This window comes from Rhinolophus sinicus, linkage group LG07 (assembly GCF_036562045.2).
Source record: "Rhinolophus sinicus isolate RSC01 linkage group LG07, ASM3656204v1, whole genome shotgun sequence".
NCBI classification, from domain to species: domain Eukaryota; kingdom Metazoa; phylum Chordata; class Mammalia; order Chiroptera; family Rhinolophidae; genus Rhinolophus; species Rhinolophus sinicus.
In genome coordinates, this window is record NC_133757.1 from 105,179,248 (window position 1) to 106,332,680 (window position 1,153,433).

Below are 1,153,433 nucleotides of genomic sequence, written 5' to 3' on the forward strand. Positions count from 1 at the left end.
GGGATTGCAGAGAGGCGGATTGCAGCTAGCAAGTGAGGTTGGTTGGTTGGCAGAGAAGGGGACGGCGGGTGGCGGATCGCGTGGCTCCTGCTTCCTGTGTCTCCAACCCAGCTGCTAGTGAGAATATAGTGGTATGACTCCCCTAGCTATGGCTCCGTGGGTGTTCCTTTTTGGCCTCACCATGTCCTGTGTTCTTATGTGGGGAGCCAGAGCAGAGACCCCGCATGACATCCTGCATGACAAAGGGAAAGGCACCTCACCCCAAATCTCTCTTCAGCCTGTGGTCTCAAGCCTGGAAGGCTGTGTCACCCAACCCTGCAGGTGAACTCGAGGCTCCGGGTTACCCTCATTTGGGACAGGCCTTGAGTGACCTGGGGAGGGAGGGGGCACTGAACTGTTTTCCTGCCACTACTTGAAGCTTAGGCAGGGCCCCAGCCACAACCTAGGAGAGACCCATCCCTACACAGCCCCTATCTGAGAGGGGCCTACTTAGGCTCTTCCTGACCTTGGAGTTAATACCAACAGGGCCAGAGAAGGAAGGAGGAGTAGGGATGGGCAGTGTCACAGAGGAGCCCACGCAGGCATCAGCAGAGCCAGGTCTGACCTGGACATGGAGGGTGGAGCAGAGGCACTAGTATCAGATTTAGGATCAGCTGGTCTGGGGCGACTTTCATGAAGGTACTTCTGGGGAGTGGTGAGTGGACGGAGGCTGCGTGGCTAGGACCTCTGCCTGGCAGGAGGAGCAGGGTCGCAGAATTGGAAGGGCCTTTGACCTGAGGAGTTCCATGGCAAGCTGGTGTCACCCAGGTGTTGTCACCCGGAGGCTCCAACCAGTCCTGGCATGGAGAGCTGTGCAGCTAAGATAAGGTTGGGGCTGGGAGGGAAAGGGGAGTCCTCAAACTACCCCTTAGAGCTGGCCAGGCAAGTTTACAGACTAATTGCAGGGGCCTCGGTGTGGAGTTGTTTGCATATTATTTGCATATGATTTGCACATGAATAGCCTGCACTTTCTGTTCCCAGGCAATTTTCAAGTTAAATATTAATTGTTGCTGCCCTTAGGGTTTTTATTTTTTGATTCTGCCTTTTCTGTTTCTTTTCACCCACTCGCTGTCAGTGACTTGGATCTGTGTGTGTGTGTGTGTGTGTGTGTAAGTGTAAGCAGTGAAGTGAAGGGAATGCGGCCTGCTGGTGAGGGAGGACAATCCCAAGCAAGGGGATAGCCACCTCCATCAGGTGAGAGGTGGCCTTCGGGGGCTGGATATACAGGGAAGAGAAGACAGATGGGGAGTGGCAGGAGTGGGGGATCAGATATCTATCACATACAGAAGGCAGGCATAGGCATGTAAAGCAATAATCCAGGAAGTGCTACTAGGGAAACTTCCCGGAACCCTCCTGGCCCCAGTCAGGGTCATCTCTGTCAGATGATAAAGAAAGCTGTGGTCCAGGGTCCCTCTCCAGCCAGAGGGGCAGGGCAGTGCCAGCAATGGCCTGCCAGCCTCCTGCCTTCCCAGATCTGCCCCGCCTGCTTCCCAGACCTGCATGCTCCCATCCTCTTTGTCACCAGAGGCCCTGGCCACAAGCAGCTTGAAGACGGGGAAATGGTGAAGCCTGCCTTAGTTGGAGCAGTGCAGAGCAGTGGTTAGCTCCTAGGCTCTGAGGCCGAACGTGCTTGGATTTGGATCTTGGCTTTGTATTCTAGTAACTGCCACTTTGGGCAAGTGACTTACCATCTGCGTGCCTCAGTGTCCTCTTCTGTACACTGGTGTTACCCATAGAACCTGTCTCATGTTGATGTGGGGATGAAGTCAGTAACTGTGTGTTAAACATTTGGCCTTGGCCGAGCCTGGCGTATAGACTGTGCTCCAAGCAATTTAGCTGTAGATAATTATATCCCAGGTGTGGGGCACCTGGTCCCAGCCTCGCACAGTGCATGGCAGCCCACACCAGCATAGGATCACCCAGCTTTCACCCAAACGTTTCCTGAGGCAGAGTCTCACTAGTTCTGTTCCTCTGAGGGCTGTTTATAGCACACGCGTTATAACCACATTATAGGACCTCTGAGAAGGGAGTTTAGAGAGCTCTTCCAGGCAGCTCCTGTTCTTGATGGACTCTCGTTAGGGGACAGTACTTCTTTGGGCTGCCTCCCAGCGCCACCCTACAAGTGGACTCCAGTCCGTCCTCGGGAGTCATGTAACCTGTAACTCCGCTTGGAGAGCCCATGAAAGATGTCAGGATGTGCTCCCCTCCTACACCTTCTGTTTTCATGCTGCTTGGATCAAACACCTCACTCTTGCCCCAGAACATGGTGGTGCCACCCGGTAGGTCTCTGCCAGCCACTGATGAGGAGGATGGATTGCCCTGTGTCCTTGATTGCATCCATAGAGGCCTCCTGGGAAGTGTGAATAGCAGCCTAAGGCTGACCATAGCTACCACTGTTAAGGGCCCCAGGCACCCGGCTTAAATGCACCCTACGTAGCTCTAAGAGATGCGTGCTGTTATTATCCCCATTTCACAGCTGTGGCAACTGAGGCTTATAGAGGCTAAGGAATTTGCCCCCAATGGCACGGCTTTTATGCTGGAGAGACTGGCTGGGACTCAGGTAGCTGGCTCCAGCCACTGGCTACTACCTTCTGTTGTACCACCTCTCTCAAGGTATTTTCCTCATACTGGGTTTTGTCTGCTGTTTCTTCTGTAAGAGGGAAATGGCTTCACTTATGTATCCTTGTAGAATCTGCCTGTCTCCCTATCTGCGTTATAAGCACTGTTTGGGGAGGTAGCAAACAATGGTCTTTATTTCTTTTGGCTCCCCATGTATATCTGAAGCTTGAAATATCCTTGAGGCTCCCTTATCCAGAGGAATGCCTACTCGACTCTTCTGTGGAGATTACCTGACATCCTCCACTCCCAGGCATCTCAGTCCCCCTGGGACAGGGGCACCAATTTCTTCCCACTTATAAGCCTCAACCTAGATTTTCTCTCCTCTGTCCACAGCCTCATCATGAAACCTGCTCACACATGCTCCCCCTCAGGCAGGCGCTGGGCTAAGGTGCTGGGGCCCTGACCTCCCAGTAAAATGCAACTTCCAGAGGCCTGTCTGGGCTAAACAGTCCAAGAGTTTTCCTCCAAGACAAAGAACCAGGGCACCACTTAAACCGGTAAGATGACCTCTGATGACCATGACCTTATTGAAGCTGCATCTAAATGTTGTATTCTTGTTAAGCTCAGCGGAAAAGTCCAGAAATCTCTGCAAAATTCAGCCACGTACCAATATGCTTAGGGAGGAGGAATATCATTAGGAAAATGGTTAACAAAGTTATTTTCTTCACATCTCCAAGGAAACAGCTCTAGAGTAGGTTTCTTATAGAAAGCTTGAGGAGCTTGTGAAGTGTTAGGAGGCCGGCTGGATTCTAACTGTATTGGTAATATCATAACTAATAAATGACTGAATCTTTCCTTTGTAAATGCAAGAGAGGGCACCGGGGAAGAGGAGGGCACTTAATTCACTTTCTTATTTACCTGGACAGGGCACAGCTACCAGCCAGCGTGGTTGCTGGTGGGGAGGTTAGAAGTTCAAAAATCACCCCTTCAAATGCTATCTGTGACCCATCAGGAGGAATCCAGGGGAGGCCTGGGAATGAGGGAGACCTGGATTTAGCTCCGTTTCTCTTTCACTGCCTCCAGACCGTCATGCCCCCTCTCTGGTTCTTGCTGCAAAATAAAGAGACTGGTTTAGATCCTCAGTTCTCAGTTTCCAAACTTTTAAAATTGTGGTCCCTTCCCTTCAAAAAAAAAAAAAAAAAAATCTCTTGTCAAAGTCCAAAGTGTAAGACAGATAGAAAAAGAAGCTGGAGGCAGGGCCCAGCACCAGTTGTGGTTTTCATTGTTGAGCCTAAAAGCTGCTACTAAGTCTTAATCTGGAAAGCTCTCCCAGGCTTACTGAGAAGACTAAACAGCATTCTTCGCGGACATCCCCAGTCCGTGGCCCAGGCTGACTGCAGAGTGGCCCTGGTGGGGTCCATCAGGAAAGAGTGCGGAGGGGTAGCCACAAACAGGTTTATTTCATGAATTTATCGCCTCCTTTATCTGAGGTGCAGCGTCAGTGTCGCTGGGAGAAATGTCTTTTAATGTCCTGGTTCGTTAAAACCCAATAATCTTTTTGAAATGGCTTAACTGCTTCCTGCAAGGAGATAAAGTAAATAAAACTGTCGTCTCTGTGTCTGCTGTCACTGTATTGATGCAGCATTTCTTTTCTTTTTTTAATAACTGCATTCATTTCAGTTCAGGCCAATGCATTTATGCCATGTTGGTGGTGTATAAATTTGGTAATTAAATCCCGTTATCTTGACGCTATGGGCAGAATAAAAAGCAGTTGTGATGCTTCAGCAAGGAAAAACACTGTGAGGAGAGAGAAGGAGATTTGTTTTGTATTTTTAAAAAGTTCATTTTCACGGAGTCTTTTTTCAGTGCTAGAGAGTTGACAGATGACTAACAGAGAGATCCTTGTGTGGGGAAGGATTCTGATGAAGCCCGTGAAATTACTCTTCGCTTTGTTGTGTACCCCAGCACAGTACAAAGTGTGCGCTATTTGTCATCCCACAGCCCTGGAATTTTTTCTAAGCTCTTCGGCTTCCTAGCTGTGTGACCTCAGGCAAGTCACTCACCTTCTGTATCTGTCAGGGTGCTTTTGGCTGCCAATAAGAAAAATCCCAATCCAGAGTAACTGAATAATTAAAGAAAATGTTTTATATCCTATAATAAGGTGTTCTGATTTAAGGCAACTCCAGGGATATTGAATTCAGCAGCTCATCAATGTAAATGAAGAGCCCAGATTCTTTCCAGCATTTTTCTCTGTCATCCTCTGTGGACTGGCCGGGCTCCAAACCTAATTCTATAATGGCAAGATGGCTGCCTCAGTTCCAGGAACCCGCACAGACCCAACAATGTTCAGCAGAAGAGGGCCTGTGTCTTTTATCAAAAAGAAAGTGTTCCTGGAGAGAGTTTCACATCCTATTGGCCAGAAGTGTATGTCCTGCCCACCTCCTAACCAATCACTGGCAAAGAGAATAATAGAATGATCGTGGTTGGCCGAGATACATTAGCTTCCTCCTGCTCCCTCCTAGGCTGGTGATGGGACCCCTGAAGTTGATGGCCATGCAGAGAAGTCTGGATACCAAAGTAAAACCAGGCTTCTATTAGAAAGGAGGACAGGGGGTGAGTTGCTGTTGGGTTGGCAACCGGTAGTGTCTGCTTCATCTTCTTTGATTCTATTTGTACAACTGGGATCATAAATACCTACCTTAACCCTACTGTGAGAATTCAATGAGATGAATTCAAATCTTTCTGTCACAGACCAAGTGTTAACAGGGTAGAGAGCTGATCTGGGGTGGACCAGCTTCTCCAGAAGATGCTGATTAGTAGGCATGGCTGTGCTTCCCATTCAGTCTCAAGAGGGCCAAGCAGGAATCGGCCTTCCACTAACAATGGAATTTTGTTCTGGAGTGCTTCCCCCAGACACGTGGCTGGCCTCGGCCAGTCCTCCAGGTGGCCTGGTGGCTTGCCTCCTATGGTCTGCTTTTTACTTTTTCTGTTATATTCATGACTCATGTAACTGGAATATGGTGGGACTTACATTCTATCCCAAAGGGTATCTCCAGCCAATGAATGGTGCAGTCTGGGCTCATTTCTGATTTCAGTGTTGAGTCTGCCTTATGATCCTTAGGGACAGTGATGCAGGTGGGCCCCCCGCCGTCTTGGAGCCCCCCCTGCCTCATAATCTCCCCAAACCAGATTGGAAGGGATACCGGGGAGGTAAAACAAAGTAATTCTCTCCTGAAATATTAGAAAGTTCTCAGATTAGTAAACAATGTGGGGGGCCAGAGGTTGGAGCCATTATCAACTTGATCAACACCCTTGCCCAACATAAGGAAAGGTCCTTCCAGACTGAATCTTGGGAAAAGGGTATCCACCATGAATGTTTTTCCATCCTACCTGCCTCTTTCAAGTCCCTGGTTCCCCTATCTTTACCCTCTCCCCTGGGAGACCCCATGACTCCTCATAGGAGCAAGGGGTCCTATACCTTCCCCTTCCCATGCCTTGCTGGCTGTACAAGGAGAGAGAATAGATTCCAGTAGCATAGGTGAGAGTCATGGAAGGTGTGTCACTGCTAATTCGGTCTTCAGTGGCTGCTTCCTCATTAGTTCCCCTAAGAGGTAAGCATATCTCACCTATGTAAGGTTTAACTTGTCTTGAAGACTGTACAATCTTGTATAAAAGAAATAGCATTGCTCCTATTAGGAAAGCTTTGTTCTTGCCCTTTCCATAACCTTAGTCCCTGCCATTATTGTGCTAAAAAGCATTTGGCTTTTTCTTGAATCTGCTATTGTATTACATTACAAGAGCCACACATTGACAATAAAATGGCTCTCTGTGGTTCCCAGGAGGTACAGCACCCGCTTGGATTATATTCTTTTGGATTTTCCTGATGAAGGAAGAAAAGGGAGGGTTTCCAATTTACTTCACTACATGTATTTTTGCTTTTAGTCTGTGAATGACTTGTTTATTTCATAAAAGGTAGAAGTAGCATGAACATGGGCCTGTTCATTGCATTATGGAAAAACAGAACTAGTGGGCAACTCGCGAGGTTTCTACATTTAGAACAAATAGAAGGAAATATCGTAATACCTAGCAGAAAATAAACTCTTCAAACTTCTTGTTGTAAGAGGTAGAAAAAAATTAACGTTATAAATAGCCTTGAAAAGGTGAGATTTGCATGTACGTAGTATGATCGTTTACCAGGAAATCCCAAAGTTGAGCCAGTGTGAGCCCCAACCGTGGATGGAGAAGCACACCCTCTCACCCTGGTCTGTATACTGCTTTCCACAGACCTTGTCCTGACTGCTGCTATTCTTTGTGTTCAGCTGCAATAGATCCCGCTTGCAGCCAACCCTGGATCCCATTGTTCATGGAGAAACACCACTGTCTAGAGGTCACCACAATGGGCTCTGGGCCAACTACCTTGGGCATTGTGCGGACCCAAACTTTTCTCGGTATACGGTCCTGCTGGTTCTTTCCTAAGGAAAAGGGTTTTCCCAGCTGCCTTAATCAGTTTCCTCCAGCCACTGCCCCATACTAGTCCCATGTTTGACCTCAGCTTGCTTCCTTCTCACCAACTAAAGCTCTCAGGACTCTGCTTGGTCGGGGCTGTGCATAAATCAGTGACCAGGAGTGGTAACAATGGGATTAGGAGCCCTAGAATACCCAGCATGTAATCTCTCTCAGCTTGAGTTTTCCCATCTACAGAGATGGAACTAGTAATACTTACCTCCTGGGGTTGCCACGTGAGGAGTAAGTGAGATGCTATACATGAATACGCCTAGCGCTCGATCAATAAATCTTTAATCGCATTCACAAATCTTGTAGGGCAGCGTACAATTTATCATTCTCTCCAGAAAACCCATGCTAGTTTAAGCCTGTGGACAGTGAGTCTGTTCTCTCTTCTCCATTCCCGGTGAGTAGGCGAGCTACTCGCAGGTAGACATTGATTGAAACCTGCCAAGTCAATCTCAGAGTGCCTAGTTTGGGGCCACATATGTCATGAGAGCCCAGCCACGGCTGCCCGTGTGAGAGCTCACTCAAATACCCATATGGAACAGATGAAGGGATAGAGCCGATTCTGCGTTCACACACATACACACAGTCACCCTGCCAGCAGATTCATCCTTGAGCGAGAAAACGCCTACATAAATATGATCTATACACACCCCCATATGGATTAAAAATATAGGCCAATATGTACTTGCCAAAGAAAGGACTAAGCTATTTTCTTAAAAGAGTATATTTAGACCTGACAGCAAATCCCAGTATTTGCCAAGAGAAAGGGCCTGGGTCTACATCACAGCTTTCTCACCTGTGAAGGGCTTATCCTCCAGCACCTTTGGGCTCCATGCTCAGCAGAGGGATGCTTTTGACAGGTCAGGGAGGCAGCCTCCAGACAGCCTTGTTAATTTTGGAGGTGAACTAGCCCGACTGACACTTGCGGTGATTCCCCACAGTAAGGCCATTGAACTAGTGTTCATGAAGGGGGTGAATAGAAATGGGTTCTGACATTTTCTGTACGTGGTGATGATGGATCACGTTTAATAACCACCTTGTGCCTGTCTCATTCTGGGCTTGTTCAGTGGCTTATTCTTCTCTTGATTTCAGGACATGGCGCCTGTTATACTCAAGGGGAGAAAGGGAGGACTTAGAGGGAGCTTGGCCTCCAAAAGGGGGGCTTTCACTTTGGCTTGAGCTTTCCATGATCCAGTGGTTGACCAGAGAGTTTCCTAGGAATAAAAATTCCTGGGTGGGCACTTGAAACAGGTTCAATTCACCAACCCCCCTCCCCTGACTCTTCGCCCCACTACCTGCAGCACAGACTATTTAGAAGTGGGCTTCATAAAAGGAAGATGGGGAAGCCGAAGAGGCCTAGCTGAGAGCCCACACCAAGCCATTTTACAAGAGGGCAAACTTAACTGGACATTTCTTGCAATGGTTTATTAGGTCCTTTTCTTCTGGCAAGTGGGAAGTTTTTCTATTTGGTTTTATCCCTCTTGGCACAGATGGTCAGTTTGGATTAAGGACCACCTTCAGACTCTAGTTCGTTCTCAGTTACTTGGCTTGGTTTCTCCTGGGTCATGGCTTGCCAGGAAGCTCAGAGGTGCGGGCCAAGTGCATGGCCTGTTGAGTCTGCCCTCATTTTCTCATCAGTGTACTTCCTTGGAGACCATGGAGTAGCTTCATCTCCACCGGTAGCATCCCCGCACTTCAGGGCCCTTGGGTGAAAATGCCATGCGGGGCTCAGGCAGTGAATAAGTAAGTCATCATTCTCCAGCCTTCCTTGAAGAACCCTAGCAGCCCGTCTTTGCAAGGATCTTAGGTTGGCTCTTTTTCTCTCAGAGATTGATAGAGGAAACTTTGCTGTGAGGAATATATTCGGAGACCTATCCAGGGCTTGGGTTTGGTCAGAAATGGAGGACCTAAAGCCATTCCATTACTTTTCAGTACATATGACTCAAATCCCTTTGCATATGGGTACATGTCTTCATTTCCCTTTGTTGAAAGTATTCAGCCTGTCCTCCTTTCTTTTTTCCCTCTAGCTGCAAACAGTAAAAGTGAAGAGCGCTTGCTTTTAAAAATCCTTTAAAGCCCTGCCACTGTCTACTGGAAAGTGCTAATTCCTGTATCTCCCGATGATTCTCACCCTTTGTGGATCACTCAGAGCTTTGGTGCTTTGGGCTATAATCGGTCTTACTTTTCATCTTTCATCTCTTTCCTGCCTGTGACACATGGTGTTCCCTGCCAGTTTCCACTTCCTCTGTCATCCATCTATCTCTATCTACTGGGGTCTCTCTCTCTCTCTCTCTCTCTCTCTCTCTCTCTCTCTATATATATATATATATATATATATATATATATATATGCACATATGTATAATATATATTTCCATCTCTGTGCTCAGCATTGACAAATGCTAGTGAGACCCCCATAATGAAGAACCCCTCCAGTAAATATACCTCAGTATATATCTGAAATGACACCCATTATTTTCTCCACCATACCTCCTCGACTGAATATAATTATCTTTTCTAGTCCTCTGAGAAGAGATCAGGGAGAAAAGACAATCTGAATTTCTGGAGAGCTGCTTTCGAGATGGTGGGTCTCTTCTTTTGAAAGGCTCGTAAGTTCCTTTTGTATTGAGCACTTTTTAGGTGCTGGATTCTATGCTAGGCCAGAGGTTCAAAGATGAACAGGTCATAGCTCCTGAGCTCCAGAATTGGCCAATAAGTCTAGTGGATGAGGAGTCAAGCTGAAGACATTACTGAACTTTTACTAGCTGTTGCACATTGGTCTAGAGCAAAAAACTCAGCAGAGAGCAGACACTCAGCCTTGGTAATCCAACAGGAAGAACAGAAGAAGACCAGGTGGGGAGAGAGAAGGAAAGCTGGCAAAATGGGATTGGCAAATGGTAACCATTCCAAGACCATGAGCTGAGGGAACTTGTCTTTCTTGCTCATTGTTGTATTCCAAGGTCTAGAACGATTCCTGGAACATGTCAGGTGTCCACAGAATTATTTGTCAAATAAAAGGATGCATCTCAGTGGCTCATTTCCCTTTCCTTTGCTGGAAGGAATCCCCTCTCCTCCCTGAGATAGGACAATGCCATTAGGCAGGTATATCTTGGGAATTTGTACCATCTGTCTGGGGCCTCACAGAGAGGGTGCACCAGATGGACCCAAAGTCTATTTTGGTCTTTACTTTGCATGTTTCTTGTTTTTCTGCATCCTGTGCAGATGGATACTGTCAGGTTATTTATAGCAGGAGTTTGCACACAATAATAGAACAGTTGCTCTAATTCCAATGCCAATTGAATTACTTTGGCTTTGCATTCTTCAGCGGACCTGTAGCAAACACAATGTTGAATAGCTGTAGTACCAAGACTGTTCCCAATTTTAACCCCCTTCCCCAAGATAGCTCTCTTTGAAACATGGGACACAGTGATTTTGTTTGCATGCATTTCTCCCAGGTTTTAGAAATAGCCCATTAACAGAGGCAAAACATCTAAATAAAAGACAGTGCTGGAAAATTTAATGGTATACTAAATAATTAGTACACAAGCCAAGAATGCAAAGATGGTTATGTACAAAGATGTTCACCATTTTAGGACTTTTCATAGTGAATAATTGAAAACAATCTATATGTTCAACAATAGGGGGCTTGTCTAGAAAATTGGGGTACATTCATATGCTATAACACTATCAAAAAGAATATTCTAGGATAATAGTATGAGAAAATGGTGATGATATAGTAAGATCATACTGTCCACATGCATACACATTTCCTTGGCCTAGTTTTATAAAACTATGCCTCGAAGAAAAGATTGAAAGAAAGGCTATAATGAGTAATTTCTCAGTGGGAAAATCATAGGTGATTTTTATTTTCTCTTTCTACTTTTCTGTTTTTAACAATATTTCTACAATGAACATTTGTAATTATTACTTTTGTAATGTAGAAAAATGCTATGCATGCTATTTTGAAGAACAGTCCCTTTGGTTTCTTCCAGTTGGGCCTTTGTATCCAAAGTTTATATTAAAGACTAACTCAGGGCATCTGCTATTAGAGACAACCAAAAGGAACATATAAAGTGTGGATGCATGGTCTTTACAGTAGGCATTTGAAAACTTGCTTTTAATTTAATCTCAAAAGGGAGAGGTAGGTGGTATCTTCTCTGCAGAGATTTATTAATTCTGGTTTGTGCATTATCCAAGCATCTCGAACTGGCCGTATAGCCCATTTATAAAGAAACCAGTATGTGTAGGCAGCACACAGGTCTTCCACGTCCATAAATTGTGCGTTGCTGGAGGCCAGTCATCTATCAGGTTTGCCCGGGGACAAAGACCAATGTGTAGAATCTCAGCTTTGAACAGACAGCAGAAAATCGTTAGGGAGAGGAAGTTCTGGAGGAGCAGAGCTTGTGCACCCTGCTCTGGCTGATATTCTCCTGCTTTCCAGGGCTCTGTGTTGAAACTCAGAGCAAGCTCGCCATGCACACCCTCATGCGTAAAACCATCTTGGTTAGAGACACGCGCTTTCTGAAGCCTGAGGGGGAACAATCTGACTCATAGCCACTGTTTTAACTTGAACAGTCGAGCTATAGTAGCTGCACAGCAGCCTCCAATGATTAGCAGCAGCATTTATCTTTCCTAGTTTGCATTTGCAGTGATGCTCAGTGTTATGGCCCAGATACAGCATCTATAAACTCAGCTGCATCATGCACACTATTTTTAGCTATGAGAAGAGGAGCCAGATCTAATGTAATCTATGATAGCACTGTAATTAAAATGGCCTGTATAATGAGGAAATCAAATAAGTAAAGTACAGTGAGTGTTATATTTCAGGACAAACAAATGCTGGGATTTAGGTTGCCTTAAAATTCAACGACTTCTACCATGTTTCTCCGAAAATAAGACCTAGCCGGACCATCAGCTCTAATGCATCTTTTGGAGCAAAAATTAATATAAGACCGGGTTTTATATTATGTTAAATAAGACTGGGTCTTATATTAATCTTTGCTCCAAAAGACGCCTTAGAGCTGATGGTGTAGCTAGGTCTTAGTTTCGTGGAAACACGGTAGGTATATAGCCACAAAACTGTCCCTGCAATTGAGAAATGAGTAACAGCCTTTGGTGTCAGAGCAAACAAGATTAGGGACAACATTTCCAGCATGGGATTTAGACAACTGATGGTGAGAAATGCAGAACACAATTTACTTGACAAGAACTGGTAACCTGGGACAACCTAGAAAGATAAAAAGAAATGGACTAGAGATTGATGCTTCTACTGTAGAATATGATAATGCTTTTTTAAAAAATAGTGATACACAACAACAAAAACAAATATACTCCGTTTAGCTCATTAAAATCAACTTTATTACCATTGCTGATTGCGTCATATTGTTCTGTCACTGCAAATGTGAGGAAACTTTGGTGGCTATTGTCCTTTTGTTTCCACTTGAAATTTGCTGCTGGGAAACCTGTAGATGTTTTTGTTTTCTTCTTATGTCTCCCACACAGTCTTTGAAATAGCTTCTAGGCGAAAAGAAATATCTATCCTTTAGTCCCATGAGACTTTTCACTTTAGAGTGGAGAGAATATGGAGGAAACCTTTCCTGTTAAAAGAGAGAATGGGAAATACAGTAGATGAGGTACAAGTCAAGAAGACAAGAAAATATTCACAGACACTCTGTATCACCGTTCGGTGTGAAGAATTCCACTATCTATTGTCCTTCTGAGCATGAGGCTACTCTCAAAGCCTCTGACCATTAGCAGAATAGTCAAGGGAAATTGATAGCCTGTGATGTCCTGATCGCAAGAGAATCTATGTTCCCGGCAGCTCTAACAGATTATATCAGCAATTGGAGAACAGACCAGGCAGCTCACGGTTTTCATTTTGGAGCTGTTAGCAACTGCAGCTGTTAACAGGAGACGAGGGCTCTGCAGCCTCCATCCATATGACATCCACTATGCCAGATGAAGCATTTATTGAATGAATATATAAATCAATGAGCTGCATAATTAGAGAAATGAAGGAGAGCTTCATTGAGCCCTGAGGCTACAAAATTCCCTCTGAGTACCACTGTCCACATTCTATAAGTTTTAACATGTAGTATTATTGTTATGGTTCATGATGATTTTATTAGAGTTTCATGATAATTTCATTTTTGACACACTAATAATCTAGAGATACATTTTTTATTTTAAAATGAATGTTTTAAAGTTTTTATTTTTTATTTATGTTTAAGCTAATTGCATTTAGTTATAAAATATGGTCTGTAAATATATAGATAATTTGAAATATGTTGAGACTTGTTTATTTAACTCTGTTATGAGGTCAATTTTACACATGTACCATTTAACACATGTTCTAAAATAAATTTCATGCATGTGTTTTCTGGCTTTTAATCAAGGGCTTTATATGTCTATTAAATCAAGCTGTTAATTATGTTTTCAAATTTTATTAATTTTTTTGTCTGCTTGATACATCAGTTTCAGAAAGAGGTATGCTAAAATCTCCCACTGTGTTTATGAATTTGTCAATTAATGCCTTGCAATTCTATCAAATATAATTTGTATATTTAATGCTATGCTATTAGTTCATACAAGATTACAATTATTTTTCCTAGTGAATATAATATTTTATCATTGTGAGGTGGCTTCATAATATTTAAAAGACTTAAAAGTTTGTTTTATCCACATTAATGTAACTATATATGATTTCTTTTGGTTAATATTTGTATAATATTTCTTTGTAATTGGTTACTTTCATTCTTTCCCTTCCTTATGAATAGTATCCAGTTGGTATTAAAAAATAAATTGACAATCTTTATCTTTAATTGGCAACTTTAACCCATTTACATTTATTGTGATTATTTATATATTTAAACTTATTTTGACTATCTTTTACTATTGCTTTGAATTTTTTGAATATCTTTTTGTGCCTCAAATATATTTTGTGCCGTTTTTTGATTGACAGTTTTTTACGAAGCATTTTCCCAATTACTTTTTGAAAATTATTAAGTCTGTTTTCATTATTTTATTGGATAACTTTAAATGTTTAATTGTTCTTAACAAAGCCTCAAGTTTCTTCATATCTCCTACTCTTCTCTTAAACTTTCAGCACACGTAAATCTGACCACTGCCTCAGATCTTACACATTATTGATGGCTGCTTTTTTAAATCCCTAAAGTATGCAGTATTAACGTAGTTCTGTGCAGTATCTATTCATTGAGTTTCACTTGCATGTTTGCCGATTCTTGGCTTACATTTCTTCTTGCATCTTAGATTTTCCCACAGAGATAATGTTCTTTCTTCCAAAATTAAATCTTTTCAAGATTCTTTCTTCAGAGGCTGTTGGTGATATAAAGTCTCTCGGTTTTCATGTGTCTGATGGAATTTGCTATGCCTTGGAATAGAGTTGGCAGGATTTGCTGGTGACTGGAATAGAGGGTGGTAATGGGGGAAAGAGGGTAGCCAAGAGCGTTTTTAGTAGAGCACTCCCTGTAACAGACACATAAAAGACTCCTACAGATGGCGGGAAACAACGAGAGACAGCGTCGCTAACTACAACAAATGCTCCCTCATAGACAGGTAGGTCCAAGGATGAAATTCTGGGTCCCCAAGACCTTCATAAACAATTTTAGGCATTGATTCATTCCCCAGTTTATTTTTTTGTAACTTACCAATCTATTCATTTATTTGTTCATTATTTAATTTGTCATGTAAACAGATTTTTACAGTATCTACTATGTGGTAGGCATAATGTGAGGCGATTATTCGGATCTGCAAATGAGCAAATCCTTACGTGGACTTCACCCTTGTGGATCATACATTATGGTGGGAGAACTAATATTAATCAAGGAATCAATCATACTTGGCTGTTCTTGATTAATTATACTTTTGCTGGCATCATTGTACATTTGCGATTGTGATCAGTGCCGTGAAGAAAGGCTCCTGGTGCTCTGAGATCCTCTAATGGGAGGTGTGACTGTTGGCAGGTCAGAGAAGGCTTCTCTGGATGGAAGCTTCGAGCTGAGAGCTGAAGGATGATGAGTAAACTGGGCAGAGGGCACGAAAGAGCCTCTTGGGCTGAGGACAGGGCAGGTACCGAGCCCTAAGGCAAGGAGAAGGGCGAGCAAAGGGCCTGCGTGGAGAGAGGGGTGCAGGTAGATCTCGAATAATAAGGAGGGACAGACTTGGGCCCTGAGAGGCCACATCAGGGAGACGGCCTTGTTTTGGGAACAATGAGATATGTTGACATGACTAAGGCAGAGGCAGTGACCAGACCAGGTTTGAGTTTTGAAGAGAAACCTAGAGGTTTCCTAATTTTTTCTCCTATACTGGCTGGCTCAGGGGACTGCAGAGTGACTTTAGCTTTTTGGAAATGGCAACTCTTCACCTTTATGGGAGGGAAGTCTGGGCACCGTCCACTTAAGGGACTCTACTGGAGATGATCATAAAACCTTCAGCACAGGTGAAAATGGTCAGCGTGAGGCTTTCTGGGACAGGCAGGGGAACTGTCCATTTTCCCTGCTGTGCTCTAAGCCAGTGCTCAGAAATATGTTCTAAGTGCCTCTACGAAGCAACGGTATAACTAATCAAGACCAGCTAAAAAAGCCCTCATAAACCTTTGATCCTGGAGGAATGAGAAGCTGTAGCAGTTAAGGATCAGGCCAGGGCTGCTCAGTGCATTGTTTTCTGTGACCTCTCTTTGCTGGGCGCTCTCTCTCCTCTCTCTCTTCTGCCTCTGTGCCCTCTGGAGACCTAATGGGATTAGGAGCAGGTGCATGGGTGGGGCTGGCAAGATAGAATAAAGGAGGAAGTCACTTGGTGAAATGAGGAAGAGGAAGGAAGGTGATAGGAAGGAACAGGTGGTCATAGTGTCATATGCAGGGACCTCTGAGAAAAGAGGGTCCAAGGAAAGCTCTGGTGCTGGTTCCAGTTTTCACTCTGCACCTAATCTGCTGTGTGACCTCAGCCAGGTGGCATAACCTCTCTGTTGGCCCCTGTGTCCTCATCTGTAAATGAGGGCTTTTCCAAGGGTGTCCACACACCTGGCGGTACGTTTAGGAAGGTGTCTGTGAATAAAGATGATGTAACTTCTTGTGGAGGATTAACCTTACTGGAAGATTTTTGAGGAAAAATGTTGCTTTTATGTTAAAACAAATGCAGACATTTGTATTTGGCTCTGAATGCAACATTTATACTTTTTAAAAAATGATATAATAGGCATGTCAAAAAAGTGGCTCATATTCTTTCTTTATTATTCAGGGTTCTTGAGTGGGGAGGGTTGAGAGGCACTGGTTAGATGTGCTCCAAGATGCCCTCCAGCTCTTTAGTATTATGATTCTTTGATTTTATGATGAAGATCAAGGAGAAGAAGGATTAAGCAATATGTGGAGTAGAAAAGGATTTGGGCGACCCTTTTAGGTTTTAAAAGAAGGAGTATTAGTGTGGGCGTTCAGCTGTGCCCCACACTCTGTCACGCGCTGGCTTTGAAGCCTCCTGTTCCTCTCGGGGGAAAGCCTTTGCCCTTCCTGCCTGCGTGGCTTACTCAGCCCTGCTTTTAGTGTCCTCTCCTTGGGGACACTTTCTCACTTCCATCTTCCTTCCTGCCCCAATCCTCTAAACTCTATGTCCATAGAACTCAATGAGCAGCTCAAATTTTGCACTCACCGGGCTGTCTTGTTTTACTGTTTTCTTGTCTCATTGCGTTAATCTGCTGCTTAACAAGCCTTCACATTGTTTGGAGAATGAAGTGCCAACAAGCCCTTCACGATGTTTGCTGACCTCTCTTGCTTTCTGTCTCATGATTCTCTGATATTTGGTCTGGACGGTGGACATGCCCAACAGCTTGTAGTTCCTCTAAGTGACACGCTATCTCCTGGCTTTTGTTCCTGCTTCCCAGAATGCTCTTTTCTGGAATGCTTCTATCCTTGTCCATATGAAGAATGCCTCTTTATGCTCTAAGACTTGATTCAGTTGCCTCCCCCTGGAGAAGCCTTCCTCCCATGGCTTCCCTGTGTGAACCTCACCACACCTCAGACTCAGTTCTACATCACCACTTACTTCCTCTCTGAGGTCACGTGTTTGCATGTCTGCTAGGTAAACAGTAGCTCATGGAACGCCGTGAGTGTGTGCCCTGTACGTAGCACAGTGCAAGCCCCCATCAGTGCAGCCAGTGGCATGGATACAGGACTAGACGAGAGAAAAGGAGAGGGAATGATCACTCTATACCTCCATCAGTGCCCCCTTCCCGCCACCTTAGCCCCAGCAAGGAGGCTTCTGGGTCCCCAAGGCTGTAAATACAACTCTAAGCATGCACGCACCACGTGCTTTCATCGTTCACTCATCTTTGACTCACCTTATGGAACATCTTCAACTCATTCATTAATTTACTCAAAGCTACTTACACTGTCTTATCTGTTGAGAATTCAGCCTAAACAAAACAAAGTCCCTGCCTTGAAGATACTTATAGTCTAGTGGAAAGAAACAGACAATAAAGGAAATATGTATATTTATATATATGTTGGGGAAGAGTGTGTTTCTCCAGGGCCCATCAGCTCCAAGTCGTTGTCCTTCAATCTAGTTGTGGAGGGCGCAGCTCAGCTTCAAGTCCAGTTGCCGTTTTCAATCTTTAGTTGTAGGGGGCGCAGCCCACCATCCATAGAGGGAATTGAACCAGCAACCTTGTTAACACGTTGCGTACGGATCACGAGAATCTTCGTTTTTTTCTGAGCCATGCGTAAAGGACGGATAACGAGACTTTCAAAAGATTGGGCAGAGAGCAGTGAGAGGCCAAGACAGGGAGGTGAGACGAGTGGCGACAGGGAACCAGCTGTGAAAGTGCCTCTGCAGCGGGCCCCCAAGGAAGACAATCCGGCCAGGCTCTCGGGAGATTTGGCCACGCATCATCTGGAGCCCACAGTGGGAAGAGGAAAGAAAAAATATCACACACAGGTGTGTAAAGTGTGCGCATCAAAAAAAGTGAGAAGTGAAACTCGGTACATATGCAATTTTTGCCATGTCCCATTGCACAAAGGAAGCTGCTTTCTGCAGTATCACTCCAGGAGGGATTACTAACATCATAGGTGAGTAAATCCTAAAAAATTCCATAGAAAAATAATAAATGACATAGAAGCATTTACGCTTTAAAGAGAAGAGTGCATTTTAAAGTAGTTTCTTTTAAAAACCTGCCGGAACAGAGGGGTATGAGGGATTTAAATCCCACCGTAAGCTACGTGTTAAGAGCTCGCGTTCTAACCAACTGAGCCATCCATCCGCACCTCTGGCAGCTCGTTGTCTTCAATTTAGTTGCGGAGGGCCCATGTGGGAATCGAACCTGCAGCCCTGGTTGTTCAGCGCTCACGCTCTAACCAACTGAGCCATCTGGCCGCCCCATAAAGGAAATATTTACTGTGTCAAATTTTGCTACATGCTCTGTGAAGGTAACAATGGCAAGCCAAAATCCAGATTGTGGAGGGCATCTGAGGTCACTATTAGGTGTTACTGAGTGAGTAGAGGAGTGGCTTGGTCTCATAGACGTTTTAAAAGACTCACTCTGGCTGCTGTGTTTGTAAGGGGGCAAGGATGAAAGCAGGAGACCAGTCAGGAGGCTTCTGCCTCCAGATAAGAGATGATGGCATCTTGCACGAGGATGTAACAGTAGAGGCAGGGGGGAAACAGTGAGGTTCTTAACATATTTGGAGGGACACCCAACATGCTTTGCTAATGGATGGGATAGAGGATATGTGAGAGAAAGGAATTAAAGGTGACTCTACGAGTTCTGGCCTGAACAACTGGAAGAATGGAGTTACCACTGATGATAGAGGAAGACTCTGGCATGAGCCGATCAGTGGGGAAGACCAGGAGTTTCGCTTGGACTGTTCCCTTAGAGGTGCTCATTAGGCATGCGAGTGACGCTGGTGGGAGATAAAGTGTGGAGCTGAGGGGAGAGGTGCGAGCTGGAGATGAGAGTTTGGTGTCGTTGATACACAGATGTGCCGTAAGCCCTCAGGACTGCATGAGAACCTGGGGGGTGAAGACAGACGCAGAAGAGGAAAGGCCTGTCCGGAGGCTAAGGCATTCCAACAGGAGGATGTTGGGGCGATGCGGAGAAGCCTGCAAAGGAAACTGAGAGGGAGACCGAGGGACTGGAAGGAGGGGGAGAAATGCTAAGATGAATGAGGGAAGCCCTGACAAGAATCAGTATTGGAAATGAAAGGCAAAATCATGGGGACTTAGGAATGTCTGAGAACTTTCTAGAAACCTTTTTGTTTTAGGCATCTTTAACACAGTACAATTAGCAAAGATAGAGCTGAAAAAAATTTTTTTAATTGTTTTTCTTCCTATGGAAGAGAGGAAGGTAAAACATAGTTTCATTACTGGCAAGTGAAAAGAAGGTCTCCAAAATATATTGTAGTTAAATATGGTCTCCAAGACAAAGTCTGCCCAGAAAAAAATAAAGAAAACTCACTTCAAAAGTATCATTCCAGGAATGTCAAGTTGCTAGCCAGAGATCGGAGGAAATCTAACAAAAGCCCCAGGGATGGTAAATGACAACGCAGATAAAAAAATGGCTAACCTCTGCCCAAATATATTATAGGTGTTTGAGGTTGTGCTATATGACCCAGCTCTTCAGAGGTTATCTCCTCTCTCTGCAGCTTCCTTCTGTCAGTGAGCAGAGCTTCTTGCTAGGAGTTGGCCGATTTCTGGCAGGTGAAGACTGAAGCATTCACCCAGGACCAATTCAAGTGGTACTTCCTGTCAGTTCTCCATTAATCCATGTACAAATTGCACAGAATGTCAATGCTGGATTAGACATCACCTAAACGGGCACTGTCCAACATCATGTCATGTACCATGTCGAAATAGCCAACAAGCCATACATACAGTCACATATGTAATTTAAAATTTCTAGTAGCCACATTAAAAAAGTCAAAGAAATGGGTAAAATCAATTTTAATTTAACTTCATTGTATTTAACCCAGTATATTAAAAATACTATGCTTTCAACATGTAGTCAACATAAACAAATGTTAGGACATCTTACCTTTTTTAGTTCACACGAAGTCTTTCAAACTCAGTGTGTGTTTCATACGTGCAGCACACCTCAATTCAGAGTAGCCACATTTCAAGGGCCCAGTATTCTCGTATGGCTAGTGGCTACTGTATCGGACAGTATGGATCTAGACCATGCCCTTCAGTTTATAGATGAAAGATTTGAGTCCTAGAGGGAAGGAAGGGAAATGGTGAGTACTGGTTAGCTTGTCGGAACCAGGTCTCAGAGCGTTTCTCAGATGTTCTGCTCTTCAGAGACAATCTCCATTTAACTTCCTAGGCAGCTTAATTTTTATACCGTGGTCATAAAGCACCCATCCTAGTGTTTATTTTTCAGTTCCTTGTATCTTGATTAGTGATTGTGTAGGCATCAGAATCACTATGGGATATGATCATAAAGCAAGTTCCCTGATCCCAATACCCTCCTCCCCCTGCCTGCAAAAAAAACATCTGATTCAGTAGACCTGCAATGGGGTGGTAGCACCTGCTTTGTAACAGGCTCTTGGTGATTATAATGCCATTACTCCATGGACCAAAGTGAGCAATATCCTTTTAGAATGTTAGTTGTTAGGAAGTTCTGTAGTCCTTAAGGGAGATCTTAAAAGGATTGCTGTGGGGCATTGAGAAAGTCATATTTCAAAAACGGCTTCGTCTTTCCTTCCCATATTTCTGGGACGTAGAGCCCTTCCTGCCATGGCTGTTCTTTCAAATCAGAATATTCTCTTTATTATAACTTCTAGAGTGTAAGATCCTTCAGAGAAAGATGGGAATCTTTGGTTTTCCACTTTCCCTCAGGGCCCAGCCCACAGTGCTAGGAGTAAACACCTATTACATGAATGAGGAATGAATGGAGTGTTGTGTAGAGGAACAAAGGCATAACTCCCAGACGCTCCTTCTAGCTTTGCTTACCCCTCTCCCTTTTGCATTTACTTGGTTTGCTTTGGGTCTTGGTGACTTAACTCTTGTGGGGGCAGAAGAAAGGACAAATGCCAAGATTATTAGTAGAGCATCTTTAACAAGTACATAGGAGGCTTATAAATAAGTTAGAAGTTGATTTCCTTGGAGAAGCCTCAAAGAAGAAGGGGTGATTTTCTGTGCGTGGATCTGAGTGAGTCTTAGTTTAAATCTTGAAATGACCCTGGCATCTGGAGATATAAACTAATTTACCTTTAAAATTTGATCTTTGAGAGATGGGTTATCCTTTTGGTGTAACAGAGAGAAAAACCTGGAAGAACTGAGGGAAGCTGGTGGAATTTAGGCTTTTCTTAGGGGCTTAAAACTATAAGATATTGTTTAAATATATTAAAATAACCAATTGTTGTAACAGATTTGCCTTGCTTACTTCCATGTTTCTATCACATCATCACCACCATCACTATCATCACCATTTCTGTCACCACCCTCATCCTCATCATCAACCCTCTTTATTAAGAGTGTCTTCGCCTGACACACGCCATCCTACAGGGAGATCCTCTGAGATCTGTCTGGAGTTAAAAAAGACAGGTACATCCATGAAAGCTGAATATAAATACACTGTACACACATACCCTTATTTTAGTTAATAAAGGAAATGATGATTAATGGTTATTTTATACCTACTCTTCACATATCTATAAAATTATATCTCTATAATGTTAATATTTTTCCAATGTTAACAGCACAGACAGCCCTATTAAAATACCTTGACATATCAGAAAATGTTGAATTATGAAATCCTTTCACTTTTCATCTGCATAGGATCTCTCACCATCTCAACTGTCTTCACAGTACTGTTGTAAATTACCCTTTGTGTACAGGCTCCAGCTTGGAGCATATTCTCTGTCTCTGGCCTTGTTGATCTGAGGGGACTTGATGAAACACATGGAGGGAACTGAACTGAGCAGGTGACCTAGAGGCAGAGGGGGCTAAGGAAGCTCTCACGACTTGTCCCCAGCCTCGGGCCTGGCACAGGTCCCTCTACTGTCCAGTCGTGACCACCGTGGCCTTTGGAAAAGACACTGAGCCTCCACATGGGGATTCCAGTGGACTTCCTCCTCTGATGGTCTTAGGGCAGAAGAAGGTGGCAGCAGTGTGAGCCAGTCACGGGAGAATCTCACAGATGCCTGCAAAGTCTGACACCCTTTGTCACAGGGACAATCAGAGTGGGATCTGGCACATTTTAAGGCTCAAATATATGGTTGATAAAACGAATGGATCTGCCAAATAGACCCCTTGCCTTTTGCCTTCACATTTAGTGATTCATTTGTATGCGTACATAGTATATACATACATTCACATGTGGTTCCATATTTTAATGTTTTCTTTTTTCTTCGCTTAGTTTCGTTTTACCTCCCTATTTCTTTATTTTTCTTCCCCCAATGCACTGGATCTCATGCTAGGTCACAGCACTGTGTGATGTGAGCTGTGCACAGCCAGCTCCCAGAAACTGGCACATGAAGGTGAGAAAAAAATAGTCTCAAAAGCGCTCTCAGCCCCCGTCCCCAGCACAAGCACAGAGCGCCCTGGGCACATTCAAGGGGTGACAGCCAGTGGGAACTCCACTTTCACGTGGCCAGGGGAACAGAGGCCCATTAGGTGGCTGTATCTCACTCTGAAAGACAGGGAGAAAACGGTCTCAGGGAAACTGGGACGGCAACAGGGTGGAGGCTGAAGGAGCTGGATTTGAGACCGAGATCAGCGACAGTCCAGAAAGAGCATTTGCTGCCTCTGCAAATAGACTCAGGCTCTGGGTGTGGGGTGGTGAGGAGAGATGCTACCAGGCTAATTTCTACTCCAGAACCTCGCCAGCTGGGCCCAGGGGCCACTGGGTCCTTGGTGACAGGTGAATAGCTTGTTCCCCTGTTCGGAGCTGGGGAGACACTGTTTTTGCTGCAAGCGATGTTTGGGAGAAGGGCTGCTTGATGAACTAAGGAGGAAGCAGTACAGAGGACACGTGTGGCCCTCTCCTGTGGCTCTGGTGTCAGAGAAGGAGGGCCAGGTGACCTCCTGCCGGAAGTTGTTCGCCTTGGTGCAGGGGTCCCAAGGGCAGGCCTATGGTGGCACACATTACGTGGCCTGAGCCCTATCCTGGTGAGATGCAAAGGTCCCTTTGTGGAAGGCTGGTGTCTGGTGAGACGCTAACTAGCCATGTTAGTGAGAACGCCTCAGAGCCAGGAGGAAACAACCTTCTTGAGGCGCGTGTGTGGTGGGACATTGATGACAAGCTCAAAAAGAGCCACATTTCTTCCTCCCTTCCACACTCCCTAATTCTCACCTAATTTACAGGATCAGATGATACTTATCAGCAGTGAGCATTCCTGGGAGAAGAAGGGACCCTGAGGTGAAACGCCAGAGTTGCTCCCCAGTGCTGCTCTCTTCACAGTCTGTATCCAGCTGCCGCCTCTGGCCAGAAAGCACCTCCTACCTGCTCACTGTTTACAGGAGCCAGTGCCTAGCATCCAGGGAGCAGACGGGATCGGGCAGCCCAGCTCTGTTTCCAGAAAAGGTAAGAGGCACTTCCTGTGAGTGCTACTTCCATTGTGTACCCTTCAACACATAGCTTTACTTTTCCCCCAGAAAATTTAGAAAACGAGAGAATACACCTGGTCTGTTCCTCCCTGATCGTGTGGTCTTTTTCGGGAACTGCTCCTGCAGAGAAAGACTTTTGCTCCTTTCAGACGTGTCAGGCTGTGCTTCCCCATCTTTGTCACATTATCACCAGGGAAAATGATGGGAAGTTGTTTTAAACTGCGAAGCACCTAAATCTATGAGGTTACTTTATGGAAGAGTCTTGGTATCCACAGACCAACATTCTCACTTTCAGGGTTGGTTGTTTTGTTTTCCAATTCAAAGTCCACTGCACATAGGGTATGCCATTTTGCTGAGGTGTGAAGCCTGATGTCCCTGAGGCACTGTGTGGCTGAGCGAGCAGCCTACCCTGCCACCCGGCATCCACGTGGCAGGCCTGCTTTGTTGTCTATTTATGGGGTGTCTGAGGAAAGATTATGAATCTGGGGATTCCTAAGGGTCTCATCACAGATGAGTTTATGGAAGGATAAAACAAGCAACCAAGCAAGCATATCCCTCTACCCCCAACCCAAACCAAAAGGACCCTGAAGCCTCAAATATAAAATACCGAAAGTCTTGGGGCACTTGTCATGGGCTTGTACCACAGGTATAAATGTCCCAATGGGATTATTCTGGTTCTTCTGGTAATGATTTTGGATGGGGTCCCAGATCCAAATTCCATTAAATACACATTATGGCAAATTGGGCTATAGGGAGGACCCAATGGATTGATTTACAAATCTGTGCGAAGTGATGGGCTTGTTAGACAGGAGGCAGAGGGAGAGAGCGAAGTCCCAAGAGTGAGCTTTGGGAAGGTTCTACATTATTAGCTCAGACATTTGCTCCAGAAAGTAGTGTTTCTCTTCTGCTCTCCAACAGTTCTATTTCTGATGTAAACAAGACCTTGGAAAGTTGAAACAGATGAAATACCTTTGTGCAGAGTTTGCTTTACTGATGTTGTTTGGATGCATTCTGTTCATAGTGAGCAGCTGGTATTGATCTGATTAGCTGCCAGTTAGGAAAGTTAAAAATCACCCTTCTTCCCTCTCCTGAGTAATGGGGACCATTTGTGGTTTCTACAAAGTAAATTAGCCTTACCTCGATGAGGGAGCGTTTCTTTTTGGGTTTTGCCTTTGAACAACTTCACACTTAACCCAAGGACAATTGAAGTCATTCATTCACTCAAAATTAATTTATTGAGTAGGTTAGGCACTGTGGGAATGAAAAGATATAAAGGCATAAAACCATTACAAAGGTCTGCTAGGGTTCTGTTGAAAATATCACATGTATCCAAGGATCTGTAATGGAAAATGAAAATATTTGGACAATCTAATGAAAAGTCATTCAAAAGGGACATTTGACAGTATGTAGAAAAATTAGTTGTCAGATTGAATTCTCTCCTTTTTTATCAGCTCCATGGTCTCACTCACTGGAGTTGGAGGTGGGGGAAGACGAGGTGGAATTGCGTTCCAGTTTCTCTGTGAGGGACTCATTTTAGTTGAAGGATTTTTTGTTTTTGTTTTTGTTACTAGTATAAATTATTCATGGATTCCAGTTTATCTACTCTCTTTCTACTTAATTGTCCCTCACATTCTTCTCCATCTTTTTCATTGAGTGGGGGAGGGAGAAAGAGGAGGGAAAGGGAGGGGAGAGGGAGAATGCTTTGAATGATAGCTGAGCCTGGAGATCAAAAAGCCAGAGCCACATCCAGGACTGAGCTGGGGCTGGTGTCAGATGTGGGGTGGGAGGGGGCATCAGGTTGGCTCTGGGCTGCCAACAGCTGGAACTGCTGGATTAGGAATCCTTATGTCGATGGGGTGAGTTATGGGCAGAGATGGGCAGGGCTGCATAAGGAATGCGATGAGAGAGAAGAAAGATAAAAGCTTGGCAAGGGAATGAAGGGGCGTTTGCTGGTACTTGCATCCCCCTGCTTTCTCCACCTGGGCCACTTCCTTCTTTGTTTTGTGCAAAGGAAAAAACTACACTTCTCTTGCTGTTTCACTTTCACTACTCTTACACTACTACCACACTCGTGGCATTTCCAACACCAGATGTGTAGGGTTTTTTCCCTCACACCAAGCAATTCTGTGCGACACCAGCAATTCAACCTAATTCTGACACTAACCGGAATAGCAAAGAGCCCACAGTTTAAGAGCTCAATCCCATGGGACTGCCCCCCCCCCTTCAGATGCCAATTGCAAGTAGTAGGTTCCCAGGTTACCCACAACTTCGGTCTGACTTGGCTACAAATCAGAGGTTCCCATGACCTACCCCCCCCCCCATAGATTCGATTATTTGCTAGAACAGCTCACTGAACTGAGAGAAACACTTAACTTAGGTTTGCCAGTTTATTATGTAATGAAGGCTATGGTAAAGGATACAGATGAATAGCCAGATGACGAGATACATAGAACCCCAGGAAGGTCCCAAGTACAGGAGCTTCTGTCCCTGTGGAGCTGGGGTACGTCACCCTCCGGGCACGTAGATGTGGTCACCGACCCATGAGCTATCTGAACCCCATACTTTTGGGGATTCATAGAGGTTCCACCACATAGGCTTGGTTGCTCATTAACTCAATTTCCAGACCCTCTCCCTTTCTTGGAGAATGGGGGAGGGCTGAAAATGCCAAGCTTCTAATCCTGGCGTGATCTTTCTGGTGACCAGTCCCTAGCCAGGAGCCAACCAGGAGTCACCTCATTAGAACAAGACAGTATCACCCAGGAAATTCCAAGGAGGTCAAGAACCAGAGTCAAAGAGCAAATATTAGAACAAAAGATGCTCTTCGCTTGGGAAATCACACGAGTTTTAGGAGCTCTGTGCCAGGAACTGGGGACAGAGACCAATGTATATAATATATCTACTATTTCACATTTTGCTAGAGCCAATTGCCTCTTCTTCCAAGCTACCTTTTCTGACCCCCAAATGCCCCTCCTGTGTGTCCTAGGCATCTATACTCACCCTCTTTGTAGTCCTCGCCACATGCTAATTGTCCCTTTCCCATGGATACTGTCCCAGAACCTGCAAGCTTCCCGAGGGAAGGAGTCTCGTCCATCATATTCACCATGCCATTCCAGTACAACGCTCAGCTCCGGTGTGTGTTCATGAATATCTGATGAGAGAATGTCAAATAAACGTCAGGCCCTGATGGATGTTGCTTGAAAAGGAAATGCATCAGCCCTTTCCCAGAGAACATAAATTCCTGTCATAAAACGTCTGCCCCGTAATCCTTCATCAATCACTGGGGAAGGCCAGTCAGCTCCTTCCCTCCCATTCCTATTTCCTCACTGACCTGGAAGGGCTTGGTACTGCCCAGGGCAACCTGCACACGGCCCTTTGAAATGCACTTAGCTGGATTGCTCCTTCCCAGTTGCCATCTGGAGCCTTCATATTGCTAACAGAACATTCTTTAGACATTCGCCAAATGCCCGGCGTCCAGCAGCCCTGTTCCAGCACATAACTTCCTGTAACCAGGTCCTGCCGACCTCTCACTAATACATTAAAAATAAAAAGCACACCCTGAGTGGCTCATACTTTCCCGCTCCAGTGACCTCCACCCCACGACTGACTGGGGAAACTGTGAGTCAAACTCAGGAAAAAACATTGCTGGTGTCACCAACAGAGACAAAGGCACCTCCTGGGCTGGTGCCGGGGATATTAATAAATCCATTAGATTGGATCGTTTGCACCACCCGCTCTCTTTTCTTTAGGGAATTTGAATGTTCGAGTGCTTTAAAGTGGAGATAAAACGACCCATGATTCATGCCCCAGTCTTTCTGAAGAGTTTCCTTGTATAAGCTCCAACAACCTCTGCAGTTACTTGAAGGTTAGAACTATTCTTTCCCCAAAAGCAGAAAACCATTTCACTTTCCTATTCATTGCTTTTCTCCTTCAACACCTGAAAAGAGAGGTGGATTTCCCCCCTCCCTTTTTCATTCTTAACAAGAGAATCTCTTTCCTCCTCTCACTTGTCTGGCAATTGGAACATTTAAAAAAGCCGAGTGTAATTTTTCAGCTCATCCTTCAAGAAGACTTTGGGTTTCGTTATTATTTTTTTTCCTCTTTTTGTTTGTTTTTTTATTGGCTACTAGGCTAGCAAGTTTTGAATTTGAGCAACTCAGATCCTAGGCGAGCATCATGCTGAGCTCATTATGCAAAGCTCATTCACTGAGAAAATGCTGAGCACCGCCTGGGTATCAGCACAGAGAGAGTTGTTGTTTTTTTTGTTTTGTTTCGTTTTTTTAAAGCTTTGGTTCTGTTTTCTTAACTGGCCTCCTGCAGCTCTGAAGTGGCATGTTCTAGACAGCGTCTAGTCCCATTAGAATTGGGGTAAGATCATTCAGGCCTTGAGTGCTTCCAGGACGCCTGAGAGAGACTCCGGTTCTGGTGTCTAGGAATGAGGTGAGCTGCAGGAAGTGGGTGTTCTGATTCACAGCGCACATTCAGAGCACTGACGGATTGGGAGCACCTGAAATACTTTAGTGGTGACTTCCCAGCGGGACTTGCTCTTTAAACTACTGCCTGTGCTCTGCAGATGGAGATACAGTATTAGGAGCACTAAGTACCTTATGAGGCCTGATGTAAGGTGAAGAGAAAGTCCGGCTTCCCGAACCACCCGTAGGAAAAGGTCTTGAGGTTTCCATGAAGGGAGTTTCTTTGAAAAATGTTGATTTGCTTTAATTTCCCGAAGAAGTTCATTCACTTCTCAAAGCAGTTACCCTCCAAAGGGCGGTTTGCTCTCTGAAGGGGAATTTTAATACTAGTGCCTGTCATTTACCTCCCCCATCGTTTCTAGAAAAGCCATTAGGAAGCGCTTCATATAATAGTTCCTTCACCCTTGAAACATCTCCTGAAGGCAGGAGGAAGGGATAGAATATATTCTTCCTCCACCACTTTCCCCATTTTCATCTTTTTTTTTTTTTATTTTTAAGATTTTATTGGGGAAGGGGAAAGAACTTTTTATTGGGGGATCAGTGTGTATTTCCAGGACTTTTTCTTGGGGAACAGCCATGTGTTTTTCCCAGGACTCATCAGCTCCATCCAAGTCAAGTTGTTGTCCTTTCAATCTTAGTTGCAGGGGGCGCAGCCCACCATCCCTTGCAGGAGTCGAACCGGCAACCTTGTGGTTGAGAGCCTGCGCTCCAACAAACTGAGCCACCTGGGAGCTCAGCAGCAGCTCATTGACTTCACTCTAGTTGCGGAGGGTGCAGCTCCCTGGCCCATGTGGGAATCGAATCGGCAGCCCTGTTTCCCAGAGCTCACACTCTAACCAGCTGAGTGAGCCACCTGTCTGCCCCCACTTTCCCCATTTTAGAAGCAGAGAAATTTAAACCCATGTGTGTCCAGTGATGACCTGCAGTGTTCAGCTTGAGGGTTGCCCCCTCCAATCTGACCTTGTCTGTCTTCTCAAGATGAGGACCCTCTGCTCCCAAGAACCTAACATGATTTTTCTTGGTTTAAATCAGGGGTGTCCAAACTTTTTTCAACGGTTTTCACCAAGGGCCATATGCCCTTGGTGAAATACACAAACAGCCAGGCCACTCACTCGAGGTGAAGTACGTATTGCCTCACCTGGTTCATTTAAGTAAACTAAATATATTTTTGGAATTTGCTGTGGGCCAATTAACAATGGATCGTGGGCCGCAGTTTGGACACCCCTGGTTTAAATCATTCTTACAGATGCCATTTCTATACCACATGAAGCTCATCTAATAAGGCTGGGTTTTAATTAAAAATATAATGTAGGAACTTTTTTTTTTTTTTTTTGGTTGTTTATTTAAATATGCAACACTATGAATGAATTGACTGTAAAAAATACTTCAAGTCTCCCAGATCCCTACTTTCCCAGAGGCTGCAACACTTTCTTTAGTGTCCTTCCAGAAGTAGTCTATGTACAAGCATATGAGTAGTTTGTACACACACACGCACACACACACACACACACACACACACACACGGAGAGTTTACATTCCAAAGATTGCTTTTCCCACAGAGAAAAAGAAGAAGCCTTCAGAATTATATTGAATAAATTCTATAATTTTTAATGCTGGCTTGGTAGGGCAATGGTAACAAACTCTATTACTCATTCTCAATGGGGAAAGGGTTATTTCTATTTTCATATATTCTCTATATGAGTACATCCAATATTCATATACATATATCTTTTTTGTTTCTGTTTTTATATAAAGATTAGCATATTATATCCTTTATTTCTCTTTTTAAAACTTTGTGGTGGTTCTTGGATTTGTATCCATACATAAAAGTTTATGTATCAATACATAAGAAGAAACCTGTCTCATTTTCCTTGAACTGTTATGTGGCATTCTTTAACTAGTTCCTATTTCTTGGGCAATGTAGCGTTTCCAGTATCTTGCTATTGTAATGCTGCAATGAATATCCCTATATAAATTGTCAACACGTATGTAAATTTGTAGAAGTGGAATTGCTGTGTCCCAGACTGTGTGCATTTTAAAATTTGATACACACTGACAAATTTTACTCCCCAGAGAGGTCGTAGCACGTTAAACTTCGCCAGTTACATGAGTGTTTTTTGGCATCCTTACCAACACAATGTATTATACCAAACTTTTTGATCTCTGTCAACCTGATAAGTTAAAAGTTGTATCTCATTTTTGTTTTAATACAGTTATTTAATTTTAAACGAGATTGGGCATCTTCCCTGTGTTGGAAAGCCATTCACATTTCTTTTTCTGTGGGCTGCCTTTTATGATCTTTGCCCATTTTTCTATTGAATTGTTGATTGTCTTCCTCTTGATTCATAAAAGTCCTTTGTAGATTGAGGAAATGGATCAATGATTCATGCCCTCTAAAGCCGCCTCCACCATTTTTTATTTTTAACAATTAGTTACTGCTGTTAGATATCACCTTCCTCACTCTTTCTCCCACCTTGTCTCTGGTACTACCTTCTTGTATATATTGACTTTATCTTGTTTATGTACAGGAAATACAGGTGAGAGTCAGTATGCAAGAAAGTGTGCTTTTCGAATATCTAGTGAGTATATATTTTACAAGATGTACGTGAATATAATCTGAAGACAGAAAGGCCCTTTACCTGGCATCTATATCAATATCAAAAGACTGTTCTTCCTCTTGGTTGATTGATGGATTGATGGTTGCCTTACGTCTTCTTCATTGACTATAAATTCAACGAACTTCTTAAACTTGTATTTACACACCCTTATTTTTTGTTTTTCTTATAACTGTCTCTTTCTTCCAATTTACTCTCAAATAGTGATAATCATTTGAGGCAAATAGTTATCTCTAGACTCTTAACTCTTCATTAAGTACCTGGAATGTGACAGTCTGCCTGTGAGATTATGATGGGAAGAGAGAAAGTCTCAGGTCTTGCTTTGGGATGAGCCAAAGGGTTCTTGGGCCTGTCTTTCCTCTGATGGATTCCAGGAGATGGGGCCTCTGTGAGGAGGTGTATTCCTTTCTCCATAGGTTCTTGTTGAGAACCCTCCTTTTCAAATCATGTACAAACCAATTCAACTTCAGCTAACATGGTAATGATTTGTGGGGAACAGCAGAAATTCCTCTGTAATTATGTGTGAATTGATGTGTGATTTCCTAATGAGCTTAAGTGAAGAAATCATCGTTTTGTGATAAATGCTTTATATCTTAAAGTGCCAGCAACACATATCAAATAAATTCAATCAAACCACTCTCCTCTATATAACGTTTGCAGTTATTATTTAACATGCTGGCTTTCTTTGCTGCTTTACTGCTTTGGGTAATTGCAGAGTCTAAAAGTTCCTTTTTCATAAACAAGGCCACAAAAACTCATTATGTTGGAGTTTTTCTTAATGTGATCATAAATGAGTTCATTTTAAAATACATTTGCATGCTGTGCAGGCTAAGACCTCCCCCCCCCCCATCAGAAAATGATGTAGTTATTGAAGGATTTGCTAAATCAGGGGCATTTGTCCCTGGAATGAACCAGGTCACTCTCTGGGACTGTCACTTGGACATTGACTAGCAGTATCCAAACAAGTTGTGGAAAGCATTCAGTGATCAAAATATGGTTCCTTTTCACTGAAGAAATAATGAAGCCCAGTGAGTTAAGTGACATGATCAGTGGTTACAGGGCAATAATGAATTCAGTGAGTCCAGCAGAAAAGACAACGTAACGTATGGATTAAGGAGTTACTTCTGGATTTCTGGATTCAGATTCTGGATGTGCTGCTAAGTAGCTATGTGACGTTAGACAAACTACTCAGGCTCTCTAAGCCTCAGTTTACTCATCTGTCAAAAAGGGACTGTGCCTATTGTTGTTGGGAGAATTAAATGAGGTGGCATATGCAAATTCTCTGGGCACACTGCCCGGCGTATAACACATGTACAACACACTGCAGCAGGTCAAGTAATTATTGGTGGCCTTGAATACTGGTAAATATCAGAAAAAGGAAAACTGACCCCCACCCCCATCCCAAGCATTTTCCATAGTGGCTAAGATGGTAGGTTGTTCCATTTGTATCTTCTAGGGAGCTGAGAAAGTGGCAGGAGTGGATAATGGTTTTGTTCCTAGGACCCCAAGGTCATTTCTTGATGGGGTAACTGAGTAGGTTGTCAAAGCCTAGGTGAATCCTCTTTCACTTGAGATATATTAGAATCTGGGGTTTGGTAAATGGAGGCACAAATTGGTTTTGAGACTCATATTACAATTAGCAGCAATAGACCCAGGTTTGCAGAATATATTAGAAATCTGTAGAGTACAAGTCCCCTTCCAAGAAACTCTGCCCTATTCACAGTCCCTTCTCAAGAGGAGATTATAGGTAGCCATGTTTTATGCTTTGTGACTCAGCCCACCTCCTGCTTAGGTCACAGCTGATGGGCCAAACATAAGTCAGTGGCTCAGGGGCAGTCCTTTGGCTGCCCAATGACCACAGGAAGCTAGGCTTGGTCAGTCATATTTCTTCACTCAGTAACTGAAACTGAAAAAAAAAAAAGGCAACTGTAAGGAAACTGCCAAGGCATGTGCCTGAAGAAGCCCTAATGGGCCTTCTGCAAGCTAAAGTTAAAACTGTACAGAAACTAAGAGAAAGGAGAGGAAGCCGTAAGGAGTGGAGAAGAGAGGCACTCAACAGAGAAAGGAGGGTCAGTGTGAGAGAGAGACAGAGTCCAGTTAATTCTGGGTGCTGCTCTGGTTCCAGACGCTTTCCTAGTTCCAGACACAGTCTTTCAACAGACACCCTATTTATTCCTTGAGGCAACTTGAGGACGGACCCGTTACAGGAACTTGTAAGAGCCCACCTGAAGACCAATGAGGGCAGCTGGAAGAAAGCCGAGGTGGGAATAAATAGGTAAAATAATGGTCAGGATTGTTAAGGAGCAGCAACAATATGGAGCATTGTTAATTATTCACAAGGAAACTTGTACTTCGTTTTTTTTTGTTGTTTTTTTTTAGATAACAGTGCAGACCTTGTAAATTGTCATAGAATATTTGGTTTCTGAACATCAGTGAATAAAACGATGTAAGTTCTCAAGGTATTTAATTCTAATGAAATTCAAAAAATTTCAACTTCCATTCAAATAGAGAAATCTATTATCTTTTTAGACAATTGGCTTGTTCATCGGTTCTTCCAAGGACATTAAATAAAACACATATGAATGTCCCTTGGTGGGACTATGCATAGATTTCACAGTGGCTAACATTTTTCCTAGTAAAGAAAAAACTTTCCATCCTTTTCTTTTCATATTTCCACGGCCACCACCATAATGCTACTTTGTCTTTCCCCTGAACTATTGCACTATTCTCATAGGTGGTCTCACTATGCTGCATACACAGTATGTGCTTATTAAGTAATTCGTGGGATGTTTGTGCTACACCTGAGCTAACTAGAATGCCTCAAAGCCATGTCCTCACACACGGAAACAAAACAACAACAACAACAACCATATATATATATATATATATACACACACACACACACATATATATACACACACATATATATACATATATACATATATACATATATACATATATATACATATATATATATATATATATATATATATATATATATATATTTTATTATGGAAAATTCCGAAGCTTTAAAAAAGTAGAGAGAATAATGCAATGAACTCCCATATATCCATCTGTAACACAGATTCAGGAATGATCAAGTCAGGACCAATCTTGTTTCATCTCTATATTCACATATTCCCCTTTCTCCTTTTCTCCTATGCTGATTTTGAAGCAAATCTGAGATATCATATTATTTCCTTTATATTAGTAGATATTGCTATGAATATTTCTTAAAGTTTTAATGTAACCAAAATATCATCATCACAACTAAATTAAAATAATAATAATGATTTAATATTATCAAATATCCAGTCAATGTTCAGATTTTCCTAATTGTCTTATCAGTGTCTTTTTATAGTTTCATTATAAGAATCGTATTTCAAATAAGCTTAACACCTTATAATAGTTGATATGTCCCTTAAGTCTCTTTTAATTTATAGGTTTCTCCTCCTTTTCCTCCTCCTTTTTCCACTTCCACCCCCTCTTTCATTCCCTCCCTCTCTCCTTTCCTGCAATTTATTTGTTGAAGAAAGAGGATCATCGTCCTGTAGTTTTCCACAGCCTGGATTTTGCTGACCACATTTTCATGTTGTTATTTAAAGTGTCCCTTTAGCCGCTCTGTTTTCCTGAAATTGGTTTTTAGATCTCAACTAGAGTCCCACTCAAACTTAGGTTCAACTTTCTGGAAATACTTTAGAGGCAATATTGTCTGCCTCCATTAAGAGGTACATAAGGTCTTTTTGTCTCGCTTTTTGTGATGTCAGCGGTCATTGATGATCGTTGCTCAGATCCATTTGGATCATTAGGGGCTTCAAAATGATGACGTCCTACTTCTATCATTCCTCCTTCATATATTAACAAGACTACTAACTTCTCCTCAGCTATTTGGCTACCCTGAGCTACAGTTCATATAGGAAAGGCAAGATAAATGCTTGATTCAAAATGATTTGTTTGTTCCCTAGTGTCCATGATGTGGGACCCATGAGTTTCTTTGTCAAGTGTTATTCTGAACTAGTGGATTTAAATGCATTTGAGGGGTTTCAATCCATTGTGGTTATTATTCTTAATAATGATGATAACGGTCTACCTTTGGCTCCTGGGAACTTCTTTAAGTTGGCTCCTGTGTGTTTTGACCTGGCTCCAATGGTCTTTGATGTCTCCCTTGTTGTCTATATAGCAGGATGCTCTAGTTCATCTTGTACATTTCCTACCTTAGACACGGAGTCAGCTTTTTCTCCAGGAGAAATAATCTTTTTCTCCTGGTTTCTTGGAAATACATTTAAAGACCACAATTTGGACACTAGGGATGTCTGTTGGTTCAGGATTGTTTTCATTTCCAGGCCTTTTCAGGGTAAATATGTATTTTTTTCCAAAACATAAAAAATACTTTGAGTTCATACTGATCCATTTAAAATTGAGGACTACAGGCTTTTTAGTTAATTGAGCTAATATTTTTATCAGTGAATACATTGCAAATATTTTTTTCAGTTTGTCATATTTCCTTTCTTCTTTATTATTTTGCTTATGGTGTGTTTGCCATACAAAAGTGTTTTATCTTCAATTGTTAAATAGTCAAATTTATCAGTCTTTTCCTTATTGCACCTGAATTCTGAGTCATATTTGGGAAAGTTTGCCCTACTCTCACGTGATAGGAAAATTCATTCATACTTTTTTCAAATGGGTGTGTGGTTTCATTTTTATTTACATTTAAATATCTGATCCATTTGAATTTATGTTATCGTGTCTGGATGAACAAAAAATGTATCTTTTCCACGTGACTTTTGATTTAACCCAACATTGCTTATTAAAAAGCCCATCTTTCCCCCTTTATATGAGATGCCACCTTTATCCTACATTAAATTTCTACATGTGCTTGGCTCTATGTCTGCACCATTGATATTTCTATCAATTCATGTGCCAATATGATATTGTTTGAATTATGGAAGCTCTACAATATGCAGTTCATTTTCAGGATTTTCCAGGCTATTCTTGCTAAAACAAAACTTTTGGGTGAGGACCTATCTTTATCTCTCCTATCAGGGTTCCACGCCTGCTTTCTAAGATGGCACCTTGGTGATTTGGTTAATGGGACTGAGGAAAGGATGGGCCCCTTAAGGGAAGAATCAGCAAACTATGGCCTTCAGGCCAGATTTATTTGTAAATAAAATTCTGTTGAAATATGCCTATAGTGCCGGTGGCTGCTGTCATGCTACGCTGGGAGAGTTAATCATTGTGATTAAGACGGTGTGACCAGCAAAGCCTAAAATATTCAAGTACTATTTCTGACCCTTTACAGAAAAAGTTTGCCAACCCTTGCCTTAAGATAACACATTGGCATCCAAACATGTCTTCTAGAGATAATGCTAAGTCCCAAACAGGACCTGCTACATAATTTGCTGGGCCCAGTGCAAAATGGAAATTTGGACCCCTGTTCAAAAAGCAGGAAAAAAAGTACTGTTTAAGGCACTAAAATATAAAGCTTTTTGCTTCTGTAGTTTCTCTCTCGATTTGTCGTGCTGTTTTTTTATATGCTACTTCATGTCATTGGAAGTGCAGAAAACTAAAAAATTCAAATTAGCATGATATTTACCTTTTGTCTTTACATCATGCAATATCTCCTTTAATGAAAATATAAGACCTTTCACTTGTATGCAGAATCACTGAAACTACACAATTTCTATTTCCCGGCTGGTCTCTGGAAGGTGCTTTCAGTTGGCCAGAGGTGATACACGCAAGCCAGACTCAGAAAGTTAGAAGGAGGAAGACAAGGTCCTCACGCATAGAGTAGGCCCAGGGGAGCACGTGCAGACCCCCCACAGAAGGCCTGGGGAGCAGTTCAGGGAACTCTTCTAGCACAGGGGGGTTAATGTCTGTCTGGTTCCCCTGTCCACCAGCTGCTGGACCAGTGTGGGAAAGTCGCCCAGAGCCGCCAGTGTGCTGGGGTGTTGGGCAGCAGTGGTCAGCTGGGCACGGGTGAGGGATTAGGTGCTGAGAACCTGTCCCAGGGAGGTGGGGAGGCCCCGTAGGAGGCCAGACTGTATTACAGCTGAGGCTCCAAGCCCCCAACCCATGCTCCAGTGTCCCATTGGCTTTCACATACAAAACAGAAATTCAGAGATAAAATGATTAAGAATATCAAGATATGACCACAGAGCATTACATCCCAAATTCAGGGCCCTGTGCAGCCTTGCTGCTTGCGTGCTGCTGCTGCCGCTGGTCCTGAATTCAAGTACCGATGGGGACTCCAGGAATATGTCAGCACCACAGCTTGAAGGGAAGGCGTGGGAGTACAAATATGTTGAGGAAACCTGCAGATGTGTGCCATCTCTTCATGACACCTTAGAGAGATTGTCCAGCTGCTTAAATCCTACATTTTTTTTCTCTTTTTTTTTAACACACTTTTTTTTTTAATTGTGGTAAACTATACATAATATACAACTTACTATGGTAACTATTTTTACGTATGGAATTCAGTGACATTAAGTATGTTCACACGGTGCAACGATCACCACCATCCATCTCCAGAACTTTTTCATCTTGTGATTCTGAAACTTTGTACCCATTAGACAGTAACTCCCCACTCATTTCTCCTCCCAGCCCCTGGCAACCACCATTATATTTTCTGTCTCTATGAATTTGACTGCTCCAGTTATCTCATATAAGTGGAATCACACAATATTTGTCCTTTTGTGACTGGCTGATTTCACTTAATATGATGTCCTCAAGTTTCACCCATGTTGTAGCATGTGTCAAAATTCTCTTCATATATATTTTCTAATTCCCTTCATTTTTTTAAGGTGGAATAATATTCCACTGTATGTATGTACCATTTTTATTTATCCATTCATGGATGCAATGATGGACACGGGTTGCTTCCACAGTTTGGATATGGTGAATCTTGTTGCTGTGAACATGGGTGAACAATCCCTCATCTTTTAGAGCTTGGTTCCTTTATCATTGAACGAACCTTCACATAGGACGGCAATGATGCCGCAGCCACTCTCTGGGGACCTGAAGCCTCAGGGACATTCCCAGGGTGACACGCACTGCCCCGCTGAGGATTTGGTTTCTAACCTGCATAGATTGACAGTAACCGGAAAATGTTTCAGAAAGAAAAACCACTGAAGCATTATTTTTCTTTGTTTCTGCAAAACAATTTGGGTTTATTTTCTCCCATTTGAGGCTTTGTTTTCACCTATGCAAATGTGATTGTCTTTCAGCACTAGAGAAGGGTCTTAAATAACGTAATTACTTCACCAATCATCTACTTGGCCAGTGAAAATCATCTTAGTGAGGGTCTACGGCTTGAGCTCTACACAGACCCCAAATAAACAAGCTTCTTTTCTTAACATGCTAATTTCTGAAGTGAGCATTGTTTTAAAAGGGGAGTTTAATTGCATATTAAATCTGCAATTGAAAGATTAAATTATGAAATAAACAAACATATCAGTCTAATAGATCTTCGGGAAAAAAAATCCAGCATTCCACTTTAGTTTTTGTTAAGTGCAAATGCATTCAGATATATATTTAATTCTCTGCCCATTTTGCTGTGCTTTGCAGCTTTCAACCTGAATTCTTTCCTGGGCTAGTTCCAAAGGAAATCATCTCAGGAGGCAGAGCAAAGCTCAGGATTCTGTGAGCGCTGGCCCCAAAATAACCTTTTGCTTAACGACTTTACCTGTATAAATGAAATTCAAGAAATGTTGAGAAACCATTTTGAAATGAAGAATACCGAAGCAATTCCAAGGGGTATAATTTGGGATGCATCAAAGGTAGTGGTTAGAGACTACATTGCTTCACTGTAAGTTTAAAGGAAATCAAAGATCAAAACAGGTACATATTCAAGAAGGAAATTAAGAAATGAAAAGTACATCATAGTTATAGAAAAATCCCAAATGATTTTTCAGAAAATTATTTCAAGGCAAAGTAATACTCTCTTTAATGGGAAAGAACGTGAAACCCCCAAGTTTTTAAAGCAAGCTTCTTGGGAATAGGAAATAAAAATGAGTTGCTCTTCAACTTTATGTTTTAAAAAGGTACAAGAAAGCAAGGATTTTTTTTCTCCCCCTAAAATAAGTACCCATCTGGGAGAATGATAATATCACCATGATATGAAGTCTCTTTAAGCACAGATGCCCAGGGCTGGGGGAAATACAAGGAATATGCATTACCCTCCACCACGTTTCAATCAGCTGCGCTAGACTGAGTACGAAAACATCCACACTTCAACTGTTTTTCCCACCAAGATGGGAGCTTGAAGGGAAAGCAAGTGATGACACATTCTTGCTGCTGTCTTCCCCTCTTATAAAATCCTTGAAAATATTATATTAGATGGATACCATAAGAGGGAAATTCTAATATGTTGTTTAGAGAGAAATATTATCTTTCACTGACAGTTTAGCAAACAGCTATTGTTACCCCTAAATCAGATAAATTTTTTAACACATTGCTTTTCCATGTTTTATAACTTGGTAATTGGATTTTCTTAAAGGCTCTAATCCAGGAGTAGTAAATTCACTAAAATATATATGTATTTGTTGATGAATCCTTTAGCCTCATCTAATGAAATTCTTTGTCAGTCTTTTATTTATTGTCTATGTATTAAGAGATGATAAAACATTTTGAACCCATAAAGCGACTAGGTCTGGACCCTGAAGTATAGAAAATTTGTTCTCACATTGTTAGTTTTTAGGTGTGATAATGGTAAAATAGTTATGCTTTAAAAGAGAAAGAGTCCTTGTCTTTTAGAGCTATACTGAAATATTTTTTGATAAAATGATATGATATTTCACATTTGCTTAAAAAAGAATGTAGAACATCAGTACGTGGGGAGGGACCTGGGTGAAATCAGACCACCTGGGTGAAATCAGCTTCAACTGCTGACTGTTGAAGCTGGTCCTGGATCGTGGGAGTTCAGTATATTAGAACCTATATTGCATACGTTTAAAATTTTATATCACAAAAAGCCTTTCTTTAAAAGAATTTTGTCTTTACTTTTTTTCACTTAAGAATTCTCTACCTCTTTCCCCAAGTAGAATAGTGAGTGCATTTTCTCTTTTTGAGAGAGGGTTCTGTGGTAACTGTGGCCCTTCCATGTTTTCTCTTCTAGTCACGCCAACACTAGCTGGGGACAATCACCCACTGACACAACAGCCTGCTCAGGGGAGTCCGACCGAGTAGCCAGGGCTTTCTGCAGGTGGAGGTAGACAGCATGGGGTCCTTGCAGTGTGATTTGTACAGGCCAAGTTCCTACCACTGAGTTTGGCTTACAACGACCCTCTTTTTCCCCTTTCTTTTTCTTCTTCATCTATTGGGATGCATGTGTAGTGCTCTTATCTCCCTACTGGTTGCCAATTCTTTAAGGGAGAAGGGGAATGGAAAGGAAAACCATTTACCAAATGCTTATTTATTGTGTGTTAAATCTAGTGCTAGGCACTTCTCATATGGTATTTCCTGTAATCCTGTGAAGTGCAGGTAATTTTTAAAAATTCTGTGAGGCCAGGTAATTTTTTAAAATCCTATTTCACAAAGGAAGAAATTGAGGTTGGAGAAGTTAATTAACATGCTGGTCTATATTGCTTAGAATAACTTTGGTTGCAAATTAATAGCAAATCAAGCTTAAACCAACAAAAGGAATTTATTGGCTGAGGTAACTCAGCAAATCCCAAGATGCAGCAGATTTCAGGGACAGTTCTTGCAGGGTTTTGGTTCTCTGTGATTCTCCAGATTCTGCTTTCCTCCATGCACTGGCTTCGTCCACAAACCAGCTCTCCTCACAGCAACGAAAACTCTGCTGCAGCCTCAGATCTGCGTAACGTACCAGTCAGGGCCAGAAAGGTTTCTTTCTTTCCATCTGTGAACGAAGTCCTACCGTTAATTTAGATTGGACTAACCAGTTACTTTGGACAGAGAAGGCCGTGTGATGAGTGTCTCAGGCCCATCCCTTAAGCATGGCCTCATGGATGAGATTCTACTGAGGGGTTTTGCTAATTAAGGCCTACCTGTGGGGCGTGGGCTGTGGCAAATCTCACTCAAACCACAAGACTGCTGCAAGGCTAAATAGCTGTTATAAAGCAGAGAATTACATTCATAAGATTTCCACAGAGAAATTATTTGAAAGACTTAGACTTTCCAGGGGTCTCTGTGCTTGTCTATTCATAGAGAGAAAGGGCTGGGAGAAATAGAGCTACCCCTCTCCACCCCATCCTGATGTGACCCAGCCTGGTGGTTGAACAGAAGGGAAGTGTTGGTGGTCATTTCCCTTTTGGGAAAAAGCAAAAGGCAAGATGGTGGTGGAAGAGCCAAGTGGACAACGTTTGCCTTCCGTCTGGAGGGTGTTGAGAGAGTATCTAACAGAGAGATAGGTTTTTGTTGTTTTCAGTGATGTTTGCTGTGCACTATTAATTCACTCATTCTTTTAACATTTGCTACAGAGATAAAGAATTGAAGTATTAGTAATTAATTTAACTTCTTGGATTGTGTTTCTTTGAACATGACACTGGGCTGTGAGTGGACCAGATGGGGTTCTAGGTTTTATTCAGGTTATAAAACAAATTGTAGGAAGAGACAATGAAGAACCAAAAAAGAATAATACGGACAAAGCACGTCCTGGGTGCTTGGAAACCAAGGCTGCTGGAAGTGGAACAGTCCTGGTGGAGGAGGCAGAATTTGATATTGAGGAATGCAGACGATTTGTCTGGTTAACCCAGCAAAGTAAACAATTTGGAAATATGCGTAGAAGATCATACTGGGATAAAGCAGAGTCTGTGTTGGGTTGCAGTAGGTTGAATGATAACAAAGAGCTAACGTTTACTGAGCACTTAGTGTGTACCAGACACTGATCTAAATGCTAGACATCTCTTAACTCATTTTAATTCTTATTGAGACATAGAAAGGTTAACTTATTTGCCAGAGGTCACCCAGCCATTAAATGGTAAAGCAGAGATTTGTATCCAGGGAGTCTCAACTTTGCCTCATTCTCTTATCAACTACCCAGACAGGGGCCGGTCAGAAGAATTGCTCTCTCACAGGGCAGCAGTCGTTTGCCAGAGAAGGAACATGTGGGAGGCATGTGGTCTTGTGGTGTATTAAACACATCTTCAATGAGGAGAGAATCGAGGTAGAGACATAAGTCAATATCAGGGGGAAGCCGATGGGGGTCCAATGGAAGGTAGTGCCAGTGGGAGGTGTGAAGAGAATCAGTATCTCCATAGCAACTAAAGGGAGGCAGCCTCACTACTTGAGACACAATTAATCAGATTTGTCTCACGTCACAGGCCCCTGAAGAACAGGACCCTTGAGGGTGGCCTTGGATCAATAGAGAAGGTGAGGAAAAGCCCAAAGCTGAAGAGCAGTCTAGGGGCAGAGAATAGGGCCAAGATATCTGTGTGGCCAGGGAGCAAGAGGAAGCCACCGAGGAGGTCATCGGAGGGGGGAGCTGGGAGGACAGCCCAAACCAATTCACGCCGTGGGAAGAGTTCCCAAGTAAAATGTGATCCATGCAGCAGTTGAATACATTGCAGCAGTGAACCGAGAGTACATACAGCTACATGGACGGAACTCAGCAATCCAGGGGTGAGTAAAAGAAGGAAGACGCAGAATTCTGTAGCACACCCCCACTGAAGTAAGTTAGAAACCTCAGACACCCACAGAGCCAAGCCATATGCTTTATAAGGACATTCTGGGACATGCATGCATCAAATTCATTAGTGCAGCACCCACAGGAAGAAAGGCAGAGTGAGGTCCTGGAAGGGAGGATGAAGCATCAAAGCCCTGCCCTCAACTAGAGAGAGAGCTGGCACAGATGGATGATGATGGCATAGCTTCAACTGAATAAGGGCGAACCTCAAATCAACGACCCGCATCTAGGTCCATCAAGGGAAAAAGATGATTGGTGGCTGATCGCACACCTCGTCCAGGGCTGGACCCGGGGAGAATCACTTTGGGCACAGCCCTAGCTCCTTCTGTTTCCTTTGCTGCTTTTGGGGCTATGAAAGGGGTTACAGATGGCTCCACATCCAGGAGCTGTCAGATCAGGGCACAGGAGGAGGGATGGCAAGGTGGTGTCACGGGAACAGCACCGGATCGGCCTGGATCTACCACCTCTGGCTGTGTGACCAGCCAACTCTAAAGGAAGGAGGAGTTAGGTTTGGTAACCGACATGAACCAAGCCAGTGTGTGTGTGTGTAGTGGAAATGTGTCTGATTGCTATAATTTTCCTTTCTGATTTCCACACCTAGGCAGGAGCACTCATCAGTCGATACTGTTGACCACAATTGCCATGTTTTATGACATTTCTCCTTTTATTTGTACTCTTGTGTATCTCTTCTGTGTTTTACAGCCTCTTTCTCTGGGTAATAAAGGATCGCTTTTAGTTCCCTGAAATCGTTTATTTTGTTCCTATTGTTCGTTATAGTGCAAGTGTGAACTATTTATGAATTTGCCTAAAAAAAACAGATTTGGAGGCAGATTATTTGTAAAGTTAAAATTTGTTTTTCTCGTGAAGCACTAAGAGAGAACCTGAGATCGGAAAGGGGCATGAGACAGGTTTCTGTGGGAGCTGGCTCTGTTCCGTCTCTTGATCAGAAAGCCGGTTACATAGGTATGTTTGGTTTGGGAAAAATGCATCAAGCTGTACACTTTTGTGCACTCTTCTGTATATTATATTTTATTTATTTTTTTCTTTTTAAATATATGTACTTGAAGTCACCAATAAGACATCTCTGTGGGGACACCTGGGGGTTAATTATTATTAGTGGACTTGGATTAATACTAGTCAAATAGAATCTCAGGTTCATAAAATTTTAAACTTGGAAGAGATCTTAGAAATAATTTAGTTCAATTCCTAATTTGCAGCAGGCCCAGACACAGGCCCAGAGGGGAAATGGCTCGCCTAAGCCCACACAGTGAGGGAAAGACACAGGTACCCGAGCCCCCTCCTGGCCAGGACTCGGAGATGGCATGGCTACAGATAAAATAATGGAGCAGTCGAAAAAAGTCAAGCTGTTGGAGACAAATATTTTATTTATTCACGTAGTTCTCTGGTGGTTTTGGTCTAGAATGAGGAATTGTTAGTCTTGCCAGCCACCTACCATTCCTTAGCAATCTGTGGCAATATTAACTGAAACCTACATCTAAAGGTTCTTACTTAAGTCAAAAGGTCATCTTAAGGCTGGATATAGGCTGGTAAAGGAGGAAGGAGATAGCATAGCAGTGATTGAAATGTGCTGCTCACGTGTAGGAGTATATATATATTTTTATGTGTGGAACTAAGATAGTTTTCTTTCAGAGACGCAGAACAAGGCGATGGTCCTTTCTGCTTCCCATCTCCCTCCTCCTGGGGGGCACAAGATTCAAAGGGGCATGGGAGGCAGGTAGCAAAGACCCCTAAAAGAGGGAGGCCACGATGAGCAGTGCAGATGCCTGGCAAGTCCTCCTCACTTCTCTGCTGCCTGCCACCCTGTTTCCAGCTACTAAACTGAGACCGACACCCTGATTTGATGGGGGAAGCTCTACATGCCCTTAATTATGCAGGTCTAATAGGTCTATGCAGAAGCATGAGCTCACTGTGGCAAACTTACATTTTGCTTAGGAGTCCTTGCTACCTGTTATGCTGGAAAGAGGCGGGTCAAATACATACTGTGAGTCATTTGGGCAGTGGACTGGAAACTCAGGGTCTATAACTCAGGTTGCCAGTATCGGTGTGGGAAATGCTGCACTGGCAATTTCAAACAAACAAAATGGGTTTGGGGAATGTGGTAGGGTGGAGAGAGAGAAGAGGAGGGAGAGGCAGGTGGAATAAGAAAGAGAAAGAATGAGAAAGAATGCCCTAAGTAGGGAGCTTGTCACTGAAGTGGATGCTTTTGGCTTGAATAAAAAGCAGAAGGCTTTTAACGGGGCAAGGGCTGAATTCCACAGCCCAGGAAGTGAAAAGACTTTAAGCAGAAACTCATAACCTGTATTTGTTGTACCAGAACGAACAGCTTATACATGGAGTTTATTAGCTTCCACCACTGTAATCGCCTCTGGCAGCGTTTACAGTAGGAAATACCGAAAGGAAATACCAAAACTCTGCCCCCACCGATCCTCCTCCTGATAACTCAGCCTGTCAAGCAGGTGGAGATAAGGTGAACAATTCACCTTGTTCACCTCCTGAAGGTCAGATAAGGTGGCCCAGGGAAAGCCTCCAAGTTCTTGTCCCAGTTGGGACTGGAAACCCTTTAAGAATTCAGGGCCTCCAGCCAAGCTACGGAGTCCACAATGGACATTGTTTCAGGAAGTCCGCCCTCCGACCCTTCATCCAGAAGAAAAGGGGCTTCGCTTTTGCTCCATCTCATTCAAGTTCTAGCCAAGTCCAGCCCTGCCTCCCCATTATAACAAACAAACAAAAACAAACAAACAAACAAACAAACAAAAGAGACAACAACATTTTGGCCTCATTTGGCAATTTAGTTTATCAAACATGGTCATGATGTATCTTTGAATCTCTTTTCCCAGTCCTGTGTAAATTTGTGAGAAAGGTGGGGTGGGGCACAGCCCAGCTCTATCTGGTAGCATCAGAGACCCAAATGCAGGTGAGTAAGTTCCTATCTCTCTCTTCCTAAACAATGGGCTGCCACTGACACAGATGCTGTCAGGGTTATTTTGGGGTCGTGACGATAGAGGAAAGCAATGGAATTGATGTCCATACCTTATTGGGGAAGAATCTGTTTTGCTAATATTTAAAATATTTTAATAAACACAAAAGTACCTACTATTCGATTTAAGAAATTGTTTACTATTTTGTTTAAGATCTTTTATGTTTTTAAAGCAATAAAAACAAAACAAAACTGGCATTCCAGGGAAGGGGAAGACACCACCTCTTGCTGGGAGAGTAGCATGCGTGTCCAGGGAGAGAAGACAAAGGCGGGCATGTTTGGAGAAAGGGTACCACATCATGTCTCTTAACTGCGCTTTCATATTCAGTATTTCTCTGTCTTGTATCTGGAGGAAATCTTCAGTTGCTATCTTTTTACTCACTAATTATCTTGGTGACTGTATTTAATCTAAATTTTATTGCATCTACTGATTTTTTATATTTTAATGACTTTTTTTATTTCTGAGATTTCTAATTGGTTTTTTTCCCCTGTCTACCTATTCTTATTATAGTATTACCTCCTGTTTTTGTTTAATGATTTTTTATTTATTTTTATAGATTCTGTTTTTTTGTTTATCTCTTCAAACACCATAAACATGACTATTTTGAACTAAGAAAACATTTGAGAGATATTCGTGTGCTCAGATTGACAGGATTTGCTGCTGTTTTGGATATGATGAGGGTATAGGAGTATGAAGAATAACCCGTTGGTTTTGTGGCTTATTTAGATGGAGAGAGGGAACGTGGCAGACGTCTAGGCTTGCAGGAGGAAGGTTTGAGTCCTGTTGAAGTTTGAAGTCCCATTAAGGCAGTTAGACAGACCATGGCCATTGATGTTAATTCTGAATATGGAATGGGAGAAGTAGAAATACTCTACAATCATAGGTTTCAGTTATTGATCCAAGGATTATTCAATGGCTATAATCTCAAGATTGACTTATTTATGAGCTTAATTTTTTAAATTCTCTTACTTGTCTGTACACAGGTGGCTAAATATACTCTTAACCACGTTTATACTACTCTCCTTGTAAATTTGCTGTTATTTACTTCTGAACATCTTTATATTACAATCATTATCATGGATCTAAATTCCTACTCCAGAAATATTCTCACATGATTAGGAGTGGAAATGAGGGAAATGCCAGGGAAAGTGAGGGTAGAGATGAGCACCACGTCCCAAATTCATCTGTGCCCTTCAGGTAAGGATGAGACAACTTCTAGTACCTTGTCACCCATCTCTTTCTTTCTCTGAATGTCTGAATACATTTTCTACCTGCGACTTGCTCTTCCCCTTGTCTCTATTATTTACTCTCCCCTGATTGTTCTGGCCCAGACTGAGAATCAGGAGAGTTGACCCTGAGCAATCTGACCTCTGATAGGATGGTGGAAGGGAAGGGATGCTGCAGAATGGTGGTGAAGCTGGATGAGCAGCACATTCAGGAGGCAATTCTCCCCCAAATACAGTGCCAGGAGCACATGTTTACGAACTATTGCAAGAGAAATTGGCATGGCTAATCCTGGTCCTATAGGCTAATGACATTATAATAGGGGGTCTGAAGCTTCATCTTAAGTTAATGAAGTGATATGATGTTTCATGAAAAGTATTTGGTAAATATTCTTTGAAACAATAAATGAAGAATTAGCCTTGGAGAGATGAAGTAACAACAACACAACAAAAGCAGCAAACCCAAATAGTGGTGACTGTGTGTTATCGATGCCTGCTGTCCAACGTGTCCCATGAATTTTGAATTTGTTGATCCTTACAACAATCTTTGGAAGTAGCAACTTTCTTAACTCCTTTTTCAGATGGGATCCTGAGACATGAGTGGTTTCACAGCTCGCAAGTGGCCAAGCTAGAATCCAACCCCAATATAGGCTTAACTCTAGTCTTTAGCACCACTATACTACCCTCTCTGTCTGAGTAGCCTGCCCAGTTTCATGCATGGATACTACTTGCAATGAGGCCTTACATCAGACTATGTGCTTTTAACTACTATGGTCTGAATGTTTGCACCCCCCACCCAAATTCATATGTTGAAACCTAACCCCCAATGTGATAGTTCTAGGAGGTAGGGCCTTTGGGAGGTGATAGATCAGAGGGCGGAGGCCTCATGAATGAGATTAATACCCTTGTAAAAGCGGCCCCAGAAAGTTTCCTCATTCTCTTCCGCCATGAGGAGACACAGCAAAAAGACAGTGTCTGTAAACCAGAGGCAGGTTGACTAGACACTGAATCTGTTGGTGCCTTGATCTTGGACTTCCAGCCTCCAGAATTGTGCGAGATAAATTTCTGTTATCTTTAAGCCACCCAGTCTGTGATATTTTGTTATGGCAGCCTGAACTGACTGAGACAACCAGCATTCTATACTATTTCCCTAAAAAAACAAAAAATCATTGCCTGTCAGGAAAGTTTCTGTACTTGTATGTCACAGCAATCTCCAATTTCAAGCTGCTCCATTTACCTTATCAATGAGTCCATTTCCCTCTCTCACAAGAGGAAAGACAGAGAAAAGAACTATTAAAACTAATTGCTTATTATCATGCAGAAAAAAAAAAGATGTGGTTTTTTGACTGAAATTTTCCACTCATCCATCATTCAGGTGAATGGAACCAAGAAGCTATTTTCCAAAACTCACAACAGAAATCTTTAGCAAAGTGAGGGCTTGCAAAGGTGCAGACCTCAGTAGTTATTGTTGAAACAGATGATGGAGACCACCTACTCCAACCCGCTCATTTCACACGTGAGAAAACTAGGAACAGAGAGTGTGAAGTGTGCATTATTCCAAGTCATGCACCTAGTGAGTGGCGGCCAGGACTGGAAGCAGATCTCCTGACTCACTGTTTAACAAACACTCCTGTTGGGCCTCAGATTTCTCTCTGTGTCCTGAGGTAGTTAGCATTTCATCCATTCATCAACAGTCACTTATTAATTCATTTATTTACCCCACAAGTATGTGGAGTGCTTTCTCTGTGCCATGCTCTGTTCTTGGTGCTTGACATGGAATGGGAAGAAGGGCAGATATAACTCCTGCTTTCTTGGAGCTTACAGTTTATTGAGGAGACAGACCGTAAATAAATAAACAAGCTAAGAAATACAAAAGAAAGGAGCAGGGAGTGAAAACTGCCATGATGAAAACAAGATGTGAAAAAAAGTGGTCTCCTTTAGCTTGAGGTGGGGGTGGGCAGGTCAAGGAAGGTCTTGTGGGAGTTGCATTTAAGCTGATTCCCAAATGGTGACAGCGAGGCAGCCATCTTGGGGAAGAGCATTGCAATGCTGAGGTCCTTAGAGGAGCAGGGACTTGGAGAGTCGAAAGAATATAAAAAAAGAACAATGAGAGGAGGCAATCTGTGTTACTGAGTGAGACACACAGATTAAAAAGTCTTGTCAAGCCATTAAGAAAGACAGATATAATGCTATGTAGCAAGCTGGAAACTGATCATGATATAATGTTCAGGGGAGTAAAAGCAGGATATAACTGTGTGGAAGCCATGACTGAAACTATAGAATTTACACGTGAAAAGCCTGTAAAAGAAATGATTAGAAGGATTGTATAGAGTTGTAAGATTATGGATAATAATATGATTTTTCCCCTTCTTTATTGGTCCCTATTTCTTAATAAGTTGCTTCATTCCTTAATTGAATGTATAAAACAAGCTATAGCTGATGCTTTAATAAATAACAAGAGGACTAGGCTCCTGGATGTTCTAAATTAGATTTGAGTTAGATTCTTTTATCCACTTAAATATTTTAAAATTTCAAAGTAATATATGCATATAGATTTTTAAAAAATCAAATAGTACCATGAGACATATTGAAAAATAACCATCTAGCTCTACCCCTGCCCAACCCCAGGTGCCATTTTCCTGAGGCAATCTCTTTCAAGTCTTTTGAATGTTACTTTTATTTTTTTCTTTCTGGCATTCAACTCCAAATTTCTAAATAACATGCCTGTATTTTTATTGCTTAATTCTTCCATCATCTTAGGAGTTCCTTTTAATTCTCTCCTATGTTAGATTCCACTTTTTCATAGCTCCCATATTGGTTTATTTCCTTGTTTTACTGGAGCACAGTCTCCTATAGCTTCTAACAAAGAATACATAAACTTGCATGTCTAAATAAGCTTTTTTTTTCCCTTTCTGTGCTCACATTTGATTGATAATTTGGCTGGGTATAAAACTCTCTGTAGGAAATAATTTTTTCTTCAGATGTTTGAAAGCATTGTTTCACTATCTGCGAGGTTTCATTGTGGCTATGGGAAAGTTTGATAACATTCTCATTCTTGATTCTTTATATGTGACTTCTTCCTCCTACTCCCTGCACCAGAGCTTTTAGGATCTTCTCGTTATCCTTATTTTATTGAAAATTTTCTCAATGTGACTTGGAGTGGATTTTTAAAATTCCTTTAATTGGACACTCAATTTACCCTTTTCAACTGCATACTTGTATCCTTTTCAATTTGGGGAAATTTCTTTAATAATATCTATCCTTTGTGTTTTATTCTCTTTCCTTTTAGAACTCCTGTTATTTATGTGTTGGAATTCTAGATTGAGATTCACATTTTATTATCTTTTTGGGGTAATTTTCCATCTTTTTGTTCTACTTTCTGTAAGAGTTCCTTAACGTTTATCATTCAGTTTTTTTCTATTGAATTCTTAAAGTCTGCTATGATTTATTTAATTTTTAAGAACCATTGCTTATTTTATAGTTCTTTTTTATTATATTCTGTTCTTCATAGTTGCAATATTATCTCTCATCTTTGGATATTAATTATACGTAGTTTCTTGTTATAGTTTTTCTCTGTTTCTGTCTCATTTCATTTCCTCCAACTTCCTTTTTTTTGTTTGTTTTGATATATGACTTTCGTATGGGAAATTATCCTCAAATATTAACACATGGCCATCTTTTTACATTTAATTCTGAGAGACACAAAAAAGCTCTGGGTGGGAAGGACCAAGGCTTATGGACAGATGGGTTTCCTTCACAATAGGATGGTGTTATGGACTGGATTGTGTCCACCCCAAATTCATATGTTGAAACCCTAAACCTGAATGTAACTGAATGTTCTATAAGGGATAGAACCTAGAGAAGGTAATTGAAATTAAATGATGCCATGAGAGTGGGGCTCTAATCTGATAGGACTGGTATCCTTATTTGAAGAAGAAGAGACACCAAAGATCTCTCTCTACCTGCACACAGAGTAAAACCAATGTTAGGACACAGAAAGAATGCACCTTCTGCAAATTGAGAAGAGAGGTCTCACTAGAAACCAAACCTGCTGATACTTTCATTTTGGGCTTCCAGCCTCTAGAACTGTGAAGAAATACATTTCTGTTATTTAAGCCACCCATTCTGTGGTGTTTTTTTATGGTAGCCCTAGCAGACTAATATAAATGGGTAGATGGGGACCTGTTGGTTTCAGTGGACAAGACTCCCTCCCACTCTCAAATAAGAGTCTGTAGATTTTTTTTTTTTTTTTTTAGTCAGTCCATTTCTTCAGATGTGGGTCCTCTAAACTTTCATCTGGGAGTTAGAGTGGGAGTGGTTATAATTCTGGAAGCTAGAACAATGGGAGCTAAACAAGGTAAGGGTTTATGGAGGAGGGAGAGGGAACTCACTTAAACCAAGGGGATTGCATTAACTTTTTCAGTTAAGTCTAGTATCCCCAAAGCCAGATATTTTGACTAAATTTTTCCAGAGATAAACCCTTCTGGGATAGAGGAAGGACAGACTTCTGGCTGAGTATATTGGGGGAAGGAATCTAGATCCAATTATTTGTTATACAGACTTGTAACCAATCTTCTGATTTTCAGCCTCACCTCTCACACCTACTTTCACATGTATGTGATGCCTCAAGTTTCTAAGATTTTCCAGGGTTTTGTGCTTGCGTTGACTTGCTTTTTGTTGGCTTCCTGACCCTTCCCACTCTTAAAGGAAATTAGCAAAGTTCAGAAAGCTGAAGCTTAAGTGGTTCTTGCTTATCCAAAGTGCTCTAATTTATTAAATTGTGTCATTTAAAATACATTTTGAAGAATATATTTATGTATATGTACATTAAAAGCATAATAATGCAATGAACACTCATGAATATACCACCTAATTAAAAAAGAAGTAGGAGATTACTAATACCCGAGTTTCTTCTAAGACGATTTTTTTCCTGGATTAGTAGATTCATGCTTTTCATTAGTTCAGTAACATTTGCATTTCCCTTGTTCTCTCTATTTTCTCTTTGTAAGGCTTTATCACACCTTCCTACTTTGTCTTCCACTTTTCTTAACCTCTCTCTCATATTTTCTGTTTCCTTGTCTCTTTATGTTTGTTGCACATAATTTACCTAGGATCTCAGTATATTTGGCAGTACAGTTTGTCAGAATGTCCAGTCTGTCATACTACTGGAAAAGGCAGTCCCAAACACTGTCCAGATGCTTTCTCTCTTGTAATGGTTCATTGATATCTCTGGTTGTCTGTCATCAACTTCTCTGGGGTTTTTTTGGGGGTGAGAGCAGGTTGTTTTTGTGATTTTAAACATTTTAAGTTCCTTTTCTGTCATTTTAGAGTGGTTCCAGAAGAAATTTGATAAACACTTTTGTTCAATCTGAATTGTTTAAATGGGAGTTGGTTAGAATTCTTTTTTTATAATTGTGCAGCACTGCATTAGGAGGTCTAATACCCCCGGAAAGGAAACTCCTGCAGAAGTCTACAGAAAGAGGCATTGAATATAGTTTTTGCTTAGGTGAAATTATTCGGACAAATCCCTATGTGGCATTCCAAGTATTCTCCTTTGACTTTCTCTATCATGAGCTGTCCTGTGGAGAGAGAGCTTCATTCTGAGACCCACCTGGATGGAAACCTTCACTTTGAAAATATGCGTTTTCATTTTATAACAAAACTTTTAGAAAAGATATACTAGTCATCTTGATTTAAGAACTGGGCAACTTAAGCTGTTTTAGAGATAAGGAAATACCAAATATACATCTTAAACTCACTGCTCTCCTTGTCTGTGAAGAAAGGTTATATCTTGAAGTGGTCACTTCTTAATTTGAGTGGCTGGAAAAAAGCACTCCCCCAGTGCATAATCACTGCTGGGTAAACTACTGGTTAAAGATGCAATTTATTGACTTCATAACTTCTTGGAACTGAATGTATTTTTGTAAGCCTAAATCCTGGGTATAAGGAATATGAAAATACTTCACTGCAGGATATTAGTGTGGGCTCGTTTTATATCTAGACCAAAGCCCAAATCAGTATCTACACCCATTATTTCCTTTGTGAGCTGACGGTCTGTTCACAGAGGTGAGTCTAGGTCATCCCTTTGCTGTGATCAGATAGGGTCTTTCCTGGCAAGGCCCTGTCCCCTCCCGGCCCTGCCTACCCGTGGACAGTGTGGCCCTTGGGGTGGGCTTGCTTTCTGCTCTGACAAGCAGTCATCTGTCTTAGAGCACAGGCTCTAATTACCCCTGCCATCAGCCTGCCCAGCAGGACTGCCGATGTTATTAATGGTCATGGAATTATCCAATGCCTTTCAAAACTCCAGAGCCAGTCACTGTTTGTCCTTGTGACCTCTCCCGGCACTGTATTTCTTTTTTCATTTTGCTGCTGTATTGAACCTTAACTTTGAGCACAAATGAAAAATTAGGAGCATGTCATTCTCTTCCATCTTCCTCGTCTCCCTTTATCAGCCCCCCAACCCCCTATTTATTTTGGGATATAACTCAAAACTTTGCCTCGTTGCTAGACTGTTTTTTTTTCAGGGAGCTCTTAATTATATGAACGTGCCATTCTCCCTCGCCCCCATTCATGTCGTAGATCTTTTTTTTTTTTTCAAAAATTAAAAATAACTTGTTGCTCTTTATCAGAAAATCAATATATTTTTATGGTTGGAAAAATTAGAAAAATGCAGATAAGCAGAAAGAAGAAAAATCAATAATCTTACCTTCTAGAGATAAACACTTAACATTTTATGGTATATATTTATAGACTTGTCTATATAGAGAGATATGAGATGATACTATTTTAATAATAATAATAATAATAACTAACATTTGACTTCTTACTATGGAATAGATTGTTTTTTCATGTGTTAATTCATTGAATCATCTCAAGAATCCTATGAGGTAGGTTTAACTCCTATTTTCATTTTTCAGATGAGGAAACTGTAGCATAGAGAGGTTAAAAATATTGCCCAGAGTCTCATAGCTATTTCAGTGGAAGAGATGGGATTTGAACCCAAGCAGTCTGGCTCTAGGCTCTGAACTCTTAAATAATATGTTACAATGTTGTTATCTAACCTTCTTTTTAAATTTCATAAATGCTCAATATCTTTCCATGTTATTCTTAATCTACCACATGATTCTGAATAATTATGAAGACTGACTAAGATTCTGAAATACGAACAAGCTGAAGTTTCTTTAACCAAACGTTAGAGTGGTTTTCCTTTTCCTATCTTTATTTCATTTTTTGCTATGATCAACGGCACATAGGTTGTTTTTAAATGAGGTAATTCCTTTAGGAGGAGGACCTTAGGTAAAGCAAAAAATAAACAGTGTGAACAGTGGTCAGTGTATTTTATTGCTTGTAAATGATGGTTTGATGCACTCGTTGGTTCCATTATTTCTAAGAGCTAATGGTCTACTTAAAAAGTGCTAGTAATTATTGAACACTTTCTATGTGTCAGCCATACCCTATTTGTGCTGTTTAAGTGCTGATATTAATTCACAATTAATTCAGGCTCAAAGTAAGATTTTGGTGAAGTGAAAGAGGTTGAAGGGACAAGACTAGTTTTGGATGTCTCTTCCTGTTATATACTGTCTTTCCCCCCTAGTTAGTCCCAACTGAACACCAGCTTTCCCTTCCCTTCCCTTCCCTTCCCTTCCTTCCTTCCTTCCTTCCTTCCCTTCCTTCCCTTCCCTCCCTCCCTCCCTCCCTCCCCTCCCTCCCTCCCTCCCTCCCTCCCCTCTCCTCCCCTCCCCTCCCTTCCCTTCCCTTCGCCCTCCCCTTCCTTCTTTTTTGTGTGAGCCTAAATATTCTGTGCTTGCCTTCATCTGGAAATTCAACTGTGAGTATTCAGAAACTCTAATGAAGCTTCAATCTAATTCCCATTCTGGAAGAACATTTTGGAATGTCATTTTGTCTTATCTGGGTTATAAACTAGGCTTATATTTGGCAAGATCTATTTAGAATTTTTAGCTGATTGTTAACTGGTCTGTGTAAAATATATTTGAATTGGCCTCTGGCTGATAGAATGGACTAAAAACTATCCAACTTCATGATAGACCCATTCTTCCATGAGTGAGGGTGCAGGCCCAGGTTTCAGGCAAGTCACTGATTGACTAATATGTGGGCAGAGATCATGTTTGCTTATTAGTTTTTCTACTCCGTGCAGTGATGCCTAGCACACAGGAGACATTGAATACCTATTTGCAAAGTTGACAAGGAAGTCTCAGGAGATCTGCCTTCTAGTTTCAGTTCTACTACAGATTAGCTGTTGGAGTGGAACAAATTACTACTAAACCATTTGACCGCTCTACTGCCTCATACATACTGTGTTTCCCCGAAAATAAGACCTAACCAGAAAATAAGCCCTGGTGTGAGTTTTCAGGATGACACCCCCTGAACATAAGCCCTAATGCATCTTTGGGAGCAAAAATTAATACAAGACCCAATCTTATTTTGGGGGAAACATGGTATTATACCTTCTTAGTAAATCTTAGAGACTCAGTGAAATAATTTCTGAAGATCTTTAATTTCCATTGAAGAATTGTTTTATAGGTTCTCAAGGTAATAGCTTCCAAGTTGAAGAGTTAAGAATACTGACTCTCTTATTTTGAAAAACATGCAATTTTAATTTCAAAGAAATGTGCAGGGCAAACAGTTGATTGCTTAGATGTTTGAGTCTTTTTTCCCCATGTTGACATGACAGCTGACATTTACATGGAGGATACCCTCCCATGGGTGATTCAGTATGAGAATAATGGGCTAGGACAAGTACGAGAGACTGTAGGATTATGTGTAATTCCCAGTTTATTAACTGTAATCTTACTCTTCTCTCCCATTTAAGAAAACATATTGACTGAGGCATATTTTAAAACTAGCATAATAAAATGTGTGTGTGTTTCAGGGAGGGATGCAGGACAGGCAAACTGACCAAAGAGATAGAACAGAAAATCCAGACACCAAACCATGTATCCATGGGAAACTGCTATATAATAGAGCTTCTTTCCAAACCAATGGGAAAAAGATGGATCACTTAGTACATAGTGTTGGGAGAACTGACTCACTGTGTGTGTGGGGGGGAATCAGACTCTTATAATATATACAAAAAAAAAAAAAAAAAAAAATCAAATGGATTAAAGACCTAAGTATAAAGGAAAAATATACAAATCTTACAGAAGAGTATGTAAAAAAATATCTTTGTGGCTCTGGGGTTTGGAATAAATTTCTTAACCAAGACCCAAACAACATAAACTGTAAGTGGAAAATTGATGGTATGACTACATCAAAAGTAAAGATTTCAGTTCAAAACAGTTAACCTACCTGACAGATGGTACCGGGGAAAGATTTTTGCAGTGTCCAAAATCAATAAGGAATTAATGCCCCAAGGAACTCCTGCAGGTTGGCAAAAAAAAAAAAAAAAAAAAAAGATAGAATCCTCACATAAGTAAAATATGGACAAAGGATATAGGTAGTTCATAGAAGGAGAAATCCAAGTTGCTAATAAGCTTGTGAAGAGACACTCACTTTACTAGTAATCAGAGAAATACAAATTTAAATTACAGTGTGATCCACTTTAAAATGATGAGATTGTCAAAAATTGGAAATCTTATTAATATCAAGTGCTGAAAGGGCTGTGGGGAAATGGGAACCCTCTGGCACTGCTGGAGGGAGTGTAACCGCCAATGCTTCACTTCAGCAAACCCACTCCTGGTGTAGACCAGCTTCCGCAGATCTGTGAGGGTCTGTCTGCATGTTCCATGCAGCACTGTGTGTGGCAGCAAAGAATGGGAGTCAACCAGGAGTCTGTTTTTAGGACCGTGGCAAGACAACTGGTTATAGGTAAATCCATCAGCAATAATAATTCGATTTACATATAACAAACAAGGATAAATTACAAAAGCATCGAGTTGGATGAAAAAAGTAAGAGAGATTTGTAGCACATTGTCTTTTATAAATTAAGCATGCACACACAAAGTAATAACATATGTTATTCAAGTATATACCTATACTTAAATAAAGATAGAGAGGAGGACTGAAGCAGAGCAGAGACTGGAGTGAGGATCAGGAAATAGGAGAGAAAACCACAGTAAAATCAAAGAGGGGCCTTTTATGGATTGATGAGTGCGCCATGAACTAGAGTAGAATTAATTAAACTCTGTGGTCCAAACAAGAAGAACAGGAAGTAAAATCAAATAGGAATTTGGGTGAGTGAGAAGCATCCTTATGGTAATAACCTTGATATATTCTGTTTATAAACTGTAGGATAAATTATTAATAATCTCTAATTCTTCATTATTTGTGATGGATTACTTGCCACACACTTCCCAGCTGTTAGGACCTCAGGGCTGGGAGCCATAATGGAGCTGTTTGTGTTCACAATTCTTTGCTCAACATACTTGTAATGCTACAGAGATGAACGTAGCCATAAAAACTAACAGGAAGGCAGCTTTAACATTCGAGACAGAATTAGGAGAAAGACTTGGAAAAGGTTTGCAATTATTATTCCATAAAGACCTAGTTTGAATACCTCTCTATCCATATTTTATTTCCTCCATCTAATATTTAAAATCTTCCCCTTATATTTGTAAAACAAAAAGCAGAAATTTAAATAGTTCTAACATTATTTCCCTAATTCCCATAGCCTGCGCCGCTCAGATGTCAGTCTCTAAATTCCTAATACAAATGAGCAGGAGACAAAACCATTTTGCAGAATTCTGAAATGAAGTATTTCAGTGGAACACAGAGAAACAGTTAAATTTTGCAAAGCTGTGAAACTGGAGAGGGGGCTGTCCTCAAAATCTGCCAACCAGAGACCTCGAAGGAATTGCTTACCGCAGATTCATTTCTCTCTCTCCCTTTCTCCCTCCCTCCCTTCTCCCCACCTAGTTGCACAAAACTCACCCGTCAATTGAATGGATTTTCTAATCTGCTCCCAAATTGATCAGTTAACAAAGTTGGTCTCTATGAGCTTGTTAAAGAACATTTTCTTTTCATGTTATGTGGTTCCCAGTGAACTCCCTTTAACTGTGGTGTGCTTATGAGAGGCACCCAGAAAGATGAGCATTCTTTACTAATATTTCATCCTGCGCACCCATTGATTTTTTTTTTCAATGTAAATTTGGACTTTTTTTTTTTTTTAATACACTTACTGCAAATACGTTGTGTAACCTCTTGCTTTCAGGTCAGAATTGAGTGGGTTTCTCTTTCTTATTTACTCTTTGACATTTTAAAATGTGAAATTTTTGGACTCATACAGAATTGCTGTAGATTTGCTTTATCCATTTGCTTGGAGGATCAGAATGAAACTAATAGATGACGTGGATGTTTCTTGTAATAATTGACTATGAGGCTATGTGTGTGGCTTGGGGTCTCCGTGTGGGGTCACTCCTTGGATCTGAACGGTGAGCATTGTTGATAACCAGAATTACTTTAGGAGGAAGTGGGGCCAGTGTCCTGGGGACTATCAAACAACCCCAGAGGGGCTTCCAAGCACTTGCAGACCATTATCTCATCAGTTCTCAAAATATCCCAATGAGGAAGAAAGGAAGGAAGATGCTAATGGAGTAATGAAATGGTCTAAGGCACTTTGCTAATGAACTCCTCACTTCCTTTTCCATTGCCCCCAGTCCTAAGTCCATAAACAGAAACTGAGGCAGGAGGAGCTGACATTGCTGGCCCAAGATCCCCAAAGAGAATCAGCAGCAAAAACAAAACAAAACAAAACAAAAAAAACAGACAGTGGGATGGAATGATGCCACTCATCAAGCCGATGAACTTGTTTTTTTAAAGAAATGCCTAACTAAGGGCTAAATTGCTCACTTAAGATAACAGCAACCTTTCCTTTCTAAACCAGCACTGAGTGTGGATAGCTGGGAAGTCAGAAACATGCTGAGATGAAGGGTGGGCACGGCGCCAAGGTAAAGCCATAGCCTGGCTCTCAGAAGTGGGTGCTTTGGGGTGCAGCTGGCCTCTTCTGCCGACTCAGTACTTGGCTGATAAATACAATTCCATAGGTTCAAATCTTTATAGACACACACAAGACACATTAACTGACCTCCTTTGGTCTAACATCTCAAGTTTTTTACCAAGGCCTTTGAGGCAATTTTCTTAAAGAAGTGCTTTGGTAAAGACTTTCATTTTTAAAGAAGCTGCTGATTTGGTTTAAGTGTTCTCTCTGCCTTAAAAGTATGAGCCTACGTCTTATTGAAACGTGTTTCAAGAGGCACCTCACGGGACACTTCTGGGTCCTTTCTGTTATTATTCAAGGGCTTCTGCTTGCGGAAATCCTGGTCTCCACCTCCAGCAGTAAACCTAGCTGGCTCTGGGCCCTTCTCAAAGGTCCCCTGTGTTTCTCTGCTTGGTTTCCATAGCTGTTCTTCTCCTTCCTCTATGCCCTAAGGTGCAAATAATGGCTGTTAAGACATGGGTCAAAGGAATACATTTTTAATTGTGGAGTTGCAGGCATACGTGAGAATTTGTGAGAAGAGGGAGTTTTATGACATTCCACCAGGCAGTCTACTTTCAAAGGTCAACTCCAGCAGGAAAAGATAGCCTCATTCTAGAAAAAAACACAGATGTTATTGCTTCCCCCTTCGCGTCAGCCTATTCAACATGCTTAAAGGTGATAAAGGGAATGAATGCATAGAATTCATTCATTTGTTCATTCATTCATTCAACGGAAACAAAAATGAACAAGCCATAGCTCCTTATATTGGGCAGCTCATGGACTTGTAAATCAATGGTTGCAGTGCAGTGTCCTCATAAGAAGCATGACACAGGTAGGGATAGAAAGCAGAAGTTTCTGGTATAAAAGTAGAAGTGTTCGGTGAATTTATAGGTAATCAAAAGTCAAAAAACAAATATCTGCTCCAAGTCCTAGATGAAACCAGCAGGAATAATCTTTAATAGATATAACTATATGGTCCAGAATAGGTTTTAAACGATTCGTGGAATAATGACAAGATGAGGGAAATCTGTTGATGTGACATAGTGACTAGAGCATGGACCACAGAGCTGGGTAGGCCTAGGTTTCAATCAGACCTCTGCCATTTACTTCTTTGATCACAGGTGAATTTCTTTACCCCTCTGTGCTTCAGTAAAATGGAAGGAATGAAAGGTCCTGCCCCAAAGAGTTGTTAGGAAGATTAAATGAAATCATACTTTTCAAGTGCTTAGACAATTGCCTGGCAAAAAAAATCAGTACTCAGTAAGCTTTAACAACGTTATTATTACTCACAAAGAGTTCTTCTAGAAAAGCAAAAAAGAAAGATCCCCAACTTTTATTTTACAGTTTGCCCAGCTGCAGTCCACAGTTTTCTGATAAGCTTACTGGGGGTTTGAAGCAACAAAGCAAATCACTACTTGAGACCTGATATTCTGTCCAAAAGAAGAATGTGGTCATGTCAACCCGAGGATTCTTGAGAAGCAAGAAGAGACAACCTGCGTCCGGGTGGACACAATCTGAAACCCTGAGAAGGACAAATGTCAAGAAGGCTTCTGTGACATGGCCATTCAAGGGGGGTCCCTCCTGGTGGTGAGCTGCTCTCAAACATGACTTCAGTTTCTGCAATCATAACCGGTTCCGAGGAGGTAGGAAATGGGGCAGTACCGAAAGAATCCAAGGTGGCTGTGATGGACTTAATGAGCCCAGGCTTGAAAAAGACTTTTGCAGAAAATTGAGAAAAAGCAGACAGCCCAGAGTGATTCCAAGAGGAGTGTTGGGAAGATGGAAGTTTAAAATAAGCTGAGGCATGAAAAAAATTCCTCAAGACCACACCAAAAAGACTTACAGATGTTCGAGGCAAGGAGATCAGGATGGGAGAAACAGAACCAGAGCTTGGAGTTGACGATGAAATTGTAGATGTCCTAGAGAAGGCAGAGTTCTGAGAGACCTGCTTTTCTGTCTGTTTTCTCTGCCAGGGAGACTATTAGTACAGGATGTTGAGAAACAATGAGCATTGCTAAGTGAAAGTCGGAGACCGTGAGCTTTTAAGAAACATGTATGTGCTCTAAATGAATTATGTTGCAAGGTACTGATGCAACCTATAGATGAGATTCTGTAGTCATTACTGCTTGAAATTAGAAGAATCTTAGAGAAGGAAAGACATGTGGGAGAAAAATGATGGTGAACACATTTGTTTGTTTTTAGAGATGGACAGGAAGCTAATTTTTGCAGACTGCAGACAGGTAAGCGTGTCGTGCATCTTGGACAAGAATTGGTTATGGACGGGTTAAGTTGTGAGACCCCTGAAGAGGATGTGTGTCCATCGCTAGAACCAGTGCTGGGTGACAAGGAACAAGCCACAGCGTGCTAATCTCTCTCCCCGTCCTCCTCCTCCGCCTTTTCCCTTTGGTATTCTTGGCCAAAAGACCTGAGAAGTCTACTGTATTGTGTGTTAGGATATCAGCAGAGCATTTGATAAATCTCTCACAATGTTGCTGAGGATAAGAAAATGAAAAATGGGCTGGATTTACAAATAACTAAGCAACTTGGAAACTGTTTCAATGACTGTACTTAAAGGGCAGTGATAATGGGAAATCTCAGTGCAGAGTTCCTAGTCATGCAGGATAAAGCTGTCTCTCCCTTGTCAAGTTCAAACCTTATTTTTGTTCATAACTACCATTTATTACATGCCTACTATGGGTAATATAATATAATATACATGTATAATTTAATTTTTATAAAACTCTGTAAGATAGACATTATTTTACAGAGAGATTAAATAAATAACTTCCACAAGGGCACACTGAGATTAAGCCAGCCTGGGGATTTGAGCCCTAGAATATCTGATTTCAAAGCCACTGCTCTTTCAGTTACACCAAAAAGCTGAAATGGGAGGAAGGGATGGTGAACACATGGGATGAAATCATCAGGACCCGAAATGCTATTGTCAGGGGTATAGACTGAATCCTACAAGAAGCAATTTAATGGGGGTAGATTTAAGATTTGAGTAGAGTTCCCCCCTGCCCACCAAACAAACAAACAAAGACCAAAAAAACCTATACAAGTACAGGATAGGATAGACATTGCTTTGGAGGAGTTAGTGTGGTCAGGCCCTAGTGTGATGTGGCAGCTCAAAAAGCAGAACAGCCCCACTAATTAGATTTGATTCCATCTTGAGAGAATATCATTGCTAAAATGAGATTTGCAACAAGAACACCAAAAAAGGGCTCTGTCTGCTGTTTGGAGCCTTTAGTGTAATGCTGATGGGTTAGAGAGAGAAGGCAGATTTCCTCGCTACTGTTTTTCGTCTGTCTTCGTCAGGAAACCACTAGGACTAGACTGCACCAACCACTTGTGAGAGAGAAATGTGACAGCAGAGTATGTCGCTGTCATTTTCTGGAGCCACTCTGTAATTAGGATGTAGACAAAGTTCCCAGGGAAAGCAATATGGGGAAGAAACCATATGGGGAGCAAGGGAAGAGTGAAGCTGGGGTGTTCAGCTGGGAAGATACAACTGTAGAGGCCCATGGCCTGGTCTTCACACACTGAAAGGGCCATCAGGTAGGAAGAGCACATGTCTGCTAATCCTCCAGGACAGTGACTTTCATTCTTGCTTGGCTGTTTTCTATAGTGAGAACTACATTTTATATCTCAACCCCAAATACACATAAATGCACATATATAGCTGAACGAAGCATTCCAGAAAACATTATTATTCTTACTATGTATTTCTATTCTATTCTATTCTATTCTATTCTATTCTATTCTATTCTATTCTATTCTATTCTATTCTATTCTATTCTATTCTATCCTTTTTCATGAAAAAAATGCTGTCGACCCCATTAAATTGCTTTTCTGACTTACCAATGGGTTGAAATTCGTAGTTAAAAAATCCCTGTCTTAGGGACTAGTGCTAGGACCCACAGACGGAAGCTACGAGGTATTGCTTCAGGATCACCAAGAACTTCTGTCAGGCCAAAGTGACAAAACAAGGGATTGGTTTCCTCAGAAAGCAGGGAGTTACTGCTTGCAGTATTCAAGTTTAGGATGAAAAAAGGCCTGATGAGAATGCTGCAGAAAGGACTCAAACATCAAATGGAGACTGAAGTAAATTACCCACAAGGTCTGTTCCATTTCTGAGATGCATGGTTGGATTAGTGGGATCGGCTGCTGAAAAGTTCCTGCCTTTTAGGTCACATTAGCAGAAGCATGGTATACCTCTCTTGGGAGGTGAAGGAGGAATTGCTCCCTGCTATTCAGAACCAGTCTGGGAACACATTTGGAGATATATTTTTGAAGTTATTCACTCATTTGTTCATTTGTCCAACAACCATTTATCGTGTGTTTAATACAAGCCAAGCACTGAGCTAGGCTCTGGGGATATAAGGTCGACACAGCCCAGGTCTAATGCAGCACTCTGTCTAGTGGGGAGAAGACTATCATTTAACACATATGTTTTTGAGTGTCTAGCTGTCAGTCACTGCTTTAAGTGCTGTGATGTATCAGTGCATCAGTGCAAAAGACAGATTAAAAAAAAAAAAAAAATCCCTGCCCTAAAATCCCATGGAGTTTACAGATTATATCCAACAAGCACATAAATAATCAATTATGATTATGGAAAGTACAGAGAAACCAGATAGGGTACCAGTCAAGTGCAAGAGTCAAGGTTATATTCTGAGGTGGCATTAAAAACTACTCTTGGTGGATGCAGGGAGAGAGGGAGAGGAGAGCAGGAAGGAATATTCCAGACAGGGAATAGCGAGCATCTGAGGCTATGAAACAACGCTAGGCTGCTGGCATGCAGACAGGGAGGGAGGGAACTGACCCACGGGGTCAGGAAGTGGGTTTGGATTCTAGAAGTAAAGGGAAACCATTGGAGGGTTGTGGAGCTACCGAAGGTCCTAAATATATAGAAAGATCTAGTGATATAAAGGGACCTGGAGAGCTTGGGGACTGTAAAGCGAGATGGACTTGGGAGATGTGTGGGATGCAGAACCAGCATGAGGTGGGTGAGCTGGCAAGAGGAGACAAGCTGGACCCCTGTGTTTCTATCGCGAGCAGCTAGTGGCAATGGTGAAATGAGGGAGGGAAGGGGTCCTATTCGTGGAGATGAGCAGAAGGGAAGGAGCTACGGGTGGGGGAGAAGATGAGGTCAGTTTGGGACATCTTTGCTCATGCAGTTTTGTCTCCTTAAAATACCACCATCCCACTTACCTGCTGGGAAAACACCTGCCTGTCCTCCGACACGCCAGCACCCACGCAGCCTTTGAAAACCCTCCTCACTGCCAGACAGCAGCGCTCCCCACTTTGTGTCCCACATCTCCCCTGGGAAACCTGCCCCAGCAACACTTGATCACACTCATTTGTTTGACTATTAGAATAGTAATGCCCATGATTGTTTACTGCCAGCCAGGCACTGTTCTGGGCTCTTTACCGGTATTGTCTCATTTAATCCTCACAACAGCCTTTTATAGTCAATACCATTGCTTTTTCTACTTCACTAGGAAATGAGAGGCACAAACAGGTCAGGTAACTTCCCAAGGGAACGAGGCACTGCTGTTGCTGGTAAGGGCAGAGCTGGGATGCAAGCCCAGGAAATCAGCTCTGGGTCCCTGCTTGTACCCACTGTGTGGGACTCCTGTTTTCCACTAGATTGTAGATCCTTCTAGTTAGGAACCATGTGATACTACTTTTTTTTTTTTTTTTTTTTTTTTTTTTTTAACAAACACACACTTTGAGAGCTTTACCAAAATAAGAAAAATAAACCCAATTGCAACTTGTAAATGAAACCAAAATGAGCAGTTACCTAGATTTTCCCCTCACTACTAACCTCAGAAATTTTGTGATTTGAAAACCAAGATGTAGCCACCATCATAGAATTCTTGAGTTAGATCTGGCCCTACCCCCAGATTTTAATGATGAGGTGCTGAAAGGTTAAAGGCCCGTGGCCAGAGTCTGTGGCTGAAGGACAGGGCCAGGTTCAGCCTGTTCCTGGTGGTGGTTCCAGCGTCCTTGAGTGAGCGGAGCTGGGGCTTCCTCGGGTGGGAGTTCCACTTGCCTGTAACCTACTCTCAACCTTGGGTCCTTCTGCTTTATGAACCCTTCCCTCCAGGCACGTAGTCACTGGCTGTAATCGACGCCAGTGTGAGAATCCTTGTTTTATCCACTGCTGTATCTCAGCACTTCAAATCATGCTTGCCACATCCTCAACACTTGAAGTATGACGGTTCTCTGAGCACATCCCAAGCTTTCCTAACTCTGTGACTTTAAGTGGGATATTTTCTTGCTTAACTCCAAAACAAAACTCTTCTCTCCAACTCATCAAAACCTATCCGATTCTTAAAGTTCCAGCTCATATGTTTTATGTGTGTGAAATATTTCTGAAATGCTTGCTTCCTTTCCTCTGAATTTCTACAATGGCTCTGTATTTTGTTGTTGTTTTGTTTCTCATCTAAAAAAAAAAAAAAAAAACCCAACCAAAAAACCAACCAACAAAAAACATACCCAGTGTATCTGGACCAAAATAAGTTCTTAAAAAGGTTTGTGAGGGTAGATTAATGACATGGAGACGTTGTCCACACGTGTAAAGAGGGGATAGGATATAACTTTAGAGTACGGGTTGACAAAATTTTTCTGTAAATATCTTTACCTTTGCAGGCAGTGAGGTCTCTGTCTCAGCCACTCAGCTCTGCTGTTGCAATGTGAAAGCATACACACAGATGGGCATGGCTGTGTTTCAGTGAAACTTCATGAATTTTGAAGTTTGAATTTCATATAATTTTCACATATCATGAAACTCTACTTAAATTTTTTTCAATGATTTAAAAATGGAAACACCATTCTTAGTTTGTTGACTGTAAAACCAGGCATTGGGACAGATTTGGCCTGTGGACCATACCTTGCCAACACCTACTCTGGACAGCAGGCCCGGAAGGAGCCAGTGGGCAGAAGTGACTTTTGCCTTCATTGAGTTCACCTTTGTCAGAGAGATGCCATTCATGAGGAGGCACTGCTTGGTGCCCTAGGAAGCTGCCGTCACCAGAGATTCCAAGAAGAGGTGTGGAGATTATCTGGGGGGATGTAGAGGACACCCCCGCTAGGGGAGGGGCCAGGAGGTGGGACAGCAGAAGCCTTTTCCTCTACGAGATTCCGCACAGCGCTTTGGAGTAAAACCACAGGTGCCAGACTGATTGGAGGGAAGGTCATTCTGAATTAATGAAAAGGTGTGAGTTATAAAACAGTGTATAAGAAATGATGCTTCATTGTGTTTAAGGACATTCAGCAATCAAACGAACACTTAACCAAGGGCTGTCAATAATCCATTTGTGTTGCACTTTATAGTTTTCAAAGTGCTTTCCAGTACATTATCTTCCACTGATCTTCCCAGGAACCCTAGGAGACAGACAACCCCATTTCACAGGTGAGGTCAGAAGGTGCACCGTCTGAGACGGTTCAGAACCAGGTCTGTGCTCCTTGATATAGACGGCTGGTGGACAGAGAAAAAGGACACCTTTGTATTTTGTATCAGGAGTATGTTAGGAAGTTTTAAGAATCTCATTTATATTTGTATGAAGAATAAACATTCCTAACTGAAGCGTATTTTTTAACAGCTGAGAATCTACTAGAAACATGGCCACATACCCAGAGGAGCACGTAGAGTTTGTCAAACTATAGCTATAAAATACAACACGAGTTCATTAAAAGCTGACGAGCTAGAACACTGGTCTTCACCTTGCTCCCTCACATCAGGATGAAAGGTGTTTCCACTGTGTTATCTCACACAGGGAGGCGAACTTTCCCCCTCAAAGATAAAGGTAACTTCCGTCCTTCCCAGGTCTCAAGGATCAGAAATGCATTTTGAATTCGATAGTTAAATTAGTAGTTTAGAGAAATTAGAGAGAGTGACTCTGACATGGGAGGAAATGTGATCCCGTCACCTTGAGGTGCTTTGCCTTCCTCCCTGTTCCAGAAAGTGTGACATAAGGGATGAGAGGGAGGGGGGCCACAGACAGCAGCCAGCAAGCCCTAGTGATTCGGGGGATAAATCTGCTCCCCCCCCCCCCACTTTTCCTGCCAAATTAGGCTTTGGCACAGCTAAGAGTGCCTTGGCAAACTTTTTAAATTTCCCAAGAGCAACTTCCTGGTTCTTAATTAGGCCTTTTATTCCTAGATGTCTATATTTAACTATGCTCTGTTAGCACTGACCCCTTTTAGATACTGCCAAGAACTTCAGGGAGGGTGGCAGTTGAGTCTAGACAGGGCAATTATTCAGATAACTAAGTTTCCCCCAACCTATTCTTAAAGTAAGACAGTATGAGGAAATGTCCAGTTACCGAGTGACGCCTGTCTGAATTCGTTAGATAACTGCTCAGGGCTTTCCTTCACTTTGCCTTGGGAAGCAGACAGCACACGCTTCACCCATGGAAGGCTACAGGCCAGTCCTCTCAGGGTTTCGCCTGTGACCTTGGTGAGGTATGGGAGGGAAGGGAAAGGATGGAGTGGAAAAGAGGCCTAGAGAAAGGCTCTCAACTGTTCACGAGGAAACTGCAAGAATGTTCATTCCATCCTTGGTTGTAAAACAAGAAAAACGGACAATAACCTAAGTCTATCCCAGGAGAAACGGATCAATACATTGTGATACATTCATTACAGTGGAGTACAACTCAGCAGTGTGAAAATGAACGAGCTGGATGGAGTTGTGCATATCGATGTGGATAAATCTCAGAACCACATTGCTGAATGCAGAAAACAGGTTGCACAAGGTTACCTACTGTAATAATTCTATTGTAGATTATTGATGAAGAGCATATACGAGTACACAGTACGACCGTTTAAAAAACCCACGGTAAATGAAAGAAACAAACAGATGCATTTTTTTTTTCCTTTTTAAAGGAAAGAAAGAAAATGCATGCTAATGCCACATACTAAGTTCAGGAGAGTGGTTACCTCTGGGGAGGAAACAAGGGTGTGAGTCTGGGCAGGCCTGAAAGGGTTCAGCTGCGTCTGGAATGTTTACTTTTTTCAGGGTGGTAAATTCATGGAGAGTTACCCATGATATGATTAGCTGTATTATTTAGTATGCCTGAAATCGTTCATTAATCGATGGGAGGGGGCTCAAAGGAGAGCTGGGTGACTGTGTTGGGGGATGGGGTAAGGGTGACAGGAACTGTCTCAGGAGAGGAGAGCCAGTGGCTTCTCCCTGACCTGTAATCAAGGACCTTGCAGGGACACCAGAGTGTGTGTGGGACAGCCCTGGATGGAAACGTAGAGAACAAGATTTTAGAACTAGTTCTGTCTCTCTTGGGAGCTGGGACCTGTAGTAAGCCCTTCCCTTCGCTCAGTTCTACTCTGTCTGTAATGGAGGTTCTCCCTGATCTTGCCAAGGTCTGGCTGCCTTTGGTTGTGGAAGCCAGGACGCCTGGTCAGGCAGCCTCTCTAGGGAATTGGCCCCCCTGGTGTTGGTTGCTCATGGGGCAGCATGGGGAAGGGGACAGTGGGCATCTCAGTACTAGACAGAGCTAGGTTACAATCTGCTTATGTAACCCTTGGCGCCTTGCAAATGATCCTGGGAAGTAATTACATGGAGCAAGGGTTTTGTTGTTGTTGCTGTTGTTTTATGGAGAATTCTGAACGTACATAAAATTAGACACTATTACCCTAATTAAGAAATTACCCAGCCCCAACATCCGTTAGCTCATGATCAATCTTGCCCCCTATATCCACCAACCCACTTCCCACCACTTCTTGTATGATTTTGACGCAAATCTCAGATAAAAGACCATGTATTATTGTCCAACGTTCTCAGAGGCAGAGCAAATAGGTCTCAATCTCTGTCTGTCTGTCTGTCTGTCTGTCTGTCTGTCTGTCTATCTATCTATCTATCTATCTAGACTTATTTTAAGGAATTGGCTCATCTAATTGTGGGGCAAGAAATTCAGGTAGGAGTTGACAAAGCAGTCTTGAATCCAAATTCTGCAGGCTGGAAATGCAGGCAGGTTTTTTCCTATATTGGAATCTTGAAGCAGAATTGCTGCTTCTTCTGGAAACTTCAGTCTTTGATCTTAAGGCCTTTGAATGATTAATGATGACCACCCACATTGTGGCCGGTAATCTGCTTTACTCAAAATCTACTGATTTCAGTGTTAATCACATCTAAAAAAAAAATGTCTTCACAGCACTATCTAGACTGGTGTTTGACCAAACTACTGGGCACCATAGCCTAGCCAAGTTGACATACAAAATTAGTCATCACAGACCATTTTATTAGTAACGATTTCAGTATGTATGTAATAAATAAGGACTCTTTTTTAAATAAAACAATCATAATATTATCACACTTAATAAAGTTAACAATGATCTTAAAATCATCAGATATCCAATTAAATTAATGTTTAACTTTCCAACTGTCTCATAAATGTCATAATTTTTATTTTTAGCATTTGTTTATTTTAATTACGATACAATTAAGGTCCACACCAGGTGATGGATTAAATATGTGTTTTTTATATCTTAATCAACAGGATCTCCCAACATTTCTCTCTCTTTTTTTTAATTAAAGTTTATTGGGCTGACAATTGTTAGTAAAGTTACATAGATTTCAGGTGTACAATTCTGTAATCCATCATCTGTATATATCACATTGTGTGTTTACCAGCCAGAGTCAGTTCTGGCTGGTAAACACACATATTTCCATCACCATATATTGGATCCCCTTCCCCCTTACCCTCTGGTAACCACTAAACTATTGTCTGTGTCTGTGAGTTTTTGTTTCTTCATTTGTTTGTCTTATTCCTTTGTTGTTTCCAGTTTTGTATACCACATATCAGTGAAATCATATGGTTCTGTACTTTTTCTGTTTGACTTATTTCGCCTAACGTTATAATCTTGAGATCCATCCATGTTGTCACAAATGGCAGTATTTCATCTTTTCTTATGGCCCTCTCTCTGTGTCTTGAAATTAATTTTGAAAAATATTAGTGGTCTTATAGAAGCTCACATACTCTGGATTTTGCTCGTTGCATTCTCTTAGTGTCATTCATCATATGCCTCTATCCTCTGTGTGTTGTGAAAACTGGTAGTTAAATTTGGAGGCTCAACCACCCATTTAAAGACACACTTATTTGCATAATTTTAAGAGCTCACTAAGAATTCCTTATTAACCATCTTATGAACAAACAAATACACAAACAAACAAAGCAAAATGTTTCCCCTTTTATCTTTCTGAGACCTAAAATTGTCCTGCCAGAAGTAGTTTTGTTTTGCTTTCCAATTGAAATGCAAATATTCCTAGAAAAGGGCGAACTTATTAGATACTCATTCTTGGGAATGAATGCTTTTATGAAACCTTTTCCTGAGCCAGTTTCTGAAAGTGAGGGAAGAGAGAGGGAGGAGCGTTGATAAGAAGAGCATATGGGCAGGAGCTGTGTGTTTCATAGCAAGGGGACACGACGTCACTATGGGAAAGACAGTCAGTTAAGATGGAGAGCATCCTCAAAGCCCCCTTAGCTATTGCGCATTTGTACTGTGGACACTGCATTCAGTGCTTTGAAGCAATTCTTTTATTTCAATCTGACTACAACCCTGGGGAGTGAGTAGAATGTATAGCCATTTTAACAGTAAAAACAATGAGGCTCAGCCAGGCTTACATCACTGGTTAAAGGTCATGTGGCTAATAAGTGGCAGCCCCAGGATTCCTCCCCATGTGCCTGGCCCCTGTGCGCTCTCCGTTACCCCATAGCTTCTGCTCCTGCCCGCCCTCTCTGTATTACTTCCAGCTCTGGGCTGGCGTGCTGGGGAGATGAGAGCTGATTCCCCCACGTGAGTGCTTTCCAAACTCTGGTGTAGCCTGTTCCTGGATGCAGCCTGGGGCCCATGCCCAGAATCGGCCATCTTGGAGGCAGTCAGGGGTCTGCTTTGTGGCCTCTGAGTAACAAGTCTTTTTTTGCTTCTGTTGTTTTTTTTGGGGGGCGGGGGGAGTGGTGTGTGTGTGTGTGTGGTTCCTCCTTTCTGGAAAAGAAGATGGAAATGCCGTCTCTGGAAACTCAGCCTGCTGATTAGACAGAGGATGCTTATGACTTCTGTGGCACTACTATGAGTCAGCAGTATTTTGAAAAAGAAATTGTATTCGTTTATTGCACAAATGAAATTGTAAGACTAACAGAAGTGAGAGAGAGAGAGAGACAGACAGACAGACAGACAGACAGACAGACTCTCCTGGAATTGTACCACCCCAACAAAATCAACTGTTTCCATTTCTTGTTGTTCCTTGTCAGCCTCTGGCTAGAGGCATGCACAGTTTTTCCAGTTCTATTCGCGTCTTCTCTGAGCCTATAAAACAGTCGGAGGAACTGGGGAGAGACAGCTTTCCTTCTGCCCGCTTCCCTTTCACGGCCATTTTGAAGTTGCTCAATTTAAAGCATTAACCTGCAAGACTCCACATCCCAGGAGCCCAGGAGAGGGGCCAGCAGAACCTTATTAACTTACAGTATCCTCATTTTCTTCTGCTGGCCTTTTTGTGAACACAGCCCTGAACCTTTGTAGGGTAGCTCTTTCTTTTAAAACCTGAAGGGGAGGATTGAAACTAGCAAATGTAATTGAGAAAGAAGAAGGAGAAAGAAACCAGCTGTACCGTACAAACAGTTCTGATCATCCTTAATCCTGAGATCACACACAGCCTCCACTCTCTCTTATTTCTGGGTGACTAAAGCCTCATTTATAAAAATGTATTTTGTAGGCAATTTCAACATTCTAAGACAAAGGAAGTCGATGGAGCCAGTTGAATCTTGGACAATTGTCAGCTGTTTATTCATATTATATCTGTTCAATGCACGCCTAAAGTAGGCTTCTGCTCACCTCATTCGATTTTGTCCATATTTAGAGACTTAAGTTATGCTACGCACAATCTCTCGCTTTAGCCAGCTAAGAGGAAGGTGAAGTGCATTTGCTATCATTACCTATGCACAATAAAACCTTTGAGACATCTTTAAAGAGAAATGCACCATGAAAAAAAAGTCAAGTTTTTGAAAGAAGTCATTTGTCTTTAGTCTAATTCATCTGGGTATGATACGGGTTGCTGCAAACATAAAACTGTCTGGACTCTGGCTTCAGGGTTTAGAATTATAAAATATTCATGGCGTATAATTTTGCATAATTTGTTTAGCTACCAAGACATAATTTAGTTATTTGGAGCATGAATCCTACAGAAGGCCTAAAGAAGAGAAAAATGGACTTTAAGAAACTAAATCCAGCTTTGATGCAAATATAGATAAGATGAAGGTATCCTGTAGTGTACTGTGTACTTGATACACACACACACACACACACACACACACACACACACACCCATCTGTGTATAATTGATTATTCCCACTGATCCTTAGCACTATTTTACCAGGCATTTAACATATATTCCTAATTTCACTGTGCATGAGATTGCCTGTAAACCCAGAGGAAAGAGCTACAGAACTAGTGTTTGCTCTCAGCAAGATGCATTTAGATGATGAAATTCCTTGATTGTAAGGTCAACAAGATAGCAAACATGACAACTTATTGATTCGAAGCATCCACAGCGTGTCCAGTGCTGTGCTGAGCACCGACGGATGTATTTGTCAAGTGTAGTCCACTCTCCACAGGGGACCTCACAGGCTAGTTGAGACAAGACAAAAGCGGGGGACCAACCAGAGAACAACCAGCTCGAAGGCATTGTGTAAGCAGGTGCCAGCTAGTGTGGCACAGCCCTCACACCAAGATGCGGAGGAAATGCAAATAAGGGAAGATGATCTCTCTACCCTCATTGCCCCTGCTCAGGTGGCGCTCCTGTCCTTTCTCTCCGGATCACTGCGACATGGGATCACCTAACTCTGGGTCAGCAATCTTGCCCCTTTCAACGCATTCTCCATATTGAGATAGCAGAGGATCTCTCTAAATACAAATCTGACTATGGTGTGTCACTTGCCCAAGCCCTTTGCCTTGGTACACAAAGTCTGTCCCCCAGCCCAGGCAGCCCGGCTTGCCTTTTCCTCCAGAAGCAACCGTGCTTCTTTTGACCTCACAGATGATCTTCTCTCCATCTGCAATGTTCTCACCTCCCTGCCCCGCTTAACCTCAATTCTTCTTTAGTGTCAGCTTCATTCCTTCTCGGAGTCTAACTCCCTCTGGCTGGGCTAGTATTCTCTACATGTCCCCCCACTGCTCTGGAACTTTCCTTGCCTACGCTTACTACAGAGCATTCTCAGGGTCAGTAATTGGGAACCAATGAAATTGGTGGAGCTCTGAAGTCAGACCTTCTGGGTTTGCAAGAAACACATTTGCTAGTTTTGTAATCTTAAGGTAAATTGCTTGCCTTCCCTGTGTCGCTTTTTTTCCCATCTGTAAAATGGAGGTGATGATTGTGCCGACATTAGTTTTGCTGTAGGGCTGTTGTGAGACATGAATGAGGTTATATATGTAAGAGTACTTGGACGAGGGCCTGGCCTATACTCAGTCCTCAGTTAACATTAGCTACTGTTAGGATAATGCTTGCTTGTGAAAATAACTGCAATAATTTATTATATATATATATATATATATATAATTATATATATATATATATAATATATATATATATACATATATTATATATATTACACACACACATACACACACAGATATATGGCACTCGGCAGCAACATTCAGCATTCACCGCATTTTTTGATCACATATATGTGTATTTATGAGGTGTGATAAAAAAATACGGTGAATGCTGCTGCCGAGTACCATCCGACAGAAGGGCAGGCATCTGCAATGCAGGAAGCGGAGTGTTGAACCTTAGTCACAGTGTGTGACGTTTCAACTTGTTCCATGCAGTCAGTCAGGTGTGAGCTACGGTTGAGAGAAGTAGTTTTTAAAGTGTGCCGTAAATCATGGATCATGAACAATACATCAACATGAAATGGGCAAACAGTTTCATCCTCCATCATGACAACACTCCGTGTCACACGTAGCTTCTAGTACGACAATTTCTGTCAAATAAAAACATTACGGTGTGTCCTCATCCACCTTATTCACTGGATCTGGCACCATGTGACTTCTGGCTCTTCCCCAAAGTTAAAATGACCATGAAAGGAAAACGTTTTCAATCGATTCAGGACATTGAGGCAGCCATGACAGCACAACTAAAGACACTCATAAAAGAGGGCTTCCAGAACTGCTTCAGAAAGTGACAAGAACGATGGGATAGGTGCATACGAAATGAGAGGGAGTATTTTGAGGGGAATTAATGTCAATGTGTCTTGTACTGTAATACATTTTTTTAAATTTAAAAATTCACCATATTTTTGATCACCCCTTGTGCATGTATACATACATTATATGTCACATATAATGTTATGTGATATAACAGTTTTAGCTACTGCTGTGATAATTAGTGGTTAGTATCGCTGCCAACACTGTAAACCCCTGCTCTCCAGCCGAGCAAACTACTGAAGCCAGGCCCAAGGGCTGACGGATCAATGCCTGGCTTGTCTGGCATTTCGTGCTGTTTGGGAGACAATTCTTCAGGGGGAAGGTCAGGGGCCAAGTGTTTGTGGCTCTGTCTGCAGCCCCATGCACCGTGACTGATGTGTAGGTGATGCTCAGTAATTATTTTGTAAATGAATAATTTGAGTTGCATAAGTTTTCTTATAGGAGCAGAATTTTTGACAGAAGGGGAAGAGAATGTAGGCCTGGGTTTGTCGGAGGTAAGTTGGGGAGCCAGTTGTGCCTGAGGGAACAACGTGGAGGGACCAGCGAGCAGAGTGCGTTGTGGGGTCAGCAAAGAGCACCTGCACTTTTTGTGTTGTTGGGATTGTTTTCTGTGCGTACACAGCACTTAATCTCCCCTCCCCACCCCCTACACACAGTGTGCCAGGCTGGAGGAGCTAGTTGGCCTATTAGAGCCTTGAAAGCAGGGCAGTAAAAATAGAGATGGGGAAAAAGCATCAAGGAAAGACAGTAAAAACCCAAATTCTGCATGTAAGCCAAATAGATTTGATTGCAAAATGACTACCATAAAATTGTAATTTCATATGAATTTTAAAACTAACCTTTTACAGATTATAAGAGTAATACATATTCATTGCAGAGAATTTGAGATATACGGAAAAGTAGACAAAAAATAAAAATCACCACCCAAAATAACCACATTGATGTAGTTGAGCCTCTAGTTTTTCTGCCTGAGCATATGCACACGATTGGAGGTAGAACTGTGTAGCTTTATTCCTTCCTTCTCAGGAATAGCTTGGTCCAAACCCCTCATCCTGTATTTAGTTTCACATTCTAGGGGCCTGGAATTCCAGATCGGTTGTTATAACAGGGCCTTGACAGGGGTTACAGAAGAGTCTACTGTTTGCTGGGCCTTTTATGGCTGGGGACCTGCACCTCCCTGCTGGGGCTCCGAGGGCTGACGGTAGGCCAGAGGCCACTGCTCACCGTCAGCCTCACAACTATTTCTAGGCAGCCCCTGGCTGGCTTCCTGTTGTTGATCCCGAGACAATACCACTTCTACATCCTGGGCCCATTGGCACTCAGCTTACTTTGGGTACCTCTCTCAGCTCTGGCCTTCTGGCCACTGGGCTCAACAGTTCCCTTTTGAATTCAGTACAAATTTGATCTTGGTGGGTTCACGGAACCTCTAGATTTCAGTGACCCAGGGCCTAGACTGAACCACTTAGCAGATGGAGTGTGTGTGTGTGTGTGTGTGTGTGTGTGTGTGTGTGTATGTGTGTGTACACAAGCTGGCCTCTGGACTCAGTGTTTGATCTTGATAGCCCCTGGCCTGTAGCATAAGGATGGGTGGAAGGTACCTGCTCCCTGCGCTCCCTGCACAGGCTCCTCTCCTGGCCCCACCAGAGATCTGATGGAAGTGATACCAGGATTCCTTGCCCAGGACTGGGGTTCATGAGGATGACTTGATTTCAGAAACAAGGGAACGATCCAGATGTCACAACTGGGCCGTGAGTCAAGTTCAGCCTAGTGACTTTGCTTCTCCACTCCAAGTCCCAGAATATTGGTTTCAAGCTCCCGAAACCCCACTGTTTGTCCTGGAGCCTGGGCCAGGGCGGAACCTGGGGCGGGCTTCACCTTGGTGAGGGTCAAGGGATTGCAGGATTGAAGGTAGAAGAAGTTTTGGAGCAGAGAGGCAGGGTGTTCTCAGCAAGAAGAGGTCAGAAATTATAATCCATTTGCCCAGGCAGTGTGAGAACCCCTTCTGCAAGTCTCCTGGCAGAAGATCATGTGGCACCTACTGGGTCATGTCCAGGGACAAGGCGCTGTTCATTCATCATATGGGCTCTCAGAATGACAGGAAGTTCTTCCATATTAAGCTGCAATGTGCTTCTTATCACCATCCATCCAGATGCCCTAGTTCTTCCCTGGGAGTAGCCCACAGTCGATCCAGGCCGGTCCTCATTGGCCGCTGTGCACATAGTAGCCGTGGGCTCTCTTCCTCTTCTCAAGCCAGGAGGAAACTTTCTGCCCACCTCTGAGCACCAGCCTGGCAGAGAAGTGAGGCAGGGATAGACCCAATCCAGGCACAGTGTGGCCGTTACCAGCTCTGGTGACAGTGGAGTCGTGGGGTTCGGTTTTGGCAAGCAGAGGCAGGTGTGGGATGAAGCCCTAAGCCAGGAGCCAGGTGGGACCAGAGAGACGGATTCAGTCCTGTGAGTTGTCTGTAGACCAACTGGATGACGTGCTTGCTAACATCGGGGCTGACTCCCTTCTCTGCATCAGGTCTAGTACTTGATTCTTTTTGTAATAAATCATAATTAAGAATTTCAGGACTGCAGGAGACTTGTATAGAACAGACTCTCCGTCTCTTTATTCTCTAGGCAAAACAAAATGATTCAATTATTTAGATATGATTTGTTTCAGCCCTCTACCAATGAGTTAAAATTTTTTCATAAGTCTCAGCAAATTTCAAGCCCCTCCCTTCTTTTTGGGAAGTGGACACACTGGTTCTGGTCACAACGCGACATTGGCATCAAGGTGTATGACCCTTCTGGTCACCTTTAGGGCAGAAATAATGGGTGTGTGTAACATTCGATCACAACTCTTGAATTCAGCTAAGGGTTTCCTGGGCAGGTCACTCTCTGTTCTTTGGTAGCAACATTAAAAAGCAAGTATTTTTCCAACTGTGATTTCTCACCTCAAATTTGTAAGCACTATATATACACCATTTATTATAGTAAAAGGAAATTTAGCCTTCAGAGAGTCAAGTGCATACAAATTTTGGTGTGAATTCAGAATAAGTTTCAATCAATTATTTCCATTACCTTCCAACTTTTCCCAAGAGAGAATTAAAATGTGTGGTTTCAAGGGAATTTCAGGACCACATAAAATAATTCATCAAAGACCTCCTGGAACTCTCTCATAATCTCACTGTGGGTGGGATAAAGTTAGAAAGTGTCCCATCCAACATAAGAAAGGACAGTTCCCAACAAAGAGAAGAAAGGGACAGTCCTATTAAAGATCAGGAGAGTTGATTTTAATGAAAGTGGCAATAGGGAAATCTCTGGGCTTTTGAGCAGGGATGCAAAATACTTGGCTGTTAAGGAAGATTTACTTGAAGAAATATCAGAGCACTGGATGCAGAGAGATCATTTAGGAGGTGTGTTAGTTAGGAGATAGGTTAGCTGTTGTAAAGAAACCCCAAAATACAGTGGCTTAAATATTATAGATATAGTATTCCATATCTTGTTTGGTGTGATGGTGACATGGGGACATACAATTGCCAAAATTCAGTGAAGGGAACCCTAAGCTCTGTGCATTTTGGGAGTGTTAATTATACCTCAGTTAAAAACAAATAGACATTTTTTTTTTTTTTTCACATAATAGTCCAAAGATAGGTGGGTCAGTTGCAGTTCTGTTTTCTGACCAGTTGACTCAGCTCTCTCAAACATGTAACTCCATCTCTGTTGTCTAGTAAGGGGGAAGAAGGAGGAGGAAATTCGGGGCATGTGACTTGTGCCTTGTCTTTAGGTTGTATCTGACATGGAAATGGATAGTCTGCTTTTATTCATATGCTACAGGCCCAGGCTGAGTCACAAAGCTACATAAAACATTGAGAAATACAGATATAAGCTGAAAAGCTATGTGATCCGCTGAAACTCCAGAGGGTAGTGTCTAATCTAGTACAGAAAGGAATAATGGGAGAATGAGCTGGAAAGAGTTGGGGAGGTGGCGCTACCTGTGATGGTCATGGTAACCCATGATCCATGACAGCCATAGAGCAGAAGGGTAGACACCAGAGTCAGTCAGGGATAGAATTGACCCAACTGTTTGACCCAAGTGGACTCTAGGTCCAATTGTTTGGACCTAGGGACAGAGTTAAAGAGAATTGCAAATGGTTGTTGGTTATTATTGGTTGGAGATGGTAGGCCAGAAAACAGTGGAGCCGTGATGGGAATGGGGAACCAGGAGAACAGCTGGTGTGCTGGGGTGGGGCCGACAGAAGAGATGGCCAAGGGAGACTTAGAGCCTCTATCCTTAGAGATGTTTAATAATAGAGGAGGCAGCTGTCACTTTGTTTAGGGTGTGGTTCTGCCTGAAACCAGGGAGCTAAGTGAAATAGTTTTTTCTTAAACAGAAGGGTGGACGTTTTGAAGGTAAAACAAAGCAGGAGCTGGTTGCAGAGAGAGAGCAGTTGGAATCTCTCTCGCCACCAATGTTCCAGGCACGATGCCCACATCTCAGTTCTCTCCACTGGCCACGGACATCGGCAGAGTGTCCACCAGAGGCTTACAGCCACCTGCTCTTTAGCACAACCCACATCGTGCCCTTTTCTGGATCTGTGCTTCTCAAACCTCTGGCCACAACCTACGTCGTGACCATTACTGAGTTGTATCCTGCGTTTTAAAACATGGTGGCAGAGCAATGGGTTAGGAATGTGCGTTTTGTTCTTAGGTACCAAAATGGGCTGAGGGAGTTTGGGAGCAGGGGATACTGAAAGGTCTCAGTCTTTAATGACGTGATCAGAAGAAAACATACATTGAATGTATGTTGCTTGTCCTGTGTTGCCCTTCAGCCCTTGTGTTTAAATGAGAGCAGTGAGCTTTGTCATGGAGAAGATTGGGAATGCCTGAAAAGCAGTGACCATGCATCCTACTTCTTTGCTTTCTCAGCTGTTCCTGTCAATGTGTGGGAAATAGATGTCTGTTAAATTAATAACCATTTGGACTCAACACACTGGCAAGGGTTTTTATATTGATTCCTCAAGCAAAAGGTGATCTAATTTAAACACATCCACAAATCTCCCCATATTTACCCACCACCAGACACAGGAGTTCTTCCTATAAGTCAACAATCCATGAGGTTTATGCCAACGATAGGAAATGTGAGTATGATTCATTAAGGCGTGGGACCTTGGATATGTCTTTTAACTTCTCTGGGCCTCAGTTTCCTCATCTGCAAATGGGAGGGGGCTGGACTAGACGATAACTGAGAACATTTTATAGCTTTGGTATTCCATGATTCTCTCTTCTATCAAGCTGCTTGTCTTCCAGGAATTTTTTCATACGTTTGAGTTTGCAACTCCTCTACTCCCGTTTGGAAGGAACAGGGCATTGTCTTAATGTATTTCCTGCCCTTAGTTGAAAGCAAGTTACGTGCTCCTGGTTTGGTTAGGGGCATGCGTACAGATATGAAAGCAGATAATCCAGCAGATAAGCTATAGCATTAGTTTTCCATTGCTGAAAACGACACAAATTGCCAAAAAGCTAGTGGTTTACAACGACACAAGTTTATTATCTCACAGTTTTTCTTTGTGGCCAGGAGTCCAAGACAGCTTAGCTGGACGCTCTGCTCAAGGCCGTACCAGCTAAAGTGAAGGTTCCGTTATCTCCTCTGAGCCTTGGGGTCCTCTTCTAAACTCATGTAGGATTTTGGCAGAATTGAGACCTTTGGGCTCGTAGGACTGTTCCCTGTTTTCATGCTGGCTCTCAGCCAGGGGTCACTCCTCTAGCAGCTGCCCTCACGTCAGCAGGAGAGCTCGTGCTGCTGATGCTTCTGTCTCTTTTAAGGGCTTGCATGATTAAGTCAGGCTCACCTAGAAGAATCTCCCTTTTTTATAACCTCAAAGTCAACTGATTAGGGATCTTAATTATATCTGCAAAAGTCCTTTGCCATAAATCAGAGAGGGAGATGCCATTGTATTCACAGGTCCCATTCACACTCAAAGCAAGAGGATTATACAAGGAGAGGGTTGTGGATACATAACAGCAGAAATTTTTTGGGGGGAGGCAGACAATGTTAAAATTCTGGCTACCACAGCCATGAAAGCAAGGTTGCAATCTCAAATGCCTACAAAGATAGTCAGGATTACCCAGTGATCTCCCAGAGTCTGTAATAAGGGGTAGGGCTGTCTGTGGTGACTTGGGGAGGACAGGAGTTCCTTAAAGAGAACAACCTTACCTGAATGTCACACTGAGTGCCTACAAGTCCCTATTTCCATGTGAATACTCCTGACTTTTAAATTCAAAAAACCATTTTAAAAAAATGGCTTTAAAATTTCAAATTAAAAAAATAAAGACCCACAGTAGTGTGTCAGAAGCGATCTGTTAGCCACCATTGCGTGAGTTCTGGGTTAGAGAAAACCGAATCCAGTTGCAGGAAATGACAGATTTGACATTGCCAAGGAGAAGTCCAACTCTAAAGACAAAATGGTTCCAGGACGAATGCGATCCTGTCAGGCAGTCAGGGCCTTGTACATGGCGGCGCACCCTGAGCCCCAGACGCAGATTATGTAAGTCAGACCCCTGATGTGGAGCGGGTTGGGGGGGTGGGGATTCTGGGGGCTGTGCTTGTGACTGAGGTGAGCAAAGTAGGAGGCGTGACTCCCACAGGGATCCCTGTGTGAACACAGTGTTTACCCTGAAAAAAAAAAGGCTCTTAGCTGTGTTATGTGGCTCCATAAGCAGAGTGGTACATCACCTCCCAGTTGTAATGCAACACCTTCAATGGTTTGCTGGAAAATTGCTCCCCAAATTATACTTCTGTGAAGAGTACACAGTAATAAAACAGCACAAGGGCAGAGCAAAATGTATTGCAATTGGATACATTGAATAATGGAGTGTTTCAACAACACCAGAAAGAATGTTCTATTATTAAAATACCACATCAGTTTTTAAAAGCGGCATTAAAATCACCATGAGCAGGCATTAGGACTGAGAAGAACAAATATTGAATTTTTGTCAGAGCTATGGTCGGGCGAGAATCCCTCAATCCACTTATACTTTCAGAGAACAGATAGGCATTTACAGGAAAGGACGACTGGGGTGAAAAAGAAATCCCTCTGGCTCTCATTCAAGACGGGTGTGGTGAAATTACAGAAGCTTAAACATCTCTTTGAGCCATCGACACAGGTACAGTGGAGTGGGGAGCTGAGCAGTTAAACAGGAAATACGATGATCACTACCGAGGGCCAGTCCAGATTATTCAGGCTCCAAAACGTCTACCTTCTCTGGAATTGCCAGACTCTGAGGGTAAAACAGTCAGTGCTTTCAGTCTCCTTAATGATGGTCATTTCCCGTAGACCTGACTGGTATCCAGGTGTGTTATGAATGATGCAAATTTTAACTTGAGTGTCGTTTCGGAACTTCATGGTCTCCTCCAACAGACTCCCTCACCCCAGATCCTTTCTCGATGGCTCCCGATTGGACGACTTTACTTTCTTGGAAATCCAGCTACTTGGATCTTACCTGTGCTTAATACCTCAGCTAACCAAGTTGCTGCCTTCCTGATCTGCTCACAAGAGAGGCCTAGAGGAATTTTAGGGGGTTTTGATCAAGGCCCTTGACTGCAGAAAAAAAGAAATCAACCAAAACTAGTTTAAGAAAAGAGGCAAATAAGTCGAGAGAGAGATGTAATTTCCTAGTTTCCAGGAGCAGGTAGTACAGCACAGGTGGTCCTAAAACCAGAACAGAAATACCTGCAAAAGAAGTCGCACCCGTATCCCCTCACCCAGGGACTGTTCAGGTGGCCGCACCAGTAGAGCTGGCCGTTGTCTGTAAGGACTGTGTAGGTTTCTTGCTTCTTCATCTCTGTGTGCCTGCTTCATTCTCTTCTCTTTGCCAGCGGGGAAAAGGGCTACCCCTGCTGTAGCTTTGCAGGACCCATTAGCAGTAAGACCCAACTTTGACCGATGAGAAACTCTGGGTCCCATTTCCAAACTGGAATGAGAAGTCAGGTCGACCTACCTCAAGCCCAACCAGAATCTCTCAGTTGTTGCTTTCTTTCCTGTCAATCTCTTATCCATTAAACTTTGCATCGTTTCAGTACTGCGACCCAAAGAGGCTTGAATGGGGATAGAGTTAGGAAATGCCACCATCTGAAACTGAAGTCCCACAGACCTACCTTCCCATGGATGAGATTGGCCATCTGCTGGAGAGATGACTTGACGTGAGCTGCAGATAAGCCCAGAGAGCCGCCCCAGATGCATCGCTACGATGCTTACTTAAGGCAAATGCTCTGACATATAATTAGTAATCATGGAAACAGCACCTCTTAATGATAGAAATGAGTAGTTGCTCTGCTTGGGATAGTAACAAAAATAAAAATGAAGACTGAGTTGAAGAATCGCCATTTGTCTCTGGCCTTGTCCAGAGAGGTGGGTGCCTTGACTGGCTCCCAGGGTCTACTGGCCCAGTTGGTGAGTGTCATTCATTAGGGCAGAGCTTGATGGCACCAGCCATTAAATATCTTCCCATACTCTGCTCTGTGACCTTGCCTTGAGTTATTCATTTCATTTTTGAAAAATACTTTCCACCTTAGGAAAAAATTTACTTGTCAGCTGTCAGCCAGTCTCATGAATTTGATTACCCTGAACCAATCATGCAGAATGTCAGTGAACTCACACAATTGAGCTCTGGAACCCTAAGATCTGAAGACCTTGGTGATCTTTTGAGGTGCCAGCCAGGGAGCTCCTACCTCACTTGAATTGTGCCAAAGACAAGTCCTTATAGCCAAAGAGAGGCACAGTGAGAATTGTGGAACAACTAAGAGGGTCGGCATTCCAGGGACCTTGTTTTCTTCAAACCCATTAGCAGGTTTGGCGGGAGAATTCCCAGGCAAGTCAGGGGCAGGTGGCCCTGGCACCGTGGCACAGAGACACTTGTGGCAAGTGAAACTGTCAGAGTCCTTCAGGGCACCCAAAGGTGAACCTGAACTTGAACATAGCTTAGACAGAACTGTTTAGCTCCACAGTCAGGATTGATCCTGGGAAATAGGGGTGTGGAGGAGATACAGATGAAGTCCACCTAGATTTTCTCAGTATGAAAAGCTCGAAGGGGGAGTCAGACTTGGTGTCTGGGATGAGAGAAACACACAGTATATGAATTTCCTCAGCAGAGATCCTTGGCTCAGTCCCAAAGAGAAAATTCTAGTGAAAACCCAAATTGCTTGTTTATTAGCAAATATGAATAATGTACAAATTAAACCACCTGCTCCCGTTGAATTAATTTCGGTTATACTGAGGCTGGGACGGAGTGGCTGATGGCTAGTTAACACAATCATGCAAATTAACACAGCCTGACTTCTAGGCTGATCCCCTGTCCACAGCAGGGGCCCTAAGGGAAATCAGGAAAGAGACCTTAAAGAAACCAATAATCTCTGTTTTATCTGTTCTGACAGTTTTCAGCTACTTTCCATGGGAGTCTTTTGGGGAGAATATTCAGTACTTTTTTTTCTTAGCCCAGTGATGCAAGAAGCAGGAAATAAAACGTGGGAAAGAGTAACTTAACCGTTCGTGCCTTGGGCCAGTGTCCCTCTGGTGAGGGGTGATGTTATATTTGTGTGTCTCACATTTCTACATGGGCCCCCTGGGACCTACCTTTAAGAGGCGAGACTCATTCTCCATTGGGTGGGTTTTTTAAGGTTGCTAAGAGGAGACTTACCCAGACCTTCTTAGGTGATAAGGGCTCCCTTCCAGGGCACAAAGGAAAGGGGGAGAGTAGGACTCCTCAGTCACAGACTCTCAGGTTCTCAGCGCAGTCAGCACCAGAATGTGGAGAACCGGCGTCATTTGGGGTGCAGTCTGAGCGCACACATCCAGCACTTCTATAGATATCACGAGGGATGTCGAAATGGGCCAGTGCAGAACGCCTCTATTGTGCTGAGTCTGTGCCAGGTCAACTCACAGGAGGCTGGCCGACCTCATGATGAGCCTGCATTGGTTGGGGCACCAACTCTGGGGATAATCAGGTGTGGCTCTGGCAACATGTTTGGTCCATTAAATAAAAATACAAAGTTGAGGACTCAAGAATGTTGTGTGTTAGAAAAGCATTCTTCAGAAGGGGGCTGAGGGCCTTAGTACATCAAAGAGCCAGCCCCAGGAGACCTCTGTGATTTCCCCCAGGGTAGAGAGGGCAAGCATTGTGAAAGGTATTATTGCTAACTCCCATGAGCTAGGCAGGTGGTAGAGACTAACTACAGTGATGCAGGGGAAGGAAGTTAATCCCAGCTTTTCTCACCTTTGCCTTTTCATTCCTACCTATGGATTCTGCAAGCCACTCCCCACTCTAGATTCCCCGTCCCTGGCCTCCCTCATTGGTAAGTAGGTCTGTGGGATGGGGTAGGATCAGCTGAAGGGACCGATTCCTAACAGGCAGGCTCTGGACTGTGCAGAGATGCTGTCGGGTCTCACCTTGTGTGTTCCGCTGGCATTCCCCATCTGACTTTGCTGCCATCTTCTCAGGCAGGAGAAGCAACATCATCAACAGCACCAGTGAAGGGGAGAGGGGCAGCTCCCCTGAGAAGCACCATTTCAGTGTTCTTCTGTGATGGGTTGGCTATAGTTTGTGCTTTCTTGTAGGGGAAGGAACAGGGCATCTGAAGACACTGCAAAAGATTGGTTGAAATCCCCTAAGTGTAAATTTTGGCTTGGATCCCTATTGACTCGCTGTGAAAGTTTTGAACGTCACTTAACCTTTCTGACACTTAGCTTCCCAAATTTGCCAAATGAGAGTAACAACCTCATTTTAAGAAGTGTGATGGGCACCAAATGAAAAATTTGTCAATAAAAGCAATTTTTAATTCTAAAATGCCATACAAATGTTTTGTTTCAAATGGTTTCTCTAACGATAGCGCTTTTGTTCAATATTGGCAGAAAGTTTTTTAAAAAAATGCAATATTGCAATGCTGCCAGAAAAAGTAGGAAAAAAGATTAAGATTAAAATTTCTATTACAGTAGTCCCCCCATATGCATGGGGGATATGTTCTAAGACACCCACCCCAGTAAATGCCTGAAACCATGGAGAGCAATGAACCCTGTATGTTCTATGTTTTGTCCTCTACATACATACCTATGATAAAGTTTAATTTATAAATTAGGCAGAGTAAGTGATTAACAACAATAATAATATAGAACAATTATAACTATATACTGTAATAAAGTTATGTGAATGTGATCTCTACCAAGTTTTCTCAGCAAACTAGCAGATTTTTTTTTCTTCACAATTTCACAGATAGAAGATTCGTTCTTACCATAGATTTTTAGCAATCTCAGCACATGTTTTTTTTTCCCCCTTTCCTTATTAAGTCAAGAACTTCCACCTTTTCACTTACAGAAAGCACTTCATGGCTTCTCTTTGGCATATCTGAATTGCCAGCATTACCACTCTTGTACTTTGGGGCTGTTGTTAAGTAAAATAAGGTGGTTTAAACATAGCCCTGGGATACCAGGACAGTTGATCTGATAACTGAGGTGGCTACCGAGTGACTAATGGGGCAGGTGGCATGTACAGTGTGGACCCCAGAACAAAGAGATGATTCAAGTCCCGGTGGGTTGGAGCAGGGTGGTGCAAGATTTCGTCATGCTACTCAGAAGGGCACGCAATGAAAAACTTGTCAATTGTTTGTTTCTGTCATTTTCCACTTACTGTTTTCAGAGGGAGGTTGATTTTGAGTAACTGAAACCTTGGAAAGTGAAACCACAGATAGGGGAGGGCTGCTGTATAGATAAAAGCTAGGATATGCAGATAACTAATTGGATGATGTAAAGCCCTTCCCTAAACTAGAAACTCAAATCTCCATGCAGTACTTTACTCCGGAGTAATTCCCACACGAATCCTATCAAACAAAAAGTATTAGCACCAGAACTTCACTTTGTTTGAAAGTTTTCATCACATTCCCTGTAGGTTTTTTTACATGTTACATTGAACATATGCTAGGTTGCATGTAGCATTAATTAATTCTTGTTAAACACCTTGCAGAGGAGGAGGCTGTGAACAGCTGCTCAATTTAGTTATTGTGTATGTGTATAACTCAGTGTGTGTAAACAAACATACAGATCTAATTTGGAGTTGACGTGTAAAAATTGGTAATGGGTGTCACAACAGAATATTATTGGAAGCAAAATCATTTTTTTAACACTCTTCTGAAATGTTCTGCCTTTTCCCATGGGTAATTTGTCACTTCCTGATGTTCCAGTTGCCACCCTGGCTCTGTGTGTGGCATCGAAGCCTCCATTTCCCTACAGACAAAGTTGTCCTCTGTGCAAACAGCTGGTATGCTCAAGGTAAAAACTGTGATGGTGGGCAGTGTCCAGCTTGATTTGAAGAAATCTGGACAGTCTGTGTTACATAGGCCTCTGGTTTGCTCTGTGAAGAATCTTCTGGTCATTATATTCATTTATTGGTGCTGCCACAACAAAGTGCCACAGACTGAGTGGTGTGAACAGTAGAAACTTGTTTTCACTTGTTTTCTCACAGTTCTGGAGGCCAGAAGTCCAAGATCAAGGTGTCCTCAGGATTGGTTTCTTTTTTCTTTTTTTTTAAAGATTTTATTGGGGAAGGGGAACAGGGCTTTATTGGGGAACAGTGTGCACTTCCAGGATTTTTTCCAAGTCAAGTTGTTGTTCTTTCAGTCTTAGTTGTGGAGGGCGCAGCTCAGCTCCAGGTCCAGTTGCCGTTGGTAGTTGCAGGGGGCACAGCCCACCATCCCTTGCGGAAGTCGAACCTGCAACCTTGCGGTTGAGAGGATGCGCTCCAACCAACTGAGCCATCCAGGAGCTCAGCAGCAGCTCAGCTCAGGGTGCCGTGTTCAATCTTAGTTGCAGGGGGCAGAGCCCACCATCCCTTGCGGGATTCGAGGAATCAAACCAGCAACCTTGTGGTTGAGAACCCACTGGCCCATGTAGGAATCGAACCGGCAGCCTTCGGCATTAGGAGCACGGAGCTCCAACCTCCTGAGCCACTGGGCCAGCCCCCAGGATTGGTTTCTTGAGTCCTTTCTTGTAGGCTTTAGATGGCCCTCATCTCACTCTCTTTATATGGTCTCCCCTCTGTGTGTGTGCCTGTGTCCTAATCTTCTTTTCTTTTACCTACACCAGCCATATTAGATTAGGGTTCACCCTAATGACCTCGTTTTACTTTAATCACCTCTTTAAAGATCCTATCTCCAAATACAGTCACATTCTGAGATACTGGGGGTTAGGACTTCAACCTATGAATTTAGAGGGAATACAGTTTCTCTCATAACAGTAGGGAAATTTGTTCTAGGTTTGGGGAATCCATTCAGCCCTGAAAACCTTTTTTCCCCCCCCACATTCCCAAGCACCAGCTTTGTCCTACAATTTACATTTTTCATCCTCATTTCTTAATTTGCAAAACCAGTTCTGAGTTTTTCCTAAAGCTGGTTCTGATCTGATGGAAGAGAGTTTCTCTGATCTACAGACCATAAAGGGGTTATTATGTATGGCCCCAATTTATGCTGGTGAAAGAGGAGTTGGAAAATAAGGACATTTGGGGGAGATGGGCGATGACTTCAGCCTGAACTAAACTTCCAGGCCAGTGTCATAGTTATCAAGACCTTAGAACTGAATGGCTACCCAGGAGTGCCCAGTAGAACTTTCTGTGATGATGAAAATGTTCTCTGTCTCTGCTGCCCAATACACTAGCCACAGGCCACATGTGGCGATTATGCACTTGAAATGTGGCTAGTGCAACGAAGGCAATGAATTCTTAATTTTATGTAATTTTAAGTAACCTAAATTTAAATAGCCACATGGGGATAATGGCTGCCACATTGGACAGGGCAGTCCTAGACCAAGGATAAGTAAGGGCAGCTCTGGTGTTTGTGGGATCCAGTAGGATTGGAGAACGGCAACTCTTCCCTCCTCACAACACACACACACACCCTTTCCATACCCTCTGCTATCAATCTGAATGGCCTTTGGATAAAGAGGCTATTGGCAAAGTTAGCTGGAGTATTTACTCCCTGCCACTAGCTTCAAGTTGAGGGCCCCATAAAAAGCTAGCTTGGTTTATTGCTTTGCATGCAGAAGTCTCCAGGAGACCAGATAAGTATAGATAGGAATGTTCCTTCGCCACAGTGGAAAAGTTTCTTACTAAGAAGTATACCTCTCTGGAAATACGAACCTGGCAGATCAGTTGAAAGCAATGTTGAGCCCATTTTGGCTCATACTGCAAATACTACTCTGAGAACTCAAATTAGAAGGCTCCCTCAGAATAGTGCTTTGGTCAAGATAGGCAGTGTCCATAATGTCTACTGGTTTTTAGCGTGGATTAGTAATCTCCCATCCTGGTGGTAAATGGTTACCGTCTTTGGAAAATTAAGTCACTTTTGCTCATTCTTATCATGCCTCTGCCTCTGCGGAGCTTAGGGTAGTAACAATTTGGAACCCTACCTTTTTTATTTGTTATTTCACAGAGGTAAGCAGGGTGGGAGCTGCCCAAGACAATGAAGGTAGCCATTACCCTTTGTTGGGCTAAGTATATAATTTCCCCAGTGATCCTCTGAGTAATAACAAAAATTATGTGAGGTACATGTAGTGGTATATTCCCTGGGGCTTAATATGGCTCTCAGTAAAATTGATTTTCTGAAATCGTGCAATATGCCTCATCAAACTAAATGAAACCCGCACTGGTTTTCTAAGAAGTGATTGGATTCCGTGTGATAAATTAACCCTCACCGTCAGAGAGGTTCTGGATAATAGGCTGGTTCATTTCAGCCCCCACAGCTGCCATCTAGGATTTTAATTTTTCCACAGGTCCTTATTTAATTCTCTCTGAGATTGGGAGGAACTTCCACCCAACTGAGCCTCTGTGGGCTTGGCTGGCACTACTGAAAGTCATTTCTCTCAAAATGACCTTTTATCTCCATCTCCACGTAAAGGTAGCTTGCCGGTGGTGGAGAGAGGGCCTGGCAGGACAGAGAACAAAGGCAAAGGTGCCCCTGGGGATTCTGGGACGTTAGGGAAATGGATTTTGTGAGTGGTCAGAATTAGGCTTTGTCTGGGGGAAGGTCACATTTGCTCACCTGTGATCCTCCCCTCAGCAGTATCACAGGATTATATTAGGAGGTGTTAGGGGCCCCCTGCCTTTAAAACTTCATATATATGAAGGTGCCAAAAAAAATGTACACAAGTGGACACTTTGGTCAATGCTGCTCGAGCGGTAGTTTGCCGTCATCAGAAGAGTCTGGACGCTGATGGTGACCACTTTGAGCACCTCTTGTAATTGCAGAAGTCAAATGTGACTTGTATTCATCCTTTGTTATCAGTATATATTGAGTATTACCGTTTTAATACAGTTTTCCTTTCTTAAAATGTGTATGCATTTTTTTTTAGCACCCTGTGTATATTTGTAACACTTTGCGGGTGGCTGAAAATAGCTTTGTGTTTCTGAGAAAACAACAACTGACCATCTGAAACTGAGTCTTCTGTCTGTAAAATAAACCCGTTAGCTGTGCCTCAGCAACTTAAGGGGGACATTTTCCTTTAGAAGGGAAAAGTAAGTATGATTAGGTTTGATTCAACCCAACCCTAGGAGATGGGATCCTAAGGAAAGAGCTTGAGAGAAATTACTCAGAGCAAATCCTAGGGGAGGAAATTGGTCTCTTCTGTGGGGGTAACCAAGATCCATTAGGCAGGGATACCTACATAAGCATTTCCAGAAGACCACAATTGTTCATGGCAATACTGAAATTCAACTAACATTATGCACCAAGTACCTGGGGGAATCGATAGCAAGATTGCTGATCCTGCAGAAAGATACCCTAGATGCAAGCATTGTATTGCTAAGAATTCAACTCTGTTTAGTATGGTTGATTTGGCAAGAGTAGACAGACCCTCTGAGGGGTGGAAATAGCAGGGGTTTAAGCAAACCAAGTGGCAGTTCCCCCTCTCTACACCCACAACAGCTCAGCACATTCATTCCTGGCCCCACTCCCTTCTATCTTTTCCTGAGGTCTTGCCAAGTAGGTCTCGGAAAAAAAAGATAGCAAAGAACTGACAACTTCTCCCAAGCAGACAGTGTAGTGTCTTGTTTAGCTAAAGGGTAATCTTTTCAGGGAGGAGAACGGGGCGGGAGGGGGGATTGGGGGGAGAGAGAGAGAGAGAGAGAGAGAGAGAGAGAGAGAGAGAGAGAGAGAGAGGTGTAGGATGTATGAAAGATTTGGGGGAAGAGGATAAGAAAAATATGAGGGCTATTTTCTGTTTTGGAGGAAAATGAGTCACTGATTCTCAACCCAAGAGACTAAATTATTTGTCCAACAGAACAGACTCAAGGGGGGCAGTGACTAAAGTTGCCTGTGAATACAGAGAAGTAAGTTTAAGAGCAATTAGGTGTTGTCACAGAGGAGAATTTTGCAGTGGCAAAAAGTAATGGGTCAGGTTTTATTGCTGGTGATTAAAATAGCTTTGTTTGTAGAAATGCTTTTAGCTTTGTTATTCAAATTAACGTTTTCTTTATTAAAATACAAATAAAAAGATCCTGCTATGCAGTTGTCCCTAACTGGCTCCTTTCCTATTATCTCCATTCTTATTTATTACTATAACCTGGGTGTCAAAGGTGCATAATAAATGCTCTGTTCTTCACTGGGAGCCTTTGAAAAGAGCACATGGTAATCCTGGACAAGTTCAGGTGTAAGGCTGTACCCAGCCAGCTGGTGTAGCTCCCTGGGCTGCCATGACTGTTTGTTCCTTCCCTTAGCACCTCCAAAAGTGCCACTCTCGTTTGCATGCTACTGGGCAGTGACTGTTTGCTTCTGGCTTTGTCTAATCCTGTCAAGATTCAGAACGTGACCCTTGGTACCTGGATGCCTTGGTAGTTTTGACATAGGTTGTAGACCCACTTGAATTCCCTCATATTTCCTTTCATCCTTGAAATGGAGAAAATGGATGTAGTAAGAGGGGGTTAGCTAAGGTCTGCTATTTTTTATCTTTCTCCTCTGACCTCAGTATTCTAAGTTGTGTGTGTGTGTGTGAGAGAGAGAGAGAGAGAGAGAGAGAGAGAGAGAGAGAGAGAGAGAGAGAGAGAGAGAGAGAGAGAGAGAGAGAGAGAGAGAGAGAGAGAGACTGGCTAGATCAGGAAAAGAATGATCTCTCTCTACTATGTGACCTCTTTCTGTTTGTGAAGGTTACTTTCAAAGGGAGCCCCAGCCCTTTGATTGCATGCTGAAATGCTCATTTTTAATTAATTTCTACTTTCTTCACATTGTAGCAATTAATCCTGCTTCCTAACTTTCATCTCTATAAATAAAGGTATTTAACAAAATCGTAGGATATTTATATCCTCTTTACATTCCGTTCTATCTTGCCAAAGCACATTATCCCAGGAGATGCCTGTGCTCTGACCTTACTGGAAAAGGTGCAAAAAGAAGCAAGTTTCCTGCCACTTAGGGCTTCTTGAAGGTTGACTCTGTAACTCCCAAGACATTGGTGGGCCCCGACTTGGCCAGTGGGGTTGTGTGTTGGGTCCGTGAGCCTCAGACTGAGGATCTCTAAAAGGACATGATAATCTTGGAGAGACGCTGAGGCGAGGCAGAGGTGACTCAGCAGTGGGATGAGGACCAAGGGGAGCACGCGGCAGCCATTGTGGCTCCGGGGTTCAAACAAAGGTACTCAGCCACCCCCAGCCCATATCTGCGACTACCATCTTCGGAACTAAGTCAGCAGGGGAGACTTACCCAAGGGGTGGTAAGCAAGCACTTGGAATTTTACAGCTGCCTTCCCTGAACTTGGATGTGTTTGTAGTCTGATAAAAAAGGGACTTCAGTAGAAAAAGCTCCTTTTCTTATGTGGTAATTCAACCCTATGTAGGATTCCAAGCTGAACCATGGGGTCTAAATTCCTCTGCTCAGGAGTGTGATGTGACTAACATGTGGGGGGTTGGGTGGGGAGAGGAAGGAGACAGGAGCAGTGGCGGCCAGCCTCGTGGGCCACTGTCCTTGGTCCTGAACACGAATTTACATGTTGGGACAGGGTCACATCTTGTAATCTGGAGATGCTAATGTCTCCTGTTCAGCCTCTTCCAGAAATTCTGTGTAATATCAAGGAAGAGGCCGTGGTAGCAGAAAATGAGAGAGGGCATCAAAGAGATACAACTATGGGGTGGAAAAAGGGATTCTTATTCAACGTAATAAATAGAAATTTTATTTGGAGAAAAGTGTTCATAGTTTCTCTTTTTAGTAATCATCTTTAAAGGAAAAATATCAGTTTCTGCCCTAGTACTGAAGAAACATGGCTGTAGCTTATTCTTTGCACCGTGGTTTATGTTGCATAATTTCTGGCTGATCTCGTGTAAATTTGACAGTTACAAATAGTTTTCCCTCGGAGATGTGTGTGAGGGTGTCCTATGGCACTGTGCCCTCCTCCTGGGCTCCACCAGACACTGTGACTGAGGGTGTGCTTTGCCATGATCACGAGAATGCTCATCGACCACCATCAATTCCTAGTTTATATTAAGGATTCACATAAACGTACCCAGCCTTCCTGTCTCCTGTCTGCCGGTCTCAGACAGGCACTCTGCTTTCCCATGTCCCTGCGAGCTTCTCCCCTAAGTGTTCAGAAGCAGCTTTCATCTTACCACAATTCAACCCACAATCTCTTGGCCTTGGAATGGGTTCAGTACAGAGACGAAAAACAAAGAATAGCATTTGGACGTCTCATACCGAGGCTGACAACGTGAGTAGGTTTCTAAGGACTGTGTCTTTTCAGATGGAAACCAAACTCAAGATGTTTTCAGTTCCTGGGTAGCCCGTCCCCACCTTGACTTTCCCATGCAAGGAGGTGTCAGAAGTCTGTTTGCAACTATTGTATAATAGAAAAGCAAATTATGTTGTCGCTGTGTTTATTCCTGGTTAATTGAGAAAATGATTTCGTTTAGCCAAGAGTAACACCTCTGAGATTTCTCTTCCCATTTCTCTGCATGTCTGGGGAAACAGGCATCAGTAAACAATCATGCCCTATTTTATTCCTACTTACATGGATTATCATAGCAATAATTACCAGTGAAAACATCTGGTTTTGGCACAGCTCAATGCAGCCATTTCTCAGTGCAAGATCTGATCTGAACCCTGGATTCTTAACCTTTACCTGCCTTCCCAGCTCCTTACACCGACCTCTATCCTATTTGAGCACATGACCTTCGAAAGCAAGTGCTACTTTCACGTTTGGATGAACTATCCCTGAAGAGATAATTTTTGTTGTTGTTACACACAATACCTTTTTGTATGTCTTTATAGCTTGTTTCATTTTCTATGGAAGGCATTTGCATGAAAAACAGAATTTTGTTCCTTACATCTGTTCCTGTTGCTTCTCCCACTGAGACCACCTGAACTGGTCTTCCAGTTGGGTAGGAATTCACCAGGACACCATTGAGGGCAAGACACCGCCTGGCGTGCAATGGACTGAATCTGCGGAGGGAGGAATAATGCTCTTGTAAGACGGAAAATTTGTTTAGAAGTTTGTGGTTCTTAAAATTTGAACAAACTTTAGTCATCTGAGGAAGGCTTTAAAGACAAAGAAAAATGAGGACCATATATTTCTCAGAATGGGGTCTGGGGACCACTTCATCAGAGCCACCTGGGATCTTTATGAAAATATAGATTCTGGGGTCATACCGCAACCTACTGAATCAGCATTTCTGGCATTTGTATTTTAAAACTCCTCCATCCCACCCCAAATAATTCTAAAGGCACAGAGGTTAGAGAACCACTGAGTTAGAGTATAGGAATATTTCATCAGGCAAATACCCTTAACCTCAGGGTTTGGGACTTGATATCTGGACATCTGCCTACGGACGCTGAGCATTTAAGAAATTTGCTTAGTGTAATTGATACTGACATGTGTGTCTTGCCACACAGTTGTGGTCCTGGCTGTGAGAGCTGCAACTGGTTGAAACATGGAAACAGTTCTGGGACCCAGGTTGTCAAATAGGAAAACAAAGTCAGGATGACCAATACCATGTGATGCAAGCAAAGTTCATGGACCAGGAATCAGGAGACTTGGGTTCTGGGTCTGATGGTGTCATTCTCAAATGCTCAGCCTTGGCCATGGCAATGTTTTCCATCTGGTCCTCAGTTTCCAAGTCTGTAAAATGGATGGGTTGGAGTGAGTCTGTGGTTTTCATAGTGTTTCCCTGAGAGTCCTAGGATCCCAGGAAAATCAAGAGGCAAGGAGGAGGCTGAGGGGGGAAGGTTCAAGACCTGCCATGCCCATTTCAACCAGAGAAGCTCAGCTTTTCTCTCTTTTATACATCACACTTCTGCAAAAAGGTTGTTTTTGAGAAGAGAAGTCTGCTGCTTAAAAAGAAAATATAAAGAAAACTATACGACTAGATGATCTGTAAGATCCTTTCTACACTATAATTTTCAGATAATGTTTTAGCAGGTGCTAATTGGTTTACCTAGGAAAATATATTGTCCTCTTTTTCAAACAGAGGATCCTGAAAGACTGCAGCAACCAATTTGCATGTTAGAGCCATCTTACAAATGCTAATTTAACATTTGCAATTCGAAAATAAGTCAAGGATATAGAAGTTCCACTTCTCTCATAAGAATACATATAAACTTCCGAATGTTTCTATCGAAGAGAAGTGTGGGCATTTCCAACCCCCATATTTTATGAATAGTTAAAGATAATAGATGAATTCATAACACTGCTAGGACTTTTCTCAGAGGAAAACAGCAGGAGTTGATGAAGTCTGAAGTGTTTGAGCAGGCTGACATTAATGCCTAATATTGGGTTTTGAAATATATGGGTATTTTAATTTTCTGTGTAAGCTCTGTTACACATTAATAATGGACCATCTAGAGTTGATTGTTCTTTGGAAATATCTGTTTAGTACTGGTTTTCCTATCCAATCACCTGGGCAGGAGGACAGAGTTGTGGGCAGCCAGCAAGGAAGAGGGTTTACATGCAGGGCTGCATTGAGAGACCCACGCAAAGTCCACCAGTCTTCTCCTGCCTCTGCTTTTACCCAATTGAAAAATAGGGAGAAGGTTTGTAGCTGAGTCAATGTTCCTCTTGTTAGTCTTTTGAAAGTTCCTGGGTGTATTAGTTTGCTAGGGCTGCCGTAACAAAGTACTACAGACCGAGTGGCTCAAACAATAGCAATTTGTTTTCTCACAGTTCTGGAGGCAAGAAGACTGAGACCAAAGCGTAGGCATGATTGTTTTTTACGAAGACCTCTCTCTGTGACTTGTGATGGCCTCCTTCTCACTATGCTCACGTGATTGTCTCTGTGTGTACAAGTCTGATGGCTTGACCTCGCTCTCTCTTTCCTTCTCCCTCCCTGCTTCCCCTAATGTCCTACTCTCTTCTGATAAGGACATCAGTCAGATTGGAGTAGGGCACACCCTAAAGACCTCCTTTTAACTTCATTACCTCTTTAAAACCCCTGTTTCCAAATCCAGTTACATTTTGAGGTCCTGGGTGTTAGGGCTTCAATGTAGGGATTTCAGGACACAATTCAGCCCATAACAATAGGTTACTATGAGCAGAGAATGTCAAGCTGTACTGGGGAATTACTAAGTATTGTTATTATGTTGCTCTTACTTAGGATACCTTTTGCCCTGAACGATTAATTTCTAATCAGACCATCTGGAATGCTGGTCTCCAGGTTTTCTGCACCGAACTGGCCATTTCTGCCTCAAGCCTGGTATTAAGGGCGTCCCAGTGCCTCCCTGTAGAAGGATCCCAGTCAGGGGAGTGCCGCTTTCCAAGTTGCTGGTTTTGTAAATTCTCCACGCACTGATGTCATTTATTAATACTTCTGTCAATTCAGCATAAGGTATTTCGTGATGAGATCATTTAAATTTCATTTTGAGGTGTGGGAACAAGCCATAAAACTTTTTGGGAGGATATCAAATAAATAATAATGGCTTTCCAGAATAAGGATTTGAACAGTGGTGCAGTAGGTCACATTTTGATTCATCCGGGAAGGATAAAAATAGCCCCACAATGGGAAATTCTGAACAGTGCCTATTGAGCAGTCACGGGAAGCCCAGCCAGGCTGTACAGAGAAAGGCAGGCATATCTAGAGGGTACCTTCCACACTCATTTGCAAGGACTCATCTACTGGCCCTCCATAAATACTGGGGAATTGTTTAATGGAAAATGATAAGCTTTATATGGCTCTGCAATCACACATTTTGCTTTTAATATTTAAAGAAGTCTAAGCTTCCAACTTCCTGTGTCATAATAGCTTAACTTTGGAGCAGGAAAGAGAAGCCACCTCTACCATTCAGGAGTGCCTGTGGACTCAGAGTTCGTGATAATCGTGGTTGGTCTGCGTGTCCAGTTCCAGGATGTCACGGGCATGTGTCTAGAGCAATTAAAAGCTCATGAGCACCCCTTTCAACTCTGATTTTGGAATTATTTTCTTGGGCATGTGTATCTGTGAATGAACTCTGTATTGTTGACTGGCTGCTTTTCCTGGGCTTGTGGTGGGGGTGGGAACAGTGCTTCCAAAACCTTTTCACTGTCGTGACACACGTGGAAAATAATGTTTATAGGGCACGCAGTAACCAGGTATGTGAATTGGGTCCAGTTCAGGAAATCAGAATCTGCTCTAGTTACTGTAACAGAGGGAGTTGAATACAGGGAATTGGTAAACAGACCTGAGAAGGTAACCAGATGGAAAAATTGTCACTGTCACCTCTAGGATGGGGAAAAAAGGAGTATTTATTATCAGGCCTGGAGCTCAAAAGAGGGTCCTGGAGAGCCGGGACCGGTCCTCTGAGGAGGGTTGGCTCCTCTGACCAGTGGCTGCTGGAAGCCACGGAGCTCAGACGAGGGAGCCCGGCTGCTGGGGTGGGCATTGCCTTGGCTGCTGCTCTACTGAGGGGCAGTAAGGTGCATTCTGGCAGAGTGGACAAAAGCTGGAAACCAGAGCCCCTGCCGCTGCAGAGGCGAGGAGCCAACACTAGGTCATCGCTGACTCAACAGCCAGCCAACAGGTAGGATCAAGTCCTCTCTTCCGCCTCTTGCCTTCCAGCCTCCCTGTCAAGCCCCATGGAGTTAGAACCTTCCAGGGAGTCATCTGTAAAAGAGAAACATATTGGTAGCTCCTTGGCATCAGTACCACAGAGCAGAGGACAGAGGGAGGTTTGGAGCCGGGAGGCAGTAGCTTTATAGTTGGCACCTAAGACGACCAGCCCCCGGTGTCCGGCTACTGCAGCTCCCACCGTTCTGTCCCTCAGGATGGGGGATCAAGTCTCTGCCTACTTACAGCCCACTGGGTGGTGGACCCATCAGGAAGTGATGGTTTAGGGCATAACTGTCAGCAAAGACAGGGGTTAGTGTCCCTGGGAGAGGGTGCTGCCTGAGGACATGGCAAATGTCCCGAGAGAAGGAGTATGACCATGCGCCTAATGAGACGGAGAGAACCCCGTGTTTGAATGTGGTCTCTGGAGAGTGACTGCCAGAATTAGAAGCATCTTCCCACACCTTAAAGCTCCCCTGATCTGGGCCAAACTGCTTAACCTTGCCGAGCTTCGTGTTGCTGCAGTGAGGATTAAATAAAATAATCTGGGTTCTCTGCTTTTTCTGTCTGACTTATTTCGCTTAGCATTATACTCTCAAGATCCATCCATGTTGTCACAAATGTTCCTATATCATCTTTTCTTACCGCTGAATAGTATTCCATTGTGTATATATACCACAACTTCTTTATCCATTCATCTATCGAAGGATATTTTGGTTGTTTCCATGTCTTGGCCACCATAGATAAAGCTGCAATGAATATTGGAGCACACGTGTCTTTATGTATAAATGTTTTCAGATTTTTTGGGTAGATACCCAAGAGAGGGATTGCTGGGTCATAGGACAATTCTATTCGTAACTTTTTGAGGAACCTCCACACTGCCTTCCGTAGCGGCTGCACCAATCTGCATTCCCACCAACAGTGTATGAGGGTTCCTTTTTCTCCACAGCCTCTCCAACACTTGTTACTATTTGTCTTGTTGATGATAGCCATTCTGACTGGGGTGAGGTGATATCTCATTGTGGTTTTGATTTGCATTTCTCTGATGATTAGTGACGTTGAGCATTTTTTCATATGTCTATTTGCCATTTGTATGTCCTCTTTGGAGAAATGCCTCTTCAGGTCCTCTGCCCATTTTTTCAATTGTTTTTTTTTTTTTATTGTTGAGTTGTATGAGTCCCTTGTATATTTTGGATATTAGCCCTTCATCAGAGGTGCTGTTTGCAAAATTCTTCTCCCATTCAGTTGATAATGTGGTATATAAAACCAAAACCAACAAAAGAACAAGACAAACAAATGAAGGAACAAAAACTCATAGACATAGACAATAGTTTATGGGTTACCAGAGGGTAAGGGGGGCGAGGGGCTCTAGAAGAGGGTAAACAGGGCCTAGTTTATGGTGATGGAAAGAGAACTGACTCTGGGTGGTGAACACACAATGTGAGATATAGATGATGTAATACAGAATTGTACACCTGAAATCTATGTAACTTTACTAACAATTGTCACCCCAATAAACTTTAATTTTAAAAAAAAAAAGATCATCTGGGTGAAGTGCTTAGCACAGCGCTTGTCACAGGGTGAGCATTCAATAAAGTTAGTCCCTCTGAAGGGAAAATCTTTCACTCAGTCATACGCTTTCTCTGTAATTGTGATCACTGTGCACGTACAGGATCGCTCATTTTCTCATCCTGTCTGCCCTGCGCTACCCCAGTTCTGCATTGGAGACGATTTCTACTGGCCAGTTAGATAATTCCTCTTCCCTTGCAAATCTGGTAGGGTGACTGGGTCCACACAGGCTCATTTCATCCATGAGATTGTCTCTTACTGTAATTAAAAGTGTGGCCCTGGCCCATGTGACCAAGTCAGCTCCCCTGGTCTCTGGGAGCTTAATTTTCTGTATGATTGGAGTTAGTACAACAGTCTCTTATTTATGAACAGTGATGCTAGCACAGTCATTACTCAGTTCAATATTACTATTCTTGGTGACTATGGGCATCTAACCACGTATGTGATTATATATGAGGCTGGCATTTATGGTTCTCCTTGGGGGGCACCCATCTTCAAGGCCCTGTAGGGTTTTTAAGGCACCTCCAGGCCAGGGACGCTGCCCATGGGACTGGCACAACAAAACCCACTTCAGACTGTGAGCAAACTGTCAATATGTATCTCATGGTCTTGGTTCCTGTGTCCCATTCCTGCCCCCTATATCCACTTGCTGTCCTTGGACTTCAAGTTTTAACCTCAGCCTGAGCAGTTGGTACCTCCCTAATGTTTCATGCTGCTTTGCACCAGATTTGACTCTCTTTCTGGATCCTGAATCTATGCAGTAGCTCTGCCTGGGCCGGTGAATGTGTATGTGTGGGGTTACCCAGACGGAGATGATGCTCCTTGTTTATTTGAAGGTACCTAACATCTCACCATTGAAGATACATTGCTTTAGTCCAAGATATAGAACGTAGGATGGTAATAGTTTCTACTTGGGGAAAAGAAAGTGTTTCATGATGAAATCATTTGGAAAACACTGGGTTAAACAAGGTTAAACAGGTTCTCTTACCCCAAGTCTTCTCTGAGCTGTTGAGGTGCTAATGTTCATTGGTGAACCTCCAAGAAAGAAAGTACGCAGCAGTTATATAATCACCAGCTTATTTTTTTTTTTAAGGAGCAGTGCTTGGGACTGGAAAATACTGCTAGGATAGGCATTGACTTTTTCTTATAATCTCTCTCTTTTTCTTGGTGTCTTCTTCTTACATTAAAGTACTTCTGGAAGGAAATATATATATATATATATTAAGTGACTATCACTTTAGTGAGAATCAGCCCAATTAGCTTCCAAGCACTTTGGGTTTTTCCTGTACAACGATTCTTGCTACTGTCTCTTCCTTTCTGTCTCCTCCCACCTTTTCGCCTGGGCTTGGCCTGGCAGGTTACGTAGAAGAGGAGGATTGGAAGGGACTGGTGTGGGCGACTTGGCTCCTGAGGTACCTCACCTCAACAACATTACACTTTATTCCTTATTTTGTTTTTTCCTCAATTACCTAAATTCTGATTTTCTGTCCATCTCTTGTGTCCTCCAGCCCATCCAGTGTGATGCAAGGATGGGTTCCTCTGGTTTTCCACCTGCCTTCCCTTTCCTCATCCTCTTCTTTCTCAGGTCAGTTTGGCTGGTCATTGATTTGGCTTAGATTAAGATAATCAAATATTTGTGATTCAGAGGGTTTTGATCTATAGCTGCTTCTTTATTCAGGAAAAAGGGTAAGGGGTTAAATGCCATGTTATTGGCTCCTGACTCCAAGGCCCGTGTGCTCTTTCCCTGCACTAAGCTGCCCCCTAGATTGTATGAATCATGTCTTTTTAATTAGCAAACATCGCACCTTGGATAAACCTCAATGGCTATGATACTACCACTGAGAAAAGCTACGCATGTCTTTTTATGCTGTATTTTTGATGCTTTTATATCTTGGGGCCATGTTGAACCAGAAAGACTGCCCTTCCTAAGGCTAGTTAATTCCCACAGATAGCAAACAACTCAGGTAGCCTGCAAGCGTACCTTCCCTATACAAACCAACCAGTCCGGAGCCCATAACCCTAACCACCTTCTGTATCAGGCTGTCACACTCCAGGCCACTCCACACTCCATATGTCCTAATACACCAGGGCCAGGTACCAGGCAACTAGGGACAGCCCCAGTGCCCCCAAGCTTGCTGAAATTATTCAAACTAACCAATCCTATGCCTGCTTACCCTGCCTCCTGGATTCTTTCCCTTGGAAACCACAATAAAGACTCTTGCCACAGTTTCCCTGTCTCCTTCTGCCTGGTGACTAACCCTGGTGCTTTTCTGTGTGCCCCCCCCCCCCCCACATAGTGAAGCATGCCCCTCCTCTTGGGATGTCTAAGTAGAACAAAATGTCTTTTCAATGGCAGTTATTTACTGATCTGTTGGTTCTACCATATCTGAGTAATAATAAAACCTATATTTTGAAACAGGGCTTGGTCCCAGGGAACTGTCTGCATTCTTGGAAGGACACAGAAGCTCTCCAAGTTTGGGGCAGATGGAGGCCCTGCAGAAGGATTTCCCGAGGGAAGGAAGTTGTTGTGTGAGTACAGCCTGATGTTTTCCATCCTTGGGGACTGACTCCCTGGGGGAGGTCCTGTCATCACCACGTCTCGCCCCAGAGGACCTGTCTTCCTGTGTCAAACACTGGCAAAGCCACAGGCCTTTTCTCTTGTTCCCTTTCATACACGCCAGGCAAGCCGGGATTTTCAAAGGGAAATTGACTTCAAAAATAAAGGAAATCAAAAGGAAAATACACCAAGGGGGGAACACAACCCCACCAATGCACGAATACACATGAACAAAAAACAAAAACACAAAATGTTTTTTAAAAAGGAGGAAAATGGAGAAAACCTAAGAAGGGTCGACTTCAAAGCTCTAAGCTGCGGCTGCCCTGGCCGTGTTCCAACGCGATCCTTTTAGTCTGCAGCGAGATGAGCTGTTTCGTGGTGACAGTGAAACCTCCCCTTCCACAAGTGCCTCGTGCTCCAGCCCTCCTTCCCCCACCCCACTACATTATTGATTAAAAAAAAACAGCCTCATTATGGGGTCCATTTGGCAGTAACTTCTCCCTCTTTGAATAGATTCCAAGGCAAACCAATGCTACACTCAAATATTTCTCGGGAAGGTAACTATTCTATCCAGGCTGTACTCTGACTTAGCTCTCAGGCCACACCCCTTCCTGCGGTCCCCAGGACCCCAGGACCGTCCACGGTCCCTCTGCCTCTGGCCCCTCCTCCCTGTCAACCAGCTCACTGTAGCTCCTGGTTCTTTAGCTTTGCTCCTTTGTAGGCCTTCTCTTCTTGGTCACTTGGACATGACAAGTCAGCTCTTGCCAGTCTAACTCTGGCTTATGACGGTGACACTCTGGAAGACCCTGCCATAAAAAATTGTCCGCAACCTCTAGTCCAGGCCCCAAAGACACTGTTGAATAGAGCCCTGAACTCCTGATTATCTGGAAGGGACATTGTACAGAAACTATGTTATTAAAAACTATTTGCTAAGCCCCTTGCATAGTAAACAAATACCACCACGCCAGTAAAAAAAAAAAAAAAAGTTAAAATGATAGGTTCAAAAAGGTAGAAAGGGTGGAAGACCCATGCAAAGGCAAAACAACAAGGCTCTTTGAGGTTATGTAACCATGTTAATGACTATAACAGATAACGTTTCTTCTATTGAACTAATATTTATGGAGCACCAACAGTGTGTTAGGTGCCGTGAGTTCTAGGCATTGGGATTATATCAGTAGGTAAAATAGACAAAAATCTCCATCCTCATAGAGCTTATATTCTAATGGAAGGGGGGAGACTGACAGTAAACATAATAAGTAAGCCATTCAAACAAGAGAAGGTGGATTTGTCCAGGCGTAAAGAGCAGAGTTCCTTCCTGGAACACGAGTCTAAGGGTGAGACAGCCCTTCACCCAGGCCACTGCAGTCAAGCCTGCTTTTGGACTCCAAAGGGGCAGCAGAATGCTTCTGCAGAAGTTTTCCTGGGACATATGACCTTTGCTTTCACCCAGATTTTATTCCAAGTGTACTGTTGTACGCTGAGAGGCAGGAGAATGCCTGAGGCGTCAGTGACACTGCATCTGGCAACAGGGCGAGTTCCAGGCTTGTGTGGAGGAGCCCTGGGGCCTCTGCCCCATGGGGACTCTGGCTCTTGACAGGCCGATCTGGAATGCTGTCATGTCTGGCCAGTGTGTGAGCAGCTTCTGTCTACACTGACACGATTCCTGTGTCTACAATACCCCATGCGTGGAGCACACACAGACCCAATGACTGTTTTATATGCGGCTGCATCTTTCAGAGGCAGCACGTCAGGAGGGCTTGAGAAGTTTTAAGTGAGGCTGAAAGAAAAGTCAGCTTCCTGGAGCAAAATAAGCAAAGGGAACAGCTTAACGGGAACTGCTGCTTGGGAGGGGGAAGAGGGAGTGGTGACTGTGACCACAGACGTTGCCACCTAAAGAACCACTGGGGTAAAAATCAGAACCCCGTAGGACCAGTTCCTTTGGAGCAGATGAGACTTAGACCATTCATTCCTTTATTCAGCAGTTTAATTAATTGCTTGATTTCTGCACGATAATCCGCCGGGACCTAGGAACAGAGTTGAATACAGTCTCGTTTCTGCCTTCAAGGAGGTTGCACTTTCGAGCAGTGCTGTTCAATGCACCTTTCTGGGCTGTTGAAATGTTCTATAATTCTGCAGTACCTACGTGTGGCTCATGCAACAGGCACTCAATTTTAATTTTTTATTTTAATTAATTCCAATTTAAATTTAGCCAAGCCTTGAAAAATAAGACTAAATAACTGAGCCAACTGAGCCTTGAACAATAAGATAAAAAATAGTCACTTGACACAAGCATGGTCTACCAGTAGGCAAATGGGTTTTCCACACTTTTCTAGTACATGTGAAGTTCTGCATGATACCATGCCTTGGAGACGTGAGTGTGTCATCCTCCTGGCTTTCTCAGGCTATTCTTGCTCTCCTCACTCTCATTTTTTTTCTCTCTAACGCTATGCAGAGGATGTCTGTTTAGCCAGCAACAAAACACAGCCCTAATTGCTTGCTCTATATAGTAACCATCTATCCATCCATTCATCCACCTACCCACATACTCAACCCTTCTCCGATTCAACTTCCTTCTTTTAGAAGAGCCGACATGGAGGAACATTGGCAAGTGAAAGGCATTACAGGATAAGCATGAGATTTGAGACACGTGTACACACACCGTTTAAGAGACGATGCCTCCAGAGGTCTTTGGGAAATGAAATCTCTGCTCCCAAGAGGCAGCAGGTATTGCTAATGGGTATGATGAGGCCGTAGAGATGAACGTCAATTACACTGATGACTGGATTGTGGGGACAGAGCCCCAGAGAGTAGTTTCAGGCTCTCGGCCTCACGTGGAAGGGTGCTGGCTCGGGTGGTGGATGGCCCTCGGCTGTGGCTGATTGGCCGTCGGCTGTGGCCGGTTAGCCGATTGGCCGCTGGTATAACTGCTGCGGCTACGGAGGAGAGCCGAGGACTGCCGAGGACTGCCGAGGAGCCGAGCAGAGCCGAGGAGAGCAGAAGAGGAGAGCGGAAGAGAGGAGAGGAACAAGGTCGAGAGAGTGGAGGAGAGTCGTCGGTCGGTCGGTTGGCGGAAAGGTGGAAAGGCGGATGGCAGGTCGCGCGTCCGGTGAACCCAGCCTCCAGTGAGACTATAGTGGTATGACTCCCCTACCTATGGCTCCGTGGGTGTTCCTTTTTGGCCTCACCATGTCCTGCGTTCTTGTGGGGGGAGCGGGAGCAGAGACCCCTCAGGCCGCCCCACCTGAAAACTGGCGCGGCGAGCAGGCCTCCGTGCACGACAAATGGCGCAATGAGCAGGGTCTCCCGCACGACAGGATGAATTTTTCAAGAGTCAGGCAAGTTGTAGGAAAGGAAACCATTAGCAACAACAACAACAAAGATGGATGTCCGCCTAAGGAACAAACACTTTCATCATTTTCATCCTGAGTGCCCCGTTCCTAACTTGCAGATGGCTCTGCTCCATCACTGGCCAGGAGCTGAGCTGTCCCGGTGGGCCAAGCCCGGGGCTCATCTACTTTCTCTCCAGAAGAACCAGCCAAGGAAATGGCCATGATCTTGCTTCAACTGTGGCATCCACGAACCCCATCATACCCTGGGTTGGCAGCCGAGGGATTTCCTACCCATTTAGTAAAGCCTTTGGGAGTAAAAGGGTGTAGAAAGGTCATCTCCCTAATTTAAGACATTTTCCCACTTAAGTACCTACATGTGCGCACATTCACACATGCTCACGCACATCGGAGCTTGAATACTATGGGCTGTTAAAGGATTGCTTCTCTCAGCTATGGCTTTTTCTCTCCTTTCGCTACATTTTGCTGAGAAAATGTGGATGACTGAAAAAGAAGAGTTAAGTGGTCTGATGTTGGGGAATAGAGTGTGAGGGAAGCTATTATGCCAAAAAAATGTTGAGAGTCTTCTAATTTTTAGCCAATTGTTTAAAAGACGACAGACGGTAATGTTTATGAGATGTATAATTCAAGGCAAATCTGTCCAGATAGAGAGGAGAAAGCATTTTTAACTTGGCTAACAAATGTTGAGCTGCATTCAGATAAATAAAACCAACAAAACCCAAGGCACATAATTGCAACATTATAGAGATGGAAAATAGTCTTATTAAAAAAAAACCACACAAGAATTACATTTACTTGAGTAAGGAGTTGGGATTTTTCTATCCTTTGCTGCAGGTCAGCTGTATTATCAGTCACAGGTGAAGGCAGGATATGTCACCAAGTCTTGACTATTTGACATTTATTTACACTTTCCAAGGTCATGCTGCATGCTAGTTTTTCAGTTCTCCCAACTTTTTGTTTTGAGCCAAATACCACGATCTTTGTTTCATTAATATTAAAGAGTAATTTAGATTGTGCCAGATGATCTTAAAGCTCATTTAAATCAGCCTGAAGATAATATTAAGCTTTCTCCCAGCATAATCTACCACCACAAATGATAGTGTCATCTGCATGTAAATGATGGGCTGAATATGATAATGAATAGCAGCGATTATCAATATAGAATGACAACTGCATTTGATTTCAGATAAATCTTGCAAGGATCCATTATTCTGTTTTCACAGTTAAAGATGCATTGTTTTTGTCCAAATCCTCTAAGGAAAACACAAAATTTTTCATGAAATGAATTCTTTATTGTGTTACAAAGAAGGGGGTGATGTCCACGAATTTGATACATACTGTTTTGCAAATACAATAATTAGAGTTCACACAGATCATTAGTTTATTGGATCCAGCAAGTGTCTCTTGGCAATTGCTGCTGCTTCTCCTTTTGTCCCTCTTCCTCCTGATTACAATCAACACTTGACTGTTTCCTTGAGGCTGGCTTGCACCCTTAAATTGTCATAGGCCTATGGGATTCCTGCCCATGTTATATTCTAGGGAACTTCTTTTCACACTCTAAAACCATTGACTTTTAATAAATCACATCTTCCTCTTTTATTGACCTAAAACTTACTGGTATCTCTTATTTGACTAAAATGTAACTATGTATCAAATATGATTTGTAGACTTAAATTAAGAACCTATATTTTTCTCCTAAGAGAAGGGACTATTTTTAAAGTCAAAGGGAAATAAAGAAAAAAAAAACATAATGAGGAAAAATGAAGAAATAGACAAAAAGCAAAGTCCATGCCAATAAACATGTATTGACCTTTGTGCTGGTGAAGATAGAAGCCTATGGCTGCAAATACAGTCATAGTTAATTTTCTTAATGGATGCTGGGAGAAGTTATGCAAAATACTGGTTATTTTCCTCCCATTTCTCTTTTTTCCCTTTGATCTTAGTGGTCTTAGTGTGGTCTATAAACCACATTCGGGAGTTCTAGGAGGTGTTCTTGAAGTTTTAAAGCTGGTAAAGATAGTGGAGTTTGCCCCTGGGCTGGGAAGCAATGGTTTTCCACTTCCCAGATTCAGCAGAACTAATCACTCTTCTGGGTCCAGGGAGATGGATTCTTGGAGAAACAAACCATGGAACACATCAATAAACCTCCTTTGGGCAACTGCATGTGTATTTTATTGGGATATAATTGACATATAACGTTGTATGAATTTTTGGTGTACAAAATATGTGTATATTGAGAAGTGATTGCCACAGTAAGTTTAGTTAACATATTACCTCCCATAGTTAAACTTTTTTTTCTTGTGAGGAGAACGTTTAAGATCTATTCTCTTAGCAACTTTCAAATATGAGATTTGACCTATGTACACACTTGTGACACTTTCACAAGTTCTTCACCACATAGACCTCCAGTAAAGTCTGCTTGAGCATCCTCATGACATGGCAGCTGGCCTCCCTTGGAGTGAGCCATCCAAGAGAGAGAGCAGGGAGCAAGCCACTGTGCCTTTCATATCCTAATCTCTAACGTCTTATACCATCACTTCCACCGCATCCTATTGCTTAGAAGTAAGTCACTAAATACAACCCACAATGAAGGGGAATTAAGATTCCACCTTTCAAAGGGAGAGAACAGATTTCATGGACATATTTTAAAACCATCACAATAGGTGTTGGAAATTAGTGACTTTCCTCACTTTCTTCATCTTCCAGACGGGCGTTAGTCCTGGATTCCAGAGATCCATTATGAAACCAAATACACAGCTGGCAAAGACAGTGTCCTCTGGGTGAACTCCCTTACTCCCTCCTCCTCTCTCTTTCATTCTGGTCCATGACTCATTTGCCCCAGCAAGCTCACAGTTACCTGTACAGCTCCTATTTTCTCTTGGCTGGCCTCGGTGTGGATTGTCAGTTTTTGTTCAGTGTGGTTCTGCTGCTGGGGGAGGACATGGGGGGTAAGGCATGGTTTGGACCAGGAGAGAGGAGGAGGTAAGGGAAAAGAGGCCATCTGTAGGGTCTGGTCCCACAGTCAGCCCTTTTCCTCTGTGAATCATAATCTCCTGCAGCACATCTCCTATTATGCTAATGGAGTGTTTGTCTTCTTGCCAGACTTGAATGACAGACAAGGTCTGGCTTTGAGCTCTTGGAAACGGGAGTTAGAGCAAGAGGGAAGGATCTTGTCTACCATATTTGGAACCTGGATTTTAAATTAATTATACATAATCAGCATAATTTAATTACACTTAGGACAGAAGTTTTCAAAGTGTGTTCTGAGGAACCTAAGATTCTATGAGATCTTTGGGGAATTTTGCAAATACTTTAATTAAAAGTGTAAAATACCATATGCTTTTAATTATAAACATATAATAGATACCAACTTTTAAGAATCAACACATTAACTTATCCCTGCCAACATAACACTGTGTGTATGAGCCCAGATATTGGAATAAAGCTTTTCTTGCTATCACTATGAACTGAAAAGTGTCTTGAGTTTGCAAAGGAAACTTTTTTTCAAAAACTGTCTCTATTTGCTGCTACTCATGTGTGGGAATTAGACTTTTCTCCCTATTATGTAATCAAAACAAAATCCTGAAATAATTGGATGCTTAGACTGATATGACTTTAATCTACCTCCTTAACTCCCCATTTTAAATTGTGTGACACAAAGATTTTCCATTATTTCCTTGATTGACTTCTAATAAGTAAAAGTTATGAATTAAGGCTTATAAAATATATTCCATAATAATTTGTCAATTTTAATCTGTTTTATACATTAATGTATCAGAATGCTAACTGTTGCAAATTACAGAAAGCCCAAACTCAGAATGGCTTAAGCAACAAGAGGACTTCTCATCTTATATCGAAAGAAATTTCAGGGTCAATTTGATGGCTCAGCAACCTTATAGAGGATGCAGGTTCCTCCCATTTTCTGTTTTGCTTTCTTTGGGGTGTTGTCTTTGGGTTAACTCCCCTTGAGATAGCAAGATGCTTGCCCATAGTTCCAAGCATCCCCTGCCCACATGGAAATATCCAGTAGGCAGAAAATGGCCAAGTGTCTTTTAGGAGCAAGTAATTTTTTCCAGAATCCCCGGAACAGGCCTCCCCTGGCATTTCATTACCCAGAACCTGTCTACACCAGTCACAGCAAGGAGAAGTCCCACCATAATTGGCCTTTCTTAAATCATGGAGGGGAGACACGGACCCTGAATAAAACCTGAGCTCAGCTAGCATGGCCGTAGGCGAGAAAGGCTGTTGGAACTCTACTAACAGTGTCTGCTAGAATTTGGGTTCCTTATGAGTCATTTGATAAAACTATTTTGCTACTAAAAATGTTTTTGAATAAAATTTTGTGAAACTAATTTATAATGACAGAAAAAGAATCCCGTATTGTGGCGATCTAGGGGTGATAGGTGAAAAAGATAAAGGACGACAGGAAGCTTTCAGGGTGATAGCTACGTTGATAATCTTGAGGGTGGTGAAAGTTTCATAAGTGTGTAAATATGTCATATCTCATCACATTTACACTTTAAATATGCACAATTTACTGTGCCTCAAGTCTATGTAAATAAAGCTGTAAAGAAAGAAATAGAGAGAGGTTGGACCTTTTCAGCTGAAAAATTTTAACATGGGAATACTAATCATCCTTCTGTAGGGTAATTTTTCTTTATGAGTTTACTACGATCTTTGCAGGTTTCTGTTTCCACACTAACCCCCTAAGTCATGTCAGTAGGTCCTTTCTATTTAGCAGACACTGGGGCATACTGAGGCTTCTCGAGGCATAGGTTGGTGAAGGTGTAAAAGCTGTTTTTTCTCTTTTATTTGGTCCCTCGTGCAGCTCCTGGTCATTTCAAGGATTCCACATCTGGAGCCAGCATTCAGGCCAGGAGCCCCCGTCTGCACCTGCCGCAGGCCCCTCTCTGGCTGCGCTTTCTCCTTGCTTGTGTTCTGGAAGCTCCATTGAAGTGAGTGGCAGCTGTGCTCCTGGAGAAGGTAAGCAAGAGTTCAGGTGGTGAGGAGGAGATTGGTTTCCTGAGGCACACTGAGATCAAATGCCTTAGCTGGAGCAAAGCATGAAGGAGAAATCAGGGCAGGGAGAGGTGACACTGAAGGCAGCTAACACAGGAAGGGCTGGCACTGCCTGTCGTGGTTCCCTGAAATGGAGGCTTTGTGGAAGTGAGGTCCCAAAGGCCCTCTTTTCTGCTTTGTGCCTTGGCCTGTCTGCATTTTCCATTAACAGATGTTGCTGTGGCATATGTGCTAATGATGGCACAGAGTCCCCGAAACAATCCTGCTCAATGCAGACCCCAGAGATGACTAACTTAGAATGTGAGGTTATGGTGGAGCCGTATCAATTGCCGTAACGGTCGGCAGACATTGGTGCTCAAGGAGCTGAAAAATTACCACTAGAATCACTCCTCCCATTGAAGAACATATTTCCAATGGTATTATATGTATTGAAAATATTTGCTGGAATTTATGGGGCAGCTATTAATAGTCAGGCACTGACTAGGTATTTTATACACATTGTCTATTTAAATCCATGCAATAACCCTACAAGGAAGTTATCGTGATCTGCTTTCTACCACTGAAAAACCGAAGCTCAAAGTAACAGAGTGACTTCCCCAAGACCATTACACTGATCAAGCAGAGTTGCTGGGGCTTGAACCTATGTATGTCTAGCTCTAAATCCAGTTCTTCTTCTGCCCTAGCAGACCACCTACCCCATTCTCTGGGCCCCATTTTCTTAGACACAGTCTGCCTATCTCACATCTCTTCTTTCTGTGTCCTACCCTGAGTTTTGTATGCCCCTCTATCCCAGCCTCCTCACAGGTTGTCAAAATAACATTTGCTGATAAAGAATTGAGATATTAGCACTCTCATTTTCAGAACAGAAACGAAAAAATCAAAAAGCAGTCTGGGTATCAGGCAATGAATCAAGGAGACTAGCAGGGTCAATAGTACAGTCCGCTTTCCAAATCTTCTTTTCTGATCCTGGTAGATACTGTCAGCTGCCAAGCTCTTTCTCAAGGCAGCCCTAAGCAATGTCACGGTCAAGGAGACAATTTTGAGGTGGGAGGGGCATGCATGAGCTCCAGAGCAGGACACCTCAGGGTTACATTGGTGGGTAACCCTGAAGCCAGGCCCCTCCTCTGCCCATGAGCCAGACATGTCCACCCTGAGGGGCCTGTGGCATTAATTTGTTTCCTTTTCCTGGCATGCCAGGGACGCAGTGTCCTCTCATAAAAAACAAGGGGTGAGGGAGTGCAGAACAGAGAAACAAGAGGAAATGAAAGCTTTCTTGGGAAAGGCAACTGTGACAAATTGAAAGGGTGGAGGAAATACTAGCATAAACAAGAGAGGGGAGAAAAGGCTGCGGGAGAGTAAGCAAAAGAAGTCTGTGTCTGTAACCCCTGGACCAGCAGAGTGCTGATTTGTTTTCCATAAAAAGAGATGTGTTATATATTTCCCCTTTCTTGGCAAATAATGACAAAGAAGAATGGTTGCGGAGTTTACTGAAATGGAATAGTCTGAGGAGGTATTCTGAGTGAGTGAAATGTGCTCTCGGATATCTTATCATGTTTCCCACCAACTTGTTTTTATTTCAAATTGCCTACAACAGGTGCCATAGTCTGGGCAAAGTATAAAATCGTACCTTGCAACAGCTGTGCATAGAGCTTGCATAGAAATAGTAAAGAAAGGTTACACAACATGACTGGTCTCATATGGCTTGGAGCAGCTCTAGAATTTAAAACATTTCCTTGTCCTCAAGTTAAATTGGGCCCCCATGATATATGTTCTGTAACTTAATATGAAAGACTACTGATGGATGGGTTGATATCATGGCCGCGAAAGCTGCCCGTGAGTACCTGCAAGGAGCACATGCACCCTGAATGGACCCCGTTCTGCAAATATAGGCCTCCCTGAAGTGGTGTTTGCTCAGTGTGTGCAAGTGGGCTCTCCCCTACACGTGGGAAAGACTATGTGGTTTAATGCAGATGTCGCCTACACCCAAGACACTTCTCGAGCTGCAGCCCAAGGAGAATAAACTAGTGTATGAAAATATTCCCAGCACCCTAGTTCCCATTCTTTCTCTCCAACTCAAGAAGCACCTATGAATGCAAGTGACAGTGGTACCATTAAACCTGTTCAATCCTTAAACTTCAGTTTTTCATTTGTAACAGACTAATAGAGGCACCACCCACAGTTGACGATGGTACCTTATGAACCCGTACTGCAGCTGAGAACTACTGTTTAGAGGGCTTTCTTAATTCGATAAAATATGTCAGAGCCACACAGAACATAATTCAGTTACTTACTCCCCGGGTATTTTTCCACGTGTGATTTAAAATGGAACAGAGTGTTCTCGAGGGGCCAAAGTCCAACAATATACTCAGGATTCTGTCAGGATTCTGAGTGGCATGCAACAGAAATGGATTCTGGTGGACTGAAGCAGGAAAGGAACATACAGAAGCTGTAACATTTAGCGCACAGCGTAGTTGCTGAGGCTCTGCAGGGCCTGCACATTGGGAACAATGTCCCCAGTCATGCTGCAGTGCCCTAGATGCTGTGGCGAGTCCCACCCACACCAGCAACACCAGCACTGCCAGCCCGGCTGCTCCATCTCCCTGCAAACCCCGTCACTACTACATACAGGCATATGAACCCTGGGTCTATGAAGTAGCCCCAGGTGATTGACCACGTGGCAGGCATGGGTTGGAATCCCAGAAAGGGTTTTAGAGTTGATGTATCATGAGGGAAATCAGTGGATAATCATCATTGTGACATTTCTCTAGGCTGTGGGCAGGGCCACCATATTTCTTGTTCACATCTCTGTCCCTAGGCGCTAGCGTATTACCTGGCACTTAGAAAGGGCTCAATAAACATTTGTTGAAATGAATTAAAATTGAATTTTAAATTTAGAAGCACCCTTTCCAAGGGCTGACTGCCAGTTACTATTACAAATTAGTTCTATTTAATCAAAGTAAATTAGAAAGGCGATCAAAAATAGAGTTTCCAAGCCTCATGTCATGTGCACTGACCTACCACAGCATTGCCCGTAGACCTTCAGGTTAGTGGTCGGTTTGTTTGTTTGTTTTTATGTTCAGTGACAGCTTTACTTTTTCTAGTAATAACTGTGTCTGCCTGTGCCTGTCCATCCGTGTGAGCATATTGAGTGAAGGTTATTTTGCTCTCAAGAAATGAAACTATCATCAACCTTCATCTGGAGACCAGAGTATTTGCTTCTGTTTTGTGTGACTCTCATGGGGGAGGAAAGAGGGAAGGGCAATCTTTCCCTGTAGGCAAAAAAAAAAAAAAAAAGGAAAAAACAGAAAAATACTTTCAAAGGCCTATTTGCAGAGTGTGGTTGTGTTCCTGTTGAATTACCCCAGATGGTTTGCCCTGTTCATTTCTTCCTGGTCCTTTGCAAAACTCCCAAATACAAGACTGAGAGTAGAGAGCATGATAAATCATTCCTCACACAGATTCAGCAAGATGGTCATTGTTACTACACAAATATACAAGTTATGTTGGAGCTGTGCTGTAAGATTGCAGTATGGATTACTTCCTCTTGTATACATGCCAAAAAAAATTCTAATTCATTCTGGATGAATCATAAACTTTTATGCTCTTGATTCAGGAAAAAAATGTATAAGTATATAATTCAAAGTATAAAGGTCCACAATCTCAAGGTCATCAAATATGGAGAACTGAGAAGAGCTTAAAAGTGATCATAGACTAGATTCCATCTATTTTAACTTCATTTGGATTAAAGTCTGAATGTGCTCATTCTCTGCCATAAAGAGTTATTTTCTTCAGGTGGGAGGGTTAGGTTTTGGGTATTGGGGTGTGTGGGTATGTTAAGTTTCCCTACATGTATTTTCTCTCTCATTGGTTCAGAAATTATTATTATTTTTTTAATGGTTTGCATCCTACATGAACCTTCTCTGGGTGCTCACAGATAAGACTGGTGGCAGGGTGGGTAACCTGAGAGAGCAGACGTGGAGGAAGGGGCAACTGTTACTGCAGGAAGGTCAAGCCTTCTCTCCTATGAAGCAAAAGCCTTGGGCTTCTTAAGGTGGGCAACAAACCCTGACACCACAGGTCAGGGGAAAAGGTAAAGAAAAAAAATGCCTCTACCTCTGGAGAAGGGGCAGGAGGCATCCTGGGCCAAGGATCCTACTGCAATATGATAAGAGGCCTCCTACTGCTGGGGGAGGGCAGGAAGCTCTCTTCCACACAACACCCACCAAAGATACAAAGCAGAGTTTGGCTGCCATCAGGAGGAGGGGCAGGATCACTGAGAAAGCCCCAAAACCAAGACTCAGGACATAGAACCTGGCTAAGACAGGGTGAACCAGGACAACAAAGATGCCACTCCTCTCCTCCCTTCCACCAGCAAGGTAGCAAACCTCAAGTAACAGCTGTCTCCTGTTGGATGAGGAGCAAAAGCGTTGAAAGAGATCGTCCTTGAAGCATAGGCACATAAGGAAAACTGAAAAATGAGGGTAGAGTACCCAGCACCCTAAACATAAGGCAGAGATAGACCAGAATTTCTTAACTTTGTCACTACTGACATTTTGGGCCATATAATTCTTTGCTGTGGGAGGCTGTTCTGCGCATTGCAGAGGATATTTAATAGCATCTGTGACCTCTACACACTAAATTCTAGTATGATACCCCCACCCCAGTTGTGACAATCAAAAACATCTGCAGACATTGCTAAATGTCCCCTGGGGATGAAATCACTCCTGGATGAGAACCACTGCGTTAGAAATAGTTGAAGCTAGTAGTGCACTGAAGAGGGCCATAAGAATAATAAAATTCAAATCCACCTCAACTTCTGACTAGATTGTCTCAACCTCACACCAAAGGCCTGGCATAACAAAAAGGCATGTTCATTTTCAGACATAAATAATATTTACCTCAGTCTCTTATTCTAAATATGATGTCCAGCACTCAACCAAAAATTACGAGAGACAAAAAAGCAAGAAAAATCAACTCATTGTTAAGAGACAAGTTGTCAACATAATAAAACTTAGAGATGACCTGGATGTTGTTACTATCAGACAGGAAATAGCTATGATTAATATTTAAAAGCTCTAGCAGGATAATGGTCAGCGTGCATGAAGATGGAGAATTTGAGTCAAACAAAACAAACAAAAAAACAGGGTAACAGAGATGAAGAATGTCTTTAAGGGCTCAAACAGAATTGACACAGCTGAGGCTCAGTGAACTTGAAAACAGTTCAATAGAAATCACCCAGATTGAAACACCAAAAGAAAATTAAAATGAGAAAAAGAGAATAGAATCATTCAGCAATATAAAATGATCTAATGCACGTGTATCTGAAATCCCAAAAGGAAAGAAAGAGAATAGGGTAGAAGCAATACTTGAAAGAGTTAGGGAAGAAAAAATATTTGAAGAAGTGATGGCATAGAATGTTCTCAAAATAAAGAAAAACACTAATTGACAGAGTCAAGAAGATTAGAGTACCTTCAGCAGGAGAAATAAAAGAAGGACGAGGATGAGGATGAGGAGACTATATACTGGACACATCATATGCAAACTCCTGAAAACCATATACCAAAAAAAAAAAAAAAAAAGGATAATAATTACAACTGCTTTCAGTTCTAAATCTACACAATATAGAAGACAATAGAATGAAAATTTTAGAGTACTGAAAGAAAGAAAAAAACCTGTCAACCCAGTATTCTATACCTAGTGAGAATATCTTTCAAAATGAAGGTGAAATAAACACTTATTTAGATAAGCAAAAGCTGAGACAATTTATTACCAACAACTCTGTACCTCAAGAAATGTTAACGAAAGCTCTTCTAGGAGTTTCCAGGAAAAGGAAATATGATATCTAACAAAAACTTAGATCCAGTTCCCCCAAATTAAAAATCTCTGGAAATGGTTGAAATGAATATAAAAATACTTTTTCTTATTTGTACATTCTCTAAAACAAAAGATATTGACTCTCTAAAATAAAAATAGTAAGAATGTATCATGGGTTTATCCCATATGTAGAAGTAAACTGTATGACAATAATAGAACAAAAAACAAGAGGGAGGAATTGAAAGTTTACACTGTAAGGTCCTTACACTATACATGAAAATTTATAACATTTTTAGAGGTGGCCTGTAATTAAGGTGTATATTGTAAACCTTAGGGCATCCATTAAAATAAAAAAAACAATAGATATAAATAATAAACCAGTTTTACAGATAAAATGGAATAAAAAGTATTCGATCTATAAGCAAGCAGAAAAAGAGACAAATAACAGATGGAACAAGTGAAAAATAAGTAGCAAAATGACAAATATAAGTCTAACCATATCAATGATTGTATTAAATGTAAATGACTGCACACAGCAATTAAAAGACAGAAATTGATAGATTAAATAAAAATGCAATATCCAACTAGATACTCTTTCCAAGAAACCCACTTTATATATGAAAATATAGAAAGGTTAAAAGGAAAAGGACGGGAGGAGACTTGACTTTGGGTGGTGAACACTCAATGCAATATATAGATGTTGTATTATAGAATTGTACACTTGAAACATATATAATTTTATTAACTAATGTCACCCCAATAAATTTAATTTAAAAAGTGAGAGGATGAAAAAATATATAGCACATAAATACTTATCAAAAGAAAGCTAAAGTGACTTTATTAATATCAGATAAAGTGGAATTTAGAACAAGGAATATTATCAGGATTTAAAAAGAATGGAACATAATAATAAAGGGGTAACTTTATCAAGAAAACATAATAATCCTAAAGAGATATGTATCTAACAATAGTACTTCAAAATACATGAAGCAAAACTAATGGAAGTTAAAAGAGAAATAAATAAATCCAAAATTATAACTGGAGATTTCAACTCTCCTGTCTCAGCAATATGTAGAACAAATAGAAAATCAGTAAGGAGATAGGAGATTGAACAACACTAACAACCAACAACCTAGTTTACATTAATTGGACACTTCACCCAACAATAGCAGAATACATATTCTCTTTTTGAGTATACATGGAACAATCACAAGATAGATCATGTTCAGGGCCATAGAATAAATCTTAACAAATTTTAATGAACTGAAATAATAACAAAGTATGTTCTCTGACCATATTTCCAGTTCGGTAGAATTAAACTAGGAGTCAGCAACAGAAAGATATCTGGAAAGGTAAAAAATATTTAGACATTAAATGATATTATTTAATTTAAAAATGGAAATTTAAGTATTTTCTAATATTTAATGATATTAAAAATACTTCTACATAACCTATGGTCAAAGCAGATGTCACAAGGAAAATTAGAAATTTAACTGAAACAAAAACAGCATATCAAAATTTTTGAGGAGCAATGGAAACAGTGCTTAGCGGGAAATGTATAGCTATAAACACCTAATTAGAAAATAAGATTTCAAATAAATAATCTAAGCTTTCACTTTAAAACACTTTAAAAAAGACTAAACCTAAAATAATCAGGGAGGAGGAAATAATAAAGATAGAAGCAGAAATTATTAACACCAAAAACAGAAAACAGTACAGATAAGCAGTAAAACAAAAAGTTGGTTTTTTAAGGTCAATAAAGTTGATAAGCCTCCACCCAGCTTGCTCAAGAAAAAAGGCTCAAATACCAATATAAGGAATGAAAAGGGAAGATCACTACAAATTAGACAGACATTAAAAGACTAGTAAGAGAATATTATGAACTTTATGTCTATAAATTCAACAACTTGGATGAAAGGGCAAATTTCTTAAAAGGCATATTTAAGAAGCCATATATAATCTGAATCACCCTATATCTTATTAAGAAAATGTAATTTATGCGAGTAGTTAGAAGCCCTTGTATAAAGAAAACTAGAGCTTAAGATGGCTTTATTGAAAACTTCTACCAGATGATTTGAAAAAAATAATACCAATATTGCATAGATGCTTTTAGAAAATAAAAGAGGAGCAACCATTTCCTAATTTATTTTATGAGGCCAGCATTACTTGGATACCAAAACCAGACAAAGATATTGCATGAAAAGAAAATGACAAACTGTATCCCTTATGAGTATAAATGTAAAATTTGTAAACTAAATATTAGAAAATTGAACCCAACAATATATAAAAAGAATAATACATCACGATCAAGTCAGATTTATTTCATGAGAGCAAGACTTGTTCAACGTTTTAAAAATTGGTCAATGTAATTTGCTATATAAACAGATTAAAGAAGAAGAACTATATGATCATCTCAATATATGCAGAAAAAGTATTTGATGAAATTTGAAGTCTGTTCATGATTTAAAAAAAATTCTCAGACAATTAGGAATAAAGGGGACATTCGCAATCTGGTAACGAGCATCGACAAAAATCTTATAGTTAATATAATACTTAATGATAACTGAATAATTTTTCTCTAAGATTGGGAAGAAAGGTAAGACTGTCCATTCTCACCACTTGTATCCAAAATTTTCCTGGAAGTCCTAGCCAGTGCACTAACACAGGAAAAAGAAATAAAAGGCATATAAATTTAAGAGGAAGAAATAAAACTGTCTCCATTTGTAAACATCAAAATAGTGTAATAGAAAATCCCAAAGAACCCATTAAGAAAGCTACTAGAATTAGTAAGTGAGGTTAGCAAGCATGAAGGATACGAAATCAATATACCAAAAACAATCGTATTTCTATACGTTAGCAATGATAAATTGTAAATTGAAATTAAATGTACACCATTTAAAATAAAGTGCCATTATTTAGGTTAACATCTAGCAAAATTTATGCAAGATCTGTATTCTGAAAATTGCAATACTTAAAATACCAAGTAAGACCTAAATAAGCGAAGAGATATATTATATTTATGGATTGCATGTGTCAGTATTATTAAGATTATAATTTCCCCCAAACTGATCTATAAATTCAATGCAATCTCAAGTGAAATCTTAGTAGGATTTTTTGTAAAAGTCAATAAGTTAATTATAAAATGTATATGGAAACTAGAATAGCCAAACCGTTTTTTTTTTAAATTGAGAACCCAATGATATCTTATTTCAAAGTTTATTATTAAGCTACAATAATCGAAATAGTCTTGTGTTGGTGAAAGGATAAACGCATGGGTCAATTGAACAGAATAGAGAGTTGAGTCCAAAAATAGAACGACACATACATCTTCAGTTTATTTTCAACAAAAATGCAAAGGTAATCCAGTGGAAAAAGGATAGATTGTCAATGAAAGGTGCTGGCAGAATTAGACCCTGATATAATAGCAACAAACAACAACAATAATATGGACGAATACATCTTTGAAGAAAACGCAGGAGAAAAATATTTGTGACCTTGAGTTTAGCAATGAGTTCTTAGATACCAAAACCAAAAACACAATCCAGTTGATAAGTTAGACTTTGTAAAAATTGGAAATTTTTGCACTTTGGAAGACAGTGTTATGAAAATAAAAAAACAAACCACAGACTGGGAGAAAATATTTGTAAAGCCCATATCTGATAAATGGCTATGTGTAGGATGTATAGAAGTCTCAAACCTCAATTGTAAGAAAACAAGCAATATCATAAAATATGGGCAAAATTTTAACAGACATGTCACCACAGATGCTATATGAATGGCAAATAAGCATGTGAAAAGATGTCCAATACCATTAATCATTATGGAAATACAAACTAAATCCTCAATGAGCTACAACTACATATTTATCATAATGACCAAAATAAAACCTGACAATAACGAGGGATGAGCTGGATATGGGACAACTGGAACTGTCACACATTGCTGGTGGGAACAAAATGATACAGCCCTTTAGTGAAACAGTTTGGCAATTTCTTATAATGTTAAACAAACACTTAGTAGATGACCCAGCAATTTCATTCTTAGGTATTTGCCAGAGAGAAATGAAACTCATAGCACACAAAAACCTTGAATGTTTATAGTAACTTTATTAATAATCACCCCCAAATGTCCTTCAGTGGGTTAATGGATAAATAAACTATGGTACGTTCATATATTAATAAAAAGGAACAAGCTACAGATAAATACAATGACATGTCTATATCTGAAGTGAATCATGTTAAGTCACAAAAGAAGTCAGATCCAGAAGTCATATGTATGCTGTATGATTTCAACTATATGACGTTCTGGAAAAGGCAAAACTATAGGGACAGAAACGGGATGAGTGGTTGCCAGGGGCTAAGGCTGAGCCATCAGAACTGACTACAAAGGGGCCTGAGGGAACTTTGGGGGATAATGGAAATGTTTCGTATCTTGTGAAGGGAACCAAAATTCTGCCACCCTGAAGCTGCTTTTTGGTATCTTAACTTTAAAGAAACAAACCTCAGAAAGAACCTTTAGCCCTTCCCCACCTTTCCTGCTGAAGTGATGCAGACAGAGAAACCTGCTTCAGGAAGTGAATCTTAGAATGCTACCTTAGCTTAATTAGAATTAAGTGATAAATAAGAGGACGTCAGGAAGGTACCTGTTAGCTAGATACCCTCTGTGTCCCATTGTTTCTGAGATGCCTGGCAAGAATTTTCCTGCCATGTGTGTTCTGTTCTTCCTGAATTGCCCCTTCTTCTTAATTCCGAAATCTAATACCCCTTCCCCCCCTTTTCTCTTTTGTCCAAATGACTTATATACCCAATGTTGCTTCACTGTCTTGGGAATTTTCATGCCTATGTGAGTTCCCCAGGTGTATGCATTAAAATTTTGATTTCTTCCTGTTAATCCATCTTTGTTAATTTGATTATTAGCTCAGCTAGAAGAACTTAGAAGGTGGGAGGAAAAACATTATTTTTTTAGCCCCCACATTTGATTGTGGTGATAGTTACATGACTGTATGCATTTGTTAGAACTGATAAAACTATACATTTAAAAGGGAAATTTCCCTGTGTATAAATTATATCCCCCAAAATATAAATCTGAAAAAAAATCTAAAATGTTGACAATAAACAGTGAAAAATCAAACTAGTCCCCCAGTTTCCCAGGTGATCTGACATCTACAGCTGATGGAGTGTGCTGTTTTCTGGGTGGGAAAATATTTGGGATCCAAAGGGCTGAGGCTCAGACAACCTCTCTGCAAAGCAGTCCCCTGGCCAGGCTTCTCAGGGGCAGGAAGGACCCTGGGCCCAGAGTCTGCTCCCCTCACTCATGCTTATGGGTTGCCTTCAGACTGAAGGCCAGTGGGAACTGAGTTCCCTCCACACCTCCTCCCACAGGTGTGACTGTTGTGGAGGCTAGAACAGCTTTCTGATGCACACATGAGGTACCCCACCCGCCTTCAAACCTCCAAGTGAAAGGACTCAAGTTGAGTCCTCATAGTTCCTGGAGGCAAACCCTCTGTGCATGTGAAAGGGTCTCAGAATCCCCAGAGGGGTGTTTTGGTGGCAGCTTAAGCTGTTTTGCAGCCAGTGCTTTCAGGGCCCCAGGCCAGGAGTTAAGACTCCTGTTGTTCACAGCCACTTTATCCTCTCCGCCCACTCCCTGGAGCCTGGCAGGAAGGTGGTCAGAGCAGGGGTCAGCAGATGTACACGGGCTGCTGCGTGGAGGCCCAGCCGGGAGGATTCAGGCTGTGGGAAACCCCGTCGGCCCAGAGCACGAGTTTCCCAGCCTCCTTCAGGCTAACCGGGACCCTGCTGGCTCCCCTTCCTTTGCATTTGTAAACTTTTACTCGTGAGTTGATTGATTCCATTTAGCTGCCAGCTAACTAGCTAGAATTGAAAATGTAACCTTCAATTGGAAGGACTGTACTTTAAGAAATTGCTCGTCTGCATTGCCGAGGTTCTGGGAAAGTAGCAATGAAGAGGAGAGGAGGAGGAAAAGAGAAAGGAAGGATGGAGCAGTCACAGGTTAAAAGGAGGGAGGGTCACAGCTAAAGACCTGAGTCGGGTATTTCTGTCTCTATGATGTAGAATCTTTCTAGCTGTCTCCAGGCCATGACTTGGCTAAATTTAACTTTGGCCCTTCCCAGCCACCCTTCCAAATGTTTGGCCAGGACACCTTGATTGGACTGAGGGGAAGTGAGTCATTTAAGAGACCTGCACTTCAGGAATAGGTGTATATTTAAAGCTCCTGCGTTCCTCCATTCCCACCCCATCAGATGGCGGAGAGGCTTCCCCAGGTTTCTATAGCAGAAACCTGTTGGCGAGGCAAAGATCACCTGGCCCCCCGCCAAGCCAAGCGGAGATGCTGCTCAGGAGATGCGTCAGTGAGCATTTGTGTGTAGGCTCTGGTACCTGGAACAAAAATCTGCTGAGCTGCAAATTATGGCTTTCAGATGTCACCAGTGCCATCTGACATTGCGTTTCAGCTTTCGTGTCTTCATTACTGTGCTTCAGCCTCCCATTTAGGCTGTTAGCGTGTGAGACAGGTTTATGTTACATGGGTTACTGTACACCCAGAGCAACGATGCCCACCAAAGGGTGTCAGACTGATTGCCAAAACCTCATGGAGAAGTTCTGCGTCTATCAGTTGCTTGGTGGGTGCCTGTATTTGTGTGTGTGCACACGCGTGCGTGCTATGTGTGTGCATCCCTCCTCCAGGCCCCGTCTTGTAACAGCTGAAAGGAACCAGGCTCCTGCGACAGGAACTTGTTCTCTGTGTGGTTTTCTCATCTCCCTTTGCTTCCGTAAGGCCTCCCTCCCAGGCCATCTGCCGGATCCTTCCTCTCCCCCTCTCCTGCTCCTCTTTGAGGTGGTAACTAGACCAACACAGCAATGCCCTCGTGGCTCCCTTTTCAGCCTCTCTCAGATTAATGGAACAGAAACATGTGCTTGCATCTGATGCCAGTAATCATATCCTGAGTGACCACAGAGAGGGAGATTAAGCAGAGGTACTGGCCGGGCCTCGGGGGATATGGTTACAGGAAGAAAGTGTTTCTTGACAGCAGCAGCTCTGGCTCCCTCTCACTTGCCCCCTCCTCCTTTCCCAGGCTCCTAAGTCCCTTGTATATTTTCCATAAGATTAATTAAAGTCCATCCAGCAATGGTCTGAGTCACCCAAGAACTGGGTTTTGATCTGCGTTTTGATTTGCACTCACAATGTGAACAGAGCATATGTTTTTTCGTTTCCTGAATTTGATGTCGTCCCTCTGATGATCTACTCTGGGCATGTATTTTCCAATAGTGAAAAGTAAACAAGTATATGGTTTTCTAGCCTGATGACTTAATTCAACAAATGTCAACCATGAGCAAATTACTCCTCTAGTAGGACAAAATCTCTGCCCAAGAGGCCCTGTTGGGGACACTGAGGCACATACTAAAAAATGCTGTGACGTGAGGTTGTATGTAATGAATATGGTGAGAGGACACAGTGAAACCCGGGAGCTCAGGGAAGGGAAAGCACTCCTGGCTGGGGAAACCCAGGGAGGCTTCAGGGAAGAAGTGGCATTTAGATGAGCCTTAAAAGGAAGGTAGGATGTTGATCCATGCAAACACAAAGGAAAGGCATTACATGAGAAAAGTCCTTGAGCAAAGCCCAGACATGAGAAGACACAGGTATTCTGAGATGAGTGGGATAGACTAGAAATATATACTAAAGGGGAAGTGATGGGAGTTGGTCTGGAGAGCCTTGAACTATAAAGAGTTTAACGCCAGGTTTAGGAGGTGCGGATTTATAGTAATCAGCAATGGGAACCACTGGAAGTTTTAGAGCAGGGGAATGACAGGATAATGCCTTCTTGATTGAACTTTAAGAAGAGTGCCTTTGAAGAAGTACAGAATGTAGATTGTGGGGAGAGAGGTGTGGGAAAAGGAGAGGGTAGAGATGGATCAGTGAGGAGGTTTTTGCAGTGGTTTTAAAAGAGTGGAAAAGAAGCCCTTGATGGACATAGAAAGATAGGAGAGGACTTGGCAACTGGTTGGATTTGGAAGGTGAGGCCAATGGGTGGGCCAGAGACAATGCTAAGGTTTTGAAAGTGGATACTGGAAGGTGGGTGGTGCGTTTAAGAGATGGGTAAATAAAGGGGGGAACAAATTTGGAGCAGAAAATGACCAGCTCTGTTTGGGATACTTAGATGCCGTACTTTCCTGGACCTCTTAGTACTTGGTACGAGATGTCCTGCAGGGGGATGGCGTTCAGCCCTGCTGTTGATAAAAGAGATTGGATGTGAGGATGGTCTGTGTGGAGGTGCCAGGTAAGGTCCTGGAGTGGGGCAGATAGTAAAGGAGGCAGCACAGAGGGGGTGGGGGTGGGGGGCTCAGCTCAGATCCCTGGGGAGATGGGCACGTTAAGAAGACAGGAAATAACGAGTTTCCTGTCACAGAAACCAAGAGTGGAGTGATTTCCTGTCAAATGCTGAACTGCTGAGGATGAGGCTGGGGAATGTCTGCCGAGCGGCAGCGGAGGAGGAGGTCCCTGGGGCCCTTCCCGAGGCTCCATCAGGAGAGAGGTGGGGCAGAAGCCAGAGCAGAAGGTGAAGAGTGAGTGGGTGGTGAGCAAGTGTAGGCAGCAAGTGGATTTCCTGGAGAGCTTTTAAAAATAGGACTGAGGTCCATCATTTGGGGATGGTTTAAAGGCCTTCGGTCTGGTATCCAGGAGAGAGACAACAGAGGTTGCAAGGAGCCAAAAGCTGAGATCTCCTGTAGGTGGTGTTTTCCTCTGAAGCCAGAAACCTTGGGCTGTGTGTCTGTTGCAGCAGGTGAGGAGTCGGTTGGATTAGGAGGCACTTGTTAGTCAGAAGACGCCAGTTCCCTCCTTCAACAAGGCCCAGTGCAGCTTACCCCAAGGGGCCAAGCGCTAACTCGGTGGATTCTAGACTATTCTTGAGTCTGGACCACCCTGGAGTGACTGTAAGGAAGCATTGCTTTTCCAGGATCCCAATAGAGGCACATGAAGAATAAACAAAGGGCTATGTCAGCTTCTAGGGTCTCTTTTTAGTTCCTCAGAAGAAAAAATAATTTTTCGTTTTGAAGACAGCCTTGAGGTTAATTGATCTTTCCTCAGGAGAGGCTACCAAAGAGAAAAAAATCCCATAGGTGGCACGACAGTGCCCTAGGGAGACAGCCAATTATCCGGGTTTAGGAAGAATGGGGACTCGACTGCCTTCCTTGGAAATGTCTCCCCTAGCGCCTCACAGGTGACCCTGACAGCACAATGCCACCATTCCAGACCACTCCCTTCAATCCCCTAAGATGGCCGAGCCTCCAAGATGCTACTCGATCTGCCTGTGGAAGCCTTAAAAATATCCACCCTGACTCTGAGCAGCTCCTGGAAGAAGGAGAAACTTCCAGAGTCCAGATTTTGAGCAAGGGCATATGTTACCTGTTACTAAGAGGTTGGTGATTCTGTGGGGATAAGACTACTTCGCACTAATGTATATTGTAGCTCTTTACATAGGGTTTTTGCCTTCCGGCACCCAGTTCTTCTTTCCTTCAGGAGGAATTCTCTAATTTGTATTATCTCAGAGGGTCTCAGTGTACTGCCTCCCACTATGAAAGCCAAAGCTGGGGTGGAGGAAGCAGGGGTGGGCCTGTGACTCAGTCTCAGTCAATCACATGGGACTCTGAATCTTCAGGGAGAGGGAGAAAGGACCAGGTGTGGTTTATAAATTATTGGCAGTTATTGAAAGTCTAGAGGCACAGCATCAAGTGTCCAGCATAGTGATATCTTACTGCAGTGTCCTAACCCCTTCCTCCCATAGTGACCCAGGCTCCGGTTCCAGCTCCCAGGCCTCCCTTGCTTTTTTTATGTGTCCCGGGCCTGGCCTGGCCCTGTAGCCTTACTGTCTCTCAATGAATTAACTTTTTACCCAAGTTAGTCAGACTGGGTTTCTGTTGCTTGCAACCGACAAGCTTGACACAATGCAGAACAGCTAAGGGATATGCTCTTAGGACCTGAGAAACGGGTTCAACTGGACCTGAGAGGCAAACACTGTGTAAAACTCACCCTCCTACAATGGCCTTAGAATGTCACTCTTCTAATGGGAGAGAGACAGAGAATAAGCACATAAACAAATGTTGATATGTAAACACACACACATATCAGGTGGTGATAAAAGAAAAATAAAGTGCAATAAGGAGGTAGAGAGTTGAGTGGGCTCTATTTTAGATAGGGTGGTCAAGGAAGACTGCTTGGAGGAGGCAACATTGAGGAGAGAGGCCTGAATGGACTGAGAGAACAGCTGAGCTGGATATCTAGAAGAAGAACCCTCCAGGCTGAGGGAATACCAAGTGCAAAGAGCCTGAGACAAAAGCAACAGTGTTACCTCTCTGTCTCTTCCACAGGTATAGCTTTCTCAGTGGGGGATTCCTGCTCCTACCCCACTGTCCTTTCTTCTTGCCCCTGTCCATTAAAGTTAGGAACACAGATGGGGGGCCTGTCATCGAGGGAGAGGAGCTTCGTGGGCCCACAGCCCCAGCCCTGGGTCTACCCTCATCCTCCATCACCCCTCCTCCTTCACTTACCCTGGTGTCCTAACTTGTCCTAATCTCTCCTTTGTGCCCAAGTCCTGCCCTGACACTCTCTTGGCTGGGTGGAACTAGTCCCCAAAGAAATAACTGCGCAAAGATCCTTATGTGACCAGCCACTGTTGTTTACTGTACATTTGGCCTGAGGTAGATGAGGTCAAATGAAACAAAACTCCAACCCAATGTCCGTCACCTCACTTCCTTTTGACAGACACTCCTGTTGACCCTGAAGTGAACTGACTCTGATGCCTTCTTCTGTCTTAAAAACAGGTCAGTTTTCATGGCTTGGGAGGTGTGACCTTTCACACACGTGGGTCTCCAGACAGGTCTGAAGAGGCTACTGTTTCCTTCCAGTGTCTTCTCCTCCAACCCAGGCAGCTATCACCATATCTCCAAGCGACAGTGGTGCTTTCAGTTCTTGCACCATACATTAACTAGCAGATTTCCCCCAGATTAGTTGCTTATGGGCATTTAAATTGGTCTAATAGCCTTTTGGAGGGCTATTTGGCAATATATATCAAAAGTCTTAAAAATGTAGATTCCCCTGACTCAGTAATTCCACCCCTGGGAAAATCATCAGAGATGCAGCCAAAAAAATGGATGCTTATTGCAGTGCTAGTTATAATGGTAAAAAAGAAAAGAAAAAAAATCGGGAAGACTCCACAGGGACTCAGCTAAGTAATTTATAGTACTTTCCTACAGAGGAATACTGGGGACTACTAGGTAGTCCTGTGTTGTAGTTTTTTAGTGTAGTTAGAGCACATTTTATAATACGCGTCATGGATATTCTCCTTTCCCCGTCCAGATGCATTCGGCGTCACCTAGGCTCCTGCACCCAGCCTCGCTGTGGGTTTGTCCCGTGGGCAGGCAGCACAGCAGGAGATGTCAGGCAGCAGCTCTTCTCATCCTCTGGCCCCTCCGACCCAGTTCCCATGGCTGCCCTGTCCTTGACCCTGCAGGATTAGCAGGGGGACCTCTTCCAAGTGCTCTTCAGCACCCTTCCTGGTCCCATCATGTGTCCTCAGGAGATTAAAGGGAAACGGGGGCCCTGGAAGACCCTACCTGATGCAATGCAGAAAAAAGAAACAATGCTTACAATATAAAGTTAAATGGTGGAATCAAGCCAGAGCACCGTGTAATCCCAACTCCGTCTGTAAATAAATATAACCAGAAAAGGAAAACATATCTACACACTGGGAAAAGGAAAAGACTAGAAAGAAACATATCAAATGAGGAACTGGCATTGCCTCTGGGTTGTGAGATTATAGGCAATTTTTCTGGTCTTCTTTATATAATTCTGTATTCTGCACATTCTTGAAAATAATCGTGTATCACCTTTAAAGTGAAAAAAATAGTCAACCTACCTTTAAAAACAAAGCTGAAATAAAACAGAAGAATTAACTACTCTAGAAATCAAATGGCTTATCAGTTACCCTCGAGTACATTGCAGATAACAGATTTTAAATAAATATGTGATAATGTAATTTAGAAGGAAATACAAACATCTCAGGGTGACTTGTAACCTGGCAGTGACTGTTCTCAGTCACATCTGATCTAACGTGGAGATCCCTTCCTAAGCCTCGGTCCTGCTTAATATAATTCCTTGCTGGGGCTGGAATCTTGCACAGCTGCACTTGTTCTGGTTCTGGCCTGGGTCCTGTCTCCAGCTGTGCTCAGGATGGGTGAAAAGGGGGCCCAGGAGGCTGAGGATTGAGCTAACACATAGGGCCTGAGCAGGCCAACCCTTGGCACCCTCCAAAGTGGATCCTTAAATATTGTTCCACATTGTTTTGGTGGGGATAAAGAAATTCTGATTTTTCTATTAGTAAAACTCATATGCCTCTACACTCAAAGTAAGGGATTTATTACAAACACCAAACACAGCATAACATTTTGACTTATTGGAAATGTTTTTTCTTTTATAGTTGCTCCAGCACTTCTAACTGGAGAGAGTTTAGCTACTTGCCCTCTTAGGATAGAGGTAATATATATAGGAACATGCTTATGGGGGCGTTGGGTGGGGGAGGGCGTGGGATTTCATATGGGCAAAACTTTTCTGTAATGCTTGATTTTGTCCAGATTCCTTTTGCATTTTCTAAATCAGGTGGTTTCTTTAGAGACTTACTAAGGGGTTAAATATTTAAAGAGTAAAATTAATTGCTTATACACGATAAGCCCTCCTTACGAGGGACTTTCAGAGTTTCAGCTATGGGAGGCTGTGTTTTCAAGAAACATTCAGCTGGCTGGTCTTGATTAGAGGTGCAGACTGAATTGCACCAAGCAGCTGGCTGGAGCTAGTCACAGAAATGCTGACAAATAGCTAACCCTTATGTAGTGACTGCTAAGTGACAAGCTGGGTTCTCAGTGCTTCACTTGTGCCCATTTAGTCCTCAACACTAGCGATCCTCATTTTATAAATGAGGAAACAGGAACATAGAGAGGTGAAATAACTTGCCTAAGGTCGTACATGGGTAAGTAATGGAACCCGGACTTGGACCCAGGCAGGTTGGCTCTAGACTCCAGGCTCTAAAGCCACCAAAGCTTTCTGCACCCATCAGGAGTATATTTTAGGTTTCACTCAAGGATAGGGTGTACTTTGGCCTGAAGTTTGCATTTTGCCAATTCTATCAGCAGTCACGCATGGAAACCTGAGTTAACTGGCTCGGTGTTTCTGATTTATTCCCGTGATCTTTTAGTGCCTTTCGTAGATTGGTACGTGGGACAGCTGCCCAGCTCTTCTGCCCCTAAGTCCAGCTCTGCTGGGCTTCCACTGTCCCTGATCATGGCCGGTCAGAGAAGAAACATCAGACACAATCTCAGTATCAGAGCCAAGAAAAGCTGCATCCTGTGGTCCCGTGAGCTTTTCGTTCCTGCAACACACTGCCTCCTGATTTGCTGCCAGAGGAAATAGTGTCTGAATCTTTAGGCATCTTTGTGATGCCCCGTTGCCTCTCCATCAGGAAGAGGTGATTCATCCAACTAAATGCCCTCACACTCCCTCCCAACTCCAGAGGTGAAGGTGTTCCCTAATTACCTTCATCTGCAAAGACCACGTCTCTGAGCAGCGTGCCCTCAGCAGGACTTTTTTAAAAAAACCTGCTGCAGGTTAAAAAGCAGACCGGCTTTTCATTTATTAAAAGATTTGACATTCCCCTCCCCTCCCCGCACTGAGCATTTTAAAATTCAATTAGGCAAAATGGAATAATAATCGGGCAAAAGTGCTAAGGTGTTTTCACATGGGCGGGGCCAGGGGCTGTGCTTTCTCATTTTCCTTTTCGTTTCTGGGCCTTTGTGCTGAGGCAGTGTGCCTGTGGGACTGGCAGGGGTGGCCCTCTCACCCATCCCCACATTTCTGTAGACCCAGGCTCAAGAAGCAAGCACTGGGTTTTCACACAACCCTTCCTAGATGACAGGGGCTCCTCACCCTAACAGCGCACACTGTGCATTGTTCCGTCTCCTTGTTTGGGACATTTTTATCAAATTCTCCTCAAGGTCAGGCCAAGCATGTGCATTTTTAAATAAGTGCCCTAGGTAATGGTTGTGCATGGCCAAGTTTGAGAATCACCTTCAACCCCAGGAGATAGGCCCACATCTACCTTTCCCATCATTGTATCACTCGCACCGAGAGTGTCTGGAACATGGAAGCATCAGATAAATATTTATTGAATCAGTGAATGAAATTTCATGAGACATGTTAGAAGTTTTTATGGAAACAAAAAAGGAGGAAGAATCCTACTCACTCATAATGACAGTGGAACCAGGAAATGGAATGTGAGGAGATGCCAGGAACTTCATATGGTAAATTTTGTTAACCTCGTCAGGTATGTACAGTGCATTGGGCTTTGCGGTGTACACAGCATACACTGTGTGCAGAGAAGCCTCGTCACCATTAAATAGTCACTTTGGGCTCATTACCACTCACATGATTAGAATAGAAGGACAAATGACAGATTTAGCTGGAAAGGGCAGGATGCCCAGGGCGCTTCCATCTTTGCCATAAGTTCCTACAAAGGTGAAGGGATGTGAATTCTGTGATATTTAAAAGCCTTTGAATTGTGTCACACCTTCCCCCACTTGTCCCCAGGCTGAGTCAGGTGCCCCTTCACATGCTTATGGTGTTGGCCCCAAGCATAGCTGAGCACCTTGTCTTATTAAATGCGCCAGTGTACCCCTCCAGGCTGGGAAGGCCTTGGGTACAGGGTCCCCCCAGCATTTGCCTTGGTGACACCAGGGCCTAGCAGTGCCTTCTTATACCTACTAAACGTAAATGTTTGCTTAACCCATCTGTGTATCCGTCAATGTGGGTTTCAGTTAGTAAAACTGTTTTCATGGCACCGGGATTTGTTAACAGGAGGACAGTGAGTTCAGAGAGCAGTGTGAGGCTCGGAAGGGAAACTGCTCTCCTTTTACCAGCTTCTAACTGCCCTGTTCCCGTCCCCAACCCTTTCGCTATGATTTAATGGACAACAAATACAATGGACCTGTGTCCTCTAAAAAATACCTAGCCGGTTTGAAAGGCCTTGCACTGAATTCCTTGTCCCATCAGGGCACTTCATGCTGAGAGGAAGAAATCAGATTTGGATATTGGTCAGATTAAATTTCCATTCAAATTCTCTTTCTCTTCCCTTTCTCCTCCCTTCCCTCTTTTCTTCCTCCCTCCCTCCTTTCCTCTCTCCTTGAATTCCTTCTTTCTTTCTTTCCTTCCTTCCTCCCTCCCTCCCTCCCTCCCTCCTTTCTTTCCTTCCTTCCTTCCCTCCACACGTGCACTGCATCTAAAATAGGATGACATGCTCTGTCATGTGCAACAGGCACCAGATCAATTGTTCTACGTTCACCTTTTAAAAAATTAAAAGATAAATGATCACCTAAGCAGTTTGTTTGCATTGCAAACCTCCAGAGTTTGGCTGGCCTGGCACGGTTTCCACCGGGGACCCACCAGTTTACTCTCTCCGGCCTATGAGAAAAGTCTTCACCATTTGGGCTTGCAGATCAGGTCTCCCCCCGCAACGCTGATACCAACGTGTCCGTGCAAACCTTATGTAGCCGTGGAGAAGGCCAGCTTCACGCGCTGAGCCTTGCTCACACCCTAGCTCACGTCACTACAAGAGGTTGCTTCCTCAGCTTCTCCAAGCCAGGCTCTTGACACTCAGCAGGCTGACGATTTCAAGATGGCTGGGATAAGACGGACCCTTGCGATTGACCTCTTGGCCTTTTATTTCTGAGGGAGAATGGCTGGACTCTCTTTTTCAATGACCATCCTCCCTTCATTGCCTGACAAATGTTCACTGACCATCGCCACGTGTGCCAGGCAGAGTGTAGGGTACAGAGTCTTCTGGGGAGTTGCCCAGCTTTGCACCCAGGAGCAGCCAAAGCCCAGGCAAGTTTGGGCGTCTCAGTCATTGTGCAAATGCAGTTCTCACCAGAAAGACCACAAGCTTCAAAATAACGTAATTATTCACACACCTGAGTCCAGAACATGGTTCAAAACTGGCCTCTTAAGGTGACCTTGTCGTCCCCCAGAGTGAGCTATGGATGGGTGCCCAGAGGCTCCCTTTCCTTCTGGCCTTGTTCTCTCGGATCTTTGGTGGCCCTCGGCTCGCCCCCAGGCTAGAGCTGCATACAGTGAAAGTCCTAAAGGCTGTTCTTGCTGGCCTCTCCGGGGAATCCTCACAGGGTGGATAGAGACTTAACCTTCTGCACAATCACAGGCAGAGACCCTTCCTCTGGAGGGGAGCTTCCAGGAGACAAACCAACTCGCCTCTGGCTGATATTTCATCTCACATTCCTTACCCTTTATGCACTGATGTGCCTCTAGGGGGATGAGGGAGAGAATGGACCCAGAGATCGAATGAGGAGAACCACGGTAGGGCTGCCAGAAAATAGATAGGGGTCTTTTATCCTAAATATTTGAGACATACTTATACTAAAAAATTATTCGTTATTCATTGGAAATTCAGATTGGACTGGGAATCCTGTATTTTAATTTGCTAAATCTGGCAACCCCACCAGGAGGCCCATTGCCACCCCAGGAAGAAACCTTACTTCTTGCCACCACCACTATTCCTGATTCAGCTGGCACGGCTGCTCCTGCAAGCTGGGGCTGGGAAGACACTGTTCAAAAGAGGAAATGTTCCTTTGAAAAATGACTTTTGTTTGGGACCTCCGCTTGGTTGATGGAATGTTATGCAGGCAAACCTGTGATGAGAGGCGTCATTCAGACTTTCTCTTCTCCATTCATTTCCGTGGATTATTTTATAATGACATAGAACTACCTTTCCTTCCTTCACTGGGCTAGGGCTTTCCTGTGGGTATTAGCTTCCCAGAGCTGCTGTAACAAATACCAAAAACTGGATGGTTTAACCGCAGACATTTCTTGTCTCACAGTTCTGGAGGCTAGAAGTCTGAGAACAAGGTGTCACAGGGATGGTTCCTTCTGAGGACTCTGAGGGAGGGTCTATTCCAGGCCTCGCCCATCACTTCTGGTGTTTGCTGGCAATCTTTGGCTTTTCTTAGCTTGTGGAAGCATCACTTTTATCTCTGCATTCATCTTCATATGGCATGCTCTCTGTGTGTATGTCTCTGTCCAAATTTCCCACTTTTACCGTGTTTCCCCGAAAATAAGACCTAGCCAGACTATCAGCTCTAATGCATCTTTTGGAGCAAAAATTAATATAAGACCTGGTATTATATTGTATTATATTATATTATATTTTATATTATATTATATTATATTAGGTCTTATAGTAAAATAAGACCAGGTATTATGTTTATATTATATTATATTATATTTATTATATTATATTATATTACATTATATTATATTATACCAGGTCTTATAGTAAAATAAGACTGGGTCCTATATTCATTTTTGCCCCAAAAGATGCATTAGAGCTGATGGTCTGGCTAGGTCTTATTTTGGGGGAAACATGGTATAAAGACACTAGTTGTATTGAATTAGGGTCCATGCTAAGGACCTCATTTTAACTTGATTATCTCTGTAAAGACCTGTTTCCAAATAAGGTCAGATTCTGAGGTCCTGGGGGTTAGAACGTCAGCATATCTTACGCAGGGGATAACACAATCCACTCCATAACAGTGGCCTGCCTGAAAGTTGTGCATATTTGCATTCACTCGGAAGATAAGGGAACATCTTAATCGGAGTCAGTGGTTTGGTTGCTTTGCTGGCTTTGGGTTGATAATGATTTAAGGCCTTGGAGTAATGGAAGATAAACTGCTTGTCACTGCCCCCTCTATGTTCCAGGAGATTGCATTTCAGTATGAGGCAGCCCCAGCATTGCCCTGCAAAGGGCTTTTCCATTATGTTAAGAGCTGGTGATGAGAGCCACCATTAATATTCAGCCCTTTGGTCTCCACCCTCTCCTATTCCCTTAGCTCTAAGCACTTCCCTCTGACCCTCCACAAGGTAGCATCAGGACTGTTTTCCCCAAGAGACTTCTGCAATTATTTGCCTGCATCGGGGGGAACTGGTGACATGCTTAGAGTGTGTCCAAGGAGGGGAGTGTGGGAGGGAGAAAGGGAGCCTTCACCCTCCCCCTTCTAGTCAAATATTAGAATAAAGCCTCTTCTTGCTTCCTCTCCTCCAAGCAGATGCTGGGAGAACAAGGTAAAATTCCTTATCAGCTTGGGACCTAAATTCTCATTTGTTTATTAAGAAATGATACCATTTTCTCCAAGGAGCCATCTCTCCTGCTCCCCTGGGCACCGTCCATCATTAAGAAATGAAGGAAGGGGTTGTAGGTTTCTTTCCTTTTTTTGGTGGTTCTCAATGTCTGTATTACCATAGAGAATGTTTTTTGAAGCCTGTCCAGGAAACTTGGTTCTAAGAACAGCCTGCTAATTTGAGCTCCTTCAGGATTGACTGGTACGAGGAAGCTGGCATGATGTCCAAAAAGAGTGGCCCATGGCAGCAGAAAGTGCCTGTATCAGTTTTCTAGGGCTGCCATAACAGGTTGGGTGACTTAAGCATCAGAAATGTATTCTCTCACAGTTCTGGAGTCTAGGAGTCTGAGATCAAGGTGTTGGCAGAGTCAGTTTCTTCTAAGACCTCTCTCCTGGGCTTGTGGGTGGCCACTGTGCCCTCACATGGTCTTCCTTCTGTGTGTGATTGTGTGTAATTTCCTCCTTTTATAAGGATAACAGTCATATTGGATTAGGTCCCACCCAGTGACCTCACTGAACCTTAATCACCTCTGTAAAGCTCCTGTCCCCAATTAGTCATATTCTGAGATCCTGGGGGTTAGGATTTCAAAATATGAATTTGATGGGAGACACATCCTGTAGGAGATTGAGGCAAGACTTGGGTCTCCCACTTGACTGCCTCTGTGCAAGTGATTTTGGGGAATATAGCAACGGGAGTTTTTTTGGTTATCAGCAGCAGAAACAACCCAGGCTCACTTGAACAAACTGAAATTGAATGGGATGCTACTGAGAGCATACCCACATGCTGGGAAGGCTGGAGAACCAGACAGTCACCCTGGCACTGCAGGGGGAGAGCAGCAAGAACCCAGGAACGGCACTCTCCTGGAAATACTCTGATCAGGGCGTGGTGGCCAAAAGGAGGGAGCTCAAAAGACATGGATTTCCACTCCAGGATCCCTACTGTGAGGGGCAGGAGGAAGAGGAGGGATCCAGAGTCTTGGCCTCAGTGATGGGAGTCAGGGACCAGCTTCACAGCCTTCCAAGACCACCTCACGTTAGAAAAGGTGATTTCTCAAGAGAAAAATCAGCTGCTGTCAAAAGAGGGAATAGATATTGGGAGGCCAAAACAATGACAAAGATCTATCACATAACTTATTTCCTCCCTTGAGAAACGGGGAGGGGGGACTGGGTTAGATAACCTCCATGCTCTGTCTTCATTAAATATTTACTGAAGTTGCCCCCAGCCAACTCTTTCTTGAGCGCGTCCCCTTTCTTTGTCAGGTGGGGCCGGGGGAGACTTCCACTCCTGATTCGTTGTTGCCTGTGGCACTGCTGTGGCCTTTGCTTCCCTCTGGTGTCTCCCCCCTGGAGGTGTTGGCCTCTGACCAAGAAGGTCCCCTGGCTTACACGGCTATAAAATAGCAGAGTGAGCTGCTCTCTGGTACAGATCAGTTTATTAATGTCTTCTTCGTGATTTGTACTGGTGGTAAATATTATATTCATTATAAACAGTAATTCAACCTGCCATTCTTTCACTGGTCCTCAGCTACCTTGTCTATAAAACAAGAAGGTTGAATTAAATTATTATTAAGGTCTAGCTCTATTGGATTCCATGGAAATTAAATTCCTCAGGGTGGGTAGTGCATGGAGGTCCACTGTGAAGCCTCCCCCAAGAACTTGGAAATGGGAAATGTAATTTCCCTGTGAGAGAAAAATGATAAAAACCAGCCGGCACCAGATCAAAGAAGGTATATTCAACATCTCCTTAAGTGGACAGGGTGGATCTCAGACCAGCGCAGTCTGGATTGACAGTACACACATCCCCAGGGACAGAACGGCCTGTCAGAATGGGATAGTGTGTGGTGGACATAAGGGAAAGGGAGGCTGAGGTCGTGAGTTCATCAGCACTTATTCAACATTTGGCCAAGACAAGGCTTGACCAAGGTGGGCCCCCACACATTAGAAGGCTCTGGGTCCTCTCTTGGCTACCTCAGTGTGATGGAGATGGGGAGGGATTCAGGCTGTCATTACCAGATGCCCCTGAACAGGGAAGGTAGCCCACATCATCAACAACCCATGTGGCACAGGTGCCAATCAAACAGGAAGATCTTCAGCTACATCTGGAACAGGGACCGAGGGGCCCCGCCACACCCAGCATTTACCCTCAAGGGGCATCTGTGACATCCTGAAGGGCAGTGAGTACGAACACATAAGTGGCTCAGGGCAGGAGCTATTTTAATATTTTCAGTCAGCACAGAGTTATTTTAATATTTTAGTAATTTCCCTGTTTTAGTCATTCAATTCATTCTTTCTCTGATTCTAACTCACCAGGCAACCCCTTGATTTGAAATTGGTTTCTACCTACAGGGAAAGACTGGGTATGCTTGGCTTACGTGATTGTAAGATGACTGTATTTGTCAAGGTAAACAAACAGACTTTCTGTTTCATCAGTCTCTTGGGAGCCTGATCCCATTGACCATATGAATTCATGCCTATGAGGGAAATCCATTCTTGGTTGCTACAGAGTCAACTGCCTCAACTAAAATATAAAAAAAACTTGCCCAAACTTGCTCCATGGAAATACTTCTTGGAATCAGCCAGCCAGCCCCTTTCAAACTTAAAATCAGTGGTCCAAGGGTATCTGTATTATTTTTCCACAATTTGTCTGGTTGAATTTCCACAGAGTGTGAAAATTTAACTGTAGACAGGTCCCCATGACCCAGTGGTAGTGGGCAGCGTGTGTGTGTGTGTGTGTGATTTTAGTAATACTACTGTTGTTTTCAAACAGTCTACCAGGCACCTCGAACGTAAGATGTCTGAATAGAATTCTTGGTGCCGTGCCCTCCTCTACAATCTGCTCCTCCTCTCCTGTTCAGGCCCCAAACCCAAAATCATTCTCAGGTTTTCTCTTCTCAAAGTCCCACTTCCACTTACACACCATGTTTAGAATGCCGTCACTTCCAGGCCAGGGCCAGGTACCGGAAACCCAGACACCCTCCCCTCCTGCCGAGATCACTGCAGTAGCCTTGTCATGGGTCTTCCTGCATCCATTCCTGCTTCTGTGTATTTATTCTTTACATAGTGAAGTCCTATGTTTAAAAATGTATATCAGAGCATGATTTTCCCCTGTTCAGAGGGCTCCAATATTTCCCATTGTACTTAGAGTAAACTTCAGACTCCATACTGTGGTCTGCCCAGCCCTCCACCATCTGGTTTCCTGAATCTCCCTGATGAACCACTCTCCCCCTCACTCTCTTGGCTCTGACACACTGGGCTTATTGTTGTTCCTCAGACTTGCTGCAGAGCTTGTTCTCCGCTTTTCATTCCCTGTTGCCCCTGCTGAGAACCACTGGTGCCCTTGACTTTGAATGGTTTACTTCCTCACACCAATCAAGTTTTGCCCTAATGACACCTCAGAGAGGCCTTTCCTCACCACCTTGTTGAAACAGCCACCTCACTCCTACTCTCTAGCTCCTTGGCAAGTCCCCTCCCCCCGCCACACACGCACAGTATTTTGTAGTGGATATTGGGGTGTGCCACCCAGCTGTCCCTTCAAGACTGAGAGGCACCCCTTGCTTTAGCTCTTGGGATTGTTGGCTGCCAAGAGCTCATACATTCCTGAGACACTCCCCAGGCATCGGCCTTTGCTAAACAAAACTGATTTACCAATGTTTATGCACCCAATGCATCCAATGACTGGTCACTTGGGGGTACACATGCTCAATTCTCTCGTCTCAGCCGAGACGATGCTGCTTGCTGTCCCAAGCCCCAGTGCCCCCCACTAAGCCTGGGTGAGGCTGCCTGTCATGCAGGGTAACAGGCGGGGTCTCTTCTGGGGTCTCTAGTCCTGCTCCCCGCATAAGAACGCAGGATATGGTGAGGCCAACAAGGAACACCCACGGAGCCATAGATAGGGGAGTCATATCACCACACTCTCGCTGGCGGCTGGGTTGGAGACACAGGAAGCAGGAGCCACACTAACCGCAACCTGCCATCCACTTTTCTCTGCCAACCAACCTCACTTGCTAGCTGCAATCCGTTGTGCTAACTGCAATCCACTCTTGCGAGCTCAGCCACCATCTTCTTGCTAGCCCCCATTTTTTGCTGCTAGTGTAGCCATGGCAGTTATATTAGTGACCAATGGCTCACTGGTTACAGCTGACGGCCAACTCGCCACAAAAGATGGCCATCCAATCACAGTTGATGGCCATTTACTACCTGAGCCAGCACCTTTCCATGTGAGGCCGAGAGCCTGGAAACTGCACTCCTGGCTCTGTCCCCACCCTGCCTCTGCAAGCGCATCACAGCCTAACTCTTCCCCTGCCCATCTGCGACCCTCTCCTCACACATGTTGTTCCTGACAGCACTCTCCCCCAAACTCCTGCAAATCCCTGCCTGAGTCTACTTCCTGCAGAACCTGACCTCTGGCCACCACCTAAAATGAAGTATTTGTTTACCTGTTTATTTCCCGTCTTTCCAACTAAGACTGAAGTCCCATCAGGTCAGGGATATCATCGTTTTCACCTCTGTGTTCTACCCCAGATACTTAGCACGGTGCCTGGAATACCGTAGGAGTTCAACAAATATTTACGGAATGAATGTAACCCCAGTGTATAGCATAGGTACAAGTGAAACTGCTGTTTGAAATTGTGCGTGGGCCGGTGGGTGGGGCACGGAGAGCTCTCCTCCCGCTGCCACTCCCATCACCCCACCACTTGAGAAGTACCTGAGGCACCTTGCAGTACCTGAGGGCACAGATGATTTTGGAATCAGGAAATCAGGATTCATGGGCCAGGCTCCATCACTCAGAAGGCCTCAGAGTTCCTCCTCAAGTCAAGACTTGGCCTTGCAGGAGCTTCAGCCCATTAGCCAGGCCAGTGAGCCCCACCTGCTGCTCTGGGAACAGAAGCTGGCAGAATGGGAAAGATCAGAGAATCAGCCTGTCTCCCTGAGGCCAATGAGAAACACTGGGGATCTGGAGAAGACCTGAGGGGATATAGTACCTGTGGGGACAGAGCCAGGAGTGCAGTTTCCAGGCTCTCGGCCTCATGTGGAAAGGTGCTGGCTCAGGTAGTAAGTGGCCATCGACTGTGATTGGATGGCCATCAGCTGTGGCTAGTTGGCTGTCACCTGTAACCAGTGAGCCATTGGCCACTAATACAACTGCTGTGGCTACGCTAGCAGAAAATGGGGGTTAGCAAGAAGATGGTGGCTGAGCTAGCAAGTGGCGGAGTGTGGCGGAATGTGGATTGCGGATTCTGTGGCTCCTGCTTCCTGTGTCTCCAACCGAGCCGCCAGCAAGGCTGTAGTGAGATGACTCCCCTCTCTATAGCTCTGTGGGTGTTCCTTTTTGGCCTCACCATGTCCTGCGCTCTTATGTGGGGAGTGGGACTAGAGACCCCGCATGCCGCCCCACCTGACTCCCTGCATCACAGTACCTCCAATGAGATTGGGGTTGGAGGGATGATCTCAGACTCTGGAGCCCCAAGTCAGCCTTGGTAACCCTTTGTGACAGTGCCTGGAAGGACATTACTTGGGACCTGCCCTGGAATTAGTCTATTGTTCCCGTAGAATGCCCAGGAATCCATGGCCCTGGTGACAGCTCACTTTCTCCTGAGCCTTTACAGTAAGTCTCTTCTATTTCCAGTATTAGAATTCCTGGAATGTTCAATGTGCCGTCACCACAAGGATGTAAAGACCATTTCTGGGTCAAAGAAGGTGATAGAGATGGTTTCACGCACATCTTTTTCACTCACATTCATTGCCTATTTGTTCCTTCCTAGTCTGTTCCCCTAGCCTCTGCTTTCATATCTGACTGATTCTCGACATTCTAATATGCATTTTTGACAGAGACAGGGGAACAAGCTCTTTATCTCCTGAGTTCTTGCCTGGACAGAAACACGATGAGTTGGAATTAGATAATGCTGGGAAATCTTCCCCCTGAAAGCGGGAGGGAACTGTGGCCATGTGTGCTGGCAGACTCCTGCAAGATGAAGCCTCCCAGCCCCAGAGAGGGTTAGCCCAGCTCTGCTCTCACCCCACCAGGAGGAGAGGCAGTTCCCGCGGCTGCCTCAGCCAAAACCAGCTCTGAGAGCAGCTGCAGCTTGGCTTTCGCTTCCTCCAGAAGGCAGCCAGAACAAATTCCTCTGCCTGGTCCCTAGGAAGGGGTTCCAGGATTACCCAGCCGTGTTTCGTCCCCCCGAAGTCCTTTCACAAAGCAAAAAGGAAAGCTACCCAGAGGCAACTGGGCAAATGTCCAAAGCCTTTGAGATAGTCTGGACATAGCCACAGCGTCCTGGGCTGACTCATTACATACTCTCTGAGACCAGTCTTGGCTCCCTAAACAAGTTGATGGTGGCCTGGAAGGTAGGTGTGCCCCTGAAGGATATATAGCAAGAGGTATGAGCTGGACAGTGTGTCAGTGCCCTAGAGCCGCAAATCCCTTGCCGGGCACCTTTGAGGCCATATACCGAGCCACACTGGGAGAAAATGCCTCTGAGGGCCTCAGGGCACGCACCATTGGCCTACGAACAAGCGGTACCGGGCACCAGTAATAACAATTGATGAGCAAACATCCTCATTGAGAAGCAGATAATGTCTCATGTCTGCATGGCTAAATTGTTTTATAACATTCTCATCACTATTCTAAAGAATAAAACCATTACTAGCACATAATGTCCTCATCAGGGTATAGGACAGGCCACCCCAGCCTCCATTCTTGGTCCTGGCACTTATTTAATTGGGTGACTTAGTAATCTGGGGCAAGTCCTCCACATTTTTTAAAATTATTATTATTTTTTTAATTTCTAGACTTTAGAACCCACATTTGTTAGTAATAATATAATAATGACAATTACTACCGTGACTCTTGAATGCCCACTGTGGGTCAGGCAGTATTCTAGGAGTTAGGAAAATACTGGGAAGCAGGCCGACAAAATGTGTACTTTTCAAGGAGCTTATAGCTATTGATCTTGCGATGAGTAATATTTTCCCCATTCAACAGCTGAGGACATTAAGATTTAGAGATTTTAAGTTATAATGTGTAAAGGACTTGCCATCATGGGTCTGTAATGAAGTCATTGCTCTTAGCTCAGGCATCTCCTGGAGTACGGAGCTTTGTGATGCTGGAGCAGGACTGGGTAAGCAGGCTTTGTCAACTGCTGCTGGTGGGTCCTACCAGTAGGGGGCACTAGAGGGAGGCTGGAAGGCTGGAGAGAGAGGGACTTGCACCCTCCTGGGTTCTTTCTGAGGGTTTCCTTGATGCTACCATCCCACAGGCGCTGTTTATTCTTATAGCTGCAGCGGAGTCCAGTTTGCAGTTTTTCTGACACTGGCAGACCAGCTCGTCCTGAGAGTCCAGGGCCAGCTGAGCAGCGCCCCCACCTCAGAGCTCTGAGCCCCAGCTCTGTAGGGCCTCTCCTCCAAGCTTCCGTGTGTTCCTAACTCTAACTCCTAGTCCTGAAGTTGCTACCTTCATGATATCTCAGTGTTCTCTTTTCACTCTTTCAATTATCTAGTTAACAATTATATAAAGCCCCTCCCAGTCAAAATAACCAGTGTGGTTCCTGTCTCCTGCCTTATGTGCCCTGGTCACACAGCTGAGAAAGTGGCAGAGCCGGGGCTCAGATGCTGGCCCAGCTTCTTTTACGTCTTTGCTCTACCCACTTAGCTCTGACCCCCAAGCCCCCTAAGAAGACCTTTCATGATAGAGAGGGATGATAGTAACTAGATGGTCACTCTCTGGGGGCGTGGGGAGATGCTGAAAAAATGGTATCAGTCTGCATCAGAACCTCTGCCTAATCATGCCCCTCTGAGGGCAGCTGGTGTCCTCCTCAGTGCCTACCCTACAGCCATCTCCCTGCTTCTGTCCTGCCAGTGGAACCTGGGAGTTGGGTTAGGCAGAGGTCTCTTGGTCTCGGGCAAAGCAGACCCTTTCTCCAAGCCCAGGGGATGAGCCAGCCAACCAGTCTAAGCCAGCCACGGTTATTCCCCTCCCCTTTGCCAACGATTGGGCATGTGACTTGGTTATGGCCTGTGAGACAGAAAGAAATGAGGCTGAAAAAAGAAATCTACGGGAGCTTCCCTTCGGCGAGAAGACAGTTCCTACCCTGTCTGTTGCTTCTCGCTCGGAGTTCCAGCAGCCATCTTAGGACCCTGAGACAGACGCCACTATTGTGAATCAAGAGCCAACAGCAAAGGGCTGCAAAGCAAAGAGTTAGAAAGAACCAGGATTTCTCACGGCACGCCACAGTCCCAGACGCCTGTCTCTGTGCTTCTTGTTTGGAAATAACTGTGTTTTCTTGCTTATACCACTAGGAGTAGTCAGGTATTTGGCAGTTGGCAACCGAAAGCATTCCCATCTGATACAAGTAACCGCTCCTAACCTACACAAGCCACAGTCACCTCATCAGCACAGGCTCAGCGCTCACAGCCACTGTAGGCCGCACCCCAGAAAAGGCAGGCCCTGTCCTGACAGCTGTGGCCATTGGCTGCTCTGCACTGGTGGCCCCCAGCACTCCACACACACACTGTGTTGTTTGAGGCTGGGCTCCAGCACAGCCCTCAGAGCAGGAGGGCATATAAATAAAGGGCCTTATGTTTTATAGGCTAGTCAATATTTATTCAGCCCCAACAGAGCAGTGGACTGGAAGGAACATAGAGACTATAAAATGTCTTCTGTGCTGAAGCTTGAAATCATGCTGGAGGAAAAGGGCTTTTCCGTGCTCTCACTGCAAAACAGTCCTCAGCACGAGGGAGGTTTGGAGCCCTTGGGAAGAACAGGGCTGGGGCAATCAGGGACATGAGGATGGAGACCAGGCCTGCTCTCCATGCAGCTCTAACCTGCGCTCTTGGGGGCTTATCGCATATGCCCTCAATCCCCATGTTTCCAGGGGCCACTCTTCAGTCTTCACTTAGAGGAGCTCTTGGGAAAGCCTACACCTTTAAGGGCAGCAATTGAGGGGTCTTTATAAAGTCCTTTGGTGGGGTGTTTGTGTGTGTTTGATGGAAGGCACAAACCCACAGGTGTCGTGGGACCCGCCTTACCCTTGCTTCTCCCTGCCATCTAACATGGCCTGCGTTCTGTTCATTTTGTCACTCACGCTTTCTTCACTGCTGCATTCCCCTCATCTCCCCACTTTTCATCTCTCTCCCTCTCATCCAGCCTTTGCACAACCATCCATTCTTTTCTTCATGCAGGGTGGACGATTCTCTTCTCTACTCAAAACTTTCAGAGTCCCCCTGGACTGCTGAATCAGACCCCAAATCTGTTGCCCATTTTAAAGCCTTCCCTTCTTTGACCTCCAGTGTTCAGATTGTCCTGATCTGTCCCTTGCACAGGCATTGTGTCTCAAGGGAAATGATTCTCCAGACCTGTTCCATGCTTGCTCTTTTCCGTGCCTTTCCTTAGGCTGTGCTCTCTTCCGGTGATGCTTTTTCTCTTGACCACTGTGAAGGATCTAATCAAACCCACCAAGGCTCAGTGTAAAACGGCTGCTCAGTTTCCTTCAATCTCTGCTTTTCTCACTGGGAGAGAGCTTTCCTGCTTCTGGACCATTGTACCAATTTATACTTGTCACACCAGAGTCACTGGGATTTTCTGCTTTGTGTATGGTTTTTCTTTCTGAAAAATCTTACATAATAGGTCAGTGGTTCCCAGCCAGGGAGTGATTCCCCATTTCTACTCCAAGGCACATTTGGAGTGTTGGCAGATATTCTTGATTGTCACACTATGGGAGCGCTCCAAGGTATCTGGTGGGTTAAGAGGTATCTGCTATAAACATCCTACAGCACCACAAAGAATGATCCAGCCTAAGATGTCAATACTGCCAAGGTAGATAAGCACTGTATTAGATTAGAAGCTTCCTGAAGACAGAAACCATGTTTCCTGTTCTTTTTATTCTCCATAGTACACAGCTTGGAAATACCATCTTATTCAATTATTTTAAATGAATGACTATAAATATTTAAATATATATTTATGTATCTTGTTTTGAACCTGTATATAGATGTCCACTGCCCAAAAAGTGATCTCTTCTCCGTGTTAGCCACATAACATTCCCGTTAGTCACCACATGTGATATCTAGGAGGGCTCATGGCCGGGGTAACCCTTCGTCGTTGATGTTCTCTGAGTCTCCCTGTTTTGCTGCACCCCACAAAGCAAAGTCCCAGCTCATATTCTCTCAGCTCCTTATAGAAATTTCTTCCCTAAGCTAAGCTTTAGTGTAGTATGTCTTGTGTCTTTACAGAGGGTCCATAAAAGCAGTGCTCTGTTGACAGCGTTTCTAACTCTTTTGTGGAACTTCAGTTAGCTCTATTTCATCCACTCACTGTGCTGAGAGGTGACTGTAATGCAGCCCCATTGTTTTACAAATGAGGAGCCTAACTTTCTCTGTGTTATTCAGTGTCCTTCATCCAAGGACCTACATGATGAATTCCTACCTAAGTTTAATTCCAGGAAAACATTTTGTCGCTGTAGATGAATATGTATGCTATGTATTGTCGAGAAAACAAAAATCTATGCCACCCAATATGCTTCTCCTTTTGGCTTCGCTGTCAGGAAAGTTAGAACCAAATTAAATGCCCAAGTGTGAGAATCTGCTCCACTCAGGTGTCTGAAAACATGTATTTCTTTTATTTCCTTCAGCAGGAGTGTTATCCTTAAATGCCTTGTCTTGCACCGTGTTTTAATCTTGAAGCTGCCTCAAGTCTTTTGGAAGTAAGTAGGATACCAATCTTAACTTAGAAACAAAAAAACAAAAAAAAACTTCTTAATGTTATTCTAAGCCATCTTCTGTCATTGAGCACCAAGCACCTGGGCTCTGGGATGGAGGCAGCCTGGATTAAAATTTCAGCTCTGTCACTTATTATCTGTGTCACTTTGGGCTTGTTACTTAACCTCTCTTGGAATAATAGTTGCTACCTCATAGCGTTGTTGAAAGGATCAAATAAGAAATGATATGTCAGTGAAAGCACCTCTCCGTGTCTGCCCCGTAACAAGTGCGTCACACATATGTTTCCTGCTTCACTGTCCAGCCTTGTGTATGAAGAAAGCCACAGCTCTGTGTTTACTCTGGCTGGTCTGCATCCGCCACTTTTCAGTAACGTTAACAGCTTTCTCCTTTAGCATAGATTCTTGTATTGGTCATTGGCCTTTTCGTTGAAGGATAATGTAACTGATAGAACGTTATCACTCTCTGTCCCTGTGATGTTAATTGGGAAGGTAAGTTATGTAAACGACAGTACAACACTCCACTGTGGGCCCTTTGGTTGGCTGTTGTAGTTGCTATTTTCAGAGCTTGGCGCTGTGAGTGCTTCTGCCACATAGGCTAACGGCTGGCCTTGAGGTTTCACATTGTAAATATAGGGAATATGGCCAAAAAAAAAAAAAAAAAAAAAGGCTACTTCTGTTTCTTCTTGCCTTAAGCTAGGATGAATTTAGGAACCAGTGAAGAATACCGAATGGTCTATGTCTTTATCATTAAATGGTGTCCCATTTGTTGAGAAGCCCAGAGGCCCTGGGGAAAGTTAAAGAAACAGTACACTTCCTCTGGAGAAAACCTTCCATTTTTAGAGTCATTGGGTTCCCACGATTCCTTGTAAGGAAGATAGTAAAGGGCTGAAGCTCAGAGCGATGTCAGGGCATGTCCTGGTCCCATGGCTGCTAGTCACTGCACCCGCTTTTCCAGGGCTGTTGCAGTCACCATGGGACCATGTAGCACTCCAGTCCCATGCTCCCTCAACCACTCAAACTAAGACCCCAAACCCAGGGACACTTCCATTCTTTCTGACTTAAGAGGAGGGGACTTGGGATCAGTTAGTCAACCTGCCAAAGCTGTGTTACCAAATATGATAATCACTCACCACCCGTGCCCCTCTCAATTTAAATTTTAGTTAATTGAAAGTCAATAAGTTAAACTTCCTCAGTTTCACCAGCCACATTTCAGACACTCAGTAGCTGCCGGTGGCCAGGGGTACCCCTCTCGGACAGCTCAGATGTAGAACATTTCCATCATCACGGGAAGAGTTACTCAACAGTGCTGCTCTGGAGCTGTTTTCTACCTATATGGGGATGGATGCAAAATAGAGAGGCATTGTTGCACGTCAGCCATTTCTTACAATTCTGAAATCAGTGTTCTTTCCAGAGGAGGAGCTTTGTGGCAGGGGCTCTCAGCCTGCCCGCGCTGGGAGCCTCTCATGCGGTTACAGAGTGTGGCAGGCAATTGTGAGTCTGGGGAGCAATTGGCGACTGTCCTTTACTTCAAATATGTGTGTACATTCAGGCGTCTGACCCAGTCAGTGACAGGGGTAGTCTCAAATACCTCAAGGAAATGGGCCCCTGAGAGCTTTTCCTTTCTCAGATGGAGTTCCCCTTGGAGTGTGGCCCATGGCAAGAAGTCCCAGTATCGTCTACCCCAAACCGAAAGGGCAGGAGGTCGTTCGGGCTCTAAAAGGGCAACCTTGCTTTACTTTTGCTCCTTTTATATTAATTTAGAGAAATGAAAGTGTTAAAATATGGCATTAGATGGTTATGCAGTTTCTAACTCCCTGGGGAGGTTTCTACTTTCTATCTCTAGGTACATAAAAATGTGCACACCAAATGCTCTCACTGTTGTCTCTCTGTGTCCCTGAATCCAGCTGACCTTGACTTTCCTTAATTCTCTGCTTCTCTGGAGGCTTTGGCATGGGGACAGATCCCTGCTGCAGCACCCACATGGTGCCTTTGAAGCTTAGAACAATCTTTTCTCCTCATCCCAAAATAGTGCCTGTCTGATTACCTCTGATGCCTGGGCTGTCATTATCCCAGGTTTCTGGCTCTATCTTCTCCTTTTCCAGATAATGTCTGGCACATGGAACATTGTGTCTTTTTTTGACCCTAATTTCACTTTTCCTCGAGTACTTTGTTAATAATAATAACCACATTACCACCCATTGAGCTTTTATCATGTGCCAGAAACAGTGGTAAGTTTAGGTATTATCTAAATTTAATCTCCCCACCTCAACAGCTGTCACCTTGCCACAAGCCTCATCACCTCTCACCTGGACCATTGCAAAAGCTCCTTAACAGGTCTTCTTTCTTCTGACCTTGTCCCTTCTGTCTACTCTCAACCACGTAGCCAAAAAGACCCAGTTTAAAGGTGAGCTAGATCATGTTATTTCCATGGCCCCAGCATCCTTCCTTGTGACTCAAAGTCTCTGCAGTGGCCTCTAGCACCCTAAGTGTCCTGCCCCCATGCACTGTGTCACTGCCCTGACCATTTGCCTCTGTTTGCTCCCATCCAACCATGCTGACCTCAGGGCCTTTGCACTTGCTGTTCTCTTTGCCAGATATCCACGTGGCTTGTCCCCTTGCCTCCATCAAGCCTTTATTCAAGAATTGCTTTTCTAGTGAGGGATTCCCTGTTCACCCTATTTAAGACACACACACACACACACACACACACACACACACACAGACACACACACACACACAGGTCGTATACTTCACTTACTTGTTTACTGCCAGTCTCTCCTCACAAAGAATCTAAGTTCCATGTGGATAGGGATTTTTGTCTGTTTTTTAAACATATTCCCAACACCTATCAGTGCTTGGCATACAATAAGATACTCAAGTATTTGAGTAAGTGAAGGAACTCTCATATATCCTTAAATCATAGTTTATTCCTATTTTATCGGTGGGGAAACTGAAGCATAAGGTTAAGCAACCAGCCTGAGATCACACGGCTGGTCCCTCAGACCCCAAAGCTCATGTGCGTCACCCCAACACATGCTCTTACCCATGACAATGAGTGACATTCTGTCAGTACCTGGAAGGGCCCCTCCAGCCATCACACTGCACCTGCTCCACAGCCCACTCAGGTGTCTGCAGGCAGGACTTTCAGAGTGTGCCATCCCTCACAAAAGCAAGTTCAGCACATTTCCAAGATACCAGACTCTCATCAGGCAGAACTTCTAGAAATGGCAGCATCTCCTTCCATTCTGGGCTGGAAAAGCTCAAAAAGCACAGATTCTCTAGACTCTGGGCACCAGCCCATCGCGCTCTTGGGTAGGACTACCTTTCCACCTGGCAGAGCTGGGAATAACGAGTTAAACCTTTTATTTTGATTTAATGGAGGGTAAAGATTCCAGCAAATAAAGAGTGGACATTGTTATGGGCAAAAGGTTACATTTTAAATTTAATTTTAAAAGAGATGTAGAAGAGAAATAAAAAGTATTTTAAATATTAGTTAGGGAGCAAGTATAACAAAAAATAAGTCCCTTTTTTTCAAGAATGAGCTTGGAACTATGGATACACTTTATTTGTTTTTTATTTTTTGAACTGTGGTAAAATACACATCACATGCAATTTAACATCTTAAACATTTTTTTTTTTTTTAAAGATTTTATTGGGGAAAGGGAACAGGACTTTATTGGGGAACAGAGTGTACTTCCAGGACTTTTTTTTCCCCAAGTCAAGTTGTTGTCCTTTCAGTCTTAGTTGTGGAGGGCGCAGCTCAGCTCCAGGTCCAGTTGCTGTTGCTAGTTGCAGGGGGCACAGCCTCCCATCCCTCGTGGGAGTCAAACCGGCAACCTTGTGGTTGAGAGGATGCGCTCCAACCAACTGAGCCATCCGGGAGCTCAGTGGCAGCTCAGCTCAAGGTGCCATGTTCAATTTTAGTTGCAGGGGACAGAGCCCACCATCCCTTGCGGGACTCGAGGAATTGAACTGGCAACCTTGTGGTTGAGAGCCCACTGGCCCATGTGGGAATCGAACCGGCAGCCCTTGGAGTTAGGAGCATGGAGCTCTAACCGCCTGAGCCACTGGGCCGGCCCCTTTAAACATTTTTAAGTGTACAGTCCAGTAGTGTTAAGTATGTGCACACTGTTGTACGACCAATCTCCATAACTTTTCCAGCTTATAAAACTGAATCTTTGTCCCCATTGAACGACAACTCTCCATTCTCCCCTCCCCAGCCTCTGGCAACCACCATTCTACTTCAGTTTCTATGAATTTGACTACTCTAGATACCTTACATCGTGGAATCAAACAGTATTAGTTTTTTTGTGTCTGGTTGATTTCATTTAGCATAATATCCTCAAGGTTCATCCATATTGTAGCTTGGGTATGCTTTTTAATACTGACTTTTGTGTTTGCTTCATTTGATTGGGCTGGACATAAAAGCCAGAGGCTATTCTTAAGAGATGTTTATTTGTTCATAAGCATTTGTCTGCATTTACAATATGTAAAAAGATAATGCTTTGTTTATAGCCACGCTGTTCAAACAGCAAGGCTTGCCACTGAGCAGTACTTTCCATTTAATTGTATTTTTTCCATTAAAATCAAATCATTTATTAAAATAATCATCCATAAATAGAGAACATTATTGAAATAAGATGTACAGTGCAGTGCATGCTTCAGAACACTGGTTATCGAGCTGTCCCCAGGAATCCTGGGTCCTCAGAGATGTGTCAGGGGCCACTGAGGAGGGTACCTGGAGGGTTGAACTCCAACCTCAACCCCCCACCCCCCAAGCCTTAATCAGAGCAGCTCCAGCTGAATATCTCATATTGTGGGGTCCTGCCTAGTATGTTATTTGGAAAAAGAAGTTTCCATAGTGTAGTCTCATTAGAACCAAGTATTCTGGTTCTCCCCCTTTCCAGGCATGTGGTAGAATTATACTTCCTGACTTTCTGATGGTTGGGTAGAGCCATGGAACTAATTCTAGCTGATGAGGATGTCGTTCTGTTCTGGAACATTTAATTCCCAAGGCAAACCCTCCATACCACCCTCACCACTGCCTTTTCCCTTTGCCATGGTGTTATGGCCTGCACGTCTGGGGCCTCCCCAAATTCCTATGTTGAATCCCTACCCAAGTGTGAATCCCTACCCCTCAGTGTGAAGGTGTTTGGAGCTGGGGCCTGTGGGAGATAATTAGATCCCGAGGGTGGAGCCCTCATGTTGGGATTAACGCTCTCTTATAAGAAGAGCTGAGAGCGAGTTTATGCCTCTGCTCTAGGCTATGTGAGGGCACAGCAAAATGACAACCATCTACGAACCAGAGAAAGGGCTCTCATTAGATACTGGATCTGTCAGCACCTTGATCTTGAACTCCCCAGCCTCCAAAACTGTGGAAAATAAACATTTGTTGTTTATTTAAGCCCCCCAGTGAGGGTATTTCATTATAGCAGCTCAAGCAGACTGAGACACATGGTCACTGGTAATGTTTCAGATAGTGGCTACTTTATAAACTTGGGTCCCTGGGTAAGGACGTCAAGGATAACTCAGAGATGAGCATTCAGCCAACCCTAAATATTCAGCATGAGCTAGAAATGATTGTTGTTTCAAGGCACTATAATTTCAGGGTTGATTTGTCATTGCAGTATATATAATACAGCCTATCCTGACTGATACACACAGCTTTTAAAAGTGTGAAAACCACCATTTTGGAGATACTTAAATACTTCTGTAGTTTGAGGTGCCTCTTCACTGATCATTAAACACTGCTTAATCCAGTCTTGTTTCTGTGGCCTTTGGTTAACTAGAGTTTATTTATCTTCTGGTCCTCTTTAGATGCTTACCTTCCAGATTTGACTGGGACATTAGGAATTTCAGGAGTTTCACCAAATGGTTAACTTTTGGAGCTTTTCTGCTGCTGCAGAGTTTAACTTTTTCCAGGAAATAAATCTTTTGATTGCCACAGGTTTTCTCATTCAGTAAGTGCCGCTCAGTAATATTTCTTCAGCTCAGCTGCTACCCTTGAATGTATCCATTTCTTCTCCAGGCTCATGGCTGAGCCATATTGAGGAAGACAGACAGAGACAGAGGCAGAAACAGACAGACAGAAAGGGGAGGAAGCTGAGAAGGAAGAAGAAGGTAAATGTGAAGAAAAAGGAGACAATATATTTTTGGCTGGCCTCTTTTTCTAATAAAGGAATCTGAATTAGTGGTTATCAATGTGTGGTTCTCCTACATCAGAATCACATAGTAAGCTTGTCAGAAATTCAGGTTGCTGTTCATTACCCACTGGGAATAGCAGGGTGATTCCCATATACACTAAAGTTTAACAAACACAGTTAAAAAATCATTCCTATTCACCCCATTGGCCATGTATAGAGCATCAAAAGCATTATTTTCTTTGTAATATTAGACAATACCTTTTTTTTTCAGCCTCGTCTTAGTATCCAAATTCAATTCTGTTAAAAGAAAAATGTTGTCGTCACTAAGTTCTCAGCCCACTTCAGAACTCACCTTTTCTAATATGTAGTTAAACCGAGTAAGCCAATATTTTGAAATGGAGAAATAAAGTGATAGGTCTGCATTTTGTGCACTTATCCTTTATATACTTTAAACTGTTGCATTCTTAATTTAAAGACACACAACAGAAGACCTCCTCAATAACTGAATGTGATGAATCCACATGAGCGTAAGGCAACCAGGTTTCTGGGACCCAGGAGTATGGTAGACGCAAGATACTGGTAATTGACGTTGCTCGTTAATTTCATGTCCAAAACTTGACATGTATTATTTCATGTAATCCTTGTGGCCACCCTTAGAGTGAGGAATTATCGTGTTTATTTTACATGTAGGAGACCTAGACTCAGACTGGTAAAGTAACTTGTCTAAGGCCACACAGAGGTTAAATGGCAGAGCCTGATGTATATACCTTATATTCTGAAGCCACTGGCCTTCAAAATCCATGTTCTCTGTACCAAGCCATCCTCCCTTGTCAGGAAGTATCTGACACAGCTGAGAAAGAGCGCTAGAACAGTTGGAGGGAAAATTCAGGCCGAATGGGAAAAGTGTCCCAGAGGGCGTGTCCACCTAGACCAAATCCTTCTTAATTTACAAGCCTTATAGCATGGAAATACGGAAACTGCAGTGCAGGCTAACATAGCCTCTGGAAAGGATTTGCCTGGTCAGGGGGGAAAAAACCACTTCAAATATGGATGTTTTTTCATTTGGTCAAAGTAGGTCAGAGGGATTGGGCAGAGTAAATACGTGATTCTTTGTCAGGAGTTGTGTTTGACTGAGGAAATTAAAGTAAGATGGAAAGGACGCAATGATGCCACAGTGTTTCTGTTCACCTGGGTATGTCAGGACTCTCCACTGAGGCCGAGGCATTTACAGTTTCTATATAAAAATATCAGGACAGGTTGGCCAATAGAGACCATCCTAGAAATAACTGCTTACATGGAAAAAAATTCTACATACAGTTGCATTTGTAATTGTATTCCTGCAGGACTAGGATGCAAATAAAGTTAGCTAGGAGAGTATATCTTTCCGTTGACTGTCATTATCAACCGAAGTACACATTCAGATTCATCCTTCCTTCACCTCCTGGAAAGCCTGCAACATATTTCATAACCAGCACTCTTTCCATATACCCACACAACCAACCTCATGCATAATTTTTTGTTAATATTCCTTTATTTAGGTTTTAATTTAGTTGGGTGTAGAATCTCCCTCTATGTCTATATCCTCTTCTGCATTCACATGCTGTGGGGACCCAATAAGTGCTTATTAATAATAATGATATTTCTCTGTTGTGAGTTTTCTATCCTTATGATGAATTGTCACTGGAGGAGAAATGCTCTGCAATAATATGTGTCAACTTTTTAATGAAAGATACTATATTGAGCGTCTGCCAAAAGCTATTCCAATGTAAGTTATTAGGATACCATCGCATTAATTTTTAGAGTCTGATATGTACTTATGAGGCTTGAGAGTACCAGCACTCCTGGAGCAGGTTGAATTGTAACTTAGACATTTTGCTACTTGACATGCAGGGGGGCTTCTCTATTAGCTTCAAAAGCTTCTCATGGTGTGGCTGTTTTGCTGATTGAGTCATGTAGATCGCTCAAATTCGTTGTGATGGTTTACACTTTAATCATTCTCTCATGGTAATATAATGGTAATTGGTGTCATTTAATCTACTGTGCTGTTTAATGCCCTGAGACTTCTGGGGATTTTACACAACCCATCAAACATTAACCTACACTATTTATTTACTCCGTGAAAGAAAATTCTCTCTTTTCCTTGGGCACCTCAGCTTCTCAAGAAGCTGGCTGAGGGAGAATCCATCCTGTTGGGTGTGTCCCCAATTGGAAAGAGGTTTGGCCTGAGTTTATGGGTTTTGCCCTTTTCCCAAGGAATTGTTTAAGTCACTGAGTTAATTCACGCACAGGTCTTCCTTTGCTAGTTGTCCTCACTCCGGATGTTAGTGTTTGAGAGCTGAGAGGAGCCAAGCGGAGGTGAGCAAAGTTCCCCTCTAACTTAGGTGCTCCTGGAACCCCACTCTGGGAAGCACAAATGATAAAACAAAACAAAACAATGTGTAGAATTTGTCAAAACAGCAACTTAAGGAGAGGGCATGAATGAAGGAGTAAGAGAAAGTCCAGTCTCCTGAGCTCTGATCCATCCCTAAGCTGGGCACCCTTGAACTTGGTCTGTCTCCCTCAGCCCCATTGCACCTGCAGTACAAAAATGTCAATGCAGCACCTCATGAAAACCAATGTTGTATGTATCACCCTTCCGTGGAAATAAATGACCCTAGCAGAATGGGAGAAATAAACTTGCCAAGCACATAAATAACCATTATGGGCAGCTCTGCGTGACTGCAGGGTATTGCATCCAGAACCTAACAAAACATTAGAAAGATTTGTAAATGGTTGTGGCTGTAGTGGTGGGAACCAGCAGACCACATATCTCCAGCATTTTCAAATTTATTTTATTTTCATCAAAATGGAGTACTTAACCTTGATCTTAGCTTTCCCGAATGGAAAGGAAACAAGATTCCAGTGGGTGTCTATACTGTCCAAGTTACAAATAGGATGCTAGTGGGGATGCAATGGCTCCAAGTGCTGGTACAGTTGTTGCCTCTGAAGATGCTCCCTGTGGATGGGGACATGGGAGGAAAGTGCAGGAAGGGCAGATACTTGAGCCAGGCCTGGCTCTCAGCTTCCTGTGAGGAACTGCAGTGTACGGGAAAAGCAAACTGGAAAGCCAGCAGCATTACAGGCAGAGTGGGGACACGCAAAGCCTGCTCTCTCCTAGGCAAGGATGGATTATTTCTTACTTAGGTTAATCGGATTTTTTTGCTCTTTTCCTGCTTTTCTGTCTTGCCGTGACCATGAGTATCAACCAGGAATGCTGAATCTCCAGCTCACCTGTCTCCCTTTTTTCCTTCCGACAGCCATGGCAGACCTACCAATAGATCATGGCACTCTTTGCCCTGAGGTGATCCAGGGTCTCAGGGCATTTTTTCACATGCACTCCAGCAACCTCTGACCAGCAGCAGCAGCAGATGCTGGTTTTCAGGATGGACTTTAACCCAGAGTAAACCCCAGAGAAACTGTGTGGGTTCTAGCCAGTGTCTCTCTAGTTCACCAGGCGAGTAGATACACGAAAAATGTGTGTTACGTGATTGAAGGGCCATGACTAGTAACAGAAGTATGGTAAATTCAACTGGAAACTTACCAATAATCTTGGAGGATGGAAAACAAGAGTCTAAGATAATATTTTTGAATTCTTGATGTGCTTTAGTTTATCTGTTCCATTCATTGCCTCATTCATTAACAAAAGCATGACTAGCTATAGTTGGAAAATAAACCACCAACCCATGCATATGTTAAGAAACCAATAATATATGGGCCAGCCCGGTGGCTCAGGTGGTTGGAGATCTGTGCTCCTAACTCCGAACACTGCTGGTTCAATTCCCACGTGGGCCAGTGGGCTCTCAACCACAGGTTGCTGGTTCAACTCCTTGAGTCCCGCAAGGGATGGTGGGCTCTGCCCCCTGCAACTAAGATTGAACACAGCACCTTGAGCTGAGCTGCCACGGAGCTCCCAGATGGCTCAGTTGGTTGGAGCACGCCCTTTCAACCACAAGGTTGCCGGTTCGACTCCCGCAAGGGATGGTGGGCTGTGCCCCCTGCAACTAGCAATGGCAACTGGACCTGGAGCTGAGCTGCGCCCTCCATAACTAAGACTGAAAGGACAACAACTTGAAGCTGAACGGCACCCTCCACAACTAAGATTGAAAGGACAATAACTTGACTTGGAAAAAAGTCCTGGAAGTACACAGTGTTCCCCAATAAAGTCCTGTTCCCCTTCCCCAATAAAATCTTAAAACAAACAAACAAAAAAGAAACCAATAATATCATGTTTTTGGATATTGTATAAGAGATTAATATCAGCTAAAATAACACTTTTGATAACATTAAAGTAGTACTTGTTCATGATAGAAATTCTGAAAATAGAGAAAATAAAAAATCACAAGTAGTTCCACACCCAATAAATACTATAATGATTTTTAAGATTTAAAATTTCCAGTCTTTTTTGGAGATACATAACTGTATCTTTAAAGTGATTTCCCTCCCTCCCTTGCTCCTTTCTTTTTTGCTTTCTTGCTTTCCTCTCTCTAATTAAGCAAAATTAAGATCGTTCTATGCAAAGTTTTGTAACCCATATTTTTTCACTTAAAATACATGCTGAGCATCTTTCCAGATAAATGCCTGCAATTCCGTGCTCAGAAATGAATTCCTAGTTTTCTATCAGGATGCAATTTTCTCTTTGGGGCCAAATGCTGGATAGTAACAAACCAACATCCTTTAGAAAACACTTTTCCATAAGGTATTTTAAAAAGAACTAAAAGGACTATCAAATTTTCTATTTCTCATCTTTCTCCCCCCACCCAATAACTAAAATGTTAACAATAACAAAGGCACTGAGATGAGACTTAAATATCAATAGTTCTATTGGAGGAAAGTTTGTGGGTGTGTAAAAGATGTTCTGTGAAGGAAATGAATGCTTGCTTTTTTCCTGGAGGCCTTTTCTAAACTGGAAAGATCCTGCAAGGAGGGCAGCAGCTAGTTGGGCCCCACCAGCCTCTCAGGAGGAGGACTGGCCCTGGGTTTTTGAAAGGCCACCCCTAACCACACCGTGGCAGGAGACTTGAAATGGTGTCACCTGGAGATCACACGAAAACAGATCCAGAACCCTCAGAGTCTCCATGTTCTGCAGCATGTGATCAGACCCGGGGTCAACCTCCCCTGCAGGTGACAAGAGCAGTCAGATCTAAAAATCTTAATGCCATTGCTTCAATAAGGCAGGAAATGGGAAACCTCCAGTTGGAGGATTTTATGGGGAAGATGCTCCCAAGACACCAGAACTAATGAGCGGCAGTGGGCTGATTCCATTCTATGCCGTTAAGCAGAGCACTGAAGCCGGTGGACACAGAATACCAATAGAAGGACCAATGCCAAAGGCTCCCTGTAGCTTGATGTCTCCTTTGAAGCCTCACCAGATGCAGACAGACGGCCACGGCATGGCTTTAACTCTTTGCTCGACCTGCCTATTTGATTATACAAAGGCACCGCATCTCAGTATCCAAGGTTAGCTCTTGAATGCTCTTGTCTACAGGGAGGGCCATACTTAATTAATCAAGTCCCTAAAGGCAGCTAGCTGTCTAGTCTGCTCCAACCATTTCCAAGAAAGAAGGTTGTTCAGAGGCCCCAGGAAACCTTCCCAGGGGCTTATCACCTGAGTAGGACACAGCACTAACCCCTCTAGCTACTGAAAAATAGCCTCTGGCCTTGTCATCAGTGAAAGAGGATATTGTCCTTGCAAAATTATTTCTTTGTACCCTTCACTCATGTATCCTTGTCTTATCAAGGGATTGCTTAATTGCTGACAACAGAAACCTGCTCAAGCTAGGTGATTATTAAGATACAGGGGTATCTCACAGACTCCAAGGGAAGAAATGCAGCGGGGTCTCAGGAGGACCTGGAATTTGTAACTTGTAAGTTACAAATGTGTTTTATGTGAGTAACCAAAACAAACAAACAAACAAACAAACAGAAAACAATTAAAAGCAAAACAATCAGTAATACTGGCTTAAACAATCAAAAGAGCTTATTTTTTTCATGAAATAATTTATAAAGTAGGCAGTCATCCATGTCATTAGGAGTCCAGAGGTGGGATTTTTGTCCTCATGGTTGCAAGGTGACTGTTGCCCATCCAAGCATGGAGTCTGCATCCCAGTCCGGGAACAGAGGGAGGAGTAAAGGGGCAAAGGTTAAAGTGAAAAGGAATGCCGGACACATCTAACCCCTTGGAAAGCTCTCCTAGAGGTTCCACCCAATGACTTCTCGGTAGCCAGAATTTTGTCACATGCTTACGTGAAAGAAATATGAAAGGAAGGTTAGCTGAAAGAAAGATGAGGAAGCCATTTTTTTTAAAAATAGACATATTGCTAGTTGGAGTACAACCTGATAAAGAAGAAAGAGGAAAGGGTATTGGGTAGCGGTTATCTACTGCTGCATACCAAACTACCCCAAACCTCGTGGCTTAAAACAACAGCCACTTTCTTTTCACATGGCTTTGTGGGTCAGGGCTTAGCATGGTTTTTCTCTGTTCTACGATGGCTGGGGTTTCAGCTGGGATGCCTCAAACATGGGCAGGCTAGTGTGGCTGGATGTCTCCCTTCTCCTGTAACAAGTAGGGTGGCTGGACTAGGGCTGGGGATCCAAGACAGCATCTCTCACATATCTGGGGCTTGGTGTGGCTGTGGGCTGGGACCCCTCTGTTCCCCTTCATATAAACTTTCTCTCGTTCGTGGTCTTTGTTGTATAGTAACCTAGCCCACACATCTTTACACTGTGATTGGTTTCCAATGGGATGGAACCAGAAATGGTAAGGCCTCTGAAGGCCCTGGAAGTCACACAGCATCACTCTAACACATACTACTGATCGGAGCAAATCGTACAGCCAGTCGGGCTTCAAAGGGAGGCTAAACAGACACCGACTTCCTGATGGGGAGAGCGGCGTGTGCCCGCAAGATGGGACGTTGCCTCTGCTGGCCCCAGGCACTGAGCCTGCTGTTTCTCCCTCCCTATCTACCTGGCACTTTGCTTCTGTTTTTCTCTACAGATCTGTTCATTCTTCCTCAGCTTTCTCTTTTCCTCTGAGCACTCAGTTCAAACACAGCTGCCCTAGAAAGGTGCCATCGGCCCTGGAATTTCCTAAATTTTATGAGTTCTGAATCTATAGCCAACTAACTGGAATTGCTGAATCCTTATTCTTCTGCAAAGTAGTATGGGAGCAGGTAAGAAATCACTAGGCAGTCCTTTCTTCTACACCAGAAATCCCAACTCCTTTAAGCATTTCATGAACGTTTTTCTATAGCTCATTTGGGAACTAACCTTCAAGAAAATGGCACTACCCTGTAGTAGGTATTCGACAGCATGTATGGATGTGGGTGATGTGAAATAGTGGCACAAAGCCATTTAGAGAACTTTTAAGGAGTAGTTTATGAAAGTATATTTACATTTTTTGTTTTTATTTTTAAAGCCCTAAATCAAAGAAAAATCAATTTCCATCAGATGGGTGAGAGGAGTGATTTTTTTTTTTATCTTGATGCCTCTCCCCACACCTGCATGTGTGCACACACACACGCACAGCCCATGGTCTGGATCCATTCATTTATAGATGAAGTTCCCATTACCAATAAAAGCATTGTTTCCCTAAACAGCAAAGAGACAAGCATCAAAGAGGTCATTCACCCTGCCCAAGTGAAGGGGTGTGTGTGTGTGTGTGTGTGTGTGTGTGTGTGTGTGTGTAATCATGGCCTTTACCAAAATTCTGTACAAATGTCCTCCTGCTCCAAGGACAGATGACAGACCTAGACACCTCCCTAAATTTGGAGATAACTGTAGTAGTTCATGTTTCTATAGCTGAAATTTATAGCTTGCACCAGATTCCCAGAGGGGTCTATGAACAATTCCCTCCTCCCCACTCTAACCCCTGCTCTCTCCCACCCACCATCACCCATAGTCAAGACCTACTGAGAATGAACACGCACCTGGAACTTGCGATGACTATAACCAACTAACTGGAATCACATGAGATTTACTGGGGCCACTTTTGTGTGTGGGTGTGTTTTCCCCATAAAGTTCCGCTTGTGCTGGGGTGCTTATTTCTGGCATGTGAGGGACAGATGTAAAAATAAATCACCACCAACGACAAAAAAGTCAGTGCAAAGGGATCTAGAGCCTCTCAGTAAAAGCATGAGGCCAGGTCAGATGGCTAAATTCTTTTGGCTAAACAGACCAAGCGGAGAGGTACAGACTTTTGAGGTTGGTAATCCCAGCAAAGCATGTCTGCTTCACTGCTTCCCTGAGGAGGGACTAACAGGTCTTGACCAGGAGCCCTCAAGCCCTGCCTTATCCGAGACACATTTGTACTTAGCCAGCCTGTTTCCAAATGGGACCCCACAGTCTCACTGGCTTGTTGCCCCCAGACAGGGGCCGTGTGAAGTAGGGAATGGATTCCTGGGTTGGGCCATAGCCCTCCCTCCTGCCCGTGATTCTACTTCCTTCTTGTGGCTGGGACTGATGCCCTAATACTAGCTAAGGGGATCTGCCCTGCCAATAGTAACAGGCCACCTCTCCCCACTAAGCCCTTCTTCCCAAGATATGTCCATGCTGTTCTCAGGTCTCAGACTCTCACGAAAGATCTGGGTCTCTGCTGGGCGCCCCTTGCCTGCCTTTGTTAATGCTTCTGCTACTTTGTGCTATGCATTGGAGGTTGGATCAGATTTACTAAACATAACCAGCAAAGACCCGTGGCGGAAACTACCAGAAGGGATGTACCAAGGGAGTCCAAATGAGCCAGAGGAAACTCAAGAGAATTCACTTTCTTCCTCCAGCAATGTGCCCCTCTGTCCCTTTTGCTAAGACCAATCTTAGAGAACTAATTTCTGCTAGCTAAATAGCAAAGGGGACATCAATTTCCTGTCACCGGCAGCAGCTCCCACAATTCCTGTCCTTCATTCAAACATGTGAATGCTTTGCCTAAATTGCACATTTCTCATTCAGCGCACCTTTGAAAGCCTGCTCTGTCACTTGCTCCCAATCTCAGGGCAGACTGTACCAGCCATGGATGGCACCAAAGAAGCAAAAAGGAGATGTTGGCGCATGCTCAGCTTACTTCGGGGAGACACATTGGCTTCAGAAATTAGGCTTTTTTAAAGCTGAATTCTGAGGAACAAATTTAGAAACTCACCTGAATCCATCTTAGAAAGTTATTATTATTATTTTTTAAGACGCCTGAAAAGAGTTTCTGTCGTTTTCTAAAGGAAGGGACTGAAAGTTTGCCACTTCCCTGTCTAAAGGTGAGACCTTTAGCTCTGGACTGTTCTGGAGTTTTCAGTTAGCTTCTATTGCTGCTGCTTAGCTGTACCCAGGGACTCTGAAGGATGCTTCAGCAAGTCACCTGCCTCCTTGAGACCCATGTGACTCAGTGGGTACAAACATTTCTATAGTTCTAAACTTTCATATAAATGCCTATAGCTAGTTCTTGCAGCAACCCTGTGCAGTAGATATTAAGAGCTCCATTCTTCAGATACAGAAACTGAGGTGCAAAGAAGTTACGGTAGTTGCTCAAAGTCACACAGGTAGGAAGGGCCTTTGCTTCTGGTTTGTTTTCAGGTCTTCTGAGTTGAGTCCAAGATACACTCCCGTCCGCCCCAATGCAGCCCCATATGCTCAGACACCTACATCTGGAGTCCTGCCTTCTCTGAGAAGACTTCAGGTGCTGAATATTAGGAGTGGTGGAATTTCCTTCTCAAATGTGTTTTCCTTTGGCCTAGACGTGATGCGCCGTATTTTTTAGTCTCTTGGCCACTAGAGGAAAAAAGCAGTGATGAAAGTGTTCTCAAGGCTTAATTAATTAATGACTTTAACATCCGGCTGCCTTGGGCAAAAGGTTCTATGCTACAATATTCTATGGACAGAGACTCTAGGTTTTCAAGTGCAAAAATCCTTTATTAAAAGGGAGTGTGTGTGTGTGTGTATGTGTGAGTGTATGTATGTATGTGTGTATGTGTAAGGGGGTGGTCTTCAACTAAGCAGGCAGGCAAGGAAGAAAGATGGGATCACAGAGCAGAAAGCTGGCCCTGTGCAGGGAAAACTGGCTGCCACCGTGAGCTCTCAGGGACCAGGAAGGAGGAGCCGCTCCTGCTCCCAAGAAGTCGCTCTGGCGGTGCCACATGACTGATGGGTGACCTTGAGCAAGACGGCTTGTTGCCTCATTGTGCAACAACATCGCCTTGGGGGAGCACCGCCCCCTGAGATTTGACGTCTCAGCCTCTGTGATAAACAAGGCTAAACGAATTAGCCAGGAAAAAAAATAATAATTGAATTTTATAGAGAGATGGTTTTGCTTATCTCGTCTGCTCACAAAACAGAGACAATGTGGAGTTGTCGTGGGCTTTTCCCCCTTCTCTGCAAATCACCCACAAGGCGCCGCACTGAGCGGTGCCGGCAGCGCTTGTACTGCAGATCACATCCTGAGGCTGCCGTTTCAAGGCCTCCTCCCAGACGGCGTCCTATTTGCCGCTGAAGCCCGGGGATTACTTTGATGCGCGGGCCACGTGGCTTATCATTTCTAACCAGAATCATAATGCTGTCTCACTGATTAAAGAGGGGGGAGCGAGGAAGGGGGAGGAGCTGGGAGTCACCGGGGTCAGGTCCCTTCTTTAGTGCACAGGATAACGGGCTTCCCTGGGGCACAGAACTTACCCCCCTGATCGCATCCCAGAACACGCACTGCTTTCAAAGGTGGGGAGAGCAGGAGGCAGAAGCTTCAGGGTGGAGCTCGGGACTATGTAAGGCTGGAATTTATTATGAGCAAGATGAACTGATGAGGTTGAAAACAGCAAGGATTATGTTTTGTCTGTTGAGTCCAGTCTCGTCTCAGCGCTCAGGGGCTCTGAGATATGCCCGCTGGCTGTTACCATCTCTGTCCTTGGTGGTTCTGCCCCAACCACACAGGCCAGTTCCCTCTGCTGGACCCTGTATGTGAGGTGCTGCCCGGGAACTCTGTCTCCTCAGCTAGGGGGTCAGTCCCGGCTGAGGTCAGGGTTGAGGGCTCAGGTAAGGACCTTTCTCATTTAGCCATTGTAAGAGGTGGATGACCCCACTGCAAAAGTTGTAGCTGAGAGAGAGAGACAGGCAGGGAAACATGGAATAGAACTGCCTGAAATCTGTGGTCCTGTTTAGGGCCCCACGTGCCTTCTCTGCAAGGGGCACACTAGTGGTTGGAGTGGAAACTTGATCAGTAAGTTAGGAGAGAAGGAGCCCGGGAAACAGGGCTGAGGCAAGAGCAATGAGAGATGAGATCTGCAGTTCATGATTTGGGCAAGTAGGGTAAGACCACCCAGCCTGCCTGTGCCAGGATCCTATTCCCCGTCTTAGCTGAATTTAGCTGATCTTTCTTACCGCTAGAACATTTCTTCTATGTTATCCAATAGGGTTGAAGAGTGTTTGTGGAAGGATGTTTTCCCCCTCTTCTCACTTCCACCCTGTTCCTTGCAGGTAGGAGGATTTTCTGCTGACAGGGAGTTTTGTGGGCTCCATTGCAGTGTTTTGACTGCAGCTCATTCTGCCTGTGACAAGTCAAAGCAGTGTGAGGTCTTGGAAAGTCCAGCTTGGAGTCCAGGGCCCAAGCTCCTCAGGGTCTCCAGGGGTGGAAGTGTGAGGGCAGAAGTGTGTGTAGGAGTACAGTTCAGAGCAGTCCCTAGGCTCCCGAGCAGGGCCCAGGCGGGCTCAGATGAACTATGTTTTTGTCAGGGACTCAGCAGACATGATGACACACGGGACTCACTCTCCCTGGGTCTCTATTTTCTTGTCCATCACACATGACTGTTGATCCTGGCCGGTCACCCTCATGAAGTCATTTGAGATTGATTTTGAAAAGCTGGCAGGCAGGATTAGACTGTGCCATTCAGCAGAGCTTCTAGGAGAACACTTGCTAGAAATTCTAAAGACTATTAGGGTCATGGGGCAGCCTTGGCCCATGGAGCATAACATGTCATTAGAGCCATGGTCCAGGGTGTCCTGAAGTTCTCAATGTTCCAGAGGTGAGGGCAGGCTCAGCCAGGTCTCACAGGCTGGGACTGCTAAGCACAGTTTACTATGAACCAGGGACTATTCCAGTCACTCCTCTGGAAAACAGTCTGAGGTACAAGCTGCTATTCTCCCCACTTTGCAGACAAGGACACATTGAGACGCACTGAGGTTAACGATCTTTCCTTTGACTGTTAGTATTAGGTTGGTGCAAAAGTAACTGGGGTTTTAGCAATTATTGTTAACCTTGTAAACCTCAATTACTTTTGCACCAACGTAATAATTGGCAGAAGCAGGATTTGAATCCAAGAAATCCAGTTTCAGAACCCTGGCTTTCCCAGGGTTGCAGGGAAAGCCCTGTGGAAGGGGGAGGTGGACAGCTAACGTTTGTGAGTAGTAGAAGCCTCATTTCTGGTACTGACACCATCAAATCACTTAGGCACTCCCCTTCACCTTTCTGGGCTATAGGTCCCTCACCTTTACAACAGGGGTTTTGCAAAGGTTCCTTCTATGTCTAAAATTTTAAAAAGTTGTAGTTTAGCTGTAGTTGGGGACAAGGTCTTCCTGTGGAGCAGCTGGACAGTCACCAGAAGTCACCAGAAAAAGCTTAAATGGTATGATAACAACCATAAGCACAATTACCTCCTCAACAGCTAACGTTCATTGACAATTGCTAGGTGCCAGCCCTAAGTCCTTCGCAGGCATTGTTCTATTTGATTCTCACAATAGACCGCTGAGGTAGTTGCAATCCCAGTTTTGCAGATGCTACAACTAAGGCCCAGAAAGCTTCATTAACTCACTCAAGGTCACACAGCTCGTAAGTGATGAAGTCTGAGGCATTTCTTCCTGCCCTCTCTGCCCACCAAGCATATTCCCTTCCACCTTACATCTGATACCACAGCTTGCTCAGCCAAGAGCTCCAGAGAAGGCAATGTTTGGGTTTACACAAGAGCAACCTTTCCAAGTGGAATTTCCACCACCAGTTGGTGATGGATATTTGGCCTATGGAGACTTCCTTTGTGGCCACCTGGTGACTGAAGATGGCTTCTGAGAATAATAGGACAACCCTGGGATCCTGTTACCCAAACAGGTCAGCTTCAACGGGCAGGCTTTTACCTGGCTTCTAAGTTTAGGCATCTTGGGGAACCAGATCTTGGAAACTCATATTGGAGGGATTTGTCCCCACTTTCTTCCCTTTTGATTAAATATTGAACTTAAATGTCAGCAGAGAGGCAGAACACAAATAGGCCTCGTATCAATGGTTATTTGCAGTCAACATTTTCCAGGCAAAATTCAAGTGTAGACTAGAAAACTAGTATAGGTTCCATGGAGTGGGGAGGGAAAGAGGAAGGGATAGATTTCTAAGTGCTGAAAGGGATAGGGAACAGAGTGGGCATAAGATAGTAAAAAACGTAACCTTCCAGTCAGGAGATTGCCTCCATGGAGACAATGACTATTCACAACTATAAAGAACAGACCTGGGTCCTAATTCTGATATCACTTATCCTGTTTATTGACTGGGGAGAAGATGAAGGGTAAAACCCTGGAGGATCTGTGTATGCTGCTCAGGGCAGGCAGTCTGCTGTGACGAGCAGCCCCAATGCTCAGTAGCGACTTAGCACCCAAATTTTATTTTTCTCTAACCTCACTGACATCACAGCCCATTGGGGGTTGGAGACTAGTGGGTAAGGGCTCTGTTCCACTTACTCATTGAGGGATCCAGGCTCCTTGAATGTTGTGTCTGTGGCATTCCCCTCAAGTCTGGGAGTTCTTCACTGTATTCTCTGCATCCAGCAGATGAGGGAAGAGAGATCCCATGAAGAAGGCAGCCCTGCTCTTACCACCTGGATAACACCACATTTCCTCTCAGACTCCAGTGTTAGGGACTAATCTCATGGCCCCATCTACATGCAAGAAGACTACAAGTTAGCTTGGTGATGCTGCCAGGAAGATGAGAAATGGGGTTGGTGAGTCCATAGCATTGATCCAGCCACATTAAACTTCTGAGTTTCCCAAAAGTTGATTCCTAAGACCTTCCTCAAATGCTAATAGAACCAACTACCTGTAGGTCTTAAGAATGTCCTTGGGGGATTGCATCCTTTCCCATTGACATGTATCTAAGGGTAGAGGGAAAAGCTATGTCATGGTTTTATGGGGGCTAGAAGTGCTTTAATAAAATTCCTTTTGGTCTTTGGGATCACCATCCTCTCACAGACAAAGTCCCAGATCAGTTTGTCTATTCCAAATGTAATGGCATATTTAGTATGATCTATATCTGATGGCTGCATGTTAGCTTTCTGAGTCTGGTTACTGATGGTCGTGTGTGCTCATCTGAAAACGGGTAGTCAACCAGTGGTTCTTAAACATTGGTCATCTTATAGGATTAACTGACAACCCTACAAATATGCAGATACCTTCCCTCCCATGATCCCAGAGATTCAGATTTGACAGGTCTGAGGTGGGACCCAGACTGGCATGTTTAAGAAACATCTCAGATGCATCTGATGAACATCCAAGATTGGGCATTGTTGAATAAGATCGTAGCTCAGTTCTTCTGCAGGCAGATCATTTTGGAATATGTTTGAATTCAGAGAACTCGATACAGCTGACATCACCTTAAAAAAAAAAAAAAAAGCAGACATGTAACTTAACATGGCGCACTCCAATGGAAAACACAGTCTGTTTCAGCCACTAGTCAGATGACATGGGACCTAGTATGGTAGTACTTTTAAAAATATAAATTTCTATAATAACAGCAGGTAAAATCAATATTAGATAAACTGAAGGGGTTATTTGCACTACAAATGAATCATTTGCGTTACAAAGAGATTCCTTCACGTTTAAATGCTTGCTTGCAGAAAATTAATTGGGGAGGAAGGCCAGAGGAATACACTGCTAATGTGTTGTTAAAAACATTAAAGTAATAAATCAGAGATCAAGGTTTCAGAAGTGATCATCTAAACCAATAGGTTGATTTTAAAAATTCAATTCATATCTATCCATTGCGGAAAGCAAGGTATAACTCTTAACTATATTTTCTTCACAGTTGTTGCTAGCGAGAACAGCAGTTTCCTTGTTATTTTTGCATATGTAGTTACTTTGTTTTTTCTTTCCCCCAATTTCTTTCCAATGCCGGCTTCTCAAGAACAATTTCCCTTCAGAAAATGGCAGGTGGGATTATTCCTGCGTACCTGCCTTTATTCTCTCTGGTGCTCAACCTGAGAAGCAGGACTGTTCTGTGGTGAGAGAGGTGGAGCAACAAGATGAAAAGTCTCCAGTACTTTCACTCTGCCTCCTAAACTAAGGCCAGGGATGCAGAACACAGCTAGGATACTGCAGTTCTACAGTAGCTCAAAAGCTAAAGAATACACTTCTAAGACTCCACTGCACCTAGCACTCTCGATATGATTTAGGTTTTTATCTGCCAGAAATGTTTGCCCAAGAGTTGAAAGGTGGAAATGAGGCAGAGGCTTGACTTCTGCTGGTCGTGTGGACAGCTTGTGAAGATGGTGGGTTTTCTGCAGTGGTTCCACGGTCACGGTTGCTTGTAATCATGGCTGTTACCTAATTTTCATGTTTTCCCCATCATGCTGGCATCCTGATTAGGGCAGCGGAGGCACGGTTCTGGAGCTGGCAGCTGAAGTACAGCCTTCTGTACTTGGCAAGCAGGTTCTTCATTGTAAAAGAGGCAGTGATTCCCTTGGTACCCAGGCTCTGCAATGTGGCTCTCAAAGCTGTTTTCAAAAGCTCAAACTATGTCTTCAGCTTTTCCAGCCATTCTGTAAGCCCTCTGTTTAATGCCCTCTAACAAATCACCTTCTGCCCAAACTGGATAGAGAGGATTCTGTTCTCTGTACCTGAATCGTGGTGGATAGCAGTGCAAAGCTTAAGGCAGGGAGACCTGTCACAGAGCTGTTACAAGTGTCCAGGCTGATGATAAAGGGACCTATGGGGACAAAGAGGAAAGGACACATTAGAAAAACATTTGAGAAGTAAAAGTAACAACACTTGGCGATTTAATTGGGTGTCAAGGGTGGGCAGTGAGAAAGAAGCAAGTGCTAAGATGTTTCAGTTTTCTGACTTGGGAAGTTGGTTGTAGAAAAGTACAGATAACTAAGATCAGGACTTTTGGAGAGAAACAACCTTGGGGTGGGAGGCAAAAATTATGAATTCAGGTGCTTATGGGTATCCATGCGATTATTCTCGCTTTTTTTTCTTAAGAAACCAGCTATAAATGTCCACCTTATTGCATAATTCTTTGTTAATATCCATTTCTTCCCTGAATCTGTGAGCTCCGTGAGAGACGGAACTGCACCTTCTTCTTCATACCTGGCACTGTCTGGCTCAAAGTACATGCTTGATAGACATTTGTTGAACGTTGACTAAATGAACTGAATGTTGGATAATAAAAACTGTGATAATCATACTTAGCACTCCCAATATGAGCAGTCCCATGCACGGCTGCTATGAACAGCAAGCAGACATTCAGCAAAATTATTAGATGATGATGATGAGATGTGTTTGACCAGGAACATCTCTATGGTTAGAAAAATCAAGCCAGAGGTGTAGAATTGTATCCGCATTCCCCCAAACCCAGGGAAAAATAGGCCAGAATCTCTACTTCAAACAAATTATACTTCTGTTACATATTCATTAAGTGTCAGTCGTGGAGTAGGCTTATTAGGCGGTTTTCCCAGGTGTTTTGCAAATGGAAAGACTTCTGTCGCTCTGTCATGTACTTAGTGCAGATGCCAAGTCCTGTAAATCGAAGCCAGAGTTGACTGCAGCAATTCAGAGAAAAGCATGCCCTCAGCCAGACTGATTTCCTGCAGCTGCTCCCAGAGTACAGCCACAACCTGCTCTTTACCTGCAAGTGGTCATTAAGCCGGGCTGTGATGGGGGTAGGACCTGCTCCTGCCTGCTCTGCTCACTCACTACGATTCTGTGGGTTTGCAGTGCAGACAGTGTCTCCTATGCGGTGCCTAAGAGTGGGTTCTCTGATCAATCAGGCCCGATGATCCTCTAAAGCAATTACTTATTATACCCCCTTAACTTCCTGAAGCAAAACTCATAGATAATATAACCTGTACACATACATCATTTCAATATACCAATATCATGCATGCCTCACAGCAATATCTAGACACTCAGAAAATTGATTTGATGATGATGATGATGGTGGTGATGTGTTTGACCAGAAACATCTCTATGGTTGAAAAATTGAGCCAGAGGCATAGCATGTCACTGGCATTCCCCTAAAACCCAGAAAAATGGGCCAGAATATACAAGGAAGGTGATTCACAATAAAATGGCATGGATCTCAACACACACATGGGCACGCTACTAGAAGTGAGGAAATGCTCAGATGCTTGCACCCATATAAAATCCCCATGAACGCAGCAGCTATAAATGTACACTGGGGGCACATTACCCTGGTGACTCGAAACTATGAGAAGTATCGCTGCCAGTGATGTGTTCACCAAAATAGCCAATGGTCCTTGGTTAAAGTTCCAAACAAAATAAGGAAAAGGCTTCTCTTGATTTACACAGTGGTCGCATTCTTGGGAGATTAAGTGTACATCGAACTGTCAAAAAAAATAAATAAATATCTCATTAAGGTTCTAGCCTCAGATGAATAAAAACAGGTTTTCACCTGGTAATTGTCCAGTAAGACAAACTTGTGTGGGAGGCAGACAATTCTTCACTGTGAGAGAGATCCTTAGCCATGGTCCACTAAATGCCAGTAGGGACACCCAATCATTATGACCACCAAGGAAACTCTCCAATTTCCAAATGTTCCTGAGGGGACAACACCAACCGCATTGGGAACCACAGTATTTCAGCATGAGTTCCCCTATCAGACCACTCAGTTAAGCAAACTGACCCCTTGAAAAAAATACGGGACGAGGAGTGGAGGACAACAGTAAACTACAGTGGTTGTGCATCCTGCAGCCCAGGCATGAGGGGTAGCATAATTAGAATTTACTTAGCACACATTTTGCAGGGGGTTTACCTCTGTTAATCTCATAAACAAATAGCAGTGGAAGCTCAGTTGCTATCATCTCTTCTGGGAGACAGAGGGCAGATGACAGAGAGGGCAGGACCTCCTTGACTTGCTTGTAACTCCAGGCCTTACCATAGGGTCTAGGGTATAAGATGGCATGATAAATATTTGATAAATAAATTGACTAGTGTATTGGCTTTTGGTTTAAGCAATATGGAATGAATTTATGTGTTGCTTAACTCATCCCTTAAGTACTCTAAGGGAGAACAAAACAGTAGAAAGAATACTTGGTTGGAAGTCAGCCAACTAGAGTAAAATGTGGCTCTGCTATGAAGGATACTGTGACCTTGGGCAAGTCACTGGGCCTCCCTGGGCCTTACTTTATTCATCTGCAAAATGGGGGGATTGGAACAAGCAGACCTTAGGTCCTCAGCAATTTGAACAGTCCCGGATTCTATAAGTTTGAAACGCTACCCTAATCAAGTTAGTACAATCAATGTGTTCACAAGTCTGGGAATTCTCATGGGACCTGCAGTCCCTTAGAAATGGCTATATTATAAGAAATTATAATTTTTTTAACCTCCATGCTTGTTTATTTTTTAAATTACTCTTTTCAAATATACATTTTAGTTACATGATTCAGAAATAAAAAAGAAGTCTCACTCTTCTCTCTATTTCTCTTCATCTTGTATTTTTATTAGTGTCTTATTTATTCTTACAGTATTTCTTTATTCTAATACCAATTAATATTTTGAGTTCCCTCCTTTTCTTACACAAGGTGTTGATGTTATTTTAAAGTGCTATTATTGAAATCCTTTATTTAATAAATAAACATATTGAATTCTACTCTATGCCAGCTATTGATGATAAAAATTAATTAGATAAGGGAGCTTCCCTTTAAAAAGTAACCAGCCCAGAGGAGAAGCTAAAAATCTAAGCTAGTATAAAGTATAATATTAATAATATCTGACATTGTAATAGCCCTCTACAGTTTACCAATCACGTTCACATTTATCATCTTTTTAGTACCTCACAGATCATTTTTAAGTTTATATTAGTTTGGCTTTTGTTTGGCTGTAGTGAAGGAAAACTGAAAATAGCAATGTTTTAAACAAAGCAAAATTTGGCCGCCACGGTGCCAGAAACCCTGGGTCTTTGCATAGACCAACATAGTGCCTACAGGACAAAATTCCTGCTTCTTAAGGACCATCCCAGGAAGCTGCTACAAGGTCCTTCCACTTATACCCCATTTAGCCAGAATTTAGTCACTTGGCCACAACAAATTGCAAGGGAGGCTAGAATTGTCCCAGGTTGCCACGTGCCAGCCGAAAAATGGGAACGCCATTACAAACGAAAGAGAATGGATATTGAGGTTCAACTATAAATCTTCCAAAAAAATAAATAGGAAAGGCATCATTATCCTCATTATAAAGGATAAAAAGAAAGATACAGCTATATTCCTGTTTGAGATGTTAGATTGAGCACGACTCATCCCCCCAGACACCTCACAAAAAGAATAGTAAAGGGAAAAAAGTGAAAATGCGTAACAGTGAAGAGTATGGAGAAGGGGCATTATCAGCGAATGAGTGGTTTTAGAAGATTTCTGCCAAAACATGCATGCCAGAAACTTTGATGGAGTTTGCAGTAAAGGAGGAAGTCCATCTGCCTAGCAGAGCCTGGCAGAGGTTCTGGGTGTGAGGTGGCAGGTAGGGCAGACGGGAGAACCGAGAACTGGATGTGAGAAGGGGGCTTATTCAGGTCCACATATGAAATCGTTGTTACTCCCCTCTCCCCCAGAATGCATGACAGCATGAAATTATCAGCACTTTAAAAAATAATTAATTGAGCCCTAAAGAAATGTTTTAAATGGTCTGAGAAGAACTTGGACAGCTGGTACAGTTTTGGGTACCACAGAATACAGTTCTTCTTATTCTTGTTTTTGGATGTTTCCAGAACAGAGTCAGTTCCCTATTTATCCCACTAGAACAGATTCCATCAGTCAACAAGCTCTGTGTACCCAGAGATCCCAATTCCCACCTTCTCATTCTTAAATACTAATGGACAATTAAGGTTAAAAATAACAACAACCTGAAAAAGTCACCCTGAAGGAACAAAAATAATTCAAAACAGAAGATAATATTTTAAAAAAAAATTCTCATCAGTATCTTCAGAGTAATGTGACCATGTAATTTGTCATCCAACCTGGGGCAATTTTGAAAGTTATATGAAGAACTGTTGATATTTATGCCAGGACAGCAGGTATAAACCACGGCTATGCCTGTCAAACCAAGATATACGATCACTGTGATGGACTGAATGTTCTTGTCCCTTCAAACTTTGTATGTTGAAATCCTAACCCCCAATATGATGGTCTGAAGAAGGAGAGCTTCTGGAAGGTGATTCGGTCACGAAGGTACAGCTCTCACCAGACACTGAATCTGCTGCACCTTGATCTTGGACTTCCTAGCCTATAGAACTGTGAGAAATAAATGTCTGTTGCTTGAGCCCCCCCAGTTTATGATATTTTTGTCACGGCTGCCCAAACTGACTAAGGCAATCACCCTATTCCAGAAAGATTTGGATCAATATTACATGTATAAATGATAACAGAATGCTAAGCAAAAGGAACAATCAGAAACTAAGAAAGAATTCTCAGAAATTTAAAAAAATATGATTGCAAAATTGAAAGTTTAATAGAAATGATAGAATATAAAGTTGAGAAAAATCTTCCGGAACATAGAAGTAAAAGAGAATAAGATGGAATATATGAAGAAAAAATTCACAGACGATCAATTCCAGAATCCTGGCATCTACTTTTTAGGAGTTCAGAACAGAGAACAATGACAACACAAAGGTAAAATAATCAAGGAAACAGAAGAAAAGGCTCAGAATTTTCAAAACAAAAGAGCTATCAAATGCCCAGCAAGAATAAAGAAACAATTCTCCTGCTTAGACATACATACTCACTGTGAAATATCAGAACACCGAGCACAAGGAGATTCTAAGAAGTTCCAAAGAGAAAAAGTAAATCACCTACACAGAAAGAGAATCCAACTGGCATCAGACTTCTAATCCAAAACCACAGATGTCAAAATGCAGTAGAATAAAGTCTTTAAAAGTTCTGAGAGCAAATTATGTTAAAACTAGAACTCTATATCAAACCAAACAAACATTTAAATGTGAACACCTAATAAATTCAGCTTCAGATATTTAAGAATGAAAGAAATTTACTACTGTATTTCCTTTCTGAGGACGTTACTTGAGTGTGTCAACTTCAGCAAAACTAAGGCAAAATCCCGGGAAAGGTAATGTTTGTTACATAAGAAATAATAGAATTTACCCAGGAAATTCCTGGATGCCATTTGTCAGCTGACCCTGCAAGCAATTAGTCTACGTTAAAAGAGAATATCTGTGAACTCTAAGAAAAATTATTTCAAGAAGAATGGGATGCATTCCAAGAAATAACTTGAATGAGGAAAAACTGACTATGGTAAAGAAGACATATGTTTCTTTTACCTACAAGAAAAAAGATAGTCAGAAACTCCATGAAAAAGAAAAAAATTATACAGATAAGTCATAGTTAAAGTAGGAACTAAACTGAAATGTGGCACTATGTTGAGCAATTGGGTGAGTGTGAGAAATAAGACTCTATTTGTTCTTAATGCTGAAACATTTTGCTTTGAGTGGCCCTGGGGTCATGACATTGGAACCATAGAGAAGGAATGTAAGCATGGCGCATACTTAGCTCTATAACATAGCCAGAATGTAAGCACTCTTTTCTGGTTTTCAGTTTTTAGAATCAACCTATAAACAAAGCAGGGGAAACTTAATTGTGGTTATAGAATAAACAGATTTTGGGAGGTAGAGGGTGTAGAGCGGTAGAAGAAAGAGACTTTCTGTTTCTATCTTCATCTTGCTGAATGGGTAGTCAGAGGTATCATTGACTGTTGATGGAACAAAAATTAGAGGTTTCTCTATAGTTACAAGAGTAACAGAGAAATTATAATAGCTGAAACTTTCCAAACTTAGGAGGGAGTGGGGGACAGGAATTAAAACTTTATATACCCTAGAAGGAAGTGGATAGGTAATGTCTACTAAGGTTGTTGATTAAGACATAGCAGTGTAAACATATTATTTGGAGATGCAGAAGAAACCACAAGCAGAACTAAAAACAGAAACTGGTTAAAGGCTCTCATCTATGGGATGAGAGGAATGAGGGTGGGGAGAGGTGGGTCAGGGCACTATTTCTTTACAGTACAAAACCTTTTGGACTATTTGACATTTTAATCATGCACATGAATCACTCTGATAAAATCTGAATTCAAGTCCTGGAAATCTGTTTCACTGCCACTTCATAAAAATACTAAAATTGATTACATGTTAAATGCAATAGTCACCATAAAGTGAGAGAAAGCTGAGACACTCAGAGAGGTTAAGTGATGTATCCCAACTCACACTGGCCCGTGGCTGGTAAGTGGCAGAGCTGAGATTTGAACACAATTCTTCCAACGCCAAGTGCAGTGCCAGACTCACAGAGCCACGGTGAGGATGGAACAGAGGTGATCGGGAACATGCTTTGTAGAGCACTGTTTTCAACTCTTCCATTCGCCTGTAGTCACCAAGTTATCTGTGGGTACCTCGTCACTTCAGACCCTGTTTTAGACTTTGATGGGATCTAAATAAAAACATAAATAGCTCATATGACAGATAAATGCGTGCTTTACATGTTGGAATGTCCTCAGCTGCAGTCTCTAAAAAATAAATTGTAAATGCAATTTACAAATGCAAATACAATCGTATTTCAAGCTAATGTGAGGTATTTCCTCTCCGAAAGGATGGTGAAGTCCAACTTTTAACTAGGGAACAGTCCTTTTGCAGTAGGAGCACTCAGCTCTAGTGTATGGAGATGTACCGTGCTTGCACCGGGTTTTCTGAAGGCATGTCCTGTTTATCCTGCCCCCGGCCAGTTAAATGGAGCAGTGCAATCCCCATCCTCCCTTCTGCCTGCTGTCTGACTTCTTAGCTGTGCCCTCCTTTGCTTCTTTCCCTTCAGATTTGTTCTTGCTACTTTTGAGGCTTATTTCTCTCCACTTGACTGGCTCAGCGACCTCATTCCCAACACCTTTCCAGAACCATTCACTTTTCCAACAAACAGTGAGCTATATGCCCGCTGAGCTTGCCACGACTGGGGTTATATGACTAAGATGCCATCTCTGTTGTCCATGGATTTAGGGTCTAAGTGAGGTATTACCAATCCTACAAAAGAATTTCCTTTCCTACACATGCACTCCAGGCAAGGCTGGAGCTGCCCCAGTGGCAGTCCTGGCAGTTAGTTCCCTAGCATGAACTGAACCACTCTTCTCTCTTTCCTCCTCCCGGAGAGGACACACAGTCAAAGGCAGAACTTGAATTCCTCATCCGTCCTTAGGTGGTTTTGCCTGTTAAAGAGGATCATTCGCATCTTGGACCCAGCTTCTTACCTGCATTCACTGCTTTCTGATTAAGCAAGGATTCGAATATTGAAAACTTTTTTACTTCCAATGGGGAGCTTGACAGAAAGCCTTAAAGACCATAATGTGGAAATATAAATCAAATGTGTGTAGCCATTTGCATAGCCAGGAGGCCATTATGGAGGAAATATATGTTTCCTTCTGGGACATGCACTCACCTGGTTGAGCCCTGAGAAATAAAATACAGGTTGACTACACTGGAGTTTGGCGGCGGGGGTGGGGGCTGCTGAAGAGGCCCACACTGCCTCCTAGTTCCTGAATGTGGAGCGGACTTGGCATAGTTTTTGAATGCTGGGTTTGTTCTAGATCAGACCAGCCTGAAGGCAAGTAAACTTTGCCAGGTGGTGGGGAGCTGGCCTACACGTCTGTCCAGGGACCGTCCCCAGTCATCAGCTGATGGGTGTTGGCCTCTGGGGAGGAAGGAGCTGACTGGGCCTTTGTTGAGTGTTGATACGAATCCTCACTGGGAGACCAACTGTTTTTCTTTAAACTCTCTGCTGAAGAGCCCTGCAGGCTGCCTTTAGAGCTAGTGGGAGACAGGGATCTTCTAGTTCAGTGATCCTCAGTCCCCTGCGAGGTTGCTGCATTGCAGGCTGTCAGGTCTCCATGCATGCATTCATATACAAAGCATGCATGGACTCAGCTGTCTTAGACATACAAACTACCCTGTCTACGTGTGTATATCGATGCTGTTGTGTTTGATACACTACAAATAATTTAAAAGCATTATTCAGTTCACAGTAACTTATTATCATTATGTGGTTTCTCAGAGGATATTGAAAACATAGCCACAGGCCTTTCCTGTGGTCCCCCAGTCCCTAACGAGGTTTCTGTGTTACGCTCACAGAGCTCTGTTTTTCTCTTCAGAGCACTTAGCACAAATTTTAATTGTATTTCTATTTGTATGGTCATTTATTTTGTGTCTGTCTCTCCCACTAGACTATGAGCTTCATGAGGGCAAGGAATGCATCTTTTTTTCTCACAAATTGTATCCCAACTCCTAGCAGAGTGCCTAGCCCATAGTAAGTGCTTAGTAAATATTTATTAAGTAAATGAATGAGGTGGTGGGGCTGGGAGAGGGGGGTCCAAGCTATGGTTAACAGTTTGGGAAGCAATGAACCAGTAATTTTACAAATATAACCCAGGCCCAAAAGAGACTTACCAAAGAGACAAGATGGTTCATTGCAAATATGGAGGCAACCCCAGCCCAGTGGTACTTCTAGCATCATTGTCAATGTCTAATAGCACTTATTTTTGAGCCTATTTATAAGTAACATGGTGCTGGGCATGATACAAAGCCGACCGAGCAGAGGCTCAATCTCCTTGGTGATTACAGTCTCAAAGAGGGCCCAGTGGCTCTTGTACATAGCATCTTTTATATTGACACTTTCTCCGAATGATTTCCTGTAAACTATATCCTTAGCCCTCCGGGATGAATAATGATATCAGTCCCAAAAAATGGATCACTAAGATGAGGGAAATCCATTTTCTACGGCCTCCCCCCCTCCATTTACCTCTGAGTGCCTCCCTGAACCTGATATTAGACTGTCCTATTTATGGAATGCCAACCGCTAGAGAGAACTACTCTAGGTGCTGTGTAGAAATACACAGGACTTAACAGGCACAGTACCGCTTCAGAAGCGAAAACAAGCAAGTCTACGTATATTTTCCTTTGTAGCGAGGGTTGTTTCTCTCCAAAGATTTGTTCTGGGCACTTGGCAGCTACAGAGTTGACCTGAAAATAAATTCATCTACGTTCACAGTTCCTAAAAATGACTGTGATGAGTTTACTCACAGAGGTAAGAAGAAAATACTTTCAAAGAGAGCAGAAGTACATAAGAAAAAGTTGTATAAAATAAGTAGCAAAGACTTTAGATTGCATAAATCCAACACAAATTCTTGGCTATTAGGCAGCAGAAGTCACTCCAGTTATGAAGAAAACTCTCAACGCATATCCTACATGGGACGCTGTCACCAGCCTGTGAGACATGTCACTCCCCGTCTAGATTTAATGATTTTCTGCTACAATGCTTGATAAGGAAAGTGGGTGGGAATATTTAAAGACACTAAACTTGACTCCTGATGATGTGGGACTTCCCATTCTGGAGGTCACAGCTAAGAAATGGGGTAACCAGATTTCAAGCACAAAAAAAAAATTTGGAGATAAAATTTCCTTTGATAGTTAACAGTAATATCTAGTTCCCTAAAATACCTCCTCAGGTCATCTAAGTTGGTGTACTCAGAGAAGTTCTCAGGAGAGTGCTATTAATAACTGGGCTGGGTCCAACAGCTTCCTTGGGTTTGGGCTGTAAGATAATGCATTTCAGTGAGTCTTGACACCCCCACCCCCTGAGGTCTCTGGCAGGTCACCTCACATCACCATCTGTTTCTCTCTAAGGTAGAATTCAATCTTATCTCCTGCTCTGTGGTCTTCTTCCTTGTTTCTCTTGGAACAGGGTAGGAGGGAACTGAGTGGGCATTGTCTCTCTGTTTTGGTTCCCTTAGCTGTCTGCAAGGGAGACAAGGTTCTGGGAGGTCTACCATGTGTCAGAAGCTGTCTCAAGCATTTTACATGCAGTCAGCCATTTCATCCACCTGACCTCCCAGTGAGGGGCTTACCATTTTCTGTAGATTACAGACTTTAAGAATAAACAGATTCAGAAACATTAAGTTCCTTGTCCAAGGTCACACAGCTAATACATAGTGGAGGCAACATTTGAAAACGTGATTTGGTATTACAAAGCCAAGGTCTACTTTCAGACCGGAACTGTGTTTACGTCTACAGACACCATGGAAAGTAGCTGTGTAACAGACTTTAGCGGGGAATGGACCCTCATGGACCTCATGTTTTTGTGTTTGAGGAGCTCGTGCTTCTCTCCTGGAGAGGCGGGAGGGCAGTATTCTTTCGTTCCTGTGCAGGAGAAAGCGGATCCATGACAGACACTTAAAGTTCACTCTTCAGACCTTTCTGTGGAACTGCAATATGTTGTTTCATGTTTCCTAAATTATTTGCGACAGGCAGCTGTGCTAGGTCAGAATCCCAGAGGTGCTCTGGGATTCCAGACAGGGTGGGGGCTGCCACCCAGCACTCTCTGGCTGGGAATAATACAATTCACAAATGTGGAGCATCTGGGGAATTTAAGGGCTAACAGGAGAAGCTCCTGGCTGGACGTGGCTAAGATTCCTGGACCTTTGTGGTGTTTCAGGGATGCTTTGCTTTTGCTGTGGACCTAATAATAAAGCAGCCACGTACTGACAGTTATGGTGCTCCAGGCACTGTACAAAGGGCCTCTTACAGGTAGTATATTCATCCATTCCATCAGTTCTGGTGGCACTTCATCCCCTCAGCCGCCCTTAGAGGTAGGTATTAGGAATACATATGCGCTCGTATTACAAATGAGCCAATGGAGCCTCAGAGCTCATCGGTCACAGCTTTAAAGCCAAGTCAAGATTCAAACCCAGGCTGTCTGACCCAAATGTTCATGTTTTTAACAACAGTATATTTCCTCTCATGAATGTATTCTGAAGCTAATGAATATATCAGACAGGCTTTCCTCCACCTTATATCCTACCCACCAAATGTTTGGGCAATTAAAATAGTTGAGTTCACTTATAAGCAGCATGGAAAAACGGTACTTGGGCTGTCCCAGTTACATGAATTAATTCTGTCTTGGGGTTCTGATGGCAGCATAAACCAAAAAGCCCAGAAGCCCATCATGAAATTATATCGTTAAAGCCCTTGGCAGCTTAGCTATTATTTTATGTAAAATATATGCATGGCTTCTGAGAATTCCTCTCCACCAGCAGACAGGATGAAAAAAATATTAGTGATGAGAGGATTCTATGCTATCATGCCAGTATTTATGTGACATTATTGATAGGAATGTTGCTTGTTTGGAATCTGGAAGGTAAACAGAGTTTCAAATTCCAGCCTTCTATTGTGGAAAGTAAAAACCATGCGCTCGGCCATGCAAATTAAGGAACTCTGAAACCCCAAACTTCCAATCGGGCACTGGCACACCAACATTCCAAACACGCCTCTCTCCCCAAAGAGAGCCTGGCTCAGGCCGTGGAATCTGTTCAGAGCCAGCATCAAAGGCTGCATGAGGTTCGGTATTTGGGACATTTCATTGCAGCCCAAGTCCCAACGTGGGGTGAGGTCAGTGAGGGCAAATAACTAAATAGTTTTCTCCCAAACGCCATAGTTGGAATTCTGGCTCCTGTTCTGGGTTCCCTTGCACCCCCCTCCCCTGCTGCCACACATCTAGCCTTACAGAGTCCTCGGGGCCCAGCGCCTGGCCAGTCCCCACCCAACCCACCTGCTGCACACAGCATTGCCCAGCCCAGGCATAAAAGAGCTTTCCTCCCGCAGAGAGGAACAGAGCTGGAGACACGCCCTGGCTATCTATAGAAAATCTCTCTGGGGGTTCTGCTGACAAGTCACTCCACATCCATCCTTGGGCTTTATTATGTCACAGGAACCCTGAGTGGAATGCAGAGGATTAAATTCCAAGCCCTTCCCTGTCGGCTGGGCCCCGAGGGAGGGGAGAAGGCAGCTCTCTCCCAGGCTCCGTGGCCATCTGGGCTCTCAGGTGCCCCCTACTGAATGTTCATATCCCCTTAGCCCTGGTGCTTGCAGGAGCTCAGTGCAGTCGTCCAGGCTTCGGAAGGCCTGGGGGCTTCAGGCAGCTGGGCCCTTTGCTCTCTTATAGGATTACAGCCCAGAGACGCGGAGGGGAGGGCAAGATCACAGACTTGACCCTCAGAGCTCGCTATGTGAATTAAGCAAGTCGCTACTCCTCCTGGGCCTTGACTTCCTCACCCAAAGAATCCCTGGCACATAAAATGGTGAATCTCACTACTAGAGGGGAAAGTTAGGGAGCTGAAGTGCTGAGCTCTCAGCAAGTGCGGTGGGGGCTTTGGAGACCCCGATGGCAGGCACAGGGCTGGATGCTTTGAATGATGATAGAAAACATGCCAGAGCAAGGAAACACTTTAGTGTAAGCTGATTCTTTTAAAAGGCAAGGAAATTGTCAGTTTACTTAAACCTAGTAGCCCTATGTGCTTCCCCTCTGTAATATGAGAGTAATAATAATACCTACTAGATAGATCTGTTGTGATGACTAAATGGGTTAACTCACGAAAAGGGCTTCAAACGGTGCCTATATGTAGTAAGTCACCTATTCAGATTGTTATTATTATTATTTACATGAGTTACCTATTATTGATGCGGCTGTTGTTGTTATAAGGTCCCAGAGCTTTCCAGACACAATGCTTTGAGAAGACCACTAGTGTTGCTAGCATTGATGGCACATTTATGACATGTCAGTTATCTGCTGAGCATTTTAAATAATCTCTCATTTCAGAAACAGCCCTGTGCAGTAAGTGCTATCATTTCCATCTTTTCACCTATGCATTCAGTGACTTGCCCCCCTGTCAGAGAGCTCGTAAGGAACTGGGCACGCAGGGTCATTCCTGTCCCGTCAGAGCTAGCTTGGGCCAGATTCCTCTCTTGCTAGGTCCTTGAACGTGCCACATCCTTGACCTCATTGAGTCTCATACAGAGATAAAGGGCAGATACTAACACACCTTGCTTTATTTCCTTCCCATGACTGTCTTGAGAAAAGTGCTGTGCAAACTGACAGTCCACCCAAAAATGAGAGGAATTTAATCTTCATGCAGGAAGATAAAGCAGAGGAGGGAATATGGAACTTGAGCCGTCACAGGGAGCATCCCGGCATCATCCTGCTCCTTGTCAGAGAAGGAGAAGGGACCATGTGTGGGGACATAGGGCACATTTGATCTAAGAGCCCAAAGATCCTGGGGAGGCCAGTTGTGCTCTGAAAAGGTGAAGGTTCAGAATCTTGTCAGATTTCATTGAGTTTGTCTGTGTGTGTGTGTGTGTTTCAGTAATAATGCATCACTGGACTTCCACCTTAGCAGAATAAGTGAAACATGTAAACAAATAACAAATTATGCCTGTGCAATGGGGCATAGAAGCAGTAACTATAAAATACTACCCAGGGGAGAGAAAGTTTATTGAGACGGTGATAGAACACCCCAGTCTCATTGCCAACAGCATTATTTTTCACCTGGAGTAAGCTGGCAGAGTTGTTACTTCTTGAAAGAGAGCTTTGTCTTTTCCATTTTTATTGAACACCAAGTTGTTGTTGTTTTTTTCTTTAAACAATGCAACTCTTTCCTTCTGAAGGGATCTTGAAAAGCAGATCCCTTCCATTGTTATAAAAGGGACACAGGTTGCACAGAATGAAGGAATTCATTCTCCTTCTCTGAAGGCCTTTAGCTGGGAGGTGGACCTTGGTTCCTAGGGGGAAGAGACTTCTCTAACAGTCACGTCTCCTGTGGGCCCTGGGTTGCGAGGTGATTGTTGCGGTGCAGACTAGAGCACTGGTCTCCAAAGTGGGGTGGCACACCCAGAGGGGCTACCTCCAAACAGTCCATTGGAAGAGAAGAAAGTGTTAACACTTTTTATACATATTTTTATGTTGTCATTACAAAGCCATTTTTTGCCATTAAAAGTTCAAATACAAAAGTGGAATGATGAAATGAACTTCCCCAATACCCATATGACCATCATCTGACTTTGAACATTATTAGTTCATGGCCAGTCTTGCTGCCTCTACTCATCCACTGACTCCGCCTCCCAGCTACTGTATGCTGGCGAAGGCAGTCTCATGCATGAAGGCTTCTGACCCCCACGTGGTTGCATAGCAGTAGGCCTTGTGCCTGGAACACTCCATACGAAGAGTTAAAGAGCCCAGGTGTCCTGTATTGGGCTTATCGCTTATTGCCCTGAGGGAGAATATGTTTCCCTATTTCAGGCTCCTTGAATATTCCTTTGTTCTGCTTAAGTATGTACATCGATGGCCCTCTGGCATGCACCACCCTCCCCTGCCTCAGTATTTCAGACTCCACGGAGGAGGGTGTAGGGTCCTTCCACTCTGAGAGGGGTGCATGTAGGACAAATGCCCTTCATTGGCTGCTGGGAGAGGCCCGATGGCCATGGGAGACCAACACGCACTCTTGAAGTTGATATCGCTGTTTCTACTTTGTAAGCAAAGTGTTGTTCCATCCAGTATTTTCCTTGGCAACTCTGACACCATGATGCAATGGGCAGAAGTGTTTGGAGTCTGACCTTGGAACTGATAACCGGTGCTCTGTGTTCTGCTGGACACCTTATCATTACAGCTATAAATATTTCAATGTATAGATCTCAAAAACAACTCCTGCCTCTTTAAAATCATAACCACAAACCACCATTGTACTCCAAGCATCAATAATAATTCCTTAGTATAATTGAATATCTAATCAATATTCCCATTTCCTCAATTGTCCTATGCATTTCTTTTATACTTTGAATTGAGATTGAAACAATGTCATGTATTTGTGATGAATAAATATGTCCTTAAGTCCCTTTTACTCTACTGGTCCCCCTGTCAATCTTTTTTTTCTATTTTTGCAAAATTTTGTTGAAGAACTTGGATTGTTTTTCCTGGCTAATCTTTGACAGGCTGAATTTTGCTGATTTGATTCCCATGGTATCATTTATCATGTGACTCCATCCCTTGTATTTCCTGTAAATGAAAAATCAAGAGGCCCTAAATTGAATATTTTTGGCAAGAACACTTCGTAGATCGTGTTATGGACATCTACTGAGAGAATATAACATGGGTTTTCTCTTCTTTTTGTGATATCAGCAGTCTTCAATGATCATTGCCAAATCCTTTAATTCACTAGTGGTTACAAAGTGTGGTGTTCTAATTCTATCTGTCTTCATTTCTTAGCTGGAATACTTACTTCCGTAAAAAGAATTTTCTCGTTGGCTATTTGCTAACCCTGAGGCACAGTTCTTATAGGAAAGACAGGAAAAATTCTTTTTCTATACCAGTTTTCAAAATAATAAGTTGATCACCAAGTATTCTCCAAAAGTGATCTCCTGGGTATTTTTTAGTATTATAAGCATATGAGTTTCAGTATATATAATGTGGTTTAACCCATTGGAGTTGCTCAAAGTGTCCCATTTTTGACAAATGGAAATCTGTTCAAGTTGGCTCCTGAGTCCTTTTGACGTGACCTCAATAATAATTGATAGCTTCCTTGCTTTCTGGTATGACAAGATGTTCTCAGCTCACTTCCCAGACTTCTGCAAGGAGCGGGTTCCTTTTAGTGGGAAATGGTATTTAGAACCCTCAATCTATACTTAGGGTTAAGTTATCTTTTTATTTAAATTTCTGTGATATGTTTTATAATGTACAAATATATTAATACTATGGTAGATACATATAATTTTATAAATTATAAATTTACAAAGATACAAAGATACACATATGTATTTCCTGAAAGGGACGTCTGGTACGGAAAGTGTAGACACTGCTTGTTTAGTGCATAAGTCTAGGAAATGGGCTTGAATTTTGATCCTGGGCCGTATTCCTTTCCAGCCTTTTGGCCTTGGTCAAGCTCTTTTTTTCTCTCTGAACTACAATTTCTTCAAGTGTAAAATGAATATAATAATATCCACTTCATGCAGCTGTTGTAATGACCAAATAAGATAGATGGTTGATAGAGATATAAATAGATATAGACATAGATACATGCATATACACACATATATACATACATACATACATGCATACATACATACATAGCCTGGCCCCACTCAACAATTTGGAGCTATTCATAGTATATCATCCAAGATCTATATTGATAGAGCCCCTCTCATACAGAAAGTTCTGTGTCTGAGCTCAAGAAGTTTGCAAACCAGAGGAATAGAGAAGCACCATTCACAGGAAAACTCACGCAGTAGCCATCCTTCCAGGGGCTTATTGAGCAATATGAAGGGTGAATGTTTTGGAAATTCAGAGGAGGGAGCTCTCTGGAACCTGGAAAGTTCTGAAAGGCTTTGTGAGAAACGTGAGCCCTGAAGGCTCACCTGGGGAGTTGGGAATAGGATGGGGTATACAGGGAAGCCTCAGGAAAAAGAGGAGGCCAGAAAGTAACAGTGGGAGGAGAAGCTACCTGAAGAAACAGTGCCAGGAAGGAATGATTGTTCCCAGGTCCCAGCCCTCCCCAGAAGTGAGCAGAAAGAGGATGAGAGCAGGACCCTGTTGGCTTTGAAAGAACCATTTTGTGTCTGAGTGGTGGAGGGGAGCCAGACTGCAGCTGGGGGGAGGGGAGCATGTGTGAAAGGGCTCTTGATGGTTGGTTTATGAAAGGACAAAACACTGGTTTTTAGGGCACTGTAAAACTGCAGTGCACCCCCAAACACATAGGCTACCCAGCTGGTGGCCGGCATCCTTCCACCAGGAGGAAGGGAGATGCTGGAGGAAAATAAAGACTTTCAAAATGGCTCGGATGACCCAAGCCCCAGGAACTGCCAAGATTAGGCTGGCAGGCGCGAAGCAAAAACCAGGAGCAAGGGAGACAGGGCTTGCCTTTGAAAACCCTGGTGAGAGTCTGGCTCCCAGCAGGCTGGGCCACACCAGGAGCTCGCGTTATCCAAAGCAGTTACATCCCAGGCACTGTGTTAAGCACTTGGCATGTGTTCTCCCACTTAGTCCTCGCAGCCTTCACGATAGATTAAAAAATTCCCATTTGACAGATGAGCGCACTGAGAGTGCGAAAAGTCCAGCAATTTATTGAAAGTTAAACACAAACTGGAGTGGGATTCACACTCAGGTTTGTTTCTCACATGCTTTCCCTACTACTGTCCACTACTTTCCACTACTACTGATGGGCCCCTAAAGTGATGATCAGATTCATACATTTAGCACATAATCCTTAGTTACCCATGGTCTGAGCTGCTTTTCATTGAACATGTGTCTGGCACATTCTACATTTCTTACGTGCATTTACTCATTTAGTTCTTTCACCTCATAAGATACTCTTCTCTCATTCTCATTTTGGAAATGGAGGCACAGAGAGGTTCAGTAACCTACCTAAGCTCACACAGGAAAGACAGGAAGTCTGGATCCAGAGCCTGCATATTTGACTTCTGACTGTACTCCTCCCAGTAGATGCCCATGCAGGCCAGGTCTCTTCTCCATCCTGGGCTTCCTTTCTAATGCATAGTGTGCCCATCAGGAAGGCACTGTGGGTGAGTGGGTAGGAAGGCTGGCCCCACTGCCACTCCCTGGGAACTCGATGTCAGAGGGGGCAGGTGGCAGTTCTATGCTAATGTTTCCTTGCAGTGGCAGCTCTGATCCTCACATCACCATTAGTTCCAGTCCTTTTGGCACTTGGTTTTGGAATCTGAGAAGTCTGAATGTGAGGGGGAACCTTTCCTCAAACAGGGAGGGGCCCATCCAACTACTCTGGTGTCAGAATTTTTTTTTTTTAATTAAAAATTCTCCTTGGGAGATTACAGGGAGAGCAGCAGCAGGTGGTGTTAAGAGTGGAAGAAAGTCTTTGTCCCTTAGGGACTCAGAGCAATGCCTGTTCTGCTGAGATTTGCAGTCCAGTTTATCTTCCTTAAATGACCACATAGGAAAATGATCACAGCAGTGAAACGACATTAGAAATGTGAAACGGATAAATAACACCTTTGGTGAGCACACTGGCTGCTGCATCCATCTGAAAAACGGAGATCTGAGGAGCACACACACTGAACTAGGAGAGGCCTTTACAAGGAAGGCCACTGAACAAATGTCAACTGTTTATCGGGATGAAAAGAGAAACTGATGTGCACAAGCCCTCAGGCCTTTGCGGGGTTCTTTCTTCGTGAGCGAGGCTGGAAGTTTCCGTAGGTCATTTCCCTGCCGTGGTTCCTGCTGCTTTGAGTAATGATGGAGAACCATGGGGGCCTCCAAGGTCACCCTTTGTAGTCTGACCACCTCCCTTGGCAAATGCGGAACCAGGCCCAGTGAGATGGAGTGACATGGCCTGACATGCATTTTCTTGTGGGATGTTTATAAAAATCAAATCACTCATCAGATTGGAATGAAGGCTGCACAGCAGCAGCAGCCGCTGACATCAGCCAACCCTACTGTGTTCCAGATACCGCTGTGCCTTCTGAGAACATGATCTCGTTCAGTCTTCACAATAACCCAACGAGACTGGGACTAGTACAGCCCGTGTGTTCGTAGCTGAGGACATTGAGGCCTGCGGAGATTAAGTGGCTCGGCCAAGGTCACGCTGCCAGGAAGTGGCAGAGCCACACCTCAACCCAGCCCAGGCACCGAACCCCGTGTCCTTCTAATAAAGATAGGGAAATGGCAGACCAGGATCCACCTCCTAGGATATTACCTCATAATTGAAAATGATTATGAACTCTATGTAGTGAATGCGCGTTGTAGTGTTCAGTGAAAGCAGCAGGCCTCAGTGTAAAAATATGCAGAAGAAAACTGGAAGTAGACTCCTAAACATGAACAGTGGCCAAGTAGTATGATAAGCTTTTTCTTTTCTTTTTTTCCTGCTTTTTTCCCATTTTAATTTTGTGTAACGTGACATCGGTCTTTTGAAATGAAAGAATGAAGAGACTCATTTCTCTTCAAGAACAAATGCTATACTCTTAGAATTGACAAGGAAAAGGCTCAAATGAATAGTAATATATTTTCCTATCCTTGGCCATAAAAGCTAATAAGTAATTGATTTGCAACATGAGACAGAACACCATTATGCAGAGTCTATACATAACACAATTCTCTTTTCACATTTCATCCGATGCAACAACAACTGAAATTCAAAGAACTTACATTTTGAACCTACCCTATTTTTACAGTGTTACATAGCCAGGTCTATTAATAAAAGGAGATGGTGACTTTCCTCTGTTTGCCGGGATGGTGACTAATCATTCTTTCTCCTTCTGTCTGTAATTGAGTTCCAACCAACATCGAGGCTGCTGCACACGCTGGGTTGGAAGCATCCTTGCTGCCCACTCTCATTCCACACGTAGACGCTCAGGCACAGGGAGGTGAAGTCACTTGCTCAAGGCCTATGAGTCTTAATATTTAAATCCTGAATAGAAACTCTGAGCTCCCCAAGGGCAAGGCCCTTTCCTGTTGGTGCCAGTCCCAGCACCCAGTACAGAATTCTTCCTTTATGAGTTAAAACTTCCATGAGGGGGCAGGACGAAAAGCCCAGTTCAATAAATGTCAGCTCTAGCAGTAGCTCACGTTCGCTGAGCACTTTCTGTGTGCCAAGCACTATGCTAAATGCTTTACAGGGGCCACTTAGCCCCTAAATGATCCTGTGAGGGAGGTAATAGCATCAACCTTACTTCTATGCTGAGGAAATTGAGGTTCAGGAAGGTTAAGCCACTTGCTTCAGGTCACACAGCCAGCTGGTGACTGGGACAGGATTTTAACCTGCACGGTACGATTTCAGAGCTAATCTTCTTAGCTCCTGTGTCTTAGCATTGGAAGGTACTCATTGCCAACTCATGTCCTTGGGCAGGTCTTTAGTCCCAGAAAGTTTAGAAACTGACCCGAGATAAGAAGGGAAACTAGACTGTCAAATGTTTCTAGTTCTGAAGCATGGCCAAGACCATTTTATAACAATTCAGAAAGCCTTAAAATGACCATGAAAGCCATCAATCAGTCCTTCCTTTCCTCTGCACACCCAAGTGTTCCTGGGTTATCTCCTGGTCACAGCCTCCTGGTCCCCTTGTCCTTACTTAGCACGGAGACCCAATTTTTAATAAAAGTTGTTCAAATGTAAACTTGGCAATTCATTCCACAGTCATTCAACAGACACATTTCAAGTTTCAGGCCTGTGCAAGATAGGAGGAGAGAATGGGGGTGCCAAGTTCTTTTCCAATACAGGATATGACCTCGAAAATGTCAAAGTCCACCAGAAATCTTTTACTTTGAAGCAGACAATGGAAAGTAGCCGGGTAGGTGCTGCCTTTTGCTGTTTGCTCTTTAACTGTGAGCAGGTCATACTCACATGTTTGCTAGAAGGATTGTGCAAATATTTATAGATCCTAATACCCATCAACGCAGGCCCTGAAACTCCCTGAACTGAATGGCCTGAGTTCTACTTCCTGTTAAAATTCAGTGACCCCGGCTGAATGCAGGGTACACTGTGTTAACCAGTCAATGAGCAGAGCCTGGAAAATCTCCTCAAAGGAAAGTAGAAGAAAGAAATGAGCAGATGTAAAGCGAGCAACTGAAAAGCACATATTTGTGAAGCAAATGTGTCAAGGATGGGCTTTGGAGCCAGTCACATCTGATTTAAAATCTTGGCTCCAACGAATGACTAGCTGTGTGACCCTGATAAGTCCTGTCGCTATTATCAGGTTCTGTTTCAAAATCACTGAAATAATGTACTAATTAATAGCTACCTTGTGGGATTATTATTACATAGGAATAATGTATATAAAATGTGTAGCACACTGCCTGGCATGTTGCAATGCCCAATGCTTGGGAACTGTTGTTATTTTTCACCATCACTGGGGATTTCCACTAACACTGACCTTGTCTCAGTTGTAAATGAAGATGAGTACTTCCAAAAGTGAGGAAAAGTAATTTCTTAAAGCAAAATTAGCAATCAGCTGGGCAACATTTCCTGAGTAACTGCCGGATAGGTATCATTGATCTAGACTTCAGTGGGGTGGGAAAGCGGGGAGCATGCCACTGCTTGCTTTTTCAGTGATGGTGAGAAAATTAAAATGCAATTTAAAGTGAAAACAACGAAGAAAGCGTATTTTCAAAACATGAAATACACTAAGCCTCTGTGGAAAGAGAAAATGAAATCACCAATTTGTTTCCACTCCAAAGCAAACTGTATTTGAACACGGATATCCAGTTGCCACACGCCATTGGTTAACATTTAGTCACATGGTCACACCTAATGGCAAAGGAGACTGGGAAACCCATCTCTGTTTGCTCAGAAGGAAATGGAAATTTTTGCTGATTCAGAGCAATGATCAGGCGCTGACACACAGGCCATGTGCAGACACCAGGGACACTCCCTGCTGTGTTTGAAAATCAAAGACCTGTTCTTCTTTGCCTTCATTCTTGTCACTCAACCCAAGTCTTTCATCCACAGGTTCCTGGTACCACAGGCAAATTTCCACACAGCACAGGAAGGAAATAGGCAGGAGAAAAATGGGCAGAAATGATCACAGGAAGGCCTCTAAGAGGGAAAAGTCAAATGAAATTTACACTAAGAGGGAAAAATCAACATTTACCCTCTCTACTTACACAAGAGTTTAAAGATGAAGCCTCTAAGAAACGAAGGCAGCATTCATAGTGCTGAATTGGTAGATTTTGCCGTGTTTTGACAAAACTAAATTTAAGTCCGACCTTGCTTTTTTCTGAAAATGGAAGTATTGGATTGATTGCTTTGGTGTTATGATTCCTGGATACTGTGACTCGATCCTACATCCCCAAGTAATACCATTTGTAATAATCATACCTTGTTCTGGGAGAGCTCAATTCTCAGAGCTTCTGGGCCTCGGAGGAATGGCTTCCTTTATTGGCACGTCTAAACCAAGTACCCACTACTCTTGTGGGTCTGCCACTGCACTGCTCCTGTCTCCTGGGCTCTGTGTGGCTCTGACTCAGGCTGAAGCTTCTTGTTTCACCTTCTATATTCTTCTACCTTCCTGCAAAAACTCTGCTTCTGACCTCATGTCATCTCAGCTTCATTTTTTTTTTTTATCATTGCACACAATAAGAAATACATTTTACATTTTGACCCAGTACACACACACACACACACACACACACACACACACACACACAATTAAAACAAGTATTTTAAAACATTTTTAAAAAATTCAGAATAGGTCACTCTGATATTTCTATTTAATTTTATTTCATTCCATTTTTTACAATGCTGAGGACCCACTAAATGGTTTAGGCAAACCATCTTTCCATAGGTTGTCATCTACTAGCCTTCCCCGTCGTTAGCCTACATTAACAGAATTATTTTTTCTCTCCTTGAGGCCAATGAACTTTACCTCTGCTCCACTCTGCCTATTTTCTCCTAAAAACACACCCTCAACTTTTCTCTAAGTTGCCTTTCAAATCAATAACTCCAATATCTCTTTGGACCTCAGTCCCCCAATCTTCCATCCCCCCCATCCTGTTACACCCACTTTACCTACACTTCCAGCTTATCAGGAGCTTCGGACCCTTGCTCTGCCATCGGCTCCCCTTTATCAGAATCTTCCCGGTTTTGCTTCCTCCTCCGTCTACACAGAGCCCGTGACCACAGCCTCCTGATCTGTCCACCCCTTGGCATGAGATATTTTGGTTTTGTCCTCCTGATAACCGAGCCCACAGCTTGGCCATTAGCCCAATGTGCATGGCCCATAAAGTGTAGACATTAAGTGTCTGGGCCAGCCCTATAAATTTGGGATGATGTCTACACTGAGTCACCACTGCTCATTTATTACTTAGCTCACTGTAATCTTCCCACTTCCAATCCCTCTGCATTATCTTACAGACTGAGAAATGCAAAGCATATCCATTGGGCCTAATTTTACTTGCTCTGCAGCGTCTGAGACTATTGACCTTCAAAATTCTTGCCAGTTACAGTGATGACACCCTCTTCCCTACTTCTTCTCTTCCCTCTCTTGCCCCTGTGTTTCAAGCTTCTTCATAAATTCCTTCTCTTCTCTCTACCCCTTAACTGCTGGTTTCCTCAGGTTCTCCCCTTCTCATCAGAATCCACAACATTCCAAGGCAAACCTGGCCACATCCATGATTTCCACTGCCACCTATATATATATGGTGCCGATTCTCACAAATATATCCTGAATCCTCAGCCTGTGCGGGTTCATATCCAAGGCCTGCAGTACCCTTCCACCTGTGTGTCTCATGCACCCTTTCAAACTCAGCATGTCCCACACTGAAGTGGGGTCTTTTTCCCTACTTAGTGCTCTCCAGTGGTTTCCTGGTGCATTTAGAAAACGTCTGTAATTATTGCTATGGTCTTCCAGGTCCTGGGGTCTAAAGGATCTAACCTCTAGCCCCGTCCTCTACCTCATCATCTGGATTCTCCTCACCACTCACTCTGCTCAAGCCCCGCTGGCTTCCTTGCTGTTCGTTCCTCCAAGAAGCCAAGGAGGCACTTATCACAGGGTGCCTGTCCTGATTGTTCCCTCCATCTGAAATTTTATGGCCCGAGAGCAGATAGCCCCAGACTTCTCTCACCTTACTCAGGTTTCTGCTGAACTATCAGCTGCCCACAGAAGCTTCTCTGACCAGGCGATCAAAAATAGCACCCCATCACTCTCTCTCCCCTTTCCCTGCATTACTTTTCTTCAAAGCAGTTATCATCCCCTGACATGACTGTGATTGTTGTCTGTTTACGCACACTAGAATATGTTTCTTTATTTCGCCGAATCCTCAGCACCTAGCAGTACTTGAGACAGAGTAAGAAATCAATAAATAATTGATAAATAAATGAATGATTGATTTCCTCCTCCTTTCCTACCCCCTGCCCCCAAATGGTGCTTTCACCGGGATTCTAGGTAAAAGATATGCAATTTCCCTAATCATGGCCCAAGCCAGAAGCCTGGGCTTGGCTTCATCCCCTCCCTCTCCTCTCTACCCACATCCCATCTGTCACACCTCTCAGTGAATCTTTCTAAATCTCTTTCCTATCGCATTTGATTTCTCCATCCTCACTGCCACGGCCTTGGCCTTGGCTCAGAGTCATGGATCCCTTTGCAAATTTGATAAAAGCTATGGGTCCTCTTCTCAGGAAGAGGTGCATGCAAACACATTTTTTACAAAAGCGTTTCTAGATTCTGCAGAGCCCAATGGGGACCCCCCTCCCTAGGTGCCACTGTGTCTAAGGATACAAATCTCTGGCTGAAAGCCTCCTTATTTCTCACCTAGAGAACTTTGATGTCTGCCATGATCTGAATGTTTGTCTCCCCCAAGTGCATATGTTGACATCCTAAACCCCAATGTATGTTTTATCAACTGGAGGTGACTAGCTCATGAGGGCTCTGCCCTCATGAATGGGATTAGAGCCCATATAAAAGTAACTTCAGAAAGCTGGTTTGTCCCTCCCTCCCTGGGACACATGTAACTTTTCAGGAATAAGCCAGAGAGAAAAAAGGAGAGAGAGGGAGGGAGTGAGAAAGGGAGAGCAAGAAGAGGAGACCCACAGTAACGAGGAGAAGCAATTTTGAGAAGTCTAGCTAAATGATCCAGGATCTGCCTTTAAACAAAGACATCTCTACTCTTCTGGGGGCAAAGGGTTGGATGGGGACGCCAAAATGATTAGATACCTGTGAGTAGTGGCTTACATCGAGAAGACATCCATCAGTGAGGAAGTGGGCCCTCATCAGACACCAAATCTGATGGCACCTTGATCTGAATAGGCCAGCTTCCAGAACTTGAGAAACCAATGTTTGTGATGTATAACTCACCTCTCTTACAGTGTTTAGTTATAGCGGCCCAAAGAGTCTAAGACAATGTCCTTTGAGAGGTCTCCCTGCTGCCGAGCCGACCCCTCTTTCCATCCACTCCCCACAAGGGCTGCCTAAGCAATCCTTTAACAGTGCAGGTCTGTCCGTGGCCTCCTGTGTGTCCCCTGGAACAGCCGTCAATCCGTCCCCTTAAGAATGGACTCCACGTCCTCTGTGTGGTTGTGTGGAGCTGCTTAGCCTCCAGCCTCCGCCCTTCAGTGCTCCTCGTCCGCACGGGCTGCAGTCGTTCTGAAAAGCCACTCTCACAATGTGCCTTTGAACACAGTGGTCCTTGGCCTTTCCTGGCGACTCGCTTTCCATCTGCTTGGCTCCCTGCCACCCATCTTCCCCCAAACAGCTCAGGGACATTCCTGAACATGCACCCTAATCTGGGGCTTAGCTAAGAGCTCTCCTTAAATCACACCGTATCGTGGTCATTATCATGTCCATTTGCCCTGCCAAATGGGGCATCACTGAGAACAGGGGCTGTTTCGTTTATCTCTGTGGCATGTTGTAGGGGCTCAATTAAGGTGTGTGCATGACTAGGTGAGATGATCGGGTGAAAGGAGAGAGGGGTGGTAGCAGCATGTGTTGGATTCATATAAATGGGGCAGGTATAACCAACACAGCTTCCAAAATAGGAAAATCCATATTTACAGAGGAGATAAACCAGACACTTCTTCCATTTACAAAAAGGATTCACCACAAGGGGCCTCTAAATAGAGGGTACTTTAACCATTCTATGTAAGTGTTTGTTTACAGATCATTAATCATTTTACAAAGAGGCCAAAAGCTAACGGGCAGCCAGTCAGAGCCTTTAGAACTGAATCACCAGGCTTTTGAAACCACTCTGTAAGATCATAGGAAGAAGGATTCAGTGTTAAGCTATCCAGTTAACACACAACTTTTCAGGAACAAGCTAGAGAAAGAGGATGAGAGGGAGGGAGGGAAGGAGGGAGGGAGGGAAAGAAGAGGAGAACCACAGAAGCAGAAGCAAACGCTTTGAGAAGTCTAGCTGAAAGCCCCAGGGTCTGCTTTAAGCAAGGACATTTCCACTTTTTTGGTGGGGCAGGGGGATGGGTGGGAGGCTCCAAAATGACGAGACACCTACAAGGAGGCCTTCACAGTGTCAGTAAAGACAAAGTACTTAATTTCTAGTGAAGACAAAGATACAGAGAGATCTTGTCTTGGCCATCACTGCCTATGTGACAAGTCACATGAATTTACTGTGACACAAACCCTAAGTTTACTCGCCTCTTCACTCAATATCAACTAACCACCTGGAACAAGCCCCTGCGATTTAATGCTAAGCAAGGTCTGGGCAACCCCTTCCTCTCAATTAGAGGAAGGAGCAAGCAATCCACAAACAAATAAGATGACTTACTACGGTGAAAGTGGCAACAAAGGCATAAGAAGGGGATGTGGCAGTGAAGGTGGGGATACCAGGATATTCCCCCAAAAGGGAAAGCAAGTGAGGCCTGTCAGCGGGTATCATCTGAGCGGAGCCTGGTGGGTGAAAAGGGAGGTAGTCGTGGAAAAACCTGGAGAAAGGCCCTCCTGGAAAAGGGACCACAAAAGTCCCAGGCCCACAGATGGGAGAGATCCCAACACATTTCAGAAACCAAAAGAAGCCAGTGTGGCTGGAGTTTAACGGAGAGGAAAGGGTTGGATATGTTGGGAGGCAGAATTTGCAGAATTTATAAACCGAGTAAAGACTGGAATTATTCTAAATGAAAGGGGAGGCCATTGAAGGGATTTCGTCAGGAGATGACAACATGGATCTACTTATGAATAATCATTGCAGAGGCTGTGTGGGGACTCGTGAATAGGGGAGGAAGGAGGACACTAGAACACTCATTAGCGGGCTATTGCAGGCGTCCAGGTGGAAGATGGTGGTGGCTGGGACCAGGGTATTGGCAGAGGGCAGAGAGGTGGGGATGGTTTCCAGACCTAGTGCTGACGTGGGGCACAGAACTGTTGTGAACAATGACAGGTGAGATCTCTCTAAGCTCCTTTCCCCTTTCAGATATTCTGTGACTCTTACCTGGGGGCCATGGCCATCAAGGTGGAACTCTTTGTTGAGGAGATCTGCTTGGCCTCGAAGCTGGGAGGAACTATGCTTGGGCCGTGCTGGGAGAATCACAGGCCCATGAGTCTGGGCGGTGAGAATTCCTATATACCAAGCACTTGAGAAACCCAGAAGAATTCCATTGTGTGCATTCTAAAAGTTCCCGGTCTAGCTCTGCTACCGTTTCCTTTTGCCCTGGGCCATGAAAAATCTCCTGGACATCCTCTGTTTTAGGGAACAGCATCACTCTTCCAGCTAGTAAACAGCAAATCACCTTGGACAACTCGGTGGCAAACTGACCTAAGTCAGGTTGGTTGTTCACAACTACCACCTATTTGGTAGCTAATGATATCTCCCAACTGTTAGAAGAAGGTAGGGCTATGGGTCTACTCCCCAACCACCTCACAATCAGACCACATCTCAGACATTTGTTAGCAAAGAAGCACAAAAATGGCCACACCACCAGATCTGTGAGCTCAGTGGAGCCCCAGCTTCCTCTCATCTAGGCACACAAAAGCATCTTGCATGAATGGTTCTCCTTGAGGGAGATGTAACCCTATCGCATTGTGGGGTTCACGTAATTTAGACCAGTGATTCTCAACTGGAGCAGATTTTGTCCTCCAGATTTTGCATTGCAGGCAATTTCTGGAGATATATTTGTTTTTCGCAGCTGGGGAGATGCTCCTAGCATCTAGTGGGTAGAGGTGTGGGATGCTGCTAAACCTCCTGCAGTGCAGTCCATCTTTCTTAAACAAGTAGGAAATCAATCTCTCTCCCCCTTTCCCTTCTACCGCCCCAGTTTGGACCTTCAGCATTTCAGACAAAGCCTTTTTCCCACCAGCCTCACAGCCCCCTGTTCCCTCTGCCCCAATCTCCCATCTGCCATAAGAACTGATCTTCCCAAACTAGGACTGTATCCTGCTTTTCTAAATTCTCCCGTGGCTCCTCCCTGCACAATAAGCTGTAACTCTCCGCTTCCTCTTCTGCCTCTTTTCCTGTGGGCATTTGTTTCAACCTGCTACCGTTGTTTTAATTCACCAAGCTCTGCCAAACCGCTGTGCCTTTTATACTCTCTGTTCTTCTGCCAGAAGGGCCTCCCTGTCACTCTTTCCCACTCTCTTCCACCTTTCTGGGTACCCACATCTTGCGCTTCCCCTCAAATATTGCCTCCGGTTTGACTCTTGGGCTTCATATTGACCTTGTCCTTCTCGGTACAAACGTCCATGAAAGCAGATGTCACTGTTGCCTTTTTTGTACTGTAACTGTTTGCATGCCTCCATCCCTCCCAGACTCTAAAGTCTTATATGGCAGGGTGTGTGACTCGCTCATTGAGCTCAGCGTGCTACCTGCTGCGTAGCAGGCAGCAGTTAAATATTTGTTCAATGAAGGGTCACTTACTATGCCCTAGGTGGTCTGATTTTTGCTTTTTGTTTGTTTTGTTTTTTAAGACACTTTAAAGCTTCCAATTTTCAGGAGATAAAGTGATACAAATGAGATACTGCAGTTTTCAAGTCTCAGTGGGCCACAGAATCATTTTGGGAGCTTGTTTCAAATGCAAATTCCCAGGACCCAAGTGATCAGGTAATTTTTTTCTTAAACTGAGATATAATTGACATATCATAAGATTTACCCTTTTACACTGTACAATGCAGTGGTTTTTTAGTATATTCACAAAGTTGTGTAATCACCACCACTATCTAAATTAAATCAGAACATTTATCACCCCCCAAAGGAAATCAATATTCATTAGCAGTCACTCCCTGTTCAGCTCTGCCCCAAGTCCCTGGTAAACATTAAACTCCTTTTTGGCCTCTATGGATTTGCCTATTTTGAATATTTTCTATTAATAGAATCATACGCTATGTGATTTGTGACTGGCTTCTTTCATTTAGCATAATGTTTTCAAGGTTTAGCCATATTCTAGCAAGTATCAGTATTTCATTCCTTTTTATGGCTGAATTATATTCATTATATAATAATGAATTTATTATTTTGTTCATTCATTCATCAGTTGATGGTCATTCGGATTGTTTCCACTTTTGGGCTATTATGGATAATGTTGACATGAGCATTTGTGTACACATTTTTGTATGGATGTTTCTAATTCTCATGGGTATATACCCAAGAGAGTCAAATTGCTAGGTCATAGGGAAGTGCCAAAATTATTTTCCACGGCAGCTGGACCATTTTACATTCCCACCAGCAATTTCTGAGGGTTTCAATTTCCCTACATCCTCACCAACACTTGTTATTGTCCATCTTTTTAATTATAGCATCCCAGAGGGCGTGGAGTGATAGATTGCGCTTTGTGCGCTTGCGTGTCCCTAATGACTAGTGATGTTGAACATCTTTTTATGTGCTTATTGAGCATTTGTGTTTCTTTGGAGAAAAGTCTATTCAAGTGCTTTGCCCATTTTTAAATTGGGTTATTTGGGTATTTTGTTGGAGTTTTTAATATACTGTGGCGATCAATCCCTTATCAGATATATGATTTGCACATATTTTCTCCCACTCTGTGAGTTATCTTTTCATTCCCTTGATAGCCTTTTGACGCACAAGTTTTTACTTTTGATAAAGTCCAATTTATCTATTTTGCATTTGGTGTCATATCTAAGAAACTACTGCCTAGTTCAAGGTCACAAAAATTTATGCATAGTTTTTTTCTAAGAGTTTTATAGTTTTAGCTCTTACTTTTCAGTCAGTGATCCATTTTGAATTAACGTTTGTATATAGTGTGATGTAAGCGTCCAATCTCATTTTTTGCACATGTGGATATCCAGCTGTCCCAGCACCACTGGTTGAAAGGTTATTGTTTCACCCATTGAATGGCCTTGACACTCTTGTAGGAAGTCAATTGACCATAAATGTAAAGGTTTACTTTTGGACTCTCAATTGTATCCCATTGATCATTACATTTATCCTTCTGCCAGGATGACACACTCAGATGGCTAACGAACCACATTTGGAAAAACTTACAGTTAACTGTCTAAATTACAGTTAACTGTAAGTAAGAGCTAATCCAGAGCAATGGTTTGCAACCAGACTGAACATGAGAATCACTACAAGCGTTTTAAAAAGCAAAACGCCTGATCTCCAGGTCTCCCTCTCCCTCTGTTCCCTCTCCTCTCCTCAGATTTTGATTCAGTAGACAGCTATGAGACTCAGGAACCTGTATTTTTAAAAAGGCACTCTCATGATTATCCAGAATTGGGAATTGTTGGGGTAGGTGATTATTTAAAGTCTTTGCCAACTCAAGGGATCTATAATGTTAGGAAAAGAGAAAATATAAGGTGGAATTTTGACACCCCCATAAACACGTTACATGATCATCTTGTGTGTATTTGGCTGTCAGAAGCCATCTCTCTGATGAAAAATACCTGAAGATGATTCTATGGAAAAGAACTGAAGTAGAAGGACCAGTGTTGCTCTAAAATGTCTATATTGAAGAGATAATCCACATTTCAGTGTTTCTTCAGTTGTGGGATCTGGCCCAAGGCCCATGCCCTCCCAGGTGCCCTCCTTGGTTCTCCCATAGCCCCGCACTCTGTCAATGATGTTTCTGTCTCCCTCACTAAACACTGGGTCTTCTTTTTTTTTTTTTTTTTTTTTTAATTATAGTTTACTGGGGTGACAATTGTTAAGAAAGTTACATAGGTTTCAGGTGTATAATTCTGTATGACATCATCTATATACCACATTGTATGTTCACCACCCAGAGTCAGTTCTCCTTCCATCACCATATATTTGATCCCCCTTACCCTCATCTCCCATACCCCACCCCCTTACCCTCTGGTAACCACTAAACTATTGTCTGTGTCTATGAGTTTTTGTTTCTCATTTGTTTGTCTTGTTCCTTTGTTGCTTTCAGTTTTATATACCACATGTCAGTGAAATCATATGGTTCTCGACTTTTTCTGTCTGACTTATTTCATTTAGCATAATAATCTCAAGATCCATCCATGTTATTGCAAATGGTACTATTTCATCCTTTCTTACGGCAGAATAACATTCCATTGTATATATATACCACATCTTCTTTATCCAGTCATCTATTGAAGGACACTTTGGTTGTTTCCATGTCTTGGCCACCTCTGGGTCTTCTTGAGCAGAAACAATATCATCCTCTTCGGACTCCCAATGTGCCCATCACTGTGCCTGGAAAATTGCAGGTATTCAATAAAATGTCAAATTAAACTAAACATTTTCTATATTTAGCCAAATGTATAAATAAGATCAACTAGCAGGCTTTATGTAAAAACAGGTATGTGGTGCTTTGAAAACATACTCAGGAGGGCATCAGAAGGATTACTTTTTTAAAAAAACCTAGTGATTCTTTTTGCACCATGGTTCTCATCACAGTCCCCACTCACCTGCCTGTTAACTCTATTCTTCAGGGTCCCATCAGGAAACATAGGGCTTGCCAGAGTTGAATGATGAAAGTATTTACAGAAGAGCGGGCAGAATTAAGGGGACAGTAAAGAATGAAGTCCTGGTATTAGCTACAGTGAGATGTCTTACCCATCCCTAGGCCTGAAGGGACCAGGGGACAGTGCGGGGTGGCCAGAACCTAGTGAGAGCTGGAACCTTGACAGAAAGCGGTACAGCAGGACCTGTAGCTATTGGCACGAAATGGGCAGAAATAGGTAGAACATTCATCTGAAAATCCAACCGGAAAACCAACAGCACACCCACCCACGAGGAACAGGAAAACATGGACAGATTCAGCAATAATCCATAGGGAAAAAAATGAAACTTAGGGAGCCGAGGGGCAGTAAATCAGTTAAGCTTCTTAGTCTGCTGGCTTGTCTAACTTTTGGGGAATGTTGTGCTTTCATTAGTTCGGTCATCAAATACTTGAGTCTTTTATGTTTTAGACACTGTTTTTGGCACTGGGGATACAAGGATGAATAAGACATTTCTTGCCCTTAGGTAGTTCACAGCGGGGAGAGGGGGACATATGCAGGTAGTGACAATACAATATAACAAGGCAATGGTGAATGTCTTAGTTTCCTAGGGCCGCCATAACTTGCCGTAACAAGGTACCAGCAACAGGATGGCCTGAACAACAGAAATCTGTCATCTCACAGTGCTGTGGGCTAGACGTGTGAGAGCCAGGTGTTGGCAGGGCTGGTTCTTTCTGAAGGATGTAAGAAAAGGTGTGTTCTAGGTCTCTCCTCTAGCTTCTGGTGGTTTGCTATCACTCTTTGGCATCCCTTGGCTCGTAGAAACATCATCCCAATCTCTGTCTTCATTTTCCCATGACCTTCTCCTTTGGTGTGTCTGTGTCCAAATTGCCCCTTTTTATAAGGACATGAGTTATATTGGATTAGAGCCTCACTTGACTCCACTCGGACCTCATCTGAACTAATTACATCTCTAATGACCCTGTTTCCAAATAAGATCATATTCCGAGGTAGTGGGGGTTAGGACTTCAACTGTCAATTTTGGGGACAGAATTCAGCCTCTAACAGTGGAATAGGCTCAGGGTATTATGGGAGCAATACAAGATGTTTGTGAGGAGGAATGGAGAAAGGTGACTCATTTGGTCTTAAGGGATGAGTAAGATCAGCCAAGTGGAGAGATGAGTGGGCAGCAGAGGAGGAGGCAGACAGGGCACTCCAAGGCAAGGGGGAAGCAAGAGAAAGAGCTGGCGATTTGGTGCTGCTGGAGCGGCAAGTGCGAGGCTGCAGAGAAGGACAGCAGCTCTGGTTAGAGGGCTTTGTACATTCTGCAGAGAGTTCAGACCACAGAGAAACATTGGAAGGATTTTAAGCAAGGGCTTGACAAGTCCAGTTTTGCCTTTCAAATGGATCATTCTGGAAGCTAGGTGGAAGATGGGAAGGGCTGCAAACAGGGCAAACACCTACGAGGCTGTTGTATAGGGCCAGGCGAGAGAGTGGTAGTAGGTAAAGTAGGGAGAGAAAGGGGAAGTTTCAGAGAAACTTGGGAGGACTTGGTGATGGGAGAGGAGAAGGGGAAGGAGTGGAGTGGCAACAGCAAGAAGTTTAGAAGAGAGCGGGAGAAAGGAGGTTGAGAAGTAACTAGAGGAAGACCTGGGGCATGAGACTTGAGTATACAGATGGTCCCTGATTTATAATGGTTTGACTTACGATTTTCTGGTTTTACAGTGGTGCAAAAGCAATGCCCGTTCAGTAGAAACGATACTTTGAGTTTTGATCTTTTCCCGAGCTAGTAATATGCAATACAATACTCCCTCATGATAATGGGCCATGGTGATCACGAAGGTAAACAGTTGATGCTCTATAGTGTAGTATTGAATGCATTTCAAACTTAGGATATTTTCAACTTAAGACAAGTTTATCGGGACATGTCCCCATCAGGAAGTAAAGGAGCTTACTATGCTGTTTTCCATAACAACAATCAGGGGCAATTTCTCCAATAAACCACCTCTTCTCCACCTTCCCTACCTTGCTGAATGCATCATACCTCCCTACTTCTTCTCCCTTTATTTAGAAGCTAAATGGGAGATGGAAGAAATTTCATAAAAATGAAACAAGGGATAACTATCAAAGTCTGCCAGTGGGCATCGAGAGTAAAGGGCACAGAAGGGGGGACACACCTCTGAGACAGAAGGTGAGGGTGCGTTTGGATGAGGAGCTGTTTGTAAAAAGGGGGTGGGAAGTAGAAGGAGAGTAAGCCTGATGGCCCTGAAGTTGGAGACAAGTTTATTTGCTGAGTATGAGAGTAAAGGTTGAATAGGCGAGTGTTAGAACACTTGGAGTGGTCACCTAGGTCGCAGAGGAGGAGATCTCAGAGAACAGGTAAAGGTGAGGTGGGCAGCAGCACTGAGGGCCCAGCAGGGGTTGGGGCCATGAACTTGTGGTGGCCCAGCCTGTACAGGATTTCCTCCAGGAGTTCTCAGTCCCAAAGATACAGCTAAGGCAAAGGCAGTGGGGGCTGCCATGCATGAAAGCTAAGATTTTTTGGTGAGTGTTGAGGGGTGCTGGGGGATCTGGTGAGACCTGATGAGCCACTAGGTCCAGGTAGGAGACTGCAGGAAGAGAGGGCAGGAGACGCCTGATAAGTGGGGAGAAGATGGAGGCATCAGGTGAAGCAAGGACACAAGAAAGCTGGAAGGATGCACAGATGTGATTAAAGAAGGACATACTTCCCTGCTTAGGATATTACTGAGTGTGAGACACAAGTGAACAGCAAATGTTAACACTGACCAATCCATGTTCCTTTTGCATATTGCTTACACCAAAATATTGCATCTGGATGAAAGGGGAAAATATAAAAAATGCATCAGCTCCCTGGGACAGTGCCCTTTAGACTGGGTCCCACAACGATGCCACTGATTATTATTGTGGGAGGAGGGTTGTTTAGAAAATAAAGGAGGAGGCCATCAATTTTTCTTACCTTTTCAGAATCTAGTGAATGATTTCAGTCCTTTTTCAAGACAGTATATTTAACATTTAGATGCATCTTTCCGTGGATAACGAAGCTCCACTTTGGAGTCTGGACGAAGGGCAGTAAGCAGAGGGCTCTAAAGAAGTTTCCAGCAGCACTTTCTGAGCTCCCTGAATGGCTGATCCACAACAAGGAACATCTCAGGGGTCCAGATGCAGTCATCTCATGCCTGGCACCCCGAGACTAGAGTTCCGATAGGCAAAGAGAAACTGGGACTCTGGTCAGATCACCATCCAGGATGTTGGCCATGCAGCCAACAGGCCTGCAAGCTGTTGACAGCCGAATGTCAGGCTGCCAGAATCAGGCCCAGCCCCATGACGGGCACTGCCCCAAAGGCTCAGCAGCAATCTGTGTTCCAAAGCACGCCCTCGGCCGTGCTGCGGGCCCTCTGGCCCGACACGCCGAGCAGTGCCCATGCTGGGAATCCAGAGCCATGTTGTTGCAGCTCACACAGGGCTCTTTGTTCAGAAATACCGCAGGCATGAGCAGGGGCAGCTTCCTTTGGTTCTTTCCCCCAAGGCCTAGGAAGAAAGGCCTGGCAATCATGCTACCGGCCAGTTTTGGGAAGGGAGGGGTTCCTTGTAGGAAGCTAGTTGGCCGTAGCACATCCAGAAATGGAGCTTGAGGGGGCTCTGCCAGAACTGGGGACCCTCGGCAGGCCCTGCTTGTTAATGTATTGAGAAAGGGGCTCCGACAGAGACGGCTCTCAGTCAACACTGCCTCTCTGGCGCAGCCTTTTCAAATCACAAAGAGCCTCTTGCTTTGTGTGCGGAAATAGCTGAAGAGCAGGAGACTTTCCATATGGGACACAGGACCAGTGGAGGAATTACCGTCTTCCTCTGTGGCTGCTCCATCTGCCCCAAAGTGCTCTTCTATTGGCTGAAGGACACTCAGCCATCCAGTGCAGGGACATTCTCGCTCTGCCTCCAACTGCACCACCCAAAACTTGGATGGCACGTTAGGAAGAGGCGGCTCTTGGGGAAGAGGTATCCTCAGACCATTCTTCCCTGACCCTGGAAATATAGCTAGATCGTCACCTCTTGGGCCTCAAGTAGCACTGACAAATGGGCTCCATTCCAGCCCAATGGGGACCTAATTTCAGGTCACAAGAGAGAGACATTTCCCTTTAAAAATATTATTTTTGATCTTAAAGGAATGCAGTCTCTTTGTCGGCTCTAAAAGGATTACTGCAGAAAGATATTGAGTAGTTCCCAAAGTTTGCAGCATAGCCAACATCTTGTTTAGAAATTTGCGATTTCCCAGCAAGGTAGAGAGTTCAGTGGAGTGCCCTGGGTTCCTGGCATGATATACCTTTGATTTCCACAGGCCAAGGGTGATGTGAGGGCAGTCTGGGGGCGGGGGGGCGGGCAGTCTGGGGGCGGGGGGCGGGCACTACCCAACTTGTCAGGTGGAAAGGTCTGTGTTCTTTCCCAAGTCAGGACCTGTGTCATTGTCCCTTCCCCTCTGGTTTACTCCATGGAAGAGAAGTCATGCATCCCCTGTTTGAGACCGGCAAAGGGTGTGATCGCTTTACATCACTCCAGCACCTGCTACAGCACAAAGCAGGGGCTTAACAGATAAGTAATGGATGATGAGATGTTCAGTTTCTTTTGGGGATGGGGAAGAAACATGTCGTGGTATTTTGGCTCTATCGCCTTTGTTTGGGTGCGAGACCAGGGCATGCATCTCTTAAAAGGTTCCCAAATCTGGAAATCTGGGCATGCTTCTTATACCACAGTTCCTAGCAGCTCAGCAGGGCCCCCCAAGGAGAGGCCACTGCAACTGAATGAAGACTAGACAAATAATCACTCCCTCCCCACCCCTGAAGTGCTGGCCCCCATCCAGGAGAGTTCTAGCAGTTGGGGTTTGAGCCAAGGGAGTTAGGAGGAGGCACCCCAGTTTATTTGGATCCTTTAGTTATTCTCCCTGACTTCTAAGAAAATGTAAATTTCCCTCAGGATCTAGCCACCCCCCTCCCCACACACACTGACCTTTTCCTTCAGACCTACCTCCTTCTTTCTTCCTGCCCTATATTCATTCAGCAAACATTTACCCAAAGCATACTGGGTGTCTACCACTGCCTGTTATTAGAGATGCACGATGAGTTTACAGTCCCCTGGAGTAAGGAGAGAGAGACAGATGCTCAGCAATGGTCTTGAAGGGGCTGATAGATGATTATGTGCACAGAGCTACGTAGGTGGGGGCAGCTCACGGTAAATAAATTGCAGACCTCCTTTTTGTACTTAGGAAGTTTAGTTGAGTGGTGTCATCATGTCACCTTTAATTTCTATTTATATCTCACAACATGTTTCCTAATACACTTTATCTCCTTTAATCCTCACACTGATCCCGTGAGGTCAGGGATTTCATCTCTGGTTTACAAACGGGGAAACTGAGGCACAAACTGAGTGGCTCTACAAAGTCCCAGGGTTAATAGAGGCTTTGACCTCGGGATGTCTGAGGGTAGCCCTGGCGCTTCTCTCCCCACAGAGCTGCCTGCCCCGCAGGCCAGGAGCCGCCCCCCCAGATGGTGAACCTGGGGTTAATCCCTTTACAGGGGATGAGAGCAGAGCTCCAAAGCCAGAGTGTAGTTCCCCACTTTCTTTCTTTGGCCTTGGCTGCTTGTCTCTTTATTTTTCAGTTTCTAAACTACAAAAAAAGAAATAAAAATAGGAATGAGAATGTACTGTGGCCTCCTTAATGAACCCACCTGGTGGCTATTGCCTGAAATTCCTTTAAAGAAGCACAAATCCCTTCATTCTGCAGGTATAAGTAAAAAGCTTAAGATGCAAATACCTGGAAGCCTTAACACACAGATATAAATAAGTTCCACTAAAGTCCACATGGTAATAGAATATTCTATCCTGCTCGTTCTGAGCTGGAAAGCAGAACTAAAAACCACCAGTATTATATAGTCTTCATAATTCCAAAGTAGTTTTACCAAAATCTCCTTGATTCAATGTATGACTGACCCTTGAACAACATGAGTTTGAACTGCGTAGGTACACGGATCCTCATATAAGTGGACACTTGCAGTTCAAATCCATGTTGTTTAAGGGTCAAGTGTATATGTGCATATATGTGTATGTATACATACATGTAGATACACACACAATTTTTTTGAGCATCTATTAGATGCCAGGCACTATGTTGGGTGGTAAGGATGCAGCGGTAACTAAAATAGACATAGCTCCTTCTTCCATGGAGCAGAGAATCAAGTAAGAAATACAAAAATAAGATAAATACCTAGCACCAAGCTTGAGGGGTACTTTGAAGGGGAATGGCTTTGAGGAAGGCCTTCCCAGGCAGAGGGAACACTTCAAGGGCTCTGAATCACACGTGGAGACAGTGAAAGGCTGAAAGGAGCAGGGAGTGGTGACAGGCAGGTAAGGAGGGCAGCAATGTACTGAGAAGACCTGGGAGACTTTGGTTGAGGACCTTGGGGCTCGAACTTAAAGGGCAATGGCAAGACATTCAAGGACTTTTCAGCAGGATCGATTTGTAGTGTATTTTTTTAAAAACTTAAATTTGCTCTAGGGTCAGGAATGGGTGGGAGGTGAGCAAAAACAAGGCCTTTACAGTCATCCAGGTAATATGTGACAGGTGCTTGGACTGCGACGGAGAAGGGAAGGTGGGAGGAGAGATGATTCCAGAGATACTATCATCTTATAAAATTAATTTGACAAGGTTTGGTGATGGGATGTGAGGATAAAGAAGAGGGAAGTCAAGGGTGACGCAAGTTCCCGACACTCAGTTGAGACGGGGTGGATGACGGTGCCATAGGTGGAGAGAAGAACCACCAGAGGAGGAACAGGCTTTGGAGGGAAGATGATGAACTCAGTGTGGTGCATGTTGGGCTTTAAGTTCACATGAGCATGGAGACACATAAGGTTCATGGGACGTTTTTTGCCTTCCCTGGCCACGTGGCTGGGCCAACTCAACACCTAGCCCATTCTAGTGTGGTCCCTCCGTCCCTAAATCCACAAACACAACACCTAGAGGCAGTGAAATGGAAACAAACATCGTTCCTCGCACATTCAGGGCGCCTCCTCTGCTGTCTTCATTTCCTGGCAGGAGAGCAGAGTTTCCGCGGTTCATGTATCGGAGATGTTATTTACCGGATACCGGCCGCAGAGCTGATCTGTGCTTCCCAGCAGCCCGAGTGGAATTCCAGACAGTCTAAAGCAGGAGAGGAGAAAATATGGCCTCACTTGTGCACCATCTACATGTGTGGGCTCTGCCTGTCACCTTGGCTAATGGGATGACTGGCTGCTATTGACACAGCCCCATCTTTCAAAGGCAAATTCAAGTAAACAGCCATGAGAGAAGCAATGCAGCTGAAAAGTCCAACTCAAGACTCCTTATGCACGCGGCAGTTCATTTTTTTTCTAAGTCTTTTCATTGATTATATTGTCTTTAGAGAGAGAGAATGAGAGCGAGACAGAGAGGGAGAGAGAGAGAAGGAGGGGGGAAGGAGGGAGAGGTGGAAGCTTTGGTAAGGAAATCAGAGAAGGAACATAGAGTCTGTACGTCCCAGTACAGTGGGTAATGTCCTTTTCTTTCCATGAAATCGGTTTTAGTAGAAGAATAAGGAAAACCACAAAGGAGGGCCTCTGAGGGGTGTGGAACCAAGTCTAAAGGGCATACTGAGTGTTCCCAGAGGGAAAGGGTGGAGAGATAGCGCTGGTTATGCCTGTGTATTTTGTACCTTAGGAAGCTAGGGGCAGAGAGCAATAAGGGAAGCGGGAACCAGGGGGTTACCATGTCCGTTGTGGGGAATTAAGTACTCAAGAGGCACATAGGTGGTCACTCATAGAGAGGAGTGTTTATAAAACCACTCATCATGATTGGTGATGGGGAATGCTGGTCTATACCCCAACCTACTTGCCAAAAAAAGGCCCATGGAGCTCTAGGGGGTGGCCCCTGCTGATGTGCTGTCTCTCCAGCTAGTCCTAAGGATACAGTGTTTGTGCATCTTTGGAGTGAGGGAAATGGATGATGTCAAGCTGAGCATCCCATTTCCTGGGACAAGGACAGGACCGGGCCCCTCTCCTTGGCAAAGAGGGAATGAGCGTCTCCTATAAAAAGGTTCCATGGTCTATCCACCTTGCTTGGCCAGAGGAACAATAACACAGCCCTGCAATTTCTTCTCCAGGCCTCCTGCCTGAGTGGGACATGTTGACAAAGCACTCATTATGGGACGGGGTTTTCAGGGTCCCTTTTTTGGCTACTTGTCAGTCTCTGGGGAGTAAGTTCATTGGCTTTCCCCTGGCAGAGCTCCATGAAAGTTGCTGAGGGCATCTAAGGACACCTGGACCACGTGCCAGACCCCTGTGAGGTCAGATGGGAGGAAGCAAGAGTGGCTTGGGCAAGGTGGCAACATCCATTTAAAGTGACCTTTGGTGTTTTGAGCCCCTCCAGGCTGAACTTTGGTCGTCATAAATAAAGTTTTCTTACAGCATTTCACAGTGGGCAAGCTGCCTTCACCTACACTGTCTTGTTTTTTTAATGACAACACTGTGAAGCTGATGATGAACAATCTAGACTAGAGGTTATCACAAGGCGTTCCCAAGGTCACACAGCTGATGAAGACTTGAGGTCAGATCTTTTATTCCTAAATTTTCCTCCAAATCCATATTGGAAACCTAAAGAGGAGATGAGACTTTTGCATGAATTTGATTATTCTAATTTAGAGATATGGTTCTAAATTCTTGCATGTAAGGTAGCAACTAAGAGTCTTTTAGGCCTCGGTCTTTAGACGGCACCTACCTCGCCCTATCGTGGGCAACAGCCATGAAATCCCCCATATCATGCATTTTCATTCCTCAGTTATCACCCCTCCCACATGGACGATTTTGAGAAGGAAATCAACAAGCATTTCCCAGGCTGCTTTCTGTCTCTCCCTCTCCCTCCCTTCACATCCCTTTACCCCGCCTTCAACACACACACACACACACACACACACACACACACACACACACACACACACAGGATAGCAGAGGTTCCTGGGAATTTTAATAGCATCAATCCACGTCACAGCTGGGGGTAGAGATAAGGGTGCAGCCATTCCTCCCTTCAAGCCCCTTCCCGAGGTGTATGGGTGTAACTCTCACCTCTTCCCTGCATCCCTTCACACACAGACAATTGTGTGCATTATCAGTCTGTAGTGTGGAGAGAGGGCAGAAGCAAGGAGCTCTAGCTCTGAGCCCAACTATGTATCAGTTCACCACAAAGGTATCTTCTGGCTCCCCCTCCTCTTTCCCCTGCCCCTCCGCCTGTGCTCTCCAGGCTGTCTCTGCCCTCCTGCCCTGGTTGAGCTGAGGATGAGGAATGTGGGGAAGTCTGGGGCATTGTTGGGACCCAGGGAAACCCTGTTAGGGGATTTGGGTCATCCCTAGGCCTAAGGATGGGTGGGCCGTGGTCCTTTAGACCAATCCAAGGCTGCCATCTTCCTGAAGAACACTTATTTTTGCCCTTTTTTGTCTCTTTTATTTATACAGTATGCATGCCTGGATTTTCTTCCTCCATCTCCCAGATTTTGCATGGCCTGGGGGAGAAGACACCGGCTGTTCACTGTTTTATAGCCCAGTGTTTTTACTGAGCTACACCCATGATGTAACATAAGGAGATGATCAGAAGAACTGTATTCAAATACTAATTTTTGCCCCTTGCTAGTGTGTATGCTTGGCCCCATTGCTTAACCCCTTTCTTCCTCAGTTTCTCCACCTGTAAAATGCGGACAGTTCCAATTTGGAAGAGTCTTTGTAAGGACTCAGTGAGACAATGTGTGGGAAAGCCACTGGCCCCCTGAAGGACTCAGTGGAGCTTCGGGCCCCTCTCCGACACAGAGTCCTCGAGCAGGTTCTCCACGCCTTTGTACTGAACTGAAACCCAAAGAAAAACATCACTGTCACTTTGGAAATGACTTTGTCCTCATGGTTTTTTATTTGTCCTCTTCCAAACACGCTGCCACACACACTGCAGACTTCACACTTATTCTCTTCACTGTTACTCATCTCATTTCATTTAAACTCCAAGTAAAAAGTTCACCTCACTTCTAACACACACACACACACACACACACACACACACACACACACAGTGTAGGTTTACGTGGAGACCATGGACTGGAAGAACTGGACGGAAGCTCCAAGAGTATCTGTTGTAGGGAGGAAAGTTTTCCTCCACCTTCTTAGGGTCTCTGACTGGTTCTAAAAACTAAACTGACAGAGACAGATTACCAGGAGAAAAGAATACACATTTTATTGAATTTGTACATATACATGGTGCCTTCACATGTACAGAGAGTAAAGACTTGGAGAAATAACCAGAACAGGAAGCTTTTATACCTTTTAGACAAAGAAACAATACATTTGTGAAGAATTGACAAGACAAATGGGGTTTGGTTTGGGGATGGTCCATCTAGGGCGAGGCTGTCTTTATCTTCCTTAAGTAGGAAGATAAGAGTTAGTTTAATAAGATTCGTTTGCAGATTCCTCTGGTGCCTTCTCTATGCTCATTAAAAGTCTCCAGTAAAAGGAGAATTTATTTCCTGCCTATAAAAAGAAAAAGGGGAGTTGTTGTTTTTGTTGTTTCTGTATTTACTTGTTTCTAAATTGCTTTCAGTTCAAAAATATTTTATGTAAGAGGCATATTTTGGGGTGACATATTCTGGTATCCTCCACTCTCTTCCTCATCTGGAAGAAGACCCCACAGTTACTAGCTGGAGCCATCACAGTGGCTGGGTGGCAGCCTGGAGGTTAGCAGAGCTCATGATACGCATTTCAGGATGTGTGTCTCGTCCACATTTCTCTCCCCTATGTCTCTACACAGGCCTTGGGCTCTGGCCATCTCATCCTCAAATTCCCATCCTCCTCTTTCCATCTTCCCTTTCTTTCCCCGTGTGCTCCAACTCTGCGGCAAAGCCACTGCTGGTGTTCTGATGGCTCCCCTGTGGGAACACCACTGAGGGGCCCTTCAGAGGCCAGAGCAGCAGGATTTTGAGTCTCCCATTTCTAAGATGATATTTGGATTATTTGCAGTACAGATATTTACACCACACACCCAGCATTCACGTTGCTTCTCTTTTGTTAAACTATTGATTCTTTATGTTGGCAGCTGATGGGAGGCTTTGATGTGGGGATATATTGTAGTTTCTGAAGGAGGGAGATGTTGATGGGAGGATTTACAGCTGTTTGAAGAATTCCTCCAACCGGGTAACTGTTATGGAGGGAGGAGCCGGTGGTGCATTTTCCCAGCTCGGCCAACTTACCTGAACCCTGTCTCTCTCTCAGAAGGAGAGAAAGGAAACTGGAGTGCTTCCAAGTAAAGATCTGAGTAATGAGATTTGATCTGAAGGGATTTATTATTGAACTTCCAAGAATTTCTAGATGCAATCCATAGCACTGGCAGATTTTGCTCTTTCCAGGCAGGCACAGGGGCTGCCCCACTTGGGGAGAGGCTGGAGGGGAGCTCTTATTGGGCCCATCACTATTCCATTTCCCCCTTACATTTTTCTGTCATAAGAGATTTCCCCTGTTCTGTTGCAGCAACTCTCAGCAAGGGTGTAGTGCTTTCTGGGGACCTTGCCTTTGTTAAGTAGGTCTGCAGTGATACAGTAGAGATTTTAATGTGCAGTGCTGTGTGTTAATAGACTGTTACACTACAGCATTACGCATTAGCAGGCTATGGCACAATTGCAGAATTATCGAAGATGTGCCCTCGGGAAGGCACTATTTACTTTAATGGGGAGATGCTGCAATAGATTGAAAATCTCTGCACAGGGAGCAAAGGGGAAGTGAGAGAGAGAGAGAGAGAGAGAGAGAGAGAGAGAGAGAGAGAGAGAGAGAGAGAGAGAGAAGACCTGGACTGAAGCAAGTTCTCTTTACTCCCATATAGAGTCTGGAAGGGCAAGTCCTTGCAGCTTGAACCCAACCCAGGCCCAGAGGACTTGTGGCTCTCTGTTACTGACAGATTTTTGCCAAGCTTGTGAGCTTCAAGGTCACCTGGCACTCCAGGCCTATTTTACTGATCTCAAGGTTGGAGCGACTTTGAGGCATGTGGTCATTTGTCTTAGTTTATCAGGGGCTGGAGCTTTCATTTGTGGTGTGTTCTGTTTTCCGTGGCCCAAACGCCCGGAGAACAGGGTAGATAATGTTTTCCTTTGGAAAAGGCATTTTGCTCAAAGATTTTCTCCTCCCAAGTGCAACCACCCCAGCACACACTCTAAAGTACGTGCACATACACACAAGTGCATCCATACACATCAGTGTTTTGTCTTGGCCATAAATAAGGAACTCCAGGAATAAATCAGGAGTTTCAGAGTCTGTTTCCTTCTCTTTATTTCAGGGGAGGCTGGGCCAAATTTCTCCCCAGGAGAAAATGAGCAAATTTCTGATCAGCTGTGATGCTAGTGATGGACTCAGCAGCTGGACAACCCCGCCCAGGCTTTAAGCAAAATAAAACTCTGGGCCTGTTGTTCTCCACCTATTACTCTGCAGCACAAATAAGCCCTGAGAACAGAGCCATCCAAGCCTTACCCCGATGAGAGCTGTGAACAGCATTTTCCAAAAAATCTATCATCTCGTTTGCCTTTTCCTACTGTGCCTTCCTGCTGCACAGCAACATTTAAAAACCAAATTGCAAATTCTAAAAAGAGACAGTGTCTTCCCAAGATATGTTCTCCCAAACACACTCTTCGTGCAAACCCAGGCCTCCAGGAAGCCTGGAGGGTGAAGGAAGAAATGGAAAGACAAGGGACATAAGCCTCAAATCAGGAGTACAACAAGACGTCCCCATCTGTCTAAATAGTTTGCTCATTCAGCCTTGGAAGTAACCTCTTTCTCACTCAGTGACATTTTCTTCTAGGTGAGCAGACAAGAATATTAATTTCATTCATGCTCCCTTCTATGTGTTATTATGAGGAAGCACAACTTGCTTTCTTTTTCTTTTTTAAAATGGAGGCCTTGTGAGTTGGGCAGGCAAGCCACCGTCCACAGGGTAGGATTTGCCTCCGACAGCCAATACCTGTCATCTTACCTTTATACCTTCATCCCTCTGGGGCTTGAAAGCACACATACAAGAAGGGAGTTCCACGGACTGCATCTTGAAACCTTTTCAAAAATACATTATAAAAATAACATGCATATGGTTACATAGTTTTTTCCCCCAATGGCACAGGAAAGTATAAAATATAAAGGAAATGTCGTCTTCATCTACTTTATCCATAGTCTAACTCCTCTGAGGGAACCACCATTCACAGTTTCAGTGTTTAGTTCTTTTAATAGTTAGTATCATTTTAAATCATATGTATTCTTTATTTCAACCCAGGAAACTATCTAACAATTCCCTGTGATGAAAGGAGATAGAAATGTACCTCTCCTCCTTGGTTATCCATTTCTTAAATTGGCTCAATATCTTTAGGTAATGCCTTAGGTCAATTGCTATCTTAGCAACAGTTAAGAATGAGCTAAATCACGTAGGTTAGATGCTGAGAGAGGTAACAGGAAAGGCTAAAAAGGAAACGTGGTGGGGGACCCTAAGAGGGATGAGGGAAGAAGTTGTAGATGAGTTTCTTTTACTGCATGGCTTTGTCAGGTCATGTAGCCGTCCCCACACCCCCATTAGTTACAGGATTACAGGTATGGGAAGAAGATAGCCTTGATAGGTGAGGTGAGGGCTTGCTTTCAGAGCCTTGGGTATCTCACATTTGTCTTCATTCACTCAGAAAACATGTACATTCATGCAAGCAATAAATAGCCCATTGCATCTTGTGGTAGATTGCATTAATGACCCAAGTCTCCACCCTTTCCTCTCTCCGTGCCCTATGCCTTGTAACTTGTAGTGTCCTTCTGATCTATGGGCAGTGAAATTCCCAGCCCTGGGCTTAGCCATGTGTCTTTCTCCATTGACCAATGGGATATTAGTAGACAAAGGCATTCTTGTGCTTCCTCTTGTGCTTCTTCCATCATCATGAGAAGGACGGGCCCAGACTAGCCCTTCATCCCCAGAGGCATGTGAGGAAGCCATGGAGCAGAGCTGTCCCACCTACGTTGCTCCGGCCAAAGTCCAGAGGCAGAGCCAGCCTAGTGGGGATCAGCCAGGCCCAGCCTAGATCAGCCAGACTCCACAGACCTGTGAAAAACAAATGTTGATGGGGGTAAGCCATTGCCATTTTATAATTTTTGTTATGCCACACTTTTTTGGCAATAGTAACTGATACACACCCCTATGATCTTCCAGGAACTGTTCAGAACATTGGAGAAGGCAGCAGGGAACAAAGCTGAGCCACAACTCTCATAGAGCTTACATTCCAGCAGAGCTCTTTACAGTTTATGCTCACATATTACCCAGTTCACCCTCCTAACCCTGTGCACCAGTCCCATTTTTGAGGAAACTGAGGCTCAAGAAGGCTAATTTATTTGCAGATGATAACACCCTAGTAAATGCCAGAGCTGGGATTCGAACTCATGTCTGCTGACTACAGGTGCGATACTCTTTCCACCACCCCATAGCAATCTCTACCGTCTGCTAAAGTCAGCACCTCTCATTGGAGTTACAGAGGGACCTGACTGGGGTGGGAAGACGGATGGGAACTGCAAGTGTGACCCAAAAAGGACTGCTCTGTTATCGACCAAATGAGAAACAAATCTCATTTTTATCCCGAAATTGTACTTCCTTGCAATTAAACCAATCTCTGTTTACAAGTATTTAGCATGATTCTAGAAATTACATTTTGAAATTATGCGAACAGAGAGAGAAGGCAGCCCACACAGTGAGTGATTTCTTGTGGGTAATTGGCTGCTGGTTCTGGCTCCAATGATGCCTTCCCTTTTAGAGCATAATTAGTGATTTCAAAGGAAACTGTTAGAAATGGCCTGGGTCTCCAAAGAAAGGCTTTTCTAGCTCCTAACATTAGGAGATCTACTCAAATGCATGCTGACAAATTTTTCTTTTTGTTTTTTGCCTTTTTATAATGATCTTCAAAGGTTGGAAAGGCTATGGATATATGGAACTCTTCCAGATATGAGAGAAATCCAAGGTTTCCATTAGACAACTCAGGCTCTCTGTCTCCTCCTTTCTTCCTGTCTCCTTATCTTTCTTCTTTCTGAGAAAGACACAGAGTATTTGGATTCTAACGAGGTGCATTCATTAGGATTATATTCAAAAGTTTAAACAAAAGAAAAGCATATTTGTCTCTGCTATGAGAAACTCTTTCAGCAGTCATGGGCTGCTATGGTGGTTCCATGTTCAGCACAGACCAGGCTCCTTATATCTTTTATCCTCAAGGTCACCTCATGATCCAAGATGGCTGCTGAAGGTCCACGTTCAACCACCAGGAAAGAGGAGGGGCTAGCTCCTCCCAGCTGAGTCAGTTACTTTTAGGGAGATTTGCCTAAAGTCCCACAGAACAATTCTGTTTACAATTTGTTGGCCAGAACAGAAGAACATGGCCATTTCTAGCTGCAAGAGACGTTGTTATCAGTACAACTAAAGATAGGGTTTTGTTACTGAAAAGGAATAAAAGAAAAGGAAACTAGTTTCTGCCTCAAAAGTAACAGTGAAGAGATGTGGGCATGTAAACGAAATGAGAGTACAGTTTGTTTGGTTTGAAACCAATATTAAAACTAAAGACATCTGGTTAATTTGTCAGCATCATGCTAGGAGCTTGGGGTATAAAAAGGCTTTATCTTTTGCCCATTCTGTTATCAACAGTGTTATCCATGATTAAGGGGAACATATTGAGAGCCCTTTCTCTATCTCTGCTGCTAACACAAACTTGAAAGTTTAGCTACCATGTTGGATAATAGAATCAGGATCCAGAAGCTGTGGAAAGGCTGAGATGCTGGGCAGAAAATAACCAGAAAAAACTTGACAGAAAAAAACATATAAAATTCAATATTGAGATCTAAAAAATAAACTGCACAAGTGTAGGATGAAAGAAACATGGTTTAGTTGCAGATTTAATCTCCATGTGTTAAAAGTGAGATGTGACTATTAAAAGATATAATTGGATCTGGCCTTTGACAGGAAGGAAAGTGAGGCTAATAGTTATAGAACACCTACAATATACCACACCCCCTAATGGGCCCTCATGATTCTAGAAGATACGTGTTGCTATCCTCTGAATCACAGAGAGACCAAATCATGGCCCCATTTCACACGGCCCCTCTAAGGTGAGACTGGAGAGACCAAGAGACCCTCTTTTTTCCTGCTGGCCCTGCCTGAAATTCCCTGTGTAGAGACTGCTCCTTGGGGAACAATTCTAACTGGCCTGGTGAACACTTTAGCCAGGTAGTGTTAACAGCAATTAATTCATCTGATGAAGCAATTAGCAGTCTTTGTCACTTAGCAGAGATCAGAGGGCTCAGAGGAACCAAAGCATAACAGATAAGCTAGGAAGGGGAAAGTGGGAGGGAGGCACCCCAGGGAGCAGCACGGAGACTTGCAGAGAGAACCAAATGCCTGTGAAGAGGAGAGGGATGGTAGACGGTAGACTTGGAATACTTAGTGGCAATGAAGACCCGCAGTAGCCCAGCCACATCCTTCAGCACAGGTGTGGAAATTGAGCCACAGGGTTAAGCAAAAATTTCCCAATTGGTGGATTCCAACTGGCCAATGCAATGGATCTCAGCTCTGGCTGCACATCAGAATGACGTGGGAACTCTTAAAAATACCTACGCCGAGGCTGAACTCCACACCAATTACATCAGAGTGTTAGGCAACGGGGCCCAGGCCCTGGCATGTGATTCTAATGTTCAACAAGTGTGGGTGGACTTGGAGACACTTGTGTTGAGTTGCTCAGGCAGGAGGGGCAGCTCCATCGTGGGTTTCCCCAGGTAGGAGGGGACGGGTAGGGCCCTTCCCCATTTGGGAATTTCATCACTTCAACATAGCTTTCCCTCTGCTCCGTTTCAGGGCTTTGGGGATGAAAGCACTTCCTCAGCAGAGGCTGAGAATCCCAGGAGAGTGAAGGATCACAGATTCTGGAGCCATTCAGTCTGGCCCTCTTCTTCCTCCCGAGACAAAGATGAGTTCCCTTTTATTCCATGCTCACTTCTGGACCCTCCCTGGCTCCATTTCTGCCTAGAATGCCCCACTCCTCCATGAGTTCTTTTCATTCAAGTCTGAAATACCCATTCTTGTATGAATTGTTCCCCAATTTCAAGAGTGGGAGGATTTCACTGCTTCTCTTACTTCGCCTGATTATGCAATATCCTCAGTGCATTTACTCTTTGCTGTTGTAGCCTATCCCAGATTTTATAGCTGTTCCGTGCAAATCACCAATGAAGTTGGCTAGTTGGGACTCTCGGGGTTTATTCCCTAAAATCCTAAATCCAAAGGTCCAGGGTGGGTTTAGGAATCTGTATTACTAAAACTACTGCCCACTTTAGCCAGGTTTGCCCCTTGGCTTATACAATATAGTATAAGATGTTAATGAGGAACTCTTTTTCGAGTACTGTAGTCTTAGGCAATTGTGTGTGTGGGGACAGAGCCCCAGAGAGCAGTTTCCAGGCCTCACGTGGAAAGGTGCTGGCTCAGGTAGTAAATGGCCATCAACTGTGATTGGATGGCCATTAGCTGTGGCTAGTTGGCCGTCAGCTGTAACCAGTGAGCTATTGGCCACTAATATAACTGCTGTGGCTATGCTAGCAGAAAAATGGGGACTAGCAAGGAAAATGGTGGCTGAGCTTGCAAGAGCGGATTGCAGTTAGCAGGGTGGATTGCAGCTAGCAAGTGGGGTTGGTTGGTTGGCAGAGAAGTGGACAGCAGGTTGCAGATCGTGTGGATCCTGCTTCCTGTGTCCCCAACCCTGCCACCAGCGAGACTATAGTGGTATGACTCCCCTAGCTATGGCTCCATGGGTGCTCCTTTTTGGCCTCACCATATCCTGCGTTTTAATGCGGGGAGTGGGAGCTGAGACCCCGCCTAATACCCTGCATGACAGTGTGTGTAGGATTGGGGAGGGGTGAAGTTTAATCGTGTTCCACAGGAATCACCAGCCATTCATACTTCTGCTCCACGAGGAGGGAAAGTTGGAGAAATTAATTCTTATTTTATACTCCAAGTAGAAAGTGACTTTTTCCACCAAAAGAAATGTAAAATTCCCCTTGCATCTTTACAGTATAGAGAATGCTGATTATAGTGGAGAATGAAAAGAGAATACAGAAACCAAGCAAAGGAGAGAGAGAGGTGAGCTGTGGGCCATCTGCATTTTGTAGGGGTTTTAGAAAGACTAAGGGGGTGGGGGTGGCTGGTTAGCTCAGTTGGTTAGAGCGTGGTGTTTTTAACAACAAGGTTGCCAGTTCGATTCCCCACATGGGCCACTGTCAGCTGTGCCCTCCACAACTAGATTGAAACAACTACTTGACTTGGAACTGATGGGTCCTGGAAAAACACACTTAAAACAAATAAAAGTTTAAAAAAAAACAATTGAAAAACTAGAAAGACTAACCTCTGAAGAAATTACTTGATAGAAAATGTAAGCTGAAACTAAAGATTTCTTGCAAATGAAACAAGAAAGAGATACTCCAACTTCATTCTCTACAAGATAACAGTATCACAGGACAGATGAAAGGGAAGCTGGCAAAACCACCAAGAGGCCTCAAAGAGGCTTCAAGGTCAAGCAGGATTAGAGCCTGTTCTCTTTGACCTACTGACTGCAGGTCCACATATGTACACTGAGAAGGAACAGCTGAAAATTGATACCAAAGCCCCAAGATATAATAGCTATAGATGAATAAACACTGGAGTAAAATATATATTTCTAGAATGTTCTCATTCTAGAATGTGGGCTCAGTGATTGTCTTTTTGTCTTTGGATAAAATCTCAAGATTTCAAACAAAACAAAACAAAGCAAAAAACACCTGGCACGGATTATGACTGCAGATTAAGGTATTTAGCTCACCATTACTGTCAAGATTTAGTGCCCAGGAAAATAGGAAAGCAGCAGTTCTTCCAGACCACGTTCCCAACAGGGCTTACCTTTTATGGGCCTGCTACATGTTAGATTGGTGTGTGAAGCAAATGTTTTAGCTAAAAATTGAGAAAGTTCATTGAATGACACTTAGCTACTGTTTTGTCCCTGTGTTTCTGTCAAGAGAATCTTCTTACACTGAAAGCGCCTGGAGGGCAGGGATTATGCTCAGTGCATGTGTTTCTCTGGTACAATGCATCCATCACCTGGAAGGGAATCAGCATTAGAAAAATGCTGTCTCCCCAGCAGCCACCTGTTTATGCCTGGAACTCAAGCAGCTCTTCACTTCACCGAGATCTCCATGTGGGTCGTAATCTCCCTCCTCTTCACTTGAAATGTTTTATGAGAAATGGAAGATTAAACAAATAGAGCCAGTTGGGAGAAAGAAAGTCTCTGGCTAAAATTGGATTGACCTGCATTCCTTTGGGGCAGGGGGGGTAGCTTATTCTCCATATTTCTGTAAGATTTGAATCTTGGCTAATTGTTGCTCTGGGAGGATTATGATCAAGAGTAATTCTGTTTGGAGGCAGAAATAGCTAAACAAACATTTTATTCATTGTATATAGACACCCAAAGGAAATCCAAGGTGGAAAGGGAAGCCCAAGAGACACAGATCCATAGAGGGCTGAGGTCTGCTTCTGAAGGCACTTGAATTCCCGCTTGATGGAGGGCAGTGTATGTGTGAGTGGCGGGTGAGGGGGGGAATCATTAGATGATATTCCTAAATTTAAGTGCTGAGTGTACCAATCTCTATAGTCTGACCCATTTGTGACCAAGCCCGGTGGAAAGCAATCAAAACCATAGAAAGCTGACCTTTATCAAGCTGAGAGCAGCCCTTCAATCTCCTGTTAAAAGTATTTAAATTTGTCTAGGAGTTTTCTGTCGAGAGAGAAATAACTGCAGAGGATGCTTGCATCTGTTTGGAAGTTCCTAAATGTGCAGGGACTTGAGGTCCCCAGGATGGATTTCTTTTCCTCCCTGGCACGTGGGGAGACCCAGCACTCTGGAGAGGTCCTTGAGACTCTTCCCTGAGATGATGATCTATTGGTTTTCTCAGAAGAGGCCTTGAACTTCCAAGTTCCTTGCTTCTTCCCTCCAGAGCCTTTGCAAGACGCTGCTGCTAAGTGCATTGTCCTTCATTCGTGCTTTTTGAAGATAGGTGGATTCTAATCTCCTTGACGACTCTCTTGCAGCCCTTGGCATCGACTCCTTTGCAAATCCTCCTTCCTTCCCTCAGCCACTTCAAAGTGTGTAGTGTGTAAAAGCCCCAGTTGTCTTCTCCCTGGGTCCCAACTCAGGTGTGAAGTCTGAGTGACCTGGGGGAACATGTCGGTGCCATGGAGGAGGCTGCTGTTGTGGGAAGGGGTGGGACATTAGTCCTGAGCTGGAATGCCACTCACCCTTACATTCGGGGCCATGAGAATGTCATGAATATCCAGTGTGGACAAGGGGGGTTGCATAAAGAGCTTCCCAGGTGAAATTGTAGAGGATGATACATTGAATGGCAGAAATCATTTAAAACATTTACCTAGGTCAGATACTTATAAATGGGGCATGTCTTAACCCGAGGAAGAATAAACAGGGCTCCACGATAGACTGACCTTGTGTAGTCTAGAAAACCTCTGACATGATAGTTAAAATTGCTTTTAGCAGAATCTCAAAGAGGTGTATGGCACATGAGAAGTTAAGAACCACTTAGTCAGTGACTTGCCTTTTGGCATGCCTACCTAGCCCCTAGCAACCTGGAGACCTTGGGAAAGCAGAAATAGCGCCTCATCCGGATAATATCAGTGCTAGGAATATTGCCAGCACTAGTATATTAAAAGTCTATCCAAGACAGGAAACCCAGAGACCATAAAAGAAAATATGGACAGATTTTATTATATAAAATAAAAGGGTTTTATACAGAACAACACAACAAACAAAAGCAAATGATACTCATAAAAATATTTATAATCTGCATAATAAAAAGTTAATATTTTATACACAAAAAAGTTTAAAAATTGGGAAAAGACCTAAACAGTTCATTTTTAGATGAGGATTGTCAAACAGCTAATAAATATTTAAGAACAAACCTCCCTAGTAATCAAACACATACAAATGAAAACACAGAGACACATTTTACACAAATTTGATTGGAGAAATGAAGATCAATAATGTCTAATGTCTAGTCGTAAACTGTTGTGGGACTATAAGCTGGTGTAATATGTTCAGAGAGAAATTTGACAGTTCCTAATGAAGTTTGAAATGCATATAATTTTTGATCTAGAAATATCACCTACAGGAATTTATTCCCCAGAAAAGTCATGTGAGTGTGAACAATGTTTACTGAGTCAATATAACAGGAAACATCGGATAGCAATATAAATGTTAATTAATAGTAAAACGATTCATAATACATAACAGTTGATCCATACTGTGGTATACTGTGCAGCCATTAAAAAAGAATGGTATCTTTTGTGTGTATTGACATGGAAGAAGGTCCATGTTATGTTACTGCACTTCAACAAGTATAATCCTATTTTTATTTTTATTAAAAACTACAAAACAATGTGTATATGCATAAGCATATATGTGTGTGTTTATGTACACACATTTCCTATGGGCATAGCCAAAGTTCTAGAAAAAGACATACTTATTAAATGTATCTGCATCATTTGTCTGTTAAATTTATCTCCCTGTGATATTGGGGACTCACTCTTAAAATCAGTTTTCAGTGTATTGTTGAATTTTTCAGCCTCTATATACTACTTTGTAATTATTTTTTTAAAAAAGCAAAACAACTCTCCTTAAGAGTTAAGCGTCCATCCCAACCCAGCTGTAATATAGTTATTTAAATGCTGTCTTCACCCAATTTTAAAGCTTTGGCTAGAGGCTGGGGAGCTCCGCTTCTTGAGCAGACAATGAATTCTACACCCCCAATCAACTCCTTTATGGGCCTTTCACACTCCAGGCCACTACACACTTGCCCTAATTGCCCCAGGGCCAAGGACCAGACAACTACCGGGTTCCCTAAAAATAAGGCCTAAGCATGATTTTTCAGGATGCTCATAATAAGCCCTACCATATTTCCCTGAAAATAAGACCGGTGTCATGTTAATTTTTGCTCCAAAAGATGCATTAGGGCTTATTTTATATTATGAGCATCCTGAAAAATCATTATCTTCCGGTCTTAGTTTCCAGGAAACATGGTAGGGACAGCTCCTAAGTCACTGTGAAGACAGAGTCCCAGAGAGCAGTTTCCAGGCTCTTGGCCTCACGTGGAAAGGTGCTGGCTTGGTTATTAGGTGGCCCTCAGATGTAATCAGATAGCCATCCGCTGTGGCTGGTTGGTCATCAGCTGTTCCCGGTTAGCCATTAGCCACTAATATAACTGCCATGGCTCCCCCCAAACATGGCCCAGTGTCATGGGCCGTCCTCTAGCAAACATGACCAATGATGCACAGAGTCAGAGCAAACTCGGGGGCTCTTGGACCTGGAGCGGGCTGAATTTGGGGTCAGAAAGCAGGCAGGTAGGTTGTCAGGAGTTTGGAAACCTGGGAAACTAGCAATCACCCACAAGCTCTCTGAAGCCGACCTCATAAGCAGAAACAGGAGCTCGCGTGGCTAGCAGAGCAGAGGCAAGCACGCTGTTAGGAGCCAGTTGGACGTACTAAAGTGCAAAGTGAGGGAGGGGCCAAAGGGATGGGTCAATAGAGGAAAATGAGCGCACCCACAGATGAGGCAGTGTAGGCGATAAAGAGTGAATGCAACAGGCCTGGGTTTGATCCTGGTTCAGCTGATTCTGTGCTAGCTGCATAGACATGGGCACGTAAACCTTTTAAGCCTTATACTTTCTTCACCTGTAAGCTAGACATAATGATACCGACCCATGCTCACCTCCTAGGCGGTTGTGAAACTCCATGCTGCATGTCTCCCACCACAAAACTGAGATCTAGAAGGTACCAGAGCTGCAGGTGAGAAAACAACAAAGAGTCTCCTTATGGGGGACACTTTGATTTATTATTACAAGAATCTTCTTACTGATGTGTCTGTGCTCTGGCCCTTCTAAGGTCCTCTGAGCAGAAGAACTCAGGGTGTGGTGGCAGTTGGCCAGATGTGGGGAGAATCTCAGGTGGGGGGTCCTGATACTTGGTTGGGCATGACTTCTACCCACTTCATCTCTCCTCATGTTGCAATTCTGGCCTCCACAGACCCTCACATTCCATGCCCTTCCCCCAAACATCCCCTGCCCCACATACGTACCAGCTTCCCTCTCATCCCTCTTTGGAGCTAATAAGCTAAGAACAACATGCCTGTGTTTAAAATCCCAAGTGAAGACATGAACTCCCAAAGCTGCCTCTTCTGCAACCCCCTCTCGTTCCCCAATTCCTCAGAAATCTCAAACAATTTCCATTATTGGCAGACACACTGTTTCCTTGTTGCGTGCCACTTTCCTACAACTAGAATTTGTAGACAAGAAAAATACAGCTGTTACGCAGTACTAACTGGGCTTTTATGTTGCTTCACAGGCAGGGGACTGGCTGTGGAATGCCACACACCTCCTTATCACGGCTTGCGTGCTGGGACCTCTATTCATTTTATGCATTGTGTATCTCGGAATTTTCCAGGATGTGGTGGAGAGTCGTGTTGCTTGCTCTCAGAATTATGCAAAAAGCTCTTCTTTTTCTTGAGCAAGAAATCATAGGCACTCCGGAACCCTCTTGACTCAGGCAGAGCTATGGGATGAGTGTTCCACAAAAGGTAGAAGGAATGAATTGACACTGACTTCATTAACTAGCCCTCCCAAAAAGGCTGGGAGCTCCCTGCTCCAAGCCAAGAGTGAGAGGCTTTCTGAGCAGCAGGCCTTTAAAAACTCACGGGGGACCTTCATTTCTTTAGCGTTGGGGTTCCATTATGTATTGGCTGAGAGAGCTGCAATCATTAGTTGCCTGTTTTTTTCAATTAAAATAATTAAGCCCTTGTAAGTATTCGAGGGAGAACTGGAATTGGCAGTCTGGGAGAGCTGAGCCCGCTGTCAGGAGTGGGGTCCAGGAAGAACTGTAGCTATGCAGGCACTTTGGGACCAGCATCTTGTGAACTGAGACCCAGAGAAGATAGTTCCCCATGGTCAGGAGGAGGAGCAGAGGCCCTTGCTTTGGCCTTGACCTCCTGCTGGGGCAGGGGCGGGAGGGGAGGACTATGTCTTGGCCATTGGGAGCCCCCAAGAAGCTCGCGTTGCTCTGTGCTACTTTCGGGCCTCAGGTCCCTTATCAGTGGATGCTCACACTGATTGGCCTCCAAATTTATCAGATAACCACTGTAGCTGCAAGTTCATCCTGTGGGTGTTAAATGATTCTGCTCATTTCCTCTCTTGATTAATTCAGGATGTGCTAGAGGGAAGGATGAAGAGGAGGGGAAATACAGCAGACTAGAGGACTTGAGGAGAGGACCTTGTAGGATGATGGCTTCTGAAGGTGAGGCCTCCTAGCCTCTGCTAGGATAATTGCCAGCTTCCACCACATGGGGGATTAATATTTCTGCCCCCAAAGTAGGCCCTACGGGCTGTTTTGCTGGAGGTGGCCAGCAGCATCTTCTCTCCCCACCACATCCTTCAAAGTTCAGCCGTGGAACCGCAGCGTGGCACTTTTGTCCTACAAGCTTCATGACTAGGACACAAACCAGTCTCATTCCTCAGGCCTCGCTTTGTCACATCACCCTGTAGTTCAGATGTTCAGAGTCCTTACTGGGCTCACGTCTAACTGTCTCTGTCCTCTGTTTGAATTACCGACTAAGGTTGAAAGGACATTTCTGTGAAGACCTCAGATGCTCTTCCTCTACCCTGTTTGGTGGCTCTGTGACATCTTTCCACAGAATGTCCCTAAACAATGTCCCTTAACAGAGCCCAGGCCCAGACTCTGCCCTCTGTTTTCCAGGCCCTCCTCACACTGGGGTCTCCAGCTTCATTAAAACATGATTAGACACGTACCCCAAGAAAGGCCATCTGAGACTTCCAACAATCTGTTCTTACTCAAAGGGCCTTCAAAAACGAACCGTCTTGTGGCCTGTCGCCTCTTCTCAATATCAACATTATTGTAAACATGGCCAGACTCTTCTTAAAAAAAACGATTCAGGGTCAGACTATACAAAGAGGTGTAAAATGAAAAGGAAAATTCTCTCCGCCATCTTGCCATCCTACCCGCTATGGCAAAGATCTCCGTCTTGCAGTGGTCACCACCACGGCTATGAATAATGTGCTGACTTCTTTGCTTCTGGAGTCATCACCTCCAGCTGTAATTATTGCTCCCGGCCTGGGGTAGCCCTTTCCCACGACAAGTTAGGAAGAGTTGGAGATGCTGCTCCATTGGTACTTGCAGGTAAATCCCTTTTCTTACAGCCCCCGCCCACCTCCAAGTGCCCCCTCTTGGAGGCGCTGTGTCTTTGCAACTAGTGGGAGTCTGCATGTGAGAGCTCACATCGCAGAGGGGCTTTGTTGGCGACTGGCAAGGGCGGAAGGGGACCCACAGAGTCGCTCCTCTGGTGGCCACTTGGGACATGTGTTAAAGGAGAGGAACAGACGGCAGAGTGCAGCTGGGATTCCTCTGTAGTTTTGCCTTCTTCTGCTGTGTCTTGTGCCTGCACAGCACTGGGCTGGCTGGCAGCAGGGGTCCTCGGGCTGTGCGTCCAAAGCAGATCAAACTCCACCTCGTTCTCCCTGTCTGGTCACTGCTGCTTAAGTGCTGTGGGCTGTTGCGAATGCTGGCTCCCTTCCCAGCCCTTCCTCATCTCAGACCAGCCAAGGGTCACAGGTGCCTCCCAGGCATGGGAGACCTGGAGAAAAACCAGGTGCCAGATGGGGGAAGACATGTCTGGCTTGAGTCTCCCTGCTTACCCTCTCCTGTGCTAACCAACCTTCTGTCTTCCTCTTGCATGGCCCTGTAAATTCACTGCCCTCCTCTTCCCTTCTCAACTCTGCGTAGTGACTGTCGTGACACAGGAGAGCCAACCAAAGGCCTTCAGCCATCCTCACCATGGGAATTTCTCACTGGCTGTTCTTCCCTAATCCTTCAACATAAATTTGCTGAGGCTTCTCCATGTAAACCTGTGCTGTCCAGTAGGTAGTCACCAGACACGTGTGTGGCTATTTACATTTAAGTGAATTAAAATTAAATAAAATTCAAAGTGTTCAATAACCACAGTGGCTAGTGGCTTCCATGTTGGACAGCAGAGAAGTGTGACAGTTCCACCATCACAGAAACTTCCAGTCCAGACTTTCTACCCTGACTCCTCTTCTAGTTCCAGACTCCCTCCCCCACACTCCCATTCCTTTATAATACATGCAAAAAAAAGCCACCATTTCTTTTTGTCTAGACCTCCTCCCTGGTCAAAGCTCTAGCTGCCTCTACATAAAGAAAGTCTGTTCAAAGGTTTTCCCTGCACCAAAGGGCCACCTGTCCTCCTCAGATCCAAACCGCACCTTCCTGCTGGAATGCTGAAGCATTGGAGGTATTTCTCTTTTTCTTTTGGGGAAAGGAGAGCAAGCTAGCCCACATGGGGGCAGCCAGCCAGTGGCCAAGGGGGAATCTAAGGGTTGCACTTGGGTGAGCTTTCTCGATGTGTGTACAGACACTGGTGATCAGAGCTGGGCTGATCAGAACCAGGTCCTCGGGCAAAGCATGAAGGCTTGTGTCTAAGGACTGGCAGACTGAGTGAGATGGAAGTGAACAGAGAGGTTGGTGCGTCCAATTCACTTATTTAACGAGAACTTAATGATGAAATCAATGTAATGCCAGAATGTGGGCAAAGAGATGGACCCAGGAATGGGATACAAGTAAATTGAAGAGGAAAAAATAAAGGCCTCACCAATGAAGTAAGCACATTTTAGGAAAACTTGACTCTAGAATGGAGTTATTTTAAACAAATCCCATTGTCCTTTTGACTTTCGGTATGAAATTGGAAAGTTATTCTTAACATGCAGCAAGAGTTAAAATGCATAAGTATTTGTGTGTGTGTGTGTGTGTGTGTGTGTGTGTATTAACTAGGAAAAAAATTCAATAACTTTTTAAATTAAATACTAACAACAATACTTATGTTGAAAACAATACATTGTTCTACTCAAAATGAAAGCAATGATGGGCACATAGTAAGCAATCAGTAGGTACTAGTTGATTGATTACAAATAAATCAAAATAAAAATACAAATTAGGAGTCTGTGCCTCTGCTGCTCATTCTGTCCCCAGACTAATGAGTTGTTTACTTCACTGGTGATGGCTTCTCTTTAGGGGTGGTTAGTCCAAAATGGTGCTTCATGAGGCTGGGCATGTGCAAATCAGTGTTACAGATTAGTCTGCATCTCAAGTGGGGGCCGCCACAGAGACAAGATGGTAGGCACAAAACCTGAAATCTCTTCATTTTATAGTGGCTTTTGATTTAATTCATCAGGCCCTTAAATGAGGAAGTCTATGATTTCAGTAAGTGGAGGAGAGTGAAACACTTGGGGCAAGTCATGTGTTTAAGGGGCAAAGAAAGAGACACTGGTGAGTTAGGAATTTCAAATCAGACAGTCGAGTCTAGAAGCAGGAACGGTGAACACTGGTACCGAATGGAGCTTATGCGAGGTGATCATGATGCCAATTACAGCAGCTACTATAATGGGCATTGGTTGTTTTTGCTTCTAAGAGTCCATTTGTCCTTCTGATGAAAGTGACCCCACAGATTGCTTTGGGGGGGTGATGTTTCTCTTCCCACTCCCAGTATTAACGTGAAGGCTTTAGTAGCTATATAACAAAGAGACTCCAAATTGTATTGTCTCTAGCAAAATGGAAAGTTATTTCTCTGTCATGTAACAACCCAGAGCCAGTAGACAGGCTCTGTTCCACACAGTTATCTGGATGCCTAGGCCAGTGGGGCAGCTCTGGCATCCTCAATGCATGGTTTCCAAGGTTACCTCAGTCATGGCCGTTTCGACCCAGCAGGAAGGAAAGGAAGGATGATGCAGTGCCAGCCCAGGAAGTGGCTACTTCTCACTTGGAGTTACATTCCACTGCCTGGTCACCTGATTACGCTTGGCTGCAGGGAGGCAGGGACTTGTAGTTTCTAGCCAGGCCCCATGTATTCCAGCCACAATCTAGCCACACGATGCTCACCATGCTCCAAGCTAAGGACAGCCTGCCTCAAACACTCGCCCTGAAAATTTGCAACTTGAGTGAGCGGCAAAACGTCTGAAAATGGTTGGAGCTGATTCAACCCAGTGGCAGCATCCTGAAGAGATCGTCCATTGATCTCTGCCACCTAGACTCGTGGAACTGCCTTCATTCCTATCTGGTTTTCCACCTTTCCCTATGGTGTGGCGGTTGCTGCTTAAGCTAACCAGAGTTGGTGTTCATTGCTTGCAAGAAAGATCCAGCCCACACAGTTACCTCTTTGTAACCGCCTACAGCTTAATAACAAAGATTTCTTGTGCGTCTGCTGTGCAGCAGACAGCAGTGAACAAAACTGACCGCAACCCTGCCCTCATGGAGCACGCCTTCACAGCCACCCCCTTCTGATTTCGAGCCAGCAAAACTGTTGGTTGCCAGGGCTCCCTCATCTCGGTTTCTTGGGTGCAGGCCTGACTGAAACTCCAGGTCAGACCCAGCAAGTTTCCCACAAGGGGGAGTGTGCAGGGAGGAGATGATCAATGCCATTTATGCTTTCCTTGGGCACTCTGGCTTTTCTTTTGCTTTTATGTTCGCTGTATGCAAGTGAATCCACTGCATCTTGCAAGGTGGTTATGCCCCGGTTAGGCAGGGATTTGACTAGTGCTCTGCAGCTCAGACAATTCCACCAGCTATAGGTAATTTTAGCAACAAGTTGGAATTTGCATATTAGCGGGCATCAGTGTATTACTTGGTGGTGAATCCAAATGAGAACTCCATCTACCTCCAGCCATTATTACACTCACCCAATACCAACAAGCATATTCAAAAACAGATGCCTTCATTAAGGTCTCCCCTTTACCTCATTGTCATGCAAATAGCCTGAGTCAAGGAATCTAAAAAGTGCTAGAGAGGTGACAGAAGAGCATCTTAAATAAGTGCCAATCAATGTTCAGAGCATCCCTTGATTCGTCGGGAGTTAGAGCAAAATACTACAGGATTCAGCCGGTGGGAACTTGCTGACACCAAATTATCTTTGAATACCCTCCAGTAATGTAAAAACCTCCCTCTTGCTACTTCTGTTAGTTCTTTGTAGGTTGTTGTGTTGGTTTTTTCCCCTACTTTTTCTTGGGGAGTGGAGGTGGGACGAAAGAAGAGGTGGGGCTTGGAAGGGGTTGTTAGCTGCAAATATTCCAGCTAATTAGCAGAGCGCTGGGGCCAGGCCCGCGGTGTGGGTGTCTGGGCTGTGTGGGAGCTGGGGGACCTGTGCACTTCATAATCACAGCCTAACAGGTTTCAACCCTAAAGAAACGTGATGGAAAGATAGCATGAATAATTCAATGAGCATGAGGTCCTGAACCCACATTTTCTCTCATAAAGGGGAAAGCCAGGAAGTTTCAAGCCTATCAGAGCTAAATCTCTCTCTTTCAGAGCTTCGTTACTAAGTGCTGTGTGGGTGTGGAAAGCCCTATTACCATGTAATTTTGTTGGGAGTTGACTTCCAAGAACCCTCTTTACTTTATATTCACATACACAAAAAAGCTCAAAATGCATTTTATTTCCTAACAATAGCCAATTAGGCTATAATTATTATAAAATACGGAATTTTAAGGCCTAGCGCCCAAGTGACTCCCCACGTCGCTCCTGTTCGTACGTGTGTATCTTCTTATTTATCGCTTTACCCATAATGAACTTTGAGATAAACAACAGAAAAAGTAATTTGTTTTTTTGACAATGCTGAACCTTTGAATAGAGAAAATCACACAGTTGAACACAGAGCGCAGTCCTGTGTGGTAAGTGGTATCCATGGCAACCAATAGATTTTTATGCTAAGTCTGGCCTTTAAAAACATTTCACGTTTACCACGGAGAAAAAGATGGCCTTGATTTAAAAATGATACAACAAGTATCTCGAATGGGCATGCTTTCTGTTCTGGGCTACAAATACAATTAAGAGGCATCTCATCGGCACTGAATCCCCTCAAAAGTATCCATGTCATCCTTGAGGAGCACCAAGGCCAGATTGAAAAAAAAGAAAGAGGTTGGACGTTTTGTATTCTGCTGCAGGGGCTGAGGCGTTTGTTTTTCACTTGTTCTCCTTGTATTTAACACCAGGAGTAAAAAATAGGGAGTAAAAATAGTACGGTGGCCTTTTATCTTAGTCTGTGATCATGGTGACAGTGAAAATATTATGGCCTGCTTATCTTGGGAGCAGCTCCAATCACACTCACTTATTATAACTTGAAATAATGGATGGAGAAATACCTACCATACCAGCTTCAGCCCGAGCACTCTAAATTTGTTTCTGTTCACATTTAGAAAGTTGGGTACCCAACATGGAATGCAGTTGTGGAAAAGAGAGGGTGTCGCCTTGATGGTATACTTGGATGAAACAAGAAAAGGCTGAGCCTCCTTCTTCTTTAAAAAGAAAAAAAGAGATTTGATCAATGATGCCTCAAAGGAAGGAAAAATAACAAATGTCTTCAGGAGGAGTTTGTTTTGCTGTGCTGTCTGTAAGTGCTTTGATAGCTTTCTTAAGATGGCATTTCTGTTTCCTTTTGCAAGACGGGTTGCCCTTTATTCTTCAAAATGGGATTATCTTCGTCATATCAAGAGTTAGAGAAACCTCGATGTACTTCCTCTGAAGGTATTTTCAGCTGGAGTGCTTTTGCAACTGATTGGTGTTATGGGCCGAATTGTGTCCCTCCACCCGCCACTCCCCCACCCCCCCCACCCCCAGCTCCTGCAAATTCTCATGTTGAAGCCCTAACCCACAGGACCTCAAAATGTGACTTTATTTAGAGATAGAGCCTTTGAAGAAGTGATTCTGTTAAAATGAGATTGTTAGTGTGTGTCCTAATCCAATCTGACTGGTGTCCTTATATGAAGAGGAAATTTGGACTCACAGAGATACACCAGGGGTGTGTGTGCACAGAGGGAAGACCACACATTGAGAAGGTGGCCATGTACAACCCAAGGAAAGAGGCTTCAGAAGAAATCAAACCTACTAACACCTTGCTCGTAGGCATCCAGACTCTAAAACTGTGAGAAAATTAATTTCTGCTGTGTTAGCCACCTAGTCTGTGGTCTCTTGTTACGGCCACCCTAGCAAACTAATACAACAGGCGTGGGGCTGGGGTGTTCTTTTACAAAAAGGACAGCTTCTCAGAAGTTGTGTTAATCAGTACATTGGAGGAAGAGGTCAGGGTTGAAGAAAGCATCTGCTGCTATACCTTCCCTAAGTGGTCTTTTTTTGGGGTGGGTGGTATTGCATACATAGCCCTCCTGCCTCCTCTGACTCACCATCCATATTAGTCAGTAGCAAACAGGACAGTGTTGTGATACCTCATGATTGGCTTTGATGAATCAAGGATAATTTCTGAGTCATCAACATTTCATCAACATTTCAGAAAGACAAAAGCTTACACTGCCTTCATACTGCCAAATACCTGAGAAGTGATGTAGTCTGGGGGTGGGGGTGCATCATGCCAGAAAGAAATGGTGGTGGTGTTGGTGGTGGTGGGGTGTACTTTGTTCCTTACATTCATAAGCTTTGCTTGACACCTGGGCCTCAGGCCCAGGACCACACATCAGCCACCGTCCCGAAGGTACGAGCCATTCATCTTTCTGAGATAATTTTCTTCTTTCAGTCCACAGAGAGCTCTGGGTTCTCTTTGGCCAGGGAAAGTATGTTGACTGTGTCGTATGCTGAAACATAAATCACTCTCTCTAGGCCTTGTTAACTTTTACTTATAAACTGTTTTAATGTAGAACTGCCTGGACCCCGTGAAAATAATGAGTGGTGACAGGTTTAGGATTAAAATCTTCTCAGGTAGTTAGGATGGTGAGTTAGGTTATAAATTGCTTTTAAAGAGCAGAGGCATGAACTATGAGCTTCATATGCTTACTCCAAATGGACACCAGTGAGGCAGCTGGGACAAGTATATGGTAGTAATTCATCTTAATTATTTGTCAGCAAAGCCATCGTAATAAGAGATGTCTTTCATTCTGATTAAAATGACCCTTGATAATCTCTAAAGGCTCTTGTCTGAAAAGCAACATTGAAAGGGAGAAGTTGAGTCTTTGAGATTTTATGTCTCAAGCAAGGAGACCTGCATCATAAAAAAATACACACACACACACACACACACACACACACACACACACACACACCAACAGGTATAAAGATATAACTCAAGTCTCCAATTATAGATGCACCCATAATTCTCTCAGATGACCTCATTTTCTTCAGTACCAGGGCATCAGTGGACTTACAGTTTCTCTCAAAATTTATCTTTTCTTAGGGCTCAGTGAACAGGCATGGTTATTTACTCAGAGGGAGGTGGGGCTTTGAGGAAGGGCCAGAACCTACCTTACAACCCGTATAGGATGCCTGGATTGTGTAATACGGAAGTTCAATGGGTATGCAAAGTAAACAGCAACTATCTCCAGCCATAGAGAAACAAACAATTTTCTCAGGGGGCTAAAAAGAATGTATGGCCATCAGGGGAATGAAACTTGAATGAGAATCTGGGCAAGAACCAGGGTGGACAATGGGTGGGGAGAGAGGCACAGACCCTACATCTCTAGAATTCAGGAGTCTAATGATCCCATCCCTCCTGAAGCTTAGAACTTCTCAGCTTGGGGAACTCACAGGAGATCACACACAGGCACTCTAAGAGGTCAGACTAATGGAATCTTTTATTCATTTATTCTTTCAACAAGCAGTGATTGAATGCCTATTGTGTGCCAACAGTATTCCAGGGGCTGGGATACTTCTATGAACAAAACCTACAAAAACCTATCGCCTCATGAAATATACGTTCTAGGGGGGTCCGTTTCTTCACATCAACCCTCATCCATCAAATGGGACAACAGCTACTTATGTGGTTTGTTCCTTGAGACAAGAGCTGTCTGGGAAGGTTAGCCTCTGACAGCTGGGAAAATGCTTGCCAGGAAGTGAGATAGAGGGGTAGCTGCCTCAGAGTCACACATCCTCTTCTAGCCAACCTTCTGGGTGCAGAAGCCTTTTTGCACCTTAGAGAAGCTCTACAATTCAATAGCATTTCACTAAGATGTTTCTGACTCTTAGAACATGTAACTATAGTTACAGACAAACTGCGTTACAGGGCTTCAGAGAACCATCTGCTAGACTTTAATTTGCTTCTCAGGACTGAAAGGATTATAAATCATGCAATAACACATCTAGCAACATTCTTTCCTACATATTTGCACCTTTAAAAAAAAAATCAAATGTAGTAGTATCATATTACTTTACCATTCTTTTCTTGGTAAAGTCCTTGCCCAGGATTTCTCACTGATGGACTGAAGTAAAATGGAATCTCACTAATACAATGCATGATTTTACTAAAGGACACCGTAGGCAAATATAATTTGAAATACTTTTCCACAGGAATTTTTAACAGTTGTTTTTCCTCTATTAAATTTCTAAGACTATGTCTATGTAATTCCAAAGAGTCATTAGACTCTCAGACTCAGAGTTGAGGGATCTACAGCATGAACATCCAAGGCCCACGGGTAAAATTGCACGGGAAAGGCAAGACTTCCAGCCCACTGTCGTCAGGAAATGCACTTAGGTTGTATTTCTAATAATCAGATCCTCCATTTAGCAAACATTGGTGGAGTGTCTGTATTGTGTCACGCCTAGTTTCCCTCCAGGAGCTCCCAATTTAGTGGAGGGGAAACAGGTGAAATTCCATAACATAGGATATGTTATAAAGAAGTATATTTCAAGGTACCTTGGATGGACAAAAGTAGGAGCCCTTAACTCTGCCTGGCACATACTTTCCAGAGGTGAAGATGCTCGTACTTCCTTAAAGAATTCCCAGCAACTACAAACATGATATGTGAAAGTCAGAGGGGAAGGAAAGAGCATGAGACATACTTGCAACTGCAAGCACCTCAGCAAGGCTGGAGCCCAGGGTTCATATGAGAGAGTGATGAATGATGAAACTAGAAATACTGAGCAAGGACAGCTCATAGTCTTTTCAACTATACTAGGGGATTTGGACTTGATCTTAAAGATAACAAGCAGCCTTTGGAGGAAAGTTACTTTCTTCTGATTCACCTACACTTGCGCACTCCATCCTCTCTAAAATAATGCAATTCCAAGATGGTGCACTTTGTGCCCATGAGACAGAGGGAAGATAATGTATCCGAGGACCAACATTGCCCTTAGCTTCATGGATCCATGCCTTTAGCAGTTGCTTTGACTTGGAAAAATAGTGTAGTGATCTAGGAAAGAAGAGACCTTATCAGGGAAAAGGAGTCAAAGGAGACATTGGTCCCAAGTCAGGAGTTTGAAAACCAAAGTCTGGGACAAGTGAGTGAGTACCTTTCTGATCTCAGAGACCTGAGGTTCCTGCATATATGGCCCATTGACCCAGACTATATCTCTTAGGACAGTCCCTAAACCATATATACAGTATGTAACTTATAAGACAAAAGCTATGGGTAGGAAAGAGGGCCTACTGCCAACTAATACATTCTGGTTTTTTGTGGGGTTGTTTTTTTTTGTGTTTTTTTTTTTTTTTTTTTATTTCTCTCTACCCCTTGGCACTTTTAGAACAAGTCATATAAAGAATAATGTCCAGGAAATATTTTTCTTTAGATCTTGCCCAAACTACTTTCAGATGTGATGAGATGGCATTCTGCCTTATTTAACAAGCCTGGAAATGAGAAGTAAATGAGTCGATATGATTGGAGAATTTTGAAACCCTTTCTTTAAATGGCACTCATTTCTTTTATAGTCTGGATGGGATGAAATTTAGCAAATCAAACTTGCCTTTCGATGTGGAGAAGATTGGAATCTGTTGACTGAACATTTCTACTTGGACTCTCATAGTTTTACCTCAAGCATCCATCAATTGCTCTGGGTGCTTTAAGCTTTCCTTTAACTGCCATTGCTGACTTTCACCACAGAGAAAGTCCACCAACAGTGCTGTGGAGAGAGGAGCTGTTGGTGAATTGGAAAGGATCCTGTCAGTTCTCCCAGTTCCATTCTGGGCTCTGACAGTGTTTTGATTTGCAGAGTGGGACAAAGCACTTAACCTTTGTGTCTCCAAAAGCAAATGATGAATTCTGCCCCACTTACAGTGTTTATTAACAGATGGGAGTAGCACATGATTAACTGCTTTGTTCCCTCATTTCTTTGACCTTAAGATGCCTGCCTCCTGAGGGGTTGCTATGCAGAGATATGTAGCATGCAGAGCCTCAGAGGAGGTGAACAGCACATGCTGGATGATGATAATGATGATGATGAAACTCACTTGACTTCTCAGCAAATGCCAAACTCCCCACAGGATGACACATGTGGAAGGTGAGCCAGGTCTAGTGTGGCGTGCTGGAAAAAGCTGTATGAAGTGGAAGAGAAAGTGAGGGTTTACCAAAGTGGAACATACCCCTACAGTCACGATAGCAAAGCTACTGATAATAGGTAAATTGGTTCAAAACCAAATGGCAGGTCAGAGCTTTGAGGAGTTACTAGAGATTAAATCAGCTAAGTGCTGTTGACACTTGGCCACTAAGCCCAGTGGGGATTCTTTGACCTGGTAAAAACACTCATTCTCAATATCTTGGCAGTTGAGGAGAGAAGCAATGGAGTCATGGAGAGCCTACGCCTCTTTTCCATTTGCTTTATGAACCTGTTTTTCTCATTGTTCCCAAAGTTTTCCATGGAGCAGCAAAGGGCATTACATTATCCCCAGTGCCTGATAAGATGAACTACAATTCTCTGTATTTGCATATATCTCTGAGTCCATATGAAATTAAGGAAAAGATGTAGAACTTTCTTGAAACCAGCATTTTCCAAAATGTGTTCCACAGAATACTAGCTTCCTAGATGCTCTTCAAATTAGAATTCCTTGATCAAGAAAGTTTAGGAACTGCTTTCAAAAATGACTTCTCGATGCTGGGGATACTGTGATGAACAAGTCCTTTCATGCCTGCACTCTCATTGGTCAAGGCGTGAGGTGAGGTCAGAGGAAAGGCAGAGCGGGGTCATGTAAGGTCTTGCAGGCCATCGTAAGGACTTTGGTTTGTGTTCTGATTAGAACAGGCAGTTATTGGAAGGTTTTAAGCAGCTTTTGTCCAGTACGTAGAAGAATATTAAAGTCTCTGGAACTTCTGAGAGGAAGAAATCTGTAAAGCTTTGTTTAATCCGGTTATTCGAAATTATTTGACTTCTAATACCTATTAACACACTGAGAAACACAATTTTGAACTTAAGAGAAGGATTCCTTTGCCCCATTTGATGTTCTTGCCCATTAAGTCCCTCTAATGTTGAGCTGCTGCTCCTGGCACAGGGCTTTCACTGCAAAATTATTCCAATTTTTAGCGTTGGCCACTTCTATGCCTCTCCCTACTCCTCTTCAAATGTTGTGTTATTGTTATTTGAATACATTTATTTCTTCCATTACATTAGATTGAGTAAGTTAGCCACTATAATTAATAGACCTAGAAAGTATATACTGGCTCAGATACTGTAGAAATATATTTCCTGTTGATGTCATCACAGAGGGCAGGTGAATAAGTCAGCAGCTGTCCTTTGTCCACACAGTCATTCAGGGACCCTGGCTGATGGAAGCTTTGCCATTTTCAATCCATGGTTTCCCATGTTGCCCTGAAACGCATCTTTATTCTGCTTAGACAGTAGAAGAAGAGAGTATCAAAAAGTGAACATATGCATGTGTGTGGTGAGAAGGAGGGATTTATGGGCCAGGGCTGGAAGACACCCAATGCTTCTCACATTTAGAACTAGGAATAGTCACATGACTCCACCTAGGTGCAAGGAAGGTAGGAAATGCCAAGCCTGGATGTGCAGCTGCCTCCCAGTGACGTCCAACACTATGGAAGGGTCGCTTGCAGTCTGTCGGACAGCTCCCCATTTCTGCTCTGCGCCTAATCTACGACTAGCTCTTTGAAAGAAGGACTATAAGTTTTCATGCATTCATCTTTGTTAGTTTCATAAATATATTATGGTGCTGGCATAAAACAGATGTCCAATAAATGTAGTTTGAAATAAGCAGCAGTACTTCAAAAACTTAAATATCTCTACCAGAAGGATGGAAAGAGTTGAAGCCATCATCAGAAAACAGAACAAGGCAGATGTCATGGTATTTCAGTTCCAAAAAGATAAACATTTGCAGCGAAAGTGGTCAAATTTGAAGTTTAATTTCTCCCATGATTTATAGAAAGGAGGCCATAAGCAAAGCAGAGGTGACTTAAAAGACGAATGAGATTTTTTTAGAGGCTTATCTGCAAGTGAGGAAAGTTTCTTCTATATTTCTTCCTTGCATTTTTGGCCTGGAACCTCACAAAGCAACCTGAATGCTGTCAGACATTTTCTGGGTCATAAATCACACTGAGGCATGGTGAACACTAAATCAATAGAGTCTCTAATTTTTGAAAAAGTGGGAAGGTGCTTATGTAACCATGCTGGGGAAAGGGAAGGCCATTGGCAGCTTGCCTTGTTTATCCTGAATTGAATTCACGCTTGGAGGCCTCTCTGCTCCTGGGAAGCCCTTTTGCTCAGATAGCACTGAGGAAAATGCTGAAACCTGCAGTCCTCGGACACCCAATTTCCCCACATTATCTTGTTCTAACCATAGTTCATTGTGCAATTGGAACTGACTGCGGAGAGGTGTTTACAGTGTCGCACCTCGGAGCACTGCTAACATTTTCTCTTCTGTAAGAGTGGGAAGAGGTGGGAGCTTGACCAGAGGGAACATTTATCATCTGGAACACCTTCCCTCCCAAATATGATCGTCATGCCTCTTCAGAGAAATAAAGCACTTGGGGTGCTAATTTTGCAGGACCCAGACATTTTCAATTCCTAACCTTTCACACCCCCATGATATGACCTTAAAGCAAAGGACATCTGAGCAGAAACTTCAGTCCTCTAAGCTTCTCTGTCGATCTTATTTATTATCTACATCCAAAGACAGCTGGATGCGCTGGGCTTTCTGTATCAAAAAAGTGAGGGTGAAACTATGTTTTTCTTTTCAGCAGAACCGAAGTGGGGAGAGGCCCTGTCAGTGTAATACTCCAAATACATGGTCCATTGAACCAGTCCAGTAAATTTCAACAGGGCTGGACATCAAAACCGCCCTTCACGGACCAGGGAGAGTTAAGTGAGAGAGATGTAAAAAGATATGACATAAATGATCAGAGCAATAAAATTCACGGCTCAATTAGTCAGTCGGAGAGGCAGGAGGTGAAAGGAATTGGTGGTTGAGGAAAAGTGTGTATTTGCTCTGCAGGGATCCTATTTATTTCTGTGTCACCCTAACCCAGTTGGCTCCACTGCAGAACTCAGGCGAGTTGTTAATTTCACAGGAGGTGCACCTACCTCACTCCCCCCGGCTTCTTGTGACTTTAAAACTATACCCAGTTACACCAAGGATATCCATCATCCTATGCAAATCATGCCTCTGTTTTCATGGCAATAGGAAAAAATGGCACTGCTCCTACTCCAACTATTGCTGGTAATTTGGTTTTGTTTTTGTTTTCATTTTCCCAATCTACTGTTACAGGATACACTGAAAGCAAAAATCCTTCAAGATCCATTTGACAACTGCTAGAAACCTATATGAATATATGTTTTCATAGGTTTAACAGTCTACAAGCAAGGCCTGATATTAGGCATTTCGGACAGCCGCTCCTGGCCTGACCCTGGAGGGTGTTCTAGGAAATCCAGAACTCGGACAAAACTAGCTTTGCCCCAGAAAATTTGGGCTGTCATCGAGAAGGAGCAATTTATACTTGGAGGAACTGGTGTATGCTAATAACCACTTTTGAATTTTTCCAATCTGGTCTGAATTAGCTCTAGTACTGCCAAGGTCTAGCTACCTAATGAGAACAATTATTTCTGGATTTCAATTAAATTGAAGAAGTATTTTATTTGTTTTTATTTGCAATTTTTTCATTATAAAAGTAATATAGCCACATTATAGAGAAGAGGAAAAATATATTGGAAAAAAAGGCTTCCGTAATCCCCTGCCCTAACCAGACCACTGCATCAATCTTCATGTAACTGAGTAATATTCAAGGAGCACCTACAATGGTAGATGCAGTGTGTTGGGACAAGCGACTACAGCAACACAAGCATGACGTAAGAGGCTTGTGGCCTAAGTGACAGGGCCCTCCGTACATGTGCTTATGACGCAAGTAAGAGAATGGGACAGTGCATGATACAGTCCCAAGACTGGGCTAGGACGTCAGAGGGAAGAAATGAATAAGGGCTAGCAGTCAGGGAGAGCTCCACAGTGGTCATGGGAAATGAGTAGTAGTATCTTAAATGATGGACACATGTGATGGGGGAGAGGATGCAGGATCCTCATGGGGGTGGAAGGAGTATAGGGTGATGGATCCTGGAGAGAACTAGGAAATGAACGTAGCAGCCTGTTTGTAAGACATAAAGGATTTGGCTGAAGGATTTAAATGGGGAAAAGTCAGATACACGATTTGGTCGAAAGTATGAGCCCTTGTAGCATAGCCTCAAAAGTCCTTATGAGAAGAGATTATCTTGTTCACCAACGCAGTGTTTGTCACATTGTAGGCACTTAATAAATTATTGTTATTGTTCTATTACTCACTGACGTACATCTATTCACCCACGCAGTGTCTGGAATCGAGGAAATGCTCAATCAATATTTTGTAACTGAATAAATCAATGAAAGGGTGGGGTCAGATTATAGAAGGTCTTGCAAGTCTTGCAAGAATCTTCAAATTCAAGGATAAAGAGAGACTTACTATTGTGCTTCTTGCGTTAGGGTTGGGGGAGGGACAAAATGAGACCAGCACTCTCGAAAGGTGAATGTGGTAGCAGAGTGCATAGAAGAGAAGGGGAGAAGGGGGGCTTGGAGGAAGGGAGAGCCCTTAGGAAATTATGATAATCGAGGAGAGGATGTTTGAAAGGCTGGAGGAATCCTTTCACAGGGGAAAAGCAAAGGAATGGAGAGAGATGAAGGAGGAAGAAGACTGAAGAATAAGTGGATTGCAGGAGAATGGTCTGGGAGAAGGCAAAGTCCAAGCTCTCTTAAAAGCCTTGAACTTGGAAATCTGAGAGCATCAAGGGGGGAAAGTGGGCCATCAAAAGTGCTTTCTCTTGGCAGGGGAAGCAAGTAGTCCATTTTGAACTTGTTAGGTTCAGAGTGACATTGGGACATTGAGCCCAAATTGCTGGGCCATGAGATTATAACTAGGTTGGTTTTAGTGGCACTCTCTAGACCAATGGTCTTCAAACATTTTTCATCATACGTCTTTGTCAACAAAAAATTTTTTTGCCACTATTTATTATTGTTACTTATTAGATTATATGCATATATTACTGTACTACATGTTAGATACATTATAAACTATACATAAACATTGAAATTAAAAATAAAGAAAGGATAAAGATGAAAAAGATGGTATTTTAAAATATTTTGCTAACGTGACATCATCTTGAATAATCTTAAAATATTTTGGTTAGTCTCTTCACAGACCTTTTTATGATTTTTTTTTTTTTTTTTTAACCTTGAATGCAGCTGATGGAAAGCTTGGATCTGGAGTAAAAGTGTCAGCTCCACTGTTTTCTTATTGTTCGCTTGTGCTTATATCAGTAGGAAAAAGAATGGGATTTTGAGAGGAGAGCCAGTTCTTTCCTTGGAAGCGGAAGAAAGGCTGAGGGTTCCATAGGATGATCCAATCTTCTTGGCAAGAGGAAGGCGAGAGGTTAACCACTGAGCTTGATGGGTGGGAGTGGACTTGGGGCTGAAGGAGAGACTGCAGGGTCTGAAACAATTGCCGTCCTCTTAGTGTTAACTAGAGAATCAATGAGGGATCACGAAAGGGATTGCTTATCTAGAGCGGAGTTAAAGTTGGATTTCTCCTCAAGAAAGCCATAAAGAGCTGGAAAATGTCCAGAGGAGAAGAACTAAAATGATCAAGGAAATGTGATTTTGGAGGAGAAGCTAAAATGATTGGAACTCTTCAGCCTGGAAGCAGAAAGACTGAGCAAGATGTAATCAAAGGGTTTATATTATGAAGGGGACAGAGGAAGAGGAGGAGACAGTCCGGCTCTCTGAAACTTGTGAAACTGTACAAAGGAGCACATCCTGAAACCTGAAAGAGGTAGTTTTAAGATAAAGAACCAAACTGCTACTTTCTATAGCAGGTTCATTATTGGCAGGAGGTATAGCATAAGTGCAAATATAAATATAGCAGGAAACTGACATCTGAGAGTGGATTTTCAAAAGTTTGTAAGACATTCAATGTAAATAAACAAGGATTTTGCATGGTTGAAGGCAGAGTGAAAAAAAGGATGTGGTTTTGAGACAGAGAGACCTAATTTTAAACACTTTTACTAGCTGTAGTCTATTGTTCATTCAACCACTGTTTATTGAACACTTACTATGTGCCAGGCCTGAGCTATATAACAGGTTCTAGTTGCAAATGAAACTGCTGTGGTCCCTGCCCTTAAAGAGTTTACAGTCTAGTGGGGAAGACAGATACCAAGTAAATGATTGCAAAAACAATTATTTAAATTGTAGTTTTGATAAGTGCCTCCAAGGACAAGCACAAGGTGCTATGTGAGTGTCTGGGAGAACCAGCCTGATCTGGGGTGGGAAAGGATGGTTTCCTCGAGGGACTGATATTTGAAATTGACATGATCACTAAGAATCATGTAAAGAGCAAGTAAAGAGGAGGAGAGGAGAGTTCTGGGCAGAAGTAAAGGCCCTGAAGCCAACAAGTTCCTCCCCGTTCTGAGCCTCAGTTTCCTCATCTGTACTAAATGGTGGTGGTGGTTCACACCAGGCCACTACATGCATTCACTACCTGCTGTGAGGGTTGGCTGCCAATAGCTCAGAGCTGCCCCTTTAGAGAACTTGCTCTCTGCCTGCAGAGCCACATAACCTGGAAATACCTGGAAGGTTATGGTACCCCCATCCTACCCTCACTCTTTGCAGTAGGAAGGGGTGCTGGCGGCCCACAGCGAAGGACTGACTGATAGAGGTTACAGAAGGCCAGCCCCTTCCCTGACACTGTCATACTTCAGAGCATGTGGGATTTCGCGGAGTCTGGGCTTCAACTGATCCCCACTCTTTGCTTCCCTGCCTCTCCTGCCTCATGCTGGGGCCGTCACTTCCTCACAGGGCTTCTCTCCTGTGTGCTCTCTCCATCTCATCACTTACACACGAATCTCCATCTCAGGCTTTGCTTCCGGGACGGTTGCCTCCCATGAAATAATGGATGTAAAGGACTTGGACCCTGTATGGATAGTCGTGCCGTGGAGAAGCTTGGGGCTGGAAGCCCAGAGAGCTGGCACGGGGAGTGCTGGGGAGCAGTCTTCACATGTCCCTTCCTCCAGATAACCGAGTACCTCGTTTTGTGCAAGGACATGAACCATCCTGTTTACAATGCACATCCACACCCACCATCTAGTTCGGCTCTGAAAACAACCCCTTAAGTGGGAAGGAGATGGGATTCTCCCCCACCTCCCTGGCCAGAGGAGGAAGGCTAGACTTGGAGCGGTGAAGTGACTTGCTCAAGCTAATTCGTTGGTCTTGCTGGGACTCAGAGCTGTGACCCTGGTCACCATGCTCTTTCATCTCCACACAGCCATTCTCCCTCTGTTGGTTGGTGCCCCTAGAAAGACCAAGAAAGATTGAGATGGAAGATTTGCCTGACTTGCTATGGTATTTTGATGCTTTTGTGGATCTGCTTTCATGATCATAGCTAATTTGACCTTGAGGGCAAACTTGTTGATGGTGGAAATACACAAACCACGTTTCAGAATGTGTATCTGGGGGATTTTTTTCCTAAACTTAATGATATGTGCTGGCTTCCTTTTATCTGTGAGATTCACCCCCCCCTCACCGCCCCCTTCTTCAAGCACAAAAAGCAGAAAATCTTTCAGGATTCAATTAGTACGTAAAAAATCTAAGGGGAAAAGTAAGTGAAATGGTTTGGGTATCATTTCAGTTAGGGAATTAAGGAGATCTTAAAGAGCCGTGGCCTCTCAGGCAAGTTTGCTGAAAGGGGCTGAATGATTCCAGAGTCCCACCCATTCTTCCCACCCATTCTCCCCCTGTGAGCTTTGAATAAGAGGGCAGAGTAACCTTGCCAGTAACCTGTCTGGTCCTGACATTCCACAGACAGAATGAAGGATGCTTTGGCATTTGTGTGGTAGCCTCTGGATTTTTCTTTTTTGGCCTCCAAGTGCATGGAAACAGGACTTCCATTGCTCGAGAGTTAAGTTCCTTCAGCAGCTTATTCTTCATCTGAAGTCACAATCCTCTTTGGGAAAGCAATTGCTTATTGTGTGCAGGGTTTTGCAGTTACATACTAAGGATTATGCCTCTATTTGGTGAGTAAGAAGCAGTGTCAGGAGAACGCTTAAGCACCAAAGGCCCAGTTTTGATGAAAGCGTTCCTCCTGGCAATGAATAAGAGAAGGAACAGTAAAATCTCTGAGCGGTTATAGGTGGGAGACTTGTTAATGACTACTTTAACCAAATGTGGCCTATCGTTTTATTAATTGAGCATCGCAGTGTGTTTCTGCCCTGTAGACTGGGGCACCCTGGTTATAATTGAGCTTAATGGTTTTATGAAACTATTTGTCCCCTTTCTTTTTATCACATCATTCTTACCATAAACATAATCCCTGCGCGGCCTACCTTAGAGGTGACAGTGAAGAGCAAATGACAAAAGGTGCTTTGCCAGAAACCACTACGTATCTGCAAGGTCTTATTATCATGTGTGGCCACACTCTGCCCCCACAAAACAGCGAGTCCACAGCATGAGTCATTTCCACGCTCCTGAGTGCCGGCGTCTTGACATGGTTCTGAACAAGCACTGTTTTATTTCAACATGTGCGCAAACCTGACCAGAAGAACACTCATGAAATATTAACTCACCAAATTTAACCCAGGATGCAAAGAGTGGGAAAATTACAAATCTCATAATGTTGATCATTCAGTGTCTTTCACAACTGTTTAATTTTTCATGTAAGCTGTGTGTTTGCAAGCAGAGCACGTTGGCCTGAGGAAGTTAACTTGAGCGTCGCACGGCTGCTCGGAATCTGTACGTGTGCTTTACTGGACCTGTGCTCATCTTTACTCAGAGGAGGGAGGTCCGTGCTCCCATGTGGCTCTCTGAGTTCATTCACCCTGCAAAGCAGTGCGTCCTAGTCCCAGAGAACCCCTTTTTCTGATGGCCCACCATAGCTTCCAGCCAAGAGACATTTTGATTATCTGCCTTGCTTTGGTTTGGAAATACACCTTAGAGTTTTCCTTAGAACACTTTCCTTAGAGTGTTCTAAGGAAAAGAACTCCAACTCCACCCTGCAAGTGTGCGACTCCACCAGGCCAGCTAGGCTTCACAACCAATAAAGAGATGGACCCGGAAGTACGTATATGTCACTCCTACTTAGGCCCATTTGCAATGGAATGTAATCATGTTTTTCATGAGGGGAACAGGTGCACTGTTGTGCCTTTAGTAAGAAGGTTTATATTTCATCTGCATTAATGTGAATTTTAAGCCATTTCCAGCTCTTATTAGTTCCCATGGGTCATTTTTCGAAGTCAATAGTGAGTGCTCATTTATCTGAAAGCCCGTGGACAATGCTCGAATTGCTCGAATAGCTGTGTTTTTCTGCATACTGATGAGTAGGAATCATCTTAATGATGATTCCGAGCACCACGCGAGATCCTGTGCCTGTGGGGCCATCAAGGTCTAAATCACGCTCACCACAGGCTTACGGTAAACTGTGTGTGATTTTGTTATAATCCATTGCAAAACAGATAACCTTTGTTGATGTATAAGTAACACCTGGTTAGATAAAACATCAACCAACAATCCTATTATCCCATTCTCAAATAAGAAAAAAAAATAACTGACATCTTTCAAATATAGAAGCTAAGAGAGCCACTATTAAAACAAATCAGGATTTTGGGTTTTAATGGACGTACTCATGATGAAGATGCAGCCCCACTTATATTAAGTGACACAAATGTGTACAAACACATAACCACTTATGAGTGTACAAATTGTGGTCGATGGAGGGCAGTCAATTTGCCACTTGCCCACAGCGAGAGAGTCAAGAGGTGGCTCAGGCCACGACTCTGATAAAAAAACCCCAAGAAGGCATATTATTATGAGGCTTTATCCCCAACCCATAGGAGCAAACCAAGTCCCTCCTCTTTATAGAAATACCGTTGCTCCACTGGGCAGCTCTGCAGGCTGGTCTCTATGGAGTTTTCACCCCGCTCGTATGTGGACAGGTCGTAATGGCAGCTGAGCCCCTTGGGTTTAGGATGACTTGTGTCAGACCCACATCCTCGGGGGAACTGGTAGTTCAGCAGGTGTCATGGTTGTCCTAGGTAACAGAGTATGTCTGTTGAGTTTCCATAACCATAGAATACTGGTTAAGTGCATGACCAGGTTTAAATTTTCTTGATTGCATTTACCAGCCGTTAAATTACCACCGTCAAATTGGGTAACTGCTCTAAACCTCTGTTTCCTCATTAGCATCACAAAGATGATCGTGCTACCAATGTCTACTCACAGAACAGCTGTGAATTAGAGACAACGTATGTTATGTCTTGGGCACAGTTCCTGGCACATAGTAAACCTTCAATCTTGAGTGACAATTATTTTTATCTGACAACCTTCCACAATCATATATATATATAATATGTGTAATATATATATATATATATATATATATATATATATAATATGTGTATTATATATATATATATATATAGCTATATCTATTATACACACACACACACACACACACACATGCAGGCTTCCGTTATCCTTATTGATTTAATAACCTAAAAGCATTTTTCACTCATTATTATAATAGCAATCATTATTGCAATTACTGTTTGTTCATGAGACCTCACATTATTGTAATTATTATTTTAATCGTGCTCTGACAAATGTCACCAATAACTACCAGCCATTAGTTGTCATTAATAATTACCAACTCCATGACATCCCACCTCAGTGCTCAGGATAAATGAGTCTTTGTTTATTCGTATGAAGGGCCAGCCATAAGTGAAGGATTTCTCTCCATTAAACAAACAAAAAAACTCCCTCACAATGTTCAAGGTGAGTTTGTTTTCCGCTCTGAACTAAACACAATAACTGACTAAATTTAATGTTTGCTGTAAAACATCTGAAAAGACCATATTCTGAAGAAAAACGTTTCAAGGCTATGAGGCATGTGTGCAGTCATCAGCACGGGGCAGGAATATGCCGCCCACTGTTTTGTGAGGCAATATTCTAGAAGAAATAACTGAGTTATCTGTATAGTTAGCTACTTTGTTTTAAACATAAAACATCACCTCACGTTAGTAAACTCTCCATAGTAAACACATGAATATATAGGTATGTAAGCTAAATCTCACTAACTTCCAGCTTTTCCCATATTATTTCATTTGCTGGGATTTTGCAAAAATGAAATACGGTCTATGGGACACAAGCCATAGACATGGGGCTTCAACCTCCAAGGAAATAAATTGCAGTGAGATGTGGCTTCACTTGAGCTGTGAAATGATGAGTCCTTCAAAGTGACAAATGAGATGAGGAATGAGCAACCAACATTCCAGTTTGTAAAGGTTCTCGGCTTTTGATGTCTTCTCTCCACATGCCATTCAGTGCTTTCTTTCCCCGCCAGGGTGGAGAGACTGCAAAGCAGGAGGTCCTAACGGAGACACAGGGTGGCCTAGCTGCCCTCCTCTCACCGCTTCTTAGAGGGGGTGTGTGAAGTCAGCACGGCTGTCCCCACATGTACCGAAACAGTTGGATCCATCCGTGAAATGATTTCCTGCTCATGCAATTTATATTTGTTCCCTTAAGAGTAAGACTGCAGACTGCTCAAGGTCAAGGATGAACTTGCACTCAGGTTGGTGTCTCCGGCCCTTGGCACAGATCCTGATGGGCATATGGTGCCTTATAAAGATTCTTGAATAAAAAGAGGGAGTACGTCCAAAAGTGGGTGGGAGGGACATGAAGCGAGAGGGACTAGAGGTGAGAAACCCAGTGACCTGGGCTCTTTCTGTCATACAAAACACACTCTGGTTACCTGGGGTCATCTCCACTTTTTCTTCCTTTGATTTCTGTGTGGTGGAGAGGCTTTAGTTAAACCACATGAAATTCCATCTTTGTCGGTCCCAAAAGTACAATTATTGGCTATTTCAGTTTTAACCTAATAGTCGGCAGAGGTGTTACGAGCACTTATTTGAGATGCAGAGATGTGAGTTTGAGTTCTGACCCCTGCTTAGAACCTGTGTGCATTAGATAACTTACTTAATGTTTCCAAGCTTTGATTTCTTTGTAGCAGTGAGGATGATTAACACCTGTAGAGTCGTAAAGATTGAAATAGGGAATACATATTGACCGCTTAGCTGGTACTGTTCCCCAGGTTATGGAACACTGAGACCCCGTAGCTCTGTGTCTGCCTCTGTTGTCCTAAATTTAGGCGCTGGGCGTGTTTCCTCAGTCACTCCCACTCTGCAGTGTACTTTCTGCATGAGGTTAGTCAGTATTATACCGTTTGCCATTTTAAAATAAGATTGACATAGAAGCTTAAAAACAAGGCATTCAGTTGTGTGTGTTTTTTTCCTATTAAAATCAGAAATTTTAATGCTTGCAGAAAACAGTTTTTTGTATTTAATTATTCAAACTAATGGGTTTTATTGTAACGAGATTTTAAAAAACCATTATAGTGTGCAAAGGGCTAAGGCTTAAAATATTTTCACTTACAGATATGTTCTGCTTTAATGAAAGCCAATATGTAAAAATCTAAATTTAGGTACACTGGAAGCTTTATCTATGCTTATGTTGTTTACGTTACAAAAGAGGTAATCTGCCTACAAAAGCATTTATTTCAGTGTTCCTTTTTCAATAGTGAGATCCCTATGGTGCATTTAGAATACAACTTGAATTATTACTGGGTTATTTACACACAGGTGTTTCTTGTAAAGCAAAGTTCACCTGGGGAGAGCAGTTGGGTTGCAGTAGGAATGGCTTTGAATTTTGTGATCAGTCAGAAGAGGAACTGAGAGAAGAGATTTTGAGTGACATCCTTAGCAGAAGGTAAGAAAGTTTGAACATTAGACTTTCAGGGCTCCTATCTCATCTTGATGTGAAGGCATATGTCAAATGCACCATTATGTCTCTTTAGCTTAAACTGAGTGGTGTTTAGCGATTAAAGTAATGGAACATGAACCAGGAGCTGTGTTTTCTGTTCTGACTCGTCTAGATGCTCCTGCCATGTTCACTCTAAGACCAGTTTCCCATTTACAAAGCAATGATTTCCATCCTAGGGGATGCAGTAAAACCTTGTTAATCTTCGTAATAGCCTTGTGAACTCTTCAGACTAAAGATCTGGCCGTGTTGCCCTCCCCAGCTGGTGAACCCATAGCCGGAAAACCCTCTTTCCCTACTACTTTTCTTTACTTTAATAAATAAAATAAGTGGTTGTAAAAGCCAAATCATCAGTTATGGAATTAAGAAACCAAAATGGGGAGCCATTCCACCCTCAGGCCTGAAGGATGGGGTTTGCAGAGGATTCCCTACTGGTCTTTGTAGAAAGGTGGGGCACAGAGGGACCTGGAGAAATAAACACCCCAACCTGAGCTTCCCCTCACCCATTCCTCTCCTGCCACACCTCTCACTGGCTGAACCCAACCAAAAGCCAGACGGTGCATAGGTCAGTTTCCAGGGCAGGGCAGGATGGGGAAGGGTAGAGAGTGGCCCTGGAGGGGCAAATGGAATATAGCCAGCACACCATCATTGGGAAATTAATTCATATTCATGGTACCTCAAAGACATTGCCAAAGGAATACAAATACTCGCTTGGGGAAATCCATTTGCCTCTTCAGCATGTTTAATATTTGTGGCACATTTCATAAAAACACCCAGTCAGCAAGTATCTTTGGTTAGACAGTGAACTTCCCGAGGGCAGGGAACTGTTCTTTATTTTTTATTAACAGCACTGTTCCTGGCACATAATATATATTCAATAACGATTTTTCGAGTGATCTGCTTCCAAACTTGCCCAGGAGCTTCTGGTGTCACCATGGATCAAAGTTTTTCCTAAAGTTTAACATTGGATGTTCCCACCATTCTAAGATGATTGTACTTAGCATGATGAAATATTGTTTTGATGGCTGAGCATCCAGCTACACTCAGGGATGTCTTTCTGAACTATAGGTTTGGGCAACACAGCTGACTTTGAAGACACTGCGTTTTTAAACACAAATAAGTAAACGTGGGAATTACCAGATGAGACTGGTGGTTTAGCCTGCCAAGTATTTTCTGCCAGGACTAAATGTTCTACATTATTCCTTAAGTGTAAAATCTCTGATTAATTTAGGAATGGACTTGTTAGGTTCCAGTAAGTAGAGATTTTACTGCTTCATTAAAAAAAAAAAAATTTTTTTTTCTCCTGCCACTGTCATATTTTGACTTTTCTTCTGGTGCTTTTCCAATTTCCCCAAATGATGTAACTGTTAAGGCTCTGGACTTTCTTTTTCTTATTGTCATTCAAAAGATTGTTTTACTCTCTTACATAAGCCTGGTAGGGGTTAGGTGGTGTTATCCTATTTCTTCTTTGAAATATCATTTCTTTGGGTAAAATAATTGTACTTCTCTCTTAACCTTTCTGTATAAGCCAAGTTCCTTAGCAATATTACCAGTTGGATTGACAAACTCCTCCAAACCTCTGATAATCTTGAAAAAAAGTGAGGACCACTGATCTGCCCACTTTTGGTGTCCTGTGTCCTAGGGACAATCTGACACAGGGTCTGTCATGAGGACAAACGGGTCAGTACACTGACTTCCACAATCTAAAAAGAGGGTGTAACTCAGCTTAAGCGGATTTTTTCTGAATAATTTTGTTTATCCCTAGAGTAATTTCCTGGCAATGATTATAATTTCCTATTGCTGAGACCTCTTGGCACTTCAGAAATTTGGCTCTTAACACTGGTTCTGTTCTATTTACCGTGTAACAAACCATCACAGACATAGGAAAACCCTTGCCTTACAGGACTCTTAGTATCCTCTTCTAGTATTTCCTAAAGGAAACACTCCCCCCATTCCTCATACCAGACTTTTAAGTCACTTCTTTTGTGGAGTCACTGTAGAAAGACAAATTCCCTTGCTTTGTAATAGTACCTTTACAGGCCCAAAGACTGACCAAATCTCTCCTCAGCCTTCTTGGTAGAACTGAATAACACAGCCCTCTTACCTTGACTTTTTTCTCCTTCTCTTCTTCTCTCCTCTTCTCTTCTCTTCTCTTCCCTTCCCTTCTCTCTTTTCCCTCCCCTCCCCTCCCCTCCCCTCCCTGCCCCTTCTTTTTCCTTCCCTTCCCTTCGTCACCACTTCAACTCACCTGTCATGCCCAAACCATTTTTGAGGTTAACCTTTGAACTCTCTGCAAGTTCTCTGATCCCTGCCTCAGTTTAGTCCTCACTTCTTAAAGAATGGGCAATTATACCTTAATAAGAGGATAGTTTAATTTTAAAAGAAAATTTAAATTATACTATATACATGTATATATACATGAAAAGATACAAGTAAAAAATAGAAATCACAAAATAGATAAGCAAAAGAATAAATATTAGAAAGATAAAAATCACCTCTAATCCTGTCATTCAAAGACAACAATTGTTTACATTTCAGTGTGTATACTAACAGTCTTTGGGGGAAAAATCATATGTACATATTTTCAATAAAATTGTATGATACTATCTATAACTGTTTTTATCTCTGCTAAATAATACATTAGGGATATTAATATGTCATTAATCTTTTACATCATCTGAAATGACTGCATAATATTCCATTTCATCTGTGTTCATAATTTATTCAACAAATGTCTTAGTTTCAAATTTTCATCTCTCTATTGATGCTCCAATGGCCACCTTTACGCCTAAATATTTGCACATGCCAATGTAAAGAAATAACTCTGAGTGGAATTACTAGATCAAAGAGAATGCAAAACAGGGAGGATTTCATTTCAAATCAGCCACATGATTAAGATCTGGAATCTGATCTGCTAGAAAGATGGAGAATTTGAGGTAAGAGAAATTATGGAGAATTTGAGGTAAGAGGAAAATTACGGAGAAAATTAGGCTGTCTGAAAATGATGTGGTGAACATCATCAGTAAGAGAGACTTTAAAACACTCAGGTAAACAAATAAGAAATTAGAAGCTTAGCTTGTAAATTAAAAAAAAAAATCTAGAGGAATAGCGTCCATATGCTACTTCAGAAATCTTTTTAATCTCCTCCCTGGCTTAACTGGAAAATTAACTTTATTGATTGGGCACCTCAGCATGCCTTCATGTATCTCTTGGCATGTTTTCTCAGTAATAATTCTTAGATCAAAAACAGATTGCTCTTAATAGTTTAAAAAGTAAAGGATTTAAAAGAAGGAAGTTAGAAAGTCAGCACTGTTGATTTCATGCAGCTTTGCAAATTCCCCCCAACAAGTCAAAACTGCAGTAGGATATGTAACGACCCTCATCCTTATGACCTTTGAAATTAGAGATGTGAAATGACTGTAGTGACAGGTTTGTCTCCTTTGCAACAGGACTGGAAAGGGTGTTGTCCCAGTTGTCTTAATGTCCCTTTGAAATAGAACATTGGAATAAATATAACAGGCTGAGAGCTCCTTTCAGAGTCAGTCAGAAACACAACCAGGCTTAGGGAAGGATTGTGAGAATGTACCCAGTGATGCCACTTCAACCCTGACTTGAGGAAAGTAATGATAAAAACAATCATCTGTTGAGTTGGGCGCCCTCAGTTCTGGACTTGCATATTGCGTCCAGCTAGGATGGCCCTGGAACCCAGAGCGAGCATAAGGCACAGCCAGAAAAGAAGGAAGGAGAGAAGGCTAGGAGACAAAGAGTTGGGGAAGAGATGGGGAGGAAAGAAAGAGGTGCAAATGGAGAGAAAGTGGAGAAACTGCTTCATTGCCCACAGTGCCATGAGAAGAAGGATTTGCTAACCATGTTCTAAAAACTTCCTGTGCCGTGGGTCATGAAATATTGCATTCTCTTCTCCAAAAGAAAAAAAAAAGAAAAAAAAAACTGTCTTTTTTTTTTTTTAATGTCAGCTTACATAGCATTGGCCCTTAATAGACTCTCTCTCTCTCTCTCTCTCTCTCTCTCTCTCTCTCTCTCTCTCTCTCTCTCACACACACACACACACACACACACACTCACACACTCACACACGCACGCACATTACTTAAATAGTCTCCCAGGAAGCAAACAAACAATAAATGTCAGAGTTATTGATGGACTGCTCTGATGAGCCAAACATAGAACCTCATGGGTTCTAGAAAGTCCCATCACAAGTGCCTGGTGTAGCTTGCAAGGGCTGGTTCACACACTGCATGAGTGCTGAATCTTTGATGTCCAGTCTTTTTGAGCAGATTCCTGAGCATCAACTTCTCCAGAAATGTAAGTCCCACTTCCCAACAGTCACCAGCCAGGATGGAGAGATGCTACAGCTGACAGCAATGACTGGCAGGAACCTAGAAAAGTACAATAATATTCTAAGTTGCCTTTAGTCTTATTTTCATTTGGGCTAATTTGCATGATTGGTTTATGCCAAATGAGAATATTTTTCCTTGTCCTTGGAATAGCTTCATGTTAAAATATCACTCTTTTCAAAGTGCCCAAATATTACTGTGATGAATAATAAGACAGATGGAAAATAGGAAGGGTGGAGCAAGTTCAAAATGCTTTATAGTTGGCAGAATAAATGAGCTTTGCAGATTTCCCTTCTCCATCTACTTGACTCATCTGAGGGCACCTTCCTCTCCACCCTGTGGAGATGCAAGGACCAGAGAGGTCGATGGATCTCAGGTCCCACAGGACCCACATCAAACTCTACTCGCCTCCTACACACAGCCTATTCAAAGGGCAGGTGGCATCTGTCTGTCTCAGGCTTAGCATGACACATTCTAAGGAGTGAGCGTGCCCAGGGAAAGCTTCCAGGCGGTGAGACTTGGCTAATGGCAGAACTCTCCCTGAAGCATCCACCATTCTCCAGAAAGAGTAGCAAAGATCCAGTGCAGTGTGGATTTTCAGAAAATGGAAGACTGCAAATTCCTTATTCCATTCTGAGCAGACAAAAGCAGGAAGTAACCAGGAGCTAAATATTTGACTAAGTCAGGTTCACAGCTTTGTTTTGCTAGTAACATGGGGTGTGTGTGATCCCCATAATGGCAGCTGCCATTCGGGTGGGATCCAGTGTTGCTCCCCTAGCTATGGTGTGCTTCAGTCTCTATTTCCTCTACCCAGACCTAGCCTACCCTCCAAGCTCTTCCAGGAAGCCTCCCCCACGTGGATGCCTCCTTTCTGTACCAGTTCTACTCGCCACTAAACAATTTAGAGATTAATAATGTAGCAACAGGAGGGAGATTAAAAAGCCATCTGGTGAGCAGCCCCTGACACAGCTTAAAATACCTACAAAAACAAGAGACACGAGCTCACAGTGAAAAGAAGGAGTCAGATCTGAATTCAATCTCTCAACCTGCTACACACTAGCTGGGTCATTTGGGGCGGGGTAACCTCTCTTCGTGCTTCAGTTCTGGATAGAATACAGACATTATAGGGTTTTTGAGATGAGTTGATTATAAGTATAAACGTCTAAATGGCATAAATGTCAGTTATTACAACTATTACACTTGCAGTTGGGCGCACCAACTAGTGCCACAATCCTGGGGGAGATCCACTACCATCCTGACTGATGGAACCAGATGGAAATACACAGACAGGGTGGTCTACTCACATCTGGCTTTTGCAGTCAATGAGAGCCTGTAAATGGGCAGGAAGACTCACTGTCCCCAACCCTCAGTCTGTTCCTGGGTGCCAAGAGCTCACAGTGCCAGAGTTCGTTTGTTTGTTCATTTATTCATTCATTCATCCATTCACTGAATGCCTAGTGAGTACTGGGCATTTATCTAGGAGATGGATCTAGAGCAATGAACAAAGCTGACAAAAATCCCTGCCCTGTGGAGCTTGTATTCTAATAGAGAAAACAGGCATGTAAGTGAAATACATGGTCTGCCAGAGGCACAGGGAGGGCAGAGCTGGGAAGAGTGCACAGCGTGGCTCTGACCCTGGGCGTGGGGGCATCCATCCATCCATCCATCCTTGGAAAGCCACAGTGGTGAGTACAAGCACTGAGTGCTGAGTGCCTTGAAGAGGACTGAGGTCCCTCTCAGGCAGCACCCTGTTGGGGAAGCCAAAGAGGCCGGCAGCAGCTGGAAGCCCTACAACTCAAAAATGGGCTCAGCTGAGAACCGGGCTGGTCGCCATCGTTCCTTCCTCCTAACTTTCCCTTCCCCAGTCCTGGACCTGAGAAAATGCCTCAGGTTGTTTTTTATTAGTTTTATCTTCAATCTAAGGGGACTGTAAGCATGTTGAGGGCAGAGAGCAGTTCTTTTACTCAAATTTCTCACAATAATTTTCTGAGGGCTAAGCATTAATAATAATAGCTAATGCTTACTGGGCACTTCCCACGTGCCATCGTCCCAAGCACTTCATGGGTATTAACTCATTTAACCATCATTCAGCTCAATGAGGTGGCACTTCTAGTACCTCCTGAGGAGGAGATGGAGGCAGAGAAGTTCCTAAATACCTTGCCTGCGGTCACTCAGCGAGACAGTAGCAGTTCAGCTCTAGCGGTACTGTTAAGGGCTAGATTGTGTCCCCAAATTCAGATGTTGAAGTCCTAACCCTCAGTACCTCAGACTGACTGTATTAGAGATAGGGCCTTCAAAGAGATAATTAAGGTAAATGAGATCATCGGGGGGTGGGGGGGTGGTCCTAATCCAATATGACTGCTGTCCTTATATAAAAACAATTTGGACATGGGCGGCCGGATGGCTCAGTTGGTTAGAGCGCGAGCTCTTAACAACAAGGTTGCCGGTTTGATTCCCGCATGGGATGGTGGGCTGCGCCCCCTGCAACTAAGATTAAAAACGGCAACTGGACTTGGAGCTGAGCTGCGCCCTCCACAACTAGATTGAAGGACAATGACCTGGAGCTGATGGGCCCTGGAGAAACACACCGTTCCCCAATATCCTCCCCCCAAAAAAAGATTTGGACACAGACATGTACAGAGAAAAGTCCATGTGAAGACACAGTGAGAGAATGAACAGCCATCTACAAGCCAAGGAGAGGCCTCAGAAGAAATCGACTCTGCCAACAGCCTGCTCTCAGACTTCTGGCCCTGAGGACTGTGAGAAAATACATTTCTGTTGTTTAAATCTGTGGTGCTTCATTATGGCAGCCCTAGCAAACTAACACGGGTACGTACTGAGTGCTGAGAAAGATCTGGAGATGGTGCTGCGTTTCTGAGGCCACGCAGTCTGGCCCTGCCATCTCTCCTGTGTTCAGTATGAGGAGGTGGCATTTCTGAGGCCCTGAGCATCTGGGGTTCAGCATCCTGAGACGCCCAGGGCTCCCTCGGGCTGAGTACGCCCCAGTAGATAGAAGTATTCATCTTCATTCTGCAGATACTGTGATTCACTGGCCTACACCTGGCACAACTCATGGAACTAGACCTCTTCATTCACCTGTTCATTGGTTCATTAGACCAATGATTATTGATGTCTGCTATATCCCAGGCACTGTGCTGAGTCCTGGGAATATGAAGGTGACCAGAATCATGTCACAGTCTCGGGAAGGTGATCATACAAATAAGTGTAAAATCTATTTTCATTAAATAATCATACTAATAAAATAACCGATGTGGTAAGAATTAAAAAGAGCGTTATGCAGTGCAATGGAAACACTTAACAGGGCAAGCTGACCTAGTAATGGACATCGGCAAAGGTTTGAGCCTCTGAGTTAACTAAGAAAAGAGGAGAAAGTTAACTAGGAATCCAGGTAGAAGAAACAGCAGGGGCAAAGACTTAAAAAAAAAAGAACACATAGCAGCCCTGCTCCTCAGATACTTACAGAACGGAGGAAGGCGAGATAGGGGAAAGGAGGGAAGAAGGGAAGGAGAGGAGATAAAAGGGAAGGAGAAAACCCACGTTCGTTGAAATCTACTACACGCCAGACAACGGTGTTAAGCATCTTTACATCATGCAGCTCATATTTTCAACCTTAACAGATATTAGCACTTAGCACTTGTTTTCCTTATCTCTGTGGCTGGGCCAGCGGGGCGGGACCACCCGGCCTGTGCCGCGGCAAGCGCTCTCAGAAGCATTGGAAAGCTGGCCACAGCCAATTAGGCCTGCGGACAGTGGGTGCAGCCCAGCTTCCGCGGCCTGTGCATTCCATCGCCTGCGCAGCCTCCCTGCAGGACTTTGAACAAAGCCCAGGGGGGCTGCCGAGGATAACAGGAGGTCAGGAATTGGTGGAATGTGATGGGATGTGCTGAAGGATTCACATTCTCCGGCAAAGTCCAAGATAGCAGAAGGAATTTATAGACCAAAACCAAGACCCGGAGTACAAGCAAGAGAGATAAACGGTGCTGTTTTAAATTGCTGCCCAAGAAGTGCTTTCGTGCTATATATACACCAACAGAAAAAGAGAAAGAAAAGCAAGTGCCTCGGCTCAGATACAAAATATTTTCACAGACATTTACATGCCACGTTCAAGAGGCCTACCAGCATTTAAGTCAAAGGAATTTCTTTTGTTTGTTTTCTACAATTCACCGTTGTGCTTATCTGTGCCCTCCTTCTTCCTTTGCTAATAAACACAGCTAAATGAAGTTTGCTAGAGCAGCATCTGCATGGAGAACGTTGTTTGAAAATACAGTGCTAGGTAGAGCTTTATTTCCTTTCCAGTAATACAAGTAATAGAACTTACTAAGTTTTCCCTTTTACCATGGCTACTAGGAAGCTCAGAGTCATGGGTAAGTCCAGCTGCTGCAGCTACGTTGCCCTTATGCTTGTCATTACTATTCCCTGTGTTTGGTCCTGTTTTTCTATTTCCTACTTGTTCTCATGGCTTTTCTACATATATTTTTGTTGTAAACTGCTACGCATGCTTCGGGAAAAGAGAGCGTTAAAAAGGCCAAACAAGTTCTATTATCTGTCCTTGAACCAAGCTTCTCAAACTAAGAATTCCTAAATAACCCCTGTCCTTGGTCATTGCTCTGACAGCCTTGGCACTCTGACATGACAGAGAGCTATTGCCTTAGCACCTCTAGCCCTTGCAGGAAATGACTTGAGTACACAGTATATTATTTATCTATTGCTACATGTAAAAAGGTTTCGCCACCTAAAACAGCTAACATTTATTATAACATTTATTATTAAACGGTTTCTGTGAGTCAGGAATGTGGGAGCAGCTAAGCTAGGTGGTTCTGGATTAGAATCCCTCATGAGATTTCGGCCTGCAGTCATCCGAAAGCGTGAGTGGGGCCGGAGGGTCAGCTTCTAGGGAGGCTTCCCCATTCCCCAAACCCCAACTACAGCAAGGGATCCAAGAGAAAGCAAGGGCTAAGGTGCAGTGACTTTTATGACCTAGTCTCAAGAGCCACGCAATATCACGCTCCCCCCCACATTCATTCATTAGAAGCGAGTCACTAAGTACAACCATCCTGAAGGGGAGGGTACCTGAGCTCCACCTTTTCATGAGAAGGGTATCCAAAAATTGGGGGACAGATTTTAAAAGCACTGCTCAGAATATGAAGCTACTTTCATGTCTTTTTTTTTTTTTAAAGTACATATAGCCAAGGCACAGCCTGGTTTTCAACGGGCCTTTACCTAGATGCAAACTAGGACAGAAAAAAGGACGAGAGAGAAATGCTTTTCCTCAACTGATGTGCTGCCGGCAAGCATCCAGCCTCAGCATGGCTCCATGAAGTTCCAAACACAGGCACATACATGCAGGAGAGAGAACATGACCCCGAATGGAGTGGGAATAGAGAGAGAGGGATAAACATTTCAAAGGAAAGCGGGAACTACGTATGTTCCTAGCCAGTCTTCAAAGTCAGCCCCACTTGAGACTGGAATGGAAGACTAGAACCAAGGTGGCAAGGTCTGATGTAGCTACATATTCCTCTCATCTTTTGTCAAGCCTTTTCATTAGACCCCAGGTGAGAAACGCGAGTGGTGACTCAGAAAGCAAGATTGGAGAAAAGAGCTGAATTCATCTCTGGAGGTGATGAGGGCTGATGAGAGGGACTGGGGAGGTGTTAATCACAGCTTGAATTGTAAATCGCATTATTGTAGATCGATGTTGCCATGAGGAATCTAGAAACTCCAGCTGGCCAGCGGCTGGGTGCCTGGTATATCCCCTGCTGTTGTGGATCCAAGTGGCAATCATACTTGGCTTCTCGTTAATCTAGCAATCGCCCCCCCCTCATAGTGAAAGTGGCACCTGGGACATAGGGAGGCTTTCTAGTTCATCTTAATATGCTTATCTTTGATAGCAAACACCCTAGTGAGAAGGTTGAGTCACAAGATAGCTACATTTTTCTTCTCCTTAGAGTCATCTTTGCTCTTGCAAAAATGCCATAAAATACTCCAATACACACCAACTAAGTAACCTGCTCTGCGAGGTGTGTAACATTCTTGTCATGTGGGAATTAACTAGCCTAAAATATGGGTGAGCCAGAGAATATATTATGAAATAAAGCAAGCAGCTTAGAGCTTTTTGTCTTTATTAAGAAATCCAGGTGCCTAAGGACATTAAATTTGTTCAATCAGCAGCATTTAACTGTACATCCCCCCACCCTCCACCCAACCACATCCACCTTCTGACCCAGCGGAGGACACTTCCCTGATGGCATGAAGCTGAGTTCTGTGCTCTCCCACAGGCATCTATAGGAGCCCTGAGCATAATAAATGCCTGCCTGGGCCATGTTGTTTTATATGTATCTGACAATGGGTCCGTTTCTACTTCTGATGTGAGTCCTAGAGGGAGGATATTTAGTTTTATTTACATCTGTGCTGAGCCTGAGGTGGGTGCTGATACAGGGGGTCTACTTCGGGAAGGGATCCCAGGAATCGGGGTGAGGCACAGGGAGGGAGAAATAGGATAGAGGAGGGGAAACCAATACATGGTGCAAGGGGAGCATGCATTCTTGGGCTCCCGTCCCTCACTGGTGGAGTTGTGATGAATTCCTCACCCTTTCAGGTCCCCAGGGGATGTGCATCTGTGCAGGGTTCTCTAGAGGTGACCGCAGACTGAGAAGACAGGAGGAAGGGATAACAATTCAGAAGCCTTTATAGTCATCTAGCAAAAGTTGATAGGGACCTGAATTGATGTCGTGTCTGTGGGAACAGGGAGAAGGGAGCCGATAAGAGGTCCATTTCAGAGATCGCACTGGTAGACCTTGCAGACTAGATGTGGATGAAGAGACACAAGAGCAATGAGACTGAATGGCTGCCTGGGTTCTGACCTGGCTGCCCGGGCAGAGGGTAAAACAGGGGAGGAAGAGGACGGGACTTGAGATGCCTGGCAGGGGTTGCAGTAGTCATGGAGGAGATGGTTGCAATGGTCACGAAGAAGATTTGGAGCGGTTGGAGACCAAGGCTTAGGAAAGGGAATGAAAAGTGCCAGTGGGAGCTCCCTGAACTGAGGCTGTGAATTATATATTATATTGGCCCCAAGCTACATGATGTTCACAGTTTCTGCTCCTACTGGATGTAGGAACAAGTAATGTTGACAAGAGATTTGATCCAAGCTTGGGGTTTTGTTGAATAGGTCTAGATGGACAAGGGAACAAAGGAATTGGAGGTATGCCAAGAGCATGAAAAACGCTAGACCATATCAATTTTATGATAGGCTCTAGATGATTTTTTGGAACCTTTTCATATGTTCCAGATTCTTTAACTAGTACACGTAATATGGCGATTTCTCTTGTCTGTGACCTGAAAAGAAAAGTAATGTGTCTGATGTTGGTGCTATTGAGTATTTATGGCTAAATTTTGTTTAAACAGCATTGGCCAGAAGTTCCTAGCAGACTTCAAAGGCAGCTGAAATGAGCTCCTGGGTGACTTCCTCAGGAGGACTAAGGTGATGAAAGTTTACAAGGCACATCCTCATTTGGCTTCCTACTGTTGACACTCAGCTGTCCTGGGAATGATGGATATATAAAAATCCAAAGGGCTTTGAGCAGTCTCTTCTCTACTCAGGATTCCATTAGCATGTGTTTGCTCCTCAGCTATGTGTTATTTTTTCTGCATATCTCCCCTCCCTTCTTCCCCTTTCCCCCATTCTTCTCTATCCTTGCCTCCCTCCAGTGTCTGGCCCTGTAAGGTGACAAGAAAACATTTAAATCCCCACCAGCATGTCCACGTGGGTCATTTCCTTGAGTACTGCGCTGGTTTTTGAGATTGCTCCAGTGACCCTGAAGAGAGCTGAGGTACTGGGGCAAGCTAACTCCAGGCTGCTGTTCTCCCCCATCACATGGTACATTCCCTTTCTTGTTGGAAGCCACTGCTGTTCCCCTCCATGTGAGGTCACGGGTTGGGGGATGGAACCTTAACCCAACTCTGCTGAAAGCTCTAGGGGTTTGTTTTCCTTGGTTCTTAACGTCTTCTCTCTTTCTGTGAACTTTATTCCATCTAGAATGAGTTTTCAAACCCTGGGTATTTGCTTTAAAGGTAAGTCTGCTTTGAAGATTGGTGGAAATTTCAATCCTATTCCTTCCTATTCATAGTCAAGGAGTGAGTGGGAACTAAAAATATCAGCATTTGGGATTTTTTTTTTTTCTTCTGAAGCCATGAACAGAAATGAAATCAGTGCTTCGAGGGAGGCAGTCTGGCTCCCGCCCCATTTCCGGCACACTGCCTCAGTGTCAACATCCAGCTCCAGGAGGCCCGTGGCTCCCCTGCCAAAGCACCCAAGAGTCTCCAAGGCCATTTTTCTAAACATGTTCAGTGCAGTTCCCTAAATACATTACAAATTTAACAGGCAAGACAATTTGGCTATGGAGAAACCTCAGAGCAGTCAGGATGTTCAGAGTATTAAAAGCCAAATTAGCTGACAAGTTATCATCTCCACTCCATGAGCAGCCTGACAGCAAGCGGTTCTGAAAGTTTATTAGCAAGGTGTTGTGGTCAGAGAGTTACATGCTACCTTCACATCCACGTTCATTATTCATTGGCTCATTCTGCCTGTGACCTTACAGGGCAGTTAAGAGTCTCTAGGCCTGAAGAAACCCAGTGAATGTGGGGTTGGAAAATACTTTGCTTGAAAGGCAAGTCTAGCACAGAGACTGGTTTACCATTGATGTCCTCCTGTAAGTCAATCTTTTGGAAAGAGAAATGTTTCCATAAAAAAAAAAAAAAAAAAGCCTCTGAAATCTGTCAATTTTTTTCTTAACCAGATCTGTCTTTTGGAATTAGATCTAAATTAAGACAAGATGATTCACTCTGCCAATGCCTCGTTAAAATAAAGATACATTAAGAAGGCCAGAAGTTTGGACAGTAAGAAGTTAGATACAAATTGTTCTTCCATTTCTGGAGCTCTGCTCTCCCAAAGACAAAGGTATTTGGTCAAGCTCTCTATTTCTTGCCCAGCTGGGTCAGGTTGCCCCTTGGCAATGTGGGCACACATTCTGATTGACAGCCTGAGTTAACAGTCTGTCGCCAAGGTAATCACCATTTGGTAGCACCATATCAAAGCAAATTATAAAAGTGAATTTACGGAAGTTTAACTTATTAACCATCCAACGGAAAGAAACTGCTAAAGGTCACTTAGGGACTGGTCAGTCCTCTGCTGGTTTATTTTAGATTAAGGGCAAAGCAAGACAATATTTACCAATGAAACAGAACAAAAAGAAAAATTGCTGAAGACCAGAGGCACCGTGGTAACACTCCATTCTGAGTGCTGTGCTGTGGCCAGAAGACAAGCGATAATGATAACAATTTCTGTAAATTATATTAGATAATGCTTGTCAGAGAGATACAAGCAACAGAGCCATTGTTTCTTCACTGTGAACTTATCTATTCCTTCCATTCAAATCTGAGGGGAAGAAACTCATCAACATGAAAACAAGTCACTTTTTGAATAAATAGCCTAAGAGTTTTTGCCAACACAGAAGACATGATGCCTGGTGAAATAAAAGTAGCTGATGATAATGGTAGGTTCTCAAGAACTGTTAATTCCCCACTCACCCTCCCCATCTCCCTATCTCCACGCCGTCCTGTCTTTATGATTAGATTTATCCTTACTTTCTGGCCAGAAAAAAAAAATTAATGTGATGCAATACATACCATGTTTCTCCAAAAATAAGACCTAGCCAGACCATCAGCTCTAATGCGTCTTTTGGAGCAAAAATTAATATAAGACCCGGTCTTATTTTAATATAAGACTGGGTATAAAAAAATATAATACCGGGTCTTATATAAGGCCAGGTCTATAATATAATATAGTATAGTATAGTATAGTATAGTATAGTATAGTATAGTATAGTATAGTATAATATAGTATAATATATAATATAATACCAGGTCTTATATTAATTTTTGCTCCAAAAGACGCATTAGAGTTGATGGTCCGGCGAGGTCTTATTTTCGGGGAAACATGGTGAATACCACCTGTAGCTAACTGCCTAGTTGACATTCAGTAAATTCATCCAAATCCATGGAGACTGGAGGAAAAAAACACGGGTTTGAGGGCCAGATCGACAGAGATTCGAAACCTGGCTCTGCTACTTACTAGCGGTGTGACTGTGGGGACAGAGTCCCAGAGAACAGTTTCCAGGCTCTTGGCCTCACGTGGAAAGTTGCTGGCTCAGTTATTAGATGGCCATCAGCTGTAATCAGACATCCATCCGCTGTGGCTGGGTGGCCATCAGCTGTTACTGGTTAGCCATTAGCCGCTAAAATAACTGCCATGGCTACACTAGAGGGTTGGTTTGTTGGTTGGCAGAGAAGCAGACTACGGATTGCTGCTAGCAAGTGCAGTTGGTTGGTTGGCAGAGAAGCAGATGGCGGATTGCGGATCGTGTGGCTCCTGCTTCTTGTGTCTCCAACCCAGCCGCCAGCGAGACTGTGGTATGACTCCCCTATCTATGGCTCCGTGGGTGTTCCTTTTTGGCCTCACAAATCCTGTGTTTTTGTGTGGGGAGCGGGAGCTGAGTCCCTGCATGACAGTGACCTAGGCAAGTCACTCAGTCCTTTTGGGCCTGCCTTGCAGTGTTGTTGTATGGAATAAGGTAATAGTGTTAAATGGCCTAACAGTGTGTGGCGTTGAGCAAGCAAGCGCTCTATAAATCGTATTATTGTCTTGAGTATCCTGTTTACATAACAAAGCGCAGGAGGCCCATTTATTCATTATGTCAACATAATTATAGAGTCTGTCTTCCAGGTCCTGGAATCACCCCCAGGCTCTGAAGGAAACAAAGACCCCTCTGGACCGTGGGGATATTCGGGCCACTCCAGTCTTCCCCAGGTCTGATTCCATTGAAGCTGGGTTACCATAGAGTGGAGGTTCTCAAACTTCTGGTCTCAGGACTCTTTTATATTCTTAAAAATTACTGAGGACACTGTCTTCGTTTTCTTGTTTCCATTGTAATGAATTACCACAAACTTAATGGCATAGAACAATGAAATTTTATTACCTTACAGTTTTGAAGGTCAGAAGCCCAAAATCGGTCTCAACGAACTAACGTTAAATTGTCAGCAGGGCTTGTTCCTTCTGGAGGCTCTGAGGAGAGAGTCTGTTTCCTTGTTGTTTGCAGCTTCGGTATTCCTTGACTCATGGTCCCTTCCTCACATCACTCTAATCTCTGCTTCTGTCATCTCATCTCCTACCGCTCCCTCTGCTCACCTGCCTCCCTCTTATAAAGACCAGTGTGATTACATCAGTCCCGGCCAGATAATCCAGGATAATCTCCCATCTCAAGATCTTGAACTTAATCACAGTTGTAAAGCCCCTTTTGCCATTTAAAGTAACATTCACAGGTTCTGGGGATTAGATGTAGACAACGTTAGGAGCCACTATGCAGCCTACCATAAATCTCAAGGAGCTTTTGTTTATGTGGATTGTATGTATCAATGTCTGTTAGAAATTAAAACTGAGAGACTTAAATAGTATTTATTAATTCACTAAAAAATAACAAACTCATTGCAGGTTAACATAAATATGTATTTTAATGAAAAACAATTTTATTTTCCAAAACAAAACCAAAAAATGGCAGTAAGAAGAGTGGTCTTATATTCATTTTTACATCTCTCTTTGATGTCCTGATTAATAAGACAGCTGCATCCTCATATCTGTTGTGATTTTCTTTTTTGGTTGAAATATATTTTTAAAATCTAGCCTCATGCAAATATGTACTTTAATAGCCTTTCCATGTAATTGAGGATATTCTTCTTTGATACTACACTAAAACTCTGCAAGTGGCAGTTTTTTAAAGGTTAGTTGAAATATGGAATCTGAAAACATATCCATGAACTTTTCATACTCTGTTATGGTAAACTCCTTGGTCAACGTGGAATCCATTTTGAATAGCTCTTTTATCCATGCATGATTTTATAACATTGTATTATAATACTGGTCATTGGAAAATATTGGTTTACTAAGTTATGCAGCTCTTCCTCATGTTGACACATTTCATTGTACAGTATTTTAATATCATGGTCATTAATATCACCCTGAGTTTCTCAGAAAGGTCTTTAGGAACTGGGAAGCTGTCAACAAGTTTTCCAAAATTCTAACTTCTCTGATTTATGCTGGAATACTAAAATGTTATTTTGTTTAGAAAATACTATCAGTTGTTTTCCTTGAAGTGACAGGGTCACTTAGTTCATTTTTGAGAAAATATCTGCCTAATGAGAAAATATCTGCCTAATACCCAAGTCTGCATATGTGGTCTGGCAACTAAGGTCACAAACTTGTTGCAGCGATGTTGCTAACCTTTTTTGATATCAGACGGATTGTTCATTATGAATTTGTACCAACTGGACAAACAATTAACCAAGTTTACTATTTGGGAGTGCTGAAAAGCTGCGTGAAAAAGTTAGACGACCTGAACTTTTCTCCAACAATTCATGGCTCTTGCATTATGACAATGCACCAGCTCACATGGCACTGTGTGTGAGGGAGTTTTTAGCCAGTAAACAACTGTATTGGAACAGCCTCCCTACTCAGCTGAACTGGCCTCCAATGACTTCTTTCTTTACCTGAAGATAAATATTGAAAGGAAGACATTTTGATGACATTCAGGACATCAAGGGTAATACGATGACAGCTCTGATGGCCATTCCAGAAAAAGGGTTCCAAAATTGCTTTGAAGGGCGGACTAGGCCCTGGCATCAGTGCATAGCTTCCCAAGGGGAGTACTTTGAAGGTGACCATAGTGATATTCAGCAATGAAGTATGCAGCATGTTTTCTAGGATGAGTTCGTGAACTTGATTGTCCGGCCTCGTAACCATAGTTATTCAACTCTTCTTTCAAATTAAAATGATGATTCATGGGGGAGAAAAGTGGTTAATTAGCTTACAACTCAAATGATCACATAAGTGTTTTTCCTTGAGATAATCATAGTTGGTATGCAATAAGGCCTTTTTGCATACTACTCATTTTGTAACACAGAATATTAAAAAGGCAGGTAACTCATGAGTTGAGAATAAAATTATTTTTTATTGTTTTATCAAGAACATTCTTAAATGGATATGGCTTTGGTTTTATAGTGGTTTTCAATATTTATTTTAGTAGGTTCCTGGCAGTTTGGGACTACTGCCTTGAATGGTGCTAAGGAGACAGCTGCTTTAACCACTACTGTCTTTGCAGCATTAGGGCAAATGTCAAGATGAGACAAAGACAAATATCTTAGTATTATTATGAAAATAGTTTTGACCTCAACAGACTCCCTGAGGAGTCTTGTCTATTTAAGACTATGTTTGCTATCTGGAGCTGCCTGTGTGATATCTCACAGTCAAAAAGCCTCCAGATCATTCCTGCTTGATGCCCTCTCTGTATGGTACTGGCTTCTGTGTGACAGCAATTCTCCAAGTGGAGTCTGTAGGCCCCTGGGAATCCCCAAGACCAGTCAGAGGTCCCATGGTCCCCAACACATAGCCTTGGAGGATTTTACAAATTAAAAGGTCATTCAATAATATGTGCCAATGACACTGATAGTTTGTTGGTTTTGTCTTGTTCTGAAGTCTTCAGGCCTGTTCTTATTTTCACTCTGAAGGCAACTCCAGGAAGATTTGGAACTTGAGTTGGCTGGAGGGCAGCATATGTTCAGAACCTTCTTGCAGCCACCTTTTAAATAGGAATAGCCTACATAGTGCTGTCCATCTTGGAGACATTCTGGTTTGCAGCCCCAGAATCACACTGAATTTCATGCCAGAAGGCCTTGCTAACTCTGATTGCTAAGGAGGAAAAAATAGATCATTTAATAGCAGGGAAGGCCAGAATGATTTCTAAAAAAGAACACTAATTAGATCCATTTTTTAAAGATAAATGCTTAGTTTTTTAAAGATAAATGCTTAGTTGTTTTTCCCTTCAGTTTTATATTACAGCATTAGGGCCTGTTATTCATAAACCCTTTTTACCAGTGTTAGTAACTTGATAATTTACAAAACACTTTTACATAATGTCATTGCATGTGATTCTTACACTAAGTCTAAAACCAGTGCCCATTTTAGAGATTAACAACAACAAAACTGGAGGCTCAGGAAAGTTAAGTGACTTACCCAAGTATCCTCTATTAGTTTCCTATCACTGTGTAACAAATTACCACCAATTTAGCAGCTTAAAACAACACAAATGTATTAAATCAAGTGTCTGTGCATCACAAGTTGAGTCCAGGCACAAGTTGTCTGGGTTCTCTGCTCTGAAACCAAGGTGTTGGCAGAGGCTACAATCTCATGTGAGGCTTGGGGTTTCTTTCCAGGCTCATGTGATTGCTAGAAGAATTCATTTCCTTGCAGTTTTAGGGCTGAGGTTCCTGTTTTCTTGCTGGCTATTAACCAGGGGTCAGTCTCAGCTCCTAGAGACCTTCCTTGGGTCCTAGTCACGTGGCCCTCTCACAACAGGGCAGCTTTCTTCTTCAAACACAGCAGGAGAATCTCTCTCCAGTTGGTTGCAATGGAGTCTTATATAATGCAACGTAATGGGAGTGGCTTTCGCAGCACCCTTGCCATTTAATATAAACTTTTCAAGGGAGTCACTACCCCGTCACCTTCACAGGTCCCGCACACCATTAAGGGGATTATGTAGGGTATAGACACGAGGGAGCAGGAATTATTTTTTTTGGGGGGTGGGCATCTTCGAGTTCTGCCCTCTACACATCCACAGGTCTATTGTAAGGATCAGAATTCAGATCTAGGGGATCCAACAGTTTTCCATGTGAGCTGAAGAGATGGGTTATCAGGGGCCTTGAGCTCCTACACACCTGTCCTTTATCACATACGTTTCCTCTGTAGAGCTCCTCTTCAAAGTCAGGAGTCCCTCTCCTCCCATAGAGGACACAGTTGAAATACGTTCATCAAGACCAAGACTGAACAACCTGACCTTGATCGGGACCAGCCTGATGTAGAGCAGGACAGTGTCCTTCGTGCCAGAAAACAGCACCACTGATGGTGACACCCTCCCTGGGCAGCTGACAGTATCTTTTCAGCTTGTACACAGATAAAGACAGGCCTGTTGGTTTGTGGCAGCCAGCTCCCTTCGTGGAAGCTGGCATTCTTTGCTTCTTCACTTCCCAGTCTTTCCCGGTGACTTGTTCAGAACACAGCACTGCCTCCCCCACACCCGTTTCTAATCATAGTTTGTTCAGAGGTTCTTTTTCTGTGTCCAGCAATCCTCAGTCATCGTATGGCATGGCTCCCTCACCTGGGATCGTCCTCCTGGGAAAGTCATCACTAGCTGTTCGGCAATATTTGTTCCCTTCTTCCTGGGAACAAAGCTGAATGATATTTCCCAGCCTCCCTGGCAGTCAGGAATGGCCATATGGCTCAGTTTTCTCCGGTGGAATGTGAGCAGAAATGGCATGGGCCACTTCCTGCCCTAGCCCATAAAAAGTCTCCACATTTGCTCCTCTGCTCTTTCCCCTTAATTTGGCTAATTGTTGATAATAATGAGGTCTTCAGACATGAAAAAGGCACAGATGAAAGGAACCCACAGATGGGGGGAGATCTGCTCCATCAACCTGAGCAGCCTGTCAGAACTTCCATGAGGAAGATACAATCTTCTGTGGTCTCCTGGCATTTTCTATGTAGGTCTATTTGTTACCTTAGCCTAACTTACACCGACACCTTCTTTCTGCTTCCATGGCTCCTGGCCTTGTGCTCACCATAGAATAAGCAATCGGTTAGAGAATGAATAAATGAATATTTGTACCAGTGTATAATCCTACCATCTTCCATTCATTTTCTTCTTGCAGCCCAACATAATTTCATCATAGCAAACAATGAATGCTCTAAAACCTTTAGTGTTGGTATTTAATGTTCTGGTCACTGATCACAGATAACCTTGCTGTTACATTGAATTTCTTGACCAATTTCATTACCTGAACAACGTTTTCCTATTTCAGGGCTAGCTCTGAAACACGAACAGAACTGCTGTGGCATGTTTCCAACCAAGAATCTTGGTTTCAATTTGGATTCTTCTGGTTTATAATAAAAAGTTATAATTTCTCAAGTGCCAGAAATAGGCCAAGTTATAGAGGGACAGATGATAGCCAGCCAGGCACGCACACACACATACACGCACATGTGCACATGCATACATACATGTGTATCCGTGTGTGCACGGTGGAGGGATTGCAGATTGTTTTTATTTTATTTCATTTCTTGGTGCTTCTCTGTCATACATGTATATTCTTAATCTGAACAATAAACCTGCAATATGAGTACAACTATTATTATGCCCATGATATAGATAAGAACCGAGACTCAGAAGCTAAGGAACTTACGCAGTCTTTCGTAAATGGCAAAGCCGGTTTCAAATCCAAGTTCTCTTGCACCTCTCCATATAGACATCCTGTGTACTGCTGTCCCTGCTTCAGCTTCCCTGCCCCTGAGCCATCTGCCACCCTCACCAGGAGAAATAACAGAGTCACTCACCCCTAGCCCATATGGCACCTTCGTAGGAGTTACCACAAGGCACCCCTTCATCAAGATACTTTGCTACTGTCAGCTAGAAATTTGGTGCAATAAATGTACAGGCTTCTACAGCTAAAAAGTTCACAATGGTGCTCCAGAGGCTGTTCAGTGTTCAACCTACACAACTTTGTGGGGCTGCCCTGGGGAGGGACAGACAACTGTCATGGAGACTCTGACCCAAATTTTAATATGAATGGTCCATGCTGCTGAGACTCTTGTTTGTTGAGGTCATTCTAAGTCTCCCTTTTTTGAGCAAAACCTGCTTACGGATGAGTCAAAAAAGAGAGGACTGCCTTATTGTTTCTCTGGGCTTCCATTCCCTTGACTGTGAACTCTAAGTCCTCAGGAGTAGCTACCTAGACCATGTAGTTCATTTGAGTTCTCCCAGAATGCAGTGGCGCAGAGGTCACAGACCTCAGGCAAGCACAGAAGGAAGTATCTGCAGGACCCTTTGGCAGAGTTGGGGGGGGGGGGGGGCAGAGGCAGCAGCAAATGTAGCCAGGCCGTCCGGAACCAATGTTCTTTCTCTCTTGATCTGGAGATCACACTCTTTCTCCTTTATTCTGCAAACTAGGAAGAGACAGGGAGGGAAAACAGGCTGGCTGGAGCAACGTTGTCGTTCAAATGCATCAGGTATTTGTGCTCCAAGGCAGTACTTTCAGAGGAGCTAAGAGAGCGGACAGGGTGTGTTATAAAAGGAACTAGTCGCCAGAGGGCTCGAAGGCTCCAGGCCGGTATAAGTCCCAGCTGCTACTTCCTATGTTAGTAATTAATCGTGTGTCTCAATGTTTCTTTTGTTGGATGTAGATTTTTCTGCCTTAGAAAAGGAATTACTTCAGAACAGAATGAACTATTAAAGTTAATTTGAGGTCATTTGGAAGCAGGCATTTGGGCTCTGACATCTGGATGACCACTGGCCACCAGAAGTTACTCAGTCTCTCTGAGCTTCAGTTTTCTCATCTGTGTTATGGGGAAAAGTGATAGTGCCCACTCCACAGGGCTGTGGAATGACCCCAGTGAGAAAATGAATGTCAAGCATGTATCTAAGTGCCTAACATTGAGCAAGCACTCAGTAAATAGCAGTGATTATTATCAATAGAACAGTTATATAAGACTAATATTATGCCTACCTTTCCCAAGGATGACCAGACATTTCTCCTCCAGTCTTGTTCCATTTAGAAAAGTTTTCCCCATGAAAAACTGTGGAGAAGAATTAATTCGGTGGCATAAATTTGTGTGCATGCTCACTCTGCCTGCCACGTCTGTGTCCTGCAGTGCCCCTGCCTTGGATTGTGGCCGTAATTTTAACAGAACCCAGTCATCTGAGCCTAAGAGATAAAGAAGAAATAACTAGTCCAGTGCAACAACCATGGGGGCAGGGAGTTCAGATTTAGACTCTTATTCAATTGTGCAGATCCCCTCGGACCTGGAATGCAGTGTCTCCCACCTGCCCACTTCTACACTTCTGCTGTCAGATCCAATGTAGACCCAGGGCCACGCACCCCAGAAAGAAAGAGAATTTGGGAGTCCGGATTCCGCCAGGGAAAGGGAGGCTGGGCTTGGACCTGATGGCACCCGTGCTTCCATGCCCCTTTACCCGGAAACCAATCCTCAGTAAAAAGAAAGAGATAAAGATTGGAAATTTTTTTTCCAATTGATTTTAAAGTCCAATATGATACAAATGTCGTTATAAATAAATGACTACTTGTTTAGCTGGAACTGATATATGGGACAGAAAAAAAAGGGATGCTGAAGGTGAAGGAGTAAAGGACACTCCCCACAACTGAATAACAATCCGAGGTCCAGAGCTGCCCCATGTGGTTGTGCAAGCTGTGCGGGGGTGCAGGCTGAATAACAGTAAGGGGCAATCCGGAAAGTCTGCAATCCCCTCCCTCTCCATGAACAGCAATGGGCCACCCAGCTGGGCTGTCCTTGAGGTTCGCACCTGCTCCCAGGCTGCTCTGATCGGGTGCAGAGGTACTTGTGAGGCTTCACAGGGTGGGAAACCTGTGTTCAAGGACTTTTCTGAATATTAGGCGGCACTGGGGACCATCCCAGTATCTTTCTTTTGACTACCATGATCCTGTCCACTTGGGGCGTTGCTGGTTCCATGCTCTAAAAGGCAGAGGGTTCCTGCTTGTGTGTTCTTGCTCGTCTTCTGCATGCTTCCTCCTCTTGACAGCAGGGCTGTGGGCATAGGCTGCATTTTCCTCTGAGGATAAATACAATAGTCTAGAGTCAGGAACTGAGAGACACACAAGTTTCTAAAAACTCAGCACTGAGGCCAAATCAATGCCCAGTATTAGGAAGAGATGACTGTCCCTTTATTTTCCAGGGAACCTGCCTTTCTCTATAGAGGGAGTGGGGTTGGAAATGTGATGTCTGTTGCTTCTCTCCAATGGCTGGGCCCGTAGTCAACAGCTGGCAAAATGGTAGCAAATGGTACCAGCAACCACTGCCGCTGTTGCTTTGAGAGTTGGGAATTCTCTTCTAGGCCCTGAATGGGACAACAGAGGAGAAGCATCTTAAGTGTCAGAATAAGTGAAAATGTTGCATGTTACTTACATATATTATATCCCAGCCAATCTCTATGTCCTATCAGATGACACATGTGATGGTATCAGACATGATGAGTGTGTGGTATGATCTGACTTTTTTAAGTAGAGAAAAACAGTTATTTGAAGCTTGAATAAACCTCTTAGGGAATTCCAGCCCACAGTTTTTTCATGTGGGGTTTTCTTTTTTCTTTCTTTCTTTGGTAGTTTGATCTTGAAGTTAATATTAAAAGGATGTTATAAAGACGTCTACAAAGATATAAAAGATGAGAAAACAAGGGATGCTTTCTGGGTTAGGCTGAGTTTGGTTTGAAAAATGTTGTCCGTGTAAAGTTTGAAGATGGAATAATGAGGCAGAGAGATGCAAGGGGGTAACAGCACAGAAGAGAGTTTGGGGGCTTGGGGATGGGGTGATGAAAACAGAGTGGTGCTCCATGTGAAGCGGAGAGAGGGGAGAAGGTTGCTAGGCAACCTTCAGGGCAGAGGAGAGAAATCTTGAGGGAAGAGGCACTTTCAAAAATGCTGCTTTGTGCCATGGGTGGCTCTCTGTGGCCAGAACAGCCAAACCCAAGGGGTGGGTCTCACCTAGTTGGCAGCTGGCTGTTCATCCCAAGCTGTTTCCTGTAATAATAAACATTCAGGAAGAGTCAAGGGCACAGAGCCCCAGAAGGAGGTGGCTAACAGTTTGAGTGGCAGCCGGGACGCAAAATAAAAATGAAAGCTGTTTATTCTACAATTTTGTGCCGTGGATGAAGTAATGGCATGACTTTTGGCACCGAGGGTTGTGGTTTAAACATATATTCACTGAGTGCCAACTCAGTACCAGGCACTAAGATCCGTGCTGGCGGAAAACCAAAGTAAACCTGATATGATTCTTGTCCTTAGGCAGCTCCCCATCTCGCGGGGCAGAAAGGCCTAGAGAATTGCTAGTTAGCTATAGTGGCGGGCATAAAACAAAGCTGAGTAGTTGAGAGTACAAACCCCGGAGCCGGGGTTCGAATCCTAGTCTGCACCACACCAGCTGTGTGACACTTGCAGAAGTTACTTAATCTCTCATCTGTAAGACACAAAAGATAAGACTGCTTATGTCATAGGGTTGCTGCAAGAAATGAATGTGTGACAATTGTAAAGTGTTGAGGATAATGTCTAGAAAACAGTAAGACGTGTTAAGCAAGTTCTGAATAGAGGTAAAGAACCAAGGCTACACATGCAGTGTGGAACGTGGCATAAGGACCTTTTGATATACACACACGTCTATAACGGTGACAGCCAGCCAGGGCACACCGGTGGTGCTGGGACCCAGTGACTTCCCAGCTGTTCTGCTAGATGGTTCTTTGATGATCCCACTGAATGCTACACACCATTGTAAGACAGCTCCCCCGGGCGGAGGAAGGGGTGTCTTTCAAACCCAGATATACAGCCTAAGTACGGTAGAACTGAGTCTGGGAAGCTTAGACGTCAGTGCACTCAGCTCTCCCTCTTGTTTGCCTTTTCTGTCATCTGCAAAGGGGAAGATCACGAGCCAATGAAGGTGCATTTCCTGCACCATCCACACAGTTTTAGTCCAGCTCATCTGTCTGCACAACGTCCGTTTCCTTTCCTTCTCCAGCTACAAAACCTCCAGCTTTCCATAGAAATTCGCTCATGTGTCCCCAAATGCATACGCTGGAAGCCATTTCCAACTTTCCTGGCCAGGTAAGCATGTTGCCTATTGGTCAAACATAAATGAAGCTCCACAGACCATTACGTGATGTTCTTTATTGCCTCAGCCCTGTCCCCTACAAGGGCACCCATGGCACTTGCCAGCCAACGGCCACAGATAGACTCCACAATGTCATTTGTACAACAGACAGGGTATTCATGGCACAAATGCGCTGCAGAAAAAAAGAGAGAGGAGGACGTCATAAAAGAAGACAGTCCTGAAAACCCATTTCTTCTGCAGGTCCAAGCTGCCTCACCACCCTCCATTCTGCCCCCATGACCACGAGGGGCCATCACGCCAGTGTTCAGATCCCCCAAACCACACAGACCGAGACAGCTCACTCTACCCTCAGGATTTGCCAGGAGAGAGAAAATTATTAGACTACAGAAAGTCCCAGCTTTCTGCCCCAAAGGAGCTGTTTTGGTCAATTCAGGCAAAGGCTGAGATTCAGAATTCTCTCACTAGATTCCACACCGGAAGGCTTTGGACTGGGGATGTTAGAACTATCTCTGTTGAAATGCCTCACTCCCATGGTAAACCAGGATTTTTGTGTTTAAGTTCCAGGGACTCTTCAGGGAAATCATAAGATGCTACCGTCTCCCCCTGTACACAAACTCTCTTCAGGGCTCCTGTGGTCTGCTGGCTATGTCCATCCTCCCCCATCTGTTACGTTGGCCTGGGGCCCACTTACAAGTTGGTTTGACCCTTGACCTCAGGCACACCTCCAAAGCCACATGGGCTTAGATGGCCGGTCTGAGTAATGCCGGAGGTGCCATCTGTCCTGCAGGAAGACCATCTTCTGTGTCAGTCCTAAAGCATTGGCGCCATATTTTAATCACAGCTGGTAACTGTTATTTGCCAAAATGAAAGACACCTGAACAGTAAGGCAAGGGAGGCACACGACTCAGGGGCAACTTTAAATATTAGCTAGAAGTTTCAAGCCACCGGGAGATCTGCTGGAAAAATAGGAATAATGAAAACAAAATGATAATACATAAAATTAGAAAAGTGCTCAAGAATAATTTCTAAGGCACTTAGAAAAACTCAGAAAGATCCCTATACTTTGGGGAATAAGTCAGCAAAGGGTTTTGTCAAAAATCGAAACTCCTAGAAAGGTTCTTGAAGTCTTCTTCATGGATGATTTGCATTGAGGCCAACAAGTCCCACCTTCCTCATTTCAGACAATGCCCAGGTTTGTCCTAGAGAAATCTGAGACTCCAGGATTTCAAGCAATATTTGGATGTCATGGAAAGGGAATGACTACCCCCAAAATAATGCCACTGCCTACCCAATTCCTAGAGTGAGAAGGTTGAAAGACATTTCTCTGCTCCAAAGGCCAATGGGCAGAAGTGAAAGCAATTGCTGGAAAAGCCAGTTGCAAAACAATCCCTACACTTGAATTTATTGATTGAGTTTGTTGGATATGACTGGCTACAAGCAGAAAGTATTAATAACAACTTGATTCCTTCCTACAGGGGTTCCCTCCCCTCTGGGTAATATGCCAAGCTCATCTTCTAGCTTTTCCAGTCACTCCCAGATACTAACAGCTCCAGGTAAGACCAATACAATCTCTTAGTCATATTTTTATTTTTAAGTTTTCTTGTGTTTATTTATTCCTCCCTTCCCCCACCACTTGGGCCTGTCTTAGGTTGGGAAATTCATTGGGATGGGGTGGGGATGGGGCAAGAGCCTTGAACATCTTAGAAGGGAGGAAGCCCTCTCTCTCTTCCTAACTTCGCCGCCCCCCATCCCCCCACACTGTGTCTGGTTCAAGACCCTCAGGCTTGAGCTCAGGGCAGAAAGGATTAGAGGAAAGAGACTGAAAGACCTGCATTGATGTAATCTAGTGTTGGTACTTCCCATGCTCCCTGGGATTAGACTTATTATAGTTAAGTGGAGAAATTAAAGCACGAAGATGGTCTGTCACTTGCCTGCAGTTAGAAAATGGAAGAGCCTGGATTTGAACCTGGGCAACCCAGCTCTGGAGTCCACTCCCCTTGGCAAGGAGAATCCATTCCCTTTGACCTGTGTGATGTGTCATGTTGCCTCTTATGATCTCTCCTGGCATCAGGTAATGCCCCACCCTCATACCGCACACCCCTTCCTGGGGTGGCCTAGCTATGCCCAGTGCTCGTCTCTGCCAGGGTGCATTTCAAGATGACTTTCAGCTGGATTCTTCAGTGTAGTCAACACTGGTGCTCAGGGGAGCCCAACTCTGGGCATCCAGCTCTTCACTGAGCAGGCTTTCCACTTCGCTGCTAGCCAGTTGCTTGGCCAGTCTCTAGCCTTTAGATTTTCAGACATGCAAGAGGAACAAGACCCTGGAGTCCCCAAATGTCCAGGGACACATGTCAAACCCCAGAAAGATATCCTTGACTCACTTGGCTTCATGTGCGAAAAACTCCCAGCAGTCTCACAACGCTCTCTAAAGAAATTCTCTCCCTCTGAATTTTGCCTCTTTCAAGTATTTCTAATGTACCCCAAGGTCGGCTACGAGCTAAGGATCACAGAATATATACTTCACAGTCTTTTAACATTTCTTCTATGGGCGCCATGATATCTACTGTTCTTAGCCTTTGGGGACTTTAGCCAAAACTGGAAACTCAGGAAGCCACATTGAACATCCTGTGATACATACCAGAGGTAATACTCTCTGAAGCATAACTCCGTCCTCCAGGTTCTTCTTCCTCCAAAAAAAAAAAAGGGAAGGGAGAGAAGGAGGAAAGGAGGGAGGGAGGCACAAAAAGAATGAGAAAGATAGAAAAAGGAAGAGGAGAAAGGACCAGATTCACATTGAGCACCGACGTCACTGAGGCCACTAACGTGGCATGAAGCCCCCTTTGTGTGTAACACTTAGTGAGGCTCTCGGTGGAATCTTTTAACAACAACCTTTGAAAAAAAAGATGTTACTGTTTTTACCCATAGGGAAATGAAGAGGCAGCTCAGGGTAGCTCTGACTTTCAGAGGTGCCCACCGATGAAGGGCGCAGCCTTCTGCAGTTCAAACATCTGAAGTCTTGTCTTTACTTGGCTCCTCAGCTCCTGCACCCGCTGCTTCTCCCTCTGTCTCTCTGGCCACTCCTCCATCTTCTTGCTGGTTCTTTCCTCCCAACCTATGAACACCTCTAAGCTCAGGGCTCAGACCTCTCTGCTTTCCTCTCTCCATTCATCCTCCGGACGATCTTATCCGCAATAGGGGCTTGCAATGGGCTCTCTCTGCTCCCAAAGTCACATCTCTAGTCTACACTCTCCACTGTCCCGCTGCCTGCTCGCTCTCTGAAACGTTACATGGCCAAAGCTGAGCTCCTGCTCGTCTGCCCTGAACCTGCTTCTTTTCACCGTCTTCCTCATTTCAGTAAGTGGCAAGTTCATTCTCCTAGTTGCTCAGAATAGAAACCCTGAAAGCATCTCTGACTCTTCTTTTTCCCTCCTGTCCTAAATATATATGAGCATGTATCTAATCCACCAAACATCCTTCCAAGTGTATCCCGAATCCAGCCCCCGTCACCACCTGCGTGCTGCCTTGACGGAGCTGCAGTAGCCTCCTGAGTGCTCGCCCTGCTTCTACCCTGGCCTGAGTCTACTCTCCACAGAGGAGCATCAGAGTCTGATCCTTTTGAAGGTAAGTCAGATCTTGCCAGACCTCTGCAGGCACCTCACTGTCTTACATGAAAACCCCAGTCCTTCTAAGACCTCTACCCCTGTGAGAGCTGACCACCAGCTACCTCTCCCCCCTCCTCTCCTACCATCTGCTTCCCCGTCCTACCACTGCAACTGCCCTGGGCTCCTGGTCCTGCGAACATACTACCTACTCCCCACTTGAACACCTTTGCACGGATTCTGTCTGCCTGAAACGCTCTTCTCCCCAGTAATCACATAGCTTCAGGACTTGACTCAAATGTCGCCTTTTTGAGGGGCCTCCCAGCCCTGGCCACTCTTTCTGCATGAGACACTTCGTATGCAGTACCTCAGATGCTCTTGACTTCTCCTACCTGAGCTTCCTACCTGTACGAGGTAGCAGACGCCACACGACCTGCTTGCTGCCCACATGTGTGCAACCAGAATTGTGGTGAGGTTAATGCCCCAAAGGGAGGCAGGAGCCCACAGTCCAATCCTTTTCCTTTCCTCCCTTCAGACAGATGCCCTAAGACATAATGGTTCTTACGGCCTCTCAAAAGTCACTGTGAGATGCAGCGATTGGTTGCACTTGACTTCCACAAAACACATCCTTGCATTGATTCTCATGCCTTTCCTGCCTCACCACTCCTGTCCATCACTCTTGCTTCCCTAGAATTTTCTCACCAATGAAGTAAAAGCACATAGGTGTTAGTTTTAAACACTGTGTTCAGAGAAACTCACTTTCTAAAATTGTAAGCCCAACACACACACACACACACACACAGCACATACCCCTTCCTTTCCCTTCCCTTTATTTTTCATCTCAGCACGTATCACCATATACCACACCAAATATATTCACTGATTTATCTTATTTACTGTCTGTCTCCTTACTAGAATATAATCTCCATGAATTTTTCCTGTTTTGTTTACTGTTGCATAGCAAGCATCTAAAATATAGTTAAGTGCTCAATACATATTTATTGAATTAATGAATGAGCATCAGAAGGAGCTTTATCTGAAAACAACTATGGGAAACCAAGTTGATATGTACCACTGACAGGGAAGCAGTAACTCCCTTAAGACAGAGCAGAAGCAGACTGGGCTGTGCACAGGGCCTAATGGGAACATCCTGGAGATCGGTGACAGGCTAGTCATTTCCTGTCCCAGTGGGTGGGAGAGGTGTGGGGGGTTCTACAATGATGTGATGCTACATTCACTTACGGTTTATGCCTACGACCCTGAACAAACTGGCTTCATGCATCTTAAACGAAATGTGTTTTGCTGTTGTCACTGTGGATACTTTCCAAATCGTTAATGTAGATCTAATGTGTATTGTTCTACATCCGGGGGTAGAGTGTAATTTAGATAACATCTTTGCTACTATTAAAAAAAAAATCCTAGTAGTTCTGTAATGTTCTAGTTCCATTTTACCCAGGAAAATCACCTTTCATGAGAAGAAAATGTTCAAGTCATATCAAATGTTTCACAGATTCACGGCTGATGTAAATAAATTTCGAACAAGAGAATTTGCCTCACTCGTCATTGTGGGATTAGAAGGAGCTCTCCTGGCTTTCACATCCTCTGCCAAGGCGAACAGAGCCATCTTTCTGATCAGTTTGGAAATCAGCCATGTCCAGAGGCTTTTACAGCAGTCAAGCAATATTTATGGGAAATACAGATGGCCTATGAAATATCTAAATTACTTGTCTACTGGAAACAAGATCAATACAGAATAATAGTGTATTGTGAGTGACTCTTGAAGCTAGAGAAGCCTTTATTTTATCTTGGGTACAGACACTGCACCAGGAAAGTTTCTAATGAGGGAATTAGTGTGTTTCAGAAGAAAAAAAATCTGGTATTGATAGGATTTCAAATTGTTGTAACAGAAGAATCTGTAGACAAATCTTGATTTCAGCAAGGCATTTGACTAAGTCAGTCCTGATAGCCCCTCAGAGGCAGCATGGAAAAATGAGGGCGTCCCTCAGACAGCTAGTTTGAGGGTCACAGAGAGAAATTAATAATTATTATTATTATATAATTCAATTTCTGGTGCAGAATAGTTAGTCTATAATTGGTAGTTATGATTAGTAACGCACTAGCCACCCACAGTGAAGTCTTTTTTTTTTAAAAGCTTTTATTGGGGAAGGGGAACAGGACTTTATTGGGGAACAGTGTGTATTTCCAGGACTTTCTATTGGGGAACAGTAGTGGGTTTTTCCCAGGACTCCTCAGCAACACCCAAGTCAAGTTGTCCTTTCAATCTTAGCTGTGGAGGGCGCAGCTGCAGGTCCAGTCACAGAGAATAGAACGTCCTCCAAACAACTGAGCCATCCGGGAGCTCAGCTCAAGGTGCCATGTTCAACCTTAGTTGTAGGGGGGCGCATGCAGCCCACAGGCTTAAGTGCATTCCTTGCGTTATCGCATTTAATCCTCTTAATTCAATAACTTTCTAGGTGAGAAAACTGAGACTTGGAGAGATTAGGTAACTTGTTTGTATGTGGTCTATTAAATCCAGGTCTGCGTGAAGTCAAACCTAGTCACTTTTCTATTATTAAATGTGTCAGGGAAGCCCTAGGCTTTAGCAGATATAACTTAATGGACACCTCAAGACACATAAAAAGAAGAAAAAAACAGCCCCCATCCCGATCCCCTCCTTCAATAAGAGAAGCTTCTCTTTTGTTTTCTGCAATGAAGTTATTTTTTTTTATTTTCACCTGCAATGTGGGACACTTACTTATTTTTTTCATTATTTCGTTATATATGCCCGAGTAATTTGCTTGAAGGTATTTAAATAACCCCTCACTTAATGTAACAAGTTACATTTACTTCCCCAAATAGGCATATCATCAGTATATGTCCCTATTTAAACAATGCCATCATGGTCTAATCCACTTTTGTAACTGATCTCAAAAACAATTTCTAAGTTTCATAAGATTCTCAACTTCGAACTTGCTCCCCAAATGAGAAAGTAATTCTTTAAAGGCAAATTTGCTCCCAAAATGAGACTTAAAGCCAATTCCAAAAGCTATCTTCTATTTCCGCCTCCCTCCAGTTTAAGCCATTGTTTCAGTCTAGTTGTTGTAGGACAAGCTCCCTGGCCCATTATGGGCCCAGTCGGCCATTTGCCATTTGCTCACAGAGCTGCCCACGCTGCTGCTGCCCAATGGCCGCCCAGGGTAGCACAGCAGCCGCCCAGCGCCGCACAAGATGGCTGCCGGCCACTCAGGGCAGCACGCGGCAGCCCCGGAAACACACAGTAGCACAATGATGGCTGCGGCCGCACGGGTTGCCGGCCACTCATGGCTGGCGCACGGTAGCACTCAGCAGCCGCTCAGCTGCATACGCAGCGACACACACTGGCTGCTGGGCCACTCGTGGCAGCACACGGTAGCTCACAGCTCCCCGGCAGCTCACGCAGCTCACTGGCCCTGTGGGAATCGAACCGGCGGCCTCGGCATTAGGAGCCGGAGCTCCAACCACTGAGCCACAGGTCCGCCTGGATACCTGGGTTCTTTTTTTTTAACTTTTATCATGAAAGAACAAGTAGAAAATGAGTACATAGGGCGCTTATTTAAATGTGCAACCTCTGTTGTCTTTATACCCTCTACTGTTGTGAATCTAATGATAAAATAGGATCACTGAGAAACGATTGTGAAAGCATTCTGTGAATGGTAAATTATGGAAATAACGTTTACTGAGAAAAGCAATAATAAATTGGTGCAAACTCACATAGCTTACTGGCCCATGTGGGAATCGAACCGGCAACCTCAACATTAGGAGCCCAGAGCTCCAACCAGCTGAGCCACCAGCAGGCCTGGATAGTTGGGCTTTTGTATTTGGGCCCTTGTATGTAACTTTTATCAGGAAAGAACAAGTAGAAAATGAGTACATAGGGTGCATATTTAAAGGTGCAATCTCTATTGTCTTTATATCCTCTACTGTTATGAATCTAATGACAAAATAAGATCCCTGAGAAATGATCACTTGGTACATTCCCAAGCAAAGAGCCAAGCGGTCCATCAAATCAGGGATGGAAGGCAATTCCCCATAGTCCATAGTCATTCGCCAGGGCTGTCCTGGGGGTGAGGGACGACCTTGACCTCATCCCCATTTCCCATGGAGGACTCAGCAAGCGTTTCCTCCTGGGACAAGTCCCGCATCCGGGCTTCCTCAGCAAGAACTTCCAAGCCCACAGGGCCGCAATGACCTTCACCTTCTCCGGCGTGTGCTGATTAGGGTACCATCCATACACATCTTTCCACCCCTCCACGGGGGTCCAGCTCTCCAGCGGCTGCTCTTCCCGGCCTTCCTGAGACTGAGTGTTCATAGGTACAAACTGCTCCACCGCCCTTCGGAGAGCTTTGGCCGGCACCGTACCCTGCTCACTGCACCATGTGTCACGCCGGGGTGTCATGCGGGTTCTCTAGTCCCGCTCCCCACACAAGAACACAGGATATGGTGAGGCCAAAAAGGAACACCCACGGAGCCATAGATAGGGAGTCATACCACTATATTCTCGCTGGCGGCTGGGTTGGAGGCACAGGAAGCAGGAGCCACACTATCCGCAACCTGCTGTCCACCTCTCCGTAATCCGCAACCCGCACTCCGCCCTGCTAACTGCAATTGGCGCTTGCCAGCCACCATCTTCTTGCTAGCGCCCATTTTCTGTTAGCATAGCCACAGCAGTTATATTAGTGGCCAATGGCTCACTGGTTACAGCTGACAGCCAACTAGTCACAGCTGATGGCCATCCAATCACAGTTGATGGCCATTTTCTACCTGAGCCCAGCACCTTTCTATGTGAGGCTGAGAGCCTGGAAACTGCACTCCTGGCTCTGTCCCCACAGAGGGTCTCTTTCATTTTGGGGTGAGCTGGTCCTGAGGACTCCCTGTTTCCATGTCTTGAGATACACCCAGTCTCTAGGTTGGAAGGGATGAAGGGTTAAATCTGTGGGAGCTGGTAGTCCCTGATTTCCATAGGCCATAAAGGCCTTCATGGCCTTTATTTGGAGGACACATTTAACTTGCTCTAGCTCATGGAGGTTGAGTGGTCTCTGTTCCAGGTTCTAGGAAATTGGCAATCTATACATTAACTTGAATGCACTCAATTTTAACTTTTCTTTTGGAACTAGGCATATACACAGTAAGGCCACTGGAAGGAGCCTTACCCAATAGTTTGTGTTTCCTGGCATTAATTGGATAAAGTTCTCTCAAGGGTCTGATTAGCCCTTTCCACCTTCCCTGATGGTTGAAATCTCCAAGCTGAGTGCAATACCCATTTGACTCTTGAGGCTTTGGTAACACCTTTTGTAATCTGAGAGTTAAATGCTGGGCCACTGTCACTCTGTAAAGATTTTGGGAGCCCAAACCTAGGAATCATTTCCTTCATTAGGGCCTTTGTCACTTCTGTTGGTGTCTCATTCCTGGTGAGGAAGGCTTCTGCACAACCAGAGAGGTGTCAACTAGTGCTAGGAGGTATCTGAAGTTACCTGGTGCTCTAGGCATGACAGTGAAGTTCACTTGCCAGTCCTCCCCAGGTTTTGTTCCCCTCATTTGATTGTGCCTCATCCCTGAAATTGTGGGGGCCAAGTGTTGGGCTATTGGCATTACAGGCTGGGCAAGCTTTTATAACCTGGTCAATTAGAGCTCATAAACCTGCAATTGCCATGGTGTGTATTAGCCAATAATATAAAGCTTCCTTCCCCTAATGGGGTCTTGATGGGCCTCCCTGATTGCATATAGAGCTGTAGTTTTAGCAAAGAAGTATTGCCCATATTGGTTGGTTAGCCACCCACAACTGATAGGGTCCCATTGGAAGCCCCATCTTTCTACCTTATTGAATTCCACCTCTGTATGTACTGGGGAATAATTTGATGTGTTAGCCTTTCCAGCTAAAAGGGGCAATTACTGAATAACTTGGTTTTGAGCAGCTCTTTTGACCACCTTATTATTTCCCTTTATTACTTTAGCATTTCTCTTTTGATGTCCCTTACATTGGATAACAGTGACCTCTTGGGGAAGCTGAACAGCTTGTAAGAGTTTGAGTATGATAAGAACATGTCTAACCTGTCCCCACCCCCTGCAGTTAACATGCCTTTCTCCTTCCAGATGGTCCCATGGGCATGTAGAATGGAGAAAAGCATTCCGGGATGTTCAGGGTCTTTCCTTTTCCCAATTCTAGGGCCTAGTGAGGGCTATTAACTCAGCCTTTTGAGTGGTCGTCCCAGGAGGCAGGGCCTCTACTATCATTTCATTTAGGGTGACAGTTGCTAGTCTTTTATCTGCTTAGTTTGGCAAACCATTCTTCTTCCATATTTGGAGGGGTTCACTTTCTAGGTCTGCCCAGATGAAGTATATTGTATTTGTATTTTCTATGCAGTTATGTTCCAGATCCCCCAGCTCAATTGGGAATAGAGTGGCTGGGTTTAAAATGTGGCGTGTTTTTATGGTGACAACTGGGTTGTTTAGGAGCATGGCCTGGATTGATCTCCCAGGCGACAATCATTCTGTCCCCTTGGAGTTTATCAGAGATTGAACCTGGTGTGAGGTCCAGATGGCTACAGGTTGTCCAAAAGTCAAATTTTCTCTCTCTTCTAAGAGAGTGACTATAGTAGCAACCGCTCTAAGGAAAGGAGGCCATCCTTTGGCTGTCTGATCTAATTGTTTAGAAAAATAAGCAATTACCCAGGTCAGAGGTCTAAGCTTCGGAGTTAAGACCCCAAGTGCTATTCCCTGTCTCTCATGTACATATAATAGAAACCAAGTCTTTGTTAAATCCAGGGGACCCAATGCTGGGAATTGAGTCAGCTGTCACTTGAGTTCCCAAAGAGCCCTTTCACATTGAGCTCCATTCAAATGATTCATCATTCTTCCCTTTCAAGCCTTCATAGAGAGACTTGGCTACTAACCCAAAATTAGGGATCCAAATAGAATCTGGCCATCCCCAAGAACCATCTAAGTTACCTTCTTACGGGGAGAATCATGCTTGCAGATAGCCTCCCTCCTGTCCTCTCAAGATACTTTTTATTCTGTTTCATTTTTAAAGGAACCATTCTTTATATGTCATCAAAAATTTAAACCACTATATGTGTTTTTTAAACCACCATTTAAGGGGAACCGGACTTAATTGGGGAACAGTATTTCCAGGACTTTCTATTGGGGAACAGTGGTGTGTTTTTCCCAGGACTCATCAGCTCCAACCAATCTTAGTTGTGGAGGGCGCAGCTCAGCTACAGGTCCAGTCACCGGGAGTGGAACCCGATAAACTGGTGGCTGAGAGCCCGAGCTCCAACCAACCGAGCCATCTGGGAGCTCAGCGGCAGCTCAGCTCAAGGTGCCGTGTTCAATAGTTGCAGTGGGCACACATAGCCCACAGGGGGCGCAACCCACCATCCCCTGCAGGAATCCAACAAGCAACCTTGTGGCTGAGAACCTGCACTCCAACCAGCAACCTTGTGGTTGAGAGCCCGTGCTCCAACCAACTGAGCCATCTGGCCACCAGGGAGCTCAGCGGCAGCTCATTGACTTCACTCTAGTTGTGGAGGGCGCAGCTCCCTGGCCCGTGTGGGAATGGAACCGGCAGCCCTGTTGCCCAGAGCTCACGCTCTAACCAGCTGAGCCACCTGTCCGCCCCCAAAGTGAAGTATTAACTGAAGAATTATCACGTATCAGGTGAGTTAAATGCATCTAATATCATCTAGAGGGCAAAGCCTGGGCTGGTCAAACCCCAGCTGAGGAGCTAAGTCAGGGTGTGGGATTCGGAGGAAGTCTGAGGCTGAAACCCTCATGCACTGGTACATGGGATCAGTTTCCAAAGGGTGACTAGCCTGGGACAAGACCAGGTGAGATGTCCTGGTCACAAAACAGTCAAGTGGAAAGCTCAGTGATCACCTGGAGATGGGAGGTGGAAGAGAGAGATGACTGAGGGGCAGGAGGAAACAGCTGGGAGTGATGGATATATGCTCATTATCTTGAATGTGGTGATGCTTTCATGGATATATACATATATCAAGACTCATCAAATTGTACACTTATGTGAAGTTTACTGTACGTCCCTTATACCTCAGTAAAAGTGAAGAGGAGAAAGAATGAAAGGAAGAAAAAGCAATCAAGCCATTGTCTGAGATGTCAAGGTAGCTACTAGGACTGAGTCAGGAGCCTGGAAGTTAGTGGCCAATTCCGTTGTGAGCCTGGAATCACCAGAGCTGAATGCAAATGCAAACGTGCAGACATGACCGGAGTGTTCGGATGAAAGGTAAAGAACTGTGAGACATTGTGGGGTGAATGAGTGTGTCTCTGCCACGTGGTACAGATACATGCTTGGTCCTTGCAGATTACTCCATGAACCCAACACTTCAAAGGGACTTTGGTTAGATCCAGGCAATGGGACCTATTGGGCACCACATTCAAATGCAGTATTAGGGATGCCTGTCTTGGGAGGTGGTGAGCTCCCATCACTGGCTGTGTTGAAATGAATGTTGGGTCATCGCCTGTCAGATACACCAAATGTCTCTGCCTAATCACCCAGGAAGGTTGTTGAAATACACCCCCACACACACACCCCACACTCCTACTCCTGCACCAGAGCTACTGAATCAGACTCTCCAGGGGTTGGCAACTGAACATTTGTATTTTATTTTTTTAACTCCCCAGGTGATTCTGAGACAGCCTGTGCTTGGGATTAGCTGCTGTAGAATTGGACTCAATTATCTCTACACTTCCTTCTGAGTTCCTATGATTCAATGGATGTCCCAGACATGTGAAATTATCCTTTGTGTCCCACACAGGATTCTGGGTCAGACCTCCTTCTTCCCACACAAGAGGTCCTAGGGAAAAACATTTCCAAGTGCAGGAGCCCCCAGGTCCTGATTCCAAGTAGCAACCCATGTGTGTATAAAGCGAAGCATGCTCAAACCGTATTCATCCCCGAAGACTTGGCCATCTCCGTAGGGAAGGCGTCTGTCATGCAGGACATCATGCGGGGTCTCTGGTCCCGCTCCCCACATAGGAACGCAGGACATGGTGAGGCCAAAAAGGAACACCCGCGGAGCCATAGAGAGGGGAGTCATACCATTATACTCTCGCTGGCGGCCGGGTTGGAGACACAGGGAGCAGGAGCCACACTATCCACAACCTGCCGTGCACCTCTCTGCAATCTGCCCTGCTAACTGCAATCCGCGCTTGCCAGCCCCCATTTTCTGCTAGCGTAGCCACAGCAGTTATATATTAACGGCCAATGGCTCACTGGTTACAGCTGATGGCCAACTAGTCACAAAAGATGGCCATCCAATCACAGTTGATGGCCATTTACTACCTGAGCCAGCACCTTTCCACATGAGGCCGAGAGCCTGGAAACTGCACTCCTGGCTCTATCCCTACAGTGTCCACTCCTCATGCCCTCCTCCTAAGGCCCCTGTGACCTCTTCTCCCTCTTCTGAACTGTCTAGAGCCCAGAAATCTCAGTCCTTTTTAAAAGGGAAGGTGAAGCAGAGGACGCTTCTCTTGTCTTGCTTTGTCTGTTGGGGGATTCAACAGACCCAATGAACAATACCTGCATGCCCTCAGTTACAAACTAACTGAGAAATCAGACAAAAGGAAAGGGCCTTTGTCTGTGAAGATCCAAACAGCATCTTCACTGCTCATCAATTTGCTATTAGACGTGCAGATTTCACAGCACAGTCCCGTTGCAGGCAGCACTGGGGAAGGTGCAGAGCCTGACAATTTATATCACAGAGGAGCAGAGCAAAACAGGTGCCTTCTGTGGGCAGCCTGGCTCTCGAGGGGAAGAGAAAAGAAAGGGAGCTTGGCTCTGTGTTCCTAGTTTCTCCTTCGTGGCTCTCCAATTAGAATACAGTCTCCCTCTTCTCCTGGGAAGACTGGGTGGGAAGAGGCCAGCAGTATTACCCAAATGGACTCTCTCCATTTGAGACGAGCCGTCCAGGGTGCGAAGGAAGTCTTCCTACCTCCTCCAGTACTTTCTTATTCTGCATCTGTCTATGTCCTGTGTCCTCGTTAGACTTATAAATCAATGGAACACAGGGGTTCTGTGTTACTGTCTTCTGATATTTTCTCCAAAGTGCCTGGTGCTGTGCTGAGCATATATGGGTATACAAAAAAATTAAAAATCAAGACAAAGAACACAGGGAGAAGGGCAGAGAGAGAAGGAGGAAAGGGGAAAGGCTCTGAGGGTGATTTGCAAGCACATCTTCAGGATAAATGAAGCATGAGTGGTTAAGGGCTTTGATGTTGAAGGCAGATGGCCTGAGTTCAAATGCTTCTTCTGCCCCTTACTGGCGCTATTCATTTGGGCGAGTTGCCTAAATTCTCTCATCTGTACCTACTGCAGAGGGTAGTTGTGAGCTTGAAATGGTTTTCTGTCTACCAAGGGGTTAGAACAGGGTTGACAAATTATGGCTTGTGATCAATCTGATCTGATACTTGTTTTTCTAAATAAAGTTTTATTAGAAATGAGCCACAACCATTCATTTACGTATTGTCTCCATCTGCTGTCGCACTGTAGCAGCAGAGTAGAGTAGTTGAAAAAGATAATAAAGCCCTTCAATGCCTGAAATATTTACTATCCTTTACAGAAGAGGTTTGCCAACCAACCCCTGGCTTAGAACACAAGAGCTCCATTCTTTATCCCTAAGAAGTAGAAGACTTCTCAATTCTTACAATTCAGCTTAGGTACTCCATCCCTCCTGTCACTCCATAGCACCTCAAACCGACTCCCACGACACGTTTCACCTGGTATTATCTCGCTGACTTTGGCTTCCTCCATTGGACACTGAGATCCGCCAGGCTGGAATTCTGTCTTACTCATCAGTCTAGCCTAGAGCCTTAGACAGAATTGATTCCCAGGAAATGCTTGCTCAATTAAGGTATTAACCAGAAATATACGCACGCATGATATAAACCCTCAGAACCAAAGGACTGTAAACCTACCAAGTGACAAAATCTAGAGTTCTGAGCAAGCCCCTCTGACCACTGTGACTGAGGCAGATTTTCATGCCCTCAGCTCTGCCTCTTTATTGCCCTCTTCCGTTTCTGAACATCTGGCTGCTGTGGTGCTGGAACAGTGGCAGCACTGTCGTCTCTGATCAGCCCACCATCTACACCTGGCATCGCTTTTCATTCCTTGTGGGGCCATCGGCCTTCCCGTCCATGCTTGGAAGTCCATGCCAGGACACGGTGGCCAGGAGGGCACTGGTCCTGCAGCAGGGGCTCCTTGCGGGAGCTGAGGGATGCTCCCGCCCTTACCTTCCCCAGCAGGTGTGCGGGACATTCTTATGCTTCTTGTGGAGCTGCCTCTGCTGCTGGTTTTCAGAGCTCCTGATCGATTTCATGACAAAATGCTGGGCTATATTTATCTGTCGTGTCACCAAACGTGGTCCTTGAAATTTCTGTCCAGGAAACACTTGAGCTGTGCTGTTAACGAGCTCGGTGACCTTGGCACCAGCCGGACCCGTGGCCGCCACCTCTGTAAAAGGAGGGGAGAGAGTCACAAGCCCACCCCATTTCCTGACTCTAACATCAAGTGCTCTGTAAGGTCACATGAAACCTCAGTGTGAGAAATTCCTTTAAACAGATTAGCAGCTGGTTCAGGCATTTACCTGCTTGAGGGGGCACGTGGCTGGACCCCACCACCTGTGAAGTCCACTGCCTGTAGGATGCCGACCTTTCCTCTCCCACTGATGAGATTTTCCCCAAATCCTCAGCTTTAAGGTGAAATTCCTCAAAAAGCTCTGAGTAGCCTGTGCTTTCCCAAGGCTCCTTGGGGCTCAAAGGTGAAGTCAATGTTTGCCTCCAAGTAAGAATTCATTAGCTGCTATTGCCAATCAGAGCTGTTTTCTCCGAGCAGAAACGGACTCCCTGGAAATCTGCAGGGCACCAGGTCAACAGTTTAACATGCAGAGCCTGCAAACGCCAGTGGTCTGGTCCACCAGACCTGGCAGGTAACACATAGATTCTACTTCTGACCCAGTGGTCTGGCTGCCCTTCAGGGACCCACTGAAAAGTACCTGCCATGTCTTGCTGATGAGACCTAGGCCCCACCAGACATCAGACTGCAAGTCTAAGATGGAGATGGAAACATGAATAGCTCTCCTGGGCCCCTGGCATGCTTACCCTCCACTATGACTGGAATGAAAAAAGAGCTTTTTTTCCTTTTCCTTATGGCATTTTTATTCCCATAGGAATCAGTAAGTAGAAACGTATTTGTAAAGTAATGGATAAAAATGATTACTGGATTTTAAAAACGCTCTTTCTGATGTTCCAATTCACTCAGTGGTGACAGTTATACTGACAGCCACACTTACCCATGATCCAGAGAAATCTTCTTTGCTTAATGCTACATTAAGCAGTTTGAAAAGTAACACGCCTTGCATGGCTCTGTCCAGTGTTCAGGGTCTTTACTTCCCTGCCTGTACAGTAGCTGACAGGGGGCTCTGATGATGGAATTCCACTCGGAGCAGAGAAATGTCTTGGGATGGGCATAGGAGTCTGCCTTCCTCAGATAAATGGGCCTCAAGGAATGTTCCGGGATGATGACCCTGGCCCGGGGTTGACGACTGCAGCACACTTCTCTGAAACAGACTTTATTCCGACTGGAGAAAGGCTACCAAATGAGCTCTTTTTAATTAAAACCCCCTGAACCTTACTTATTAAGACTTTTGGCACATACTGACAGTGGAATTTTTGCTGCATAGTCCTTTTGGGAGCCACCTAGATGACTTTGGCAGAGAAATCACATATAAATAACATTTAGCATTATTATTACGGGCTAGGCTATCATCCTGTGTAACTCTCTGGGAATTCTAATGCTCAGACTTTCTTGTTATAAATACTATACCCTTAACCTTCCCCCACGTGCACAGGGGATGAGGTGGTGAAGGGCTGTGTGGGGGGTGGAAGAGGGCATTGTTTGGAAGATCCATTAATTAAAGTCAGTTTGAAAGTCATCCTGCACATGATTAAATAAGCTATAACAAATTATTCCCTATTTCAGGTAATTCATTCATTCTCCAAGTCTCCAGGGATATAAATAGCAGGCCAGTTTTATACCCTTCTCGGAAATGGAAAACAGATTGTATTGACCCAGCGGGAGATGAGGTTATAGTACAAATGACACGGAGCTTCCACAGACTAGGAAACCAGGACCCATTGCAGAAAGGCCATGTGTCTAACCAGATGGGACAACCTCAGGAGGCAGAGGACAGGGCATTAGACTACTCCTGAAATTTAAGAGAAGTGTTTTAATTTAGGAATGCTGGTACCCGATACTAGGGTGACCACTGATTCGCTCAGCAAATATTTGAGTCTGTACCATGTACCAGGAAGCATCCTCTGTACAGGTCTGGGTGGTAAAGACGTCAGGCAAGGTCCCTGCTTTGTGGAAGTTCCAATTCTAGGGTGTGGTATAGGGTGAGATAGGTGATAAATAAGCAAACAAGAAAGCAAACAAAGAGATAAGATAAATTCAGAGAGGTAAAAAATGATAGTAAACAGAACAGAGAACTGTGATAGACAGTGGGGAAAGGTAGACCACTGGACAGTTCAGATAGAGTGAGCGATGAAAGCTTCTGGAAGGAGATAACATTTGAGCTGAAACCCAAAGAATGAACAGTAGACAGACCTGGGGAATCTGACTCCTGAGCTTTCAACTAGAAGGAACAGAAAGTGTAAATACCTTAGGGCACAAACATGCTTGGCATGTCCCAGGAGCAGAAAGAAGTGAGGTGTTGATGCAGCCAAGTGAACAAGGGGGGAGACTGGCAGGAGAGGGCGCCAGGTGCCAGACCACCTCAGAGGCCATGGTAGGAGATTTGGATTTCATTCTGCAAGCACGGGCAGCCATTCGAGGTATAGAAGAGACTAGTGGTTGTCCCCCATATCTATTCTCCCCTTCTTTTTAGTCCTCGAAACCTTGAGTTATAGCCAGCAAATGCCAGCCAATTTGAAATTACATTTTCCAGTTGTCTTTGCATAAATATGGAGCCATGTGATTAAGTTCTTGTCAATGGGATGTATGTGTAAGTTATGTGTCCAACTTCTGGGCCTTGCTCTTGAAATGATTGGGTGTTACTGTCCCCTCTCTCTTTCCCCCATTCCAGGGACTGGAACATTAATATAGCTATAGAGCCAGCTTTGATTTTGGCACATGAGGGCAACACCTTCTGCTATGGTGAGCAATAAGAGAGCAGAAATATGGGGTCCCTGAATGACTATATGCAGCTTGGCTACCTACCTGCCCATAACCAGCTCACTTCCTTTGCTTGAGCCATTGTATTTTTGGTTTCTGTTATATCAGTTTAGCCTGCATCCTAATATGGGATGTTTGGAGCAAGAGAGTGGCATGATCTGATTTATACTTCAAAAAGATCAATCTAGCTTCCATGTGGATAAAATGTTGGGTGGGGAGGGGAGTGGATAGTGGATGCAACAAGACCACAGGCCAGCTAGGAGGCCGTTGCAGTGATCCAAACAGAAGATACTGATGCTTACAGTAGGGTAGCCACTCTGCACACAGAGATAAATGAATAGATTTGAGATAGATTTTCAAAGTAGAATAAAAAAGATCTGGAGATGGATTGAATGATTGGGAGGGAGGCTGAGGAAAGAATAATCAAGGTAACTCCTAGTATGGTGTCCTTTGGTGACTCTCCCATCTAGATGGGATCTAAAGACAATAGTAAGTGGACCCCACTGAAAGGACATCGGAGCATCTCTGCCTCAGATACCCCTGGCATAGGAGATACTCCTGAGATAGCAAACAGAGACGATCCATACCACATTCTTAGTCTAATAATCTTCTGTACAGACACAGATATCATGCCCCACATTTAAGCTGAAAATACTTACAATTATTTTAGTTGCAAGCAACAGAAATGAAGTCTGGCTAGCTTAAGACGTAAACATGATTTATAGGAAAGATTATGACATAGCTCACAGAACCCAAGTGTGGGCCTTTAAAAAGGACTAGGACTGAGGACTAGAGGGATGACAGGGACCAGACTACCCTTAGCTCTTCATCCCTGAACAGACCACTTTTTCTGCTTTTCCACGTATATATGACGAAGGGTGGTGTTTCCATGGCTTCTGAGTGAACATTGCTTCTAGCAAATAAACTAAACCAATCTAGAAACTCTACGTCTCAATTCTGAACCACTGGGAGTGACAACTTAACTAGCCCTGATTGAGTCAGGGATCCAGTCAACTGTCGTCAGGAGGACAGGACCAAATAGTATAAACATGGCTGCCTCTGCCCAACCATGGAGAAAGGGCAGGTCATAGAGAAAGGGGCTGTCATGCAGGGTCTCTGCTCCTGCTCCCCGCACAAGAGCGCAGGAGATGGTGAGGCCAAAAAGGAACACCAATGGAGCCATGGATAGGGGAGTCATACCCATATACTCTCGCTGGTGGCTGGGTTGGAGATACAGGAAGCAGGAGACACACGATCCTCAACCTGCCGTCCACTTCTCTGCCAACCAACGAACTTGCTGGCTGCAATCTGCGCTTGCTAGCTTAGCCACAGCAGTTATATTAGTGGCTAATGGCTAACTGGTTACAGCTAATGGCCAACTAGTCACAGCTGATGGCCATCTACTACCCAAGCTAGCACCTTTTCACGTGAGGTCGAGAGGCTGGAAACTGCTCTCTGAGACTCTGTCCCCCAGGGGCTATGAGAGCTGGACAGACATCCCCCCAAAGTTCCTTTCTAACAAGGTCCACATTGAACACAAATATCAGTTTCATGTAGACACACCGCACCCTAGGGCTCAAAAGCCCCTTTAGATGTAGCTACCTCTAATACAGAGCTAAAGTGAAGTCATCATGAGCCTTTAAATAGCCTACTTATTTTTAAAGATTTTTTGCACAGAAGAGTTCATGGCCTTCCTTGGGGACGATTGGTGGGGACTCACAGTTCTTATAGACACTTTTTTCTTGTTTCTCACCTTTGTGCTTACCACAGCAAGTGAAAAACTCACCTGTTTTCTCTTTGTTAAGAAGGGGGCCAGCTGCTCACCAATTCTACCCCTCAAAATAATGCTCCAGGATGGTATAGCTCAAATAAAACTCGACTGGAGTGGATGTGGAAGTCTGTAGATGACTGGCCTGGATGTGACCCGCAGTCTCAGAGGTTTGTCTAAACTAGCGCTGAACAAATCTGAGAGCTGTGGATCTTACTTTTCTTTTTTTTCCTGGAAGCATCTAGTCTATAAGTCAGTGATCCCATCTGCCTCTTCCCTTTCCCCAGTCTCAAATACTCATTCTTTATTCCCATCCAGGGCTCCCTCTCCCTACTTCTCTGAATAAAGTTTAAAATTGAGCCATAAGAACCGAAATAGCAGCTCTTTATCTGTCAGAGACAGATTAGCTGAGGATAGTTATGGGTCCCTGGCAAAGACAGGGATGCAGTCTGCCTCTTAAAGGCTTGATTGGGAGGATTTTATTGTTATTATAAAGATACACTTTCTTTTAAAAGTTTAGAGCTAGATTTTTTTCTTCTTTTAGTCACGGGTCATGTGCCTTTTTTTAAAGATGCTTTTTCGTTTTAAGGCTAAGACTTAACCACATGCACAGTCAGGACAAGGGGAAGTGGGTGAGGTGTCTGAGGAAAGCTAAACCACTATCTATATGGGGGACTTGACTTTGTGAGTTTTGTGCCTCTTGACAATAAGCGCAGGTCACAACCCTTTCACCTCAGAACAAGCCCACGCTATACATTTTCCAAACAGCAAGGCAATGAAAACAATTACCTTTTGATATCCTTTCTATCTCATGATTCCTTTGACTTTTTTATTGTGCAACTAATAATTATGATCCAATAGATCTTAGGTATAACAACTGTTCTAAAAATATAATCTCATTATTTTTAGAGGTTTTAAATTTTCACGCCAGAGTTTCTGCGTATGGTTCATAATCAGTTATCATCTCTACTGTCCCTTAACCAATAACTATCACAAGTGCCTGCTTTTTTTTTCATTTTTAAACTGATTAAATATTGCTAACATACAGTTTACTTGTTTTACCATTTTTAAGTGTACAATTCAGTGGCATTAAGTACATTCACAATGTTGTGTAAACATCACCACTGTCTATTTCCAGAACTTTTTCATCATCTCAGACAGAAACATGGTGCCTATTAAATACCACTTTCCTATTCTTCTCTCCCCCAAGCCCCTGGTAACGTCTGGTCTATGCTCTGTCTTTATGATTTGCCTATTCCAGGAACCTCAGGTAAATCGAGCGCCTGCATCTAATCTACTCTGTAAATCAGTCACCAGGCCTTTCCCGCCACACGCTCATGCATGGGCCAGAGGCCATCCATCCTAAATTGTGGTCTTTCAATAAGAAGATCGTTCTCTCTAACCACCATCTTATTTAATCCTTGTCAAACCTTGCATACTACGCATTACCACCTCCCTTTTATAGCTGCAGAAAATGAGGCTTCTGCAGATTAGATCCCAGAGGTAGTTACGTGGCCAATCCAGGATTCACCTCGGGCTATCTGAATACCAGCTCCTGCCTTGAACCATTATGCTATGCTAATGTCCCTGCTCCAGTGACTATCGAAGTTGTACATCTGCCAACCACTTGGCAACACAGAATAGCTGTCCTCCAGATTCTTGCCAAGGATTAATAGCATGGCCTCTGTGTTGTCCAATCTTTACACAAACCCTGGGTTGGGAGAAATGTTATATATGGAGGTGGTACGTGCATTTACTGAGAGGCAGTGTAGCATAGTGGCTGTATATCCAGGCCCTGGAACCAGGCTGCCTGGGTTCAGCAGCTATGTGACCTTAGCCAAGTTTCTTAACTCACATGATTCAGTTTCTACTTCTGGGGACAATGATGACGATACCAATCTCGAGTTCTCATGAAGATAAAATAAGTGAATGCATGTAGAATGCGGAAAACACTCCCTAGTGTGATCGCTCTTAGGATTATCACCTGTATCTATAGCTCAATGATTTTCATATCTTTTTCAGTCATGCATTTCTTTTTAAAAAAATATTTTTATTAAAATATAGCTAACATACTACATTAGTTTTAGGTGTACACATAGTTATTTAACATTTATATACCTAAAGAAGTGATCACCATGATAAGTCCAGCAACCAGCTGACACTGCACCATGCTGTCACGATATTATTGACTATATTCCCTATGCTGTAATGTCTGTTACATCCCATGACTTATTTGTTTTGTGCCTGGAAATCTGAACCCCTTATTCTCCTTTACCTCCCCCCTTTTTAATTTTTTAATTACAGTTTGATCATACATTTCTTGATGACAGTTATGTATCTCTGTATCAGTGTGAATGCTTTCTGATGCAAGTAATCAAACTATAACTTAAGCTAGCAGAAAATGTCTGAAAATAGCTGGAATCTAGAGGTAAGCAGATTCCGGGCCTGTGTAATCAGCAGTGAATGATGTCATCAACAACCTATTTCTGTCTGTTACTCCATTCTGCCATCTCAGCATCAGCCTCCTTCTAAGGCTGGCTTGTGGGGGCAGATGGCTTCCAGTGACAACCAGAGTTTTGTGCTTCCTGTTCAGATCTACAAAGAAACAAGGAATAAATAAGCTTCTTCTCACTATAGCCAACTCAGGTCTCATGCTCACCCACGGGCCACTGCAGCTACCAGGGGAATGCCATCGAGAACCTTTCTAGGAGCTGGGGATGGAACGGCTTCCGATACAAAGCCAACGTTCCAGAAAGACAAGACTCACAGCGACAACAGCTTCAGATCTCTAGGTCTCAAAATACAACACACAAACTTGGCAGACAAGTTCAGAAGTTTCAGTCTCCAGGTTAAGACCCCTGTGGTAGCTAGATATTCTAAATGGTACCCATGGATGAAGTCCCACTTCCGGAAAGTTGTGTATATGAAACACATTGTTTTGACCTCTCCTAGGCACTGAAGTGCACGTCAATAGTACGTTATGGTGTCTTCTTTGCCCAAAACAGAGACTGGAAAAAATACGCTGCTCCTGAACATCTCATTGGGTTTCAGTTTGCGGATAATGTGAAACACGTATTTAGCCACGCTCCCTCTCCCCTTAAGGCAGGGGTGTCCAAATTGCGGCCCGCAATCCATTTTTAATTGGCCCGCAGCAAATTCCAAAAATATATTTAGTTAACTTAAATAAACCAGGTGAGGCAATACGTACTTCACCTCGAGTGAGTGGCCCGGCTGTTTGTGTATTTTATCGCATATCGCCCTTGGTGAAAAATGTTGAAAAAAGTTTGGACACCCCTGCCTTAAGGCCTCCAGACAACTTAGGTTTATGGCTTACCTCAAGGAAAAGGTAGAATTACTTTTTTCTGTGCTATACTTATACCTTGTTTTATTGTTTTCCTATCAGTAGTTCCCCTTCCCCCAACTCCATTAATTTTTTTGTATTGTATGTAAATTTGTATCCACACAATTTCATTATGAAAGAAGCAGGGTACTGATAACTACATTAAAATAATCCAAAATATGGGAAAATATTTATATTAAGTGTCAGTCCCAGCAGTCATAATTTCAAAAAGTAAAGAAATAAAACTGTTCAGTTAAGGGGCTAATTAAATTATAGTATATCATGAAATTAAAAATTATGTTTACCAGGAGTTTGTGATAAAATGAAAAAAATTCTCTGCTTTTGACATTAGCTTTAAAAAAAACTACAAGCAAAAATTGAGTATGGATCTTCAGTTTCTGACAAAAAAAAGTAAACTGGACTAGCACAGCCTCTTTCCATTACAAAAATAGAAATGTGAGATTCAATTTTTAAAAATAAATTTAAATACATAGCTGAGAAATTAAAAGGAGAGGAAGGTTGTAAGGGAGGGAAAGAGAGAAACAGAGAGGAAGGAAAGGAGTAAAGCACAAAAGGAACTCCTAGGTGACATAAATAAAACGGATTGGAAGCTAGCGGTGTCATTGCTTGAAATCATACCGTGGAAGATCAGGAGAACATCAGATCCAGAGACATACCCTGCCTGACAGCTAAGATCTAGGGTTGTTCCAAAGGCTTGTTCCTCATTGTCTCGATTGTCATTTTGTATTTTATGAATGGATCCTGCTGTGAGTAATTGGAAAGCGTGGGCTTGCTTCGTAACTACAGTCCCATCACTGTTCCTCTCGACCTGACCATGTGGTTCCCACAGACTCCGCCTTGGCTCCGACAGAGCTCAGTTTCCATGAAGATCCCAAAATGCTGCCACCACCTCCTCTCTGTGTGAATAACGTCCCACTGGCGAAGAACAAGTGACCCACCTGAGGCATCTTTTCACCATCCTACAGAAAATTTCTACTAAATGCTCAAAACGAACAAATTCCATCTGAGATTACCTTAAGAAAATCACACCACAAACCAGGCCTTCCTGTTTCTCTCAGCACCACCTCCACCTGTGAATGGCAGTTTCTTTGGCCCTATCCCTGGTCTGCTGCATCGGACTCTGTAGCATCTGTAGCTGGGGTGAGTGAGCCTCAGCGTCAGCGGGCCACAAACAGGCAAGGGGAGAAACAGAGTTTGAAGGTCTGATTAATATGGATGACATTTTCCTTGAGTCATATCTTCTAGAAGTTACCACAACATTTTTCCTGCCCAGGTTCTGTGTTGAATGACAAAAGCCACAATTTGTTGAGCAACTATTCTGTGACAAGTACTTCCAATACGTTATTTCTAATCCGATGCTGCTCAGGACTTGCTGCCCAGCTGTGGAAGAGCAGTCAGCAAACAGCCTCTAGCTGCCGGCTTCTTCGGGGTCTCGCTCAGCTTCAGAGGGCTGCCCTGCTGGACGTTTTGGCCTTCCTGCGGCAGCCTGCCTCTAGTGACTGAGATGAGTGGATAAATGCCTGGTCTTTTCAGCCCAACGTGGCACATTCTGTCATGTCTGCCCAATCAAGCTTCCTTCCTTTCCTTTCACAGGTGCTCATCCCTAATTAATATCTTGCACCCCCAAAACTCCATCTCAGAGTTTGCTTCCAATCTGTTTCCTATTTGATAAAAAGGCAATAGCACCTCCTATTGGTTATTATGATTATTACAGAGATTAAGTGAGAGAATACATGTTAAGAGTACTTTGTCCAATGCCTGGCATATAGAAGATGCTAGATAAATGTGGGCGATTATCTATTACTGTGCAAAGCCACAGTGCAAAGCCACAGCTAGGGAGTGTTGGATCTGGGATTCCAACTCATTTCCTCACCCTAGAGCTTGGCTACAAAGTTGTTTTGGAACTCCCTTATAATACTTTTCTTTTGCTGCTTTGTTTTCTAGTTATTTGCCTATTGTCATATCTCTGCCTTCTAGCCATTTGAGGTTTGGAAACAGGAAATACGCTGTATCCCAACTCCCAAGACCTAGTAGGGACCTCACACATGGCGAGATGCTCAGTTTTCAATTACTGATTGAATGGCTGTGTAACTGACTAAATTTCCAATTATTTTAAGCTCTCTGTGGAGCTTGAAAAACAATTGAGATCACTTAAGATGCTCAGGTTTTACTCAAATTTTCAGACTTCTCTATGCCTCTTGATGGGAATCCCTAAATTAATAAACCTAAATCCCAACTCAAACAGGTCAAGGAGGGGACCATGTTGGACCAAGCTGCAGAGGGTTTGAGTGAGAAGCTAGAGCTGGAAACACATCACTTGGCCGCCCTGAGCACAACCCAGACTCCTCCTCACTCGCTTTTACGAGCCAAGCACATGGATGTGAGACTGGGAGGATTTGTCCAAATTTTGAAAAATTGGATCGTAATAGTTTCTACAGAACAGACCCTGGCAGACTAAGCTGAGACAGTCTTTTATAGGAGCAAGTCACATTAGCATATCATGGGACAAGGCAGCTTTGGTGAGCCAATCTCCTTTCTGGGCCTCCCAAGATCCTTCCTTGCCACAACAAGAGATAGGAACTCACTATCAGGTGGTCCTACTCCAAATTTTGAGAAACTGTTTTGTTTTGTTTTGTTTTGTTTTTGTCTACCTCCTACTGCCTTCCTCGTATGAGAGATTTTAAACAAGAGAATTATTTAATGTCTTAGTCCCTTCCAAGAGGATTAAATCTTTAAAAAGAAACCAAAGGAGGGCAATGATTAAAAGGGTTTAATGGTGGAGTTTTAGATGCTCTGACACCTTTCCACGCTAGCTGTTACCTACACTGTATATTAAGGCAGGCCTGCTTACAATTTCTCTGCCATGCTATCCACTGAGGGTCATGGAAGTGTGAGATACCATGTTTTTAGGTAAAGGTATTATAATCTAGGCTTTTGGGGGCCAAAGTATATCACGTGATTTGATGATATAATTATAGGAAGCAGAGTAGGAGAAATTAAGTCATATACTTAATTTCTCAAGGAATGAAGAAAAAACTATTTTCAGATAAGGATTCAAGTAAGATGGAACTAATGGGGCAGAAAGTAGTTCAGATTGGCAAGAACTCTGGCTAGTGAGAATGCCTCCTTAGGGAGGTGGTAGGGTAAGTAGAGATGTTGTACGGGTTTTTTTAATCCAATGTCTTTCTTTTATTAAAAAATATACATTCCTCCTCCAGATTATAAAACAGTACTTCTTATTATAGAAATTTTGTACAACGGATAATTATAGACATGAAAATTCAAAACCATCCCAAAAAATTCCACTGCCTTGAGTCAGCCACTCTTGACATTTCGGAATGTACCCAATTGGCCTTTAGAAATTATATATATATATATATATATATATATATATATATATATATATATATATATATATATATATATATGTTAATTTTTTTCCAGAAAGGCTCTGGTTTAAGAGGATGTCCATGTTAGTAGGTACACAATAGTAAATATGATATCTACTACCATTTTGATTTCTAGGCCTGCTCTAAAAACATGACATGGGTTTGTCCCTCTGGACATGGGCGATATTAATGATGATACATAACTTTGCATTTGTATGGTGGTTGTATTTAGCATATTTGCTGAAATAGCTACTAGTTCTCATAGTTCATGTGAAGATTTCCTTGGGTTTTTCTACATCCAAAAAGCACATTATTTGTGAATGATGACAATGTTGTTTCTTCCTTTTAATCCATTTACCTGTGATTTCCATGATCTTATCTCACACTGTTGGGTAAGACCTCCTGTAGAACAGTGCTGATTAGAACTTGGGATGAAGGACAAGTTGTCTCATCAATCTTCTAATGTTTTTAAAAGTAGAAAATTAAAGCATCATTTTTAATAAAAACTGTTCACCAACTACAAATGGAAAATACTTTCCTTAACTTGATAAAGAGTGTCTACAAAAACCTACTGAGAATATCCTATGTTTGAAATATACTGCCCATGTCTAGGAGAATAAATGCATGTCATATTGTTGGAGGAGATCCAGAAATCAAAAGGTCATGAGTTGAACAGTTTTTTTAATTTTTTAAATTGATAAATGAAAAAGACTATTTAGTGGGTATTTTAATTTTTAGTTCATTGATGTCTAATAAAGTTAAACATTGTATTATTTTATTGCTTCTTCAGTAAATAAATAATTCACAATTTTTTCCTGTTGTTTTGTGGTCTTGTTTCTTCCTAGCCAATTAATGTCAGCTTATTAAGAATATTAATCCTTTGTTATATTTGTGGAAGACCTTTTTTCTGTTGTCTTTTAAATTTGATTTTCGGTATTTTTTCTTTTTTACATACTTACTGAAGTTTTAAACTTTTGAGTCAAACCTATCTATTTTCCTTAGTAATTTTAAAAACGATTTTTATGCTTTAAAATCCCTTTGCAAATAATTAATCAAATTTGTATTGCTATTTTAAAAATTCACCTACTTAAACCACTTGGGAATTATTTTAGTGTACGCTACAAGCTGGTTTTGTATGAGCATTTATTGCACCTAGCTAGCCAGTTTTCCCCAGTAGCTTGCTAAATGTTGCATCAATGGTGGTGCCGGCAGGTACAATTGTTTAGATCATGTGATACATAAGAACAACGCATCTAAAGAGGTGGCCTTCACATCGAGGAAATTGTAGAGTTGCAGTTTTATTATGACAGCTTTCTGGCAGGTGACAGTAAATCGTCTTGTTCTAACATATTCAGTGCACTATGACAACTTCCAGCAGATGCAAGTAGGATATCCTGAGCAAGGGTGCCCTTTTCTAATTCTCACAAGGCACCGACCGTATGGACGAGTGCAGCATTACCTGATTGGCCAAATGAATCAATGCTTCCCAACATCTCACTTCACACTTAGAGAGGCGCTTCATGCCCTGGAAGCTCCGCCCAATTAGATGGTGCCACCACACACACACACACACAGTAACAGGCCCTCCAGATTTTGCCATTTGGCTCCTTTCAAAGAGTGAAGGCCTAGAGGAGTATTTGATTTGCTTCAACCTGAAATGTCACAACACAGGCTCCCTCTTTCTAATAAAGAAGGAAAGAAGGAAGTCTTCTCTCACCAATGCTAACAACTGGCTTTACAGCTGGGATTCCATGTCCCAATATGAATAAACGCTGGGGTGGCAACAAGCAGATTAATTACCAGGAAATTATCTCCTGCAGCAGCACGCTCGGTGTTCTCTAACAAGGCTGGAAATGATTTGTGCCAACGTGTTTATGGCTCTGAGCACTTACCTCGGGTCCTTCAAGTACTCGATTAAAAACTTTTTGATTAACTTGGTGTTAGGGCTAACTTTTTTGTTTGCTTGTTTCTTCAGAGTGAATAAATAGAGGTTCCACAGACTTGTGCCTGGATAGCCGCCTGGGTAAATCACCGGAAGCTGTCAGGCTTAAGAATACCAGGAGTGTGAGTATTACTCTCAGGTCTGATGTTACCTGAGAGACTCAAGATTTTTCTGATTCATAAAAACTCCACTGCACAAGTGTGTAGATTGAACCTTTCCCATTTATTTTAAGGACATTTTGGCTGTCAGGAGTTGCAAAGTAGGTGGCTTGGTTTTTTACAAGGCTGCGCTATTTTTCACTATTAGATGCTGAGAGGTGCTTGCATGTGTGTATACAGAGACACATCCCCAGCTTGGACCCAAGTCGTAATAAATTTATGTGCTATTTACACGTGGCTTTAAATCATTTCACTAAGAGAAGCATGCAGCCTAGAAATTTAATTGCTCTTTCTGGTGCATCAGTGGTCGCTTCTTTGAGAAAGAGAATGGAAGGTAAGCGAGGCCTCCCTGCTCACTCTCCGTGGGCTGCTCTTGCTTTGCCACACAACCCACCGTGGGAGTAGCTGTGCCACTCTACAGGCCAGTTGGAACTGCTTTGAGACTATACATTTATGAGCAGTAAAACCTGTCACTTTCTCCTCTTTTTGCAGAGGAGCCAGGCAAAGTGCTGAGTCTCCAAATGGAAGAGCAGGAAAACTCAGGACAGGATTCCGTGGGCAGCTTGGAGCCCCGGGAACTGTGTTGAGAAGCATGGAGGTACTGCTGCCTGGGAAATGAAGGGAGATGTGTGTGTGAGAGAGAGAGAGAGAGAGAGAGAGAGAGAGAAAGGAAATCCAGAGCATCCCAAAGAAAGCAGGACAAGAAGCTCTCAAAGTCAAATGATGTAACATCTCCTAACATTACTGATCAAGAAGACAGAGGCTTAGAGAGGATGGCAGCAGGATCCACAGATAAATTCCACGGTGCGCATTTTCTGTCCCCCTGCATGTGATTCAGTCTGATCCAGTCTTTTGAAGCCAGATCTGCTGAAGAAGCTAAGGATACGCCCATAATGACTGACAAGGATCATATGAGCAGAGCCAATAGCCTGGGACTCACGGTGTCCTTCAGACTCCCCTGCAGCCGTTCCTCACCCGTCTGGTATCCCTGAAGCACCAACACCTCACCTTCCAGGCTTTCTCTGGGCAGGGACTCCTCAGAAATCGACCCTTCTGCTCTTCACACTCTGATTCGCTGCTGCTGCTGCTGTTGTGTTGTTATTCTTTGCTTCATTTTGCTTACTGAATGCTCCTTGCTGGCCTCCAGCAGCAGAGCAATGCACCTCTCCACCCCTCCCTCTGCTCTTTTCCCCAAATGCAAACAAGGACCATGTCTGGCTCCGCCCCTCTGCCTAAGGTCCAGGATGCCAGTGAGCCGTAGGGGCTGCCTTGTCTCAGCTCACGGGCTTTCACCAGCCGGTGGGGAGAAGCAGGCCTACAGCTGCTGAGGAGACCCAGTGGCTGCCAGCTTGAGGCCACCATACAGACAATCTACTCGAGTTACTGGGGCATGTTCTCCTTTTTCTCTGACTCTTGTCAGCAGCTTGTGGGCCCTGGATTCCAGTGTGACTCAGGTATACATTTTGGGAAGGAAAAGCAAATTCAAACTTTTCGGACTCCTTTTGGTGCGACCACCACATGCCTCAGGAACTCTCTCCTCTGGAGTTTGGGGCTGAAGCCTCAACCAACACCAGACTAATCTCTTGCTTTGCTTGGTCCCTGAGGTGTGGCAGCGGCAAGTGGCACTGGAAGAAAGACTTAGGGACTGTCTTCAGGCCACCTGGTTCTCTATGGAAGGACCCAGTTCCACTGAACTTGCAATGCTGACCACTCATTCAAGGCAGTGAGTGATTTTTTTGTGTTGTTCTGAAGAAACTGGTGCCCTTTTGCGCCTGCCCTCGAAGCAGTAATTGTCCCACCTTGCATATTAAGAGCCAAACTATTGTCTATCCCCTGACTGATCGGATCAAAATGATGAGCAAACCATCTGCTCGCTCCTCTCATCCCATGGCCATTGCAGAAAGACATTTCCTGAAGCAAATGGAGACATTTTCCTTCTCGAGGTGCCAGCTTTGCTGCCTTTCTCACCTGGGCATGGTCCGTGGTTTTCCAGGGCTGGTCTTTTTTAGGTAATGGCATTCATAGCGCATCTCACAGATTTTGAAAAGGCTACAGGGTAATATACCACCTATCTAGACATTTAAAAAGCATTTTTAAAATGCCAAATGTCTGTTCTGTGTGATTGGGTGAGCTCTGCACTTCACTCCCACTGTAACTCCACGGGGGTGGGCTCCTGTGGAAGCCCCCAGCAGATGTAGAGAATACAGTGGAAGCTTGGTTATTTATGCGTTCTGTTTTACTGCAGGAAGATCGGGGCTGATGTGGCCAATCATTTACAACCTGTCTTTATCTGTGTTTAGTAAATGCATCATGGACCGCGAAGCTGGATGGGACTGCAATAGGACATGTTCTGAGGAAAAACTGTGATGAGGGAGAAAAAGGCCTCAAGCAGCACATAGTTTCCAGGGGGAAATTCGAGAGTGGAGAAGAAGCTGTCTGCTGAATAAGGCTCTTACTTCTCATTTTTTTGTGGGCTATCCCATCTCCAGGATGCCATTTTCCATTTCTGATACTGTCTGAGCTGTGTTGTATTATCCCAACATTTGGCAAAGGGTTTCCAAGTTCAAACATTTGGTATTATTTTACGCTAGGTGAACGTGGAGCTCAGGCTGGATTTGCAAAGCTGGCTACGAGTGTGCTGTAATTTGGTCGTGGATCTTTTTTATTCAGCAGTCAGGCTGTCTTTGGAATGCTTAATTCATAGGGAGGAAGAGCTGCGGCCGGTTTTAATAGCCCACAACTGTGGGCTGAAAAAGGCACTTGTCATTCTCACCAAAGACCTGGGGATTTCCATGGTTGGTGTCTCTCAGGGTGCCCCAATTTTGGCCTAATAGCCTCAGTCATATAAAATTGATAGCTGTCTACTGATACCCAGCGATACAAACTACCCATAGACATATAACTAAGAGAAACGACTATAAATAATAGAGAAGCAAGAGAATTGAAGTATGTAAATAGGGGAACACAAGGAATAGTACCAGTTATTCTACTCAGCTATGTGATCAACCAACAACCATTTACTGACCAACCATTTATTCCAAAATATTAATTGGGTGTCTCCATGAGCCAGGCACCGTTTCAGGAACTGGGAATACATCAGTGAATAAGACTCCGACCCTATCCTTAAGGAGGCTCAGTGCAGTTGGAGAACCTAAGAAGTAGATCGACGATCACAATACACAAAGGTAAGTGCCATGATGGGAAGGTTCAGGGAGCTGTGGGAGCACAAAGAAGTCGCCTCTAACTTAGTTGGGTGGGAAGAGGAAGGGAAGAGTCGGAGAAAACTTCGCAGGCCAGGCAACATCTGCTGAGTGAAGAAGGGGAGAAGATAGCCCGTCACGGGGGAGGAAGGGACATCACTCACGTTCATGACCCTCTCTGATGCAAAGAACCAACTGGAAGTGGATTAAGTGTCAAACAAACAGGTTAGTGTTACTGGAATTCAGAATTCAGCAGAAGTCATCAGAAAGGCTTCCCAGAGGTTTGATGTGGGTCTTAGAGTATTGGAAAGGGTTTTCCAGGTAAACAAAAGAGGGGGAGGCTCTCTGATAGGAGAAAAAAATAATCCTAGGAAACAGAAAGGACTGGGGTGCTTAGGGGTGGAAGATTCATTCGGTTAATGTTTACACAGTTCTGTAGGACAAAGTCATCTAAGACATGCTTCACCCTATAGAGCACAGGTCAGCAAACTATCTGGAAAGGGCCATAGAGTCAACATTTTGGGCTTTGGGGCCACAGGGAGTTAATTAGTGTGTGGGCTGTGGTTTGCTGCCCCTGCTCCAGAGACTTAAGCTCTTATTGGGAACGCATGATAAGTATATAGACAATTCCAATGTAAGATGTATTTTCCAGGCGTTTTGGAAGTTAAGTCTAGAAATGGGAGCTGGGTCAGATTTGGAGGACTGTGAATGCCAGGCTCAGCGTCTGGATGTCATCCTGTACGCAGTGAAGCACCATTGATGGTTTTGAGGAAGGGATTGTCTTTTGAAAGATTAATTTTGCAACACTGTGGAAAGGGATAATGTGTAGAGAGCCTGGAGGCAGGGAAACTTACAGGAACTCTGCAGCAGTACTCAAAGCATCAAGAGAAGAACTCGGATTCTGCAGTTAATAGAGGGAATGGAATTAGAAAGACAAGGGTGAGAGACTTTTTATGTTGTTGAATAACTGGGTAAGCGGCTTAAAGGAAATGAAGGAATCAAAGACAACCTCACAGTGACAATCGCAGGTGGCTAAATAAATGGTCGCTCTGGATGAACAGATAATGAAAAGTTGGGAAAGGAAAGTGGTTTGAAGGGACGACTTTGTTTAGCTTTAATACGCATGTTGAGTTTGAGTGGACAGTGGGACTTCCACAGGAAGCTGCTGGTCTAACATACCAGGAGGAGAGTTGTGAATGCACCCAGGACTGGACAAGTAGAAAGAATTGTGGATCATCCATGAAGAATCAACAGCCATAAAAGTCAGAAGGATAATAACAGTGAGAGCAATCGCTATGCCAGTTACTGCCTTAGCCATCTTATGTGTGTCTTCTTTCATTGCTGCTACGACCCTCTGCGGCACGTACTGTTATCCTCAGATGAGGAAACTGAGCCTTAAAGAAGTTAAGTGATTTGCCTGAAGTCACACAGTTAGTAAAGTTTTCAACTAGAATTAGTTATGTCTGCCGCATATGGCTGTGCTCGTAGCATCAAACTGCGCTGCCTCTTGGTAAGGGGGTTTCTTCCCTGGATGCAGAAGCTTTCTTTTCCACTGGGCTATCAAAGCCAGAGACTGTATTCATGCTTGGGTTTCAATGTATATGGAAAAATACCCTCTTCCTTTTCTTTTAAACATTAACCCCAAACCCAGATGGGCCCTGCTCACATATTAGTACCCATCCACTGCTGGTCTGACCTCCCCCTTGGGGGTTCCTTCACCCTCTTCTGTCAGGAAGGAGGCCAGGAACAGCCAGTGTGGCATAATCCTGGTCGCTCGCGTACAGGCTTAGCACCCAGATATCATGGTAATGGCTTCTTCGCACCTCACCTGCTCTGGCAGCAGGGGGCTGCTGCACGCCTCACCCGTGTTCCTCAGTGTCTGAGCTCCCAGGGGTAGACGGCCAAAATGGCCTCAGTTCTTCCCTTTGCTGCATCCATGACCCTGCAATATGACTTTGAAGCTTTTTCCATCAAGAGGTAGAATCCATTTTCCCACCCCTTGGATCCGGGCTGTCCTTGTGACTTGCTCTGGCCACTGGAATGTGAGGGAAGTACTATTTTGCCAGTTCCAAGCTTAGAATTCAAGAGGCCTTGTATGTACCTCCTATCTCTCTAGAGACCCCTGCTCCTGACATGGAAACCACTGAGCTAGCCGGCTGCGGGATAAGAAACCACATGGACCAGAGGTGAGGAGCTCCGCTGGCCCAGCCAAGCCCTAAGACATCTAAGAGAGCCCCGCCAAGATCAGCAAAACCACTTACCCAACACACAAACACACAACTGACTGTGGATGCCTGAGGCACCCCCTGAACCCAGACTAAGTAGATGACACACAGAATCTTGAGCTAAACAAATGGCTGCTTTTATTTTTTTAAATTACTAAGTTTGGGGGGTCTCATGGCAATATCTAACTGATACACTACCTTTCACACTAAAACTTCAATGATCTCTTCAATTGAATAGCCATCAACTAACCAGATTCTACTCTAGAACTTCCTGGATTTCGCATATTTGAGGCCTCAGGGATTCACTGGCTTGCTTGTGGTTGCTATGAGTTAGCGCCAGAACTGAGAACAAAAGGCAGAACCAGGCTAGCTAGACTTCTAACCACAAGGACACTCTCCCTCTTAGATGAAAGGCTCTAATTAAAAGGCAGGAAAGATCAGATGCTTCTAGAGTTCACTGCCAAAGGTATCTGCAAACCTGGCCCTCAAAGTCTCTTCGCTTCTAAGAATTCATACATTGGAAGACTAATTAACTATGACAAGCTGACCACTGGATACCATTTTCATAAGGATGGCATGATGATGGATGGGTCCATGCTGTTACAATGTCATTGCTAAAAAAGATGTGAGGAGTCCCAGTTCCAATTACTTAGATGCACGTACAATACAGATACAGAGGTCTCTTTAAAGCTGCAGAACCCTACCGCAGTGGGCTGACGTGTGTCACCTTTTCTGCATTTAAGGGCCACATTCACGAGCAAGTGACATACTGCACTATGCATGCTAGGCCCTCTGTGTCTGGCAACTGCAATGAGACCCAAGTATATCTCGTTGCTTCCGGAGTTTGTATACTAAACGTGAAGTTTGTACAATAGAAAAATCCAACCAAGTGCCACATTTTCCCATTTCCAACGTGGGAAGTATATGTGCGTGTGTGTGCATGTGCATGTGTGTGCGTGTATGCGTGCGTGCATGTGTGTGTGCGTGTGTGTGTGTGTGTGTGGTGCTAATGCTGGCCCACCAAGTGAAAATTGCATGTGGTGATCCGTCTCGCCTCATTACTAAGTGACCTTTATATTCTTGCTGGGATGTGCTTGGCCAAAGGTTGGTCTGTTTTGACTACACATTTTAGAGCAGAACTTGGAAAATGAGTTTCCAAAGGGCTTAAGTCAGGGGTCGGCAAAAGTTTTCTTGAAAGGCTAGACAGTAAACATTTTTGTCTTTGCAGGCGAAGAGGCACAAATAGTGGTATTACCCAGGCACTCATATAACCGTACAAAATGAAAACACTCAAAAATGTTAAGAACCATTCTTAGCTAACTGGCCATAAAAAAATCGGCAGCTGGACAGATTTGGCCCAACGGCTGTAGTTTACCAACCCTTGCCTTAAACAAAATTGTTAGATTTCTTACTAGTGTTACATTTCTGCAGGAAAATTTCTCTTAGTTGCAGAAAATTTCTCTATGGTACAGAAAATCTGATCATAAGAAGTTTGAAATATTAGTTCCTATAAAAGTACATATAGTAATATATTCCATTATAGAATATGTATAACATATATTAACATACTATATGTTCATATATAATGGATTATATGTTAATCTATTAACGTATTTAATAAAATTATATATAGTAATTAATACAATGTAATAAGGTATACATAGTAATGTATTATTATTTCTTTCAATTAACATCATGAACCAGTTTTGTTTTCCTCAAACCAAAGCTGGACTCACAGAGTGCCCTTGCTCCCCTCCCCTCTCTTCCCGGCCACCCTGCCAGCCCCGCTGTCTCTCTCCTGCTTCTCTCCCCCAGCCCGGGGGGGTGTCAGGTGCTCTGCCCTTCTGGAGGTTCAGCAATTTGCAAACAAGTCAATGAAGGGGATGGTTTGGCCAGCCCAATCCCCAGAAGGGGACATTTCGGGAGTCGCTCCTCTCGTCTCACAAACCCTGCACTTCCCTCGCCTGGTCCATCACCTGCGGGGTAGATAGCAGTGCTGTGGCTGTGAACTTCGATTGTCATTGATTTAGAGCCCTTTATTCCCAGGCTTAGGCTTTAGATGAAATTCTGGAGTGACCAGAAAATCCCCATTGGTTCGCAACATACCCTGTTATACTTTCTGTAGCTTTCTCACTACCCCGGCCTCCCGCTCTGTTCCCCACAACAGATGTCCCCGCGCCCTTCCTGACAGTGCAGTTCTCAGATGAACATACTATGATATTGTGATTTATTTTATATATATCTATTTGGTCTTCGTCCTGTTTCTCTCATAGAGCTCCTAAAACCTTTGGAATTTCGTAAGTGATAAGAGCAATAAAGGTATCTTGAAATTCCTAATAAACCCCTTTCAAACACAGCTGAGCTTATGTTGATGAGGTGACTTTTAGAAAGCACCTAAGGGTGGGGGCTGGTTGCCAGGGGAAGCAACCTTATGACGGGAGGTGGGACCTTTCAGTCCCATGCCCCTGACCTCCGGAAAGGTGGATGCTGGAAGTTGAATCGCTGGCTAACGCCAATGATTTAATCAATCGTGCCTTTGTAATGAAGCCACCACCAAAACTCAGAATGACCAGGTTCAGAGAATTTCCCTGTCGGTGAACACGTGGAGATGAGAGGAGTGCGGGGATGTGAGGAGCGTGGAGCATATGGCGAGGACATGGAAGCACTGCACCCCTTCCCACATACCTGGCCCTGTGCAACTCTTCCATCTGACTGCTCCTGAGTTATGTCCTTTTATAATAAACCGGGAATCCAGTAAGTAAAATGTGTCTCTGAGTTTTGTGAGCCACTCTAACCAATGGCTTGAACCTAAGAAAGAGGTCATGGACACATCCAGTCCACAGCCATGGATCCGAAGTCCAGGTGACAACCTGGACTCACCATTGGCATCTGAAGTTGGGGGCAGTCTCATAGAAGCAGCCCTTCAACTGCGGGATCTAATGCCATCTCCAGGTAGATCACGTCAGAATTGAGTTCAATTACAGAAGCCCTAGCTGGTGTCAGAGAACTGCTTGGTGGTGTGGGGGGGAAACCCACACATTGGAATTGAGTGCAGGATTGTACATACGATTCCGGCCTTCAGGCGCCTTACAGTTTTCACAAGTATTTATAATCACAGAGGTATCAGACACAAAAGCACACGCACACAATTTCAATCAGAAGGAAGCCGCACGGCTAAAATCAAGTCCAGTTAGTTAATGGGTTTGAAACAGGTATTGGGCGCTGAGCCCCTTGCTTCTATCCTTTTAACAGCTTGGGGGTAATAAGTCTCGATGTGGGTAAATCAAATAATCCATGTCACAGATAAAACACCTAGTTCGTTTTCTCCTGCATCCTTAGTTTTGTGTAATGTGTATGCAATACGGGAGTTCCGCGAGGGGCCCAGGGCTGTGTGTGTTGGTGCTGGTGCAGCTCTGGGGATCTAAGAAAGTAGATTCTCAATGGGGCTTTTTATCACCTCAAAGCCTGTATCCCAGGGCTCCCTCTTTCATACTCTCCTGCTGATGCCTTCCGCCAGCTTCCTCTCTCCAGGGACACATCATCCCTCTTCCTCAGACTTTTATTCTGCAACTATCACAGCAATTTGGACTGTTTTTATCCTGAATTCCACAAGTAAACAATATTTTCAACTTTGCAGGATAGAGGACTAGCTGTAACCGGGAGGGACTGGTTCTGAAAAGCATTTCTGGCCAGAGGATTTTGTATAGGCAAATGTATTTGGAGACCACATAAGGAGTTCGGGTACAGGCCGGGCTGGCTGACCCATCACTAGCCCCAGGCCCCAGAGCCTGGCATAATCCAGCTTGGCTCTCAGACGGCCGGTCTGGAGAGAGGTCCTGATCCACGTCCTCCCTGGAACTCTGGGTCAGGATGAAAGCTTGGGTTTTGTCTGTTACCCCTAGTAGAATATAAACTCCATGCATGCAGGGATTTTGTTTGGTAATTCCCTCCTGGAACAATGCTACTACACAAATGCAAAACAAATATTTGTGGAATGAATGAATGTCAGCCCCAGGTGAGACAACCTTGGGACCAGGGCAGTGCTGCAGCTGAGTCAGGCTTGGGCCTGGATCCTGGCCATACAGAGACCAACTGGAGCAAGTTCAGGTCAGACAAGGCCCACCCGGAAGGGGGCACCATTGGCTGGTCCAGAATCACAGGAATCCTGGAGCTGGGATCGGAGCTGTGCTCATTACCACCCGAGCTGTGTACCTCGGCCCTGGGCCAGAGCACGGAGGCCCATTCCCTGCACTGCAGTATCTCCCTTCCTGCCATGGCTGGGTCGCTGTGTTGCCACTGCCTCTCTCTGCATTATACCAAATCATCACAGCAGAGTTTCTTGTGCTGGACAAATAGTTCATCTTGCTTTTTAAAAAGTCAAGATAATTCAGTTCACTCATCAGGTTTCCAGATGAATCAGTTGGGCATTGAAGATGGTCTCATGAATGTACTTTTTTAAAAAGGTGGAAAAAAACAAAAAAAGACAAGACTGAAAAGAAAGGCTTATGTGGTTTAGAGTTTAGAGCATTTCTTTTTGAACCTTTAGAAATTTTCCCTGTGAGGCTTAATACAGCAAAAGCTGGAGTGGAAAATGGGCTTATCTGCCATCTCAGATGCCAGGCAGCCTAATAAATCCAGCCTAGGTTAAGATTAACACTGTCTGAAGCCGAAGCCTCTTGGTCTAATCTATAGTCAAAGGGATAACCAAACATCTTTTTATGTGGACCACTGCTGACTTTTTTTAAAAATTGCATAAGTACGACCAAAGGAAAACTTTACAGATGACTTCGTTGAACTTCATAAGCTGCAAAGCACCTACCTCTGCTGAATGGAGAAAACAAAGATTTGCATCCACTGCCAAAGCAGCACCCAGAGAAGCCCCAAGTTTTCCTAAGCAAGATTCATTCCAAGTTGCTGGAGAGTTTTTACAGAAAGTGTCCAGGGTGCGAGTAGGAAAAAATTAGACAGTTAAATGTTGATTACACAGAGGCTAACATACTTGAGAATTAATTTTCTTAGTGTTTGAAACCCTGCAGTAGCTCTGTTATGGACGGAACATTTGTGTCCCCTTCAAGTCCGTATATTGAAGCCCTAACCCCCAATGTGACGGTATTTGGAGGTGGGGCCTTTGGGAGGTAATTAGGGTTAGATGAGGTCGTGAGGATGGAGCTCCCATGATGGGATTAGTGTCCTTGTAAGAAGAGACACCAGAGCTGCTTCTCTCCACCATGTGAAGCTTCGGCAAGATGGCGCCCATCTGTAAGCCAGGAAGAGGCCCTCCCCCAAATTTGACCCTGCTGGCATCCTCATCTCAGACTTCCAGCCTCCAGAACTGTGAGAAATAAATGTCTGTTGTTTATAAGCCACCCAGTCCATGGCATTTTGTTACAGCAGCCTGAGCTGACTGAGACACTCATTTGACCGGCCAACACCCACGTGCAGGCTCTGAATGAACTCTCCATTTCATCGCCCCCACATTTCCTCTGTTCCAGCCGCTGGCCACCAGTCATACGTCCACCTCAGGGCTTTTGCATTGGCTGTTCCCTCACCTAGAATGCTGTCTCCCAGGTACCCACATGGCCTGCTCTTACTCCTTAACATCCCTCAGGACTTCACTCAATGTCACCTTCTCAGTGAGGTCTTCCCTAACTCTGTCAAAAATCACAACTACCTCACGTTGCCTGTCGTCTTTCCTGCTTTCCTTCTCTCCATGGTATTTTAACTTACTTTGTTTATCGTCTATCTTCTCTACTAGATCACAACTTTCATAAGGACAAGTATTTTTATGTTCACTGTTAACATTCCTAGCACCCAGAACAAGGCCGAGTACATAATAAGCTCTCAATAATGTTTTTTACTGAAAGAATGGACAAATGAATGAAAAACTGAATGAACCTAACTAAATCCATTGTGTTTGCAAAGTATTTGTTCTCTTCCATCCAGCTCTTCCACGGGGTTCCATGGCTTACTCCAGGTTGCTGGTTGAAGGGGCCAGATGGGAAGCATGTTAGACTCTCAACTCAGTAACACAGGGACAGAAGGCCCAGGAGGAAGCCAGGGCAGCAAAAGCGAGAGCACAGGGGTCGGCAGAGCCAGTGTCTAAGATGGCACAGCACTCTGGGCTCCCTGGGCATCTGAAGAGGCACTGGTGACAGCAGCAAGAAATCCAGATGTCCATCAGAGCTCAGGCAGGCTGTGGTCCTACTTCCACAACATCTGTTTACATTTGATAGAACCTCAGCCTGGGGGGCAAAGGCAGAATGCAGCCTAGGGGAGGAAATTGGCCAGAGGATGGACGGTATCAAGGCCTTACACATGCAGTCCTAGAAGAGGAGGAACAGAGAAGAAATCAAGAGCCTCCAAAGTGGTCCATCTCAGGACCTAGGGGACATGTCCTTCTGGCGGGGGGGGGGGGGGAAGGGAGGGGCAAAGGGACACAGGCCTGCACTAGGGGAGTTTGGCTCTGGCTACAGTGAAGGGACCTGGAAGGGCCAGGAGCAGATGTCCCAGCTGGTCCCTGGGCCCCACTGGTTGGAGAGTGAGCAGTGACAGTCTCTTTTGGGGCGCTTGCTCAGGAAGTAAAATAAGTCTGAGACTGGGGGGAGGTGGTACAGAACCCCCATGGATTTAGCTATGAGGAGCTGAGAAAGGCAGAGGAAGGAGAATGAACCAGGGTTAGAGATGCCACTATGTCTGTTCTAATATTATCATCTTGTCCATAAGGGAGGCTTAAGGAATCACATTTCTTCTCTTGAGAAGTTGCTTCCTAACAGCACTCTCGTCATTTCGCTTTCTTCTCCACTCTGGTGCCCTATTCTGACTGGTGGATTAATTTAAATTCACTGTTTTAAACACTGCTGCTTTAATGAAAGCTTATCCAGAGTTCAGAGGACTTACCTACCCACCCCCTAGAGTCCAAGCTAACATTCCATTCAGAGCTCAAGCTGGTAGTGGGGGATTGATTAATTCTGTCTTTAAAATAGAGAAAGAAAAACCCTTGTCTTCCTTTTAGGACCACAATAAACTACTTCTTTATTTCTTGTCAGTTTTATCAACTTTTTTTTTTTTTTTGAAAGAGCTGGGCTCAGCTTTATTGGTTTTGTCTGTGCCCTTTCAAGTACAAAGAACTTTTATTAACACAGTTCCTTGCCTATTAAGAGGCCAGATTCTGAATAGGGCCTTCCTGGAAAGCCCTGAGTGATAGATGGCACCCCACGGCCATCCTGGGTTTGCAAGTGACTGTCTTGGTCAGGGAGCTTGTTCTCTCAGATGTGACAGGCCCGTGGAGACTTCCATATTGATGAAGGTACACATGTTTGAAAAATGAGCGACAAAGGCCAGAAAAAGAAAACATTTTCCAGGGCTCTGCTTCTTTCATATAACTATGCTGCTCAGTTTGGATCCGTTTCTTAATTTGGGGTCAATCAAAAGAACTGACTGCTTCCAACATATTCACTCTACAGTTTGCAAGTGCACGATTCCTACGGGCAGGGCACCTTTCGGCCAAGGGTCCCCAAGCTGCTCACAAACATCCAGCTGTTTTTATAACATTCTTTCTCTCCCTGTCTCCCTGGCCCTATCTCCTTCCCCAAGCAGCTCTCTATCATTAACTCTGTTTTCCAGGGAAGAGGACCAAACCCTGAACTGGTCTCTGATTTCAATGTTCAACCCAGGTCCCAGGGACCAGCTAGGACAGGTGCCCTTGCCCCTTGCAGGTCCATTCACTGCAGCCACAGCCAAACTCCCTTCTGACCCGCCCCTGCCCCCCACAGTGACATGTTCCCTAGGTCCTGGGATGGACCACTTTGGAAGCTGTTGATTTATTCTCAGTTCCCACTCTTCTAGGACTACCTATGGAAGGTCTTGAGACTTTCCATTGTTCTGGTCAATTTCCTCCCTAAAAACTGAATTCTGCCCTGACCCCCAGGCAGCATGCTTCTGGTCTTCTTGAAGCAATCAGACTCATCACAGCTCTTGGCCTTGGCTGATCTGGAACTGCCAGGCTTGGGGCATGTTCCCCAGCTGCATTTGTGCATCACGCCCCTTCCTTTTTCCTGGCCTGGGCAGCAGCAAGAAGCACTGAGCAGTGCAGCCTGGCGCCCATTCTCGTCTCCTACCTTCCTGGCTGTTGGGACTCCTGGGGTGGTGCCAGCGGGGAATCGCTCTTGCCTTCCTTTAGAGGAATTTCTGCTACTCAGCCTCCTAGGATGGAAAGCTCCTTCTCGTTATTTTTTTCTGAGCAAGCCGAAGCCAATTTCCAACCACCTTATCTCTGTTGCAACTTTGCACGGCTTTTCAAGGTGGATTTTATGGTTATTCGCAGCAAAGACTGCCCCCAGCTCTGTTTTCCCTCCCATCTCCCCAAAGAACCAGGCTTGACAAAGTAATTCTGAACAACTCGGGCACAGGCTCCTACCAGCAGGAAGAACATCAGCAGTTCAAATATAATACAATAAAAACCACCAGCTTGTTTTCTCACCGGTAGCCTTGTAGCTAAGTGCTAATGGTGTCTTCTGCTGAACTGATTATGTCTATTGGCTGGGTGTGTACTACCCGCGCTGTTCTGAAATTATAGAATACCTGCCACTTTTCTATCTTTCTACCTCATCATTATGTAGCTCCTTAAGTCAAGGTAAGACATTGCCACCCACTCTATTTGGAGATGAGGAAACTAAGGCATTTTACATACAAAGCCCATGGCAGAAATAAGCCAATGACCTTCTGAGCTCCACTAGGACACACTACCCCCAGTTCTGTGCCACTAGGTTACTTTGGTCAGTTACACCAGACAGGCCATCCTGCCCCCACCAAAGCCCCTCGGAGCACTGTATGATCCCACCATAATGCAGCTGGATGGCCCAGGTCCCTGCCCTCAAGGCTGGACAGTGGCCTATGAGGTGGTCTCGTGGGAAAAATTTGCCAATTAAGGATGAGCCCATTACATCTTCTCTCAGGAGCTGGAACTCAGAATATACAGAGGGAGGCTCAGTTGCAGAAACAGGCCAGAGGAAGTGAGTATCACACAGATGCACGCGAGCACGGAGCCTGCCTGCTGCTGCTGCAGGTACGCGATGACACCGGCATGGAGCCTGCCTGCTGCTGCTGCTGCAGGTATGTGATGACCCCGGCTGCCACGGGGGCGAAGCTCCCGAGGTGCTTACAGTCTGGGTGTGGGCTCTGCATCCTTGGGGCCATTGAACGTTTCTGAATTCCTGATTCTCTCATGAAGCCTTAGAGCCAGTCCTGATTATTAAAGATAGAGCAACCACTGCAATCTGAATGAACCCAGCAAACATAACCACCACACTGACAATAAGAACATGTCAATGTTTTGTTTCCTAATGTGTATTTCATTAGAACCATGGAAGGTGTTTTAGAGTTATGTCATGGCTTGCACTTTTAAAATGTGCAGGTCCAAATCCCATCAGCTTTCCTGAATTAAATCATAATTGAATCAATTACAGTAGCTCATGTATGTGGAAGTAGCTGGTACAATGTGGGGAAGCTAGTAGGAGGCCAATAAATGTAAATTTTTAATTGGGATATTGAAACTTGTGATTGACACATGACAAGCAAAATTTGGGTCAGACTTTCTGGAGGAAAGATGATGGAAAGGTTCCCCAAGGAAGGCCCAACCCAGTTGCTTGGGGCCTGTGGGAACTTCCAGAAGGCTTTCAGGTGTAGGACAGTGGCCATTGCACCATGACATTCAGAAGGGCTGAGCTGCCAGGTTTCAGGTCCTCAGACAACACATTTCTTTAGTCCCTGTTGGCTCTTCTGATCCATTTTTCTCAAGGGCAGAATTGAAACATAAGCAGGGAAGTGGGTGATGGAGACAGAAACAGGGAACATTCAAGAAGCCTGGAGCCCAGTTCAGGCCATGGCAACAAACAGAAACAAACAAATTTACAAGAGCTAGAGAGAGTGTCATAGGCTGAATATATCTCCCAAAAATTCATATGTTGGAGTCCCAATACTCAGTACCACAGAATGTACCCATGTTTGCAGTTAAGGCTTTAAAAAAGTGATGAAGTGAAAATGAGGCCATCATGATGGGCTCATGTGACTGGTGTCCTTATGATAATAAGAAAGACACCAGGGGTGCAAGTGCACAGAGGGAGGGCAATGTGAAGAGGAAACAAGAGGGCAGCCACCTCTAAGTCAAGGAGACAGGCCTTAGAGGAACCCAACCTTGTCACACCTTGATCTTGGACTTGCAGCCTCCAGAACTGCGAGAAAATAAATTTCTGCTGTGTAAGCCACCTGTTCTGTGGTGTCGTGCTACGGCAGGCTGGGCTGACTAACACAGAAGGGAACAGGAGTGAATGAGAGTGGGATGAGCGAGGCCAGGCCTGATGACTGCTGGGGATGACAACTCACACTGGGTTTTTTCAAGTTGCTCTCACTTGTGTTAATTCCAAACCAGCAATCGAGTGCAAAGGCTGCCCCAGAGTCACAAGGACAAACGATGGGGCAGAACTCTGGCCCTTCCCTGGTTCCTCAGAATTCACTGGTCTTACCAGGTCAAGAGCTCAATGCACAGACTTCCTGCCTTTTAAACCATTAGGTCACATCTGTCCCTGAAGCCTTCTGACTCGCACATAAACAGGTTCCTACTATGCTGTGGCTACATACTTCCATGATGCTTTGGCTTTCTTCTCATTCATTAGGCCTATCTGGCCGCAGCCCCCCATCAGAAGGTCACAGCTGCCAGACAATCTTGGCCTCCAGCCAGGGTCCTCAGATCCCAGGAGCCCCCTCCCGCCCCCCCCCCAACCCCCCCCCAGTCTCAGGGAGAGATGAGGGACCTCTCCTGGACGTGAAAGACTCTGCAACTGAGGCTGCATCAGAAACAGCGTCTCTGCCCTCTCTTCATTCCCTCCTCCAACTCGGGGTCAGCAGTATTCATCCAGCCCCTCAAGAGAAAGAGAGAGGACAAATGACATTTCTAGGGCTGGCAGCCCAGGATTTTAAATGCGTTATCTCATTTAATCTTCACAACCCTTACAGGAAAAATATTATTGCACTATCACCCCATATAAAGAAACTGAGGTTCTGGGAAACCAAACCACTTCCTCAAAATCACGGAGCAAGTAAGTGCATTTAAACCCAAGAGCTCCAGACAGCAAAGCCCAGGCTCTTCCCACAGCACGGTGGCACACCTGCACAAATGACCCAGAGCTGCCCAACTGTGCACCCTCTGATTCCCTCAGCCCCCCCAGTGTGGCCCAGTGTTAGAACGTGACTTTAGATTCTCTTTTCCAATCACTGCAATTATCCAGCTCTGTGTTTTCTTCCTCACTCCCCGTATACAGCCCACCAGGAAATCCTGCTGGAGCCAGCCTCGATGATTCATCTAGAAGCTCACTCTCTCCACTGCTACCACCCTGGTCTGAGCTGCTAACCGCCCTGCATTTCTGCACTTGCGGAATGCCTGACAGGACCCCATGCCCCACTACACCCACAGACAGATCCAAACCCTAAGTCAGATATGCCACGCTGTACCCCAGACACTGCCATAGCCCCCCTTCACTCCGAGTAGAAGTCTCTAAATAGTGTACAAGGTCTTAGGGGGTCTCGCTCCATGTCTCTGCCTGCAGCCACCCCCTGCTCTCCGCTCCGTGCTCCGCCCATTCTTCTCCCAGATGAAGCTGAACCTTCACTTCCTTTGGGTCTTTGCTCACGCGTCCCCTTCTCCCTGCAGCCTCCCTGCCCCTCCTTTCTGAATACCACAGCCATTTCCAATCCCATTTACCCTACTCCGGCTTTTCTTTTTCACTTATAATCTCCTAATACATCTTATAATCTACCTATTGTGACGTATTTATGATTTATTGTCTGCCTCCCTCCCCTAGAATGAAAGCTCCATGAGAACAAGGATCTTTGTCTGTTTCAGTCACTGATCGATCCCAAGTGCCCAGAACAGTGCCTGGCACATAGTAGGTGTTCAGCAAACATTGGCTGAAGGAAGGAAATGAGTGAATGGATATGGCGCTAACCGGATCCTAAAGTCCTTACGCTCATCTGTCCCTGGACCTGTCTGGGCACAGCTGCAACCCGTCAATCCCAGTGTCCACTTCTATGGCAGGGTGCTGGTATGACGCTGACTCCTCTGTCTCTCTCCTTAATGCCTCTCTCTGGTTGGAAAAACTGTGCTATGTGTCTCTGTGAGCTACCCCAGCCCTCTGGTTCTGTAGTAAATGCAAAACATTTCACCCCACCTAAGGGCAGCTCTTGGTTCTCTCTGTGCTACACAGAATGAAGACTTGAGTCGGCTGACACTCCAATCAAGCAATGACAGTAGAATGCAAACCAGTGTGTATTAATGAACAGAATCTCCCCTGCAATTCTTTTCATTGTAGTCAGCAGTGGCCAATGGTGAACATCGTTAGAATACCATAAGCTCAAAACTGAATGTGGGTTAACGTTCATAACAAGAGGAATAATTAGTTTCTCCACAGACATTTACACTTAATTTCTAAGACTTGCTACTTATTATATTTCATCTTGTTTAGGGCCCTTGGTAAATTGTTTGCATTTAACAAGTTGTTTGACTCTCAAAAGTCTTGTATTTCATACTTGAGAAGCCAAAGCAACACCTTTGATCAAAGTGGAATGTTTTAATTAAATAACCATAAATTTCCCCTCAAGGAAACAAGTACACCCAAAAGCACAGTTTGCAGATTTTCCTCGTTCTGTTCAATTCTTGATATTGATCCAGCTAGGTTTCTATCCTGCTATAATGTATACATTTGAAGCCCAGGGCTGTCCTCTTCACTCCGGTGACTGGGGCAGTGATTGCCCAGCCTATGTCACCACCAGGTCAGCTGGCAGCTTCCCACCAACAAGAAGACTCTGCAATCTCTGATCCAGAGTGCAAGTGATGGGATCTGGAATCTGCTCCCTCAGAAAACTCCCCAGGGGCTGCTGGTGGAAACCCAGTGTGCGAACTAGTGTATTAGTAGCCTGTGTCCCGGCACCGGTCTCCCCACCAGATTCCACACACGTTCAAGACCTCATTGGGTTTCCCTTAGCTTATTGTCCCAGATTCCTAAGTGGTCTCCTGGCTTTAAGAATTGTTCCATTCTCCAGACATCCCCGCCATGACCTATGAAAGCCCGGGGTTAAGCCATGTCACTGCCTTGCGTAACACCTTTGATGGGGTCCCCGTCACCCACTGATTGTAGTGCCAGCTCCTCAGAAGGGCACATCCACCCTTCCCTGACGTGGCTCCTATCTACTTCTCTAGTCTCATTTCTTGCAACTCTAGTCCCATGAAATAAGCCACGCTGTTTCCATGGGTCTTTGATATTCTTGCTCTTCCCTCTGCCTAGAATGTCTTCCCTACCATCTTAAAAATATAAGCCTGTTGGATGCATATTCTAAACTTCCGCTCACCTTCTGCAGCAAGTCTTCCCTCAGTTCCCATGCTGGGTTAAGTACTTCTCCTTCATGCGCTCATAACAACCCCAGCAGATTATGTGGAAGGTATTTTGTTAGTCCCTCCAGGGCAGGGCCAGGTTTTATTCATTGCTGAGCCTAGCACCATGCCTAGCACAAATGTGACATTCAAAACGTGTGCATGGACCTAAAGCCCTGAAGCCTTGTGGGAACCCCACCACCACTAAGGAGCCTGGCCCTCCCTCCTACCTGCCTGAGTTGCAGGATTCTAACTTTCTGGAGACTTCTGGCTACCCACTCACCAGATCAGTGTATCAGGACATCAAAGCAAACCCGGAGCGGGTGCACCCCCTTTGCATGTGGAGACACGGAACACAGGCTTTTGTTCTGTGGCAGCTTCATGGGGTTCCCATCTCCTCCCAGCCTCTCCTCCCTATGAATTCCTGCCCCCAAAACATGCCCAGCCTGACTCAGAGCTGCATCCTTGTCACAGGCCAGAGATGGTACCCGTAGCCAGGGTCATATATCTAGCAAACAAGCGCCACTGCTCACAAAGGATCAGAAAGGCAGTGCTGGAGGGTCAGCAGTTCTACAATGAACAACAACTTAAAAACAGATTTGCTCCTGAGAACGGGTCAGATGCGTCATTTCCATAGATGAGTAACAACACATTAGGATGGCTCCTTGCTGGGTGCGTATATTCCAATTTTGTGGCATTACAGGAAAGCTCCAAAGACACCCCTAAAACCCCAAGCTCCCCACAGCCCTGTCACTCTTGTGCCGTGACCCTGATGAGGGAGGATGACGGTGACGGAGAGTGTTTCCTCGCTGCCATAACACTCACTCTCCTCCGGTGCCAACATCTTAGAGCCATAAAGGCACATTGTATTTTCAAGGCTTGTCTGATCCTATTTCTTTGTAAATTGGATTAAGCTCTTTACTGTGTATTACTGATATTAAAAAAGAATGAATTCACATCTTGCAAACACAGCAAAAAGCAATCGCTCCCATGGCAAGGAAGTCATTGGCTAGCATCCACAAGAACCCAATTTTAACTTTTGAGCCCAGTCAGCAGGCAAACACACCGGCTGGTGGCAGGGTCAGCCCCAAGGAGCACCGAGCTAGAGAATATGAGCTGTTAGCACCCTGAGTCTCTCTCTTTGGTCCCTATCCCCCTCCAGTGCCTCTTCAATCCAAACACTCCACCCTCTTCATCCTCTCCGGTCTCCTCTGTGTCCTCGAGGAAAGAAACTGGACTTGTGTTCACATGAAAGTTATGTACAGAAGAGGCGTGACCCAGGAGAAAATGATTTATAAAGTGCTACACGATGATAACAGCAATACCTTGTATGTGAATTATCTCTACACATTGCAAAGCCCTCTGGTCTTAGCGGCATAAGTTTTTGTCCCCACCTCTCTCAACCCCGTTTCTCTGCATTTTAGAAGATGATCCTGGTGGTAGGAAAAGAGAAAAACAAAGGATAAAGAAAAAGAAATGAAGGTTACAATTTCCAGGCTTCAGGGGAGCAGTGATTTGGGGTAGAGCCTATAGAAGAATGAGGGGCAGTTTCATGCACTCCTCAAACTGCCAAAGGCAGCAGCCCCAAATATGGCCCTTTTCAGAATTTTAAACAATCGGGATCAATAAAAGGGTGAAAGGAGCATGAAAACTACTTTGGTCTGCCATTCCCATCATCTAAATGTCCATATTAGGGGAAAGATTAAATAATGTATATTGATTAAAAGAATAAGGTAGATCTATATGTACTGAGATGGAATATTCTCCAATTGAAAAACCCAATTCACTGAATAATGTGTGTAGCATAGTAGGATCCTGTCAATACACACATGTGTTAACCATGTCTATATGTAAACTATATATGTGGCTGTCATGAAAACGGTCAGGATGGAGTCGTCCCAAACTATAAACAGTGGCCGTGAATGGGGAGGGGGTAAGTTTATAGGAATAGGGAGTTAAAGGGGCATTTTCATTGTTTATTTACTTCTGTATTGTTTGACTTTGGGTTTACAAGGAAATTGCATTGATTTTGTAATTTGTTTTTACGAAAACAAAAGATATCTCCACATCGAGAGAAATTAATCAGCGCATCCCCAAGAGGTCAGGCATTTAAGGAGGGCAGTTTGGATTATGGCCTGATGGTCAATGCCCCAGGCTAGTGTCTCTATGAGAATGGCCATGAAGGTGGCCCCGTGACTCAGGGAAGCTGAGCATTTGTCTGTAACCTGCACGGCTCCACTGTGCCCAGAAGACCTTCTAACTCTGAATCTGGATGGAAAATTCCAGCTAAGCACCAAGAAGTTGCTTGTACTGTCTCCGACTAGCATGCCAGACTCCACCTGTTCCTCCTAATAGAATTCACCTTGAGAGGCAAGGAACGAAAATATTTTGCCAATCTTGCTGTGGCACCTGGATAAATACACACACATATGCATAGCTGCCTGACTAATAATCTTGCTCTAAGATTGTTTTTTTCAAGGAGCATTGGAGGAAGGTTATCACAGAAATACTACCTTCCCTTTAGAAAACGCTATTGGTTCTTAATCAAATGTGCAGAACATGCCAATATTACAGTGTATGTGTCTATTTCTTCCCTATGTCAAGTGCAGGGGAGAATTCTGGCTGACGGCCCTCAGGTGCGGGCCTGGCCGTTCTGTTGCCTACAGCGCATCTCCGTCTCAGCTCTACCTGCCACGCTGTCTCCAGGCTGAGTCTGAAGCTCCTGCTTCTCTGCGAAGGGGGTTTGGCCTGAGCTATGGCAGGGCCCGAATCCCCTCACCTCTGCCCCCAGGTTCCCTTTCTAAAGGAGAGAACATCTGCCTTTCCAGGACCCAGCGGGATCAGGCCACTCATCCCCGGTGTGGAATCATTTCTGAAAAGGTCCATATTTCCCTGTCGACAACCCAGGGCAGGTCACCAGTAGTGTCTCCTCCTGGCTCTGGGTAGCCACTGGCTGGGGATGGGAATGCCCTGTTGTGAGAGCCCAACAGTGAGGCTCATTGCAATAGGGTCCCTGGGGAAGGGAGAGGAAGAGGCTTGCCTGGCTGCAAACAATAGGGGGTGAACTGTCTGAAGAGAGTCCCAAACCATGATAGAACCAACTAAAACGTGGTCTGCATTGTGGTATATTATTAGGTTGGTGCAAAAGTAATTGTGGTTTAAAAGGTTAAAAATAATTGCAAAAACCACAATTACTTTTGCACCAGCCTCATAATATTATCATCATGCACCCGGCAATTCCAAACAATGTCAGGGACAAAACAGTCATCCCTACCTGGGCAGACCACTCTCATGGCCCGTGGTGCAACAAAGTGAAGCCTCACAGCCCACCACGGCCAACAACGCGAGGTTTGACATTAGACACCTGGGTCAGCATCCCACTGAGCCTGCTGCTTATTAGTTCTGTGAACGTGGCAAGTTACTTACTCTCTGAGCCTCAGTTTCCTCTCCTGTAAAATGGTAATATAGTATTTCACAGGGTCGTTGTGAAGATTTGAGATAAACTATGTTAAAACTCTTGATAAATTGTAAAATGATAAATAAATGTCTGATTTTTATATTTGTACTTGAGGCTTCCCAAACATGGTGGGTGCATTCACGTTTCCCCGCTTTTACACTGTTGTACTCTCTTTATGCAATGCCTGCCCCCTTCTGTACCTAGCCCTGTCAACCTCTCACTCCTCTTTATCTGCATTTTCACACTACCCCAGATGCTATTGCAAAATAAAGCCACAATTCCTTTGTAAATCCAAAGTAAGTTGGCCAAAGTCACTACCTGACGAGATATGGTATGAGTTCTGTCTTTTCCTGGATTTTCCTCTCAAGGAGCCCACAGGATCACCTTCACGCCCTCATGAATCAGTTCCCCTTGCCACTCACCTGCTGTCACCTGCCCGGAGCGCACACATTCCATGACAGCTAGACTCTGCCACCATGGGCCAGGGCCAGCCCGGGGGTCCTGTGGCTGCGGGAAGCCTGGTGCTGCTGAGAGACTCACCGGGCACTAGCACCCACACAGATGCCCCTCCTCTCAGTGTCCAGCCAGGGCTGGGGTTGCAGCACCCACAGCAAAACTGCCTGTGCTCCGAGGACACAGCTTTGAGTGGTCCTCCTTTCAGGTGACAGTCACTGTCATTTCCTAAGCCCATGGTGCTAGATGCCGGTGGCGGAGGGTTTCCAGCATCTTCCCTTCCCTTGACCTAGGCCTCAGGGCTGAGTCCAGGTTGTTAGACCACATCTGTTCCCTTATATTGAGTGTATGACTCCGATCAATCGGTGGGTTTGTGCAAAATAAGTACAAAATTTGAAAATGATCTTGTCTCCTTGACTAGTACCCTAATACACAGTCACTTGTTATCTGACTTAAATGAATGAAAAACTAATTCACTGCCAACATGACTTGGCCACCTAGACCAAGGTTTCATCGGGTTGGCACCCAAGATGTCAAGCCTCTGGTCAGCTCATAGGCTAGGAATTGTCAACGTACCCTGCCTGGGACATCCCTGGGGTGTCAGGAACCTGCCAAAGCCTTCAGGTATTAGCCAGCCTCTGCCTCTCCTCACTCTCACTGAAGAAAATGAAATCTGACTCTGGCTAAGCCAACCATGAACTATTGGAGGATGGGGAGTCAGAACTTGTCCTTTAGAACTATTTGCTTCTCTGAATGGGTGTTCCTCATAGCTAGACTTAGGAAAGGAGAGCTGTTTGGCCACTGTTATGGGCTGAATAGTATCTCTCCCCACCCCCAAATTCCTATGTATCTGAGAATATGATCGCACTTGGACATTGGGTTTTTAAAGAGGAATTAAGATTAAACAAGGTCATTAGGATGGACCCTAATCCAACATCAATGGTGTCTTTATAAATAAAGGAAATCTGAACATAGACACGTATGCAGGGAAGATGCTGTGATGACATAGGGAGAAGACGGCCATCTATATAAGCCAAGGAGAGAAGTCTGGAACAGATCCTTTCTTCATGGCCCTCAGAAGGAACAACCCTGCTGACACCTTGATCTCAGACTGCCAACCACCAGGACTGAGATATCAAATTCCTGTTGCGTAAGTCACTCAATCTGTGGTACTTTGCTACAGCAGCCCTAGCAAATGAATACAACCACTCAGCATTAAAAATAAAGAAACCCATGAAGCAGGCAGGGCTTTTGGCCTGAGGCTCTCTTCTGGACCCACTTCTCCCCCATCTGGCTGGCCCACCGTGCTAGCCACCGTTAACCCAGGCTGCAGCTCTGCATTTGACCTACCTAAATACAGATACTCTTTGTTTCTCATTCTTAACAGTAGGTCTGCCCTGCAGCCACAAGGAATATGAAGAAAGAGCCAGGTGCACTGGAGGGGAGGATGGCATGGTGACTTATCAGCATGGTGGTAAAAGTGGTCATGGTCACTCTCCCACTGATAGAGAGTGACCAACTGCTATACATGGGCTGCTCAAGCAGAGGCAATGGGAGAACGCAGCTTGGAAACAAAATGGCCAACAAGGAAGAAAGAGATGTCCAGAGATGGGGGGTTCTGTACTGCTAGCCTCTCTTTCTAAAAATGGAACAGAAAAATGGTGAAGTCATGTTGAGTTAGAAAGAGAGAAGCTCTTCCAAGAACGCTGCTGAATGGGAAATGGAATCTGCAACTCGCTGTTTTGGACCCACCCAGACTTGCATCTTATAACTGACCCAATACCTGCACAGGTCACTGGCCTATAGGAAAAGGAGTCCTTTGGGTCTGGTGCCTTTTCCATGTTTTTTTTTTTTTTTTTCTTGAAAGAAACATTATAAAGTGAACGTCTGAGATGATTTTGGGTTCACACCCACTGTCTGTGGAACAGCTTGATGCTGACTAGATTAGCTCATTGAAACACTCAGACTCTGCCCACACAGGCAAGCCTGGCACCGGCCAAGCTCAGAGAGTTCTGGTTTTTGCAAACAGCTCCTGTTTCCCCTCTCCCATCATTGTCTTCTTTATCCAGGGTCTTGAGGGCAGCTGCTTCCATCCTTGTCCAGCTCGTCACTCCCAACTTCCAGGTTCAGCCAAGTGGACCACTTGGCCTTTCTGGATAAATCCTTGGAGCCACACTCCTACTTCCCCTCCTCCCCTTGATTAAACATTGCTGGTATTTTTATATATCTGAGCGGCTGCTGCACCAGCTTCCTCTCCTCACTGACTCACTTCCTGCCAGCAATTCTTCTGCTCCCTCTTCTCTGATAACCAACTCGCTCAGACTGAATGGGCCTTATGCAACACGGCTCCCCCACACTCCCAGCAAGGGGGGGCTCCCCAGCCAGATGAAGCACAGCCATGCACATATCCCACCGTGATGGGCTCCCTGGCACCTCTCCACAGCTGTGAGATCAGGATAAGCACGAGCTGACATGAGTGCTGTCTTGCCTTGCAGTGGGGCGTCCCTGCCTCCTTTACCTGGTCAGAGATTACATGGGCAATTGTCACATAATTGTCGTTTAATCTCTTCCCAGAGATTTCAACCAGCTCTAAACTGTTTTGGCTAATAAAAGCTAAGGAAATTTTCAAGAAACTCCAGATGCATTTGAACAGTTTGGGGACTGCGCAGCCTGAAGGTAAGTGAAACTTAACTCAATAAACAGAAGGTAATGTGCGTTGGCAAAAGTGATCTAAGATGTGAGTGTACATCTGTGTGTTCCAAATTCGCAGCCCCTCTGAGGAAGGCGATCGGGGAATCGATCATAATGGATGAAGCGGGCAGAGCAGCCAAAAAAAGGTCCCAGGGTAACTACCTCTTGACAAGGAAAACTGGATCTCGTTTTACACGGCTCCATCAGTGACCCAAACTGGAACGTGTGCTTGCGTCTGCTACAGATTCCAGAGCCTCACTCCCTGCTTTCAGAAGTGGAAAGACAGCAAGGAGTGGTGATCCCCTCTTGATGCAGGTGGTCCCCTCCAAACTGAGCCTGGGGGGTCTGGCAGTTCCTTGATGGGGTTTGGAGAAGAGTATGTGTGTGTTTGTCTGGATTCACTGTCGACTGCCAAGGCTGGGAAGATGCGAGGTTATCTGCATCTGCTGTTTAACCCCAGGGCCATGTTTAGATGGAGCACCAGCTTCCAAATTACACCAGCCCACCTTCTCAGTCACTTCCCTACTTTCTTATATAAAAATTATTGAAAAGCTGCATTTTAATGTCTTATATACATGAGCTATAAATCAGATTAGTTCCCAGGGTGGAAGGAATATATATATATCATATACACACAAATACATACATATCCATACGTGTGTGTATACCCAGACACATACACACAAACACATACATATTTGTTAATTGTGATTCCTGCAGGTATGTCTCTGTCTGGCCCAAGTGAGCAGCAGACAGGTAAGCAACATTACTGCCACTTGAAACGCACCAGCATTTAGGGGGCAGGAGGAGGCTGGCACAAGTATACCAATTATACCTTTGTCCTAGCCACCTTACCCTCCTCCAAACCTCTGAAGGGCTGGGACAGAGGCCACCAGCCCCAAATCTCCAAGCCTTCCCAGGGAGGTACTGATATAGCTGGAAACAGGGCAGGAGAAATGACCTATTACCTCTGTCCCACCGCCCAGCAGGCTGAGCTACTTAGGGCCTCTGCCGCCCTGCCCTGCAAGAGCAAAGGAACAGTGACTCCAAAGAAGGCTGTGGTTTGGGAGGGGAGTTTGGGCCTGGAACATTCCCCTCCTAGAAAGTGGTGAGAGAAGTTCCAGTACCTGGCAGTCCCAAGGCCCCTTGTGCCATGGAAGAGTAAGTGAGACAGGGTCACAGCCCTAATTTCAGGGGTGGGGCAGGTCCATTTGGCCTGCCCGTCATGTCATCGCTGGAAATCATCATTATTCAGCTGACAATACGAAAGACCAAACTGGGCACGTGAGGTGGAGTTCATGTGGCAGAGCTTCCAGTTATGTGAAAGGCAACCACTGAAATGTGTGGACCTCGTCCTCATCCTCAAGAACTGAAACCGTGTCTTCTCTTTCACTGCCAGAACCTGCTGTGACTGGGGCCCCTTGTCCTCAGGTCTGCGGCAGGCAAAAGCCACCTCCCAATGCCTCTGCACCCTGATGCCACTGCAACAAGCAGTCCACTCCACCGTAGGGCTTTCGAGGTCTTTTCTTTCTAGTCATACAGGGAATGAGGCACTCATTTATGCATCAAACAAACGCACGGCCTTTTGGTACTTGGTGTAAGTCACTGTGCGAGGATGTGTAGAAGACAAAGTAAAGATTTAGCAGCCACGTGGGGAAAAGCAACTGCACACAATATGCAATGTCTACCGAGAGCCACCAGGCAAATAAAACACTCAGAAGGACAATTTAATTTCCTAAACAGGAATTAACCTGCAAAGTCCTAATAAAGACACAAATGGTATCATAAACAAGGGACTGATCAGTTCTCCTCAGACGTGGAGATGCACACAGATCGCTAGAGGAGCTGAGTCAGATGGTCTGGGGTGCAGCCTGAGAGTCTGTGTGTCTAATGAGCTGCCCCACGACACGATGCCACCATCCCACTGGTCCTCAGACCACACGTTAAGTTGGAAGGTTCTAGACCACATTGTATGGCACTGGGCTGTGTCTTCTAGGAACTTCCAGCACCGGCTGGTGGTATCACGTGAAAGGCCAACTCAACCCCAGCAGTGTGTCAGGTGGCTAACGGGACATGTGGCCAGCTCCCTGCCAACCTGGCTGGAGCCACAAGTAGTTTCCAGAACAGCTGGAAGAATGACAGACCGAATACATTTTTAAAATTCTTCCTAAATATCATTTTTGCAGTCTAACTTCTTATATCACCTGGTGACTACAAATTCAAGATGGTTCTCCCCAGAATGCACCTGGAAGGCTGCTAGGTGCCACTAGAACAGCGGGCCATCTGCCATAGCAGACGGCAACCTCCTCCTACAAAGCCAAAGGGCCCGGGAAGGATGTGGCCTCAAGGGTGTGGGTAGGACAAGAAGGAGAGAAAGGACTTTCTAGATGAAGAGAAGAGTGTGGACCGTCCCCAGGCAGGAGGAACTCGTACAGTGCACTGTTTGCCTGGCTGACATGACACGCTCCCTCACCTCCGTCGGTTCTCCGCTCAAACGTCCCTCAAATAGGCCAGCGCATCTAAAACAGCCTCCGTCTGCACCTGCCGGGACTCACCATCCCCTTCCCCTGCTTCACCGCACTCATCACTACCTACCAGAGATCCCATCAGATAGTTGAAGAAACTACTTTAGAAGCACAGGAAGCAGCAAGCAGAAAGCCCTGACGCGGGAGCGAGCCGCTGGAACTTGGTAGGTGAGGACAAGCGTGTCCAGAAACGCATTTGAGAGGATGCCGGGGGCGGCGAGGCAGCCCTGGGAAGGACGTGTGTTCTGCGTCCATCAGCTCTCCCGCCTGGCGGCTACCGCAGCTGAGTGGCTCACAGCAGGGCGCGTCCTATGTCTCACTACACATCTGTGGGTTGGCAGGGGCAGCCCTCCGCCACATGTGTCATTCCGGGGCCCAGGCTGCAGCAGCAGCGGCTCCTGGCAATGGCAGGGGAGGAAAGCCACCTGCACAGTGTCAGGTCCGTGACCACCTGACAGGTAAAGCACATCCCCCATGACTACGTCAAAGTCAAGGGGCGGGGAGTACACGAGAGCCACAGTGAGGCTGGCGCAGGGTATGGGTATCATACTACCACACTGCAGGGACATGAAGACGGGGCAGTCATTCATTCTCCCACATGGTAAGTATGATGGGGCAGCCAGTGTATGTGGCAAGGAGGGCATTGGGCAGAGGAGTGACGACACTGATGTACATTCTTGAAGTTCTCTCTGGCTGTTGCATGAATAATAGACCCACCATGGGAAGCCGGGGTGGAGGCAGAGAGATGCTGTCAGAATATCCCCAATGATGAACACAGCTCACTGAGGCCGGCTGCGTGCCTGGCAGCTAGGAGAATACAAGAGAAGCAGAAAACGTAGACCCTGCCTCAGGGACTCCTGCATGAAACTGTGGTCCACCAGACTCTGACAGACTTGGGGAAGGGGAAGGCACGTTCGGTGTTTATTCCCATGGTTCTCCCAGCACTACACAGACCGACTAGATGGGCCTCAGAAAAAGACAGCAGGAGCCTCCAGCCGCAGTGCAAGAGTGGCTGGTGAGGGCCACGGTGACGATCACCGGCCACTTGGACCAGATGTAAACAGAAAACTCCCTGACGGTACTGGAAGCGTGTGCTGTGTTCAAAAAGAAGGCTGAACGGAACGAGGAGAATGTTGTGCTTCATTTTAGCTGTAAAACTAAGGCAGCAGGATGGTCAGTCAAAAGGAGCTGGCTGGCTTCACACCCTCCAGAAAGAAATGAAAGGGCTTCCCAGCTCATCCCATCCCACTTAAACCCTGTGTGTCATGTTCCAGATCTCCCAGCAGAGATGGCAAAATGAGCTGCTCTGAGAAAGCAGCCTTTGGGAAAGCAGGCCATTTATAAAAGGAACACGCTGTAACCAGGAATTTTTGTCTATGAAGAAATAACAAGACGTTAGAGGGTGTCAAGCAGAAGCTGTAGGGACTGCCAAGTAGGAGGAATCCTGAACTGGGGAGGCTTGGGCGGTGGGGGGTGGGGACGTTACCTTAAGATCCTGCAGGTCAGCTGGGCGCCTCTGGATCCCAAATAGCAGGATACAATGAACCAGCTGCCAGCTGGGCACCCAACAGCATTTATCAGATACCTCCTCTTTACAGCATCATGGAAGTTTACAAAAAGGACAGCATTTTAAGGCCAAAAAGGGAACCCATGTGATCCAACATTTCATAGGAACATAAATAGCAAAACATAAGCATGCCTAACCAGAAAGGAAATATAAGCCATTAAGTGGGTCAGATCAAGTCATATAACTTCTTCTGAATTTAGTTTTTCATCTTGAGGCTGAGGCGTTTGGACCAAATTACATTTTAACATTCCTTTTATTTCTGAAATCCTATGATCCGTTAAAGAACGCCTTGCAAGAAATCTCAGAGAATGTCAAAAACAAAACCAAGAGGGCATCGATGAAATGCACTAAGGAACGAGAAAAGAAATAGAAGAGAGACTGCATCACCCCGGTGCCCTACCCTTTACCAAGGAAGATGTGGGCCCTTGAAATGGACAGGTTGAAGCATTCAGTAAAAGCATGGTAAATGCACAGAATGTTCTAGTCTTAACTGCCAAAACAGATATCAATAAATCACCCAGGCAGGCTGTGATCCACCTAAGAATTTTAAATGAATTCATGGGAAGACTTGTGGAGTTATCGACCATGATGGGAGGCCAGTTGTTGCAACAGCAGCTGTGTTAGGTAAAGAACAGTCAAGTTGCCAGGTCAGCCTTCTTCTGAGTTTCCAGAGGCGACCCTGGAAAACCACCCTCTGCTTGTCTCTCCCTTCCATACTAACCAAGCTGGTGGAATCGTTAAATAAAGTACAGAATTGCCAAAAGCTCAAATCAGCACAAAGCTCAAGGAGGCAAAGGCAGGATGAGTTCTCTGTGGAGGAATCAGGTCTGGTTATCATGGTTTACATGGAGAAAGGGGAGTGAGTAATTTTTCAGACATTGGAATTGCTTTTGACAAATGTCCACACCAAAAACTTACTGTGAAAAAGTAAATAATGATGCCGTTACCATAGAATTCAGGGACTATTGGAAATGGATGAAGAACTGAATCTCAACATAGGAAAACCAGGTATTAAACAAAGTCATTTCTTTTCAAAAAATAAGAGTTCTCAGAGATCAAGAGGGGCTGGTTTGGGTGAGTCATTTTATAAAGAGATTAGAATAACTAGGTACCCAATGAAACTTTCGTGGTTGTAGAGGACCCCAAGACATCGTAAGAAGTAAAATGGCAAGTCAATGGGAGAGAGACTTTATGAGGCTAAGAAGAAAGTGGTAGAGGAATTTCAGGGCATGAATGTTCAACTTAAAGTACCTTAAGAACAAAAAGTTGTAGAATAATAGCCCGGAACAATCCATAAAACCAGGAGGACACCTTGGGAGTTATTTGCTTTCTTGAGAACATTAAACTTAATGCAGGGTAATAACATCAAAGACAATAAAATGCCAGGCACTCCATAAATATTTGTTAAATGAATGAAATGCTGAGTCATAAGAAAGGCACCAAATAGAAAATATGTCCAAACTTCAACAAAACTATTTGTAACCAGATATTAAAATGAGACTCTTCTTACCTCCATTTCAGCTGAAGCATAAAAACAATACATCTTACATTCCAAAGTAAGACGACCATTATTTTTTCAAGGACTTGTGAAAAGGAGATGGCTGACAATCTCAAAAAGATATATACTCAACAATTCCAATGAAACAACACTTACAGACATAGAGAACAGACTAGTGGTTTCCAGATTAAAGAATAAGGGGATGCTTAAATGGGTAGCATGAGAAAGTCTTGTGGTGACGGTCCAGGTATGTATTTGATGGTGGTGGGGGTTACATAAAACTATATGTGTGATAAAATTACATAGAGGTGGAGACCCACACATACACAATTGAGTGCAGGCATAACTGGTGGGATCTGAATAAGCTCTGTACATGGTACTAATGTTAGTTTTCGGGTTTTGATACTGCTCTTCCAATTGCTCTTTCCAATTATGCAAGATGTTAAGTTCAAAGGTGAAGGTTTCATGGGATTTCCCTGTACATTTCTTTGCAACTTCCTGTGAACTGATAATTATTTCAAAATACAAAAGGTGTTTTTTGTTTGTTTGTTTGTTAGTTTGTTTTTTAAACGGTGTGAGGTTGAAAACCAGTTTCAACCCTGAGCGGACCACCCACCTCTGGCCTATGTAAGAGACGGGTAAGTCAAGAAAGGAAAGAGTGGAGGTGGAGAGAACATTTTGAGAGAGTGCGCTGGGTGTGTTGTGATTCCAAGCCTCCCCTTGGAGGTCGCACTGGGATGCCAGCCCCTTGTATTAAATTAGTGAAGAGCCTTCAATAGGATCCACCTGAGAGCGTAACCTATGTCCCCTGCAATTGTGGGACACATTAAACTGTGTCTGAGTCCCACACAAGAAATTTCAAGAGTAAAAATGAGGCAGGCCATCTGCTGACACACAAGCCATGGAGAGGAAGCTGTGTGGGGTGGTTTGCTCTCAGAGTTTGTCAGTGCAAAAGATATACGGCTGCTTCCCATGAGCCAAATGTAGAGCAAGGATTGTCATATCCAAGAGGGCTGCCTGGAGAGATAAACAGACAGAAACAGAGATCAGAGATAATGCCAAATGCCAGGATGCTGAGGAGTATACAGTGAACTGGAAAAGAACATATTGCCTGTTAGTGGATTACAGAGAAGAGGAAGGTCTCCAGTGATGGAAATGTCAAAAGACTCCACAAGACACGGAGGAGAGCAGGAGTCGACTTTAAACACTTCCCAGGCCCAGACAGGGTAACCCTGAGCTCACCATAGGATCAAGTAAGGGAAAGCTTTTCTGACCAATGTTACCTTCTATCTCCTTCTGCCCCGGTGGGTCAGAAATCAGGTAACATAATGGAGGAGGAGAGAGATGGAAAAGCACAAAGGGAAGAAAGAACACATTCTGTTTCCCTGCTACCAGCTCCCACGGGCAACAGGACACAATCGGGGAAGGAAGTGAAAACTTCATATTGAACCAAGTTCAAAGTATTAACTATTACATGAGACTGGACTGTTAAATTATTGATTGGAGGATGTTACATTACGGGGGTGACCAGAACGCCTGCCTGATTTTTCATCCAGATGCAAGAGAAACACTAAGCCTCCACAACAGATTTAAGGGGCCAGTGGGAGGCAACGCGCTGGTTCATGATTGCATGCCATGGTCTTGCTTGTTCAATGTAATGGTTACCAAAAGTATATAACAGGGGCTATTTTATCAAGAAAAAGATCACAAATCTGGAAAGGGGCAATGAAAAAGACCAAGGACACGGGGTTGGGGAGGGAGGCCTGGCATACACAAAGAGATTTAAAAAGGTTATGATTTCAAATGAAGGCAAAGGTTGGAATGGAAATTTTATTGAAATCAATAAAATCATAAACGATATGGATAAGGTCAATTAAAAAACGTTGCCAGCCCCCAGAATACAATAACAGGAGGTCACCACTCAAAGTGAGAGGAAGAGAAAGCAAGGACAAATACTCTCAGGGAAGACACTGCCTCTCAAGAAACAGTATAGGTTAAAATACCGACAAGTGGGAATTTTTCAACTTAAATTCACTTGAACTTGAAAAAAAAAAAGAAACACCTCATACAGCACAATTGGGGAGAGGGAAGAATGTGAAATTATATCAACAAAATGAAAGTCCTGAAATGTAATTAGAAGTACCCATACTATACTGATATTTGATGTACTGCAGTAATTCACTTTATTTTTCTCAAATATACCCCATGCGACGTTGTAAGGGGGCAGCAGGAGGTATCTATTATCACAATTACACCAAGATTAATCGTAATAACTGTCAGTGTCAATACCTAGCAGATTGATGAGAACATTTACTTCATGAATAAACTAAGGGGATCACTAAGGGAATGCTGCTCACCTTCTTCCTCCAGTTAATGTAACCCGGATTATTTTGTCATCTCATCTGAACAGGACATACAAGACTTTGAAAGGTTTTGGATCAGTGATTCTCCACCAGAGGGCACTGCATCATCCTGCCCCAAGGCCTTGGGTCCCATTCCCTCTGCCCCAAACGCCTTTCCCACCCCCGTCAGAGTCATCAGGTCTCTGCTCAAATGTCACCTGCTCAGAGAGACCTTCAGCTTTTCTTGCCCTATTTAAAATGACCATTCTTACTTATCACTACTTAAAATTATAATACATATTTTTTGCTTATGTATTGTCCATTTCCAAGTGCCACGAGAGTAGCCAACGACTTTGTCTTTTCCCTGCTGTATCCTCGTGGTCTAAAACAGTGCCTGGCATGTAATGGGTTACGGCTAAGGCTACCAGTTTCCGATCTCTTCCTTAGTAACAGAATCCCTATATTGTCAGGTCCGGCAGTTGTGTCCTGCTGTAATACTACGTCTGAAGCTTCTCTTGCCCAAAACAGTGGTCAAAGAGATCTCAGCGGAAGTCATGGGGTCGAGCTTCTTGGCAAACAGTTTGAAGGAGGCTAACTCTTTAAAGAAGGCATGCCCTTTTGCCCTTGGCTCGTCTCCCTTCTTACTGCTTGGAACATGAATGCAATGGCTGGAGCTGCAACAGCCATGATTGTGTCCATGAGGTAAACTTATTTAAAGGAACCACCCTAGGAGGGGCCTGAGTCTTTGACACCAGGCCTAGAGTGTACCTCTGGACTTCTTTCACATGAGAGAAAAAAATAACCTCTACCTTGTTTAAACTACATGATTAAAGTTATTTTTTTATAGTAGCCAACCCTAATTCTGATAGATGAGTGCTTAGTAAATATTTGTTGGATAAATACACATATTTTTCTTTCAAACTTTTAATTTTTAAAAAGTTTTAAAAAGATACCTTGCTACATTCCCAACTCCAAAGCTCTACTTAAGCAGCTCTGGAGTGAGAACGAGGGTGATTGTGACCATCACGCTAGTTTGCAAACCACTGGTTAGATGACTCTTCCACTGCGCTAGAGCAGAACAAGTAAGAATTCTGGAATCCTACTCCGTCACTTTACCTGCTAGCTGTGCGACCTGAGGGAACTTGCTTAACCTCACTAAGCGTCCGTTCATCATCAGTAAAATGAATCAACATTGTAAACAGATGCTTCATAAATATTTATTGTTATTATGATAGGAGTTCCAAGGCAAACTAGGACATTTTAGGGAAATGCCATGCCTTTGCCCACATGGCTTTCCTTGAAACAATGCCAGGAAAACCATGTGGGCAAACTAATCTACCATGACAATTCTCATGCTGTCATCCTTGGAGGAAAAGAAAGTAAGTCATATATAGAGAACTCTTTTGAATGCAAATTACAGAGACCCATTGGGTCCAGCTAAACTGAATTGAGGAAGGTGGTTGGCCCAAAGGAACACTGAACTCAGGAGTGAACAACTCCAAATTATTTCTTCATCTCTGTTTCCTGCTTTTTGTTTCTGCTGCATTCTTCTCTTCCTCTTTGTAACCTTTTCTGGTTCACATGACAGAAAAACATGGCCATATAGAACCTCCTAAGTTCAAGTGTTACTGACCCCACCATTCAGGAGAAAACTCAGTCATCCAGCTCCCAGCTTCCAGGGAAGACTGATTGGCTCAGCTCGGTGATAGGACCACCCTGCTCTCATGGACTACGGTGTGGGAGGGTGGAGGAGTCCCACTTCAGGAACATGGCCAGTCCTAACACAACAGCATTGCCCCAGACTGGAGGGGAAACTGGACAGAAAACACTAAGTAGTCATTACAAGAACTGAAGTCAGGTTTGCTTTGGATGAGCAGAGTCTAATCCAGAACCGACGAAGAAGTGCCGGTGGGGAGATAAACTGTGCGAGATGCTAAACCTCTAAAAGCAGGCTCCCCTAAACTAGTAACTGAGTGTAACTGAGGGAATGACCCAAATGAAGCCATCCTGGCCACTGCACAGACAATTTAAAGAAAAGTGGCTTGCGGTGGTCAAATGTTTAGCTCGATAAATATTCAGGTAGTTTCCATCAAAGACCAAATGCTTGTGATGGACTGAACATTCAGGAAAAAAAGAATGTCTGTGATCAGCTGCCTTTAACCTATTTTATCTTTGGAAATAAAAAGACTATTTATAGATTTCTCGTCCTCTTTCTGCAAGGACTGCTTTGAAGATCACGTACATGCAGCCTGCAGGCCCCTCCTCAACTGCAGCGCCCACTGGGCACGTCTCCGGCCTTACTGAGGGCTCCCGGGGCTCTGAACCCATTCCCTCCCAGGCCCGCCGGTTGCTCAGGGTTAGGAAGCACACACCTGTTACTGGCCTCTGAGTGCTCACTTGGCTTGTTCTCTGAACTCAGCCCACACCTCCGGAAGTCTCCTCCCCTGTAGGGAAAAAAGAGGATTACATATTGTCCCTAGGATATAAACAGACAAATGGCTTCCTTGCTCTTCAGCTCATTGATTGGTTTACTAAATGTGTCCATCAGCCATATCTGGCTTGTGTCACAACTCAGCATCTCACGGGAGGGTCCCTTGGTGACTGAGGCTCTGATGCCTCGGCCAAGGAGGGAGCTTTGTCACTGGCCTGGAGCATTGTCACCCATGAGTGCTCAGGGCCAGGCAGAGTGGTAGAAAAGACTCTGTGTAGAGGGGCTAAACCTCTTTTTAGACTCCGCCCCCAACACACACTCCTTATATAAGCTTAGGGAAGTCTAAGTAGCCTAGTTCAAAATCAGGTGTAAATCTTCCTGTGGCACCCACTGCAGGGGGAAATCAAATAAGAAACACTTTTGAAGTAACTGCCGATGACCTTGAGAGATGCTGGGTGCAGTCAAGGAAGAAAGAGGCCAGCTCAGTGGAGTGGAGCAGCATTGTGCTTTGGAGCTTGTGCTTTGCAGCCGCATTGATCTGGGCTGGCATTCTGGCTCCAACCCTTAAGACGTGCAGGGCCTGGGAACTTTTCATAATCTCTCTGGGTTTCTGTTTCCTGTTCTGCAAAATGGGATAATATCCTGCAGATTACTATGAGGATTACAGCTACCACATGAAGATCTGGCACCAAGCCCAGCACAACGTAGCATCTCAGATCAATGACATCTAGAATCGTGAACGTAGTTGAAATAACACAATACATCAGCCTTTCAAAAACTCTTCTGCTTCTCTGTGCATCTTAGAGTTTTCTCATGGGTATAATGCCCTATCAGTCACTGTCTCATAGGAAACCTGTGCAGCCTTTGATAGCTGAGTTTCTGCAGTTGTCTGGCTCACAGCTCTGTCATCTGTCAAGCTTATAAGATTGCAGAGGCCTGGGCCCCGCCCCAGATCTCAGGGGTGGGGGCGCCCAGGACTCTGCATTTTAAACAAGCTTTGCAGTTATCACAAACACACCAAGATTAATTGTTATAACTTGCAGTCTCAATACCTAACATATTGATAAGAAAATTTACTTTGTGAATTAAAATAAAAATCACTAATGGAATGTCGCTTGTATTGTTCCTCCAATTAATGTAACCCAGATTATTTTTCGTCTCATAGCCAGCTCAGCAGAGTGGAGCATGCTTGGGCTTTGGGGTGAATACATGAGGACTCCTGCTCCATATGCAATGGGTTTTTTAACGAATTGGTGATTTTTTTTTTTAAAGGAGGAGTCAAAGAGGGCGGGACAGTGATGCTTTTAGCTGGTGAGGATTGTCTTACAACATCTAGAGGAGGTGCCTTTTCTCAGCTCCTGGCTGCCGGTAGGAGGGGAAACCATCCTCACAGTCCTAGGAAAAACACCTACTCCTGCCAGGAAAGTGCCCAAATAGCCAGGAGCCCACGTCAGGTCTCTTATACTGCTGAGGTTTCTCCAAATTTTGGACATTTTCCAAAATCAAAAATATTTTTCTTAGCAATCTGCAAGGCTGACACTACATCAGCAAATGCTTATCTATAAGAGAAACAAGACTGGGGACTGAGTGAAAGTGAGTACATCTCTCCATGACTGATTTAAAACTTCTTAGAAGTAGGTTACAAAGTACCACCTGATGTTCCCTTACCAAAAGGCAAAATGCCTAGACATCTTGTGACTTCAATTTGGATACTAGTCAGGAAACACAAGAGTTATGGTATTTTGTGGAGTTCCTTTTCTGTCCTTTTTTTTGCTTTATTTCCACCTACCAAAAATACTGTCTGCATTGTGGCCTGAATATTAGGAAGAAAATGCTGTCCGAAGGCCATTCAGAACTAGCACTGTGTGTGTGCCTGGTTTCTGTGCATCTCCCTGACCTTGATCCCCATTTGCTTCAGACTAATGTGGAACAGCAAGCAGCCGTCTCCTCCAGACCTCTGTTTAACTGCTTTTGCACAACTAATTCAACCACATTCAACACCAAGGGGTCTTTATGACCTGACCTTGCAGGAATTAAGGGCCCTATTCCTCTGAAGGGCCAAAGCTACATCTCATGGAAATGAAGAAATCAAAATATTTCTTTGGCTGACAGATCTGCTGCTATGTGCCAAGGTAACTCTGTAAACGGTTAACCTTTCAGTTGTTCCCTCATGACAGGTACAGCATTGTGAGGGAAGCCCAGGGCTTCCGGGATGGGGGACAGCATGAAGGGTACCCCGAGTCAGTCCTTACCAAGTATTATTCTACTGGTTCATACAGTCTCCTGTGCAGTGATTCCAGAACCGTCGCTCTTATTCAATCCTTCTTTGGTTTCTTTGTTGCCTCTAAAAAAGAAAAATGAATTTGGTTAGGTAGTAGAGGAGCCGTGCCTACCTCTAGTGATAAACTTGGTAATAGGGCTGATTCTGCTCAGCATTTTCAGTCTCACATGATCCTGTGAGAAGAAGACACGTTTGTTTACCCCAGTCATGGGTTCTCACACACGTATGTACCTGACGACAAAAGGGACCAGGAAAGAAAGATGGACAGCTCACTTAATATTTGCCCATTCATCAAATGTTCAATAAGCACCAAGTGTAAGACCAGCTCTGTGCCAGGCACGGGGTTAGGGTGGCGTCATGAACAGGCATAACATCTACCCCCAAGAGTTCACAGGCTGATGGGGGACAGGCCATCGATCACAATGAGGTGTAAGTAGGGAGCAATCAAGATGCAATGGGAGGGAAACTAAGGAACTGCACACACGGTGTGTTTCGGAACTCATTCCGTTGATGGGCCAGTAATCTTTAATTCTATCGCTATACCACATTTTGTGTGTAGCTCCTTCCGTCATCTTTCAAGTCAGCAATGTAGCTTCTCTCTGACTCTGCTTCCGATGTCACTTCTCTTTCTCCAACCACAGCCAGGAAAAGTTTTCCCCTTTTAAGGATCCATGGCATTAGGGTGGGAACACTTGGATAATCTCCTCACCTAAAGGTCCTTAATTTAACCCCACCTACAAAGTCACATTCTGGGGTATGTTCCGGTATATTCTGTAACAGGGTGTGGTGATTAGGGTGTGGACATCTTTGAGAGGGGAACACTCTTCTGCCTGCCATAGACGTGTAAACTAATAATGATATCCAACATTTATTGGGAGATTACTATGTGCTTGGTACCCCTCTAAAAGTTCTACTTGAATTTACTTATTTAGTCCCTATAGCATGAGATGGGAACTGTTCTTGCTCCTATTCATTACTGAAGCAGACACTGCAGTACAAAGAGGGAAAACGACTTGTCTGAGATCTCACAAGAAGAAAGCAGCAGAGCAAGGACTTTCCCTCAGCAATCTAGCTCTGGAGCCTGTATAGTTAAAGAGGGGTCATCCTACTTAATCAGATTGGGAGTTCCTACCCTAAAGGACAGTCTTTCCTAATCAGCCTCCTGCATTAGATTCTTGCTGCCCCCCTCCCCCTCAGAAGTGGCTGTGCACCAGGGAAGAAGTTGGTCCCCAGGAGGGGGACCTCCACGGCCACCCTGGGCTTGGGGCTCCACCAAGGTCATTCAGGCGGCCTTAAAATTACATGAATTCTGGCATGAGATTTGTGGTTGTCTTTGTATCTAGCCATTGATTGAGAAAATATATAATGGCTAAAAGATATATTACTAAATATTAAAACTTGTGTAATACTTTTCTCTTCTTGATCAGTATACTCATATATTTAAATTAAGATGGATCTACAATTCCTTGTCTACTATCCTGAATTTCATAAAGCACTGAACACAGGTTTTCTTGGTAAGTTTATAACAAACTAATGTTGGGGGCAAAACCTGACCTACTGAATTAACATAAGGCTATTTATAGTCTTTCTTTATCCCATTAGTAGTGAGCATTCCCATATTTAATTGCAGAATTATTAGTGTTTGATTATAGAGTGCTGTCCCACACTCTGCTGGGAATGTTATTAATATACGGTTTATACATCCTATTACCTGACTGCTAAACCCTGAAATATCTGACTCCCAAAACACAGTTGGCCCCAAAGGTTTGAAATGGTGCTTGTGGGCCTACAGGAGGTATGTTTAGTCTATAATCAGCGGTTAGTATGCACAGGAATCTACTGACACCTTGCAGTAAGTTCCCTCATGTGTAGACCAAGCTTGCTGGCCTACTTTGCAGTTTTACCTCATGTCCTAATTTAAAATGTCTGAGCTCCTCCTCTAGGAACAACCTCATCTCCTAGGGGCTAGTTCCCCTCTGTTTACAATAAATACTGTATGACAGAAATTCATGTAAAGAAAACATTTCAATACACTACGAAGCCAGCACGACACAACTACAGAAGAACTGATAGGATGGCTTATCATCCCCACGTGGAATTACAGAGAAGAATAAATCACGGCCGAGTGTTGATTACAGCATGCTTCAAGGAGAATGACAAAAAGTCACGTTTGCTGGCTTGGGAGGCCCTTAGAAACCCCCATCCTATGGAGCATGGCAGAGAGAAAGAGTGGTGGCTGCAAGGACACGACCTGGACACCAGCTCTGCCTCACCATCTCAGGGTGGCCCACCACTCACAGGGCGCTTTACCTCTCTGGGTCTCTGCTTCTTCACCTATGATATGAGGTGGTTTTGATGAGATCTGCAATGTCAGAGCCTAGGATTCCAAAGAACTGCCCTTTTATGGGGCAGCTATGCATGGGGGAATACAAGCCCCAAAGCATTCCGCAAACTCATGTTTCACCCAGGTTAGCTGCCTGCGGAATGAAATGCACGTTTTGTAGAGATCAAATTTAATATTTGTACTAACTAATAAAACATGATCACTTCTATGCATGCTGTGATTCATAAATAATAAAAGGAGGCAACAGTTTATCAAGTGGTCCTGTGAGGTCCGTGAGTGGGCAACTGCCTCCTGCTTTTCCTGGGACTGGTTGCTGACAAGTCAGCCCAGATGAGAGTTGAGCCCAATGAAGAACTCATTAATTCAGTACTTACTATGCACTGGGCACTGTGCTGGGCAGAGGCAGAGAGGAGGAAGCTGTGGGTGTTGCATTCACTGGCTCGTGGTGCTATGTAGTAGCTATTGATCTATCATGGCATCATGCTGCCCCCAGGTCTGATGACGGTGGAAACAGTTGTTGATTGGCATGTCATTTGATTTCCACACCTTTTTTATGTATCACAAATGATTAAGGTGTAATGTTGATGGCAGGATATGGGAGATTATTCTGGAAACCGATTTTGTTTGGTTTCTCATTGTTTTTTCCTCCCACAGAATCCTGACTTTAAACAGCCATGTGAATGCAGAGAAGTACTGCATTAAGATTGTCTCTGCATAAAGCAGTGGACGTGACTCGGGTTCGAGCACTAAGCATCAGACTCCTGGTTATGTACCTGGCAACAAGCAGGGCCACTCAGCATTCCAGCGGGTGGCTGGGCTCTGGCCTCCTGGCACTGTCCGTGCCCTGCCTAGAATGAGTGGACAACGTCCGCTGCCCCAGAACATGAGTCAGGGCCAAGACTAGCGCCCTGCAATCCACGGCACAGCCACAGAGGGAGAATCAGGGTCTGGTTTCTGGCTGACAGGCCTCCCTGTGAGTCTGGTCCATTCAGAGGAGCAGATGGTAGGGAGGCGGGATGCACTCTCTGGGCTCTCTGAAGCTTGCGACTGCTGGCACACAGGGAGCTGGATGTGCATCGGGGAACGAGTGCCTGTGGAGCAGAAGTGTCCCTGGCCGGGGCCCAAGCTTGGAGCCCTGGCTTCTGGCTCACCTACTGCGTCTCTCCTGTGCTCTGTCTTCCCAGGTAGATGGACAGCATCTCTGGCTCCCAGTACCAGGCCTTTCTGCTAAAAATCAGTTACTGGGACATGTGCTGGAATTACCCGTGCAGGTCAGGGTCTGAGTGGTGTGAGAAATCAGCAGTGTATATCCAAAGCTTGCTATTGCTTCTTAGGAAACATTTCTAGTGCTGTCTACTGGGGCCCTGGTTCCTTTCCACCTTGTAGGGGCCAGGCCAGGGCAGCACTCTCCAAAGGCCTGCTGCAGAGCCTGGGTAATCCTCTGCCTGTTACTACCATGCAAGTTTCACTGCCTCCACCCGCTTTCTCTTCTTTCTCCCGGGTTTCTCGCTGTGGGCTGTCAGGGGCACAGAGGGCAGACTTCCACGTGGCCTTTTTAATGGTTTGTTTTCTGCAGGATGTTTTCCCCTCTACCAGCCATTCTCTTTGTGAAAGGGAGCTATTCTGTATGCTGGATTTATTGGCTATATCTAGAATCTATTCCCTGTCCTCAGATACCTCAATCTCTTTCTGTTCTCTTGTTCCTGCCCTAAGCCTAAGGCATTTGGTGGAGAACTCATTCATTTACTGGAAGGGGTAGGTGACTGGAGAAGTTCTTCCGCTGAGGAAGATTTACATTTTATAAGAGACCTAGGGATGAGAGCATTGCTTACCTCTAAGGAACAAACTACAGACAGTGGGATTTCGGCCTCAAAGATGGGCCAAGGGAAATTATTTTTAGGTTGGAGCTGCCATATTTGATATCCAGCCACAGGCTATTCCTGCTCTGAAGCTGAGCCCATGACTGCGTGGTGACCCTGCCTGGAGTGCAGCGGCCCCTCCCATGGAAGACTTGGAAGGTCTGTCCCGAGGACCACACTTGCCTTCTCCCCCTTCCCAGACAGTCTCCTCCAGGGATGCCCTCATAGGCAGGAGCAGCACTTTTGCCTTCTTCCCTCCGTGGCTCTTCCAAGCTTAGCTCCTTCCCTGCCCTGGGCAGAGACGGAGGGGCAAAGGCTGCTGTGAAGGATGAAGCACGGGAGAGCCATGGCAGGGAAAGAAAGGAAAAAATAATGGCGAGGATCTGTAAATACCATCCTTTCTGTACCCTCCTCCACTAGCCCACGTTAAACTAAGTGGATAAGAATGTGGCGAGAACCAGAGATAAACCCCAAAGGGGGTTCCACTCAGCAGGTTTTAAAGAAGAATCGGGTCTGCTGGTGTAACACAGACCACACTGAGGAGGGGGAAAGATGTCCTGCTCGCAGCAGGCACTTCTCGGTTGGTGGTGTGCTTTGACATGAGACAGTGAAATTTATTCTCCATGGAGGCAGGGGCAGCCATGCTGAACTTCAGAGCTCGGTCAGCTAACATGTCCCGAACACCCACAGCGTGCTCAGGGAGGACAGGACCAGGACACAGCTGCCTGATCCTCGAGAAGCCGACTTTCTGTGTCTGCGCACTGGACCCCAATCACCCTGCTTGTTAGAGAAATAGCAGGTCACTCCTGTCACCTAGAATCCCACAGGGGTTGGAGCTTCACGAGACGCTGAGGGCAAGAGGCAAGCAGTGCCCTCCTGTGGGCTGTCAGGGGCACAGAGGGCAGACTTCCTCATGGCCTTTTCGATGGTTTGTTTTCTGCAGGATGTTTTCCCCCTCTACCAGCCATTCTCTTTGTTAAAGGGAGCTATTCTGTATGCTGGATTTATTGGCTATATCTAGAATCTATTTTCTCCAAAGGTATTGTCACAGAGGTCCACGCTTCCAAGCTACTCTGGGATATAGAAAGATCTGAAACTGACAAGAAATGGAAGAAATTTACAGCCCAGAGGGAATGGAGCAGGCTGGGGTTCTCTCTGAGTCAGATCTCTCCCACAAAAGGATCGGCGCTATGGCACAAAGAAGAATTTCTTAAATCAACTTCCCTCGTGAGCCTGCAGAAAATCTAACCACTGAGGTTCTCTCTTAATGGGTAAAAAAAAATTTAATCTTCTCCCTCTCTTTACATAACAGGTTCAGTCCATCTGTGGGAAAGTCCAAGCCATGGTACATCCAGGAGGCAATTTTTTGATTTTTGGCATCCCACTCATTCATTCAGTAAACCTCTTCATATTTGGCCCTGGAGATATGGAAATGAATGTTATGGCTTGCCTCATGGGGTTCACAGCCTAATGACAGAACAACAAAGAATCATATTCAAGCCATCGTCACATCCAAAAAGTAGCTCCAAGAATAACCTGTTCATTTGTCTCTGTCTTTACCGACATCATCCCCATCAAGGCTACTGTCACCTCTTGTTTGGACTGCAGTGATGGCTCCAGCCGTGTACGGTATTTCCACCAAATATTTGATTTTCTTTCCCTGCCATGCCCCTCCCTGGAGGACATGCATTCCCTCTCTGCTGAACTCATAACTTGATTTGGACACTACAGTAAGTGTAGAAGGGACATGTGACACATCTAGGCAGAGGTTTCAGAGGTGGTACAGGATTTGCTATGTTCCTTTTCCTGCTATAGTGACCATCAATGTTCAAGGTGGTGGCTGCCCCATCAGCCCAGAACCCGGAGTGAGTACATATGGATTAGGGCTCCCAGCTGACTTGTGCTGAATATGCAGCATGAGTGAAAACTACAATTTTGTTGGTATAAGCCACAAAGATTTAGGGGTTGTTCCTGTATAACCTAGCCTACCTCTGGCTGGTACACCTCCTAAATGATTTCCCTGTTTCTATCTTGCTCCACTCCAATCCAATCTTCCAACAGCAGCCAAAACTATCTTTTAAAAACAAATCAAACTTGCTAGAAGTCTTTCAATGGATTTCTAAGACATTTAGAATAAAATCTGGGCTCCCTAACTTGTTTGGGCCCTTGCTTTTTCTCTCCTTCTTCTCCATCACTAGTTGTTCTCCCCTCACCACCCCCTTCCCCTCTGCACGTGTGCTCAGACACACGGACCTCCTTCCAATGTTTCTAATAAGCCAGACTCCTTATCTCTGGGCCTTTCCGCCTGTGATTTCCATTAATGGGACACTATTTCACCATTGTTATCATGGCAGGTTGCTTCTCATACTGATTTCAGCTTAACTTTTACTTCCTCAAAGAGGTTTGCCCTGTTCATCCAATTAAAATTAAGTACCCCCTGTTCTTCTTCTCATTAACACTGTGTGCCTCTCATCCACAGCACTTATTATGAAGATTATTCACCTATTTGCATAATTATTGACTTTTATAATGTTTGTCTACCTCCACTGCCATATCAACTCCAGGAGGTGAGGGCTCATGCTTGTCTTGTTCACAGTGTTTGTACTGTGCCTGACACAGGGTCTGGCACTTTCTATTTACTGAATGAATGAACAAAATAACTGCTTTTTCCAGTTTTGATTAAAGTAGTCGTCGTGCAAACCTACCCAAAAGAAATACATGTCGGGGAAAACTTCAAAGAGGAAGCTATATTGAAGAAGGTACAGATCTGAACTAGAGGGTCTGAAATAGCCGAGAAGGCCTATTTCAGGTTAAGACATAAGGCTGGTTCAAATATTAATATGTAACATTATATTATATATAATATGTGATATTATGTTATTATACAGTAATCATCATCATCATCATCATCACCCAGAATTCCAGGTCACATTCAAAGGAAGGCTAGACTACAAATCAAAATCTCACGAAACCAGTCACTAGACAGTGTCCCCAGGAGGCACTCTGCACTCTGCTTCCCCCACCTCTCTCCCACTTCCCCATGCCAGCAAAAACATATTATTCCAAAAGACTGTAGGCAGCTCCCCATTGCAATGGTGGTTTTTTTTCTTTTTGCTTGCATATCCTCTAATAAATTTTTGGAAACTAATGTAACCCCTCAACGCACTGTTAACATTAAAATTATTCATCATATTTACAGTTAGAAATTTCACATCATTCCTTTTTCTCATATTTTTATTCCACTTTGTCCACAGAATTTTATACTATTAATAATATAAACTTCTTGACAATAGAATATCAATATATTCCAAATCTTGATCAATGATTACTAAACATAAAATTCAAATTTTATTAAAAATGCATCTTTCGATGGGATAGATGAAGCTTCCTTTTTTCCATTAGTTGCTGCTCTATGAATGAACATTACTTTTTGCTGGAATACGACGGATCCAGCAACGATTCTACTTCTACTTCCTCTTGCTCTAAAAGGTCATTGCTGAGACACCTCGCCCACATAAACACATAGATAGACAGGCATGGGAGGCAAATAGATGTTTTAGAGGTGATACTCATTTCTTTGAACTCTTTCTGAGTCTTATATCAAAAATAACAAAGTGATCTATCACCACAAATTATTTTCAATGTCTGAGAGCTAACAACTCAATTAGGTCTTTCTTCAATTTTATTAAAAGCAGAGTTGAAACCCACACGACTTGCAAAAGGATTTGTCACCCAGTCAGCCATCCACTTTCTTAAAAGCTGAGAAATATATTTAAAAAGTCTCTACCAAGACTTATCAAATGACTATCATTTGTACATTTTACTCTTTTGCTCCAGGGTAACTTGTTTAACCTGATGTACACATCAAGGGCTGGTAAAATCAACTGTGCTTATTTCATTGGATGTTTTCCAATATAACATTTTTTTATTAACTGCTGTAATGTTATCGCATACTTTAAATATACTTTAATACAATTTGGAGCTACACATTTAACTCACTCATTAATGAAAAATATCTGCCTTATGAACAGTCCTTGTTGTCAAACCAGTCAGCCAAATCAGGCTTACTTTCTGTCAGGACATATCTGACATCATTTATTAATCCAAATAAACATGTTAAGACACATCTCTATGACAACCATCCACTACAGATGGACAGATAATACTCCCAACTTTGCCACAAAATAAGACTCAGCTTTCATTATACCTTATCAAAAGTCATAGGGATCTCGCTCAGCAGAGAACGTTTCTTTGGCAATATCTGGAGTAGGGAAAAGACAGTCCTTTAAAGAGGTACTGTATTTATAACTGTCCCTTTGTTTCACACCACACATGTTTTTGCATCCTGGGCAATGCTTCCTAGTATGACCTGAGATGGGTGAGAGATAAATGCTTTTCTAAAGTAGGAGAAGGAAGACTAGGAGAGGGAATATGGAAGAAAGAAGCAGTCTGATTTTTAGGCCTCCTCTACTCAACTTTAGAAAAAGTACACACGAAAGTTGATGATCTGGAAATGAATTCCCTTACATCTAGGCATCCCCATGTACCTCTTGGGAAGTCTTTGTGCACCCCCAGATTTGAAGACCAGTGCACGGTTACTCTTGAGAGAGGTCTACGTTGGGCTGCAGACTGAACCCAAACCCTCCCTTATGATGGATCCAAACAGCTGGGGCTCATGACGGACCACCAAGGGTTGCCCTTGTCCATCCCATTCTGGATCTGCCTCTCATCTCACCATGTCCAGCACATAAGCAGCAGTCAGGGCGTGCTGTGGGGCCACTTACTGCTGCATACTGCTGCTTCGGGAGAAGTTATTCTGGTCCCTGGGAGACAGCTCCATCTTCTTGGGGTAGGTAAAATGGGGAAAGATTTGGTTCAGTCAGTCTCTTGGTATCTGCATCTTCAGCTCAATATCAACCCAAAGGATTTTCTAACTTTATGCTCACTGCATTACTCTGGATGAGTCAAAGCAGTTTATGTCAGCAAATGTAAGCTTTACCCCCAAAATTAAGTCAATGTGGGATGTAAAATAGAATTTTTCATTTGTTAATTGATTTTTCCTTTCTTAATTGACTTGTAACAACGAAATTTTCGGATTTTTCTTTTCTTAATTGACTTGTAACAATGAAATTTTAAGATGCCAAACACTTTGCATAATAGGACTTAATCCTCCCAATAGCCTTGCAAGGAAGCTATTAGTATCTTTATCTTAGAATTGAGGAAACTGAGGCTCAGTGTGGTCTCCTGACTAGCAAACGGCAGACCCAGCCTGACACAGCCTGCGTGGTTCTCACCGTGCCACACTGCCTCTGTCTTCTTTGCCCACTGTACCCACTGTACACAGGAAATACAGCCTCAACAGTAACAAGCAATTGATACATCTTTCTTCTCTGTGTTCTCCGCCAATTATTCAGGATTATGACTCCTGCCCCAATTAACTATAGAAACCGGATGGCATGGGGAAAGTGAAATCACACGCAATCCCAAATCTCATTTTGGCCAATAATCTCAATCTTCTATGCCATCAGGACTTTTAGAAGAGTTCCTAATAAGGGACACTATTTGACAGGTTCTACTTTCACCGCCTTGTGTTTTCATCCTTCCCCTTGAGTAGAGATAGTAGCAGAGAAATTTGAAAGTTAAACAGCAGGAAGACAGAGAAGAGAATCCAAGGGTTTAAAAAGATGGTTAAATTACATCTGAGCAAGATGAGCGATGAGCATATGAGTAAGATGACTATCATGATGTGTCTTCACTTTGTAACTGGGTTTTTGCCCATTTTACACTGTGCCTTCAATTAAAATGTACAGGGAGGTCCTTGTTTGCCTATAGAGTAACCTTGATAACACACTCATCTCTTAGCTTTTCCTTCTTTCCTGTCTCAATCTCCTTGTTTGCTCACTCCTGCTTCCTGGAATCACCCCCAAATAAAATGCCTGCTCCCAAGACTCTCAGACTCTGCTTTTGGGGGAACCCAAACTAAGACGGAGAATTACGAGATGCTATTTACAAATAGGTCATTCTCCATGGAAATAACTACAGAAAACAAAAACTAAATAGCAAAGCAGGTCACTGCAATAAGTCAGTAATTCTTGAGTGACAAGTGGGAAAGTAGGAAGAAAGAGGGAATGTGTCCTAGGGAAAGTGTATGAATCATCAAGGACGCTTTGCAAACTATATCCGTGAAATTCTGATTTATTTTCATGGGGTACTACATAATTCCCTCCCCCTGAAAGAATCACAGTCACATCAAGGCACTGTCTTGGCATCATTACTGATGATGAAATGTGTTGTGTGGGGCAGGAAAAGAAGGTTGCTACAGTGACAGCTTTTTCATGACAAATTGTTTTAGATGCAATTTGGTACATTACTCAGTAGTCTTAGCTATTTTTAATTATAGTTTAACTCTGGTCTTCTTATCCTCATGCTTAGATTGTTGGAGCTAAATAAAGAGAAAGCCTAAGCTTTTCTTTCTAGCGACTGTGTTTAACTTGGAAAGCCCTTATCACTCCTCTAGGCCCCTTTAGCCTTCTCAATGAACCAGAAGATGAACCCGTCATACAGATGCACCTCTCCTCTGACAGCATAAAACTCATGACCTGTTTCTCCATTTTGTTCTTTAAAAAACAGCAAAAATCCCCGTTCCCAGCAACTTTCCCATTAGAATTTGCCAACTAAGTGTAACTTGGAATTTGCATATAATTCCTTGAGTAACTCCCTGGAAACCTGCAAAATTTACAACTACACAAGACAGCTCCACACAGGGGGGAAAAAAAAAAAGTTGCAGAGAATAGCCAGGTCTCTACCAAGAATAAAACATTTGAAAGCACAAATGCAAAGAAGGTCTTTTGGCATTTAGATTTAAAAGAGCCAAATTTCACAGGAGCCATATATTGCAAAACATTTCAGTGGAAAGCCAGTGGTTGGAGAGGATGGTTTAAGCCTGGAACATATGGCCTGGCCACTGCAGACATTATTAATTGATCACAGCACTCTTTCTGACCAAATCTGGATGCAGTTTCTGCATTCTTTTGAAAAGAGCACTCTAGTTGACCATGGTTCTTAAACTGATGGAAGAAAATCAGGAAAGACAAATGTAGAATAATTTTAAAGATACGATTATGAATAAAATAAAGCCCTTACCCTCCCAGAGCTAGCCACTTGTGGGAGAAACACAATAAATCAATAAACAAATACATATTTAATATTTGGAGCTGAGTTTGACAATTGCTTTCTAAGTGCCTTTTCCCCTTCTCTTTCAAATTAATAGAATACTGATTTTTATCTGGGCATTTGGCCTCCCAGCTAAAAGACCATACTTCCCAGCCTCCCTCATAGCTAAGTGTGGCATAGGACTAAGTTCTGATCAAGGCTATGTAAGCAGATATACTTTACGGAACTTCCAGGAAATTTCCTTAAAAGAGAGGTGGCAAATCCTTCTTTTCCTCCATCTTGCTGCTGGAACCTGGATGTAAGGGCTAGAGATCCAGTAGCCATCCTAAACCCAGAGGATTACAGTCCAGCTTTTCAAAGCTAGAAATCTTCAGTCCTCAGGAGCCATGGAGTCACCATAGCAGCCCTGGACTGTCCACCTCCAGACTTCTTTTGCTTAACAAAGACATTCCCACTTTACTCAAGCTACTACTTTCGAAGTTTCTCTTATTCATAACTTAACTTATCCTAACTGATAATTTTAAAATACATATACATACATCCTACATCATGTTCAATTAGATACATAACAGTGAAATATGTGTCCAATAGGGGTATTAACTGGTCGTAGAAGAAAGGCAGACTTCCGTGCTTCAACTGGAATAATTATAGATTTAAATTTTGACATTTGGCAGGAGTAAAAGTACATATTTCCTTTTGTGGTTGTAGATTATATTTATGGATGGCATCATTTCTGAACAGTTGTACTGTTTGCACAGAGTAAATTAATGAATGGTTAAACTGCTATATTAAATTGAGGGATTGTTTTCTATTTTAAAACAGTTTCCAGAGCCATCAATTTCCCATTTGCATTGGGTATTCCAAGGGAACATGTTTCATCTGCATCTAGTCCTCTTTGTTTTCTTTCATCAGAGCACCAGCACCACTGAAACACTAGTGCTGCAATCCTATCTCGTTTTTTAAAGCACCAAAGCTGTGCTGATTTGCATATTAGTTGGCATAAATTTAAATATTAATTTCAATAGGCACTGTCTCTAAATCTAGAAAATAGATACAGCCTGCTACAATTATACAGATAACCACTCTTTAGGGCATGTGCGTGTCTAAAAGTTTTAAACCTTCTACATTTAATTATATTCAGATTATACTTATAAATATACTCACACAAATTCATTCACACAGTTGTCAAATTATAGGTTGTGAAAGTCACAATGAACGTATTCCCTCAGCCAGATGTAAAAATTTCCAGGTTGGAAGAACTGATAATCCAGTTTCAGGAATGTACTGGACAGGGCCACTCTTCTAGTTACAAATGACAGAGAGCTGACCTCAAACTGCTTTAAGCTAAATTGTGAATGTACTGACTTGCTCCATTCAGAAGTCCAAGGGGCGGGCTTGTCTGACTTTGGGTACAACTGGGCTGAGTGTTGGAATGATTTCCCTCCCTCCATCTTTCTGCTCTCACTCCTCTGCTTCATTCTCAGGCAGATTCCCTGTACACGTGGTAGGTAGCAGGAGATCCCCTGCCAGTCCCAAGCCAATACTGGCCTTGCACCCTATCATCTCAGGAGACTAAAGACCCCCCTCTCTCCATATCAATGTCCAGAAAGAAATTGTTCCTGGTCTCCTCAGTCATGTACCCAGCCTATTAGGTGACAGCCTTGTCAGAAGGATATACAGTTAGGAAGGAATAGTTCCCAAAAGGAAACAATGGGAGCAGCTCAAAAAAGCAAAAAAAAAAAAAAAAAAAAAAAAAGAGAGAGAGAGAAGGAATGTGTACTCATGAAAGGAAGATGATCATTCACTGGCTTTTGGTGAGATACAGATGAGATAACCCACTACTGGGCTGAAAAAGCTGTGTCCCTTCTTGGCGAGTCCAGGCTACTCTGTAGAACAAGCACTAGAAAGCAGGTAGCGGGCACTAGCGCTTCTCAAACCCTAACGTGCACACAAATCAGCTGGCGTTTTGTTATAATACAGGTTCTGATTCCGTAGGTCTGGGGCAGGGCCCAGGATGCTGGCAGGACAACAAATTCCCAGGTTATGCTGATGCTGCTGGTCCATGGACCACACTTTCGGTCGCAAGGGTAGACCCTCAACTGCTACGGAAAGTCTGTTTGACCCCAAGGGCGCAGCTCCCTGTCTCTCTTTCTTCAGAGCTGTTTCGCCATCTTTACTTGGACACAGCCTCCGGTCCCAGGGATAAAGCTGTCTTTACTGCTGCCGTCCAGGGGCTAAGAAGGTTAAGCCCCCCACCTTTTGTAGTCCCCAGAACAGTTTTACTGGCTTATGCTTTGGGTGTAAAAGAGTCCCTGGTGGGCTAGCATCCTTCTCTGTGACTGGCACCTGTCAAAGCAGAGACACTGTGCTGAGCAATTAGGTGTTGTTGTTGTTCCACTGCCTTTCAGTTTGCATTCTCCTAAATTACAGAGAGTTTAGGAAAACTGTTCCACTGATGGCACTACTTTCTGGACATGCCAAGTTACTTGTTTGCATAATTTACAACAAATTCATAAGTCTTACTCAGCACCTGGGTGTTCTTGCTCATTTAGCATGCAGGTGTATAAAAGATGTATGAGACCTTCTCTGGGATGCTCTCCAGACATAATACTCATCAGCTGCATCCTGAACAAACAAGAATTTCATCTGCGCTTTTCAACGGGGACATGAGAATGTGAACACCATGTGGAACCGGGCATTATTTAGCTGAATGCTACAGTTTTGTGTATCATCTCTGCCCTTTTCCAGACATAGCCTTGGTTCCCCTCCCTCCATCTCCTGCCCTGGAACTTAGCCCACATCCAACCTCTGCTTCCTGTCTCCATGAAGGAGCAAGGGGTGAAGGGAAAACGTAGCAAGGACTGAAAAACTCCCATCGTGTACTTTTCTCCATCTTTAATAAATGAATTTGGGTGAAAATTACCTTCACGGGTGGTTTTAAAGGGGAAGGGAATTCCCGTGTGTGTTGAAGCAGAGAAGCAATTCCATCCCTTTGACCTGGCAAATCCCAGGCATTTATAGGCTAATTGGACTAAGTGTAAATTTTGCCTGGAGAAGCCGTCTCCTTCTCCCCTACTTTATTCCTCTCTGACTCACTGCAAAGAGAGACCACACAGAGTGTATGTGACACCAGCTCACACGCTTGCCGCACCCCTCCCCCAGTCCTCCACTTCAGAGTTCCTTTGGCAAATGTCTCTCCCAGAGTCCCAGCTGAGGACAAACTGCCCAAAAAGAAGAAAATGTCAGTCTAGTCAAGTGTTTGATTGTGGGCACTTGCTTTAGGTACTGGGATTAATTTTCTGTGTGGAATATAAGCCATTCTTGGGAATCAAAACTTCATACCATATTTTGTAGAAATCTGACGGGAAATTATATCTGGGGAAATTTCCACAACTTAAGATATGGAAATTCACTATTGGATTGTAATGTCAACCCATGATCCCAGCTACTACCCTGCCTCTTACAAGATGAGAGGCTATAAACACTGGGACATATATTAAAAATGAATCCACAATAGTAAAATTAGTGCTCAGCAAATGGTTATTTTTCCAGAATTTTATTTCTCAGATGGATTTGTATAATTTTTAGTGGTACATATTGCCAGCCTATTATATACACACATAAGCCTATCAAACCCTGATAGAAAAATGCATCAGATAATACACTGTGAACGAGGGATCAATTCTATCCTAGTCCCAGGGGGGAGGTATCTAGTAACCTAATAGAATGTTTCCAATTCTAATTTCTCTGATTCTGTGAAATCAATTTTTCTATAAACTATAACCAGGACATGAGTATTCTGTAAAAACTAATCGTATTGGCATAACAGGCATGTCAAGTTACGGTGTAATGGACATTCTGTTGCCCTTTCATTGAAACTAAATAGACTGGCGTTAAAAGGAATAAAATACTGAAAATGATAAGGGTTTATAGCTTTGACTTTTTTTCTAGCCTTTTAGATTTGATGGTATAGCATATTGGCTCTCAATCTCCTTTTATGGGTATTTGAGTTTAACCCTGTTAAAAATGACAAAGAAATGGCTAAGAAGAAGCATTTTCCAACTATCTTACTCTCAGCACTGTGGTCGAGAAATAGCCATGGTGTGGCGTCTTCATCTGCAAGGTTCATATGTCAGCGGCTGTGGCTGCAAAGGTTCAACAGGGAGAAGAGTTACGAGGCTGAGGCTCCTGCTTTGTAATGGTGACAAATTAGCTGATCTCAGCTCTTTGTTTCAAAAATGATTCTATCCAAAGAGAATCGGATGAAACTGAAATTGGTCATGCCAACCCAGGATGACCTTGAATGAAATAGATCTCCCTGTTTACCAGGCATAAAGATTACAGTGGACTCATCCATCAGGAGGCACCGGTACCAAAGATTTATCTCTTACTAATTTGAAGTTTACAGGCACGGAAAGCTAAAGCTTTGTTGCTAATTATTATTGTTTTTGTTGTCATTTAATGGGATTTGGAAGCCTCTCCCGAAACAGATGAACTTTCCTGTTTGACACTGATCTCAAGTGCGCCTGATAATTAACGTTGTGATGATTTAATGCTGGACTCCCCCATGGGCTGTAAGTGCTATGAAGTCAGGATCTGTATTCATCCTTCTAACTTTGCAGCCCCAGGTTCTCAGGAAGGAGAGACCAGTTGGCTCAGTATCAGTTTTCACCTTTTCTCCTGTGATACTTATAAAATAGACAGTCGCTCTATCAGTAGGTATGTGTTAGATGGATGAATGGATGAGCAAACACTCGGCCATACTAGAAGTGGCACTGGACTTGGAGTCAGGAGAAACTGGTTGAAGTCCTAGGTCTGCCCTGTATCAGTTATGTGACTTAGACAAGCGACGTTAGCTCTCTGAAGCTAAGCTTCTTCATTGTGAAATGGGAAAAATACAGACCAAATGCGATGCCTATCACATTATAACTTCCCCATAAATATTCCTTTCCTTCTTCACCTAAGTCAGCGCTTCCCAATGTTTAATAGCCACAGTGTCCAACAGGGCAGCCACCAGCCACACCACTTGAAATGGGGCTAGTGCAACTGAGGGACTGAATTTTTAAAGTTTTGTATAATTTTATTTAATTTAAATTTAAATAGCCACAGGGAGCTAGTGGTGACTGACTATATTGGACGGCACAAATCTAAGGGGCGCCATAAGTTTTAGAAGACCCAAATTCGGGAATTACATAAATAGCAAGTTCTAATAGACCTCTCACTAACTGTTCTAGAGTCTTCAGCGTCTAGGATTAATGAGTGCTCTCCATTTGCTTTTGTGAATCACCTACTCTGGGGGCTGAATGGTTTGTCAGTGTTTTAGTAAACTGTCAACATTTGGATGTTCATTAACATTTTCAGAAACCTGGGACAGTTTTCATGATAGCACACATTTGATATAAAATTACTTTGCCTCCTTTTCACCCATGAGAGACAGACCCCCCCACAGAACACTCACCCTGCTAGGAGAACCATAATTTTATAACACTACCGGCTCCCATCAACACTGTGAAACCACCCAATGTGTTTTACTTATGAAATAAATAACGTGTAATCACTTGGACTTTTTTTTCCTGCTTTGGTGAGCAATATTATAAGCAATTTTGAATGTCAACCTTTTTAAATTGGGATTTAAATTTAAATTGGGGGAGGAGGGAAATTTACATTGGGGGGAGAGGGAAATTTACATTGGGGGGAGGGGAAACAGGTTTTACTCAACTAAGATTTCAGACTGTTGCATTAGTTCCTGAGCAATGGTTAATCACTCACTCAAGGAAGGAGAAAAATAGGGTGGTACGTTTGCCTTGGATTCCAAAAAAATTAAATGGAAGAATTATTTTTGACACTTTACCTGGGAAGAGGACATCATTAAAAAACTCGGGTATCTTTTCTCTGTAGCCACCATGAAACTTACAGTCATAAGTCATTCACTCAAAACACAATAGGAGATTGCACTGCGAGCTGATTTTTAAGGCACTGTGCACGCATATTAATACCAGCGCTCATGACCACTAGAGGAATCAAATGTGTACTGGTTACAAAATACTCAGTATGGAAACTCCAAGCAGCTGAAAGGATGTCAAGTATGCATTTTTAATTTGTTTAAATTAATAGTAAAGTCAGTTTTCTTTAAAACTAAAGCAAGCTCTTTCTCACTGCAGTAGTGTGAGAAAGGATCATTAATACCTAATTAATACCTAATTAGGAGGCTTATAGCCTCCTGCCTGAAGACAGCAGCATTATAGTAACTATCATTTTGTCCTTTTTGGTTAACTTGTGAGATCTTTTGTTTTGTTTTGTTTTTATTTATGGATGTCCAGACCTGACCTTACCGAATATGTCTATGTGAGAAAGGTGTTTTCAGTCACTGCCACCACAACTTTAGCCAGAAAAACAGCTCTATTCCAAATCCGGACAAACTAAAGTGCTGGCTTTTGACTAGGAAAATCCAGCTTCTTAACTGGCTTTCCTCAGAAGCCACTGAGCCTACTTCTGGGTTCTTGCTGACAGAAAGCCAAGCCAGAGAACATTATCGGGTAGCTCAGAGCACACCAACGGTTAATTATTACTCCCGTGGAGAGTGGGTCATGAGATTAGATAGTTATACTACGATTCACTCTCTGCTCATCAATTCAATTGTTTTATTGGAAAGGTTGCTGCAAATGCGGCATACATATCCTGGCACAGTATTCAGCGCCACCTTAGTACGCAGCACAGCTTTCAGAGATAGGAGATATGATGACTAATCCTAATTTCATTTTAGAAGAAGAGGTTAGCTCTCTGGGTGCTACACACCGAGTTCCACTTCTGATGTTATCCACAATTCTACCTGAGACAGGCTAGAAATACCTGTGTGAATTGTGGTACCAAAGAAGAACCCTGAATCTGAAATAAAAGCGCAGAGTCTCAGAAATTTCCTGGCACTGAGTCTGTGCCAGCAACAAAAGCAGCTGCACAGTTTACATGGGGCTACCCGCATCTTACATCCTCAGAAGCTACTCTTAAGAGCATCGCTCCCGTCTTCTAGTGTCTCTCAATTCCCAGAACCAAGGCACTGGCCTTCCAGGAGAGAACTCAGTGTTCAGAGAAATCCCTCTCCATCAGAGGAAATAAATAAATTGATGCCTTTTTAATCTGAACAGATGCATGAAATTTCCTATGGGGAATTCTCACAAGGATGTTTTTACTTGAATATTTTTTTTCTGCAAGAGGAAAGGAAGAACTTGGTGTCCTCCTGGATCAAAACACAGGCTTTTCATTAACTTGTGATGAATATATATGCATCAAATCCACATCCACTTAAAGAGGTGGAAATTACCCTCTTGGTTTATTGGACCAGGCAGAGTCTATCAGTCTCATCAGTTCTTAATAGAGTCTAAACAACTCCATAATTGAAGAGAATCTTCCAGGACCATGGATATTATTTAGCCTTTCTATTACCTACGAAACATACCAGGAAAACGATGTGCAGACACAAATCAGACATTCTCCTGGGACTTATTTGCTGGATGTTGTTTTGTGAGAATTCCCACAGCATCAAAATTATGATGGGAGAAAAAAATGGAAGATTCAAAGTGAGCTATGCTGCTTTCTGCAGGAACAAAGCAGTATGAAACATAAAGCCTGGGATGAGCTGGTCTCCTCCTCACTGCTATTCTCTTATCAGAGAGATCTTCTTTCACCTTGTTGGCCAGCCTTAATGCGAAAGAGCTCCTCAGGCCAACACGGCTACAGTTTCTGCTTCTGGGGAATTTTTAAATATGCTGGAGCTAAAAAACAAAAAGTCTTTATGTAGGTGCCAGAAATCTTCACATAGGTACATATTTGTGAGTGAGTGGGTGGGTGGGTGCACACATGACAGCTATGAATACCTCACATAACCGTGAAGTGAAAATAACACTAAGGTTGAAGCATCTTAAATTAAAGCTGCTAATTTGTTCCTCCATGAGTTTGAAAAGACTTTACAAAATTGTCCAGTTGCTCATCTAGAAAAATAAGTCTCAAGAGGGGATAATAAAAAGATTTACAAGAATAAAAAACTTGCTATACTACATTTTAAAACTTATGATAAAGCTGCAATAAATAAAACCATAGTGAGAGCACAGAACAAATAGCTAGACCAGTGGAACATAATCATGGACAAGGAAACTATCTGTGGTTTCTGCCTCTATAATAGCTATATCTACAAGGTGTGATCAAAAGACACGGTAAAAAATTTTATTACAGTAAGAGACACATTGCCATTAATCCCCCTCAAAATACTCTTCCTTGCTTTGAACACACTTATCCCATCATTCTTGTCACTTTCTGAAGCAGTTCTGGAAGTCCTCTTTCGTGAGTGTCTTTACTCCATCCATCATGACAACGCTCCGTGTCACACATCGATTCTGGTACAGCAATTTCCATCAAATAAAAACATTACAGTGTATCCTCATCCACCTTATTCACCGAATCTGTCACCATGAGACTTCTGACTCTTCTCCAAAGTCAAAATGACCATGGAAGGTAAATGTTTTGAATTGATTTAGGACATTGAGGCAGCCATGACAGCACAACTGAAAACACTCACAAAGAGGACCTCCAGAACTGCTTCAGAAAGTGGCAACAACGATGGGATAAGAGTGTTCAAAATGGGGGAGAGTATTTTGTGGGGGATTAATGGTAATGTGGCTTTAACCATAATAAATATTTTTACTTAACTATCCACTGTATTTTTTTTATCACACCTTGTATATCTATATCTATCTATCCTATACAGAGAGATTATTTGTCTGTACGAGAGAGAGAGAGAGAGAGAGAGAGAGAGAGAGAGAGAGAGAGACAGAGAGACAGAGAGAGAGATAGTTTGTGTGTGATATAATTTATGATAATGCTGGCACTGTGTGATAGAGTAGAAAGAATATGAACTTCAAACAAACTGAAACCTGGATTTGAACTCCAGTTCTACCACTTCCTACCTGTGTGCTCTTGAGCAAGTTAATTATCTTGCTGAATATTAATTACTTAAATATAATGGAGGTGATGATACATATCTTGAAAGGTGTGAGGATTTGAGAATCAAATGATATCCTACATGTATCAGTTAAGATTTTTAGTTACAAGCAACAGAGACATATTCTATCTAATTCGGGCAGAAAAGGATTTTATTCGAAGCGATTGTGTTGCTTATAAATTTTCTGAGAAAGTTGGAGAATCAGACTTGGGAAAAGGAAGGCTGGACAGCAGCCAGAACCACAGAAATTCAGGGTACCAAAGAGCATGTGAAGACTTCCAGCCCCACCATTGAACCCTTGGCTGCCACAACTAGCGCTGCCCTATTTGCTCCTAGAAAGCAGGAATTGCTGACATCACGCATCAGAATGGCCTTTACTTGGTCCACCCTCTTTGGAGCAATAGATCCAGTTGTGAAGTCCATTGATTGGTTGAGCCTAGATCACATGCTCCTAACCTAAGTGCACAGGAGGCTGGGAAAACAAGTTTTTGACATTTTTGAGTTCTAGTCAAAACAATCTCCCCTTTCCAGCAAGAGTCATAAGATGGAGGATTTAACAAACCAAAGAAGGAAGTGCAGATTCTGGGTCACCTTAGAAGATGCACAAGCCCATTAGAAAATTTTAGGTTGGTACAAACGTAATTGCAGTTTTTGCATTTGTAACCTTTTAAACTGCAATTACTTTTATACCAACCTAACATATCAAAGCTCCTGACACATAATAGGCATTCAGTAAATGGCTACTGAATATTTTCACAAAACAGTGGGAGAAAGGAAAAAGCCATCACTCAACAAATGGTGCTGAGACTATAAGTTATTTGGGAGGAAAAAAACAAAATCTACAATGCACCAAAATATATTTCAATTGGAGAAATGATTAAAAAAGAAATCAATCTGCAAAAAAGTATATGTCCCACAGTGTCCCTCAGTGTAGTCTCCTCATCCACCACGAAAGGAGGTGATTTAAGCACTGTGGGTTTTACAATGGCATTTCTTCCAGTTCTTACAGAACAGGAGAGGCTTACCTCCCCCCTCTTAGAACCAGACCCATATGCCCCATTCTTAATTTTTCATCTGACCTCCACCTGGAAACCCTTCTCTTTCATTTACTGAAAATAAAATGTTAAATTAGATTTTCACGTGCTTAACTCCTCCAAGTCTTTCTTAGGGTCGGGCATTCAGCCAGCACTGCAGATGACATTTACCAATTGTGATCTAGGGCTTGGATTCTGTTTCCACTAATTGTAGGTTCCAGGTAGGAAAGGGCCCTGTTTTATGTGTGTTTTTGTCCTACTATGCCTGCCTCAATGCTTTGAACATAGGAAGCTATCAATTTATGACTGAGAAAGAACCTGAATGGCTGGTGAACTGTGTAGAAATGTCTGGTAATGGTTTCAGCTTTGAGCACAAACTCTGATAAAGTAATCTCTCTGTTTCTCACCCTCCTTTACTTTAGAAGAATAAGGATACGTACTTTGCCTACGCCCCCATAACTTCATATAACATCAAATATTGACCATGTCAGACTTAATGAAACAATTCATAGGTGCCAGCTCTTAAGTTCACAGATGAGCAGCTTTCCAGAATGTGTACTACTCTTTCTCCTCTCTTATCTATAATCCTTACTATTGCCAGTTTCCATCTGCCACTCCTGTATTCCTTTCTGAAAGGCTAATCAAAGATGAGTGAGGCCAGGGGCCGGCCCGGTGGCTTAGGCGGTTAGAGCTCCATGCTCCTAACTCTGAAGGCTGCCGGTTTGATTCCCACATGGGCCCGTGGGCTCTCAACCACAAGGTTACCAATTCAATTCCTCGAGTACTGCAAGGGATGGTGGGCAATGCCCCCTGCAACTAAGATTGAACATGGCACCTTGAGCTGAGCTGCCTCCCGGATGGCTCAGTTGGTTGGAGCACGGGCTCTCAACCACAAGGTTGCTGGTTCGAGTCCCGCAAGGGATGGTGGGCTGTGCACCCCCGGCAACTGGACCTGGAGCTGAGCTGCACCCTCCACAACTAAGACTGAAAAGGACAACAACTTGAAGCTGAATGGCACCCTCCACAACTAAGATCAGAAGGACAACAACTTGACTTGGAACAAAGTCCTGGAAGTACACATTGTTCCCCAATAAAGTTCTGTTAAAAAAAAAAGGTGAGGCCAGTCAGAATTTTTTCTTTTCTAGCTGTATTTCTTGTTGGTTACACTTTTTTCCTTCATTTATGGCTTTTCACCATTGTTAGGTTAGGTTAGGTTAGATATGTGATCTGAAACACTAATTTTCCTCATGATTGAGGTGATTCTTGCTTTTCCTTTCGCTTTCAAAAGATTTTAATATTTATTTGAGAGAGCACTTTGGGATCCTTGGACGCAAATAATTGTAAACATATATATTACTAAAATTGCAAAAAAGGGGAAAATTTTCTTTCTTATATATACACTGCTTTCATTTTTAAATGTTAAGAGCAAAAACATTGTTAGCCACTGTATATCCCTAAGGAACATATAAATAAGGATTTACTGTCTCTGAAAAATTCTCTTTGGCTGCAGAACTGAAAAAGGCCATTGCTGCCCTGTTTGATTCATCTCTGAAAATGAAAAGAACCAAGTCAGTTCCCTTTAGTACAAACTCTCTTTCATATCTTATTTGCTAACATACAGCTAATTTCTAAACTAAGAACATGCTTACAAGAAAAGTTAGGAAGTTATTCACTCCAATCCATTAGTAAGTCTGGTGCTGATTGAACTTTTAAACAACTTTTGATAATTAGTGCAGCTTGGCTTTTGGATTTCAAATAAGATGAAAGAATCTTTCTTTTTTGATTTTGATTTGGCCCAGTCAAAAGATTCCAGAGTTTCTCCCAATGAAACACTTGGGGAATTCCTTCCTTCTCACAAGGAAAATAAATGCTGACCACGTATACTGTTTCTTATACTCTCGTCACCAAAATTTAAGTGATCAAAGTGTTGAAATATATTTGCTATTAGGTCAGAGGTCAGCAAACTTTTTTCTGTAAAGATCCAGATAGTAAATGTGTTAAGCTTTCTGGCTATTTAAGGAAGGCGAGGCTGTGGCAGCCAGCTCTACACCAGAGGTCTGCAGCTTGGGATCTCTGCTGCTGGCTCTCACCCTCTTTGGACCAAAGGGGTATCCGGGGCATGCTCTTCTCATGGCAGTGACAGGGGCTGCAAGAGTGGAAATGTGCGGTGGGCTCTGAGGGGCCTCAACTTGGAACTAACACGTTTTCACTGACTTCCCCTGCCGGCCCTTGGTCAAAGCAAGGCGCATGCCCCAGCCCAAACTCAAGGAGAAGGAAGATATTCTCCCTCCGAGGAGCGGCCTAGTCTCACAGCAAGGATGTGAATAAGCGAGGATGCAGAGCTGGGGCCCATAATGCAAACAAATTCAATTCAATACCTAGTGAGCATGAACAGGTACCAGACACTCTTCTGGGGGCTGGGGATTTATCAGAAAACAAGCCTGCTGTCCCTGCTGTGGGAGCCTAATTCTAGTGTGAGATGGAAGGGATTTAATATTCAGCGCTACCCCCTTCTTGTCCATTTTGTTTTGTTTCACTGGGGAATGGAGGCTGTTGGCATGTTCGCTCCTAGAAGGCAGGCATCATCTGGCCTTGGCCAGCTTTATGCCTCCTGGTCCCCAGCACTGGGCTTTGGGCGAGGTAAATGCTCAGTAATAAGGGAGGGAGGGAGGGAGAGAGAGAGCAAGGGAGTGAATGAGGCATTCTCTAGCTCTCTGTTCTGGGAACCACTGAATCTCCCTCAATTCATCTACAGATTGGAAGAAGTGAAATGACAAAAATTCAGATCTCCTGATTAGCAGACGATGCAAAGCTGGGACGCAGAACAAATGGCAAGTGACAGTGAAGCTGGATTTAGGAGAATTTGAATCATCTGGGCAAGAGAGCCTGCAGATGGCACAAACTGCTCAGTGGAGAAAAATGGGTCACTGATCCCAGACCAATTACTCTACAGCCTAGGAGACCCGTGAGAGCAGCAGAGTCTTTGGGCCACAGGGGGAGAGGTAGAGTAGATGTGCAGAGACTCTAGCGCTGTTAAGGCAGCAACCCAGTGCTGCCAAAGGCGCCCCCGGCAGGATGTCCAAACCCAGTTCAAGAGGGAGTGCTGTGCTCAGTGAGTTTCTTGCCTTTGGCCCTCCCTGGGTAGACTAAGGATGGTCCCATCACATAGCAGAGACGGCTTAGTGAGGCTGGCCACTGAGCTCAGCGCGCTGCCACCAGGGTGCCTGAAAGCGAGAGCCTGCGGAGGCCCCTGGGGCCCTGGGGCCAGGTGGCTCTAGACAAGCCACCCGAGGTCTGCATTCCAGCCCAGCTCTGCTCCCTGAGCAAAGCTCCCTGACCTCAGCGACTTCCTCTGTGACACAGGCATTACGATACTCGCCCTACTTATATCACAGGATTTCAGTGAGGCTGGAAGAAATAGCAAGTGTAAAAATAAACCAAAAGAAGGCCAACTCAGGGAAGATGAGGAGGATTTGGTCTCGTCTTGAGCAAGCCGATGACTCTCTGTGTTGGAGGACAGAATGCAGGCGGATAAAGAAAATTTCAGAACCTTGAAAGAGATGGTTTTCAAAGTGGAAAGTAAGACATGCTTCACTTAGAAAAATAACTGTGAGGAATAATTTTTTTCAAGGCTTGAAGAGAGGAAGTTTCAGAGGCCCAACTCCTCTCAGGAGGGTAATAATATGGGAAATTAGTTAGTGTTGAAGATAGCTGAAGCCGAGAGTGAATGAAGCACACACATATCCACATCCCTTTCCAATGAAAGGGAATAGAGGGATTAAGAAAGTGTTGGGGGAGGGCAAGGAGGCCAAAGGTCAATGCTAAAAAGATGTTCTGTTCTCCAATGGCTGTGATCTCAGACATGGGTCAGTACAGATGGCCGTGTCCCCAGCCCAGTAATTTCCTTTCCTGTCTAACCCACGAGTGGCATCTCACAGCCATCTGCCGCCGGAAGTGCTCCACCAGCTTTCCTCTGTGCCGCAGCTCTTCCCAAGCCATCACTGTCACTGCCTTTATCCCCAGTCTGCCTCTTCCTCTCCCTGACCTGTGGGCCACTCAAGGGAGGAGGGACAGGGTGTCGTAGTGATGTGAAAACAGCTTCATATATCCACTGGGCTGAAGGCAACAGCAACAACTACACAATTTATGGAATCCATGAAAGCACAGAATTGGGTAGTAAAACTGGATAAATCATCTCTCTTTATAAAGCAAATTCTCACCATCACCCAGATCATAGCATATGAGGAACACTGCTCTTCACTTAGATGCACCTACCTCCCCCCAAAAAGCAAAATGACTGGATACCTCCGAGAATTATGCAAATGCAGGCAGTTCTATACATCTGGGCGATACATCAAGGATCAGAAAGTATCTCCAGGCATCAGTTACAAGGCCTCTAAAAGCCAATGACACTTTTATAGGGTTTTAGATGATGGTGACTTTCCATAAATCCTGCCCGAGTCACACAATAGGCCAAGAACAATTAACATTAATTAAACAATCCCCATAAAAGATTGCTGTGCTGACATACTGATAACCTCTCAATGCGCTTAGCCTGCCTGCTACCAAGTTTGAGCAGGTTACTCCTACCACCCGGTGGCGAGGGTGGCACCCCTCAGCTCCAGCACAGCCGTGAGGACTCCTCTCCCCTCACCGAACCACCTGCAGATCTTGTGAAGGGATCCTGATTCAGTAGGCTGGGCGTGGGGCCCGGGAGTCTGCATTTCTAACAAGTTCCGTCGTGCTGCCAAGCGTGCCCATCCCCAGACCACACTTTGAGAAGCAACATTGTACAGAAGCCCTAGAAAGAGGCCTGAGGGGAGGTGGCCTGAGTTTGGGAGAGTGAGAGCCGCCCAAACCATCCAGTGCATTCCTCACGTGCTGACCTTTCCACCTGGCTTTTCTAAACCCTGGGGAACTACAAATGATAAGAAATAAGCCAGCAGTATATTATGCAGACACCTCAAAGTCATCGTAGATTCTGGAAGCCTAACTTATTGAAAGGAGCAGAAGTGAAAAACCAGCTTCTGAGAAAGATGAGTCCAGAAATAGCTCCACTGTCAGGTTCTCTGTATTTTGCACCTGCCTGGCAGTGGAATTCCTTTGGGAAAGCCATGGCCCATCATTATGTGTGACTTCGAGGTGAAGCTTTTTCAGAAATGGAAGCATCAGGAACTATAGGATGTGAATGTCTCAGGGGAGCCAAGAGCCCCTGTCCCTAAGCACTGCCTCACTTCTCTGTGTTTACACCATGGGACACAGGGAAGGAACTCGATTTAATGTAGCACATGGCCAATAATGAGGGTTAGCAGGCGGGGGTAGGGGGACTGTACAGGACAGGAAGTAAGAGTGTGTGCATGTGTGTGTGTGTGTGTGTGTGTGTGTGTGTGTAGAGAGAGAGAGAGAGTGAGAAGGGGCAGGAAGAATCTGAGTAGTGGGTGCGGAAGGAAATGGGCAAAGGTCAAACATTAAAAACAAGAACAACATGAGAAGCTTTGGCAGGAACTGACAGTGGAGTCGTGATAGCCATGATGAGTCTACCCAAATGGGACTGCCAATAGGAAGGAGGCAAGAGCTCTCAGTCAGGGTTGGAACGCGGAAGTTAGAGAAAATAGCACAGAGAACGGGAGAGAGAAGTTAGGAAGCAATCAGGGCCCTTCTCTGGGAGCAGATGTGAGGTTTGTAGCAGCCCTATAAAAATGTAGGCTGATCAGTCATAAAATTATATTATGATATAACGATGCGGCTGCAGAAAGCATCAGTAACAATGTGTTGCCTATGGACAGTTTCCATTATAATTCGGTCATGATGTGATTGAAATTAGACGTGTGCCATGAGGCCACCGAAAGGAGCCTGTGTACTGAGAGGAACCACATAGCAATTTCCTGATGCAAAACAAATTCGAGCATGAGAAAACTGGAGAAGGAAAAAGGGGGACATTCACTTTGGTGGGTGAGATCTTAGTATAGGAAGTCACAGAGAAATGGGGGAAGAGGCCCAGGATGCCTCTTTTACACAGAGAATTCTGGGGATTCCTCAGAGACTGCAGTCATCTGACCAAGGAATTTGCCCTTGAGTCTGTGGCCTTTCCTTTTTCTTCTCTCTGACACCCTTCCTCGGTAACATTTTCATTGCAACTCAAGCCAAGTAAGCTATTTATAGAGCAAGAGCAATTTTACCACAGGGTGTGGTGTTTAATTTGAAGGGACGTCAAGGAGCGAGGGGCAGATGGCTAAGCAGGCAGTGCCGCTCACTGACCTTGACAGGACACCCAAGCCCAATGAGTCATCCTGAATTCTGCAGACCCAGAAATGTCATCTGATGAATGAATCCTGAATAGATCCAACTCTAAGGGGAAAGGGGAAATTGATAAGCCAGGTGCCTGCTTATTAATTTCTAACGGATCTATGGGTGGCTTGGGAAATGAGACCACTTCAGATGATTCTTTCTGGAAAGTCTTTGTGTTCAAGAGACTTGCTTATATCTCACAAGATCACTCGGATTGGAAAGATCCCAAACCTTAAAGCTTCAAAAGAAAGAGAGAAAGGAAGGAAGAAAATAGAAAGCAATTCTCAAAATACTCCTCAAACCAGACTAAAAGATCAATCCTTGTTCGCCCCATTCTACCTTCCCATGAATGTAATGCAGACCGTTCTCCTAACACCTCTTTTCTTTAACTGATTATTGTATTGGTTTCCTAGGTTTGCCATGATAAGGTACCACAAACTGAGTGATGACTTAAAAACAGAAATGTATTATCTCCCAGTTTCCGAGGCCACAGGTTAGAAACCAAGGTGTCAGCAGGACCGTGCTTCCTCTGAGACCTGCTGGTTTTCAGGCACTCCTGGGTGTTCCTGGGCTTGCAGCTGCCTCACTCCAGTCTCGGCTTCTGTCTTCATATGCTGTTTTCCCTGTATGTCTGTCTCTGTGCCCCTTCCCATCTTTTAGGACATAGGTCCTATTGCATGAGGAGCCCACCCTATTCCATTGTGACCTCATCTTAACTAATTACACCTACCACTCTCCTAAAACCAAAAAGGTCACATTCTCAGGTCCTGGGAGTTAAAACTTCAACATATCTTGTTGGGGGGACATAATTCAATCCAAAACAGTTAGGCTACAGTCTGGTTCCACTGAGCATTAAGCATCAATTTGGCATCTGCTACAAACTACCACGCAGGCACGGGTCAAGGAAACCATGGGTCAGACCAGTGCCTGCCCCCACGGGTCCTACAGTCTATTAAAGGAGGCATGCATGTTTACTTGGCTTTTTCCCCCTGGCTGTAGGAGGAAGTTAGAAATATATTGATGCCCAGGTGCTACCCCTGCCAAGTGAAATCAAAACCCAGCAGTATAAGTACATTTTAATAGTTCCGCAGGTGTGATGGTGAATTTTATGTGATTTGACGGGACCACAGGATCCCTGGATATTGAGTCAGACATTATTCTGGGTGTTTCTGTGAAGGTGGGTCTCATCAAATGGGCTGAAGGCTTGAATAGAACAATAGACTGACCCTCCCCTGAGGGAATTTCTCCTGCCTGACTGCTTCATGTTGGGACATCATTTTTTTTCCCCCTGCCCTTGAATTTGAACTGAAACATTGGCTCTTTCTAGGTCTCCAGCTGGCTGGCCTTCAAACTGAAACTACGCCATTGGCTCTCTTGGGTCTCCAGACGGCAAATCTTGGGACTTGTTAGCCTCCATAATTGTGGGAGCCAATTCCTTATCAAATATGTGTAAATGTATATATATATATATATATATATATATAATTATATTATATTGTATATATCTTGGTTCTGCTGGTCTGGGGAACCCTGACTAATATATCAGGTGATTCTAATATGCAACAAGTGTTAAGAACCACCGACCTATAAATCCCAGACAAGGAAATGATTGATCAATTCTGGCTGGGAAGAATACATCACAGAAGCCATCAGTTTTGAGCTGGGTCAGAAAGAATGAGCAGTATTTGCCTTGCCAAGCAGAAGGGGGCAGAGGAAAGAGCATTAGCCTCTCAGGGAGGCAAAAAGAAAGTGGGAAGAAAGAAGGCGGCAAATGCCATGGCTAAATAATACAGGGGCCTATTAAAAAGTTTTACAGATTCATGCTCCCAAATATCATCCCCCACTAGCCTTCAGTTGTATGCCCTAAATTCTACGTAGTAACACATTTGGCTTAAAGCTGAAAAGTCACTGTTAAAATGCAAATAAGTGAAGTAGAATGACTAACACCTTAAACTATTAGAAGTCTTAACAATGTAGCTCCAGTGAGCTTATCAAGTAGCTGGAGTCACCTACTAGAAAGGCCCCAAGGAAAGGAGACCAGAGTATGTGATCTTATGCAGAGGCCCAAGTCAGGGCAGGGTGGGTAGCAAAGAAATGTCCTGGACAGAAGGACAGCTCTGGTGGCAAAGGGACAACATAAGGTGTTTTTGAGGACTCCGGCGTGCGAGTCTTCAAGGGAAGTATTCAGTAGAAGGCAATTAATTGGGTTCAGGCAATTAATTGGACTTTTTGGATTGAAACCTAGAGTCTCATTGCGTGCCGGTCCCTTAACTGTGCTGGTTCACAGCGGAGAACACATCTGCAGCTTCTGCTCCCTGCCACCAACACAACTTCCAGCAGACCAATTACTGCAGGTGGCCCCATCTCATCCGTCTTCCTCTCCCAGGTGAAGACACTGTATCTGAGGTGGGTCCTGCACAGACCTGGTCACGGCCACTAACAAGGCACTGGTTACCTCAATGGCAACCCTGAGGAGATTTCTTTGTGCTGAAGTAAGGCACTAACTATAATAGCCCTTAACTGGCACATTGTTATCAGTATTATTATGGCTTTCTCTTCATGCCTGTCACCGGATTATGGTAATTTTTTTTCAGTCATGGGTTTTCATCAGCGTTGATGTCTCTGAGTTACTGACAGCTCAGGCGAGCTGTAACTGTGCTAAGACTGACTTTACACTGTCACAAAACCACAGCACAAGCGGAAAGGAAAGCCCGAGGCTCTCACAAGCCTCCTCCCACCAATTAAAAACAAAGCAACTTTCTAAACAGCAGGCTCTTTTTCCTGGCTTCACGCAACAGGGAGGGAAGGAGAGGGCATTTACTTCTCCCCTCCTCCTTCCCCCAAAGTTCAAAGCAAGAAACAGTGATCCTGGCAAAGGACGTACGACTACAATTTAGCTAATGGTATCTACAGGAAGCTAGAAATCATTCCTTTGACACACAGTGTACTTACACAGCAGCAGGCCGTGCTGAGTTCTCCTGACCTTGCAGTACCTTCTCATGGAGACCGTCTGGGATCAGTCATTTGAATAACCCTGACAGACCTGGGCCAATGGGGCGTGTTAGCTAGCCCCTTCGGAGGTTACAGGGCGGAGGCAGTCTTCCCTCTGCCCTCGCCTTCTTGCCATCACCTGCAAAGGAAATTTCCTCCTAACCAAATGGGACCCCAGCTGCAAAGCATCTCGCCTTACACTGTATGTTGTTAAACAGAAATCACTAAATATATACATTTTTTGTCACCACGGAGAAGCCATGGAGACCATAGGCCCAACCTTAGACAAACCTAAGTATTTCTCCATTTTGCCTTCAGGTTCCCTCCACTTCCTCCCTTTGTAACCCTGTTCCCTTTTCTAGCACCGTCATTCTTAGGAACCCCAGGACCAGCATAGGCCTCTCCGGCAGTTAACTTAGGTTTGTCCTTTGCGTCCATCCCAAACCTCATTTGCCTGAGGTGCTATTCTCAAGTGACCATCACAGAGAGATGGCCTGAATAATATATCACACGAGACAGAATAGGTGATGCTGCAGTAACAAAAACACCAAAAAACCTAAAATCTCAGTGGTCAAAACAAGGATTTCTCTTTCCTATTGCTTATCCATCACAGGTTGCCATGGGGCTCTGTTCCTCAGACTTACTCAGAGACCCAGGCCACCACCAGTGACCCAGGTTACAATTTCAGCAGTTGCGATCATCATCCTCAAGGGAAAGAAGGTTCTTCTGGCAATTCAATGCACTGGCTCCGAAATTACAAATATTACTTCAAGTCGTTGGCCAGAATTAGTCACATGGGGCTATCCCACCAAACAGAGGCCAAGAAGTACAATCCTGTTTTGTGCATCAGAAGAACAGAAGTATGTGGTGAATTACATAAATGACTAACACACCAATTAATTAATTTACACTAAGAAGAAACATAAAGATTCACGGAGTGAAGAGTTACACCTCCTGGTGGCATTCCCTAGGACAATGAAGCGTTAGTATGGTCAGTTCTGAAGTGCTGGGCAGGGATGAGCAGGTAACAGAAACAAGGAAAACCTCTCCCCGATCCAGACCCTATGTTTGCTTTCTTCGCTCTCAGTTTTCAAGGTGATTTCCCAGAGAGAATCCGAAATTATATAAATATGTGCTGCAGATGAAAAGGATGTGGTGGGAATGTGTCCCAAAGGATATGCTACACAATCGAATCGACATTGGAAAGGGGGCGTTGTGGGTGGAGGCGACTTGGAAGCCAAGACAGACATCCGAAAGGGACAGCAGGACGATGAAAACCAAGCTGGGCGAGGAGGATGTCTGCTGCCAGCTGCTAGCTTTCCGGCGGAAGGGAAACAAAAACAGCCAGTATGAAAATGATTGCATCAGCCTAACATGAAGCAGTGAAGGCTTGGCGCAGAGTCGGAAAGAAAGAGACGTCTGAGATTCTGGCAGAGGAATAGCTGACACAATGAGATGATGATGTGGGGAAGATGGAGACTGTTGTTCTTTGATCCAGGAGAATTGCTGAGAGATAGCAGGAACTCCTCGCAATGACAACAAGAAGCTGAGTTTCAGAAAACAGAGGGCAGCAGAATAATGCGATACAGGTGCCCCGGGCAAAAATCAGCAAAGGAAGAAGCAATATGATGAACGGTGTAGTGTTGAGAACTCATCGTCACAGCCAATGCAGCAGGGAGGGGGAGTCTCTAAGGTCTCTGGCACCTTGGCGGCAGCTCCAGGGAAATGGGCCTGCGCGGTGATACCGCATCCATTCTGTCGGCAAATTCTGTTGGCTCTACCTTCAACATACAACCAAAGGTAGAATACATCTTACCACCTCCACCTGCCACCTACCTCCAAACCATTCCACTCTCTTGCCTGGATTTCGCAGTAGCCTCCTAATTGCTCCTCTTTAAACCCTTGCCTCCCGATCATCTACTTTCTATGAAGTAGCCATTATGATCCTCTTGTAATATAATCACTTCTGCTCAAAACTCTCCAGTGGCTTCCCATTCTACTCAGAGGCTCTCAAGGCCTTCCCTTGACCTAGAAAGCCTTGTAGGATCTTGTGCTCTGAATCTTCTGGGGTCTCATCCCCCATTGCTCCCTTCCACACCCACTTGGCTTTGGTCTCACTAGCATCGCTGCTCCCTCTGCCAAGCCTTCTGTCTCAAGGCCTTTGCACAGGCTGCCCTCCATGCCTGCAAGGCTCTTCCCCAGATACCTGCATCTGGCCTTGCTCCGCTGCCTCCTTCAGCTCTCTGCTCAAATACCACCAGGTCAGTGAGGTCTTTCTCACCCATTCTATTTAAAAGGCAACCACCGCCCCCAGCACTGAGGCCCTATCTTCCTTCAACTATTTTTCCTTAAACCGATTTCATGTGAAACGGTTTGTCACCTATAACATATCTCATATTCTACTTGCGTAGTTGGAGTGTAAGCCCCAAGAAGGCAGGATGGTTTCTTGCCTGATTTGTTCACTGCTGTAAACTCAGCGTCTAGAATCAGTCCTACTACATAGTATGAGCCCAATAAACATGTTAACTGAATAGACTGAAATTTACCCCAACCTTATCACCACACGGATTCAGCATCAAAGAGATACTCAAGGGACCAGGTATTCCTTTTCCCTGAAAAGCCCTGTGAAGTTTCAGGGCCTCCTCCTCCTCCTCCTACCTGATCTCAGCTGCCATGGATACAGGTTTCTTAAAGGGGTCAAGGATGCGACAGATGCTTTACATTAGCTTTTATGTCCTCCATAAAATTAACAACAAGCAAACCTTGAATAACGGAGCTATAATTCTGCCTTACAATTGTGATCTGACACAGACTGTGAGAGCTCGCCTCGTGAGGCTAAAAGCTGTTTCCAGAACCCTCAATGGAATTATACCTCTGTAATTTATTTACCGTTATGTGTTTTGTATATTTGTACAGATAGAGCCCCCCAAATCACCCAGGTAGCAAATCGAAGGCAAAGAAGAGAAGATACCTAGTGGTTTTCATTTCTAAATTACAACCATTATGTAAGATAACACTAGTTTGCCACACTACGACACTTCTAGGCTAAATAAGAAATGCACTTAACAGCAAGGTAAACATAATAAGATAGCTTTTTTAAAAAATGAGTATTACCTTGCTCTGCCTTCAGGGATGTTATTTTCGATAACAATATCAATTCACAAAGAAAAGTCAAGAGAATAATTATGGCTTTTTAGACAATGGAACTGATATATGTAAACAAGATCAGTGAAAGTATTGGATAATACCCTTGAAAGGCCTCTAAAGTTATTGTCTCCAGCTATTTTCACCTACACGACCAAAACCAAGCCAATAAGCCTTTTATCATTTATGTCCAGGTTTCTAATGAAACAAACCTCATGAAAAATAAACAAGTACACAGATGGGCTTGGAGATATCTGGCATCAAATCTGTCTTTTATATTTCATTTTAAAGCCATTTAGGGTCAAAAGTGGATTGTTAGAAAGAAACATTGAGAAAAAAATAGCATTTTCCATGCACCAGACACAACCTAGATAAAGATAAGATGTATACACTTTCTTCAGCCAGTGAGCTACAACTTCATTTGAGAAGGAACATAGAAGACCGAGCGGGTTCTCTTGGTGTTGATTTCTATTCACAGGACATTTGGCTGCCACTTACAAGCCATTTCATATATAGGCCGCAGAACAGCCTCCAGATGGTGTGTATAAGGTTTTACAAATGTTTTTCTTGTTTCAATCAGACATGACCTTTCAAATATATAAAACTGTACACAATAAAACTGTCCACAAGACTTCTAGAAAAATTCAGCAAATTCAGTTCATAAATATTTTTGAATACCTACCATACGTGAAATACCATTCTAGGTACTGAGGACACAGTTGTGAACAAAGTAGATTTAAAACCCCTGCCTTCAGGAAGCTTCTATTTTGGGGGCTGGGGGGGGGGGCAAACAATAAGCAAAATAAATAAATAATATTTTTAAGGTGATGATTGCTATGTGCTATGGTAAAAAATCAAGTGTGGAAGTGCCAGGGAAGGTGGGGTAGGGGTGCAATTCTAATAGAGTTAGGGTAGACGTCACTGGGAAGGAGACATTTCAGCAAAGCCTTGGTGGATACCAATATCTAGAAGAGTCCCCCAAGCCGAGAAAACTACAAGTGCAATGATCCTGAGCTGGAAGCATATAACTGGAGGCGAGTGAGCAAAGGGAGCAGAGAACGAGGTCATGGAAGTCATGGGAGCCGTATCTGTAATGATGCTGCATTTCCCCCGTTGAGGAGAACCATGGAGACATATGGAGCAGAGTAGTGACAGGATATGACCAATGTTTTCAGAGCATCACTCCGGCTGCTTTGTTGAGTGGGGATAGGGGCGGGAGGTGAGGACAGAAGTAGAAGCAGAGAGACCAGTTAGAAACCTGCAGCATGGATGCAGGTAGGAGAGGATGGCGACCCACTTGGACCAAGGTAGTAGCCATGTTGGTCAGTGTGTAGTTTTTCCGTCCTTTTTTAATGACCTCAAAACCAGGTGTGGTGTTAAAAGACAAACAACGATATTTAATTTTTAATAATTGTATTATATGCACTTTGTAGGATGGGGACAGCAGATCAGGCCACGCCTGTAGATTAATGTGGCCACTTGAAGTATGTATGATCCTCTCTCAACCAGGTCCAGGGCAGTGCTGTTTACATCGTTCACCCACCAAAAACTTGCTTGTATTACCGTGTTTCCCCGAAAATAAGACCTAGCCGGACCATCAGCTCTAATGCGTCGTTTGAAGCAAAAATTAATATAAGACCCAGAATTATATTATATTATATTAGACCCGGTATATTATACTATATTATAAGATCTGGTCTTATAGGAAAATAAGACGGGGTCTTATATTGATTTTTGCTCCAAAAGACGTATTAGAGCTATTGTCCAGCTCGGTCTTATTTTCAGAGAAACACAGTAATGACAGTTTTGAAGGATAGTTCAGAAATGCGGATTATTTTGGAAGATTAAGAACCACGTTAGAATTAAAGGGTTTCTGGGTCAATGGAAGGTGTCGTGTCTCTGCTGCTTAGTTTGTACATGTTAGGGAATGGGGGGTCACTCTGTCTCCTCTAGTCACCCCACCCATCCTCTCACTGACCCATCAGCATGCTGGGAACTGTGAACAACAGAGCCATAGAGTACTATTTCCATGCTCACCAAATCCCATTCTAGTTGGGGAGGCATATGAAACTAGCTCCTTTATTCGTCTGCTCTGCCTCTGTTTTTCCCTCCCTCTCTGCCGCTGCCAGGTCTCCCTGGGGCCCTGGAGGAACCTCGCATTAAAGGCAAGCTGACGCACACTCCTGGCAGTACTGAACTCCACTGAGACTGTTCTCATTTTCTTTCTGTGTTCTCGTCTGCAGTCTGATGCCTGTTTACGTGCAGCTTTTCTCTCAGGAGTGGTGTGACCCTGTCTGACTTGCTTCTGTTTCTCCTATTGGATCCTAGTTAAGGTAAAACTCCAAACCACACAGGATCCAGCCCTACAAACTCCAGGATGAAACTAAGATTACCGACAATGTGTGAGCTTCCATGGGGCCTTTATCTTAGATGTTCAAGGACCTGCTCCCACCAGGGAGGAGGGAGGGCCCATCATTCCTTTCTCAACAGCGGTGCTCCATCTTCCAGGTTACTCGGACCTTTTAGTAAGGGAGCTCTCCCCATGCCAGAGACCTGCAGAAAGTCATTATTGTTTTGGTTCCTATTGCCTTTGAAAATACAGCTAAGGTTGGTACTAGAGATCATGTGAGCCTAGGATACCAGAGTTTTAGTGTCTACTTAGTTTGTAAACCATGTCTCTTAAGCACGTACTGTGGCAGATGGTAGGTGATATCAGGTTGTGTTTAGTTAGAGGGGGTCCTTGCTGAAGTTCACCTGTCCCACCTGTGTACTCTAGTACCAGTGCTAAGAAATCCATCAAAACCAAGAAGACTTTTCAAATAGTAATAAGTAATAGTAATGTGTCAGTGCTAATGAAAATGCCCAGCTTCCCTACCCAGAGTAGAAAAAAACCAAGCTGAACTCAGTATCAGTGATTTTCCAGTGAGCCTGTCACTGTGATCTGTGATGCGTTATCAAGATGAAATTGGAACCAAGTGTACTTTATTCAGGACATCAGTGAAATAAAAAATATAATGCTCCTTCTCTATCTTTGTGACATTGTTCGCAAAGATGTGATTTGGCTGTTAAAACCACTTGTGTGCTATCTCAAGGCTAAGGCTGACAATTCCAATAAAAGCTTCTCTCTCTCTTTGGTTTGTTATCTAAACTGGAGTTGACTGTCATGGCCATTCCATATTCCGGGGGCACTTGGGGAGAGGCGAAGCATTTGACTAACCTACTATAGCTTCCCGTCTGACTCTGGGCTTCTGATCTCCACTTCATTTTCTGGAGTTCTGGGAGGTTTGTTTTTTCTTTCTTTTTTAATGACCTCAAAACCAGGTATAGTGTTAAAAGACAAACAATGATATTTAATTTTTAATAATTGTACTGTAGGCACTTGGTAGAAAATTTAGAATACACATATTAGTACAAAAAAGAAAACAGAATGCCACCGTTTTATGAACTATGAACATTTCAATGCATTTCCTTCTGATCGTTTTTCTACACGTGTGTTATTGGTTTGTTTTTGTTAAAAAAAAAAAAGGTCTGAGTTAACAATTTTGTGAACTCTTTAATGATTTATGACAAACATTTCCGCAACAACCTCGAATTCTCAAAAGATGTGGGCACACTATTTTTTGCCATCATCATTAATCTGTAAAGAACACCATTCCAGATGAATGTCTCTCTGAATTGTCATAAATCACTCTGGAGTAGTCATCAAAAGACACACTGTGAAATATCTCTCCCTACAGAGATGGCGATGTCGCCCACATGGACTCTTATCTAAAATACTCATACTTACTGGCCTTTTTGACTCTAGCTCCAGGAAGCACTGAGCTCTTGTTTGCTCAACTTAAGCTCCCTCAGAACCTCGAGTCTGCTCGGCATGTGGGGCCATCTGGCCTACAAACGGTCCCCTCATGATGTCCTACTTACGGCCCCTTCTCCCTCAAGGGTGCCCCTGGCTTTCTGCAAAGTAAGTCATTCTTAAACGAAATCCAAAGAGACTAGTTCCCTATAAGAAGGCAATTTTCAGATGAGTGTATTTGCACATTTTCACTGGAGACGAGGTTATTGAATTAGCATTGAATGCCCGTTAAAGGCTTATGGTGCTACAGGGGAGAAAGATGCACAGGTTAAGTCTGAGAAAAGGAACACCATAAAGCCATTCATTGGGATCTAGAGTTGGGTGACAGCTATTTGGTCAGCCCCAATAATTTGGCATTCCTCGGTTTGTGACATTGTCTTGTGATGATGGCACACTCCCATGCAGCAAGCATCAGGGAAAACTGAAGTGGTTTGAGGAAGAGGAGTGTGACCTCCTTGAAAGAAATTTCACTTTTGGAACAGAAAAGGGTGCACCCACTTGTCTTTTGTCCTCTGAGCTGACCTCACATCAATTCAGGCCAACCAGAGTTTTGCCGAGATTTCCATCTGGGAAGCAGAGTGATTGGAACTAGCCAGGGGCCACCAGGTCAGCTGCAGATGCTGAGACCCGTGTTCGCATTGCAACTTTATGTAGAGTGTTGCTTGCTTGTTTTCTCTTTTCTGCAGTCAGTGTAGAAAATGTGTCTGTTCTCAGCTGTGTACACATTTTCTTGTAACCTTTTGGGAGGTGGAGGCAAAGGAAATGAAGACACAATCACTGTTTGTTTCTTGAGAGCTAGAAATCAGTGCACTGTGAAACAGATCTGAAATCTCATCCTTATCTGCAGGAGCTGAAGAAAATCTGTTCAATTCTTAGAAAAGTCCCCTTTCCTAGGTTGTGAAATGTAAGGAAAAGGAAGGGACAGTCAAACTTCACTGGGACCTTTAGAAAAAATCTGGCTAAGATGTAGCTCAATGATTGCTGCTAGAAGAAACTGCATATGTATTTAAGTCTGTGAGACTCTTTTTATTTAAGAGCAATCGTGAGCCTGCATTGGCTTTTCTTCTTCTATCCGTGATGGTTTTCCCTGATTTCTTTCATCATTAAGTTATTTATAAGTAACTACTGCCATCCATTAGACAAATTCCAGGCTTCTATGCAATAAGAGTTCATCTTTTACACTAAGACACGCAACCTGAAGTGAACTCATTGATTGTATAGTTAAAAATCCACAGGTACTAGTGGCAATCACTTAGCTAATTGGTTATACTTTGTTAGGCTAGTTTTCATAACTAAAATTACCTGAAAATCAAATTTAAAACTGTCACTGTGAGTCAGAGGAAAGAAAGCTGAAAAACACAGCTTTCAACTATAAAAATATTGGGTTCAAGACCTAGCACAAAAATGAGAGAAAATAAGACAAAATTTCATTTTTACAGAACAAGTCAGGGTAAAGGGCACTTCCATTAAAAATAATATTCTGTAAACATGGAAATCAGCTCGTTGTTCTCAGGAAATGTGAGAGCTAGGAAGAAACTTACAGGTGTTGACATTTTCACTGGGCAACAAATGCTAACCACCAAGGAAATACATCAACAAATGCCTGATGCAGAAAAGGAGAAAAGGGAACTCTAGAAGAGACTAATTTCCAGAGAGAAACCTGAACAGTTCTTGGAAACTGAGGAAGGGGGAGGGACTGGGAAGCTTGAGTGCAGAAGGAAATTTCAGGCTGACCACACCCATCTGATGGTGTGAGGGGAAAAGAAGCCAAGGGGAAAAGGAAACTGCAATAGGGACAAGTTCCAGAGACAGAAATCCCAAGCCATGCATGCAATTGAGAGTGTTCAAGGGACAATTCACTGAAGGGAATTGCCTGAGACACTAATGCGATGCCACTGCCATCCCCTTGAGTGGAAGGTTGATTTTACACTATGCATTGCAACAGTCCTTTTCATTTCATAAAGCCTACATCCTTGGAAAATTGGGTTCCATAAATAGAGATTTTTGTTACTTAAGCTTTACAACTAACTCTCCCATAGTTTTAGTGGGGTAATTTATTTGAACTATTTGGAGGTGTGGAACAAGCTTTTAAGCTCAAAGTGAGTCAAAAGTTTGAAAATTAATTGAATAAATCAATCTGACTAGTACTCAAACAACAGTGATTTTTCAGGAAAAATAAACTGCATATCGATTAATAAATTTGAAATTAAATGCCGTCAATTTTCAATTTTCAGTGCTAATAGAGAAAAAGCAGGAATGAGAAACAAGATCTACAGAGAACTCTGAAATCTCATTTCCATTTCAATCTCTTTATTGAACTAATTTGAGGTTTTAAAAGCTTCTCTGTTTCCAGTATAGGCATTAAATAAACATTTATTAAGGGCCTCCTGTGTGCCAGTCCCTCGACAGGACATCCGGGAGAAAGAGACCAGGGACAAGGGGCCAAGTAGAACCCTAACAACAACACAGTTGGTTTCAGTTGTTTCCTTTCATCCCCGCAGCAAAATGAATAGCATAAATTAGAATTAGTCATAATGAAAAAAGAAACACCCTTAGTAAATATGGGCATCCTTATTTATAGACAACCCTTCTCTAAAACAGTTTATCCACTGGTTCTCACTCTTAATCCTGATCTGTGTATGAACACGAAAATAGCGGCTGGGGGAAAATGGAGAAAGGACAGAAACTAGGCCAAAAACAAAAGGAAAGTATATAGAAAACTAAGACACACATAGAAAAGCAGAGTATAATTCATTTGTGAACAATATTGAAGCCTAATTTCTCCTAGTAGATGAAAAGTTATAAGAATAGATTTATAAACGTGAATGTCACAATTGACAAATCCAAGACTTATGTGGAGAGGATGTAGGAGTGAGACAGAAATGATGTCCATTCCTACAAATAGCCAAGAGGAAAACACAGCTGGAGAAATCAGTAAGCTGGAACATTCGACCCACATTCATTTCAGAAGAGACCAGTCAGGAAGTCCACCCCGCACGAGCAGCCCACAGCCATGGAGAAGGAGCTCCTGCTACAGATCATCATCGTATTTACTGACTCCACAAACATTCAAGGTGCACCTACAATGAGCCACCCACAGAGCCTGGCCCCCTCAATGGCATGCCGGAAATAAAAGAGGAAAAGAAGGAATGATCAAGCCAGTGCTGCAGCAAGTCCACACGTCCTGTAGCACGACGGCCTTCTGCTAGGTATTTTCTTGTCCTGGGCTGGCACAGGCCCCTTCTTACCTCCCCATTAATAAGGCACCTTAAATCCCAGTTGCCATAACTTCAAAGTCTCATGGGCCACAACCACCAAGTGAAACCAAGTGAATCAGGTCCATTAATTTTGAGGAATCTGAATAAACACAGGCTGTAGAATATCAAGAAATAAGATTAATCATCTCATTCTTAATTCTGTCACTCAAGGGCAAAATGGAAATACAAGCGTTATACTGTCGAGCATCACAGAGATGACAGATAGCTCCATTAGATAGTTCTAGTTGCTCACAAACAGAAGGGCCAGTAACTGCAGCCCTCATACTCAGCCCCACATCTTCCCGCTGTAATAAGATATGCACCATGCATGATGTGATCATGGCAGCAGTGCTCACTCCGGCACCTGTGACACTGGGTTGGGATGACATTGCAGGTCTTGACACAGCTGTCTCCAGCTGTCTAATGGTACAGCACAGGCTCATGCTAACATTAAACATGTGGTGTGAAGGCTGAGAAGAGAGGATGGGGAGTATCACAGGCTGAAGAATATCACTCAAACACAGGCCAATACCAACACCTGGAAAAGAAGTGGCATGGACCCAACTTAACTACAGAAATTCCAGAGGTATTCTTCCAGAATTCATGGCCTGATCAATGCTGTCCCTGGAGCCAGAGCTTAAGTAATAATAATAAACTCTTACATACTAATCCACACATCCACTAATACACAAACACACACACACACACACACACACACTCACACACTCTCTCACACACACACACTTAAAGCTCCCCAGGTGGTTCTAATGAGCAGCCAAGCCATAACATCACAAATGCTTCAGTTCTTCCTCCTCCAGACTCCAGCCTCCATCATGAAAATGACAGGTTCTTAAAACATAAAAAAGTCACTCGGTAAGGGTATCTGACAGTGTCACAAGACTTGCCCAAGACTAAATGCTTAGGAACATGTTTGTCAATCCGAAATAAATGGGGGAAATTACGGAGCAAAATTAAGTGGTTGACTGGTTGACTGGTCAAGGCAGTGGTGAAATGTGGTCCACGCCTTAATGAAGAGAACAATAGGCTCTCTTTGGGGCCCTTCCCTTAAGAGTTATTTTTCCCCTGTAGAAAGGAAACAACTTTTTCCTTTTTCCATCTTAGATTCCCTGGTTGAGCCCTGCAAATTAGACTGACAAAAAACAGATTAACAAGAGAAAACCAAACAGAAGTCTATTAATAAGTACACTGCATATACACATGGGCTGTACTCAATAAGTAACACAAAAGGGGTGGTTAGAACTTGGGCTTATATAGCATCTCAACAAAAGAACAACAAATCTTACAGAAAAGTGGTAAGACAAAGGGCTTTAGGATTTTACGGGTGGCAAACAGTGAGAAAGTAAACATATGGGGGATACTAGTGGCAGGTGTGGAATGTAGACTCCTCTGGGGCCTGCCAGCTATCTGGGTTGATAAGAGTCTAGGGTTGTCTCCAACAATTACCAGTCATTTTGTCCTTCCTGGTAGGAAGGGGAAGGGCAGAGAGTTTTTCTTATCTCAGGTTTTTTTCATTGCCCTCAGCTCAAAATAGATCAGAGTGGCTATTTGGGGTTGGCATACTCTGAACTCTCACACCCCTTCAAGGCTGTTTGATGAGCTGGAAAGCCCTCGGTGAACTCCCCACTAAGTTTCTCTGTCTCATCACCCAGCTGACTTCTTCTTTGGCACGTGTCACTGAGTAACTTGTAATTACTTGGTATATTAGAAGTGATATTTTTGAAAATGATTTTATTAGCTTTTCCTGTTTTCTTTTGTACCAGCAGGTCCAACGTGACCATCAGCCATAGCGGAGATGAGAATTTGTTGCAAAAGTAACAAAGAAAAAGGATGAAGGTGGTATTCACTTCTGACACGCTGTCGTATGAGGCAACTTGGGGGGGGGGGTCACTGGTCCCACTCCCCACATAAGAACGCAGGACATGGTGAGGCCAAAAAGGAACACCCAACGGAGCCATAGGTAGGGGAGTCATACCACTATAGTCTCGCTGGCGGCTGGGTTGGAGACACAGGAAGCAGGAGCCACAGGATTCGCTATTTGTTGTCCGCTTCTCTGCAATCCGCAATCCACTCTGCCGCTTGCTAACTCAGCCACCATCTTCTTGCTAGCCCCCATTTTGCTGCGAGCATAGCCACGGCAGTTATATTAGTGGCCAATGACTCACTGGTTACAGCTGATGGCCAACTAGCCACAGCTGATGGCCATCCAATCATAGTTGATGGCCGTTTACTACCTGAGCCAGCACCTTCCCACGTGAGGCTGAGAGCCTGGAAACTGCACTCCTGGCTCTGTCCCCACATATGCAAACCAGGATTATACAGCAAAACACTAGCTTTACAAGCCAGCCATGTGTATTGAGAGGATTTTCCAGAGTCCTCTATTCCCACTTTATGAAGGGCCAGTAGTGGAGCCCTTCTGCCATGCTGAGAAGCTTTCCCTTTCTCCCTAAGACAGAAAAGCTGGTGAGGCGTGTTGCTCAGGGCGTGTTGCTCAGTGGGAGGGGAATGTAAGGCAGGAAAAGTTAAAGAACAAAAACAAGAGCCTGGGAAAGACTGGGAAGTGAAGGGAAAGAAGACAGGAGAGAGTTGGCAGACTAGCTTTGAACCAGGGAAGGGTAGTTGCTATAGATAAATGAAGATAGTAAGCTCACACCATGGGTAAATGTGGACTCATGCTCCCACCTTCTGTTTGAGGCTCTGGAAGAGACCACCCAACTGAAAATGATCCTGACATGTCACTGGGCTCGGAGCGTTAATATTTCTGAGCCACTTAGTTCCTATTTAATAAAATTCTGAGTTAAGAGCAAAGAAACATGACATTTTGGTTAACCTGTGCAGCCTTTCTGTGGATACACGTACCATTTCTGTTGGGTTTATTGAAATATTGAAACTGGTTTTACAAAGTAAAGCTGCAGTGTTTGTACCCACTGCGGTCAATATTCTGCAGGCTAATGAATTCTAGACACCCAAGCAGGAGTCGGGAGTCCTTTTCTATCAAGGACCAACATTTCTCCAATTCCCAACCCACTAATTATGAATACACATCAGTTTGCTATCCCTTAATCAATCATTATTGATGGAGCAGTGTGAGGTACCAGGTGCGTGGGACAGAACTGTCCTCAGGGAGCTCACAATGCAATAGGAAAAGGTGACAACAAAGATTACAACACTGTGATGAGCTGAACTGGGTCTCTTAGAAAGATATTGCTGAAGTCCTAACCACCAGTACCTCAAAATATGACTTTATTTGGAAATAAGGCCTTTGCAAATGTAATCAAGTGAAGGGTATCAGAATATGCTGTCCCAAAATACGACTGCAGGAGTTCAGGACATGTCACATCAAAGTATGCTACTTTGGTATATTATTATGAGCTAAAGGCACTTAAAAAACTGCAAACGCAGGGATGGATTTCTCCGAATTTCCCTCATGCACCTAAAGAGATTCTCCAAAAGGAACTCAGTTGTACATCCCCTCCCCGGCGGTTTCATCCACCTGGGAAGATGGACTCTCAGCATAGGAGAGAAGTCTAGAAGTGGATACCACACTCGGGCAAATTTGGCCACACACTATCATACCTCCCATCTATCCTAAGGGTGCATTAATCTTTCCTAAAGATCATTTACTCTCCCCGAAGCGGCTGACATTCGCCCTTTCCCTGTTAAGATGATATTTGATCCTAAATTCTAAACCACCTCGGAGAGTTATTCATTTTCCCCTGAATGTCTCTCAGGTATACATGAGGTATACATGTTAACAAACTTCTACTTTTCTCTTGTTAATCTGTCTTCCGTTACCGGGGTCTCAGTTGGGAACTCAGAAGAGTAGAGGGAAAATTATTTTTCCTCACCTACACAAGTTAAGATGAGGTCATACTGGAGTAAGATGGGCCCTAATACAATTTGACTGGTGTCCTTATAAGAGGAGAAGAGACATAGACACACCAGGGGAGGACCCCATGTGAAGAAACAGACAGAGATTGCAGTTATGCTGCCACAAGCCAAGGAAGACGAGGATAGCCAGCAACCACCAGAACCTAGGAGACAGACATGGAACTGGTTCTCTCGGAACATCCAGTGGGACTCAATCCTGCTTACACCGTGATTTGGGACTTCTCGTCCCCAGAACCGTATGAGAATAAATTGCTGTTGTTAAACTGCCGTGTTTGTAGTGAGATTTTACAGCGGCCCTAGGAAACTGCCATAAGTAGCATGTGAGGAACGCTTCAATAGGGCATTCGCACAGTATTGGGAAGCACGGTGGACGGAGCGGAGACCCTCACACAGAAAGCAGGATGCGTGGTCTGTCCGAATGGTGCAGAAGTGGTCAGAGGCAGCGGCTGCGTGGAAGTGGCTCGCTCACACGAATCATGCAGGATGCCTAGAATTCCCTTCTCCACACTCAGAAACTGTTTAGTGGCTCCAAGAGGAAACCAAGCCCAGGGAGGACCAAGATGGAACTCAGTCTTAAAGTGCATGGCAAGAAGCTTCCCAGTTGTATAGATACAAGAAAAGGAGAATCCACGAGAAGCTTGAAACAAGCCAGGACAATGATTCTCCGAGTATGTCTGAGTTGCTTTAGTAAAAGATCCCTAGGAAATGAGTCATCAGGGAGCAATGAAAATTCGTTATCTGTAGATGCAGTACTGCAGGCCAGGATGCTCTGTGGAAAACAAGGGGATGAAATGTTGCTCAATCTGCTTCCCAATGAGATATTATCATCTTTATTATCATGGCTTCTACCAAGTTGACACTTTATCTACCAAGCTGATAGTTCAAGAAAGGCTTTCTTTGTTGAAATAGATTTCTATCTTCTACCAGATTCCTAAAATAAATGGGTACCCAGAGAATGTGTATTTGGAATTCCAAGGGGTTTCCTAGGTAAAATCTACTCTGCCATCTTTTGAAACAAATGAGTTCAGTTGCACAAAAACATTGATGCCAAACTATTTCTAAGAGAAATGAATTTTAAGCTCCATAAATCATATTTGAGTTTTATTCCAATATTAGATGTTATTATAAATCACAGAAAGAGTAGAGGTAGAAAAGCTTGAGCTTTTGTTTCACGTTGCAGGAAATGTTATAGTTTTTCTAATTCTGGTTTAATTGAAATTATTTACCAAGGTAAATATGTTTACCTTGTAGGTAAATACAGGAAAATATTTTAAGACATAGGCAGGAGGAAACACATGTATTTTTCTCAATCAGACTATTGAGCAGGATCTTTGGCAAGCCCTGCAGAAAAAATACATTAACGTTCTATTGTTCGAGACTGCTAATCCAGGTCTGGCTTCTTTCTCCTACTATTGACTGGTCAAAGTTAGGAGAGAAGCTGGGTGAGTCGCGAGTGTCCCAGGTCCTTTTCAGTCCAGGTTTCTGTTATATTTGCATTTTAAGCTTTACCTCTATTAAAGGATATTTGTTTCAGAAAGAGCTATTTTATGTGGCATAACATAATAGCTCAGCACCCAGTAAGCACCATTCTCCTCCTCTTATGGGTAAGGCCGGCTCTGCAAATCCAGGAATAAGTAACATGAAAAAGAAAGAAGCAGAACAGACATTTTACGTGCAATTAAGGACCCAAAGTCCAAATGGCTGTTTTGATTAACATGTACCCTTTCCCTAATGCTAATTCATTTGTTCGTTTATTGGATTTCAAAATTGCACCCTATGCCCTCCAGCCTCGGCAAACAAAGACATAATTTAAAATACCAAGACACAAATGTGCTATTTATTACTGTGTAAAAGAGCCATTATTACAGTGACTTTTTTTTTCCTTCAGGAAACCAGCTCTTTTCAAGTTATTTACCATGTTGTCAATTATTACCATCATTAATAATGATAATGATAACCACTGAGAACTAGTAATGCATTGAGCACCGAGCCAGGCATGGACCCAACCCAGTGAAACAATGGTGATTTTGTTTCACCCCAGATTTCACAAAAGTGAGGATGGCAGATATCATGACCGTCTTTACCCCTGACCCCCCAACTCCTCAACTTTTCAAAGCTTCCCTTTTACAATTCCTTGTGCATAGAGAGGGTGTGAATTCACTGTCGCCTTTTTATACATGACCTGGCACATGGGCACACCAACTTTCGCAGTTCTTCAGGCTGGCACCAAGTGCCAGATGCACCCCCAGCTGAGAGGGACGGGGTGTTGGTACCACTGGATGCGCCATTTATTAGTGGAATCTGTTAGCACGTCACAAGACAAGATGCCAGTCTGGCACTATTCTGCCAACTGGAAGTGCACGGGGGAAACACAGACACCCTGTCTGACGATGAATAGTTAAGCTGTGCAAACAAATGACTGGGCACCTACTATAAATTAGCCTGTCATCAGTGACTGCACTGTAGGAGATGGAGAGTCACGTGTTCGTGTGTCTCTCTATCTGCATGTGCTTCCTTCAGCTTCGTAAATGCAAGTGTAAGTAAGTATATAAGGAGAGTACATAATAATAAAAATTGTTGGGCAGTATCTTGCTTGGATTCACGTCCCCAGATAACATTCTGAATATAAATCTAAGTGAAACATTAAGGGCAAGAGTAGAAATTGTATAATAGCCCTTTCCTAAGGAGTAATCTCTTTGGAATAATTTATTCTCACTATTTGCATGGATGTCTGGAATAAAATATGTAATTTATTTTTATCATAGTATACAATTTGACTTAACACAAACTTAAAGATACTCCTCTCCCCACAAATGTCAATGCTTTTAATTCCAAGATGCTGAAGCTTAATTTTGAACGTGAAGAATAAGGCTGTGGAAGAAAAGTAGTAGACCTAATTTTCCTTCTGCCGGCTCCCTGGTTCAGTCATCTGTAGAACAGGGATCAGAAAGGAAACCAAGCAAAGCTGGTGGCGGGAAGCACTGGTGGACTCTACCTGGTTGCTGGCACTTCTCTTTCATGGCCCCATTTCCTACTTAACCCATTTCTTGGCCACTTCGGGACTAATCCCAGAGGACTAGAAGTGGATCTCCATGTAAACACACACACACACATACACACACACACACCCCTAAAACATAAGCTTTTCTCAAAGCCACAACAGAGATCATTTAACAAGAAGGAAGGTGAGTATGTACTTGTCTTCTTGGCCCTAATTTCTACCTACTCATTCAGTTCTCAGTATCTTTGTTTTCATAGGTACGGTAGTGAATAGAGACACTGGAACTCTAGACATACATACAAACACTACATATGGATACAGAATGCATGTACACATGCTGAGGAGTAACTTCTGCCGTGGGAAAAATACACATTATTCTGAGATCTGAATACAGGCTTGGCTTTTGTATAATTATCTCAGCAGGAATTTTCTGCATGTATCAAAGGGTGAAATTTTATCTAGGCTAATTAAGTTTGTTTTCTTTTTATTATTTAGACATGTAGAGTAGTATCTCCAAAATATGTTTATTGTGCTTTTAAGAAAGAATTTTTCTTCCATGGACTTATAAGAGTACTATGGGTAAGGACCCCGTTGTCAATAGCTATCAATTTTTTCTTCACTTGGAAGTTACAGACCGCTACCAGATTATTTCTGACACAGATGTTTTCGTGTGATTTCTAGAAGTGGGTGAAGGCAGAAGGAATATTGAGCTTTTCATTTAAATGACCTGAGATGGGTGCCTTTAAACTTCCAATTACAGAGCACAGATCTGTTGCTGAACCTTCTGTAAGCCTATCAGTTAAAAGCCTGTGTAGGTCTATGGCATGTCACTTCCAGCCTCTGATTAGCAAATTGCAGGCCAAGCTAAAACACTTAGCAATGCTGCTGCTTGTCTCATTTTGGAAGACTAGATCATTGCAGTTTAGTAATTTAGATAAATCCTTGTCGTCTATGCTTCTTTCCTCTGTAGAGATCGGCTACATGGAGAAGACACTCGGGGCCAAATTACACACTATATTCTCCTTATAAGAAAATGTAAAAAAAAAAAAAATTGCATTGATGGAATGTATGAGGGTTTACTGCATTCGCTCTCTGAAATTACCCTGTTCATTTACTCAGGTATGGGTTGTCTCCTCCTCCTCTGAAATGTAAACTCTGTGAGATCACAGGTCTCCTCCGTCTTGAGCACTGCTGTATCTCCAGATCATTGCTCAGAGTTCAACAAATATTTGTTGAATGGAGAGATTCATTCATTCATCCATTCCTCAAATATTACAGATGAGAAAAGTAAGTGCTCTGCCTTTACGAGGTTCACAGTCTTTTAGAGGAGACACAAACACTAAACCACTACAAGGCAAGTACATGAGCCTAGAGGAGGGCAGCAAAAACTAGATATTATCATTAAAAATATTAGCTACATATTACCTTCATGTATCATATTTTTCTATGATACAGACGCAGACATATTTACTATATCCCTCCCCCTGCTGATTACCTATTCATTTAACAACTATTCACTGAGCACTGGGCAACGCCCCCATCCTTATATTGGAACCACGGCAGAGCAGGAAGCTGGCAGTTGCAGGGCAGAGGCAGCTTAGAGTCAAAGGCCAGCCAGGTAAAGTCAGGGCTAGTGAGTGTGGCTTAGGAGGTCGCCACAGTCAACCTAGCCATTGGTTGGGGAAGGGAACTAGTGCTGGAATATTTGCAGTCAGGAGGGCAAAGTTCAGGAAGTTCTCAGTTTCTGCATTAAACGGAAAAGCCATGATGCCTGAGGCTGTTCAGGGACGCCCATCAAGTCAGGAAGGCTGATTAGGAGATAATTCATCCCCTGCCCCTCGTTGTTTCCCAAGTGAGGGCTTCTACTTTTCAGGACAGAATCAGAATTTGGCCAGAGCCCTGATATCAGAATGTCTTCAAATGTGCTCACTGCAGCCATCCCTGGCTTAAGGACATATGGGACCAGGGATACAGGACTAGGGACACTTTAGATAATGAGCCACCTGGTGCCAGGAAAAGTCATCTCTATTTATTATGTGCAGATTTATTTTAGCACAGAAATTAAATTACAGCTGTGACTTTATTTGGACTCTGAATGATGACTCAATGCATGGTGGAAACAGTTCCTTTGTTGTTTAATAACTAATAATAATAGCTAATATTTATTGATCAGTGATTATATGCCATGGCTTCATTGCAGACATTTTCCATTGACTAACCTATTTGTTATCTATAACCACCCTATCTGATGGCTGCTGTTACTAGCCCATCTTACAGATGAGGAAACAATCCCAGAGAGGTTGAGTAATTTGCCCCAAATCACACAATTCATAAATCGTAGGATGAGACAAACCCAGATAGTCTGGTACTAGAACCAGCAAACCCCTAACCACTGAAAACTGCTATCATTTATTGAATGCTAGCTATGTTCTGTATCTCTGTAAGTCTGTTTCTTCACAGCAACACTGCAAGGCAGGCATTACTTTCCTCATTTTGAGACAGACACTTATGGATGACGCAGTAAGTTCTGAAATCAGGGAGGAAACCCTGTCTATTTCTCTGTCTGTCTCAAAGGCCTCAGCTCAATCCACTGCCCAGCGCTGTCTCTGTGACCTTCCTTTCCACTGAACTTGAGTAGTATCTTACCTCATCCTTGCTTTTTCTGTTCCTGCTTTATTTAGTTTTTCCCTGGTCAAAAACGGCAAGTTTTAGTTGAGTATTCGTTAGATGATTCTGTGTTCCTTTCTGAGAGTCACAGTCTTTCACGTTCATATACCACTACATGCCTTGTACTCTCATTTGATCCTCACAACAACCAGCAGCAGGGCAAAGTGGTGTTATTGTCCCTCAATTCTGAAATGAATAAACCTTACAAAAGAGAAAGTAACATGCCCAAGGGGCTTGCACCTGGTCCTGCCTGCGTTCATTGACTTGCCTTTGTTTCCACTTTGTGTAAACACCCTGAAGCAAAGTCTGAGAGGCCGGAGAATCAGACCAACAAAATGAAATCTGGCTTTTATGTCAGAGAGACTACAGATTTCTGCAGTCGCTTATCTACTTACAATAAAAATATCTGAAGAGATCAGAGGATTCCAGTTAAATACAGAGGACTAGATACATGTATTTACCATTACTTTTTCTTGAAAGTATATAAAAATGACAGAAAATGCATAAACCCACAGTAACAAAGATATTAAAAAAGAAGCTCAATCTAGAGGCCCAACATCTGAATAGTAGGATCCCTAGGAAGAGAGAAAAGACAGAAAAATAATTAAAAATTTTCTCAAAAATTTTACCCAGAACTGAAAGATTGAGAAAAATTTTGAGAAAAATTTCAGATTGAGATAGTCAGCTCAAACAGATGAAAAAAGAGACCCAAATAAATAATCATTGTTATAAAATTTCAGAACACTAGGAATAAATAAAAGATCCAAAAAGTATCCAAACAGGAAAAGAACAGAAGACATAAAAGGAGTGAGAAGCAGAATGGCATAACAATTCTCAATAGTAACATTAAAATCTAGAATGGAACAATGTCTTTCAAAAGTCTAGAGGAAAGAAAAAATCTGGGAGAAATTTTTTTCCATCCAAATTACCGATCAAATATAAGGTTAGAAAGGTGCTGTCAGATAGGCATTTCAAAAATATTTACTGCCAATGTGCCCTTTCTCTAAAAGCTACTAGAGAATGTGCCTTACCAAACCAAGGGAATGAACCAAGAAAGAAGACAAAGGATGGGACCAAGGACATAGAAGACCTAACACACTCACAAAGTGAAGGGAATCCCCAGGATGATAATGGCAGGATTGCTCAGGAAGATAGTTGTGTATCGGGACCAGGGAGCAACCAGCCCAGATTGGAGCAACAGGAAACAGAGGGTTCCAGAAGCATGTCTCTAAAACAAAGATAAAAATGACAAGTATCTGTTTGACTGTGCTGAGATGTAATTTACACTTAAATTAAAAGTTTAGGAATAAATTAGGGACATACAAAACTAAACAAAGGAAAAAATAATTCAGTAAAAATTTAAGAAATGTTTAAATGTTATGCAACTATAATATACTACATGATGCAGCTTTGAATAATATTAACATAGTGATAACAATACAAACATTGAGTACTGCACGAGTACAATTTTTATGATATAATTACATTAGAAGAATGGCTGAAGGGAAGTGGGAGTGGTATAGGTATCAGGGTACATATAAGAGAGGTAAACTCACTTTTTATAGTAAAATAAACAGACAATATTTAAAACAAGAAAGTAATTAGCAGTGCAATGTTGGTTTTATCTGAATATGAAGGTAAATGCGAGGGAAAACAGATAAGACAGTGGAAAATAGTTGCCTCCAGGGAGTGGGAATCAGGGTGAGGAGGAAGATGGCTCAGAGAATACAATTCTTCTTAGAAACTAGGACAGACATGGTATTGCCACCATTCTACCCTGTTTTCTCGGTAGTGCTATCCCGGTTTTATTCAGGACAGCAGTATGCCCGAGCAGTATTCCATGCGTCTCAGTCACTCTTGCAGCTAGATGTGGCAATATGACTTCATTCTGGACCATGGGATATAAGTAGAAGTTGTTGGGTATGACATGCCTTTTGGCCTTACCCTTTTATTTTTCCTTTCTGGTGCCTGGGATGCAGACGTGAATGTCTGAAGCTTATTGTAACTAAGGACTGAGAAGCAGAAAGCTAGAAGAAGCATTTGTTTCTGATAACTTCTAAAACTGCCAAACAAGGACTGGACTAGGTAGCACTAAACAGCTTTTACTATGAAGGAATAAGCCGTATGCATTTAATACAGCAGATTTCTTATCAGAAACAATGGAACTGAAAAGACAATGGAACAGCATCTTAAAGGGAAGAAATCCAACTGTTACCCTAGAATTCCTTCCACACATTTAAAAAAAAGTAATAATAAACCCAAAATAAAAAAATTTTATTTACATATAAATGCTGCAATAATTCATCAGAGACAGACCTGGACAATAAGAAATGTTAAAGGAACAAGGAGTACTGGAATTGGTAACTAAATGGATAAATTTATTAAAACATACTTTCCCTTTAAGATTAAGAACAAAGCAAGAATGTACATTCTGATGACTTGTACTCCAACTTGTCCTAGAGGTTCCAGTTGGTAATAATGCAAGAAAAAAATGCATCTGTATTTAAAAGGAAAAAGTAAAACTTTAACAGGAAAATGCAAAACTTTATTTGCATACAATATGACTGTCTATGTAGAAAATCCGATGCAATCTATAAAAAAGCCAAATAGCTAATAAATGATTTTTAGTAAGATTGTAGAATGCATAATATGCAAAAAAAAAAAAAATCAGTTGTATTTTTATATACTGTTGACAATCAGAAATTAAAATTTTAAAGTAATACTATTTACAATAGCAGGAAAAATGTAACATACTTAGGGATAAATCTGACAAAATTGTGCCAGACATGCACATTGAAAACTAGAAAACATTGCTGAGAGAAAATAAAGAACTAAACAAATTAAACAAGACTCAATACTGTTGAGAGATTAGCTTTCCCCAAATTAATCTACAGATTCAATGCAATTTCAATGAAAACCCTGGCCATTGTTTTTTGCAGAAACTGAGAAACCAATTCTAAAATTTATATGGAATTGAAAATGACCTAGAATAGACAAACAACTGTGAAAAAGAAAAACAAAGGGAGCTAACACCAACCAACTTCAGGGTTTATTATAAAGCTATAATAATCAGTATAGTGTTGTACTGGAGTAAAGCTAGGCATAGAAATCATCAGAACAAAAAAGAGAGTCCAGAGATAGATCCACATATACATGAACAACTGATTTTTTTTTACAATGGCGCAAAGGCAAGGCTGTAGAGAAGTGATAGCCTATTCCATAAATGGTGTTGGAACAACTGAATACCTACTTTCAAAAAGGAACTTTGATCCATACCTTGTACCACATACAAAAATCAACTCAGAATGCGTCGTAGACCTAAATGTAAAACGTAAAACTATAAAATGTCTACAGGAAAACATAGGAGAAAAATCTCTGTGGCTTGTTTCAGATTCACAATTTTGGAGTTCCTCTTCTATAATGTAAAAACCCATTTGCACACACAGGTGACAGTGGCTTTCATCACACTGCTCTGAAAGAGGAGGCTGGGATGTGAGCAATCTGTGCAGTTATCTCTGTGCCTCTGATCCACAAACCTTATGCTCTCATGCTTGCTCTCAGGAATATGAGTATATCTATATTTGTCTATCTAATCTCAGGTAACTCCATCACTCTCATGATCTTAACTACCACTTATTTTGTTAGGACTCCCAAATTTATATTCCCAGTCTAGACTTTTTGGTTTTCAGACTGGTTTTTTCCACTAGCCCTGCAATACATTCACTTAGATGTGTCACTGACATCTCGTACTCAGTGTGTCCAAAACTGCACTTAATATCCTCTCCCACACATCTGCTTGTTTTTTTTTTTGTTTTTTTTTTACCTTTGGAGGCATGAGCTCTGCTTAGTCACCAATGCCAGAAACCAAACACATGTGACAGTACAGGAGAGGCAAGATTCCCATATAAATTCAATGTTTATAGCCGAAATGACTGAGAGAGTGGTTTATTACTAACAGAAAAACATCCCGGAAAGCAACATTACATTTAGGTAGGAAGATGCTGAGATTGTGGACATGTTGATTTCAAGGTGCTGGCAGGCATCCAGGTGGAGATTTCTAGCAGTCAGTTGGAAATGACACTATACATGACAGACTGCTGATCTTGGTTAGAGAAATGAAAGCTCAAGAGCTTTTTTGAAAAGTTTAAGCTGTGGTTTGACAGGAATCATACTGTTTCTAAGAGTGAAAACACTCAGAAGCATTCAGCTGTGGAGGACAGACCACAGAGAGGAAGAGAAAGAGAAGAACACTGAGGAGAAGAAGGGGTGGCATTTGGAGTGTGCTTTCTGGCCAATTAAAGGACTGGCAGCACAAATCAAAATTTACTTTGATGATGGGTCCTTTGCTAGAGAGTTCTGGGATATGTGACTCGTTTTTCCTTCTCTGCCTGACAAAATCTCTTCCTTCTCTTTCCTGCTCCCTCTCTTACCCTATTTTTTTTTTCTAGTCTGGAGTACCTGGTGGAAAGCAGTGAGGGGTGGGGGCCTGGCTGTAGGTTTTTCACTCCACTGCATTAGGAAGGCAGACAGTAAGGAAGAGGTTGGCAGAAAAAGTCTTAAGGCTCTGGCTGCCCTTTCTGATTTGCGCATGAATGTTGTGGAGTTGACAGGCTGCCTGAGAGAGGCTGAAGAGCTGTGTGTTCTGCATGTCTGGAATTTATTCCTTTGGCTCTGTAAGATGTGACACTGCATAATGGCCATGAAGTAATTCTGATCCTGTGACTATCTTGGCAAAAGTTCCAGAAAGACATATGGACTAATCTTCGGGACATTTGTAGAAGACCCTTCCCTTAGGGACTGTCTTTGTAAGCTTGCTTTGCAAGACTTCCAGTCTTATGGCTCTCACCTTCATTCTATTCTGTTTTTACATAGGAGATAAAAAGCTAAATTGTATTCAATTGGAAGAACCAAAAATATTAATGTAAGAGCAAGTCATCATGATGACACATATCAATTTCTCAACTCTGAGGCAGTGCACAGAGCAGAACTCTGGATATTAGCCCAGCCAGAAGTAGGAAAAAAGAGGTCCAGGGCTATCTTGGTACACACTGTGCAAACATACGTTTCCACCATGCTGGGACATAGCATCTTCATCTACACATTTACAAACAGGTGACAAAAGCAAAAAGTCTTCCTAGGAACGATAACTTGCATAAATACTGTTCTGTAACAAGCTGTTCTGTATGTAGGATCCTACATTTCAGGTATATTTGAGGAATTACTTATTTCTTATGGAAACAGATTTCAATCTACATACATTTTTATCTAAAAACAGTTGAGATAGCACAATAAATCCAGCTAAGTTTCCCCGAAGTTTCTGTGTGTGTTTGGGAAATAACTACTTGTTCAATTTAAACTTCATTTACGGCCTTCATCTAATCCTTATTCTTGCGTCTTCCCTTGAAGAATATAATATGGTGATTAAAGAAAACTCAGAAACTTCCAAAGCCCAGACCCCAGTCCATGGAAAGGGACTGTGCCTTGCCCTGAAAGCTGCCGTTTAAAGCTCGCTCCCAGAAGAATGCCAGTTAGGAGGTCTGACAGGAGCCAATCTTTATTCACTTATGAGTGTTTTGTGAATCCTCTCTGAGAAAATTCTTTGGCGTTGTACTACTGGGAAAAGGATAAAGAGACTGAAACTGTGGAGACAGAGGTTCCCTGGGGTATGAGGTCTTCTTTGCTTAGACCTAAGTAATTTTCCCCTAAGGAAGCGCTCAGAATCACCTTAGGCTAAAAAACTGCCTTGGCTGATGGCCAGCCTTAAAGGGACATGTTTTGTTTTGTTTTCATCTCGGTGGTCACTATACCATTGAGGTCTAAGCAAGAGACTGTTCTATGAACCATGGCTGAGAGAAGTGAGGAGTTACACACTCTTCTGTATTCCCACACATTATGGTGACAGATGACGTCAGTCTTACAGACCATGAGTACAGACTCCGAGAATTACAGACCTTGAACAAGTTCATGATGTCATGTGACCCAGCCTCCTCTGCCTCAAGGCTCATGGATAATAACCTGCAGGGGTGCAGGAACAGTGGCGGGCTATCAGGACCTTAGGTGACATGAGGGGCATGAACAAAATTCTCCCGCACATGTCTGAGATACAGCGGAGGGAGTGTTGGGCACATGGATGGTTTTCTTCCCATGGCTAGAAACAAGACTGCTGACAGGTCCTAGTTTTACCCAGTTGTACAAGCTTCTTTTCTTAGTTCTGGTACAGACAAATAAACCAGGAAAGGGTTCTGATTGGTCTTACATGGGTCAAATATTCCCTTACCCCAGGACCCAATAAACATGGCTGTGTGTGTGTGTGTGTGTGTGTGTGTGTGTGTGTGTGCGCGCGCACAGAGCAGGCCCAGCTTCACGGACATGCCACGTGTGCAGTCGCACAAGGCCCTATGCTTCAAAGGATCCCATGCGTGGCTTAATGCTCTGCTGCTACCATCGAGAAACTGTTAAAAAATATTTGAACAAGGGATTCTGCACTGCAATGTCCTTGATCCCATAAATTCTGTAGCCAGCCCTGGTATGGAGTCCTAGTTCAGCTTGGCAATCCCTAACATAGTCATGTGGGTGGGGTGGACGGGAAAGAGGAAATAATTCCCAGGAGCAGTGGCTACCGGGTGGCCAGTACAGCTAGCGTAGTTCCGAAAATGGAAAAGATATGAAACATGATCACGACACGGTTCTTGTCCTCAAAAATCTCAGTCTAGTAGGACAGAATCTGTCTTCCAAAGTTTGTCTCCACAATACCCATATAGCCAAATGAATATATATAAACATATATATATATATGTATAGTGAATGGGAATATCCAACTACTGTTGGAAAGTGGAAGTTCCTCAAGAAATTAAGAACAGAACTTCCATATGATCCAGCAATCCCACATCTGGGTATATATCCTACAAAGGAAATGAGATTATCTTGAAAACTATCCATACTCCCATGTTCATTGCAGCATTATTCACAATAGCTAAGCTATGGAAACAACTTAAGTGTTCATTGACAAATGAATGCATAAAGAAAATGTGGCACATACGTAAAATGGAATATTATTCAGCCTTGAGAAGAAAATCATGTCATTTGCAACAGATGAAATTTGAGGGCACTATGCTCAGTGAAACAAGCTACTGCAAAGAAAGACAAATACTGCATGGCATCACTTACATGTGGAACCAAAAAATATAAAGAGTCAAACTCATAAAAACAGAAAGTAGAAAAGTGGTTGCCAGCGGCTAGGGCATGGGGGATGTAGGGAGAGGTTGGTGAAAGGGTACAAACTTGCAGGTATAAGATGAATAAGGTCTGAGCATCTACTGCAGAACATGGGGATAATATTGTACTGTATAACTGAAATTCGCTGAAAGAACAGAACTTAAATGTTCTCCCTCCCCCTCCCCAAAGGAGGTAAATATGTTACGTGATGGGTGTGTTCATTAACTCAATGGTGGGATCCTTAAACAATGTATACATACATCAAATCATCATGTTGTATACTTCAAATATCTTATAATTTTATTTGTTAATTATACCTCAGTCAAGCTGAATAATTTTCTTAAAAGAAAATATAGGGAGAATGTTCATCTTTGCTTTCAACCTCACAAATACTAGTTTTTATAAAATGGTAAGCTAGTCTATGATTACAGATGGAATTAAGAGTCTCCTATAGAAGAGTGACACCACTCTAGCAGCCGTGACTTAACTAGTATACACTGTTAAAAATATTCTTTCTACCAAATCCATAAAGAATAGGACAAAGTAAGCCCTGGAATGGTGTCTGTAACCTAGTCGGGACTAGTGAATAGATGGAGAATAAATAGGAGAAGAAGTTGAGTAAAGAAAAAAACAAAGGAAGAAACAAAAGGGAAGGAGGGAGTAAGTTGGCCATGCTCATTTTTTCAAGGTAGTCAGGTTCTCCAGGAAGACGGTAGATGGAAACCATAAAAGTAAAGGGTAAGCCATATCTAGAGCAATAAAGTTTATGAAATGTTAATTGGGTTTACTCTCAGAATTCTTCATTTTATTATTATGTTTAACACCAATCACTAAAAAATTAATCAGGGAATTTAATTTATGAAATTCCTTTTGTTTCAGATTACAAGCAATCCTCTGAGTGAATTGAGCATTCTAAGACAACCCCAAACAGCCCTGAACAAAGGCTGTAGTGTGTCATTTCCTTTTATATTGTAATATCTTTGAGTCACTTGCAATCTATAAATAAACTTGCATTTTACAGAAATGGCCTTACAAAAAGGAGCACCATGGTGGAATTCAATACAGAAGGCTATTTTTAAAAGTGTTTTGATTTTTTAAAAATTAATTATGAGCCCTAGATAATACAGGAGTTATAACTTGACTTACTACAAGTTTTATGTTGCTCAATGACTCTTTAAAACAATTCTTCCACATCTGTGCTTTATTTTAAGTGTGAGTCAATGTTAACTGAAGATTTTGCTGATTGCGGCTGCCCTGTTCTATAGCGGGGAAAACGGAATCACTAATATTCCGAAGTCAGGAATAAATGTTGTTTACCTTTAAAAATATACGCTTGGTCTTTAGATCTTTGTGGTTTCCCTAGGTGTAACATAAGAAGTTATCTGAGAGCAAAATGAATCTTTGAAACAAAAGCCCTCCACTTAAACACATATAAAACAGAAAAGCAAGGGAAATTTGGGGCAATGTTAATCTTGGCAGAAAGACATGTTCAACTGTAAACCAATGAAAAAATAACATTATAAAATAATGAAAACTGCAGGCCTACATATATGTGTCCAATTGAACTTGTTAGTTGATTTTATATCGGGATAACAGAAAAGAGTTCTTAACGTAGATCAGACTTATGTGAAACCACATGCCTGGGAAACATTATAGTCTTTATCTTACTGTATTGCCCCGAAAACAAGACCTAACCAGAAAATAAGCCCTAGCAGATTTTTCAGGATGACATCCCCTGAACATAAGCCCTAATGAGTCTTTTGGAGCAAAAATTAATATAAGACCCGGTCTTATTTTCAGGGAAACATGGTATATCAAAATAGCATGATGTAAGAGTTGTAGTATTTGGCAATTTTAAGCCTCAGAAAGTGAATGTTAACTGCTCTTTCAAGGGTACGTGGTTTAAAAGTACAGGAAGAGAAGTGATTATTTCTGCCTCTATCCTAATTAACAAAGATTAAATGCCTACGTCTTATCTGGTTTTTGCTCTAGAAAAATAACCATTGGGTGGCTTTCTCCTAAGAATTCTTGTGGAGAGGAACAGGCATTAGCTATAGTAACCAGAGACAGGACAGGACCTCGGACATATGACTCTTGTAACAGAAACTAATTCATTTTCTGTAATTTGGCCTGTCTTGCCTCATTATATTTCAGACACAGTGAAAATTACCACTTCCAAGCTTGCTACTTCTTGATGACTAAAAATAAATAACAGCATTTTTTGAAAGAAGAAAGAGTATACACAACATTTGGTTCAATGGTACCATAGAATCCAACAAAACACACATATTCGGTTATGTTTTCAACTCCATGGACGACAGTTACTTACAGGGAGAAGCACAGTGTATGTGCTCCACTGCATAGCAGAACCAATGCAACGGGGTATTATCACTTTGAAATGAGTAACAGCTTAGATCTCTGTTGGGCAAAGAGACCAAAAGGGCATAAGGATAAGTCTGGTTGATGTTTCTAGAAAGAGCGAACAAGGTGAGCCAACAGAAAAATATTCTTGGTCTTCCTTGAGGAAGTAGGCTCCTATTCTAGTCAGTAGAATTTCTATAAGGGAGGTTGTTACACAGCAGCTAATGTCCTCTAGTCATAGATCTCAAGAGAAGGGCCCCAGGCAATCTGAAATGCCTGCTGGTCTAGAGAACTACGCAAGACAAATAGTTTCTTTCCTAAACTCAAGATTCTTCATTTTGACATCTGCTAAGGACACTAAACTCTGAGAGACTGTGAAATGTCAAACAGACTCTCGTAAATTGTGAGAACATTTCAAGAGATTATGTGTGTTTTGGTGTAGCAAGTAAAAGGTATTGCATTTATTTAATAAATCTATATAAAATTTTGAAAATCATGGGCTCTGAATCACTGCAAAATGTTCCCCAGAGATACTGTACCAATGTACTATGGCAACCAAAATAAAGATAACAGCTTTAGAGGGGGAACACAGAGAGAATGTTAGGCTAGATGGGCCCTTATTTGCTAGAGTGGCATTCTATGTAATCTTTCTCTCGCCTTTTGAAAAACATGATATCCACTCCCATTCTTCATATCCTTTCTTTTCATTTTTACTACCTGTGAGAGAAGTGAAAATGCCTTTGAGTAGAAAAGCTGGTCTAAATGTGGAATCAACATCAACTTGAAATCAATGTTGGGTCAAGCTTATCAAATCTTATTGGTGAATTAGAATCTAGAGTCAGACTCCAAGGAGACATGAATAATGTCTGTGCTGGTCTTTCCCTCCCTAATTAGTATTCATGAATCACTGGGAATTTTTTTTCTGTCTCTCTCTTTGCATTTATCTCAGTCGTTGTATCATCTGATTGCTAATGTGTTTGAACTGAGCTGCTTGATTTTAATTCAATCTGGCATCTCTTCATGGAACACTGAATTTCCTCTCAGCAGCCATACGTTAAACTGTAGTGAGCCCTGAAGGCTCTGCCACCAATGAGATTGCAGCCTTTATTGCTTTGTGCAGCCCACCCATTCTTGGTTCAACGGCAGCCTAGATCCTGAGATCCCAGTTCAGATACTCACAGGTAACGACACTGATTCCATGGCAGGATGCGTAAGATAAGGCTTTCTCTTCTCTTCTGTACCACCCTACTTCTTCCCTTCAATTAGCAGGGAGTTCATTCACTGAGGGAAAGATGTCATCAACGCTCATATGTCTTGGTGGCGTAGTTCTTTAACGTCAGTTTTTTGGTCCTCAAAATATTTAGACTTAAAATCAAGAGAACCATTAAAAATACAAAAACATTCATCTGTTTTTAAAACTCAAAGCTCTTGATCATTATTTGTGCATGATCTTGAAATAAGATATAGCTTAGATGTGTGTGTGTGTGTGTGTGTGTGTGTGTGTACAAGCCTGTCATTTTGAAGGACGAATACCCACTTCCAAAACACGAATGAGAGCGCTTCCTAGTGCATACGGGGGACCTGACGACATGCTAAACATGCTTACAGGGACACAGCGCCTAATATATCCTGCGGGTATTACTTGCTACTGAGGAGCGGCTGATTTCAAGAAGTGGAATTTCTTTCTTATACATAATTCCGGTTTGCTTCCAGGATTAGTCAGATTTCTAGAAGATAAAAGGCCTGGGAAAACAGCAAACCATCCCTTGAGACCAGACAGAAGAGGGCCAGGCAAACCTGACAGCAGCAACGCACTGGCCTCATCTTCCCCAGACAGCACTTCGTCTCTAAAAGACATTGGACAGGGTGTCCTATTCCCTGCCTTGGAAGAGAAGCAAATGGTATCGGTTTCTTTGCCGCAAAGCAATCTTCTAGAGAAAGCAATTGTTCCCTCCATATCAGTATTTTATCAGAATCAAGACTTAATGGTAAAATAAAAGGAAATGAATCCTGTTCTCCCGGTTGCCCAGCATGCACATATTCCCAGGCTTTCTTCTTCCCATAATGACACTTAACTGGGTCTTAAAATGTGGTTTTTCTAAGAAGGAACTTTATGTTTTTAGAATGCTTTTTCAAAAACAGGGCTTCCTCTAGTGCCACGACAATAATGTTGCCAATTTTGCTCGTATGTACATCACCTTAAGTGTTGTTTTGTTTTTTTCTCGTTATAAAAAGAATTTATACTGACCTGGCTATTCTCCCTTCCTCACCACATGGCATAAAATGTGAAGACAGCAGGCTGGGTGCTATAGCCTTAGGCAGATAGAAACTAACGGTCCCACAGAGGGACCAAACTCCTTCCTGTGTTAAAAAATACTAAGACAGGGCTTGCCCGGTGGCTCAGGCGGTTAGAGCTCCATGCTCCTCACTCCGAAGGCTGCCGGTTCGATTCCCACATGGGCCAGTGGGCTCTCAACCACAAGGTTGCCAGTTCAATTCCTCGACTCCCGCAAGGGATGGTGGGCTGCGCCCCCTGCAACTAGTAACGGCAACTGGACCTGGAGCTGAGCTGCGCCCTCCACAACTAAGATTGAAAGGACAACAACTTGACTTGGAAAAAAGTCCTGGAAGTACACACTGTTCCCCAATAAAGTCCTGTTCCCCTTCCCCAATAAAAAAATCTTAAAAAAAAAAAAAAAAAAGAGAAATACTAAGACAACCATCTACATCCAGCTCAGTTAGACTGCAAGGGACATTCTGTTTATTACTTTGCTAAACACCTTTAAAGCACTGCCTTTCTTTCCACAGGACAAAAGTAGTTTATCAAAGAATCAGTTAGTTAACACAATTTTATGGTTCAAAATTGTATACAAATAGATTTTTAGATACACTGCCATGGTATGTTATTAAAATAAACAATAGAAATTATCTCCTTTCAATTTTACTTGAAATTTTAATGTTCTCATTAAAATTGTTTACTTCATTTTAAAAAATGGAAACTTAGAACCACTTGTCTCATTCCCTCATATTGTACCCATGTTACTGAAGATGCTATAAATCCTAGAATACCATGTTTTCACATCATACCCCATTCCCAAACCAGTAAAAGAATGAAAAAGGGAGTAATTACAATTAAATACAACTTAGATTTTGAGAGAAAATGATTTGTGCTCAGAAATCAATGTGCTTATATAGATACCTGGGGATTTTGAGTGAAACACCGAGTCAAGCCAGAACGTTCCAACTCTGACATTCAAAGACTCTCTGAAGAACACTGAGCAAAACCAAGCATGGCATTTTAGACATACTTCCTAACTACTGTCGCTTATAAATAACAACTTGAAATTCTGCTCTTGGTTTACATCTCTTTTTTAAAAAATTGTTCTAAATTTATTTGTACTGTCAATTATATGAGCAAAACAAGAGCTGAGAAACTCGCCCTAAGAAAATGTTTTTGCTAGAAACCCTGTCCTGCTACCTTCTGAGCTTCGTGAAAATGAAAACCTCTGTGTCTTCCAGATGACAGCCACCTTCTCAGTGGAACCAAAATAGCTCTCTCAGCTAGAAAGCTGTCTGTCAGTGAGAGTTCTGACAGGTATCAGATTTGGCATGCAGAAGCACGGCAAGAAATGGTCCCATGGTGGGGGATTCGGTGGGAGCACCTGATTAGCTAAGGAGCAAGGCAGGAGGGGCGCTTGGAAAAACAGTGCACTCCGAGACTCTGGGTCCAACATGAGAAAACCAATGGGCGTTTCTGGAAATGACAGATAACCTCGGGGGTGAAGGAAACCATTAGCTCTTGTAGGATTTTGAAAGGGCTGTACAATATGCTGTGCCATGGAAGATGTCTATTTGTGAAAGGAATCAATTACATTTACACCCATGGGATTTTCTCTCCCTCTAGTGGTGGGGTGGGAGCCTTTGAAGAGATACACTATCACTGCACAATACTGCTTTGTAAACAAAGACGAATTTCCATTATAGTGTGTTTTGCACATAAAATTAGGATTTTCATTAGGTGTATTGCTGTCTCTTACAGGGAGGGGGGTCAAAAACACCCCTAATTCTTCATGTTAGGGAGTGAACTGCCTCCTAAATATGCTGATTACCAGTGGTAAGGTAGCAAGGAGCTGCCTCTCCTTTTGGCTAAAGGATACCCATGATCACTTGCAAGAGACGCAGATTCCCCCCTCCTCTGTAGTCAGATGAAAGGTGGAACCACGCTGTGATCAGAGACAACACTCCTGACCCCCAGTCTGGGCCAGAAAAACCTGAGGAGCTAAATGAGAAAGAGAAAGCAAGCTTACCCAGAGTAAAAGTGGGAAATATGGAAACTCAGAGGAGAGAGACTATTAAAGAGTGATCTGAACCTGATAGGAAGGTCAATAATGAGAGAGAAATTTTAGGCCAAATCTCCACCTCTACTTTGCAGTCTCTGTCCTTTCTCTCATTTTCATTTTTGGTCATGGGAAAATAGTTCTGGTGTAGCAATTGGGATCAATGATAGTGGGTGAAAAAAATAAAAATGATATAAAAATTAATCATGACAATTTTAAGGAGAGTAACTAAAATTGCCTCCATGGGGGAATTAAATTGCATAATATTATAACTGTACAGGAGTATTAATGGGAATAGATTGTAGGTTACAGCTGCCTAATTAATAGGTTATTGATCAATAATTGAAAAATCTATCAGTGTGAAGTATACAGAGTTTGCAGCTTTTCCCCCTGCTCCATAGAGAGCCAGGCATCAGTGATGCTTACTTAATCGCTCTTGTAACCAAACTCCTATTTTCCTGCAAACCCAATTTTCTTCTGGTTTTGTTATCTCAGGGAATAACACCATCACTCATCCAGTTGTACAAGCCAGAAATCTAGGAGTTACTTGATTCCAACTACTCTTCACCCATCATATCCAATCCATCACTAAGTCCTTCAGTCTTACCTCCTAAAATCTCTCACATAGGTCAATTCTCTTTGCCTCTACCACCACACTAGTTCATTATCTCCCTCCTAAACAGCAACTACTCCAAGGGACATCCACTCCATCCTTTGTCAAACGCATTCTCCACACTGCACTAATTCATTCAACAAATATTTCTGAGGGGGCTACATTGTACTCTGGGAATACTGTGTTGAATAAGACAAATTCCCCACAAACATCAGATGGTCATAAGCACTATGTGGAGAACTAAAATAGGGTGGTATAGTAGAGAACAGCTGGATGGTTCCTCTAAATTTTGCATGCAAATTCAAGAAATCAGTGGGAGTTTCAACCAGGGGCATGAGTTTCAACACATTCAAGAAACATCAGTGGGAGTTTCAACAAGGGGCATGAGTCAGCCGGGATGATGGTATCTGCTCTCAAGGCTTCCTCGCATATAAGAAGACTGTTTCAAATACTAGCCAAGAACAAAAAGGAGAATACAGGCATACCTCAAAGATATTGAAGGTTCAGTTCCAGCCCAGAATAATAAAGCAAGTACAGGCATGCCTCAGAGATTTTGTGGGTTTGTGTTCCAGACCACTATAATAAAGGAGAGTGTTGCAGCCAGCGTCATCTTTTTGCTGTGAAGGGTCTTGCCTTCGGTTTATAAAAAAACGCCACACCTGTGAAGTGCAATAAAGCAAAGTGCAATCAAATGAATTATGCCTGTAAGTTAAAATGCACCTGAAGGCTCAACCCAGGTCTGTCTCTAAGCACTTCTGCTTAAGTATAGTACTTAATACCTGCATGAAAGTACCTCATTTTTATTAACATTTCTGTATGTCTCCTCTCCCAAGAATGGAAGGTCCGTGAGCATAGGGGCTATAAATTGTCTTGCTCCCTGCTGCATTCCCAGTGCCTAAGAACTGTGCCTGGCATATAGGAGGCATGCAAATAAGTATTTGTTCCATTGATACACAAATTGGTGTGTGGAATGGGAGAGTAGACAGAGAAAATAACTGAGTGGGTCTGGGGGCTCAGGGGAGCTCAAAAGGGTGACTAGAATATAAAACCCCGGCCAGGTTCCTCAGCTTCGGACCTCCCACACCACCTGCTCTTACTCCAACTCAGACACAAGCTCACAGCCACAAACCTCTCCAACTCCCCGCTAGGAGGAGTCACACCGTCGGACCCGGAAACCCGCCTACGCTCTCCTCTATTTCTCCTTCCCGCCTCCCCGCCAGGGTTCCGGCAGCCTTCGAGTCTCAGTGCTCACCGGGAATAGTAGTCTTCCGGTGGCAGCTTATCGCGCTTTATCCATTTCCAGAACTACGCTTCCCAGAGAGCCTCGCGCCAGAGGGTGGCTGTGTCACCTGACCAGGACTTGCAGGGACAATGGCGGCGCCCATGGTGTGCCGTTTATGTTCTGGAAGGCGTTGGGCTTTAGCCTACATTAACCGCGGATCTCGCCACGGAGCAGGGACTCCGACTGGGTCCAGGTCCAGCGGGAAAAGGGGACAGAGCTCAGTGGTTCAGCAGCCCCTCATCACGGCCGAGAAGCCGAGGAAAGGGTATACTATTTCATACCATTACTCGCCACTTAAGTGTGAGGTGGAAGAACTGCGGGACAGGGGAGATAGGCGTAGATGATTCAGGCCACTACATCCCAATCTTCAGTTTATGTGTTTTGAAGAGGGGGAGGTTGTTGGGCTGTAACTTGCAGCCCGTGGAGCACACAACTGGCCCTCTGTCAGCCCCGCCCTCACACATAAACCACTCTCCTCAAGGAGGGAGATATATTGGGAAATACGCAAGTATAAAATCGCACGTGTTTTCTTGAATCGAAGGCCACACAGACGAGAATGGATTCAGTCAGCTACTAATAGCACCAGCAGTGGGGTCGGTGAAACTAGAAGCCGGATCTTATTTAGCTGACATTTATTTAGCGCTACAATGGGCCAGCAGTGTTCTAAATAAAGGTAGAAGGGGAGCCTTTACCTACAAGCTGAATGGTGGTGGCTTAATGTCATTAGTCAGAAAATACCACCTATGTGTGGAGGCATTTCATGTTGGACATTTGTATCTAGACCTAAGAGGATGCAGCCAATACAAGAAATCGTCCCTCTGGTTGTGTAGGGAGTTTTGCTTATTTTGCCAGATATCTTCAGAACAGCTGTTTATACTTCATTATATAAAACTTAAGTTTTCTTTTTAAATACACTTGTCCAATATTGTGTTTTTCCTTTGCATAGTTAGATTGGCATTACTTTTGCTTTTCAGTTTGGAGGAACAGAGGGAAAATGTCCAGAAGCATTCACTTTCTATTCTTTTCATAAATTAGATCATCTCACTGTGAATTGAAAGTATTTTTTTCTCCCATGTAGTGCAACTGCAAAAATACTTTGGATAATTTTTTAGTGAATGCCAAATTTCTAATAAACTCATTGTTTAATTCCTCTAAATTACAAGCTGTGCTTCCAAACTTTAAAAAGGAATTAATCTCACAATACTATAAATATAGAACTTCATGTGTTGAAAGGATTGAAAGAAAATCCAATACATGTAAATAAAAATCTAGATACTGTGTTTCCCTGAAAATAAGACCTACCCCGAAAATAAGCCCCAGTTAAGATCTCAGCAAGACGGACACATTTAGTATGTTATGACGATATTCTAGAAGAAGATGACATGACTGTAATTGAATAAATGTGGATTGTACATGAAAAAATAAGACATCCCCTGAAAATAAGCCCTAATGGAGCAAAAATTAATATAAGACCTGGTCTTATTTTCGGGGAAACACGGTAATATAGAAAATTGCTTGGGAGAACAGCAAGATAGGAACAGACAAAATGTGGAGACAGTATGTGTAAACAGGCCGTCTACAAATTGTCTGGGATACGTGGGTTTCAGAGGGACACTTGTAAGAACCTGGAGAGACCTGTGTATGGAATGTTCATAGAGACCCAATAGAATAGAAGTGGCCACATAAGAGGGATTATTAGAGTGTTTAATAGCTTCTTAGATTTAATAGCAATCAAGGCGAAACAAGCAAAAGAATCTGAAACTAAATCTTGGGAATTGAAAGTGATTTGGGGTACCAAAAAAAGCCACATCTGATGGTTTAATGTTTTCCTTTGCACAGTTTCCAGAAGAATATCATTTAGTAGTGATCAATTATATCTGTGTCACTCTGGTCATTTTACCCACTGTTATAAAATGAATTCAAAATATGACAGAATTGTCCTTCCTTTTCAAATAGTTATCATTATTTGTGCAACTATTTATCATGATTTCTAGTAGTAGAATCCTGATGTTATAATAATTCTAAAAATTTTCGCAAGATCAGCTTTCTTCATTTGCTGAGTGATTAATTGATAAAGGACAGTTGATTTAGAAAAGGCTGCTTTTCACTGGTCAGCCAGCAGTCGCTACCTGATACCCTTTTCTAAATTGTTTTAGATGCCAAATTCTTCCTTTCTCTATCACCTTCCTGTTTGTACAGTGAACTCTCCTTATGCCATGTTGTACATGAATTTTATTTTACCAGTCTTGTAGGTGTTCATTATGAATTGTTTTTTATTTAGTCACTAATACAATATGACACATTTTTTAATGGAAGGGTGTAAAATTTTAGTAAGTTGAAAATACAAATAGGAAATTAATATTTGTGGTTTAGTTTCATAGATAGAAATTTATGTATGGTGACAGGTCTAACTACTTCTTTTATCTCTCTCTTTAGGGAACACGAATGGGCAGCTGTGGTAGGTTTGGAAATTCATGCCCAGATTTCCTCCAACTCTAAACTTTTCTCTGGATCTCAAGTCCACTTTGCAGCACCTCCAAATTCTTTGGTATCTTTTTTTGATGCATCTCTGCCTGGAACTTTGCCGGTAAGGTTTTTATTTCATCCTATTTTCATTAGAAAATGTTTGTTTTATTGAACATAGATAATGATTTCCTTATTTTATTATCTTGGCACAGCTCTTAAGAAATACTCGTTAAGGGAATTTTGGATGAAATGGGTGAACTAAATGTTTTCTAAAGACCCATCTCTATAATTCTGTTTCTAAGCCTAAACATCATCTGAGATTAGTCATACATTTATTCACTCATTTCACACACATTAAAGAATGTCTACTAAACATCAGACACTGTGATATAAACTGGAAAATAAAGATGAGTGATGATCCTTGCCTGTGGGTTCACAGACTAATGGGGGAGATGTGTCTTATAAACAGAGTGCTGTGTGATTACTTCTGTGAAGGTAACACGCAGAGAGCACGGCTTTGGAACCCAGAGGAGGGTCACCTGATTAAGTAAGAGAAGGATAGTTGTGAGAAATTGGGGTAGGGGTGTGGTTGGTTAAGGGAGGGGTGTTGGAAGAGGTGGGTCTGAGCTGTCTGAGAAGCCAGGTGGAAGTTAGGCAGGTAAATGGAGGAGGAGGAAGAGTGTAGTCTAAGGAAGCAGCAGATACCCCACATAACAGTGTAAGGTTGATAATGATCGTGGGTTATCGACAATTAAAAAGTCCAAATGGAGAAGTAAGTCAATCACAATATGTGTTGACTAGTCGTTATCTACTCATTTTCAGTTAAACTCAAGGACTGACTGTGTCCAGTGTACTCATCAGCAAGATGTTTTACTATGTATTTTCCTTTAGTTGGTGGAATTTTGAAGAAAGGAATGGAAGGAACAGTGTGACGATTTGTGCTAATAAATGGCTCATAGTCGGTCCAGGACATAGAGTATCAACTGGATGTGGTGTTTCCTGCCGTCCTTGGAGGAAGGTGTATATATGGTGGTGATGAGGGAGTGGGAGGATTGTCATGGGTGAATTCCAGACTCTCTACCATTGAAATACAACTGGAAGCTGCTTGAACTGAGCACTTGCAGGCCTGCAGGGGCAGAGGTTTACTTTCCTCAGAGTCATTGCCCGGTGTGGAAGGTTATGGGCAGTGCTTCCAATGTGCCTGCTGGACCCGGGGCTTGAATTGTATTGGGGCAGTGTCTCTAGCTCATAATTTTTTCCTTGTGCTTTTTATCATGGAGGACCCCCATCGGTGCAAACAATATCTAAGGTCACCTTTATTTGCTATTGGGTGACTGGTGGAAGACAAGTGTAAGGGTGTCTGTCTCTCCTTCCCTCCCTCCTACTTACAGCGTCTTTATATGGAGAGATTGTTTTTGTTTGAGGAGACAGTTTTTCACCTATAAATGTATGAGTTCATTTTGGGGCAGAGACTCAGCTTTCATAGGAATAAAGTAATATCTATTCAGACAAATGAAATGGAAAGCAGTTCATCACAACACCATTCCTTTTTCCTTCTGAGTGCAAAACATTCGTTTTCACATGATAGTTCATTATCAAGAGACTGGACATAACCTCTAACTTCTTTGTAGGTTTTTCCAGCTGGGAATGTAGTATCTAGCAAGGCATTTATTATAGTTCACACTTAGAAACAGATCTGTTTTCAGATAGGCACGTTCTCTATAGATAAGCTCTTTAGTTGGGGCTAAATGTGGTCAAATATTAGAGACAATTCAAAATAACTGAAATGTCGACATGCTTTGAAAGCATTCTGGCTGTGCACCAAAGAAGGTACTTGCCAGTGATACCCATATCAATCCATGTTAATAAAGCAGTGAAGGTGTTTGGGATATTGGAGCATTGAGAGCTTGACCTACATTAAGTGACACTCAAAGGCTAGAATTCCAATTTTGCTTAAGCTGGGATTTGTTTTTCCTCTTCAGAGCCTACAGCACTCATGGTTCGAGTATCCTAAAGGGTTATTCTCTCGACAGAGCTAATCTGCCTCTTTTCAGAAGTGTTTCTGTCTTTAAAAGACCTATTTTGGTATGTGAGCAAAATTATACCAAAACTGCCAGAATACAACATTGTCACTCCCATACCATTTTAAAACCCTATGATTTACCTATATAGAGATGTAAGATATACTGACACATTTAAACAGTTGTCCTTCTCTAAGCCCTGTGGAGAGGCTGTATTGATATTTTGATATTCTGACTCTTCATTTGGTTTATTTTGTACATAAAATGGTGACCAGTTATCAGATACACTGGTAAGAAGACAGAAAAAGGCAGCCAAAAGAATTTATGTTACAGTGTAAAGTCTTTCTGTAGGCCAAATTTGGTCTATATGTAATTTCATTTGCCCTGCTGGCCCATTAAAGAGAAAATATGATCGTGTGTGTATCTTTTTTTAGGCATTTGATTCTCCCTCTCTCTGTGTCTTCAGTCACTCAACTGACATATATTGGATGCCAACCATGAGCCAGCCATCATACTGGCTCTAGTGACACAGCTTTAAACAAGGTAGAAGACAGACATGGATCTTGCCCTCATGGACCATGGACAATAAGCTGGCAATTGCAGTACCTTTTAATAAACATGTTAGCAGTGGAAATATAGGAGCTCTAGAGCGCATAGGAGGGGCATTCAATACAGATAGAAGGAATTTGCAAAAGTGGCCAAATAAAAAGTGAATAGGATGTACAAAGATCAGAAGAAAAACAGGACAGGGCCTGCTCTAGGAACTGAAGTCCCATGCATTTTAGCATAGAACTTGAATATGGTCATGGCAAGAGGTGAGGCTGATGTGGGAAGCATAGTTTGTACCATATGCGCATAAGCCCTGCTAAGGAGTGTGGATCCCATTTGCAAGGAGAATGCAGGGTCAGAAACTCCAAGGAAGGGCGTGTTTTGAGAAGGAGGGACTACAACAGTGTCATGTTACTGAGAAGTCAAATACACTTGAGGCCTAGGAAGTGTCCATTGGACTTATCAATGGGTACCCTTTGCAAGAACCATTTCAGTGGAGTGTTGGGCATAGAGGTCAGTGACAGTAGATTGAGAAATTTGAGAGTGCTGAGGAAGAGGTGAGAGTGTGGACACACGCTTCAAGAAGTTTGGCTGTGAAGGAAGAGACTAGTAGGTGAAAGGAGACATAGAATCAAGGGGAACATTTTTATTCGTCCTGATTTCCTTAACACTGAAGAGACTTGCGAATGTTTAAATGCTGATGCGTTATAGTCAACGGTAATGTATTGTTAAATTGTTAAAACACTTTAAAATGTTTTAAGAGGGTAGATCTTATGTTAAGTGTTCTTACCGCAATAACATTTAAAAAAAAAATTTAAATGCTGATGAGAAGGAACCGGTGGAGAAAGAGCAGTTAAAAAGGCGTTTGATTAATATGGCAAGTTGAACATATGCATTTAATCAGTATCTTCCCCCACCCAAAGAAACCCTGCTAAAATAATGGCGAAAGAATTTAAAAGTCACAAACCTCCAAGAGAATAAGAGAGGAGACGAGAATGCTGGAGAGATGGTAGATGGAGGAGGGCCTGAGTTAGCAGAGCAGGGTTCACTGTTACCTAAACAGGGACAGAAAGCCTGCAGGAAGAGACACTGGTGAGAAATGAGATCGATGGTGTGCCCAATGCAGAGCAGTTAGACCTAAGGTCCTCTCCCTGACCCTCTTCGGCTGCTTCACCCCTGCAGAGATCTATAAGTTTGGGAGAAATTCAGCTGGTGACACACTCTCCCTGGATTCCCCAGGCAGAGCAAAAGGCACTGGTGTCAGACAGTTTCTGAACTCCAGGGCCTGCCCAGTCCTTTTCCCTGCCCAGTTTGAGCAGCTCAAGTGACCTGATACGACCATCTCTCCTCTTCCCCTCCTCCCCCAAGCTGGAATCTGTAGGAACTTATTCAGAGATTACATGTCCCTAGAAGGAAGAATTTGGAGGAAGGGGTGGTTGTTTCTCAGTAAAAAAGCTACCTGGTCACCTGACTGACCTAGAGTGATGGTCACCAGTCAGCAAGCCCTGTATATTGATATAGAACTTTTACTCAACATTTTATTACCTTACTTTAAATTATAAATTGACAGCCAAAAATCACCAGGCATTTGAGGAAATTCTCCAACAGAATGGACAAAAAGAAAAAGAAAACTATAAGAGGCAACAGATAACGCACATGGTAAAAGAATAGTTTAAAAAAATAAAATATTTTATAAGTATCCTCTGAGCGGTAAGAAATAAGAACACTGAAATAAGAGCATGATGCTACTTTATAAAAATGAACAATCAGGGAGGCCAGATGGCTCAGTTGGTTAGAATGTGAACTCTCAACAACAAGGTTGCTGGTTCAATTCCCGCATGGGATGGTGGGCTGCGCCCCCTGCAACTAGAGGTTGAAAACGGTGACTGGACTTGGAGCTGAGCTGCGCCCTCCACAACTAGACTGAAGGACAACGACTTGGAGCTGATGGGCCCTGGAGAAGCACTCTGTCCCCCAATATTCCCCAATAAAATTTATTTAAAAAAAATAACATGCCATTATTTGGAGAAAGAAATGATAGCTTAGCAACAAATCAGAATATAGCAATGGAGCCAAAAAAAATGAACAATCAGAATTAAAATGAGCTCTTAGAAATTAAAATTATGATGGCCCCCAAAATCCAAAGAGTTAGAAGACGAAGTCAAGAAAGTTGCTAGAAAGTATAACACACATGCAAAGAATTGCACAGTAGGGGGAAAAAAAGAAAATGAGAGGATCAATCTGGGATGTCCAACATCTAATTAATAGGAATTCCAGAAGAGAGAAAATAGAAAAAAGGAAACTCAAATAACACAGATTATTTTCCCAGAACCGAAGGACACACATCCTGAGACAGAAAGGGCCTGCCAGTGCAATGAGTAAAAATAGTCTCCCAGGCAGGCAGGCAGGCACGTCATTGTGAAGTGTAGGAACGCCTGGGATAAAGATAAGATACTAGAACTTAAAAAGAAGAAAGGAAAGGTCACGTGCAAAGGACAGGGAGTCAGAAAGGCATCAGACTTCTTAAAAGCGGCACTTAAAACTAGAAGAGAATGGAACAGTGCCTTAAAAAACCTTAGGAAAAAAAGTCATTCTAGCCTAGAATTCTGTACCCAGCACTATAAATCAAATGTGACAGTAAAATAATGACATTTTCAGAGAGACAGGTTCTGAAAAAATGGTCCTTCCATTATGGGAACCTACAGGTGTAATGTAGAGGTTCCAGCTTGCCAGCTCTGCAGCAGGCCCAGAGGGCCGATGGGAGAGGAGGAAGCACAGCTCTAGAACAGAGGTTTCAAGAAACAAAGGGAGGTGGGTGGGCACAGCAGATATCTAATGTTTACATAGAAAAGAGATTTTACGTATAAACTGGAGTCTGAGAATAATAAGCAATAGGTAATAACAAGTGAAACAAATGATAAAATGAAAGAGACCTGTTAACTCCAGGAAAAACTAAACGTTCAAGAAAGGAAATACAGTCATAGTATATACTTAACAGCTCAGCACAGATACATATTTATGTAATAATAATAAAAGAAGCACCAACTATTGATTTAACAAAAACTGATGTAACTGGGATATGGGGAAACAAAAAATTAAATTCTTCCCCTACCATAATTAGAAGTCGTGTTCTAAATTGATAAAGGAAGGAAAAAATAATATAAGAACATGCTTTAGGAACATTTTTGGCCACAGATTAGGGGAGGCCTCTTTCTCCTTTCAGGCCCTAAATTGGTTGATTAATTTTGTTGTTTTTTTTGGCTGTTATTTCTTTTTGTTTTTTTTATTTTTAAAATAAAGTAACGAATGAAAGATTTAGAACTCAAATGACAGATTATTAGTCAAAGTGTTTTCAAAAAAGTTTTTTTAGATTTTAAGTAATAATCAAATATTACCTCTGGCAGTGCCTCAGCCTTCTGCTTGTGAAATTTCTTTTTTGTTTCCAGAGTCCAAACAGTGACAGACTCATCCCCCCCCCCCCCCCCACGGCCCCACACACACCTGTAACCCTCACCCTTAGCCTGCTCTTACTGGGAATAGGCTCAGCCACATTCTGGATCGTTCACACTCAAGTTCATACAGGTGGTGGGAGTTCCTGCTTCCCCTGGAAGTGAAGTGACCTACCAACCTCACCTTTTGGACTCAGTCATTCATGGTGTTGCACTTAGGCGATGACATATTTTGTTCTTGAATAGAAATACTCGTATAATAAAGTAGCAAGCATGAATAAGTCCTTATGAGACAGAGTAAGATACAGAAGTATTGCAAAACAGCCCACCTTGTAGCTTACATATATCATCTCTGGGAAGGCAGTGGCCCAGGTATGGTGGCTCCGTGTGCACCAAACAAGAGCACTGTGTCATTGGGACAGTGTATCAAGGCTGTCTTTTTCCCTGATTAAGGAAGGATTGTCACAATGCAAGTGGCCACAAGCATTGGCCAGCAGGTGATGGATTTTCCAAAGGTTCCCTGGCACAGCATGTTAGTTAAAGTAGGAAGGTAAATACCAGGTAAGACAGCTTGCTGCCAGGGAACAGGACTGGCCGGGGAGGGTGGTGAGAACGTCTGCTTTTCACTATCAGTCATTTCAAGATACATAACTGTAATATTTTGTTCAACAGTTAAATGTAGGTTTAAGCAAATAACATACGGGAGAAAGGAAATTATTAATATAATCAGGTTCCTGAGAAAGCAGGAGTCGTCCTGCAGGGAGACAGCTCTCCCACTGCAGCCTCAGGGAAGATGAGCCCCTCTGCTCACGGGTAGAACAACTTTTTAGGTGGGCTTGTAGAAGATTGCGGAAGCTCCCATCTGATTTCTTCATTTTTTAGCAAATAGTGTTTCTTACAACTCACTCTCCTTTTGGGCGCTCTTTCCCGCCTGTTAGCATCGCTTGCATTCTGCGTCGGTGGGTGGTGTCCTTTCTTCGTTTTCCTGTGCCTCCAATCATTTCTGTTTCTCCCTCGCTCTTGAAGGATAGTATAGAATTCTAAGTTGACAGTTATTTCCCCTCAGCACTTGAAGACATGATTCCGTTGTCCTCAGGCATCTATTACTGCTGATGAGAAGTCTGCATCCTTTGTAGGTAATCTGTTTTTTCCTCTCTGATAGCTTTACGCAGGCCATGTCCAGGTGTGGATTTGTTTTTATTTATTCCACCCCGTACTCAATGTGCTTTTTCCACCTGAAGACTCTAGATTGGACTGTGAAGGTATCTCTGTGAGATGAATTCATCTCTGCCCTGAGCTTTATTGAAGTTTCTGTGCTAATTTCTCAGCCCCCAACTGTCACACAGGTTAGATAGTGGCTACATTCAAGCCCCCACACCCAAGCCAGGCACAGGGCCAGGGGCTCTGATTTCTCATGCGTTTTTTTCACCCGTGGCCTCCTCTATATCAGCTCCCTCGCTTGGTGGCAGAAGGTTTACTGACTGCACCAGGAGTTCGTGGCTCCCCAGGTGCCCACCCCTGTGGGCTCACAGCCTCGATTTCCGCTCCTGAGGTGCTTTAAGTCTCCAACATCTGGTGTCTCTTCAACCTCGTTAACAATAATGGTAGCAGTAAAATCAACTGACATTTACCGAGTGCTCGCTATGTGCCAGGTGCTGTTCAGGTGCTTTCTTTATGTGTGTTAACTTATTTTAACCTCGTAACAGCTCTAGGAGGTGATTCCTATCATTATCCCAATTAGAAAGAAAGTGGAGAAGCCGGATTCAAATCCGGTACAGGCGTACCTCATTTTATTATGCTTTGCTTTATTGCACATCACAGAGGCTGCGTTGTTTTACAAATTGAAGGCAAGACCCTCCGCCAGCCCTGCTTGCTTCCTTGCCGTGGTCCAGAAGGGAACCTGCAGTGTCTCCGAGGTATGCCCGCGGCCTGGCCTATAACTTCATACTCTTAGCCCCTTTGCTGGTCCTTCCTCCTGCAGTTCCCCCGGGTGATAGACGACTTGAAACCCCACTACTCCTGTGAGCCCCAGGAGACTTCCGAGATCCCCAGTTTTGCTTTTGAGCTTGGCTGTGTGTGTATTTGTGAATTTGTATGCATGTATCCGTATCTGGGTTTTTAGATACAATATTCATTTTCATCCACTATGTCTACCCCACCCCCATTCTGATTAGTGACCCTTTTTCTGAATGTTTCCTAGGACCACAGGCATTTTATCTTCTTGTTTTACCTTTAGTTTTAGAATTGTGTGGAATCCCATCATAAATCTTCAGACTGAAAAGGTCATTCAGCACATTTTCCTGCTTAGAAGCAGGATTACAGCTAAACTAAGGACAGCTTTCTTGGTTTTTGTAGCAGGAATTCAGTCTTACTCGTTATTTTGATCTAAAAAACACCCACAAAAAACCTCTTGCTCTGGCACAGAATCTTTTTTAATTTATTAAATAATTATTTGCATGCAAAACTATAGACAGGATCCTAGGCTATTTGCTTCGAGTTGGTGTCATGCGGGAGACCCTGCTCGCTGCGCCATTTGTCATGCAGGGCGGCCTTGGGGGTCTCTGCTCCCGCTCCCCATACAAGAACGCAGGATATGGTGAGGCCAAAAAGGAACACCCACGGAGCCATAGGTAGGGGAGTCATACCACTATATTCTCTCTGGCGGCACTATACTCTCACTGGAGGCTGGATCCACACTGTCCACAAACCGCCATCCACGCTTGCCAGCCCAGCCGCCATCTTCTTGCTAGCCCCATTTTTTCTCTTTTTGCTAGCACAGCCACAGCAGTTATATTAGTGGCCAATGGCTCACTGGTTACAGCTGACGGCCAACTAGCCACAGCTGATGGCCATGAAATCACAGTTGATGGCCATTTACTACCTGAGCCAGCACCTGTCTATGTGAGGCCGAGAGCCTGGAAACTACTTTCTGGGGCTCTGCCCCCACAGTTGGTTATTTTTTATCAATGTCATTCTGGTTTCTTTCAATACTTTGTATATGGATGAAAAATAGGAAAGAAAATGTATTTGTTTGATCAAATGTCATAGGATTTACAAGTCTGTTTCATAATTTGTCAGTGTTTCCAGTAATGGTGAGATTTCAGCAAGACTCCAGTTTGTTTGAAATTTATGCAAGTGCAAACCTTCTCTGTGTTTCTCTCGCCCTCTCCCCCCACCCCCCCACCCCGTTTCTCCGCCTGTCCCCCCATTTCCCCCCTTCTCCGCTTACCTCCCTTCCTCTCCTTACTTGAAAGGCTCACCCCTCTGGGTGCTAATCCCTATGCAGGAGAAAGCGAAGAGAACATTGTTGCTGATGCCCCTGCAGGCTGGTAGTTTGCTCAGCTGTGACCAGCAGACAACTTCTGATAATTTCAGGCTGTGCCACAATTAAATTAATTAGAAACTAGTGACTCTGCCCTTGTTTTGCTTGTCTGAAAGCTTTTGCCTGCATGTAACACGGAATCCCCTCCTAACCATGAATGCTGCTTATTTCCCGAACTGGAGAAAGGGCTCTAAAAGCTGTTTGCCACGCACATATGCCAGAATAGTCTCCTCTTTTCTCAGGATCGGCCTGTCTTAAAAAGCATTCTGGGCTTTCCCTATCAGAGATGTTTGGAATTGGCCCTGGCAAGCTATGGAATGAAAACAAACGTTTCCCTCGTTTTAGAAAATTTTTTTTTTTAAATTCACAAGAGTATATACCGCTGTTAGCAAGGAGTAGGGGAATAAAGAAGGGAAAAAAATATGTGAATAAATCTGATGCGATGCCTGCTCTCTGGTAACTAACAAACAATGCAGATACTGTGCTTCATGCTGGAGATTCCTTCCTGAGCACTTCTGCAGACTGCACCATTTCTTACCCCTTAAATGATAATGAGAATGCTTTTGGGAAGTACTTAGATTAATTTATTTTTTAAATTTCTTATGACAGATTTATTTAAAGCTAGGTACAATGTTCTTTCTGGCTCTCTGAACACAGCAGATACTGACAATAACTTTTGTTTCCAAGGACCTAATAGATTTAGAAATACTTGGATGGTTGTAGAGAACATCATGCTGAAATGCTTTCCTGACCCTTAATTTTCAGCATTATTATAAAAGTTGTTTTTAACTCAACGTGAAATAGCAATTCAAGAAAACAGCAATGAGGAAAAGTGTTTAAATGCATGTGTTTATAATCAGATCTGTATGTACCAGCCTGTCTATTCACACTTAGGTGATGTTTCGTTATTTGACTAAGAAGACAAAATGTGACCATTTTCTATTAAAATTTTCTTCCATTTCAATGATTTGCTTTAATGTAATCCGTAGAACTTATAATTGCATTGTGTTCTGAGCCTTGTAGTCACTTGCAGAGACACTTTTATGTAGTTTTCTTTCATTCCTTTGTAGGGTGGGTTGCTCAGTGGTAAGGGCTTTTGCCCGGTGACCCTTGCCACTTTAAAAGAGGTGTGTCTGTGAGCTCATTCACACAAATGTGGGACGGTTCCCTTTCAGCTCTTAAACTCTTCTGATGGTCCTTACTTGCCTTATGATGTCAGTAACTGGATATTTCCCATGAACGCAGGTGACTCATGATGATGATGGATTTTCACGATCAATAGGCAGTGTGACCTCACTTCCCCTCATGTGGGAAGCCTTCGCCTCCTTGCCTGCCACTGACCATTCCAGCTTTCAGTGGATTCTTGAAAGCCTCCCTCTTCGCAAACATCATCACTTTCCCCGCCTCTCTGCCTGTCTTGCACACACTATTCCCCATATGAGATCTAACTGTATTAATTATAATGCTTCTTTGTATCAGTACGTATTTGTTTCACACAGTTGATGGACCATCCTTTTATGTGTGTTGTTTATAGGGATTTGATTATAAGGTTCTAAAAAGCAGCTCATGGATCTTTTCTTGGGCCACTTGACGGTAGAACATACATGTAACTCCTTTAAGAAATATTTTTCTATGTAATTGCATACACATGCACATGCGTGGGGAGTCCATAGGAAAGAATTTTCTGGGCGTCTAAAGCCCTTTTGATATTTTGTAACCTCTTTATAGGAATCTTTCTAAAATGCGCTTTCGACTTTTCTGCCTTTAGATCGGGTAACCTCTTCTTGATTACTCAAGATTACCAGCACCATTGTTCATTGCTCAGTGTTGTAATACAGTGGAGCCTTCGAGGGTAATGAGGTGTGGAAAGCTATCTGACCAGACAGTAAACGGTTAATGGCAGCCACTCTTTTCTGTTTCCATGTTCCAGTCTTTTTCCTGGTAACTACAGCCATCTGCCCTTCACCTTTTTAAAGCTACGGTCAGTATATTTGATTCTAGGAACCTCTTGCTCATTTTTCACTTCTGAATGATTATTTCTTATCTGCTCTAGCCCAGAAAGCCAGATTATCATATTTGTTAATATAAATAACACGGCTCTGAGTAGAGGCCTGTGCTACAAAGTGAAGTACATGGATGGTGGGAAAGCTACTTAACTTCTCGAAGTCAGAAACCATGTGAGAGGAGAGTAGGAAGACGTCCTGGACATCATTTCCGTTTAGTCCTTTTACTTCACAGACGTGAGAAGTGCTGTGTGACTCCCATAGTCATGCAAGTTCTTCATGGCCCAGGTTAGAACGTTTGTGTTTCTTCCTCCCAGTTTAATGCTCAGCTTCCAGTCTGTGCTGCACCGTAGCTGGAGTTGCTGGAAATCTGATATATGTGGGTGCTATTGTTTTGCAAGTATGGATATGTGTGTGTGTGTGTATATCTCTCAAAACATTAATGCTATTAAATGTATATGTGATATGTTTATAGATGTACATCCACATGCTTGTACACATACAGGCATTGACACTGATTGTACGTATGCATTGCTTATTACAGTAACCACTGGGTGAGAGATCTAAATGTGGAGAGAGAGAAAAGAGGAAAAGAGTGCTAATTCAGAAAAAGAAATGGGCAAAAGAAGATCCAACTTAATTAGCCACCAATCCAGTGCCCTGCACATTGCATTTCCCCAGACCCACCATTCAGAGAGCAGCCCTGACTGTGAGCAGCTTTCAGCTCTACATATGACAATGCAAATAGTGATCATAATGGAAAATTCTTTTAGGATCTTTTCTCTGTGCTTCATTCTGGGAAATTTTCTCTACGTTTTCTTCTTCTTCACTAATTCTTTGTTAGGTCTACTCTGCTCTTTAACAGACTGTTTCCCCGAAAATAAAGCCTAGCCAGACAATCAGCTCTAATGTGTCTTTTGGAGCAAAAATTAACATAAGATCCAGTATTATATAAGACCCAGTCTTATAGTATAGTAAAATAAGACTGGGTCTTATATTAATTTTTGCTCCAAAAGACGCATTAGAGCTGATTGTCTGGCTAGGTCTTATTTTCGGGGAAACACGGTATCCATTGAATTTTTTATTTCACTGAGAATATCTCTCATTTATAGAAAGTCTGTTTTTCTATTTTAAATCTCTCCTGTCTTTTGGGAAATATCTTGTTCCTTTTTCATGTATTCAGTTCTTTATTTCTTTAATAATTTTAAGTCTATTTATTTTACAGTCGGTGCTCAGTAATTCTATTACCTGAAGTTCTTGGGCTATGCTGTTCTGCTTCTTGTGTGCCTGCTGACTCTGGCTAATGGCACATGATCTTCTTATGTATTTTGTAATTTTGGATTATGAAGTCATGTTTGACAGGGCTTTATTAGTGGGAATCTTGTGGCTCGACTGAGAATGTGTCTCTCCAAAGGGATTTTATATTGGCTTTTGCCAGATGCCCCAGGTCAAACCCAGGGCCATTTTTCAAGTTTATTTTTTCACTTCGCTTGGGGGTTCCTGAACCACAGACTTAGGAAACTTGAACCCCAAGTCTGCCTGAGAGCACACTTAAGAAGATCAGTTCTTAGAGAAGACTTTTTTGTTTTGTTTTAACCTAAAGTCTGGGCTGAGACTTGACTAAGATTGAAACCTTGCAGAACGTGGCCGTGTAGCTGGGGCTATGGCCCAGGCTGTGAATGTGGATGACTCAGAGACTCAGAATGGGCCAGCAAAGGCATCTTCCCACCTCTCTGGCTTCCTTTGCTCTGTCGCCATGGTATCTCTCCCTTCTAATTGCAGTTCTTCTCTGTTGTGTATGTTGCAGTTCTGCACACCAGCTGAGGCTGAGAGCTGTACACATCCCAGCTCATTTGATCTGTCCTCTTGTCACAGACACAGATCAAGTGATTGAGCTCTTTCCAAATTCCCCCCGAGTTGTGCAGAGTTGCACAGTCTCACCCATTGCCTTTAAAAGCCATCATTTACCCCCAACCCCCAAAAAAGAAAAAGTGTTATCCTTAATGCATCATTCCCTTCCCTCTGTGTGGAAGTGAAGATGCCATCTCCTTACTGTCAGGGAACCATAAAAAGCAATGGGATGGAATGAAGAAGAGCAGCTGGCTGTTGGGGGAGGAGCCCATGGCGAGCCTCAGGAACCTGGTCTGGCCGCCTTTCCCAGTGACTCCCCTGGGCCTGCAGAGTGCCTCTCTGACCTGGCCCTGTGCTTCCTTCCTGGTGAGAGAACGTTTCTAGGCAGCATGCTCATCTCCCTAGAGAATCCTTGCCAAGGAAGAAACCTTCAGTACGTGTTTGGAAAGGGTTTTTCTCACATTTCCGCATCCCCTCATGCAGGCTTGTGTTCCCCTCAAAATACGTGCTTGTTCAGGAGACTGAGCACAGTAACAATGGGCCGTGTTTGAGGACAGAGTGCTATACTTAGTACTCTTGACTCTTTACATGAATTTGACACACCCCAAATTCTGTAAAACTAGAAAGTGAGGTGGGACTGTGTAGAAAATAAAATACAAACATATTACCAAAGACGCCCAGGAGGACTGAAGCTTAGGAGTCTTGTGTTGATATAAATATGTAGTAGTTAAAAATGACCTAACGGTGTGCTGTGGCACTGTGTTTGTCTCTGACACTCACGCAGTTCATGCAGGCTTTGTTGGGGTGATTGATACTGGAAGCCTGTAATAAACATGCAGCCTGAAGTCATGCAGCTGGGTACCGTTCATTTTTCTTCCATGGACAGTTTCAGAACTTAAAAAGCTACAGAGGACCTGGGAAAGCTCTTCCCTCACAGGAAGTGTATGCTTGGCCACGGCAGTGGGCCCTCTTGGGTTTCTTCTGCTTTGCAGAGTCATTGGTGAGGCCCTGGGGGTTTCTAGATTGGTTTTATGAGGACTAGAAAAGAGTTTCCAGGAAGATGTTGTGCGGTTTTAGGGAGTCAATAAAAACAATACTCCCTTCCCCTCTTGAGCCAGACCCAATTGAGAAATCAGCATAGAAGTCAGACAGATGGAGATGAACATATCCGCTTTATTACCAGTAATAGCTTGATTGAAAAATGTAACTTGATACATAGCAAATGGCATGGCTTCTAGTACTTTCTACCTGAGTTGAACTCAGCTCCCCAAAACTGTAGGCCTTCCACTCGGAGAACGCCTGGCATGGGGCCAGAGTAGAACAGAATATACCAGCTCTGTGAGCGTGCTGATCAAAAAGCCCTCACGTAGGCTGTGTTCGGATGATTTGTACTAGAGGCCTGTGGTAAAAATGCACAGCCAAGGGGCCGACACCTGTGTGCTCGTTCCTTTTCCCCAAGTTACTAGTCAGAAAAATTCACTCCTCTTTGGGGGACAAAAGAATTTAGAGTCAAGAGCAAAATCCAGTCACATGGAAACATGGAGACAGGAAAGTGGAGCATGCCCAGTGGTGCTCTCGAAAGCATGAACCAGTTCCACTGCGTCTGCGTTGTGCCTGGGGGTAGATGTGAGGTACTCTTTTTGGGTGGGTTCTGTGGAATTCTTTCTCCACACCACAAGTATATACACTGGTCATCTGAGGCCACTGGGATGGGCCTTTCTTACTTAGTCATTTTCTTATGTATTGTCAGCTTCACATTTAGTATCATGGCAGGGGTGGGGGGGGCGGGGAGGAGGAGTTGGCTATTCTCTTCACTACAGCATCTTGGGGAATTTTTTTCTTGAGCTCTTTTTAAAATCTTGGCAGGGTGAGAAAGTCACTTTGCCATTGGCACCCCAGAGATGAAGCGCGTAGGCTTGGTGATGTTGGCACAGTTAGAGTAGTCAGGCGGGGCTCCTGTGAGGCACATTCTGTTACTTGTGGCACAAGGTTCTTGCTAGTGGGCCTCCATGTTTCCCAGCCTCCCACCACTGGTCGCGTCCTTGTTATAAGGCCTGAGTCTGGGGCAGGGAGCGTAAGTGGGAATCAAAAAACAGTAGTGTTCCCAGGAGGCTTGAAAGTATTCTGATCCAAATTTTGGTGCATGACTCTCCCTTCACAAGTAGAAAAGCAGGAAGCTAATCAGTCGGGTCTCTGTCATGCTCTGCAGCTTTCGTAGGAGATGCAGATGGGCAGTCATACGCGATTGTCAAGTGTCGTCAATTTTCGGTGATACTTGCCGACTCATAGGCCACCCCAGTGAGCAAGGTCAGGGGCTCCCACCCCAATTGATAGGAGAAGAAACCATGAGCCTTACTGACTTGCCCAAGGACACAGGGAAGTCAGGGCCCAGTTAAAACAAGCAATGAGAATTGCCTGGTTCCGATTCTCGGCATGGAGCACCAAACTGCGCTCCCCTCTGCTATGGGTGCTAATTGTTCATTTCTGACAGAACACATGGAATGTTTCCTTTTGAGCAGGTTGTAACATTTAAGATGCCTGTAGTCACTTATAACCTTTGTTTACTTATCGCCGCCAGCTAACTATCTTATTTATCTTATTGCTTGTTCTCTTCCATGTTTAAGTCTATGCGGAGAAGTTAAATGTATATGAAAGCACTTCTTAAACTCTCAAGTGGCATGTGAACGTCATTTGATATTATTATGATAGTCATATTCTTCCCTTTGCATCGGTAAAACATAATTACAGATACTTCCATTTCATAGTTGGGCAGGGAGTGTTACTTGTGTAACTAACACTCACCTGAAATAACTTAAAATGGCACAAAGCACAGCATGAGTGACGTTAACACAAAGTTCTCAGTCATAGATGTCTTTCAGAGAAGCACAAATTGAGAAATTACATGTATGTTTACATAGTGAGGCAACAGAATGGAAGCATTAACAGAAAACAAGATACATAGACAACTTTGGGGGAAGATAAAAGTATTTTCAACTAAAATAGATATAATTGGGGAAAATTAATTTTTACCAGGTAAAAGAACAAATCGTCCTTTCATATTCTTGATTATATAGATAGATATAGATGTGTGTGTGTGTATGTGTATGCACTGCGGGCAGATAGCTGTATGCTGGAGACACATATATATATATATTACAGAACTCCCTGTTAACAGATTTTTTTTCACCTGTTACTAAGAGAGTTGCAGCATACTTCTTTACCTACACAAAGGGTCTTAATATGTCTCATCACTTAATAATGGCATAAGAAAGTTTTAGATAGATACAGTAGATAGAATATTTTCTTTTTCCACAACAGATTTTTCAGCAACTGTGAATGGAAACTTACGATCCATATGTATGGTTTTACGAGTTAGCATCAGTTTAAATAGCTCCAGCCTCCTGTGGGCTCTCTCTCCCCCTTCACGCTTATAACATCTCACCATCCTCTCAGGTATAAGAATTATCTACTCCTTTCTCCCTCCCCCCCACTTTTTATGTTGAAAACATTCAAACTTACAGAAAGTTGAAAGAATAGTACAATGAACATCCGTCTCACATTTAGGTTGTTTTTTCCTTTTGAATGATCTGTTTGAGAGTAAATTGCAGACATCATGGCACTTCATCCCTGAATATTTCAGCATCTCTTTCCTAGGGACAAAAACTTTCTCTTATATGATCACTGTATAATTACCACAGTCAAGAAAGCTGACATGGATACAACACTGTTATCTAAGACACAGTTCATATTCCAGTTTCCACGTTTGTCTCAGTATTGTCCTTTATTTTCTTCTCCCTAATCAGGATCCAATCTAAGAACACACATTGCATTTAGTTGTCATGACTCTTCAGTCTCATTTTTTCTTTCCTTTTTTCCTTTTCTTTCCATTTCTCTCTAACCCCCTTCTCTCTTTCCCTGTCTCCCTCCCTTCGTCCCTTCCCTCCTCTGACATTGACATTTTTTAAAAACCTAGGCCAGTTCTTTTAGCTACTCTTGAAGAACAGAATTAAGGAAATAGGGGGTTTTGCTCTATGAAAGTTTGGCTTTTCACTTTTTCCTTTTAACCTCCACGATTCCGTGGCTTGCCATGAAGCCTCTAACAAGATGCCCTCTTCCTGTTGGATGCATAAAGTTAAGATCATTTTTCTTCCCAAAAACCTAGGTCCTGATACAGTCTTCTAAAGGTTGTCGCCGCAGGACATTCCGGGGGCTGACGACATAGCAGGAGCACGTTTGACAGAGTGGCATGTGTCTCTAGGAATTTACTTTTGACATTCACAGGCCTTGGCCCACCAAATTCTCTCTCCGTACCAATAGTGACTGCCTAGCTAGGCTTTCTTAGAGTTCCGTTGGTTCAGACCAGTTGCTTCATTTCTTGGCAATAATCAAACCTTTCAACTTAATACTCATCTTTTATATAAAGATGAAAGTAGATCTCATTTGGAATCAGTAGAGCTTTTCATTCATGAAATTGATGTTTCTTATCATTATCACTGATTACTCTTGAAGTGTCAGTAATATGAAATGGTTTGTCATTCCCTTGCATCTCCAGGTGTCGTCTTGTGAGTAAATTTTAGGATTGGTTAGAAGAGACTTGGTAGTTTTGGTGTGGGGGCAACCTAAAATGAATGGGTTTGTATGCTTTAGCTTTTTCAATAGTAACATGCCTTTCTAAAAGCTATGAACAAGAGGAAGACAAATATTCAGAGATAAAGGAGGGGGACATTTTTCTCTGTTCAAGATCCTGACCCCATCCCAAAGTTTCATTCAAAAAGTATTCAAAAGAACAATGATTTTTTTTAAAACTTGATTCCCATGTCTACTTCATGCCTTCATGCATCTCTTCTCCACAGACTCACTTTGAGTTTCAGAAGCATCTGCTATCTCAGAAGACAGGGAGTCATAGAAGTGTGGTCGGCAACAATGAGATGGGAGTAAAAATTGGCTCAATTAACTAGTTTATAACAGATCGACTTGTTAAAACATAGTGTTTTTCACTTCAGAATGAGAGCTTTTTCTAGCAAGCATACAGCGTTATCCAGGAAAATTTTGCTTCACTATAAAACAGAGAAAATGTAATATAAGTTTCATGAGACATTAAGAAATATGGTCTCTGTTCCACTAGAGATAACACTAATTATCACAAAAGGTGTTGTTTATCATTTAAGGGGGAAATATTATGTTGATATAACACATAATTTCAGCATCTGTTGTGCCTTACTTTGGATTGTAAATCCAGACTAATGGATCTGTGGAGCTGTTTAGACCTTTCTCATTAGCAGGCACACGAGCAGGAGCTTTCCTAGAAAAACTTGCTTATGAAAGATTCAATTGAGATGGGCATTTTGCATTTAATAATACTTCCGTTCTGAAACTAGTATTTACTAAATGTCTACCATGCCTTGAGTAATTTTATTTAACTCACAAAACAGTCCTGTAAAATAACTAGTTTTTCCTTAACAGATAAGGAAACCGAGGCCGAGAGAGGTTAGGTAATTTGCACAAGGTCGTACAGATAATAAGAGAGATGAGATGGAGACTCCGGTGTTTCTGACTCAGTTTTGCCCTAGTTTGTCAGTGAGTGAAAGTCTTCTTGGAGAGCAGGTGAATTGCCAGTGAGTAACGCCCAATTAGTAACTGTTAGGAGTGGTGTGGGAAGAGGAATAGAGACAGGTTAACCTGCACACCCAGGCTTTTCTACTGGCTGCCAGCCGCTCTCAGACCTTCCTCCCTAACTTGGTAACTGGCCCAGTGTGAGGCTCCACAAATGAACTCTATAGTCTTTGGGCCACTGGCCTCCAACCCTAAAGTGAAGTCCCGGCAAACCAGGCTATGCCCTGTGAGAACTCTTTACCGGGATAGAGGCAGGGCCAGAGCTGCCAAGGTCAAGGGCTTTTCCTTCTTGTCCCTACAAGCCCAGAGATGAATGTCCAATTTAGTATTCCAGTGGTCCATGGAAAAGCAAGAGAGATTGTTCCGGTGCCAAAGGCCCGAAAAGCTGCCCTTCCCAGCCCTCCCTGGTGGTGGCCGTGGGCACAAGCCCCAGCCCTCCTGACCTTGCCAGGTAGGCAGAGGCAGGAGGAGAACGGAATCCCAGATGAGGAAACTGGACCTGCTGACACTTTGGACCAAGGAAATATCCTTGTCTTTCATTCTGACCAGTCCTGGGTAGTAGAATTGGTGCGAGAGGCCTGGGAACCGAGAGAAGCAGTAGAGCTAAAGAAGGGCTGAAACTGCCAAACTGTCCTCTTCTTCTTTTGAACAATTGTTTCCTGTGAAATGGATATTTGATTTTTTCCCCTCCATTGTGAAAGAGATTTAAACAAAAGAGAAAATGTAGCATTTCTCCTTTTCCCTACGTAATACCCATGTTTAGACACAAAGAACATACATATTTATGTGGGTATATCTATATAAATATTTAATATCTGCTTAAACTGGTAACTTTTTATGGTGAAATTCCACTTAAAAATGGTCTTAACTGACCAGTGTTAGCAAGCTTAATTATCACAGCTCAAGAGTGTGCGTATTGGTTTTGGGTGATGATAAAAGAGCTCAATGGTGAGAAGGGCTGTGGGGGAGCAATTTTCTCTACCGTAATGGAAATTTATCTATGTGGCAACTTTTGCTTTGAATACGAATCAGAGGGAGTTCATGCTTTGAGGTAAATTTATGGTTAGTAGTTAGGCTGTTTTACTGCCTTATTTTTACTTAATAAATCTTAATTGCTTTCTCTTCATACGTTAAAGCATTCACCGTGCTGTATCGTAATCGTCAGATTTGTCAAATATAACATTCGTTTCACAGAATAACTGCCATTTGGACTTTCTGTAAAACGTCACCTTGTAGTCTTTGTTTTAATGCTCCAGAGGAACTGCTAACTGGATTTTCAGAGAGCACGCTAGTCTTGTCCTGTTATGTCAGCTTCCTGAGGAGCTGCTGATGCCCATTGGGGTAGCTTTGGGTATCAGTACCGTGGGCTCACCAGTTGAGGGTCAAGTAGGAAGGGGAGGAAAATGGTGTGAATTACAGACTATTTTGAGAGACATGCAGTTTTATTTCTTTGAAGTACCTCACAAGATATTTCCCAGGATAGGTCCCAGTGGCTGACCTTAGTGAATAGATTTATTTGTAACTAACAGAATTTCACATAATATGCTAACATGTTAGGGAATATTTTATCGACTTAAGTAGGTTATGCAATCTTTTTTATTCTGTAATTTGCTTAGCAAATCCTTTCCTAATAGTTAATGTTGACTTAGAGTTCAGTTCAACCCAAGTAGAGTTATCACAAGTGCTCCTTATAAATTAGTAGCATTTCATAATTCTTGGCTCCCAGTATGTGAAAAAAGAGTCCACAGAATGTTCAGTTGTATGTTGGACAGACTTGAGAGTGCCATCGTTTTATCGTTTAGCTATTTATCAACAGAAAAAGCCATAGAAGTGAGTGTAAAAATGTGTTTGCTGTGCAGTCATGGCCTAAATGTCCTCACATCCACGCCTCACGATTCCCCTGCTCTTCCAGGTATTGGGGTTGGGGGAGGAGGGCCGCTCCCCGCAGGCTGCAGTTCCTAGTGCCTCGGTCAGCTGGCTTCTGACGGGTTGGGCCAATGGCAGGCTCTGATGAAAGACTCGAAGTGGGAGGAAAGAAGCTGCAGGGTATTTCTCCGTTCCTCTCTTCTTCCGGCAACATCTCTGGTAGTAGATGGGTCCTGTCGAGGGAGACAGAGCCACCATGTTTCCAGCATCCTCTGGGTGCCCCATTCCCAGGCTCTAGTGATGCTGCTTCTCTCGGCCCCCCTCCCTGCACACTGAGGCGGCATGGCTTCCTGCTGCTGAGAATCTCCTAAGTTGCCTCACTGTGTCCTCTGGCATCTCAGCTCTTCCATCACCTGTGGAGTAAAGTCTCTGCATTAAATGGGTTCTGTTTTATACAATGAGGGTGGTTTTGTTTTTCCTGACACATATATTTTATGGAACCATTTTGCTTTTATTTCATAATGAAGCTTATGGATGTTGTTGATAAAGGGAATGTTAAATTATTCATCACCTCAGTTAATGTTTACTCAGCTTCACATTACAAATAGATAATGGGGCAAAGAAGCATAAGATAAAATGGCTTGACTGCCCTCAGGGAGCTCCGTCTAGGTGGGGAGACAGTGCTTTACCAGCGTGTATGGGAGCTGAGAAGAAGGACCAACAGACTAGGGCAGTGGCAGGACATCCAGGAGTCTTGCAGGTACTAAGGTCTTGCTGAAGTGGATGAAGAAGAAGGGCGTTACCAGGAGACGCAGCAGTTTGTACAAAAGTATGTCACGTGCATGGTTGCATCGGGGCCTTTGGGTTTGGGGCCAAGGAGGAAGAGGGAGCTGGAAGGTAGTCGGGGGTAAGTCACCAAAGGCAGTGGAGACTCCGCCGCGCACTTGCCCTGTATCCTTTTAGTGGTGAGGAGCAGTGAGGAAGGATTCTAAGTAGGGGAATTACTTGAACACATTTATCCTTTAGAAAGGCCACTCCTGAGCGGGTGTGGAGGAGAGATGAGAGGAGTAAGGTGGAGGCAGAGAACCCGAGCCAGGTGTTTAGTACAGAAGTCTTGGTTGGAGGGGCTGATGTTTGAATGGGAGCCTGAATTAAACCAGAGGATTTGGGAGGAGAGGAAAAGTCAAGATTGCTAAGAAAATAGAATGTGTAGAACTCGGTGATTTCTCTTTTTCATTAAAGATGTTTTGGGAGTTGTCCTTATACGTAGTTCGTGATACTCAGAGGTCAGGAAATGTGTGGTTAGGCTAAATAAGTCTTAAATCTAGAAAACTGTTTCTCAAATTGGGGTCACAATGTGTCCTTGGAGGTCTCATACACGTTTCTGGGCTGTTTATGCTGCCTTATCCTCTGGACGTACTTTAGTTTCTAAACAGGTTGTGCTTGCAGCACTACTCATGTTTCACAAACAAGCCAAACAAGTGATTCTTTTTAAAAACCACGCACTAGTCCTCACCCCTGTGTGCTGCCCTGGCCATGATCTGCCCCCTCGCTCTCACTGCTAGTCATGAAATTTGTTGACTATCTCCTGCCTCTACCTGTCATACCTTCCTTGTCTTCTGATTAAATACAAGAAGGAGCCTCTTTACTTATTCAGTAAGTCGTTTTATGGGTGCTGTGTCTAGGGCTGCCTGAAGTCTAGCCATCACACGCGCCTGCTGATGGAGAAAGCCTGTGTCCACCCACTCATTATCAAACCCCCGCATGCCAAAGGCGGTATTGAACGCTTCACAAAGTTAAAAGAATACAGTGCTTGCCCTCAAGGAGCTCAACATCTGAAAACAAACCTATAGAGATAGAAAGTGGCGAGAAGAAACTGTTAGGAACAAAATCTGCCTTCGCTTTTCTACAGCAGGATTTAGTTTGAGTTGCTGCTCTGGAGTCGTGGCCACATGTTAGTCTTGCTAACACTCGCACTTTTCAGTCTTTGGAGGCTTAAGACAGAGTGTGGTAGTTGAGAGCCTGGCTTCTGGGGGGTCTGACTCCCTGGTTCTGCCTCTTACTGTCCCTGTCACCTTGGTCCAATCACTTAATCTTCATGATCCCCTTCATTAGCTATAAGATGAGGATCAGACAGAGTCGGCTCATAGGACGGATGAGAGGACGAAACGGCAAATGTGTGTGATGCGCGTAGCACACCTCCAGACATGGCGCAGTGCACGTACCTCCTTTCCCTGAAGCCGGAGTGACGTCTCCTCAGGCTCCGCTGAGGGGGGGGTGCTGTGTGGGTTCCCAGGACCGTTGCTTTCCTTCCACAGGGTTGCTGCCGCTAACCCTGAGATGCCTTGTAGTCACAAGGCATCCTTATGTTCACTACAAAGGAAATTCTGGAGTATGCTTTAAGGACAAGTTAGGCTTTTAAGTTTTTGAGGTGCCTTTTTGATCATATCATACATGATTGGTTGTTGCTTCAGGGCACTTGCAGAAAGAAGTTTGAAATCTAGCAAGTGGCAGGTAACACCTTAGAGGGGCTTCAGGCATTACTGCCTCTCTGAAACCTTCCCTTCAGGTCCATCACCTCCCTCCTCATTTCAGTTCACACAGGGATTGAGCACCACTATTTCTTAGTTCTATATGAAGCTCTGGAGTCAGGATGAACAGCAGTTCCCATCCTCATGAAACTCAGTGTAACGGAAATATACATAAACAAGTTCAATGCACTGTGATATAAACACCAATGGAAGTGTGCAGAAGGTCAGGGAGGTACCTAGGAAGGATAGTAAGGAAGGTTGCACAGATTTGGTGACATCTCCCTAGATTTTGAATGGGAAGGAATAGGGAGAGTCAGCAGTCAGCATGGTTTACACAGGAGAACTGGACCGTGTGTGGGGGGGTGTAGGTGGGGGCGGGAAAGTGATAGGAGATGAAACTGAAGATGTACCATGTTTCCCCGAAAATAAGACCAGGTCTTATATGAAGTTTTGCTCCAAAAGGCGCATTAGGGCTTATGTTCAGGGGGGTGTCATCCTGGAAAACCCTGCAAGGGCTTGTTTTCCGGTTACATCTTATTTTCGGGGAAACACGGTAGACAGGAGCTGGATCATGTAAGAGCTCAGCCTTTGTCATGTGGACATTGGGGCTGTTGAGTGATTTTAGGCAAGAGAAGGCTGTACGATGTGCATTTTGAGCAGGATCGTCCTCATGTGGAAGATGAATTGGAGAAGGATGTTGGAGGTACAGCAGGTTTGTGTCCCATTGCAGATTCACTAAGGCCGGTGACAAGGTCCTGTTTACCTCTGGATCCTTAAAGCCTAGTACTTTATAGACATTTAAGAAATGTTTTGGAATGAAGACAGCTCAAGTTGAATTTCCCAGTCCTGCATGAGAGCATGCTGACCTAGACCTCCACCGGTCATAAGCAGCTTGACTAAGACCATAATAAATCCTTTTCTCCTTGGCATTCTTTTAACTGGCTCTCTCTATTTACTAGCCCCTCTCTGCAATGGTGGTGTGGTGATGATTGATGCTTATAATTCTGACCCTGAAGTACCTCAAGCCTTCTCAGTCGTCCAAAGAAGATTAAAGTATATTCAATATCACTGCAATGTTTGTGTTTTGCTGCATTCTTATTCTTAGGAAATGGATGGTTTACCAAGTGCCTGTTACTTGTTTGCACATAGGCACAGTGAGACTCTGCAATCACCCTCAATTCTGCGCTCTCCTAGTGCCTGCCAGGCAGAGTGAGTTTATTAGCAATGCATGCTTAGAAATAAGCCAGCAAAACAAACCTCGGTTCTCTTCATTCCTAGGAGGCAGCAGGTTGATTGGCCAGAGATGAGAGGGAAGGCAGTGGTTAGAAAAATGGTGGGAGTAGTAAAGCAAGAACTGGTCCAGACTAGCAAGTCAGGCAGTTTACAAGTGAGCCCATTCTGTGGCCCAGGAAGAGAAGGGCCCGAGGCCGGGACACCAGCCTTGCGGTCGCTGTGCCTTGACCCGAATCGTCAGGCCTGAACTTGGCAGCAGTCTCCACCAGCGATACTTGTGTTGCAGTAACAACTGTTCAGAAAATGCCAAACATTAGCAAGTGAAAACATCAGTAATTAGAGCATCTTGTTCTCCCACCACACACATCTTTTCATGAAAACCATTATTACTGCAGAGCTGACAATATAATTTGGCCCAGAATGAAGAACTCCGAGTAGAAGCTGTGAGGTGGCTCCGTTTTGTAACCTGGCTTCTGGAGAAAAAAAAGGAAAAAAAGACATGCGATGCTGCTGCCAGGAGGGCGTTTGGCTGTTTGGGTTCTCGTGTGTGGGCTGCGTGTTGTCATAAGTAGAGCTGCCTCTCACATTCTGTGGTGCAGATTTGTTTCTGAAATCTGTGTTTGATCAATAAGTTATGCCTGTGTTGGGGAGCCGCACGCATTGCCCCAGCCCGGAGAAGCAGTCCCTAAACCACAGGGATTCTGTCACCCTCTGGGCAAGGGCATGGGTGGACGTTAGAGCTAGCTTTCCCGTGTGCCAACTCTGTGATTCGGGCGAGTCTCTCAGTATCTCTGGGTCTTAATTCGTCTTTTTCTGAAAAATGGAAATAATACAAATTCTGTCTTTATAGGGTTGCTGTGAGGCTGAAATAAAATGGTGGATGTGAAAATGTTTCACTGGAAAGCCCTATATAAATAATACTATACTAAGTATACTAAAGAACGTTATAAATATTATAATAAAAAAACCAGAAATATGTTTCATCAGTAAGCACAATGTCCTCAACAATTTCCCAGTGGGGGAAATGAACTAGAGAGTAGCTTTTCTAGCTGATCCTTTGTCCACTCCACAAGGTAGAGATGAGATCCCTGCTTCAGAGATGAGGAGACTGGGCTTCTAGTCATGCAGCTGTGTATACTTGTATACATACGTAGAAGAAGTGAGATTGGGACCTGTCTCCAGAACGTACTGCTCTTTCTCCTATGTCTAGTTTTTTATCTTATCCCACTCCCCACCCCACCCCCCGAAAAAATTTCTTCAAAGCTTTTCACGTCCTTTTTGGGCTGGGAAGTTGCCAACCATTTCTTGGCCATCCATCGGCTCCTGAAAGTAGGGCAAGGTGGGATCCAGAAGGAACTCCTGAACTCCCAGCGCCCTGGAGGGGCCAGTAGGTCAAGGAAAGTCCGATACAGGGTGCGCTCAGACTCCCTCTTCAGGGGGCTGGGCATGCATAGAGTGAAAGCAAGGAGGCAGGTGTGCCACATTTCCCAGCCCTCGAGGGAACGGCCATGGCCCTGTAGTTTCCAGAAGTCCATTCTTTCTCTGTCAAAATATTTTTCAACCTCCCTGAGGTTGTTTGCAGAGCTGCTTCTTGGATCCTCCTCTCAGGAGTCAGTGCCTCTCGTGTATTCTAACTGGCTCCTTGTTCTGCTAGCAAAGGGAATGAGATTAAATGTATTCCATGTAGTAACCACTCTGCTGAGCTTTTCTGGGAACCCTCCCCGTTAACTTTAATGCCAGGTATTGGGGGAAAGGATCCCTGAGGTGGCAGTTCATTAGCTGCCCAGTGGGACCCCCTGCCACATGCATTTTCTTTTTCATTTAAAGTTTTCTGGGTTAGAACCCAGACAGAGTCGGCTTGTGAACTGGAGCTGCCCACACACAGAACCCGTTGATAATGCCCTTTGAAGGGCCAAATTGAATATTCAGAGAGGTTGTCGGTGTGTGGGAGAAACATTTGTTCAGCCTGCGGATCTGAGAAGAGCTGTGTGTTGTGTTTCCACAGGTTCTCAACAGGAGGTGCGTGGAGGCGGCAGTGATGACAGGCCTGGCCCTGAACTGCCACATAAACAGGAAGTCCTTGTTCGACAGGAAGCACTACTTCTATGCAGACCTCCCTGTACGTATGCTTTGTGGTCCGCCCTCTGTGTCCTCAGAGTTGGGGGGCTGGAGGCAGGGAGGAGGGCTGTGCCGCGTTCTCCCTCAGAACATGGTCCATCTCAGCGGGAAGTTCTGCCCAGCCCTGATGAAGGCAGGTGCCCCCCGATGTTTACCAGATTGGATGCAATTGTCCTGATTGCTGACTCCTCGCTTAGCCTCATGCTTCTGGTGGCTCCCACGTAATTGAACAGGGACGAGAAGAAACCCGTGTTCCCAGTCTCAGCCCCGCCGTGGTGTTTGGCACTAATTGCCTGTTAGGACAGAAGCTAACTCTGGCTGATGCAATAGTAAATGCGTGCCGTAGCTCTGTAGACAAGAGAGATAGCTTCCCTCTCTGAAGCTAAAGTTGCCAATAATAGGACTGTCACCTTTGGAGATATTTCTGTCATCTCCCAAGGAGCAAGTAAGTGGACGATAGTAAGCAGAAACATGACCCAGAAGCCCGGACTAACCACAGTCATCGGTTGAGCGGTAAACCCAATATTAACCTGGTTTTTCCTTAAAATTAGACCGTTTTTTTCCTTTAAGAGAAGCCAGTGTGCACTAGAGCCAATTTTCATATTATTGCAGGGAACCAAAATTGTAACATTGAATGCGTTTCCCAAAATAATGTTTCATTTGATTGGAGCCTCTGATAGTAAGTGTGGCTCTTCTTAAGATTTAGAAAAACGGTAGTGATGCTATTGCTTCACATTCTTCTCCTTGACCTGGAGATTGGGGTGAGCGGTTTTTTGGTAGGTGAGAGCAGGAGGGGAATTAAGTAAAAAATACTAAACCCGGATTCCTTAGTTGCTGCTTTTCCCTCTAGCTGCCAGCCTTTTAGTAAGTTCTACTGCTTGGTAGGGTGGTGAAAATGAACCTGCACTTTTTTCATTTTTTTAGAGTGATAACCAGTTTTGTGAAGGTGGCAGACTTAGCAATAAGTGACTAAAATGAGGTGTTTTCATATTCTGTGGCCTTCTGTTCTGTCGGGCCCAGGTAGCTCAGTGTTATTAGGTATCACATGGGACATACTTATACTAAAAAAGTATTCGTTGTTTATGTGAATAAGCCATTTATTCAAATTTGTCAAATTCGAATTTAACTGAGCATCTTGTATTTCCTTTGGCAGCTCTACTCAGTTTAGTGTTTACAAATTGAAACTTCCTATTTCAGCACAGAGAATGAGTTGGACTAATGTGGTGGTTCTCAAAGTGTGGCCCCCAGGTCTCTAGTATCGGCATCTCTCAGGTGCCACCCAGGACAGCAGAATCAGAAACTCTTCAGGTGGAGCCCATCTGTGTTTTGACCAGTCTGACTCGTGATTCTGATACAGCTGAAGTCTGAAAAATGCTGGCCCGGTGTCCAAGCACAGACTCTGGAGCCAGACCATCTGAGTTCAAATCCCAACATTGATACTTACCAGCTCTGTGGCTCTGGACAAGGCCCTTAACCCCTTCTGTGCCTTGTACCTTCCTCCGAGGGTTGTCGTGAGGATTAAAAGGTGTGAAGTATTATTGTCTGTGTCTATGAGTTTTTGTTTCTTCATTTGTCTTGTTCTTCTGTTGTTTTTGGTTTTATATACCACATATCAGTGAACTCATGGTTCTTGACTTTTTCTGTCTGACTTATTTCGCTTAGTGTAATAACGTCAAGATCCATCCATGTTGTTGCAAATGGTATTTCATCTTTTCTTATGGTCGAATAGTATTCCGTTGTGTATATATACCACATCTTCTTTATCCAGTCATCTACCGAGGGACACTTTGGTTGTTTCCATGTCTTGGCCACCATAAGTAAACTGCAGTGAACATCGGAGCACATATAGCTTTACAGATAAATGTTTTCAGATTTTTTGGGTAGATACCCAGGAGAGGGATTGCTGAGTCATATGGTAATTCTACTCTTAAGTTTTTGAGGAACCTCCACACTGCCTTCCATAGTGGCTGCACCAGTCTGCATTCCCATGCACAGTGTATGAGGGTTACCAGAGGGTAAGGGAACACAGGGGAGGTAGATGAAGGTAAAAGGAATCAAATATATGGTGATGGAAAGAGAAATTACTCTGGGTGGTGAACACACATTGTGATATATAGTTGATGTATTACAGAATTGTCCACCTGAAACCTATGTAACTTTACTAACAATTGTCACCCCAATCAACTTTAATTAAAAGGTGTAAAGTACTGAGAACACAGAGTCTGGGACCCTGCCAAGCACTGCAGGTGCCTCGGCTGTTATTCTCTGTGCTTCTCCAGTTCCCCGTATTGACCTGCCATCTCTTTAGTGTGTGTTGATGCGTACGTACATTTGAAAGTAATTCTTCCTCTCCACTTAGAAGGAGGTGAGGGAGTCCTTGCAACATCTGTCAGTATTTTAGTACTACATGCTTTCCATTAGCTGAGCGTGAGTGTCCCATCCTTTTCTGGTAGAGGAACAAGGGAAGTTGGGTCAGGGAGGGCAGCTGGCATGATTGGTTAGCTTAAAGAGCAGGAACAAAGCAAGCTTAAACACTCCAGCAGCTGCTGTCAGCCGTGCGGAGAGCAGATAGCAAAATGCTTAGCCAGCACTTCCGAGTAAGGACGGTCTGTCAGGAGCCCAGTAATCAGATGCAGGGTTTAGGCTAATGAGCTAAGTGGAAACAATATATTCTTTTCTTAGAAGCCTCTGACAGTGAGATTATTGTTAATCCCCCAAATGGTACTTCAGTAGGGAAGATGGGATTCGTGTTGTTTATTGCATCATTACTGGGGATGCGGGGGCATCCAGGGAAAGTAAGGGAGAATGGGAAGTACCAGAAGAGCCAGGCTAAATTATGGCTGCAATGCATAAACTAATTTCTCTTCTCCTTTTTTCCCTATTTTAACTTTTATTTTGTGTTTTTCCATAAGCCTATAGTTTTGTGACGTGAAAAAGATTAGTAAACTGGGCCCCGCTTTTTACGAACCACTTACTGTATAAGCCATGTTTGTGTGCAGGCAGGCTACCAAATTACCCAGCAGAGGCTGCCGATCGCGGTGAATGGGAGCTTGGCGTACAGCGTCTACGCGGGGAAGAAGCGGAGTCAGGTGATCAACAAAACAGTGAGGATCAAGCAGATCCAGCTGGAGCAAGACAGTGGCAAAAGCCTCCACGATGACCTGCGGTCTCAGACGCTCATTGACTTGAACAGAGCGGGTAGGTTTGGAGACTTCCCGTTACTTTTCCTCTCAGCCCCCCCTCTTCTCCTCCAGAGTTTCCCCAAACTGACTGAGGACACAGGCCCCAGAGCCTGACAGATGGGGATCCAAATGTCAGCATTGGTACTGCGTAGCTCATTAGAGAGTACGGCTTACCCTGTGATGGCTGTTGGGCTTGCTAACAGCCCACCCCTAAAAGGAGGCAAGCGCAGACACCTAGTCACGGACCCAGCAGCGTCATATCTTAAGCAGAGTTGAAAATCAAACAGTGAGGGGAAAGAGAGAAACCATTCAGAGGCTGAGACCCACTTTGAGAATCCTTCAGTAATGCAGGTTTTTCCGCAGACTTCAGCCTGACGTATCTGCCCATCACATTGGACAGCTTCAGTCAGGCTGACTCTGCCTCTTGTTTGGCAGGAGTTGGCCTTCTGGAAGTGGTCTTGGAGCCGGACATGTCCTGTGGAGAAGAGGCGGCAACAGCCGTCAGGGAGCTGCAGCTGATACTTCAAACCCTGGGGACCAGCCAGGCCAACATGGCAGGTAGAAGCCACCCAAGCAGTGTCCTTCCTGTACCTTCTCCCTTTCTGCTTCCTAGATCTGGTCGCAGTTAAGTTTATCCTCTGCGTCAGCTACATGGAGATAGTTTACGTCCCTTTTTCAGCTTCTTGCATTCCTGGTTGTTTTGTTTTGTATTTTTTCTTAGAATTCTCCTTGGTTCCTTTCCTGAGCCCCCAGCCAAAGTAAACACACTAACAAAACCGTGCAGAGGCTCTGAGCCCAACAGTGTGAGATTAGGAGTCACAGGGCTAGAGGCTCGCTCCCGGCTGCGGGCAGCAGTGTTGTGAGGGCGAGTCAAGTAGTGTGTTTGAGCAGTTTCATCTTTCTCAGCAAGAAGACACTGTGTTTATCAGAATAATTCTTAGTCTGTCAGTGCTACGTGGGTGGCACTTTGTTGGCTGATCCTTTTCCTTTGCTTCTTTTCCTTTTTTTGTAGAATTTTCATCCATGTACACCGAAAGCCCAATTACATAAACTATGAGCCGAGGTTATGATTTCACAAAGCTTTAACTTTGAGGTAAAATCCTCAGTAGAAATATAGTAGGAAATTAAAATAAACAAAGAAACCACGTGTACCCTTGGGACCAAGCAAACTGTACATTCTAAGTGCGTATTTGCAAATTGGACATAAAGATGACAAGTGTTGGTCAAACTCAGTTCCTTCCTGGCTTTCTCCCTTGGCGCCCTCCTAATGCTGCTTTGCTGGCCCTGAAGTCCCAAAATCTAGTCTCTCCCACGGTTTTCCCTTGTTTTCTGTTCCCAGGGGCTTTTCAAAAAAACTTCTGCCAGAGCATTCTCTGCCAATGTGGAGGAAAGATACAGATTCTGCAGCTACGTTTGTCAATCCGTAGCTCAGTACAGTGGTGTATTAGTCAGGGTCCTCCAGAGAAACAGAACTGAGAGAGAGAGAGAGACAGAGAGACAGAGAGACATGTATGTATATAGACACATATTGAGATTTACTGTAAAGAACTAGCTCATTGACTATGAGGATGAGAAATTCCAAGGTCTGCAGTGGGGAAGCTGCAGGAGAGCTGTTGCAGGTGAGCTGATAGGAGAGTTCCAGTTCAGATGTGAAGGCTTGAGAACAAGGAGCCCATGGTATGAGTTCCAGTCTGAGCCCAAACCCAAAGGCAGGAAAAGACAATACCCCAGCTCGGAGGCAGCCAGGCAGAGAGAGCAGATTACCCTCTATCCTGCCTTTTGTTCTCTTCAGGCCTCCATGGATGGAATGAGGCCCATCCACAGTGGGAAAGGCAGTCTGCTTTACTCAGTCTATGGATTCAAATGTTCATCTCACCCGGAAGCACCCTCACAGACAGACTCAGAATAATGTTTAACCAAATATGTGGGCACCCCATGGCCCGGTCGTGTTGGCACATAAAATTAACCATCGCTAGTGGTCACAGTGGTTACCAATAAGTGCCATTGGTGATCATGATTCATCTTCCTGCCAGTTTGTAATAGTGTTTGCCCACCTTTTTATGTCGCATCATACATTTGCATGCTACAGAGGGACGTCTGAATTTGTAATGCTATGTTTGTCACCTAGGACATCTTACAAGCAACAAATTGTTACATCGGAGCCCAGGTACAAGTTGAGTTTGAAAACAGAACTTGCCAATTTGCTGTCTCCTTTAAGCTAAAGACCGGAAAAATAGCCGCATGAGTTTGAGTGGCATAAAGGTAGCTGCCTACAAGTTTGCTTTATAGAAATGAGGCTGTTTCAGAGTAAGAAAATTCTTCATTTTAGATTTATGGCTCATGCTGCTTTTTTCACCCACAGAACATAAATATGGGCAGGTTGGATGGTTATCCATTTATGCACGAAGTGTTGATTCTCTATTGCTTTAAAAAAGTTTTTATTATTCCATTCTTCTTCAAATCAACTGTGATTTCTACCAAACCTATGGAATAATAAACAGGCCACCTGTTAGCTGAGAAATAGCCCCATCTGGGTCCTTGCCAAGAGATAAACCATAACAGCAAGGATTCATCAGTTCAGTGACATCTGGGAGGGTTCATTAAATTGCACTTGTTGTGACACTTTTTGTTGCTTTTAAATACAAATCCAACAGCTTGGCCCCTAGCACAGCAGCAGAATGGCTGTGGGGGCGGGGGTGGGGGGTGCTGCCCAGTGTCTGCAGGGGTCCGGCTTTTTGTGCCGTTAGCATTTAATCAGCCCTGACCCATTTGCGCCTGCTTCTGTCCCATTGCCATAGGACTGTAACCTGGGAACTGAGGGTCTCCCTAGGGGAGACTGGGGACCCCCAGCGTGCCTCCTGCATGACTCTTCAATTCCTCTGGGCTGTCATTCAATGAGTTGCTGATAGTTTTGCTCATGAGCATAGAGACCAGCTCCGCCTGGGTTCCCAATTCTTTTTCTTCTCAGTGGATATCTGCCACTGTGGAGATCCTCAAAGCAGTCTGTTGATTTGGACGTGTACTGATGTAGACAAACTAAATATTGCCATGGTAATAATACTGCTACTTTGAGCATTGAGCGTGTGTCATCAGTTCACAAAGCATTTTTTTAAATTAATTTTTCATCTCATTTAAACTTTAGGACATTTCAGAGACAGGTATTATTATGCTTGCCTGTTGTTCAGGTGAGCAGACTGAGACATAGGGAAGTTGGGTTATTTGCCCAAAGCTCATAAGCAACTACGCTGGGCTTTGAGCCCAGGTGTGTCTGACTCCAGGAGCCCTTTCTTTAGGCACCGTGTCACATTGCTTCCTAGTGGCAGCCACGTTAGTGTCATAACGGCCATAGAAACAACTTGGAGAGATAGTATAGCAGAGCGTGAGTGTGGAGGGAACCGTGGTCCCACTCGGGGGTTGGAATCCTGTCCCACCACTTGTAGCTGTAGGAACCTGGGCAAGGTGTTTGATTTCTCTGAGCCTCGCTTTGCACACTTACTGGTCCCCAAATAATTGTGTATGGAAAGAGAGAAGAAGAAACCAAAGAGGAAAGGAAGTCAGTCATCCAAGTCTTCGAATAGAGTTGGGGCAGCTGGATGGCGTCCCGTTTACCAAGACAGGGAAGATTGGGAGAGGAAAGGCTTTGTGGGAGGAAATCTGAAATTCCATTTTAAATATGTTAAGTTTGAAATACCTAAAGAATGCACAAGTGGCTTTGTCATGAAAGCTGTATTGTAGGGAACAAATGTGATAATGTATGTAAAATTTACCACAGGTCCTGACAAACAGCCCCTGCTCAGTAAATCTTAGGTATTTTTAATGATAAGTAGTAGTACTTTTACAGAATCATCATTCGTTTTGGATGAAGATGCTTTGTGAAATACATTCGATAAAAAATGTGGTCCTTTTTTTTTTTTTTTTGTCTCTGTCACTTCTTGTTATTTAAGTTCTGGAGAGGAGGCAGTGATCAGGATGAGATAGCTTAACAGACCTTCTCACTAAATCCTCAGGCGCCTGCTGTTTACCGAAGCAGTTTTCTGTCCTGATGTTATATTTCTGATGTGTGAATGTGTTTAAGAAAAAAATATCTTACCACACCATATCACTGTGCACAGTGGTATAGTTTCTTAGCTTTGCTGTTACAAATCTCTGCTTCTAGAGGGTAGGAATTGAGCTTGATAACATTCCCATGATGTGTGAATGAAGGCTTTCCCTCAGTGTTGCAGAATGCGGTGAGGCCAACCTGACTTGGTAAGGCTTTTGTGCATTTGAGGCAATTTAGCTTAATTTGTTTAAAAGGTATTTTGTCTTCACCGAGTAGAATGTCTTTTGTTACTGTTTGATACTGTATTTCAATCCAGGCTAGGGACCTCTCTTTTAACACTGCAGGATACTAAATGATTCCTCTCAGACATTTATGTAGTGTGGTTTTCTCTGGGAGAGACTGAAATTCATGCTTTTATTCCTTTTCCAAATTGGACTTCTAAATTGTGAAAGATGTTTCCTTTTTAAAAGCAAGTGAGGTCTGATTCAGGGTTCCCTGAGTTCCAACAAAGTTGCCTGTCAAGTATTGAGATTGGGTCGAGTAGCGAGTAGCGCTTAGCATACTTTGGAAGTTTTCTTTTGAGCTGAATGGGCCTTTTAGATGATTCCAGCTGTAGATAGTCCTATTCAGAGAGAACTTTAGGTCTTATCAGGAACCTACAGTGAGGCAGTAACCAGTCTGCTTACTCACTGCTCAGGAAAATACCAGACTTTTGGCTCATTCTACAAGGTGTTGACTTATTGAACAATTACCAATGTGCCAAACCCAGCTCTCCGTTCTGAATATAACAATGAAAAAACAAAAAACAAAAAAAGTACAACAAAAACACATGGTTTCTACTACCTAGAGCTTATGTTCATGAGAGAGGAAAATACATTAACAAATAAAACAATTATAATGATAAGTGCATTAAGGAAATAGGGTGCTATGATAAAGAATAACATTGGAAGGTGAAGGCCTCTCAGAAGAGGCACCATTTATTTATTTGAGACCTGAAGAATAACCCAGGCCCAGTCAGCATGGCGCTAAGGGACGAGCATTCTGGCAAAGTCCAGCTAAGGCAATGTCCCTGAGATGAGAGAAAGCTTACGATATATGTGGAGTTTAACACAGGTAACCGAAGGCCACCGCGGGGAAAGCTTCAGGGGCAGGGGGATGTGGCGTCGGGTAAGACCGAGTAGGTAGGCGAGGGGTGGCTTACCGATCGTGGTGAGCAGCTTGGGTTTCCTTCCAAGTGCAGTGGGAAACCATCAGAAGGCTTTTAAGCGAGGGGATGACATAGTCTGTTTAATGTTTTAGAAAACCACCCTGGCTGCTTGGTGGAATGTGGATTCCGAAGGGTAAGAGATGAAGCAAGGTGACTAGTTAAGAAGCTTTTGCGACCCTTCAGAGGGAAGATGACGCGGTTGTGGATAGGCCTGGTGTCAGTGAAGGTGGCGATATCAAGACTGGTGGATTCAGGATGGTGTTTAGAAATAACAGGATTTGTTAACAGGCTGCTGTGGAAGGCTGGCGGCAGGAAGACAGCAAGGGTGACGTCAACGAAGCCTGCAGAGCTGGGTGGTGGTTGCTACTTACTGCAGTTGTGAGGAGGAGGAGGAGGACTTTGTGGAGGGTGAAGTCAGGATTTACTTGCAGAAGTTGAAATGCCTGTGAGACCTCAAGTGGAGATGTCACGTAGACATTGGAAGTCACTGTGGAGCCAGGTCTGGGCTGAAGAGAGAAATTTAGAAGTTATCAGCACACAGATGGTATTTAAACCACATACGTACCCTATAGAGAGTATAAATAAAGAAGGCAGTCCTGAGTTTGGATGGGAAGGAAAGTACCAGCAAATGAAACGGAAGTGGAGTGTCCAGGGAGGTAGTGGGGAAACCAAGAGAGTGTAAGCTCACAGCACCTGAGAGAGGAAGGTATTTCAAAAGGAAGGTTATGTCACATGGTGTGTCACATGCTGCTGAGAAATCCCATCAGGTGAAGACACAACGTGTCCTGTGTCCATTGGAGTTGGCGGTTGTTGGTGACTTTGTCAAGGTATTTTCTGAGCGGTGGGGACAGAAGCCAAGCTGAAGTGGGTTTAGGAGTAAATGGGAGGTGAGATCATAGAGACACTATATGCACCAAACAAAACTTGTTTGAGAGGATTTGCTGAAAAGGAAAGCAGAGAAATGATTGCTGCATGACTGACTGATGGAGAGAGAATTGGGTTCAGGGTAGTAGGTTTTTGGTATGGTTTTTTTTTAATGAGAAATACTATTGCATATGTGTGTGTGTGTGTGTGTGTGTGTGTGTGTGTGTGTGTATATCAGAAGTAATGCTGCAAAAGAGAGGTTAATGACTGACATGGGAGAGAGGAGATGACCGAAAGAGTGATGTCCTTGAGAAGATTGAAGATCTGGGTCCAGTCCTCAAGGGCCTTCCATTCTGGGCTTAAAGATCAGATTAATTCAGAGTAAACCAGAGACAAGTGCTAAATTCTGTGGTATTGATTGTGTATATTCTCATAGTTCAGAGGAGCCACCAGGGAGGCTAGCTCATCGATGAGGGTTTTTAGGAGAAGGTAGTAACACTTAAGCGGGACCTTGATAGATGAGCAGAGGCTGAAGAAGGGACAGTGACACTGATAAAGAGAATGTGCAGGAGCCAGCGGAGTACACAGGGACTTGTGTGGAGAAAGCTCCCTGATTGGAGGAGAGCCTCCTCGTGGAAGGCTTCGTGGAAAAATGCGCGTCGTGTCTAGCAAGACCGGAAGAGGGCTCTTGGATATCAAGCAGAGGAGAGGAGATGAGCCAGTAGGAGCCGGCTACCCACTTGAGTGAGCAATGGTAGTGGTGACAACCACTCTGGGGCAGGATGTAAGTCAGAGCCACCTCATGGGTGACTGGAGAAGAAGGCGTTGCTGGGTTAAAAGTCACGATGTGATTCTGTAACCTGGGCCTGAAGTTCTAAGTTCTCGGGCAAGGGTGGCAGCAGTAGCAATGGAGAGGAAGTGACAAGATGTGAGGTACATTTGGAGGGAAGAACTACTAGGATCTAGTTGTTAGTTTAGATAAAGGGCAAAGAACACAGAAGCGGAAGATGATGTCAGGGTTCCTGGACCGAGAGTCTGATGATGTCGGGAATAGTTGGGACTCCTTGCAATTCCTGTGAGCACAAGTTGTCCCAAAGGGACTACGGGATTTTGTAAAAGTATTGAGATGTCCAGGCTAGAGACGTAGAGTAATTTCTGAGCTGAAAGGCACCTTTTCTCTGCCTGTCAGCGTAGGTGGAGCTGCAGTTGCCGCCGAATGGGTGAGCGCTTCCCTTTTCCACAGGGAATGTGTGGAGGGCAGGGCAAGTGGCGTCTGGCCATTGGTCTTGAGCTTGGGGATGGAGCCCCTCAGCTCAGCACTGGGGGATGACAGTCCAGTTCCAGGGGTCTCCTTTCTTGGCATTGGATTTATACCATTGTATTATTTTAATATGCTTTTGCCGTGGAATCTGGGAAAATGAATTTCTTTATTCAGCCTATCAGAACATTAGGTTTGGCAGATTTTTTTTTTTTTTAATTTAAAAACCTGCCTAGGAAAATAAAATTCAGCATTTTGTCTTCTCATTCTGTCCTATTTTAAGTATTATAAATGAAATTGGAGAAGAGAGAATTTGAGCTTTACTTGGTAGGCTGTAGAGTGTGAGTATTTCTTCATCTCCCTATCTGCTTTGGGATTTTGCTTCTCTCTCCTCCTCAAGAGCCTCTTAGTCCTGTCCACAAGCCACCTGCCTCTTTAGGGGTTATTGCTCTTAATCTGAAGGGACGTCTGGGTCAGAGGAGGTCCTCCCGGGATGGGGACGGCTCCCTGAGTCCCACCACAGTCTCCCCTTCATCACAGCTCTGTCCGCTGCAGCAAATCCTTACAGCCATCAGGAAGGGTTCCGAGTCATGTCTAAGGAAGGAAGAGATTACTACAGTGCCTGCAGAAGGAGAAGGGGAATGCCCAGGTTTCTGGCTCTTGCCCTTGAGCTGTAATTTCTCAAGGGCTCTTTCATAAATCTTCTGGAATCATTGTTGGAAATCCACATTCCTTTGGAGAACAGTGTAGGGTTTTCAGGTAGTCATTTCTGAGGCCTTCCTACCAACCCAGCTCCAACACTATGAAAAAACTTAAGAATAAAACTGCAGAGTCAGTCTCCATTTTAACAGTGTTGTTTTCTTATTTGACACAAAGAAAATGAGATTTCTCCAGCTGGTATATCCAGAATTTCTCCTCTCTTCTGTGTGTGCACAAGTGCACGCAAACACACACACACCGGTCCACCCTACCCTCCCTCTATCTCAGATGCCTCAGGACTAGAATCCTCTTAAGTGGACACAAGTACTAACCATATATTTCAGGACCAACTGAACCTTCTGTAAAGTTAGGTTGCTGTAACCAAACAGTAAGTAGACTTAGATATTGCTTGCCGGAACACACTCTCTCCTTAAAAACACCATGTTGACTCAGAGAATTTCTAAAGAATTGTCTTTTTTCTCCTTCCAGACGGTCAGTTGAGAGTGGACGCCAATATATCTGTGCATCACCCTGGAGAGCCTTTGGGAGTTCGAACTGAAGTGAAGAATCTCAACAGTGCCAGGTTCTTGGCCAAAGCAATAGGTAAGTGTCAGCTCTCAGTCCTAATGCTCCTCTTTGTGTCAGTTATCTACTGCTGTGTAACAAGCCACCCCAAGCCTTAGTGACTTGTGTAGTAACCATTTCCGTTTTCACAGTTCTGTATGGATCAGGTGGGTTTCTGCTGGTCCTGCCTCAGCTCACTCACGTGGCTGCGGAAGCTGGCAGCTCACCGGAAACAGGGTCTGAGCCTGAGTTTACAAAATTGTATTTGTTCATTCTAGATTGGCCATAATTTAATCGATCAATGTGTTTTTCTGCTTTGTAGTATTTTTTCTAATAGACTGCATGTGCCTATGTAGTCACGTTGATCTTATTGCAGGACAGGCTGTGGGTATCCCAGTGTTGACAAATGTATAGTGATAATTAAAATAGAACAGTTGAGCAAGATAAACGTCTGGGGCGGTCCCATAGAAGGGTGAAGACTGCGAATCTGAGGGGAGACATTTCAGAAGAATAAAAATATGTTTTTAGAACCAAAGGTATCTTGCAAGGTAGAGAGAAGGTAGAGAGGGGGCTGGAGTTTAAAGTGCACAGAGAACACGATAGCTGACTGTATTGTTATAGCCACACTTCAGTAGAGTCTTAGGTCTTCTCAGGAAAAGTACTAGAAACAGTACAGAAAAGATTTTCTAGTCTTGTTTAAAAGCTTGCTATTATGCTAAACCTGAAATGATCGACCAGCCTCAGTGAAGACATTGGATCTTTTAGCCGTCATCTCATATCAGTCAGAGAGCACTGGAGTGGGAGAGATGATAAGCAAGCACTGACACGTTTGGTGTTGCTGCCTCTTAGCAACTGAGATAAAGGGGTCAGGATTTGGGCGAGGGCAGGAGGGTCATGGCGGGGTGGGGAGTTAAGGGGGAGGCCAAAGCTGTTTCCATAAAGAAGCTTAGCAATCGTTTTGATTACCACAGCCTGCCTTGTTTGATGATGAAGGAGCACTGCATAAAGCAGTGGGTCTTAATCATATGGGGTCATAGATCCCTTTGAAAATGCAATCAAAATTCTGGACCTTTCTCCAAAAAATGTACATGTATACACACCCACATTTAGGGGTACCAAAATGATACCCCTTGGAACCCATCCATGGATCCCAGGATAAGCCCTCTTGGCAGGCAGCAGTCCTAGATCTGGTGTCACTCAGCCTGGGCAGTGGTCGCAGCCCTTCTGCCGAGCTGTGTAATCTGTACTGGGTCACTTAGTCTCTCTGAACCCAGGTTCTCTCAACAAGGGAGGGCACGGAGCTTCCTAACAGACCCTTTCCAGCACCATTATTCTATGATGGCAGCAAGAAGAAAATGCAGTATACAATAGCCCCCTTTATCCAGTGGGGGATGTGTTCCATGACCTCCTATGGATGCCTGAAACTATAGATAGTACCGAACCCTATAGATACTGTTTTTTCCTAAATATGCATACTTACGATAAAGTTTAATTTATAAATTAGGCCTAGTAAGAGATTAACAGCAATAACTAATAATACAATAGAATAATTATAACAATATACTGTAATAAAAGTTATGTAGTTGTGGTGTCTCTCTCTCTCAGAAATCTTACTGTACTGTACTCCCCCTTCTTCTTCTTGGGATGATGTGAGATAATAAAACGCCTAGGTGTTGAAATGAAGTGAAGTGAATGAAGGAAGCATTGTGATGTGGCATCGGCTGCTATGACCCTCTGTCGATACTGTCAGAAGGGGGATCATCCGCTTTGGGTGATGCCGGATCATCAAGCCTTGATAATGTCAGTGGTTGAATGTCAGGAGCAGACAGTGTCAATGTCTACGGTTGGGGAAATTGAATATTTTCAGACCATGGTTGAATGCAGATAAGTGAAACCACAGAAAGTGAAACCGTGGATAAGCAGGGAGCACTGTATAGGGAAGAACTATTATAAACAACTCTCTTGATTATTTTTTTTTACTTAAAGATTGAAAAAGATTTCTATTGCTTGACTAGATGAAAGGAATAAAACATATGATACTAAATTACTTTGTTTTTCTTAGACTATGAAATTCAGAGGCAAATCAATGAACTTGAGAATGGAGGTGAAATTCTGAATGAAACTCGCTCGTTCGATTACAAGCTGGGGTGAGTTTGCATTGACAAGTGTCTTGTGTCCAGCTGGGTGGGGCTCTAGTCTCGGCTCTCCACAGACCAGCCATGTGACCTCAAAGAAGGTACTTAGCTTCTCTGTACTTCAGTTTTCTCACTAGTAAAATTAGGAAAACACTGTACCCTACAAGGATATAATACACCCTGTAGGGCTGGTAATAGGTTTCAACTTAACCAGACATATACCTAGTGCTTTAGTTTTAGGTCCTGGCCCTTCCCTCGTTTCCAGGTTACCTGCTTTGTGGCAAGTATTTTTACTTCGTTAAATTCCATCAGACTGAAGCTCTACCAATTTAAGCTAGAGGTAGGAGAAAGTTTACAGCTGGTCAAAGAGGTACCTTACCTTTTTTTGTTTAGATACCTCTGACTCAAATTTCTTAACTCAGAATTTTAAGGATTTTATGCTATTAGCAGAAGATTGAACAAAGCTCAAAAGCCTAGGGTTAAAGCTGGTTAAAAGCTGGAAACATTAAAGCAATTTCTTTTTTTTTTTTTAAGTTACCATTCTGAATATTTCTCTTTTTTTTAATGTTTTTTTAATGTAGTCATAAAGTGTCTCCCAAGGAAGAATGGAAAGCTTGAATTTGCCCGTGTCTCTTATTGGTAGGGAATCTCCTCTCTGCGTGTGTGCTAGCCAGTGTCGCATGCAGTGTTTAATGTTTTTTCATTTAACTGTCATAGGTGCACTGTGCCAATGAGAGACAAAGAAGGAAAACAAGACTACAGGTGATTACTTCTCTTATCAAAATAACATTATGTATTTCGGGTTAGGGGCATATTTCAAATCTAATTACAGATACAGCTAATGATCCTGGATAGTTTTTAGGAACCACTTTTTGTTATTATTGATGCACGATGAAAATCTAGGCTTCCTATTTTAGTATGTACTGAGAGAAAGAATATATTCTTGATTTGGTAGCCTTGAGGTGCCCTCTTGGATGGATTCAACTGTTGGAAGACACTTGCTCACTGACCTCTGTGTGAGTTGTTACAGTTGAACTAGAGGATGGCATATGGGGGTGGGCCCTAGCATGTGCTTACTCTTATATTTGGTAACACACTGAAGTTCCTTGAGAAGAAATGAAAAAAGATATATATTTATGGCATTTCTTGTCAAACCTCAGGTAATGCTATCTAACTGATAAGTTAAACAAGTTGGACTTAATACGAGATCCAGAAGTAAAGCAAATAAGGACAGGCTTAAGATACATTGAACCTTTCATTTTTCCCCCCACTGAGTGTAGCAGATCCCAAAGAAGGAAGTTGTATGCGTCAAAGTTGTTGAGATTAGCCCACCTTTCCTTTGCACAGTGCAGGAAAGTGTAAGTGTAGCATCGCCAGGTGGGAAAGAAGCAGCTCATAAACCCTTAGAATGAACTCCACCTCAGTGACTCCTCTCATGGTGTCTAAGTTGAGGTTGTTTTAATCACTTTGACCTTCTAGGTCCAATCTGTCCTTCCCAAGAACTTCTTTGTCCTCCAGGGTGGCCCCCTACTCTGTTTCTGCTGCTTTCTTACCAAGCGCGGTAAGTGGCTTCAGCTCAATCCCTTGGATTAGGAGACGAATTCAGGGAGCCTCCCTTTGGTTCTGCTCACCTTCGGAAGTCAGACTGATTCATAGCACAGACTGGGTGTCAAGGTGACATGTTGCTTACACTTCTAATCTATTACCTCGGTGCCACCATTTGTTCTGCGTTATCCTGCTTCTACATAAGCCCTTTGACAAGTAGAAAGAGAGAAAACAATAGATGCTAGAATAAAACAGAGGAAAGGGCATCTTTGTTTCACAAGGTTGTATGCAGTGCTACAGCGTCCACATTAAAAGAAAATTAGTTGTATTTTTTAGAGCAGCTTGAGGTTTACAGCCGAATCGAGTGGGAATTACAGAGTTCCCGTATGTTCCTTGGTACATACCCTATACTCCCCTTGTCTGTTCCCCTTCATAACCTCTTGCATTAGTGTATAGTGTGGTACGTTTGTTATAATTGATTAACTGGAATTGATGTATTATTAACTAAAGTTCAGAGTTTACATTAGGGTTCACTTTTTATGTTGTACATTCTATGGGCTTTGACAAACGTATAAGGACACGTATCCACCATTACAGTGTCATAGAATAGTTTCCCTGCCCTGAATGTCCCTGTGCCCCACCTGTTCATCCCAACCCCTCCCTCCCCCACTAGCTTCTACATTTTACTTAGGCAAAATCCATTCCTTTCTTCCACTTCTCAAGAAAGAATGTTTTTCTTATTTTTTGACTTTTCATTTATTACACAAATATTGCTAAAAATAGTGGAAATAAAAAAATGGGGGGAAGTCATCTTCTTCCCTAATAAGTAAATGGTTCTCGTTTGGCCCTATTTTTTCCAGCCTGTATCTTTATGAATAAAACCTTTATCCACAGTTATACATCACCGTGTGGCATGAGCCCTGTGTTGTGCCTTTTTCACTCGTCGCTGCTTCGTAAGCTTGGAGAGCGGCAGGTTGGTGTTTAGAGCTGTGGTTTACACTTGAGCAAACACTAGTTCCTAGGAAACAGAGGGAGTTGATATTGTAAGACATTAGAAAATGATTGCAAGTAACATGGCTTCTAAACACAGAAGCTTTTATATCGATGATAAGCTTTCTTTCTTAGTAAACCAAATACTTCAGAATCAGGCCCTGTCTCCTTTCTGCCTAGGTTTATTCCTGAACCCAACCTGCCTCCCCTGCTGCTCTACGATTCAGCATCCCTGCCAGCCGGCGCAGACCCACAGCAAGTGATCAATATTGACCAGATCCGGGAGCGGCTCCCTGAGCTCCCCAGCGTGACCCGGGACAAGCTCATTCAGCAGTATGGGATGCTGCCGGAACACAGCCTCACCTTACTGGTAGGCATTGATTGGAGGCTCAGGAAACCCAGTTCAGCAGCTGAGGTACCGCTGTACAGTGGGCTCTGCGTGGAGGGGGCAGATTGCCTCAGTTGTACGATAGGTGCTTCTGAAAAGAACAAGTTGTGATAAACTTCGCTCACCACCCTTATTGGTAAATGGTCCTCATAAAACCAGAAGCAGAATCTCATTTCTTCTGTGTAGAAATGAATGGCTGCTCACAGCCTTTGTGGAGGCTTCTTGAAGACGGTCTAAATGTTATGGATGAGCGTTTTCCCACGTGTCTGCAGGACAAAAGAAAATCCATGTATAGGGTTTCTAGCAGTATTGAACCATGACAGGGTCTGGCAGGAAGTTAGGTTCTCAAAAGCCAGCCAATTGTTTTACTAATTGTGGAAGAAAATATTTATTCCACACAAAATACTGCACAGTGACCCAAAGTGTCAGCCCTGTTAGGCTTGAGGATGCATCTGAAGGGAGCATTAGAGAATCTGACACCATGAGATCTGCACAGGGATTTTTCCATCCTTCTCAGAGCTGCTGGGGGCTTTGCAGCTCTCTTTGTCATGGTAACATTACAGTGATCCGGCGTCAGCGAGTGGAGCGTTTTGTCACAGTTGTCTGCTCCTTGTCTGTTGGCGAGGAAGTAGAATGTTTTGGTGCTCCATCCTTCAGGGACTAGGTATCGCCACACTGATTTTTTGTAGCAGCAGAATCTATAGAAACTGGAGTTTTGCATTTTAATTGACCAACAATGACTACATGAGGGTATTAGGATATATAAGTTTATATGTAAATTTATACAGGCCAATGACAGCAACCCAGCCTTCTCTGGTACAAGGTAGGCAATCGAATGCTTGTTGAACGAATGATTTTTCTCTTTATCGTCTATAAATCAGCTAATTTGAGAAGGATGCAGAGAGTCACATGTGAAAAGTCCCCCTTTCCTACCAAGAATGAGTAGGCACGATCGGTTATTTCCTCATACTTTAGGCAGAGTTGTTCACTGTCTCCTATGGGCTGCCGGCATAGCTTATTCCTACCTCTGTGACACTTACATCTCTGTATTTTAATTACTCATCAGTGTATCTTGTTCAGCTCCTTGAAGGCAAGGACCGTTTCATCCTCTTCCCGTTCCTCGGCACAGTGAGCACCGCGGCCGTGCTGACAGCCAGAACTGGGGCTGTATTTGTCAGTCAGTCAGCGTCTCGCACAGAACACCTTTGAACCAGTGTTTTTCCTACGTTGATATAACGAAACCAAGCTTAGGTCTTACACATCTTCCCTGCCATCTTGATCACTTGAATTTCCAGCCCACTTGACATAAATTCCAGAATAAATACTAAGTGCTAAATTCCAGTCCTGCGTTTTGTGACATAGCCGCCGGATTCTCCGGGGCAGAGGAGGACAGGGACCAAGGCCACCCAGCCAAAAGGCGTCAGCTGCCTCTCTCCACTTGGCATTCTTCCAGCTGGACAAAGGCCACTGTTGCAGGTGGTGGATGATGAACCCGGGTTTCTTGGCTATTTCTTTGCCCAAGACTGTGATTTCCGAGAAGTATGCACCAAATAGAATATTAAGTTCTTTTGTGTATCAGCTTTCTTAAGATACGTGAAAGGAACTTTCTGAATCTCCTCTCAAGAATATGGCTTTTTCTCTTCGAGGCACTGTCTGAAAGTAGATATTCCCTTCAGAGAGCATCCCTGTAGGACTGTCACACTCAGCCTCTGATGACAAGCATGTGGTGGGCGGAGCATCTGCCTCTCTTACCTGCTGCACGTAAGTTCTCTGAGGGCAGGGACATTTGCATGTTTGTGTTTGTGTCCCAGGCTCCACTCACCTGTCCTGACAGTGCCAGAACCGAGAGGCCTTGAATAAATGTTTGCTGAGGAGTGGCAAATGAGTGAGTTTATGTTTCCCCCTTAGGAAACCTACCTTCGGTCTATTCAGTTCAATACTTTTATTAGCATCTCCTATGTAGTATGTACTGAGACAGAGACAAAGTTTTGTTTTTTTGTTTTAAAAAGAGATGTTTTCTTTGCTTTCAAAGAGCTAATTTATATACACACACAACAGACACCACAGCTGACCAGCCCTGGGGCAGATTGCAGTAGATGAATGTAAAATGCAGGAGGGGGGCCCAGAGGAGGTCGTGATTGCCGTGATTAGGCCAAGGGGGAAACATCAAGAAGAAGGTAATTTTTGAGCCATTTTTGAAGGGACTCATGTTTTGATACCTTATAAATATGCCTATTTTTGTAGCCTGAAGATAATGAATTAGGTGATTGGTTTGTTTTTGTTGTTTTGAGGGCTAGTGCTTGAAATATCCAAGATGAGTGAGAAGAGAACTCGCTAGGAATGGAAAGAGAATGATTCAGACAAATTGTTTTCCTGAAATTAGGCGTCCTGAGCTCTTTATGACTGTGTCATCATTGGAAGCTGAGTTACTCATAACATACCCGAAAATATGTTCGTATTTTTTCCTGCCTTCATCAGAAACACAACAGATTGCTGAGAAGGGCAGATGCACAAGTCTAATGAACCATCTTTCAATTTAAAGCGTGCCCAGGAGTATTCATTAAATAAATAGCAGTGGTGGAGGTGTGCTTCGCAGAGCGTCAGCTCCATGCTCTGTGCCTTTCATTGCTTATTAAATTAAGCATCAGCACATACCCACCCCACACACATGCCTGACCCACAAGTGGTAACTTCAGAATTTAACTCGAGTCTTTAGTTTGTCTTGTTTTATTGTGTGGTAAGCACTGAATTACTTACTGTTAAGTTATGCTGGTTATTTACAGAGAGCGCTAGTGTTATATCTTAGCATTCACCATGATGTCGGGCACATAGTAGGCACTCAGTGAATATTTGTTCAGTGACCGAAGGATGGATGAGCGCGTGCATGGCATTTCTATGACCAGTACTCAGGAAAGTCCGGGAGAAGTAGTGTTCCTGATAAAAGCATCCCTGTTTCCAAAGGTCACACACATAAACCACCCTTTTGACACTGAGCAAATTGTGGAATGATGCCTGTGTCACTGAACGCTGGGTGAAAAGACCTGGATTGCCACTTCAGCGACACCCCATACCCCAACCAGATGCCAGTCAGGTGGTCTCTCTGACTCATCTTCCAAACTGGTTTCATTTGGACATTCAATCCAATCTACATTCTGAGTTTCTCTCTTAAACCCTCCTGCTAATCCCCTCCCAACAGAAACCTGTATTACTGTTTTCTTCCTCCCGCCGCTCAAAAAGTGTCTTGCCCCACCTGAAACTTCAACCTAGTTAGCCAGCCTTGCTTCTCTCTATTATGTCAGATTGCCTTGACGTCTCACCTCATTTGTAAGGATTAAAGAATAGCAACGTGGAAGCTGAGATCCAGGTATTAGAAACATGAGAGATTCTAGTGGCGTTCCAAGTCCTTCTCTGAGTCAGTGCATCCAAGAGGAATTATTAGAATGATCGAGATTATGTGCATGTGCATTTTTCTTAGCAAACGATCCCAGAGTGATGTCTCTGGGGGCATCGCTTCCTAAACTCGGCCTCACCTGACTCAGTGAATGCAAACAAGTGGTAGTTCTCTGCTGCTTAAGCAGCACAGAAAGAGGCCGCCCACTCACAGCCTGCTCTGCAGTGTAATCTGTCCCCAACCACCTTCTGAGGCACATGCGCATGTTGTTCTACCCGTTTTACAAGTGAGGGGACAACCTCTGCAGTTGAGTACAGGGCGTTAAGTAAGGGACCTCCCGAAGCCTGAGGGGCAGCCAGGGTCACACCAGGCTGACTTCCGGGCCGGGTCTTCATTCCCACACTACTTTGCTGTCTTGGATTCCTTAATGGAGAAAGTGCAGTTTTCACTTTTGTTAACATTAATTACTGCCTTACGAGTCCCACCAATGCTTTGTGAAGCAGAGCCACAGAACGTCAGTTCATTTAAAACTTCTGACCACCCTTCTTGGTTTTTAAGATGCCAGGCTGCCTTATAAATAAACGGAAAGTGCTGTCCACTAAATTTAGTGAAAATCAGTCAATGCCAAAGAAAAACAGAAATGATGTCCATTTTCCAAGTAGAAAATATAAGTCCGAGAAAAGAAGTGTAAGCTCTCCTCTGCACCTTTATTTATTTTGTTTCTTAAGCTTATGCCTTGGGTACTTGGCTGCTTCAGACTGAATTACTGAGATGGGTCTCCACATAGGGCAGAATGTGTGGGGTTTGTGGGAAGATCCTGGTGCCTCACGTCGTGCCACTTGGCACGTGGTAGGCACCTGGTAAGGAACAGATATGAGGTCACAGGGTGACGGGCCATGTGTGAAGTCAGTAGGCAGGAAGATTTCAGTCTCATCTGGCACGGGAGGTCCAGTGGAGGAATGGTATAGCTTCCCCCACTTCGCGTTTCTTGAGGGCCTGCTGTACTCGCCGTGTGCCCTGCGCTGATGTCCAGTGTAAGAACTTGATCTTTTCTGTGTTGCTTTTCACCCTCCGAGGTAGCCCTACCTCGGGGGCGTGGCTTAAAACACTGACTAAGAGACAGATACCCTTGATTCCAGATGGCGCCTCTGCCACGTAGGAGCTGAGAGGGCTCTGCGGAGTCCGCTGCAGCTGTTCCTGTCCCCAGATTAGAGAAGGGGGTGAGCTGCATACCCCAGAGATGATAGCAGAATCTTCACTGCATCTAAACAAAAAATGTCTAAATACAGCCAAGCAGACCCCCCAAGAAAATGCTGCACACACCGAGAGCCAGGCAAGGCAGAATGTTAAGAAAAGTCCGGCGTGGCCCCAGGGAGGCTCTAGAAGGACGTGGTAGTCACCGTCCAGATCCGTGACCTGTGCTGCCATTTTTTCTGTCTGTCTTTGTCTGCAACTTCAAGATGTGTAGTCGTCTTTAAACAACTTCATTTCCCCCAGCTGGTTATTCACCATTTAAAGTCATAATCCTTTGTTTCTGACATCATAGAAAAGGTTAAGGTGTCTCCCAGGGACAAAGGAAACAGAAACAATATCATGACTATGGTTGTTAAATGGATTTTTTTTTCCAAGAGATTTGCTTTGAGTCTTTATTAAGCTTGAAATGGCCTGGTTTTCTTTCTGGATGAATTGTCTATAAAATAATTTCCCTTGATAAATATCTGTATATCCCGTTGGCAGCACTGCTCTAAAGCTAATAGTTTGGAAAAGCATCTGAAACCATATTGACTGGTTTTAGACTGCCCTGACTGACTGAGGAGCGAAGTACTCACCCTCTAACTACTACCGAAGGAAAATCTATTTAGTCAACATCGGCACTCACCATAGCTCAGCTCCATGCCACTTTTGAAAGAGATTTTATTCTTCGTTTTATAATATTACACCCAGTGCTTGCCAGCTTAAGGATGTTAGCCTGTACACTGGAAAAATAGCCAATATTTTGTTCTGGTAAAATTGAATTAAAAAAATGCATCTTTTAACTCTACTCCTGTAAAACCAACAGTTCATATATTTCAGATGTAAGTGAAAAAGGCCCTTCAGAGATGAAGACTCTTTGGGCCCAGAGCCCCTCAGGGACCTGCCCACTGGGGTAAAAGTGCAGGAAAGATTAAAAGGTCCCGGGTGTCCAGCCTTGGGGACTCTCGGGCTCCGCCCCTAACCCATTCTGAAACCTGATTTCCTGTTTGTACAATCATTTCCTTTTGAGGACAGTTAACAGAAGGCTGGTTCCTTCCATGTTGGACCCATCGGACGACGGTGTTTTTAAGGACATTGAAATGTGATTATAATCAGAATTGTTTCCAGACAGCATGCTTTTTGTGCCCCATTCTTGCAGATAGAGTCATCTAATTATGCCTGTCTGCTGTCAACTTTTATTACCTGAGTTATTTGGATTTGGATTATCCAAGAGCAAGTCTTATTCTCAAATTGGTTTTCCTCAACAACTCTCGTAGAGTTAATGCAGCTCAGAGAATGTACACTCATTTTCACATTAGGCTTTGCTGGGAACAACACAAGTGAAATTGTTGGGACCAGAGTTGCTCAGATTTTAGGGACTCCCAAGCTCTGCTGGGAACATGACCCAGGGATGCAAATTGTGGAGACCAAAATAGGACTGTAGATCTCTCTAGTTATATGTTCCTCGAAACAGACTAAAGGCTATAGCCTTGGTTTTTCTGGGTCAATTTCAGAGATTCTACAGATTCCTGTATTTTTCTTTCTTTCTTCTTTTTTTTTTAGTTTTAAGTGTACAAAACAATGTAATAGTTATACACTTACACCCCTCACAAAGTGATAACCCCCCTCCCCCAATCCACCACCCCTCTGACATCGTATATAGCTGTTACAGTTCCACTGACTCTGTTCCCTATGCTGTACTCCACATCCTGTGACTAGATATGTATCGAATTATAGTTGACATTAAGTATTATTCAGCTTCAGCTTCAGGTGTGCACTACAGTGGTCAGGCATCTACACAGTCCATGAGGTGGTCTCCCTAATAAGACATGTGCCCATCTGACACCCTACAAAATCTTTACAACATTATTGATTATATTCCCCCAACTATTTTTTGTATCCCTGTGGCAATGTTGTGGTTACCGATTGTGCTTTTTAATCCCCTCACCTTCTCCCTTTTCCCCAACCCTCTCCCATCTACCAACCCTCAGTTTTTCCTTTATGTTTCTGAGACTATTTCTGTTTAGTTTGCTCATTTATTCAGTTCTTTAGATTCCACATATAAGTGAGATCATATGGCATTTGTCTTTCTCCGTCTGACTTATTTCACTTAGCATAATATTCTCTGGGTCCATCCATATAGTTGCAAATGGTAAGATTTCAATCTTTTTTATGGCCGAGTAATACTCTATTGTATAAATGTACCACAGTTTCTTAATCTAGTTGTCTACCGATGGGCGTTTCAGTTGTTTCCACATCTTGGCTATTGTGAATAGTGCTGCAATAAACATAGGGGTGTATATATTTTTTCAAATTAGCGTTTTGGATTTCTCTGGCTACTTAAGAGTGGAATTGCTGGGTTATAAGGTAGTTCCATTTCCAGTTTTTTGAGATACCTCCATACTGATTTCCATAGTGGCTGCACCAATCTGTAATCCCACCAGCAGTGCACGAGGGTTCCCTTTTCTCCACATCCTCGCCAGCACTTGTTTGTTGATTTATTGATTCTAGCCATTTTGACTGGGGTGAGGTGGTATCTCATTGTGGTTTTTATTTGCATTTCTCTAATGATTAGTGAGGTCGAGCATTTTTTCATATGTCTGTTTGCCATCTGTATGTCCTCTTTAGAAAAATGTCTCTTCATGTCCTCTGCTCATTTTTTAATTGGGTTGTTTGGTTTTTTTTTGGTGTTGAGTTGAATGAGTTTTTAATAAATTTTGGATATTAACCCCTTATCAGATGTATCATTGACAAATATCTTCTCCCATTCAGTGGGTTGCCTTTTTGTTTTATTGATGGTTTCCTTTGCTGTGAAAAAACTTTTTAGTTTGATGTAATGCCATATGTTTATTTTTTCTCTTACTTCCCTTGCCTGAGGGGATATATCAGTAAAGATATTACTAAGGGTAATGTCTGCAAATTTACTTCCTATATTTTCTTCTATGAGTTTTATGGTTTCAAATCTTACATTTAAGTCTTCAATCCATTTTGAATTTATTCTTGTATATGGAGTAAGGAGGTGGTCCAGCTTCATTTTTTTGCATGTGTCTGTCCAGGTTTCCCAGCACCATTTATTAAATAGACTGTCTTTACCCCAATGTGTATTCTTGCTTCCATTGTTGTAGATTAAATAACCATATAAGTATGGATTTATTTCTGGGCTCTCGATTCTGTTCCATTGATCTATGTGTTTTTATGCCAGTACCGTGCTGTTTTGATTACTATAGTCTTGTAATATGATTTGATGTCAGGTCAGATCCCTGTATTCTTGAAAGTGACAATGGTGGTTCAGGATTCTGGCTTCCTCATGATATACGAGTACTTACATGGAGAGTGGTGTCTCTTATGGTGGCCTCGCACCACCAATTGATTACCTTTTGGTTTTCCCCACTGAAGACTCCTCTGGATGAGTCGTGTGTGTGTGTGTGTGTGTGTGTGTGTGTGTGTGTGTATTTATCTGTATCTATATTATATATATATATATGTGTATATATATGTATATGTATATGTATATAGAGAGAGATAGAGAGATATATATAGGTGATATAGATATAGATATATATAGAGAGAAAACACCAAAAAAATGTATACACATTTTAAGGAAGGAAAAAACTGTATTAAAATTACGCTGATGCTGACCACTTTGAGCACCTCTTGTAATTGCAAAAGTCAAACATGACTTGTGTTCATGTTTTATTATCGGTATATATTGAATATTACTATTTTAATATCGTTTTTTCCTTTCTTAAAATGTGTATGCATTTTTTGGCACCCTCTATACTCGTGTGTGTGTGTGTGTGTGTGTGTGTGTGTGTGTGTGTGTATAACTACAGATATACTTATATATCTATATATAATTTTTTTTCTCTTTTCTCATACTGAAAGATTTCCATAGACACTTCTCGTTTCCATGAAAAGCAGATGGAGGACTCATTCACAGCACAGATTCAATCCCTGCCCCACTGAACCATCCACTCCTTAATCTGGCCATAACTTCTGCTTTCTGCCCTAGACCCACCACTCTCTTGGGCCCCCTTAGCTAATTTCCATTTCCATCCCAACACTAGCATTTGGTGTTATTTCTGGGGCCATATTTCACAAAGTCTAGATCTGCGTTTTGTTTTTCTCACTTTGAGGAATGACCAAATTCACAGGAATAATGAGGGAACACCAGAGCCCCCCTTGATAGGCACATGCTGGGCCTTCTTACAGTGTGTCCAGACATGCTCAGTGGGTGCTCACCCCCACATCCCTGCCACTGCAGGAGGGTGTATTTCCAGTTTGTACCTCCACAAAATGACACATCATGACATGTGAGAGCCTTGCCCAGTTGAGCCACTGTCATTCAGTCCACAGATGCAGGGTCCCTGTACAATCAGCTGCTCCCACCACAGGCATGACCTGCCCGATGATCTGTAAACCCACACACGAGTTACCCATGTTAGAGGAGTTAAGAGTTCAATGAAATACAGGACGCTTAATGCCCAAACTATAGGAGCTGTAGTGGGATTTACTTTGTATTGCCAGAAGGCATTTCAGAATTGGGCAGTGTGTTGGTTTGGGCGTTCTCACCACAACTTCTCTGAGGAGAGGGTATGGAGGGGCTGCAGAAGAGAGGCGGGAGGCAGAGGAGCCATTGTCTTCCTCCCCGACCTGGGAACAGTTGTGTCCAGGCCATAGCATTGTGTGCCACGTGGCCTAATATACACTGGCAAAGGCAGAAAGTGAACTTGCCATCTTCTCTTAATTTCTAAGCTAATTGCTGAGAGCCTTTGCAACATTTTTAATATGTTACACACCTCTGAACAGCTGGCAGGTCTCAAATAAAATAATGGACACGGTGGGAAAGGGCATTCTTTTGATGAGCAAGTTGCTTCCCGTCATGCCTGGCCCTAGTAAGTGCTGTCTTGGTTCCCAAGGAGGCAGGGACATGACCTTTCTTTCATCAGAGGCAGCAAAACATGGAGGTTCAGAGTGTAGACCGCAGGGGTTCAAATCCTAGCTCTCCTGCTTTCTTGCTATGACCTCACGCAAGTTAGCACCTCGCTGCCTCCTCTGTAAGAGAGAGTTCCAGTACCTGCCTCAGAGGGTCGGTGCTGGAATTAAATGAGTTAATGTAGACAAAGCCCTTAGAACCGTGCTTGGCACCTATTATTGCTGTTAAAACTTACTGTTATTATTAATATCCGTGCCATTAGTAGCAGCAGCAGGAGCCTTGTGCAGCTCCCCACAGGGCTGCCTGTGGATCTCTGTGTCTCGCAAATATTCTGGAAATATTCTTGAGAGCCTTTTGACGAGTCCAGATTGCTAACCTAGGGTCCCTGTGCTGCCAGCTCACTCCCTGCCACATAACCAGCTGTTCTCAACTCGTACTTCGTGGGCTTTTTCTTCCCTGAATGTGCCACTCGGCAGCTGTCTCTATCAGGTTTCATTCTACTTCTAAATATAGTCCAGCTAATTTCTGCCCTGTCATCAGATTCACTGGGTGTGTGACTTAGACGGAACAAGAATGGCAGTTGAGAAATCATCCTCCATTCTCTACTAACTGGATTGTCTTCCGACGTTTTATCATGTCTGAAGGCAGACTGCGCAAGACAGCTTTGGGGCACATTGCTTCCAGGGCCAGTGAAAGGGTCACCGGGGTTCCTTCCCCTGAGCGGGCAGTGAAGGCAAGGTGGTCCCCTGCCTTGCCTCACAGCAGCATGGGCTGGCTGACAGATGCATTTGCAGTGGAGGGTTCCCGTCAGCGTCTACCAGCCGACCTGGCATTGGCTCTGGGTGTAATTGAATGCTTTGGGAAATTTGATTAAAATGTGAAAAGGATGCTTCCTGGTCATAGAGCTGTAAAGACTGTCTGGTATTATCCAGAAGACAGGGCCAGTTGTCCCTGCTGCTTTAGCTATCTCTAAAGGAACAATTAGAGTTACACTTGGCCGGGAGACTTGACGCGCTGTGTGGCTGAAGTTCAGCTCTGTCTGATGTAGGGTAGATTAGTGCTGAGTCCAGTGCTCGCTCGTTGCCTTTGAGAAGGGCATTAAGGGTCCCCTAATGCCATGGCCTTTCTGCGTCGCTCCTAATACAGTTTCTATGTAAGGGAATTACTGGCCCACTGTTTTCCTCAGAAATCCAGAAGGCCACACTGCCCCGTTCATCAGGGATTTCTGAGATCTGCACCAAGCATAATTGGCCTTTGCCGATCGCACAGAAAAACTAAGACGACCTTACCTAGAATGCTGTGTGTTTTTTTCCTGAAAAGCGGGCTTCTGATCTAAAGAGCCAGAGCGGGCACCCATGTGTCACTTCTTATTGATCCCTTGTTCTCTGGGAGGCAGCAGCTCAGCTTCCATCAGCTCCGCTACCTGTCGCTCACCCCATCAGAATCACAGATTTTCACGTCTGCCTCAGACTGTGGACTGAAATCATGGATCCCCCAGTGGAGCACAGTTCCAGCTTGCAGAGGCTTCATCACAGCACTGACATGAAAAGACAAACAGAAATCTGACTTGCCATGTTATCCATCCAATAAAAAAGCCACCCAAGGGGAGAGGAGTAGATATTCATCACGTCTCAGAAACTCAGCCAAGCCTGTGCGTTTTAAGTGCAGTATTTCTAGGTGGACTTAGAAAACCTTTTATTGGCAAAGCAGAGTCCTCCTCCTGACAGCTCTTTTCAGCAGTGGGCCAGCCTGTCTGGGTTAGGACAAAGGGAGCTCTACCCGTCTGATTTGGTCCGATAGCACTGGGGTTTTCTACTTCCCCAGTGGTTGGCACAGTATTGGGGGGTCGGAATACGTTTCCACGAGTTAAGCAGACCGTCCTCTGTACACTGCCTGCATTTGCCTTTTTCTGCAGTCAAGCTTTTGGCTGCTGAGGCGGCCTTTGCTCTGGTTTAGCATGAGCAGAATAACAGCATTGGCTTGAAAAGAGATGCAAGCGATCATTATGGGATTATTCAGTTGGCTTGTCACCAGAGCATTTCTCTGTTGAAAGGGGCATGTAGATTTTTTTATTATTATTAAGGAATTTCTACCTTAGCAACTGTGTGCCTATGTGTGTGTTGCAGCATCTGCAAAAGCCAAATTTCCGGAGAACTTGTTGTTACTATATCTTGCTTCTTCCTAGTGTCTGATTTTTCCAGAAAGTTCTTTTGTTTAATGAAGGTTCTCTGAAAGGGCGAAGGGTGAGAGCCTTACCTGCAGTATAAAGCTAAAAAGGAATATTTCAAGGAAAGTGTAGTTTGAGTTGAATTTCAGCAGGTTGGGGAAATCTACCTACTTTAAATGTGTCCCCTCTGTATTTGGAAACTTCAGCCTCCCCTGTGTGAGTAGAACATATCTTTATTTTTCTTACCGAAAAACAAGGGGTGAAAAGGATGCTTCCTGGTCATAGAGCTATAAAGACCAAATGTCTTGGTTCTGTCAAATCGATCTGAGCTGGCAGTTAGTGACTTGGATTTGCTCTTATGCGTAATTGTGGCAATTTTAATAGTTAATGGTGAACATGGTATGATAAGGAAAGAGTGTTCCCATGTGATATAAAACAAATACACATGGTGAGTGGATCCCACCCCACTGATATTTACCAAGCAGCTGCCGTGGTCTAGCACTGATTTAGCTCTAGTTACAGCATGAACAGGACAGCGTGGCCCCTAACTCACAGAGCTGACAGTCCAGAGGGGGAGAAATGGTGGCGTCTTCTTCAAACAAGGCCCTTGGTGAACCACCCCAGCTGATGGTTTTCACGGAGCAAGATGAGAGGCAGGGTCAGCTGGGCCCAGGTTGGTTCAGAGGCCAGGAAGCTGCTGCGCCCTCTGCTGGTTCCGGGCTCTACATGGGTCACAGGCACCCAAGTTCCTCCTTTTGGGAGGATGTGAAGATGAACACGGTTCCAATCCACTTCCGATTTTTCAGAGGTGGGATATTGTGTTTGTTCCCTCTAGGTTTGCTTCTCTTACCTTCTTATTCTAGCAACCACTTGGACTTCCAGCAGAGGACAGGCCAGAAAGAGACAGGATGGTAAACTGAGGCCGAACATGGTGGGCCTGAGGTTAAAGGGTGCAGGGTACACAAGGGTGACACCGAGGGAGGGAGGGCGAGTTTGGGGGATGGCAGATTTTTCCATCCTCTGCTCCCTGAATTCAGGGCTCTGAAATGTGTTCCTTCCTTTGAGAAAATGCTACATAAATACATGGTGATGGTAGCAGAAGAACACTCGCTATTTACCAAAAGTGATCAGGAGTTGCTGGTGACATCTCTGTGTTCAGGAAAGAACGAGACAGTGTCGCAGAGGAGGCAGAAGGTGGCAGTTTGATTTGCCTTCAGAATGCTGATCTTTCATTTTTTTGGAGGTTTTATACAATTTTTTTCTTTCTTTACAGAATGAAGTTGGCCTACTGGAGTTCTTCCAAAATGTGATAAAAGAAACTAGGGCAGAGCCCAAAAAAGTGACTAGTTGGGTCCTCAACACTTTTCTGGGTTTTTTAAAGCAACAGAACCTTGCTGTCAGTGAGAGGTGAGTGGGGTCTGGGGATTTCTTCTTCCTTTGTAATGGACTCTGTCCAGAAGCAGCTGATACAGGGCAGGGCTAGTGTGATGCTTTACCTGTTTCCCCTCAGTCTCCTGACAAGACACACATACCTCTGCGAATTCCAAATTCAGAAGCTGTTCTCCATCACATCTGAAAACTCGCTTGTTTGCTCACATCCCTGACTGTCCGTGCTATCCTTTGCACTGTGCTGGGGCTGGGGGCCTGCCGGGGAATAAGACAAGGAGGTGGTAAGTTTGAGGGGGCTACAGACCTACCTATGAGAGAACAGACAGTGTCCTCAGTGTGAGCCTGTTACGCTGGAGGCGAGCCCAGGGCCGTCAGTGTGCAGAAGGGACGTGAACTGAAGTGGGGGCAGGTGCCCGAGGTTTCCCTCAGAAGGTGATGTTTGGGCCAAGTCCTGAAGCGCTAGTGGGAGTTGCCAAGTGGAGGGCCGGGCCAGGGCATTCCGATCAAGGAGGCGATTGTGCGACACACAGAGATAAGCAGGCCCGTCGGCTCAGGAACCCGGAAACTCCAGGGTGCTGAGGCGGGCTGGCAGGAGCGGAAGGGAGAAAGCTTCAGAGGGGGGCAAAGGCTGCCAGGAGTGCTTCGTATGCCTTCCAAGAGCTCTCAGAAGCCATAGATGACAAGCACATTCCAGTTTCCCTTTGGTGGGATGGGATGGGAGAACAGACTAAAGGCAGGAAGCCCAGTTGGGAACCTCATCTAGGAGCGTCATTGGAAAGTGCCCCAGGCCTGAGCTGAGGTGGCAATAGCAGGGCTGAGGTGAGGTGGACATGGAGAGCAATGATCTCATATTGGCACAACGTTCCGATTTCTTGCTTGGACAAGGGAGTGAAATGAAGGGCAATGTTTTTCAGTCTAGTGGGAGGTAAAGGAAGAGAAATAAACTGAGAAGGCCAGGGTGAGGTCAGATGCCATGTTCCTTTTTGGACATGTTGGGTTTGAGCTGCCTGTAGGACAGACATCCCCCTCGTGGGGATAACCAACAGGCAGTCAGATAGACGCAGCTACAGCTGACATACCTGGGAGGTACAGATCTGAGCATTCTCGTCTGTTCCTTATTCAGCACATGTTAATTTAGACTCTGCTCTGTGCTTAGCTTGGGGGAGACCAGTCAACATGACAGACGCAGTCTCTGTTTTCAGAGCTGACAGTCTGGAAGCTGGTGATTACAGAGCAGTGAGTAAGATGCTCTGAGAAAGGACAGTAACAGCTAAGCTAAGACCTGAGCAAAGGCTGCATAGGGTTGGTTAGGCCAAGTCCCAGAGACAAAAAAGTGCTGGCGTCGGGAATGGCACGTGGGAGTCTGGGCACAACTCTTCTGGGAATGCAGATACAGAACGTGGATTTAGCAGCACAGACATGGTACTTGACGTCGTTGGAGCCGATGAGAACTGTCAGGACACAGCGTGAGGAGATGGCTCAGGAAGGCCCTGAGACTCTCCAGACTTGAACTGAGAAGCATGGGCAGAGAAGAAGGAGAAAACCCAGGAGAGAGTTGATGTCACAGAGGCCAAAGACGAGGCGAGTTTCAAGAAGGAAAGAACGAGCAGCCGCTTTACATTAGGGGTTGGCAGGGGAGAGACGTCAGAGGGACACAGAGGCAGATGGCAGGACCCTGGCAAGGTCCCCATCACTGTGGAGCGGGCTCTTGGTGCATGTGTCATTGTCTCAGCAGCACCCAAAGCCGTGGAGAAGTGAAGTGGAGAAGACAGGCATGAATTGATACACGATTCCCAAAAGTTGTTTGCTCGGAGAAGTTAACTCTGTACAAGGCCCACTTCCTGTTCAGCCTCTTGTGTGCAGTGTATCCATGTATGTCATGTGTTAATGTGGCCACGTGGAATCAGTGCTATTCCTTACCTGGCTGCTTGCCAGCACTGGCCTTGGATGAGTCCCCTCTCTGACCGTCAGTTTCCTCATTGGAGATGAAAATGACCATACCTGCCTCCAAGGGTTTTTGAGAGGAAAATGCACAGTGCCTGGCCCACAGTGGGCCCACAGTGTTAGTTCCTTTGTCTTTGCCATGTTGACATATTAAGTATGGCCACCCTGTTTCCTGAACTCCTATGGCATCTGCTGCCTTTTCGTCTGATTCTCGGCCTCCCAGATTTGACTCTATTCAAAAACTCCAGTCTCTACACTGAAGTACTGCGGCCATTTAGTGAATGCTGGAGCCATCTGGAAGAGTTTATGGAGGAGATACTACACACCGAAGCCTTAAAGGATGGATAGGCTTTGGTGAGGGAGAAAGCTGGGCAACACCACTGGGAGCCAAGGCACGGGACTGACAATGAACTAGCATGTGTTTGGACCAGGGAAGAGCATAACTGGTAGGAACAGTGGGTGGAAAGTGGCATAAGAGCACGGTTGACTGTATAATTGGAGTAGAACAGGAGCACGGAGGGTGTGGGTGGTCACAGGGGAGTCACGCTGAATCCAGGGAACAGGTGTAGAGCAGCACCCCCCAGTGTGTGGGGGGTGAACAGGACCCACCTGGCCTCAGGAAGTTCTCCGTCTCCTGCAGAGGACTAGACTTCTGCATCAGTCTTTTAGCTCCAGGCAGAATGGGGTGCTTCTTGTTTTAGAACTCTACATAGTGCAGTGGGAGCAGAGAAGAGGGAGATCATGTTAGCCAGAAGAAGCCAGGAAGGTTCCAAGATATGGTTTGAGCATTTGGAGGAGCTATAAATCCGAAAACTTTGAATTTATAATTCCTGTATTGTTGGCTATGATTCCTGAATTTTAGTCTTGGCAGAGACCTTCAGGATCTCCTGGTTTGGCTCTTTCATTTAGCAGATGAGGAAATCGAGGCCCTAAGAGGTCAGGTGGTGGACCTCAGGTTGCACCGCTGCTAGGACTGGAAGCCAAGTCCCCTGACTTTCAGGTCACTTTCTTTATATGTTGGACTGAAATCAGGGGTTTGCTAACAACCATGTTGGTAGCTTCTAAAGGAATTGAGGTTGATAAATTGGCTTGTTGCGTGAACTTGCAACCTGGTATTTACCCAAGCAACTCATAAGCACTAGAGTTTTAAGAACCCAAAGGGTACTCAATTCGAAACTATACATTTGACCCTTGGACAACATGAGTTTGAACTGCACGGGCCCACTTATATGCAGATTTTTTTTCAATACTGTAAATGTATTTTCTCTCCCTTATGATTTTCTTAATAAGTTTCTTTTCTCTAGCTTACTTTATATAGAAATACGTATGACATACAAAATATGTGTTAATCGACTGTTTATGTTATTGGTAAGGCTTCCATTCAACAATAGGCTGTTAGTAGTTAAGTTTTAGGGGAGTTAAGTTACACACAGATTTTCAACTGCACGGGGGTCGGTACCCCTAACCCCAGCATTGCTCAAGGGTCAACTGCAGTTGGTTGTTCCAAAATCAGGGAAAGAGGAAGCTAAACAACAGCTCTATTTTACAATATATGTTGAATAAGAGCCAAGGGGCCCAAATCCAGCTGTAGCAGCTCTCTTCCCACACAGTCCAAAGACCTTTTAGCTGGATACCAGCCTCATCTTGGAACAAACATTAATTAATAAATCACCTCAGCTACTAGGATGCACATTTTCAAAGCTTAGAACAGCAGTACTGCAAAGCTAGCAATAGTCTTATGAAGACACCTGGCAAGGAACACTCTAGAGATCAAGTTGGCAGGAACTAATTTTGCAAATCAGCATTCATCTTTAAAGACCTCAAAGACTGGTGTTTAAAGGGTCTAACCAGAAAAGCTCTGTTGAACTTGGCTTTTTAATTATTTTGAGTATACTGCTTTGAAAGTTGTGTTTTTGTTAGTATTAATAACAGGTCTGATTTAGTTATGAAAATGGAAATTACAGATTCTTTGACCAAGGAATCTGGTAAAATCGTGGAAGTTCAACTGTCCAGTTGTGCCATACAGTTGAGTACCCTGAACTTCCAGGTCAGCTATGGCAGCATAGTTTCCGGAGGCTCTAAGAAACCAGGGGAGGCTTTTGAGCCAAGAAGGGACCGATAGTGACAGGCAGATTCGCCCCACAGTGTGATACGGGGGATAGCATCCAAGAATGGCGCTGCAGGAGTTGGGAGCCTAGTAGAGGTCATTGTGGCAGGCCTGATTTTATACAGCCTGTGAGCTAAGACTGGTTATTACCTCTTAAATAGACTAAAACAAAGAAGAATATGTGACAGACCGTGTTTGGCCCACAAAGCCTTAAATATTTACTATCCGGGGCTTCCTAGAAGTTTGCCAACTCCTGGTTTAGGACATGTTGTTTGGATGAGATGGGACCTCTTGAGAGGTAGTTGAGTGTAGTGGGTAGAGAGAACTGGACCCTGAAGAAGCAGTGGCAGTCTCGGGAACAGGTGTGCTGTCCTCCTTCACCCGACTGAGGTCGAGGCAGAGAACCACAGAAAGGAGCACCGAGGCTACTCATCCTTAGCAGACAGGAAGTAGAAGAGGGATAGTCAAGAAGAAGGAGGAAAAGGGTCTAAATGTAGCTCAGAAGTCAGGGTGCAAGAGGATTGGGAAAGCTGTTATGTTTGGCAACAAGTGAGGGGAGGTGGTAATTTGAGAAAACAGCTTCTGTGGAGGGAGAGGGTTAGAATCCAAACACCATGTGCTTACGAGGGTGAGCGACTGCTCCTGTCACTGCCTCTTTATTGCTAACACAAGGTACGCAGTCAGGAAGAAGCAAGGGACTGCGAGATCACTGGCAGGCATTTTCTATGCAAGGGGAGAAGTGAGCCCTTGTGAAGGTGAGGGGTTAAGGCCGCAGAGAGCAGATAGAAACATCGGAGTCAGAGCTTTAGGAGCTGAGAGTGACAAGGTTAAGAGCTTGGGTCGAGGGGGTGGTTTGATGCACTAGGAGGGGGACACCATAGAAAATTCTGCATCTTGCATTAGCTGATATCCTCACGAAGTGGGAGGTGAGGTATGTGCCGAGAAGGGGAGTGGGAAGGAAGGTTTCTAGAACAGTTGCTTCGGTGGGGGCAGCAGGTAGGGGCCAGGACATTAGCAAAATGGACGACAGGATTATTGATCAACAAGGGCGACCTGGATGTCCAAATCCCGGTGTCTCCTCCAGGAGCTTCTGTGTCCCATGTTAACAGAAACAGACAAGATGGACTTTGGGCCTGCGTGAGCTTGGTGATTGAGCTGGGCAGCACATTTTTAGGGTACAGCTTGGTGGGAGCCAGGGGTGGGGGGTGTGGTTGTAGAAGTGTCAGGGCATCTGCTCCCACAACCCAAGCTGGAGATGGAGTTGTGATCCTAACGGAGCTCTAATGGACTGGATGAAGAGGGAGATCTGGAAGATCCCGTTTCCCCTCCTCCATAGATAGGCTGGCCTTTGGATTAGAGACAAGCACACAAAGCATAAGCCTTCGATGTCAGATAATTCTTTAGTGGAGACACATTCACTGTCCAGAAACCAGCATTGTCTGACAGCAGCAAATTAGTAACTTGTGCTTCTGCTGCCATTATGCTCCAAATCTGATTGTCTATTTGATGAGTGGGATCTTTCAGGGTCAGTGTGACAGGCACTCATCTTTGTCATCATGTTGCTTGACGTTTGCCCTGGCGTATCTGGAATTGCTATATGCAGTTTACCAGATACCCGTTAGGGGGAAGACGTCTGTGACACGTGTTACTGACCTACTGTGTGTCAAGCACTGTGGGTACAGAGAGGGGACTGAGAAATCCCAAGTGCTGATGGGTCAGTGCAGATACTTGATAGTGTAAACTTGTGACCTCACTAATGAATTAAGGTAATTGGATGAAAAGCAAAGTATTTTTAGCTATGTTGTGTTCTATTTCTGTCCTTCTCTGTCCCAACATCCCTGATATGGTTGACTATACGAGAGTGGGGACCCTTTTTACCCCCCCTGCATGTTCTAGAAATCCAGTTCAACCTCAGTGCTGATTATGGTTCTACAGTCTGCACTCTAATTGGCCATTGTGTTTCCTAGGATTGCAGAACATCCCAGAAACCTGCATCTTTAATACAAACTGATTGTGTATTACTTGTCAGTAAGGAGGGGGTCGAGGGGCTGGAAAAAGGCTATCAGTTTATTTCCCAGCCCTCTGCCCCTCTTCCGGTTGAGATTTAATCAGGATGCTTTACAGATGTTCCAAATACCAAATTAATAACACCAGACACTCTCCACACCTAATTTCCACCTGGAAGTACCTTTATCCATATGTACTTTGGGATAAACAGACACTGAGGATGATGGTCTGCCCTGTGTGTCAGCTGTTTTGAACGAACAACCCTAATGAGGTTTCACTGTACTTGAATCAGACTACTGTAAGTCATACCTGGTGAACTTGCACTCAATTGGTTTGAAATTCATAGAAATTGGCAGCAGCTAAACGGTAGTTTATTATCTGAGCTTACAGAGAAATTAATAGTGAATGATGGCAACGGAGACTTAAACAGGAGGTGTTTTCAAATGACGTTAAGCATTTCAGAAGCTTTCATTTACATAGACAGGCTAATTTGCTATTTATAAGTCTTTCCTATCTGTTTAAAACTAGTGCCCCAATGACTTCAGGTAGACAGCATTTCATAGCCTAGTTGTTCTATGTGTTTGGAAGTAGCAAAACCATATATTTGAAAAGAAATACATAGTCTGTAATTCAGTTTTGTCTTTTGACTAATCTAGGCCTTCACTCCCTCTTCTACCTCTGAATGGGAATTAATGACACTTGCCTTTTGTATCACTGAATCTTGGCAAATAAGTCACGTCCTAGAAGTGTAGATCATGAATTCTGGGTCCTTGTGTGTCCAGAACGCAGCTGTGAGCCTGCAGGAGCTAGCAGTCTGTGGAGAGGCCCAGGAGGACAGTTACAGACGTGGTGGGTAGTCATTGCGTTCCCTTGAAGAAAAGCTCTCACAATGAAAAAGAATTTAGATTTGCACAAAAAACACTCAAAAAAGTGGCTTTGTTAGCTGTTTTGTTTGAAGTAATTTTTAGGCTGATCTTTTAGTTTAAAATATTTAATTACTAGGTTTTTTCTTTTCTTTTCATGGTTCATAAATTTTGCAACCACCTCCTTTTTTTGACTAAACTGAGCAGTTGTCTGTTGCTACAACTTCTGCCAAACAGCTGTTATTGTTGGGTGGTAAAACAAAGAGAAACAACACTCGTCACAAAAATTTGCTATATTCTAAAATACAAAATGAGAGAGCCCAATTGGCCTGTTGTTTTCATTGCTGGGTGGGGATTTAAATATTTAAACCTACAAAATCAGTTGCTCTGATTCTGAATAACTAAGTGATACCCTGACAATGGGAAATGTAAATTTCTTTTCTCTCCTTTTGGGGCTGCTAGTCCTGTCACACCTTCTGCACTGGCTGAGCTTCTCAACCTACTGGACAGGAAAACCATCTCTTCATCTGCAGCGAAACAGGTATGTCCACACTTCCTAAAGCTTCTGACTGCTCGGCTATCCCAGGAAATGTTTTATGTGAAATCAAATGCCATCACTAAGTGAATTTCATAATTGAAGTATTAAATGTTTGTAACTATTATTTTTATACTGAGAGGTAGGAACATTTTATTTAGTAGATAAAGTCAGTATGTGCTAGGCAGGTGACTTGCTTCTCATCTTTGCTAACCAGGGAGAAGAGTTACGTTTCCCAAATATTTGTCTATGTGAAAGGCTGGGGCCCTGCAGCTAGTGGGGGCCTCAGACTGCGCACACGTCCCCTGTGCCCTGGATGTTAGAGGAATACAAATGTTTATGACAGTGCTCAGTGGTAGCAGAAAGATTAGATGGCCTGAGGGCAGAAATAAACCTACACACACACACAAGAGCAGATGAATCGTAGCATTTGAAATGAGGAGGGGAGATCTTCCCTTTCCCACTCATCTTGCCCCACCAAAAATGGAGGGGGAAAAAAAACCTAATGCAGTGAATAGGTGCAGTAGGAAGAAATGGAAAATGCTGGAAGACGCTGATAGCTGGGTTCATGTATCAATAGAGACAATTTGGGATTCTAAACAAACTTCTAGCATGTTTAAAGGAGGTGGGCAGAATCCCGGCTTCTGCTGGCAATCAAAGTGGAACAAAAGTCTGATTAGAAAGGTGTGAACTGTGTGCCAAGTAAGGAAATCTCCCTATAGATGACTGCCTTGAGGGTTTTGCAGTATTTTTCTACTTTGTTCTCTGTTTTTAAGAAAATCACATACTGATTTTTCTGGTGAAAAAAAAAAAGGTATTTGTTTTTTTTAAATAAGGAACCCATCCTTCTACTGGTATATTTTCATGGAAAGGTGCCTGGAATGGTGTTCAACCAATATTAATCGTAATTATTTCAAGGTGGTAGAATTTGAAAAATCTTTATATTTTTCTACCTTACTTAAACCGTGTTTTTTACCACAGCTTGATATATAGTTTGATATCGGGGAGTGTGCTGCCTCCAGCTTTGTACTTTTTTCTTAGGATTGCTGTGGTTGTTCAGGGTCTTTTGTGGTTCCATACAAATTTTAGGACTTTTTTTGTTTTCTGTGAAAAAAATCCCATTGGGATTTTGATAGGGGTTGCACTGAATCTGTAGATTGCTTTAAATATAGACATTTTAACAGCTAATTCTTCCAATTCATGAACATGGAATATCTTCCCATTTCTTTGCATCTTCAATTTTCAATATCATCTTGTAGTTTCCAGTGTTGAGGTCTTTCACCTCCTTTGTTAAGTTGACTCCTGTGTATTTTATTTTTGTTGCTATTGTAAAAGGGATTTTTTTCTTCATTTCTCTTTCTGTTAATATACAAATGCAACAATTTTTGTATATTGATTTTGTATCCTTCAATTTTACTGTATTTATTATTTCTAATAGCTTTTTTTGGTAGAGTCTTTAGGGTTTTCTACATATGAAATCCTGTCACCCACAAATAGTGCCAATTTTACTTCTTTCTTTCCAATTTGGATGCCTTATATTTCTTTTTCTTGCCAATTGCTCTGGCTAAGACTTCCAGTACTATGTGAATAAAAGTGACAAGAATGGGTATCCTTGTCTTGTTCGTGATCTTATAGGAGAAACTTTCAGTTTTTCACCTTCGAATATGATATTAGCTGTGGTTTGTCATATATGGGCTTTATTATGTTGAGGTACTTTTCCTTCCAAACCCATTTTGAGAGTTTTCATCATAAATGGATGTTGTATCTTGTCAGGTGCTTTTAATGCATCTATTGAGATTATCATACGATTTTTATCCTTCATTTTGTTAATGTGGTATATATCATGTTGATTGATTTACAGGTGTTGAACTAACCTTGCACCCCTGGAATGAATCCCACTTGACCATGGTATATGATCCTTTCAATGTATTGTTGTATTCAATTTGCTAGTATCTTGTTGAGGATTTTTGCATCTATGTTCATCAGAGATACTGGCCTGTAATTTTCTTTTTTTGTGATGTCTTTGCCTGGTTTTGGTATCAGGGTAATGTTGGTCTTATAAAATGAGTTAGGAAGCATTAGCATTCCGTCCTCTTCAATTTTTGGGAAGGCTTTGAGAAGGATAGGTATTAAATCTTCTTTGAATGTTTGGTAGAATTCACCAGTGAAGCTATCTGGTCCTGGACTTTTTTGGGGGGGAAGTTTTTTATAATTGTTTCAATTTCCTTACTATTGATTGGTCTATTCAGGTTTTCTAATTCTTCATGATTCAGGAGTTTGTATGCTTCTGAGAATTTGTCCGTTTCTTCTAAGTTGTCCAATTCGGTGGCATATAGCCTTTCATAGTATTCTTTTATAATCCTTAGTATTTCTGTAGTATCCATTGTAACTTCCCTTTCATTTCTGATTTTATTTATTTGACTATTCTTTTTTCCTTAGTGAATCTAGCTAAAGCTTTGTCAATTTTGTTTATCTTTTCAAAGAACCAGCTGTTCATTTCATTAATTTTTTCTATTTTCTTTTTATTCTCTACTTTCACTCTGATTATTATTTCTTTCCTTCTACTGACTTTGGGCTTTATTGGTTCTTCTTTTTCTAGTTCCTTAAGGTTTAATGTTAGATTGTTTGAGATTTTTCTGTGTCTGAAGTAGGCCTGTATAGCTATAAATGCCCTCTTAGTACTGCTTATGCTGCATCCCAAAGATTTTTGGCATGTTGTATATTCACTTTCATTTGTGTCTATATATCTTTTGATTTCTTCTTTTATTTCTTCATTAACCCAGCAGTTGTTCAATAGCATGTTGTTTAATCTCCACATATTTGTGATTTCTCCAGCTTTCTTCTTATAGTTGATTTCTAGTTTCATACTGTTGTGGTCAGAAAAGATGCTTGATATGACTCCAGTCTTCTTAAATGTATTGAGACTTGTCTTGCATCCCAACATATGGTCTATCCTCAGACTGTTCCACGCGCACTAGAAAAGAATGTGAATTCTGTCACTTTGGGATTGAAAGCTCTACAAATATCTATGAAGTCTATCTGGTCTAATGTGTCATTTAAGGCTGATGTTTCCTTTTTAATTTTGTGTAGATGGTCTTTCCATTGGTAAAGTGGAATGTTAAAGTCTCCTACTATTATTGTATTCTTGTCTGTTTCCCTTTTTGGGTCTGTTAACAATTGCTTTATATATTTTGGTGTTCCTACGTTGGTGCATATGTGTTAATAATTGTTATGTCTTCTAGATGGATTGTCCCCTTTATCATTACAAAATGTCCATCTTTGTCTCTTGTTACCTTTTTTGTCTTGAAATCTATTTTGTCTGATATAATTATGGCTACACCTGCTTTTCCCTGGATACCGTCTGCTTGGAGCATCATCTTCTACCCCTTCACTTTGAGCCTCTGTTTATCTTTGGAGCTAAGATGGTTCTCCTGAAGGCAGCGTATAGTTGGTTCTTATTTTTTAATCCATCCAGCTATTCTGTGCCTTTTGATTGGTGAGTTCAGTCCATTTACATTCAGGATAATTATTGATATATAAGGACATACTATTTTATCTTTTGTTTTCCAATTGCTCTGTATCTCCATTTTTTCTCTCATATTTCTGTCTGCTATTTTAGTTTGGTGGTTTTCTATGATGTTTTTCTCCATTTCCTCTTTCTTAATGTTTCATTCTCAGCTCTGGAAATTTGTTTTGTGGTTACCATGAGGTTTGTTAAAATGTCTCATAGATAAAATAGTCCTTTTAGATAAAATAGTCCTTTTTCTTCTGATGACATTTTCATTTGCCTATACAAGTTCGGTCCTTTTCCTCTTCCCTTCTTTTATGTTGTGTGTTCATTACCAAATTGCAGTAGCTATAGTTAATTTTTAATGCTTTTTCCCTTTAACCTTTATGTTATAATTGTTTAACTCCGCATTCTGAATTAGAGTTGCAAATTTCTGTTTCTGTCTGTCACCTTACTTAAAGCTCTGTGTACTCTTTGTATTTTGTTGCAGGCAGAAGCTCAACATTTATTGTAATGCAGGTCTTGTGGTGGTAAAATCCCTCATTGTTTGTTTGGGGAAGCCTTTATTGCTCCTCCATATTTAAAGGATAACTTTGCTGGATATATTATTACTGGTTGCTGGTTTCTATCTTTCAATATTTTAAACATATCATTTAATAGTCTCCTGGCCTTTAGGGTTTCTGTGGAGAAATCTGATGATAATCTGATGGGGTTTCCTTTGTAGCTTACTGCCTTGTTTTCCTCTGGTTTCCTTAAGAATTATTATTTTTTGACAGTTTTAATATGTGTCTTGGAGAATTTCTTCTTGCTTTGAGATAATTAGGCATTCTATTCATTTCTTGTACTTGAATGTCCAGTTCCTTCCCTAGGTTTGGGAAGTTCTCCTCAATTATTTCTTGGAATAAGCTCTGTTTCCTTCTCTGTTCTGGGATATCCCATTGTCCTTATGTTGCCCTTTCTAATGGAGTCTGATAGTTCTCACAAAGTTTTTTCATTTTCTTAGAATCCTAGTTCTCTCTCCTCTTCCACCTGAATCATTTGTAGGTTTCTTTCATCTCTTAGAGCTAATTCTTCCATATGGTCTGCTGTATTTTCAGTGCTTTCTAAAGCATTCTTCATTTTATTTATTAAGTCTCCAGAATTTGTTTGGTTCTTTTTTATAGTTTCAATCTCTTTGGTAAAGTACTCCTTCTGCTCATAAATTTTATTCCTGAACTCATTGGACTGTCTTTCTGAGTTTCTTATATATCATTGAATTTCTTCATGACTCCTATTTTGAATTCTCTGTCATTTAGATCACAGTCTTCCATGACTTTAAGCTTGGTTTTTGGAAAAGTGTTGTTTTTGTTTCTGTTACTGTGTTACCTTTGTTGTTCATGCTGCTTGATGGATTGTTCCTCTGCCAACATTTGAAGTAGTGAACACTTTTCTTATTTAGGTACCATTTGATATTAACAATTCAGAATGTTGATCATTATAGGTCTTTCTTTTGTTTCCCAGTAGATGGTGCTATAGTGCAAGTTTTTATTTCCTCTTACCTCTTGTACCTGGGGGTGTCCGGGTGGAGGCGGGGCATAGCTATGGTCATGGGAGTACTGCCTGGGTGACCAGGGTGGTGGGTGTTCCCGATGCGCCTGAGCCTCCTGGCTCTCAGGGCACCACCACCATGGTGGGGGATGTGGTGAGTGGAGCCATCACGATATCCCTGTGCTGTAACTTGGTTCCCTGTGGCCACTGGCACCAGTGTGGTAGCCAAGAGGAGGGCTCAACTGCAGTGGGGGTAGGGAGCCAGATTGGCCAGCGCTGATGCCTCTGCCCTTCTTACCCTCTGCCTGGCCAGAGTGTGAAGGCCACACCGACTCCTCCACCACTGCTGCGTTAGCTGGGAAGCGTGTCCGTGGGCAGTGTCCCTGTCTTCTCCCTGGTCCTGCCTCCCCTATGCATTCCAATACACCCACCTTCAGATGGATGGATGTGTGGCTCTCGGGCTAGTGTGTTGGGCAGAGGAAACTTTGCTGGGGTACACATGTCGAACTAGCTGTAGATTTACGGGGAGACACAGAAGGGTCTTCTGCACCATGACGCTCTATAGTATACTTTTTTTTTTAATGTGTTAACAGTTATTTTTTACTGAATTTAATAGAAGAATCCAAGTAGGCCTTTGGTTTTAGAAACCTGGTGAGCCAGAGTGTGCTCAAGCAGAGCAGAAAGACTCTCTGGTTCTACTGTTATTGGTGTTTCCTCCACCAGAACTAGAAGAGGTTCCATTAGTGATTAGATGATTTGAGGAGAGGAAGAAAGTGGACTGAGTAACTGACTCCTAAGGATGACAGATATGCAGAAAGAATCATCCTGTTTTGAGAACATTCTGAGTTCCAAGAATCTCCCACTTTGTATCTAATTTATTATCAATGCATTTCTCACCACATCTCTTCCTTACGTCACTGCCCAGTATTTTCATCCCGTACATATTTCACTGCCCCTTCCTCCCAGGTGTTCCAACAATGCTTCTCAGATTTACAAACCTCATCCCTTCGGCACCCTGAGGGCCCAGGGAGTTAAGAGGTCAGTAGCCACCCTATTTTTTGGAAATGGGAGGAGAAACTCAAAGGTGCTTTTATCATCATGAACGACCTAGTAACTGCAGACAAAGCACCTGGATTCCTCTCCCAGGTTTCAGTTCTTTCTATTGAAGCAGCATGTGTAGCTACCATCTCCTCCCCTCGCCAAGGACAGGGCCCGCCAGACCCACCCAGCAGTGTCAGCTCAGCAGCGTCCCAGGATCCCCATGAGTCCCTTGTGACTCAGAGGCCCTGGGTGTGGCACAGGCCGTGCATGGCCCGGAAACCAGGCAGGATGTGTGTGTCTCCTAGTGCTCTCCTGACATGCCGGGATGAGTTGCTGTCTCCAAAGGATTGTCCAGTTTGTGTTTCCAGTGGGATGAGGCTGAATTGGGATTCCTTAGAGATGAAAATTGAACTTTAATATGCAAGTGTACCCTTTAACCAGTTTCCTCTTCTCTACTTTGAGGTCTGCTTTAAACAAAAATCACCAAAAGCCTTGGTAGACAGTGTTGTATGCCATGCATACAAATGATCTGATGTCTTTTTCTCCCTTTCAGTGCTTCAGTTTGGGTCAATGTTTGTTCCTTGGTACAAGGATGACCTTTCACAATACTTGCCTTTGACCGGAGGGGACGCTCCTCACTGTAACTGTCACAGCTCCCTCCCTACCGTCTCCCTGAACAGGTCTTTCCTCCACACTGACCCCAGAAGCCCCCCAGGACAGGCAAGGGGTCTGCCTGCTTTCCTTCCATCCTTCCTTCCAGATACTTTAAAAATAGCTTTAGTGGGAAAAAACACTTGGGTAGTAGTTAAGAGGATGTGTGAATTCAGTCCCCAGGGGACTGAAGGCCTCATTCCCCGGGTCAGAGCTGGCTCCTGTGGTCAGTGTGTGATTGGCGGTTTCCAGCTTGCATTAGTCCGTACTGCCCGTGGCTGTTCATTACCACAGATGACCAGCACTGCTCTGGGAATCCCTTGTTCTGCATGTGTCTCAGGTGGGCCGCAGCAGGGCCTGGGAGCTGCCTTTCCATAGCATTTCGCAGGGTGGGGATACACACAGACAGAAGCTGGGCATTTATGCTGCAGCAGAGGCTGCAATCTCAGGGCCACTGTGTTTGCAGCAAGAGGGCCTGGCGGCGGGCTGGCCCCCTTCGGCAGCTCCCATCTTGCTGGACTCCAGCCTGGAAGGCACAGTTCATCTTAAATAGGAATGAGCAGAGGACTGGACAACTGGAGTCGACTTGTCAGCCCAGGGTGCTGAAGCTAACAGTGGCCACTTGACTAATTTGGCAAGTTAATAAGTCGGTGTATTCTAACTCGGGTGGAGTCTACTCCACCTCCAGGCTCCCGTTCATTCCTGGAGGCCACTGAAATGTTTCTCTCATGTCCTTCCTTTGTACCCCCCCCTACCCCCACCCCCGCCCACTTTCTCAGGGAGCAGCCAGCCTCTCTGCATTTAAAAGCACCCGTTCTAGCATTGTGCGGCTTCCCCAGCTCCCTCATGTCACCTCTGTTCTGGTGTGTTTGGCTCAGGCAGATCCAGTCAGTGCTTGAGCCGGTCGGGTCCCAGCTGGATGAGGTAGCAGGCAAAGCTGACTCCCTAGTCAGCCTGCTCAGGTCCTCCCTGTGCTTTCAGCTGCAGCGGGTAGCAGATATGACGCGGGTCTGGGAGTGGCCCATGACTGGCAGGCATGTGGCCCGTGACTGGCAGGCATGCCTGCTTCCAGGCCCCCGGCTCTAAGCCATGTCTGCTGAGCTTTCTGCCTCCTCTTCCTGTAAAGGGTTACATGGGTTCTTTATAAGTCAGGCCTTGCAGCTGATTTCCGTTTTGAGCCGGAGATCTAGATCTCTCTTCCTGTTGGACATTTCTCTCTTCCTGTTGGACAATGTTGGACATTTTCAACTAAGAACTTTTTTTGGAGACTATAGAGATGAACAAAATTAACACTGGTCAAAGTCTAAATACCTAACAATAGGGGATAATTCAAATAAATTATGATAAATACATTTGATGGATATTAGTTTTTATATAAGAAAGCACTTCTGTAGCAAGTGAAACAAGCAGGTCGCAAATTGTCTATACATTATAATCACTCCTGTTACAAAACAAAGAAAAAGATAGATGGGAAAACTCCAAAATATTAACATTGGTTATCTGGGGGGCATGGGAGTACAGGTGGTGAGATATTTATCTCTTCTATATTTCCTCATTTTCTACAGTGATCATGTATTAACTATTTTATAATTAGAAACAATGTTTTTAAGTCTTAGTTCAAGAAAAATACATCAGGGAAAGGGGGCAAAGAATCTCTTCAGAGGTGCTTATGGCAGCTCCCTGAGTATACTCCGCGTTATAGATTGCTCGGTTCTCCCTTTCCCCATTAATACATTTGTTGAGGGCAGGGAGAGCTCTTACCTGCTTTTGTGCCCCCCTCCTGCAGCCTGTATGGCCCCATCCTTCACCAAAATGTCACCTCAGTTAATTCAGGGGACGTGAGACAGAGCTGTGCCTGGCCCTGTGACTCCTGTCAGCAGGAGCCCTGTGAGTAATCCTCTCACACCTCCCCCTGCCCCTCCTTGCCGTGGGTTTGAATCAGCGAGTCGGGCGTGGGCCGTGCCTCTCTCTGCAGGTGCGGCCTTGTGCTCTGTTCTGAGGGAGCAGAGCCTCCCGGTGTCTGCACGCCCACCTTGTGGGGCCGCTTTGTTCCTGGATGCCTCGGGAGGGAGACAGGGCACCTGTGGGCCGAGCCAGAACAGCTGGGAATCCATGGCATCTGCTTTGCCTGCCCCAATGGCAGCCAGTGGAGCTGACTCCTCACTTCTCTGTCCGTCTCTCCCACCTCTGGCCTGCAGGTGTTTGCAGAGCTATGGAAGAGGGAAGGGAAGACTCCAGCGCAGATTGTTTCAGAAAAGAAGCTTGAACTGATGCAGGATCGAGAGACACTGGAACAGCTGTGCCACGCCACGATGGAGCAACATCCGCACGTGGTAAGGAGCACCCAAAGGGGGAAGAGCGTCTTCTTGTGCAGCTGGAGGGGCCGCCCTCCTGGCCAGCAGAGGGCCAGGATGCGGACACGGCCCACAGCCTGTCCACTGCTCCCTGCGGCAGCCCACAGGCACTTCCTTATCATGGCCCAGTTGCAGCAATAATTCCTTAAGTATTTTTGTCCGTGTTTAGCTAAGGTCAAGAGGTGAAATTAGGTGATATTGGAAAAACACAACTTCCTAAGGAATAGGAAAATTCACCCCTGCAGTTGAATCTCATGAGTTTCAGTTTGAAGGGCTGTTCTCACACTCACTAGATCCAAGGTTTGGCTCCCCAGGCGAGCTGTCCTCTCCCAGGGTTGGCCTTTTGAATCTGCTGTGGCTAGCTCTGCCTTACAAGGAGGACCTCTCAATAATAAACCAGCAGGCATGACTGCAGAGTGGGGGGAAGACAGGGAAACACTGTAGCTTCATGCCTTTAAGAAGTGGGAAGAAAGGCAGAAAGGAAAATTATTTGTAAATTATGGAGGAAATCCTTGACAGGAGCATAGCTGAAAACCAAGTAATTTTGTATTCTGAGCATAGAACAAAATAGAAAACAAAACAGAAAAGGTGCAGTGAGGAGTCTCCCTCCCTCCCCAAGCCTAATCATGTTGTCTAGAGAGATTGGTCAGTGGGGAAAAGGATCCCTAGCACCTCTATCAGAAGAATACACCCCCCACCCCCGCCCATCAGCTTCCAGGCACACTGACCGCGCTGTACTCCCGTGAGGAAAACGAGCTTGCACTGCGTCTCGGCAGTCGCCACCCTCCTGCGTCATCTGTAGTGTCTGATAAGGACACACCTTTAGTTTCAGACTCGTTCTGCGGCACTGAGTGCAAATACTCAGCGTCACTGCTGAGCAGAATGCTGCAGAGTGGGAGGTCGGAGCGGGCAGCCCTGACGGTCGGTGGCGACGTGATAGAAACTCAGCACCTCCTGCCTTTGTTGTCCCCCCTCCGTCCCAGCACAGCGCTCTGGGTGAGGGGCTGTTCTGTGCAGAGAGTGGGTGGAGGAGGAAAGCCATGCATTTCTGTGCCTGCTGAACACCCCGGAGGATGAGAGGGGCACCACACTGATTAGACCAGAGCACTCATCTCAGCGAGGGTCCTCACGCCCATCTGTGGGCAGCTCTTCGTGTCACTGCCGCCCAGGGGGCCAGCTTCTCCGGACCAGTCACTCGTGGTCCCTCAGGGTCCTCCTGTCCATTTCAGCCAGAAGGCCAAGGAGCAATGTCTCCTTTGACAGGAGCCTAGAAACCTCCTCAGACTCACCCCTCCCCTTTTATATCTGGTACTGAAAGGAAAAACAAGCTGTTTCAGTAAACATCAGCCTGAATGTAGGGTCTCTTTAGATGTGCGTCTCTTCATTTTCTCCCCTAAAACATTTTCTTCTCTGTCTTTGAAGGTGATGGATATGAAGAATGGAAACCCCAGAGCTATAAATAAACTGATCGGGTTGGTCCGAAAAGCGACTCTCAGCCGAGCAGACCCGACAGTGATCAAGGAGATACTAGAGAAGAAGCTGTCGCCGTGAGATGTTCTGGGTCCCCCTGCCTGAGGGAGGACAGTGCAGCTCACCGTGCCGCAGCACCGGAGCTGTGAGACCTGACGTCCCGGCGTCTCAGTGCCCGCGCCACCCCGACCCTGCGCCCTGGGGTGCCCCCTCCACAAGACCAGCATCCCTGTGTGCGTCATGACCTCCAAGCGGCTCCATCACAGCTGCGGCAGAGGTTAAGCATTAGCACTTTCTAGCGCTTAATAATTCTGAACTAAATGAAACATACTGTTTCAAATACTGTTACCTTTCTTAGAAAACTTCATTCTGCAGTTCCTTCAACAACTATTTCTGGGCCCATCCTAAGGGCCAGCTTCGTTCTAGGTGCTGGGGACGAGCAGTGATCAAGACACCAGAATCTGGATGCAGTGTTTCAGACCTAAAACTAGGTTAATGAAGAGGCAGACAGAGCAAAATAAGTTCATTGATGTAGCGGAAACACACGTGTGTTTCGGGAGGTTGCGGAGGGCAGGGCAGGAGGACGTTAGTCATATATTAGGTATTAGTGCTATTCCCCCAACCATTGAGGGCAAGTGATGCCGCTCGTTCAACCCCCTAGGAGTCCCAGGAGGCAGAGGTCTGAGAATAAATCACATTGTTTTTCTTTTTTTGTAAAATAGACAACAGAAATTTTGAAATAAATTTAATGAATAAAATATATACTGAAATATCACATAAAAAATTAACTTACACTTCAAAGATTGTGCAGTTGACAATTCCACCCCCCCCCCCAGGCCAAAAAAAGATAAAGATAAGCTGTAACATTAGTTTTGCCTGGAAAGAATAAGATTATAAACTAGAGAATCAAAATCTTGACCTTTAACAGTAATTGTGATACGGCTGACAGTATGTCCACGAAAGCTGGGTCGCCTTCACCCTGTTCTCATGACAATAATACTATTTCTCTCAATCGCTCTGGGGCGCCCCTTTCTTTGTTCACTGTATGCCTTTGTTACCACTGACTCACAATGCTGAAAGACCCGTTTTACAAATGCTGTTTTTTAAAAGCACATTTCAGACTGTGACCTAAATAAGAACACCACTTTCGGAGGCCCTGATCTTACACTGGATTCTTCCGCCTACCAAGAGGAAGACACATTTCCATCATGAGCAGTGCTCCGTGCAGCTGGGGAACGGGGGGAAAGTTGACCTGCCCCATCACCAGGTTAGCAATTAACGATTACAGACAATTGGGCAGGACTTCCCCCACTGGGAGTAACGAGAGGGGTGTCCCGCTTACCCAGCCGAAAAAGCAGGGACAGAAGGGAGGCCAGGGGTGCGGTCCATTTCAGACAAGCATGAAGGTTTAAAAAAACAACTTTTTTAAAAAAATTACTGATTTAGAATTATGAGAATAGGTTCCATCACCCAGGAAGCCATGTGCCCCTCCCACGTGCTGTCACAATACTGAAAACTACTGGGCCCAAAGGTAAAATATTTTCATTAAGCCTCATTTCGAGAAGAAAGGCAGAGTCAGTTCTCGCTCCTCACAAGTGTCTATGAATTACAGACGGGCAATGGTGGTCTGAGATTGGAATCAAGGAATGCTTGTTTTGTAAGAATAAGGTTTAGTTTTGTTTTACAAACTCCATTTTCACCAAAGGTCTAGGTTCTTAGTCATCAAAGTTTACAGAAAGCACTTCCCAGACCACTTTAAATCAAAGGCTTGAATGGAGTAGGGGCAGCCAGAGGAAGATGGTTTATCAAAGCTATTAGGTCAAGTGCAAACTGTATTATCGACTGACCATTTCCAGAGAAACGTGCCAATATTAAATCAGTTGATCTTTATCACACTTACTGTCCAGCTCTGACAACTGCCTGTGGTCCTGAATGCCCACTTCTCAGATCCTCAAAATCAGACTGTTATGTCATTATAACTGCTAATAAATATATATATATATCAAACTACAGCTCAGATATCTTAACTTGGAACCTGACTAGACATTCGAAAGATATGTTTACATAACACCCTAAGAAATTCACAAAGTATGGCTGTGCTCATAAATGGGCCTCAGTGAAATACAATTTTAAATACTTTTTTTGCATGAGTATGACTTTGGTTTGCTCTTCAGGGGCAAATCTCATTAAAATGTATGAGTTGGCGCCATAGGTGAAGCCACTGCCATCTGTCATTGCAATCCACACACCTGTAAGCTGGGAGGGGAAAGTTCTGGAGAACTGGCTCTCCCCTAGGTCAGCCTGAGCCAGCTCTGCCTGGTCGGGTCCAAACCATGTGTCCTGTTGCTTGAGGAGGTTGGCTGGTTGGGTCTGGTGGGAGGCTAGGAATGCCAGCCTCAGCACTCAGCATGCTCCCTGGCACCGAGTAAGTATTTAGTAAAAGTTCATTAAATTTATAAAATGAAATTAATGGACAGCCTTTGGTGGGGCCCCTCTGTATGAGTGGCTTGTATTGCCAAATTAGCAGGCTTTTAAACTCTGGAAATCTGGGTCTAGGAAGGAGCTTCTTGACTGGCCAGGCTTATGCATTAAGAAGAACTTCTATTCCTATCTCTCAAGGTACAAGTAGCCCAGGAAAAAGAACTTAGACCATTATTTATGCCGAGTTAAGGATGTTTTAGCTAAGCTCTACCACCACCACAATAATTTTTGTAATTATTGACAATCTGGAAGAAGGCTATGAAATTTTTGCAAATACATACCCTCCTAGAGCTTTGAGTTATTTAGTTGGTTAATTCAATATATAGCTTATGGCTATGACCTACAATTTATGTTGTATTTTTCATTTCTATTGAATTTAGTTGCATCATTTCAAGGATTCTACATAGTGACTGGGGGAAAAACAGTATCTGAAAGGCCATGCTATTTACCCATTATCAAAGGCAGCGTGGAAATGGCTGCCATGCTTCAGATTGTAGACAAATGCACATGGATTATTGGTGAAGAGCGCTGACCCTCGGTTATGAGACGGAAAGCAGCTGGTTGAAATCTTCTCTTATTGCCTCCCTTAGTCCAACAACTTAGCAAAAACCATGTAAAGTAAGATCGTCGATACCAAATTCTGTCTTTTAAAGTGTTTCCAGGGCAAAATAGGGCATTGTTACAGGTGGGTCTTATGTAGACTTGTCCCAATGAAAAGTCAGCTGACCCACTAAGAAACAGACTTCTGCAGCCTCAGCTCCATAGAATTTCTAATCTGGCCTAAGAACTTCCCTCCCCCTTGTCAGGTTCTGAAATGACAGGGTAAACCTAAGTTCCCCAAAAGATGCCTGAAATACGTATCACACTCATGCTGACAGAACCTACTGGCAGTCTTGTTACTTGTGTAGGTGACAGTGAGTTAGGTTCACTCACTTGTTGTAAAACAGGAACAACATTCACAAGGACCCCACGGGATAGGAAGGGTCTTCATCCATTTAGGATTCTAAGTACAGAGGCCAAAGAACTGAAGGCTTCCCCCAACCTTCTCCCTGTCCTTTTCCTCATAGAACCTCACCAAAGATTTTCCACTAAAGCCCAATAAAAGCAATTCTTCATGTCCCAGAGCTCTTTCTTTAAAAAAAAGTTTATATGATGATCATTCAAAAAAAAAGTCAAGTCCATTTTCTTAAAATAGTTTTCTCAGATATGATTTAAGAATGGAGTATAAATGGGCTTGACAGGGTTCTGTTTTAAGCTGTTATTTAATGGAGAATTAGTGTTGTGTGTTCTATAGATTGATGGTTGAAGCACGAAGGGGTCTGAGAATATCTCCTTAATGACTTAGCTACCAGAAGACCGCTGCTTCCAGGAAGAGCTAATACTGCAAAGCTGGCTGAGATTCGCAGCGAGCCACGAATGACACTGGCCTGGACCAATGACGTACAGTAATAGCTATCCCACAATAAGCTGTTTCATAAAAATAGCAAGCATGACAGCCATTTCAGTAAACACAGGGCTGGTAATTAGCAATTAAATTGAACTGCCCTTAAATGAGAACTGGAGCATATGCTGCAGACATTTAACGTCACACCAAGGACATGTCCCACCCCTGCTTGGGCGGCACGTCCCTCATGAAAGTAACCGAGACACAATGATCTAGATTCAGCAGGGCAGCCCTACTGCAACCCCAAACCTCTAAACGGATTTGGAAATCAACCCACACGACCACTGCAACCAAGCTGATTCAAAGACATCAAAAACAACTTTCAACCCTGAACACCAGTAGCGCCCCAAATTGAACAGGCAACCCAAATACTCGTGTATCCTGTTTCTAGATTCTATTCCTAAGAGGATGCTCTGCTGACAACACGCTGGCCCCATGCTGTCTTAATGGACTGAAAACCAACTATATCAGACCTAAATGAAAGCCATTTGCTGAGGAAACAGTGCTGCTGAAAACCCGTAAAAGAACTGAACGCATCCTCCCTACAGGTGACAGACATGGATTCCAACCCCAGCACATCAAAGTATCCTCCACAATAACACGTAGGAAATGGGGACAATTTCACAATTCTCTAAATACCAGGAAAAGGAAGTATCTATTGATAAAGAAAATCCCACCTCTAATTGGTTACTCTAGCATCCCCATTTCATGGTTGAGAAATTATAATTTACCCCCATGAAACTGTATTTTAGGCTAAACTCAAATTTCTTTGTTTAAAAATTTAAGAACATTTCCTTGGCCATTTCCAAAAATCAGTTTTAAACACCCCACTGCTCTCATACACACTGAACCACAAAATTCACTCCGTCTGGAACTTGCCCTCCGTCCCTGACTTATGACTTGAGGTCAATGTCGTGATATCCCAGGAATCCCTGACTGCCCAGGACCATCGGCTGGGCACAGTGATGCCGCCCTCGGGCAGGTCTGCGTCCGCTGTGTCTCCCACAAGTAGCACCGTGTTTGACGTGGGAGCCCATCCACATGGAAAAGTGTTCACAATCTTGGGCCACATTTGAAAGCATGCCAAGTCGCTTTAAATTTTCCCCCAAAACTCATTACAAAAAAGATATTTCTAAGGACCTCCCCTACTACTTTATGACTGGAATATTCTACTTCATGACCAGGATTTTTCCCCCACCCAGGAGTTCCCATCGTCACCCAGCTGATGTACAGTATCTTCGTATCTACCTAGATCCTCCAAACCCCTCAGGAGTTGCTCTTTTCCTGTTTATAGCCTCAGAGTTCTGTTGTTTTTCCTCTGACACGTCCACACCATTCCCTGAGCCATCCTTACCTAGCCAACCGGGCTGTTTTACTCAACCGCATGGGCATGGGCTTTCCAGTTCTCTATAATGTATTTCCAGTTCAATTTTCTGACTTCATTTTAAAAAACCCTGGACACAGTACTCAGGAGGAGGGCTGCAGTGGTTTCACACACAAGAACCAGTTTCCGACTCCAAACAGAGAGGGTTACCAGCGTCAGTTTGCCACCAGCACCCCCATGGGAGGTGATATTCCTGCTTCTCACCCCACACGGTGCTCATTGTCCTCCTTTAGAAAGGAGTTTCCTTCTGAAAAAAACGAGAGTCGCCTACTGAAAAACCACTGTGAGGGACAAATCAGTCTCTTTCCCAAAGGGCACCTTCCACAAAGGGGACGAAGGTGTCCTCTAATAAAGCTACATGGACTCAAGAAAAATCAACACCATCACCAGATAACGGAGTGAAGTGCAAATCAAACCTAAAAGCTAAAGAATACAGTTGCCAGGTGTGAGTTTAGCTTTTACATACCTGGTAATAAACCCAAACTGGAAGACAAATACTTGTGCAAAACAAAGGATAACTTACAGCTTAAGTTCCATCTTTCTGCTCCTCTTTCACTCCCTTAAGCCACCTTCTCTTCCAGTGGAGACCTGTGGGTTGTGCAAATACCCGCTGGCGCCAGGAAGCCAAGAGCAGGCTCGTTTGCTGGGCCGCAGAGGTCCTGGCTGCTGTACCACAGCTGGGCAAAGCATTTTTCAAAACATATAAATTGAAGTCAGAAATACATAATGAGTTGGTATCTTTGGTTTTTTCTCAGACTCAGAAACACTGTGAAGCTGGCTCCTAAGGGGCTCCCAGGCCAGGCCAGACCTCCTGGGGTCGTCATTCTACTGGAGACGACCACTGGAGACGTCATTCCACTGGACTAGCTTTTCTCTCACGACAAAGCTGCTTTGAGATCCCTGAACCACAAAAGAGCGGCTTCTGCTCTGCAGGGTCTCATGTGATTCTTTACTCCACTACTAGGGGCCTGATTAAAACCAAAACAATGCTCCTGAGACACAGCACCACACCTGTGGCTGCCCCCCACCCCGGGGGGCTCAGCAGTGATAGTGAGAGACAGAGAGAGAGAGAGAGAGAAACATGCACACTGGGGCTTCCACTTTCCCTCCAAACGGTGAGGCACATGCTCTCTATGTGCTTCTTACCTGCCCAGAATAGAGAGGAGTAGAATTGAATATTCATAATTATCAGCCGTTTAGGGTCTCGGTTTTAGCCCACAATGATTTTGTATTTCCCCCTCGTGGTGGTGGTGTAAGGAGACTGGCTCTATGTATAATGATGCCCTTTGGAGCAGGCTGACAAGCAGCAGAAAGGCACTAATACCTCACACTGGGGCCTCCTAATGAACCCCATTACTTGGAAGGCGGCACTTCTGTGTAGACTGAGTCACCAGCAGGCACTTGGCTTTCCTGGTCTCCCTGTGATCTGTCTGCATGTACATCCCACTTCCCAGAGTGGCCGTACGGTACCTGGTTCTCTACAAAGTGCAACATACTAGAAAAAGCAAACACAATTTAAGGGAACCATCAACGTTTTTACATGTTGCATTTAGTTTATCCTTTATCTCCACTCCATACACCTCCCCATGCCAAAAAAACACACAACAACCCCACTATGAAATTGCATCACCAATTAATCAGTTTTTCATAAAACACTTTAAAAAACGATGATTGTCTTCCTCTATAGGTACATGATACCACGCTTTCTTCATCTGATCAAACTCCTGAAAACCAAAGTAACAGTTTGCATAGGTACATTTCACTTTGTGCAAATCTTACCAAGCTAAGGCTATGTTCAGTGTTTAGGTAGCAATACACTGGATAAAAGAAATCTCTCCAGCAACAGGAAACTGTCTCTGCGTTTCAAGCTCCCTCCGCCAACATCTGACGACCAGGCAGGTAGCTGAGACCAACGATATGCCTGCCCCAGAAGGCAGTTGGGCAGAACCTAAGTCTTGGAAGCAGAATGGAAAGGGCCACATGATATGTGCTTACGAGGTGGAGGCAAGGGGGCTCCATCTTTATCCTTCCCTTTTGTAACATGGAAGCAAAGATGCAGAAGGCAACAGGAGTAGGTGTGCATTCTTCACGTGCTGTGGAAGAGCCAGTCTTCGGACACGGGGCACTTCCAGAAATCATTGAGGCCAGTATGCACTCGTTTGGTACGCTCTAAGCTGCAAGATGAGTGGACTCAGAGGGGAGGGAGAATAATAACAACCGAAAAATCTGAGGAGGAAAAACCGAGCAAAGAAAACCTGCCACAGGAGCAACCAGCTTATGAGACTTACATTCTATACAAAGTAGGGTGGAAAGACCTGGCTAGAGAGAGGAGGTGTACAGAAAATCCCCCTCCCCACAAATCAAGTATTGTCAGGAAATATCAAAGTAGAAATTTTTGTAAGCAGCTTTGCATTTAACATTCAGTCAAGACACTAAAACCTTAAAAAACAAGAACCTCTATTTAAAAAAAAAAAGAAAAAGAAAAAGCTGAAGCTAACAATAGGAGTCTTCAAAGTCACCCAGGATCTTGTAGCACAGAATGGAGTGTTCCTGGGCCAAGGCGGCCAGTTCCTTGAGGAACTCGGGGAAGAGGGCGGCAGCCAGCATGGTGTTCCTCACCGGCAGGGGCAGGCTCGGGGGCACCCCGGCCACCTTGGCTCTGTTCGTCAGGAAGGGCTGAAGCACTCTGGGGGGGCCATCCAAAAGGTTCTTGCCAGTTCCTGTCCTGGAAGCATCCTGAATGGGATCTGAAACCAGAAAGGGACGGTCATGGCGGTCTCTGCTGCCCTGCGCGTCCGCCCTCTTCAGTCAAGTGCTGGGGCAGATGGAGTGTCAGTCGTGGGTTCAGGTCGTCTGACTGACTGAAGTCTGAAGACCCAGCCCTTGAGCAGGCACCTCCGTCCTCTCCGTGGCACACACACACATCTGCCCAGCAGATAACCTCCAGCACAGGGCATGTGATAGACTTTTGTCCCAAATCCTGGAAAAGGAACTTCGTGCAGAAATTGTGATAAGAATTTAGGTTTATCAAGAAAACCTCCATGCCCCAGGCATGACAAGGGGAAAACAATGAAAAAGGCATCTCCTGCCACTGCGTCAAGCAAGTGAAGACTTGGCTCCCCACGATGCTTGCTTAGGGACATCCAGAGGCTCCACCTGCTCTCCCAATGTCCTCGTGTCGGGTGACAGTCCCACCTTTGCCAGCTAAGCCTTGATCACAGAGTGTAGCTGCAGGAGGCAGACTGGGTTACACAAGCCACTCCACGCTCCCTGCAGCTCAGACTCTGGTCCCTGGGGCTCCCTGGTGACCCCCGCCTTCTAGCTGGGACCTCCAGCCTCCGGTGGAGCATAGAACAGAAGAAGCATTTTAAAGGTTGAAAATAATGGAGAGGAAGTTGAGTGCTGGGAAGACCCCCTGGGCGCCGCCCATAACCGTGGGCATCCAGTGCCAGCCTCAATTTAACGAGTGTTTCCAGGGTTTCAATGTCAGTGTCAGTAACCTAGGTCTAATATGGTATGAGCCCAAACTTGAACATATTCAAGTGATTTGCATTTTCATATCAAAGCAGTTTTACTAATTAAAATGGTTCAACGTTCCCCACTATTTAATTCCTGAATATCTGAACATCTGCAGCCTTCATATATTTATAGGAATTATTTATGCCTTCTTCTGCCCCCTACTCTAACAGTCTCATTACTCTTTACAAAGCATTATTTTCAAGCTCTTCATTACTTTGGCCACTCTTCAGGATTCAATCCCATTTCTCAACACTCTTCTCAGAGTGTCGCTTAACTGTAATGCTAAAAATTCTTGACATTTATAGTACTTTCCACAACTCTCCACTATAGTCTTTAGTGTTAAAAAAAAAAAATCCTCCTCTTTACTGCTTTAAATATCCCCTCAGATTAAAGCTTATCACAGTATGTGCCATAAAGAACTAGAGAAGTGGTTGAGAATCTGTCTGCTACCTTTCAGCAGAAACCCACACGTCCTGACAAGAGAGTGAGGGCAAGTTGCTATCACAGAAGTACACCGCCAACCTTAGCACCCCCTTAAGGAGGTCACCCCTTAGCACCCCCACCCTAGCACTCCAGCACTGCAACTCTCCAAAGCACCTGGAGAAGGTCACGAAGGAAGTTGGCCTGGATGCCAGTGGGGAATGGGACACTCGTGGGCACTAATCCCAGACCAAGACTGGCACTGTTTATGTTGCTTCCCTCACCTGGAATTCCCTTCCCTGACATTTCTGCTCCCCCAAATCTTCCTACCGTTAAGAGACACCAGTACAGTGGTTAGGAGCACAGACTATGCCACTGACTGGCTAACATCAGGCGAGTTGCTTGATGTACGTCTCTGTAGTTGAAGGTCATCTGCCAAAAGCTCATCAAGTCATTGTAAGGATGAAACAAGTCCACAGGTCGAACGCACAGTGTCAGCCATCAATTCAGTTGGCAGGACTTCACAAAGCACTTTGTTTCCTGCCTCTACAAGTAAATTCTCTGTTCTATGCTCCCACCCCATTTTATTTACCAGCTAATGCCTACGTTGCTCTTTAGCCTGCGTTGCTGTTGGTGTTTTTTCTCCTCTACCAGACTTTGAGATTCCTGAGAGCTGAGCCCCTACAGGATGCGTCCTTCCCAGCCCCCAACACACTTCCTTATTCCTCGTAGAAGCTGATACACATTTGCTGAATGAATGAGGGAAGGAACTGACAGACATTAGGTCTTCCCCATACCTCAGCTCCCTGGAGCTGATCTGTATTCCTCATTACCATCTTTCTCCTTCAAATTCACTCCTCTTTTCCCCACAAAAAAAGCTTTTTGTGGTTCATTTATCTAGCTTGATCCATGAATTTAAAAAGTGCCATCACTGAGGCTCATTTACCCAGCTTGAATCCAAGACTCAAAGTTATCTTCAGAAACAAAGGCAGGAGAGTGCCCAGCGAGGGAGATGAGGACTAGCAGGGAAATCCTTATAGGGATTCCGTCCTATAAGCATGGATGGGATGGGCGTTTCAGTGTCACAAAGCCCATCAAACTCTCGATTCAAAAACAAAGGGAACTGGTTAGGTCCCTACCTGGCAACTAGCTTATAATGGCTCGGTTTCCTTTTCTGCCAAATGGGACTAATACCTACTTGACCTTCCTTCCAGAGGTAGAAATCAATGAAAGGACTCTGAATATAAGTACAGACAAGTAAATACAACCTCTGTGATTTGGAAAGTATTTGAGGGGAAAATGAAAAGCCTGGCAAGTGGCTGAGCCTCAGAGACAACAGGACGATGTGACAGCTGGCACAGGAAGTCCACCAGCCCTGGAGCAGCAGTCATACAGACTCTTACTTCCATTTGAAGCATTGGTGAGGAGGCCCTTATTTTCCCAGGGCTGCCAGGAGGCCAAGGGATTGCAGGGCCTCCAATGATGGAGCAGCTCTGGCTGCAGGCGCTCGGGTTACACCCTCATACAGGGCTCAACAAACAGGCACAAGCAGAAAGCAGGGAGGAAGGGAAGTGCAAATCAATGACAGAGTCAAGAGTGGTTTTCTGAAATGTTGCCCCGGGTCTGAAAAGCTGCAACAGAGCAAGACTAATATTGGAAAGATTTCAGACATTAAGGAGAGAAATCCGTTACACGCTAATCCCCCTGTCAGTGGTGTTAGACAAAGTGCATGGTACACACACACTGGAAACCCCGATATTCGGCCTTTTACCAGGCTTCTTAATTATAAATTGTTCTGTGTCCCAGATTCAACTCATTTATAGGCAATCACATCATACTCAATGCTTCAGAAGCCAGCTCTGTGCAAAGGGACAGGAACCTTTCTCATTCTATGAGTTTAGAGCTCTTTTAAGTTAAGGGGAGGGTGTCACTCTGCTAATCTGAAAGAAGTTATGAAGTTAATGTAAAAACATCCATGAAAGGAAAATCTTATATCCCAAGAGAAGCTTCCTACAAATCAAAGTCCCTTGAATGTCACAGGCCTTAAAAAGCATCAGCCACAGCTGACTATAATCTGACAACCTTATGTGGTGGGAATGAGCTTCCCGGGGCACGTATCTGGCAGCCATGGTCACAGACGGTCTGCAGGCAGAACGAAGGACAAAGTGTGAGTGACCCCACCACTCTGCACCCCACCAGCCCTGCTGTGATCCTGCCTGACTGACAATGACCAACAGGGCCAACCTGCTGGATGATGGGAAACACAGACTCCACCATCCCCATTACCCCAGCCAGCAGCCAGCATTATATGTGAGGCCATCCCATTCAGAAGCCACCTGCTGATAGCAACACACGAGCCAGTGCAGCCCCAATCAGCTGAACTTAGCCCAGATCAGAACAGCAGTAACCACATGGACTCCTGAGCACTCATAAGTGGCTTTGTTTTAAGCCAGTGTTTTTGCAGTGGTTCGTTACACACTGAAGCTAACTGATACACCTTCTCTTGCAGGGTGAGTGACAGCAACACACTCCCTGTTCAGGAGAAACACAGCTAACCGGCCGACTGTCCAAGTGGCTAGCAGAGGCCAGGTGGGGGTTCCCACAAAGATGCAGGGGCTCCTTTGGTTCCATCCACGGCTTTACCTGCTCTCCTCCAGGGCCAAAGCTTGAAGCTCCTCCCCACCCCATCTGACCAGTGGCACAAGGCCCACCTTCCTTGCAGAATCTGCCTTGCAAGTACCTTAAGAGTCCTTCACAACAAGAGTTCTACAGCCAGAAAGAACTTCAGAAATGGAAAACAAATCCTTCACTTAAAGTCAAGAAACCTGAGGCCCGGTGAGGCTAAGAGACCGAGATCAAGTAGCTACGCAGAGGCAAGGCCAAGCCTTCAGAGTTCCAGGATCTTTCCAGCTTCCTTTAAAGGTGTACACATTGCCCTGAGTTACATTCTGCCTGTCAGAGCGGGTTTCTGATCAAGAGAACTGAGAGCCCCACTCTCTCCACATGTCACCGGCCACAGAGAAGCCTGACTTACCCTGAGATAAGCAAACACCAGTACAATCTGGGGCATTCCCTGCTTTGCACTCACCAAGGCCTAAGCCACAGCTCACAAGACAACAGGTCATCCGATCTGTCCAACATGAGCTTAAATGAGGCAAAGCAGCCATGCTCCGCAGGCCTGGCCGGCCGGCAGGACCTCCTTAGCTCTGCTGCTCAGCACCCACCCATCGCCCTTCCCCGCCAGGCCCCAGACTAACACCTCGAGAGCCTATGAAAAGTCACTCTCAGGAATCTTACGCTGAGTATAAACTTTACCTCTCCCAGTCAAAACAAATAGTTCTTACCTTCTAGAGCCCTAAAGCACATTTATTTGGGGCCTGAGAGTCTCTGAAAACATAATAAAGAGAACAACGGATGCCCTGCTCAGGGTAGGGCTGGCCAAAAAAAGCCTTAGGGTGTGTACAGAATGCCTCTTCCTGGCCCATATGTGCCAAGTTATTTATCCTAGGCTGGCAACAACCCACACAGCATTCCTTCCCTCAAGCACTCTCGGTTGGGAAAACAAATGCCCCACTGGACCCGCCAGACTTAGAAGAGGCCGGGTATGGGCAGGGCAGACCTTCCTTCAGGCTTAGGAACACTAGCAGGCGCCTCCTTCGTGTTGGGCAAAGATGAAAACATGTTAAGATGCTTTGGGCCCAGGAGCCTATACAGCATCTTTGAACCCAAATCAGGAGGCTGGGGAAATGGTGGAGCAGTGGAAGGAGAGAGGCAGGGAGAAGCCGGCTCACCTTTGGTTAGTGAGTCCGGGGTCACGTCCGACATGTCCACTCGGAAAAGCAGGTATTGCTGGGCTTGTATGAGGAGTCCGGGGAAGTCTCTCTCCACAGAAGCAAACTGTTCAATCTTGTTTTTCACAGATGCTAGGACCTGTCGAAAACGACATGAATGATGTCAATGCTCCCAGTGGAATTCCAGCCTCAGGTAGCAATCTATCTTTCAGGTACAGCCCTCGTTGCAGGAACTATTATGATCTGAGGCACTTGCTCATTTTTAACTGCCTGAGTGCTTTGGTCGGGCACCCTCGAAACATCTAACCCAATGAAGCTTTGCAGCTTGTCTGGAATAATCTACACAATTAGCAAAACAGGACAGGCAAGGAGAGCCAACGAATTAGAACAGAGGCATTTCCGCAAGACACCAAAATAACAGGGGCAGGAGAGGAGGAGCCCTCTCATCAGCACCCATCAGGTGCACAGGTGTGGCGGTGGCTCGCTCACATACCTGGTAGAGAGAACGGACGCTTGGCTGGAAGACCATGTTGGTGTTGAGGAGAAAGGAGCGCAGGAGTGGCTGGGGGTAGCTGGCCAGCTGCGTGATGATCCCAATCAGGAGCAAGTTGACGTGCAGGGAGTTCTCCAGCATGTTCTCCAGCTTGGACAGGACCACGCTGATGAATGGGCCTGCAGGCAGGACATGGGGTCAGGGCAGGCAGGGCGCACGCAGTGTCGTTCCCCAACACCTAGGAGGCCCTGGGGCCACAGCTTCCACCCACACCTCAGCCTCGCCAGGTGCAAACCAAAGCCCACTCAGGAAATGCAACCAGGTGTCCGCCTGCCCCAAACCAAAGCACCAAACAAACCGCCATAGGAAGAAAGCAGCAGAATGTGCACGGGAGCTAATGGTTTGACTCCATGAGCCGTTCTGATATTTGGAAAATTATCACAGACCTTGATGAATGATTCCATTTAAAAATTTTAAATATACTTTTCCACACTGTTTCTGTGCTGCCCAGGCTCAAAAACATATTTGTCATCTCAAGACGCTGCCTGCTGTAGGGCTTCATGCAAACATCAGAGGCCATCCAAAGTGTGGGTAACAAAAAGTCTTTGTGTTATTAAAGAATACCGAACACTGCGGCAACATGCATGGACTTGGAGGGCATGATGCTACGTGAAACGAGTCAGACCGAGAGAGACAGAAACCATATGATTTCACTTGTATGTGGAATTTAAAGAACAAAATTAAAAACAACAAAAAAACAAAAAGAAGACCAAACACAGGTGAACTATGTTTATCCAATAGTAACACTGGAAACAGTCTGTCCCCAACAAGCACCCCAAAAAAGAGTCTGTCTCATCAAATATCACAGTGGGGAAGAACCGGAAGAAGAGAGAGACGCGCAAATGAAGCCCGGCCTGTGATTTCACTAGTGCTGAACTTCCAGATGGCGGGGTGAGGGGAGAAAAGAGACTTGGTTTGGCGAGATATAGTTGGATATGTCAGAGGTTCCTTAAAATAGAAAATCTATTATTTCATTAAAAAAAAAAAAAAAAAAGTTTATAAAAAAACTAAGAAAAATAGAGCGTCAACTAATTTGTCTCACCAGATAATGACTATGCTTTCTGTTTGAGTTCATTGAAGACAAGGAAAATCAAGAAAATTAATCCGGCATTAGTAAAATTACAGGAAGATATTTTCCACTTTACCAGCCAAGTGGTCCATTAAGCAAAATCATTGAGGATTCTGTATTTAACCCAGGGGAGTTACTGATGATGCCGCTGAACCATAGCATATTTATGTCAAAGCACGTATCTCCCTGGATGACTAAACGTGCAGTACGAAGACTTCACCAACATTAATATGAGTTTAACAAAAACATACTTCATCACAAGGTGCTTCATTCAGAAATGGTAACGTAAGAGAGTAAAACCCTCTGCAAAGAAACGAGCTGTCTGAGAACTGGGAACACCAAACCCACACCTCTAACCCACGGAGGCGATTAACACAGTAACGGCAATCGCCTTATCACCAGGAAGACAGAGCATGTCTCTAAGGGGCCTTGAAACAAAAAAGGCACCACCCCCTCAGCTTCCTCACCGTTGTGATGGGGGCTGAGCAAATCAGTCATGTTCTACGACCCAGCAGGCCTCTGAATAGAGAGCCTTTGGAGAGCCCGGGCTTACAAAACAGCACTGGCAGAGTCTGCCGAACACATTCAGAAACTATGGATTGAAACCCCCAATTTGAAAGCAACTTGACGGGGTTCCGTCAAGAACCCCAGAAATGTCAGCAGTAACTCTAAGGCATCACAGCACAATTCTAGCATTCCAGGTGGATCTATAAGAAAGCTACTGTGCTCACCCTCCTCTCCCCAGACCCGGTCTCTGTCACCCACTCTCGCCCGCTCCTCTACGGTCCCAGGCTCAGCATCTATTTCCTTCCAGAGGGAGCAGACAAGTCATATTTAGGTGGGTAGAGTGTCCTGTAAAACACATGTCCTTAAGGTGAGCCCTCCACGTCCCCACCACAGTTCCAGGCTGCACTTGACCTCGTCTGACCAACCTACAAACATGAAAGCTGCTGACCGTGCAATGACCAGGGGAGACCATCTATAGTCCATCACAACTATAAGGACTGGGGGGAGGGGGGAGTCTGAACCTACATCCTATGGAGAATGTCATCACCTCATGTGACTGCCAGAAGGCCAGAAGGCCAGAAGACTGTCATTATAACCTACCAATGACATTAATTACAACTTCTTAGACATGTGCAGTAAGAAATACATATTAAACCCTTTCAAACTCCTGTTTACTCTTAGTTGATTTCTAACATTTAAAAACTGGTTAGCAAAAAGCAGTTGCTAAGGGAAAATGATAAGCTGTTGAAAATCAGACAACCCAGCTACAATTCAGAAAGCCACAGGTATGCATAGGGGATGGAGGGTGTATTCCGCCCCCACCCCACCCCTTCTTCTAGGTGACAGATAAAACTCCCCAGACATAAAATATTTAATTTTTCAGAACGACCAAGACGATCTCCACCACCCCTCCCAGTCATTCACTTCTCTCTCCTCAAGCGCCCCCTTCCCCTGCCTCAGTCTACCCCCCCCATCCTCCTGTATCTCCTAACTGAGAACGGAGCTGCCATCAATCCTCTGCCTCAGCTCTGCCAGTTCTTCTGCCTTGGAAACATCTCCTGAACACGGACCCTCACCTCCCACTCCCTTCCTCTCATCATTTCTTGCCTGGACTTCAACAGTAGTTTTTCTATTTTAATAGAGATTGAAATGATTTAAAAATTGTTTTCTTCATCAAAAAGTATAGGAGTATAAAGAACAAAGCATTCTTCCAGAAATGTTTTATGTATATAATAAAATGTTAATTGAATTATTATTTGAAGCTTTTATTAATCACCTACTATGAACCAGGCAGTGTTCTAAGCACTTATCTTGTATCAACTTACTTACATACAACAACTGTACAAAGTATGTTTATTATTTATTCCCATGTACAGCTGAGGCAGAATGCCAAGTGCACAGAGCTAGTAAGCAAGAGTCCCAATTTGAATTCAGACTGTCAGATTCTATTGCCTGTTTTCTTAACCAACACAATGTCTTGTTTCCCGGGGATGGGGGTGGTGATAGTGTGTGTATCTCCCTTTAAAAAAAAAAATGACAACATTCTCTACACACTACTCTGTACTTTGCTTTTCCACTGAAGAATATATCCTGGAGACTGTCCCATATCAGCACATACAGAACTGTCTCGTTCATCCCAGGGCCAGAAAATATCCAGTCACTACGGGTGTTGTTTTAGTAAAACATTCTCCTACTGGGGCACAACGGGTTGCTTCAGCCTTTTTCTATTATAATCAATACTGCAATGAACATCTTTGAATACACAGCTTGGCACAGAAATGTGAATATAACTGTGAAAATGTTCCTAGAAATAGAATTACTGGATCCAAGCCTTGGTGCATTCTGAATTCTGATAGGATGACAATAGTCTCTTACTTGATCTTCCTGGCACCACCCTGTCCCACGCCAGCGCTCTCTCCGTACTGCTCCAAGGCTGGCCTTTTCACACACAGACCCACTCACACCCCCTGCCAACTCGAATACTTCTAGTGCATCGTCAGTAGCAGCAGCACCAGGCTCCCGTGCCCAAAGGTGGCACCCACCAGGTGCTCTGGCTTCCTCTCTCGCACATACTTCCTCGCTGCCTCACATCCACGCACTGTGGTACCCATGCCCTGGCAGCCTCCTCTGCCTTCTGCCTGCTGTTTCCTCTGCCTGTGCTATCGTTCGCAGCCACCTTTACGTGGTAGCTTCTGTTCACTGTTCACGTCCCTCTGCGCAGCCTTTCCCACTCCCTGCGCTGAGCTCCCATAGGACTTGGCACACCATGACTCATAATGCATTCTACTAAGGGAGTTCTTTGTTGATGTTTCCTCCAAAAGTCTGCAAATTCCTTCCTTTTCATATCTTTAGTACCTAGCATAGAACCTGCCAGATATCAGGAGAAGCAATAAAATATTGATGAATGCACAAATACAATTAATTAGATAAATGAAATGGAACCCTTTGGTTTTTCTGGGAGGGAAGTGCGTTTCAGCAGCCATCAGGATTCCACGGAGAGACGGAGGGGAAGCCTAACGCTCCAGGACACGCTCAGAAATTTGGAGACTACAAAAGTCACATACATGGAGAGAGAAAAGATGTTTCCTGAAGTTGTGTACAAGTTTCAAAGGAGGAAAAGGCACAAGTTTTCGTGACAATTCCCTATATGTATCAAAAAACTCACATGTTTTTTGTTGGTTCTCAGGGGTAACATATGCAAAATATTGATGTTATTTAATAAGGTATTGTATTAGCTTTTCCTGCCCTAAGCTTTGTTTCCTCAATTTACATATTTCCCAGGAATGAAGCTTCTTTCTAAGAAAGCTGGCATTTTAAGGAAGCATCTTCATTAGCCATGGGTGGCCTTGATGTCCCAGAACACTGCAGACAAGTTGGGATTTCCTGCTGGGTGAGAGTAAAGGGGGCATATCTCAGACGAAATTAGGACACGTGCTGTGTTACTTCTGCCCCTTTCCCTCCACTGAGCTCTGCACCCCTCCTTCAGTCGGCCAGGGCCCTCCCCCCTCCCCGTCCTCCTCCTCCCCTTATCAAGTGGGAAAATTGAGATTATCTAATCCTTTTTACTTATGTTTTGACTGACTGATTGAATTTTAATTAAAACCCATGCACACTGAAATGTTATCTCAACTAGAACCTCAAGCCTTTTAATTGTGGAATTAAAAGGTTTCTCCCTGTTTAAATAAAATTTCAGGCATCAGTAAATGGATGAATAAATATTAAGAGGTGGGTGGTGGAAGAGTTCCTTGAAATTACATTAAGCCTACGTGGCTGGACCAGCAGGTAAAGAGATTCCATCTATTTTGGGTGATCCCAGGAGGCGGAAACACGGTCCCTGCTCCCCAGTCTGCCCCCTACTTCCTAGGGAAGGACAAGCCTCAGTTAGGCCACTGGGGGCTGCTGTAATCACAAGAACAAACCCCCAGTATTGCATTCAGTCCTCACAGGGAACTGGAGGGTCAGGGCCACCAACGCCACCATGGCTGGAAGTGCCAAAGCCAGGATTCCCCACAGACCTGATTCCAAAGCCACTGTCTGCCCCTCGGTGATGCCAGCTCCTTTGAGGAACTCTGCTTGCTACCCCAATACCATTCAGGGGTCCCACCACGACCAGCCCTGTGCTTGATGTGCCAGTTCTCTCTGCACCACAATTTGCAGATTCAGATTTCACTGGCTAAGATTGAATGACATTTTGTACCGTAATTCCTCACCCCAATCCCCGATCACGTTGCCTCTTCCATGATGTGTACCTGCTGTTATTGGTGTATCACCAGAACCACCTTTCTTTAGTAGAGTTATGAGTCTATGTGTGCCTACTGTACTTATTTCTGGATGAAGATTTTGTGATTCTCTGAAATGAGCTCCCAGGCAAAGGCACAACTAACCCCAACGGCCTCTGATGTGTACACAGCTACATGTTTTTAGCAGGTGCTCTGAACGCCTATCAGGGGCTCTGGTCCCTACTCAGGTGGGGGCGATAGAGCAGCAGCGAACAGGACAACACCTGAGCCCTCAAGGAGCATACATTCTAGAGAGGAAAAAACGTCAATTTTTTAAAAATACACATAAAAATAAATGCTAAGGAGAAAAATAAATTAGACTAAAGGAAATGAGGCTGTTAAACAATGAGACCGCAATTCTTGTGTGGTTCCATCAGTCCTATTCCTTTATCACAGGCGTATCAAGGGAAGTTAGTCAACAGTCAAACTGAACCTCTAATTTGCTGGGGGCCTAAAACAACAAGACAACTGTGGCAGGAATGACAAAAATAAAATAAAAATGAGACGACGCCCCCCCACCCAACTTTGCTCTTTACAAAAATGTTTTTGTCCCTCTGAGGTAAATGGATAGATAACACTCTTTACCTCCAGCTGCCTTCCTTTCCTGTTGTGATACATACGAGTACTTTTAAAAGAAGCAAGCTAAGATGGTCACCTGTGAACGGAGCGCTCTGAGTCCTCACGGGATGGGGACCGGCAGAGGCTGTCTCGTCTCTCGCCCCAAAGGGGGACGGCAGGTTCTCTGTGGCAGGCGCTTCCACTATAAAAGAGTCAAAGTCGTCCTCCTCCTCTTCTAGTTCCTTCTTCCCCTCTTCCTCCTCTTCTGCCTCCTCCTTTTCTCCTTTGCTCTCTTCTTCCTTCCCTTCTTGCTCTTCTGTGAGGAGCAAGGGGTCGGGTGAGGAGAAATCGTGTCTTACGAAGCCCTCGGTGCCAGAATCCAGTTCCTGAATGATTTGGTCGTACTGAGCAATGAAGTCGTCCCCCTCCGGGCTAATAAGCGTGGCGTCTGAACTCTGCTCTGCCTCGGAGACACGGGGTGCTAACTCCGAGTTTGACTCCGGGGCTACCTCAGGCTCATTCTCTTGTTCTGGTTCCTTGGACGCATTTTGAACCAGGTCCGAATTGTCCCTGTTTGGTTCCTCCTCTGAGTCCATTTCTGGCTGAGGGCTGGGCAGGGGGCCGTTGTTCGTGGGGGGACCCTGCACCTTGGGCTGGCCTTGGGCTGCAGGCCTCGCAGCGTCCGCCTGTGACTTCGCGTCCTCAGAGTCCTTCTCGGCACACAGCCTATACACCATCACGTCGTCCTGAAAGTCGGACTCTTCGATATAGGACCCTTTGAAGAGCAGGATGGCGTTCTTCTTCATCTCCTGGATGTGTTTGGGGGGCTCCATCGGCACCGGTGGGCCAGAATTCTCCAGCTCGTCGTAAGGCCTGGGGGAGCCCACATTGGCCCCTGAGGAGATCCCAGTGTCATAGCTGTCATCCCACTCCAGTTCTGTCTGGTTCTTGTCCTTTCTCGGAGCCAGCTGAGGCCCCGTCTTCCTGGGGAGCGGCGGCGGGAGCCCGAACACAGGGAAGGTGGAGGGGCCGGTGCTCTCATCTGTCAGACTCTGGAGAAACGTCTCAGGGTCGGGGGAGTCCCCGTCGTACAGGGCGGACCAGACGCGGCAGTCCCGCATGCAGTGGAGGATGTTGGTGTGGGCCTCCCAGAGGTACTGCAGGTAGCTGATGTCCAGGGCCTTGCCGTACTCCACGATGCAGGCGGACGGGGAGACTGCCGCAGGGAGGGTCTGCTCCACGGGCCCTGCCATGGGAGGGAGACACAGGTCAGAACGAGCCCAGGCCCCTTCCTCACACTTGGGAGAGGTGTGGGGACAAAGGCACTGCACAGGGAGGTGACTCATTGGGCGGCTAAGACTTTCTCTCGCCACCTACTTGGATTCTCATAAGTTCTGATTAAATGATTTCTGAATAATTAAAAATAATGGTTAGGTTTTAAGAAGGAAAGATGAAAAGAGAAACTCTACTCTCACAGGAGATAACCAATACGGTCAATCAGATACTGGCTGGAGCCCACAGAAAACAGGTAGGCAGCTGTCATTAGAGAAATAAGAGCTAATAATGGCAACCTCTTAGGTTGTTGAGAGGCTTAAACTAGGTAATATATCGACTATAGCACCTGCCACAGTGTTAATAATTAAATAGATTTTTACGTTGACTCTTAAAGTGGAAGGCCTGTGATACATGAACTGGGGGAAAAGATTTTCTACAGAAAACCCTGGGTTTTCAGAAAAGCCTGTTGACTCATTCTGCCTTCCTGGGAACTACGGGGATGTTGATAAGTACCAAACGGTCTCATATGATAAGATTCTGTTCAGTACCAAAATAGCCTTTGTAACCCAGGAATTCTTCCAGTGTTATCGTACGATACTCTGCTTTGATGTTAAAAGTTCTCCACTACATAACTGGAAATAAAAGGACTTCAGGAAAAAAAAAAAAGATTCAAACAAGGAAAAATACATACTCTACCGTTTCTCAATCACCTACCAAGAGGCAGGTGCTTTATCAGTGCTATCTGATTTGATCCTTATGACAACCCTTATTTTCTCCATTTACAGAGGAAGAAATTGAGGCTCAGCAAGAAAAGGCCCCCCAACCAGTCAGCAGCAGAGCCATAACTCAAGCAGTTTGTCTCACATCAACCCCTGTTCTTATTTCATTCGATGCCACACCTTTGCAAGCTTCTTGTCTCTTTATCTCTCTACCAAATTGGGCCAGAATCGAACCTTTAAGAATACACATTTTCAGGTCATTAGGGTAGATGGAGTTCACTTTTTACAGCTCTATTGCTAAAAGGTTAGTGTTTATCTCCTATCCACTTTTAAATAAAAATATATTAAAAATGACTTGTAGCAGTATTTATTTAGCACTTACTACAATGCCAGGTAGTTTTCTAAGAGCTTTATCTGTCCAAGGTCATTTATCCTTGGAACAACCCTTTGAGATAGGTTCCAGTTTACATGAGAGGTAAAGAAAGAAAGGTTAAGAAAGTAGCAGAGCCCAAGATTCAGAATCCTAGCTCTGAGTCACTGCACAATGATTACGTCATCCGCCTACCTGCCTGCCTCCCTAGCTATGTAACGATCCATCCATCTGGGCATTTATCTGCTGTAAGACAACCCAGAGGAAGGATGGTGGAAAGAATGTGGAACTTAGAGGACCTACTAGCTGTGTAACCTTGAACAAGCCAATCCCTCTCTCAGAGTTTGTTTCTTCATCTGTAAAATGGGCATATACTTTCTTCAAAGGATTAAACTAAGGGAAAGAATGCGGCTAGTCGTAGACACTCGAAAATCATATGTTTAACTTGATTTTTGAATTCTGCAGTAAGACCAGCCATAGAATCATCCTTGAAAGAACTTTTCTCAGTAAATAAAAAACAGACATCAATTTTCAAATATGTTTAAAAAAACAACTACTGAGTAGGAAAATGTAGGATATCCATACCAATTTACTTAACAGGAAAATATATTTGAAATCCATTTAAATTGTTATACTCCACATAAATTATTAATTTTCATGTATATACTGCATCTTTAGTTAAAGACCAAGAATCAGTAAGACAACCTTAATTTCTAAAACTTGTATTTATACCAAATATGCTGACATTTTCTTAGTCAAGCAGCCTGGCTATAACTGAGTGGCGAGAGAGGCATTGTTGAGGGGATATCAGAATATAGATTGGAAACTCCTGAGTCAACACCAGGACTGGATCATTTCCTATTGGTCAAAGGACAGGCAGAATATTACTGAACTGAAACTGTCTTCTGACTACCAAAGATACACAAATGTCCCCTTGCTCCAGCTGCCTGCCGGAGAGCCATGGTTGATACAGGTGACCATTCAAGTTTTACTTGTACAAGATCCACTGCAGATGGCAAATTGCACATGAGCTCTAGAACTCCTGTAAAAACCAAGTATTTATGAAAGATCCCTCATTAGGTCAATGAAATGAATCAGATACTATTGCCATGTCTCAAACATTAAGTTTTCTGATGATACATTATTGACAGAGAAGCATCCACAAATGGGCCACTTTGGCAAGTAAAGACAAACTATATCTTAGCTATAGCCAGAATTCTCTCACCCCTATTTTGTTTTAGAAGACATGCTAGTACACATTTTCACATCTGGATTCTGGGGGCAACATTAGAAAGCCTAGTTAAAATAAAGGTCTGGGTGCACTGAATCAATGACAGCTGGGCATATCAAGGCACACGGATTACAAAGAGCCCATAACTGCTAACAAAGCAGAAAAGGACCCCCACCTAGTCATTCATAAAAGAAATGGGACTCATTACCTACTGTGTTTCCCCGAAAATAAGACCGGGCCTTATATTAATTTTTGCTCCAAAAGACGCATTAGGGCTTATGTTCGAGGGATGTCATCCTGAAAAACCATGCAAGGGCTTATTTTCTGCTTAGGTCTTATTTTCGGGGACGCACGGTATCTTGTTCCCTATCTTCCCAAAGAGACACGCATCTCAAGGAGAGATGGCATCTGGCATCCTTTTATTGAAAGATCATCACCAGTGAGTTCCTACCTGAACTAGCATGCGTACACTTTGACCAGAGAATATAATCCCTCTCTTGGTTCCCAAGCGTCAGGGTGATGCCACTGGAGCAGCACACAGGGGTCAAGGCAAGCAGCTTGGCCGCGGAAACAGAGTAACAGTCTCTCTCCTTCACAGCCCACCTCTGACTCAGCATCATGTGATTGCAAGGGATCAGATACCTGGAACAATAAAAAGGACCGGCATTCAGTCTTCGCACGTCCATTCCCAGTCAGCCACCCCCTAAGCCATAATCAGGGCAACGCATGGCGAGACCTGTCCTCTGCCCAGTCTCAATCCACCCATCCCACCAGTCCCCAGGGTTCACTCCCTTGCTGAAGATTTGTCAGAGCTTCTATCTTCTGACAGACCACCCTGTGCAGAGCATTTGAGGGCCATCACAATTTAATGTCTATAAACGTCCTCGTCTGTTAATGGACCTCCCTCTTTGCCTCTGCCTCCAATGTAAACTTCACCTGGAGTGTGCTTGCCCCTGCCTGACAAATGCCTGGTCATGCTACAAAGTCCAGCTTCAGTGACACCTTCTCTAAGAAGGCCTCCAGGCTTCCTCCTCCAAGACAGAGCTCCTCTCTCCCTCCACTCTGCTCACAGCTCTCTACTAAAACATGGCGACCTAATACCACAGTGATGTCAGCATTCGCCTCCTCAAGATAACAAACGTGCTACCAGAGCCAAGGATCCCCTACAGGAGTTCTGTCGTATAAGCTCAGAAACTCTTCACTCACAGTGGGCACTGAAGGACCGAGGAACTACCACAAAGAGCAAACCTCCTCTCATATTCTCGGGGTGACTCTGAGAAAAATGGTGGCCAAACACTCACCAAAGAGCACTGGGTCCCATTTCACATAAACTGCTTTTGGTGGATAATCAAAAGCGTCTTAGTATCATTGTGAACCTGGAGACAAGAAAATCGGGGCGATCCCTTCTGGCATGCTTGGAGCACATCATGGGCGTCATGGGTAGAAGAAAGTGTGTTTAAATGGCGTACTTTCTTAACAGGGAGAAAGACTATGCTGTTCAACGAAGATGGAGTAACTGGGATGGAGGTCCTATAGCCAGAGCCAAGTGTCACATATGAGTCCAGCAGTCAATTCCAGAAAAGCCTGAGCACGTATGGGAACAACCTCAGTCTTCAATAAACCGGAACGGTTTTGTTTCTGCACTTAACTTTCAAGAAAAAGGCAATGCTGAGAAAAACAAGCTATGATTAAGGATTCAGTGCAAAAGATAAAAAGTACAACTTTCGGGGTATGTCTTGAGGCCTGTAGATATTAAGCCATCTCCCACATATGTTGATCCAAGTGAGGAAAACCTGTGTTTGTAATGATGGCTGACCCACTGCAAGAGACTGAGATGAGGAAAAAAGATTTCATTCTCTTCGTGGTACTTTAAACAAAAGGTCTTAATAACTTTCAAGGTATGAAATGGCAAGCTTGCCGCTTAACTTTCTGTTCTCAAAAACAATCAAACCATTCCTCAAGTACTCTATCTAGGTGGCCAGGCAATGGGGTCCCGTTCTCCTTGCCCACTGCACCCACGGGCATACACACACACCTGAAGCCTAAACGCCTGTCACTAAGATCCAGACACACACCCCTGTCCGACATAGAGGCATCTATTTTTGTACGTTCAGTTTCATGAAAGTCAAAGGTTACAAGAATAAAAAAGAAAGATGGAGGAAGGCGGTATGGGAGACAGGGCAGGTGTGTTCTCATGCTTGGCCCAGCTTTGGGGACCTGAGCCTTATGGGAGGAGAAATGACTGCTGTCAGTAGAAAATGAAGGAGCTCTTTTCAGAAGGATCTCAGTGAGCAGAGATGCTTTGGTGATGCAGAGTGATGCCAGGCAGAGGGGCCTTCTGCCATCTGTCTGACCACAGCACAGCCCTGGCCCCAGAAGTGCAAGGGAAGGCGGTACGGCTCCAGCACGTCAGCACCTAAGGGCAACTTCAGGAGGGGTGACGCCTTGGCAGGGGAGGAGAGCAGAGCAGTGGCTCCTGTGGCAACTGGTGGCAACTGGTGGGGGACAGACTTGTTCATGAATCCCTCCTCTAGGGACCCCCAGGAGTGATGGCTGATGCTTTCCAGGGGCCCAAGTTTTTAGAGGAGAATTGGAGGTGAGAGTCAGAAAAACCTATCCTGTGGTTGCTGATGTGAACTCTTCTCAAAGGCTGGTAGGCCTAGGGAAATTCAGATTACACAGGATTTATTGTATCCATATTCTGATCATTAATTATTTAAGAAATAAACTGCTTCAATGCTTTTATATACTACAGGAACTCAGTGACTACTTATAGCTCAAACCAAGCATATTTCATGACTTAAGTTGATATACATAGATTTCTACTCTTTGTTTGCAATGTTAAAAAGAAGAAAGCACACTGTATCAAAACTAACAAAGCGATTTATCAAATATCACCAGTGAGTAGCTTGAAATTATATTAGAATGAAGAGTTATTGGGAATTTGAAACTTTGCAAATATATGCTCTCAGCAGAGAATAAGAATTTTCTAATGAGTAAATCAAATAAATGGAGAGCCCCTATAGATAGGTTGAAAGAGAGGTTCTACAAAGTTGGAAATAGGGGAGTCAGTTCTAATGAATAACTCTCCTTGTATTCAATGCAGTACTTCTACTGTGCTTTCTAATGAAGGCTTATCCTAGAGGGAAGAACCAGAAAACTGTACACGTACCCTCTGTCTTTCCATCATTTACAGGGAAAGATAAGAAATAAAATGAATGTTCATTGCAGCATTATTTACAAAAGTCAAGATATGGAAGTAACCTAGGTGTCCATCGATAGATGAATGGATGAAGAAGATGTGGCACATATGTACAATGGAACATTACTTGGCCATCGAAAAATGAAATCCTGCCATTTGTGACAACATGGATGGTTCTAGAGGGTATTATGCTAAGTGAAATAAGTCAGAGGAAGACAAATACCATACGATTCCACTTATATGTGGATTTTTTTTTTAAAGTCAAAAGAATGAACAAACAAACCAAACTCATAGACACAAAGAACAAACTAATGGTTGCCAGAGTGGGGGAGGCATGGGGATGGGTAGAAAAAGGTGAAGAGGGATGGAGTCAAAGATCATGTGATAACTGCACGGTGACAGATGGGTACTGGACTTAGTGTGGTGATCCCATCGTAAGATATAGACATGTGAAATCACTATGTGGTATGCCTAAAGCCAATATAATAGTGTATGCCAACTATACTTTAATGAAAGAGAGAGAGAGAGAGAGAGAGAGAGAGAGAGAGAGAGACAAACAAAAATGTCAGAAGCTCCCCCAATGTCAAATATCAAAATGAAGTAGCTGTCAGTAGCAGAAATAAATCACTTAGGAATTTAGTATAGGTATTTGTCATCAAACTGTCTTTCTATTTACACTATACATATTTTGTTTGGGGATTTTATTTAAATTCGGAAAGTGGTAAAAATAGTCAGAAAGTAATAAATGTCTGATTTTAGAAGTCTAGATTACTCAAAGTCATCCCACAATATACAGGGGAAAAAACATATACTGCCCATGTTCTCCTCCCTCTTTGCATTATTTCCCCAAATTTCTGCAACCCTGAGTCTATTTTCTATTTTCCTGGACATCATTCATTAAAATAAATCATCATCACTTCTAAAACAACTCAGTGACAACCGGTCGATAACAAAGCACACGTATTATTGCCTACTGCTACACTGGCAATAAAAACAAACAAAACGCAGCAGTAAAGTACAATAAGGTAAGCAAGGTGCTTTCTATGAGATGATGGTAACCTGAAGAATGCACCAAGAAGCAAAAATCTAAAAAGCAACGTTAGTGAATTTCAAAATGGTCGTCTGTTTTTCAAAGACACTCTGGCCATATTTCTCCTATTCGTCTCACCCTAGGCAGGATTGCTTTTCTTGCTCTCCTCCAAACACCCATCTAACTCCCACACAAGATGGAAATGTCCCTGAAATGTACACACAGCTTCTCTTTGAGCAAAACAGCCTCTGTCTGAACACAACAGGCAATGCAGTTCATAAAGCTGACAGTGGACCAGCACTTCTTAAAAAAACACCCTAACCAGAATATTCATAAATGGCAGAGTATTAAGCAATGAAATTTTGCCTAAACTGGGAGGTACCAGGAACATGGGGGTTATCTGTCACTTCACTGCTTGTCAGCATTTCCTGCCTGCCTTTGGCCTATCATATGTCACATCCATGGAGGTGGACAAGTTCTCCTTGGTTTTCTGCTCACTAAAATAGACTCTCTTTTGGGAATATCTTATTTCAACTTACTCTGCTGATTTATTTTGCTAAATGAAAGAAACATATCAGTTGCAAATGGATTATCACTTTGAAATGTCAATATTTAAGAGTATTTGGGTTGCAACAAAAATTGATGTATAGTGATTTATTTATCACATAAACAACTTCATTAAGAGGATTCACATAATCTTCACTGCTCTATTGCCTCTCAGATCTACAAATTTATTGTGTACATTGGAGTGACAACAACAGAAAAGGATGGATTACAAATCTATTTTTTTATGTCTCTTCAAGTTTAAATGACTGGTAGAGTAAGGATTTTTCATTGTCCTTGCTTTTGGTACAGATATTCTAAATCAGAACAGACATTGCTTTCATTAGTTTAAACTGTATTTTCTAGAAAATTCCACTCCCTTAAATTTGTGCAGTACTTTATTGCATTTCAAAACATTTTCACAGATAATCACCACAGTTGATCCTCCCAAGAACCTTATGAGGTAGCAAATTCCAAAACCAGAATAGGTCCAGTCAAATCAGCAGTTCACTTTGCCTCAGGGGCTCTAAATGGATATGTTACACTTTATCATTCCAGCCTCCATTGTTCATAGCCCTGTTTTCATATTTTTTATCTCATCTCTTCGTACTACAAACTTAGTAACTTCCTCAGTCTATTTTCTAGTACATTAATTATCTCTCTTTTTTTTATTAGTTTCAGGTATACAAAACAACATAGTGATTAGACGTTTATATACCTCACAAAGTGATAACCCCAATAAGTCTACTACCCATCTGACACTATACAGTTATTACAATATTATTGACTGTATTCCTTATGCTGTCATATATATACACACACACACACACACACACACACACACACACATACATACCCATGACTATTTTTTAAAAATTATATTTGACATTCAGTATTATTTTATATTAGTTTCATATATACAGCGTAGTGGTTACACTTATGTAATTTATGAAGTGATCCCCTTTTAAGTCTAGCACCCATCTCATTAAGTCTCTCTTAATCTGTTTTAAATGCTATTTACCCCAAACACTCAGTTTTTCATTTCGATAATTACAGTTTTTTATTTCTAAGTGCTCTAGTTGGTTCTTCCTCAAACCTACCTGTCATTTTTGCTTGATTATTAAAATATCCATTTTCTTAACAGAAAATAACAAGTGTTGGCAAGAATACTGAGAAACTGGATACCTTGTGCACTGTTATAGGCATGTAAAATAGTGTAGCTCTTATGGAAAACAATAAAAATTTTTAAATAGAATTACTATATGATCTAGCAGTTCCACTGCTGGAGATAAACTCAAAGTGTTAGCAGAATCTTGAAGAGATATTTGTACACCCATGTTCATAGCAGCGTTTTTCACAATAGCCAAAAAGTGGAAGCAACCCACAATGTCCCCTGACAGATGAATGGATAAACAAAATGTGGTATAAACAATGGACTATCATTCAGCCTTAAAAAGGAAAAAAGTTCTGACACATGGCGCAACATGGCTGAACTCTGAAGATACTATGCTAAGGGAGGTAAGTCAGGTACAAAAAGACGAACATTATATGAGGTACCTAGCGTGGTCAAATCACAGGACAGAAAGTAGAATGGTGGCTGCCAGGGGCTGGGGGAATGGAGAAACGGGGAATTCTTGTTTAATAACTATAGAGTGCTGGTCTTGCAAGGTGAAAATAGTTCTGTAGATGGATGGTGGTGATGGCTGCACAACAATGCAAGTGTACTTAATACCACTGAACTGGACACTTAAAAATAGTTAAGGTGGTAAATTGTATGTTATGTGCCTTTTACCACAATTAAAATCATTTTTAAATGTGGGGAGTGGAATCAGAAGTTCAGAGGATAGAGACCAGGAAGTAGAGGTTTCTTGTACGTCTCTCACATGCCGACTTCTGTGTAAGTCCTCTCATTCGCTCTTCTCATGGATCCCCCCAGGCAATATGGTAGAATTAGAAGTAGAGAAAGTATTCAATAAAGGGCAACTATTATTATTGTATTATTATAGTATCACCACCATCCTCCTCATTTAAAAAAAAAAAAAAAAAACAAAGAAGAAAGAGAACCTGGGACTAAGTGGTTATATCTGGCTTTTTTTTCCATTATGCCATTCAGAACCTATGATAATGTGCCCTTCCAGCACTTTCTGGGGAAATTACTAGTCCTTACTCACCTGGAAACAACGAGCCCTGACTTGAACATGTAAATATTTCAACCATGAGCTGACTTCTTCACCTTCATAAGGTATCGGTCTGGTCTCCACCGAAGCCTTAACTAATATGATCTCTAAGGACAATTTCTAACAAACACCTCTGTTTAAGCAGACAAAAGGTGATGAGAGTTCACCTTGTAAAGGTCACTGAACAGCGAGCTTGCACCACTTGGGCTAAAGTGACCTGGTGACCCTGCATCGGGAAGCTCTGCATCTCCTGAGCAGGGCCAGGCTTCCAGGCACTCTGAAAAAGACCTCTGCTTTTCATGCCATCAGAGAAGCAGTATTCAAGAATTTAACATTTAAATATAATCAGGTTTTACTCTTGTTGGAGGCAAAGTCTGGTTTGGGGGCAATAAAAAAGGCTTTAACAAGTTCTCTGAAGGATTTCATTCAGGCCTTGCTAATGCATTCTGTCATATCAGTAGAAACTTAATGGGGAGCTAACGTAATCCTTTTAGAACAGATAACTAATGCTCTACCCAGACGACCCAAGGTATTTCTTTAGGATAGGATTTGTTCTTTGCTAATGCCTTAAGATTAGTTACTGAGGACCTGATCTAAACCCCCGAAAAGTCCAAAACCTCTTTTTAAACTTAGCAAATGAATAGGTGATACTCTCCCGTAAAAGGCTAACTCTGTAAAGCCTCCCTCCACCATTATGCCACCACCAGCTTCTCCAGCCTGGTGTTTCACCACTCTGTTTTGCAGGATGCTAACACTGCACTGCACCATTCCTTAAACCAGTGGTTCTTAAATTCAGCCAGGCATCAGAATCCCCTGGAACGTTTGTTACAACACACCCCATCCCCAGAGTGTCTGCGTTAGCACGCCTGGGAGAGGGCCAACATTGTACATTTCTCACTAGTTGCCAGGCCGTGCCACTGCTGCCCTTCCCACGATGCCACTGCTATCCCCTTAGTTTTCAAGCTACCACTTAGGAAATGCTGTTACATCCACTTGGAATGTCATCTCCCCAGTAATTCCACTTACATTGTGTCAAAACCCCCATGGGTAGGGCAGCCCTAGTCTCCTCCCTCTTCCCCTGCTCTTGGCTTCTTCCACCCTTATTCCCAAAGAGGGATGGATGAAGGATCAAAGGAAGGGTAGGAAGTCCAGGGAGAAGGGAGGAGGTAGAGGGCATGCCCAGGCACCCTGGTGGGCTTTTCCTTTTTGCTTCCGCACCACCCGCACCACCTGGGGGGAGTGTGGGAGCACAAACCCCAGCCACCTCTCCCTCTTTTCCTTTACAAAAGCAGCTGCTGCCCTCAGGGACCCCAGAAGTAGAGGCAGAGTTGGGCCAGGAAAGGATTTCGAGTTCATGAGTCCCCTGGCCAAATGGAACAAATTAATGTTGTCTTAATGGCAGTCTACTTTAACTCCCAACATGTGTCTTCAAATATCACCATTTCATGAAAACTTTCCCACCTGTACGTCTGAAAGACATACATTTTCTACCTCATATGTAAGTCCTTTTCAATTTGTCAACTCCAACCTTGCACCCCCATCTGAACACTATACAAAGTACTCATTAAATATTTACTGATTTTAGCTGAAACATACACAGAGATCAGAGAGAGTACAAACTGTATGTGTACCATTACCACAGCAAGAGTCATAGAAATTATATATCAACAGCATTTCATATTTGGAAAAGTTGTTTTCAATAACAAATTTCCCCTAAAATCATACTTCAGGAGAAAGACATTCAGCCACGAACCAGAGAGGTTTCATAATACTTTTGAAAATTTCCAAACATTCTATCTATTCTTTCTAGGAGCATATTTATAACATAACCCATTTGGCCCCCTAAAAACTTTTTATGGTAAAACTGAAATTAACCTTGGGAAATAACGCAGAAATTAAAGTGATTTTCTTGATGATATTTTCCTTAAAAGCATGGCCCCCACTTAGCTTATATTACCAAAGAAAACCAATTATAGCAATAGCATAGAGTGAGTTTTCCTTTAAAGGGAACAAAAGAGGGCAACTCACCTTAAAACTAGTTGTAACATCACATCTTCACAGTGTAAACCGATGAGAGTTCTAAATAATGCCAGGGACACCACACAGAGCTGGGGAGCAATAAATACACATTCTATTTCAGATACTGGAAGGATAGCTATACTCCCCACAGATGGTAAATAAATCCGAATTACAAAATAAAATGGCCTCATTTCTTCAGCCGTTTTGATAAAACAAACAAACAAAAAAACATGCTACTGCCAGAGAGAATGTGTGTTCAGGCTATCAGTTCTGCTATAGCATTTGATTAAGAAAGACTACACATGGAATTATGCTATTATGCAGAAATACCCTCCTACAAAATCATAACGACGATATACATTGCTCCTATTTCCAACTTTTTAAGATCCAGATAAACCCACCCCTATAACTGTCCAACACATACGTATGCGTAGGTGTACACATACATACACATGGCAATACATACTCTCTGACCAATACTGTACAGTTTTACACACTATAGTAGATAAGTGTATTGCCTCCCACACATGCACACGATCTCCTGGTTGTCCCTTGTTTTCCTAAGTTATTTTCCAATCTGACATTGGTTATCTACAAGATGCTAACAGAAAACTGCATGTATCCTACCCAACTCGCCCTCCAGCATTCTCAGCCCCAAGCCTCAGCTCTTCTTGGCTTTGGCAAACATTCTCCTTGGGTCCATTTCCAGCAGTGCTGAGGGTGTGAGAATATACTTTTCTAAGTTCATTAAAAAAAACAAGACTTCTTTCAATCTCTGATTTCCAAAAAGTAAAGATAAACAACCAAACAGGGAAGATTCTCAAAGGTGTATTATAAAATTACCATGCCCTTTGGGGAGTGACCTTTTCTCATTCTGTCAGGCCACGTAAGTAATTTAGGCTCTCCTTCTCTGGAGTTGTAGGGGCGATTGTATCTGGATCTTAAACAGTTGGAAATAGGAGCATAGGCATTTTGTAGGAGGGTAATTCTGCGTGGTGGCATAATTCCAGGCTTAGGCTTTCTAGTCAAATCCTACAGGAGAACTGATAGCCCGAATACACATTCTATGTGTACTCACACAACTCAATGATAAAATGACAAAAATACCACGCTAAGCACCCTCGACATTGATTTGCAGGGGTTACTATGGCAACACTGTACATAATACAGTATTGTTAACTAAAGTCACCATGATTTGCATCCCCAGAATTTATTCATCTTATAACTGGAAGTTTATACTCTTTGACCAACACTGCAGCTTTATAAACTAGTAGCCAAGTGTATTGTCTCATAAGCTTAATTTATTTCTAAAGGTCGTTCTATATACCTTGTCAATTATTTGGTTCAGTTCAGATTGAGGAATTTAATTTTCAATCCATTGGTATCTTTGAATGTAAAGTGTATCTCCTGCAGATCTTCTTTTCTTATCCAGTCTGACAATCTCTGTCTGTTGATTAGATGTTTTAATCTATTCACACTTAATATTATTGATATAGCTGGATTTATGTCTCACATTTTACTTTTTGTTTTCTATACGTCTCATGTTTTTCTGTTCCCCTACTCCTCTTTTACTGTCTTCTTTTGCATTAAGTGAATATTTTCCCTAGTATAACATTTTTATTCCTTTAATGACGTTTTTCCACTTTTTAAGTCATGTTATTAGTGGTTGCTCTAGGCCTTACCATATATATCTGAACTTATCAGACACTACTACAGATTTATCTGAATTAGCTCCAGTGAAGTATAGAACTGTTACTCTTATATAGCTTTAGTCCTTCTAACCTCCTTTTGTGATATTGCTGTACACATTACAAATTCAACAATACATTGTTAAATTATTATTCTTTTACTTTTAAAACAATAATTGCAATTAAATAGAGATAGCCTTTGGGGCGGGCATTGCTAATATCATGAGGATTTTCAAAGTTGATCTGAGCTCCAAAACTAAAGAAGGACTACCTAAATCCACAACTGCCTAGACTTCCATTTCAAAACACTTATGGGCAGGAATATGCTCTCTCACACCCGAACTTGATACACTCTGCTTTCTTGGCTTTACCTGCATGTGGGTCCATATGTTCCCTGCATCGTGCCTCCTCAGAAGCACATTCTGCTCGTCCCGCAGAAGAAAGAGCCAACCCATACAAACAGAAAAATGTCCTCCGAAAGGCAGTAAGTGCCACCTCCCTAACAAAAGGACTAGTAATAGCAAAATGCATTATCTAGTTCCAAAATAAAAAAGGTAATGGGGGAGAGAAGAGAATATTCATAATCTTACTCCAAAAACAAACTCCCCTGAAATCTGTTCTGAGTTACCAATTCCATTTCTCTGGGGCTCTCCTTACCCGAAATGGGGTGTTGATTCGGCTCGTGAGAGTATCTAGAATGTGGACATTCTCGTGCTGGTGCAACAGGATGAAACGAAGGAAGATCTCAAGCAGTGCTGGCTCGGAGATGCTGCGCAGAAAAAGATCCAAATATGCCGTTGTGGTCATGACCTCCTCCACAGTCACCTGGGACCAACGACAAAACGAGCACAGGTGAGCATCCTCTCGCTGCTGGGCCACACGCCTCCACCACGGCCCCCGGCCTCACCGCAGTGAGCCCATCAAGGCAAGGACACGCCTGCCGCGAGAACACAGTTCAGAGCTTCATCTGAAGCCCGTAACCTACTCACATTGCATGACACCGCCTGCTGCTTCCGCCCTTTAATCCAGGAAGGGAAAGGCAAAGGCAGAAAGAAGCAAGTCAAGTGTTCAGAGAGCTCTAATCATTAAATGCAGTTCAGATACCATAAATATACTAGTGTGTAATCAGAAGGGGGAGAAAAAAAAAGATAATGGAAAGTATTTATATGGTCAGTAAAGGATTAATTAGACAGCTCAGTATAACTTGTTTCATTCTGAGTCACTCAAATATTTATTGAGACCTGCTATGTACAAAGAACTAGAAACATCAGAATGTGTGTTTTTTTAACCAGGAAGATGGGTTATATCCATATATGATCCAGCAAACCAAATAATAATGTAATAAATGGCAAATGAGAGGTAAAGACACAAAGTGTCACAGATGTTCAGATATGTTTCTGGAAAGTGGCAAGTCAAATTTTTGTAACTGAATAATATACATAAAGTGTTATTCATAAAGTGATATAAGAGTTTACTGCTTATAAAGTAACTGCGACTTTTCTAGATACATAAATACAAGTTACTATTTCTCATGCAGTAAAATGTCAATCTTTCAGGAAACAGAACACTCTGTTAACATTGTGACTGGGGCTGTTTCGAGAGCTAATATACATTTCTGTTTTCCTAAAAGCAGAATATAGCATTTCTTGGTCCACAGGGGTCATCGATTTCCTTATTGTCTGGAGTATAGAAATACTGAAACGGGGCTGCATGAAAATCACCAGGAAAGCAGTTCAAAATTTCAGATCCCAACCCTATACCCTACAAATCTTAGAAATCCCCCCGCCATGAGTCTAATATGCTTGATGATAAATGAAATGGGTGGCAATACTTTTTGAGTGATTACATCTTCTCTTTTTTAGTTTTCCATCTTCTTTATTCCTCCCTTTAAAAGAGTTAAATGTCACTTTATCATACTGTTACTGGGCCATTCCTTTTATATACATTCCTCCTCCCCCTTGTAATTTTCTGCTTTCACGATCCACAAATCAGTATAGAAACTAGATCTCCAAATCTCCTTCTATAAGTATAGATAGGCCTTGTGTGGAACCTCTGTGCATAAAGGTTTCAATTACTTCTATAAATTTCTTGGTTCTAAAGTCTGCTCCAGATAGATGAGTCGGATAAGGTATTATCAAGCCAGTTTTGTCTGTTTTCTTTATTCTGAGCAAGGCATGCCTATACATTACATTTCAATCCACTCGCTCAGAATCCATTGACAACTCACCCAGCACTATGCTGGGTGTTCTGAGCACCACATCAGTGTGCAAACATTCTTCCCCTGTCAGCTCAGCGCCAATACTGTGAGCGCTCAAACATTCAACACACCAGTGTGTCATCTGACCAACTTCAAACATAACAAAGGAAACAGGTGTGGATCAACCATTTGGCAAACAAATTACCTCGAAAAGTGTGCTTCTCATGGGCTGTCCCAGCTTCTGAAACAAACTGCTTCCATCCCTGTGATTTCCAGTGTTCTCTGGTCCCCAAACTCATGGCACTCTTAATTCCGCCCTGGGACTCATGCTGTGTCTTTCTCTTTATTACTCCAGTGCAATGTACCAGTCTGGCACATAAGCAGCACTTAAAAAACATTTTGTGAATAAATGACATCCCCCAAAGGCCCAGTGATTTACATTTGCCAGAGTTGAGCTTGATTTTTAATTCTTCCCTGTTTTCTGCTTGTGCTCTGAAGGTCCAAGAGATTCGGCACATTTTTAATAAAGACCTACAAAATAACTGATGTCACCAAGTACAGCTCCAGGGAAAATGATCCACAACACCAAACAGGTAGTTCCACTAGCTCACGCCCGTTCCATGGCTACAATCCTGCAATCTCAGGGTCCTTCAGCAGAAACTTAATCCAAAATCATTTAGGCAAAAGTCTAATTCCCTAAGAGTCTTGATCGCTGGAAAAAAAAAGTAGTGCTCATCATTCCAAAGGGGCCATGTCTGTAGTTTCTGCAAGACTGTATTTTCATCTTACCTAATGAGCACTGCTGAGCTGATGTGTCGTGCAGAATTCCAGGAGCTGCCTTTGCACCAATAATGCAGCTTCAGCTTGCCCCCTCCTTAAATTACACATGACCTTAATAAGCTCAAAAGCACAGCAATAAACTCTTTAGAATATAAGTCTCAGTCTTTGGGGGCTGACATGAAAGGAGGACAGTAAGCATCTATTGTTTACTACTCTTAGGCTAGATAAATGAAAGATTTTCTTTTTCTTTAAAGAAATCAAAGCTGTCATTTATAAGCTAAGAGGATTTAAGAAAGCCTTTGGAGGGGCAGCATTTACAAAACATGGTATAAATATTAAAAACCCAATTCTATTAAGCATCAACTTGCACACTGTTTATAAATCAAGGTCGCATTCACCATCAACTAACCCCGAAACCAGGAAAATTGGATTCCTTTCTCTTTCCATCTCTTTCCTCCTCCATATTGTAAGAGCCCTTAGAAGCCTTTTATCCCAGAAAATCTTCTCCTGCCCCATTATCTTACTTTTCAGAATCTTCCTCTAATCCCCCAAAGAGGCAACCTGCTTAACGAGGATGAGACCAGAGCCTAAGTGTGATCGCTTGGAAAGCAGGTCTGCTGTGCTGAAGATAATTCCCAGAAATGCCCCAAAGAGGGAATATTAGCTATATAAGAAAGCAGCCTCCTCTTCATGGTCCAGTTACAAAGACAGTCAGTTTTGTTATAAGCAAGACCTTTGCCTTATACATGACTGTCAATATTTATTTGCCTTGTTCTATAAAGGATTACACGTAGCTATAGATTTACATAGAAATCGTAGTGGAAATAGTAAATGAGCTTCTACCTTACCACCATACAATACACAATAAAAAAGGTTAAGGATACTAAAACTTAGGAATGTTATTTCTTACTAGAGGTAGACCAGAATGACTACAGTAACCTAAGAAACACTCATTCCTACCAACAAATAATTATCCTTGACAAGGTAACTGCAATTGTGAACGTTAAACAATATATCTACTTAGGCACTCTTTTTTTTTTTCCTAGTTGAGGTAAAATTGGTATACACTATATTAGTTTCAGGTATAAAACATAATTTGATCTTTGTATACACTACAAAGTGATCACCACACTAAGTCCAGTTACCATCCATCACCATGCAATTAATCCCCCTCACCCATTTCACCCAACCCCCAACCCCCTTCCCCTCTGATAACCACCAATCTGCTCTCTGTGTCTATGAGTTTTGTTATTTGCTTTGTTTGTTCATTTGTTTTGTTTTTTCAGATTCCATATATAAGTGAAACCATACAGTAGTTGTCTTTGACTGACTTATTTCACTTCACATAATACCCTCAAGGTCCATTCATGTTGTTGTAAATGGCAAGATTTGCAATTTATCCATTCATCTATCAATGGGCACTTACATTATTTCCATATTTTGGCTACTGTAAATAGTGTCCATATCCCCCAAAGCAATTTACAGATTCAATGTAATCCCTATCAAAATTCCAGTGGCATTCTTCACAGAACTATAATAATTCTAAAATTGTATGGAACCACAAAAGACAGCAAACAGCTAAAGTAATCTTGAGAAAGAAGAACAAAGTTGAACATATCACATTCCTTGATTTCAAACTATACTACAAAGCTATAGTAATCACACAGCATGGTAAAGACATAAAAAACAGACACATAGATCAATGGAACAAAATAGAGAGCCCAGAAATAAACCCACACATATATGGTCAATTAATTTATGACAAAGGAGCCAAGAATATATAATGGCAAATGGACAGTCTCTTCAATTAATAGTGTTGGGAAAACTGAACAGCTACATGCGAAAGAATGAAACTAGACCTATCTTACACTATATACAAAAATTAACTCAAAATAGATTCAAGACTTGAATGCAAAGCCTGAAACCATAAAATTCCTAGAAAACATAGGCAGTAAGCTACTCGCCATAGGTCTTGGAATTGATTTTTGGATCTGACTCTAAACGCAAATGGCTCTGACTCTAAAAAACAAATGCAAATATAAACAAGTGGAACTACATCAAATTAAAAGTTTCTGCACAGCAAAGGAAACCATTAACAATATGAAAAGGCAACCTATGAAATGGGAGAAAATATTTGCAAATCACATATCTGATAAGGAGTTAATATCCAAAACATATTAAAGAACTCAGACAACACAATAGCAAAGAAAACATTTTTTTAAATGGGCAGGGCATCTAAATGGACATTTTTCCAAAACAGACATACATTTGGCCAATCAGCACATGAAAAGATGTCAAACATTATAAATTATCAGAGAAATGCAAGTCAAAAAAACACATTGCGATATCACCTCACACCTGTTAGAATGCCTATTATAAAAAAGACAAGAAATAATGACCGTTAGAGAGGATGTGGAGGAAAGGGAGCCCTTGTGCACTGTTGGGAATATAAATTGGTGCAGTCACTATGGAAAACAGTATGGAGGTTCCTCAAAAAACTGAAAATAGAACCACTTATACAACCCAGCAATTCCACTTCCGGGTGCTTATCCAAAGGAAATGAAAACACTAATTTGAAACTACAAATGCAACCCTATGTTCCTTGCAGCATTTACAATAGCTTAGGCACTCTTATGTGCTTATGTTTCAGCCCAAGTTCTAGAATGGAGTCCTGACTCAGGTACTTAATTTTACTGCTGTCAAGTCCAGTTTAGTCTATCCTTTGAAATAAATCTCTTTCTTTGCCCACCTTTCCACCCTCCACTATCTTACCTGAGTCCTCCTTCATGCCAAGCACTCTTCACCAATCCCTTAAACTGGTGTTTGTCAAATTATAGTTTGAGACCCAAAAGTGGGTAGTGAAAATCAATTGATTGGTTCACTAATGGTTTAGACCAGATTCTAATAGGAAATATTAAGAGTATACTGCACGTAGTAAGAGTAAGCACTGTGTTGGGAAACTTCTGTATACACATTTTATTCAAAATATATGTAATACATTATATATGTGCTTTGTTATATATTCAGTAACACACACAAAAATGTATCAAATACATTTCTGGCTGTGCACTACAGTCAGAAACATCTGGAAAACACTAAAGTAGCACTGCCATAACCAAACCAATTTAATCCTTTCTGCCACCCTCTCAGCCACCAGTTCTCGTCACCAGTTCCCTATCCTCCAGGCTATGACTCAGCGTGGTCTGGTCTGGAAGAAGCACATGCATAATTGAGAGCAGTTCTCTGAACAGGCTGGCGACTGAATTCACAGTAAATCTACTCCTTTTTGTCTTAGCCTAAGAGCTCCAACAGTTCTTTTTTTTTTTTTTTTTTAATTTCAAGCTTTGAGAAATGGACAAAATAAAGAGTTTGCTTTCTTTTAAAAAGTGGTGGGTGGGCAGGGAGAAGCTGACAGCCTGAGTCACGTTCCACTTCCATAAACCCTCTCAGAAATGAAGCCAGGACAAGCCCAGCCGCCCGGCCCACACCGGCAGCCACACAGTAACACAGCGTGGAGCGTGGGCGTGAAACTGAGCACACAGACACTCCGACCTTTCTGTAATCGGCTCTACTTGGGAAATTCCATTTGCATCTAAATTAGCACCGGAGTCCTCCCTGTACTGGCAGGTTTATGTGTGTCCTGAAAAATAAATTTCCCACCTGCGAACTGTTTTTTGTGTGATCCAGTCACATTGGAACCAACGTTCAGGCAGGAGGCAGGCATTGGGGTTCGGGGATTGTTGTGCCCTCTCCAAGGTAGGGGCCACACTTGCGTGGCGTCTCCTTTCATACAGAAGAGAAAACCAACAAACCAACAGTTCACCTGGGTCATTTGTGAGTCCTCAGTCGCAGCGGTTTCAAGTGGAGACTTGGGGAACAGTGAGCCCCAGGAGAACCCTGCCCACTGAAAGCAGCAGTGAGAACAGGAATGAGGAGGCTGGGTCACATGACACAGGCACGAAGGGATCCTTACAGGGAACACAGGCTAAGACCCTGCTCACTGTTGCTCAAGAGACACAAGCTAACAGACAGGCAGAAAGCATGTCCACCCAAGTTCAGCCAAGGGCGGCAGCTGGATGGGCTCTTCACGGCCACCTCCTTCCCTTCAAGGACACAGAGCAAAGAACATTCAAGCACAGAAGGGAAGCCAGATACCCTGGTTCTCGGTGAGCAGCCCCACTGTTTCAGCCAAAAATTCTGGGCAGAAAGCACGGAATTATTCCAAGTCTGAAAAGAGTCTGCAGTTGATGATTCCGGCTCGTTCCCTCCCGGCCCCCTCGAGCCTCCCGTCTGCTCCTTGACCTCTAGGCCACACACTTCACTGACACCAAGGTCAGAGGCAGGCTAGGGAGGCACGCGGAGGAGACATCCAGAGTCGGTGAGTGCAGCTATTCATTCTTAAAATACGTGAGGAAGGAGGAAATTAATATAATGGCTACAATGACTTCAGCAACATATTTTATGGAAAAGATGTTAAAAATAAAGCCAGTCTGCCCTTCTTCCCCAGCATTTCTTCATGTATCTGTAATATATTAAATATAATAACTAAATCAATTAAATATAAATTAACTAATGATACATCATTAACTTGTACTTTCTGAGGAAAAGGGGAAGGAGTGAACAAATGACTTTTCAGGGTTCACCCAGACGCTGAAGGGTGAAAGACCTCACCGTCTACCCAACGGAAGGCAGAGTTGGCTTCTGCGGGGTACAGTGGCAGCCAGGCACGGGGGACATTATGGGTGGCAGTGCCACTTGAATTGTCTGGATAATGATGGCACTTTCAAGGCCCTGAGGCTTCCTTGCTGAGCACTGCTTCCCTGAAGGCTCCTCTCAATGCACTGGGGTGTGAATACAGACTGTCCTTAGTGGCTACCCCTCCCCAAGTACACCTCTGTTATTTGGGGTTTGTTTGTTTTTAACATTTCCCACTTTGTTTTCAGTGTGTAGATAACGCTGCCACGAATACTATCAACTATCATGGAGGCTGCCCCGTTTGGGGTTCCAACTCCCTGCGCTCCCTGGGAATGGGAACACATCAGCAACGGCCCTACGCAACGCACACTAAGTACATGAAATGCTCCACACTAGGCACTGAGATAAAAAGATGAACGGACACAGTTCTGAGTGTCTTGCTAGTGTACGCAGGGGCCAAAAGCCTTGGGACATTCTAACTCAGACCTGAACCTATGTGAGGTCCAGACAAGGAGCTATGGAGTAATGTCAGCCTTGCAGAGAACAGTTGCCAGCAATGAGCAGAAAATGAGCACAGGTTTGGGACCTACACAGACCCAAGTTCGAATCCTAATATGTGTGACCTTGACTGTGTTATTTAATTTCTCTGAGCCGGTTTCCTCCTCTGAAAAATGGAAATAATTTACTCTCTTAAAAAGAATTGAGAGGATTAGAGTTAATGCATAAATCTCAACACATAGACTCAGTAAAAGATAGCTAGGATTTTCTGATTTGGGACATCCACCTTAAAATAAGCCAAAGTGGGGCAAGAAAGGATCCGAAAGTGTATGTGTGCGTGTGTGTGTGGCGGGGGCATGTCTGGTGATAAAAGAACAAATGTGTCTGTCTGCATATGTGGGGGTGCATGTGGGGAGTCTTATAGAAAAAGACCTACCTCTTCCATTTTCACCCATCCCCCCTATTCTCTCCTAGGTATTTTGCAGAATCAGGAAATGCTGAGGTAGCCACAAGAGAAGAACGAGGACAGCCCCCAAAAGTAAGTGTGTCCTAGGACAGGCTAGTTAGAGGGAGGATACTGGAACTCTCTAAAACATCTTTTTGTCTGTAATTGTCAGTGTTAGCTAGTTTAAATCCCACAGGACCAGCTGACCAATAATGTTTGAGAGCAGAAATAAAGCTGCCACTACCACCAATAATGACCCTATCTGTGTCCGGTGGGCTCCAGCTGCGGTTGGCCAAGTTGAAGTGTCACTGACCTCGTAATGTCAATATTCTTTCCTGCTGCCTCTCATACGCCTCTTCCTGGAGGAGTCAACAAATGGCTATTCCAAAACCTCCCTTCCCATGTGGCAAACTATGTGTGTATTCCCTAAGTATATATAATTTGTACCCTATTACTTCATTATAATACAATTTATCAGGGTGAAATTCAATAATAATCCATTATATTTGAACCTCACCCAATCGAGTGTAGCTACTGAAATACTCCAAATATCACATAAGGAAAGTATTTCCCACTATGGCTCTGAGGTCACAGTTAACAGGGAAATGCTGGGGTACTTTAGTGCAGAAGCCAAGATTTCTAGATAATGCCAAAGTTCACTTGATCCATCCCTTTCCTGTTTCCTAATTGTTCCAAAAAGAGTCTTCCTTTGTGATTCCAACTTCTTAGTTGCAATGTGAAGAACCATAAAAACAACAAGACTACCCTTGATCAGTTTTTGAGCTCCTACTGTGTAATTAAGGGTTATTCACAATATGTTGTTTCAGCTCAAATCCACCCAATCTTATGAGAACTGACTTGAGCTAGGCAGAAAATATATTTATGGCAAGGACACTGGGATAAACTGAAAATCACCAGAAGGCTGAAGAAGCAGGCTTAGAACGGAAGGAGGTCTGCTGCTGGGCAGCCAGCACACAAATACCCGCAAAGCCTCTTCTGAACCCAGAGTGACACAGCTTCCTTGGGCAATGCAGTCCAGTAGGCCTGGCCAATCAGAAAACATTCCCCACCGTAAAGGAAGAGTCTGCCTTCTGTAACTTAACTTGCCCTCACATTAAGAAGTGGTGATGGAGAAATGCTGTCCCCTAAAACTCAACATTCTTTCCTCTTCTGGAATTCTCATTACACCCCTCAACTCCCTCTTTTCTAGGCTAAGTCCATTCCCTTTCTCAGTTTCCTTAATGCATTTATCCATCCTTTAAGTTTGCAAACTTATTGCCGAAATGACTCTGTCTGACCTACAGTGTGAATTCTCCAAGCACCTGGTACCCCGGCAGGTACTCAAAGGGTAATCAATAAATGTGTCAAGAAGGAAATCAGCAGCCCTGTGACTAATAAAAACACTCGGTTTTCACAGCTCACGTTGGGGATGCCTTCATTAGCAAGGTAGTTAGATTAATTTGACAGTATGCGAACTGCAGAGGAAATTTTTCTTTTATAGTGAATAACATTTCATTGAAAATACAGAGCTTAACTCATGCCATGCTCTTGAATTAAGGCAACCGAGTAAAGTGATCCGTTGGGGGAAAAAAGAAATGCTTCCTCACGCTTCCCTCTAATTTCTCTTCTTGATTAATAAGACAGTACTATTGAAGTCTGATGAGACTGACCTTCACCCAGCAGTAGAGGAGAAATGATTTATGGGTCAGAGTCTGAACCAGCCACTTCGCTACGATGAAGTATCTGAGGACAATTATAAGAAGGTAGCATCTCATGCCTGCCACCTTCGCCCCCAATTCAATCTGCCTGCTGGGTTAAATGTATCACTTGGGGGTGGAATTTTATACACAGAACAATGTTCCTAGACACCAAAACTATAACAAAGGCAAGTTCTAATGATAAAAGACAGATTTCACTCCTGGCTTATTTTCCACAAGAGCCAGAAATACCTCAACACAATAAAAGATTGAGAAAACACACAGGTGTCTGCCCCCAACAGATACAATAATTCTAGTCTTTCTGGGCATTTTTCTGTTATCCCAACCCGCTCGTCACCCAGCACTGGATAATCACAGGGTAAGGCAAATAGAGGAGCCTCCTGTCAGAGTTATTTTTTCTGTCTCTCACCTGAAAGGCAAGTCAGGCATAAAAATCAGGGGGAGAGTGGGCTTAAAAAAGTCCATGTGGGGAAAGAGAAAATTATAGCGAGAAGGTAAAACAAGCTGACTATTAACTTCGTTTCTGTTTTCCTTGTTTTTCGGTTTTCTTACGACTACTTAAAAAAAAAATCTTTTTAAATGCAGGGCATTTGTTGCTGATAAAATTTTAATGTTCTCTTAGGAGAGTGCAGGGAAAGAACAGAAGATTCCCACCTACGTTCGAGATTCTCCCTCCCCTCTCCACATGTGTTTCCAAGAAGAACACCAGCTGGCTGCCTTAGATAAGGTGGGGTTTGTGTGAGTTTAGTTTTTGTATTTGTCTGTGTAGGGAGGGTTGGGACCCTTCCTATCTGTTCATAAGTTGGATGCTTAAGAAGCAAATCCTTTGGTACAGCATTATCTCCCTCCTGCACTTCTTAAAATTAAAAAGAAAGATCTAATTTTCCATCTCAAATCAAAAGTCAGTGTAAGCTTAATTTATAACCCAAATTTTCCTCTCCTACAATGGGGGAGAGGTGATATGAAGTCCAGCGAAGAGGTCAGAGATGAGGTGGCTTCTAGTACCTGAGGCTGGTTTAATGGGAAGGGAGGGAGAAAGGAGGGGGAGAAGGGGGAGCAGGAGAGGGGGAGGGGGAGGGGGTGAGAAGGAGGGGGAGGGGAGGGGAGGGGCGGGGGGAGGGAGAGGGAGAGAGGGAGAGAGAGATAGAGGACAATGAATACAGTTTTGTCTCCTAGCTTAGGTAATTTTTAAAGTAGTAAAGCTAGGTGAGAAGGTCTGTGCTAGCGGGAGGGGCAGAACCAGGTATGCCTGCGGTCAAATGCCTAAGCTACCTGGGACCCAGCCTCTGAACCAAAACAAGCCTGTACAGGGCATTTCTGCAAATTAGGAAAAGGGTTTTCCTGGGCCGAGTAGCTGCTGAGGCTCACAGCCAGGCCAGAGCAGAAGGTGCCTTCTGCCAGTTAGATAAAGGTGCCCCTCCCTGTGGGTGGATTCAGCCCTGTGCAAGGGCACACAGTCTGGCAAGCAGAATGGGACTTCATCTCTCCTATTTGCCCTCTCAGCTGGGCATCCCTATGCAATGGACAACCTGTACCACCCTGTACGTGTCCAGCTTGTGCTTTTCTAATAATTATAGTAACAGAAACTTCTAGCTTCCCACCAACAGAAACAGAATTTTGTTAACATGGAGGAAACTTTGAATCTGTGGTAGGCACTACTAATTGTCTCTTCAATATTCATTCTCCCTTTCTTCATTGGGAATAAACTCTACCTTTATAGCTAAAAGCAAAACAAACAAACAAAGACACTACATTTCCCTTCTTCCTTTGCAGCCAGGTGTGGCTCTATATATCCCGGCCAATGGAGCGTAAGTAGAACTGGGGTATAGAATGGGAAAGAATCATTAAAAGGAGTTTTACATAACAGGGATTTTCTGTTACATTAAGGGGTGTTCTGTTACCTACAGCTAACCCTTATGCAAACTGATAGTGTTTTCTCTGAAGATAAGATGTGCTTTGTGAGTAAATTGCTACAGAGATCTCAGTATATAGAACAGTGCCTGACATATAGTGGATGGTCAAAATTTATTTGTTGAGTGAATTGAATTAATAAATGAATGTTTCATATCAAGAGAAGACCAATGACCATTTGTAGTCCACGGTAAAGCAGAAATGTCATGTCAAAACTAATCTCATAACCCATTTTCCAAATAATCCGCCAAAGCGTGAGAACAGTAATTTTCAAAACTTTTTAAACCATGACCTATGTGCTATATATATACATATATATATGTATATATATATATATATATATATATATATATATATATACACACATATATATATTTACTTATCTGTTAACTTTTCTGTTAACTAATAAACAAGTAAGAGCCAATATTAAAGTTTAATTTTTAATTAAAAACCTAAAAAAATTAAAATTTAATGGAAAGAAACAGTGGTAGAAATAACCAAAACACTGTGCTTCTTTTGTTTGACATTTTTACACAATAGTGAAATATGATCACTGACGTCTTAGGGTCTCTACAACCTAAAACAAATACTGAATCTGTGCCTGGAAAACCTGCCGGGGACGTAGGAGGAGCTGAGCCATCGGTGACCTGACCCGTCTCCTCCTGGGTCAGCCCCTGCTTTCTGTTCCGCACCAGCACAGGGCAGCACCCCTCTCAGCTCGCATCACAGCCAGGCTGTCGTTCCTCCAGACTTGGTCCCTAACTCTACCCTGGAGGGTTAAGTACTTATGTTAACTCTTCTTTCTCTTGGCTGATAAGGGAATCACACATGTGCTTCCTTTCTAAGCTGGAATTCTCAGAGTGTACAGGTAATAATTTAAGGATGAAAAGGAATCATGAGTTAGAAGAAAATGGACTGTAAAATATTTGTGTTCTAATCCTTAGTATCTGGTGACCTTGGACAAGTCAAGTAATCTTTTGGTGTCTCAAGTGTTACAGCTGTGAAACAAGCCTGGTGTCCCTGACCTGCCATGTAATCTACCACAGGACGTGACATGTCAGTGAAGAAGGTTCACAATGAGATTGGGTACATGTTTCTGTGCAAAGCGCCTTCCGCCACAGATTTTGGTGAGAACAGAATGAAGTGAGGCTTTACAAGCTAATAGAAAAGCACTGGGGAGCACTTACTGCACTTCCTAACGCAAATACAAAGCTGCCTCGTGCACCTGCGGTGGATAAGCTACTATTAAAGAATTGAAAAATGATCTATTTTATATCCTCTATTCTTCTCACACATATGAAGCTCATAGACTCTGAGTATTTCTTTTCACACCATGAGTCTTCGTGTTCTCAGCTGTAAAATGATGGTGTTGGGCTAAATAATCTACGCTCTCAGTTCCAAAACTCTGAGCCTTTGACTGCATGTCAGCAGCACGACACAAGGGATACAAGAGCTCGTTGCAGCTCTTTGCCTTGGGAATTTTATCTCCCAGCATAACTAACACAGAACTCTATTCTAATGTAGTGATCAGGGTGCTAGCACTTTCTTTTCATACATTTATTTAACCTACTGCGTAATGAATGCTTCTCATGCGGACAATACACTACCAGCCGAGTATACACAATAGTAGTCAACTGTGTGGTCCCGAGTGAAAGCTCAGTAACAGACATGAGAAGAATCGGGGTGTGCATAAGTGCAAGGCTCTAGCCCACTATGGGGATGTAACAGATGAGTACGTTTTGGACAGACAAGCAGGAAGTGGAAAGAATAATCCAGCTGAACACGGTACTGAGCACAGAGGACAGTGAGGACACTGCTCTGACTTCAGATTTGCATTGGAGAATCATGGGGGAGGGAAGGCTAATAGGCAGGATGGATCTCATTGGGACTGACATTTAAGTCACTCCCTATTGATTTTTTCAATATGAATTACTACTTCCAAATTTGCTAGAATTTAAAAAGGTTGGATTTTTGTAGCCCTGAGAGAGAAAAATGAAGTCTCCAGTTGTAATGTTTCCTCCCACGTGCAGAATCTCCCAGCAGAGCTCTTCAGGCCCCTCTCTGCCGCCCTCAAGAACTCTTCCCCCAGGGTGGAGGAATAAGTGGTCATTTCCATGAGCCTTTCCCTTCCTCTCTCTTGTTTTCCGGAAGCCAGTCTGCCAGCCGGAAGTACCATTCTTCTCTGCTCCTCCAGCCACAGATTCTGTAGGAGGTCTGGGTGAGTGTGTCTAATTCTGGGGTTCAGTGTGGGAAAGTCTTGCCTACGGGTGTAAACCCTATTCTCCAGCATCAGTTTAATTGGTCGTAGAGGTGCTATGTTGGTCTTCTGTCTGCCTCACTCACTTTTTGTAATTTTTAACTTGTCAGAACTCAGGCAGGGAAGAGAGCCCTTTAGACCTCAATGAGAATACACTGCCTCTTCTGAAATTGCATTACAGGTCCCTCAGCTATGCAGATTGTTAACTGTGATTTCGTATAAATGCTTTATACTTTAGGCCCAAGGCTTCAATGACATACATGGTACTGTGCTCCAGACACGTCTGATACATTCCAAATGATAAAGGTGGCAGCAAGACAAATATGGCAACACAAAGGCATCCTAACAGGGATCTCTGTACAGCAATTCAAAAATGATGGCTGTTGAATTTGGGCACTTACCATCTTCCAGTCCCCCGATGTCTAAATCCCACATCACCCCCTGGCACCAGGTATGACTCACATTAAAGTAATCTCCAGAAATCATATTTTCCTTTCTTCTCTATAAACCCCCGTCCACACTGTTTAAATAAAAATCTATTCTATCATCTCTAAGGTAAACAAATAGGATGTACACAAGATGAATGAATGATCAGTGAAAGTAACTCGTCTTGGGAACAACTACATTTTAAGTGACTAATGTGATGAGACTAAATTACAACACGCTGCTTACGTGAGGACGAAAACTGAGGATTCCTTTCCCAGCTGGGACCTCTGTCAACACCCTTTGCCATCCCCATTCTTAGAACATCAGGACGACTGGACACACACACAGGCCATGAAGCAACTTATTATATCTCAGGCACCTTTCCAGAGGAGGAAAAAAGTTAATTATTATTCATCATTAATTATTATACTATTAATAGCAGTTCCAGAAATAGCTATCATTTGTGGAGTCCCAGCTCTGTGCAAAGCATTGTGTTAGTGCTTTATATACATTATCTGAGTTAATTCATCTTGTAGGTCTGAGGGCTCTCATCTGACAAAGCTGAGGCTCAAAAGCTTGTGCCAAAAGTACACAATAAGTGGCAGAGACCAGAGTCATCAGAAACCAGGTCTGCCTGATACCAAATTTCGTGTCCTTTATACTATTTGGAAGAGAAGCCAGGACAAGAATTCTAACAATTCCTTGATATTCTCATCCCTTGCCCTCTAAAAACAGAGCAGAAATACTTCAAAACTAAATAGTTATATCAACTATGTGGACTTATTGAGGTCAAGGACATTGGCTCCCATTATAAAAGTTCAAATTATAGCATTTGGGGCTATTTACCCCCATCCCTGCCCTTTACCACCCCACCCCTCCTCCAACTACATTTCTCAGAAGCAACCTGCTCCCAGTGACAGATCAGGACATTACTCCAGAAAACAGCTCTCCAAAGCACCTTACTCCTAGAAACCACAGAAAGACATGAAATTCATTATCAAGCCAACAGGAGGGGGGAAAAATAAAAGATTTAAGGTGAGACGCCAACTTTCCTACTGTCATTGCTATAAGTGCCAACAATATGGAATGCCGTCAGATGAGGACTATTATAATAACACATTACACGGTCACTCCCCAAGGCACTAACTTCTGGCCCTCGCTGTTCCTGGCTATCCCTGAAAGTACTCCCATTCCTCAGACCTGGATCATGCACCAGGACTGACGCCACCAGCCCCACCTAGAGATGTAAAAATGGAGGCATTCTGGCGCAGTGATAACTTCATTGCTCGAATCATAATACAGTACAACTTCTGGCCCCGAGGAGAATACCGGTTTTCAAAGAAGGATCTCCAATGTGAAACTTGATTTGGAATTCAGTGATTCACAACACATTTTCAAGGATGCCATACAGCAGAGGTGCTCAACCCTGGTGCCATGTTAGAATCACCCAGGGAGCTTTTTAAAAATACCCATGCTCATGTGCCACCTGGTTCCAGTTAAATCAGAATCTCCAGGGATGGGGCCAGGCTTCCATAGTTGATTCTATCATGAAGACCCACTACCACCAAGGATGATGATACTAGATAGGTGCTAAGGTGCCAATCAAAGTATTTCAGCTGACAGAGTAACACAAGTTTAAAAAACAAAACAAAAACAAAAACAAAAACCCTGATTTTTGCTGACCAGTATTTTGTAAGCATAAATCTGACCGATCACATTCTTCCCAAAGAAATCTTGGGCCTGGGATGTAACAAGCATTTCAGATCACAGGACAAAGTCAGTGGTGAGATCACCATCCTGTGTCGCCCACTCAGTCATCAAGTGATTCTGCTTACTGATACCATCTTCTGCCACTTGCCACATGAGCTAAGTAGTTCGCAGAGCTTGTGAAAATATTTAAAATCTCTACTGAAGGAAAACAAAGGAGTAATTTGGAAGCTTCCCAAAACTTCATTTATCCAATTAGGTAGTAGATTACTGTACATTATTGAACAAGTTAATTGCTCAAATGAATACTAGAGGATTTCCCAGGCATAACAGCATGATTTGACTAATTCCCAACTATGATGGGAAGGCCCATCACAGAAGAGTTAAGCTTTGAATTAATAATGAACAAAAGAATCTAAGCTCTGTCTGGTTGAAAAATCAAGGTTGATATAGTGAGTGCCCTCTTCCTTACCCTCCCTTCCACCATTAAAAAAAAAGAGAGCGAGAAAAGATGGTCAACAACGTGCCTTGTTTTTAGCACTGTGAGGTACAAAGTGAACCTACCATCATTCTGGACTGCTAACCTCACTCTCATGATATGAACCAAGAGTTCCATGTGAGAATCTGTAGATTAATTACACAAAGCTATTGTTCCTTTCTTCTTTTTAAAGTGGAACCACCAAAAAACATCAACTCGAGAGCCTCTTAGATCCACTAGATGGTGCAAGATCTCCTTGTCGTGCAGACTTACTAGAAGGAGAAACTCAAGCAGGACATGAAGAAATTACTATGGTTGACCCACGCAGCCCCTGCATTGCACTGGAGCCTTGAGAGAAAGGGGATTTTTTTTTAAATTAAATTTATTGGGGTGACAATTGTTAGTAAAATTACATGGATTTCAGGTGTACAATTCTGTATTACATCATCTATAAATCCCATTGTGTGTTCATCACCCAGAGTCAGTTCTCCTTCCATCACCATATATTTGATCCCCTTTACCCTCATCTCCCACCCCCCTTACCCTCTGGTAACCACTAAACTATTGTCTGTGTCTATGAGTTTCTGTTGAGAGAAAGGGGATTTGCTCTCTAAGAAATCTTTTCATTTTCAATTAACAAAAGCATAAGGAGACTTTTTTCCTAAATTCTGCATTGGGAGCTCAGGAGTTAACTCATGCCGTGGAAGGCATTATGGAACTAAGATTTACTTCAGAGCAGGGTAATGGAAAGAGATAATACTGGGACCTTAAGACCTGGAGATCTGGGTTTTGGTCCCAGCGTTGCCAGTCATCTGCTGTGTGAGCTAAGCAAGTCACTCCTCTTTAGTCCTCAACGTCTTTATCGGAAAAATGAGGAGCTGGAACTAGACAATCTCTGGAATTACGTTTAGAATTATGTACTAAAATTCTGAGAGTACATAATGTACTATGTTTCCATCTCCAATTTAATCTCTCCATTTAGATTTGGCAAGAACTTTAAACACAAAGGTACTTTTGATGAAATCCATTCAGTCTGTGAAATTTGTTTAAACTGCGGTATAAATTCATTTATTGGAAAACTAAGATGTCATGCATTCATTCATTTACCAGAAAAAAATCTATAGTGTCCTATTGGCTGCCAAGCATTGGGCTAACACTGTGTCAGGAAACAAGGACACAGAGACAAGTGAGAGTCCCTCATCTTTGCTCCACACATACTTTCTCTACTCAATTGAAGTCTAATGAACTTCTAAGTTTCTAAACTCCTAAATCCTGACAGAATGCCATCTTCAAAGGAAACATGGGGCAGCTAAATCTACTAGTTCTACTAAAGCATTTAACACAAATATAAATACCACACGTGCTTATCCAGGTAGTTTGATGCCTTGGTAGCTAACATTGCAATGATATATTGTCATTTCTTTTCAACTTGATATCTCATGGGCAACTCCAGCCAAAAACAGTAAAGAAAAGTTTACCCGTTTCCCACAATTCATTTCTAGATGTGGAGGGCACATTTCAAACATGAGTCTTAGAGCCATCACTGATTCTTCACTAATATTTTTTTTGGTTCATTTTCCTTCTGCTTCTTTCTATAAAACTATATCTTCCTTTACATTTTTTCCAGCAATATCTGTATCAAGTCATTTCCCTTCTGGACTCCCACATCAATTAAGAGTTGTCTCACTTTCAGCAACAGCCTTCTCTAGCCAATTCTAAATACCCCTCCCCTCAAACACCTCACTTCTTTTCTCCCACTCCATGCCACCCCCCAAGTACCAGCTGTAAGTCAAATATCAGTTCATCGACCTAACTTGACCCCAACAGCTCTAAGCTCTCCTTTCAATCTCTCCTTAGCTTTCTCTTCTCACTCTCACAGTTTGCTACACACACACACACACACACCCCTACCTAGTTACCATATCTGTGTTCCCATAATCATTTATTTAACAAGCATAAAAACACCTATTATGTACAAGGAGATGTGCTAGATATTAATTCAGCGTATGACTGAATGAACAAACATGTACAGTCTCTATTCTCATGGTGCTTACCACCTGGTAGGAGAGGTAAGACATAGTAAACCCATAATGATAAGCCAAAATAAGCTTTAAGTGCCACATGAGTGATACCAACCAAACCCTAAAGAAATGAAGAGTGATTTCCTATCCCTGGATTGATTAGAAAGACTTCCAGGAGCAGGTGGTCTGGACACTGGAGCGTGAGAAAGATTTGGGTAAGCACAGTAGGAGGAGAAAGGTGTCGCCAAGTAAAGGGAAGGCATAAGCATAGGCATTTAACTAGGAGGATAATTCACACTCAGTGTATAGCAAATGGTCCAGAATGGCGGGCGAAGTGAGTCTACGGAGAGGGAAGTGGGACACAGTTTGGGATTCACCTAGGGAAAAGTTCAAATAGATGGGCTCTAACAAGTCTACGTCTCTGAGTTATTTCTTCTAGTACCTTGATGTCTACAGTTGTCTGCCTATTTCCTCCTGGCAATAAGCCAAATTTCATATTATTACAGATAGTAATAGTTGCATTACAGTATAGTATTACAGACCAATGAAAGCACTGCTCAGTCATCTAAAATCATGAGTTTCCAACAACTACACAATAAGAACAGTAATAATAGAGTTAATACACACACAGCATTTACTCTGTGCCAGGCACCATTTTAAAGTATCAACTCATTTAATCCTCACAAATTGTATAAGGTAGGCACTGTCCTTATCACCCTCATTGTACAAAGGAGGAAAATGGCTCAGAGAGGTTAAGGGTTCTGCCCACGGGCACACAGCTAGCAAGTGGCAGAGCTGGGATATCAGTCCTGGCCGTCTGACTCTAAAGACCACACCATATTAAATCCTTTACAAAGAACCTACTCACTGGATACCACTAAAGCTAGGTTTATGTTAATGAATAAATTTGCTTTCCTCTTTGCTCTCCGTTTGAAGTCTATTTACTTGGGCCCTTGTTTTTGTTTATTTGTTTGTTTGTTTGTTTGAGCACAGCACTTGATCAATATTATAAAGACAGGGATACCCCAAAGTACCAGGAAGCTGGCTTTGGGCCCAGGTGATGACGTCAGGGATCCTATGGCCAATTATTTCCTCAGTTCTTCTGTGAACATGCAAGAGGAAAGATTTGGGTTTCCATTCCCATAACAATATGCCCAGGTCTCAGCTGAATACACACTACATGCTTTACCTGGAGCCTGTGTGTCCACAAAATATTCAAAGATAGAGTGTTTAAGAAGGCTGCAAACTTAGCATAAGACCTTAGATATTAATCACAACATTTTCTTTAGGAAAAACAGAGGTAACGTTCCAACAGCTTCTATGATAATCTATTTCCACACTCTCAGTAAATACTAGACATTTCATCATGTCCCACAGTTGGTCTGCATGTGACAGCTCTGGGAAAAACAAGAGACTCTCTCAGGCTTTGCTTTGGGAAGGGAAACGTATATTTGTACATGGATCTAAACATCTGTGTGCCTCATCTTTCCATTTAATAACCTAGAGTATGGGAAGCAAAAAAAAAGTAATAAGGTTACAGTCAACTGGTAGTACCGTCTTTATTGTGTAACCTCCAGTTGCAAGGAGCACGTGTTTTCCCTTCTGCCCACAGCACCAAGGCCCCTTGGCGGTGGGGGGACTGGGTCAGCAGAGCAACGGCGATGCCTTACCGCATTCTGTGATAAATAAAGCATCAGTGAGTGGCCAGCATCCCCACTGCCAAGCTGACCACTTTCCATGTGAAAGGAGTCTTTATGGTATTGACATCACTGTCCCCATGTCCTGACAGCAGCACAGGAGAGCCGCGTTGATTTCATAGTAATAATGGCACTTGTCCCACATCCTCAACAATGGGAGGTACCTCCCTCAGTCAAACACTGTACACACATCAGGGGCAGAAACACATTCTTAGAACTGATACTTCAGCATCCAACAATCTCCTTTCACTACACACTTTTAGATACGACTACTATCGAGTCCTTAAATTTTGCCAAGTATTTTGACCTGTGTAATCTGCTTCCGTGGCTAACACAGCTCCGGAAGGAAGCAGGGCAGACTGTATACCCGTTTGACTGCTTTGCTCTTTTTGGAAACGGCTCCACCACTTCCCAAGGAGCTCTTATTTACCGCCTCACCACAGTCCTGGGAGGATGACAGGGTGGGGGTCCTGCAGATGAAAAAACTAGATCCTTAACTGGAGGAAGACTCTTGAAACCACACACAAAACTAGGACCCAGGTTCTCTGAATCCCAGGCCAACGAAAGAGCACAAATAGCCAAAGTGCCAGCAGAAGGACACAGATCAGTGAGATGGCACAAGCGTGGTCCTCAGAGGCCCTGGGTGCTGGCGGAAGTGCAGACTCCCGGGCCTCCTCAGCCCCACCTGCCAGATCAGAATCTCTAGTACTCAGGAGTTTGTATGGATGAAGTTCCCAGGTAACTGTCTGCATATTTAGGTTTGAGAATCTCTGACACTGAGAATTAAATAGGAAAACAATTCTATGAATAGCTGAGTTGACATCACATTCTGAAAGAAATAAGGAAAGAATAAATCCAAAGTTATGCTGTCTATGAAATAACGCAAAAATGTGTTAAGGAACAATAAGCGTATTATCTAAAATCAAAATACTATAGCACTACAAAGGGGATAAAATTCACTGTCCAGTAATCACAGTATCATAAAAACGATGTTTCATTTTAGAGACGCAGCTGGCTAACTCAATTAGTAATGTGTATTTAGCACTAAGTGCCAGACAGTAAGTACTTTAAAAGCAGCATTTCATTTATTCTTCACAAGAACCCAATAAGATAGGCATTATTATCCATAGATAATACATACACATAGATGAAGGTACCTGCCACAGTCATACTGCTAGTTAGGTAGCAAAGAGTCAGAACTCAAACTAAGGTCTCTCTAACCTCAAAACCTATTTTTTTAAATGTTAAACTACGCTGCTTCCCAAAACTGTATTACGTGTATAGAATGCATCAATTGGATGCATTAGGTGGCACACACTAACTTTCAGTTTCCAATTAATAAATTAATGATTTCAAGTCAAAGCTTCTTATAACAGTCACTAACATCTTCTAGGTCTAGTTAGTGGCTGATTCTCATTGGATAGAGCAATCATTAATTTAGACTGGGTAGAGCTGGCCTGCTTAAAATGATTTTTTCAACCATTATTCATAGTGTTACTGCCGACCCGTGTCACACAGCTGCAGGCCCACGACAGGACTTGGCCTTTTAATTACCTCTTTCAACTGCCGTAACTGTGGACTACAGTGATCCTAAGATGGCGCTTCTCTGCTTCCACAGCACAATTCTGTCTAAGTTCTGGGTAACTGACGAGACAGAATTGTTTGGTCCCTGCCACTGCCATCCCAGCTTCTCAGTCACAACCGGATCTCTAGCATCAAACAGGAACCAGAACAAAATATTAACTTGAGATGGCACCAGGTGCACCAGCTGCCAGCTGAGCTCGCCCGTCCACAGCACATGGTTTCCTCAACTTCCAAATGGTCCTAAAGGGAGTAAGTATGGAGGCCGCTGCAGCCTGCCTGAGATGCTGTGAGACAACAGCAACAGCTTCTATGAGACACGACACAATTTCGCCAAGGCATCCTGTAGACCCTTCCACTTAGCACCAGACCAGCAGTCTGTGGGCCCAGGTAGGCACACAGGTGTGCTTTCGGCACAGTGGAAGACAGAATCATTTAAGTGACTGGTTTATGCCAGGCATCGTAACAAACCATAAGAACAAGTAGAGCTCAACATCATGACAGGAAGAGGAATAAGGAGCTAGCAAAAATAGAGCAGGGTGACATTTGGGGGCCTTTCGCGATTGAACACCTTGGGTCAATAATCTAGAGAACAGGTTTTAAAAAGCAAATTACTGAAACACATAAGTAGAAAGACGAAATAGAGGGACCAAAATATTATCCTACTATGGTTTTTAATATAGTTTACCCCGGAGCTGGAGTCTAGTTTGGAGCTCCATAACTCCAGAAAAAAACTGAAAAAGATTTAGCAAGGAACCACCAAATTTGAAAAATAAAATCTCATAATTGCAGGGCCAAGATGGCATTCTAATTTTATGTTTTTGATTCTTTCTTTCTTCCAATTTCCTGCTGACAGGAATGACCTGATCAGTGAAATTTTACAACATTATTGGAAACCAGACCTAAAAATTCAAGGTATTTTTCATTAGGATGTGATACAGATGACAGCAGAATGACGAAGAGCCCTAACGTGCGAGGCATCCAAAAATGCCACAGGAAGTCTGCCAGAAGAGCAAGTAAGGGACAAGACTCTACCCTCTTGCCCCGCAAAACCTCCTCCACCATTATCCAGACTAGAGATGCACAAGGAAAGGTGGATGGGAAAAGTGGAGCTTAGTAATAATAGTTAAGTGACAGGCTGCTCTGCCCCTTTCTTCTTCACTGGAGACTAAAAACAGCAGGACGTAAGGGCTTCGGCATTCCTCCTATAAACTCAGCGCCCAATTATAGCTCATTAACATTTATTAATGGTGATAACTTGAAGATGGTATTTAATTGCTCTTAAAATCTTCAGTCACTAGTATCATAGGGCATAAAAGTAAAAAACATTCCTAGCAAGTGAGAACCCAACTGGGCTCTAAAGGAGTCTCAACTCATGCCAGTCACAAACATACTAATAGCTAGTGGGTGACTCACAAGTATGACTGCTTAAAGCCTCTCAAAATTTCCATCTTTTCCTCTCTAGTTCCCAAAAAGCTTCCATCCATCAACCTAAGTCAATAAGCCATGAATTACTGAGCTCACAGGATACAGCTCATGAATATGGATGTGTGTGTTTGGAAGACAAGATTGTAAAACAAATGGGCTCCATCGTGGCTTATAGGAACCCAGCATACATGCCTTCAAGGAAATGTCTGAAATTATTCTACTCATGTATACTGTTCCAGCATGGTTTTAGCACACAGGAGATGGTGGAAAAATCGGTTTTCTGGTAGACGTTTTTGCTTCTGTTTTTCTAGGCACACATGTATGGAATCATTTGCTGAATGAAACACAGCCAGCTGCTCTTTGCAAAAACCAAAGGTACGGGCTTTCTTTGAGGTCACAGTTATTACTGTGAATGCCTGTGAGCTGCCTGCAGAAAAGGATGGTGTGTGATGATTTTTCCTTCCACCAATCCCTCTCTTCAACCTCCTCAAGGTCTCCCTCTGCCTTCAGCTGCTACAAGATAGCCCCAAACTTCTTTCTTAATTTCCTACCAGTCTCCAAAAAAAAGGAGCCAAAATAACCCACAAAACAGAAGACGATCCTAGTTTATAAGACACCTGAAAGAGCCATGACTCAGCCCAGAGTGCTTTTTATGCATCCCTTCCCCCTCCAGTCTCCCCCTTTCTGTTCCTGCTGGAGCCATCTTCGGTTGCTGCTGAAAACTGTCTGCTGGTCTCCTAACAACCAGCCCTGGACCCCTAAACAACACACCTGGACAAAGAGTCTTCCAAGCTAGTGACAAAGCCAGTCGGCCTGCTTCCCCTCTGCTTTTGTCTGCTGCTCCTCAGCCTCATCGCTGCTTTGAATCGGGGGGAAAAGGGACCTGGTAATCCTTTCACTAGGCCATCTCTCGCTACTTGGGGACTTTCTTCCACTATTATCATCACCTTCAAACATTTAGGGACCACCTGAAATATACAGGACATCATGCCCAGAGCAGGGGGTCAGCAAACATTTTCTGTGAAGGGCCAGAGTGTAAATATTTTAAGGGTTTGTAAATCTGTCATATACACCTTTCTTTTTAATTGTGGTAAAATATAAATAATAACATTTAATAAAATTCACCATCCTAACCATTTTTCAGTGTACAGTTCGTGTTAAGCACTATTGGTTCACACTGCTGTGCAACCCATCTCCAAAACTCTTTTTCATCTTGCAAAACTGAAACTCGTGTCATTTAAACAATAACTCCCCATGACCCACTTCCATTATTCTTTTTTCTGTCTCTATGAATTTGACTACTCTAGGTCCCTCCTATAACGGGAGTCATACTTGTGACTCACTTACTTCACTTAGCGTAATGTATTTAAGATTCGGCCATGTTGTAGCACGCATCAGAATTTCCTTCCTTTTTAAGGCTGAATAATATTCCAGTGTATGTAAATACCCCATTTTGTTTATCCATTTATCTGTCAATGGATGTAAAAACCATTCTTAACGCTCAAGATGCACAAAACAGGCCAAATGTGGCCCACAGATCTTACTTAGTTGGCCAAACCCTGCTCTGGTGGCACAACAAAGCATACAACATAGACTAGAGGTTCCAAAACGTTTTCAGTCCATGGTCCCTTCAGTATACCAGTCATTTTTTCACAGCACCCAGAAGCCAAAAGAAATACCCAACCATCCCATTCACTAAGTATTTAAGTCCAAACAACTTCACGTGTATTCAAGTCCTAACAACTTAACTCCTTTGGGGACTGAAACCTGGGAATCAGACTGGACAATGCCAACCTCATTCCCCACCCCACACTCATTTTCACGTGTTATTTGCTTTAAAGCCCAGGACCCACCCAAAACTGCTTTGCAAAGGTGGAATCATTGAAAGGAATGTACACTGAACACTGAAACTGAACTGTTTCGAGGCAGTAGTTCACTGGGTATCCGACAGAGGTCACTGTGTTTCCCTGATAAATTTAAAGTATCTGGCAGAGCCCCTGTGAGTTCATGGAGAAGCCCCCAGGCTCCCTGGAACGCTGGGAACTACAGATACAGACTCTTCCAGGGGCTTCAGGATAGAGGTGGGGAAACAGAGTCAAATACTAAGAATACACCAAACAACAGAAAGGAAATGGGTTCAGGGTAGACATTAAGAGCTATAAATTCTAGAAAAGAGAGAAGCCTACATCTCTCCAAGTCAGGGTAGCTGTGGGGAGGGAGATTTAAGCTGGTCCCTGACAGAGTGAGAGGGAACACGGCAAGTGAAGGACTAAGTACAGGAGAGGCCCTGGAGCAAGAACGCGGCCTGGAGCAGGGCTGAGGAGCAGAGAGCAGACTAGGACACTGTTCTCTGTGACTATGGGGACAGAGCCCTGGAAGGTTTCAGAGGAATGCTGATGTACTTAAAGACCTGTTTAGAAAACTTAATAGTCATATGTGAGACAACCTGAAGAAAGAAGTTGTAGCACGAGACCCATTAGCAAAGACTAACCCTGGGCAAGGCGTCTGGAGATGATGACCTAGGTAATAGATGGTTGGGAGAAGAAACAAAACAGATCAGACTAAATACTCTTATGGAAAAAAGCTTGACACTACATGAGGGGTGAGGAAGAGAAAAGATTCAAGAAGCACCGAGGCTTCTAGGTAACTAGGAAAATTGTATTATTTACACAAAGTAGGTGTGCAGAGGGTGAGCTAAGGTGGCCTGGGGACAAAGATGCTGTGAATTTGGCTTTTCATGTTCTAAGTTTGAGGTGCCCAGCAGGTCACTCAAGCAAAGAGATCCAATCGACAATTGAAGCCTCAGGCCCAGCAGCTTTGCAGGCTGTCTGTGTGGAGCTGACAGTTGATCACGCAGGGTGATGGCAGAAGACCAAGCCCGGAGCGTGCGCACATTGAGGGAAGGAGCAAGTTAGGTGAGTGGAGCAGACAGACTCTAAGGGAGAATAACCAGGAGAGTCTGGAGCGTGGACATCAAAGGGGAAAGGAGGCAGCTCTGGTGGAGGGGTCAGAAGCCACAGGTCTATCAATGAAGCGAGTCTTTAAAATCCCAGTGTGTTTAAACAAATGTATAAGTGCACTCAACGATCTGGTGAGGAAGAAGCTGGCAGTTTTACATCAGGGAGAGGCAGTCGTCTCTTTCGGGTGGTTCGGAAGGGTTTGATAGTTGGTGAGCGGTGTAATGCCCTCTCTTTGGCATCTTTATCTCTTGTATCCTATTTTGTCCAGCTGCTTCCCCTCAGCCTTTCCCTTCTCTTGAACCCCTTCCTTTCTGTTTATGTGATGTTTACCACCGTACTTCCCAAAATGGCAGTCCACACTTGCTGCCTTCTCTTTGTCACCACTGGAGTGTCTGGAGCCCCTTATCATCAGACCCCCGTGCACTGAAACTGCTGGCGATGGATGTCACCGCTCACCTGCCCTGGGGGTCAAACTAGGGTCCTTACTCCACCCACTTGCTCCCTGGTGTCTTGTACACAGCACAGTGACCTGGCTACTTTATCCAAACGCACTTCTCCAATCCGCGGCTCCAGCTGAGCGCTCTCTCCATGACTGCCCTTCCCCACGGCGTCACTGTCTCCCTTGCTCTGTGCTCACTCCTCTGTGCCAGCCTCACACGCCTCCCCCACCTGCCCTGGCTTCCGTCTCTCTTACAGCTCTTATTTTAGTCTCTCTTGCTTTGTGTTTGTATTTAACGTGTCCTCTCCTGGGTCCCAGACTCTACACTCCATGGAGACATGAGAGGGTTACTCAGTCACCTCCATCTCCCCATGGGATCTGGCAGAGCGCTTTGCACCTGCGGCACACTCACTCTATGCTCTTGGCACGAACGATATTATCCTTTCACCGCACAAGAAATGGCAGAATTTGTCCTGGAATAACTAGGCGAATGCCTTTGCATATAACAGTTCATGATTTTCAGAATGCCCTCATGTTTGATTGTCATTCCCTGTAAGGAGGAAGGAGGAATATTACTATCCCTACTGTGCAGCTGAGAAAATGGAGACTCGGAGAGGTTAAGAGCTTCACACGAGGCCACACAGCAGTAAACACAAGAGCCAGGACTAGAACCGCGATGCTGTGACTCATGGTCTGGTATTATTCCACTGCACACTCAGCTCTGTGTGAATCCATGGAATAATAAGGCTGACTTGGTGATAGTTATCTGTGCTTTAGCTATTTCTTCATTGTTTATTCATATCTAGTATGTTGTTAGCATATCTGCCTGTCACATGAGAGTCTAAATATGATTTTAGGTTCCAGAGGATAAGGATCAATACACAGAATTAGGCAATAACTATAAACTTTGTTACGCGTTTCTAGAAAATTTTAAGCCATGATTTACTTAGGCCCTTCTAAACACACTTTATAGGTGCCATCTCACCTGCTAATTACCACGCTAAAATGCTGATACGGGGAAATAAGTGTGCTGGATGCCTTGCATTTGCTCCTCCCCATCGTTCCCGCCCTGCTGTCAGCCCCAGTCCACCTGCAGAGCCCACGTTTTTTCCCATGATTCCCTTGCCAGCTGGTTTCCACTTGGGTCCACCCAATGGGAGTCCAGCAGGACATCGGAGGAAGCAAGGAAAACAAAGTTTTGCTATTTATTGCCCTGACTTCCGGTCTAAGGGGTTGCCTCAGGTTGGTTGTGACCCATGATGGAAGTTCCTGGTTCTTATCAGGTGGCCCTCTCCATATGGCTCTCTGACCCTTAACACACACACTCAGTCCTAGGGGTGGTAATGACGGTAAACCTGCCCAGAATATTCTGTCACAAATTCTTTGATATGCCTGTCATCAAGAAGTGGTGTCTATGTCCTCTCCCCTTGAGAGTGGGTAGGTTCTGTGACTATTATGAACAACAAAACATGACAGAAGCAACACTGTTTCAGTTTCCAGCCTGGCAGCTTCTACTTCCTGTCTCTTGGAGCCCTCAGCCCACATATAGGAAGTCCAGCTACCTGAGGCTGCCATACTATGGGAGAGCCCAAGCTAGCCGCGTGGAGAGGATTTGTGGAAGGACGGAAAGGGGGAGAGAGAGAGAGAGAGAGAAAGAGACCCAGCAGCTCTGGCTACTCAGGCTCCAGTCATTTGACTCATCCCAGCGGAGGCCCCAGACCTCATAGGACAAAAATGAGCTGTGTCCTCTGTGCCCTGCCTTAATTCCTGAACCAGAGAATTGTACACGACACTAAGGAGTGTTTTAAGTCTTTCAGTTTTGGGGCAGCTGATAACACAGCAATAGATCATTGAAACATTACATTCTTGTATGGTGAAGATTCTATCAACCGAGGTCCCTGAGTGAAGACATCACGGACAAAAGCTCCCTACAAGCTGCTCATTCCACACCCCAAGATGGACAAGCCCTGTGAACAAAAACATAAACATGTGTTGTTTCAACCCGAGATGCTGGTATTGTTTGTGACTGCAGCATAATCATAGTGACCAATACAGAAGTTCTTTGGCCAAGCTAATCCTGACCAAACAACCCCATGCACGAGGGCAACGTCTGAACTCCTGAATATTCTGCACAAAGGCAGGAGGTCTGTACATTAAGCATGCTTAATGTCTCTCTTTTCTACACCTACAACCAGGAAACCCATGGAAATCAGTCGACCATGTGGAAGCCTGTGGTGGCCATGGGAACGCACCTCTGAGACCTCCAACTACTACTGGAGGATTTACTGACCCAGGGCCCCTGCGGCTGCACTGCAATGCTCCCCACACCTCCCACAGGCTGCTCCCAGCCAACAACTGAGTGTGGTGGCTCTGGTCCAGCTGGCCTGTTCCTCCTCATAGCAGTCTAGGACACTCCCAGCCAGCCTCACCCCCAATCCTTCATTTGGGGTCAGATTTGCATTGCAGTCTGACAACTCTCCCAGCCTTCTCCACCTTGCTCCTTATTTTCTCTCTCACCAGCATTTCTTCTAGTAAAATCCTTGCACATTTAATCCTATCTTGGCATCCACTCCACTGGGAACACAGACTAATACACCATACCAATGAATATTCAGCCTTGAAAATATAGCTCTGCTAAATTAAACAGAGACAACCGAATTAGCTCCTGCTGGATAAGGGCTTTCCTATTCATCTGAAGTCAAAAATAACCATTTTTTTATAACGTGATGTCCATATCTATGGCTAGATCTAATTCCTAAATGATCTATATTAACATAATATCATTTTCTTTATTATGACTTTTACAATGTGATTTGAACAATCTCCAAAAATGTATCCATTCCTAAGTGTCCAAAATAAGCTTCCGATCCCTTATCCAAAACCCTGGAGACCATGTATTTTGGAATTCAAAACTTCGTATTTCAGAAAAGTAGTATTACATCTGCCATATTTGACATACCCAGCAGGTCTGGAGCAGAACTCTATACTCAAATACATTAATATTTCTTCCACAAAACATACAAAATAGTAACACAAGTGAGATAAAAAAGAGCCCCAAGACAGTTCAAGTATAGGTTTGAGTTCAACAAAGGTTGGTTTGTGCCACCATAGGAATTATTTAAAAAAAAAAAAAAAAATCAGATTTAAAAAAAAAAAATCCGTTTTCAGAGCTTTTTGAATTTTTGAGCTGTGGATAAGGAATTGTGGACCCACATATCCGCAATACAGAAAACTATGCAGCCCTATTTAAAAACAAACAAACAAACAAAAAACAGATATGCCTTTGTACTAATTCAGAAGAATAAATGGACACCCCAAGGCCCTGGATGAAGAAAGTACAGAGCAAAACAACTTGCAAAGACAACATTTTATTCCACATATATGGACTGAAGAGAGGAAAGGTGGAGACAATCTTCACTTGTCAAGCACCCTCCCCTACTCCCCACATTTTACTACCCACAACCCTTTGTAATGACTTTATCTCCAGTTAAGAAATGCCGTGGAAATATTGTTTATGAGTATTAATTGTGTGTGATGTGAGAAACTTTTTAAGTATGAATTTATTTGTATCATTTATGAGACAGAGAGACTAAGTACACCTCTGCAAACTGCCTACATCAATGGCAGGTAACTAGAATGTTTTGCATAAACTGGGGGCTGAGATAGTACACAAAGGAAATTTATTTAGGATATTAAATAAGGCTCCTCTGTTGAAGCAAAGTTCCCAGAATATGAAAACTATGAACAGGAGCCTCTACAATAGACTGGAAAGTCCCAGGTATCCCTTCCCACATCCAAGGCGAGGATACAGGCTATAGGATGTGATTGTTCCCACTGGGAACCTCTCAAGAAACACCCAATTCTGGACTTCTTTCCTCATCTGCCTCTGCATCCCTGTCTTGTCATTCATGAAAGGCTCTTTTCTTTATCAACCACTTAGGGAGCCAAGAGCCAGAGAAGAGGCTGTTCACCTTCCTCCCTTGCCCTTGCTTCCTTCCTAAGCCTTAAATTCTAAATGATAAAGACATAAGCAAAAAATGATGAAGGGCGGGAAGGAAAATAAACTAAGGGAGAAATATTCTCTCTAGTTACTCAACAGCCCTGAGAGAAATGGTCCACAGTGGATAAAAGTTAAGGAATCTTCATTAGGGATGAGAAGTTCAAGTCTAATCTGGTAATGTTCACTTTGCACTTATATATTCAATATTGACTACTTTTTTTCACAGCAACCATGTATTAAAATAACTTCATGATTCAAAACATCTAATATTATAATTATGGGCATAATTGAGAACATATTAGTTATATATGTAAAAAGCTATTATTATTCTCTATGAACCACTGTGTGCAAACACTACCTAACACTTTAATAAACATTATTCCATTTGTGCGCTGTTTACTCAGCCTCTAAGTCTAAGGTACATGGCACTGGAGATACCTCAGTGAACAAAATAAGTGTGAACCCTACACCTAAGAAGCAGGAAAACCATTGTGGAGACAGACAGCAAGCAAGTTCATGCACATTTAATGATTTAATTCCACTTGTGGTGAGTGCTATGAAAGAAGGACAGAGTGACTGGTCACATCCTCATACCGTTTCCCCGAAAATAAGACCTAGCAGGACCATCAGCTCTAATGCGTCTTTTGGAGCAAAAATTCATATAAGACTTGGTCTTATATTATATAAGACCAGGTATTATATTATATTATATTATATTATATTATATTATTATATTATATTATATTATACGTGGTCTTATATTATATTAAAATAAGACCGAGTCTTACATTAATTTTTGCTCCAAAAGATGCATTAGAGCTGATGGTCCGGCGAGGTTTTACTTTCGGGGAAACACGATAGCAGTTCTCTTAGGTGGATCTCATCCTCAATTACAGATAAAGAGTTGTCCCTAATATTTGTAACATTAAGTTATGCTAATTATAATAACATATAGTATCCTGAATAAACAATATTTTTATAATTTTAGCTATTATAATAATGACTTGGGAAATTATTTTATATCAACCGGTGAATGAGGAAAAGGATGGGAATAAATATGGAAGAAAGTCTAAATATGTGAGCGAGTATATGGATAATTACTGCCAAGGACTTTCACTAGCCCTGTTGTATTCCTCCTCAGAGGAAACTTCCTCCCTCCATGCAGAGGACTAGAGACTTTCAAGACAAGACATCCACCCCACCCCCAGAACAGCAAGATACTGACAGAAGGACAACCTGCAAACAAATACGAGGTTTACATTTTCCAAAGATATGTTCCATATTTTACAAGACATTGTTAATTTCAAACACTTGGTCCCTTTGTGCCCATAAACCACTCAAATAACCTAGAAATCTCAACACCCTGATGTCAAACCACGTCCAAGATTACCTCTTAAACCTAGAAGTTAACAAAAAAAATCCTAATCAAACCAAGTACCCTGTTTGTTTTCGAAAATATTTCCACTGTGCTCAAAAGGCACTAAATGGTAAGAGATGAACATCTTCCATCAAGACGGGCTACTCTAAACTAGCACTCCTATCGGCATGTACAGACAGGTTTCAACATTGCCATCATCAGGTAATCTTAGATTCTACAAAATGAGAGCCCATGGAAATGGAATGTCCAGATGTAGAAAGGTGGGCATTCCATCAAAAAACATGTGATAAGTCGTCTCTTGCTTCTCTCCTACCAGGGCTGGTGATTCCAATAACTTGACAAAGATCCTCTGAACTAAATACTGCAAATGTCTTAGTGAAGAAAAGAACTTCAAATTAGAATTCTAAGTCCATGGGTCTCCTGACAGCTCACAACGGAAAAGCTATCAGTTGACTTATTACACAAAATACGCGAGATGTAAGGAATTCAGAGAGGTGCTAATGGGACAGCCAACCTTTGATGGGACCTTAACGTGGCTTCACTTTAATTTTTTGCTGTCACAAAATTCTTATAAAAAATTACGTTCTCAGAAATGGCAAATCCATGGGACATGTGCTACCCGTGCCCCACTCCACATCCACTGGAAACCTTCCATCCTCTGTGACAGACCTGGCCTTAGGGGACAGCAGAACAGAGAGTTCCAATAGCCACTACCCATAAACTGTAGCAGGCACAAGAGTCAGTCTATTTGCCAGTCCTGGTTTAGACTATCTTACCTGACATTCAAAATGCCATATTCTATGACATCGAATGGATCTCATCAGACTTAAGCTGTCGCCATTGTTAAGACCTGTGTTTGACAGTGCCAAGGAATATGGATGGAACGAGAAGAAAAATAAGGCTAAAGTCACCATCAAGTCAATTACACCATGTTCACCTTCCTCAGTTTCTATCTGTTTGTAGTACAGATAAAAGATTTCACCAGCCAATCACTGACCTTATGGAGAGCAGGAGCCAAGACTGGTACCAAGAACCCGTTGTAAATATAATTTACAAGCTGATTACGAATCAAGGGGTGAGCCACCTAAGAGAGAAACAAGTCGTCATGAAAAAGACAAAGAATTCAACCTTTAGGTCTTCTTAAAATCAAACATTTCTGTGTATATCCTGAATTCAAAAAGAAAATCCAAATTTTGGCCATTTAGTCTATGGTTAAAGAATAATTCAGACTTCAAATCACCGTATAATTTTTTCAGATGGTTTATTCCAGTATAAACAGCTTGGACTTTCAAATTTTAAAGAAATGGTAATTTTAAGTTTCTACTTATAAACAGACAGTAAATATACTGAATATGTATAAGGACTCAACATAAAATTAACTGGAAAGTATGATTTTTGCCCCATTAATTCCATCTATATCCCATCACATCTTGTGACTAATTTTAAAAAAAAGAAAATAATGGTCAAAATGGACAATTAAATACATTTGTTTTGCTAGCAGAAGAATTTTCTCATTTTGAAGGTGCATTTTCTGCTACTTATTTTATTGGGAGGAAGGCATTTAGAAAATCTTTTTATAAAAAATAGATCCTATTCAAAAGCAGAAAACATTACCAGAGGTACAACACTGCCTATATTTGATTTGCAAAATATGTTTAACATGGATAACCTTTAGTAATATATTTTATAAGTAATATTTTCAATAGTACCCCCGAACAAAAAAAATCTTAAAAATATATGGCCTCAATTTCAAACGATAGTATAAAATATGTCATTTCTCTGTTCTTAACATGCTAGTTAGCTTTACTTCTTTCTTTAAAAAAATAATAAAGTAAACCAATAAAATAAAAAGCAATTTCTAGGGAAGTGAAGCTACATCTTTAAATTACTAATAATCTCTCTGTGTGTACATTTGGGGAGAAACTAATAGTTCCATCTCTTTTATTTCCACACACTTCAGCAAGAAAATGTTGATAGACTGTAATATTAAAGGAAAAAAATAACTTAAGATGTAATCCACTTATCTTATATATAAATAAAACTTCCTTTGACTTAGCAATAAAAATGAGATGGGAACCAAAGTAATTTACTTGGATTTTCTTCCAGAAGCTATTTCTTTATTTGGTAGATAAACAGATTATAACTAACATTTTTCACCTTACAATCATCATAAAGAAAATTTGATTTCTTAATAAATCCAATACTGAAGTGATATTTATGCAGTATAGATATAAAACTTTTTTTGATGAAAACTTACTACATTCTTAAATGTATATAAAATCTGATTTTTATTGAAAACAGTAACAAGAAATCTGAAAGTAAAAATCTAATCAAGACGCCAAATATACTAGAGTTCATTGGCTGTTTTTTTTCCCTGAAGCAGGCCAATTTCAAAGCAAATTTAATTTGTGTTGCTAAGAAGATGCTTAACTTCTTCTAAATTCAATTGGGATAACAATATTCTTTATGTAGTATGCACCATTAAGCAAAATAAAGTGTTTTCCTTTGTAGACTTCCCAAAAGACCTTGAAATAAAAGTGGTGTAATTTGGAGTACTTAGACGCCTAAAAATATCTATTTAATGAGTCAGACATTGAACTTATTTTTGATGGTTAAGTGGATAATCAAGACAGAATTAACATTTTTTATAAAGATAAAAAACAATCTACTTTTTTTTTCTCAAAACTTCCCAGAAACCCAGAAACTAACATTTTTCCTCATTCGAGGACATTCAGTATGCTTCAAGTCGAGCATCAATATTCCATAAACATTTATAGAAATAAAAAAGGGAACGTGTATCAACTATCGTTTACATGCTTGTACTCTGCATGGACCATACGATGGGTCCCTCTGTTGTGCTCCAGTACCTGGATGACCGCGTTGCAGAACTCCAGGGAGTTCATGAACTGCACTAGAGCAGGGAGAAGGAGCCAGTCGTCCTTCAGAAGGCAGTGCCACTCCTCGCCTTTCTCTTCCAGCTTTGTAGGCAGGGAAGAGTAGAGACCACTGAGCCCGGTTGCGAGTACCTGAGTTTGAAAATAAAAATGTAATAAACTCCTTTCCAAAGTTCTTAACCTGCAGCTAAGAGCTCCCAGTTGAGTCCAATGCCGCTGGTCCAAAGGCTGCACTTGAAGTAGCTAGGTATTAGGAGTATTAGAGGGTGTCTGCTAGCTAGGAAGGATTCAACAGGTGGAGATGGCAGAGAAGGACAACTCCAGCAGAGGCAGCAACAGCACCCCAGGCACCTGGCTAACACATGCACGTTGATATGGGTTGTTTATCTCTTATGTAGCTGGCATACGCTGGGCTTGGGTGGGCGGAGTGAGGGAGAAACATGCAAAGATGAAGAAGACCTGCTTCCTGCCCCCAAGGTGTTCAGGAGAGGGGCACACTCATAACCAATGCATTACAGTCAATACGCTGAGTGCACGTACAGAGAAGGCACACACCCCAGTGGGTGGGAGGAAGCCATAGACCAAGGAGGTCCAGGGCAGATCTCACAGGTAACAACCATCAGCGGCCTTAGGAGAAAGATTCCTGCAGACACGTTAAAGGTCATGCCTGACACACATGTGCACAGTTTAGAAAGCTTCTTTCCCCCCCAAATCAATACATGACGTTTATTGCATCTTTAAAACATCACAAACAAGTCTGAGGAATCATTTGACACCTTTGTGTTTCTATCGCTGGATAACATAGATCTTATTCATCAATCTGAACTGTTCCTTTTTCAGAAACATAGATACCATCCAGAAATGTTCTGATATCCTTGTTTTGAACTATGGTGGCCTGTTGAATCAAAGCAGCTGAATTTGGTACAAGTTCAGTATCATTTCCTTCAAGAATTAACTCATCTTTCTAGGTTTGAGATACTGAACAAGCAACACCTCACCTCATCTGAACCCTGCGGATGTATTTTTAACCCAAGAAATTTCAGATTTCAACAGGAGAACCATTCTCCTGCTAAGAATGGTGATGGGGAAGTGAGCATACACAGACCTCATCTTGTAACGGAAGCCCAGGGTACCACCGTTGACCGTGTTCCGTATGTGACTAGACAGTGCAAACAGGAGCCAGCTGCTTTCTATCTCCCCGCCATTTGCCAACCCGGAGCCTCTTCCTTTTCTTTCCGAGGAGGTCTACACGGATGTGACTGAAGTCCCTCTGCGGGATGCCTGTGCATCCCTTCAGAGTGATGTCCACATTTTCTGGAATGTCCACCGTCTGACTGCTGAGAATGGTCTTCATCCTCGCAGTAGATGCAGCAAAGAGCTCGACAGTACTTTGATCCTCACAAGTCATAGCTAGAAGAACTGGTGGTCATGGGTCACTTAGAAGTGATGGCAATAATTCAAAGCTAAAGTGGGTCTAAACTGAAGCATCAGCAGTAGTAAAAGGAAGGATATAAATTGGAGATTCATGTGTAAGGTGGACGTGAGGGTGATCTAATTATGACATCTGTCCATCCAGTATTAATCCAAAGTCCCTGGGGTTTACTGCCTCCCTCGGTGCTCTGTTCCTAAAATGAAACTGACAGCGTTTAGGCTTAGTAAGGGCGGCTGAATGAGAACTCAAACCGTCAAGTTATCCAGCTTGGGGAACACACTTGTGCTGAGCGCCTGTTGATTTGATCATGTGGAGTGTAAGTCCAAGAGGAACAATGAGTTTCCCAGAACTGGAGGTCTCCCCGCTGGGAAGTGATGCCAGCCAAACAGCAGATACTGATCGGGCAGAGGTGCAAAGGGCGGACAGGGATGGCACAGAACTGGGAAGTATTCATTGATCTCAAAGTCCAATACGAGCTGAACAGGCAATTATCATAGGGTAACAAACACTCAGAATACATAATAGAAAATATATTGTGCTGTGGATCTATAAAGGCCCTTAACCCAGACTTGGGGGATGTGGGGGATTGTGGCAGGAAATGTCCTCAGAAGGGATGCCCAAGCCGCTAAAGATAAATAATAGCGAGAAAGAGAGTGTCGGAAGGAAAAATATTCTAAGCAGAAGATGTACAAAAGCTCAAAGGAGAAAGAAAAGATGGCACCTTCCAGGAACCAAGTGCAGGATTATTGGGGTGTGGAATTAGAGGTGGAAGGAGTCTGACAAGGTAAGCAGGAGTCAGATCCTGCAGGGTTTTGTAGAGCAGGAGAAAGAGCTTGAGGGACATTCCAATAGAGAGGCCAGCAGGCAGCTGTGTGGGGCTGATGCTTAGAGAGGGATCCGGGACAGAGAGAGAGAGATCTGGAACCATCCATATGTCAATGGTACCTCAAGCTACACAGGCCAGAGGGAGAAGGCAAGGGAGGTTTACACAGAGGAGATACAACAAAATAATCCATAGTTTTTGGCCTCAGAAACAGAAAGTCAGAATGAGGTGTGGGTCCAATTATGTTGAACTTGGAAAAATGATCTATAAACTCATTGTTGCCTCTCCTGTTCCCTTGTTGTGCTCTCCAGCACCCTCTGGATTTGTGTAGCAACTGTCATTCTTCCGCTTATTCGTTTATCAGCGGTCTTCCCCATCTCACCTGGTCTGACTTGTTCACTCCAATTCACAGTGTTGGTGTGGATGATTTGTCTAATGTGGAATGCTGAGTGTCAGATGCTAGCAGTACTTCCCTGGAGTAACACATCCAGCTCGACAATAAATAACGTACGGCTCTGGCCTGGGAAATGGGAACCAGGAGATCTTAGCACAGGGAAACCAGAAGACGCCAATGGGAAGGAGGGGTGGGGATAATACAGAATAGGAGTGGGAAGGGCAGTGAGAGACATAGATGAACCATTTCAGTATCACAGAAATCAAGATTATAGACATTTCTCTGTTCTGTTTCCTAGTGACCTTAATTCACTCATTAACTCACTCATTAAAGAAGAATTACTGAGCACCTTTCAGGCCAGGTAATATGGTAGTACAGGAAATACAACAGTAAACAACATAGTGCATTTCTGTTTTTCAAAATCAAGGCATCTGTGGTCCCAAAGGAGAATGTCCCCTATTTAAAGTACTTAATTCCTTGTCAACATACCCAAACAAATCACTTTAATTCCAGTTTTGAATGTGACCCCAGTGAATTGTCTGTAATAAATTAGAAACCTCTGCCAAGAGAGAACAGAGACCCAAAGTTCTCCTTCAAGGGAAATCTAACCTTGATACCACATTTTTAAAATCAATTACATTTGCTAACTCATGCTAAATTAACCACAGAACAAAGGCCTTAATTCTGCATACACCCAGTTCCTTAACTGCTTTGAGGCTTTGAAGATGAATTCATAAAGACAGGCTTAATTTGTCTGCCTAAAAAGCTGGGAATAACTATTTAGTATATCAATATAATTACAGCAACATTAATCTTCAATTTACATACATCAGTGACAGTAATTAAAAATAACACATACCTAATATTCACTTTTTTAAGAGTATTTTTGAAAAAGGCATGGCTGAGATGCACACAGAAGCCTGCCTGTACAAGACAATGCAGTTGTGATAACCGAACATGGAGTCCTGTCGTGTTCCTGCCACTAGAAGTGGAGCTCGAGAATGTCTCTGCTAAACTCTTTAGGCAAAGAAACACGGAAGAAGATATGCTGCAGAGTAAAGAGAATTGCATAGTCTTAAGAACAAGATTCCGACTCTTTACTGCTAAATAGTTTTACCCTCCTGGAGTCTAAGACTTTGCTCAGAGTTCAGATTCATTTACCCAATCCACTCATATTTCTAGAGCATGGACTGTGGGTCAGGTACTATGTGAGGCTGGTGCTGGGGAAAGAGCAATGAACAAGTCAGACCAGATAGGATGGAGAAGACAGATGATAAACTAATAAATGCAAGAACGACGATTACTACCCAAAAAGACAGAGCTGTGGGAACAGAACAAGGGAAAAGGAGAGACAACAACAGGTTTGTAGATCATTTTTCCAGGAGTTTAATGGCACAATCGATTTACTTTTAAATTTCATTTTATTTTTTTTAACAACATGTATAGGTTTTATTTATCACTGTGAAGAGTCTGACTTTTAAACAGATTCTTGGACTGGGGGCTCATACCCATCAGCTCGTTCAACTTTAGCACCTGTCTCATCCCCAGTAGCTTTTTCAGAGCTGCTACCTTCACTATGAAGCTCCATGAGTTTTCCCAATTCAAACTTGGGCTTCTTCAGCATTTTGACTTTTCTAACAAAGACATCATGAAGCAGATACATAGACTGGCATAGATGTCTTTCCCAGTGCTGTCTGGAATCAATTTATTGACCACTGCTTTCAGGTCATTTGTCTGCACCTCTCAGGTCATGATTTCTCTCATCTTCTTCCAGATTTGGCGGACCTGTTGATGCTGAGCATAAATCTTCTCAATCTGATTGTTACATTTTTTTTTAGTGAAACCAACACAGAACAGACGAAGCAAGTAACCATCGGCAGTCTTGACATCAACATGAGCTCCAGTCATGGTCGGCCATTTTTTGACCACGGAGCACATTTTGTCACAGGTAAAATCCATGCCATGGAAATCAGTCAGGTAATTTTTGCCCTGAATATTGTCAGTAATTAACTTGAATTTTCTATATGCAATTTCATCATTCTGCAGATCAGCTAGGCTCATTTCAAAAAACACGACCCTTGAGACCATCAGATGAGATTTTGGTTCCTTGAGTTCTCGTGACTAGAGTTTTCCCAATATTTCTTATACTGGGAAACATAGCTGGTGCTTTCACATCATACCAATCTTTCTTAGAAAATGGGTCAGCCACTTTTTCCTTGGCTCCCTTCTTGCTGCCATTTGTGAGGCATTTATTCTTGCCATAGTGCTGCTCAGAGAGCCAAAAGGCTAAATTTCATTTTTAACTTAAAAATTTAAAAATACATAGACATTCAACAGTGTGTTAAAAAATAAAATGCTGATCTGCTATTTTAATTTTTTATTGATCCTGAACACACAAAAGTAATTACAAAACATTATATGCATTCCCAACGTGTTAAGTCTTAACCCAGTATTTTTAATTTATCTTCTCTTGAAAATTTCCTTACAAGAAACTAATCACCATATAAAACTACAAGGATAAGAGCAGATAATTTAAAAAGCAAAACACTTCCCTGATGGCACCATAACGTGGTAGTTGTTAAAACCATGGATTTTAGTACCAGACTACCGTGGTTTTAAACCTGACTCTGCCATTTATAGGCACTTATTAAGTCCTCAAGAGTTCAGTTTCTTTTGAGTTGCTGCAAGGATGAAAGAATATAATGCATGTAAAGAGATGACCATCATGGTTTACACATAGCAAGGTTTCCGATGGAGGGAAGAAAGATGGCATGCACAGAGCACTGAACACGTCAGGGAAGGTCTATCTTTAACTGGAAATGTCTGATAGTACCCAGTTAATTTTAGCACAAACAAACAAAAATTTAGCAGATGGCTTTAGTCTGAAGCTAGCAGCAGAACACCTGCTGGGAACCATTTGATACACCTTGCCAAAATAAAAAGCCTCGTAAATTTTACGTATGGGATAAATAACTTTCTACCTGTGGCTGTGTATCTAAAGGTTGCTTATTTCAATTTGCATTTCCTAATTTATGTGTATGCTGTTTCCTATTTCTGCCAATATGTAACACATGACAAGGGTTTAATCATCAATGTTTGGTTTAAAAAAATCAAAAGAAGACAGGGACATATAGTCCCCAACCATTTGTTGGCACTAATTTGTTCCTTAGAGTATCCTCATTCTCCGTCTTTTCTTGGAAAGGCACATCTTGAGATAAGAGGCAGTGGAACCAGCGAATTCTTCCTATCAACTACAACAACAAAAGTTTCCAAAAGTGGTCCAGTTTCATGAAAGAGCCCTTACTCTTCCCAAAGCCTGACATTAACACACTTTGGCAATGATACTAATTAGAGAAAGATTTTTGCCAATTGTGATCTTTAGCCAGATGATTAATAGAGTACGATTTTACATTCAACACAAAGAGCCCCTTTTTTTAAAGTTACGTTGTCAGATGTAATTATAGAAAACTGAGTACAAATGAGATTATGGGATGTATCCTGAGGGGCAACTTAAACACAATGAAGCTCTACGTCCCATTCTAGCAAATAAGGTCAATTAGTGATGTTGGTTTTTCCTCCAATTTTAACGAATTGTACAGTGCTTTAAAACATGTTTTTATAAAAGCCAACGATTACTCAGTGAAATCTGCTTATAATATACTAAGTGGAAATCTAAACATTAAAAACATGCTCCATTCAAGTCCTAATAAATTTAAATGTTTAAGTATGAGATATTCCAAACACATAAAACGTAACAGAATAGAAACCATGCCCAAGATTTAACAGATTTTAATATTTGGCCATAATTTCTTCAGGGCACTCTTTATTTTTTCAAAAAATAAAACATAATAAATAGAGCTAAACCCTACACCAATCCCATTACCATCGCTTCTCCTTCCTTCACCCCCAAAAGTAACGATAGCCTTGAACTTAGTCCATATTATTCCTATACTTGTTTTGTATTTTTACTGTAGTTAGATGTATCCAAAAAAACAGCATACACTAGGATTTTGTGTCTTAAAACTTTACGTACATTTTATGTAAATACTAACATACTATATGCAACCTTTCGCTATTTAGTTTTTTAATGTAACATGTTTTTAGACTTACAGGCATTCACACATATAGATAGATACTAGTATAGTCACATGCTAATATATACGATTCGTTCATTGTCAGTGCAGAGTAGTGTTCTACTGATATACAACAAATCAGTTTATCTTTCCCTTAATATATTTCTATTTTTCTCTTCCTCAAATCACTAATCTATTGAATACCTTTGTGCATGTATCCTTGCAAATATGTGCTAGATTTCCCCAGGGCAGGTACCTGGAAGTAAACACGCAGGATCATGAGGTATGCAAATATTCTATTTTATTAAATATTACCACATTGCCTTCCTGCATTACTGTACCAATTTATATTCTCAAGAGTTCCTGTTTTTCCACACCCTGGACAACTCTTGGTGTTATCAGATGTTTAATGGTTAGCCACTCTGATAAGCATGATCTGGTACTCCTTGTGGGGTGATTTGCATTTCTGATGCTAGGGAAGGTGAGCATACTTTCATATGTCTGTTGGCTTTGGGTGTCTTCTGGGAGCTGTCTGATCAAATCCTTTGCCCATTTTTCTCTCAGGAGTTGTTTCATCATTTTCTTTTAATTTGTAGCATTACAAATACTTTTGTGTATTTTGAGTACCAAACATTTGTAGTTATGTGTATTGCAAAGATCTCCGAATTTGTGTTTTGGTTTTTTTTGTCCTTAATTCCAGTTTTTTCTTTATGGTTGGTGTTTTACAGGAAATCTTGATATTATATTATTTATGTACAAGGCAGAGGTTAAGCACCAGGTCCTTGAGTCAGACTGCCCAGGTTCAAATCCTGACCCTGTCTCTTACTAGCCATGTTCACAGCTTTGGCGGACTATAGAGCATTAGTCTGCCGACCACAATTGCTGTATCCAGTATGGAGCATTCTTGAAGAAATCTGAGCACTAACACAGCAAAATCAGAATTCTTCTAGGAATTTAATCTGATGGTGTAAGATGGGTGAGTGTGGGAGACACTGAAGAAGTAAGGGAGACACATAGGGTGTAGAAACAAGTGTGTGAGGAATGAGAATGGAAAGGGGGAGCTGGATAGGAGCAATGATGTGGAGGTAGAAGCTTATTTGGAAATAAACTTTTTTTTTTTGAGGGAGCTCAGAGAAAGGGAAACTTGATATGCTGGCACAGATGAACGGAATCAGTTCTTCACTTTCCATCTGACTATCAATCTTTGTACAATTTTTTATTCCATTGGCCAGAACCCAGAAGAAAAGAGAAAACTGGTACTCTTAATTTTTTAACTGAAATTCTATTTTTCAAAATATTTTACTGATTTTTTTTTGCCCTGAAATAAATATTCACCAGACACTAGGTTACCCTGGTGTATTAGTAAAAATAGGAATTTAGTAGTATAAAGATGACTGCTGTTGAACCTCAAAGCAACATATAGTACGTTATTCACTAGGGTTGCTATTAGCATTTTGAGCAGGTCAGTTCTTTACTGTTCAGTCCACAAACTACTGGATATTAAGCATCCCTGGCCTCTGCACACTAAGTGCCTGTTGATCTCTCATCTTGGCCACCCCATGTGCCTATGGCAACCAAACACACCCCACATACATTTCTAAATGTCCTCTCAGTGCCCTCACCCCTGGTCAAGAAATACCCATGTAGCGTTAATTAACAATGAATCTTGTGGCAACTTGTGGCAACTTGCCCGGCTTGTTACAGAAAAACTCACTAATGGTCTAAAACACTATTCCAGCAGAATCAGGCATATTTAAGGCAATATAGTTTATAAAAAAATATAATGAGATGAGTGGTAAAAAGAACAGACAATGGAAAAAAGCTAGAACTGTTCACTCAGGTAGGAAAATAAAAATAGCTGTTGCCCAACATAACTGAAAAACCAGAAGAAGATATAAATCTGTCATCTAAATCCCCCTTCCAATCAATCAATCAATCAATGCCCCTTCCAAAGACAACACTAACTCCAAAAAAATAACCCGAGCCCTGTGGCATCTTAAGAGTCCCAGACAGCTCCCATTATTTCCTGGGCTACTCCAACATCTGCAAAGGACCTTACACTTTATTTCTCGCCATAACAATGATTAAGAAACTATATAGAGTAGAGTATTTCTTGCTACCTCAAACTGTAAATATGTATTTATTTTTTAAAATAAAATCAGTATCTACATTTTTTTTTTTTTTGTATCTACAATTATGGTCATTATTTTGCTGAGAAACAAATTAATTTGTGAAACCAGCTGTGAGGGGTCTCTTCACATGCCATGATTCGTTGGTGCAAAATCAACCTGAAAAGCTACAAATACAGAAAGTGCAGGCCTTACCGATCGCTCGGGATATGCTCTTGGGAAAACCTAAAATAGTTTGTAACCCAACAGAAATGAACCAAGACGTGGTAACACATACAGTTTCCTCTGTTGCCTTATTTTGAGCTGACACTGCTCAGCCAAATAGCATCTCAACTTAGGATTGCCCTCCTCCCTCCAAAAGATTTCCTCTAAACATCTTTCCACAGAAGATGTCAAATACAAGTTGCTGAAAAGGAAGAAAACAGTGTTTATCATTAGCATAAGAGAGGAAAAGAGGAGGAAACATGCAGTGAGAGGGACTTACTGGGCAGAAGTAGGTGTTGTCCACGATGTGATGGGCCACCATGCTGTTCTCGGCAGAGAGAGACATGATGAAAAGCAGAGCATCCCGGGCCTGCTGACCTACTGTCCCCTCTCGGTGAATGAAAGGAATCAGAAGGGAGAAGATGAGGAAATTGGCCGCCCCTTGGTCCTCACTCGTGTGGAAGAAGAGTTCCAGAATGGACGGATCTTTGGCAAGGATGGAACAGAGCTGATTGAGCAGGACGACCAGCTTCCCCTCCACAGCCGGGGTGGTTGTCCCTGAGCAAGAGCTCAGCAGCATCATCAAGGGCTTCAGAATGGGCTTGTGGTGCAGCAGAGGCTGATGAGACTGTGTGACCAGCATCTCGTACATCTTTAGCTGCTCGATTTTAGTATCGTCTGTAAATTCCCGTCTCAAGCTCCAAAGGAAGAGTTTCTCCATGATGTTCTCCGAGACCACAAATTCCAGAATTGGCCCCATGGCGGCATCCTTGGCTTGCTCTTCAATCAACAGGAAGAGCATGTGTTCTACGTAATTCTGCACAGCACTGGCCTCATCTGGAGGGATGGATCCATATTTTGCCTGGGTGTTCTTCAAGGGGTCGTGCTTCTCTAAGATCTTTACAACCTGTAACCAAATCAAACACATCACCAACTGTACCAAATCTTCACAGAAAACGCAAGAGCCATGGCCCACAACAAAGTATATGTGACCATTCTCTCTCTCTCTCTCTCTCTCTCTCTCTCTCTCTCTCTCTCATAAAATGAAGGGGTTAAACTATAGAGAAAAGATGTTTAAAGATGCTCATTTATAATAGTTATAAATTTGGGCAACCTGACAGAGAAAGTAGTATGGTTATGGAAATTAAGCTACATGCATTCCTGGGTCTATTATCCCAAAGGCTACTGAGCAAAATGAAAAACTCTAAGTGATATGTGAGATGGGCACCCTCTTCCACCACACATGCCATGTTAGGAAGGACAGGAGGACACTGATGAACAGAAGACACATACCTAGCAGAATCAACCCTAACATATGGCATATGTTGAAACTAAAAAAATGAAGGTTTTGGACTCTCTATTTCTTTAAGCCAGAAAATGTTCTGAGACAACCAATTAGGAAACAAATCCCTCGGATACAGAATTTCTGTTTGGGAAATAAAAAAGTTTTGGAATTAGTGGTGATGGTTGCATAACCTTGTCAATGTCACTGAATTGTATACTTAAAAATGGTTAAGATGGCAAACTTTGTTATATATATTTTACCAGCACAAGGAAACCAAATGACAGTAAAAAATGAATAAATCCATAATTAGGCCACGTGACAGTTCTGGTGTTTCACTCCCATATCACTGCTGGCCTTTGAATACTTCCTACCTCTCTCTGACTTCTAGTTTGGGACCTGGAAATTTAAACAATCTTATATCTCAACTTCCATGTAACTTTATGTCTTGGAATTTTGATGACAATATTCATTCAATTTACTTCCTTTAAAATATAGACACCTGAAAATTTTTCAAACAAATGTTTTCAATCAAACATTGATAAGTTCATCTTAACTTCATCTTAGTTCCTTTCTGCCTTTCTCAACTGCATGCTATATCAAATGTTTGTCTCTTGCAGTACCCTCCTGGCCCAGTTCTGTAACATGCTGTTGTTACATGTTCTGTATTTAGGTTACAGAATTTTTGCAAGTCACTGGGGAAGCTGGCAAAGCTACAGTGCTATGTCAGCATGCATGAGCGCAATGACGGGAATTCAGTTCTCAGGATAAGGTCTGTGTTGTTCCTCCATCAGACACGGGGCAAGGGGGTCTTTATAGACCAGGCAAGTAATATCCTTATAGAAGGAACAGAATTCTACACAATGTGCAATTTCTATCAACTTCCATTATAAAATTAATAATGCTGTCACAAAGGGAAAAAATCACCCAACACCTTTCAGTTGACATTTTCAATGAGAAAAGCCTTCAGTTAGCAGCTACCCAGGAGGTGCCTGGCTCAGTGACCAATGGGCCCAATTCACCCACAGGACATACACCCTCCTTCTCTGCGTGCTGGATTCCAGAGTGCCCTGACTCCCCGCAACCTCCAAGAAGCCGTCCAGAATTCCCTGAAGACCTGACCACCTTGCTGGCAGAAATGCTGGCACCTGGGTGTCCTCCTTCCCCTTTGCTCTGGCTTTGACGACATCTCACAGAGGGAGATCACAGAGCCACAGGTGCCAAAGAGGGCTCCACACCAAAACAGCACGATCTCCAGCCCAAAAGCCCTGATTTCAAGGCTCCATGTTCTGAAGAACAAATTAACCACGCACTTTATCAGTTCAATAATTTCAAAGTCCACATATTGAGTTTACTTACGAGAGCCAGCTACACAGCTAGGCCTTGGGGTAGAAATGTAATTACACTTCTCATGTGTGCTCAGACTGTGTAAACTGTCTAAAATTGGGACTGTTCATTATACATTGATAGTGGCACAAATTAACTCCGTCTTTCCAGAAAAGAATCTGGCAATACATAACAGAAGCTATAAAATGGTTCCTGCCCTTTGACTTGTTAATCTCACTTTGGAGAAAATGAGTGAAGGAAGCAACCCCAAAATAATTTGTTAAAAAAATGTTCACACCAATGATATTTTCAATAGTGAAAAATAAAAATATTATTGACCCAAATAATCAAGAATAAGAGAATGACAAACTCAAAAAGTACATCACCATACAATAAAGGTATTAAAAATAAACACTAAGTGAATCATATAAGTACTTGCAAATGTATACATGAAATAATTTAAGTTAAAAACTAAATATACTGATCCATACATGAATAATTAGAAGTGATTCTGAAAAGATATGAATATTGTTTTAAGGTTAATTAGTTCTTCTTTCCTATAAATTGATCTAATTTCATAATATAAATAAAAATAAAAGTAGACGAAGTGATTTCTAATACTTTTAAAAGTACTAATATTTTTAAAAGGACCAAAACACTGAGTTAAAAATAATGAATAATTGGAAACCTCCTAATTCTCAGAAATTCCTAAGCAATGTAAATTTATACATATGTGTATGTATTTATATTATATGCATGCATGTAAATATTTATTATATATCTAAATGTATACAGAAGGTGCCCAAAACTGTATACATATTTTAAGAAAGGAAAAAACTGTAATAATTGTAATACTCAATATGTACAGATAACAGAAGAGGACTACAAGTCACATTTGACTTCTGCAATTACAAGAGGTGCTCAAAGTGGTTACCGTCAGTGTCCAGACACTTCTGATTATGGCGAAACTACTGCTTGAGCATAGATAACATCTCTTAAAATGTGTGTACATTTTTTTGGCACCCCTGGTATATGTAATAAACACCAAAACTATTTACATGATCACAGCTTCTATTTTTCCCATGAATTAATCTTCATTATTTATTTCAATGTATTTCTTTGCAAACAGACCTACCATATTTTTTGCTATGAAAAAACCTAAAACAGAGATCTGAGATTTTTATCTAGAATGCAAACTATTTAACAGCTGCTAAGTGGAAGCATCGTTACCCTCTGCACAGTAGCTCCTCTCCACTGCCTTCTGGGTTAATGGGCAGAGAAACACGAGAGCAGAGCTAAAATCCCCCACGGATACGTGGCTTGTTGATCATCTGGAACGGAGCAGACCCACTGACGGCCCTTCCCCAGCCCTGGCCAGGGTGCTTTCACTGCCCGGAAGATGGGTGTGTGAGTCATGGAATACACAACACTCAGCAAAGTGTAGATTATTATGCCTGTGTCATCGTCACATGTCCTCAATCTCTCTCCTTACGTGTCAGGACCCTCCCAGGCTACCTCCCTTTCCCTTCCAGGCAGACACACCCATGACCTGGTTTTACAAGTGGGCTCAGGGGCCCACACCCCGGGCCTGACAGGAAGTGCTAACAGCCTTCTTGGCTAGAGCACAGCTTGTGCAGAAAGGTCCAAGAACTGATCTGTAGCCCATGTTTTCTGCCCAGATGGTGTCACAGTTCTTGCAGTTTCTGTAGACTGATTTCTGATGTGATCTGGACTTTCATGATTTTTTCCTTTTGGGCCCATCAATCTCCAGTATTCCTGTCCCTGATTTCTACTCACTGCCTAGTTTCACCTGTCTATCTACTCTGACCTTCCAGTCTTATGGATCCATGATCCCAAGCTGCTCACTGTGGCTTCCCCAGGCCCAGCCCATTCTCTGATCACATCCTTTATCTTAGACGTTCAGCCTTGCCTCCAATTTCCCATCCCTGGCTCCTTCTCGGCAATATATCCTCAGTCTCAGGGATTCAGTTCAGGGGAAAATAAAACACATTTAAGAGAGCTGGAGGGATCCAAGCAGAGAAGAGTGAAAGCAAGCAAAATACACTTTGTAAATATTTTCTTTACTGAGCAAGTTCACTTCGCTAGGCTGAAAATATCATTTAAGAAACTAATCAACTCCTGATAAAGCCCACGCTCACTAAGTGAGTTAATCAGCTGAGATCAAAAATAGCACTGTAAATGTTTTGGGGATCATAGTTAGGCATTGTTGATCTACAAACTTTAACAAATACAAGCTGATTATATATATATATATATATATATATATATATGAGCCCAGATCACATATAGATAGGTCCACTTGTAAGTTATTACAAGTCTAAAAAGAAATGCACACACAAAAAATAAAAATAAAATGGACCAAAAAAACAAACACCAAAACAAATAAAAAGAAATGTACCAAAAAAAAAATCAATAGTGTGAACAACAGTATACAAATTATCTAACCAAACTAACTAAAATTTAACCTATCTTCAAAGTCATTTGACTTTAAATATGAGGATTATTGGGGCTAAATAATATGAACAAATAGTATCTTTCTTTCATTAAGGAATCAGCTCTCCTATCCTTAGCTCTAATGATGGCCTCCATCAGTCAATAACAATGGCCCTGAATTTCAAATATTTACACATTCTAAATAGGAAGCTCAAATGCTTTCAGAATGACAGATCTACATGTATCAGATAATCACACCCCAAGATGACAAATTATTATTCTTCATGATAAACACAAACGTTTCTCTCTCAGATTAGCTTTGACTCCATCTTCCTATTGTTCTATGCCACACATACACGCATGTCTCAATGGAGGATTATATTTGCTACTTTGATTAGAGCCTACTTATTTCACATGAGTAAAACTCATACCTTCCAAATCCTTTGGAATGCTAAATTAAAGTGGCATCATGGAAAAAATTTAAAAAGTTATTAAGCAACATTTTCCATCACACAGAAGAAGTGCAGGATTTAGAGATCTTAAACCAAATAACTACAACAAAAGTAAGTTTCCATCCAGTTCTTTATTCATTACTTAATAGCTGTGTCTTTCAATCTGGGGTATTCCTTGCACACCTATTCTCATGGGGGGCCTTTATTGAGTCATTTCTCTTTGTATTAAGATAAAATAAAATACTAATATATGCATTCTTGCACAAGTTGTTTAATGTCAACTCCAGAGACTTATTTAAATCTGGGATAAAACAGAACAAAGCCAGAGCTACAGCTACATGCCATACCCCCTTGGGAACAAAGGTAGTCTAGTATTTACTGCAGAAATGTGGTAGGAGCTGCAGTTAATAAAATAACATAAACTAACCCTAAATTAGGCATATATGTTTTTTAATTTAGACATTAGGGAAAGGACTTAGAGTAGTGATCTATGTAATAATATTCCATAGAACACTATAATTTCAACCACAGCAAAAATAGACTTATCACCGAGTACACAGTGGAAGAGTTGGTGACAGTTCAACACATTCAACCACTTGAGAGTCACAAGTTTACACCTGGGCCTTCTAAAGAAGCATAGCTTTTGTTCTGCTTTACTTTCTACTGCCATGTTTAGGGCTCTTGAAAAGCTGAGGAGAGAGAATTTTTTTAAATGTTAACAATTGTCACTTTACTAAGAATATTAATCAGAGTTCTCTAATACTTCCCAACTTTTCATCTCTCAAAGACTTTACTTAATTTCTATCATTTCATCTCGGATAAGACACAGACCAAAGAATAAAGATGAACAGAACAAGAGAATGAGTGTCATGGAGACGAGATTGAGATGCACATCTCAAATCCACGTGGGACTGCTATGCTTCTTTAATAGGCAGGCTACTTGTAGCTCTACACAAGACACTATACTTAGAACATATGATCTATTTTTCATTACAGTTTTGTGGGAAGACATCTGACTTAATGAACTAATCTAGATGATTCAGTGTTTCCTACCCCTATCCCCTCACCAAGAAGAAAAAAGCTACTAAACCCGCTGGCTTTTCTTCATCCATCACCATTACTCTATTTGAGCACTGAAATTTTGTTAGCTTAAAAAAATTGTATAACAGCTAATTTTTGCCGACTGAGGGTGGTAAGGAGACACTTTGGGCAATTAACTAACTAGAAGCACAAAGAAATGTGCATTGCAGATTGAGTTTTCTAACCCTTCTCCCCTGTTCTCCTGGCTCTAAGTATGTAACTAATACTGATTCCACACTTGAAAGGAAAGGATAGAAAAGGAATAGAGCAAGGTTCATGATGCTTCACAAAGTACAACTGTGCCAGAAAGAATAGCTAGTGTGGAGGGTTTAACTCACATAGCAATATAGTTGAATAGTTTATTATCTGGTTGTCCAATGCTGCTTACTTCTTGCTCTCTCTTCCATTCAGAAGAAGCAAAAACAGGAGATTAAAACAACAATGTCCTAGACTACAAACTGTTCTTATAGACTAAAAATCTATATTCTCTCTCTCTCTCTCTCTCTCTCTCTCTCTCCTCACTGATCATTACATGCAAATCCAAAAATCTTACTAGTAGCAAATTATAAAATGTTTTAATAGCAGTGTATGTTCAAAGCTGTATTCTAAGTCACCTAGTTCTTCTAAAGTTGTATTTCATATTTCCTGTCTTTCAGTTCAACAGTTTATTGAACATCTGCAATACTCGTATGCTTACAATCTTCTTGGCACTGGAGATGTAGGTAAACTGCAAATGGTCTCTGTCGTGATGTGCTAGTAGTGCGGTTGGGAAGAAGATACTGTACATGTAATTTTAATAAGAGATGCTTGGTATAAGAGTGGAAAGAGTCCCCAGGAGGCTGCTGGGACAGAGTGGGAGCATAAAAGAGCATGGAGAAGGTTTACCAGAGGAAATGATGCCCCCAATGAGTCCTATAAAAGGAGGTGCATTTAACCAGGGGCAGAGCTATTCCAGGCAGAAAGAAGAGGAAGTGCCTAAGGCAGAGAGGCATTAAAATAGCATCTCTGCCCAGGAGTGAGGGTGGCTAAGAACTCCAAGTAATTTTACATCTGGGGACTAGAAGAGAAACGAGGAGTGAAAGAGGCCAGAACATAACGAACCCTATGTGCCATTCTCATCTGCAGCTGGCCAGATGCCACTGAAATGTCCAACTAAAGGAGTGATCCAGTCAGATCTGGGTGTTAGACTCATTGCTCTGGCAATTAATGGTTCAAGACGGCATCTCAGATGAGAGGAAATAAAGGCCAGATCTGCTTCCTGCAGCCTGGATTCTCCAGGGTCACTATCAGGAATTAAACTGCTCCTGAACATCCACTATGGCACTATTCTGGGGATGTTATGGGATCACTGTACCAAGAGGAACAGTGTGGAAACTCAAGTGCACTCCTGGGCCGCTCAAGCGCTCTCCCCTGGACCGTCCTGAATCACAGGCTGACTGCCTGGGTGATGGTTGGTTGTAATAACTAGCGATTCCTGACAGACAGCAAGGTGTAGGCGGGTAGGCGAATATCCTCCTCCCTCAAAGTGTGCTTTTTAATTCAAGGTCTGCGAAAGAAGCTACTTAGTAAACAGTAGAACAGAACCTGTCAAATATATGTTGATGATGCTAAATTTATACTGAAGTCTACTAACAAACAGAAGCACTCTGGATAAAAAAGTGTTGCACTTGGCAGCTAATGAAACATTTCAGCAAATAAAATGTTGTCACCCAGTTCTGTCTATGCTGCATTTCTTACCAGCCTTACAGGTTTTCTTGGGCTGCCTCAGGGGAATCCAGGGGATATAGTCACACAAGTCATAGACACTTATGTCAGATTTTAGCTCATTTCCTCTGCAACTGTTCTTCATCTACCCTCAGCTGAACAACTTATAAAAAAAAGTGGTAATGAATGAAATTCCAACACAATGCACAAATAGCTTTTATTCCTATCAACTGAAGGTTTCACTACTGACCTCACACCTAGCTCCACATCTCTGCCTTGCCCTGACTTCCCCACCTTTTTTACCACCCAAAAAAGTCAAAGCTGAGCATTTGTTTCCAATATCCCTTCTCTAAAATATTCTTTTCCTTTCTGTCAAGAACTTTGATTCTCACAGACATGCCAGCAAATCTTACTTCTTCCATTTCCCAGGCCATTTCCATCCATAACAGTTCCTTCCCTTAATTCTTGCAATGATTACTATTCATTTTATAATAATGTATCTCACAGTGTAACCCAGATTAGCTTATATGTTGTTTAAAGGCCAAGACCAAAGTTTATTACATTCCTACGTCCCACCTGTGACACCTAACTAGGATGGATCTGAAGTTTGGGCTCAGTAAACCTGCATTTAACACTAATCTAATCACATTGATAGCCACGTGCATTTCTTCAACCAGTAGTTTGGTTCACGAAGATAACAGAAAGCCCCTCAAGAGCCTTTGAAAGTAGACAGAATGGGGCCCTTTCCAGATTTATTAAAAAGGAAAAGTCAAGACTAAAGAGGAAAGAAACTTGCCCAAAGTTAAATAAGTGGCTGAAACAAGACCAAGAGTGCCCTCATTTTACAAAAGGATTTATTTACTAACTAAACACCATTTCCTCTGACAAAGTTATCCTTACTCTCAACTCAATGTTTGTCTGCATTAAATGGAGGGTGCGGGTGCTATGCTTCAGATCACCTAAAAGGTCTGATAATGCTGAAGCCATTCATTTGCATATGGAAATGAATAATATGATTCTGGGACCAGCATGCACTCCTTCACCAATGTGAAAGAGTATTTATACCTTCCTGAATTAAGACACTCTAACAAGACCCCAATAACTTTGGAGAAACCTTGCCCAGGACAAAATCTGAAAGGACAAATGATCTACCATCTATGTAAAATCAAGAGGATGGTGATATATGTCTTTGAAGAGTGGTACAGAATACTAAATGGCTCACACACAGATACCCCAGCAGGAATGATTACAAAGGTATTATACACAAACAAATGAACCAAACAGGGCCCAGAGCAAAGAATACGTACTAGAATGATAGACTTCTTCAGCCCCATGAAACAACGGATGCTGAAAATTCTCTCAACATAAAACATCTGACTGTGCATTCTTACCAGTTTAAAAAAAAATGAGTATAAATAAATATACACATACTAATAAATGAATATATTATGTCTATATTATAAACACAAAGTAGAAATTTTTAAAAGATAAAGATAGAAATAAACCTTTTAAAATATTCCTCTATATATTAGTCTAATATAGCCTATTAGGCACATTCCTCATGGTTCACCAACCCACTTTGGAGCCAGTGTTTTAAAATCCTAATAAAACTACAAAGCCATGAGTAATTATTACTAGGAAAACTCCTGAACTATTTTCTTCCCTTTGCTAAAGCAGATGTACCCTTAATTTCCAGAGGAAACCCATACTGTAATGGTAAAAAGTCAGAGAATGGGATACAAATAAACAATTTTGGAAGCTTTACACTGGATAGTGACAAGAAGCTACAAAGTGTAAATGACCCAGAGCAGAATTGATTTTGTTTTTTATCTAAACCATGTGCCCTATAATTGCTGTGATTTACAGGCTCAGTGCTTTAATCCATGTGCTATTTCCGGCCACAGGAAGGAACTAGGTAGTCATTAAAAATCTGTCACATAAATAGCTGCTTACCAGCTCACCTGGGGAGTGTAATGTTGAACAAGTAGTAAAGAATGCCAGTTTTATTTATTTTATTGCTTGTAAATTCCCTTAGGAAAGGGGTGAGCTGGTAAATTTTCTGAATATTCAACCCTTAATTATCCATACCAGCAGATCAGAGAAGAGTCACAGAGTAGTCAAAATGAATAATCAAAAAAACTTTTATGATCAGGTTTGTAATGCATTCAGATACCACCCAACATCTTCTTTCGTGAAATTACATAGGGACTACCAGCCTGAAAAATGGTAGAGCACAGAGGTCGAGGGACCAAGATCTAAGCACTTGCTTGGAAATTCACTAGTTCTATAACCTCAAGCAAGTTACTTAACCTGTATAATCTTCCATTCCCTCATCTGTAAAATGAGGAAGCTAATAGTACTGCCTTATGGGTTTGTGGAGATTAAATGACATAAGGCATTTGAAGTATTCAGCATACCATTTGGTAAATATCTAACAAAAGTGTATGTTAGTATTGTTAGAGGGTAAGGTCTGGATGGAAATCATCAGGGAGAGGGAAAGAGAGAGGATGTAACCATGGCCAAGTATATTGAAAGTGATGCCCGAGTCACTTTAAGTCCAACTGCTGTTTTTCTAAAAACATCTGAGGAACATACGGGTCCCTAGTTGCTTTTGTAAAAACGATGGGTTTTAATCAGATACCTCGTCTAGGGAAGCAAGAAGAGAAAGTTGATTTTCTTCATACCTAAAACGGTTTTCCTCCCTATGTTTCTGGAAGCCTAGTTACCTGTCACAGAGGTAGGAAAGTGTGATGGAGGCCTGTAGGGCTACCTAGACCAGCAGAGAAGGTGAAACTCATACATTACCTGCGCCCAGTGGTTTTTAAATACAATCAAGCAAGTTTCTGGGTCAACTCCCTGCAGGCTCACAGCCTGCTGGAGTTTGCTTCCTGTTGCCACCGATGACATGATAAACCGTCATAAATCAATGCTTCTAAGTCATATTTAATTTTCATGGAAATTTGGCAAGCAGTCACTAACTTTCAAGTATCACATTAGAAATGGAACTTCTTCATATTTCATTGTCACCTTCCAACCTGTAATGACAACAACAAAAAAGACATCTCATTATGTCATACATTAAAAGGACACTATTCAATTTAAATCAAAGCACAGACGTTCTCAAAGTCCAATGCAGAAAAAAAATATCTATAAAATAGACGTTTCTACTCAGTCTAAAGTCTTCCCTATTTTCTCTCACCTTGCTACTAAAAATACAAAATAATGATGCTACCAAATCTACATGCATAAATTAAACAATTATTGGGTTTATTCTCTCCACTACCACCAACCACAACCCCCAGGATTATAATTCTAAATCACCCAAGTCTAGTTTCTATAATCAAGAAACTATGATGCCAATATCTGTGGAGTTCAAAAACATCCAGAAACAGGAAAACCATTAGTTAATAGTGACAGAAATAAATGACGCGATGCAACTGGGGTAGTTATAAAACACTACCCAGACTCCTCGATCCAACATTACTGAAGTTTTATTTTTTTTAATCAATGACTGTCATGATGGAATTGAAAACATTCTCGGTCATTTTGTGGCTACAAACGAAGTTAAGATTTTTGGATTTCATGAAAAATAATAGAATTCCAAGTAACCTTGACAAATCAGAAATAGAAATGATCCATCAAAAACAAGATAGTGCTTTCTAGGTGTGAGTACAAGGTAGCACACTGACAAACGAAAAATGAATTATGTGGCTAAAATACGAAGAAAGTCTGACTACAACAGACTCCCAGTAGGGAGAAAAAAGATAGTGAGGTCGTAGAGTATGCAATGAATGTGATCCAGCTGTGTGGTCCTAACTCTGATAGAAGAACTAAGATAATGGTGTTATCTCACCAGCTTGATCAACTCAAAAAAGGACTGGGTATTGTTCAAAATATTATTTTTTAGTGTACAGATTGGAGAGAGTTAGAGAAAAATAATTACATTGTAATTATTAGAGCACTAGAAAAGAAAATCCATAAGAAAATTTCCAGATTTGTAGTGTCAAAGGAAAAAACAAAACAAAACAAAAAAACACTGATCATCTGTTCTTCCTACAAACAATAAATGTGAGAAGGGGGCGTAAAGTGATTATTCAGGTTAGCCTTAAGAATCAAGTTCTTTGTGGGCTTTGGAACTAAACACTGGAAAATAGTTAAGGAATATTCAAAATGCTTCCATTTGGGGTAAGAGGCCAACCATTCAACATTAAAGGAATATATATATATATATATATATATATATATATATATATACACACACACACACACATACACACACATACATACACAGAATACTTGCAAGAATTAATAATTCTGAGGAAAGAAACACTTTCTAAGGAGAATGAAAGAGGACCGAAGAAGAGGAAGCCCTGTTAGACAGAGGGCTGTATATACTACGTGCCTGAGGGAAACAGCTTGGATATATCTTCTATGACTGTATTGTATTATTTAAACTGGTGAATTCCGTAATGTATAATTGCGAATAATACAAAGTTGTTTTCAGTAAGACATTATTCACTGCCAACCATGGCCCTTTGCCACTGAGACGCACGTTTTATCGGACCCATCTGGTGTTTTAAAAATTAGGAGTGGCCAACTCACACAGATAGGTATGTGTTCCCAGTCCCCATGGCCCTCACCATCCCCACCATCCCCACCACTCCCTATGACCCCACCGCCAGCCTGTTCACCTCACTTTGGTTACCAGACTAGCCCTTATAGATAACATTTCCGCGTGCAGCTTTGTTTTAAGTGATAAGACATGAAACAAGTTCTGACTCAACTTCCTCATTGCTCTAAACATACTATTTCTGTGAAAATGTCCAGGTCTTTTATTCAGATGATATAGTGATGTTAACGAGGAAAGTCAGAATTTTGGGGTTATCTCAGAGGTTGAAAAACTAGACGACTTTGATTCCTTTGATTCTGAGAAGACTTGAGATTCCTTCCAGCCCAAGGATTCTCAGATTCTTCTTCAAAGGCATAGGGGAACATACATCATGCCAATTGCCTCTGAATCAAAATTAGACACGTTCTCTAAGATTCTTGAAGTTAGTTCTCAAAGGGCCTTTACATGCAATCTTTTCAGAGAGTGAGACTGCATGATGGACAGGACCAATATCTTAGCTATGGTCATAAACTTACAAGTTCGTTTTGATGGAAACAGAACGTCCCTTGATTCCCAGTCCGATGTGCTTTCTAGAAAGCTATATTCTCCTTTGTCCTGGCTAGAATCCTCGGCCCGATTCACTTCAAGAATCTGGGTCTTCACTGAGAAAAGTGCATCTCACTTGGTGGATGCTGATCCGATCATACTGTTAAAGCAGATGCCGAAAGACTCTAAATGTGTCATGAATACAGAAACCATAACATCGAGTGAACTTCGGTGAGAAAAGAGGAATGTCAAGCAAGTCAAGCACGCCACGTTTGAAAAGGGAAACACCATGCCAGAAGATCCTATAAATGCAAATACTACCTAATACACCCAGGGACCAAAGAGCTGGGTCTTTCCACTCTCTCTTATTCCCTTGTTACAGTATTAAATCACAGGCATGTCCCCAGGGCAATATTGAACTGAAAGGAAGAGACATCACCATATTTATGAGAGATGTACAAGGACATACTTCCTCAAGCACCAAGGTTTTCAAAATAGTTCTGCATCTGCCTGTTATGAGGCTTTCTTTTTTTATTTTTGCATTTTTTCCATTTCAAGCTTTTTATCAAATGAAAAGCTCTTAGATCACAGCTAAAAGTCCCAAGTGAAGAACAGAAAAGGACAAAACGAAGCAAAAACACTGTGAGTAGGTAAAAAAGGCTGCAGTCACTCGAGTGTGTGCCTGTGTTACGAGCATGGCATCACTGGACATGTCCCCTTTCTTGCCCTCTGCCCTCTTCAGCCTAAGGTAACTGAAGCTGGGGATGTTTGCCACTCTTGGCACATATTCAGTCTCTTCTTCCCGTAAATACACACATGCACATCCACTCAAATTTCATGCCTGAGAGAGAGCTCTAGAAACCATCCAGACTCTAATAAGTGATATTTTTTCTTTCTTCAAACAAACCACCAACACCAAAAAATACCCAAAGGACTCTTCTTCCAACAGTGGTTGCATGTGGTTTTGTGGTGTGGTTCCTGAGTTTTTTCGTCTGGGGCTCAGGGTGGGAGAAAGGAGCTATCAAAATACATATAAAGCAGCCTGAATATATCACCACAGATCCCATACTGCAAAGAAAGAACTGAGTATAGTATTTCCAAAGACAGTAGTGGTAGTCAATTTATATATCTCAATATTATATATAAAAATGTTTCCCATCAATAAGGAAAGAAAAATTCTATTAAATTATTGTTGCACACAGATAAAAATACATATAATTCTTATGTCAGTTATTTGTCCTTTTTTTGAAAATATATGATATCTTTTAGTTGACTATGAAAAAAGCATAAGCATATCCTTCCATATTACAGAATTATAAAATATACCATATAGTTATAAAACCTTAGATCCTAGTCATCTAAATCACACCTCTTTGCAATGTAAAAATTCCTTCAACCTCATTCCCAAATAGACATCTTATCTAATTTCAGACTCTTTTCAAAAACTATAATACTTAGGAAAGCTATAAATGTGTCAAAATCACATTTTTTTCATGAAATATATTTCTTGCATGACTATATTTTAATATATCCCTCTTTCACTATCAGGTTGAACTTACAATGTAAATATTTTGGCATTTAATTTTATATAGTCTTATACCATCCTTCAATTCTTTTATTTATTTCAATATAATGTCCTCTGATAACAAATTATAAAAAATTCCTTAAGGGAAAGAAGTGGATAGCCACCTTAAGGGGAGACAGAGCCAAGAGAACATTTTTCTTAAGGAAAAAGTGATCACATTTGCAGGCCTAATAGGAAGGAACAAATGAACATGGAGAATTTAAAGATTTAAAAAAAAAACAAAGGATGTGATGGAACAAGAGGAACAGAAAAAGGGTGAGGTGAAGAACACAGGTAGGAAAGGCCTATCGATAACAACAACAAAAAAAGCAAAGCCAAGTATTTTTATAGTGAGTTACCAAATCAGAGGCAATGTCTTCAACTTGATGGAAAGACATGACAAACTCCCTTCCCACCTTTCCTTCTTCTTCGCTGATATTTATTTCTCTGGTTGGTTTGTGGAAATGGTTAGAGAGTCGAGGTGGATTTAAAGTGGTGGCCAAAGGTAAAAGCTAAGAATTTTTAAGCTCAGTTCCAACTGTGGAAGTTGGAAAAATTCAAGTCCCCACTTGGAGACTTCAGCTTTGAACTGGGAGACAGGACGTTTGGATTCTGGTTCTAGCTCTAATCAGCTGTGAGACCGTGAGTAAAAAATATGGGGTTCTTGGTTTGGAACCTCACTTAGGTGAGTAGTTAGAACTAAATGATTATTTCTTAGGTCGCTCCTAGCTCAAAAAGTCATTATATTATGTACTTTATTGCAACTGTTACACTAATTGGGAAAGGGTCATCAGATAATCATTAAAGAAGAACAATGGCCATTGTATAAAAATCTGTAAGAATTCTAGTTATAAATAAGATTCTATCTGTATGCTTTTCACGATTAAAGTATATTTCACTTGAGGAACCCAAAGCACAGGAATCAACCATCTCAAATATAATTTGTGGTTGGTTGGTTTATTTGTTTCTTGAGCAACTGCCAGTATAAAATCTCATTGTTTTATTTATTTATTTATTTTTAAAAATCTCATTGTTTTACAATGCACTTTGGAATGCCCTGAATGAACTGCTACTAAACACATAAAAAAGCTATTACTATAAAAGTACTTATCATGAAAAATTGCATCTAAGGGTGAAGACTCCTCAAATATTGGGAACAATTGAAGGAGGGGAACCCTGAGCCCTCAGTTATAACTAATAGTGGGGGTTGGGATTCATTTTGGGTCAAACTACCTCAGACAACCTCTACTTAGTGCCTAATAGAATCCTATTAAACCTAAATCCTCCCTGTGCTCTAAGCCTGTGGCCCAGTTACCTTTTCTTTCTCGCTGCCATGTCGCATGGCAACGCTGGGCTGTGGAAAATAAAGCCCTAACTCTCCTGGACCTTGTCCTGAGCGTCCCTCAAGCTGCCATAGTTCAGCTCTGGCTCATTTAATGTTCACTGTCCATCATTTCAGGAAAGCAGTATCCTGTTTGGTTCCACCAAGTTGTAGGTCACCAGTTAACACACACAAAAGTTCTCAAGAATTACAAGGGCACAAAGAAAATTCTCTCAATACGTATATTCCAAATGGTTTCAGGCTTCGATAAATGCATACTTCAAAATAGTAGCAAGATTATGGAACACTATTAACGCCACGAAATAATTCTACCATGTTTCACGTCTTAATTTCACTTGAACAGGCTGCCAACTAGGTCATACTCAAGTGTCATGCAACTGACTGATAAACAGAATAAAGGGAAAAGCAAAATTTTAATTAATATTCAAATTCATACCTGAAATTTGTTTGGGGACTTGATTTTTAATGCTATTTAAGAAACTAAATCCCTACTGGCAAAGATTTGGAATGTAAAAATTATAGCTTTTGAAAATTAAGTTGAGACATCAGCTCATTAGTGACTAAAAAGAAAAGTTTCTTATACACATGGAGTGATTTGTTGAGACACGAAAACTGGAGCATTCTTGGGGAAAGTCTCCCCAACAACCCAATCAATCAATATAATCTTAGTAGTTGGCACCATCCTTTCACATCACTATTTTGTTGGAAGCTATTAAGGGACAACTTAAGACTTCTGCCTCAAAACCCTAAAATTCAGCTAAGGTAAATGCAGAGATAAGATATCTGACAACTTCTATGGGGTAGTAATTTAAAGCAGAGATTTGAGGTAGATGCTCTGAATCTCTCTAAGAACCTCCTCATACTAATAAAGTTCTTCTCAAGAAATGTTCCTGGGGGAAAAAAACTAAATTTATGACCCACATGTCTTGGTCGTATTCTCTGTAAAAGTAGGTACCTCTGGGAAGTTATCCTGTTCGGTCTAATACCCGACTTTATGCCTGTATCAGTCAGAATGAGTTTCTTACCAGCAGTTTTTCACACACTTTCATGTGAAAATTTTCATATATGTAACCTGCAGTGTATAAGATAATGTGATGATTACCTTCGAAAAGCCTCCTTTTCGAAAATGTCCTTCATCCATGCACGGCATAAGACATACTAAGTGCAATGAGTAAAGTAACAATGAAATTTTATCAATATATATATATTTTTTTTCATGAGTCTCATAAATTATGGGCATATTATTTTGAAGAGAGGTGGCTATAGTCTTTAGCCAATTCTAAAAAGGGTTCATGAACTGACCCCCTTCATAAAAGTTTAAAGACCATCGTAAAGATGCATTCATGGTAAAACCACGAGGAGTCCCGATACAGGGGCTAATAGCCAGTTCGAGTTATGAAGGTATTGCTGAAGAGATAGGTGGAGGACTTCTGTGACTTCAGAGGTAACCAATAGCTCTGCTTCAGCAACTTGGGGTTGTTTCAGACGATGAGTAATCACGCTCTTGAATAATAATCAGTTCAGGTGCCTTATAAATTTCACGGCTGGCTAAGCACTTCTACTCCTACCCAAAACGCTGCAAGATGACTTGTCAGAGGTAAAAAATGATTAGCATTTACTGTCATTTAGCAACAGGCTCAGAAGTCAACAGCTTCCTGGCCTCTTAGCACTTGATCCTATGCAGATCAGGGTAAACACCTTCCGTCAGCAGTCTATGAAACAGGCCACGGAGAGCTGGGTGTCTGTTGTGTGCTATAAACACGATGGAAAGGGAGGAAACCACAGGCCCTTGAGCTAACTGATACAGGTACCTCACCCTCAGGGAGGTGGAGTAACAGTAGCACTTCTGTGATAACCTAAGACTATGAAGTTCTCATTTCACATCTTTTTTAAACATAAAAATAATGTAAGACTTCGTTACATGGAAATATTGTAATCCCTCTAACAAATGGTAGTACGATTTCAAAGACTACGTTTTCTCATCCATGAGTAAGTAAAAGAGTCTAGAAGTACCTAATAAAACCCTACTGGTTTAAAGTAGCTTACCGCTCACATATATATTATTACCATGATCAGTTTATCATCAAGAGAAGACATCGTGTTGATAAAGATAAAAAGTAAGATCTTCTAAAGGCACTGAAAATTTTCAGGGGAAAGAAAACTTTCACTTGAAATCTCTCCCTCTTGACCAATAACTACCTGGGCCCCAATAGTATACAATCAAGGTCCAGATTTATACACGTCAAGAAGTGACTTATGGGAAGTAAAAATGGGTGCACTCCTGCACCTCACGTGACAGCATAAACTGGTGTTCTACCTACAAAATTAAATTTGATCAGCAAAACCACTTCTGTGTATTTATCCTATAAATACACTTTCACCTTACAAAACGGCACCCTGAGTAACAGCAAAAGTTGATACTTATTGAGCACTTGTCTGTGCCAGGTACTATTCTAAATACATTAACTCATTACATCTTCTCCACATTCCGGTGGACTAGACTCCCCTTTCCTGAGGCACAGAGACGTGGAGGAGCTGATCTAATCAAGGTCACAGAGATATCCTGGGGTCTGACCCAGACACATTCTCTTAACCACTAGCAGCTCTGCAACTAGAGTGATGTCCTTTGTAGAATTATTTAGATAGTAAACAATTGGAAAGATTCTAAATCTCCATCAGCAATAACCCAGCTATCTACACGATGGCACTTCTATGTTATGGACTACTGTGCCACGATTGTTTTAAAGGATGCAGCCCTGAATGTACTAATATGGAAAGACTGCCAGCATAGGTTCATAGCAGCAAGTGTAGTATGCCACCACTGTGTAAGGAAAAAAAGGGAATATGTTACTCTGTATACTTGTAAATGCGTCCATGATTTCTGTGAAGATACACGAGAACTCTAAGGGGGTTGCCTCCTCAGAGGGGCCCTGGGTGTCTGGGGACAGAGGAAGCACGGAGACTTGCTTTTCATGTGCACCCTTCTTCACTTTTTGAATTTGGTACCATGTTTATGGACTACTTAGTGAAAACACTTTCTAATGTAACAAAAGAAAAAAAGTCCTGAACAAAAGGAAAGTACATAGTAAGTCCAGCTTAAGTATAGCCATTCTGCGTACAGTGTACTTGAAGTCTCGTCCTCAACTCAGAATGAAAGGAAACAGCCTGCACAATGATTGTAGGCTGATGGGTGTGAGTACTGATAAAGGAGTACCTTAACATGCTATTTGAATCAATTATAATGACCACAAAATGTTTTAAAGTATTTACTAGAAAACACACAAAGGAAAACCACCCACATCTGTACTTACATGAGTTACTTTCCAATGGAATAAATATGAATGAAAATGATGTTGGGAAAGTGTAAAGAATTCAGAAGAGTGGTACTCTTATCTTTCAGGACCACATTTTTAATGCTTATTTTAATGTTGTTACACAATAATACTGGGTTAAATTTATGCGGTTTACCTTAAGCTTATGGGTTTTATAAGCTCTAGAAATTTGGAAAGTTAATGATCTGGCCAAATTTTTTCTCCTCTGCCTAATGTTTAAACTGATTGTTTGTTTTTCAGATGTTGAGTTATATGAGTTCTTTACATTTTTTGGGTATTAAACATTTATGGGATATATCATTTGCAAATATCTTCTTATGTTCTCCCATTCAGTGGGCTGCATTTTCTTTTTGTTAATGGTTTCCTTTACTGTACAAAAGCGTTTTAGTTTGATATAATCCCATTTGTTTATTTTTCCTTTTGTTGCCCTTGCTTGGGGAAACATGCAAAAAGATATTTCTAAGACCAGTGCCAAATAATTTACTGCCTATGTTTTCTTCTAGGACTGTCATGGTTTCTGGTCTTACATTTAAGTCTTTTCAGTTTATTTTTGTATATGGTGCAAGAAAGTAGTCCTCTCTCTCTCTCTCTCTCTCTCTCTCTCTCTCTCTCTCTCTCTCTCTCCTTCTCTCACTCTCTCACTCTCTTTCTTTCTTCACCTATCTGTCCAGTTTTCCCAACACCATTTACCAAAGAGACTCTCTTTTCCCCAATGTGTATCTTGCCTCCTTTGTTGTAGATTGACCGCATAAGCGTGGGTTTATTTCTGGCTCTCTATTCTGCTTCATTGATCTATGAGTCTGTTTTGTGCCAGTACCATGTTGTTTTGATCACTATAGCTTTGTCAAGATTAGTGGTTCTCAAATGTAGCTGACGAACCCTGGAGTTTCCCAAGAGCTTTTCCAAGGGTATCCAAGGTCCTCGATAATTTTAAAGGACCTCTCTAAAAAACAAAATCAGTCAAAATAAACATAGCTCACTATGAAGATATCTCATATCAAAAAAGCTTCCAGCATTGCAATTGACTGTAGTTATACTTGAGCAGTTTCACCACTATGCACTATACCTTTTCATATTATTTGACTTTTTTTAGTAGGATTTTTTTCTTACTTGTACAAAGCCTATTCTTTCAAACTAACATTAGCCCTGAAAATCAAAGATCATTATAGACTTGAAAATAAGTTCCTTAAACTTTCTCTTTTAAAGATACTGCTCTCATTAACAGCAGATCTCACTGCTCTGAAGCTGCCATTTTGCTACAAGGGTGATTCTGTGGACTTCTGAAACAGAGCTTGGCACGAGACTGGAGAGCCCTGAATGGAGCAGTGCTTGACCTCAATGAGAAATGCATTCTCCCTCGCTCCTCCTCCCTCCCTCCCACCCCACCCCCGCTGTCATGCACACACACGCTAGTCTAGCTCTGCACACAGATGTAAGTACTAATCATTAGTTGCTGCCTTTTCAGAGACTCTACAATAGAAAAGCCATATGTAATTTGCAATTAACAAAGGGTAACAGAGGCTCTAATTTCTGCTTGGGGGTCCAGAATTTAAACTTACTGTGATGTCTTTCCAAGAAATAAAACTAAACACTGAAACAACTTACATTAAGCAGTTCCTCTGTCACAGCAATGATGGCTTCTTGACTGGATGGCTGCCAGCCCCCTAAGCAGACCTGCAGAGAGGCCGTCCTCCTGGGGAGGACGGCATTCATTTATAAGCCTCCAGAAGCAACTGGGTAGATCATGTTGTTCCCATATTCTGCTTCAATTCATCTCCACTTGCCTCTAGAGTGACTGGCATAGACTTGAATGGTTCCAGGCCATCTACACTTCTTTAATTAAAACTCTTCTCCACTAAATTAACATGTATGTATCAATGTCTTTTGTACAGAAGGGAAAGAAAGAGAAAGCAAAAGCAAGAAAAGGAAAATCAAAGACTGCTTCAAATCAACTTCTGTTTCAGATAACTTTTGCATTTGGCATTATTTCTCCCTAGAGTTGGTGTTCCAGGTAGAAAACAATGAACAGGAAGAGTCAACAAGGGTTCCTATATTCCCCTCAAAAACATCCTGCACTTTAGACCTAATTAACTTCCAAAATCAAAGGCATTATAAAGAGGGCATGGAAGCAAAAGAAGAATTTGGCTAGTTCTATTTTTTTTTTACAAGAATAACTTTGTATAATATTAACATACATATAAGCATAATACTTCACTTCCATTCTATGCCCTGTGGGATTACCAAAAATTGATGATTTGACTCATTACTATTGGAATGGAATTGCAACTTATCTAGAGATTAGGTTCTAATGTCAATGCTTTAGGCAAGGCATGCAAATACTCAAAATTACTACTGAACACCCCTTAGCAAGGCACTTGTTGGAAATCAACATACTTTTTCTCATTAAGTTGGAGAAATGGCTGAATAACCAACACAGCAGTAGGCCCTTGGGGTCAGGTTGTGCAAAAAAATAATGTGTTCCTTTAAACTCAAGAATTACTTTCAGCACAGCGAGATACTCACACCGTGAGAGGCAGGTAGAAAGTGGGACCAAGCATGGAAAGAGCAGGTATAGATCTACAATTCCCCAAGAATAAACCCCAAGATATCTGAACCTGTTAAATCACTGTTCTCTGTTTCTCTGATTTCTTTTTTTTTGGGGGGCGGGGGCACGGGGAGGGTTTCAAGGACATAAACAGTGGATGAAGTTACTACCCAACACTGGCTCTTTCTTCAGAATAACTAACCTGAAAGAGCTTCATAAACAATTAATTACACAGCAAATCTGCACTATGTTTCTAGAAAATTGTATTTCCTGCTTTCATAGAAAAAGAATCTAATACAGATAGGTAAACCGTCCAAGAGGCAATGCAAGTAAAATTAAACACATATTTTTCGGTTAAGTAAACATAGCTTTGTTTCTAAAATATTTTAAATTTACACCCACAAATACAGCATACAAACATCGCCAATTAGAAATTCAGCAATAAGCATCATACTCTGGAGAAAGACTTTTCTCAAAAGTGAGGAAAAGGATGATGATAGAATGAGAACCAAACAGATATAAATATTTGGGTTTCAGGTAGATCTGATCACGGTAACATCAGTACCCATCTAATGAACTGGTACGGAAAACGATAGCAATAAGTGGCTCTGCCATACAAAATTGTTCATTTCTAGGTTCTTTCTATGAGAAATCACAGAATTTGGATCTTTGAGAGAATTTGGATCTTTACGAGAATTTGGATCTTTACATCTGACCATATTAGCTCTGAGGGCTTCCAAAAATATGATAATTAAAGCACATTTAAAATATAAGTATTGCCTTAACACCAGAGACTCTTCCACGTGTTTATAGATTTTTTTATTGAGAAAATAAAGTGCTTCTCTCCAAAATATTGCCACAACATTTTCTTACAGTATGTTCTGAGAATTAAAACCTTAAAATAAGAAAAAGGTGAAGGGCTGCTATGAGGCTAGAATTAAATGTTTTGTGATTATATTACAATAACATCTTCCTTAGTCTAACATAATCATTGTTCTATATTTGTTGCCTGCACGAAACTATAATTATTCATTGATGTGATCAAAATTATTAGTTGAGTTGAGCAAGTCAGTCTGCCAGCCAGCCTTCAGGGTAATTAGTCAAATCAAGAGTATATGAAAATGATTAATGTTTCTGAATTAGACTGTCTACAGCATCATGACCACGCTTAGATTCAGTTCTGAAACCTCAGCTCATCTTAACTCTGTAGACCATTTTCCTCATAATTTAATTTACTCTGTACAGAGTCAAGAGTTTTTCCTCCCCTTCAAGGGATAAAGGAAAGTGACAATAAAAACCAAAGTACAAAATTCAAAGAAATCAGAAACTCTTGTTTAAAAAAATAAGAGGAGTGTTGTTTCCTTCTGGTGTGAAGGGAGTATAGCCAAGAAGAAACAAAAATGGATTCTTGACAATCAAACCACCTCTCAGTGCTTCAAATTCCATTAAAGGCCACAATTCTGTTGATTTGATGCCAAATGCCTCTAAAATGTTCTTACCCAAGAAAAGTGTGTTTTCTGAAAAAACAAGGAAAGCAACACATTTAAAGGCTGGAGAAAATTTTTTTCCATTTACTTGGGTCAGTGAAACATCCATCATACAGAGACACAAACACCTAACAGAATAAAAGATCAGAGGAGCTATACTTGTAGAAGATCAAAGAGCCAGTGTCTCCGGGGAATCAAACAAGTAACTGAACAGACCTCCCCACCCCCCTGCAACTTCTCTCCTAAACCTAGCTTATGTGATTGGGGTGGAGAGGGACCACAAGCAGAACATGGTAGCCCAATAAATACACTTTTTTAAAATTCATGTTTACTGGGGTGACAACAGTTAGTAAAGTTACATAGGTTTCAAGTGTACAGTTCTGTAATACATCATCTATATATCATGTTGCGTGTTCACCACCCAGAGTCAGTTCTCCTTCCATCACCATATATTTGATCCCATTTACCTTCATCGACCACCCCCCTGTCCCCTTATCCTCTGGTAACCCCTAAACTATTGTCTGTGTCTATGAATTTTTGTTTCTTCATTTGTTTGGATGGATTTTGAGATTATTATGCTAAGTGAAATAAGTCAGACAGAAAAAGTTGAGAATGATTTCACTGATATGTGGGACATAAAACAGAAAACAACAAAGGAATGAGCCAAAAAACAGGATTTAAAAAAATTATTCTAGTTTAGCTTTCTCTGGAGGAACTGTTCAAAGTCATTAAACAGAATAATTACATAATGAAAAATTTTAAAAAGCAAAATGTTCAAATTATCTACACATTAACTACAAGCAAGCCTATGAAACTAGCGTATGCTCAGCATACAGCACATCCAGTATAAATGATGATAGCTATATTCAGCAAATGGTTGCAAAAATGTCAAAATGACCTGGATGCATTAAACAGATGCCCTCAGATCTAATTCTACCTGCTTGGGCCAAAGAAAATGAAAAAGCACTCTGTCCATCCCTGTCACATGTACAGTTCAAAGAACAAGTTGTCATTAAAAGTAGAAGGGGGTAAAATTCAGAGCAGAAATAGAAGATGTCCAGTATAATTTAGCAAGAAAAAATTCGCATCCCTAAACCTTTGGTTGCCAGGATGAAAAACCACTATGCTGAACCTTACTAAGTGTCTGCCTTAAACCTGTCCTATTAGTATCTTTCCTCTCTAAACCTTAGTTTAATTACACCTCCCTGTGGCGATGTCATTTCTGCTGTTTCATAGTTTTTTCAGAACCAGACTCTGGTCTCCTTACGCGTAGGAATCACATCTTTTGTTATGCATGGATAAATCAAGAAGCATTTATCCACTGCCCAAGAAGTACTGTGTGGAGCACGTGAATAAGATTCAGTCCCAGGCCTCGGGGACTAAGCAGCTCACATAGGGGAGATGCGTGTCTGGGCAAGCAAGAGTAAAAGCCACCAGTGGGAAGGGCTACCAGGTATTGGGCACCTGCTTTGTACCAGGCACCACATTACACTGCCTATTTAATTCTCACAGCCGCCCAAGGAGGTAAGGACTGGCACACTCACTTTACAGATGAAGAAACTGAACCTTAGAGAAGAGGGAATGGTGGCACGGCTACCAAGAGACAGCGTCAGGAGGATGGCGAGAGCTGGGAGGACTAGATGTGTGAGAGGAGGAGTCAATTTGCAGACAGGGTCAGGAGAGGGAATTAGGAATGTCTTCCCAAGGAGGGGCTCCTTCACTGACACCAAGTTTGCAAGGGCTGTATCTGAGGTGACACAGGGAGGCAATTCACCTACGCGAGTAACAAGTGTGTCGATAAAAATGTGATGGGATTCCCTGCATTCAGCCCCTCATGAAATATCTTTATTTGTTTATTTGTTTCACCATAAGGTCAACAGAACAGGGTTGTGGAATGTGTAGTTATCACAAATTCAACTTTTAGGAAAATTACAAGTTTGGGAATAGGCAGAGTGTGGCTTTAAAAAGCTGTGAGAAGCACTAGTCAATTAGTCATTGCCACCACCCAATGTTTCATTCAAACAGTCTAGAAAACTGGCAGTTTCAGCCACTGGAGATGCTGGTGCATTTCCTTGCTCACACAAGGTCTAGTTATGCAAATGAAGTACAACTGGTTAGTAATTCTAATGCATGTTAGAAAGGTGAACGAAACTGATTGTCTTACCAGTAAACAGGAAAAAAAAAAAAAAAAAAACACCACCAAACATTAGCCATTTAATATATCCCAATTCATCACTGTAGTTCTAACAGGAGATATGTTAACATCTATTGAAAGACGCATTACCCAAAATGCTGATTCAAACCATTTGTGCGGTTTCTGTTTTCATATCACATATACTGATGGATAATGTGAGGAGAAGCTCAGAAACTCAGTTGTATATCTGCTGTCACTCTTTTACACAACTTAAATTAGCAGATTAAGATGTAACTATGTCTTTCTGTACTTGTTTATGAAATACAAACTGAGCAATATGTTAAATAAAAATTCAGGTCATTAAGCCTTACATTAAATCCGCCCTATGGATCAGATCCTGCAATTAGGCTCCGGATTTTATAGTTTCTATAACCATGCTCAACTTCTCCATGCTGCGTGGACCCAGACTTTTCCTCAGATGATTAGAATACAAAGCACATTCCTGTGTGAACAACTTCAGGATCTGTTGACTCAGCCAGATTTGGAATTTAATACAAGAATAAATCACACCATGAATCAGGTTAAGTTGTATTTTTAAAAGTGGTTCTATTTTTACATGGTTATGTATCACAATTTCTTCACATACACACGTAAACTGAATTTGTTAACAGGTTACATCCGTACAACCACATCTAACTTGAAACCATATTCACCACACAAAGATTGTGGGATGGCCTTCTCGCCGCCTTCCCCTACCCTTCTGATTTCAAAAGTTAACAGCACTGTTCTGGGTGCTGTGATATCCCCCCTGTCCTTCCAGGACTGAGAGATTTATTATCCGAGCTGTAGGAGTGCCAGGCCTTCAGCCCTCTGTAGAGCTTGCCCTCTGCTGAACACAGCACCTTTGCCCGTGATTGCGCCCTCCCCCGGAAGGCAGCCCACATCCATGCCTGGACTCAGAGCCCTCTGCAGAGCCCAGGCCTCGGTTGAGACTTCCTGGCAGCCCACCATCTCTCTCTGCCCAGGCCTGCTTCCTCCTCTCCCCACAGGTGCTGACGCAAAGAGCACACCCTGATAAATCCCTGCCACAAAGTCTCCATCTCGGAGTCGGCCTCGCAGGACAACCAGCAACCATCACCTCCACTCGCAGTCACCTACAAGGAACTACATACTAAGCCTGCTGAAGATAATTAGAAAGAAAGAATAGCATACTTTTGAAATAAGAATTCTTTAAAACACTACAAGCCTTCAGAGGAAAAACATCACCTTTGCTAGGCAAACGAACAAAAACAATAGCACATCTTTTAAGCTTCTAAATGATTCCCAGACCAAGCTTAAGAATTAACACAAAAAAGTGGCGTTTACTCTACGTGCTTACATTACCATTTCAAAAACATTTATCCCGTATATCATCCTGGTAGATGATTTAATTCATTATAAATAAATAAATAAATACATACATACATAAATAAATGCCAACAACCTGGAGAAAGACAAATAAATTCGCCCAGCTACTAACTGTTTTTCTTTCAAAAATAAACGCGTTTCAAAGATTTTTTTTTTTTTTTGAGTCATCTGATTATGGAAGAGAAAGTAAGGGAAGAGAGAGAAGGAAGGAGAAATCTTTTTCCCTCTCCTTCAACACATGCTCATTTCCATTAAAAAATAATAATAAATTAAAAAACTATTTTTAAGCTATGTGAAAACAAGAACCTGTGTCCCATACTAAATTTTGTTTTAAGGGAATGTGTTCCCAGGAAACTAGCTTATCCATTAATAGCCCTCTGGTATTTCCAAAGCAGATGTCACTATGGTATGGGACACTGGACCAGGGATCAAAAGTCCTGGGTCCCAATCCTGGTGCTGGCAGTGACCACAGATGTGCTCTCGGGAGGATGATGAAAACTTGCTGAGATCCCACTAGCTCAGCATTTAAGGGCCCTGGCTGGTTAGTCAGGGAGACCCAGGTTCAAGTCCATCTCCCACCACTTCCTAGCCATGTGACCTTGGACAGGACATTGAAGCTCTTGAAGCCTGATGTCTCATCTGGAAACCTGAGATGAGCCTACCTCACAGGGTTGCCGGAGAGCTGAAACGTGACACGGACGTGAGGGCTCAGCACTGACTCTCTCATTACAGCTCTAATAAAAGTGAGCTATTACTATTCGCTAGTTTTCAGTCTGCCAGAACCCAAGAGCTTTGGGGAGAAGCAGTGCTTCAGGCATTTAAAACCTAATGAAAATTAAAACTCTCTAAGGTGTCAATTCATTGCTTTTATCAGATTTATATTCTAGATTTCGATAGAAGATTTTGTTGGGGGGGAAAAGTATCTAAGAAAGTTCAAAGAATTTGAGATCTTGGAGCTTTAGCCTTAGCTTTCTGTGAGTCTGTGGTCTGCTCCAAAGGGAGGCTTTTCTCTGAGGGCTGCCATTTACACACTAAAGTGGAGAAGTGGGTCCTGACAATTTCAGAGCGACCTTCTAAGAACCTCCAGAACTATACCTGCAGGTACTTCTGCCACTTCTTACACGAGGTAGGATACAACTAATGGCCTGCAGTCTTTTCTGACAACTCCTCAGGGGACAAGATACAGGCAAAATCAGTGGCATCACTGCACAAAAGCATGTCACAATTTTCTCCTGGTTTCTGCGTAGAAATAATCCACTTACTCTAATCAGAACTGTCAATCTAGAGAAAGAATCATCAGGCAGTTTTCAAACTAAAGTAACTAGTGGCAAGGCACAGAATAGCCGAGGCTGCTGAAGCTGATGAAGTGGGGACCAAAAAGAGTGTCTGTAATTGTGACCTGAGGCTTTGAATTTCCCCTGCTTAATGAGGTCTGGCCACCTGGAGAAACAAAGTTTAGGCTCTAAAATAACAACAAACGGTTTTTGTTTTTGAGATGAAGACTCTGTGATTCCACCTGAATATTTCCATGGCCCTGTTTTTTATCATCACATACGAGTTCCAACAATTAAGTTCCCGATCTTGTTGCAACGATGTTGCTCACATTTCTTGATATCAGAGGTATTATTCATTATGAAATTGTACCAACTGGACAAACAGTTAACCAAGTTTACTAATTGGAAGTGCTGAAAAGGCTACGTGAAAAAGTTAGACGACCTGAACTTTTCACCAACAATTCATGGCTCTTGCATCACGACAATGCACCAGCTCACACGGCACTGTCTGTGAGGGAGCTTTAAGCCAGGAAACAAATCACTGTATTGGAACACCCTCCCTACTCACCTGATCTGGCCCCCAATGACTTCTTTCTTTACCTGAAGAGAAAGGAAATATTGAAAGGAAGACATTTTGATGACATTCAGGACATCAAGAGTAGTATGAGAACAGCTCTGATGGCCATTCCAGAAAGAGTTCCAGAACTGCTTTGAAGGGAGGACTAGGCACTGGCGTCGGTGCATAGCTTCCCAAGGGGAACATTTCGAAGGTGACCATAGTGATATTCAGCAGTGAGGGATGTAGCACATTTTCTAGGATGAGTTCGCAAACTGAATTGTCAAACCTCGTATGTGTATTCCCTTTCCCGTGGCATTTCCAGGTCTGTTCAGAGGAGGCATATTCTTCAGTGCTGGGTCCCTAAGATTTCTTCTCATTCCCAGGTCTTGGCTTACGTCTCCACAACTAGGAAGTCATCTCAGAAGGACCTGACATTTTGTCCCACAAGACAATAAACTCCATAAAAGCAAGGTCTACATTTTGCTCACTGCTATATCCCCCAATGCCTCCCACCACACATGTCACATAGTAGACCTCTAAGAAATATCTGTTGAATGAATGAATGAATAAGTAAAAGAGAGGGAAAGAGGGTTGCATTGCCAAAAATTTAAGGCTAGTTTTACCTATCATTTGCATGCTATTTAAACAACCATAACATATTCCTAAAAGGTAAATGGGACTTGATCAACTTCAAAAAGTTCCTTTTCTAAGCTTCTCATCCAAAAGCATACTGAATAGTATCAAGGCATTCACCTTCCCCAAAGGCAAGAGGCTTTTCAAAGCAGATTTCTTTTTTGATTATTTTTATGGGAAAATTGTAATCCATCAAGATGATTCATGTAATCAATTGATAGCATCTTTTGTTCATTGTTAAGGACCGGATGATAAACGTAGGTTATTCTGAGACTAAGACATGTAAGGAAACATTTTGCCTTGGTAATTTTAGTTAATCTTATTGGCAATAAAGATGAAATATGAATTTAACATGTGTTTCCAGCCTTGAAGCTGCCAACCTTTGTACAGCTTGATCATCACAATATCAAAAAAATTTATTTTGAACTGCAAAAATTCATTGAGTTTGCTTTTCATCCCACAGTACTGACATACAGAAATATGAACCCATGTTACCCAGCCCTTCCTGAGAAATCAAGAGCTTTTAAGAAAGAAACAAGGAGAGAGGGCAGTGAGGACTTGCATGCTTCTGAACCTACAGAGCAAAGTTGCATTAAAGTAATGGCTCCAAGAACCAGTTTCGGGGACAGGGTTTCGTCAGGCTGAGCCAGCTTCCATGGATGAGCTCCACACCACAGCTTTTCTCGACACCATGGGAGAAGAAGAGAAAGACCACAAAGTCAGACACTGCAAGCAGCACGAAAGCCCATGACCCCTAAGGAAACCTATTTCCAAGCACAAAGCAAGCACTAAACAACCTCACAGAGGGAGAGGCAGTATCTCGGGTCCCCATCTTCACACTGCTTCCATTTTATTTGAGTTAAAAACATTGGCAACTGGGAAGTTCAATGTGGGGAAAGAAAGAATTAAATGGTGACAAGGCTGGACTGTCTGAAAAGGTTCATCGGAATCCTTTTACCTTAACCCCAAAGAGTGGCCAACATTCTATGGTCGTAAGCAGTACCTCCAGATTTGATCAGCTCTGTCTGGATGGACAGATGTGGGTGGATAATTAAGGTAAATGAGGAACAGTGTTTCATAGTGAAAAAAATCAATGAGTTTGAAAACCAGAAATCTGTATGAACTTGGACAAGTTACTTAAGCTGTGTCTCACTTTCTTTAGCTTCAAAACATGGGGCCATACTAAATGTACCATCTCCTCCAGTTACTAAATCCCAGAATTCTATAAAGCCCATCACATCTGCACTGAAGAAACCACCAAATAAGTATTCCTGGAGCACCATGTGCTTATTATTAAAAGTGCTTTGGATTCAGTGCAATCTGAGCCATGACCCTTGCCCTAGATTATCTATCACATAACAATGAACAATCAAAACCATTATCGGTCAAAAAGAAAAGTGAACGAGCCGTCAACAAGGGCAGTGAAACACCTGGACTTTCCCACTGCAGTGAAAGTAATCAATTGGTTCAATCTTTGAAAGGCCAATTTACATACATACCAGATATCCTTTTGAAAGCCATGACCTGTGACCCACTTAATTGTAGAAATGTTTATTAGTCATTTAAAAATTGGAAGTAAAGACTATGTCCACTGTAGACAAATTAAATAAACAATTAAATTATTTGCACTCATTATAATGGCAAAAGTAGAATAATATTTCATGACATAGGCAAATACTCACTATAATGGTAAGCAAGAAAAGGATGCAAAATGCATGACCATAATTATATGTAATGTGTATATAAGCCTATATTGTCACGTGTATAATATTTATAAATAAGATTATGAGGACAGGTAACATGCGAATAGCCATTATCTCCAGGTGTGTTTTATTTTCTTCTCTGATGTTTCCATATTCCAAATTCTCTAGTTTAGCATGTAGACTAGTCTTCCCTTATCCACGGTTTCCCTTTCCGTGGTCTCACCTAGAGTCAACCGCAGTCCCAAAGTATTAAATGGAAAATACCAGAATTCATCATTTCTAAACTGTGCACCACTCTGCGTAGTGTGATGAAATCTCGCACTATCCCAATCTACCCCACGGGACGTGACTCATCCTTTTGTCCCACGTCTCCGCTGTACACACGTCCTGACCACCAGCCACTGGTAGCATCTCAGCTATCAGATCAACTGTGGTTGTATCGCAGTACTTACGTTCAAGCAACTCTTATTTTACTTAACGATGGCCCCAAAGCACAAGAGTAGTGATGCTGGCAATTCGGATTTGCCAAAGGGAAGCTGCAAATTGCTTCCTTTAAGTGAAAAGGTACGAATGTATTTTAAAAAAAACAAAACAAAACGAAAAACGTAATATATATAGAGTTCGGTACTATCCAGCACTTCAGGCATCCACTGGGGGTCTTAGAATGTATCCCCCTGTGGATAAGAAGGGACTACTGTAATAACTTTGTAATCAAAGAAGTTTTTAGTATATATACAGGGCTGAAGGATACTAAACAAGAACTTCAGCAATTATTAACTTATTCTGCCTGTTACGTGCATTAGGAATTTCCAACAGGGTGACATCACAATGGGCTGCGTAGCCAAGGAGATTTTTTAAGGGGGTTTACAAAAGAATTTAGGTATACAGAATACTGCTTAAGACGACTGACTCTAGAGCTAGATTTCCTAGGTTCAAATCCTAGCCCTGCCACTTACCAATTGTGTGAGTTTAGGCAAGTCATAAACTCTCTCAGCCTCAGTTTTCTCATCTATAAAAAGGGCCTGGAGTCAGTTCTTTCCTCATAGAGTCCTTGTGAGGATTAAACAAATTCACATAAGTGTGGGTTTTCGGACCAAGCCTGACACATAGTGGGCATTATATAAGTACTAATATAATTATTAGAAGGGCATTTAGACTATATAAGCATAATACATTACACTTTTCCTAAATTCCTACTATATGTCAGATACATATACAACCCACACGTCTATGATGGAGGGACTATCATTTTGCCCAATTTATAGATGAGAAACCTAAGGCACAGGGAGGTTAACTGACCAAGGTAGGTGGTTGAAGCAGCATCTGCCCCCAGGCTAATCCGACCCCAGTACCCAAGGTCTAACCACAGCCCCATCCTGTAGGGAAGAGTGAAAGCTTACCCTGGGCAGACTGACTGACTTTCCAGGAAGAAGAACTACCACTGAAAGAGTGCATGGAGCTGACTACTGGAATCCAGGCAAGGGAGTTAAGTACTAGTTCATTAGGCAATGGGCCATTGATAAAGATTTCTGAGCAAAGTAGTTGCAGGACAAAAGAGGCATGTGAGGAAATTAGTCTGGCAGATAAACATGGTATATGTTGGAATGAGGCAAAAGGAGGCTGTGTGTGTGTGTGTGTGTGTGTGAGAGAGAGAGAGAGAGAGAGAGAGAGAGAGAGAGGTATTACAGACAAAGCAAACGCTTTCAAGGGAAAATGAAGAGAACTTAGAAACACTGAATACCGGGAGAATGAAAGGGGAGAACCAAGTCATATCTCATAACCCATTAAGGGGCAAACAAGAAATGCTTTAATTTCCATAAATGTTGTGATATGTTTAGTGCAATTACTTATTTGTAAAGCATTTTTTTAAAACCGGACCCACAATCGCACAAAACGGAGCATCACCTGTGCACTGTGTATAAGCCATGTTTGGCCACTGGGAAGGTGTACTGAGTAAGTGACAACAGTGATAAGCAAGGAATCGTAGTGTGAACTCTACTGTGTAAAGGAAGTGGCTATTTACAGGATCAAGATAAAGAGCCCACTAATGGCTCCTCCTGACAAAGAGCCCAGCTCTGATAACATCTCCCAGCACAAAGCCAAGCTGATTTATCCCTTGTTTTACAGAGGCAGCCAGAGCTTGCCAACCAAAATATGTGATTGATCTAATTAGCTTACTGAACGGATGAAAGCAGTGCCAAAATCATGTGTACTCACAGATTAGCCCTTCCACGACAAAGCAGTGTCGCATAAAAGCCAATCCTTCAACTTACGCATTCGTGCTCATTAAAAGGGACGAAACCCGGCACTCAGCTTGCAGGAGCTTAATGAGTATTGCTGGATGGTGATGACACAGACATGAGTCTCAAAAGAATGAGCTCTCGTGGTGGAAAAGAGGAAGAACCATAAAGGACTGAAAAAAAAAACGTATGTGCATGCCTGAAGTCCAATTATCAGCTCAGGCGAGGCCGTTTTCCTACCTTATGTCTGCATTAACATCCCCACACTCAGCGTAATGCTTTATTAACCTAACAGATAACGCTTGTTTCCACTTGGGGTTATGAGCAAATACAAGCCATTTCTGTTGAGACTGGCAAAGTCATTCGTTCATCCAACAAACATTCTTGGGTACTTACCATGCACAGGTCCTAAGTGATTGTCTAGTCATTTGCTGCTATGGCAAGAGAGCGTCTAAAAACCAATTTGGTATGCTTAAAAAAAAACCCTTAAATGAGAAGAGATGAGCAACCTAGAGAAAAGTGGTAACACTAGCTTCATCTAATAGTCTGCCAGTCACAAAGGACAGCTGACTCACTGGTTACCGTTAGGGGGTACTTATATATCCAAAGAGCAAATTTTGTTCTTCGAGGAGGGTATTAGTGAACTGTGTCTCTCTCGTGGACTAGGCCCAAAGTCCATATAAGGAAAAATTTAGGTAGTTGTTTATCCAAAATGTTTTGCCTGTTCTACCTTCCACATCACTGCTTAGAAGGATCCTTGGTCCAGGAGACTATGGGAGTTCCCGCTCTTGAGCTGGGTCCACTGGGTGTGACCTGAGCAGCTGGGTAGCCAGCCTGACCAGGGAAAACAGGACACACCCAGAGGAGCTGGTGGGAATAGCCATACAAGCAGACTGTTATTATTTTTTATTTTCTAAACTGCTTTTTATCATGAAGAACTTATATAAAACAATTTATCAGTTCCTGTCTAAAGTAAGGATAATTTATTACACCCCATTTTACTGCTGTACCATATTTTGAATACCCTTGAACTTGAAAAATGAATTACTTTGTATCACCTTATATTGAATAATGAGCATCATTTATATGAGAAATTTTCCACAAGAGAAAACAAAATGTTGATTTCACCAAATGTATAATTACTGATATTTAAGTAGTTGTGAAACTAGATAGAGCTGTGGTATAAAAGAGTCAAACTTCAAATTTCAGTAAGAATTCTTCAAGGTATTTATAGGTACTTTGCTTTCAGAGCATTGTTTTCTCTAAAAAAAAAAAAGAACCTCCTCCCACTTAGCTGCAGACTAGTCTTAGTCAATTACTCAATTTTGTCAGCATATAGCAGAATAACTGCAGAAATCCTACTGCAACTAAGATTATGGTCAGTAGATCAATAGAAAATTCCATTTAAGACACAGAATAATTTAAAAATTGCAAATACGTACATATATAATGTATAATATACAACTTTCAGCTTGGCTACTTGAAGTTGAGAAAAATCTCAGTGTGAACCAATCTAAGTGTAGAATTATTCCATATTTTAAACATCTTCCCAATTTTTTAGACTTATCTCTTCCGCATCCAATTTGACAGCAATGTTTTATAGCAGCTTGTCTGCAGTCTTTCCAAAGAATTCAATTTCATAGAAACAACCAACTTTCTTTTCACACATATATTTCATCAGTTTATATGTTATTTGATGAAATTATGTACTGACTACAGCAATGCATACAACTCAGCAGTGGGAGGAGAAGTTTGGACCTCGAGAGCACGCTGGAAATAACCCACTAGACAGCACTCCGCAAGGAGTGGGCATAAGTAAAGTGTGTTTTCCAGAGTGAATAGAAAGAACTGGCAATCTAGGGAACCACTTAGATTGGTGAAGAGAACGCCCATGGTATTATAAAAAGAAGCCAGGTGTGTTTCTAGAGCTAGCCTCTGTCTTAAAAGGATCTCTCAGGCAAAGTCATGTCTTGTACAGAGGAAATGTCAGTTAAGTCCCTCAGGGACGGGACTTCTGTGTCCTTTCTATGTCATCCCTTGTGGGAGAAGTCCTGGAGTGCTATTTCTTTTGAGAAAGGAAACGTGTACTGCTATCTGTATAGCCTACAGCTATCCCTTGAGTTTAATTTCCAGTATTTACACTGGACAATAATCCCCAACAGGGAAGCTGCTAGAAAAAGTACTGGCCTTGAACAGCTCATTTACAAGAAAACTGACATATAGATTTGCAAATAGAGTCTCCCATACAGCACTACCCCGCAGACATGGCTCTATACCTATATGCAAGACCATTAAAATTGGCAGCCAGAATACTGGCTCCAGCCCACAGACTTACTTCTTATTACTATTACTTTCATTTGGGGATCTTTAGGAACCAAATGCTCCACTTTGCCCCAGACTCCACCACTCCCTATGGTCTCACACCTGCCTCCCACAGTGGGCATACCATGGCATCAGTTGGATATATAGCTCTACCATAACTTGATTCTGTATAGAAACTTGGGTGAGTCTCTGGCAACAATAGGAGTGCTCTTAGAGAGAAGGCATTTGCCTTGACAGAAGCACCCACCACACCACTAAAGAAAGACCAGACAGTTTACTTACCATGGAGAAATGGAAATGATTGACAGGTTAAGTAACTGTTCAAAAACATTAGCCTTCCTAAGAAGCACGTGGGAATCTTGCTGAAATGCAGGTCCCTAGAGGCCTGACCCTTCAGTTCTGATTCATTGGGTCTAAGAGTAGAGATCCAGGAATCTGCACTTTACCAACCACCCAAGGGGATTCTAATGCAAGAGTTGGGATACTACAACTATTTACAACAACCATAAGGGCTTACAAGGCCCAGCTCCAAGAACTTTATACGTAATTAATTAATCCTTGGAACAACCCTATGAGGTATATATTATTATTATCCCCATTTTGCGAATGAGGAAACTGAGGAAGAGAGAGATTAAGAAATAGGCTTCTGCTTACCCAGATAGTAGGAAGAGTCAGCATGAAACACTAGGCTGTGTAGCTGAAGAGTTCATAATGACCCACCTGGCTATTCTACTACACGACTACCTTGGCCTACGGGGAGCTGTAAAACATAAAACAGAAGGCCTTAAAGGTTTGCAGCTTCTGACTCAGAAAAAGCCGTTTACCCTTTTAGGGGAGCACATGAGTCCCAAGAACCCCTGTTTTCACATTCATCACCAATCTTCATAGTAAGGAGGAAGAATTCTTTTTACATGCTACAATGAGAGAAACTGTAGAAGAACTGGCAACAGAGACAGTGGATAGGACGAATGGTTAGAACTCAGATGCCCCTATTCTGGACCAGGATTGCAATATTTTATGAAAGCTCTTGACAGCATGAAATAAAAGGGAGCCTGATATTCTTCCAACTAGAGACATGAGAAGGCAGCAATATTGTAAAACCTACATATAGTGTCAGATGGGTACTAGATTTATCGGGGAGATCACTTCATAAATTATATGAATGTCTAACCATTATGCTGTATACCTACATATAAAATAACACTGAATGTCAACTATAATTTTTAAAATGCCATGGGCATATGTAGTACAGCATAGGGAATATAGTCAATAATATTCTAATAACTATGTACAGTGTCCAACGGGTAATAGAATATCAGGGTTATCACTTTGTGAGGTATATAAATGTCTAATCACTATGTTGTTTTGTATACCTGAAACGAATAAAAAAAGGCATGAGAAAGGGAAAGACAATAGTCTAGCTATCAATAAAGCAAAGGCTATTCCAAACCAATTTCTACACAGGTATCTCAAGTCAAAAAAATTATGATCAATGTTAGAGGGTCTTAGAGGAACAAATCAAAAGTCCACGCTGGCTAGGCACGGAGTTCTGAGACTTGACACTAAAAGCAAGATCCACAAAAGGAAAAATTGATAAACTGAACCTCATGAAATTGGAAAATGTTTTCTTTATAAAAGCCTACGTGAAGAAGATAAAAAGACAAACTAAAGACTGGCACACACAAAAAAAACTATCTGACAAACTACATATCTGCAAATTACATTATCTGACAAAGGACTAGTGTCTAGAATATTACAGAACTCTCAAAACTCAACAGTAAAAAAACAGTAATCCAATTAGAAAATGGGCAAAAGAAATGAACAGAGATTTCACCAAAGAGGATAGATACACAGAAGGCACGTGAGCACATAAAAGTATGCTCAACATTATTAGCTATAAGGGAAATACAAATTAAAAAAACCATGATGAAGTGCCACTATAAACCTATCAGAATAAGATAAAATAAAAAAGTCACAACACTAAATGTTGGCAAGGATGCAGAGAAACTGGATCACTCATACATTGCTAGTGAAAACGTAAGATGGTACAGCCTCTCTGGAAAACAGTTAGCAGTTTCTTTAAAAAATAAAATGTTAACTACCATACAACCCAGCAATTGACCTATAGGTATTTATCTCAGAGAAATGAAATTTTGATTCATATAAAAACCTGTACACAAATGCTCACAGTAGCTTTACTTGTGATAGCTAAAAACTGGAATCAGGCTAGGTTTCCTTCAACAGGTGAATGGTTAAACAAATTGTGGTACATCCATACCATGAAATATTACTCAGCAATAAAAAGTAATAAATTGACACCAACAACTTCAATAAATCTCCAGGGAATTATGCTGAGTGACAAAAATCGATTCCAAATGGTTGCATACTGTGTGATGGATTAGTGGTTGCCAGGAGTTAGGGAAGATGGGGAGTTGGACAAAAGGAGGAAAGCAGAATGACTATGAAAGGGCAATAGGAGGGCTCCTTGTAGAGTTGGACCTGTTCAGTGTCTCAACTATGGCGGTGGATACAGGAACCTACACTGGTGGTAAATTCCTATAGAACTTAATACAGTAATACAGGCACACACAACTGAGTACAAGTGAAACTGTGGATTGTATCAAAGTCAATATCAAATTAATCTTTGGGAGAAAAATTGACCTGGAAAGATAGTCAAGATATATGCAGTCGTTCCATGAATATGTATTTATCCTGATATGTGCCAGGCATCATGGGAACTCTGACATATCCAATAAGGAACGGTCCCTGTGCTCAGTAAACTAAGCACGGTCCTCTCCTGGTAAGTAAAGTAAACAAGTGAGAAAACACTATACATATATCTCTGTGTGTGATTACAAATACACACACATACTCTCTCTCTCACGAGATCTGACAATTGAGTTCACGAACTTGTTACGACGATGTTGCTAACCGTTTTTGATACCAGAGGGATTATTCATTATGAATTTGTACCAACTGGACAAGCAATTAACCAAGTTTACTATTTGGAAATGCTGAAAACGCTGTGGGAAAAAGTTAGACAACCTGAACTTTTCACCAACAATTCATGCCTCTTGCATCATGACAATGCACCAGCTCACACGGCACTGTCTGTGAGGGAGCTTTTAGCCAGTAAACAACTGTATTGGAACAGCCTCCCTACTCACCTGATCTGGCCCCCAATGACTTCTTTCTTTACCTGAATATAAAGGAAATATTGAAAGGAAGACATTTTGATGACATTCAGGACATCAAGAGTAGTATGAGAACAGCTCTGATGGCCATTCCAGAAAAAGAGTTCCAAAATTGCTTTGAAGGGAGGACTAGGCACTGGCGTCGGTGCATAGCTTCCCAAGGGGAACATTTCGAAGGTGACCATAGTGATAGTCAGCAGTGAGGGATGTAGTACTTTTTCTAGGATGAGTTCACAACTTAATTGTCTGACGTCATATACATGCATATGTAAGTACATATAATATAAATTCTGGAAGGATATAACCACAAACAATGTCAATAGTGGCTATTTCTAGATTGTGGGATTGTATATGTATTTTATTTAATTTTATTTGTTTTCCTTATCTGATATTCTAAATTTCTACAATAAACAAGTTCCACTGATATTAGTTTTAAATATTGGAGGGGGAAAGACTGGTCCCCAGAGAGTGCCTTTTTTTTTTTCTTTTGAGTTTCTTTTTTTTTTTCATTCTGGGTACATGCAGAGTGAAATTTTCTAAATCCTAATTCAAAACAACCCTCAAAGACCTCTTCAATTATCAACATAAATAAAGGCAAGTTAACCAAACGGGATTACCTCAGGATAAAAAATGGTGCACATTCATAACAATTACATTTCCTCACAAATTCAGGTTTATAAGCACTTCCTAGTCCTTGGATTGAGCTGGGGTTTCTATTTCAGGAGGGTTGTATTATTTACTTTTTCTAATTCCTTTTTCTTATCACAAAAGTAATGCAGGCTCATTACAGAAAAAATTCTAATGCAGATAGGCAAAAAACTGTAATAGCCCTACCAGACAAAAATAACAATTTTAAGCCCCAGATACACGCATATTTAAAACTAATAATTATGTATGCATATTTGCTAGCTAATGTGGTTACACTAAGATGGCTTATACAGCATGTACTACTTTTTAACCTTTTTTTTTTTTTTTTTTTGCTTAACAATACATGGCCTTTTAATGACATATCTTAACATTAAATATGATTCTTTCACCAATCTGTTAATGGCTGGGTATTGAGTACCGTAAACAGTAGACAATAACATTCTTTTAACTAAACATTTGAGTGTATCTTTGGTTTTGTCCTTCAGTTAAAATCCAAAAGTGAAATGTCAGTTTGAAAGACTTTTGATGTAAGTGGGCCCTCAAAAAGCTGGACCAATTTGCACTCCCAACAACTAGTATGGGAATGACAGGGATCCAGCTTCTTCTATGTGCATTAATGCTGCCCACCAACACTGAGGATCACCTTGTTCTTGGCCATCTCTAGAGTTTCACTTTTGAAAAACTAATAATCATTTTAAGAGTAGATCAAAATGGAGGACTTGTATGGCTATCAGTTAAATTAGGAATTTTAATTTGTCAATTTCACTTTAAGTGCAGAAGTTTGTCAGACCCACTCAAGCAAACAAAAAAATCATCTCTGTAGGACTCCGCATTCAATTCAACAATCTTTACTTAGATAATCATTGTAGATTCATATTTCACATCTCCAAATCTGTAGCCAACAGAGATCAGCCTCTCCATCGAGAACTCCCTGGCTAACACAGAGATGGCCTGTTCCTAGTAACAGCCTCGTGGGGAGATGTGGGAATAAATGAGAGGAAGCCAGCTTCACGCACCTGCTGGGAGGCACAGTTACAGCAGCCCGGCGTTCCGCACGTATCAAAGGATCCAAAAATGTTGCTTACTCTCAGTGTTCTATTATAAGTAACATAACTTTAACATGACATAATGAGGTCTTAAATAATTGCTATTTCAATCCTCTTATTTTCACAGATGAGGAAACTGATTTCAAAGCTAGGCCTAGAATGCAGGCCTCCTCAATGCCAGTCTGATACTCTAACACTATTTTGTCTGTCGGTAGGTTTTCTCTGTGCAGAATGAAGGCTAATGACGACTTAATTCACACAATCACTCTTAATCAGAACGATCTGCAATGTGAGATTTACATGCTCAAAATATAGTACTTGGTTTAGAGATATCTGTCTGGTTAAATCAGTCTCTACAGCAGGTATTTTAAGTCGCAGGCTGAAAGCAAATGGGCTTATATCCACCTCAGAAGATGATGAATGATTGATTATAAATCTCTACTCCGATAGAGGGTTTCTGATTGCATTAGACAGAGGGCATGAAGACTAATTAAAAATGCTCATACATTCATCACTGTTGATTGTGCATAATCCACTGTAGAAAGTACAAGTGCAACACCTTCTCTAAAATGACAGAGGAAACAGATGAATTTCTATTCGGAACTCCCACAGGCTATCTGTCTTGATTTCAGGGTAAATGGGCTTACCCTAATAATCTAAATCACAAACAGAATGACAGTTCACAAGCCCTGGATCAAATTTTACTATTCTATCTGAGCAGAGGCTCACCGGGCTGGGTCACGTGGTACATGAGCAATAAATAATTACAGATAGATTGATAAATATGTCTATGGGCATACTTTTGGATTTTCAAAACTAATTGTTCTAGGTGTCTACATAATTGGAAGTCATAAAGTGTGTTCCAGGGAACTAAAGGAAATACATCCTACATGCCACCCAAAACAGCCCGTAAATTGGTTCCCTCGCGTATGCGCTTCAGCCCTAAGTGAGCGCCTAGTAACTGCTCTCTCCCCGCTCCTTTGGGGCTACAGTTATCTGACAGTCAACAGTATTACAATCACCCAGGAAAACATCACCCAGGTACATTCTAAACCAGGAACGATGGGTGGTCCTCACCTTTGTCCTCTAAGGAAACCTCTACTCAATACACCTCACAATGACCATACACGCCCTGAGCTGTCAAAGGCAGGATGGGAGGAGGGTGATACTCAGTCTGTGCTCTCTTACTCCTCAGGTAATATCCATCCCCCTACTCCACCCTTATCCGAGAAGCCCACCACCACCAGCCACTGCTCTGACCTGATTTCAGGAGTTAGACTCTTTAGCTAGCTAGAAGATGAGGGTAGGAGAATCCACCATTACGCTGCCTGAAAGTGCCCCAGTGCTTAAGGAGCATTTATCCTTCTTCCTCCAGGAGGAAGCTGTGTATGTCTGTGGTAGGGGCAGCCAGGGGCGTGGGGAAAGGAACAGTATCTGCCATGGAACCTGCATAACAGAAGGCATGTTTGGGGAACTGACTTAAAACTCAGCATCCTGTTGAATGAAGGTATTTGTCATATTAGCTTTTGATCCACTTGCTGTATAAAGGATCTGACAAATACAAATGGATTAGAAATTACATAATCTACATTAATAGCATGGAATAGAGTTTTGAAATTAATGGTAATTCAGCACAATTATAAACCTATGGTGGAAAAGGGAAAACATAACGAGACTCTGAGCTTGAAAAGGCAGTAAAACAAGTTTAAGCAGTAAAAGAATAAAACCAAGAAAAGATATAGACCAAACAACAGCAAAATTGTCATGCAGCTGCCCAACCACTGCTTTTTGAAAAACAATCATGTAGCAGCACTGAATTATGCAATGCCGTGCATCACACACTCTATGTTGCTTCCATATGAATTACCAGCAAGTGAAGTTGATATTTCCTATTTTGCAATGTTCTTATACATTCTTAATATAGTCCTGTCCATGATTATTTTTTTTTAAATCCTTGCCTTCGTTACCTCGTTCCCTTTTCTATATCTCTCTCTGGGCCTGGAGATCCCGAGTCTGGCCCAGGCTCTGTCCCTGTAGATATCAACGTAATTTACATACGTATCAGTTGGCCTCCATTTTCTCATTAATTTATTCAACAAATGCTACTCTGCACCAGATTCTGTGCTAAGTCCAAGGAATATAACACAGAACAAGTCCAACGTGGTGCCGGTTCTCATGGAGCTCTATCAGATGAGGGTTATATAAATGAAGGTCTATAAAAATGAGGGTTAGATAGGAGATCAGCAATCCCATTTAAGTTCTCAAGTTCTTGACTTTACTCTTCTCCCTCTTTCTTCCGATGCTCATGGCTCTAACTTCACCTTTTTCATTTCCATTATTAATCACCTTTAGCACCCTCAAACAGCCAGTGCCATATGAAAATTTTATTCTCTAACATAGGCATTCTCCTGATTGGTTCACAAAGCAAGAGGAGGAACGTACAGGAGAGGAAGTCTTATACAAATCAAGGCCTCACCAAAAAAGGTACAGCATCGTTGTTTTAGTGAGTCAAGTTTACAGGGGGAAATGGGCAGGAAGAAGAGGAAACATAACCACCTCCTCCTCTTCCTCCTCAAAAATTGGAACCTGAGCCCCTGAAAGTCTGGTTACTGGGTCATTCAATCGTGATTGCTTAATGAAAGTGCACAAAATAGCAGATATTACGCCTGAGCATTCCAAATGTCCCTAATTATGACCAAGTAGATAAAAGCCTTAAAAAATTGCACTTCACCTTATTGAAAGCGTTCCTGGCACATCATTAATTAAAACACCTCAGCTCTCAACAAACTGCATTACAAACATGGTAATTATCTTCATACAAAATGTGTTTTGTAACACTTGAAATGCTTCAAAGCCTAGGATGACAACAGACTATAAACAAAAGGACCTGCATTAAGGCTTCTGTCCATTCCTAGTAGGTTGCTGCAGCTCAAAGTTAAGAGCGCCCCCTTTGGAAATAACGAGCATTAATAGTCCTGAGAAGAATATGCAATGATTGCCATTATAATAATATTAGCAGCACCTAACTTTTCTTGAGTCATTACCATGTGTCCTGCAGTGTACTAAGTGCTTTTTTGCATGTCCCAAGCTCAGAGAGACTGAGTAACCTGCCAAAGGTCACCCAGCCAGGATGTGTCAGAGCAAGGAATGGAAGCCAAATCTGTTTGGCTCCCAAATCTACAGAGATAATGTCAAAGGAGGGAGGCAGGGCAGGAAAGAGAAGGAATTGGCAATTACAAACATCTTTTTTTTTTTTTCCAATTTTTAATTTTATTTCATTTTAATTAGTTTAAATATTTTCTTATTAAAATTTATTGGGGTGACAATGGTTAGTAAAGTTACATAGGTTTCAATTCTGTACTATATCATGTATATATTACATTGTGTGTATACCCAAAATATATAAGGAACTCTTACAACTCAACAACAAAAAACCAAACAACCCAACTGAAAAACGGGCAAAGGACCGGAATAGACATTTCTCCAAAGAGGACATACAGATGGCCAATAGACATATGAAAAAATGCTCAACATCACTAATCATCATAGAAATGCAAATAAAAACCACAATGAGATATCATCTCACACCTGTCAGAATGGCTATCATCAACAAGATTAATATTAAGTGTTGGAGAGGCTGTGGAGAAAAAGGAACCCTCATACACTGTTGGTGGGAATGCAGAGTGGTGCAGCTGCTATGGAAGGCAGTGTGGAGGGTCCTCAAAAAATCAAGAATAGGATTACCATACGATCCAGCAAACATCCTTATTTTCCCAAAGCACAGTTTATAAGACTGAAACCATTAGATTCACAGAAGTTCAGTGTTGAACCGCTAGAGAACCCCAAAGAGAATTCCAAAGAATTCCCTCTAACAGGTATCAGAAAACCTGCCTTCTCTCCCAAGGCTGGTAAAATGGAAACAAAGAGAAATGGTGAGGCTGTGCCATGAGGAAAAAGTGATTCATCAAGAAGATGTCTAGCTGAAGACAGGCAGTGGAGCCTCAGGCTAGCCAACATTCATGTGCTGCATGCCTACTGTGTGCCAGTTGCCAAGCTAGTGTCCTGGTTATAGTCCCTAGCCCCCATGTGCTGGAGAGAAATCACAAAACCCACATGAGGAAAAGAACCTGTATACAGAACCCAGGACGGGGAAATGGGCAGGACTGGTAGAGTCTACTCCAGGAATGTTCGCCCCTAGTGTTTCTCACCTCAGAGGAAGACGTCTCAGTTTGAGAACCACCCCAGCCCAGCCTCTAGTCCAGTTGTCTTAGAGTGAGGACAGCATTGGCTTCAAAGCATTGAGTTTTAACTTTTTCTTTTTAATAGTTGAAAACTCAGAATCTTTCTTAGGAGATCTTTTCCTTGAGGGGGAAAAAGGAGACGCTCTCTTGTTTATCCATCACTAGCGAAAAACTCACAGCTCCAGCCCCTCCAAACAAGAAAGAACCAGCACTATTTCAAGTTTCAACATAGCGTTGACTCATCTTTGCAGACCTCAAAGGTAAAAATCAAGTCATGGCCTAGTGCAAATAAATCTGGCTTCAAATTCCAGCTCTGCCGTCAACTAAGTCTATAACTTTAAGCAAAGTACTTACCAATTTCCTCATTTATAAAACAGGGATGATAACCTCACCATCTTACTGGTATCTTGTGGGCATTGCATGACAGTACACTCTTCATCCCACTGTGGTGAGTGCCCTGCCCACAGCCCCCATTGAAGGAAATTGGGACTATTCCCAACCATGTTTGAGGGCAGCCTTGGGCAATGAGTTCCTGTACTACACACACACACACACACACACACACACACACACACCAGCCAGTCACATGGAACAGAACAGGGATGGGAACTAATCCCTACACTGGCCATCAACCTGTGACATGGTTCAATCTCATGGATGATGGTTAACTGAATCACTCAGTTTCTCTCAGACATTTGAACTAGGAAGCAAAGCTGGCTGGCAGCAGGCAGTAAAGTAGACAGGCCCCAAGGCAGACTAGCAACGTGGAGAGTAGCTGGGTTAGCGCAGTGAGGGCAGGCTCCCAGAATAACGCTCCACAAGCCCACTGCAGAGGCTCCTGAAACAAGTGGAGACCCAAACCGCCTGCTGATTCCAGCCTCCATCCAGGTGTGCAGTTCTCCTCAGCCCCTGCCCTTCCTAAAGCCTGGGTGTTCCCTTTTCCTAGGACCTAACAATAAAATCCCTACAACCTGAGGTCACAGGAGTGTATCTCTCTTCTTTGCAACTACAGGTAAGGCAGTTATGGAGCCTACACCCACCTGTGAAATAGGCATGAGAAGGGGAGAACCAATCATTCACCAGGCTGCTTTGCGCTCAATAAACACACTGGGAGGGAAAAGGACATGGCCCACCCAGCAAAGAAAGGCTCAAGACGCCTTTTACAGATGCAGGCTACCGAAGGAAACCACTCGGGGAGGAGACACCTCTGTTATGATAAGTAGTATATGATAGCTTTAAGAAGTTAGTTCCATGACGTGAAATACCCAGTCAAGTCCAAAGCTCTCACACCTTTACCACCATTTATAGCTTCCTTGGGGGGGGGGGGGGGACAATAACACTCTAACCCTTCTTGAAACTGAAACAAAGACAAACGTGACTGGTTTTCTCTTTGAGATAAGCTTTCATTACGCAATGAAAAAACAAAGCAGACTACCCAAGCCCCCAGAAGCAAAAAACAAAACAACAACAAAAAAAGCCTTAAAGCTAAGTCCCTCTGTTCCCCCCCACCCAAATACATGATTTAGAAAATGACAGTAAAAATAACTAGCCACATCACTCATGGCGGAGCCATTACATGAAGCCTTTCCCAACACCCATGACCTCCTATCCTAGCCTGGCCTCCAATCCCATGCCTGCTTTCCAGGAGCACCTTTGGGGGCCCTTCCATTTATGATTGATTTTATTGTTTGGCTTGCAACCCAATTTGTTCCACTTCATATTTCTGGTTTAAATATGGGAGTTCTATATTTCCACAGGATGGACAGTGGGTTTCAGCAGACACCCCCCATGTACATTTCATAGCTACCTGCTTCAGTGCCTCTTTCAAATCTGCATGTAATATAGAGAATTTGTTTGCTGTATATTTAAAAGAGGCGGTAGACAAGCACTTTTGCATAAATCAAACCTGGGAGTCAGGGGTACTCTAGTAGGCCAAAGCATAATTTATCTAGATTGACTCTTCGGCAGACTACTATTCAGCTGAGCTTGAAAACTGTTATGGCTGTTAGCTTTTCCTTCAGCTGCCAAAAGAACTAGGCTCAAAGCAGCTGCTGTTTTGACAAAGTATTCACTTCTCACAGGGGTGGGAGTGAGCAGAAAAATTCAGACCTTAAGCCACTGGCCTGGCTCCATTCAATGTGTTATGAGAAACACCTAAGATAACAACACTTAGGCTTCTGCTTTGAGCTCCATGGTTTTTTATTCTATTCTCTCACTGTGCAAGATTCAATGCCTTCCTGGCATTGAGTGGCAACAGCTCTAGGTGATAAGCAGTGAATCACAACAAACTTCACTGAATGTTTTCTTGCAGCCTATAAATAAAATCAGAATCACTGAAGCTAGTAAACCTTGCAAGGGCTGAACATCTCAAGGTTATTCATTTCTAAACTTCTCTGGGAAGGACATAAACACAATCAAAAGAAATGTGGTTTATAATGAACAAGATTTCTTAATGCACATTCACATTTTAATTGTCAGGACATTATACACTGCAGCATCGCAAACCTTTAACTTCTCACCCACCATATCCCCCCAGAAAAGGCTCATTTTCCCATCGCGTTTGAAAAATGCAGAGGTGAGCAGCAAAATGCAGCTTCAAGGGAAAGCTAGGGTTCTGATGAAATTGATAAAATGGACTGAATGGACTTAATTCTTCCTTATACCACAAATAAATTTCAAAACATTTATGTAATAAATGGCAAACAACATTTTAGGAATTTGGGTAACTTGAAGGGGTATTTAAGTTTTGGGGAGTATCTCAACACCCCCAATTCAAGGGTGGGATCTGGCCGCCATCTGGGCATTACATGAGCCAGGCTGCCCTGCTTCTACCTTTGCTGACTAGACTGCAAATACAGGCTGAGCCAATCAGATTTCCTCCCCCAGGCATGGGAAGATACTAAATGAATTTCTCTATTTGCTTCAATAACTGGGACATAAACTCAGGAGGTATAAAGCAGCCCAGTTTAGCTACGTGGAATGAAAGCCAGTTTAGTGAGAGAAACAAAGAAAGAAAACAGAATTGCGGGCTGAGCTGGCATCCCAAGCCCTGGTCTGAGGACAGGCTGAGCTTGAGTTTCATCTGTCCTGTGGCCCAGCTGACTCTGAGTTCCTTAAGACACCAGAATCCTTTCAGTAAATTTCCCTTTTCACTTAAACTAGTAGAGGTTTCTCTTAATTTCAACTTATTTCAATCAGAGCTAGGGGTAGAGTAGCATACCGTGTTTCCCCGAAAATAAGACCTAGCTAGACCATCAGCTTTAATACGTCTTCTGGAGCAAAAATTAACATAAGACTGGGTCTTATTTTAATATAAGACTGAGTCTTATTTTAATATAAGACCCAGTCTTATATAATATAAGACCAGGTATAATATAATACCAGGTCTTATATTAATTTTTGCTCCAAAAGAGCTTATGGTCTGACTAGGTCTTATTTTCGGGGAAACACAGTACCATGGGATGAGAGCTTAAGTAAACCTAGAAGGATCCTTCAGCAAGTGAAAATAAAATAATCATCAAAATTCAGAATCAGAAAACTTACTTTGATCAAAAGAGATGGAGCTGACATGCCGTTTGAGGATTTGATTCCTATTTCTGTCATGTATTTATAATAGCATCTTGGTTCAAAATCAAAGAGCCTCAAGTTTCTTTGTGTCAAATGGGTAACACTTCCCTTCCAAGGTCATTTCCTGCTGTCCTCCTTGCTCCAAATGTACTGAGACACAGCAGCAAGAATCTCTTGCATCTTTCCTTGAGTGTTAGTTTGCTCATGTTAATCGTCTCAGAAGCCAACAGTGGCTTCCAACTGCCTGAAGTATCAAAACACCCAATAAAGTGCGACATCCAGTAGTCCTCCATTATCTAACCACGGTCATAACCCATTATGCCTAAACACACAGTCAGTCCTAGAATCAGATCTCTTGTTCACCATCCCATGGTCTCAAGATGCCCTCCCACTCCAAGTCGAAAGCATGGCCCTTGCTGGTGCTTCCTCTCAGAAATGAGGAAAGAGAAAAGAAATGGAGTCCTGGAGTCTGGATGCCTGGATACCAAGTGTGATTTTCGTATGAACCAGTTATTTTTTTATTTCCACAGGCCTGAATCTTTCTCTATAAAACAAAGATGCTGGGACTTGACCACTGGCTTTTATTCTGCCCCCAACACATCTAAGAGGTGCAGCAAGAATGCAAGAAAAGTTAAAGAATGACATAAGAAGACAAGATAAAATATGTCACATTAACTGAGTAGAATATCCAAAATGAGACTGCTATTGGCTTGGCTGGCACCGTGGCAGGGGCAGAACTTGAGCTAAGCCAGAGAAAGGACATGCGTCAATGGAAGGACGTGTACTTATGTCACTTAAGTTTTCACATACTTGCATGTTCGCTGTTAGCAAATGTTATTAATAAAACATTGGGAAAAAAACACATACTAAGAGATTGTACTAGGAAGGAAGAAGAAAGGAAATATTCTAAAACTTTATCACTTACTGCACAAGGTTTCTATAAGGCAACAGATAGTGTTAAAGGGGGAACCCAAAGATAAGTGGGCCTGGTCCACTAGTGTCTAACCTCTGAGGCCAGGGACCATATTTGCTTTGCTCACATTGTATTCCCAAACCCTAAAAGTACCCAGCTGAAGGCTCCATACGTATTTGTTGAAAGAATATATAAACATATGTAACCCCTACCTTTAAGAATGTACAATTATTTTTTTAATGGAGACAAAAAGAGAAAATCTGTTGTCTTTTCCCTTAAGGATCCTTTATAAATATGGCATCAATTTCACTTAAAGGGAGCCCTCCTTGGGATAATAGAGGCAAGAATGTAAACCTCACACAATAACCATTGTATAAATGATCAAACCACTAGAAATGATCAAATCCCACCATGTTAGCAAGTAACCAAATCTGTCACTTGATTCATTCTCTATGCTGATGCATTACCTAAGAATGAGCCTTTTAATAAAAGAGTCAGTCACTCCACAGTGGTGAGCTGAAGAACTCTCTGAAATATATATTAATTTGCTTCAAAATGCCACCACCTCTTGAGTTGATTGTCCCCTCCAACTGCCTCAATCATGGACAATTATGTCACTAGATAGATCCACGGGTCCAAATGACAAACAGTCCCCTTAAACCTAATGTATTATCATAGCAATAAAGGGACTACATTTGCCATTCTCTACCTACCCTGGCCCAATCAATTATTTCACATGCCTATACTATAGTGACACCATATAAATGATCATGTTCATTAACAGCAAGAGTCAGCTCTGAGAAAACCACAAACGCCAGTTAAATTGATCACAAACCAAACACACACAGTCCGGTGGTGGTGTTAAAAGATCACAGCGCGAAGGGAAGGAAGGAGAACAAAATGTTCTTAATTTTAAAATTCCACTTTAGAATGATATAAGAATACAAATCTCCCAGCTCCTATTAAAAAAAAAAAATAGAAACACACTAAATTGATTTGATACATAGAACACATGTTGTCAAAAGTTGCTAAAAAAACACAAACAAACAGGATGATTAGATGAAAACATTAGAGTCAAAGGATGAAATTCATCTTCAACTTGTTTTATGGTTTTGTTTTGGGATTTTGTTCTGTCCCCATTTTTCTGGCTTATTTCTCATTAGGAGAATAGGCAGGGGACTGGTAAATTGGCTACTGAAGGGAATGTACGGCAGCCAGCTGTGACCATCCTCTCACTCAGCCTGGTTAAATCTCCACTGACTTCCCACAGGGAGATTCCTGAACAGAGAACAACAGGACATCCATCTGATTCCATGAGGAAGGAGAGAGATTCTTTAAACAAGAAGAACCAGGGACTGAGATTGGTCTGGGACACCTGCAATTCACTCTAGGACACAACTCAAAACCTTAAGGTCAATACAACTAAAACCAACAATTCTATCTTAAATCATCTCGAGAGCCTCATGCAGAGAGGGGCTGGGCTAGACCGCTGTGCCCTGTGATCACAGTGGCCTAGTACCAGGACCCACTGGGACGAGAATGGAGGGTGAATGGCTTTTCAACTCATTTTGTTATATTCTTTCTTGTCACCCCTCAGAAAGAGGAGGAAAAACAAAAAGGGGGAGCCCTCTGAAAGATTCTAATTTATTTATAATAGTCCATAATAGTCTGATAGTTAAAGCTTCACACAGACAAGAGTTTCTATGTGGTTAAAAATAACTGACATGGCCCAGAAAGGAAATCTTTAATTTACTGACAAATAAAAAAGCATATATAAAAGTTTGAAGAACTGATTTTTACACAGAGTTCCTATGGTACTGGTCTAGACACAGCCCTCTGTCTGCTTTGCCAAAATCTGGCTTGCCACAAGCTGCAGCTATCAAACTTTGATTACAGAATGCAAAGATGACTTAATAATTTATGAAAACTGTCGTTTTTCCAGTACAGTTGTCTTTCTAACACAAATAGTCATTTTTATGAGTGTAAACACAAGAAAACCTCTTAAAATATTATGATGTACAATGATTTCACTGTCCATGCGGCAGGGGGAGGAAGCTTTGCAAACATAAAAAAATATGTTAAATATTCACCTAAAATAACTGTTTTCCCCTTAAAATCTATCTTCCCAAAAAGCCTCACAAATACTGAAAATGATGTCTGGGGTGCCTGTACACTACAAGGTGCTTCTGTAAATGGATAAATTATCAAGTAGAGAAGGTAAACATTTACAAAGGCTTCACACAGTAGTACAATTTTTTTTTTACACCCATATAAAATAAAATAAAATGTGCCTTGGGATCATTTACACAACTAAATGTCCTGCTGATTCCCATATAAAAAAGTGTAAGACAGATAACCTCTCCCATCTGACAGCACACAGGATGAGTTATGGCCACTGTTCTGTTTCCATAATTGAGTGACTGCCTTTAGACAACTGGTCCAATATTTGCCTCTCATTTCCAGTCACTTGATATGCGTGCAAATACATATCTACAGTATCTCATGGGACCCGTGGAGAACAGTAAGTTCTAAGAAAGTCCTTTTGACGCTTCTGGTCTTTATACTTCTCTACTCTAATAGCACTGGTTGACAACATAATAGAAGCGATCCATAAACGACACTGAGAAGCAAAGTGAGTTTGCTCTCCCAGCTGATCAGGACTTCATGGCTGCTGGTCAGTCCTCACTGCACCTTCTTGCCAGCTGCAGGTACTCTCATTTGTCACAGAACTAAAAATTAGACTAGACTATGTAAAACTAAACAGGAACATTACACTTGTACGTATTTGCCTTAAATTTTGTTTATAAATTATCTCTACCAATTATACCTTAAATAAAGATTAAACCACAGAAGCAAGATGCGTAACAATATGGTTTTTCATAGCAAAAAACGATAAACCTCACAATGTCCAACAATGGCAAAGTGATTCTATATGATTATGGGCATTCGTACAATATAAAACTATTAAAAATGCAAGAAAGAGTAATCAAAGTAGATCAATGGAACAGAATAGAGAGCCCCAGAAGTAGACCCCCACATACACAGTCACAATTTTCTACAAATGCACCAAAGCAATCCAATAGGTGAAGAAAAATATTTTCAACAAATGGTGCTGGAATAACGGGATGGACCTTGACCCCACCTCACCTCACTCACATAAACTGACCTGCGATGCAGCATAGATATAAATACGAAACCTAAAACCATGAAGCTTTTAGAGAGAAATAAAGACTATCGCCGTGACGTGGGGGTGGACAAAGGTTTCTCGGATGTGTCACAAAAATCAATAGCAGGGAAAATAGCAATATGACTTGTCAAAATGTAGAAATTCTCCTCAAAGACAAAGTTAAAATGAATAGGAAGTCACAGGCTGGGAGTAAAGATCTGAAAACATCTCTCTGACAAAGGTCTGGTGTTCAGATACATAAAGAACTCCAACCCCTCAATAATAAAAAGACAACCCTATTTTTAAAATGGACAAAATATTTAAACACACTTCATAAAAGAAGATATACAATTGGCCAAAAAGCACATGAAAAGCACTCAACATTATTATATTACTACACACCAACCAGAATGATCAAAATTTAAAAGAATGACAAAATCTAGGATGTGGCACAACAGGAGTTCTTGTATATTACTGGTGGAAATGTGAAAAAGTACAACCACTCTGCAAATAGATTTGTCAGTTTCTTATAGAGGTAAGCTTACACCTACCTATGATCAAGCCATTCTACTCCTAGGCATTTACCCAAAAGGAAGAGGGGGGGAAATATTATGTGTGTGTGTGTGTGTGTGTGTGTGTGTGTGTGTGTGTGTTTGTGTGTGTATATATGTATACACACATATATATTCACATATGCGGAGAGAGAGATACACACATGTGTATACACACATACACATACATCTGCAAAAAGACTTGCAACAGAATGTTCATACTGCTTTATTCACAATAATTAAAACATAGAAATACTCCGGATATCAATAAATAGGAGAATGGGGAAACTGCAGTATATTCACACAATGGAAAACTACTCGGCAATAAAAAAGGAATGAAACTACTTCATCATACAACAACCCGGATGCATCTCAAAAACAGTATGCTGTGTAAAAGAAGCACCACACAAAAAAGTATATATTGTATGATGCTATTTATATGAAATCATAATACAAACAAAATTAATCTACAGTGAAAAAATTAGACCAGTGGTTGCCTCTGGAAGAATAGGGGGTGATTCATGAGGGAACTTTCTAGGGTGATAATGATGTATAATCTATGTCATGGAAGAGTTTGAACTACACAGGTGTATATATTTGTCAAAACTCAGCAAATATATATTTAAGATGCATGCATTTCATTGAGTACAAATTTTTTATCAAAAGAATTCTGTAAACACATAATGAAATCTAGTTAATGATAAGCATGCTGACATATTTATAGGAAATTTCCTGATATTGACACAGTTCAATTTACTTTGAACTGTATCAAATAATAAAGATGGATTAATGAACAGAAAGAATGATAAATAAATGGATAGATGTGCTAAAACAAATATAGAACAATGTTAATAGAATCTAGATGTTAGATATAAGCCTTAACTGTTGAATTCCTTCCACTTTTCTTCATATTTGAAATTTTTAATGATAAAAATGTTCACAATAAATATTGAAAAAATATGGTATGCGAAGTATATTTACTGACATGGAAAGATTTCATATCTACAGATAGAGATAGAGACATAGAAAGTTAAATATAAAAATCAGGTAATAAAATAGCATCTATAAAATTGTCACATTCTAGTTTTATAAAAGATAAAAATATGCACAGAAAAAGGGCTGGGAAGATCACCACAGTCAGCATACTGGTGCCTTTAATAACTATATTTTAACTCTACTTCACAGACGGGCCATGTATTATCCATTTGTAAAACAGCAAAGCACTGATAGAGCCCTGGATTTACCTAGGCCACCTTAGTTATAATTTTTAATAGAACAGCACGTATGTATTTCGGTCTCCAAAGAGTGCTCTTCCTAGTTGAGGCAGCCTAATGAGGATCTGTCTGTTCAGGTTGGGTTTCGGGGTCTCTTTCCATGTGCTTCCAGGCACCTGTATGTATCTTTACCGCAGCATTTTCGTACTGTTTCGCAACTGTGTATTTCTCCCCTAGATCATAAACTCCTTAGAGGCAAGAGCTACATCTTGAAGTTCAACTTAGCATCTTGAGAGACTAGTACAATATTTAGCACATATGGGACAGTCAATGAATGCTAAAAGAATCAATAAATGAACAAACTGCAATTTCAAGAGTCCCCAGCAAGGGCCCTCGATTCAAAAATATCTCCCTCACCCAGATTCTACTGACACAGACATTCGATCACTAGAAACTTACCCTTGGGATTTACTATGATTGTTACCAGAAAAATCTTTCAGAATGTAAAGTCTGATGAGACAGTAAAGCTTTGCCGCTAAAACCTCCTAATAGATTGCTAGCTCCTTAAAGGTTAAGGAAAAGAGACCGTGTCATGGCTGGATCCTGAGTATAGCCAGGTCCCTAGGACAGGAGATATTAAAAAAATGGGCTCGGTAGTAATCACATATCAAACAGCTGACAGATTAAGTAAGAGAGTAACATTAAGAGAAGCAGGATAAAGGGTACACGGGAACTCTTCACATTATTTTTCCAACTTTTCTGTAAATCTCAAATTATTTCAAAACAACAAATCTTTGTAAAAATGCTGACAGGGAGGGCCCAATACAATGTGTGGAGGGAGGAAGCTAAAGAAGCAGATGGTATGCAGGGTCACAGAAAATAAAAAGTACAGAACAGGAGAAGAAACTTCTCCGTCCAGTTCCCAGCTTTATCCAAGACCAGTCATGTTTTAACACTTTCAGGTATAAGAAAAATATCTGGGCCTCCCAAAAGGTTTCTGCCCAAAAAAGAAAGATACATCAATACTTGACCAAAGCATATTTTTATTCCACATCACACCAGGTCGAGAGAGAAATATAAAAGGGAGTTGGGGGTTCTCTTTAAATGTATTTCTATCTACATAAAACATAAGGAGTAACCGTACCCCATATAGTAGTTTTAACATACTTCCAGCAGCCCAACGGGAAAGAACTGTGGAGTGAAACGGAGCGCGGGGGTGCACTCTACCTCCATGCTAGCCTTCTCTTGGCCACCACTACTCCCTGCCCCAGCCACTATTTATTTGTTTGTCAGCCAAGAATGACAAAAGAGGTAAATTTCACACAAGAATAAGCTCTCAAATGGTGCCCTCAGTCTCCAAGGGCAGAACTCACATCTGCTAATGTGTTTTGTAGCATCCCTGGCTCAGTGCCCCATGAAGGTAAAGAGCTTGATTAATGCTTCCAGTGGTGCCAATGGCTGAAAGAGTTTGCTTCCCACCTCATCTACTCTCCTCAAATAATATTTATTCAGTATTCATTTGTACAAGGGTAGCCCAGGCTAGGGATTATTTATTTTCCTCCCAAATAATGCCTAATATTTCCCACAGGAGGGGATTTCATCCATATCCAAAAGGATGGAAAACAGTGGTTTTAAGGGTGTCCTGGATTTATCTTGGGGCAGAAGTTCTAGGAGGAATGTCCCTTCAGAGTAATGGGTAGTTTTTAGGGAAGGCTGGCTGGTGAGAGGGATGTATATAGCTGATTGGTGGGGAAATGGGCTTTTCCAACCTTTGAACTGCCTGTTTGCTCTGCTAGGGTCCAGACAGTCCCGAGACTGGCCTTACCTGGGTCTAGGACTCAGTAGGTTCCAATTCCAAACGACCAGTTTTGGTTTAGCCCATAATTGTAAGCTTTGCAAGAGTGATGAAGTCACAGTTGGATCCTGTGAGCCTTTCTACACAAGCGCACTGCTGAGTTTTGGGTTCAACCAATGATTGTGGTCAATGGTGTGTTGCTGTTCACCCAGAGGGGAAGTAGAAGGCAGGCTGTTCGTTCTCGGCCCTCATCCATTCACCCATAGCTCCAGCCTGGGGCCAGACACAGCCACTCACTTTTTCTTAGTTCCTGTGATCTGTTGAGGAACTTCTTGATGGGCCAGATCCACGCCGAGGCAGAAGGCTAACAATTCCAGAGCCAGCAATGTAAGGAGAGAGTGCTGGCCAGTGGTCTGACCTCAGTACACTTAACAGTACCATACCGCACCTGGAAGCAGGTGCCCAGGGTCTTTCTTTCTCCCCTAAGTTCCTGCACCTGCCTTGATCTTTCCAAGATCTTAGTTCCCAAGAAGTTGTTTTTCATTTGTAAATGTTGTACCTCTCTGAGATATTCTAAGATTATATAAAAATTGAGTTACACGAAAACACAGAGTCGCAGGAAACTATGCAGTCCTGTTACGTACCCCCTACTCCATCTCTGTGACTCTTCCAACCCTTTTCAGAAACCTGCCTGGTAGGTACATCCTACCTGACTGCTCAGCCTTCCTACAGCACCTCCTCCGGTCTTCACCTGGAAACGGCCCCTTCAATTCTGATTCTAAATTCTCTTTCTTCTCCTTTTGAATCTTTCCAAAAGAAATGTCTTGAGAAAGAGACTCTAATTTCAGTGCTACTCCTGCTTCCAGGATCAGCAACATTTACCCTCACTTTTTACATAACATATAACACAATGTCTTTGCTAAGCACTAGCCTATACCGTCCTTTCCAGCCCCCGATCACCACTATCCCTATAAGTGTCTCCATCTTTCTGTCAGGGTCAAACTGTGGTTCTCAAAATGTTTAAATTCATGGGGGGTGGGAAGACAGAGAGGAAGGGCAGTGGGGGCTTTTCTACAGGTCATTGTAATTTTGAAAATAAAAAGATCATAGGTGCCCCTTGTTCATTTAATAGTCCAAGAACACATTTCCTACAAAATATGACATGGATCCAAGTTCACCTGCCTCACCATTTAACAATGCATAGTGATATGAAAATAAAAATACATTAGATGACTCCTTGATTATCAAATACTAATACATGCATGTATTGACAGGGAAGAAGTAATGAATGGAGAATTTGGGTTTAAAATAATACATAACATGTTTTAACTTTTTAAAGCACTTTTTTCTTATTTTCTAGTTTTATCTCACTCCTTACTATCCTTCTTTTAAAAATTAGACAGCTACCAGAACATACGTATATTCAGTGGTTCAAGTAACTGAATTAAGCAGTGTTACTTTGGGTAGGAAATCTCAGAAACAAGCACTTCTTGTTGAACATTACAGAAGTCGCATTTCTGTCTTAAACACTAGGCAACATCATGTTTGATTTCTCTTTTGTAAAGGAGGGCAGACGTGTCCTCGGTCCTAGGTAGCAAAGTTGGTTTGTAAGTAAATTTAAGAAAGAGTTAGCACAGTTCTGAATATCTTCCCAGATTACATAACTGGTTTCATACTTTCAGGTTTTGAAATTCAGCACTCTATTAAAGTATGGGGGATTTATTTATTATTGATTGATTGATTGATTTAGTGGAAATACTTCCCTGGTAAAGGTCATAGGAAACTCAGCAGAGCCTTTTGGTCACGGTAAATATTTTATTAACTATCCGGTCCGAACAAATAATAATAATAATCACACTTCTCTACATACTCACCACCCAGGTTCATTCCTACCCACCATTTCCTATAACCCTGCTCGAACTGTACCCCCAAAACATAGGTTGTGCCTGCCCTCGTTCAAGAACATGATTTACTAACGTACATGTGCAATAATCTGAGTCCTGATCTTCAGCTTCCTGAGAAAATCATACGGCAAAACACCTTTAAATAAGTCGGACCAAATCTTGGCAGCCTACCAGTCCCTTGGGTATAGCATAATCTGTCCTATTATATTAAGAAAGCTTTTTCAAGTTTGCCTACTGATTCTTTCAATATCTAGCTCTAAGTAAATGAAATTGGTTTGCAGGTAGTTCAAAGCTTAGGAGGTTATTAAACTGTTTTAAATTTTTAGAAACCCCAAATTATTCAGTGTTAGCTAACCAAGAAGAGGACTTTTGTTTGTGGCCACTCGGTTTATTATTAATAGCCTTGAACAGCATACAGTTCTGTTATCGGTCCACAGCGCACTGGGACAACTTAAAACCCTCTACTGTGTGCACACCAGGCAGTGCTGAAGTGCAAGGAGAAACAGATCATCTAAATAGAGCAATACCCATGAAAGAAATCAAACCGATAATTAATAGCCTTCCAAAACAGAAACACCAGGGCCAGATGGGTTCACTAATGTATTGTACCAAACATTTAAGGAGGATATTATACCAATTCTCTACAATCTTCCAGAAGACAGAAACAGAGAGAATACTTCCTGACTTACTCTGTGGGCTAGCATTACCCTAATATTAAACCAGACAAAGACATTACAAGAAAGGAAAACTATAGACAGATACTCTCGTGAACGTAGATGCAAAAATCGTCAACAAAATATTAGCAAATCAAATCTGATAATGTATAAAGAAGCACATGGTACAGAAGGGTAATCAACCAGCTTGGGCTCAGAAGGCATGGGTTTGAGGTCCAATCTGTCACATGCTATTATTTAATGGCTGTGGGCAGGTCACTAAACCTTACTTTATCATAATTGACACCTGCCTACCGACGGTACAGTATTAAATCAAATGAGGGGGAAAAAACATGCAAAAGCACATCAAAGCACATTGTTACTTCAAATAAAGCAGCACTGATGTAATGAACAGCAACAATGGCAGCCTGAGTGACTACAGTCAAGAGTAGGAGTTACCCAAATCAAAGCCAGAAGTTTAACCTTGCATTGGCTTCAAATTCACACTGGTATTCATGAGAACAGACGGCAGCTCCAAGCCTGAGTAGCCACCTCATGGATGCACAGACCAGATCGGACACAGACTCCTAGGAAAATGACCTGAAAATTCAGACCCTGCAGACAGAGGCAGGACACCACATCTGCCAGGCACCACCTACATACACTGCCATCCAGTGCTTTTGCAGAAGGTGCTTTTGTTTTCCACTAAGTGTTCTGGCAGACTGCTTTACCAGAACCTATTACATAGCCACCAATTTATTTGTAAAAGGGAGAAAAGAGGTATATGCATAAATAATTCATTACCCACAGGGGATGTCACAGTTAGTGGTAATTAATCAAACTTTTTCCCTTTGTGTAGAAACCAGCCCCATAAATAACCATATCAGGGATCAGTGAAGCATCTGTTTCATCCTGTAAAAAAAAAAAAAAAAAATCAACTTGCAGAATGGTACTCAGATTTTCTGGTGTGCTTAAAGAAAACCATTTTAGAGAAAGGCTCTCTATTTTTATTTGAATAAGGAAATCCATAATCTCCCAAATTTGTTTTCTAACCATAATTACATTCTGTTATATGTGTGTACACATATTAACACAGGTGCACTTGATCATAAACACACATATAAAAAATTTAGGGGCCGGCCCAGTGGCTCAGGCAGTTAGAGCTCCATGCTCCTAACACCGAAGGCTGCCGGTTCGATTCCCACATGGGCCGGTGGGCTCTCAACCACAAGGTTGCCGGTTCAACTCCTTGAGTCCCGCAAGGAATGGTGGGCTCCACCCCCTGCAACTAAGATTGAACACGGCACCTTGAGTTGAGCTGTTGCTGAGCTCCCAGATGGCTCAGTTGGTTGGAGCGCATCCTCTCAACCACAAGTTTGCCGGTTTGACTCCCGCAAGGGATGGTGGAGACAGGCTGCTTCTCCAAAGTCAGCATTCTTCTGCCTAGATTATACACTATTTCTCTGGATAGATTAGCAGATTTTCTTTTTTAATGGAAGGATTTTATTTAAAGAGAATGGCTGATCTCCATCCAATTCAGGGGAAAAAAAAAGATTTTTCTATGTCTACTAATTTCATAACAAATAGTAAATTAGCAGGTTTCACCTACTTAACTGACTGTTGCATTCTTTTATTGAGTTACTAGTACATTAAAATGGTCCTTTGGCGGCCTAGCAAAATAAAGAGTGACCACAAAGTTGACTATGCTGCTAATTAGAAATCTCTATATGCTCCGCTCCTTTCTGTGCACCAATTTTGAAGTTCCCCCATAACCTTCTGGACATTTTCTATACTCGCAATTACAAGTCATGCAAATAGTCTCTAAAATAACAGACTGACAGTGGCCATAAAGTCTCTAATCAAAGATTTCATCTGACGATAGTCAAAGACCTATAAACAGTAGCAGGGTCTATTCTATGACTTCCAATCATCAAAACAAAAGATTTCTGGGGAGGGGGCAATTAAAATTGATGTAGAGAATGGAGGGGGGTGCAGAGATAGTTCTAACAGGCATACAGACAGACTCTGGCCATTTTGGAATTATGCTTCCGTTTTGAAGTCTTATAACTGAATCCTGTCAGGAATAATATGGCCAAGGAAAATTAGGATGGTAAAGACAAGCAGAGCTGTAGGCCAACCTGAACCATCAGCTGCAGTGGTTCATTGACCAGGCTGGACTTGTACAGGGCAGGTCTGTTCAGACCAGTAGGTAAGCCACATGATCCAGAGTTTTCTGCCCAGAGAAGAGAGCATTAGCTAACAGCAAAGCCATGTGTTTAGAACAGGTTCCAGGATTCCAGTTCTTAGGAAACAAGCAGGCAAAAGACGAGGGGGGCCGGGGAGTCAGGTATACAAGAAGGGTAAAATCTGAACTTTTATCTGTCTTTAGCTTTCTCTTGCCTTTCACTCACCAGGGAAGATCTCTAACCTCCCTAACTTCTACTCCGACCTATAGAAACACATTTTCAAACCCTGTGTGCACTCTCCTTCTCTTCAACCACACCTGCAAATGAGAATGAGGAAAGATATAGTAATCACTTCTATTTATTGCTTAATAACTGTTTCAACTTGTTTTAACAAGTTCATACATTTGCCTTTCAGCATTTTACTTTGAACTCAAGATTGCAGGGTTTGGTCTTTTAATAAAGATTCCAACAATATGGGGGGGGGGGAGGTTGGAAATGAAATCCCCCCCAGACAGATTCAACCTTATTTTATTCTGAAGGATCCCCAGGTAATAGAGCCAGGCCGAACACAGCACGGCCACCCCTATCCAGACTTCCGTCCTCTGTCCTGGAAAGGATACTGGGGTAAGTTATCTTTACAACTGGCCTCTTCCAAGTCCTGAAGGCAACTGTTCCCACGTGCATGTTTGCACTGGCCAGTCCCTCTTCCCTATAAAACAGTGGAAGCCCAAAAAGGGAAGAGGGCTACTGCAGAGTCATTTGAAGAACTGGTCCCTGAATTCATACATGTACCAAACATTACTTTAGCCCAGGGCTTCTGAACCTCTACATTTTTGATATGGTTAAAGAAAACATATTCTGACACTTGTTAAACTCGTAAGGAAGATTTCATTGAGGACTACTGCAATAGGTGTCAAGACTTGCAATAGGGTAAAGCGATCAGACTCAACTCTGTATACAGCAAAGACAGCTGGGAATTTACACCAAGAAGCAGTGCGATAGGTCAGTAGATGGAAAATTACTAAGATAAGACATCAAAGGTACGGAGATTCTTACTGAACTGATCTAACTGGATTTTTGCTCAACCCAGACCAGGGTAATCAGATATCAGGGCTGAGGGATAAAAAATTTGATCAGATATCGAGGGTGATCAGATATTAAGAGTGCGGGAGGAAGAATGTCACTACACTGACTTATCAGAATTCTTCTTAAAACTGGACTAGGCAGGCCACACACAGGATGGAGGCCCAGGTTGCGGCCCAGTGAGAAGAAGGATCAGAGGAGAGAGTTTGGGCAAGAAGAGCGTCTTCGTCAACACTTTGGAGCGGACATTCTGTGCATTGTTCAGTAGCATCTCTGGCCTCTACCCACTAACTGCCAGCAGCATCCTTACCCCACCTCCTCTAGCTGTGACAATCAAACTATTTTGAAACGGTGCGAAATGTCCCCAGGGGGCAAAACTTCCTCTGATTGGAAACAAGAATTGGCAAACTTTTTCTGTAAAAGCCACATAGTAAATATTTTAGTCTTTGCAGGAAACATTTATACTCTCTACATGTTCTTCCTTGTCTTTTTTATTTTTTTTTCAACCATTTAGAAATATGTAAACTATTCTTATCTGGTGGAGCATAAAAAAAACAGGCAGCAGGCCAGATTTGGTCCACGGGCCACTGTTTGCTAATCTGTACTTTAAATACCACATTTCAAATAGATATAGACAGTATACAGATTATACGTATTTAATAAAATACAGATTTACTCAAAACTCAGTAGGGTATTAGTAACTTTCTATCAATAGTATTTTCTCAATTGAGGGAAAACAGAATTAGAGGTAGAATCTTGTAGCAGTCGGCAGTATGTTTTTGCCTTAGAAAAGTATCTCATTCTCAATAGCCTGGGGAAAACCGCTCAAAAGTTTCCCACAAATCTATCCTCTCCCACTTCAACATAACCCAAACTCTGCACTACCATCCGTAGGTCCCCAAATCCCCATCTGTTTATTGTTGATATAGGGGTATGTTTGTGTTGTTGTTTTCTCACTGACACTATTTTGGTTGATGTTTAACATGTTTTTCATACTCTCTCTCCTTATCTAACATTCTGGAATGCATCTCTAAAATTAATCTATTCCTGGTTACAGGATCTGTGAATGTGAAATAGGGCACTGGGACACCTTATCTTACTTGAGAGTCAGTTACATGAATCCATATGTTACATGAGCCTCTCAGCTTTTGCCTCTAGAAACAAATACATACTATATATTAACAGAACTGCCCTGGAAGTGATGCTATGCTAAAAATGACCCTAGGACTACATAAAGGTTATTCTACAGTACAGCTACTGAATAGTTTTGTGGTGCTTTTGTTTTTAATAGCTACAACAAATGCCGGTGGGGAAAAAAAATTACTGGTTGAAATTACTAGGAAAAATGGAGAAAATATCTCTAAATAAATGCAGGAAACCATGCCAAGTATGTAAATTACAAACCCTATAGGATATATCTGCCATATGCTTATTCTTGTTTGATTAAAATATCAATATTAAAATTTCACCTTTGATGCTGAGACTCCAAGTAGTAAAGCAGCAGTTAATCATCAAAATAGAAGGTATATTCTTTATTTCAAATTGAATTCATTTTTAAATCATAAAAACAATATATAGCGATTGCAAACATATATAGAAAATACAAAGATAGTAAGAAATCACTGCAAGGACCACCAAAAGAGATAAACTATTTTTAAAGCTTTACTGTTTTTCTTTCTACCCTTTTTTCTATACTTTCTAATAATTTCATAAATTTTGCAAAATCAAAAGCATAACATGTGTATACACATTTGGCAAAAGATCTGGCAATAGATATCAACAAATAAAGCATCTATATCTTTAATCTCTTCTGTTCATTCTTCTACAAATTGATCATAAAAACCCAGAAACCCAAACAAAATTATGTATAAATGTACTAAGTCATTCATTGAAGAATATTTCTAAGAATGAAAAATTGGAACAAGCTAAGTTTTCAATAATAAGGGAAAGATTAAATATATATGGGACATCCACGTAGTGAAATGAAGGACAACTAATAAAATTGGACATTTTTTTGAAGAACTTTATGACAGGATTAAATCTTGATTCCTGTTCCTTCCATTTAACACTACATCCTGAGCATTTTTCCAGGCTATTAAATTCTCCAAAAAAATCCAATTCATAGAATTGATATTTTAGAGTTATAGAAGATTGAACAGAAGAAGATTAAAGATAAAGAATCCTTTTTTCTTGGTATCTATTGCCGAATCTTTTGTCAAATGTTCTAGCAATTTACACTCCCACCAGCAGAGGCTGGGGATATCTCAATGAGACTTTAAGAAGGTATACTCTTAAATCAACAAGTGCAAAAAACCCCCAAAAATAATGAAAGTAATCATTTAGATTTTTTAGATGCCTGTAATTAAATCTCCTAAAATATCCAAAAAGACTGGTAAGTTTATATAAAGTTACTAGAGATACAAAAAGGTAAGACTCCCTTCAAATCCTTATTTATTTGTTTGTTTATTTATTTTAAAAAGTGCTGACATACTGATCGGCAAATTATGTACTAAATCTCTCTATCATCACTTAAGAGGGCATCATCCTAAGCTATGTAGAAAGAGACTTCTAGTTACCACTCAATATCCATTCTCTCCTTCCTTATTAATGGAACCCTGGTTTTGTACCAAGCAGCAAAGAACTAAGGCAAAAACCTGTACCTCCTAGCCTCCCTTGCAGCCATTACTAATACTGTGCTGTTATCTGACCAATGACTATGGGGGAAAATCCTTAGAAGCCCTTTCAGGAAATCCCCTAAAAGCAGGGGCAGCGTGTGTGTGTGTGTGTGTGTGTGTGTGTGTGTGTGTGTGTGTGTGTAAGGGGGGATCTGCAGATGGCTAGACTTCTGGCAGCCATCTTGACATAAGAACATGGGGACAAAGATCACGCCCAGGAGAATGGAGCAAAAAGACAGAAGGAACCTGGGTCCCTGATAATCAAGGAGCCACTCTACTAAGCCTAGAGAGCCTAGTTCCAGACTTAGTTTGTGTAGCAGAAAAATAACCCCCTACTTTAACCCATTGATTCTGGTAGTTACTTACAGGTGAACCTAACCCTAACTCATAGATCTATCCCCTGCTCGAGTTATTTTACAAAAATAAGAAACAGGTGAAATTGGCAGAAATCAATTAGCTCATTTAAATACTTATTTATTCTTCTATACAATCAATATCTATTCAACATCTATGCTGGGTGAACAGAAACATCAAAATAAATAAAATGTAGCTTACAGTTTAAAAGCAGCAACTGACTGAACAGACAAATAAAACCAAGTTTGATGAGTCATGGGGCAGGGAAAGAATGGTATATGCCAGGGCAGCACATAAGAAAAAGCATTTAACCCAAACTGTTCAAAGGTAAATGGCATCAGAGAAGACTTTCCAGGTGACATGAAATTTGAGACCTGAAAATGGAGATTTCCAGGCAAATGGGCCAGGGAAGACTATTCCAGGGAGAGGGAACAGCATATGCAAAGGCCCAGAGGAAGGAGACAGAGCATGGCATATTGTAGGGAGTGCAAGTAGTTTACTATGGTTGAGGCACAGAATTGGAGTGGGGGTGAGAAGCGCACTCTTCTTGGCACTCCCTCTCTGGCCAGACTACAGTCACATTTTTTATTTTTATTCTTTTATTACAATAAGTAGAAATTAAGGACCAAAAGATGTAAAGACTAATCAACAGATATCATTTTTGTTTCCTAACCTTCAAAATGTCAGCTACCACCCAGGTATTACCAGCAGTCTTCCCGCAATCTGCCTCAGAGTGAGTCTTAAAATGTCTGAACCGTCCTGTTCCTCAGAAATGGTGGGGCTTGCTCAATAGTGAAGTAGACAATAGAGGGTTTGACCGACATTATGTGACTAATCCTGGAGGGGTGAGGCTGGTGAATGCAGACCCGTGTCATGACCAGACTTACTACTAGGAAGAATAATCCTCTGGCAATAACATAAAGAAATAGATGCCAAGAAGCCCCCAACTATAATAGTGGGGATAAGGGATGATGAAGGACTGGAATAGAACACTGGCCATGGAATGCAGAGAAGCAGAAGTCTGCTTTTGAGAGATGTAGAAAGGTGAGCTGACCAGATAAGCTGGGGGAAAGAGGGTGAAGTACAGAGTAATCTTTGGTTTCTGGTTTGGGCTACTGCGAAGGGAAGGCACCAGAGCACAGTAAGTAAGACGACAGGCTCTGGGAGTCCATCTCCACCAATTCATAGTTTTGTGACCTGGGGCAAGTTACTTACACGCCATGAGCTTCAGTTTCCACATCTGTATAACGGGAACGATAGAATCTACCTTGAAGGATTTTGTGAGGAGTTACATGAAAGTTCTTATAACAGTGCCTTATGCATAGGAAATGCTGGGTAAATGTTAGCTACGTAAAGGGTGATGGTGAAGCCATTCACCGACGCAGAGAACATGAGAGAAGGCAGACTTCAGGGGAGAAGAATGACGAGTTCAGTTCTGGATATGTTAACCTGATCTGCTATGGGACAGCCAGTCGGCAGCTGATTACATGGGGCCAAAGCTCAGAAGAGAGTTGTGACAGTGTTAGATGCTACTTTATAAAGGGTAGCGTTAGGGGGACATTTGAGCAAGGACCTGGCAGACATGAAGGAGCAGGTCCTGAGGGGAAAGCATGTAGGTGAGATGTGGGGAAAGTATGTAGGTGAGATGAGGGGAAAGCATGTAGGTGAGATGAGGGGAAAGTATGTAGGTGAGATGCGCAGAAAAGAACTTGGGCGTCCCTAGGGAACAGTAACATTCAAGGGATAGACAGATGAAAGAAGGCTGGAAAGGAGCAGCCAATAAAACAAGAGGAAAACTCACAAAAACTAATTCTAATAAGGTTGCACCATAAAAATTAAAGAAACAAACAAAAATATGAATGACAGTGAGAAGAGGGAAACATATCCTCACGCACAAGCAACAAGCTTAGAGATTAGAAATAAAGGGTAGGAACAAAAATATCTCGATAAAAAGTAGTGTTCCCTAAGAACCAGTGCTTAGTTGATTAATGATGTTTATAAATTACCTTGAAGAACCATATAATGAAATCTCTAAGTTTACAAGCATCAGAAGCCTCTTTTAGTGAGCAAACTGCCTTACCAATGAGGATAAGCCTCAGAAAAATCTCATATAATAATCTGGGTACTTAAGAAAGAATCATACTTTTTAAGAAAAGAAATCAGAATGTATTGGCTTCAGTGAAAAATATAAACTATATTTTGCATTTAAAACTCTGGACCCAAATTTTTAGCTACTGAGATCACAAAAGTCCTTTTAAATCCCGTCACTTTGGGGTTTGAAGGAAACTCAAGAGACATCCATTGGCCCAGATCATAGAGCTATTTTGAAGAGCTTGCTGAGTCATCCAAAGCAGGTAACTGAGTCATCCAAGACCTACTGAACCAGAATCTCAGTGTATGAGGCAAAGGAAAAACTTCCTGCTTTTTGAAGTTTTTGAAACAAGCTCACCAGATAATCCCTGCGCGCACCAATGTTTGAGAACCCCTAATCCATCTGACCCGGAGACCAGGGGCTAGAGAAAATGAACGACTGGAACAACAGTACACAGCTAATGAGAGTGTCCCGAGCAGTTCTCAAACTGTAACAGGCATCAGAATCACCTACAGGGCTGGTTAAATACAATTTTCTCAGAGTTTCTGACCCAAGAATTTACATTTTTCACAAGTTCCCAGGTGAGGCTGCCGCTGCTTATCTGGGGACCACACTGAGAACCTCTGGTCATGAGAGAATTTTCTCTAAAGTCATTAGACAATTTTCTCTGAGTGCATCAATTCAATGTAACCCTGTGCCCTTAAACACCAAGAAAGGCAGAGTATTCCAAGAATGATGTTGAAAATGAAATAGAAAACACGACCAAACATAAATTATATATATTTATTGTAAGCCATTCTGGTCGATTGGAAGATACATAGAGAGCTGGAAAAGATCCAACCTAAGCTAGAATGAAATTATAGGGGTGATGGAACATGTGAAGAGACAAACATGACTGAATAAATAAAAAGACTAAATTCACAAAAGAAGGTAGAGATAGACCATAATTTTAAAATCTATAAAGTTACAAAAAGATATGTGCAGGATGAAGAAATTTCAGAATGATAGAATTAGGTAGCTGGTTTGATTATTTAACTGCAAGAAGTTATTTTTAGATTTTTTTGTGGGTGTGTTATTTACTTAGAAAAATTCAGTCCCAGACCAATCTTAAGACTATATTTTTATTCAAAACCACTTTTGAAAATGGTTCCCTACTGGTTCCACACAAAGCCAGGGAAAACACAGAAAAACATTCCTCACTCACCACCCCAATTCTGCATGACTCAGACATTCCAGTATTATATGAGAATGGACAGCATTCGAATGCTGCTTAACTGACACTCTTTTCTCATGTAGACAGCTCATAACCCTGCAATACTATATTCAAATACATAATTCTCTCAACAGCTCAGAATATCTGTAATTGCCTCTATCTACCTACTATTTGTCTCACTGTTCTGAGAACACTTCCAAAATCTGTAACAGATGAATTCCACTGACAGCATCTCCACAAGACAATCAAGCACATTTTGTATCATATTGTCTTCAACCCTTTCCAAACCCATTTTCCACTTGTGGTCCTTGCTGTGTTATCTTTACTATTCACTATCATTTCCTCCAAAGAAAGTAATACACCTAAGTGTTAGATCCTTGCATTATCCTTGTTATTCCTATACCCACCTAAGCTCCCTCTAACCAACTTTGCCTGGGCTTTCCTCTTAGTTACACATATTTGCTTTTATATCACCCATCCCCACCTCCAACACCCTCCAAGTGTCCTCCCCAAAATAACCACACTTCTAATGACACCATATTTGGATTTTACCTTTTCAGAATCAATACAAATACCATTCTGTCAACACACATACTGCTTTTTAGCGCTAAGGGGCAAAAACATGTTCCAAATAACTTCTGCTACACAGATGAGTGAATGGTTCAAGCTAGTTACAGAATTTCCCTAGGTTTATTACTGGCTATTCTTTATCATGAGAATGTTGATTCTGCTTATGGCCGTGAAACTAAAGCTCCCTAAAACATTAGAGGATCTCTCATTGACTGGAGTTAACTGGGAAAAGCTCTTTAACAGGGGACACAGATTCTCTCTCTCTCTCTCTCTCTCTCTCTCTCTCTCTCTCTACTGAAGACCATAACTCAGAGTTTGCCATAATCAAATCCCAAATATAAGAAGTTATTGCCCACCAAATAACTAACATAGAACTTAAACGAAGGCTCTATGCCTACTTACAATTATTAAATCTTAGTTTCAGGTCAGCTTCAAATCCATGCAATACCCTTTAGTTTCTGAAATATCTTCTTAATTAGAAACAAGGGATGTTATAAGAATTCTTACACAGACACAACATAACCACTTATTACTGTCTGCTTTTCCTTTCCTTATCCTAACCTGTCTTTATAAGTATAAACTTCTCTTCAACAAATAGTGTTGGAAAACACTAGTATCTACATGCAAAGGAATAAAGTTAGACCCTTCTGTATTACACCATATACAAAAATTAACTCAAAATGGATTGTAGACCTAAACTTAATAGTTAAAACTATAAAACTCTTAGAGGAAAACACAGGGGGAAAGCTTCAAAATACTGGATTTGCCTATGATTTCTTGGCTAGGATACCAAAAGCATAGGCAACAAAAGTGAAAACAGATTGGACTACAGCAAAATTTAAAACTGTGCATCAAAGGACAAAATTAACACAATGAAAAGGCAAACTACAGAATCGGAGAAAATATCTGCAAATTATATATCTCATAAAGAGTTAATATCCATACTATATCAATAACTCCTACAACTCAACAACAAAAAGACTAGTGACCCAATAAAAAATGTGCAGAAAACTAGACTAGACACTTCTCAAAAGAAGACATACAAATGGCCAATAAGCATATGAAGAGGTGTTCAACATCTCTAATTATTAGAGAAATGCAAATCAAAACAACAATGAGATATAATTTCATACCCCTTAGCATGGTTACTACTGGAAAAAGAAAAAAAAACCTCAGTGTTGGCGAAGATGTGAGGAACCTGGAACTCCTATGTACTGTTGGTGGGGATGTAAAATGATGTAGCCACTGTGGAAAACAGTATGGTGGCTCTTCAAGAAATTAAAAATAGAATTACCATATGATCCAGCAACCAAAAGAGGTGAAAGCAGGAACTCAGATATGTGTACAACTTCGTAGAAAGGCATTAGTCACAATAGCCAAAAGGTGGCAGCAACCCAAACATCCGTCAATGGACAAACTAATAAACAAAATGTGATATATTTATACACACACTCTCTCACACACACACTCTCACACACACACAATGGAATATTATTCAGCCTTAAAAAGGAAGAAAGTTATAAAACACGCTACAACGTGAATGACCTGCAAGAACACTATTCTAAGTGAAATAAGCCAGTCACAAAAACACAAATACCACATGATCCCACTTACATGGGGTATCTAGAATAGTTAAATTCATAGAGACAGAAACTAGGAGAGTGGTTACCGGTCACTGTGGGGAGAGGTAAAGGAGGAGTTGTTTTTAATGTGTATAGAGATTCAGTTTTGCAAGATGAAAACATTCTGGAGATTGGTTGCATGACAATGAAAATATACTTAATACTAAACTAGACACTTAAAACAGTTAAAATGGTAAAATTTTATGTTATGGAAATGTTAACACAATTTTTAAAAGTACAAACTTAATGGAATATTTCATACCAATAAATTAAATATTTTAATAAAGAAATAAGCATCTGAAGTAATAGCCTTAAGTTATAAATCTGTTGTCACGTTTTTATTTTACACAAGGTATATTATCTCTCAATATTAACATGCACAGGATGCTGTAATACTGTAAATATACCCTTTTTTATTAGTTTCATGTGTACAATCCACTGTAATAGACATTTATCATTTATACCCCTCACAAAGTGATAACCCCATTCCCCCAATCTACTACCCCTCTGACATCGCATACAGCCATTACATTTCCACTGTCTCTATTCCTAATGCTGTACTCTACTTCTTGTAACCATATATATATAATTATAGTTGACATTCATTATTATTCAGTAGATATCTTTTAAAGTAAAACTATAATTTGTAGGATTGAAAATATCTAAAAAATAACATTTTATACACAATGTTTACATGCTGTAAAATTAATAAATTTATAGGAATGATTACCAAAGAACATTCATGGTAATGAAAATAACTTCACAGCAAAGCCTACTGCTTCATTTCACATTAATACTCCCTCCCTTTCATTTGGAATTTTCAAAGAGCTTCACAAATCTCAGGGCACTAGAAAGAAATTTTTCTTCTGTTTGAACCATAAATTACACAGCAAAACCTTCATCACTATGTTTACTGAAAAAATTCTCAACGGAATGATAAATATAATGTAGCATAGATTCCAGGGGCCTCCAATGCCTATCTACCCCAGTACTCTACCCTCAATTTGAATAAGATACCTGAAGTACAGCTTATTAGGAAATTTAAAAGCAGATATTTCATAAAATTTAGTATTTGGCATCTAGATGTCAAAAACAGATTTACCCATTTATATCCAAGGAAAAATATATGTATTTTTAATTTAGACATAGAGTTCAAAGTACAGTTTTATTCAATCACATTCTCAATTTGATCTAATAATAAGCTACTTGAGACCATAATGCTGTGTCAAAGTAGTATACTAAAAATATTGGCATTGTTTCATTCAAAGCAAAAATCAAAGAAATAACCAAGCAGCACTTTAAATAGAAAAATATGAAGGTTAGGTAGAGGTAAGACTATACGGCATTGAAGGTGTCAATCTTTGGTGGTACTTACCTGTGAGGCAGATTCCTAAATCCTGCCTCCTACCATTCAGATACTAACACACTAGATGGAGGCCTAGGAATTTGAATTTTTCATGTGCATTTTAAACAAGCCCTCTAACAACACTTTGAGGAATAAATGCAAAACACACCACCAGTAAGACAGTAATTACAAAGCCTTGGAGGCAAATCATATAAGTAAGTTTATAGCTCATCTTATCTACCGTGATTAATACAGAAAGCCTTTCTACACTACCGACAGATTGATCGATCGATTGATTTTAATAAGCAGGAATACCAACATTTACATAGTCAAATAAATACTATTTGCTTCTCTGTAAGCTAGGGAGCCTACTCACTTATTTTAACAATACCACCGTTGTTTAAAACTTAGAGTCACTTCTTAGAATTAACTTTCAATACAGCATGTGAGCCTTCAAACACATCTACAAATTACAAAAGGAAAAACTGGTTTCATTACATTTTTGTTCCTTCCGGTTTTTTAAATCAATATTAGAGTTCCCCAGATTCATCACCCTGGTTCTAAACAAGTTCAGACCACTTCCCAAATATACCCTCACAGGAAATAGGATGTTGAAAGGATTGTATCAGAGGATCAAGATGCAGAAAAAATGTTTACTGTTTTGAGTGGAGGTAGAGTCTGTAGCCTCTCGGAAAGATGGTTTTGAACACGATAATGTTCACTGGAATATGTAAGTTCAACTAGGCTTTTCTAAAAAGTATATTACTCAACATTACTGAACACATACCAATAGTGATAAGAAAAGAAGACATTACCTATGATTGCACTCTTTAATGGCCTCGCACTGGGTTGTTTCTGCTCACTTCACTTGATCAGAGGGGCAGAAAAAATTTCTCCAACACTTGGCACGGCTGGAAACTCCAAGAAGATTTTCAAAATCTATAGAAAGAAATAAAAATGTCACATAATCGTTAATAAACTGCAAAACCCAATCTAAGTTTCACTTGTTTGTTCCTCCTCCCCTGAACCACTATTTGTTGTGCACTGAATGGGTAATTCTCAGATTGCAGTTACATTTATCATTAAAACAAAAAAATTTTAAGCAAAACGTAAATCGGTATTTAGAAATCTGAATGCTAGCGAAAAACAAGACTTATGCTGGGTTGCAGAAAGTAGAGAAGTAGGATTCTTCTATCCTCTAAGAGATACTAAGTAATTCTATGCTTCTTTTATAAGAGAAAAAAAAAGTGGGAAACTATATAAATCCATATCTATGCATCAGCAGCATCATATTAAGCTAATGACAACAAAATATAAAATAGCAAAGAGAGGACTATAACTTTCATAAACAGTTTTTTTTAGTATGCAATACTCCCAAAATATTCCCAAGTACCTTCGACCTATCTAGACATCGACAGGTGAAAGTTCAGTTTTTTTGCCATCCCATGGGCAGAATTTACTTAGGTCTTAGACACACATCTCATATCATCAGGCCTAACTGGGAAGACAAGTTTCACAGCACAAACACATAGCTTAATCCCTAGTGTACAACCAGAAAAATATGAGTTTGAAAAAGGCTGGGAAAAATTATCCTACCTGAGAGAAAAACAGAGAATGACACCTAGAGGTGTCCAGGACAATACAGCAAAAAGACTAACCCCAAACACTTAGATACAAAAAGCTGAAGCTAACGCAAATGCTAAATAGAACCACAAAAAGCCAATATTCAATGTCAAAATAGGAAGCTAGAGAAAATTTCCAAGAAAGAAGATTTAAAAAAAATAAGTACTATACTTATATTTAAAGCACAGAAATCATTTCAATGTCCAACAATTGGGGAAATGTTAAATAAATTTGATATGACATAATTAACCACAATTCTGTCAGCTGTCAAAAATGTTATGTTTATAATAAAATGGGGAAATGGCAATTATCATGTAAAAAAGAAAGAAAAGACAGGGTACACATTGTAATTACATATAATCATAACTGCTCATACCAAAGCCAGAAGCAAGATGCAACTTGCTCTGATATAGATACAAGTATTAGGTAAATTAGTATCTCCCCCTCTTTAGATGGGTTAAGGTCAGCAATTCAAATCAGAATGTAGTACAACAAAATGTCTTTTCGAAATCTCTGTATCTTTTTCCCAACCCCCAAAGGATAAGACACTTACTAATGTAATAATTTTTCTGCAACAGTCTATTAAAAGATGGTTCCCTAAAAAGTTACTGTAAGAGCTTTTGAGTGTGTGTTTTTGACCTATAAATGCCTTAAAAGGCTTAGAATGCAGTACCTTTTCCTATAGCAAATGTTTCATGAACAGAAAAAAATGGGGAGGGGGGTACAACGTGATCTAAACCTTCCAAACTAGTGGTAGTGACCAGGCACAAGAAGAGTGAGTATATAGGGCATGAAAACTAAAGGATAACATTTCACACACAAATAAACAAATGCTTCATATTAAACTTGCCTCAGTCCCTTCAAATCTGCCTTCCTCACTCTAATCAATTAACCACTTATTAAGGACCTGGGACCTTGAGGTATATAATTCATAATCAAATCTCTGGGCATTTCATTGCATGAGGTTTTGCAAGTAACAGAATTCTACTTCTTCCATAATCCCACATGAACAGTTTTATCATCATATACTGGAGAGATACAGGCTCTTCTACTAACTCTTAAGAATTACGGATTGCTTCCAGATGCTTTTCAGGCTATTTCAAGTCTTTCTTCATTCTGCGACTCTTGAATTATGAAAGGGCATCTCTAATTCATGAGAAACAGCTCTCCCATCTTAGCATCCATTATCATATATCCTTCCCTTACACTCACCATTTTGAGGTACCGCCACACGTATGCTTTTACTTAGGTAATAAGGCATCGCTGTGTATCACTAAAGGCTTTCCTGGGAATGACTCATATTTTACCCTCATGATCCTGTCAGCAGCAACGCTTGGCAACTTCAAAGGGAGCCAAGTCCTTTGACAGTAATGCCCAGAATCACATCGAAAGCAAGGTTAAACGGAACTCACGTCAATTGAAAGGACTCTTAAAATTTACTGAGTCTTGATAATTCTCTTGGATGTCATCTCATTTAAAAACAAAATATGTCTCCTGCTAAAAAGGGGGGAAGGTGGCACTTAACCATTCAGTCACACTCAAAATCTCTCTCCAGGCAAGTTCTTTCCTTCTAACAAACATTCTACCTCTGCATAATAAAATCATACCCAGGCTCACAATCCCTCCATGTAATAGCTACCTCACATGCTTAATTTCAAAAGAGGGACAGAATTTAACGCTCATTTCCAGATGGCATAAATTCAATGAATTTCAACCTCTATTGCACTGAGTTCAGAAATCAGCTAATAGGCAGGGAGTTCACAAAAGGCACAACAAAACCACCAAATGAACACGTGGGATGGGGAGATAATTAATATCCACAACATGGGTCTCTCCCCGTATCAGTAAAATAAATGCAGGAGGGATGGATTTATCCATAGCACTGTAGTAATTGGCCTGTGTTATAATCAAGTGCTTTCCTATAGGATAATTAACAAATCAATCAATGAAGACAGAAGTCTCAAACAATTCAGCAACTTTTCAAATACATGGAGTTGACTACGAGCTAATTATTGAATAATTTCACTTCCCAAAAGAATGGGACTGAGACACAAAGTTATATAGTCACATGTGGAAACTTAAAGAGTGAAACAAAATATTCAACATAGCCCACAATCATCACTGATCCCATTAAGCATATTTATAGTAACTCTGAGTCTTAAAATGGATGGACCTAAATCCAATCCCTGAATTTTACAGATGACAAAATTGAAGCAGAGGGAGGCTAAGTGACCTTTTCTAAGTTAAGCAGCGGAGAAATGGTGAAGACAGGGGTAGAATCCTTATCTTGTAACCCACAGGAATGCTCTCCTCCACGTTAAGCGCACAATTCCTCAACTACCCAGAAACCTGTGTCATCTGGATGACTTTGGGAGGGTCTCAACCACGAAACAAATTAGCGAGTTATGGAATATCACAGAGAAGGAAATGCAGGCACGGAGAGAGAATACAGGTAATCTTAGAAATGAATCAAAAGTACTGATTTATTGAAAGGAATAATGCAGGTAAACAAAAGCAAAATCCAAGCAGAAACATGATGTTTTCCAACGTGACAACTACTTGTAAAATGTTTCTTAAGAAAGAAAAGTAGTAGTTATTGTTATTGAAGGTTCTGTATTCAAATAAATTTGGAAAATGCTAAATTCTAAATATCCCCTTGAATATTCACAAAGTGTATTCTGTGTGTTAAGGCGCTACGACGGCCTGTAGGAAAGAAACCTGACCTGCTTAGTTTTGTATAATTCTACATCTTCCAATCTTAACACCTTTGATGTACAGAGTTTGCGCAGACATCTTCCAAGAAACATTTGCTACTATATTTTGAGGTGGGTCTTTTTTTTTAATCAATAATCAATATTGAGTTTTATCAGACGCCTTTTCTATAAAAATGATCATATGATTTTTTCCACTTATATTTAATAAGATGATGAATGTCATTAATCAAGTTTCTACTACTGAACCCTTCTTGCGTACCTAAAATAATCCTCCCTTGTTATGCTTTATCATTCTTTTAATGTGTGCAAAGTACATCTTAAATGTGTTATCTCACTTAATTGACGAAGCAACCCCACAAAGTGGGGAATCTTACGAATACTAACGCACAAGTGTGTGCTCCCGCTCTCCTCACTGCTCCTCAAACACACCTCGCTAGCTCTCACCCCAGGGGCTCCAGGGGCTGTGCCTGCCAGACTTGCTGCTGCCTGAGACCCTCTATCCCCAGATATCCTCCTAGGTCATTCCTCTCTCCATTTATGTCTCTGCTGACACGTCACTTCAAACAGAGTCCACATAAAACAGAAAGAAACACTGCCTTCCAATCTTGTCGCTCTACCCCTGACCCTGTTTGATTTTCGTTTGTAGCAACTGTCCCCATGTAACATGTATTTAACTTCTGTTCATTTCTATTCCATTGCCCCCAGTAGATTGGGAGCAGGGGTTTTGTCTGCTTTGCTCATTGCTCACTTCCCAGCACCAAGAATATGAGTAGGCCTCGCACATTCCTAATATTTGTTCAATGAATGAATAAATGAATGAATACCCACTTTGCAGAAAAGAAAACTGAAGCTTACGGAGATTACGTAACTAAAAACACACAGTGGCAGAGCCGAAAATGAAACCTATGTCTAACTTTGAACTCTCTACCCTTACCCATTAAAACAAATGGCAGGTGATTTTAGGCCATATAAAAATGCTCATATAATCTTACGAATACTAACGCACAAGTGAGTGACACCACTGAAAATGAGAGGAAACTGTAGATGGTCCCTGTACAAGGTAAGCAAAAGAATTGGAAGATGGCCTCCAAAGAATTGCTTGGAAATAACGAACATTATAGTCAGGCAGCTCGGCTCTCAATGCCCAAGAGCCTCAGAGCAAGCATCAGGAAGCTCTGACCTTCATCCATATGTGTCCTTGGATATCCAGAGGATAAAACTGGATGTTTCCGGGCCGAATGGCCATTAAACAGGTGTTTACTACAAAGGCTGGCAGCACAGTACGGAGGGCACTCCCCGGAGATTAGCCAGAGTATGGTTAGCCATTAGCCGGTACAGACACCAATGGCCTGGCTGAGAAAAAGCATTTGTTCTTTCTCGGGTTTTTTGGGTTTCAAACGGTAACTTAGAAATTCTTCATGCTCTTTCCCTCTTCTATCAGTGAGGCACTTTCTTGAACCAACTTTAGGCTAAAAACAAAATTTCACAAATCTCCATTTCTGACATTAAACAGTATCTTTGATTTTTTTTTTCCCCCAGAATTCAATCAAACCCTTTAGAACTGTGGGGCTGGGCTGATCCGATACTGCAACGTGTCACATTTAATTCCATCAACGTAAAGCATAATGAGCAAAGACTGAGCTAGTGAGGCATGACTAAACATTTTGAACCTATGAATTTAAAAAGCAAGTCTCATTTATGCTATTTCTAAATAGCAAATAAAATCATTTTCCAACATTTCGCTATCCAATTACAGTAATTTTTCCACCAACACACACTTGAGGAATGCTACAAAAGGCCTTTTCTAACAGTGTGTTCTATTGTTGCTCAGAACCTTCTAAATATTTCTCTAGTTGGCTTCTACTCAAAGGTAAATAGAAGGCAGTAAAATTTACGGAAAATGTATTCGACTGCTTAAAATACATCAACCAAAAGAAAAAAAGATTTTAGAGCTATATGAGTTGTGAAACTCTCTCTTTCACTTACTCTACAGTTTCAATGATAGGCAACAAAACTGACAGACTGGTCAAGTTCCAAATCACCTACTATAAAGAGGCCAGCTCTTCCATCTTAAATTCTCCCCTTGGTCAAGGCCAGAGTAAATACCTGTCCTTCACATATTTACACAACGTCACTTTGTAGGCCTCAAATACGAGCTTTCATACCCGGTAGGAAGCAAATTCCAGCACACTGAACAAATTTCTGCTCTCTTAAACCCATCTGTTGATTGTTCCCTTGCCTTCCTCGGCTGTCAAGATAGTGAAAGGAGGAAAAGGACCTTTCTGTAAAACTATAAAGTGTAACCAGATCCTTTGCCCTTTAACCGATTCACACGGAAAAAGGTAAAATAAAAGTCCTGTTACGGTTTAAAATTTAGCTATGAAAATTATTTGACCAACATGTTGCAAGATTTTAATAAGATTAGTAAAGTGAAGTCAATTGAAGTCGATTTTTACATTTCATAAGCCCCAAACGAGACATTAAAGAAGAATTTTTAAAAGTAACATTTAAAAGCTACTTTATAAAATTAATGGAAAAAAATGACAATTGTGCCAGTTCAGAAATGCCTTAAAATAGGGAAGAACCTAAAAAGCATTAACTATAAAAAAGGAGACTAGCATTAACTATTTAAAAAGGAGTCTTAAAATTAAAAAAAATAAAACCAGATTTGCATTGAAAGAATCACCTTAATAAAAAATCAACTTAATACAAGAAAATAATTTATTCACTTTACATAATATTGTTTCATTTTACTTAGTCCTTCCCTCAAAGAATTCTAGAGATCTTTATAAATATTGTCCACTTAATCCTTCATTTGCCAGTAAAAAAGGAAAAGGCATTGCTATTATCATTTGCAAACACACGAGAGCTTTTAATAACAAAAAAAGAAGAGAAAGTTTCAGGAAATTTCAAAGCAAAGCAGACGAAGTACTCTCTTTTTTAGGGTTGGGGTTTTGGAGGAGAAAGGGGTGAGACATACAATAAGAACAGAAATACATATCTGTATTCTAATACAGGATTGGCTTACATAAGCAAACAGGTCTGAAGTTTGCTGGCCAACAATTTTGCCACAAACTTGTAGGAAAAATAAGTTTGGCAGAATCCAGGTTTACACTTCAACATTCGAAAAGAATTTTTCTACCAACTTTCATATCAAGCACATGTTTTATAATTCTAACAGACTGATATTGGGCATTACCACTTATATTTCATCTGAATCTTAGGAGTGAGAAATTTTCAGAAACATGAAGTAGCTGACAGAATTCTAACTCTCGTGTGAAATCCCTAACAGAAAACATGAAGACAACGAAGTAAGACAAGTCGCTATAAAAAAAAACAGAGCAAGAGGAAAAGATTCCACTATTTTCAGAGTCAGGCTCAAAAAGGAAAGTGCAGCAAACATCCTCTGCAGTTACAGGGCACTTTGTACACGTCTCCATTACTATGTCTTTACGTTTTTATCCCTGTAGGAGGTTGCACTCTCCTTGAAGGGAAGGACCTGGCTTTATATCATCCTAGCCTAACAGCCCTTAATTCAAATACTTCAATCAAGTGTTCAGGCAATAAACATTTCTTAAATTCTCTTGACCAAAAATATTCCTGGCATTTGTGTTACGTAAATTTTATCTCCATTAGAAAGACACCAAAAAGAATCATCATGGCCTGAACACACATTAAAAGCCACTGTCACCTCAGGGGCTGTGTGGCTGCCTGACCATGGCGCTATACACTTGAGGCTGAAGTAGAATAGTATTGAATGTCAACTCTAAATATATTCAGAGGGTGCCCAAAAAATGTATACGCTTTTTTTTTGTAAGCATATTTTAGTAAAAGAAAAAACTGTATTAAAATTGTAATACTCAATATATACTGATAACAAAAGATGAATACAAGTCACATCTGACTTCTGCAATTACAAGAGATGCTCAAAGTGGTTACCATCAGCGTCCAGACACTTCTGATTATGGCGAAACTACTGCTTGAGCATAGATAACATCTCTTAAAATGTGTGTACATTTTTTTTTGGCACCTCTGGTGTGTGTGTGTGTGTGTGTGTGTGTGTGTGGTCACAGGATGTGAAGTACAGCATAGGGAATATAGTCAATGGTACTGCAACAGCTATATAGGATGTCAGAGGGGTAGCAGATGGGGGGTTTATCACTTTGTTAGGGGTGTAAATGTCTAACTATTATGTTGCTTTGTACACCTGAAACTAAGAAAAAAAAAGCCACTGACAGGGAAAGGGTGTTTTTTTAACTATTAAGGCAAAGCTATTAATGTTTTGAAGTCAGAACCTAAGTCACTGGACTCCAACGTAAGGGTAACACGTTTTAGAGTAAACAACAAGTATAACAATCACACAGGTATTTCCTAATGCTACATATGTCCAGACTACTCAACTATCCAGATAGGTGAATACACAACCTCAAAACACCTATCAAGTTATACATGGTTTCTGGGTCAGTTGATTAGCATGCTGTTAAAATTGATTTGCCTTCTTTATTTAGGTGCAAACATTCTGTAATACGAGGTTCCACCATAGGAAGCACATATTCAGAGTGGTGTTCTTTTTTCTTACGACAATAAAAAAATGCACTAAGTATTTAAGGGGGAAAAAAATACACTAAAGGTTAAAAAGAAAAAAAATGATGCCAGGAATGACCTGGACTTAAAAGAAAACCTTCAGGGAGATGCAGAGGCCCGCTTTGCTTCAGGCTTCTTCTCAGCCTCAAGTATTTGAATCCATTCTGCATCTTCCAAGGAGTGTAAAGCCCACCACCATGGTCTAGGGGATGGATTGGAACATCAGTCCTGGCGCTCCCGAAGCACCAGCGCCCCTCCCCCTCCCAGATGTCCTCCACACCTGTACCCGTTGTGTCCCCTGAGATAGATGCAACAAAACACATCTCATTCAGGTAAAAATGTGATCTTTGGCTTCGTGCTCGGACTTTGAAAGGTCACCTCCACACCAGCCAGCATTTGAGGTCATTAGTTCACATGATACCCACTGCTTGTGCCCACAAATTAAAATCTTGGAGCAAAAATGCAATGTGGCCACAGGCCAAAGAAAGAAAACAGAAACTTCTGTGGACGGATGCAGAGGGCAAAGGTATTATTATTAATTACCTAGTCTGAACTCCTAACACTAACACCAATGGCTTAAAGAATACAGAGCCTTCACACGACCCATCAGGTTTCACTAGACAGACTGTAAGAAGGCAGGGCAGGAATCCTCTCATCTAGCCTCATTACTGCTCAACAAGTCACAGGTGTACAAACCCTAACAATTCATACAGGTATTTTATGTTTCCCCCCAAAACGTCTAAATGACATCAATATGCATATTCCTAATAGAAATATGGCGTCTTTTGCTCAAATTTATTACAATCAAACCTCTGCCTTATTAACAGAAAGAACCACCATTCCACTTGCAAATGGGTTTTCTACCCACCCAGTGCCAGGAAACTGAAATAAATGACTGACATCTTGATGTCCTCTTCAGTGACCCCACTGCAGTAAGAGCGATTCAGGTCAGAAGACTATCAGAAGCTTTGTAAGCACGACTATGCCTTTTAGAAAATGTTCTGTCCCCTACCTCTCAAAACAGACACCTTTTAGGTGCCAGCCTGCCTGAACACACACAATCTCATTGCTGACTGAATCCTAGACACGATGCATTTGCAAAATAAAAGTAAATTAAATACCCACATATACAGCTTTCTTTTCTACACTATTAGACAAAAAGCACAAGTAGAATAAGTGAGTCACTGATCTCTGGCTTGAACACAAATGGAATTACCCTACCGCACATCCTTTAAAAATGCAAAGCACTATCTCAAGTTCATTTGTCACTTGTAGAAATCGCTGTGCTTTTATGATGAGAATTCATTTATGAGAAGCTCTTAGCACAGTTTTCCCCTTAACCTTCTCAATTTATCTTACATTTGCTACTCTTCCACAACAAACTTTTATGCGCAATTTTAAGGCTGTGTAATGTAAGTTACAAGGGCACTCATCTTTGAAACCCACAGAATGATCTAATGAAAAGGAGGTGATGTTTCCAGCTGCCAACGACTTGCCCTCTCCTGACCCAACATGCTAAAAAATAGGATTGGGTTTTCTATGATCCTTGCAGAGGAGAAAAGAGAGGCTGGAGCCAGCTATCACTTGACTCTGAAGAGGAGAGGTTATACATCTATAAAAATGTGTTTAAAAATCGCTAAAATAAGGAATAGCGAAAAAGATACCCATAAATTTAACATGATACATTTCCTTTAGAGAGAGAATTATGATTTTTGGTCAGTTAAACAACTGGTATTTTATCCACAATAAACTTTTAAGACTTCTCTAGGCATCATCCAAGTGTGTTTGGAAGTAACCAGAACATAAAACTAGTGGGAGTTGCCCAGTGCTTTCAGGTGATGAGCAAGCCTGATGGTACTGTTTCATGCGTTTTCTCAGCCTCAGTGCCATCAACTATAAATAGGAATAATATCCTCCTGCGCTATATACTTTACAGGATCGAATTCTTAAAAGATACTATACCTGAAACTCCTGGATAAACACAAGTATTCATCTTCCCCTCCCGCCGCCCCGACACACACACCAGAAATAGAAAGGCATGACTGCACAAGTGAAAAGAATCAGTCTTACTCTATTGGATGTACACAGTAACACTTGAGACCACAAGGCAGGCTCAAATATGATTGCCAATCCCCCTGGAAGCTCTTCTATCTCAAATGGCTACAAATCGTGTGAAGATGTATTAAAAACTATTATCCAAAAGCAGCTAAAGCAATAATAAATCAGGTTTTTCCTGGAGGAGGGGGACCGGTACATACCATAGATCCTTTCCTGAATCTGATAAAAACTATGGGCACTCTACCCACAAAATACCATATCCATACATATAAGCAGAGCTTGTTTTTCTGACATCAAGGGTGGTTCTTGGATCTTCCATTAAGAATCCCTAGCTACAGGCTGCTGAGTGACGACCCAGTGAGTCAGAAAGACACAAAAGGAAAAGAAAACTGGTCTGTGATGTTAACGTGGATACGGTGATCGTGTTCACACAAATGCCACATTCAGGAAATCCTCCCTCACACACTCACTGGGGACATGAAGCTTGAAACGATTTGCAATTTAGAGTTACCTCAGCAGTATTCAGACAAATGAGGCCCTGGTGGGTCAAGCAGAAAATCATTTCCTTTCATAAAACAATGAGGCTTCCAACTAACATCTAATAGTAGTATTCATACAAATGTAGTGGCTGCTTTAGAATCTCCACAGAAAAGGGACCAAGGGGTGGTAATCTAATTGGAAGCCAGAGCCAGGGTATTTAGATACAGTGGCTTAGGATTTCACCTACGGTTGAGAAAACATCAGACTTCCATAGCATGGCAAGAAGAGTGCTATAGGGAAGGGCGTGGGGAGGAAGCGGCCAACCCTTGGCACCATCTCTGTGTTCCCCAACAAGTGTTCTCAAACCTGAATGTGCAGCAGAATCACCCAGAAGGCTTGTTAAATGCCAACTGCTGGGCTCCACCCTCAAAGTTTCTGATTCAGCAGGTCTGGGGTAGAGGCTGAGAACTGGCATTCTAACAAGTTTTAGGGGGTGTTGCTGCTGCTGCTGCTGGTCCAATGGTCCGAGGACCACACTTGGAGAATCACGATCGTATAGATTCGAGCCTGTCCCACATAGGCCATCCTAACTTCTTACGCACATTCATAGTCTCACTCCGATGCCACGCTCATCCTCAAGTTAACAAACCAGTACCACTCTGTCCCTCACGTCGGCTTCTTACCTGTGGTACCAGCGGGGCACGCTGGTTGGGCTGCCCAGTCACAACACACAGTAAGCTTCTGGGTGACCACTGAGTGTCTGCGGGGGATTTACACACAGAAATGCAGAGGAAGAAGTCGCAGCAGTTCTGTTTTAAAGTTTTACCCTCAGGAAGCCATGCACAGCAAATTGGAGCTAGGAGGGTTTACTTAAAGACTTAGGCAAACATGCATGACTCCAGAGCTTTGGTTTCCAAATTGAGCCCCACAGAGCTCCAGATGTTACATCCTGATACCTCAAGGGTGGGGTGGGCAGGGAGAAGAGAAACGACAGAGCCTTTTGGCCTCCCGTTTCAGTTCCTCCCTGAACTGGAAGTTCAGCTTTTCTCCGAGTACATATTGGTATAAATTATATTTATTAATGTTTCCATTGTCCCTTTGAGGGAAAGACAGTTTAGAGAACACTGGATCTGATTACCTGTAAGAGTTCCTCCATTTCCATGATGCCATTATGTACAACAATCAAGGGTTGAGTGACACACTGAAAAATGTTAAAAATCAGACTGGCCCAGGAGGCTGACAAAACACCAAAAATAGCGTCAGAATGAGGGGTTAGCTGTCAGATCACATTTGTGTCTAGTATGGAGGCCTGGGTGTCATACACAGGAGCTTCCAGACTCACTGAGGACAACAACTGAACTTCTGTAAATCAAATATAAAAAACAGAGACCCCAGTGGTAATTACCTTTAAACTTGCCCTGTCGAGCAGACACGTTGCAGAAACCACGGTCTTTTCAGTTAAGTGCCACAGTGATACCGCGAGATACAGAACAAGATGCCATATGCTCAGGATTATAAACAAGGCCACCTACGAAACTGGTAAACCTTATCTTTGTGACACACATTTGTAAGCTGCCAGCAAGTTATGCATTAAGTCCATAACTGGACCACCGCTAAAAAGACAGAACAGAGCTGGAGGGGAGGGAGGAAATGGTATTTTGGGGGAGATGAATAGCATATCTTTTATTATGCTTTAACTTATAAGTCACCCATACTTCCAGTATTCAAAACCATCTTTGAGGAGCAAATGAGGAAATGGAACCTTCTAAGTGCGGGCGGTCATCCACGCCTGGGATGCTAAAACTGCCTGCAAAGACTACGAGTTCTATCAGGGAATGGATATGGGTTTGGCATTTAAAAAAACAAACAAACAAAAAAGGTAGTAAGAGCATCTTCAAAGCCACCAGGATCTCTCACACACACCATCATCCTACTTTCAACCAATCCCCATGACTACCTTCTTTGGCCAGGGCAGCACCTAGAGGTAGGAGGAAAAGATGGTCGCAATAAGTCAGGACCTTGCCATCCATTTATTTCCCACAGACGATCTGCAACACCACTCTGCAAGACCTGTCTTTCCCAAACCAAAGCTGCCAGAATGTATCTGCTCCTGTCTGTTCTAGGAACCATGAGGGTGGAGAGGGTATGAGGCTGACCTGTTATGTAGGCATTATTTCAATCAACAAAAATGTTTTCTGAGCTCTTTTGGCAACAATGAGTCTCAAATCTAAAAAAGGAGCTAACTACCCTCCGCCAACCAGCACTGTAACATCATACCTAATGGCACAGGGAACTGGGTCAGAGTCCAAAGTCAAACTCAAGGCAGCAATTACAAACAGTTAAAACTATCCTTGACAATTCCCTGAAATTCCTCATAAAATACAATACTATGCTGCCTCTCACTAAGTCCAGGATAACCAGCTTTTCCAGCCCTTTGGAAAAGACTATTAACTCTTCATGTAAACACCAAATAAAGTACTTGGCTTGCACTGCATGGGCCATGCAGTTTTAAACCCAAACGCTCACACTCTGGGAGGAAACAAAATCTCTCTACGAACTACAGGCTCGTATCCCCCATCTCATGTTCACTCTTAATACTAGGCTCGCCGTATTTCAATTACTTGTTGTCCTTTTTATTTTCTTCTTCTGGCTAAGCGCAGGAGTTTGATTCCAATGAGTAAGATATGCATACATCCACTTCGCTGTAATATCAAAATCTTCTTATTTACCCAAAGACATGTCTAAGATGCTACCCTTTCTTTGAGTCAACAAACTGAATCCTTGTTTTGAACGCAAACATATAACAGAGAAGTGGTTATATATAAACCCCACACAAGAGAATAAATGTTTTTACTAAATTAGCTCCAGTTATTTGGAGAAACTAAAGACACCAGAGAGTGAACAGGTAAGTTTTGGTAGGTGGAAAGAAAATCAAGAAAGATCCAGAACATGAGGTCCATCCCCATCAAATTGGGTCTTGTCAGGGAACAATGTGAACCCCTGGTGCACCCCGGGAAGGAGACCAGAGGAAGCAAGAGAGGGATTTTAAAGACACAGATCCAAAGTTCTTCCTGGTCAGTCCTAGTCTCATACATTACGAAGTAAATCCCATTCCCAAAGTCCTTCAGGTAGGGGATGAGTCCAGAAAAAGCGATGGGCCTGCTAGGCCTCTCTGATTACCCATCAGTTACATAGTCCCAACTGCTATGGTCTCCACCCGCTTCAAGGTCACACAAAACTGCTGAGGCTCCAAACACATCCCTGGGCTAATAGATCCCCACATTTTTTTCCATGTCTCTACCCTCACAGAATCATGAGGGCCCTGCCCACCACCCCTCAGCCTGCTAGGTACCTGAACAAAGGGAGCCTGGCCATATGCTGGGAAACCTGGCCTCTCCTAGTGCCAGAGGTACAGGCGTACATTATTTTAATCAACACAAACATTTTCACAGGAAACGAAGAACTCTCTTACTGCCTCTTACTGCCTCTTCCTGAATGTCTCTTCACCTCACCTCTTTTGCAGCCTTTTTTCCTCTGTCATACTGCCGATTTCACTGGTGTCACCCCTGAGCAGGTGCCACTGTTTCCCCTCCTTCATGTTATCACTATTTTTAGTTCACTCAACCATCCCTCTTTCTTTTGTCCGTTCCAGATTCTGCCTCATCTTCACCTGGTTGTCCACAACCTTTCAATGGTCTAGTACTTAGACTCCCATTCCCCGGAAGAACAGGTGACACATTTAAGTGAAAAATGCACAGAAGAAAACTGCTTATACTAGTCAAATAAACGCCATACACATTTTCCTACAACTGCAGAATTTAAACCCTGTTCCATTCCTCTGGATGCAAATGCTGCAGCAATCCTCCACTCCCCTGCAAGAGCCTGAAAATCAATCATCTCTGTACTTCCCTCCTTCCGTGAATCCCTGATCAGCTCAGAATTTTTACTTGACCTCAGTCGACACTTATCACCATTTTAAATTCTTCAGCTGATTTTGCAAATGAAAAAACTTTAAGCAGGCAATTAAAAAACACTAGTAAACCTGTTCCTGACAGGACTAGACTTCACTCTAATGTAATGAGATAAAATGACAAGTACATGGCTTGCTGCCAAGCTATCATGAACAGTTTAAGAATTAGATTCAAAATAGCTGATAGAATCTGGAAAGACAGAATGACTTCTATACATTTTATCATCTGCTTGGTTTGCACTGTAAGATACGAAACTCAAAATACGAAGATACCAGGGTAGGAAGATCTTCAAGTCAAGATTGAGAAAGAGGTATTGGGGGAGGTTACGAATACTAACTAGACGTAACTATTTTTATCTGTAGCAAATATGAGTTATATAATATATGATTTTCATAAATTTTATGCTCTGTAACCTTTCATTCATATTATTTTGTCGTGCAGAATAAAATGATCATTTCTTAGCTAAAATGCTTACCTCTGTCACACAAATATTTAAACCTAATAATTAGAAGAATTTAACAGGGGACTGATAAAAAACTAATTTAAATTTAAAACATTAACATTTTATCCAATTTGAAAAACCAGTGTATCAGTATTCACATTTTCATAATAATGTATCTTCAAATACCAAAAAGAAATGTCATTTTTCACTAGATACCCATGATTTCAGTAAGAAATGTTTTCCGATATTAGGGGGGAAGGTAAACTATTAAGACATGAAAAAAATCATAGGCATTCAAAATAGCTGACTTGAGATTCCCTTTATTTTATTTGCCCATAAAATTAAGAGCATCTGTCCTGAAATATGAAAAAATTAAAAAAGCTGAATTTCAAGTTTATGCAAACGCCATTCCTCACTCCCCCATCACATCCCACCCCCCACCACTCTACCAACCTTAAGGAACAAGTGTAGTTTGGGTAGCTCTACAACAAGGGTATTAATACTTTAAGCCATTCTAGCTTCAACCCTGTTCTTTCTTCAGAAACCACTGCCGTAAACCCAATGCTGTTGGTAAATAACAGAGATTAATGCAGTATCATTACTACCTTGAACAAGCAATTAAAAGAAGCTGAAAAACCCAACTAAACTCCAAACCATTTGCTCTTTCACCACAGGAAACTGAAGGTAATCTTGTTTACTAAACAAACATACATCACTTGAGATCTGGACAAATCAGTAAATGATAGTCCATACAGAAATGTTGCAAAGCCAGGAGTCGCTTACGTAAGTTATTTTCTTCCAACTCTGGAAACAAACTAGACCAGTTTTTCTTGTTGCTTCTAGGAAAGGGATCATTGTAAGCCAACCAAACAATTCAACAGAAGGGCTTCCCTAGATCCAACCCCTGCCCTATTTTTGGTCCCACCCCTACCCCCCTGCTTCTAGCAGTATAATGTTTCTTGCAACTTGGTTTGCTTCCTCCTCCTTCAGTATCTAAAAGTCTCAGGCTGTAGAAAGCAAACTCAACTAACCCTACCCTGTCATATATTTTTTGCATATTCTCTTCTTTCAGGGAAAAAGTCAAGACACAGCCCTTTCATTTTTTCACATCTATATACTTATCTTTTTTTAAATTTTTAAAATTCTTTTTAGGGGTCTGTGAGGTTTATGGAAACAGGCCTCTCACAGAGGCTGCTGTGTTTCCTACGGTTCATATCCACGTGCTGCCAGTCAGGAATAGCTCGGCTTCACTTTTCATTTCCTTGAGTTAAAGTCAATTAGACAGAGAGGCTTTGAGAGCCACAGTGCAACAAGTCAGTGACTTGTTTGTTTAAAGCTGCTGTGCTAACAGCGGAATATTTGGGTTGTGCTGGTTAATTCAACAACCAAAGGGTTTGTCAGGATACTTTCTTTATGACTTTCTTTCTACTAAATATCACAGGAAATGCCAGTGATCCTGATAGAGATCCACTATGCCCCAGAAAAACCACTCTGAGGTGTGTAAGTGGGAGCCTGCTGAGATAACGTTACAAAAGACAGTGGAGAGAAGTCAGTTCTCTCCACCCAGACGAAAACCTCATTTAGTTTTAAAGTGTGTTGTAACAGGAAGCCCTAGATTAAATCTCAAACCCCATATGTTTCAGTTCTTTATTCCAAAGCTCTAGATATTCCCTCATACACAGTTAAGCCAACGGTATATAACATCCCAGTAGACCTGACTCACATCTGCCAACATCCACGTCACAAGCTCCTACTAAACTTCCATTTCGTCTCATTCTCCACTCCTATATGCTGCACACACCCAACCCCAAGCACATCTGCACCTCATGGGAACTATTTCTTTATTTAATCACTTCCCTAGGTATCTGGTGAAGAATCTTCTAGAGTCGGTCCACACCGCAGCAAACCTGACCCTGCCGTTTCCTCTTCCTCTAAGGACCAAGAACACTGCCCTTTCTCCCAAGCCTGGCTGCTCCCTCCCAGTCTACAAAGATGGCCGGTGCCAACACTGAGTAGCTTAACCACTGACTGAATTTTCTTCCTGCCGAATGCAATTCAAAATTCTGTGGCCAAAAACCAAAACATCACAGAGCTCAGGATCCAGAGTCAGACAAACTTGGCTTTGATTCTGCTACTTACCATCTCTGACATGGGCTAATAACCTCTCTAATCCTTAGTTTTATCTCTAAGATACGGTAATAAGAATATGTACCTTTCTTTTGAAGACAGAATGAGATAATGCATGTGCTTGGCACAAAGTAAGCTCTCCAAAAATGTTAGCTATTTTTGCTATCATTATACTACTACGCTACTACTTTTACTACTACAGAAATAACTGGCATAAACAGGCATAGACTGATTGGCTAAGCCAAATTTGGACTTTCTGATTGGCTGTCACAATATGTTTGGTTTCTTTTCATTGCCTTTGGAGAGGTAAGCATTCTCCAGAGAAGTCATAGACCTCATCACTCCTTGGAATCTAATATTCTCATTAAACTATCTGGTCTCTGAGTTTGTGACACCCCTTCCCTTCCACCCCCCCAAAAAAAAAAAAATAAAAAGATCTCAGGGTCACACAGGATATTTTTAAAAACTAGGACATTACATAACTAGGGCAGATAGAGAGTATACTAAAAACAATGCCTTTTTAAAAACCATAGCAAGGAGCCACCAATTTCCAAAAAGCTTAAGGCCTCCCAATCAGTCAAAAGCCATGTACTTTACGTTATAGTTTTATAGTAACAACTTCCAAAACATGGAGAATTCGTGAGGTTCTTCCAAAACACAGAATCCCACTGTTAGCGTCCCTAGTCTGCTACAAAATGGACAGGGCAACTATAATAGTAGAGATCAGAAAACGTACTCCTAATGCCAAGCTCTTCCCTACGGGGAAATGGCCATCGCCCAGACAATACCTTGTCCAAATGCACCTGTCTGAGCTCACGGTCTTACATTCACCTGCAGCTTCGCACGTATCAAAAAATGAAGTTTGCTAACATTTAATGTTTTCCTTTTCTTACTAACTTAGCCCACATACATTTTCCATTAATGATAAAAATACAACTAATAATTAAGAAATAAATACACACCTTCATAATAACATATATCATTTCTGGGGGGAAAAACACTGTAAAAAATACAAGAAAATTAAACACTAAGACTATAAAGGTATTTACCTATTACAGAGATTTATTGATATCATAAAATTAAATAACCATAATTCTCTTTTATTTATAAAATCTCTATCTCCTTCTATTCTTTCCAATATGGAATCTGTACACCCTTTAGTCTGAGAATCCAAAGTAAACACAAAGTCATTTACACAGAGACAAGGAGTAAGGGTATATTCCACAACATTAATAGTGATTATTTCCAGGTGCCCAGAATATAGGTGATTTCTTTTTCTCTGTGTGTCTATGTGTGTTTTCCAAGTCTCCTGCCCTACAAAAAAAGTTATTCCTTTCATTAATGGGTGAACAATAGTTATTCATATATTTTAACAATCCTGTACCTAACTACAGTTAGAGAATCAGCGTGTATTTTCTAACGGGCCGAGTGAGCCCCCGAGGAGGCGGGGAGTCACTGGGCAGAAAGGAGCTCTCCACGGGATATGCCTCGTTTGCTTTGCCTTCGTTTCCTCTTCTGAGAGGTTTCGTGTCCACCTCTCCTCCCTAGCGCTCCATGGCACTTACGCCCTGTGCCACACAATGCAGCCCTTCCTGCTGCCAGCGAGGGATCTTCTCTAGGGCCCCTTGCTTCTGTCTTACACTCCGGACTCCTTTCAACAGACACTGCGCTTTACATTTGTTTTACAGACCTCAGTAGAGCTTAGCAAAGCTCTCTCAGCACACAGCAGACTCCTGATATCTATTTGTTAAACAGAAATGAAACAACTCCTCAATCAATTAATTAACAGTAAAGTAAACCCAGTCTTCTGCCTCGGACTTCAGAGGCAGCGCTGGATGACGTGTGATAACAAGGACCAAGACGTAGCCCCACTGACTGAGCTCGGGGCTACCATGCAAAGACTTTCAGAAAACAGGCAAAGCACTGAAAATGAAGTGGAGTCAGCTCCGAACTTCCAAAGTGAAAGGACAGATCTGGGGGGTGGGGGTGCCAGGCGCCACACCTCAAATAAAGCAATAAAATTGACGCATGTTCCTTCTATCAGTGCTATGGAAAGGCATGTGTTGTTTCCTGTGGACTCCTAAGACCGTTTTACTATTCCAGAGAGATTAAATCAGCAAACAGTATGAGGCAGGAGTAGCTGATCTCTGGGGGGGGATAACCTGCCCGCCTTCCATGACACCAGTGGTTATCTCAGTTTACAAAGCCTATGAAGCACTGGCAGAGGTTTCAGGGTTCTTAAACAAAGCACTATTATTACAGTGATGTTGAAGAGTGGCTAATAACAGAGGAAACAACCTTCTATGCTTTGGCTTCAACAGCTTTAATTATATTTACTGTGAATTCTCAAACCAGTGGGGGTACAAACTGCACAAAGGAAACTATGAGCTGTGTGTGTAAAATTAATTTTACTGGGTCCTGTGATGCTACTGTTAATGCTTAACGCTGTGAGCTTGTGATTGTTAAACTGAGCTGCTTCTGCGTCAAATTATCATCTCTACAAACTGGAGCGACAATGGTAAAATGGGGGCGGGGAGACAGGGGTCTGACCTCCCAACGAGACTGGGTGGCTCCGTGCTGAACCACCATAAAGAATGATTTTTGTTTTGCCACTGAAAGCCACCACCAATTGCTGTTGGAGTGAAGGGAAATGCACACAAGTAGACAAGGGGAAAAATAAATAAACCCACAGAAAACTTTCCATTTTCACACACAAACTAAAGTTAAGGAATAAAGTTAAGGGGTATATTCCTCACTCAACCTCCTTGACTCTGTAATGTTTCAGGCAGCTGTAATGCAATATTTACGATTAAACATGTAACTCGTTCATGACTTCACAAATGCCCTTCAGAAAGCGCCTGTGCATCTCTCAGGCTTCTTGTGTTTTACTACAACCTCTACCTGACATTTCTGAAGCTTAATATGTCCAACTTGCTGAGTTTTCTTCACTGGACTATGACTGTTAGGTACATGAGTGTTTCATTGAAACAGCTGCAAACACTTAGGAAAATGAAAATTTGCCCTGGAAGGAAAAGTAACAGACTTACTAGCCTTGTCAGTTCTGCAAAAGAGCTATTTCTCTGAGTCGTTGTAGTGAGAAATGCCAACATTTTGGCATCGCTGGTTCTGTATCACACAAGCAGACCTAAGGTTATGAATAAGAAGAAAGTTCCTGGCCTAAATATGAAAAAAAAAAAAAAAAAATGGCTACAAGTCTTTCATACCAATAACTCCAATGCTTCCTAATGAACCTCCACGGTGATACATGTGAATCAAGAGGCATATGATGCCACTTCACAACCCTTTGATAATTCACTCTCTTTGACTTAACTCAGTGATAATTAAAAGCCATATTTTATCATCAACTTCCTCCAACAAAATCAAAAAAGCACTGCATTATCACTGAGAGCCTCCATACCCAGTAAAACCATGTCCACTATCAAAAAAATTAGAAAATAACAAGTGCTGACAAGGATGTAGAGAAACTGGAACCCTTTACATCCCCTGGTGGGGATATAAAATGGGGCAGCCACTGTGGAAAATAGTATGGTGCTTCCTCAAAAAATTAATAATTAACAGAATTACAGTAGATTCAGCAATTCCACTTCTAGATATATACCCAAATGAACTGAAAGCAGGCTCTTGAAGAGATATTTGTATATGCATATTCATAGCAACATTATTCACAATAGCCAAAAGGTAGAAGCAACCCCAACGTCTATCAACGGATTGACAAAGAAAAGGTAGTATATCTATATCTATATATATTATTAGATATATTATATATATTTATATATATAATTATATATGTATTATATATATAATATTCCATTGTGTATATACGTATATATACATATATATGTGTATACATATATATAAGATGGAATATTATTCAGTCATAAAAAGGAAGGAAATTCTGGCACATGGCACAACATGGATAAACCATGAGACATTATGTAAAGTGAAATGAACCAGTCACAAACGAACAAATATTTTCATGTATATGAGGTACTTAGAGTAGTCAAATTCATAGACAGAAAGTAGAAGGCTGGTTGCCATGGGCTAAGGCGAATGGGGTTTCAGTTTTGCCAGATGACAAAAGTTCTGGAGATGGATGGTGGTGATGGTTGCACAGTATAAACATACTTAATGCCACTGCACTGTATACTTAAAAACGGTTAAAATGGTAAAATTTATATTACATATTACATGAGTTTGCGAGGGCTGCCATAACAAAGTTCCACAGACTGGGTAGTTTAAACAACAGAAATGTATTTTCTCACAATTCTGGAGGCTAAAAGTGTGAGATCAAGGTGTCAGCAGGGCTGGTTTCCTCTGCAGCCTCTCCCCTTAGCTTGTTGGTGTTTATTTTCTCCCTGTGTCTTCAATGGTCTTCCTTCTGGAATTGTTTGTGTCCAATTTCCCTCTTCTTTTCAGGTCACCAGTCATATTGGATTAGGACCTACCCTCGTGACCTCATTTTAACTTAATTATCTCTGTAAAACTCTACTTCCAAATACAGTCATATCCTGAAGTACTGGAGGTTAGGGCTTCACCATATGAATTTGCGGAAATACAGTTCAGCCCATAACATGTATATTTCACCACAGCTTTTAAAATATAATAATAAAATAAACGGGAGCAGGCAAAGGGAATAGAACAGCCTGTGGGAAGGCTCTGAGAAAGGAAGAGGACAGTGCTTAGAGGAAATGAAAGAAGACCTGTAAGGCTGCAACAAAGAGGAAAGTGAAGTGATAGCTAAGTATCGGGAACAGAACGTAAATGAAAATAAATTCATTGAAAAATCTACAAAAACTCAAAAAAAAAAAAAATCAACCTTCTTAAAAGACTATTCATAACAAAAAATAAGCAGCTTCCCTGTAAAAGAAGTATTCCCAGTTAGCATGCCTCAGTGATTAACTTGTGAAAGATGGCTTCTGCACTCAGAAACAGATACTACTTTGGAGTGTCATTTTTGCATTTTTGTAAGAGTCCTAAGTCTTCCAAAAAGTTCTTTTTTTCCCCAGCCTTGGTTTTTTAAAAAATGATTATCATGGTGAAATACACATAACATAAAATTTACTATTTTAACCATAATGTTTTTATTTCTAGAACTATCACAGCTTAAAAGAAAATATCCTTAAAGTTTACTTCAGGGTACATTGTTAAACAGAGAAAAGAATGGGTAGTAATTAATACTGTCATTTTATAAAGACAACATATGCTTCCATTAAATTTCAGAGATGTGTTAACCACAGAGTCAAAAAAAAAAAAAAAAAAAAAGTAGGGCGCTCTCCCCTTAGAGACCAGCGTCAGCAGTCACAGCCCATTCCCCTTTCAGCCAAAATGCTGGCTGGCCTGTGCTCTGACACCACTGAAATAGATCTGTGACCTCATTAATAATCAGGAAAATTAAAGTCACAATAAGATAAATTATACTACACATAAATCACATCTCGATTTTAAAAACACATAATAAATGATTTCATACCCATCAAACAGGCAAAATGTAAAAAATATGATCACACCAAGCGCTGTCAAGCCACAGTCAATTTCATACACCCACGTAGAATATCCTGGCACAACCACTCTGGCAAACAGTTATCATCGCCTAGTAAGACTAACCATGTACATACTCTGTGATTTGGCCATTCCACTCCCAGGTTTATACAGTAGAGGAACTCTAGGACACGTGCATGACTGCAAAAAAGTCCATGAGCAGTAGAAAACATAATTCAATGTGGTATATTTTTACAAAGCAATGCGATGCAGCAGTCAAATAAATAAAATACAGCTTCATGAATAAACATGGATGAATCTCAAAACCATAATCTTGAGTAAAACAGCAAGGTTTGGAAGAATACATGCTATATGATTCCATTTATGCAAAGAGCAAATGCAGCTAAAATTAAACAATATATTGTGTAGAAATAAATACACATATAGCAAATCTGTTTTTTAAAAAAGGGAATGACAAAAAAATGAAAGATAATGGTTACCACAGGAGGCAGTGGGGATGAAGACCACCCACTCCAGGAAGGACGTGAAGGGGTTTCAATGCACTAAAACTATAATATTACATTTCACACGCTATGGAGTAGGTACCAGTGTTCATTTTATTATTATTCTTTAAATTATACATATACTGTATAGATTCTTTTATATGTGTATGTATGACATATCTCTCATTTAAAAAAAAAAAAAAAAAGGAAAATAAAAGCCAAAACCAAATGCTATTGTTTACAAAAACAACCTAATGAGGTTTAAATTTCAAGATGGTTGACAACCTGGTTGTCCCCCTGAATCTCTAACAGAGCAAAAGCGTCAAAAAATAAAACGGGAGAATTCCCTAAGGTTAAAAAGACTTTGCTGGAAGAGAGCTTTAACGGGACAAGAGATTTCAACAAATCTCTCAAAACAGAGCAGCAAATGGGAATGTGCTGACAGGTGAAACAGTGAGAGGAAACCTGCTACCGAAGGGGGCTATGAAGGAGGCAATCTGCTCAACAGAACCCCAAGGAGGCTTTGGGCTCAGAGTCAACAGGTATCACAGAATGGGGAAGATGACAGGAGGCAGGAAATAGAGGATGAAGTGCTGACAATCAGTACTCCCACCCCACCTCCTCCCACCCTCTAATAGAGCTTTCAGGCAGCTTGGCCAAGAGCAGTGACACACAAAACATCTGGGGTTCATCTCTAAAGGGACCAAACCAATTGTGGCAGCAGGCAGGGCGTGAGAGACGGCTTGTGAAGGTTTCCCAAGTGAATTTTGGTCCCTAGGAGTAAATCCTCCTCACTAGGGCATTTTTGAGGTAAAGTAAATCTGACCAACAGACAACTCAGTGCCTACCACCACCACCACCACCACCACCATCTCACACAGTCTCACACAGTCTCACACAGTCTCTCTCTCTCTCTCTCTCTCTCTCTCTGCTCTATTCAGAGTTCCCACCTGGGAGAGGTGCAGCTGGAGGGGGAAAAAAAACTACATATAGACCTTTTTTAAAATAGAGGAAACTCTCCTCAGTCCTTTATTTTTAATTGTAAATAGGCAACCAAACCTCCAAAACCTACTACAAATCAGTATCATTGGGGCGAAAAAACTGACACTGCAAATAAGCAGTTAATTCAGGAAACAGAAGAGCATTTTAAAAAGAAATCTCTAATATAATTCAAAGAGATTCAAGAAGATACTACAACCATTAAACAAGAATGAGACACAATGAAATCAAATGATTAGAGAACTTTATAGAACTTTTTAAATATTTTTGAAAATAGGATTACGAAAAGAAAAATACAGTGAAAGTACTATAAAACAGTAAGGAAATCTCGCAAAATATGTATGTAATGAAAAGACAAAAGGACAGAAAATAGGGAAGAATAAATTAGAAACAAAGAACCAATGCGAGAGGTACAATATCCAACTAAAAGCTGTCTACTTTGTACCATATTAAATCCTCCTTACCCCAACTCCAACAGGTCATTGAACCCCAGGGTAAGCCACCTTATCCAGAGGGAATGCATCCATAGGCTGAATCAAGCCAATCAATCTGTCTTTTTGAGAATGTCACTGAAGAAAAATATAAACTAAAACCATGGGCCTAAAACCAAAAGGTCAAGTCACTGCCGGCAGCTATGTGTATGTTGGCCCAAGTGAAAGAGAAGGAAATAGAGAAACAGAGAAAAGCAGAACAAGAGAGGAGGCAAGGTGACTATGGTTCTTGATGTTTTAGCCCATTCCATAATCCCTCATGGGTCCACTGGCATCACTGAGTTTGGCTGTTCCATCTTACATTTTTAAGTGTGTTCTATTTTAAGTTAACTTGAGTGGGCTTCTGTTTTTTGCAACCAATAAACTCTGGCTGACTGAGAAAGTGGGTATCTACTGTCTAAAACTGCACAGGGACCAAGAGATTCCACATTACATCTGCTGTACCATGGGGACACCCTGCCCGTCAGCTTCTCCAGTCAGCTCTGCAGAACACAATACTGGCTCCCACGCCTGTCATTCTGTCAGAAGTCTGCACGAATGTGGACCCCGTGGTATTACTGAACACTATTAAGATTATATATGAGCAAATACGACTCTTAATCAAACTGTCTAAAACTAAGAATAAACATATAGTGTATTCAATGAAAACTTAAAATTGTGAAACAATCAGAAAAAGGAGGAAAATGTTAACTTGCCTTACAATATGGAACAAGAGAACAAATGGTTCCAGATTTGGAAAGAAAATGAACAAATTAATGTCTTTTGGATCCTCACTGACTTTTTCAATCAGCCTGAAAAATTAGGAAGCCATAAAAATTTCTTTTGATGACATGAATAAAGCTGCTTTACTTAGAAAGGACATGGAATGGCATTGTCTCGATTAATCTACAGTGAATAAGAAAAATAATATTCTTTGAAGTTCAAGAAATGAAACTCTTTTGCATATTTGGGAGGTAACTTTCATGCATTCCCAGACTAGATAATCAGAGTCAAGCCACAGCATGAGAATCGTAAGCCAATGTCCAAAACCATGAAAATATGAATACTGTGCAACTGAGCAGGGGAGAGAATGGGCACCAGGGGAAGGGGGAAGGGATGGAGTTTGTACGCTCCCATCACTAGCAGCCAGCCAGCAAGACTTACCTTTCCTAGGCTTTGATTTCACAAACTAGTAAAATTACATATACAAACATACACACACACACACACACACACACGACCAATTTAATTGCCAATTTTCTGTTCCAAATAAAGATAATGTATTAAAAGCCATTACTATTACTAGATGTTATCACCATAATTTATTTAAAAAGGACATTTTAATGCCAAAAAGAGTAGAACAACTTGATCTTAGCATTTTCTGAAGCCCCCTGAAAATTTCATCACAGGCTAGTAAATTCACTTACATTAAGTCAACTTTGTTCCAGTTCCGTAGGTTTTGCTTTAGCTATGATTTGTGATTCATTCCCTCATCCCCAACTCCATTATTCCAAACTAGTCCCTTCCCTCAGAAAGGTAATCCCAAACAATACATATGCGAAAGAATATGTAAGAATAATGCCACATTTAGGAGACCTGAAACATGATACATACGGCTTCATGTAAGTAAGGGCTGAAAGCTTCCCTGGTCGATTAGGAAATACGAATTTGGACGGGTGAGGGAGGAGGAAAACCTTACCACACGATGAATGATAGCACAGCGGTAACAGAGGCACTTTAATGCAGGAATGAAAATGCTGTAGGAAACACTAAGGAAGAGGCCTCGGCTGAGTCCAAAACTAACAAGGGGCACTAGTGTGATCCAGAACTGGAAAGTTCTGTGGAGTTCATTGGACGTCAAACTGCAGAGCTGGGACTTTGTTTAGAAGAAATTGGAGGCAATGAAAATTATTTTTTAATTACATAAATAAATGGCTTAACCATACAATAGTAATAATAAAAACAGCAAATACTTACATACCATTTACTTCATGCCATACACTCTTCTAGTTCCTTGTCATGAACAAACTCATTTAGTCCTCACAACAACTCTATGAAGTAGTCAGACTCCAGAGTCAGTGCTTTGAATGCCATACCACCCCCTTCTAATTACTTGTGCGTAGCTTCATACAGCATGATAGCTGTCATTAATTAGGAAACTAAGGTCTAGAGTTTTCATTCGGACCTAGAAGAATTAGAACATATCTGCATGTCAAAAATGCAAGTATTTAAGCTCCATGTGAAGAAAATATGCTTTAGAAGAAAATTTGAAACTGTGTAATATAATCAGTATTATGCTGAATAATTGGAATTTCGTTAATTCAATAAAGGGTCCTTAAAGGTATGTTTCAACTACACACTATTTCAAAGACACTCTTTAAAGACCCTAAGCCAAGTTTTTTAAAAATGAAATTCTCTTAAGGCAGGGGATTTGTTTGTTTGTTTGTTTGTTTGTTTAATTGAACAAATCTTATGATTTGGGGAAGGGAGAGGAGGGTAAGGGAGAGAGAAATACAATTAAAATAAATTCTTTCTCTGGTTAGTATTTTTTTAAGCATCTGATATTTAAAGTTTTACTATTAGAACCGTGATGCTTACCAATAACATATAATAACATGTAATAACTGATAAAATACTACACATTTTTTAATTTTTAAAAAACAAAGCTTTCCTTTCTCGATACACCAAATATTGATTAATTATAAACTTAATTATAGGTTTAATTATAAGTAAACTTAATTATAAAATAAAGTGTACTATGTATCTACAGGTGATGATCTTTTGCCTTCAATTGACTAGTTTCATTTGCATTTCAATGGGCGTTCCTATTAAAGAGTTTTGAGTGTGTGTCACATACTGTTACAAGTCACCGCTGGGTCTGTCCACATTCTTGGGTTGGACTGGAATTTAATCATACAGAATAATAGCTGAATGCATGGCTCACTGGCTACAGCTCACAACCATTTTAGAGGCAATGCAATTTGCATTACATAGTAGGTATGTCTACACTATTTGTATGCATAGATGTCAAAGCAACTTCTAAACCTTCACTGATTAAACTGTTTCTCTCCTAACTCCTTATCTTTTTTCTAGGAGAAGAAAGAATTAATCTTTCTTACTGGAGCAAAGTTAGGAGATACCAGGCTCCCAACTGTGATAAAGCAATATATTTAGATATGACACAAAGAGGAAAACAGCACATGTTGGCTTCTGTATTCTACATTCTTCTCTCATCCTTAGGAGTATCCTATTTCATTGGGCCATATTTTCCAACATACAATCCCTCTGACCCTCAACATACTTCAAAACCTTTACTGGCATACTACATATTTCTTTCTCCTTATCACTATGGAGAGTCCAACACGAAGCTATGTTTGAATGGCCTAGTAATAATTCAGCCATTATTTGAATGCCAAATATGTGCAAGGCACTGTGACAGCACAGTAAAAAATATTTTTTTAAAAGCGGTAGAAGCCTTATCTTCAAACAGCTTTTAAAACTAGTAGGGTAAGTACACCAATCACTGTAACCACAAGGTAGAACGAGAGCCAGAAGAGAGGTGCTGTAGATAGGTAAGGTGGAGGAGGGAGAAAAAGGAGGGAGAAAAAGGAGGGGCAGGGACTCTCAGTTTTGCTGCAGCTTTGCAGGGAGAAAAGAGGGGAACATGATCTGTTGTAAGATTCAGAGTCCAGAGGGTAAAAATAAACCAGTTGCCCAGAGAAAGAACTATTTTTGATACTGAGATCAGAAAGCAATTCAACTGATGGTTCCTGATAGAAGAGTCTATTAAATGTAATAAAAACCCTAAGGATGGATGGAGATAGATATAGATATAGATATAGATATATAGATTTGGATATATAGATACATATATATATATATAATTTTTTTATATGAACAGTGATAATAAGCGAGTAGGGCTGAGAAGCTCTCATGAAAACCAAGAGACTAAACATGGACATAAGGCAGAAGAGCAGGCCTCAGCTCGACCAGGACTGCAAACTCCGTATCTGCAGCATTCAGAGACAAGAGATGGAATCATTACTGTCACATTTAGAATAACTGCATTTCTTTTGGGGTAATGGGATGGGTGTCTAAATAAGTCAATGCCACTGTTATTTAATCAAAGTCATTTATACTGATACAAATTGAATCACAAAGATATTTTGATGTCAACATTTGGCACTTCATGTAAATAGAAAGTAGGTCATCAGTCTGAAACAAACAAAAGTGACTTATATCTAGGAATTTCTATTTTTAAAACAAGGTTCCTAAAAAGATCTCATTTGATACACCTTTTTTGTACCACTTAAATTTATATCGGCACAGGTTTGTAGTCGTCCCCCTTTATAAGAACTGACAGGGTGGTTTGAGGCAAGGATTACATTTTGTCAACTTTAAAATTGGGGCAATTTCCTACTGGAGGCTACAGAGGACAAATCAATAATCACAGCTATCCCTTTAATTATTTGCCTATTGTAATTTAAAAGATTTTTGTTATAAAGGAGTCTGGTTCCTCACCTGGTCACTGAAAGCAAAGTTTCCTTCTATAGAATGAAAAAAAAAGATCTTTACTTAATAGAATCTAGGAATGATTAGTGGTAAAAGGTCAATTCTGTTTACCTAACTGGTGACCTATTCACTGCTTAATAGTGAACAACCGCCAACACTGCACAGTCTTCTGAGGCAGGGTTTGCACACTTTGGATTGGAAATGAAAGCATCCCTACATCACATCAGCTCAGAGTCCAGTGATCAGTCCCACGCCATTAGCAACATCCACTCCAAGTTTCCATATATATATATATATATATTATTTATATATATATAAATAATTCTTATTGCAAAGATTCATATATCTGGGAAAGAATACCTGATCAAGAGGCAGAGTTTACTGGGTTCATGTAGACATTTACTCATAAAGTTGGCTCTCGCTGTTGCATTACTTTTCATTGAGTTCTACAGTCTGTGATTATATGTACCATTGGCCTAAAAACAACTGATGAAGACAAAGTTCATAAAGAAAGAACATATACATTTCAAAATATGTCCTTGAATTTCTGTATTGATGTGTTTGTATTTATGCATTGATCTATAACATTCTAAATATATCTCGTTCATACAGTAAACAGCTTAGTGGCCTTATACTTAGCCTTCATCTCATGCAACAAAGAATGTGAGTTGGTTAATGAGAAATGCATGTATTACAGCAGAAAATTAAAAATCATGACCAAGGAAAGTATAAATTCGAGAAGAAAATGAAGACTGGGGTAAGGATTTTGGAATACAACTTAAATATGGAGACTTATTTGAGTCCCACACAGTTACCACAGTTGAGCAGAGAATTTGATTCGGTGCTTCCTAGCAGCCAAGGTGAAAACATGCATGTGATTATATGATTGCCCACAAGGAACAAACATTTGTTCTCCTCCAGGAAAGCAAAGTTGTTCATCATCGCTTACTATGAAAGAGCTGCTCTAGGAGACACCGAAAGATGTGACGAAAAAATTTCCCAGTAGCATCCCAACAGGAAATAAGGTCATAAAGCTGTTTTTGTTGTCCCTGATGAAAACTGAACTCTACAGTAGAGTCAAGATAATATGGCCCAGGTGCACAATTTTTCTGGTAATATCATGAACTGAGCTGGGAGTGATGGGCTGCAAGTCCAACAGTGTAGTTTCATTAAGAGATGGTTATCACTAAACTACAAGAACACAAATAAAAATAAATAACCAAAATTATGATGCTTCTAAGTTTCCATCCTCACTGCCTTTCTCTTTTGGAATAAGTCAGTCCTTGCCCAATGTCATCTATCCTACAACTGGAGCTGCTTAATTATTACCCCAATCTGCATATTCAAACCCAGACCTCAAGTCTCATCTTCACTTACTTATCTGACACTTTTACGTCAAGGTTCCCACCTCCCCAGTAACTCCACAAATCCCCAAGTCATCTAAGTCATCTGTCCTCTCACACATATGGTTCCTTCTGCCATTCCTAGTCTGGCACAGAAATCTTATCTGCTCAGTCGTCTAGGCTTACATCTTTGGAATCGATTTTTCTCCTTCCTCTCCCCAACTTCCCACATCTGATCAGTAGTCTGCCTTATTATTTCTACCTGCACAACCGTCCCATGATCTCGGGTCCTAGATCAGCTCCCCGGTATGTCAGGACCATCACAACAGCCTCTTGAATTATCTGTCAGCCACCTCTCTCCCCCATTCCAATTTATCTTATCCAGTAACTGAGAGATAATATTCCTAAGGCTGTGATTATGGCAGTCCATTAAAAAACCTTCTGCAGGTTCCCTCTGCTTATCTGAACCAACTCAGTGTATCAGACCGAACCTCCCATGACTCTCTCTCACGAGCCTAGAGTTCAGCCAGTCCATAAGTCTAGCCACTCCCAAAATAAGCTGAATCTTCCTCTTTTGTTCATGGTAATATAACCACAAGATGCCCTTCCCTTCATCTCTGCATGTTTAAAGACAAAGTTTAAATGTCGTCTCACTCAGGAAGCCTTCCCTCCCGGTGAGAAGGAAGACTTCCTCCTCTTTCCTTCCCCCTGCACTTGTCTGGGGCTGTAATTCCAGAGAGCAATTATCACATCCTATCCTCAGTCTCTCCCATCTAGCCCATACTTCCGACTGCTCCACAATTACCATCCTAAACACACATCTGCTCCTGTCAGCACACTGCTTATAATCACCCCTTAGTTCTTGCATAAGGATATGTGAGGCCCTTCTCGGTCAGCTTCCCCGAAGCATTCTGCTCCTACATCAATCATTGCACACATTGAATGAATCATACTGTTTACATGTCTGTCTTCTCCAGGGCAGGGATCAAGTCTGACTTATCTTTGCAATGTAATGGAGCCACCCAGCCCCGCTCTGCACACCTTCCTATTTTAATTCTCTGCAGAGCAGTTAGTTCTTTTCTTGCTTATTTATGGTCGGTCTCCTTCCCACTAAGATGTACACTCGAAGAGAATACACACTTTGCCTGCTTTGTTTTCAATGATATTCCCAGTATCTAGAACAGTGCCTAGCACATAGGAGGTGATCAAAAGTTTACGATGAATTGATAAGTAGATGAATGATTCTCAGTGTCTAAACCAGTGCTAGCACACCACAGATGCAAAATAAATGCCTACCGAGCAAATGAATTCTGATATTTATATATATATATAACTTTACAAGTTCTAACAGCTGGTGATCTTGATACCTTCTCTAGCACATAGCACAGTGCTTTCTTTATACATGCTAGGCCCTTGATAAATTTCTCTTACACTGAATTGCTGGTTCCATAAAAGCTCAATTCATTTATTAACTTATCTCCTAAATCTGAATTTGTCTCATCTTGACAGTAAGAAGAGTCTGTATTATTTGTTATGCTACCAAATGCCTTCCTCACAGAGGAAAAGGAACACGGCAGAGGGGTTAGGATCACCACCTGTGCTGTCAGAGGTCTGGGTTCAGATCCCAGCCCTGTCCTGGGTCACCTATGTGACTTTGAGCACATATTTAACCTCTCTTCACTTCAGCTTCTTTAAAAGAAGATTAGGGCACCTGTCATGCAAAGCAGACTATTTCCTTCATGGCTAAATGAACAGTCAGCCCTAAATCCTTTATTAACCCTTCTTTACCACTTTTAAATTGTTCCACTCATGTTAGAATATTTAATATGTGTTGCCTGAACTTGAGTAGGTCATTATTTAAAATAGGAGGGGATTATGTTTACAAGGTATTAATTCTCCATTAACTTTTCATGACCTTACAGCATCTCCGTGCCCATCCAGTGAGCACAGGTGACTTGAGAACATGACTGCCATCATTCCTAAGACTTCCTGGAACCACAGCAAAATAATGTCCCGAGATGCCACCACCTCACGAAGAGTAATTCTCTTTCCCTTCACACCCCACACAAGAAACAGCACAAGGACCAGATAAGTGACGGGCACAGGAACCGTACCCATTAAATACATTACATAATGACATGACTCCGCTTACGACTGGATGGTTTATAAAATATAATGAGAAAGGGCTTAATGCTCAAGTAAGTGCATCTCAGTCAAAATGCGTCCGACAGTATTCAAATCCCTCTGGGGACAATCATTTCGTCTGGAGTTAGGGAGGGGTTGGCCAGGGCTCACACAGATTGCATGTCACTGATTCAGGTATGACGTTATGACTCAGTCACAGGTCGATGCACACAGACAGGCACACAACACAGCAAGTGTTCTGTACAAACACTGGAAGGTCTTTTTCTAAGAGCTTTATTTAACAAAAAGCATACATGGATTAACAAACAAAATTCAAAAGATTTTTCTTTCACAAATCTTGATATTATTGCTGGGCACAAAAAAATATATTTGCTTAAGTAAAGCACTGAAGCAGTATGAAAATGTGTGACTTTGTTGGCAAGCAGGAAACCAAACAAAAAGCAAATGAAAGGCAAATCTCTGTTGGTCAGGTGCAAACAAGAGCACTTAAGAATAAAAGGTCAATAGAATTTTTGTTACTGGCCACGTCACTAAGGCTTGCCATCACAATGTTAGCTTACAGAGCTGTCTCCTATTCTGAAAGCATCTATATCAATGTTGAGTTGAGTGCATTTTCCCAAAGGTGAATAAACAAAAAGTACAGTGCTCACGGCGACCTGAATGGAGCTGTGACAAATATCCTGCCTGAAGATAATCTTCAATAGCTGCAGTTATCAGTTCAGCAAATCCAAAAGTGTTCCCATAGATTAAAAGGCACAGACGTGCACGTGTTATTTAAAATCCAGTTACTCCTGTTTAAAATCAATGCCAATTGAAGCTATCGGAGAAAGGGAGTACACACAACCACTTTCTTCCAAAATCAGGAAGTAAAAGGGCAATATCTAGCATAAAAGAGGTTAAATGCTAGTGACTGAATCAACAAAGTATTGAATAAATAATCTTGAAAAGTAGAACTTGGCAAAAATCCCTGATACTTATCAATGGAAAAATGTGGCCCTAGTTCTGTGATCTTTCATACTAACAGAGACTTTTGTTAAAGATAGAACTCAAATTAAAACATTTTATAATAGTTAACTCAATTCCATATTACTTTCCTTTATGGTGAAAAAAGAACAACAACAAAAAAACGTACAGAACTCCCCAAGACAAATTTTGCCCGTGGAGGATGAAAAACACAAAGAAGTGAGTGACTTAAGAAGGTAAAATGCATCCCTCTACCTTATGTCCGGAAGTAAAAGGGAAACACCCTTACAACACCAAGAGTGACCTCATGGAAGGTTTGAACAGAAACAGCAGAACCCACACATCCACAGGAGTAGCAGGCCATTCAAACACTACGGCTTATTACAAAAATGCCTGCCGATGCTGAACCTATTTTAGGACAAATCTTTTAAGGCTGCCTTCATGCATATGTCATTTTTTTTGAAAATTTCAACTGTGACAAATTTGGTTCTTTTGAAAGTAGAATTTGCTATCTGTAAGGTGGAAGTACAGTTTGAAAATAAAGAGAAATGTCAAGCTGGATATTACTTTTAATCAAAAGCATAAGTGCTTTCTTTATGTGGCTGGTAAACTACTTCTAAAGACCATTCATTAAAACGGTTCCAAAATTCCTTTCTAACAGGAGCAGCTATGGAACGAGCAGGCAACCTCCCTAGATGATCTCTTCATAGGGCAAACTCACTTTTATAATGAGGATCTTTGCGATTGACATTGTGCGTGCCCTAATCAATTAGGTAACGGCTATATCTGATTCTATTTTTTTTATGTTATTCATTTAGTCAACAATATGTGCTAGGTACTGTGCTAAGTCCTAGGGAAAGGATGGTGAGCACAACAGGCCTGTTACCTGCTCTCATGAAGATGATTTGCATAAGTACATAAATCATAACCGTAAGTCCAATTGGGAAAAAAAGATACATGGTGATGTGTAACAGTAAAACCCAACTAGTGTAAAGAGGCTTCCCTGAGGAAATGAGGCTCGAGATTAAGTTAACCAATTAAGCAAGAGGAACTGAGGGGGAGAAGTACGGGGATGGTGGAGGTAGGGAGGGATGGTGTTCTGAGTAGGGAAAGGATGTGCAAAGGCTCTGTGGTTTTCGTAAAGAGTATGGGCCCATTAAGAAAGAAACACAGTACTGAGAGCTAGGGAAAGAATGGTATGAGGTGTGGCTGCAAGGTAGTTGGGCTGGACTCCACAGAGCCTGGTACTCATTGAAGTTCTTTATTTACCTTAAGAGTGACAAGACCCAAGTAGATTTTAAGATGGGAGGGAAGGTGGGGAAGGAAAATGACATCATAAAATCTACATTGTTTACATATCACTAAGGTTGGACTGAAGAACCAGTTGGGGAGTGGATGAGGTAGAAGCAGGAAGACCAGTTAAAAAGCTATTATAATAATCTGGAAGAGAGAGTAGAGTTAATACAGGTAAGAGAGATGAGTGGGTTTGAGAGGTACCAAAGATGTAAAGTCAGTAAAGGGTCGATTGGTATTCTATATTCATTGTTGAATCAAAGATGATGCTTTGGCTTTGTCTAAGTTCTTTGTTAATGATTTGCAAAACAAAAAACATCATGAAAATATTAGTTTCATATTTCAATCGGATTTCTGCATCATATTTTATCTTCTTTTAGATAAGGAAAAAGTAGCAAATAGTAACACAAAACTTAAGAAGTATTTCATTTTATGTAAATGTATGTTCCTGAAATATTGTGCTACATCTGGGTAATAAAAGAACCTATATCTAAAGACTATTACTAAGTAAATATTTCTTCCTTGCACAAAAGGAAACACTAATCAGCAGAAGAGATTACCGTGATACTATATATCAAGTGAAATGTAAACCACTATCTTGATTATTTCCATACATCATTTCTCCTTTATTACAGGGTACATAAATTGGCTGATGTTACAACTCTAAAAGGACGGAATGGCTGAGAAATTTAATAATCACCATCAAGTTTTATCATAAACCATTTAGTAAGCAACTAGAATGGGCAAGAGGCTTGCAAAGATTTAAATCTATTCTTTCACCAATGACTTCATCCACATGGAAAAATCATTTTTATATCTATATTATTACGATATGCCATCTCTAGTCCACATTCTCCAAAAAAATACAGCTTTCCCATTACAGCCTGGGTTACAATGTCATAACAATGCAGTAAGTACAAAATGTAGTCAGCCTTATATACTATATGAACACATATACCACAGAAAGTCTAATTTTGTACTAAATTGCCACGTTTTTTTGTGTCTGACATATACAGACCAATTTGTAACAACACATAAAAGAGGGAGCTAGGTTTTAGTAATCTAGTATATCAACAACAAATGTACCAGCTAAATTCTAATTCCATGAGCTAACAAAATAAAAAAGATAGTCTAATTTTGAGATTTTGCAACTAGAGTGCATACCACCCCTACAAAATGCAGCTTTTACCTTGGAAAGAAACAAATTCAACACACACAAAACCAAAACAAAAACCAACACTGAGGGAAGAGTATAAAGCCACAGTATGTCAATCAACTGACTTCTAAAGGCTAAAATGCACCTTTAAACATGCTGATTTGGGTGATTTGAGTCACAACCCAAGCATCATTTGATCAGCAGTTCTGCATATGAATTTGTTTTCCTTTCTTAAAAAAAATCATTCAGGTACTAAAGGAGACATGAAGTAACTTGACTAGTCTACCACAGTACCTTGACAGTCGTTATAATTTATAGCACATACAATTAAGCATGGATTGGGAATATAGTGGTATTTTAAGAAATATCATACTTCTGATATACCACAATAGCTCTTTGAGAAATGCTGCTCTGCCTTGTGTGGTTACTATTTTTAAACGGATACCTTGAAATCTTTCCAGCACAGGAATGAGAAGGAGAGATCATGAAACATCTCGTGATGTATTCGTTTTTAAGGAAAAACAGAATAAAACAGATTGAATATAGGAATTAAAATCTCAAGCTTTATAACACTGTAGTATACCACCTTAAAGAGTAATCTGCAGAAACATATTAATTACTACTGAGCTATGCCAAGGAATGTACTCTATGTGCCAAGTTGCAGCTCACTTGGACATTTTATGATCACGTGAAAACACACTTGAAAGATGGGCCCTATAATAAAAATGTTGACCCTTTCATGATTTCATCTGTTTGACAAAGATGTCATGATAAGTTACTTTGCCCATGAGTCTCCAGGACAACCATCCACTTCATACACTCACAAGTATTTTAGTAAGGAAGAGAAAAAGGAGTTATCTAAGCCTCAGGTCATCTTACATCTTACAATTGCTGAATTCCAAGTGAAGAGACTTCCATTCACCCTTTACTTATCTTGAGAAGCACAAAGAAATACGTCTACAAAGGTAATGAAAACTTGAAGGATTATCCAGGATATTAGAAGTTTCATACCTAATTTTTATGAACAGAAAAAAAACTGAGGTTTGTATTTAGCAAGGGTTAGTAAAGGTATTCTACAGATGTGAAGAGTTTATATTTTTCTGTGTATTTGTTTTCACTTTTCGTTAACGAAATGTTTGAACACAAACTAAGTAGAGAGAATCCCTACAATGAACCGCCATGACTCGGCTCAGAAAGTAACCATCATAATTCAGCCAGTCATAATCTCTCATTCCTAATCCTTGCCGCTGATGGATTGTTTTAAAGCAAATCTCAAATATCATATCTGAGGTATGTAAAAAATAAAAAAAAACAAAAACAAAAAACTGGCCCCCAAAGATAGATCACTTCCTAATCCCCAGAAGCTGTGAATATTAACTTATATAGCAAAAGATGTGACTATTATTTAGGATCTTAAAAGGATTTTACCTTGGATTATCTAAGTAGGCTCTAAATGCAATCACATCTATCCTTATGAAAGAGAAGCAGAGGGAGATTAGACACAGCCATAGACGTAGAGGAGCAGGGGATGTGAGAAGAGCTAAGAGACACAGCCCCAAGACCAGGACAGCTGCCAGAAGCTGGGAGAGACAAGAATTCACCCCGAGAATCTCAGGGAAGCGTGGCCCTGCCTACTCTTTGATTTTAGACTTCCAGCCTCCAGAACTGTGAGAGAACAAACTTCTGTTGTTTAATCTACACAGTCTGTGGCAATTTGTTAAGGTAGCCATAAGAATATAATACAGTATCACATCATCTGAAAATAATTTCAGAATGTACCTTTAAGAAATAAGGAGTCCATTTCAAAATAATACCACTATAATTCCTTTTTTAAAAAGTCCTTTAAGTTAGCTAATATCCAGAGTTTAGATTGCCCAAATTGTCCCATAACTTTATAATGTATAGTTGATTTATCCAAATCAAGATCCAAGTATTGTTGATATGTATCTTAAGTCTCTTAATAATAGTTCCTCTTCTCTGTTTTTCTTGCCATTTATTTACTGAACTGAGTAATTTGCCCTATAGTAATTTCTACATTCTGGATTTGGCTAATTACATCTCCATGGTATTTTTTAACATGGTCCTCTTTCTCCTGTGCTTCTTATAAACCAGTAGTTTGTTCTAAAGCCTTGATCAGAACCACATTCAGTTTTTTAGCAAGAAACTTCACAGACAGTTCTATATATTTTCTATTGCATCAAATTAGGAGACATGTAGTATTTACTTTTTCGTCTTTTTGTAACATTAAGATTGATCAGTGAGTTTAGGGGCTATTAGCCTAACATCAATTATAAAGCTCCCCACCAGCCTTTGACCTAAACAGTTTTAGCAGTCACTGATGACAATTCCTTGACCTATTGCTTCTTTAGGGGAAGCAAAATGGTAATTATTTCATTTGCATCATTCCTTCTGCATGTATTAGCTGGAATCCTTCTGAAAACAAGATTTTGTCCAAACCATCTATTTAGGTACTCTGAAAGACCTTTCCTACAAAAAACAAAACTGTGAGATAAATGCTTGATAGCATCTAATTTTTGAGGGAGTGCTGGGATGGACATCTGTCTCTTGAATACAAAGACCACTTTGTCTCCACTCAGTGAGTGGAACTTCTCAACTGTACTCAACTTCGTCCTCAAGTTACCAATTCAAATACTCGGCCTACAATACAGAACCTATTTTTAAAGAATAAAAGCCAGGATCCAACATAACTACGTCAATTTGATGTCAGTTCTTAAGATTTTTGCCCTATCAGATCAGTCCAAACTCCTCAACCAACCACTCCAAACCATTCACTTTGAATCTGCCTTGTCCCATGTCACTAATACAAAGCATCTTCTCATTCTAGACTCTGTGCCTTTGCTTGAGTTTTCTACACACTGGCCTCTCTCCCTGCAACCAGCTAAATCTGTCCTCTTCCCTCTCACTAGTAAGCACACCTCCTTTTTTTCTGAGAAGGGCACTTATCCTAATTTTTCATGTGTCAAATATATGTCTGTTGCCATCATTTGTGGCCCTGCAGACATATTTCACACACCTTTTGAAGCCCCCACCCAACAGTCCATAGAATAGTGCTAATAGAGACTCAGTATACAAATAACAATTACCATGTATAGATTATTATGTCCATGTTAAGCACTTTACATCTGTTACTTTATTTAAGCCTCACGGAAACTCCCTGAGATGGGCATTATTATCTCCACTCAAAGGAAGCTAAGGTTCATCAAAGGAAAGTAACTTGTCCAAAGTCACATGTTTATTAAACGGTAGAGCAGGGATTTGAACCAGATTTGCACACCAACTGTACCCTCTTTCCACTATGCCCACGTTCCCTCCCATAATAATATTACTACTTAATTTACCAGAGGGTACAACTGATCCAAGACGTTCACTTAAAGTCTGACTTTCCACTAATCGCAAAGTGTATGCTCCTCCATCATTAAAAATAATAATATTAATTTGTTAATGCATAAATAAATGAGCTATATGAAAATAAGTATGCTGAATAAAATTATAATATAATTTCTCCAAAATTGCTACTGGCAGGCTGAAGACTAAATGCTGGCATGTCTCTTAAAGTAATAGGTAGAAGGAATGAATATTTAAGACCACTCTGTCAGAGCAAGTTGTGTACAACTCCCCTGGCCACAATATTTCAAAACAGCAAAAAGAGATTTGTGAGCCCTGTCAACGTGTGACATGCCTCCAGCTCCTGGACGCTCAGAGGAATATGCCTGTGCCATCATCAGACACTAATAGTTATTGAGCGCTCCCATGGCTTGGAGGCGAGAACAGAAAGCCTTTAGGAAGGAAATGGTTCTATCTTCATAGCTTAGCAAGGAGAGAGGCCAGGAGCAGGGTAATGGCATTTACTAGTGGACACCTGAAAGTCACTCGTTCTTATCTCTACGCAAAATCCTAAAATGCATCCTGCAGCCGACCTTCTCAATTCCATGCTTGTGTCTCCAATTCCAGCTGGACGCGTCCACATTAGCTCCTTGCTAGCAAATTCACTTTGAGACAATATATTTTCAGCATGTAGCTAAGTATCTTCCACTGAAGTCTCCTATAAATGTGTTGGTGGTGGTTGCTTGCTTCTTTTTTTGTTTGTTTTCCTTTCTCACTGTTATCACTTCACTTGAGGCCTTTGTAGCACGGAGGCACTCTTCTGGGACTGAAATGCTTGTTCCCAGAAGGCCAGCAGACATCAGAGGCACACCTCTCATATATAATTTGACAACAGCACAGCCAATGAGAGGGTATGCTTGGCACATAGTGAAGAACAGTTGCATCTCCTGGTGGGACAAGCTTTTGCTAACTCGCATGCTTTCGTGAAAGACAGGCCCTGAAAAATACATTGTGCTCACAGACTCAAGAATACCTCAAATGAGATCACAGCATGTACCCGTATGTGAAAGTGCTTTATAAACTATGAACAGCCAAGGGACTGTAAACTCCTTCTGTTACGGATGTGGCTGTTACAAAGGCACAGACCTGGGAAACAGGTCGCTGGATGGTTTGAAAGAACTAACTAGGTCCAGACAGAAGGGATCTTTAGTAACAAGAAGTTAAAAAAAAAGAGAGAGAGACCTTTCAGAGGATAGAAGAGAAGGCCTAGGCGACAAAGGGGACGTGTGGGGGAGCGCAGGGCTCCAAGTCTGCAAACTCCCGCTCAGTTCCACAAATACTTATGAATGTCAGGCCTGATCGAGGTGTTGGGATCCAAAGCCAAAGATAGCCGATCCTAACATAGTCAAAGATCCCAGCCCTTCATGGAGCTTTATACATTCTTGTTCAGGGAGATGGCCAACAAATAATACACATAATAAGTAAGTAAACTGCAATATGTTAGTGGATAAGTGTACTGTAGGAGAGCAGGGTAAGGAGGATAAAAAGTGCAAGTGGAGGGTTTGCAATACTTTGAGCTTAAAAGGTAAGCCAAAGAGCAGAATAAGGTCAGATTTCCAATGATGTTCCTCAAAAACTACATTCAATTGCAGGAAAGATGAGGAAAATCATACTGTGCTTGAATGAAAATTGCATAAAATTTGACAACTCCAAGTTGCCTAGGAACATACAGCTCATTTTCCACATTTCTTCTCCTTCACCCTTTTCAAAATTATTGACACAAATGTGCTACATGGCATATTTACAGAGGAAGATATGAAAAGACTTAGCCAGAGGCAGAGCAAAGGGAATTACAAGAGATACGAGCAAAGCAGAGGGCAGCAAAATCAGTTGTAGACCAGTACCTTAGGAAAGAGCAAACTTAACAGGACTCTAAACATGACTCAATTTTCTTCTTAGGAAAAGTTGGCTCGAGGTCAAGGATGATATATAGGCTTCATTGCTAGTAACAACCCCAAACGACCAGCAGAGTCTCTCCAAAGCACTGCATAGATAAAAAAGAGTACTAGGTCCTGTGAGAAAGGAATTAGACACTTCTTCCATCAAGATGGGGGAGTGTGGGCATGCAAACCCCAGATTTACCTTTCCTTTTCTAGGTAAATATTAGTGTTTTAAAAATATATACCGAGGGTGCCAAAAAAACTAAATACACATATTAAGAAAGGAAAACTGTATGAAAGTTGTAACACTCAATATACACTGATAACAAAATATAAACACAAGTGATATTTGACTTCTGCAATTACAAGAGGTGCTCAAAGTGGTTACCATCAGCTTCCAGACACTTCTGATTATGGCAAACTACTGCTTGAGCCATGTTGACCAATGTCCACTTGCATACATTTTTTTGTTTGGCTACATATATATTCATTCATTCACTGGCCACCTACTAAGTGAAAGGCAACACCAACAACAGTGGAGGATTTGGAAACATAGGGCTTCGTTCAGGTCCTAATGGAGTTTATAATCTAGTTGGGAGGAAAGACAAATGTATGAAAACTAATACTAGAAGGCAGCAAATGACTAAGCTTCTAAAATTTCAGCATAGGGATTCAGATGCCAAGAAACAGCCACAGGAGAAGACAGCCAAGAAAGGCTTAATGGAGGACACAGGTTCTGAACAGGGCTTTGGAGAATGCACGTCACTGAGCTAACTGGAGAGAGGAAGGACTAGTCCCAGCAGGGATGGAGAAGAAGGAATCTGCAGAGTGTGGCTTAGGCATGAGGAGATCCGGATGGCAGCCAGAGCAGAGGATCTGCACAGGGCACCAGATCACAGATGCCTCAAGGGTTACTCCAGAGAAACCGAACCAAAAGGAGAACATATATATAGGAGAGACAAAAACATTGATTTATTATAAGGAATCTGCTCATGCAATTATGAAGGCTTAGAAGTTTCAAGATCTGCAGTCGGCAAGCACAGAAGCAGGAAAGCCTACAGTATCATGCAAGTTCAAGTCCAAGTTTGAGTCCAAAGCAGAGAAGATCAATGTCCTTGCACAAAGATAGATAGGCAAAGAGAGCGAATTCTTCCTTACTCAGACTTTTTGTTCAACTCAGGTCTTCAACAGATAGAATGAGGCCCACCCACAATGGGAAAGGCAGACTGCTTTACTCGGTCTAGGGATGGAAATGTTCATCTCACCCGGAAACACTCTCACACACACCCTCAGAATAACATTGACCAAACAGTGGGGTACCCCACGGTTCAGTCAAGTCGGTACATAAAACTAACCATCACGCCTTGAGTTGAGTCAATAATACCCAGTAGGCAACAAGGACCATGACCAGTGACATAGGCAAAGCTGTACTTTTTTAAATCAAACTCACTGAAATGGATTAGAGAAAGAAAAACTGGGACCAGAAACAAGATTTTTTTAAATGTTATAGCTGCCCAGGTGATAATAAGAGGCACATCATCAACAACAAATATGTATAGGCATCTATTCAATATAAGGTACTCCGCTAAGTGAATAAGATGCAGAGTTACTCTTATTGCTCTATTGTTTAATTTGATATCAGGATCCAATGCAGACTTACCAGCAGGAACTGGAGAAGCAAGTCTAGGATTCCAAAGGTCAGCAATGAGGATTCTGATATAGAAGTTACCCACATAGGGAAGAGAGCCAAGCTGCGAGTTTGCTCTTGGCATGCCTATGCTGACACGAGTTCCGAAGACAACAGGTTGAGTCAGGCTGGCTTGAAGCAGGAAGCCTCTCAGGAAGCCTCATCAAACCTACTTGTGTGATTCATTGTGAAGGAATGACCACTCCTCAGTGACAAACTAACCCTAAAACATGACCAAGTCAGGATTACTTTAAGGGGAAAAAAGGGAGGCAGCAACACAACTGTTCCACAGAAACACAAGTTACAAGCTGCGTCATTCACAGAACTCCAAGGTCTACTTTTCAGAGGACATGCAGTCACACAGTAGAGAAGTACAAGGAGGAAATTCAGACGTCAAACTTAATCGAGCTGATAAGAAATTAGTAAGTTTTTAACATTGTTCAGGTAAATAGGTAGTCCGGTGTTTCCTGAAGCAAATCAAGTTCAATGAAAGTCCCATTGTCAGATTTCTCATATGCATTTAAACTACTTCATCATGCCTAAAATAAGAAATGTAAACATTGCGTAACGTACACAAATAACAGAGGTTTAAAATATCCAACTTATCAAAAAAGTGACTTCATGTTAGAGAATAATACATCAGACACAAAAAGATCAAAATACGAGTACATGTAAACTATAAATTTCCCATGTCCTAAGAAAGTATTTTAAGAGAATTTATTATACAAAAAAATGAAGAAATATTTTTCCTAATAAAGTATGGATAGACATCGTTTCATTTTGAGGACGCACAAAGTATTCATGCTAAATGACCTACCAAAGATCATATTTTTAAAATACAGCTTATATCACTATATACTCACGCATGAATAAACTTGTATATATACATATAGGGTATACGTGTGTGTGTGTGTGTGTGTGTGTGTGTGTGTGTGTCTAGAGAGAGTCATGTTTTTTTCTATGCTCATTCTGATATATTATAAAGAAAATCAACCTAAAATGAATAAACTTCAAGTTCCATGAACACAAAACATAAGACACAAATGTTGAGGAATGAAACATAATCCTTTAACTGAATGGTTATTAACAAAGCTTAGGCTCAATGAAAATATCAATCAACTCTCTAAGATGGCCAATAAAAACTGTGCCACAGGAATTCCTGAAATGTTCCTGCTTCAATGAGCCTGAGTCATGAAATTTAGCCAAAGTATCTTATTTCACATTTTCCACACACAGAAGAGTGAAATCAGTTCCTGGCTCTTTCTACAAGCCTGAAGATCTTAAAATCTGACTCATTACTAATATTTCACCAGAGGTAAACTTCAAAACTACAAGAAGGGGAGCTAAAAAACCCTCACTCTGCTTTCTGCAAAGCTTAGTGGATTCTCTGAACTCCTTAATGGCATGCCCTAGAATAATGTTAAGAAAAAATTTTTTTAAACATGCTCCATAAAAGCTAATTAGCAGCTTGTCCGAAAACTGCAGAGTATTTTTATAGCTATTACCAATTACTATCTCCTCATGGGGAAAAAATTAAAAGCGAAAAGAACCTGAAATTTAAGGAAATGAGGTGAGCGCTACCTAAACATTCAGAGCCTTTTGCTACTGTGACCTCTTGTTTCAGTGTCTGGTCATGTATTAATATTTCTATCTTTAGTCTTATACAGTCAGAAAAAAAAGTATTAATGTAACTTGAAATGGAGGCACACTATTAGAGGAAGTATAAATCATAGAAATTTAGTATTTTCCTTTCCCTGACTCTTTCACATAACTTTCCTACAGAAAACACTCACACAAGTATGCTTTAAGGATATTCCTAAAGCACTGTTCTTAGTATGGAACAATGGGAAGCAATCCAAATTTCCAACAATAGGAAATTGTTTAAATAACCTGTGATGCAATACTGTACAGCCAGGATGTGCCATATGTATGGTCTTCAAAACACTTTCATGATACAGTGAGTTAAAACAAAAACTAAGTTGAAAGTTGTTAACCCCAGTTAACAATCACAATAGTAGTAAATATATTTTAACATAAAGAGAAATTTAGGGGGAAAAACATATACTTATTTTTAGCAGTTTCGCCAGAAAATAAGATTACAGTGTGCTTTAACTTTCAAAATTTCATTATTTCTATAAGGTTTAAATGTTGAATAATATGTATTATGTATATAATCACAAAAAAGGAAGTTTTAAGTTAGTGACATAATTGGAGGGGAAGTAGGAGAAATCTTATGAAGAAAAGGGAAAATTTAGTATGCTAGAACTTTTCTATAATATCTTCAAAATGTCATCTTTCTTTACTAATTTTTTTGAAGACAATTATATCTTATTCTCAGAATTTCAAAATTAAGCATCACACATAAGTATTGGAAAAGCCCCCGTAGCATCTCCTGTTAGTCATAGGTTCACAAGATAAAAGTTTAGCCCAAATTCTGGTATTTATCAAATTTAACTGAGCAACACTGTCAATTCCTAAATAGTTGCAGACAAAATGCGTAAGTGTCTCTAACTCTAAGTTTTTACAGAATTAACCAAAAAATTACAGAGCCTGCAGACTGTAAGTATATTTGAAGCATTTTCATACTGGAAATATGAGGAATTTTGAATCCAAATTCCTGTAACCCTTTCAAACATTGTAAAAACTAGATAGAAGAAGTGAGAACTGACTAGAAAGGTAATTGAGAAATGAATCACAAGCATGGGGAAAATTTCAACCTGCCTGGGGAGGGGTGTGACCTTGTGCTGGGAAAGGTTTGTCTTTACAGTCATGTGACTGTCACAAAATATTTAAACTCCTATACCTCAATTTCCTCACCTACAAAATGAAATAACTGGGAGTAAACAATCTCTGTGATCCCTTTCAGCTCTAAAATTCTGAAAACAGACCTTTACTCTGCCCTTGCCAGAGGATTTTTTAAAAAGAATATACATGTACATAATGTAAAATGTAACATATGAAGTTATAAGATACTGGCCCCAAACATCAGAGTCCTGCCTGGCTCCTCTTCACCCTGAGTTCCAGAGTCCCCAAAAGAAGCTTGTTCAACTCTTCTAATGTTTTTTCTAGCAATTACTTCCATATTTGTAAATCACACACTTATGTTGCTATTTCCTGATTTTCTTTAATTTTAGATATTACCAAAAGTTCTTTATTCAATCTTGTGGGGGCACTTATTCACCTAACCCACCCACTTCTCCAGGTATAGCCACACTGCTGAGATGCAAAGGACATGAATGCTACATACACATATAGATGTACATATTTATATGTAGTCCTGTCTCTAATTATGGGCAGGCTGGTTAGTAAGAAATAAGATCCCATTTTTCATCCAACCACTTCACAAAAAGTAGGAGAAAAAAACAAAATTAAAACATGACCTCTAAATCAGAAATCCTAAATTTGGGTCTGAGTCCTCCACATACAGGAGCCAAGTACACGTAAAAGTTTCTTATTTTCTCTGAATCTCATCTATTTTCCTCTTGTGTAATCTGGATATAATAGCATTGACTGCAAAATGGAAAAATGACAAAAAACAAATATGGGACGTGTCAAAGCACTTTGTCAATCATACAGCACAGCAGATGTTACTTTCTGTTATCTTACTAAGAGAGCCCCTAAATGAAGCCCCTGAACTTACTGGTATTCTTGAGCACTGTTCCCCTACCGAGGCTAAAAACTATTCATAAGAGCAGGAAGTTGCTGGGACTAAGAGTGAAGTAGAGGGAAATTGTGTTCCGAGGCCAGCATCCGAGGGGCCGAGGGGCCGGCTCTTCTAAGGGTCTATGTATTGCCATATGAGACAAACATCCATAAAGATCAACCATCTAAGCAGGGACCCGAGAGAGCAATTGTATTTTATATTTGTACAGACTAGGAGCTTCTCTATCAAATTTTCTTTTTAAGAGTAATACAAGAACAGAAGTTCAAAAATCACTCATCAGGCAACTTATTTGTCTTTAAGATGGACCTCTATATTTCTCCATGGTTTGTACATCTGCTTCCAGATTTGTAGAGATTGTCTACTGACTTCCTATTATGGTAGAAAGAACTTTGCAGTGACAGTGTTTTGAACCAAACTTGGGAGGGTCTCACGAAGAACTGTCCAGCAACACATTACTCCGAATTTGTAGTAAAATGGTCCTTCCATTTCCCATCTTCAAGGGGACTACATGAAAAGCAGCAATACAACCTATAGTGCCCCTTCCTATTTAGAGGCAAGAAGGAACCTAGCTGGACAGTTGGGCCTAAATTATGAGAATACTCCAAATATTCCTCTGAGTCTAGTTCACTGATGCTCGGTTTCTCTTGCCTTTTCCACCTGTCCCACAGTTTAATCGTATTCCAAAAGCTACAGGACAAATGACAAATGGGACCTCAAACTTAATTTATTTCAAGATAAGCATGGCCACAATTTTTATGAGCTCTGTAGAAAGGGATTAACTGGAGGTCAAAGAAACCAGCCTTTAATTATGTGAAAAGTTATCCAAAGCCAACAGCTATGCTGCATTAAAGAGTAAATGAACGGGCTGAATCTTCTGCTCAGTTCTGTCCAGAGGAGACCACTGAAGTTCTCCAGATATGGACTGCGGTTGTAGTGCACTAGGTTTGGGCAGCTTCAGGGATGACATCCTGTCTAGTGCCAGGTGTACTAGCAAACTTGAGGTCAGGCAGGTGACCCTGCCAAGCCGGCATGGTATACTAAGGAGAGGAAATCTTTTCTCTCGTTAACCAACAGGATAAAGGTGATTAAGCAGGAATTATTTTTCAATGACCTATATAATTTTATCAGGGCTTCTGTGACTATTACCAGAGAGCAGCTGACTTCCTAATGAGATGAATTTGACAGCAGGACCCTTTCAGCGAAGCCAGAGAGTGGTTCTAGTTTATAGGGAAGCAACAATTCATATGCATTGTTTACTACCACTCAAGGAAGTCTCTCCTCTGTTTGGGGCTCTTTCCCCACTCAGGGAAATTTTCCCTGTACCTGGATGGCTGAGGCTGCAGCACATGCTGAGTGGGGGGAAGCCTGATCTGCTAAGAAGGGATGGATCCAGATGAGTGGGACAGAGCTGGGATAATTCATCAGATCTGTTCACGTGATTCCCAAAGCCCCAAGCAAACACGGCAAGCACTGCCACCAACACCTCACTCTGGCAGGGCTTGAAATAAGACAGCAACTAGTTCCACTCCATAGCAGAAGTAGGGTTAACAAGAGAGCTTTGTTGAGGTCGGGGCGGGACACACACACACACACACACACCATTAATGACAACCACGACTCGAATGCAGTTTCCCTAGAGAACTTATGAAATTGAGCAACAGCCACCAAACAAGTAAGTCCTTATACCAGTGAAGTACTACAAACCTCAAAGTGGCACCGCCTCTGTCTCCTGTAAGCGAGGAGGTTTGGAGAGGAAAAAAGAGCCCTGGATCTCTTCGTCTTTGCGTGTTCCTCCCGTAGGACTCAGCTCTCTGGCCCCACGGACCAAGGAAAGGGGTGAAGAGCCCCGATGACACCGTCACCAAAACAAGCTCGCTCCCTCTCCCCCGGGGTCGGTCACGGAGTAACTCCCGGTCCCACAGCTCTGTGAGCCGTCCCCTCCCCGCTGTGCCTTGGCCCCACGCAGCGATCTGTCTGGGATATTCCTATTGCCTCCACCCCCCCAATCCCAATCCCTGCTCCTCCAGCCCAGCCGGGAGATGCAGGAAAGGGACACTTCTGCTCTCCCCACTCCCTTAACCCTCTAAAATAAAAGCATCCGTCAAGTGCAAACCTCACAGCAACGTGCCACGTACCTGTCTGCGCCCGCGACTGCGCCTCCCCGCGAGGCTCAGGACTCGCCGACTGGTGTCCTAGGACAGTCCAGAAAGTTTGTGCCCCGATCGTGAGGATGAACCCCGAGCCACCAACCGCGCAGGGCACCGCGAGGAAAGGGAGCTGGCACTTCGCCTGATACTTCGTACGCAGGTCTCTGCCCCGCTCCAACTCAATAGCAAGACCGGCAGAAGAAAGTAGGAGGCTGAAGAAGGTCTGAGCGCAACTTTTCGACGGATCAACAGCCTGTAGCAGAGCCGCACGGGTCCCACGTTCGCCCCCGTACCCCCCACTCTCCCCACGCCCTTGGGGAAGGCTGGGCCGAGCCTGGGCGGGGCCCAACCTGCCGCTCAGGACTTGGAGGATTGGGGCCCCGCCCCGGCCACTGCCAGCCCCGCCCCTACCCCCCAACTCTCCGCCGCCAGGTGTCCGTTTCCAAGGTGAAGGAGGAGGAGCCTCTAAGAGAAAGTTTCCACTGAAACTTACACCGCAGCGAATGGAGGACACCTCGCCCTTGGGGCTTGCGGGTGGCTGGAACTACACCACTTCACACGGGCACTCACACACCCCACCTCACCCCCAGCAAGAAAATGAACCGAAGGCTCATTTCTTGGGTTCTGCAGAGTGGAGGAAGCCAGACAACTCCACAGGTCACGGACGTTTCAGATTTCTCACTTCCCAAAAGTTTGACCGCGGCTACCCGCGCTCTCTCCCCACTCCAATTTCTTTTTTCCCTCCTCCTCCCCACCCCCGGTTGTTTGAATTTTAAAATGCTAATAAAGAGAGCTGAGTCAGGTCATGGAAACGTTCGCGGTTACTTTACTGTTATTCTACTGACCAGCTCCCTGAAGTGGGCAGGGGTGGAATTGGCCCCCGCCGAGTTAACGCCTGGAGGCGAGGAGGGCTGGTGTTGCGGTTCTGTTTTGGTTTTTAACGGGAGTCAGTGCTACCGGATTGTTCGGATTGTTCGTAAGAATATGTGTGCCTGTCACCTGTACGCTAGCAATCCCTCCCCCCCCCAAAAAAAAAAAAATATATACGAGTGCTCTTTGATTTGGAAGGTTCTACAGTAACAAGGAAACTTCTCCAACTCAGGACTCTCCAGAAGACGGGAGTGCAGGTTCCAGACTTATTTCCCTACCACCCTAAGTGTGATGGTGGCCTTTGCACTGCCTCTTGTCTCAACATCCTTCCGAGCCCAGACCTCGGACCCGGATCGGCCTGGCCCCTCGTTTGCCCACCGCCTTCCAGCGGCGCCGCCTCCACTCCCCTCTCCTCTGTCTCCCAATCCCCCTGCGTGCTTGTGCTTCGGCTGCGAAGTCAATGCTCTGCTTTCTGGGCTTCAAATCCTGGAGGAGGAACCAGATTCTTGGTGAGAGGCCTTCTTGGTATTTTCAGAGGCCTGTGGTTGGTGTGGCGGACACTTGAGGGCAGCCACAATCCAATCGGGCAGGTTGGGTCACACCACGTCTTGCAAAGGCGGATGTGGTGGTGTTTCCACCACAGCAGCCTCCTGCTGGCGCCTCACCAAATTCTCCTTCGGAGGAAGTCTCTTCCTCCTTCCATTCTCCATGAATGGCACCAGAGAGAACCTAAAACAGGCATATGCAGATTTAAATTCTCTCTTGCAACCATGGTAATGGGATGATGCCCACTTCACACTTCTGTGGAAGGCTGTCTACCACCACTGATGTGCTTGAGCTTGGCAGCAGGAATGCACCTTGCACTTGGTGCCAGTATTTCTCAAGACTCACCAGCCTTTCACCTATAACACGTGCAGGCAAGTGGCTATGAAGGAAAAGCTGGAGAAGGACAAGGGAAATAGAAATGAGAGTGGAAGCCAGGAAGTTCCACACAGCAGGTCACTTTGGCCTGCCCTAACAATTGGAATGGGGGAGAATCATTCATTTATTCAACCAATATTGAGTTGAGTGCTTTATGCATGCTAGGCATTCTACGGATTGGGGACACAGAAGGAAGAAAAGAAATCCTAGCCTTCATGGAGCTTACCTTCCATGTAGGAGAGACAGATGATAAACAAGGAAAATATGTGGACTACCATATGATTAGAAATGCTATGGAGAAAAATTAAGCCTGGAGGGAACATAAGGAATATGAGGGGGTGCTCTTTTAAATAAAGTGATCAAGGAAAGCCCCTGGAGGAGGTGACAGTTGAGCAAAGTCCTGACGGAGGTTAAGGAGCAAGACATCTGGGCAGACAATTTTCAAGGCAGAACGCAAAGCGAGCCCAAAAGCCCTGAGGCAGGAATATGCCTCAGTGTGCTGGGAACAACCTCCAGGCCAGGGTGTCAGAGTAGAGAAGATGACGTCAGAGAAATAAGAGGTAGGGGCGACCCACATCCAGTGAGGATTTTACTCTGAGTGGCTTGGCAACCACTAGAGGGTTTGAGGTAGAAAAACGACATTTTCTAACACATTGTAATAGTATCACTTTGACTGCTGGATTGAGAATTGAGGGTAGGGGGTAAGGGCTGAGGCAGAGACCAAGTAGAAGGCTATTGAAATATTATTCAGGAGCAAGAGGAGAGTGACCTGGCCCAGGGAGACAGAGTGATGGTGATGAGCTGACAGCTCAGGAAACACAGGAACCTCTGATTCCTCACAGGGTGGATGTGGAGTATGAAGGAAGGAAAACAAGGATGACGTTGAGGTTTGTGAAGGCCTGAGCAGCTGGAAGGATGGAATTGCCATAACAAAGATAGCGAAGACTTTGAAAGGAGCAGTTTGGGGGTAAAATCAAGAAGGCCACGGGAAAGAAAGGACATATAACTTGAATGATCCTCAGCTTACAAAATGAAGAAAATAGTACCTACTTCATTAAGGTTCTTTTAAGGACAACATCAGTTAATGTAGTAAAGTGTCTGGCACAAGCCCTGCGTATGGCCGGCACTTAAGAATGTTCTACAAATATCAATTCCATACCTTCACATTATGCCCTCTGAGAATGCAACAGTCACTGTTTTAAAGGAATAAGTCTTACTGAGAGTAAATAAGAGGGAAAATAAAACAGGAAAGAAAGGACATTAAAATGAAAACATAAGAAATGAAGTACAGCAAAGTGTTTAATGAAATTTATCTGTGATAGTAGTTTCTCCTAAGTTCTGCTTCCTCAAGGAGACAAACTAAAGTATCAGAGTTTGCTAGTTTGGGAAAGGAGTTTGAAATATCAATAGTTTGTAACAAAGTGGAAAAAAATCCACAACATGTGCAATAAGCAAAGAATTTTGGTTGCTACTCCTTATAAAGAATGCTTTCAAATAAATAAGAATAGACATAATAGAAAAATATTCAAAGGAGATAAACAGAGAATTCTAAAGTAGTACAAATGAATAATATATTATTTTAAAAGTCTAACCATACTAATTACAGCTAGAATGACAGGCAATTATTTTTTAGTAATAAGTTTGGCAAGGATTAGAAAAAATAATGATGCCTATTGTTGGATGTTGTACAATATCATACCATACTGAAGTATAAATTACAATAATTTTTAGCAATTTATATCTAAATCTTTAAAATGTACATACTTTTCAAACCAGAAATTTTACTTCTAGGACTTTTTTCTAATATTCAAATATAGGCTAAAAATTTATATATAAGAATGTCCATTGCAATGCCATTTAAATGTGGGAAAGTTAAAAATAGCCTAAATATCCAACAAGACAGAATTATGGTAAGCACTTGTCATGATATTCTAGGCAGATATTTTTTTAAATATTGTTGAATATCTATTAAATGGAAACATGTTCACAATATAGTAATAAAATAAGCCTATTACAAAACAGTATGTAAAGTTCCCCTTAAAAATATTATCTCCACACTAAAATGACAGTTTATTTTTATTCTCTTCTTTGTACTTTTCTCTATTTCCAAGTTTTCTGCCATAATTATCACTTTCTCTTCGGAGTGGAATTCTGGATAACAGGCTGTATTATATAATGAGTTAATACTGTCAAACAGTATTCCAAAGTAGTTATAACAATTTACACTCCCATCAGCACTATATAAGAGTTCTAGTTTGCAGCAATGAGTTTTTAACAACATGTATCCAGTAAACAGACATTGCTTTGAATCCTACTGCTTTAAAAATTAAAATATTAAGCAGAAGTTAGAAATGAGTACATTGCTTGTGAATGCATATGTTAAGTAACATAATATTAGCCTTTTCTAAATTGAACTTTTCATTAATTTATCATTTATTTTTACCATCTTTAGCTGTGTTATATGCAATATGTCAAAGCTCTGAAATTAGATTTCTTTAATGCAGAAGCCAGAAAAGACTCCCTTCTCTTTTTCTTACTTCCTTTATTCCTACTTGTAGTGAGATTAAATCTAAATTTAAATGATCTCCTAAAGTTGCTTCTCTTAAAAAGAGCTCAGAAATGAACAATGTGTATCCTGTTAGAATATTAATCATCTTGTCAAGAAGTTCTTCTTTCTAACAAAGTAATAAAAAAGTATTGCTTTTGAATGGTTTCATCTCCTATGAAAATTATCCAGTGGTCAGGGTCTTCTCTACTGAGGATGTAAGCTTTTTTATTATTAAAACTCTTTCTCAAAGCCGTCTGTCTTCTTCTTTAAAATGAATCATTATAGCAAGTTAAGGGCTCAGGCTCTGGAGCAGATGCAGCTGACGGACGTGTGTACAAATTCCAGCTCTACCACTTTCCAGCTTTGTGATCTGGATCAAGTAATTAAGTAACTTCATTTCTGGCTGTGCCTCAGTTATCTTTCTAAAAAGAAGTAATCATAGTACCTACATTGTTGGTTTTTAATGAGGATTGTAAATCTCTACCTCCTTATCTATATGTATTTATGAGCACAGTCTAGAGCAAATCATAAGGACTCGGTAAATTTAGTTTTCAAGGCAATCTATCGTAAGGAAAATTCTAAACATGAACATTTCTCAGTCAGATTTTATAATGTCAAAACTTTGGTAACAATTTAACTGTCAAGTAGAAATAAACTAAAATAAATTATGTTCTATCCAAACATAACCTATCAAACAATATGATCTCAGTTTTATAAAAATATGTATAATGAGCCAAAGCAATCGTGCAAAAGAAGGACAAAGTTGGAGTATCATGCTCCTTGATTTCAAACTATACTACAAAGTTATAGTAATCCAAACAGTATGGTACTGGTACAAAAACACATAAATTAATGGAACAGAATAGAGAGCCCAGAAATAAATCCACACTTATATGATCAATTAATCTATGACAAAGGAAGCAAGAATACACAATGGCGAAAAGACAAATAATTCGATAAATGGTGTTGAGAAAACTGGACAGATACACGCGAAAAAAGGAACTGGACCACTTTCTTACACCATATGCACCAAAAAATAAACTCAAAATGAATTAAAAACTTAAATGTAAGACCTGAAACCATAAAATTCCTAGACGAAAACTTAAGCAGTACACTTTTTATTTTATCAACTAAGTTATATTTTTTTGGATATGTCTCCCCAGGGAGGGCAAGATATGCAAAATTAAATAAATGGGACTACATCAAACCACAAAGCATTTGCACAGCAAAGGAAACCATCAATAAAACAAAAAGACAACCCACTGAATGGGAGAAGATACTCAATGATATACCAACACGGGGTTAATATAGAAAATATATAAAGAACTCATACAACTCAACATTAAAAAAAGACAATCCAATTGAAAAATTGGGAGAGAGCCTGAATAGGAATTTTTCCAAAGAAGACATACAGATAGCCAACAAACACATGAAAATGTGCTCAACATTGCTAACCATCAGGGAAATGCAAATCAAAACCACAATTAGATATCACCTCACACCCACCAGATTGGCTATTATCAAAAAGACAATAAATAACAAGTGTTGGCGAGGATGTGGAGAAAAGGAAACCCTCATGCACTGCTGGTGGAATTGCCAACTGGTGCAGCCGCTATGGAAAACAGTATGAAGGTTCCTCATAAAACTGAAAATAGAACTACCATAGAATCCAGCAATTCCAATTTTGGGTATCTAGCTGAAGAGCACAAAACACTAATTCAAAAATATATATGCACTCCCATTTTCAAAGCAGCATTATGTACAATAGCCAAAACATGGAAATAACCTTAGTGTCTATGAATGGATGAATGGATAAATAAAACATAGTATATATACACAATGAAATATTACTGAGCCATAAAAAAGAAGGAAATCTTGCCATTTATGACAACCATGGATGGACTTTGAGTGTGTTATAATAAGTGAAATAAGTCAGAAAAAGACAAATACCATATGAGGTCATATATAATCTAAACAAACAAACAAACCTGAGCTTATAGAGAACAGATTGGTGGTTGCTGGGGTTGAGGTGGGGAGTGGGAAAAATGGGTTAAATGGGTCAAAAAGGGTAAAAAGTGTCCAATTATAAAACAAATAAGTCATAGGGATATAATATAGGTCACTGTTAATAATACTCTATTGCATATTTGAAAGCTACTAAGAATAGATCTTAAAAGTTCTCAGCACAAGAAAAAAATTTTGTAACTACATATGATGACAGATGTTAACTAGACTTACAGTAGTGATCATTTCACTATATATATTATGGTGTACATGTGAAACTAATATGTTATATATCAACTATCCCTCAATTATAAAAGGTTTGTAATGGTTTTTGACCAAAACCTTAATGGAATTTGTAGATTGTCAATAGATCAAGGTTAGTAAAGAAAATGTTTCCTATGAAAAACCATATCACTGATGACACATGGCATGGTGCTAGAAAGCTATATTCAAGGAATGGGTAATAGTGCAGCTAGACTAAAAATGAGTAAAAACCAAATAAACAGTTGTGCAGAGTTCACATAAATTAGGAATACCCAGCTACATTGTAGTATTATCCCTGTGTCCTGGTTTACATACATGTAAATCCTTAAATTGGTAAGATTGGTTTTTACGTGTGATCTGTGAAGTATCTCATTGTTTTAGGGTCACAGTTCTTACATGACAGCCACAAAGCCCTGTCTTCTCTTTCTCCTTGACTGAAGATGATTCTTGGATCCACGAATATAGTATTTTTAAAGCCCCTGCTGATATAAATTGGTCCAGTTTTTGTTTAACATATTCTTCAAGCTTTCATGACAACTGAGGGTGTTTTTTTTTCCCCTCCCTCTTCATAGGAGTCACCCATTCTAACTGGTCAGTGATAAACTTTTTCTTAAAAAGACAGGCAAAACTAGCATTTTCCAAGCCATCTATTCCATTTGTTCTTTACTGTTGTCATGCGGGGTGACAGGTGGGGTCTCTGCTCCCGCTCCCCGCACAAGAACGCAGGATATGGTGAGGCCAAAAAGGAACACCCATGGAGCCATAGGTAGGAGAGTCATACCACTATCTTCTCGCTGGCGGCTGGTTTGAAGACACAGGAAGCAGGAGCCGCACAATTCTCAACCCTCACTGTTCCGCTTGCAGGCTCAGCCACCATCTTCTTGCTAGCCCCCATTTTCTGCTAGCACAGCCACAGCAGTTATATTAGTGGCCAATGGCTTACTGGTTACAGCTGATGGCCAACTAGCCACAGCTGATGGCCAGCCAATCCCAGTTGATGGCCATTTACTACCCGAGTGAGCACGTTTCTATGTGAGGCCGAGAGCCTGGAAACTGCACTCCTGGCTCTGTCCCCACAACTGTTTTGTCGGCTGTTACAGTCTTAAGAATGCTGGCCATTTACCTTTTAGATTTCTCATAAATTATGTTCTCTTCATGCCCTACTACATACATTTCATACTGGATGCTTAATCCTGAGTCCTAGGTGACAAAATGACGCATTACATTCTCAGATACTCAGAAACCTACAGCCAGTTTCAAGAGCTTTCTCTGAGTAGGCAGTGAGAGATTATAATGAAGCGGCTATGTGGAGTTTTAAAAAGGACAAATGCAACAGAAGATTACAGCCACAGTGAACTCTTGATTATTCGTAGGATAAAACTGCATGAACAATTGAAATCCACAGGTTATCCTAATAAATCTGCTTCTGTCTTAGTCCGTGAGGGCTGCTACAACAAAACACCACAGACTAGGTGGCTTATAAACAACAGAAATGTATTTCTCACAGTTCTGGAGGCTGAAAGTCCAAGATCAGGGTGGCAGCGTGAACGGGTGAGGGCCTCCGTCTAGGGTGCAGACTTCCCATCATCACATCGCATCCTCACTTGGAGGAAGAGCAAAGGAGCACTCACAGGTCTCTTTTATATAGGAACTAATGCCATTCCCGAAGGCTCCACCCTCTTGACCTACTGAGGAGGATGGACATCCTAACACCACCTTGGGGGTTAAGTTTCAACGTAGGAATTTTTGAAGGACACAGTCAGACTACAGCATTATGCCATTAGCCCTTACTTTCTACTTTAACTTCCACTTAACTCACAACTCTCATCCAATTTGGAAAGGTGGCAGGACTCTAAATTTGCTGTTGTAGTTAGCAAAGGGATTATTGTCTGTAAATGAAATGTGTCCAAATGAATGATTACGGGAACTCACGTTAGAACTCAGCTGCATGTCCAAATATGTGAGTCCTGGGAATTAGTCCGTAGGACTTTTTATTCAGTTAAAAAATATAAGCAGATATCAGATTGAAATGCTTTCAAAGGAAAGCATTAAAAAAAAAAAAAAAAGCAGTCCTTCTAAGCAATACAAAAATGTTAGAAAGATGTGTTGAAAACTTAAGAACAAGGACCAGTAGGAGACAACTGTGCCCACTGGGAGTCAGGGTTAAAGAAGACAGCAGAAAACAGTGGTTCACAAATTGTGCATCATCCCCACCCATAGGAGCATCATAATCACCTGGGAACCAATTAGAAATGAAACTGCTTTGGCCCTGCCCTAAACCTACCAATCATGGGGTTTCGGGCCTAGCAATGTGTGTTTTAACAAGCCTGCCAGGTGATTCGGATGAAGTGTAAAGTTTGAGAACCACTGGTCTAAAACACAGGGGCAGGGGGGCGTGTTTAAAGAGCAACTCTTCATCATACCTCATTTACATTCCTCTAATTCTAAACAGCATGGAATTTGGTCACCTGCAGCTTATCTATGGTTTTACAAAATGAAAACTATAAGATCTAGAATAAAGAAAGACATGTGTGATGTCCTGTTATTAAATAATTCCTGACCTAAGCCTATTAGGTTTGCGGCTCTCCATCTCAGTCTTCAGGGCGTAACTATGACGTAAAACACTCAGTTCTTCTGATTCTTCCCTTTATCCTCTACTTCTCCTTCCCTCCCTCCAGCCTTCTCTGTGTCCACAGTTTTTGACAATGAATTTCAGTTTCCAATTGTTTCCCAGGATTAGTAAAAATATCATTGATGAACCATAAAATTTCCAAAGCTAAGTAGATTTAGAAAAAAACAGGGGGCTTTATCTGTAACCTGAATATTTAGTTCCACAATATAAAGAGTTATGGTTTTTAAAAAATTATTATTCTAGGCTTGTTTACACTTCTTTAGCATATTTCATTTGCAGGCATTTTTCCTTTTGAATGTGTTTCATGGAGTCAGAATATGATGCCATTAAGATAAAATGCTTGCCATTATTTATCAAAGAAGTATATGATACAGTAATAAAAATAATAGCAAAGGCAGTTTATCATTTAAGAGCTCTTTAAAAATGTATGAATCGTTGACATTGGATTCTCCCTAATATCACTGAATAATTTGGCCTGGCAGATGTTAACTGTCTGTGAATACAGTTGCTCCTTAACTTACAATGGAGTTTCATCCCAATAAACCCATTGTAAGTTAAAAATATCGTAAGTTGAAAATGTATTTACTACGGCTAACTTACTGAGCATCACAGCCTAGCCTACCGTAACCGGGCTCAGAACACTTACATTAGCCGACCGGGTGGCAAAATCATGCTGCTGCCTGGCATCATGAGAAAGTATCACTAGCCTGGGAAAGATCAAATTTCAAAATTCAAAGTAAGGTTTCTACTGGATGCACAACACTTTTGCACCGTCATAAAGTCTAAAACTCCTAAGTGGAACCATCCTAAGTCAGGAACTATCAGCATTGGGGAAGATAAGACATTGAATTAGAAACATGTTGGAACGCATGCCTTTACCCCCTTTTCTTAAATCTACAAGATGTCTTTTACTGTAAGTAAAGCACATACACAGTGATCATCACACAGTGAACTGTTGCTTAACGTTGTAATGGTGGAAATCTTTCTAGCACAGATCTAACCAAGATCTCATCCTTGGTTGCATATTAAAATCACCCAGGGAGCTTTTAAAAGTACCGATGAATGCCCAGGCTGTATCTCTCAGAGCAATTACATAAAAATCTCTGGGGATGGAAACCAGATATTAGTTTGGTTTTTTTTTTAAGCTTCTCTAGGTAATTCAGGGCAGTCAAGGTTGAGCCCACTGTTCAAGTTCATCAAGGCCCTTTTACAGAAACGGCCTTGCACTCTAGTTAGTTGAACTAGACGTAGAGTCTGAGGAGATGAATGAGGCACGATTGATGATGATTATTAATATCATTACTAACTCCTTAGCTCACGACCATTTCATGTCACTTCATTTATTCAAAGATCTTCAGTAGCTATACAAAAACTAACTGAAAATGGATCAAAGAGCTAAACAGAAGAGCTAAGTATAAAACTCTGAAAACATAGGGGAAACGTTTCATGACATTGGATTTAGCAGTTCTATCTTGGATATGACATAAAGAGCACAGGCAACAAAAAGTCAAATAAATTGCACTACATCAAAATTTTAAAAACTGAAAAAAAAGGAAAAAGAAAAAAACTTCTGTACATCAAAGAATACAATCAACACAGTGAAGGGCAACCTATGGGATGGGAGAAAATAGTTGCTAATCACATATCTGGTAAGGGGTTAATATCCTGAATATAAAAAGAAATCCTACCACTCAACAACAAAAAACAAACGACCCAACTAAAAAATGGGCAAAGGACTTGAGACATTTCTCCAAAGATGCACACGTGTGAACAAGCACGTGAACAAGATGCTGAGCATCACTACTGATTAGGAAAATGCAAATCAAGACCACAGTGAGATACCACCATACACTCATTAGGATAGCTACTATCAAAAACCAGAGAATAACAGGTATAGACCTACCTCATTTTATTACACTTTGCTTTACTATACTTCACAGGTGTTGCATTTTTTACAAACTGAAATCAAAGACCCTCCGCCAGGAAAAAGATTAGGACTCACTTTGTGGCAATGCTCACTTTATGGCGGTCGTCTGGAACCGAACCTGCAGTATGTCTGAGCTATGCCTGTATTGGCAAGGATGTGGACAAACTGGAACTCTTGTGCCCTGTTAGTGGGAATGTAAAATGCTATGGCTGCTATGGAAAACAGTATGGTGATTCCTCAAAAATTAAAAATAGAATTACCATATGACCCAGCAAATCCACTTCTGGGTGTCTACCCAAAAGAATTGAAAGCAGGGACTCAAAAAGATACTTCTACACCCATGGTGACAACGGCATCATTCACAAGAGCCAAAAGGTAGAAGCAACCCAAATGTCAATCAACTGATGAATGGCTAAACTGTGGGAAAGGTACTCATTTATGTTCTGAGTGCATGGCAAACTCAAAAGAGTATTATTGTTATAAGTATACTAGTATTTGAGTAATCACCATACCTCGGTGTGATCCTATGCAGCCTGGATGCTTCTCCCAGACCTCCAACCACGTCAGTTTGGGCCTTGGCTACTGGGCGCTGAAACTATGTCCTGTTTGGACCAAGCTTCCCATGGGCTGCTCTGAGCCAATGCCTGCGCATGGTGGGGATACAAAAGCAGGCCCAGGCCTGGAGACGTCTGACTCCTCTGACAGGCAACTCCCTGGCTAGAGATCTCCCAAACAGCCTTACCAAACATCGATGCAGCCTGCGCAGCAGTCAGAATGCTCCATCCACCCTGCCTTCCTTCTCTACCTCACTCACAGGCTCACTGGCATCGTTGTATGAACCCACCCTTGGCAACTCCCTAGCTTCTCTCACAGGGGAAATTCTAAAAACTAATCCTGCATCTTTAATCCTGCCTCTCATAGGACCTGGCCTAACACAATAAACCCATTATTTCAGTCAATGCTTCTAACAACAATTGTACTATGAGTATCTCCACTTTCTAAATTGGAAAACTGAGGTCTAGAGAGGTCATAAACTCATTGGTGGTGGAATTAGGGTTTGAACTCTAGTCTCTCTGACCCTAAAACCAACACTTTCAATCAAAACATGAGTAACACAAATTGTAATGTGGATGGTTCCTTTAGTTACTAAATATTTGTGCAGTTATTTTTAATTTAGAAAAAATGTTCTAAATATGAGATGATGCAGAGAAAAAAATAGTATAATAAACATTCACAAACCTATGGCTCACAATTAAAACAATTGATTGGGTCATCAAATGAGCTCGTGATTTTTAAACATATTTAACTAATAAAACATTACATTCAAACATTACGGAGAGAATATCAAGCCCCAGGCCCGTTGCCTTTCTTCTCTTCATAGGCAACCATTTTCCTGATTTTGCGGTGTGTCCTTCCATTCCATATTTTTTATAATTTTAATAAATATATTTGTATCGATAAAAATATATTGTTTTGTGTTTCTAAATTTTACATTAATGGATGCATACTACCTGTATGTCTTTTTTGCAGCCTGTGTTTTAAACTATAAACTATATTTTTAAGAGTGGTTTGTGTTACTAGCTCATTCTTCTAAGCCAGTGGTTCTCAATAGGAGGCAATTTTGCCTCCCCACGGGATGTTTGGCAATATCTGGAGATATTTTTGGTTGTCATAATGGGGGAGGAAGAAGAGGTACCACTGGCATCAAGTGTGTAGAGTCCAGAGATGCAGCTAAATATCCTGCAATGCATGGGAGAGCCCCCCACAACAAAGAATTATCTAGTCTAAAATGCCAATGCCAAGGTTGAAAACCACTGACTGAAACCAGTGATTCTCAAAGTGTGGTCCCTAATCAGCAGCAGCAGCATTACCTGAGAACTTGTCAGATGCAAATTCTAGGGCTATGCCCCTCACCCAACGAATCAGAAACTTTAGGGGAGGAGCCCAGAAATCTATGGTGTAACAAACCCTCCGGGTAATTCTGATGAACACTAAAGTAAAAACCACTAATCTGAACTATTGGACAGTATTCAATTGTATGGAAACACCCCAATTTATTTATCCTGGAAACCATTGCACATTCATTATGAAAAGCGATGTTCTCTGTACACGAGGCTCCTTTGTCTTCCTATACCACACCATAAAACATACTCCATAACAAACTCAAGTGGATATTTTCATAGTAATAAGCATCTACTAAATGCTTGCCATGTGCTCGGCGTTATTCTAAACACTATTACTTACACATAACAACTCTGTTCATCTATTTCATCTATTACTTACTCATAACAACTCCAGGAAATAGGTGCCACTATTCTCCAATTTTACAGCTCAGAATCTAAGAGTTTAAGTAATTTACTCAAGGTCACACAACTAAGAGTCTGGCTGAACCAGGCTTTGAACCCAGGCTTCCTGCTACTGGAGTCCATTTCCTTAACGTGACACATACTCCCAGAAACACAGACCATGTCATTTTGGCTTAATTTTCAGAACCCAGTATAATGGATGGTGCATCCAAACACTTAACAAAAGAAGATGTGCGAATGAGGAAAAAAGGGTCCAGTGAAGATGAAGTCTGATCGCATTTAGCATGCTTCCACCAAGCACAGAATCCCCTTTTTATCTAAAACACCTCAAAGCACCTGCTTCAGCCATATAGACAGGTGCTTGTACTTATATCACTGAAGCGTGAGCCTCCACACGAAATCTGGAGGAAGAATCTGGCTTCTCAACACTGCTTTTCAGTTCAGCTCTTTTTTTTTTTCTTTTAATTAAAAATGGGATTTGGAACCAGGTTGAGTTCTGGTCAAAGCACATGAAAAATAGATTCTAAAACCTTAATGGTATTTTGTTTTAAATCCAAAAGAAAAACCTTATTGGTGACCTTTAAACATTTACTGTTTTCATTTTTCTGGAGAGTCACATTCTATTTTGATGTGGTATGAAAAGTTTACTTTCCTCCTAAAATATTTAGAATGCCACGAGGCATGCAACCCATCAGGCCTGAGAGCACTTTCTCAAACGGGGAGTTATCGTTATTTTGGGTGGGACATCCCTGTACCCCACCACTAATTGCCAGGAGTGCTCCCGGTCATATGACAACCAAAATGCTCCCGAACATTTCTGAATCTTTCCTAATGCCCTTGGCCCAGCAGCATCTGTGTCAACTGGGAGATTGTTAGAAATGCAAGAGGTAGGGCCCACCTCACATCTAGAGAATCAGAAACTGCATTTTAACAAGCTCTCAGGTGATTGATAAATATCTCAAAGTTTAAGAAGCAGGATATGACCATCTGTAGAGAACCATTTTCCTAGAGAAACTCTTCCTATGGCTACCAGGAGGCATGTACAGAAATGTTCATACTAAAGGTGCTAAACATTTTGCAAAGCAGTTCTACTTCTGCTTAAAAATCAGTACCTTAGAGCATTTCTGAAAAATGAAGCAGACATCCAGTGGGATGCAGAGTCAAATGGTAGATAAGCATAAGTCCACCAAAATTATTTGAACAGCTCAAAGCATCCTTCCCTACAGTCAGGTACCTAGTTATATAAGGTGATACCCTTCTTTTTAAAACAAGTTCATGTTGGATTTCAGTTACATTCATTGAAAGAGCTCTAGGAAGACAGAGTGGGGCCAGACTATGGGGAGTCTTAGAGGCGAGGTTGCAGACTGTGAGTAGGTATTCCCAGCTTGCGGTCTGTGAACGGGTGATTCAAGTGCCAACAAGTTGATCCTTCAGCCTTTCCGACAAACATATGGGGCCTGAGATGGCCAGAGACCCGAGCTGGTCAATTCTCGCCTGGCACAACATTACTCATCTACCCTAATTGCTAGTGATCATTTCTATGTGTGCCTCGATAAAAAATATACTGGGGATTATTGTTGTTGGCAATGGGGAACCACTAAAGGTCAGCTTGTTTGATTGATTTTAAATTGTGGTAAAATATGCATATAAAGTTTATCATCTTAACCATTTGTAATTGTACAGCCCAATAGTATTTGAGCACATTCGCATTGTTGTACAACCAATCACCAGAACTCTTCATCTTGCAATATTAAACTCTATATTAACATTCCTCCCCTCCCCCAGCCCCTGGCAACTTCCAATCTATGTTTTGTCTGTATGAATATCACTACTCTAGGAACCTCATAAAAGTGGACATGGCTTATTTCACTTAGCAAAATGTCTTCAAGTTTCATTCATGTTGTAGCATGGGTCAGAGCTATTACAGGTGATTTTGTTTTTAAAAGGAAAGGATTTGTTTCCCTCCTAAAAATTAATTCACCCTGGGCAGCATCCTGGCAGTTGCGATACAACATATTTGTTTGGAAGAAGCAGGAGATAAGGGTGAACTCTAAACCTGATGTGATGCATTTCCCATGGGAGAAACATACCTGTTTTGTTTTCATTGAACCCAGGAGTCTCCAAATTGACACAACACTAAGCAATTATTTTTTCTTACAAGAAACTTCAGTCTTGTAGTTCTGCTCAAGTCAAGTAGAAATTTCCTGATAGTTTCAGTTAAAGAACCTGAAAAAACTGCTTAACCAGAAAGCTGTCAGATGTCCAATTTATCCTGCTCACTGGTTTCTGTATTTGATAGGATGTGGTAACTGTATGAATCAAAACTGGATGACTCAAAATACAGAATATAGTTTGATTCAGAATCTATTTGGTTGATTTTTGTTTATGACAATTTGTGACCTTGCCCTTTAAAAATATGTACCGCATTACTTTCCACCTATCAAAGGGCTAGTTTTATTCTCCTTTCATCATTAAGAAAATAGATTTTTTCTCAAGTAAGGATTCACAGTTAATTCACCTCTAGAGCCTTAGAGACAGTTACCAGTGAATACTAATAAGATGGTCTTAAAAGAGTTGGTTCATAATTTTTTTGGGCTGATTGCCATTTGGTTGTTACTCTGCCATATAGTGGCAATATGAAGGAATGAGTTTCTCTGGAGAGGGAAAACCTTCCCATTAACTTAATCGTTATCTTCAAGCTCTCCTATGTTTATTCTTCCCATTCATACAATGCATTAAAAATATCTACCATGGATGAAAAAAATTGAGAAATAATTTGCTAAACTATTCTTTAAGCAATTAGTAGTTATTAAAAAAAAAAAAAAAACTGAATCCAGTTCAGTGCTCCAAAAGCACTTATTGTGATACCTGCCATCACTTTTGAAAACTTATAGTTTGTCACTTATAAAATAATTGAATTTTACAGATTTCAGTGTACATTAGACCATATTTAATTTAAACCATGGTAAGAGGTATACAGTTTTTCATTTGTGGCTCTGAATGGGTATTTTAACTTTTGTCAATGTTTATTAATTATTATAATTTTTGCTACCTTTCCTTTCACTTAAAAATTACCTAAAGTTCTGGAACTTGTAAAGGCAATATATTAAGAAAAAGCCTTCCCCAACATAAACTTTAAAAATAGTCCTAACCAGGATCTTTATGGGTAATGACTTCTCATTAAGCTAGAAATTTTAACTTATTAAATATAATTGTAAAAGTTACCAAAATTAAGCATTTCGTAACACTATTTTCCCAAGTTTAATTATTCAATTGCTTCTAAATCTTTTGTGAAAACAGGAATATAATGTATGTGTGTATATCTTTTGTACAGCACAGAAAACCTAATAATAATACTTAAAACTGTATAGAGTTTTATAGCTTATCGTGTTTTCACAAAGTAATGAGGACTTATTAGAAATTCTCAAAATAATTTCAAAACATTTCTTGCTAAATTCATTGCTGTTCAAAGACATATAGCATCTGCCAAATGTATATTAAGAGTTTTTGGACTATTAAAGGAAAAACTATACTACGAAGATATAACACATGAGGGACTTCTGTTTCCACAAAAGATGTTGTATCAGTGACCAGATTTATTCTCCTGCCTGAAACACCCCCCGAAAAGAAAAAAAACACAAAATTTCACAATAGTTTTCAAGGCCATGGACATCAGGCAATGAAGGAGAACAATCCCTGGAAGACAGGAAACAGCAAGGGAAGGCCTGTGCTTGCTACAGCTTACTGCTCTGGGAGAGGTTCCAGGCTGCTGTGCAGAGAGGGGAATCAGGCAGAGCCCAGTGGACTCCCTGAGTTGGGATGGAGCTGATAGTCCAAGGAAACCAAGATGGTTAGTAGTGTTCACAGGACAGGGCACCAGAGAAGAAAGAGCTACACAAAGAGACATCCCTGAAGATACACAGAGGGGCCCCTTGAGGACTCAGCAGAATGTTGATTAGTGCATATATGTGAGGAAACTACCTGAGTCAGAGGAAAAAATGATTTGAAAGTCATAAACTACCAAAACTCACTCAAGAATTGGGTAACTTAAATAGCCCTATGTGTGTATTAACAAAATTGAATACATAGTTAAAAACCTTCCCAAAAAGAAAACTCCAGGCCCAGATGGCTTTACTGGTGAATGCTATTAAACATCTATAAAGCAGAGATAATTTCAATTATAAACAAACTTTGCAGAAAATTTAAAGGAAGGGAATAATTTCTGATTCAGTCCATGATGCCAGCATTCCCCCTAACACCAAAGCCAGACAAACACGTATTACAAGAACACTATAGATCAATATCAGTCATTAACATAGATGCAAAAAATTTCTAAACAAAATCCAACAATGTATCAAAAGGATAATATATCATGACCAAGTGGGTTTTCCGCCAGGAATGTAGAGTTAGCTTAACATTAGAAAATTAATCAGTGTAAGTCACCACTTTAAACTAAAAAAGAATACCCCATATGATCATCTGAGTAGATGCAGAAAGGCATTTGAAAAAAATCCAACATCTATCTTCTCAGCAAACTAAGGAACTTCCTCAACCTCTTAAAGGGCATCTATGAAAAATCTACAGCTAATATCATATTTTACTTTGACAGACTGAACGCATTACCCCCTAAGATCAGGAACCTGACATGGATCAATACTTCTTTTCAACATTGTGCTACAGGTTCTTGAAAGGAAGAAGTAAAACTGCTCTTATTTTCAGACAATACAATTGTCTATGTAAAAAATCCAATAGAAGCTACACCAAAGCCACTGGAACTAAAACAGTGAGTTTAGTAAGGTTGTAGGAGACAAGATCAATACACGAAAGTCAACAGTATGAAACTAATCTGTATGATACTATAATGGCCGATTCATGTCATTATATACAGAGGGGGCAAAAAAATGTATATGTATACACATTTTAAGAAAGAAAAACTGTATTAAAATTGTAATACTCAATATATACCGATAACAAAAGATGAATACAAGTCACGTTTGACTTCTGCAATTACAAGAGGGAGGTGCTCAAAGTGGTTACCATCAGCATCCAGACACTTCTGATTATGGCGAACGACTGCTTGAGTAATGTTGACCAAAGTGTCCACTTGTATGCATTTTTTTTGGCACTCCCAGTATTTGCTAAAATCCACCAAATGTACAATAAAAAGAGTGAATCCTATATAACATAGACTATAGTCTTTAGTTAACAATGTATAAATATTGGTCTATCAATTGTAATAAATGTATCATAATAATTCATGATGTAAATACGATGGGAAACTGAGGGGTGGAGAGGGTAGGTAGGACCTCTATACTTTCCAATCCATTTTCCTGTAAAACTAACACTGCTTTACAAATGTCTATTAATTTTTTACAACTAAGTTAGATACCTTTACAATTAAATAAATTATATCAATTCTCCCCAAATTAATTTCCAGATTGAGTGCCATCCCAATCAAAGTTCCCGAAGATTGTTTTTGGGAGAAACTAACAAGTGAATCTAAAATTAATATGGAAATACAAAAGACCTAGGACAGCCAAAACAAAAGGAAGAACAAAGTTGAATGATGAAGACTACCTGATTTTGAGGCTTATTATAACAGTGTAATATTTAAAATAGATACTACTGAGTGGAGTGTGGATTGGAGCACCCTTTCTATGTATTGTTTGGCATGTGGCTGAAAAGTCATTGACCCAGCAATTCAGTTCTAGAAACATATACTAAAAAAGTTATCAAAGACACACACAAGGAACAGAGATATTAAAATCAACATTATTCTTAATGGCTAAAAACTAGAAAATAAGCAGATATTTAACAACAGGACACTAGTTGAATGAATTATGGTACAGACTTATGTTAAAATAAGTACACAGCCCAGCCATCAAAAATCATGTACTTAATGACATGGGAAAAGTTCAGTATATATAGTTATGTACTAAGTTTTGCAGGTCACAAAGTGATAGGCTCCTACATTGTTTAAAAATATCTGGTTATATATCAGGAAGAATATATAACAAAATATTTATACTTCTAAGTGAAGAAATTACCACTTATTTTTCACAAAAATCACATGATGCTTTTGTAATTTTTAAAAAGATTTTAAAGTTTAAAATTTCTGAAGTTTTATGATTGAAAAGATATATTTATCAAAATAGTCATTTTAACATGAAAAAATTATGGCTATCTCAAATTATATCTGACAAGATCCTGTTTCACACCAGAGAAGGAAGAACTCTCTCTAAATGACTGTGAAGTAGACCTTCAAATCTTTGTTTCTCCCTTCCTATTCACTTGAGTTTGTTTTCCACTTTGTAGTCAATCTGTACCTGCTATTATTTTTTATATTTTTAAATAACATCTGTACATGCTTTCCATAGAAAATTTGAAAAAACATGAAAAAGTATTTAGAAGAAAATGAACAGGAATCTACAATCAATAATATGTTCTCGTGTTTCATTGTTCTTTCAAGGACTTGTGAGTATGCTTCTCAATGGCCTGTATCAGTGGATGATCCTGTTAATATGCAAACAGTCCCACAGAATCAGAACCATAAATCAACACAGCCTCGTGTAAGCGTGACAAAAATTATAAAATGTTCATTCTTTTGCATATGATGGGATAGATGTTTACTTATTTGTTTTGGGATTTCCCTCATTAATTTTCTTCTAAATATAAAGTATTCATATCCATTATTTCGTAAAAATATATGACACTATAAAGAAGAAAATAAAATTCAACAGTAATTCTACCATCAGGAGATTATTACTGGTAACTTCCAGAGGTTTATTCTATGCAAATATACATTATATAAACACCTTTATAAAACTAGGATCTCACTATACATTATTTGGATATATTTTTTTCATTTAACATTTTCTAATTATCATTTCTCCTACCTTTTAATGGCTGCATTGTATTTCTTTGTATCAAAATACCACAAGTCATTTCATTAGCCCCGATCACTGGACATTTTGGTTATTTCCAATTTTTTTTGTTTTACAAGGCAAGCCGACTGTTTACTGGGAGATGGGGACATGAAAGCAAGTCTAGCAGGGACCATCAATTTACAAACATTTTTGTGCTCCACACTCATTATTTCTGATAGGGTGTTTGTCGGCTGGGGAAGGGCGATGGATGATAGAGGAAGGACGGAGGAGTAGACGTGGGAACAAAGCACTCCATCTATTAGGTTGGTGTAAAAATAATTGCGGTTTAAAAGGTTAAAAGTAATTGCAAAAACCGCGATTACTTGTGTACCAACCTTATAGTTGAAGGAGAACTGTCTTTGCTGCTTTGGGGAGGGATTCCCAGGAACCCCGCCCCTTCGCCGTTCAGCTCCAGCTCCCACGGTCCGCTGAGCTGCACTGCACCCCTGTGGCCGAGCCGCGGCACTGCAGCACAAAAGCATCAAATCGTGGTTTGAGGAAGGCCCTTTGGATCAATGTCTGGAATGATTTTTAAAATCCAATTTAAAACTGGAAAAATTTTTCTTCCATTCACAAATAGAAAATGTACAAGCTCAACATGATAGGATTGTATAAGAATTTGGTCTATAATAAACACTTCTTTAGAGCCCTGAGCATTTGAATAAAAATAAACTTACATTTATATCCCATTCTTTTCTCCAGCTTCAGCTCTGGTTGCTCTGTCCTCTAGCCCTAATGAACTACTTGCAAGTCCCGAAATGGGCCAGGTTTTTTGGTGTTTTGTTATGCTTACTGGACTTCACACGGCTAAGCAAACCCCACACCGTCTCTCTCCCTCTGACTTGCAAATCTCAGTTAAGACTGATTTCCTTAGCTGGGGTAGATTGTTGACTGGTGCTGGGAGCTCCCCCAGCTCCAAACAGTAATTCCCGTAATGCATCTCTCTCCCCTACTGGACTGGAGGGTCCTTGAGCACACACGTGACTCCTCCTCATTTCATCCACCACTTTTCTTGACTTGGAGACAGTAAGTCAAGTAAGCAGAACGTAGGAATCCAGTATATTCAAAGGAGGAAAGCACACGAACACAGATGGCATAGCATATTCTCTCAATTGAGTTTCACTATAGTCCATTCTGCCAATACTTACGGGATGTCTATTCTGTCCACAGTCCTCATTCATAGCACGGGAGAGGGAAGGGGAAGGAAGAAAAGCTTTGGGATGAGGAACTGATATCTCATGCTATTAACTTTGCAAAATTTATTAGTCCTTTCAAACACTTACTACATGGACAAAGCTTGAGGTGTTGAGGTCCAATACCTGGACCTCACTGGAGAGGTTAGGCTCAGACATGTATATTTTTAAAAGCATTTTTGCTAAGGTTGAGAATCTTTGCCCCAGAGTAGCTGTATTATTGTAGAAACTCCTGAGTCCCAAAGTCTTAAACAATGACAAATACCAGTGAGAATTTCAGCTAAGTCTGTGGAACATTACTTGAGAACAGAAATAATTTTGGAGATCTGCTGGTTTTGCCTGCCCAGCATCCGTTCTTCCTTCTTGTGCTAGGAACACCTTGATTTTCCCATGGAGTCACCCCTTCCTTACTCTCAGTCCTTGAGTTTGAGGTAGGGCTGACTTTTATCCTTGCTCTTCCACTACTCCCCACAACACATACATATATGCACACACGCACGCAGGTGGTACATGCACACACAGCACATCCAAGCTCTGAATTTGCTCTTTTTCAATTTGAATTGTACTTGGATTCAGTCATATCTGAACCTTTAGAATGAACATATACCCTTAGGCTTTACAATGATTGAGCCAATAAATCCCCTGCCACTTTTTTTCCCCTAAATGAGATTGGGATGGATTTTGTTATTTGCAACCCCAAATTTTCTAACACAGAAATGTATGAGATTTTTCAAATAGATTTATCCCCTGATATGTTCAGATAATTTTTCTTGTTATATGATAAGATATACTTTAGTGTTCTTAGCAGAGCTTAAGTTCGTTAAACATGAAAAGCTCATTTATTTGATCTAGTTTAACCCTGTTCAATGCATTTGTTTTGGGCATGGGTGTTTAAAATCTGCCCACACATGTAAAGGGGAGATAGAGCTTATTTCATACAGCTGTTGAAAGTAAAATGAAATAACATATGTGAAATCATTTTATATTACATAAATGTTGAGTATTATTACTCTGGGTATCATCATCATCATCATCATCATCTTTCATTTGCTGTCAGCAAAGTTCCTGAACAGTTATTAGGTTGGTGCAAAAGTAATTGCGGTTTTTGCATTTATAACCTTTTAAACTGCAATTACCTTTGCACCGACCTAATATTTATGTTAGTAGTATTGCTAGCTATACAAATGCAAATGATAATTGAGTAAGTAAAGGATGGAAACAGGAAATTTGACACCTTTTCAGTTATAATCATTCTAGGAATGTTGTAAAAAATCAGCTGAAATAATGTACTCAAAGTGCTTTGAAAACAAAAGTGCTATGTGATTATCAGGTATTGTTATCTCAGCCCTGCAGGTCACTGAATCTTTGATGTTATTCATTTGCATATATGTTTATTTCAGAGCTTATTAATATCTGATACCTTTCATTTAATTTTAAAACTGAAAACCCACAGGCTGTTTTAGAGAGTGCAATCTCAGACAATGACTGGCTTTATCTTGGTTTTCATGTTCCTCGGCCTCTGTATGGCATATAACCACCCTGACAACCCACTCCTTCAAATTCTTTCCTCCCTTAGATTCAAAGACATATTTTCCAACTTCGTGACTTTTTCAACAACTTTTGATTCCCCATCTTTCCCTCCCAGCTCCTATTCTAATTCTGGGGTGCCCCCAAGGTTCTTCTCTCTCTCTCTCTCTCTCTCTCTCTCTCTCTCTCTCTCTCTCTCTCCCTCTCTCTCTCCCTCCCCTGCCCCAGTTCCTGGAGAATTCATCCATTCTCATTTATCTTAATCAGTCCATAATTCCATCTCCCTACTATTTACTTCAATGTGTATGTCCTGCCTCCATCCCACTTGCAGTATCTTCAAAATTTTGTTTTCTGTGCTATTCCAATTGGCTGCCTTTCAAGTGCCCCAATTCAGTTGTTGACATCGCATCGTTCCCGTGGGTCTGCCCTCCTTCCTGCTGCCTGTCCTTCAATGCCTCTTCCCAGGCTCCAACCACCTCAGTGCCTTTCTGACTCCCTTTTCCTCTGCTTGCCCAAGATCACAGCAGCCCAGACCCTCATCATAGCTGCCCATCCTCATAGCTGGTCTCTTTGGCTCTAGATTTTCCCTGTTCCTGTCTGTCTGATGGTCTGCAGCTAAATCGGTTTCCTAAAATTCCCCTTTGTGAGCTCCACCAGAGCAAGCACCATCCACTGGGCGTGTTGTTGCCCCCAGCACCTGGCACAGTGCCCAACACATGTCATGGATCTGGAGTGACCATCATTCCCTTGTCAGGGGAGTTGCTTCAGTGTGTGTGTGCGCATATGATATCAATTTCACACTTCTTGCTTGACTAGTTCATTATCATATGAATTATTTATCCCATCTTAATTCCAACTACTTCACAGAGTAAATCATTTACTCAAGTCAATCTGGTTTTTCCTTTTATAAACTTACATTGCAATGATAGTTAAGACCAAACTATGTAGCAATCATTAATTCTGTACTATAAATATAACTTGTCTCTCTAACTAGATCATGATCCCCTGAAAGCTCAAAACTCTATTAACTGGCTGCCATAGACCATTTTGATCCATTCTCTACCAAAACGCACTTTCACCACCAATACCGTCTCTGAACCCACTTAAGTTTTTAAAAAATCTGACATTTTCCTTTATACATTTATATTTGCCTTTTTATTTATAGATCCATAACATATATTTATATATCTCATAGCACCTGACACCATGCTGAGTACCAACGGCCCCTCATTAAATATTTGTTGATTAATACACATAGGACTGACCAGCATTCTACTTTGATTCACTCCTTGATCTAGAAGCCCAACACAAAATGGCATCTTGGTAGCCTGATGTTAAATGTCTTTCTCTGGACACTTAAGAACCTAACTTGTCAGAGAGTGAGTCTTTCAATACTCAGATGATGGAACCCCAAATATTTATTTTAACTTAAAAAAAATGAGAAGGGAAAGCAATGATAGTTGATAAATAGGACTGAATTTAAAAAAAAATGTGGGACTTACAATGAAAGATTGCCTCTGAGCTGCTGCAATGTAAAAAAAAAAAAAAAAAAAAAAGTGACGGCATAGACCAAAGAAATTTCACTAGTCCAGTCTTCCGTCATATCTGATTTTTTCTTTTCTTTTTTTTTTCTCCACAACAGAAATAACTAAATGATCACCTGGTAGCCCCAAAGAATTAATGGACCTCATTTCAATTCCTAACTCAAAGCAAAGAAGTTATTTTGACCACTTAGTAGAATCTAACACATTGTGTGGATGCAGGAAGGAGCCGCAGAAATGGAGTCTTTAAGGCTGTATAATTCTGCATGTATTTGAATAATTAAAACTTATATACCCCTCCCCCAGCCATCCTTTTCTTCCTAGCACACTGCAGACATTAATGACATGAAGCATAGCGCACTCGCACACTTTCTGAAACAATTGCGCTAATTGTGAACTTGCCAAGTCCTAACAAAAATGCTAGTGTGCATTGGCTCTGCAATTGTGCCCAGCTCTACAAAGAGATAGCAACACTTTTGTCTCCAGTAGCCAAGGCTCACAGATGGGTCACTCGGCTGAGGCAGAACTGGGCTACGCTCTTGGCAGATGGATTGGAAAGTTGGCTGACTGGTTCAGAAACCCGACATCCTGATTATCTCCAGCCTCCACAGGCCGACTCTTCTGCACACACACCGTTCAACCTCACCCCCTCCCTCCCCATCAGCATTTTCCTTGGAAAACTTATTTTATTCTATGTAGCTCACTTTCGCTCTGTTTTTTTGACGACTACATTTGCATGACATATATACCGATTTATACAGAAAGATCTGTGTGGGGGTGGGGGTGTATGCATAAAATGTAATGACCCAGCAACCCAGCAATCCCTCTCCTGGGTATCTACCTAAAATATCTGAAAACATTTATACATAAAGACACGTGTGCTCCAATGTTCATTGCAGCTTTGTTTACGGTGGCCAAGACATGGAAACAACCAAAATGTCCTTCGATAGATGAATGGATAAAGAAGTTGTGGTATATATACAGAATGGAATACTATTCGGTGGTAAGAAAAGATGATATAGGACCATTTGTGACAACATGAATGGATCTTAAGATTATAATGGTAAGCAAGGTAAGTCAGACAGAAAAAAGCAGAGAACCATATGATTTCACTGATATGTGGTATACAAACCAAAAACAACAAAAGAACAAGACAAACAAATGAGAAACAAAAACTCATAGACACAGAAAATAATTTAGTGGTTATCAGAGGATAAGGGGGCAGGGGGGTGGGAGATGATGGCAAAGGGGGATCAAATATACGGTGATGGAAGGAGAACTGACTCTGGGTGAACACACAATGGGATTTATAGATGATGTAATACAGAATTGTACACCTGAAATCTATGTAACTTTACTAACAATTGTCACCCCAATAAACTTTAGTTTAAGAAAAAGAAAAAAATGTTACACATTTTAAGAAAGGAAAAAACTGTATTAATATATACCGATAACGAAAGATGAATACAAGCCAGATTTGACCTCCGCAATTCGAAGAGGTGCTCAAAGTGGTTACCATCAGCGTCCAGACACTTCTGATTACAGTGAACTACTGCTTGAGCAACGTTGACCAAAGTGTTAACATCTCTTAAAATGTGTATATATTTTTTGGCACCCTGGTGTCTGTGTGTGTGTGGAGAGAGAGAGAGAGAGAGAGAGAGAGAGAGAGAGAGAGAGAGAGCAGGGTTTCTCAACCTCAAAACTCTTAACATTGGGGCTTGATAATTCTTTGTTGTAGGAGACTGTAGTGTCATGACAACCAAAACCATCTCCAAACATCGCCAAATGTTCCCTCTTGGGGAAAATTAGAGAAGCACTAATATAGAGTAATGTCAAGTGAATTATTTGAATTAAGGTCTTGATGGACTATACATACTCGGGCACAACCCACCACAAAGTTGAACCATATAAAAATTCATTAGAACTGAAATATTTCCAACTGCAAGACATTTTTTTTTTCAAGAAATATAAAATACAACATAATTAGAGTATTCAAAAATCGAATGGTCCCTAGGATTTTGTTGCAATTTGTCCTTCTCAGTCAAGTATATTTGATATACTGGGCTTTTATTCAAAACATCTGAATAAGGAAAAAACATTTTTTTGTAGGTTGCCAACCTCTCCTATTCTGCCCTACTAGAACTCAGTAGGGCAGATCCTGTCCTAAGATCCTGTCCTAAGTGCTTAAAAACAGTTTTAAATGAAGTGGTTCACACTGTATACTCTCTTGTACATAAATGTTAGTTTCCAATACATTTGAATAATTATTATATCTTATGTAATTCTCATAACAACCCTGCAAAATAAAATTATTATTCCTATTTTATAGATGAGGCTCAGAGAAGTTAAGGGACTTCCTCAAGGTCACACAAACAGAACATGTCGGAGCTATCTAGATCTTCCTGACCTCAAATCTTATGTTTAACCTTTTTTTTTTTTTTAAATCCCATAAAGGAACGAAAACCAGTAGAACAAATATATTATCCAAAATCCCAGAGGGATTGCTTTATCTAATAGATCCATGATCAGGTCTTTTTCAGAGAGTTTCTGTTGATTGTTTTTTCTTCCTTTAAATGGGCCATACTTTCTTATTTCTTTGTATGCCTTGTGATTTTTCTGTTGAAAATTGAACATTTGAATCTAATAATGTGTTAACTGGAAATCAGATTCGTCTCCTTTCCTGATTTTTTGTTTTTGTTCTTGTTTTCTTCATTTGTTTGTTTGTATATTGTTGTAGGCTATATGCCGAGGATCAGCATGAGGTGTAAACTTAGTCTTTTCAAGTGTTTTCTGAACCTACACTTTTCCCTGAGCATGTGTGGTGATTTTCAAAGTTCCCTCCTACAAGCAGCTGCTTTTGAATGTCCTGGTCTTTAATGTCTGGTTCCTAAAAAGGGAAATAGAAATATTAGGGAGGGAAGGCAACCATCCTTTAAATCCCCTAGTAGTCAGTTCAGTTGGAAGGAGGGGGACTTGCAAAAATGGGGGAATGCGCAGCAACAATGGTCGCCTGCCTGTTTGTCTGCTCCTCTGAGATCACAAGTAGCTCCAGTGATCAGAACACAGAGCCATCATTTTCAGAGGACCAGGTCCTTTTTGCCCACCCTGGCTCCCACAAAGCTGTGTGAAAACTGCTCGAAGAACGTGGCCAGCTGCCTGGCATGCCCTGCAGGTGTGGGAATGGGTAGCGTGCTTAGAGCTGAAATTGACAATTTACTATACAAGCCTTCGCTAGAAAGTTGCAAGACTTCAATAGACTCCAGATTTCTACAATAGTTACATCAGAGCTATTCTACCAGTGTAATTGTTGACTAGGTCTCTAAGAAACAGATTCCTGCTTCTTCCTACTCTGCCATCTTCCCAGAATGCTCTGTTGGTGCTGGCTTTTCTTTCTACCCCATGATCTATCCAATCACAGTCTGTGTATACCTATCTCAGCGGAGGTCTGCCTTAGAACACTAAGCAATGATAATGACAGTATATGGTGCAATGAAAGGGTAGCATACGAAGAACAAGTTACCATGTAAAAACCTCAGAGACTATCTCAGCATTTGACACTTAATTATACAGTAAAAGAATTTCAAAACCTCAGGTAGGCCCATCAAAAAGATTTACCTCGCCTTTTTATCCAGGGCTGGGCGGACAGTTCCCTGTACGCATGGTAATTAGCCCTACCTAGCATGCAGCAAGCCATCACACATTCCCCAGCTCCTCCTGAATAGAGTGTGATGCCCTAGCCTGACAAACACCCTCCACAATCTCACCCATCCTCTGCTTACATCTTTATCTTCCACCCCTGTTCACCGATTAGCTGCAGCCTCAAGGCATTATTCTCAGCTTCGCCTCCATCCCTTGCTTGGTTGCATCTCCGTTTCCTTGCTGATGTCCTGACCTTCTGCAGGTCTTCTTACCGTTGGAGGCCAGTTCAGATGCATTTCTACCAACACAGCTCAAAGTGACTAATTGATACTTCACCTCCTAGGGCTCCTTAGCTGAGCCTCTCTGACCAGCCTTGCCACCGCCTACCTTGTAATGTAGCTCGTGTGAGGGCATCCTCTCTTCCTCTACTGTGCACTCCCTCGGGCTAGAGACTGTAGCTTCATGTTATCCACACGACTTGCAAGAGTTTACAGCAACTTTCTTGTTGAACAAAATGAATAAACAAAGGAATGTTTCTTGGCACTCAAGGCCCTCCATTATCTGGCCTAACTCTATTAACCCCCCTTTTTTTGTGACTCTTTCCAAACATGATTCATGCAGGTCGTTCTTGCCATTGTTCCCTAGATACACTGTTGACTTGAAGTCTTTGTTCGTATTAACTCTCCATGTACCCTGTCATTTATTCAGTCATTTACGCTTTCATTCATTTATTCATTCAATTGCTTACTCAGTCCCTCATCCAGTCGCTCACTTATGGACCTCGCATGTGTTGAGTGCCAGGCATTGTACAGAGGCCCCGGGAGACAGATATGTCAATGGAGCATTACAAATACTGTGTGCTACGGTCGGTCCCTAGGAGAGGTCAGTACACAATAAATGTGGGTACAGAGCAGGAAGTGATTAACTCTCCCTGGAAGGTGGGGACTGTGTTCAAGGAAACCTCAGAGGAGACGTGTACCACGTGCAAGGCTGTTGTGGAGGGCCGACTCCCAGCACGGGCTGACGGCAGTCCTGGGCGTGATACTTTCAGCCCCGCGTCAGGCCCTCTCCCCAGCTAGGAATCCCTCTACAGGCGGAATGTCTCAGAACGGGATTACAAACCCAAGACCCACTCAGACTTACTTGTTTTGGTCTTAACTTGCAGCCTCCCCCATTGGTTAATAAATTCTTTGTTTAGGTAAGGGAACTCTTCAAATCTGCTGTGGAAGAAACATACATGGCCTACACGTGGTTTGGTCCCTTTAAAGTACCTGAATCCAGTGCCATTTGATTTGCCTTTATTTTACTAGTCACGTGCTCACGTGGGGGGCAGGGGGAGGATCCCTGGGGGGGGCTCCCTGGGACACTGCATTTAACTGCTTCATGTGAAAGGCTCTTTCTTCTGCACGAGGCTGTAAACTCTGTGTTTCCCTCTGTGTTTTCCCCACAACATCAACTGTGCTAGACCCAGGGGCAGGGGCCAGTGTCTACTGAAAAAATAAACTCTGTTGCCTCCCTAAGGCAGTTCCCGTTTCCTTTCCTGACCACTTACCCACTGCTCCCTATCCTGCCACCTCTCAACGGGAGTTGCCCTGGGGCCCTGAGGAACAATCCACCATGTAGGAGATGCAAACAGAGCCTTCCCCAGGGGGAGGATGTTTGAATGAATGTAGAACAAGATTAGATAGAGGTTAGAACTAGCTGATCTTCAGCCTTTCTTCCCTGTGATTTTATGATTCTGTGTTAAGGTACTGCTTTGAAGGTTCAAACAGCCTGTTTGCCACAGTTCCTTGTTCTCCAGATTTTTTTTCAGGTGCTTTTTAGTGCAGGGGTGGGAGTGGGGGAAGGGTTTTCAATATAAACCATACCTTTAAATTGACATTAGGAAATTGCTATTTGATAAAGCACAGTTATTGTGTTAGGCATTAATGAAGTCACAAAGCAATCTTTGAATCACACAGTAATAAATCAAAGAAAACCAAGTTCAAGGCTATTTAGAGGAATCAGTGTGTGTAACAATGCTTTGCAATCTCTGAGTAGTATGTAAAAATGTTATTGTTAACATCATTATTACTTATCGCTGTCCTAAATGTGAGATTTTCCAGACTCAATGGACAAGATAAAGAACTCCAGAGGTCGTCCAGTTCCTTGTCAATGTAAGATACCAATAACAAGCAGAGATAATTTTCTCTCTTTCCTCAGTTCATCATAGATTCTGATAAATAGTCAGGGCCAGAAATTTCAAATGACACAATCCTTTCAAACAAGGTTATGCACCCTTTGGATGTCAGGACAAAGTTTGAAGGCCCAAAGAACATTTTCTCAAAGTAAAACCTTATCACCGGGCTCTTCCTGTTCCACTAGTACCCCAAACCTGCCATCAAAGCAGGGGTGCTGTGCGGCTACATGGATGCAGTTCATCCCTTGGAAACATAAAAACAAGGTACACCAGCATTATCAACATATCCTGGGAACACAGCCTCATATGCATGTGATGTGTGTAAATATGTCAGCTTGGCTTCAAGAGACTTTGTAAAATAGAATACAGAAACGCAGAACAGGTGTACGAAGTCTGAGTAAGGAGGAGGAGGATTGAAAGAGATTGATAAATGCTTGAATTATGTGCTTTGATCCAGGAGAATTTTGCCATGTGTATGAGTTTATTAAGGGATAACAATTAAGAGAGTTACTAAATGGGAAATACCAAGGCCACTGCCTGGCACATAGTTGGCACTCAATAAATGTCATACCTCCGCCCTAGCTTCCTTTTATCATGATAATCATCAAAGCTAATTGCCAAACTTTGAAGACAAGATCTTGAATAAATTGCCACCAGGAACAAAGACACAATGGGGGCCTGGAAAAATTCTGTTAAGATGACTGCACATACATCCTCCAGTCTGCAGTGCGTGAGGCACTTGACCTTGGCTTATGCACAATTCAGAATGAATGGCCTGTAAGGCAAATCAGCCCTGACACCACACAAAGTCTTGGAATTAGATATTAGGCCAATTAACCAACAGACACTCAGGAACACAACCAGAATGGGGAATGCGTGACATCGGAAATGATGCACGGCTTTAGATGTGGTTTCAAATCAGGATCAGTTATGAAGCTGCCCAAGTTACCCCAGCATAGAGCCCATAAGACAAAATTCTGATTTTATGGCGATAGCAAGGAAAAGGACCTTTTCCTTCAAGCCATTACCTTAGAGCATCAGTCATCACAATAGGAAAATACCTCATAGTTCATCTCCAGCATTTATTAAAGTGCGTAAAACACGGTAAGCACTCAATATTTATTATACAAATGAATCTCAATTCTTTAAAGAATGTTTGACAGCCAGTTCCAGGTAGACTTGATGGATTCAACAAATGCATCTAATTTGACTCCCTCCAGAACCCCACTAAAACTGATGAGGATGGGGAGAGAGGGACAAGAGGCAATAGCAACAGAATTTTGGTGGCTAGACAACAGTGACAAAAGACTTGGCAGAGCTGAGAAACCCAATTGCAAGGTGGGTGGCATTGCAAAGCCCCTGGATATGGAGTATAGATGCAAGAGGGCTGAAATCAGGGAATTGGCTGGAGGCTGGAACTACTTGAGAAGTAGTACTATTTTTATACCTTTCTCCCCACTCTACCCCACTGGGTTACTGCCCCTCCCACTCCCCTAACAGGAGTGGAGGTTTATCCACTTCTTATTCGTAGCTGAAGGGGCTAAAGACCTGGAGAGAAAACAGGGATTAATTAACGTAGGCATACTAAATGCTCAGATCCTCTCCCAATTCCTAATGTGTGAATCAAATCTTACCCTCCAGACAAAAGACTGGAGAAAACATCTGTAAGGAACATAACTAGCCCAAGTGGGAAAAAAAATCCCCAAGAGGGTGATATAGAATGGGATGGGGCAGGGGTAGAATCCCCCACCAAAAAGCTTACTCATACCCCCTTTCAGTCAAGTGCATGGTCAATAGGTGTTCCCCAAAGCACAGAGTTTCTAACATGTTTTTTGTTATCCCATCCTTAAATATGAGCAGGCAACTAAGATCACCAAACATCAAAGGAAATCCTGTAACACAAAAGACAGCTGACGGACCTAAATTGCCAGATTGAAAGGGCCCACCAAGTACCCAGGTCAATGAATGAAAACAGATCCGTGTCACGCATATTATCATGAGAGTATAGAACACTAGACACACAGACAAAATCCTCCAAACTTCCAAAGAGAAAAGGCCTGTACAAAGGAGTAAGAATCAGAATGGCATCAGACTTCTCAACAACAACCCTGAATCCTGAACGCCGAGGACAATAGAACTATGCCTCCAAAATTCTGAAGGGAAATTATTTTTTACCTAAAATTCTATACCTAGACAAATTGTCCATCAAGAGTAAAGGCAGAATACATAAATTTTCAAAAAGCTTACCTTCCACATACTCTATCAGAAAAAGAGAGAGACTCTCTCTCCCTTTCCCTTCCTCCCTACGACCCATCTCTCTCTCTCTCTCTCTCTCTCTCTCTCTCTCTCTCTCTCTCTCTCACACACACACACACACACACACACACACAGCAAGAAGGTGGCTGTCTGCAAGCCAGAAGAGAGCTCTCGCTAGAACCCAACCACGCTGGCACCCTGGTCTCTGATACCCAGCCTCCAGAACTAACACTGTGCTAATCTGCTACCAATCAGTGTTGCCATTGAAGAAAAGGGGCACTGCTCAAGAAAATGAAGAGTGTGGATAATGTCTGAAGAAACTTGGTTTAAATACTTAAGAGAACAAATTATTTACCAGTTAAAACACCCTTGTTTGTATGAAAAAAAATGATCATTTTGAGTAATTCTTATCTACTCATTAAACAGTTGCCCTAAGGGAATAACATGCAACAATCACATAGCCTCGTTCAAGTTACTTATATGCTACAAAGTAATAATATTGCCATCCACGAGACTTGTAACTTCCATGAGAGTATAATCATGAAATTTTTGTTCATATAGCATGTGTCTGGTACATAGAAAACTCTCAGTAAATCTTTCTGATTGAATACATACTGCAAATCTTGCGTGCATGAAAGAGAGAGGGAGAGCGAGAGAGCGAGAGAGCGAGAGCGAGAGCGAGAGCGAGAGCGAGAGCGAGAGCGAGAGCGAGAGCGAGAGCGAGAGAGAGAGAGAGAGAGAGAAATTATGGGAAAACAGAAAATCCAAGTAAGGAAACAGGTGACGTGAGTCTTCAGGATGATGTGGTGTTAGCTGTATGCCAGACGTAGGGGGCAACAAGTACAACTTGGAGCAATGTGACACCAGAGAGAAGACGCGTGAGGGAGGTTATCCCTAAAATGTCAACTGCCAACTGCCATTACCCCACTTTTTGAAACCCGAGGATGGAATGCCTGGACGAGCCTGATCCAGGGAGTTACTTGTAGTTGGTGGGCCGTACCCAGGTTTTGATGGAGTTCTCCTGCTCACCTGCTCCCCCCACCCCCCAACTATGCCCTACTGCCCAGATAAGCTGAGGACACTTTTTAAACCCCACAAACGTGTTCTGCTTTGACCTACTCCAGAACTGGAGATGGGATGGGCTTTGGTGAACTTAGAAGCAGAAAATACAGAGTAATGCTCTCCCCACCATAAGTTTGCCACATGTCCGATGCACAGGCCAACTGTCAGTGGTCACGACTGTAGTAAGTTCTGTGTTTCCCAGGTCTCATTTGTGACCTTGCCCATTGATCTCTTCAGAAATGGTTATGACACACTTTCATGGAAGCCGAAGCCAGATTATGGGCTAGAAATTCTGTTCAGCTGATCTTCATCTAAAAGTGCCTTCACACCACATCTGGGTTTCTGCTAACTGCTCAGCTTTTATATTGACCACATATAATGGCTGATCAAACATCTGGGGCGGGGGAAGAATGTTCGATAGTATTCCTTACATATTTTGATTACTTCCTCTCCTGGGACTCTGGAGAAGGCATCCTGAGGATCAAGTCAATGAGGCTGCAGTGGAAAGAGTCTGGGTTGTAGAAAAGCAGCCTCAACGGGCCGTAAGCAGCCTGAGAAAGCATCTATCTTCTCTGCCTCCATTTCATGTTCTTATGTTCCACGCCATCTCCATTTGGCTGCCATTTGATTTAATACCTCCAGTTTTAAATCTTGACCTGCTGCCAGTATGAAAACGCTTTTCAGGAAAACAAACCACTTAAGTGTTAGTAGCAATACTGCCCAGAGACAAAGGGTGTGATAAGGAGAGAGAATTGTATCCAGAACACTGGGTGGCCACCAGGTCACTCTGTGGCTTAAAAACCCTTCCATGGATCGCTATTGCCCCATCTCTATCTGGATCCTTTAGCACGGCACACAAAAGCTCTTTATAATTTCACCTCTCCTTACCTTGCCAGCTTCCCCTGTGGCCCCTACAGCCTTTTTCTCTTGTCCACAGCGATATTCAACTATTATAATTACCTGAGTACCGTGTTCACAACCCTCTATTTTGATCATGTCTGGAAGTCTCTTCTTACACCCTCCCCTCTTCTTTGCCTGCTGAATACCTGCTTATTTTCAAGACTCAGTCCAAGAATAACTTCCTCCAGTAAGAGTTCCCCACCCTGGTGCTGCTCTGCCCCAGACTGGAGTGGACGTGCCTCCTGTGTGCACACCTGTGCATCTCACATTGTGTTGAAAATTCTCACTTTATCGCTCTGTGTCTTTTCTTAGACTTATATCCCTGAAAGCTAGGGACAAGGTCTTCCATCTATGTAACTCTAGTGCTGAGCTCTGTGCCTAGTACAGAGCAGGCATTCAACAAATATTTGCTAAATACAATTCTTATAAAGTCAAATGTATGCTGAAAAAATACTATGTTCACATTATTTTTTCTTTTTCTTTAAGAACCAAAAAAGTAATAGACTTAATTTTTAGTTTCAGGTTTCAGGAAAAGCGAGCAGAAAGCACAGAGTTCTCATAGAAGCCTTCACTTCCCCACCCAGTTTCTCCTATCGGTAACATCTTGCATTAATGTGGCAGATTTGATCCGGTTGGTGAGCCAATATAAGGGTTCACATTAAATGTTTATTATTATTCTTGTTATTTCCCTTAGTCCTTACAACAGGCCTAACCACTAGATACTGCTCTCTCTTCTTTTTCGGATCAATAAGTAGTTCAGAGCAGTTAACTTGCTCAAAATCACAGAATGAGGAGGTGAACCTGGATTTTGCCCAGAGCCCGTGTTCCCTCTGCATTCCTGCTGTCGCAGTTACCTGGCAGAGGTAACATCGTGTCCCAACGGAGTATTAAAGAGGAGAGTGTTGGGGACAGTGACAAGTCGAGTGCTCCTGGAGCACAGAGGGTTGGGGAGGGCAGCTGTGGGTGGTGGCAGCTGATTAGCATAGCCACCGAGGGCCTCCAACTACCAAAGTTTATAAGATGTGTCAGTCAGTCCCACTGATTTGCTCATGATATTTCCCCCGAAGAACTGCTGAAGCTGAACATTCCCTTTGGAGTACACAAAATGAGTTCTGTGTGAGACATTTTTGGTCTTGCTAAGGTCAGGGGGGTGGGTTTGTTGCTGAGGAAGAGTTTTGACAACTGCCACGGAAATGCTACACAAGCAAAAACATACGCAAAATGTTTGTCTTCCAAAAGTAAAATTAGAGGGAAGCACAGTAAATCAAGATTCCATACCTACAAGTTTTTCAAATAAACACCAATTCTGAAGAGGAACTTCAGGGAGTGAAATTGAAATTGACCAAATCCAAGACTTGACCGAAAAACCCATCTGTTTTCTCCCTTAGCTGGCTGGAATGCTTACACGTAGAGGCATTTCCTTTCATCATCCTGTGGCTTCTTTATTTGAGAAATAGAAATAGTAGAAAGTTTACCTTTGATTTCTATTATACCCTTGAAAGCCTCATATGCTTTAAACTGAAAAGAATTGAATGATATTTGTACTATTCTGGAGGGAATAATGAAAATTAATTTCTGCCTAGTTATTTTTAATAATATATTTGTTATCAATTTTAATATAACAGAAAAAAACACTAGCATTGAATTTCAATGAACAATTCATGAACATTACCAATACCTATTAACCTGATATATTTTTAAACTATAACTTAGATGAAAGCAAACCAACAGAGATAATTTCAACACCATATTTTCTTGTTCCCATTAAAAAAAAAAAAAAAAACACCTGTTTTGTGCCAGTATTTATTTACTTGTTTGACTACACTTGTTATTTGGTTATTAAGGATGTACTCTTGCCCAGCTTGGTACCAGGCACTGAGAATCCAGTCACAATCAAAGCAAATACAGTCCCTGCTCTGGTGGAGTTTGCAGTCTAAGAATTCCAAGACACTAAAAGCAACTGTATCAAAGGGTTAAAGTCAGACATTTTTATTACTGTATTGCAAGAGGATTTTAGGCTTGTGAGTGCACAGAACGGTGCTTCTCAGACTGTGCATGAGAATCACCTGGGGGGGTGACTTATTAAAATGCAGATTCTGATTCAGCAGGACTTGGGTGGAGCTGAGGTTCTGATTTAAACAAGTGCAAGTAATGCTGATGGGGCTGGTCCACAGACCACACACTCTGTAGCGAGGGCACAGACTGGTAATGTTCCGGGGGCCCTGGGTTCTTGCGATCTCCCAGGATGAAAATCAAGAGAGACCACCACAAGGAAATTCAGGCCAGAGGCAAAGGTTTATTAAGCTTGTGCACAAGGGAACCAACAGAGAGAAAGGACAGGCTCCCGAGGCTCCCCAGAGAAGTTTTAAAGGGGAGGAAGAGGACGGGGAGATTCAGGGAACTGAGAGATAAGTCTGTTTCTTAGTCATAGTAACACTTTTTCATATCAGACCCCTGGGCACCAGCCCTGGTCACAGCTACTTTGGAGACATCCCCTTCTTCAGTAAAACAAACTCATAAATTCTCCTTAAGACCCTGAAGTCATCTGTTTGACAAAGAAACAGCACATCAGCAACATGAATTTATGCTGTGAGAACAAAAGGAGTTGAGCAAGAAAAGCCATGAGAACAAAAGGAGTTGAGCAAAAAAGGCCATTAATATGTGAACAAAGGGCTAATTAAGAATTATTTAATTCTTAGTAGCCAAAATATTAGGGATTTGGCTACATGAAGATGCAAGATTGTAAGATACAACATCAAGATGTAAAGTGGAGAGTACTATTAAATTTTCTTGGGATATAGAGCACTTGGTGGTAATATATGGGTGAATGAGATATATCTACAGACAACTGTAATACTATACAAATATGAAATGTTCACAAGGGGAAACAGAAAGTGCCATGGGGGCTAAATAGAGGAGAAATGACATGCAGATTGGGGAGGGGAGAGGGTTCAGAGACTGCTTCCTTGCCTAATTGAGCCAAGGAGATGTGGAGGGTATCTGCTGGGGGGGGGGGGGCAGGGGGGCGATCCAGGGTAAGCACTGGCATTGGTATTTCAGTGGGGCAGCTCAGGTACCATTTCAAAGGGCAGGACGCGGAGACCAGCTAGTGGTCTTGTAAGGCAGTTCTTCCATGCACGGGAGCAGGAAAGGTAAGGCCAGAAAGAGGCCCACAGGAAAGCCTTGCCTGATGCAAGACGACCCCCAGCAAAACCAACCCCAGCCTTCCTAAGGTTATATGCAGCCGCAGCCAAAGAACTACCTGAAGCCAGGAGAAGCCTGGAACAGCTCTGTCCCTAGAGCCTGCAGGGGGAGTATAATCCTCCCAACGTGTCTTGGACTTCCAGCCTCCAGAACCGTGAGACAATAATTGCTGTTGTTTAAGCCACTTGGTTTGTGGTAATTTGTTATGGTAGCTCCAACAAACTAATATATTAACTTGTTTTAATCTTCACGACTCCCTTGTGAGATAGCTAGTATTATTATCCCTATTGTACAGATGAGGAAACTGAGGCACACAGCAGTTAAGAAAACCAAAGAGGGTACCAAGGAGAAATGAAGTGAAAGAGGTATAGAGAAACTGAAAAGAAAGAAGGAAACAGGACAGAAAGGGGACATTTTTGAAAAGTTAAAATGTGGACAGGAAAAAAGAGAACGAAGTGGCAAAGAAAGGGATTACAACTTGACCCGGCCAAAGAATGTTAGACGCTCTAGGTCCCTGTATATAAACCACTAACATTTTTCTTTTTCAGATGTGTCAAGAGTTTGAATAAAAATGTCCTTCTGTCAGGAAATGAACTCTCATTTCTGACACTTCCATGTATTTTATTATATTTTGAATCTGAAGCTACAGCTCCTGAGAGCCCTGGTCTTGATTTTGCAATGTAGGCTTCATTTTTATTTGAAGAAAGGGACTAATAATAATCACTTGTTCCTTGCCTGTGACATGGAGAGGTTTGGATTTTATGCTCTCATGCTTTATGGATTTGTTTTTGATGGATGAAATAGTACTTATTTTAAAAAGCTATTATATACTATGCTTCTTACCTCTAGTTTCACATATTATATTTTTTCCTGCTGAAGGAAGACAGCTGAAGTGCAAAGTTGGAGGCAATCCCCTGTGAAGATGGGGCTTAATCTTCCAGAATGTAGTATACACATTATATCAGATCTTTCTTTTTATGGTGCTGTGTCTCCAATCAGAAGACTATATGGATCTAGAAACGAGGGGGTGGAAACAGGAGTGGCCCCACTTACCATCACTCCCAATGACCTACTGAGTTATGCTGCCTGTGCTCTGCAGGGTTAGAGGTTCTGGTTAGTAGGTGCATGTTCTCACCCAAGGACACAGCAAGGGTCCGACTGAATTATAAACTATGGGTGCCATCTGGGCACTTTGAGCTTCTTGCAGCCAAGGACCACCAGGCGAAACGAGTGACCACCTGGGCACGGATAACTAACTCTGATCCATAGTGGAGGTCAGGCAGATTTTACACAAGGGGAATGGGGAGGCATATGTGCAAAACTCAGAGGACCCACTCGGGTGCTTGGTTCTTGGTTCTCCTTTGACCAACGGTAACTGTGAACAGACAAGTGAAGCAAAGCCAGCCTGAGAAGGATATGATTACTAGAGGCTCAGACTCCCAAGGCCACCCAGGGACTTTCCTATGGGTTCATGTTCAGCAGTGCTCCTTCCTGTCTGCTGCTTGGGTATCTTTTTCTGATATTCCAGAATCTTCCCCTCTGTATCAAAGTATGTATGTGCAAGTGCTGAACCTAAGATGTGTACTACACAGATATACAACAACTTTCTTGCAAAGTTCTTTTCAGCATTGAAACACTTTCACAGGGGATAGGGCTCACAGCTAATAATGAAAGCTTGGGTCATACCACCTGGTAAGCCACCGAGAGCAGCAGAGGTGGTAGCTGAGGGGCAAAAGGAATTTTGAATGGATAGTGGAAAAGGGAGGCTGTGAGTACTAGTGGAGGCCCTGAGGCCGAGTGCAGTGATGGAGGGTAACCTGAGCTACATATTCCCTGGGCATGTATGGAGAAGTCGATTTGCATGATGCAAGGACTGGACTATGGCTGACACAGAGATGTGCCACACCCTTTAAGAAAGCTCTTTGCTACCCAGGTACAAAGAATGTGGTAAGCTAACAGTCTTTAATTGGTATCTCCGCTGGTGTGTGACTCAGCTTTCAAGCAGCCTTAGCCAATGACTGAGAAAGGTGGTGATTCAAGGGCCTACCCATTTACTCTACTGGACTCATCAAGGCTTTGTCAGGTCTGCACAGTGGAATGACAATTTCCTTCGACCCATATTTCTGTCTCTTTTGTTCCTTTCACAGGTGTTACTCTCTAATAAATTTTTTGTACCTTTATTCCTATTTCGGTGACTGATGCCTGGGGATCCAAAACGAGCACATGCTACATAACAACCACAAAACTTCAGTGACGTAAAACAGTGAGCACTTCTTACTGCTTATGAGTTTACAGACCAGCTGGACAGCAGTTTTGTTCTCAGCTATGTCACCTACGTGTCTGTGGTCAGCTAAGCAGCTCTGCTTATCTTGGCTGGGTTCTTCAAATGTTTAGGGTTGGATCTAGAAACAGCCTAGTGGCCGGTCTGGATGGCCTCCATTGGGACAACTGGTCTTTCCGTCACATACTATCTCATTCTCTAGTAGCTTAACTTGAGCTTGTTCATATGATGGTAGAAGACTTCAAAGAGAACAAGGCCTCTTCAGGTCTAGACCTGGAATTTACACACTGTCATTTCTGCCATGTTCTCTTGGCCAAAGCAAATCCCAAAGTCAGCCCAAATTTATAGGGTAGGAAATCATCTCTTGTTGGAAGAAATGCAAAGTCAAGACTGTAAAGAGTACAGGTAGAGGGAGAGATAAAGAAATGGGGACATTTTTGAAAGCCATCTACCGCAGGGGAAATTCCCTAGAGTGAAGGGCACTAAACACACAGAAACTGTAGCTATCTCAGTCTACTACACTCTACTTTTTGCTTTTACTTTTTAAAAAAAGTAATTGAAAATTTAAAAGCAGACAGAAAATGTGGAGAATAACATAATAAACACTCATGAACCACCATCCATTCTTTGATAAATCCTAAAATTCTATCATACTTGGTTGAGATATTTTAAGAAACAAAACTGTGAAGATACTGTACTTTTAAAATCCACAGCATAACCTTGTTCATCCTTGCTTTTTATTTTTTTAGGTCTTCAGCTGTAAAATTTGAATTGCCTTTTATTTAAGTTAAACAACTTGAGACTCATGCTTTCTGGTGATTCAGCAGAAGAAAAATTTAATAATATTAATTCAGTCATTAAACAAATATTTATTATGGCTTCTCTTTGCTAAGCACTTTACTACATATGCATTTAAATAACATATTTTTGTGTGTGTGTTCTACTAGCACACCAGTTTGTTTTAGGCTATATAGCCAAAGTGAGAAGCAAAGAACATTTTCCTTTGCAATGAAGGCTATTTTTCGATGTCCCTTACACATTTTATTTTTCTTAATACCTTCAAGCTTTGAATGTATATCTTGTTCTATTCTTAGTCTGTAAATTTGCATTCCAAGTTTTTTAACATTTTCCTTCAGTGGGTTTGGCTCTTATTGTGTCACCGGGGTGGGGAGGATGTTTGGCATGTTTATTTAGTTGCTAGTCAGCCACACCTTTGGTTTTCTTTCATATGATTAAATTGTTATTGCTTGTTACTCCTATCTGGTTTCTCTACTTCAATATGATGACTTCAGCATGCAGTACTCTCCCTGGTCTTCATTTTTTTGCTTTCATGGTGAGTGGGTTATACTTTTTCCCCCCTAACAGCTATATTGAGATATAATTTATACCTCATCCTTTAGAATATTCACAGAGTTGTGCAACCATCATAACTATCTGATTTTATAGTATCTTCATCACCTGGAGAAGAAATCTTGTACCTATTAGCTGTGACTTCCTGTTATCCTCTGCCCCCAGCAACCCTAATCTACTTTCTGTCTCTATGGATTAACCTATTCTGGACATTTTGTATCAACAGAATCATACATCATTGCAGTCTTTTGTCTCTGGCTTCTTTGACTTAGCATAATGTTTTCTAGATTCAGCCATAGCATGTATCAGCACTTCATTCATTTTTATAACTATAATATTCCATTGTATGGAATATGCCACTATTTATCCATTCAACAATTGATGGAACGTTTGGTTGTGTCCACTTTTTGGCTATTATGAATAACGTCACTGTGAGCATTCATGTACAAGTTTTTGTGTAGAAAGGTTTTCATTTCTCTTGGGTGTATACCTAGGAGCAGAATTGCTGCATTTACGTTAACTTTACGTTTAACTTTTTGAGGAACTGCCAACTATTTTCCAAAGTGGCTGTACTGTTTTATATTCCCATCAGCCATGTATGAAGGTTGAAATTTCTCAACACCCTTTTCAACACTTATTATTGTTTGTATTTTTTATCTTAGCCACCTAATAGGTATGAAATGGTAACTCATTGAGGTTTTAATTTACATTTCTTTAATGACTAATGATGATGGGCATCTTTTCATGTCATTACTGTCCATTTGTATAACTTCTTTGGAGAATGTTCATTTCTAAATTGGATAAATTTTTTTAAATTGTTAAGTTGTAAGTTCTTTGTACAGTCTAAATACAAGTGCCTTATCAAATATATGATTTACAAATGTTTTCTCATATTTAAAGGTCTATCTTTTCACTTTCTTGACAATATCTTTTGAAGAATAAAAGTTTATAACTTTTGGCAAGGTCTAATTTATTTTTTCTTTTGTCACTTATAGATTTTGGTGTCGCCCTAAGAAACCATTATCTATCCCAAGGTCACACAGATTTAATTTTTTCTTTGAAGAGTTTCATAGTTCTAGCTCTTACATTTAAATTTATGATCTGATTTTACCTAATTTTTGATATGGAATACAGTAGAGGTTCAAATTCATTCTTTGGACTGTGAATGTCCATTTGTAAAGACAATTCCTTCTCCACTGAATTATCTTGGCACCTTATCTAAGGTTATATTTTTGTTATAGAATTTACCAAATTTTGCCTTGTTTTGTGGCAAACTGGATAGATCTTTCGCAGTCATTGGAGGACAGGAAACATATTTTTTGTTCATTTAAAATGAGAAAATCTGTGTGAAAAGCACCTACCATAGGACCTCAGAGTAAATATTTCTTTCCTTCTTTGAATCTCCCCACAGCACTTAGTGTGGTATGTAGCACATACTGGTTACCATAAAGTTTGCTGAATGTAAAGTGGCCTTAAGCATGCACCCCAAAAGAAGGCCATAGGTTCCTAATGCTCTGACTGGATGGAAAATCCAGAATACTTCCTCCCGTTTCAAACTAAGAATCCGAAAAATACTAGTAGAGACTGACACTGACAGCTGTTGTGAGGGTAAGGGACTCCAAATGATTCCTCATCCTTGAAGGTAACAGACAAATATGCTTTCATGTATAGGGAACACAAACACTTAAAACAACCCTAAATGTCCAGAACCTTTTTTTCCCTCTAGTTTAATTTCAAGTTCTCCAGATGTCTACTTTTTAACCACTTAGCAGTTAATAAAGTTTTAACTTGTGGATTTGACCTCAATTCTACAAACTTGATTGTGACTCTTATCTACCTAAAGCAGAAAGATTTTCTCAGGCAGCAACAACCACTGTTGAAGAGGCAAAGAAACAGCACTCAGGTACAGCAGGCAATTCTATTTTCAGTGACCCTTTTCTCTGTCTTTTTCTCTTACATGCTAAACATTAGGAGCTCCAACAATGTCTCAGAAATAGAGCAAGAAGCTGAAGATAAAGGCCTGTTCATGCCCCCAGGGAGTTTCCTATGGGTTCATGTTCAGGCAATGCTTCTGTCTGCTGCTTGGGTATCTTTTTCTGAGATTCCAGAATCTTCCCCTCTGTATCAAAGTGCGTAGGTGCAAGTGCTGAACCTAGGACGTGCACTATACAGATACACAGTAACTTTCTTGCAAAGTTCTTTACAGCATTGAAAAACTTTCAGGGTGGGGGGGGGTGTTTAAAACTCACAGCTATGGTAAGTGCTTTAAATTAATTTCTGACTACACAGCCACTTCACCAAATTTACTCTCTGCAAATAATCAGGTTCTGGGCTCTTAAGCACATTATCTTGTAGGGATTGTGGCCATTTTTAAAAAACAATTTTTTAATTAAAAAAATAAAAAATATAGAGTACATTTTAGAGCAGTTTTAGGATAAGCTGAAGACTGAGCTGTTCCATATAACCCCTGCTCCACACATGCAGAGCCTCCCCCATAATCAACGTCTCCCACAGAGTGGTCCATGTTACAATTAAGGAACCTACACTGACATATTGTAATCACCCAAAGTCTACAGTTTACATTAGGGTTCACTCTTGACCGTGTACATTCTATAGATTTGGACAAATGTATAATGACATAGATCCACTATTCCCGTATCATACAGAGTAGTTTCACTGCCCTAAAAATCCTCTGTGCTCTGGTGAGCCTCAATTTTAAAGAGCGAAAAGAGAGGAAAAGAAAAAAATTGCGCGAGACTCAACCAAACTCCGAGCCAAAGTTTTTCCCAAGTTCAGCGACTCCCAGCTGTCCCATCTCTCCTAGTCCCGCTAGGGGCAGGTACTTCCTCCTCCTTTTGTTTAAGTGTCAAGCAAATGGGTTTCCTGTTGACACCGGAATGTTGAGCGAAAGGGCAGGAAGAGGCCAGGCCACCTCCCCCCCAATCCCTTCCTAGCCTGTTTATTGATTTTGTACAGGTTTGTTTTGGTCGAGCTGGTGGTTCCTGCGTGTGTGACTGAGGGGCGGCCCCTAACCCCTCCCCGAGGAGGCGAGGCCCGTCCAGAGCCCGCCCGATCCCTGGATCCAAGTCCGCGGGGCGGAGAAGGGAAAGAGGAAGGGGGAAGAGAGTGGGAGAGAGAAAGCAGGCAGAAAGAGGCCACGGGCGTTGCCAGGAGGAGGCGGGGAAATCGGCTCTGCCCGCACCGGCCTCTCCCTGGCCGGCTGCAGGTGGAGTCCGCAGAGGTTGCCGATTCCGCAGCCACCCGCGCAGCCGGAGTCGCCACTTCCTCCCCGGGGCCACCTTCCAGGCCGCGAGGGTGCTGGCGTGGGAGTACTCGGTGTTCATCTGTGCCTCGCCGATGGCTGAGGGCCGGCGGCGGGAGGACGAGGAGGAAGAGCTACGCGAGCGCCGCGAGCTCGGGGGGCCGCGCCGCGCCCGGGGCCGAGTGCTCTCGTGCTACTTCGCTGCAGGTGAGGGGTGCGCGGAGCGCGAGGGGTACACGGGACCGGGACCGAGGGCTGTGCTCCTTGGGGCCGCGCGGGTCCTGCTCTGGACAGCAACGGCTCTCTCAGCTGCCCAGATGGGACCAGCACCTCTCGGAGGCTTTTCACATCCTCACCATCACTGGCTGGCCGAGCCTGAGGCTATTCACCCTGGTCTCTACCTGCTAGGGCCCAGGAGTCAAACTACAAATTTTCCGTGCACACGAAATCCAGGAGCTCTGGCTTGAAACTTGTGGCCCAGGTGATTACTTATCTCTGGATGAGTCAGAGGCCGGTGGAGAACGACCGACCGACTCGTTCCAATAGGGTTACCTGCGCTGCGGCAACCAGGTAGAACCACGTGCTAAACGTCTTGTCTTAGTTTCGGTGTCTCTGAACTTTGGACCAGTGACTCTCCCCACCCCATCCCCCACGCCGGAGTTCATCAGTTTTTCCATAGGACTGACTTTGGAGTTATTTTGTGAGACCCTAGTCCATAAGATTGCATTCCAAAAGGCAATTTTGGGGGACTGAGAATCATTTCTGGGCCTGTAATTACTTGTATGGCATTGTGTTTTTGGGTGCACAGAGGCGGCATGGATCAATACTTCGGCGCATACAAAAGGAACAGCAAGCAATTATAGATCCACACCGCTTCCTCCTGCTGCCAAGTATCAGTCAAACATAATAGGAAATTCTTTGGCCTTTGGTTCCAACCAGATAAGCCAGTTATCTAAAAAACGAGAGAGAACAAACCTAGGAAACTGACAATAAAAGGGAGATAGAAAAGTGAGATTCAGATGAGAACGATCCATTAAAGCCTCTTTAGAAAGTAAACCATAGTCAACATTCATTCCATCAAGTCATGGAGAAGTTTTTCTATGGCTCCCTTTAACCTAAGAGAAGGTTGGAGAATTAAGAGCAGATAATGGGTCTGTGGGGGAACAAATGAAGGGTGGAAGATAGGATGAAAGAATTTAAGTGGAACATGAAGAAATAGTCAATTTGATGCCTTAGATAGGATCTTGGAACCTTAAAAATAATTCCCTATGCCCATTAGTAGGACTTTTCCTCAAAATAAGGCATTCGACTATCTACATGAACACCATCTGGTTTGAAAATCATTGATAGTTTTGTTCAGTATAAACCCAGACTTAATGAAAAAATGGATATGAGTTAATATTTCTTGCAAGAATACAATGGAACATGACAAAGATGTACCTCCTCCACTGAATTACAGTGTAGGCTACCTTGGGGTCCTATCACCTTCAGCAAAAAGCTTCACTCTCTTCCGAGGGACTGTACTAGGAAGAGCTGTATTGAAAGTCAGACCAGATATGATCCAGGTATATATTTATCATTTAGTTGAGATATGTATATTTATTCCAAGGCTGGCATTTTTGTAACTTGTTTTTACCGGTTTCTTAATTTCCCATGGCTTTTCCTACGTTCTGTGATAGTATTTTGCTGAGACATGACTTTGTGTACTTTTCCACTCAGAAATTGGTGTTTGCAATTTATAACTATTTAGTATGCCCTGTCTCCATTAAGGGGTGAGGAACAGAAATATTAAGCAGTGAGTAGAGGGTTAAACTTAGAATGACTGGTCTTCTTTCTTTTGAGATATGTTCTTTAATAGTTTACATTTCTTTGCAATCTGTGTTCCTCATTCCCCTCATTACTTACGGTGTTTTCAGCATACCGCCATCTCATTCCTTACCAAGCTTGGGCATTTGTTACTTACATGCTAAATGTTGTGCTCTCTCCAAGTGAGGCTAGGAACTGACCCAGAGGCTTAGTGTTTCTTCTGCTGAACATTTCTTTCCGGTCTTTCATCTTCTGTTCTCATCTCATTGCTCCCTACGTCTCCTACCACTTCACAATATAAAGATTTTCTTTTTCTTTGATCTCACATAACTTGACACCATAAATTTGGTGTTTATGGACTTGAGGGAGTCTGTGAACTCCTTGTCTCCCTGCTAAATTTAAGTGTGGTGGTGGAAGTGTGTTTATTTTTGCAGTGTACATTCAGAAGAGTGTATAAAACCTATCAATTATAAAATATAGGCATACCTCAGAGAGATTGTGGGTTCGGTTCCAGACCACTGTAATAAAGCGAGTCATAACTTTTTGCTGGAGGAGGGTCTTCCCTTCATTCAATTCGTAAAAAAATGCAACATCTGTGAAGAACAATAAAGCAAAGCTCAATAAGACTCTTGTAACCTGTGTCCAAGTCAAGAAACAGAATATTGTCAGTAACCTAAAAGCAGACTGATCCTTCTTCCTTCCACTTTTTTGACTTTTGCGATTATGAGTTTTACCTGTGTGCATGTGCATAACATGCATCCTGTGCAATATTATTTAATTTTACTTATTTTGCAAGTTCATATAAATGTAATCATCCTGTTTGTATTCTTTAGTGTGATGCTTTTTTGATTCAATATTAAGTTTGTAAGATTTACCCATCTTGTTACATGCAGCTGTAGTTTATTTTCATAAATATATCACACTTTTTGTCTATCATAGTTTATTGGTTTTTTGGAGTTCTTTGCACCAGAATCTCAACTTTTTTGGTTGCATGTGTTGCAAATATCTTCCACTCGATTATTTTTAAATTTTTCTTTATGGTTTCTTTTGGTGTGGAAATTCTTAATTTTAATATAGGTGTATTTATGAATCTTTTTCTTTATAACGTCCCTCTTCTCCTCACTGTCCTCCTTTTTTAAGAATGCTGTCCCTACTGTAAGGTCATGAAGATTTTCTCCTGCATCTCCTGTATTGTCTTCTAAAAGTTTTGTGACTTTCTTTGGATAGAGTTGTTGTAACATTCATCAGACTCCCAACTGGACCTGAGAACCTTTGATCAACCTACAGCATTTTTATATTGTTTCTCCAAAGACAGGGAATACAAAATTCTAGGTCCTCCCCTAATCACCCAGAAGAGTAGTAGGCATTTAATAGGGTTTCATAAATACTGAATAAATTTATTCTTTCTATGTGCTGCTGTTGTTATGGTAAACTCTGGAAGGGCTGATATAACTTCTGTGATGTGTTTTGAGTAAAATAACTTAATACTGTCAGTATGAAGGCCCAGAATAAATTTGTTGTGTTCACTATGAACCAGGTACTTCTTATATGTTATGTTATACCCAGTGAGGTAGGTATTATTTTCTCTATAATTGAAAAGATTGAGGCTCAAAAATATTTAAGCAACTTGCCCAAGGTGGTCCCTCTGCTAGTTAAATGGCAGAATGGGGACTTGCACCAAGGCTTTCTGACTTGAAAGTGCATGTTTTTCCTTGCTTCTCACTGGCTAATAAGAGTCAATTGCTATTAATGCTCGACATGTTTATACCTGCATGGTACTTGTTGTATATTTAGAAATACTTTATGTCTGGTGTTTTTCAGCTTGGGAAGGGCTTTCTCAGTTTCATTTAACTTGATTCTTAAAAAACAAAAACAAAAACAAAAACAAAAAAACACCGAGAGGAAAGGATGTACATTTTATTCCCATTTTAAAGATGAGTAAATTGAGACTCAGAAATGTTCAAGACTTAATCTAAAATATAACTAGGTATAACTGCACCTCAGTAACCTCTATTGTGTTTCAAGTCATAAACTATAGTTTCTTTGAATTGATTCATGTAACATATGGTGCAGAGTTTGTGGCCATAATAAGTTAAATAATTTTGAAAACTAGTAATTCTCTCTGGGCCACCATCTTAACGTTTTTGTTATTAGAATTCCAAAGTTGTCTAATTTATTTTGAGAAAGTTATAAGTCCCATGGAAACTAGAGCTATTACACATTGTTTAAAAATCCTGTACTCACCAAGTTCTTTAAGACCTATCTAGTTATCTCCATCAATATAATGTATGCAAAATTAGTGTAGAAAATACAGGTGTAGAAAATACAGGGAATACAAAGAGATGTATAAAATAGTCTCCTTGCTTTTAAAGAATGTGTCATAGAATTAGGGAAGGTAAGATTAATACACTTTAAAGAAGATAAATAAGAATATAAAGTACTTCATGGTGACTATCGACTGGAGTTTAGCATAAGAGACCCAGGCTGTCTTGGTTCATTTCTCTGATCACCTCTTACTGTGTGAGCTTGGACAAGTTACCTAACCTCTCTGTACTTCCATTCTTTATTTATAAAATGGGGATACCAATAACACCTGTTACAGAAGGTTTGAAGATTAAATGAGTTGGTATATGTAATACCCTTAGAATACAGCTAGGCACATAGTAAATGCCTGTAAAGTTATTAGAATTGATTTATGTTGTTAACCTAAGAATAAAAGGCCAAAGTGAGAGGCAACAAGCGTTTCTTTGAGATCCAAAAAAATAGCTATTTGTGAAGCACTGATTCAGGCAGAAACCTAAATAGTGTTCCAATTATGAGGTGAAGGAGAGGGGTTGTTATAACAATGGGAAGGGGAATAATTACATGAATACAAGGAAGGAATTTCTGTTGGTGTTAATAAGTCAAGGAAGGAATTGCTATAGGTGCAAACAAGCTAAGTTATTCTTTAGCTATACATGGTGGTGCTAATTCTAAAGAATGCCCTTAATTTTTGGTCTTGTAGTCAGAATGTCTGCTTTCCTATAAGCTTTTCAAACAGTTCTTTGGGACACGATATCGCTTTGGCCTAGTCCAAAGGTTATTTTGCCCCTTAAACCTTCCTAAGTTTTGGGGAGTAAGACATGCAAGGCAGTTCCTCTGGGATGGCAGCTCCAACTTCATTTTTGAGTAGCTCCGTTTACATCATTTTTCACCCATATGTCTGTCTGAGGTGACCTATGGGTATCAACAGGTCCAAAGGACTGATAAGAATTGCTTTCCCATTTTGGAAATGAAGAGGTAGTTAGCAGAGGAATTTGGAAAAGTGCCGGACGAGGACAATCAAATAATAATGAGTTAATATTTATTGTGTACTGGGTATCAGGTAGTATTCTAAATGTTTGACATGTATTTTTCTCATTTAGTTCTCGTAGCAATCCTATGAGGTAGGTGTGATGATTTCTTTCATTTTTACAGATGAGGAACCTGAGGCCTACAGGGAATAAATTTACTCAAGATCACACAGCTACCGTGTTTCCCCGAAACTAAGACCTAGTTGGACCATCATCTCTAATGCGCCTTTTGGAGCAAAAATTAACATAAGACTGGTCTTATTAATTTTTGCTCCAAAAGGAGCATTAGAGCTGATGGCTTGTTTAGGTCTTATTTTTGGGGAAACATGGTAGGAAGTGACACAATAGGATTCTGTGGCAGAGACTTTTAGTTGTCTACCCAGTATTCACACGGTTCTTCCTGAATCAGTGTACCCACCTACAAAACTATAATACTACTATCAGCCTGCTGAGGAGATGCAAGTAAAAGTTGTTGAATGGGATTTCTAGAAAAGTTCTTTAAACAGGACTCAACTGCACAGAATATTCTTTTTCCTTTATCATCTTCCTTCCCCCTCCTACCAGAAACAAGGATGTGTAGTGTAGCTCACAGCAGCCATCCTTGGCCATGAGGCTACCTTGAGGATGGACTCCATGCACTGTGGAATGGTGGAGCAGAAAAGTAGATGGAATCTCCGTTGCCAATGATAACAGTCATCATTTGAGCTTTTGATTGCCTGCCTCCTCCTCTATTTGAGAAAACATGAACTCTGTCTTGCTTAAGCTGCTGTTATCTTACATCTCTATAACTAGCAGCTGAATGCCCTTCCTAACTGATACAGATTCTAACTTGATCTTCTTGTTTCTCTCTCTCCTTACTACCAGGCTGTAACCCATTTTGTTAACATGCAGTTCCCTTAGGGTAGCTAGACTCCTGTTGCTATTTTGTACTTTATTATAATGTAACCTTGGACAAATCACTTAGAGCTCCTCTTCCCCCTTTTTATTTGCATCTTTTGAATAGGAATTATTCATTCTTTATTCTACAAATTTATGATGGGTAACATGCTTGTAAAGTTCAAGTTCTCATGTGTGATACTGAAAAGGAAATCGACAGAATCGGAAAACAGTATTCTATTTTTGTCATTTTGCCTAACGACAGGTCTGAATAAATAAATAGAAGCTGTGAAGGGAGGTGATTTTATTCTTATTGTGATGCATAGGAACAGATTAACAATTGCTGATGAGCCCTATAATACATGCCAGGGCTGCTGCTTAAGATTCAGAGCTCATTTGTTTTCAATATGGCTGCCTTTATTGTACTGGAGGATTGTTTCCTGAAGATACATTAATCAAGGAATCACTATACTGGAGGAGAGCTAAATGCTTTTCTCTGAGAGCTGGCCAAGAACAAGGGGCCAAGAACAAAAGAAAATGTACGCACGGCATATGGAGAATTAGTTTTTCTGGCAATAAATATCGCCATTTCCAAATAGTCCTTTGAAACTAGTACTGAGGTGTTCATACAAACCCCAAAAATGGGCAGGTCCCCCAGCATGGGGGCACCCATGTAAATGATCCCTTCTTGTCTTGTCACCATGCCTCTTTTCTTTATCTCCTCACAAGGACTCCCTTTCAATACACACACTACTAGTTTCAGTGGAGATAACTGGAGCTATTTGGAGATTACAAGGTAGATTTGTGTGACTCAGTGGAGCTATAACTCAGTGGAGGATATGGTTTCTAAGTGGAATTCATTTGAAATAAGGAGTGGTATTGCAAGTTTTAAAATGTGGAGACTTTCATTTGAATATTACTCTGAATTAGAGGCTTAATAATATGAAATGCCTAATATCACAAACATTTGCTCTCATATGCTGTTCTATTCCTGTGTCTTTTTCATAGAAAATTTCTTGAGGTATTCAACTTTATAACATGGCATGGGATTGCTCTACAGAGCAATGGAAACTCCAAATAGTACTTTCCAAATTTTAACATGCCTACAAATCACCTGGGGGATCTTATAAAAACGCAGATCTGATTTAGTAGGTTTGGGGTGGAGCCTGAGATTCTGCATTTCTAACAAGCTCCAAGTGACGCTGCTACTGCTGCTGCTGGTCACTGGACCACACTTTGAGTAACAAGACCCTCACCTCTAGCTCAGTGCCAGGGTTCTGAATGCGGGCGGGGCATCAGAATCAACTGGGGAGATTTTAAAAAGTCATGCTTGTGATTTCCTGATCAGTTACTTCTGGAGTAATTGCTGGAGAGCTGGATGTTTGAAGTTCTACTTGAGGTGAGACTTGGCTTAGCCTTCTGTTAAAAAATGTGATGTTGAGTGGTTTCAGTGTGATTTCTTGTAATTTGTACTGGTATGCTTTTTCATCATAAGTTGTGATGAATTTTAGGCAAACAGAATAAATAAACAGAATCCACCATGTGTTTTACACATGGATTTTATTCAATCCCCCTATTATTTTATAGCCTAAGAAAGCGGAACATAAAGAATGGTGTAAGGAACTACCATTAAAGTAACTGGTAAGCGATGTATGTGATACTTATATTATTTCGGATTGTAGGAAATAGAAGCCTGTTCTGCTAACCACAGCTGATGGAGGCTTATTATAAGGATGTAGGGGTAAATTGGAAGACACAGGAAATAGCTTCAGAAGTCATTTGGAAATAAGAGTAGCTCTGGGAAACTGACAGCAAACGGCTACTCCAGAGAACATTCCTCTGTAAATTGGGATGCCTGTTACTCCTTATGTCAGTGATGCCCCCATTTTTGTGACTCAGTTTATTTCTGCTTCCATGGCTTCTGAAGTTACTCAGTAGTTGGCTTTCTTGTTTTCCCCACAGTCAGCCTCCCTCCAAAAGAGGCTCTAAGTAGGTTGGCCAGCCACCAACCTGCAGAGTGCCCCTTTTGGGCAGGGTTCTCATGCCAGTTTACCTCAGAGGCCTATGACAAACTATACACAGTTACCTTTCCACACTCGTCCCTGGTTCCTTCTCTTGCGGGAGGATGGTAGGGTCCTGTGGTACCCACCAGGCTACCTGCATTCCGAATTGAGAATCACCAGCAGCTGTTTCTGTCAAATGGGACTTTGGGCCAGGGGGCTGTTCCAAGGTTTCCTAAAAGGGAGAGAGGATAAAATTGGCAGACTCCGTGCCTGACCTGAACACTCCGACTTTCAGTAATGAGTTCCGCGAGGGAACTTATTTTATTCGTTGTTATAGCCCCGTAACTCAGAATAGTGCCTGGTATATATGTTCAATACATGTCTATCAAATAGAATAAATTTTAAAAAAAGGATTTAATGTAGTCTTTTTTGTTAATTTGATTACATTTGATTCTAACCCAAATCCTTATTGTACACAATAACAGAAAGCGAATTCCTACTCTGCCCATGGCTTACCCTGTTGCGAAGAAACAATATGTGGTGACACGCAAGAAATGCACATGTTTGTTTCCTTTTTAGTCTTAAGAGCTTTAGATATTTGCCACGTGGTGCCATCAGTACAGCTGGCGCCAGGCTTTGGGCTGAGGGGCAGCAAATGAATGTCAAGGCCAGTGTCCGGTGTCTCACCTAATGGCCTCCCTTCAGGGTCTCTCGGCCGGGGCGGTGAAGCCGGGCCTGGAGGCTCCGCAGGGCCTCGAAGCCCCGGGCACCCAGCGCCTTTCTCACCGAGGCAGCGCCTGCGCCCCCTGCGGTCTGCACGCGCCTGTTTGACGCCTGTGCACGTGCGTGCGCATGCGCGCAGCGGCCCACAGCTGCCAGTTGTTCCTTCTCCGTGTGAGCGGCTCCTCCCCGCCCGCGGCGTCATCACCTTGGGTCCCAGTTGAATCTGATTATAAAGTTCAAACGCTTAGTTGGTTACATGGCCGAAAAGAGAAAGCTAATTTTCAGGTAAGGAGAGAGACACCGGGAAGGTAGGAGTCGTCACTGGTTGCAGCAGCTGCTGCTTCTTAAAACCCCAAACCCTGTCATGTGTGGAAGGGTGTGGAGAATGGATGTTGAAAGAAATTTCTGAGGAAGGATTGGCCGGTCTAGAGACAGATGGGATGGAGGGCAGCGAAGCGAGTGACAAGTGCAACGTTGCTAAGGTTCCTGACGTGGAACAAGGAAGTCGTTATGTGACAACCTCTCCAAGAGGCGCGATGGTACCGAACATTTAATATTAAGCCTTAATTAGAGCGCGCTTGTTATTTATTGTTAAATATAATGATGGGTACTTGTGGAAAAGAAACCTCTCAATACCTCCTGGTGCCCAAGGATTTTGTAAACCTTGTAAAACGTAATTTGAAATAATCACTCCCTAGGTTTCCAATGAATGTTTAACGAAGATAATGAAGAATTAGGGGTTTTAATTTCAATATTCTTTCATTCTTTGCATTTAGTTGAGAGCTGGATTTCTTACTCCTGTAAATTTTTTTTTTAAGTACTAGCTTTTTAGCATGTCTGAACAAAATATTTATCAATCACTTATTTAGTGCGTAATATATGTCAGGAACTTACGTAATCCTAACAAAGAAAGGCAGGTTCTGTTTTTAAAATGAGGAAAATGAGGCAAAGCAAAGTTAAGTGGGATTTGAACCCCTGACGTCTTTTTTCCTCCTTTAATTTTTAAATTTGCATCCATAAATTTAAATAAAGTACAATTGACTTCTTTTGGTACGTGGTTCTAGGAATTTTTCAGGTATAATTGACATATAACATTATATTAGTATCAGGTGTACAACAGTGATTTGATACGTATATATATTGTGAAATGATCACCAGAGTAAGTCTAGTTGATAGATGTCACCATACATAGTTAGAAATTATTTTTCTTGTAATGAGAACTTTTAAGATTTATTCTCTTAGTGACTTTCAAATATGCAGGACAGTATTCGCTGTAAGGTCTATGAGTTCTAATGTATGTATAGATTCGCGTGACCACCACCATAGTCACAATAAAGAACAGTTTCATCACCCTGAAATTCCCATGCTGCCCCTTGTAGTCAAACCTTCCCTAAACCCTTAACCCTCAGCAATTACTCATTTGTTCTGTCTCGATAGTTTTGCGTTTTCTAGAGCTTTATTAAAACCAGCAATGTGTGAGAGTTCCAATTGCTCTACATCTTCACCAGCTCTTGGTATTACCAGGTTTTTCATGTTTGTTTTGTTTTTGCCATTCTGATAGGTGTGTAGTGATATTTCACTGTGCATTTCCTTAATGGGTAATAACGTTGGTTGAGCATCTTTTCATGTGGTTGCGTGCCACACATATATTATCTTTGGCAAAGAATGTTTATATCTTTGGATACTTTAAAATTAGGTTTTTTGTTTCCATATTGTGTAATTTTTAAGAATCCTTGATATATTCTGCATTCAAATCCTTTGTTGGATATGAAATTTGAAAAGACTTCTCCTAGGCTACAGATTTTTTGTTTTTTACTTCTATTAATAGTGTTTTTAGCTCTTTCAATATATTTAAAATAGCAAATTTAAAGTCTTTGTCTAGTAAGTCCAACGTCTGGGCTTTCACAGGAACCCTTTGTATTACTTTTTTTTTTTCTCTGTGGGACCATACTTTCTTGTTTTTTTCCCCATGCCTTGTAGTTTTATGTTGCAAACTGGACATTTTGAATATTACAATGTAGCAACTCTGGAAATGAGATTCTTCCTCCTCCCCAGGGTTTGTTCTTGCTGCTTATTATGGTTGTTAGTGACTTTCCTGAACTAATTTTGTAAAGTGTGTTTTCTTTGTGAAGTGTGGCACTGAAGTCTCAGTTTCATTAGCTTAGTGGTCAGCTAGGGATTGGAGAGAGTTTTCCTTAAATGCCTAAAACCAAACAACAACAAAAACCCTCCTAGTCTTTGCAGTTTGCAGATGGGCTGTGTATGGCCACACACCTCCAACGCTCAGCCAGGCAGTGGACCACTTCCCTTAGCCTTCACTTTCTGCTTGTGCTTCTGCTTAGGTCAGCCAGAGATGAGGGCTTAGGGCCTTCTCAGGTCTTTTCTGAGCATGCGCCCACCCTGGGAACATGTGGGAGTTTTTCAAAGCCCTTATTCACCAAAGCACCTTTATTCTCCAGCCTTTCTTCCCAACTTCTTTGGTTCGTCTATTGTATGTCCCAATTGTTATCCATTGCCTCATGTAGCAACAACTATTTATTCTCTTATAAGTGTTTTCAACCAACTCCCTCTAGCTGGCCACTTTTTAGCACTTTGAGAGTTTTGAGTTAGGCAAGATAACGTCATATTTTGTGCCAGTCTTCCACAGCACCACCAGACAAGTCAAAACACATTATTATAATTGTTTGTGAACGAGGTCTTTCTGCGTTCGTAAGGGTACTAGTACTGGTACCAGGAAGGCAGGTTGTTATTTTCAAGACTACCACTGAGCTGGAGAATGGGGGACCGGAACCAGGATATGTTACAATGCCACAAAGTTCACTATGCTAACCAAAATCCAGCTAGTTTTTCTTAAGTGTTTCGCTGTACTTACCTGCATCTAGCAATGGCTGCAAGCTTTTGATTAGTTTGCAGAGTTCCGAAAGAGTTGATTCTGCCAGTTTTTTATTGCTTTTGTGGAGGATGGACTTCTGGAGTTCCTTACTCTGCTGCTTTTGCTGATGTCACTCAAGTATTAGGATTTAAAAACAGATGAAGATTGTGGTCTTGTTATGAACAAATTGGCCCAAGTTTCCTGCATAAAATACCCAAAGAGAAGAAATGGATATTCTTCCTCTCTTTTGAAGTGTCTGTACCTCCTACATACAGAAGCTTTATCAAAGCTTCTGTGCAGGAGCCTCACTCATGGTTATAGTGCACCAGCAGCTTGCTTTTCTCATGTGTAGGCCACAGGTGCCCCCGAACCGCTCTGTTGCTTTTGAAAACGTGATTTCCAAGCGGTGTCTGGCCAGGGGAACTCCAGATTCCTCTTCGTTGTTAAGTGTGGCTCAGAGAAAGTAGCTGTATTGCACTCTTCTGATATAACTCAGTCATGTGTTAACACTCTGGGGAATGGAATTGAGGGCATGGAGTGTGTCACTTTATATACTTCTGTATTGTTTGAGTTTCCTCCAATAAGTATGACTTTGGCAATTAAAAGAAAGAAAAATAAATTTGAAATACCATGGGAAATAATTTCCTGCTGGTCCAGTGTATTTATTGTTCATATTATGGTATTTTTAGAAACTGTTTTGCCTTAACCTAAGTTATTGCAATGATCATAGCAAATTCTGTCTTGTGGATAAAAGAAATGATTGATAAATTGTTCGAGGAAATGATAGTATATAATTGTGTTTTCTCTGAAAGTCATTTTTCAAATACTAATTACAGTGTTTCCCCAAAAATAAGACCTAGCCGGACAATCAGCTCCAATGCGTCTTTCGGAGCAAAAATTAATATAAGACCTGATCTTATTTTGCTATAAGACCCAGTCTTATATAATGTAATATTAGAGCTGATTGTCTGGCTAGGTCTTATTTTTGGGGAAACACGGTAATTTATCATTTGTTCACCTGTTTGGTTTTATAACATTCACTTGTTTTTATGAAAGCCATCATCTCTTGAAAAGTAAATCCTCATTTATTAAAAAAAACAACAAAAAACTGTTAAAAGCTGTTTAACATAATCAAAACCCACCTTAGTGTTCTTTGATCTCTGCTTTTTCTTACGTATTTTACCTCTATCTGTGGTTAAACAGAACCTATTCTAGTGCACTAGAGTCAGGAGACCTTCTTTCTGATGCTCAACCTGCCACTCGCTAGCTATCTGACCTTGATTTAATCTCTCTAGGTCTCAGATTCCTCAATGACAGTATGAAGGGTTTAGATCAGGATTCTGGAAACTACAGACCTATGGGCCAAATCTGGCTCACCGTCTGTTTTTGTAAATAAAGTTTTATTAGAAAACAGACATGCTCATTCATTTACATATTGTCTATGGCTGCTTTGGTGCTGCATCTGTGTGGCCTGCAAGCTTAAAATATTTACTGTCTAGCCCTTTACAGAAAAGTTTGCTGACTCCAGAATACCACGTTTCCTTTCAGGTTCAACATTCTTTTCGTTTTGGGATGCTTGGGCCAACTTTTTTTTCCCCCCCATCAGAGTGCTGCTTAGCAGGTCACCAGAAAACCCTACTAAAAGAGGGAAAACACAAGTAAAGCATACATTATTACTTGTTAGACACCTATATCCTTTGTGTAGAACATTTCTATTCAACTGATGAGCCACAACTCAGCCTCACTTGTCTTCTTCATTCCGGGATCCTGGCCGAAGGAACAATACTTACCTGGGAAAAACAGCAATGGATAAACCATGTGCCAGCTTGTCAGACTTCAGCTCAACAGCGGCATATGTCACTTCCACTCATTTCTTTGGCAAGCTTGATGTTAGTGGTGCAGGGAAGTGTCATCGTTTTGCAGGCACTAGTGCAAGTGACGCTGTACTTCAAGTGGGTGGGGAGTCCTTCCACAGGGAGGGCAGTGAGTGAATCACTTGTAACAACATCTGACACAACCTTCTTAGAAGGTCCTCTAGTGTAAGCAGACTGGAATGAATAGCAAAAGCTTGGTTTTAGAATTCTTTGTGTGTTAATTTTCATGAATTCTATGCAACTGCTAAGGAACTAGAATTTGGCCCCTTGGAGCTTTTGGAATAGATTCCCGTTCTCTCAACTTGCTTATTTAATAAACGGCTCAATGTAAGAATGTAATGTGTCTGTTTGGATTTCTTTTTCATAGACTCTTGGTATCTTGAACTTCTGTTTCTTACTCCTAAGCTATCTTCTCCAAGGTTCCCTATCTCACTGAAAGGCACAACTCAAGTTGCCCAAGCCAGAAACCTGGGTGAAGTTCTTAACTTCTTCTCTCACTCTGAGTACTTACGTCTAATCAGTTACCAGATTCTGTTGATATGTCTCCTTTATTGCTCTTGACTCTGTCCACTTCTGTCTGTCCTCCTTGCTACTGTCCTGGTCCAGGCACATCTCACGATTCACAACAGCCTTGTAACTGGCCTTTCTACCTCCTGACTTGCTTCTCTGTAATCCATTCTCTGCACAACCACCAAAGTGATTTCCCTAAAATGCAAACTGATTGTGTTCTTACCCTGCATTCAAACCTCTCAGTGTCTTATACATTGTATCCTCCTCTTAAAGCTTAAATTTCTTCACGTGAGCTTTCACCTTTTTCCCTGGGAATTCCCAGGTCTATTCTTTAATGCTCAGTTTACTTTCATGGCTATAAAAAATATAATTTCCTATTAGAAAGGTTTTCCTAGAGCATGTTTTTCGAACTCACACAGTATTTGGTCGATGTTTTCCACTTGCAGAGACTCAAGCACTTGATGAATAGTATTGTGCAAAGCTGACGGTGTGTAGTACTGAGCATAGTCCAACAACAGGACGCTTCCATCCCGATGCTCAGTTCTTCCTTCTTAAAAGGGCTTGGCTAAGCCAGATGAGCTCCAAAGAAAGGTGATTGTTTCACTTTCTCTGTGACCTGTTTTTAGAAGTTTAAAATGTGCCTATTTTGGGACTAGCTGTTTATTGGGCCTTTTTAAGTGAGCTAACAGTTTTCTTTATGATACCAACTCAGCAGCTTCTGGACAAAAGAATGCGAAATAAATGCATTGCAAAAAAAAAAAAAAAAAATACTACCTCCTTGTGGTCTTTCATGTTAGCTCTCTGTTGCAGAAATAAAAATAGCTTCATTGAACTCCGGGGGAATAGGAGGTTTCTTCTAAAACCTAAATACTTGCCTTTGAAGATGCTCTGGTAATTGTAATTTTTAAGGCCCACATGTTTTCATTATTTAAAATTCATTGACACAAACTTTCTTTGATCAGCCAACTGCTATCTTTTCTTTTTATCTAGCCTAGTTGCATGGAACTTTTAATTAAATGAATCAAATGTCAACTCTGGAGCTTTGCTATTGTTGTAACCACGGCTTTCTGTTATAAGCTAATTTTAAAACACAAGTTCAATTTAAAAAGGCAAGGTTAAAAAAACTATATTTGTATAAACATTTAAAAAGGAATCAGAGGCATATTGACACATCCTTAAGCCTGGGGAGAGTGTAAAGGGTGAGAGTGAGGCACAGATGCTTACATGGGGATTTGAACTTTAAGTTAGATATTTTTGTAACATTTTGGTTTTTTTTAAATAAGCAGAATTGGGGAAACATTTTTCTTTTTTAAAAAACGAAAAGTTACTTGGGGAGGGAGCGATCTTATCAGGATTAGAACAGGCTACCTTATGATTTCGTACAATATTCTGGAGGGTCTATGAATATAGGGATTCTAATAGTTTAGTGGTTACCAGAGGGTAAGGGGGGAGAGAATGGTAGATGAGGGTAAAAGGGGTCAAATATATGGTGATGGAAGGAGAAGTGACTCTGGTTGGTGAACACACAATGTGATTTATAGATGATGTAATACAGAATTGTATAGCTGAAATCTATGTAACTTGACTAACAATTTTCACCCCAATAAACTTAAAAAATATATATATATCTACATATATATATATAGATATGTATATGGATTCTTGAACATCTTGCAGTTACATGAAAAACATGTTAGTGCATGAGCACTTTTTTGGGATGCAGGGTTAGAGTGATGTGGGGATGACGGTCCATAATTCAAACAAATTTTTCTGATTTTATTTATCTAGTCCTGTCCTCTCTGCGTGCCAAACTGCCTACTCAGCTTCTCTCCTTGAATATCTAATAGGCGTCTCAAATTTAACATGTATGTATTTTTTTAATTGCTGCTATAACAAATTAATACAAATTTCATATAGCTTTAAATAACGTGAATTTATTATGCTATAGTTCTAGAGGTCGAAGTGTGAAGTCAGTTTCAAAGGGCTAAAATCAAGGTGAGGTAGGGCTGCATTCCATCCCTCGCCTTCGGGGGAGTATCAGTCTTTGCCTTTTTTAACTTCTGGCTGCTGGCTGCACTGCCCGGCTTGTGGCCCCGTGCTCCATCCTCCAAGCCAGCAGCACAGAGGAGCCTCCGCACCGCTCTTCCTTCCTTATGTCCTCTGCGCAGGCCCATAAGCACCTCTCACTCGGACTCTCCTGCATTCCTCTTACAAGAAGATTTGTGATTATGCTGGGCCCACCCACATAATCCAGGATAATCCCCCCAACTCAAGATACTAACTTAATCGTATGTGCAAAGTGCCTTTTACCAGGTAAAGTAACATATTCACAGGTTCTGGGGATTATGGCACGGGCATCCTTGGGAGCCATTATTCAGCCTATCCCTGGATTTGATAGCCGAGCAAATCGGTTCCTCCTCTAGCCTTCCTCATTTCACTCAATAGGATGACCACTGTCAGGCCAGTCCCCTGGGAGTCATTCTTGATTTCTCTTTTTAAATCCTTATCTTTACCATCCTTCTCTGCCACTTACCATCCTCATTCCCACCAGCCACATCCATCCATCAACTCAGTCCAAATCGAAGCACTGTTCTCTCAGTTCTACTATATCTAGAATCTGTCCTCTTTTCATTCATTTCTACTAATATCCGAGTGCCTCTAGCATTTAGGATCCTTGGGCCTTATCTTATCCTATTCTTTTCACTCTTGGATGTTCATAGCTAATTATGGTACAAGGCAGTGTGAGCTAGTGTCACAGACCGGCACAAAGTGCCACAGAATTAGACCCCAATCCCTTTATTCCAATCACATGATGATGGGAAGTGAAGATTTACATGGTAGAAGACACTGTGGGGAGAATTTGAGTTGGTTGAGGATAATTATCCTGAAAGGCAATTGGAATTTCCCATTAAAGATTTTAATCTTTCTTATTCTTACGATAGTGACCATTTACTCTCAATTATTGAAAGTGGGGAATAAAATGAACCTAATCTCTGGTTATTTTGAATGACTCTTCTTTTTCTTCCCCTTCCAGAAGAAGGAACATGTTTAACAAAATTCTCAGGAAGCTGATTTCTAGTATGTAAATAAACTATACATAGTCAAATTAGGTGGGGGAGAATAATAGTATAGCTTGAGAAAGAAGTCAAGCATCTGAAAAGGTAAAATACTCAACCATTGAAATAATATCACAACTATGTGAGGGAAGATACGTTACTCAGCTTGACTATAGTAACTATTTCACTAAGTATATGTATATCAAATTGTTATGTTGTACACCTTACTTACATACACTTTTTTCTAAAATTAAATAAGACAAGTATACAACCTTAAAAATATATATATCAAAATATAACATCCACATTTATTATTTTGCATCCTTTTTCTGGAATGTCCCCACATTTGGGGGGTGACGCTACAATTTAGTGCAATAAAAGGAAAAAATGGATGATTACTTGAAATCGTTTATTTGTTATATGAATAAAAGATGTAGCAGTAACTGTATAACTCCTCCCCCACTTTTAAGGGAAAAAATTGCTGATTGGATTTTCAGCAGCCTTAGTGTAAAGCTTTATTTGTTAAGTGTGGCCTTAGCAAATCCTACCTTAATTAAAATTCCTCAAGATGTGAAAATGAAGATTGGAGCATATTAAATCAGATATTCCAAGGAATAAAGTATTCTGCAAATTAAAATTGATTTTTAAGGCAGAAATGCTGTTGAGCCCCCTCCATTGTAGAGTATAAAGGTGTCCCTATTTATTTCCTCCTTATTTGGTCAGTTGAGGTATCAATGATTAAATTTGTTACCATAAGTGCTTGACATTTTAGTTTTGTGAATACAAATGTTTATCGATTTTTCTTTTCCTCCAGTTAATGTGTTACCAGGTGCTGTATCTCATGCATTGGGTTAAGCTTTACATTTTGTGTTTTAGCAATTGACATAGAAAATGTATGTAGTTAGTTTGAGCCTTTTTTTTCCAAACACAATTACAAGAATTATTTAAATCTTTAGAGAGCTCTAAATATAATACATTACTGACTAGTCATTTTTTGTTCGAGAGAAAAACTTCCCTGTTCATTTTTTAGAAATAGCTTTATTGAGATACAATTCACATACTATAGTTGGCCCATTCCCTGTTAATTTTAAAAACCATTTTCTAGAGTGCTTTCCATGTGGTTTTCAGATATTTACTGCCTCCTTTTCCAGTCAATGGAGAGAAATTAGTGGGTGGAGGTTTAGAAGCGAAAGCTATTCCAGGTACAAAGGGCAGATAAAATAAGGCCTTAAGGTGGAAATGAGATGAAGGAATGAGAAGAACATCGGTCTGGGTGAGAAGATAAAACAAATAGGAGTACGGTAGGTGTCTTAGTGATGAATTTAAAAAGTAGATGGTAGGAAACGTGGGCTTCTGCCTTTCTTCCTCTCCATTAATGGGGCACTTATTCTAAGGGATGGGGGAGACAAGAAGCATCCCACGGCCCCATAGAATCTTCCTTACTGATGCTCAGGGTACCATAACCCTCCAGTGTTGTCATCATTGGTACATTGGTAGCTGATTCTCCTTCTCTGCTTCTTCTCTAACTCTGCTGCCATTTGAATACCCTCTCCCATCCTAGCCCCCTCATGGCTTTTGCATACTCCTGTGAGCAGTAGTAGCATTGCGATTTTGTCTTCTGCCATCCTTGCATCGTTCCCCTGCTCTCAGCCCTCCAGTGCCTTCTCATCTCACCGAGGCCCACCCGGCTGGAGCAGCTGCCGTTTCTTTCTTAGAAGGAAGGGCTGGGCTCCCCCCTCTGCTCACAGCGTGCGAGCACTGCCCTCTCTTTTCCTCACACACATCCAGCATCCGTGCACCTCAGAGCCTTTGTATCTGCTGCTCTCTCTGCCTTGAATGGTCTTTCCCAGCGTTTTTCATTTTTCTGCCCTTCTTCATGCAGGCCTCTATAAAATGTCACCTCCTTAGAGAAACTTCCCTGACCACTTTATCAGGCTTTCCTATATATGACATTGTAATAAACATTTACTTTGCAGTTGGTTCTATTCTCTTTCCCTCACGGGACTATACACTTGAAGCCAGGCTTAGTGTGTTGTATGTACTGCAGTATCCTTAGTGCCTAGAACGGCGCCTGGAACATGGTGGGCATTTAATACTGTTGGACACATGCTGACTTTCAGACTTCTCAGGAGAAGGGACCTGTTGGGTTGTCAAGTATTGAGTACATCTGTCGGGTAAGATGCTCGGCCAACTGCCCCACCACCTCCTAGGCAGCTGTTAAATCAGGTTCTCATCTTGATACATTGAACCACTAGTGGCCAGGACAGTGAAGTCATGTGGTCCTCTTCTTTCAGTAGCCCCTTCTTCCCACTTGAACGGGCTGGTCCTTCCAAAAGTTTTAAGTTTCAATTCTAGGTTCATGAGAAAAATTTGCCTGTTCCCATGCTGTGGAACAGTTGCTTCCTAAGGGTCTGGAGGAATGATAGGGGGAAGTATTTTGGCTTTCTTGACTTTATTTTATGTCCTCTTGCTGTGTCCTCCTGACTCATACATTTGTGGGTTATCTCTTCTTCTTTGTCTCTGGTTCTTGTTTTAGTCTGTCCTCTCGCCTCCATTTTCCTTCCTTGCCTCTCTTTCTCTTGTTCATTTCTCTCAGTTGCCACTTTGCATTGCCTTCTGTGTCATTCTAGAGCTTGCTTAGCTTGAATTCTTGCCTCTGAGAAGCCTTTCAATTTACCTGCTTTGTGTACTCTTTTCTCTCCTTTGTTCCTTATGAGAAAGAGAATGGAGCTGAAACATTATTTTTTTCCTTTATTTGTTTAACTAATACTTGAAAACCTACTTTGTGTAAGACACTGTGCCAGATTTTGGGCTACCTCAGTAAACAAAACCCCCAGGTTCTCATTTGAGGAGACAAAGAGGTTGAGTGTTATTCATTCATTCATTCATTCATTCATTCATTCAACAAATATTTATTGAGATTGGGGTACAGTGATTGTCAAACAAAAATTCTTACTCTCATGGACCTTCATTTTGGTAAGACAAATGTACATTAATTAAACAATTACAGAAATGGATGTTAAATTACAGCTGTGCGGAGTCCTATGAAGGAGAGCTCCATCGCACTGTGAGAATATATATTAGGGAGATTTGTTCTGGTCAGGAGAGCTGGGGACACCTTCCTTAAGGAAGTGAAGGGTGAACTGAGACCTGAAGGCATGTTAAGAATTAACTGGGCAAAAGCAGCAGGAAAGAGGGACAAGCAGATGCAAAAATGCAGCGCTGAGAAGGGGCCTGGAGCATTTGAGGAAGTGAAAGCATACAGTGCAGGATGGAGTGAGGCCTAATGAGGCTGAGAAGGCAGTCGGGGGTCAAATCCTATGGGGTTTTGTGGGTCCTGTTACGGACTTCGGTCCTTATTCTATGAGCAATGGATAGATGCAGTTGAAGTGCTGTAAACGGGGGAGGGGGAGAAAGGTATAAAACAGACCTTTATTTTTAGAACACTATCCAGAATACTGTGGAGAATAAACGGAGTTGACCATAGGAGTCTAAGTGAGGGAAAGGACCAGTTAGAAGGCTATGCTGGCAATCCAGACGAGAGGTGAAGGTAAGGGTTGCAAAGATTTTAAGTTTCCAAACCTACCCTCACTTCCTATTAATGTATTGATTTATCGCCAAAATTGTTTTTGAATGTTGAGTTACACAGATGTGATAAAACTTAAGTTCATTCAAAAGAGAAATGAAGGATGATTTAAATAAAAAGGGGTATGAGTGGAATGATACCAGATAATCTAGGATAAAAATGATGACTGAGATCAAGTTTAAAACTCAGTTCTGAGCTCCTGGAAGCCCAGGCAGAGAAGGAAATAGAATAGGTCATGTGATTGTTTAACAAAACGAAGCATGCTAGTTAAGGAAGGGATATATAATCGTTTCCTTACAAACATTTAAACTGCTTTCCTATAGAAGTGACATTAAACAACCTGGATTGGTCGAGATTATTGAAACCCAAGACTCCAGCTCCTGAGATCATGGCATTAATCCCTTTTTGGTAGTAGGTTACACTGGCATTTCAAAGAGGAAAATTTTCTGAAAATTACAGTGCTGAACTACATAAATGCATTTCTTATTAGGCACCTTGCTACAGAGGGAAAGCGTAGGATAGTACAAGAGGTAAAAAATATATGCCAGATAAGAAGTCCTTACTGCAACCCATGGTCACGAAGTGAACTCTTAATTTATTTCCTTGAGTACCTTCACTTTTGCCTTCAGATTATTTCTTGTCTGCCTCTCTAGTAGCCATTTGATTTGCCTATAAATTCTTATTCATATAAGGCATTAGAGTTTCCAAATTCCTGACATTTTGAAACCTTCGGGAATCGAGAACGGGAAATCGTATTTCCCGAGAATTCTTGAGAATTCCCAAAATAATCTTTTTAATTTAATTTTTGCTGATGAGCTGTAATAATGGCTGTAACAGTAAATGTTAATAAACAGAAAAACTGTAGAAAAGGTGGAGCCACTGGGGTTCCTGGCCCCGGGCGCAGTCTTTCAGAGGTTTCGAGACACTCATATGTAAAAGGTCGACGCAAAACTTGAGTAAATAAAATTTCCTAAATGGAAGTCAACTGGAATTTCATGACTAGTGCATCTCTTGCCCTGAGCGCTAAACAGGTGTCACTACAGTATCATTTTGGTTAGGTTTCTGTTGTATTTCAGGTTTTCTCAAAATATAAACAATGTAATTAATAAAAACTTTAACCAAACCTTATAGTATACAGTGACTTTTTACATATATCACACAATGTATTAACAGTCCCACTCTCATTTAAATATTTTATTTATTAAACATTAATAGAAAACAAAAGCAAATATTATTCGTTTGAAAATTTAAAAAATACTTCAAATAGTTTTTATTTGTCATTTTTAAAATGAAAGTTTAAGAAACATAGAGCATTAATTGCCCGATCAGACAACCATGATCTTTGCTTTGTAACAAATATACTTGATGTGGAAAAATTTCTTTCATTTTCTGTAGACGTTGGTCGAATTGTTATGAGCGCACCTAAAAGCATCTTCAAGTTGGGAGTGAGAGATATGCGTTGCTTCATATAAGCTCATTTCCTTCCTTAGAGAAGCAAATAATTTTGTCTGCATGCATAGGGCTAGGCTTTGATGTCGATATTGATATTGCTTTAGTCAATTCACACTTCAGATCAGATTCAGAACTCTCTGTAAGGATATCCTTTATTTCTTCTCTTGGAACTTCTGCTGTAAATGTTCCTTTAAAAAGTCTTTCCATTAATGACTTCGCCAAACATGCAATTTCATTCTTACTTGACAAAGCAAAAAAAATCCATCTTCTCCCATCTCACATAGACAACTAACGTTGCTCAAGTTCTTTGTGAGACACACAAGATCTCTATTTCTACGTTTAACCAATTCAAATTTTATTTCCTTTAAAAGCATTAAGAAAAAATTTAAAAAGACCTATATTGTGCTGTCAATATTCATAGCTAAAAAGTGCTGCAAAACATTACGATATGAGATTGGAAATTATTGTAATATTGGAATAAAATATTAGCCGTACAAGTTTTTGAATAGACTGACTTACCCACAGCAGCTGAGAGAGCCAAGAACACTCATATACATCACAATCGTCAGCTGCAAACAAACTGATCGAAGGTGGTTGGTAGTATCGTCTGTCACTTTGTGGAAACGATTCATCGTGGAGAACAAAAAACCATTTGTATTTACACAGAGAAATTATTACTTTCACAACCCAAGATTTGACTACAATGTCTTATTAAGGTAAACTACCTTAGATTTCCTTAGTTCACCAGAAGATGACATTGAATTCAAATCCTGGGTTGTGAAAATGAATATTTCTCTGTGTAAATACAGACTGTTTTCTGTTCTCCATGATCAAATGTGCTCGATTTACAAGAGCTAAAATTAGCTGGTCATGAGATATCTGATTCTGGTATCTCGTGTGCATGTCTGGTGGCGTGTAATGTGGTCACACAATGTAACTTTAGATAGCGATAAATAGGAAAAATGTCTAAGAGATACATTGTGAGTAATACCTTTGTTTCCCATTGTGGGTATTACTGGGTTCAAGGAACTGATTTTCTCGATTTCCCTACCAACTTTTCTCGGGATTTGGCAACAGGAAAGCGAAAAAAAATCCCAGGAATGGGGGGAAGGAATTCCCGCCCGGAAACCCTGTAAGGCATCCTTCTTGCCTTGCAAGATGCATGGTCAGGGACAAAGAATACCATGCATGGAAGTGCCACCTTATTTCTCAGCTGTTCACATTACAACCACTAAGACATACTTCCAAAATCAAAAACCTCAAAACAGAATCATTTCTAATTATTTTAATGAAGTTATCCAGAGTTCCCAGTGACTGTCCTGGGAGTTCTCCGCCCCGGTGCTTATTCCCCATGCATCCCCTTCCTAGCCCTGTACTTGGCCAGTGGCTTCAGCTCTGCTGCCCACTCTCCTAGTAAGATGTTAGGCCCAAAGGCACAGGAGGGTCCCAGGAGAGCCAGAGAGAGCAATACAACAGGGAACAGGAAGTCAGGTAAGTCCAGATTGTTGGCCCCCAAACCTCGGCTCTTGAGATAGTGGCATTAATCCATTTTTGGTAGTAGGTCACATTGGTGTAGACTCCAGGAAGAGATTTACCACATTCTGTTCCCCAGCTTACCAATCCTATTAGGATCCATACACCATCAATATGACATGATAGAGGCCCTCCAGAATCGCCCTAAGGAAGAGATACAGGATATGAGCATAGTGAAAAGGGACCATGAAAAGAAGAGAGGTGGAGAGTTCCTTAGAATGGGGCAGTGGAGCCAGGGGAGCTATAGAACTATAGAGGGATCTGAACTTACTACTGCATTAGGGGGAGATCACGAGTGTTCTAGAATCATAGAATTTGAAATTGGCAGAGATCTTACTTAGCTAAATATATCAGTAGTTTAAAAAAATAATCATCTGTGATATTAAAAATAATAATATGATGAGTTTTCTCACTAAAGTTAAATTTATTCAATTGAATGAACTGTCCGTAATTTTCTATTCTTAGGTTCTTATTGCCTATTTTTAGTGTAAAAATAATCCTTTCTTATATAAAATGATAGTGATAGTATGTGGTGGTATGCCTTTCAATCTTGCTTTTTCTTTTTGTAACAGCTTTATTGTTATGATTCACATACAATTCACCCATTTAAAGTGTGCAAGTCAATGATTTTCAGTCTATTTATAATGTTTTTAACCATCACCACAACCCACGTTAGAACATTTTCATCACCCCCAAAAGAAACCTCATACCTATTAGCAGTCACTCTCATTTCCTCTCAACCGTCTCAGCCCTAGGCCTTCCAGTAATCTACTTTCTGGATTTGCATATTCTGCACATTTTTGTATAAATGGAATAATATAATATGTGACCTTTTATGTCTGGCTTCTTTCATTTAGCATACTCTTTTCACGGTTCATCCATGTTGTATGTAGCATGTATTAGTATTCTGTTCCTATTTTGGCTGAATAATATTCCATTATGTGGATATATCACATTTTTTAAATCTAGTCATTAGTTGATGGACATTTGGGTTTCCACTTTTTGGCTATTATGAATAATGCTGTTATGGCCATTTGTGTCCATATAAGTTTTTATATAGACATACATTTTTATTTCTCGTGTGTGTACACCTAGGAGTGGAATTCCTGGGTCAGGTGGTAACTCTGTACCTAACCTTTTGAGGAAGTATGAAATTATCCAAAGTGGCTGCACCGTTTTACATTCCTGCTAGGTGTATGAAGGTTCCAATTTCTCCACATCCTTGTCAACTCATGTATTATCTATCTTGATTGTAGCCACCCTAGTGACTGTGAAGCCATGTCTCATTGTTTAATTTGCAAATAATGAATATACAGATAGGAAATCTTGGGAGAGATATAGAAAAATGTGTGTTTGTGTGTGTGTGTGTGTGTGTGAGTGTGTGTGTGAGAGAGAGAGAGAGAGAGAGAGAGAGAGAAGAAATAAAATTACATGGTTATTCTAGAACTAAATAAAATATTTGAAACAGGAAAAATATAGATGACAGGAGAAAGGCAATGATCTTGAATATGGATTAATTTAATATCCAATTTGAAGAAGAAAAAGTAAATAAATAAAATGGACAGATTCAAGGAACTGTGTGAAAATATTAAAAGGTATAATTTATAAATTTGTGGTTTCAACCAGAAGAGGAAAAGAGAGAAATGAGGAAGAATATATATTTGAAGAAATCATGAATGAAAAAATTTAAGTTTTGATAAAAGGTAAAAGAATAGATTAAAGAAAAACTCAAATGAATCTCAAATAGGATAAATATAAAGAAAATCATACCTAGCACAATCAAACTTCTAACAATCAAATATGAAGGAAAATTGAAAACAGTCCGAACAAAACAACATGTCACATTCAATGGAAGAAGACACAAACGATGGCTGATTTTCCATCAGACAGTTAAGGTCAGGAGACAATGGAATGACATCTTTTAAGTGTAGAATGAAATGTTATTACTTGAAAAAAATAAAAAGTTGACATTTCTGTATCGACTTCTTAATATATTTATAAAAATTTACAAGTTTATAAAAACCCAATGACCAGTGGTTGGCATTGTTCCAGATCAACAGTTGAAGAGTTGAAGAGAATAAATTCATAGATAAAGGTTAGGTGACTTGTCCATGGTAACACAATTACTGTCAGAACCCTTGTCTCCTGATTCCTAATCCACTGTTTTTTCACAGATAGGAAAACCTGGATCCATATTAACATCTCATGTTAAAAAATTTCAAGAGCAAAGCCTAACCTTGCAACTATCCTTCCCTGTGTGAGTATCACCAGCACAAATCATGTCTTCCTTGATGACTGGCTCTAATTCTGGCAATACGGAATGGATTGGGTTGTAGAGATATTCACAAGTTTGGTGGTCAATGATGGGTATTTCTGCTTCCTGGAGGGTGGAAGTGAAATCATCTGTAGAGACAGACAGGAATGAAAGGAAAAGCCATCTGGAAAGGTACAGGGGCAGCATTCAGTCAGGATGTGTCAAATTTCTGAATGGGAATCCAAAAAAGCAGAATACAGTCACTTTCCAATCATATTTGGCTAGTAGAAGAATTTCTTTGGTACACTTAATCTAAAACAATGGATAATTCAAAATTACTTCTGTTTGTGTGAGGTTTTTCTAATGTACCAATGTGGGGTGTTCCTAATGTTCCAAATAAAGAGAAATTCAGATACATTTTGTTCAAGGAAAGATGTGTGTATTCTAAAGTCTTCTAAAACTTTTTCCTTCCCCACTTTTCTGCTCCCAGATCATTTCCTGTTTTGTCTTTACTCCATACTGGAAAGGAGTTGACATAATACTTTAAAAACAGATTGAAGAAACACTGGACTCTCTCCAAACTTTAAATCAAGTTTGTTAACCTCTGTTTCAGAGAGGTAGTCATGTGTTTAAAGTGTTAGTATCTGCTCTTGCAGCTGTAGCTAGATTCTAGGCAGGACATAAGAGTAAATAAACAATATAAGAGTAAATATATAAATGTCAAAAAAGACGTTTTATTTGAAGACTTATAGATATTATCAATAGGCTGATCTGCTTTTGTTGAAAAATATTTGCCTTAGTAATGATGTGTCTACCGTGTTTTCCTGAAAATAAGACCTAGCTGGACAATCAGCTCTAATGCATCTTTTGGAGCAAAAGTTAATATAAGACCCAGTATTATATTATGTTATATTATATTATACCTGGTCTTATATTAGACTGGGTCTTATGTTATATTACATTATATAAGACCTGCTATTATATATTATATTATATTATACCTGGTCTTATGTAAGACCAGGTATTATACTGTATTGTATTACATTACATTTATTATATATATCATATTATATTATATTATATTATATTATATTATATTATATTATATTATATTATACCCGGTCTTATAGTAAAATAAGATCCCATCTTATATTAATTTTTGCTCCAAAAGACGCATCAGAGCTGATTGTCCGGCTAGGTCTTATTTTCGGGGAAACATAGTAGAATGTGAATGTTGTGGAGTACAAGAGGGCAATGTATAAAACAACCCCTTTCTCTACCCATTCTTACCTTCATTTTCCTTAACTATTCCCCATCCAGTCACCCAGCAAGAGCCAGGAATCGTCAGCTGCTTTGTAATTCTGGGCAGGCAGATGGGCAGGATGAAAGAAGTGAAGGTGACTCTGGAGACCAGTTTCAACAAGGCGATGTCTGCAGTTACATCTTGGAATTTAGGATGGATAATGATTTTGGACACATGATGTTTCACACCATTATTTGAGTAGCCGATTTTAATTGATCCCAGCCACACAGTATATAACAAAGGAATCCAGGTCCTAAGGGGAGAGAAAGAGGAGAATAAAGGGGAGCAGCTTATGTACTACAGCTGGGTCAGAACTAACTGCCTAGGTGTAGTAGGAAGTCTCTAGGTAATAAAGGAGGGTAACAGACTTGGAATTAACTAGTCTGCTTCCAGCTTGGACTAGGGTTGGTTTGTCTCCTTTTCTCCTTCCCTCCCTCCTTGACTACTGTTTATTTTGTTGTCTACTGCTTCTGTGGTCTTCTCTTATATGCTTATGGCCACAGTTTTGTCCTGTGTTTTCTTCCTGGTTTTCTTGGTCACTTCTCCCATTCTCCATGGTTTCAGCCATCACCTGCATGTTTAATAGTCATTCGTCTCTTCTTATTGCCAGTTTTGATTTCTGAGCATTAGACCTTTATTTCTAAATAACAATTTAAAGCAAAGTATAACCACCGAAGTTATATATGTACCATGTAAAATGTCAAGTAGTTTGATAAAATGTACAAAGTAAATAACAAAAGTTCTTTGCCCTGCTTACTGCCCTCAATTCACACTATCCAAAGGCAATCACTTTCAACTCTTAGCTATTTCTTTTCATATGTTCCCTAGTGTTTTCAAGAAATCCTACTTATTGCTATTAAAGTTTTTCTTTCAGTTTTAGAATATTGTATTCCTGCTGTGAAAGGTGAGGACAGAGGTAACAATCGCTGCCAACCTTTTGCTTCCTTTTCACCATCCTCCTAACCTAGTAATATAACTTTGTTAGATCAGGATTTACTGTGAGTGTTCTTATGACGATGTAACCATTATTCACTACTAAGCCATCCTGGGTACTCTGAATACATTTCTGAATACACTATAAAACTTTTTGCTTGTCCTGGAGTTAATAATGTGTTCTCACTTCTTTGTCATCATCGTTTTCTATGTACCTCTCATGAACTCATCATGCATCCCCCAAACTCTCTGCCAGAGTGCAAATCTCTCAGTGTGTTAAAATCTATCAACATTCTCCCAGTACTCTTTGTGTCTGTGCTCTCTGCCCTCCTGCTCCAATCTTGGCACTTTTCTTTCTTTTTTTTTTTTAAATTAAAGTTTATGGGGTGACAATTGTTAGTAAAGTTACATAGGTTTCAGGTATACAATTCTGTAATACATCATCTATAAATCCCCTTGTGTGTTCACCACCCAGAGTCAGTTCTCCTTCCATCACCATATATTTGATCCCTTTTACCCTCATCTACCACCCCCCTCCCTTTCCACAGGTTCTTGGCACTTTTCTTTATGGTTTTCTTGGATATTTTCTTCTATGTTGTGTCCCCTTTTTTCTGGATCCCATATTTTCCTGTTTTTCCCCCATTTTATTTTGGTGAAGGTCTTTCTCCTGTGGCTTTCTGAGAAAATGTGCATGAGAGGTAATATTTTTGCTGTTTTTGTATGTTTGAAAATGTCTTATGTCTGCCCCACACTCGATCGGTAGTTTCTATATGGGTAGAATTCCAGGTTGGAAATAATTTTCTCTCAGTATTTTAAAGTTACTACTCTATTTTCTTTGAGCGATCGGTGTTACGGAAAAGTCCTGTGTATTTGATTTCCGTATATATTAGTTCTCTATTGTTGAATAACAAGTCACCACAAAGTTTAGAGGCTTAAAACTGACATTCGTCTCACGGTTTTTGTGGGTCAGGAATCCAGTGTGACTTAGTTGGGAGCCTCCGGCTCAAGGTCTCCTGAGGCTGCAGTGAGGGCGGGCTGCAGTCTTCTCAAGGGCCAACCCCGGGAGGACCTGTTTCCAGGCTCTCACGAGTATGTTAGCAGGCTTAGTCTTCACTAGCTATTGGCTGGAAGCATTAGTGTTACATGGGCCTCTCCCCAGGGCTCCCACCACGTGGCACCTTGCTTCTCGCACAACAGTCGTTCTAACAGAAAACTTGGCTTGTGTTTATGACCCCAAGAAAGCTTAAGACAAAATTCCCTCACTGGTGTTTAGGAAGTAATTTGGCAAAAAGTCAGAAAAGGTTCTAATACAGTGCCTCCTTCCATTATTTATTTTTCTAGCTCTACGTCCTGGCCCTAGACCAAGGTGACCCAGGGTTTCCTTCTGCTGATCCATCTTGCCACTTTCATTGTCTGTTGGTTCATTCATGAAGTCATTCACATGTTTATTGAGACCCTATCTGTGTGCTAGTCACTAGCGAGAACTCACGCTTTTATGCAGTGTGCTGCCGTCAGTATCCACCGCTCACTGATGAGGGAACCTCCACAGATGTGGGTCTCCCCAAAGTGCAGGCTGACTTGCCAAGGCCAGTGCCCCCTGACAGCCTCCTGGCCACCCACAACGCGGCCTGAGTACACAGGTCGTCCACACACTAGAGAAAGAGGAGAGAGGGCAGAGTGGTTGTGGGTGTTGTCCCATCTTCTCATCATCCCCAAACTCCCGTCCATTCCCAGGACCTGACTCCTCCCCAGCCTCCATATCCGATTTGCCTTCCAAGCCCAGTGGTCTTGGGTCCTCGGGGAAACCACTCACCCGACTGCAGGTCTTTCTTTTTGGGAGAAGAGCATGGGCAAGACCCTAGGACAGACACACCATGTCATTACTATATCATAACACATCCTATCTGAATTCACTGAACAGAGCTTGCCACATACTTAAATTCCTCAGATTGGTGTTAAAGGCCAAATTTTTATGAGTATAAATGTTTACCCATTAGTGGGAATCTTGATAATTATTACATACTTACCTGCCTTCTTTAGCAGCATACATGGAACAGAATCTCATTTTTACTTGATGATTCAAGGTTGTCATCAGGAATATCAAGATGATAGGTTGTAACTACAGTGATGCCTTCAGATGCTCTTGAGGTTTATAAGCTGTTCACTTTTGACCTGTTTTTTTTTTAACTGAATTGGTATTTTGCAGTATTTGTGTATTTTTCTGTTTTGCCCCTGATTATGTCTTGGCTCCTCTGAGCCTACCCTGGTGTTAAATCACGGTGGGTCAGAAAAGTAAATGAACAGGCTTATGCCTGAAATCACTGAATGGTGTTTGCACTTCAGTTCCCACTGCTTGAAATGCTCTTTTCCGAGATCTTCTTCGCTGAATCACTCCTCTCCTTCAGGGCTTTGCTCAAAGGACTCCCTCCTAATGAAACCTACCCTATTTAAAATTACAGCACGCCTTCTGTCCCTGCACTCCAGATACCCCTTTCCTCTCGTAGTGTTTATGACTTTCTAATGAGCTGTATAATTTACATGTTTAATATGTGCGTTGATTTTAAGACCCATGAGGGCAGGGATCTTTATTTTGTTTATTACTGGCTCTGAGAGACTTGGAAAGGTGCCTGGCATATAGAAAAATCCTGTCAGGATTTTCTCAGGGCACACTATTCATAAGAGCCTGTGGGTGAAGTGGCCTGTTATTCTATAGCATGACTTCTGGAGCCCCAAAACTCCTTCTCCCCTCCGGACCCCAGGAGCTCACCCAGCAGAAGGGACAGTAGGAAGACACAGCCGGGAGGGCCCATGTCTCTGTCCTCAGAACCAGCACTTCCTGCTTCCTGGACTCAAGCTCCCCGGTGGAGGCCAGCTGGGGAGCAGCTTCTCAGAGATGGATTCCTCTGCTTTACTCCTTCCTTTCCTTCCACGGTCACTCAGGGCCAGGCACTGAAGGAACCAGGCTGGAGAAGTGCAGGGGCAGGACCCCGGGGGAGGAGCTAGGGCCCGAGGCGCCCCCTGCTGTGTCGGGAGAGCAGGGTGTCTGCCTGTGGGGGGGAGGGGTCTTACGGGGCCGGGACGCGGGCTGCCAGCACAGGCCCGTTAGAGGGCACAGCAAGGAATAGGACCCTGTTCTCTAGCAAGGAAAGGACAGGTGGACAAGATTCTTCAAAAGCAAGAAATGGAAAAAAGGAAATGAACCCAGCACCTGGCTAATTTTATCTAATTTTTTGTTTTCATCTTTGTTACAGTGTTAGTCATACAATATATAAGTCAGGTTTTCTGGGAAAGAGACTTTAAGACAGATTTGCGTGCAAGGAGTTTATTGGGGAGTGGTCTCAGGATCAGCACCTCAAAGGGGGGGTGGAAAGAGGATTGGGCAGAGGGGAGAGTCCAATTGTAATGCGTTTGCAGCAGAGGCCTCAGCCAATCCCACAAGTGTCTCTGGAGCTGGGGTGGCCCTTCAGAGACCTGAGTCAACGAGGCTAGGCACTTGGGCTTCCGTTAAGTACTTTTCAGGTTAATTTTTCCTGAAATTAATATTGCAACCTGTGATTTTGTCCTGCTCATTTAATTGAAGAAAAAGATTTGTTCACATCACAACCGTCTGTGTGGGTATTCCAATTAACTTGTGGTATTCACAGGCCATTTTAACTATTCATACTTAGTCAACTTATTTAAGTATAGCTTTTAAAAGTCAGACCTCAGTTTGAGATTTGCCTTCAAGTCATGTTTGAAGTATAAAGGTAGTCATTTTGCAAAGACACTGAAGCTCTGAACAGGTCTTTCTATTGATTTATCAAAGGGACAACATTTGACCAGATACTCCTTTCCTTCTGAGGGTCAGTGGTTGTCTTAGATCTTCAGACTTTTGTATCCCTGGACAAATCTGAAGTCAGTGATTAATGCTCTTTACATGTTAGTTGGATTTCTTGCAGAATCTCTTCTTTTTCCTTTTATTTGGATATTTCATAAAAATTTTTTTTTTTGGTTTTTGATTCCAGTTTAGTTGGAAATAAACTTTATTGGGAGTAACTTAAGACACCAGTTCCTTGCTCTTAAATTGAAAGTAAAAGAAAAGGATTAAATAGTTATCTTGCTTTTCCTGTCCAAGCTGTAGTTCAGAGTAACAAAATGTGTGAATCCTGATTTAACAAACCAACTCTAAAAAGACATTTTGATATAACAAGGCAATTGGATAATGAGCTGGGCATTAGATGGCGTGAAGGAATGGTTGTTAATCTTGATAGGTGTGATAATAGCATTGAATTTTATAGAAAATACCCATTTTAAAAGAGAGTTGGAACCTATGAATCCTTTCTAAATATAAGCTAACCTCCTTTATCTTATTAGAGAAATCTCCTCTGGTTTTCAGCCCACAGCATTCTCTTGGCGATGGCTGAGTCATCTTTCCCCTTCTCTCAAGGCCTGTGTTTTACTCTTGTACCATGAAGGCACTGGAACTAGTTGATCTCAAAGATTCTTTATAGATGTAACATTAAATTATGCATTGCTTGTTTATCTATTTATCTTTCTTTATCTTTGTTATTGCCTTCATTATTCCTCTACAAATATTTTCTTACTATTGGTTTAGCAATCATGAAACAGGTTGGGTCTGCCATTTTACGGCTCCCTCACTGCGTCTCAGGTAAGAACGTGCCAAGGAGTTGGAATGGCCACCGACTCCTGAAGATAGCTCTGCTAGCTCTCTGCCTCTGTCATTATGCTCTATCTCCAGATCTTCGATTCTTTGTTCTCAGATCATTACCCCGTTCTCATTAAAGTTACCTGTAAATACCTCTGCCGTACACAATAATTACTGGTTTGGGAAATGACAGTATGGTGTTGGTGGTTAAGAACTTTTTTACTTGACGTGTGGCTGTGGTTAAGTTATAACCTTTCCATCTTTGCAAAACGGGAATGATAATACCCTACAAAATTTTTGTAGGAATTAAATGAAATATAGGGCAAGTATTTAGGTTGGGTTTGGCTTATTTAAGCATGTAGGAATAAATGGTAGCTGCTGTTTCTGTTGTGGTGGTTGAACTAATATCCCAGTTTTAACTATTAACTTCATTCTAGCAAACAGGTCATCTTGGGGAGGGCTTAGATTGATGTTGAAGGTGCCTGTAGACCACACACTACTGACATTTGGGGCCAGATGATTCTGTGTTGTGTGTGTGGGAGAAGCTGACCAGTGCATTGTAGGATGGTAAGCAGAACCCTGGCCTTTACCCACTAAATGCCAGGAGTACCACCTACCCCTAGCTTTGACAACCCAAAATGCTGTCAGACACTGCCAAATGTCTCCTGGGGGGCAGAACCCCTGTAGAGCAAGGATGCCACTTCAAGGATGCAGTCTTCTCATGAGCACCCTGAGAATAAAACAGAGACAGTAGATTTGCAAGTTTCATAACTTTCTATCCATGAAGGGCAAATGAATTCTGTTGTCTCTTTTCTAATTCAACCCATCGGATTCATCTATTATATTGGAAAATGATTAAATGCCTTATAAAACAGTCTCCTAAGGAACCACTGATGTCTCTAGTGCCTGTGTGGCAAGCCTGGCTTTTGCTTTTTCTGTCCTCTGGAGCAGTAGACCCCTGTGCCCTCTTTAAAAGATCCAGTCTGGTCTTAGTACTCCAATTCGGACAAGAAACTTTTAGCCCAACTTTTAGTTCCACTAGCCAGAATGTCCTGGAATTAGTCCATATACTTGGCATTCATTATGTCAGGGCCACGCCTGGACAGCCTTTTAGAGACAACATTATTCCTCTTCCCCGGCTCTTTGCCTTATCAGCCAGTCTGCAGTTTCCCTTGCCTGCGCTCACCTTCCCCACAGGTACTGGTCTTGCTCTAAGCTTCATCCTATTTGCCCAGGGCCTACTGCCCTTTAACCAGTCCCCTTTGCAGGCATTGGTCTTGTTCTTTTGATAACTGGAAGAAAAACATATTTCCCTTTTTATATTTATTCACTTGTACTCATACTAAAGGAATTCTTCCTTACGGTTTTGACAGTTGGCTTTCTATAGTCTGTAGCTCTTATTTTGTTATTCAGAAAATAAGATTTGATACTTTCTGTCTACAAGACACTATGCTGGATGCTGCTAGAAGATCAGGAAGATGAATAGGACAGCAGTTTCTCTTCTCAAGTCTGTTCTTAGGAGAAGTAAATCTGTGTGTACCCAAGTAATTACAAACGGAGACTAGGAGCATAGCAGGAGCTATAAATAACTAGAACCAAAGGGTGATGTTATTTAGGCATAGTGTAAGGAAGAGCCTTACTTTCTAACAGTGAATGGAGGTAACTTGATATAGTGGAAAGAGACAAAGCTTTTGAATCAGACAGTCCTGGATAAATCTGTTTAACCAAATATTACCTCTGTGATCGTAGGCAAGTTACTTAACCTTTCTAAACCGTAGTTTTGTGTGAATCTGTGCGTGTTTTCATTTGTAAAAGTGGGATAAATATACCTTCTTGAGATATTAGGACTAAATAAGATATTTAAAGCAACCAGTGTAGTAACTAATGCATAGGAGGCATAAAGTAAATATAAGTTCCTTCCATAGGACTAAATAAGATATTTAAAGCAACCAGTGTAGTAACTAATGCATAGGAGGCATATAATAAATATAAGTTCCTGCCATAGTTAGAGATGAGATAAAGAGGCGATGTCACCTGGAGAATCCACTTAGGCAGGTCTTTTCACAGGCAACGTGACTTGGCTGAGGTTATCTCAATCTAAGCTCTGGGCCCTTAGGTTTTTAGCTTATGAAATTCAGAGCTTGTTAGAGCACCTAGAGTAGATCAAATTCAAGAGACTAACTTACTAAATTTTAAGACTTGTGTATGAAACCAGCATGTTTTTTGCAATGAGGGCTATTTATTTTCATTATTTAGAATGTTCATTTTCCCCAATCAGGGCACACCTTCTTTATGTAAGTAGGGAAACAAAATTACTAAGTGGTTTTGAAGAGGTTTCAGATCAGAACAAACGGAAGTAGTTAATCTCTACAAGCATTTCACTTACTAGGATGAAATATTCTGTCCTTACAAAACGAGGTGAAAGAGCCCTTCTCCCTAACAGAACATGTTTTTCTAAATAAATGTGAAGTTTATATTCATCACACTCAGAGTCTCTCTTAATAGCCTAGGGCATGATGATCACACACAGCAGTATGGCTTTTGCTTTCTGAGATTCCATGCCGACCATTCCTCTTCCTAACACTGTTTTTATTCAGTCAGTACGTAATATTGTTGATTAGATTTAAGCTTTCTCAAGGATGATCTCATTTCTGGTATGTTGCTTTGAAATTATCCCCAAATCTACAATTTTAGCTTATTCCTAAAACATATAAGGCATGTATTAACTTGAATTTTGGGGGTTGTTTATACAGACAACTATTTCATTCCATCTCACCCATTATGTATATATTTTACTTGTAGAGGATTCTGGTGGGCAAAGGGTGGGATGGTGCTATGTATTGAAAATAGTTCCCATCTCCCATTCCCAACAATTAGTTTTCCAATGCTTCTGTATTAAGAAGTAAAAAGTCTATTAAAACAAAGAAACTTACGCTTTGAGCTGAGAATTTTATCGGATTACTTGTAAGGTGCCTTTCAACTATTTTATGATTCTAAAACCTACTTTTATCCCTTTATTGGATTTCTTGGCTCTAGTATCTAGATCCATCATCTTTTCTCACATTCTGTTATCTTTTTTACTTATTTTGAATTCCTCATGTTTAGTTCATCTTTTCTTTTGCTGAAGCATCTTCCACAGCATTAGTTATGCCTTGGTTGCAATTCTGTGGTGTTGTCATCTAAAAAATTCCCAAGGAAACCTTATTAATATGAACAATGTTCTTTTGAGAATAAATTGTAAACATTCTTTGAATCCAGCTTATACTTTGTATAATTTTTGCATTTGGGGGAGTTAATTTTTTTCAGAGTTCTTACTATTTTCTTCATATGTATGGAAAGCTTTTTAATGGCCCAGATTGAATTTACTTATCTTTATGTAATTACCTTATCTTTGTAGTTATTAATGAAAATTTTCATTTTCAAACAATGATTTTATTAGTATTTAATGAAATTTGAGCAAGGGATGTTCACTTTGCTGTTGCTTATTCCACTGTCTTGCCAAAACTCTTCCAATTATTTTTCACTATTTGTCAAATACAGAGTATCCTGTTATTATTTTAATCAGCATCTTATGAAATCCATAAATTAACTCTGCATTGGCCGGTGTCACATCCCATGTTCTTAACCAGTGTGTTTGTACCAGAGGCCCAGGAAAAGGATAGGGATAAAGCAGCCATACATCTCTTATATGAGACACATTCCTAGGCTACCCTCTGGTTACAGGATATTACGGGTTAGAAATCTCCGTAACAAACACCTTCTCTAACCTCTATGTACTGTGAGCACAACCGTGCAGGGCTTTCAGTGGGTGGGGTTAATGGGAGACTAGGAAGGCATTCTCCCCTGAATACCTCTATTTAAACTCCCCATGCCTCTGTTTATCTGTGAGTACTAAACGTGGTCAGTCTTTGCCTCCCAACTCCTTAGTCTAGACCCTTCCCTCACTCCTTCTATGGAAGGCAGCCGTTACGATGGCCCCAATGAGCCTCACCTCCTGATACTCACATCTTATTGACTCACTTGTAAAGAACAGAATACCGTACAGCAGAAGTAAGGAGGTGTCAGTTTTGAGATTAGGTTTTGAAAGATGGTGGCTCCCATCATGGGTGTTCTCTCACTTTGTCTTGGATCCCTTACTCTGGGGAAGCCAGCTGCAGTGAAGCAGCCCTGCAGAGAGGCCTGTGTGAGGGAGCTTAGAAGCGAGCCCCTGACACCTGCCACCGACCACGCATGGGCTTGGCAGCAGATACATCCTCTTCCAGTTGAGCTTTGAGCTGACCACAGCTGTGGCTGGCACAGCAGCAGCCTCTTGAAAGACCCTGAGCCAGAGCGACCTAGCTAGGCTCCCCCTAGCTAGGCTCCCCCTAATTACTGACCCGCAGAAACGGTGAGAATATATGTGTTTGTTGTTTTCAGTGGGTAAGTTTTGGCGTAATGTGTTGTCAGCAATAGGTATCTAGTAACACTGCCCTAGGTTCTTCTTGCCTGGCATGCTTCAGCTGAGACTTCCTAATTTTCCAAGGTCCTCCTTTTTCTTCAGAACCCAGTTTAGTCCCAGATTAGATGGTTTTCATCTTGAATTCAGCCAAGGGCCAACTAATTAACCTCTCTGGACCCCAGCTCCTTTGTCTACAGAATGTAGGGATTGCTTGGGCCAAGTGATTTCCAGATCTTAAAGTTTTAAGCCCAGCTCTGTGCTTCTGTATTTCCCCAGTCTCCAATTTCATTACGAAATTGAATATGAGAAATAATAGTTAGCATCAACCAAACTTTATTCATGTTGGGGATGTTGCTTTCCAGGTTGATTGACCTGGGGGGAAAAGGCAACAGCATATTAGACTAATGGGGGATATGCTTAGAGGTAGCAGACTGCATCTGTCTTGCTCAATCTTCAAAATACTCAACTTCCAGAGTTTCCCCTTCTCCCTCGGTCTTAATTCTCACTTGATCTTGGCCTTACCGACCTCAGCCAGTTAGGTTAGCCCCAGGCAGAAGCATAACAGGGAGGAGCCCAGAGAAATCCAGACTGAGGGTAGCAGAAAAGTCAGTATGCGAGACGGCTGACGTCTCAATCCAGGTTTTGTAGAAATTGATGTTTGTATATACTTCAGGCTCATTGGTTTGGATGCAGTTTGAGTCCCAGCTCACCGCTCCTGCCAGGACCCAGAAATCCTCCACTTTCCATATCAGGGGATGGCCTCTGTTGCCCCGAGGAAAGAGGAAAGGTGGCTAAGCCACACACAGCGCAAAGGGAGAGACTGTCTAATCGTTTAGACAAGAGCTGTGGACATGGGCCTTCCAGGCTCTCCTGGGTTTACCCAGGAACTCTGAAGACATGAGACGTGAGGAGTACAGTGGGGAAGGGACGGGCTCTGAAAGGTGCCTGCAGGATGGCTCCTTACTGTGCACTGATCCCTCTGCCCCCCCCCCCCCCCCCCCCCGGGAGCTGGGAGCACATCACAGCTTCATTAGTGACAGGCTGACTTCACGCAGCAAACTTTCTTTCTGGTGGTAGGCCCTGCATGTTGGGAGATCAGTGGTGGGCACGTTTAGCTCCTTCAGCGCATCAGATGGCTTCTTATCTGTAAGGTCAAAAAGAATCAAAGCCGTCTTAAAAAGTTAGAAAGCAGCTCTCAGCCACGGATACAGATTTCATGCCTCTGATTTTCAGGGATAACTCTGACTTTATTCTGCCCCCTGTTAGATAGCATTCTGATTTGGGCTTTGAGAAATAGCCTAGAGGCTGAGTTCCCTGGGTGCGAACAAGGTTGAGGGCAGTTACCCTGCTCAGATAGCACAAATAATAGGAAAAGCTTGTGATTCAGGAAAACCCAAAACAATAAATGATACGGAATGAATTTGTTTGGCTTTGGAATATATTTTAATATTCCAAAGAATATAAAGAGGTGGATCTAATATACTGAAAAGAATGAAGACAGTTGATACAGAAATGAAGCTCTGTTGTAGCATCCTTACCTTCTGAACACATCTTTATATCTGCTTCCCCTCTCCACCTGCCCACACACACTCTACCCAGAAGTGGAGGGAGAACTGTATTACTCTTCACACTGAGAACTATCCTCTCAAAGTTCATTGCCCTGTCCTTTTCACTTTTAAGGTCTTACCACTATTGCTAAACAAAAGCAAAAGCAGATACAAATAAACAAAGAGATTACAGCAGAAGAAATATGAAGGAGGCAAAGGGAAGGTATAGGGTCAAGGAGAATTTGAAGTCTGCAGTACCTCAGATTAATTGCCTAGAGAGTATAATATATCTAGTGCTAGGGGTTAGACAGAGTGTGCGGGGAGAGAATGTCAGCTGAGGAAATAGAGGTCAGAAAATCTACTTATCCTCATATTGGTGTATCCCAGAGTAGCCCCGTCCAGTCACCCAGCAGGAGGTTGAGTTCTTCGGCTGGACTGCCAATGAGGGGAGGCAGACGGGCGGGACGACGGGGCTGAAAGGAAGGGTAGGCCAGTTCTGCCCCAGCGGTGGCTCCAGATGTGTTTCCCTGCAAGTCAGGGAAGGGAATAATCCTGGACACAGGTGTTACCGTTGTTTTGGAGACTGGGCGACCAACGACCTGAAGTGACCCCACCAATACTGTGTATTTTCTGGTGTCCTTAGACCTGAGAAGAAGAGAAGTAGAACAGATAACATAGATTTCTACTTACTCTGCTGTGGAGTATCATAGCGGAGCCCGTAGTTCTTAAGCATTGCTCCTTCGATAAGTGTTGAACATCTCCTGGGAAGATGAGATTTAGCCATGATCTGGCTCTCGTAGGGCTTTTGGCTTTAGGGATTGTGTGTGTGTGTGTGTGTGTGTGTGTGTGTGTGTGTGTGTGAGAGAGAGAGACAGAGAGACAGAGAGTGAGAGGCAACAAACGAGTATCATAGCAAAGCCCATAGTTCTGGAGGTTGCATTCTTCCTCATTGAAGCTAGAGCACAGTGAGTGATGGGAAATTAGGTCAGACAGGGAACGGGGCCAGACCATGTAGGCCCTTGTAGGCAATTGTGATGATTTTCATTCTTAGTAGAAGGAGAAGGTTTTTTATCTGATGTAAAGTTTTCAATGAGTCACACTGGCTACTGGGTTGAGAGTAGTTAGGGGTAGAAGCAAGGAGAGCAATCAGGAAACGGTTGCAATGCTTTGGGCAGGAGGTGATGGGGGCATTGGGCCAGGGCTGTGGAAGCAGAAGTGGGAAGGAGTGGCAGATTCTAGCTGCATTTTGAAGGTAGAGCCAATGGGACTTGCTAATGGGTTGGATGTGAGAGAGGGAGAGGAGTCAATAATGACTAAGGTTTTCGGCCTGAGCCACTGGAAGGGTGGAATGACCATTTGCTGAGATGGAGCAAACTGTAGGAGGAGCAGGTTTTGGGTGGGTAGATGAGAACTCCATTTATAGCCATGTTAAATTTAAGGTGCTTGAAAGATATCCAGCTGGAGATTCCAGTAGGCAGTTGAATATATGAATCTGGAATCAGGAGATTGCCACAAACTGAAGGGCTAGATTAGGATGTCACTAATAGTATTTAAAGTCATGAGATGAGATAGGGTCCCCTAGGGAGTTAGTATAAACAAAGTCCACTGTGAGTTGTAAGGCTTGACCACACTCAAGCTGAGATGAGATAAACAGGAACCAATAAGAGACTGAAAGAAGAACAGTGAGGTAAGCAGAGAATGGATCGGAGTATTCTGGAAACCAAGTAGAGAAAGTGTTTCGAGGAGGAAGAAGTGATCGTCTCTCAAATGCTGCAGAAAATGAAGAACTGACCATCGGATTTAGCGTCATAGAATGGATTCAAGAGAAAAAGGGGAGTCATTGAAGACAACAAATGTCAGCAGTTTTTAAAAGTAATTTTGCTGTTAAGGGAAGTTGAGAAAGAGCTGGCAGGAGATCCTGGGTGGTGCAGGGGTTTTTTGTTCTTGTTTTGTTTTAAGATGGGACAAATTACATCATGTTTGTGTGCTCATGGAATTATCCAGTAAAGAGAGAGAAATTGATGCTGCTGGAGAGAAAGCTGGAGAATTGCTGCACTGGTGTCCTTGAGCAGACAGGCGGGAACTGAAGCTAACTGGTCAGTGGGGTGAGGGGCGTAGATTGGAGCACACCAGGTCTGTGATACAACAGGAGCGACAGCAAGTGTGTGGACACAGGCGCCAATTGGTAGGAGACGTGGTAGTACAAGTTCTCTGCTGATTATTTCCATTTCCTCAGGGCAATAGAAATAGAAATCGAGCGGGGATGGGAAGGGAAGTGTTGAGGACTTAAGAAGAGGGAGTCACACGTGAGTGTGGAAGATGAATGCACCAGAGAAATAAGTGACTGCTGGGCAGCAGAGAGAATCCCCTTGAATTGCAAGGGAAAGTGGCATAGTTGTGTGTTGACAAGCATGTGTGGAGGCATAGAGAGGGCCAAGGGTTGCCTATAACCAGGTCTTCTGCAGTGGGTGTGGTGAAGTGGGAGGGGGCAAGGGGGTGATTATAATCATAAATCATAAATTTAAACTGGAAAGGAGGGGAGTGAGGAATGAAGGGACTGTAGAGCGTAAAGCAAGGTAAAATCAGTGGATTATAAATCCTAGCAGGGTTGAAAATGATTGGACTTGGTACGCTTGCTGTCAAGAGTGCAAGAAAGATAATAAATGTGCTGGGAAGGTGAGATGGAGAGGTTGCAGTTATTGGTGACACCAAGACCAGGGAAGTAGCATCCGAGGTCGGGGGAAAGATCATTTCGTCCTGAAGGGGGACTGTGGTCGAAAGGCAGTGAATGCTGGGGAGGCTTAGCAGGAGCATGCAGAGGTCCGTGTGTGGCTCTACTTACTTTCACTTTTCCCCAAGTCCTTCAGAGGGGGGTGTGAACACCAGGACCCGGGCTGGAGGGCCACGGAAACTGGAGGCTGAAATGGAACCATCAGTCAGCCGTCTTTGTTCACTGATCTTCCACTGGCGATTAATCTAACCAAATTGCTGTTTTACAGCCACAGTTTTCTATTTAGTTCACAGAATCATCGTGGGAGACTGTGCTAAGTCTAGTGCACATATGACGAGAGCAGATGCCCTTTCTTCCAGGCAGGCAGATGGAAAGAAATCTAAAGTTCATAGTTACTATTAAAATATTGATAGGCCTGTCTCCCTCTTCTGCAAGTTTGCTGGCTATAGTATATGATTGTTTTCTCTTTGCAATTATTGAAAAAAAAATGAAAACGAGAGAAATGTATGAAGGAAAATAGAAGTTTCTTTCTTCACCGTCTACTTCTAGCACCTCATGGGTTGTTTTTTGGGCAACATTTCAGACCTCTCCCGGTCTTTCCCCTCTCTTTCTGCCTATACATATATATTTATGTGGGATCCATAGACATATATTTGTGTGTGTGTGTGTGTGTGTGTGTGTGTATTTACATCACAGGAAAAAATGAAAGTATTCTGTATGCAGCTTAAGATTTTCCACTTAGAGCCCTCCCGTGCCAGTATATACCAACCTGACGACCAGCCGCCTAGCTGTACCCAGTACAGAAGTAGAGCCTAACTTGAAAGTCATGTCCATGTTGACGGACACTTAGTTTTTCTTTATTTTTTGCTATAATAGATTATGCTATCAAATATACTAAAGAATATAAATATTATTTATCACTCTTCGCATGTATTTGTGCAGTTGCTTTGCCATGAATTGCTCTGACATGGAATTACTAAAGAAAAGACTTTGTGTTTTGAAGTCTGATCTCTGTTGCCAAATCATCCTCCACAAAGATGGTACCAATTTATAGAGATTGAGAACATCCCTTTTCCCACCTCCATATTTATCTTTCCACCCCCCACCCCCCCACCCAATTTTAGCCACTCTGATAGGACTATTAAGGAGAAAGGGTTTTAAACAAACAATACTGCATTAATTTGGGGGTGGATAACTGAAATTGGGGAATAAGAAAAATAGGAAGATATTTAATTCTTACTCCTATGCAGAGGGTAAATATTAATGTGTCTCCAAATTTTAAGACTTAGCTGACACAGAGAGGGCCTTAAGTAATTCCTTAGTTAAAGAGGAAAGTGATTAGAATCCAGGCTGGAGCGTAATGGAGGTCGTCAAAATAAAAGGACAGACCTGATTTCTCTTTTTCTGTTCCTGAAAATGTTTCCAAATCTATATTTGTTTTACAGCAAGTTTGCAAAGATTTCAAGTTCTCTGATAAACCTTTATAAGTTATAGATTTCAGATTTTACATCACTAATAGGTTTTCAGATCTTTAAACTGTGACCTTTTTTGGGGAGACCTGTAATAGTACGTATTTAAATGTAATAGTACAGATTTAGTACTGCTTTTTCATTTTCTCATGCTTATTCTATATAGGATCTTACTACATTTATGATTTCCTTCCAGTTAAAATTCATATTTATTATTGATGACTTGATAACTTTGCAATACTTTTTTTCAGAGAAACATTTGAAAACAAGTCTTAGGTATGATCCTAGAAGAGCTAAGTAAAACTTTTTTTTATTTAACTAAGAAAATAGTTTTAAATTTTATGGATATAATGAGTATATACCTAGGACAAAGGGCATACACAGACTCTGACTATGTATGAGTATATCTATGTTTCAGATTGCTTTATTGTGAATTCATACTTGTTTGCACAAGACTTAAATACCCTTGAGTACTTTATAGTCAGGCTTTCATGTAAGGATGCATCTGTTTAAAACTCAAAACAGTCTTGTAATACGCTCTTAGATGTTTATGCCTTTGAGAGGATAGAAAAGTAACAGATGGCCAACGAGGTTATTAAGTTGACAAGGAAGCAACTTAATTTAGTAACTTTAGTTCCTGAATGAAAAAAAAAATTTATACTGGTATAAATTCACTTTAAGAAAATCTTGGCAGTGAGTTTTCAACTGAAGTCTTTTGTTTGCATTTTGTTTTGTTTCGTTTTCATGGAGGTGGGGGCTGCTGGGCAGGGAGGAACGAGAGAAAGAGGAAAGAAAGATTGGGACATGTTTATCGTTCCAAAGTCAGTGCTCTTCCCATTCTCCAAAACTGTTTGACCTTTATCATTGGAAGAAATTTTCAATGCTCAAAGCAGTTTTTCCTAATCTTAGATCTAACTATGCTACTGAATGGATTATGCATGTTTGAACATGTAAAAATATTTTGTTGTTAATCTCATACTTAATGTTCCCTGTTGTATGGGGAGAACTTTGAAGCAAGAATCAGAAATCAAATGACACTAATGCTGCCTAATGAGAGAAATTTTTCTTCAATGCTAACTAAAAATTTATTGCCTGGACTTGTAGTCAGCTAGGCTTAATTCTGAGCACTAAATTCCTGAACATTACACATGAAACACTTGGTCCAATTCATAAATAGCTAGACTTTCTAGACTCTCATTGAAAAGATTCAGAAAATAAATTAAGAAAAAGAAAATCTTTTAAAACGATCTTATGGTAAGAAAATATGTTTTACATGAAGTAACTAAAAAATGACAATTTGTGTTATGTCTGGAGGCAGGGGGTTATTATGACCATATTTTAGTATTTGATTCCTATTGTTTGCTGCCATTGGGGCTATTATGAATACATGTTTACGAAAGTCTCAGTACTGAACGTAGGAAAATGAGCATAATCATACTGTTTTTTCCATAAGTACCAGGTAGCTTTAATAAGCTATAAGAAAATTATACCACTTGTGCATTATAATATAGTCATGTTATATGCAATATATCCAAGATTCGACTATTATTTTATTTAACCCATGTTTAATGAGTGTATATGTTCATATGCATTAAGGGTTACAGAGTTGTCCCGCTGAAACAATGGAGGGGCTGGAGATAACAGCAGGGCTTGATTCCAGATGGGTATAAAGGGAGATTTTTAAGGTGATGGTAATGTCTAAAATGATGGTGATGATGATTGCACAACTCTGTACATTTAGTAAAAATCATTGAATTATACGCTTCACGCAGGTAAATTTTATGGCATGTAAGTTATACCTCAATAAAGCTGCTAAACTTTTTTTTTTTAATGAAGTGGAAAATATATGACCATAGGTGATCCCAGAAGACAGAAAAGCTAAAAGAACATTTATTATTGATGAAATAGACACAATAGTTAAAAAGCTACCTCCCTCCCCTCTCCTGGCTTACAAGGACATTCTACCATAACTTTAAGAAACAAATCATCCATCCCAATGTTATTTTTAAACTGTTTCAGAAGATAGGCAGCGAAGGTAATTTTCCAAATTCCTTTTTACGAAGGGAAAATAACATTGATATTGAAACATGGAAAAGATATTTCTCCGAAAAGGAAACCAGAGATTAATTGTGCTTGTGAGTATTGAAACAAAAATTCCATGAAAGAAAAATTATAAAATAGAATCCAGTATCTCATTTGAAAAGTAACACCCAAAACTGCAATTATTATAGTGCTGCGTAGTTTGGGCTCTGGAGCTGGACTGGTTTGGAGTCTTAGTACCATCACTTCCTAGCTCTGTGACCTTCGCAAAGTAACTGAACTTCTTTGTTTTCTCATCAGTAAAATGGGGCCAGTAAATACAAGATCTTACTTCATAGGGTTCTGGTGAAGGCACAGTGAGTAAAGCACTTAGGTAAGTGCTTGATACTCAATAAATGTTGAATATGATAATAAGTGCATAGTTCATCAAAAATTATAAATGTGCCAACACTTGTCATTCCCCTGTTGTTAGCCATTTGGATTTTGCTATTGTAAACAACAGTGCAGTAAGTCTCTTCATATGACTTAATTTCTGCCAGTGGGCAACATAATATGAACACCTAAAGGAGTTAGGAACTTCGTGTCTGTGACGTCCTTACCAGAGGATGTCTTGACCCCCGTGTTTGTTTTGGGGCCCATGACATCAGCTTGTACAGTGTGACTCCCACATCTTAATGGTATTTATGGAGGGAAATAGAAAGCAAGAGATATTTCTTTTTCCTTCTTCCCATTTATTTTCCCCTTTTATAGTATAAAGGCTTATATTTGTATTTGCTATTTACTGAACTTTTTATTTGATCGTTATAGAGTACTCTCTTAACTTAGATACTCAGTGATTTTTCTTGTAAATATTTGGACTCAGATTACTCAGGAAGTATTTAAGTTCTTGATTGCAGTTTTATGTCCTCTTAGTTGATTGGCATCATAAAGATTGAGGAGAGATAATGAGAGAGCTTTCCTCTTTACAATGCTGTTTGTTTCTGGGGAAATGGAAGAGAAATTTGGAGATATTCTATCATTTCTAAATCTTTTTACAGCTTGTCTAATAGTCAGAATTACTCCCCTGGAATTATCAGTGTGTCTGTCAACCTGGAATTATTATTAGGAAATTTCTTCTGCTTATTCTGCTTTCCCTCTTGATTTCTACAGTTTAGTTAATCGGACTATCAATGTTGTAATACCAGTCGCTGTTCAGCTTCTTCTTTACACTTGGGAGACTTTCCTACAGCTTTTTTTGAAAGATCATTTATCTTATTTCCTATGTATCATATTTAGAGATTGAGAATCTTATAGCCCTAGTTAAGCACAACCCTTTTGAAGACCTTATACCAGAGCTTTTCTGTCTTAGAATGTTGTCATTAATTTCCCAATCAATTGTCACCCAAGGGTGTAAAGAACCATGTAAAGTCATAGAAAATCTGTCCTTCTAAATACACCTTCCCCTTTCTATTTTATTGCAGGTTTTCCCCCTAAAAGCAAAACTATGACTTGTTAATAGTTTTACTTTTTCACTATTTATTTTAAAAAATACGGCAGGAATATGCTGTTGTGGAAAGCCATCTTGAACATGAGGTGAAAGTTAGACCAAGCTGTGTTCCAGTCCCAGATCTACCCTTCGCTGGTCTTGTGACCCTGGGCAAGTTACTTCCCTTCTGGAAACTTCAGTTTCCACCTTTTAAAATGGGAATAATTGCAGGGCTGTGGGGATTAGAGTTGACGCACATGGCACGCAGAATGGAAGTCAGTAAACACAGCTCTGATTATTACCATTACTTTTCACTCTGGCATAGACGTGATTGGTCCGGCCACTAGGTGAAATTCATAAATGTTTTTTCTTAAAGAACCAGGGATCCACTTCTAGAATTTTGTTAAATTGAAATCTGAACTTTTAAAATTTGAATATTATACCAAATTACATATATTTCAGAGTTCCCATGTATGTAGTCCTATACTTACATGATTATTCTGAAAACGTCAGCCATTCACTCATTTAATCAGGGCTCATATTCTTAGCAATTTTTTTGGTAAAAGCTTTATTAGATATCATTCACATATCACACAATTCACCTATTTAAAGTATATAATTCAGTGGGGGGTTTTGTGTATTCACAGAGTTGTGCAACCATCGCCATAATCAATTTTGGAACATTTCCATCACCCCAAGAAACCCTAAACCTTTTAACTCTCACCCTTTATCCTCCCTCAGCCCCAGGCAACTACTAATGTACTTTCTATCTTTTCATAGATTTGCCTATTCTGAACATTCCACATAAAATGGAATCATTCAATATGTGGTCTCTTTGTGACTGGCTACTTTTATTTACATAATGTTTTCAAGGTTCATCTGTGTGTGGCATGGACCAGTACTTCATTCCTTTTTATTGCTGGATAATATTCCATTGTATGACTACAAATATACCACATTTTATTTATCTATTAATCAAGTGATGGATTTTTGCATGTTTCTACCTTTTGGCTATTATGAATAATGCTGTTACGAACATTTGTGTACAAGTTTTTGTGTGGACATGGGTTTTTATTTTTCTTGGGAAACAAATCCACCTAGGAGTGGATGTTCTAGGTCATAGGTACCTTTTTGTATTTAACCTTTTGAGGAACTCTCGGGCTGTTTTTCAAAGTGGCTGCGTCATTTTACATTCCCACCAGCGCAGTATGAGGGTTCCATTTTCTCCACTTCCTTTTCAACACTTGTGATTATCTGCCTTTTTGATTATAGCCTTTCTAGTCGGTGTCAAATAGTATTTCATTGTGGATTCTTAGCAGCTTCATAAAGTTAAATATATAAAAGTCATTTTGCTCATGCTTTGGTAATATCTGGTCAATGGTGAGAGTGACTGAGAAGTTAAGCCTCATGTTGCAGAATCTTCTCCTTATTGATGCCTCATGAAAAGAACTTTCACAGACTTTCCCCCTTATTCTTACGATGTCTATCTCATTGTCTCCTGATTTTCAGTTTTCTTTTTCCAGCAGTTCTTTTGGGCTTATCAAGCCTCCGCCCGCACTCCCTCTCTATCAATATTGTAATAGAGCAGACAGATACATGACACCTTTTCTTTTTGTCTTTCCTTTGTCCATCCTTCTCCTTGAGAGATTTTACCCTAACAGATTTTTAGAGTATGTTTCTAAAATCTACTTTTGGGCATTTGTGTACTAAGTTCTCAAGGTAGATTATTTCTTTTGTTCATATCTCTTCATCTGTCATTTCTTTGAGCATCTTGTCCCCTTTATTATCTTTCTTCGCTTCTCCTGAAATGCTAATTTTACGAAGGATGTGGATTTCCTGAGGCTATTCTCCATTGCTCTTTTAATTTTTATATCTTCCATCTCTTTGTGTTCTTTAAAAAGTCTGTCAACTTATCTTTTAGATGACAAGTTCAGTTTTCAGCTGTGTTCTTTTATTCAGCCTATCTGCTTAATCTTTCATATGAACAATCATATATTTAATTTCCAAGAACTGTTTCTTGTTCTCAGGTCACTCCTTTTTCATGGCAGATTCTTCTTCTTTTACAGATGTAACATGCTTTTTTCATCTATAAGGATACCAATTAGAATATCTTAAATACTCTTTTCTATTCCGTAAATTCTTTTTCTCTTTGATCCAGAACTGATGCTACATTTTGGTCTTTTTCTTTTTACTATACTACTAATTTCCCTTCAATGTTTATCATTGGTTGTAGGTACATATTTATGAATAACAGACTAAATTGACAGATATACAAGTAAGTAGTGAGTTTTTTCCTGTAAAAATGCTTTCCTCTGAATGAGATAACTATGTCAATGGGTATATTAACGGGGCATACCAATGGAGGGGCCTTTCCTAAAGGGAGGAGGAAGGCAAGCTCAGACCACCAAAATTGTTAAAGTACGGAAGTTGTTATTCTAGGGGTGGGATGTGTCTGGAATGGGAGTGGTTTACTGTATTTAACCTCCAGTACTTGCCTTTCCTCTCTGTCTCCTAACAATTTCTGGGTTTGAATTTACCTTCAATTCTAAATTCCCTTCAACTCTACTCTTTTTTCCTTCTCAAGCCCAAAGTCCCCTGCTGGGACTCTTTCCAGGCAGGTTACCAACTTTACATGGATAGCAATTTTCTGCCTTTAGCTGGAGGGGAGCCTTGGCTACTGGACGTGATTAGTTGCGGAGGGGGTGCTGGGCAATGCTGAGGAGCTGGATCTGACTATATGAATGCGGCTCTATAATGACCTGCCCTCCATGGTTGCCCAAGGGCCCACTTTTTATTTTTCAACTGACAAGGAACTCTCTAGGGAGAGTTCATGTTTAACCTCTGATGTCTTGGTCCCTGTTTTCAATTTTTTCAGGATGTCTGATCTATTGATGACTCTCATTCTTGGTCGGTTTCTTTGTTTGTCTCCTTGTTTTTTTGTGGGGTGTTTTTTTTAGTGTTGTTATGGTTCCAGTCAAATTTTTATTTTATTGTCATTACATTTAAAGGGAGGAGGTGGATAAATAACTCCTTATTCGGCCATTTTGAATGAGTCAAGTAAACATTTCTATGTGATTTTTCACTTAGAAGCCTCAAACTGAATGTACCCTAATCATAATCTATCCCCACCCATTCTCTCATCTTTCTTCCTCATCTTGTCTTGTTCCTGACCCCCGTTAATGGTAGCCTATACCATGCACCAGGTACTAGTACTTCCAGGTATTCCTGCTTCCTCCCTCAACACATCCTGTCCATTCCTAATCCTGTCTGTTTCCATTCAACCCTCTCACTTCATTTCCTCTTATTCTTTTCTTATGTCAGTCTTTTTATCCTGTTGCACTGTTGTTAATGGTCTCTCTGTTTTTATTCTCCACCGCTTCACCCCATTCCATCCCAGCAGGTTAGTTTCCCTTTCTCCATTGCCTACAGAAAAGTGCAAATGCTAAGGCATAACATTCATAATTGCCCAAATAATCCTGAATTCATTTTGTATTGTCATCTCCCAATATATTGTCCTTATACCGTGAGGTCTCTCTACAACTGGATTGTTCAACATGTTCCCTCAGTTCTTTGCACCTTCGTTCTTTTGGACAGTGTATGGTTTTTCTAAACTTAGATGCCCTTCATTCCATATTTACTTCTCAAATTTACCAACTATAAGTTATGCTCAAATCAAATGCTCTCTGTTATGGGAAGCCTTTGAAGATTTCTTAGTCAAAACTAAATCTTCCCTTATAATTCTATATTTCAGTAGTTCCTGGGCATTCATTTATTTAATATGCATCTTGTGATCATTCACTAGCATCCCTGTAAGTCCTACTAGTTGGCAGGCCAGCTGATGCAGGAACTTTTTATTCCTGCCGCAAGGCAAGTACACCAGTCCAAGTGACTGATAAAACTAGGCAAAGTTGAAAATGCAGTTAACTCGTGCTATAAAGAGAGGCCCAGACATACATTAATTTTGGTGAAATTGTTATTTGAGAGAGGTCTGGAATTTGTGCAAATATTTTTGTTAAAGATTTTGCAGATTCTTGTAATTCTTACAACATACCGATCAAAAATATTAAGGTTCTTGTACACTTTTTGTACTCGCAGTATGCGTTAGAAATCGTTCGCTCTTGCACCTCAACATAGATTGTAAGTTTGTTGAAAGCAGATTTTGTTGTTTTCCAATTGTATTCCTCAGTGATGGTCAGCATTATCTTTGACTCTTTTTTTCTCTGGGCCAGATGGGAATGACCCAAAACAGCACGCTGAGGATGGCCAAGCTAGACCTCGCTCACCTGTATTTGCAGGTGTTTCATCCATGGCTGTGTGGAAAGAAAGCACACAACGTGCCTTACTTTGGTTTCTGATAAAGTAGAATAGGTCCTATATTTCATCTCTCTATTGCTGGAAATGTCCCATGACCAAATGATCACCCTGTTGCTCACGCCTATTTTTTAATTGCCTGTGGTCCATGGGTTAATCCATGAAGGATGCAAACAAACATATTTCAACATGTGTTAATGAATCTGGGTGTGGAGTAGTGTGGGAATCTTAGATAGCAATGATGGGCAAACCCAAGGTAGCTGAGAGTCTGGTTTGCATAAGTGACACATAAGCTGCCCTAGAGCCAATATCTGGTATGTGGCTGCTATATCTTATAGTTCTACCTTGTCACCCAATGTTTGTGTGTTTTAACTATCATTATTAAGAATGGACCTTGCATTGCAATAAAAGGTGACTAATTGTATTTGAAAAGAAAATCAACACCCAATCGGTATCCTATACAAATATAAATAATTTCAGATGAATTTATTCTTTTTTTAAAATTTTGTTCTGAGGGTATAGGAAGTAACAACAAATAATATTCCAACAAAATTCATACTTGCCTTATAGTCTGTTAAGTTTATAATGAATTGTCCCTATTATGTACCTGTATCCATACTCTGTTGAGCCCACACATTTAATATATGAGTGGCATAAGATTATTGATAGCACGAGATAGTGAATTGGAACCATTCTCCCTGCTCAGATATCTTGGCATAAGACGCCCAAATCAAAATCTTCTGTATTCTTAGGAATGTATGAGAGGGTGTCTGTATGTTTTGTGGAGCTGAAGAAATCCTCCGACAGTTGGAAAGAATTTGAGGCCCTAGATTCAGTCTCTAAGCGACACACTGTCTACCACTGAAATATAAGTGTGGTTTGTGGTGAACAACATTCTTACACATTTGCCCTGTAGTTCATCAAATGAGCAGGACTGCCAGGCTTCCCATGTGTGGAAAGAGGAGGGGCATTAACATTTTTCACAACCAGGCTTGAAAATTCATACTCCCTTTTTATTTAAGTAGCTTCTCTGAGACTACTCTTTGTCTTTAATGCAATAGAAAAGACTTGCATCATGGGACTTCTGTGAAGATTAAATGGGAATGTATTAAGAATGCCTCTAACATGGTAAACACTCGATGAATAATAGCTGTCTTTATTGTTGTGGTTATGCTGATAGCCAGGTCTTGAATTAATCTCAGCTGTCGTCTGTTACCCTGGAGCCACAGAAGTGAATCCCTTGTGTGTCCTCCTGTGCTTCTTTGTGTAACTGCATTGTCCCCTCACCCGCACCGTCCACCTACACTGTACGTTTCATTACTTAAGTATAATGTTTTTACTAATTCTGCAACTCTGAAGTAGCACTTCAAGATGCTTTCACTCCAGCTCAATTATTTGAAGGCTTGCCTGGTAAGGCCCAATCTCTTTCTCTATGAATTAATAACAACTTCCCCACCTCCCATTCCGCTGTCCTCAAAAGAAACACAAACAACCTAAAGGCTTATTAGCTCAGCTGCTTTCCAATTTGCAGAGGTGTTGGAGAGGACCCATACCACTATATTCAATGACAGGTACTTATGTTGTACCTACTGTGTGTAAGGTGCTATGCCAGGCATTCATTACAAGATACATCAAGACCCTGTCTTGATGGAACTCGTGAGTTGAAACAGTAAAACATATAAAGAGAATTATAACATGAGTCAAATATCATAAGTGCCAATAGGTGCTAGGCACTGTGTGTGGGGGGTGAAGGGTGTGGGGCGCATTTCTCCCTGTGAGAAATGACATAAGGCTTCCAGCAGAAATGGCAGGTATTCTTGGGTCTCTTCTCACTGAAAGATCCCATGTAGCTTTAGAACTGAGCACCTCCTTTAGAGGCATTCTACACAGCTGGAGAATAGAATGGGACAGTTGGGCATTCTTGTTTTGTTCCAGTAGCTTTTTGAAGATGATTCTGTAGATGGAAGTTTGTTAATAAAATGGAGAGGAAGAAGGTGGGTGGGCTTGAATTTGCAAGACGTAATGTGTTGTACAGCGAATACATTTCTATCCCTAGGTAAGGTGATGTGGCAAGACCTGCATATAGCCTTACCTTTTCCTGATTTAAAGAAAAAAAGTGTTTCATCACTCTAGATTAGAGGCCAAGACTGCCCCACTGTGGATAAAAATCTCAGCTTGAAGACTCAAATCAGAAAAATCCTCAGCGTGTGGGAAAGGTCTGCATAGCCGAGTGTTCTTACATCAGAGTGAGGAGGTGCCCAGTAATTGGAATAACATGATTTTTCCTTTGTTTCATGCTTTTCAGCAGATACTAGAGTCTCTTGGCTATAGTGGTTTCTGATATTTGCTCATTTTGCAAAGTTGGCTGTACAAGGTAAAACTTTGTTACGATACCTGTGAATTAATCAGAAATAAAGGAAGAATACAGAGTAAGCACGGACCATTTGCTCTTTAAGGGAAAAAAATTATCTTTATTTTTACCCTAACACCAGAAAAAGCAACCTATCATTAGATACATTGTTATCCATCCTTTGTCACCAGAAATAACAATTTAAATATTTGTTTTCTGGGTCCTTGTGAAAGAAATCCATACTATCTCTAAAATATGGAGGCAGATTTCAGTACTTTCATAAGTAGGGAAAATATATTTAATCTATTTAGTTTCTTTCTTCATACCACTTATTGATCCTACTCAGGAAATCCATATTATTTAGAGTTCTTGACTCTCACAAATGACCGTGAGGGCTTATACTCACAGGATGAATAGGGATGGGGAAGGACTTCAAGGAATGGGCTTTAAGGAATGGAAGGGATGCTGATTGTTGCTTGGCACCATTTTTCATCCTGCCCGAACGGCCTCTGTCTGCCTTCCGCTGCTTACTTCTAGGGCTTATTTATCACTTCTGTCAGAAGCTGCAAAGGGAAAATTTTTCATAGTAGCCCTTGGTTCAAAGGGCTAGAAAAGGAAAGAGGCTGGAGCCCTTGGATAAGGGAGGGTTTGGAAATTATTTATGAGCACATTCCCGTCCTCTTGACCAGTACCAAGCAAGAAAAACAGTCTTACAGAATTACAAACTCCATACTGGACAAAGGAGAATCTCTCAGGTAATTGTATTCACAATATTATGAACTCGCCACATATTTTGTATCCCTGATATTCTCATCTTCATAATGAACATTGGTTGAGCACTTATCGTAGGCAGCAACCTGGTTATCCTTTCTCTGCGTGTCTTCATTTAATCTTCATTCAACTTGATGAGATGGGTACTACTGTTATCATCCCCTTTTATAGATATGGATACTGAGGCTTACAGAGGTTAAATGTCTTGCTAAGGTCATTCAGGAATAAATAGTGAAGCAAGAACTTAAAACGAGGCCTATCTGAACTAGAGTTCGTGCTCCTCATCTCCGCCTGAGTTGTCATATTTAGATATTTATTGATTTCTCATTATGGGTATGACCCCGTCATAGATACCTGGGGACTAAGTGCTCACCTTTGTGGAAACTGGTAATCCTAAAATGCAAAAATTAACCAAAACAGAGCAAAATCAAAGATAAGCAATGGGATTAAAGAAAGGACACATTTCATACAATCTTAAAAGATCAGGGTTTGACCTGATTGGAGTGAAAGGGAGATTCATTTGTCATTACTTCTCACGCCCCTTTGTGTTTGGATTTTATGCCTGGCCCTGCACCAGTTGGAGTGCATTTCGTTAGAGAAGTGTCACCTACATGTCAGGCATGGTGTTGGACAAGGAGGTGACAAACACCAAGCTCTGTCTAAGGGACCTTGGTTGCCCAGGGGAGTGATAGCGATGATGTGATAACATTGTTCATGCTCAGGTACCAGATAGCAGGTCTGATTTGGGAAGAAATGTTTTGTCCTCAGATTAGCTTGGGAAATGCTGTGTTTGTTAAACAAAGTTACATTTTTTTAACTGAAAAGTTTCTCAGAGCCTTTAAGATACTCATATGCTTTGTGACTATCCAAAGGATTATTATAATTTGGGAAACACAGACAGCAATTCTGTTATTGGGTTCCTTTCTCAGGTTACCTTTCTTGTAGCATATCTTATTCCAGGTAAAATTTATGACTCTTTTAGAAAACCCTTAGGAATGGCCTAATACTTTGATTATGGGCCTAATAGTTTTCATTTGGCAATTGGAGGAATAAGATTTATATTTAACTAAAAGGTCTTTTTATACTTCCTTAGATCACAAGCTTCATGTGCTGAAACAAGTGAGATTTTGTAACAAAAAGAGGTATGGAAGTAATTGTTAGGAAAAGAGAACCGTTAGGGAGCTTGAGGGTGGGAACATGAAGGAGGGTTGATTGCACCCTGTTCCTAAGCCTGCTTCCATTTCTGCACCCCTCACTATCTTGCTTTCATATCTGCTCCCCTCACTATCTTGCTTCCCAGGACCCGAGTGGAGCTGATGAAATGTCCATCTTCCTAAAAGCTCTACCAAATTCATGTTGGAGTGGAAAAGAGCAGTGCAGATAGATGGTGGCTTTGAATTTTCATCTCTGAAACTACTAACGTAATAGACCCAAATCACAAAAAGCCGGATTCGATAGTTGGTTAAACTCAACAATCAAAGTGATTCAGTTGAACCATTTTAAAGAAGAACTATTAAAAAGAAGTAGCAGCCCATCACTAAATAGCTGATTCTTTTTCCAGTTCGAATGTGCTATAGTTTTTTCCTCCTAAGTGTGGTTTGGTTTGGTGAGAACTACTTTGAGACAGAATAGACCAAATGTGGATTGTTTTAGGGCAAAGGTGACTCAAATTACTATTAAATTTAAAAAAAAAATAAAATATGTATGAGAATTCTTAACAAGACACGTTTTTCCGCAATATCAGATATATCGATGAACCAGCTAGAGGATGCAAGGGAAAAAATGGAATGGGAAGGCTTTGGATTTTACCATTATCAACAGAGGGCTGACTGTGAAGCAGAGGCCCCAACAGAGTCCTGCCTTTATCAAACCACTGATTAGATTAGGGGACACACAGTGCACACTATCATGTGTTAAGTGTCAGGTGAGTGGCACAGGTAGTATGAGAGTTCAGATAGGATGTGGCAGGCAGAATAATGCTTCTCCCTCAAAGATGTCTGGGTCCTAATCCCCGAAACCTGTGACTATGTTATATTGCATGGCAAAGGGGAATTAAGGTTGCTTATCACCTGGCATTGACATAAACTGATTATTTTAGATTATCTTGGGGACCCAATGTAGTCATAAGAATCCTTTAAAGTGAAACGGGGAGGCAGAAGAGGAGGTCAGAGTCAGAGAGATTTAAAGATGCTCCATTGTTGGAAGGAGGAGCCACAGGCAAGGAATGCAGGTGAGCGTGAGACGGTGGAAAAGGCACGGAACAGAAGGAATGTAGCCCTGCAAACATCTTAATTTTAGCCTAGCGAGACCTATTTTGACTTCCGCCCGCTAGAACTGCAAGGTAGTAAACTTACGTTGTTTTAAGCCATTAAGTTTGTGGTAATTTGTTATAGCAGCAATAAGAAACTAATACAACGATGATGAAGAGAAAGAGGAGTTAGGGACAGTTTTATAAAGAAGGTGGTTCTTGAGCCAGGTATTCAAGATAGACTAGTGGTAATAATTCCTTTACCCAGTCGTCTGTTGATGCGCATTTCACTTGTTTCCATTTTTTTTGGGCGATTGTGAATAGCACTGCAGTGAATATAGGGATGCATCTATATTTTTAAATTAGTCTTTTGGATTTCTCCTGATAAATACCCAGGAGTGGAATAGCTGGGTCAAAAGTAGTTCTATTTTTAATTTTTTGAGATACCTCCATACTGTTTTCCATAGTGGCTGCACCAATCTGCAATCCCACCAACAGTGCATAAGGGTTCCCTTTTCTCCACATCCTCTCCAGCACCTGTTGTTTGTAATTCATTGATGATAGCCATTCTGACAGGTAAGGTGATATCTGATTGTGGTACATTTATGCAATGGAATATTATTCTGCCATAAAAAAGAATGACATCTTACCATTTGCAACAATATGGATGGACCTAGAGGTTATTATGCTAAGTGAAATAAGTCAGACTGAGAAAGACAAATAGCCATATGATATTACTTATATGTGAAATCTAAAGAACAGAATAAACAAACAGAAGCAGACTCAGATACAGAGAACAAACTGATGGTTACTACATGGGAGGGGGTTGAGGGGCTGGGTGAGAAAGGTGAAGGGATTGAGAAGTTCAAATTGGTAGTTATAAAAGAATCACGAGAGGGTACAGTATCGGGAATCTAATCGATAATATTGTAAAAACTATCATGTCAGGTGGGTACTGGACTTATGAGGGGGATCACATCATAAATTATATAAATGTGTAACCACTAATGCTGCAGACCTGAAACTAAAATAATATTGACTGTCCACTACTAAAACAAAGAGTAGTAGTAACAGAATTAAAGTCATAGAATTTATGTTCCAGATACTGAGCTAAGCCTTTTATACTCTTCAATTCCTTTATCCTCACAAAAACTGTAAAAGTAGTCCTCTTTCCCCATTTTGTAGATGAGAAAACTGAGGTTCAGCGAGGCTCAGTAAATTGTGCAATCACTGCAGTGCGGTCCTGGTCAGTAGCTGCCTTTTAACGACGTAATGGAAGCCGACATATTTTGGGAGCTTGCTGTGCACAGGCAAGGTGCTGAGGTGTCGTTATCTCCTGTAATCCTCTCAGGATCTGTGGCGTGTAGTGACTTGTAACTTTTCCGGGCGTGGATTTATCTGGCCAGCAATATGGCTGCATTGGAGGGGAGGAGGCGGGAACCAGAAAACCCAGTCAAGACACAACAGTTAAGTGCCGATCAGAACCTAAAATGCGGGTAAAAACAGGGGGCATGTGAAGGAGAAGACGGATTCCACAGACAATCTTCTTCTTTGTTGAGTTATGTAACTCCTGTATTGAAACAACTTCACTTCCATCTCTAATATTTCCCTCGCTGTGTGGTTAGGGTACTACTTCAATGAGTTTAGGCGCTTGATAATTACAGTTCGTGGAAGGTGTCAGTATTGACAGAGTCTGTAGACCAGACTTTTCCACTTACTGCGAGTGTGGGCAGAGGTCATGCCAACTTCCTTATAACAGGCCTCACTCATTTCTCTCCTGCAGTGATAACTCACAGACATTGTCTTTAATTTCCTGGTGTTTTAAACCAAGCGATAGTAACTTCTCACTTCAGTACAACAATAAGAAGTATGTATTTATTGAAAACCTGCCATTTAAAAGAGCAATATACTAATCACTGATTTTTAGTCATTCATCAAAAGTGACTAAAAATCAGTTTGGAAACACCTGACCAAGGGTGGCGAAATGGAATTAGAAAGGGGAGGTGAGTAGGTATTTGTTGGTGTCAGTAATATTGTGGAATGAACACTAGTTTCTTTTCGTGTAGAAATAGATTTGCAATTTTCTCTGCCCAAATATAAGAACCATTTGAAAATTTTAGAAAAACCTGTGAAACTCTGATCGTCTGATCTATGGAAAATTCCATCCATGTTCTATTTGAGGAGAACCAATTCTGTGCTTTTGAAAATTAAATTTACTGGGGTCACATTGGTTAATAAGATTATATTAGGTTTCAAGTATACAATACTATATATAATACATCATCTGTATGTTGTACACATGTGAGCACTGTGTGCTCATCACCCAAAGTTTAGTCCCCCAACGTCACCATATATTTGATCCTCTTTACCCTCTTCAACCACTCCCAGGTAATGATATTGTTGCCGCGACGAATTCTTTTTCAGAATGTGTGGATCCTTTAGTTAATACTGAATGGTAAAAAACATTTATGTAGAATTAATCAGTTTAAAAAAAAATGAAATACTATATTTATGCTCAAGCAAGAATTTGACAGTAATGCTTGGGAGTATGCTCATGCTCATTATAAAGAGAGAGTTTAGTACTCCAATATGAGATGCAAGCAGATTCCTTTGTACCACTTCCTACTCCATCCTCAGTCTGTCTGTCTATATTCATTTTAATAGATGGTATCTTCCCACTCATTTCAAAGAATGATTTCGGACCTTTCACTTCCAGCTTGAGTTAGCAGTGTAAGTTCCTACCCAGTGGGGTTTGATGTTCTCGTCAGTTAAGCGATCAAAGCCAAATCCTTAAAGCCTGCATATCTTACAGTAGATTCTAATGAGTTCTAAGTTGGCCATTCTTCTTAGTTTTAATCAAAGCAAAAGATGACATTTGCATTTTTGTCATCTTCATTTCAAAGTATTTGTCACATTATTAGATTCAGGATCACCCTGAGTGGTTACACATCAGTAGAATCTGTCTAGCCATTTCCTGCCAGAACCGGAGCCCATTTCTACATAAGTGGTATATCACCTGAACACATAGAAACATTAGAATTATGTAAGTGCAGATTACTTAGAACCAGAAGTCATCATGGCAGGAAAATTGGGGTAATCTGGAGTTCTCAGAGCCACCCACCCAATGTAGCTTCCTACCACTCTCCTGATTCCAGGCCCTTTGAGGTGCCACTGGTTCCCCCATTGCTTCCTTTACATCTCCCCACGTTTACACACACGCACAACCTTATTTTCTGCCTTTGTTCTACTTGCAGGGTATTTTTTCCATTTCTTCAATTAGCTGTATTAATCAGGACACATGGATGAGTAGGGACAGGGAATGCAAGTGCTCTCGTGCTCATGGTGTGTGTGTGTGTGTGTGTGTGTGTGTGTGTGTGTGTGTGTGTGTGTGAAATACACCTGCGAAACCAACAGACTTTGATAATAGCCATCCAGCCATGCTGACTCTCACATTGAGAATGTGCTGCTGATCTTTGAGTGACCTAAATTATAATGCTCAGCTTGGTGGGCCCCTGGAGTTAGATCATTATCCACAGTAAATGTGTAACATTTGACAACTAAATTTTAGAGTTAGGGCATTCTTAGTTTTAAAAACTTTTTTGAGACTTTGGGCTAGTAAGTTATTTGTATGGTTTCTAAGTACGTAAAAGTTCAGGAAGCCTTTGCAAGTATATTTTTTCCTAATTATTTAAAAATTAGAAACTGAAAATAATTTGAGGGGATGTGCCAAAGAGTATTTGATTTGAAATAAATTAAATCCATATGTATACAGCACTCTATATAGTCAAGATGAAATTAACATTTTACTGTAGATCTGTTCTTGTTTTTCTTAAGGGGATGTTATCCAAATGTTTTATTGTTATTGGCAAGATCCAGGTCTCGAATCTATTCTCAGTGTTATGTTTTGTTCAGTCTTGGCTTTTGGGCCAAAATAATAACCACTTATTATTTTGCCAGAAATTCAGCATTACCAGTAATGTATTTCCTGACAATTGCATAATATTCTTGACTGTCATGAAAATTACTTTGCTTAAAATTAATATATGAAAATGTGTAGTTATACAGATATATAACATACACACACTACGTATTTATTTGTATTCAAGCTAAAAGATGGCTTATGGCAAAATGTGAAATCCAATTATTTGTGTATTTTGAGAAAAAAAGATCACAGCAAGAACATGTATTTTAGTTTGTTTTCTAATGTCGAGGTGGGGGTGGGGGAATATTGTAATGGATAATTTGCCCATACCTTCAAATTATCAAATATATGGTACTTAGGAGTAACATGTGACAAATACTGGATGCATATTTACATAGAAATGTAACACTTATAACACTGAGTGAATTTGGGAGGAAATGGTTAAAATGTCCTTCAACAGATTATCAACTTATTTTCTTGGATTTTAATTATTAGCTCGATAGAAAAGTACTGCAGGGTGGCATTTGTGTTTTCTCACAACAAAGTATAAAAATGACTGTCAAGTTCCCTGTTTTAACAAGAATGAAGGAAAACTACGAGCCATTCGCTTCCTGCATGGCCGCATTCCAGCTGTGCAGACTGGTCATAGCACATCTGCCAATCAGAACAGGCTCTAGAGGGAAGCCCTCTGATGCTGAGTCTTGTTTACATGCATTGTGACTCTGTTTCTCCCTCCTTTTATGTATTGTACCACTAGGGAGATTAGTGGGGGAGTTCAGATTGCGTGCCTAAATAAACTATAGGAAACTAGGATCACAGCCACAGCATATTGTATTACGGGCAGCCTTTGAGTTCATCTTTAGCCACAGGTAAGGGACGTTGCTTTGTTATATGAGGATGGCTGATGTGCAACCAGTTTCTAGCTGTACTTTGAAACATTATACTTTACTTTTTGTAGCACAACTAGCAGGCTAAAAGCTGAAGAGGAACGATTGAAAAAAATGATAAAAATGTGCATTGTGTTGCTGTGACTTTAAATTTTTAGGACTCAACAAATGAAAAACCATGATATTTTTATTTAATGGCAGAGTAAAACAAAGTTAAATTAAAACAAACGTTTTAAAAGGAGCAGTAACTAAGTCACTGTATAGAGAAATTGGACCCAGAAACATATTAACAATGTGCACTTTGGAGAGCATTTTATCTAAACATGTTTTAATCCTCCTCCTCGTTAGTCTTTCAGAGGACAGTGTCTTCATGTGTACTAACTCTTTGGTTTAAGAAACATTTCTTTTTTATTATGAACCCATTCAGAAAGAATTGATCTATACATTTAACTATGTAAATCTGATTCCTCTCCTGCCATAATTCTTTCCAGAAGTTTTACAGTGTATTTTCATTATCTGTATGCTGCTCCACCAGCAAAACAATTAAAGGGGAGAAAAAGAATTCCTGTCTAATCTTTGTTTTGGGATTAAATTCTGTCATGTTAGTGTTAATTTAGAAGATACATTAGAAAACCATATTTTGACAACATTGCATACTATTTTTTTAAAAGAGTCATTGCATAGGATTTTATCATGGCTTACACATTGCTTTTTGTTACTTTTTCCATAACACTGAGACCTATTTACTTCATCTTATTTATTTTTAAACATTTATTGAAAAGAAAAAAAAAAGTTCAGAGTCAAAAAAAACACAGCCTTTGCATTTTTCGTTTCTTTCTCTTGTATATAATAGTCTTCAGGTTGATTAACCGCATTTCACAGCAGTCTAAAATGGCACTTTTGAAAACTTGAAGCAGCCACATTCTCTTCTCTCACCCTATAACAGGGCGTCTCAACCTCACTGTTGACATTTTGGCGAGATAATTCTTTATTGTAGAATGTTGAGCAGCATCCCCAGTCTGTACCTGCCAAATGCTAGTAGCTCCTTCCTCCCCAATTGTGACAACCAAAAATGTCTTCAGACATTGCCAAATGTTCTCTGAGGGAGGGGTTGCAAAATCACCCCTGGTTGGAAACCACTGCCATATAGCACATAAGACCTAATTATCTTTGAAACATTGTGATCCATGTTCTGGAATGTTCTGGGTGATGGAGGGTTAAGGATGAGATAGTACGGGTCTTAGTGTATTTGCAGATGTTGCTGTAGCTGACTGCTCATTTTTCCCCTCCCCATCCTGTTAGATGCTTTTGCCAACCATGATTCATGGAATGATTTTTTGGAGCTGAGTAATTCGTGGCTTTTCAGCCTCCTTACTTTCTTTCCTTAGCTAAATTTTGTTTTGGTTTTAGCAAAGTGTTCAAAACAGCAAATATCTCTGAGAAAGAAATAATGCATGTAATGATATCTTTTCCAAGTAGATTATTTTAACTAACCATAAAATCTATATGCCTGTCCTTCTTTGTATCCTTTCTACCTTCTCTGTCAGACAAAACCTCTCAACTCTGATGAAGAACTTTATGCAGGGGAAGACACAGCAACCTTGTGAACAGTCCTTGTGAAATCTCATGGTATGGCAGCTAGTGTTTAAGAACTTTCCAGGGCTTCTAAAGAGCACTTTGACATGTAATCATCTTCTTTCTTTACAGATTGCAACGAACAAAATAAGCCAGAGCATCGTTCTTCAAGGTATGAATTTATAGTATTTAATAATTCTGTGTAAAGCTTCTCATTTGTAAAATATTGTTTGGAGGCAATGCAAGTGTCCCTTTTAGAGTGAGTGTATATTCGAGCCTTCTATGGCATTCAGAGAAGATTTAGAAGGGAAATAGTCATTCTCTGAACAAAAATTCTTTATAAAACTATTGACTACTTGGAAGACATTTTTATTTTGAGAATTCCTATCAATGACAGGTAAATCTGTACAAAAAAATTAGTTTATCCCTATGTCCTCTCTTTTGTGGTTTATTTCTCTCCCCCCCCTTGAACCAGTATTCTTATAAATATGTATTGCTTTTTTCCTAATTATAAAACTGACATGGGCTCATTGTAGAAATTTTTAAGAATATTTTTTTGAAGCTGAAGTTGAATAATATTGTATGTCATCTATAATTTAATATATATATATAGTCACAGGATATGGAGTATAGCTTAGGGAATAGAGTCAATGGAATTGTAATAGATATATACGATGTCAGTGGGGCAATAGATTGGGGGGGCAGTTATCACTTTGTGAAAGGTGAAATATCTAACTATTGCATTGTTTTGGACATCTGAAACTAATTAGAAAAGAAAAGAAAAGAAAGAAAGAAAATATTTTTTAAAATACAAAGCATTGAAAAAACATAGCCTGTTTTCCATCAATTTGAGATGGCTGGTTACTGCTAAAAATTTGGTATAATTGCTTCTGGATTTCTTTTATCAGTATATCTGTATTACAATTGAATTTTTTAAGTTCTTGTTAGATAATTTCAAATGGCCAGGAAGGTTATATATCACTTAAACCTCTTACGCAAACTGTCTGAGAGTGTTTCACAAGATCTTTACCAGTACTGAAGTGTATTTTTTAAAAAATCCTTGTCAAGCTTATAGGTAGAAAATTGTCTAACTTGCACTTCTATGCAAGAATTCAATTTTTTTAACCCAGTTCTGTGAAGGATTGTAATTTTTCTAATATTATTTTTTCCTTATTTCACATTCCATCACTTGCTTCACATTTTGTGTTGTAGGAACTGATAAAATGATGACAATGCATTCATTGGATTGATTGGCCTGATAAATCAAACACTGATGCTTTTGCAAGGTATCAAACCCTAGAATGCATTGATCTCAAATAAATAAAAATAGAAAATCTGTGAAAACTCCATTAGTTGAATAACAATACATTTTGTAGAAATTGGGAGAAAAATATAGCTGAATATTTAGAATATAAGGCTGATTTTTTTTTCTAGGTATAATTCATATACATTAAAATTCACTCTTTTTGTGTATGACTCTATGAGTTTTGACAGATAGCTTTCACATATATCGTGTTTACCCGAAAATAAGTCCTAACCAGACAATCAGCTCTAATGCATCTTTCGGAGTAAAAATTAATATGACCTGGTATTATATTATATCATATCATATATCTATCATACCCGGTCTTATTAAGACCGGGTCTTATATTCATTTTTGCTCCAAAAGATGCATTAGAGCTGATTGTCCGACTAGGTCTTATTTTCGGGGAAACACAGTAGTTATGTGACTACTAACACAATCATAGAAAAGTTTGTGAGATTGATGTTTTCTATACTTAAAAAAAATAATGGAATAAAAACAATGTAAGAGAGCACTTTGATAGCATACTTAACTGTGAATGACAGAAAGTTGAAAGGGTAAAAAATACTTAGGATGATACAATCAGGATCCATAAGACCTTTGACATACTGAAGGTTTGATTGAATCAAGCAATATAGTTTTTATTGGAACAAATGTAAATCCTTACACTTAGATCTGAAAGACCAATGGAACATAAGGAGATGGGGGAGATGTGACTTAGCAATATGTTTGAAGAAATCCTGAGTATCTAATTCTTTATAAATTCATCATGAGTGAAAATTTTTATGTCATTGCCTCCACCTCCCCAAAAATGTTAACTTTGATTTAATTACATTGAAAGAACTATAGTGTATAGTATAAGAAAGGTAACAGCTCTAGACCACACTTTTGATGTTGTGTCCAATTCTGGTCCATAAGGCCTTGAAAATTCAAAGCATGCAGTCGTTGATATCACTTGGGGAACTTAAAAACAAACAAACAAAAAACAGCCCCGTGCTCATCCCCAGAGAGTCTCATTCAGTAAGTATGAAGTGAGTGGGGGAGTCTATGTATGGAAGAAGTCCCCCAGTGATTGTGATGTATAGCCAGGCTGGGAACCACTGGAATAGAAGACAGCAGCTGAGGTGGGACATGGAAAATGAAAGAGAAGAGTAGAGTAGAAATCAAAGCTAAGTCACAGGGAGACTATGTAAGGAACTGGGTGAATTTCATCTAGGTGTGGTCGTTTTGGGAAGTGTATGGGACAGAAATAACTGGCTTCAAACATGCGGGAAGCTGGCATGTAGAAGAGATTAGCAAAATTAGTCCTCATAAATGCTATATTTCCCACTAAGAGAAAACAGGGATCCTTGGAGGAGGGGCTGATTCCAGGTCTGGGGAAGGGGAGAGAATGCGAGTGAATCTGGACTTCTGATGTGACAAACAGATAGGAAATGTTCCAATAATGGAGTCATGTCTAAAAGGCTTAGGAGGCAGCTTCAGGAGGACCCCACTAGCCAAATAGGGCGTAATTTGAGTATAAAAAAATTCTAAATGATAATGGATTCTAACACATTGGGTTTTTTAAGAATCCATGTAGAAGAAATAACAGAAACAGAAAATCATAATACAGGGATGCTCAATGTAATGGTTGATTCACACAAGGATCATTCATGGCTCCTAAAACTTGGGTAAAAAATTGTTGCAGGAAGAGATATTCATACTGTCTTTAAATGTATTATTCATTTACGGGGAAAATGTACTTTTTCAATGAAGAGACCTGCTGAGCACATTCTTAATCAAGTCATCAACTTATATATATCATCATTAGTGAGACAACCTGTCAATATGTGCCTCCAGATGATACGTTAGCTGTACACGCAGATGTCACTTATGTAGTAGTCGTCCTGGCAGAAAAAGATAATGCCATGTTAACTTTGATTTAATTACATTGAAAGAACTATAGTGTACAGTATAAGAAAGGTAACAGCTCTAGACCACACTTTTGATGTTGTGTCCAATTCTGGTCCATAAGGCCTTGAAAATACAAAATGGCTAGGAAAATATTCTAGATTAAAAGAGACTGTGAATTTCTTTTTAATCTGGAATTTTAAAATCCAAATTTACAACAAAATACTTTGGGGATAATTAAGAAAATTGTTATATGAATTTTATTTTAGAGAATATTTTATTAATATTATTTTTACTTTTTTTAGATGTATAATAGGAATGATGTTATGTGGGAAAATGTCCTTATTCTTAGGAGAAGTTTTATGTATGATGTAGTCTTATGTTTGCAACATACTCTCAAATGATTGATGAGAAGAAGCAACAACAACAAATATCGAAAAATAAAACAGCATATATGGGAAAATATTAATCATTGGTGAATAGATGAAAAGTATATGTGTATTGATTGTACTGTCCTTCAACATTTCTGTAGACTTGAAATTTCCAAAATACAAAGTAGCCGTGGAGGGAACTGTTTTGTTGTTTCCTGGAGTCCTACAGGGCAGAATGTGAATCTGTGGGTAGAACACTGAGAGGGGTAGATTTCTGCAGAATGTGAGTAAAGATTTCCTGACAGGGCTAGTCAGAGATAGGATGGACCACTCTGAGGGAAGGCTGTCAAGGAAAAGCTAGACAAGCCAATGCTGGGAATAAAACAAAGATTCACACGTGACTCTGGCCCTTTGCACATTCAACAGCTGATAAATATTTGTTGAGAGGCCCTAATCCAGGCTCAGGATACAACAGAAAACAAGAAAAAGACATTGTTTTGGGTTTACACTCCCAATCTCTGAGAGCCTATGTACTCTAAAGTCAGATCCAAGTCTTCATGGCTGTGCTTCCGGCAATGCTTTGGTACTCTTGAGGGTACGTGTATTCAGAAAATAGTTTATTCTTTCACCTCTGATTTACACTGTCAGGATGTCAAGGGCTATGCTACTAGTCTTAGTAACCAACCCTAGCACTCAGTATAGCACCTGGTCTACAATAAGCACCTAATAAATGTGTGTTGAATAAATGCCAAGTGTAATTCCAAGAGATAAAGGGAAATGCCAATATTTTTACCTTGGAAATTTGGAAGATCCCAGCTCTCAAAAGATTGTCCATGACTGTTTTAAGTATGCTTGTTAACAGCAACAGCAAGAAGTAATACCCTACAAAAAAAGGACAGTTATTTTCCCAGGACAGGCCATTGTTTTCTATCCAGGTATCTGCTGGGATTGGCAGTGACCTGTGCTTTCCTTGCCATCCTCAGCTGAGCAGGGAATCCCCACCAAGGCAGCAGTACAATAAACAGATTAATACCTGCTGCATCAACAGGGCAGAAAGAAGAAAATACAAACCAAAAGTCAATTTTGATATGATTGTTGATTCTCTTTAGGCCACTCAGCAGCAACAATGATGGGCTCAAAAGCCCAGCAAGGATAAGAGAAATGCATTTCTTTTGTTTGTGTTTTTATAAGACCAAACACTGCTATAGCTTTCACAGTGAGAGATCAATAAATCAGGGACGTCTGCCTGTTCTTTCATTTTAGTGCTGAAATAAGAAGGCAAGCATAACTCTTGTCAAGTTAAAGGAAAAGTTTTATCAGGTATAGGCCAATGCTAAGACCCAGAACTGAAAAACAATACTTAAGCATTTTTAAAAGTCTTGCTGGGTGCTTTTTGATTAGTTTGTTCTGATGTTGGCGTTTAAAAATTTTGCTTATTGATGACTGACTAATGTGGAGGTCAAAAATGTCTGAATTCTTCTTGTCTTTTCCTTATTAGTTTAAATACACAATTTCCCAAATTGATGTCCAGTGGAACATTCTTCTGTAGGATTTTAATCAGTATGCAAGAAATAAACATTTGTGCACCAAAAAGTTTGTGAAATGGTAAATTATAACAAAATTAGAGATATTTCTTTACTGTGATATACTAAAGTACATTATAAAACTCCAAGTCAGAGATTTACTATATAGGACTTACATGTTTTTGGTTTGAATTTATAACTTCCTTTTCCAGACATAGCTATTAATAACATCTAGAAAAAAAATCTACTATGGAATGGCAGTTTGGGAAACTAATTGAGAGGGAAATAGGAGCTAAAGATAATAAAGTTAAGCCCTGTGGCAATTGGTGCCAAAAGTGGAAAATTAGGAGCTCTTTTTACCAACCCACTAGCTCTGAATAATACATCCCAATGACTTAGGCAAGTTGCAAAACCAGCTACTTTGTCTTAAATGTTTTACCTACTATAAGGAAATCAGTTACAGCAGCAAAAAAAGAAGACAGCAAAACAGAAATCTCTAAATCTGTTTCTCAAAAATTATCATTTGAGTCTTAGTCTTTCTAAAGCCTTCTTGAAACCGTGTTATAATCACCTTTGATACCTATTTATAAAATTCAATGAAACTTCAGTAAAAATCACAAATTTATAAAATTCAATGAAACTTCAGTAAAAATCACAAAATTTTTTTTAAACTCAGCACAGAGATTTTAAAATTTATAAGGAAGAGCAAGAATAGCCAAGGCATTTTTGAAGATCAAGAGAGAGAGAGGAGAACTCTTACAAGTAATTAAGACAGTATTTTGTCACCAGACAGAGAAATAGGTCAATGGAACAGAACAGACAGAGATGGGCTCATACAGTCCTGTTTCATGTGCTACGATAGAGGCGGCATTGCAGATGAAAGTGGACATGCCAAGAAATGGTGCAGAAACAACTGATTATCTATATGTATAAAAATCCAGATAGAATTTGTTTTATTTTATCATGTGAGGTAGAATCTAAAGCTATAAGAGTACAAAAGTAAAACTGAAACATTTTGAAGAAATATATGAAACTATCTTTATGACTTTGGGGTAGGGAAAGAGTTCTTAAGGCTCAACAAATACATACCACAAAGAAAAAGATGGATGAATTTGACTATGTGAAAAAAGTCTAAAACTTGCATACATAAAGACATCGAAAGCAGGTGAAAAGACAAGTCATGACTGCATTGCACTTAGGCAACCAAGGTTAGGGTCCAACATAAAAAAAAAATTATACACCAGAAAGAAAAAGACAAATAGCTCAGTAAAATAGGTGCAGAGAACTCAAAGGATGACACTAAGTAGCCAACTAATATGTAAAAAGATTATTTATCTTGCTACTATTAAGATGTGTAGCAACATGACAAAGAGATGCCATTTCACCTCCATTGAGTTGGCCTAGAAATCTCGAAGATTGACAATAACAAGTCTGTATGAGAATAATTTGATACATCATATTTATCATTATCATTTCAGCTTTACCAGATATTGCTCAATTGTATTTAGGTAGCAATTGAGTATTATCTGGTAATGGGCATACCATCCAACTCAGCAGGTATTATATAGCCTAGAAAAATTCTTTCAGATGTCTCAAAGGAACCATGTATGAGACTGTCGACAGTAGCACTATTTGAATTAAGGGAACTACAGGTACATATGATAACGTAGATAAATCTCAGAAACATAATTGTGGATGATAAAAAGCAGGTTTTAGAAGGATAGGTACACTATTACACCATTTATATAAAGCGGAGGTCAACAAAAGGGCCAAATCTAGCCTGCCACCTGTTTTTGTAAATAAAGTTTTATAAATCAATGACTTGACACCCTGGAAAAACACACTGTTCCCCAATATTCACCAATAAAAAATTTTTTTTTCATAGTAACTTAGCCATGCCCATTTCTTTGCATATTGTCTGTCCGCTTTTGCAATACAGCAACAGAGTTGACTAGTTACCATAGAAACCATATGGCCCTCAAAGCTGAAAACACTTAACTCCCTGACCGTTTATAGAAAAAGCTTGTGAACTCCAGATTAAAAAAAAAAAGTTTGCAGAGTCTTTATCATAGGCAAAACACAATATGTTGCTTATTGTATATGTTTATGGTTACATATATATGTATATTTATGTATTTTTATATGTATAGCATACTCTTTTTATAAAAGTATAAGAAGATGCATGAAAGTGGTAAGTAGTGAATTTAGGATATTGATTATCAAAGGAATGGGTCAGGGAACAGTGCATAGGGAACTTTAAGTGTATCTATACTGTTTTATTATACTGCTTTATTTCTTAAGCTAAGTGATAGGCTTTGCAGTATTATCTACATTTTTTTAAATCCTGAAAATTTTCATAATTTAAAAGGCTTCCAAAAAGACCTTGGAAGTCCTATGGCACCGATAAAGATGGTTTTATAGGACATGGACATAAATTGAGTGAAATTTTCTTTATTTCTGGAAGAAGAAAATAAAAAGAAAGTAATCAAGAATCTTCAGAGAAAAACATGATTAAATACTGTTCCCATTTTGCCTCTCCTCAGTGCTACTCTTGTAGTTCCCTTTACTCAAAGCACCATGTGTTGCTTTGTGGATTTTTATCCCACTTTAGCACTTAAGACTTATGCAGGTAACACATGAAAGCATTTTTTAGTAGTACAGAAATATGTAGTACCTGCCTTTATTCCATAGGCAACTATTATTAAGAGTCTGGTGATTCAATGCCTATCCTAATCTGCTTTCTCTGTGTGTGTGTGTGTGTGTGTGTGTGTGTGTGTGTGTGTGTGTGTTCAAATAATATTTAAAATAAATGGGGACATATGTGTGTGTAGTGTGTAGGTTTATATGTATATATGTTTGTGTATATATTCATATATATACATATATATATATTTATACCAGCTTGCCTTTTTCACTTATATTTTAGATAGTAGTACCATGTCACTTTATACGTCATTATTTTTTTTAAACTGCTACATAGAATTTTCTAGTGTAGTTATTTATTTAACCAGTTCTTTTATTGATAACATGAGTTGTTTCCAGTTCATAATAGAAATGATGTTGCAATAAACATCTTTGTAGACATTCTTTGTGTATACATACACGTGTAAGAAAACTTCTATTGGTTCTTCCAAGATAGACCTTTTTCCTCAACTTTCTATTGAACTCCTATTCTCATTCACAGTTATTTTAACTTTTAAAATTTTATATGCCGTATGTTTCTATTCTCAAGTCTCAGATTGTTTCATGGTGGTTTGGTGCCACTCCAGGTTTAGTAGGGCCCATTTCACACCCACCTCCCCATAAAGTGGCCTGAAATGTCCCCCTACACAGGGCAGTACTCAGACTAAACTGGCAGAATATTTGCAGCACATAGTTCAGTACACCAAGAATTAATAACCAGTGATGTGAAAACTTATAGCAACCACTTGATCATTAAAATTTGAAGGAGTCTCTGTTCTTGCCTTGACACCCTGTTGTTATTGTTATAAAAATGTTGAGGGGAGGCCAGATGGCTCAATTCCCACATGGGATGGTGGGCTGTGCCCCCTGCAACTAAGGATTGAAAACCACAACTGGACTTGGAGCTGAGCTGCACCCTCCACAACTAGATTGAAGGACAATGACTTGGAGCTGATGGGCCCTGGAGAAACACATTGTTCCCTAGTAGTCCCCAGTAAAATCTTCAAAAAAAAAGAAAATGTTGAGGGTTTTATTTTGATACTTTACCATCGGCACATTATGGTTTAAACAGATTAGCTAAAAGCCAAAGATTTAACTTGTTTTTACTCTTCTTTCTAAATTTGTCTATTAAAATGTCACGCTCTGCTGGGCTTAGTTTAACTACTGTAATTCTGTAGCATTTCCCTGCCCATATGTTTTGATTCTTGTACCTCTATAAGCTATAGCTTATGTGTAATTACTTTCTGGCATTATGTTTCCTAAGCTATAAGAGAAACATTACTTTTGCTGAAGCATCTGTAATGCTATAAACGAGGTGAAAATTAAAGTGTATACAGGTTTTGTCAGAAAAAAGGCCTTTTGCCATAAGAGATTTGGAACGATTAACATTTTATGTCAGTCTACAGAGAATACATATATATATATATATATATATATATATATATATATATATATATATATATATGTGTGTGTGTGTATACATATGTATGTATTATATATATATGTGTGTGTGTGTGTGTGTGTGTATAAAGTTGCTTTATTGTAGTTTTAAGAAATGTGACTTTAGCATTTCCCCCTGGTGTGATGGGAATGAAAATTAAGCATTTATGTGGTATATCAGTTGGGTAATTGAAAAGTTTTATCAGCTGGCCTTATCACTACCAGCTTAGTGTGGTACTTAATATTTCATGTGGGGGCTTCTCTGAAGGTATTTCAAATTAAACTATCAGCAGGAGTTAACTTTGCAGCAGCAGCTGGTTCTCTTTTTATTACTTGTTCTCAAGATGGGCCTATGTGGCCACCCGTTTCTCAGCAGCCCAGGGAGCACATGGAACTCCTGGCCCTTAAATTTTTTCATCCTAATTCTTTCCTCTCTTTCTCTTGGGTTAGTCGTGTTTTATGTTAGTTCTTTACTTTTCTGCAGTATAAGTCAGAAGCAGTGATTTATTTACACAAGTTCTACAAAATCTATTAAGTAGCGTTTAGTTGAGTAAACTTTGTATACATCTCTGTGGATTTCATTCTGTTCCTAGGTTATGGTTTTACCCCAGCTAATAAATATCTTTGCACAACTGGACTTTAATTAAAAAAAAGTGTTTTCTCTTACTGGTACAGCATATATCACATTCTTTAAATGTATTGATTAGGATTATAAACCACAGAAGTGAACTAATTCCTGAAAAATCTTAGTGTGGACAGAATTGCTACCAATCATTCAGTAGCCCAGTCACCTCCTGTCACATTAACAGAACAGCTGTTGGTCAGAATTTAATCTTGTCCTTTACATATAAAACGCTTCTCAAAACCAGAAATCAGGCCTGGTCTCAAAAACACAATTTTAGGGTTGGGGGCTGGCTTCCTTTTTGACTAGGCGCTCCTCTAGATAATAAATCAGAGCATTTAGTTCTGCCCTGGTGCCATGCTTTTGTCACTTCTGATCTCGTTCCAGTTGTAGAGCGTCTCTCCAGACTTGCAGAGTAAACCTGCCCACCCTGTACTGTCTCCTAAATGCAGCAAAAATAAGGCAGGCATGCCAAAGAAGGACTTGTGTGTGACTCCCTCTCCTTTTAGAAAGTAGCACTGAGAATCAGTACCATTTGGTAATTAAGAAAAAAAAAGAATATGAGGAATGTATTGATTGCCTGGTTGTCTGAATGCCTTAGAGACACACTATGTCTTGAATACAAACATCCTCTCAGTTGTTAACCTGTTTCTTGGAGATAATATTGTCCCTGGCACACGGCCTGACAGGTAGTCCAGGGATGCTATCAAGGGATGACAAGCAGGGCTTAAGGTTTATCACCATCTACTGCCCAGTAGTTTCCCTTTTGGTTACAGATTCTAAAGAGAAATTCCAAGTAGGGAAAGTCCTTATAAGCAGAACTGCACTCCTCAGAATTTTTCTATATGATAAATTCCTATCTTTAACACCATTGTTCTTTTCTTATTTTAAATGAAATTATATCCATTTGTTCTGGTTATAAAGTAGCATATGTTCATGATAGAAAATTTGAAAAAAATAAGTATATAAAAGAAAAAAATCATTTATAATCCCACCTGCTCATAGTTAATTACTATTGTATTTTGATGTATTTCTTTCTGGTTTTTATCTTTTCATACAGATACTATAATTTTAACATAGAGGTTCATGAATATACTGTTTTAAATTATTGTTTTCATTTAACATTATATCATGAACACTTTCCCATTTTAGTAGTTTTTATAAATCGGGATAACATTTTTTATTACAAAGCAATCTAGTGTTATTATAGAAAGTTTATTTAAAAAAAAAGGAAAAGAAAACAATCACTCATAGTCCAACCACTGAATGATAACTATTGTTGGTATATTGGTTATTCCGTCTTTTTTCTGTGCCTACTTGGTGTATTTTTAAAAAAAAACATAATTGGGATCATACTGTACGTGGTAGTGTATATAACTGCCTTTTTTCACAATAGTTTTGTTTTTATTTTATCGGGGAATATTGGGGAACAATATGTTTCTCCAGGGCCCGTCAGCCTCAAGTCATTGTCCTTCAATCTAGTTGTGGAGGGTGCAGCTCAGCTCCAAGTCCAGTCGCTGTTTTCAATCTTAGTTGCTGGGGGCGCAGCCCACCATCCCATGCGGGAATTGAACCGGCAACCCTGCTGTTCAGAGATCGCACTCTAACCAAATGAGCCATCTGGCTGTCCCAAAACAATAGTTTATAAACGTTTTCCTATGATATGATTCTTAATGGTCTATCATGTAGGTATACTAAACTTTATTTTGCTATCGTCAGACATTTAGGTCATTTCCAATTTTTTCCTGTTATAAACAATGCTGTGGTAAGATTCTTATACCTGCATTTTAATGGACCATCACTGATAACCTCCTTGTGATAAGTTCCTAGCAGTGAAATTAATAGATCAAAGTTCAAGGATCAAACATTTTTTCAGACTTTTCGTACATACTACCAAATTGCCTCAGTACAGGTTGCATTCTTACTAGTATCACATTATTTAAAGATCTTCCGCTGCTCTGTGTTGCTTATGGATGAACCAGTAGAGAAATAACCGATGACCCATTTCTGTAATTTTTATATCGGGACCCAAACAATACTTCCCAAAGGGATCTTGTACCCCCACACAGTCCCTGGTGATTCTCTTCCCCGAGCCTTTCAGAGGCCTGTCCTAGGGCATTCCGGAATCTTATTTTACTATAATATAAGACAAGGTCTAATATAATGTAATACCCGGTCTTTAGTAAGATAGTAAATATAAAATAGTAAATAGTAAAATAAGACCGGCTCTTATGTTAATTTTTGCTCCAAAAGACGCATTAGAGCTGATGGTCCGGCTAGGTCTTATTTTTGGGGAAACACTGTACTAATAAACCTCTTAGGGTTATTATGATGATTGTTTATTTGCTGTACCAGTTAGAGTTGAACTATAGAAACAGAACCAGTAGGAGAGATATGTTACGAAATGCCTTGTAGGTAATTGGCTTATGTGATTGTGGGGCCTGGCTACACAGATCACCATGAAGGGCAGGCTGGAACTTACACACATGGACTGAAGCTGCCATCCACAGGCAGGATTTTTTCTTCATCAAGGAAGCCTCTGCTTTGCTCTTAAGGCCTTTCAACTGATTGAATCAAGCCCACCCAGATTATCTAAGATTATCTCCCAAACCTAAAGTCAGCTAATGAACTTGAAACACATCTACACAATACCTTCATGGCAATGCATAAATTGGCATTTCATTGAATAACTGGGGACTGTGTCCTAGCCAAGCTGACACTTAAAACTGATCAATCGTCACAGTTGCTTTGGATCTCTGTTAAGCAGACTAACCCCACTTGGGAATGAGTTTTCGTGTTACCTCTGCGTTTCAAGCTCAGGGCTCTTCGAGTATCTATAACCCAGAAGTTCTTTCTGACAGGTCTGTTTGATATCTGTTAGTTTTGTCATAAGTAACTGTACAGTTGCATCATTCATGATCCTGAAGGTTCTTTCTGCTGGAGCCAAGGCCTGGTCGTGGCAGGAATCTATGCAGGAACGTAAACTGGCGTCTGCATAAACACAACATGGCAACTGCTCTTAACACATTCGTGTCACCCGTCCATGCATGGATGAGCACACTGCCACACGAGTCTGCTCTGTGTGTTCTGGTTAGGTCTGGGATTGTCAGGGACTGGGGAGTGATCCTATAGGCTTCTGACATAGTCACGAGATCCTGGCTTTGACTACTTAGAGAAAAGGTATAGATTTGGTCCTCTCTTTTTACGAGCACTGAATTTTCACAGCAGATTCCATGTAGTAGATGGACTTCCTTTGGGGAAGTTAATTGCATTCCTTTGAGCATAGTAAACCCTTACTTCCTCTCAATCTGAATACTGGAGGATGTCTTCTTTGTTCCCTCACTCAAAGTAGGAAAAGACTGGCCACTCAGAAGTAAAAATTGCTCATGGAAAAAGCACAGTATACATTGTTAGGACTTCCTGGTGGTCTTGGATTTCAAAGCGTTTAGCAGTAGCTCTGGAAACAATACCTGTAGTTGATCCTCTTGTGGACTCTGTAGGCCTACATTTCAGTGTTTGGTTTGTTTCCATAGTTTTGCACACTGGGGTGATGGTGCAGTCCTACTAAATCTTACCTCATGCAGTAATGGCGATTGCAGTGCAACCAGCCCTTGCCTACTTCTCTGAAAACCGCCTCCCAGCTGAAGGATAGACTCCTGTGACCAGGTTTCCACACTGCCTTACCCTGTTTGGCCATAGCTGGTGGACTTCTGACCTCTCCACTGAGATAATCAAGTCCTTTCCCTTAAAACTTCAAAGATACAGCTGAGAGTCAGGGTTTCTGGAGCTTGAAAATTATTTAGATTTGGGCTTGGTGGGACATATATTCTGATGAACACTGGCCACACATGCTTGATGAGCAAGCAGAGAGAGAGTCCACCTGTAGCAGGAGCTTTGAAGAGGAAAGCAGAGAAAGTGTGGTCTCAGAGACAGTGAGGAAGAATGAGATCTGGTGCAAGAAGCCACCCTGTTGCCCAGCGCTGCATGAGGTTAACTCTACCTCCTGTTTGTGGAAAGTTCTGAGATACCCTTGTATGCTCAACGTTAAAACCCCTTTTCTTTAATTTGAGTTTAAAGGTGTTTCAGTTGCTTTTAACCTCAGAAGATAATATAATGCCCTAGAAGAGATAACAATAACAATATTATAATTTAGAAATGAAAATTACATACAGGGTGTGATCAAAAAATACAATGAATGTTTAAATTAAAAAAATTATTACAGTAAAAGACATAGTGCCATTAATCCCCCTTAAAATACCCTTCCCACTCCCCCATCCCCCCCCTTCAAACACACTTATCCCATCGTTCTTGCCACTTTCTGAAGCAGTTCTGGAAGTCCTCTTTTGTGAGTGTCTTTAGTTGTGGCTGTCTTGATGTCCTGAATCAATTCAAAATGTTTACCTTTCCTGGTCATTTTGACTTTGGGGAAGAGCCAGAAGTCACACAGTGCCAGGTCCAGTGAATAAGGTGGATGAGGACACTCCATAATGTTTTTATCTGACAGAACTTGTCGTATCAGAAGCAATGTATACCATGGAGCGTTGTCATGATGAAGGATGAAGTAAAGACACTCGCAAAAGAGGACTTCCAGAACTGCTTCAGAAAGTGGCAAGAACGAAGTGAAGGGGAGTATTTTGAGGGGGATTAATGGCAGTGTGTTTTTTACTGTAATACATTCTTTTTATTTAAACATTCACCATATCTTTTGATCGCACCTCGTACTTAACATTCTTACACTGGCTTTAGGACTAACCAAGACTATAGCCTTGTTTCAGGATTTATTTCCACACAGGTGAGGGTACCATGAATATATTGACGAAACAGAGCAGAATAGTACTTTAAAGTATTTACGTACAAATCAAATCCCTGCCACATAATACACTGTGTGAAGAAGGAAATGTTTTGCTTGTCTTATGAACACTGCCATCAGATCTGTGCCTTAGTGAGCAGTAGAAGCCTTTATCATTCGGTCTTTTTCCACCAACAAAAGGCAACAACAACAGAAAACCTCTTTAATGTAGGATCTCCTAAAACCACCCAAAATACAGCAGACCCATGAATTTCCAAACACTTATTTGCATACACTATGGACATGTTGTATGTTGTGAATAAATCCCTGAAGTGATGAAAGATCATCAGTTAATGTTTCCTAATTTGTGCGGAGACACTTTCCAAGTGAACTAGAAACAGCAAGAAATCTGAGGACCTCAAGAAATGTATTTCTTTGTGAGGCTACTTGGAAAAGTAAACACGTAAATGAGGTAGAGAAAAGCATTCTGATTTGCATGTGTGTGATGGTTATCTTCACACACTGTTGTTTTCTCACGCAGCTAAAATCAGCCAGTAGCCCTGCTCCCCTCCTACCGAGGACTGTTCCACATCAGCTGACTTTCTGGTAAACTCTTGATGATGGGGGAGCTCTTGCTGCTGTTGTTGATTGTCCTGTCATGAGAATTTCACCCAGTCTTTCTGAGGCCCTCGGTGTCAGGGTTGTGGCTTGTGAGAATGAGATGGAATTAGGAGTAGAGCTTGGAAGCACGTCTTAGATTCTAACCCCACCACCAACACAGTTCTCTTTGCTCTTTTATCTCCATCTTCTCTTCTGACATTCCTGGAAGAATCCCCAATATCCTCTGATTGTGTGCAGTGCAGCCTGGAAGAATTTTGTATCTCTCCTAGGAAAATAGTGGCCTGGTTTTAGCAGTCAGAGTATTTGTCTGGAAGCAAAATGTGTAACTTTATGACACCAGTTTCGGGTGTTAAGAAAGGCTTTCATCTCTCTGCCACTCCATCAATAAAACAGGAATGGTATTTGTTACCTAGACAGGTGGACCTACAGGTAGAGGGAATTACTAGATAATGTATCTTCTTTTTTGAAAGTAAGGTGGTTAAGAAAAAAACAAGTCTTATCTATCCATCTGCCTATCTGTCTACCTACCTACCATCTGTTCATCCATCTGTCCATCCATTCATCCATTTCAGTTGATTTCTATTATTACAAAGTCTTATAACAGGAAGGGCTGTGGCCCAAGAAACAATTAGCATATCTTATAGACATTCATAAGGTGACATAGCCATTGGTGGCAGGTGTGAGCAGCATAATATTGAGTGCCACTGGAAGTTTGAATTAGAACTGGACTGGCCTGCCAACCCAGTTTCAAAAACACCAACACTGGACTAGCTGGAAGTGGAGGAGAGACTCGGGTTTTGGCTGCTGCCAGAAGGTAAATGTTACTACTATTCATATCTGCACAGTCTTGCCAGTGAGAATCTGTTTTATTTTTTTAAAAGTTTGGTTATGTTTTACTTTCTTTTTCAATTGTATTCCATTTGAATTGACATTCATGGTTAGTTCTATATTTGTGATACAAAAAATAGTATCATTATAAAATAAAAGAGTATCATTATAAAATAAAAGATCTCGGACATCCTTGGGTGGTTCCACATTTCCTAATCTGTATGAAAATTGCCAGCTTAAAAAGAAATTTAAAAAAAACCAAAACCTTGCCTGTTTGCTTTTCTGTCTTCTCCACTTAACTGTAAGCTCTTTGAATGCAGGGGCTCATCTTATGTATTCTTGTCAGTACTTAGGAGACTCCTTGGAACATAGAAGACACTGAGGAAATAATAGTTACATTAATGATTTTTTAAATTCTATATGTTTATGTGCATTTAATATGATTATTAACTCCTTGGTTTTTTATTTTATGTTGGAGTAATATGAGTTGTGGGGTATGTAGATCGTTTCCTCTTGTAAGCTGTTTCAAGTTGTATGTATGTCGCTGTTCATGCTAGGATTCTGGGGGATTTTCACCCCTCTAATGGCTTGTAGATTTGACCTACTATTTCCAGAAAGTAATTGATTATCTGCTGGTTTGAATGTAATTTTAATTATTCAAAGGTCATGAATTTGACATAAACCAGTTACATTTTGTTTTGTTTTTTGCATAGCAAATCTTTTTAAAAATAACTTAAAATTATAAAATGAATGATATTATATAAAACTTGGAAAATACAGAGACAGGTAGATGACAAATCATAATTCTGTACTTTTCAGAACCAACTATCGTTAACATTTCGGGCATATGCAGTAATGTGCTGATAAATGTTTAACAACCAGCTCCCTTAGTGTAATTCCAATATGAATGTTGGTTGATATTTTTGTTAATATTAATGAGTAAGATGAAAGTGAAACAACCAAAACATATGTCAAAATGTTCACTCCTTCTGTCAATGACATGAACAACTTTGCTGATTCAGATACTAGTTTTCAAATACTGGAGGAATGTTTCCTTGATTTTTTATTTTTTTGTGCTATTCATACTGTAACAGTTATAAACAACATGCTTTTAAGTTGAATCTGCATCATTAATATTTTCTCCATCACTTTCTTAAGTCGAGACAATCAATAAACTGATAAATCAAGCTCTATTTTGTCAATTTGTGATGTAAATAGTCTTATCCCGGGCCAATTTCAAGCTACCAACATGACACCACTGATAATGAATCATGAAGAGATGTACAGTAGCACATATTACGTAGTATTTCCACCACACAAACGTGATAGATGTTAATAATCTCAAGAGCACACATAGTAGTAAAGGTGGTAAAATAATTAGGAAATGATGAGTTTTGAGTATTTACTGCCTTTGTTTTTGTGCGATTTATTTCATTGTAAGTTTATATAATTAATGTTTATGTAATTTTTAATAACGGCTATATTTAACAACTGGCTTGCAAAGTTTCTGAAAATTTAATTGTCAGTTCTCTTGAGCCAGCATGAGCTGGCTCAAGCACATCACTGGATAGATATCTTCTCACTTTTCTTGTATAAATATAAAATAAAATATGTGTTTACATATATATATATATATATATATATATATATATATATATTTGTGTGTGTATGTATATGTTTTTTTAAGTAAGATTTTAAAATAAGATTGGGAGCATACTGAATATTCAGTTTGGGGGCTTGTTTATCTACCTCATAAAAGTAAATTCCAGTATCAGTTGGTCATGCTCTGTTGCTTTGCCAGACTACATCTCAGGCCATTTCACAGCTGGGGGGTTTGAGGGAAGCTGGTCACAAGCGGGATTGGTAAGAATGGATGAATAAAATGCCTCTTCGGACAGAAGAGGAGAGAATGGGGACAGGGACAACATAAATCTCCTGAGTGGCAGGCTGGCTATTTTAAAGTATGGTGCCAGCGTGGGCTTCATCATTCCTCAGGCAGAGTCCACACTGGAGAGCGTTTGGAAACCTTGCTCCTCTCATCCATGATATAGCACTTTATTCCTTGTTCATCTGGACTCCGTACCTCTCATTCTGTCCTACATTCTCTCCTGCATCTTCTTGCTTCCCTCATTTCTGCTTCTTTTTGATGCCTTTGGAAGGCAAATTTGCCCTCTGGGAATCTTTTTTAAAATGCTGAAAAGATAGAACTATTTTTGGGGGGCAGTTGTACTCAATGTCTACAGGCTTAAATGAACAGTCATACACTAAATGAAGGTATCCTCAAATATGTTCCTAAAACTTGCTTTTCTTTGGGCTTCCCAACCTAGAAATTGATTATACCTGTTGGGTAATTTCATGTAACTATTGGTGCTCATAATTTTAAATGACTTTAAAGTCTTTTAGTTACCAGATGTTTTCTTGATATTCAATGGAAAAGTTTTCCAGTGACCTTGAAAAATACAGATACTGGCTGCTGGGGCCACTGCTTGCACTCCTTATATAATGGGGAAGTTGTTGAGGGTTTGCAGTAAAAGTTTTCATGCCTACCCACTGTTGAAATTTCTTTTCCAATTCCCAGAGGAGAACAAATCCATGTGTTGTTAAAATGAACTCAGCTGTTTCTGTGTTTCGTTTTACATTCTTGGTCAAAGCCTTTGGCTTTATGACAGAAACTCTTGTAAGAAATGTCTGGTTTTGAAGGGCTTGGTTAAATGAATTTTTAAAATTTGATTTGTTTTTATTAATAAAATAAAGGCCTTAGATTTTGCTGTTTTGTATGTATTTATCACTTTATTGTTATACCCCCCACCCTTGATTGAGCCTATTTTATTCTGGCTTAGACATCACTGAGATTTGGTTAAAAGATAGAAATGTAATGCTGTAGGAAGCTCTAAACGGGTAAAATGAAGGGCTTAGCCTACACGGAACATTTGATCAAGTGATTACAAAGCTTAAGAAACTGGTGGCTATGGTATTTACCTTTAAAAGATTTAAAAAAAATTATCAGTGTAGGAAAATTTTAGTGTCTCGTAACTTAAACAATTTATGCATTTTTATGAATAACATTTAAACCCAACTTAAAAAATCTGCCTCACTATTTCAAAATTTTATTTGAAAGTTACACTTTTTTTAGATTTTAAAGTCAGGGTTTCAAACTGACCTAATTTATTTCTAACTTGTTGAAAGCGTCACTTAATTAATATTTTGACCACTTTCAGATGCTTAAAATATGTTATTTGGTTTTGCAGTGATAAGTAGCAAACTATCATTCTTCACTGCAGTTTTATTTTAAACCCATAAAAAATGGAGAAACACAAAATCATGTTTCTCACCTTTTTTGTTTCCCTGCTGCCTTCTGTTAAACCCACTGATTTTCCACATTTTTATTAATACTAAGGTTTTATTCTTTACAAGAGAATATTACACTGTTTAATTGAGATGAATTTGGTCTCATTTAAAAACGACCGCATGCTGAGCTGAAGGCATCTTTTCAGATGTTCATATGCACGCAGAGCCCTTTGCTTGTAACACTTTGTTACTAGTGCAGTTCCAAATATCAGCTGCTTCTTCGGAAACTTTGGAATTTTGGTGCTGATTTTGATTGCCACATCATCAGCAGATGCCAGGTACCTATGCTATGTGGTTATCTCTTAGGTTTTAATACTGAATGATTCACAATGAGTTAGGAATGATGTGACAACAAAGACCAAAAATATTGGTCTGTACTAATTGTACCTCCCCTAAGTAATTGGTCCCCTCACTTTTACTCTGATGGACTTATCAGGTTGTGTATGAAGTCTAATTCCTCCTTTTCTCCTTTCATTCTTCCTACCCTCTTCTCCTGTATCCTTAATATGACTTCAAATTCAAGTAATCTGTTAGTCAGATGCTGTCTGTAACTTATCTACATATATGTTCCTTTGATTTTCAATGTCTGCAAAGACAGAGTTAATTTCAAGTTATTTTTTACATGTTAGGTTTGTTCATGCAGTAACAAAGTAAAAAGATAACTGAAACTATAGCCCAAAATGTTAGAATTAGGAGCTACCGTGTTTCCCCGAAAATATGACCTAGCCAGACAATCAGCTCTAATGCGTCTAATTTTGGAGCAAAAATTAATATAAGACCCGGTCTTATATAATAAGACCGGGTCTTATATTATAATACTTATATTATAATATAATATAAGACCGGGTATTATATTACATTATATTATATTATACCTATATTATATTATATTATTACTATGGTAAAATAAAACCGGGTCTTATATTAATTTATGCTCCAAAAGATGCATTAGAGCTGATTGTCTGGCCAGGTCTTATTTTCGGGGAAACACGGTATTCTCTATAACTTTGACATCAAAAAGGATTACCAGGTATGCGTCTAAGTTTACAGCAGCAAGTGTAGCAGGTATTATCATTACCATTTTTTATATCTCACCATCTTCTATCCTTTTGTATAATAGGACCAAGGGGAAAAAAATAGGTTATATGATTTTCTGAGAACCCACATATTGGAGTATTTATATACACATATTTAGTAAAAAGCAAACTAATGCCGTAAAGCTGATTTTTTTCAGGTAGGTGATTATGTTATGAGAAACGTTTTCTCCTTCTCTTTTCTCCAGGAATATTTTTTTCATTCTTGGACAGAGTAAGAGGGCTTTTACTTGGTGTTTACTTCTTACTATAAAAGTGAGGGAATAAATAAAATGTTACACAAATATATGGCAGTTTCCCTTTGAAGCACTCGTTAACAGCCAGAGACTTGATTTTTTCCAATTTTGTCTTATTAAGCTGATGATTTCTGTATTTTTTACCAAAAGGCACACATGCATTTATCTGTTAAGAATGAATTTTAATTTTCCACCAAGAAATTCAATGCTTATGCTACACCAGGCATTACGCTAGGTACCAAATAAACAAGATCCACTGGGACATGGAGTCTGCCCATGGGGTCTGTGTTAGGACTGTGTTTATGGACTGTGATGTAGGAAACATTTACCTTTAATTTTTCTTTCTTTGTGTAGTGTGACCAAGTGACTCTTTGGATTTCCACTAAGCTTCCTGTGTCCTAATATCCCGTCCTAGTCTCCTGTCTGTCGCAGGAGTTTTCCCTGAGCCAGGTTTTCCCTGAATATCTGTAAGGAAGTGTCTGTCCAAAGGGATGTGCCAACCTCTTTTGGCAGAAGCTCTGCTGCGTACAGTTTTTAAAACCAGGATGATAGGTTTTACAGAAGGGTGTGGGTGTTCTATTGTTACTGTAATTGTTTTAAGAACTTCTTTTGATGTTCTTTAATAGTCATTGTTAAATAGGATATAATGGACGAATCAGTTGTTTTTAGGAGGCTTGTTATTTACATGTGATCTAAAATATTTTGTGGTATGGCATCTGAACATACTAAGAGGACTTTACAAATTAACTTAATTTTTAAAAAATTTGCGACAGTTTTTTAAAAATTGAAGTTTTACGTTCAACACCAGTCCAATATGTACATTGCCTAAGAAGTCTATAGTCTAGTAGAGGGAATAATACACCAAAACACCTCGAATACAAGGTAAAAAGTACATGAAAATCCTAATTTTAAGAAAAGCGACATACACACAAATTGTAAGCTCTTTTGTCTGCAGGCTTCTCACTAGACTGTGAGCCTTTTATGGGCAGACTCCATGTCCCAGTGGATCTTGTTTCTTTGGTACCTAGCATAATGCCTGGTGTAGCATAAGCATTGAATTTCTTGGTGGAAAATTAAAATTCATTCTTATGTGTGCCTTTTGGTAAAAAATACAGAAATCATCAGCTTAATAAGACAAAATTGGAAAAATCAAATCTCTGGCTGTTAATGAGTGCTTCAAACGGAAACTGCCATATATTTGTCTAACATTTTATTTATTCCCTCACTTTCTCCTGGCATATAATGGATACCCCATTAGAATTATACTATTCTTTTGATGTCTTTTACTAACAAATAGCTTCTAATTATAAAAATTGAATTATACTGTGTTGCTATATATCCAGAAAAGAGACAATTGGATTTTAGCTCTTTTTTGTCTTCCTATATGTTCTGTGTAAACTTCCTTAGATGATTTTCAGTTGACTGTGGAGTTAAGATATAACCCCAAGAAAGACTTATTCTGGTTATTAATTCCTGGATTCACTCAACAGATGCTACTGAACACAGTTATACATTGGACCCTTAGTAGTTTTCAACGTTTTTTGTGTTCATATTGGAAGAGATTCTGTTTTCACATGTTGCAGTAAATGCCACCTTTCTTAGGTGCTGACTTGACATTATGTCCTAAACCTCTTCTCAAAATAAATTGTACCTGCTCTGCATCATATAACATAACCCATGGGGACCAGTTCTCTCTGATGAAGATCACTGCATGTGACTGTGCAGTATACACTTGGTTTGAAATCTAGCAGCACCCCCGTGAAGACTTGTGCTGCTTATTCGTTGGGAATTACCAGAGGTTTAACTTCTAAAAAGACAGATTCTCAAGATAGCATACCAAAAAAAACCCCCACAAAACTGTGAATAGGCAGAGTTACTGCTGAAATTGCACTAATTGACAAAAAGTACAGTATTTGTTGCCAAATTAGGTGCCATGTTGGAGTCTAATGCACCACCTCTAAGGAAGGGAAACCTGGCCAGTTTTCCATCTACTATTAAAAGAGAGTACTATACTTCATTGAGCATCAGATGCTCATCAAGTTGACGTCTTATATGAAAAATACCTGTTTTTTAAAACATTAGACCCAAATACTTATGGTAAGATGTGAATACAACAAGATGTAGCTGGGAATTGAAACCAGCAGCAAAACGATTCCTGGGGATTTGCTTATTAAATAGATCCTATGTAGGTAAAATCATCTGTGCTATTCAAATTATATTCTCTCTGTGAGTAGGATTGAGTTCACATTAGTTCAATGAGCACACGATACAGTCCCACTGAGTTGTAGTGTAGAAATGAGCAGAACACAGTTTCTCCTTTAGAAGTTTGCAGTCTAATTAGGAAGTCAGGGCATGCCTGTGTGGAAAAAAGAAAAAGGAAAAAAACGACTTCAAGAATCTGGAAGTCTAGGGCAACATATTCTAATTTTAAATGTACTGTAGTTATTATCAGTAGAGTTGAAAGCCTCTTCCAGGACCTTTGAAGACGTTTGTGGAATTTCTTGCTTAACAGAGCTGAAGAAATTTGAAACTCTGCAGAGCTACTGGTCGCCAGGCCCATTTAGTGAAACACATCTTAGGAAGGATGACCTAAAGGAACCGAGATCTGTGTTCTCAATGGGGACAGATAATACAGTATTCATAAAAGCTTGGTCTTTTTCTTCTCTTGACTTTGTTATTGCCTGGGTGTTGAAGGAGGTGTGGTATATGAGAAATATGCATTATGAAATTCAGTTTTAAGTAGTGAATAATAATTGCAACTGAAATGCCAATGGTCAATTATTTGAATTTATAAGGTAGGGTTATGATAACTATAGGCAACTCAACTGGTGTTGGCAGGATAGCTCCCAATATTTCAGCCTCATATAATTATAGAGTATAGAGATTTATTTATTGGAAAATAGGGTAGGAAGTATAACTAACATTTTTGAGACTCTATTATGTGCCAAGGACTGTGCTGCATATTTTATGTAGATTTTTCAGTTTTAGTAACAAGTCAAAAGGTAGGCATTAGTATCCTCCTATTACAGGTAAGGAAATGATTCCTTATCAGCAAGTATGGAAATTGGCCAAGCTCACACAGACAGAAAGATAGGTCTCTGGCTGGCTTCAGATTCTGGACTCTTTCTTCCCACTACAGTCATGGTACTCAGGAGGTCCATAAAGTACCCTATTTGCTTTTTCTCTACCTGTCCTCCACATTCTTCATGCTCACCTATAGAACTGTAAATAGAACTCATTTCACACATTTCATAATTGCTAGAATGTGTTCGTGAAACTCATTTAAATATGTATTAGCTTTATTTGTCCTGAAATGAAATGTGTAAGTAAAGGTGGCACACGTGATTTATTTGTCCTTGAAAAAGATTAAGTAGAAAAATACCTGATGTAACTTGATGCTATGTTATAGATCTTAATGATTATAACTGAGCTGTCATGGTGATGAAAAAAATAAGTGAACTCAGAACTCATAACTTTTTTCCCTAAAGCTTTCAGAGTATTAATAGAAGTATTTTGTCATTTTATTACAGTTTTTAACGTTAGCAAAAGCCATTCCACTTGGATCTCACTTCTTTTTTCTTTTTACTAATTTTTATTTTGTAATTCTTAAGAAGGAATTCACCCCTGGCCATACCCAAATTGTAAACTATGGAGGTTCATCAGAGTTTTAGAACAAAAAAAAAATTGTTTTTATTAGTTTCAAGTAACTACACTTGTTCTTATTCTTTTCCATACCCCACAGAGTTTATCAGATCTGGTTTTGCATATTGTGATGATACGCTTTAGACACTATTAAAATGGCATCAAACGTTCTCACACTACATACTATTGCCTTAATTTAGTAGGTAATATTGGGTGATAAAAGTTTGACTAATGCACACACAAGATGAAAATACTTGTGTGTTACATTCTATAACATTATTGCTTTCTATTTTGAGAAGCAAATCAGGGTTGGTCCAAAGCTTTGTTTATAAAAATACATGTGATGATTTATTTTTTTTCGGAAAAGTTAAGGACTTCTGTTTAGTGTAGTCCTGAAATAAGTATCGTTTTTAAAAAGTGTTGGTAATCCTTGATTTCCAAACCCCTGACTTATAAAGGTTCTTTTCATAGAATGACTGACTTTCTATGTTTCTTCATTAAAAGAATCATTTTTTCACCGTAGTATTATCACCATAGAACTATAGTAGTATCACCATCGTACTACTTTTCCAAAACTGTTCTTGGTGCTGGGAATTTTTGTTACTTCTTCTCTCCTCATCACTGCCTTTGTCCTATTCCCTCACATCCAGCCCCCGATTTTATCCCACTACTGTCACCATCCACATGGCTACTAGAAATGGCAAAGCCAGCTTCTTTCCCATCCATATAAATCCTCGGTACTGTGTTTGTTGCCACTAGCTTTAGTGGTTCTCAACTGAGGGCGAGCTTTCCCTCCAAGCAACATTTAGCAACGTATGGAGACATTTTGGTTGTCACACCTGGCAGGGTGTTGGGGGAGGTATGTCTTTGGTATCTAGTAAGGAGAGGCCAAGCATACTGCTAATTATCTTACACAACAACCTCCTCCGCCCGCCTTAACAAAGATCAACAGCACAAAAAGCCTGCAGTAGTTCTACTCAAGTATCAGCTCTATGTTTTCTTCAACTCTCCCAGGGCTAAATTTAGACACCCCTGTTCTAAGCTCCCATAATACTTTGTATAAGATTTTTTTCACATTATGTTTTTACCTTTTATTTGTTGATCTTGGCAACAGGACTGCATACTTCTTGAAGGCAGACATTGTGTATTATTTAGATTAGTGTGCCTAGTTTGGGTATAATGCCAGCTACATAGAGCTCCCAAAGTGAATAAATGCATGCGTGAATAAGACACCCTAGATTTCTCCCTAGTGCCCTCTGGCACTTCCAGAAACCTCCTCTTGTTCCCGTCTGTCTTCTCTTTCCTACCTCCACTGATCATGTATCTTATAAAATATTAGTGTGTCAATCTTATTATCCATATATTTAGTTTCTAATAATGTGGATCTACTCACAATTCAAGACATTACAAATCAGCACTCCAGGGTTTATTCATAGATTCTTCGTTAAAGGCAGGCGTGCCACAGACGCCATGGCTAATGCATACAGACCAGCTACAGCCGACAGCGCTTGTTCCAGGGATATGTCCTAGACAAATTCCCACTCATTTCCAAAACACTTGGCTGTCATATCCCTGACCCCTGGAATCTTAGTGTTTAACCTGGCTGGTGATGCCAGCTGCCAACGCTGCCCTCTATAACACGTCCCCATTTATCCTCTGGCGTGGCTTTGAGTTCTCTTAGCACGGCTTCTTCATACGCTCTGCTCGAACCGTGCTCATCTGTCTCCTCACTCCTGATCTTTTGCGCCTGCTGCCTGACGCTCCCTCGTCAGAACCTTTCCTCTGACACATTCTTCAGTCCTCAGCCAAGACACACGCCACATGTTGGAAGTCTTTCCTCAGAACTCAAGAGTAAGTAATGTATACCTTCTCTGCGTCCATAGCACCTTGTGCCAGCCCCTATGGACTATGAATAGCAAGGCAGCTGAAAGACTTGTCTTTCTCACTGAGCTCAGAGCCTGTGCTTTCTCGGGGGTCCCTGTGCCTGGCATGTATTGTCCGTATAACAAGGACTGCAGGTATGAGCAAAGGCAAAAACCGCAACAGTCTGGTTCAAACTCTCTTTTGGGAAGTGGAGGTGAGTCAGTGTAAATGTTGAGAGCCCCTGGAGAAGACGGTACAAGGGGATAAAGTTTATACTCACTGGCAGGCGTCTCAGCTTCAGCAAAGGGCTGCACCTCCAGGTCATGTTAGCTTACCTCCTTGCTGAGCTAGTGGCTTTATTCACTGGGGCTTTAATCGTATGCTCAGGCCCTTTATTGAGAGTTTCTGTTTTCTTTTGTTTTTTTCTACAAAGAACGTGTTTTTAAAAATATATTCAGTTGCCTCCGTACACAGAGGGAATTCTCAAACCAGAGATGATGGTGACGATGGGTACGTCCGAGCATTGTTCTGATCCGTGTACCAAACAAGCCAGGTCCAGCAACTTTAGTTACTGGTTTATGAAAACAGGTTTCTTTCCTCACCAAAGAGAGAGGGTGGGGTGGCGGGGGGTGGTAATGACTTTACACTTGGAAACAAGCCATGGCTTGGAAAATTGAATAAATAGTTTTTAGAATCTGTCGTATGATAAATTAAAACATGATTCAAAGGGAAAAGAGAGGTTGGATGTTCTTAGGTGGGGTACAGAATGACCACTGTGGTTCTGCATTGTTGCTATGGTTCTGACAGCCTCAAAATGTCATCCCTGGCAGCTGTTGTTTCTCTGCAATGGCAGAATCTGGCATGAGATGCTATTGTGAAATTTGGGGGGCCAGCTTTATATGTGGGTGTACTTGCCTACATATTGAACTTTGTGGAACATCCAGAAACATTTGCCCATCTACCCGCACCTGAATTACAGACTTCTAGGCTCTAGTCAGACAGTAGTGAATTCACTTACCAATTGTGTGACTGCAGACACGATGCCTAAACTCTAAGCCTCATTTTCTTCATTTGTTCAGTGGATCGTGTGTTTGGCACACGTCATAATAAGCTGTTCTCTACATCATCTTCATCGCTGAAATCTCATCATTAGAAATTCATTTGGTTAAGAAACTTTTCAAAAATGCAATTCCCATTCTTAAAAACACCTTCTTAACTACTAACCTAGGTTCTGTGCAAATGCAGTGGTAGAGAGTGAGTGGTCCTGCAGCACAGACCGAGGAGGGCTTGTTGTAAGAGAGGGGGAAAGGCGAGGATGGGACTCAACAGCTGGAGGGCCCCAGAGCCCTGGAGGAAGATAAGTCACCAGGCAGGTAGACCTGAGACAGTTCTGTCCTGACCCCAGCTTTTGGTTCTCCTCCTCAGGATCTGCAAGCCATTTCCCCTAACCCTTCATTTTCCTCCGGGAAGGGTCTTTGTCGCATTTCAGGAGAGGTTTTATCTGCCCCATTGAGAGAGAATAAGAGTCCCTGCTAATGGGATTGCAGTGCTTGAAGAGTGGAAGGCAGACGATCTGGAGTAACTGCCAAGGGCCAGGACATAGGTTATACGTTTTCGAGTCACATGAAGAGGCAGTTTTGCGGTCTTGTGTTTTGTCATAGAGTGGCCTCAGCTCAGGTTCCCTCTGAACAGCAGAAACCAGAGGAGAGCAAAGTGAATCTTAAAGAAAAACATCTTTTAAAAACAAACTGTTAGGCCTGTGATCTGTATGACATCAGACCCCAAAGGGAGACTCTGTCAAGGGTTATATGTGTTGTCAGAGGTTTTGTGATGCCCCTGAAGATTATGAACAAACGTTAATAATAACATCTCACATTTATTGAACACACGCTTTGTTCCGTGCACTGTGTAAAGTGCTTTAATGGATTCTCCCTCTTACGGTTTATAAGAACCTTATGAAGAAGTTGAATTATCTTTGCTTTTATACTTGAGGAATCAAGGGGTCTTAGAGAAGCTAAATAATTTGCACAGTGTCACCCCAACCAGCAAGTGGAGGCACCAGGGGGGGATAGGGACGACTGGACTCCAGAACCAGCTCTCTGCACCAGCAGGCCCCAGAGCCCCTGCTCTGAGCAGTGGTCATGAGGCCATGGTTACTGTCCCAGGGTGGGCATCCTTCCTGAAGGTTCCCAGCTGAGACATGAACCTGATCTTGTGCTGAGGGAGGACTCTCATGAGGTTTTCTCTTAAGACACCTGTAGCCTTGGCTCTGCAGAAAGATGGAGATGAAGGATATCTTCAAAACCACAGCTTTTACATCCATAGCTACATTTGAGATACAGAAATTGTATGCATTGTACAGCCAGGAGGCTACTCCAGCCTCTCCCAAAACTGCTTCTCATGGAGATGCATTTGACCACAGGCCTTCTTTTTTATTTTCCCTGCCATAAAACCTGTTAACCTCTGAAGGAGAACTTTAAAACTTTATAGAGTTTAGAAAATGTGGCTTTAGATATAAGACGGTTAGTTGGTTGGTTTGGTGTATAGATCTAGTCTAAACGTGATACTGCAAATCTTGAGAACTGTAGATCCTGGGCTGACCTCAGTCAAAATTCTATTTTGTGCCAAGGTTTCCACCCCTCCCAACTTTTTATCGAAGTATAACATACAGGAAAGTGCCCAAAGTTACACAGCTCAATGAATTATCACATCTGCTCAGCACCCCTGAAGACCCCCCCATACTAGTTTCTTGGGGCGGCCATAACACAGTGCCACAAACTGGATAACTTAAAACAACAGAAATTGATGGTCTCACAGTTCTGGAGGCCACAAGTCTGAAATCAAGGTGTCAGCAGGGTCATGCTTCCTCTGAAATCCATAGCGAATCCTTCCTTGCCTCGTCTTAGCTTCGGTGGCTTGTGGGCAGTCTTTAGCATTCGTTGGCTTACAGCTGCGTTCCACCAGGCTGTGCCTTCATTGTCACATGGCACTTTCCCTGTGTGTCCCTGTCCTCACATGGCCTTTTTCTAAGGACAGTTATGCTTGATTAGGAGCCACCCTACTCCAGCATGGCCTCATCTTAACAAATTATACTGTGTTTCCCCGAAAATAAGACCTAGCCAGACCATCAACTCTAATGCATTCTTTGGAGCAAACATTAATATAAGACTGGGTCTTATATTAAAATAAGTCTGGGTCTAATATTAATGTTTGCTCTAAAAGACACATTAGAGCTGATGGTCCAGCTAGGTCTTATTTCCGGGGCAACACGTTACCTGTAATGCCCGTTTCCAAATAGGGTCACACTCTGAGGTACTAGGGGTTAGGAGTTCAACATATCTTTTTTGGGGGTGTCGGGGGGGTTTGACCCAAATACTCCCCATGTTCCACCCAGTCAGTACACTTTCCTCCTTCACAAAGGTAACAAAGGGTGTCTTTAAGTAATAACATCACACCAAATCAATGGTAATAAGCATGGAGATTATGATGTAGACATTCAGTGACGTCCCTCATGCCCTGCCTAGGCACACTGTAGGGAACTTTGGCTTTTTTGTCCTTGCTTCTGAATACTGATTTTGGCTCTTTTAATTATAGTATCTGAGTCAACAGACACGGTAGTAACATGCAGAGACTCTCCAGATTTGCTCCAAGAAGTTTCTCCTAAAACCTTTAGTCAACCTATTTGTGTTTCAGCGCTGCTACCTCTAATATATTACCTTATACTGTTTTTTTCAAGTAGTCATTTACAGAAAACCATCAAGAGCATTTTTTAAAAATCAGTATTGCTTACATTTTTAAATTATGGTTCTAGCTTCATGGTATTGGAGACCTCCTAGAGCTTAATTTTTTTTTCATGTCTGGCAGAATAGTGTATTCTTAAAGTGTCCCTCCCATAAAATACACTGGTATTCTATTGTATCTTCCTGTTGTATCTAGCTAAGAAACACCAAGAGGAGTTATAGATTATCTCAAAAACAAATTTTAAAAGAGTGTAAATTGAAAATAAATACAAATTTAAAAATTCATAGAAAAAGTGAAGAATTTTAATAAGCAAGAAGCTTTTTTTCCCCCCCTAAATCATATCATTAAACTTTAATGGTTATACATTTTTTCTAAATTATTCCAAAAACAATTAGTCCGGCTGGTATGGATAAAAGAAAAAAACAAACAACCCCACAAACTAGTAACATAAACCTTTATAGCCTAGAGGGTTCTGTACAATGAGTGAACAGAGGCTGGGAAAGGGCTGTGACTTGCCCAAGATCACACAGTCAGAGGCAGCCAGGACTGACCACCTATTGAACAGAAACCAAAGTAAGCAGAAGACTTCTAAATGCTGATGTTTTCAATTCTAATCTTAAGAGAAAATGCTGTTGGTCCTTAAGTCAAATTGACTATAAAAAATGATCTATTTTGATCTCAGAAGACAGGAATTCCAATGCCAAACACAAAAGAGATGGGGTGAGGGGAGAGCCCAATGTTCTGAGCACCTTGTAATTGCTACCTGACTTCAAGCATTGTCCAGACGTCACTGGAAGATGCAGTGTGTAGGTGGCTGTAAAAGCGATGTTAAGGCAAAATTTTATTTATGCTACAGATAAACTTCACCAGCCTCCTAACCTCCCATAGAACGTCTTAAATATCAAAGGCAATTTTGAAAAGATTTTTAATTTGTGTTTTGTAAAGAGGATAGACAAGTAATTAATGTATCAAACTTGCTGCTTGATGCCATATTGAGTCTCAGAAATGACCTGGCATGACAAATTATTCTTCTTCAAAAGGATTAATGAATGTTTAATATGTTTTCTTTCTTTCTTTTTCTAGCCAAGGACCCTTGTCATCCATTAGAGCGGTAATCAAGAGATGTAAGTTTGTTTCTTCCTGCTCTGTGTTTTCCTCTGTAATAATTTTAAATGATGGTTTAGATTTCTAGCAAGTGATTGTACTTGATGAATCTTACAAAGAAACCAGTAAGAGCAGCTTCTCCTAAGGAATAATAAACCATTTCAGACATGCAGCTAGTTTTTCAACTGTCTTTTCAACTTTCATTTATTGATAAGCCAGTTCAGAACGATATTTTTCTCTTATAGAACTAAACTGTCAAACATTTTTTTTGGGTTATCTAGTCAATTTCTGTGATCTAATATAAATTTTATGTAACCATTTTCTATAGGTAGAAACATCTGATGGGTTGAAAAAATTATCAAACCCTGTCCTTTTTTATTCATTTACTTCCACAGTATTTTTATTTAATTGTATAAATGCCTATGGAGTTCAGCTCACACTTGCACGTATTAATAGAAGTGCTGAAATAGAGTTCTCTCCAGAATGGCAGATTCATACTTACTAACTTTGCCTCTTGGTTAAAGTTATAAAACTTACTTTTGGGTTTTAACATCCTTTTTAATAAAAGGTTTGGCAAAGATCCCCTTTCCAAATAGAACATGGATCACCTATTTAAAAAAAAAGATAAGGAAGGGGTTTCACATTATTTGAGCTGAGATCACCACCCTAAACAGAATGTATATTATTTTCAGACACATAATTTATACTATTTAGTATGAATTTAGGATATCCACTGATTGTGAAGAGCATGCATTTGAATTCATTTCAGTGAACAATTTGTAAGTTGGCGATACAGAAAGATATTTCACGTTTCTCCGTGTTTCATTTTTGTTGTTGTCGTTGGTAAATTATAAAAATGTGGGAATGCCACAGTGTATGTTGAAGGGAATTCAGATATGAAAATGAAAATTTCATGATAGCTTTACATGCCTTAGAGTCCTTGGGGTGGAGAGAGAGAAAGGGTAGGGAGAGAATTTAAGTAGGAAATTAGGGTCTGGAAGTTAGGCAAGAATTTATTCCTGGAGATATAGTTTGGAGGTAATTGAGATTATAGGCAAAATCTTGGGAGTAGTCAAACATTTAGGGAGAAAGTGTAGAGAATAAAGAAGATAATAAAGGACAGCATCTTGGGAAATAGTGATGTCTGGGGCCAGGCTGTGCCTTTAAAGTGTCACGGGGCAAAAGATGGCATGACCCAAAAAACGCAACCCTGCCGAGGAGCGCCTCCTCTCACTGAGTCCTGTCTGCTGGCCCCGGTCTTTGTTCTCTGGCTTCTCATCTTTCCTCACTGGTTTCAGGACTTCTTTGTTGGGGATTGTAATCTGTACCCGACTTCCCACAGATCCTTCGGGATGGATCTCCTTTACCCTGAGGCCCTGTGTCTTGCAAGGCTAAAGGAGAAGGCAGCTATGGAGGAGTGGGCAAAAACGGCTGAAAAAGCATGATCAGTATAATAGAAAAACTAGGCGACTGCTGCGTGTTAGAGGTCAAGGGAAAGAAGGTTTTTGAAAAGAATGAGTGAACCACAAATAGCTCTTGCTGCCTCAGCAAGGTCAGGCAAAGGCGGCAGAGAATAGGTCACTGTGTGTGGCTCTGAGGAGGTCAGCGGTGACCTTTGAGAGAGCAGTTTCAGCAGAACACTGATGTTTGGAAGCCTCACTTCAGTGTGAACAATGAAAGGAATATGTGGCCGTTGGGACAGCTGAGGTAGGCTACTCTTTTATGACCTTGGGTGGTAAACAGGAAAAGGAAGGGCTGTAGCTTGCGAAGGAACCAGGGTCAGGCAGAGAAGAGATCTGAACGTGTTCACAGACTGTTTAGGAAGAGGAAGCTTGGAGGCCTTGGTGGGCAGCAGGGAAGGAATCCGTGGAGAGATCAGACTGAGCCAGAGAGAAGAGGAAATGGGTGAAGAAGCACTAGCAGAGAGGACGGAGGAGGCGAAACAAAGAAAACTGGCTCTGAGGAATCTTGTCTTTAAAACGCTAACCAAGTTGTCTTTTAATTCTTATATGTATGATTCGTATACACTAAGGAACTATTTGTTGATTGTAGTTACTGCTGATGTTTACACAGGAAGGCCAAACAGATCCTCACGTGATACCATGTACGTGCAGAATGAAGAAGAATTGTGTTGTCCCTTATCTTTTTCCGTTTTGCCCATTCTATAAGAAAAAGTTGTAAGCAATTTTTCTTACCCAACCCATTGAAATGTTTGCTTTACCATCCCAGACTCAAGTCATCTAACACTAGCAAGGAGAAAGACTTTACCTTTTTAAGGCGATATTCCTTAAATAGTTGTATTTTAAATTCTTTCATAATGAGTCTGGTTCCCGTCAAGCCTTGAGGTCTTTCTTTTTGCATTTATTCTTAACGAGCCATAGGCTACTTGGGATAAAGATCTTAACAGTGTTCTAACTGGATATGTCTAGAATTTCATGCTTTTCCTTTCATTAACCTTTTAAAAGAGAATTATTCTTTGAGATTCAGATTTAGCTCATAGTCATTGCCTACTGTAAGTCATGAGCTGTTCACCTATATTATAAAATAATGCCCTGCATGGTAGGTGTTGACCTCATTTTACAGAGCGTAGGGACACTGAGTCCCGAGAGGTTAAATGGCTTCACAAGGTGGAGCCGAGATGTGAACTTACACTTCCTGCCTCCAAGGCCATGGATGTTCTTAGTATCATGTCAGATGGATGTAGCTCATACCCAACCTCAAGCAAATGTAGTTAGTGAGTTATCTTTTTATTTTTGTGATTTTCATTGGTAAGGTAGTGAGTGTTACAGCAAGAATGCTTATAATGTAACTTTTCTACCTGTTTATTTCTTCTGATCATCATTTAATGGATGTTTTTGAATGATTTAGAATCAGGACCAGCATCCAGCTCTCCTGGACCCACAAGGAGTTAAACCGCTTCCAGGAACAAACTGCTCCCAGCCCTTCCTGTATTGGGCTGCGTGCTCTGGGATAGTTCATTTAACCTCTCTGTGTCTCAGCCTCCTGGTCTGTGAGGTGGGGGAGGACGATCATGGAGGATCCTTTCATGCATGTCATCCTGTCAGCACTTACATGGATTCTTTATTTGTGCTAATGCTGCAAACCCAGATCTCAATCTTTTATAAACACCTGAGTATGAACTGGTTTTGTGCTTAGCATTTAACCATACGAACTAGGAAAGTTTGAAAATCATTCTTTGAAACGATATAGCTTTAGCTGGAAATACTGCCTTTGTTCCGTGGCCTGACTCCAGGATGCATGCGAGATGAGCAGCTGCGGTAGGGATTGCAAAGAGCATGTTGCTCTGTATGGGCATTGGTAGCACATTCCAATTTCCTGGCAGCAGCTACATGAAATCTGTTTAGTCGGGGAAAGCGAGAATGAGATTGAGCGGGCAGTTAAGAAATTAGCAGGAAGAGTGTGACATACTCACTACATGAAAATCTGCCATGAAAAGCTAAAGTGTTTCTAGCTGCTAAACTTGCTCACCACTGACAAAAAGTGCCAGCCATTCTGAAAGGATCAAGAGAGAAAAGAGATTTCATAGATGAATGAATGTGTGTGTGTGTGTGGGGGGTGGATCAGAGTAGGAGAGGGGAAAGCCGTGCTTCTCCAAGGATGTGGAGATCTGGAAGTATGATCGGAAGACCTGCTCACCCCTCATCTGCTCCATTCAGAGCAGGAAGGCCACTCTGCTAATGAGGCGGTGAGGTGGGGGTTGTTACTAATGACCTTGTGAAGGGGCAGAAGCAAGTGAAAAGCCCCTGATTTAAAAGAAAATGGACTACTGAATTGCCTTTTAAGTGTTAGTCTTATCTTAAAACTGATTCCTATTGAAGTAGCAAATTGATTTTGCAAAATGGTTTTTAGATCTTTTTTGCACTGTCGTTAAGATCTATAGGTAGATTTTTTTTTTTTTTTATTGTGGTTATGTGTGTGGATATCCTGGTCTGTACAAACAAGACATGTCTTTGCCTCAAGGTACTTCTTTACTCCCTGAAACTATGATTCGTCAACTTTTCCTTTCTGTTGAAGTGTGCGGAGTGGAGAAAAACAGTGGCATGGCAAGATACCCGTAGTCTTGCTCGTGAATTCCTGTTAGAGCATAGGCAACTCTTTTTTTTCTCCCTTTCCTCTTCTGTAACCCCTTCTTTTTTTCCCTTAGCACTCATGAATAGTGCACAGCAAAAATGCCCCGTGGAAGAGGTACGTTTGTGACAATAAATAACATGCTGTCTTTTGCAAGCGCTGTGCCTGCTGATTCTGGCTGTAGAGGTGGTGCTGATGTGATGGCAGCACACTCAGTGAGCCTCTGACTTAATGAAACTGTTCTTACAAATCAGACGTACCACTTTACCCTCTCTGTCCTCCTATTCCAGTAGCCCAAATGCACCTCAGCTTGGGGTAACTCTTGATAAAAATGTTAACAGTCAAACCAGTTGGTGATATGAATACAGGACATCCTCTAAATCGAGATCCAAGGTTTTTGATTTCAAAGGTTGAGTTTGCCAACCCAGAGTAGATTCAGCCGTCACAGCTCCAACGCCAACCTAAATTCTATTCCCACCTTCCACCTCCATCCCCGCCTCCCTCGCTTTGTTAGTCTCCTTGTTCAGAGAGAATAAGAAGTTAATAGGAGGGGAAAAGTAAAGATTCATACCTGCAACGTTTTCAAATCAGAAGAATTGAGAAAATAGAGAATTGGAGAGATATGAAGGCAACTGGTAGAAATAGTGTATATCTGAAACAAGTTCCCTTTGTGCATAACTCATTACACTATAGTATTTGAAAAAATTTTAAAAAGATATCTTTGGAATGTGTTCCTTGAAACTAGGGATAATATTCTGTATTGAACATATGTGTAATATGTGACCCTATATGTGACATATTTTGCAGGTCATCTAATTAAGATGTAATTTAATTTTAAAATCAATTTTGAAAAAAAAATTAAATGATTTAATTTTTGAGTTTGAGGTTTGAAGGGAAAGTCAGTGCTGCATGCATAGTAATATATGCTACAAACATGTTTATAAAAATGATTTGAACATTCTTTGCATTTATTATCTCTTAATTTACAAGGTTTTAAAATTCCAGAAAAGTTAGAAAATAGATGAAAATTTGACCACCTTCACTCCCTCTACAATAGAGTTATAAACATACATTACAGAAGTATAGTCATGGATCAGAATAGGTATTAAAAACATTTTTCTGCCCATTGTTATATTTCATGTCGTTGTAATGCTTTTATCATGCAATTTCAACTTAAAGCTGTCTTCTTTTCTCTGTTCATTCTTTAAATTATTTTCAGAACTGCAGAATATGCTTTGGGGAGTTTTTGAAATCTATGTTTTCTTATGAAATTCAAATATATAACTATAATTAACTTTACCCCATATGAAAAAATCATTTTGATTTGCTTTTCTACTATGAATGTTAAAATCCATACATTCTATATGATGTCAAGTACAAGTTAATTTTTTCCAATAATATACCCTATAAAATTTAAACCTTTATTTATGTGCTAATTTTATACTATATCAGTTTATTCTTTCTTTTATAGCTTCTCGGACTTCTATTCAGAGTGAGCTTCATCGAGATAGGAGGTATGGTTATATTTATAATAGGGGCATATGTTCTGTTAATAATGAAATAAAAGTGTGTTATCAGTTAGCAAATTAAATCTTTCTCTTTCATAAACAGTATAGTATAGCATTCTGCTTCATCAGTACATTTCCTGAATTAATCTGTAAGTTTGAATGATGAAGACTTTTCTTGAGAGAGGAAGCAATACAAACCTGAAAATGTTCTTTTGACAGTAATTATTTACTGACAGCAATTTTAAAATGTTTATTAAGCAACTGCTATGTGTAAAGCATTGTCGGAACGGCTTCAAAGAAATGCTTTGTGTCTCATAGCTACTTAGTAAATGTCACATATGCGTAGATAAACGGATGGATGACAGGATAGAAAATTGAATCAAAGGATAAAAGAAACGATGCAGGCAGGCTGGATAGATAGCTAAATGAATAAATGGCTAGATGGGTGGGTGGAGAAAGAGAAGAGGGAAGGAGGGAGGAATGAGTCACTGGATAGGTAGAAGAAAGGACCAATAGACAGGCAGATAGAAGGTTGAATGGATAGAAAGGTAGACAGGTAGATAAATAGATGGATGGGTTTTATAAGACATGGTCCCTGCTTTCAAATTTCTTGCACTATAATATAGGGGACTGAAGAACAAGGACTTTGAAGTTTGACATTACCAAGTTCAAATCCTGACTTGACTGTCTTACCATGTGACCTTGGGCAAGCTACTTAACCTTTCTTAGCTTCAATATCCCCATCTTTAAAATGGCGCTAACCGTACCTATCTCATAAGGTTGTCATAAGGATGGGTGCATGTAGAGTGGTTAACATTTATTAACTAGTAACTCTTATTATTTAGTTAGACAAAAGCAATAATCAGAGGTTCTTAGGTAATGCCATTCACATTTAATCAGTGAGCAGGTTTTACTGTTTCACAGGTTAGCATGAGAGTGTGTATTTATGCACAATTTTGAAAATGGCAGTGCTTTTTGTTTTTATTTTCCATCGAGTGCTAGAGAAAGGAAGAGGGTATCGTCATCCCTATTTGTTAGATGAGAAAATTGAGGCTCAGAGAGGTTGATTGATTTGCTGAGTCACACAGTTGGTGTTTGTTAGGAAATCAGGTTGAAGGTAGGATTTGTACATTGAACTATAGAATGAAGTTCAGAAAATGATGAAAGAAGCCATGCCTAAATCACTGTGACTCCTCAGTATTCAAGATTAATCATCACATTTGTATACAGAACTGACAAGGAACACAGACACACACATCAGAGTCTAGAAGTGAAAATATTAACACGTTGTGTACGGATCACGAGAATCTTCACGAGGGATTTAAACCCCGCCGTACGCAACGTGTTAACACTAAACACTTAAAAATCACTTTGAATTGGGACAGAGATAGAGTGAGGAGAAAGAGGATATTCTAATTATATGGTATCATTTCAGAGTATATACTTTATAATAACAGAAAGATAAACAATTCTAATTGACCAGTGCACTTTTCTACCTTATGGGGGTGCCAAAACAATGTGTACACATGACTTGTATTTATCTTTTATTATGGGTATATATTGAGTATTACAATTTTAATACCGTTTTTTTTTCCCCTTTCTTAAAATGTGTATACATTTGTTTTTTTGGCACCCTCGGTATTTATGTTTGTGCTATAGACTAGATAGCAGAGCCCTAGCATGAAGAGATTGTATGGGCCTTACTTAGTCCTTATTCTTATCAACCAAGGCAGAGCCAAGAGTGCTTAGGGTACATCTCTAACTTTTTGAGGCCAAAATCATAGAGGATCACTCTCACTTGATCCCTTGAAGCTGGCCTGGCTGTACTATTAGAGACAGCCACGCCAGACAGGTCATTTCTGTGACTATGGTCGTTCTTATGTAACTTTTTTTGGGTGGTAGTTGTTTTCATGAATCTGTAAACATTTGCAAATAGACAATAGCTTGTTACCAACCTGCAAATTCTCACTGAGGCTTCTGTCTGCTAGGCGCCCAGAGATCACCATTGTGGCAGCTGAGCCACTGAGGCGGGCCTCGTGGTTTGCAGGAGCCCCACCCCCAGGACTGGGATTCCCCCCATCCTCTGCAGCAGGTCCTTGGAGGCCCAGTGAGCTGGTTCCTGCTGAGGTGAATAAGTACCATGTTATCTCTTTGCATTTCACTTTTAAAATGAAGTTCAAAGATAAGAACAGATAAAGTGAGACTATTAACATGTTGGCTATTGCCCATAGATGTTTAAAATCATTCTCTATTTTGCAGCTCCCACCATCTTATGAGCAAGTCATAAGAGAAATCAACCAAGTTCAAGTTAATACCACAAATAATAATAATGCTGCTGCCAGTCCAAGGCACACTAGTACTTCTGCAACTCAGACTGACTTTTCAGAAGAAATAGACAACCATCTGCCTCAAAGTAATGCAAGTAATTTGTCTCCCCTAATTCTGACCTAGTTCTAGGGAAGTAATCAGTAGGCTCCAGCCTTTACAATAATTTGCAATTTGTACGTAATTCATTGAGCTCTGCTTCCCACTCAGTATGATCGTGTACGCTTGCTTTATTTGTGTTTGCTGTGATTATTATAAGAGCTCGTTCTCACAAGCCACAGCCCGAGTCTCTTGGGTTCATCCTAGTTCACATCACAAAAATATCATCCTTTTAACTCGTGGTTGGTATTTCTATTGATGGCCTTTATTCCCATTGAGAAAGATGTTATATTTAGCAACTGCAACTTGATAGGATGCTGAAGGTGATGGTCCTATTAGGCTCTTAAAAAGTATTGTATTAGGATGACAGATGAGTAAAGCAAGAATTGTCAGACTTTTGACAATGAGAGAAGTGGTTCACGTGGTAAGTATCCTGAGAATGAGAAATTTAATGGTGTTTTGAAATGTTGTGTAGTGACTATTTCCTATATGAACAGGTATAACTTGAAGAACCCTCCTGTAGGAAATTGAGTATAAACATTTCCCCGCTGATTTTGGAATTACCTTTTTTCACTAATTAAGGAAACCAAAATCTCTTGCTATTCTACATGGATATTTTTAAAAATCTGTGCGCCTTCTCTTATTTTCCCTTTTAAACTAGAACGTTACAACTTCTTTTTGTTTTGATCTGGTAGCATTACAGGCACCTCTCAAACCTCTTCAGCTCCCCCCAGCGGTCTCAGCCAGCGATCCGCCAACCAATGTGGCGCCTTTCATAGTCTGTGACATTTCTGAAAAGCGGAATTGTCCAGAAAACCCCGGTGCTACAAGATGTCCGGTGCCAAAACCAAGAACAAAAAGCAACCTCAGACCAATAGCCAGAGACACCCCCATTAAAGAGCAGAATCACCAGAAAACCAGCCCGGCGGCCCCAGAAGAGGCGCCCTCCCCGGGCCAGCCCCAGTCCCTGTTGGACAGCACCAGCACCTTGCAGAGTCAGGCAGGGATGGACACTATGAACACAGAACAAAGCCAAAATAGTGTTTCCAGAGTCAAAGCCTTTGACAGTCACACAAGTACAGAAACCTCAGGGCTGCCCAAGAAACCAGAGATTGCGCCCCGCGCACTCCGCCCACGGTCTACTGTTTCCTCAGGGAAACACTCGGTGGCTCCCAAACCCGCTGCCAGTAGAGCTTCCGGAGAATTGGACTCCTGGAATGAAAACAGACTCAAGGTGGCCTCCAGGGAAGGGCTCACCCCACACTTTCCACGGAGAGAAGCCGGGAGCATCCCAGTAACCAAACCTGAATTGCCAAAGAAACCAAATCCTGGCCTTATACGAAATGTTAATCCTGAGATTCTGGGAGGAGGGCCCGTGGCTGAGAGCCCTGCCAGCGGGAAGATAGTCCCAATTCCTGCTCCTCGGCCACCGCTGCCCAAGAAATCAGTTTCCTCAGAAAACCCCACCTGTGGGGCAGCTTTGCTGAAACCAGTCACTGTTCCTCCCCGACTCCCCGTGGTGTCCCACGCCAAAGCGTTCAGGTCACTGAGCGAAGGACCCTCAGCCAACCCGCCAGTTCCAGGTGTGCAAAGCAAGCCGCCGGAGGACGTGGACCTCATCAGCTTCGGTGACGATGTGTTACCCATCCCATCCGGGAACCTGGGTGAAGACTCTGTTGGTCCAGAGATGGTTCTGGGTGAGTAAAAATCAGAAGTGGAGGGGAATCTAAACTCATGATAGCATATCTTCAATGGCACTTGTTTTCATTTCTAGTAGGTAAATTATTGAGGTATATATGTGCATGTGTGTGCACATGTGTGCATACAGGCAGAGAGAAACAGATTAAGAAACACGGAGCTGGACAGGAGATGGAAACAAAGGGGAGGGAAGATATGGGATGGGGAGATGGAGACAGAGAAAGGGGGGACACACACATTGATTACTACTATATGAGCCAGGAATGAGCGGATTGGGACTAGGGAATAAACGAGACGTGAGGCTGGCTCCCTTCCTCTAGCAGGTGGAGATTCAGGCTTTAGAAAGGTGCGGGGGAGCTTCTTACAGATGGGAAGGCATGCAGGGACCCCAGAGGGGCTCCTTGGATGGCAGCAGCCCGCTGGCAGTGCCAGGAGAGGGACCAGCCTGGGGAGGCCTCTGGCAAGAGCATTGCGAGGAATGAGGACCCAGCCATATGTTGTAAATTTTTTTTCCCCAAATCTTCACAGAACCTCTTCCCTTGGGAATGCAAAGTTTTGTAAATAAAATATAACAGATGTAAGCTTCCTGCCAACATCGGGACAATTAAATTTCCCAAGAGGCAGGGAATATTTTTTTTTTCCTCACAACATTCAGATGGAGGGTGTGACGGTAAAGCTTATCTTTGCTTTGTCAAACTAAGCTGTTCTGCTTGTCGTTAATAAGATTCCTTTTACTGCTGTTTACTTATTTGGGTAGAGTTGGTGAACAGAAAATCTTGATAATATTTTCAAAAGGTTAGTTGTCACCTTATGAATGGTTAACATGTATCAAAATGGTATAAGCTCTGTGATTCAAACCCAGATTCTGCACAGCACAGTTGTATTTTAAATGATAACAAACATATTTATTAAATATTTATCATGCATACAACATGGTAACTGGCTGTAGCATGCCTCTTGTCCATAAGGAGTGGAAGGAAAAATGTTAGAATATATTGAGTTTCTGCAGGGTTCCAAGCCCTCTGCTAGATACCTGACACACATTATTTCATCTAATACTTACAGTAACCCTCTGCAAGGTATCGTTAGCCTCAATTTGCAGATGACGAAAATGAGGCTGAGAGGTATCAATGGGTAACTTGCCCAGTATTACAAAACTACAATTTTTCAAGGCAGGATTCAACCTCAATATTTTATTCTAAGTCTAGTTTATTTTTCACTATATCATGTTGCTCCATTTCATGAATCCTTAAACCCAACGACATGTTAAAAACTTTTCAAGTCTTTGTCCTATCATGTTCTTATTTAAACCTTTTTGATGTTACAAGGCTCAGGATAGCACAGGGATGAGTAAATCCAACAGCCGGAAGCTGTTCAGGGGTAGAAGCAGTACAGGCCAAAGAAATACCTCCTTTTTGTAGAACCTCGTAGATTCTGTGGGGATGGCAACTTGGTTAATAACTACTGAGAATTTATTCTGTGTCATTAAGCAGATAATTACAGTCATCTCCAAAAAAGGAAGGTCAACGGTATGCATTCAACATAAATACAGTCTCATGCTTCATCCTCAGCCTTTTCTGTTTTTTGATTTCTACCGCTTCATTGTACAACATGTAATTATCGAGGCAGTCTTGTAGCGAAATGTGTAGTTTGCTTGCCCTACCAGACTTTAACCATTGCTCTTGGCTGTGGAGTTATACTGAACTAAACGCTTTCTCTTCTTTCTAAACCTGCTCCTCTTCCTGTATTCTGCACCTCACTTAGCGACACCATCACACATCCAGCCTTCCCTAGAGAAGAGTCCTAGAGATCATCCTTGAGTCTTCACACCTGTAGCACAGTGGCTGGTTGTTTGGACTTGGAGTCAGACTGGTCGAGGTCTCCCACTTAATTGGTATGTGACCGTGGGTAATTTACTTAACTCTGCGAGTGCCTCGGTTTCCTCATCTATAAAACACGATAATAATACTCCTCGTAGAGGAACTGCAAGGATTGCATGTGATTCTGCAGGAAAGCCCTATCACGTTGTCTGAAACATGGTACGTGCTCATTAGGTTGCGCTGATTGTTGCTTCCTGTGTTTTACATCCAGGTAGTTAACCAACTCCTGCTGGTTTTACCTTCTGAATAGTTCCTGAGTCTTCGTCTCAGTTCCATCCTTCCTGCTGCTGCCCCACGTTAGGCCTTTATGCCCAGGTTATTGCAGTGGAGTCCCTGCTTCTTCCTCAAACCCATCTTGTGGCTACCCAAGCGATTTTACTGGCATGTTCATTGGACCTTGTTGCTTCCCTGACTATTGTCCTCCAGAGACCCCCAGGGTCACCTCTGAATTCCTCAACATGCAGAGGGGTTTTTGTTTATTTATTGATTTGGGCTTTGTGCCTTTTTGATGGGATATCAGTATCATTTACTGTCTTTATAAATAAAGGATTATGGTCTCTTTGTGAAACCTTGCTTAATCATCCTGGCATCAACCAGAAACTGGCAGAGGAGCATAGGAGAAAGGAGAGAAACTCACAAATATGTTTCTCCTTCTCTTTCTCTTCCCTCAAAAATAAAGGAAATCTAATAAAACAGTTTTCATTAAATGAAGTTGCTGTATTAATCTCAGGAAATAGAGATCAGAAAATACTGAAGTTATGAAAACATTGTAGAGATTAGAAAAATTATTAAAGGAAAACTCATAAAACAGCAATTTAATATTGGATTCATTTTGTGGGTAGAATGCCGTCCAGGTTAATGTAATGGAGCTGAGAGGTACTAGCAATTCTTCACACCTTTACAAATCATACCCAGTTGTCAAAAAAAAGGCAGAATGCTTCCGCTGTCAGCCCCATTACACAGACCAGAGTCATAGTCTAGCAGCCAATTCCTGCTATTAACAGAACTCAAGGGAAAGAAATGACAGAAAGGCAAGCCAAGGATGGTGAAACTAATTATGATGACAAGCATATTATTAGAGACAGGTAATGGGCAGAAAACTACATTATCATCAATGTTTTTCTCAGCCCACTAATGAAGAGCATGTGGATATAGGTGTGAAGGGGCCTGCTTGTTTGGCAGCAGGTGGAGAATAATTGGCGGGGGTTGTGAGGGGCTAGAAGGCGGGCAGAATAAACACTGCAAATAAAAGTAGAGAAAATGCCACTGACTTTCCTTACATTTAGATAGGAGATTCTTTTGGAAGTGCTTTGTGTTTTTCTATAGAAGCAAGAACAAACAGTCTGTGATAGAGAGACTTACGGCACTGCAGTTGTGAGAATCTGATTAGCCTGTGAATCTTTTCCCACCCTTGAAAAGAGCCCTTGAGCTCGTGAATGCACAATTGGAGGTGATTTCCAGAGCCTATTCCTGGACCCCAGATTAAGGACTTCTACCACAAAATGTTGGCGATAACATTCAGTGGACTGCTGAAATAGATACGGTGTATTGTGCAGTAAATCAAAAGGAGATAGACCACCTATTATCTCCTGCTGTGGACCAGCCTCCAAGATATTAGTAGGTGAAAAATGTGAGGCACAGAGAGGAGTCATGGTATTTTAGCTACTGTTGGTGTTAGAACACACACATACACACAAACATGCAATGTCTTTGGAAAGATGTAGAAAGAGTTGTTAACAGAGGTTGTCTTTTATGACAGAACTGGGTAGGCAGGAGAGAATGGGTAACCTATTTTTTCAAATAGCTGAACATAGCAGAATAAAGATGAAAGAAACTGAGATTTACCTCTCGCCGTTCTGTCTCAGCACATCCTGTCCTGATCTTCAGCCTTATGATGAGTAGAAATTTTAAAAAAATAATAGGATTTTTCTAAAGTTATATTATTCAAGGTTACAAATAAAAGCTAATTATTATGAACTAGATAGGTCTGAACTGGACAAATTCAAAAATACATATCTGCATTATTTCCTATTAAATGGAATCACTGAAATAGTATCAAAAAGAGAGTTTTTATTTTTCTAGTTACTTTATGGGAAATTTTATGGCCATCCTTGCCTTCAAAAAGCAACAAAAGGGAGAAGACTTTTCACTTTTTTCCCCGTTTTTAAGTCGTTTTTGTTTTGGTTTGTTTGGCAGGGGTGTTAATTAGTTCATCTTTATCTTATAACTTATTCTTGTCATTGAATTTATTTTATTAGATTTTTTTCAGTTACAAAATAACATATATTTGCTCTAACAAGTCGAATGGTATAAATGTTTAGTAAAACAAAAATAATAATAATCTCCCTCCAGTCCATCCCAATCCCTAGAGTAAACAGTGTGGGCAGTGCTGTATGTACGCTTCTGTGCCTTTGGACATTCCAAACCAAAGCTTACAAACATATACGTATACTTGTACTTTTTCCTGCTTTTTACAAGCATTTTATCATACTATACCCATTACACAGCAGCTTGCTTTTTTCATTTATACTTGATCTTAGCCAAAAGGCTGAGAAGCAATGCTTTTTTCATTTAAAAATGAGATTTATGGACTTCTCTTCAGGCCAGCAGCTCTAAGTCTAGTCCTTGTTTCCTTTCACCTGCCTGAGTGCATCGTAGTTGATTCAGCATTTCCCGTTGATGGACGTTTGAGTTGTTTTGTTTGTTTTTAATTTTTTGGATATTTTTTTTTTTGCCACTGTGAAAAATGCTGCAGTAAACACTCTTGTAAAGATTTTCAGTTCTACTAGTGCTTTTATTTCTGAAGAATAAATCTCCAAAAGTGGGACTACTGGAGCAAAGGTTATGAACTTGAAACATTCTAATAGTACCAGTAATGCAGTTTCCCACCTGGCAGTGCCTGGAATTCCCAAACATGAAGTGCCATCCTTGCTTTTTATGTTGGCCACCCACATTTGTATTGGAAAAAATACCCCTCTCATGAAAAGACGTGAAAAGTCAAGTTCATATTGTGCGGCGAGGGAGAAACTTGCACACCATCCTCAAGATGAAACACTGGCCTCTGGCTCCACCTTCTCACCGAAGCGATGCCATTTGTCCTCCCCACTCGTCTGCAGCCTCGTCTGGATCACAGCCCAGGATAGCATGCAGACAGGGAGGCAGGTGCCAAGCTCACTGACTCAGTGAACACAGCTAGGGTAGGACATTTAAACAGAACCACTCCTGCCAAACAGCCCACAGTGCTGGAACACTAAGGCTTCCTTATTTCACTGCATTGAGAAAGAAATGTTTTCCAGCCATGTATAGTGGAATAATTACACATGATATGCGTGCTAGGTATTAAAGAGCAACTAATGATATTAAAAATAAAAACAAAAGAAGAAAAGAAAGAAAAAATGGGTAGCGAGAACACTTGTAATGCTTTATATTTAAGTTGTATCTATGCTCCTTCTATTTAAATCCTTCAGGTTTAAAAAAAAAGAAAATGACTGGACCCTTTCATGCAGTCACAGTTTGCAGGTTGTGGCAGGGCTCCCTGCGGCCAGTCCGCCAACAGCAAGCACAGGGACGCCCCTTCGGCCTCACCCCTCAAGGGCACTCACTGGCCTCTTTTCTCCTGTCCCTGTCCTCCTTGTTCGGGCCCTCACTCCTGGAATGTGAGGGAAAGACTGTAGGTGGTATACTGGCCCAGAATTTGGTATGAATTGGCAAGCAATTGAAGCCATTCCATGCTCAAGATTTTCTTCCGCCTCCACGCCCACCCCCACAAAACATCATCAACTAAAAACTATCCTGACTACCAACAGAATATAGGTACCAAAAGCAGCCGTTAACGTAAAAATGCCACTTGAAAGGTAGAAGACAATGAACAATGACGAGCCTAAATCCTTTTCTTGAATTTTTGGTCCTTTTCCCAGCAGATAACAGAACCCTGAGAGAATGGGCTATTACAACCAAGATTCAGGGGAGGGAGGACAGACAAGTCCCTGAATAGTCAAGTCTTTGCAGCAGCTGGGAAAGGAAGGTGGCTCCTTGGAGGTCACTGGGTTCCTACAAGGACCAAGGGGGCAGAACAGAGGCAATGGCAGGGAAGAGAAAGAACAGAAAGGAAGGATACATACTGAGGAAAGATACACTTCTGTGTTTGAATAAAACATCTGCCAAGATTACATGGGGTCTTCAAAGTCTTTCATTTTAGCTAGAGTTACTCAGAATAGATGAACCATTCTGGGAGTTCAGATTTGGATAATATTTGCAAAATGGGCTTTAATACAAGTGTACCTACCCCTTTTTATCCATTGGCACCACTGTTTCCTGAAGATCAGATGTGTATTATTCAAGGTGGAAGAACTATTACAATATGTCAAATCCAGTTGTTGGAAAGATGGTCATGGCTCCCTCCCCTCCCTCGCCACCTGTACTCCTGTTTCATGCTGCAACCTGTGCCCTGCCCATACCCGAAGTTCCTTACCTTGCTCTGCTTTTCCCTTTTTCAGTAGTACGTCTCATCTTTTACTGTACAACATGAATTACTTATCTGTTACATTTATTGTTTATTGTCCCCCTGCTGGAATGGAAGTGCCATGCAGACAGAGTTCTTTGCCTCCTTTACTGGGAAGTATCCCCAGCATCTAGAATAGTGTTTGATGTGTAGCAGGAACCCAACCAATACTGAATAAACAAAAGTGAAAAGGCAGATTAGCAAAGAAATGGATATAAAATGATCCTGTTTTTGTTTTGCAAAATACCTGCTTAATAATACATGCAATATAGAAAAAAATATCGATAGATACGCCACATTTTAGGTAATTGTTATTTTGGAAGGGATGAGATTACAGGAGATTGTCTAGCATATAGTTCTTAATGTTTCCCATTTTTACAATAAACATTACCTTGGAAGTAAAAAATAATGTTATAACAAAATAAGGAATTAAAGGATTTGGTTAGACCTAAAAGGAGGAACTTTGTTTGTTTGGGGGGACTTAAGTTATGTGAAAGAAAATTGTATTATTACAAGTGTCTTTTTTAAAAGTTTGATATTGTTTCGATAGCGTCGAGTTGGTTTTCTGAACTTAGACAAGACTTGCCTCATTTGTGAACTGATTGGTTTCCATAGAGGGGTCATCTAATTTTTTTTCTCAGTAGGCTAATAATAATTATTTTACCTGGCATGTCATCTGGGTGCCTTCCTAGGTGGCAGATAATGAACTTCAAATAGGACTGTACTTGACAGTCGTATCTCCCCACCCAGCACTGTTACTGGCACATGATACACGTACATATATGAGCAAGTGGCCAGCGAGTGACTATTGCCTTTCGTAGATATATGACAGTGGGGTTGCCTGAGAGCTGGGTGGGAGGGAAGGGGAAGTATCAGGGGGCCGACAGGCCTTCCTGTCCTTAGCTCAGCTCTTCACGTCTCCTACAAAGAGCTGGTCAGCAAAAGGTGCTTATTGAACTGCAGCTCATAACAGGCAGAACATGAATGGTATTCATCACGGGCATTGTTTTACAGGGAGTGTCTCCCTCAGGCAAGCTTCACAGAACAGGTGCAGAATTACAGCTTATACTCACTCTGCTTCTTGTTGAATAAAGGCAAAGGCAGCCTCATGAGACCCTGTGTGCTCTATGGAGTATCCATTGTACAGCATTTTGTATTACTTTTGCTAATCTATTTTATTTTCAGATTTCTCATCTTTAAAAAAGAAAAAAAAAATTATGGTCATTTTCCCAAACTATTGAAAAGAATATTAACATTAAAGGAAAAAAAAAAAGACCATTTCTTTCAGGAAAAAATAATTTGATGGTTATGCTTTTGTTTAAAATACTTTTTCTAAGCATATGTTGCCCATTTTTAATGAATCAGTTAAGATGGAGAAATGCCGACTCATGTATCCTTGCCCCAAGTTTAAATATTTGAAGGGAGATGTCTTATATTATTTGCAGGATAAAACATTTTTCGTTTTCATGTTACTGAAGTGTAGTTTTACTAAAGTACTCAATACAAGACTGCTGAGCCACCCACCTGTGCCAGGCACAGTGCTGGGTAGGATGGCGGCCCTTGGTGAGCCCCATGGGTAAGTTTTCCACTGGGCACAGAGGTGTGGGAGAGGCCTTCCCTCATGGAGGATCTGGGAGCCTTCGGAGGACGGGGAAAAGTGGCTCCTCATTTCCATGGCCCCTCATTTCAGGCAGACATTTATGAAATGATTGCTCTCCCATGAAAGATAGCTTCTACATAATTCAAGATTGTCCTGGATCTCTCTCATCAGAGAGGAAGAAAGACCATATAAATTATTTACAGAGCACCAAGATATTTCCTTTCATGAGCTCAGACTTTGTTTTTGTCTCTGCAAACTGAGATTTTGTTTACCCGTGACTAGTTTTCCCTGGGGCATGAAAAATATGAATTTTTAATTATGAATGAGGTTTTTTGTTTGAGACCATGTTAACTAAAACATGCAAAATAAACTGTGTTTTTCATTAGATCCCTTTCAGCTCCCCACAAAAACAGAACCAACAAAAGAAGGAGCGGTTCAACCAGCACTCACCAGGAAGCCCACTGTGATTCGAATTCCAGCCAAACCAGGAAAATGTAAGCATTTCTCTGCCTTTATTTGCTTCTCCAAGAGTCTGGGAGAAATATATGCTAATTTATCAATGTCCACTTTTGAAGTTATGTGCAACTGGCCATTTATTATTATTATTCATAGTGAAGGAAATTTAAAAGCATGTTGTTTTTAACAATTCTTTAGACAATTAGTGCAGTAAATTTAGATTTCATTTCTCTTTAACACTGTCTTTAGGTAGAGAGAATAGAGGGAGACTGAAACTCAGAGTAATTGTAATATCCTTTCTTAGTACTTCTGGTAAAGATATGGTAGGAAAGTAATTGAAACTGGTAGCAAACAAAGTTGCATATGTCTATCATATAGAGTATATTATCCCAATATATATATAGGATGTATATTATTGCAATCAGTCTGACCTAACCATAGCTATGTTATGTTTACTCTTTTCTGCACACTTACAAATTGGATCAATAGTCCTGAAATCCTGAAAAGTGTATATTGAGGAAGCATCTTTATTTATTTATTATCCTGACAAAGCTCCAACTATTATTAGGAAGATGAATTCTATACTGCTATATGGGAGAGAACTGAAGTGACAGTTTCTAGAAAGTTACTTCTATTTATACCAAAAAACCAGTTCCCCAGAATTGTATTATTATAGTTACAAAGCAATACATATATGCTGTAGAGGAAAACTTGAGTAAGACCTTTGGCGTCTGAAGAATTTGGAATGGACAAGGGAAGAAAAAAAAGCTTTGTGGTGCAAAACTCCTTGTTCTTCTTTGAACCTGTCAGCTCCTTCCCCTGGGGACCTGTTTCTTCTGGCTAGAATGTTCCTTTCCCAGACACCTGCATGGCTCCCTCTTTTACCATTCCTTTGAGGTTTTGCTCAAATGCCGCTTTTTTCATTGAGACCTCTGCTGACCATGTTACTTGAAGTTGAAAATCTCTACCTCTCCCCACACACAGAATAATCCTTATGTCCCTTCCTGCCAGTCAGCTATCTCCTCTCTACTTTCATATTGTTACTACTTCACACCCTTAGTTGTTTGTCATGACAATATTATATCCTAAATGATTCATTATTTCCTTGTTAAGAATAAGGAAGCTGCAGCACAGAGAAAGTCTTCCAGGCAGCGACTGAGTTAGAATGTTCCAGTGTGTGTCTTAAGTCCCAGAGTAGCGCAGTGCTACTACTGCCTGTCACTAAAAACACTTGCCTGTCTCTAAATCATTGTTTTCCTGCTTTTGAGAGTGTTTGTTGTCCGTGGATAAAACAACAACCTGACAAATCATCCTCTTGTTACAGGTTTTTCATGTGAAATGGGCAGAGAGTGTTCTTTTGAAAGAATGAGAAAAATTCTCATCTCCTTTAAATGCCTGAGTCACTGTGTAAAAGATAGTTTTAGCTTCCTTTTGTATGTTACAGTTGTACATTCCAAGTGATTTTGCACACCAGTTTTAATTAGCTGTCAGTAATTAAATCTGGTCATCTTTGTTTTCTTCTTTTTAAGTTGAGGGTACACTATCAATGAGTTAAGGATGTACTTGGGATGTAAAGATATTGTTTGTTAAATTGAGGGGCAATGATGCCCATTAATCTGGAGCTAATGAATCAGAAAACACATTTAATTGTATGGATGGGCTTGGATATACCACCTATTAAGAAACAGCACGCTTATTACACTAAGCACAGGCTCTTGGGTTCAAAACCCTGGTTCTGAAAATTACTAGCATTAAGACCTTGAATACCTGGTATATTTTCTTCTTAGTTTCTTCATCTGTAAAATGGGTAGGATATTATCTAGTGTAGTGCTGCCCAATAGGACTTTCTTCGAAGATGGAAATATTCCATATTTGCACTGTACAATATGGTAGGGGCTAGCAACATGTGGCTATTGGAATGGGGTTAGTGCAACTGAGAAACTGAAATTTTAATTCTAAATAATTAAGATTTAAGTTTAAATGGTCACATGTGGCTACTAGCTAGTGGACTGCGTAGATCTAGCACATAGATAGATGTTGGTTGGTATATGAATAAAGTGCCTTAACTTAATAGCCTGGCACATATTAATAGAAGCGTCTCAAAAATGTTGGCTGTTGTTGTAATTATTTACTATTATTTTTACTCTCTATAAAGCATTCAGTAAAATTAACTGATGTCTACTAACCTATCACATTTTCTGAAGTTCGGTGGGAGTTCTTTCTCATTTGCTAAGCTAGCCATTCTTTGTGATAGCCATTTCTCTAAGGAAACAAGCAGCAGTCATTTCATCCTTGGGAATCCCCAAAGACCAAAAATCGTTGATGAATCACTGCTATTTTTCCAGGTTTACATGAGGCTCCACAAAGTCCACCTCCTCTCCCCACTGCAAAGCCTATTGGAAATACTTACTGTGCAGTATCTGGAAAACTCAGTAATGTTGACAGAATGGGAAACTTGGTAAGTGGTCATTATAGATTGTCCTAGGTTGAAGACCAAGCTATGCGCTAATTTTAAATACTCAGCTTATGTCTAAATTATTTAAAAAAAAAACAAAAAAACTTTTATTACAAGCCAGTTTCTAAGCCCCATGTACTTGTTTAATGTGATGTTGTATATTTTTAAAATCCCTATAGGACAACTCATTATACTTCATCATAAAATAATTTGTCCTATACCAATATATTGACATTGTTTTTTAAATGGCACTAATAATAAGTTACTGAAAATCTCTAAAAACCTATAATATGTTTGAAAGTAGATTTAATTTAGTTATCGATTTTTATTTAAAATAGCTATTAGTGACATTATTCTAAGATAATTACCATAAGCATTCATTAATCTGAAATTTAGGGAAACGTTATTTCTTAAATTTAAAAAATAGTGCTTTACCATGTATTTGTTAATAGATGGTAGTCAAAGAGCTTGAAATATATATATTTACAACCTTAATAGCATTTCCCCATACTTTCTGAAATTCCCATATGATAGATTATCTTTAAGATTTGTTTCAAAAAACACCAATTCTTAAAGTCTTTCACCAAATTTTCAGTTCAAATTTTATAGTAATTTTACATTGTGCATTAGCTATGCTTATTTTACATGCAAACCATCTAATCATCTAGTTGAAGAGACATTTCTTTGAAGAAGACATTAAATTGAATTAGCCGATACCAAGTTAATGAGACTTTCCTGTGGGCTGAATTAAAATTTAGTGATCACTTGGATTTTCAAAGTACTTGATAATGAATTTTTATTAAAACTGGGCCAAGAAATCGCAAAAGAATATGTGAGGGCCCCCACCATACTACTGTTGAATAGGAAAACCCCAAATTTGCAGGGAGGAAAAGTTACTTGAGAAGGTTCCTGGCATCCACTGTAAAGGGTTGCAAAAGAGAGTGAGGACGTGATGAGTAGGTGTGCATATCGTTCAGTAAGTCATGTAATAGGCTTTGTAAGCCATCAAACTATTAAAATATTAGGTATTGCTACATTTGGTGTTAGGCAGTTCACAAAGCAACTCTCCCATTTTAAAAAAGAGAAGGACGTTAGAATACAGTAAGACATCTGGAGAAGTAGTATATTCATAATTGTTGCGAACAACATGAGGAAAATTCCGTCCTACACTGTTTACAAAGGGAGAGAGGGTCAAGGCATTCTGTGCTGTGCTATAATACAGACCATAATAGACACACTGGGTCCGACAGAAGAAAAGATGAGAAACAGACCACAAGTTAAATGATTCGGCTGAAGTCACACAGAGAGATTTCCAGGGCCAGGAAGTCAAATCTATGAGAAATTTCTTTTGTTTGAGCATTACAATTACTGAGTGGATTTTAGACCAGAGGCCATAAAGGCTTCAGGTGTGGGTTAGGATCTCCAGGATTATTTCTCCAGTGTAATGAGCTTGGTCTTTGCCAACTGTGTCTCCTGATGAGGAGAGAAAAAGCCCTCCGCTATTTCTCCTGCCATGAGTGCTGAGCGACTTTCCACCTCAGGACACATGGCTGTAGTTGCACAATCTCACTTCCTTCACTGAAACGAGGGGCCACTGGAACCATTCTGTCAGCAGAAACAGATGTTTCTGTGTCGCCTGTTGCCCACCACAAGGACCCACAGCTCCCAGAGCCTCCCCCAAGGAGGCTGCCAGCTGGTACAGGAGGAGAGTCAGAAGACACCTCCCTGTGTGTGTAAGGAATCCCAGCTATAGCACAGAAGTCAGCTAATGAATTCAGGACATAGATTTGGTACCGGTTCCTGGAGAAAGGAGAGAAGAAACATCTGCAAAGGCTGCTCAGTAATTCCAACAGACAAGAGCATGGTCTTGAAAGAGATGTCTATCTTTTGAAAATATAGCAAAAAACTGGGAATTAATTTTGAAATTAGAATGTAAGAAACCATTCCAGTACAAATGAACAAAAAGATGGCATCTACAGGGACAGTACAGTAGAAAAACCAACTTTGCCAGGAACTAAAATTCCTATCCAGACAAAGCAAAAGCCAAAGTTCAGGGATGTCAGAGCTAGAGAAATAAAAATAAAAAATAAAAACTACACAAAGCAGATGCAAAGAGGCCCCAGCTATATGTGGAATATTGAAGAGGAGGAAATCCTTTATCAATAATCTTCCAAAGATAGTTGGCCCAACCTGTGCGTAAACCTGCATTTGAGCACGTACTAAGACAATGGCTTCTGCAGGACCCAGTCCCCTATCCTCAGGATTTGAAGGGTGTCTGATACAGAGGGGCCTTCCAAAAGGAGCCTCACATTCATGGGGGATTTGCATATGCTGCCTTTTTCTTTTTTCCCCCCCATTTAGAATGTGCTCATTGTAGAAAATTGAGAAAAAAATATTTGATTGTTATAAAATAGCACCACCCAGAGAACACTACAGCTAGTATTTGGTGCAGAATTAGGATTCTATGGCATGTATTTATTGCAGTACATCATCTGTAACTTTCCATGTCAAATTTATACATCTATCTTTTTAAAAATTTGCTCCTAATTATTAAGGTATCTAACAACTATAATTTTGAGAAAAGCAAAAAGTTTCTGCCTATCTGCTAGAGTGTTTTCCTGTTTGTTTTAATTTTAAAAGTGGCCAAAGAAGTAAATCAGTTTTTCAAGTATCATAGCAGTATTTGTCAGAGGGAAATACAGGCAGTAGCGTATTTACAAGGCATGGATTATAGTCTGGAATATTGCAGGGTTTATGAGCTGGTGACTCGCCTCACTACATTAACTGAACTCATTAGTGCAACCAAGTTTTAAGGGCAAGCTTAATTTGTTTTTAAAAATGGGATTTTAAAACATTGAAACATATTTCAACAGTCACAGTTATTGGCAATTAATCATTTGATATTTAAGGAAACGTTACAAATATTCAGGTTGAATTAAAAACCACGGAAGTGAAATTTAACTCATTTATGAGATGAGAAGGAAGAAAACAGTCTGAATTAACCCACAGAAATCCCCAAGCTATAGTTAGACCTCCTTTGCACAAAAAAAAGGCAGTGTAATTTTAAAAGACTGACATTTTCCCCCCCTTAAGGGGTGTTAGAGAAATATTGTTTTGTGGATGTCAGGGTCGAGGCTTAGAAAGTAGAAGATATGCAGAGAGAGAGAGAGAGAGAGAGAGAGAGAGACTCAATGAGAATTTTAAAAATTTAGTGAGAACTTTTTCCTACAAAATCAGGTTTGGCTTTGAAATCCTTTAACTTTTTATTCAACAGACGATCTGAAAATATTTTCCATGCGTTATACTCATTTCCCAATCTTTGGCCTATAACATGTTCAGAAAAGCAATTTAAATAGCACAGTTTGAATCCCTTGCCCTAGAGAAATCTTCCTATTGATCTCCAAACATCCAATTTCTCTCATCTACTATTAAGCTAAAACATTCTGACTCTACCTATCTTTTATTTTTCACGTTACCCCCTATACTCTTTCCTACAAAACTCTTCTTAGCACGTCCAGCCCCTTTGCTATAGTGGTACAAGCTCTCTGCTTTCTTGGGCCTTTTCTCTTCCTCCTCACACACCTTCCTTTCAGGCCATCCCTTAGGCTTTTATGTTCCCACCATATTCTAGTTCAGTGTACAAATGTACATTGAACACACAATGTACAAATCATCCAGTGATGAGAGATCTGCCTATTCTAAGCAAAACAAACTAATCACTTTTTATCTGTTTAAACTTAGAAGCAGTGCATATCTTATGTGTCATTATGGGATAAATAAAGGCCTTATATATATGTTTTAATTCCCTACAGTGCCCGCTTAAATTGCTACTGTGTAACCAGTATTATGATCTAGATATCATCCTTAATATCTCATGAATCTGCTGAATGTATCACCATGCAGGGCGGTTGGTTGGGCCATGGTTCGCAATAGCAGACACGCCTGCCCACGCCCAGTCTCCTCCTCTGTCTTCCTTTGTTATTGGGACATGAATAATTTAGGTAGGAATGAATGAATAATGAGTAAGACTAAAAACTGTCTAACTTTCTAACTTGTTTTCCTTTCTCAAACTCAGCTGCATTTCCACTTGTAGATCCAGCCAAAAAGCTGTCCAAAATTCCTCTTGACAAGCTCTTGTTTCTGATTAACCTTAACTAAAACCCATTCTCTGACACTTGCAGGAATCCGACCATGTTGGTCAAACAGGAGGTCCTGTGCGAGGACCGCCAAGGCTGCCACCAAGGTAAGTGTGGGAAAACTTTACAAAAGTGTAAGTTAGAGAACAAGTAATGACTCAGTGATTGGGCTCTCTTTTCTGTCATCAAAACTGAGTGTTGTTGTCCTTCAATCTTCTTTTAGAGGTACAATAAACTCACAAGTTCACCCAGACCACTAGCCTACAGTCTGCTTCTGACAGCAGGTTGCAGAAATCTCTGCTCCTTCTTTCTTTTAGCACAATCCAGAAACTCGCAGAGCATGAGCGTGGATCTCTGATACTTTTCCTCAAGTGAACAGATTCCTTTCTGAACCTGAAACAACTCTACTTCTGGAATGAACTCTGAATCTCTCCCTTCTTTCCTCCCTCTGCCCCCACCCCCCGTTTTGGGAGATAGGCTTTTTTAGCTCAGAGGTGACTTGCCCTTCTGAATTCCAGGACTACATGAGCAAAATCTGCGAAGCCATCAGAAGATGTTACTACATTAGAAACTATTTTTATCATAGGGATTAAGGAAAGGCTTTCACAGTAATGGTTGTCCTATCCTATTTTCAAAACAACTTTATTAATCTAAGTTAGAACTGGAATAATAATTCCCATAACATGACTATTAGGGGAGTTTCATTTTTTTTCTAATCATGTACTAGACTATGTCACATATATCTGATATTCTATTATAAGATTTTCATCTCAGACTTTGGTAGAAAGTGCTTAGTTTCCTGAAATAGTCATGGTGTGTTTAAGAGTAAATGGGGCCTTATAGAGCTCATGAGAGTAAATGCTTGTTTGTATTGAACTAATGAATCTCTAGTGCAAGATAAGAGGAAGCAGAAACACCGTGGCCTTTCCTCTAATAATATAATGTTTATTGCAGCAGGCATTTGCTCAAAAATAGCATACCCTGCATGTTTCAGTGTATATTGTAGTACACTAGCAGAAAGCTGTGTGTGTGTGTGTGTGTGTGTGTGTGTGTGTGTGTGTATGCGCGCGCGCACGCGCGTGCACTCACGTGTGCATGTGTGTACGGACATAACAAAACCTGATATTACTCAAACACTGACTCACAGCTTCTATATTGACTTTCAGACCTATAAATGGAAAAGTCACACCAGCTCGACAGCCTCCTCCCAAGGGGGCCCCTGAGAGACCACCTCCCCCCAGAATTTTTACAACCGCATCATCAGATAAAAAACTGCCTGTTAATCGGTCTTCTTCTGACATGGATCTTCAGAAAAAACAAAGTAACTTGGCATCCGGACTCACAAAAGCCAAGAGTCAAGTTTTTAAAAGTCAAAATCCGGTGCTACCCCCTCGCCCTAAACCAGGACACTGTCTCTACAAGAAATACATGGTAAATTTAGCTTTTTAAAACTGTTCATGGTCAAAAGGTCTGTCCTAAAGTATATATAAGATCCATTCGTTATTCCATAGAAAAAGATGAGGAGACAAATGTGGGCTTGACCCTTGACCCTAAAAGTGCTTTAGATAAGGAGGCCACAATAAAACCTAGGTCTTTAAAGCAGGGTTTCTTTATTAGAAATGTAGGAAAGGAAGCAATGCAGATAGGGATTAACCAAACAAACTCTGAAACACCTGACCCAGTAGATTAGACTGCTGGGAGTAACTGGCAGATTTTATAGTTTATATCCCTTGCCCACAGAGTAAAATTTTAAATGAAGTAGAAAGAAAGGTCTTATTAATAATAGATGAATGGTTTTCCCTTCATTTTCCCCTTTTGTAAACCTAATTATCACTGTCCATTTAATAGCTACCAGTTAGAAGTTTTCATCAATAATTGAGATAGTTGAGATAATAATTTTGTTCTCTTTGAATACTTTTCTTATCATATGATCTTAAACCTTTGTCTCCATTTCCCTTGCTTAAAAACAGAGTTGAGATTGGGGGTGTCCAGTTAGCTCAGTGGGTTAGAGCGTGGTGCTAATAACACCAAGGTTGCTGGTTCAATCCCCGCATGGGCCACTGTGAGCCGCGCCCTCCTTTAAAAAAAAGAATAAAAAAATAAACAGAGTTAATGTGCGCTCTCTACTTTGGTCAGGTTAACCTGACAAAATTTAGAACAAATAAAAATGATAAGGAGAGCAGGACTTTTGTATTTTTTAAACAATTGTATGATAGTAGCTCTTAACAAGAACAGCATTAATAATTTTACATTGTGCTACATTTCCATCACTGAGCCAGAAATTGTTTTCACTTTAAGCCATTTGGATTTTTCAAAATCCTCCTAAGAGAAGGGTATAGAAGAATAAGAAAGAGGTAGTATATTCGTATATATTCATGTTCATTTATCCTAATAAAAATCTTAATTGCTAAAACCCAGGAGTATTCTTTGGGATAGGTTACTTAAAAATAATAAATGAAAATAGTAGCTGATGTATTGAGTACTTATTATGGGACAGGCGTTGTTCAAAGCAATTTATATATGTTAGAGTAACTCATTTATTCCTCACACCAACCCTGTCAGGTAGGTGCTATTATTACATGTAGTATACAGATGAGGAAAATACCCCTTGTCCAGGGTTCAAACCAGTGAATGGTGGAGCCAAGATTTGAACACAGATCAACTGGCTCTGAGCCCTATGCTCTTAACCATGAAGCCATACTATGAAAATAGTATTGCTAGTTGTAAAGTCTATACTTGTTTTGGCCATTCCATGTTAAGAGCCACATTCAGGAGAAACCAAATTTTGCCTATGGTTCTTAGCATAGCTGTGTGGTATCAACAGAGCATTTGAAAAACTCAAATTAATAAATTCAACATAATGGTGTATTAGCGTAGTGTGTCTCGTTATGAAATAATTCCTTAAATCCCTCCTTTTTTCCATGGCTACCCTACCATTAAATGCTCACCAGGGATCTGGTACTTTGCAAGACCTGGGACTCCGACAGAGATGCTGGGAAGTAGTACCACCCAACCCAGCCTTATAGGGTCACACCCTTGCTCTCTCCATCTTTGTTCCTGAGTGATGGAAGGGCCCAAGCAGCCCCTCTTTCCTTGTTGGAAGTGAGCTTGTGTAATCACATTTCCTCAGTATGTCTTTTGTATTGTAAAGTCTCTCTGACCTGTACTCATTATCCAAAATTTACCACAGTAAGGAACAGAGTCCCTGGTCAGGGTGGGGTACAGATGTAAAAACCATTCTAAGATCAGACAGAGCTGAGTGGACCAGTAAGTGACTGGGGTTGGGCAATGAAGTGGGTTTAAGTAGATGCTTGGTATCAGAGATTCTAGAAGATGAGATTCAAGGCAAATGGAAGCAGTCCATCGAGCACTGTGAAGGAGGCGTGATTCCCTGGTCAGCCTTCAGAAGACAGCCATTGAGAAGCCTGAATTAAAGGTGGGCCTTGACAGCTGTGAGGTCAGGTGCTGAGTATTCATCCTTCAGACACCCAGGGGCTTGGTGGACCTTGTCCTATAGAATAGAACTTCCTGGTTCTGGTTGTCAAAGAGACTCCACACCCCCAATGCCTCTTAGTATCTATGAGAAATGGCAGGCCCCACTGGATCTAGAGCATGAGGAAGCCAGTTAAAGTGTTTGCTGGAGAGGTTGCACTTTGGGCTGGCTCTCGTGCCAAATCCCCAAGTGACCAGCAATTTGTGAGGAGGTTATTTGATTGTGAATAATCCTTTCATTGGTTATGTTTAAGCTGTCTGTGCCTCATGGAATTGCCAATGAAGACATTGTCTCGCAAAACCCCGGAGAACTCTCTTGTAAGGTAAAGTAGAGCTCTTTCTTTACTGAGGAACATAAAAAAAAAAAAAAACTGGCCTCTGTTACTGCTTTACACATTATTAAATGCTTTAGGCTCCAAAGATTAAAATGTGGAAAAAGTAATAATGTTTTATTAAATAATAATTGCTTCAGAGAGTGGTATTGTACCTTACAGCGTGGGGACGTACTTGTGATGCTGAAGCCGGCGGGAAACAATTACTTGGAATGCCAAAAGGGAGAAGACACTGGCAGAGTTCACCTGTCTCAGATGAAGATTATCACCCCACTTGATGAACATCTTAGAAGCAGAGCAAACGTAAGAAATTAATATTGTACAGCCCTCATATCAGCCATGGCAGCACGTTTCGTAGAGCTATTCATTGTACCTCATCCTCAGGTTTTTATTAGCATGTTTATTTTAACCAGATTAAAAGTTACAGTAGCATTTTTATTCCATTTTAAGAATAAATTACCTCTAAGAGACTTGCCACTGCCCTACTAATCACCTTGATATACAGTGACTACCACATGTTTTGCTTTCTTCATATCATGCTGACTTACAGCAACCAGAGTGCTCAGTCATTAATTTACAACTGTGATGGCCATTTATTTTTCAAATAATGTAAAGATGTTTAGTAAAGTGCCAGAGATTAGTTTCCTAGCAGAATGGATAATTATTTTAGAAGGGACCCTATAAATGCTGAGTCTGACATAAAAAAGCACTTCCCTTTAAGATTTAGGCTTCGTGTAAACCTCATTCTCTGATTATAGCTCATAAAATAATGAAATGAAATGTAATCCAACAACCTGGAGTCACAATTTAGGCCTAAGCAATTTGTGGAGCCTGGGAGAATACAGTGATCATTGAAGGCCATTTGTTGAGCAAGAAAAATGCCATTGAACGAAATGTATACAGGTATATTTTTAAAAGATCTGCTTAAGTTATCCAGTCAAATTTTCACTATCAGTTAATGTAGCAAACCTGGAAAATTACACCCACCAATCATTTAACCCAAATGAAGTATTTGGTTTACCATTCGTCCTTGTTTTCATAATCTAGTCCAATTCTTTCTTCTTATAAGGTACCTTATGTTTTGCAGTTACTGAGAAACCGAAAATTTATATATTGGGAGAGCAGAGAAGATGTGTGTTAAGCTAGTTGCAGCTAGGATACTAAAAATTCTAAATTTAGTTCTCACGGGGCAAGTTCTTCTGTCTTCATTGTCTCTTTGTTTTGATACAGCATTCTCCATCTGTCACTGCTCTCCTGCCTCTCAGAACCCACTGATGGGTGACCATGAGAGTTGGACTGCCTAAAGCTTTTCTTTAGGAAAAAGCTTTTAGAAGCCACAAAAATTAGAAGCTATTTTTTTTTAAAGAAGTTGTTCTTTTTCAACAGTCGAAAGTTTTTTCCATGTTAAGCATGACCTCGCTCATCTTGTACCATAGACTTGCAGAGTTAGCCTCTGCTGGCCGACTACTGGTAATACTAAAATGAAGCCTATTTTAGGCTAGCATTACATTTTTTAGAAAAATAAAACTTACCTTATTTGAAAGCCTACTTTTAAGGTAAAGATATCTAAAACTTTGTTATACTTTTTGCTATCTGAGTAAACAGAAAATATTGTACATTATCAGTTGAGGCTGAATCTGCAGATCGGGGGAAAAGTGGAAAATTGGTAGCCGGTTGCGGGCACAGGTTTGGGCTTCAGGGAACTGGGTCTCAGTTTCCCTTCCACACCTTAGGCTGTTGCTTAACCTCTCTAAACTTCATGCTTTAAGTGAATGAAATAGGTATAATATGTCCTCACAGAATTGTTTTCAGAATTGATATATTGTATGATTCCATTTATGTAAAAGTCAGAATAGGCAAATTCAGAAAGTAGAAAATGGTTGCCTTGGGCTTTGGGGGTGAGGGAGGGGGTGTTAAATGGAGAAGTACTGTAATGGGTAGGGGTTTTCTTGGGGTGGCGGGGTGATAAAAAGAAAACTTCTAAACTCAGATGGTGGTGATGGTTGCACAAGTCTGTGAGTATAGTAAAACTGCACTTTAAATGGGTGGACTTTATGATACGTAAATTACATCTCAAAGATGTTTAAAAATTAAATGAGCTAGTTAATGCATATAAGGTGTTTAACACAGTAGCATATAGTGAGTGAACAATGACTATTAGCTATCACTATTACTCATTTGTATTAGCAACTAGAGTCATATTAGGAAGAGCTTTGAAGTAAGATTTACCTACCAGATCCCCACCCTAATGGTGTGGTCTGAGTTGTACTGACCCCTTGTGGCCAGCCCTGTTGAGGCTTTTCTTCTTGCCCTTCACACTTGCCAGGCCAGGTTGATGAGCATCATTGGCACGGTTGTGCATCACTGAGGGCAGAAAAGGGAAGCTAACTGGGAGGCACAAGTGATCACCCCACCTCTCCTGCCTTCTCAGGCCTGGTTATGTGTAGATTGTTGGTCCATTTGGAGATTCATGTTTGTGTTTGCTGTGGGGTAGGCCTCTAACAAATGGATAACCATCTACCCTAACACCATGGATTGAATAGTCATTCCTTTTTCCACAGATGTAAATAAGAAAAAAAAATGAAAACCACACATATATTAAATTATGTAAATTATCATTTTTAAAAGTCCCTCCAGACTTGAAATATTTCACAATTCCTTTCCACAGTCCCTGAAATTCTCATGATGCTCATTTATTTAAGGAAAAGCAATCAACAGCCCCTAAGAAAATGCCAGTGTTACTTTGGTGAACTGCCATTCGCCATTACTGTCTTGACCTAAATTGGTATTTCTGTTTGCCTAACTTGAGAGAATGCAGTGTGCCTCCGCAGGTGCATTTTGGTTGAAAGAGCAGGTGAAATCAGAATAGATCTGAGCAGAGGTGCTGCAGGATGGAAATGGAGAAGCGTGTACCGGTATCCACACTGCAGTCTGATCATCTGGCTGCATCATGGCTAGAGGAGGGGCAGAGGAATAGAAGTGTGGGAATAGCCATTCAGGGGCAAGAGTCACTAAAGGATGTGAAGAGGTAAAAAGAGGCACAAAAATCTGCCTTCATTTATTTCGCAGATTTGCGCGTGTTGAAGAGTTTTAAATTGTAACTCAAATATTATCCTTCAGTCAGATTTGATGATGAAGATGATGTGGATTAGCCTGTCTGTTGATATAAAGAAACTAAGAATAACAACTGCTTGTTAATAAGAAAAGGTCACTCTTCAACTTTCCCCTCCTCTCTTGCCAATCTGTGGCAGTTGGCTAGTTGGGGAGAGAATATTGAATTCTCTTTGCTAATTTACTTAGAATTGCTGTTGAATAAACCATTGAGTTTAAATAGGAAATCCAGTCCATGCATAGGAGGAAGTAATGTTGGCTTTTAAATTCGAGAAAACATTCAGTTAAGTGGTAATAAATGAAATGGGTTTTACTTTTTGTGAATTATGCTTTTGTGGAAGTCATTGGCTCTTTTCATTATGAAAGGCAAGAGCATAAATTGCAGCACTTTTCTTCTTTGCTCATCTTAATGAAGACACAACTTTAAAATTTCTGTTCTTAAGAATTAATCCTGACCACTGTTTTAGGAAAAAGCTACCCTTGAAAGACAAAAAGGTCAAAAACCACTACTTCAGGGTATAATAGGTGGAAAAAGAAAAAAAAAGTTAAGTAATTCTCTTTTGTTTTACTCCTTTGGTTAAAAAAAATGCTAGAGGATATTATAATTGAGAGTTATTTCTGTCCTCACTTGGCAAGGACACATGCCTTTTCAACTTGATAATGATTCTCTTATTTGGCTCAAGTTTGCATCTTGTACTCATAATGTCAAGAGGACTCTAATGAGAGAAAAAAATTGGTCTCCGAGTGGCTATAAATCTCGCACCATCCTGCGCACTTCATTTACAGCCATGTTTTCCCCCCTCAGGATCCAAGCCAAGCTCTGGAGCCTGTTGACTGTAGCATTCCTCATGCTGTCGTTCTTCATGATTTTCCAGCAGGTAAGGACGTAAATAGTAAAGGGATCCAGGAGCAGGCCTCCTCCTTGGCTTCATCTCTCAAGGACATCCTTCTTCATTCTCTGTGCAGCAGAGTCCTGGACTGGAGAGGTCGTCTTATCAATCATCCTGCCTTTAGGAATGGTCGATTGTACCCAACCATCCCAGAAAGCTGAGCTGCATAGCCTTGCCTTTCAAACTCATTGGGAAGAGGGGGCATGTTTCCCTTACAGATGAACAAATAGCAAATTATCTACCAGCTGCAAACTTTTTAACTCTTTCAAAACAGTTGACATAAGTGAAGTTCTTTTCTCCTAACAATTGTAAAACCTACACACATTGCTCAGCTATTACTTATGAGATGAAAAGATAAATTTTTTCAATCAATTTTTAAATACCTTTTATATCCAAGGCTACAAATAAACTCCTGATTCATTTATAAAATAACCTCATTTTATCCACTTGGTAGACTGATTTTTATTTTAGGGTGAGTACTTTTACTTACTAAAGAGCTGTAGCATTGTCTTAGTTAATATTTTGAAATTGAAATGATTTTTAAGCATGATTGAGAATAATAAAAATATACCATATCTATAAAACCCTTTCATTGTTAAATATATACTCAGCGTAAGGTTTATATTGGCATAGTAGGAATCATGGTCCAACACAATGTTTTTTGTTTTTTTTTTAACTGTTTTCCATCAATCAATGCATGGTAAATGTATATAATTTGATCTTAAAAGAGGAAGCTCATAACAGCAATATCTAAAAAAAGATATATTTTTAAGGCAATTTGATTAGGAAAATCTGTTTTTCAGAATCTATAGAACATTCTGCCTCAGTGGACAGAACTAAATGCTACTTTGTGCTCTGCTTTAATCAAATCTGCAACCAGGATAATTTATCACACATCATTATAATTTTATGTTACAGAACAAGTTGATGATTTGAACCTCACTTCTGGAGAAATTGTTTATCTTCTGGAAAAAATAGGTACAGATTGGTACAGAGGGAAATGCAGAAACCAGACTGGCATGTTTCCTGCCAACTATGTCAAAGTAATTGTAAGTGGGTCATGCTTGTTTAAATTTGTCATGTATTCAATCGGTTCCACATAACTGGCAGTTGGGAAAAAGTAACCGGAAGCCTAGATTCTTGGATTCTAGTTATCTGTCTTCCACTGACTCATTTGGTATTTGGAAAGTTCAAAAAATAAAGGTTTGTTCAATTAAATAATGATTACTTATATTATGAACTATTAGAACATAATTCCTAAATGCTATCTGAAATCCTAAAGTGAGAAAACACTATAGGTCAACTGGTGAATCAGCATTCTTAGAGGATTGGTAAGCACATAAGGATATATGTTAATTCCTTGAAACATTTAGTAAACAAGACTGAAATGGTACTAGATTGTCCTGAAGGAATGTTTTCTAAGGTACCAGTTCTCCTTTTCTTTGAAGTACATTTTATTTTTGGTTTCTTTTATTCTTTCCATTCCCATTTATTTCCATCTTTAATTAAAAAATAGATGTAGGAATACTAAAGTACTTTTATTGGAGGTAGTGGTCCATTAATGGTTTTTCACATGATAATTTCAAATCTGATTGGGGAAAAATTATATTAAATTGTCAGAATTTTATATACCCTCACAGCCTACCTTGTAAAAGCAGACTTGTATGGTCCAGCCCTAAGTGCTAAGCCCAGGTGGCTATGAAACCTGGGGATAAAATCAGACTGCTACTTCATATCATTAGGAAGAGGATGACTCTGTCTCTGGTATAACTTACTGATACTGCAAAACATCAATAAAGCTAGCTTAAATAGTTGAGCATTAACAGCCATTTGGGGACACAGGGAAGTAAATGATTTTCTATTATATCAGAAACTTAGAAAACAAATATAACCTGTATTTTTCAAGTATAAATGAGTTTGATTCTCTTGAATTATAAAACGTGGGCCTTAACAATTGTTCAGTATTTATATGCCCTGATTCTTTGGAGCAATCCAATCACATTCTCTAAATTAATATTAATAAGGCTAATTTTAGCACTCTTCCTGATTTTTTTTCTGCCCAATGTAGTAGTACTTTAAAAGCACAATTACCATACTGAAATCAATTACACTGAATCTGCCACCTTATGGTATAAGTATTATTTCTAAGCCTACAAGTTTAAAAAACTTGTTTTAAAACTTGGAGCTTTTAGAATTCATCAAGAAGGGCAGTGATTTATTTAATATAAACCTCAATGCCTTCAGTAGTTTTCAGACTGAATGCATTATGGTCAAATATTTTATTACAATCCAGCTCCACTGAGCCTTGTAAATGAGGTATTATATAAAGTGCTTGCCACTTAGTAGATACTCACCGAGTACTAATTCCTTTCTTCCCTATTCACATTGAAGAGAAAAAAAAAGTTCCAGAGTTATGAAAATGGAGAGAGCCCACTAGTGTGATTAAAATGTTTTAGTTGGGGGTCAGGATAGTATTGCAGAAGTCTTCCAACACTTTGAGTAATGATAATGCCCAAATGCCTGATGCCTAGTTTTTATCCTAAGTCCTCCTCGTGAAATTTCCATCTTAGAGGGTATGGGATAGAGAAAACTCAGTCAGGGGTAGGATGATATTAATGTGCTTATTCCAGCAAATAAGAGAAGGATTGATTGGCTATTGAAGGAAGACTGAATCACAAGTTACACACTTTTTTCCCCAAAATCCAAGTTCTGGATTTCTAACCTTTTAGCCCCTAGGGTACCACTTCCTCAGTTTCCCACCTAGCTAAACTGGTTAATTTTAATCATGCATTGCCTAATTATCTACCCTTAAATGTATCTTACTAAAATCTGAAAATATACAATTGTCTTTACTAGATTGATGTTCCAGAAGGAGGAAATGGGAAAACAGAATCGGTTTCATCTCATTGTATTAAGTAAGTTTTATTTGTGGTCTTTTGCACAAAATACAAAAAAGGCAAGCATTTATATCTTAAAGAATTACCACGTTTAAACACTTTAGATGTGTGGTCATTGATTCTCAGTGTGTCTTTTTTTAATTACAAGGAAACCTTTATTTGTTAAAAGCCATAGTGGATTGAAATTCTGATGAAAATGCAACATGCTGATGGACGCTGATGTAGGCAATTCTCCATATCAATTCAGGACATAAAGACAGCGACAAACAGACGCTTCCCACAGCCTGGTCTGAGCTTGAGCACAGATGGTTTTGTCCTTCGTTGTATTTTATTTTGGCCCACTGGTGTTTATCTACCAACACATTTTTAGGAGGTGCAGATATTTTTGTCACAGAAAATATTTCAACCTTGTAGAAATAAGAACCCTACAAAAACTGCTAGATATTCTGTACTATTTTGTTTTTAAGAGGAACTAGAAGACAGTAAAGGAAGAGTTAAGGGGGAGGAGTCTGCCTTCATGTCTGAACACCTTTTTATGCATCGTTGTAACTCTTTGATTTAAAATGCTGCCTCAGTGCAACTTTATATTCCAGTTAAATGAGCAAATTAATAGAATTCACTACCTGCTGAAGACTGTAAACCTGTCTTTGAATAGGTCAGACATAAGGAGATGCTCCCTGAGGACGTTAGAAAATAAATGCAAAGGTTACCACAAATAAGAAAACTTCTGATGCCGCATTAGTTGAATTCTATTTCAACTGTTTCAGTTTTTCTCCTGTTTTTAAGCAGCATTTAATGTTTCAGCAGGTTGAATTTAAAGTGGACTTTCACAGCCATTGACCCATTGACCTGACTTAAATCAGAATTTGATTAGAGTCAGTACCAACCTTTTCTCTTCAGACAATTCCATCTCCTTAGCCCATTGCTACTGAAACTTCCTTTCTAAAGCCTCAAGTTGAAAATTTGGTATTAAATCATGCCTTCTAGACACAGTTTTATCTCTGCGTTTATGTTCATTTTAGTCAAAATTGCAGATAATTTAAGGATTGTTCTACTTCTCAGAAATGAGCTTTTTTAAAGAAGATACAAAAATCATTTTTAAAACAACAGGGTTGGGTCTAAGACTAAGCATTGTAAGATAATATGCCGAGTTTGTTTCCTTTGAACCTTCTAGTTTTGAAGACCATTCATCCCTATATACAACTCGCTGACTGATTCAACATATGCTGAGCATCACCACTGCCAGCTGATGCCCTTACATTCTCCCGTGGGTTTGCTGGCTTGCCCCGAGATCCCTAGGCTTAGCACTCCTCAACTCAGTGCATCTGTAATTGAGAGAGTTCAGACTGGCCCAGGAATGCAAGGACATAGAGACTGGGGAGATTCTGTAATGAAGTAAAGGTAATCAGAAGACATGACAGTGTAAACTGACCACCAGCTTATGGAATTCTGCATGTCTCTGATATTGACTTTAGCCTTTCTGAGTAACTAGGTTCAGATCTAAAAAGTAACGACTATCATTTAGAAATGTAGCTTATTCTTTTTCATGGAGAAGTTTAAATTATGCCCAGTATAACTTGTTCCATAGTAAACAGAGTAAATATTTATTGAAAAAATGAATGAAGGTTTTAACACATTCTGAAAGTTCGTAATCTCTAGTGTAACGCACAAATGTGATCTTTGTTCAGAGGTCCGAGATGTATTGCTCGGTTTGAATATATTGGAGACCAGAAGGATGAGTTAAGTTTCTCGGAGGGAGAAATTATTATTCTTAAAGAATATGTGAATGAAGAATGGGCCAGAGGAGAACTTCAAGACAGAACTGGGATTTTCCCCCTTAACTTTGTGGAGCTCATTGAGGAACATCCCGCCTCTGGTACAAATGTTTTAAGTGAGTATGGAGAATATTGTTTTCTATTAATTCAAGTAAACCAAATAATAGGATAATACTTAAGCTGCATAATAATCCAATTGCCATATTTTTTAAGAGAAAAAGAAATGATTTTAAAATGGTCATTTGTGTGGGATAGACATTATTGTGGTAATCTCTCAAAGAGCTGTTTTTGGTGTTTTAGGTAATTAGTAGTAGCTTCATATCAGAAATGGCAGGGGAAGAATCATAGACTTTTAAACAGAAATAGACTATAGAGTATATAACCAATGGATATCCTCCTTCACTTTACAGTAAAAGGAGATAAGCCCAGAGAGGGTAGTGCCTGGTCTCTTCAAAATATGAAGAGACTGGTCTGGAATCCCAGACTTTTCATTCTCTCCTGTAGCTTTTCTCCAATACTGTATGGTCTTTACATCTGAAGTTTTGACCTTTTTTTTTTTTTTAACATAGGCACAAATGTACCATCGAAGACCAAAAAGGAAGATTGTGGAGCAAATTCTCAGGTAAGCTCCTTGAATAGATAACTGTAGTGAAAGCCACATTTTTAACTCTGGGAGGAATATTAAAATCATAATTTTCCAAAGAAAATGTTATAAAATCACTTTTCAATTCGTGTAGTAAATGTTTGAAATAAATAGGTGGTTAATATCTATTCTGCATATAGAACTCATACAAATGGATTAGAAAGACATGCAAACCCTGATAGAAAATAAGGAAAGAGACATGATTGGAGAATAAAAGAGATAGTGTTAAGTGGCTGATATTAAGATGTTTAACCTTACTAGTAATCAAGAAAATGCCTCGTAAAGCAGCAATACAATACCATTTATCCAGTTAACAAAGATTGAATACAATTCAACACTAAATAAGTAATTATGTGAGTGTTAAAAAAGAGATTACAAATAATTATTATTTTTTCTGACCCTATGAAAGGATAAAATGAGACAAAGTTTTAGTCACAAAGATAGTCGTAGTGGTGTTATTATAATAGGAAAAAATTGAAGACAACCTAAATGTCACCATTATTGGTAGAATGTTTTGAGGCCAGGGAAAACTAGATTTAGAAAATAAACGTCATGAGCGGAAAACATGCCTCAAAGGAAATTGAATATATAACATAAAAAGACTAGAAGAAAATGTATTTATTAACATTCAGTTGCCCCTATGTGGTAACAGTATAGATTAGTAGGTATTTTTCCTACTTCTTCATACATTTGTCAAATATTTAAGGAACATTTGAGTTATTTTTTTATAACAGGAAAGAGAAAAAACTGGATTAACATTTTTGCATGTGTAACATGACTTGAGAAGTTTTTAAACTGAACAGGAATGTGACTTCCATTGTGTTTTGTGAGCTGTTTTAAAAGAGTGAGCCTCATGGAGTCATTATCAGAATGTAACTGGTAATTGATTGGGCTGTGTATCTCTTAATTGTTCCATCCCCACCTAGTGATCAAGTCAAACAGGGAAGAAAGTAACAGATTTCCAAAGGAAATGAGTCGTTGCCCCTATTTCTTGGGAGTGATAAGGACCATTCTTTAGGGTTGCTTACCCTAGTGCAGGAGCAAGAGGGCTAAGGTTAGGAGGTTTTGTTTGCTTGTTTTTTTTGTTTTATGAGCCATCAGTTGTTGAGAACTTAAGATGTGCCGGGCACTGTGTTAAGTGTTCTACATGCATTATTATTTCATAATCTTCACAGCAACCTTAAGAGGAAGCTGAGGCTCAGAAAAGATAATCATATTGCCCAATGTCAGCTAAGAAGTGGCAGAGCTGGGTGTGGAACCCAGGCCTGTCTGGCTCAAGCCTTTGCTCTTAGCGTTATCCTCTCCTTCCCTACCTGAGCTTTTTAAACATAGGGCTCTCATCCTGACCTGGCAGAAACACCTCTTCATAGAGCAGAACCTTCCTCTGATATGTTAGAGCATTTCATCATACTAGCCCACCACATTTGGTTATTCTGCCAGCCTTAGCGATAACTACCTCATGAAATTAAAAGTATGGATTAATGAAGCCCTATACTATGGAATCTGATAGCCTCTGAATCAGGTAAAGACCTGAGAATTAATAGAATGCCCATTGGATCCTTCATAATTTAGAGGAGCTTCACTGGAAATTATATTACTAGAATTTGTTCATAGTATCATAAATACTATACATAAATATTGTATGTTTTTACCTAGGTTTTTTAATATAACTGTCATAGACATAATTAGAAAAAAGGTTTTGCTTAAATATTATATATCTTTTAAAAGCAGAAGAGCCACAAATTCTATCACATGTGTCATATAGATTTATATTTTGAGAAAAAAAGTTATTGGAAGTTTTTATTTCTAAAACTTGATAGCAACATAAAGTATTAGGTGATTTAAAGAAACCTTCAGGCTTTGAAATCTTATGACACCTTAGCTTTTTTTCTACTATTTTTCAACCTTTGTAGAAATCAATTTCAAATAAAATCTCCCATTTCTTATCAAATTTCTGATTTGTAGCAGGATAACAGTCTTTCTGGAGAATGGTGTGAAGCTCTTCACAGTTTTACGGCAGAGACAGGTGATGACTTATCCTTCCAGAGGGGGGACCGGATCCTGATCCTCCAGCGTCTGGATTCCGACTGGTACAAGGGCAGAATGCGTGGCAAGGAGGGGATCTTCCCAGCAGTCTTTGTGCGGCCCTGCCCAGGTATGACAACGACAGGAAGTGACTCTTACTCTCTAAGGGGAAGCCCGAGACTTTTAAAATGATATATATTGTGTTTCCCTGAAAATAAGACCTAGCCGGACCATCAGCTCAAAAATTAATATAAGACCCGGTCTTATTTTACTATAAGACCATATAGTAAAAGATATACTATATATCTTTTATATTATACTATACTATATACTATATAGATATACTATACTATAAGACCTTATAGTAAAATAAGACCGGGTCTTATATAATATAATGTAATATAATACCAGATATGATATGATATATGATATGATATTATATGATACCAGGTCTTATATTAATTTTTGCTCCAAAAGACGCATTAGAGCTGATGGTCCGGCTAGGTCTTATTTTCGGGGAAACAGGGTGTTTCATTTCCCTCTGGCCACGCTCAGTTTAAATTGTTTGCCTAAGTTTGAAAGAGTTGATTTATAAAGTTTTATAAACTCTCTTATTCATATACTTTCTTGGAGTTAAGGGGAAAAAAGATAAAAATGCCTTCACTTGATAATGGCTAATTTTGTCCACTAAATTTATTTTCTATCTTTTTTTCCTGCTAAGAGAACATCTTTCATCTTTTTATAAATTAAATAAATTCAAAATTAATTGAAAATATTCTGCCCTGGGAATGATAAGGGGGTTTCTTAATATGTTTGATTTGTGCTTTAGTCCAATGTCTTTCTATGTATTTGAATTTTTGTATCTCCACAGCTGAGGCAAAAAGTATGTCTGCTTTAGCACTGAAGGGGAGGAAGGCCAAAGCCTTATATGATTTCCATGGGGAGAATGAAGATGAACTTTCCTTCAAGGTCAGAATGTGTGTCTTTTTGTAACTGTATTAGGAAGGTATAAATTTTGAAATGTTTTCCATTGAAGGGTGGAATATTGATCATTAGCCAAGAATGAACACATCTCACACCGTAACTCTAAAGGACAAGATTAGAAAGTGAACGAGGCAAATGTAAATTATCAATAAGGCGTTTAGGTACTTAAACCTTATTGGCTTGATAGCCCCACAATCCCCAAATTCCTTATTCCTTGGCCTTTTAGCATCAGATCTCAGTAATATTGGAGTTTTCACTGGTGGCCCTAGTAAAGGATGATCGCGTACATGGCCCTTGCAGCCTGCTCTTATCATGTCTTTGAAATCAGTGGAGAAATCAGTTCGTACCTACTACAACTGGCCACTGCACCAGTGCCTTATGTCCACAGATATGGACTCGGCTGTGGGGAATGGACCTCAAAAGTTAAGCTACTTTGCAAAGGGTTTTTTAGCATCTAAAATTTAATCCTAATCTTACTTCCTTTTTTTTTAAAGGAAAAATTCCATGATCCTATTTCCCCAATCCATAGTTGGACCATGGTCAGAGGAAAGCGCCCAGGGTAGTACTTTGAGACTGTGCCAGAGGATGGAGGGTGGTTTTAGTAGTCGTTGCTCGCAGAAGGTTCTGTGTCATATAGCAGTAAATTCTCTATCGTTTGATCAGGGGCGGGGATGCCATAGGGAGAATGAAAGCATCAAGGAGTGATTGGACAAGATGAGACTTAAAGCAGTGGGTGCCAAACAAGGCACCCACAACAAAATGAGGAAACAAAATAAGGAAAACAAAGTGATATTGGGTACGTGCAGGCTTTTGGGGAGTCATGAGTTGGGGCATGCTGAGAGATATGTCAGTTATAAGGTTGCTAACTTTCCCATTTTGTGATGGAGTTTTTGTTTCTTCTGACAATATTTTTTTTGTTTTCATATTAAAATGTCATTTCTGTTATAAAATACTAGTGAACACACAATGCAATATACAGATGATGAATTATAGGATTCTGCACTTGAAACCTGTATATTATTAACCAGTGTCACCCCAATAAATTTAATGAAATTAAAAAATAAATGATTGTTAGTAAATGATATTTCTTACGGAAAATTATAATTTGGTAACCCTATAGCACTTTCTTTTTTTTTTTTTAATTCTTGGTACCTAAAACCCAAATGTTTGGAAACTGTTGCGTCAGTCCTTTCTAGTCTTTTGAGAGTTAGTGGCTCAAAATTCATTCCTTTTATCTTTAGACTGTTACTTCAAGTGAACAACCTGGATTCAAACTTTTTGGATGTTATTTTGGCCTTCATTTAAGTTAGAATTCAGTGTCCTCCAGAAAATAAGTGGTCTTCATTTTACAAATGACTAACTGTAAGCAGGATAGTTCTACAGTGTTTTTAGTTAAAGGATTCTGCACTGCTTTCAGTATCGTTGATCATTAATATTTTTGTTAAATATCCACAGAATATTAGATAAAACTTTTTTTAAAATTGTCCTAGCCCTCAGAAAACTGTCATGCTATGTACGTAAAAGCTGAGAAGAATAGTTTTAGTGAACCATTATGTTATAATTTAGAAACCAGAAGGAACTTACTTATAATAGAAACTTTGAATGGCCAGAAATTTTACAGTTTTTAGCAGAGTAAAGTAAATTAATGACATTTGATAGTCAGCATTTTTCCTTTCCATTTTCCATAAGAAAGGCTTTAAATCAAACCATTTTTTCCAGAGGGCTATGTACTAGGGCTACAAATAAATCCATTTAGCTTGATAAAGATATTCTTAAAAGTAGCCAGGGTCATTTTGGACCATTATAGAATCTTAAACCCAGATTCTAAGAAATTGTTAGAAATAATAAAGAACAAAATGGTTTCAGGAGATAACTTCAAAAATTATGTGATCTTTTGAGGAATTTTTATTCACACACAGTCCCTTTGACTAACCTGATGAGGAAAAATCAGTATTCTGAGTCAGACTGAAGCTCTTTAAGACAGGAAAAAATGAAAATTTTATACTGAGTCCAAGGAGGAATGGAATAAACCAAATGGTAGAGGACAATACCATTACGTGGAAAAACAAATGCAGAGTTGAAAATGCTCAGGATGTTGAGAAAAGGCAATTCTAGTAAAAGCCGTTGTAAATAAAGAGGTCCATTGTAAAAATGTGGTGGCTCCACAGCCTAATGGTTAGAAATACAGGTCCTAAAATCACACTAGATTTGAATCCTGTCCCTATCACTAACTAGACATGTGACTCTGAGCAAGTTACTTAATCTCTCTTTTGAGCTTCAGTTTCTTTTTCTTTAAAATAAGGAAATCTGTACACATATCTCTAAAATGGGAAGAATAATAGTACCCACCTCTAGGACTGCTGTATTTTATAATGAGTTAATTCCTATAAAGTACATAGAATAGGACAAGGCTTACAGTAAGCACATGGCTCACTTATCTCTAAGTCTTTGCTTAAATATCACCTTCAGCAGGCCCTTCCCTGACCACACTAATGAGATGGCAACCCCACACTGTCTGTCTTTCTCTGCCAGCATATTTATTTGTTTCCCTACTCTAGAATGAGATCTTTTATTCATTGCTGTGTCCGTAATGAACTGAACAACAGTGTCTGAAACATAGTGGGCACTCAGTAAATAATTATTAGATGGGGGAAATACACACACACGCACACACACACACACACACACACACACACACACAAATACATACAGTATATACAGAGGGTGACAAAAAAATGTATACACATTTTAAGAAAGCAAAAACTGTATTAAAATTATAATACTCAATATATACCAATAACAAAAGATGAATACAAGTCACATTTGACTTCTGCAATTACAAGAGGTGCTCAAAGTGGTTACCATCAGAGTAATTTTCAGTTTTTTTAATCGTTTTTATACGCGTACACACACACACACACACGTACACCTGGGGTGCCAAAAAAATGTATACACATGACTTGTATTCATCTTTTGTCTTTTGTTACCGGTATATATTAAGTATTACAATTTTAATACAGTTTTTTCCGTTCTTAAAATGTGTATACATTTTTTTGGCACCGTGTGTGTGTTTTGTATGTGTATGTGTGTGTGTGTGTGTGTATACATATATAAAATAGCTGGTATTGATATAGATATATAATAGTTGGTATTGTTATTAAAGAAGAATTTTGGATTAGGAATGGTGAATTTGGGGGGCACAAAATACAAGCAGGAAAATAGAAGTGCAACAGGAGTGACACTGGCAAAGGAATGGGCTTTGAGGAAAAGAGGCATACAAGTAAATGGCATCGTTAGGTATAGATCGTCTTTGTGATGTATCATTTAATCCTCTCGGCAAATCATGATAAGTTAAAGAGAAGATTATATATGCCTCTCCAGATGGGCTGCCTACCACACTTTTACTCAACAGAAACTAATAATTCTTTACAATTCCTGTTTTCTTACAGGCTGGAGATATAATAACAGAGCTGGAATCTGTAGATGACGACTGGATGAGTGGAGAACTAATGGGAAAATCTGGAATATTTCCCCAAAACTACGTTCAGGTTTTACAAGTCAGCTAAAGGTGAAGCTTGACTGTGTTCCTTGGCACAAGAACTCACTTGAACTATCACTTTGACTATCAGATACATTTTTGCACTATTTTTTTAAACTGAAAGAAATATCTATGCTGTACATTGTACTCTAGAATTTTCTGAAAGCAGAAAATATCTAGATGTCATTATTAGATGTCATTCACAGTAGAAACGTGCATGTGGAAATTCATGAGCAAGTATTCTACCAAGGAAAACATCAAGCAGGGTTAGCAAGGCAGAGAAATACTTCCCCCCCGGGAAGTTCTGGTGACATCGAGCACAGGGAAACTCCAAGCAAAAGTTGCACTTGGACATCTATTTTCATCCGCAAAAGTAAATTAACCGTGCTTCTTCATTTTTTACTTTAGTTTAAAAAGAGGACGTTTGATATTCTACATGCTGTAACTATCAGGACATGGTTAGTAATCTAAATTTCATTTTTGATAATTCTAACAGCTTGAGCACATTATCCTTTTTACCAGGGCAAATCCTTGCTTCAGGAGGGGGTCATTTATGACTGGTCAGAGTCTTTGTAAGAATGGGGTGAATCTGCTGATGCTCACCAAGTACTCCTGTGTTTCTGTTTCCCCTTTGCTCAAGGATTTGAAGCGGGTTACAATTGATTGTATGCATCTTAGTCAAAAGAACAAAACCATCCTGAAATGCCTTGCTAATATGACTAACCCTTTCATGTACCTGCTGTACTTCTTTCTTTCCTCCATTTATACTTTATGTTAACAGGGTTATTATAAAGCACATTTTCTGAATCAGCAATCATTCTCTTGACAATTAATGTTACCCAAAGAAACATTCATTTTCTTTGCATTACCCCGGTAATATTTAAAAGCTATGTCTTGTTTAAGGTACATTATGAATCACATATATCTCAGAATACAGAGCAACTATTAAGATGGAAAACAATGCAAACTCCCACATCTCATTGCTTCCCAATATAATCAGAATGAAAAATAATTTAAGAAGACTGAAGGCTGATACTTTCTTGGGTTTTCCCACAGCTCATCAAACAAACAAACAAAAAAAACACTTTCCTGCTATATCCATTGTTATGCATGCCAACTTAAAATAAAAGTGGTTCTTTATAGGACTGAATCAATTAGTTTATTGGCTGAAAAAGCCAAATAGGTCGAAGACAATCTTCCGAACAGATCAATGGAATAGAATTTCATTGGAAATGTAAAACTTTCCCAACAATGTTCACGACTTTCTTCTATTTTTGAAATGTTTCATATACTGGCCACTTTTTAGCTTTTATTATTGTTTCCCATTGTCCCAAAACCCACGTGGGATTCTACAAGGGAGGATATATTTACTTAGTCTTGATTAAAGGTCATCTCTTAGTTATATGGTTATAATTGATATAGGGGCTGTTTTTTCTACATGTTTTGTGTCAAGACAGTATAAAGAAAACTTGTCAAATTTTACTGGAGTAATTTCATGAGAATTGGATGACTTAAAGCATTATCCCAACTAAATTCCCATTTGCAGCAAGCTGTACAACAGTAAGCAGGGTGTGTGTCTGGAATAGAACGTGAGGAATACCTTTTTGTGTAATTTTAACATCTTATATCGAAGATCATGAAAAACCTAGCTTTGTTGGAGAAAAATATCCCTTTTAAATTTTGGCCTTCTGTCAGCAGAATGATAAGTGCAATAGTTGTAAATCTACTTGACACTGTAATAAACTGAACTGCACTTTTCGCAGTCTTTTTCTCATACTAGACTGAGATGTTTGTGAATGGAAATGGTATCTTTATATCTCCAGGCCTTTCCACCATATAGGCTCAATAAAGGATGGTTGGATGGATGGATGACTTACATACACAGCAGTACCATCTTGGATCCACCAAAATCTAGTATCTTTCTTCTTTAATTTGTTAACAAAAATCTTTATTGAAACAAAACTTGGTTTTTATATCATTTCACTTCATCATGCTACATTTTTAGCTTGTCATTTATTGTCTGCTCAACTGACAAGAAGCCAAAATGTAGCTTGGTATGGATTTTCATAGGTACTTTCTTGCTCTATATATTGATTGAGCATAATTTTTATATTTAGTGAATTTCATAGGGGAGCAATAGGAATGTATTCTTTTTCCTTTCAGGAATTTTAGGTGAAAACCTGACTTTATTCATCCAAGCCTCCTCAAAGTAGAATCTCTGAATCCTTTTTCTTTGGTGGATTAAAACTAGAGAAGTAATTTAATGTATTATTCTTACCCTTTTGATTACCCTTTTGAACACTGAAGTGACAGGTTTTGTTAAAAGATGCCCTTGTTTACATGACTATGTCTTTGTTTACATGGCTGGAGGGGTAATGTAATATATCTTTCACTGTGCTCATGGAAATCATGTTTTGAATACAGTCTGAAACATTCCAAATGAAAAAAGTCAGTACATTTATCAACATTTATTGTTAGAACTAGCATTTGAAAACAACAAAATATCCTTTTTCTGTAGGGTTTGTTATACATCAGTACTCAACAATAATTGTTTAGTTTTTATTTAGTTTCTTAAACTTAGATAAATATACCTAGAGAAATATTGATGGATAGATGGGCCTATTTTAAAGGGATATTTGGTATAATCATTACTGGTTTATTCCTTTTAATTAATGTCAAATCCACATTGGCCATATGATTCATAATACAATGTCATTGAATGAACTCTTAATAGTGAATTTTTTCCTGAACTAATAGGAAATCATTTTCTAATCTATGCCTTTTTACTTCACTGTAATTATAGAGGGAAAATAAATACAAACAGAACAACAGCACCACCTAGGGGCCTTTCACCTAATGGCAAGCTCATCTTTGTTAAACTACAGAAGAGTGCAGACCAGAGCTCTACCAGCAGAGGTTAAATGATTTGCCTAAGGCCATACAGGTATGGCAGAGCCTAAAGCAAAACCTAGCTCTACTTATTCCCAATTCAGTATTTTTTCCCATTTCTTGTGCTAAAGTGATACATTTCTCTTTAGTAGTTAAACAGGTAGAATTGATCTTTTTTATTGGCCTGTAAAAGTTGTAGCTTTTCAGATATAATACAGGATTAGAACAAATTGCAGAGAATAAATTAAAACCTTGAACTAATTTCTTTCAAGAAAACTCCTGCTCATCTTCTCAGTTTTATTATGGACAATATATATTAATGTTACCTAGAAATGCGAACGTGAACTGATCCATTAATAGGGACTTTTCTATTTAATAGGGGATATTTGAATGCTTGGAACATCAGATCTTGAAAAGGTGTGACAGTAGGGCGGTGCTCTTGGTAACCGCAGAGCAATCCTAAACCTAGCTTTTCATATACATGTAGCACAAAACACAGTTTAGTATTTTGGAGTCTAATAGATTAACTCAAGCACTGTTGAGCTAATAAATTTGTATTTCAGATTCTGGAACACATTCTGGATTTTTTTGGGGGGTGGGGGGTTGGGTACTTTTCACTTTATTTTTACTCTTAGCCACTGCAGAGTATATTGAATTGAGAATCTAGGGGGTAGTATAAACTTCACACCTTTTCAGGTGTCACAACCTGGAAGACACAACCTGCTGACTTTCAAACTTGTCCGTCTACAAAACCAGTTGTACAAAATCCCTGTCAAGAAACTAGCAACGTGCCAATCTGGCTAATGGGGGCTGGCCAGTTTGAAGTGAGCAGAGCTGACGGGGTGGGGGCTGGGAAATTCAGGATCCAATGTCAATCAACAGCCTGGGGAAAGTTAAATGATGGTTAGTGTATTCAAGCGTATTCAAAATACCCTCATTTCCCAAACCAGCTCCTTGGATGCTTTCATCAAACAGGGTGAATTTTTTAAAAAAGAAATCTTCATTGTATATATACCGTGGGTTGCCTATTTATCTTCAAATACTGCAAATTAAGCAGTAACTCAAGGAAATATTTCTCATAATTATTCAAATTCATAATTCAAAAAAGGAAAGTTCTGCCGGCTGTCTCTTGTTTTAACAGAAATTGACTGACAATCTTTAATACCAAATTATCAGTCCATATTTAGTTCTTTACAATTAACAAAATGAACAGCTACATTTATTTCTCCAATCATGTCCAAGTTTATTGGATAGAGCACTGACTCAAATATCACTGAGGCCCACCAACCACATTGTTCCCCAGGCCCACAGTTGGCCAACAGCTTGAAGAGAATTGTTACTTCCAAAGAATCTCTGAGCTTGTGGATAATCCTTCAGTGCAGTACTATACATACTAAGATTATACTATTCTAGGTGTATTCTCTTGATATATGAAACGCCAAAGCTATTAAAAATAAATATGCAGTGATTAAAAAGTTACCCAATTCATCTGTATATACAGAGCACTCTAGGGGAAGATGAGTGTGGGGAAGCAGGCAAAGGCCTGCATCGTTGCTGGTCAGAGGGGCTTGGGTGGGCTGAGAAGGCCTAGTTGTCCACTGCAGTGAGCGAGTTGGGCGTAAGGTCAGAGAGGAAAAGAAACTAGGACTCTAGGACACTGTGCGTCTCTAAGATTAATTACCAAGTGGGAGGACTGCCTCTATGCAGGTGTGTTGGGCTTTTCCTCCTGGATGGGGATGGGCAGCTTCTCTATATTCTACTGGATGGACACAAGGAGGATCTACTTTGTAAATAAGGGTAATGAGACCATAGAAGCTGAGGGAAGAATCAGGATCACATTCACAAATAGGGCGGCTGGGAAGACCCTACACACTATGTTCCCCAAAAAGTCAGCTAATAAATCACTTAAGCTGGTACCCAGCTGCAGGAAGTTAAGATTTTCGTCTTTACGATTGGGCAGTGAGGTTCACTACCATTGGGCCATAGATGCCTAGAATACTGGCCCGGACCCCTGCAATTTGGGCATCATGATCTGGTGATTTGATTCCTGTAGGTGGTGCCCAGGTCACCGTGCAGAACTGTAATGTGAAGTCAAGGACTTGAATAGCATGGTAACCAAGAAGCCCATGACAGAAAAAAAAAAATGTACTTAGGTTTGGTTTGACTTAAATAGGTATGAATATCTGCGTTCATGCCATGGAAAACATACCCGATTACAAGACACAAAAATGCAAGTTCATGACCTAGTTGACTAACCCACATTTTTTAAAAATTGGGATGATTTGCATGAAATGTAGATACTAAATTCTGAGTTTTGACAATTATATGCTCATACAACTGTCAACAGAATATTTCCACCATCCCAGAAAGTTGCTCCTACCTCCCCAGTCAGTTACGTCCTCCTTTTCTCCCGTCCCTTCCCATGCGGAGGCCATCAGTGTTTTGATTCCTAGCACTGCAGATGCATTTTTGCCTGTTCTAGAATTTAATTAAAAAATGGAATGGCATAATTATCTACTCTTCTGGCTTCTTTTGCTCAACATAAATTTTTGAGATTTATCCATGTTGTAACAGTTCATTCCCTTTTATTATCCAGTAGTATTTGATTACATGAATATGCTACAATTTGTTTATTCTATTGGGTTTATCCAGTTTTTCGCTATTATGAATAAAGCTGGTATGAACATTTTTCCAGCTTTCAGATAGAATTGACTGGTATGAACATTCTTAAGTCTTTTTGTGCACATAGGATTTCATTTCTCTTGGCTAAATTTACCTTAGAGTAAAATTAAGTGGTAAAATGTTTAATTTTATAAAAGCCATTGGTTTCCCTAAGTGGTTGTACCATTTTACACTCCACTAGTGATGTTTGAGTTTCAGTTACTCCACATCTTCACCAACATTTGGTTTTATCAGTCTACTCGTAGTGTCAGTTTCAGCCAGTTACATTTTGACTCAAAACAATTACAGTACTGCAAAGATTTCTAAGAGCTAATGACACCTGCAGTAATTCCTTGACCTTGACACTTGCATTGCTGATCACATTATACCCAACAATTAACCACTGAATTGGTGACTGGATATTTAATAAGCAATTATAGAAGTTTACAGGTGTATTAATAGCATTACCTTTTTAACGAATCGTTTTAGAGATACATGCTGAAATATTGAATTGATATCTGAAATTTGTTTCAAATTGGGGAGGAAAGTGTCAGGAACTGTGCCCCTTCATCTTTTACCCCTTTGCTTACAGTTAGCCTGCCAGTGGCATGGATGCTGATGGAAGACATGAGATTCCAGGGTCTTTTGTGTCGGTTTCCCATGCCCCCCAAATTCCACAAGTGATGTAAAGGACCCATCACACATGGGTTGCATCACAGAAGAGGAACACTAAGGCTTAGCACTATTACAGTAAGTGGAAACAAGGCTGCTTTTCTGGGGAAAGACATTACAAATCTCAAGGATGCAAACACAACCCTGAGAAATGACCCAGATAAAGAGAAATTGTATTCTCGGCGTACCTAAGGAGAGCTTGCCTGGATACTCAGGCTCTATAGCAGATTGCCTCTCACAATTCACTCCTCAGCCTGACACATTCTTAGCCAACTAGAATTTTTACGACTCGACTCAGCCAGATTAATCTGAGGTTAGAATCTCACACATTTAATTAAGGACATTATCCTTAAGACTCAAAGCAGATAAGACCAAGCTGTGGTAATGACATCATTCTCTCCAGGTTCCAAGACTGGGCCAACTTAGTGGAGATGGGAAGGGGGCATAAGGGGGTTGCAGCCCTTAAACTGACCTGCTAATCCCTGGTGTCACTGTTGATGACTAGATAGCAACAGATGGGCTAAAAAACCCATCTGAAAAGGAGACATCTCATGACCCATTTTCCCCCCAAAAGGGGTACAGGTCACTTCAGGTGAGCACTGGTAAAAGTCCAAGGACTGAGCCCAATACTAAGGTCTTAGGATGAACTAGCGAAGGAGTAGTCAGTCATGTAGCAGGAAAATGCTGAGGTGAGATTTGTGAAGTTAAGAAAAACAGGAGGCAATCATGTCAAAAGTCAGTAATGTAAGTCAAATGAGAGAAGGCCAAGAAAAGACCGTTGGACTTAGCAACAAAGCCACTAGTAATCTAGAGAGCGACAGCTTCCTTAGTGGTGGTGCTGAGTCCAGTGGCAGATGCAAGTAAAATTAGACACAAAAAAATATGATTAACTCTTGGCTTTGCTGTAGGGATTTGAGGTAGAATATAAAGGTAACTGCTGGAGCCATGAGCTTGATTAGGCAGGAGCGGGGAATCCAGTGCTCAAATAGGAATGCTGTCCTAGGCACAATTCATCCAGTGACAAGGCAGTCAGAAAATGTGAATACATGTATAGATGGAAGTCATAGGGGTTTGTGAGAATCTTTTCTGCCTGGTTTAAAGTTTCTTAATGATTATAATAAGCAAGGTCATCAGCTGAGAATGAAGAGGTTTGAGGAGAGAAAGGGTATGGAAAAGAATGAGTGACTGGAGGAAACAATGGATAGTGAGCAGCTTTAAATGCCCCCTTATCAACAGACCAATAACCAGTTTCTCGAGCCACATTCAGCTTTACAGGGCAGGTGCACAGTGGAGCATTTTACAGTGATAGCATTTGAATTTGAAAACGAAAAGCTAAGAGCCACTAGGCTCTTTCCATTATTCAGTCAGTCTAGCACACTGGTTCTCAAAGTATGGTCCCTGAGCATCAGCATCACCTGAAACACTGTCAAAAATGAAAATTTCAGGCTTCACCCTAGAACTACTGAATCAGACATTGTGCAGGCAGAGCCCGCAAGTCTGTTTTAACAAGCCTTCCAGGTGGTTTAAGAACCATCTAAAAACTTAAGCGATGTTGAGAAAGTGTTTCCTTTTATTAACCAACCAGAACACCCATAGCTCACTACAGCTTAAAATACTCGCTACCCTTTCTCAACTACTTAGAGCAACAGATAAAATCTACACAAAGCAGAAAAGTTCATGACTATCAATTCAGACCATCTGATGCACCAAGCTGTCAATTCTTTTTTAAAAAAATGTCAGAAACAAAACATCAACGGGTTTTATTTGTCACCATGAAAAGTCGGATTTTTAAACAGATTCTTGGACTGGGGGCTCATATCCATCAGCTCGTTCAACTTTAGCACCTGTCTCATCCCCAGTAGCTTTTCCAGAGCTGCTACCTTCACCATGAAGCTCCATGAGTTTTCCCACTAAAACAAAGAAAATATTGTTATGGCATACCATACCTTGCAACAATGGTCTTCAATACTACATAGGCAAGACAGAAAAAAAGAAACCATCAGCCTCCCCTAAACCAAAAGGAAATAATGTATTTGGCCACACATTTTTTTTCTTTCAGGAACCCTGTGATTTTTCTCACTTACATTCAAACTTGGGCTTCTTCAGCATTTTGACCTTTCTAACGAAGACATCATGGAGAGGATAAATAGATTGGCAAGCCTTTTCAATGTCTTTTCCAATGCTATCAGGAATCCTGCAAATCAGTAATGATAGATTAGAATAAATCTACACATATATGAAACCCCACAAATCTCAGGTATGATAGCTTTACAGGTGAGGATGAAATGATCTGAACTATACAGCTACTTAGTAGCAAAGTTAGCATTTGAACCTTCTGAGCCTAACTCTTACGTGCCTTTTCCATTATACCCTCTGAGCCTACTGCATGGGAACATCAGAAAAATGTTTACAGTTTTATCACTGGACGTCATATGGGACCGAAACATTTTGTCATCACTCATTCCCATACATTATTTATTGCGGAGGGTTTTGTCCATTCAGTGCATTTTCTAATTAAGGCAAAAGCATTTCCTGTGCTTCAAGTATCCCTGAGTGCCACGAAATAACTTTATCCAAAAAAAAGATAAAGCAGCCAAATCAACATTTACTGAGCACTCAGCATGCTTTTATTTTAAGGAATGTAGCCAGATAGTTTCAAAGACAGGATTTAAGCACAGGTCTGACCTCACCCCCGTCTCATATGCTTTCTCTCATCGAAGGGATAATGGGAGATTCAGGGTTGTGTTGTGTGAGGAGAAATACTTACAATTTATTGACCACTTCTTTCAAGTCATTTGTCTGCACCTCTCGGGTCATGATTTCCATCATCTTCTTCCTGATTTGGCGGACCTGTTGATGCTGAGCATAAGAAGTCTTCCGAATCTGATTGTTGCGTTTTTTAGTAAAACCAACACAGAACAGACGAAGTAAATAACCATCGGTAGTCTTGACATCAACATGAGCTTCAATCATGGTCTAGTGAAAAAGATACTGTCAGATATACCAGGTCTTAATTTAATCAAGTTTTATCCCTCAAATTCTAATATAAAAAGGCAGGACGGTCAAGTACTCATTTCACATACAAGGTATAAATTACACGTCTAATTTACAGAATTAACTTCCTTGAAGTTAACTTAGCACTAAGTTACCCCAAATTGTTACTATGCTTCATATCCAATTAAGTAAGTCCTCTCAACAGTCTTCCTTACTCCTCTCTAGGTGACTTTTCTATCCCCAATATCACTGGCAACAGCACCCACCCCACACCTTTTACATATACATGCCAGTCTTTAACATCCTGCCCTTCCCCCAATCTACTGTACGCCTGCAAGACAAGAGGAAAACTACAATATGGACATCTACACTTACTCCATCTTTTAAAAAAAATGTGTTTTGAATAGATGATGATGTAATAACACGAAATGCTTATTACTTTTCAATGTCCTTTACATTCCAACTAAAGCCATGCCGAGGATTAATACTCGATTTTACAGCTAAAACGTAATAGAAAGTCCGTAACTAGTCATTATTACTGCCTAAATTTAAAAAAAAAAATCTTATGTAGCAACAAAAACTGAACTGCCTCCTTTGCATTTTGTAAATGTTGTATCTTAGTTTAAAAAAGTGAATATAATTACAGCAAAAAGACATTAACACAGTCCCAGAAATACAACCATAAAACCTTAGGAGAATGTCAGAAATGTAACAATACTATCAGTATTTATCATCTGGGACTGAAACATTTTGTCATCATTCACTTCCATAAACAAAATATCCCAAAACTGAATGATCAGCTGGACACATGTGAACCAATGCAATTTCCTGCAATAATCATATTAATGTGCTAAGCATGTTTACATGGATTTTTTATTTTACCTCGTAACTCCATGAGATGATACTCTTACATATATTTTACAGATAGAAACCAAGGCTTAGCAAGCTACAAGTTACTTGCCAAAGAGAACACAATTGGAAAATGGAGCTAAGTTTCAGCTTCACACCACAGGCTCTGCTACTCCTATTATCCTATATTGCCAGAGGAATCAAGATTAGCCCAAACCACTGTTTCCATTTTAAAATTCGTTAAGACTTTGAGGTCCAAATAGTCTGAAGAAAGGCGAAAGGGCAAACCTGTATCTAGACATTCTTCAGTCAGCCACAAATCTGTGCAGCAAAAACTTACTTTGATGAGAACCCAATGTTAAACCTTGAATAATTTAAATAAATAGGAAGATCATGGTTTGCTCACTGCTGTTGCTCAAGTTCAGAGTGCCAATCCCAGAATCGGCACTCAATTATAGCAAGAAAACATCAAGGATTTAAAATTAAATCTAAACCTCAATTGCACGATTCGCTCCTTGTCATTATACAGTGACAAGACGTTACACCTTGGTCACGCATGCCACAGCACCATGTACACTACGAAACCTTGTTCTCACCTGCCATTTTTTGACCATGGAGCACATTTTGTCCCGGGTAAGATCCATGCCATGGAAATTAGTCAGGCAGTTTTTGCCCTGAACGTCCTCAGTAATTAACTTGAATTTCCTAAATGCAACTTCATCATTCTGCAGATCAGCTAGGCTCACTTCAAAAACACGACCCTTGAGACCATCAGATGCAATTTCTATGAAACAAGAAATTGTCTCGTTAAAATTAGGAACCACATAAGCAAAGTCAAACCAACCAAAACGATGTTCATGCATGAAGATGAACTTAGTAAAGAAGTAAATGGTGAATTATATAAAGACCTTAACATTTGTTAACCAAATCCATGGACACCAAAGACTGATAGGGCTCATCAGCTCAAAATTACCTATGCAAACTTTCTTATTAATTATAAAAGTACCACGTTGCTTCTACAAGTGTTGTATCAAACACAAGCACCACCGGGGGCCAGAGCTGCAACAAGACCTGGTATTTCCTTGGTCTCCCACCGCAAGATCATTAGTAGACCAAGATACATACATATCTCAGTTAAAGAAAAATACAAACCAAGAATAAGATACTCACTGGTTCCTTGTGTTCTTGTGACTAGAGTTTTCCCAATATTTCTTATATTGAACATAGCCGGTGCTTTCACATCATACCAATCTTTCTTAGAAAATGGGTCAACCCTGGATTTAAAATAAAAAAATGGTTGAGTTTTACAGCAGGTCACATACTGACTTTACTTTCCTCATTCGAACGACTTTAAAGCACTAAACGGCATATAAACACTGCAGTAAACTATTCCTTTAACAGTGAACTCGGGCGCATATGTAAATCTACCTTTCCCCACTGTTTTTCACTGTACAGGCCAGACACGTTAAACCAAGCCACAAAGTATCCACTCCTCACCCCAATCGGTCCTTCCATTACACTGCCTCCAAATAGCATGCATGCTTCTTTAACTTCACTGGTACAGAAGACAAATACTAGTAATGGGGGCTCTTCAGAGGGCCTCGCGTAGCTGCTTGGGGCTCTCGGGTTCCACCCGGCCCAAGCTGGGGGGTGCGGGGTCCTCGGTGGATAAGAAGGGTGGCTTCATCAACTCCAGCTCTTGGAGTGCCATCGATTACCCGTGCAACTTACGAGGCCCGTGAGCCCACAACACTGACACACGCCCGCCAGGAGTCGCGGCGGCACTCCAGCTCAACAAGGGCACGCACACGGCCCAGAAGAAAGACAGCCGGCCGCCGCGACGCAGCACCCAGGTCTGCCAGGCAGCGGTTCGGAGCTGAGCAACCCGACACGGCCAGTGCAATCCGACTGGCATCCTCGCCATCCGGCCCACGCCGCGACCCAGAACCCGCCCGCCGACTCCAGCAGGACTCCAAAAAGCGGGAGGCTACGAGAGTCGCCACTTACACTTTTTTCTTGGCTCCTTTCTTGCCGCCTTTCGTAAGGCGCTTATTCTTACCGACCGCCATGGTGCTGCTCAGAGAGCCAAAAAGGCGGAAATACAACTCGCGCGAGAACTTAGGCGTACGGGGCGGGGAAGCGCCGTCTACGTAACCTTTGACCTTCTGCGTTTTCTCGGTCTGAAGAATATCGCGACAACAGAAAGACGTCTTCCCTCGACTGTAGCTGCGACAGCGCCCTCAAGTGTAGGGAGGCTCCTCCGTGGGAATCTGCGCTCCAGTGGCGCGGTCTCTGGCAGCCTGAGGTATAGGTTTCGGGTCACCGACTCCCGGGAGTAAGTTTCCGTGGAAGGCGATGCCCACTCAACATTTTCCAAAGCTGAACTCACCATCTCACCTTTAAACGTGTTGCTTTTCGAGAGCATGGGATTTGGAATCAAGAGACCCAAGTTCAAATGCTACTTTCAACAATATTTAGCCTTGTGATCTGTCTAGACTTCAGTTGCCTCATATTTAAAATGGAGATAGTAATATAATCTACCTCACAAGATTTTTAGTAGGATTTAATAAGTATTACTTTGGAGATGCTAGTCATGTTCTGCTTGTTGAGATGGGTGCTGGTTAGGGGGATATGTTCGCTTTGTGAACACCCATGAGCTATACTCTTATTTGTATACTTTATTAATGTTTCTCAAACATTTATATATAGTTGTTTTTAAGTGAATTGAACTCAGCTGACTGTTTCCCGGAGGGACTGTGGTTCCGGTGTTCCCAGGTTTTTTCAAGAAAAGTTGGCCATTTTGTGTGCATGAAATCTCCAAATTTTTTCAGTTTTTGCAACTAATCAAAAATGTTGTCTTAATTGTAGGGGTTTCACAAAATACATCCTGGCTAGATGTCCGCTAGCTCCAAGCGCAGCTTCTGGAAACTGGCCCATACAGGCGTGGTACTCAGCCCGTGGTATGTTGAGTTCCCTTTTCTAACTAGCCCTCTGGCAAAAAACCCTGTGACCAAGCCAGAAACTCCTACTCAATGCCCCACAAGCCTTTAAGTCCTATAATCCTGTCCAGTTCTTCTAGCCTCCACCTCCTACTACCCACACCTTCTAAAACAATATTCCTGAATTTCCAGTCCTATCCTAAAATCTTTCAACAATTCCATTAATCTCAGTTGCTTATAGGATAAATTTGAAGTTCTCATTTCACAACAATATGAAAATACTTAACACTATTGAACTGTACACTTAAACATGGTTAAGAGGGTAAACTTTATGTTAGGTTTTTTTACCACAATTAAAAAAAAATCAAAGTCCTTAGCCAAGCCTACAAAAACTCTTATCAAGCCCTACTTACTTGTCCCTTTTCATCCTCACTATTATCTTAACCTTTACCAGGTACTCCAACTCCAGCCATCCAGAACTATTTAAACTTACCTGAACAAAATGCCGTGTTTCCCCGAAAATAAGACCTGGTCGGACAATCAGCTCTAATGTGTCTTTTGGAGCAAAAATTAATATAAGACCGGGTCTTATTTTACTATAAGACCCGGTCTTATATAATATAATATAGTATAGTATAGTATAATATAGTATAATACAAGACGGGGTCTTACATTAATTTTTGCTCCAAAAGACGCATTAGAGCTGATTGTCCGACTAGGTCTTACTTTTAGGGAAACATGGTGGTTTTCTCTTGTCTTCATTCCTTTTCCCTCATCAGCAGGCAAATACCTGTGCATTTTCAGGACAGATCAGCTTCAATTTTTTCTTTCAGTAAGAGGTTGATTCCAGACAAACATGGTTTCCCTCAGACCTGCTCCCAGGAGACGTAGCACTACTTAACTAACTTCTTAGTAACTATTGATAAAACTTGTCCCTTTCTCACTGTGAGTGCAAGGGTACACAGTACAGTCGTTTTCATATTTATGCCCATCACTTAGCACATAGTAGGCCCTCAGAATATTTGTTGGATGAACACATAAGAGATAGATGATATCAGTGGTGTTCCATCAGTTTTCAAACTTTATGGATCAATCCAGATTTTCAAAATAATTTTGGGAAACAACAGGACAAAGTTTTGAATTTCACCAAGTTATTAAACAAAAGCAGAAAACAACTGCCATTTATTATCAGCATCATTTTAAAATTATTATTTTGACCCCCAAAATAAAAATAAAGAACATATCCTCTAAAAGGTTGGTCCTTTTAAATAAATAAATCAGCTTTATGAAAAACTACAGACATTATTTTTCTTGTCTGATTGCAGACTGGTGAAAACTAGTGACCAGGGGAGTTAATGATTCCTTCCAAATATAATATTGAGTCTAATAAACTCTGTATTAATTCTATACCTATAGTAACCTTGACTAGGTTTACTTCATAGGTGGCAGGCAGTTCACTAATTTAAACTTTCCCAGTGGAAAATGTTATAGACTCCCATATTACCTACTACAGAATAAAACCCAAATCTGCCTTCTTGCTAGTCTGTTTCTTCTTTCTGCTGAAGAATGAAAAAGCCACATGGGAGGCCTTAATGAAGTCAGCTGCATCTAGTTCATTCTAGCAACACCAGCACCAAAGGGATTTATCGAAGGTCTATATTTCAATTCTCAACTTTGTTTTGTAATAAAAGCTTTTATTTTAAAAAAATTAAATTTCCCTGACACATTAAGTGGAGCAATCATCAGTGTTAATTTAATTATATTGAACAAAAGACAGCATGGTGGTGTAAAAGGTCTCAACTATCTGATAATTTTAAAATTAAGATAGAATAAAACGGAATAGAAAAATGTCAGAATATAGCAGACCTAGTAAGGTGTCAATATTTCATTAATTTTCTTTTCATCTGTGACTAATCTATTGAATACATTCAATGATTTTGGAATTTTGATTACTGTGTTTTTTATTTCTAAATGTTCCATTTAGTTCTTTTTCCATTTATATCATTTTGTAGTTATTCTTTGCAGGCATCATTAAACCCAGATAGATTTAAACCCAGTCAGCAGAATTCTTTTACAGTTACTGTATAATAATAATAGTATCTGAAGTCTCTTCCAGTTTTTCTATTGTCTATTTTTGTGCTGGTTCTCCCTCACAAAAGTCTACTTATATTGAGCCCCTAGTTGCATATTAGTGTAGTGGTCATTGTGTTTGAGGTCTAGGATGAAGATACTCTCTCCCAGAAAGAATATATATATCCTGCTAGAGACCTACAGGCATTTATTAGGTTGGTGCAAAAGTAATTGCAGTTTTTGCAATTATTTTTAACCTTTTAAACCACGGTTACTTTTGTACCAACCTAATAATAGAGCTTTTGGCTTTAGGCTTCCTGGAAAACTCATGTGGTTCCAACCCAGCTATAATTCCGGGTTGGTGAACACATGGAAATGCTGTGTGCTCAAAGGGTTAGAAGCTCCATGCCCCTTCTCCATACTTTGCCTTATGCATCTCTTCTATCTGGCTGTTCCTTTTTAAGTCAGTCATCTGGTAAGTAAAATGTTTCTCTGAGTTCTGTGAGTGGCTCTAGAAAATTAGTCAAACCCAAGGAGGGGGGTCATTGGGACCTCCACTATAGCTGATCGATCAGAAGCATAGGTGATAACCTGGACTTGAGATTGGCATCTGAAGGAGAGCAGCAGTCTCGTAGACGTGAATCCTTAACCTTTGGGATCTGACACGATCTATGGGTAGATAGTGTCAGAATTGCTTGTTGATTTGGGAACACACACACACACACACACACACACACACACAGGAATGGTTTCCAAAATTAACATCATTTTCTCCCAGTCTATAAATACATCCTGATCTCATTTTCTTTCCTTCTCAGCTGCAGCCCATGGTTTTCTCACCAAAATTCTCTACTTCCTTGCAGCATTATCCTTCTCCAACCCTGCTCTGAAAACCCTAAGCCTAGTTTAATATGAAGCTACCTTCTATGGTACTATTTGCCCCTAGTTGTTTCATTCTTATTTGTATCTATAACCTTATGCAGTCCCCTTTCACACTGACTATAGGCTTGTTCATGTGACTTGCTCTGGTCAAGGGACATTAGCAACTATGACTTGAGTGGTGGCTTAAAAAATGCTGGTACACACAGGGCTTGCTCTCTCTTTCTGCTCCTTAGAACACTGAGCTCACTGACTTGAGAAAGCTGAGATGGCCTGCTGGAGAATGAGAGCTCATTTGAAGCAGAATAAGTAGACGGAGCTGAGGTCTCTCCAGAACAACAGCCTACCAACCATCAGGTAGGCATTTGAATAAGGCCATCCTAGACCATTTAATCCAACTGAATTTGCCCAGGACAGAACACATAGAATCTTGAGAAATGTTTGTTGTTTTAAGTCATTAAATGCTGGGATAATTTGTTCTGCAGCAAAAACATACATTTTTCTTCATCCTTACATTTACCCTTACCCTCATAGCATGATTAGAAAAAAGTTCACATTTCTGACTGGAACTATTAGAAATGAATAGCATCACATCTCAATTGCATCTTTAGGGCCCCTGACAGTCCTTTTACCTGTCAGCCACTCTTTCTTTGCCCCTCAATGACTGACTGTTTAATCCCTCACATGTTCCTCCCAGCCCCACCTCAGTCCTATCCCTTTTCATGTTTAGACAATGACCTTGCTGCCTACTTCAAATAATGTGGGGCTTGCAGGTTACTGTATGGACTCTGCATATTTTTCTGTGTGGGATGAGAAGCCACTAGAAGATTTTGAGCAGCAGAGTGATAACTCTGGCTGCTATGTGGTGAATACAATGTAGTAGAGAAAAAGTAGAATCAAGAAGGTAAAGAGACAGTGGTAGCATGGTGTAGGGAGGTAGAGGCGGAAGTGCAGAAGGTGGAGAGAGGTGGAAACAGGGCATCATTCATGGAGACTAAGATGCAAATAATATCTTCTGGAGTTGTGAGATGCACTTGCCCTGGGTGGAGGGATGCAGTGAGATTTCTGGCAGTATTTTGAAGATAACAACCAACGGAATTTGCTGGTGAATTGTGTGGGAAGAAGAGGAATCAAGGATAATCATATGTATTAAAATGATATTTTTTAATTGGTGCTTACCTACCCTACTCCCTCTGGGCATAAGGTAGGCTATGTCCTAAATATCTTTCTTTATATGCTAGTCTTGAGTGGATGGATGGATGGATGGATGGATGGATGGATGGATGGATGGATGAATGCTAATTAATATTACTACTTTACAACACATTACCCATTTTCTTTGGGAATATAGCTTTTCTCCTTTTCTATTCATAAGGTAAAAATAGTATATAATAATGAGTTCTATTGTAGAGTTGTTATAAATGGGATTATTGAAATGTACTCTACACTAGTGCTTCCCAAAGCACAGTCATCAGAACAGTTACAGGTCAACAAACTGTTATCATTTGGTAATGAGCTAAGGAGCTTTTGACAGAATGAAATCAATTGTGTAACTAAACACTGTTTAGTTTAGCTGACTTTTTTCCTCCAGTAAAACTTTGTCTATTAAGTACGCTGATTTGCACTCTGTCTTAATCTCCTTACCTTGTCAAGTGGCACCATTTGTTGCAGAACCTCCAAGCAAGCTCTCAAGGCTCGTTTGTAGAAGAACATAAGATAGTCAAGCTTCCGAGACTCCATACATATCCAAATGAGGTGCTGCATGTGGCAGACTACCTTTCTTTAAATAAAAAAGTAAATACATAAATAAATGACACTATAATGAATACATGATTGCAGAAATAAAAAGCTTGGACGGGAAGCACCAGAAAGAACCTTGAATGTGCTGATTTAGATCAGAAGCTTGGTTTATAACAACTGAGTATAATAATGGAAACGGCTATAGGCAAATTTCTGTGAGGAGTTCCAGGGACCCCAATAGTCCCTGAGAGTAAGTTTGATCTGTCACTTAGGGGATAAATTAGTGGTCTGGAGAAGAAAGGATCTTGGTTCTGGAAAGAATTTAGTCTGGGCTTGGGTGGAAATATTTTTGATTAACAGGAGAGAATAGCAACATCAAGGGTCAGATATAGAGAAAAGTGCTTTTGACATGATGGGGAGTAAACAAAGGATGATTTTAAAGAAAATACATTCATTTAATCACGTATTTAGTAATTCATTAGTGGTAGGCACTATGAAATGGGGGAAACACATAGGCTGTGCCTTCAAGAATCTTAGCATGCTAAGGAGAGTAAGTAATATAGGCCTGTACACTTACACATTGCCTAATCTATATATGGATTCTACTCAGTGACACCTTCAAATAGGACAGTAAAACAACAGAGGATGTACTACCATGAAGTCCAGGCATAACCAAGTCAAATTACAAAGTGTTCAAGAACATGATGCATGTTGTTTAAACTTTTGGTCAGAATAAATATCCACATACACACTTCCTACCCCCTGCTCCCAAAGTCCATTATTGCAAATTGTGTAGAGTCTCCTCTTAAATAGCATAGAGATCCTCTTAAAAGGGATCTCAGCAATGGTATTCATTGCAACAGATTTTTACTTGTAAATCAGATATTTATTTATTCAATAGTATTATTTAGATGCATAAAGACAAAATAAAGGTCCTTTATTTTGAGACCTTCTCAAAAACTTTGATACTATGTATGTATAATTTGCAATTAATTGGCATGTCTTCAATACCAGCTTCCCCTCCAACTAGTTTTGTAATCACTGGCAAATTACTTAATCCCTCTGAGCTACAGGCCCCTGTAAAATGCAGATAGCAATGCCTGCCCTATCCACCTCACAGGATTATTGCCGCTCTCAGTAAAAAATACACAGAACAGTGATTAAAAAAGAAAAAAGAAAAGGAAAAAACTAATTTTGGGCCTTGAGCATATACCAGCATCCAGGGTAATATTTAAATGGTCACCTAATTTTTCTGAGCTCCTTGAAAGATGAGCTCAGACTGCATTTCTCTTTTTCTTTGTTAAGCTACCAAATAACCTCATGTTTTCTATTCCTATTTCTTTGTCTGCATTTTTCCTTTCTAATAATTGTTGAAATGAAAAGTAGTTTAAGTGTTTAGGTCCCTAGTAGTTACACTGAAAACATTGAGAAAAAGGGACACACTTCTATTATGGCAATGGGAAAGAAAATGTTATGGAAGTCCTGTTCTAATAGAATTATTCACATTATCTCACTTAATCTCTTTTAATCCTCACAGCAGTGCTGTAGGATAGGATTATTAAATGAGGAAACAAGACTCAGTAGTTTAGAGATTTGCCCCAAATCACAGAGATGTAGGCGAGGAGCTGAGATTCAAACTCAAGTTCGATCACAGAGATTAACTTTTTTTTCCTCTAATATTTCCAGATGACGTTGATTCTGCTGGTCTGGGGTACATGTTTTAAGAAATACTGGGCAAAACTGCTGTGTTTATCACTTAGTATCTGTAATACTGCATTAAACATTGGGTTGGAAACCCAGAATATACTGTCTAGGGAACAACTTAGGTTATCTCTCTTGAAACACACACACTCCTTTTTTGTGCACTAAAAATAAAAGAGGAACAAAAAAACACATGAGACATATAAATAACAAAAATTAAAATGGCAAGTGTAAATCCAATTCAATAACATATGTGAATGGATTAACCAATCCAATCAAAAGGCAGGTATTTGGATTAAAAAAAAAGAGCCAACTATATACTGTCTAAACTTTAGATTCAAAGATACAAATAGAAAGTCAAAGAATGGAAAAGGGTATATCATGCAAACAACAAAAAAAAGCTAGAGTGACTGTACTAATATCAGACAAAATAGACTTAAAGTCTGTTAACAAAAAATGCTATTGGAGGTAAAGAGGGATATTTCATAATGACAAAGGGTCAGTCAATCTATCAGGAAGCTATAACAATTGTAAACATCTAATAACAGATCATCAAAATGCTTCAAGCAAAAACAGAAATGAAGGGAGAAACAGATAGCTGTACAATAATAGGTGGATACTTCAATACTCCTCTTTGAAAATGGATAGAACCACTTGAGAGACAACCAATAAGGAAATATAAGACTTGAACAATGCTGTAACCCAACTAGATCTAATGGACATTTAAAAGCATTCCACCCAACAACAGCAGAATACACAATTTTCTCAAGTGTACATGGGAGATTCTCCATGATAGACCACATGCTAAAGCCATGAAACAAACCTTAAACACTTAAGAGGATAGGAATAATACAAAGTGTGTTCTCTAATAAGAGTGGAATGAAATTAAAAATCAATAACAGAAAGGATTTGAGGAAATTCACAAGCACGTTGAAAGTAACCAACATATTCCTAAACACCCAAAGGGTCAAAGAAGAAAGCAAAAGGGGTAGTAGAAAATACTTTGAGATGAACTAAAATGAAAGTACAATATGCCAAAACTTATACAATGCAGCTTAAGCAGTGCTTATAAGGTAACTGAACATGCCTATATTAAAAAAGAAAAAAAAAAGGAAAGATCTTTAATCAGAAACTTAACCTTCCACCTTATGACACTGGAAAAAGAAGAGCAAACTAAATCTTAAGCAACCATAAGGAAGGAAGTCATAAAATTAGAGGAAATGAATGAAATAGAGAATAGAAAAACAATAGAGAAAATAATTTAAAACAAAAACTGGTCCTTTGACACCATCAACAAAACTGACAAACAGATTGACCAAGAAAAAATAAAAAAGACTCACATTATTAGACTCATAAATGAAATAGAGGACATTATTGCTGACTTTACAGAAATTAAAAGGATTAGAAAGAATTACTATGAACAGCTGCATGCCAATAAATTAGATAATTTGTGTGTAATGGACAGATTGCTATAAAGACTGGAGCTACCAAAACTGATTCAAGAAGACACAATCTTAATAGGCCCATAAAAAAATATCTTGGTAATAAAAAAAGTCTACCCACCCACAAAAAAAGCCAAGGCCCAGATAGTTTCGCTGGTGAATTCTACCATCCATTTTAAAGAAGAATTAATATGAATTCATCACAAACTCTTGAAAGAAAATGGAAGATGAGGAAACACTTCCCAACTCATTCTATGAGGTTGGTATAACCCTGACAACAAAACTAGACAAAGATGCACCCCCCAAAAAAGAAAACTAAAATCCTCATGGATCTGAAGCAAAATCCTCAACAAAATACTAGCAAATCAAATTCAGTAACATATAAAAATTATACATCATGACCAAATGGGATATATTTCAGGAAAGTGAGATTGATGTAATACCTGAAATCAATAAATGTAATATACCATATCAACACAAAAACAAAAACCACATGATCATCTTAATAGATGCAGAAAAAAACATTGACAAATCCAAAATAATTTCATGATAAAAACACAACAAACTAGGAATAATAGGAAACTTCCCCAACCTGATAAAGAGCATCTGTGACAACTCCATAGCTAACAGTATACTTAATAGTAAAAGACTGGGTGATTTCTCCCTAAGATCAGAAATAAGACAGGATCTCCACTCTCACTGCTTCCATTCAACATTATACAGAGGGTCTAGCGGGGAAATTGGGCAAAAAATAAAAAAATAAAAGGCATCCAGACTGGAAAAGAAGTAAAATTATAATCACAGATTATATGATCTTGTTTTTGGAAAATTAAAAGAAATCCACCCAAAATTATGAGCGCTCATAAACTAGTACAGTAATATTGCAAGATTCAAAGTCAGTATACAAAAATTATATATTTTTATACACTGGCAATAGTCAAAATGAAATGAAATAATTTTACAGCTAAATTTTACAGCTGAAATTATTAAACACCTAGAAAAATAGAGTTAAATCCACATGACCTCAAATTTGTTCATTGATTCTTCGATGTGTTGGTTAAAAGCACAAGTAAAAACGAAAGAAAAAGATAAATTCTGCTTCATCAAAATTTAAAACTTTGCTTTAAGTGATACTATCAATAAAGTGAAAATAAAATCCACAGAATGGGAGAAAATATTTGCACATCATATGTTTGATAAGGGATTTGTATCTTAAATATGTAAATAACTCAATAAGAAAACATAACCCAATTAAATGGGCAAAAGATCTGAGTGGACATTTCTCATATAAAGAGATATACAAATGGCCAGCAAGCACATGTATAACTGAATGCCATCAATAGTCATTAGGGAAATGCAAATCAAAATTATGATGTGATATTCATACCCATTGAGATTGCTATAATCAAAAAGTCAGATAACCACAATTGTTGGTGAGGATGTGAAGAAATCAACATTTATACACTGCTGGTGGGAATGAAAAATTGTGCAGTGGCTGTAAAACAGATTGGCAGTTTTCCAAAATGTTGCACCTAGGGTTTCCATGTGACCTGGCAGTTCCACTGCTGGATTCATAACCGAAAGAATTGAAAACACAACATGGATGGATCTTGAGATCATTATGCTAAGTGAAGTACATCAGACAGAAAAAGTTGAGAACCATATGACCTCATTCATATGTGGCATATAAAACTGAAGGCAACAAAGGAATAGGACAAGCAAATAAACTCATAGACAAGTTAGTGGTCACCAGAGGGTAAGGGGGGAGAGGGGATAATAGAAGAGGATAAAGGGGGTCAAATATATGGTAATGGAAGTAGAACTGACTCTGGGTGGTGAACACATAATGCAATATATAGACGATGTATTACAGAATTGTACACTTGTAACCTATGTAGTTTTGTTGACCATTGTCACCCCAATAAATTAAAAAAAGAATTGAAAACATGCGTTCAAACAAAAGCTTGCTCACAAATACTCATAGCATTATTCACAATAGTCAAAAGGTAGAAATAATCCAAATAGTCCAATAATAGATAAATGGATAAACAAGGTGGCATATCCATACAGAGGAGTATTATTCAGCCATAAAAAATAGCACATGTTACAACATAGATACACCTTGTAAACATCATGCTAACTGAAAAACAATCCAGACACAAAAGGTCACATACTGTATGATTCCATTTATTGAAATAACCAGAGTTGCCAAATCCTTGAAGATGGAAAACAGATTAGTGGTTCCCCAGGGCTGGGGGTAGGGAGAAATGAGGAGTAACTGTTAAATGGCAGGATTTTCTTTTGGGATGATGAAAATATTCAGGAATTAAGACAGTGGGGATGGTTGTACATGTACATTTGTACACATTGTAAATATGCTAAATGACACTAATGGTGAATTTTATTTGTATTTTACAACAACAAAAATAATAATAGCAGCAACCCATGTACCTACTATACAGTTTAAGAAATAAACCTTTCTAAATGTATATATAAAAAGCAAACTGACTTCAATAATAAAAATGGATTTTTAAATTTTTTTTAAAGCAACTTAGAGCTTTTTACTGCATATGGCATGCCAGATGCCAAAATATATAGTTCAGAGTCCTTTGGTAGGTTGTGAGGAGCCATGGTAAATTATTGAGCAGTGAAGTGACACAATCAGAACTCTGTTTTAGGAAATCCATCTGGCATCACAAGATTAATTGGAGAGAGATGAACTGGAGGCAGACCTCTTGTAATGAGGTCCAATTTAAAGCCCCTTGAAGCCTTAAATTGGGCATGGTAGGAATGGAAAGAAACATGAAAGACTGTATTTGACCTTTTGTCTTCTTTTATATCCACTGCACATACAATCAGATTTCTGTTGTAGCAGGAGTTAGCATATCAGAAGATACATAACAGTATTCTTCTAGATACAGGAATATCTATAACTTCTCAAGGAAAACATCAGACCAGGAAATGTCGAGCAGCCTAAAATGTTTTTTGTTTGTTTCTTTGTTTGCTAAGCAAGGAGTTGACAGTATTTACTTTCTTAGTCTATCTCTAACTGACCTAAGATAAGCAGCAGCTATCATTTACTAATCATTTGCTAGGTGACTTACACATTTGTACTGATCAGCTCACTTAATCTTTTTTTACAACCCTGTGAGATGAGTACTACTTAGGTCCATTTATAGATGAGTAAATGAGTTCAGAAAGAAGAAGAAAGTTGTCCCTTAAGATAAGGAGAGTTGGACTTCATACCTGACTCCAAAACCTGTGCTCTTAAGGAAAAAGGGCGGGGGGAGGAGGGGCAATTAAAATTGAGAAGCATGGTGTTTTGGCCAAAACTAGTCATTCTCTATTCCATCTGAGCTTATCATAGTTTTTCTTTCAGAAGGGCCAGGGTAAGCTTACTGCTTTCTGGACGTTTCAACGTATTTATTTTAATTAGTCCTTTGGGGACTCATAAAAAAGACTTATTTATGTGCATCTCTTCTAAGTATGTTAAGCTGTTGCATTATAGGCTGAGAAGGATAAAGCTTCAGGTTATACTCCTGAGGTAGGGGGTGAGGGCCTCCACCAATGAGTTGGGTTTTTACTGTGCAAAGTATCAGAAGAGGTGGGAACTGAAACAGGAAACCAGAGCAAGAGGGCCAGGAGGGGGAACTGCAGGTATTTGGCTGTGAGTCATTCTGTTGTTTTCTTGAGAGTTTATTTCAAGGCTCTCCTGGAAGAACAAGAAAAGATGACCTCTACAGCCCAGTGACAGACAGGCCTAGGCCCCAAAGCTGAAGATGAATGAGCCTTATCTTAACAAAAGATTATCTAGGTTCATGTTACTCTTTTTGTTAATTTTCTTCTTGTTATCCCTTGACCTTTGGTAAAATCTTATTTAAATGTTTCAGCCTGATTTAACTAGGTCATAGGAGGTTTAAAAAAAAAGAAAGAAAAGAAAAGCTCTGTCCAACTTAGACCAGAGGCAAAACGATTCTGGGGAATAGGCCCCCTTGAGTCGAGTTTGGTGGTGGAAGCATTAATTGTGAGCTCCTAAAGGGAAGTTAAAACCCAAGACTTCAAAATTGGGAGTCAAACAGCCCAGCCACTTCTCATCATTGTCCTTGGGATGGTCTCTTGCCTTCCACTGTTAAGGAGACGCGATTTGTGTTAAGAGGACCAGGGATTCCTTATTTATTCACCTCAGAACAATGTTTTTCAGTCTGCAGGTCAGAGCCATCAGTAGGTCATGAAATTAATTGGGGGATGTCAGTCAGCACGTGTTTTTAAATGAGATACGATTAAAAACTATCATGCACTTAGAAAGTTTATTCGTTTTTGAGCTTTTGTTTCAGTTTTTAAAAACTATGCATGTATGTATGTTTGGTCATCATACATGTGTCTTACTGTGGGTTATGATTAGAAAAGTTTGAAAACCAGTGCAACAAACACATATCTAATGAAATCAGGATTGATTATCAAGGGGGAAAATCCTTACAATCCTTATTTTTTGTTGTTTTACTTTATAATTTGTACACGCACAGATTTTTCCCTTTAACACATGTAAAACATAACCTCCCTTAAAAAAATTCTTTTGGGTGCTTTCATTCAGGAATTTTGCACTATTTAGTAGTTCACAGCTCTGTCAACACCTTTCTTTGGCCTGCCAGGAATCTGCTGGTGAGGTTAGGTGCCTGGAAATACTGATCTTTGGTGGGATTTGAACTTCTTTAACCTCTTTGCTTCTTTCAGGAGTCACATCTGTGTCAGGATTCACCCATGCCTGCTGATCGACAGGGACACTGAGATTCTTCACCTGAAAGACTGCCAGTTGTAATCTAAAGACAATGAACTACTACTCATCACTCCTGAATTGCTTGGTCCTTGTAGTCTTTATTGTGATGCTAGATAAACTGAAGTGTCACTCTATAATTTAAATATCTTTCTGGGATCAGGACAGGTCACAATGCCCATGTTCCCTTGAGTTCAATAGCAAGTATTTATACCATAAATTCTGAACCTTAATCATACTGAGTTACATGTGATTAAACTGTTTCATATATGTATGCCATAATTAATGTGAATTCATTTATCTCTCAGACATTTTTCATCACTTTATAAGCCAAGTACTCAGATATATCTATTTACCACAATAACAACAACACCTTGGTTATGGCTTCATGGCTTGTGGGGGTTGGGGTGGGGTGAGGAAGTTCTTTACCATACAGAACAAAAACATTAACTGGTATCTCTTTACTGATATCATTCAATAATTATAATTTATAACAATTTATAGGCATTTTAGGGAAAACTAAGGAAATCCCAACAAAAGCAAAAATCTTACTGAGTGTAAATAATTGACTGAAATTTAATCCACCTCAGATGACTCCTCTAAAGCAATCATGATTATTCTATTCCCTTACCAGTAATTGGTTCAAAATTCGGCATGTGACCAATTGTGCCAGGGTTCTTAGAAATACTCCCTCACTCCTAAGAGTGGTCTTCTTTCTCTGGATGTTGAGATGCCTGGGTTATGATGCCAAGGCTTTCTGCTGTAATCTCTCTATTGCTTGAGGATGAAACTGTTACCTGAAGGATGAAGCTCTGTCTGAAGGATGACAGAGTAAAGGGACGGAAGAACCCTGGATCCTTCATGACATGGTTATGCAACTGCATCTATCAACCCTGCCCTACCTCTGAACTTCCTTGTTACATGACAATAAATTTTCTTATTGCTTGAGTATTACTGGGTTTTATTAATTATTTACAGCTACCACATTCTAACTGATCTAGTGAATGTTAGTGTCACATGGTAACACTGATTCTCCTTAGATGCTGCTAAAATGCTTTCTTCTACTCCTCCTAAATTTTCAGTGTAGAGAACCCTCTGGAGAATACACATGGCTTCAAAATTTTAGAAACTCCCAGGTACCTAGCCCTCAGTATCTTGTCAGGATTAGTTTATGTCTGTCAAAAGCTGCTATTTTCTCCTTTTTAGTGACTGACCTCCGTTGCAGACTCAGGCCAGGTTTGAGAATTTAATTCTTTCCTTAGCAAGAAGCATATCAAAGTTCCCAGGTGTCAAGATCCTGCTTGCTGCCGGTACCTATATCTGTTACTTTGCTTACATTCTGAACTTTTTTGACTAGATTGCTTGAATAGGTTTCTGATTCCATATTGCCCGTCTTTCCTGTGTTACAGACACAAATTGAAGAGACTACTTCCAAGCTTACCTTCAAGAGCTCCCTCATTTTTTAAGCTTCACTTGCCTACCTGAATTCCTGATCCATTCCTTCTCTGACTTTCCATGTCTTCATGTTTACTTACAGCATGATAAAAAGTATTTACAAAAAGGAAATGACTAGCCCAAAGTACATTGGAGAAGTATTTCAGCAGGAGTGACCACAATAATGGTTCATACTTTTTTATGCCTGTTTTCTTGAGGTAAGGAGAATTTATAAGCTGTTAACTTTGAATGCTCTGCATGAACTGTTGTAAAAGTTTCAGATGCATATTGAATTAATTTTTTTTTTTTGTTTAACTACCATAGTTTCCAACAAGAGAGGAAAAAATAACCAAAAAGATTTACTTCAAGAGTGACTGTTATTTAATTAAAATATCATTAGCGATAGTTCACTATTTTAGGTTAATAACTTCTTTAATATAGCCATTTGTCATTTATAGACAACACCCCATTAACCTGAGCAATCACCTCTGTTTTCCCTTCAGTTCAATTTAGTCAGTTTTAGGGGTAATCACAGATTTTTCTATGGCTTGTGTTTGTAAAATAACTTCTTGCAATCTGCTTTATGTGCATTTACACATAGGAAAAGAAGTCAAAATATATTACAGAGCCTTTATTCTTATATATTAACTATGTGAAATTTAATTTCCTACCCATCAAAATACTTTTCCTTTTAATTATCAATTAGTGTTTTTTTTTTTTAAATTCTTCTTGTAATATACTCCTGAATTACTTTTTTACCTGTTATAAAATTCTAGGAAACTATTCATTATGTGTTAGGAAAACATTATGCTTGATCCAGATCTCCAAGGCTTGTTTAAAAAGCAATTTATCATCAAAATTTTAAAACTTTTGTGCTTCAAAGAAGTAAAAAGACAACTCGAAGAATGGGAGAAAATATGTGTAAATCACATATCTGATAAGAGACATGTATCCAGAATGTATAAAGAGTTCTTACACTTAGTAATAAAAAGACAACCCAATTAAAAATGGGCAAAAGATTCAAATAGACATTTCTCTAAAGATACACAAATGACCAATAAGCGCACGAAAAGATGATCAACATCATTAGTCTCTAGGGAAATACAAATCAAAACCACAATGAGATAACGCTTCATACCCACTAGGATTGATGATTATAATGAAAAAGACAGACAAAAACAAACAAAAAAAACAACAAATGTTGGTGAGAATTTGGAGAAATTGGAACCCTCACATATGCTGGTAGGATTGTAAAATGATGCAACCATTTGGGAAATCAGATTGGCAGTTCCTCAAGTAGTTAAACATAGTTACTATATGAGCTAGCAGTTCCACTCCTAAGTATAAACCAAAGGGAACTATAAATATGTGTCCACACAAAATTTGGATCCAAGGGTTCATAGTAGCATTATTCATAATAGCCAAAAAGTGTAAACAGCCCAAATGCCTGTTAACTAATGAATGGATAAACAAAATGTGGTATATCTATACAATGGAATATTACTGGTCCTATTATGGACTAAATGTGTTCCCCCCAAATTAATATGTTGAAGCCCTTACTTCCAATGTGATGATATTAGGAGGTGAAGCCTTTGAGAGGTAATTAGGTTTAGATAAAGTCATGGGAGTAGAGATTCCATGATGGGACTGGTGCCCTTTTAGAGAAGGGAAGAGACACTAGAGCTTCCTCATTCTGCTATGTGAGGACAGTGAGAAGGTGGACATCTATAAGCCAGCAAGAGGGCCATCACCAAGAACCAAATTTGCAAACACTTTGATCTTGCCAGGGCTGGGGGAAGACAGAAGAACGAGTGACTCCAAGTAAGTGTGGAATTTTTTTTTGGTGGGGGGGTGATAAAAATATTCTAAAATTAAATAATGGTGTATAATTCTGAATATACTAAAAATTACTAAAAAGGTGAATTGAATGATATGTAAATTATGTAGAATCTCAATATGGAAGCAATTCAATTTTCTACCTGTTTAGGTTCTGTTATTTAACAAAACTTTTAATTCTAGAAATATATTCAGAACCAAAGTAAGAAGTACATAAAAAATATTAATAATCCACAATGATGAATCATCCAAATTCACATTTTACTCTCTCAAATATTTTCCCCTTGATTTGCACACATTTGTTTCCCCTGAAGTACTGTTCTCTGCATTGAAATAACAACTACCACTAGAATTCTCTCTAAATGTCCTTGAGGAGGTGAAGGGTTCAATTAAAGTAATAGCCCATCTATTGCCACTGACTGGGGAGAGAATCAAACTTAGCTCTCATTTTTATCTGCTGAAACCAATTTATTTCCAAACCCTCAAAGAGATTTCAAAAAGAACCCAAGTGTAAGTTATCATCCAAAGAATGCAGTCTCTGTCTTCTGTTTCAGTAAGACTCTTAAAAAGGGAGACATTTTAGAACCTTTAGGTTCCAATTAAATTTGCTGTTTATTAAGTTTGTCACCATTCCTTAGTAAATGTAGATGAGAATTCCATAGTAAATGGATCATGGAAGAAACACAAATGAATTATGAAAAGATGCTTAACCTCACTGAAAATTAAGGAAGTGTACATTAATATAACAACAAGAATTAATTTCACTCCTTCCAGACTGGGAAAGATTTAAAAGATTGAGAATATTTAGTGTGGAAGAGAATATTTGGAAAGAAGCACTCTAATCTTACTGTGAGAATAAAAAGGTATGATTGGTTTGGATAGTAACTTGCGATGCTGATTATAATTTTAAATATGTATACCCTTTGATTCATTAATTTCTTTTCAAAGGATCTATTTTAGATAAATATTTTCACAAGTGTGCAAAGATAAAAGCACAAGAATACTTACTGGAAGTTTATTCATAATAATGAAAATTGGAAACAACCCAATAATCCATTAATGGGACAACGAATACCGTATTTTGTTTCCTCGTGAGTATTCTAATTTCTCATTAGGTGAAAAAAGAAAGTGGTTTGAATAGGATGTATTGGATGAATAATATTGCATTTTTGTAAAGTCAGTATATAATTTCATATAATCCTAGTACATAATAGGTGCTCATTAAATATTTAGAATAGGTTAGAACTAATTAATATCTAGGTTAAAATGTACACTTAAAATCTAGAGGTTTGTGCAAAAATTATCAGAAATTACCAATAGGAGTTGTTATAGTATACTTTTATTTTCTAAGTTACACATTTCTGAAATATTTGCATTTCTTATAAAGACTATGCATTTCATAATCCAAAAAGAGTATTTCTTTTTTTAAAAGATTAATGATTTTAGGGCAGTGAAGTTACTCTATATGATACTATAATGATACATATACTCACATGCTATTACGCTTTTGTATAATTCTATTATACAAAATTGTACAATACAATTCTATTATATTGTATATAAAATATACAATACCAAGACTAAGGTAACCTATGGACTGTGGGTAATTATGATGTGTTAATGTAGGTTCATCCTTGGAAAACAATTCTGGTGATGGATGTTGATAATGGAGGAGGCTATGCATATGTGAGGGTGGGGGGTACATGGAAATCTCTATACTTTCCTCTCAATTTTATTATAAACCTAAAACTGTTCTAAAAAATTAAGTCTTTTAAAAGAAAAAAATAAAGGAATGAAAATTGCCAAGTATAGCAATGGACCAGGACACAGATGCACATTTAATTTTGCCTATGCATCCCTTCTCTACAATTCCTTAAAATTTTAGATTAGAATGATCAGAGAAGAGAGTCAGAACTGTAGGAAATTCATAGAATCAGAAACTTTGAAATCTGAAAGAAACTTTTGTTCAACCACTTCCTTTTACAGACCAATAACCAAGCTAAAGAGGAATTGATGACTGGTGTAAGGTCGTTCCATAGAGGTAGTGCTATGTCCAGAGCCTGGTCTTCTGATTCTTAATAAAACGGTTCTTCCTGTTGAAAGGGGGAAAAGATTTTTGAAACCTCTGTTTTTCCCGCTTATCAAAAACCTATGCAATTTTATTTTGGTTGGATTCCTGAGTCAGATGAGTGATTCTTGATTTGAAATGCACTTCCTTAATTTACAGTACACAACTGTACTGTGCTACTAAAAATAGCCGTTCAAAAGATGTTTGTTTTGTGTTTAGCAAATCCAGTACAACACAGCTACATTTAAAGATGTCACTTTATTCATATTTATTTTTTAGATTTTCTTTTCCCTCTATAAAAGAGAAAGAAATTATTTGGAAACTGAAGTAGACAAGATTTGTAATACTAAAAATTTTTTATATTGTTGATTTTAAAATGTAATGAATTGTGCTGTCTTTTTAGTCTAAAAATTATTGATTGTGTCATAATTTTTTAATTTGTATATTCTCTTTGTATGCTAACACTTCAATTAGAAACCAAACGAGTAGAAGATAAATCTCCAAGTGGAGACTATCTCTAATATTAACTTATTTAAGCTGACTTAGAACAGTAAGATTTTTTGTTGTTAGAAATAACTGTGACTTTAAGTAACTCAGAGAAATAGAAAGTAGACTAGACATTAACTCTATTCAGTTCCTGCAAGGCTTGGGTCCTCAGGTTGAAAGGGCCCTTAGTGACCCTTTAAATTGTAAGATAAAGGAGGTAATTTAAAAAAAAAAAAGGTATTAGAGATAAATGAAATAAAATGTCAGAGATAATTCCTGCCTCAAGGTTCAAAGAACTACGTGCAAAATCAATGGCTGTGTAAAACAACTTTTTGTGTTTTAATTGACCACAAGTGCAACATGAACCATTGGTGCAAAACCACCATTCAATCTTAGGCTGCAGTTATAGAAGGATGGTGTTCACAATTGAAGTAGGTAGCCTTTAAGATAGGCTCCCAATGTCTCTTGCCTCCTGACGTTCAATGTATCTGTGTAGTCCTGTGGGCTGGACCTGGTGATTCAATTCTAATAAGTAGAATTTTAATAAAAAGAATATTGCAGAGGTGATGGGATACTTCTTCTGAGATTATATTATTAAAAAAAAAAAAAAGGCACATCTGTTTCTCCTCTTTCCCGCTCTTCCTCCCCACTCCCTCCCATCACTTGCTGTATAGTGAACAAAAACTGTCAGGATGCATCATGATGGGAGCAGTTCTATGGAGAGGCCCACATGGTGTGATAAAGAATTGAGGCTCTAAATTCAATATCCCCTAAGAAAGTTAAGCCTGCCAACAACCACATGAAAGAGTTTAAAAGAAATCCTTTTACCACAGTTGAGACTTAAGGTGACTACAGCCCTGGTCGATGACTTTACTGCAATTTCATGAGAGACCTGAGCCAGAATCACTCAAGCCCTTTCTGAACTCCTGACCCATACAATTGTGAGTTAATAAATGTTTGTTGCTGTTTTAAACTTAAATTTTGAGATAATTTGTTATGTAGGAATAGATAACTGATACAAGGACAATAAACTACTAGTACCACGGAATTCAGTACCCAGACGACATCAAGAACATGTATTTTCTTCAGTTCTGGGTGCTATCTTTAAACGTATTGACAATCTAAGTCTATCCAGAGAAGGGTGATAAGGGTTGTGAAAGAACTCAAAACTGTCACACAAAGAATCCTTGATTGAACTCAGCGCATTAGTGTGGAAAAAAAGTAAATTTAGGGAGGAATTTGATAGCTACTCTCAGGTACCTTAAGCTCCGATGGAAGAACTACGAGAAACCTGGAACTTGAGAGCTGGAAGAGGTATTCAGTTGTCCAACTCCCTCATTTTACAGATCAGAAGAGTGAGGCTTAGAGTGGTTATGATTCTGACCTGACATCACATGGCTAGTCACTGGCTGACCTGTGAAGATAACTGAATATCTAAATCAAGGCAGTTCTGCTTTTTGTAGCTCCAGGGAATTATTTATAGAAAGACCAACTTGAATTAGTTCTGAGAAAGAACTTTCTAGAAATTAGAGCTCTTCAACAATGAAATGGACAGCTATGTGGTATAGGGGGCTCCCTAATACCGGAAATGGTTAAAATGAATGGCCTGGGTACCTGCTTAATTTGACGTTAAGTTGAATCAGGTTTCTTCCAAGCTTCCAACCAACTCTAAAATGTGATTCCGTATCAATTTTAAGGTTAAAAAGAATATATAACAGACCCTTATTTACCATGGCAGTAAAAATAGAATTATAGAATCTTGAAAACAAAACAAAACCCACTTTATAGAACTAAACAATACCTTTCCATTAAAGAATACTAGTGTAAAATACAAGCATAGTAATCATTATAAAGATAAGAGTAAAGCTCTGAAAACAAATAATTTTAGTTTTCAAGAAACAAAAAAGGAAGAGAAATATATAAATATTTGTAAAAAGGATTCTACAGTGAAATATACCCTATGAAGTGGAGTGGAGAACATAGTGTCATCTTATTTACATCATAATGAACAGGTTTAGGAGTTTCCAGTGTAGGACAGTGGGTAATTATGGTGGAAATTCTATATATAATACTCTCTAAAGATAATTAAAAATCAGAAGATGGGGAGGCTAAGAGATAATTCCTACAATTAAAGTGCAATGTAGACAGTACCAGCATGTATCACCGGAATAAGACAACAAGGACTTAAGCAGCTCAACTAGAGCAAAGATTGCAAGTCACGCTTAATTGTAGAAGAAGTGCTTTTTAAAAGAACCATTGTGCATGGTTTTCCATTTATCAGATCCTCCAGAATGAAAAATAAAAAATCACACTCTGATTCAAGTTGCTTTTCATCTATAAATAATTATCTCTCACCATAAAATTCTTTGATAAGTAATGAAACATTATTTAGAAATAAATTCACAACATTTATAAACCCAGCGGCTCATATTCATGATAGAATGGGGCCTTCCCCATCTCAGTAATGGCAACTGAATTCTGCCAGCTCACTTTAGAATTGTCCTCAACTCCTCTCTCTTATTCATATTCCACATCCAAAACCTATCATCTCTACCTTCAAAATATACTAGATTCAGATCTGACCACTTCTCCGCACTGCCACTGCTGCTACCCTGTTCAAAGCCGTCATCACCTCTTACTGGGATTCTCCCCATTGGCCCTGGTACTTTCGCTTTTGCCCTGCCTTCAGCCTATTCTCAATCCAGCAGCCAGACTGACTCTTTAAAAAATTATTCCAGTCCTGTCTGCTCAAGATCCTCTCATGGCTTCCCATCACGCTCTTCACAGTGGCCTGCAGGGCCATGCACGATCTGGCCCCTTAATTTTCTACAACAATCTTCACTGATTCCACTGTACTCAAACTGGCCTTCTTCACAAACTCACCAGGCATACCTCCATCTCAGAGCCTTTGCACTTGCTGTTCTCTCTGCCACAAATGCTCTTTCTCAGATCTCAGGTCTCATGTTCTTATTACCTAATGCTTTGCTCAAATACCATTTTTTCAGTGAGACCGTCCTCAACCATCCTATTTAGAATTGCAAGTTTCATGATGTACACATTCCTTGCCATTTGTATTTTCCTTCACATTTCTTCTTACCATCTTATATGCTATATATAATCTACCTATATATTTTTTAAATTTTCTGTGCCCCCAATAGAATTAAGCTCTTTGAGGTCAAGGATTTTGTCTGTTTATACACTGATGTATCAAAAGCGCCTAATACAGTGCTTGGCACGTAGTTGGTACTCAATAAACTTTTTGTTTAATTATTTAAATAACAAGACCTCATTTTTTACCATTAAGGGCATTTATATGGAAAGTACTTAGGCTATTGATAACTAGAGCAATTGGCTTATTTTTAGTTTTAGATTGGTACCTGCTTTGCAATTACAGTACATATTAGGAAAAAAGTAGATATAATTAGCATTTCTCAGGTATGAGGCGAATCGCAATTTCAATGAGTGACAAATCAGACAACCCCTGGGCATAGGTAAAAGTAGATATTTGCCTGAAGCAATGTGTCCAGAGGAAAAGTAAAATTTTCTTAACTATAGCCTATAGTTATTTAAGCTAGAAAAATATTTTCCTGTTTTCTGAACCTTTGTAAAATTCCTTTAAATGACCTTAGCAATTATTCAGGCATTAAAATTAAAACAAACCAAAATCCAAAACAGGGATATCAAAATATTACTGTATTTCATCAGCTAGTCTCAAAACCAAAGGTGAGTAGATTCACTTAAGACTCCACAATTGTTTTAATAAATAAATCTGAATGTACCAGTTCTGCCAATTAAGTTCATGAACTTATTGCAACAATGTTGCTAACCGTTTTTGATATCAGAGGGATTATTCATTATGGATTTGTACCAACTGGACAGTTAACCAAGTTTACTGTTTGGAAGTGCTGAAAAGGTTGCGTGAAAAAGTTAGATGACCTGAACTTTTCACCAACAATTCATGGCTCTTGCATCACGACAATGCACCAGCTCACACGGCACTGTCTGTGAGGGAGTTTTTAGCTAGTAAACAAGTAACTGTATTGGAACACCCTCCCTACTCACCTGATCTGGCCCCCAATGACTTCTTTCTGTACCTGAAGAGAAAGGAAATATTGAAAGGAGGACATTTTGATGACATTCAGGACATCAAGGGTAGTACGACGACAGCTCTGATGGCCATTCCAGAAAGAGAGTTCCAAAATTGCTTTGAAGGGTGGACTACACACTGGCGTTGGTGCATAGCTTCCCAAGGGGAGTACTTCGAAGGTGACCATAGTGATATTCAGCAATGAGGTACGTAGCACTTTTTTTAGGATGTGTTTGCAAACTTAATTGACCTCGTATACTTCCTTGTTTTAAAAATGATAAATAGTACTTGAGATTGGTAAATCAGTGGCAACATTAGATCTTCTGGTTTTAATATACTTGAAACAAATTATCTAATTAAATAATGTTATTATTAATTTATTTGATATTTATTTGAATAGCTTATAGAGCCACTTATAGAATTATCACAAATATTGAACAAATATTCCTAATTTTTTTATATTTGTAGTATAACGAAGTATATTGCCAGTCAGGGGGAAAGAAAACTTACCCAGTACAAAGTGTGTTTCATTTTGCTTGTTTGTTTGGAAGGAAATTGCTTTCTGTTTTTTTTACGTAGCAACAGTATTATATCATTTAATTTCCTTTGTAATGTAATGTTCCATAAATATGGGAGAAATTACGTTTTTCTTTTTTTGCTGAAATGTTTTTATTTGAAATAAATAGTTGCACCAGGAGAGATGAAGTTTTATAAACACTCAGATTTGATTAAGACCTGAAATCAAAGTTGGTGATAAAAATAGAAGCTTCTTTTAATAAAATGCCATTAAATCATTTTAATAAAATGCCATTTTGTTTATACAGAACAGTGTATAAACGACATATGCATAGTTTTAAATATTCATGGTAAAGTTGTATACTCACCACCTGGGTAAAGAAACAGCATTAGCAATACCGGTGCTCTCTGTGCCCTTCCCATCACATCTTCCTCTCTCTGCCAAGAGGCAACTGTTGTTTTGCTTTTGTGTCCTTCATTCATTTGCTTTCCCCAGAGCTCCACCATCTGTGTATATATCCCTAAAGAATATATTATTTAGTTTTGAAAATGAGAGGAGCAATCACAAACCTCGTTGTATAAAGAAAAGGCAATATTGTCATCACTTGTTGAAGGCTATCAAGAAAAATATGCTGAACGGAGCCTCGGGATCATAGTCTGGCTTCAGCTCCTCTGAGAGTTTACAAATTTGTTTCTTCCTTAGTAAATCCTGGGAAACAGAGCTTATTAGCATCCACCCATCTGACGTGGATGTAGTGTGGACCAGGTACAGGTCACACAGCTGAAGTTGGTTAGACAGAGAGGACTGCTCTTTAGTTTCTATTTTTCACTCTGATGGCCTACCACAAGGTCTTAGGAGTAAGTCAAGCCAGAATTCTTTGAGGGTAAAATGACTGTTCTCAGGTGAAGAGGAGAGCAGGACTTCATCAATACCTGGTCAAGACAAGCCAAACACAGGCAAGTACCTGGGTCAGTCTCACGAAGTTACTCTACCCTCAGGCTAAAAGAAGACATAATGGCAAAGGGGACCTTGGTCATGACAGTGTTGACCGTGTCTGATTCTTGAGTCATTCCGCCCCACCTGGACTCCCCACATGTGTGGGGGCATAGCTGTCATGTGGGATATTTTCTTTCCCCTCTGTTAGATCTCTAACTCCCTGTATTACATTTCTTCCTCTTTCTTGGTTGATTCTCCCATATTGGTGAAGAACATCTTCCAGTTTCTTCTTAAGAAAAAATACATGGAAATAAATGTCTTGAGATCTTGAATGTCTGAAAATACATTGGTTAAATCCTCTCACCAGATTGATCATTTGTGAGCCTAGGAATCTAGGTTGGAGGTCATTTTGTTCAGCATTTTTAATGTAATTCTCTTGATTCTTGAAAGCCTCTCTTCTTGCTTCCAGTGCTGCTGTTGAGAAGTCCAAAACTGTTGTATTTCTTTATCCTTTGTGAGTATCCAACCTGTTTCTTTTTATTCCTGAAAGCTAGTCAAGTTGTTTTTTTGTCCAGGTATTCTGAAATTTCACAATGAGTGACTTATGAATCCATCTTCATCGGTGTTCCTTGGCACTTCTTTTAATCTTGAAACTCAAGTTCTTAAAGTCTGATAATCTTTCTTGAATTATTTTGATGATTGCTATTTGTTCTTTTTCTGCTTTTTTTTCTTCTATTTAAAAAAATTTTTTTCTCTTATTTCCCACCCCTTTCGTGTTTTTTTTTTTCTGTTCTGCTTTCAGGGATGCTTTCTTCAACTTTATCTTCTAACCCATCTTTTTACATTTTTTTTTTTCCTTCTTCTAACAAGCTTTTAATACCTAAGGACTTGTTGTTCTCTGAGAATTCCTGTTCTATGACATTCTGTTCATTTTTGTGGATGCTGCATATTTTTTTTTATTTTTAACTCTAAAGATATTAGTGACATTTATTTCTCTTTAAAGTTTTTTCATCCCGAATAGCCTTTGATTCAGGTTGCTTTTCCTGTTTGCATTTATCTGTATCGTTCACCTTAGAAGGTCCCCTCAATAACTGATAATCCTTGATTCTAAAACCCTACAGTTATGCATGGGGACTTACTCCCAGATTAAGCATGAGGGACTTAAAAACTCACTGAAGATGAGTGAAAGTGACTTATGTATACTTCACTGTAGGGTAACTTGGGTGGGTGAGTTTAACTGTTGAGTTAGATTCACCAGGAAAATGATGCCCAATCTCCTGCCAGGTATTTAAGTGCTTGGTTGCTAGCATTTGGGGCACTGAGTGAGGGGATAGAGATGGGGGTCTCTGCAATAAGCATTCAATATGCATAAAGTTGATAAATCCACTGTTTGGGTAACAAGACCTATCCCCTCCTTTGTGCCAGGCACTTTCATAGTATAGAGATCTTACGCTTTACTTTCTTCAGAGAATAAATGTGTGATCTACCACAAAGCTTGAAAAAGAGTAACTGCTTCCCACTTGTAAAGGGGAGGTCAAACTGCTTTTACCATAGTCTTCCTAATTGCAAGTTCCAGAAGTTCCTGTTGTTGCCACTTTCCCTGTCTTTTGAAGATCCTGTAGAATAAATTGAGTTGTTTTTCGGTCTTCCTGATGTCTTGGGATTCAGGTTTCTTGAATCCAAGGTCAGTTACCATTCGTCTATTTTGTTCTCAACTTCCAAATATTTGCTGCTGCTATCTGTTTTCCCTGTACTTTTTCAGTTTTGGTGGTATTGGGAAAGAGAGTAAAATGAATGCGTTTGATCTTTCATCCTAACTCAGAAATTTAGGAAATGTTTTCTTAATTTATTTAATTTCATGTAGTTATAAGATTGTAGTATACTTTAGATCTGAACTAAATCTTTGCCTCTTTTGTGCTATGGGTGGGATGTTTTGAGATTTGTCTTTTAGAATCATCACTTAGCAAGATATATGTGTGAGGTTTGATTGACACTGTTTGCTAAATTTATTTACCTCTTTCCCAACTCAAAGTCACTATTTTTTTGTGATTGGAATAGGTATAGAGAAAGATGGTGAAGCATTCATTCCTGGCTATTTTGGGGTCCTACTTTGACATATGAAGAGGTGGGCCTTTTTCTCTAGCAGAACTGTTTCTCCATAAAAACTCACCTGTTACATGTGCCATTACTTCAGGGCCAAGGTTTCCTCTAGATGACAGGAGTAGTAATAAATTCACAGATAAAATTAACAGAGTGATTTTTTTTTAATTAAATTTATTGGGGTGACAATTGTTAGTAAAATTACATAGATTTCAGGTGTACAATTCTGTATTACATCATCTATAAATCCCATTGTGTGTTCATCACCCAAACAGAGTGATTTAACAGTTAAAAAGCTTGCATGCTAAGAAAACCTTTACTGACTAATCCCATTGTTGACTTTTTAGGTTTGATGGAACATTGATGGGGAGATGATTTTGATCCCATTATATCACACCACTTATGTAGGCTCAGAATGTGTTAGGATTCTGTAAAATGTTCCCATTTGTCAACATATCCCCAAATTTCAGAGAGAGGAACTGAAGCTGTTTTTCCTGTTACATTTTATCCACGTATTTGTATAAATTGTTTTAAAAAGCATTAGTAAATTTACTTTTATTGCATAACATATAAAGACATAGTACCAAATGCTTTTGTCATCCCTTACCACATGAAAATACATTATTTAAAAAAAAGTGAAAGTGCTTAATTTCACAAAGCCGGGGCTTTTGTGATATGTCAGAAACAGTATAAAATGTGATTAAAACGCTACACTTAGTGGCAAACACAAATGCCTCTCTGCAAGGTGGCTTCTAAATATACACGGGGCACATAGTTATTAGTGACTCTCTGAGCAAGCTCGGTTCAGCTGAAGCTAATGAGGGAGAAGGCAAGGAAGTTTGTACATTTCACATTTGGATCTTATATGTCTATTTCTGGATCCATCAGGAAGGGAAGCATTTTGAGATAGGACTTTTTTTTTATATTTAACACATTCTAGACATGAAAGAAGACATTCCCTTCTTTCTTTGACTTCAAATTCTACCAATTACATCCCTCTCAAAAACACTCTTAAGCACAAGTCAATCCTACAGTTTAATATAATAAAAGTTTTCATTAAGAGTTTCCCTTGGTTATATTTATTTTTGCCTCAATTTTTTTCATCTGTAAAATAAAGTATTAGTTTGAAAAAACTTTCTGTAGTAATCAAGGTGACTGATGTTCAAGTTATTCCAAAGAATATAAAAGTTGAAAGGTGAAAGAGTTATTATCTATAAAATTGGTCTTAGTTATACTTTTATACATTATTTTCCTGTGCAAAGACATTTGTAGACAACCATCAATGCAAGACAATGTGTGTCAGGTGTCAAGTGCTAATTAGAGTTAGGCAAATAGTGAATTAATAAATACTTCTACTTTTTATTATCCAGGTACTTTTCTAGGAACTGGAAATTCAGTGGCATCACCTTTGAGGCCATGACCTCCAGGAAATTCCCTTTCACTGAGGGAAGGCTGAATTCTTAGGACTCCACTAACGAATCAGGAAACTGCTTATTGAGCACATAGTCATTATCAGGTTCTCTATGTGCCCAGCGGTGCTAAGATTAAAGACATAGTTCTTGCCTTCAGGGAGCTCACTTACTTATGGCTGAGTCAGAAACAATACAGTGGTCTAAAGAGATGTGACTAAAGACGTTGAACAATCTCCAGATCCTCTAATTCTACTCTAATTTGTGATTTCATCAAATTCTTCCTCTGTAAAATGGGGATAATATGACTTCATTTATAGCTTTGTTATGTGCAGTAAATAACACGCAGCAGTATGGACCCTGGGTGGTCAGTCTTCTGACTGGCTCAGTGATTCCAACTCAGCAGTAACTATCCTAGTCCGTGCCCCCGCAGACTGACAGATTACACGCCCCGGAGTTTCAGGGCCACTTGCGAGATTTAAAACTTCAAATGTTAAATTGTGGGATGCCGAGCCCATGGCGTAAGTACTGTGTTTGGGGTAAAAACAGGTTGTCATGAGAGTACATAAAAAGGACACCTGAGTGGGATTGGGGGAGGGTGGGTGCAGGGAATCCTGAGGTGAGGTCTGAAGCTGTTAGTTTGAGGGTGCAGAAAAGAACTGGCATTTGAAGCAGAAGAAGAGATTGGGCAAATAGGTGGAGGTGAGATAGGGGAGCCTGGTACTTCAGAGGCATCACAGGTATTTCAGTAGAACTTGAGCCTAGGCAGGGATTTGAAGGCTTTTTTGTGCCACAGCTCCCTTTGTCCACTGGTAAAGCCAAAGAATCCTTCTCGGAGGAATGTTGTTACATGTACCGTGTTTCCCTGAAAATAGCACCGGGTCTTATATTTAATTTTTGCTCCAAAAGACTCATTAGGACTTATATTCAGTGGATGTCATCCTGAAAAATCATGCTAGGGCTTATTTTCCGGTGAGATCTTATTTTCGGGGAAACACAGTATAAAGTAGGAAACAATAATTGTAGTGCCGTTATCAGAATATTTAGAATACAAGTGCAATTTATATATTTCTTTATTAACTCATTAATAATAAGGTCTAGCAGTGGGTGTAATTACTATGATTTCACAGTAGCAATGAGGATGAACAATGTTTGAAAATGTCTATAGTAACTGGAATGTATTATCTGATTTCTATTGGTTGTAAAGTTGGAGATAGAGTTAATAGTACTGTGGTTTATTGCCTACATTTGTAACTAGAGGAATTCCTCAATTTGAAGATCAGTAAAAATAAAGATTTTCTTTTCCCATCCTAGATCAGTCTACTATAGACCCAAGTTATGTACCCCTGGTTTTAGGCTGTAGCATCTAAACGAGGTTCTCTATCTTTAGTCAGATCCTGCCTTTAATTCAGTGTCTGCTTTGGGAATGCACAGATCTGATCAAGACACTTCCCTTCTTAAAGCTCTTCATTGGTTCTCCTGGTCTTTAGGATTAAGTTTAGATTCTTTGTTGTGACTCACAAATCCCTCCAGGATGGGTCTCTCTCCATTGTCTTTTGTTCTTTTCCCCAGCCAAACAGAACTTGTCAAATACAAGCCTCTCTTGCCTTCCCACTCACTGTTTTTTGTGTGTGTTTTTTTCTGACAAAACTCCTCTTCTTTGACTCTATCCCTCTTCTTGGTAAACTCTTTAGTTATCACCCCCTTCAGAAATCTATGTGGTTTCTGGCCTCACAGGGTTTACATATTGGGGAAGACAGATAGATGCTTAAACATGTAATTATGATATAATGTAAGAACTGCTGTGTTTTTTTTACCTCCAGGGCTTACAAAGTGCCTGGACCAAAACCTGCTTAGTGCCCTAGTGTCACTCATCTCCAAGGGCAGCCATTTATGTGACTCTTCTGTGCTGTGTGAGTGCTGCCCCTAGAGTTGTGTAACTGTCAGCCCTGGCCTGATAGTATTTTATTGACGAATAAACAAATGAGTGGTTTCCGCGGGGTGAGGAAGAGTGCTACAGAGACTGAAATTTGGGCAGGAATCATTCTTGGATTAAGTACACTCAGTTTTTAAAATGAATGATCTTGATTTTTTTTTCATTTTTATAGTCTAGAAGAGATGAACATTTCAGGGGCTTAAAACAGCCACTTGTTCTGAATATAAAAGTATCAAAATTAATTTATAAGAAAGTTAAAAATATGGCAAAATATACCAAAATAAAGTTACCCATAAACAATTCCATGACTGGATGCAACTTTCTTGGAATATTTTAGATCAATGATATTTGAAATTGATGATAAACTTTATTGAATATATATTGGGACACTGATTTCTTGACTCCAAAAATGTAAGTTTTATGAAACTTACAGAATATATAGTTATCATTGACATGTGGTTTTTCCTTTGGTAATTATTACATTTAGCAAATATTTTCTGAAAATAAAACATGACTAAGGCACTGGGCTTGACACTCTGAAGAATCTAGAGACAGATTGGACACTGATCCCATGACTTGGGCACTTACAGATGATTGGGAATATCAGATACACTTGGAACCTTCATACAAGACAGTAAGGATACGTGACTTAAGAAAGTTGCAGCCAGCCAGAGTGAACCTTTTAAAGGTAAATTCGGTCATGTCATGTCCTGCTTAAAATCTTCAGTGAATTCTCATTAATTTTTATTTCAATTAAAACTTTTTACTGGGATATAATTCAACTATAAAAGTCACTTTTTACGGTGTACAATTCACAATTCTCTCATTAAATTTTAGCTAAAATCCAAACTCTTAACAATGACCTATGGCTTTTGTAATCTGGCTCCTGCCTGTACCTCTCCAATTTATTTCATGACACATTTGCCTTTGCAATTGCTGTTTCCTTAACCTAGAATCCTGGAATACTTTTGCTACTGGAATTTGACACAGCTGGCTCATCTTGAGGGTCTTAGCTGAGATGATACCTCCAAAGAGTTGTTTTCTTTGAACAAGTATCCAAAATAGCCCTTCCATCTACCCACCTACTCTCTATCATATCACCCTATTTATTTTCTTCACTGGATTTATAATCTGTAAATGATTCTATATTATTTATGTGTTACTGGTATATTGCCTGGCTTTCCCACTGGAGTATAATTTTCACGGGGCAGGGATTTTTTGTTTGCTTTAGCTCTCCTTATTTAAAAAGCTCCCAATTTTTTTTATTTTGAAAAATTTCTAACTTACAGAACAGTTAAAAAAATAGTACAATAAACACCCATATACCCTTCACCTAGTCTTCAATTGTTAATATTTTATCACATTTGTTTTACTTTTGTCTTTATATGTCTACAGTTGTCCCTCAGTATCCACAGGAGATTGGTTTTAGGACCTGCTCAAATATCAAAATCTGAGGATGCTCGACTCCCTTATATAAACTGGTGTAGTATTTGCATATAACCTATGGACATCCTCCTGTATAGTTTAAATCATCTCTAGATTACTTATAATACCTAGTACAATGTAAATGCTATGTAAATAGTTGTTATATTGTATTGTTTAGGGAATAATGACAAGAAAAAGTCTGTATAGTACAGACACAACCATTATAGGTCTATTAGATTGGTGCAAAAGTAATTAAACGGTTTTTGCAATTATTTTTAACCTTTTAAACTGCAATTACTTTTGCACCAGCCTAATAGTATATGTCAACAACAAAAAATTAAATTTTTTTAAAAATATTTTTGATCTGAGGTTGGTTAAATACACAATGCGGAACTCTTAATATTGAGGGTTGAAGGTGTATCTATATTTTTCTGAACCATCTGAAGTCAGATATCATACTTGACCCCTAAATACTTCAACATGAATCTCCTAAGAATTAGTAACCATCACTACATAACCATAGTACCATTATTACTCTAAAATATTTAACGTTGCTACAATACTACTATTTATTATATAGTACATGTTCAGTTTTCCCCAGTTGTCCCTTATGGCTCTTTTTTCCCAGTCCAGGATCCAATCAAGGATTATCCATTTCATTTGATTAAATCTTTTAAAGACTCGTTTAATTTACAACCGTGTCCCCTACTTACCACTTAACTGAGACAGTTCTAGTGAAGTTCACTCCTAACCACTAGAAAAACCAATGGGCTTTGATCAATCCTCATCCTTCCCTACCTGTGTCAGTCAACAATTTAATCTTCCTTCTTTTTTGGAACCCTTTCCTCTCTTACTCATTCTGATGGTACCTATACTCCCCTACCTCTTGTCCCTTTTCAATTGACAGAGAACAAAAATGGGCTCCAATCAGGATATGACTGCTAATGGGAAAGAGTCAGATCTTACAACAGGTTCTATATTCAACTTCTTTCATTTCATCACAGACTTTTATGGAAAATATACTATATCCAAGAAACCATACTAGATGGTTTAAGGGGGATAAGACCCATGGAATGTCCAGTCTTTTGGAGGGAAGAGATTGGTAGACAAGTAACTAAAACTCGAAGCAGAAAAAGGTAGGGTTGATAAACATTTGGATGTGAAAAGGAAGGACAATTAAAAGTGACCCTGAAGATAAGAATCATTCATAGCATTTACATTTATTACTAATGCCCCATTGCTTAGTGAAAAAACTAGGTTATAAAGTTTGTGTGATTCTTAAAGAAAAATAGTTTTTTTCCTCCTGTTTTATTGGGTCATTATATTATAAATATTAAAACTTCCTTTTTAAAGTGATTACTGTATCTAGTGGCAGTCCTTTTCTCATTTGCTCTTTAGAGCAATCCTATTTGGTAGATATTACTAGCCCTGTTTTATGGATGAAATTAAAACTCAGAGGCATTAAATAAGAATGTAGGAAATTGTCCTCAAATAGAATTAAAGTCTCCTTTCTTCATTATTTGAAATGAATTCTTTAGGGAACTACACACAGAATGTTTATTTAAGTATACTCCTTTTGGTTTTTACTAAATCTGGAAACGAAATGCTAGCAGTTAAATTGAATGGACTCACAGGCCCCCAGATTCAGTACTTTATATTTAACACAGATGACTAATTTTCTTCCTTGTCAAAGTGACCCAGCAATCAGTTTAGGTGCTTGGGTACATAATACCTCTTTAAATCCAAGAGGGTACAATAGATGCAACAAAATGGATGGACCTAGAGGATATTATGCTAAGTGAAATAAGTCAGACAGAGAGAGACAAATACTACATGATCTCACTTATATGTGGAATCTAGAGAACAAAATAGACAAATAAACAAAAACAACAGAAGTGGACTCATAGATACAGAGAGCAAACTGATGGTTACCAGGTGGGAGGGAGGTTGAAGGGCTGGGTGGAAAAGGTGAAGGAATTAAGAAGGACAAATTGGTAGTAACAGAAGAGTCACGGGGATGTAAAGTACAGTATGGGGGATATAGTCAATGATGATGTAATAACTGTGCACAGTGTTTGGTGGGCACTGGACTTATTGGGGGATCACTTCATAAATTATATAAATGTCTAACCACTATGCCGTACACCTGAAACTAATATAAAATAATACAGAATGTCAACTATAATTGAAAACAAAAATTTTGAATAAGGGTACAATAGCGTCTGTAACGTTGGTGAGAATAATGCAGCTTTCTAAAGCTGTGTCTACATGGCAGTCCTAAAATGGATAAAAAGTGCAGAGTGTATCCGTAGTTGTTCGCAGCCCTCAAATGCCATTTTAGTGTTGAGAAATCTGAAGACTGATGTTGTTTTTTATGTTCCATTTTTTTTCTAAAACTGGGGTAATCAGTCATCTTCAAGCAGTCAAACCAGTTTGATGGCTACCCCTCCCACTTCCCCCATCAGAAACTGACTTCAGACCTTAGTGCTCTTCGGCTGATGGTTAGAGTTGGATCCACAGGTGTGGCAGTGAAAAAAAAGAAAGAAAGAAAGAAAAAACTTTGTAAACTCCACAAAAAGATTTTGTAAATAGAAGTAAAAGCTGTGTAAACATAGTACTTGAACTTTCTCTAGTTTCCGTGGCACACTAGGAACCCAGCAGAAAGAGATCACCCCACAATCCACAAAATAGAGGTCTTTTTAGGGAGTGGAGAGGGTGTCTGGCTGCTTCTGCTTTTGTCCAAAAACTCTCCTGTCTAAAAGTTTTGATTCAAATAGCTCACGTGTAGGAATCCTGAAGAATTGTCAGTGATAAAAAAGGTGACTAAAATGTGAGAACTCATTTTATTACAAAGCAAGTCAGAATAGTTCTTTGTTGACACTGAAGGAAAAAGATCTGGTGAGGTTGGGAAACTAGTGCGGTCGGTGAGCAGTTGGGGAGCGCTTGAGGAGGGTTTAGGATGATGGGGGTTTGTGTTAGGCAGGATGGAATTCTGTAACCCTATTCTTTTCCTAGATGCCACATGAACTTTGTTTAGCCTTCTCTCCTTTCACTACCTACAAAAAAAAACACAAAAAACAGTGGCAGAGAGGAAGTAGGCAACAGTAGGAGCTGAGCCGGCAGAGCAGGAGTTTGTACCAGTTAGTCCTAGATTTTTTTTTGATATATTTTAAGAGATTAGTACTTTATATGTGATTTGGGAGAATTGAATCTGAAATTCTGATTCTGAAAAAATTAGTTAAATTGTTTTGCTTCATGGATTCCTGATGGTTCTGAGTGGGTAAAGAGCCCATTATCGAGAATTACTTCTTTTGGTCTAAGAAACTAATGGAATTTGTGACTGAATCAAAGATTATATGGATGTTCCAAATGCTAACCAGACTAGCTGAAAAACAGAATAGTAAATAGCTAAATTGATCAGAAAAGTTTTTATAATTTTTTTCAAAAATTAAAAATAGTCATTTTTAATAATACAGTCATAACATATGCTTTAATTATTGTAATTATGGCTTACATTTATTAAGCACAAAGTGTATTTGGATGCTACACTGAGCACTTTATCTGTAATCCTTAAAAGGGTACTATTATTATAGTTATTTTATAGATGAGGAAACTGAAACTCAGTAATTTGTTCAATAAATTCTCAAGAGTATACAACCAGTAAATCATGGAAGTAGAATAAGCCATATGTGTCAAAGCCTATGCTCTTAACTAGTACACAGTTTTATGATGTTTATTATAGCAAAATATTAAAGATTGGTTAAATTATGGTCTAGTCAGTAATGTAATAATATACAGTTAAGGTCATGTTTCAAAGACTATTTAGTGACATGGAAAATGGTAACGATGTATTTCTAAGTGAAAAACGCAGGTTACAAGTACTATGTTTAGCATGATTTCAATTTGGATTACACATTTATTTAGTGGAAATACATACATACACCAAATGTTAGAGATGGTATCTCTGGGTATTGCAATTGTGGGTGCGTATATAGTATATATGTACTTTTTTCTTTTTCATTTTTGAACTTTTCTGCATTTCCCAAACTTTCTACACTTAACATGCATTATTTTTCCAATTACGTAAGAACCTTCAATGTTATTTAAAGTAAAAGCGAGAAATATAGTGGGAGGGATAACAAATGTACCATCATCAATTTTGTGACAGATAACGGAAATTTGGTGGGGAAAGAAGGGTGGGAAGAACTGAAAATTCGAATGTAGCTATAAAACAAATGCGATTTCTTTCACAGGTGCAGCCACCAGTGCAGATATGTCTCATACTTTTCCATTAGCCGATATCTTATTAACCAGAGTCATGAGTAAGCACAGTCATATCCTGATCATTTTCCTCCTTCTTGAGTCGCTTTCCTCCCTTGGCTTCCGTGACTCCCCACTCCTATTTTCCATCTAGGTCAGTAGCCTCCCCTTTCTCAATCTCCTTTGCTAGTTCCTTCTCTTCTCAACTCCCTTTACATTCCAAAGAGCCCCAGACTTGGCCTTGAGTCTCTTTTCTCATCTACCACAGAGGAAAAGCCTGCAGGAGTCAGGTCAGTAACAAATGAGGCAAGTTCTTGCTTTCACAATTACCCCAGCCCAAGTCCAGTCATCTCCATCTCAGTCAATAGCATATCTACCAGCTGTTCAAGTCAAAAATCTAGAAGGCATCTTTCATTGTTCCCTTTTTCTCATCTTCATTTCTTCACATCCAGTACATCAGCAAATTCTGTTGGTTCTATTGTCAAAATATATCTGGAATCCTTTTCTTTCCCCTTTTCAGCCTCCATCTTGTGTAGGTTATTTAAGTGTTATCCTGACTGGTCTCTCATTTATTTTTGCTGGGCCCCCATCCATTCTTCACACACAGCCAGGTGTTGTATTAATTTTTGGATTTGGAATTGAAAATTCAGAAGATAAGGCTCTGGTCTTCTTTCATTCTTCTGATTGAGAAGGTGAAACTTACCAAGTTTGTCTGAATTATCACAACTTAGAATTATTAGTACTAAGAAAAAGTGAATTCACTTTGGTTTCCTAGCAGTCAAATATTTGGGAACCTAAAAAACAACAATAAAAATTTTTATTTGCTTACTTGTTCTGCTCACTTTGTATGCCACCACCTACGTTAACAATGATTGAAGGACAATTGAAAAAAAAAAAAAAGGAAATTATATTCCATTCTTGATTCTCATCCACCTGTAAAGAACAAAACAGAGAGGCTGAAATAAATGTGTATTATAGTCTGGAGGGGGCTTAGCAAACTTGTTCTCACTTAAGTTAGGCTTACCTCATTTTTCCAGGCCTCAATACCTCAATGCAATAGTGCTGGGGGTTTTTTTGCCTTCTAAGCTTCTACAACTATGACTCACAGAACTAGAACTAGATCAGTACTGCTATGTGTTACTTTCTATATTAGATTTTTCTCAACTGGTTAAAATGACATAAGCAAAATACATTTTGTTTTTCTGAAGCTTAAACACACAGTTAAGCTGTCTAGCAATCACCCATTTTAAGAAACTGGATTTAGCAGAGGAATAAAGACTTTCTAATTTTACTATACAACATAAAATAATTTCCCCCAGCTATTTCCTCCAGTGGCTGATCACAGAACTTCCAGTAATCTCATTTAGACCCTGAAAATTAGAATACATTTTCCTAAGTAGTAACTTCTTATTTTCTAACCACATTTTACTTTAGAAATAAACCATTTTGAAGTTGGCATTATTTCTATGTTGCCTTTAACATGAAATCTAGCAACTGTCTTTTCATTACACAGAACTCTCAATTCTTCTCTCCTGATTTAAAGACTGTTGCTTTTGGAATAGAAATATGTCATCTAGATTGTCCAGGTTTAGGGACACTGTAGATTGTTTCCAATAATCTAAATGAGTGATACGAAAATCTTTACACAAGTTATTTTAATTAACATTAACAATATTATATATGCCATCAAAAGAGTATTATGAAATCAAATAAAAATAAATTAGTTCAGTGGCTATAAACCTTGGCTCTACATTAGAATTAACTGGGAAGCTGTAAGCTGTAAAAAATACTGATGCCTGGGCCATACTCAAGATTCTGATTTAATTGTCCTGGGCATTGGGATTTATGAAAGGTTCCAGGTGATTCTAAAGCATGGCCAAGGATAAGACCCACAGAGCTAGGCAATTACAGATCCAAGTCATTTTCTGTATTTGAGGCTAGCTGCATATATGAAAAAGGTGGAAATATATTTTCCTTTTCGTGTGTAGTTTTAAACAACACAAATTTATTATGTTACAGTTCTAGAGGTCAGAAGCCACCGGCCTCTTCCTCTATCTTCAAAGCCATCAGTGTAGCACCTTAAAATTTCTCACTGATTATAACCTTTCTTTCACTTGTAAGGACCCTGTGATTACATTGGGTTCACCTATATAATCCAGGATAATCTTCCATGTTAAGATCTTGATTTAATGATCTGCAAAGTCCTCTTTCCATGTGAGGTAATATATTCACAGGTTCCAGGGATTAGGACGTAGACATCTTTGGAGTGGGGGAGGGGAGCATTCTGCTGCCTACCACACACCCCAGAGTCTGTAGTTGTTTTCCTCTTTTGACTTTACACACTTTCACTGATGATCTTTCTGGTGGGTGATACATTTTAATCTCCAACTCCATTTGTGATTCTACATTGGACGTTTTCCCTTTGATGTCCCATAGGCCCTGGAACCCATGCTGTTTTTTACTTTTAGGAATTTGTATACTTTGCTACTTGTTTTGAACATTTTTCTCAAATCATACTATCCTCTTTGTCTTTCAAGACAGAATACCTGTCTTTCAAGGCATTCTTTTCTCCATGAAGCTTATTTTTTTGAGATATAATTGACATATAATACTGTGTAAGTTTAAGCTGTACAACACATTGATTTGATACATTTGAATACTGCAATGATTGTAGCATTTAGCTGACATCTCTATCATGTCACATAATTAGCATTCTTTTTTTTTGTGGTGAGAACAGTTAAGATTTAGTCTTTTAGCCATTCTGAAGTTTATAATACAGTATTGTTGACTATAATTACTATATTGTGCATTAGATCTTCGGGATTTATCTACTAGTTGCAAGTTTGTACCCTTAAACATCTCCCCAATTCTTTCACATCCCGCTCCCCAGCCTATACATTACAGAAGTCATCTTTTTCTGTCTACTTGGGAGTACTAATAGCAATTCAAAGTTTAAATCCCAGACAGTAAGGGCTAGAAAATGTTTCTTTTTCTGTCTGCTTGAAGTCAATCTTCTCGTGTCTCATTTCTTATGTGAACTCCCACTTCTATTTTGATGACGCAAATGATAACTTACTATTTTGAGGGGACACATTGACCTTTCAGACACCTCCATGGACAAGTGATTCACAATTTAGCCGACAGTGCCAATAGTCATTCTAGGGATATGCACTTATATAGATAACAAAAGTGGGATGGGGTGGTGCATGTTTCATTGAAGTCACATGACAATTACTATCTTACTATATTGTAAGAGATACTGCAAATGGGCTACCTATTTACACACTACTTAACAAAATAGAGATGGGAAAACAGAAGTTAAATCAACCAACCTACTCTATGTCCGTGTCAACTACATGAAATATTGCATTAATATGTATTTTATGCCTTGGTTAACATACTTGTTGAAAGTGAAGTTGCCCCTCTCAATGTCTCTACCCTTTGTGTGACATACACAAGAAAAAAAAAGAATTTAAAAGTGCCCCAAATATAATAAATTGATAAGGATCATTTTGAATTGCTAGATATTGAATAATCACATGAACTTTTAATGTTAAACTTTTGAGTTTCCAACTGTAAGAGTAAGAAATGTCTTTTCTCTTAACTTCTAATTATTTCCAGAGTCTAACGCCCCCCAAAATGTTATTAATAAAGGTTACTCACATTTGAAGTTTTATTCAACATTTGGAAAATTTAATGAACAGTGAAAGCAATGTTTGACTTCCTAACAAAGAGGGTGCTGCAAGCTAGGGCCACAAATTCCCAGCCTTATGCTAAATAACATAAGCTATGCTAAATAACAATTTGAAGAAAACTCCAAATTCAGGGGTATACATTAAGTTGCACAGCAAATCATGTAGGTTTAATAATTTAATACATACCCTAGGAAAATGTCAAGAAGTATCCATCCCATCTTTGTTATCAAAATTTTATTTTTTTAATATAGGTGAGGGTTTGTAGATCAATAATCTTGATTTTACTATAAAATTACATTCTCTTCACTTGAATTCCTCTGAGTTATGTACAAGCCTTCCTGTTTTGAATCAACTTTTTTTTTCCTGCTATGGTTTCAATATATGCTGAAGGCAAGTAAAATTATGATAAGCCTTTCAGTTCTTAATTCTGTCAGGATAGTGATGTCAGAGAGATACAAATTAGATAGTGATAGAAAATTTGAGTCTAGCTTTATAAGAGACTTCCTTTTCCTTTCTTTATTCCCCTTATTTTTGTATACCGTGTTTCCCTGAAAATAAGACCTAGCCAGACAATCAGCTCTAATTCGTCTTTTGGAGCAAAAATTAATATAAGATGTGGGGACAGAGGCCCAGAAAGCAGTTTCCAGGCTCTCGGCCTCACATAGACAGGTGCTGGCTCAGGTAGTAAGTGGCCATCAACTGTGATTGGATGGCCATCAGCTGTGGCTAGTTGGCCGTCAGCTGTAACCAGTGAACCATTGGCCACTAATATAACTGCTGTGGCTATGCTAGCAGAAAATGGGAGCTAGCAAGAAGATGGTGGCTGAGCTATCATATCGAGTGTATGATAGAGGGATACAAGTAAGGCAGTCCTATAAACTCATCTGTTGATAGTTCATATGAAGACTTTTGACTAGAAACCTTCCATTATAGTATCGAGAAATATAAACAAAATTTAACAAATGGTAAAACTGCTTTCCATTTTGAGATCACCATATATACCAAGATCTTCCTTCCTCTGATAGTAGTTGTATAGACTCAAGCGAGGGCTTTCAGGCCAGAAAAATTAAAGCAAGTTCACTTTAGAGTTTTAACTTAATCCAAATAGTATGTCTTGTGTACCTGCAATATTCAAAGTATTGTGCCATGAAGTACCTGCAATATTCAAAGTATTGTGCCATGAAGGCACTATACCTGTGCTTAACAGGTATAGTGTACCCTGAAGCACTTTCACAGTTCTATTCTTTTTACATAAATAATAATACACAGCTATTGTATCTAAACTGTGGCTTGGCTAGAAGTAAAATTTCCCCTTGGCCTTCCTTATACTTTCTCCAGTGAAACTCTGGTTTTTGCTATTTTACTATAACCAGGGGCGAAATAAAGCAGGATGTTGAATAATTCTGAAAAATTATAAAATATAGTTGACAGTTTTGGGGGAAATATTTGTATAATTGTCTTATGTCCCCTTTTGTTTTGCCAGAACGGTGTTAACAGTAAGTTGGCAAATTCATGATAGACACAAACCTTAGCCCTAAATCATTTATACTGAGTAATTGTGACACACTGTGTTTAGGGCATTTTCACTACCATCATCTTCTCCTTCATAATGGAGGATATTTATTTAGTTAACAAATACTTTACTAGCACTTATAAGCTGGATGTATAAACATACTCAGGGTTGGACTATTTGCTTAAATCTGAGGAAACAAAAATGCTATTAGAAGCCTCATTGTTTACTGCTTCCCTACCTCCTTCCCTACAGATGTGTTAAAGGTCAAGTGAAAGTTGTCTCTCTCCTGCAGGCACACCACACTCCCTTATTCCAGACTTATTCATTTAACCATGTGAAATATAAACCTGGGGTGTTTAAATTTTTTTTTCCAGGGGTTTTAGGAATGGCAAGCCACTGATGTTGCTTCTTACCCTGGCAATGCACGAGCCACGAATTCAGACCACAAGAAAAATGTCTGCCTCATCTTTGCAGTATTTAAACCCACTTACTGAAAACAAATCTTTAACGAACATTTGCAACCACATGAGATTTGGTGCAGCTGAATTCACTTTAGTATTTTTAAAAGGTAACACTTTTCTAAAGACACTCTGCTTGTCTTTTCGTGTTGCCTCCTTCTTCCCAAATTTCCATGTGATAGTTAAAATTCAGTTGACTTTTCAAGCCCATCGCAAATAACTCTCTAGGAAACTATTTCATCTCTCAAACCAATATTTTTTTTCTTCTGACTCCTCCATAGTACTTCCTAACTTTTGTTTGACTCCCACTTTTTGCTTCACTTTCATTTTAGGGAACTATGAGTTTTTTAAACATTATTTTTTCAGAAGGCCTTATAATGTCAGAGAGTACCAGAAAGGGTGAAAAGCCACTTTTCTCTATATTTGTTTGGTTTTCACTAATGCATCAGGAAGAATGCTTTACTGTTAATTGTGGGGGTGGAAGGGAAGGACATATTATGATGATCTGTGCTGGTTTCAATCTTAATTTACCTTTTAAACTAATCTGAGAATGAGTTGAACCTAACTTTCACATTGGAAAATCACGAGAGGGGGGGAAAAACAAACCCTTCAGAGATCTACAGGCAAAATTAACCCCGCCTCTACGCTATTTGGAGCAGCTGTCTCAGGAATCCTCCCTCCCTTAAAATGTGGGAGAGGTTTGGTGGGGCGGCAGCTGCAAAGCAAGGAATCTTTTCCATTCCTCGTGGACAGCATCCCCCGCCCACCCCCTTTCAAACGGTGGCAGCTGTCGGGGTATCCCAGTGGAAATCTTTTTCTAAGTCTTCGCTGAACGCGGCGGGCGGGCCGCAGCTGACAGCAGTCATCGGTGGGCACTCTGCCCCTTCGACAAGGACAACAGCCTCGCTGGCTCCATCGCTGCCACCTCGCTGGCTCGTAGCGGTCCCTCAGGTGTCCTCCAAACCCAAGAAGACACCTTGGCAACGTGGGGCGGGTTCCGTCCGCGCCAGGGGGACCCTACGGGAACCTAACAGAAGGAGCATCAGAATCACCGCCTCAGCACTTGCCAAAGCACCTTCCCAGGTTGGGGGTGGGAGGCAGGGGAAGAGTCGGCTCCTAGGAAAAAAGGTCTTTCCCCGCCGGGCTGGGGACACACCTGGTGCTACTTGAGCAGCGCGCCTACTCGGGTGCCCGCCCTCACACGCTGTCCTGCCAGCAAGTCGGGGCCCAAGCCCTCCCCGGACCCCCTAGGCCACCCGCGCGTCCCCACCCCGCCGCGCGGTGGCCTCCGCCTTCGCTCGCGCAGGCGCACGCCGCGCCTGGCAGCCCGTGGCGCTGTCATGGCGGCGGGGAGCAGCTTCAGTGGGCACTGGGGCAGCCGTGCGATCCGCGGCGGGGCGAGCTGTGCCAGTAGCATCCTCAGCACCGCCAGCAGCCTCAGCCGCGGCGGCCGTAGCACCAGCAGCGGCTGTTTTTGCAAAGGTTGAGCGCAGGGGTGGGGCGGACCAGGAAGCCAAAGAGTTTTGTGCAGCCGCGGACTCCCGGGGAGCGGACTAGGGAAACTTGGAGGCTGCGACCAGGTGCACTGACCTCTCTCTCCTCCCTCCTCTCCTCGCCATCTCCACCGGGCATCCCCTCCTTTCTGGCCACGACACACCTGCCCTCCTCTCCCCGTTGAACCTCAGGTGCCTGAGCGGTGATCCACTCCTCCCCCTGGGCCGAGCGTTGAGAATAATCACCGCCCCCTTCCCCCGCCTTTTCCTGCCCTGGATCTCCGCCGCCACCTCCGTCTCGCGGCTCCCTGGCGGGGGGTGAGGACGAGTCCGGAGTATCTGGGTGAGGAGTAACTTTTTACCTCGATGTGTAGCTTGGGGGCCCCCTCCTTTCCTCCGATCCCACCCCCCCGCCCCTTTCCCAGCGACAGTTTCTCTTTTCGTGCACCTGTGAGGAGAGGTTGCCCTGCGCCTAGAACCTGCGAGAGTGGGGGAGGAGTAAACCTGTTCAGGGGCCTCTTGAACCCGCCTTCACTCGGAACCCAGCTCCTCGAGCCGGGGAGAGCGGGTGGCTGGGAGTGGGGGCCCTTTTGTAACTTATGTGACGGACGATAACTATTCCCCTCTCTCCCCCCAAACACCCTAAAACAAAACCTAGCCTATTTAACGTTTATCTAATCTTCCAATAGGGTTTGGCGTTGTTGTCAGCCTCGGGGAGAGAGATTGGACAAATATTCTCCAAGAGGAGGGCGACGCCAAGGACTTTCCACTTCAACTGCTTTTGGGGGTTCTCCACAACTTGGGAGAGTGACCCTTTTCGCTTTGCGTTGCGTGTGCTTGTCACTAGTGCAGCGATTGCTGTATTCAGAGTGACTCCGAGTTGCTTGTGAACTAGCGATGGCTAGTGAAGACAATGTCCCTTCCCCGCCACCAACAGGTGATGACGGGGGAGGTGGAGGGAAAGGAGAAGAAACCTCTGCTGAAGAGGGTGCATTGTCCCTGAAACCAGGGCTCCCCATCAGGGGCATCAGAATGAAATTTGCCGTGTTGACGGGGTTGGTTGAAGTTGGAGAAGTATCCAATAGGGATATTGTAGAAACTGTCTTTAACCTGGTAAGTAGATAACTATTTTACAAGCATATATTCTCGGTGGGTTGTGGAACAAGATGTTAAAGGGTAGCCATGTGCTTTACTCAAACTAAGGATCGCTTTTTCCGTGGGTAGAAATTTCTGCAGACCTAAATGCAACAATTTCTTGTATTTTTTAATTTAAGGGGAATTATGTAAACTCAGATGTTCCAGCTTTTCTGAAAGTGAACACATAGATCACGTTTGTGCTGAGAAAATAATTGTTGCCACGGAAGTATTTTGGGGGTTTCCACTGGAGTTTAATTCTGTAATTTTACCCCCCTTGGGATGTATAAGTAAGTTTGCATTTCTCTTTGACATTTTGAATAAGTCCTGGTGACCATATTTTTTGGACTTGAGAAATAATGTAAATGGTAGTCCTGCCTACTCGTTGGAGTCTGCCTAAGTTTGCCATAATTTTTGAACATGAAAGTTTTGTTCATAGGGCTGATGAAAGATTAATTTGCTGCAAAGTTAGCGTTTATTTTAAATTTTGACTAGTTTTATTTTTAGGCATAACTAACAAATGTTAAATTTTGGGATGAATTTAGGGTTAAATCATGAAAATTGAATGACAATTTGAAAAGAGGATTGTGGCAGATATAGTATAATCAGTATTTCTTTTGTAAATTTATGTCTAGCAGTAAAGCATATTTGGTCATTAGAAGTTGCTGGTCATATTAGGAGCTGTGAATATTAGTTTTAAAAGATATGCAATACTTTTCCTTTTCCTCTATTCCATTCTTAGAAATGATTATCATTTCTAAGGGGTTTTTTTAGGTTTCTTTATTCCAATCTCTGTTGCCCATCAATGTAAACAATACATAGTAAATTGGATCTTAAAATACTTTCCTCTCTACCACCTACTCACCTGTTAGAAGATAACAGATGAGAACAAATACTAATCAGCAGTAGTCGTAATAATTGCTTAGCACCTTTCACTGTTGCCTCTATGTTTTCAAGGTTAGACTTATTTTATTTCAGGGCAGTTAATTATTTCCTTCACCAGACCTTTACTAAATAGTCACCTACAATACAACTTCTAGAATGAGAAAGTGGCTAGATGAAATTCACTTACTTTGGGAATATGAAATCTTTGAATAGAGGGTATTTCTCTACTCTGTTTTTTTTTTTTTTGTTTTTTGTTTTTGTCATACACATATATTTTTAACTATATGTTATGGAAATGTTCAAATGTGCACAAAAATAGACTAGTATAAGGAACACTGGTATCGATCATCAATTGCAACAATTATCAACATTTTGGATATCTGGTGTGTCTGGGGACTTTAAAAGTTTGTGAATCTCAAGGAGATAAATGGTAAATTGACGTATTCCTTTACCTCAGCGTAGACTTGAAAACTTTCCTTTTCGATTTCCTTTTTTCTTTTTCTAAACCTCCTGTGCCTTGGATGATAAACAGAAATCTGTGGTAGTGATCGAGTCCATGATGGGTTGTTTTGTGTGTGAAATACAACATTCCTCTGGCAGAAGGAGGATTCCAACTCCTCTGTTATTTAGAATATGTCCTGTGAATGACCAAACATGAGTCACTTACGTTTTCTCATTAAGGAAAATTCAAATTGTCTAGTAATGGTTTGCTTATATGCTGCCCAGAACTGTAGGCCTGGTAGAGATTTTAAGGTTATTGGTTAAGTTCTTCACAGCTGCTTTTCAGGGTAATGGATGTTTGGCTAGAAGGAGAGGGAAAAATCTGTTCAGTTACACCTCCTCATCACCATCATTCTCTTCTCATGTAGAGCAGAGCAAGTTGCAGAGATGATTAGATTAGTTCCTCTCTCTTCATTCTCCTGTACATACTTTTCATACTTCTTCGTGGATATCTAGGGTCTTGGCCAGTCTTCAGAAAACCTTGGGAACCGAAATGTTGGGAATCTGGTGAGCTAATCCATCTGGATGTTAATGCAGCTGCACCTAAATATTTCCTAATTGATAGTTGTAAGCCCTAGCCTTTAATCTCAAGGAAGGGAATCGCATTAATAATAAGTGATGTTAAAAAGTTACTGCTATTTACTGTGTGAATGGGTCAGGTGTTGTACATATATTTTTTAATTCTTCCCTCATGTGGGCACACCTCATGTTACTGTGCTTTGCTTGATTGCGCTTCACAGGTGTTGCCTTTTCTACAAATTGAAGGTAATACCCTCCACCGGCAAAAAGATTACAACCCACTTTATTGCAGTGGTCTAGAACTGAACCCACAATGTCTCCTAAGTATGCCTGTATCTCACTCTCTAGAAAAGGAAACAGGCACTGACAGCTTAAATAGATGGTCTACAATTTGATGATTCTGAGACTGGCCACCTTTCCAGGAATATATCTGCCTCTTGACTTGATGTATAATTGTTTGCTCCCCTACTCAAGTATTTATAGCTTAGGTATAGCTTTCCCCAATGTAAGGACACAGAAATCATTGGTGCTGCTAAATGTTGATGGTGAAACCTCCATGATTACATTTCATTTCTTATTTAACTTTCGGATAGCTTTGAAAAAATGGCTTAAAGAAGACCTTAAAATTAAAACAATACAAAACACATTTGGTCCTTCAGTTGTTTTTTTTCACTCAGAATGTGAATGCAGAAAGTTGATCATTAACTTTTTTTATTGTCAGTACATTGGATTAAAATTAAAATGAAAAATGGGATGCAGGCAGAAGAATAACATGAAATACTATAATAAGTAATGAAATACTAGGACAACATAAGCCCTGTAAACCTTCCATCTAGCTTAAGCAATATATTACCGATATCACTGAATCCTCATGTGTGCTCCTCTTTCATCCTGTCTTCACTGGATTTTTCATTAGAAAGTTCAAACTATTATTTATAGCTATTACAACTTTTTCCTATTTTTCAGGCATTTTATTAAAAGATTATGTTTTACTGATTCTTTTTTACTGATTACATTTTACCTACTTTAAATAATAAAGTTTAAAATTAACCTCTCCCCAGGATTGTCCAAATTAGTGGTCGAGCCATATAACTCCAGAGGTCTTTCTGTACAACTTTGCTCCCAACTTTGCTAAAGTATCTTGGCCTTACTCTGTTATAAATACCTTTGAAATTGACCACCCTTGTAATGTGTTTCGCAAATCTGTTTTATAGGTAAGGTTTGTGATTAATAGTTCACTTATGTGTTCAAGTGCTTCAAATTTCTGGTCAACTTTTACGTTTTTCTAGTTGCAATTTAAAACCATTTTATTTTGTTTTAGTCTTATGCTAACGTTATTTGTCAGACTTTTGGACCCAGAATAATAAATATATTGGCATGTTTCCAGGAACTTGATGCTGAGTTTAAGGCTTTTTCCATCAGGTATTTTAAAGGTTTTCAGTGCTGCTTAATTCAAGATGAGTGTTTCTCATGCTCTGGTGGCTGATACATGTTTTCATGACATTTTTTTTTTTTGCTTAAAAAGTATCAGATTTTACTTACAATGTTAAACCTTAAAAGATGGATTATAAGTTTTAATTACAGTATTCCCACATTATCCCCAGTTTTGCTTTCTGCAGTTTCAGTTTATCTGCAGTCAATTGTGGTCCCAAAATAATAAATGGAAAATTCCAGAAATAAGCAATTCATAAGTTTTAACCCCTCCCACTGTTAGTTGTTTAGTAGCTGTCTCTTTTATTAGTCAGTATTGCAATGCTTGTATTCAAGTAACCCTAATTTTACTTAATAATGGCCTCAAAGTGCAAAAGTAGTTTAAAAAAGTGTTATAGGAAAAATATAGCATACGATGTTGGACAATTAAGTTCGCGAACTCATCCTAGAAAAAGTTGTACATACGTCATTTCTGGCTATCACTATGGTCACCTTCGAAGTACTCCCCTTGGGAAGCTATGGACCGATGCCAGCACCTAGTCCACCCTTCAAAGCAATTGTGGAACTTTTTTTCTGGAATGGCCATCAGAGCTATCGTATTACCCTTGATGTCCTGAATGTCATCAAAATGTCTTCCTTTCGATATTTCCTTTATCTTCGGATAAAGAAAAAAGTCATTGGGGGCCAGGTCAGGTGAGTAGGGAGGGTGTTCCAATACAGTTATTAGTTTACTGGCTAAAATCTCCCTCACAGACAGTGCCATGTGAGCTGGTGCATTGTCGTGATGCAAGAGCCATGAATTGTTGGCGAAAAGTTCAGGTCGTCTAACTTTTTCACGCAGCCTTGTCAGCACTTTCAAATAGTAAACTTGGTTAGCTATTTGTCCAGTTGGTACAATTTCATAATGAGTAATCCTTCTGATATCAAAAAAAGGTTAGCAACATCGTTGTAACAAAGTTTGAGAACTTAATTGTCAGACCTCTTATGTAGGGTTTGGTACTATCCTTGGTTTCAGTCATCCACTGGGGGTCTTGGGACACATTCCCTGTGGATAAGGTGGGACTACTGTACTGATTATATGGCTTTTGATATAGGTCCTGCTAAATATTAATGGTGCAGCATCTTCATACCTACAGGAGTTGAGCACATCACACAGAGGCTCCGTTTGTATTGACTGTGTGCAGAGGGTGTACTTGTAGACTTAAAGGAGCAGCTGCTTGCTATTCCATTCTAGCTGATTGTTGTGCTACAGTAACATGGACCTAATGGTGTAATATCTTTTGATTTTTCAGGAAGAATTGGAAATCTGTAGCTTAGAAAATAACATTTTAAAACATTAAAATATTAAAAAGTACTGTGTGGGACATAAATCCATAGGTAGTTACTTTTCAAGTTTTTATATGAACCTTAATTGAAAAGATAATCATTGAACATATTTTTATTCTGATACGTGTATCTGGAATTATTCCCTCCTTAATACCTGCTTTCATGAGTTTAAGGGTTAAGAGTAATCCATTCTAGAAATATACTTGTTAATAGGCTTCCATCCATATCAGTTGGTAATTCAAGTTATAAGTAGTAGGAAACCTGAACTAGTTTTAAACACAGTAAAAAGGATTTATAGATTCATTTATTTGGAAGTCCAAAGGTAGGGCAAGACTTACAGTAACAATAATATTAAAGACCAGTTTCTTTCCATTTTGTTCTGCTTTCTGTGATGTCAGCTTCAATTTGTTACTGTTCCTCTCATGGATGTAGTATGGCTGCCAGTGGCAGTTGGGGCCATATGTATTTTTGTTCGCATCTCTTGGGAGAGAGCGCCTCTCTGTCCTAACATCTGTCTTCCAAAGAAGAGTGCTGATTGGACCACTGAATCAATGACTGTAGACATTGAAATACACGGATTGGTTGTAGGAAACCAGGACTAACTGCTGTACCTAAGGATGGAGTCAGTTTCTCTGAACTACCTGGGCTGTATGGGGTGGGGTGGATACACAAAAATCTGGTTAAGACATTGGAAGGGTAGATGGATGTTGGATAGGCAAACAATGATGTCCACGGTTCTCCTTTTCAAATTCATAATTATATAATAGTAATGTTAAAGATATTTATGTGAAGAGGAAAAAATACTGTTCATTATCCCAACGCCATGTTGTGATCTTGAACAAGTTTTTTTTTTTTTTTTTTAACTTCTTAGAAGTTTTTTTTACCTTCTTAGTGTCTTAGTTTCCCCAATGTAGGGAGAACCTACATTGTAGTAAAGATTAAATGAATGAATACTTGTAAAGCAGGTAAAATAATTTGTAGCACATTAAATGCTATTATAACTATTTGCTATTGTAATATTTGTAATTTTAGTTATAGTCATCATATTCATACCTTACAATTTTTTAATTTCTATGTAGCTATTAGCCTTATTAGCTCTGCAATATACTGTGTAATTCTTGGAATTTGTTTAACCGCCATTGTGATTTTTTACAAGTGACTTATTTTTAAACATCTTTATTGTGGTATAATTTATATTCCATGAAATTCATGTATACTTGTTTTAATTGTATACTTGTTTTAAGTATACAATTAAGTGATTTTTAGTACGTTTACAGAGCTGTGCAGGCATTATCACAGTCTCATTTTAGAACTTCACATCCTATGTTCAAGATGTCTTATAAAGTTTTAGCTCTTAAATTTAGGCCTATGATTCATTTTAAGTTAATTTTTTGTATGCTGTGAGAGAATAATAAGATAGGGGTCTAAATTCATAATTTTGTATTTGGATATCCAGTTGTCTCACTGCTGTTTGTTGAAAAGGGTATTGTTTCCCACTGAATTGCCTTGGCACCTTTGTCAAAAATCACTTGACATAAGGGTAAGGATTTATCTAGATTCTTATTTTTTTTCCTATTGATTTATAAGTGTATTCTTATACCACTTCCAAACTGTCTTGATTACTGTAGCTTTGTAGTAAGTTTTAGAATAGGGATGTATGTACTTTTGTCTTCTTTTTCAAGATTATTTTGGCTGTTTTAGGTCCTTTACATTTCCATGTGAATTAAAGATCAGCTTGTCAATTTCTGTAAAAAAGCAGGCTGGGATTTTGATGAGGAGGTGGTTGAATGAATCTGTAGATCACTTTGGGGGAGTATTGAGTTTCCCAGTCCACGAATATAGAATGTCTTTTAATTTGTCTTCCTTAATTTATTTCATCAATGTTTTGTAGTTTTCAATGTAGGAGATGAATTATTTTTGAGTTAATGTTTTCTTGGTTTTTTTTTTTTTGTCATTAAAATGTGTCTAGGCATCTTTGTGCACTGAAATTTCTAGAAGAGAAATAAGTATTTCAAAGTATATGAACATTTGTATAGATCACAAGTAGATATTGTTAGATTGTTCATTAATGTGGATAATTAAAAGAAATTTGGATAAATTTTAAAATCCTTATAGTTTCTTAGAAGTAATAGAATTGATCATGTAGGCTCCTTCCGGTATACAGTCTTGTTTCCATTAGAATTGGTTCCTTTTAAACCGAGAAATCATTTGGGAGTTGAAAAATCAGAATTTTTTTTTTCTGTTTGTGAATTAATAGAAAAGGAAACTAAGTTTTTCTTTTTTCTCATATTGACCTAGCTGAACTAATCTATTAGGTTGGTGCAAAAATAATTGCGGTCTTTGCAATTTTTTTTAAAAATCTTTTAAACCATAATTACTTTTGTGCCAATCCAAATATTTTTTATATTATAAAGTATCTCTCTTTCACACCTGTATTCTTTAAAATGTTTTTAATAGTTTTTGTGTACTTGAAAGATAAATGTCCAGAATATTTAGATAATAGTTTTATTTATCTTTGTACCTCTCGAACTTTTCACAGTGAACGATACTTAAAAAATGTTTGTTAAATGAAAACGTCTTAATCTTTTCATCAAATAAATTATAATCATTAGTAAGCCTGATATCTATTTTTATTTTCTGCCAAAGTTATGTTGTTAAAACCTCAGTACACATTTCTTTTATTATTTTCTGACTATTTCTTATGAAGATAATTGTCAGGCAGTTTGTATTTTTCGTTGTCCAATTTGAGTTACCTCCGTATCTCTTTTAACTCTAAGAGGAGCAATATCATTAATTTATTTTCAAAATAGTTGCATAACCTGCTCTTAAAATAATTTTTTCCTCTTATTCAAATATTAGTTCATTAGCTCTAATGTAATGGGATATACATTCAGAAACCTACTTGTGTGTAGATTTCTAGTGAGTCTTTGGCTTAAAAGCTGTTGGGACAAAATACAAAGTAAAAAACAAAATAAAGACAACAGTAAAAAAAAAAAAGCTGTTAAGAATATATGGATCCTAACGGACTAATTTCATAAAACACTCTTGGTTTTAGATTTTTAAAGATGATTTTGTCTGTGAATTAGTGTTTTCTTTTTTTTTTTGATTCCTTAAAGATTTAGTTGGATTGTCCAAGATTAATATATGTAATTGAATTATGCTCTGTGAAGTAGAGAATTTCCTGTCTCTGGAAGTTTTAGAAGATTGCAATTGGGAATTTTGTAAAGTGGATTCTTTTGGTAGAGGACACCAAATGATTTTTTTTTTTTTTTTTTAACCGATGACTTCTAAGGTTATATAACTATCTAATGTTCATGCTCTTAAGTTTTGTTGTCTCTGTTGCATGTGGGTCTTTGTATTTATTTCTCAGAGTTCTTTTAAGCAGACTTATCCCATCAGTCTTTTAGTAATTTATATTCTATAAAAATTGCAGTTTTAGAGAGAAGTGAAGCGCTGGATTTTCTATATATGTTATGGAAAGATGAAAAACTGATGAAGTCTCAATTAGTTATGTCTTATTATAGATAAATGTATTGCTTCAGAACTGAAAAAGATTTTTTCATAGCCTAATAAGATTTTGTTTGATGAATGACTTCATTGGTGTGGAATTTTTATTTATAAACTAAATAGTGCAGTCATGCTATATATGATGTTTTGGTCAACAGCAGACCATATATGTGAGGGTATTCCCATAAGATTATAATGGAGCTGAAAAATTCCTATTGCCTAGTGACCTCATAGCTGTCTTAATGTTGTAGCTCAATGCATTACACAGATAACCATTGTGTTCCAGTTCCCTACTGTATTCAGTACAGTAACATGCTGTACAGGTTTGTAGCCTAGGGCTGTAGAGAAACAAGATTTGTCACCCCACAATATGTCTCTTTGGCGTAAGGATTATCTTAGGCTGGTTAATTTTAAGAAACAGCAGACATGGGAGAAACTCTGAAAACCAAGTAAAAATTACCCTTTTAAAAGACATTTACGTTTGTAAGGGAACTTTTCATTTTTAAGGGTGTCTGTATGAAGAAGAGGGGGGTGCCTCTTATCCATGGGGAAGACTTGAAGACTTAAATCTACATAACAACCTTACCCTTGTTTATACCCATGCTTTTCCTGGTAACCACATAACTGATTCCCCATTCCCAACGTTTTTTTCCTTTGGTCTTCAGCTGAAGATTGTATTTAAAGTGGTGCCTTCAGCCATTTTGGCAAGTTACTCAGTTTTCCTGGGTTTCTCCTATGTGTATAGGAGGTATACATGTTACTAAACTTTTGTTTTTCTACTAATCTGTCTTTTATTACAGGGATGTCTCAGCCACAAACATTGAAGGATAGAGGCAGAATCATTTTTTCTTATACCATATGCCCGAGGTGTGTGGTAGGTTATACCACCTAGGTTTTTGTAAGCACATTCTTGATTTTGCACAACGACAAAATTGCCTACTGACACATTTCTCGGGATGCACTGCATCGTTAAGTGGCTCATGACTCTAAATCTTTTAAAGCTATGGGAGTTTTACATAATTAGGCCTCTGGTGAGGTATTTGGATTTTGTTTCTAGTGAAAACACTTGTCTCATAAAGTAATATAAATATCTTAAAATCCTATATGTAATACCTTGTTGAATCCAGTCTGTATAATCTTTGAGCTTCAAAATTTGGATAAAAATCATTACATCTTAGAGCTTATAAATACACATATACATGTATAAAAAATGTTTTAATATGAAGCATTTTTAAAAAAGTGTTGATTTGATGTTAAATGAAAAAAACAAAAAAATTAATCCTGATAGTAATACAGTAGTTTAATCACTTTGAAATGGGATGTCAACGTCTTTTCTAGAAACAAGGGACTCTAATTTAAAGAATCTCATTGGTATCTACAATGGAGAAAAAGATTAATTATTCAAGAAAATTATATAAACAAACTATGAAATGATTAATATCACCAACTCATTTTCTTAGGTCAAATTGCTGTGAAAATTAATAGACATCAAACAGACATAAAATCCAAAGCATTTCAGAATAATTTCCCTTATTATGAGGTATTGCCTGTAGCCAGAAGTGAGTGGGTTATTTTTTTAGTTTACTAAGACATTTGGTGGACTTAAGGTTCTTAATCTATTTTCAGGTGTCTTGTATTTGATGCGGGGGGTTTAGGGCGTCAGATTTTATATACAGTGGTGGTGAGGTGATCTATGGCTCTTGAGGTAGGGGAAAAATATATTGATAATTGGGATGCTTTTCAGTTGAAGTTAATTATTTTGAGTTATAATAGATACTAGCAATAGCTAAGATTTATTGTGTGCCACGTTCTCTTTGACGTGTGTATTAACAGAATTTAATTCTCACGATTCTCACAATTACTAGATAGGTATAGGTACTTGTGCCAAAATGACTTCTGCAAAAAATACCAGGGCTGAAATAACAGGGGTTGGGGGTAGTTGGAATAGGATTGGGATGCACCATTCAAAACCTGTGGAACTTGGTAACCAGAATACTAACAAAATTGGTAGTAACCCTAATGAAAATACTAGCAAGGTTAAATATGTGCTGGTGTTTTCATGTTAGCATCACAGTCTCTTTTGTGGGACTAACTCTGGAGCTTATGCTTCCTTCTTTGAGATGTAGGCCTGTTTGTTTGTTATTTTTGCTTTTTTTTTTTTTTAGCTTCTAATAAACAACATTTTTATCAGTACTGATGCAAGATGTAGCTTTCTTCATTACTTCATTGTTTTAATGCAGGGGGAAATGTCTTTGCAGTTTCTTCATCTGTACTTGCAGATTGTCAGATACCTAACATGCTGGAAAAAGCACATTAGTTCTTGCAGTCATTAAATCAGATACTCTTTGCATTAAAGGAAAGCAATCCTGTAAACATTCAGGTTTTTTCTTAAGATATTTATGTATTGCTAAAGATTTCACTTTATTTCTGTTGGAATAAATTACATATGAACCAACATGACTTCCACACTATTTCTACATTATTTCTCCTCCTCAGCAATTCTGTAGGAGGTAATTCAAAGTAAAGATACATGTTATAGCAGAAGAGATTATACTATTATAATATTCACTTTAGAATTGATGAAACTGAGGCACAGAGAGGATAAGTAACTTGTTGCTCAAGTCACTGAGCAAGTAATATTGCTGAGATTCAAACTCAGAGAATATGTAGACTGAGCTCTTAACCACTAAGCCATATATGGTTTATAATTGCAGAGAACGTTAAATGTTAAATATAGTCGACCCTTGAACAACACGAGGTGTAGGGGTGCCAACCCTGCAGCACAGTTAAAAATCCATGTATAGCTTTGATTCCCCAAAAACTTAACTACTAATACCCTATTGTTGATTGGTAGCCTGACTGATAAAACATACTTTATATGTTGTATGTATTATATACTGTATTCTTACAATAAAGTAAGCTAGAGAAAAGAATGCTATCAAGAAAATCGTAAAGAAGAAAAAATGTATTTAGAGTATTTATTGAAAAAAGTTCACATATAAGGGACCCGTGCAGTTCAAGTCTGTGTTAAGAGTCAACTGTCGTGGCTTAAGGCATCTTTCAATCATGTAATTGGATAGTGACTTTGAGAAGGTATATGGATTTTTTTACAGCTTGCCTAACATAACCAAGATTTGCCTTATGGAAGCTATCCCTCCCCATCACTTTACCTAATGTAACATGCATATTAGGAAAAGGGAGGCTTTAATGAATGTGCTATTCAGATTGAATGGAATTAATGACAGTTAATCATTATGCAAGATGCTGGAGTTTGCTTCTTTACTGTCATGGTTAAGATTTAATTGGCTTAGCTTCCAAGACTGAAATGACCTTGTACATTGATCTTATAAGAAAGTTGAATTTTAGTCATCTTCTTTGTGACTTTTATATAGTGACTACATTGAGCACATTTATAGGAAAGTATGATGCTTTTATTAATCAGTTGTAGAAGAGAATATCAGATGGTGTCTTTAGTATTTGTCAAGATGTGTTAATGGGCCTCTAATATTCAAACGATCTTCCCTTGAAGTTGATTTGTTTCCATGATAGATTTTTCTGAATAAAGTTACCACGTAGTAGTTGTTAATATCTAGTTTTCAACTGATTGTTTCTTTCTGAAGATCAGTGGTCTGTACTAGAATTAGTGTTCTTCTACTCTGACTTTATATACAAATTTAGGAACCAAGATTTTTGTCAGTTAGGATGTGAGGAGGGAAACTAGCATTTTTTGAGGTCTATATACTTTAAAATAGGTTTTCACACAGTAACACTGGAGGGTTGGAGTAATGTACTTGTACAGTGAACTTGAAATATAATGAATATATATACCAAAGTCTGCTGTATTACAAATATAAAATACCACTGTAAACATGTTAAGACACTTTGAGAGTCTTTTCTTAATGTATTCAAACTTGTGGTTAGATAACTAACTTAAATTTAGGGGAATTTTGGTTGTGTGTGTGTGTGTGTGTGTGTGTGTGTGTGTGTGTATTTAGCTGGTTCATGGCAGAAATGGAATTTCTTCAGGATTTGGTATGTTGGAGCTAGAGTAAAATACACAAAATAGTAGTTACAGATACAGAATTGTATATTTTTAAGAACAGTGTATTTTTGTCTTTTTTTTATCCCTTGAATACTCGTTATGGATAATTTTACAAGAATCTTAACTTTTGGTGTTTTCTAGAAATTGTTTTGTCTAATTTTGTCTTTTGTGTATTAGTACAATGGTGTTTTTTTCCTTCTTTCCTTTAAGTATCCTATTGACTTCCTTTTTTTCCCCTTCCCCTCTCCTCCCCATTTCTCCCTCCCTTCTTTGGTCGTGAATCTCACTTAAGCTCTTTTATGGTCTCAGAAAAATTTACCCTTCAGATTCTCAATTTTTTAAAATGTAAGTTAGGGCTGATTCTATCTTACAGGGATTGTTATTTATTAAAACACCTAATCGCCACTTATTGTTACCTTGTTTTTCTCTCCTTACCATTTATAAGCATCTAACAAAAACTCACATTTTGGAATTTAAAATTTGACCTGTTGTCAGTCAATAAAAAGAAAATAATTTTACTTGGAAAATTTTGAACATACGTAAAAGTGTGTGAGAACTCTTTTGAACCCATCAGCCAGCTTCAGTCATTATCAACATTCTTTAATTCTTTACATGTCTAAATATGTCATTTTAACCAATGACATATGGCTTCTATATATTTGTTTTCTTTAGCTCTCCATGATTTGTTCTTTGAAATTGTAATACTTTAAGATGACTAAACTTTGGGGATCAGTTTTCTAGGAACTTGAAAGTCAGCTGTCAAAGTTTATGTGAAACTGATGAGAGTATCTGTGGTATGTTGGATGCAATAGTACTGTGCTCAGTAAGAGGATCCAGTGTGGGCTCTGCTGTTCGGTTTTGAGAGCAGTGGCATTTTGTTTTTTTACTCTTCAAATGATTTTGAATTTGAAATTGTCTAGGGTCACTATGTGTTTATACAGAGAGTTTGTGTTTTTTTTCTTTAGTATTTGAGATAGAAGTTTAATCTAATTGAAGATAACATACTGATTTGGGTTTGATTTTATAGGGACAGTTTTCAATAAGGTGAGTGAACTTACTGAATTGGCTTTTGTCCTATCTGATAGAAATTTATATGCATACTTCTGTAAGTACTTTACCTTCAGTAACCTTAAACATTAGCACAGTTGCTCTGATACCTATACTGGCCTGTTTTTGTTTTAGCTCTTGTCATTTTTCAAGTGGGGGTAAAATATTCTTAATTGCAAATCATAGTCCCAAGAGACCCTAATCATTGGGACTGTTGCATAATTTAAATTATTAATTTCTATCTGGAAATGTCCATTCTATGGATGAAGAAAACCCTTCCCATGTAAATCTGAAGACATGAAAATTTGCTGGGGAACAAAATATTAAGAATAATTTTACCTAAGGCCAGTCAAATTTTGACTTGAATGAGAATGTTTTCAGCTAGCTTCTCTGCTCTCTGCTCTCTGGTCCCACAGGGTATAATGTTAGTTGATTGGTACATCCTATTATTTTTTCTATCCTTTAGAGGATGGTGGAAATTTCCACAAAGATACCTTTTCTCTCCCTCTACCTATGGCAAGTAGGACTGTTATTCACGCCTCCTACTAACCCTTCTTGGACTGCCTCCTTTTTTCCTTGAAATCTGTATTTTCAAATTGGAAGCTTCCTTGGCATTCTAGCTTAAGTAAAAAGCCTGTAAAATCTTTCTTCTCAGTCACTACAAGGTAAGTAGATTTCTACTTTGTTTTTCTAATGTGTTTGTTACCCTTAGTGTAGAAAAATTATCAGCATGACTTGGGTGACTTTCACCTATTCAGAAAAAATTGCTATAACGTCCACCCCACCCCCCCTTTCTTTTAACCATCTTACTGATTTACCGAATCTGCCTGCATTCTATTTCATACCATGTTTTAGCATCTTCTGTTGGTTAAGAAGGAGGCTGAAGGTTGACCAAGTCTGTAATATCTCAGGTCTATATGCGTATTAGGCTTGGTCTCAGTCATGAATAATCTCACAGATTAGGAAAGAAAACAACAAATTATTATATTACATTTGTAATTCTGTAATGTATAGCGTGCAGGTCACTGAGATAACACTGTTTTGGAAATAATTTTTCTCTGTCTAGTTTAATTTGTATCTGATAAGGTGATATGCAAGGTTGATTTTTATGTAAAAAGAGCTTCAGTTAAAATTTGAGAACTTCTAGTTTCTAATCCAGCTATTGTACTTCTCAAAAAAACTTTGACTAAGAGTTAAAGATTGCAAAACCAATACTCTTATGTTACTCTTGGTCCTTTTGGGCATTCATAATAAAATCTATTCAGTCATAAGGTTGTAAAATTGATCTGATTTGTGTGGAGGTTGTAATTATATAAAACAAATTGTAGTCTTTAGAGTTTGAGTCTAAACTTAGATGGAGGTGGTATTTTCTAAATGTGAAGTGTTTGTTATTTGTTTTTTTTTTACAGTAACTTTATATGATTGAAATTACTTTCAGAGGTTCATCTTGTTTCCTAGTAAGTAAAAAACAAAACAAGACAAAAAACAAGAGATTTGCTTTTCTCTTCATTGTCTTTATAATTACTTGTGAAGTAAATTTGAAACCATTATCTTTTATCTTGTATTTAACCTAGTTTAGTTCTTTTTAATGTATAATTTTTAGATTCTGGCTACCTGAAAGCACTATTAACAGACTATGTTCAGTTCCATGTTGTAAATAAGTAAATATGCTTGTGTGACTGTAAGAAAAAAAGGTGCTTTTATACATTTAAGATATACTTAGTTGTAAAATTTACGTATTCAACATACTGGAAAAATTTTGATGTTGGTTTAGGAATTGGATTAGTGAAGAATCACTTAGACTTTTAGTTGTCATTCTTGAGTATCTCATTTTTTCCCACAACAGAAGAATATAAAACTATGTCCATTAAAGTCACGTGGAATTCTAGTTTTCAACATGTAGTCCATTAAAATTTTGTCTTGGCTATAATGCTAAATGAAAACACTTTAAAATGTGACTTACGCAGACCCAGCTAACATAAAGTAGTTATATTTGATTAATTTCATCCTGGAGCTTATCTCACAAGATTTATTTTAGAAGTAAACATGAGTTTGTTAAAAAGAAAATCCTTTAAAACATAAGCTTTTTTAGATTTACCAAAAATAAGTTTACTTTCTGAAGAGTAAGGTAAATAGCTAGGTATGCAAATAAAGTGTTAAAGATTTTTGATGCTGCTAGCAAGAATGGTTTTATAATTTGTACAATGTAGTTATTCCACCAGTTTTATGATTCCATTTACTTCTTCCCTTTTCCACTTCTCCCTTTTGCATTTAAGTGCGAATATATTAAAACCAAATCTCTGTTTCACACACACATACACACAGTTTGAAGTCAAGGCACAAAAAAGAAGAAAATGTGCATGCTAGCATATGAAGGGAAGTTGTGATTAGTGTGAAAATTTGTACCAGGTTACCATTTTAATTTTTTAGTGGAAGATGGCATGTCAGTTAAGAAATTGCATATTTGTTTTGGAATATTAGATATAATAGTAATTGCGATTTAAAAGGTTACAAATAATTGCAAAAAACACAATTACTTTTGCACCAACCTAATACGTACCAAATCATAACTATTAAGTCATTTAGATTGCAAAAATGTTCTTATGTATGACTTATTTTTCCCTTTAATTGGATTTTAACAGGTGGAATGTAATTAGCTAGTTTTATTGGCAGGCTCTAGTGTGGTTCTTTGTGGTTCACTCTCATCTTGTCTTCAGGGAAGTTTGAGCTGCCTTAGAGCTATGTCCCGGAGCAGTATAGGAAGTGAGGCCTGTGGCTTTCATTAAGATGTCTTCTCTAGAGGTTGGAAAAAGCGCGGCATGGTAGGGACTAAATAAATATTTGTTGAATGAATTAATGCATGCATGAATGAAACCATCTTAAGCGTATTTTTGGTAGAGAAATGGGCATGACCACACATCTTGTTAAAGTAAGTATCTTGAATATTCAGATAATAACTAGTCTCCAGTTCTTGCCCCTCAGTAATGTGTAGCTTTTTGAGAATCCCAGCTACAAATTCAAAGTAAAAAGAACCATCATCTGGGTGAAGGTCCTGGGGAAAAAATTCCCACCTGCCTGCGGTTTTGCTCATTTGCAGCTTTTCAGCATAAAATAATTAGGGACTTTTGCCTTATGGAATATTTTTGTATCATCCAGGTAATAGAATTTCAGATACTTGATTTTAATACATTTTTATTTTAAATGAACTTTATGCAGCGGAGAGATAACTGGTTTTAAACCTAATTCTGACACTTCTAAACTGAACATGACCTCATCTGAATCACTTAATCACTCTGTCTCAATATCCTCATTAATAAATAGGGATAATAAACCTTTCCAACTGACCTGTGGCATTGTGTGAGGATTGGATGAGATAATGTAGGTAAAGCACTTCTTAAAATCTGAAGCTACTTTAACATGAAGTAGCCCTCTTGGCTATCTCCTGACATGGTGGACAAGGTCCCATCGTGAGGGTTCCACACTCATGACTTACTCCCACCCTAATTACCCGTCAAAAGCCACTCCTCCAAGTACCACCACATTGAGGGTTAGGGCTTCCACGTAAGAATTTTGAGGGACACCAAACATTCAGTCCATAGCAGCTACGCTTTTTATTCAGGGCCTTGAAGTAATAGTTGTGCAGGGTGTGCTTGGCCAAAGTATTGCTACTGGTGGCTGAAAGCCAGCCCTCTGTAGACTTTAAAGGGATGTCTTTTTTGTATTTAGTGCTCCTAGAGGGGGTGTATTTTGGCAGTATCTCAGCCCAAAGGGGATACCTTTTTGTAATTCAGTCAACTGTATATATACTTTGCTTTGATATTAAAAGCTGGAGGATTCTTGGTTTGGCACTGATTTGCTTGTTTTACTTAACTCCATTTAGACTTAATGGCCTTGGGTTTTTAAAAGTCTGTGAACTTGGATGAGGTCCATCTAACTGATGCAAATATATAGCTGTCTGTCCATATATTATGAAAGAGTTGTTTTTCATTTTCATGAAGTAGATTTGTTTCTTAAATGATGACTATATTTAATCATTAGAACTTGTTAGTAGGGATTCTGGTTTAGATTCCTGGGTATCTTTTTTCTTTCTTTTGTAAAGCATTTATGCATACTGCTTTTGATCCTAGCAAAATTGCATTTTTTAAAAGGGGGTAGTCATTTCCTAACTTCTTATAAGAAAACATAAATTTGCTCAAAAAGTGATGTAAAGTGTATCATACTAAAGGATACCTAGATTTTTAGGACACTAATGCAGCTTCTTGATTTTAGTCATAATAAAACTGTATTTAAATTAAACTATACTTACATAACATATCAAATTATTTTACGTGCACTGAGTTATTAAAACCTTACTTTCTGATCTCTTAAGATAATGGTAGAAATATTTGAATTTTATAATTTTTTTCCACATATGTTTTTGGTGGAATCTGATAGTTAATACAAGTCTTTGTGTTTTTATTTCTGGGTATGTAATTGATAATTTATTTTAAGTGAAATTCATTTGTTAAATAGTAAATTAATATATTTATGAAATTCAATAATTGCTAGCATTTATTGAACGCTTGTTGGACAGGCATAGTTTTAAGCATTTTATATACATTCAATCTTCACAAACTCATGAAGTGGTTTTCCCAACTAGTCCCATAGTATGTATTCCAAAACACAGCTGAGAGGTGGAGCCATGATTCAAACCTAGGCATGATTCCTCATTGTGAGCACATTTCCCCTCGCCCCCCCTCCCGAACCTCATTTGTTTTAAATTGGCTACGTGTATCATAGCCCTTCTTTTCTGTGGGTTTCCTACTCTTCCCCCGAATTATTTTTATGCATTATGTGTGTAGACAGGTGTCATGTGGGAGACCCTGCTCGCTGCGCCATTTGTCACGCGAGGCGACCTGAGGGGTCTTTGGTTCTGCTCCCCACATCAGAACGCAGGATATGGCTAGGCCAAAAAGGAACACCCACGGAGCCATAGACAGGGGAGTCATACCACTATATTCTTGCTGGCGGCTGGGTTGGAGACACACACAGTAGTAGCCACACGATCCGCAGTCCGCCATTCACTTCTCTGCCTGCCAACCAACCAATTAACACAGCCCTGCAGTTACATCAGTAGCCAATTGGCTAACCAGTTACAGCTGATGCCAACCAATCACAGTTGATGGTCATTCACCATCCGAGCCAGCACCTCCCCACGTGAGGCTGAGAGCCTGGAAACTGCTCTCTGGGACTCTGTCCCCACAACAGGGAAAAGTTTACCAAATTAGGTAACATGATTACCCATTGTAGCATCTGTCAATGTAATTTACATTAAGTATATACTTACTATGTGTAAAATGGATTGCTATTTTGTCTGGTATCAGGGTATCAATCTGGTACAGAATTATGCACACATACCATATATATAAAAATATATAATATATTTATAAATGTATAATACATATATATGTAACACGTGATTGGTTTTAGAGAAAGTAACTATTTCAGTTGCCATCTGACAGGTAAGGCTCATCAAATACGGTTGTATCTTAATTAGCTGTGCTTCCCTTTATTATTATTTAGTTCATTAATAATTAAAAGACTGAATTAGGAAACAGCTACAAATGTTTGTGGGAGAGCCAGTAGGTAACTAAGGGCTTGAGGGTAGCATTAAGGGAGAGAACTATGTGTAGGCCCGTGACACATTGGAAGAGACGAAAGGGAATAAGATTAGCAGGAGGAATTCAGTGTGTATTTACTGAGTATCAGCTATGTGCTGGTCATTTTTAGTGCTGGGATATACTAACAACAGACAAAAGTATCTGCTCCAGAAAATCTGAAGTGGGTAAAAAGGGCAAGTTTAGGGGAAAAAGTAATATAGAAGAACAAGTGGATGGTCAATTATGTTTCTGTCTACTTTTGTTTCAGGACAATTAGGTTAGTTTGCATTTTCTAGAATTTTATGTAAATAAATACAATATGTATTTTTATGGTATTTTTCCACTTAGCATAATTATTTTGAGATTCATACATGTCATGAGTATCAATATTCCATTCTTTTTTACTGCTGAGTAGTATTTCATTATATGGATATACTATAATTTTTCAATCCATTCCTCTGTTGAAAGACATCTAGATTTTTTCCAATTCCACTACAAATGAAGCTGCACTGAACATTTGTACATATGCCTTCGTAGGGACAGAAACTTTCATTTCTTTTAGGTACACACCTAGGAGTGGGATGGCTGTATCATATGGTAGGTGTATGTTTATCTTGTTTCCCCAGAAATAAGACCTAGCCGGACCATCAGCTCTAATCCATCTTTTGGAGCAAAAATTAATATAAGACCCAGTATTATATTATATCGGTCTTATATTGTATTATGTAAGACCTGGTATTATATTACATTATATTATATTATGCCTGGTCTTATACTATATTAAAATAAGACCGGGTCTTATATTAATTTTTGCTCCAAAAGATGCTTTAGAACTGATGGTCCGGCTAGGTCTTATTTTTGGGGAAACATGGTAACATTTTAAGAATTTATCAAACTGTTTTGCAAATTGCTAGTACCATTTTGTATTCCCCCCAGCAGTGTGTAAGTGATAGAGTATGTGTACAAGGGCGTGAATACTAGGGGGTGGGAATTATTGGGAGCCATTGTGGAGCCTGGCTGCATACTACCTCTGTTTTACTTAATTTCTTAATTCTATCTCTAGGATCATCCTTACGTGTCCCATCTTTTGAGGCAGAGCATACTGATGTTTCTCAAAAGGTTTTAAAGGAGCTCTTTTCATTAGATACTAGTTTTTTTGTTGGTTTGTTTGTTTTTTTGTTTTTTTAAATTTTATTGGGGAATATTGGGGAACAGTGTGTTTCTCCAGGGCCGATCAGCTCCAAGTCGTTGTCCTTCAATCTAGTTGTGGAGGGCGCTGCTCAGCTCCACATCCAGTTGCCGTTTTCAATCTTTAGTTACAGGGGGCGCAGCCTACAATCCCATGTGGGAATTGAACCAGCAACCTTGTTGTTAAGAGCTTGTGCTCTAACCAACTGAGCCATCTAGCCCCCCGGAGATACTAGTTTTAAAGGTCTAAAAGTTTCCAAAATTGGTGTGAAATGTAACCATAAGAAATAACCTTTCTGTGTAGAATTGAGCAAGGAGGTGAAGGATTTGTGTGCCAGCAGTACCTTAGGGGCAAGTGCTTCAGTCAAATGTCTAGGGATAGGGGTGTCCATGCCAGAGCTTTACTCCGTCACCCTCTGTTCCCACTGCTAGCCCAAATTCATTATAGAGTTCACCAAAGGTGGCCAGGCCTCCTCAGCAGAGTAGATACCCACCCCTACTCCTTCCCTCCCTGTCTCCTCAGTACCCAGCAGGCACCTAAGACAACTTTGTTAAACACCAGATTTAAAAACAAAAATAACCATATTTGAAAGAACTCACCTTATTAGCTTGAATATTTGTTACTCTGTTTTGATAACATAATTATATTCTTGAGAACTATTGAATTAGTATAATTTACCTTTTTGCTGAATATTTAGAGATTGTTAGATTTTGGGTTCTTTAGTCTGCTTTCTATAGGATTTCTTTTACCTCTTGTTGCGTTATCAACTATTCTTTTTTTCCCCTCAGTTTTTAAAATTGTAAAATCTATGTAACAAAGTTTACCATATTAACCATTTTTAAGTATATTGTTCAGTGGTATTAAGTACATTCATATTGTTGTACAACCATCACCACCATACATTTCCAGAACTCTTCTTCATCTTGCAAAACTGAATATCTATACACATTGATAACTGCACCTCCCTTTACCCCCAGCCAACCATCATTCTACTTTCTTTCTCTGCATATCACTTTCTTTTAATCAAATAATACATTTTTATACTAAAACACAAAGTAGAGAAAAATATTTTCACATTATTGAATTTTTGATGTCTTAGAAGAAATTTAGATGTCTTAGAAGGAACAATGCTGGACCAGCTTATGGTGAATGATTTGTGACTTACTTGGAGGTACCATATGTAACAATGTTATTTTAGTTCTTTTTCTACATTTGATAGTTCAAAATAAATGCATTTAAAAAAAAAAAGGATGTTCACTGAATTCACATTTGGTAGCTGCAAGTTGGAATGGAAAATTTTAAAGAAAGTGGAAAGATCATCAGACTGGATAATTTCTAGGAAATTAGTTAGTCAGTTTTTTTCTCCCACTTTTCAATTATGTACCTGTTATTTGTGTAAATACAGAGGTCACAATGCGGGTTTTCAGATTGTTTTTCCAGCTCAGTGAGTTGCCTAAATTTCTTCCATTACATTCATAGTCTCCTGAGTCACTTGGTTATACTGATAAGCATTGTCCTACATTCTGTGGCTTCTTTGTTCACTATCTGTCCTGTAGTCATTTATTTGACCCATCTTAGTGATCTTTCTTTAGCTCCTTCCAGAAGTAGAAATGCAGCAGTAAAAATCATGCAAAAGACAAAAGAAACCTATATTTTTAATTCTGTGCGCTTTTCTTTTTGTCAAATACACAGTAACATGAAATCGCTGGTAATCCTAGCATGTATCATATTTTTATGGGGATTTCTGTGACAGTTGAATTATATTTTTACTACTTACTGTATTTGAATCCCAGATTTACTGCAATCTTATATATCCCCTTGTTTTTGTCCTTTATTCAATTTTAATTGTGGATGGTCACCTATTAATCTAACAATTTTTAGTTCCCTCTAAGCCTAGTTTTCAAGGGGCATTTTATTTTTTTGAATGTTTAGAGCCCATTTAAAAAGCACATTACATATTTTAAATAGCTGTACATTGATTTCTTCACAATGTACGTATGTACTTTTACAATTGTAATTAAGTAGTACATATATTATAGAGTGAGACTTAAGGAACAGTTAATACTTAAAGTCCCAATTGCTTGAAGACCACATTGCTAATACCAAGTTTCTTATACCTCTAAGTAGTTTTAATTTAGTGTGTGATATGGGTCTTCTATGTTTTCTCTTAAAAGCTTGTTAGTGGGATGAAGAAAACTTACTGAGTTTTTGCCTATTCACTTATTATTTTTCATGGACTCTTTAAGATGTTATTAATTATAAGTTGCATCATTATGTACCGTCAAGAAAGAAAACATTATTAAACTATGAAACAATGCTTTCTTATCACTTACACTTTTTTAAAACTTCTGATTTGTTAATTGCAAAGTTAAAAGTTTCAAAAATATCTGCATATCTTTTTTTCAGATTCATAAGCAATCTGTGAGGAGACACTTTAAAAGAATGCAGTTATCTTGTTCCTCAGCAAAATTACTCCTAGTTGTCGCATTTGTGGATGATTTTTGCCTAAACAAATCTTTATGATAGTTGCAAAATGGTAATTTTTAAATTCTAGCATTTCCTTCGTATTTACTAGTCAGCTCTTGGCATTCTACTATAAGTAAGAATCACCTGTCCTCCCTATTTGTCTATTTATTGTAGATATAAACTCTTAGATTCCTATTTTATAATTAATTACTGTCCTTAATTATTTTGATGCTTAAATTTGATGTACTTCTGTACATTCTGATGTAATATGTTCCAGGCTAATCTTACACTTATCCTTGAATGAGCCAGGTTGCTTTGTGGGGAATGGTTCTAGATACCAAGATTTGGGTGCTAGGTGTTCTCATGATTTTGAAGGCACCTTTTCTTCTGGGTTCTTTTCAATTGACAGAAGAAGAAACATGCATGTATTAATATTTATATATGTAAATATGAGTATATCTGTACTTATATACACATTAATATCTAATTTTTTGTATACTTACATGTTACACACACACAACATATACATATTTTAGAATTTACGAGTCAGTTCACAATGATACCTCTAAATCCAGCCCATCCCTGTAGGACTCTTGCTTATCTCCCCCGTTTCTTATTTGTATATCTCATCCACAGTGAGAACCCTGGCTTCCAGAAGTATCTGCATATTTCATTTGCTCAGTCCTAAAATACTTCTAAATTAGTTTTATAATTGCTTTGCGTATAACACTACCACACACACACGAAAAGCCCACCTATTAAAAAGAATCAGCATTTGTTTGCAGTTTAACTCCATACTCAGTCCAAGACTGAGAAGATACAGCGATGCAGTTGAGCTTTGAACAACACAGGGGTTAGGGGTGGTGACTCCCTGCACAGTTGAAAATCCATGTAAAACTTTTGACTTTCCAAAAACGTAACTACTAATAGCCCACTGTTGACAGGAAGCTTTACTAGTAGCATAAAGTGGATCAATATATATTTTGTATGTTGCATAATTGTATAAACATGTATTCTTGCAATAAAGTAAGCTAGATAAAAGAAAATGTTATTAAGAAAATCATGAGGAAAGTACATTTACGGTACTGTACTGTATATCGACACCATAAATTTGTCATCTGTTTATAAGGTGAATCATCCGTCAGTCAGCACCCACATTAGTATTTTCTTACATGATACAAAACACTGTAGATGTTACATGTATTATTATGTTACATAGATGTTACTAGATATCAAAAATGAAAAGATAATGTGAAACATTCATATTTATGGGTATAATGATTCATGCATTGATAACGAAGCAGCAGCAATATGATTGCTTTATGATAGTCTAGTGTAATTGACGTGATTGCATCAGAGTAGCCTAGCCTGTACACTAATGGGTGAATCGTTATAAAATTTTTATTGCATACAGTAATACAACCATAGTCATAGTACAGTATTGTAAATATTGTTACATTAAAAAAAGGCCTATGAGGATAGGCTGACAATTTCTTGAACTATGAGAGAAAGACACATTTTGTATAGTAATGCAATTCTTTGAAAGCAAAGTTATAAAATAAGGAAACTAACACATCATCACATTTATATTAAATATCCTTCACTGTACGCCTGCGCAAGGATAGGCTGTTCACTTCCATGCAGGTCTTGAACATGATGTTCTACACAGTGAATACTTAGGCGATGATGATGATGGCGATGATGACGACACAAGCGTCGCACAGTTATTGCTGTACAGTTATTAGATTTTCACACAGACACGGACATACACAACAGATAAGTTTATTAACCGTACTCCATGATGATTATTCACTATTAAGTGGATCATTGCAAAGGTCTCCATCCTTGTGGTCTTCATGTTGAGCAGGCTGAGGAGGGGGAGGAGCCAAAGGACGAGTTGGTCTTGCTGTCTCGGCAGGTACAGGGGGAAGAGGTGTAGAAGGTGGATGGGGCGGAGGGGAGGCAGGCACACTCGGTGTAACTTGATGAAAATACGTTGTAATTTCTGTTTGACTTTTCTGCTTTTTCGTCTTTCTAAACATGTTTCTGTATGGTTTCCAATCCTCCTTCCAGTGTTTGCTTTAATTTCAGTGCCCATATCATAGAAGGTTCCATGGTATAAAGGAAGTGAAAAGCAGCCTTGAATAACTGGAACACTTGTGCCAGATGGTGTATGCCAGGTTGCTTTCTGGCACTGCTTCCGATGTGTCTTCCTTCTTCTGGCACTGGTTCGGAAGCACTCATCTCCATCAAGTTGTCTTTCGTTAAACCCTGGGGTGTGGTGTCTATTAGCTAGTGAATTTCTCCAAGACCCAAATCTTGAAACCCTTCACCCTATTTTTTTTATTATTATCATATTCACAATCTCTTTCATGATTTCCTTGAGTGATTCTGTTATAAATCATGTGAAGTCATGCACAACATCTGGACTCCGTTTTCTCCAGCAGGTATTTATTGTTTTGGGCTTGATTGTGTTCATGGCTTTTTCTATAACAATGATGGCATCTTCAGTGGTGTAATCCTCCCACACTCTTGGGGTTCTTCTCTATTTTGGGGTTCTTTTCCATAGCGTTGACAATCCTTCCCATAGAGCACTGTGTGTAATGAAATAAAGGTCCTTATGACCTCCAGATCTAGAGGCTGAATTAGAGATGTGTTTGGGGGCAGGTGGACCACTTCAGTGCCCTTGGTGTTGAACTCACAGGGTTCTGGGTGGCCAGGGGCATTGTCCAATATCAGAAGAACTTGAAAAGGCAGTTTCTTACTGGCAAAGTACTCCTGACTTCAGGGACAAAGCATCCATGGAACCAATCCAGAAAAAGCGTTCTCACTGTCCACACCTTGTTGTACAACCAAACTGGCAGCTGGTGTTTATCTTTTCCCTTCAATGCAGCTTTATAGATAAAAGCAGTCATGATCATAAACCCAGCTGCATTTGCACAAAACAGTACAGTTCAACTTTACTTTTCCTGCCTTAAATCCTGGTGTATGCCTCTCTTCTGTACTAATGAATTTCCTTTGTGGCATCCCCCCCACCCCAAGAATAGGGCATTTTCATTGGAATTAAAAACGTCTTCAGGCTAATAATATCCTTCCTCCTTACTGATTTTCTTAATGGTGTCTGGGAATTCATCTGCTTCTTCTTGTTCGGCAGAAACTACTACTTTTGTTATCTTGACATTTTTAAGCCAATCCTCTTTCTGAAATGATCAAACCATCCCTTGCTGGCATTACATTCTCCAGCTTTGGATTCTTTGCATTCCTTTTGCTTTTAAGTTGTCATACAATAACTTTGTTTTTTTTTTAAAAATCATATTAGAGTCTATAGGTATCCCTTTCTTGGAGGGCCACTATTCTGTTAGCTGTGTGAAGTTTGAGCTCCAGTGATGCCATACTCAAAGTAATTTATGTGTTTCACCAAACTAGTCAAGTTTAGTGAAATATTTTTTGCCTTAGTCTCTTTTTGCTCTCCTCTCCTGGGCTTCCGGGGACGTGTATGTTAGACTTTTTGATATTGTTTCATGTGTCCCGAGACTTTTCCCTTTTATCAATTTTTCTTCTCTCTGTTCTTCAGATTAAGGTAATTTATATTGATTTATCTTCTTATTTACTGAATATTTCCTCTGTCATCTCCATTGTGCTAATGAGCCTGTCCAGACTCAATATATTTTTCAATAGATTTTTCACTTCTAAAATTTCTCTGCTGAGAACCTCTATCTTCCCATTCATTTCACATTTCTTTACCTTCTGAAGTTTAGTTATGTTCACTGTTTTAAATCTTTGATAATTCCAATATCTGAGTCACTAGGTGTTGGCATCTGTTTATTGTTATTTTTCTTGAAATTCATCACCTTTTCCTGGCTCTTGTATGTCAGGTAATTTTGGATTGTATCCTAGAATTTGTGAATGTTAGTATGGATAGGACCTGAGTCCTGTTTTATTTCTTGGAGAAAGCTGATGGTTTTTTTTTAGTGTGTGATTAACTTGGTTAGAGCAGAACACAAATTCTGTCTGGCTTTCAGTATATGGTGGTTTCAATGTCAGTTTGGTTTTCAAGACGTTTGCCTTGCTTCTTTGCTTCTGTCCTGTCCATGTGCTGCTCGGGTTAGTCTGAGACTTTATCAGTTAACTTATCAAAGATTTTGCTTTGCCCGTTTGAGTCTGTCACATGCATAGCTCAGGGATGAGTCTGAGAGTTGTGTGGGTTCATAGAGAGCTTTCTGCTTTCCAGGACTCCTAAAATCCTCTGTAGCCTATTCTAGTTTGGCTTAAAAGACAGGGTTTCCATCGGTGTTTTAGCTGCTGCTTTCATTACTCTGCTGTACAACTCCCTCAAAGCAGAGCCAAGGTTTGCTTTTAAAGATGACTGTAGTGCATGTAGAGTAGCCCTTAAGATGACTTTAGCTATACTCCTAAGGCTTGATCCTTTGATGTGTCTCTCCTCAAAGTCTTGCATGTTCAGGATCTTTCTATTTTGGAAAGACTGCCCCCAGCCGTGTGTGATCTGGGAGAACTTTTTAGCTTACAGCTCCCCAGTACTTGTTCTCTTAGTGGTGTTCTGAGTCTCGCCTTAAGCCTGTCTGTGAAGCTTAGTAGTATTCATCCAGATACTCAAGGGGACCACTATGGTATTTAGATTTCTGGAGCAATTTCTCAGGTAACATTCTTCTCTGATACTCTACGCCTTGAATTCCAGCCACCTCAGTCTCCCTGAATTCTGATCTGTGTCCCTTTAACTCACGAGATTGTTGTCTCCTCAGTTCAGTGAGACTGCCATCTTTTCAGTTCTTCAAGACTGCTGTGCTCAGCTGGAGTTCTCCTTCCCTTATAGTAGTTTAAAAAGTGCCTCTAGGCGCAAGGTTAGGGGTAGTCTTACTTTGTTTCCCGTCTCTTAGGGACGACAGACCAGTTCTGCCTATTGTCCGATGTCTGAAAGGAGTTGCTTTATATATTTTGTTTAGTTTTCTAGTTGTTTATGGTGAGAGGTTAAATTGAGTATTAGTTACTCTGTCATGGCCAGTGGGAGATATGTTGTCCAATTATTTTTTAATGTAACAGTTTAAATAGGTTTGTGCAGTATAACAAATTTAGAGGCTTAAAACACAACACACATTACATCTTACGTCATTACAATATCTCAACATAGTTCAGAATCTCATCATGTAGTTCACGTCCAAGTATGGATAAGACCCTATAGGTGTACTTCCTTGAGTAAAGCTTTTTGAGGACAGTTCCTCCACCTCTTTATACCTATAAAACTAGATACAAGTTATATGCCCCCCATCCCGCCAACATACAATGGTGGACTAGCACTGAATAGCCACTACACACATTTTTGTTTAAAAGGGAGTCACTAGTCAATAGTAGTTCTGAAATCAAGCCAGGCAAATGTTGAAAGTTCTTCGGTTAGGTCTCAAGCTGGGAATAATTTTCTAGTGTTCTCTGTTTGCCCTCTAGGTTCTTTGTTCTGGCATCTGCATCATGTTTCCTTTTTCAGAAAGATGGCATATCTTTACAACTGAGGAGAAGTCTCAGCTTGCTTCCTGCCAGTAGAATTCTGGGGGGTCCCAAGGCCTCTTCTCATTCTGTCCTGTCCCTGCTGGTGCCCAAGCTGCTGATGTTTCTGCATATATACCTCTTTTATGAACTTTGTGAGTCCCCTGTGAATGTTCTTGGGGTTCACATTATCTGACAAAAGCCTCACGCACAAATACTTTCTAAATGTGGATTTGTTACAGAGATTCGACTACACGTTAATTATAGGAACTTGTTAAACAGTTTTTGTAAGGCTCTTCTCTTCGTGTTTGATTCTGGAGTTTGAAGTTCATGAGGCAAACATTCAGGAAGAGAAGATGGATGTAAAGTGAAGGAGAGCAAGAATAAGCTGGAGTCCACAAGTGCAAGGTGGGCCCATGAGGACAGACTAAAACCCGTGCAAGGTCTTGCTTGTTGCCTCTGACCTTGATGGTATGAGTGTCCTGCAGAAGTTGGTTTCCTTTGTCATGAAACTTAATACACACATCTGGCCTAGAAGTATAAGAAGCTGAAAGAAAATTTAGAGGAAGGCGGGGCAGCAGTAGGCCCAGCCACTGTATCACACCATTGAAATGAGCCATCAGATAAGTAAAAAAACAAAAACAAAAACAGTGAGCTACAAAATGGCTGCTGTCTCAGTTCTACCCTCCGTGTTTCCCCCAAGAATCTCTCCTGTTGACGACCCTAGATATGGACAGGAAAGATGGTTCTGGGAAATAGAGTTCAGCCTACCCAAGTTGACACATTACAGTGCCACCACTGTTAGATATAGAAGTAGTTTGTTGCTATTTGTTACGAACAATACCGTAACTTCACTATTGTGTATAAAGTCCTTTAAATATTTTGGTTTATGGGGATAGATTTTTCTAGAAGTCCTATTGCTGGATCAAATGGTATAAATTTTTCCTTAAGACTTTTGAGGATTTTATAGCTAGATTTCACTCCAGAAGGTTTATATTGTTACATAATCTCATGACGGCGTGTAAGTTTAACTGTACCATTACATAAATATATGCATTTATATATTTATTCAAATACCTTTGTTGATTGTCCGCCACATAAGGTAGATGTAAAGAACACACAGTATGTTAAGGTATGGTCTGTCTTCAGTTACTTCAAGTTGGTATTCAAAACACTTAAAATTTTTGCCATCACTGTACTATGAGTAATAAAGTATATGTTTTTGGTGCTATGAATTTTTTTTTGTAATACTTTGCATATTATCTCATTGTTAATTTTGCCCATGTAGCATGAATATTATCCCTTATCAATGAGTGAATCTTGTATTTGATTTTGTGCATAGTTGTTGCTTGATTAATGTTTGTTGATAGAACACGATTGTGTTTTCTGTTCTTCTAAACTTCATTGCTGATGCTTAAAAGCATTTCTGGTTAATTTTTAATTTGGAGCTATTGAAGATTGATTGAAGCTGTCACATTTCTATGTGGGCAGGAAAAATGTAGTTAGTGCTCTCGTTTTGGATGATGAAGTTTTAAATTCTCATTTTTCTTCACAACCTCACCAACATTTGTTGTTACTTGTCTTGTTGATAGTAATCACCATTGTAACAGGTGTGAGGTGCTATCTCATTGTGGTATTGACTTGCATTTCCCTAAAAGCCAGTGAAGTTGAGCATCTTTTCATATAGCTGTTGGCCATTTGTTGTCTTGGGAGAAGTGTCTGTTCAGGTCCTCTGCCTATTTAATTGGGTTGTTTTGTTTTCTTTTGTTCTTGTTGTTGTTGAGTTGTATGAGTTTTTTACATATTTTGGATATTAAACCTGTTGTTTGCAAGTATCTTCTCCCATTTGGTTGGTTGCATGTTTGTTTAGTTGATGGTTTCTTTTGTTGTGTAGAAGCACTTTAGTGTGAAGTAGTCCCATTCATTTATTTTTGCTTTTACTTCCCTTGCCTTTGTGGTCAAATTAATAAAAATCTCCTCTAACACCAAGGTCCATAAGTTTAGTACCTATGTTTTCTTGTATGTATTAGGTTGGTGCAAAAGTAGTTGAGGGTTTTGCATTTTTAACCTTCTAAACTGAAATTAGTTTTGCACCAACCTAATATTTTGTTTTAGGTATTATATGTACCGTGTTTCCCTGAAAATAAAACCTAGCTGGACCATCAGATCTAATGCACTTTTTGGAGCAAAAATTAATATAAGACTCGGTATTATATTATATTGTATTATACCTGGTATTATATTATGTTATATTACATTATACTTGGTCTTATATTATGTAAGACCCAGTATTATATTATACCCGGTCTTATATAAGACCCGGTATTATATTTTTTATATTACATCATATATGTTTATTATATTTTATATTATATTATATTTTATGATATATATTATATTATATTGTATTATATCATATTTATTATATTAGACCACGTCTTATAGTAAAATAAGACTGGGTCTTATATTAATTTTTGCTCCAAAAGACGCATTAGAGCTGATGGTCCGGCTAGGTCTTATTTTTGGGGAACACAGTAGGTCTTTGATCCATTTTGAGATAATTTTTGTGTATGGTGACAAATAGCAGTCTAGTTTCATTCTTTTGCACGTGACTTTCTAGTTTTTCCAGCACCATTTATTGAAGAGGCTTTCTTTTCTCCACTGTATATTTTTTGCTCCTCTGTTAAAAACTATTTGCCCGTGTATATGTGGGATAATTTCTGAGTACTCAATTCTGTTCCATTGGTTTGTGTGTCTGTTTTTCTGCCAGTACCATGCTGTTTTGATTGTTGTCACTTTGTAGTATAAATTGAAGTCGGGGTGTGATACCTCTGGTTTTGTTTTTTTTTTTTTTTTTTTAGGGTTGCTTAGCTATTTGGCTATTTTGGTCTTCTGTGATTCCTTACAAAGATAAAGACTTCAAAAAAATCAATTAAACCACAGTACCTTTACCATTCTTAAAAAACAATTCATAGTAATTCCTAAATTTCATCAAATATTCAATGTTCAAAATTTCCTCATGTTCTATTAGGTTTTTGTTTTAAATATAGTTAGGTTATTTGAATCATGAATCAAATAATGTGCATGCAATTCATTTGGTATATGTTCTCTTAAATCTTTTTTAGTCTCTCGGTTCCCCTCACCTCCCTTTTTTCTTACCATCTACTTTTTTCTATAGAATTGGGTCATATTTTCTACAGAATTTTCCACAGTCTGGATTATTTTTTGTGAATTGATCAAAGGTTGATTAGATTCAGATTCAAGTTTTTTTTGTTGGAGAATTCCTTATAGACAGGCTGTGTACTTACTATTGTATCCCGTTAGGAAGCACATATAGTCTGGTGTGTCTCTTTCTGTGATACTAGGATTCATTGGGTGTGAGATTACTAATCCAGTGAGTTTAGGTATTGTTAGCTTGATTCATGTATTTTTCAAGTTCCCTTGAAATGGTCACCTTCTATTAAAATCGTGTTAGCATTCATTAATAATCATTGCTTAAATCCATCATTTTATCAGTAGTTCCAAATGATAATGTTTTAAATCTATCATTTTCCACATTTCATGAGCTGGAATTTTCTATAATGAAGAACTTTATAAAATCAATAATTTGGTTACCTACAGGAAAAGACAGGATGTTAGATTCTTTACCTTTATTTTCCATTTTTCATAACAATAAATTGGTTTCTTAAAGGGAATTGAATAATAGCTTATTTAGCAAAAATTCACATGGACAACTTTCATTCCGACATCTTTTTATCTTACGTTTCATCACAATTATAAGAACAGAATTATTAGAAGTTTTCACTCTACATAATTTAAAGTATTGATTTTATACATTTTGCTTCTTTTGAAAAATATTCATGCAGCACAAAACGATTAGACTTGATAACAAGACCAATCATTGATATATATTTTTTTAAATTATAATTTTTGTCCTCTAAGTTTGCCATTCCTTCTAACACTATAAGAAGATACTTGATCAAACTATTAGCTTACAGAAAGTGAGTCCATGTAATCTGAACCAAGAGAGAATGCGACACTGAAGCTTCAGTGAGGGTATATTGCCACTGGATGAAATTTCAGGTAGGAAATAATTGCATTGTTTGGTGTCAGGTAGTCAAGTTAGTATATTCCAACTGATTGCTTTTAGAAAATGAACTTTTATTTTACACAAGGCGTCAGAGAAGCTAGCAAAAATTGCTTTAGTCTTAAAGTACTTATTTTTGTTTAAATGCACAACGTTAGGGGAAATGTGAAACTTTTTTTTTTTTTTTGGATAGTTCTTCTGGCTTTTTAATTCTTTAATAGAAAATCTGTTAGTGACTATAAGAAAGGGTCAGTTTATTTTACTTTCAGAGTTGCCAAAACTATCTAAATACCTGTTTCATCTTGTTAAATACTGATACATCGTTTTATTTTTTCCTCCCATTTTGAGACTGCATATATTTAACTCTTCTACAGTGTTTATTTAATATTTGTCATTGAGAATCATTTTTTAGCTTTTAATATTTGTTGAAGCTTTTTAAATACTTAAATATTATTTCTGCTTATTTAAACAATTTGCTAGCTTTTAGGATATAACGTGTTTCCCCTAAAATAAGACCTACTCAGGAAAATAAGCCCTAGCATGATTTTTCAGGATGACATCCCCAGAACATAAGCCCTAATGTGTCTTTTGGAGCAAAACTTATTATAAGACCCAGTCTTGTTTTTGGGGAAACAAGGTATGTACAAAATTTGAAATTTTAAAAGTGAGTTTTTAAAGCAAGCCTTTACTAAATAGCCTGACTTTTAAAAGCTATTGTGAAGGCTGGTTTTATACATATTACTTCAAATGCCCATGAGGTGGTGCTCATTTGTTTCACTTTTGTAATATTGGTGTTTTGTAACATGCTCATAGGAGAACCTAGAAATATGTTATAAACTTCTAATTTTCACAGTAATTATAATGGTATGGAGGTACATTATGCCAACATGATGTAAATCTGTTGTCCATTTTAGTGTAATCACATTTCTCTATTTTTTCCCCTAATATGCTTGTTGGCTAACATAATACATTGATTTGCTGTAATTCTTCAAATGAACGATACTTTAAATGCATTAATTTTGACTTTCTTTAACCTAAACTTCAGATTGCATCTCTCTTTCATAACATGTAAATTCTTTTTCCCTTTCCTCGTTAGCCAAGCCAGTAACCCTTATAAAACAATAGATGAAATTTAGAGCTCTTAATTTTTCACTTGCTGTAGCTATTTGCTAAATAAATTTCAGTATATCTTATGATTAGAAAGAGAATGGTATTTTGTGATCTTGGTACTCTAAACTGAAAGCATTCTACTAATTCTTTTAGTTTTTGAATATCGATTTTATTAAGACGTGAGGAATCAAGTATGTTTCTGGGTTGTGAACTTTGTGCCAAATATTCCTTTTGGAGTTGTTGAGCTTTTATCAAATTTGTGTTGTATTGAGTTGGAAAAAGTGAACTTAGACTGGATGAGGTAGAAATAATTGTTAACATCATGAAAGAAGCTTAGAATTGGCCTGACTTACATCACGGTCCTGCTACCACAGAAAGAATCACTATATCTGACAGTACGTGATATTCTGATTGCCTAACCTGGGTCTCAGGCCACTCTGTGAAATTGGACACCATGATTGACATCCCTACAAGGGCAACATTGAATTAAGGGAAGAGTTCCCCAAAAGAACCAGAGGAAGGAAATATGAAAGTCATGCTTTCCAGAGAAAGGTGGTAGTAACTATAACAAACACCTCACTTTTAAGGATTGCTACAAAGATGAAATAAGTGAGCACCCTTTGAAAATATGTTGTGTACTATAGAGCTTTATAGTAGTGTATGCCTGTGTGTGTGTGTGTGTGTGTGTGTGTGTGTGTGTGTGTGTCTGTGTTGAGAGAGAGTATCTTGCATGGAATCAGAATCAGATAGACTTCATTTTGATTCCTAACTCTGTCACTTCTTAGGTTTGTTATTTTGGGCAAGCTGTCTAATCTTTCCCATCTAGTTTTTATATCTTTTTCTAAATTGGGACCAATGCTATCAACCTCATAGGATTGGTAGAATCTTTGAAAATAGTGCCTGACTCATAGTTCCTTCTACAATTTTCCTTCTCAGGAGCTTACTGTCTGATGGGGACAAGAATTTTGTAGAGATAACTAATAATCCAGAGCAGTAAATGTGAAATGTGTATGCTTTGCAATAGACAAGGCTTTAACAGTTTATAGAGTGGGGAAGCATTACTTCCTTTTTGGTTTATGTGGCAATGTCTTTTTGTAGAGGTGAGAATTGAGCTAAACTTTGAGTTTTAGGAAGGGAGAGCAAAAACAAAGAAGTAGAATTTTAAAGTTCCTTGGTTTAACAAGTAGTCTGGACTGGCTGGATCAGTAAGATTGTATGGGGAGAAAATGGGAAGTGAGGCTTTTTGAGACTTTGTGGGGTAGGCCAAGTGATTGAAAATTTATTCTGTAGGTGATGAGGAGCCATGATGATTTTTGTGGTGGGATTATTACATGGTTAAAATGCTCTTGGGAAGCTTGATAATGGTGGTAATGACGTGGTGCTATTAGAGTTCTTAACAAAATTGGAATTTTTTTTCGGTGAGAAAATTCTTTTATGTACTTAGTGTATTAGTAATTTTAACTCTTTTTCATCCAAAGTAAATTAGGCTTTTATTAAAAATCAGTTTGTAGTTGGTATTTTAGTTTTGCTAAATGAATAGTAGATCTCAAATAACTCATAGGAGCTGGGTGAAGGCTTATGTTTCTATGTTGTTTAGATTTCAAGGCCATGAGCTTGTCTCTGGCCTCAGCCTGGGATTTCTGATGGCAAGATACTGAGGAAGTCATTTAAATATTAATTCTTACCTAAGCGATCTCATTTTAACCCTATTCTTTGTACCTCCATTTGTTTGTGCTAATAGACAACACACAGTAATAGGTGTTTTGGGAAATACAGGTTTATTGGCTTCTTAATGTGCTCTTGTCTGGGAAAAAATCTGTTACCTCTGTTAAATATTTCAACTTCTAGCACTGTTTACCTTCCTGGTTTTATAATGTATTACACTATCAGAAGAATCTTGATTTGCTGGTTAGCCAATTTGAAAAATTAAGACTGAAATATCAACGTAAGAGCAAGTAGGAAAGGCTGCTTATGAGAATGAGCTACAAAAACACCACTTGGATGTTTTACTTTTAATGCATTTATTTTGTAAGAGCTGATCCATTAAATTCTTTTTCCCTACTCATCTTCTACCATAATCTTCACTTTGCTTTTCCCTTTCTTTGGGGGTAAAGCACTCGACATAATATTGAAACAAAACAGAAAATAAAGATGGATCTTGTATTAAAGACCATTTTTACTGATACTAATACTTTAGTTGGCTTTAGTATCTGATCCAGTGTTAGTGATCTGTGGAAGGGTATCTTTTCAGGATTTTTTGGGCTATCGAATATATGACTTTTTTTATTTGTTTAATATTTTATATAGGTAATACATCAACCAAAAATAAAAATGTATATTTCTCCCACGTCTCTCTGTTATGTTTTCAGCACACTTATCTCTGCCAAATCATCTCCCACCCCAAAATTAATTCTGTTGCTGCTAAAGAAAACCTGAAAAATAACTATTATTAGCACCTTACATATCCTTTGAATTTTCTTTTGCTAGGTTTTTATAAACAAATATAAAATATTTGTATATTTCACCTCTTCTTAAATGTATATTTTTAAGTTTATATGTGCAGAATTGAAAAAAAGTGGTCTCAGGAATATTTTAATGTTTGCTGCACATGGTTATTTCCCATTTTTCTTATTTTTTAAATTTTATTTTATTGTGGTAAGAACACTTAACATGAGATCTATTCTCTTAACTTTTTAAGTATACAATATAGTATTGTTAATTATAATCACAATGTTGTACAGAAGCTCTCTAGAACTTATTTATCTTGTATAACTGAGACTGTCTATTCATTAGCAACTATCCATTTCCCTCTCCCCCATGTCCCTGGCTCTCCCCCAACCACTGTTCTGCTCTCTGATTTTATGACTATTTTAGCTACCTCATATAAGTGGAATCATACAGTATTTGTCTTTCTGTGACTGGTTTATTCCACTTAGCATATTGTCCTCAAGTTTCATTCATGTTTTCACATATTGCAGGATTGCCTTTTTTATTTTTATATATTTTAAAATTTTTACTAAATTTATTGGGTGACAATGGTTAGTAAAATTATATAGGTTTCAAGTGTACATTTCTATAATACATCATCTGTATATTGCATTGTGTGTTCACCACCCAGAGTCAGTTCTCCTTCCATTACCATATATTTGACCCACCTTTACCTTTTCCTACCATCCCCCTTTCCTTTTTTAAGGCTGAATTACATTCCATTGTATTTATATACCACATTTTCTTTATCCATTCATCTGTTGGTGGACATTTAGATTGTTTCCACATCTTGGCTCTTTGAATAGTGCTGTAATGAACATTGGAGTGCTAATACAATAGTCCTCCTTATCAATAGTTTCACTTTCCACAGTTTCAGTTACCTGTGGTCATCTGGATTTTGAAAATATTAAATGGAAAATTCCAGAAATAAACAGTTCCTAAGTTTTAAATTGCATGCTGTTGTGATGAAATCTCGTTCCATCCCGGAACCTGGGATATGTATTATGCCATTTTCCAGTATATCCATGCTATGTACGGCTACCGATCTGTTAATAGCCATGTTAGTTGTCAGATCGACTGTTGTGATATTGCACTGCTTGTGTTCAAGTAACCCTTGTAGTAGCCTAATGCGCTGTCATAATGCCTGGGTCATACACCGCACTTCATCTTATCATGTAAGCACTGTATCATCACATCATCACACAAAGAAAAAGGGTGAGTACAGTATAATAAGATATTTTGAGAGAGACCACATTCACACAACTTATATTACACTATATTCTCATAATTGTTCTATTTTATCATTAATCTTTTCCTGTGCCTAATTTATAAATTAAACTTTATCATAGGAATATATAGGAAAAAACAGTCTACATAGGGTTCAGTACTATCTGTGGTTTCAGGCATCCACTGGGGGGATCTTAGGACACATCCCCTGTAGATTAGGGGGACTACTGTGTCTTTTCTAGATCCTGCTTTCTATTTTTTTAGATAAATAGCCAGAAGTGAGATTACTAAGTCATATGGTAGTTCTATTTTTAACTTTTGAGGAACTTTCATATTTTCCATATTGGCTGCACCATTTTGTATTTTTACCCACAGTGCACAAGGGTTCCAATTTCTCCACATCCTTGCTAATACTTATTGTCTTTTTTTTTTTTTGGACAGTAGTATTTTTACTGGCATGAAGTGATACCTCATTGTGGTTATGATTTGCATTTCCCTGATGGTTAAGTGACTTGAGCATCTTTTCATATAACTATTGGCAATCTGTTTATCTTCTTTGGAGAAATGTCTTTTCAAGTCTTTAGCCTATTTTATCTGAGTTGTAGGGTTTTTTTTTAAAAATATAATTTGGAAATTTCTTATCTGAAATATGGTTTGCAAATATTTTCTCCGTTTTGTAGGTTACCTCTTCATTTTAATTGTTTTCTTTGCTGTGCAAATACTTTTTAGTTGACGTAGTCTTGTTTATTTTTGCTTCTGTTGCCTGTACTTTTGGTGTCAAATCCAATATATTATTACCAAGACCATTGTCAAGTAGCTTGTCCCTAGGTTTTCTTCTAGAACTTTTACGGTTTCAGGTTTTAACATTTAAGTGTTAAGTCCATTTTGAGTTGATTTTTATCTATGGTGTAAGATAAGGGTTCACTTTCAGCATATGGATATCCAGTTTTCCCATTTGTTGAAGAAACTATTCTTTACCTATTGTGTATTCTTAGCACCTTTGTTGGAGATCAGCTGACTGTATATGCATGGATTTATTTGTGGGCACTCTATTCTGTTCCATTTGTTTATGTGTCTGTTTTTATGCTAGTACCATATTGTTTTGATTACAGTATTTAATGTACCTTGTAATGGTGTTTGAAGTCAGGAAGTATGGTGTCTCCAGCTTTGTTGTACTTAAGATTGCTTTGGCTATTTTTGTGGTTCCGTTTGAATTTTAGGATTTTTTTTTTTATTTCTGTGAAAAATGCCATTGCAATTTCAATAGAAACTACACTGAATCTGTGTAGATTGTTTCTAGTAGAATGGGTATTTTAATAATATCTTTCCAATACATAAATAGATATCTTTTCATTTGCGCCGCCTTTCATGTTTTTCATCAATGTGTTACATAGTTCAGTGTACAGATCTTTTACCTTCTTAAATTTCTTCCTAATTAGTTTATTATTTTTATTGCTATTGTAAATGGAATTTTCCTAATGTCTTTTTCGAATAGTTGTTAGTGTATAAAAATTCAACAGTTTGTATGTTGATTTTTGTATTCTTCAATTTTAATTCGTTTTTAGTTTCAACAGTATTTTGGAGGAGTCTATAGAATTTTATATAGGATTATGGCATCTGCAAACAGATAATTTTGTTTATTCCTTTCCAATTTGGATGCCTTTTACTATTTTGTCTTGCCTCATTGCTCTGCCTAGGCCTTCCAGTACTATGTTGAGTAAAAGTGATGAGTGGACACTCTTGTCTTGTTCCTGATCTTAAAGAAAAAGCTTTTTACCATTGAGTATGATGTTACTGTGTTTCCCCGAAAATAAGACCTAGCCGTACAATCAGCTCTAATGCGTCTTTTGGAGCAAAAATTAATGTAAGACCCGGTATTATATTGTATTGTATTGTATTATATTATCCCCGGTATTACATTATATTATATTATATTATATTATATTATATTATATTATATTATATTATATTATATTAAACCCATTCTTATTTTACTATGATTTTTGCTCCAAAAGACGCATTAGAGCTGATTGTCCAGCTAGGTCTTATTTTTGAGAAAACATGGTAGCTATGGGCTTGTCATATACGATTTTTATTATGTTGAGGTACATTCCTCCTATACCTAATTTGTGGACTTTTTATAGTGAAAGGATGTTGTATTTTTTCAAATACTTTTTCTGTATCTACTGAGGTGATCATGTGATTTTTATTCCTCATTTTGTTAATGTGGTATCACATTTATTGATTTGATATGTTGGACCATCTTTGCATCCCAGGTATAAATCCGACTTAATCATGATGTGTAATCCTTTTAATGTGCTGTTGAATTCATTTTGCTAGTATTTTGTTCAGGATTTTTGTGTTTATGTTCTCCAGGGATACTGGCCTGTAGTTTTCTTTTTTTGTAGTGTTCTCATCTGGCTTTGGTGTCAGGGTAATGGTGGCCTCGTAAATGAGTTTGGAAGTGTTCCCTCCTCTTCAGTTTTTTGGAAGAGTTTGAGAACGACTGGCATTAATTCATCATTAGAAGTTTGGTAGAATTCACCAATGGAGCCATCTGGTCCCAGGGTTTTGTTGAGAGATTTTTGATTAGTGATTCAATCTCCTTACTTGTTATTGGTCTATTCAAATTTTCTATTTCTTCATGATTTAGTCTTGGTGGATTGCATGTTTCTAAGAACTTATTTATTTCTTCTAGGTTATCTGATTTGTGGGCATATAATTGTAGTAATCTTGTATGATCCTTTATATTTTTTTGGTATCAGTCGTAATATCTTGTCTTTCACTTCTGATTTTGAGTCTTCTCTTTTTTCTTAGTCAAGTTAAATGTTTGTCAGTATTTATCTTTTCAAAAAAAATCAGCTCTTAGTTTCATTGATCTTTTGTCTTTCTAGCCTCCATTTCATTTCTTTCTGCTCTGATCTTTAGTTCCTTTTTCTACCAACTTTGGGCTTAGTTTGTTCTTTTTCTAATTCTTTGAAGTGTAAAGTTAGTTTGTATATTTGAGATCTTTCTATTTTCTTAATGAAGGAATTTAGTGCTGTAAATTTCTTAGAGGTTTACTGCAGTCCATACATTTTGGAATGTTGTGTTTCCATTTTTGTTTGTCTCAAGATATTTTTTGAGTTCTCTTTTGATTTCTTCTTTGATCCATTGGTTGCTCAGGAGTGTATTGCACAATCTCCACGTTTGTTAATTTTCCAGTTTTCTACCAGTGATTGATTTGCTGGAAAAGATACTTGATTTGATTTCAGACTTCTTAAATTTGTTGAGACTTGTTCTGTGGCCTAACATATGATCTATCGTGGACAATGTTCTGTGTGCACTTGAGAAGAATGTATTTTCCGTTGCTGTTGGAATGTTCTGTATTTGTCTGTTAGGTCTATTTTGTTTAAAGTGTAGTTCAGGTTTATGTTTCCTTATTTATTTTCTATTCCTACTTTATTTGGAACTTTACCAAGAATTAAGAACAGTGTCTAGTTGGAATACAATAGTGTATGAGTATCCAATACACTTCTTTTTTTTTTTTAAGATTTTATTGGGGAAGGGGAACAGCACTTTATTGGGGAACAGTGTGTACTTCCAGGCCTTTTCTCCAAGTCAAGTTGTTGTCCTTTAAATCTTAGTTGTGGAGGGTGCCGTTCAGCTTCAAGTTGTTGTCCTTTCAGTCTTAGTTGTGGAGGGCGCAGCTCAGCTCCAGGTCCAGTTGCCGTTTTCTAGTTGCAGGGGGCGCAGCCCACCATCGTTTGGGGGAGTCTAGGAATTGAACTGGCAACCTTGTGGTTGAGAGGATGCACTCCAACCAACTGAGCCATCTGGGAGCTCAGCGGCAGCTCAGCTCAAGGTGCCGTGTTCAATCTTAGTTGCAGGAGGCGCTGCCCACCATCCCTTGCGGGAGTCGAGGAATTGAAAATCTAAGATGTCATCAGATGTACCTTTGCCATTATTTTATGCAGTATTAAGAAAAAAAACGCGCTGATTTTAATTTATGATGCCATTGATTATAAGACATTCTGATTTTTGAGTTTTTAAAAAATAACTGCTGAAATTCAGAATATGAATTTTATTCAGGTGGTATAGGATTGTTACAAAGTATTTTTTTAAGTAAAAAGAAGGCATTAGCTCTAATACAGTTAGATTGTTAGTAGGGAAGTATGAATGAAAATGGAAAACTTCGTTTTAAAAAATGGCTGCCCAGCTAATTCCATTTTTACAATTACTTTGGACTTTTTTGTTGCAAGAGATAGAAACTTGTATCAAACTAGCTTAAGTATACAAAGGATTGATTGGTCCGTAGGACCAGGATAGGTCATTGAATGAGTTGTGAGAGCCAGGGTGCTCTGGAACTAGGTCCTGGAACTAGGGAGTTGATGTCGTTAGAATATTCTTTTTCCACTTATGGTGCAGATGGGTTTCTCTGTACACATGCCAGGGAAGATGTCTCACTGAAGCTGCCAATTTACATATCCTTTCAGCTTTTGACCCAAAAGGCCAAAAGTTCTTCTTTTCTACCTCCCAATTAAAAAAAAATTTGGTATGATTTTTATTGGCTCAATTCAGGTTACATTTTTCACCCCTGTATTAATCACTGTGACCAGGAGAATGCATTACTGTATGTGCCAGGCCTGAGTTAAGTGTCCTGTCCGTGGCCTGGGAGGCAGGTACTGTGCCTTTTTGCCTGAAGAATGCTATGAATGGAATGGAGGGTTAAAGGAAGTGTGAGTACAGTACACACAAAAAAGGTATCCATTACAGTGGACGTTTAGATTGTTCCCAGTTGATTTCTCTGTGAATAGTTTCATTTTCACATCTGATGAATCTTCCTACTTAAGAATAGTGGTATGAAATGAAAGAATATTGGCATGTAATTATTATAAGGATCTAAAAGTCCACTTTTGTGGAGAAGAGTTAGTAACATAGATCTTTCATATATTCTAAATTTTGTTATTTCTCAAAATAGAACTTACAGAGACTTCAAATTATACCCTGAAATTTAACAATGTATTTTAAAATAATTTGGAAGCATTGAGGGAATGATAACATAATAGAGCTAGATCGTTTAATAGCGTTCATAAGCTGTGTGATTCTATAGTTTTAAACAGTTATACGTAAACATAATCAAACTCAAATACTGGAATAATTGATTCGATTATGGAATGCATGACATTTTGCTATCTCTTTCACATTCTATGTTTTGCTTAGAGTAATGTAAGTTCAGTGGACTTCTGACTGGTAGTCACCCAGTGACAGATTTCTGATTTTTAGAATATATCATTGCTATAAATCACTAGTTCGCTAGATTAAACTAGCAAGCTATTAAAGAACATGGCAGTATTTACTGTAGATAAATGCAAATTTAAAAAGGTTCTGTATATGAAGTTTTAAATGATTTATTAGCCTTCAGTGCACACATGAATCTGAAGTTATGTAATAGATTTAGAAAATTTCATTTCCTGTTTGAAGGTTCAAATTTGCATATCCTATAATACAAGTATTTGATCTGAGTCAGTTAGAATATATAGTGAAACTATGTGATATTAGTATGTGCTTAATCATTTTTTTGGTATATCATATGGCAAACCTTTTTTTAGGTGTAGGGTAAATGATTAAATACACCAACACTTTTTTTGTTCATTCTGGCGTGGGTAGGGAAGGGACAGTTAAAGAAAGTAGGACTTGTATTTCTTCAGGCTGTTTCAGAAGCTGTGCTCGGCAGTGTTTTTTTGTCCTTTAATTTGGCTCTCATTTCCTGCCATGAGACATTTACCTAGGTTAATATAGTTTTCTTTTCAATTGGAAATAATCAGTGGAACAATTACTCCTATGAACAAAGTCACATCTCATATCAGTTATTTTTTAAAATCAAACTTTTTATTTTGGAACAATTGCAGATTAACATGCAGTTGTAAGAAATAACATGGAGAGATCCCTTGTACCCTTTTCTCAGTTTCCCCTCAGTGGAAAAGCTTACAAACTATATAGTCCGATAATCAGGATACAGAAAATGTCCAGCACACAATGATCCCTGCTACTGCCCTTTTATATTCACAACTGCTTTCCTCCTTCTGTACCTCCCCTTACCCCTGGCAATCTCCAGTCTGTTCTCCAGTTCTGTAATTTTGCCAGTTCAAGAATCTCATATGAATGGAATCATATACTATATGACCTTTTGTTTTGTTTTGTTTTGGTACAACTGTCTGGAGATTCATCTGGATTGTTGTGTATATCACTAGTTTGTTCCCATGGTATGAGTATGCCAGTTAGTTTAACCACTTATTTACTTATTGAAGGACATCTGAGTTGTTTCCATTTTTTGGCTGTGATGAATAAAGCTGCTATAAGCATTTGAGTACAGGTTTTTGTTTGAACATACGTTTTCATTTCTCAGGGAAAAAATGCCAGGAGTGTGTTTTCTAAATGGCTATATTTGTTATGTATTTAGCCTTTTTAAAAACTGCTAAACTGTTTTCCAGAGTGACTGTCACCTTACAGTTCTACTAGCAACACATGAGTGATTGTTTTTCTGAGTCCTTGCCAGCCTTTGGTGTTGTCACTTTTTTAAAGCCATTTTGATAGATGTGTAATGATATCTGATTGTGGTTTTAATTTGCAATTTTCTAATGGCTAATGATGTTGAACAACTTTTCATGTGCTTATTTGTCATCTATGTATCCTCTATAGTGAAATGCCTGTTCTTTTGACCATTGGTTCTTTTTATTCTAATTGGTTTTTTTTGTTGTTGAATTTTGAGACTTCTTTATTTATTTTAGATGTAGTACTATAAATTTCCTTCTCAGCACTGTTTTAGCTATGTCCCACAAGTTTTGATATGTTGTATTTTTATTTTGATTCAGTTCTTGATAATTTTTTAGTTCCCTTGAGGTTTCTCTTTGACCCATCAGTTATTTTGAAGTGTATTTTTCAGTTTCCAAGTGTTTGGAGATATTTTTCCAGTATCTTTATCTTTCTGTTAATGATTTCTAGTTCTACTCCACTGTGGTCAGAGCACTCACTCTGTATGATTTCAATTCCTTTACATTTTTTGACGTTGGTATTATGTCCCAGCGTACAGTCTGTTTTGGTATATATACCATGGACACTTGAAAACAATATGTATTTTACTGTTGTTGGGTGGAGTCTTCTATAAGAAGTACCTATTGTCTGATGGCGGCGTTGAGTTCTTCTCGTCCTTGCTGATTTTGTGTCTAATTGTTCTGTCAGTTATTGAGGGAGGCACAGTTACTTTTATAACATAATGACACTTCTTTCCTCAAAGTGGAGGAGAGCCTCGTGGGAAAGATCATGAGTTTGGGTGGAAGACACTGATCTGTCTATCTATCTACAAAATATTGGAGCTTTGGGCACTTTAATAGAGTGTAGATCTGGGTGGGATTTTGCTCTTGGAGGAAGAAGATTGAGTCCAGAGGAGAAGACAAGGGATGCCAAATGGAGAATAATGCACACAAAGTGGTGAGAGTACAGTGTAGACATATACTACGTGCTGTATAGTTTTTGCCTTGGTCTTGATAGATGCTGTGGACAAGTGTTCTCTTAATTATCAATAAAGTCGGTATCTACTTAGCCTGACCAAAAACATTCAGAAACTTGAACAGAAATACTATATCATAATGTTATATAACATGATATAAAACATTATGCTGAGATGTAAATTCAAGATGTCTTAGTGTGTTCAATGGTGTCTTTATTGGGAAGAAAATGTGTATGTTTTTAATCTTGACAGTGTGAAAGTAATAAATTCACAAATAACTGAAGGCCAGGGGAGAAGACGTGAGAGGATATGAGTCTGTTGCATTCGTTGGTTGTCATAAGTGACTTGGGTTATTAGGGTTTCGTTTTTAGTCATTTTTTAACCAATTGAGTGCAATTGGCAAAGGACTCCCCTCCCTCTCTCCAGAAAAAAAAAAATAGGCATGATGGTGCTCTAAAGTCATTGAGATAGAATGATGCAGGTAAAAGTCTCTCAGCTCAAGTCTGAGTCAAGTAAATAATTGACCATATTTAATTTGCTGCAGTTGTTGTCGTTTGATAGCATGTACTCTGTTTCCCAAAAAGTGTTCTATACAATATAAGTTTTAAGTTTGCATAAGAATTCTCTCATCATTTGGATCAAGTGAGATTAAATGAGAGTCTTTACTTCAGAACCTATTCAAGCCTTTATGTTCATTCTGAACTTTTCAGAGGGGATATAGTATGTAGTGTGTTTTTTTTTCCTTTCCCAAATTGATTTGATTTCGGTGGGATTATGCAAAGAACCATTCTTTTATAGGGACTGTTGGTATGTTGGCTTATACATTGTTCCATACTTAGTGGCTGGAATAGTCTCTGATCAGTTATCTTAACATGATTAATAAACGGAAGCTTAATAGAAGAATCCACAGCAATATCACTCTTAATTACTTGCTCCTTAAGTTAAAAAAAAAAGGAACTGAATTTAATGGAATAACAGCTTGATTTTTTTTTTTTTAAATCTAGAAAACATTAATAGTAAAGAATAGAGCAAATAGGATACATAAAAGCCTTCAGGTATAAAGTTTGGAATAAATTTACTTTGGGTTATAAACATTTCTTTATGCATATAGTTGCATACATAATTTTGTGTAAAACCATAAATGTTATATAAACACGTGTATAAAATTATAAATGTGGTTATTGTTTTTTCCTTTTCTTTTTGAACTTTGCTCTCTTCTGCGTCCTCCTTCCCCAGTTTTCCCTCCTTCCCAGTTTTGTCCCATGTCTTCCTAGACTGTGACCAATGGTGACAGCCATGTATATAGTCTTCTGTGTCTTATGGATATGTAATTCAGTAAACCGGTATTGATAGTTGTATGTGTAGTGAAAGAGTCCTCAACTAGTTTGGTGATGGTAGGAAACGGTAAGGAGGGACATATTGATGAAATTTTAGGAGGTAAAAATGAAAACCTTAACCCTTCTTTCTGTCTTCCTGTTCAGTGCAGAGTGAAAGAACTAGTAGTTTTAAACGGAGAGCGGTTGTGTGGTGGTAACCTCTGTGGAGAGTCAGATTGTTATTAAGTGGAGTAGGTGAAGAAAGCACTCTTCTGAAAGGTGAAAATGGTAGGGCATTTGTACACCTTGGAATGAGGTGTATCTAAGATACGGGGGAAGGGTCATGGAGATCATAGTCAGTAGAGGCAGTGTGTCCATTAAATTAATAATAGTAAAGGGATGGTGGTATGAGAGTTATGATGAGGTGTTGGGGAATGAAACGTATCTTTTTAGTGTTGAATGGTTTTAGGGAATACAGTCATATGGTTAAAGATGACAGGAGCAAAAACAAAACAAAACAAAAAAACCTGGAGTGTGAAACTTTGTGGTTCAATATTTAAGTATGGATTATATCATCAAATAACAAAGAAGTGACTTAGAAACTAGGATGATAAAAGTACAACAGAAATAGCTGTCACCTTTAGCTTACACTGATGTTATAGGTAAGTTAGTGCATTACATTAGGGTGATAATTTGTTTTAAGTGGAATATGCTTTTTTAACTTTGCCAATTTGTAGCTTGTGGACAGTTCACTAGGAAGAAAGAGACAGACTATACAGCTGCTTTACCATGACTATTAGGTGAAGACATTACTATTCATAAAGTGAGAATTTTAACAGTAGGTAGAAGGAAGAGTGAGTTCTCCTCTAAGAGGTTATGCATTATCTAAGATCTACCATGTTTCCCCCAAAATAAGACCAGGGGTCTTATTAATTTTTGCTCTAAAAGATGCATTAGGGCTTATGTTCAGGGGATGTCATCCTGAAAAATCATGGTAGGGCTTGTTTTACGGTTAGGTCTTATTTTCGGGGAAACGCGGTATGTTGTTTCATTTAATCCTCACAACAACTTTAAAGAGATGGGTCCTATTATTACCCTAATTTTACAGATGAGGAAGTGACCGGTAGACGGGTGAACTGTCCTTCCCACGCCCATATACTTGGTATCTGGTAGAACCAGAAATCAAATCCAGACAGTCTGACTCCAGAATCTATGCTCTTAAGGACTGTTCCTCAGAGGAACGGTGTTTCTGAAAACTCTCAAGGTATTATTGTCTATAGTTATGGATCTTGGTCAAACTATAGTTTGGGAGTGACCCATTACAGTACTTTATTATCATTAAAATGAAGATATCACCCTAAAAAGTAAACAATGATATTTTACTTATCTTGCATAGATAATACTTGATACTGTATATCTAATTCCCATTTAACATTCTTTACAGTTGTATATCTAATTTCCATTTTACATCCTTGTTGCCTAGGAGCTAGAGTTTTGATGGGAATGCAAACAATTTGATTTCTGAAAATAATGTACAAACTAAGAAGCATTATTTTTTTCTGTCTAGTTTTCCACATTCAGTTCAGTGATTCAATTGAGAATATTAAAGTTATTTTTTTCCTTTTGGATTCAAAGAAAATACATAACTTATTTTGAAAAATTGAAATGTGTCATGAATGTATGATTTTGAAAGTGAAACCCTTTTATAACCCTATCACCAAGATAACCATCAGTAACAGTCTGGTGCATACCGTGTTTCCCCCAAAATAAGACTAGGTCTTATACCATATTTCCCCGAAAATGAGACCGGGTCTTATATTAATTTTTGCTCCGAAAGATGCATTAGGGTGTATTTTCAGGGGATGTCTCATTTTTTCATGTACAACAATCTACATTGATTCAAATACAGTCATTTCATCTTTTTCTGGAACATTGTCATAATGTACTAAATGTGTCCGTCTGGCTGACGATCTTAAGTGTGGCTTATTTTTGGGATAGGTCTTATTTTCGGTGAAACACCGTAAATATGTATGTTAGAGGTATACAAAAGAGGCCTTTGGCTGATTGAGAAAATCCCTATGAGGCTGAAACCAAGTGTCACCATCTTAGAAGGAACTTCTGAGATATAAGAATATGTGTAAAATTTTATTGAAAATTTTAATTCTTATTGAAATTGTATTGAACGTTTTAGTAAACTTTTGCACATTTCATGTTCTAAATCAGTGACTACTTTCTTGGCACTGTTAAGTATTGTATATTGTAGTACGTTGCTCTTGTAGTTACTGAGTGACACATCTATAAGCCTAAATAGCCTTTCTTTCAGTGGATGTTGATTGAGGAGTAAGATATTATTTTGGCTAACTCTCTCAGTAAAGGGTTGATGTAAAGGCTGATGGTTATGTTGCTACTGACATACTGAACTTTCTTTTCTGCTAGTAACTGGCTAAGGTAAAGTCTTACTGCATTTTCTTTAATGCTAGGAATGAGCTGAATCAGAGGCTTGTACACTAATTAGATTATAACATCTAATCTCTTAATATTCTGTATTTTATTTATATACAATGAAAGTATTATAATATGACATGTGGAGTCTAAAAATTTAGTTGTGTAAAATTCAGGACTGAGGTATTTCTAAGTTGATCAGGGCTCACTACCACCTTTTAAAAGTAGTTCAAAATAGACACACTGTTGATGAGTTAACACCTGCTATTATAGTGTAAGAGATGGTGATGGGGATGTGTCACTTGCGATAGTTATTCATATTTTTCATTTTCTGAGAAAATACAATGAATAGCATTAGCATATATATTAGGATATAGGTTTTAAGCAGATACAATAGAGAGGCCCCAAATAACAGGATCTTAAGGTGGAAGTGTATTGTTCCTTCAGGTGCAAATTTGGGCAGTTAAATGGTCCAGGGTTACCGAGACAGTTCTGTAATTGACAGGATCCATAGATCTTTCTGCTCCATTATCTTCAACATGAAAGTTACAGCATAGATTCTAAGATGGCTACTCTAACTCTTGTCATTATTTCAGCACCTTATGTAAGAGGAAGAAGGAAAGTTGCAAAGAGAAGTTAGTTATATTACCTTCCTTTTTTAAGAGTTGTATCTAGAAGTTGGACATATTGCTGTCCTCCTTGGTCAGAACTTGGTCATGTGGTGTTGACTTCAGTGAAAGCTGGCAAGTGAAATCTTTTGCCTGGACCCCATGTGCCAAATTAGAAACTATTATGGAAGAAGAAGAAAATGTAAATTAGGAGACATTATAGTCCATGCCACAGCATTGTAATTTTTCCTCAGTTTCTCTCTAGTAATAAGTTTCTAGTGAGTGCAAACATGTATGAGTATAGGGTCACATTCACTCAGGAGTGGATTCATAGCGAGAAATTGGATACCTTGAGATTGGCACTTACAAAAAGTAGATACATTTATGAGGGATGCACATAAATAAAAGAAGCTTGCTGTTCATTTTACAAATGAATGAACAGGTCCAGAGAAAAAAGTGATTTATCACAAGAAATAGCAAATATCTAGTTAGAATCATAAGATGTGATTGTACTTTGCAGTTTTTCTGTTATACCTTATTCCTGTCACATCTTTGAGGAAAAATTTAGCAAGTTTCCAGGGAAAACATAGCTTCAGTTTGAAGTATTAGGACTTGCTATGTATTCCAGCACTTGCAGTTTCATAAATCTTTTGAAGAGAGATTATTTTTGGTCTATCTGTGTATTTTGGTTTTCTGAAAATACAAGTGACTTAGGTTTAACTACTAATTTCAGTGTACTTTGTTAATATAGTCATTGAAAAGGAAATGCTCATCATGCCCAATTAAAGTTCTAATGTGAAACTTGTGAAGGTTTATTTGGATTCTTGAATAATCTTTAAGATTTCCATAAACCTGTACTTTAAACTATAACCTGTAGGAAGCATGCAATGCCACCCTGAAGGTTGCTATAAAAATTGTTTATGAAGTTCAGGCCAAGACTAAAACATGTTGTAATGGAGAGTTTTGAAAAATGTTCTGTGTAGCAAAGGAGACCAAATCATGCTAAAGTGCAGAAAAAGACTATTCATCAGTTTCCAGGCTACATTATTAAAAAAAAAAAAATACAACCATAAAAAAGGTAATAAGATTACATTTTCACATTTCATGGGTAGTAAAAGTGCATTAGGCTGCTCAGATATTCATAACTTACTGTGACATTTGGGAAGATTACATTTTGTAGTACAGAGCCATTACTACAGCTCAGATAATAACTAGCCAATGCTGGGACTTAGATTATGATCCCTGTCATTGGAAGCAAATTTGTGTTTTGAAGGTTGATCAGTTTCAAATAACTATTAAAAAGGGTTAACATGACACATTGTAGACCCTGTGCATGCTTTTTAGGTATAATAGATATGCATACATATAGTATATCAAATATGCCACACATCTGTAGGTACCAATTTCTGCCATCAATTTTCTCCTTGAAAGGTATATTTTATATTTACAGCAATTGAGAAGTATTTTAAACAGCTGTCTGGGTACTGCTTTCACAGTATAAACTCAGTTTAAAAGCTGGTGAAATAGTTGGGGTTTTTTGGAAATTACTTACAAAAATTAATGCTATAGCTTCTTGGAAGGGTGGTTAACCACTGATTGTAATAAACACAGATCAAAATGAAATGTTGATGTAAGTAATATTAAGGTGAAGGTAAGGTCTTTTAAGTTGGTTGCAGCTAGGTTTTTTTTTTTTTTTAAGATTTTATTGGGGAAGGGGAGCAGTACTTTATTGGGGAACAGTGTGTACTTCCAGGACTTTTTTCCAAGTCAAGTTGTTGTCCTTTCAGTCTTAGTTGTGGAGGGCGCAGCTCAGCTCCAGGTCCAGTTGCCATTGCTAGTTGCAGGGGGCACAGTCCACCATCCCTTGTGGGACTCGAGGAATCGAACTGGCAACCTTGTGGTTGAGAGCCTGCACTCCAACCAACAACTGAGCCATCTGGGAGGCAGCTCAGCCCAAGGTGCTGTGTTCAATCTTAGTTGCAGGGGGCAGAGCCCACCATCCCTTGCGGGACTCGAGGAATTGAACTGGCAACCTTGTGGTTGAGAGCCCACTGGCCCAAGTGGGAATCAAACCGGCAGCCTTTGGAGTTAGGAGCACGGAGCTCTAACCACCTGAGCCACTGGGCCGGCCCGCAACTAGGTTTTTGATCTATTTAGATCTATTTGGAGGATGTCCCAAGGTGTAATATACTAAAAACTCTCTCTTTGCTCTCTTTCCGCAAATGCTCAGAGGCAATCACTATTAGGTTTCTTGTGTTACCATTCTTAAGTATATGTCTGTATGTATGTTTTACACTCAAATTGTCACCTACTTTTCACACTTTTTTCCACTTTGATCTTCTCACTTAAACAGTGTATTTTAGAGATCTTTTCATGTCAGAGGGATCTGCCTCATTCTTTTCAATGGTTGCGTAATATTCCATTATATAGTTACACACAACTTTGCTAACCATCACCTTATGTTTTCTTTGGGGGATTGTTTCTTCTATTTTTCTATTCAAAAGAAGACTAAAATGAAGTTCTTCTATCTAACATCTTACCTAAATATATCTACAGAATAAATTCCTAATGGTTAAGGTAGTCATTTGTGTTTGGCTTCTTTTATTTAACATAATTCTTTTGAGATTGATTCATATTGTTAACTGGGTCAGTAGTTCATTACCAAATACCTTTTCTATTTATAGTAATTTTTCCGCTCAAGTTCTTTGTTTTTCTAGATATTTATCATATCATGTAAAAATAATTGTAATTTAAATCCCTGTACTCTGATATTTATGCACATTGCTGCCTTTTGACTAAATGTGACTTGTGTATCTCCAGAATATTATCAAATGATCATGATGAAAATGCATCCTAGTCTTGTTGCTAACTTTCATGAGAATCATTCAGATTTTCCTATTTGAGCATGATGCTGGCTTTTCAGGTGTGATTGCTGTATTTTATTATCAAAGAAAGTCTTTTCCCATTAATAACTGTAGAAAAAAAGTATGATGGAAATATAAAATCACCATTTAGCAATGCCACAGTAATAACCATTGCAGGTAAGATCCATTAATGGATTCTTAAAAGTATGATGAGAAATAAGATATTTGTATAGTCTCAAAGTATTCTCCACAAGATGCTTAAAAAATTTGAAAATATAATAACTTTAAAAAGGAAAAATTCTGACAGATACCACCTTAAACATGTTGATCACAGCTAATGTCCCCAATTGTGAGAAATTTTGGTATGAGGTACCATCTGAAATGATACACTGAGAAGGATATACATCACTTCTGTGGTCTTTTTTTTTTTTAACCAAAAATGCGTAAACATGAACCTAAACATGAAGGAAACATTGAGATTGGAAGACAGTTTATAAAATGGCTGGCAAATATTCCTTCATAGTGTCACCATTGTGAAAGTCAAAGAATGCCTGTGCAGCTGTCTGCGTTTGGAGAGGACTTAAGGGATACTTCTCATCCTGGATCAGAAAGTGGATGTTAGCGTGACAAGTGGCAACATTTGAGTAATATCTGTAGATTTGTTAATGCTGTTGTATCAATGTTAATTTCCTGGTTTTAATGATTGTACTATGTTTATGTAATATATTTACATTGGGGAAGCTGGGTAAAGGGCATACAGGAGGTCTACAAGGTTGGGCAATTAAGTTCGTGAACTCATCCTAGAAAAAGTGCTATATCCCTCATTGCTGAATATCACTATGGTCACCTTCGAAGTACTCCCCTTGGGAAGCTATGCCAGTGCCTAGTCCATCTTTCAAAGCAATTTTGGAACTCTTTTTCTGGAATGGCCATCAGAGCTATCATCGTATTACCCTTGATGTCCTGAATGTCATCAAAAGGTCTTCCTTTCCATATTTTCTTTATCTTTGGGTAAAGAAAGAAGTCACTGGAGGCCAGGTCAGGTGAGTAGGGAGGGTGTTCCATCACGGTTATTTGTTTACTGGCTAAAAACTCCCTCACAGACAGTGCCGTGTGAGCTGGTGCATTGTTGTGATGCAAGAGCCGTGAATTGTTGGCGAAAAGTTCAGGTCGTCTAACTTTTTCACACAGCTTTTGTCAGCACTTCCAAATAGTAAACTTGCTTAACTGTCCAGTTGGTACGGATTCGTAATGCATAAGCCCTCAGATAGCAAAAAGAGGTTAGCAACGTAATTGTAACAAGTTCACCCCGAACTTAATTGTCAGACCTTGTATCTATTTTGCAACTTTGTAACCTTTGAAATTATTTAAGAATTAAAAAAGATGAAACAAGCAAATAATATTCACTCCCACCCCCCACCCCCAAAAAGTTTATGTTAGAGTTTTTATGTAGCTCACAAAATTTTTGTGTGACTAGGGAACTAAGCATAGCCAGGACCATGTAGCTGGGAGAATTGGCCCAATCACACCACGGGACTCTTTTAGCAGAAATCCAGCTGTCATTTTCTTACGTTGCTTGTTACTGATGATGAAAGACTTGTACACTAAAACCTCTGCCAGAGCTTTCCTAGATGAACCGACGGCCTTTCCCACTGTGCTTGCCAGGAATTCGTAACGTCCCTACATGCGCATACCACCTCATGTTCATTTTTCCATTTTTTCTTTCTCATGCCAGTATATGTCTTTGGCAGAACCTGGGACATATATTCATCTCTGGCTGCAGGGAGTTTTAATTGAATTCCTAATTGTGAACCTTCCTTGTTTTTCTGGAGTAAACTCTATTTGGTTATGTCTGTTATTCTTTTATGTGCTGTTGGATTTTGTTTTGTAAAGTTCACTCCTAATTCTTGCCTAACTTTTGGGTTTAGGAATGCATAATGAAAAACCAAGAAGTGTTCAGAAAGACACAAGTATAGGTGACCTTTTTAAAAACTAGTTTTAGAGGATAGCTCTGCAAAGGTAATTGTGAAAGTATTTTAATTCATTTAAACAACTGGACTTTGTTAAAATTGGGAAGATGCTATGGGTGAGATGGCAAGGTGGGGTTACTCATATCAATGACATGCATTTTCTTGATTAGTTACTTTGGGCGTGTGACTAATTATGTTTAAGCTGTCCTGATTATTGACAGGTAAGGAGAGGGATCAAAATGGATAGCCAAATAAACCAGGAATTTGACAAATATAAACTCCAAGTTTTGTGTCCATTCTGAGTCACTTTCAGCTTTTCGGTTTTGATGTGAGCCCATACCTTACAAAGGTAGCAAAGGCCCTTTAGGTTGCTGCGAGTAGTTCACAGAGTTCATAATTCATAAATGAAATATTGAATTAGAAGCAACTATAGAGCTAAGTTAGATCTTTATTGGTATCAGGGCAGTAGGTAGGGATTTGCCTAAGACATTTTATATTTATTTGTTAAAAAATTTTCCATTTTTGTATTCTAAATCTTGCTTGACTTTGTGCTATTTTAAAGATTTGAGATTTTTAGAGTTTTTTTTCTTTATTTTTTTTTAAGGCTCTTTTAATGTTATAGGGGATAGGGAAGAATGTGTGTGGGTAGTTATTGACAATCTAAAGCTTAGGCGCGTGCTCTAGTTGTATTGAAGAAGTGCTAATGCTTGTATTTTTTTTTTTTTTTTTTCCTTTTTGAAGTTGGTAGGAGGGCAGTTTGATTTGGAGATGAATTTCATTATCCAAGAAGGTGAGAGTATCATCTGCATGGTGGACCTCCTAGAAAAATGTGACATTACTTGCCAAGCGGAAGTCTGGAGCATGTTTACAGCCATTCTGAAGAAAAGTATCCGAAATCTTCAAGTCTGCACTGAAGTAGGCCTGGTTGAAAAAGTGCTTGGGAAAGTTGAAAAAGTTGACAACATGATAGCAGGTATGACTTTTTTCTATAGCACAATGAATGTGAAGAAACAAAGTATGATTCCTAACTACTGTATATTTCTTATTTAGTAATATTTATTTAAGAAATATTTGAGCATCTAACAGGTATTATACCTGGAACTTTAGTGTCCAAACTCTTAAGAAAGCACAGTATATTTTAATCCTATAAGAAGTCTAAGTAGCTTAATGATTTTATTGTTTTCTTTGTTTCCAGATCTTTTAGTTGACATGTTGGGAGTGCTGGCTAGCTATAATTTGACAGTTCGAGAACTAAAGCTATTCTTCAGTAAACTTCAAGGAGATAAAGGACAATGGGTAAAAAAATCCTAAATACTCTTTGGTATATGAAAGTATACAGAGGGATCAAATGTCAAATTGAGGGGAAGAGATGAACTAAAATACATTTAGAGCTATACAGATACTTTTGCCATGATCCGACACAGGGGTGGACTAAGAGCATTGGGTGTTGCAGGTACTTCGTTCCTTATTCAAGTGATTATTCTTCAATATACATTCAACATTTTTTGAGGAAAAGGGTAAGGCGAGAAAAAAGTGTTATATAGCAGCACCTAGCTTCTCTTTCTCTTGATCTGAGTAGTTTACCTGTGGCCCTTAAATGTCTGCAACCCTCTCAGTGAATGAAAGCTCTGCAGGTAATTGGATCCACCCTCCATACATGAAACTTAGTGGTCCTTTGCATGGATGGTAGTGGTGGTTAACTTATTTTGAACTCCAGTTGTTTTATCAAACTGTTTCTTTCTACCATGTAGCTGCTTACTCCCTAGAGGAATACTAGTGAATATTTTCTCTTATTTTTGTTTTCATATCTAAGCTTCTTTTAGTGTCCTTTAGAAATCATTGCCCATAGCAACTGCTCAGCGAGCTGATCCTTAGTTTAGCCGTGTGTAAGCATACTTACATTTGTGCTCTGCAATTATACACTCTCATATACTGTGTTAAAATGGTTAGACTCTTTAGCTTGTTTGTAATCAAACTCTGGTTCTCTGGCTGTTTTTAAGATTTTATCTCTGATTTTCAGGAATTTTATGTTTATTGGTATGGTTTTCCTTGTGTTTATCCTTCTTAGAGTTCTTGAATCTGTGGGTTTATAATATAATTTTAATCAAATTTGGAAACATTTTGGCCATTATTTCTTCAGGTATCATTTTTTTTGGTCCCTTCTTCCCTCCTGGGGACTCCAGTTACATTCACATTCGTCCTCTTGATAGTGTCCCATAGTCACTGAGATTTGTTTACCTTTCTTCCCAATCTTTTCTCTTTGTGCTTCATTTTAGACTGCTTTCTTTCTACACTTTTTACCATAACTTATCTTTTCTTCTGCAATGTGTTAACTCCATTCATCCATTAAAAATTTAACATTTTTTTATTTCTGTAAATTTCAGATATACTTCATTTCTGTTCATTTTTTTAAAAAATAACTTCCATTTTACCTCATTATGTTCATGTTTTCTTTTAAGTCTTTGGGAATAGTTAGCATATTTTAATAGTTGCTTTTAATGTTCTTGTCTATTAATTCTACCATCTCTGTTATTTTCTAGATCAGTTTTTCACCCATTGATTTTGCTTCCGCTTATAGGTCACATTTTCCTTCTTCTTATGCTAGTGATTTTAGACATAGTGATGTTAGATATAATGAGTGATTCCTTGTTTAGTGCTGGATTTTGTCATAGTCCTTTTAAGATTGTTAGACTGGTTTTGCAAGCAGATAAGTTACTTATGGATTACCGTTATCTTTCCAGGCTAGTTTTAAAGTGTTTTTTTTTTTTGGGGGGTGGTCAGGTCTAGTTTGGCTGATACTCTAGAGCTAGTTCAGCCTTATTCACACCTGACTTTTCTAGGGTCTCTATATGAGTGACCCTAAGTCTCAGACATGGGTTAAAAGGTAATATAAACTGGTCTTGCTGGTGCTTGGTAGGGTCTTAAATAATTCCTGGCTCTATGTTAGCTCTGGGAATTCTTTGACTTATAGCCATTAATACCTTGGCCTCACCTTGTTGAGTTTTAAAGCAGACGTGAACTGTTTGGTATTAAGCCTGAGAGTCATTGCACAGCTTCTTGTCTGCATAGCTCTTTCATCCGTAGTACTCTGTCCTGTACCTTCTAACTATCTCAGACGCCCATACTCCAGTTTTTACCTCATCAGCTCAATGAGACTTTGAAGTTGTATTTAGTTTCCCTGTCTGTGTGCAGTGCTAAAGAAATGACTCCAGGTAGAAAGTCTGGGTAACCTCATGGCTCATTTTATTTCCTTTCTGAAGGATCACAGTCCTGAGCTACCTTCTTTTCATGTCTGAAAACAGTTTTGGTTCATACATTTTGCCCAGTTTTATAGAGTTGGTAAGTTTAGGTCCTATTACTGTGTCGTGTCCAGAAGAGGACGTGTGTACTTCTTTGATTTTGGTTTTGAATTATATTCAGATAATTTGTTTATTCTGAATATATAATTAATACATTTTTGTTATTGGTGAATATAGGCAACCATAAGAAAACAGCAAAGGATATGATCATTGTTTACAGAGATAGAGATTCCCACAATCAAATAAACATAAAATCACTAATAATTAGAGACGTTCAAATTAAAACAATATTGGTATGTCAACGTTCCATTTATTAACATCAAGGATTATAAAGTTGGATAATTGGGGGGGAGGGTAACTTTAAATCTGTGTCTTGTTGGGTGGAAGGAACACCAGTTGAGCCAACCTGGAGAGTAGTCTAGCACCACTTAGTCACATAAATCATACCCATATCCAGTGACTTAGTAATTAGCTCCTGACTGCATATTTCAAGAAATTCTCACATAATTCTGTAAGGAAATACACGAGGATATTCACTGAAGCATATTTGTGATGGCATTGAATTGTTAACATGGGTGATTAGTGTTAGGAGAGTATATAGGTAATATAGATTGAATGCATAGAATTGATTATTACATGGCAGTTAGAGTCAATGCAGCGAGTAAGTTTGAATACATGGAAAAAGTGGGAAGAAAGTAAGAAAAAATGATGTATCTAATCTCACATTGTTTAAATAAGTACAATCACACAAAAACATTTTTGAAAGAATGCATATAAAAAGATTAAACACGTTAATGTAGTTGCTTATAGGATTAGGATAGGAAATAAAGGGAACAAATAATGAACTCTCAATGAAACAGCCTTGCTCAGACATTACATTTATTTAGCTTTTGCTGTCACTTCAGCGCAGTGAAAAATCCCTATATCTAAACCTCTGCCTTTCTGATGTGTATCAATGGGCATGAACATTTTTAAAGACTCTGAAACATGAGTAAATATTTTCTGAAAGGCTTTCCTAGTATGCAGTCCCTCAGCAGTGAGTGTGGAGGGAAAGTGCTTGTCCTAATGTCTTTTTGTTGTTGTTGATTGGTTTATAGAAAAGGAAATTTAGAGGAGTGATTTCTTTGGGTGGAAATGCTACAATAGTATATTTTTATTTTTGACAGCAGTTATTTTTTATTTTATTTTGGAATTTATTTAGAAAAATCAGTGTGATTATAGTTACTCGTTGTTACACGTTTATAATAAGCAGTGTGGCTAATTGAAAATTTCTTGATCACTTAAGAGTGAAGATTTCCACTTAATGTTTAGGTGAAAAATTGCCAAAGTCTTTTAGACAGTAACAACTTAGAATAGTTCCTACATAAGATGAAGGGAAGCCAGTGATTTCACTTGCAGTTTGACACTGTTTTGAACTTTTAACTTTTAACAAAGAGGAATGTACTATACTTTACCTTATTTACGTGTAAACTGATTAAAATGATAATATATATCTGATTGTCCTTTACCTTTTCCTTGTAAATGTAAATGAGCTTTTTTATTTTAGCTGTTGGTTGTTTAATGCATTACAGGAGGTTGTGGGTCAAAGAGGCATTAATCAAATAAATGTAATGTTACAACTTTTATACATGCTCTAATAGTAGGGGTATATTGTAGAATGAAATTTGATAGGGAGATTTGATCCAGTTTCAGAGGGCAGGAAAGACTGCCCTGAGGAAGTGACCATTAAGATGAGCTCTAAAGGATGGGTACGATTTGTTAAGAGGGGAGGGAAGTAGGCCTAGCTAGAACATTTTAAACACAAGGGAATAGCTTGTGTTCAGGCTCTGTTATGGGAAGACTACAGAGAAGGCATTGTTGATGCAGTACAGAGAGAAGGGGAGACTGAGATGCAAAAGAGGCTACCAGGTAGATAAAGTGTCTTGTAAGCTGTGTTAGCAGGTTTGATCTTTGTTTTAAGGGCAATAGGAAGCTACAGGACAGATAGAATAATATAAAGGTGAAAGTGTAGTGGTCAAATGCATGCTCTGGAGTCAGACTGAGTTCTGAGCCCATCCTGGCCACTTACTACCTGTGTCACCTTACACATGTTCCTCTGCCTCAAATTCCTCCTTTATAAAATGGGATAATAATAATCCCTGGTGTGGTTTTAAGGTTAAAATACTTTATTGTTTTTAAAGTATCCTTAAAGGTAAAACACAGTAAGCATTATTTATTTGTGAAATTAAAAAGTGTTTTGAAGAGGGGATGGGTGGTTGGTTGATTTACTTTCTAATTTTATTTACTTATTTTGTAAAAGATCATTTTTGCTGCAGTGTGAAGAGTTTCAAGTGTCAGACGATATTGGCTCATATTTACCGAACACCTCATATGTCTTACAGTATTACAAAAAAATGGCATAGAGTATGTTGCTTATTTCTTTAAGATAGTTGAAAATCACCTTTCTTTGGTTTTATATTTATTTTATATGCTTTTTAGTTTAGAGCATTATTTGGTTATTCTTGGTATGACTATGTTAAAAATAGGTGTTTTTGTCTTATGGTGAATAATACAGTTAATGAATTGTTGGTTACTTTTATAGCCTCCACATGCTGGGAAGTTGCTTACTGTGTTAAAGCATGTGCCTCAGAAGTATGGTCCTGATGCCTTTTTCAACTTTCCAGGAAAGAGCGCTGCAGTAAGTAAATCTTAACAGCGAAATTGCTTGGAGTTCTTTTTTCCTTTGCTTCCTCAAAGAACAGCCCTGTCAACAGCCTTGACAGGTTCTGTGTTAGGTGGAAACTTTGCACCACCTTACTCCTTACAGCAATTGTGCATGTTACTTTTTCCTAACAGTTTTAGAGGTGAAGAAATAGAGGCGCAAAGAAGTTACAAAAGCTGCCAGCTCACATCTTGGGGCAGCAGTAGAATGAGAACCCAATTCTTTTGAACATAGTCATATTGTTTTATGGATTTATCTCTGCATTCCAGATATTTGTGCGTAACACTTTGACTTTTATCTTTCTGCGCATCTTTATTTAACCTCATAGTTTCTTATTCCTGTTTCTATTACACCTGGAGTATAGAAGAAGAGTAGCTATTTAAACTTTCTAGGCAAGTTTTCCTGACTTGTGAGTTTGCATATTAATCAGTCTCAGTATTCTCAGTATTCAGTTAGCTGTTGATCAGTTTATAAGTAAGAAAGTTACGTATGGTAGTAACATCTGTAGTGTTTCAAAATATTATAGGAGGACATAATATTTATGTATATATCATATATATATCTATATATGATATATATATATATTGTACATATATATATGATATATATAATGTGTTTATGGAAGCTTTTTGACCTTCTCTTTATTAAGTTGGTCTGCCTGTTAGGAAACAAACATTTTGTTGAAGATATTTCAGCCTGTCCTTTTTCTGAGCTTTCCTTTTACTCACTTTTTACTTTGGTTCTCATAATACCTTATTTGCTTGTTAGACCCGATGTAGCCAGGGAATATCTGTAGAAAGAAGAGTGTTTTAAAAGGATTTTGATAAGTGAATGTTTTACACACAGTACACGGCTTTCTTTGGAAAGTTTTATTGCTCATGTTGTTGTTGTTTTTTCTCTTTGTATCTCCTTCATAAGCTTTTTAGATTTGAAGCTTTCCAGAATAATTTGACTCTATTGGAATTGAGCTTATCAATTGTCTGTAACATAAAAAAGCATTCTCATGAGATTAACCTTATTTGAATGCATATTATAATTTTATTATTTATAGTTCTTTGAGACTGTAATGTGTCCGTTCCACTTGCATGTATCTTGAAAGTAGGACTGTAAAGGTAAAACACTTTGGAAATTGCAGAGGATAGATGTTTTAAATATTCAATGATTCATTTCTTTCCTTAAACATAGTTTCTTATTTTTTAATTTTTTAAGAAATGAATTTTTTGGGGTGACATGGTTAGTAAAATTATATAGGTTTCAAGTTACATTTCTATAATACATCATCTATAAATCACATTGTGTGTTCACCACCCAGCGTCAGTTTTCCTTCCATCACCATATATTTGATTCCCTTTTACCCTCTTTTACCACCCCCCACCCCTTGCCCTCTGGTAACCACTAAACTGTTTTCTCTGTTTATGAGTTTTTTTGTCTTGTTCTACAATGGAATACTACTTGGCCATAAGAAAAGATGAAATACTGCCATTTGTGACAACATATATGGATCTTGAGATTCTTATGCTAAACAAAATAAGTCAGACAAAAAAAGTCAAGAACTATATGACTTCACTCTTATGTGGGATATAAAACTGAAAGCAACAAAGACAACAATGGAATAAACATAGTTTTTAAAGGGAAATTAAACTAATCATGGATTAATTATTTTTATAAAGCTTTTACATCTTCTCTCATTTCTTGGTGAAATATACACATATACACTCTGAATATGTATTCTTTTATTTTTTTTTCCCTTAATACAACTTTCGTTTTAAGTCAGCCTCTTGAAGTCTCAGTAGTGTTATTACATAAATTTGTCTCTGATGTTTTTCATGTTTTATGGAATATCTTATACAAATAAAAGAATATACGAGTAAGTATGTATATCATATATATACAGAAATGCATATGTAAGTTATAATAACAATAAAGCAAAAGCTTGTGTATGATCTTTTTAAAATTGTTTTATTGAGCTATGATTGACATATACCATACAATTCACTCATTTAGAGTGTACAGTTGAATGGTTCAGTGTTCACAGAGTTGTGCTACCATAATCACCATCAATTTTGGAACAATGTCATCACCTCCCAAATTCCCCCATTCCCCTTCCATTCATTAACAGTCATTCCCATTTCCCCCCAACCTCCCAGGCCTAGAAAACCACTGGTTTACTTTCTGTCTCTATGGATTTATCTATTCTGGACAATTCATACAAATGGAATCATACAATATCTGGCCTTTGTGATTGGTTTTGTCATTTAGCGTGTTGTTTTTTCATGGTCCATCCATGTTGTAGCATGTGTCAGTGCTTCATTCCATTTTAGGACGAATATTCTAATGTAAGAATATACCACATTTTGTTTAATAATTCATTAATTAGTGGTCATTTGAGTTGATTCCACTTTTTGGGAATGTTGCAATGGGTTTTGTGTACAAGTTTTTGTGTGTACATATGTCGTCATTTCTCTTGTGTGTGTGTACCTACGAGTGGAATTGCTGGGTTATATTGTCCATGTATAACCATGTATAACCTGTTTGTTTTCCAGAGCAGCTGTATCATTTTACTATCCCAGAAGCAATTTATGAGGGTTTTAATTTTCTCCACATGCTTGCGACACTTATTAATGTCTTTTTAAAAAATTATTATAGCCAGCATAGTGGGTGGAAGTAGTATCTCATTGTGGTTTTGATTTGCATTTCGTTAATGGTTAATGATGTTGAGCATCTTTTCATGTCATTATTGGCAATTTGCCTGTCTTGGGAGACATGTCTCCAGATATTTTGTCCATTTTAAAATTACATTTGTCTTTTTATTATTGAATTGTAAGAGTTCTTTATATATTTTGGATGCACGTTCCTTATCAGATACATGATTTGCAAATCCTTTTATTCTTTTGCCTTGTCTTTTCACTTTCTTGATGGTAGCCTTTAAAGCACAAAAATTTTAAATTTTAAAGATCAGTTCATATATGTATATATTTTGTTGTTGTTTGTACTTTTGGTGGCATAATTAAGGATTTTCCTAACCCCGGTATCATGAAGACTTACCCCTATTTTTTCTTGTAAGAGTATTATACATAGTTTTAGCATTTACATTCAGATTTATGATCCATTTGGGGTTAATTTTTGTATATGATGTAAGGAAGTGGTCAACTTCATCCTTCGCTTGTATAATAGATATCCAGTTATCTCATTTGAAATAGTGAATTTGAATAGTGAAAACATTGTTCTTTCCTCATTGACTTGTCTTGATACTCTTGAAAATCAATTGACCACAAATATAAGGTTTATTTCTGGGATTTCAATTCTATTCCATTGTTCTGTATCTCTATTCTTATGCCAATGCTATACAGTCTTCATTATACTAGCTTTGTGTTGTAGGTTTTGTATTTGGTAGTATGAGTCCTTCAACTTTGTTTTTCTTTTTCAAGATTATTTTTGGCTATCCTGGGTCCTTTGCATTACTATGATCTTTTAAATAAAATTTTAAATCAATTGGTAAAGTCATTTATACAGTGACTTCTGAATAAAATTGAAAAGTGTTACGAACTAGTCCTCTTTGGCTTTATATTTGCTGTTAAAAAATCACGTTCCAAGCTTTTCCCTTACCATTGTACTTCCAGGACTTTTTTTTCCAAGTCAAGTTGTTGTCGTTTCAATCTTAGTTGTGGAGGGTGCCATTCAGCTTCAAGTTGTTGTCCTTTCAGTCTTAGTTGTGGAGGGCGCAGCTCAGCTCCAGGTCCAGTTGCCATTGCTAGTTGCAGGGGGCGGAGCCCACCATTCCTTGCGGGACTCCAGGAATTGAACCTGCAACCTTATGGTTGAGAGGATGCACTCCAACCAACTGAGCCATCTGGGAGCTCAGCGGCAGCTCAGCTCATGGTGCTGTGTTCAATCTTAGTTGCAGGGGACGGAGCCCACCATCTCTTGAAGGACTCGAGGAGTTGAACCGGCAACCTTGTGGTTGAGAGCCCACTGGCCCATGTGGGAATCGAACCGGCAGCCCTCTCAGAGTTAGGAGCGTGGAGCTCCAACTGCCTGAGCCACCGGGCCGGCCCCTCCCTTACCTTTTACTTTCATTTCTTAGTCATCTTTCTGTATTCTATTACTTTAACATTTCAGCAACAAAGTTCCAATTTGATATTACCATGTATCTCTTTTAATTGGAATCTCTTTGATATGTTAATTGTAAGAAATAAAACAAATTAGTGTGTCCAGCAGGTCACATGGAATGTTTCTGTTGTTTAAATTAATATCATTACTGTGTATTTTGGAAAATTTAGAAATTATTAAAAGTATCTTCCAGATAAAGAGACTTCTAGATATTTTAATCATGACAGAATAATACATAGTGTTATAGAATCTCATTTTCATGATTTCAGTAATAAAGTTTTTCATGTGAGTCAGTAACTCAGAGTTTTTTCTCCTTAGGCTATTGCATTACCTCCCATAGCCAAATGGCCATACCAGAATGGTTTTACATTTCATACCTGGCTTAGAATGGATCCTGTAAATAACATCAATGTGGATAAGGATAAACCATATTTGTATTGGTATGTAGTTCTGTACCTTAATGTTACTTTCTTACTTTGAAAATGCAAAGAATATTTAAAAGTAAAACGAAAATCTATTCTTTATAGTTTCAGAACCAGCAAAGGTCTGGGTTACTCTGCTCACTTTGTTGGGGGTTGTTTGATTATAACGTCAATAAAATCAAAAGGAAAAGGCTTTCAGCACTGTGTGAAATTTGATTTCAAGCCACAAAAGGTATGTGATCTTACTGAGTTATAATTATATTAACAAGCTATATTAGGCTTCAGAATGCTTTATTTTAATGTCATTGACATAATATGTGGTAAATCAAAACTCTGTTTATACTGCTTCAGAAAATGAAGTATAAATCCCTGGATTATTGCTGACCTCTAATTTGGATAATAAAAAGAGTGGTATTCAGTTTAGAGAGTTCAAGGAAATACAAGGGGAAAATATCAATGGCAATTATTTTAGTACTGTTACTAGTAGTAGTAGTCGTAGTAATATGTGTTTTCTTTGGTACTTTAAAATTTGAGGATTAATAAATGGTTTATCAACAAAATGAGTATATGCACATGTATAGAGAGATGGGTGAATAGAAACAACTAATATGACAAAATATTGACAGTTGTGGAATCTAGGTGGCAGGAAAGAGGGTGTTTGTACTAAACTTTATAGTTTTTTGGGTTTATTAAAAAATTTTGTAATAAAACATTGGATGGAAAATAACTTCATGATTAAGTTCTTATCCATTGAATAAATATTGTTCCAGAGGTTGAATATTGAATTTAATAAAGGTAGTCATTTTTAATTGTAATTTATCATTTCATTTTTACTTGTTATCAGTGTGGTTGAGTTACTAACCACAGGATCATTCTCTCTCTCTCTCTCTTCAAACTATTTTTGCTTATTTAGTGGTATATGGTAACTATAGTGCACATTTATAACCGATGGAAGAACAGTGAGCTTCGATGTTATGTAAATGGTGAGCTGGCTTCCTATGGAGAGATAACATGGTTTGTCAACACCAGTGATGTAAGTAGTTTGAAAATGTTACAATGAAAAAGTTATTTTAAAATCATGAACTTTTCAAATAATAAAAATATATCTTACATTTAATACAAATTTTAGAATACCATAGTGGTGGGGTTTTGTAATCATAGTTTGGCTAGTATGTTAATGTATTCATAGAATAGAACTGCGTTAATGTCACATAAGATATTACTCAGTCCTTGTTATAAAATTATTCTGGATAGGGTAGAGATAAGGATTTGTTGGTAACTCTAGGTATATCTTGAAAGGGTATGTCATAGGTCTGTTAATCAAATTAAACTTGTAAACTTACAGGGTTCTGATCATTTTTATGACTGACTTACATGATGCATCCTTATAAATTTTGTATATAATTAGTTTGTATAGTTATCTATAGCTGATATAGGTTACTATGATAATGTTCTTAGGATTCAAAAAGAGTTCCATAGGTTAGGATTAAATTCAAATGTTCTTTTTTCCCTCTACTAATTACATTGTTTAATAGAAAATTTAAGAAAATGCAGATCAGGAAAATGAATGCAAACTGTATCACCCATTCACCATTAACTCCTGCTTTTATATCCTATGATATGTGTATTTACATATTGTGCAATGCTAACCTTAAGAGCTCAGGTTGTTATAACAGATAGACTTAGGTTTGAATATCGGCTCTGTCACTTACTGACTATATCTCCTTACCTGATCTATTAGACCTAAGTTTTCTCCACCTAAATATGAGTATAAAATAGTACCTATCAGAGAAGTTTAATGTGATAATTAAATTAGATACTGTTCACAAATCCATTGGGGGAGTGCTCAAAAACTATTCTCATAATTGGATTATTTTAACCTGTTATTCCTTCCTTTATTGAGTGCTTCTTGTATTCTAGCTATTGTAATAAATACCTTTATTTTCCAAAAGACCCAACCTTGCAAGATAAATACTATTATAATCTCCATTTTCCCTGATGAGACTGAAGTACAGACATTTTAGTAACTTGGCAAGATCAGCATCTCTGAAGCCCTGATTTGACCTAGGTGGTTTGTCTTCAGAACCCAAGTGTTAACAGCTTTTCTGTATTCCCCAATGTTAATACATACATAGTTTTCAACTTTCTGATGGTTTCGAGGTATAAAATGATACTTTCAAAGAGATATGAAGAACTTTACTTCTTTCCCTTTTTGTTGTACACATGGATTTTTAAAATGTGATCTTTGCAACCTGGATGTTGTTAATAGGATTTTTTTTTTTTAATTATGTTATAAGAAAAAACATAGACCTGCCTTTCAGGATTTACACATTCCTTTTGAGGGATTTAATCTACTCCCATGACTTCACTCATTATCAATATCTTGATGCCTGCAAAAACCTGTCTTTACAGTTTTAACTTCTCACCAAACTTACGAACCCTGTTGGCAATTCCTTCTCCATCCACATTAGCTCCATCCATATTAACTCACAGAGAAGAGAGAGTCATTTAGGTCCTAAACTTAACTCATGGTTTTTCTCCTTGCTCCAAAGCCTGCTCTTGTATCTGGTTCTTGCGTTGCTCAATTATAAACTTGCAGATTTCATAATGATTTCTCTGATTCCCTTTCCTATGTTCACTTTGTCATTAAGTTTTGTTTATTGTACTATGGAAAACATGTCTTATTTCCTTTTCTGTGATGTCTTTCTTGATCTCTACACCAGATGAGAGTGAATGAAATGTCATGTTAAATGAATTATTTTAATCTATTCAGATTATAGTTTAGAATGGACAAAACATTTATACCAAAAATAGGTTGTCATTTCTGGAGGAGATATTTTTTCTTTTTTTCTCTAATAAAATCTGTTTTCTTTCACAGACCTTTGACAAATGTTTCCTGGGCTCATCAGAAACAGCAGATGCTAACAGAGTATTCTGTGGTCAGATGACTGCAGTTTACCTTTTTAGTGAAGCTCTTAACGCAGCTCAGATTTTTGCTATTTATCAGTTGGGCTTGGGATACAAGGTACTTTACTTGCTGTTCACTGCTTAACCTGTGTTAGTTGAGCTTGATTTAAAGGTGGGTGATGCATGGGGCAACTTACCTTGAGTTACCAACTGAATGTCATAGTAACCAGGGGCACTACCGTGAAGTCATAGGAGTCCAGATGGTACTTTAACTTCAAAGGGGAAACGTAGTGTACTTGTCATATGTGGGGCACTAGGTTAAGTTTCAACTTTGGTTCATGCTGCATTTCTTTCGAGGATGTCGTACCATGTTTCCCCGAAAATAAGACCTAGCCGGACAATCAGCTCTAATGTCTCTTTTGGAGCAAAAATTAATATAAGACCCGGTCTTATTTTACTATAAAACCCGGTCTTATATAATATAATATGATATGATATAATATAATATCCAGTCTTGTTTTACTATAAGACCGGGTTTTATATAATACAGTATGATGTGATATAATATAACATATAATATAATACTGGGTTTTATATTAATTTTTGCTCCAGAAGATGCATTAGAGTTGACTGTCCAGCTAAGTCTTATTTTCGGGAAACTATTATCGGGAAACTGTGTATCTTTGCACAGCTAATTTTTCAATAGTTGCTGTGATAGAAAGCAATAACATGTGGAAATGAATGTGAAACAGGAAGAAATGAAGATGAGGCATGAAATTCTATTCCAGAGTTGGAGAAGTTCTATAGTGCCCAAGATGCATAGACACCCTATTAATAAGTAATTTTGCTAATATAATAATGAAGGAAACAAATGTGTTATTTTTCTTTCAACCTGTGCTTTGTTTGGATCAAACTACCTGATAAACAGAAGTGTTCAATATTTATTTTGGTCTAGAGCACCATAAAAATTTACTGAGAAGCTACGAGTGTCATGAATCAAGAAAACTTGGGAACCTTTAGGTTAAGTTGTTAGGCTATATTGGTTTCAGGGAGAGAAAACAATGTCTGCTGTGTTCCTTTGAAAACAAATCAACTTTATTGAGTTGATTTACAGTCAACTCAAATTATAATTCATCAATAAAGTATACACATATAAAATTACCATATGATTGAGCAATCTTCTGTGTATATATCCAAAATAATTGGAAGCAGGATCTGAAAAATATTTGTGTACCCATGTTCATTGTAGCATTATTTATAATAGCCGAGAGGTTGAAGCAACCTAATTGTCCATGGATGGATGAATAAAGAAAGTGTGGTATATACATGGAATATTACTCAGCTTTAAAAAAGAAGGAAATTCTGTTACATGCTGTAAGAAGGGTGAATCTTAAGGACATTATGCTAGTCACAAAAAGACAAATACTCTGTGATTCCACTTAAATGAGTTATGTAAAGTAGTCAAACTCATAGGATCGGAAAGTAGAATGGTGGTTGGCAGGGAACGGGAGGAGGTGGAAATGAGATGTTGGATGGGTATAGAGTTTCAGTTTTGCAAGATGTAAAAAGTTCTAGAGATATGTTGTACAGCAGTATGCATATAGTAGTTAACACCACTGTACTGTACACTTAAAAATATTTAAGAGGGTAAGTTTTATGTGCTTTTTACCACAATTTTTAAATAACAATAAAGACAAAATAAAGTGAAAAAAAGGGACAAACTACGTTCTAAGTTTTACATTTTGTTAAATGCAGAGTTTTAATGTTAAGTTTAAGTTGACTTGTTTCCCATTATATCCTTAAAATGAATTCATTTTACTTCAGAAGTAATGGAATGTGCAGGGCTCCTCCTGTTTGATAGTGTTAGGAAAGTGATCAGTGGTATGTCTCCTTACATTTTTGTTATCTGTGGTGATTTGTATCTAGATTTTCTTTTTGTGGTATACCATATTTAACTGCTCTACTTTTTATTCTTAGGGTACATTTAAATTCAAAGCAGAAAGTGACCTGTTCCTTGCTGAGCATCACAAACTTTTATTGTATGATGGCAAACTGTCTAGTGCCATTGCATTCACATACAATCCACGCGCTACAGATGCCCAGCTCTGTCTTGAATCATCCCCTAAGGACAACCCTTCAATTTTTGTTCATTCTCCACATGCACTCATGCTTCAGGTACTAACTAGACTCTTTTAATAATATTTTTAATGGTGGGTTTTGCTGTATTACTGATGTATATTTGGTAACTTCTGTTAAACACATGCAATGTAACATTTTATTGTTCCTGTTATGCTTTATTTTGGATTGTTTTGGAAAATAAATCATTGGAATTTTCACTGTGTCTTCTGTTTTATAAGGATGTGAAGGCAGTTTTAACACATTCTATCCAAAGTGCTATGCATTCAATTGGAGGAGTACAAGTGCTGTTTCCGCTTTTTGCACAGTTAGATTATCGGCAATACTTATCTGATGAGGTTGACTTGACTATTTGGTAAGTGCCTTTGTTTTTTTCTTTAATTTGACGTGAGTTACTTTCATCACTGTTGAGCTGCACAATATTTTTTTTCCTTTTAAATTTGTAGGGTTAAAGGAGAGAATATAAAGAAATTTGTGAACTATGCTATCACAAATCCATGTATTATTTTAAATTCTTTGTCAGTAGGAAATATGGAAGCTCTAAACAATAGTTTTTTAATTGTTAGAAATAGTGATAATGGATTTATGAGAAATGAATACATTTTTGTCTCACAGTCTAATTAAAAGCTTTTAAAATTGTTTTTGGCAGTGATTTATTACAGGAATTTAGCTCGTCATACTTATTAATTGCATTGAAATCTAAAACTTTTGATGATATGTAATAGGTGATTTAATCGTTTTTATTATATTGTATATTTGGCATATTTGTCTCCTCTGTTTTAGTGTTGAGTCTAAGTAAGGCAGAGACTTATGAATTCTAGGATGTTATAAAACTTTTGAGATGATTTATAAATTAATTTTTCATGGCTGTATATTCTGGTAAAACAATGGTAAAAATAATTATATTTAATTTTGATTTGAGTAAAGGAGTTTTCCATTCTCCCTTTTGAAAAATCTTTCTCTGATTTATGCTTTTATACATAACTTGTTATCTACTACCAATGTATATATGTAATACATATTAATGACATAATAATTTTCTCCAGATTACTGTTAGGCAACAGCATGACTTTTTTTTTTTTCCCCCCAAGGAATGAAGTATCAAAGCTAGTGTTTATTGACTACATTTAAAAAAAATTAAAATTATCCTTGGCATATTACATTTTTTTTTGTTTGTTTTTGTTCCACATCCTGGTCTAAAATCTTTGTTATGGGGCATAGTTATTTTTTACTTGGTTATTTATTTGTTTTTAACTTTTACACATCTTTATTGGAATTGCTGACAGTTAAGAAAGCAGTTTTGTGGAGGATGCTGACATAGTCATTTTTCTCTTTTTTTGTGGGAATCTTTGAGAGTCTTTGAGGAGATAACAGCTGACCTTATTTTATTTCATTTCGGGTCCCTCTAAAAGTTATGAGGATAGGAAGAGCGTGGCTCTTTAATTTTCAAAGTCTTCTTGACTGACTATTGAATTATGATTTTTCTATTGGAGTAATGAACAGAATTCATAACTTAGTGTTTGAGGACTAAGTTTGTCTTCAACTGTAGTTTCTTGTCTTCCCTTTTGTGAATGCTCTTCTCCATTCAAAGCTGGCCAGTCTGGAATCCTAACATTGAGGATTTCTACCTTAGTCTGTTCGCTCCAAATATCTTGCCCCTCTAACCCTCCAAAATTGAATATACTTACTGATTTAAGTTAGATCCATTCTTTAAGGGCTTTATATACTTATGTTAGCTATCTTATTACTTGTTTTTGGACATTGCTAATTTTTCTCTGTTTTGTGCATATTTGTCATATCGTTTCTAAGTAATTCACTTATCCATGTTTTTGATAAAGTATATGGCCAATTTTGAGTAAATCCTAATCTTACATTAAAATTCTAGTCCTGAAATAATGTTGGAGGTAATTTTAGTGGAACGTCAATTTCCTTGAAATAGAGAACTTTTTATTAAGATAAATGATAGATGACATCTATCTCACTTGTTTTTTAATACAATATGTTTTTTCAAACCATAGCCTTTTTTCTTATTGCAGTTCAACTCTGCTGGCTTTTATCATGGAACTGTTGCGGAACTCAATTGCTATGCAGGAGCAGATGCTTGCCTGCAAGGGCTTTTTGGTAATAGGATATAGTCTTGAGAAGGTAAAAGTATGCAGTACTTTCCACATTTTTGATTCTTTATCTGCAGGCCATGGACTTGGTCTCCTAAGTGGTCGAGATAGTCTGTCTGCAAGTGTCGCATGGTCATGTAAAATTAGCTAAATTAAAATAATCTTTTGTTGTTTTACCTTGCCCCCATTGCTGTATTAGAGAACTATGGTACTCAGTCTCCTGGCATATTTAACTTTGAGTATAGTTTATGGGCCAACTATTTTCTGACATTGTTCATCTTTACTTTACTTACCTGGCCTTGTGTTGTACGTGACCTTTGAAATACTTTTCTTCACAGTCTTCCAAATCCCATGTCAGCAGAGCAGTGCTTGAACTTTGCCTTGCATTTGCAAAATATCTGAGTAATCTGCAGAATGGGATGCCTCTGCTCAAGCAGTTGTGTGATCACATTCTTCTTAACCCAGCTATATGGATTCATACCCCAGCCAAGGTAAAAATACATTCATTTTGTTTTATTATCTTTACCAAGGTTTTGTACTTCAGTGATAATATGAGGATTTTCTTTTATCCTTAGATGTGCTTTTATGTAAGATTTCAGTGGATTGCATTTTTTGACTAAGCATATTTCTTTTTTTAGGTAAATTTGCAAGTCAGTATATCTTTTTTTGTAAAGCAATACCAGTATTTTTAAAAAACAGCTATAGTCTTTATTTTCGGTTATGTCAAATAAAATTTTGTTTCAGAGAGACTTTGATTCACTAAATGTAAATCAAAGTTGGACAGTTTCAATATAAATATAATGTTTTCTATAACTGTAGTTCTGTTCTATTGCAAATATATGTATGTATGTATGTGTATATATTTTTATTCCTTAACTCACTGTGCTCTCTCCCTCTCTTTGCACACATATCCCTACCAACATGATGAATTACTGAGTTTAATTCTTATAGAACCTCCTGGAATGTTACCTTTTCTTAAAGATTTCTATGATATACTGGTCTCATTTAATCATTTAAATTTCACATTAATTCACATTATTGAGTACAATTATATTTGCACACTATTACTATAACAAGAAACCAATTAATTCTAAGTGAACATAGGTGAGTTTATGACAAAGTACATAAATAAAACCTTTGATAAATCCTAATGTATTTAATTGTCAAAAAATATTAATAGTGGTAGTGTTAAGCAGAACTTGAAGCAGTAATTTTTATAAAATTGCATAATTGCATCTTTCTTATCTGCAGTTTTTGTTAGAAGATGTGTTATTTCAAACCCATTCATTTCCTCTCCCGTTCCTCTGTCCCTTTTGGTCCACTTGCAATGTCTATCATTGTTTAAGTTAGAATAGCACATACTTATTTTAGTTGTCAGAAAAAAATGTCTGCAGACTTTTTTGCTTTTCTAGAGTCATAGTATCTTATTTTCAGCTGGAGTTTTCAAATGTTAAAGAGAAAAACAGCTGCTGACTCTGATTGCCATTTGGAAATAATCAAAGGAGGCAGCTGGAAGTTGCAGCTTTTATCTCCGGGTTAAAATTTGACCTCTTTTTCCTCTATGACCCTCAGTCTTATATCTTTTCAATGATTGTTTCAAGTTACTTTTTAAACCTTTTAGTAGACACTTCTTTGTCTTACTAAACAGTATATTTGTAAGGCTTTGGGTCTCTTTTGATGTGGTCAAAAAGCCTCTTATTAATATTTGGTTGTAGGGAAATGTTTTTATAATTGTATTATATCATTTCCTTAAGTTCCTAGTATTATTACCCTTTATTTCTTACCTTTTCCTTGTTAATAATTTTCTTTAATTTCCTGTTTAGAATTTGCAGTTGATTTGGTAATGTTAAACTTTCCGTCTGTTTTAGCCATCTGCTTTGTGTATCCATGAGGAGTTATATCTACTTTTAGTTTATTATAAAGGTAGTTATAACAAAGGGCAGATCCAAAGTTTGTTCGACTTGAAGGTCATACAATTTGGGAGAGGGAGGAGCTTTTTAAGAAAAAGAATATGACATAATGTATACCAAATTAGGTTTAGGGTGTTGGAAGGAACCCTGATAGAAGAGTGGGCGTAAAGTACAAGCTTTATTATCTTCATGGTAAACTAACTTCTAGTTACGGACCTTGGGAGTATGGAGGTATGAATCACCCTTTGCTTTGGAAAAGGGTGCTCACAGTGATTTATAATGTCCAGTTATGTTTGATCTGCTCAGAGACAGTCTTATGAACTCACAAGAGAGAAGAATTTCCTTGTGTACAAGTAGTCTTTTATTTGTTGAGTGGCAACTTTATGCTAGGTGTATGGATACAGTGTTGAACAAGACAGAGCTAATTCCTGCCTCAAAGAATTTAGGCTTGAGGCCTCTGTTCTTATGTCAGTATGTTGCTATTAAATCCTATCCAGTTTTCCATTATTTTTATTTATCAACTTTTGGCCAGAATTACTGTATGTTTTTAACATATCACTCTCAGGAAGTCATTTCTTAGCCTCCAAACTTTTAATGGTTTCCCATTGTTTTCAGTATAAAGTAGTCCGTTTTCTAGCATTAAGTTTTCATGCCAATTCTCATTTCTAGGCTTTCTATCTTAAAAGCTCGGTTATCCTCAATGGCTAGAATGGTACCAAAATGTTAACCTAGAGCAGTGTTTTCAATCTTGGCTGTCAATAGAATTAGGAGAGTCTTTTTTTTTTTTTTTTTTTAAAGTAAAACAGAATCCCATCCTCTTTACCCTAGATTCTGATTTAATTGGTGTGGAACAAGTATTAGTGCTTTTGAAAAAAATGTTTTTCAGGTATTTTAATGCACAGTCAAGACTGAGAACCATTTTTCTAGATGTAGGGAAACCTTTTGTATCATTTACCATTATTTTGTTAGAAATTTCCTATTTCTACCTATCTTACTACTCATCTTCAAAGCTACCTTAATACCTACTTTATTACTGAGGATTTTCTTGACTATTTTAGTTTATCTTATAATAATTTCTCTGGCTTCTGAGTTCATAGTACTTAATATATTTGCCACTGATAATTAATTACATATCGCCACCTGACCTTTCTTTGTTTCTGTACGTGTCTTTATTACCTTTGGCTTTTCATTTAAATTTGTGTGTATTTTTTATCTTAACTGGGATTCAGCTACTGAAGTTCAGTGTGTATGCCATTGTATTTCCATTATACAGTGCTATGCATATAGATGGATATAAATATTTTCTGGTTGACTGAAATAGCATAGTTAAGAATTCGAACCATGTCATAGAAAGTGTCATATAGCCTTAAGGACAAGTAAACTTGGCCTAACCATTTGAACAGCAGTAGCTGTTATCTTTAGCAAGTCAGTGGATTATAGTGTATATATAATTTTCTAAATATCATGTTTCCCCGAAAATAAGACCTAGCTGGACAATCAGCTCTAATGCGTCTTTTGAAGCAAAAATTAATATAAGACCTGGTATTATGTTATATCTGGTATTATATTATATTATACCCCGTCTTATAGTAAAATAAGACCAGGTCGTATATTAATTTTTGCTCCAAAAGATGCATTAGAGCTGATTGTCTGGCTAGGTCTTATTTTTGGGGAAACACGGTAATCATCTTCTAAGCCTCAATTTTAAGTGGTTCAGAATCTGCCACTCTTTACCATTATGGTTACTGATTGCCTGTCTAGTTCATTTAGCCTTAATTGTGTATTGATTGGGCTTCTGGATGATAGGTACCTGATTTTCTCTTTCTAAAGAAATCACTGGGTATCTTGAAAGGATGAAAATCAAAGTGCCCTCAAAATGCAGGGAAGGTAAATCAAATTCCCTCAAAATATGGGGAAGAAGTAGTTTGGACTTTGGCTACATGGAGAGTATACATGCCCTATTTAAAGTTATTCAGTTTATGAAGTGTATCCACTAGCAGTGAAATGAAAAATTCTTGATTTCGACCTGAGAGTAGGGAAAAGCAGTCCTTACGTTGGGCTGTATAAGTACTAGAGTACATAGTTGGTGATGAGCTTTAGAGCCAAAATTTCACTGACGTTTTGTGTTAAGATTAAATGTGCAGCGGCACCATTTACATCTTCTTTTTCTTACATATTAAGAGATTATGTTTTGAAGTTAATATGTTCTCATGTGTTTTTTTAGACTATGTATTTAGAAGTAAGACTCGTAGAATCCTTCCCTAACTTGGGCCCAGAGATGATAAACATGTTCAGAAACTGCAATGTCATGATTACATTCTTTGTAGTAATGAGCAATTATAACAGAATTCTAGTTTTCTATTAAGTATTTCTTAAGATGGACTTTACATGTTTTTCTGTGGTTTTGTTTCTTTTAACTTATTTCTACTTGTTTCCTTTGAGCTATTCCTACTTCTTTTTTCTTTCAAGTTATTCTAGCTTCTAATTTTCTCCAAGACAAAGAAAATCTATACATTATTAAAACAACTATGTATAGTATAAGTACCATAGTAAGTTTATTATAAAGAAGTTACACATGCTCATGAGTAATTGCTGATTGCAAAATCAGAATCAAACAGTTTTTTTCATAGAATAGTGCTGCGAAAATTGGATATATTTGGGGGTGTTTATAACGGTACTGTAAAAGAAGAATTTATCTGGTTTAGTTTTATAGGGAGTGTGTATCTTTGTGTGATATGTGTTATCTGTTATCACGGATGCTATTATCAAGCTTAGCATTTTAATTTTGGGAACAACTATGGTTTAAGTCAGCCTGGAGTTATTACTGCAAATGGATAAAATGCTAGTCTATTTCTTTGATTTAACCTTTTCATTTTGATTCTTTAGGTCCAGTTGACACTCTATACTTACCTGTCCACTGAGTTCATTGGTACTGTGAACATATATAATGCCATTCGGAGAGTTGGCACAGTGCTTCTCATCATGCATACGCTGAAATTCTACTACTGGGCAGTAAACCCTCAGGATCGAAGTGGCATCACCCCCAAAGGATTAGGTATGCCATCTCTTTTCATATATCATGTTATATGTTGGCGAATCAGGATTTCTTATTGTTTGTTTGTTTTAACCAGTCTTGTTAGAGTATTCTGGAAGTTTTTCTAAATCTCCTCATGGCAAAATTTTATTTTAATCTTGTTGATAATTTTTATAGTTTGTCCTAAATCGTGGTTGCCAGAAGTTAATAACTTTGTATTTTCATAAAAGAATGCTGATTTTTCTGGTATGAGTTGTTTGGGAAGCAAATATTACTAGAATGTTTGTTTTAAGACACTGAAAATGAGAAATTCTGTATTAGTGAGTAGAATTGATGCTGAGGCCATTGTCACCATGAGATCATTGAAAACAGTGTTTTTTGGGAGAGAGAGGTTTCTTGCAGAAGTAGGAAGTATCTGCTTCTAAGAAATAGTATAATGGAATTACAAATTCTCAGTAATTATTTTCCTGTATAATCTGGACTAAATTACTAGAAGGATCGTGTTCATCATGTCAACAGTTTGTGGAAGGGATCAATGTAAAAATTTTGACAAATGGTGGCTCTTGGTTGTAAGTACTGTAAAACCTGCTTCAAACTGGTTTACATCATAAAAGGGAGTTAATCAGCTCGTATCAACTGCCAGTTTCAGTGACACTTGGTGCAAGGATTCAGACTGTGGCCCTTGGACCCAGTTTGTCTCTCTTCGTTTCCCAGTTCTTCTCTGTGGGCTCTTTTCATGTATTTTTATAGTTCCAAGCAGTCACTCTACCTTCACATCCTCACAACTTTAAATCCAGCAAAAGAGCATCTGTCTGTATCAGGCATTTCCAGCAGCAGCAGTGTCTTTTAGTGTCTTTGTTGCTTATTGGCTCTGATTGCATCATGTGTGGCAGGTATTCATCAGATTGCCCAGACACGGAGGCCCCTCTCACCTCTGAAACACATGATGTGAGAGTGAGGATGGGTGTTCCGTCTCTTGACAAAAATTGAGGGCTGTTGCTTGAAATCAGGAAATAGATGGTGGAGAGTTAGTTAAACAACATATGTTCTGAGTCTACACAAAAGCTTTGGCTGTTCAGTGACTTACAAAGATAAGGTTTCCTGTTTCTACAATACTTTTCAAATCCTTTTCCAAATACACTCGATTTACTCTCAGACAATATTCTGTCTATAATGTAGACGCTGTGAGGACATGCAGAAGTCACATGACCTGTTGGGGCTGGCAAGGTCGTGGCAGATCTGGAACCGGGTCACGATTTCCTGATGACTGTTTCATGCCTGCAGATGCATTGTGCACTGTTCTGGGTGTTAGCGTTAATTCTGATCTTGATTGTATAACTGATTAGTGACCTTGGGAAAGTCTCATACATCAAGTGAGAGAGCTGGACAAACTTTGTGATTCTATTTAACTCTGTAACCTATTCTTTGTCTAGGAGTTGTCATGTGGAACAAATTTTAAACAATTTTCTTCCTATTTTCATTGATGTGTTCAAGGTCATGGTGGTCCTATGCTTTGGTGGTCTAGGAACTAGCTGTACATAGTGATTAGTTGGGGAAAAATTGCAGAAAACAGGTACTAACTTAGGATCTTGGAACAATGGGTGTTTGGTTTCAAAAGCTTTCTGCTTTGGAATTACATGTTTGAGACACGAAAATTGACTTTAATGTGAGCCATGTGTGACCAAGGACTTGCTCAAGAAGAGATCGAGATGCCAGAGGTAGTCAACATACTGTTTCACTTCTTCACGAATGATGCTGTTGAGTTGTACTTTTTGAGATTTTTGTGCTAGCTTACAAAATGATAGGAGTTAAGTTTTTTCATGCTATTAATAAATTCACATATAAAGTTTAGATTTTCCTTTGTATTTTTCTTTGTAAACTTGTTACTATGGTAACATATGGTAACATTCTCAGAGTCTCTTAAAACAAAAGATAACTGCATTTTATTAATGAATACAAATTTTATTACCTCATTTTTACGTGTTGGAATTCCTTTGACATTATTCAGAAACAAACTTCTTCATGGTTGATTCAGCATAACTCATTTTGTACATTTGGAGCATTACATACACAATTGCATATGAGATTGAATGCTTGTCTTGCTAGAGGCATAAAACTCTTTAAGAGACTGACCTTTATGTTTCTTATAAATAAGTGGAAAAACTTTTGGGAATGAAAATTTTATACTTAGCTTTGAGGTCTTTGAAATACTAAGTGTGTGTGTATATATGTTTTGTTTCTTTTTAAAGATGGACCACGACCTAATCAGAAAGAAATACATTCTCTAAGAGCGTTCTTATTGATGTTCATTAAACAATTAGTGATGAGGGTGAGTTCATATTTCTTATGCTATCGCATGTGTGTATTGCACCTTGTAATTTCAGATAAAGTACAATCTTGGTTTATTTACTATTTGCTCTGTTACTAGGGTTACACATTGGAAAATATAATACTTTGAAAGAACTTGTTGAACATATTTCTTAAAGAAACACATGTTTTTGTGTTTTTTTCCCATCTTTCTTGTGCATGTAGGGGGATATACATTATTGCAGAATTGGAGATTGATAGTTGTAATATAAATTACATGAATTTCTGTAGGAGCTCAAGTGTATTTATTCTTTCATGCAGTAAATATTTACTGAGTTTCCATTACTTCCACTATTCTTGGCATTGCTTGATGCCGTAGTCACCAAAGCTGCTCAAGGAGGTTTTATTTTTAGGGGACTCCTTGTACATGACATTCAGATTTTGAGAAATAATTCTCCTGTGTAAATGTACCAGATAGGTGTGTCCGCCTTTAGAAGTGATTGTATTTTGTCCTATTTCATTCTACTATAGGTTGAGTATTACAAAGTTTAATGTTACTTTTTAAGGAAGATGTTTTGGTTTTATAAGTTGGCAATATAAAAATGTATTTGTTGCCAATACTTTATTCAATATTTTCCTATATTATTTTATTTCTTATTCTTTACAATTTAATGCTTTATTACTAGCTGTCATGTACTATTATGGTAAGTGGACCTAACTTTTAGTATCTTTCAGACTCAGATACATTATTTCCATTTATTAAAAAGTTTATCCCTTGAATTGTCTGGTTTTCTATTCTTTCCTGCTCTTTTTGTTTCTCAATTCTCTTTTCTTTTTTGAGATTGCATCTTTGTTTTATGATTAATAAGTTGATACAGTATGTTGAACATTTTCATACTTAGTTCACATTTAAAAGTCCAGTGTTTTTCCCAGTGAAATTACTATTTGATATTTAGCACCTGACATTTTAACTTGGTAATTTTAGAAACTGTTGATTTTATTTTCCAAATATAATAGACAAATTAAGTAGAAAAGTTGTTTTCTGTATTTAGAGAAGTGATAGGTGTGGCTAATACACTTTTATTTCTCATTAATTATTTTTGCTTACTTCAGGATTCGTAGCTTTACAAGATAGGTTATCATATTATATAAGGGGCTGAAAACAGGATATTGATGTCAGACCTCTTTTGACTTCTATACAGTCTTGAATACTGCATGTCTTTAGTGCTTCCCCTAATTTTTGTTTTAAATTTAGATTCTATGTTACGTTATCTATTTATAGCAACTGACCGAGTTGATAAATCTATGTGCATAGTTTCCCTTTAAAAATTTCTTTATATGTAAGTTTAAGATACTTGTATTATGTTTTTTAAAGGATTCTGGAGTAAAGGAAGATGAACTACAGTCCATTCTTAATTACCTGCTCACTATGCATGAGGTAACATTTGAATTTTATATTTTTGGGTTTTACTTCTTGTAGCTGTATTATGGGCTCTTTTTTTTTAAAGTTAAATCTTTCATTAATGATATAACTATAATGGGGAGTAAATGTATCTAGAATTAAATCTTTGCAACCCTCATATAAATATCCTTTATTGCCACAAGAGGGCTCTGAGAAATATCATGAAAGGCTTTAAAAAGTGTTAAAAATTATATCTCATTGAATTAATTATAAAGTATACCAAAGAATACTTTCAGTGTATTTCTAGGAAACAGTTTAAAAAATGGAAAAACAGATTTAAAAATATATGACTGAGAGTGATTAGAATTTTCAATGCATAACACAGTTTTCCTGTTGATTTTGCATGTTCAAATACTGTTAAGTTAAACAACTCATTTGTAATGGGATTTAAAATTACGTGGTTGAAAGGAGGTTGAAATGTCTGCATTTTTTCCCTTTATTTTGCAGCACTGGGAAAATGTAACATATGCCAGATGTAGTCTAACCAAATAATCTGATTAAATGTGTTTTAAATAGTTAAACTTTGGAAATTGGAATTTCATATAAAGCACAACATTTTAAATGATAATTTACATTCCTGTGTTACAGTTCATGTCTTGTGAGTTAATAAATATCTGTTACAGTATGAAATAGTGCCTTCTTTAATCATTAATATATGAGAGATATTTGGACCTATCTTTGTTAATTGGGGCAGAAAAGAATGGATTAAAATTTTTGATTGGATCATATTTGATTCAAACATTGATGATTGTAATTTCTTTTTCTTGTTGAATAGCGTATTCTATTATATTTTTAGATTTCCTTGAAATCTAAATGTAATAGTTGAAGATTTTCAGTTGGATTTCCTAGTAACCTGCTGTTAATGTGTGATTTTTTTTTTTTTTTTTTTTATCAACCCTAAAGAACTGAAGTATAAAAGAGAAACTGGAAGTCATAGGAATCTTCTGTGTTCCTTGAATCTGTTAAACTCAGGAATCTTTCTGGTCCTTCAAATGACACTTTTCCAAAGCATACGTGCCCCAGCTTAGATCATTTACTTACTATAGTGAGAATTAGGTACTTAAGTACCCACCATAGCAAAAGATCAAAAGCCGTGAATGAAAACCTTAGAGGCAGGGTAACAGAAAAAGCTAACTGCTGCTTCCCTTTCCCTCTTTGGGGTAGTATTGCACAAGTTTTCCCTAATGACATGCACACATACTGAAATATGCAACAAAGGTTGTGAGTAATTTTCCTGAAATTTTATTTTAGAGCTCATAAATGCTCCTGCGCTATTCTGTAAATGTAATCAAGTTACATGACGTACAGTAGTATGTTGACTCAATAAACATTTATTGATAATCTATATAATTAATACTGAAAGTATCTATATCATTACTTGATATCTCTATCATTAATACTGAAAGATAACATATGAGAACTATCCAGTCATCATCGCCCCAAAAGTCTTTTTTTTTTTGGAACTAGTTTCTTGAGAGACTCAGTGAACAAAGTTGTTCGGGTTAAGTTTAAGAAATGATATGTAATAGGTCGCCCCCAATCCTACCACCATATTCACAACCTCTATTAGCTCAGGCTCTCTATTATGTCATGCTGTAATAAAAAAGAACAACATAGTTCTCGCCTTCCCGGAATTTCTTGTTTTCCTTCAAAAAGAATCCTGTTAAGTCATATCTACTATAGCTATAGAATATGTTTTAGAAAATCTTGATGTAGTATAATATGAGGCATTTTATTTCTTGGATTAAGAAGTTATTTGACTGGTGACGTATATTTTTAGTTATACTAACAAATATGTATATGTAAGAAACCAATTTGTTAAAAACAAGTATAATTGTATACATGTCTACTTAGTTTTTTAAAGTTGAAATTTCTATTGTTTCAGAAGTATTCAGTATTCAAATAAGTTGTTTTTACCTTACTTTAAAATTTTTTTCTAAAATGATTTTAGGATGACAATCTAATGGATGTCCTACAATTGCTTGTTGCATTAATGTCAGAACATCCAAGCTCTATGATACCTGCTTTTGACCAAAGAAATGGGTTACGGTAAGAGTTTTAACATACCAAGGTTTTTAATATGTTTAATTGTGGAGATTAGTTGGGAAATGATAGTCTTAGATATGAAAAGTATTTATGAATTTATATGATAAGATGAGTTAAAATATAAGATCCCTTTTTGTCATATGTTTTTTTGAAGAAATCTTTAATTGTGGAGGCTCTTACTATTCTTGAGGAGAGATTAGGTGAATCATTCCACTGTTTTGTGTAGTTAGGGCTGGTATACAGATAAGTTAAGGTCGAATTGTTCAGCAGCATTATCTTTAGGTCCCACAATAGTAGTATTCATTTGTGATCCAAGAGATCTCTGTCCTCTTTCTAATATCACTTTCTCCACCCACAAGTCCAAATCATTTTATTAGTGTACTCAGGCTGCCATAATAAAATATCATAGACCAGGAGGATTAAACAACAGAAATTTATTTTCTCACGTTACTGGAAATCCAAGATCAAGGTGACAGCAGGGTTGGTGTCTTGTTAGGGCTCTCCCTCAGGGTGCAGGTACCGCCTTCTCACTTGATCTCTTCTTGATGTATGCACAGACTGAAGGAGAGAGAGAGAGAGACCGAGCCCCTTGTCTCTTCTTTATAAGGACTCTAAGCCTATTGAATTAGGGACCCACTTTATGGCCTCATTTAATATTAATCACTTTCTTATAGGCCCCACCTCCAAATACAGCCACACTGGGGCTTCAACATATGAATGGGTGGCACACATTCGGTGCTTAACAGTCATCAACAACAAAACAATACTTTTGTTTTAATGAGAAGGCTTTTGGGCCACAAAAGTTTAATAACTACTTTGCTGCATGATCAGCTACAGTAACTAATTTGATGATCTAGTTATAATAAATTTCCCACATCAGTCCTCTATTACAAATCCTTTATTTGGTATTCTCGAACACTTTGTAAGATAGAAGATGACTTTTTACATTATACTTAAGGAGTGTAGTTTCAGAGTTCTCCAGAGAAACCAGAACTAAAAGGACGTGTGTGTGTGTGTGTGTGTGTGTGTGTGTGTGTGTGGCAGATACTGAAATTTATTTTAAGGAATTGGTTCATGCAATTGTGGAGGCTGACAAGTGCAAAATGTGCAGGGTAGGCTGGCAAGCTGGAGACCCAGGTAAGAGCTGATGTTACAATTCAAGTTCAAAGGCAGTCTGCTGGCAGTAGTCCCTCTTCCTCCAGGGAGGTCAGTTTTGTTTTTTAAGGGCATTCAATTGATAGGACAAGGCCCACCGACATCATGGAGAGTAATCTGCTTTACTCAAAATCTACTGATTTAAATGTTAGAGTAAATGCTTGCCTCATAGAATGATTTAGGAGTATTCCCTGCTCTTCAGTTTTCTTGAAGAGTTTGTATAGAGTTATTATTTTCTTTAAATCCTTGTTAAAATTTACCAGTGAAGTTCTCTAGGTTTCAAATTTTCTTCATAGGGATGTTTTTAGCTACAAATTCAATTTCCTTAACATATATAGGGCTATTTTGGTTACCTGTTGCTTGTTCCGTGAGCTTTGGTAAGTTTGTATCTATAAAGGAATCTTCTATTTCATCTAAATTGTCAAATTTATTGGTCTAAAGTTGTTTTTATTTCCATTTACATATCTGAACATCCTGTTGATGTCATTGCTCTCATTTCTGATACTAATAAACTTTTTTTTTTTCCAGATCAATTTGGTTAGAGGTTGAACAAATCTATTGTTTGTCATTGTTTTGGGACCTTTCTTTTTGTTGAATATAGGCATTTAGTGCTATAGATTTCTTCCTAAACACTTTTAGTTTAATCTCATTTTTATTCAGTTAAAAATACTTTCATTTTTTTGTTTTTATTTCTTGTTTTATCCATGTATTATTTAGAGGTGTGTTCCAGAGATATTTTTATGTTTGAGTTTTAATCTAATTCCATTGTGGTCTATGAGCATCTTTGTATGGCTTGAATCCTTTTAAATTTATTGACGCTGGCTTTATGAATGTGGTATATCTGGGTAAAACTTCCATGTACACTGGAAAAGTACACGTCTTCTGATGTTGTTTGATGGAGTGTTCCATAAGGCTCAGTTAGGCTAACTTAATAGGGTTCTTTAAATCTTTGCCATTACTGACGTCTGATCTACATGTCAATAAATGACGTGTTCTGTCATTTATTGAGATATGATTATTGAAATCTCTGACTATAATTATATATTTTAAATTTTTCTTTCTTTATAGTTTTTTTTTTTTTTTTTTTTCATTTTTTGTTTCCCTGTATTTTAACTGATATTAAGTACATCTGTATTTAGGACTGTTATGTTGTTTTGGGAAATTGATGCTTTTATAACTGTGTTACTTCCTTTTTTATCCCTGGAAAAGTTTCTTGATATGAAATCTGTTGTGACTTTATATAGCGAATCCAGCTTTCTTTTGCTGTGGATTTGCATTGTTTATCTTTTTTTCCATCTTTTTAATTTAGCTATGTCTTTATGTTTAATTGAATTTCTTGTTGACAGAGTCTAATGGCTAATTTTATGTACACTTGGCTGGATCACAGTTCCTTGATATTTAGTCAAACATTATTCTGGATATTTATGTGAAAGTGGTTTATGGATGTGTTCAATATTCAAGTTGGTGGACTTTGAAGAAAACTGGTTTCTGTCCATAATGTGGGTTGGCTTCATCAAATTAGTTAAAGGCTTTAGTAGAATCAACACTTGCCTTCCGAGCAAAAAGGAATTCTGTTGACAGAATTCCCTTGGACTTGAACTATAACTTTTTTCTCACTCTCCAGAGTACTGATCTACCCTGCAGATTCTGGGTTAGGTAAGCCTCTGCAATGCGTGAGCCCATTCCTTAAAATAAATTAATCTCTCTGTCTCCCTTTCTCTCCCTGTGTCTCTGTCATTCTCTGCACATTGTGTCATTCTCTCCACATTCCTGTGGAAAACAATGAGTAGTACATTCAGTGTAGACGGAAGTTTTATTTTTTTAAAATGTACTCTGAGAAACTCAGTCTTTTTATTGTTTTTAGACTATTTACTTTCAATGTAATTATTGATACTGGTTTTATTTTCATCTAGCATTTTATTACTTATTTGCCCCAGTATAATTTTTTCCTGTGTTTCTCCTTTCCTCTGCTCTTTGTATTTAAATTCTTTTAGTATTCTTTTAAAATTAATCTATTCAGTTTTTGGTCAATTTCTTTCTAATTTTTTTAACAGTTGTTCTAGAGATTGCACAGTCTACTTAGGGTTAATATTTTATCTCTTCAAATAAAATAGAGAACCATTGCAAATGTACTGATTTTTGTTAACCTCCACCATTTTTCCTTTTAACATCTAATGTATTATAAGCTTCTCTAGACAATGTTATGTAGTTTCACTTGTTATATGTGGTTTAAAGACTTAAAGGGAAGAAAATTTTTTCTTTTCGATATTTACAATTTCTTTTGCTCTTCCTTCATTCCTGAAGAACTTTATAGCATTTCTTGTTGAGCGGTTCTCCTGCAAACATAATTTCTTTGTTTTGTTTCCCAAAATATTTTTATTTGGCCTTCATCACCCAAGGATATTTTTGCTTTATGTAGAATTCTGTGTTTCTAGTTTTTTCCTTTAGTACCTTAAAATATTTTCCCACTGTCTGCTGGCCTCCATGGTTTCTAATGAGAAATTTATGGCAATTCAAGTCTTTCTTTGCTAAATATTATACAATGTCTATATTTTTGTACTTGCTTTGAAGACATATTCTTTTGCTCTCTACCACCTGCAATTTCATTATAATTTTCTTTATCACAAAATTTGAGATGTTTTAAGCCCTTATTTTCTTTTTCTTTTTTCCTTTTTTCTTTTCACTTAATATTTCTCCCATAAATATGTATGTACTTTCTCAGTTAGGTAGTTATGTGAGGATAACTTACCTCAGTCCTTCTGTGACTTTTATTTTTACCATCTCTCTGTTAAATTTCTTTCTGGCCTCACCTTTCATTGTGATTGCAACCTTGTCTAGCAAAGCTGCAGGTTTTCCCCTTTCATTCATAACTCAGTCTGCAACTTTTTGCTGAAAAACTGGAGTATTCATTCCTTACTCTGAATAAATCAAGTCTGCCCCTCTGAAAGTAACACTCACTGTTGCTTTTTGCTGCCAGCTCCAAGCTGGTAAAACTACACTTCTCACTAACTATAACTACACTTCTCACCAACTGAACTGGGGTAGTGGTTTGGGAGTTAGCTCCACTGAGGAAGGAGAAAAGGAAAGAAAAAGAAAAAAAAAATGAGCAGAGACAGAAGAAACTGCATTCATCCAGAAAACAAAATCTGCAGGTTAGACAAGGCAAATTATTAAACAGAGAAAAAGCCAATAACTTATGGAAAACCAGAATCCAGAGTTGCTATAACATTTATTATTTGAAAGTGATTAGATAGTTGTATTTGGAGTTCTTCTTGATGAAACCATTGTGATTTTAACCAAATATATTTTTTAATGTAAGCTATAGCAGATGGAGACTTTTGCTCTGTTAAAATATCCTAGAATGTATGGTTTTTAAATCAGTATTAAACTTATGTTAATATTTCTTTTGCAAACAACTTAATTTTTATTTTACTTGATTTACATCATTGAAGAAAAGAAAGATATAAACATATCAATGTTGCCCTAAGGATTCACTGTTACAGTTGTAGTACGTAGTATCATTTGAATTAAAAGAGGACTAGTTTCAGATATTTTATGAGATCATAATGTGTTATGGACCTGCATGTTTTTAATTCATATTTTAAGAGGAATCAAACTTCTTTTTCTGTATTTCCTTTTCTGTTGCTCACTAGAAGATCAACATTTTTCTTTTTTGTTCATGTTTTTTTTCAAACTTAGTTATTAAACATTGAAATTTTTATGCAGGGAAGATAGTTGGCAATATTTTAAATAATCATAAAAGTTTCTGATTTTTATTTATATGTTTATGAGAAAGGAAATGCTATAATGAATCAATTGAACTTGGTCCTCAAATTTTGTATTGTACTCAAATTTTGTTGTAATTTGCTTATATTAAAATCGGTGCTTAATGGCCTCAAAGATTTGTTAAAACATTAAATTAGATTACTATGTAATTTTTGAGAATTGAATGTAAAATTTGTTTTCAGGTTTTATTTCTCTTTAATTTTTTTTCTTTTGTAATTATTTCTGATTATCGTTCATTACCTGTTACTCAGTTTTTGTTTTCTTGCTTTTCGTGGTGAGAATTATTTACGAATTTAAATATGTTCTGCCATTAAACAGTGATTTCTTTGTATTGATGTTTAAAAAAAAATGTTGGTATTCTCCAAAGGCCACTGATAAGCTTGTAATAAGTCAAAAAAAGTCTCTCAAAGCCAGCTTTATACAAGCTATACAGCTAAATTGTATACAGTTACACAATTGCATATGTTTATGCATGGAAAAGTTACTATAGTTTCTAAATATTCCAGTTTGTTCTCATTTCTTGGTCTTCAGTAAAAGAAACAATAACTAGCATGAGACAAGCAAGATTTTTGTAAGATTTCACCTTTTTTAGAGCAGTTTTATGTTTACAATAAAATTGAGAAGGAGGTACAGAGATTTCTCATGTACCCCCTGCCCTCACACAGGTATAGCCTCCCATTGTGAACATCCCCAACCAGAGTGGTAGAGTTAATGACCCTACATTGACACATCATAATAGCACAAAGTTTGTAGTTTACATTATGGTTCACTTTTGGTGGTGTACATTTTGTGGATTTTGACAAATGTATGATGGTATGTGTCTGTAATTAGGGTATCATGTAGAGTATTTTCACTGCTCTACAAGTATTTCGTGCTCTGCCTGTTCATCTGTTCCCCACAGCCCCCCAAGCCCTGTCTCCATAGTTTTATTGTCTCCATAGTTCTGCCTTTTGCAGAATATCATATAGTAGTTGGAATCATACCGCATTTTCGTAGTGGCTTCTTTTACTTAGTAGTATTCATTTAAAATTTGAGATTCCTCATTTGAAATTCCTCCATGTCTTTTCATGGCACGATAGCTCATTTCTTTTAGGGTTGAATAATATTATTTGGATGTACACAGTTTATCCATTTTGTACTGAAGGACATCTTAGTTGCTTGCACGTTTGGGCTGTTATAAACATGCATGTGTAGCTTTCTGTGTGGACGTAAGTTTTCAACTTCTTTGGGTAAATACCAAGGAGTGTGGTTGCTGGCTAATATGATGAGAGTATGTTTAGTTTTGTAAGAAACCACCAAACTGTCTTCCAAAGTGGCTGTACCATTTTGTATTCCCATTTGCAATGAAGGAGAGTTCCTCTCCTCCACATTTTTCCAGTATTTGATGTTGTCAGTCTTTTGGAGATTGGCCATTCTTATAGGTGTGTAGTGGTATCTTCTTGTTTTAATTTGTCTTTCCCAGATGACATATGATATGGAGCATTTATTCCTATGCTTATTTGCCAACTGTATATCTTCTTCGATGAGGTGTCTATTAAGGTCTTTGGCTCATTTTTAAATCAGATTGTTCTTATTGTTGAGTTTTAAGAGTTTTTTGTGTATTTTGGATAACAGTCCTTTATCAGATGGGTCTTTTGTGAATGTTTCCTCCCAGTCTGTGTCTTGTCTTTCATTTTCACTTGTATTGCTTTTTTTTTAAAGATTTTATTGGGGAAGGGGAACAGGACTTTATTGGGGAACAGTGTGTACTTCCAGGACTTTTTTCCAAGTCAAATTGTCCTTTCAATCTTAGTTGTGGAGGGCACAACTCAACTCCAGGTCCAGTTGCCATTGCTAGTTGCAGGGGGCGCAGCCCACCATCCCTTGCGGGACTCAAGGAATCGAACTGGGAACCTTGTGGTTGAGAGCCCGTGCTCCAACCATCTGAGCCATCCAGGAAGCAGCTCAGCTCAAGGTGCCGTGTTCAATCTTAGTTGCAGGGGGCGGAGCCCACCATCCCTTGCGGGACTCAAGGAGTTGAACCGGCAACCTTGTGGTTGAGAACCCACTGGCCCATGTGGGAATCAAACTGGCAGCCTTCGGAGTTAGGAGCATGCAGCTCCAACCGCCTGAGCCACCGGGTCGGCCCCTTGTATTGCTTTTTGCAGAGCAGAAGTTTTAAATTTTAATGAAGTCCAGTTTATCATTTATTTCTTTTGTGGATTGTTCTTTGGTATTGTATCTAAAAAGGCATCACAATACCCAAGGTCATGTAAGTTTTCTTGTACATTGTCTTCTAGGAGTTTTATAGTTTTGCATTTTACATTTAGGTCCATTTTGAGTTCATTTTATGAAGGGTATAAGGTCTGTGTTTGGGTTAATTTACTTGCGTGTGGATGTCCAGATGTTTCAGCATCATTTGTTGAAAAGAGTATCTTTGGTTCATTATATTGCATTTGCTTCTCTCATATAAAAGGCCAGTTGACTGTATTTATATGGGTCTATTTCTAGACTATTCTGTTCCAAAGATCTCTTTGTGTATTCTACGCCAATATCACACTGTTTTTATTACTGTAGCTTTATAGTAAGTCTTGATAAATAAGTCAAAGTCAGGTAACATCAGTCTTACAACTATGTTTTTCAATATCGTGTTGGCTTCTCTGGGCTTTTGCTCTCCATGTAAACTTCAGAACGGGTTGTTTATATCCATAATGTAACTTACTGGGATTTTCATTGGAATTGCATTGAATCTACAGATCCAGTTGGGAAGGACCTTGAGAATATTGAGTCTTCTTATCCATGAACATGGATTTTTCTTTTCATTTATTTAGTTCTTCTTTGAGTTGTATTCATCAGTTTTGTAGTTTTCATAGATCTTGTACATACTTTGGTTGATGGATATCTAAGGATTTCATTTTTTGGGTGCTAATGTAAGTGGTATTGTGTTTTTAATTTCACCTTTATTGTTCATTGTTGGTATGTAGGAAAGCAATTGACTGTTGTATATTAACTTTGTATTCTGTAACCTTACTATAATCACTTTTTCAGCATTTTTTGTCAGTTCTTTTAGATTTTTTTTGTAGACGGTCATGTCATCTGTGAGCACACACAGTTTTATGTGTTCCTTCACAATCTGCATACCATCTTTTCCCTTTTCTTGCCTTACTGCATTAGCAGGAACTTCTAGTATGATGTTGAAAAGGAGTGGCAAGAGGGGTCATTCTTGTCTTGTACCTGATCTTGACAGGAAAGTTTTGAGTTTCTTCCCTTTAAGTCTAATGTTAGCTGTAGGTTCTTTTGTAGATTTTACCAGGTTGAGAAAGTTCCTCTTTATTTCTAGTTTAGAGTTTTTAATGTGAATGAGTATTGGATTTTGTCAAATGCTCTTTCTGCATCTACTGATAGGATCACTAATTTTTTTTATCTGTTCATATGATTATATTAATTGATTTTCAAAAATTGAACTATCCTTGCATACCTGAGCTAAATCTCACTTGGTCATGGTATACAATTCTTTTAATACTTTTTAAAAATTTGATTTGCTAATATTTTCTTGAAAATTTTTTCGTCTTTGTTAATGAGAAATACTGGTCTGTAGTTTTCTTATAATGTTTTTCCTGGTTTTGGTGTAGGGTAATTGTGCCTCATGAAATGAGTTAGGAAGTCTTCCTTTTGCTTCTTTCTTCCAAAGGATATTTGAGAATTGGTATAACTTCTTTCTTAAATGTTTGGTAGAATTCACCAGTGAACCCATCTGCTTTGGAATGTTATTATTGATTCAGTAGCTTTAATATAAGTCTATTCAAATAATCTATCTTTACTTCTGTGAGTTTTAGCAGATTGTATCTTTGAAAGACTTTGTCTATTTCATATAGGTTATAGAATTTGTGGGCATAGAGTCGTAGTATTCCTTTATTATTCTTTGTATGTCCATGGGTTCTGTAGTGGTAGCCCTTCTTTCATTGATGATATTGGTAGGATGTGTGCTCTCTTTTTCCCTTAAGCTAAGAGCTTACTGATTTTATTGATCTGTACAAAGAACCATCTTTTGGTTCTATTGCTTTTTCTCTATTGATTTCCTATTTTCAATTTTGTTGATTTCTACGCTAATACTTATTATTTCTTTTCTTCTACTTTGGATTGAATTGTCTCCACTTTTTGTAGTTTCCTAGGGTGGAAATTTAGATTACTGATTTTAGATCTTTTTCATTTTTAAAGAAAAATTTTTATAAGAGTTCATTTGAGCCAAACTGCTGACATAATCTAGGGGATAAGATCTCAAATGCAGAATAATAGTTTTATAATTTCTTTTATGAATTTGAAATTAAGGATGCAAGTAAAGGATATTACATAGAGGTGTAGGGGAAAGCAAAGTGGGGCTTGGATTACAAGATACTTAACAAGATTATGTGCTTTCTTGAGGGTGTTTATTTCGAAGACATCTTAACCTAGATGCATAGAAACAATGGACAGGACTTACGTAAGGCAAAGACAAACCTTTTTCTGTAGAAGTTACATGCCTGGGGTGTGACTATCCACCCTAACCTTCCTAGTTAGGAATTTATGAGCAGATCAGCCTGTGAGGTTACTTTCCATAGAACCCCTTTTATCATTGACAGTTCCCATTTTTGGTCATAAATCAGTCCAAAGGATGCATTGATGACCATTCTTTTGGTCAGATAATGTGGTCTCATACTGCTACTGTAGGAAGGCCGATTCCTAGGAAGTCTCAGTATCCATGCTGTCTTGTTGACCACTGGGAATAGAGCAATACCATGCCCATAACCATGGGGTCTGAGTTGAGGCTGAATTTTCCCAAAATGGGAAGGGCAGGTAAGTGGAAGGCAGTCAGGTCTATGGCCTTCATAGCCGGGAGAGGAAAACACTCTGGATCATTTCTATCCTGTGAACTATCATGATTCAAGTTTTGCGTTGTGTTTTTGTATTTGTGTTTCCTGTATTTGACATCTAGAATAACATTTACATGAGCCATGAAAAGAGTAGTAACAGTTATGTTTTACATGTTCAGTAATCAAAAACAGTTGGACTACATAAAAAATCTCGAATAAGTACAACTATTATTATGACTAATATGAGTACACAGTTAAAGACAATCAAACAAAATGGATTCTGAGTTCAGTATCAATCCATAGGTATACAGGACCTGTGAATCCTTGGGGTAGCTGTCTACCTCTGGTGTCAGGTTTTCTTGCCGTTGAGGAATCTTTGATGTCTGTAGATGGGTAGATTCCATTCGCACTTAGACACCTGATCAGGAACCTTCCAGTGAGGTTGGAGAATGTCTTTTGTTTGGTTTCCTTTCCAAAAAACAATCTAAAGTCTTTGTCTCCTGGGAGCTTACTGTGAAAGGAAGTGGTTACTAACTTGGCATTTTCTTGAAGTGATGCTATCAAACCTTGGCAATGGTGTAAGATATCTTTTTTCAATAACGTCAGCTCATAAGTTCATCTAAATTCAGCCTAAATGCACTGTGATGCATGAAGGAATGCAGCAACTGAAAAATGGGAATCCAGGGATTGGGGAAGAACCAAATAGTTGTCTTCGGTTTCCCATAGCCCCAACTATTCATTTTTTACGACAATTGTTTACCCATACAATAACCTTAGAAGTTTTCATCGCTTATTTTACAATGCTTCCCATGCAGTTTCAAATCTTTTGAGGTGTTCCAGGAACGCTTCTGAAAAACTGCCAAGTTATTCCTACATATATTGAAATTTTAACCCTTAAAACCTCAATTTCTAATGAAAACTATAAAGAAATCAGTTAGCATTATTTAGCTTGGACATTTTAAAACCTCTAGAAACATTCTGCATAGACATAAGTCAATTATTAACATGCACTTATTTTTGTAAAACCCAGGCAAAATAAACATGTTTACTTAAATGAACAAACTTAAGCTAGCTTTTATTTTTCTGAGGATAAATCTTAGATCACGTGAACTTGAAAACCTTTGAGTTAGCTTCTGTATTTCTGAGAATTTTAGAGTGCCCTTTCTTACAAGTGCTTGTCTTTAATTTTAACAATACGATCCAGAGGTAGAAAATTATCTTACATTTACAGCATTTATATCGGGGGTGTGAAAAATTTGTATACACATGATTTCAATTCATCTTTTGTTATCGGTATATATTGAATATTACAATTTTAATACAGTTTTTCCTTTATTAAAATGTGTATACATTTTTTTGTTCTCTTTCTCTCTCTCTCTCTCACATACACACACACGCACACTGTTACTGTAGACTCAAAGGGTCCACTTGCCTGCACGTGTCCAAGCCAACAAAAGACTAGCAGAATTTACAGCAAAGAAAGTAAAGGTTTATTTAAGGGGTTGGCGCCAATCCCAGAGTCACAGGTGAGCTAGCGCTCTCAAAAACCTGGCTCCCTAACATCTAGGTTATATAAGGGAAAAATCCTTAATCATGGTTACTGTGGCAGCTGGGGGTGTGGGCCCTACTGATTGGTCAGGTCTAAGGCAGGGAGCAATTGATCATGGCTCCAGGTCCTGGTGGTGGATGAGGTCCCTGGGGCCGTTCTGCTCTCATGAGTCTGGAACAGAAACATAGCTGAGGCCAAGGTGTTACCTTTGTTTGACTAAAACCTTATTCTAGTTGGAGGTTTGGTTATTATATGTTAGTCATGGTTGATAGACCTGAAGCTTTATTCTTAAGTGAGTTTGACTCTGACCAGAACCTAATGTCCTAAGGGGTAAGGGGGGCGGGGGATGGGGGATGGGAGATGAGGGTAAGGGGGATCGAATATATGGTGATGGAAGGAGAACTGACTCTGGGTGATGAACACACAATGGGATTTATAGATGATGTAATACAGAATTGTACACCTGAAATCTATGTAATTTTACTAACAATTGTCACCCCAATAAATTTAATAAAATAAAATTAAAAAAAAAAAAAAGGAGCGGACATACAGTAGATGTACAGGCAGGAGGATCTGGGGAAGGAATGAAAGCGAGTTATAGTTCTATCTGGCTAAACAAAGAGAGCTTTGATTAAAGTAGAACGCATGCTAAAAAATGAAGTTCATGTGCAGTTACAACACAAACAGCGACCTTTTAGCAATGAGAAAAATTCATTGGTTTATAGAAGAACAATTGGATCCAAATTTTACCCTGGAGGCATTTCCAGTTCTTACTTGTCCATGACAAGTCAAGTTCCAAATGACATTCCCCCTTCTACAACAAGGACAGCCATTGTTAAACCTCAAAAGAATTGGGTTGACACCTAAACATCAGAGGTTGTTCCATTTATCTAAATCCTTATGCGTAGTTTCATTTTAGCTTAGGGGGAGGAGGACATCTTAAGTTCTGAGACAGTGTCTTAAGTTTCTTTTTGTTTTGTTTTGTTTTCAGTCTGCTTGATTTGATAACCGGCTTTTTCTAATTGTGCATGCAAAAATTTCGAAGTATCAAAGGATCCTCATTTTGGCCGTTTTAATATTAATGGGAGGCTGACTGTCATGGATCTTGACATCCTCAGAAGCATGATTTTTCCATGTTAACTTTGAGATCTGTAGAGTCTGAACAAACTTCTAGGGAAAACCAGCACTTTACATGCACGTCTCCAGGAGACGAGCCAAATGCTGGGGCTATCTCTATAGGACCGCTTTATGCCCTAGAGGCGATTTCCTCTGGCAACCCCACAAACATTCTTAGTCACCTAAGAATACCCAAGCAAGGGCCATTGAGAGCTTCTGGAATGCCATCGGAACCGCAGTGCTTTCCAAGGCACACCTGGCTCCCTTTCTCTCTGGTGACCCCATTTCAGGGCACCTTACTCTTCTCCCTGGGGCTGCTACTGGCTTCTCCGGGGTCAGCTGGGCTACCGCACTGGACAATTCATGGTACTCATCCCCTCCACTCCATATTTGGGGGTTTGAACAACTATTGTCACCCCATTGGGGCAGCAAGTGTCCTTTCTTTTTTGGTGCTAAAGAGAGTTCAGTCTCTCATTTAACCAGCAAAGATTTTTTTTCAGGCTCTCAGTAAGCAATCCATTAAAAGCCGAAATTAAAAGCAGGAACCCATTTTTTTCCCTTTTCCTGCATTATCTTAACCTTTATCAACAAAGGTGTGGCTTGCTAATTAAAGGAAGAAGGCCCAAAATTCTGAGAGCAACTCCCCCAAGTTCATCAGCAGGGAGCCGATGGGGCATAATGGACCCTTGCTTGTACCTCCACTGGATCTGGGTTCACAGGGTGGTCCTGGTTGGGCTTCTTCATAATCCAGCCAAGTCAATGTTGACATAAAAAATGTGCACACCTGTAAAGAATTTTCATAAGGATTTATCTGAGCCAAACTGATAACATATACTGGGGAGCAAGATTTCAAATGCTCCCACTTTCTTCTTTTCTAATATATGTTTTCAGTGCTAGGGATTTTCCTGTAAGCACAGCTTTTGCTACGTCTCATGGATTTTTGTGAGTTGTGTTTTTATTTTCATTTAGTTGAAAATACTTTTAATTCTTTTTGAGATTTCTTTGACCTACATGCCATTTAGAAGTGTGCTGTTTAATCTCCAAGTATTTTGAATTTTGTAGCTATCTTTCTGTTATTGATTATACTTTAATTCAATTATGGTCTGAGAATAAATGTAAAGATTAGAAATCATATAATATTTTTTCAGCTGTTTTAATGGCCTTGAATGTGGTCTACTTGGTGAATGTTCCTTGTGAGCTTGAGGAAAATGTGTGTTCTGCTGTTGTTGGATGAAGTAGTCTATAGCTATCAGTTATATTTGATGGATTGATGGTATTGTTGAGTTTCACTGTGTCCTCACTGGTGTTCTTCCTGCTGGGTACATTTCTGAGAAAGGGATGTTGAAGTCTCTAATTATGATGGTGAATTTATGTATTTCTCCTGGCAGTTCTATTAATTTTTGCCTCACATACTTTTAGGCTCTATTGTTAGGTGCATGTATGCTAAGGAGTATTATGTCGTCTTGGAGAATTGCCACCTTTATCATTATGTAATTCGCTTTTTTCTCCCTGATAACTTTCCTTACTTTGAAGTGTGTTCTGAAATGAGTAGAGCCACTTTTGCTTTTTTTTTGGTTAGTGTTAGCATGGTATATTTTTCTCTACTAATTTACTTTCAGTTTATATGCATCTTTATATCTAATGTGGGTTCTTTGAAGACGAAAAATAGTTAAGTGTTTTTAAATGTCAAAATGTATATTAAATTCACCCATATCTTATACTCATATGACTGTGAAAAAATATACACATATGTAATATGTATTTTAGAATCTTTACTTTTGAATAATATACTCAGAGTAATTTTTCTTAATTTTAATTGATTCAGTGTTATCTATAAACTACTGGCATCAACAAGTGAAGGAATCAGAGTACAAGCTCTCAAGGCGATGGGATATTTTTTAAAACACCTGGCTCCAAAGTGAGTATACATGAAATCTAAAATGAAGTGGAATATGTTATTTATTTTACAAATACTTGGAGTAGTATTTGTGTTCTGTGTTTCCTGTAGTCTCTCTTTTCTTTATTTTTATTCATAAAATGCTATATAAATTTAATCTTCTGCATTGAAAATAAAGTGGGAGCAGGAGTATGTTGTTTGTCTTCTATGAAAATTATTTAAAATTTCCATGTACTTTTTTGTTCATTATGAGAATACATTTGTATAAATTGAATTTTAGATATAGTAGAGACTTCATTACATGTGACTTGATTGTCATTTGCTTTACCTGTGCTATAAAACTGACATGTTAACTGGATATTTGTTGCATAATGTGTCCTACTTTATCCATAATTAAAAACTAAAACTTCCTTTTTTTTTCTTTGCTGAATGCAGACATTCATATCTTACCTCTTGTTCCCTTGTACCAGGATTGGTTTATTATGAAAATTAACAATTTTGGTGGTAGAAAAGTGGTGTTACACTGTGGCCTTTATGTTGAATTCTTGGCTGCCTGTAATTTTATTTTAACACAGCCACAATAATTTCTTATTATCTATGGCAGTTTTTCACATTACAACAGCAGTGTTGCGTTGTTGCTACAGAGACCATATGGTTTACAAAGCCTAAAATAATCACTGTCCACCCCTTCGCAGAAAAAAATTGATGAACCCAAGTGTAGAATTAAAGTTTATAATCCTTTAGTTTCTAAAATTTTTGTTTGGAAGTTTAATTTTGGTATATTTATCTTCACAGTATTCATTTTTTAAATGTCTTACATTTCTTCTGCCTTTTCCTCCCCATTGTTTTTCTACTTAACTACTTACTGGGCTTTCATATCATCCATAGTAGAGTTTAGTTTAGTGCTGACGAAGCAACTAGTTGATAAATAATTGCTCTGAAGATTTTGGTGGAAAGTTTTGCTGTGCTGTGGTGTACCTAGTCTTGTTATTTTTCTTAAACTTTAGCTGTGCTTATATTGTAGTTTGTATTTTTTCTCCTTAAAGATCCTGTGACCTTGTAAGTTCTAGGTCAAAGAAAATTGGCAGAGTTATTGAGTTGGAATTTGTTGTTAATTTGAAAAACATTTTTGTGTCTTCTTCAACATTCATAATAGTGGATAATAGAACTGCATTTGATTATTTCTATGTCACTGCAGAAGGAAAGCTGAAGTCATGCTTGGACATGGATTGTTTTCGTTGCTCGCTGAAAGACTCATGCTTCAGACAAATTTGATCACAATGACCACATATAATGTCCTTTTTGAGGTAGGAATGTACTTAGAATTTAATTTTGCTAATTTCTTATTATAAAAATGCCTGAATAATTGAGTTCATAGTATCTAGATTAAGTAAGATCATTTAGGTTTGATGTACAATTTTGAAATTAAGTTATATAAATAAGATGTGGTTGCATCTTAATAAATCGATTAATCTGTGAATTATTAAGCATGTGGTCTTTTGTTTTAAAGTATTTCCTCTACTGTATCGACTATTTGATGTCTCATTTTATAATTAAGTAAAAATAAAATTACAATGTTGAAATCATTTAACTTAATGCAAAAGATATTTAGCATGACAATATTGGACTGTATAATATTGATTACTGTTGTACTTAAAGTTCATTACTAGTAATGGTAATGCAGTGATTATGATAATACAATCTATTGTTTGACTTCTGTAGATTCTTATAGAACAGATTTGTACGCAAGTGATACATAAACAGCATCCAGATCCTGATTCTTCAGTAAAGATACAAAATCCTCGTATGTATTTCATATATTTTTATATTTTTATTTTTTCCATATTTATTGAAATAGAATTGACATAAACTGTTATATAAGTTTAAGATGTTCAACCTAATGATTTGATATATGTATTTATTGTGAAATGATTACTATAGTAAGGTTAATTAACCCATCTATCATTTCAAATAGTTATCATTTTTTGTGTGTATTTGTGGTGAAAACTTTTAAGATACACTCTCTTAGCAACTTTCAAATATACAATACAGTATTGTCAATTGTGGTGACAATGCTATACATTACATCTTCGTAACTTACCTTATTACTGGAAGTTTGTTCCCTTTGAGTGATCACCTTCACCCATTTCTCCTAGTCCCTCCTTTTTTTATACTTCTACAAAGTAACTTTTGCTACTAAAAGGTTACTGTGAAAAACCTAAAGTTGATATTGTTGAGAACACATTGAAGGATATTTCCTTACAGGCAGTGATATAATACGAGTTTTATATGTGTTTGATGTTGATTTAACTTCAAGTTGACCTCGGGTTATGTGGAAATGTTTATATAGAGGTTTTGAAGAATTATATGCATAAGATCTTGATTTACTGTATGTTCAGATTCTCAGCAAAATTTTGCTTGCACTGTTGAGTGACTTCAGGCTAAATTACATGAACCATGGCGGTAGCTTTCATATTAAATCACTGTCAATTTAAGAACACCAAGTTTGAAATTGAAAACTATCTACCTATTTTATTGCTTATGAACTTAGTCTAACAATTTTTGTTTTTTGATATTTAGAATTCTTAAGGACTTGTACAAGTATAAGTTTTAATCTTGCCTTTTAAGTTTATTGACATTAAAATAACTGGTTTGTGAGTTTTGAAATTTACTTTTCTGTGTGGTGAGTTGTGTTTGTGGTACTCGATTTCAGTACTACCATAGTTTTAAAAACACATGTCTATGAAGTTTAATTTTTCTTAGCCCTCAGGGAGAAAATTTTGAAAATATAACATAACATAGCATTAAATATATTTTATGTGGTTATGGGAAAGATGACTTATTATTGAAGTAAGAATTTTAAAATATATTATCTACATAATACACTGGCTCAGCAAAGAAAGGCAGGATAGTGTGGTGTTTAAAAACAGACTGCCTGGCTTTTAGTCTTGTCTGCATGTTTTAATAGTTTTGTGACTTTGGGTGAATTACTTAATTTCAGTGTGCCTTAGTTTTCTCATCTCTAAAATGGGATAATAATAGTACCTAGCTGTATTGTAGAAAGATGAAATGTGTTAATACGTGTATTTTCTTAGAACAGTGACTCACAGTAGTATATCCTGAGTTAGTGACTATTGCCATCCTCATTATTTTGATTATCATCATTATTGTAATCATTGTTCAGTTAGAGAACATTTGAATTTTCATTAGAAGAATTCAGAAATTGCTCCCCAAATACCATTAATTGTATGATCAAGTATCTTCATATATGCTGTTTTGGACTTATTGCTTCACCAAAAATCTTGGCAAAGGCTGGTTTAGAATTCCTAAATTTTTAATTGGGTTAAAATTTGATATATTATTTCGTTTTAAATTCAGGGTTATGGCTGTTTTTGTTTCTCTAAAGTTCTGGATTTAAGTATATATTTTAAAGAATTTCTTAAAGCTAAGTGTAGCTTTCTCCCACCTTCATGTAATCTTCCTTACGATCTTTCTTAATCTCAAATGCATAAAAGAAACTCCAAACTGTTATTCTGTGAAACATTTTCCTTAGTGGTGACATCTTGCTTTCAGGCATATCCTGTTAGACTCAAATAAATTTTTATAAAAATTCAAAAAAAAACACTAAGTATAAGAAATTTAGGTAGCGTTATATTCAAGACCATTACAGTAGTCATTTTATTTGTATTTGTTTGGGTTGTTGAATTGGTTTTAATTTCCTTTGGGTGTTTTTGTATCTAAATTTACTTTTACAAGCATGGAAACAAATCTTGACATCTTTTAAAGTTCATGATAAAGAAAAGTGTATGTGCGTATCATAAATTTTGTTGAAGAAGATGAGGATTCTTTTTCTGAGACTTTGATTGTAGTGTATTTTTTTTTTTAAGATCAACTTTACTAATTGGCAGAGATTGGGGAGATTTGTCAGCGGTTTGAGTGTCATTTAATTTATTTATAATTTAACTTGATTTATTATAACATTTTAAAATTTAACTTTTAACATTCTGATAGTGAAATAAAATTTCTTTGTGGATGTTTGTTCATGAATGTGTTGTCATTCTTTTTGGCAGTTGATGATTATTTTTATGAAATGAAAGAGGATGGTTTTAGTAGGCATTTATGTCAGGGAAATGAAAGAAATTATGGTATATTGACGATTTTCCATCAGGAATTTTTTATAGTGTTTTGATTTTTACTAATTTATGAATTGTCTTATAGAGATACTAAAAGTAATTGCGACCCTACTTCGAAATTCTCCTCATTGCCCAGAGAGCTTGGAAGTTCGCAGAGCCTTTCTTTCTGACATGATTAAACTTTTTAATAACAGTAGAGAAAACAGAAGGTAAGCAAATCAGAAAGCATTTATTTGTAGTATTCAAGTCCAGCTTTGAGTAAGCCCATTTGTTCTAAGAAAAAAGTGGTTTAAAAAAATATAGTGAAATGAATTTTCCATAATCTCATCATTAAGGTATATAAGTAATGTACTATACAGTTAAATTTAGTTTTCAATACCACATTCTTTAATTGTTTTGAATACATACAGGTGGGTTTTTAATTTATTTTGTTCTGAACTTTTTAGAATTCTTTCAGATGATTTATTAATAAGTCAATATCCTTTTCTAATTTTTAGGAGCTTGCTACAATGTTCTGTGTGGCAAGAGTGGATGCTTTCTCTCTGCTATTTTAATCCTAAGAATTCAGATGAGCAAAAGATAACAGAAATGGTATATGCCATATTCAGAATCCTACTTTACCATGCAGTCAAATATGAATGGGGTGGCTGGCGTGTGTGGGTAGACACCTTATCAATTACACATTCAAAGGTAAGTTTTTTTATAAAAGTGTATTTTTGTATTTCAATTGTCTATAATTTTGAGTTTTACTCCCTGAAAAAATGTTACATACTTAAAATCAAGGAAAAAAGGCAGATTATTCTCTGAAAGTGAACAACTAAAATAAGAAATAACTAAATAGAAATATGAAATATTTCTAACTTCTTCAGAATCAGAAGTTTTTGAAATGTCTTTTTTGTTTGTGCTTAATATAATGAAATGAAACCTCATGCCACAGCACAAAGGAGCCATTTTCAGGTATGGTACCCTGAATTTTATAGGAGATTGAAGCTTTTGAACACAAGGTGGCGCAGTATATTCAAAGATGAAGTTATTTTAGGAACCTAAGGTGGTTGAGTAAACAGAAAAGCTCTGGCTGATGTTTGCCCTTTGCTCATGTTACAGTCAGTTACAAAATTGGTTTGGAAGCATCTACGAATTTTTTTGTTTTTTTAATATAAGCCACTGTTAAGTTAGTTATGTATGGCTTTTGTTTAAAAATTTTAATGAAATATTCTGGACATACAATATGGTATAAGGAGTAATGTACCACTGTTTATGAAATTAAGTTCCCCATCCCAATTGCTTTGTCTACCATTGTTAGCCCCACACTCCTCTCCCACTGACCTGAATTTGGTTTTTTTTATGTCTTATGTATATTTTTAACAACATGTATATCTCTTAATAAAGAATTCTATTTTTTCATGTTTATATTTAACATAAATGATACCATATTAAATGCATTTTTTTGCAACTTGCTGATTTTATTTGTCATTGTTTGACATTCATCCATATTGACCCATGCAGTTGTGTTCATTTTCTCATTTGTATTGTATTCCGTGGTATGTCTTTATCCATTTGATGAGCTTTTTTGATATATTTTGTATATATTCAAAAGTTTCTCGCTATGTATTCCTAGAAGTGGAAATGCTGATTTGTAAGATGTAGATGTTGACCATTATAAGGTAGTTGAAAATCTTTTCCAAATTGGTGTATCAGTTTACATTTTCACCATCAATGTATAAATTGTCATTGCTTCATATTACTTCATCACTTGGTATGGCTGGAGTTTTAAAAATTTGCAAATTTTATGAATTTTAAATGCTATATCTCCATAATATTTCAATTTTCTTGTTTTGTGGGAGTTCTTTATATATTCTTGGTCTTAATCCTTTGCTAGCTATATTGTTTATGAATATCTTTTGCCTATTTGTAGCTTATCTATTTATTCCTGGAGTTTTATGATGATTTATGCTTTGTATATCTTGTTTAAGAGCTCTTTCTATACTCAGAAGGAATACTATAATTATATAATAATTTATATTATAAATTGACGAGAAGGAACAGAAATGACAAATTTCATATATCTTTAAATAATTTTTATTTTATTGACTATCATGGTTATTACTCTGGAATATTTTGCCATTCTGTTGGAATACATTGTCATTTTTTTAAATATGTGCTTTTAGGTGTTTGAATAACTTGTAGTTATTTGAATGTACCTAAGATTTATTCATTCTACCTTTTTATTCCTTATTGAGAGCATTACTGTCATAAGATATTACAAAGGTGTATCTTAGATTGGAAGATACTACTTTACAAATTTATGTTAGAGAACAATTCAAACAAACAAAAAAACTTATAAAATGGCTTTGTTTTAGCCACTAGTTTTTATTTTTTTTATTTTTATTTTTATTTTTTTATTAGTTTCAGGTGCACAAGACAAAGCAATACTTAGACGTTTATCATTTATATCCCACACACTGTGATCCCCCTTTCCCCCATCCACTATCCCTCTGACATCGCACAGAGCCATTACATTTCCACTGTCTCTATTCTTAATGCTGTACTCCACTTCCTGTAACCATATACATACATATATACATATATATATAAAATTATAGTTGGCATTCATTATTGTTCAGCTTCAGGTGTACAGTGCAGAGATCAGGCATCTACATCACCCCTGAGGTGGTCTCCCAAATGGGACACGTGTCCATCGGATACCCTACAAAATCTTTACATTATTGATTACGTTCCCCAAATTAATTTTCAAAACCCCGTGGCCATCTTGTGGTTACCGACTATTTTCTAAACCCCTCACCTTCCCCCTTATCCCCACACCCCCAGCCCATCTAGCAACCCTCAGTTTTTCCTCTATGTCTCCAAAATTGTTTGAGCTGACCAGTTTTCTGAGGCGGGGTTTAGTCAAGCATGGCCTGAGAGCCAAGTCTGGCCTGATATGTTTCTGTAAATAAGGTTTTATTGACACACAGCTACCGTGTTTCCCCGAAAATAAGACCTAGCTGGACAATCAGCCGGACAGTTCGTCTTTTGGAGCAAAAATTAATATAAGACCCGATATGATATGATATGATATGATATATGATATGATATGATATGATATGATATGATATGATATGATATATGATATGATATGATATGATATGATATGATATGATATAAGACCCGGTCTTATTTAAGACCGGGTCTTATAGTGAAATAAGACCGGGTCATACATTAATTTTTGCTCCGTAAGACCCATTAGAGCTGGTTGTCCAGCTAGGTCTTATTTTCGGGGAAACACGGTATACATGTTTTATGGCTGCTTTCATGCTACAAATACTATTTGCAACAGAGACTTTATGATCCCCAAGCCTAGAATATTTACTGTTTGGCACTTTATAGAAACTCTTTGCCGCCCTTGTCTAACTTGCTTTGGTCTGTACTGATGCCCAGCTATTTCTATTGTAGTGGGCTGCAATCTGGACTATTTTCTGATAGTACTGTTTTCCTCTTTACAAACTCCCATGAGGAAGACAGGTTTGAGTTTGGGCCTCATTCTTATACATTTGGACTGGATTTCAGATATCTGGGGAATTCTAGATTAGGGAAATGCCAGGATAAATTAGATTTTTTTCAGATTTTCTAAATAGTGTATGTTAATTCAGTACTTTCCTATATACTTTAGTTTGTTCAAGTCCTTAGGAAGGATGGCTAGAGGAATATAACCTTTAGAGCATTAAATCTTAGCTTACAGCCTGAAGAACATGGGAGCCCAGGAGACCTTTTCAGGGAGTGTGTGAGGTCCTCCTTTCACAGCTGAGTGTCTATTTGAGGGTGGATTTTTGTCATATACTTCAGTGAAAACAATATAATGCAATAGATTGAATGCAATAGTAGACATTAGAATGTAATAGTCTTCTATTAAGCCATAATTGAAAGAGATAGGCAAAAATGTGAAATCATAGCATTCTTCTCATTATTATTTTGTTTTGAAAAATCATTTTTCAAAAAATGTTATTTTCATTCACATGTAATGGGTTTATTGTTAATATAAATTTCTTAATATTTGTAATACTTCTTAGTGTTAATTTCCAATATGGTAAGTAGTAATAGATGTACTGCATACAAATAAAAGGTTTTTGTGTGGCCTCAGTACTTCTTAAGAGTGTAAAGGATCCTAAGACCAAGAAACCTTGAGAACTGCTTAAGTCATAGGGTGTTTAGGGCCAGTAGCCTAGTCTCTTTGAATTTCCTATCTACAAAATAAAGGGGTTGGACTAAGAGATATGCCAGGTACCTTTGAGCTTTTGAGCAGTTCTGACTGAACATTTATATTCAGTTACCTGTTCATTTCTGTGAGTAATGAGGAGAACATGGGCTTTGGAGATAAGATAATCCTGGGTTTAAATTCTGATTTATAGTAATTTTTAGTTGTGTAAACTCAGGCAAGTTTCTTAATAATGTCTTTTCTTAGTAATGTCTAATCCATATAAATATATACTGTATTTCCTCAAAAATAAGACCTAGCTGGAAAATCAGCTCTAATACGTCTTTCGGAGCAAAAATTTATGTAAGTTCCAGTCTTATTTTACTATAAGACTGGGTCTTATATAATATATGATATGATATGATATAATATAATACTGGGTCTTATGTAATGTAAGACTGGGTCTTATATTAATTTTTGCTACAAAAGACACATTAGAGCTGATTGTCTGGCTAGGTCTTATTTTCGGGGAAACAGGGTAGTTGAAGTTAAGAGTTGATAAATGAAATCACTGAAAATAGAATTAAATGTTCAGTGACTTTTCCTTTGCTATAGCTCTGTTATTTCTCTCATTCATCCTTAGTTCTCATTCTTACTTCCAGCACACTATGTCATGTCCAATCATGGCATGTTTTATACAAATACAACTTTTAAAATAAAGACTTAATTACATCCAAAATAATGTGTGTAGCTATGACTTGTTATAAAAGAATTGTGACTCCACAACTTAAGAACATGCTGTGTGGTCCTTATCTAACCCCTGTCCCTCCTCACTCCAAATCTAATCACCATTTTGAATTTTGTGTGTATCATTTCCTTCTTTAAAAAGTTAAGTAATGTGATATATTAGGTAATGTATTATGAAATGTTGCCTATTATATTTTATGAAAATGACATCATACTGTGTGGGCTCTTCTGTTACGCTTTTTCTGTCAAACCTTTGTGTCTAAGATTTGTTTTATTACATATAGCTTTGGTACATTTGTTTGCGGTGCTGTGAGTAACTCAGATGCTCAAAGGCAAAGGTTTTAATAGAGTTGTCATTTTCAAACTTCTTATGACTATAGCTCACAGTTAGAAATGTATTGTATACAGGTATGTATGTTCTCTCTCTCTCTCTTCTCACCCCACATACTACCTGAAACAGAGAGTTCATAGGACAATACTTATACCCTTACTAAACCTTGCTATATAACGCACTCTTCTTTTTCATTTAAAATTGCTGATGATGCCTCAGTAAGAGATTCCATGATCTGCCAGCCGAATTATATTCAACTTGAAAAAGCACTGCTCTAGGATATATAAGTAGGAGCAGAATTGCTAGGTCCTAAGTAATGTTCTACTCTCTAACCTTTGATACTGTTCGAGTTCGTATTTTTGCAAGGTTTTGTCTTTTGAAGTTTTTCTTTTTCTTAATGGTTTGTAATTCTTCATATGTTAGCATCCAGATCACTTCTAATCTGGATATTTCTAATGGTCAGGAGCCTTAGGTATTATTTTTGTCTAGATTTATTAAGCTAAAAATAACTTACTTTCTTCCATAAGAATTTTCTTCTGATTTTCTTAAGATTAGAACAAATAAAATCTTTTTACAAAATAATTTCTACCACTATTCCCCTTGAAAAAAATAGTATTTTCTGCCTCGTCTTCCTGTACTTCACTAGACCAAAATGTCCACTATGACAACTCTATTAAAATATATTAAAATATATATTCTATTTAAAATATATCAGGCTTTGTTAAATCTTTTTTTTTATTCATGGCATACACTTTGTGCTCCTTTGTACTTAGCAAAAGCATTTATATTTTTCAGGATTTAGTTAGTTAAATCACTTCTATGTGACAGTTTTTTGTACTCTCAGGCTATGTCATTCTGTATGAATTCACAGCACTTAATTTTCTCTTGGTATTTCTGTAAGTGTCCCTCCCTCCCTCCCGACCTCCTTCCCCTTCCCTTTTATTTCTCCTTCCCAGCCCCCACCTTCCCCCTCTTCTCTAGCCTCTCTCCTCTCACATCCTGTCTACCTGACTTCCTTACTCCCAGTCCCCATCTCTTCTCTCTCCCCAACCTCTGACTAACAGTCTTCTACAAGCGGCAGTCTGGCTGTTGGCATTGATTGGGTACCTGGTGCTGTCTCTGCCACACTCTGTCACTGCCTACCTAGTCTCTCCCTTTTCACTTGTGTCTCTTTTTCTTCTTTTAGCCATATCTCCCTCGTCTCTGTTCCTATTTCTCTTTTTCTGTTCTGCCTTAAAACATCCCTCCACTCATTCTGTACCCCCTGCCTTCTCTGTCTCCCCAACCTATTTCTCTTTTTCTCTGTTTGTTTTATCCGTAGTGAATCTGTTTGTCTCTGCTTCCCTCCTCCCCTGCTCTCTCTTGGCTGGTCAGCCATGCTATGGACTCTCATTCATTTTCAGTCGCTCTGTGTTTAGGTCTTAACTCCAGTTACCTACCTCTCTTCTTCCTCTTTCTACCTTTATCCTTCCTCTTTGTTATTTTTTCCCCCTTTCCACTCCTCCCTTTTGTTCTTCCTGTCTTCTTCTGTTTGAGTACCTTCTGATTACTATGAAAGAAAGAGAAATTAGGAACAGATTCTGAAAGAAGTTAGTATCCAAAATGGGAGATAATGTATGTATAAGAAAACTGAAAAACAAGACAGGAAGGAATAAATGTGTAATGTACATGAAGAAGAATAGTAATGAGTGATACAGCAGTGTAGACTAGCGTTTAATCGTATATACTTCTGTAATGCCTCATACATTATCGGTTAAAAGTGAGCTCTTATTTTCACTGTTAATTGTAAGCTCTCATCAGCAGAGATGAAATGTGTTAAACGTCTTCATATCTCCCAGGGAATGGTGCATAGTGCTGAGTACTTAGCAGTTGCACATCAAACATTTGTTGCAGCAAGGAGAAGGAAGAATTGCGTCATCATTGTTTGGGGCGGTTTGGATCGACTGGCACGGGGCACCATGCCACCCCGTGTGTGCCTGAGCGCCTCAGTCTGCTCCTGTCAGTGATGCATGGAATAGCTGCAGCAGCTGTCTTTAAAGTTCTTAAGTCACAATTATACACCATATGATTTGGGGATTACCTCATCAGAGTAACTAACTAGGGTGGCTATTTTACTAAACTTTCCTGGACCCCACTTAAGAATGTTCATCTGAATCTCATTGGATGTTCCCAGAAATCTGTATTTAAAAAAGCCCTTCTTACACACTTTAAATAATGAGCACCCTTCTAGTGGGCAGGGAATTATTTTTACTAACTTTTACAAAATTATCTCCATCTTCATATTAAGCTGCTAATATAATATGATACATACTCTTTAGAAGTATGGAGATAGAAAGGAATTCTACATTAATTAAATATGGACCCCAGTTAAGACCCCTAATACTTTTTAAATAAAGGAAAACCTTTTTTTCGTCTTTCTGGGAGCACATGTGCTGCACGGAATGTTGAAGGAATATGAATTACTGCTGTTATGTAGCATTTGAAATCAGTATTTTGTAGCCTCAGTTTATACCCAATAAACCCAAAGGAGGCTTTACTTTTTATGTGATACATAGTTTTGATTAATAAGTTTATATTTTTCTTTACTCCAGTGATATGGCTTTAAACAGGTATTAAAACCTTTGCAAAAGAAAGAGGCCACTTTGGTGTATGTTGGGCCAAGAACCAGTCTTAGACTCAAGTTTTAGGATTACAGTGATGAAGTAGAATAAAGGCTGATTGAGTTAATTGTGGAGTGTTTTTAACAGTAAAAGTGGACCTGCCAGTTTTTGTTGTTAAAGTATACTTCAAAAAATACATGCTATATTTATTTAACTCTATGGGGGGGGGGGATAATTTTGAATTTACAAGATGGTTCTTGTGGTTTTTCACCTTTAACTTAATGTCTGATAAGTATTGTTTGGTTTTATTTCTTTGTGTGAATTTCCTTTGTTGACTAAAAGCTTTTCTGTTTCATACGGTTTACATAATGCAATTTATTTGAATATTGCTTTGTTAACTTCTTGAGTTTTAATGCCTTGACATCTATTTTTAAAATAAAATGCACAACTTACATTTTGAGGGTCTTCAAATCAATATTTAATGAAGTTCAGGGTGTAGATGAAGTGATTCAATAAGTAGGTGAACAATTTGTGGTATTGCTGTTAAAACTGCTGCAATTATTGGAACTGAATTTTTTCTCTGAAAATATTCATTCTAAAGCTGTGTAAGTATTTTCATGGATATGATACTGAAATGATGCTTATTTTTTTCCTTTTTGCAGACATTTTAAATTTCAGTATCTCAAATTTATAACGTAGTTCTTGATAAAGAACTGGTGTGTAAAAAACTAATGTTGCAGAATTGGATAGCTTTTGCAGAGTTACATCAGGATACATTCAGCTGCTATAAAAAGCTAAAGAAACTCAATTGCAATTTTATTGTCCAGTTTGATAGATTTCCTGCCACCTTTGTAGCACAGAAGCTGTTTGTCACTGTATCCCTCTCTTCCAACAGCTGAACTAGGTTTCATAAGTAGTAATAGGCTCTTCTGGTATAACTGCAATATGGTGGTTACCTCAGTCTCAGGGTTTCAAATGTGTGCCTGTTAAGAGTAACCTTTTAATCCCATTATTTTTTGTATGTTCTTTAGGTTTTCAGTATTTTTTTTTTCCTTTTTTTATGGTTCAAATGGAACACTGGGTTGAATAATTAAGTAATACTGTTTCCACTTGGTTTGCTAAAATGCTTATATTAAAATTTAAATTAAGTCATTTAATTTATTCTGAATTATGAGAAGTGTGCTAAAATTCTTTTTCTAAACAAATAAAACTAACATCTGTAGATACTATATTTTGTCTAGACCTATATTGCCATAGATAGAATGGGTCTGTGGCTTAAAATAATCAACAAGTAAAAGTTACTCACACGAGTTAAAAATAAAATATGATTTACATTTTTCACCTAATGATGAGTTTGGGTAAAGTGTTGTATTGGATTATTTGAAATATCTTAACATTTTCCTTGCTGTTAATAATATGATGAAATGTCTTAAACGTAAATGTCAGTCATTTTTTAATATCAAAAGAAAGTATAGTTTAGGTTGGGTGAAAAGCAGGTGTAAATCAGTTTTGTTAGAATTCTCTAAGCGGTTTCTTAACAGTATTGTTTTTAAAATCACAAGGTATAAATTGGCATATATAAATATGCATGTGTTTATGTGTTGTGTGTGTTTATGGTGGCTATATAATAAAATTAAAAGCTATACTTTTAATAAATTTTAAGAGTTACAAAATTTCCATGTTTCATGTATTGTCACCATTTTATACTTAATTGCTATAGTATTCTTTTTTAACCAAATAGTATTTATTATTATTTTTTAATTTTATAAAGAATACATGTTTATTGTAGGACATTAGGAACCTACTACAAATGTATACACAAAAACCAAGAATCACTTGTTACCCACTCACCTGGGTATGACTTAATGTTAATATTTTGGTGTAAGACTTTCCAGTCTTCTGTTATACGCATCAGTACTCACACATATACACCATGTTTCCCGAAAATAAGACCTATCGGACAATCAGCTCTAATGTATCTTTTGGAGCAAAAATTAATACATGACCTGGTCTTATTTGAGTATAAGACCTTATTTCAGTGTAAGACCTTATATAATATAAGATCGGGTCTTGTATTAATTTTTGCTCCAAAAGACGCATTAGAGCTGATTGTCCGATAGGTCTTATTTTTGGGGAAACATGGTATATATGTAATTATTTTCTTACAAAAACTATGATCATATTTATATTTTACAATATTTCATTTAATGGTATACTTCTTACATAAATTTTTTATTATATTTTTTATTATTTTTGTGTGTTGTGTTAAAACTTTATTTAGAACAATAGCTGGATTTGTTTTGCAGACCCCTGTTCTAGAACACTACAAGGAAAATTGGGGCACCCAAGAGGCTATGTTTATGCAGTCATTGTGTTGTAGTGGAAAACACTTTGGACTCAGGAAGTCCTGGATAACTCACTGTGGAGTGACGTAGGCACATTATTGAACTTTTTTAGCTCTTAATACACTCACCAGAAAATGCAAATGAAAGCCAGTGATGAACGTGCAGTGCCTTACTCGGTACCTGGAAGATGGAGAGACTGGTGAAATAGTTACTTGCTCCTTTTCTCATTTACCCCATTCCTTCTTAGCTTAGTTTCCAAGGTGTCAAGAAGGTATTTTGATATTTTTGTAGCTTTCTGTATACACTGCCACATTGGTTTTTAGAACTTACTGCACCGATATGTTGTTACCAGTGGTGTGTACCTGTTTCCCATAGGTTTACAACATTCGGGAATTTCATTTTTTTTAAGTTAATTTTTATTTAAGTATAGTTGGTATACAATAATATATTAGTTTCAGGTGTATACAATATAGGTATTTGAGATTTAAACACCTTAATGTGATCACCACACTAATCCTAGTAATCACCTAGTGGTCACTGTGCAAACTTCTCACAATATTATTGACTCTATTTCAGTTCACCTGTTCACCCATCCCCCTCCCGTTCTTCACTCCAGCAACCATCCATTTGATCTCTGTATCTATGAGTCTTCTGTTTTTGTTTTGTTTTGTTGGTTCCTTACATCAATTGTCATGGCTGCACGTCATTACGTGTGTATACAGTGCATCATATCATGGAGAAGTAAAGTTAAGACCAACAGTTGTGGCTTTGATGTAACATCTGAATGCTGTCAGACCACTTGTAGTCAGGAGTGGTTGAGTAAATGATTCAAGTTAACTTTTCATATTCTGGCATTCTCTAAAATTTTATTTGGAAAAAGTGGTGGAGGTGATACTTAAAAAATATATTGATTTATATTACAATGTGTTGCATACACACCATAATTTAACTTCCCCTTATCTTTGAGCAGTGATGAGCCTGCTCCTATTATTATCTGCTATAGGTTAAATTCCTGTAATTCCAGAAGACAGTATCTGCGTGTTTTAAAAAGTTTTAGTAGATATTACTAAATTGCTATCTAAAAATCTGTACTAATTTATACTGTAGCTTTGTATGAAAGCACCTGTCTAGACTGTTCTTAAAAAACTAAAATTGGTCAAGAGAAAAGGTTAGAAATTTATTAACTGCGATATTATTTTGTCGCTGTGCTTCCTATCTGCATCAATATAAAATGAGGATGCTTGCCTTTTAGGGTTGTTCTGAAGATTAAGTGTGTCAGTACATGTCAAATGCTTAAGACAGTGTATAATAAGCATTCTGTATATCTCAGCGATTGTTATAAATATTTAAACGTATATCTGGTATTGCTCACCAAAATGAGTGTAACTTTATTACATGTATTTTTAAGCATGTTGTAGAACTGGGGAGCAATTATTGATTAAATAGAAATTTAAATGCTTCAGGGAAGTTTAAAGGCAGGATATATTTTTAAAAATAAATTAAAAAAATTAATTCTAGAATGTTTTATGAGCTAGTGTGATTTTTATAGAGATTAAGAAAATAGTGGTTGGAAGGCTTCTGTTTAAATTGCATCCTCACATGGTGTTAATAAGGGAGTGTTGCTCAAAAGTAGTAGAAAATACAGAAGGTTCTTTTAAAGTCTTTCAGTGTATAAGAATTTTCTAACTATAATTTGGAATCTATAACCATTAAAGAGAAAAATAGACTAATGGTTTTTACCACATTAAAACAAACAAAACAGCCCCTTTGACCATAAAACAAACAACACCATAAACAAAGTCAAATGCAAATGACAAATTCAGAAAAACTATGGAGAACCAGGGCTAAAGTAGCATTCCCAATGTATAAAGTGCTCTTAGAAATAGATAGGAAAAGACACCCAACACAAAAATAGACAAAAGACATGATCAAACAACTCATAGAAGACTAAGTAAAAAGTACTTGAGATATATAAAAATATGCTTAACCTACTCATTGTAAGGGACTGCAAATATCCCTGACGTAGTTCACTAAGATATGTTAAGTGGCAAAATAAAGTATGAAACAGTGTATATAGAGGATATTAGTAAAACAAGTGGGAAAATAAGAATTGATATTTGTGTGTATATGCACAAAAATATTCTAGAGCGATACATAAGAAATTAATAACTGATTGCTTGTTTGTTGGGGGGAATTGTACAGGTAAGGAGCAGTGGTGGGAGGGAGACTTTTATACTCTATACTGTTTTATGTTTGAATCGTACAAATTGTAGGGGAGGAAAAACTTTTCCTTGACCACCTTAGGGCCCCTGGCTGGGCCTGAAAATTAAATTGACAAAGAGAAATTAGTAGGAGACAAGCATATAAATTCGTTTAATATAAGCTTTATGTGACATGGGATCCTTCTTGAGGAAATGAAGACCTGAAGAAACAGGTAAGCCTGAGTGTTTTTATGCTAGGTTTGATAAAGGGTGGAAACTTGGAGGAAAATGTGGTAGGACAAAGGGTGTATGAGCTAAGAGTAGGATGCTAAGGGTTAGGCTTCCTGTTGGCATTGTTCTGTCTTCTGAGATTAGGATGCTCTTTTGGGTATAGGGAGGGCACCCCGCACACAGAGGCTTTGGGGAGGCGGGCAGATCAGAGAAGTCTTTGGTACCTGCAGAGTCTGTGACCTGCTTCAGGGGAGAATGGAGAGGTTAGAGGGTCATTCCTGTACCTGCTGTTTCTCAAATTACTTCATCTTAAAACAGTATATATACCAACATGCCGTACTTTGGAGTACTGAGTTCTGGACCCCATCAAATTATACTACCTATTCAAAAATGATTGTCCGTTTAGTATGTGAATGTATAGTACTTGTTATGGATATGACTTGTTTTCTCATGGGAGTATTTCCCTTTGTTATTGAATTTACAATGTTATTTTTGTGACTAATTCTCTTACTTAGTTTCCTTAGGATAGCCTGGGCTTTATGCTTGGTATCCCTCTAGCCGGGTTGCATTAGGGTAGCATTTAAGTGGTTAGGTTTGAGCCAGAGTATTTAGATTTGTAACCAAGGTGCTTTGCATAAAATAGATCAGTATTTATGAACATACAGATATTTATAATTTGATTTTAACTATTATATCTGTTGCCTTACATGACTGTTGTTGCAAGGTGTTCGATCAGAGTCTTTGTAAAGATCTGTTACGTGGTGGTGGTGATCATTTTGAGCTCTGCTTAATGATACCTCATATGGGAAAATGCAGCTATTTTTAAAGATGTATCTTGTTTATCAACTGCGGAAAGATTGGCAACCTAAGAATTAAAAGTTAGCACATCATATTCAGCTGGTAATTCAATAGGAAAATAAAATACAATGAAAAAGATGAATTTACTTAAAAAAGAAAGCCAGTTCCTAAACATTGCCTAAAATTTAAAAGTCTAAATTTTTGTAGGTTAAAGTTTTTAAGTATAAGATTAAAATGTTAATCTCATGATGTATTCATCTTTTATCTTCTAATTAGTAAATTTAAGTGCTAATTAAGTTGAAAGTAATGGCAAAAGAAATGTAGGTATTAGCTCATGAGTATCTTTAACTAGTAGTTTATAGAAGTGCTTTCTAAACATTACAAACTGCTATAGATTAGCTATCAAATGATTGTGAAGATTAATGGCTAGTCTTTTAGCTGGGTAATTTAGAACAGTATCTGGTAATTAATTAGGCATTATCGGTCACAAATACCTTTAGGAAAACAGTATCAAAAAAGGTAACATCAGTGATAATTACTCAATTGCCATTTAACTTTTAGACTATTGGGGTAAATTAAGGGGAAATTTGAAAGGCAGTTTTAGAATTTTAAAAGCATTTTTAATATTCATATTTATAGAAGAAAGTAAATGCGTTGGTTTGCTCAGGAAAGACAAAGCAGTTTTTAGAACAGATTAATCTACAAATGGAGAGGCAGATACAATCAATCATATACATTTATTGGTTTGTAGCCAAAAGAAAAATTAATTTTTGTGGGAATTTTTGACAAGCTGGAGGTTATGTTTTGGAGTCAGGTACCTAGGTCTTTTACAGGGCACAGGGCACCGTCATCCTTGGTGTTCATATTTCAAAGAGATGGTTCCAGTGTCCCTGGAAAAGACATATCTGGGATGCAGGACGAGCAAGAGGTTTATTTTTTAAAAAGGTTTACATACATCTCAAAGGCCAGAGAGAATATTTACAGTTTCAGGTTTCCTAAAGGAAATACTAAAGAGAAGAGGGAGTTTTCTTTCCCTTTTGGCACCAGGGAAAATTTAAATTTCTTAAAGTTTGTATTTACCCTTGCCCTACCCATTTTAGAGAGGAAAAAATAGCAGCGCAGAAGTCAAATTGACTAGTCCAGAGTGCTGGGAACAATGAGAAGATTTCACAAAGAACAAAATAGGTCATATGAAGGGTCAGGGTCAGAATGGCCTCAGACTTCCAGCATTAAGCACAGAAATAAGGCAATGAAGAAATATCTTTCAAATTCTGAATGTAAATGCTTTCCAGGCTATGATTTTATACTCAATCTGACTTAAATCTGAAGGTGGGATATTTTCAGGTCTCAAAAATTTAGTTCAATATGTACCGTTTTCCAAGAAGGCACTGGAAGATGTTCTACACTAACAGGAGAGACGACAACAACGGTTTAGGATATAGGAAACAGGAGAAGCAACACAGAAGAGAGATGAAAGAGGTCTCCAGGAATAGAGTGAAGGGAGAGCCCAGGATGGCAGCCATGTAGCAGACATGTGACAGTCCATCTAAAACGGAAGGGTTTGACTTCGGGGGAGCTATTATCACTGAAATGCCAGCTGCATTTATAATATTTGTGTAAAACCTGAGGACAAATTACCCCCATGAGCTGGGCCCGTGTTTTATGACTCCTTGGTTTGTCTTCACCATGTGCTACTTCGGTTCCTGCTCTGTCTTCTAGTCCTGCTGCCTGGATCACTTTGCTGTTCAAAAGTGTGATCTGCTTTGATCTACTTCTGAGAGGAGAGGTAGACCATGGTGAACTTAGAAGTGGAGAATATAGTCCACTTCCTGGACCTTATTCGTGCTACGTACCCACCACGCGGCCCACACTACTCCTCACAGAAGCTCCGGTTCTCTTGGCCTCTGTGTTTCTCGGTGTTTTCTAAGAACCGCGCATGCCTGCAGACTTGCCCGAATTAGCCTTCTGTGTCCTCCTAGAGAAGCTGGAGTTCGGCTCCGACTCACAGGGTCTGTGTAGCTTCTCTTCTCCTGGGAATCTTTTGTTACTTGTGGCAATATTGGCCTTTTCTTACAAAGCTGGCTGGGTTTGTAATATACTTAGTTTCTCAAACTAAACATGCTAGGTATGTTGACTGTACAGTAAAACTCTTAAAAAACAAATAGGAAACGCTGAATAGAAATGTCAGGATAATGATTTCCTTTTGATGGGGGTGGGGAGATTGGGGGTTTAGTTGGGGATGGGCACGTGGAGGAGCTGTGAGGTGGTGGTGTTTGGTTTGACATGGGTAAGTAGGCACGTGGGATTAAAAAGTTTGTTTCTTACCCTGTACGTAGAAATTGTATATATTCATGTTTACTGATACATTTTATAATAAATTTTAAAAACTTTAATTTGAATAAAGTCAAGCAAATGGTTGTTGAAAGCTAAACTCATTCTGCAATACTGGCTATTGTAGAAATAAATGATCTATTTGCAGACTCACTGTGAGGTTGGTGGTATGTAACTGGCCTTCCTTAGATGATGTTCATTGTTGGATCAGTGCAGAAATGATCTCTCTAAAGTCAGTGTTCTCAATAGACTAGAAATCAGATCATGTCTTCTTCCTCAGAACCCCCTCATGGCTCTCTCTCACTCAGAATAAAACTCGTCTTTCGCACAGGCAGTAATGCTCTGTAATTATGATCTCTGCCCTTGTTGACAGCTCTGTATCTGCTGGTTTAATATTGTTCCTCAAACATACCACGCTTATTTTGGCTCTAGGGCCTTCACATTTGTTCTTCCTCTGCCTGAAACTTTTCTTTTTGATATACTTGCTCTGGTATTACTTGCTCTCTCACTTTATTCTGATCTGTTAAAAATAACATACTTAAGAGTCCTTTCCCAGTTACCCTAGTAAATACACCCTAGACTGTCATCTTTGGTTATTCTTTATTTCCTTTTTTCTTCAAATCTCTTATTAGTTGTTATTATCTTACATACTTGTATGTTTATTTTCAGCCTCCTCCATTAGAATATAAGCTCCATGAAGGCAGGTAGATTATGTTGAATAAGTGAGGAATTGATCAAAATAAAGAACTTAGTTCAAAGAAAATACTGGCTGTCTGGGAGTAAAAGAAATTGGTATTTTGTTAATGTTACAAAGCCACTTTACTCTTTGGCGTTGAACGCATGAATTTCATTCTGAAATATTCAAAAAAGTTCCCCAAATATTTACTATTAGGAAAATGTTTACTTCTAAACGTTTTTATTTTTAGCTCTAGCACATTAGGGCACGCATGTACTGTGCATATCATGAGTAAAGGCTGTGTAATTACAGCTATAGAAGGATACGTGCATCTTAGTTATACTTTGTTTGCCTTTTACCCACGTGTATGTACACCTGTGGTTCAGAAAGGCCTGTGGACCTTTGCGCATCTCCTACCACCTGTCCAAACCAGGGCCCAGTTAAGGTTTGTTGACAATATATGTTACAATAATGGAGGTTACAGGAACAAACAGTTCTCACATTGGTAAACTATAACTATGCCTATGCTTTCTGCCTGTATTATACTATTTTTAGAGGCATTCCTTATCGAAACACCAGTGGCAATCACATAATGGATATAAGATAATAATCCTTGACAAGATAAAAAAATTATAAACCTTTGGCATTAAAAATCACAGCACTGTCTTTTATACTTTTCGTCTAATTGTTTTTCCATTTATTTGGGTAAAAGGCCAAATGGGGATGTTCAGTGTTGAATGCGTGAATAGTCACTAACTCACACGTGGAACGCAGGAATGCAGGGATGCATGAACTCAAACTTTCAGACCATTCGTGACCTGTTCAGACTTTGAAAATTGCAGTTGATCTTTGAGGAAGGGTTGAATTTTATTTTCACTCCTAAAACTATTTGTATTCTTTAGCTTAGTAAGAAAGAAGTTTTAGTAGCTTAATATATGGAAAGCTGCTATAATAGTCAGCATTTTATATATCTATATATCTATATCTATATATGTGCTGAGGATATATCATGGGGTAATAAGTATTCATTGCAGTTGAAACAATGTATTAATCTTGTTCACTAAGCACTTCTCAATGGTACATACGTAGATCCTGGTACAAGTTGCAGAGGCCATAGAATAGTGTGTTCTTTTCGTATGCATCTTTAAGAATAGGCTAAACAGTCGTGTTCTCTATGTGGTTTGAGGCCATGCTACCTGTTAGGATTAAGGATAGCTATAATTTTTCTTGACTATTTAGAATTTTGTGATTATCATTTTGTAAGGATATTAAAGGAGAATTGTTTTATTGCATTATATAAGCCATGTATTTGCAAGATTGTTAAATACTATATGTTCTATATGCTTTGTTCATTTTTTTTGCATATTTTGATTGATTATATGTCTTTCATCTAGGTTACTTTTGAAATACACAAGGAAAACCTTGCCAGTATATTTAGAGAACACCAGGGAACTGTTGATGAAGAAATAGAGCAATATTCTTCAGTTCAAGGACTCTCTGGCATTAGCAGGGATGTAAATGTTTCAATAGGATCTCAGCAGTCAGATACGAAGGATTCTCCTTTGTCTCTTCATGTCATCAGAAATAGTGATGAAAAATCAAGTATTGAGAAGACAAGTTCGGTAGACTCTGCATCCAACATTGAACCACAAACTCATGATACATCTAATGAAGGAGGGGAAACTGGGAGAGAAAATCCGGAGTTACTGGATGAAGTCCCTTTAAAAGAAACACCTATAAATGAAACAATTAATGCATGTGATTTAGAAGTATCTTCTGACATAATAGAACCTGGGACCATTTCTTCTGATGCTGTGAAAACAACTGGAAAAGACACGACTGTCAGTGAAGTCAGTGCTTCTGTAAGTTCTCCTTCAGAAGAGGATGCTTCAGAGGTACCAGAATTATTGGATAAGTCTATAGTAGAGGAAGAAGATGATGATGATTATGTAGAACTCAAGGTAGAAAGTGGTCCTAATGAGGAAGCCAGTCTACCCACAGAGATCCAAGATAATAGCTTGTCTCCAGCTCCAAGTGAAGCCAGTGAAAGAGTCAACATATTTCATAATGACCAAAAATTAGTATTTCAAGAGGAGGAACCTGTAAGTAAGAAGAACACTGATACTGAAACTCAAGATTCTAAAGATTCCGGAATCTTGACTATGACAGCGTCAGGGTCTTCAGCTACCTCACCTGACACTTCAGCCTCTCGAACAACTGTACAATCAGACGCTGGTCAGATGCTGGAGGAAGGGAAGAAAACAACTGACTTTGCTAGAGAAACCAAATTATTGAATGATTCTCAGGGTAATGTCTTCGAGTCTCCTAGTGCTTCTGAGCAGAAGATTGCAAAGTTGGATGTTTCCAGTGTTGCCACAGATACTGAAAGACTGGAATTGAAGGCCAGTACAAATGTGGAAGCATCTCAGCCTCATCAACTTGTGCTTGAGGTGATTATATTTATTGTCTTCTTGAAATGTATTTGCATGAGTTAAAATAGAACAAATGTATGTACTTTAATTTTGGAATCGGTTATATCCTATTTGCAATTATATGACTGCAATGCACGTAAATGTATTTCTTTAGCACAGGGTTTGGCTTTTAATATGAGTTCATTTAGTAGCAGCTTTATTATTATTATTATTTTCACCACAGCATCACCAAAAATTACTACTTTCAAGTCTCAGGATTGGCATAATTTTAATTTCTAAAGCAAACATTGGAAATGCCTACCTTTTACCCTGTATTTGGTAACCCAATCGTAGTTAGCACATTAGTTTTCCAACAAAATCCAGTGCTACTCTCCTGCTGAACCACCTGCCAGTGTATGTTTGTTTTGTTTGGTTTTTTACTAAGTATGTGATTTAAAATCATTCCATGCAATTTGCGGTTTGTTTACTTTGTAAGCTGGAAGTGCCTTTGTGAGATCTAGGGGTTCAGTTGTCCCATTTCCCAGTATCTCAGAGTGATTCATTAGACAATGGTTGGTTGCATGCTGTCATTTCCCACTTTATTCAACTCTTTTCTCTCTTCCTTTTTCCTATTGGTTTGTTCTTCATTCTGTTGTCTTTATTTCTGTTCTTAATTAAGAGAATTTATAATCCAGATAATGCCTTTCCTTCATGCTAATGCTCAAAGGACTTCTTGATTGCTTTATAAAAGTGGTACGTTAGCTGGCAGTAAATACTAACGTGGTTCCAAGCTAATTGATGAATTGTGGTAGTTGAGCACATTTGAGAACTTTCCTTTAAGTGTATTAAAATATTGTTATTTATTGGTAATATTTCTCTTATTTGGTTCCCTAGTATCCTAAAATGTATTTGATAGATGAATTGCATAGAGGCTATTAAATTACTTATTAATGCCTTCCTTTGAAGTTGAACTTGTTTTATTGTTCTTTTTCTGTATCAGACGTCAAGGCAACAGGAGCACTCAGGGCAAGGAGTAGCCCCAGATGCTGTTAATGGGCAAAGGAGGGATTCCAGATCTGTGTTTCGTATTCCCGAGTTCAAATGGTCTCAGATGCATCAACGATTGCTCACTGATCTGTTATTTTCGATAGAAACAGATATACAAATGTGGAGAAGGTTTGTCCATAAGTTTGTTATAGAAGATGTATATAAACTTTTGCTTTCAAAGAAATTTATATAGTTAATATTTTCAGTTAATTTCAGATATTTGGTTAAAAAATAGAATATAAATTATTCTATCGTAAAGTTCTATTGAATTAACTTTTACTCCCCATTATTAAAATGACTTACCCTGTCTGGATTACGAATACTTGAAAATCAGATTTTTTTTCTTTCAAAAATTTGCTGAACATTTCCTGTGGCATGTTTTATAGTATATAAATCACCGAAAGTTAGATCTCCCAAATGGGTTTACTGCTAGAAATACTGAAAAAAAATTGGGATTTACATATAACATCCCAATTCTCCAGTGTATTTTTGGTATTAGAAATCTGTGTATTTCAGATTATCCTCTATTATGTATGGTTTATGATTTTAAAAGTGCCTAATTTGGTTTTGTTATTTGTATACTACTTTTATTCTGTTTAAAAGCATTTCATGGCATTATCTAAGAAAATGTTAGTAGAAAATTCATTTTTAATAGCACCATTTTCAAATTTACCACCATTTATCTCTTAATTTTTGCCACGTGACTTCTCTGTTTTGTCCCTAGTTAAAGAGAATTTAGTTCAATTTTCTATATCAAGTGTAAGATGAATAGCATTTATGTTTCAGCACGGAAAAAGGGCTTGGATAGTAACTGCTGATATGGAATGGTCTACATCTTCTGAGGAAGTATACACCCCTAGATGCCTGCTGCATCATTATCTTTATAAGCTTTCAAGATGAAGCAAAAGAACCTTCTTATCCTCCCTCCCCTCAAGTAGGCAAATTGTGATTTCCTTTCTTTAGCTTTATCAGTAAACATCATTTATCTTTGGACAGCCATTCAACAAAGACAGTTATGGACTTCGTGAATAGCAGTGATAATGTCATCTTTGTACACAACACAATTCATCTCATCTCTCAAGTGATGGACAATATGGTCATGGCTTGTGGGGGTATACTGCCATTGCTTTCAGCTGCTACATCGGCTACAGTAAGGACTTAACTACTATATAAAATTGGTGTGAAAACATGACTTTTTATGCATCTTTATTGATTAAAACTTGAATGTGGTGGTTACTATGCATCATAGGTGCTGTAAATCAAAAGCGACAGGAATGAAAGGACTAAAACGAATGTTGATTTCTTAGGGATGAGTCAGCTAGTGAATATGATTGAAGGTGTCTCACCTGTATGTTTCTTTTGCCTTGTTTTTAGATGAAATGATAAGGAAATCACTCTGTTGTACTAGATTTCCAAAAGCCTGGATTTTTGTAAAATTTAGGACTTTAGAGAATGTGTCTAATAAAAAGAGATTTCTATCAGAATATCCATGTAATTGTCAAACTTGATTCCTTACAGCACGAGCTGGAAAATATTGAAGCCACTCAGGGCCTTTCAATAGAAGCCTCTGTGACATTTTTGCAAAGGATAATCAGTCTTGTGGATGTGCTTATATTTGCAAGTTCTCTTGGCTTTACCGAAATTGAAGCTGAAAAAAATATGTCATCGGGAGGAATTTTACGGCAGTGTCTTCGTTTAGGTGAGCTGTTAAAATCCATACGTTAGGAAGTTACTTTAAAAATTTCCAGTAATCCAGACATTTTCAATTGAAAATTGTCTTTCTCCTGTTGGGCAAATGTGTGCTAGTGAATTTGTCAAGCGCTATATTTTAACTTGCAGAGAGTGAAGGTCTTAGCTACCTCGTATGCTACAGTCATAGCTGTGAACTTGGACAGAGGTGGAAGGACATGTTTTGAAAAGTTTGCTAAGTTGATTCTGATCAGCATTAGCCCTCTTTCCCTAATCATTTTCTTTTGTTCTAATGTAGTGCTTCTTAAATTTTAAGGTAATTCATTCACGTAATCACCTGAGAGGATCTTGTTAAAATGCAGTTCAGAGTATATGGGTCTGGGATTAGGCCTAAAATTCTTTCTGACAAATCTCTGGTGATGTTTATGGTACTTCTCTTAGAACACACTTGAGTAACAAGGTTCTAAACTAGCATCATTCAGGTACAACCTTTATCCACATAAGGTGGCCTAATTTGTTAAAGCGGTTAATAAAATTATTAAATCTCTGTTCTTTTCCTGGAGGCAGTTCTTCCTTAGGTAAAAGTTAAAATACATGAATAGAATTTATAGTGTTATCTGGGCTTCCTTAGGTGAAACAAAAAATTTTTTTTTTACTGCAGAAGGTTTCCTGTATCTAGTTGTAAATACTGAAACTTTGTTAACGATTTGCATATTAAATGGAGAGAAGCAGATGGAGAGAGGGAGACCAGGAAATGAAAGCAAAACCATCACACACCATAGCTTATGAAGACGGATCAGAAATAAGGCACCTATGAAAATATAACATCAGAAGTGGAAAATCTAATTAATGAAATATTTCTCATATTTAGCAAGAATGTGTTATATAAACAGAGACATACTTGTATTTAGTCTTTTTCAGTACAATGATTACTTTTTTTCAGAATGCTATTCAAAGTACTTTTAAACGTAGGACGCTCTAATGACATTGGTGTAATTTTTAGAAAGTTTTAAAATTTTAAGTAAAGATTCAGATGGTGAGCATCACAAAACAAGCTATTATTTATTGACTACCATCATTTGTCATTATTGCTGATATTCACAGTGAGTCAGCAGTCGTTTTTTTTAATTATTCATGAGGAAATTGAGATCAGAGAAATAAGGAAACATCAAAATTGAAAACCTGTAATTGGTGAAGTTGGAATTTGAATATAGTGGTTTGTTTAACAAGTGTTCCTACTCTTTCTCTGTCATAGCATACTTAAACTTGCTATTGGTAATGTAATTGAAATATTTAGACTCCACTGCTTTCGTATATGCTATTTAAAAAGTATTGCCACTTTTCTAAAAAAAGTACATTTCTCAATGGACAATACAAGGCTACATTAGCAGTGCTTCACTATATATAGCAAGAGGTATTAGATTCAGAAGCTAGGGAATATTGTATTGCCCTCCTTTTTATAGCTGTAGAAGAAACTAAAGAGAAAATTCAATCTTCCCTAGTACCATCTCTTACATATGGAAATGAGACTCGGAAAGTAATGTTCAAGATCACTTAGTATTAGTAGAATATGGTAAGCTTGGTAATAATCCAAATGTTTTGATCCCTGGTCTTCTCATTCTTGTTCTTTCCTGAGATTGGGGGAAGAAGGTAGGATACTGACACTGATTGACACTTGGCAGTCTTGTGTGGTTTTTAACTTTGTCATGAAAACCCAAACTTGATTTTATGCAACCTGTGACAAAAGTAGTATAAAAGTGATTTTCCTGGGCCTGATTCCAAATCTGATAGAGTTGTATTCCATATTCTCCCTTCTTGCCTGCCTCCCTCCCTTCTTCCTCTTTTTTTTTTTTTTGACTTTTGTTGCTATCTTTTGGCACCTTTCTGAATACTTCTCTGTTCTCAATAATGTCTGTTAGCCCTATGATAGTGGTATTTAAAGTTCCCACTTAAGTTTATGGTTTGGTTTCTAATTTGTTCTCCCACTCTTGTTCAGACCTTGAATGCTACTGATTTAGTTGGGAACTGAGATGACCACATGATGTCGAGCTGTTTATAGTCAATTGTGCATTACCTAATTCATCATTTAGAGTTAAAAATTAATTTCTAAACCCAAGTAGCTGCCCAGTTGGTGAGATGTTGAGAGAGGTAATTTTGGACTATGTGTTAATCACAATCTCTTTTCTGTTCCCCACATTTTAAACAGTTTTAACGAAAGCCAGTAAAATGTAGAACCAATAAATATTCCCTATAAATTCTATACTGTCTATCAGTCTCTATTAATATCATGCTGTAATAATACATTATAAGAAAAACACACCAATTTCCTGTTTAACTATTTTACTTTAAAGAAGGTAATAGAAGTTTATTATCATAGACTAGTTCCTGCAATGTGATTTGCTTTTATTTTTTTCCACCTCTCTTTCAGTTCTCTTCTTCCCTATCTTTCCCTTAATGAAAGATCATTGCAGGTAGCTTAGGTGAGGCCTAAGAAACAGTAGCCTGTTTATTAAGATTCTTGAGTTGATTCCCTCTTAGCAGTGGGCCCTAACGGTAGCTAACAAAGTCAGAAAACCAACAGTAGGTTGGTGATAAAGTCCAGGACATTATAAGAACTTTTGCTGAAGGTAATCTGTTTCAAATAAAATCTTATGTAAATTGTATTGCATAGGTGATTCTTATCAGTTTTGTAATCATAAAGATAATTTTCTTTTCTTACCCGATCTTGTCCTTAAAATAAATAACAGTGTGTGCAGTGGCAGTAAGGAATTGCTTAGAGTGTCAGCAGCATTCACAACTGAAAGCTAGAGGAGATGCAGCAAAAGGCCAGAAATCAATACATAGCCTGATTCCTATGGGGAAGTCTGCAGCAAAGGTAAGCTTACAGAATATTTAATTAAATAAAAAAGCATACTTTTATTTTATGATTAAGATCTTAAATTTATTTGTTTATTTCAACATAAAGTTAAATAAATGTGACAGAGGTCCTAAAATAGTTATTTTAGTCTGTGGACATAACGTTCGAATATTTGTGCATACAGTAAAGATTTGCTTATACTTAATCTTGTCTGCTTTTCCAAATGTTTACTTTTCTTGTGTCTATGATACCTTTTCCCTTCCAATATGTTAATTTATAGTTCATGTACTTGGTGAGTTAGAGTTAACATGCAGTTTGTTTTTTCCTTCATGGCTTCTATACCTCTATCACAACACCCGTAAAAAGAACAGGGAAATAAGTAGAAAAAATAAACAGGGATAAACAATCTTACGGCTTTGTTTTTCTGGTTCGTGGAATACTATGTTTATTTCTTTAAATATCTGTGTAATGTATATGTATATATTTTTTGTCTTAGAGTCCAGTGGACATGGTGACTGGTGGTATATCTCCAGTAAGAGATTTTGACAGGCTCTTACAAGACATGGATATTAATCGCCTTAGGGCAGTTGTCTTCAGAGACATCGTAAGTTATAACATTTCTTTCACGTATTCTCTTAGCTGATTCTTATTTCCCACTTTCCCAGTTTTGTTTTAACTGATTTTAGCCAAGTTTCATGTAGAAATTGTACAGTCGTATAAGAAAGCATAACTATGAAAATGAAAGTCATTTGTTATCCTATTTACCAGGTTTTGGAGTATTGTCATTAATCAATATTTATTGAGCACTTACTATGTGTTAAGTACTAGATGTTCTATATTATATGTCTTTTTCATAAACTCTATAACTTCAATTTTTAATTTTCCCTCTTCTTGTGTTTTAGTCCTCGAGTCCTTCACTAAGTTTTATACATGTATACAATTTTTAATAGTACAATTAATAGTTATTGAACACTTACTATGTGTGAAGCACAGAACTAGATGCTCTATGTGTATAGTCTCATTTAATTCATACAATAATCCTACAAGAAAGATAGTATTATGTTAAATAATCTGCTTAAGATCAAGCAAGTCGTAAAAGGTGGCAATGGGTTAAGGATCTAGAGAATCTGAATCTTGAAAGTTTAATGTTAACCATTTGGCTGTACTGCCTCCCCTAGGTCTCATTTTGTTTTGCTTTTTGGTAGCTGTTATTACTCCTTTAATTAAGAAACCATCAACTTTTGTTTTTTCTGAATCTACTGACTGTGGTTTATTTTGGGACCAACTATTGCTGCTTCCTTGTCTTCCCATTCTCTTTCCTTCAGGTATTGAGTCTTTTGCCCCATAACTTTGTATTTCCTAGAATAATTTTAAAAATCTAGAATGGATGGTATAACTCTTTTTCTTTAAAAATTCTCTAATATCTTCCCATAACACTTAAAATCAAAACTCCTAACCCTGGCTGTATATGGTTTGGCCCTTTAAAACTTTCTAACAAGCTATTACATCACAGTATTTGGAAAGAGAATTAGAATATTTCTTGTATCTACCATGTCATTTTTTAAAGTAACACAATTTTTTTTTTTTTGTAATTATAAAAGTTACATTACATAATCACTGTATAGGAATTTTAGAAAAGAGTCCATATTCCCCAAATGATATCCCAGAGCCTCTTCTACCATAAGCAAACTGATGAAAAAAGGAAATGATGTAAGATTGGGAATATGAAGAAAATACTGTGTTGAGGTTAAGAGCTAAGGTTATTAATCACTCTAATCTGAGGTCAGTTTTGCTTTTCACTTGCTGTATGGATATTGGTAAATTATATAACTTTTCTAGGCCTCATCTTGTTCAAATGGGTTAAGGAACTTATATGAAGTACGCAGCATAGTGCCTGATTCACAGGACATATTCAGTAAAAGCTACAATTGATTTCAGGGGTTTAGTTAGTAAACATTGAACATATCGGTGGGCTAAATAAAGATTTAGATAGGCATAAATAATTTATAATGAGTTAAGAAATTAAGACCAAGTCAGTTATTTGCCTACATTTTTAATGTTGATCTCATTAGCATCAGTTATCGTACCAGATGACAGGATTGTGTGGCAGAAGAACACAAGCATGTCTAGAGAAAAGGATGGTTAATAAAAAAGGAAAATCGTATATTCATCTTTTCCATCTAGACTAATAACTTTTTACACATGAACCTAAAAAGTACCATAGATTCTTGTCAGATTATAAATATGTGTAATGTATCAAGTCGATATATTCAGGTAATGCCTGATATCTCATTTTTTCCCTGAAATTGTGTCCAAAACTTTAATTATTAACTTTTGGTTTTATTTCTACCATTCGTTTCCATTTATTTATCTAGTAGGCAGCAATGTTCTTTGTTTTCCTTATCCTAAATTTATTTGCTACTTGAGGTACCTTTAGTTTTCAAGATTTGATGGACAAGTTTGAGTGTTTTTTTTTAATTAAGTTTAAACTTATTTTGAAAAGTTATCAGGGCAGTGATGTGTGGAGGGTCCCTTTGAAGCTGGCGAATTGGACCAGATGAAAAGGTCATTGATGTACAGCTGCATAGATAATCTGTAGTAGAGTTTAGTATGAGGCCTGGACCTCTTTTAGAGGCCGCTCTAGTTTGTCCTTTTCTTTCTGGAAGAAACTATATTTTCAATCCTGGACACTTGGTTGTCTGTACTATTTAAAATACTCAGGAATTCCTTTGGCATCCTGTTATGTATCTGATACCCTTACTTTTTTTCCTCTGGAATGTTTGTCTTTTATGAAAACTGTTATTGTGATTATTTTACATATTTTAATTCTAAAATTTAGAAGTAAAAATCGTTATTCATATATAATGATAATTGCTATTTGATTAATATTATGAAGTATATTAAGACATGTTTCTTCAGATTGAGTTACTTAATTGAAAAATGAGCCAACGTCTTCCTTTCCATGTATCACAAGCATAAAGCCTCTCATCTATGGGCATTTTTCCAAGAGCATTTGTCTGGTTTTTGCTCAGTTGAATTTATTATTTTCTGCATGTATAGGAAGATTTGTAAACAAGTTTTATATTTAAATAGCATCATGTAAAATAAAGCATGTTATTTGATAATGGCATGATCAACTACTTTTATTTTTCCCCAGGAGGATAGCAAACAAGCTCAATTTTTAGCCTTGGCAGTTGTATATTTTATCTCTGTTCTTATGGTCTCAAAGTACAGAGATATTTTGGAACCCCAGAATGAAAGGCGTAGCCAGTCATTTAAGGAAACTGGTAGTGAAAGTGTGAATTTATCACTCTCTGGTAAGTTTCTGTATTTTATCCCTTGGCATCCAAAGTTCAAGTAAAATGTTACCTACTGAAAATAGATAAAACATTGATTCTGGAATTTAAATCCATTTATGTATAGAGTGAGAGCATACACTTATTTTTATTAATAACTAAATATTTTAAGTCCCGTGTAGCTAATTGTAATTGGAAGATGATTTCTGTTCTATAAATGAGCTATCTGATTAAGAAGTACGTGAGAAGATGTTATTCTTTGCACATAAAGTATTAAACATTGTGTTTAAGCTTTTGTTGCGAAGAATAAGTAACTCATATTCTCTTATAAAAGACAGATTTGTTAACAAATAACTGTAATAATTGGAGTTACAGAAGAAACTGCCAGTTATAGATGTATAGTTAAAGAAGCAACTATGGTGGTAGAAGTAGCTGCCACCCAACAGAGGCTGTTTGTTTATTCAATAAATATTCATTTGGTATCTACTAGGTACTTGGGTTTATTCATAAACAAAAGAGAAAAAAAAAGAAAAAAGTTTAGTTTGCCTTCATGGAGCTTGTATTCTAGTGAGAGAAGATAGCAAATAAGTACATGTAATAAATAAATTATACAGTAGTTTAGAAGGTGGTAAGTACTAAGAAAAGAAAATAATCAAACAGAGAAAAAATATCAGGAATATGATGAGGGGAAATGGGATGTGGATTTTTACTCTAAGGATATTGGGGAATTATTGGAGGGTTTTGAATATAGGAATTACGATTAATGTTTTTAAGTTACACTCAGGATTCTGTGTTGAGAATACACCCTAGAGAGCAAGGAAAATCCAGTGTTTTAGTTATGTACTGCTATGTAACACATTACATTGAAGCTTAGTGGAAAAACCACAACTATTTTAGTCTTGTCATCATGATTATCTGAATTCCATTTGGACAGGGCACAGTGGTAAGGATTCATTCCTGCCAAGAGCTGGGGCCGACTGACTGAAATGCCTTGAATGGGATGACTGTATGTCTGGGGCCTTGATGCTTGTTCTCAGCTGAATTCCTTGGTTTTCCTCCATTAGTTTGGAGTTCCTGTATCTCTTCATATGGCCTCTCTCCATGTTCTCTCCAGCAAGGTAGCCAGATTGCTTACAGAGATGTTTGGGGACTCCAAGAATGTACCAGCTGCCAGACCGTCTTAAAGCCTGAGCACAGAACTAGCCCCGTGTACTTCTGCCTCATTCTATTGGTTCAAGTCAGTCAGGCCCAGCCCAGATTCAAGGAGGTGAATACCAGGAAGCATGGGCCAATAGGTTCATTAATATAACAGTGTCATAATACTACCAGTCAGGAGGATATTGCAATAATCCAGGCAAGATGACTGAGAGGTAGACTAGGGTCATAGCTATAGAGCTAGTGAGTAGTAAGTAGTCAGATTATGCATATATTTTGATGGTAGAGAAAACAGGATTTTAAAATATTAGGTGTGGTGATGTGAAAGATGAAGGACAGTCAAGAATCATTATAAGGTGCAGTTGGATAGACTGAAGGTAAAACATGTTCAGGGAAAGATAAATTCAGTGTTCAATGTGTTGATGTTGTTTAGACATAGAAGGTATAGAGTAGGCAGTTACATATAACAGTCCGAGCTTTCTTTGTTTTTCGATATAGTGGTATTTAAAACTTTGAGAGTAAATTACTAAGGGAACAAGTGTTGAGAGAGAAGAGGACTAAGAACTGAATACTAAGTTCCCGCAATTAAGCAGTCAGGGAGAGGAGTGGCCAGTTAGCTCAGTTGGTTAGAGCATGGTGCTCTTAACAACAGGGTTGCTGGTTCGATCCCCACATGGGCCACTGTGAGCTGCGCCCTCCACAACTAGATTGAAACAACCACTTGACTTGGAGCTGATGGGTCCTGGAAAAACACACTTAAAAAAAGAAATTCGGACAAAAAGATGTGAAGGGAATTCAGAGGGAGCAGCCAGTGAGATAGCAGATGAAAAACCAGAAGCACCCACTGCTGCTTTGTCAAGTACTGCTAGGACTGAGAACCAACGACTTGGATTTAGTAAGATGGAGCATTTTGTTGGAACGGAGTGAATGCCTGCTTGGAGGGAATGAAAGAGAAAAGGATCATTGCATTATTTAAGGATCATTGAATTATTCGTGCGTGTCGGAGGGGTAGCAGTAGACACCATGTTTGAGGTAGAGGTCTCGGGGTTACTGTCAAAGAGATGGCAATGTATAAAGGTACAGAAGCCCAAAACATTGTTCCACATTCAGCAGATTGCAGGTAATTTGTTGTTGTAAACTAATGTGTGATGGCATGAGCAGCAGGAAATAAAGTTGGAAATGAGTATTTATTGACCGCCTACTACTTGCCAAGCATTGTGTCGGCCCAGGCATTAGGACAGATGCTGGAGAGGAAGTGTTACGTAGAGAAGACAAATCTGCTCTGACCTGGTGAAGTGTGTATTCCAGTAGACTTAGATTATCGAAGAGCCTTGTAGTTTCTCCGACGGATTTTGGACTTTTGTAGGCCAGTGGCTTTCAGCCTTGTTTTGCTATCCATTGGTATGTCATGTTCAGTTTGGAGGGTTTTCGCAGGTATTTTGCTGTTTTATTTTATTATACCGTCTATTTTGATTATAGGTACATTTATTCAGTACATTTTATAAATTATGTAATTTATTTTTGCCTTTTAGAATGTGCTGTATATTTCATAATTTAAAATAATATAGATGACTTTAGGACCGAATGTACCTTTTTAAAATTGGTTTTCAGTTTTTTTATTTGTACTTTTCTTCTGTTTCTGGGTAAGATGTAGAAAACACACCAGCAGGATTCAGCCCCTTAACTCCAGCATCAGCAGAAGAATCTGAAAGCACATCATCTGCTCGAAGGAAGGACTCAGGCATTGGGGAGGAAACAGCTACTGGCTTAGGAAGCAACGTGAATGTATCTCCCCCTCCATCCTCTCCAGGGGTCAGCGCAGGCCCAGACGCCATCAGTGAGGTGCTATGCACTCTTTCTTTAGAAGTCAATAAATCTCAGGAAACCAAAAATGATGGCGGAAATGAGTTGGATAACAAGACTGCGCCATCAGTTCCAGTTTCAAAAAATGTCAACGTAAAGGACATTCTCCGAAGCTTGGTTAACATACCAGCAGATGGAGTCACAGTGGATCCTGCCCTTCTGCCCCCAGCCTGCCTTGGAGCTCTTAGCGATCTGTCTGTGGAACAACCTGTGCAGTTCAGATCTTTTGACAGGTACTGTAAATAGTTTTTAGTTTTCGTATGCTTGTATTGATAAAGTATAAAGATTTGAAGGGTAAACAGGAATTTAACCCTGCTACATTTTATAGCTTCAGCATTAAAAAGGAATGTTTTAATCTAGTTTGTAAAAACGACAAGGATATTTTTGTTGTATGGTTTGTATACCATTTCAAATTTTTATTTATCAACATATCAATAGGACGATTTAAAAATAATTTTAATATTACACTGGCGAGTTGTATGTTAAATATTTCATTGGTTAAAATTTACAAATCACCAGTTCTCACAAATGACTACCGTTCACTCCCTTGCTGTCAGTACTGTGCCAGCCTTTGTGATAAAAATCTATGGATTCCAGCAGACTCAGGAATTCAACAAGCTGTTCAGAGTCTTGACAGCTTGAGGAAGCTGACAATGGATTCCTGACTTTGTTGGTTTTACTGCCCTGAGCAGTTTTTTGCTAATTTACCTGATTTTCTTTATGTATTATTAAACTTTCTGAAATTCTACGTAGAAAACTTGTATGTATTAAGAGTTGTTAAACATATTCTTTTCAAAAATCAATATTTTTATCTGAAAACAAGCTCTAACTTATACGGAAGTAGCCAGTGAAAAGAACTTTTATTTTTCCTGAGTCATTTGAAAGGAAAGGGACATAATACTCCATCCCCTCTGAATATTTTGTTCTGTATTTTCTATATAATCACAATACATTTATCAAAATAAGAAAATTAACATTGATAAAATACTACCTCTATTCTTCAACTACCTTTCAAGTTTTACCAGTTGTCTCAATAATGCCCTCTATTGAAGGGTCCAGTTCAGAATAATGCGTTGTATTTTGTTGTCTCTTTCTATTCTCCTTCTATCTGGAAGAATAGTTCCTTTGTCTTTCCTGGAATTTAATGATCTTGATACATCAGAGATGATAGTGCAGATGTTTTGTAGACTGGCCCTCACTTTAGGTTTGTCTAATGTTTCCTCAGGTTTAGATTCAAGTTAATGCATCTTTGGCAGGAATATCAAGAAGTGGCACTGTTTCTTCTTGTTACATTCCAACATGTGGCACATCGTTTTACTCCTTACTGATGATGTTCATTCTGATCATTTATTAAAATGGTGTTTTCTAGGTTTCTCCGCTGTTAAGGTACTCCTTGAGAAGAGCTACTACTGTGAAACTCTGTCATCCTCATCAGATGCATTCTGTTCATTAATTATCTGGCCCTATGGTTTCCTGTTTTAGTTAATGTGTTATAATCTGTTGTTATTATTTATTTTGATGCTCAAATTGTTTCTGATTTAGCGAGTGGGATTCCCTTCCAGTGGGATTCTATTATCCTAATTTCCCTTTGTCTGGGTGTTACTTCATTGCATCTCCTGTTCTCTTTATTTCTTCTCATCTTCTAGTTTTCTACTTCAGATTTGCTGCATGTGGGCACATTAGGTATCCAAGCTGGTTGAAATTGTTTATGGTAATTAAGACGCTCTGAAAGAACACAGGGGACATATAATTTTAATGGAGAATCTTTTGCCATCATCCCCTGTTATCTTATTCCTTCTACCACTTAAAGGTTAGGTCAGTTTCCTGGATAATGAAATTGACAGTCTAAATTCAAGATAAATAGCATATTGGTATATCTATAATATGACATTATAGATACAGTGGCTGCTAGAATCAAATGTTGTCTTTTTCTTTTTTTAAAATAGGGTTTATAATACAGGAGTTAAAATACTGACTTTAGTAATCAGACATATCTGAGTTTGAGTCCTGGCTCTATCCCTTACTAGTGCATTTGGACAAGTTACCTCATCCTCCTGAGCCTCAGTTTCCCTATCCTTTTGTTGTGTGATACTATACAGCCACTAAAGAGAACAGTATGTATTGATGTGAAATGATATTGAGGATGTATTATTCTGTAGGACTTAGCATGAAGAAATCACTCAATAGATAAAAACTTAGCTATCACATCTAGTGATACATTCAGTTACTGCTACTTTCTGTGTGTATGTATATATATATAGACACTAAATTTTTGAACTACATTACAGACAAAAGGATTGTATTCCCCATATATACGTATAATGCTAACCAATCAATAAAATTATAAATCTTGCATCAAAAAATTACTTAACTGATAGAAAAGTTGACAAATGACAAGAACAGGGTAGTTCGTATAAGAAAGAGAGATACTGTTAATATGTAACTATATAAAGATGGTCTACATCACTAAATAATGAAAGAAATAAATGTTAACCAAGAGATAATTTCCTCTGCTTAAATTTGCAGAGATTTGAAAGATGATACCTAGAGTTAATGAGCCTCTGAAGAAACATTTTAATATTGTTGAGAAGGTATATTGGTACAATTTATATGAGGGACAAGTGGTAGTATTAATTGAAATTTAAAATATGTAAACTTAGCACACTTCTAGGAGTTTATACAAAAGATACAAGTATAAATATTTTCTGCAAAAGGAATTTCATAATTAAGCTAATACCTCTTGAGTTTACTGTGTGAAGTTCTATTCCAAATGCATTTTTAGGTAGATAGATAGGTAAATAGATAGATACTGTTTTTATCTTTACTTTACAGATGAAGAAACTGAGGCAGAGGGAAATGAAGTAGCGTAAGCTCTTCTGCTGATGAGTGGTGGAGCTAAGATTTTGAACCATGGTGACTGACTGTAGACCCTGTCATTTGAATGTGCAGTACAAACATACTTGCTAATCTATGAAGAATTGGTGACATATTTTATTTCTGTACATATGATAAATACCATGCAGCCATTAAACAGAGAAAAGCAGAACACTATTAATGTGAAATGATATGGAAGATACATTATTAAATGAAAAAAAGCAGTGTACAAAATAGTTTGGAATTTATAATCTTTAGAAAAAAATATATATGTTCACACGTCTCAAAAATATATATCAAATTGTGAATAATAATGGCTGTATTTTGATTGTGGGAAGAGGTATAAATGATCAGGTTTTTAAAATATTGTCAGTTTTTATAATTTATTTAAATTTGTATTAGTCTTAGATTTAGTAGTCAGAAGTGAATAAGGGAGGGTCGATTTTAAATTTTAATATATCTTACTAATATAATCAAAGAAAGTTGTTTTCTTATCATTCTCCCAAATTTCATATTTTGGCATATATTTCTTTATAAATAGTGTAGTATTTAAACTATGCCTTAGTGATGCCTTCAGTGAGTAGGTTATATATAAACTTACTTAGGGAACCATACTTAGGTAAAACCTTTTAAGGGGTTTATTGAAAACAAAGGGGAATGTTATTGATAGCATTTTTCAGGATGTTATTTGGAACTTACATGTCTGGTATGCATTTAGCATATTGTCTGATGGCAAGCCAACTGCTCTGCTTACCCCCTCTTTTTCTTAGCAAGAGACACCTTTTGAAAACTATTTTCATACAGCTGTAGACCGCTGGAATATCTTTGGGAATTTCAAAGCATCCCTCTGATCATGTGTTTATCTCTGGAATGCTGTGTCAGGAATCACAACTCTCCTCATATCTTAAGAATTATCAATTCCCAAGCAATAGCTGGAAAGTTTAGAGTAACAGCTTACATGAGTGGAACTTTGCTGAAAGGCTGCCAGGTTGTGGGCCTTTGTGGATGGCAAGGTGTTTGTGTTCATTCCCATGCCAAAATTCTTGCTCTTATCTAATTTGAAGATCCTCTGTGGTGATTAGTGGATGCCAGGGATTTATCTTGATAAAGTTCAAGGGCTTGTCTGGCTTTTCAACTAGATCCTTAGGGACTAAAGTGCTAGGCTTAAAATGCTCTCCTTTAGGGAACTATTTGCATGTTAAATAAAATAACATTTATGTGGAAGCTTGTGATACTTGAAACTGATAGGATTCTGGAAGGGAGCTTCTGAACGTTAGTGATCTGGAAGACTCTGTGGCTCTTTGTTGTTAATAAATAAAAATAAACTTTCAAAAAAGTCTCCCTAGTTCATGTAAAAAAAAAAAAAATCAACAGTGTTTATGCTTTTTTTGTGAGTGGAACCTTAGGAAAATTCTTTCTCATCTGTGGAATGGGAATAATAATGTGGTACCTCATGGGTGATTGAAAAAAATACATAATTCAGATATGTCCTTAGCATAGCGCCTCCCAAATATTATTCATTAAAGTTAGTGAGTTTGTAAAGAAAGGAGCTACAATATGTCAAGTTTTATCCTTTTAATATTTGGTTTTTAATCAACAGTTTGGAAAAGTAGCTTACCTAACTAAAATGTTATCGGTCTTCCCAATTCTTTATGCTAAAGAGTTGAAAATGCTTTTTGTTAAAATTAATGGCACATATTGAAAATTCAGAGTTATTTGTGTTTTAGATATTAACAAGGATTTCAACCTGTTTCTTTACTAGAAACTTAAGTTGTTGCCTGAAAATGATGCCAGCAGTATCCTTAGCATATTGACTGGCATATACGCTCTCAAAGTTGTGTCAAATGTATGGTGCATTTTCTTTGTGTTTTCTAAAGCATTGTATAAAAATATGAAATGCTTCCTTAATCTTTACCTGATTAATTTTCAGTAGAGGTAAATTTAAATTTTGAGATATTTGTAAATAATACTGTAAGGATATGTTTTGCTAGTTACATGCATAATACATATAATCACTTACACGCATAATATATATGATAACTTAAAGATCCCCTCTGTTGAAGATTTCAGTCGTTTTTTTTTTTTTTTTTTTAAGATTTCAGTCTTTTACACGGAAACTTTATAATAATGAGAACATTTTAAAATTTGGGAAAGGGAATGAAAATATCCTGAAATCTGCCTAGTGCTTAGTGTCCTTTTACTTGGATGACTCGTTGTTTTTATGTCGCCCTGAACTGAAGCATTATTATTATATTTCCTCAGAAAAGACTTGAATCAGTCAATGAATTTGGAAATTGATTAACTTTATTCCTCTGTTATGTACTACGTACATAGCCAGGTTAGAGAATGCAACATTTTCCCTTTGTGCAGAGATATATTTTTGTATATCAGTAGTAGTACATACACAGTTTTATGTTTTGGGAATCTCTATTACCATTGCGTGCAGGTGATTGTAATATAGAGTTATGTTTAAATGGTAATATGATTGTGGCAATAATGGTTGTATAACTTTGTGAACATACCAAGAAACAATTTAATTGCACAGTTTAAATGAATGAATTGTGTGGTACGTGAATTATAGCTCAATAAAACTTTCTTAAAAAGGTCAATATGAGGAAATAGTTCAAATTAGAGGCCCTTGTTTAGACAAACTTGGACTTGTTCTGCCATTTACTTTGGCAAGTTACTTTACCTTTCTGAGCTTTACTTTTTAGTTTTTTAAATGGAAGTAATATGTGTGTTAGGATTATCTTGAGAATTGAATAATAATTTTTGGCGTATGTCAGTGCTTAATCATAGCAGCTATTAATAATTTATAAGTTTATATCACAGGATTGTTTGGGAGCGCAGGAGCAGTGTATACGAACTTGGACTTGGAGAGTCTGGGGAGGCTTACCTTTGGGCAAGGTTTTGAAAGATGAGACGGCTGTTTGCTGGCAAGCTGGACTAAGAGGAAGGCCTCTTGGCCAAGGAATAGCAGATACAATGGTTTGGAATTGTGAAATGGTACACATTCTCAGGAACCATAAAAGCTAATTGCACAAGTGTGTGAGGGATGCTGGGTGAAACGGAAGCTCATGTAGGAAGTCACACTTCAGATGTGTGAGGAACGAGACTGTGAAAGATCGTGGACAATAAATATTTACTGAATTGGAATAAAGAATAGGTATTACTTGTGATTGAAAACATTATCGATGGCAGTAGTTTAAAGGATTAGAAATTAGGTCAAGTTCTTTTGTTATCTTTAATCATGACATCTTGGAAAAGAGAGATTGTGCCTATTATGGGACACCTGTAGTAAATTTTTTTTCTCTCACCAGTTTTCCACTGTTTTATTATAAAAATGTTCAACCATACAGAGAAGTTGAAAGAATTATACAGTGAACACACACAGACCCACCACTGAGATTCTGCAGTTAGCGTTAAATAACTGGTTGCTTCAGCATGGAATTCTCCATATGTCTATCCCTCTATCCATCAATCCATCCTACCTTTTCGATGCATTTCAAAGTAAGTTGAAGGCATCAGTTCACTTTACTCTTAAACATTTCAGTATCCAGATCTCTAAGTAGATAGAGATCAATACAGATTTTTAAGGTAAAATGTACATACAAGGAAAGGCACAAATCTAACGTGTCACATTTGTTGAGCTTTGACAAATTTATACACCTGTGTAACCCAAATCCCCGATCAAGATATCATCAGTCTTGAAAGTTCTCTCATGTGTCTTTCCAGCCAATGCCTGTCTCCATTCCTTAGAGGCAATTATTATTTTGATTTTTTTCTACCATACATTAATTAGTTTTGCCTGTTCTCGAACTTCATATAAAAAGAAATGCAAAGTTCGTGTTCTTCTGTTTAAGACTTTCTTCATTTAACATAATGCTTTTGAGATTCATCCATATTAGGTTTATCAGTGATTTGTTTCTGAGTATTATTCTACTGTATAAGCATACTACCATGTTTTTATTCATTTTTCTGCTTAAAGGATTCTGGGCTGTTGCCAATTTTTGGCTATTATAAATAAAGCCTCTCTGAACATTATTGAACACATCATTTGTGGACATAAGTTATCTTGAGGAAATTCCTGAAGACGGGAATTACTGTTGCATAGGATAGGTTTGTGTCTTAAATTTCAATTATAGAAAAAACAATTTCACTTTTTATAAATACTATTTTTCGTTGCTCCTATTAATACTTAAATACGGTATGAGGAAACTAGATATTGCTGGTTCTTTGTTTTGGGAATGAATGTGAAAGTAAATTCCCCATATTTCTCTTCCCCACCTTCCCCCAAAATAGGTTTCTAGGGAATAGGTAGCTACAGATTTTCTTAAATAATGCATCTCTGGTTAGAGTAGGAAATAACAGAAATTACGTTTTGTGTTTTCTGAATGTACCACCAGCACACGTGTACACACACACACACACACACACACACACACAGGGGTCGTATCTACTCCCCCTAAAGTCAATAATCTCCATCTGATATGAGCCACCATGATTTAAGCACACCATTTTGGATTGAGGGCTCAGGTGGCTGTTGCTTCTATTTTTTAGTGTATAGTTAACATTGGCAGTCACCCTTATAATGATGTGACACAAGCTACCTCCAAGTACATTGAATAAGCCATGCCTGGCACAAGAGAACTTGATTTAATTGGCAACAGTGTTTGAGGTCACATGATAGGCACTGAAGTAAAACGGAACCTATTTCGCTTTGTATTATCTATTTTTGATGCAACAACAAAAGCAAAATGTGTTTTTAAAGTACCAGAATTACATAATTTCCACTTTTGAATTCATTTATTGGGATCAAGTATCTTAAGTAACTTTATTTAGAAACTGAATACTTTATTTAAAGCTGTTAAGGGAATACTTGAAGCTTGCAGTTACAGTATTGTCAACAAAAGATGTGATTAAATAAATTGAATGTTGAAGACTTTAGGCTTATGGTTAACACCAGGTAATTAAAAGTAAGCACTGCTGTGGGAGTGCATTATATATCAGCTGTCCTCTTACCTCATTAACTGGGTTTTTGCATGTTTATGGAGATAACTTCAATTAAAAATGCCTTTTAAGTTATGCCTACTAAGGTCTTTTAGTTACTATTTTGGTATAAAGTGTTACACTTTAATTGAAATCGGTATATCATAAATACCTGTGTTTGAATAATGCGCAAGATGAACAGATTTGATTATTTGATATTTTTGCATCTAGCTTTTATACCTAGGCATTGTTTTTTTCTGTATAATATTATCAAGACAATCTTGGGGGATTAAAAAGAAAAACTTGGGTTGTATACATTTTTAAACCTTACAGAATTTGTAAGGTTTTATGATTTCAAATTAGTGGCACTTTAAAATCCTTGTAGAAGCATGTTGAGTTTTCTGCTTCAATTCTAAGGTTAAGAGAAAGTTAATTACTTTTCCACTTGAGTGACAAATTCCTTTTTTATGTACCTTTGGTTATATTTTATTTAAGCTAGAAAATTAAAGATGATTCTAAATGCGAAGAATAGTATATAGTAAATTAATAACTGTTAAAATGAGTTATATTTTCATAGAACATTGTCTTTTTTTTAAAAAATTGAAATGTGGTAAGTATGAACACCATTGAAGAGATTTTTTTTATTGAGAATATTCTAAATTGTATATCAAAATAGAGATAAGAAAAAAATTAGAAAAATAAGTTAATTTCCTAGTTTCTATTTTGAAATTCATGTAATTAACTTGAGTGATCTTCTGTATTTTAAAATCTATTTGCTTTTTTTTATTACAGAAGTGTCATCATTGCAACAAAAAAATCATCAGTCTTACCTTCCACGCTTACTACAAATACGCCTACCAATGCTGTCAGTGTGGTTTCTTCAGTAGATTCAGCCCAAGCCCCAGATGTGGGAGGAGAATCACCTGGTGAGTTTGTTATCAATGTTCAACAAAAAAGTTTTTAGATCCCATTTTAGCAAAGCTTAAGATTTTTCATCAAGTTAAGACATTTTTTGTTAGGCATGTTATAAATCCTTATCCTTTTTTATTATACCGCTGATTGTTTAATGATTTTCTGAATAAATTTGAGTAAATTAATCAAGAATTTCAGTATTTTCTCCGCAATGTATGACAAATTGGATGCTACTGGCTGGTGGATGAATAGATGAATTAATGATAGATAGATTACAACACTTTTTTCCTTTCCCTGCACTTGAGAAGATTTGTACAGATAGTGATTTACATGAGAAAGTTTGGTGACATTTGGTCTTTTAATCTGTTTATTAATTGTCAAATGTTTATGTTGTAGCCAGTACTTTGTTTTCTGTTGTATGTTGTTCTGAATTAGAGACTTGGAAAGGGAATGCTGCCCTGAAGCATATCATCATTCTGACACTAGTCATAGTGATATAATAATTCCTACTGCAATTTGATCTCTGCCCATCTCTCTCTCTCTAGTCCTTCTAAGTGTAAAAAGCCTTTTGGTGTATACATGGGTGTAAGATCCTGAATCCCTAGATGTTGACTAGAAGCTTAGTTATAATATCAGGTAAATTTGAAAACTACGTGATACGAAAATGACCAATTTAGGACAAAGGGAATGCTATTTTATATAAGTAGCATTTTTCTAAATATTGTGCAGTTTCATTTTTAAAAAAAAAGAAAAGAAAAATACTAACAACTAGATAGTATACCCCCAAAAGGATTCATTCTTGTTTACTCTAGAATGAGATTGATGAAAAGTAAAAGGAATTTTGAAAGCATGACTAGGTGGATTATATTAAAATCAGAAATTATGTTTTTTGTTCATCTTTTGGGATACCTCAGGCCTCCTATCTGATGTTCTACCTTTATTTGATAAAATAGTTTATTTGATAAATAGAATAGTATATTTGATAAAATAATTTATCTCAGAGTTTTGCTCCTAACTAAAGTGGAAGGTACAGAGTTCCCATCTACCTTCTCAACCCTTCCTCTTTCCCATTCTCCTGTTACTAACATCTTGCAGTACAGTAGTATTGTACACTTGTTACCTTTCTTCATCATTGTCTTAGTGAGAAAATATAAAGAAAAATAAGTGTGGAACTCTATCGGATTTTCCTTCTTCCTTATTGTTCCATTATACTCTCATGCTTTTCTTTTAGTTCGGAGGAGAAACAATTTGATAATCTGTTTTGGGCTGGTTACTCAAATTTCTGTTCTTCTACCCCCATCTAAAGCCCTTAAAAAAATGAACTGTGATTTTTGTTTTTTTTTTAGTCCAGCACCCATTGGGAAAAAGGCAGAAGTTACTAATATCTAAGAAACTGTGTGCCATCTTTCAAATTCAGTAATAGTGAATTCCTAATAATTTACCTGAGCAAATGTAGTAATTTCAGAGGGTCACAGTGCCCTGAGTGAAGTTTTTCATCTTATTTTGAAAATATTGATCTATAATTACAGTTTATGGGACAAAGTAAGTAGAATCTTCTGATTGCTTTTAAATGTATTTTTCAAAATTTAAATCATGCAGTCTTCAGAAGAAATAAACAGAAAGAAAGCTGAGATATATAGGTAACATTTGATATAAAAAGAGTATAATAAAATTCTTTCTGAAGCTACTGGATTTTTTTCAGTAAATCCTTTATAATATAAAATACTGACCCTGAAGAATCATATACAGAATTGCAAAGTAACTTGCTATCTTGAAAACTGTTGTTATTTATTCACAAAACCCCACAGAACCCTGTATCTATCCCTTAATGTACCTTTCCCCCTCCATTAGTAAATTTTGTATAATTTGTGGTAGTGGTGTTTCTAAAATAGTTTCATGGTTTTCCATTTGGGGCTAGGATTTTAGCTCTTTCTTCATCCTTCCTAGCTCCTCTTATTTGTTTAAAAATAATTCATTTCTTATTTTTTTTTTTAAATTTTTTCAAGTGTACAAAACAATGTAATAGTTAGACATTTATACCCCTCACAAAGTGATAACCCCCCCGCCCCAATCTACTACCCCTCTGACATCGTATATAGCTGTTACAATTCCACTGACTCTTTTTCTTATGCTGTACTTTACATCCTGTGACTATATATATATTAAATTACAGTTGACATTCATTATTATTCAGTTTCAGCTTTAGGTGTACAGTGCAGTGGTCAGACACTTATACCGTCCATGAAGTGGTCTCCCTAATAACACATATGTCCATCGGATACCTTATAGAATCTTTACATTATTGATTGTGTTCCCCAAACTGTCTTTCATATCCCCATGGCAATCTTGTGGTTACCGATTGTGCTTTCTAATCCCCTCACCTTCTCCCATTTATTTTTAAGTCATTCCAAATGTTCTTTGTGGTGATAGTCTTTCTTGTTCTCATTTGTTTTGTCTTCCATACCTGACTCTTTCTTTCCTTTTTCTGTTTCATTGTGGTCTTGTCACTGTTACATGTTTTCTCCATTTCAGTTTATTACTTCATTTCCAGACATTAATTACTGCCATGTACATTTAAATCACTGCCTTCATAAGAAAAACCTAATCCAATCTAGTGTTTTCAGTCATCCTACTTCTTACTCTCCTGCAGCCCCACTTTAATGCTATTGACTATCCAGAGTTGCCTTTGTACCCTGTTCCCTTTTAACATGGAATCCAAACTCCACAAATGAAGTTATCTGTTATCAATATTTTTAACTGACAGATTTTGGTTTTCTTTTTGGTAGTTCTCTTGATTTAAGTTATTTGTCATTAAAAAAATAGACCATTTGTACTGAAGTTTATTTTCCTTCTGGTTCAGGCAGGATTGGAGATAAAATGATTTATGGTTGAATTGGTGGTTGTAATTGCACGCTAAGTGGTACAGTGTATTACTGCAGATCTGAGTAAGTTGGGTATTAGTCTTGGTTTGGTCTTGGATTGTTTTCTGCATATGAAAGTGCAGTTACTACATGTCTCTGTGGACCTTAAACCTATATTTCTTGGGATGATTTCAGTTGTGAGTGAGTAGCAACAAAAACACGGCTTAAATTCAGAAATAGATGATTGGTTAATAAAGAATATACTTGATAGTACATGGTGCATTAGCAAAAATAAGAACTTACTTGAAAGAAACTATGAATATAAAACATAAAACATGAGTTTTGTAGCAGAAAAATTTAAATTACTTGGAAATTTTAAGATCAAACTGGGATTTCTAAAATTTACATGTGGTACAATTAGAGAGAAACTAGGACTGGTTAGACTTGGATTCCAGAAACAGACTTAGAACTTTATGTGAGGTCAGAGATTCTTCTGTCAAAATATTATCACCCAAATAATTTTATAATTTTGCAAGAAAATTGAGGCTTTGTACATTTAGATTTTAAAAATGTACATTATTAAAACTGATTAGTATACAAATTTTAATTATCATACAAATTTCAGAATTTAGTTAGGATAATATCCCTTAGCTTCTGTAGCATTGTATTAGCAAAAAGTATCATCTAATAACAATGGCAAATCTATCTTAATGGATGAGATAGTTATCAGAGACCAAGGTATACCCTTTGTATATGCAAATTTCAAAGAAAACTAATAGAGAAAACAGTTTTTAGTAAATATATGAAAATCTGGAAAATTTAAAGTTACTTAGCAAAGATTTAATTTCCCAGAATACAATACATGTTAAGATGCTGTTACTCTTTTAAAAATATGCTGTGGTGGTTTTCTACCATGATGCAAAGCATAAATGATTAAAACAAAGCTAATTTAATAAAGGAACTAAATTGACTGTTCTTCAGTAATTTACGTGCTGGGTGTTTGCTAATTTGCAAAATTTATTTAATAACTTACTACTTACTACAATATTAGGCTCTATTTTGTTTATCAGAGCTATGCATGTTGTTAATTAGTATGTTTATTTTTAATGTTAAAAGAAAACATTTGTCTTATATAAGATTTGACCCAAGAGACTTAATCTTGACTCATTCAATAATTTTTTTTTTTTTTAAACTTAATGAGTTTTTACTGGATATATAGACTTTCCCTCCCTGAACTGGTCTAGAATGAGTGGAGAGAGGGGGTGGGAGAAAGAGAGAGGGAAATTTAAAAAAAAAAAAAAATATCAGTGTTTAGGGATTAAATATTGGCATTTATTTTAACAAAACTTTATTGCAAAGGACATTATTATTTAGATCCTTAAGGACCTAGAATAAACAATTGGCTATTCCCTGGGTAGATGTTAGACTGATGATCTATTTGCATTTTCCCTTTTGTTCTTTTGAATGTCTGGAAAACTGTCAGTTTGAAGGAGCCAGTTTATCAGTGGAGGATAAGGAAAAGATAAGTCAGTATCATTCCACATGTTGGAAGTAGCTTCTGCATTTACATATGTGTGACCGTCTGTTGAAAATGTTTAATGTTAAATTAATTTAAAACAGTACGTTTGTCATACATTTATGATTTTTACCTGAGTTGAAAATACGCAGACTGTATTTGGAAATTACATTTTCTGTCTGGCTGGAATGAAGGACAACTTGGTGTGAAGTTACTAATATATTTAGTTTATTTCTTCATGTGATTTTTTTTTTCTTTTCTTACAACTATTGCTAGTTGATTTATTTATCTTTGCTGGTAAAGTGTCGTCTTACGATTTAAAAAGATCACTTTGCGAGCATCCCTTTCTGCTATATAGTCTCTTTTAAGTTTGAAAATTGTTATTATTTCTTAGGGTTGTGTCAGGACAGCATTTTATGTTATTGTTTGTTTTAGAACCATCATCGTTCTTTGTCTTTTCAAATTTTTAATATGCATTTCAGCTCATTAAAATTAGGGTCAATTAGCATAGTAAAAGCTGGTTTTGTTGTACATATACTGCCTAAAGCCTCATACAAACATTTTCTTGAGATTTATTACTTGTGTCTTTACTTAAGTAGATGGTACCTTAGGTATTCGTTTTTATCAACTTTAGAAATGTTCACAAAAAACTACCAATCGTTTTAGAGAAGATGTTTGATATACTCTAAATAAAGATGGTCTGTAAAAACTACCACCAATTAGAAAAAATAAAGCTCAGAAATATTTAATTAATCGCTGGTAATAGAAGTCAGGGGCCAACCATGGCTCACTGATCATACTGCTGTCAAAAATTTAGAAAATCGCAAGTGTTACTGAGTGTAATAAAGCTGTCTGGTCTCTGAAGTACTTTATTGAGTGTTTTGCAGAAACAGGATTGGACCTGACTCAGAAATGGGTGACTGAAGAGTGAAAAAAAATTTTTCAACTTCACCTTGTTTTGCCCTCTAGTTTGAAATTTTATTGTGAAAAATGCAAAAATGGAAATCTAATGATAGTGAACTGGGATTTAATATATGTACCTTTAATAATTGTCAGTATGAAGATATGTGTACTTCATTTTAAAATTAACCCTATGAATTAGGATCGATTACATTGAGTTTGTTAGAGTTTTATGTATAGTTAGCTCTCAGTTGAGCAGGATGGTTCGGATAGGAGGAGAGTCAGCAATGAGTGAAAATCCCAGTAAAAAGAAAAGTCAGCTCTAATTATCAAGGGAAGGGGAAGGAAATGTGTTGTGGAAAAGAGAGATTCACTGTGGATCACTTCATCTTGTTGTAGGAATATGCTCACTGTGAGAGGTTGGGTTAGTAATTATCCAAAGGTTAATTGTGGAAGATTGCTGTAATGCCCTCTCCCAAAACACCCAAGTCTGTGGGGCATCAAACAGTCCAGATTTCTGGATTCTTCTATTTGGCTGAGACCTGGTAATCAGACCGCTGATTATTGATCAAGTTGTGCCTAAAGACCAAGCGTGTTGCAGGGAAGGTCAAGGTGTCACAGATCCTTGCTGTTTCTTAATCAGTTAAATCTACAAAATCCCTAGTCAAAGCCTGGCTGTGTTTTTCTATAGCCAGAATTAACTTTATTTTGCCTTAGCTAAAAGAGCAAGTTGAACCAAATTGTGGGAGTGGTGTGAGGCAGTGACAGGCTTTTAATAAAAGTATCTTTTTGGAGAGGACAGTGGCTATGTACCAAATGTTTGTGGCTATATTTTGCTTTATACTGATCTGATAAATGAAATTGCTGGAAATCTACTTTTTATAACAGGTAAATCTGGGATTGATTCTTTGCTTTACAGTTTCTAGACTTTCCCACTGATATTACCTTTGGAATTTTAAGCTTTTATAGTGAATTTTTGAAAAGGTACTTTATAAGTTTCTTGTCATTTAATTTATCTGTACTTACTGTCACATGAATAATTGTTGAAGAATTTGGGTGTGTTTTTAGCCTGAAGTATACACTAAAGGAAAACATGATAACTTAAAAAAAAATTGTTTACTTTTTAAATTTATTGGGGTAACATTATATAATTTTCAGGTGTACAAGATTATAATTTGACATATTTGTACTTGATTGTGTCCTCCCCACCCAAGGTCTAGTTTCTGTTACCGTATGTTTAACCTCCTTAATCCTTTTCACTCGTCATCCTTCCGCTCTGGTAACCACCATTCAGTTGTCTGTATCTATTTTTGTTTTTGTTTTTGTTTGTTTTTGTTTTATATTCCACATGAGTGAAATCATATGATTTCTGTCCTTTTCTCTCTAACTTCACTAAGCACAATGCGCTCAAGATCCATCCATGTTGTCACAAATGGCAATATTTCATCTTCTTTATGGCTAGTGGTATTCCATTGTATGTGTGTTTGTGTATGTGTGTATGTGTATCTCACATCTTCTTTAACTTAAAAAAAAATATTTTAAAGGCATGGAGTAGAAGGGTAGGAAGAGAAGCTATCATTCATTGTGTGTTTACCGTGGTCCAGGCTCTCAGTGCTTTAATTTAATCCTCAAGATAATTCTTTGAAGTAGGTATCACTGTTAATTTTACAGATGAGGAAAAGAAGGCACAGAGAGCTAAAGTAACTTTGCCCAAGGTCACATAGCTAATAAGTGGCTGGCCATTACTGCTTCCCCAAACATTTAAATCACATAATAGCCCTTAAGGGTAGTTATCAAAGAAACTGGCCTAACATTGATAGGGGTAAGATTCAATTTGAAAACCGTTTTGTTGTGGGTGGCTGGTGAGGAGGTGTTTTCTGCCAGAGTAGAACATATTTTCCAAAAAAGAAATACTGGCAATGGAAGTTACATGAGAGATTTATGGTTGAGATAGCTTGAGAGGTAGCAGATTCCCTTTAGGTGTGGAAAAGAAAGGCTCTCCTCTTGGATGACCTGACATTTCTTTTTTAAAGCAGGAAGGGAAATGGGTTTCAGGCTGAGGAGAGTGGAGGAACTTTTATATTACGGGAATTTAATAGGAAAGTAATATATAGAAGGCTTGACTAAAAATCAATAGCATGAATCATGAATATATGGTAGAGTCACTCAGAAGAGCTCTAGACTTTTCTTCTGTAATGTCTTGTAGAAATGTGGGAAAGTAACATTGGAGAATCTATCTTAGGTGCTTTGCATTTTTAAAATTAAATGTCCTTACAACCCTGTTAAAAACATGGTATTTCTATTTTCTGTATCACGCTGGTACACATGGTTAAAAGGGAGTATTCTAGAATTCTGACTTGCAAAAAATTACTACAAACTTGAAAAGTTTTTGTACTGAATAATAAAAGGTAATTATCATTAATTATATATAACGAATAATTACAAATCATAAAAAGAGTCCTATTAAAATGCTCAGAAGGTCAGAATAGTCTTTTATGTTTACTGTTTTGTTTCCAGTAAATTGAGAAAATACATTGAATTTTACTAGTGATCACAGAAGTGTAAATTATTTATTCTTTCTTCAGGGCAATTTGGCAATGTGTGTCAACATTTAAAGTGTGTCTATTGACATCCAGTAAGTTACCTCAGGAAAATAAAGGAGTGCATATAGATTTATGTAAGCATATACAAAAAATTGATTATTGTGAAAATTGGGAACAACTCAAATGAACTTCCCTAAATTTGGGTTGGTCTGATGTTTCCTGATTAGAAGCAGATTATTTTCTTCTCTATCTGTTCCATAATATTTCTACCAAAGAAGTATAATCTAATTGCATGGTGCACAATTTTAATTTGTCACATATTGATGATGACCACTTTCATCAGTTGATTACAGTTAACTGTGAGGTTTCTATATTGTAGATTTACATTTTCCCTTTTATAATTACTAAGTGTTTTGCAGGGAGGTTCTTTGTAATTATTTAAACATCTTGTTCCTCAAATTGTTAATTTATCATGTCAGTATGGCCTATTGGCTTCCTATTTTATAAGATGGGTTGTAATCAGTTAGTGTCATTATTTTGATGCTCATATTGTCTTCATTTTGGTCGGTGGGAGTCCCTGCAAGCTGGCTTCTGTTTCCTTGTGACATATACCCTATCATTCCATGGGTAGTTCCTTGTTTTCTAATAAACAAAACTAGATGTTTTATACTCATTTTGTACTTTTCTTCCTCAGATCTTAAATCACCATTTGTCTTTTAGTGGAGAGTAGTATTTAGAAACCAAGATCTGGATAGTAGGTGTTAGCGGCTTGCTGCTCCCAGGTGCTCTCAGTGCTAAGGACTATATATATAAGTATATATGTGAATGAGGGTGTATATTTTACATACACTACTACCAAATCTCAGATTTGGCTGCGTTGCTTATATGTGAAACCAGAAAATTCCTGTAAATGGTTATTTTCTTTTACAGGTGGTAGATCATCTAACGCAAAATTGCCTTCAGTTCCAGCAGTTGGTTCAGTTTCACAAGACCAAGTTTCCAATATGAGGTATTTGAACTACTAACTTGGGCATTTGTGATTTATTCCTTTTGATGGCTCTTTAAACTACCAACAATTTATTATTTGTTTTTAAACTTTTGTTTGTTTCTATTTTTAAAAACCTACATGACCTTTAGAGGCATGGGAATATTTTAGGAGTTCCTTTTTAAAGGTAATAAGATGTAAAAGTTTCATGAGAAGCAGCTGTTTGTGATCAGTAAATTCTACATGCATAACAAATATTTAATTACACACATAGTAGCTTATGGCTTATGTTTCATATGATTGTAACTGAAAGTTTAAAATTTGTTCTCTTCCATAAATAAATGAAAGTTAAAGCCAGTCAACCAAAGCCACAGTGATGCTGAATTATAGATAGATTTTTACTGTCATTAACCTTGTTTAATTGGGAATAATTCATTTCAAATTGTAATTTGGAATTCTGTGAGTGTTTTCCACCACAAGAGCCCTTGTGGCCAGAGTTCTTGATCCTCTTACCACAACTGGAAATGCACAGCACTGCACAGTTATAGGCTCTTAGTGCTGCACATGTGTCGTGTAGGCTTGTAGTCGTGATAATCATGCGGGAGAAGAGGCTCAAGGAGATAAGTGGGAGGAATAGTATCAAGGGTGGTACCTGGGAAGAGATGGTTATTGACAGTAGAAATTTCCGGCAGCTTACCAATTGATTGCTTCAGTCGCATCTCTTACTGGAGTATGAATAGGAAGCATTCCTGGTGTGAATAGTAGCTAAGTAGTGGCTGTTTGTGTATGTGTTTGGCTTATAAGTTAGAATCTAAAACTGCTGATACCTCTGAATTTCCTAAAATGCAGGGGGCTTTTTTTTAATTTATGAAATATATATGTATATGTGTATAAACGTGTTTATGTATATATACACACTATATGTATAAATATATACGTATACTCACAAAGACATATTAATGTATAAATTGAAATCATTATAAATGTGCCAGTAAAGTATACTATTTTCAAATGGAAAGTTTTTCAGATTGCATTAGAAAGAAGTTGTTACAGAGATAGACATTAATGAAAAAGAACATAAACAGGTTGTTTCAGTTAATAAACATTTATTGAGTCTCTATTCTGCAGCTGAGAAGTTATTAATAGAAAGGAAGACATTGTTCTTGAACTCCAGGTGCTGATGGTTTAGTGGTGAACAGACAAATTTGGTAAAGGCTTGATAAAATTTGTTTAGGCTGTCGGGGCCAACATCAAGTACTCTGAACTGACTAGTTAAGACTTTCAGTAAGAGCGGATGTTTGGAGTGCTTGTTAACCAGGTCGTTTGTTAGGGCTGGGGGTGGCAATACAGGGCAGAATGAAAAAAGGATACACCGGTAGAAGGAATGGTATGCGTAGCAATGATGAGTTTTTAGGTAGTTTTTAATTTTTGACATAATTTTACGTTTCTATGTAAAACTCATTTTAAAAATTAGGAAATTGATAAACTATAATGAATAGTTCAGGTAATTTAACATCTTTATATTAGTATTACAGAGAGGCTTGAACATGCTTTGGAAAAGGCAGCTCCTCTTCTGCGAGAAATTTTTGTGGATTTTGCACCTTTTCTTTCTCGGACACTTTTGGGTAGCCATGGACAAGAACTGCTTATAGAAGGAACAAGTAAGTGATTTTTCTTTATTTCATTTTATATACTTAACATATATATCTATATATATGTATTTACACTTACACATATTTAAATTTCAAGATTAAATCTTAAATGGATGTTAAGAGATGCATAGAGTTTTATTGTTTATGTTTTCAACTTTTGACAAAGCTCATATCTTTTAAAGGATATGTCATGTCTCATATTCTAATTTGTTCATTTTTTATCAGTAATTTGGATGGAGCAGAATATTATGTATTGAACTGAAGAACTAAGAGTTTTTTTTTGTTTTTTTTTAACACATTAAAATTAACTATGCAAGTAGAGAATTGGAGAGACCAGTGTTACAATTATTAGTGGAAAATTTACCTGGGATTTTACTTGAATATAAGATCCATATATACAACAATGTATTGCCACACATTAAGAAAAATGAAGAATGTGTGATTAGTCTCTATTAGTAGAATTATTTTTATAAGCAATTAGAAATAACAGTAGCATTGTACTCTATCCTGCTTATATCATACATGTATTACTGGGTCTTTTCTAAGTAGTGTACTTTGAGATTGTGTCAAACTTGGTAGCATGCAAAAATAGATTGGCTGCATGTTTTGGAAACCATGCTATTTATAAAATGGATGAGAAGTATTGGAACATTTTTCTTTTTAAATTTTACGTAGGGCACTTGCCATGTAGTGAGTGTCTTGTTATTAAAGAGAGTACTTCAACCAAGGGAATGTAGGCTTCGCCTGAATTTCCTCATAATTAGTTCCACGGAGAACAACTTTTCAAGCAGTTCTGTTTTGGAGCTTAACCAACTGACATCAATATGACTGTTTTCATCCCTATACTAGAATGTTTTAAGGAGAAGCTAGAGGACTGTCATCAGTGATCATTTAGAATTGAGATTTTTGCATTCAAAGTGTTTGGACTAGATGTTTCCTAAATGTGGCTTGTCTGTGTCCATGGTCAATGTTTTAGAAAAAGACACTTACCTCGTATATTGGCCTCAAGCTGAAAAATCATGGGAAAGCACAATTATCTGTACTCCATTCTCTTTTAATACCAACTCACAGCTATAGTTACTATAATATTTTGCTGGGTAACTGTCACTAGGAGATCTCCTATGGAATTTCTTAAAACTTGCTTTGCCCCTATTTTGGTAGAAATAAGGATATTATCGAAATGCTAGGTATAGATAGGTTAATAGTTTGTCTGTATCTAAGTGTTAACTATGGGATATCAGTACTTTATTTGTCCCTTGAAGTATCGGTCTATTTATAAGTAATGAGCTTTAGCTAAAATAGGAATTTAATTATCATGTCTGGGGTTAGATATATGGAGATTTGGTGATGATTGATCTCATTTCCATATAGTCAAAGTAGCATTGAATTTATTTGAAACAGAGAGTTCAGGTTTTAGAAATAATTAAGTTTGGGTGAAAATTTATTTTATCTGCTGAAGGATATAATTTATTCAGCCATGGCTGTTTGATATAATGAAGTAATAAAATTTGAAAGGAATTGAATTGAAAAATCAAAGGACTTTTCTTAATTTATACTTCACATTTCAAACATTTTTTAAAGTGATGTGACAACTTATCTATATTTTATTTCATTACTATGAAATGAATGTATTAATTATAGCCTCTTGATATAGCAAGACATTGTTGCTTTTCACTTAGTCTTTGAATTTTGTAAGAGATTCCACAAAATGGATCACTTTAGATACTCAGAAATGTTAAACTTGCCAATTCTAGATCCCTTAAAATTTGAGTCAATTTTTTTTACTAGTAAATTCTGATACAATGATAAGATGAAGTACTGTGGCTCAACTATAATCTCAAGCAGTGCTTACTCATTGGACTGTGTTCATAAGAATAGCAAATAAATCTAAGAGTTTTTAATGTATGTTATGTATGTATTTTAAGTTGTGAGTAATTTTTTGGGTGGTGGCTTTATGCACTGTAAAATAAAAGTTTTGAGTGGAGGTGATCGCAGCTTTGGTACTGTACAAAAACATTAAACTAAAAGGCAGAGGCCTTGGTTTTAATTCTGCCCTTGCCAATGACTAACTGTGTGACCAGGCATTGGAAAAGTTATTACTTAAATTTATTTTTCATTAAACATTTTTGAATGAGTGTTTTAAATATTTATAAAATAGAAAGTACAATATCATTGGACTTACTATTACCAATTACCCGTGTCATCTTTCTTTTGCCATAATTGTTATTATATTCACCTCCCTTTATTTTGCTTTAGTATTTAAAGCAACCCCAGATGTCATGTTGATTCACCCCTAAATAATTCATAATCCATGTAAAAAAGGTATTTTCTTACACAGTCATAAGTGTTGCTATTACAACTAATAATAATTATAGTTCTATAATGAAAGCTAATACTTAGTTCATATTCATCTTTAAAAATGTCATTTTGAATTTATTTTTTTGTAATTAAGATCCAAACAAAATCAGTTTATTGCATTTGGTTGTCTCTTAAGTCTTTATTAATGTCAAATAGTTTCCCCCTATTCTCCCTCTATTGTCAAGCTATTGATCTATTGAAGGGATCTGGTTGGTTGTTCTGTAGAATGTTACATATTTTGTCACTCTGTGACAAAATTCCTTCTTGGTGATGTCATTGATGGCTTCTCTATCCCTTGTATTTTCTGATGACTTGAAGTTAGATTTAAAAGTTGAATTGGACATAGTACTTCATTTAAAATCATGCATAGAGTCATATATTTTCTGATTGTCTCATTTTTAGTGATATTAACCCTCATTTCAAGTAATTATAACCCATTTATAAGGATTGGTTATTTTATTTTTTAAAAGGTTTTCCAAAAACAAGGGAAAAATTACTTTAAAAAAGTGTATTCTATCTTAAAATTATCGTATTTGAGTTCATTGGACATTTTTTATAGATCTGAGATTCATTATGGGATTTAGTGATCTTAACTTTCCTTATTTTAAAGCATTTTTCTATTTCGTCATTACTCATCAGTTATTCCCAACTATACTAAGGAATGAAATAATAAGAAATCAGAATAGTAGAATTGCTTCTAGAATCATAGTACAATAGGAAAAGAAATTGTTATTGGATTACCGTTAGTTTCCTTATGGCGCTGCCCAAAGTATTCATATTTTAAGAAGATATAAATTTGTTTTCTCAATGGGAGCAAAAACTGGTGTTTGGAGGGTGCAAAAATATCTCAGATATTACAATGGTTTGTAACCCTTCAGTGGTCCACATTATATTTATACAGTACATCTTTAGAATTAGTTTCGTGGGGGCACAATTAAAAAATATTTTGAAATGGCCCTTTAGGGAGGACACAATACTGCAAAAAAGATTGAGAGATACTGTATAAAAGAGGTCTGTGGATACCATCTTTGTGGCCATTTTTAGCTGTCACTGAATATAGTTAAGAACTCAGAATTTTTCATTCAGAGCAGGAAGGAATTCATTCTACAAAATTTATGCCATGTTTTGTGATAACCTGAAACATCTCATTTTACGAAAAAGGCATGTGATAGTTTCCTTCCATTATTTGTGATAATTTTGTACCACAATTTACTTGGTACAGTTTCTAAGAGAATAAACACCAAAAGACAGGTAGGTACATACACGAAGATGATTGGAAGGAAAAGTTCATGTAGAAATGAAAAAATTCAGTGGATTGATCATTCTATATGGTGTTTGTAAATCGAGAGAAAATATTTTGCAATTTTGGAGGATAGACGATGGCTGGCTTCTCTTCAACAAAATTTTGAATGATCCAACTTTTCCAAAGTAAAGTGTGATGATATAAGTCAAGCAGGAGGACTGGAATTAATGATAAGCTAAAACTTACTAGAAGTTTATTTGGAATTTGGAATTAGCATTTACAAGATGGGTATGATGTTTACAGATTCGTGAGGAACAGTTGTTTCCAAAAGATATTTGCTCATTCAGAATATGTACAGTACCTTCAAAACCAGCAAAATATGGAATAAATTAAGTTTATTATGCTGGAATTCTTATCAAAATTTTGAATGTTTATCATCATCCATTTATCTTTCTGTAAATTATTGAAGGTGACTTAAAAAAACATATATTTAAAAAGTTGTTACATTCTAGATAGTAAATGCTCATGACTTTTTCGTGGTATATTTGATAGTTTAGATAGATCAGTGAGTTCAGATGTTGCTAGAATGATATCTGGTAAGTCATTTAATAGTTCTAATTTTTGTAGTAAGGAAAAACAATGGTAATAGAGGTGGAATAATCTCTGGTGAAGAAATTGCAGTGGTCTTTGGTCAAGAAACTCCAGAAGAATGTAAAACTTTTGGCTTTGGTATCACGGGTTTATCTTTTTTGAAGAGATTAAAATTCCATATTTTTGAAAAACTAACCAAAAATCAAACCAAACTCAACCCAACTGTTATACTGGGAGGCTTTCAGCGAGGTCAGATTATGGGCCTATCAGATCTCAGCGTGCAGAACCTTGTTTGCTTTCTGCAATTTATAATTGTTTTATTAGAATAGGGGCAATAACCGCGCGCGCGCGCGCGTGTGTGTGTGTGTGTGTGTGTGTGTGTGTACAATGCAAATTGATACTTTGCAACAACTTACAACTTTACTCCAAGTGTTTTATGGTGTTTGGATAATTCTCAGTCTTACTATAAATCTGAAGACAGATTTACTGGTTGATAATTTATTTCTTGCTTTTCATACTTGCAAGCAGTGTCACCCAAAGGTACAAATTCAGGTAAAAAAAAAGTAGATCTGATTAAGTTGTGCAATATGATATCAAGTTCCATATTGGGATTATCTCCTATTACATACTCCCAAGGTAATATATTTGTATTTATAGTGTCAGTGCCATTTAGGCGGGGAGCTTAATATGAGGTCTACTATAAGGTATCCTTTGCTCACTGAAGTTCTTTCTTATTTAATAAAGCATTCCCCTGGCCTCACTCCCCATCCTTTACGAATCTACAAAACCCTACTCCAGAAATATATAAACTGTTCTAATCAAACTATAAAATGTTATTTGACATTTTACTAACATTGAACACTCAACTTATTGATCAGTGGATCTATCTTTGCTGCATCTTCACATCCAGCTAGGTGTGTTGGTTTCTTCTGGTTTGCTAACCTTTATTATTGAGAAATACTGTAATACTGAAATAATTTTTTTGTAAGTATATAAATATTGAACTATCCAATGAAATGTTGTAAAGGGGACAAAAAAAGAACTTATAAATCTTCCTAGTTTGCATGGCCCCAGGCCTTTTTTATGTTAGCATTCATCATCTGAGTAGAAAAGGCTGAACCAGATCAGGGCCCAAATGCTTTGCCATTAAAGAAAAGTTGGTAAGAATTCTGGTTCCTCTAGAATAGAGCAATAAGGAATAATAAGCTAGTTGTAGAAAGATCTGAATTTACTCACTGGAAGTAGTGGCTTTTGAAGTTGAAGTATGTGGAACTTCCTGTAGTTGGGTCACATTTTATGAAAAGTGACAAGGTTTCCGACTAGCAAAGGGCTGCACCAGCAGTGAGAGATGGAGTATTGCTTTGCCTTTGCTTTCAGCCTTGGCATTTGCCTGAGGAGCTATGTTCGTTTTAGCTCTACAGAAACCATATTTTAATCTAGTTATGACCTGCTTGTTTTATGAAACATGTAGATGTTCTATACCTTTTCTTCACGTCAGTGCTGACAGTATCACCATCACTTTTATAGTATATATTTTTTCAGCCATTAAGAAAAATGGTTCTAAGTTTTCTAAAAAGCGAAGGGGATGAACACCCTGTTTAACTTGAATGCTATTTGTAAGGCTACAGAACACCAACATGTGCCATCAGTAGGTATGAGGCATCATGACTAAAAGAGGAAAGAAGAGAGAACTATAGAGCAAGAAGATTAAAGGAAGGGTTAGGATGCCTGCACGAACTTAAATGGGGAGAAAGAAAGAAGGTAATTCTGTAGCGTGTATAGGACTACCGAGAATTATTTTAGTTGTTACACCCTGGAGCCTAAACTTGTGTTTGCTTAGAGAAATATAGAATAAAAATAATTTTTCTGATTATTAGTAAATATAATTTAGTAACTTGGTGCTTTTAATTGTTGGCATTGCTTTTTAAGATACTGGTTATAAAATGTTCTTTGGACTATTTTAGGTTTTGTGGGAAATCAAAACTAAAGAATTATTTAGATAACTGTATGAGTTCCTTCCTGAGATAGTTTTGTGATCCCAAATGAAACATAAAAGAGAAAATGTAAATGAATTCATAAGAAATCAAGAATATATAACAGACAACGGCTTGCACTTCTGTTAAGGTTTAGTGTGAGGTCATAGGTCAAGGTACTAATAAGAGTGTTTGGGATGTCTGCTGCCATGAAACAAAATGGAAACTTGATTGATAGCTAGAGGGTTGAAGGGAGAGAGTGTGGTGGAGAAAGCAAAGGTCAGGGAGCCATTTCCCTTCTCTGCATGTATAACAATCAACTCTCTCCAAAACAAAATGTAGATGATATTGATCAATATGGCATATGTTGTGCACATTTCTATAAGTATTGTTAAATGTCATTATATATGAAGTTGTAATAAATGTTTTAGTAGTTGGAAAGCTGAAATGAAACAGTTTACAAAAAAAAAAAATTGTGGTAGTTTTTATGCCAAGTTTAAAAGAATTACAAGGTACCCTATTTACTAATATCATCAAATGTGTGCAGATTTGGTTCTTAGCAAGATGTTAAATTTCATTTAAAAACCCAGTTTGGACAAAGTTGTGTAACAAATCCCTCATATTTGTTTCTTACTTTGTAATTATTATTTTTTTTTAATTCTCTTTAAAATAGGTCTGGTTTGCATGAAGTCTAGTAGTTCAGTTGTGGAGTTGGTTATGCTACTGTGTTCACAGGTGAGTGACAATATATGCTGAATTAAAACTGAATTCTCACATGAATTAATTTTGCAAGTAAGTTATTGTTTTATTAGGAATTTTTGCTATGATAGAATTTCGAGTTTGCGGTTTTAAAATAATTTTATTTGTGTTGCAAATGGATTAGTTCTTGTCTTTGATACTAGCTGATAATTTTGAAGTTGGTGCGGAGATAAATTGGATAGGTGAAATGGAAAAAGAGGTTTTTACAGTCACATTAAAAATGTCTAGATCAAATGATCTTGAGATGGCTAAATTTCTTTACTGTGTGTATTAAGGTTATAGAATCAGATTTATTTCTATACCTTGTGGAGTGCCACTCTTGACTCCCCTGGGAATGATGGTTTTACTTCCCTTTTGTGCCGAGGTTATAAAATGAGTGATAAATAATTTTGAATTCTTGTCATTGCTAATTATTTCTGACATACAGAGTAGATTTGGGAAAACATCAACAAAAATATGGCAGCCATCAAAATAAGATGTAGTAAATAAATTCCTAGAAGCAAAATTATTTTCAGTGATCAGAAACCTTATACCTCATGTAGTAAACTTTAATGATTTTTACAAAACTTATGTAAAAATCATGTATCCTGTGATGTTTTCTGTTTTACAATTAAATAGATGAATGTTTTTATTGTGAGTTTTCTTTGTTGTCTTTTAAAAATGGTATCTTGCTGGTAGTAAATTCCCCTACTTAAAACTTTAAAATAGCCTTTTTTAATAGGAAGGGTATTGGTCTAGAGGTCAAGGGTTCTGACCCATTTCAAAACCTTTGACCTTCATTTACAACTCTTTTGGTTTACTTGCCTGACGAATAAGGATAATGCAAAATTAATGTTTCTTTGCATCGATTTATTCATTTTAGTGCCTATATTGCCAAATTTATTTAGACTGTGCTGATGGACATTTCATGAATACAAATTAAAGAATCATAGAAGGTGTGAAAAATCAATGCTATGTATTGTCAATAAAATGCAATAAGAACAATTACTTCTAGAGATTAAACCTAATGGATTTTTGTAATGAACTTGTGAGGAGTAGTTATGTTTCTAGTGGGTTTATGATTCTTAGATCCAGTGAGAATTGTGTTTTTGTAATTTAATAATCCTTTTAAAAGAAAACTCCATTTCTTTAAAAGCTGACTGAATAAAATTTCCAGTAAGAAATCTGATTTGAAATAATTGCATGTTTATTTCTTAGATGGAAATTACTATATGCCATTTTTATGCTGACATGAAATTACCCTTTTAAGAAGCATTCACTTATAGTTTTGGATGTTTCTTCACAGTGGTATGAATTTGCTGTTTATAATGATAAACTGTTTCATAGGTGAATTTTGGTGATGAAATTTTACTTTCTAGTGTAGAAGGATTGAATATATTCTTGATGCAGGAAAATTATTTGATCTAGTGTATTAATTACATAGTTAAAAGTAGAAGCTGAAAAGATAAAAAATGACATGTTTTAATACACCTATTTGTCATGGATGTCACAGTGCTGTTTAATATTAATCCAATCAAATGAGATATGAAGCTCACTTAGTAAAGTTGCAAAAGTCAGATATTCTCAAGGTTTTTGTTGAATAAAATACATTATTGGTTATTTGAAGTACTTCACATTTTTTATGAGTTCTTCAAAAGTTCCATGGCATCTCTAAGATGTAGCACAGTGTGAAAAATGATGTGAAAAATGAAGCCAGAATTAGCTCCAGATGTATACAGATTGTTCCGGGGTGATAATTACATTTTTCACTTTGAATTTTCCTAATTTAAAGAGGTCAGATTGGCAATCACAAGAGTGATTTATTTTGTTACGAAGTGAACTATCTTTTTCTACATGAAAGCTTAAGAGAGATGAAATTGAATTTGAAGTCGACATTTTGCAGATACTGGGTGGGGATGGCTTGAGTTTGATTGATAATTTTTTTTAGTCTGAGATAGGGTGGGAAGTGAAAAGCTAGCATCTTGCTAAAATTTTAATTAATTTTTTAAGAGGAGATGGAGAGGATTGAGTGCCAAAGATCGAAAGATCAGGTCAGAAACTCTTTTTTAATCACATAAATAATGGGATATGCTTATGAACTTAACATCTGCAAATTTGATTTAAAACTTTACAAATTAGTTGTTTATTTCATGACAATCAGCCATGTTCTGATTATTTTTCTCAAATTCATTCAAAACTTTTCTTTTGCATTCTTTCTAACAAGGCATTTAAATTATCCACGTTTTATTTTATTACAAAGGAGAATGTAGAGCCTAAATTTAAGAAATGAGGAAATGATCACATTTGGTTTGCTGTCATTAAGACCAAACAGATCACTATGTATTTTCTTAAAGCTTCAACTAGGATTATATTTTTCAGTATCTACTCAATCATTAATAGATTGGATACCATTTGATAGTTTATATTATTTAAATTTTAACATTGTTAAGGCAAAATGTAATTATTTCTAGTTGAAAACCTTTCTTAAAATACTCAGCATTGTGTTTTTGAGTAAAGATGTATACACTTAAGGTTTATTCCTATATTGAATCCCATATAAAATAATTCAAGAGCTACTTAAGCTCCAAAACATGACTTAAATCTTCTTTACTTCTTTAAAATAAGAATATGTATTCTTCAGGAAAGTGTGCATTCTCTGGTGCATGGAGAAAAATTGAACAAGTTCATATTTCAGATTCAGTTTTTCATAATAAGCATGTAACTTATTTGTGTTTAATGTCGGTTGTGTATGTGTGTAAACCTAATAGAAACCTATATGAATTTAAAGAAAATGTTAAATAGTTCAAGTAATATTACTCTAACGTTGTGTAAAGTGTTTGTATCTTGCTCATTTGACATTAATATCATTTTTGAAAGAATTGACATTGCATTCAAGGCCACTTTATAAAAGCGTTGCGTTGCTCATCCTAATTCAGTCTGACATACATTCCAATAACACTACCTCCCTTCTTGGGTTTAAAGCTAAATTTATGACTGTGCATTGTGAAGTGCATCATTTAAAAATGGTTTCAACCCAAAACATCTAATAAATAAATAATGTGTATGGCTACTCAGTAGTAGACTTTCTAGACTAGAAATCATTCCATCGGATACTCAACAGTCCACTATCGGAGAGGGCTGTCAGATAAATCTTATGGTAGCTGCATTCATGTCCTGTAAATCACATATTATTGTCGGAGCCTTCTGCCAGGTCATCTATTCTTTTCCCATTTATCAGAAATGCATAGAGTATATGGAAAAACTAGAAGTACTATGTAGTCTGTCCTGGCATCCTGTCTGAGTAATTAATTAGCAGCAAAAGTTAATTTAAAATACTGTGCTATTCTGATTTTCCTTTAAGAACTGTTTCGTTAAAATTGGTAGGTTGCTATTTTGGGAAATATTTCCTTTACATGAAGGTAATAATACAATGTTCTTCACATGTAGGTAATAATATTAGGCCTGGTCATTTTTTGATACAAGTGTTTCTACACTTCTGAATTAATAATTTAAAAATTACAATAGTCATAATAAGAGTCAGATATCACCATTCTTATGGTTCCTGTATGTCAGTTTTGTGTTCAAATTTTTGCCACTTGAATTTCTTCTTAATCCACTGGAATTTTTTCTGAATCTCTCTAGGTGTTCTCTTTCTTCACTGTTCCTATAATTTCTCTAAATCTGGTTTTCTTTTCCTTTTTGAGTTTATCCCTCCTCAATGTGTGACATTAATGTTACTGCTCTTGACTTTTCATATCATGAACTTTTTATAGTTGTGATGAGTATTTTGAATAAAGTGGGTAATTTAAACAACCCAGGGGGTTGGGGGCAGGAAGCAAACCAGCTCTGTACCTTGGCACAATGGTGTCTTTCATTATTAGGCTTCTCTTACTATTAGGACCTCATTTCTCATCAACTTGTTTTTATATCTGTTCTCAAATTATGCTGAACTATTTAAAGTTACCCAAATGTGCTGTCATATTTTTGTGTCTTGCTACATGCTTTTACTTTCCCTAAAATCTCCATCCTTCACATTCAGAACTCAGTTTAATTATTCCGTTCTCAGATTATCATGTCCATAGTTGGTATCTTTTTGCTTGTCTTCCTCTTAGTACTCATCATAGAATATGCCAAAAATTTTAAGTATACACGTGCTAGCTTATTTTTTTATTGTCAGTCTTCCTCTTTGTACTCTAGACCCTATGAAGGTAACAGGTATTTCTGTTTTGCCTATTAAGGTATACCTCGTACCCAGCACAGTCCTGGCACATGATTGCTGCCCAATGAATATTTATAGGACAAATTAAAATTCAGTTCCCAGCTAAATTGCAATCTCTTCTGGAAAGGTTCTTTGACTCCTCTCTTCCCCACAGCTCTAAGCCTAAGTGAGGTATTAATCCAAAGTACTCCCTGACCCATATTATAATAATTCATTCTTTATTTAAATTGCCTATGGTTTTTATTTCTCTCCCATAAGACTTGTAAGTTTTTTCAATGCGGGCGCTGTGTTTTGTTCTCTGTTGTATCTCTAACATCATTACTGTTCAACCAAATATTTATATATTTGTATAATTATAAAATATATGGTACCATTGGTCATAAATCACCATATTTTGGGCTTTGGCCTTTTGGTCTTTTTCACTATGAAAAACCACCATACTTTTTGTGCATTGTTGATATTAAGTGTTTGTTTTCATTAAGTCAGCTGCTTTGTCATTAACAAATGCCATAGTCGTTCATTTATTAGTAAGGTCTTAGGTTTTTGATTTTCCGTTGTCTTAATCAGATTTACCTCTTAAAAAATTAACTTTATTGCGGCATAATTTATATACAACATATATGAACACATATTAAATATACAGTTTGATGACTTTTAGCATATATTCTACCATGTAATAGATATTTCAATCCAGAAAGTTTCCTGTGCCTCTTTGCAATCAATCTCTACTGCTATCACCTCAAGTTGCCCCTGATTTGATTTCTGTTATCATTGGATGAGTTTTACTTATTGGAGAACTTAATGTAAATGAAGGGTTATTATTTCTTTTAATTGTGTTGCTCAGATACAGAGGTCTGTATTTAGGGTACACTTCAACCTTTTTTACTGAAATTCACTATCCAGTATTAAGAAAATGGTGTGGTTTTTAAAAAGAAATAATTGAACCGGGAAAACAAAGGATTATCTTTTTACCAACCACAAAATAGGAATTTGAGCATAAGTTGCTTATTGGAAATATGAATAAGTCTTTTTAACTTCCTTATGCATCTTTTCGCCTATAAGGAAATCCTATGGTATGGAGCTTTTTTATACTGCATTATGACGAGGCCATTAACTATACTTTATAATTTCTAGTTTTTATTGTGTCAGACTCAGTTCAAATGCTATCTCTTCTACAGAGCTTTTGCATGAATCTCTCTGCCCCTAGTCCTCCTCTCTATGTCTGCTTATGGTATTTATTTTATTTAGTAGACATATATAGACTGCTTTTAACATGAACCCCTCCTTTTAAGGAACTGTGATCTAGTAAGAGAAACAAATAAATGTAATACAACATAGCATTTTACAGGGACTTTTTAAAGAGAAACACAAAGCACAGTGGCAGGGAGTAGAGTTATGCTGGAATACAAAAAAATCTATCAGTCCCTGTTTAACCTAATGCTATTTCTTTTTTATGAATACATCATTTCAGGTTCCTTTGACTTTCAGGCAGAATTTTTCCCCCTGATTACACCTATATTTTTATAATTTCATCAGGATTAATAGTTTTTAAAGGTCTTGGAGCATTTTCTCTGCTCTTCCCAGTACCTGTAATTTTCCTTGCGTGGCTTTGTGGTACCCATGTGCTTGTTTGATCAGTTCTTTCTATCCGTATTTTCCTGTACAGCACATCCCAGTCATGTGCTGTGTGATGCTAATGGGTGTTCTGTGGAAAAAATGTAAGGCGCTAAATAAGTTTGGAAAATGTTGGTTTATATTTACTGGAGGGTTCCTCAAGGCTTTTAGTGTATGTATAAATATAATGTGTATTGTTGAATCTGTAATGGGAATACTATTAGCATATTTGATCACAGAATCCTTTTTATGGCCATACTGTGTGTAGATAATTTTTGTAAAATATAATTTGGGAAAACCTGTTGCATCAGAGGTGAGACCGTGAATAATGAAGGAATGCCTGTTTTTTAGTATTCTGCTTCTGCTTTTCTCTGCTTCTCCAATGTCAGTAATTAAGGAAAATCAACAGATATGCAAAATTATAGCTAGTAGTATTTTCTTAATAAGATACGATGATTATTTTTGCTTCATTCAGAAGAACTTATTTCAGTCACTTCTTCTCACTCCTTTGTTGGTGATTTGGATATACCTCCCAATTTATATGTTTCTGAAGGGATTGATCTTCAGAACTGATTATAGGAAGAATTGCTATTCTTTCTAGAACAACTTAAGTTTAATCAGGTGTATTTCTGTGTGTGTATTTTTTAAAATAATATTTATGCAGAACTAACCCCAAGTTTAAGAATAAATTCAAATATTTTGACATCAATTGATTATATAGTTATTTTCTATATTGACTGAGTGAATCACATTACATTTTTAGTCAGTTGTGTTAACTTATGCTCTGTTACCACATTCTAGTATAAACATAAAATGTAGAAACCTGGGTCAGAACGTATTTTGTATTTATGGGAAATTACATATATTAACGTTGATCTGTTTATAGAATTGAATTTTGCTATGCACTTATTTAAGAGGTCCAAAGAAAATGAAATTAATCTGTATGTGAATGTCATATGAAACTGTCTAACGAAATAAATTTTCATCAAGTATTTGTCAAGTAAACGAATACAATTTTAGCAGTAGACTATTAGAGTTACATGGCCAAATTGTACAGTGTTGGGTGTACTTTACATGTCATCCATTTAACCAACCATGATTTGAGGTAGCTTGCAGTTAAGACCTACGTATACTAAAAATATGAAGTTATTATTAGGGAGGTTGGTAGGGTTAAAGAATTAAGAGTCAAGAAATTACTCTGATGGCTAAATACAGGGTTTTTTTTTGTTTTTTGTTTTTTGATTTTCACTGACATCTGTAGTAATTCCATGTTTTATAAAGTACAATTTGTGTAAAAGGCAATTCCTATAGATAGTAGACAAAAAGGAATTTATCTCGGTGATCCTTAACCCTGAGCAATGAGTGGATGATGGAATGCTGGTAGATCAAATTCATCCAGGTAGATTTAGAAACAATCATTAATTATTGGGAGGGGAATTTGCTATTTTTTTGATATGATCTGCAAAACTCAGTCTGCAATGTATACATATTTTGACATGAGAACATATCAAAATCTCTGTGCATGTATTATATAATAAAAAGACTTAATATATTTTCTGTGCTTTTATTGTAAATTAGAATACAATAATTTCACATTTTGTTGTCTCTTACTCATCTTCAATTCTTAGATTAGATGCCCCAATACTGGATTATGAGTTTAAAGTATATGAATTTAGAGAACTATCTTAGAATCAAATTTATGAAGATAAATGGTAAAGAAGAGTTAAATTTATAGACATAATAAGAGCTATTTTAGTACTAGTCGTGGTATACTTTAATTTTTGTTTCATTAGATCGAAAACTCCTTGAGGTAAGGAAACCATTTCTTGTCGATTTTGTCTGTACTATTTATTAGTGTCAGGCTCATAATTAACATTTAATAGGTATTTGTTGAATAAATCAATATATTTACCTTATTGGGGTAAAGTTGCCTTTAAAATTAATCTTGAGAGTTTGATTCATTAAAAAGTACATAAAAGAACAGACACCTTTCCATTCTATTTTATAATTATCTTCGATCCAATTTTATCTTAATCTGAAAGGCAAGTTAGCTGCTATATATAGGCTTCAAACCCTAATTCTGAACTCTTACTCTATGCTTACTTTAATGTTTTAAAATAAGAAAGTGATACATATTAAAGCCCTGTTAGCTGTCACCTTTGGGTCTCAGAAGGACCTACCTGGTTAAAAGAGCCACAACTGATGAGTTTTTATGGAGTAATCAATTTTGTGCATGTAGTTTCTCCTTTTTCTGTAGAATAATTTCTATCACCTTTAGTCCAGCATTCATTTCAGGCATCGCAGCTTCTGCTAACAAAAACAATACGACAAATATTGAACTGGCTCTTAAAAATGATGTGTTTATCTAACTATTTAAGTTATGAAAAAATGATGTGTTTAACTATTTAACAAATTAATACCTGGTTGTATGTCACGATTTCATAAAAGAAATGATCTATGTCTAAGTATTAGGTTGATGCAAAAGTAATTGCAGTTTAAAAGGTCAAAAATAAAGGCAAAAACCGCAATTACTTTTGCACCAACCTAATAGAAAGATCTTACTATTTTCTTTCAGTCTGCTAAAAGGTGCTTGCATGGCAACAAATTTGTAAAGTGCATTAAATGGTGAAACTTGCATTTCAATATTCTGTAAATAAATCATTTCATTTTCCTTGTAACCAGCCTTATCTTTTTCAGTATAAATGGGATTTGGGGACAATTGGCTTCCTTAAAACCAGATTGTATGTAATGTGGTCCAATTAGGATCAGTGTAATTTAGTATTTCAATATTTTCATACTCTTACTCCTTTTTTTTTTGGATGTGTTTCTATCTCATCCCTAGAATGTGCTTATAGAATTAGTAAATATAAATTAATTGTGTTTGAACTTTTTATTGTCAGTGCTTATGACCTTTTGATTGTGAATAGATGACAATCAAAAGGGTAGTGAGTAACGTAGGGACCAAAAAAAAAAAAGACTCCCAGTCCAATCACCTAGTTTTGCTTAGAGCTGCTGCTTTATCCTTAAAATGGACAAATGCTGTAGCATAGGTGTTCTATATTGAAAAGCTCAGAATTACTTTATTTGTGTGCAATAGAAACAGTTGCTCTTGTAATAAGGAATTAGATACTTTTGAAGCATGACAGGAAGTTTATGGAAGTTAGAGAGGATAGTTCAAGATTCAAGGTATTTTAACTGATCATGAAACATCTTAAATGCACTAACGTTTTTAAAGTATCTGAAATCAGTTTAGTAACTATGCTAATTTTATAAAATTTTTTAATGATTTTACTTGATTCAATTTTTTATCACAGATAACTTGATTTATGAGATGGATTTACAACAAAAACATTAAAAACAAACAGACTAAAGTACTGTATGTTACTTTTAAAAAATAAAATATTTAAGTTGATGGGTTGGTGAACATTAATTGATATTGTTTTGAATCTGGATGCAGACCTTTCCAATATTAATTTAAAGTGCTTTGTTACAACCAAAGAGAAGCATAATTTAACTTTAAACACAGGATTATTCTGAAATACAGGCATCCTGTTGATTCACTAGCACACTAGGATTTAGAAAACACAACCTTTTAAGGTGAATTTTGTGGAGCTGGCGTTACACCCTGTGGCTTGGCAGTCTAGTCAGAAGGATGATACCATGCTGACTATATAACTTGATCTTTGAACATTATTCTCAGGGGTGGTAAATGCAAAACAAAGTAATATCAACTGGCACTTAATTCTGCAAGTTCCCTGCTGATTGGGGTATTCAGTGAAATGGAACTCTTCCTGACAGGAAGTCAGCTTATGAGTATGGAGACATCTGAAAATAAAGTGTGCTTTAATTTGGCACCCTACTGTTTTACAACTGGTCTTTTAAATCTGGGATTAGGAAGAAAGGTAGCAAAAAGGAGGAATACACAAATGGGAATATTCTAAGTTTAACGTTTCCTTTGGTTTAAATGTAATTATTAATACAGGTCTTTGTTTCTCAGCTATTACTGTGAGGTTTTGCTTAGTCCTTTCTTTCTATTATTTCAAGTTAATCTACTGAAGTTATTATAGAAAGCCTAGGTTAAACATGTGAAGCTTGAGGTTGTCTTTTTTTAAATACCAAACTCTCAGAACTTTGTGAGGTCTCAGCTGTATTCCTGTCCATATGTTTTTTGTTTTTTTTTAATAAATAATATGTAATGTAATGGATGTTGGAGTAATCAGGGGTCTTACTCTCCGTATTTAAATTTTGCAGTTTAAAGTTTACACTGCCTCAGTTGGCTCTGAGATGAACTAGTTATTTAGTAATTTAGTACCCTGATATGTACAGTTAACATATAATAGCATAATTTAGGAAGGGATATACATTCCATCTATTGTCCATTTTTCAGTCAGGCAGCTCTTTTTTATTATATGAACTTCCAGAAGCATGCATGTAGTGTTAACAAAAATCTGAGGTTTGAACATTGATTTAGGCCTGAATTAAGTAAGAATGAGAACCCTAAAGGCTATATATTTGTTTTTCTAGTAGTAAATTCCTCAGCTGCTGGGGGTGGACTATGTGGAGATGGCTGGTGTCTCATTCCTGGGTAACAAAAGAAAGGAAAAAGATGCCCTGGACAGGACTGGAAGAGGCTGGAGCCAGGACAATTCTGTGATGACAGATTTTTGAATTTTAAGAAATGTTTTTCCCTCTATCACTTATTAACTCTGTAACCGTGAGCAAATTACTTCACTTGCTTGAGACACAGTTCTTAGTGAGTGAAATGAGTATCATAAAGATGGTATTAGATAATATATGTAAATATATGTAGAACAAGTACATAGAGTAAAGTAGGTTATAAATTAAAGTTATTAGATTCTGAATCTTAGTGTTTTTACAGCACACAAAATCCTCTTTATTCAGTAGTTTCAGTGCCGCTTGTTTTTATGTAATTGATTTAATTGTTTAGATCCTTGCCTTACAAATTCAGTCCATTTTTTTCTGCAGGGTCTTTTCATTATTTTCTCTTTGTGGTTATATGCCCAGTCTAGTTCATTTTCAACTTGAACCGTAGAATATTAGATTTAGGAGAGATCTAATAATAGATTAACAGTTTTTGGTCTTTTCTATGTAGATAAGTTTAATTGGTAGCATTCATAGTTTCCATAGGTTTCTAAAGGTGTGGTTCTACCGTTTTACTGGTTTGGCTATAGTGGTAGCTGTTTTGGGAAAGTCAATAAAAGTATCCCTCAATACAAGTGAGGTTGATGTCGTGAGGATAACTACTGTAACAGTTGTCCTAGGGGTCTCTTTTGTGTACTTCAGAGCTTTTCATTGATACTACATTACTTTCGACACATCTCTTGTGCTACCAGAGTGGAGAAATACTGTATTTTTATAATATAATAGTTAATGTAGTTCACTGTTTATCAACCTTTTTTTTCTGGCCAAGTCCATCATTACCATTAACAGTTGCTCCTTACGATGATTCTCAACTTCAGTCCTAACAGAGTAGGGGAGGTAGGAGGGGACAAAGGAGCTGTCATTTGAAAAAGGTCTCTGAAAAGAATCGCAGAATCTGATCCAGCTTACTCCTGAATTAGTAAAATGATCTTTTTCCTTTCTGTTGATTTACCTCTTTCAGTACATACTGGCAAATTTGTTTTCCTAGGAGAGTCGCGCTCTCTCTCTCTCTCTCTCTCTCTTTTAAATCCTACTTTTTTTTCTTTTATTTATTTATTTTTTAAGTGTGTTTTTCCAGGACCCATCAGCTCCAAGTCAAGTAGTTGTTTCAATGTAGTTGTGGAGGGCGCAGCTCACAGTGGCCCATGTGGGGATGCGCTCTAACCAACTAAGCTAACCGGCCACCCCTAGGAGAGTCTCTTTATACTTCCTTTCCAAGAGAAGCTGTACTTTACTGTCTTGTCCAGTTCAAATTCCTCTGCCTTATTTCCAAGGTCTCTAGTAGCTGTTTTGTGTTAGTTTATACTTATTTCTATGCTGCCCTGTAAATAGTATTCAGATGTTTGACATGTGTTAAGTACATCATGCCAATTTCTGGATAGTTTACCAAAAAAAAAACACCCCAAACTCCCTAACCCTAGACCCATTCTCCACATTCTCCAGACGCTTTCTTTTCTACAGTGTGCTTTTACATGTAATGAGTATGACGGTGCACATTGATGTGCTAAATACTGGATGCGCAGTGCACTTTTTGATAGTAATTATATATTTTTGAAAGTTCTTTATTTAGAAGCTCAAGTTTTCGTTAGGCATTCAATTGAAACAGCAGCATTATCTTGTTGGGTCAGTTGGTTTGTCAGGTTACTCTTGTTATCAGGTATTACCACATTTCCCTGAAAATAAGACCTACCTGGACCGTGAGCTCTAATCCGTCCTTTGGTGCAAAAATTAATATAAGACCGGGTATAATATAATATAATATATAATATATATATATATATAAGACTGGATATCATATAATATAATACCAGGTCTTACGTTAATTTTTGCTCCAAAAGATGCATTAGAGCTGATGGTCCAGCTAGGTCATATTTTCGGGGAAACACGGTACATTACTGAGGTAAAATTTAATTTTGATTTTTTATTGTTCTTTTTCTAGACAAAAGATGATCTGTTCTTTACCTAAGAAAGTTTATATATTTGCTCGATATTGTAGAGTTGTCCCACCTGATATTTATACCCATTGAAAAGAGTCCCTATTGTTTTGTAGCATTAGTTTGATTTGTGAGACTAGGATTCTGTTTGCTACTGCTGTAAGCTCAAAAAGTAAAAAGGAGGTTGGTCAATGGCAATGAGGAAACAAAATAATGGGGGAGAATTTTTTTAAAGAAGCTTTCAATTTCTTATCAGTCTCTTTACCAAATCTGGATTGCTGCCTTACTTATTTGGACGTTTGGCAGTGCTCTCGTTGCTTTTCTGCTAATTGTTAGAAGTTGCTTTTTGTGATACCCGCTTGTTATCAGTAGTTCAGCTGTAAAGATTTCAGTTTCTTGTAACCTGATAGGCTTCATACTTAGCACATTAAATGGAATTTCTGGAACCAAAAACAAAACCAGTCAAAACTCAATCATTATTAGAACCAACACTTTGAGCAGAAGTTGACTTTCTTGAAAAATTTTCCAGCTTTGCCATAATATACTAATTTAAAACAAAAAGTTTTTATTTCTGTTGAATTTTTTGAAATTGTTATTAAAGCACACTTGTCTTCAGCTTGCAGGTTCTTTTGCTTTAATTTGGTTTTTCTAGTATGATAGGCTGAAAAATGCTCCCCCTCCCCCCACCCCGTATCCATGTCAAATGTCCAGAACCGATGAATGTTACCTTATTTGGAAAAAGGGTCTTTGTGTGATTAAGGATTTTGAATGAGAGGATATTCCTGAATTATCTGGGCCCTAAACGCCATCGCGTGATTCCTTGGAAGAAAATAGAGGGAGATTAGAGATAGGCCCATAGAGAAGGTAGTAGTGTGAAGATGAGCAGAGAGTGACATGGCCACAAGCCACAGGATGCCGCCAGCCACCAGAACTCTCAGGGGCAAGGGACAGATTCTCCCCTAGAAGCTCCAGGAGTGCAGCTTTGCTGGCACCTTGATTTTGGTTTAGTGAACCTGATTTTGGACTTCTGGTCTCCAGAACTGTGAGAGAACAGAATTCTAGTATTTTAAGCCACCATGTTTGTGGCAATTTGTTACAGCAGCCACAGGAAACTAGTAATGCCTAGAAGATCTCTGAGTAATTTTAGTGCAGTGTTCCTTTCTGCTTCACCTAACAATGTTAAATTATGATTTCTTTAACAAGCATTTGAATGTTTGTTATATGGAAAATTGAATCAAGTGCTGTTGAGAACTAAAAGTAGTAGAGCTCCATACCTTTAAAGTGTTCCACCACAGCTAAGGAGACAAATTCCAATTTGTGAAGTTATTAACCCAGGAAAAATAAAAAAGCAAAATAAGCTAATATTGCATGTATTTCTAATGGAGATGAAATTGCTAGGAATATAATACTGCCGTACACTGTTGATACTTGTTCCATCAGTCCTACTTTTTATGCAGCAAAACCAGGTCATCAAGTATTTCAGCATATCACTGTTGCAGTTATGTTGTAGGTCAAAGAATAACCTACATGATGATGTTTTTCTATGTCTTAGTCCTTTTGCATTAGCCATAAAGTTGATATCAGCTAATATCTCATTAGAAACATTGATAAATATTTGAAAGAGTATGGAGACATCTTGGACTGAAAGGTCTTATCCTCTACACCAGGAAAGTCATCAAGCATTGATTGGCTATAGGTTGTGGCTATCAACAACTAGAGCAGGTTACTGTAGTATGCAGTGTATGTGTCTTAGATAGTGTACATTGAAAATTAGGACCAAAACTTTATAGAAGCTAGATGTGTGAGGTTTGGGAAACTCTAATTCTGAGATGATTTCATAGCATAAACATGAAAGATAATTTCTTTGCTCCTGTTGAATGCTAAAACGAATGCAATGCTGTATCATGGTTATTTTTTATTTGATGGAAAACTCTGAACACTAAAGTTAAAATCTCACTCTATATTAACATTAAGAATTTATACAATGAATACATAGTATCAGTTTACAGTGGTCAGTGTTCAGAGTGGAAGACCCCAAATGGTTAAACAGCAGGAGAGTTTTCTGCTTTTAGTTAAAAACTGCTGTTTTCTATATGCCTTATTTACTACATGTTTAATTCTTAATGTTGTGTGCTGTGGGATTGGGCATGCAAAAGTCAGCAGAAAGAGTTCTGGTTTTTACATCTAGAGCTATTACGTGCTGTACAATAATAAAGGCACTATTTTATTGGGTTTCTTGTAATTAACTTCAGCACTAGGCATTCATATAAATCATTCGTAATCTGTTTTCTTTAGATTTTTATTCTTTTAAACTGGTTTAACGTACTTGCTTTCTGTTATCTTTTTACATATGGATTGAGATTGTAATTGCTTTTTGGAATTAGGCTGTCAGAAACCAACATATATGTGAATTCAAGAAATGATTAAGGCAAGCTAATGAACTTTATATAACATTTTATGGAGATTTGTTACTGAAATAAAATTCTGTAGTAGTATTGTTTTGTGAAACTTAATAAATAACTGTTCTCTGAAGTTAAAACGTGTCTATGCATTCAGAAATTTAAAATGGTAACAATTATTAATTAGAAAATATTTTTACTTTTTGTTTTTCAAAATCCTGAGAAAGTAAAGACAGCTTTCTTTGAACGTGTCAATTTATTGACATTCTTAAACATTTGAATCACATATATTTCCATGATATTTGATAAATGCCATTTTGTAGGTTGACTAGTAATTTACATTATTTTGTGCTTACAATGTTTTTATGATTCTTTTTTAGTTTAATATGGAACAAAAATGAAATAGAGGCAGACTTTTTTGGATAAGAAAGAAGGACCTAAAGCACATATGTATGTCTGGTTGAGTTTAAGTTAAAAGTGTTTATTATTCATAACTAAATATTAGAAAACAATCTTTGCCTCTAAAAATTCCTTCATTTCCTAAATGTTTACAGTGATTTCTAGAAAGAATTTAGAGGTATAAGATAATTTTATTCTCTCCCACTATATAAAAATCTTGATGATGTTTATAAACGAATGTTAGGTGTATTAAGGTGGGGGTTGGGAGGCCTGAAGAAAGCTGGTTGCACTCATGTTCTGAAAGTAGTGCTTTTAAAACAATTCCGTCGGTAAATACTTTTTATTGTAGCTGAGTACATTAAATGGTTTAAAAATCTTTTTAAAATAATTAGCTGTTTTGTATAGTTTTAATGGAAGTCTTTCATGTTTCCTCTCCAGCAGTCTCTAATGAACACTCCTTGTAATTTCAGTGCAGGCTTTGAGATTCCCTAAAGACTTGACTTCAGACCTCAAAGGGCAGCAAATGCCATATGTCTGGAGAACTGGAGTTGCCAAACAGACTGCCCATGTCCTAACAGGACACATTTACATAGCTCCTGAATGTTAAGCCCTGATATAAGCTTAATGACGATCATCTGTTGAGAGATTGTGGCTGGAAAGGGTTACAGCAACTTTTGTCACCTTTATTGAAATCAAGCTTTCTGTATTGATTAGTGAAAGAGCTTGACAAAATTGATACCAGTTTGGAAGTTATTCAAAGGATCATTACTGGTTGGAGAAGATGTTTTTCCTGAAAATGTTTAAAAACAGATTTTCAAAGGCACTTGCAAATCTATTCATTTTAATGTATACTTGAATACAGTAGCAAAGGGATTAACGTTTTTGATTGATTATTTACAAATAATTTAACATTGTAATTACATAATTGATTGCATGCTTATTTCAATTTTTTGGATTTTTAAATCTTTGCATTCTTTATTTTTTAAATCAAACAAGTACTTTCTCAATACTCAAGTCTTTGTACATAGTACACATTAAAATATTTGTTAAATAAGCAATTATAAAACTGAACCATTTGCGAATCCAACTTTAATAGAATTTTCTTTCTTTACTCTTAACTTTGTAGTTATCTGTATACGTAATGTATTTCACTTATAAAGTCATAATATTTGTACAACCAAATTTGTATTTTAGAAGTATACATTCACAAAAATCATCGAAACCAAATCTTTCCAGAGGGCAATCTTTCATGTAGCTATTTCACGTAATGATTTGTTTTTCCTTTAAAGATACAATGGGATAAGACCTGCCTTTTACTATTATGCTATATTCTTTCCTGGTATGAGGTTACTCAAGTTTGTGTTAGATATGCTGTTGAGAGAGTGCTGACACAAAGTGCAAACACTGTTGAAAAGTTCTTGATAGTTTACTTTGAGCACTTAAGATTACTATATCTTGACCATGAACAAGTTTTCTCTAGAATTGACCTTTAGTCATGTGTATAACGTGGTTCTCAGTTTTGTGTTAATACATTCCCTTCCTCCTTTGAGCTCTCCTCTGTGGCTTCCTCCCCTGACTCCTGATAGTGTTTCTGTCATCTACTTAGGTAATTGGAGCTGTATCCAACCAATTTGATTTATTTTACAAAGACATGTATAACTAACATCTTAAAGGATTAATATTTTGTTGAAGAGCACAGACTTTAAATTGTTACATTTTTTAATAAGAAAAGTGAAATAATTTGATACGAGTTTAGGTTTTTGTTAACAAATTGTTTTTCATTGCTTTTGTTAATGTAAATTATGTTTGAAGACTTAGAGCAGTACTTACAAAAGATGAGAGTATTTTCCTGCCAGTAGCAATAAAGGTAATTTCATTTGGTAGGATACAGAATACTGACTTTTAAAAAAGAATTCTTAGTAGTTTGTGATAATTTATATTTTTGTAGTTTTGATACCAGTATTTGTGATAATTGAATGTTTATTCTATTTGGAGGTGTTTCAGAATAATTTTGGATACACACCTATTCTGTTAGAAAATGTATCTATATTTTCATTTTTTATTCATTTTCTATTCTTCATTTAGAGCGGATGATTAATATGTTTAATTTTTTATCAAGGAAAACATGTACCTTGTTTTATAATTCTAGTGATAATATAATACTCAAACTAAAAAACAACAGATCCCTGCCTCATTCTTCCTTTTCCCCTTGATTCTTATGTTCTGGAAAGAACCACATTCGGATCTCTTAGTTGTTGACTCTGCTGGTTCCCTTCATATTTCTAAATGACATAATAGCAATATCTTGTCTTTTCTATTTCACACATTATTTAATGTCTTACATGGAAGATGACCATTATATTGCTCTCCCTTTCTGTTTCACACTCTCTCCTTTCCAGTACAGGTATATTATAATATTTAGTTAAAATCATAGTTAGCATTTGCGTTATTGTGACAATGTAAATGTTTATGGCAGAACTATAAAATGTACCACGATTTCCCTCTCTCCCTCCCCTCCTCTTGCTTGTCTTTCTCTTTCATTCTTTATCCTAGAATTTATAATTTTCTACCTCTTATTTAATTAAATTTCTTTACACTCACCACGAATTTGTTTCTGAATTTTCCAGTGGAATCATAACATGACGACCAGTGCGGTCAAATCTATTGGTTCAATCATTTACCTTGGAGATACAGTGGCGTTGTCCATTTTCCTGTTTCAATCTAGATTGGTAACATTTTAGGTCTGTAGAAAGCTGTTTCTGGAGGCTTCTTTTATCATCTACTTAGAATTCTTCTCTTCCTATCTTATGCTGCAGTGTCTATCTTCTGTGTCCCATGGAGGCCTTCTTCTTTTAAAGGTACACTGATTCAACATTTATTGATCATTTATTTTACATATGCTGGTCACTGTTGTGGCACTGGAAATATAGGAGTGAATAAAACAAAGGTAAAGGCAAAAAATCTGGTGGTAATAAATATGCCACGGGAAAATTGAAGCAGAACATGGATGGTGGATGGTAGTTGGTTGTCTATATTAATTTTGATGAGGTATATTCTTTGTAATTTCTTGAAAGAATACATGAAAGGTAGAATTGTTTAGCTCTTGTGGGAAAATGGCTTTCGTTTTTATATTTGATAGCTTGTTTGGATATTAGTATTAGAGACTGAAAATTATAATCTCTCCAATTTTTTTCCTCCCTGACAGCTTTTAGTATTATTATTTAAAAAATTGTCATTGTTACTGGATTGTGCGTTGGTATGGATAAATCTTTTAAAATGTATTGTCTTTGGTATTTCATGTAAACCTTTTTAATCTGAAAAAGTGTATACATATGTTCAGAGAAATTTTCTTGAATTTTTTCTGTGGGATAACTTGTTTATCTCTCTCTTCCCTCGTCTCATAATTCAATAAGTATACTTTCAAGTTATTTTTTTTTTTTATAATAAGGATTTTTACAGTCTATAAGTTTACTTCTCTGGAAAGTAAATGTCCTATCTTTTACCATGGTGGGGATGGCCGTACATTATGGGGGAAAGATCTGGGGTTCTGTGTATTTTATATCAGCTTTCATCCATTTAAAATATTTTCATCGTTGTCCCTCAACCATCCTCCTATGTACTCAGTGCCTTCTATGTTTGGCCTTTCTAGGGTTTTGCGGGAAGCACTGGTTTGCATCAAGTTGATTTGCCTTCAGGTTGTAGAGAAAATTTTTACCCTCTCTCATATACTGCTGTCTCTTCTTTATCAATTTTGTTCTTAGCTTTTGTTGTGTTTAACCTGATGTCATTCATTACATACCTTTTTTTTTTTTTTTTTAAAGAGTGAAAGGTAGTGACTATCTAGCCCACCAGAGTAAAAATTTGACTCTACATTTATTGGCAACATTGATGGCTTGACCCACCCTCTCCAAGAAAGAAAAAGATGGTAGAATGGAATATATGTAGCCTATCTTGTCAACCTGTGGTCTGATTTTGTTTGCTTTAGAGCATGGTAATATTGGGAATCACTTGTAAAACTTAGGTAAACTCATGTAGTGCCTTCAAGACACTTAAAATATGTTGTAAGAGGTTATTTAATTTTTAGAAAACAGTCAAGTTCACTTTAAGGAAGTTAGAATTGTAGTATAATAATATAAATTAATATATAGCATTGTGATTGGTACCCTTTTCTTTGTATTTGTTTGTTGATTGAAGGGAGGAAAGGACTTAATTTTGCTAATGAAGTTTCTTTCCCACCCCAACCAAATAAACAGCCTTTTGCCAAAAACGCAAATGTGAAATTTGGTGTTCATGTTTATTTAATAATTTTACTCTAATACATAGTATCTTGTTGTATGACTTAAGAGCATTAGTAAGCTAAGAGTATATTTTAGTAAAAATTGACTAGTCAACAGTTATGGACTTAGGAAGTGCTAGTCAATTAAATACAGCTTAGAACAGGTATGAAATTATTGACTCAGTTATTGTGCTTTGAGTCCTTCCTCTCCAAAGTGCTGAAATGTGTTTTGAAATTACTTAGTTGCATTAGTGGTTGGATTTGAGGCTTTTAACGTGTTTTTCATCAATACCTCTGGGAAAAGAATAACCAAGACCTTTAAATGTACTATGCATTTTTCATCACTATAAAATTGTAAATACTGTGATGAAATATTGAAATGATCATGAAAGACGATAACCATTAAGCTTTTCTTTCAACTATTAAAACTCACTAAAGGTTATATTGAACTGTGGTTTATGAAATTGTTTAGACTAACGCCTTCTTTGATAATTATCTCAGAAGTGGAGAAAAATGCTTCGGGATAGTACGATTAATGAGTCATCTTTTCAGTTTTGGCAACTTCCATAAGGATTGTAGACAGTGTTAGTATGGAGAAAGCCTTTTGGCATTAACAGCTGGGTTTATTGAAAATAATTTTCTATTCTCATGGACTTCAGTTTCTTATCTGGGTTATTCTTATCAGCATGTATTTATGTACCTGGTGTGTGATATTTTATTAAATATTGATAATTTATAATTAGGTATGGATTATAGACAAATTAAAACTCAGTGATATCTTTGAGAATTGTGAGAGTTTTGTAGCAGTATCCAAAAGTATAAGATTTATATTTTCACTTCATTTCTCATTTTGTTTAATTTTTAAAAATTACTAAATAAGCTTTATTCCAGGTGATTAGATAGCAATTACTATAAGTTAACAAATATGTGTTTGTAGATGATGCTTGGGAAAACAAGAAGCCTAATGTATTAGGTGTAATAAATTTTTGTTTTTGAGCCTTTACAAAAACTTAGACTGTTCCACTACTGCATGGCCTTTCATGTCTAATTTGTTTTTAAGTTAAACAAAATATTTTGTGTGACATACCAAGTTATGTTCAGGTCAGAAAGATTTTTAGATGGCAAATTTTTTATAGTTATATTAACTTTAACTAGTTTTCTATCTGACCTAAATCATGCTGTTTCAAATCTTTGTGAATTTAAATGGTACACTTCTTGACTTTGCATTGTAAGTAAAAGTTTGTATATATAAATGAAAATAAAACAAAAATAATGTTTACCTGTCTGCTTGAGTCATGTAGAGTTTTGAATTTTATATGGCATGTAATAAAAATCCCCACCTGGTGGAATTTTTTTTAAGGGGTTATCTAAGATGAAGAGGTATCAAGTGAACCCATTCATGGACATATCCTGCTAGTATCAGAATCAGTCTGAGAACGTAGATCTCATGACTTCGTGTGTATTGCTCTTTCCTCAACAATATGGTGCTTATCTTCTTTACTAGAGCTGGCCAATTCCACTCTCCTGTGTCTGACTGTCTTTGTAGTTAATTTTCATTCCACAGTATGTGTTCTGTTCTTTTGTTCTTACTGGCCTACTCATGAATGAGAACCCTGTGACAGTTACGGCATAGAGTCATTGTAGTCCTGAGAGCCACCTTGGACTTTTCCAAACAGAAAAGCAAATAATACAAAATGGGAGACGAAAAAGAGAAAGGTTAAAGCTGAAACAAAGAGTTTGGTGTTTGACACAAAGCGGTCATTTGGGGTCAAATTACATGGAATTTAAAACTCTTAACGGTATTGCCTTCAGAAAATGTGAATATAGTTTATGGTGGCAATGTTAAGTACCTCAATATTATCTTTTGAGCTTTATAAAAGAACAGTGAAAGATCAATCGAGGCATACTATGTTGGTAGAATATGAAGGGCTCCTTAGTTTCAAGGAACTTAAGGATTGTGTATATCCAATTCTTTAAAAAATGTAAACATGCATGTGTGTATCTTATTAGTTCTGTCTTCCTCTCATTTGGGGTGATGCATCTCTTAAAGAAACAAAAACAAATACCTCTGTCTTTTGTCATCTTTACTGCCTTCCTTCCCAACCCTCAAAAATTTCAGTTACATTAGTAGTATATAATGTAGAACAAAGAGGGCAAGATAGACTCAGTTAGTTTGCATAGAATCACATTGTTGCTAAGTTTAGTGTATTTTTAATATCAACTATTCACATGTTCATGGGGCTGTATTGGGCAGGCAGCTTGTTTAACAAAATGTTTCCTTTAGGAGCTAAGCTATGAAATTGATATGAGTGGTGTTATTCATAATTGTTTTAAAGAAATAACCTACTGAGTGAAATTTGTTCAGCTATTTTCTGCTATTTTTTAGGAGTGGCAGAATTCTATTCAGAAGAATGCAGGCCTGGCTTTTATTGAACTCGTCAATGAAGGAAGGTAATCTATTTTATATCCATTATATTTTACTTTAAAATCTTGCTGTTTTTTTCCCCCCATAGAAACTGAATTTTTTTTGGTACTACATTTATTGTTTTTGTAGTAATGTAATAGTAATTATTACATATATGTCAATGTTTAATCATTTGATGGTTTTCTTCATGGTTGCACGCTTAATGATAAAGTTCTGGTCTTATTTTTCAATGAGTAAGGCTGAGTTTGGCAAAAGTAAACTGATGATTCAATTAGCAGATCTAAGAAAACTGATACTTATTTGGACTTCCTATTAAGTTCTATTATATTTATCAGACTGATAATTAGAATAAAATCTCTATGTTATCTCTCATGTCATGGCCTGCTCATAAGGGAGATCAAGTTTTGTTTTGTGTTGTGATGTAATGTGAAAATGGAGGGAGAAAGAAACTTGGTAAGGTTTCCATTTAAAAAGTAGAGATAGAAGAACTCAAGAAAAAAAAAATCAGTAGTAGGATAGAAAAGTGAAGAATGTACAGAGTTGAAAAGAAAGATACAAGGGAAAAAATAGATTTAAGAGAGAGAATTAAAAGGTAGAAGTAAATTGAGGAGATGATGAGTTGGGCTGCTTTGTGTCTGTTTTGGCAGCTGATTTTGAGTTACTTTAACTGATGATCTGTGGTATAGATTGAGAGGTATGATCGACTGCCATTGGAAATAACATCCTGGAAAAACTATTGTTTAGGAATGTTTCTTTATTGTGTTCTGGATACTGTTGCGAGACTGACACCATCACTATAGGAACTATTGGAGCGAGTCGTTAGGAATCCAGCCTCCGCCTCGTTAATGTTACAGAAAAGGGAGGGAAGGGTATTAATAACTGTCTTTGATATTAAATACTGCTACTAAATTCTTCCACTTAGCAAATAATTGTAGTTGTTCACAGACTAGTATTGGAAACACATACACTTGTAATTATAATGTCTTATGGTAAATTCTGTGCTAGAAGTATGTATTTAAGTACAGGTTGCTAAGGTAATAATAAGAGAAAAAGAGAGTCCACAATTTAGTATGGAAGAATTAGGTAAAACTTACCCACGGTACATGATTCTTGAGATAACGTTTTCACAGATGAGTAGATTTAGTTGTGTAGATGATGGAAAGTGGGGATTTTGGATAATTTGGAGGTTTTGTGTGTGGAAAGCACAGCAAATAGAGGGAATAGAATATCTTTAGACAATGATGTGTGAAAGTTCATAGAATGTGTGTGTGTGTGTGTGAGAGAGAGAGAGAGAGAGAGAGAGAGAGAGAGAGAGAGAGAGAGAGAGAGAGAGAAATTATTGGCGTAGAATCTGGCATCTGTACTACATTTGGCCTAATTTAGCATAGTTGGACTATCATTTAAAGGTGGTGGGAAGCTTAGGAAGCTTTTTAAGCATAGGAATACAACTGTGATATTTTGGTTTTGGAAAAATAACCGGCACACATGTTTCGGATGGATTGAAGGAGAGGAGACCTGATTGAAATCAAGGACAGTAGCAAGGTTGTTGCAGTGATCCATGCGAGAAAGCTGAATTGTAGTCTGGAGTCTGGCAAGTGGTAGGAAATCAATAGGTATTTCTCAATGAGTGAATGACTAATAATTTAGTCCTCTTACTTTCAGCAAAAATTTCAAAGTACTTATTCACAAAAAAATAGTTCTTTGGCTGAATTTCAACACTGAGATATTGGATGCTTTTAAAGTTTATATATAGAAAAAGAGTGAGGCGGTGAGAGCTGTTGATCGAACATGTACTTGTTCTACTTAACGCAAAACACTGATTAACAGATTTTCTTTACTTTATAGGGCTTATTTGTTGAAAGAAAATCTTGCTTTTTTTTCCTGAAAATAACTTGTTATAAAAGTCAATTTTGGTTAGTAAAGGCTCTACTAAGTGTAAATGCCCTCGATTATGCAAGTTACTGTTCCATTTACTAGATACGGCAGGATAGCCTTCTGATTAATAGCATCGGCTTTGGAGTTAGCCCTTTGGTATTTGCAAAGGACTTTTCCTTCTGTGAGCCTTTATTTCCTTATCTATTCATTCAGCCAATATTTATTATGCACTGACTATACCATGAATTATTCTTGATGCTGAGGATACAGTGCTGAACAAAACAGATAAAGATCCTCTTTTTGTTGCTCTTACATCCGAACAGTCATTGACAGACTATGAACAATAAACAAAATAAGTAATGAGTTATATGTGAAAGGTGGTAAGTAGTATGAAAAAAGGTAATGTGGAGTAGATTGAAGGGAATGGAGGTTTTTGAAAGAAGTTTAAAGGACTGGCCTGGTTTGCAGTTTAAATAGAGTGGTCAGATTAGAGCTCATTGAAAGGTGCTGAGAGTTAACCACAGGGGCATGTCGGGGAAGAGTGTTCCAGTCCTAGGGAATAGCCAGTATACACGTGAAAACTTCCCGGGCATGTTTGAGCAACGAGGCTAGTAGGCCAATAATGAAGTGATGAAACTGGAGAGAAGTAAGAAATGAGATCAGAGAGGAAGCATGGGGCAAGATGCTGGGTAGAGCCTTTGCAGTTTATTCTGTGGGAAATGATAGTCATTGCAGGATTTTGAGGAGGCAAAGTTTTGATGGATGTAGGAATTTAAGGATACAGGTGTAGGGATCAGTTGGGGAGCTGCTGTAGTAAGTAACCCTAGTTAAACATGATGGTGACTTGGACGAGGGTAGTTAGCAGTAGAGGAGGTAAGAAATAGGACGGTTATGAATGTGTTTTGAAGATAGAGCTGATAGGATTTGGCAATGGATTGACTGAGTACATCAGAGAAAGCTAGGAGTCAAGTAGTATTCTTAAGTCAAGTAGTATTCTTAAGATACCTATTGTTATAGGTATATAGTGAGATCTTATTATTGTTTTAATTTGAATTTCCCTTTTAACATATGATACAGCACTTTTTCATTTCCTAATTTGCCATCTGTATATCGTCTTTGGTGAGATGTCTGTTAAGGTCTTTGGCCCATTTTTTCAAATAGGTTGTTTTCTTTTTCTAATTAAAGTTTATTGGGGTGACAATTGCTAGTGAAGTTACATAGATTTCAGGTGTACAATTCTGTATTACATCATCTGTAAATCACATTGTGTGTTCACCACCCAGAGTCAGTTCTCCTTCCATCACCTTATATTTGATCCCCATTACCCTCATCTACTACCCCACTCCCCCTGGGTTGTTTTCTTATTATTGAGTTTTAAGAGTTGCTAATGTTTTCTCTCAGTCTATATCATGTCTTCTAATTCTCTTGATGTTGTCTTTCTTAGAATAGTAGTTTTTAATTAATGACATACAGTTTATTAGTTATTTCTTTTGTGGATCATGCTTTTCGTTTGTTTTTAAAAAGTCACTGTCATACCCAGGTCATCTAGGTTTTCTCCTGCGTTATTGTTAGGGGTTTTACAGTGTTTAATTTTCCATTTAGGTCTGTGATCTATTTTGAGTTAATTTTTGTGAAGGCTGTAAGGACTGTGTCTAGACTGATTTTTTCGCATGGCTGTCCAGGTGTCCCCATTGTTGTCACTTGTTGAAAAGAGTGTGGTTGGTCCATTGTCTTGCCTTTGCTCCTCCTCTGTCAAAAGACCAGTTGACTATATTTATGTGGATTTGTTTCTTGGTTCTGTATTCTGTTCCATTGATCTGTGTATCTATTCTTTCACCAATACCACACTGGCTTGACACCTGCAGTGTAATATTAGTCTTCCAACTTTGTTCTCATTCAATATTGTGTCATCTATTCTCAGCTTTTTGCCTTTCCATACAAACTGTATAATCAGTTTGTTGATGATTGCAAGATAACTTGCTGGGAGTTTGAATGAAATTGCATTGAATCTATAGACCAAGATGGGATGAACTGACACCTTGACAATATTGTGTGTCTTCCTATCAATGAACATGACTATTTCTCCATTTATTTAGTTCTTTAATTTCATTTACCTGGGTTTTGTAGTTTTCCTCATATAGATCTTGTACATATTTTGTTGTGTTTATACCTCAGTATTTTATTTTTTGGTGTGCTAATAAAAATAGTGTTGTGCTTTTAATTTAAAATTCCATTTGTTCATTGTTGGTGTGTAGGATAATAAATGACTTTTGTATATTACCTTGTATCCTGCAACCTTGCTATTGTCAATCATTTTGGATTTTATACAAAGACAATTATGTCATCTGTGAACAAAGATATGTCTTTTTTTAATTAAAATTTATTGGAGTGACAATTGTTAGTCAAGTTACATAGGTTTCAAGTGTACAATTCTGTAATACATCGTCTATGTATCGCATTGTCTGTTCACCACCCAGAGTCAGTTCTCCTTCCATCACCATATATTTGACCCCATTTACCTTCATCTACCACCCCCCTACTCCTTACCCTCTGGTAACCACTAAACTATTGTCCATGTCTGACATTTTGTTTCTTTGTGTTGTTCCTTTGTTGCTTTCAGTTTTATATCCCGCATGTGAATATAATGACAGTGAAGTCATGTGGTTCTCGACTTTTTCTGTCTGACTTATTTCACTTAGCATAATAATCTCAAATTCCATCCATGTTGTTACAGATGGTACTGTTTCATCTTTTCTTATGGCAGAATAGCATTCCATTGTGTATATATACCACGTCTTCTTTATGCAATCATCTATTGAAAGACACTTTGGTTCTTTCCATGTCCTGCCCACCATAAATCTGCAATGAACGTTGGAACACATACGTCTTTACGGATAAATGTTTTCAGATTTTTTGGGTAGATATGCAGGAGAGGGATTGCTGGGTCATATGGTAATTCCATGCTTAATTTTTTGAGGAACCTCCACACTGCCTTCCATAGCGGCTGCACCAATCTGTGCTCCCACCAACAGTGTATGAGGGTTCCTTTTTCTCCACAGCCTCTCCAACACTTTTTACTATTTGTCTTGTTGATGATAGCCATTCTAACTGGGGTGAGGTGATACCTCATTGTGGGTTTTGTTTGCATTTCTCTGATGGTTAGTGATGTTGAGCATCTTTTCATGTGTCTATTAGCCATCTAAATGTCCTCTTTGGAGAAATGTCTGTTAAGGTCCTCTGCCATTTTTGAGTTGGGTTGTTTGTTTTTTTGTTACTGACTACTTATGTCTTTTTTCCCAGTCTTTTGCCTTTCATTTCCTTATTGCTTTGGCTAGAACTTCTAAGATTTTGAAAAGAAATAGTAAGAGGGGACATCCTGCCTTGTACTGATTTTGGTGGGCAAGTTTTGAGTTTCTCATCAGTAAGTATGATGTTAGCTGTAGGTTTTATGGTACCCTGTTTCCCCAAAAATAAGACCTAGCTGGACGGTCAGCTCTAATGTGTCTTTTGGAGCAAAAATTAATATAGGACCCGGTATTTCATATATCATATCATATCATATCATATATCATATATATCATATCATATATTATGCCTAGTCTTATCGTAAAATAAGACCGGGTCTTATATTAATTTTTGCTCCAAATGATGCATTAGAGCTGATTGTCCAGCTAGGTCTTATTTTTGGGGAAACACGGTAGGTATTCTTTATCAAGTAAAGGAAGTTTATTCTTTATTGAGAGTTTTTATCATGAATGGATGTCGAATTTGTCAAATGCTTTTTCTGCATCTGTTGACAATGATCATGTGATTTTCCTTTTCAGCTTGTTGATGTATGATGGATTACATTAATTGATTTTGGATTATTGAGCTGGATGTGCATATGGGGGATAATTCCTGCTTGGTCGTAGTATATATATTTTTTTATAATTGTTGGATTTGGTTTTGTTTGTTGATTTTTAAGTTACTTGCTTGGGCTTAATTTGCAGAATTTGTCTCTGTAGTATGGTGCTATTAATGTTGCTGTTTAGCTTTTTCAAAATTCTTTATTTTTGTCTGGCTTTTTAAGGGCTATCCCTTTTCTCCACAGCTTAGAGATCAGTGAATGATTGGTCAGAACTTTCAGTGAAACCTTTGACCACATATGGTTGGTAGATCTATGTTTTATTTGATGAACACCTTCAAATTTGGGGTAGTTTTCATCTGTCCTACCTTTTACTTCCCGTCGATCTTTTTCAAGTCTGCACTGTATCTGTGCTTGCGTTACAAGACAGCCACTGATGGGTGCAATTCTTATTCAGCTGTCTAGTATATATGATACATAGGTGTGGCTGTTTCATTTTCAGGATCTCCCTCTTCAGTTTCTGGTTTGTTCTCTGGTCTCCTGCTCACCTTAACTGCAAATATAATCTCTGTCTAGGAGAGCTATGGGCTTTTAAGCTTAGCATGAGTTTTCTGCCCTCTCTTCCAGATGAAGTTAGCCAGCTCTGTGGGTTTGAAAGTGGCTCTTGCCATCAGTCGCCACAGCCTATGGTGTTTGAGTGCAGCATTCCCAGAAACGATTGCCACAAACTGTGTTTGTTCTTACTCGGTGTTTAAAAGATTTTTGTGAATAAATTATGGATTTTGTCATTTGCCTTTGGTGGATTTTCAGAACCCTGAAATGATTGTTATCATTCAATTCTGTACTTGTTTTTCTGGGTGATTATTTGTTGACCTCTTTTTTTTTAAACCATAGCTAGAAGAGCCATCACCAGGTCTCTTCATGTCTGGTTCATTTTCATTTAAGTCGCAGTTCAGGTGTCACCTCCTCAGAGAAGATACCACGTTACCCTTCATTTCTTAATTTTTCCCCCCTCTCTTACTCTTACTCCATGTTTATCTTTATTGTCTATCTCCTCTTGTAAAGTGTATGTTTATGTTCTAGAAGGGCAGTCTCCCTGTGTCTTGTTTATAGTTATATCCCTGGCTTCAAGAGAAGTGCCCTGCTAATTCAGTAAATATTTATATTTAATAAGATGTTTTCTCTGTAAGAATATTGTATTTATAGTTTTGATTTCAATTATTGTTTTTTTGTTTTGTTTTGTTTTTAATGTAACCAGCATTCTTTCTTAAACATAAATTCATTTTATACAGATAATTTTGATAGTAGTCAGGTGATATTTCTTGGAAGATTTTTATCAAGAGAAAAGAAAATACATTTACATGTAACAAATATTTTACATTAAAAAATTCCTATATTTTGTGAAGAAATGAATTATTTTATTTTCAAATATCCTTATCCAGAATAGCTGATTCTTACTATTTCTTGTTGGGGAAACAATTATTTGAATAACTTGTTTTTACATCATCTGTGATCATAGGTTTTATAATACCCTTTTTCTGAATTCGTCCCTTGCTTCTCTTACTCTGTTTGGATTGGTTAATCTTCTGTGGTTAGACACTGTTTTCTTTACTTCAGTCCTTAGCCTATAGAAAGTACTTAGCCTTTGTCTTTTAAGTAAATGGAGGAAATAAGCAGTGGTGGAAAGAAAATGAACTTCCATTAGTGAAATAGTAGAGGTAGTATCTGAAATTTCCATTATCTCTTTATTTAGAGGGTAGTATATATTTTAAAGGAACAAGTCAGAGATTTATTTTTTTAATTAGTGGATTTGGCTTTCCTTTTATAAATATCCAATACATTGAGGTTAAATGAGTTTACATAGCTGTGCATGTATTTGTGAAGTAGTTTGCAGTGTTCGGCTACTGGACTTAATAATCCCAGGGGCCATAAGAATAAGTAATAAGGGTTTTTCTTTACACTGCAGAGACTAACCTTTTTGGTTTTCTTATTATGTAAGTCTGACCTGCCTTGACCTCATTTATAGAGTAACTGCTATAAATTTGGTCCTTGATTAATGTTTTATTAGTGTAAATAACATGAAGACCTTTACAGAAAGAGACTACAGCATAAGGTTTATCAGACTTGATGGCTGTCATTAGCAAATCAATTACTTAGGTCAGAGATAAGTAATTGTTGTTTGGTACAAATGTTTCTGTTAACTTACCTGTTTAATTGATAAGAGACTTTCTCTGTAAATACATTGTTTTGATACTTTTGAGTTCAATTACTGATATTTTTCATATACACATTGCATTTTAAACAAATTGATTTATAATAATACAATAATCAGTAATCACTGACACAATCAAGTAATATTTCTTTGACAGTTTTTTACCAAGACAGAAGAAAATACATATAAATGTAATAAAAAATTTAAGTTAAAATTAAATGTCTACATTTTATGAGCAAGAGCATTGTTATTCCTGAATCATAATTTTGTTGTATGATATATTAAATGACTATCATCTCTATTATATCAAGTTAGTTTGTAAACATGTAAGCAATTGATCTGAAAGAGTTGATTATTTCCGAAAGGCACAAGTTTCTTTAAACTGTTTTAAATTCTTGAAAGAATATCAGTGCCTTCTCTTGGAATGGTCTGTTATGCAGTGGCACCACATTAATGGGAAATAGGAGTCAGTTATCACCATTGCCTTAAATGAAATCTGAAGGTTCATTGTTACACTAAATTCAAATGTAGACGGTCACATTATCATGCATATTGGGCTTCAGTTACTTTAGTTGTGTATTGAATTTTGTTTTATATTAATTGGTTTTCCTTCACTTTAAAAATGTATTTAGTTAATAAATGAATTAAACTAATTCCAATAGAACTGTTGCTTACATTTTTAAATTAAATTCTTTGTCATTGAATCTTAAAAGTCTTTTCTCATTTGGATAAAGGAGGTGTTTAGATTTCATATTTTGCCTTTCTTCTTGTTTCTATGGTTCTCACTGGTTTTGTTGGTATTTGTTCTAAAAACTTTAGTATCTCGATATGGGTATTAATTTTGCCAGCAGAAAGAGATCCAGCAGCTAGGTAGCTTCCTGTCTTCCTGCCAGCCTACCTACCATCTATTGAACAAATGTTTTTTAGAGCATTTTAAGTTCCTGATGTTCTTCAAGGCAGCTACTCAATGAGCTTTACTAAGTGTAATAACTTCACTTGTTTGGCTTGTGTTAGAAGGAATGATGCATTGGATAAATACTAATCATCCTGTATATTTTACATGTTTAGGTGGTCCTGTTTTTCTTATGCTTTGCTATTCTGAAAAATTAGTGCAAATTCTCTATAAATAAAAATTTTATAGTTTAAAATGTCAAGGAATCCTACGGAGTTACTGTTTTTTTAATTGCTTATTTTTTCTCATTTATATTTTAAAGTGAAAAACACACAATTTCATTGGCTCATCAAAGTTTTAAAATTTTTGATGGTAAAAATCAGAAAAGTAATGGACTGTGAAAAAAAGTTTAAGGTACAATATTTGTTAAAACTTTTAAGATACAAATTCTCATCTTGAGTTTTATACATTGTTAATTACATAAATAATTATAAAATGCCCTATAATTATAGTATTGGGTATAGCTTGCTAGGACTTTACTCTTAAATCTGCTACATTATGGCTCTTTTATTTTTCCTCTCCTTGAAAAGTACAGAAAGGGCAGATTATCCCACATACTATTGGGCACATTGCTTTAATTATCCTCTGGGGATACTCGGTATCTGCTTATTACAGCAATAATTCAGACTTGTATCCGAATATGTAAATGGCCCTCATAAAAGACGTAATGTTTCTAGTACTAATACACTTGTCTGTCTCTTCAAAATTCAACTGCTTAGATTGCACTTTTGCTTTCTGAGCATTCATTTTTGTAGCTCCAGCATTTCCCTTCACTCTAAATATCATAGACTTCTAATAAATGTCTATGGAACAGGTGAGTAGAAGGATAAATAGAAGGGAAAGTGAAGACGGAGAAGGGAGGGAGAGAGGGAAAAAGAACAAAATATTTTACTTTATTCTGACCCCCTTATCCATTATCTGGATTACATTTTGGTAAAAGACAAAGGTATTTGTTGCACTTAAGTGCATGGTGTGGTTAGGATATAGTCTTAATCTGAACCAACCGAAGACAAAGTCTGAATTGAGGTAGAGTATATCTCTTGGAAACTGAACTGTTTCTTTTTCTTTTTTAGTTTTATTTTATTAAATTTATTGGGGTGACAATTGTTAGTAAAATTACATAGATTTCAGGTGTACAATTCTGTATTACATCATCTATAAATCCCATTGTGTGTTCATCACCCAGAGTCAGTTCTCCTTCCATCACCATATATTCGATCCCCCTTACCCTCATCTCCCACCCCCCACCCTCCACCCACCTTATCCTCTGGCAACCACTAAACTATGAAACTGAACTGTTTCTTAAAGTCATGTGCTTTCTGGTTAAATTTTTAAAAATTATATGTGTAGTAAGATACTTCTGGAAAACCTTTAAATATTATAATAATTGTTTGTATATGATCTAATTTTGGGGGTAGAGTAAGATGTCATTGATTCAAAGGTTTTTCTGAGAGGAGATTTTCATCTCTCGTTACTCTTAACCCTGAATTGAATTGGTAACGAAGTGTGTGTGTGTTGTTTAAAAAGAGGTGTGTGCTATTCTTTCCTCTTAAAGATTAGACAAATTAGTGTTTAGTACTTTGTGAAAGTTGAATTGCTTATCAGAGGGGACGAGAATTTACTCCCCTTAATTAGGATAAACATACTTTTCTTATTTCTTTATTTGTTCAGGTTTAAAACAGTCGTAGGGTCAAATTACTTTTCGCTGTTAATTTTCTAACTTGATGTCAGTTTTTTTATGGTTACTTTTTAGGCTTGTTTTGTTCTGATTGATGTAAAAAAAAAAATGGTGCTACATTTAAATTACATTTCAGGCTTCAGTGCATTAAGTTTTAGCAGTGCAGGATTTGTTGTTTAGCCTTTCTCAGCAAGGCCAAAGTATATAACTTTGGGAAAAAGGGGATGTGGATTCAGGGTGCCTCTGCAATGCGCTTGTGTTTGTATAGAAGTGTGATAGCCTTACACATTTTTAAAAACTGCAACAGTTTATATAAAAATGCAATCATTTGCTATAGTAAATGAAAATGAGTATAGAAAAACAGCGAGGCAAATGAAAGATCAGAGAAAAAGTAAGAAAGCTGCACGTTGAGAATCGTTAAATGACAATAAAATGAAGACAGAGCCAATTCGCTTCATTCAGAAACTATTTTCGTATACCAGCTGTACTGGTCCGTGTTCTGGGCTTTGGGGATTCAGCAGTGGACAGAATATACATTCTCCCCCTTGCACAGTTTATTTTAATTGTCAGTGATGGACAATGAAGAAATAAAACGTTTATGTTACGTCAGAAGGTGATAAACACTATAAGGAAGTTAAAACCAGGAGAGAAGAGAGTAGGTGCAGTGTGGGGCAGATGACGTTGCCATGTAAATGACGTGGTCGGTGGGATCTAAACGGCTGAGTTCCTATGAAATGATAAGCAAATGCTGGAGTAAGCAGAGTCGTTTCCCTCAATGTTGCTTTTCTAAATGAAACCTCTCACTGCTCAGTTATATACACATTCTTGAGGATAAATTTTTCTATAGTCCTGAGAATTTCTTTCATCTAGAACAGGGGTGTCCAAACTTTTTTCAACGTTTTTCACCAAGGGCCATATGCGGTAAAATACACAAACAGCCGGGCCACTCACTCGAGGTGAAGTACGTAGTGCCTCACCTGGTTCATTTAAGTTAACTAAATATATTTTTGGAATTTGCTGCGGGCCAATAAAAAGTGGATCGCAGGCCGCAGTTTGGACACCCCTGATCTAGAACATGCCAACTTGCTCTTCTTTCATTCTAGTCTCACTACTACCATGAATTATTGTTTTAAAATACTCAACTCGGGATTATTGTACAAAATAAGTTTGTAAAACTGGTTGATGTCAGGCTGTGACCTTTATGTTAAATTTGAAATTTATGTTAAATTACTGAGCTCTTAAATTTTTAGGAAGAAATAACTTTCTGGAGTATTTGCTATTTCCATTCCAATTGTGGAAAAGTATATGAATACATTGTAGCTCTCTGATAAAGGATATTAGCTTCCAGAAGAAGTGGGTATGGCCTGGGCTAGTTCTAAACTGAGAAGGATCTAGATTGGCTTTAAATATGTATGCAGAAGGCCAGTGCATTTTGAAAGATTATTTAAAAAAATAACATTTTGTTGGTTACCAGTCTGTTCTTTCTAAGGCTTCAAGCTTGTGTATTCTGTGATATGGCATCCCTTTGCATTTCTTAAAGTTGTTACAGAGAGCTTTACCTCAGAAAGGAGTAGAAAGATACCAGTTTAAGGATTTTTGTGATACTGAATTATTGAATATGCCATGTACGTGTGGGTGGTGGGACGGAGAGAGATGTAAACAAGAAGGCAGTTACATGGAGCATTAGGTAACAATTCTGCAGTGTAAGAATAAAGACTATATTAATAAAGAGATATAGTCTGAGAGGTGAGATTTGAGTTGTTGTCATATTATTGAAGGAAGACTTCGGAAATAATTTTTTCCTCTCAGATTTGGTCTGTGACTATTCTCTGTAGTTAATTCTAAAGCAATTACATGTATGTTAGAAGGATTGCCAATTCAGGAGCATTGCTTTCATATTCTAAGTTGTTAGGGTACGGAAAAGTGGTAACTTTCCTTTCCCATCAGTGGTGAAGATGTTTAGTAGAGAAAATCTGACAGTTGCTGCTAATGGGGGTCATAGAAAGCCCAGGAAGCATAGCAGTGATATTGGAAAACTCTTGGTGAAAATGTGTGTATGTGCTTACCCAAGGTCTAGACTAGTATAATCAGATGTGGACAATGGGCTGTAATGTAGTTATGGGAGATGGTTGTCATCATTACTGTTATTTATTGAGCCTCTGGCGTGAATCTTTTCTAGTTGGTCACTTGATAGGGCTGTTTGTTTCCTAAGGCTGACACAAGCATTTTTTTCTCTCCTTGCACTGTAGGTATAAATTATACATAGTTTTTTTTCTTTATATTAAAATATGTGAATCATTTTGTGCTCTGTATTTAGAGAGATAATCTGCTATAGCGTAAACCTAGTATTTTGAGACTGCTGATTATAATTAAAACTTTAATTTATCTCTAATTTTGTGTTGGAAAGAACAGTTTGTACAACTATTAGATAAATTATAGTTCCTAAATACTGTATAATTTGTATATATGTATATAAATGTATATATATAAAATTAGAGCCTTTAAAAAGGAAAGAAAATATTCATTTAGGTATCTTATTTCATTTTTATATTTTTCATAATGAAAGAAAATTCATATTTGTGTTTTAAAATAAACGGGAAAGGGATGTGTAGCCAAGGCCTTCTGAAATACTAGATTTAAAAAGCATTTTGTAAATTGTTAAGAAAAATGTATCTGCTTCCCTTCTTCTTTGGAAGTAATATTGATTATATACATCCTAATCAAATTTTATAATATTCTTTTAAATAAGTACGATTAGACAGCAATATTTTGTATTGAGTGAAAATGTTTGAAACTTAAATTTCTGTTACAGTTATGTCTGACCTAGAGTTTTGCTTTCAATTACTTAAATAAATTTACATACTTGAGACTATTTCCTTTAAAGCATTGTCACAAGCTATCCATTTATCAAATAACGATTGAGTACAGCCTACCTGAACAGTTCCTCTTAGGTGCTATGGTTGATTAAAAAAGAAGAATAAGTAAAAGATGTCTTTCCTCAATCAGCTGTGGTCCGATAGGGAGAATAGAGGATACGTATAGCAATTGAGTAGAATTTTTATGATACTGTGTAAGCAAGTATAATATATGCTGTATACACAATAAGCATTAGGTAAAGATTGACATAAAATAGGGTCTTTGTTGGATAGAATTGCATAATATTCCATAGAGGGAAAGAAGATTGAATTGGAGTCTAAGGAAATGATTTTGGATGTAAAGAAAGAACAAAACAAAAAGATAGATTGGGAGATGGTTTTGACACTCATTTTCTGTCATTTGTTTAGTACCTATTGATTTACTGTATTTATGTGCCAGGCAGTCTTGAGTCTGAAAATGTACCTGTGAATAAGCCTCTACTGTCATGAAGGAGAGGACAAATAAGAAACAAATTAATGAACAAATAAGAATTCAGAGAGTAATACACGTTTGGAAGAAAACAGCTGGATAATGTTAAGAGAGTGAAGAGGGGAAAGCTTACAGGGAGGGAGGCCAAGATAGTGTTTAGAGATTTGTGAAGAGGAGAGAAGTAGCAACCAGTTTGAGATGGGTCACAACATCTCAAGGTGAGGAACTAGCAAGAACAAAGGTGTTGAGGGGGGATTGATGCTAGTATATTACTGAAACAAATGAGAAGCCAGAATGGCTGGAGCCAAGTGAACAAGGGAGAGAGTGAGGTTGGAAATGTCAGAAGTATTCGAGTTTCAGATCATAGGGCCCGGTAAGCTGAGGTGAGAAATGTGGATTTAATCTTGTTCAGTAAGACGACATTGCAGTTTTAAGCAGAGGAATGGGATGATATGACCTGGGGTTTTTTTTGTTTTGTTTTGTTTTTTGGTGATTGTGACATATAACTACGTGTTTATTTTTTTTTAAATTTTGATTTATTTATTAACTGGGAAAATACACATAACGTAAAATGTACCACCTTAACCGTTTTAAATGAAATCTTCAGTGACATTAAGTGCATTCACATTGTTTTGCAACTATCATCACCATCCATCTCCAGAACTCATTTCATCTTGCAAAACAGAAAGTTTAGCTGTTAAATAATTACCGATTTCTCCCTCTACACCCCTATCTGCCCTTAGCAATCACCATTGTACATTCTATCTTGAATTTGACTATTTCAGGTACTTCATATTAGTGGAATGATGCAATATTTGTCTTTTGGTGTCTGGCTTTTTTCACTTAGCATAATTTCTTCAAGTTTCATCCATGTGTCAGAATTTCCTTCCTTTTAAAGACAGAGTAGTATTTTATTATATGTATATATCACATTTTATCCACTTATCCATTGATGGACACTGGTTTGCTTTTACCTTTGATTATCATGAGTAATTATTGTACTGCTTGTCCCGGCTTTCTGTGTGTTTTTTGTTGTTGTTGTTGTTGTTTTTTTTTTCTATATACCCAGAAATGGAATTGCTAGACCATATGATCTTTATATTATCCATATAAAATAGGGATCATATTTTAATTTTCTGAGGAACTGCTGTACTGCTTAATGGCTGCTCAATTTTACCTTCCCACCCACAGTGCACAAGGGTTTCAATTGCTCCATATTCTTGCCAGCACAAATTTTATGTTTTTTGTTTTGTTTTTCAGCAGTAGCCACCCTAATGGGTATGTGGTATAGCTCCCTGTTTTGATTTGCATTTCGTTAATGATTAGTGATTTTGAGCGCCTTTTTTTGTGTGCTTATTAGCCATTTCTATATCTTCTTTGGAGACATATCAGTACTTTGCTCAGTTTTGAATCAGGTTCTAAGAGTTTTATAATTATAGGTATTACATTTAGATCTTTAATCCATTTGAGTTCATTTTGTACATGGTGTAAGTTAACTTCATTCATTCTTTTGCATGTGGATATCCACCATGACTTATGTTTTTTAGAAGAATGAATTGTGGTAGGGTCATTGTATGTTGCAGATAAATCAGTGAAGATACTACTGAAATATTCAGGCAAGAGATGAACATGGCTTAGGCTGATGTGACAGCTGTGGTGATGGAGACATACAGACAGATATGTGATATATTAAGAGCTAAAGCAGTAGAACTTGTTTTCATGAATTGCATTTGGAGGTGAAGGAAAAATAAGTCAAGGCTTAATCATAGGGTTAATTTAAGTAGATTTAATTGCTATTTATAGACATGGGGAAAAATGAGGTGGGGTGGGGAAGAGGTTTTATTGGGAGTGGATAGGTGGAATCGAGTTCTGTTGGGAAATGTTAAATTTGAAATGCCCATTGGGTATCCAAGTGAAAATTTTAGTTGGACAGTTGGCTTTGTAAATTGAAAATACAGCAAACCAAGAGTATGATTAGAGATAAAGGAATCAGCAGTAACAGGTGAGAATTAAAGGTCATGGGATGGATTATGTAATTTAAATAGAGGCAAGAGCACAGAGCTTAGTTCTGGGATGGCTCAATGTTTAGAACTAATGCAGAAAAGGAGGCAGTAGGAAAGGAGACAGTGAAACAGCAGCTACTGAGTAGGAGGAAAACCACGGAAGTGCTATTTCATGTTGAAGGTAAGAGAAGAAAAGGAAATGTTTTAAGAACTATAAGGTATTTATCACCATTACCCTAATATTTGCATATAGTCCTAGTTTCTTATATTTGATTATAATGGATAGTTTTATGCATCTTTGTATTCTTCACATATAGCAGTCTAAAATGCTTGGCATAAGCGAGCATTATGAGTTTATTTTCCTAAAAAGCACTGCTGGGCCCCCAGCAATGATCAGGCAGTGTTCTGTGGTCTGTGGATACAAGGATACATGATATATGGTTGGTACAATTGGAATGGAAGACAAGATATGGAAATACATAATTGAGATTGTGTCATACAGAACGATCCAATGCAATAAGTACCACACAAAAGGCACATGCGCCTTTGTGTAGGGGATTCGTTCTTTGGAGGAAAACAGATGAAGGATCAGAAAAGGTTTTATTTAGTTGACTTTTGAAATGTGCTTTGAAAGATAGGCAGGATGGGATTAGAGGCGAGGTCATTCCTGGCTGAGACACTAGTAGGAACAGATGCAAAGTGGTGCGAAAGTGCAACAGTCGTTCGAGTACAAAGGGGTAACAAACATGAGACTGGTTTCTAAGCCATGTGAAGTTGTTAATGCTCTTTTGTAGACCGTGGCAAGGCAGTTAAATTTTTTAAAAGTGTACAGTAAGATTTTCGTTGTAGAAAAATGGCCCCGTGAAGCATTGGCTAGAATAATAAGACTAAGAGAAAGAAGTTTGGGTGGAGGCTATTGTAGGAATTGAAGCCCTGATGTTGAGTGCCTGAGGAGTATTTGAGGATATTATAGAGACAAACAGCTTTTAGAGTTATTGCAGAGGTAGAACGGACCGTACTTAGTTATTGATTGTCAAAGCAGGAAGAGTCAAGTGTAACTAATATTTCTAGCCTCAGTAACTGGATAAATAGCAGTGATGTTAGTGGTCAGGGTAGAGGAGAAAAGGGTGAATGACCTCTGACTAGGGAAAAGTTTGCTAAATTATGGTGCATGCCATCCACAGAAATCCTCTGATGATAATGGGGCACCATTAAGTAAAATAAACAGATTTATATAGTGTGACTCCTTTAGCATTAAAAAAATATTTTACATAAAAGCACATACATATGTATACACACATATAAATAATTACTATGTGTATATGTATATGTACAAGATACCACATACACGTTTTTATAAGTTTAGAAAATTGTAAGGATGGGAACATAAACTATTATTGGTGGTGGCTTATTCTGAGAAATGGAGGGGGTTGGGAGCTTTCAATTTTTGCTTCATTGTTCAAGTGTTTCATGATTTTTTAATTTTTATTTTTTTACAAAATATATTAGTTTTATACTCAAGCACCAAAAAAAAAAAAAAAAGAGAGAGAGAGAGAGAATAAAACATCAAGACAGAATAGTATCTGTCTGTGTATTGATCCATCGGTCTATCTATGTAGTAAATGTCAATCTTGAAAAGTAAATGGCAGGAAGGGATGTTTTAATCCTCTTCAAAATGTAACACACTTTTTTCCCCTCTTCATAACTTTTTTCATAGTGTTTGCAGTGACCTTTCCTCTCCTTGTTGCTTTTGCCCTCTGTTCAAGCCTCATCTTTATGCTCTCTCTATTGGTGCTTTTTTCATCTTGAGAACTCACAGTGATCTTTGCCTGTGATGAACTGATAGCACATGTATTCTTACCTTGTAGTTGTACTTGTGCTTTATCTAGTGCTGCATAATAAATTGCCACAAATGTTACAGCTGAAAACAACATTCACTTACTGTCTTAAAATTTCTGTGTCAGGTGTCTGGGCGCAGCTCAGCTGGATCCTCTTCTTAGAGATTTCACAAGTGTGCAGTAAGTCGTTGGCCGAGCTCTGCTCCTCTCTGGAGCGTGGAGTCCTCTTGTAATCTCCTGTGGTTGTGGGCAGAATTCAGTCCTTTCTTTCACTCGTAGGACTGAGGTCCTCATTCTCTTGCTGACTTTCCCTAGGGTTTGATCTCAGCTCCTAGAGGCTGCCCCTTGTCACAAGGCTCAGCTTGCTTTTTCAAAGCTGGCAGAAGAATCTCTCCAGTCTGCTAAGGCAGAACCTTACACATGTAACATCACAGGAGTGAGTATCCCATCACCTTTGCTGTGTAAAGTCACCTAATTAAGGAATGACTGTCCTGTTGTCTTTTCTATATTCGATGTCCTAGATGCAAGCCCCAGATTCTGGCCAGGTTAAACTCAATGGGATGGGCTCAGACAAGACCTTTACTTAGTGGAGGTCATTAGAGTCCTCCACAGCATTTATATTACAGAGTTTAAAGCTGGAAAGGACCTTCTAGTATTTTTTTTCTCCTCAACTAAAATGTAAGGAAAGCTCATTTCTAGTGCTTAGTCTCTTCTTTTTAAAAATAGTAGCTGTTGAATAGGTAGTCAGAAGGCAGAGGGAATTGTGGAGGAAAATGTTAAAAAGTCAGAGTAAGTACTCAGAAGAGTTATTCAGTTATAATGTGGATGAAATGATTAAGGTTTGAGTTTTGGGACATTGACTGTGAAATGGAGAGCATAAATTAAATCTGGAAATATTACAGAGGAAATACTGACAGTATTTGCTGATTGATTAGGAGCCTGGAGGAAGGTGGTAGAGAAGAGGGAGGAGACTAGAATAACTTTGAGGTTGCTTGTTTGGGGACTGGGAAAATGTTGTGCCATTGACTAATCAATTCAATTAATGTCTGAGTGCTGTAAGGCAATATATTGATGTTAAATTCACGATGTGGTTTTTAGTCTCTAGAGATAAACTAAGAAGCACAAACCAGTATTTCACATCTGCACTCATGAAAGCCCTTGCCTTCTCTAGCTGTGGAATCATAGGAAGTTATTCATTAGCAGTTTTAAAATTGCACTAGGGATTGTTTTGATCTGTATGTGCCTGAATGTGTACTATGTAATAGCATTTGAAAAAATACCCTAATAATGTTGTCCAAAAATCATTGGTAAGACATTGCACTAACTTCTAAAGTGGCTAGGAGACAGTTAGGAAAGTTGGGGGCCATCTGAGAATCTCTTTGCACAGTGTTCGGTTTTGTTATTTTTTTTCTGGTTTAGTTCTGTGTCAGAGAACACATTCAGTATGATTTCCTTTGAAATCTATTACAAAAATTTTTCCTACCCCACGTTTTACCCATTTGTTCCATGTTTACTTGATAAGACTGTTTATTTTTCACTTAGTAGAAGTAGTGTTTTTATATATATATGTCATTTAGATCAAGTTTGTAATCATATTGTTAAAAAATATTCTACAGCATTATATCTTCTACCTCTAGTTATAAGCCATATTCTTGTACATGCAAATATAGGATCTCAAAATTCTTAATATCTTTGTTCCATTTATCTAATCATTTGAAGTCCTTAAATCTTTAGCTCTAATTGTGCTTCTTAAAGCCATTTTTTTCTTATAATGTACAGGTACAGTCGTCCTCCTTTATCCATAGTTGCACTTTCCATGGTTTCAGTCACCTAGGGCCAACCGTGGTCTGAAAATAATAAAAGAAAAATTCCAGAAATAAACAATTTATAAGTTTTAAATTGGTTTCTTTCTGAGTAGTGTCATGAAATCTAGCACTGTCCTGCTTTATCCTGCCCTTCATGAATGCTCCCTTTGTCCAATGTAATGTAAACCAAAGCTTGTCACCAGTTCAGTGCCAACAGGAGTCCTTCTGTAAGTCTGGATAATAATCTAGGACCCCATCCACCTTGACAGGTTATAAAATTCGATATTTGTGTCCCTAGCTCTGTAAAACTGATCACAACTCTGTTCAGCTTCTATGTTCCTACCTGTGTATAGCAAATATTTCAATGGGAAAAGTCATCCCGAATGCCTTCCATGGACTTGCTTCTCTGGAATCTTGGCTCCTTATAGCTCAGCTGCCTTGGGAACTCTGCAATATCTTCAAAAAGATTACAACATAAAGTTAACCAAGCGTTTTCAGTTCCTTTTTTGGGGGGGTAGCTAGTTTGATCAAAGGTAATATGCTGTTGCCAGAAGGAAAGCTTTTCACTGTTTTATTCTTCAGTTATTTAGTATGAACTAATGGTACTTCATTGGGTATGATGTCAGAAGAGGAGTCAACATTGTCTCCTGATCAAACGACAAAATATACCACCTTTGCACAGTAAATACTATATAATGTTGTGTGTGCATACATAAATTTATTTGACAGTATTCATCTTTTTATAGGTTGCTTAGCCAAACAATGAAGGATCATCTAGTAAGAGTAGCAAATGAAGCTGAATTTATCCTGAGCAGGCAGCGAGCAGAAGATATTCACAGACATGCGGAATTTGAGGTAGGTTAAACTTATGCTTGGAGTGGGGAAATTACAACTTTTGATGGGAATCATTGGAAACTGCTTATATAAAATGGAAGTATGATATGTATCATAAAAAAATTAAAACTTAATTTATGAGAGAATCACTGGGGATTCTGGGAAGATACTGGAAGTCCCTGTAGCCCTGTGTTCTCAGCTCCATTTCATCTATCAGTTATTCGCATCAGCTTCAGTGTTTGGCTGACCTGATCTTAACCATGTAAGCTGGGTCTTGGCTCTGATAGTTTTCCAATAAAATAAATTAGTGAAGGACTTTTGCCCTCTCTGGGCAAGACAAAGCTAGTTAACCAAAGATGAAAACCCGTATGGTACAGATTAGATATTCTAGGTTTCTAGAGTGAAGCTGAATACAGAGGCATGAAGTTTCTTTACCTTTGTGGTTTGAGAACATGCTAATCTTTCTAGGCGAGGAAATGAGTGAGCATTTAGCTTTCTCCTTGAATCCTCAACGGGGACCAAGTGACAGACCCATCCTGGGACCACTGATTATTTCAGCAGTTGCACCTGAACATGTGTAACAAACGTAAATTCATAGAGAAAACTAATGGTATTTTTAGTTATCTATAGCAGTTAGAAAAGTTCACACCTAAGATGAATTAGAAAGTTTGACGAGAACACTTGCTAAGAATTGGAAAAAAGTAAACACCATCTGAATTCTTTCTATCATGGTAAGAGCAGATAATTCAAATGTTGCTGATATTTTTCTGGTACATTTAAAAAAAGATGAAAACCGCTCCAGGGCATTTTATACAACCATCGTAACATAAAAGAGGTACTGGAAAAATACAATACTAAAGGACCAATTTAATTTAAGACTGTGGGTATGAAATTCAAACTAAAACTTTAACCAATATACTCCCAACAATATAATGAATTATATACCATGACCACTTAGAAGTTATTCATGGAATTCAAAGATGGTTTAAGATTAAGATATCTACCTCCTAAGTAAATTATGTCAACAAATCAAAATGGAAAAATGTGAAGATATCAATAAATGGTAGAAAAAAAGCATGTGATACATTTTAGCAGCCAGTTTATTTTCTCAAACTTTTAGAAAAAAATGTATATAGGAAAAGAGTCTGAATATGATAGACAGTTTACTAAACAGCATTTTAAATGACTCAAGCAATTTCTCTTAAAAGCTGGAAAAAAGTAATGTCTACAGTCACCATTATTTAACTATTTCTTATATCCTTGTAACTTCAAGATGCAGTTAATACAAACGCTAGAGAAGAAGAAATAAAACTTTCAGATTTTATTTAATGCTGTGATTTAGGAAAATCTAAGAGATTCTTGAATATTTTCCTACCACAATTAATAGGGACGTTGGTAAGAGTCTAGGATACAAGATAATATAAAAAAATTAATAGCTTTTCTTTTCACTAGCAAGCAGTAGCCAGCTAAGAATATTAATTAGAAATATAGCCTGTTTATAGTTAAGGCAAGATTAATGTTTGGGATCAAATTCTATAAGAAATGCACTATTTGGAACAAAACTATAAAATCTCATTAATACAAAACAAAATATAAGCTACTGGAAAGTCATTCCATGCAGAGAGAGAATATGAATGAATCAGTCTTTCCTTTTGAAATAATTAAATACATATAGGAAATTTGTAAGTGTAATACAAGAACTCCTGTTCACCATTTACTAGATTCTGTGATTGTTTTACATTTACCTCTATCCTTTATTTATTCGTTTTTCTGACTGTGAAAATAAGTTGAAGTCATAACATGCTTTTATCTCTAATTACTTCAGTGAGACTTTTCTGTTGATTCTCTGTTTTAATCTTAACACGGTTATCAAATCAGAAATTAAAATTGGTACAATGCTGTTATTTAGTCTACAGACCTCATTCGTATTTTCACATCTGTCTCCATACCATCCTTTGTTGTCAAAAAGAGAACATTTTTATGTGGCAGAAATGTCAGTTTTTCTCAAAGTAATATGTAAATTCAGTACAGTACAGTAGCATACCATTCCATTAGAATAACAGTGGAGTAAACTGGAATTTAAATGTAACCTTTAAAAATACCCAAATATTAAAAACTTTCAAGTAGTATAGTTGGATATGCAAACAGCCAGTTAATATGGGAAAATAAATGCTTTAATATAGCCCTAAGATTTATGAAAAAAGAATGTTGAAGATGTAGTACTTGCCTTTCCAGATAAACAATACTAAATAAAACAATACTATAAAGACGGCATATACAAAATATCTCCCACATGGGGTAAGAATTCAGGGATATGAATAGGAATTTCACATAACAATGTAAGCAACCTGTAACATAAAATGATAGTCAAGTATACAAATATTCAAAGAAATGTAAGTTAGAGAAATCATGATTTTTCACTTCTCTATTCCGAGATTGAGAGAAATTAAAAAGAATGGTAACCAGTACTGCTGAAGAAGAGAGGGGAGTTGAGATGGGCAGTGTTATTCTTTCACAGTTTTTAGTGGACATAATAATACACTTTTAGCATTAAAGGAAGGCAATATGGTCATAATGTATTTTAATAATAATTGTACTGACACACAAATACCCATTTACTCAATAATCCTATTCTGTAAATTAATCTCTTAGAAATAAAACTAAGTGTATCAGAGTAGATATACAAATCCATTTATTATAGCATTGTATGTCAATTTAACAAAATAAAAACCAAGGAAAAACAGGAATAAATGTATTTTAACAAAGGAACCAATATTTTCTCAAAGAACATGAGATTAGTAAATGATGAAAATAATAAGAGGTTGATGGCTCATTTTTAAAACAAGAGCTTTATTCACATCTTTGTGTTTTTAATTGCACATTCCAATTTACAACTGGATATGAAAGCTGAGGACATTATTAGTCCTTTCATACTTGCTCTTCATGTTTTTCCCGTCACTTCCCAATTTTTGAAGTTATATTTTAATTTTCATATTCACCAAATATATGACATTCGTGTTTCGTAATCACAATTCTGATAGTACTTGAGTCCTTGTAAAATATTTAAGTGAATTCAAAACCCCAACCTCTTTTATTAGTCACAGTTTCTTAATTTCCAGGTTCCTTCTTTTGACTCCATTCTTAATTTAGGTTTCATCTTCTTTTTTTCTTTTTAACTACAAGGGGCTCCTGTGACGGAAACTTAAAATTATTTTATGTTTGAGTGTTTGCCTATTGTCTTTATATGTGAATAACAACTGATGGGTTTTGTATTCTTGGCTAACACTTGGATTCCTTTAGAAGGTTATACTTATTGCTTTGTTGTCTTCTGGCTTTGACTATTGCTTTCAGAGAAGTTTGAGGCCAGTCTCAAATCTTCCCTCAGTTGATGATTTGCTTGTTTTCTGCTTGAGATTTCTTTATTTGTCCATGAAATTCAGTTTCTTAACAGCAGTATTAAACATTATTCATCAGATTTTTCTGGAACATAGTCTTTTGTTATAATCTGCAAATTCAGATTTTTTTCCTTCAATTCTTGGAAATTTCTTTAAATTTTGAAATTTTATTTTCCTTTACTTAATGACTCATTAATCTATTTTAGATATAGTAGCTGTTTTTTATACCTATTAGTTATTTCTTAGTTGCTTTATTTTCTTTGATCTCTAGCCATTGGTAATTAAATTTTCAGTGTTTTATTTTGTCCCTGATGTTTGTAATATGTTTGTCATTAATGACTATTTTTTTATTTGTTTATTTAGATCTGCAACCTCCCTCCTTACCTTAGTCATGTATTTTAGCTTTTATTGTTTGTTTTATGATTTATATTTTAGTAATGTTCGTCAGAAGAAAATAATCATGAAGAATTTCCTTTCATTTTTTTGTTACATATTCTCTTAAGATTCTTTGTTTTTTATATAGAATTTTCCAGTTTTATTTAAAATTTTTGTTAGCTTGTTTTTTATTTATTCATTGGTTGGTGATATATGTTTGCATAAGTCTGTGCTTTTACTCTTCTTCTTGTTTGTGCTTCGAATGTGCTTGCTGAGATACTCCATTGGCTTATATAAACAGAATATCTTAGTGGCTTCTTTCCTTCTCCCCACTGTATGGAAAGCTAAGTTTTCCCTCTCTGAGTTGCAGTTTGAATTTTGCAATTTGCTTTTTTGCCCAATATTGTATAGTTTATCATGAAGAGAGGGAGGGAGGAGACCTTTGAGATAGGTGAGGAGGCTTCCTTAGCACACCTAAGTTTTTCTTTCTTTTGTAAGATTTTGTTAAATATTTTCTACCAAGTTCAGTTTGTCTTTCCAGAAGCTGTGAATAAGTCTCACCATGGTGAAAAATGTGCTTCGGCTTTTAATTGTTATCCATCATTTCAGAGATAAATCTGGAGTCTGCTTCTATCCTGGGAAGTCAGCCCTATTTTTCACTTCCTTGCTTTTACCAGTTTTTGCAATGTAGGTTTTTCCAGCATCTTCAATTAGAAGAAGCAAAGATAAAGATACCTCGTCAGTTTGTTTCTCTCTACATATGAAGGCAATAAGAAAAATTCTCAGAATTTTGTCAGTGTAACCAGTATTGTTTTGGGCGTATGGTCACATGGTTTTAAGAACTGAGCTTCACTGCACCCATAGTTCTAATTCCTGTATGTTTATTTTCCCCATGACAGCCAATTATTTAATGTTCAGTGCTTTATGTTGATGTTCCTTTTGTTGTCTGATTATTTTTGTTGTTGTTGTTCAAAGAGTGCTTTTTTTTGGCTAATTTTTTTATGAAGTGAAAGAAGGAAAAAAATGAATTGCTATTTCAGCCTACCAACCTAACTTGGAACCTATTTCTTAGTGTTCTTTCTATTTGTTTAGGGAGAAGTTATTTTGTAGCTCTGGGTTGAGATCGCAGTTCATTCTTTTTATTTGAATTTTTAGTGATCATGGTGGTAGTGGTATATGTGTTCTCGTGTATGAAGAAGACAGAATGAGGAAAGAGATCACATGTGGAATTGAAAGGAGGAAAAATACTTTTCAAACACTGTATTATGCTAGAAATTCAACTGATTTAAGCCAAACAGTATATATATATTTGCAATTTACATGAGGTACGATGGTGACCACAGTAACTAATATTGTATGATTCCTTATATTGTGTCAGGAAACGTTATGGATGTTTTATACGTTTTAACTAATTTAATCCTTACAATAAACCTCTGGAGTAGTACGGTTATTATCTCTCATTTTATAAATGATAAAACAGCATAAAGAGCAAATAACCCAGAGTTACAACTAGAATTCAGATCTAGGCAGTTTATCGCTTAATCTCTAATCTATGCCTTTAATTCACATTTATTAGATTTCTATAAAATGTGTGTATAGTATTTACTCCTGGCATATACATCAGCTTTATTTTGAGCTGTGTAATTTTATGCTTTATCTAGTACAGTTTTTCATTTTAATCTTTATTATCTTGCTTTAAGATTTGCAATATTCTATGGTAATATTATAAAGCATGATAATATTATAAAGCATGATAATAAAATACATAAATAAAAACAAATTTTTCCAAACAATTTTATTTTTACTTAAATTTTTAGTGGAGAAAATTGATTTGTTTAACTACTCCACATGAGAGTCACTTAAAGAGAGCAAACATACATTTTTCAATATTTACTAGTTCTTTTATTTTCACAGAAGAATTCCCTTTGTTTATACCACAAAACCCCAATTGATGGAGGCATGTTCATGTTTAATATATTTCTAAGTATATTGCTCTTAAATCTTAAATAATACTCTGCAAGATGAAGCATATTTTTTCCTAGACAGCTTATATTCTAAAGGTTATCTATATTCAGCCTTGAATTCATGCTGTGCATTCTTTAATAATATATTTGAACTTTATCTATTGCTAGTTAACTTCCTCCTGCAAAACAGAGATGTTGTCATGTATTTAATATACCATTTGTGGTTGTAAAGTAGCTGACTTGTTTCATTTATTATCAAGGGATTGATGACAGTGTAGATCTGAAATGCACGTCTCTTCAGTTCATGGCATGATTATCATTGCAGTGGGACATCCTTGACATCTTCTGCGTTTGATTTATGTAGAGGTTCCTTGAATGTCATGACATCATTGATTAGGTGTACATCTTAACTTTAGTTTTTAATCTCATAGCTGTAAACAGAATATTTATTTAAAAATTATGTTGTGTAAAACACTGGACCCTGTCTTGTAAGTATGGTGTATGTATAGGTGTACACAATTTATGACAATCTTTTTGTTAACAAAATTTGTCTATCAAAGTTTAGTTTATTTAAACTAATGTGATTTTTCTGTAAAATGTGATCAAGGTTATCACGCAATAATTTAATATTTAGGAATCTATGTAAGTTAAAATCCACTTCAGTAAGAATTTCTTACTGTCTTTCTGGCTGATGTTGCTTTCAATTTCATCTATACACGAGAACTCACTTCTTATTAGCTTCAATGGAACTGCAAGCCAGGTGGCCAGTGAGCTTATTTGAAGCAATAAAGTCTTTTTATGAAATAAAGATCATGAAAGCAAATGATTAAGTCTTAATATAGCAATGTATATATATTTTTAGATGGATTGAAATATTTTTTCACATTAGCAAATAAAACATTTTTAGATAGTGAACTTTTTTTGCCAGTTAAGTATTTTTAAATTAAAAAAATTAATAACATTTCTATAGCACCACTTATTTATCTAAGCTCTTAGAAGTATAAAATAAATCTTTGTAACAATCCTTTGAGGTAAATATTTTTATGATTCATCATCCCAGTTTGAAAGAGAAGGAAACTTGAAACACAGAGGGGTTAAGTGAGGTCATACAGCTTCACGTGATGAAGCTAGGATTCGAATTTAAGTTGTCTGATAAAACGATATGTCCACTTTGCCATGTAACCTCTCTAACATCATCCACTTAATGGTTTAATACACATTTTTTCGTTTCAACACAACAAATCTGTGAAGTATGCAGGATAGATTGAGAGAAAGTGATTTGGCCTTGGTCACGTAGCTAGTAAGTTGATGATTTTGAAACAGAACCCAGGACTCAGAAAAATAATCCAGTATAGTCTCTGTCCCCATATCTGTAGACCTCATGGTATCGTGAAGTGTTTTGCTGTTGAAACAGTACATTATTCAATATGTACTTGACCATTCTGAAGGAATGTGCATCATATTGACTGTTATAACTAATATAATGGTAGCAACCTAAACTACCAATTTTAGAGTGAATTATGATCAATTAGCTAATTTAGCTCTTCAATATTTTCATTTTTCCCCGATTGATGGTTATTTGTTTTTCTTCATTTAAAATAAATACATATTTTCCTAATTATAGAAGTGATACATATTTATTATAGAAAGCTTATAAAGTAATGAAAAATATAAAGAATAAAACTCACGCATTGTCTAGCTTTAACAACTGTATATGTCCATTGTTTTTCTTTTAACTTTAAAATAATCACATAAACTTATAATAAGTTGAAAAAGTAGTACAAAGATCCTATATAACATATTGGTTTTTTGAAATACACATACACTCATTTACTCATTCACTGATAGTACCCATTCACCAAATTAGAATTATAAGGATGCTTTAAGAATATCTGTTATTAAAGTAATTGATTCTTAGCAATCTGCCATCCATGAAAGTTTTTGAAAACATGATTTGTAATAGCTATGTGATTATTTCCTACTATAAACATGTAACAATTTTACCATTTTTTATTCTTAGGTAACTTAAATTCTGTATAATATACTCTTAAAAATAAACCTTTGAAGAATATCTGTTCATAAAATTTCATTTTAATTTCTGACTTTTTAGATGGGCTAAGTTCATTTAAGTGAAAATCTGGGATCAGAGTATGAATTCTTTTTAGTTTCTTAATACATATTGACAAATTTAATTTTAATTTTTAAAACATGAGACATTTTTCTTTTTATTGTATGAGATGAGACTCTAATTTTCTCCTAATGTGTTAACCATTTCTCCAAAATCCTCTCTTTGGTTTACAAAGCTTTCTTTATCATATATTATAATCTCGTTTGTTACAGCTTATTTCAAATGATTCTCTTGTGGTTCATTGATTTTTTTTTTTTTTCTATTGCTCATCACAATCATTAAGCTAATGCAACTTTTTTGGGGAGTTTGGTGTATTGTTTTATATGTTTTATTATGGAAGATTAAATAAATATATAAAGGTAGAAGAGATAGTATAATGAATAGTTATCATTTATATAAAACTGTAACATTTTGCCACATATGCTTGATTTTTTTTTTTGCTAAAGTGTTTTAAAATGAATTATAGACTTCCTAAACTTAATACTTTAGCACGAATCTTTAAAACATGACAATATTTTCCTATATAATTACATCATTACCATTTGTAAAAAAATGTTAACAATAATTCACTAATGTGTTTTAATACCTAGTCTATATTATGATTTCCCTTATTATAGTTAAAAAAATATCATTTTCAGCTAGTTCTGAAAAGGATCTGTTCGAGGACTACACATTCAATTAGTTATTGAGTCTCTTCAGGTTTTTCTTTTTAATTTTGGATTAACCAAAGCTTGCAGAAAATTTAGAAGTATAGTATAACAAACTTAAAAACACAAATTTAATGAGATAATTTATACAACATACAGTTCACTCATTTCAATGTATAATTTAATTGCTTTTAGATATATTCAATGCTGTGTCTCTCCATCACCACAGTTTTAGAATATTTTCATCACCTTCAAAAGAAATTCTCTACCTATTACTAGTCATTCTCCATTTTCCCCAGCCATAGACAATCATTAATCTGCTTTGTGTCTCTATAGATTTGGCCATTCTGTTCATTTTATATAATTGCAATCATGGTATCATAATATGTGGTGTTTTGTGATTGACTTTGTTGACTTAGCATAATGTTTTCAAGGTTCATCCAAGTTGTAGTTCTTCTGAGGCTGTAAACAGCTGGGGTCTGTTCTTTTCTGTGAAGGGATAGTTGCTTTCTGGAATTTAGCTCTTTTATATTACTTTGCATTCTGTCATTTTAGCGTTGGAACAATAGTTTGTTGCAACTTTTGTGCATTCTATTACGGAACCAACATTCCTCTGAGTTTATTTTTTTAATTTGTAATATATTAATATTTTTAACAATACAAAGTGCTTATGGGAAAATCTCTCCTTTGTAACCTTGTTCCAGGGGAACCAGCATTATCAGATTTTGCTGTTTTGTTCTTTGTTTTCTTTTCCCCAAGGATACACTATGCAGGGAATACAAATTTGTCATGTGTGATTTTATACAGACGGATGCATACAGTGCACACACCTTGCTTTTTTTTTTTTTAAACTTAAAACTGTCTCTTTAGCACTGTCAATATATACTGAGCTTCTTCATGTATTTTTTTTTACTGCTTTACATAGTAAACTATTGTATTTTTGTATAATATATCTATATATTATGTTAGGGTTTCATTATTAGACATTTTTTGTTGTTCTCATGGTATGAAAAGTGTTGCAGTTTATAATTCTGTACTCTATTTTGTTGGTATATATTTCTGCAGGTTGCTGCTGAATTTTCTGTTTTACTGTTTCATCATCTGTTAGTGTTATATATTTTTCATTATGGAATCTATAGAACTGTTGTATGTTAATAGTTTCTTTTATATTCTGATATATGGATAAACCCTACCAGGTTGAGGATTTATTTCTTTATTTAAAATTTTATTGGGGAATATTGGGGAAATGTGTGTTTCTCCAGGGCCCATCAGCTCCAAGTCGTTGTCCTTCAATCTAGTTGTGGAGGGCGCAGCTCAGCTCCAAGTCCAGTTGCCGTTTTCAATCTTTAGTTTCGGGGGCACAGCCCACCAGCCCATGCAGGAATTGAACCAGCAACCTTGTTGTTGAGAGCGCGCGCTGTAACCAACTGAGCCATCCGGCCGCCCCGAGTATTTATTTTTAATATAACAAATTCTAGTTGTTGGAAGGGTTTTTGTAATTGTTTATAAGTGATGTTGATTTTCTTTTTGTTGTTAAACACTATATTAATTAAATAGATTAGCTTTTCTTTCTTTTTCAACAAGCCAAATCTTTGGCTTATTTATTTATTGCTTTAGTTAATTGTTTTCTAATGAATTTACATCTTTTGTTTACTATATATTTTTCTCTCCCCTTGCATAGATTTTTCTATTTCCCCCCTTTTTTTCTTGTTTATTTGCATGTTTAGTTTCAGTCCTTTGTAGGTAATGGAAACAAGTCAGGACATGAATATTGTTCTGAGGACAGCAGTGGTCTCATCCTTTTTTTTTTTTTTTTTACATGACACTCTCATTTAGGAGCTTGTCCTTCATTTGTTTCAGTTTTGCTATTTGTTTTTTATTGCACTTTGAGCAGATAATTTGGTACGTAGCATTTCTAACTTTAAAATTTTTTGAGGGCTTATTTTAATTGTTCTAATTGATATAAAGATTATATTTACAGGTTTTTTCTGTATGTTAAAAAAATGAAACAAAACCCCTGTAACATTCTGATCAATAACGATAGTAAAATTCCCAGTGGGAATTTTTTAAGGACTCAGAAAAATCATTATCAGTCTCATTTGAAATGATAAATGTACTAGGCTATTCTGCAAGATGTTCAGCAAGGTATGATTAGCTCTATGAAAATTAAATGTGGAAATTATATTAGGAATTAGGTAATAGGACACACATAACAGATTTTTTTAGATTTCTGAAGAGGGTAATTTTCTGGAGTTTCAAAATACCAGACAATCACAAAGGAATAGATTTTATAAATACTTCATTGTAGACATTTATATGACCAAAATCACAAACATTAATAGTGAAAATAAAATTGCAAAAAATTTTGGATGAAATGTGAGGTATTATTATTTAAATATGTATAAATATAAATTTTGAGAATATCAAAATTTTAATAGATAAGTGGGGTGGGGGAGGAGCGATGGAGCCTAAAAAGAGTACCACTTGTCAGCAATGAAATAGTACAAATTAAAATGGCAAAACTATAGATTGTTTTTATACTTGGTTTGTCAGTAAGGTAGTAGGAAAAATGAATGGTTATGTTTCTTGTAACATAATAGTTTGAACAAGATTCTTTTGGAAAGCTCTTTGAAATGAGTCCAATATTTAACTTAGTTTTTATTTACAATTTTTAATGTAAATAATTTAGAAGAAAAAAACAATTATGTCTTTGAAATTCTCAGTTACTACGGTAATTATAACAGAAAAATATTGAAAAATGTCTCAATGTCTAACAAGTAATGAATAAGTAAATATGCACTTTATGGATCCTTGAGAATTCATTGTAATAACTATTACTTCAATTTTAAAAATGTAGAATTTAAACTTATGCCTTATGATTATAACTAATGCATAAGTATTGTCAAAAGTTTATAATGTAGCTGTAGAAGTCAAACAGTTCTTTCATTATTTTTTTCTTTTATTAATGCCTTTATTTAAAAAAATGAAACTGTGGATTTTTAAAGAAATGATGACTAAAATTTAGACAGAAAATAAGGAGAGATTGTATACTACAGTTCATTCAGAAAGATATAAAACAAAATATTTTGGATGTTCGAAACCTTAATTACTACCTGCCTATGCTCAGCTTCGTATTAGTCGTAGAAATAGTCATTCTTCCAGCCTTCCGGACTTTAAAACTGATAGTCACAACCAAAGACAAACTAGATAAATTGTATTTGTCAAAATTAACAGTGTTTGGGATTCAAAAGGCATTATGAAGAAAGAGAAAAAATCCACAGAATGGAAGAGGATAATTGCAATCTTACATCTGATACGGGCCTAGTATCTAGAATATATAAGAACTTTTACAACTCAACAGTAAAGAGTTGAGTTGTAAAAGTTCCTTTTCCCAGGATGCCTCATACTCTTCCTTTCCATCCTGGACCTAGTAGAAGACTCCCATAAAGAATGGTTTCGAGAAGAAGGGCTGTTCTGCCATTAATGAGGGAGTGACCAGAGAAGACAATGTCAGCATTCACAAGCACATTCATAGAGTGGACTTAAGGAAGCGTGGCCCTCAGAGATCCATGAAATTGCCATGAAGGAGACAGGAGTTCCTAGTGTGTACATTGACACCAGGCTTAACAAAGCAGTCTGGGCCAGTGGACTAAGGAATGTCCCAGAGCATATCAGTGTCCGGAAGATGTAAAAGGATGAAAAACCACCGAAGTAGGCCTATACATTGGTCACCTACGTATCTGTCATCACTTTCAGAAATATACAGGCAGTGTGGCTGAGAACTGACTGCTGATGTCAAATAGTTATAAAACTGCAAAAAAAGAAAGAGATATAACACAATTTAAAAATAGGCAGAGGATTTGAATAGATATTTTTCTTAGGCCTATATACATATACCCAAGAAATACTTGAAAAGATGCTCAACATCATTATTCATTAAGGAAATTCCAATCAAATGCACAATGAGATACCACTTCACACTCACTAGAAGGATTAAAATAAAAAAGCAAGCTAAAAAACGAGTTGGTGGGGATGTAATGAAATTAGTACCCTCATATGCTAATGGTAGGAATGTAAAGTGGTGCAGCCACTTTGGAAAATAGTTTGGCAGTTCCTCAAATGGTTAAATGGATTTATCAGGTGACCCTATAATTCTACTCTTAGGTTTATACCCAAGAGAATTGAAACCATATGTCCACACAAAACCTTGTACATGAATGTTTATAGCAGCATTATTCATAGTATTCAGCTGATGAGTGGATAAACAAAATGTGGGGTTATCCATACAATGCAATATTATTCATCCACATGTGTATATATACAGGTATAATATATGTATTTATGTTTACATATATTACATATGTGTATATTTAAATTCTAAGAGTTGAAATCAAAAGTTGTAGGGTAAATAAAATACTTGTGTCCGAGATCTATAATGCAGACACAAAACTTCCTGTACTCAAACTTCCCGATATCAAAATTACTACAGAAGTATAAGAATCATGCTACTGGCACAGTTAAAGACATATACCAAAGAAATTGAATTGAGAGTCCAGAAATAAATCTATATATCTGAGGCCAACTGATTTTTGACAGCAGTGACAAGACATTTCAATAGGGAAAGAACAGTCTCTTCAACAAATAGTGCTGGGACAACTGGATACCCATGTGCAAAAGAGTAAAGTTGACCCCTACCTCATACTATACAAATATTAGCTTGAAATGGGTCAAATGGACCTAATATAAGAGCTTAACCATAAACTCTCAGAAGAAAATATAGTGGTAAATCTTCATGATCTCAAATGTGGAAATGGATTCCTGGATATGACACCAAAAGCACAAGCAACAAAAGAAAACTAGATAACTGGATGTCATCAAAATTAAAAACTGCATTCTCAGACATTATCAAGAAAGTAAAAAAATAACCTACAGAATGGGAGAAACTGTTCGCAAACTTTGTTTCATAAGGGTCCATTCATATCCAGAATATGTTAAAAATTATTTTAACTCAACAAAAAACAACCCAAATGAAAAACAGCAAAGAACTGAAGTAGACTTTTCTCCAAAGAAAATGTGCAAATGGCCAACATACACATGCAAATATGCCCAGCAGCTTTAGTCCTTAGGGAAACGCAAATGAAAACCACAGTGTGATACCCCTCCACCTGCACTTGGATGGCTAAAATAAAAATGATAGGTAGTAACAAAGTTGGTGGGGATATAGAGATGTTGGAAACCTCTGTTAGTGGAATGTAAAATGATATGGCTTCTTTGGAAACAGCTGAGCAGTTCCTGAAAAATGGGAAAGAATTACCATATGACCTAGTGGTTCACCCCTTGTTACATACCCAAAGGAATTGAAAATAGTTACGTGAAACAAGCACACCTGCATGCACGTGTGGTTTATTTTAACTTGTCAGGGTGAAGGGATGCCTAGATAGCTGGTAAAATGTTATTTCAGGATGTGTCTATGAGTGGGTCTCCAGAAGAGATTGACATTTGAATAGGCAGACTGAGTAAAGAAGATCCACCCTCATCAGTGAAAGTGGGCATCATGCAATTTAATCATGAGGGCCTGAGCTAACACAGAAAGGTGGATGAAGGGCGAATTCACTCTCTCTGCTTGAGCTGACGCATCCATCCTTTCCTGCTCTTGGACGTTGGTGCTGCTGGTTCTCAGGTTTTTGGAATCACACCTGGGCTTACATCATAGGACTCCCAATTCTAGGACTGAATTACACCACTGGCTGTCCTCGTTCTCCAGCTTTCAGATTGAGGGCACAGCAGATTGAGGGTCAGGAAGTCCCACATTACACTGTGAATCCATCTCTTTAATAAATCGATATATCTTACCGTTTCTGTTCCTCTGGATAATCCTGACTAACACAGTGCATGTTTGCAGCAGACTATTTACAATAGCCAAAAAGTACAAACAGCCCAAATGTTCATCAGTGGATGAGTAGATAAAGTGGTATATGTACACAGTGGAATATTATGCAGCCATAAAAAGGAATAAAGTGCTGATACAGGGGCTACAATAGACAAATCTCAAGACTTTATGCAGCTGAAAGAAGTCAGACACAAAAAACATATAAATCATTTACATAAATATCCAGAATAGATAAATCTACTGAGATAGACTGCAGGGTGGTGGTTGTCATTGGCTGGGGAACGGGGAATGCGGAGAAACTGCTTAATGGGTGAAGGATTGACTTTGGATTGACCGAAATGTTTTGGAACTAAGTAGATGTGGTGTTTGCATAACATCATTAATGTACTGAATGCCACTGAATTGTGCCCTTTAATATGGCTAAATTTATGTGAATTTCACCTTAAAAATTATTTTTAAAAAATCTTTGAGTGTGTGGAGGTTTTGAATATATTGAGTATTGCAAAAGACTTAAAATAGTTTGTTTTAACTGAGCTGGTAGATATGAGTGTTGTAATCCTCTTGGATTAGGAAATTAGGAGAAGAGAAAATTGAGAATAGTTTGGAACATGTTGAGTTCTGGCTTTGTGGTACTTTAGATAGACATACCTGGTAGCAATTTGGAAATATAGATTTAGTGCCTAGGTTAGATACATCTTGATAATGAAAGTTGTATTTGGCTTTATTTTTAGCTGGTAGATAATAGTAGTTGAAATGTCACTCTGTTTGAGCCACAGGTAGAATACAGAGGTTAAGAATAGTACCATGATGTCTTAACAATGGAGTGTTACTGAATTCTTTGCCACGTACTCAAACTATTCCATTTACCATTCCATTTATGCTCTTAAACTTTATTAGCTGTTTAGTAACTCCTCGTCATCATACTAAGTTTCTGGAAAGCTTGAATTTCCATACCCCAGATAAATTATTTCATTCATACTCCCCTCTCCACCAAATTAAATCACCCCTTACCCATAATGTCAGCTGAAGCCCTTAACTGATATTTATTGCAAAAGTAGATCTCATCAGAGTGGAAGGAATGCTGAATTTGTCTATCACCAAACTAATCAATGTATATATTGGTCTGGTTTTTTTCCTCCCATTAGAGAGCCCCACCTCCTCAGTAGCCCATCTGATGGGCTGTGTTTTAGAGCCCTTCCCCACGCTCACTTCTGAAGACTTTGCTTTTTCACTTATGTCTTCTTTTTTGTGAATCAGTCTTCCATTTCTAGTGGGAAAGCACAGGGACGTGTTATACTATCTTTCATCTTTGAGTGAACTAAAACTCAGGACTTTCTCTTCATTCCACTCTCCTGCCTCCTATTTTTCTGTCAGTCTAGTAATCAAGTTTTAAATTAGTTTTCAGCATTATCTTTCTTTCCTCTAAGCTTCCTCCTGGCATTTTGGCTTCATGGGAATCAGGCTTCTAACACCACTGCCACTTTCCCTTGAAACTTCCTGAGATTACCAGTTGCCTCATTGTAACCACAAGCAGTATTCACCTGTCTTTATTTTCATTTTAATAAAGATTATCTCCATATCTAATGCTATTGACTACTCTCTCCCACTTCTCAATTCCTTTTCTAGTGTCTACATCACATGTCCATAGTGCCTGGCACCTTGCCTTACACATAGTAGGTGCTTAGTAAATAAAGTGTTCAATTAATGAATGCTAATTACAGCCTACACATTTGTTTTTGTTGTTGTTGTTGTTCTGATTAAAAGTGGGAATGCCGGTTCTCTATGGAAATGTAAAGGATTAAATTAAGTGAGAAAGGCCAAGTCAGAATCTTCATTCCATAAATTTAAATTAAAGCTTTTCAGAGGAAAGGTATTATATTCATTAACATTTGAATTTGGATTAGTTTATCTTCTGAATAAACGATATTAAGAAACAGAGGATTTCTGATTGCCCTTTATTTTTAGTTAGGCTTTCCCCCCCCTTCATTTCTGTAATAAATTAGTGGTTTAGCATGTAGATAGGAAATACATTTTCTTGTAAGAACTATTATTTAAGTTATTTGTAGGTACTTTTTTTGAAAATAAATTTATAGTATTTTCTGAAATACATTTTACTAAGAATTGTTCAAGGTTGAAATAGTTGAAATAGAATTTGTGAGATCATAATAAGTAGCATCTAATTAATGGTATTTTTTTCCTTGACCTCAAACTATTAGATATAACTATGTAAACAAATTGGTACTTCAGTTAATTTACCAATTTGCTGTACATCGATACTATTTTCTTTATGTTTCAAAATAATTAAGTGTTTTTATTTAAGTCATGGCAACCATTTCATCTGACTTTATAACGTAACTGCCGGTCATATATTTGTCTCATGATTTCTTCTATCAAAGCATGAAGAAGTGAATTATTGAAAAGATAAAAATAAATTTGTTTGCTTTCTGTCAGGGTTCATATCCACAGCCAACCTTGATAGAAGACCAGAATGATTTAGACAAGTTTGCTTTGGAGATTCATAACATATGCTTGCTGGACAGAATTGAGTTATCTCTGCTCTGGAGAGTAAGTTATTGTAGCAGGAGCTGACAGAGATGAAGATAACTGAGGGAAATTCAATTACCTTTTAGTGTTTTCTTTCTAATAGGATTCTTAATGTGAAAAAGATCCTGAGATGATGCGCCTCTGTTACTTGTGAGATCTGCCTTGATACCTGTTTCCATAATACCATGAACTTTGAGTTCCAGGCCTTCATTAAGTATGAAATAGGCAGCTTACTGTTAAGAGTAGTTTTCATTGAAAGGTCTTATTTTTAATTGATGTCATTGGATATCTTTATAATCATTGACTACCCTCTATGTGGTTCTTTAACAGAGTATATATTATTTTGTATGAAGTTATTTAATTTGTTGGGAGGTTTTTGTTGTTTTCCTCCCTCTTGGGTGATCTCTCTGGGAATATATTGTAGCTTCTCAGTGTTGATATATTTCTTTAATTATCATATACTGAAGCTGGGTAACCGTGTTTAAATGCTGTTAGAATTCCAAGCTTCTGTTTTTACTTTGCTTTTGCATTCTGCTAGACTTTTTGTTCCAATGATGTATTTATCACTTTCTTTTACTTTTCAGTGCCTTGCAGCCTGGCTTCTCTCCTTTCCTTTTTAAGCTTGACAATATAATTTTTTCAATTGTATCTTTTCTCTCATTGTGATTTTCTTTCCCTTAGATAAAAATGATGTGAATCAGTCATAAAAGTGATAAAATACTAGTATAGGTCACCAAAGGAGTATTTCAGTCCTTTTTAATGTCCAAATATTATAGTTTGAGTGCCTAGTCAGTGACACCACTGATTACTATGGCGCAGTTTAGCTCTGACTTTCCCATCACATGACCTTGTACACTACTCTTGGCCCTGTCATTTATTAGTTATGTGAGCTAAGACACCCTTGTGTCTTCCATGCTGTTGAGTCTACTCTGACTACTGGTGACCCTATGAGTGAGTGATGTCCACAGTGTCCTCAACAGCCAGGCTCAGGTCCTATAGACTCATGATGAGGACTTCTTTCATTGGCTCAACCCATTTCATTCGGTCTGCTGCTTTTCCAGCTGCCTTCTGTTTTCACCCGCATTATCCATTTTCCGTAGGGCTCTCTGCCAAAACCATATTTCCAATGAAGCAGTTTTTCCCCATCAGCCTTCTTCACTGTTCTACTTTTGCATCCATACATAGGAATTGGGAATATGAGTGTATGCGTGATCTTAGCCTTGGTCTGTAAGGACACATCTTTGTTCTGGATGATCTTTCCTAATTGTTCCATTGCTGCTCTTCTGAGTTTCGTTGTTCTCTTGATTTCTTGGGTGCATTCTCCATTTGGATTGATGACTGAACCAACGTAAGCACAATCTATAACAATTTAAATGTCTTCATTGTCTATGTTAAAGTTGTATATTTCTTCTGTAGTTGTGAGTTTTGCTTTCTTCATGATCAAATGCAGTCCTTTGGCACTTGCTTTCACTTTCATTAGAAGTTGTTTCAAATCATTGCTGCTTTCTGCCAGTAAGATGGTGTCATCTGCCTGTCTTAAGTTATTGATATTTCTTCTAGCAATTTTCACTTCTTCCTCTTAGTCTATCCCCGTGTCTGACACCTTTGCCTTTAGGAAACCATTCTGTCCCTCCATTTTTTTTTTTATTTGATAGTGGCTTCTTGTCCACAATATGGGTTACAAACCAAGACAATCAAGTGCTAAGGCACATCCATTTCTTTCAGAGCAACCAATAGCTTTTCATGATCAATGCAGTCAAAGACTTTACTGTAGTCTGTAAAACATAGGTTAACCTTCTTCTAAAATTTTTGAAACACTCCCGTATCCAACGAATGTTTGCAATTAGATCTTAAGTGTGCCTTCCTTTTCTTTCTTCCACCCCGCCGCCTCTTTCTTTTCTAAATCCAGCGTGAAGATCTAGCTTTGCTCCATGTAAGATAGAATCTTTGTTTCATCACTTGAGCATCCCTTTACTTGCCATTCCCTTCCACTGTTTCATCTTACAATCAGGATAGATAATGAGCCTATCTACAATAATGTTATGAAAAGTAAATGGGATTTGATAAATATAAAGTACCTGTTACTTTTGACTCCATATTAAGTTCAATAATGCTGCTATTACTGTTTCTATAAAATGGAGAACATTCATTTTTCTATTCTAAGTTATCTCTGATAATATCTGAAGAATGCGTATATGTCCCACAGTTCATCTGGGACTCTCACCTCTGCCGTAGGGGCTTGATCCAGACTACTGCTGCGTCAAGAGCTCAGGAGGCTACTTCTTACTATCATATTAGGTTGGCGCAAACGTAATTGCAGTGTAAAAGGTTAAATAATTGCAAAAACCACAATTACTTTTGCACTACCATAATATAAGTGGCTTTTCTGGCAATGGTAGAAGGCATCACAATACAGAAAAGGAAAATAAAACTCAGTACTAGATATTGCATCTCCTAGAATTCATAGGTCATGGTTCTGCATAGGAGAGTTTTGCTTAACCCTTTCTTGACCCCCTTCTCTCTAGCCCTTGTCCCTTTGCCATATTGCAGGGGCTAGTTAGCTCCTCCACGTAAAGATCTTCTCATAATTCTTTATAAATTATAGTCCAGGCCCACCTGCCTCCAGTCTTAGGAAAGAATATTATTTCTTCCTCAGTGCAACGTTCACCTTTTTTTTCTGCCTCAGGTTGACTGACAATGGGACTATCACATTCTCTAAGGGAAATTCCTACCCCAGTTTACCATATGTGTTCTGGTATATGTTTGACACGTGGACAATGTAATAAAAATACTTCTCAGTGTATTCCCAAAGTCTGGTGTATTCAGTCTGGAGTGCACTGTTTTTAGAGATTCTTCTAGGATGTGTTTTACTTTGTCTGACTTTCTATTTTAGCTTCTTGATAATGAACAGATTAAACGCTGGGCTCACAGCATTTTCTGGGTAACTTTTGAACAGACCCTATACATACCTGTACGTGTACACACGTAAAAGAATAATCATTTTTGGAGTATTACAAAACTAAAGGAGCTGTCATTATTGGGACACTTTTAAATGGGCTAATATTTCTGCCTTTGTTTGAAAATTCTTAAGTGATTCTTCTCTAGCTTCAAATAACAGCTATATAAGTGAGAACTCCATTAATGGTGGGCAAGTAGGTAAAAGCAAAGGGACTATACCATAGGTAAAATTGAATTCATTCATACCTGTGAGCAGTGCTGATCAAATTATATACAAACTGAAAAACAGCTTTTCTTCATTATCTTTTCAGTATATTCTAATATAAGATATATATTCTTCATAGAAAACTGGATCTCTTAATGCTGTTGAAAAATCTCTTCCAGGAAAAGTTCAGAATATATTCCTCATAGATATACCAAGCCTCTGTTTAAGCTTTCAATTTATATGTGATAGTTATTGTTAACAGTTGACCAAATCATGTGTTAGTATAAATGTTGCCTTTTCTTAATGAATTTTAAAATAAAGATAGATAAGAAACTAAGGTAATTTAAAATTTTCATAGTGTATTTCATGTAACATTTATTTATTAGAATTTGTTCATAGGAAATTGGAATATTGTTCCTGTTATTTATGGTTTATTAGTACAAGGTAAAGGTCTGAATATAAGATCAAATATTTTATCATAGAAAGCAAGATGGCAGTATTTCAGTTAATAAAAATAGTTTCTTCTATTTACTTATTATACTAGTGTTACTTAAGTTGACTCAGCTGCTTGTTACTAATTTTCAGAGATAACTACAGAAATTGAGTATATATTTAGAAATTTTTATGGCTTGAATGTCTAACAATGTCAGATTATTTCAGAAAGTGTTTTCAACATATTGCAAAAAATAAAACCAAAAACTGGTTTTCATTACAGATAGTTTAAGAAGCAGTACCTAAAAGCTAGTTGATACTCAGATGTATTTTTTTGAATTTGTGTTAGCAACACATTTGAATAACAAATAAGTTATAGCAATATAACAATATTCAGCTAAGCAATATAAATATAGTTCACTATTTATGTTAAATTATTTATATAAACCATTAGGAGTAATTTTTATGACAGAAATGGATAAAAATATTAGGCATCCAAGGAAAATATAAAGAAGCATATAACAGGATATTTAAAAATAGAGCTCTGCTAATTACATGTCTTACTGTGTTATTATCTTTCCTTTTAAAAAGGGTATTTATTTAAGCTTGTTCTTTTAGGTTTTTTTTTTCCTTTTTATTGTGCTATATTTTATTATTTTTTATCTTTAAACGAGCCCTTTGTTCTTGGTGAACAGTTACGTAGTCTTTAATTCCTCTGTGAAACTCCCCGATTCTGAGTAGTTCTTTCCTTCGCATTCCTCCCAAATATACCATATATACCTCTCTTGGCAGTTAGCTCATATTGCAATTATTGTTATTCCCCTGTCTCTCAGCTCCACTGAATGGTGGAAGAAGGGGACTGTTTGCTGTGTAGTTTGTTAACTTCATGACTTAAGTTTTCAATAAATGTTAGGTGTTACTACTATATGCCTGGCAACTTTCTAATTATTTCATGACTATTCTCATTTGATACTTCTGAAGAGCATGTTACATTATGCACTTTTTTTATTTCAGGAAACTGAGGCACAGGGGGCTTAGATAACTTGCCTAAGTATGAATGTGTCAGAGCCAAGATTTAAACTCAAATTGTCTGCTTCTAGAGTCTGTCTCTTAACCACGGTGTTAATTATGGTTTTCATAAGAATGAAGTAATCACTTTTTTGTCTTTCTGGTTTTCATGCTTGTTCTTGAACTTTTTATTTGAAATTTAATCATAAGACTTATTCTTATGTGGTAGTATATGTATTTAACCATATTTGCCTAATACAAGTAGAAGACTCTAATTTTTTTGTCCTTAAAAAATAATCTATTGGTTAAGGAGATTTGTTTAGTTAAAAGACAACAGGATTTGGTTAAGATCACCTAGCTCTTGTGCAGATAAGCAAAAAAATTAAAGCTCAAGAAATAAAAGGTTCCTGAGTTTTCTTTCTCTGTATGTGTGTGTTTGTGTGTAATTATATAATATTATGTTAAGCTATATTATTGTTTCATATTATGATTTTTAAAAATATAATTATTTGGGTTTAACCCTATTGTTGTTTAAGTTTCATGTTAATTTTATTGGTTACAGATACTAACCACATTTTACTTTATTTACCAAACTTACGTATGCTGCACCACAGGCATTGTTGAAGAAATCAGCTTTTGGTATTTACCTAAGACTTGTGTGATTTTTTTTTTAAATTTATTTTTTAAATTTATTGGGGTGACAATTGTTAGTAAAATTACATAGATTTCAGGTGTACAATTCTGTATTACATCATCTATAAATCCCATTGTGTGTTCACCACCCAGTCAGTTCTCCTTCCATCACCATATATTTGATCCCCCTTACCTTCATCTCCCACCCCCCACCCCCCTTACTTGTGTGATTTTTATAGTTAATAAGTAACTGTAACGAAGAACAAAAACCTAATACTATCTGTGGATTTTACACACAAGTGGAAACTATAGCCTTCTTAGTGTTTTCTCTCTTTTACAAATACGTAAAAGCATTTTAAAACCAGTTTTTTTATTATCAAAAGTCTAAAGTAAAACATTAGAACATATATTAATCTCTAAATTATTTTAAAATATTGTTTGAAGGCTTTATGGAGTTTGTGGAGATAAGAACCCAACACATTGTATCCAGTCCATTAAAACAATAAGAAATGAAAGAGATACTTTGATAAGTGTTTCTGCCTGTTTTAACCTTGAGTGCTATTATCAGGGGTATGATGCTATATCTGTTTCATTGGCTTAGGCTTTTTCATGCTGAGAGAAATCAATACTTTGAGTCGTTGGATGACAGAGGAATCACTTCAGAATTAAAGGTGGCTGTCACACATTGTCATTGGTTGACTTTCGTTTGCTGTTGAGGTTTTTAAGCTTTCATTTTTCTAAGTCTGTTTTTCAGGAGTCTGTGAGATTTCTGTGGATAACATTTTTTTTTTTCTTTTCTGATTCGACTTTCAATCTTTGTTGAAGGGATCAAGTGCAAGACCTCCGAAAGTGAAATATTGAAAAGTTCCTTAATTTGCTGTCCCTTAGGTGATTTCCCTTTTAAATGGTTTCCAATGAGACAAGTAATTTATAGTGTGATTTTGAGACAACTTGCGAAGTAATGTAGTATACTTCAAAATGTTTTTATTATACAGTATGTTTAGTTAACTTAAAATATAATATTCTGTTTGCAGTCATGAAAAAGAAGGAAAGTAGAACTATATGTTTTGACATCCAGTGATGTGTGTGTAGTTTGGTTCCATTTACTGTACATGGGAACTGTATCTTCCTGTTGCCAGTGACTCTCCCTGTAGAAAACTACTGGCCAAACTTGAAGGAAGTAGAAGAGAGAACTTTCTTTTTATTTTATATAAGTAATTACTTTCTAATCTATTATTTTTTTTAAAGTATATGTTTCTTTAAAAAAAAAAGTTTAAAACGCAAAACTTGTAAAACCAATATACTTCAGTTGCTTAATTATTATACGTTAAATGTCATGAAATAAGGAGAACGGCGTATTAATATTTTTAAGAGTTTAGCTTTAAAAATTTTTATTGGAATTTATTTTTGTTTCACAATAATGTGCAAATTTAATGGAAATTTGCATACTAATCTCTTTCTTATAAAATACTGAAACTTTAGAAACAGTGTGCATTTAATATTATTAATGGACGTTCCACTGTTTATATTTAAAGAAAACGGTTGTGAGAAGCCCTCTAAATATGCCAATCCAATCAAAATCCTTTTTTGCTCCATTAAGCTAAATACTGTTCTGATTTTTAAAAAATATTTAAGTTTGTTTCTTTAGCATTGTAATTTCTTTACCAAATTTTGAACTCCACATAACTGAGATCAGAAAATAATGTGTTTTGATTTGGTATTTTGAGTTTAACATGTTTGTGCGATTCATTTAGTTTGTTACATTTCCTGTTTTATTTTAAATGCTGTATAGTATTCCATTACGTGAGTAGACCATTTTTCATAATCTCTTCTACTATTGTAGAATAGTGTTTCTACTATCGTAGAATTAGGTGTTTTCTAGTTTTTACCTATTATGGCTAATGCTGCTTTGACTCTTTACAAGTCTTTCGGTGTACCTGCTCAAGCATTTCTGTAGGCTGAACTTAATTCTTAATTCTTTTAAAGTTTCATGGTTTCAATTTCAGTAGATATTTCCACACAGTTTTTGCAGAAGTGTGTACAGCTCCCAACATCAGTTTATAGCTGTTCCCATTAATCCACGTTCTCATCAACAATTCATCTGTGATTTTTGTTTTGGCATCCTAGGAGTTGTGTAGTGGTATCTCATGGTGTTTCTGTTTTAGATTTTATTTTCTTATGAAGCCATACATCCTTTCTTCTGCTTGTTATATATTATCTATTTTTTACTTTTGTTCAGTACCTGTTTGTCTTTTATCCAGTTTTTTATTGGTTATTTGTTTTTTCTTATTTTTTTGTAGAGTGTGTTTACCTATTTGGTATATGAGCTTTTTTTCCCATGAGTATTTTGACTACATTTTTTTTTCTGTCAGTACCTTGCCTATGCATTTTTTTAAAAAGACTTCTTAAACCTGATTGAGATATAGTTTATATATAATAAGATACACCCATTTTAAGTATACAATTTAGAGTTTTGTCAGGTATCTACACCTGTGTAACTGTTATAATCAATATATAGAAAATTTCTATCTCAGAGAATTTCCTTATGCTTCATTGTGGTCAGTTCCTCCACATATAGGCGTACATACATCCAAACCTAGGCAACTGCTCATCTGGTTTCTGTTATTAGAGATAGTTTTGCATGATACATAATTGGATACATAATTTCATAGGTATTCTAATGTCTGGATTCTTTGGTTTAGCATAAAGTTTTTGATATTTATCCACATTATTCCATGTATCACTCATTTCTTTTTATTACTGGGTGGTAGTACTTTGTTTATCCATTCATCTGTAGGTGGATACTGGGTATTTCCAGTGTTTGGCTCTTAGGACTACAAGCTTAATGGGTATTTCCATATAATTTTGTGTGAATATGTTCTTATTCATTTTGAAAAAAATATCCAGGAGTGGAATTGCTAGGTGTTGGTGTAAGTACATATTGAAGCTTACAAGAAGCTGCCAAATGATTTTCTAAAGTAGTTGTAGATTTTACACTCCTACTAGGTAGGTATGACAGTTCCATTTGCTCCACATCCTTGCCAATATTTGGTATTGTTGGTCTTTTTAATTACAGCCCTTCTAGAAGATATAGTGATAACTTATCATGGTTTTTATTTCAATTCTCCTACTGACTAAGCATCTTCTCAGGTACTTATTAGTCATTTGTATATCCTCTGTGAAGTGTCTGTTCAAATCTTTGCCCATTATTTTAAATTGTTTTTTCTTACTGAGTTATAAGAGCTCTTTGTACATCCAGTAAGGAAATAGTTTTTTGGTTACATGCATGGTGATTTTTTTTTCCAATTTGTGGCTTACCTTTTCATTTTCTAAATGGTATCTTTTAAAGAGCAGATTTTATAAATTTTGATTGTTTAATTTATCAATTTTTTTATGGTTATGTTTTTCTTTTATGTATCTCTGGATGGTTTCCAGTCAAGCATTCTCTGCCCAAGGTCATCAGATTTTCTGTTGTTTTCGTCTATGCTATTATAGTGTTAACGTTTATATGTATCTAGGTCTTTGATTCACTTTGAATTAAACCTTTTGTATATGGTATGAGGCAAAAGACAAGCTTATTTCTCTTTTTTGCACAGTGGGCAGCTAAGTGTTTCAGCACTAGTTTTTGAAAAGATAGTTCTCCTTCATTTAATAAACCTAAGACTCTTGATTTCTAACTCTACAGTGTGATTCAAAGAAATTAAAATCCCACAATTTTGTGTTTTTTGGAAAAATTGTTTTGCTATTCTTTTTTTGTTCATATACATTTTATAATTGGCTTGTCAATATTCATAAAAATCCTAGTAACATTATAATTATGATTGTGTTAAATGACCAGTTGATTATTGCCAGTATATAGAAATACAAATTAATTCTTGGTAATTTCTTATATCCAAGAAACTTGTCAAACTCATAAGTTCTGGTAGTTTTCTTTCCCTTAGAACTCGTGGGATTATTACATACATGAACATATTTAAAAATGAAGATTCTGTTACACTCCTTTCTGTCCATACTGTCGTTTTGTTTCTTATTTTTGCCTCATTGAGCTGGTTAGGACCTCTGTTTACAGTACTGAATGGAATTCATAAGAAAGGACATACTTGTTTTATCTCCAAGTTAACTTCAATGGTTTTCATAGTTACCCTTTCTAAGGTTTTGGAAGTCTCTTTATATTCTGAATTTGTGGAGTTTTGTTTTGTTTTGTTCTGTCCCTTATCATGAAAGGGTTGTAAATTTTGTGAAATGCTTAAAAAAAAAAAAAGTCTGTTGACAAACAAATGAAGAAACAAAAACTCATAGACACAGACAATAGTTTAGTTACCAGAGGGTAAGGTGGAAGGGGGTGGTAGATGAGGGTAAAATGGATCAAATATATGGTGATGGAAGGAGAGCTGACTCTGGGTGGTGAGCACAATACGATGTGTTGATGATGCATTGCAGAGTTGTGCACCTGGAATCTATGTAACTTTGCTGACAAGTGTCACCCCCATTAACTTTAATTAAAAAAAAAAATCCCTTTGAGGGTGATAAATTTTTCTCCTTTTTTCCCCCTGTTATATGGTGAGTTATACTGATTGATATTCAAATTTAAATTAAACTAACCTTGCATTCCATGGATAAATTCTATTATGATTTATAATCCATTTTTTACAAAGCTGAATGCTAGTATTTCGTTAGGGATTTTTGTGTTTATTTATACAAATTATGTTGTTTTTTAGTTTTCCATTCCTGTAATATAAAATTAGTTGCAATGTATTCCTTAGCCTCTATTATCTGAATGAGTTTAAAATCTGTATTATTTTTTCCTTAAATATTTAGTATTTTCTATTATAACATTTAAAGTTATAAGTTTTCCTTTAAATGCTGCTTTAATCCCCACAATTTTTTTTCTAATTTTCTTTGTGATTTCATCTTTGATCCATAAGTTACTTGGATAGGAATTACTTAATTTCCAATTATTTTGAAACTTTTCAGAAATTATTTTTTTCACTCTGTATGTCAGCCAAAGAGTCAAAAGGGCTTCTAGATGTCTATGTCTCTTTCTCTATGTAACTGCCTCTTCTCTAGTACTTTGTCCTTCAAACTCCCATATTTCCTTCTCAATAGATAATTTTAACCTTGTTTTACATGCAAAAAAATATAGGAGCCATATCTTCTGATCCTTGGAAACGTCTTGAGGATATTTGGGGGGTTGCATATAATCTGAGTGTATCTGGCATATAGGATGCATAGAAAGGATGTTGAAGGATAAACTACCACATTATAGGATCATAGACCACAAGTTCTAGCTTGTGAAATTTGGTCTTAATTGTTCAACATGTTAGACAATCATGTACATTTTTGAGGATCTGGTATATAACTATAACTGTACTATATACCAAAGTAAATTCTTCTAGAAGTGATTCTGTGACTGTTCATAGAGGACAATTAGAAGATCATGTCAAGAGCTGAATTGTGAACTAATAAATACCTGTATTAGGGCAGTGATGAGAGTGTTTAAAAGTTTTTTGCTTAAATGGAGTGGTGGGGTATTAAGTGAAGGAAATTGAAAAGTCACAGATGTCAGAAACAGAAAAGCTTGCCCTTTCTAGTATATTAACATGCTTGGAATAAAGATGGTAGGTTCAGTTTTGTACATTTTTGTTGTCGTCGTTGTTTTACTTGCATGCTTTTATTCTTAATTGATTTAGAAATGAGATCACTACATTGAAAAACTTACAGTAAGAAAAGTTCAAATCCCAGTAAGTAGTCCAAGGAAACCTAATTCTGGTTGTCTTGCTGTTGCCTTTACTTGTAAGATAACTATCCTCATCGGTTCTAGTAATAGCAAATACAAGCAAATGAGGGTTGTTTCTTATCACAAAACAAGATGTCTGGAGACCGCCCTGGGGCTTTCACAACATATCCCTGGTGTTAGTGCATCTCAGGCGCCTTCTGTCCACTGGCTCTACTGTCTTGGACATGTGCTTTGTCTTGTTCTCACAAGATGGCTGCTCCCATTCTGGGCATTGTCTTACATTCTCTTTTGGTGATACCAGGAGGCATCCTTGTGGCTCCGCTTATCTCGGAAAAGCAGTCACTGACCTCTTCTTTGTGTGGGATAGCCTGGCGAAACAGTTCCTAGATTTCCCTGCAAGTAGTTTCTTCCCCACCCTGGCTTAGGACCATTAGGAATTCTTTCTGTATCTCTCCAATCAGTTTTGTCCATTTTTAACTTTAGGTTCTCATTGGATGGTTAGAGGTTACCCTATAGACAGACACGTGGGCTCAGAGTTTAGGAAAATAGCTGGGGCAGATATGAAGAATTTGAAAACTAGATTTAAATTGATGATAGTGGATGCAGTGGGAATGGATAATATTGCCCATAAAATTTGACAAAGGCTTGAGAATATGTCAGCATTTCATAATGGGGATTAATAAAGGAAAAAGGCTCACCACCAAGAAGGGTGATTAAAGAGATGACAGGTGGATACTAGAGGAATGTGCTTAATTTTAAGTTTACTCCTCTCTGAGCTTTCATGCAAAACAGAAATAGTAAAGTTAGGTAGAGTCATAGCATTGGCAAGGAAAGACTAAATGTGATATTTTCTTTATTCTTCATTTATATTTAATGAGCCAGAATAGTCACTTGAATTATAAATAGCCAGTCAAAATTGTTTTTCTCTTGGGTTATTTCTTTATTTTTTTCCCTGCAAATAAGTGAATTTCTTTTAAGAAGTAGGTTTATTTATCTTATTTTCATTTATTAATACTGTGGTAATAAATCTGAAATTTCTTTAGCAATAATCAATTACATTTGAATTGTTAGTTCCTAAGATGCCTATTTCATTTCTTCTTAGATTCAGATATTTTTGTGGTCATTGTTGTGATGGCATATTACCTAGTTTATATGCTGCTTGAAATAGGAAAACAGAAAAGTTGATGCAAAGTAAAATTGAATTAAAGTATTAGACCTGACCCTTGGTTTTATAGGTGTATGGTACATTTTAGTAGGGTTTCTTAAAATACCCCCATTCAATCTTTAAACACAAACACACATATCCAAATATATAACCCACCTATAAGGAACATGGATTTTATTTAAAAGCAAATATCCCTGATATGTACTGGACTTCGAATGATTGTCGTACATAGACTATATTATTGGTTTTTAATAAGACTGTGTTCAAATTGCATTTTAAAGATATTTTTAAAAATAGATACAAGTTCATTATATCTTTACAAAACATTTTTGTTTGGTTTCCTTTTATCATGTTTTAAGGTCAGATGTGACTCTAATGTTCCACAATGAGACAGAGATTGATAATCGGGAAAGAATAGCCCTTTAATGTGATTTATATCTATAGATTTTATGTCAGATATGAAAAGTTGCTGTTTAAATTGTAAAGGAGGATCCATTAAAGAACACTTTCAACTATTTTGCTATTTAGCTTGCCTTGGATTCTTTAGAATTACGCCTTTTTAAGCTAACTTTAATACTTTACCAAATGTTTACAAAATGTAATTTGATAATGTTAAAGTATTCTAATATTAATAAAATATAAAGTAATAGGCTATTAAATAATGCATATTTTTATAATTTTATTACTCTTTAATATGAACGTATATGGTATTTTGGCGGGAGTATAGAAACCAATTATTTTCTAATTTCCATCAATTATTGTAATTTTCTATTATCAGTTGAGGTTAGAAAAGGGTAGATTATGCACACATTAGGGGATGTGGAAGGTGTAAAAATGCCACAAATGTCTTTCATTTTGTCCTGCTGGTTTCGGTGCATGGTTGGGTTGGTTAGATATGAAGTAACCTATAAAGTACGGCCTAGTTCTTTAATGAATCTCTGAAAATATCACATAACAGTTGACATTTTTGTTCCATAGTATAATTGACTGGGTATCTTCACGTAGACTACTGTCCCTTTAAGTATTTCTTAATCATATTTTCCTTTTTTTGCTCAATTCATATTTTTGAAAAACTGAACTATACTGTAGTATATTTGGCTCAGTCTTGCCTTTAATGTGTTATAAATTAATCCAGTTTCTAACATGATTTATTTTCTCAACATCAATGTTTAGGAAAAAATAATTTTCCTTTGTCAGTATATAAAAACTAACCTCTCAACAGTTGCCCAAAATCTTCTAATTGTCCAATTTTAAAGCCATTATAATCCTCTCATTTTGCAGATGAAGTCAGTGATACATAAAGAGATAAAGTGAGTCAGTTGCCCAGGTCTCCCAGGAGACATTCCCAAGGATAGTACTTTAATCAGACTTTTGTTTTGCTTCCTAATCTTGTATTTATTCATATACATATGTAAGATATATTCATATACCCAGTACTGTGATTTTTAGTGGTTTTTATCAGTCTTCATTATGCATTCTAGACTATCTTCTTAATTGTTTTCTTGTATTATGTAGTGCTTCTCCCTTACATGAAATCAACCCATGTTTTTCTGCCTTGCCTCGGCTTTGAGGTTATCTTTTTTCCCATCCAGGAATAACGTATCTCCTCAAAATCTTTAATTTTTTGTCTTCCTTCGTAGCATTTTGTATATTACGTTCTGTACACCTTTCTGTTAAAAATCATTTTTAGCTTCAGTGATTTAATGTCAATGATATACTTTTATTACCACTTCACCTCCCAAACTAGAGAGAAATGGGGATTCTCCAGGGCAAAGGCTATCAAGATCATTCAACCTTTGAACTCTATAGCCAAGTGTTTTGCACAAAGAGATATTTGATTTCTTATGCGTATCAGTTTGGTTGCTTTTGGTGTTAGAGACACAAAACCTATTTCACACTGGCATGTAATGAATCAATATGAGTGTATAGGTTCTTACAAAAAGTCTGAGAAAAAACAACGAAAAACAAGTCACAGAAAGTCTAAAGGTAGGCTGGTCTTTGATGCAGCAGTTGATGATTCCATTTTGAACACGCTCTGTATTTCTATAATTATCACGGGTCTGATCCCTTGGGGTTTTGGCTTCATCCTCAGGCTAGCTTCCCTCAGAGTACGCAGAGAGCTTTCAACACTGTTGGAATTACAGATTTCCTCTTTTATACCCTAAGAGGAAGGAAGGAACTATCCAACAAAAATCCTGACCTTTTCTCTTAATGCACCGATTAGATCAAGTGTTCTCCCTGAGCCAGTTCATCAATATGGGTGTAATTTTACTCATTGGTTGAGGAAAATTAGGTCCCTCTGTTGTTGCTGGGGCAGTGCTGGGGGTGGTGTGTGACAACAATGTATCTAAACTGGTATACAGTAGGAAAGGCAGGCAGGCACACTGTTTATCACATATACAAACTAGTCATATTTTTTCCAATATCAAATGTTTGTGAACTTATTGTAAATTGTGTGTATGTGTGTGTATGTCAGCTTGTATCTGGATGTTAAGGGAGTAGAGCCCAATAGACCCTAGGAATAGATTTAAGAATCAAGTTTACGTTAATCTTAGTTTTCCTATTTTATGCAATTAGCTAACTAGGTGGTATAGCATCATAAACTTGACACAAGTATCTGAATTTCGAAAGAAAAGAAACACCTTAGAAACCAGGGATTGTATTATCTGATTATTGCTAAAGAATCCTAAAATTTTTGGCAAAATTCATGATATCTAAGACACTACTTTTCAAACTTTAACGTATACATCACGTGGGGATCTTATTAAAATCCACATTGTGATTTAGTAGGGGTGGAGTGGGACCTGTAATTCTGCACCTTTTAATAAGTTTCTAGGTGATTCCACTGCTCCATTTTGCATAGCTAGGTTTTAAAAGCCCCACACTGTTTTTATTATTTTTCTGAAGGTGCTGAAAATTCAACTCAGTTTTCTATTGCACACCACCATAGTCTCCTTTCTTGATCTCTGCAGTGACCTTATACTTGGTCTCCCTCCTTGAATTGTCTTACCCACTACAATCCATTCTCTAAATGGCATCTATAGTGATCATTTTAATATATAATCAGTTGCATCACTCCATTGCTTAAAACCTTCAATTGGTATCACAGTGCATTAGAATAAAATTTAAACCCCTTAGCACAACTACATAGTACTAAGTTATGAGGCTTCCTGCGTCTCAAAAATCATTTCATACCCTTACTCACTTTGCCTGGAGTGATTTGCAACTGCCCTTCATGCTATTTGTAATATGGGCACTTGAAGCTTCCCTTGACTAGCTCCTTTTGACTATTCAAGTCTCTGCTTAAATAGTAACCACTTTTCAGTGTATCTTATGAACGAATTCATAGAAATAATTTCTTGAGGGATTCTTGTGCTGATACTGTATCAGTGAATTTCAGTCAATTCAGTTAATGAGGGATATAAAAGTAACTTTAAATTTTTGGTTGATTTCAAAAAAATTTGTTTTGGTTGATTCCAATTCACATTAGAGGTTACTTCATCATGCATTTTAAGTTTTTTTTCCATATTTTTATAGTATTAATAGATGTTTCTTTTTTCTATCCAAGTCACTGTGTGCTCAGTATTCTGCTGACAAACGAGAAGATGAGAAGATGTGTGATCATTTGATAAGAGCAGCTAAGTATCGAGACCATGTGACAGCAACTCAACTAATCCAGAAAATTATCAACATTCTAACAGACAAGCATGGAGCCTGGGGAAATTCTGCAGTAAGGTAAAGGGATACTGTAGGATTTGGCCACTGATTTTTTTTTATAGAAGGCCAGGGTTTAGATAAAGGGCTTTGGATATGATCAAGGCCAGGTGAAGAACAGAGTAATTTAATTTTGTATTTTATCATCTACTATGAATTTAAAGCAAAGGGGAAGGAGGAAATCATTATGGGTACAATTATGGATCTTTCTTGCTTCAGTTCCCTCAACTATTTCTAAAAGAATATTTGCTCAAAATTTATTAATTTTGAAATGTTAAGGGAAGTAGTGAATGTAATCTGTTTTATTAGGTATACATATATCTGAATTTATACAAATACAATACATTTTAAGAAACTATTTCTTATTTTACACTTTTGAATTTTTAATACGTAAATTTGAAAACGTAATTTGTGTTTTTTTTGAATTGTGTTGCAAATTCTAAGACTATGATGATGAAAATTGTTAAATGCCTTCTTTAAAATGTTATTCACTATATCTGCTTTCTTAAGATTACCAAATTGAGCATGCTGTTTTTGATTCTAATCTCCAGAAACAGTAATGAAATCACCTTCTAGGACTAAGGAACTTAGTCAAATTGTAAAATCTTTGCTACAGATCTTAGAAATACGTTTTGACTCAGTAATGTTAATCAAAAACATCTATATTTTGCTATTAGAAAGATATATTTTTTAATTCCTCATTTCTGTATAACTTTTGCTAGAAGACAACAAAAAATGAAAA

The 1,153,433-nt window shown here is 40.0% G+C and overlaps 6 protein-coding genes, 7 long non-coding RNA genes, 2 other non-coding genes and 1 pseudogene across 33 annotated transcripts in view; 6 read left to right on the forward strand and 10 right to left on the reverse strand.

Moving 5' to 3' along the window:
• Positions 1–12,459: 12,459 nt before the first annotated feature.
• Positions 12,460–27,222, reverse strand: LOC109442517 (uncharacterized). 2 transcript variants are annotated; one of them, XR_002136636.2, is made up of 4 exons: positions 26,989–27,222; positions 26,658–26,808; positions 20,146–20,322; positions 12,460–12,706 (listed from the first exon to the last, which is right to left on the reverse strand). It is a non-coding gene; the product is annotated as an uncharacterized LOC109442517 (long non-coding RNA). The 2 variants fall into 2 exon arrangements; XR_012498317.1 differs by lacking the exon at positions 12,460–12,706 and adding an exon at positions 19,491–19,931.
• A 73,536-nt stretch (positions 27,223–100,758) lies between these two features.
• LOC141572740 (uncharacterized) lies at positions 100,759–283,756 on the forward strand. The gene is made up of 5 exons (XR_012498189.1): positions 100,759–100,868; positions 109,072–109,226; positions 272,480–272,557; positions 274,486–274,625; positions 283,277–283,756. It is a non-coding gene; the product is annotated as an uncharacterized LOC141572740 (long non-coding RNA).
• Positions 207,828–248,009, reverse strand: LOC141572738 (uncharacterized). Of its 3 annotated transcripts, XR_012498185.1 has the most exons (6): positions 247,948–248,009; positions 242,898–243,060; positions 232,971–233,054; positions 211,637–211,723; positions 210,629–210,702; positions 207,828–208,146 (listed from the first exon to the last, which is right to left on the reverse strand). It is a non-coding gene; the product is annotated as an uncharacterized LOC141572738 (long non-coding RNA). The 3 variants fall into 3 exon arrangements; XR_012498186.1 differs by lacking the exon at positions 232,971–233,054; XR_012498184.1 differs by lacking the exons at positions 232,971–233,054; positions 242,898–243,060.
• On the reverse strand, positions 261,383–403,790 carry LOC109442509 (uncharacterized). The gene is made up of 9 exons (XR_012498188.1): positions 403,700–403,790; positions 403,056–403,229; positions 401,730–401,899; positions 337,504–337,595; positions 335,193–335,264; positions 285,884–286,103; positions 268,693–269,244; positions 267,878–268,075; positions 261,383–264,011 (listed from the first exon to the last, which is right to left on the reverse strand). It is a non-coding gene; the product is annotated as an uncharacterized LOC109442509 (long non-coding RNA).
• On the forward strand, positions 324,518–325,445 carry LOC141572739 (uncharacterized). Its single transcript, XR_012498187.1, has 2 exons — positions 324,518–324,873; positions 324,968–325,445. It is a non-coding gene; the product is annotated as an uncharacterized LOC141572739 (long non-coding RNA).
• A 116-nt stretch (positions 403,791–403,906) lies between the features above and the next one.
• On the forward strand, positions 403,907–482,874 carry GATB (glutamyl-tRNA amidotransferase subunit B). 2 transcript variants are annotated; one of them, XM_019722812.2, is made up of 13 exons: positions 403,908–404,117; positions 406,289–406,439; positions 432,762–432,875; positions 435,874–436,072; positions 436,492–436,614; positions 444,616–444,729; positions 446,753–446,837; positions 447,543–447,587; positions 449,541–449,730; positions 462,749–462,882; positions 470,248–470,326; positions 479,246–479,380; positions 480,824–482,874. In XM_019722812.2, the coding sequence occupies exons 1-13, from the start codon at positions 403,942–403,944 to the stop codon at positions 480,950–480,952; spliced, it is 1,674 nt and encodes a 557-aa protein (XP_019578371.2). In that variant the 5' UTR covers positions 403,908–403,941; the 3' UTR covers positions 480,953–482,874. The 2 variants fall into 2 exon arrangements, with proteins under 2 accessions (XP_074194547.1, XP_019578371.2); XM_074338446.1 differs by lacking the exon at positions 432,762–432,875 and having other exon boundaries at positions 403,907–404,117.
• On the reverse strand, positions 459,522–465,839 carry LOC141572741 (uncharacterized). The gene is made up of 3 exons (XR_012498190.1): positions 465,418–465,839; positions 463,008–463,119; positions 459,522–460,845 (listed from the first exon to the last, which is right to left on the reverse strand). It is a non-coding gene; the product is annotated as an uncharacterized LOC141572741 (long non-coding RNA).
• On the reverse strand, positions 481,600–681,238 carry FHIP1A (FHF complex subunit HOOK interacting protein 1A). 7 transcript variants are annotated; one of them, XM_074338440.1, is made up of 14 exons: positions 680,876–681,237; positions 632,038–632,161; positions 618,887–618,994; positions 570,299–570,528; positions 559,476–560,102; positions 550,114–550,272; positions 548,244–548,330; positions 515,288–515,455; positions 512,952–513,031; positions 504,423–504,613; positions 500,474–501,622; positions 494,404–494,582; positions 493,911–494,049; positions 481,600–488,927 (listed from the first exon to the last, which is right to left on the reverse strand). In XM_074338440.1, the coding sequence occupies exons 4-14, from the start codon at positions 570,398–570,400 to the stop codon at positions 488,674–488,676; spliced, it is 3,135 nt and encodes a 1,044-aa protein (XP_074194541.1). In that variant the 5' UTR covers positions 570,401–570,528; positions 618,887–618,994; positions 632,038–632,161; positions 680,876–681,237; the 3' UTR covers positions 481,600–488,673. The 7 variants fall into 7 exon arrangements, with proteins under 7 accessions (XP_074194541.1, XP_019578353.2, XP_074194543.1 ...); XM_019722794.2 differs by lacking the exon at positions 618,887–618,994; XM_074338442.1 differs by lacking the exons at positions 618,887–618,994; positions 680,876–681,237 and adding an exon at positions 680,445–680,636.
• LOC109442060 (small ribosomal subunit protein eS1) lies at positions 554,233–557,142 on the reverse strand (annotated as a pseudogene).
• A 44,106-nt stretch (positions 681,239–725,344) lies between the features above and the next one.
• SH3D19 (SH3 domain containing 19) lies at positions 725,345–867,183 on the forward strand. Of its 8 annotated transcripts, none has more exons than XM_019722837.2 (23): positions 725,345–725,886; positions 751,477–751,559; positions 788,324–788,363; positions 819,268–819,308; positions 823,454–823,494; positions 824,849–824,891; positions 826,874–827,012; positions 827,145–827,298; positions 828,005–829,006; positions 837,375–837,482; positions 839,790–839,902; positions 844,081–844,142; positions 845,202–845,466; positions 847,782–847,850; positions 848,022–848,162; positions 851,776–851,848; positions 852,779–852,909; positions 854,717–854,775; positions 856,446–856,648; positions 857,102–857,154; positions 859,141–859,330; positions 860,072–860,169; positions 863,634–867,183. In XM_019722837.2, the coding sequence occupies exons 5-23, from the start codon at positions 823,479–823,481 to the stop codon at positions 863,748–863,750; spliced, it is 3,036 nt and encodes a 1,011-aa protein (XP_019578396.2). In that variant the 5' UTR covers positions 725,345–725,886; positions 751,477–751,559; positions 788,324–788,363; positions 819,268–819,308; positions 823,454–823,478; the 3' UTR covers positions 863,751–867,183. The 8 variants fall into 8 exon arrangements, with proteins under 8 accessions (XP_019578396.2, XP_074194548.1, XP_019578381.2 ...); XM_019722844.2 differs by lacking the exon at positions 751,477–751,559 and adding an exon at positions 788,164–788,245 and having other exon boundaries at positions 725,789–725,886; XM_074338447.1 differs by lacking the exon at positions 751,477–751,559.
• On the reverse strand, positions 748,979–755,538 carry PRSS48 (serine protease 48). The gene is given in 7 exon segments (XM_074338659.1): positions 748,979–749,109; positions 749,112–749,181; positions 749,184–749,279; positions 749,282–749,446; positions 751,539–751,705; positions 752,847–753,112; positions 755,282–755,538. Coding segments are annotated over 7 exon segments (1,134 nt in total). The 5' UTR covers positions 755,521–755,538.
• A 4,506-nt stretch (positions 867,184–871,689) lies between the features above and the next one.
• RPS3A (ribosomal protein S3A) lies at positions 871,690–875,928 on the reverse strand. Its single transcript, XM_019722862.2, has 6 exons — positions 875,795–875,928; positions 874,958–875,061; positions 874,384–874,571; positions 872,712–872,920; positions 872,029–872,138; positions 871,690–871,854 (listed from the first exon to the last, which is right to left on the reverse strand). Exons 1-6 carry the CDS (start codon positions 875,854–875,856, stop codon positions 871,733–871,735), a joined length of 795 nt encoding a protein of 264 aa, XP_019578421.1. The 5' UTR covers positions 875,857–875,928; the 3' UTR covers positions 871,690–871,732.
• Positions 872,336–872,407, reverse strand: LOC141572959 (small nucleolar RNA SNORD73). Its single transcript, XR_012498548.1, has one exon. It is a non-coding gene; the product is annotated as a small nucleolar RNA SNORD73 (small nucleolar RNA).
• Positions 873,635–873,703, reverse strand: LOC141572960 (small nucleolar RNA SNORD73). Its single transcript, XR_012498549.1, has one exon. It is a non-coding gene; the product is annotated as a small nucleolar RNA SNORD73 (small nucleolar RNA).
• LOC109442603 (uncharacterized) lies at positions 875,922–890,280 on the forward strand. The gene is made up of 4 exons (XR_002136639.2): positions 875,922–876,092; positions 876,656–876,747; positions 879,912–880,032; positions 889,290–890,280. It is a non-coding gene; the product is annotated as an uncharacterized LOC109442603 (long non-coding RNA).
• Positions 890,281–919,184: 28,904 nt separating this feature from the next.
• Positions 919,185–1,153,433, forward strand: part of LRBA (LPS responsive beige-like anchor protein) — a 560,879-nt gene continuing 326,630 nt past the window's right edge. For both annotated transcript variants that reach the window (XM_019722880.2, XM_019722903.2), the window contains exons 1-37: positions 919,185–919,325; positions 919,672–920,095; positions 974,506–974,737; positions 974,960–975,060; positions 979,645–979,740; positions 984,193–984,314; positions 984,402–984,528; positions 985,210–985,329; positions 987,175–987,321; positions 989,181–989,378; positions 989,561–989,694; positions 991,376–991,484; positions 991,792–991,944; positions 996,250–996,418; positions 998,647–998,726; positions 1,000,080–1,000,142; positions 1,002,118–1,002,215; positions 1,016,473–1,016,565; positions 1,017,743–1,017,851; positions 1,018,267–1,018,348; positions 1,020,763–1,020,886; positions 1,021,175–1,021,367; positions 1,038,524–1,039,579; positions 1,040,541–1,040,716; positions 1,041,584–1,041,737; positions 1,042,106–1,042,286; positions 1,045,024–1,045,151; positions 1,045,630–1,045,737; positions 1,048,291–1,048,450; positions 1,051,233–1,051,680; positions 1,060,103–1,060,236; positions 1,068,973–1,069,051; positions 1,070,555–1,070,688; positions 1,077,518–1,077,579; positions 1,099,472–1,099,536; positions 1,119,809–1,119,917; positions 1,152,546–1,152,712. In XM_019722880.2, coding sequence (XP_019578439.2) covers positions 919,880–920,095; positions 974,506–974,737; positions 974,960–975,060; positions 979,645–979,740; positions 984,193–984,314; positions 984,402–984,528; positions 985,210–985,329; positions 987,175–987,321; positions 989,181–989,378; positions 989,561–989,694; positions 991,376–991,484; positions 991,792–991,944; positions 996,250–996,418; positions 998,647–998,726; positions 1,000,080–1,000,142; positions 1,002,118–1,002,215; positions 1,016,473–1,016,565; positions 1,017,743–1,017,851; positions 1,018,267–1,018,348; positions 1,020,763–1,020,886; positions 1,021,175–1,021,367; positions 1,038,524–1,039,579; positions 1,040,541–1,040,716; positions 1,041,584–1,041,737; positions 1,042,106–1,042,286; positions 1,045,024–1,045,151; positions 1,045,630–1,045,737; positions 1,048,291–1,048,450; positions 1,051,233–1,051,680; positions 1,060,103–1,060,236; positions 1,068,973–1,069,051; positions 1,070,555–1,070,688; positions 1,077,518–1,077,579; positions 1,099,472–1,099,536; positions 1,119,809–1,119,917; positions 1,152,546–1,152,712 — 5,927 coding nt within the window. In that variant the 5' untranslated portion in view covers positions 919,185–919,325; positions 919,672–919,879. The remainder of the gene's footprint in view (positions 919,326–919,671; positions 920,096–974,505; positions 974,738–974,959; positions 975,061–979,644; positions 979,741–984,192; positions 984,315–984,401; positions 984,529–985,209; positions 985,330–987,174; positions 987,322–989,180; positions 989,379–989,560; positions 989,695–991,375; positions 991,485–991,791; positions 991,945–996,249; positions 996,419–998,646; positions 998,727–1,000,079; positions 1,000,143–1,002,117; positions 1,002,216–1,016,472; positions 1,016,566–1,017,742; positions 1,017,852–1,018,266; positions 1,018,349–1,020,762; positions 1,020,887–1,021,174; positions 1,021,368–1,038,523; positions 1,039,580–1,040,540; positions 1,040,717–1,041,583; positions 1,041,738–1,042,105; positions 1,042,287–1,045,023; positions 1,045,152–1,045,629; positions 1,045,738–1,048,290; positions 1,048,451–1,051,232; positions 1,051,681–1,060,102; positions 1,060,237–1,068,972; positions 1,069,052–1,070,554; positions 1,070,689–1,077,517; positions 1,077,580–1,099,471; positions 1,099,537–1,119,808; positions 1,119,918–1,152,545; positions 1,152,713–1,153,433) is intronic.

Bases quoted from the DNA above. Each gene is read 5' to 3' on its own strand.
- FHIP1A (XM_019722794.2), bottom strand. From the start codon at position 570,400: ATGTCATCGGTGGCAACAGGAAGCAAACTCCAGCAGGCTGTGAGCCTG. The intron at 504,614-512,951 runs GTGAGTTGCCCT...TTATTGTTCCAG, and splicing joins ATGTTACAACTAGTTTTAAG to GTATCTGATCCCTTGCAATC. The intron at 494,050-494,403 runs GTATGTGAGCGA...CGTTTTCGACAG, and splicing joins GCGTCCGTTCTCTCTACCAG to GTCCTAGCATCTGTGAAAAA.
- GATB (XM_019722812.2), top strand. From the start codon at position 403,942: ATGGCGGCGCCCATGGTGTGCCGTTTATGTTCTGGAAGGCGTTGGGCT. The intron at 404,118-406,288 runs GTATACTATTTC...CTCTCTCTTTAG, and splicing joins GCCGAGAAGCCGAGGAAAGG to GGAACACGAATGGGCAGCTG. The intron at 470,327-479,245 runs GTATGTCCACAC...TCTGGCCTGCAG, and splicing joins CTTCATCTGCAGCGAAACAG to GTGTTTGCAGAGCTATGGAA.
- SH3D19 (XM_019722822.2), top strand. From the start codon at position 725,775: ATGGCTGAGGGCCGGCGGCGGGAGGACGAGGAGGAAGAGCTACGCGAG. The intron at 827,299-828,004 runs GTAATGCAAGTA...TTGATCTGGTAG, and splicing joins AGACAACCATCTGCCTCAAA to CATTACAGGCACCTCTCAAA. The intron at 857,155-859,140 runs GTAAGCTCCTTG...TCTGATTTGTAG, and splicing joins ATTGTGGAGCAAATTCTCAG to CAGGATAACAGTCTTTCTGG.
- RPS3A (XM_019722862.2), bottom strand. From the start codon at position 875,856: ATGGCGGTCGGTAAGAATAAGCGCCTTACGAAAGGCGGCAAGAAAGGA. The intron at 874,572-874,957 runs GTGAGTATCTTA...CTTGTTTCATAG, and splicing joins CACAAGAACACAAGGAACCA to AAATTGCATCTGATGGTCTC. The intron at 871,855-872,028 runs GTAAGTGAGAAA...TCTTTGTTTTAG, and splicing joins GAAGAAGCCCAAGTTTGAAT to TGGGAAAACTCATGGAGCTT.